The sequence below is a fragment of the Equus przewalskii genome, chromosome 8 (genome assembly GCF_037783145.1).
Source record: "Equus przewalskii isolate Varuska chromosome 8, EquPr2, whole genome shotgun sequence".
NCBI classification, from domain to species: domain Eukaryota; kingdom Metazoa; phylum Chordata; class Mammalia; order Perissodactyla; family Equidae; genus Equus; species Equus przewalskii.
In genome coordinates, this window is record NC_091838.1 from 50,072,661 (window position 1) to 51,226,093 (window position 1,153,433).

The 1,153,433-nt window shown below is 37.2% G+C and overlaps 9 protein-coding genes, 2 long non-coding RNA genes and 1 pseudogene across 67 annotated transcripts; 8 read left to right on the plus strand and 4 right to left on the minus strand.

Annotated features, from left to right (window-relative positions):
* Positions 1 to 32,304: 32,304 nt before the first annotated feature.
* On the plus strand, positions 32,305 to 58,754 carry FZD6 (frizzled class receptor 6). 3 transcript variants are annotated; one of them, XM_070630739.1, is made up of 7 exons: positions 32,305 to 32,542; positions 33,488 to 33,794; positions 48,904 to 49,100; positions 51,068 to 52,085; positions 54,509 to 54,657; positions 55,849 to 56,277; positions 57,304 to 58,754. In XM_070630739.1, the coding sequence occupies exons 2-7, from the start codon at positions 33,618 to 33,620 to the stop codon at positions 57,470 to 57,472; spliced, it is 2,139 nt and encodes a 712-aa protein (XP_070486840.1). In that variant the 5' UTR covers positions 32,305 to 32,542; positions 33,488 to 33,617; the 3' UTR covers positions 57,473 to 58,754. The 3 variants fall into 3 exon arrangements, with proteins under 3 accessions (XP_070486840.1, XP_070486842.1, XP_070486841.1); XM_070630741.1 differs by having other exon boundaries at positions 32,324 to 32,542; positions 33,193 to 33,794; XM_070630740.1 differs by having other exon boundaries at positions 32,351 to 32,542; positions 33,463 to 33,794.
* Positions 58,755 to 75,403: 16,649 nt separating this feature from the next.
* LOC139085091 (uncharacterized) lies at positions 75,404 to 76,233 on the plus strand. Its single transcript, XR_011543125.1, has 2 exons — positions 75,404 to 75,608; positions 75,996 to 76,233. It is a non-coding gene; the product is annotated as an uncharacterized lncRNA (long non-coding RNA).
* A 10,066-nt stretch (positions 76,234 to 86,299) lies between these two features.
* On the plus strand, positions 86,300 to 95,604 carry CTHRC1 (collagen triple helix repeat containing 1). Its single transcript, XM_008541131.2, has 4 exons — positions 86,300 to 86,452; positions 90,325 to 90,546; positions 91,059 to 91,275; positions 95,073 to 95,604. Exons 1-4 carry the CDS (start codon positions 86,300 to 86,302, stop codon positions 95,213 to 95,215), a joined length of 735 nt encoding a protein of 244 aa, XP_008539353.1. The 3' UTR covers positions 95,216 to 95,604.
* Positions 86,446 to 122,645, minus strand: SLC25A32 (solute carrier family 25 member 32). Of its 2 annotated transcripts, XM_008541114.2 has the most exons (8): positions 122,186 to 122,645; positions 113,062 to 113,212; positions 110,615 to 110,700; positions 109,366 to 109,526; positions 108,883 to 108,996; positions 108,410 to 108,555; positions 87,824 to 87,911; positions 86,446 to 86,904 (listed from the first exon to the last, which is right to left on the minus strand). In XM_008541114.2, the coding sequence occupies exons 1-8, from the start codon at positions 122,643 to 122,645 to the stop codon at positions 86,755 to 86,757; spliced, it is 1,356 nt and encodes a 451-aa protein (XP_008539336.2). In that variant the 3' UTR covers positions 86,446 to 86,754. The 2 variants fall into 2 exon arrangements, with proteins under 2 accessions (XP_008539336.2, XP_008539342.2); XM_008541120.2 differs by lacking the exons at positions 86,446 to 86,904; positions 87,824 to 87,911 and adding an exon at positions 102,862 to 107,451.
* DCAF13 (DDB1 and CUL4 associated factor 13) lies at positions 122,495 to 153,971 on the plus strand. The gene is made up of 11 exons (XM_070630742.1): positions 122,495 to 122,935; positions 128,028 to 128,227; positions 128,805 to 128,912; positions 132,618 to 132,707; positions 134,435 to 134,590; positions 137,833 to 137,910; positions 141,046 to 141,128; positions 144,943 to 145,107; positions 150,952 to 151,087; positions 152,261 to 152,424; positions 153,306 to 153,971. The coding sequence occupies exons 1-11, from the start codon at positions 122,866 to 122,868 to the stop codon at positions 153,391 to 153,393; spliced, it is 1,338 nt and encodes a 445-aa protein (XP_070486843.1). The 5' UTR covers positions 122,495 to 122,865; the 3' UTR covers positions 153,394 to 153,971.
* A 65,151-nt stretch (positions 153,972 to 219,122) lies between these two features.
* On the plus strand, positions 219,123 to 220,461 carry LOC139085143 (uncharacterized). Its single transcript, XM_070630939.1, has 2 exons — positions 219,123 to 219,541; positions 219,759 to 220,461. The coding sequence occupies exons 1-2, from the start codon at positions 219,123 to 219,125 to the stop codon at positions 220,459 to 220,461; spliced, it is 1,122 nt and encodes a 373-aa protein (XP_070487040.1).
* On the plus strand, positions 220,253 to 793,318 carry RIMS2 (regulating synaptic membrane exocytosis 2). 50 transcript variants are annotated; one of them, XM_070630747.1, is made up of 30 exons: positions 220,253 to 220,658; positions 328,173 to 328,205; positions 328,608 to 328,694; positions 351,757 to 351,967; positions 366,187 to 366,198; positions 408,975 to 409,285; positions 495,304 to 496,229; positions 512,996 to 513,063; positions 514,893 to 515,012; positions 517,156 to 517,255; positions 518,176 to 518,299; positions 519,963 to 520,009; positions 523,801 to 523,913; positions 529,904 to 529,951; positions 533,628 to 533,758; positions 537,737 to 537,908; positions 540,724 to 540,877; positions 565,628 to 565,696; positions 572,524 to 572,680; positions 573,850 to 573,966; positions 590,982 to 591,161; positions 592,063 to 592,172; positions 637,305 to 637,405; positions 658,983 to 659,155; positions 705,645 to 705,886; positions 784,085 to 784,226; positions 787,927 to 788,039; positions 788,368 to 788,469; positions 789,869 to 790,008; positions 790,446 to 793,318. In XM_070630747.1, the coding sequence occupies exons 1-30, from the start codon at positions 220,483 to 220,485 to the stop codon at positions 790,662 to 790,664; spliced, it is 4,698 nt and encodes a 1,565-aa protein (XP_070486848.1). In that variant the 5' UTR covers positions 220,253 to 220,482; the 3' UTR covers positions 790,665 to 793,318. The 50 variants fall into 50 exon arrangements, with proteins under 50 accessions (XP_070486848.1, XP_070486844.1, XP_070486851.1 ...); XM_070630743.1 differs by lacking the exon at positions 512,996 to 513,063 and adding an exon at positions 513,178 to 513,386; XM_070630750.1 differs by lacking the exon at positions 529,904 to 529,951.
* Positions 255,810 to 257,559, plus strand: LOC139085092 (uncharacterized). The gene is made up of 2 exons (XR_011543126.1): positions 255,810 to 256,673; positions 257,420 to 257,559. It is a non-coding gene; the product is annotated as an uncharacterized lncRNA (long non-coding RNA).
* LOC139085344 (ragulator complex protein LAMTOR5 pseudogene) lies at positions 585,140 to 585,553 on the minus strand (annotated as a pseudogene).
* A 48,885-nt stretch (positions 793,319 to 842,203) lies between the features above and the next one.
* DCSTAMP (dendrocyte expressed seven transmembrane protein) lies at positions 842,204 to 860,050 on the plus strand. Of its 2 annotated transcripts, XM_070630794.1 has the most exons (5): positions 842,242 to 842,295; positions 842,978 to 844,047; positions 850,402 to 851,443; positions 856,452 to 856,760; positions 857,714 to 860,050. In XM_070630794.1, the coding sequence occupies exons 3-5, from the start codon at positions 850,415 to 850,417 to the stop codon at positions 857,786 to 857,788; spliced, it is 1,413 nt and encodes a 470-aa protein (XP_070486895.1). In that variant the 5' UTR covers positions 842,242 to 842,295; positions 842,978 to 844,047; positions 850,402 to 850,414; the 3' UTR covers positions 857,789 to 860,050. The 2 variants fall into 2 exon arrangements, with proteins under 2 accessions (XP_008520674.1, XP_070486895.1); XM_008522452.2 differs by lacking the exon at positions 842,978 to 844,047 and having other exon boundaries at positions 842,204 to 842,295.
* A 19,906-nt stretch (positions 860,051 to 879,956) lies between these two features.
* Positions 879,957 to 956,349, minus strand: DPYS (dihydropyrimidinase). Of its 3 annotated transcripts, none has more exons than XM_070630796.1 (10): positions 955,856 to 956,349; positions 942,283 to 942,441; positions 937,730 to 937,909; positions 936,131 to 936,320; positions 924,148 to 924,304; positions 922,788 to 922,929; positions 920,081 to 920,223; positions 890,952 to 891,159; positions 881,979 to 882,119; positions 879,957 to 880,361 (listed from the first exon to the last, which is right to left on the minus strand). In XM_070630796.1, exons 1-9 carry the CDS (start codon positions 956,117 to 956,119, stop codon positions 882,003 to 882,005), a joined length of 1,560 nt encoding a protein of 519 aa, XP_070486897.1. In that variant the 5' UTR covers positions 956,120 to 956,349; the 3' UTR covers positions 879,957 to 880,361; positions 881,979 to 882,002. The 3 variants fall into 3 exon arrangements, with proteins under 3 accessions (XP_070486897.1, XP_070486898.1, XP_070486896.1); XM_070630797.1 differs by having other exon boundaries at positions 879,957 to 880,370; positions 881,989 to 882,119; positions 955,856 to 956,263; XM_070630795.1 differs by having other exon boundaries at positions 880,156 to 880,367; positions 881,985 to 882,119.
* Positions 956,350 to 973,945: 17,596 nt separating this feature from the next.
* LRP12 (LDL receptor related protein 12) lies at positions 973,946 to 1,060,164 on the minus strand. 2 transcript variants are annotated; one of them, XM_070630798.1, is made up of 7 exons: positions 1,059,812 to 1,060,140; positions 1,015,476 to 1,015,532; positions 993,663 to 993,798; positions 984,717 to 984,919; positions 982,115 to 983,216; positions 980,399 to 980,531; positions 973,946 to 976,227 (listed from the first exon to the last, which is right to left on the minus strand). In XM_070630798.1, the coding sequence occupies exons 1-7, from the start codon at positions 1,059,888 to 1,059,890 to the stop codon at positions 975,361 to 975,363; spliced, it is 2,577 nt and encodes an 858-aa protein (XP_070486899.1). In that variant the 5' UTR covers positions 1,059,891 to 1,060,140; the 3' UTR covers positions 973,946 to 975,360. The 2 variants fall into 2 exon arrangements, with proteins under 2 accessions (XP_070486899.1, XP_070486900.1); XM_070630799.1 differs by lacking the exon at positions 1,015,476 to 1,015,532 and having other exon boundaries at positions 1,059,812 to 1,060,164.
* Positions 1,060,165 to 1,153,433: the final 93,269 nt, after the last annotated feature.

The window sequence follows — 1,153,433 nt, forward strand, 5'->3', positions numbered from 1 at the left end:
GAGATCCTGTGCAGTTTGGGAGCATAAGATGTGATTCATTGCTCTGTGCTATGCTGGGCTTGGTAGCCTCAGTGGGGTGATTCAGGCCCTGCAGCCCAGACAGACCATGCTGCCCCTTCTCTATCACTGTCTTCCCTCCCTTCTGGCGACTCACTTGGGAAAGAGTCTTTAGTCCCCTTGCCCTCTTACTCTAATCCTACAAATCTATCTTGGAGTTCTCTTGACCTCCCTCTCTCTCAGGACTTTGAAACTCCAACACCAGGAAGATACTTTGTGACTGAAGGAGTGGGGAGGTCGCAGGGTATCAGAAAATACTGAGGGAAAAGACGAGGCAGGTCCTATCCCAAAATGGACTAGCAGTTTTCTGTTTTGTTGTTGAGTCTAAATGATCCTCCTTCTAAAAACAAACAAACCAAAAACAGTGGGGTTTTTATTCAACTACAGAGACATATCTCAAAATGTTTATAGCCCAATTTATTTAACTTTCAGGATTTATCATATTTCTGACAGTTACAAATACTAATTTTCTCTCCAGGAAATCAAGATGCTTCGAGTTGTTGGGATGTCTATGTTGAGATATTGGTGGGGGGCAACTTATCATGTGGGAACACAAACCCAGGTAGGGGAGGCACATTTTCTTGCACTGTGAGACAGGGTGAATGGCTAGAATTTGGCTAGCACACCTGGATGTCAGTCCTTTCTTGCCCCGGGCTCTGGCATGATGCCTCGAGAGAGAGGGGAAGGCAGCAACCCCACGACCTTAATCTGATAACAGACCTAGCTGGCCAAGTAATCAAAGCAAGTGATTCCATTTACGTGAGTCGAGAGCAATTTGGAGGCCCTGTCTGCCTCAGACATCTTCCTCATCAGCTTGCTGTTGTCTGGCTCTTCCCTTCCTTTGGGGAAGCTTTGTTTCATCAGTTACTTCTTTGGTTTACAAGGCATAGGTTGAAGGAAGCTGCCTTTACTTCACGTGGAGAGAAAGCCCTTACAAACACTTTTTGTCTCTTCTTGGCACCTGCAGACTGAAGTGCAATCAAAGGAATCGGGATTCTTGCCGAGTGTTTTCTCTTCCTTCAGAAAGAGTCTTCTCGTCCCTCTTCCATTTCCCCATAATAATTCCTCGTCTAAGCCCTCATTGCTTGATGTCTCCATGCTGCAGAGCTGTCTCACCACAAGGATCTTTGTCTTCTATATCCTGACACCTCTGGAAGATCCTGAGGAAGAAATATGACATGTGAGAAACTTCCTGCCTTCCTTCCCGCCTCTGAGGATTCGTGTACAGCACAATAGAGTTTTTTGCAACCAGCTTCCAGCTCCATGCATTCAAAGATGGGAGAACTGCATTCAAGGATGGTAGAACTGGTTAGCTTTTTCTTCCTTCTTGGCAAATTTTAGCAACAAGCGGGAGCATAATTTCCTTAGCTTTTATTAAGTTTTTCAGAAGCATGGGTGTTGATCTTTTCTACTTTTCTTTGGGAAGCAATTTCTGACTTGCTCCAGGTATAAGATGCATTTGCCCATGACGCTTCGGAATTGAACCTCTAGACCACACATGGCGATGGTCAGCAGAAGCAGTGGGGCTCTGGGAATTACACAAAAGGCTGAAAATTCTCTTATTCTGCTGCCAAGTTCTCCATTTACCGCCGAGGCAACCTGGGGAAAATAGTTGGACTCTTTGTGCTCAGTTTCCTACTCTGGATTCAAGTTGGAGAAAACAATGCCGATTACATTTTCAGCAGCTGCAAATAAAATTGGAAGTAAAGCTGTTTTGGTATAAGTGTCAAAATAATTTTTTATCATAATTAATGGGCTTTCACACATTAAGCATTCATAGTTTGAGATCTGTAACAATTTGTTCAATCTCCAACCTTGACATTTAATGTTACGTTTAGTGTCGAGCAAAGATTTTCAAATTTTGCTAAACATTAGAATAATCCGAGGAGCTTTAAAAACTACTTAAACCAGGCCCAATCTCAGAGATTCTGACTTAACTGGGTTGGAGTGGCGCTAAGGTGTCAGTACTTTTTTAATAGCTCCCTGGGTCACTATGGTCTGAAGCTGGGGTTGAAAACCACTGATGGAGGAGAAAGAACACAGGCTTTGGTGTTAGACAGACTTCAAGGTTCAAATCCTGGCTCTACCATTTACTGGTTGTGTGACTTGGAGTGAATTACTCAATGATTTTAAGCCTAAATTTCCTCCTCTGTCAAAAGGAAGATGAGGTAGAGTTTAAGGGCTTGTATTAAAGATTAAGTGAGGTATCAACATATGTAAAAGATGAAATTGCCTGGCACAGAACAAGTATGTTATAAATGTTTGTGCTCTTCCTCCCTTTTATAGTTGATAGTTTTTAACAGATTCCAGTGATAATGCTTCAGAGAAAGAGAGGCAAATGCCGAAGACCTTCTGTTTAGAAGGGGCGTGAAGGCAGGTTTGATGCTGATCAGGGTGGACAGTGAGGGAGGGTGAGGTCAAATCTCAGTCTGCTCTGTGATGGACATCATAGAAGGGCTGCAGATGCCAGCTCCAGAATCACAGCCCTCAAAACATTCTGAGGGTTTTTTTAAAATTAAATCTTGTGGCACCACACTGTAGAATCGATATGTTAAATATTTAACAACCTTCTTCTGAGGTGTTTTTAGATATCATAAATTACTTGGATTTTCTGCTCCGTGTGCTTTTCATCTGCTTGTTCTCCAATGGTGGCTATCAGTAGGAAGTTCACAACTTTAAAGACAAAGCAACGTTTTAAAATGCCCAGTAGAATAAGATAACTTTAGTTTTTTCAGTCTTTGAGGGCTCCATGTGACCTTCTCTGGCAGTGAACACGAGATGCCAGAAAAATCCCTGGACCGTGGGCAGTAGGAACAAGGAATTCAAAGGGCAGAGGAGTGAGGAAGAGCTGGTTTGGGGAGAGAAGTGGAAAAAGAATAATCCGATGCTTAAGATAAATCTGGTAGAGTGGAACATGGCCCAGCCAATGGTTTTTTAATAATCTTGTAGAAAGTTTGTTAGAAATCAGTTGAGTCTAGAGTAAACAAGTTGGTGATTCTGGGTCAGATCTGTTTCCTCTTAGCACCAGATAACGAGGAGCTAGTCTGGCACAGGGAATGACTCCTTGTTGCGTTGCTTTCCCTTCCCCTGGTTAGAGGACATAGACATTAGATACCAGAAGGGGAAAAAAATCACGTAGCTAGAAGAGAACCTGGGTCATTTAGTCCAGACTTTGTCTCTCAGCAGAGCAATGCCCAACTCTTAGGAAATAAATCCCCAATTCATATTTTTTTAAAAGAAAAGAGGTTAAAACCTCTTTCTCAAAACAAAGCGTTTTGTTTTGTATTTTTGTTAAAGATTGGTACCTGAGCTAACAACTGTTGCCAATCTTTTTTTTTTTTTTCCTGCTTTTTCTCCCCCAAATCCCCCCTGGTACATAGTTGTATATCTTAGATGCGGGTCCTTCTAGTTGTGGCATGTGGGATGCCGCCTCAACCTGGCCTGACGAGTGGCGCTATGTTCGCGCCCAGGATCTGAACCAGCGAAACCCTGGGCCGCGGCAGCGGAGCACGTGAACTTAACCACTTGGCCACGGGGCCAGCCCCAAAAAGGGTTTTTTATAAAAGCTATGTACACATAAATACATATTTTATGTTACAGAGTGTGGTCTAAGAGCTTGGACCCAGGAGGAGGTCAGATGTCCATTCAAATCCCAGGTCCTCAGTAACTAGCTAGGTTGCTATCACGCTAAGCCTCAGTTTCCTCTTCTATGGAATGAGAATAACAATAGTGCAAATCTACATCATAGATTTGATGTGAGGATGCAGTGCTGGTGCTGGACACAAAGCAGTCACTCCAAGTGACCTATTGATATTGAAAATGTAGAGAAAAATTACATATTTAAAATTGATGATATAAGTCCACAAAGCACTTAGAACAGTGTCTGGCACATGTAGGTGCTAATTAAACCTCAGCCATTATCATCAGTGTCATCGCCCTCCTCCCTGTCACCACCATACCAGCCTAGATTTCATTACTTATGATAATGTTTAGTCCCAAATTAAGCTATTCTTGTGATACTTTTCTTCCTTTTCCCTCTAATTGCCACTGAATTCCTCCCAATATGTATGCTATTTATCCCAGTATTTCCCAAAATGACTCAAAAAAATGTTAATCAGCTCCACATGATCATGAGACAATACTGGATTCATGGTAAATACTTAATGTATATTTGTTAATTGATATTTCAAAATGTTATCTCTATATACAGGTTACTGTATTCTGTGACCCAAAAGTCAGGATACATCATGGTCTCATGGTCTGACAATGGGATAGAACACTTAGACTTGAGACTTCCCAAAATCATTGTGTCTATATACTGTGATATAGAAATTTATTGGACTTGACCAAGCTTTGTCATCAAAATTGCTTCCTAATCAAATTCAGCCCTAGGAACCCCAGAGAATGCATCTACTTAAAGATGAGATGGGTCTTCTAAGAGGGAGAATCCTGGTAGGGTCCTTGTTGGTGCAACAGGATGCCAGCCTTCCTCCTACTTGTCTGCTTCCTAGACTATCTGCTCTCAAACAGCATCGCTACCTGCCAATATTCCAGAGCCTTATGAAAGCAGATAGCGTCAGTCTGATCTTTTGCTTCTAATAAAGCCCCTCTGTTACTAGTCATTGGCTGAAGAATCTGTTCTTCAATTTCTAGGTACTCTAAATGCTAGAGTTGTATCACACTGAATCCAAGGCTATATATGAGTATTAATAACTGATGTTTATTGAGCACTAACTAGTGCTAGGTACTACATAAGCACTCCACATTCATTATCTCACTTAATTCTCAAAATACTTCTTTGAAGGAGAGTCTCTTATTATCCCCTTATGACTGACACTGTGGACTGCCTACCCAAAAGTAATTTACATCACTTTCCTCCTTCTACATGACTGAAATGTTGGTGTGAGGCTGAGGGTGCAGCAGCCATTTTGCAACTATGAGGTAACAAGCATGAAGAGAGAGGCTTCTATGCTAAGGATGTCAAAGCAGAAAGAGAGAGTCTGGACCCAGATAACACTCATGATCAGCTGCATTGTTTCATGGATGGCCCAACACTGGACTTGTTATTATATTGGAAAAATAAACCCCTAAATAACTCTGACAGATTTTTTTGTTCCTTGAGCCAAACACATTTCTAATTAATGCTCTTCATTTTATGAATGAGGAAAATAAAACTCAGTGAGTTTGGGTAACTTTTTCAAAGTCATGCAACCACAGAGGTCAGAGACAGGATTTGTATCCAGATCTGCCCAACACCAACACACATGCTCATAACCACAAAAGCAGCTGCCCTTCCCTCTCATCGTTGTATTTCCATCAATTTACCATGCTCATCTTTTCCAAACTATGTGTCACAGAACTTGGGGATTATTCATATGTGAAGCTCAGAAGAAAAGCTTCAGTGGTAAAATAAGAAACACTGCGTCATGTAGTCCCTTTATTTTTGGAGAAGCACAGTGCAACAAAGAAACCTGCTTGACTTTGATTAACTCAGTGGTTCCCAAACATATTTGACCTTGGAACACATTTTTTTTTTGAGTGATATTCCTATTAATATCCTTCAGAACATTGTTGCCTAGAACACCAATTTGAGAGGTCATTCACTGAATTTTAATTATTTCCTCTGCTTTGGTTTAAAGTAAAAAAAAAAAAAAAAAAGTGAGTCACAAACAATTTGCTACTTTGTGAATATTGTTGAGGATTTTGTCCACTATGCAACTCACCCCTATAAAATCCCAAATGATACATTTCTTTGAGAATTTGGTGCCAGGGCAAAAAAAAGTGCCTCCTAAGGAAGTTGTCTGCTTCCTTTTTTCTGATAATGAGAATTATGTGACTTACTGTGCCTTCTCTCACTTTGGCTTTCCGGAAGCTCAGAGACAAATGGGAAACAACAATTGTTGGCTCAGGTTCCTGGGTTTTACGTAGTTGTGTTTTCTTTTATCTGATCTTGATTTTCCTCGGTCCTGATTCTGTATTTGAATTTTATTGGTGTTATTGTATATGTTCTTGTGAGTGATGTTATATTCTTTGCGGAATGGGGTGGAGTATAAACAAATTAATTAAACAAAAATCAAGACTGTCCTGAAAAAATACAAGTCACCTGGGCTCCTTGTCAACACGGTCATGCCTGTGGTGCCTGATCAAAGAATCAAGCTAATTTATTTAAATCGATACTATAAAACTTAAAGTTATGTCTTTAAAATATCTAATAAAAGGAGGGGAGTAAATCTTCAAAGGGGGATATATTATAGACGAAACATAAATGTCTTTACTTTTATTTGAATACATTCTAATATAAATTGAATTTTTATTGGAATTAATTCCACTTCTCTAGATTGCCAAACTAAATCAATGTCAATTCCACCAAATTAGGTAACCAAATTAATAACAACCTTGCAGAAAAATAAAATTAAGAAAGACAGACATGCCCTGTGATATACATCTATAACAGGAAACCTAATTTAGTTAACCATGGTTGGATAACCATTACTTCCTTAAGAAGGAATAGAATTTGCTACAATTGTCAACACAAAGAGCAGTAAATTTTTCATGAAGTTGGTAACTTATGCCATTTATTGAAGGGGCAATCCGACAAGCCCCAGATCAAGAAGGAAATGTTAACTAAGGCCAGACTGTGAAATTCAGTAGGAGATACAAAGAAATATGATAGAGATATTGACCCCTCAACTGTTGTGGGGAGAGCGCTCAGGTGTTGAGTGGCAGCAGGGAGTAGCAGTTCAGAATATGTTATTTGTAGCCATGTTTTCAAACAAACTGCAGTAGAGCCTCTTTCAGACATTATCAAATGTAATGATAAACTTCATTTCTCTGTATGGCTTCTCTTAGACCTTTAACACTCTAAATTCTAGGTTTTAATCCAAGGCATGGTGACTGCTTGGACAAATTTGATGCTTGAAGATAATAACATTTTGAAATATTAACATTGGCTTCCTTCTCTCTGCTCTTTCAGGAAGCAAGAAGATGTCCTCCTTATGGCTCTCAGAAAAGGGCTGTTACAATATAAATGCAAAGAAAGAAAAGGAGTCTGATTTTAGCTTTTGAGTTTCAATGTAGACCTTTAAAATGCGTGACAGAGAAAAGAGTTTGAGAGAAAAGGATTTTCAAGAACAAAAGCCAAATCCCTTTTTAGAGTTAGTTAAGCTGCATAAAACAGAAAATGAAAAGGCTTAAATATAGGAGTTTATTTCTCTTTCTTATAAAAGAAGTCTGCTAGTGTAGAGCTGGCACTGTCACCAGATACTCAGACTCCATCTGTATTTCAGTTCCTTCCTGATACTGGCTTACAGCTGCAAGATTACCTCCTGGTAAAAGATGTTTGCTAGAGCACCAACTGCTACATCCACATCTGAAGCAACAGGAACTCGGAAAGGCAAAGAACATTCCTTCCCACTGTCAGCTCACTTACACAGCCATCTCACAAGTCCCACACAACACTTATGCTTATATTTCATTTGCCAGAATTTAGTCACACGGCCATGCCTAGCTGCAAGGGAGCTTGGAAAATATAGTCTTTTGTAGAGCACACAGATGACCTAAATATGATCAGCACTCTTACTGAAGCAGAAAAGGAGAAAGAATAGTCTCTGCCACCTTCCTAGAGAACTCAAGGTGTAAAGTTGAAACCACAAATAGAAATAGAAAATAGGCCTTGATTATGTAAGAGCAAGTTTTCTCACCCTAAATGAGATAAACATCCTTTAGGCTGGGTGATGAGGGGAGGAACCAAAAGGAAAAGAGGAGCCAATAGATGTTGTGAGTCCCTGAGCAGGTTCCTGTGCCCTAAGCATCACCACCAGATCCTCCAGAGGAAACTTAGGTAGATGGAGGGTTCCAAAAGTAGGGGTTCTGTGCCTTGCTCCTTGGTGAAGACCCAATAGATGAGAAGCCTCATGGGATTCCTCCAGACCTGTGTGGTGAGGTATCCATGCTAGAAATGGCAGCCTGACACATCTAGGCAGGCAGAGCCTGAGACGACTATATGACATTGCCCATAACCTTAGAGTAGCAGGGAAGAGCATTCAAATGGGTGTCCCCAAGCCCTTCTCACTCCATTATAAGGCGTTCAAAAGTAGCTGAGAGAGGCCAGAAGCCCTGAAGATGCTTTGAGACTGAGATGAGAGGAATGCAAGGTGACCTTCTTGGATCCACTATTAGAGACCAGATGGAGAACCCAGATGTCCTAGAAGTTTCCTGCGGGGATGATGTACATCTCTATAGACACTGCCAGGAACAGATGCCTCCCCCTCCTCCGATACTGTGGTTCTGTGAAAACTCCCCTGAATTTAGACACAATCCAGGGAATGGGAGGCGATAGTGAACATCCTGAATTGACTGGAAAAAAAAAATCCTGATTTGACTGAGTTTTCTCTAAAATGGCTAGGATTACATTCTGCTAGCAGGCAGAATGGGTGCTTGAGATTAAAATTAAGTTCATTTATAGAAAAAATTTTTGTACAACTGAGTGTATGACTTGTGAAACTTCATCTGTAATGCGTGCTTTCTGTTTGTCATATCTCACTCTCAAAAGTTGTTCAACTCGGAATGTTGGCACTTTCGTTCTTCAATGGTGTATGAAAAGTAGTGACACATGAGCATTTTGCTGTTTCAACTCAAGTTATTTTGAGGGAGTAGAATTTTGCTATCACATCACTTCAATAATATTGAACCTCATATCGATGACTCAGAAACATCCTCCCCATTCTCCACCAACAAGCAGCTGCACAGATGGCCTAAGATGTATTTCCCAGACTTAAGCTGCATCTAAGGTGACCAATTTGTCCTGGCTTGCCCAGGGCTTTTCAAGTTTTACCAATGAAAGTCCTGGGTCCCAGGAATCCTTTCAATAGTACCAGGCAAACCAGGATGGTTGGTCACCCTTGCTGTGTCGGAATCACCTGGAGGGCTGGTTAAGCACAGATTCCTGGGCTTCCCCCAAAAGCTGCTAATCCAGCAGGGGTGGGAGTGCAAGCTGAAGATTTTGCATTTGTAACAAGCTTTCAGGGGGTTGATGCTATAGGTCTATGGACATCATTGCACTGGCCTAAGAGGTCACAGTTTTTTCCCAACACTAACATAATAAAGCAATTATGTTGATTCATGTATTTAATCAATGACAAATTCATGGCAAAAGCTTTGACCAACATCTTGAGTCTTTCTTTTCTTTTACAGCAATTCCCTGACCATGTCAGCTCTGTGGGGCTGAAGTAGAGCTCATTCCTCGGGGGTTTCCCCTAGAACCTACCCTTCCAGACCTCCCAGAAGTATTATCAGCACCTAATTTTTTATATTAAATGTTTTTTTGCTAAAACCAGTGAAAGAGCATTCTGTTATCTGTAACTGAATCCTGAGAGAGAAATTACAGGACCCCGGAACATAGGGCTTGAGAAATGGTAAAGTAAAGGGAAAAGGAGTTTGTGCACATTTCAGGGTCCAGGGCAGAAGGAAAAGTAGAGATTTCCTGTAAGTGCAAAAGCCTGTCTAGGCAAAGAGGCCCCTGCACACCCCCACCATTTATGAGCAAAACACTTATAAACCCAGCTATAGAAAACCATATCAATAGTGCATTCTTGAACAATTACTAGAGTCAGCAGAGAAATGACATCATCCTCTTCTCAATCAGAACAATAAGACTTGCTCTAACTCTGTATACCACAAAAGAAAAATCTGTTTCTCTAACAGATGGAAATAAACAGCCTTGAAGCTCATGGTCATCATTCTGTGGTTTAACTGGCCTCCCCTGGTATAATATCTTACCCCTGAAGATTACAGATCTAAACACTAGACACAGACATATCAGCTGAGCCCAGGAAAGTTTGCTAGAACCAAACACCCAGGTCCTGCCATACTAAAAAGTTGAAGCACAATCCAGAAGAAAGGAGTCCTCAAGTTCTCACACATCTCCAAAGAAACCAACTTCAAAGCCATGCCTTTTGAATTTTTATTTAAGCCTTAAAAAATTAATTCATCATACCAGGTAGAAAGGAAAAAGAGATGGTAGATATACTCTCAACTACAAGGTCACTAATTTGCTAAATCAAGCATGGAGAGGGAAAAATAAACCATGAAATCTCAATGTAGATAGTCCTTGATATTAACTCAAATATGCCAATTAAATTCTTGAAATTGGATTATGTATGTATAAGCACCCAGTGTTAGATATTATAGTTAATATTTCTCCTGATAAAGCAGCTTCTGCTAGGACTCGGCGAGTTGGTCAGCACACAGTGATAGCCCCCGCCATCAGCAGAGGCATTGACACATTCAGGAAAGTACCACACATTTTTCTCCATTTTATTATTTCGCTTATTTATTTTCCTTTTTATTTTATTTCTAAATTTTATTTTCCAACTTTATAGAGATATAATTGACATAACATTGTATAAGTTTAAGATGTACAACACGATGATTTGATAAATATATATATTGTAAGATGATTACCACAATAAGGTTAGTGAACACATCCATCACCTCACATAGTTACCTTTTGTGTGTGTGTGGTGAGAACATTTAAGATCTACTCTCTTAGCAACTTTCAAGTATATAATGTAATATTGGTAACTATAGGCACCATGCTGTCCATTAGATCCCGGAAGATACTGCACATTGCAATGGCCTAATTCTTGTACACCATTGTAGGCACCTTACATTGCCATCTTTGACTCATTTTAAAAAATCCTTTTCTCACCTGAAAAATAATTGCAACTGACCCTCTTTGTGTAAACTTGATTACTATCCAGTAAGGTCCCATTCTCATAAGACCAAAGAATCAGCATAATCCTTTTTCTAACCCTCTCAAAACTTGACTTCTTATCCCAATAGAACCTTTCCCGCCATAGGACTATATACAGGGTATAAAACCGTCATATGTAGCAGTGTTTACATTTTCACTTCTGCTTTTCTCTCCTCCTGCACTTGCAATGAACTTACTACAATAATTCCAGCCATTTATTGAAAAGCACTTCATATACAACAACTCTTCAGGTTATAGGGTAAGAACAGAAGGGTTACTGAACATGGAACGATTTGTTTCTACTCTTGCATAGCTCTAATCCTTCCTCAACGCAGCAGCAGGGCCTTTGCAAAATTTAAACCCAATCATGTCTTTTCTGCCTAAAATCTCTCAATGATTTCCCCTTGTACTCAGAATAAAAACAAACCCCTTTACATGGACTACAATAACGGGCCTCTCATCTACAGTTTTTTGTAAGTTAATAATTGTATGCTGTTGGGCCTTGCCTGGTGGCCGAGTGGTAAATCATGCCCTCCGCTTCGGTGGCCCAGGGTTTTGCCAGTCCAGATCCCAGGCACGGACATGACACTGCTCATTAGGCCATGTGGAGGTGGAGTCCCACATGCCACAACTGGAAGGACCCACAACTAAAATATACAACTATGTACTGGGGGAGATTTGGGGAGAAAAAGCAGGAAAAAAAAAACAAAGATTGGCAACAGTTAGCTCAGGTGCCAATCTTTAAATAAATAAATGTATGCTGTGCTGGCACATAGCAAGTGATTAGTAAATCTTAACTATCCTTCCCTTCTCACACTCTTCCTCCTCCTCACTCTTAGATGACCGTGATCTGTCCCTTGCCTCACTCTTCCCTCTTCCAGTATATTACATCCAGATTCGTCATCTTTCAGGTACTTGAGCACATCAGGCTTTTTCCCATTTCAGAACCTTCCCCCAATCTGTCCCCTCCCTTTCTTATAGGTGGTTCCCTCTCATCCGTTAGGTCTAATGGTTCCTCCTTGGGAAAGCTTCTAGAAACCAACCAGACGTAACAGACATGGATGAGTCTTCAAAATACTACGCTAAGTGAATGTTGGACACAAAAGAACACATACTGGGGGCTGGCCCTGGGGCCGAGTGGTTAAGTTCGCATGCTCCGCTGCAGGCGGCCCAGTGTGTGGTTGGTTCGAATCCTGGGCACGGACATGGCACTGCTCATCAAACCACGCCGAGGCAGCGTCCCACATGCCACAACTAGAAGGACCCACAATGAAGAATATACAACTATGTACTGGGGGGGCTTTGGGGAGAAAAAGGGAAAAATAAAATCTTTTCAAAAAAACAGAACACATACTGAATGATTCCATTTATAGAAATAGTTCAGAATAGGCTAATCCATAGAGATAGAAAGTATATTAGTGGTTTCTAGGATCTGTAGGGAGAGGCGGGTGGGGAGTGACTGCTTATGGGTACAGAGTTTCTTTTTAGAATGATGGAAATGTTCACGATGTTTGCACAACATTCTGGATATACTAAAACTGACAGAACTGGATAATTTGAACAGGCAAATTATGGTATGTGATTTAAATCTCAATTAATAAAAATTATATTGGGTTGAGAGTTAATAATTTTGTGCCCTAATCTTCCTTCAGCTATTTTCACTTGAAGATTTTCTAGAAATGTACCACAGATCCTCCAAGATGCCTGAAGTCGTGCAATTACCAATTCATTTCTTTATATTAAATATTACCATGTCCCTGGGTCCTCTTTTAAAACATATCTCAATTGTGGGACCGGCCGAGTGGCATAGTGGTTAAGTTCGCACGTTCCACTTTGGTGGCCTAGGGTTCGCCAGTTCAGATCCTGGGTGCAGAACTACACCTGACTTACCAAGCCATGCTGTGGCAGGCGTCCCAGATATAAAGTAGAGGAAGATGGGCACAGATGTTAGCTCAGGGCCACTCTTCCTCAGCAAAAGGAGGAGGATTGGCAGCAGATGTTAGCTCAGGGCTAATCTTCCTCCAAAGAAAAAACAAACAAACATATATCAGTTGCTTCAAGGGTAGTTGCCACATGAAGTCTCTAACACCTCCTGTGAATGAACTGTCAGACTAGAGAATGGGCGAAGAATGAGACGCCATCTTTTCCTGGCTCATGACTTTTTAGCTGGGAGGGGAGAGGAAAGGTAGACATTCCTGTCTGGGATCCTATTATCAGATAACTCTATGCTCTTAGAAATGAGTTTTAACCTTTCTAAGTATTTCCTTGTAATTTTCTAAGTGAAACTAATATTAACTGCTATTCATGCATCACTGGAGTTTTGTTAAGATTTATGACATGTTGAGTCTGAGCCAATCAAGCTGGGAAAGGCAGCAATGGGGCCCAGGAGGAAGCATGAGGAATGGGAAAGAATGAGAGCAGAAGAATTACTGTTTCTTCACCCACAAAATAAGACTTGTTTGGCCCATATCATAGGGCTATTGCAAGGATCAAAGGATGCTATGTCTGTGCAAGTGCTTTGTATCCACCGTACACCATATAAATGAAAGGAATCATTACTGTTTAATGAGCCGGGGAAACAGTTCGCTAAATTATTAGCCGTCTGAATTACTGTTCAGTTCTCACGCGTAGAGAATTTTCCATAGAAAATTTTGGTCTTTGAAAGATTGGTGTGTTATAAATATAAACTGATAATATAGTCATTAACTGGTATAAATTGTCCTGCAACTGTGACTAAATGACATGTCAACAAAAATCTAAAGCTCATAATAAAATTTTCTCACTACATTGACAGAATTCGAGACAGAACTGAGAATTGAGACAAGGATATGAAAGCACTTTGTTAAGTGGAAAATGCCAAATAAATGCCAGTTATTATTATAAATTGAACCAAGGAAGTTTTACTCTTTCGGCTTTTTTTTAAAGTTCTTGTTGAAAAATATCAACCAATTTGCAGTTCAGTCCCATGATAGTATTTATTGGTGCCATCTGCCGGAAATTCCTGAAAAATTGATGAGATTAAGATTAACCAGATGTATTGTGTTTTAAGTACATGTATTGCTCACATATTAAAATTAATGTAGGTAAAGTTCCTGGTATGCATTTCTTGTATTAAAATTCACTATGTAAATCATTTTGATGCTGAATAAATGAATATGTTTCATAAACTGTAACATTCATTCATTCCTTCATTCATTCTACCAATACATGTTGTGCTCTTCTGTCTGCCAGGCCCTGTGATAAGAACTAGGAATGCAAGGAGGTGTAAGTAACTGTCTCTGCTCACAAGGAGTCGTGTCCTCCGTTTAGTGGGGGAGACAACAGATCCACAACTACACGTGACACTGGGCTAAGCAAAGACTCCATGGGTGGAACTGAGAGGGGGACCTCCCCACTGCAGGAAGTGGTGGTCTTTCTGCCATTGTTGCAGGGGTGGAGAAGAGAAGGAAGAATTACAGAAGAAAAATCAAACTTGAGAAAGTGAAGCCATCAGGCAGGTAGAGGAAGGAATTTAAAAAACCAAGCTTTCTCCAATCCTGTGAAACATCACAAGTGTCAAGTGGTGTCCGTGAACACTGAGTTTGACTTAAATTAATCTAGCCTTTTGTCTATTAAATGCCCCATGGGTTTCAATGTAGAGTGTATATACTCTGCAGACCAATATATTTATCATAAAGCCCCAGCATAATTTGCCCTGCAATGAATTCAGACATAGCACAATTGTATGAACTCTCGTTCTCCTCAGCAGACTCATTAATCCCATAATAACGCAACCCTGCATTTCACATGACTCCACATGGGGCTCCACTTATGGAACTTTAGAGGGATTTACAGGTATGGGTAATGAAAGCTGTCTTTAGACTAGCGGTTCTCAAACTTTAGTGTGCATCAAAATCACACAGAGGGCCCCTTAAAACACAGATTGCTGGGCCCCACCCCAACATTTAATACTCAGGAGGTCCTCGGCAGGGTCTGGTAATTTGCATTTCTAACAAGTTCCTGGATGATGCTGATCTGCTGGTCTGGGGACCACTCTTTGAGAACCACTGCTTAAGACTATGATAACATAAACTTAAAAGAAATAAAGGCAAAGTATTCATCAGTTTTATAAGCATTTTAAAATGACATAATGATTTGTTCTAATTTAAAAAACAGTACAGGACACATTGAAAGAATTGAAAAATAGAGATAATTATAAAGAAGAAAATTTAAATCACTTAAAATCTCAAACCCAGAAATAACCACTGTAAATGTTTGAGATTTTTCTTTCCATATTTCTTTGGATATGTGTGTGTATGTGCACACCTGTGCATGTAATTGAAATCATTCTGTATATACAATTTTGTATCTGATTTTTTTTCTTTTGGTATTCTATTTTTACCATTTTCCATATTATTTAAAAATTAGCTTATATATGTATAAAGAACTCACACAACTGAACAACAAAAGAACAAACAACCTGATCAAAAACTGGGCAGAGGGTATGAACAGACATTTCTCCAAAGAACATATACAGATGGCCAATAGGCCATGAAAAGATGTTCAACATCACTAATCATCAGGGAAATGCAGATCAAAACTACACTAAGATATCACCTTGCACCTGTTAAAATGGCTATAATCACTAAGACAAAAAACAACAAATGTTGAGAGAATGTGGAGAAAAGGGAACCCTCTTACACTACTGATGGGAATGCAAACTGGTGCATCCACTATGGAAAAGCGCATGGAGAGGCCTCAAAAACTAAAAGTAGAAATACCCTATAACCCAGCTATCCCACTACTGGGTATCTATCCAAGAACTTGAAATCATCAAATCCAAAGTGACTTAAGCACCCCTATGTTCACTGCAGCATTATTCACAATAGCAAAGACGTGGAAGCAACCCAAGTGCCCATCAACTGATGATTGGATAAAGATACAGTATATATATATACAATAGAATACTATTTGGCCATAAAAAGACAAAATCATCCCACTCACAACATTATGGATGGACCTGGAGGGTATTATGTTAAGTGAAATAAACCAGACAGAGAAAGACAAACACCAGATTATTTCAATTATATGTGGAAGATAAACAAACACATAGATAAAGAGAACAGTTCAGTGGTTACCAGGGGAAGGGGGTTGGAGGTAGGTACAGGGGGTGAGGGGGAGTACTTACATGGTGACGGACAAGTAATAATGTAAAATTGAAATCTCACAATGTTATAAACTATTGTGAACTCAAAGGAAAAAAATAGCTTATACAGGGCTCGTTAGTAATCAGGTTATTGCCGTGAGCAACTAGGTATCAAAACCACCAGTTATATTGCTGTTTTGCTGGAGAAAGGGTCCACTGAGCTCCTTACTCCATCATTTTGGAAGTCCTGCCTCATCCTTCTTTACTTTTTTAATTACTGATCAACAGTTGGTAGGAGGAGCATGAGTAAGCATTCGGTCAATGACCAAATGTCTTCCTTTTGTGGAAACATTCACTTGAGCAAATAATAGGAGAGTTCACATTCTAGGATATTCCCATCCTCTATATCCCCAGTGCCTTTAACCATTAGTAAATAGTATTAACTTTGAATAAGTTAAATACAGTAGGTGTAAGTTATCATTTTGTTGGGGCTAAGATCAACTTATTAATCACAGAATTGGCCTAATTAATTGCTTTAGCATTCCTAAGAAATCTGGTTTCAGGTTGGTGGATAAAAATTTAGGGTGAGAGTAAAGTTCAAGGGCAGATCTGCAACTTCAGAATTTTTAAAAATGTTTTTTAGCTATGTAAGTAATGATGCTTATCATAGAAAAAAGAACTGTATCTTTCCTTCCCAAATTATTGTGATTAGTTAGGCACTCACTGTGGTTAATAATCACTCTAGTTTTGGTCTAGATAATAATCACTCTACTTTTGGTTAAATTCGAACTCTTTCCATTTCCTTTCCACCATAGCTTACTAGTTAAGAACTTAGACTCAGAATTGGAGGTCTAGTCAGAAACACCCTAGGTATTTCAAATAGAGGATTTAATAGAAGAAATAGTTACAAAGTGTTGGACGGGCTGAAGGAGCAAAAGGGCAGGGTGAAATAACAGAGATTAGTAACTACAGGAACCTACCACCGGGAGGCCAGAGAGAAAAAGGAGAAAAAGAAGAGAAGAAAGTGGTGTTACCAGCCCCATCAGGCATCCATCACTGTTAGTGCTGGGGCTTACTATTGCCAGAGCCACTGACACCACTGGGGCCCACTGCTGCCACAGCTGCCACCCACTGTCCAGCAGCAGCTGTGGCCCACTGCCACCGCTGCTAAAATTGCCAAAGGACACTGGAGTCTGTGGCCATCAGGGGCTTCTCCCATTCTCCTACCTCCCAACAGCACCTCCCATTGGCACTGGGAGTTTATTGAAAAGAAATGTAGTTTTCAGGACCTAGAATTCAGCACTGTCCAGTAGGACTTTCTGTAGTGATGAAAATATTCTATAATCTGTGCTGTCTGATATCATAGCCACTAGCCACATGGGAACTACTGAGTGCTTGAAATGTGGCTTTTACGACTAAGGAACTGAATTTTAAATTTTATTTCATTTTAAATTAACGTAATTTGAAGAGCCACGTGTGGCTAGTGGTTTCCGTATTGGATAGCACAGATTTGACACCCTGCGAGACAGAGCAGATCATGGAAGGGCTAGATTGGAGCTGAGAGCAAACAAGCAAATGACTGGTAGAGGGTCAAAGGTCAGGGAGACTTGGGTTCCCATCCTGGCTCTCTCACTTACTAGTTGTATAACCCTGGGCAAGTTATTCAGTCTCTTGAAGCCGTCTGTAAAAATGACAATGATAATAATGTTTACCTCCTAGGGTTATAGAATTATTGGCAAAACCAAACAAGATGATGCAACCATTCAGCAAATGCCTGACTCATGGTAAGTACCCAATAGATGTTCATTATAATTATCATCCAAAATGAATATTTCCAAAACTTTTTTCATGGGGGGCGGGGTAAGATGCAGGAAGTCTATGGAGTGATGGCAGTCTAATTTGCCTCCAATGCTTCTTTTAGCTATAATTCTGTGAATATATTTGCTGAACATTTTCTTTCTTTTCTATGTTATTCTTTGTCTCTTTGTCTAGCAAGTGATTTCAGTCCTTCTATTCTTCTTATAGTAGGGACTAGATTTTTTTTTTACTTGGCTGACAATTATCATACTATTAAAGCGATACTATTATGGAAAACTGACTTAATTTTCATATACTATAGAAGTTCACAATTATGTCAAGAAACTGTTTGTAGGACCTGGCACAGTGATATCAGTTTTCTTGGTATTTACTGTTTTGTCCCCAGGGGTGATTTTTCTCACACCACTATGACATGCTAGGAGGTTTTAACCATAATACGTTGCACTGTTATGTTTCTGTCTAACTTTTCCTTATCACATTCTCAAAGATAAGATTTGTAAGTGTTTTATAATAGTTCTAACACACTGTGGGGCTTAATGTATTACAAAATATATTACTTTGTGCCAAATATCTCTCCCACAATCTCTTCTGCTCTTTTGGTGGTTTAGGAGAACAGACTAGCATCTGATACTTATTTTTCACACAGATAACACTGATATGGTCTATATATTGTCGGTTGCTCAGAGATCAATATTCCAATTGAAAATGACAGGAATTTCACAAGATATAACCTCATCCTTGCAACCGAGTTGAAGGAGCATCTTATCTTGGTTCAAGTCAGAAACAGTATTAATGATTCTATCATGAAGGTAAAAAATATATATTTTTTTCATTGCTCAACTACATTGTTAAATATAGTACATTTCTCAGATAACTTACAAAGAAGCCTTTTGAGGAAAGGGTAGACATAAAAGGAAAGTTGAGCCTTAAATGGAACTCGACCCAACAATAACAAGATTAGCCACCATGCAGCTACAGTGGGCTGCTATTAGTATTATGTGATGACATACCCATAGGCACATCAGACCTTTTACTTAAGCCAGACAAAGTCATGTATTTTTCTGAATTTTTCCTGCAGATATGCCATTAACACCAGTGGGAGCTCTTTAGATTAAGTAAAAAAAAAAAAAATCACAAGGCGCACATTTGTTCTGCCATCCACTTCCTCTCACATTAGATCTAGTCCTCAAGTCTGGGAGAGTTAACCTTAAAGACATCATTTGCCAAGACTTGGATAAATTTTTTTAAAGCATTCTAACGTGCTAGAATGTGGAAGGAAATAATTTGCTACAATCTTCCTTTCTAATTCTGAACCATATTTAAGCCAGTGACAGGAAATTAGCCCCTGCTCATCAGTGCTACCTTTCAATTTTAAGTTATTTCCACAGTGGCTATGCATACGAGACTGTCACTTGAAGAAAATCACAAGAAAGCATAGGAGAAGATGCAGATCAAGAGACAAACGGCTGTTTTCTTACACTTTAGAGGACACAGAAAGGGAAATGTAAGAAAAGCAGTAAAGCTTATTAAGCATTTGCCTGTTAACATTTGACAGTGCCATTCTTGCTTTCCAAACAGACTCTATCACATTGTCCATCCCCTCAGTTGCAGCTGCTATGACACCCTGTATTCTATTTAGCACCATAGGAAACTCCTGGCATGATGCCTGGACAAAAGACAGCAATTTCTGTCTAACTTTGGCTTTCCAGACCATGATACTTGATGATCAGCAAGAGGGTAGCCTGGCACATTCTTGGAGAGCAGAGACTCTCACAATGTGATTATTTAATCTTGAAGGGCTTTGAATTTCCATTTCCTTGCACTCTCTACAGTCACCCCAACACTCCTACATAATTCTATTTCTAATAAAAGGAGTAAGAGAAACTGGAGGAAGTGAATCATGGGCTATTGGAGCTGTAAGCTGTCCTGGGGACACAGAATCCAGCCCCTTCCTTACACATTGAGGGGAAGATTACAAGAAATGGAGTGACTTGACCCAAGCTTCCCTCTGACTCTTTCCATGACACCACGCTACACATGACAAAAACGTACTGGAAGAAATTCATGATTTCCATCTGGTAGAGAATGGGTAGCAGAAGGACTAAGTGTCAGGCACCATCCTAAGGGTTTTATGTGTATTTTCTCATCTAATCCTCATACCCAAACTATGAATTATTATTAATCTCATTTTACAGATTTATAAACTGAGGCTTTGAGAGTTTAAATCACAGAGTTAGTAAATGGCTGAGCCAGGATTCAAACTCAGATATTTCTGACTGCAAAGGCCATGTATTCAAGCCACTACACTACACTATATTGTCTATGTAGAATATTACTCGTTCTAAAGAAGGAAGCATTGTCAAGACATGAGAGTAATTTGAGATCCCAGGGGACAGTGAAATCCAAGGAAACATATCTAGGGAAGGAATCATCTCTTCATAATATTAATAATAATAGTTATAGTTAGAATTAACTGAATGCCTACTAAAAGCCAGGCACTATATATTTATTTCATTTAATTATCACAACCACCCTGTGAGGTAGGGATAGCCATACCCACTTTTCACATGAGCAAACTGAGAATTAGAGAAATTAAATAACTTTCCCAAGTCTCACAGTTGGCAAGTGGTAGAATGAGACTTAGAGTCAAATCTAAGTGACTTGAAACACTATGCTCTCACTCATTTTAGATGAGTGCCTGGCCCATGGAATCTGCTTAACAGATACTGAATGCGTGAATAAATGAATGAAAAACATGAATGAATGGGAACTGGAATGGAGTATCTATCTGTTATGTAATGTTCAAGTAGGCCTTGATAAGAAGCTCTTAAAAACAAATAAGTAATAAATACATAATGTTTTCTTTTCCTCCAAAAGGTAAAACTGGGACAAATGAGTGGAAATTGCAGACTTCCTGTGGCTTCCTGTACAGGAATCTGGCTGCAAAAAGTTCATTGCCTGGATGACCTTCAGTTCTATGATTCAAAGATTCTAAGGGATTCAGTGTCTCTATAGAGGCATAATAATGAAGAACATTTCAACAAGGAGAGCTGCCTTGTAAAACAGTGACGCCCCCCCCCCCCCCCATCTTTGAAGGTATGCCAGCTACATGAGCACCTGGCGGAAATGCTCTAGAAGAAATTATTAAATCGAGCGGTGTAGAAGATTGTTGGCAAAATGGCTGCAGTTCTTCCCTTCCCTTTATCCATTCTCCTTTGCAAGATGACTTTGAAGCTCCTCCCACTGAGAAATAGCTTTTCCCCATCCTTGAATCTGGGCTAGCCTAGTGACTGGCCTTACCCAAGAGAATGTAACACAAGCAATATTATGCCAGTTCTGAGTCTAGGCCTCAAAAAGCTTTACATAGTTTCAGTCTCCTTCTAGAAACCCTGAGATCTATGTGAACAAACCCCTAGCTAGACTACCCTGCTGGAGGAAGCCAGACTATATGGAGAAGTGCCATAGCCATTAGCCAACCAAACTCTAGAAATGGCTCTTTTTCTAGCCTACCATAAGAGAGCTTAACTGAGACCCGAAGAACCACCCAGTTAACTTGTAAATTCATGGGCAATAGTAAATAGTTTGCTGTGTGATTCTCAAAAGCACCTCCTGAGATGAAGAGAAGAGATACGGAATGCCTGATGTCCCAATCAGAATAGGTCATGCCACTATCATCTGCCTGTATTCAAAAGGCCCCCAGGGACTTTCTCCCATGGACTTAGTAGCCAACATTAATTGAGCATCTTAAAAAATGCCAGGTAATAGTTTTAATACTTTATGGAAATTAATTCTTAAGCCCCAGTGAGAAATACATTATTATTATTGAACTGATTTAACAGATATAGAAACCATGGCAGAGAACGGAAGGAACTTATCTAAGGTACAGAGTCAGTAAATGTCCAGGCCAGGTTTCGAACCCAGGAAGCCCAAACCTATAGCCCTTGCTGTTAGCCACACTACACTGCCTCCTGCTATCCGATGTGAAAGGGAAGATTGTCTTCAGGGACTATACTTATCTTCACAAAACCTGGTAGTTGTAAGTATTCTCCCAATGCCCTTCACTAGGCTCTCTTTGCAGAACCTGGGACATTACCAAATACCTCATTCATTTTCCAGCCTTCACCCACCTCAAAGTCGTTTTCTTACTTTTTGTTCCCAAGGAATTTCACTTATTATACTTGACGCTTAGAACCATGATCAGGAGAAATGTTTAAAAGGAGTTATTACCAAAAGCATGGGAGCAAATAAAAAAATACTCTTTTTCCAAAAGAGAATCAATTTTCCAATATGAGAGTTTCCATCCTACCCAGAAATAGTAATGTACATAAATTAGGTCCAGAAAAATATATGAGATGAGTTTACGCAAAAGGCTTAAGCAGAGAATTGTACGCTAAATAAAATGATCAAAGCAGATCTAACAATCACACCTAATTCCAAGATGTGCCAGGTTTTTCCCTCTTGCAGCTCACGATAGTTATAAAATGTCTCAAATCACTGTTTTTCTTGTTGAATACAATGGACTGCCAACACTTCAACCATAGTTAAACCAGTCCAACAGGAAAAAAGCCAAAGAACGTATCCATTCCAACATTTTCTGCAGTCTGGTAGCATATAGCTCTCTCTGTAAAATCTCTTAAGTGGGGACTCCAATTGCCAAACTGGATGAAGCATGACCAAGACATATACACTTTTCTAGAAATTTCCTCTGCTTTGTCTAATTTCTCCATCAGAGCAGGCAGTATCACTCATTTCTCTACCATTGTGTGTGGTTTTTTCTGACACCTCTAGGGGCCTTGATGCAGCACTCCCACACTTCCCCTCTGCTAAAACACACTGTAGGACTTGGTAATTTCTGACTTAATGTGGGACAGTGGGAATCCCCTATTACCCCCACCCCCATCCCACTGCTAGGGATTTGACCACTGCTTCTAGGTAGAGTAGTGTAAATACCTGTGTACCTGCTTACAGACTTTCCTTTTATTTCACCCATTTGTCTAATTATTTTAGAGCATTCCTATAATCTCAACTCCTTCTTGCCTATAGCTTTTTAAGGCCCTGGTAGGGACCCCTAACTTCTCCAAGCTCTTTAAATTAACCATCAGGCTCTCAAAAGCAAGATGCCAGTCTTGTTCCGGGAAGTTTTCATGGAAAACTTTCTTTTTCTTTCTTTCTTTTTCTTTCCAATGGACTTGATATTTCACAGCAGTTTTAGGTTCATAGCGAGATTGAGTGGGAAGTACAGAGAGTTCCCATATACCCCCTGCCCTGACAGATACACAGCCTTCCCCACTACCAACAGCCCCCATCAGAGCGGTACATTTCCTACAACTGATGAATCTACATTGACACATCATTGTCACCCAGAGCTCCTACTTTACATTAGTGTTCACTCTTGGTGTTGTAAAGTCTATGGGTTTTGACAGATGTATAACGACATGTATCCACCATTATAGTGTCATACAGAATAGTTTCACTGCCCTAAAAATCCTCTGTGCTCCAGCTATTCATCTCTCCCCTCGACCCCTGGGAACCACTGATCTTTTTTTTTTTTTTTTTTTTAAAGATTTTATTTTTTTTTCCTTTTTCTCCCCAAAGCCCCCCGGTACATAGTTGTGTATTCTTCGTTGTGGGTCCTTCTAGTTGTGGCATGTGGGACGCTGCCTCAGCGTGGTCTGACGAGCAGTGCCATGTCCGCGCCCAGGATTCGAACCGACGAAACACTGGGCCGCCTGCAGCGGAGCGCGCGAACTTAACCACTCGGCCACGGGGCCAGCCCAACCACTGATCTTTTTTACTGTCTCCATAGTTTTGCCTTTCCCCAAGTTCATACAGTTGGAATCATATTATAGTATGTAGCCTTTTCAGATTGGCTTCTTACACTTAGTAATATGCATTTAAGTTTCCTCCATGTCTTCTCACAGCTTGATAGTTCATTTCTTTTTAGTACGGAATAATATTCCATTGTATGAATGTACCACAGTTTATTTAGCCATTCACTTACTGCATCAGTCACCTTTGGCTGCTATAACCAAAGACCATAGACTGGATGGCTGAAACAACACACATTTATTTCTCACTGTTCTGGAGGCTGGGAAGTCTTAAATCAAGGTGCCGGCAGATTTGCTTGTTTGTGAGGGCCCTCTTCCTGACTTGCAGATGGCCACCTTTTGGCTGGTCCTCACATGGTGGAAAAAGAAAGCTCTGGTGTCTCTTCTTCTTCTTATAGGGACACTTATCCGATAATGGGGGCTCCACCCTCATGACCTCACCTAAACCTGATTGCCCCCTAAAGACCCCACCTCCTAATACCATCACATGGGTGGTTAGGGCCTCAACATATTAATTTGGAGGGGACGCAAAGGAAGGACAGACATCTTGGTCACTTCCAAGTTTGAGCAATTAAGGATAAATTTGCTATAAACATCAACATGCAGGTTTTTGCTTGGATATACATTTTCAACTTATTTGGGTAAATACCAAGGAGTGTGATTGCTAGATTGCATGGTAGTATGGTAAGAGTATGTTTAGTTTTGTAAGACATGCCACCCAGTCTTCCAAAGTGGTTGTACCATTTTGCATCCCCACCAGCACTGCATGAGAGTTCCTGTTACTCTACATCCTCGTCAGCATTTGGTGTTGTCAGTGTTCTGGATTTTGGTGTTTCCCACAGGTGTATGGTGCTATCTCATTGTTGTTTTTGGCATTGCGTTTTTATTTCATTTTTGTCCTTTTTTGTTGTATATACACTACATCGTGAGATTTTCCTTAAAAATGTTTTCATAAAAGTCATACATGCTTGATAAGTAAGAGTCCCCTTTGCATATCAGCCTCTGCCTTAGACTCCACTTAATCCAACCAGTCACAGAGGAGCTAACTCCAACAGTTTCTTATACCTCCTCAAAATATATCTTTTTATCTCTCCATCTCTGTCCCTCCCACCATATTCTGGTCTCACTCAACTCAAGCCTAGACCTGCCAGTTGTGTTTTTGCTTTTAACCAATTAAAATTTACTTAGGAAAACATTCTGTAACTTTCATATTTGTCTTATAACTGTAGTAAACCCAGAGAATTGCTTTATAATCTCAGGTGTTTTCTTTTCCTTTTTTTTTTTTTTTGAACTTGTTGAACTGTCCACATAATTCTCTTATTGACATTTTTGCTATAATGAATTTGTTCATCAAATTAAAATACAATATTTATTTTATTCAGAGCTTTTACCAAAATGGAAATATTTTATTCATAAAACCCTTGTTTAAATCATTTCTCTTTTTTAAATAAAATAGTATCCTTAAGACTATAATCCATTCAATTTGAGCAAAAGTATAGTCTCCATGGACAACTAATCTTCAACAAAGGAGCTGAGGGCATACAATGGAGAAAAGAAAGTCTCTTCAACAAATGGTACTGGGAAAACTGGAAAGCCACATGTAAAAGAACGAAAATTGACCGTTCTTTTTCACCATTCACAAAAATAAACTCAAAATGGATCAAAGACCTAAAGATTAGACCTGAAACAATAAGTCTTCTAGAAGAGAATATAGGCAGTACACTCTTTGACATCAGTATCAAAAGGATCTTTTCGGACACCATAACTCCTCAGATGAGGGTAACAATAGAAAGAATAAACAACTGGGACTTCATCAGACTAAAGAGCTTCTTCAAGGCAAGGGAAGACATGATTGAAACAAAAAAACAACCCACTAGTTGGGAAAAAATATTTACAAGTTATTTATCCAACAAAGGGTTAATCTCCATAATATATAAAGAACTCACACAAGTCAACAACAAAAAATCAAACAACCCAATCAAAAAATGGGCAGGGGACATGAACAGACATTTCTCCAAAGAAGATATACAGATGGCCAATAGACATATGAAAAGATGCTCCTCATCACTAAACATCAGGGAAATGCAAATCAAAACTACACTAAGATATCACCTACACCTGTTAGATTGGCAAAAATAACCAAAACAAAAAGTGACAAATGTTGGAGAGGTTATGGAGAAAAAGGAACCCTCATACACTGTTGGTGGGAATGCAAACTGGTGCAGCCACTATGGAAAACAGTATGGAGATTTCTCAAAAAATAAAAAATAGAAATACATTATGACCCAGCCATCTCACTACTGGGTATCTATCCAAAGAACTTGAAATCAGCAATTCCACAAGTCCCATGCACCCCTATGTTCATTGCAGCATTATTTACAATAGCCAAGACGTGGAAGCAACCTAAGTGCCCATCAACTGATGATTGGATAAAGAAGATATGGTATATATATATATATATATATATATATATATATATATATACACACACAATGGAATACTACTCAGCCATAAAAAAGGATAAAATAGTCCCATTCACAACAACATGGATAGACCATGAGGGTATTATGTTAAGTGAAATAAGCCAGATAGAGAAAGACGAACTCTGTATGACTCCACTCATAGATGGAAGTTAAACATAGAGACAAAGAGAACTGATTGGTCGTTACCAGGGGAAATGGGAGGTGGGGGGAGGGCACAAAGGGTGAAGTGGTGCACCTACAACATGACTAACAATAATGCACAACTGAAATTTCACAAGGTTGTAAACTATCATAATCTTAATAAAAAGTTAAAAAAAAGTATAGTCATTTAAGTAAAAGACACGTCTCAAAATTAAAAAATGAGGGGCCGGCCTGGTGGCACAGTGGTTAAGCGTGCACGTTCCGCTTCAGCGGCCTGGGGTTTGCCGGTTTGGATCCCAGGTGCGGACACGGCACCCTTGGCAAGCCATGCTGTGGCAGGTGTCCCACATATAAAGTAAAGGAAGATGGGCACGGATGTTAGCTCAGGGCCAGTCTTCCTCAGCAAAAAGGAGGATTGGCGACAGATGTTAGCTCAGGGCTAATCTTCCTCAAAAAGAAAGAAAGTGATCATCCAAAATTATATTTAAAAGGAGACTGAAATTGACCTAAGTTTTTATTGTGGTCTTAGCTGTTCATTAGTAGATTTATTTGGAGGTTGAATCCACCTTGAGTGTGGATTCTACTTTCAGATATGGCAGTGTGGGGAAAAAAAATCCAGCCCATGGGAGAAGATAAGGAAGAAAACTCCCTGAGAGAAAGAAATTCCTCATCATTCATAGAAAAGGTGAAGGGCCAGGCCAAGCAATGTGGGAGAATAATTTCCTCTTCCCATGGACTGTCTCTTTGGCAGCAAGGGCCTCTAGATTGGAGGAAGGGGTGGAGAGACAAAGATTGGCAGGGCTCCGCCTGGTTTGAAGACCTCTGCAATAAACAACTTGCGTGTACATGTACTGCCTAGCACTCCATTTCTCCTCTAATAAGTAAATAAATAAAGTTTTAAGTTTTATCAAATTTATGCAAACAAAAGTTAACTTGTTCTACAAACTTTATTATTAATGAGAACATAGCAACCTCCCCTTCCACCATTCCCCCTTTCCTAGAGGAAATCAATTCAACCTTTTGTTATTACCTGCCTAAAATTCACCTGTTACTCCATTTCCCTGGTCTTCACCATGCTGTCTTCCTCCTTTCAAGAGGAGTGAATTCTGATTGTGAGGTTTTTCAACCTTACACAATTTGAGGGACTCTTTTTAAGAAAAAAAAAAAATCAGATTTCAAATATAAAATTAGAGCCGTGGAAAGGTCCCTGAAGCTTAAGCTTCATTAGCTTCATGGCAAATTTGCCTCTGCCTTCAGGTGAAAACACACAAGATTTATTGCATTAAACTATACCATTGCCACCTCTAAACTGTCTCCCAACCCACACACCATGTCTGGTACACCAAATCTCTCAATTATTTTACATTCAAGTTGCTCCCCAAAGCCCACCTCCTCTATAAAATCTTTTCTATTGAAGTGCAAAAATAGTAATATTTCTTTAATCCACTTTCTCTAAAACTTTAATTTCATATTTTCCTTCACTTACCAACCTATAACACATACTTATCCCATTTGTTTTTAAGGCAATTTTTAAAATCACGTATAGTCATTAGCAGCCCATGATGCACAATTAAGTATAAAGTTGGTTTTACATTTCAAAGGAAATTAATTTAGTTGTTATCTAAGTCATTAAATTTGAGGCAAGAAGCCCTTTGCTAGATACTAAAAAGCTTCAGGGAAAATACTACTTCTAATATTTGACTTAATGCTGCTTTGCTAGAAAAAAGGATAAAATATTAAATATTAAAGATGACCAGATAGTAAGTATTAAAGCTACTAAAAACAAAACCAAGTAGGGTCAACTCACAGACACAAAATGTAACTCAGAGCATTAATAGAGCCGAAGCTGTTTTTCTTTAATATTATGACTCTCTTTATTTGCAAATGACAATACCAGAGCTCCAAGGAGGCAATCTTATACATCAAACTGTCGCTAAAATATGTAACTCTTTCCTGCAGTGTCATGTTACTACTGCACTGAAATTTTTATTTTCCAGTAATGCTGGAGGTAGTAATTAGAAGACGTTATTATTTCTGGCCAACCATAATGGGTACAACCACAGCAAAAGGCTAATTGCCTTGCTGCAAACACCACAGCAGTTAGTTTTTAGAGCAGGGAGAGACAGGTAATGTACTTCAAGGGAAAGTTTGTTTTTAAATAAAGGCCGTCCTCTATGTTGTGCTCATAGACCCCCTAAATTCATCAATAAGCTATCAAATTCACACATGTCACTTGAAGGGACTGGAGCCATGGGTAGAGCTTTCAAGGTCTAGGCAAAGAGTCTGGGAGCGAACTTCAGGAAGGAAGGAGCCACGCAGCCCCAGTTCCTCTCTTTCCTTCCATTCTCTTCTCTATCTCTATTCAGCCCAGCCTCGTCCAGCTGAGGTCTCCTTACCACTGTTTGCTCCCCAAACCCCTAACGTGTTGGCATCAGGTCAGCGGTCACAAGCAGGTCCACCCACATTACGTGTGCAGGACCCAGGCAAGAGTACAAAGGACACCATACGATACGTCTACATAGTTAAAAGTCATAAATCAAGCTAACAAACTGTTTAATAAACTATGTTCTCTCCTCCTACCTTTATCCTAAGATAACATTTTTTAAAAGAAATGTGTAAAGCTATATTTTAATGAGCATGGGCAAGCTATCAAAGATGAATAACTTTATTATTGTGTGCGTCTGCACAGTCTGGTGATGGCTGGAGAGGTTTGGATAAGTAATAAAATAAAAATTTACACAACCTATAAATTGTATATTTACTCCATAAAATTTAGTTTCTTCTCTTCGTTTTGGCAAAATCACTTAATTATGTTTTCATTATCAAGATTTTCATATAATCAGTGTTCTGTTAACAATAACAATAATGCCAAGTTACATAACATTCCTGCATTATTGTGGCTCTTGGAATTTTTAAACTTCATTTTAACTTGGAGAAACTTTGCTCTGATAAGGCAGCAGCAACTGGAATTGTCAAAAAACATTCTTAAAGCAATACTTATTTTTAAAAGTGAGGAATCAAGTTTCTGGTGTGGCATGTAAAGAGCTTGGAAATTGTCACTCTGTCCTAACAAATAAAAAGTGTACAAACTGAAAATCAACAACTCTTCTTAGATCCATCAAAGAGTTGAGGTCACAGGGCAAACCTCTGTCCCCAAAATTGGAGAAAGAGACAGGCAGACACAGAGAATCACAATTTACCAGAGCAGAAACCTCTGGTGGACCCAGTAGAGGGTAGGAAAAACTGAACTGTAACTGAGGAATTGCTGAAGGCTCAGTGTGGACAAGTCTGAAAGTTAAAAACTCCACGAAGACCCAGTCTCCCAGGGGGGACCCCTACACTTTTGTGAGTTTTATCTCTTGAAGCTTTACCTGGTTCTTATAGTGAATATCAGAGAAAAATGTTTCCGGCAGGGAGAGGGGGAAAAAGAAGCATTTTGAAATACGCCAGAGCATTGTGTTCTTCTTAACAAGGCCTGCCCTCTGGAGAAATGGTTTTACCAGAGCCTGACTTATTAGAGCTTTATCAGAGCAGAAAAAGCATTTGATGAAATCCAACAACCATTCATAATAAAAACCTTCAGCAAAGTAGGAATAGAGGGAAAGTGCCTCAACTTGCCAAAGAACATCTACAAAAAACCTACAGTTAACATCATACTCAATGGTAAGAAACTAAACTCTCTCCTGCTAAGATCAGGAACAAGGCAAGGACGTCCCTTCTTATCATTCCTTTTCAACATCATACTGGGAGTCCTAGCTAATAAAAGAAGAAAAGGAAATAAAAGGTATACAGATTGGGAAGGACAAAATAAAATTGTTTTTGTTCACAGATGACATGATTGTCTATGCAGAAAATCTTAAAGAATCAACTTTAAAAAACTCCTGGAACTAATTAATTAAAGCAAGGTTGCAGGTTACAAGGTTAACTTAAAAAGTCAATTGCTTTCCTATATACCAGCAAGGAACAAGTGGAAGTTGAAAGAAAAAACACAATACCATTTTCCTTAGCACCCCCAAATGAAATACTTAGGTATAAATCTAACGAAATATATAAAAGATCTATATGAGGAAAACCACAACATTCTGATGAAAGAAATCAAAGAATAACTAAATCAATGGAGAGATATTCAATGCTCATGGATAGGAAGACTCAATATTCTTGACATGTCAGTGCTTCCAAACTTGACTCAGAGCAATCCCAATCAAAACCACAGCAAGTTATTTTGTAGATATTGACAAAAATGATTCCACGGTTTATATGGAGAAGAAAAAGACCCAGAATAGCCAATACAATACAGAAGAAGAACTAAGCTGGACATTGACACAATACAACTTAAAGATTCACTATAAAGCTACAGTAATCAAGACAGTGCGGTACAGGCAAAAGAACAGACAAATAGATCAATGGAACAGAATAGAGAGCCCAGAAATAGACCCATATAAATATAGGCAACTCATCTTTGACAAAGGAGCAAAGGCAATACAATGGAGCAAACATAGTCTCTTCAACAAACAGTGCTGGAATAGCTGGACATCCACAGGCAAAAAAATGATCTAGACACAGATTTTACAAGCTTCATAAAAATGAACTCAAAATGGATCATAGACCTAAAGGTAAAACACTAAACTATAAAACTCCCAGAAGATAGGAAAAAATCTAGAAGTCCTTGAAGTTGGCAATGACTTTTTAGATACAACAGCAAAGGCACAATCCATGAGAAATATAATTGATAAGCTAGACTTGATTAAAATTAAAAATTTCTGCTTTGCAAAAGACAATGTCAAGAGAATTGGAGGACAAGCCACAGATTGGGAGAAAATATTTACAAAAGATATATCTGATAAAGGACTGTTACCCAAAATATACAAAGGAATTCCTAAAATTCAGCCATTAAGAAAACAAATAACTCAATTAAAAAATAGGCCAAAGACCTTAACAGACACCTCATCAAAGAAGACATACAAATGGCAAATAAACACATGAAAAGATGCTCACATAATATGTCATCAGGGAAATGCAAATTAAAACAATGAGATACCGCTACATACCTATTAGAATGGCCAAAATCAGGAACACTGACACCACCAAATGCTGGTGAGGATGTGGAGCAACAGGAACTCTCAAATATGCTGGTGGGATGCAAAATGGTATAGCCACTTTGGAAGACAGTTTGGCAGTTTCTCACAAAACTGAACATACTCGTACTGTATGATCCAGCAATCACGCTCTTTAGTATTTACCCAAGAGTTGAAAACTTAGGTCCACCCAAAAACCTACACAAATGTTTACAGCAGTTTGATTCACAATTGCCAAAACTTGGAATCAACCACGATGTCCTTCAACAGATGAGTGGATAAATAAACTGTGGTACATTCACACAATGGAATATTATTCAGCACTAAAGAAAACGAGCTATCAAGCCATGAGAAGATGTGGAGGACTATTACTAAGTGGAAGAGGCCAATCTGAAAAGGCTACATAACGTAACTTCAGGTACATGACATTCTGGAAAAGGCAAGTCTATGGAGACAGTAAAGATTCGTGGTCGTCAGGCTTTAGGAGGGAAGGAGGGATGAACAGGCAGAGCGCATGAAATGATGTGCGGCAGAGTGGGTACTAAAGTTTAGGTTGACTTTTAAAGCAGTTCAACTTTCTACTACGGTTTTGCATCAACAAAACTGTAGAATCTGCCAGGGCTGGAATCCCATGGCCACCTGTGCCTCAAGTTGGTGACCAGACTCCCCGAATTAACAAAAGGGTTTTTGTTAGGACGGTTATCCAGAAGTTACCCACTTTCCAACTAAGGTCACTTGGGCAATTGACTTTACAGAGCAAATTGGCCCCGTTTAAGAATTCTTGGCTCCTGAAATCCGAAATGAAGTGGGTTCTTTTAAAGGAAGGGTCATTGGGGGGATTACCAAGAGCTTCAAAAATATCCGTCTAGGCTGAACCCCTGACGGGCCAGCGAGATAGGGCACAGGCCTGTGCTTCAGGTACCGTAACAGACGGCAAGGTGGAGAGGCCTTCCCGGCCCCACAGCGGACCCCGGTACGCGCCCCGTTCTCCCGCCCCCGCCCCGGGCCAGCCCCGGGCCAGGTCGGGCCGGCGCAGCGCGGGCGGGGCTCGGGCGCAGGGCCAGGCCCCCGCCGCCGCCTCGAGCCCGGACCTGCCCGCCCGACCTGGCGGCGCAGTCTCGCGGGATCGCTCAGCTCTCGCTCCCCGTGCGGCTCCCGAGGCGGCTGGAGTCGCGGACGCTCCCCGGAGCCGTCCCAGGTCGCTGGGGGCGGTGGGCTGCACGGGGACGGCGAGGGAGAGCGGACTTCGACAGCCGCCCGAGGTGAGGCTCCTCGGACCCGGCCTGGGCGTTCGGCCGCGGCCGGCGGGGCCCTCGGAAGGTGGGGCGGGCCGGGGGCGCGCGCTCGGGGCCGCAGGTGCGGCGAGGCGGCGGGCCAGGCTGCTGCCGCCGGAGCGTCCGCGCGAGTGGGGGCCAGCCCCGGGAAGGCGAGGCCGGGGCCCCGCGGCGCCGAGCGGGCGGGGACGCCACTCTAGGCCTGGGGCAGGTGCCGGCTGTGGGGCGCTGGAAAGCTGGGCACCGGGCGTGGAGGGGCGGGGGCTGCGGTTATTGGTGACTCAGGGCCCACAGCCTCCCTCCCACGGGGACTCCGGCGTCCTCCCGCGACATATTTGTTCATTTTCCCTTTGGGTGAGATCACTACTCCCCCCAGCCCATGAAAACTGGTCTCGCTCCTCCGCAGGAGGAATCCTAGAAGTTTCCTTCTAGTTGGCCTTTTGAAAAACAGAAAAGTATATCCCCAGAAGACTGCCACAAAAACTGGCTCTTTGCAGTCTTTAAAGGATCGAAGAACTCATTAGGTCTTAAGGAATTTCCCTGGGACTCAGTTTTGTTGTGCGTAATAGGATATCCAACAGGGGCCCTTTAGATTTTGTGAGTCTCTTAATTCTTTTTTACTTATTCCCCACCCCCAGCATTACTTTCTTCGCTTCGCTCACCACTGCCCCCTTTTCGCCCTGTGTTCCATACGCCACAGACCTTCTATCGTCGGTTCCTTAGAGATGAGACTTCTCGGCAAATGATATGTTCTGTGCCAGGGCAGGTGGAAGAGTATCTCGAAAGGACGGAATTTTCCGTCGTTTTTCCAGTGTTACCTAGGGTGGAAATCTTAACTCTGCACTTTGACGCCCGCACTTGAGTTTATGACACATGTTGCCGATACATGCTCTTGGTTGTTTTTACAGTAATTGACCCAGAACTCGTTTTCAGGAAAAGAACTTCCTTCAAAATGGTAAAATGATGAAATGAGGAATTTGAACATTTTGTCGTTGGATGGAAATCTGAGGATGAAAAGTGCGATCACTCCAAGCCATGTGGTAAAATCAGGAATTTGAAGAAAATGGAAATGTTTCCATTTTTGTTGACATGCATTTTCCTACCCCTCATAAGAGGACACAGTCTTTTCACCTGCGAACCAATTACTGTTCCCAGATGTATGAAAATGGCCTACAACATGACATTTTTTCCTAATCTCATGGGTCATTATGACCAGAGTACTGCTGCTGTGGAAATGGAGGTGAGTTGTTCCTCATACCCTTATAGAAAAATAATTTATGTTCTGTTCTGGAATAACGTGTAAATGTGACTTTTTTAAAAAAACACGAGTGGTTGTTTGAGTTGTGTACAGCCATATTTTGGATAAATCCTTTTGAAAATTAAATCCCCCTACCAACTTTTGTTTTATGTACATTTCTGGCCCTGTTTAGTGGGTTTGCTTAAAATAGGGTTTGTTTTATATGAAGTATAGTTAATCTATATTGCTTGGACTAAAAGTGCCTGGACTACATACATTTTCATAAGTAGTTGTAATGTTCACGCGGCACAGTTTTCTGAAGCAAATCAAGTATTGGAAGATTTTGGGGCTGTAGATAGTGTTTTGCTAAAAGGTGATCTTTTTTAAGCCCAGAACTTAAGTATTCTTTATAAGATGCTTGTTAAAAGAAACCACATGTCAGGGGAGAAGCGTCGGAACACTAAAGATTGCCTTGGGTGCCTGAGTTACCTGCCTCTGGTTTAGAGATAGGCAGATTGCTAGGGAGGTGTGGGATGAGAGAGTTACCTGTAGAGACAGGAACCTGCCCTCCCATACAGATTTGTTAGGTTGATAAGTCTCAGGTAGGAAAGAAGACAAATGTTTTTGTAGTTTTTCTCTAGAAAAGCTGTCTGAGAATGGTAAAGGCATTTTTCCCTCAGATTGTTGCTATGAGATGAAAGCCCTACCATTTTAATACGGACGCTACTTTAAAAACTGACTCGATTTGCTTTCGTAACTCTGAAAGTCTTCCATTGTTTAGTTAAATAGTTATCCAACTACCTCATTGTAGACTCATGTCTAAAATAGGAGGGGTTTTAAATACTAAGTAGATGTACTTTAAAAGGATATTACAAATAGTATTATTATAATATTTCAATATTGCGATATTTCAGTGGGTTTTTCAAACCAGTGCAAGATGTCATTTTGAACACTGAACAGGTGACACAGTAGGACTTTCATTGATTAATCAGAACCATTTTGATGGTTTAATCTGATTTAGATAAAGTATATAGTGGGAATACCTTCAAGGAATAATTTTTCATTCACATTTTCTCTGATAATATGTTTTATAACTCATGTCTTACAGCGTTCTTAAAAATCTTAAACCTGATTTCCTTTCTGTATAGTAGCTACATACATTTTAGGTTGGAGTGCTGAAATTGACCTTACAAATTCAGATCATTTGGAGTCCCTCGTCACAGAGCACCATTATAAAGATAGGGCCTAGATGCCTCCCTGCTGTTCAGTCCTATAATTGTAAGATGATGGGAACCAGTTTTTGTTCCACACATGTCTTTTTAAAACCAATTGTTTCTGACTAAAAAAAAAAGATGTTTTTTATTTACCTGGCTTTTTTCCCAGGTAGTTTTGTGTCTGGACATTATCAAGAAGGCATTTTTGTTCTTACCGCCTTTATTTTATTTGATTGTAACATTACCAGTCTTTTCAGTATATAATCTTCCTCATACACTAAATTTTCTCATATCCTTTACTATTAAATTTTATTCTGTAAATCATACTGCAGTAGGTTTAAGGATATAAAAGAAGAAAGCCATCAAGCAGCCATTTAATACCAGCATTAACCTAAGTCTACAAAAGAAGAAAGGGAAATGGAGAGGCAAAATAATGTCAGCCTGAGTCAGACTTTAAATCCCTGTATATGATTTTTTTGGTCCATGGTATTATGCTTTTCCTGTTGCCCCATGCTTATTTTCCTTAGCCAGCGGCTTTCTGTTTTAGTTCCTATATTGAATGTCCAAAACCCTATAATTTGAGAGTCGTAGGTGACCCTAAATATCATGCAGAGCTTCTCAACCTCTTTTATACTATTGACCGCTTCTTAGAATGTGAGAATGTTTTAAAATTTAAATAAATAAAATGAGTAAGATTACAAAGGAAACCAATTATATTGAAATATACTTCTGTTTATAGCCCAGGTTAAGAAACCCCAAACCCTTCGTTATACACGTGAAGAAACTAGAGCCCAGAGAAGTTAGGATTTGTCCAAAGTCTGAGCACTGCAATCAGACACGGTCTTCTCTGTCAACACGGACCATAAAGTCATCTTTAGCTGCTTTTTTTTAACCCTTGGCCTTATTGGATAAAAAAGAAAATACGTTCTAAGATTCAGAATGAGGTGTGTTAATTTCAGTCTTCGCTGCTGCTTTGCAAACTTCATTTCGATGTAAATTAAACTGGGAGATTATTTTTTTACCTATATTCAGCTCTACCTCTCTTTCTCTTTCGCATGTGTGCCTTGAATGCAAATTCTCATCAGAAGTTTTAGATCAAAAGTAAAATCTTTAGACTACAGTACCTCCCCTCTGGTAATTTTATTAAAATGCAAATCCACTCAGTCCACTTTGAGGTTAAAATTCTTCACCATTTCCCTAAAGCTGGAAAAATAAAGTGTGGCACCCAAGGTTCTTCACGTGAGACCCTGCCTTCCTGTCCAAATTCCCATTTCATCCCTTCCCACATTGCACACTCTGTTTCAGCCAAACTGACCTGTCTGTAGAACTCAAATCCGTATTACTTTCTCTCACCTCTGTACCTTTGCACATGTTCTATCCACTGCCCCTGGAGCTCTCTACCTACCCTTCTTCACCTGCTCTGTTTCTTCAGGTCCCAGTGAAAGCGGTAACTCTGTGCTTTGTGAAGCCTTCTTTCACCTTTCTCCTAAGTATATTTAATCAGCTCTCTCTCCACACTCTGATAGTACCTAATATATATATGACTGTTCTTACACTGATCATGCTGTGTTGCAATTATTTGCGTGGCTCTCTCACTAGATCGCAAGCTTGTTGAGTAGGGATGGTATTTTTTCACTTCTATCCCTAATGCCTGGTACAGTGCCTCTGAGCATGATAGATGCTCACTAGAAGGCTGAATGAATAAAAACTTTCCTGATCTAATAAATCAGCAGAGAATTTTCCATCTAAATCTTTACCTTCCACTTCTATCTTCTGCAGTGTTTAAGTGAAAGACATTCTAATATTTTTAGGTAGTTTATTACATATCATTTTGTTCTTCCTGAGCCTAGTTCTAATAAAATATATCAGTTGATATCCTCTGTATTCTTTCCCATATTAGCCTAACACGTTTGTTAGAATTTATTTAAAGAATTTTATTTTTAACCATTTGTATTATTTATATGAAGTGAAAGGATTTATCTTTTGATTGGACCATTGTATTATAAACTGTATGTGTCAGATTTTTTTCAAACATTGTACTTTAGTCCTTAAGTTTAGAGTCAAGTACTAAATTATAACTGCATATACCTGGCTTTTTCTAAAAAAAAGTGTTTTATAGCTTCTCTAAAGAATAGATTGGGTTTTATACCTCCAACCCCCCGCCTTTGGTTCCTGCTGGTCTCTGTTGAATTTCCAGGTTCTCTGTGAATTAACGTTAGGATGAGAGGCTGAAGAATTATCTGATGATTATGGCAACCAATTGTGCTTTCTTAGCTACCACTAATTCCATATAAGTCTAACTCTATCTCACTTCTCTTTTTGTGCCTTAGTTTTCATTTTGTGTGGTGGCTGTCCTGTTTTATAGAATGTATAGCATCCGTGGCTGTTGCTGATCTTTGATTATATGAGATGGTTTAGAGCAGTAGTTCTCAAAGTTTAGTTCATAGACCAGCAGCTTGTGAGCTTTTAGAAATACAAGTTCATGGACCCCATCCCAACCTACTGAATCACGATCTGTGAAGATAGAGCCCAGGACGGTGTGTTTTAACGAGCTTTCCAGGTTTTTCTTATGAAGGTTAGAGTTTGAGACCCACTAGTTTGGAGTGGGGAATGCAAACTTTTTCTATAAAGGGCCAAATAAATATTTTGGGCTTTGTAAACCATATAGTCCCTGCGATAGCCATTCAACTCTGCAATAGTAGCAAAAAAGCAGCGTGGATGTTTTTCAATAAAACTTTATTTACAAAAACAGGCAGTGGGCCTTTTTTGGTCCACAGGCTGTAGTTTGCTGAACCCTGGTGTAAAGTACCTGAGAGTGTTCTTAAGGATTACACACTTACATCATGTAATGAATAAACATTATTGTGCTTTCTTATTTTTATTTTTTTATTGAAGTGTAGTTGGCGTATAATATCGTATTAGTTCATTCTTATTAATGTGTTACCTGAGTTATATGTTACTTACTTTCCACACAAATTTTTTTTAAGTGAAATTTATCAAACCAAAAGGATTGACTGGGATATCCTGGTTCTTTAGTTTTGTTTCAGAGATTGCTTGACATAAGGGATTTCAGTTTTTTTGTCTGAAGCTGAAGTCATTTGTATTACAAAGAGTTAATTTACAATTCTGAATAGTAACTTGGCTTTGTAATGAAAAGGATGTCGTACAGTCTAACTCTCCCAAGTGGAAAAACAAATGGCTGCTGGTTTTCCATTGTGTTCCTTTTTGTTTCATATCTTGAGCATTGTTTCTCAAATTGTGAGATTGATGTCCCTTGAGAGACTGATTTCATCCAGAAAGAGCTGAAACTGATCTAGGGAAAATGGAAACAGGAATATTGTATTTTTCTTTTTGAATTCCCTTCATTGAGGTCTAGACAAAAGCGAAGTCAGGTATTGTGTTTGGAACAGCATGTGTTCATTCCACTTTTGAACAGTCTAAAGGGAAGTGAGCCAAAGAAAACCCTTTCCTTTCACCTGTTAATATGTACTACTAAAATGTCTATTCAGTTAAAAATAAAGGGATAGAGAAAAACTGTATAAACAAACTTTTAAGAAAAAATCTATTTCTATTGGGCAGTGGTTTTTAAACATTTCATTTTTCTGCTTTTAGAAGAGCCTAGTGGACTCTTTGTGTTTCACTCCACACGTTGACCCAAGAATTCAGGGATGCCAGTTTGTCACTCTCTTCCTAAGCCAGGCAGTGCCACTAGAAGCATTCTCAGCCTGTGATCCTTGAATACCTCATGCTCTTCGTACTGTTTCCTGCTTCTCTGGCAGCAGCCACTCAGCCTTGCCTTCACTGGACACATCCTTCTAAGACATCCTTGGAATCTAAGTGATTTTAAGGATAATACAATTAGCAGTTTTTCTATTATATGTCATGGCACTGCTAGATATCCTTCTCTCCTGACAGAATGTTCACACTTTTGGCCCCAGTTAGGCCAGAAAACCAGTTCTACAATTCCTCTCATTTCACTGAAGTCACTTACAAACCATTCTTTATATAATTGGCGTAGCAGTTGGTCTTCTTGGTTGCAAACAATAGAAACCAACTTTGACTAACTTAGGCAGAAAATGGATGGATATTCAATAGCTTATTGAATTAATGGGTAGACTAGGGAACCAGGTTCAAGATATAGGGAGGAACAGAGGGAACCAGGACACAGCTAAGATCATGCCACAGGATCAGTCTGGCACTGATGCCAGTGGCATTGGACTCTTCTTGAACCCTTGTCCCTGGACACTTATTTTGGCCCCGTGTGCAATGTTGATCTCACTACAGTTGCCTCAAATAATCTGACTTTATCTGTTCTTTTGCACAACCCTCCCCCCAAGAGTTACAGTAGGTGGAGCTTCCATACGGCCAAGCTTAGATTTTGTGCCTATGTTTTTGTTGTTATGTTGCATCCCTGCATCCCTCCTTAAGCTTCTATAGCATCCCACCTACTTTGGGATTCCCAAAAATAAGACTGCTAGGCAGGCGGAAATGATAAATGTTCTCTCCAGAGCTCAGTGTAAGACAGAGTTACTCACCAAGGGGAAATCTCATTGTACCCTATAGTTGTTTTGAAATTTGTGTTCAGCTCTGCTACTCAAGTCTTTGTCACCCTCTTCATAAACTTTTTTTTGAGGAAGATTACCCCTGAGCTAACTACTGCCAATCCTCCTCTTTTTGCTGAGGAAGACTGGCCCTGAGCTAACATCCACGCCCATCTTCCTCTACTTTATATGTGGGACGCCTACCACAGCATGGCTTTTGCCAGGCGGTGCTATGTCTGCACCCGGGATCCGGACCGGCGAACCCTGGGCCTCCGAGAAGCGGAACGTGTGAACTTAACTGCTGTGCCACCGGGCCAGCCCCTTCATAAACTTTTTGAGCCATAAAGTGTCCTTAGAGACCATCCAGGAGTTCATTGCTCTCATTTTACTGATTAATGCTCTGAGACTCAAAGATGGAAAATTACCTGCCAAAGGTGGCACCAGTAGTTTATGGCAGCGCTAAAAGCAGAATTACAATGCTGACATTACTTCCAGCAAAGGATTATATAAAATACTCCCCAAATTTTTGTTCTCATTGTCCATTTATCATAGTTTGGCTCTGGCTATTTTTCATAATGGAGATATGAGTTGCCTTCTTAATTGCTCTCTTCTTCCTCATCCCTGCTAATACTAACTGCCACAGGATTTCTGCCAGGGACTTAAGGAGCCTACCTGTTATTTCTCTGAGCATTAAAACTATAATCAACATATAATCAACTAAAATCAACTATTTTAGTTATTGTTTGATGTAGAATCTCAAAAGCATTTTATGTTGTGGTTAGTTTTAGATGAGTTAATGAGCCTTCTTTGAGAATGAAATTCATGAGCAAGACCATGAAGGCATAGGATACTGAGGGAGTTGAAGGTGTCACTTAGAGGGAAGAGAGGAAACAGACTGTAGAGACTAAGAAATTTGAAATCTGTTCAGTTCCTGGGTTTACATAGCACTTGCTGTGCTAAATACTAGTTTAATAATATAATAGAATTCCAAGTATGAGATTAAGGACATGAGAAATGTCACAAGAGTCAATAGTAAACTTTCCATCTCAAGGTTTGGTTTCTGAGAGTGATACCCAGGACATTTTGTGGGAGAACATAAAAGTTTCCTATCAGGGTTTTTACTTCAAAAGATTAGGGAAATATTCTGTTTATGTTTTCCACCAATTGAGATGAGTTCAGTAACAAGCTGACTACCCATTATTTGAAGTGCTGTTATTTGTTCTAAAATTATTTATTCCAAAATTACCAGCTTCGGGAGATACATGCATCATCTGGAATGTGATAAACATAGTTTGAGGTTTTATAGTCTTTATGAGTCCTGTGAACATTTACTTTTTCAAACTGAGGAGTTTTGTTTCATGAAGAGGATTCCCAATCCTCTTTTGATATCTTTTTCCCCCTTTATCTTTGTTGGTATCTTGCCTGTCTTATGTTTTGGGAATGATGATTTTCAGGGAGAGTTGGATGGCAGCATAGTGTCAGGGTTAAAGAGAACATACTCTGGAGTCGTATGGACCCAGGTTCATATCCTGATTGCTACTTACTACTTATGTGACTGTAAAAGTTGCTCTTAGAGCCTCAGTTGCCTCGTCTGCAAGGTGGAAATAAGAATACCTCTCTCACAGATATAAGTCAAAGCTCTGATTTATTATCAGTAGCTATAGGGTTGGTAAAAGTAGCACTAGATCCGGAATAAAGGCATTTAAATTCTCATTCAGACTAGATTAGGTGATTTCAATAATAATTTCAGTAAGAAATTAGATTCTGTTTTCTTACTTGTCATCTAAGGGTTTGCATTAGACCAGTGGTTTTCAAACTATGATCTCTGGAGGTTCTTTGAGGTCACTGGTAGAGACAGGGAGCAGCAAGAGAGATCTCAGAAGGAGGGCTTCCTTTTCAGCCAGAGCAGCTATGCTTTTATGTATTTAATATATCAGGCTTCTTTGTAACCTCTTATTTAAAGAAAATGTTCCCTGGCAAAATACACACACACACACACACACACACACTGAAAATAAGAGACTTAAAAGTCCTCTCAGGTCCCTTCCAAGTCTAAAGTTCTTTAAGTCTGTTAGTCTGCGACAGACTTGAAAGTTGCTGGCCCATACTAGATGACCTGAAGACATGTTTTGTTTGTCCTGCATGGTATTTTAAATGTTTAAATTAAAGTGCCAAAAGTTAAAATTTGGGAGATTTCACATAAAAATCCAGATTCTATTTTCTTGTGAAAAATTGATATATCTGACTGTTTTGTGCCCAGATGCCCAAATAACAGTCTGCTGGAGTTGATTAGCAGCTGCTACCCAACTATTACCTATGTAGTCTTTATACCCCTTTGAATTTACTTACCTAGACTCTGAAGGTATTTGAATTTTCAGCATCTGATTTATTGTCTGCAGATTGCATGAATAGCAACATTATTGGGTTAACCAACGTGGGTACTCTTGAAGAATTAAACAAAGGATGTAACTTGCCATGTTTGCTGTGTAAGAAAATTGTTTTAATATAGTAAAAGTTCATGTGTTACTTTCATTTTTCCTGGATTATAATAGTTCTTCAGTACTGACCATCAATTTATCATAGCTATTGCAGAATGTCATCTGAGTTAGAAGAATTAAACACTGTGTGTTTTAATTCTTCCGGTCATCGGATCTGATTACTAGAAACCCAGAAATTTTAGGAGCTAGGCTTATTTGGGACAGTAAACAAAGAAGTAAATGGCACCAGTTGCCTACGCCTCCTCCCCTTCTTCCACCTCAGTCCCAGAGGAGGATACTCATGCACACATTCTCTTCCTCGGGATAGAGAAATTTGAGGGCACTACTCTGATGTTTGCTTGCCAGTGAGCTCCTGTTAGATGGCGAAGGGTCAGATCTCAGCATCATTCTATTAAGGGAGATACAGTACACCAACTCTGGTGGCCCTTTGCTCAGTCACTTTGCCCCATCAGGACGGGGGAACTCTCCACTGGTCCAACATCCTCCAAAGCTATTGTCTTCTAATTGTTGGATGTGGGTTCTGTATGTGCCCTTTAAATCAGACTTGTTAATTGTAGTGTTGTGATCACATCTCATATTTACTTATTAATTTTTTTGTCTGCTTGACCTTTCATTTAGTAAGAAATATGCGTTGAAATTTCTCATTTTGATCATGGAATTGTCCGTTTTTCCTTGTAGTTGTGTTGCTTTTTACTGTATATATTTTGGGCTATTTTATGTTCTACAGTGTTCAACAATGCATTTTAAAGTATATGTGTTGTAATTTATCCACAATCTGAATGTTTTGTGGCAGAAGATATTTAGTTGGTCATACTGCTAAAAGTAGAAGTCCTCCTTTTTATCTTTCAGAAATTTCTCAAAGTTTATAGTTCACTGATGAGGCCTTTCTCTGTTTTTTTGTGTAGTTATAGATTTTATTTTTTACTTTTAAACCTTTCATTTTAATGGCACTCAGAGAGGAAGGAGATGTTAATGTGTAAGTTCAGCGCATTCCCCTTGAATCAGAATTTCCATCTTCTCTTACTGTACATGTTCTCTTTAGGTAAATTCATTCAGTTATTTCAAATACCATTTTTATAATGATGACTTCCAAATCTATATCCTTACCATAAAGTCTTTCACCTGCATTACTTTGTTTATTTAACTGCCTACTAGTAGATATCCACACTCACATGTTCCATGGGCACTTCACACTGTCCATCAACAGGTGAATGGATAAACAAACTATAGTATAGCCATGCAATGGAGTACTACTCAGCAATTAAAAAGAAGGAACTATTGATACACAGAACAACATGGATGAGTCTCAAAATAATGATGCCAAGTGAAAGAAGCCAGACAAAAAAGAGTATATACTGTATGATTCTACTGAAGTAAAATTCCAGAAAATACCACTCTGTAGTGACAGAAAGCAGATCAGTGGTTGCCAGAGGTAGGAGGTTATTGAGGGGATGGTGGTGAGAGGGGAGATAGGAGGGAGGAATTACAAAGGGGCGAGAGGAAAGTTTTGGTGGTGATGGATATATTTATTACCTTGGTTGTAGTAATGGTTCCAAAACCCATCAAAGTGTACATGTTCAATTTATCATATATCAGTTATACCTGAAAAAAACCCCTCAATATTAAAGGCTTTTAACAGAAAATCCACAGTCCCTGCTTACCCTTCTCTACACCCACCACAGTCCTCCTCCCCAAAGGAAACCACTTTAAAACTCCTTTGGATATTCTCCTGATACATAGGGCATACTCTAACTAATATTCTTAGTCTGTTCTTTATTGATTCATCAATTTAGAACTTTAGGTAGTATCTGTTTTTCTTTCCTATTATGGTAGTTGATAATTTATTTTTCTTATTCCACCATTTCTGTTCCCAATCTCTTAATACAGTTTTGTTTAAATCAATAGTCAGTGCTAGGATTACTAAGAGTATTAAATATTGTATACTGCTGAGTCAAGTAGTATACTTTGATTGCATTAATATCTTTAACATCTTACCCTCTATAGTTAATACAATAATTGAATTTTCCCCCATTTGCTTTATTTTCTATGTACCTATGGCTGATTTTTTTTCAGCTGTCCCAACAGACTTGTCAGACACCTAGCAGCAATTTTCCAAGATGCTCAAAATATCATATAATCTGTCAGTTCGAATCCCCCACTCCTATCTCCTTGGAGACCTTCCTGCTTCACTGTCTGTCCTCCTATTGATATATTGTGATTGCCTTCTGGACTAGATATGTAGCCGTCACACTGAGGCCTCCTTTTGCCATTCTCTAGTGTTAGATCAACTAATTCCTGAGTCCCATATAGTTTGCCTTCCTGCTTTATTCATATATTCCTTCAATTTGTTTCAAGAATACTGCATCTTCTAGTTGTTTCCTAAAAAGAAATATTTGAAAGTTAAAATTTTTGTCTCCTTATAGGGCCAAAAAGGTTTGATTGGGTATAGAATTCTAGGTTGAAAGCAATATTCCTTCAGAATTTAAGTTATTTCTTCATTGTCTTCTAGGATGTTGTGTTATCAAATATTCAGAATTTCATTCCTTTATGTGTAACCTGTTTTTTCTATCTGGAAACATTTATGATCTTTGCTTTATCTTGATGCTCTGAAATTTTTTATCAACATGCCTTGTCATTGTTCATTCATTGCTCTGGATACTCATTTGTTTACTCAATAAATATTTATAGAGAAATCACTCTGCACACACACACACACACACACACTGTTCTAGGCACTGGGGATACAGTAGTGAACAAAATAGACAAAATCCCTTCCTGTCATTGGAATTTACATTCTAGTGATGAAGGCAGAAATTAAGAAATAAACTCTTATATAATGAAATGTTAGATAGTGATAAGGACTAAAAAGAAATACAGAACAGAGAATGAGAGTATAATTTTTCAATAGAGTAGGCAGGGAATGACTCTTTGAGGTGACAGTTGAGCAGAGACCCAAATGAATGAGGACACAAGCCGTGTGACTATCTGGAGGAAGAGTGTTCTAGGTGAAGGGAACAGCAAATGCAAAGATTCTGAAGCAGAAATATACAAACAATGATTGAGAAGCAAAAGGCCAGTCTGGCGGCAATGGAGTGAGTAAGAGAAAGAGTGGTAGGAAATGAAATTGGAGATGTAGCCGCGGGCCAGGAAATTTAAGGCCTTGGTAAGGACTGTGGAATTTATTTTATTGGAGTCTTTTGAACAAGGACAAAATTATATTTTAAAGAGTCACATTGGTGGGAGTATGAATTGGTATGGAAATTGACTGTAAAATTAGCAAGAGTGGTAAATAATGAGACCTCTTAGTGGGCTATTTCAGTAGTCTGGGTAAAAGAAGCAGTGGCTTAGGTGTAATAGCTTAGTAATAGTGAGAAATGGTCAGATTTGAAATATATTTTGAAAGGAGAGCCAAGAGAATTTGCTGATGGATTAGTTAGGGGTGAGAGAAAGAGAAGAGTAAAGAATGAATCTTTAGATTCTTGGCTTAAGCAACTTGGGGAATGGTGAAGACTTATGGAGTGTTTGGGGTATAGGGTCCTGTGGGATTGAGTTGTGTTTTGGACATGTTGGGTTTAAGCCAAGAGGAGTTGTCCAGGAGGCAGATGGTCATCCGAGTCTAGGGTTCATAGGAGATATGAGGAGAGATGAAGGCTGGAGATAAATTTGGAAATCCTTCATGTATGGTTGGTATTTAACACATGGTTCTGGATGAATTTCTCCTGTGGAGTGAGGATAGATAGATAGAGGTCTGAGGATTGAACTCTGGAGCACTTCAGCATTTAGAATTGGAAAATGGAAGAGAATCAGAAAAGGAACAGCCAGTGAGATGGGGAGAAATTCAGGAGGATTTGTATTCTAGAAGCCAACTAAATAAAGTCTCTCAAGAGGAGGGCAGGATCCGCTGTCAAGTGTTGTTAAGGGTTGAGTAGGATGAGGACTCAGAATTGACCGTTGGATTTGACAGTGTGGAGTTTATTGGTGACTCTGACAAGCAGTTTCACTGGAGTATAGGAACAAAACCTGATTGGAGAGTGGGCTCAAGAAGGAATGGGAAGAATGGAATTGAAGAAAGTGAGTAAATATAGCTATTTTGAGGAGTTTTTCTATAAAGGGGAACAGAAAAATGGAACGATGGCTGGATGGGGTTGGGGAAAGAGTTAAGGAAAGATATTGTTCTCTTTTTTTTTTTTAGTGAGGAAGATTTGCTCTGAGATAACATCTGTGGCCAGTCTTTTTTTTGCTTGAGGAAAACTAGTGCTGAGCTAACATCTGTGACAGTCTTCCTCTATTTTGTATGTGGGTCACTGCCACGGCTTGATAAGTGGTATAGGTCCATGCCTGGGATCCAAACCACAAACCCAGGCTGCCAAAGTGGCATGTGCCGGGTTTAACTACTATGCCTCAGGCTGGCCCCCATTCTCTTTTTTTATGGTGAGAAATAATAGAGTGAGTTTGTATGATGGGTGAATCACTGTAGCATAGAAGGGGAAAATTATTGCAAGAATAGGAGACAATTGTAAGAGCAAAGTCCTTGACTAGTCAACTGGAGAGGGATCCAGTGTACAAATGGAGGACCTGGTTGATTAGGAATTCAAGCTGTTCATCATTGAAATAGCGAAGGCAGAGAATATGGATAAGCTATAGGTAGGTTCAGTACATTTGGGTCAAAGGATAAGGAAATTTTCTCTTTTCTCAGTGAACTAGGAACAAAATCATGAACTGGGGATAGGGGTGGAATTAGGGTTTGAAAAGAGAGGAGAATGTGAGAGAGATCTCTGTAAAAGAGAGTTAATTGACTGAAGTTTTAGTCCAGAAATATTTTAGTAGTAGGACTGCAAAGTGTGATGCCAGCCTTTTCAACCTCCGTTTTCCCTCCTGTTTCTTTCTAGAACTCCTTTAGCTAGGTGTTGGAAACTTGGACTGATCCTCTGATTGGAAGGAATTTCTCTCTGATTGTCCCTCTCTTCCCTCAGCTTTATCTTCTAACCCTTCTATAAAAGTTTTTTTATTTCAGCTATCATATTATTTTAATTTTCTACAGCATCCTATTCTTTTTTAATGGATGCAATAGATTCTCACTTAAGATTTTTGTTTTTGTGATTTATTTTCTTTGGTTTACTTCTGTTCCCTGCATAATCTCTGTTGCCTCGAAATTTCCTGTATCTGCTTATTGTTTTGGTCTCTGTCTTTTATGAGGTTTTCTTCAAATGCTTGATGATCCTTGGCTGCCCTATATTTGTGGGGCGTTGAAAAGCTCCATGTGCGTGAATGGGGCTTGTTACTGGTGGCTTCATAATAAGGTGAGCTCGAAGTCAGCTAGCTTTTTCATTGTCAATATATAGAGATCTTTTCTCCAAGACTGTTGAGTTTTTTGGGGGATGGTGAATGTATACCTGTCTACTGATCTTTTGGGAAAGGAAGCAGGATAAGGAAGGTGAGAGCTTCATATTTCCGTAGATAGCCTGTTATTCAGTCCCCCTCTGCGCTGTATCCCTGCCCTGCTCTGTGCCTGATATCCCAAGTGTGGACTCTCTAGCTCCGTTTCTCCTGGAAACAACCCTGGCAGAGTGGGATGGTCATCTGGCTGCCTGGTTGGGATGGAGGGGGGGTGACAGAGAGAGGAACTGATTTGTAAACATTACTCCAATTTTAGCCTTTTGTGCTACTTGGTACCTCAAAGAACTGAGACTCTCCGTTTCTTTAGGGCAAATCAACTCATTCTCATCTGAATCCCTACTCCTACTTTGTAATCCACCCCCATGTCCCATTAAGTCACTTAGCACTCCTCTAATAGCTTTCTCTCTTTCAAAGTTTGGGTCTTTTTTATTTGTTTTGTTTTGTTTTTGTTCTTTGGAAAACTCAAATACCCTAATGTAGTCTTTTCTGTTCACTTACTAATGGATTAGTACCTTTTTTTAAAATTGTCTTTTTAGTGAGGAAACAAAGAGATAAGCAGATGTGGTCAATCTACCATGTTTATCCAGAACCTATCTGTATGTTCTAAAGTGTAATCATCACAGTAACTGACATTTATGGAGTGCTTACTGTATGCCAGACAGTGTTCTAAGTGCTTTACTTTTGTTAACTTAGTACTCACGACAAACTTATGAGACAGGTACTACTATTATTGCCATTTTACAGATGAAGAAACCAAGACACGGAGCAGTTTAGTAATTTGCTAAAGCTACACAGCCACTAAGTGTAGAACTAGTATTCAAACTCAGCTGTCAGACTCTGGAGAGACTTCCTGATAAAAACTCTCCAGTAATATCCCATTCTTTTATTTTAAAATCCCAGCAACGTAGCATGTCATTCATGCTCTCCATGATCAGGTCCCATGTCCCTCTCCAGGCTCATCTCTCTCTACTCTGTCCTTGACTTCACCCCTTTCATCTTATAGTCTAGTCATATTGAACTTCTTGCCCTGAATTCACCATGTTCTCAAGATCCTTACGTCTTTTTAATGCTGATCCTTATGCTCTAAACATCCCTTTATTCTCCTGAATGCTCAGTACAGGGTTAAGGTATTTCAGCATATACTTTAAATTGAATATTTGTATAATTTATTCACCTAGCAATCAACTAGTGCTTTTGATTTGTTTTGATTTAGCATATCTTCTTGAAAACTGCATAATTGAATAAAATAATATTTCATTGCGTATGATGGTTCATAAGTCAGACTAAATAAAATTATGTCCTCAAAATTTGATTGTATTGAGAGTGATACTTAAAGATTCTTTTAGAGTATAAGTGAAAAAGTTTATACTTTAAACAGTAAATGAGTTAATTTCATTCATTTGTTAAAATTTCATTCAGTTGTTATTAAAATATGTTCTAATCTTGCTGTTTTTCCTAATAGCTTTTTCTTCCTCTTGCAAATCTGGAATGTTCGCCAAATGTTGAAACTTTCCTTTGCAAAGCTTTTGTACCAACCTGCACAGAGCAAATTCATGTGGTTCCACCATGTCGTAAATTTTGTGAGAAAGTATATTCTGATTGCAAAAAATTAATTGACACTTTTGGGATCCAATGGCCTGAGGAACTTGAATGTGACAGGTAAATTATATTTTCTACTGAAGGATACTAGTGATATTTTAATATTGGTGTAAGTTTTCCAGAATGTTAGCAATAGGCTTTCTTCTTTAATTCACAAATGTTTATTGCACACTTAATATATTCTAAGTGCTGTGGTGGTGACTCTTGTGGACACAATTGTGAGCAAAAGCAGACTTGATTCTTGTTCTCAGGGGATTTACAAGTAGGGTAGGAGGAACAGAGAGTAATCAAATAGTCATACGAATAAATACAAAATTCCAACTGTGCTATGTACAACAAAGGAGAGGTGCGTAGTGCTCTGAGAACATGTAATGATGCCTTTGACCTAAACTGGGGGGAAATGAACCCTATTATCAATTACTCACCTTTTTGCACATTAGTCTTGATTGATTACTTTTGTCTCCTATTCTCTAAATGTTGGTGGTTTATAATTTGGAATATTTGAGACCTCACATAATAAAACTAGGGAGGAAGCTGGGTATCTTTTTGTTTCTGTATCTGTAGGCTGAAGAAACTATAGAACCTTTGGAATGTATACATTTCTGGTAGATGCATAATCATTTTCAAGAGCAGTTGAGTAATATATAGTAAAGTAGAAGATGCTCATACCTTTCATCTTAGGAAGTCCCCTTTCTGTATAAACTTTTTCAAAAACAAGGAATCATGCACAAGAATATTGATTGTAGCATTATTCCTAACTTCTGAAAAATAGGAAAAATTCTAAAAGTCCAACGTAAGAATGATTAGTAAATTGTGGTATACTTACACACTAGAATAGTACCATACAGTTGATAAAATGAATGCAGTTGACCCACATCTGTCAATATGGATAAATCTAAAAATTATGGTGTTAAGATATATACAGATATATACAGCATCATGTCATTTATATAAAGTTCAAAACCTGCGAAACAATACAATATAACATTATAGTTCAAAGATAACATAGTAAAAATATTTAAAAGTGCATGAGGAAAATAAAAACTGAACTTGTAATAAATATTTCTGGGAAGAGAGAAGAGAGAATAGGACCAGAAAGGGGTCCCAACTGTATCTGTAACATTATATTGTTTTATTTGAAAGATATAAAGCAAAACTGACATAATGCTACGTTTTGAGAAAGCTGGTAGATACATGAGTGTCCTTTTTATGGGCATACATTTTATTATTTTCTATTCCCATCTAAAACATTTAAAATGCCTTCTCATTGAAAACCCTACTAATTTTTAAACCATATAGATCCTCCAAAATAATACTGGTAGGTCGAAACTCAACTAGTGGTAAAATTCTGCACAAAATGGAAATATCCCTGTGTATCACTCAGGTCTGCCTGTAAACCATGGAGGCAAACTGCCTAACTGAAATAAAATGGTGATGTGAGTTAAGCTGGCCTTCAGCCTACCTCTTGATGATCTTCTTGCCCTTCTCTAAGAACTTAGAGATCACTTGAACTCTACCCTGTCAATCTAGGAAAGGATCTCATTTCATTCATTTTAGTTGTCCTCACCTTACTCATCTTGTTGATCTACTTTGCTTGTGGGCGATAGAAAATAAAAATTAATTTCCCTAAGACTTATATTTGATATGTTATAAACAGACAAGCCAGCACGTTTTTGTCTGGAGAGTACCAATCAAGATAAATTCTTTCTTAAATACTTAGTCTTGAAAGTAGAAATTATTTTAAAATTATTAATTGATTAATTGCTTTCCAAATAAGGAAAGTTTCAAGTTCACTTGCCTTATATTTAATACATATGTTGGTGTGTCAAGGCTTTATTTCCAACCACAAGTTTTTAGTCATCTTCAAAACTTTCGACCCAGCTCTAACCTATAATCTATTTAGGTTTGTATGTCTTCCCATCAGTTACGAATCCATAAGAAAATATTTTATAGTTGGAATGCATAGCATTAAAAGAAACTCATTAAAAATATTGACTTCCTATATTTCATTTTTATAATCTTTACAGATTACAATACTGTGATGAAACTGTTCCTGTAACTTTTGATCCACACTCAGAATTTCTTAATCCTCAGAAGAAAACAGAACAAGTCCAAAGAGACATTGGATTTTGGTGTCCAAGGCATCTTAAGACTTCTGGAGGACAAGGATATAAGTTTCTGGGAATTGACCAGTGTGCACCTCCATGCCCCAACATGTATTTTAAAAGTGACGAGCTAGAGTTTGCAAAAAGTTTTATTGGCATAGTTTCAATATTTTGCCTTTGTGCAACTCTGTTCACATTCCTTACTTTTTTAATTGATGTTAAAAGATTCAGATACCCAGAAAGACCAATTATATATTACTCTGTCTGTTACAGCATTGTATCTCTTATGTATTTTATTGGATTCTTGCTAGGCAATAGCACAGCCTGCAATAAGGCAGATGAGAAGCTAGAACTTGGTGACACAGTTGTTCTAGGCTCTCAAAATAAGGCTTGCACTGTTTTGTTTATGTTTTTGTATTTTTTCACAATGGCTGGCACTGTGTGGTGGGTGATTCTTACCATTACCTGGTTCTTAGCTGCAGGAAGAAAATGGAGTTGTGAAGCCATTGAACAAAAAGCAGTTTGGTTTCATGCTGTTGCGTGGGGAATACCAGGTTTTCTGACTGTTATGCTTCTTGCTATGAACAAAGTGGAAGGAGACAACATTAGTGGAGTTTGCTTTGTCGGCCTTTATGACCTGGATGCTTCTCGCTACTTTGTCCTCTTGCCACTGTGCCTTTGTGTGTTTGTCGGGCTGTCTCTTCTTTTAGCTGGCATTATTTCCTTAAATCATGTTCGACAAGTCATACAACATGATGGCCGGAACCAAGAGAAACTGAAGAAATTTATGATTCGAATTGGAGTCTTTAGTGGCCTATACCTTGTGCCATTAGTGACACTTCTTGGATGCTATGTCTATGAGCAAGTGAACAGGATTACCTGGGAGATAACTTGGGTCTCTGACCATTGTCGTCAGTACCATATCCCATGTCCTTATCAGGTAAAAGCTATCATTTGTATTGTTTCACTATTTAATTTTAACGTAGAAATTGTTCCTTGGAAATACAGTTGAATTAGTCATGGACATAAAATTAGATTTTGGGTGAGAAAGTCCAGTAGACATAGGGAGTGATTCCCCATGCATCAGTTGAAACTGGGGTAAGTGTCTAAAAGGACTTCTTTCCTCAAGTTTTAGCTTCAGTTATAATAGTAAAGTGCCTCCTTTGGCTATTCTTTTGAAAATTAAATTGGGTTGCAAAGGCAGATTAATAGTAATAAAGAACAGAGTCAGAAGAACAGATCTTGTCATAGGGACAAGAAGAGAAGTAACTTCTGGTGGATTGGGAGCTGTTTTAAATTCTTCAGTACTTGTAGGGAAAACCTTACTTGAGTATGTTTAATTTGATCATACTATCTTATAATTTTTTGTATATTATATGCTTACAAAAACAGAACTTGATGTTTGCCTAAACTATCCTGTCATTTCTTAACTAAAAAAAGCACAATTAAAATGTTTCTGATGTTTCTAATTAGTATAAAGGTGGTGTTTTTAAGATTAAAAAAGTAAGTTTCTGAAAATAGTAAGTTCCTTAAAGCGTTTTAGTTGAGATTTTTTAATAGAAATTTTGTTTTTAGTACAGTATATACATTTTTCTTGAATATTTATATATGGCATTAATTATATTGATTGTGAGTGCTGTCATCATAGTATATCAAATGAAGCAATGTATGGGCTGGATTATTTTACATAGTAATTTATATCCTAGAAAGTTACTACATTATAACATATTGGGACCTATTTTATATACTGATTTGTGGGGCTAATAGTTTTACTTGCCTGACACACTGTTCATAGTCTGTTATCCATAGCCCGTGTTTACTATGTACTTAATGTGGGAGCTGTGTCTTAAAGTGATCCTGCTATATTAAATGTCTCCTATATTCCTCAGTGTTTTTGGTAAACTGGAGGGAAAAAACAACTATTACATACTGCTAAAAATGTTTAAGATCATTGATTTTTAAAAATTATGTTTAATGTAAAGAAAGAAATTATAAAGTATTAGAGAAAATTCAAATCTTAAAGTGGAGAAGGACTTTATAAGTATGAAATAAAATTCAGCAACTATAAAAGAAAAGATTGCTAAATTTGACATGCTAAAAAAAATGTTTTTTAAAGATGCTGCCTGGCCAAAAATCCCACCCAAAATCAAACTCAGAAGACAAACTGGGAAAATGTATTTACACATCATAGTTGAAGGGCTAATTTTCTTAATTTATAAGAGTTCTTGTAGATCAATAAGAAAAAACCTGACAATCTGATATAAAAATGAGAACAGAATATGAAGAGGGTTCGCAGAAAAGGAAAATCAAAAAGCTATTCTTAAATATGTGAAAAATGTTATAGAAGAAATGCAAATTAAAATTACAATAGAATTATATTCCTACTTATGACATGGCAAACATCGAAAGGTTTTGTAACCACTGTGTTTATGAAACTGGCAAAGTACACATTTTCAGACTCTGCTATTCAGTTCATTCAGCCTTCTGTGGAAAGCAGTTCCACAGTATCATTTGCACGTACACTTTGATCCCACCCTTCTGGAAATGTATCGACAGATTTCACAGATGTGAGAGATTACATACACACAAAGATAGTCACTGAAACATTATTTGCAATGGCAGTAGGTTGGAAATAACCTAAATGTCCATTAATAGGGTAGTTGGCATAAATAATGTTCATCCACACAGTGCAACAGCCTGTAAAAATAAATGAAGAGCTCTATTTGTACTGATATAGAATGGTCTCCAAGAAATATTAGTAAGTGCAAAAAGCAAGATATAACACAGAATGTGTAGTATTTTGACACTTGTTCAACATTTAAAAATAATATTTGAAAGTTTATGCTTGAAAGAAAAGCATGAATTTTTATGAAATTTCCACATTTTACTGATGTTTATTTTGCTCTAACCAACCATGTTTTTATAACATAAACATCAACAATGCGTAAAGACTCTAAAATATACGTTGTTATAATGAGTTTAAATGTGTTTTTGTGGTAGATTAAAGTGAAGGAAAATAGATTAATATTTAGAGGCAAATATTTTGGCAGTTATAAGAGGCTGCTGTACTTATAGGGAAAAAAAGCTGTTGGGAAATCAAGCCAAAATTTAGGGTATCCTTCCTAAATATATTTGTTTTCCTTTTCTAGCTATATATTTTGATGCACAGATAAAGGTTCTTTGTTCAGAACTTTGGTAAAGAAGGTATTACACTTAAAGCGTTATTCATTATATTATATCAAGCACTTTATAGTAAAACAGACTGAAGATTTATATTTTTTGTTCGTTTTATATTTACCATATAGACTTCTCTCCACTTTAAATGTGTCACTGAAATTTTTTTTATTCACTATTTTTTTGTAGGCAAAAACAGAAACTCGACCAGAATTGGCTTTATTTATGATAAAATATCTGATGACGTTAATTGTTGGCATCTCTGCTGTCTTCTGGGTTGGAAGCAAAAAGACGTGCACAGAATGGGCTGGGTTTTTTAAACGAAATCGCAAGAAAGAGTAAGAACCTATTTATATGACATTGTTTTAAAATAAATAGATCAGATATCAAGGAACTATTCAAATCGTCATTGGATTGGAGTTTTATTATAGCAACTGTTGTTTCAAGTTTGGAAATCTTTTTCATGGAGAGAGATGCTTTATTTTGGCATTTGTTATAGTCTTTGATATATACTATTCTATTGAAATGTGAATGAAAGATTTATAAAATGCATTTTCTTTCCATAGCTTATAATATATCTAATATTATTACTACTTTCATTGGATTCATTATTTTGGTGTAGCATTTTAAATAATTTTATCCTTTTTTATCAATGATAAAAGATTAAATGGAGTCAAATGTATGTAAGGAAATCTATAAAGTATGATTTAAATGTGATGTCTTATGATCATTATTTACTACCTTTATATTTTATTATACACAGTGCTGATTTAAAATTTCACTTATTTGCTTTGCCTACAATGGTAAAAATTCAAACTTATGGAATATTCTGTAACAAAATAGTTGATTTACATTTATGAGTAGTGCATTTTAGTTATCTATATACATTGTATACTATGTACTATCAACAATGTACTATAGAGTTTTTTAAACGTTTCTTATTGGTTTGATTAATGAACTTTTTTGTGGTAAAAATTTCAGAACTGTAGACCTTTTCAAAATAAGTTTTTGAAGTCTAAAGAATTGCACTTAACTGGACTTTAATTTTTTGCACTATTATTATATGTCTATCCTATATTTATGTACCCACATTAACTTCAATATAACTTGCTAACTTTAGTGTTAGAAGGCAAACAATTAAATAACAAAGACCACTAATTATGTTCTGTCTTTTCTCTTCTGGTTTATTTTTACATTGGATATATTTATGTATGATACACATACAGATAGTCTTTACTTTATGCTGGCTTGAGTTTCCTCACCCTTATCCTTTGATTTTGCCTATTTAATTTCTTAGCAGTCTACTGTTTATGCTGACAAAGCAACTAACAGTGTATGCACAAAAGATTTCACCTCGTGTTTGTATACTTACATCATAGTATTTATAATCCCAGGTTTTATAAATGATATAAATTATATAGAATTTATAACTTAATAAGGATCTTTGGCACAAGACATGTGGTATGCTTTATGGCTTCTACTATAATACTTAACATTTATCAAGTAAATCTCCTTGGATTTTCCTACAGTCCAATCAGTGAAAGTCGAAGAGTTCTACAGGAGTCATGTGAGTTCTTCTTAAAGCACAATTCTAAAGTTAAACACAAAAAGAAGCACTACAAACCAAGTTCACATAAGCTGAAGGTCATTTCCAAATCCATGGGAACCAGTACAGGAGCTACAGCAAATCATGGCACCTCCGCGGTAGCAATCACTAACCATGATTTCTTAGGACAAGACACTTTGACAGAAATCCAAACCTCACCAGAAATGTCAGTGAGAGAGGTGAGAGCAGATGGAGCGAGCACCCCCAAATCAAGAGAACAGGACTGTGGGGAACCGGCCTCCCCAGCAGCATCCACCTCCAAACTCTGTGGGGAGCAGGCTGACAGGAAAGGCCGGGCAGGGCTCGCGAACGATAAGAGCAGTGTGTCTGAGAGCGCTCGGAGTGAAGGAAGGTGAGCTTTGATTTTGTTTTCTTAATCATGACGGTTTTGAATACCGCACTATACGTTTTCATCAAAACATAGCACATCCGGAAAGAAAGCATTCTGTGAGATGACATGTCTATGCACTTAATCCAAGGAAGTTTGGGTTTAAGACGTTTGGGTTCAGCCTATAAATATGCCATTTTATAGTTTAATTCTTAGCTTTGAGAAGAGCCTTCATGTATGTTGTTCATTTAGAACAGTAACATTCGTTTCTGGGGTAATTGTTAAGAGTTATTTGTATATTTAGGTAAATTTTTAAGATTCATCTGAAATACAGGCTGAGTTTTAATTAGGACTGCATTATGGTACTTTCTAAAAGGAATTTGTTAGTTTATACAAAGACGATTATAAAATGTTTTTATTTTCTGAACATGAAAGGATATTAGCATTATCTTTAATGAATTTTTCCAAATGGTCATAGGTGCTCCAAACACAGGTAAACATCGAATTAACCAGAATGCTGACCCCTAACTACTTTTAGGTCTCATGGTTGTCTTACCTCACCCTCCCAAACTAGGCCAAGTACACCTTCTCTGTGTTTCTCTAACAGCTTTTGCATACCTAGATTGTATTAAATACGTGCTTTTATCCTCCACTAGGTTTGTAGACTCCGGAAAGGCAGAGCTGAGGTCTTATTCCTGTATTCCCATCCTCTTATGCAGTGTCTGACCCATGGTGGGAAATCAATAAAATATTTGCTAAACCAAGGGCAGGATTCCTGTCTTATTGTGTTCCCATGAGACATGGTGCTCAGCACATGCATGGGTGGTGTTTGACAAAGTTTCCAAAGTTAGCCAAAATTGTATTTGAAAATAAATTATTTGTATTTTGAGATATTAGAATATACATAAGAGCTTTAATTATCCTCAGATAAAGGTAGACTTTGGTTGCAAGTAAAACTGATGAAAAATGGATAGCAGTTATGAGGACATCTTGCGTCACGTCTGTGCTTTGGTATGTATGTATGTATGTCAGCTTTTTTCTTCTGCCTAGGCTAACTCCGAAAAGTGATGTTACCGAGACTGGCCCGGTGCAGAGCAGCAACCTGCAGGTCCCCAGTTCTCCAGAGCGAAGCAGCCTGAAAGGCTCCACATCACTGCTCGTTCACTCTGCTTCAGGAGTTAGAAAAGAACAGGGTGCTGGCAGTCACTCGGACGCTTGAAAACCAGGTTATCCCGTTTCTTTGAAGTGGCTTTGCGTTACACTGGAGTTACAATACACTGTCCTGTAAGAATCACTGTTATATTCTTCTTTTGCACTTAGAGCTACGTTGCCTGCTGTTACACTGGAAAAAACAATATATACCTGAAAACCACAAATGTGCAGGTTAATAATATTTTTTAAGTTGTGTAGGAGGAGGGAGTTAGAGGAATCTTCCTTTTCTATTTATGAAGATTCTAGATTCTACTCTTGTTAAAAGTATTTTAAGATGTACTATGGTATTTCACTTTTATGATATAAAATCAAGATTTTTCTTTGCTAAAGTATTTAAAGCTTATCCTTTTATCCTTTTTATATATTTGAAAATAAGTTTATATGTATTTGAACTTTTTTAAGAAATACTGGAAAATCTATTCAAATATTTTTATTATGTTATTCTGATATTTTAGCACTACTTTGGTAGCTTTTACACTGAATTTCTAAGAAAATTCAAAAAAAGTATTCTTTTAGAGTATAAAAAATAGTGACACACCAAAAGGTGTTATAATGAGAATTCAACTGAAAAATCCACTTATTCTACCTTATCGTCTTCACTGTGTGCATTTTATAAGATCTCATTACTTTAGGAATTTCACGGATCTGTTATGCAACTGAAATAAGGTGCTACTGAAAGAGCGTCCAATGTTGATCGTCTTGTGCTGCTCGCTGATCCTGGAGGGTTAGTAGATGAAATGTTACTCTTTCATAAATTAAGCCAAGTGCAATTGATCTCATTTTTTTTAATGTTTCATGACCACCCAAGATCGTATTATTATAACCATTTACAGTTGCTTATACTTTGTTTTAACTTGTTTTTTAACAGGAATTAGAATTCTACAAACACTTTGTGTTAGTGCAGTATCTTTCCCAGACATTGTGTAGAATTCATTTCTGCAGCTAAATAGGATTTTGCTGAACGTTCAAAGGTGTATTAGCAATATTAGCGCCAATCAAGTGGAAAAAAATGTAGTCCTGATAAGACAAATGAAATGTATTTTGTATAACATCCTTTAAAATGTTAGAATTTTCTTAGTTTTGTTTCCAATTAAGTATTATTCCTTGAACAATGTTTTCTGATGCTTTTGGTTTTTTCTCTATTTAGCATTCTGTTAAAGCATAAAAGAAAATTATCATGTACTGTATGGAAAATGTTGTAAATATTAACTTTTTCACTTTTTTTGACTTTGTATGCAAAATTTTGTTTTATGTGATCTTTTTAGTAATAAAATTTTCTCTATATAAGAGATTTTGGAGAATTCTGTGGTTATATATAGTGTTCCTGGCCCAGGAAGTGGTATAATTTTTCATATCAGTGGCTCTATGACTAAGAAGCCAGAAGCTTCTCTTTAACTGGAGAACAAGACGACAGTCAGGACTCTCTTTTTTTAAATTTGTCACAGTTTCTTCCCAAAGAATAAATTATACAGCCATATTTTCCATAACTTTTTAAGCCAGTGGGAGACCTGGGGTATGGGGTGAATCAAAGGGAACCCAGGACCCTGCTATGGCTCCTGACAGTGGGAAATAAAGCAATATCACCCTCAAGACACTAAAAAAACCCTAATAAGATAGTGAGAAATTGCCAGGCTAAGATCTGAGAGAAGAGAAATTCACACTGCCAACAAGCCCCACATTTGGAGCTTCTTTTGCCCACAGAGCATTTGATGATTTGGGAAAGATGACTGAGAGGTTGAACAGTACTATTAACAGCCTCAAAGTCAAGGACAAGGGGAAAGCAGTCTGGCAGACCACACTACTCTCAAAATTGTAACCTCAAAAGAGTGTATCCTAGGACTAAGTGTGAACTGTAAGGAAAGCAACCCTACTTCCAGTTATCTGAGTGGACTAGAAAAACCTCTCGCCCTGGAATTAGAATAAGATAGTTCTGATTAGTAGTACCCTCAGGCACCAGGCAGAAGAAAATGAAAATCTTCTCTGGAGGAAGATAATGTCATTCTACGTACTCCACAAATACTTTTTTAAATACAATGTTTATCATATAATCAAACATAATCAGGGACGCAAAAGACAATACATGAACAAGAATTGGCACAAACATCAGATGAGAGAAGGATCAAGACGTACGCCTGAATTAGCAGGCATGGATTTAAGTTCATTTAAGTTAAAAAGGTCAGCAAGGAAAACAACAATGAGATACCATGACACACCTATTAAAATGGTTAAAATCCAAAAAGCTGACAATACAAATTTCTGGTGAGGATGCAGAACAACAGGAACTCTCCTTTATTGCTGATTGGAACGCAAAATGGTACAGCCACTTTGGAAAATATTTGGGCAGTTTCTTAGCTAAACATGGGTCTTACCATATGATCCAGCAATCGTGCTCCTAGGTATTTATCCAACTGATTTATGTATATATTCTGCCCTTGTTCCGTATAACTCTCCACTCCTTAAGTCTGGGCAGCACATAGTACCTTCCTTCTAAAAAATATAGTAGGGAAGGGGGCTGGAGGAGAGTGACTTTTACAGTGGAGAAAGTTGATGGATGCTACCTCAGGTGATGGTGGTTAACATTAACAGTAATAAGTCACATTGAGAGTATATACCCTTCATATGATGTGATGAAAATGGCACTTGATCACTGTGACCTTCATCCCCCAAATCTATAACCTCTGTCTAGTCATGAGAAAAACATCAGACAAATCCCAACAGATGGACATTTTACAAAATACCTGACCAGTACTCCTCAAAACTATCAAGATCATCAAAAACAGTCTGAGGAACTTACACCCAAGAGGAGCCCAAGGAGACATGGTGACTGAAGGTAATGTGGTGTCCTAGAAAAGAAAGTACATTAGAAAAAAACTAAAGGAAATGAATAAAGCATGGGCTTCAGCCATTCTATTCAGCGACATGTTCTTTAATTATGTGTCTGATAATTTCCTCCCTTTGGCTTTTTTTTGTTGAAATTCCTTTTAACCAACTATTGGACATCCTGGATGGATCCTCTAATTTTCTCATTATTCGTCTCCTATGGTCCATCGTTTTGAATTTTTGTTCTATTTCTAAGAAAATTTCTCAAACATTTCTTCTAAATTTCTATTGAATTTTTTTTTTCTTCTGCTTTATCTCCACAAATCCCGCCTGGTACATAGTTGTATATCCTACTTGCAGGTCCTTCTAGTTGTGGCACGTGGAATGCCGCCTCAACATGGCCTGACAAGTGGTACCATGTCCGCGCCCAGGATCCGAACCAGTGAAACCCTGCGCTGCTGCAGCGGAGCGCGGGAACTTAACCACTCGGCCACGGGGCCGGCCCCTCTATTGAATTTTTATTTTGGCTATCATTTTTTGACTTCACAGAGTACTTCTTATGTCTGTTCTGTTTAAATAGTTTCTTTTTGTTTTATGATTCTTTTATGTACATAATTTACTTTTTAAAGGTCATATAGAAAACTTTAATTTTTAATATTTGTTTGTAACAGATGACTTATTAAAGTCTCTTAGTCACTCTAATAATTTTGTAGTTAATTTTCCTGGATTTTCTAGTTGGATGATCTTTTTGTCTCAAATAATGGTAATTTCATTTCTCATCATTAGCTGGAACTTGGAGCCAGTAATCATTAACAGTCGTAGCAGTAGGCATCCTGTCTTACTTATTTTAATGAAAACGCCTGTGGTACTGTACTTCATCATTAAGAACAATGTTGGCATTTGACATAAGAGATTTTTTAACAAGTTGATAAGAATTCTATTCCATTTCACAATTTTTTAAGAAATTTTTTTAAATTGAATTTTATCAGATGCCTTTTTGCTATCAGTATTAGTCAAGGTAGGCTAACTGCTAACAAACAATCTTCAAAATCTTAATAGCTTAAGAAACTGTTATCACTCATGTGACAGTTAGGTGCAAATGTTATTCAGGTAGCCTTCCAAGTGATTATTCAAGGACCCACCACTTTCATCTTGTGAATCTGCTATCTGTTAGGGCTTCAGATTCTTCTGCAGGATTCTCTGCACCCAGCCAGCAGATAGAACAAGAGAGAGAGTAAACGACTGCACAAGAAAAATATGTCGGAGCGGGAAGTGGTACACATAATTTCCAGCCACATTCCATTTGCCAGAACTCAGGCACAGAACCACACCTAAGTGCAAGGGAGGCTGGGAAATGTAGTCTAGGTCTGCACCTGGGACGGAGAAGAAACAGGCTTAGTGAGCAACTGGCCAGCAATATTTCAATCTACAAATGTGATGTAGTCAGTAAATTTCTTAATACAATGCCATCCTTTCATTCTTTGAATAACTCTAATTGATCACAATGTATCATTTATTATACTGCTAGATTTGATTTGTTAGTGATTTATTTGGGATGAAAATTTGCATCCATATCCAACTATATTCTAAATGATTTCTCGACCATGGGCGTAATATTTGTCGTCAGTAAGCTTGAATTTTAAAAATCTTCATTTTTAATAGCAAACTACAAAAATCTAATACAAAAGAAAACAGCAATTTCTCTTTTTTGTGGGACCAGAGTCTTTGATGCAAAAAGAGCCTGCTATTTCAGAGATGGTGGTATTAATTTTTGTGAAAATTACATAGCATTTTTAAACCAAGAAAGTTGACCTAAATTACATAATATATTTACATTTCCAACAAGAAGTTTGGCATGAAGGATGTGCAGCTAATCTCGACAGCAGTAAAGATGTCAATAAAGCAGCATTTCACTTTGAAAGTTGGCCACAAATCCTCAACAGAACTGTATGGAATGCCGTCTTTCAAAAAGACTCAGTACATCCATTGGGATCCATCACTGCTACGCTATTCGTGCTACTGCAGGAATCTCCTCTAGACTTTCCTCGAAAAACTAGACCAAAAACAGCTTTTAATTGCCACCCATCATCAAAATCACAGTTTTAGTGCTTCCCTACTTCTCAGAAATGTGCCACTGGTGGGCGTTTCCAGTTACTACTGCTGGAAAGTTTTAACATTGCCCAGGCAGGCACTGGTACTGTCAGGAAATGAAAGATACAATTTTGAATAACCACAAGAAGCCCAGCTGTTACTTTTCTGCATGGAAAGTGTAATCTTTACTACCTCGCTTGTGCCCAAAGCACAAATCAAAGACTTAAATTCCAGAAGCTAAAGATTTTAACAGAGGCCACTGTGATCTGTTATGTGCAGAAGAATCAAACTTTCATTAACTCACAATGGCAGTGTGTCAAAAAGAGAAAAGAGAAGAAAAGATTAAAAGGCTAATCCGAATTATCCAAAGACATTGGGACCCAGAGCTAAACAGGAGTGGAAAGTGGTAGTAAAGTTTGTTATGGACATGGCCGGAGAAGTGGAAACCAAAAGGAGCAATGTGACAAGAAGTGTGATAAAAGGAAAAGAAGAGAGGACCGGAAGTGGTAGATACTAATTAGAAATTAAAATAAATGAAAAAAAGATTGCTAAAATGAATAAACTTTAGCAGCCAAATCTGAGGTTTTTATTTTCCATCCCTAGAAGGAAAAAAGGGAAAATTAGGAAAAACTTCTAAGAATAGGTTTTCTCATTTTCCACTATAAAAGGGGAGAGTGAGGGAGGGTGAATGTACTTAGGTTTTGATAGAAACATCTTAGAGAAAGTTCTTCGAATAAATCATTTTCCAAACGCACATTGTAGTTCATCTTCATTTACACAGAACACACTTGAAATATTTCTTACTCCCTTGGTTTCACTTCTGGGTTTTAGCATACCTAAGTGGAAAGAGTCTATTAACCCCTACCTTTAATACTCATGTTTATAAATACACTACTACATATTAGTACAGTTAGAATACGTTGAGAAAAGAGGCACAAAGTCAACAGAGATTAAGGAAAAGGTTTTCCTAAATGCAAAAGAAAAAATATCTTAATATCTTCTCCATCTTATTTTCCATAGTTCTAACTAAAGTAAAACTGCCTAGCTTGTGGGTTTATTTCCATAGGGGCCTATTCTAGGATCTAACTCGTTTCACCATCAGGAAATATATAAATCTGAATGCATAGACTCCAGACTTTATCTGGAAAAATTCACCAGTAAAGTACGAACTCCCCTAATGATTTTAGTCCTTCCGAATGGCCAGTCCAGTGGTCTCCATGAACACTTTCATAAAAAGAAACCTCCAGAGCCCATAAATAAAGTTGACCACTGGCAAAACCCTCACTGGCATTTTCAACCTCTTAACTGCCACAGACTCCAAGTGAAGGAGAATGGCACGCTGTGTTTCTAGAGCTGACCTTGTTGGCAGGCTGTGGGCAAATAAAAAGTACAGTAAAACAAAACAGGAGGACTGTGTTTCTTCGACTGACAGCCATCACTGCCTCTTTGTCGCTAGTCCTCAGACTCTGGAAACGGTTTTCCAGGCTTGCCCAGCAAATACTGAGAGGTCCAAAGGTTTTCTTTTTGAAAGCAAAAACAAGGAAAGGGGTATACAACACATCCAAAACTGGGAGGAGGGTCCCTCAGGGACTTCGGAGGCAGGGCAGGGTCTGGCTACCCTGGACCCCCTTGAAGAGACCAAGAACAATATAAAAATCTGTTCTCTCAGCAAGTATACAGAGTGATGGAGGAGACTGAGTCCACACGTGTAAGAGGTAAGAACACCTAAAGAGTCATCAGTTAAAAAGAATAAAATTGAAATGCACTGACAGAAGCCTTCAAGACATTAAGGACCAAAAAGCAAGTTGCAAAGCTATACTTACAACGTAATACCATGTCTGTAAACAAACCCCACCCCACAGATTAACACTGTTTTCCATAATCACGTATTTTTGTATGCAAATGCATAGAAGACTCTGGAAAATGTGGTAACGTGGGTTATCTCTGTGGAGGGGATCAGCACTGTAGGCGATCAAAGCAGACTTTAGCCTGATCTATAATGTTTAAATTTTTATAAGGAGAGTCGTTAATATATCACATGGTATAATTTTTTAAAAAGTCCCCCAAGCACATATCTAGCTAATGGTGACTCAGGGGGTCCAGCCACATCTGCTGACAGGGTCTGGCCTGAATGCAGTTGTTGCTTCACTGGATGTGAGCTGCACACCTACAGGCCAGGGAGGGGCAGCCCACACCACTGAGGTCTGGAGAGGCCACCAGTTTATCCAGTTCCAACTCCCTTGTTTCCTCCCTCCTGTGCTTGTCTCTGTCCCCGAAACCATTTCTCCTTAGCTGGCAATCACCACATGTCTTTCGGGAGCCTCCATACCTGCTTCTTTCTCATTCAGTCGCTTCTCCAGACTCTACTCCCACCTTCACAAATAGAGCCAAGGCCTGATGACTTGATCCCAGCACTGGCAGACAGAGGCGGCCAGAGGACCAGCCCCCGAGGGGGTGATGTGGGGGACACGAGGGAAGGAAGAAAGGCTGCAGTAGGCTGAATTCAGCAGAACACCCACGATGGCAAATACTTTCTAGCCAAGCCCCCCCACCCACGACACACACAGACCACCAGCACAAGTGCCCCCAGCAGTTGGTAATTCATCACTACAATTTGCTTCTATATTCATCTCCTTCAGGTGGAGAAATGCAAGAGTCTGAGGTCTGAAGATCAAGGGGAGTCTAAGGTGTTCGTGGCTTTCCGCAGAAGGCAGACCCCTGTTCTTGAGAGACTCCTCAGAGTTTTCACCCACACCCCTTAGAGAGATGCAGTTGGCCCAGGCTCCTGAGTTCTGGGCTAAGGGACAGGAACCCATGGATCTGAAAAGGAAGTGGGCTGTTTATAGTTGGCTCTGTCCTAGTAGCCACGGCTAGGGGTTCCTGGGGACCACTAAATTGTGATCAACAGTTCCCACCTGGCTGGGGAGTTCCAAATTTAGGTTGAACTGTGAAGGGAACAAGTTTCTTTTTTTATTATTATTATTCTCCCCAAAGCCCCTCCGTACATAGTTGTAGATTCTAGTTGTGAGTGCCTCTGGTTGTGCTATGTGGCACACTCAGCACGGCTTGATGAGTGGTGCCATGTCCGTGCCCAGGATCCGAACTGGCAAAGCCCTGGGCCACCGAAGTGGAGCACGCAAACTTAACCACTCAGCCTCAGGGCCGGCCCCCTAAGGGGAATGTTTCTTGTTTGTACCTGCCCACCGCCTAAACTGCTAAGAGATTCGGTCTTGATTTTAGAAATTGACCTAGTCCTTTCCCTCCAGACCAGGAGAGTCGACTTTTCTTCTTAACGTGTTTGCCAAGAGCAAAAATAACACTCTTAACCACCTGAAGCTTAAACCAAAGATTCATTGTTTTTAAACAAGAGGACAAACTGTTCCAATAGAAATACTATGCACATCAGCCAAAGGTAAAGCCCAGCTGCAGCCTGGGGGACTAGCAGTGCCTCCCAGAGCAGTTCTCTCACTACTGGATCTGCCCTTCACTCCTAGAATACGGCCAAGAAGAAAATATAAGTCATATTTTGGCAAGATAACATACACACTATAGACCCAGAACTAATGACTCTCGATAGCTACTTTGTATATTTTGGGGTCAGTTTTATGGTTCCTGCGGAACTAGAGGCTAGTGTCCAAATTGGCTTGTGTTCCTCCTATGAGCTGAGGCACCTGCTACAGTCCCTCCTCATCATTTTCCAGGGTTTGGGGGGAGGTCATAAAGTCAGCTGTTGTCTGTACTGCAGGCTGCAGGCAAGGTCCTCATGGGATGGAACTCGCAATATAGCAAGGAGTTAAAATTTTCTATCTCATACAAAGAACAGGGGCCCATGACAACAGTAAAATCTTTTTTTTTTTTTTTTTTTTTTACTGAGGTACCTATTCCATATTGCTTTGGATTTGGAAAAAGAGCCATTTCCCGGTTATAAAGGCCTACTTACTAAGGCAAACTGAAGGATGTACTTGATATTCTAGGTTTTAAAGTGGGTAAATATCAAACCTGTGCATTTTGGGGGAGAGTCAATGTAAGCTTTTGGAACACCGCTTAGGAACCTCTGAGGAACGAACCCCCACATCAAGGCTCCATCATGCACACTAGGGTACAGGTGTCTCTTCTGCAAACTCCCATATTCCCCTGGGTGACCTATTCTAAGGTCTAAACTTTGGAAGAGCTGGAAGGAGCACCAGTAAGTCCACGTGGCTCTCATAATAAGCCACATTCTCCAGTAGCAGGTTTAAGATTAACAAAAGTCGAGTTTTTATCTTCACCTGTCTGACTTCTGTGTCAGTCTCTCAATTGCTTTCAGACGTAGGTATCATTTATTAGGACCCTCAAACACAAAAATTTAGCATGCAGTCTCAAAAATTAGGAAGGTAAAACTAAATGAGGAACCACTTACATGCCATAGGGATTTTTGGTAAATCTATTGATAAATCAAATGGAAAAAGACAGATTTTGCTTTCTTCTCAACCCTGTGTTGCTAATTACAGTTGGTTGGGTAAAAGTAAAGATTGAAAAAACTCACATACTTCAACAAATGGTGCTGGAACAACTGGACACTCACATGCAAAAAAAGGAGTCTATACACAGATCTTACACCTTTCACAAAAATTAACTCAAGATGGATCATAGACCTAAATATAAAACACGAAACTATAAAATTCCTAGAAGATAATATAGAAGAAAACCTAGATGACCTTGGGTATGGCGATGACTTTTTAGATACAACCCCAAAGGCATGATCCATGAAAGACAGAATTGATAAGCTGGATTTCATTAAAATGCAAAACTTCTGCTCTGTGACAGACACTGTCAAGAGAATTAGAAGACAAGCAAGACTGGGAGAAAATATTGCTAAAGATACATCTGATAAAGAATTGTTATCCAAAATATACAAAGAACTCTTAAAACTCAACAACAGGAAAACAAACAATCAGACTGAAAAAATGGGCAATAGGCCTTAATAGGCACCTCACCAAAGAAGATATCCAGACGGGAAATAAGCCATCAGATCCTACCAGGAGCAAAGGGGTCAAGGGATATGAGTGACAGAATGTGTCCTGGCTCCCCCACCCACCTTATACAGCCAGATAAGTTGCAAAGGATTGGGGTGGAATTCCTGAGACCTGAATGGGTTCCTAATTTTTCCAGCTGTGAAGATTTCAAGGTTTTAGAGACGTAGAATCTGCAAAAAGTCACTCCTTAGGCAGGAAGGAGTTCTAAGTGGCTCAGAAAGGGGACTAGGCAGGGAGAAGACCAGAAGTAGCCACCTCACCCCAAGTTGCCCTTGGATCATGGAAAGGATCTGGAAATATCCGAGTGCTCCCAGTAATAACAACAAATGACATTTGTCAGGTACTGTCTCAGGTGCTAAGGCTATAATGGGGAACAAGGGACAAGGCCCCTGCTTTCGCAGAGCTTATATTCCAAGGGCTGTCAGACAATAAGAAAGTAACTACAAATACAAACAAGATAAACAGATAAACAGATAAATTCAGATAGGGATTAGAATTATACTAGAATATTATTCAATCACATTAATTGAAGCATCGTTTATTATAGAAACTTGTGCCTGCAAATATGTGAGTAGTTATACAATTTATCCCATTCAATGGAATACTCTGAAAATGTTATAAAGAATAAGGAAGAACTATAAATGTTCTTAGAGAAAGATGTCTAGGAAGTATCATTAGTGAAAAAAGCAGGTTATAGCATAATATGTTCCAATACGTGTGTTTTTTTCACCACCACCAAGCATTTAACTCAGTTCTGACTCTATCTACCTGGAGATCCCACAGGTTAAGGGTTCAGTCCCAGAAGATTTCCCTTAACTGCAGATGCCAATTGCAAGTGCAGGCTGTCACCAGTGCTTCTGATCCACCACTATAGATGGGAGGTTCCCACCACCACCTCCTCAGGGTTGATTAGTTTGGTAGAGTGGCTCACAGAACTCAGAGAAACATTTACTTACCTTTATCAGTGTATTATAAAGGATAGTATAAAAGATTCAGATGAACAGCCAGATGAAGAGGTACATAGAGCCAAGTATGGGGAATGGGGCTGGAATTTCCATGTTCTCTGAGTGGCCACTTTTCCAGCATCTCCACGTGTTCTCCAGCTTGGAAGCTCTTCAAACACCATCCTTTTGGGTTTTTAAGTAGGCTTCATTGCATAGGCGTGGTTGAGTAAATCATTGGCCATTGGCAATTGGTTGAACCTCCAGCCCATCTTCCTTCCTTGGAGGTCAGGGCAGTGGGACTGAAAGTTCCAACCCCCTAATCATGTAGTTGGTCCCCCCGGCAACCAGCCCCATCCTTTGGGGCTTTCTAAAAGTCACCTCATTAACATAAACTCAGGTATGGTTGAAAGGGGTTTGTTATCAATAACAAGACAACTTTACTGCTCTCATCACTTCAGAAATTCCAAGGATTTTCAGAGCTCTGTGCCAGAAATGGGGACAAAGACCAAATAAATATTTCTTATTATAAATCACAATATCACTTATGTATAAAATAATCTTATTTAATTTACATTCAAATACTGTTGGGTGTGTACATTTAATGACTGAAAACATATGTATCAAACTATGGACAGCAGTTCTTTTGGAGGAGTAAGATTATGGTAAGGGTTAATAACAGGGAGACCTTTTACTTTCTGCTTTATACACTATATTGTTTGATTTTGAAGTGATTATATGCTATTCCCCACCCACCTCCAAAACTGGGGCGGAACGCGTGTGTGCGAGCGTGCATGTGTGTGTGCCCAAAGTGGTAAGAAAGAACAGCCTGTTTCGCAAACTTGTATTACTTGATTTGTTTCATTTGACCTTTCGGGTCAATGGAGGCATACTGTAGTTCAAGATATAGGGCAAAATGAAGATAAGCAGCTTTATGAATTTCATTATCTTCAATATTGTACTAGAATTTTCAAAATTATTGCTCAACAGACAACCACTTCCTTCTTTCAATTTTGAAAAAAGCACAATATGCTTGTTCCTACATGCAAAAAAAAATCCTACGACATGTAAAATTTTATTCATTCCATGTATGATATTAATGTATAAAATACATAGTTGGTTTTCCCTCCTACTGTAACTTGGTTTGGAACTTAACTTTGATGAGTGACCTGTGTCTCTGGTTAGAGATCTTACAAATATTTGACATGTTTTAGTTCTACACCGAATTCTAAGTTAAATATTTCAAGACGGCTTTGGTCAGCCAAGCCTGACTGCTGGTATGCAGACATGAGCAAATCTCTAAGAAACAATTAAAACCCTTACTTTGGATGTGCAGCTTGGAAACCAGCATATCTGTTGAATGTATTAACCATGACTCATAACCACATGAGTTAAATATACTGAGGAATTAAATGTTTAGCTCATAGTTCTGGACGTGCTGAGATTTAGGATTATTATAATTCCAACAGAAAATTGGAATTGAATTAGATATACTGGACTTGACTCCTAACTTCAAGGCCAAGAGTTTGCTAATAATGCACCCTCCTGGGCTCAGACATGAGGGGAACCTCCCTGTCTCCCTCTGCCTTCTTTTTTCCAGGACTCTGTCAGGCAAGAGGGGAAAAATATCTTTGCAGCAGCCTGGGGTGTAGTTTGGATTCTTGCTTCTGATGCAAAGTCCAAGAATCGTAGACCAAAAGGAGTCCTGGTGACGAGTTATAAGGGGAGGAAAATCTGCACTTCCTTGCCTTCTTAGGGAATCCCCAGCAGCCTCCAGGACAATCCTACTTGAATCTGGGGCCCCTATTCCAGTGGAAGCAGCAGGGGGGTGCTCACTGGCACACCATCCTCTTCTCTCAGCACATTCCTGGCCTTCAGGGTCATCCCTCTGCCATGGGACCACTTCAGAGTTCCAGGCCCCCAGAGCAAAACCTTGCTTTCCAGAAAGGAGCTGGTACATTTGCTCACTCTAGACTGTAAATGGTGATGGGGTGTAATCTTTGCAGATAAACGGATAAACAAACTATGGAATTTTGCTGTGGAAAAGAAACTACGAAAGGGAACAAACTACTGATACATGCAATAATGGATGGCTCTCAAAAACATTATGCTCAGCAAAGGAAACCAGATACAGATGAATACACAAAGAGTATATAGTCTAAAAGTGGATAGGGTGATGAGGCTAGACCTGCTAAGGGGTCAAAGGTTGCATAGGTATGTCCAGCATCTCTCTGTAGAATGTGTGGTTATATGCTATCTACTCGGGTTCATCCAAAGTTCTGAAGAAAAAGAAATCTTTAACATCCTATTCTACGTATCTGTGTCCTCAACCGGAAGCTATTGGTTACCAACTCAGCATCTCCACGTGTTCACCAACTTGGAAGCTCTTCAACTATGGTCCTTTTGGGTTTTTATGTAGGCTTCATTACATAGGTGTGATTGAATAAATCATTGGCCATTGACGATTGATTGAACCTCCAGCCCATCTTCCTTCCTCGGAGGTCAGGGCAATGGGACTGAAAGTTCCAATCCCTTAATCATGTCGTTGGTTACCCTGACAACCAGCCCCATTCTTTGGGGCTTTCATTCATTCCTCCATCTTTTTTCATTACAGAACCTCAATTTACTCAAGTAGCAGTTCTATTCTACGTGGACTTTCATCTTGATTTGCTTAAGTTTATTGTGGTTATCTCCTTCCTCTGGTTCAAGACTGTTTTAGGGTTGGGCATGTGATCCCCTCTCTTCAATGAGATGTGAAAGGGCACAGGGTTACTGGGAAAGATTCTCTTCCTCTTAACCACAAGAGATGGTCCTCTTCTTTTCTAGACATTGTTGCATCCATCAGGGACACCTGGACCAACTGTCTCCCCAAGGGGGATAATGATGTAGGGACAAAGTCGAACCTTAAGAGTGGCAGAACATAAAGATGGAAAAAATCTGAATCCTTGATGATATGGTTGAGTCATTGAATTAACCAACTCTGGAGCAACCCTCTGTCTGAATTTCATGTTAATAGAGAAAATAAATTTCTTTATTGTTTAAGCCACATTGATTTGAATTTTCTGTTACTTGCTGCTGAAAGCATCTTAACTGATAGGACAACATAGCCCCCAGTACAGAGTGTCTGTCACATAAAAGCCACTCAATAAATGTTTGTTAAAGTATTATAAGAATGTATATCTCCGGCCCTCTGATGATCTCAACTGGAGTTGAATCATTCCATCCAAGTGAGCCTGATTTTCAGCTTGTTTATACTGCAAAATGAGTAGCAAAGTAAGAGGACACGCACAGTAGGATTTATGTGGAGTGAGTACATCTGGGAATCACTGATGGTCAAGAGTCAGCACGGAATGACACAGAAACCATCTGACCGGGGAAATGTGAGTTATGCCTACAGGGATGTCAACCTTCAGTACAAAATCCTTGAAAATTCTGCAATAAACATGGGAGAAGGATGGCAGAAAAGGAAAACAAGTGATAAGCTGAAAGCTTTTCCCAATCTGAGGCCTGGTGAAGATAAATGAAACAGATACTGCGCCTCTAGAACAAAAGGTTTAAAGTTTTTGGATATGCCCTGAGTTCCTGTACTCTTCTGTAGTTAGAGAAATGCCATTCCATATGGATCTGCTCTGCATATTGCCACAGTCAAAGTGATTTTTGCAATGGGGGAAATGGCAATTCTAGGGAGCCTTTATTCAAACAGTGACTCAGAGCCATGACTTCATGGGGGCCTTAGTCAACACTGTACTTTTCCACCCAATCATACCCAGCTTTTTAAAAAATGGACTTTATTTTGTAGAGCAGTTTTAGTTCACAGCAAAATTGAATGGAAGGTCAGAGATTTCATATATCACTCCTGCCCCACATACACATAGCCTCTCCCATTATCACCATCACGACCAGAATGGTATGTTTGTTAGAATTGATGAATCTACATTGACACATCATTATCACTCAAAGCCATGGTTTACATTAGGGTTCACTCTTGGTATTGTACATTCTCTGGGTTTACAAATGTATAATGACATGTATCCACCATCATAGTGGCATACAGAATAGTTTCACTGCCCTAAAAATTCTCTGTGCTTTGCCTGTTCATCCTGCCCCCACCACCCCTGGCAACCACTGATCTTCTTATTGTCTCCATAGTTTTGCCTTTTCAAGAACGTCATATAGTTGGAATCATACTATAGTATGTGGCCTTTTCAGGTTGGCAACGTCAGTTAGTAATATGCATTTAACTTTCCTCCATGTCTTTTCACGACTTGATAGCTTATTTCTTTTTACCACTGAATAATATTCCATTGTCTGGATGTACTACAGTTTATTTATCCACTCACCTCCTGAAGGATATCTTGGTTGCTCCAAAGTTTTGACAATTATGAATAAAGCTGTTATAAACAGCCATGTGCAGGTTTTGTGTGGACATAAGTTTTCAACTGATTTCAACTCATGTAAATACCAAGGAGCATAACTGCTGGACCATATGGTAAGAGAATGTTTAGTTTTGTAAGAAACCACCAAACTGTCTTCCAAAGTGTCTGTACCATTTGCATTCCCATCAGCAGTGAATGAGAGTTCCTATTACTCCACATCCTCATCAGCATTCGGTGGTGTCGGTATTCTGGATTCTGGCCATTCTAACAGATATGGCATGACATCTCATTGTTGTTCTAATGTGGAATTCCCTAACGACGTATGATGTGGTGCACCTCTTCATATACTTATTTGCCACCTGGACATTTTCTTTGGTGAGGTATCTGTTCAGGTCTTTGGCCTATTTTTAAATCAGGTTGTTTGTTTTCATATCGTTGAGCCAAATTTTTAACTTCATTTTGGCGACAGAATTCAAAAGAGATTAATTGTCTTCCCAACCTGAGTCTATCCATCTGTTCTAGATGCTCTGAGACTCCTATGAAGGCAAGACTAGAATGTCAGTTCAATGCAATATGCATTATTTAACATCTATTATGTGCCCAACACATTGTTTTAATATTGTGGAATATACAAAGAAATGTTGGATATGGTCCCTGCCTTTTTGGCAAACTTTGGGGAAACCAAAAATATGGCAATGAAAAAAAGTTACACAACACTAAAGGGCATGAAATGTTAATGGCCAAATTTGTGGTGTCCCCTCTAATTACTTCTATGAAACTTTAAAAAATCTAATTAAAACTCAAATTTTCTATATATATCCATTTGAAAGTTATTTTGTGAAAGATGACTATCAGTTAGGCAAGTATTTTACTGAGAACTATTAATCTATAAACTTATAAACTGCATATATATTTCATTTTTACTGGTGCACTAAGCTACAGCAGGCAGAATAGAAGAGGGAATGGAAAAATCATCTTAGATTCTTTTAGATAAATTGGTGGAGAACCTGTAAGTGGAGAAAATTTATCAAAAGGACTCACACTTTCTTCTTTGGTGTGCAAATAAAGCAACCAATGAGCTAAAGTGTAATAATGATCATTATAATGGAGGTATGGTAGACATCATTAATAGCAATTTGAAAACAAATGCCTAATAATTGAGTTCGGCCAATGGCCCAATCCTTCAGGAACCTGAAGACTGTAATGAGCCTAGGAAAGAATATAAGCATTATGAGAGAGCCTAGGTTTCATTTGAGGAATTATCAAGAGATAACAAAATGCCGTGGAAAAATGACTGACCACAGCGGCCAGCCCAGTGGCTAGCGGTTAGGTTCGTGCGCACTGCTTCTGTGGCCTGGGGTTTTCTGGTTTGGATCCCAGGTGTGGAGCTATACACTGTTTGTCAAGCCATGCTGTGGCAGGTGTCCCACATATATAATAGAGGAAGATGGGCATGGATATTAGCTCAGGGCCAGTCTTCCTCAGCAAAAAGAGGAGGATTGGAAGTGGATGTTAACTCAAGGCTAATCTTCCTCAAAAAAAAAAAGAAGACTGACCACTAAATCTAGCTTCTTGGTGACATTTCTCAGACTTACGTGTGGCTCCTCAGTAAGTGGGACGCCACAAATGATCACCCCAGGAGGGAAAAAAAGCACATTCCAATGAGATTAGAATCCCTGGGGAGGCAGGAAGCAACCATTGCAGACAAGACCGTGAGTAAGCAGGGAAATTTGTGTAAGCTTCTTGGACTTTGCATAAAACATTCCTGAAAATGAATCTTCTTGGGAACATTCCATGGCAACCACACTGAGATGGGACTACTTCTCTAAAAATAGAGCTGTATTCTCTGATCAGCCTTTGTGTACTAGAAAAACTACCAATACAAGACAAGAGTGGGTATCATGGGTTAACATCTATGAAGGCAACTTTGTGATACATCCTTTGAATTTAGGGGTTTACTTGCCCTGGTGCTTTATCCTAAGCCCGCCTCCTGGAGGTCTCCCATTTTCAATAGATACCCAGAACTGAAATAACTGATGGTAGGTTGGCTAAACAAGGCAAGGACTTTCCTGTGGTTGACAGGAATGGGGAAATGGTAAGATTGCCACTACTGAGGAAGACGGTACTTTGTGGCAGATGCTCTCAGTTGTCTACCCAATAGTCAACCAAGTATGCCTGCCACTCACCCTTCTTCGTTGCTAATAGAACCAGATGTTGTTCACCGTCCTCCAAGCAGCCATGTCCTTCAGGGGAGGCACAGTCTCTTTACAGCCCCATGGGGCTAATGTCTCTTGCCAAACGATTTGTTTTTAGTGAGCATGTGCGACAATCCTGGCCAGTGAGAGAGGAGGAAAGTGTGCAGGGAGGACTCGGGAAAGAATTTTCTTACTCTCAAGAGAGGACACACGGCAGGGTCATTTCATGTTTCTGTCTCTGGAGGAATGCTAATCTATATTTATTTATTCATTTAATAAATATTTATTGCTCAGCATGCGTCCTGAAATCCAAAGTCTACCTGTTGTCGAACCGGAAAGGAATGGCTTTAAAAATATAGGTGAGTGTCAAAGGCACATTCTAATAAAATCCTGTTCTTTAAAAGCAGGGTGGAAATGTAAGAGAAATAGCAGACTGGAGGAAGTAACGGCTGGGTCTCCAGCTAGACAGCTCTGAAGGCCTGGTTTTGTGGAGCAGTGAGGGGGAGGAAATGCATGCTGTGGACAAAGGCTAACGGCAAGGAGAAAGGAAGGAGAAGAACAGCACCAGGGCTCCAGGAAAATCAACCAACTCCAAAGCCCAGGAGGTCATAAAGCTTCATGAGAGGATGTAGTGCCAAAGTCCTGCCCTGGGGAGCAGAACAAACAGTCCAAGAAGCCGGGAAGACCAACATGTGCTTGAACACGGTGAGACTTCTCCTCTCGTACTAAGGGGGTTTGCTCTGCTGTGCTTTAAACTGCGCCACTGCACAGGCTGGTGTGTGCCCATCCATGTGCGTGTGGTAAGAGACAGCCTGAGTCCAACCCAGCTGGGTGGGTCCTGATTACAGCACCAACCGAGGTTCTGCTCCTGTTACAGGGCCCTCTGCTGGATTCCTCCTACTCCCAGGCCTCTTCTTTGGGGCTCTTTCCTTCTTCTGCCCATCCTGTAAATCATCTGTTCCCGAAGTGTGGTCCAGGAACCCTTGGGGGTACCTGACACAGTTTCAGGGAAAACGTGATATTAAAACTGTTTTCAAGATAATAACAAGATGTTATTTCTCTTTTTCATTCTCATCCTCCATGTGTGCACAGTGGAGTTTTCCAGAGGCTCCGTGATGTGTGATATGGCAACAGATTGAATATAGAAGCAAACACGAGAATCCAGCTGCAAAAAGATTTGCAGAACTGCAAAATAATGCCACTCTCCTCATTAATTTTTTTTGGTTTAGAAAATAGTGCTATTTTCATTAAAGTAAATTATTTATTCTAGCATATAATGGATTAGTTGTTGCTATTTTAAAATAAATTAATAAAAATATTTTTAAAATTTCTCAGTTTCAATTTCTAATGTGTGGTGCCTGGACCAGCAGCCTCAGAGCTTATTAGAAATGCAGGTTCTTGGGCCCCTCTTCAGACCTATTGACTCAGAAGCTCTCGAGTTGGGACCCAGCAGTCGGGGTTTGACAAGCCCTCCAGATGATGCTCATGCTCCTGGAAGGTTGAGATCCACTGCTATAATGCATCTATTGCCCATGATTTCTCCAAGGTGAGCGGAAACACATGCTGAGCCTTCTGAATGCAAATCCAGAGAGGTTGTGGTTCTGGTTCTGGGTTATGCACCTGTCTTAGTCTGCTAGGGCTGCCATAACAAAATACCACAGGCTGGGTGGCCTCCCAACAGAAATTTATTTTCCCACAGTCCTGGAGAAGAGAAGCCTGAGATGTAGGTGTCAGCAGGTTTGGTATCTCCTGAGGCCAATCTCCTTGCTTGCAGGTGGCCATCTTCCCGCTGTGTCCTCATATGTTCTTTTCTCTATGTGCCCCGTTCCTTCTGCAGTACTTTAGATCCTAGCCGATGGCATCCCATTCACAAGTTGTCACATATACTAGAAATCCTGGTGTGTGGGGGGGGTGAGATAATTGTGGTCTTCTCCCTCCCTCCAACCACCCCCTAAGACCAGTCAATCACTAAATCCTCTGACTGCGTCTCCTAGATTTTTCTCGTCATCATCTCTTCACCAACCCAGCTGTTGCTGTGCAAGTTCAGATCCTGGTCATCTCTCTCCTACACCATGGGCCCCATCTTTTTTCTTCTGAAGAAAATATTTTTTGTTGTTAGTGCCATCCAATCACTTCTGACTCCTGGCAACCCTGTGTACAGCAGAACGGAACCTGCCTGGACTTCGGGTGCCATCCTCTCACCTTTCGGCACTATATCAGACAATGCTCTGCTGCTATTCATAGAGTTTTCATCACCAATTTTTCCAGAAGTGGGTGGCCAGGTCCTTCTTCCTGGTCTGACTTAGTCTGGAAACTCCGCTGAAACCTGTCCACTATGGGTGACCCTGCTGGTATTTGAAATACTGGTGGCATAACTTGCAGCATCACAGCAACATGCAGCCTGTAGGACAACCAACAGTTGGGTGGTGTGGTTCCCTGACTGGGAAACGAACCGGGGCTACAGTGGTGAGAGCACCGAGTCCTAACCACTAGACCACCAGGGCTGGCTGAGAAAGATACACTCATAAATAATGCACAGGACATTGGCTCCTATGGCTCTGGGCACGCAGTACAGATGAAACGGGCTTCAGATCCTGGGCAGTTTCCTGGCCCCTGGCAGGAACTAGAGGCCGTCCTCAGATTGATTAGGACACAGCACTACTGCAGAAAGCTGCTGGCCTGCATGACAGCAATGGCCTTCTAAATGATATTCCAGATACAACCTGGCTCCCTCGAGTCCAGCCTCTACATGCCACTGGAAGGCTCTGCCTAAACAACCAGACCGGGCCAGTCCTGGTTACAAACCATCTGAAGCTTCTCACTGACTACAGGACAAAGTCCAATCACCTTTGCAAGGAACACAGAACTCACCACACTCTATGGCCTGCTGGCCTCTCCAGCCTCATTTCTGGATACTGCCTCCCTTGCATCATAAGCTCTGGCAACCTCAGCTCTACAGTTCCCTGAACACAGGCTGTTCCTTACCTCTATGCCAGGCCACAGGCAGCCACCTTGACCGAATGCCCTTCCTTTCATTACTCTCCATGCCATACTCTTTATAACAGCCAGATATCACCTCCTCCAGGAAGTCTTCTGTGGCAGTGCCTCTTCTTGTCTTCCCTCTCCCCATCTCAGACAACCTGTACTCACCTCTACCATGCATTCGCCACCCTGTTCTGCATTCACGTCTTTAGAAATCTTTCTTAGTAGACTCAGAGTTCTTTGAGGACAGAGACCATGTCTTTTTCTTAGTTTTATTCCCAGTGTCTAGCACAGGATTGTAATTCATAGGAGGTGCTCCATAAATGTTAGTTGAGTGAATGAATGAATTCCAGGAATAATGGAGCTAACTCAAGTGGCTCAAGCATCAGAGAGAATCCACAGTGCAGGAGGTGTTGGCGCAGTTGCTGGGCAAGACAGGGCTGGGTGGCATATCTTCCAAATGAAAAGTTGATAAAGTTGAGAGAAAAATGGTGTGCCTGAGCCCTGCTGTTTAAAGCCTGAGGTCTGTCCCCCAAGAGCTTTGCCCTTATGAACTGGTTATGCTTCAAGACTGTTTCAGGGGGCCAGCCCTGTGGCAGAGTAGTTAAGTTTGCGCGCTCTGCTTCAGCAGCCCAGGGTTTCGCCAGTTTGGATCCTAGACACAGACATGGCACCACTCGTCAGGCCACGTGAGGTGGCGTCCCATATGCTACAACTAGAAGGACTCATAACTAAAAAAGATACAACTATATACTCGGGGAATTTGGGGGAGAAAAAGCAGAAAAAAAAAAGGTTGGCATCAGTTGTCAATCTTCAAAAAAAAACCACTGTTTCAAGGACAGGTATCCAGTTTCAGTCCCTGAGACATGCATGACCTATTAAGCTCAGTTTTGGGGATTTAGACATTGCCAATTCATAGCCTACTTCTGGAATATAATCTTTGTTTTCTAGAATCAACTGCAATTGCCCTTTGCAAACTACCCCTAAACAGGAGGCCTCACAGAGGTACCACTGCACATTCTGACAGTGCCTCTGCTCCTGTGTACTCACCACTGGGGCAACTGGACTATTATTAACGCGAACATCATCTTCAATGATTGCCTCAACTTTCAGCACTTCCTGGAATGCGACAGATAGTCTCAGAGAAGTTTAGATCCTCCTCCTGAGTACAGATGACCAAGGCTCTTCTCTCCCTTTGGTGACAGCCCTTTGGATTTTTGCATTTTGTCTGCTCTTTGCCATCCTGCTCCAATTTTCAACTCTTCCTTCTTTGAGGTGGTTTCTAGACCCCTCACAACCATGCTCACTTTGCTTAGAATCATTCCTGTGCTGTATTTCCTCTTAAAACATGTGGCCTGGAGTAGAATACAGTACTCTAGCAGTGTTCTTAAGCACACAGGACAGTGTATGTCTGTCAATGCACTTATTTCTTACAGTGGTCATGATGCCACTAAGATTATCTTGGCTTTTAGTAACCGTATCATCCTGGCCTCGATAATTGTGAAATCTGGAGCAAGAGAACTACAATCAGAGCAAAAATGCAGGACTTTGCCTTCGTCTATGTGCATGATTATGGGCTGGGGAGGCGAGGTGACTGGGAGATAGCCCAGGGATGTACTATTCCAAACATAACCTTGACAAATCATCAGACGATAAAGGTTTACCAAGAAGCAGAAGTTCCTGGAGACACAGTAAGCAGATGCCGATGAGGTGACCCAGCTCTTAGAATAATTTTACCTAATTGAAAGGGGTAACTTCTATGCCACAATTAATTAACTATGACACGAATACAAACTTCCTGTGATGCCCAAGGGAGCAATCACCTTAAAAATTAAGGCCCATGCCAAGTACTCTCATTACTCTATGAAGAGATTTCACAATGAAACCATAAGAGGTACAGTCTCCAGGGCCTCTCTTATTACCCCTTGTATGGGAGTCACATACAACTAGTGACAGCATCTAACTAGTGAATTAAGATACAAAAGAAAATTTGCATATGGTTGAGGTCAGTGGATGTTTATATTTGTTTAATGAATAAGTGAGAGTTTTTATTATCTCTTCTTATTCAATTTCAGGTGACTGTCTTCCATATAACAATTCTTTGGTTTCATTTGGCAAGTGGCTAACTCAATATTCACCCCGTTCTCCCCACATCCTACACCTATCCATCCTGATCTTTTTCTCAGAAACCGTTGCCAAGCAGGTCTTTCCCATCTGGCTTTACTACAAGCAGCTTGAGCTATTTCTTCCATCTACAAATTGCAAAGCATGCTTTCTATAGAATCCATAAATAAATTAGGGGGTCAATATTGTCCATAAAAATAGGGGTCACTAATCCAGCCAAGAGTTAGAAGGAAAAGGTGGTACAAGGGTGTCTTTGATAACACTGATAATTCTGTAATATTGATGATTCTGATAATACTGCCAATGTACCTAATAATATTGCCAAAGAGTTATTTTCAAATCATGGTAAAAAATGTGGGAAGGGAGTTTTCCTAGACTTAACTTTAGCTTCCTACATGGTGGTTAGCAAGTCTTACAACCAATAACTTCTATGCCACAATTGATAATTAATTATTCCATTAACTCTTGTTTTTTCTTTGGACAGTTACCATTTCTTCTTTTGTATCCAGACTTCTTGATCTCTTTCTCCCTCCTGTATTCAGTCAATTCTCACGTCACTGGTTAGCATTCTCTATTGGACAGTTTGAGGAGAGACGAAACTGCATTCACCTTGCTTTGTCATTTGCTAAAAACTCTGATAGGTGAAGGAGGAGATTAATATTATTGGCTTGTTTCAATTTCCATTGCAATGACCTGACTTTATATCAACAAAGCAATCACATCTATAACTGACAGGAGGAGCTGGGGGGAAGGGAACCAGATCTCATGGTTGAGCTGATGGGGTTGGAGATGTGTGGAGGGAGACGAAAGACCTGGATGTATTTTGTAAACCTGAATGTTTTAAGATGAAATTCCAAATATCCTGCTTACTTTGGCTTTCTTTTATCGTAAAACAGGCAGTTCTTTGTGCCTTGAAAGAGACAGACAGGCTGCAAAGAGTCATCTGAACTGCCCAGAAATGTCTTTAATCTTGACCATTTGCAAACACAGATCTGCACAGTGAACAATTTTCTGAAGAATTCTTACAATGCAGAGTCTGTTCAGAGGATGCTGATTTCAAAACCTCTGTACACAGGGCATAATGACGAGGGGAAGAAAGTGCACAGCTTCAGGTAACTTAAGAGAAAGGAAAAGGAAGAAAATTTGATGGAAAATGAAAGACTATCCAAGCAGAAATCATGTAGGATGCTCTGATTCAGAATAAATAAAATGTAACTCTTCCAGGTCTAACACAGACCAGTGCTTGCCCTCAAGCTCTGCAAAGGGTGCCAGCTACCAGTGGTATAAATATGCACAAATAAAAAAGGATGCATGTAAAACGTACTTACCATGATCAAAGGCAAGGGATTTTCACTCATCTTTCATCAGATTTAGGTTCCATAATTTTCCAGCAAGTTTTATTCTCTTAGAACTATAAAAATTCCACTCACTTATGAGCTGATAAGGGTGCCGTATACTTAATGTTTATCAGTGCAGGATGTGGATAGATTAACCATTTAATACTAATCCAGGCAGTGTGGTAATCTAGGTATTTAGGAATGCAGATGAAGCCACTACATTCTTGTATTTTACTGCTGATTATGTGTGCATGTGTGGGAGGGAGGAATTCAGTCCCTGCTTTCAAGACTAAGCAGTGCTGTTTGCCCTCAGATCCATTCTTCATGCTTCTCCGCTCTGCTCTGTATCCCAGGAGGCTGGGCTCTGCAGGCTGTTTCCCAGGCTCCTGTTTGGGGGACCTCTAGCTGGGTTTGGCCAATCAGAGATGGGAGGGTGGGAAGAGGGGAGAAGCCAGAGTATTGCTCATCTTCCTTCTCTGGTAGTGGCTTCGTCTATTTCAGGGCTCCAGCTTCCAACGGATGAGCCCAACATGATTCCAGCTTTGACTGGTCACCTCATGTCTCTCCAGCTTAGCGGTGGCAGCAGCTCACAGCTATGGCCAATTTGGGGTTGCTTCACAGGCCCCTGTTGAACTTCTAGACTTTGTGGTCAATTTCCTACATTAAATTTGTTTGGTTTTAAATACTCAGAGTGGTTTCTGTTTCTTAATTAGATCCTGAATGATACAACTGAGGTACAGGTTAAGTGTCATATATTGAATCATGGCTTCCTTTCATTTTTTTTTTTAATCTTTTTTTTTTTTGAGGAAGGTTAGCCCTGAGCTAACATCTGCTGCCAATCCTCCCCTTTTTGTTGAGGAAGACTGGCCCTGAGCTAACATCCGTGTCCATCTTCCTCTACTTTATTTGTGGGATGCCTGCCACAGCGTGGCTTGCCAAGTGGTGCCATATCTGCACCCAGGATCTGAACCAGCGAACTCCGGGCTGCTGAAGCAGAACGTGTGCACTTAACCGCTGCGCCACTGGGCTGGCCCCATGGCTTCCTTTAATTTTATGTGGAATCCCCTACTTTTATTATAAAAATAATAACATCTAACACATGTTGAGCCCTTTATAAGTACCAGGTTAAAAGAATCTAGTAACTAAGCAGAGGATAACTACAGCTTTAGTCTATAGCTTCTCTTGGCAGCAACTGTGCTACACGCCCTCAGAGGCACAGCATCAGCTGCCCATGACCCCCTTGGAGGGCCAAATACTGTACACTTGGTGCTCCAATCAGAAGTCTAAGAACCAGCTGTGCATGTGTGAGATGGGGATAGAACTTCCTTTAAGCTCTAGCTTCTAGGACCAACCCCAGAGACACTTCTTCTCTTTTGGGTTCCAGCCCTGAGAGAGGTAGTTGCTTCCTTCAGCAACCTATCTGGTTTACCTCAGCCTCCTGGCTTTCCCACATCTGGGTCAGCAGTCTCCTGTATTGAATATCTGGCATGGTTTATGGTACTCTGACCAGACCTTGACGGATATATAGGTTCTTCTACCACTAAGTTTCCCATTGATTTGAAAAAATTGACACTTCTAGCTTCTTTATTTCTATATTTATTTCAGCTATACTGTTTATGAGCTCTTATCACTAATATCACCATTTTTCATTTCCTTTTGGGGGCTCTTTTTAAGATAAGAAAATAAACAAAAATCATCAAATGATTGCATAAATACTGCTTACAAAGATAGAAATGCAGCTGAAAGGGAATTTTTGACTGGCAGGTAGTGGTTATGTGATGCTTTGAAACCTTCCTTATCAGCTGACGCATGGAAGATACCCCTGGCAAAGGGTGATTGAGAGATATGCGAACGCTTAACAATTTAAAAGTTGAGAACCTCCTGTATTTGCTTTCCTGCAAAGGAAATACAGAACTCTATTGGCTGACTCCTTCCACTAGTGTGATTAGAATATTTTTGTTCACCATTTTGATCTTCTTGCCACCTGCCAGACTGATGACACTTATATTATAAGGAGGCAAATGATGAAAATCAAAAGCTTCCAGCTATGTCACCTGTTGATATATGTGGTAGGCAGACTTCTAAGATGGCACCCTAAGATTTCTGCCCTGCGCTGTGTAATCCCCTCCCCATGTGAATATGATGCATGTCACTCCAATAGTTAGTTACATTATATGGCAGAGGGATTTTGAAGGAGTAATTAAGTTCCCTAATCGGTTTACTTTGAGTTAATCAAAACAGAGATTATCTTGAGTGGGCCTGACTTAATCGTGTGAGTCCTTAAAAAGGACTGCACCCTTCCTGAAGCCAGAGATTCAAAGTGTGACAGAGAAGACCTATGGAAGGGGGCCACGTGGTATAGACCTGACAGTGGCCTCTAGTAGCTGAGAATGGTCCCCAGACAACAGAAAGCAAGAAAGCAGCGACCTCAGTCCTACAACCATAAGGAAATTAATTCTGCCAACAATCTAAGGAAGCTTGGAAGTGCGTCTCTCCCCAGTGGAGATTCCAGATGAGGACTCGCCTGGCAGATATCTTGACTTCAGCTTTGTATGACACTAACCTATGCTGGACTCCTGACCCACAAAATTGGAAGGAAATAAACTTGTGTTAAGTCACTATGATTATGGTAATTTGTTACACAGTAGTGGAAAAATAGTACAATCAGTGGGGGCAGGGTGTAGATTCCATTTTCAGCAGCAGCAAAATATATATTAGCCACAATAAGAAATATATATGATCTATATAAAGAAAATCACAAAATTTTACTGATGCATAAAAAAGGATTTGGAAAAATGGGGATACATATTATGCCCCTAAATGGGAAGATCAAATATTTTAAAGATGTAAATCTTAAAGGAGTTTTTTATGACAGATAAGAAGTGTATTAATAGTTCAATAAGAAAAAAAAAGTACAACATTTGAACAGAGAATATGTGGAACATTTGGAAATCTTTGGGAAAGCTCACTGTGGAAATAGCACCCAGGACCCTAAACGAATCCATAATCTCTAACTGGAACTAAAATCTATAACAGTAGAATGGGCCTAAGTTTTAGACCAAGAAAACTCAACTGGACTGAGAAAGTAAGTTCCAGAGGTGGTAGGGTCAATGACTTTGCAAACCCACGGAGGCACAGAAGCATAGAGACAGTGCAGTTAACCAAACTCAGTGTGGGGGTACTTTTGCGATAATTTTAGGACCTTGGAGACAGGATATGTGAAAGCCCTTTGTGTGCTGTAAAGCATTTATACATTATTACAGGTTACCTTTGAAACATAGATAATGATATCTGGCTTATCATACAGTGTAATTTGATTAATTATGTGGATGTGTAGTTTAAAAACGCATGGATACAGGATCAGCTCTTTGCTGAAACCCCAGTCTGGACCCCAACTTTACACAGAGAAGGACCATCTGAAGTCACTGGGTGACAGCAGGGCCAAGGGCAGCAGGAATTGTGATTGGATAGGAGACAGGCTCTGGAGGTGCCATCCTCTCCTCTCTAGCCTGTAGACTGCTGCCACCACAGTGGTTTGGTGACATATGGGCATAGGCTGGGACCTTATTCAGCTTCACACAGGGCTGGTTTCATGTGTGAGCGACTACGTGGCTGCACTTAAAAGGGTCCCATGCTTGGTGTGTTGCTCTATTGACACTGTTTTGAAATTCTTAATAACTTTTTAACAAAGGACCCCGCATTTTTATTTTGCATTGGGCCCCACATATTATGTGGCCAGTCCTGGCTTTAGAACTCACTTGTATTTTTGCTTTGTATGACAAACAGGGACAAAATTTACCTGTAATTAGGCACTGACCCAGGAGTGAGCGTTCCTAGAACTGCCCTGACCTGCCTCGCTGCGAGACTGTTCCTTTTTTTTTAACATTCGTCTGTCGGGCCGCTGGCTGGGTCTCTAAAAAGAACCCTGCTGAGTTGGACTTGACCTCAGCAGCATTGCCATTCTGTCAGCAACTTCCATGTTGTTACAGGTGTGGCAAGACTTTTGTCCTGCCTGATTCCAGCCAGTGGTGTGTAGAGAAGCTCCTGCTCCAACCTCACCCTACCTGGTGGGTGGCCTGGGTCCCTGAGGATGCTTTCTTCCAGAATGGACAAAGGAGGACTGATGAAAGGAGGACAGAGGGGGTTAGAAAAAGATAGTATCAACCAGAGGTGGAGAATGATTACTCAAAAATGAACGTCTACCACTGAATGTTGCTTCACCTCCCTCGGCCTGTTTCTTCATCTGTGAACCGGCCAAGCCGAGGCGGTACCAGCCCCCACAGGATTGCCAGGGAACAGAGGGTGTGTGTAAAAGACTTTCCCTGGTTCCTGGAGCTTAGTAAGTGTTATTTATCATGAAACATGGATTCTTAATTCTTTGGGTCATGGGGTCCCAGGAAAACCTGATGATACCTATGGTTCCTTGCCTGCCTCCCGCCCCTAAAAGTCACCTTCCAAAAAAGAGCTTGCCGACAGTGCCAGGGTTTGACAAGGTTGATAAGGTGCCGGGGTCGAAGGCAGTTCCTGGACCCAGGTGAAGGCACGTGTCTCTACAATGATCATTTAGGCGGTGCTGGCTCCACTGTCATCCTTAAGCCTCCACCTGCAGCTCCCCGACCGCGGCCACCGGGTCCGACTCTGCAGGCGGCTTCTGCACGGCCCCGGCGGGGGTCCGGGCGGGCTGAGCGGAGGCGGCAGGAGGGGGCGGGCCAGGCTCTCGGCCCGCCCCTGGTCGGGCTCGGGGTGGGGGGTCCGGCCTATTACCGGATGGAAACTGCGGGTGTCCAGGGGGCGGGAGGGAGAGGGGGAGCGAGGGAGGTGCGCGGGTGAAAGGCGCATTGATGCAGCCTGCGGCGGCCTCCGAGCGCGGCGGGGCCAGACTCTGAGCGCGTCCCGGCTGCCGGGTCTCCTCCTCCTTGTCCTGCTCCGCGCGCCCCGGGGCCGCCGCGCGCCATGCGCCCCCAGGGCCCCGCCGCCGCCTGCTCGCAGCGGCTCCTCGGTCTGCTGCTGCTCCTGCTGCTGCAGCTGCGGACGCCGTCGAGCGCCTCCGAGACCCCCAAGGGGAAGCAAAAGGCGCTGCTCCGGCAGAGGGAGGTGGTGGACCTGGTGAGTCCGGTGGAGGGGACAGAGCCGCGGGAGGGCGTAGGTCCAGCTGTTGGGGGTGGGGACGGCCTGTGCAGCTGGGTGTATGTGTCTTGCCTGCGCCTGGGTGTCCCGCTTTGAGTCTACGTGTAAGGAAGGACCTGGGCTATGTGTGTGGTGGAGTCCTGGAACTCGCAGGGGAGACCAAAATGAGAGGGCCATCGTGGAGCAGAGATGCGACGTGGGTCGGGTGGGACGCCCCAAATGATAGGGAGTCACCCGATAATTTCTGGCCCCTGCGCCCCACCCTGGGAGGATGGAGAGGATTAGGGCGACAATGAGAGTAGAATGAGCAGCTTGGGCAGATCAGGACGTGGGCCTGGGAGTTGCCTGGGAGACCCTGGACTCGCTGATCCCCTGGGTGGGCCTGGGCCCAGGCCCTGCAACGTGTCCTTTGTTGGGGCTGGTGGCCACGTCTGCAAGCAAGAGAGAATAACAACCCTCACAAAGCATCCGTCCAACTGTTTGTAACTTGAAGACTGTGAGTCATGTTGGGTCATCTTTCTAGGGAGTATGGGCTGCAATTTACTTTGTTGGACGACCACAGCTGGGCCAGGAATGGTTTAGCGGGTTTAAGGCCGGAAGTGGAAAATGAAGGGGCCGGGTACCAACCGTCAGAGGACCTATCTCACTGTTCTTTTTAGACAGTTGGGCAGTCAGTCCTTCCAGACACCCTGGGTCTTCAGCCTGTGGCCACCAGGTAGGAGCATCACAGTTGAGCTAAGGGAGAAGCCCACTTCTGGGAGAGCCAAATCAATAGCCCAGGTGCTTTCTGAGGGCCTCATCTGTGGGGAGGTTTGTTTGCTTGCAGCTCTTTCCCTCCAAAGTCAACAGCCCCAGGGGAGGGCAGAGCGGTCACTGCCCTGTGGCAAGAGCGATCTACAACTACCATGTTTCTTGGCACATAATACACTTCAATCCTTAAGCCAATCTTATTTGCAGACAAATATGGTTTACTGGCATTGTGGGATGGAAGAGAGGGGGGCATTTTTTGATTAAAAACTGTTTTGAATTTGTTAAGCTGCCATTGTAAACTGGGCTAATAAACCAAGCTCCCTGGCAGCTAGTTCTACACCAGATTCAAAACCTCTGGAAAAAAATTCCTGCCTTTTCACACTGCACTTTTTGGTGATGGGCTATGTAATTTTGCTCCACAAAGCAGACTGTGTGTTCAGGGCTACATTTCTAGTTTGTGTCTAAATTGTTAAAAACTGTACCAAATGAATGTGGTTCAGTGCAATTTCTGTTTTATGAATTTGTAATTATGATACACAAAATACCCCTTCTCCCCTAAAGCTAGCAATTTTTTTCTTTCCCTCCAAGGATTTACAGTACCTGCAATTTCCCACAACGCCAGCCTAACTTGGAAAAGCTTTTTGTGCAGCCAGGCTCAGGTGCATCCTGTAGATTGGCTTCGGTTTTGCTGGAGGAAAAAAGTCCACATAGTCGTTAAAAAGGTTTCAACAGATTCTATAAAGCAACTTCTTTGTACAGGATCTTTCAAAGCGTTCCTTTCAAGCTTCCAGCAAGCTCTGCCCCCTGGTGGCCAGTGAGAGAAACAGGCGTTCATTCCACAGACATTTATCAAACCCCTACCTAGTACTGAGCATGCTGTTAGCATTTTAAAGTGAAAGAAGACAGACGTAATACCTGTGGAACCAAATTCAATAAAATTATGTGGTCTCTGAAATGCAGTTTTTAGGTAAAAAGCTGAATAAAGATTCTCAACCATGGCATTAATGACGTTTTGGGCTAGGTAATTCTTTGTTGTGTCCTGTGCGTTGTAGGATGTTTGGCAGCATCCCTGGCCTCTACTCACTGCCTGTCAATAGCAATCCCCCCTCTGAAGTTGTGACAAGCAAAAATGTCTCCAGACATTTGCCAAGTGTCCCTTGGGGGACAAAATTGTCCATGGTTGAGAACTAGTGATATATAGGAAAATAAAACTGTGTAGCATCTTGTCCTGAGGGAAGAAATAGGGAAAAAACTCAACGAATAGCAGAAGTCCTATTGTTTCTCCCTTCCCCCTTTCAGTCTGTGGCCAAACAGTGCATATATCTGCTAGTGAAAGTGAATGAGATTACTAAAATGGAAAGTAAGTCTAAAATAAACCAAACTGTTTTACAATATTTTATACTTTAGCATGTCTTTGAATACTTTTGCAATTTTGTTAAATACTTTTATTACCATTTCTCTGGCAGTATATAAATAGCAGTGTCTTTTTTTTTTCTTATATCAGGAAAATGGCGGTAGTCAAAGTCACAAAAATCATTTATCAAAACAAAAATCAAATTGGTGATGTGAGAAGCAAATTGATTGGCACACATTAGATACATGGGGATCCTCCTAGGTAGTGTCATTACTGGACTTTATAATATGACCACATCTATTCCCAGATAAAGAAATGAAAAGATAAGCTCTGAAGTCCTTTTTATATGAAAGGAACCTTGTGTTTTGGTTCTTACTGGATAGTATATCTATATAGAATGATAGTCTTAAACAATTTACACAAATAGGGGAGTGCTAAAGTAAAAACTTAAGGGGATTGGGTTTGGAGTTTGGAGGGTCCTATTCAGGGACCAATTCAGGGATAGACACAGGGATTAGACAGATGGAGATCAAAACATCACCTCTGCCACTGATCCAACCACAGTGATGTGCATGGCTTCTGTGTGTCAGCTGGCAGGTTTGCTAATGTTCTGTTCCCCGGGCCTAGTGCCTGGTATGGTTCACCCAAGGGAGTGGACATACTTGCCCAGCGTCACCACCTCACATGGTCTTTGGGGGAATAATAAGAATAACTATGGCTGACATATGCAGTGCTTACTGTGTATCAGGCACTGTTTTAGGCACACTTTATATATTATCTCACACAAACCCTACAAGGTAAGAATATTTATTTTCTTCATTTTACAGATAAGGAAATAGGCACTGAAATGTTGAGTAACTTGCCATATCTCAGCTAGCTAATAAGTGGGGGAGCCAAGATTAAACTCCAGAAAATCTGTCTCTAGAATCCATGCTCTCAACTTCTACATAATACCACTGCCGCCCCCCCCCCCCCAAGAAAAACAGAGAGAATCCTAGCACTTAAGGGGTTCGATAGATTACTACCACCCATTGAAGACCAGTGGTCACCTGCATCCAGGTCATTTCCTCCTTCTCCTTGGGGAGGAGGAGTGAGGCTGGAGGCCAGAAGCTCTGCCCCAGTGACACTTCCTCCGCATAAAAACACGAGAAGCATCAGGAGATGTGCATATCAGCTTAGAGATACTGCCAGTGTAAGGTAATTATCTACTGTTAAGGTTATTTTATAATTTATCTCTAGGAATTTATCTTAGGGAAATAATTCAAGAAGAAAAAAGCTATATGGATGAAGATTTTCATTTCAATAAAATTGCTAGAAAAAATAGAAATAACCCAAGTATCCCAAAATAGTGCAATGTTTGCATAAAACTGTAAAACTATAATTCTGAAATTCAAGTCCTTTTACGACATAGAGGGTTAGAAGAAGAAAGCAGCTATCAAATTATGTCCACCTTGGAATAAAGCTATTTAAAATTTGCATATGCTTTTAATGAGCAGTAGAAAAAAGCAGGCAAATGAAAACATTTTGTCTTCTTCTTTGATTTGCGTGTATGTGTGTGTGTAATGTCTGTGCAATAAAAAGAATAGGAAAGAAATCTCAATATTTTAGAAGTAACTTTATAATCAGTTCTCTGTAATAACTTATCCAGAACATGGGCAATTGGTAAATAAATGCAATTCTAATCAGATTGAGTCTTTGAATCTTAAGTGGTGAGAGAGTTTTTCCCCCTTTCCTCTTTCTGCTGTAGTATAATGGAATGTGCTTACAAGGGCCTGCAGGGGTGCCAGGGCGAGATGGGAGCCCTGGGGCCAATGGCATTCCTGGTACCCCTGGGATCCCAGGTCGGGATGGATTCAAAGGAGAAAAGGGGGAATGCCTGAGGGAAACCTTCGAGGAGTCGTGGACACCTAACTACAAGCAGTGTTCGTGGAGTTCGCTGAATTATGGCATAGATCTTGGGAAAATTGCGGTGAGTAAACTCTGAATTATTTTAAAGTTGTATGCTTTACTCCCAATACTGTTTGCTGTTGCTCAAAAAGAAACAGGTCAAGAGTAAATATATATGGACAGTGCTAGTCTAGGATGTGAGCTTCCTGGGGCAGGGATTCTGTTTTGTTTACTGCTGTATCTGTACATCCAGCACACAGGGCTCAGGAAATATTTTTGGAATGGAGAAAAAAGTAAATATATAGATTGACTTGGTCTAAAATACTGAAAACTGGCTGTTTTTGGTAAGACTGAAAGATACTTTCAATGGGGTGAATAATTCTAAGAATGCCATAATTTGATTTTCTTAGTGTCCCTAATATTAGGGTCTCTTATCTATCTTGCAGAGAATCTTCCTCCCTCTGTAAAAGTTAAGCTTTTTAAATGCAGTTTGGGGGAAAAGGATAGTTAAATAAAATTCACAATACAACTTGAAAGCATCCTTTTAATTAAAACTGAAAATGCTAATTCAACTCTATTTCTGTGTTGTGATAGGAGTGTACATTTACAAAGATGCGTTCGAACAGTGCTCTGAGAGTTTTGTTCAGTGGCTCGCTTCGGTTAAAATGCAGAAACGCATGCTGTCAGCGTTGGTATTTCACGTTCAATGGAGCTGAATGTTCAGGACCTCTTCCCATTGAAGCTATAATTTATTTGGACCAAGGAAGCCCAGAACTGAATTCAACAATTAATATTCATCGCACTTCTTCTGGTACGTAGAATAGTTGCATTGCAGAATGTGCCTCACATCTTTAGAGACCAAAGATTAGTTTTGAGTCCACTATCATGTCGGGTCATAGCAAGTTTTCTGTGCATAATTCTCCATCCTGGTTGCACTTCAGAATTTCCAATGAATCTTTTTTAAAAATGTGGATGTCTGGGTCCCATCTCTGACCAACTGAATTGGAATTTCAGGGGGTAAGACTCCAGCATTTGCATTTTTTAAAAGATCCCCAAGGTTGAAAATCTGAGTTAGATGAAATGGTAAAACAGCCAATAATGTCATAGAGCAGTGGTTTTCAACCTAGGCTACACATTGGGCTCACCTCAGGAACTGAAAAAAATCCCCATGTCTGGGTACCACCCCTTCAGGAAGTCTGACTTAATGGGTCTCGGTGCAGCCTAGGCAATGAGACTTCCAAAATCTCTCTCCGTTATTCTAATGTGCAGCCAACGTTGAGAACCACCAGCTTAGACTGATAAGGAGACTGATTTCTCTGCCTTGTCCTTTAAAAGGGTAGATATAGTCTGCCGAATTTATAAAAGAGAAAATTTCTCTACTGTTCCTGCATTCTCTGTTTCTACCTTAGTATGAAAGAAAAGACAATTAAATCAGTGGTCACTTAAGCTGTAAGAAAAAAAGTATTAGTTTGTTTTGTTCTGTTTTAAGGTTCATTGAAGAAAGTTTAGAAGATACCAAAAAGTAGAAGGGGAAAAAACCACCTATGAGTGTCATAACCCACAGACACCACTATCGATATTTGGCTGCCAGCCATTTTGGTTTCTTGAGTTGCTGTGGGGGTGACACATGACAGCACATGCTGGGAGAAACACAAGTTTATACATCACTGGCTTAATTTCCCTGAATTCTTGAAGGGATTTCTCACTAATCTTGTACTTAAAAATGGCAGAGGGAAGAGAAGAGCTCCCCCACTGTTAACCAGAGGAAATTATGTTTCAGCATTCTTTGAGGCTCCATGTTAGATCCTGAACCTGAAAACTAATACAGCACATTTATCTGTAAGAAATCAAGACATCCTTTCCCCCTTTCTTCCTCAAATCCCCACAATTTCCTCAAGATGGAAAGAAGATATTTTAACCCCGTCTTTGCACATAGAGAGGCCCAGGGAAATAAGCGTCTCGCCCAGGACAGTGGAATCTGTGTTCAGGAGAGCGGAAACCAGAGCCCTGCCCTCTTCTCTCCCCAGCCCTTTCTTTGATCAAACGAAAAAGCCTTTTCACAAGTCCTTGGATACATGTGCTGGAAAGGAAGACGTGCTTTCCATCCGAGAAGCAGTCTCTAAAATAAGAAAAATCTAGATATAAAATATAAAATTTGATAAGAAGTGATATATGTTTAGATACTAGTCAATATAAGCAACTTACTTTCTATTATATTATCTTTTTGGTGTGTGTGTTAATACCTTGCTCTAATGGAAGCCCCGAGGCCCAGGAACTTTGATCTGTATGTGCATGTGCTTTATAAGTATTCGACAGACCATTTCCTAACCATGGTTTGGAAACTTAACAGTTGGGTAGAATGCAGAAGTCTTTTGTTATTCATAACAGTTTTTGTATTAAGATGAATTGAAGGTTACCTCCATAATAAACTCACTTTCCCTTGCACACTGCTCCTCTTTCTCAAGGGAAAGGAAGGGGGATGCACTTACAGTTGGCACATCAGAGGATGACGTAAAGCCTTGGATATGCCTGTGGGAGTTTGACAAATACCTGAATGTCCTCTTGTTACGTGGGTCGAGGAGGAAAACAGCTTGGGAACCCCTAATCCAACATATTTTAGGTGCTTCCTAAGCTGCACTACTACTTCATTGCAGCAAAAGTGTTCATTCATTCAAAAGACATTATTTCATCTGTTAAAGTCCATGAAGTGACCATTTGACTCTCCCTGTGTGAGGCTGACGCTAGACCCAAGCTTGTCTGATGGCGTGTGGGGTGAAGTGAACAAGTTTCTAGGCCATGGACGTCAAGACCTTAGAAACCACGAGTATTTCTGGGCATTCTCACCTGGGATGGTACTGAGAATAGTAGATTAAATGGGATTATGGACATGCTGCTTAGTTCTCCCAACTTTGAAAGGGGCCTGAACCCAGAGCCAGGTCCCTGAATTCTGAGGGACTTGCCTTAGATTCACTGATGCCACAGCTAATGGAAGCAGACCGCTTCAGGCCTCCATCCCCCCGCTCAGCTGGAGTGCGCTAACCTCAACCAAATAGGAAACCTGACCAGTCCCATGATGTCATCCCTACACGACTTGTATGTCAGTACTCATCTTCTTAAAGAATCTGCCAAGCTGTGGTGCCTTTCCCCCTTCTACATATCACAGGGGCCATATCTTTTTGTCTGTTAAAATGACCACTGAGGGAATTCCTTTTTGGTTTTTTTAAAGATTTTATTTTTTTCCTTTTTCTCCCCTAAGCCCTCCACTACATAGTTGTATGTTCTTCGTTGTGGGTCCTTCTAGTTGTGGCATGTGGGACGCTGCCTCAGCGTGGTCTGATGAGCAGTGCCATGTCCACGCCCAGGATTCGAACCAACGAAACACTGGGCCGCCTGCAGCGGAGCGCTGGAACTTAACCACTTGGCCATGGGGCCAGCCCCGAGGGAATTTTTTTTTAATGTAAGAAAAGAACCTTGGTAAGATGGAATGCAAGTTGTATATTAGCATGTGAAAGTCCAGAGGACCTGAAAAAGGGTATATATTTATAAAGTATAAGAACACAGAGGAAAAGCAGGATTTAGTTTGTTTGTTTTTTCGCTGTAAAGAAATTCTATGTAAAATGGGATTCCCAGACTGACGGACTGGCATAATGATTGTGCTAGAATTTCTTTTAATATTATAAAACTCCTTTCTTCTACTTGAATACCATTTAATGTACAGGTAAGTATTGGAAAGGGCTTTCTTTAAAAAAAACTTGCATATTAATCCAAATCTTCGCTTCTAAAAGCGTAGGCTTCCTTTATTTAGTCAAATAAACTGCTTTTTTGTTTTAGGTTATCTCTGTACCTAAGTGAATTCTGGTTTTTTGGTTGAAACCCATGAGAAAACTGCTTGTTAAGCTTATATCATAGAAAGGATATGTATACAGATCTTCGTTGGCTTACAATGGGGTTGCATCCCAATAAACCCATTGTAAATTGAAAATATCCTAAGTCAAAAATGCATTTAACCCACCTAGTCTACCGAACATCATAGCTTAGCCTAGCCTACCTTAAATGTGCTCAGAACACTTACATTAGCCTACAGTTGGGCAAAGTCATCTAACACAAAACCTGTTTTATAATAAAGTATTGAATATCTCATGTAATTTATTGAATACTGTACTGAAAGTGAAAAACAGAATGACTGTATGGGTACAGTGTATCTGTTGTTTATCCTCCTGATTGCATGGCTGATTGGGAGCTGCAGCTTACAGCTCCTGACCGGCATCATGAGAGAGCATCCTACAGCATATCGCTAGCCAAAGGAAAGATCAAAATTCGAAGTACACTTTCTACTGAATGCGTATGGCTTTCCCACCCTTGTAAAGTCAAAAAATTGTAAGTCGAACCATCGTAAGTTGGGGACTGTCTGTACATCTTTTAAAAATATTTAGATACTAACTCAGAAAAAGAGAACTTGTCTTTATGAAACCCTTATCAAGTATTAGGATTTTTAAATCACTGTACATTAAGTAGATTTATAATCTAGCTTGCTAAAGTAATAAAATCTAGCTACAGGTTTTTGCTCTTTGTCTAAAGAGAGATGCAACTTTCATCTTTGTTTTGCAGTGGAAGGACTTTGTGAAGGAATTGGTGCCGGATTAGTGGATATTGCTATCTGGGTTGGTACTTGTTCCGACTACCCAAAAGGAGACGCCTCTACTGGATGGAATTCAGTGTCCCGAATCATTATCGAAGAACTACCAAAATAAATTCTTTAATTTTCATTCTCTACCTCTTTTTTATTATATCTTTGAATGGTTCATTTTAGTGACATTTTATATAATTTTTATGTATACATCTGAAAGAAAAACAAGGCTAACGTGTTTACAGACCAAAGTGTGATTCCACACTGTTTTTAAATCCAGTATTATTCATTTTTCTTCAATCAAAATGGTTGCAGGATTTTGTAGTTGATTAGAATACTTTCTTCATATTCCCATTCCCTGAACCTATAATTTGGAATGTCATTGTGATCTTTAATTTTTTTTCCTATTCTCTTAGTATAGCACCTTTTAAAATATAAAAGCTACCAGTCTTGTACAAGTTGTAAATGTTCCGAATTGTTTTATATCTGTGAAATAAAACTTATTTCAAATAACTTTAATATCTTTAAGCTAATTGCCGCTAAAATTAGAGTTTCTGATACTTTATATCTGAAAAGTTGAGTATAAACCTAATTTTGTATTTATCCATTTAACAATCATATTAAATTTTAGTACATGTATAGTACTGTTCCATATTTTGAGGGATACAAAGAGAAAGGAGTATTTATGTGTCAGGAAATACACTAGCACTTTAGGAATTTTATCTTTTAACAGAGTAAAAAGATGTGGACTCTGGCCTACCAAATTGCATTTGGTAGGGAGGATAAGATATATACAAAAATATCAATAACTCAAAGATTAATATGTTGATTGCCATAAAATTATTGAAGGGGTGGTGTAATTCAAAGGAAGATCTATATTTCTGGCTGAAGTGATCAGAAAGAATTCATGACGACGGATGTACAGATATAAGACCGATAGAGTAAATCCTGGGCTTGAATTGGAAGTTATCAGCATGAACTCATAAAGTACTTTATCTTAAATAAAGCTATGAAACAATAACAACAAAATCTTCTAGCTCTGTTAACTGAAAAGTTCTAGAAACAATGACCTACTTAGTGATGCCTGGATTATGATCTCTGCATAACATTTCCTACTAAAAGGAACTAAGGCTCCTTGGAGAAATGGGTGACTTCAGTTCTGGGGCAGGACGTGTACGATATGAGCCTGCAACGTCTAGGCACACTGGAAAAGAAGGCAACTATGAAAGACAATTCAGAAGGATCCAATAATCAACTTGAATCGGTTCCCACTGGCAAAGATGATGTGATTTAAGCATCGATAAAGATAATAACCGGAATGGTTTGAAACACATCCAATATATTTAAATACATGAGTTCATAATGATATTAAAATAAATTTCGTTGGTCAACCTAGAGGAAGCCAGCAAACCAACTTGTTACTTTGAAAACTGGTAAATAGAAAAAACCAAGCATTTATTCTGCTTTCTCTGTATGAACTGTATTTCTGGGTAACCAAATGGTTGATGAATGGAAATTTCTCTTTATAGAAGAGTGTAAGTGTATGCGTGTGTCTGTATTTTATAGTAATATCCTATATTAGTATAGATAACAAATGAAGAAAGATGGAATTAGGATATCACCCTTTACAACCCCTCATGAATTAAATGATCTAGTGGTGATCATCAGTGGCTGTTAACATTCCAAAAAGCAGACAAGACTATGTGCCTCCTAATGAAAATACGTAACATCACCCAAGAAGTAGTTTTGCCAAGAAACAATCATACTTGGATCTGATGTAGCCTCCAGATATAACCATTAAATTTAAGGAAATACAGGGGATAGAAGAACATGTTAATTTCTTACAAGAAAGAGTTATAATCAGTAAATCCAGACCATGGGAAATTCAAAAGACAATTTAGTTTCTTTAGCAAATAAATTGCAAGAAAAGAGGAAGAGAGAAAAAACATACAGATTAAAAGATTTAATATCATATCAACCCCCCTTTCAATGTTTAGACTTTATTTGGATGCTTGAGATAGTTGAGGATATTTGAACATTGGATATTTGATATTAAATATACATTTTTTAGGTGTGACAATGTATTATGGTTATTTTAAAATAGTGCTTATCTTTTAGACATACTGGAATATTTAAGATAAAGTGATATGATATCTGGAATTTGCTTCAAAATAATCTGGAAAGGAAAAGTGGATGAGAGGAGGTCTGGGTGAAATGATGTTGAAGATAGGTAGAAGTTAACCAAGATGGGTAAAAATTTTGACAAATGGGGACTGGGATTAAGGACATTTTGGGTGAGGACAAGAACATTAGTTAAGACCTCTTTGAATTGGCACAGACTGTGAAGATATTTGTATCCCATGTGAATGCCTACCAAAGGGCATCCACTGCAGAGGAGGCTCTTAGTAAGGAGGTGGACAAAATACCACACTGTGAATGTCACTCAGCTTCTTTCCCCAGCCACTCCAGTGTTAGATCAATGGACCCATTAACAAAGAGGCCACAGTGGCAAGGATGGAGGTTACGTATGGATTCAATAACACAGAATTTCCCTCACTAAGGGTGGCCTGGCTAGCGCTACTGTTGAGTACAGACCAACACTGAGTCCCTAATACGGCACCATTCCCTGGTGGGACAAGCCAGCCACATTAGACCTCTTTTATCAAGGAGGAGCAGAGATTCGTTCTCACGGAAATAGACATATATTGTAAACACAGATTTGCTTTCCCTGCCTGTAATGCTTCTGTCAGCACTACCATCTGTGGACTCACAGAATGCTTATCCACCATCATGGCATTCTACACGGCATTGCTTCTGATCAAGAAACTTCACTTCACAGCAAAGTACAGCAATGGAGTTCACTCCATGGTATTAAGTGGTCTTACCACACACCCCATCACCTGGAAATGGCTGGCCTCAATGAAAGGTGACATGGCTTATTTAGGACTCATTATGGTACCAGTTGGTAGACAATATCCTGAAAGAATGAGGTTCTGTCTTACAGAGTGCAGTATATGCTTTGGATCAGAAAGCATCACATGGTGTTAGCTCTCCTATAGCCAGAATACAAGCAGTAGAAGTGGGAGCTGCTTCTCTCACTATTAAACCTAATAACCCACTTGTAGACTTTTTGTTTTCTGTCCTGGCAACTTTGCTGATTTGGAGATCTTAGTAGCCAAGAGGGGAATGCTTCCACCAGGGGACATGACAATGGTTCCACTGAATTGGAAGATGAGACTGTGTATTACTTTTCTATTGGCTGCATATCAAATTACCACAAATCTAGTGGCTTAAAACAACACAAATTTATTCATCTCATGGTTTCTGTGAGTCCAGGGTCTAGGGACAGTTTAACTGAATCCTCTGCTCAGGGTGTCACCAGGCTGAAGTCAAACTGTTGGCTGGGGCTGTGATCTCATCTGAAGCTCAGGATTCTCTTCCCACCTCACGTAGTTGTTAGCAGAATTCAATTCCTTGCAGCTGTGTGATTAAAGGCCCTCTTTTCTCGCTGTCAGCTGAGGACTGCTCTCAGGTCCTAGAGGTTGCTCTCAGGTCCTTGCCACATCGTCCCTCCTTTCACAACATGGCTGTTTTCCTTCCAGACAAGCAAGAGAACTCTCCTGCTTTTAAAAGACTTGCCTGATTAGGTAGGTTGGACCCACCCAGGATAATCTCCCTCTGGATTATAGTTAACTGATTAGGGACCCTAATTACACTTGCAAAATTCCTTTTGCCATATAATGTAATCATGAAGGTGATATCTAACTATATTTATAGGTCCCAACAATGCTCAAAGGGAAATCCTACAGGGTGTATACCCCAGGGGGCGGGCATCATGAGTTCCATCTTAGAATTCTGCCTACCACAGACTGCCATCTTGCCATTTTGCACTCCTTATACCGCTGAACCAATAGGTGAAAAACAGGAAGTTAATCCATTGGCTGTAGTGATTGATCCCAAATACCAAGGGAAATTGGTTGCTGCTGCAGTGGAAGCTAGGAGGACTATGTCTGGAACCCAGGAGATTTTCTGAGGTTCTTAGTACTTTGACACCAACAGTAAAGGCTAATGGGAAACTACAGGAAGCAGAAAAAGGCAGGATGATGGAGGATTCAAACACTTCCACAAGAAAGGTTTGGGGGCCAGCCCCGTGGCTGAGTGGTTAAGTTCTCGTGCTGTGCTTTGGCAGCCCAGGGTTTCACTGGTTCGGATCCTGGGCACAGACATGGCACCGCTCATCAGGCCATGTTGAGGCAGCATCCCACATCCCCACAACTAGAAAGACCCACAAATAGAATATACAACTATGTACTGGGGGAATTTGGGGAGAAAAAGCAAAAAAAAAAAACAAAACAAAAGGTTTAGATTATTCTACCAGGTAAAGAACCCAGAGCTGTGGGTTCTGGCTGTAGGGCAAAGAAAATATGGAACGGGTAGGTGAAGGTGGAAGCTATAGACATCAACTATAATTGTGATGAATTATGGAAAGCACGACTGTGGTAGCCTTGTGTATTTTCTCTTTGTTACGTGCATGTGTTTACTTATATATGCTAACCCTTTTTTTTTTTTTTAAAGATTGGCACCTGGGCTAACAACTATTGCCAATCTTTTTTTTTTTTTCTGCTTTATCTCCCCAACCTCCCCCTCCCCAGCCCCCGTACACAGTTGTATATCTTAGTTGCATGTCCTTTTAGTTGTGGGATGTGGGACACCGCCTCAACGTGGCCTGACGAGTGGTGCCACGTCCGCGCCCAGGATCCAAACCCTGGGCCGCTGCAGCAGAGCACGCGAACTTAACCACTCGGCCACGGAGCCGGCCCCTGCTAACCATTTTCTTCTTTCCTCCCCTTCCCATTTTTATTTTATATAAAAGTTGGCAGAGGTCAACTTTACAATGTAGTCTTTTTTTTTTTTTGAGGAAGATTAGCCATGAACTAACATTTGCTGCTAATCCTCCTCTTTTTGCTGAGGAAGACTGGCCCTGAGCTAACATCCGAGCCCATCTTCCTCTACTTTATATGTGGGATGCCTGCCACAGCATGGCTTGCCAAGCGGTGCCATGTCCACACCTGAGATCCAAACCAGCAAACCTCGGGCCACTGAAGCGGAATGTGCGCACTTAACTGCTGTGCCACCAAGGCTGGCCCCTACAATGTAGTCTTTAGTTAACAAAATATTCAGTGGGACCATGACTGAATTTGAGGAGTAATTAACATAGCCAGGAATGGATTAAATGACTGTTGGGGCTTTGCGTCTTCTCATTTGGGAGAAGGGCAAGAACTTCACTTACCAGAAGGATAGCTACATCTTGCTAGGCTAAAATACAGACTTAATTGCTTTCTTGTTATGCAGGAATTCAAATGTTGTAGAAGGGTGCATATGGAAATAGTAGTCAAAGCTGCCGAGGACTGAGCCGCTTATCAATTTATTGCTTCTCAACTCCAAATTCATCCTTCAGTACCTGCTCTGTGATAATGCACTGGACTCTAAGCTTTTCTCCTTTAGAATGAGCATATTAAATAGAGGACACTGGAGAGACATTGCAGGAGGAATGAAATTTCTCGTCCTGGTTTTGGTGTACTTAAATTTGCTTTTTCTTGCTCCTGCTGCACGATCTGCCAGTGGTGTGTGTGTTTGTGCGTGTATGTGGACATCTGGTGGTGCTTTGCTCCACTTGCACTCCCAGAACGCACAGTCCCTCAACGACCTCACAGCCCCAGCCCAGGAGACCTGAGATCACCTTACTGTAGTCTCGAGAGGGACACCACATGCTCCTGGCCTCATGCTTGTAGCAGTGCACCAGACTCCTCAGCATGCCCACCCACCTATCTCAGGTTGCCCTCCCCCTACAGGGTTGTTCCTGAGGCCTTTCCAATGTGGACAAGGTCTGCTCCTGGCTTTGCACCTGCAGAAATGTCTTAACTCCCTTTGCAACCTGTTCACCAGCCTTGGCTTACCTGTGTCCCAGAGGATCGTCTCCTGTTTATTACGATTCTAAATCAGCTCTGGCCCAGGCAAACCAGCACTTTCTCACCACCTAGTGTTCTGCAACTGCCCCCTCTCCCACAAGGTGAAGGTCTTCCAAGCTTGTCCTTCCTTGGATACTCTCCCTCAGGGTACGGTTTAGAGTTCTCAACATATTTATATTACTCTACCCTAGCTTAACAATTCTTTAAGCTTCTCCTGGCTAAATTTACTATGTTCTGTCTCCTGGTTGGACCTAGATTGATAGAGGTGTGATTACTTGATTGATGAGTTTGGGACTAGAAGTGAGCCTGAGTAGTACTTTCTCTCTCATCTCTTTGGGAATAAGGTGCTCACAGAGAGCATGCATTCTGCCCCATTCTTCCTTGCCACAAGTTTGACAAGGGCAGGCTGTAAAATATTCGTGGTCCAGTGTTGTCTGTGGCTGGATGGGTATGTCTGAATGATTCTGGGGCTTGGTATAAGGAAGCCCACTTTTACACAGATAATCAATTCTCTGATTTCAGACTTATCATTAATAAAGATCATATTTCGTGCTCCACGTACCTCTTGTCTATTTCTGAGTCAGTTTAGAACCTAAGTGGGAAAGAGGTTAATGCGAATTAACAAAAGCAGCTTGTTGCCTTTTGACATGTTGAGTGTTAATTGGTTTTATCACTTTCTAGTCTTGAGTAGAATAAACCTAATGTCATAATTAATATATACTGAAATTTAATATAAACGCACAATCCTGTAATATTTGATGTAAAAAAATACACTAGGGACAACTTTCAAATCATCCTAGTGAAACCGGCAAACAGCCATTGATGATCAAGTATCTAGGCACTAAAGTTTTTTTCCTTTTTGCAATTACTGATTCTAGCTTTTAGCTGTTTACCCACCCATCGTTAACTGTGCTGCTTAGGCAATATGCTATCTGACTCCCACTAGGCTCCTATAGATAACATCTCCCTGAGCCTGGGGCACCATGGGAATGGGTGTGTGAGCTGTTTTTCAGGAATTAGAACTCCTTGTCCACTTTAGGCTGATTGAGACCACCGACTCATCAATCAGGCCCACGCATATGTCCAATAGGCGACCTTTTGATGTCAAGAGGCTAAAAACTTCACCCTCAGATCATGCTCACACTGCCACTTTGTGAAGATGAGTCCTACGAAGAGGCACGACGTCTGACTGCGCTTGCGCAGATCGTCAGTGACCTCACCTCTCCTCACCTCCACTCGCCTACCTCCACACTTCAGACCACCTTGCCCCCTCTATCCATAAATATCCCTGAGTCCCTATTTTCGAGGAAGCGAATTTGAGACTCATGCTCTCGCTTCCTCACATGGCTGCCTTGTGATTAAACCCTCTCACTGCTGCAAGCTTGTCGTCTTGGTGTTTGGTTTTCTGGGTGGCAGGCAAAAATGAACCTGGTTCGGTAACACTAGTTTTGTACAGTGGGCCTTCTACCATAAGCAGATTTTACTTATTTTTTCTAAGTTTACTGGTCAATCTTCTTCTTTCATGCTTTTCATCGTTTAATAATATAATTTTTATAAACATTAAATAACAATGTTTTTCTGTACAACTAAAAACATTTTAAAGAACGTATACACATGTAAGGGTCCCAAAGTGCTCACTTTTCATAAAGGTGATATCAATTTCCATAGAAACAAGAGTTCACGAACATCATGACAGTTGATGGGAAAGTGACATATAGACTTTAGGATCTCTACCACAGATTCTGTGTCTAGGAAGCTTTCAGTTGCAGGAAGTAATACAAAAAACCCAACTGAGAATGGCTTAAAAAATAAAGGAAATTTATTGGTTCACTCAATTGAAAACTACAGAGGTACATGTTGCTAGGTGTGAGAACTGATTCAGAATCTCATACGATTTAGGACCTAGTTTCTTTCAATTTTTTGTCATCATTTCCTTCGTGTTGACTTCATTTTGGACAAACTCACTTCCCTCAATACATGACCCTAAACTGGCTTTGAGGAGCTCTGAGAATTACATGACTCTTCATTCATGAAACAGCAATGAGAGAATCTGTCAGTACACTCAGAAAAAGTATCTTTAAGAAACACTCTGATTGGACCAACTTAGGTAATTGTTCCAATTCCAAACCATTCATTATGAAGAGAGATGACAACGTTCAGATTGGCTCTGCTAATCAAGGCCCTCCAGTGGGGCAGGTGAGGCCCATTCCATTTCAATCACAAAAGTGAGAATGGAGGGAGGGGTAGGTTGTGAAAAGAAATTCAGGCTATTGCTCCAAGAAGGAAGAGAAACAGATGCCGGGCAGCCAATACCAGATATTCACTACAGCTACCTCCAGAGTCTATTCCTATTTACTCAGAAAGAAATTTGAGATCTTAACTAACCCAAAACTTCACCTATTTTCTGCATGTTACCTAACACTTTTTTAGAAAACAGACATAAAGGTTAAATAAATCATTTCACAGTATTTTATACATAATTTTATAATCACTAAAGAAACCTTGCTACAAAAGGGCTATTACGTACTTGATCTGGAGGATCTTACATTCAGTAAAGTGTCCACATTCAAAAGAAAATCTCCCTCTGATGACTCATGAACTCAAATATACTTTTTTAGTTGATATCCTTTTTTAGTGTGGTGTTTAAAAGACAACATGACTTGCTAAAATTGCCAGACTACAAAAGCATATATTGAAACATAACTGCCTTCTTTTCACAAGGCATGGCACCCATCATTATCTTGGATCATATTCTTCCATATGTTCCTTCTCTGGAGCCAAGCTCCAGCCAGCTTTTTTTCTTTGGCCTGTATCTTAATCTTCAAGCGGTCTCCCTAAAATAATGTTCTGGTTTCCCTTTGCCAACCTCCCCCACTTCCACTCCTTCCTAGACTCTCAGGACTTTCTTCAAGCTAAAGTTCTTTAACTTTCCTTCATCTCCTGAAATCCAAGAGCGAGCCTATAGTGAAATAAATACTTGCAGTTTGTCCCACCTGCTTAGCTTACAGTCTGTCTTCAGCCTCTATAACTTGAATCTACTTAAAGTTATCAGTGGTATTAATCTTCATCCTACTAAAAAATTTACATGGTTGATAACCCCTTCTTTTTGAGTTTGCTCCTCTTATCTGATTGGTCTTCCTGTTACCCCTAAGATGTAGTGTCTCTCCATTCTATTAATGACTCTCATTTCTCCATCAAATAAAACCTAGACACATTTAGTAAGGCTCTGAGAATTCCCATTTTCTGGTCTTAACCTTTCAGCTTTCTCTTCTTCCTTCTTTCATTACCACACTGATTGACGACTCACTGCTCAAGACATGTTACCTGTGCTTTTTTCTGTGGTTCCCTTTCAAATCTCTTCCTTCAAGGCCCAGCTTAAATGTTTTCCCGTCCATGAACCCTGCTCTAGTTCCCCCTCAAGCTATAAACTACTTCCAAACTCCATCAAGCGGGTTCAGGCTACCACCAGCTCTTGGCTAGAAATCTGCCTACTAACTAGCGTCCCTGCTTCTTTCCTATCTCGTTGCTCCATACAACCACTAGAATGAGGGCTCATCCCGTCTAAACCCCTTACCATGCTCTTTAAGATCTAGCCCCAGTCCAAGATTATTGGCCCAGGGACTGTGCTAAGTACTTTACTTGGATTAATCTATTTAACCCTATCAATAATCCTATCAGCTGCATACTTTTGATGTCCTCATTTGTGTAGATGCTGTCGATGACCCACCCACCCAGATGCCTTTCATAAGGCTGGTGCACCCATGGCCCAGCTGCTGCAGATGTTGGCTACTAACAGCTCACACCTCCACCTGATTTGAAGGATTGCTTTTGGCTGAGGCGAGGCACCTAGCCTCCCCTTCACCCCCTCCTCCTCCTAAGCAGGTAGTCAATGACTGATGCAGGAACATAATAGCCCAGCCCCTCAGCTCTGGGCAGGACAACCTCTGGGGTCCAATCCACACTGCTGAGCGCCCTGCAGGATCAGGCCGAGGCTGAGCTTCTGAAACTCTTCCTCCCCTGCCATATCCTGTTTCCTTACTCCATTACAGAGTTCTCCTAAGAGCACTCCCTCAATAAATCACTTGCCCAAGAATCCCCATCTCAGGCGTTGCTACGAAGGAACTGACCTAAGACACCATTTTACAGAGGAGGAAACATAACAGAGAGAGGTCAAGTGATTTGCCTGAGGTCAAACAGAAAATGTGAAAGCTGAAACATGAGGCCAGACAGTCTGGCTCCCTAACCTGCACTCTTTCCCACCAACCTGTAATGGCCACTCATCCCCTCCAGCCAAGTCAATTCCTATCTCAGGGTCTTTGTATTTTGTATTCTCTCTGCCTAGAATGTGTTTCCTCTCTCACTGCGGCTTCTTCCTCACTTATGTCAAGATGTTTGGAATATTACCCCTCAGTGAGACCTTTCCTGACCCCGACTATCCTACTTAACAGAACAACACTATTCCCAACTCTGCTTTAGTTTTATTTCTAGCATTTAATACCTGAAATTACATTATGCATATGCATTTGTATGTTTTCTGTCACTCACACTAAAATGAAAATTCCCTGAGGGCAGATGTGTTGTCTGGCTTATTTTCTGCTATATATCCTCAATGGTTGGTAACATCCCTGGCACAGAGCAGAAGCTCAGTAACTATTTGTTGTTCAATGAGAACAAGTTCTCTTTTCTCAGAACTCTTACAGTGCTTTGTAAAAATCTTCCTGCATGTTCTTAATCTAGAACTGTACGTATTGCATGCTTACATGTAGAACATGTAGTTATTCTGCAAGCTTGTATGCTCTTAGAGTACAGGAATTATGTTTTATTAATTGGGGGGCACAGAGAAGGCATTCAAATAATGGCACTACCTCTAAAACTCCAAATAACTGCAGCTTCTCTCTGCACATAGCGAGTAATATCAGGATTTCATATGAATTATAGTACAATCCAGAAGTATGAAAAAATACATCACATTTAATTTATAAAGCATTCCTGTGCAAGAGATTATAGTAAGAGAGATTTTATATATATATATATATGTAGTAAGAGATTATAGTAAATACAACTAGGTACTTACTTCATCTTTATTTTTAAAACAATGCCATTTTCAAAATATAAAAAATAGACCTATTTTCAAAGAACCATTTAAATATGGCTTTGAAAACTACAATGTTTTATTTACAACAAATAGATGTAATGCACCAGCATTCATAGATGTTTATGATACAGAAAAATATTAATATCCTTTTGGGGTAGGTCTTTATACTCACAGATATTTACAATGACTCATAAAAGTAGAAGGAATAAAGGCCCTTAATGTAATTTATATTTAAGCCTGAATATAAGCAACCAATGTAAATTAATCATTTATTTGGGATTTGGACCTATATATTTGAGAACTGAAGTAGGAAGTTAAAGTTTCTCATTTCCATATAGTTTGCCAACAAACACATCCTAATCATTCCAGTATCTGCATAAGGTGATGTATTAGCAACTCCAATAAGTGATTTATAGCCAAACATGCTAAATGAGGGCTGACATAAGTACGTATACCAAAAGAAATAATAACTGGATCCAGGATTACATTTTAAATTACGGCAGAGCCTCTGGAAATAAAATTAGTGATGGAATGACAACAGATGTCAGATATTTCTCAAATTAAGGGAAGTACATCTCAAATTTCTCTACTTAGTGCATTCCAACTGAATTAAAACTAAAGCACATTTATAGTGGATCTTTTTCTCACCCATATTTCCCAGTTCTCTAAAATGGTCTGGATTTGGGCAACACCTTTTCCAGCAAATCCTTAAAATTTAATTTACTCTTGAAACAGCAATGACATTCTTTTAAGAAGCCATTTTCTTGCTATTGCACAGAGGTCGATCTTAAAGCCAATTCAGGCAAGTAAGTTCAAAAAAAGCAGCACATTCATCTAATCCACTTAGCAAATGCTGCAAATCAGCTTCTACTAGAATAATGAAATGGAGAAATCTGTGATACTCTCCACTTGATGTCAGTTTTACCGTTGTGTTGATGGCAGCCATTTCAGGCAGAGGTAGCCAAGTCCCATACATATGGGGAAGGCAAAAAGCAGAAAAACATTGCGAAGACTTAGCAGTTCTTTAACTTCTAATCATTACAGACCAATTTCGATTATGAGCCATGTTGCTGTGCAGTGTTCTTCTGAATTTTACATATCAAACACAAAGAAGCATGTTGCTGCCTTGGGCAGATGTACTGGAATTATCTTCTTTTAGCTTACTTTTTCTTTTCTCTAAGGTCAACTAAAAAATGTGAGACATTTTCATATACCACAAAGGTAATACAGCAGGCTGGAGTCACTCTAATCAAATTGGGGGCAATTCCTTTGTAAAATCCACCGATGCCTTCTTTCCTTTAGAGGGACAAATAGAAATACACTTAATTTCCTGCATAACTAGCCCGAACATACAAAAGTTTAACTGACATAGGGCACAGAGCCAGCAGTCAAACCTATGATTTAAAGTCCATGTTTTCAATGTCCTGAAGTAAGGTAGTTTATGAGCCATTTGTGGGGTCTTATAATCCTTTTGTGGACTCAGGAAGGAAGGGCAGGGACACCCCAAAACTGAAAAGTGCTTTAATGATAACCATCTTTCAAATGCCTTTAAATGTATGAACATGCAGGAGTATTAACTGATCTAGGAGGCATTAAAAATCTCATAGCTTATATAAATGCTGGACAACACCAAATACAGCATACATAAAAATAAAACTATTTCCTTAATGCCTAGAATAGGAATATAGCATTGAAGCTTGTCACTTAGGTTCTCAATAAATATTTACTGAATTGAACTAAATTAAAACGTTCTAAATATTCTACTCCGGACTTTTAGAATTAGAAAGAAATATGAGGATGTCTACCTATAACAGTTTACTTCCATACTGAAGAACAACCATCTCTTCCATACATGGAGACAAATATTTGCAAAAGTTATGGTGCCTGTAGCAGGTGTGGGGCATTCTTAACTGTATTAAACTAGGTTTTTTATGACTTCCCATATTCAATGCCATTCAAATATTTTCTAACACCTACATTTCGTTTTATTAATTTGTTAAACCACTTTCACAGATCTCATTTGATTTTTATAACAACCTTTGTCAGCCTAGACATTCTGATTTTACAAATGAAAAATTAAGCCTCAGAGAGATTAAGTCCATGGTCCTATATGTAGGAAATGGGAAAGCAAGGCCCACCAGCTGTGTTTTCACCATAGCACAACAGCCTTTTCTATAAAACTAATGTCAACTGGACAGTTTAAAATTTGCAAGGTACCTCCTAAGAGCCACTTTTATATACCAAACGCTCTCACCTCCATGTCTTTGTGATTACATCCAATACACCCTCGTAAAACATATGCTGATCCTGAAGACGAGCTCTCACAACTTGATATGGGTACGTTGCTGCTACAGCAAATATTTTGGATAGTGCTGCAACAGATATATATTCTACTGTGCTCTAAAATGACAACACAAAACAATGTTTTTCTTCAGACAAGATTTCTTTAAAAATAGAAAAGCAAAAATTATATAGGAAAACAAACACTTAAATGGATCTGTAAGTGAAAAATTCTGTTTTCCCTCAACACAAGCTCTGTGCAATTAAGGGGTACTATTTTTAACATCTGTGTGTGATTAGCCTATAAAATATTTAACTATAAATTAAATTAGTGGTACACTCAGTACTCATTATCACAGCAATACTACCAAAGTAAATGTGACAAAATTTCCATCTATTAAATGGCCATAAAAGTAAATGGTACCTTTTTTCCAAGAATCATCTTACCAATTGGGCTTCTGGCAATCTATTGATATGCTGGTTGTATTTCAACTTCAACAATTCATATGCCATAAATTGAAGGGCACCATGTGATGTTCCAAACAGCCCAGGAACAAATCCCTAAAAGGGAACGATTTAAAAAAAAAAGCTAAACTAAGCAAGTTCCCAAGGGACCACAGCTTCCCGGGAGAGGAGTAAAGAATGGGTGACCTTCATGTGTGACTCAGCGAAATGGTTATTTGACAAAGTTTTAGACAGTCCTTCTCACACCCACCAGTCTCAGGATGATATGTCTTATGGTAATGAGGATAAAGAGCTTTAAGTACAATTTCAACACTGTAAACTAGCTTCCAGTTTTCATTAAATTGTTTCTTGCCTAAGTTTGTCTTCTTTTTAGAACTGACTACAAGTCATTCAGAACTCAAACAATAAAGCCAAGGGAAATTACAATGGTCAGTTATTCAAAATATATTGATAATAATTCATTACCTTATATAATCCACGCACACCTTCATATTTATATATTTTCACAAGTGTATCAAACATTCCTTTATATTGTCGCTGTGGGGAGTTAACAACACCATCATACTGTAACATAAGGCGAGTTTTTGTTACCCATAATGGGTTTGTAATGCAGAGGGTCATGGCTCCTAAAATCAGATTAAATAAGAATACTCAGCACACAGGAAACTTTCTCATTTATGACAATAAAATTAAGAACAGTCCATTCACATAAGAAACGGGGTTGCCCAGGGGCTGTACCTACAACAGTGAGATGTGGGCTCTCAGGCACAGTAAAAGGGTAGACATAGTTTTTGGTAGTTATAAAAAGTTCCTCATGTGATTACTGAGAGGCCAATTAAAAGGGAGATAGAAATGTGAAACACTTTCCCTTTGAGGGGTGAGAATAGCAAAGATGTCCTGGCTCCTGAACAGTGTAGAGAACAGATGCAAGTCCTGAGAGCAAACTCTGAGAAGGAGGTACAGATACTGAGGAGCAGGACAGAGTATAACCCAGAGGGCTGAAGATTAGGGAAAAGGACCAGGAATTCAGCACTTCAATAATCTGTGCATGTGCCCACATACATCCACCCCAACTTTACCACGATCTTCCTCAAATCTGTTCAAAGTAGCTACTATACCTCAAAAATTAAAGAACTACGTAATGTAATACACATTTTACATTCTTAAAAGTGACAATTTTGTAAAACAAATTCTTCTGGTTAAGTTTCTCATTTGTTGAATTTCCTACATAGTCCTTTATTCAATGAATATTTATTAAGTCTTGTTGTGATTCAGGTCTCTGCTAGGGGCTGGGTATTCAGTAAACAAGGTATCAAAGTATGAGCTATAATTTGTTTTCCCCTTCTGAATATTATACATACATGAATATTATACAAACACGAGGCAATTAAACAAGGCTACTAAATTGTCTAATTTGAAAACTGAAATTATACTTTAACTGAAGAAACACTATACTGAATCCTCTTAAACTATTAGGGATTCATAACTTTTCTAAATTTTACTTCCCTTTGTGACAAATAAAATTGTTCAGATTGATACAGAATAATCAATAAGAATACCTGCTTTCTAAGAAATTTCACACGATAACTGATTAGCATAGTTAGATGAGCATATTTAAACTCTGGTGTTCAAAGGAAAAGCGGCAAATAAAATAAAAAACAAAAGTGAAAATCAAGTTGGAAGTTGACGCTTTATGTTTCACACACTGCCTTACCAGCTTCAGCAGCTGAGACGAGGTATTCTGTTGCTTCTAAACGGTCAGCTCTTCCTTCTGTCTTATAAGATTTGATGGCATTGTAACTAAAAGAATTAAACATGAGCAGTTTGATAAATATTTGAATAGATGTCATAAAGCAGTAAAGTCTGTTTTGAAATGTGTGTAACTTAACAACAGCACCCCAACAGTAAAAGTCAATGCATAATGCAACCAAAGAATGAGACCTCTTCAAGAACAGATTTGCTGGAAATGGTTTACTGTAAGATTATACCACCCCTCCCCCTAAATGTATATGGCTAGCAATACATATGTAAAATATTTTAATCACACATTCATCAATTAATGAAAAGGACAGACAGGAAAACTGGGAGGGGGAAGGGTGGTGTAGTGATTGGGCAGACAAAAGGAAAAAAAAGGCCCCTGACAAATATGCGCTCCACAGCTATGTTCAGGGACTACGGGTGGCAATTCTGATAGATAAAACACTCAATGGATCCTTCCTAGCAGAGTGACAAGGACTGTAAGCAGCACACAAGTAATCATAAAAAGGCAATACAGACATCATCCTAAGAGATTCAGAAACTATGACTGAGATTACTGAAGGCTTTGTGTACGGAGTGGCACTGAGCTGGTATGGAGAGACAGGGACAGTTTCAATAGGGAAACAGATGAGTACGAACAAAAGATATAAAACGGGTGGATGGGAAGACAAAAGTTTAGCCACACTGAAAGGGCAGAATGACATTTGGGCTTTATTTGGCAGAAAATAGAGAGCCACTAAATGTTTCTCAGCAGGGGAGTCCAATCAGCCTATTCTAACTTCAATTTCCACTTTCTACTTGGAAGAAGACAGCTAAATAAATCCTTCCAAACTTTACCAATACCATTCTATCATGAAACAAGCATATTGTTTTATTCTAAGAAATTCTCATCACATAAACCTTATATTCACATGGTTTTGTCCTTAGAAACTCTTTGGAGAAGCTATACAACTCTGAAATTCATAATAGAATAAGTTTTATACATATAGTTTCATCCATCTAAGTATGTCTTAGAACTGAAAATAAGAAAAATATTTAAGCAATACTAAAGCTGAATTTTATTTTGCTTTCACTTAAATATTTTAAGATTGAGGGGGCTGGCCCCGTGGCCGAGTGGTTAAGTTCAAGTGCTCCGCTGCAGGTGGCCCAGTGTTTCGTTGGTTCGAATCCTGGGCGCGGACATGGCACTGCTCATCAAACCACGCTGAAGCAGCGTCCCACATGCCACAACTAGCAGGACCCACAATGAAGAATATACAACTATGTACCAGGGGGCTTTGGGGAGAAAAAGGAAAAAATAAAATCTTAAAAAAAAAAAAAGTATTCTTTCTATTAAAAAAAACATTTTAAGATTGATTTGGATACTTTATGACAAAATAAAATATATGACACAAAAGAGAAAAAGGCAAATAAAACAGGTATTAATATTTTCCTAAAAAATGCTATCTATTAAAACAAAGAAGGGCTGGCCCAGTGGCATAGTGGTTAAGTTCACGTGCTCCACTTCAGTGGCCCGGAGTTTGCCAGTTCAGATCCTAGGCACGGACCTACATACCACTCATTAAGCCCTGCTGTGACAGCATCCCACATAGAAGGACTGGAAAGACTTACAACTAGGATATACAACTAGGTACTGGGGCTTTAGGGAGAAAAAAAAAAAAGAGGAAGATTGGCAACAGATGTTAGCTCAGGGCCAATCTCCTCCCTTGCCGCCCCCAAAAAAACCCCAAAGAAAAGCCTCCCCATTATGGATTCAGTTTCAAATATCAGAGACATGCTCTGGGCAGCAGGTGCTCCTCCACTGAAGTGTGATGATGCTTTGTTCCTTTGTACACTCGGTAAGTTGAATGTGCCTGCCACAGCTGCTTTCTGTGGCTCCTTCAGTAAGCATGCAATAGCTGTTATTTCAAATGGTGATGATACCCGACAGGTCAAAGAGTTAGGAAATGAATGAGCTAAGAAGATGATGGAGCAGGTCAAACAAGAGGTAAGAAGGACCATGTCTCAAACTCTTTCAGCCATGCACTGGCCTTTACTTTGTGTTCTCAACAGGGATCTCCTGTGGTACATGTTCTTATGAGGACCCCAAGATCTGTCCTCTTCTGCTTTTCCAACTTCATTATGAATCAAATGTATTTTGTTAGGGCATCTTCCTGAATTCATCTCACAGAAATGGCTTCTCTAAGACTGTTTCTCCATCTCATCTTTTCACTTTTTTCCTATTAAGACCTTCCTTCCGGACCAAATGCCTCTGATAATAGCTGACAGAGAATGAAATAAGACATTTCTGACCCTTCCAATTCAGAGAACTGAAATCTTGCCTCATCAACTGCTATGTAAAAAAATCACTAAAACCAAAAATTCCTTTTACTCAATACTGTAGAGTCTTCTAGATCTACTCACAAGAAAAAGTAGAGGCCCCAGGATAAACCAGCACCCCACACATTTGGGGTTACTCCTTGGTAAAGTCCCCGTAGTCCATCAAGTTTCCAAATGGTGGTCAAGCAATGCAAAATTCCTTTATATTTCGGTCTCAGTTCCAATCCATCACTCACTGCAGTAAAGGATACAAAAAGTTAGGTGAGAACAAAGTTCTAGTTCTGAATCACACATAAACATAGATATCACAAAATCGGTCATATTAAGGAGATAAAGTCAGAATAAAACCATTTTTAGGTAGAGAAAATTATTTTCCAGGGTTATTTAATATTTCAAAATTAATATATTCATGAATTTACCCAAGTTCTAAGTGCTTTGAACACCCTCAATAAAACCTCCTGCCACGTGAGGAGTGGCAGGAAAGAAAACATGGAGGATAGCGTAAACTTTTTTCCTTGAAATTCTCTTTCTACCCTCCCCACCAACCAAAATCAGAAGAGAAAAACTATCCTTCCCTTCCACTGCTTTCTTACTCTCAAAAGTTTTAAATTAATAAAATAAGGTAAAGTGAAAACTAAGTTACATTATATACATGTTATGTTTCTTAAGGGAAATTCAAATCTGTTTTGGAAATTTAAGAGGTAACACTTAATTGACTAAATAACTTTAAACTTCTATTTCACAAAAGACTCTACAAGTAAGATATTGAAAAAAAGATATTTGTAGTATAGAGTTAATATATCTAATATACAAGAAGTATCTGCAAATCAATAAGAAAACAACAAACAGCCCCTAAGAAAAATGGGCAAATTATATGAACCGTCAATTCACAGAAAAATACACATAGCCAAGAAGCATTAAAAAGATGTTCAACTTCATGGATAAAATACAAATTCAAGTAAGGCAGCTTTTTTTTTGCCTTCCAGATTGAAAACAATTTTACAGTTTGTTAATACCCAGTGTTGGTGAGGGTGTAGGGAAATAGGTACTTTCATGCCCTTTTTGAGAGTTTAACAGTATCTAATAAAAATTTAAATGTAATTATCCTTTGACCCAGCAGTTCCATTTCTAAGAATATACCCTATAGGAATATTAGCCCCAATCTACAAAGATGCACATAGAAAGATGTTCACTGTAGCATCTTCTGTGGCAGGAAAAGCTAAACCAATCTCAATATCCATCAATAGGGAAATGTTTAAAAACAAATTGTGATACATCTATAATATGGACTACTCTAGACATTTTAAAATATTGAGATATGTAGAAAAATGTCCGATTTCACTAAAATGCATATACTAGTTTGTTTTTTTTTTTCCGAGGAAGATCAGCCCTGAGCTAACATCTGCCACCAATCCTCCTCTTTTTGCTGAGGAAGACTGGCCCTGAGCTAACATCTGTGCCCATCTTCCTCTACTTTATATGTGGGACGCCTACCACAGCATGGCTTGTGAAGCAGTGCCACATCTGCACCCAGGATCTGAATGGGCAAACTTTGCACCACCGAAGTGGAACGTGCGCACTTAACCGCTGAGCCACCAGGCCAGCCCCTATACTAGTTTATTTTTAAATCATCCTCTACAACTACATATGTATTTTTTATATATGTTAGGGTATGCCTAGAAAAAGGACTGGACTGAAACACTCCATATGGTTAATAGTAGCTACCCACAGGGAATGAGATTAGCAGAGGGTGGTTGGAAGCACAGAATGATAGAGACAACTCAACAATACAAATTAGAGGATGTAAACAAAGATGACACAGTACTTTTGTAATAAAATAAAACAAAGCAGCCCTAGGGAAAAGATTTTTAAATGTCAATTTATTTCTGTTATCCCTCACCTAAGAACATTTTCAGATGCTTTACATCTGCAACTGAAATAAACAGAATAACATTTAAAAACCTTTTCTCAAGCAATAAATATTAAACTAGCATACAATCATTAAAAATGGCTTTTAGGGGTCCAGTCCCATGGCCTACTGGTTAAGTTTGGTGCACTCTGGTTTGGTGGCCTGGGTTTGGTTCCCGGGCGCAGACCTACACCACTCTTCAGCAGCCACGTTGAGGCAGCAACCCACATACAGAACAAAGGAAGACTGACTGGCACAGATGTCAGTTCAGGGCGAATCTTCCTCAAGCAAAAAGAGGAAGATTGGCAGTGGACGTTGGCTCAGGGAGAATCTTCTTCAGCAAAGAGAAGAAAAATTTGGCTTTTTAAAAAGCAAAACGTCTATACCGTAGAAATTTTACAAAATATAGAAAGGAATAAAGAAGAAGATAAAAATCACCCACAAAGCCACCACTCAGAGACGACTGCCCTTATTGTGGCATATTTCCTTTCTTTTTAGTCTGTGGATATAAATCGCAGTTCTCTATCTCTAGACCAGAGCTTTTTGTTGATCTTCAGATCTACATAGATATATGCAGCTAACAAAAGTTGTAGCTAGATATTTTGCTTGAACATATCCAAAACTGAACTACTTTTCTCCATCTCTTCCAAAGCTGTTCTTATTGTAGTGTTGTGGATGGATCAATATATGGCACTATCATCTACACAGAGGCTCAAGTCAGAAAACTGGGGACCATCCATGAATCTTTCTTCATCCACATCCTCTTATCAATTAAAAAGTCCTTTTGACTCTGCATCACAAATCTTTCCTGGACCTGTTCACATCACTCAGTTCGCACGATCACTATCCTACTTCAGGACACCATCATTTCTCAAGTAGCAAGAGAATTTAAATTAGTCTTCTTGCCTCCACTTTTGCTCCTCAGCCCCTGACTCCCTCCTCCCCCCAACTTATTACACTGCAGGTTGAGTAATCTTCCCAGAAACAGGCACCTCAAAAGCGACTTACCTACTTAAAACTGTTCTATAGCCCATAAGCTAAAGAACATAGTCCTTAATACAGTACAGAAGACCCTCCATCACGCACGTCGGCCAAGAGCCTCAGTCTCCTGTCTATTCTCTCCCTGCATTCAATGATGCTGCCTCACTGAACTTCCTGCGAAGCACCTGGCTCACTGAAGTCTACACTTTAAAACACCTGATGCTACAATGTTCAACAACTTTCAGTTCTCATATAGTCTCTGACCTTAAAGCTTATGTAGAGGTTATTCCGTCTGCCAGGAATGTTCTGTCTTCTCATTCACCTACTCCTTCACACAGCTAATTCTGATTCCTCTTTCAGGTCTCAAGTTTAATAATCACTTCCTTTGGGGATTGCTTTCCTATCCCCTAGATGAGGTCAAGTTTGCTTTGGCACCCTATTCTTTCTCTACCATAATAAAACACTTTATTGCAATTACTAGTTTTTTGTTCAATTATTCTGGCTTCCCAGTAGGAAGACACTCTGTGAGGGCAGAGACTACTACTTCTTCACTGCAATATTTCTACCCCAATCATAGTGCTTTGTACATTGTAGGCTCTCAATAAATATTTGTTCAATTAATATACCCTGAATATCTTCTGTTTTTCTTTCCAGACCCACTGTCCACCCCTCTCTATCACATTCTGCCCCAGAAGCCTGACTTTGCCTTCTAGCTTCTAGCTGAGTTGGACTAGTGGGGAGCCCTAGTAGGAGATCAGAGGGATGGAAGAGAACAGATGCAGGCATTTATCTTCCAGCTCCCTTCCTATGAGGTTGCCTTGGGCAGGCTGTGTTCTTCCACCCAAGGTCACAGTTCCTCTCAAGGTGGCCCTCTACGATTCTCTCCCCTTGTCCTTTGGCTCTTCAGGTGGCAACAGTCTAGACTGTTTCCAGCCCCAGAATACTGCAGTATTCCTTGTGGTTTTCCTATGATCTGCTCACATCTTTGTAAACAGTCCTCGTAAACAACCCCCACACCTAAGAATAATCCTATTTTGAATGTGCCTTCTTTTTCCTACAGGGAAATGGAATGAAAGAGAATGCCAAATTTATAATCTAGATTTTTTTTTTTTTGAGGAAGGTTAGCCCTGAGCTAGCATCTGCTGTCAATCCTCCTCTTTTTGCTGAGGAAGACTGGCCCTGAGCTAACATCCGTGCCCATCTTCCTCTACTTTATATGTCGGATGCCTGTCACAGCATGGCTTGCCAAGTGGTGCCTTGTCCGCACCCGGGATCCGAACTGGCGAACCCCGGGCCACTGAAGCGGAACGTACGCACTTAACTTCTGCGCCACCGGGCCGGCCCTATACTCTAGATTTTTATAAAACTGGCATTTTACTATACTTAGTTTGTACACTGCTTTTCCCCCTACTTAAGAGTATATTGTGGGCATTCCTCTGTTATTAAATAGACTTCCAAAAAGTAAAAGATTTTATAAAAATGACGTGATGGTTTTCTCTCATTGAAATCTCATTTGTAGCATCACTCCCCTAGTTGGCATGTGAATTGTTTCTCATTATTTTGCTATTATTAAAAGGTCTCTAGAGAATATGCTGTACAACAATTTGTACAAATTCTTATGTCACTAGAATTAACTATTAGAAGGGGAATTGATATGGGCCAAAAGGTATAAATTTAAGGTTACAAATACATACTGAAAGTGCCCCCCTGAACATTTATACAGATTATAGTACACTAGTCATACCAGCATGCCCAGTGCAGTCCCCTTGCCACTACCTTACTGTGCATAATGGAGCCTGGCAAAGAATCCCTGACTGTTTACCATAGCCAGGCAAAGGGAGAAAAGTCAATTTCCTTCATCATTAACCTGACAGTGTTACACCATGAAACGAGATTAAAGTACACTAGGCTTTGTCAGAAGAACTGAGTTTGATATCCAATTTCCCTATTTAGCTATACAGTCTTAATCTTTCTGAGCTTCAGCATCCTCATGTATAAAACAGGGATAAATATCACCTACCTCACAGGTTGTTATGAAGTTTATACAAGATAATAAATTTTAAAGCAAGTAACAGAGTGGCTCTCAAAATATGTTTTGCTGTGTACTTTATAAACTTTCTGGTGCTTCCCTTGGATTTTATGTTTCTCATTCTCCTGTGTAAATTTTTTCTTCTAAATACCTTTCATTTTCCTTTCAATAATCTCAAAACACAAATTTTCTCTTGAGGTAAAAAACAAAGCAAACCACACACACACACAAAATCTTTGCTTTTCATAGGTAAGAATCAATGATTTCTCTATTATTTTGAGAAGTCACTTAATCATAGGAGTATTAAGTATCTCAGTAATAGGCAACAACATTCCATACTATATACTTCCTTAAAACTATAATCTTATCTACCTTATCATAAAGTTAGGATTAAATCTTTAATTTTGAAAAATATTCATTTGTACATAAATATTATGTTATAAAAAGATAGAAAAACTATTTATTGACTCATCATTGCCAGGCAAAGGGGGAATATAAACATAAGTAGGACACAAACCCTGACACTGAGGAAGACATAATTTTCAAGGGAAAATAAACAAGCAACCACATTACAAAGTTATGAGCACTCTGGTAAAGAAGTGCCATAGGAACACAGAGGAAACACCATGAAAGCTGTGTATAGAAGGGAGAGAGGAGAGGCAGCAGGTGATAGGGAAAGTGGGAGAGAAGATGCTAGGGCAGAGCCTTGAAGATTGATCAGAAACTTGTCTGTGGGAAACGGAGAGAAAGGTTTACCTCTAGACAAGTGCAACAGCTGGAGCAAACACATGGAAGCATCAGAGTGCCTGGCACTTTTGGGGAGTACACTGGGGATTTGGTGTAGCTGAAGCGTACAGCTGGTGGAGAGAAGGACTTGGTAGGAAATTAGGCGAGAAAGAAGGGCAAGAGCCTGTTAGGGACTGAATTGTTTCCCTCCCAAATTCATGTGTTGAAGCCCTAAACAGTGCCTCCATATCAGTTAAGCTTCTGGAAGAGAACTACAATCTCAGCAGGGGCTTTCTCACCTCCAGTGCAATCTGTTTGGATCCCCATCCATTACAGCAAGTGCTCTAGTTAAAGACCTCCAAGTGCACTTTAGGAGTCCTCTCTTTCCTACTAACCCTTGAGCAGCACCTGACACTGTTTACCTCCTAAAACACTCTTCTTTGGGCTAGTTTCACACCACACTCTCCTGATTTTCCTCTTACTTCTTTGGCCACTAATTTCCTTTGCAGCCTCCTTCTCTGCTGCCCATTCTTTAAATGTTGATTTTTATAGGCAATCTTAGCTGCAATCACCACCCCTGTGCTACGGTTTCTACATCTTTAGCCCTGATCTCATTCCTAGCATCTAGACCTGGCTTCCATTTTTACATGGCATAAAAGATGTGTCAACCTGGCAGCTTCTTAACTTTCTGGAATCATTCTCATTTCCAACCCTAGCATTTTACCCTTTAGCTATACCAGACTACTCACTTACGGTTTCACACTGACAGCATATGTTATGGAATCACACTTCCTGGGTTTGAATCCCAATTCTAATACTTAACTGTGCGACCCTGAGACAGTTACTTGATTACTCTGCGCCTGAGTTTTCTCATCCATAAAATGAGAAAAATAATAGAACTCTAAAAATCACAAAGGGTTAAATGAGTTAATACATATAAAGCCCTTAAAATCATGTCTGGCACATAGCAAGTATTAGTTTATTTATGTTACTGGGTCTTGCAATACTATATACATACAAAACTTGCCATTCCTGTTACCGGACTCTACATTTTGGTTCCTCGATCAACTTATGGATTATTGGGTTTTCAGGTTATTTTCGAAAATTACTATTTTTACACCTGATTCACATTCTTCTTTGTTGGGGCTCTGTCTCTCTTATCATTCTTGATGACTTAAAATTACATCTTAAAGTTAGAAGGGGCCTCAACAATCACCTCATCTGACGTTTCCACACAATACAGAAATATCTTCTAACTTCTGTCATCCAACCTCTGAACCACTTCCAGTCATCACCAGTTTCATTTCTGAGCACCACCACTTTGCCAGGCCAAACTCTGCTTCTCTGTAATTTCTGCCCAACCTCTGTTTGCCCTTTAGATCAACCCTCAATAAGGCAGCTTCCTTTCCCACATGGCAGCTTTCTCAATACCTTAAGTAACCTCCTACCCCTGCACTAAACTAATTTCTCCAGTCACTTCTCACGTGAAATGATTGCTAATCTTTCTACCACTCTGGATACCTTCAAGTTCCAATTTATACCTGAATTCACTGAAATATTCCAGGTTACGTTTAACGGTACATTCAAGACTAACACCTCCTGTTATGAGATATTACAATTTTATTACAAGGGCTTAAATTTTATGAAAGCACAAAAATTACAGCATTAATGCTGATGGCCAATCAACTATTTTGATTTCAGTTACTCATCTTCCTAAACTTCCCTCTTTCCTATGACCATTTCACAGCCGCACTTTATTATTACAAAGTCCTGCTTTGACTCCTAGATCTTTAATTTTGTCCTCCCACCCAATCTCAATCACTTTATCTGTCACCTTAGTCCTCCTGGTCTCCTAACACTCTCCTCATTTCATTAACATTGCCAATCTTCTCAGGTACCAAGAATTCCCTTTCTTCAGGCACGGTCTGCTTCACAGCATTGTCTTAAACTCATTACGCCAACGACACTATTCCTCAATGATCATCTCAACTGTCACCTCTTCTGCTCCTGGACAAAATGCTGAAGGGAGACACCAAGTCATACAGGCCTGCACTTGCAGCCAAGTCCAGAATTCTTTTCTTCATGTTCAAGATGCTGTATACTAGAGATTCCTAGAGGTAGTATGGTCAGTGCTTAAGTGCCAGAAGGTTCTAGGGTCAGACCACTTGGGTTCAAATCCCAGATCTACCTTTACAAACTTGTGACTTGGGCCAGTTACTCAATTTCTATTATCCCCATCTGTATAACTGGGATAATAAATTCACAGGTTTGTTCAGAGTAGTAAATGAGATAATGCATATACAGCTCTTAGTGCATTGCCTTGCTCCTAGTAAATGCATCGTAATTTCTATTTGTGCATGCATCATAAACTCCACGGAAATTATACGCCTTTGTGGGTTTTCTTCCAGGGAATAATTTTTGCTGATTTTTCCTTCATAGGAAAATCCTTCCTTCTTGCGTCCTCTCTGGCTGTCAAAATATTGCTCCTTCTTTGGGGAACCTCAAGATCTAATGCAACCTTTACAGGCACAGATACATCTGGCCATCAGCAGTTTATAATTTTCTTGATGCTCCACCACTACTCATATTTTGGTGTTTGGATTTATTCCATTTTGCCCTTCATTTTATGTTATCTAGAATTACGTTTTATATGACTAAGTCTCAAGCCCCAATTAAAACTGTAAGTTCCCTGAGGACAAGAACTTTGTTTAGGTTCTTCTGTACCCCATACAGCAGTCTACAGACATTACAAGAACAAGATCTATCAGGTGAATAGAATTAATCTGACTCCTTAAGAATAAACCACTTCTCCAGATCTAATTCTCAAGGCAGAACTTAACTTGTAGCAATAAGAAAAGCAAAATGGTAGAAAACAGTTTACAAGTAAAATGATCAAAGACCTTCTTCAACACTATCTTTTCCAGAACTTACTGTTGAGTTTAACTTCTAAAGTACTTTAATTTTAGTATACTTAATTCACTTAACTCAATGCACTTAATTCGATAAACCTAAATAAAAAACAAAATAATATTTGGATTCTAGCTACCTATTACTTCACAGGACCTTGTACCACACTATAGACGCCAAAAAACAAGAGAATCCCATCCCAAACCTATTCCTAACTACCTGCTGAAGATTACACCTACCCAAGCACTTGCCTTTTCCCCTTGGCCGTGCTGCCAAACACGTGGCTACCCTAAGATTTCAAAGTACCTCCAAGGGTGAATGCTTTGCACGTGTGAGGGCTGAGCCCTAAAGTGTGACAATCTCTTTTTTATTTTACAAATCAGGCTCTGAGTCCCACAGTCTACACCAATAACGACTTGTCTCAGACTTTTCTCTCCATCCCTTAAAATGGGGAACGGGGGTGACGGCGGCCACACCCTTTCACCAGGCTCCCTTCCCTCAAATCTAGTTCCAGGTGTGCCCGGAAAGACAGCATCTTCTTCAATGCTCGCTTGGCAGTGTGAAGACGCAGAGGAGAGCAAGGCTTCCTTTTGCGTCTTTATCCCCCAATTCGGGGTGACAGCAAGAAGGAACCCAGGGTCTGAGCGGGCTCTTACCGGCGAAGCGGATCTTCACCAGGTCAAGAGGATGCAGCGCGAGGTTGGACAGGACGCCGCCGCTCACGCCCGCCACCAAGTTCTCGTACCGGACGTGGCGGAATACCGTGCTCCACGCCGACGACCCGGACGCCGACTGGCCCTGGCCCGTCATAGGCTCGGGGCCCGCTGACACCACCGCGCCTAGGGCGGCGGAGGTGGGACGAGATGCAGTGGCCGCCACCGTGGCGACGGTCGCCGCTCTGAAGCGGAACCGCGGGGCGCGAGCCCACTTCCGGGACCGGTGCGCGGCCTCAGACGCCGGGGCACAGGAACGGAGCGGAGACCGCGGCGCAGAAGGAGCGTGAGAGCAGCGCAGGCGTAGGGCACGCCGGCGGAGAGCGCGGAGGCGGGGCGTCCGCCGCCGCCGAGTCCCCGCCTGCCTGGCTCGCCGCGGTGGCCGGCACCGGCAGAGGGACATGCACGGGAGAGCACCGCTGAAGAACCGCCCCCAGGCAACCTCTGTCCGCAAAACTATGAAGCGCCGCAAGGTCCAACTGAAGCGGCCGGTTTCCACGCCGTGGAAGTCACGTGACAGGAAGCAGCCTAGAAGAAGCGGAAGTGGCATGTGCCGGAGGAGGTGGAAGTAACCCAAGCCCAGAGAGAAAGGCTCGTGGAATCGGGGAGAGCCGACAGCCAAGATGAAGGTAAAGATGCTGAGCCGGAACCCGGACAACTATGTCCGCGAAACCAAGCTGGATTTACAGAGAGGTGAGACAAGTTGGGAGGGAGGCCGCCAGCCTTGGGTCTGGCCTCAGCTTCCACTGAGTAAAGCTGCGGGGAGACTGGCACTTCAGTCTCGTTCTTTCCCTGTTCATTTCGCCAAGGCAGACTTTGGTGGATAAGGCCGTTGCGGGACTGGGTAGTGGACTTCTCTTCAGGTCCTTTTTCTAAGAACTTGCCCTAGTGGTAAATGGAAAAGTTAGCTCTCTGGGGAATGCTTCCGCCTCCTGGCTTCCAGGTGCTGCTCTCTCATTGTTCTTGGATTCCTCTTGTGGAAAAGCGGAACTTGAATGAGCCAAACTCATATTTTGAAGGATTTAACAATGAAATAGGCTTCTTTAAGCCTTCCTGCTGCTCTAACTTGTGGCCACTTTACCACTTAAAATTACATACTTCTAGATGTGGGAAGAGACATAGGTGAAACCTAAAGCCATCAGTTTTCTCTTATCAACAGTTGAAATTGAGAATGGATAAAATGAAATTGAGTTTTATTTATCCTTACTAGTCTATTCCCCTATTAACATGTTGACTGCTTGTGAATTAAAGCTTGTGATATCTAAAATGACGAGGGACCAACCATATGTGAACAGAGTATTCTGAATGAAGAGTATAAGAAGTTCAAAGGCCTTAAGGCAAGGATGAACTTAAGGCATAAAAGAAGGGTCAAGTTATCGGAGTTTGAGTAAAGGATGAGTGATAGAAGATGAGGCTGGAACAGTATTTCGCTATTTTGATTGAGTAGTAGAGGTTGTCAACATATGTGTGAGCATTGCTAAGGAGTAAATATATGACCTCTACTCAAAACATGTTTACAGGTTAACTAACAAGACAGTAAAGTTTCTAAAATATGAATTAGGTTATGTCGCTTGAACTTGACATCATCCCTACTCCTTGAACCTGGTCCCATCTTCTCTGGTTTCACCAGTCGATGCTTTACCCGCAAACAGCTTGCATTTGCCCTTGCGAATCTCAGTGCATTTCAGACATTTTCTTTCAGGCGTCCTGTGGCACACACCTTTACCAATTTCTCTCCATCCTCTGGGAAGCTTTTTCTGGACAATAATTTTTCCATACTTATCTCCTGCAGATACCCTCCACCCCCATTTAAGCATCTTTCTTCTATGCTTTATCACATATTTTTACACTAACATCAGAGTGCTTATCTTACTGTCTCATGGTTATTATTTTGATTATCAGTCTTTCCCATCAGACAGCTTACAGAGGGGAAGAATCGTGTCTATTTCTATATACAGTGTCTTTAGACAGCACCTGGCACATGGTAGGAGCTTCATAAATGTCTGTGTGAAGGAATGAGTGAGTGATTGACTCGTCATAGAATCTCAATGTTAGGTTATTAGTCATCTGATCTTGTTAAGGGTCTTATTTTCTATAACATCTACCAATTTCTTTATGCTTTCTGATGGACGTGTTAATGGATAGCAAAATGGAAAAATAGAAGTATTGGAGCTCTGTAAAACATAAAATTAGAAAGACGTTTGTTATCTTCCTTTGTCCTTTCATCCTTATCTTGGTTAGGTGATATTTCCTTGTAAATTTTGTGCAGTATTCAGATATTTATTTGAGTATTCTGATTCGTAAAACCAAGGTGGGCATCTGGGAATCTGTATTTTTAAAACTCCTTTGGCACTTCTGACACAGCTGGTTAACATACAGATCTGTGAGAACAGCCTACATAAATATATGACATAAGTTTGTTAGCTGTGATATCCTCATATTCTTGTGGCATATGGCGGGTGCTCCATATATATTTATTGAATGTCTATTGTTGACTGTATGAATTTAGAGGGGAGCATGATTGTGGTGATTTGAAAAGCTTTATAGAAGACACGAGATTTAAGCTGGATATTTTTAAAGGATTCATAGGGTTTAAATAGGATGAATATTGGAGTACATTCTTGGTAGAAGAAATGGCTTCTGCAAGGGCTCAAGAGTCGGAAATTGCAAGGCAGTTTTAGATGACAGTGACTAACCAGTTTGGCTGGAGCTAAGTTTCAGAACGTACTACTTGAAGCTAAAGAGGTAGGTTGAGATCAGATTGTGGAAGACCAGAAAGGAGCTTGAACATCCTTGCATTGGTCAGAGGTCTCTAAAATGAAGAGGCTGTCAATTGCAGAATGGAAAAAAACAATGAATACTTCAATTTATGTTTCTTATATTAAGAAATAATCTTTACTTTCATAAAACTTGCATTGCTACTGACATCCTCATTTTAGCTATACATTAAATACATAGTCACAGGCTTTCTGTGGTACTTGAGGTATCCCAAGAAAAGACTGGAGGGTTGACAAAGGTGTGCCTGCTTCTGCCTTCAGAATATTGCAGCATATTACAGTTGACATTTGTTGGGGAATTCTGTTATTTCAAATAATAGAATCTTTATAATAATTTGAAAGGTTAAGGAGATGGACCATGAAAATCTTTTTTCCTGCAGAGATAATATCGTTGTAAAGTTCTTAGAAGAGCTGTGGAATGTAGCCATGAATTAAGCATTTTTAAAATTAGCTAAACTTTTTGTGGCTATGAAGACTGGGTAGAAGTTTTTATTTTAAAAATAAAAAATATGTAACTTGCTACTTTAAGGTCCATTTTAATGATGAATGGTAAGTGAGGAAGTGATTAGTTTTCAAAAAATCTTGTACTATGGAGAGATCATTTTGAAAATGTATTTGGAAATGTTTCCATCATTTAAAAATTTTTGTACTGAAAATGATGAAAGTGTCATGTGTAAGAATTCATTTTTGCCAATATAAAAAAATTGGTAAAGAAAATGATCTACCTTGTTTATTTTTTAATTTTAATGAAAAAATACTTTTCATGTTGATAATTTTAATGTTAAAATTATTATTATTTTTAAAGATTTTATTTTTCATTTTTTCCCCAAAGCCCCCCGGTACATAGCTGTGTATTTTTAGTTGTGGGTCCTTCCACTTGTGGCCTGTGGGATGCCACCTCAGCATGGCCTGATGAGCAGTGCCATGTCCGCGCCCTGGATCCGAACCAGTAAAACCCTGGCCTGCCGAAGTGGAGCACGCGAACTTAACCACTCGGTCACAGGGCTGGCCCCAAGGTTAAAATTATTAAAATGCCAAATAGTTGTAAGAACAGTTATTGACATCAGAGTAGATGGAAATTTTCTAGACATACTTCAGAAATAACCTTTGCAAAACTGGTAGATGGGACTGAAAATTAAATATACTAGACATAGCCAACTCTTGTATTCTCTTTGGATCTGCTTGTACGGGCAGTCCTAACTTTTTACGCTTTTAAGTGAACCACTTCCACTCTTCGAGAGGTTTACAGTGACTGAAGTCACGTGTTACCTCAAAACCATGCAAAACGGGAAATTGGTTTCAGTATGCCTGTGGTCCCAATGACATGGTACTGTGCACAAGTGAGTTCTGCCTGTGTCTTTTTCAGCTATGATATCGCTTAAAACCAAAGATTAAAATAAACTAAAGTTGAAACCTTTGAATCACTCTATCATATTGTTAAATTGAGTTTTTTTTTTTAAACAAGCATCTTTAGTCATGTGTTGTCACTAAATAAATATGTGTATGTTGAGGGAGAGAAGCCTGCTCAAAAACTCTGTTACTAATGGGGCACACAATCAAAGGAGTTTGCAGACTACCACTATAGGGAACCTTTGAAAGTTTTTGACCGTGGGAGTGACATGTAAAAAAGCTGTGTTTTAGGATGATTAATCTGATAATAGTGTAAACTGCCACCAAATAGAGTAGGATGGTATTACAGTAGTCTAAGTATAAAGTAATAAGGTCCAGAACTAAGTTATAGAAGTAGGAAAAGAAAGGGAAGAATAAATAAGTATTTTGAAGACAACAGAAGTAGGACTTAAAGTTTTGGCATTGGGGAATGTGGAAGATGGAATACGTAAGAATGACTAACGTTTGAACTTGATTGAATGTGAGATGTAGTACCGTTAACAGGGAGTGAGAAAGAAGAGACAGCAGGCTGAAGGCATGGGGTAAGAAGATGCATTTACTTTTAGACATTGAGGGTATTTTAGACATGTGAGTTTAGAATTATTTCCTAGCATAATTATTAACTGAGACAAGATGTTTGGCAGCATAGCATAATAGTTAAGAATATGGGTTCTGGAGCCAGACTACCTTGGTTTGAATCTGGCTCCATCACTTCATAGGCAGATTGCCTCTCTGTGCCTCAGTTTCCCCATCTATAAAGTGGAAGATAGTAATAGAACTTAACCCAGAGGGTGCTGTGGAGTTTAAATGAGTTAATATAAGGTATTTGGAACAGTGCCCAGCACATGGTAGACTCTCTGTGTTTTTTAAGTAAGCAAATAAACATGGAAAGTACTCGATAAATAGTAGCTGTAATCATAACCACCACATTGTGTGCCTGTCAGTGCAGTACTGTTAGCACTGTAGATTGATAGTGTTCCCTGCCCCACAGGAGCTTAGAGTTCAGTCAGGCAAACGTGTATTGTGCCCTTGTTTTGTGCTAGGCGCTCTGCTAGGCATGAGGAGTACAAATGAAGAATGTAGCGGAAGCCCTGCCCGTGAAAGCTTACAACCCTGTTGAAGAGTGTAGTAGGACATAGAAAAGGAAAAGTCGTATGTATATATCAAGTCTCCTTATTTTGCAAGATGTGTGCATTCTATGATTTTCTGGTAATTTTGGAAAGGTTTCTGGACAAAAGGTCTTCTACTATTTTTTTTTTTAAGATTTTATTTTTCCTTTTTTTCTCCCCACACCTCCCTCCACCCCGGTACATAGTTGTGTATTTTAGTTGTGGTATGTGAGATGCCGCCTCAGCATGGTTTGATGAGCGGTGCCATGTCCACGCCCAGGATCCAAACCGGTGAAAACCTGGGCTACTGAAGCGGAGCTCGCGAACTTAACCACTCAGCCACCAGGCCAGCTCCCAGGTTTTCTACTTTTGTATTCTTCACAGTTTTAGGAATAGAACAGCGTCTCTAATAAAGGGTTATTTAATAAGAAATTGAATGGTAAGCTGAGGAAGAACACAGGAAATATTAAATGTGAATTATTTTGCTAAGAGGAGTCATTCTTATTTCAGTTCCAAGAAACTATGATCCTACCTTACATCCTTTTGAGGTCCCACGAGAATACATGAGAGCTTTAAATGCTACCAAACTGGAACGAGTATTTGCAAAGCCATTCCTTGCTTCCCTGGATGGTCACCGAGATGGAGTCAATTGCTTGGCAAAGCATCCAAAGAGCCTGGCTACTGTCCTTTCTGGGGCATGTGATGGAGAGGCAAGTGTCATTCTAAACTAAATCTTTTAAACTAAAAATATGTATATTAGAAATGTTCTTCCTTTAGTTTTGAGTTGCTGTGGGTTTTAATTGGTTTGATTTCATTTTTCTATGTCTTGTTTGCTTTTAATTTCAAAACTAAATTCTGTTTGAATTAATAACTTTAATTTCTTATCTAAACCTAAGAAATTAAAAATGTAGTAGCCTAAGGCTCAATTTGACCATAAATAATAAGTTATGTTTACAGTAAAGATATTTTAAGTGTGAGGTGTTTGCACAGAGAATGTTGTTAATGATTCAACACTTAATTATTTCCCACTCTAGCAAGGAAAGAAAGCTTTGAAACACTTTAAACTAGAATCAATAGATATTTAACAGATTGAATTTTCTGCTTGTTGATATACTTATCCATATACATTGCATTATTTTAATTCAGAGGGTTTTGTTTTTAGCTGTCTGGTAGGGAGATTCGTAGGCTTTTGAGTGTTGAATTTATTTTTCTTGGAATGTGCTATTCCGGCGCCTGAATATTTTATATTTGTAGTTCACTGAAATTTCCTGGTATGCTTTATCATAGGTTAGAATTTGGAACTTGACTAAACGAAAATGTATCCGTGCACTACAAGCCCATGAAGGTTTTGTACGAGGAATATGCACTCGCTTTTGTGGGACTTCTTTTTTTACTGTAAGTATAACGCAATTAAGTCATTAACTCTTTTCAACATGTATAGAACTGAGCTAGTTGAATATTTTCTGAGTTCATTTATTTGTTCCAGGGCCCTTTTGGAGTTTCAGAATGCAAAATAACTTACTAAAACCCTGAAAAGTACTAGTTTTCTTTATGTAATCTAGCTTTCCTGATACTTTTTGATTTTTTTATAAAAATTGCTTAACATATTATTGAACTAATATTTATAGAACACTGAGAAGTGGGATTAATGCAAAATGAGGCTAGAAAGGTATTTTGGCTTACTCTGAAGGATTTTCAGTGCTAAGGATGAATAATTTGTACTTCATTTGTTAGGCAGTATTAAATCATTGAAGGATTTGTGTGTGTATGTGTGGTAAAATATACATAACATAAAATTTATCCTTCTAACCATTTGTAAATGTACATTTTAGTGGCATTAAGCATGTTCACGTTGTTATGCAACCATTACTACTATCCATCTCCAGAACTTCTTCATCTTCCCAACTGAAATTCTGTACCCATTGTACAGTAACTCCTTGCTCCCCCCTGCCCCCAGCCCCTGTTAACCACTGTCCTACTTTCTGTCTCTATGGATTTTGACCATTGTAGGTACCCATAGAAGTGGAATCATGTAATATTTACCCTTTTGTGTCTGACTTATTTTACTTAGCATAGTGTTCTCAAGGTTCATCCAGGTTGTAGCATGTGTCAGGATTTCTGTCATTTTTGAGACTGAATAATAATCCATATGTATATACCGTATTTTGTTTATGCATTCAGCTATCAATGGACTTTTGGGTTCTTTTCCACCTTTTGACTTTTGTGAATAATTCTCCTATGAACATTGGTGTACAAATATCTGTTCGAGTGCATTGAAAGTTTTTTAACAGGAATGACAGAATCTAAACTGTGCTTTGAGACGATTAATTTGACAGCAGTAAGTGATCAGTTTGGAGGCTATTTTAATAATATGAGTAAGCAGTAATAAGAGTCAACACTGGGGAGTGAAATAGTGGAAAGCAGTTCTTAGGTTTAAAAACATTTTTGAGGTTTGATAGGCTTGACAACTGAGGCGTGCCTAGGAAGATAGTGGCTCCTATCACAGAAATGAGGAAGTCAGGAGTATCAGCAGGTTTAGGAGAGAGTGGGAATGGGAAGGGTATGGTGTGATGAGCGGGACTGCCAATGGGCTATTCAAGTGAAGATGTCTATCGGACCTTTACAGGTGAGAGTCTGCGGCTCAGGAGGGAAGTCAGAGCTAAACTTAGCATCATCAGTACAGAATGATTGAAGTCATTGTGTGGCATCACTGGGGGAAAATGAGAGGGAAAATGTAGAAATACAGAGCTGTCAGGAAAATAGCCTTGGTGAATGCCCCCACTCTAGGAAATGAGAAAACTCAACTCTAGAGGGCTAGAAGAACTGGTGATTTTTTAAAGAACCGGTTGTGTAGCGTGCTGGGTGCAAAAGCCAGACTGCAAGGGAATAATAAAGGGAAGGGATAGCCGCCTTTAAATATTTGAAAGATGGTCATGTAGAAAAGGAAATAGACTTATTTGTTGTTTCCTAAAGGAGCATTAGGAATCGATGTTAATGTTAAAAGATTTGATTTTGGTATCAGGAAAAAGCTATTTGCTGTCAAAAACCAAAGTAGGCTACTTTGCAAAAGTATTTAGTTGCTTCTCACTAGAGGGGTGCAGACGAGCTCAGGACCCTGTATACTGTATGTTGTGGAAGGAATTGGGTGGGAAGTTGCAGCAGACTACAGCTAAACTTCTTCCAGTTGGTTATTCTTCTGGTTATATCCCAACCAGAGGTTTTACTGTTTTTTTAATGCTTATAATAAATGAAGGCTGAAAATGTTTTGTATTCACTATTCATTTCTCCTTTTCTTCAGGTATTTTTTAAGTAATGTTTGCATGAGTAGAGATAAGACACACGTGAAAACTACTTGTTGGCATAATTTCAGCACTTAATGTTTCAAAAAATACTTAATATACAATGTTGGAAAAGATAAACATTTATTACCTAAATTTCATAGTATTCCTGATATCCCAGTTCGTGGTACCATCAGGTTCTTTGGCTTCCTCAGTCTGGAGGTGAGGTAGTCTAGCCAGGCACGTCTTGTTTGGCTCCTCATTTCTGTGGAACGTTGTTGAACGTTTCTCAGGATGGATAGTCTACTAAGGCTTCTACTCAATAGAGTGTATAGAGCAGCTTAGTCGTTTACAGGCAAGGTCAGTCTTGAGCTTCAGACACTATTTATCAGACACTTCATTGAAAGAAAGAGTCTTCAGGGAGGGCGTGCTCAATGACGATTTATCCTGTCTTCCAGAATATTGACATATTTCATTGAGTCAAGCCAGATCAGCCAAGACCTCAGTACCTAGATTACATCTTACTGGCTCCCAGTAGAATTGTGTTTCCAGAATTTTGTTTTGGTCTGATGCCAGTAGCTCAGCCACCGCGTTGTTAATAAGATAAAACCCTGTTTAATACTTTTAGTCTATTATAAATATGTTCTTAAGGGTTCTATTTATTAGCATTCTCAACAGAAGAAATTCCTGTCTGACCTTAATATCAAAACTTCTTTCCTAATCATTTATCTATTCTAATGTCATGGGCAGTGTGAATTGTTTTGTGGGAAGGGTTTCTCTTTTTTAATTTGCTGCAAGAGAGGAGCTAAATTTACACTCCTCCCATAGATAAATACATGTCTTTGTTAATATTTTTATTTAAAATGTCAATGTGGATTGTATAGAATATAGAAATGTACAAAAAACAGAAAGTTAATGTATCCTGTAACTCTTCTTTCAGTTAAAACTAGTGCTTTGGTATATATACAATTGTTCAGCATCACGTATATGATTATTTTATATTTTTAACTCCAAACCAGGTTATATTATGCATTGTTTTGCAGCTTATTTCACCTAATATTTGGAACACATCTGCCACATTCCCAAGTCTAAATGACCCTAGTTTGTTACCTCACCTTGATTTGGGCTAAGGTGCCAGCCGTTCTACCCACCATGGCCTTTTTACCATCTGTGCAACTGTCAGCACAGTGAAAAGGCAAATGATGTCTTTACTAACATTATGAAAATAGCTTTGACCTTGTGGACCCCTGAAAAGTTCTCAGGGTCCTACAGAGGTCTGCAGTTCACAGTCTGAAAACCGCCAACTTAATAGTTTCTGGAGTTTTGTGTCATGCAAAGAAGGACTTTATCTTTGCCACGATTATAAAAATGCCTTCCCTCTAATATTTTCATGTTTATTTCATTTTTTACATTTAAAATTATCTAGAATTTTATTTTTTATACCAGACGTCCAATTGGTTCAACTTTCTAAATGATTAACCTGATATTGCAATACCATTGTATTGCAATCCATTTTTCTCTTTAATTTGAAATGCTATCCTTATGGTAATAAGCATTTTTTGCCATATTTATGACCTAAATTTGTTCCTACTCTTATTCTTCTTTTGCTCTACTCATACTCTTTTATTTTTAATTTTATATACTGTATGTGTGTGTCATAAATCTTTAACAACGTAAGATATAAATGCATCAATAAATATGATCCTGGAAGAATACAGTATGTGTTATTTTTAAAGCTGGAGATGTTGGTAATTTGTATATGTTGGCAAGCTTATAATTTATAACTGTTGTTCTTTATCATCATCATCATAAATATTTCTAGGTCGGTGATGACAAAACTGTGAAGCAGTGGAAAATGGATGGACCAGGCTTTGGAGAAGAAGAAGAACCATTGCATACAATATTAGGAAAGGTACATACTTTGTCTATTAAAATTCTTCTCTTTTACTTAAAATTATTTTATAATTTTAATTTCAGAAAAAGAGGTAAAAAAGAAAGATTTTAGGTTGTAATAATTGACCTAATTTAAGCAATATTTAATGCAATTAAGGTCTTTTGCAGTCAAAGAATTTGAACAGTTCTTCATTGTTCATTGTTATAGAGTTCTATTTCTGTTTTTAGCTAGAGGATGCAATAAAACATTTCCTATAGCAAGGCCATGGGGAGAAGTCTATAAGGTAAAACATTAGGAAAAAATAGCACTTCGGCTTCTATCTGACTTTTATCATCATAGATCTTAGACAAAGCTCAGAATTTCTTTCTTGAAAGAATCCTTTAGGAAATGAAGAAATGTAATAAGATGATGCTTTTTGTATAAATCCCATATATGTTTCTTACATTATTCTGCAAATCAGATGATATGGTTTAGTTATATTTTAAGTATAAATCAGAATGTTTGGCCTACCCATGCTTTAGACTGCTTATATTTTGATATTAAGCGAAATTCAAAAATTAGATTTAATCTTTAAATGTATGCGTTTTCCAAATCATTTTTTCATTTCAGTATTATAGTTAGTACATATTTAGGGTCTGCTTTTTTGGGTTTCAAAAATTCTAAATGTTCTTAAAGGGTGGGGTATGAGTATGAGAGGGAAATCATTTGCAGGTGGTAAAAAATTAGTAATTCCTAAAGCAAAGTTGGTTTTGTCTTTTTTAGATGTGTTTTCTCTAGGTGTTCCAAAAGACTTTTGAGATACTTAGTCTTACCTCTGTCTCTGTGGTGTTGGTGATTAATTCTTACTGTGGAAAAGTTTGTAGGACTTGCCTTCATGAATAGAAAACAATTAGAAACCTTCTGATGCCATTAAGAGCTCCTAAAAGCTTTAAGTGTTGGCTAAATATTTCCCTTTAATTTACTTTGCAAACATTTTTTTTAACGTATGGTACAAAAGCAGACTATAATCTGGACCTAAATAGGTTAATCACATATTTTAAGTGAATAATAGCAAATTTATGAGATTTTGTTGCTTTTAACAAAATTAGCAATCGCCTTCACCAATTTTATTTCTCCCTTTAAATTTTAATTCAGTTGTTAGTGTCTGTGTTTCTGCCCTGGGAATCAGTACTTCATGTGTTAAATGTTGAAGGAAGGTTTTTAGAAATTGCCTTTGCATTTCATTAATTGGTTCCAAGATCCTTCAATACCCAATGATGATTTAAAAATTACGTCATGGGCTGGCCCGGTGACATAGTGGTTAAGTTCACGCACTCTGCTTCAGCAGCCTGGGTTTCGTGGGTTTGGATCCCTGGTGGAGACTGCTCATCAAGCCGTGGGTGGCGTCCTACATACAAAATAGAGGAAGATTGGCTATAGATGTTAGCTCAGAGCCAATCTCCCTCACCAAAAAAAATAACAACATACAAAATAAAAATAAAAATTACTTCAATGACATGTATTCAGACTTAATTAAATGCATCCCATGTTACCATTTTTCTTTATTCCCACAGTGTGTAATAAGAAACATCACTCGTTATAGTGCTGTTTTCTCCTTTAAGAAACGGCTTCAAAGAAGTTTCTTTGTGAATGAGATTTTTTTCAAAAAAAAATGAGAATGGAGATAAATATATTTGAAATATCATCCTGTAGATTTGAAATAGTAATGAAAAGACCCGTCTATAACAACCTCTTTGCTTTCAAAGACAGTGTACACAGGAATTGATCATCACTGGAAAGAAGCTGTTTTTGCCACATGTGGACAGCAAGTAGACATTTGGGATGAACAAAGAACCAATCCTATATGTTCAATGACCTGGGGATTTGACAGTATAAGTAGTGTTAAATTTAACCCAATTGAGGTAATGTTCCTTTTTGAAATATTTTCTGCTTATTGTTTCCTTATTATTTAATAACTTCAGTTCTGTTTAGGAAACTTTTGAATGTGATATAAGAATTTTCTGAGTTTTAATGGTGTTCTGGCATTTGGTCAGTTTTCCAAATTATATCTGAGTTCTGATACCCTTGGTCAAATCTCGACGTACTTGCCCACAGTTTAGTCGCATATTCCAGTGTTAAGCACCGTTAGAGGAGGGTGTGGGCATGTGCTCCTGGGGGTGGAATTGAAGCAAAGACTGTGCTGTGAAACTTCAGTTTTACTCGTGCCTTCAACACTCATGTTCCTCAGATTACATCATTGTATCTTTAGGAAAAAGTTAATTTTTCTTAACTCTCCTGGAGGTCAAAAGGATCACTGAGCATTGTTTTCTCTAATTATTTGTAAGTGACAGGGGCACCAATGCTTCATAATAATATGCACGATTATTATTGTACCACATGATAATTAGTTACAGTTACGTTTTTCTTTGCTCAGAAGTCTGAATTGTGATTCCTAATTCTTTCCAAGTCTAAGGGGAGAGTTGGAGATTGGCCACTACTTATCATTTATTTAGGTCTGAACTTAGGAAAGGAGGCTGCCCCAAAGGCTAAGCTAGCCCTTGACCTCCAGATCTTTCCCTGATCTTTTTCTTTTTTTAATAATGATAGGTGAACTCATTGCTCAGAAGACTCCGTAAGGATGTCTTTTCCTGCAGAAAGAAAGGGTAATTTTGCTGCTTTTAGATTTTGCTGATTTTGGAAGTTATTAGGAGAGTATCATGTTAGATGGTATAAAAGAAAGTCTTGCTATGCAAGTTTTATGCTCTCAGACCTAAGCTGATAAACGGAGGGAAGAAAGGTCAAAGGAGCAGGGTATAGAAATAGTGGGGTGTATTGGAACATCTGTGCTGCAGTGCCATGTAAGCTTGGCCTTGTGGCCCTGCTGAGAAGTCAGTCAGAAGACCCCCTTCCTGCCCCCAGCACACTCCTGCATACACACTTCTGGGAGAGGCTGCAGGTCTAGAGCAGGGGTTGGCAAACTACCGCTGTGAGCCCACTGCCTGGTTTTTATAAGTAAAGTTTTCCTGGAACACAGCTGTGGCCTTTTGCTACGTATTGTTGGTAGCTGCCTTTGCACTACAACTTTAGAGTTGAGTAAACACTATAGAGACCATATGGCCCTCAAAGTCTAAAATACTTAGTCTCAGTCCCTTTATGGAGGAAGTGTGCTGATCCCTGGTCTGGAGTATCTATCTCTGCTATATCTTCCTCACTCCATCCTCCATCTCCTTTCCCTGTGTCCCCCTTGGTTGTCAGAGTAAGGTGAGGCATGAAAGGGCAAGCCGGCTTTGCAGCGCTGGGCCAAGGTGATGCTAGGCTACAAACAAGCGCTTTGTGGGAACATTTTATGTCCTACTTGGTGTGGAGCTAAGCTGGAACTGTATTTCCTGCCAGTGTCCCTTTGCACATGCCTTTGACCTTATACAAGTCACACTTTCTCTCTGTATTTGTTTATTTTTAAAATGAGATTAATTATGTCTTTCAGTGTACTTCATAGGTTTGTTGTGAGTGTGAAATGTGATAATATATGTGCATATTTTTAAAAGGTGCTACCCAAATTTAAGATGATGATGTTATTACTATTTAAAAACAAAACAAAACAGAAGGACCAGATATTTATTCCTACCTCTCTGAGGAATAAACAAAATCTTTTGCTTCTCTATTTTGATGATACCTGTGTCAAAAGCGCTGATGGCCAATTTTAAAATAATAGTTAATGATTAGTGATGACCAAGAGACCAAGTTTTTCAGATTTGCCTGTGTAACAACTGTATTTGTTCAGCTGTTTTTTTTAACCTTAGGAACTGACTTAGTGGTAAAAACAAATGGTGTGTATATCTCTTATCCTGTGTTAAACTTAATAGAAAGGGTGTGTTGCTGTGAACAAATGGAGTGTATTTGTCTCCTCTAATCATTAATAATTAATTTTCTGTTAAAATATTGAAGCCTAGAATTCTGATAAAGCCAAAAGTTTATGCTGAGCATTGCCACATTTTTTAGTGTGAAAAGTCAGCTTTCAGTCTATGTAGAATTTTTTGCTTTGCTCAGATCAAAGTCTTTATTTTTAGAAATGGAACCTGGTCAGACCTTGAGGTGACATAATGAGAAACTAAGAAAGGTTGAGAGGAGTCACTAACTAGGGGAAAGTGTCAGGAAGTGATTCCAAAAGGAAAGTGTTGGAAAGGACTGAGAAGAGATCACAGTTGTAGTGTTAGCTGGATGATGTTTTATTTGAACTTTGTACACGTGTGTTCACACAGGAGTTAGCTGGCCATATAGCTACTTAGTAGATAACTCTTCTTGTTCCTCCTATATGTGCAGTAGGAAGTAATTAGTAGGGAGAAGCCAAGAGTTAGAGTCAGGAACCAAGAGTGAGGAGAAACGGTGCTACAAAGGGTGGGATTCAGGGCCCCGCTGGTAGCTAGAGGGCTTATTTTCAAGTAATGCCAAGGGTTATGTGAGTACCGTGCCCATTTATAACTGACTTACAAATAAATATTTGAAACATCTTAAAGCTGTTAGACAAAAAGCAGGCCTAATTTATACAGAGTTAATAAACAGGAGGAAATGTTTAACTACTAATACAGTAACAGTTTCTATAATTAGGAAATATTGCCATACAGATAGTAACTTTTAAATGGTGCTACCTAATGCCGCTCAGTTGCAGTAAAATTGGCATATTCCCACATTGCAGGGTATATTGGTACAGCTCTTTGGAAAACAGTTAGCCCTGGATAGCAAAGGCCACAAATTTGTTCACACTTTCCGATTTGGTAATGCCACTACTGAAATTTTATCCTTGGAAAAAGAAGAGAAAAATGTATGAAAGTGTTTATTAAAGTGATATTTATAATACTGAAAAACAGAAAACAGGTCTGAGTTGAAAAATGGTGAAGTAAAGTATATTCTCTTATAAATAGAACACAATTATCTGTACATTGTTGTCACTGGCATCTAAAATATGCCCATGGGGATTTAACAATGAAAATGCTTGACCTAGGTTGCTGAGGTTGTGATTCATTGTACCCTCTTAAAATGGATTTTAAGTCATACCTTTGCATCTTAAACATAAACATTAAGGGTAATTAAATCATTTGTTCACTGAGTGGACATGGTTTGCTGCCAAGCCTGGCTTTTAACTTGTGATTCTTATACTTATTTTTAGACATTTCTCTTGGGAAGTTGTGCTTCTGACAGGAATATAGTTCTGTATGATATGAGGCAAGCTACTCCTCTGAAAAAGGTGAGTTTCAATTTCTCTTCTGCTTTGTACAATTGTTGATTCAGTCCTTTGTAAATCAAGTGACTGAAAATATGGAGCACATGTTTTTTCAGAATTAAATTTTTTTTCATGGAGATATTCTTAGAACCCAAAGTGATCACAGTGGCCTTCTCTCAGCTCCTTGGTGCTTTTTAGAGACCTTTACGTTTCCACTAGGTACTGTATGTAGTCGTCTTTGTGTCTTTCATAATGCCAGTAAATTTTAGGCATCTAGTTAGTACTTATTGAATTGAAAGTTTTTGAATTAAAAGTATAGTCATGCGCTGCATAAAGGTGTTTCAGTTGACAATTGACTGCATATACGGCAGTGGTCCCATAAAATTGGTACCATATAGCCTAGGTACGTAGTAGGCTGTGCCATCTAGGTTTGTGTAAGTGCACTCTGATGTTTGCACAACGATGAGATTGCCTGATACTTGTCTCAGAATGTATCCCCATTATTAAGTGACCTATGATTGTGTTGCATTCCATTATTTCAGGCCTCGTGATTATCATATGACATGTACAGTATTTTATTCTGGAAAGTTTTGTAACTTATTCACATAACCAGCTTTATTTGTTTAGTTCTGTGCTGATGGGTACTAGTTTGACGTTTTGTTTAGACAAACACTATGCTGTTCAAGGTGACGGATTTCCCAATAGTTCTAAGGCAGTCATTCCAGGACTTACATAGGAAAGCTAATAGCGCTTTCAGCTGACTCTAAAGAGGGAGAGAAATATTGTTGGTAAAGAGAGGAGTACCATTATAAAGAAAAGAGTATAAAGTTGATTTCGAGTGTTAGAATTCTGAGTACAGAAAGGGCTAGACATCATTCATGTACCACAAGTCTATGGTCATAGTCCACATGTGAAAGAAATGCTTTTAATATTTTTGTTGTTTCTAAATCAAATAACATGTAATAAATTCAGAAATATTAGAAGCAGAGTATATTCACTGAAGTTTGAGCTAGATAAATGGGATAATCTTTCCAGTTTATGATAATACTTTGGAAAGATTATCACACTCATTCATGTGATCATAGTGGGAGGATCCTATGTGAACTTCAATGTTAGACTTGAAGCAGGTAACCTAATCTGTATTTCTCCTGTCAATGGTGAATTAATAACTACCTTGCAGCACATTGGGGAGAATTCAACATGATACTTTAAGCATTTAGCAGAATGCTAACATGAAGTACTAGTTTAATAAATAATAGTTTCTGGCCCCTCCACCCCTCCGTTCTCAATTTTTAATGACACTCCATTACTTTTAGGGTGAAGAAAAGAATTGTAACCTGCCTGACTTTCAAGGCCCTCCAAAATCCGGTCCCAATTTGTATTACATTTATTTATTTGTTTCAGTCAGTGAGGTCACATTTAAGTATGGTTTGTCACATGCAAGTCACCTAGATGGATGCAGAGATGCTATTTTTTATTATTTCTTTGTTCTGTCTACTAGACTGTCAGTGTTTCTTCTATCTTTTCTTCCCTAAATATAGTGGTTGTCAATCAGGGGTTGTCTTCTCCCACCAGGTGTATTTTTGGGAATGTGGGCAGGGTGTTTTAGAGACCACTACTGGCATTTAATGGGCAGGTGCCTGAGAGTCTAAACATCCTACAGTGGACAGTCACACACATCAAAAGACTATCCTACCCAAAATGTTCCTTTTTTTTTAATTGAGTTTACATCAATGTGAGATTTCAGTTGTACGTTATTTCTTGACTGTCAACACATAAATGCTCTCCTGCCCCCCTCCCCCATGCCCACTCCCTACTCCCCCTTCCTCTGGTAACCACTGAATTGTCTTCTTTGTCCCAGTACTTGTTTATATTCCACATATGAGTGAAATTATCTGGTGTCTGTCTTTCTCAGTCTGGCTTATTTCGCTCAGCATAATTCCCGCCAGGTCCTTCCATGTTGTTGCAAATGGGACGAATTTGTCTTTTTTTGTGGCTGAGTAGTGTACCACATCTTCTTTGTCCAGTCATCAGTCGATGGGCCCTTGGGTTGCTTCCATGTCTTGGCTAATGTGAATAGTGCTGCAGTGAATATAGGGGTACACATGTTACTTTGGATTGTTGGTTTCAAGTAGTTTGTGTAGAGACCCAGTAGTGGGATAGCTGGGTCACATGGTAGTTCTATTTTTAGTTTTTTGAGGAATCTCCATACTGTTTTCCGTAGTGGCTGCACCAGTTTGCATTCCCTCCGGCAGTGTATGAGGGTTCCCTTTTCTCCACAGCCTCTCTAACATTTGTTATTTTTTGTCTTAGGTGATTATAGCCCTTTTAGTAGGCGTCAAGTGGTATCTTAGTGTAGTTTTGATTTTCATTTCCTGATGATTAGTGATGTTGAACATCTTTTCATGTGTTTATTGGCCATCTGTATAGCTTCTTTGGAAAAATGTCTGTTCATATCCTCTGCCCAGTTTTTGATCGAGTTGTTTGTTTTTTATCATTCAGTTGTGTGAGTTCCTTATATATTATGGAGATTAACCCCTGGTCAAATATTTGATTTGCAAATATTTTCTCTCAATTGGTGGATTGTCTCTTTGTTTTGATTCTAGTTTCTTTTGCCTTACAGAAGCTCTTTAGTCTGATGCCCTCCCACTTGTTTATTTTTTCTTTTGTTTCCCTTATCTGAGAAGACATGGTACCAAAATGTTCTTTTTGATAAACACCATAATACACTGGTCCTTCACAGGTCAGCTGAAATCATGCTAGTCTTTTGAAATCTTTCTTCTCCCTGTTAACCCTAAGCTCACCATTAATTTTGCCCCTAATTTGATACTTAATCATTTACTGCTTCATTGTTTATATTTTAACTTTTCTTATATATGTCTCATTTTCCTGACTAAACTATGTTATTCGAGGTCAAGGGACCATTTATTAAGCACTTTTATATTTTTCAATATTTACCACTCTGCCTCTGTATTCAGGAAACAATTATTGATTTTCTTTTTCTGTTCACCAGGTGGAGTACTCTGCACATGATAGTTGTTTACTAAATATTTGCTTAAATTAATGAAAAAAGAAGGAAAGGAAATGAAGTGGGAAATTTATTCATTTTAAAGGGAGTTAATTTCGTAGTAATGGGTTAGTGTATGCTTCTTTTATCAGGTCATCTTAGATATGAGAACAAATACAATTTGTTGGAACCCTATGGAAGCTTTCATTTTTACTGCAGCAAATGAAGATTACAAGTAAGTTTCCCTCTTTTTAAAACCTATTCTATCAGAAATGGCTCAATTGTATAAGTCTTACTAATGAAATATATTTACCTATGTAGTATTCCTTCATATATGTTAGAAAACTGTCATTTGTTTTGCTGAAAAAAATGTTTTCCAAATTGGAGAAGAGCTTCTCAGAAGAGTATTCTCAGTTTTCAAAATAATATAGACCAGTAAACTATGACCCATGGACCAAATCCTGTCTGCTGCCTGTGTTTGTAAAATTGTATTGGAATATAGCCACACTTGTTTATGTGTTGAATATGGCTGCTTTTGTGCTATGATGCCTGAGTTGAGCAGCTGCAGCAGAGACCGTATGACCCACAAAGCTGAAAATGTTTATTATCTGGCCCTTTACAGAAAAAGTTGGCTGATCTCTGATGTAGACCTATAAATAATGACTGAACCATACGTATTTTAATAGAAACTAAAAATATCTGCCTTCAAAATTTGTAGCTCTTCAGCTGGCTGATAGTCATGTTATCAGTATCACTCTTACTTCAGTAAGACAAAAGAAAAAATGCAGTTTCAATCTTTACCTTAATATTTACAATATATTATTCTGTGACTCCACTTAAAGGTGACTTAGCAACCTTATGTTCTTGACCTCAGTGGAGTTTTATGATTCCTTATATATTGCTTTTCACATTGGCTGTCTTGTTTTATCTTTTCCGTATCCCTTTAAGGTGGATAGGACATATATGTCATCCCGCGTTTAAAGATGAGGCTGTTGAAGCAGGAAGTTTTAATCTAGTGAGGAAATAGTGTCATATTCATCTTCTTTTATCCAAAGCATTTATTATAGTGCTATGCATATAGTAGATTCTTAGTACACGTTTTTTTGAGAAGGTAGAAGTTTGTTGTTGGATTGAACTTTATATCTTCTGTATCTAACTTCTGTGTTCCACTGCTATTTATGAAAGTATAAATTAGCTCAGAAATAGGATTTATTACATGATGTTTTAGTGGTACCAACTAGAAACATCTATTATGACTTTCTGTACTAGAAAGAAGCTCAGTTGGATTCTCATTAACTAGCAGTACCAAGCCAAAATAATTGAAACCCTTTTAGCCTTTATTGACATTTTGAAATGAAATGGACTTATTCAAGTTAAAGGCAATAAAAGAATGTCCTGCTGACCAACCTTATTAAGGTTTCTGAAGTTTGTTCTAATTATCTATTTTGGCAAGATATCTTTTCTTACAGTATCTCTGGAGTTTCTCGTTTCTTGCCTTGGGAAGAATTACATATGACACCTGAAACAAAGAGCATGTCTTTTATAAGGAGTAACGATTAGATAGAGTGCCATAATTATTCTTACTTGAAAGTGATCTTGCTGTGGTATCCTTTTTCTATATTTTTAATATTTTCCTTCTTTTATTAGCCTTTAAATAGTCTAATCATTATGAATTAGAAACACAAGTTCAAGTCTTGACCCAGCCAGTAACTACTGTAGAAATTTGGACAAGTCATGTGAACTAGCTCTGTGCCATAGTTTCATTATCTGTAAGAGAGTTGGAATAGATGATCCCTAAAAAATCCTCTAACTGTTGAAACTGTTTATGTAAACATTTTCCATCCAAATGGCTTGATTTGCTTGGAATTGGAATAAATTTTTAAACTTATTCTCATGTAGAAATTAAAACAGTGTATTAAAAAACCAGATTTTTAGAGCTAGACCTGATGGCCTAGTGGTTAAAGTTTGGTGTGCTCCGCTTCGGCAGCCCAGCTGTGGTTCCTGGCTGCAGAACCACACCACTCATCTGTCAGTAGCCATGCTGTGACAGCAACTTACGTAGAAGAACTAGAATGGCTTACAACTAGAATATACAACCATGTACTAGGGCTTTGGAGAGGAGAAAAAGAGAAGAGGATTGGCAGCAGATGTTAGCTGAGGATGAATTTTTCTCTCCAAAAAACCCCAAACCCCCCCAGATTCTTAAAAAACAAAACAAACCTAGTTGAGAACCAGTGCTCTAGAGAGGGACTGTAAAGCAGTTGTCAACTCAGAGATTTAACCTCAAAGATCAGTGTGGCCTTGGCTGAGAGTCCTGTGGTATGTTGGAAGATTTTTAGAAAGAAGAGTGAGTTCTCTCGATGAGAATTTCATGGTGTTTGGGGTATTTTATCATTAGCATCAGTGACCTTTTGTAGTAGTAGTATTAAAAAATACTGTTTTTGAAGTGTTACTTTTTTAAACGTTTTATTTTGAAATAATTTTAGGCTTACTAAAAAGCTGCGAAAATAGTACCTGTCAGCCAACTTCCCCTAATGTTAATGTCTTACATAACGAAAGTTTAATTAGCAAAACCAAGAAATTAACATTGGTACACTACTGTTAGCTAAACCACAGACTTTATTCCATCACCAGTCTTTCCGCTAATGTTCTTTTTCTGTTCTAGGATCCAATGCAGGATCCCACGTTGCATTTGATTGTGATGTCTCCTTAGTTTGCTCAGTCTGTGACTGTTCTTCAATCTTCCCTTGTCTTTCATGACCTTAGCACTTTTGGAAAGGATTTAACTTGTTAATTATTTTGTAAACTGCCCTTAATTTGGGCTTAAGTGACATTTTCGTATTATTAGATTGAAGTTATGCATTTTTGGCAAAAATACCACAGAACTGATAAGTCCTTTTTGACACATCAGATCTGGTACATGACGTCGACATGTTTTATTACTGATGATGTTAACCTTGATCACTTAGTTAAAGTGGTATCTGCAAGGTTTCTCCACTTAAAGTTAGTTTTTTCATTTTGTAATTAATACACGTCCTTCAGGAGGTACTTTAAAATTATGTAGATATCCTGTTTCTCCTCAAACTTTTTCTCACTATTTCTATCATCCTGACGTGTTTTGATGTTGGGAACTTCATCCCAGTAATGTTTTGTTACTATTGTCCACTGTCTGTGTTGGCTCATTTGAAGCACTATTCTTTTGACTGTTGATTAAGAATTTTTAAACCTTGAAAATCTTGAAGTTGTTATCTTTACCAGCTGTGCACAAAATATAGTTTTCTAATTTTAGTACACCCTTTGAAAAGCTATGCTCACTGTTATATATCACTGATGGGAGTATAAATTAGTGCAACTTTGTTGGAAATGATTTGTCAATTCAAAAGCCTTAAAAATGCTCGTGCCTTTGGACTTAATAATCCTACGTGTAAGAATCTCTCCAGATCTAATTGAATCTGTCCTGCTCAATTAAAGATTAAATGTCAAAAATTCAAATATCAATTTCATTTAACAATTATTTATAATTATAAAGTTTCCAATTTTTTATTAATGAATAATTTTATTTAAAGAAATTGTAAGTTGTTAATTTATATTTAAATGTAGCCATTAAAATATTTTGAAAGATTATTTAATGGATAAATACTCATGCTACATGAGATAGCAGAATACAGAGCTTTATACAGTATTATCTCAATTTTATTAAAAGTATGTATTTAAATAGCATGGTGAAAAGATTAGAGATAATTACACTGCACTAACTGACTTCCTCTGGGAAGTGGAATTAAAGGTGAGTTTTGTACTCTTTGTACTTTTCTGAAATTTCCACATTTTCTAACAATGAGATTTATAAGGATGAAGGTATGTGAGTGTAATCTTAAGGAATAATAAAAGCTGTTGATATTTTTCCCTGTCCCCTACCTGCCGTGTAAAGAATTGAGCTGTTTATTTACATCTGCGTTACTTAGCCAGTGGTCTTACTTTCACTAGTGTCTTAGTACTGCCGGTACTTCTTTGTAGAAATTTGTACCAAATAATTAAAACTCCTTTTACAGCTTGTATACTTTTGATATGCGTGCACTGGACACTCCTGTAATGGTACATATGGATCATGTGTCTGCCGTGCTTGATGTGGATTACTCTCCCACCGGGAAAGAGTTTGTGTCTGCTAGTTTTGATAAATCTATTCGCATCTTTCCTGTGGACAAAGGTAGAAGCAGGTATGTTACTACCAGTAAACCATTTGTTTTTATTTGATTTTTCCTTGTTTTGATCATGATTTATCTTTTTTGAAAGGTTGTTTGGTTGTGTGTATATGGTGGGCTCACACCCAGGCATTGTGACTTGAGTACCAACTTCTACTGTATCATCTAGGGGCAAAACATCAGCCTCCTGGGCAGTTTCTTTCACTGAACAGGATATTATCTTTATATAGTTCATTGATAAAAAATTTTAGTGTTTGCCTTGGGGAAAAACCTTTTATTTTAGAATTATTTTTAAGTGTTTTATAGTAAACCTTTTTTAATAAAGACTATTTTTTTAGGACAGTTTCAGGTTTACAACAAAATTGAGGGGAAGGTACAGAGATTTCCCATATATCTGCACCTGCACATGCATAGCCTCTCCGCTTATCAACATCACTCACCAGAATGGTACATTTATTGGCAAAGAGGAACCAGCATTGACACATCATAATCACCCAAAATCCAGTTTACCTTAGGGTTCACTCTTGGTACTGTATGTTTTATGGGTTTGAACAAATATATAATGACATGTATCCATCATGATAATTTCATAGAGTATTTTCACTGCTCTAAAATATGGTAAACTTTTAATTTGATAATGAAGAACTTAAATTTTACCCTAATATAATTTAAGAGCAATTAATAACAATAATACCTTACATTTGTTATTTCTTATTCAAATTCAGCTCTTATACACTAAGGCAAAGATTAGAAAAATAACAGTTTAAATTGTCAGGACTGTTTAATCAGCTGTCCCATTCTCTTTTTCTGTGTCTCTCATTCTATAAGCACATTGAGTGTAATTCTAGTGTTTAAGACGTGTGTTTTGTACAGCTTGGCTCTCTACTACGTCTTATACGTTATTGAATGTTATACATCTATATAGTATTATATCATCTATAATTGTATTGAGGTGGTTTACCGAAAACTGGCATTTTAAGGTTTTCAGGGTAATTTTGATTGCATTTGATTTTTTGCTTTACAGGCTGACTTTAAAACCTAATTCTTGTGTAAGATACAGCCCCTTGTATATTGTACTATGGTTTACAGAAGATTTTCATACGCATTCTTCTTGTTCCTTAGTAAGGCATCATATGTGTTCCTGGAAGCATATTCAAAGCAAATCCAAGTAAACTGAGGAAGTTTTCCTGTAAAACTAAAATACAATATAAATATATGTGAACAACACATGCATGCATATGCATATATCTACGCATACTTAATTGAATGGCATGGTCTTACTTGATGGAAGTATAGTTCATTGGGGAGAAGATGGATTTGGTGAAAGATAACAGGGAATGATTGGTGGTAGTAGAAAAGGAAAGGAGACAAGTGAGTACAATCAGGGAAAGGAAAGAACAGAGAACCTATATACTGAGGGTGGGAGGTGATGGTCTGTGCTAGACAACAACAGTGTGGAGCTGGTAAAGCAGTTTACCCAGCTTCATAAAGATTGATGGTAACAGGGAAACTTTCTGGGACCCTTTCCTCACTTAAAAAAAGATCTAGAGGGGCAGGTCCCATGGCTGAGTGGTTAAGTTCGCGCTCTCTGCTGCAGGCGGCCCAGTGTTTCGTTGGTTCGAATCCTGGGTGCGGACATGGGGCTGCTCATCAAACCACGCTGAGGCAGCGTCCCACATGCCACAACTAGAAGGATCCACAGTGAAGAATATACAGCTATGTACTGGGGCGCTTTGGAGAGAAAAAGGAAAAATAAAATAAAATAAAATAAAAATCTAGAGAACATACAGTTGGGTGGTGTAAGTACAACAGGGTGGAGAAATCTCACCAGTTTAGTGCAATGATGAGAATTTTGATCATTACTCTGAATGATAACTAGCCTGGCTTCTACAGTGCTGAAGGTTTCTGGACCTTCTCACAGAATGAGGTTTGCTTTCAAAGGCACATCGTGTCCTTCTCCTGAGTCACTGGCTTTCTGTTCCACAGGGCCAGGACTGGGGTGCCTCTAAGTGAGGTGCCTAGGGTGCGAAATTCAAGGAGTTATTCATCTCAAGGTTGTGCAAATGCCAACGCTGCATCTGCACCACCGTGAGAGTGAGTGCCTCCTTAAAGTTTGTGCTGTAGGCACTTCATTTGCCTCACCCCTGTCCCAGCCCTGTATTCACAACCAGAAGATTTCAGACAGAGCCTCTTCCTTAGAGTCAGTCAACTTATCAGTACCATTTTTGGTCATAGCCAGTCTGTCTGTCTGACTCTTTGATGTTTTTACTTGTGATAGTTGCATCTTTCTGCCCTCTAATGTGAAGAAGCACTGTAAATTCCTAAACCTTCATTAATTGCTAGCAAATAATTTATCATCACTGTGTATCTGATTTAAAAGGTGTTTAGGGCTGGCCCCGTGGCTGAGTGGTTAAATTCGCGCGCTCTGCTGCAGGCGGCCCAGTGTTTCGTTGGTTCGAATCCTGGGCGCAGACATGGCACTGCTCATCAAACCACGCTGAGGCAGCGTCCCACATGTCACAACTAGAAGGACCCACAATGAAGAATATACAACTATGTACCAGGGGGCTTTGGGGAGAAAAAGGAAAATAAAAAAAAGTAAAATCTTTAAAAGGTGTTTAAATCAAAAGCATACTGACTGGAGTGTTCTGATGACTTAGATCTTCATTCCATCATCTCCACTGTAGAACTCCTGGTGCTGATTCCTGTTTGGCTGTTGCAGCTAACTTGATATTCGCCCGTCATGAATGGTTGGGGTTATTGAGTCATGCCCAAGTCAAGGCTGATAGTTTCTATTCTTCTCACCTCTCTGGGAAATATTAAGAATCAAGAGAATGTGGCCCTCCATCATTTCTTGGCAGTAGAACCTTCAAAGGTAGTAGGACAATACTTTTCTAACATGATACAGAAGCAGACACAAAGAATGGGAAAAAAACAAATAAAGATTAAGAGAAATGGAATGTTTAGGCACCTGTGTTCTCAAGGACCCAGCAGATTAGTTCAAGCTGAATTATTCCAAAGCCAATGTGGGCAACTTAATGCAAGTCTAGCTAAAAAGCTCAAATTTATTCCAAAATTGTATGAAGTGAGGAGTTCTTACACCCCATTTCTGGGGAATTATCTCCTGACGTCATTTGGAGATTTGTAATGACGATCTTAATATGTGTTACTTCCCTTTGGGTTTAGATATAAGTGGTGTTCCCTCTGACCTTTGCCTTCATGAGCTTGAAAGCTAGTTCTGGTTTGTTTCTGTGGTCTGCTCGAGTTTCCTATCATTACAAACATCAAATAACGTAGACAGTGCTTTGATTGATCTGTAGTTTAAAAATATTTTCCTTTGAAAGACCTTAAAATGGTTAAAGTGTATTTTTAAAGTAAATTTTGAGTAGATTTTTAAAAACTACCGTTAAATCAGTATTTGAAAGTAAGCTGTTGGGATTTCATTCAATATTTACTAAGCAAACAAGTAAATAAATTGCATTCACATGGAACAGTTAGTTTATTTTGACTATGTATATAAAGAATTTAAGATTTAAGATGTATTTATCTCCAAATAGTATAACTTGTAGTGAACTTTATGTAGCCATCACTCGTGTAAGCATAAACGTATCTAGAAGGTAAGAGCTCTGCGTAGTTTACCATTAAGGAAGATTCTGAGTTGTTTAAGTGACTAATCTGTTGGGTTTGATGGGTTTAATACATGAACAGGTGATTTTTAATGGTTACCAAAGCCTGATTGAATTTCCTAGTATTTAAATTTGTTATGTTGCTATGGGAAAAAAGAGGTCTTTACGTAGGTAGAGATTATAAGAATTGAGGCATGACAATAGACACATGAAAAGATGTTCATCATCGCTAATCATCAGGGAAATGCAAATCAAAACTACACTAAGATATCACCTTACCCCCGTTAGATTGGCAAAAACATCCAAAACCAAGAACGACAAATGTTGGAGAGGTTGTGGAGAAAGAGGAACCCTCATACACTGTTGGTGGGAATGCAAACTGGTACAGCCACTATGGAAAACAGTATGGAGATTTCTCAAAAAGTTAAAAATAGAAATACCCTATGACCCAGCCATCCCATTACTGGGTATCTATCCTAAGAACCTGATAACAGATATCTCAAGAGTCCGTTGCACCCCTATGTTCATCGCAGCATTATTTACAATAGCCAAGACGTGGAACCAGCCTACATGCCCAGAAACCGATGATTGGATAAAGAAGATGTGGTATATATACACAATGGAATACTACTCAGCCATAAAAAAAGACGAAATTGGCCCATTCACAACAACGTGGATGGACCTCGAGGGCATTATGTTAAGCGAAATAAGTCAGTCAGAGAAAGACGATCTCTATATGACTCCACTCATAGGTGGAAATTAGTATATTGAGAAGGAGATCTGATCGGTGGTTACCAGGGAAAAGGGGGGGTGGGGGGAGAGTACGGAGGGGGAAGTGGTGTACCCACAACATGACTAACAAAAATGTACAACTGAAATCTCACAAGCTTGTAATCTATCATAACATTAATAAAAAAAATATATAAATATAAAAAAAAAAAATGTTAACCAGAGTAAGGGTCCTGGTGGTCTTAATGTGTAATTCATATGTACTTAAGCTTGCGTGCTTTTTTCCTCCAAAGATCACAGAGTGTGAGAAAAGAACACGTATTATTCTAAGTCCCCTTTGTCCCAGAACATGCTCTGCCCCAAAATAAAGCTCCAATGTTAATCAAGAAAAAAAAAAAAAAAAAGAATTGAGGCATGAAAAGCAGAGCATTGAGAGGAAAAGAAAAAGCAGTCTTTGTCCCATCTGCTTTTCATTTTAATAGGGTATTTCTAAGCATCTTCCTTTTAGAAATAAATTTCTCATGATTTATCTACATGTTCATTCAAGAGCTCAAAACGTATGTATTAGAAACAGTGTAAAAGCCTGGTTTTGTGAGTGTCCTTCAGAGATTTGTTCTGTAGATGCAAATCCTCTTTGATTTGGTCGTCATCTGTGGGTTTGCTGTTAGTGGGCAGAGTTTGTGGAGTTTGTTTTCTTTCCCTCAAGCAGTCTGCATTTCGAATCATTTAATCCAGATATGGAAAATTTATTTCTCCAGAAGTCTCCTCTTTTTATTTTTTCTGACCTTATCTTTTCCTTGCTTTTTAATGCTCTTAACACTTCCCAATATAGTATCTTCTGTGAATTCACTTAGCATGTTTCTCAGCCTTTCCAAGTAGGTATGATATTTGACATCTCCATTTATTAAATGATTCTTAACTCATCAGAACCTTCTATAGCCTTCCCTTTCTCTTCACACATGTAAATCATTAACTCTCACTTCAATTAATTAACCTTTTTAAACAATTTGAACAAAACAGAACTCAGTCATTAGAGTCAACATATGGGGATGTCCTCTTTGAATCTTTGAATGCCATTGCATTTATTTTATTTTCCAGTAAAATGAAAAAGAAAAGTGTGGTGGTTGACCTGAATTGATTTGGAGGGGGAAGGCTTATTAAAAGCAATCCATTTCTTATTGTTACAAAATTACTGCAGCTTCAGCATATTTTATTTGTACTATATGACCTCAGTTATTTGTGAACTTTTCTGGGCTTAGTATATTTATATTGTTTTTCTTACTGGATTGTAACTTCTCTGAGAGCAGGAATTTTTTTTTAATTCCCCAGCACTTAGCATAGAATCTTGTTGATTTGGTTCAATACAAATATATTTAAATGAATTTGAATTTCTCTTTTAAACTCTCTTAAAACTAAAAATGGCATCCTCATACTTGATAGGCAGTCGTTAAAGAAAATCTGTACCAAAATCCAAAGGGTTTTAACTTTAATTCCTCTTCTTTAGGGAAGTCTATCACACAAAGAGAATGCAACATGTTATCTGTGTAAAATGGACCTCTGACAGCAAGTACATAATGTGTGGCTCTGATGAAATGAACATTCGTCTGTGGAAAGCTAACGCTTCTGAAAAACTGGGTGTGGTAAGAGACCCCATTTTGTTTCATTGTCAAAAAGCTAGTTTCTAATTTTATTGGATATCATTATGTTGTAAAGAGGATTTATTTGAAGTGCTTTAGGTATTTTGATAAAATTGGCATAGTTGTGATAGAAAAAAAGATGCAACAAAACAGACATGGCTATATTTAGATTGACTTTTTTTGTGTCATAGACACCTTCAGAGGCCTTTGTTAATTCAGAGTTTGATAATATTTGAACCTTCTTGATTCTTTGTGTTTTCCTTCAAGTAGGGAGGAGAGAAGATGTAGGGACTAGAAACTTAGAACTCAGAATGCCTATTTCTTCTGTCACAGGAATAGTAATCAGGCAGATCAAAGGCTGCATATCCCTGTGAAGTCTTTTAATATCAAAGACAGTGAAACACTTACCTTTAACAAAAATACAGAAAGCTTCAGACTTTATAAAAGTTTCCATGAAGATATAACAAATAGTATCATTGGCTGGCTACCTCTGAGTTGTGGAATTATGGTTGATTTTTGTTTTGTTCTTGATGTTTTTCTGAATGTCTCATGTTTTCTTTAATAAACTCATAGAGTGTATCGGAAACAAATATTAAATTTAGGAAGGAAAGGCTTAGTTTGAGGTATTTTCTACTTAGCCCCAGTAGGAAAATCAAGATGATAAACAGTAATTAAAGACAATTCTATTTCAGGTTTAATGATTGCTAAGCATTACACTATGTCTGGGTTTCTGTTCATCATTAAATGTTCTTCTAAATCACATCATCCTTAACATTTGTTACACAAAGCCTAGTAGTTACGGAGTTGAACACTTTTTCTTTTCTGTTTCGGTAATTACTTTCACAGAATAAAAGTTCAAGTGAATAGTTTAGGTGCTTTCTCTTTGTTATTTATGCCTGGGGAAGGTCCAGCCCAGGGGTCCACATAGCCCTGCTCCCTCAGCACTGCTGTTCTTCACTTGGTGGCATCATCTACATTGTAGGCGTGCTGCCTAAAAGGAAATTCAGTGCTCGCAGAGCTGGTATTACTAACATAACCTTGTAAGGGGTAGAATGACATTTGGCCACGTGTCATAAAAGTTTAGTTTGGGAGGGAAAGGGTGCTTCCTAGCTTTGTTATGCTGCAGCAAAACAAAGAACACACCATTCATTAAAATATCAAAATGCACTTTTTCAGCTTACATCACGAGAAAAAGCAGCCAAAGATTATAACCAGAAGTTGAAGGAGAAATTTCAGCATCATCCTCATATAAAACGTATCGCTCGGCACCGACATCTCCCTAAGTCTATCTATAGCCAGATTCAGGAGCAGCGCATCATGAGAGAAGCTCGTCGGCGGAAGTATGTTTTGGGGCATTTGACTCTATCTCATACTCTTTTCTAACTTCCCTCTCTCAGCTCACCAAAAACAAGCAAACAAAAAACCTGCCTTTCAAGGGAATGGTTTATGTGCTGTTGTCACCATTAGAGGTATTTTTGAAGACTTCTCTGGGCTTTTTTCTTTTTCCTGATAAAAGGAGGGAGCAGTGATCATTTAAGATTGTGAAAATTTCCATTGAGAATATATTTAAAGGGCAAACAGTGAAAATGACGTATCAAAACAGGAAAATGCTTCTGTTCATACTAAAAAAACTATTGTGAATAGATAATGTTTGAAAAATGATTTCCAATGTGGCTGGAATTAAGAAAGTATTGTGTGCTTTCCAAATTAAAGAATGCAAAGAACTCGTGCATGTTTCTTAAATAAAAATTTTTCTAATATGCTTCATCATAACATTTGGAATCTAACCTTTTTGCTCTGAAGCAGAGCTCCCACCACTGCCACCACCGTTTTCCTGCAAAATATTCCCTTCTTTGCAATCCTTGAATTCATGCAAAGTATTATAGAAATTCTAAAACAGGGCTCTTTTTTTTTTTAATTAGACTATATAAACGATTATTATTTTGCTGCCTCTGGGAAGATAGGGGGTTGAGTCACTGTGGCAGGTTTTTAAACTTAGTAAAGGACATTGATATGTGATAAGAGAAGAAGCTATTAAATAAAGTAACAAAAGTTGATTTCTAGCTACTTTTTACCTAATCACATTGTGAAAGCCTTTTTTTTCAGTTGGTGGTTTTCCAGTGAAAGAAAATGCTTTGTGATTTTTCCCAAAAAGTTTTCTTTGGCTAAGATGATTTCTCGTAAACTTAGTTATATCTTGTGTATTTTGTTTTATTTCTAGGGAAGTGAATCGTCTCAAACATAGCAAGCCTGGATCTGTGCCAATTGTGTCAGAGAAGAAGAAACACATAGTGGCAGTTGTGAAATAATATTTGATATTCCTACCAATGCTGATGTATAATTATTTGTTACATTTTAATTTGTAAACTCTAAAAGTACTGGCTCTAGCATAATAAACAGTTCGGTCATATGTATAGAGCTTTATTGTTGTTCGTTTTTGCTACCTGAAAAATTGTCTTGAAATAAGGTGGCCTAGTTGATGAGACTATCCATCGTTTTATCCTGATCTGCTTTCTTATTTCATTGACGAATACAGTATTTGCAAACAAACTTATTTTTTGCTGTTAGAAGTTGCAGCTATACTTCTGCTCTGCACTGTCGTTGTAGACACTGTACCTTTGGATTTACATTTAAGACCAAGCATCTCTTCTGCTGCCTTTGATGTTACTTTGGATAATCGTTGCAGTGGTTCTTCCCAGGATATCACATAGCATGTAGATAAATTATGCCAGAACTTTTTTTAATTGAATTTATTTTGGGGGTTCTATTTATATTTGGCTTTTTGAGACTTTAAAGATGATCAGCCTGCATTTATATAACTTTTATAAATAATGGTAATTTTAATTTATGGTCAAGTGAAGATAATAAAACATCCTTTTTCTCAGCATTATAGCTTTGATCCATTTCTGCTAAATAATTTCTCTTCAATTTCACTAAATTGTAAATAGTTCTGCATGACGCAGGTTTGGTTTTTGTTTTTTTAAAATCATCAGCTTAGTAGATTCTATTATTTACATATATGTATATATATAAACCTAAATTTTAGGACATTCTTCATTAAAGAAAAGATTTTAAAAATCCAAAGAAAAAATGTGTCCTTCAAGAATATGTATATTTGTAGTGAAAATGTAAAGAAATGCACATGGATGATAAAGATCAAAATCTGGAGAGTGGGAGGAGGGTACAGTCAGAGTGGGATCCACAGGAGACTAAAACTCTTGTTAAGGTTATTTCTTAAGCTGTGTGTTAGTTCTGTTATTTCATTATAGTTTTCTTAAGGCTAAGAAGAGATCAGTCATCTACCTTTTAATCCTTATGATCTGTTACAGGCCTCAGATTACTTGATTTTCAAGGTGCACCAAGTTCTCTTGTGCATCTATATTGCTCTTAGTTTGGGTGTGGTTTCAAAGAAAATATTCAAATACTGATCCATGAACAGGAGCTTCTGTGTCATTTTGAGTCCTTCAGGAATCACGTGTCTAGGGGCCGGCCTGGTGGCTGAGTGGTTAAGTTCACGTGCTCTGCTCCAGTGGCCCAGGGTTTTCCCAGTTTGGATCCTGAGCACCGACATGGCTCCGCTCATCAAGCCATGCTGAGGCAGCATCCCACATGCCACAACTAGAAGGACCCACAACTAAAAATATACAACTATGTACTGGGGGGATTTGGGGAGAAAAAAGCAGGAAAAATAAATAAAAGAAGCACAAGCTGAGACATGCAGGAGATTTATGGGAGGGAACTGTCTGTGAAGGATAAAGAGGAGGGAGCAGGAGTAGGCAGGGAGAGCCTTCTGGCTGTACCGTAGGCCTGACTCCTGTGACAGGAGAGTGGGAAGGAAGGAGGACTGGGTAGGAAGAGCCTCAGATTGTGGTGCAGTTCTAAAAAAGGTTGGGCCAGCCTACTGGGGTGTCCCCAAGCTAAAGTTGCTTGTCAGAGGAGTCCCATGTGCAAGAATGGGCCAGCACTAGTACCCTCACTGCTCAGTCGGAGCGGGGAGCAGCCCCGGGGAAGCATGGCCTTGCAGTGAATGCAGTGGTGAATCCAGAGGGCTGGCTGCCAGCACCCTGCAGCTGGTACTCCGTCAGCTGTGCTTCCTGCAGCCAGTTGTCTCGAAGGAATTCTGAGCAGAGTATTTCTATAGCTCCACCCCTTGTACTGCACTGATCCGCTTCTTGTGGGTTTGGGGAGCAGCTTCTCCATGGTTCCCATGTACCTCTCAGAAGAGGCAGTTTGGTCGGGTGATTGGTATTCCCTGTCACTGAAGGGCCACAACAGAGGAGAGTACTCATCCTCTGTTTTCCATCATCTGTTTTAAGTTTTCCGCATCCACAGCTGTCACCTTAGCAGGTCTTGTTGGCTTACCTGAGGGTGTGACCGAAGCCTGCATTCCTGAGGGGTCTGAGCCCTTGGTAATCATACCTTTCTCAGGCCTATTCCATGCTAGCTAATGTCAACTGATGGAGTCATTTTGTCTACTTGGTGGTTCAGTGCCTCTTCTATGGTAGATGCTTTCTGGTGCACATGTTACAGAAAAGTATTTACTCTTTATGCCCACTCCCTCATGTCCATCCACATACTTCTACCCCAACCTCTTTGATCTTCTAGCCCTTTCCTTCTACACTTTGACCAGAGGGCCAGCCATTGACCACTGCCCAGGAATCTCAACTGAGGCCACTTCTACGTAAAATGATGAACAGGTACCTTGTTCACAGATCTTCCCATTGGGAAGATTTTCCCTCACCACTGTCTTTCAAGACCAGCCCTTTACATGCCTGTATTGCAGCCACGGTCCATTTGCATCTTGCACCCACAATTTGAGCCAAGCCAACCCATCAGTAAACTAAGCTTGGGCTCTGCGCTCCTCCTCCAGCTTGTTTGCCCCCTCCCCATATGGTTGTAGGTGCAAGTGGGAGGAATGGCACTGATGCAACTGTGGTGGGTGACATGGAGGTCTGTGCAACCTGCTCATACATCTTACTTGTGCCCTCTGGTCCTGCTGGGACTCGATGTCAGATCTACCTTTTTTGTCTTCTGATACACTGACACTGAGTTTATGCAATTTTATGTCTTGGTAGGTTTGACTAAACTCAGCTTGTAATGGACAGTTCTGGGCACATGGTTAGTTGGTGCTCATGGTCAAGCATGCTGTGTCTACCAGAGCTCAGTAACATGCTAGGAGCTTTTTCTCAAAAGGTATAATTCTTTGCTGCAGATGGCATGGCCTTGCTCTGGAATCCTAGAGTCCTGTGTTGTGATTCTCTTATTGGAGAATTGCCATAAACTCCACACTGCACCTTTTCCCACCACTGATGCTTCCTACACCACAAAGTCTACTGGATCTTGTGATCCAAGCTTGAGGACTGCTTGTGTCACAGCCTAGACTTGCTGCAGAGCTATTTCCTGCTTTGGGCTCCATGCAAAGCTGGTAGCTTTCTGTATTACCAACACATGAGCCAGAGCAGCAAGTGTTCCTAGACGTGGAATGTGTTACCTGCAGAACTCAGATGGGCCTGCAAGCACAGTGCTTCCCTCCAATACAGCAGTTATACTTTGTTTTTTGTTTTTGTTTTTGTTTTTAATTGAGGAAGTTTGGCCCTGAGCTAACATCTGTTGCCAATCTTCTTCTTTTTGCTTGAGGAAGATTGCCAATCTTCCTCGATTTTGTATGTGGAACTCTGCCACAGCATGGCTTAATGAGCAGTGTGTAGGTCTGTGCCTGGGATCTGAACCTGTGAACCCTGGGCTGCTGAAGCAGAGCGTGCAGATTTAACCACTCCGCCATTGGGCCGGCCCAATGCAGCAGTTATACTTTGGAAGAGATATCACGGCATGATCCTGGACCTCTGAAAAGTTGCTGATGTGGCAGATCACTGAATCTTCATAGGATTACTTTCTCACCCTCTTGACCACATGTGCCTTAGCAAGGCTTCCAGCAGACTAGCCATCTCTTGCTTGTCCAGCCAATTAGTAGGATGTCCTCAATGTAATGGATAAATGTAATGTTCTGTGGGATGTCCAATCTGTCTAGATCTCTTCGGACTATGAGAGAGTGCAGGAGAGTTCACAGCCCTGGGGAAACATTAAATGACTGTTGTTCATTCCATGTGAATGTGAGCTGTTTCTGGTTCTCTTTTCTAACCAGAACAGAAAATGCATTTGCGAAATCAACAGCTGCATACCATGTACCTGAGACCTAGCAATGTATCTGCTCTAGCAAAGTATACAATGTCCAGCACAGCAACTGATCAAGGCTACTGATTTCAACTGCTTGCAGTGTCATTACAGTCATTCTCCAGAATCCATCTGGTTTGGGCAGAGGTCAGACTGGCAAATTAAATGGAGACATGAAAAAGACCACACCTGCTCCCCCCATCTTTTAGGTCCTTAATGGTGTCACTAATCTCCTCTAATCTATCCACCCGCTTATGCAATATTGTTTTTGATTTACTGTCTTGGTGGGGGGAATGGGGTGGGATTTAAGAGGTTTTTACTTTTTTTCCCCTCACTATCACAGCTCTTACCCTACAGATCAAGGACCAAATATGGTGGTTACTCCAACGGTATCATTCCCAATTATGTACTTGGGAACTGAGGAAAAGACAACCGAGTAGGACCCAGAGGACCTACTGTAAGTTAGACTTGAAATAGGTCTCCATTTATTAAACAACCCCGATAAGCTGCCATTCTAACATGGTCGTGATGACTCTTCAGGTCTTTGGGGATCAAATGTCAACTCAGAACTTGGATCCAATTGTCCTTGAAATATCTGGGTTCCCCTTTCCCTAGTGCACAGTTACCTGAGTAAATGGCCATAGGTCCTTTTGAGGAACATTATAGCATAGACTTGCTGTGGGTTTACAAAGTCCTTCCTCCTAGAGACCAAGCCACCTCTTCAGTCAGTGGTTCCAGATAAGAAAATTGGCTCAGGTCTGGTAACTGAGCAAAAGATTGTGCGTTTTTCTAGTGACTACACTCAGCCCCTACTCCTCCATCCTTGCCTTTTTCTGGTTGTAGATGTCAAGGAGTAGCCTCATGGGATGCCTGTGTATTTTGCCTCAAGGACCGTGCTTTAACTGTTTCCACAACTCCCCGCAGATTAAAGCTATTTGGCTGCTTCTCCAACCCATTGTGGCCTCCTGGCTTCGAGTGGTTAAACTCCACCACCTGGCCTCTATTACTGACATGTATTTGGGGCAAGGGCATGATCACTATGGAATTTAAAGAGCCCAGCTCTGTGGCTGCCTCTCCTACCATCAGCTCTGGCCTACCGAGGAGAACAAGCACTGAACTTTTTGGTGATGCCAGTGCTCCTCTCACCAGCACATTCCTGTCAACCTTGGTGAATAGCGTGTCTTCTGGGCTTTCCCATGGAACATAATCTGGTAGTCTTCTGGCCTTACGAAGTATATCCAGCCAGCATGCCAACTCCCCTCAGCTCTTTATTTCTTCCTTTACAAGCTTCTAGGGCAACACAGATGTTTCCACTTCACTCAACATTGACCAGCACTTTCTCCAGGCTTCTAAGAGCCACCCTAGGAGGGAGTTCACCCCATCCCCTAAGGTCCTTGCCAGGGTGCTAAATCCCATGACATAAGAAAGTGCCTCCAATTCAATGCATTCTTCCTTTTTCGGTGTTAGGTTCCTGCCCCCTTGATCAAGCACCCTCAAAATCCAATCCCACCAGTACTCCCATGGCTCCTGCCAGTATACACTAGCTAATTCTCACAGTTCCTTTGCTGTGTAATCTCTTTCGTCTCTTGTCAGGCCCAACATATCCCCAGCCAAGAAACACTGGAATTTAACTCTAGTTATTAGCCTGGCAGCCTGGAGTGTAAGTGGGGAGTGCTCCACTCCTGTTGCCTTGTAGGGGAGAAGGCTCTGCAGTATCCTCCCATATGGAGTACCTCTCCAAGTTCTAGGGGCTCAGGGAGGTTTGCAGTGACCAGATCTTTGGAACATCCTCAGAGATCTCCAACCTCATGTGTCAAAGTCCTGTGTTTTCCTACCAGAGCCCTGTCCTTAGCAAAACAGACCTATGTGGGCTGAGCATTGAAATGTCTCAGGAGCTCTGCAATACTCATTATCAAATCCTATGTCTGCTCCTCAGCTTTATCTGCACTTTCACTGCAGGAGATAAGGGTTTCTTTGTAAGCTAGCGAAGGATGGTCTCAGGCTTAGCCTTTAATTGTTAATGGCCCTCAGTTTCTCAACTTTCCTGGCGGGGCACCAATACAATTTGATAACCAGCGACTCTGTTGTCCTTATAAACATTGTGCCCCTTGTATCTTTCAAATGCTTGAATCATTACATCTGCAGGTGTAATTCCCTCCATCAGGACATTTTCCTAGGTCATCACTCCTGAAATCTTCAGCAAATGGGCCACTCAGAATGAGGCCATTTTTATCAGCCAGGCAGTGAGTGAGCCTATCTCCAAATTCCCTTTTACTGCCTATTTTCTTGACCCACTCCTAGTACCATGGGGGTCTGTTCAAGTTCTCTGAGAAACACACCAAAACAGGGTTAGACAAGCAAGAGATCTATTGGAGGGAACTGTCCATGAAGGACAAAGGGGAGAGAGCAGGAGAAGGCAGGCAGAGACTTCTGACTGCATTGTAGGCTTGACGTCTGTGACAGGAGAGTGGAAAAGAAGAATTGAATAGAAAGAGCCTGAGACTGCAGTGCAGTTCTAAGAACAATTTAGCCACGCCAATGCGTAGTCCTTGAGCCAAAGTTGCCTATTAGAGAAGTTCTAAATCCCACAGGGATGGCTGGCACTCAGACCCCTGCTGTGCTCTGCCATTCGTCATCCGGGAACAGCTGAGGAAAGTGTAGCCTTGGCGGGAGCCTGGTGGTAGATCTAGGAGGGTTGCAGTTGGAATTCTCAGTCAACTATGCTCCCCACTGCCAATTCTGTTGAAGGAGACCTAGTCGCACATCTCTGTAGCTGCCACAGCTACCCACTTTCATATCCATTGTCATTATGATTTCGTATCTATTTGTATTTCTATATGAAAATCCCAGATCATTTAATAAGCGCACATTAATTTTTTACTTATCCTAAACTTAATGTAACTGAAAGTGCATTTCATCTGCAAAATACTGTTTAAAATATTGGTCTTAAGTGATATTAACTTAATATTGGTCTTAAGTGATATTAACTGTCATGGAATTAGAAGTGACCAAGAAAAAAAAGGAGCCAAATTCAACACTTAGCACTTGGCGCATAGAGGGTGCTCATTAAGTGTTTGTTGACGTAAAATAAAACCCAAACTTGTGTTCCTGGTAGAGTATTTACTATATATTTTTATGACAACCCTTTTCTCCTAATTCCTTTGTCCTCCATAAGCCTGAGAATGCAGAATGTCCCTATTCAAGGAGAGTGCCGCCTTAAAATATATCTTGTCCTGAAATATTAAATATATTGTCCACGTGCATGAACAACAACGTGACAATTTTTTGATGGTGCTGATATCAAAAAATTTATTTGATAAAATAAAAAGTTGATTAAATTCAAGCCTTTGAATTCTGTGTCATAAATGGTTAAAGTCACCTTTATGAAAGTATTCAAGCTCTTTTTGTCCTCCATACCATACCTCAACTTGAATCAATCAACTAAAATAATTAATTGTAATTTATTATGTACATAATATGTAATAATTATATATAAAATGAAGAATTGTAATTAAAAATAATAATGAGTCAATTAATTAAAATAATTGATTCAAATCATTGAAAATATATCCATACACAAAAAGGCACTCAAATATCTAAAGTTGGGCCAAATGGATGTTACAAAACACCTTTTTGATTTGATTGTCTTGCTGAAGAATGATCATGATAACTGAAGCAGGCCCAACCGTGCTTCTTACGGGATGCGGCACGAGAGTGCGCATATCAGATGGTGCATGTCAGATTTGGTTAAGTAACAAAGCCCTAGTCTCCCCCTTTGCTTTATTTCTTTTTAACTATGATGTATTTTTTCTCTAGTTTTACAAAATACGGGCAGGACCACACATTTCTCCACTTATTGAAGGGAATGGACAAGGGTTTTCAGTGGTGGGAAAACACTATTCCAAGGTTATCCACAAACCATCTGGCCACTTTGGAAAGTTTAGATATTTACCATCATCCTTTTTCATTTTCTTTGAGGGGAGTGCAGAGGGGAACGATGGAAGGTGAATGGTCACAGAGCTGTCATGTACGATGACTGAGTTCTCAACTTGAAATCAAAGGAAGATGGCAATAAAATCACTGTACAGGATAAGCTTTTTTTGAGATATAATTGATATACAGCCTATTAGTGTTAGTTCCAGGTGTACAACATGATGATTTGATATTTGTATATATTGCAAAATTGTCACCACAATAGGTCTAGCTAACATCCATCACTGTGCATAATTACAATTTTTTTCTTGTAATGAGAAATTTTGAGATCTCCTCTTTTAGCAACTTTCAAATATGCAATACACTACTGTTAACTATAGTCAGCATGCTGTAAATTACATGCCCAGGACTTATTTATTTTATAACTGGAAGTTTGTACCTTATTTTATTGAGGTCATATTGGCTTATAACATTGTGTAATTTCAGGCGTACATTATTATATATCAGTTTCTGTATAGACTGCATCATGTTAGTTTTTATCCGGCACCATACAAACGTGCCCCTTTACCCCTTTCGCCCTCCCGTCACCCCCCTCGCCTCTGGTAACCACTAACCTGTTCTCCTTATCCATGTGTTTGTTTATCTTCCACACGTGAGTGAAATCATGCAGTGTTTGTCTTTCTCTGTGTAGCTTATTTCGCTTAGCATGATACCCTCAAGTTCCATCCATGTTTTTGCAAATGGCACGATTTTGTCTTTTTTATGGCTGAGCAATTGTATATATATACCACATCTTCTTCAGCCATTCATCCATTGATGGGCGTTTGGGTTGCTTCCATGTCTTGGCTATTGTGAATAATGCTGCAATGAACATAGAGATGCATAAATCTCTTTGAATTGTTGATTTCATGTGTTTTGGATAAATACCCAGTAGTGGGATAGCTGGATCATATGGTATTTGTATTTTTAATTTTTTGAGAAATATCCATACTGTTTTCCATAGTGGCTGCACCAGTTTGCATTCCCACCAATAGTGTATGAGGGTTCCTTTTTCTCCACAACCTCTCCAACATTTGTTACTATTTGTTTTGGTTATTTTTGTCATTCTCACGGGTGTAAGGTGATATCTTAGTGTAGTTTTGATTTGCATTTCCCTGATGATCAGTCGTGATGAACATCTTTTCATGTGCCTATTGGCCATCCGTATATCTTCTTTGGAGAAATGTCTGTTTATGTCTCCTGCCCATTTTTTGATCAGGTTGTTTGATTTTTTGTTGTTGAGTTGTGTGAGTTCTTTATATATTATGGATATTAACCCTTTGTCAGATGTATGACTTGTAAATATTTTTTCCCAGTTAGTGGGTTGTTGTTTTGTTTCAATCCTGTTTTCCCTTGCCTTGAAGAAGCTCTTTAGTCTGATGAAGTCCCATTTGTTTATTTTTTCTATTGTTTCCCTTGTCTGAGAAAACATGGTGTCCGAAAAGATCCTTTTAATACTGATGTCAAAGAGTGTACTGCCTACATTTTCTTCTAGAAGCCTTGTAGTTTCAGGTCTTAGCTTTAGGTCTTTGATCCATTTTGAGTTTATTTTTGTGAATGGTGAAAAAGAATGGTCAATTTTCATTCTTTTACATGTGGCTTTCCAGTTTTCCCAGCACCATTTGTTGAATACTTTGGCTTTTAATCTGATGTAGTCCCATTTATTTATTTTTTCCTTTATTTCCCTTGCCTGAGTAGACATGGTATTTGAAAAGATACTGCTAAGACCAATGTCAAAGAGTACTGCCTATATTTTCTTCCAGGATTTTTATGGTTTCAGGTCTTACATTCAAGTCTTTAATCCATTTTGAGTTAATTTTTGTGTATGGCATAAGATAATGGTCTACTTTCATTCTTTTACATGTTGCTGTCCGCTTTTCCCAACACCATTTATTGAAGAGACTTTCCTTTCTCCGTTGTACGTTCTTGTCTCCTTTGTCGAAGATGGCTGTCCATAGATGTGTGGTTTTATTTCTGGGGTTTTGGTTCTGGACCATTGATCTGTCTGTCTGTTTTTCTGCCAGTACTATGCTATTTTGATTACTATAGCTTTGTAGTATATTTTGAAGTGAGGGTTTGTGATACTTCCAGCTTTGTTCTTTTGTCTCAGGATTGTTTTGGCTAATTTGGGTCTTTTGTTGTTCCATATAAATTTTAAGATTCTTTGTTGTATTTCCGTGAAGAATGTCATTGGGATTCTGATCGGGGTTGCATTGAATCTGTAGATTACTTTATGTAATATGGACATTTTAACTATATTTATTCTTTCCAATCCATGAGCATGGAATATCTTTCCATTTCTTTATGTCTTCTTCAATTTCTTTCAATAATGTCTTATAGTTTTCAGTGAGTAGATCTTTCACCTCCTTGGTTAAATTTATTCCCAGGTATTTTATTTCTTTTGTTGTGATTGTAAATGGGATTGTATTCTTTTTTTCTTGTTCTTCTTCTCCTCCCCAAAATCCCCCAGTGCATAGTTATATATTCTGGTTGTAGGTCCTTCTGGTTGTGCTATGCGGGACACTGCCTCAGTCTGGTCTGATAATCAGTGCCATGTCTGTGCCCAGGATCTGAACCAGCAAAACCCGGGGCTGCTGAAGTGGAGCATGTGACCTTAACCACTTGGCTATGGGGCTGGCCCCTAGGATTGTATTCTTGACTTCTCTTTCTACTGGCTCATTGTTAATGTATAGAAATGCAGCTGATTTTTTTTTTTTTGGTGAAGAAGGTTGGCCCTGAGCTAACGTCTGTGCCAATCTTCCTCTATTTCTTGTATGTGGGACGCCACCACAGCATGGTTTGATGAAGTGTGTCGGTCTGCACCTGGGATCCCAAATCCGTAAACCCCAGGCCACTGAGGTGGAGCACACACACTTAACCACTGTGCCACCAGGCCAGCCCCGTAGAAATGCAACTGATTTTTGTATGTTGATTTTGAACCCTGCAACTTTGCTATAGTTGTTGATTATTTCTAATAGTTTTCTGGTGGATTCTTTAGGATTTTCTATATATAGAATCATGTCATCTGCAAACAGAGTTTTACTTCTTCTTTTCCAATTCAACATATGCAAATCAATGTGATACACCACATTAACAAAATGAGGAATAAAAATCACATGATCATCTCAATAGATGCAGAGAAAGCATTTGACAAGATCCAACATCCATTTATGATAAAAACTGTCAGTGAAATGAGTAGAGAAGGAAGGTACCTCAATATAATAAAGGCAATATAAGACAAACCCACAGCCAAAATCATACTTAAGGGTGAAAAACTGAAAGCCATTCCTCTGAGAACAGGAACAAGACGAGGGTGCCCACTCTCGCCACCCTTATTCAACATAGTGCTGGAAGTTTTAGCCAGAGCAATTAGGCAAGAAAATGGAAGTTTGTACCTTTCGACCACCTTCACCATTTCTCCCACCATCACTGGCAACCACCAATCTGTTCTCTATATCAATGAGTTGGGGGGGATGCAGATGTTGTTGGTCTTTTTAGATTCTACATATAAGTGAGATCATATGTTTTTGTCTTGTAGTGAAAGCCCTGACAGTTGGCTTTTCTTTTTGCAATGCCTGATTTAAGCTTTGAGTGCAGAGATATCCACTTCAAAGAGACATCCACTTCAAGGATGGCTATCTTGAATAAACACATTGCCAGCCACACAACCAGATAAAGAGCCAGCCCTCTTCTCCAAGCCTCCTTCATTTTAAAGATTCTAGTTGATTTCAGGTAACTGACCATTCGGGATGCTTGTTTTTTCTCTTCCCATGCTTTAAATTACTGCTTTTATGTTTTAACTTCATCAATAAAGAGCAAGCTCATGAAACCCTAGTCCCCCATCTTTGACCTCAATGAAAGCAGAACCCCAAGCCTACACTCTCTCTCTGTCTCTACCCATGACCTTGCTGTGTGACCCCAGGTGTGCCGTGTAATTTCTGGGTCCTGTAAGTGATATACCTTGTCTCTTTCAAAGTTTCCTGATGGTTATTGCTGAGGGCATCTTGCAGTCATAATAAGAACCACAAGGGCTGATCTAGCCACAACATTGGCTATGGATAAGCTGAGACTGGCACACAACATGCCCTCAGGGTCTATCCATTTGTCTCAAATGGTAATATTTCCTTCTTTTTAATGGCTGAATAATATTTCATTGTGTGTGTGTGTACATATATATATATTTATGTATTTCCCACACATACATATGTATATATACCACATTTTCTTTATCCTTTCATCTGTTGATGGACAGCAAGGTTGCTTCCATTTCTTGGTTATTGTGAATAATGCACTGAACATGGAAGTGCAGATATCTCTTCGAGATTCTGATTTCAATGCCTTTGGATATATACCCAGAAGTGGGATTGTTAGATTACATAGTAGTTCTATTTTTAATTTTTTGAGGAACTTACATACTGTTTCCACAACGACTACACCAATTTACATACTTACCGAGAGTGTACAAGAGTTCCCTTTTCTCCACATCTTTGTCAACATTTGTTATTTCTTTTTTTTTTATAACAGTCATCCTAAAAAGTGTGAGGTGATATCTCATTGTGGTTTTGACTTGCATTTCCCTTATGATTAGCGATGTGGAGCACCTTTTCATGTACCTGTTGGCCATCTGTATGTCTTCGGAAAAATGTCTTTTTAGATCTTCTGTTCATTTGTTTGTTTTTTGCTATTGAGTTATATGAGTTCCTCATATATTTTGGATATTAACCCCTTATCAGATACATGATTTGCAAATACTTTCTCCCATTCAGTAGGTTGCCTTTTCATTTTCTTGATGGTTTCTTTTGCTGTGTAGAAACATTTTGACTTGATGTAGTCTGACATTCTTTTTTTCTTTTTTTTGCTGAGGAAATTTTGTCCTAACATCTCTTGCCAATCTTCCTCTTTTTTATTCCTTTTTGGATGTGAGCTGTTCCGACAGCATGGCCACTGAGAGATGAGTGGTGTAGGTCTACACTCGGGAACTGAACCCAGGCCACCAAAGTGGAGCATGCCAAACTTAACTGCTAGGCCACTGTGGCTGGTCCCTACATATTCATTTTCACTTTTGTTGCCTTTGCTTTTGGTGTCAAATCCAAAAAGTCATCTCTAAGACCAATGTCAAGGAGTTTACCACATGTTTTCTTCTAGGAGTTTTATGGTTTTAGTTCTTATATTAAAATCTTTAACCCATTTTGAGTTAATTTTGTGTATGATGTAAGATAGTGGTCTAGCTTCATTCTTTTACATGTAGCTGTCCATTCCAAGAACCATTTATTGAAGAAAAGTCCTTTTCCCTTTTTATAATCTTGACTCCTTTGTTATAAATTACTTGAGCATATATTCGTGAATTTACTTCTGGGTTCTCTATTTTGTTTCATCGATCCACGTGTCTGTTTTTATTCCAATACCATACCATTTTGATTACCATAGCTTTGAAGTATAGTTTCAAATCAGGGAGCATGAGGCCTCCAACTTTGTTTTTCTTCTCAAGATTGCTTTGGCTATTTGGGGTCTTTTGTGGTCCCATACAAATTTTAGAATTGTTTGCTCTATTTCTGTGAAAAATGCCGTTGGAATTTTGATAGAGATCACATTCAATCTGTAGATTGGTTTGGGTAGTACAGACATTTTAACAATATTAATTCTTTTGATCCATGAACACAGAATACTTTCTGTTTATTTGTGTCTTCTTCAATTTCTTTCATCAATGTCCTATAGTTTTCAGTATACAGGTCTTTCACCTCCTTAGTTAAATTTATTTCTAGGTATTTTATTCTTTTTGATGTGATTATAAATGGGATTGTTTTCTTAATTTCTCTTTCTGATAGCTTGTTATTAGTGTATAGAAATGCAACCAATTTTTGTATATTGATTTTGTATCCTGCAACTTTACTTAATTTGTTTATTAGTTCTGATAGTTTTTTAGTGGAGTCTTTAAGGTTTTCTGTATATAATATCATGTCATCTAGTGTTTTTTAGGATACAGTATAAAATAATGTTTAAAAAAAAAAAGAAAACTTGGCACATATATTGCAAATATCCAAGAAGGGGAATCACTTCTGAAATGGGTCCTATTCCTCTGTAATTGAAGTTTAAAAGTTTAATTAAAAACTAATTTTTTTCTTAAAAATGTTTAAGAAGCGGGGCTGGCCCAGCCACGTAGCGGTTAAGTTCACGTGCTCGGCTTTGGTGGCCTGGGGTTCACCAGTTTGGATCCTGGGTGCATACCTACGCATTGCTTCTCAAGCCATGCTGTGGAAGGCATCCCACATATAAAGTAGAGGAAGATGAGCACCGCTGTTAGCTCAGGGCTAAACTTCCTCAAAAAAAAAAAGTTTAAGAAGAGTCTGGATTCACAGGTCCCAGTTAGCTGGGAACAGGGCTTTTTATGTTTAAATTTGTGATTCTCTGCTGGGGGCAATTTTGCCCCCTGGGGACGTTGGACAATGTCTGGAGACATTCCTTATTGTTAAGACCACGTGGGGTGAGGGCTTGTTACTTCACGGGTAGAAGCCGGGGAGAGATGCTGCTAAACATCCTACAATGCGTAGGAGAGCACCCCCACAACAAAGACTTATCCAAGCCAAAATGTCAGGAGTACCACTGTTGAGAAACCCTGTTTTAGTCAAATTTAGCCAAGCCAATACAGAAATAACAACAGGGATCCTTCTTTTTTTAAATCAAAATTCAAAACTGCAAATTTTAAGCAGTTTATAATTCATTAAGAAAAAAACCATTCCAGGTAGGAAAGCTGTTTCATTATCTAGCAATATCTCCCTTACAGGCAACAAGAATGAGTCTAACAGGAAAGAGCATCCTTCCCTTACAGCCTCCCCCTGAGTAATCAATTCCAGTCACCAAGGCCAACTTCCCACGTGATTTACGAAGTTGAGTAGAATGCAAGTTTACTTAACATTTTTTTCTTTCTCTTTCACTGCTTGACTCTAATCTTTTTCTTTTACTGTTTTTCCCGCTCATGTTTTGGCTGGTCTAAAATCTGGGCACCTTTGCCCAGTGAATGTCAAATGTATATACCACCTAAAAAATGAAACAGCCATAGTACTGTGTTTGCCTGGCATCTCATCAGGGCATTGGGTACTACTGACTTGAAGGGAAGTACCACCTGCTGAGTCACTGGCACTACATCCTGCTACAACCTGTGGTTTCCATAGTGATGTCTCTGAACTGAGCTCAACAGAACCTGACTGGTTAAGGACATGAGCAATTTCTTATAATTCGAGCTTTTTACTATCTAGAAATGGAACATGATTTTGACCATTTTGAAATGTAAATTTACCAGCCAAAATCTTTTGGAATAAAACACACAGACATGTTTTAAGGAGTGAGGTTGTTAAGGTAGAACCCTGAAGAAGGAAATAAGGATTGTGGTGATGCGAAAAGGTTGCCTGGGGAGATAGAGAAACGCTAGTCAATCCCAAGGATTTATAGTAGCCCCTCAGGAAGGAAAGTTGCATCAGATGCCTTGTTGTTAAGTCTTGCCATTTGGTCACTGCTGTGACCTTTATCTTTGATAGAACCAGAGAATACAGATTGTTAGCCAACCTATTTTTTAAAAGATAATCCCCACTCATCACTTTATTATCAGAAAAAAGGAAGGGAAAAGAACAATTGATTTTCCCCAATCTGTACCTATTTAGTGATGTGGACATTGGACAGTCTTTTCTTCTTTTCCTTCCTTCCTTCTTTCCTTCCTTCCTCCTTCCTCTTCTCCATTTCCTCTTGATTCTCCTCCTCCTCCTCCTTCTCCACCTTCTTCTACATTTTTACAGTTACAGAACAGATTAGGAAGATTTTCCAAAGTTGGTGTGACATCCATGTACTAGGGAGATGTAAGGACTACGTCACAGGCAAAAGGGATGATCAGGAGGTCAGGCATCTTAAGTCCTTAGAGAACACTGGTGGTCAGCTTAGATGCTTGAGCAGTAAATCCCAAATTGGTTGCAACTCAGTGAGCATCAGTGATTTATACAGGGCCTTACAGCCCCATATTAGAAGGTACTAAACAAGTTTTTGATTATTTGGTGAAAGGGATTTAAAAATATGTAATAGATCAGTGCTTTCCAGTTTTTTGGTATTATGACACTCATAATAGTGCTAATGGTGCTTACATTTTAAAGTAAATGTTGTTTGCTTTGATCCCTTTCTTTAAAGTCTATTGAATAGCTGGGGTTAAGTCAGGGCCAAGAACTCTTTCGTTACATGAATGAATGACTTATTGAATGAACCGTCTTTCATTTAGTTGACATTTATTGAGTCCCAGCTATGGGGCTATGTGTTTTAAATTGGCTTCATGCTTGGGTCTCTTCACAAGCACTGAAGCTAATATCCCAAAATGAGCTCATCATTTTGCTCCAAGTCCCAAATTTCATCTCCTTCAGCATTCCCTATTTCTGAATGGCACAATCACCTACAAAGACAGAAACCTACCCAGACAGAAACCCAGGTGTAAGGAAGCAAATTTTCTGGGCTGGCCCAGTGGCTCAGTGGTTAAGTGCACATGTCCTGCATTGGCAGCCAGCAGTTCGCTGGTTTGGATCCCGGGTGTGGACATGGCACCGCTTGGCCAGCCATGCTGTGGCAGGCGTCCCACATATAAAGTAGAGGAAGATGGGCACGGATGTTAGCTCAGGGTCTGTCTTCCTCAGCAAAAAGAGGAGGGTTGGCAGCAGCTAGCTCAGGGCTAATCTTCCTCAAAAAAAATAAAAATAAAAAGGAAGCAAATTTTCTTATTAATAATAATAGTAACAATAGCTGCTAATGTTTATTGAACACTTGCAACACTGCAAATTCTTTGTGTGCATTTAATTTAAATTAGTTTACTTTTAATTCTCATGAGAACCCCAAAAGGAAGGCCCCATTGTAATCTCTGCACTTAATCTATAAAAGATTCTGAAGGGAGCTCAGTCCAAAGGAGACAGACATGAAAACAGGTATTGCAGTACTTTCTGATGCCTGAGCAGGAGATTCTGGCAGCCCTGAGAGGAAAAGCCTAACTTTCTGCTGGGATGTTCGAAGCCCTCCAGAGGTGAGTGATGTTTATCAGACACCAGCTAGTTCTGGCAGACTGCAAGGGTGGTTAGAAATACAGCAAGGCTGTGATCAAAGTATATCTGTGATCCGTCATTCAGATATGTGACTATTAATGAAAGAAACTGTTGCAGCAAAGCTATATCATCAGAAACTTATTACACTAGGCCAAATAATATGTAAGGTCTGGGCTGATATTCTCCAGAGAGATAAGAGAGTTTTGGGATAGCTGTTTCATTAGGTACTAAAGATTAATGGATCCGAAAGAACAAAAACTATCCCTAAGGGTTTTAGGGCGCAGGGCAGACATGGTGAGTGTTAGTAAAGATAAAGGTAGGTGTGAGAAGGAGAGGCACTGAGCCGGAGCAGGGTGTGCTGCAGATCCTGGTGGACAGACCCATGAGATCAGCCTGCAATGACAGAAAACAGGCTTCCAGCAGGTGCACACACATGTCAGCGCATACACGAAGGAGTGGAGAGAAGGCTGGCAGCGGCAAAAAGGGAAGACATCTCTTCTGACCTTTACACCCATAATTCACCCAAACAAAGGAAGGAATCAGTTTTGCTTTTAGGACCAGCTTAACAATAGGCCTGAATGATTTTGTGATTCTGCCTCTCCTGCTCCCACTGAATAAAACATCTCTTTACAGCAACTAAACACAAAGATTAAAAATACAATGGCTGGTTGAATTAGTACATTGATTTGAGCACACTACAGTTTTGTTGTAGGATGGGGATCATTTTGTTGCAAGGAACAATATTTTCCTCAAGGCAGTTCAAGAAATTTGTGGGGAGGAGTCTCACAGAAACTCAAAGATGGGAACACAGTACAGCTGAGCCAGATACCGCCCGGGGCTCTGGAACCGGGATTGGAGAGAGACAAGGAAATGAGAGTCCTTCCGCGTCTGCCCTGTGTTCTCGACTAACTGGCTTCTCCTGGCTTGTAATTTCTACTCTTCGGCTCTTCATGTCCCCATATGGCTGTCCTAGCCTGACTCGACATGACTTTTCAGTTCCAATGCCCCATCAATTGACTGCTTATTTCTATGTCTTTCCATTTTAGTTCCCCAGAAATGAAAATCCCTTTGCTGGGATCACCTTTTTCAGGGCAGAGTCCTTTGTGGCAGAGTCACTTGGAAGCCCTGGTTAGCAGGTCTGTCCTCGATCACTCATAGAGCATGAGCTAGAGATAGGACATCTTACGAATGAGCTCTGGGTGGGCAGCCTCCAAAATGCCTAGTAAATTTCAGTTAATCATAAAAATAAACAGCAATATCGTATCACTATTTTGACATGGGCAAAGAGGTGAACAAAACAGGAAGGACTTGGGAGTCCAAAGAAGGAGACAGGTCACTTCCCGAGTTGATAAAAGGGCACAGAAGGAGGAGGGTGATATCAACCTTAATTCGTTTTGACTGCCTCTGTTTTCCTAGCTCCTCATCTCCAGGTCGCCTGATGCTCACCCAAACACCTCCCAGGCTCAGTCTTGCCTCTGTTGCCGCTAAATGAGGTAGGAAGTGTAAGGGAGGCTTGGAATCAGTTATGCTCCCTAGACTCTCAGTGTCTCCCTGAGGCTGGGTATAGATCTCGATTGCCATCCTTTCTCCATGTGGCTCCACCCTGGGCCCAGGGTGAGTAGTGCCATGGAAACCTATCTAGCTCCTACCATATTGGCCTCTCTGTGACTGGATTCTGCTAGCCGGTGCCCTGCCTACTGGCGTAATGAACACTCACGTTAAGTGCCTTGTCTGGCTCCTAAACTGAACCACCACTAAGAAACCCTCTCTCTGTGCCCTGACCAACCATTGATGAGCCCTGGGATTCTGCCCAGGTTTGCTAAACCACTGTACTGCTGAGATAACTGCAGCCATTACCAGCAACTGCAGCCCCTATTTTGTTAAGCCAGAGCTTCTCTCCTGCTGTGGAGGTCCCAGCATGCCTTGCACCCGAGAAGATCACAAACTTTGCAGATTTCATAATTACCTCAAAGGGAATTTTATCTTCCCCTTAGCAGGGATAAAATAGAAGCTTTGTACAGAGGTGTTGTTGTTCTGCTAACACATTCAAGAAGCCTCGTTTTGCATGATTTATGAAGCTTTTTGTTGACTTTAACACCTTGAACTTCCTCGTGAAGAAACTTATTTCCCCAAGGATTCCTTAATCAAAACATCTCAATGTCAGATTTGTGAAAAGTCCCCTTAAACAATTAGAATTGGTCGAGAATATAAGCCCAAATGTTAAGTTTGGTGTGACAGTAATCCATGTTCCTCAAAACTATTGTTCTCAATATTTGTAATTTTAATTTAAAAATTCATTTGGTCTTACATGTGTTATCACAGTACATAGAATCCAAAATATAAAAGTTTCAAGCTCAAATATAACAACTAAGTAGCTAGAACCAACATGTTTGAGTCTAGTTTCAATTACATAAGGAAATAGTTCAGGAAATTAATTTATAAAAAGCAATCTTGTTAATTAGATTCGATGTGAAGCTTTGAATAGCATTATCCATTCTGATTTATAATTAATGAACTCAATTTCTATTGTAAAGAAGAAATTTCCTATTCATCCATCAGGGACTTTCAAATCAGTCATTCATCTTATGAGGAAAAAATGAGAAATTTTTCCTAGAGGAAATATATATTTTAAAATAATTTTGCTAATCATGTTTTGCTTAATTTGGAGTAAATAAGGTAGAAGAAATTAATTACTCCAAGTCTGTTAATACTCCCTAATAACCATTGATGCCTGTAGTATGTAACTATAAGCAAAACATTTATCCTCTCTGAGACTCGTTGTATAAGATGGATATACTAAGATGGGTATACCTACACCTTCACAGAGCTGAGGGTTTCTAAGGAGACAGTGCCACACCCTAGGCAAAGAGCAATCTTGGCGAAGATGCTTGCTTCAAGATCTAAGAATCAAAGTAAAGGGCAGACCTGTGTGGTGGTTGTTATTTGAGTTGACCAGTGGAGGTAACTCTCAGGCATTTTTCTGCTGCCCCTAAAAACATTTCTGAAATCCTTGGCTGAAATTCTACCCCTTCATTAAAATAACACTTTAGTAATTTATCATAAGCAGTGTGCAGTGGGCGTTTGTTCTTTTTGTGGCTGCCCAGTATCTACTTTGATGGAATCCAAACTGTGTGATTCTTGGAAGTGATGGAGCCAGACACTCCCTCTCCCCATTCCCTTATGCACAAAGCCAATTGGATGCTCCTGCCCCATGCTTTGAGTTTGGGGCTAGTGAAGCTATTATGCAGGGACAGTTTTGAATTGACATACGGAGGTGCATTCAGGAGCAGCCGAGGGCAGCAGTGGCAGTCGTGGTCATTGAGACATCCCAAACAGACCATTCCTGCAGTGGGACTTTGGCCTGGTTCCTGCTCCCTGACCTTCCCTGGCTCCTATCAAATTTCCAGCCTTGGATTTCAGCCTTCCTATCCAATCTGTGGTCTATCCTATACTTTTCCAACAAATTCCTTTTCTGCTGAAGTTAGCAATAGTCAGTTACTGCTTGTCTTCAAGCATATAGCTCTTGGCCTAGTTCCTTGGGAGCTATTTCATTAGGAAATTACCTTTTGGTGCTTACATTAGAAAGGATTCTAATTTATTAGCTTTTCTTAAGTAGATCTTACCTTTCTGAGAATTATTTTTCTTTAAAAAACAATTAAGTGGAAACTCTACAAAGAATGGTAAGCCCTGTACAATCTATTGATCTAGGTGTCTTGCACCTAGATGGGGACTTCTTTTTGTCCTATTGGGGCAGTACGGTTGCCTCTTCTCTTTTCTTTTGTTACCCTGGCTTGCTCTTCTCAAGACCATTTTTCCTCATCTCTCAATTTGTGCCCCATCCCACAAATTCCTGCCACTGACCCACTGGTTGGTCAAGGAAGGGGGTTTCCCTAGGAAGAGAGGAATACAAAGGAAGAGGAAACTGTGGCCAGCATCTGGAAATGGGAGAAGGGACAAGAAGGAAAGCCTATCACATTTCTACTTTTGTAAACTTCACTATTCTGTATTCCCGGTGCAGTTTCTGTTTTCCACTCTTGGGATAGAGAAATGAGAAAGGGGTAAAGGTAGAAGTGGAAAGAAAACCTTCTTGTCACAACTTCCTATTCTCAACCCCTTATTTCCAACTATACTGCAAGGGACTGTTTATTGTTGATGTCTTAGCACATAAACAGAATCTATCATATCACAGATGCTTGATTGAGTTTGTTGAATAAAAGTGATGGATCTCTTCAACGTGATTTATATAGATTCTTATTCTAGCTATATTAAGGCTTAAAATAAATTCTATGAGCTGGTTTGGGAACTTAGCCACATAGAACATATAACTCGTTCTATTAGAAATTATATTCCAAGAGTCAAACAGTGGTCGTACAAGTACACTGTTGTAAGTCACTTTCAGGTAGCTTAGTGACTGTCCTTCTAGTGAAATAATGCCAGTGTCAGCAGTGATGATTTAATTAGTAAAAGAGATTTCAGCTCAAAGTTAATTTCAGTTGATAAAGAAAATATTAACTTAATATATGAATTGCCTAATAACTGTTCTCCACTTAAAAATATTTGCTCAAATTCTGTCTTCAGCAGTAAATCTGCACCAGAAGGCCAAAGCGAATTTACTAAAATATTTAAGAAGTGTTTTTGAAAGTGCCAAAGAAGCTTCAGGGGCCTCCCCAGCTCAAAGATTGTCCACAACCACGAACACCCCTCCTCCTGCCGTCATCCTAGTCATCAATTCCTGTCTGCTCCTCTCATTGCCATATCATCATCCTACATCCCACCCCTCAGTTTCTTCCACCTGCCCTGCAACATGCTAGCTTTGCTCCTCTAATCAGTTTGATAATTACCCAGATACTAGACTTCTACTTTTGGTTGTCCTTGGCTCCTCCCTGTCCTTCCATTGGTCATCAAGTTCTAAATATCTCCTGATTATCTTTGAATCTTCCCTCTCTTCTTCATTCCCCACTGCCAACACCCCAATCCAGCCCACCATCATCCCTCACTCAGACTATAGCAGTGGTATCCTAACGGGTCTTTTACATAAATCTTTCCCTCTTTTAATTTGTTCTCTACTCTTTGGCCAGAGTAATCTTTTTAAAAAACTAATTTCACTATGACTCTCCTGTACTTAAAAGCGTTTCAATAGCTTATTATTGCCATTAGAATAAAGGCCAAAGTTCTTAATATGGTTTACAAAGCTCTACATGGTTTGCTTTCTGGATCAATATCACACCTCCATCTCATGCCACATTCCTCCATCTCTGTGCTTAGCCAACTGGGCTTCTCTCAGTTCTTTAGTCACACTGCGCTTTCTCCTGCCTCCAGACCTTCTACAAATTGTTCCCTCTGCCCTCAGGGCTTGTCCCACATTATTCAAGTCTTCTCAAACATCATTTCCTCAGAGGAAACTTTCCTGACCCCACAGAGCAGGTAAGTCCCTTGTCACATAATCCCTGGACACCTCTGCTAACTATAAGCTCTAAGAGGGCATGGACCACACCTGTCTTATCCTTGGGTGTATTCTCAGCTCCCTCACCTCTCTGCTGTGTCATATCCCCTAAAACTCTCCTTTCCCCTATATCCTGAAGAATAGATGTTATTTCTTTCATTATTATCTCATTTCAAACTCTCTCTTAAAGAAATGTATCCAGCATTTAACATCACATCAGCATAGGAGTCAATGAAAGATGTGTCTAATCAACCTATGTCGATAAGCAATTTTAGAGAGAAAGAATGGTAGAGTAGTTAAGATCATGGTCCCTCAAGTTAGACTGCTTGGGTTCAAATCTCAACTTTGCCAGTCACAAGGAGTGCAACCCTGGGTAAATTACTCATTCTCTAGCCTTGACTGAGTTTCCTCATCTGTAAAATGGTAGTAATACCTTACATGGTTTTGGGAGAATTGAGTGAATTAATATACGTCAAACACTCAGAACAGTGCCTGGTATATAACATTCTGTGCAAGTATTTGCTATTATCATTTCTTGAACATGGACTCTGTGCCACATTAGACTAGCAGTTATCCCTGTGTGGGTAGGGCTTATGTTGGTCTTCCTTATTTTGGCCTGCCCAATGACTAGCACAGTGCCCAGCACTACGTAGTTGTACACTAAATATTTGGAGCATGAAAGTCAAGGATGACTGAATGAATGGTCATCATTTCTTATGCATCATCATAGTGGAGAATAACAGAGAAGGGACCTAATCCTTATTGAGTAATTTCCATAAAACTACTCTCCTTATTTGAAAATGGCAGAATAATTATCTTCTTCCAGGACTGTTGTGAAATTTCAGTGACAATAAAGTATATAAAATACTTATTCCAGAGCCCAGCATGCTAAGCTCACCAATTATCACTCTCCAAACTTACAAGCTAGCAGGTCTAACTCTTTCTTTCTCTGGGTTCCAATATTAGGTTCTCAGCTCTGCCTCCTTGGCTGTCATCCTTTATTATGGCATTTGAACAAGAAGATCTGTCTTCTCAACCTCTGATCTTTGTTACAAAATCTCTATGAAAGGCCAGCTGATGCCTTTGCTTTCAATATTAGCTAGCACATTCTTTGTCGAGAGCTTACTCCATCCTTACGGATATTGAGAAGATAAACAGAAATGATAGAATGTACTTTCCAAATATAAAACATTGTGCTATAGGAGTTTGCCAAAGAGATGAATATGACCAGATATCTGTAGAAGAATTTTATGAAGACCCTACATATTTCTCAACCTTAATGTCTAAGATTGTAGATATGATAGAAATCCGTAAATAGCATGTAAAATCAAATTTATTAAAGTCTAGGAGAACTGCATTACCCAGCTGTGCACAAAGTGTTCTTTTTTCAGATGCTACAATAAATGAAAAAAATGGTCATCATAAAGATAGTTAAACTATGCCCTTTGGCTGGCACATTAGAAGTCCGTTTCAACCTAGGAGAAGAGAATGTATTTTGCCTTTAAGTGATATTTACAGATTATTTCTATCACAGTTGCAACTCAAGTTATTAAAGCTCAAATGTTAAATCTATAAATACTGCAGTTTATGAAGACTTTTGTCTTTAGGTAAAACTTATTTTAACATTTATTTATGAATCTTAAAAGCTACTATCTTTTTGCCTTGGAAAATGTATTTTTAAAGTTCTTCCGCTAAGACACTATAAAATTCTTCTTTGAAATCTATTCTACCACATGGTTGGCTTCATTTTCTTTGATGCTCATATTTTATTTTTGAATCATTTGTCAGAGGTAATATGTAGTATTGCAAAGGATGCACCAGCACAGGAAATGCTTATGAAACATGACAAACCCATTTAATAACAACTCATAGTAATCAGTTAGCAGAAAGATTTGTGGATGGTAATATTCAGATCTTTATGTAGTCATTTAATCTGTTCTTCAAAATTCAGAAAGTAATTACAAATCCACAGCCGGGAAAATCTGCCAGTTGATGCAAGCATTTGCTGCAGGGAGAAATTTGTCAAGGTTAAGCTTATTTTGCCAGGTTGGGTAAGACAGGTTCTGTGGATAATAAAGAGGAAGCTGGATTTTTTTTTTTGCAAATTGAATGAATTTTATGTCATTGTAAATCTGACCACTGTTCCCTGAAACATTACTGCATAAATCCATTTTTCAGGTGTGATAACTTAAAAGAGATTTGTATTATCTAGGGAAATAATAATAATTTCCCTTTTTTCCTGGCACTGGGGATTCAGTCCTGACCTTCCTTTGCCCAGGCCAAAGTTTAGATAATTGCTTCCTTCCCCTATGCTAGTGGTGACTATTTATGTCCCCACATGTGTGTGTAAGTGTATGTGTTTGATTGGGCATTTAAAGGGAGGAAGAATAGTAGAGAAAAGGTACCTTGCCAAATATCCTAAACTCCAAACCAGGATCTCTTAAAGCTCTGAATTTGGGTGAGTAATTGATCATGTAGCTTGTTTCTCACCTTCCCGTCATCCTCAACCTCCAATGTCTTTCTCATAAATGTGGTAAAATCAAATGAGTCGATATGCATGAAGATCTTTTAGGAGATGAAAAGGAGGGCCACAAGTCATATAAGGTGGAATATCAGTTTCCTTTTTTCCTGAGATGAAGTGGAAACTTAAGCAATTATATACTTCCTAGGTTAAGAGATTCAAATAGGGAGTCATACATTGTTTATGTCCTTGTTTATTATGCATAAAATCAGTTATTTTATTTCTTCATCTAAGAATCTCTTTAATGTTTGTACAAGGAAAGCATGGCAAACAGTGAAATTTGACTAGTCCAAAACTTATTTCCCACCTTCTTCTCCATTCCTAACCTTCCATTAGAGAGGCTAGAAATGCTGGATATTTTCTTTCTACCTCCCTTATAGCAAGGGTTGGCTCTGTGAATCTGTTCTGGCCAATATGGCACAAGCAGAAGTCTACTGCAATGTTTCTGGGAAAGATTTTCTTTCCTAATAAAGGGACAGATGTGATTGGTGCTACCCTTTTTTCCTCCTTTCTTCCCCCTCTCCCTTCTTTATGCCTTAAATGTGAACGTGATGTGAATGTGGTACTGTGGTGGCCATATTGTGACCATGAGTCCAAAGAATGAGGCTAAGGATGGTGGAATGGAAAGATAGAAAAAACCAGATTCTTTGACGACATCATTCAGCAGGAGATCCAAACTCCTGTCTCCTGTCTTCTAATTACGTGAAACAAATAAATCCCTATTGGTTCAAGCCACTGTTAGTTTGATTTTCTGCATAATTATAGCCAAGAAAAGATCCTAACTGATAAAAACTTTGGTTTGAATTTCAGTCTGAGAACCACCCCCATCACAAAGGAAAAGTTAATACTTTCCATTTTATTTCTTATCTATTTTAGTGAGATTATTCTGTCTGTAGTAATCATTATAAGCTTTTTTCAGTTCAGTAACTAAACTGGATCTTTCCAAAGGGTGGAATAAAAGTGATGTTTGTTGTTATGCAAACATTAGCAATTATCAAGATGTGCATGGAACAGTATAAGAATCAATCTTAGAGTGATAATAACTTTTAACCAGTTTGGGAAATGAGGTCAATTACAGACTAGGAAGGAACAAATTTAAAGTTAAGCCTATTTAATCAGAGGTTCATGTCAAGGCATTTTCTGAGAAAGTTAAGGAAACTGTCTTGCATAAAGTAGAAATCATATCTTCCTTGTAAGGACTATTAGTTTTTCTACCCCAATTCTGTATCTCTCGGAATAGAACATGCTCTCTTAGCAGACTCATCAGTTTTTAGTAGAATGATGTACAACTCTTCTAAAGCGCTTCTCCTGTCGACTCCCCCGGTCCTAATTAGTACTCCACAGAATGCTAGATGTATTTCTATAGTTTCCAAGCTGTCAGCTGCAATGTCATGTATCTATGAGCTTCATCATCTGATACTATCCCCATGATCTCCCAGTCACTTCAGATAGCCAGCCATGTTCAAGTTAATGTCACTCATTCTGAACCAATTCTCTGGCAGTTATGGGAAAACAAAGCTAAATAATTTATACTGCTGTTTAACAGATATCAGCTAAACTTTGAGTATACACACTCATAAAAAAGATTCCTCTGAAAAGATAGCCTTTTATGATTCTTTGGAAAATCATTTCAGCTCAATGGGCTATATCCATCATCAAAAGTCATGGATATAATAACGTTTTATTTTGGTGATTCTGGCTTCAAATTTGCATGTCAGATCATTCAATAACAATCATCAACTGCTTTTGTTTTAAATTGAAGTTAAAATCACATAACATAAAATTAGCCAGTTTAAAGTGTACAATTCAATGGCGTTTGGTGTATTCATAATGCTGTGCAAACACCACCTCTATAAAGTTCTAAAAGGTTTTCATCACCCCAAAAGAAAACCCCACACCCGTTAAGCAGTCACTCACCATTCTCTCCTTCCAGTCTGGGACAACCACCAAACTGCTTTTTGTCTTTATGGGTTTACTTATTCTGAATATTTCCTATAAATGGAATCATATAATATGTGACCTTTTGTGTCTGACTTCTTTCACTTAGCATATTTTTGAGGTTCATCCACATCATAGTATGTGTCAGTACTTTATTTCTTTTTATGGCTGAGTAATAGTCCATTGTACTTATATACCACATTTTGTTTATCTATCCATCCATTGATGAACAGTTGGGTTGTTTCCACCTTTGGGCTACTGTGAATAGTGCTGCTATAGACATTTATGTACAAGTATTTGAGTACCTGTTTTAAACTCTTTTGGCTATGTACCTTGGAGTGGAATTGCTAGGTCACGTGATAACAATGTTTAGCTTTTTGAGGAACCACCACGCTATTTTCCGCAGCAGCTGTACCATTTTAGACAACCACCAGAATGTACAGGAGTTCCAATTTGTTCATATCCTTATCAACACTTGTTGTTTACTCTTTTTTTTTTAATTACAGCCATCCTAGTGGATGTAAAGTGGAGTTTCATTGTGGTTTTAACTTGCATTCCCCTGATGATTAATGAGGTTGAGCATCTTTTCATGCGTTTGTTGGCAATTTTCATATCTTCTTTGGAGAAATGTCTACATAAATTCTTTGCCCATTTTTTTATTATTTTTTAAAATTTTGCATTTTTTGCTGAGGAAGATTCATCCTGAGCCAACATCTGCTGGTAATCTTCCTCTTTTTTTTTTTCCTTGAAGAAGATTAGCCCTGAGCTAACATCTGTGCCAATATTCTTCTATTTTTTATGTGGGATGCCTCCACAGCGTGGCTGATGAGTGGAGTAGGTCTGCGTCCGGGGTCTGAACCCATGAACCTGGGCCGCTGAAGTGGAGTGCACAAACCTTTAACCATTTGGTCATGGGGCAGGCCCTTGATCTTCCTCTTTTTGCTTGATGAAGGTTCACCATGAGCTAACATCTGTGCCAATCTTCCTCTATTTTGTATGTGAGGCCCCACCATAGCATGGCTACCAATGAGTGGTGTAGGTCCATGCCTGGGAACCAAACCTGGGCCACCAAAGCAGAGGACTCTGAACTTAACCACTAGACCACAAGGCCAGCCCCTCTTTGCCCAGTTTTTAAATTGATTTGTTTGTCTTTCTGTTGTTGAGTTGTAAGAGTTCTTTATATATTCTGGGTGCAAGTCCCCTCTTGGACCTGTGATTTGTAAATATTCTCTCCAGGTATGTGGGTTGTCTTTCCATTTTTTTGATAACGTCCTCTGATGCATGAAAGTTTTTAATTATGATGAAGCCCAATTTATCTATTTTTTCTTTTGTTGCCTATGCCTTTGGTGTCATATCTCTAAGAATTCATTGCCAAATCCAAGGTCATGAAGATTTACCACTGTGTTTTCTTCTAAGAGTTTTATAGCGTCAAATGTATTTGTGAAGTTAACACAGCTTGACTGCTGAAAAGAAAAATACAAAGGAATAAAGTTTACATACTAATCTGCTCAAGGCAGAGCCTATCTAATGTTAAAGACCATTTGTTTTCTGTTCTGTATAATTAGAAGCTGGTCCTGGATTCTGCTACCTAGACATCACATTGTCCTCTTTGCATCTAATTAACAGAGATTGTTAACTGGTGAACTAAGTGAGAAAAAGACAATTTTACGAGAAGGTCAGCATAGCCCTTGGAAGAGAGGCAGATGGTTCGGTGATAAGATATGAAGCTTCCTACCAAAGGAAGGCTTATGACACAAATCAATCTTTGCTGTGGTTGAAAATATTTTATCTACCACATAAATTTATTTCACGTCTTAAATAGCTCTATTAGTGAGTATTTTTGATTGAATATCAAGGCAGAGCCTCCACCAGTAAGATGTTAGAAACAGCTTTGAAATGAGTAGTAGGCTGCCCTCATAATGCTATCCCACAGGCAGGCCCAGCCTTTGGAAAACTGGACCAGAGATTACGTTTGTGTTTAGTACCTATGTACCTACTAAGATTTCAAAGAAAGAAAGGATAACCTTCTGACCAACCTGAGCCCCAAATACGAATGATTTTCTTGGTAGAGTCTCCACAGATTTTTAGCTTTGCAGGTTGAGAAATTATCTTTTTAATTCTTACAAGATTGTTCAAGTTTGAGGGGAACTCATTCACTCTGACTTAACTCACAAGAGGCTGTTTTATAAATCAGGATGTCAATTTCAGAATTTACAGTGGGCAGAATTTATACCTGCCCGCATGCCAACATTGGCTATTTGCTTCAACTTCTCTCTCTTCATGGTAAGTCCACTTGGGAGAACAAATTGTTGGTGCAGCATTTTGGCAGAAATTCAGTGAAAGTGTGTGTGGTGGGTCCAGGTAGTATGGATATTTACATATAAAGGGAACTTACATATAAATATTAGTGATTTTCCCCTACAAGGGTCTATCTTTCAACGGGTACACTGTTCATTCCTATATGCAGTTTTTCTCTTTGATGAGTTGTAGCTTCGATAAAAGCACTTTCAGATTATCCAGGCACATCGCTCATTTACCTCTCTATACCTCCCATACCATGGGAGAGCTTGCTCTTCTATTAATCTAGAGCCCTCTTACCACATGGCTATCCCTGGCTTACACTTTGGGTAATCCAGTAGTTTCAATAACTTAAAGATAAGCCTCTGAGTGACCCAAGTAGGAGGAAGTTAATGGTGTTATTTTCTCCTGCTTTTTTCTCTCAAAAAGCAAAAAGGTACCTGAAAAAATGATGAGTGCATTTAACAGTACCTTTCTTGCACACCAAACCAGAACATTACTGTGGACAAACAGTATATATCTGAAGGTTTCTCGGAATGGGAACAGTGTATCACAATAGCACACAGGTTGATTTCAGCTGTCACACAGAGGGAGAGCTTTTATTTTTTAACGTTATACATTTATGTTAACGTGTTTAGAAAAAAGACCTAACTAGCTATCAGACTTATGGTGTCATAGATGCTACTGCTAAGGATGAAGCTAAAGTGTGAAAATTTTTTTAATTAATTGTTTTAAAGAATTACTTTTAAGTAGATAAGAATATAGATGGTATGAGGATATGGCAAACATGATAAAGTTAGTACCCAGAGACTAAAATTTGGGAAACACTGGTTATTCCTTATCATATATATATATATTTTTCTTTTTTAAATAACTGGCTGTTTTATTTATTTATTTATTTTGAGGAAGATTGGCCCTGAGCTAACATCCACTGCCAATCCTCCTCTTTTTGCTGAGGAAGATTGGCCCTGAGCTAACATCTGTGCCCATCTTCTTCTATTTTATGTGTGGGATGCCTGCCACAGTGTGGTTTGATAAGCAGTGCGTAGGTCTGCGCTCAGGATCCAAACTGGTGAGCCCTGGGCCACCAAAGTGGAACGTGCAAACTTAACCATTATGCCACTGGGCCACCCCTTTTTTTTTCGTGAGGGACGTTTTCCCTGAGCTAACATCTGTGCCAATCTTCCTCTGTTTCTGTATGTGGGACACATACACAGCACGGCTTGATGAGTAGTGTGTTGGTCTGTGCCCGGGATCTGAACTTGTGAACCAAAATGGAGTTCATGAGCTTAACCACCACGCCACTGGGTCAGCTCCTCCTATCTCATATTAAGTAACAAAGTTTCAGCAGCATAGATGCAATATATCTTGATAGCTGATTTAACACATCCAACTAATCACATCTTATTCCCTATCTTCTACTTCGACTGGTTATAAATGCTTACCACTTACCCCTCAATTGCTCGACACTACAAAGTATCAACTTCATTTTGAAAAAATGCTTACTGTGGCAAGCTTGACATAGGACGTCTTTTCCCAATTTTCCTCTTCATTCAGGCGTTCAGATTCAGCATTTATCTATAAATGCACTCCCTTGTGATTATGCCTCCTCCTAACACTCTTATCAGTAGGTCAGCCTTGCCTTTCTCCTCATCTTTCTTTCTGTTCACCCACTCCTGAGCTGCACCTCTCTTGAAACTTCCATTTAGCAATTCATTTCCTATCTGGCACTAAACGCACATTATTTGCCTCATCCATAACATTCCTATCCACTCCTCTTCCTAGCTCTTTCTGTCCTCTGCAACACTTGGTGAAAATAATGACAATAAAAATAGTTAGATGTAATTACTGGCTATTTTTATAAAATTAAGTGTAGCTTGCCCCTGCTCTCTTCTAGGTATATTCTAACTAAGTAATTGACATTGGCCCTCTGAAGTCAAAGTGCTCTTCCATCTGGGGAGGCTGGATAAACTAATAGCAGCTTGCTCTCTTGCCTTCCTTTTCTGAGGTCTGAGGCGGGCTTCCAATCCTCCTTCTGTTATGACAGCACAATGATAATTGGAGGCATTTGGCAATACCACTGAGTAGGTTACTGTTTTTTGAGAAACCCAGTGACTTTCTTAATTGAACTAAGAGACAATGGCTCAATTTGGGACACGGTTATAAACCACTTAAACTGAGTCATTTCTGCAGATGCAGCCTTTCCAATTTTTATTAGTTTTAGTATCAGAAGTTAACCTTTCCTTGACCTCATCCTAACATTTTGGAGCTACATCCTATTTGGAGCCTTAATGAATTACTGTGCTCTTCCATGCGAATCCTCAGCATCTCTACGTCCAGGTGGTAGTCTATGCCCTATGACAGGGCCTTCCTCTCTTAATCAGGTGCCCAAATGGAAAGCAATCTTGGCTAACAAGGTTTTCATTGATTAAAACTGTGACTAAAAAAAGATAACCCTTCCCCAGTGAAGGCACTGATTTAAGGCTCTAGTACTCCTGTCCATACGGAGGCAAGAATAATTGAAATGTAAATGGGGTTTATGTTGTACCAAGTGGGATAGGAGGAAGGTTCTAGAAGAACTGGAGGTATAACTATGAGAGAAAAAGATGGATGAAATGAAATGTAGAAGTTAATAAGACACTTGGGGAAAGTTCCAGAAACATGGGAAACTAGAGCAGGATAGGAGGTTGTAAGGGTGCTAGAAGAGTCCACTGGGAGAAGTACATTAGCTTTATACAGATAAGTTATCTAGAAGAGGCTTGCAAAGAGGAAGCAGCAGCTTAAAACTCTTCATCTGAACAGAATGAAGGGATCTTAAGGGGAGAAATTTGATAAAGAGATTTAGGATGGAATCCAAATAGAACTGCTCAAGCAGTGTGTGGAAGATGCAGAGAGAAAGCGGTCTTCAACAGGGACCAATGCGAGTATCTGGTGGCTAGGACTGAGCTGAATCATCCGTTGGCCTGGCAGTGAATTTTGAGTAACAGTCTGTAAAAATTGGGTTTAATGAGTTAAGAAGCATCAAACTGATTTAAGCAGCCAGACTGTATTCCTGTCACTCTGGATAACTTGTATCCTGAAGTTTCCTCACTGCAGAACAGAGCCATGTTGAAGCCTAAGTGACTGACTGACTGGGCTGAGATAACAAGAGCCAGAAAGGAAGGGAAGCTAGAGACAAAAAAAGTAAAAGGAAAAAGCCTCAGTCCATATGGCAGGTGGTGACCGGGAAACTTACCAGTCATGGAGTTCTAGGAAGATTCTCTCTGGGGGTTGCTCTGATACATTTTTGTCCCAATGTATAAAAAGGATTATTTTGGAGCATGAGTCCTACTACTGCTACTACTACTAGAGAGTACCCTTCAAATCCTGCCACTTCTAGTCCCTGAGAATGAACTGAGGCGGGTCAAAATGCACCTTTATTTTTTCAATGCACACTGAAATCCAATGTATAACTGAAGCATAAGTGAAATACTTTTAGATACATTTTCCTTCAAATCAAATTTTCCCAGTGTCAGAAGTTAAACAAAGAAACATATGGCAAATTCTTTGTTCTCTCTTTTTCTACCGCATTTGCCCCATTCTTCCCTACTGGTGAAAGTTCATGTGGTCATTTAAGTTAGGCGAGCACTGAGATATTTTTGATTATAAATGACTCAAGTTACTTTTAAGTTGTTCTGTTTTGGATGTCATAAAACTCCAAACAAATTTTTCTTGAAGCTCTTCCTCCACCCCTAAGACCAATTCTATTTTAAAATAGATTTTTTTGTAGGCTTTTTTTAAAAAAACAAAGCTGCTAATTGAATCCAGTGGTTAACACAGGCAGCGTAAAATTTTGATTTTAAAAAGTGGAAAAGATTTGGAATTTTATTAAAATGAAGTGACTTGGGTGGTAGAATCAGACATCTAAGTGAACAAAGGAAAACAGGGCATATGACACTGTGCTATCTCAGAAACAGGAGACCCGTGTCAAGTGTCAGTACTGGACAGCATCTGGCTCAAGGACAGCCACCAACCAGATAAGGCAAACCTGGGGATAGACTAGGGGGCTCTTTCTTTAGTGCCCTGCCCCCATGTACTACCGTGGGATAGAAAACCAGGGGGCAGTTGGACAAGGGGTGAAAGAGATGATCCAAACTGCAGGTAAAAAGATGAGAATTTCATAAACAGACACTTGTACTGGAAGTGAAGACAGAATTTGGCGTTTGCACATACGAGCCTGAGAGAGCAGGCGAGATGGGTAGGGGTTATATGCAAGGCTCTTTTTGAGAAGGGAACAGCCAAATAAAAAGCTGCCATACTTTGCCTTCCTTCTCTACTGTTTCTTAGTCTTACTTGCACATTGCTTCCTGTATATCTTCCCATCATGGTATTAATAACTGTCAAGTCTTATGTTAGGAAATTGTTGAAAAGGGGCCACACTGTGGTTGATACCTAAAACCCTTCATCTCCCAGGCAAATTAAATGAGAATTCATGTCCCCTTCCTGCCTCTTCCATCTTCCTTCTGAAACACAAGCACATAGGTGCACACGATATTCAGGGTGATTGTAATCCTCTTTGATTTTTTTCCCCACCAAGGTGTCCCTGATGTCTATCTGTAAATGTTCCCTGTCCCTGTGGAATGGCCTTGTTCAGACACCATATTCTCTCCACTATACCTATTATAGACACTCAGTAGACATTTACGGAGACGAGCCCGTAAGTGGGTATCATCTCCCCTGTGCCTGCAGCTTCCAGGGATTCTAAACTCTCTTACTAGCCCACACTCAGCCTTTAGCAATTCATTAAAGAACTAGCTGTATTTTTCTTACCTGCTTGTATGGTACCTGGAGTTTCTTCCTCCTGTGCTCAAGCACAAGTAAGCTGATGTTCTCAACCTCTCTCTCTTTGGAAATTTCTGTCTTTCCTTGGATTTCAATGTACTTTGTTGCCCTGTGATATCAGCTCTCTGATGGTCTTAAGAAAAGGTATATTATGTTGATTATCCTGCTTTCTCTTTTTATTGGGGTGGAAACCATATACTTTCCAGCTTTCTGCATCCTAGATAGAAGTGAAATTATGTTCACTTTTAAATATATTTGATTTGGGCTGATAGGATAAGCATGCAGGTATTTCTAAGATATAATTGTTGCAATGTGAGACACAAGACATGAAAAATCAGGTGTCGTCTGTAGATGTCATCATCAAAGCTCATAGAATAGATGATAATTTAGGGGAAGAGTAAACCGGGAAAAAAGAGCTGATGGTTGGAGACACAGAATGAAATCGTTGAACTTACTGTAAAAAGGACAGTGTTTGTGTATATGTGTGAGATTGATGGGAAGCAGAGGGTTGAACAAAATAATAGTTACACTTTATTGTCTGCTGTCATTCCATTTTTATATCTCATTTCCCACTATCTGTGCCTTTTAGTTAAGCAGAACTACTCCCGGAGACTCATTTGAAAGTTTTTCCTCTCTTCTTTCTCAGCTAATTAATATTGATACATTCTGGTTTTATCAGCAAAGAAAGAAATCACTATTTCTTTTATTTTTTCTTTCAAATTCCTTTAATTATTTAAAGTGATGCTGTTCCAAATAGCTACAGACTAATTTAAAAAAAACTAATGATGATTCATTCATTTCCTCCGCCAGAGCCACATCTCAGCCCAAAGGCTCAGGATGGCAGCAGCCTGAGGTTAATTCTGGATTCACAGGCTGCTTGCTCGGAAACTATTAGTTTCACTGCTCCTCTCTTTTAGGTGGGGAGCTTCCACTGATTGCATACACAGAATGACAGATGACAATTAGGCTTTCTATTTGGGAATTAGGTATTTTGAGCAAAATTAAGGATGGTGAAGGTAGGGTGGATTAGGTTGACATGAACCCTGCTCTGACAAAGCCCTTAAAATATACACACACATACTAGATAACAAAGCCAGTATCCACCCTCATGGACAAAGTAAATCACCAAACATCTGCAGCGTCCTACTAGCTTTCTGGCAATAGCAGTGTAGTATGATAATTCAAGTGATTAAGGCTATGAACTTGGAGTTTAAGTCCCAGCTGCGTCACTCACTAGCTATATAACCTTGACAAGTTGTTTGATGTCCCCAAGTCTCAGTTTCCTCTGATGTTGTATAGAGATTATCATCGTTAACATTTGTCAATACATACTATGCACACAATGCTTATTCATTTATTTATTATTTTGAGATGGTATAAAATTATTTATTTAGAACAATACAGCATTTGTATGTATCTTATCTAATTTTGATTTAACAAGTTGGAAAAAGGGTCAAAAGAAAATATTCAGACTTGAGCACAAAAAGGATGGAAAACACAGAAAAGAGAGTAAAAGATAAATGGGACACAGAGAATAGGCTTCACATGTGTAGCTGGACTCCCAGGAGATGAGAGAGAATGCGGAGAAGCTTATTATTTGCCAGACACTGACCTCAGCACTTTACAGACGTAATTTATTTAACCCTTATGAAAACTCTAGGAGGTAGGTGATATTCTCACCACACGTGTTTTACAGGGAAACCTAGTGCTGATAAGTTGGGTAACTTGCCCAGGGCCACATAGCTCATAAATGGTGCAGCTGGGATGTAAATTCAGGCAGTCTGGCTTCATAGTCCACATTCTAAACCAGTCCTATTCTGAGGACTTTACATGTGTTAGCTCATTAAATGCTCACCAAAAAATCCTGTGAAATAAGTACTATCATTATCCTCATTCTATAGCTGAGAAAGGTTAGGTAATTTGCCCAAAACAACAGAGTTATTTAATGGCAGAGCCAGGCTACAATCCCAGGCAAGTCTAGCTCTAGAGCCCACAGTCATAATCATTCTGCTCCATCCCCCCTCGGTAACAGTACCTACATCATAGAGTTCTTGTGAGAATTAAATGCGATATCACACTTAAAGCACTTAGCCCCCTGCCTGACACACTCAGGTGGCGTTATTACTATTAGTATTATTATTACTGGCTATCCTCTGATGGCTTGTGGCTTCCTAAGAGCACAAGCAGCCACTGAAGTGAGGAGGAGTAGCAGGAACGTGTAGAACACTGCTTGAAATAGGCCACCCTTGCTCTCGTGCTGTCCTTTTCTTAGAAGAGGGTGCTAGCTGGAGAATCCTTGTATCCTGTTCATTTAGCCCCCATTGCCTAACTGCAATACGGCAGGTGACTGGATACCAGAAAAACTGCAGGGAAAGAAAAAGGGCCATAAACCTTTGGTTGGGAGTTTTAAATTTAATAGAATTCCAATCTATCTTACCCGAGGGCAAGCAAACACAGAACACCACAACACACTCCGCAGATGATGCTAAGGCATTTATAACAGTAGATTTTTTATAACCTTTACTCTTTGCTGAGTACTTTTATAAGTGCATGTATGTTAGTTCACATATTCCTCAGAAAAGCCTTATGAGATGGGTGCTGTCATTCTGCCCATTTTATAGATGAGGAAACTGAGGCCCAGTGCCAAGGCCAAACAGTCAGTAAGTGGTAGAGCTGGAGTTTGAAACCAGTTTGGCTCCAGAATTCAAGCTGTTACATTCCTCTCACATTGGTACTAGCTTTAACACTCTTCCAACATTACTGATTGCTCATCTATCTTATGAAAGAAGCAAAAGATTAAATATGTCATTTTGATGTACAAGGTAGGCGTGTTTTTATGAAATTGTTTTGAAGTCCTCCCAAACTAAGGATGCTTCCCATCTCTCTGCATTAAACTGCGCTTGGATTCTTTTACGTGTAATGCTTTGAACATTTCACCAGAGGTGAGATTCTTGCTAATACAAAAGTTCTGCATCCACTTGGCAGGACTTGCTTGGCAATGGCGTGGATAGAGGTGTCTTCTTGCACTCCTGCGCGGGTAGTCAGATAGTAGGAACTAGTAGGGCGGTGTCGCCTTCTGCCTTTTACCACTTTTCCTAGTGTAGAAATTGTTAGCATGTACCGGCAAATAATGACAACTTTGTTTCACCTTATTTGGCGTCCTAAGAAATCAATTTCTCCGAATTTATTTATGAAGAAATATATATATATTTCTATATTCTATATGTGATATTTAAATTTTATATGTATATATCTCAAAAGAAGAAGCAAGCAGGATTTGTAAACAAAGGAGATTTAGGAGATTTGTGGGTCTTCCACATTCTTCTTCCTCAGTACAGACAGACAGCTGATCCTTTTTTGGAAGGGGCACAGAGCAATTTAATGTGCCTTGCTAAATAGCAGTAGACAACAGTCCTGATCTGCTAACCCCATCTGCTTCTCATGAGAAGAAAAAAGATCTACAAGGCACTTGGTCTCCTCCTGTAAGAGATTTTCCTGAGGGTTTTACATAACCACGTGTTTTGCTTGTTTACTACTTGGTAGTACTGGAGTGAACTATCCATGCCAATATGCAATACATTGATTTCTATAGGTTATATTTTATAATATAATCTATAAATATAAATGTATACTATTTTATAGTTTTTTAGAGACATTAGTGAAAGATTTTAAAAAATAAGAGACAGAGAGTATAACGCTAAACCTTTCTCCTTGGATAGTCATGTTTACTACTAATGTGAATTTATTGATACTATCTTGATGCTAATTGTGAATTCTTTGAAAGCAAGGCTTTCATTTTGTAGCCTACAGAGAGCCTAACATAGTAACTTGGATGTAGTGGATACTTCATTAATATTTGTTGAACATATGAATGATTAAATAAATAAATAGATCCTATTGCTTCTGTTTCTCTGGAGAACCCTGACTAATACAGACCCTCATCCCTAGGGTCCAAGGTGGCATCCATATTTCAGACAGCAGGATGCAAGAAGGCCTGTGTGAAAAGAAGCCAAGGGCAAGCTCCAGATCTCTCTTAAGAGAGGCTCCCAGAAGCTCCCACAGGACATTTCCACTTACATTCCATTGGCTGGAACCTAGCCACACTGGCCACATGAGCTGCAAATGGGAGTGGAAAAGGTAGTCTTTATTCTGGAGGCTATGTGCCTAGCTGAAAATTCTAATATCACATAGGCAGGGAAAATGGATATTGGGGACAACTTGCAAGCTCTTCCACAGTCTTCGAAATGGCACCTTCAAAGTCATTTCAATTACAAATTTAATTAATTAAAATTTTTGTTTTCTATGATAGCTTTAGAACTTAAATCAAATGCATGATATAACTCAACTATATAAGATAATTTACTTAGAGTGGAAACTACTTGGTAAACACATTTTCACCATGACATTAATTTTCTTCTAATGTACAAGAGTGAGAACCCCAACCATGCCTTTTATAACATTACTATCTTCCCTTCAAGCAATATTTAATGAAAGTACAAAATATTAAATTTATTTTTTTAATTTTTTATTTTCTTAAAGATTAGCACCTGAGCTAACAACTGTTGCCAATTTTCTTTTTATTTTTCCCTGATTTTTCTCCCCAAATGCTCCCAGTACATAGTTGCATATTTCAGTTGTGGGTCCTTCTAGTTGTGGCATGTGGGACGCTGCCTCAGCATGGCCTGATGAATGGTGCCATGTCCACGCCCAGGATCCGGACCAGTGAAACCCTGGGCCACTGAAGCAGAGCGTGCAAACTTAACCACTCTGCCACCAGGCCAGCCCCAAATTTATTTTTTAAATACAGCAAAATGCCTTTTTTCTTTCCCAGAACACAATCCAAAGTCACCAAATGATGCCTTTAAGTCTCATTTGTTTAACACTGAAGTTGTTTAAGAAACAGAATATGTTGTAAGTAGAATAGAAAAAATAATTAAGTGAATTTCATTTTCTCAAAATTCATGATATTGAAAAATTGTACACAGGGGTTAGGGGAGGGATAAATAGGCAGGGCACAGAGGATTTTTAGGGCAGCGAAATTATTCAGTGATATTATAATGCTGGATACATGTCATTATACATTTGTCAAAATCCAGAATATACAACACCAAAAGTAAACCCTAATGTAAAGTATGGATGTAAAGTATCACTTTGGGTGATAATGATGTGTCAATGTAGGGTCATCATTTGTAGCAACTGTACCACTCTGGTGTTGATAATGGGGGATAATATGATGCTGATAATGGAGAAGGCTATACATGTGTGGGGGCAAAGGGTATATGGGAAATTTCTGTACTTTCTGCTCAGTGTTGCTCTGAACCTAAAACCACTCTAAAAAATACAGTCTATTTTGCTAAAAACTTGTGTGTAGTATCAAGTCAATTTTTGTGAATCTAATAATATTTTTTCTCTTTTTTTTTCTGTGAGGAAGGTTGGCCCTGAGCTAACATCAGTTGCCAATCTTCCTCTTTTTTTTTTTCTCTACAAAGCCCCACTACATAGTTGTATATTCTAGTTGTAGGTCATTCTAGTTCCTCCATGTGGGATGCTGCCACAACATGGCCTGATGAGTGGTGTGTAGGCCCGTGCCCAGTATCCGAACCAGTGAACCCTGGACTGCTGAAGCGGAGTGCATGAACTTAACCATTCAGACATGGGGCTGGCCCTGGGATAATATTTTTTCATTAATCTAACAAATACTTATTGTTCTCCTACTTTGTTCTAGTTATGGCAGAAGATATAAGCATCCTTGGGGACTTTTAGAAACATGTGGGAAATAAGCTGTTGAAAGATAAGACTTCCTATGGTCAAGGAGATTGAAGACTCATCATGTATTACTATCAAGAAACTGAAGGAACACACTGGTAATTGAACATAGAAGAGACAATGCTTATCTTTTATTTAAAAAAAATTTAAAGTCATTATTTGTTTGCTTTAAAATAAAATTTTATTTCTATCAAAGTAATTTAAAAAACTAAATAGTCTTGAATTAGTAGGAGACAGGCTAACTATTGTTAGAAAGATAACCCTAAATACAATGCTCAAGTAAAACAGAAATTTATTTTTCTCTCATTTAACAGGCTGAAGTTGTAAGACAGACCAGGAGGCTGGGTCGCTCTGCTCCAAAGGGTCATTCAGGGACCCAGGTTCCTTCTATCATGTTACTTCCAAAGCCCCTAAGGTGTTTTTCTTTTCTGCGTAGTTGAAACTGGCTCACCATCAATTAAGCCATGTTCCAGACTGAAGGAAGAGGAAAAGAAGAAATGAACACCAAGCAGCTTCCTTTAGGGAATTGGAAGTATCGACACCTCCCTTTTCACATCCCACTGGCCAATTTAGCTGGAAGGAAGGCTAAGAAATATAATCATTAACTGAACAGCCACATGCCCAACAAAAATTTAGGAGGTTTTATTACCACAAGGAAAAGGAGAAGAATGGATATTGGGGAAAATTACAGTCTCTGCCTCAGGTACTTGGAAGCTTTCCTCAAATGTCTGATGATTCTTGGCCATCCATTAATATTTAAGAATGAAGCACTAAGAGGGCCAGCCCGGTGGCATAGTGGTTAAGTTCACATGCTCCGCTTTGGTGCTCCAGAGTTCCCCAGTTTGGATGCCCAGTTCGGACCTAGGCACCACTCATCAAGACGTGCTGTGGCGGCATCTCACATATAAAACGGAGGAAGATTGGCACAGATGTTAGCTCAAGCCCAATCTTCCTCACACACACACACACACACACAAAGAATGAGGCACTAAGGAACTGATTTGAAGATTGTTCTGTGGTAGTGGGTAGTACTGGGGAAGAATTAGTCTTCACTGTTGGTTCATTTGACAGTTAGCCAGTTTTTTCCTTATATGTCAATATTTGTAGGTCTTTTCTCTGTGACTGTTCAGTTTTTCCAGAAAATAGTCCTCCAGTTCTGCTTAAAAACAGGTATATGAGTTTCTTTAAGACTATTGTAACAAAGTACCACAAATTGGGTGGCTTAAAACAACAGACATTCGTTCTCTCACAGTTCTGGAGGCTGGAAGTCAGAAGCCAACGTGTCACTAGGGCCATGCTCTGAAGGCTCCAGGGAAGGCTTTCTCCTTGCCTCTTCTTGTTTTTAAAATAAACTTTTATTTCTATCAAAGTAATTTAAAAAGGCAAAATAGTACTGAATTAGCAGGAGAGAGACTAAGCTATTGTAACAAAGATACCCCCAAATACAATGGCTCAAGTGTTAGCCATCGTATTTAATGGCTCTTGGCAGTCCTTGGCATTCATTGGCTTGCAGCAGCATCACTCCAATCTCTGCCTCCTTCTTCACTTGGCCTTCTCTCTGTGCCCCTATGTGTCCTCTCCTCTTATAAGGACACCAATCATTGGATTTAGAGCCCACCCTAATCCGAAGTATGATGTCTTCTTAACTTACCTACATCTGCAAAGATCCTATTTCCAAATAGTCACATTCTAAAGTTCTGGGTGGACATGAGTTTTTGGAGGTCACTTTTCAATGGACTACAACAGGAATTAGTACCTACGTCCTGGAACCAGGGCAGGAGAGGGGTTCCATTAGATTTTCTTAATCTCTTATGCTATCCTTTTGTCTTTCTACTTCACCCCTAAGTCTGAGAACTCAAGTCCAGTGCCTTTTTGATTCAGGGTCCCCATAAATCTATAGTATGTTGATGAAACTGTTTGGGTATATGAATGGAATGGAGGTTGGGGGGTGGTGGATGTGTAGGCACAGATTGCATGGAGTTGGGAAGGGAACCTAGGGAGTCTAATCCTTTCTGTCCGGGTTTTTCAAAGAATCCTTTAGTCCTTTACAGTCCTTTACAGTCAGTTTGCTGTATCTTGGGCCTTCAAGTTGAAGACTTTCCCTGGTTCTATTCTCTTTAAAATCCTCCCTCCCTGCCTCCCCCCAAGTCTACCCCCAGAAAGCAATTAGCTTTGGGCCTAATCCACTCTGCTAAGTCTGTTACCACTTCTCCATCCTTGCCCACAGGTAGGCAGATGTTCAAATCATATTAAAAGACACAAGAAACATTGAGTTTTGCGTCGGCTCAAGGGAATCACATGAGCTATTGTGCCTGAAAGCACTAGGTGTAGTAATAGTCACACAGTAAGAATTTGAAAGATATTACTTAAAACTGAATTGCCTGTGAAAGGGGTGTTTTCTGCAGAGCAAATTATGATGCCCTAATTTATCTTCTGTGAATCTAGACGTTTATGTGTTGAATTTGTATCAAGCAGGCTAATACTAAAAAATTGTCTTGCATTTAGAAATATTGTCTTATAGAAAAAGGGTGTTTTAATATGTTTTAAGGAAGCTTCACTTTTGAATAATAGGGCCAAATAAATTTTATGATATTAATTTGTTTTAAAAAGAAATGCTTAATCTTCAACAAAATTTTGGCAAACCGAATACAGCAATACATTAAAAAGATTATACACCATGATCAATTGGGATTTATACCAGGGACACAGAGATGGTTCAACATCTGCAAGTCAATCAACGTGATACACTACATTAACAAAATGAGAAACAAAAACCGCATGATCATCTCAATAGATGCAGAGAAAGCATTTGACAAGCTCCAACATCCATTTAGGATAAAAACTCTCAATAAAATGGGTATAGAAGGAAAATACCTCAACATAATAAAGGCCAAATACAACGAACCCACAGCCAACATCATACTCAATGGGCAAAAACTGAAAGCCATCCCTCTGAGAACAGGAACAAGACAAGGGTGTCCACTCTCACTCTTATTCAACATAGTACTGGAGGTTTTGGCCAGAGCAATTTAGCAGGAAAAAGAAATAAAAGGAATCCAAACAGGCAATGAACAAGTGAAACTCTCGCTGTTTGCAGACAACATGATCTTATATATAGAAAACCCCAAAGAATCCATAGGAAAACTATTAGAAATAATCAACAGCTACAGCAAAGTTGCAAGGTACAAAATCAACATACATAAATAAGCATCATTTCTATACTCTAACAATGAACTAACAGAAAAAGAACTCAAGAACTCAATCTCATTCACAATCACAACAAAAAGAATAAAATACCTTGGGGTAAATTTAACTAAGAAGGGAAGGACCTATACAACGAAAACTACAAGGCTTTCCTGAAAGAAATTGATGACGACGTAAAGAGATGGAAAGACATTCCATGCACATGGATTGGAAGAATAAAGATAGTTCAAATGTCAATACTACCTAAAGCAATCTACAGATTCAATGCTGTCCCAATCAGAATTCCAATGACATTCTTTACAGAAATTGAACAAAGAATCCTAAAATTCATATGGGGCAACAAAAGACCCCAAATTGCTAAAGCAATCCTGAGAAAGAAGAACAAAGCTGGAGGCATCACAATCCCTGACTTCAACGCATACTACAAAGCTACAGTAATCAAAACAGCATGGTACTGGTACAAAAACAGGTGCACAGATCAATGGAACAGAACTGAAAGCCCAGAAATAAAACCACACATCTATGGACAACTAGTCTTTGTCAAAGGAGCTGAGGGCCTACAATGGAGAAAAGAAAGTTTCTTCAACAAATGGTGCTGGGAAAACTGGAAAGTCACATGTAAAAGAATGAAAGTTGATCATTCTTTTTTACCATTCACCAAAATAAACTCAAAATGGATCAAAGACCTAAAGATTAGACCTGAAACAATAAGTCTTCTAGAAGAGAATATCGGCAGTACACTCTTTGACATCAGTATCAAAAGGATCTTTTCAGACACCCTAATTCCTCAGATGAGGGAAACAATGGAAAGAATAAACAAATGGGACTTCATCAGACTAAAGAGCTTCTTCAAGGCAAGGGAAAACAGGATTGAAACAAAAAAACACCCCACTAATTGGGAAAAAATATTTACCAGTTACTTATCTGACAAAGGGTTAATCTCCATAATATATAAAGAACTCACACAGCTCAACAACAAAAAATCAAACAACCCACTCAAAAAATGGGCAGGGGACATGAACAGACATTTCTCCAAAGAAGACATACAGATGGCCAATAGACACATTAAAAGATGCTCATCATCACTAATCGTTAGGGAAATGCAAATCAAAGCTACACTAAGATATCACCTTACACCTGTTAGAATGGCAAAAATAACCAAAACAAAAAGTGACAAATGTTGGAGAGGTTGTGGAGAAAAAGGAACCCTCATACACTGTTGGTGGGAATGCAAACTGGTGCAGCCACTATGGAAAACAGTTTGGAGATTTCTCAAAAAATTAAAAATAGAAATACCTTATGACCCAGTCATCCCACCACTGGGTATCTATCCAAAGAACTTGAAATCAGCAATTCCAAAAGTCCCATGCACCCCTATGTTCATTGCAGCATTATTTACAATAGCCAAGACGTGGAAGCAATCTAAGTGCCCATCAACTGATGATTGGATGAAAAAGATATGGCATATATATACAATGGAATACTACTCAGCCATAAAAAAGGATAAAATAGTCTCATTCACAACAACATGTATGGACCTTGAGGGTATGATGTTAAGTGAAATAAGCCAGATAGAGAAAGACGAACTCTGTATAACTCCACTCATAGGTGGAAGTTAAACATAGAGACAAAGAGAACTGATTGGTGGTTACCAGGGGAAAGAGGGGGTGGGGGGAGGGCACAAGGGTGAAATGGTGCACCTACAACATGACTAACAATAATGTACAACTGAAATTTCACAAGGTTGCAAACTATCATAATCTTAATAAAAAGTTAAAAAAAAAAAAGAAATGCTTGTTTTAAATGTGACATTTGATAAATATAACCATTTGGAAAAATATATTGCCTGGAAATTTTCATATGCAAATATAACATTAAAAGGTTTTTCAGTATATTTAAGATTCTTAAGGAATCAACAAATTTATATTTCCAGTTAATATGATTATATAGAGTGCACTAATATTTCAAAGACAAAGAAATTTTAATTTAAAATTTTACTTTAAAATAAATTAATTAAAACCTGAGGAGATATTGTTTAAGAAAGAAATATGCAAATAATTATTGTAGTCATTTGAAACTTTTTCATCAAATTCTTAGCTTTACTTATGATAACACATTGGTATGTTATTAATGAAAAAAGTTGCTTCATATAAATTACAAGTCAAATTACTATTTAATTAGAAAAACTTAGGTTATTTGGACACTTCTCTTGCCTCTTTTGTACATTAGGATTTTACATTTCTATTTACAATCTTTCTTTAAAGAAAAGTTTTAGAGGAAATATTTGACTTTTGAAGTATAATTCATTTCACTCCTACTCCCTCCCTCTGCTTAGGCCAGGTAATACTCTTATTTAACCATATGATATAAATCTCTCTCAAGTCAACTTGAGCTGGCAATTATGGGTTCATTAATCCTGTATATTGGGGTTTCAGGTTTCATATGACAGCAGCAAGAATAGACTGACAGTTGTAGGGGAACAGCTGCTGGCACTTGGTGACCTTGCATGCATTCACCTTGTAAGCAAGATTGACCTGCAGCTGACTTGGCAAATGCTTGTACTTCTCCCAGAACATAGGAGCATGGGAGGCATACGAGCTGTTGCTGCATGGCCATTTCCCACCCACCCCGCTATCTACCTGGGAGGGTGTCATGACAGTTTCTCATCATCTCCTGGATTCTAATGAGCTATGAGGCTTTCTGCCTTGCCCTACCTCCTACTTAGGGCACAGATGCAGCCTATAAAACTGCTTAGCTGCAGTGTGGCATTGGCTTCTCAGCAACAGAGTGTCGCATCATTTGTGCGGCAGTCGTCAGACCTTTTATGTTTTGGTGTTGCCATGCTCAAGGGCCACAGGGAGCTAGCACCTTTGGATACCCTTCCTTTTGCTGTCTATGTAAGTAATAAACAGTCTGAATCTCAAAAAAGGCCTTGTTGCTTCTTTTCTGTCCAAATCTCTTAGTCAGATCTTGCCTTGTGCTTGACAGTAATAAAATAGCTAATAATAACGTTTGTTGACATATATATACATCTTAAATATGTCAGGAAAAAATGCATTATTTGATAAATCATTTGGGACAACTGGCTATTTAGGAAAAAATCTATATCTCTATTTCATTTCTTATAATGTCTCCATTCCCAATTCAGATAGATAAAATATTTAGTTGAAAAAAAGAAATGAAACCACAAAAATGCAATGGGAAATGGCTACATTTTTAAAAATGCTTTTCCAGATGAGAAGGCATTTAGTATGATACAAAGTATAGACTTTATAGAGCAAAAGAATGATGATAAAGTGGATAACATAAAAAATTGAAATATCTATATGAGAAAAACATCTCATCAAAATATTCAAAAGAAAAAAGCAAACTGGAAAGCATATTGTCAACACAAGTGACGGACAAAAGACCAATTTCCATCATATGCAGAATTTTTAGAAATCGGTAAGAAAAAGACAAAAAAAGGAGGAGACATTTTGCAGTAACTCCACCCAAACGGCTGATAAACATTTGTCATTCATAATTAAAGAAATGAACGTTAAAATAGTAAGAAGATATTATTTTTCATCTATTAGATTGGCAAAAATTAAAAATAGCTGTAATATCCAGTGCTGGGAAGAGCGTGGGGAAACCAGAACTCTTGCACAGCTGTGGGGAGCATAAGTTTGTGCAACTTTGTTAGAGGACAGAATTTGACAATCATTAAAAAATGTAACATGCATCTACCATTGACCTAGAAATTTCTCTCCTAGGATACACTTGCATTAGTACACAAAAATGTGTAAAGACGTTCATTGCAGCATTGTTTGTAATAGCAAGGAAACTGGAAACAACTTTAGTGCCTATCGATGGGGGGTAGGAGATTGCTTTAATAAACTATGGTGCTCTGATATAAATGGAAAACTACGTAAAACGCTAAGAATGATGTAGCTCTACAGTACTAAAATGGAAAGGATTTCAAGATACAGTTTAAAATAAAAATGAAAATTGGCAGAACAGTATGTGTATTATCTCATTTGCCTTAATTACATATTGTATATGCATAGCAAATTTCTGAATGATTTTGGAAGAAACTATTAATAATGGTTACCTCTGTGGAGTGGAACCAGGGAGAGTGGCTGGCCTTTTTTTCCCCAACAATCATGTTTTTAAAGATTATATATAAAATGTGGGTGCTAAATGTTTTTTTATTGTTGGTTTAACGGTACAAATGATTATTACCTACACTCCAACACTAATGTGAACACTTTCCTCAATCCCCACCTCCATTAACCATTAACTAAAGAGTTCTTTTTAAAGCAGATATTCCAAATTAATGACATGATTCATCTTCTAGTGTTGCTACAGATAAAGTCAGGAAACTTTAAACCTAATTTGTCTAATTTTGCTTTTAGTACTAATAAATCTCAACCTTGTCAGATGCTGGGAAAAAAGGGGCAAACTTTTGAAATTTTTTCTTTTTCTCTTTCTCTTTTTTTTTTGGTGAGGAAGATTGACCCTGAGCTAGCATTGGTTGCTAATCTTCTTGAGGAAGATTGTTGCTGAGCTAACACCTGTGTCAATATTCCTCTATTTTGAATGTGGGACATTGCCACAGCTTGGCTTGATAAGTGGTGTGTAGGTCTGTACCCAGGATCTGAACCTATGAACCCCAGGCTGCCAAAGTGGGGTGTGTGAATTTAACCAATACACCACTACACCACTGGACTAGCCCCCAAGTTTTTGTTTGTATGTTTTTTGCTGTGAGGATAATTTATTTTTAAAAAGCTATTTAATATAAATTGTAAAAATTTACACCACATAAGTATTGTGTAAATTTCTAAATTTGTACAAACACATAAAGATTTTTCCTAAGTCATAATCTTCAAATTTAAATTTAAATTTTTCTGTGAGTGAAAGCATTAAGCATAAGCAAAGGCTCAGCTCATTTTATATATTATTGGAGAAAAAAGGAGTTAAAAACATGGCCCAGGTCCTCAAGTAGCTTACAATCTTCCTAGTACAGCACTAAAAAAAGAAATAGTTCCTATCTGCACTAACTCTAAGGATGGAATGTTTTCAGACAAAAGAAGAATGTGTGTCATAAGAGCTAACATAACTGGAAAACGCCGCCTCTTGGCAGTGCGACTGCAACGGAACTTTGAAAATGAGATGATTTAGAGGAGAGGGAAGCAGCAAGGTCATTTCAGCAATACACTGGCACTTGCACAGGCATTAAAGCAGGAATGTGCTTGGCATTGTGGGGGAAGTGCCTCGACAGATGGCCCTGTCTGAAACGAGTGTATGTTTTAGGCAGTACTGGGAAATAAAATTTATACAAGTAGCGTGGAGTTGGACTGTGGAGGGCTCTCATTTCTCAGAAAGGGAAGCTTCGCTTTGATACTCTAGGCAATGTAGATTCTTGAGAGGATGAGCAGTGACATGCTGAAAATAATTATTAGAAATATTAATCTGATAGCCATATACAAGATAGATTGAAGCAGGGTGAACTATACTGGGGTAATGGCAGTAGAGAAAGAAAAAAAAAGTGAAAGTAGAGAAAACGGTAAAAATAGAAGGATTCAGGAATGGTACAGATATAGGGGATGCAGTGAAGGAAGGAGTCAAAAGTAGTTATTTTTTCTATCATACAAGCCTAGGAGAATTGATAAAAGTGCTCTAGGTAACACTGTTAATTGGTCGATTGAAGTTAATAAGAACTCTATTTCTTCACCCTTCATGTACCTCCTAGGTATAATCTTCTCTTCCTTTCAAATTCTGGAACACTTTATATACATTAAGACATTTTCCCCAGCCATTTCTTCTGTCATTTTTTCTCTATTATATTTGTAAAGACCCAACCCACAATTCCCCCTGATATCAATGCTATTTCTCTTTTATTTTTAACTCCTCTAAGCTTTCTTCTAATTGGATTTCTATATCTTCTTTTTCTATCTCTCAATATTATCTCAACTTTATTAAATCTTATACTCCCAATTATTACTAAACCCTAGAAGTCATTAAGGAGGTATCTTTGTACTAGCCCCGCACAGCATTATGCGGAGTAGAAGGTAATCATCAGGCACCATGGGGATCTATAATTAAAATGATGATGATGGTAATAGTCAAAGATGTCCCCATGTCTTCAGTCTTATTTTGCTGAGATTTTCCTATTTTTTTTTTTTTTTTGAGGAAGATTAGCCCTGAACTAACTGCTGCCAATCCTCCTCTTTTTGCTGAGGAAGACTGGCCCTGAGCTAACATCCATGCCCATCTTCCTCTACTTTATGCGTAGGAGGCTTACCACAGCATGGCTTTTGCCAAGTGGTGCCATGTCTGCACCAGGGATCTGAACCAGCAAACCCTGGGCCTCTGAGAAGCGGAACGTGCAAACTTAACTGCTGCGCCACTGGGCCAGGCCCAAGATATTCCTATTTTTGCTACCTTCTTCTTTTAGGGAAACCATATGAGTTGACTGCTTAAGAATGATCTTATAAGTTTTGTAAAAATATTATGTGCTGTGTCACAATGCAGAGCTCTTTTCTTATAAAAGCTAAAATATGAAACTTTCTGACATTCATTCTGGAAGGAAAATCTCTAGGAGGAGAAGCCAACTAAACTACTCTAATTCTTTCACTCCATTTTCATCTTCCCTTGGGAAGATTTGTACTGTCCCACTTTGAATTCTGCAGGGTACCAAACTCTAGTCCAAATGTAAACCATATTTCTTTCCTTGGTTTTCCTCAGGACAGAAGAAATGGATGGTCATTTTGAAAAGTTTACTAAGTATTAAGATAGAACAAAAAATTAAAGGAAATAGCAAAAAAACCAAGTATAAAACATAAGTTTTTGATAATGAGATAATTATAACCATACAGCAACCTTGAAAGATTAGTTCAATTTTGCAAGCATTGTTTCCTCCCCTTTCAACTCTGCCTCTATGCGACAGGGCATTTTGTTTACCCTCACAAAAGAGCTTGACAATATTGACTCATTCTTGGACCAAGGTTTAGGAGCCTGGTTTAAATGTCTCAGACTGACTAGGGTCTTTTTATGAACTTCAAGTTCCTAGCCTGATATATACATTATTCATAGTAGATGATTGGAATTATTATAATTCGCACAGTGAGTTATCCAAACCTTTCTGGCTGAGGTTAACAGATCTGCCAACTTCTCCAGCATTCTGTGAGGAAGTGATCTAAAGGGTCTAACCATCATCATCACCATCATCACAAAATGACTGTAATCCTATCACTATAACACATACACAATAATGACACAGTAGGTCTCTCATAGAGACACATAGGGAATGAAAAAGGAAAAAATATCAGTGATCCTGGAGCAGAAAATTATGATCTTTTATACTCTGAGTTAGAAGAGTTTAATCACTTTTCATTTTTTTCTAAAAAAAAAAGAAAATTAAAAGATAAATTAAAATTAAAATGGTGAGCTAAAATTTGGCAAAGTGAAGTATTTCATCAATTCACCTAATGAGATATATTAAAAATTTTTTCAATACTTATGTTAACAATAAAAGCTAAAAGCAAAAGGAAAAAAATTCCTCAGCATTTTAATTGAAGAAAATCACATTCCTAAGCTTGGATGTTTTTCGTTCAAGCGTCAAGATTTTAGAGCAAAACATTGCCTATTAATCGTTGGCTTATAAGCAGGGCTTATTGATTTTAAATTCAATTCAATAAATATTCAGTGGGGTAGAAGGCACTATGCTAGGGAATAGGCGAATAGTAAGAAAAATAAGGCATTTCACATACCTTCAGGGAGTTCATAATCTAGTGGGGAAGAAAGAGCAATTATTAGGACTATTACCTAGGAAGGCATTTTTTAAGGTTTGAGAAAGAGAAACTGCAGTAGATATTTGCATACTTATTGTTTATTGAATCTGTTTTTAGAAATGAGTTTTTTTCCTTAACGTGTTCACAGGTCTCACTTCTATACTTTATGTTGCTCTGGCAAATTTAACTTTATAAAGCATCTTCATTTAATTTAGCATTATTAGGAGTACATGGACAGAAGGAGTTCATGGACAGAAAAAAGCATTAGATGAATGCTAATGATCTCAATTTATAAATAAAACATTGCATCATAATCAGACAGCTGGGTTTGCTTTCTTCTTTTGAAGTGCAATGATTCAAGGAGAATTTTTCTTAATATTTCAGATCAGTCATATTTGAATTAAAAACGTGAATTAAAAATTAAAATGCCAGCCAGCTGCAAATCAAAGCAACAGTTGCACTGTGAAGCATTTATTACTAGAGCCATATTAGATACCCAAATTTCAAGTCATAACATTTTGGTAAAATACATAATGTGTGGTTTCCATTTATAAAATATTTTGTATAGAAATAGCAAAATATTTTTATACAAAGTAGTGGATCTGTCATCACTTCCATTTGCAAAGGACGAAGACTGTCAATAAAAAGTCCTGTTTGCAAGAGCATCTTGGGTTCTAATAGTTAGGGAGGCAATAAAGAGGTCAAGGCAGCAGTTATCAAATAAATGAATAGAATATGCTTTCCCAGATGCCACTTGAGGGAAAACACTTTGGAAGGTCCAAAGGAAATAAGAAACTTAAATTAAGATTGTCAAGGCTAAGAAAGCCACTTCTGGAGGCATAAATACAATCAAACAGAGCTATTGGAGCTTACAGAGCTATTGGCCTTAAACTCATTCTGAAAGCAGAAATGGGATTCTGTGGGCACCTTTTAGGGAGTGAAACTGCCTCAGTTATTTCACCTAGGGATCCGTTGCTTTACTTGTTACTCTCTCCCAAGTGCAGTTCTAAGAGCTGTGATACTCTTTTCCACCCACCCCCCTTCTTTCAACCACCTAGTTCCACTTTCCAAATATATGGCGCTGAATCTACCATAAAACTATTTTATCATTCATTGAGTGTTCTCTGTATGTAGCTCAGTACTGAATAGGAATTTAATGTCCCTGACTTCAAGGAGCCTATAATCTACTTTGGGAGGCAACACATACATGCATAAAAGATACAGCATAAGGCAAGTCAAGGCAGTGTTTGTAGAAACTGACATTGTCAAAGAGACGGTCTTCAGCTGGGCCTTAGGGATGGTGGAGTGGACATTCTTGGCTCGATAACGAATTTTCATTACCTGCTTTCCCTTTACTAGCAGCATCCAGACTTTACCTGGATGACAGCCTCAACCATAAGCCCCAGTACTTTGGAGGATGCTGATCCCATCTCAAGCTTCAGATGGAGCCTGTAGTTGGTTTAATCCAAGCAATGGCACATTCCACTTCCCGTGGGCATTTCATTATTTGGTTGGGACTGGGGTGGGGGATGGGAAGAGGAGGATATGACCCACTCAAGGTGAATTTCAGGACTTTTGTTTGGAATGCTGGGAAGAATCTCTCTCTTCTTCCAACAACAAGGTGCATGGATGTGAAGCCTCGAACTACTCGAGCTATTTTTCCAGATGTAAGTCCGCCTGAGGGCCAAGGAAATATAGAGGAGTGCACTGCCAAGACAACTGCAAAGAAACAGAGGTAGAGTCACTGGATCAAGCCAATCTGAAACCTGTCTTACCACTAGACCAATATATTTCCTTACTGTTTAACCTAGTTTAGACTGGTTTCTTGTTTCATGTAGCTGAAAGCTTTCTGATTTAGATGGGTACATTTCAAAGAAGTAAAGAGGCTGCGGTATTCAGGCATAGTGATATGAAGAGATGCAAATAAGTCAGGAACCTCTCGAAGATAAAGAGTAGACCAATATATTTGGGGTGGAGAGTCTATAGAATGCAATAGTAAGGGGAAGTGTAAAAAAGAGTGGTTCAGAGGCAGATGTGGAAAAATTTGAAACTCTGGCTACAGATTTTGGACTTGTTTTGTGGGCAGGTCAGTTAACAAGTTTTGATTGGGAAATGTAAGAATAACAAACATTTATTGAACACTTACAATATGCCAGGTATTGTACATGTATTACTTCATTTAATTATTGAAATCTTTAGTGAGGTGCCTTTTCCTTGTTTGACAGATGAGGAATGTGCTTAGTAACATGGTTAGTAAGAGACAGAGCTGAGATTAGAATCCTTGCATGCTGGCACTCTTAACTATTGTTTTAGTTTGCCTCCTACATGTCATAATAAAAGCGGTGTTTTCAAAAAGGTTTATCTGGTAGCAGTGCACAGAACGATTTGGAAGGGAAGGGTAGAAGAGATTGAAGCAAGGGAATATAGTTCTGGAACAAAATTTTAGAACTGTGAAGAGAACATAGTGATAATCTTGTCCAGTCCTATTCATTTTATAGAGGACTTTGAGGCTCAATTATTGTGATACCTAAAATGACGTAACTAATTAGTAGTATACTTACTCAGAGTCCAGTGCTTTTACTCCTGCGTTATGGATAGGATATTGCAATTATTTGAGGGGGGTGTGATAATAATCTAGGTTAGAGTGGTGGCAGTGAGAATAATTTAAGGTGTATCTTTGAGATATTATAAAGAAATAATTGATAGCGTGTAGGGGTTAATTAGATGTAAGAAAAACCACAGATGTTCTTGACATTCCTGCCCTAGGAGATGTGGAGGGAAATGATGACTCCAGTGACAGAAAAATGGAAATCAGAAAAGGAACTGGTGTTTTTGTTGTTTGGGAAGGGAATAGTTAATAAGTTCTGTTTTAGGCATATTAAGTTTGAGGCGGGAGCAGAACTCTCAAGTATAAAATGCTGCATAGACAGCTGAGAATGAAGGACTGAAACTAGAGATACAGTTTTAGATATTAATTTCATTGAGGTAGTAGTTGAAACTGTAATTTTATCATTAAACATAAAGCGAAAGTAAAACAAAGCAAAGGCATTATTATTATTAATATTATTATTAATCTCCTGCATCTACCTAGGGTTCTTTCAGTTACTTGAAAAAACTTTAGGAGAATAAACCTGCAGTTACTTTGAAAAAGCTTTTGTAATGGTTGTACTAGACTTAGATAAAAATCCTCCATTCAATGGTGGAGAAAGGATATGCAATACCATGCTTAACCTTGTACCCTATTATGGTCATCAATTCAATACACATTTATATGTTAGAAACTCTATTTATCAGGCAATTAATTCCTATATGTGTATATTTTAACAGTATGATGGCCAAAGTCCTTCTATGTCACTTTTAACACTGCTTCCCTTGTATCAAAGATTCTCATCTATAGTTTTAGGGTCAAATCTGGATATATCTCAATCACCCTTGTAATAGCAATTCTTTTTGAGTCTATTTCCCCCACATTTTGTGTCTGCATAAAAAAAGTAAAATTTACCACCTTCAAAATTTGCCATTTTCTTCCTTTTGCTTGCTCTAACGTGATTTTCATCTGTGAATCTGAAAGATCACTTACTCACTTTCACATTTCACAGTGTATTTTCTGATCATGAAAAAAATCACTCGAAATGTAAAGATTTCAAAAATAAGTTGATATAAATGAAAACTAAAGAATACTCAACATTCTTTTTCTGCTGATATAGTAAATACTATGGTTATTTCCCCAACATCTGTTTCACACTTCCCCCATTATGTGGCAACCATGTGATCTGGGTGGGCCAAGCCTATCAGTTAATCCCATTCTCTTGCTACAATGATGGATTCAGGTTAATCAGACCTAAATCATCAGAGCTCGCCTTGGCCCCAGGGATGAAGGAGAAGTGCTCCAATCAGTACACAGTTTAGAACATCTGTTGAAGGGGTATGGGTCAGATATGGTGAGGTCCTGATGGTTTTTGCCAGTCATATTACATCAGTGAAAGGAATCATTGTTAGAATAAAGTTAACACCACTGACAGTGAAGTACAGATCCAGAATGAAACTAAGTCCCTGATAAAACATAACTAGACTGCTGGATCAACCAATTCTGAAACTTTACCTACTTCTGGATTTTCTAGTTAAATGAACCAATAAATTCCTTATTGTTGGTCAGTTTGTGCTGAATTTTCCTTTATACATCACTGAAAGCATCCCAAGGGGTAAAGCATTCTTTCTCTATTGGTAAGCTAACTGTAGTTACGGGGAAAAGTACTGGAATAGACTCCATCTGTAAACTTCTGTACTCAGTTTTTCCTTCTTGACTAAACTACTCATGGCAGTTGAACAAGGCTTTAAAATTGAAGCTTATTTATCCATTGCTTACATAGGGGAATATGTCTGTTATCATTCTCACAGACTTACTTACAAATGAGCTCATTTTCTCAAGGGTGTTATGATCTTGAGACATCTTCTGGGATTTCCAAACCTTGGTGTTGTTTCTCAAAGGAAAATGATATTGTCGAGTCTGCCAAGATCTCCTCACTCTCAATACAGTTTTCAAATGTTTCCAATATAGTTTTCAAATGTTCCCATTTCTTAATTCATTGACTGTCACATTTAAAAAAAATTAAGGGGGAGCAGGGAGGGCAAAAGGGGTGATTAGGCTCACATGTGTGGTGATGGACTATAACTAGCTTTTGGGTGGTGAACATGATGTAATCTATACAGAATTTGAAATATATTATGACGTACATCTGAAAGCTATATAATTTTATAATCCAATGTTACTACAATAAAATTTAAAAAACCCAAAAAACACACAAAAAAATTAAAATATCTTACAAAAAGAAAAGGATACTTTTTAAAAGAAATAAAGATGAAAGACAACAGGAGGTTTTTTTAATGTTGACTCCTTGCAACACAGATGTCTAACTGAGCCTCTGACAGTGCCGTCCAATGGAAATTTCTTCTAAGACAGAAATGTTCTAGTTTGGTGTTATGCAAAACAGTAACCACTAGCCACATAAAACTATTGAGCCCTTGAAATGTGACTAGCATAACTGAAGAACTGAATTTTTAATGTTATTTAATTTTAATTAATATAATAATAAATTAATATAAATTTAAATTTATTCTATTTTTTTTTTGAGGAAGATTAGCCCTGAGCTAACTACTGCCAATCTTCCTCTTTTTTTGCTGAGGAAGACTGACCATGCGCTAACATCCATGCCCATCTTCCTCTATTTTATACATGGGACGCCTACCACAGCATGGCTTTTGCCAAGTGGTGCCATGTCCGCACCTGGGATCCGAACTGGCAAACCCCAGGCTGCTGAGAAGTGGAACATGCGAACTTAACCGCTGCACCACCAGGCCAGCCCCTATTCCACTTTTTTTTGATGAGCAAGATTTGCTCTGAGCTAACATCTGTTGGCAATCTTCCTTTTTTTTTTTTTTTTGCTTGAGGAAGATTAGCCCTAAACTAACATCCATGCCAATCTTCCTCTATTTTGTATGTGAGTTGCCGCCACAGCATGGCTTGACGAGAGGTGTAGGTCTGCGCCTGAGATCCAAGCCCACTAACCCAGGCCGCCAAAGCAGAGTGCACTGGACTTAACCACTATGCCATGGGGATGGCCCCAAATTTAAATTTAAATAGCCACGTGTGACTAGTGTGGCTATGGCTAGTGGCTACCATATTGGGTAACACAGCTGTAGAACAACCTTAGACTATTACAGGGTTAAATAAAACAATGGCAAAAGTTTACTGTAGCCAAACAAGTGTACTTTTATAGTCTTTCTTATCTTTGGGATGCAGTTCAATATTGACTTTACCAGATTCTATTCATTTAAGTGAGACTATTGGAGTCCTGTGTGGACTCTCCTCTCTCTCTCTCATCTGTCACAGCTGATTGGTCACCAAGTCCTATTCGTCTTACATCTTAAAAATATCTTAAAGCTATCCCCACTGTTCCATCTCCATTACCACTGTTCAGGTCCTATCTGACCTTTATTATTTCAAGAGCTTCCCAATTTTTCTCCTTACGACCACTCTTGCTTCTCTCCATTTCATTTCCTACATGTTCACAGAGCAACCTTTCCTAAAAACAATCTCACCATATTACTTCCCTACTTTAGAATACATTCCATACTCAAAATGTGGTCCATGGATCAGTAGTATAGGAGCATCACTTGGAGCTCATTAGAAATGCAGAATCTCAGTCTCCACCCCAAACTAACTGAATCAGAATCTACATTTTAATGAAATCTACAAAAGTGATTATTATGCATGTTCAAGTTTGAGAAGACTGTCGAAGGATGCAGTCCAAAATCCTTAGCATATCTTAGGGGTTCCAGTCCACCTCAGTTTCAGCCTCATCTCCAGCAGCTGCACCTTCCCAATCTCTTAAGAACCCATACTCCAGGGGCCAGCCCAGTGCCGCAGTGGTTAAGTTCACACATTCTGCTTTGGCAGTCCGGGGTTCGCCGGTTCAGATCCTGGGTGCGGACATGGCACCACTTGGCAAGCCATGCTGTGGCAGGTGTCCCACACTTAAAGTAGAGGAAGATGGGCACAGATGTTAACTCAGGGTCAGTCTTCCTCAGCAAAAAGAGGAGGATTGGCAGCAGATGTTCAGGGCTAATTTTCCTCAAAAAAACAAAAAACTCATACTCCAAGTCATACAGATACTCTGCAATTCTGTGTATTCATCTTTGTTTCTCTGCCTAAATAACTTTTTTTCCTGGTCTTCAAAAAACCCATTCAAAAATTTTCTTGCTGTGGTTTCTTGTAAGAGTTGGGTATACCCTCTTTGTACTCCCACAGAATTTTATAGATACGTCTTTTATAGCACGTACCACAATGGATTGTATGTATTTGTGTGTTTATCATACTAGACTGGACTTTTTGAGGTTGTCATTATTTCTTATACAGTTATGTTGTTCTCACTAGTTCCCAATACATGCTTGCTGTTTTAATGATATGTTTCAGAAGTGAGTTTTAGTTAATGGTATTATTTCATAGAATCATTACATTTGAAAAGTAGAAGGAATCTTACTGATGACCTTGTAGAGGATTTTTATTTTATGAGATGAAAACTGAAGCCCCCAAAGTTGAATGACTTTTCCAAAATTATTGGCATGGTGACATTTTTTCTGTATGTACTAGGCATCCCATAAAATATCCAGCCAATAAATATGATAAACTTATTTTTCTCTCACTGGTATTTGGATGAACTAAATTTCCCTTGTCTAAGTAAGGTAAAGACTCTAATAAACTTGGATTACTCTTGATCTTTTCTACTAATCTTTTCTTCACCTTTCCCTGTGGGAAATGACAGGACTCTTTTCTATCTCCCTTTCAGTTTAGTGTTATACGACGCTAATCAGAAAGATAGTGAAGCAATTAGGGATGCGGCACCATCAGTACACAGCTGATAGTAAGCTTTGCATCTCCTTTCATCAGATCTAGGATGTGGTTTCTTGAATTTCAGTGTCTGGCAGAGTAAAGGACATGGATGAAGGCAGTTGGATCAGGCACCATCTAGATAAGACTAAAGCAATCCTCGTAGGCAGAGGGAGACATCTGAAGTATATAGCAGCCAGTTTACAATGTGGAAGATAAACCCACTCTTTGTCTCTGAAAGCCACAATATTGTGGGAAATCTTGGATTGCAGGCTATTCCAAAATGATTACATTTTGGCCAAGACTTTTATAATCACTTCCTACATGCTTTCAAATAAACAACTATTATCTTTTCTTCTATTTGGGGAGCTTGTTATGACTTTACCTTCTTGCGCTGTATTTCAGCCCACGTTGATGACTTCTATATCAATTACTATGCTTGCCTTACAAATCCTAGGCAGTTTGATTCATTTTTGCCATGAGTCTTCATTAGAAGATGGGCTCAGTATTCCTATTAGTAATTTCTGGATTCCAGCTGGGGTCAAAATCTTATACTAGAGAAGAATATAATCTAATCAGAGTGATTTATTCTTTTCTTTTTAATTTGCTCTTTTCTAATGGAGAATTCATTAACTCTATTTCAACCAAATTTATTAAATGTCCAGCATGTAGCATGGTAATTACAGGATGGCTATGCCATAGACTTTTACTCTAGGAATATACTGTTTGAATTTTATAGATTTTCCAAACTCATTATATATTGTGCATCTGAGCCTAATCCATATTACACTAAATACGGCATGACCATAAAATTTGAGGTACAAACTGGGATACTTTTGAGAGTGAAAGGAGTTGCAATTAATAATAACACCTGATCAACAAATTAAACAAGAACTGTCCTGGGCAAACTGGCATAGTATCAGGCAAACTGGAGCATATGGCCACCTTATTAAACATTAGATTCTAATTTTTTTTTGAATTTTAAATATGATTGCTATTAGGGAGCAGTTTGGGCTAAATGGAACTGTTTTATTATGCCTATTATATGCCAGAGACTGCAGCAAAAGTATACTCAGATTTTAGTCAGGGAAACAGAATATATACACATAAACATATTAAGCAACTGTATATAGTGGCATGAACACTGGACAGGGAACCACGAGAGCTAGATTTGAAAATTGCCTTGAAATTCACTCTTTTCTTTCGGTCAAATCACTTAATCTCTAAGGCTGTTTTCTTTTTTTTGGTGAGCAAGATTGACCCTGAGCTAACATCTGTGCCAATCTTCCTCTATGTTTTATGTGGGATGCTGCCACAGCATGGCTTGATGGGCTGTGTGTAGGTCTGTGCCTGGGATCCAAACCTGTGAACCCTGAGCCGCGAGGTGGAGCATGTGAACTTAACCACTACGCCACTGGGCCAGCCCTACTCAGGCTGTTTTCTTACCTATAAAATGGAATGATACTAATACTTCGTAGGCTGATGGGAGAAGGTGATAAAAAACGTGAAAGCAGAGAACACAGCTAACACAACAAACAATAAATGTTTGATAAAGGGTTATCTGAGTTTGTTGATTTCCTAGTTTAAAGAAAGGCAGCCAGAGTGGAAGTTAGAGACTCTTATTCTCTTTCTAAAAACTTCTATCATGAAGAATTTTTTACTATCTTCCATGGCCAATTTTGCTCCATTCACACCTCCATCAATATTGTTTTGAAGCAAATCTCAGCTATCACATAATTTTATCCACAGGTATTTCAGTATGTATCACTAAGGATTCTTTATTTTTTTTTAACATCATCACAATATCATTATTAACATAAAAACCCCCAGTAATTCCATATTATCATCAAGTAGCTACTTACTGTCCAAATTTCCAATTCCCTTATAAAAATTTTTTCCAGTTTTTTTAAAAAATCAAGATCCAAATGAGGTCTACCGATCCTTGCACTTGGTTGATGTCTTTTAAGTCTCATTTAAATTACAGATTCTCCCTCCGTCTCTTTATCTTTTCCTTGCAATACATTTGCTGAAAAAACTGGGTTTTGTCCTGTAGAGTGTTCCATAGATTACAATCCCATGGTGCAGTTTAATATGTTCCTCTGTCCTCAGCATTTCCTGTAAATTGCGGGTGGATCTAGAAGATGTTCAAATTCAGGTTTGGTTCTTTTTTTTTTGGCAAGACAACTTCACAGGTTAAGTTGTGTTCGTCTATCAGGAAGCACATAATGCCTGGTTGATTATGTTTTATGATGTTAGCAGCTGTTGCTGTTTAATTGATATTTAATGCCTAGATCTATTTGTTCACTAGGGGTTTTTAATTTATTTCTGATCTTATAAAAGTCACTTTTTTTTTTACTTCTGGTGGTCAGAATTGTAATTAAGATGAAGATGTAATTAGGAAAACTATAACATTGTTATGTCTATACGCCCCAACCTCTATTGTTGTCCTATTTTAAAGATGTGCTCATTGATTGCTAGGAGGGAACAAAAAATAGAAATAACTTTCTAAGGCTATAAATGAAAGATGACTAGAATATGGTTTTCCCTGATCCTTTTAATATAAATGGCTCTATGGGTTTTATGACATAATAATTAAAAAGTAAGCTCCTATATTGCTAAATACAAGACAAATAATTAATAAAGCTTATCTACACTAACATCCACTAAATTTTTCATTACTTCTTGGCCTCAAATCCTAATAATTAAATGGTACTAATCTCTAGCTTCTTTTCTAGGAACAAATAATGTATTCTTTCTCTGATGTTGTGCTCTTTTGTTATCACTAATGTAATACTGTTATTTTAATTTAAAATGACAGTATGGTCCTATAACCACAGCTAAGTACTTAGAGTTACTTTTCCACTGACACTGAATAACTTTTGATGAACAAGTCATATTCTTCCACCCAGTTCCTGGTCAAGAAATAACATGTTGTCATCTGACAACTGGCAAAGATGAACAGTCAGCTGTGGCCACTGCACTGACTGACTCACCCAGGGATTAAACCATGACCTTGGCCTCATTATCATGCTGTTATAATCTACTGGGAAAAATAGTCAGAAAAATAAATTCTGAAGACAGGAAGTAAAAATTTCTGCTATTTGTGTCTCCAAGCCTAAAGCACTGCACATCTGTGTCCTTTCAGTAATTCTATTAGCAGGTGTTTTAGATACGGAGGAGGAACTAAAGGCAGAATATTCTTCTGAAAGTCAAAGCTGATCATGTCACTTCTCTGGCCCAAAAAACCTCTACTGCCTGTCTAATGACTATAGGAAAGTTCAAATTCTTCAGCAAAGCATATAAGGTTGTAGCATAATCTTGTTACAACCTATTTCTCCAGCTTTATCTCTTGCTATGACTCCCTGCCTCCCTCGCTTCATACTCCAATAATAGTGATTCTTTTCATTATTTTATGACTGCTCATGTAATTGTGCAGTGTATATTTATTGAGTCCCTATAATATATGAGACAGTCTGATAGGCCTTGGGGAAACCAGAGAGAAAGGCATATTCCTTGTCTTTAAAGGATTCATGGTCTAGTTAGAGACAGACAAGGAAATGAATGGCTACAACACTGTGTGGCAAGTGCTATCTGTGGGCAAGGTATGTACAGTGCTAAGGAGCCTGGCGCAAACAGGTGGAAGGAGGAGAAAGGGAGGGATGAGCATATGGTGGAGAAGACAAAGAAGTTAACTGACTGAGAGGAAGTTTATGGGAGAGGGAGTAGAAAAAGTGATCTAAGCTGAGGAAATAGAAAGTCAGAGAGATGAGAAACTACACATTCAATAAAGTGCAAATAGGTTGTCATGGCTGAAGAGGGGGATGTGATGGTAGGCTGGGTTGGAGATAAAGCTACAGAGGTAGGCAGGAGTGGAATCCTAAAGGAACCTATCTACTTTGATAAAGAGCTTAGATCTTACTTCTCTGTACCTGTGCTTCCCTCTTTTGAGAATGCTTTTTCCTTTTCTCCTACTCAACTTAAAACAATGATGATGACAAATTCTTTCCGCAGAAATTGATTCAACAAGTATTTGTTGGAAGACCTATTATGTGCCACGTACTGTTCTAGGTGCTTGGGATACTTTGGTAAAAATCTTGCTCTGTCCGTGTGCTTATATTCTAGTAAGGGAAGCTGATGAGTAATGATAAACATAGTAAGTTGGGATATTATTCAACCTGGAGTAAAACTAAAGTTGCCAGACAGTAGCAAATGCTATGGAAAAAAGAAAAAAGTAGGATAAGGTAAAGGAGATCAGAGTGGTGATGGAATGGGTGGGGCAAGCTGGAGTATTAAACAGGATGGATAACCAAGCAAAAACTTGAAGGAGAAGAGAGAGTTATCCAAATGAATATCTTGGTGAACAGTGTTCCAGGCAGAGGAAACAGCTAGAGGAAAGCCTAAAGAAAGCAGTAAGAGTTGAGGTCAGAGAGATCTTGTGGGACTTGTAGGGCATTTAAGGAGGTTAGCTCCGACTGAGTAAAACGGGGAGCCACAACAGGATTTTGACCAGTGGAGTGGTATGATCTGACTAACGTTTTAGGAGCCTTGCTCTTTATGCTGTGCTGAGAAAAGACTGTAGAGCCACAATGAAAGAAGCAGGGAGATCTGTTATGAGAAACTGTAGAAATGCCAACTATCTATGAATATTTGTGTGCAGTAGGAGAGCTGCAATGATTCCAAGTATTGTGAGGCAGCCAGATATCCTAGCAGAGTACTGAGTCCTCAGTAGATTCTACTGATGTGATTATTTTAGTTTATGATTTTAGTTTAGATATTCTTCCTATAACGTATTCAGTAGATTATAAGTAAGTAGCCCTTACTCACAAGTAAAAATGGAAATCCACAGACTCACAGGCTTCACAAACTTGTGTTCCTATAGGAACTGAAGAAAGGATTTACATTTTGGGATTAGTTTGTGGCCTCTCAAGAAGACTTTGGGAATTCAATGATGAAGGTGGCCAGTTACTTTTAAAGTTAAAGAAGAACAGCGCAATTTCAACTCAACTTCAAATGTGTTCATATATTGAGAGACATGTCCAAGTCACACAACGCCATACAGGATACAGTGAGATGTGATAAACATGTCAGGTAGAATGCTAATTCAGAGCAAACAAAACACCTCTAAGATCCATTTTGTAATAAACCAAAAGATAGAGCTCTTTTGAAGATATTTTACTCTAGTTCTGAGCATAGCAGTCTTATGTTAAATTGGGCCTACTACATTGAAAAGCAGCCCATTTAAAATTCTATAAGATATATATTCTAGCTATAAGATATATAAATGCTGTGACAAATTTGTATTTTGAAAAGGTGTATGAATCAGGGTGGAAGATGATTTTAAGATACTTCCACTCCTGAGGATTCCCTTTAATAGGAAAAAACACATGTAGTTGTAGTAAAGAAACGTAAAAAGGAAACACAGTAAGAGCAAGCTCACACACTTCTGCTTCAATCCTGTAAGAAGTCTGATGTCCCAGTGATATCGGCTCATGCACATCGTATTTCATATGCTGGCGCTGTCTCTAGGCAGGTGAGAAGCAGTGAGGGTTCCAGGAGACATAGCCACAGACACCCAGCATGCTATGTGACTGGTAGAAAACAGTGCAGGGTCCAGGATGTGACTCTCTACTGTAAAGGAAGCCAAAATTGTCCAATTTGGACAACCACTTTTAAGTTCACATTTTATGTATGTACTCAAAATAACTGAGCTATTTTAACCTCAGGGTTTCAGCCTCAGAGTAATGTGTGTATTCTGGCTTCTATTTCTGCTTGAGTTGATAGTTGGCTGAGGGGTGACGCTGGTGTCACTTCTTCAAATCTGGCTCAGAAATAGTTGAGTAAGGTAGAGTGTTCCACCCATCCTTTTTGATATTTTTAGTTCTGCTCTCCTTTCTTTTAAAGGAGTTCTTTGTGTATCTTAGTAGCACTAAAATACTAGTAGTAGGGTTTCCTAGGCTAAAATCACAGATGTCTATTTACTGGTACCTGTCATTGCATATGAGTAGAAAGGAAAATGTGATATTATTAGAAGACTCAATATTTCAATTTTAGGTAAAAAAAATTCAGTCTCTCTAGAAGTGTTCTTTTTTGCTTGTTTTCCACTTCCCAGTTTCTTTTCCTTTATCTATTTTGCAATGCACATAGTGTAGTTCTCAACCTTTGCTATACATTAGTCACTTCGGGAATGTTCAAAATACACCCACCACCAGGGTCCCAACCCCAGAGATTGATTCATTTGATCTAGGATTGGACCCTGGTGATATTTTAAAAAATGATCCAGGTAGGTTTAATGTGCTGCCAGGGTTCAAAACCATCATGGTTTCAAACAGAGTCAAATTATCTAGGTTCTAGTTGCAGTGCTGCCATTTACCAGCTGGCTGATCTTAGTTCTCAATTTCCCATAGGGTGATGAGGTTGGATTAGAGATTCATAAAAATTCTGTAACTCTAAACCAAAATTAAATAAATTGGGATTCATATGATCTCATCTAGTTTGCTCAGCTCCAAAGAGATGAAAACCGAATTATCTGGAGTATGAGAGGTTGGTTTGAAGCAGGTGAGTAATAATAATAATAATTAACTTAAAAAAGCTCATAAGTAAACTTTTCTCTCTTTCCTCTTCCAAATTACAAGGCATGGGAGAAAAGAAACATAGAAATTTAAGCTTAGAAATCACAAGAGACTTGTAGGGCTGCTTTGTCTATCCCCAGCTCTCTTAAATTGGGATCTAGTCAGATGGTACCTGGGGAACAGAGGGAGGAGGGAGAGAGCTTACTACACACCAAGAAGACACATATAATACAAACCCCAAAGGCCTTACACTACTCACCAGACCATAATCTGGCCTGGTGCAAAGAGCGCGAGCGTGGAAGGCGGCGTAGGGATGTGTACACATACGTGAACCCCCCCACCCCTCGTCATCCCCTGCGCTTACCGAGAGCGCCCAGAAGAGAGGGTGATCCTTGGCGACCAGCCTCGAGCCGGGTCCACCCAGGCCTCACCTCTACCCTGCCCCGCCCGCTCCTTGCCCCGCCCCCACCCAGAGCGTTGTCTGGGCGGCGCTCAACCCCACCGAGAGCAGAAGGCGGCGGCGGCCACTGTCGTTCCCCGGGAGCTGGTTTTCGACCTCTTTCACCGAACCCGTCTCTGTGCTTGGGAAACCAGACTCTGACTCTGACCCGATCTCCCCGCTTCTCTGCTGCTTCTCTCTATTCTAGGCCCGCCAAAAAGGGCCAAATGGACCGAAGCCCTTGGCCCAAGCGCCGGCCCCTCCTCGCTCTCCGGATGGTCCTTAGTCCCGGGACTCTCAGAGCCTCCTGCCTCCTCCTCCTCACACTTCTCTCAGACAAACCCTAACTCCCCCAATCTCACCTCCCCACTTCTCCACGCTCCCACCAGCTCCCCTCAGTACCTCTCCGCACGTCCTTTGCCACCAGCCCTATTTTCCAGAGCTTCCACATCCTGGGTGCCCGCGTCCCCCGCCCCCGCGCCGCGTCCCAGGTCCTCGACATCACCTGCTCTCCCCACTCGCTCATACTTCCCTCTCCCTCCCCTCAGGTAACCCCTTGCGGCCCCCCACCCCGGGGACCCCTCTCTCCACGCTACGCTCTCCCTCATTCCAGGACCCCGCCCACGACACCTCGGGAGCCCCTCTACGCGCTCACTCTTTCACCGCCGGGCCCGGATGTCCCCCCAGCGTTCCCTCCTTTCCAAACCCCTGGGCAGCCCCAATCCCCGGTCACAGCCCATCTCCGGACCTGACACTCCCCCTCCCCCCAGACGCTGCCACTCCTTTACCTCCCGACCTGACCCACAGGGCTCTCCCCTCCGCCCCGGCTCGCCGTCCTTCCCCACTCCCGGGCGCCCCCACTTGCTCACACTCTCCACGCCCTCCCCCCCGTCCCCCCCCCCCCGCCCCCCCGCCCCGGCCCCAGCCCGCAGATCGCGCCCGGGAGGGGCAGTCGTTGCCCGCGGGGCGCCCGCCGTGCCCGGGCCTGGGCAGCCGGGAGGTGACGCCGCCCCCGCGGGAGGAGCCCGGGAGGCGGAGGGGCGGAGGAGGCGCGGGCGGCGGCACGGAGCAGCGGCGGCGGCAGCAGCAGCGGCGTAGGGCGCGGGCCCTCGACGCCGACTTCACGGACCCAAGGGGCGGCGGCGGCTGAGGGACCCCGGGCGGCGTGTGAGGAGGAGCGACCTGCGCCCGACCCTGCTACGCGTCGGAGCTCGCTCGGACCAGGGCGTTGGCAGCCGAGGGGCCCTGGCCCCGGCACTCTCCGTTGCTGGCCCTTGTCATCCCTTCTCCGCTTTCGCTTCTCCTCTCTAGCTCCGAGGGGTCTCCGGCGGCCGGCCTGGGCCCCGCGGCCCTCTCCGCTCCCTTTCTGGAGGGGTCCCCTCGCGGCGCCGGGGAGCCCTGTGACGCGTCAGCCGGCCGGTCGGCTGAGCCGCTTCTCCGGGAAATTAGCCCCTGCTGCCTCCCTCCCCTACCCTCTCGGCTCCCGCCTCGGCACCCCTCCGGCTCGCGGGACGCTTCGAGCGAGTTCCCGGGACTCGCCCTGGGGGCCGGTTCGCAGCTACCCCTCTCCCCGTTCGGGCGGCGCGCGGGCCCCCGCCCCCGCCGCGGCCGGACACCCTCGCGCCCCAGCCCGCGCCGCCTCCCGCCTGCTCCCTCCAGTCACCCCACCCTGAGCGGTCCGCGCCACCTTACTCCACCAGCCTCCCCGGGCGCTCCGCGCGCTCCGCAGCCAGGCCCGGCCTCCCGCTCCTCTCCCCCCGAAACTGCTCACTTGCCAGCCCTTCGCCCCTGGGAAGAAGAAACATTTCCCGGAGCGCTCTCCTCACCCTCCCTCCCCCCGCACTCGCCCTGCCCTCCCCCCGCTCTTTCTGTCTTGGGGGAGGGGGGCTGTCGCCTCGGATTGAAGGCCATTGATTTGTATGTATTTGTCCCAGCGCCGGAGGCTGCCCCAGCCGCCCGCGCGGGTGCCGCCGCCGCCGCCGCCGCCCGTGGAGTTGCCTCCCCGCTTCCCTAGGGTGGTTAGGCTCCACCAAAGATGTCGGCTCCTGTCGGGCCGCGGGGCCGCCCGGCTCCCACCCCGGTGGCCTCTCAGCGGCCTCTGCAGCCCGAGATGCCCGACCTCAGCCACCTCACGGAGGAGGAGAGGAAAATCATCCTGGCCGTCATGGATCGGCAGAAGAAAGAAGAGGAGAAGGAGCAGTCGGTGCTCAAGTAAGGACCCGGCTCCATCTTCCCGCCTCCCTCCCTGCCCTCCGCCCCCTCGGCCGCTGCCCTGCGGCCGCCTGCGCGCCCCGGATCGTCGCTCTCCCTCCCGCCGGCGGCGCCTGGGCCACGAGGGCTGCGGCCGGCGTCGGCCGCCGGGGCTGCTTTCTGGGTGTCAGGGCGCGGGGGTGTGTGTCGGGGAGGGAGGGCGCCGAGGCCAGCTGAGGTGAGGGTGGAGAGCCTTTGGGCGGTGTAATTTTCCCGGGCGTCCTTCCGGCTTTCCCGGCGGGCCAGTTCGGCTCCGGGGCCCGGGTGGGGCTGGGGCTGAACCCCGGCTCCGCGCGTCCCTTCTTTCCCGCCGCCCCCGTGCGGAGGCAGTGACTGGGGCAATGGATCCAATATGGCCGTGCACAGGTGCTCCCGGCCGGGACGCGGGCGAAGGCGCGCCGGCCGGGGATGCGGGTGCCGCCGGGGGCCCCTCGTCCCGCGCCTCCGCAGGGCGACTCTGACCCCAACGCAGAGAGGAGCAGCGCTGCCCACGGTCGCCGCGGGCAGGAGGGCGGCTGTGCGGGCGAGGGGCCTAAGCTCTGTCGCGTCTCGGGTGGGTGTGCGGCCGCCGCCATCTTCCAGCCCCTCCCCTTCGGCGGGTTCCAACACCCTGCGCTCTGCTGCTCTGTCTGTCTGCAACTAGTAAATCTGTTTAATCCTGAGGAGACTGTGAAGAGACTCCAGTTCCTCCGATTACTGCAGTTTGGGTTGCTTCCTACCCTGTGAAGTTCTATTATTCGTGCTTATAGTCTGGGCAGCTAGGATTTTGCCGAGGGTGGGAGAGGGAAAGCAGCGCCCAGGCAGCGGTTTAGCGGCTGTGTAACTTCAGCACCAGGGAACTGTCCAGACAGAGAGAGCTGTCGCTCTGAGACTCCTCTTCTTGTCAGTTTAGTAGAGATTTGTTTCTACAGGTTTGCTTTTAAATGTTTTATGGTTATTTGATTTCTCAGTTACTATGTGAGATTGTGTAGAAGATATGTAACCTTTTTATATTTTTCCAACTCAACTGTTTTTTTACTTGAAATGAATTAGTCACTAGGAGATTACCTCGCACAGTTTATATGCCAAAGATGGGACCGTTCTTTTGCCTGTTATCAAGTATGCTTTTCCCGTATTCTCCACAGAAACACACAATTGAAAGTGTAGAGTTCCTCTCTGAAGGAACTAACACACTGACCTCGCATGATGTAAATTTTAAAAACAGGTTGTTGAATTCAGTATTCTTTAATGTACTTATAAAGAAACAATTCTCTATTTTCACATTTTAATGAAAAATACAACTTTAAATAATTTATGGTAACAAATGTATCAAATATCTGTACATATTCGAGAAAAGTACTACTTCTCAAAAATTACTGAGGGAGTAGGAGAACAAATGTATTTCTGACGTATTAACTGAAATAAAGAAGAATTGCTTCTTCAAAGCTAATTTCTGGGTTTGAGTACTTGTTTGGGAATGTGATTTATTAGTAGGCTTGGGAAATGAAAAAAGGTTAAGAGATTTAAATAGCTTATTTCAACTAATGGGAGAATAAAGTATTATTTTTAAAAGCTTTTTGAGCATACTCCTAACTTTGCTTAACTTTACTATATATGCTGATAATGCCAAGCTTTTGGTGACTTAGAGTTTGATATTTAGATATATGAATCCATTTTTTACTGTGATTGCTTTAAAATTAGTGTTGCCAAAATGATGCTCAAATAAAATGTAGTTTTATTTCTTTGACCCCCATATGTATTTAAATATACAGTGTGTTTTTCTTTACAGTATGCTAAATCATAGTATTTATTGGATAGTTCACTATAGTTCTAAATCTATTTATTGTTCTAATATATAGAAATTTAAATTAACTTTAAGTTGTGAATTGAGAATTACTCATAATGAACAGTATATTAGGAAAATGTTGTGAAAGGGTTTTTTAGGTACCTATGTGTGCCTATATTACATTTCTATGTAAACCTGCATACTATGCAAATACATATAATGTTTGTGCATTCACATTTGCACAGTTTATGTAGAAACAAACATTCTCTACACATATATTCACACAGTATATGAAATTACATTGATGAAAAATCTATTCATATTCATTTAAAATATCTATCTGCATTTCTACCTAACTTAGTCTTGGAAGGGTTTATACCTCAAAACAGCCTATATGGGTTCACAATTATTTTTGTATTCATTTTGACAAGAAGTTCTTTGGAGGTTAAAGCATAATATATTTGAAAATTTAATTTTGAACATTCTTTAAAAATGCTTTTGGCTTTTGTAATAAAATAAGATTAGGCAAGGAAAATGAGCGAAAGAGCAGACTTTATAACAGAGTTGTGATAGAGATAAAACCTTTTGAAGAATTTGACAATTTATTAAGCAGTATATTATCAATATTGGATATTAAGTTACCAATACTATATCTAGGAAAAAATAATACTAATTTTCTTCAATGATTATTATTTCCCATTAAGTTTTAGGGGCCATTTATCTGGTCATGACCACATTATCTTTTGTTTCTTTTTAGTGATGTCCATTTAATTGCATGTTGACATCTATTCTGAGAGGTCATAGGCAGAGAGAAATAAACTGAATTCAAATTCATGTCTGTAGCCCTTTAACAACTAAGTTAAAAAATAAGTTTGATGTGCGAAAAATGGAAACTATTGGATGAAAATATTTTTGCATGATCTGTGAGTTTCACTATTCATATTAAATATTCATACAAAGTGGGGAGTGCATGCCCAAGGGCATCAAAGATGATATATTGGAGTACAGGAAGAAAGTATTAAAACTTTTATTTACATTTCTATTTTTATTTGAAAAAGAAATAAATTAAGCTTTACTGATACTTAATATATACACTCACAATATTCAGATGCATTTAATTTATAAATAAATATGCATGTATTGAGAGGTTCATGCCTGAGATATTTTTAATGAGAGAGGTGAACGATCAAAACAGATTGAGACCACTAATCTGTCTCTTTTAGGATCCTGAATAATTAAAAACTACTTGTATTTAATTATCAGCAATTTCTTCAAAGCCTAGCTGAACATCTACATACTCAGGAAATCTTCTATCACCATCAAATAATACCATTTTATATATGAGTGAGACACTAAAATTTTGGAAGCATTTCTATATCTCAGTAGATCCCTCAATAGATCAGTAGGTACTTTCTTTATCCTTACATAAATTCCTTTAACAGTTTTGGTTTGGATAACTCAATCCATCAGTAAAATCTATAATGTCCTCTTACTGATTAATGTTTTTAAGCCTTGTCTTTCAAGACTGTAAACTTCTTGAGGGCAAGAATAAACATATACTCTTCTTTGGTGTTTGTGTTTTGTGCATCCTTAACACCTGCACATAGTAGGTACCTAATAAATAATGTTGGTTTGTCTTCTGGTAATGTTAATAAGGTAGTAATCAATTTTGTTGGGAAAATGAAGAATAATTTTTTTGAAAGAAAAGCATAATTTTTAAAACGTTTATATTTTCCAGTGAGGGTTTTTTTTTTTTTGGTGTGGTATTGTGAAAAGAAATGTTTAAGGAAACCAAACCCACTGAAATCAATAGAAAAGTATGTATTTATTGAATTTCTACTGTGTGCATATCATAGTCTTTTAGATGAGGTGTTTTTGTAACAAATTAGAAATTATGTGTTTCTTGACATGTAAATTATCTTTTCATTCTCAGTTCAGATTTTCTGTAAATGTCAAAGGGACAATTTGCTCCCCAAATAAAGGAAGACAGTAAGTAAAAATTTCTATGATAGATCAAGGTAATAATTTAGCTTATATTTAAATCATAGGTGAGCAGTTCTAAATTTTTTTTAATAATTAAATTTTAAAAGTACTTTCCAAAGTCAACTTATAAACGTCTTTATTTAGTAGGTAATATATACATATGGGCACGAAATTTCTTAGTTACCTATTTCCACTAGCTAGGGACAACTACTGTTGCCTTTTATTGTGTACTCTTCCAGAAATATTCTATGTATAAGAGTAAATATGTGCATATACCAAATATTGTGTGTCTGTATGTGTGTGTACATGTGTGCATGTACATGTATGGATGTATATGGGTAAAGATGAAAAACAGAGATGTGTCTTGCTGTTTACTTTTTAGGAGGTCAATTCCACACTCATTAGTGTACAGCTGCCTCGTGCATTTTAATGGCTGCATGATATCCCATTTTATGACTGTTTTATAATTTCTTTAACTAGTACCATATTTTTGAGTATTTAAGTTGATTCTAATTATTTTGCCATTAGAAACAATACTGTTATAAATATCTTTGTACCTATGTTATTTCCCACAAGTGTGAATATATCCCTGGGATAAATTCCTAGAAATAGAATTGTTTGGTCAAAAGGTCAGTATATTTTAAATTTTAATAAATATTGCCAAATTTACTTTCATAGAGGAAGTATGCATAAGTGACATATACTAGGGAGACTTTGTCACATCTTTGGCAACTCATTGTGTGATAATCCTTTCCAGTGTATTGGTGAAAAATATGCCATTGTAGATTTAATTGCAATTTTCTTATTATCCGTGAGGTTGAGAGCTTTTTACATTTGTTTTGAGCCTTTTGTATTTCTTTTTTTGTTGGTCATTTTTATTGATTTGTAGAGGCTCTTTATATGTCATTGGTTTTATGACCTTGTTTATACCTTTTTTTACTGGTCAAGATTTTTTAAAAATGTATTTGAATTTATATTTGTTTTATGGCTTATGGGTTTGTGATATACTTAGAGTGATCCTCCTCATTCTAATACTTAAAAAATGACTATTTTCTTCTCATAGCTAAATGAAAATTTAAGAATGTGGTATGTCAGATAAATGATGCAATTTAATCATGAAAACTTTTAAACAAAAATCATTATTTCACATGTAAATTACCATGGCCATTGCCAAAAATTGAGAACTTGTAGTTTTTAGTGACTCAAAATGCATTCTAAAAAGTTGGTTGGCATTTTATGAGAAGGTACCTAATAAATTCTTTAAATATATATTTTATTCTAAAGTAACTAGAAGAATTAAATAATATCTTCTTATTGAAGCTATATATTGATAGGGGCTGGCCCAGTGGTGGAGTGGTTGAGTTTGCCCACTCAGCTTTGGGGGCCCAGGGTTTCCCGGTTTGGATCCTGGGCGTGGCCTAGCACCTCTCATCAAGCCATGCTGAGGCAGTGTCCCATGTGGTAGAACTAGAAGATCCTACAACTAGAATATACAACTATGTTCTGGGGGGCTTTGGGAAGAAGAAGAAGAAGAAGAAGAAAAAAAGATCAGCAACAGATGTTAGCTCAGGGCCAGTTTTTAAAAATAAAAGTACATATATATATAGATAGATACATAAAGAACTGACTATACCGTGTGATGAAGAGGGAGGTAGTGGAGGTAAGTGTGGTGGGCCAGATGGATTTTGACTTGAAATCGTACTTTATTAATTAATAACTGTAAAGTCTTGCTTACATTATTAAACGCTCTGAGCCCATGTTTCCTCATCTATATTATCTGAGTAATAACACCTACTTTGAAGGATTATTTTGATCAGTATAGATTATTTAAATGTCCTGGCACAAGTGGGTGTGCAATAAATAGTTGTTAACTGATTATAGACAGCAGTCTCTTAACCTTAGTATTATCATAGCATTCCTGGGTGAAATCTTCCTTTTTTTTTTTTTTAAAGATTGGCACCTGAGCTAACATCTGTTGCCAGTCTTTTTTTTTCCTTTCTTCTTCTTCTCCCCAAAGCCCTCCAGTACATAGTTGCATATTCTAGTTGTAGATCCTTCTGGTTGTGCTATGTAGGATGCTGCCTCAGCATGGCTTAAGGAGCGGTGCCCTGTCCTCGCCCAGGATCCGAACCGGGGAAGCCGCGGAGCTGGCTCCCCCCACCCCCCCCCTTTTTTTTTTTTTTTATTAAGTTGAGAGATTCTTTTCCTGTCTACTGGGAAGTCAAAATATGCCTGGAGGACTTTTCAGTGACTTCATTTTTTGTCTAGAAGACCGGGGATGGTGAGAGGGAATGTGTCAAATTGGAAGCAGTTTCCTCAAGAAAAACCATTAGGGAATCTGATAACTAAGGTGTAGCAGTGAAAATAATACTGACACCAAGTTGTTGGTTATTGGCAAGCTACTGATTGTTGTGGGTGAATGTGAGGGAACTAATTTGTAAAAATTATTCTGTGATTGTCCTTAGATTTGGCAAAGATCAATTTTTTTTACTCTATTAATAAATCAAAATATGTACTTACTTATTTGTCATATTCATATTGTATCTGAGAAGTCAGAGAATCTTATTAGGTTAATCTAATTCTGAAGCATGATTATTAGAGCTTAGAATGCTCATCACCTTTCCATTGCCCCCAAAATACACACAATCTTTGTATGACTGCCTCTTTCTTATCCTTCTGGCCTTAGCTTCAAATTTGCCTCCTTAGAGAGGTCTTTCCTGATCACTCTTAAGTAGGTTTTCTCCTTTATTATCTATCACAACATCTTTAATAGTTCCCCAGTTGTACTTATCAAAATTTGCAGTGATTTCTTTACTTGTTTATGGGCTGTCTCCCCTGCTGGATTATAAACTCCCAGAGAGCAGACACCATGTTTGTCGTGTACACTATTTCAGCCTCACCTTCTCATCTAACGCACTACCTTACACATAGTAGTACTTAAAAATATTAGTTAGGGGGCCAGCCCTGTGGCCCAGTGGTTAAGTTCCCGTGCTCCGCTTTGGCGGCCCAGGGTTTCTCCAGTTCAAATCCTGGGCGCCGACATGGCACTGCTCATCAGGCTACGCTGAGGTGGCGTCCCACATGCCACAACTAGAAGGACTCACAACTAAAAATGCACAACTTTGTACCAGGGGGCTTTGGGGAGAAAAAGGAAAAATAAAATCTTAAAAAAAAAAATTAGGTGAATGAATGAAACATTGGGAATGAAAGACTGTGTTCATTTAGATAGTGCTTGCTTTCAAGATGAAATTCAGTACCCTAAAAGAAAAAGGTTTGCTTAGGTAATACTGTCCTTATTTTTGAATTCAAATGTAGTTTTTAAACATATGTCCAATTTTGTTTATTTTTCTGGAAGCAAACTTATAGTATTTGTGTGTGATTGCAACTCATCTTTCTTTTGAACTAAGAGCATATTTGTTTTGACTAAGAAACCAGAAGAATATTGTGATATATAATTTTTAAATTTAAAGAATATTACAAATTAAGGAATATTTTGCTTTAAAAATATTATTTTACTTTCAAAGCATTTGCAAATTTCCAGTGTGTTTAACCGAGCTGAATGGTAAGGAATGTATAGAATGTTTGGATAGAAATAATTCATTTCCTCCAGAGACAGACAATCTAAGACCAACCATAATCAAATGAACACATAAAAATGTAAAGTGTCATGAAAAACACTGTAAAGGTGTTTTTAGTACATTATAACCATAGTAAAAAATGTCAGACTAATCTAGTGAGCGCTTGTCTCTTTGACATTGTTTGAGGGTGTCAGACAGTTTATCCTTTTAAAATGTCTAGAAATTTTACTCCTAGATATTAAAGATACTAGAGACTACAGATACTTGTATATTCTCTAGTCACCTAATGAAATACAGATATCTCTGGGTGTTAAAACAGTTTTAACCATTATCTGGTGACCCTTAAGGAAATCACTATAACAAACATGACAAATCATAATTAAAATATTGCACAATAAGTGCTAGGAGACCACTGTGCACAGTTTATCATAGATATATTCACACAAGAGGAACATCTGGTCCAGTCTTGGGGAGATGACATCTAGGCTGAGTCTCAAAGGATGAGTAGATGTTACCTGGGCAGAGGAACATATTCCAAGCAGAAATGCTAAAACTCTCAAGTCTCCCTCTCCTCAAACACCTCTCATATGTGAAAGAGAGGCCAAGCATGGTCAAGAAACTCACTTGTAGTGGTTCAGAAGGTCTGGAGTATAGGATTTAAACAGAGGTGAGTCAGTAGAGGAGACTGAAGAGATGGCAAGGGTCAGAACTTAAAAGATCTTATATGCTATTCTTTTGATTTAGATTTAATCCCGAAGGCAGTAGGGAGTCATGGAGGGATTTTCAACAGTGGCTCAATATAATCGAACTTTTGTTGAAAAAAACTTCCCCACTCTTACAGTATAATGGATTGATGAGAATATGTAATACTAGAGACAAGGGCAATAGTTAGAAGACTCTTATAGTAATCCAGGTGATAGATGGGGAAGATATGAAATAAGGCAGTCATGGTGGAGGTGGAGAGGCAGGACAGATTTTGAAGTTTAGAAGCCAGATTGTCAGGATTTTTTTTTTTTTTTTGAGGAAGATTAGCCCTGAGCTAACATTTGCTGCCAATCCTCCTCTTTTTTGCTGAGGAAGACTGGCCCTGAGCTAACATCCATGCCCATCTTCCTCTGCTTTGTATGTGGGATGCTTGCCACAGCATGGCTTGCCAAGCAGTGCATAGATCTGCACCCTGGATCCGAACTGGCGAAACCCGGGCCACCAAAGAGGAATGAGTGAACTTAACTGCTGCGCCACCTGGCTGGCCCCAGATTACCAGGATTTGACAACTATGTGTAAAGGGTGAAGTAAATTCTTATGATGCCTGACTTGCTCAACTGACTGCTATGCATAATATATACCTGTCTTTGCCTGCTCATCTCACTGATGGTCAGCTCTCTGAACTCATTTAGTCTCAGGACCAGTGTTCTCTTGAGAGGGCAGTTGGGAAGTGGCTTCTTTTATTGTTTTAGTAATTCTAAAGAGTTATAACATGAATGTGTACTAGAAGTGACTACAACTTGGGATATAGTGGCAGTAGGATGAGAAATAATGGAGCAGTAGTAAAAAGGGCAAAAAGAGAAGAAGGAAGGCAAAGAAAAAGTGGGGAATGAAAAAATCAGTACTACTTGAATCTATTCATAATTCAAAGGAACCCTACTTAATATCTTAGCTTATAAAACTTTTTACTACTGGATATGTTAACACTGTAATCTTTTCAAAACTCCAGGTCTATCTTCCTTTTATTGAACATTCCTTGCTCCCATTGACAACTTAGTCTCAGTGAATTTTTTATCATCTGGTTTTGTTTCATTCTTTGGGTGTTTTTCACTATTACACCATCTTTGTTTTATATGTTGAATTTAACTAGGACAAATTTCCTCTTTTTTAATGTATTCCTACATCATCTCTACAGGAATTTTGGAAATGTGAGTTTATTTTAGGAAAGTATAGAGGAGATTAGCCTTGGAAATGACATGTAGCAGTTGGTGAAGATTCTGTTTCTCTTTGTAGTAGCTTATTGTATTATTGCAGTATTTCAGAAAGTGTTCGTATTGTGAAAGAGATAAATTTTGTTGCATTTGTGATGGGAGTTCTAGAAATAAGGTTGGAAGTAGGGTTATGGAAAGGGAAAAGTTAAGAACAGTTTTAGATTCAGGAGTAGTATAATATTATTTCACTACTTTCTCTCTAGGACTGTTACCAAAAAAATTTGTAGGTAGCTAGATAGTATAAATTAGGCTAAGAATGAACAGCTTTTATACAGTTTATATATTATGAACATGTATTATATCTACTATATAGATGTCAAAAAACTCTAATTCGTATTTTCCATACAACATAGTGCTAGCTAAATGTTTTTTTAAGGGATTTAGAATTAAAAGCTTTTATACAGGGGGCCGGCCCCGTGGCCCGGTGGTTAAGTTCGTGCGCTCCGCTTCAGCAGCCCATGGTTTTGCCAGTTCAGATCCTGGGTGCGGACGTGGCACTGCTCATCAGGCCATGCTGGGGTGGCATCCCACATGCCACAACTGGAAGGACCCACAACTAAAAATACACAACTATGTACTGAGGGGCTTTGGGGAAAAAAAGGAAAAATAAAATCTTTAAAAAAACCACAACTTTTACACAGTTTATGCATTATAAGTATTTAATATTTTTATGTGACACATATAATTTGGTAGGTTCTAGTAAACAGAGGTGCTTGATAAATGCTCCTTTAGGCACAGGAGGAAGATGGGATTCTCTTTGCCCTTCAGCATTTTTTCTTCCAACCAAGTTTATGTTCAGCTGGAAGGAAAAAATAACTTCGTAGTTTCATGCATCTGCAGTTAGGCTTCTGGAATGCTACACTGGGAAAAAAGAATACACTAAACCATATAGCTAGATAGCAGAATAACCACAATGGTGTTTATTGGTATTTGGTTCTTTGGTATTGTTCACTTGACAGATGGAGATTATGCTCACATCCCTCTTGTTTTGTTGGCATATGAATTTTTTTTTTTTGTAATGGCTTACTTCTCAGGCACATATATGAAAAATCTGTTTCATCTCACATCACACATAATTCCTTTTGACCAAAAGCTGAAAGATTAGTTAATGCTTTTATTAGCACAAATTGTTTTTTCTGTCAAAAATGAATCTTGTAGCGGAGGTAGCTAGATGTTCATCAGAGATTTATATTCTTCTCTCATAGAGTTGTTGCTATGCAGCAGCTGCCTTGCCCTGAACTACCTTTTCCAGGTCCCCTCGTATCTAGATGGGTTAATGTGATTGAGGTCTGGCTGATGACCACCCTCCCCCAATTAGACTTTCCATGAATAGGAGATACATTTCTGTGTTAAGTCATTGCAATTTTGGGGGTGTATCTATTATTCTGGCTAACAACACCTTAACTAATACAAATTCTCTTATGATTATTATCTGTTATTTATTTTACTTTTGAAAAGCTTTAAGGTTCTCATCTTTGCACTGGTTGACTCCAGAAGTACTTCCATGGTACTGAATTTTATTACCACAGGCTGATCTCTCTTCACTGACTGTCTGGTCTAAGATTAGTTTAGACTAAGATTAAACCAGACTAAGTCTTAACTCAGTCATAGGATTCTTGAATACAGATTTGTATCCTGAAGGGTCTATTCCATCTGCTTGGTGACAACTAAGCTGTATCCCAACTGGGGATTTGTTGTTGAAGATGCAAAAAAGTACATATACTATATCTTAAGAGAAATACTTGTTCTGGAAGCACATGTAGCACACAAACTTAATGATGAGACAGAAAGATTCACAATATTAGCGATCCATTTTAGAACAAATTGAAGCCTCATGTTAGAAGTTTTGCAGGTTGAAGGCTAATGGTTAAACTTCATCTCCAAACTAAAAGTTAGAAAGGTTTGCAGAAATTGGAGGTAAATTTTATAAGATCAGAGGAATCTGTTAGTTGAATGTTGTTGAAAATTATCACTGCATTTTACATATTTTTCCATTTACCCCTCTAGATCTACTCCACTTTTTTCCATTTTGCTGTGTACTATGGGAGGCTGACCTCTATAGATTGCACCAGGAGGCTCCCTTGTTCTCTGACTTCCAGTTGAGTTCTGTCGATACAGAACTGGTAGATTTTGAGGCACTGGTAGATTGGAGGTAAGGAGAAGAATGAGGTCAGATTATTTGTTCCCAGGCTTCCTCTATACCAGGCTTTTGCGGTTGGCTGTGTTTTTCTTCTGAAAACACCAGTTCCATTTGGTGGCTCTGTTAGTATAGTTATTTTCTTCTGGTTCTGGAAATTGCTTTCTACTGCTGTAAACCCCCGTGCCACACCATCCCTTGTTGGTTTCCTTAAACCCTGCCCACACCTTTGTAAATTAGTCCCTTTATTAAACTCTCCTTGATTACTCAGTTTGAATATGCCATCTATTTCCTGCCAGGACCCAGACTGCTACACTGTGGTTCAGTAAAAATTTATTGGGATTATGAATGTGAATGGACCATGACTTTAGGTATCCACAACCCACTTCATCCAATGCATCGTTCAATATAACTATAGTAATCATTTTATGAATCCCTCTATATGTCATGTTCTTTAACTCTTTGGTTATGCACATGCCCTTACTCGTTACGTGACGATCTGTTTTGTGCCCATCTCCATTGCTCTTTGATGCATTTCCACCAGTTGTGTCTCTCTTTTCAATTTCCATAGCATTTTGTATATAATTATTTTATAATGTTTCTGATATTCAATAGTAATTACTGATCTCTATGTTCTCCTTAGTATGACTGGTTTCTTTGAAGTCGTGGACAAAGTTTTAATCTTCTTTTTATGCTCAGGGCAGTACAAGGCACGTAGTTATCAGTCAATAAACATTTCTTAATAAAACTTGGTGGTGAATGGGAGTCATTCTAATTTCCTTCCTCTCCCTCAGCCCTCAGATATAATCAGTTACCAAATCCTGTTATTAGTGTCTTCCAAATATCTTTGAAATCTGTCTGTTTCTCTCCATCTTCATTGTTACTGCCTTGTTTCATGCCTTTATTATATTTTCCTTAACTATTTGTTTCTAAACAGATATCTCCACTTTCAGGCTCATCTCTTCTAGTGCAACCTCCACAGTAGTACAACACTCTAATACACAAATCTGTTTTAAAACCCTTAATATTCTTTGGCGCCTCCCCATTGCATTTATCATATAGTCCAAACTTCTAGGTATACCACAGAAGTCCCTTTGTGATGTTTTATCGATCTTTCTCTTCTTGTAGTCTTTCATGAGCAATGCCTGTTTTGGTTGTATCAGACTCTTTGAAGTTAGTTTCCTAATTTTTTTTAGTCTTGCTTCTGTAGTTCAACATATACTGTTCTCTTACTGGAAAGCCCTACCCACTTTGTTCTCTTGGAAAGCCCTACCCACTTTTCTCTGGCTAAGTCCTACTACTTCGTAACTGAAATTCATCTCAGGTTTCCAACTTATTGAAAACAGTGTTGGGTGACTCTCCTTTGTGCTCTCATAACTCTTATTGCATACCTCTATTAATAACTCTTACTACATTAATACTCAGCCAACATTTATTGAATGCTTACTATGGTATTAGTATGCTGCATTATATATGCATTATCTGATTCAGCTTGTACAACAACCTTATGAAATAGTTATTATTTTTCCCAGTTTTATGATGAAAAAAATGAAGACTCAAGTTATGTGCCCAAAGTTTTCAGTAGGGAGCCAGGGTTTAAACCCAAGGAGCCATATTCTAGAATTTGCACTCTTAATAACTACACTTTATTATATTATAGTTGTTGGCTTCTTTCTCTTTTCTAATAGATTGTAGAGAAGGACAGTGTGATCAGTGGGTGGTCCATTGTGAATGGATATAAATGTTTTTTGAATTAATGGTTAAGTCTGGCACTACCTAACTGAGTGGATAGCTGCTAATATCTCAAGAAATGGTTGTCTTTGGGATTACTGGTCACATTTGCAAGAAGTTTCATTGTTACTTCTCTTGGACATGAGAACTATTGCTTATGATGCATGGTATTAATTAAACTGACAAACAGTGAGCAACAAATGAAATCAGTGAGAACAAAATATATTTAATAAATACTATTTTTTCCATTTAAGAAACTTTTCATTTAATAACATTTGTTCAAGGATGTGAGAGATTAAGCCCCTTTTTGCTAGTGGTAGACAATGTACTTTTGCTATTGTATCAAGTATTTTCTGTTTGAACGAGTAGATGTTAGCATTTTAGAAACCACCCCCAACAAAAAAATTCTCTGGGCAATAATGATGGTGGTATTTCAAGGGTAGGAAGCTAAATGGATCTTCAGAGAGAATGTGTGGAATTGGATCATCTTCTAAGTATGCTTCGGAAAAAATTCAGAAATTTAAAATCAAGGGAACTTGAGCATAGACATTTAAATGGTCTGCTAGTGCAGAAGGTATGCACCTTTAAAGACAAAGCATCTTTGTTAAAACCTGATGCTGGACATTTGTTAATGTCTGGAATATGAGATGAAGTTGATTTCTAGGTGATAAAAAGTTTAAAGAATATTAGCATATGGGCAGCGACCACTCTTCAAGTATCTTAACAAGAACAAGGTAACATGGTAACAAAATCGAGCCAAAGAAATGAACCCAAAGGTGTGTGTAATAAACTGTGTCATTTGAGGTAATCTATAGCTAAGGTTACCTTAAATCAAAGAGGGTTTGCTCTACCTATATCTCATGTGTAATTTCTTTAAAATTTTTTCCCTTACTTTCCTAGTAGTGTTCTTATAGTAAAATTCCAGTTCTTTGTTGATATAATAATGAGAGCTTAGAGTACCCCTAGAGACAGTCTTCTGTGGTACCATAAATTATCTTAATTAAGATCTGAGAAGGAATATGTAGAATGGAGGAAAAAGAAGTGGAAATTTAGGAATATGAAACGAATATTCAGTTTTAATCTTATGCCTGTTTCACATAGAGTTTTCTTTGAATTTGAATATATCTCTAGACTTGTAGCAGGAATTGAAAGAGGGAGCTAATATTTGTTCAGTGTCTACTATGTGCTAGGATCCAGATCACAAAGTTCATAAGTAGCAGAACACAGATCTTTCTAACTCCAACACCCATTTCTCTTAGCATCACATTGCCTTTTAGTCTTATGGAAAATAGCTAAGAGCCTAGTGTTTAAGCTCCTGGACTCTGGAGTGAGACAAGCTTGGGTTCCAATCTGGGCTCTGTTACTTGGTAGCTGTGCACCTCAGTGTGTTCATCTGTAAAATGGGACTGCTAACACCTACTTCAGAAGCTGTTATGAGGATTAATTGAGTTTATGTTTGTAAGGTTCTTAGAAGAATTCCTAGCATGTAATAAACACCATATAAATGTTTGTTAAATAAATGAATTAGGTGGGAGTAGAGGAAACATTGATAACTATAGAGAATATCAATCTAGTTTATCATCAGAAATACTTTTATGAACCTCAAGTTTTTTTAATGCCTATTGAAAGGACATTATTTTTTTAAAATAAATTAAGACAGATCTTCCCAGTTCATAAATAGTATTCTTTGTATTAGTTTTCTACTGGTAACAAGTTTAGTGGCTTAAAACAACACAAGTTTATTATCTTACAGTTCTGTAGGTCAGAAGTCTGAGATGGGTCTCATTGGACTAAAATCAAAGGAACTGGCTGCATTTCTTTCTGGAAGCTAGAGGGGAGGATGTTTCCTTGCTCATTTGGGCTGCTGAAAGAATTCAGTTCCTTGAGATTATAGAACTGAGATCCCGATTTCCTTGTTGGCTGTCAGCTGAATGCTGTTCTAACCTCCAATAGGCCTCTCTCCAGTGCTTACATATAGCTTTCTACATCTCAGAACCGGCAATGGGATGTTGAATTCTGCTCATGATGTCATCTCTCTAACCCTTCTTCTGTCATTGCATCTCTCTCTGCCCATAGCTGGGAAAGATTTTTCTCTTTTAAAGATTCATGTGATTAGATTGGGCCCACTCAGATATTCCAGGATAATCTTCTCATCTAATCACATCTGTAAAATCCCTTTTGCTATGTAAGGACACATAATTACATGTTCCTGGGATTAGAGTGTGAGTATCTTTGGGGGCCATTATTCTCCTTACATTTCTCTAGTGAGTGTCACTAGATATAAGTTTGAATATATTTTTTTATAAAGTAAATACTGTGCTACTCTTATTTTTTGAAATGTATCTTGTATTCAGAGACACAAATTCCAGAATGATATCTCTGAATAATATTTTACAATGCACTTTTCCATGGGTTTATAATACTTTATTGCCCTCAACTTATCGCCAACTTATTTTATTTATTTAACAAGTTCTTCCTGAATTAAAATGCTGGTCTTACTAGGGGTCGGATTAGGAGGTTGAGGACAAGCAGTGTGAATTGTTCTGGGCTCTGCACATAAAAAGCACATAAATACTCTTCCTAAGTAGTCATTTTGGTTAATAATTGGATTTATTTTTATAGAGGGAGTAATAAATAATTTTGCCATATGACTAACATAATGAAGAGTCATTAAAATATTTCCAAATGCAGTATTTTCATTGTCTAACGGTCTTTTTTAAAGACTCAGCATAAATTTTATATTGCAGTAAGAGTAAGTAAAGATTTGGATTTAATCTTTTGACAAGAATGTGGTTTCTGTTGGTGGGTTTGATCAAGAACCATTTCTTACCCCACAATAAGTGTGCTTTCATATATTTCTTTCTTATAATTATTAGCCGAGAAGTCTGATTTAATGAAAAGATACAGTGTGTATTATGACTTAAACTTTATGTCAGTGTTTAAAATATAATCAATTGTTTTAACTTAGGTATATAGAACATTAAAAGTACCTATCAAATAAATAAAGTAGAAAAAGAAAATAATCCAAAATTGTCCTTTAAAACTACTAATATAAATTCATGTTGCAGTATATAGTTTTATATGTTAGGATAGTCTGGATATCAGAATCCAGTCAGGAGACAGAAACTGCAATAGTAACTTGAACAGGGAAATTTTACTATAGAGGATTATTAACCTATAGAAGGTTATAGAAGGGAGCAGCTACCACTTTTAGGGCTGAGGCTGAGTCCCCAAGGAAGGAACAAAGTTGGAAGAAGCCCCTTCCCCTATGGCTGAGGCTGAGATTCAGCCTTCATTGGAGGGTGACCCTGTGGCCCATTGAGCTGCCACAGGCTGGGGCAGGCAATCACCTGTGAGGGTGTACGTGGGCCTTGCTGAGAAGCTAGCTGGAATGCTTAGGAAACTCACTGGGAACCACTATTGGGGTGTCAGCAACTTGTTGGCATACTATCTGCTGGGTTGCCGCTGAAACTGCTGGAAAGATGCCCTCTGGGGTACTCGTGAAACATGCTAGGAGGGTGAGTGCCACTGGATGTTCTCTAAGCTCCTGGCAGCCAAGCACTGCAAGAAAAGCAAAGCACCCAAAACCAGAATGAGAAGCCCCTTCTTCTTTTAATGTTGCTCCGGCTCCCTCTACTGACAAAGTTTAAGATTATGCCAACTGGTAAAGGAGAAATGGTTACGGAGTCCAGATTGAGTATAACAAAGTAGTACAAAGAAGGGTGGATTTGGAACTGAGAAGCAATAAATTTATAAATCTGTAGTGGGCTGTGCTGTCTCCAAATATAAGTAGCTTAAAACAACATAGTTTTTTTCTTTTTCATGCCAGATGTTTTCTCTGGGTCACTTGGGGTCTCTACTCCATGTCATCCTCATTCTCGGACACAGGCTGATGGAGAAGCTATCTGGAACATTCAGAGTAGAAGAAAAGAGAGACTGTGGTGAATTGCAAGTTGTCTCTTAAAGTTTCCTCTCAGAAATATGTATACAACTTCTGCTCACATTTCATTGGCCAAAGCACGTTACATGATCATGCCTAGCTCAGGGTAGAGAAGTGCAATCTTACCATGAATGGAGGGAGAATCAGAAATATTTGTGGAAAAATATAACTAACACAAGATTGATAGGATTGGTATTAGGAAATTTGCCAACCCCTAGAATATCTGATTATAATTATCCCTTTAAAATGAAGTTTTATTCACTTTGTAGTTTTTATGAATTTTAGTGAGAAAATAGCATCAATGTAAAAATTGGTGGTACTCTTAACTTCTGGGTCAGTGACTTCAAACCAGGTAGTGCACTTATTCATTTGTGTAAAACAGTGAAGTCGAAAACAAATTTAAGCAGCAGAAAATATATTTTTTGAAGGTTAGATACAGACTTTATTTTTTAATTTTGCACTTTAAAAATTTTATATTAACTTTTGCTTACATGATATTACATGAAATATGAAATGTCTCTTTATGCAGGAAAAGGTTTTTTCATTTGTCATCAGTCTTGGTTAGGGGTTAAAAAACAAGATTTAGAGATCTGGATTAGAGTGCCGGCTGCATCATTTACAAGCTATGTTATCTTGAAGAAGTCACTTAAACTCCCTAAACTCTGTAAAATGGAGATGGAAAACACAGCTCCCAAATCCCTTAACTGAAACTTGTGGTGCCAGATGTGTTTTAGAATTCAGGTATTTTGGACTTTAGAGGATTAGGAGGTTGAGGACAAGCAGTGTGATATGATATGTAACTTTTAGTGAGGTCAGAACAGCAGACCTTAATCAAACACATTTATATTTTCCCAGTGAAACATATACGTATTTACAAGTGGATTAAATAAACTGTATATTGTCTCATCCTAATTCAGATCAGGAGTTTTGACCCAGACTTACAAAGAAAGTTTTCCTTTCAGAGGTTTTAGGATTTTGGAATCGTGGGTAAGGACTGTGGGCCTGGGTATCTATCATAGGGTTAAAGTGACACTATGTAAATGAAAGTGCCTGTGAGCTATACATTGGTATAACATTAATTATTGTAATCACAGTGGCCATTAATGATATCGTCATCACCAGCCATTTAAAATAAAATTTAAAGGAAAGAATTGAAAACTAGATTTTGCTTCTGTTGGCTTGCTTAAATAGATCATTATTGGGGTCTGCATTGATCTCAGATGGTTTGAATTTTTATTTAGAACAATTTAAATGTTACTGTTGCCAGAAAGAGCTTTATACATGAAAAAGCTGATGGTATAACTCTTGCTTAAAGTCTCAGTGTCTCCCCATTGCTAGCTGCGTGCAGCCTTTAACTGGGGTCCCTCCTCTGAACCATGGAACACACAAAATGATGAGTAATTATTTTCTTACTTCTCCCAAGGATGGGCCTATTAACTAGTACCATTCTGGATGTGTGAGAGATAAGTTAATTTATTACCTACAGTGGATGCTTTAGGACTTTAAAGTTTAATTCTTTTCTATATCTCTGGTTGACAAAGGTTGGGTAAAATTGTATAGTTCTTAGCATGGCAAACAAGGCCCGTCATGATCTGTCCCCTATTTATTTACTCTCTGCAGTCTTGTTTTCTCCCGTTCCACTACGTATTTTAGCTGAATAGTTACACAACTTTAACTTAGTGCTTCCTAACCTTTTTCATGTCATGCCATACATAGAAAATGCTAATAGACTTGTATGTCATGTTGGGGTAAACTGGAAAAGATTTGGGGGCATCTATATGGGACTTTGTGAAAAAATAAGTCACATTTTCTATTATATAATTATAAGCAAAACAAAATGCAAGGTATTATGGAAGATAGTAAATGGTGAATTGTAAAAACTTTATAATATCTTTTCAACATCTAAAATGAGAAACTTAGCTGGCCTCTATGAGCATAACTTTTTTGTCAGGTTTATTTACTTATTTTTGAAACAGGTACACGTAATTCCTGATCAGGACTGTTTAATGATGATCTCTTAATTCTTTTTGGTCACTATTGACAAGAAACTGTACAGGTAGTTGGTAGCAAATTGCAGGAAAGAACTTTTTTCTTTTTCTTTGATTGATAGAAACTCTTTTATGCTATTAGCCAGAATTTTGAAAATTCATTCTCTTTAGATTTTACTTCAGTGATAGTAACATTCTTTAACTGCCTTTCCTCTTCTTTCAGTGACAAACGTAATGTTGAAGTTTCTTCTGATAATGTGAATGGATTTCAAATCTAGTTGAATTTTTTAAAAATATCAATTATTTAAAAATAATATTGATATTCTTCAAGCATATACGGTACTTTACTAGCCTTAATTAGGATTCAAATTATAACATTGACTATCACTGGCGAATCATTTTAACCTAATTTTTATGACACTAACTATTGCTTTGAATCTATAAACTTTTGCATACTCACTTAATGTACATTCATAAGGTTCCTAGAAATTTTTTTTAATGGCATTTTGTTTAGCAATTGTTATTTTTTAATATTGGCACCTGAGCTAACATCTGCTGCCAATCTTTTTTCTTTCTTTTTCTTCTTCTCCCCAAAGCTCCCCAGTGCATAGTTGTATATTTTAGTTGCAGGTCCTTCTAGTTGTGCTATGTGGGATGCTGCCTCAGCACGGCTTGATGAGTGGTGCTAGGTGAACGCCCAGGATCTGAACCGGTGAAACCCTGGGCCACCGAAGTGGAGCGTGTGAACCTAACTCCTCAGCCATGGGGCTGGCCTGGAAATTTTTGATTAAGTTCGTTCAGGTGATCGAAATTGTCAAATAGGCCATTTTTTGAAGCCAATAGCTACCTTTCAGCAAATCTGTAAAGTGAGAATCACTCACAATATCAATGCTTATTTTTAACCCATAAACTTTAAAATAAAAGCATTCATTTTGAATAGACAGCACACTAAGTACAGAATGGCAGAGAGTAGTACTCTGAACACATTTCTTTGTATAAAGCCAAAAGTAGTTGGTATTGTAGCATTTTGGGATTAGATTCTGCATTTTGAAAACATTATTTAATGTGGAATTTATATCTACAGGCTATATTTTGCATTCAAGAGCTTCTCTGGGAATAAAATATTGTGTTACTTGAATTTCCATTTTTTCAGAATGAACTCTGGTTGTAGAGCCTTTATACTTTCTTGTCATTGCAAATGTATACAGTATTTCTATAATATTTTGTTTCAAAATCTTGATTTACTGATTTGAATCTTTCATTTTTGAGGGTACATTTTTGCAGGACAAATAAGTTTTTTTTAGTCATTTTTCTTCAGGGGCCATAATGTCAGTTATTAGCTAGATGCTAACTGTAGATTTGTTAATCTGTAATGAAAACTTTAGTTAGTACTCTTCTTGATTAGTGTTGTCTCTGTATCCTCTCACAGACCATCAACACATTTACTAATAATACTGTTGAAAGTGCCGTTCGTTCTGTCTTTTTTTCTTTTTGGTTCATTGGTTTAAAATACCGTGTCGGCAATGTCCATGTAGACTGGTAAATACACAGTTCTGCAGTTGTGCTTCGTTTGTTATTTTTTGCTTACAGACACTTTAAAAAGTTAAAATCTTTTGCTGTGTGGTAAGGTGCTGGCATTGTTTATTTGGCCCTATTCCTTTGAAATAACTTTTTCTTGCAAATAAGGTATTTAGTTTGAGGAAGAGAAGAATTATCAGGGTATGGGAATCCAAATTTGAGATCCTTATTAATATTGCTTAACTAGGGATTTAAACTTTTACTTCAATAATTAAAGTTTTGGAAAATTCACAGTTACACTCATACTTGATTAAAGATATTAAAAAAAAATCTACAGTCTTGGGGCCGGCCTGGTGGCATAGTGGCTAAGTTTGCATTCTCTGCGTCTGCAGCCCCGGGTTGTGGGTTCCCATCCCGGGCGCAGACCTACACCCCTTCGTCAAGCCACGCTGTGGTGTGTCCCATATACAAAAATAGAGGAAGATTGGAACAGATGTTAGCTCAGGGACAATCTTCCTCAAGCAAAAAGAGGGAGATTGGCAACAGATATTAGCTCAGGGCTAATCTTTCTCACACACACACAGAAAGTTTACAGTCCTCTTTACTAAATTTACTTATGTTAAATTATTTTTTTTGTTTCTAAAATTAAGATAATCCATTATGGAATTCTGTCATGAATGAGTCTCTTGCTAATTGTTAACATCAAAAGCCAATAAGAGGGGCTGGCCCTGTGGCCGAGGGGTTAAGTTCGTGCGCTCCGCTGTAGGTGGCCCAGTGTTTCGTTGGTTCGGGTCCTGAGCATGGACATGGCACTGCTCATCAAGCTACGCTTGAGCCAGCATCCCACATGCCACAACTAGAAGGACCCACAACGAAGAATATACAACTATGTACCAGGGGGCTTTGGGGAGAAAAAGGAAAAAAAATAAAATCTTAAAAAAAAAAAAGCCAATAAGAAAGAAAAAAGGAAAGAAAGGGATAAGGAAATAAGAAAAGACAAACAATAAAAAATTCACAAATTTATGTTCTAACAGGGATGTCTGATATGAAATGATGCTGCTGATGAGAATAACGATAGCAGTCATATATACTTTATATTTTAGAAAAGTGTGAAAATAAGGGCAAATTAAATTAAAAATAAATATTTTATGTATATATACAAAATAAAGAACTTCATTGATAATAACCCCGTTGTGGAAAACGTAATAATAATTAGACTACCTGAGATGATCCAGTGGGAAGGCTGGGGAGAGCCGCTGTGTAGTCGCTTCTACAAAGTCATGTGTACTCTGTACTTTCTAAAATAATTTAGAAAAAACAGGTGTCCTCTTGTACATATTTAAGTTTACATGTAAAATTTTCCAGTGTAGCATACAATATATAAAAATAAAAGATAATGATTGTTTTTGCCTTAGGTATTTATTCATTCTTCTTTTAAATAAATATGTCTGCTATATACCAGCCACTGTACTCATTTAGGAAATAGAGAGAACAGGACATAGTCTCTACCCTTGAGGTGCTCACAGTCTAGTCAGCAAGAGTCGTGTAAATAAAGAATTAAAATACGTGACATATGCTTTAAAATAGTCATGTACTGATTGTTGGGATGAAAAAGAGAAAGGGGCAACTTTATGAAGATGGAGGGTTTAGGACGAAGGCTTTGTAACCAAAGATAACATTCAAACAGGCTTTGCAGGAAAATTATAATTCAGTATGTGGGAGAGAAGGGAATTCTAGATGTGTGCAGAATGTGGATTGTGAAAGAATATGTCTTTGGGGACTATACTGCTAGGTACATGGAAGGTGGGAGGAAGGGGTGGAATAGTGGAAGCTAGTTGCTGGGGGTCATTTGTAAAGGGCCTTGTATACAGCACGGGTTTTCAACTGATATGTACCACTACTGAGATACTAGTTGTTAAAATATTGAATTGCTTTCATGCAGATTGATACATTTTATTGAGGGAATAAGTTACCTAAAGATGTCGTCCAATGCAATCCTTAGAGGTAAATTATGGATCTTAGTAACCTTGCTGGTGTGGATTAATGTGGTCCTTGGAAGGCACATAGTGACTGGAGTGTCAGTGCCTGCCTGATACTCCAGAGTGTCCTATTGTGTTGGAGGCAATGGAGCAGGCTGTAGTGCAGGTAGTTTTCGTGGCACCATTCTTTTGGGGATGTCCTGAGACATAGGGGTTTCATGCCCTGTGGGAAACACTAGCATCTGTATGCTTATGTGACAATGACATGCAGGCAGCATGCCTAGCTGCCTTCCAGCTGCAAAAAGTGCTGCTGGGTACCAGTGACTAATGACCGTCATTTTAATGAGGAAGATGTTGGGAAAAGCTTGCTATGGTTCTAAAAATGAAATCATGGCCCCATTAAAGGTATTAAATCAACACTTTCTAAAACTCAACAAATGATTTGGAAATTATTAGAATGACTTTATGGATAATTTATGCTACAACTCTTTTTACACAGTAAGCAAATATCTATATATTTACATCTATAGTTTATTTGGAAAAAAGAAGGAAATTTATTTCTAATGTTGGTTTATATATTGATTTGTATATTAATTTTATATGATTGTATCAGTTAAGTATTTAGAATCACCTGTGCCTGTATGCCATGTTAGGAAATTTGAATTTCATCTCTCATTGGCGTGTTTGATCTGCAGTAAAAGGTTTTGAAATAAGAGCATGATAGGGCCTGTTATGTCAATAAATTCTATTGATTTAGTGTTGGAAATTCTAACTAGTGTGAGAATCCTCACCAGTGTATTTCCACTGGTGCTGCCACTGTCTTGTATTCTGGGATCTTGTGTCTTTATCCTGGATTTGTCCTCTGTATTGCTGCACAATACCTTCTTAAAAATCAAATTTAAATCATTCATTCCCTAGTTTAAAGACCTCTTCAGGCTTCCTGTTGCTTTGGATACAATTGAAACTCCTTACTTTTGCATGCAAGGTCCTTCACAGTCTCTCCCCAGCCTCTCTTTCCGGCTTCGTCTTTCACCTCTCCCTTTCACAGGTCTTTCATTTTAGCTATAAGATTTTCACCATTTCTGGAATGTTGAAGTAGGGAAGGAGGCCCTCTCATAAGGGGAATATGTATGGAATAAATAAATAAGTGAATTAATATATCATATATACTATATATCCTGAAATATTTGAAATTGGGACCAAATCAGTCATGCTTTCATTTAAAAAGTTATGCTAAAATCACCTTTTAAAGAGTTGCAGATACCATTAAGGACAAAAACTTTCATTACTCATTTTCTTCAACTTCAATAGGAAATCTTATGGAATTATTTTGGAACACATGCTTCCAATCTGCCACCAGATTTTGCAGCAGAAATTTATATAACCATGCCATAGCTCAAACTGTCTCACAATTTACCATATGTTTCAATATTTCCAATGTTTTCAAACAGTCTCCTCTTGCCCACCCTTTCTAGTTCACATTTCTCAGCTTTGTCCCGGCTCTTATCCCACAGTTCTCATTCATTTCTGTGATTCATGAATAATCCCTGTTATAGCCTTTCATTTTAGAGTCAGTTCTATACTGGTTCTCTTTCCTGAACCATTTTCCAGACTGCTAATATAAGCAATGCTTAATCCTCAGGTTAGAACTATTGATTCTTGGCCTAGCTTCCGCATTCAGTACTTGTTTTCATGGCTGTGCTACTTCTGTCTTTTACTCTGTTTAAATTGACTAGAGTCAGAAACATTATGATTTAGAGTTGGGCTGGCTCCTGTAACAGTATAAAATAGCAGTTGTAGTCAAAATTTCCCTCTTATGAACCCTGTTTTGGTCTGGTTAGAATTTAGAGGAATTTCTATAGTCTAAATCTAATCAGTTAAGATAGCTTTATATAAAAGCTGGATCTTTGTGAATGCAAATACTGCTTTTTCTGATTGTTTTCCTCCTAATCATGTGTTTCCTTAGCTGGTTTCAAGGAGTCAAGGCAGTGCAGTGTGTATAAGCTGCATAAAGGAAAGTCTTTGGCATTAGTCAACTTTGGGTCATATCCTAATTTGCCAGTTAATAGTTGTGTGACCTTGAGCAAGTCACTTAATCTCTTGAATTTTCTGTTGCTTTATCTATAAATTGAGGGCAATAATGCCTGTTTCATAGGGTTGTGGTGAGATGCAAATATAATGCATGTGACATACAGAAGATATGCAATAAACATTAATAGGAAAAAATAGGCACTATACATTTTAGGTTACTTTTTTGGCTACCAGTCTTGTGCTTGCCGTCTCTACTGAAGTTAGATTTGTTTGTTTATATGAAGGTCAGTCTTGAGGTTAGAAGATGAGACTAGAGTGAGAGGAAGAGAGAAGAACACAGGTGAAATTTATCTGGGCATTTGTCCTTGAAGATTTTCTTCACTAAAGGATTTTTGAGATTGTAGATAACAGCAAATTGCCCTCTTGAGAGGCTGAAAGGTGGTTTTTTAATTTTTAATTTTTTATAAACAGCATGCTGAAAATAATCAGACTCTCACCTTTGCTCTATTCTTACCATTAGTAACCTGACAATTGTAATTTTAAAGTCTTTTCATAACTATTTAAAAAGTAATAGTATTTAAAAATTTTGCTTTTGAAATTCTGTAAACAACTTACCCAAATCTAAGCCCTGCTGTTTGGACTTATCATGTAGTTTGACAAGTGTGTATTTCAAGGCTATTCATAACTTTTTCAAATTAATCTAAATAGTAGTACTCTTAAATTTATATCAGTTCTCTTCTGACCATCCTAGGTACTAAAATCATTATCTTTCAAATACTTTCACCTAGAGCACTGATTACATTATATAGAAATAGAAAATTGAGAGATTATTCATTTTATCTCAATTATTATTGTAAAATTTAATAATAACAATAATGGACATTTTTAAATAGACAAAATTCTATATACTTTCACCACCCTACACAACTGTTAATTTTTACATATTCCCTAACAGTCTTTATCTATATGCATACGTTTTACATAGATGCAATTATGATATACATGCAGTTTTATATTTTGCTTAGTACTTTATTGTAAATGTTTTTTACTTATTAGGATCTCATAAATGTCTTTTCCATGAATGTATTTTCTCAACCACCTATGTGACCACCTCTTGTGCCAAGCATATTCAGTTGAGTTCCTTCCACTCTAGTTTTTAATACTTGAAGAACATTTTATTGCAATTGCAAGAAAAAGTTCAGCATTTCACTATTCATTTTTGCTGTATGTTTTAACTTTATCTCTGCCCTGGTGTCAAGCCAAATGAGAGACACAACCCTATTTCTTGGATTCTAAAATTTTACTCATTTCAGGTAACCATGTTCATAGTATTTCTTAGGCGATTTAGGGATGTTGATGAGTTTCCACACAGTGGATAATTCAGAATTGAATTAGACTTTCCCATTCTTTTTTAATTTAATTTTTAGTTTTTAAAAATTATTTTATTGAGAACACATTGGTTTATAGCATTATGTAAATTTTAGGCATACATCATTATATTTTGTCTTTTATATACAATGCGTTATGTTCACCAACAAAAATCTAGTTTCCATCTGTCACCATACATATATGCCCTTTTACTCCTTTTGCCCTCCCCCAACCCCGTTCCCCTCTGGTAACCACCAATCTGTTCTCCTGTATATATGTATGTGTGTTTGTTTGTTTATCTTCCACCTATGAGTGAAATCATATGGCAGTTGTCTTTCTCTGTCTGACTTATTTCATTTAGCACAATACCTTCAAGGTCCATCCATGTTGTTGCAAATGGCACAATTTTGTCTTTTTTATGGCTGAGTAGTATTCCCTGGTGTGTGTGTGTGTGTGTATACACCCCACATTTTCTTTATCCATTCATTCGTTTGATGGGCTCTTCAGTTGCTTCTAAGTCTTGGCTATTGTGAATAATGCTACAGTGAACATAGGGGTGCATATATCTTTTTGAAATATATTTTCATGTTCTTCAGACAAATACCCAGAGTGGAATAGCTGGATCATATAGTAGTCTTATTTTTAATTTTTTGAGAAATCTCCATACTGTTTTTCCACAGTGGCTGCACCAGTTTGTATTCCCACCAGCAGTGGATGAGGGTTCCTTTTTCTCCACATTATCTCCAACACTTGTTATTTGTTGTCTTTTTAATAATGGCCATTCTGATGGGTGTGAGGTGATATCTCATTGTAGTTTTGATTTGCATTTCCCTAATAATTAGTGATGTTGAACATCTTTTCATGTGCCCGTTGGCCATCTGTATATCATCTTTGGAAGAATGTCTCTTCATGTCCTCTGCCCATTTTTTGATCAGGTTGTTAATTTTTTTTGTTGAGTTGTATGAGTTCTTCATATATTTTGGAAATTAACTCCTTGTTGGATATATGATTTGCAAATATTTTCTCCCAGTTGGTGGGTTGACTTTTCATTTTGTTCTTGCTTTCCTTTGCTGTGGAGAAGTTTTTTAGTTTGATGTAGTCCCATTTGTTGTTTTTTCTTTTGTTTCCCTTGCCTGAGGAGACATTGTATTCAAAAAGGTACTGCTAAGACCAATGTCAAAGAGTGTACTGCTTATGTTTTCTTCCAGTAGTTTTATGGTTTTAGGTCTTGTGTTAAGTCTTCAATCCATTTTGAGTTAATTTTTGTGTGTGGTGTAAGATAATGGTCTACTTTCATTCTTTTGCACATGGCTGTCCAGTTTTCCCTACACCATTTATTGAAGAGACTTTCCTTTCTCTGTTGTATGTTCTTGGCTCCTTTGTCGAAGATAGCTGTTCATAGATGTGTGGTTTTATTTCTGTGCTTTCAATTCTGTGCCATTGATCTGTGTGTCTGTTTTTCAGCCAGTACCATGCTGTTTTGGTTACTATGGCTTTGTAGTATATTGTGAAGTCAGGGAGTGTGATACCTCCAGCTTTATTCTTTTTTCTCATGATTCCTATGGCTATTCAAGGTCTTTTGTTGTTCCATATAAATTTTAGGATTCTTTGTTCTATTTCCATGAAACATGTCATTGGGATTCTGACTGGGATTGCATTGAATCTGTAGGTTGCTTTAGGTAATACGGACGTTGTAACTATGTTTATTCTTCCAATCCGTGAGCATGGAATGTCTTTCTATTTCTTTATGTCTTCTTCAATTTCTTTCAGTAATGTCTTATAGTTTTCAGTGTATAGGTCTTTTACCTTGATGGTTAAATTTATTCCTAGGTATTTCATTCTTTTTGTTATATTGTAAATGGGAGTGTATTCTTGATTTCTCTTTATGCTAGTTTGCTGTTAGTGTATAGAAATGCAACTGATTTTTGTATGTTGATTTTGTACCCTGCAACTTTACTATATTCATTAATTTTTTCTAATAGATTTTTTGTGAATTCTTTAGGGTTTTCTATATACAGAATCATGTCATCTGCAAATGCTGACAGTTTTACTTCTTCCTTTCCAATTTCAATCCCTTTTATTTCTTTTTCTTGCCTAATTGCTCTGGCTAGGAATTCCAATACTATGTTGAATGAGTGGTGAGAATGGGCATCCTCATCTTGTTCCTGCTCTTAGAGGAGTAGCTTTCAGTTTTTCACCATTGGGTGTGATATTCGCTGTGGGTTGTCATAAATGGGCTTTGTGTTGATTTATTTTCCTTCTATACACATTTCATTGAGACTTTTTATCATAAATGGATGTTGGATCTTGTCAAGTGCTTTCTCTGCATCTATTGAGATGATCATGTGATTTTTATTCTTCATTTTGTTAATGTGGTTTATCACATTGATTGATTTGTGGGTGTCGAACCCTTCCTGGATCCCTGGAATAAATCCCACTTGATCATGATATATGATCCTTTTAATATACTGCTGTATTTGATTTGCTAATATTTTGTTGAGGATTTTTGCATCTTTATTCGTTAGCGATATTGGCCTGTAATTTTTCTTTTTGTGTTGTCCTTGTCTGGTTTTGGTATCAGGGTAACATTGGCCTCATAAAATGAGTTAGGAAGCATCCTATCCTCTTCAGTTTTTTTGGAAGTGCTTGAGAAGAATAGGTATTAAATCTTCTTTGAGTGTTTGGTAGAATTCATCAGAGAAGCCATCTGCTCCTGAACTTTTTTTTTTATTGGACTTTTGTTTTTTGGGAGGTTTGTGATTGCTGTTTCAGTCTTTTGTCGTTTGTCTATTCAGATTCTCTATTTCTTCTTGGTTCAGTTTCGGGAGGTTATATGATTCTAAGAATTTATCCATTTATCCATTTCTTCTAGGTTATTCAATTTGTTGGTGTATAGCTTTTCATAGTATTCTCTTATAATCTTTTGTGTTTCTGTGCTATCTGTTGTAATTTCTCCTCTTTAATTTCTGATTTTATTTATTTGAGTCTTCTCTCTTTTTTCCTTAATGAATCTGGCTAAGAGTTTGTCAATTTTGTTTACCTTTTCAATGAATCAGCTCTTAGTTTCATTGCTTCTATTATATTTTAGTCTCTACTTCATTTATTTCTGCTCTGACTTTTATTATTTCTTTCATTCTACTAACATGGGCTTTGTTCTTCTTTTTCTGATTTTTTTATGAGTAGCATTAGATTGTTTATTTGAAATTTTTCTTGTTTCTTGAGGCAGGCTGTATTGCTATAAATTTCTCTCCTAGTACCATTTTTGCTGCATCCCATAGGTTTTGGTATGTCTTGTTTTCATTTTCATTTGTCTCCAGGTATTTCTTGATTTCTTCCTTGGTCCAGTAGTTGTTCAGTAGCACGTTGTTTAACCTTCACATATTTGTGACTTTTCCAGCTTCATTCTTGCAGTTGATTTCTAGTTTCACACTGTTGTGGTTGGGAAAGATGCTTGATATGATTTCAATCTTCTTAAATTTATTGAGGCTTTTTTTATTTCTCAGCATATGTTCTATCTTTGAGAATGTTCCATGTGCACTTGAGAAGGATGTGTATTCTGCTGCTTTTGGATGGAATGTTCTCTCTCTGTCTCTCTCTCTATAAAGTCCATCTAGTCTAGTGTTTCATTTAAGGCATCTGTTTCCTTGTTGGCTTTCTGTCTGGATGATCTATTCATTGATGTAAGTGAGGTGTTAAAGTCCCCTACTTTTATTGTGTTGCTGTCAATTTCTCCCTTTAAGTCTGTTAATAGTTGCTTTATATACTTTGGTGCTTATATATTAGGTGCATATGTGTTAATAAGTGTTATGTCTTCTTAGTGAAATGTCCCTTTTATCATTATATATTGTCCATCTTTTTCTTTTGATATCTTTTTTGGCTTGAAGTCTGCTTTATCTGGTGTAAGTATGGCTACACCTACTTTCCTTTGCTTGCCATTTGCTTGGAGTGTCATCTTCCATCCCTTCACTCTGAGCCTATGTTTGTCTTTAGAGCTGAGATGGGTCTCCTGGATGCAGCATATTGTTGGGTCTTGTTTTTAATCCATCCAGCCACTCTGTATCTTTTGAATGGTGAATTTAATCCATTTATATTTAGACTGATTATTGATATATGAAGGTTTTCTGATTGTTCTGTATTTCTGTTGTTTCTTTTTCCTTGTATTTCTGTCTGCCATTTCACTTTGGTGGTTTTCTGTAATATTTTTCTGAGTTTTCTCTTTATTTATGATATGTGACTCTGCTCTGTTTTTTTGTTGTTTTTGTGGTTACCGTGAGGTTTGTATAAAGATCTCATAGATGAGATACTCCCTTTTTTGCTGATAGTGTTTTATCTCCATTAGCCTATGCAGGCTCTGTCCTCTTTCTCTTCCTCTTCTGCGTGTTTTTCTTGTCACAAATTATCCTTTTTTGTGTTGTGATTTTGTGACCAAATTGAAGTGGTTACAATTATTTTTGATGCTTTCTTTCCCTTTAGAGTTTATGTTATAATTAAGTGTTTAGTAATCTATTCTGATATAGAGTTGGATTTTTCTGATTCTGTCTCTTTATCTCCTTGCTCAATACTTTGTAAACTTTTGCCTTTTTGTTTCAGGTAGGAGGGTTCCTTTCAACATTTCTTGTAAGGTAGGTCCAGTGATGATGAACTCCCTTAGCTTTTGTTTGTCTGGGAAAGCTTTTTTTCCTCTTCATTTCTGAAGGATAAAGTATTCTTGGCTGATAGTTTTTGTCTTTCAATATTTTTAATATATCATTCCACTGTCTCCTATCTTTTCGAGTTTCTACTGAGAAATCTGCTGATAGTCTAATGGGGGTTCCTTTGTAAGTTATTTTATTCTTTCTGGCTGCCCTTAATATTCTTTCTTTGTCTTTGACTTTTAATAGTTTTAATATAATATTCTTTGGAGAAGGTCTTTTTGTGATTAGATAATTAGGATTTCTATTAGCTTCATGTACTTGTATATCCAGTTCTTTCCCCAGGTTTAGGACATTCTCAGTTATTATTTCTTCCAATAAGCTCTCTCCTCCTTTCTCTCTCTCTTCTTTTTCTGGGATACCTATTATCCTTATGTTGCTTTTTCTAATTGAGTCAGATATTTCTGATAGAATTCCTTCATTTTAAAAAGGTCTTTGTTCTCTCTCCTCTTCCACCTGAATCATTTCTAGATTTCTGTCTTTGAGCTCACTAATTCTCTCTTCTATATGGTCAGCTCTATTTTCAATGCTTTCTACTTTATTTTTCCTCTCATTAATTGTGTTCTTCATCTCCAGAATTTCTACTTATTTTTTTTTAGAGTTTCAATCTCTTTGGTTAAGTACTCCTTCTGTTTATTAATTTTATTCCTGAGCTCATTTAACTGTCTTTCTGAGTTTTCTTGTAATTTGTTGAGTTTTTTCATGACAGTTATTTTGAATTCTCTGTCAGTTAGATTATAATCTTCTGCGATTTCAAGTTTGGTTTCTGGAGAGTTGTCATTTTCTTTCTGTTCCACTGTGTTACTGTAGCTGTTCATGGTACTTGATGAGTTGATCCTCTGCTGGTGCATTTGTGGTAGTAAATACCTTTCTTCTTTGGGTAAAGCTTTGGTTACTTTGGTTCTGAGCTGCTTCTGGTTGTATTTGAGAGCCTGCACTTTCCACCTTCCACTGCCTCTGCTAGAGGCATCATCAGTGCTCTCCTTGTGCTGTTTTTGCCTCTGAGGTTGCTGGTGCCTTGCTGCTTATGATTTTGCTGCAGTCTCAGGTGTTGCCTCTGGAGTCACCAGGCTTCAAGCATTTCTGCTGCTCCTGGGGTCACCTGGGTCTTGTGTCCCTCCACTGGCTTTCCACAGGCTTGGGTGCTTCTGCCCCATGCCCTACCTGTGCTGCTACTCCCAGATTGTCTGGGAGTGCTGACAGCTGGTGCCAGGGGTGCTGGGTTCATAGTCGTCACTGGTGCTGCCAGGGGCCTGGGGTCTTGTATGCAGCCCCTGCTGCTAGTAGAGCCAGTTTCAGGGGTGCTGCCATGGGGGGCTGGGTCATGGATTCTGCTGTGGTTTCTGTAGCCTCAGGTCACAGGTGCCACCCACCACTGCTGGAGGTGTGACAGCGGCTAAGCCATGAGTGAGTGTTGTTGCTGCCCATGCAGTACCTGGTCACTGGCATGTGCTGGTTTACTTTGATACCTCAAGTCAGGGCATCACTCCTCAGCTGGGAAAATCCTAGTTTTGGATACTGTTCTCACTGCTGGAAAGACTGGCACCATGCTGGAGGAGGGGGAAGGGCTGGGTCACTGGCTTCACTCTGTGTCCTGAGTCTTCAGGGCATGTGTGCCACCCTCCATTGCTGGGGTGAGGGCAGGAGTTAAGCTGCTAGTGCCACGTCTGCCACTGCAGCCCAGCCTTTGTTTGCTGGTGCACGCTGCTGGTGTGAAGATCACGTTTTGGATCGCTGCTGCCAGGGTTGGGGAGGGGGCTGCTCCCCTAGTTCCACTGTCTCTCAGAAGTCCAGTCTACTCATCTTCAGATGTATAGATGGATGGATCTCTCTAGCATTTTGGCATGCTGTGCAGGGAGTTCTTTGTTGACCAATGGATGTCTGGTTGTAACTTAGAAGGGAGAGACAAAGGGAACAACTCACTCTGCCATGATGCTGACATCACTTGTGTGGACTTTCCCATTCTTAAAAAGTCTCCCAGCATGTCTGCTCACTTGTCCCACTTATGGCCATGTTGTTAGCCCTGCCTCCTTTTGCTCTCCTTTCCTTTTCTCCTCCATTTCCTCTCCTCTCTCCAATTTCTATTAATGTTTATACATGTCAGGTTAGCTACATTTTAATTTTTTCCTTTCAATCTATTCTCTTGGAGTTCCCCTTCCATTCTGAAGTAGCTTATCAAGGTATTTCCCTAAATGTACACAGTTTCTTCCTAAAGAAAAAATCACCAATATCACTTGGCAAAGTATTTTTTCTGCATTCTGTTGCACAGGTTTTTCCATAAATTGTTGTTCAGTTGATTTTGATTGGTTTTTAGAGGATTCCTTTAGACTATAAGTTTACTTAGACCTGAGTAATATTAAAATTTGGGTGAGAGTTTTACTTTATCCTCTTAAGAGAAAGGTTAAGGAACACTAAGTTGACATTATAATTAAATTTCACTGGTTGTTTTAAGGTTTATATGGAATAGAATGATAACCTTGATTAACAAATCCTCTGAGAAGATAGCTCCTTTATAACAGCCTCAGTAAAAGAGAAAAAAAAATCATTAGTCTCGTGAAACAGGATTGTTGTGATTCTTGTGGCCTAAAGACAATGTTTTTAAGGGCAATGCAGTTTCTATTTATCTGCCCAAGTTTGATGATAAACAGTGCTTGGCGTAGGTAAAATAGTGAACTTCGTAGAACCTATCTTGCGTTCTTCCTGGTTTCCTCATTTGATACTTTTTCCCTATTTGTGAATGACTTCTTTGAGCATCTACTACTCTCCTATTCTTTAATCTTCTCTCCTCAATCTCTAGCACATTAGAAAAATAGTAATCATTTATATTTTCCCAAATGGCAAATAATAATAAAATAACCTTAAAATTTCCAACTGGCTAATAATAAAGTTAAAACATTAAGCAGATATTTATTTACGGGTTAAACCAGTTATTAATAAGTTATGTTTATATGGAGACTGAAGACAGGAGTTGTGTGTGATATATCTATCTATCTATTTCTTTTTGAGGTTAGCACAGTGCCTGACACATAGTAGGTGTTCAACAATGAATGAATGAATGAATTAAAGACACTTTGTTTAAAGAGTTCCAAGATACTGATAGAAGATATGAAAGAGTACAAAGTCAGGGAATTTTAGACCATTATTAGAAATACTCTAAAAGCTGACCCTGAAGATAGACCTGAATTAATCATTTTGGTGTAGCCAGAAATGAGGATGTGGGGTGTGTGTGTGTTTGTGTGTGATAGAGAGAGAGAGAGAGAGAGAGACAGAGACAGAGACAGAGAGAGACAGACATACAAAGAGAGAAAGAGAGAGATATGGAAGGAGCACATGAGAGGTAGTTTACTCTTCACCATAGAGGAGAAAGAGTAGATGTCTTGAATCTTCAGTATCCATTCTATGTTAAAGTATTCCCTGCCAAACTGTGCAGGTTGTACCTTCAATTTTGGATTGAGCATCAACTCACTTGCCACCTGTCATTTGCCTAGGAAAGATGTGATTGATTTTGATTCCAGACACTTCTCTGGAGGAAGAAGGACAGAAGACAAGAAAGTATGTGGGGACTACAGAGTGCATAGGAAGGTCTTACCCAAGGACTGAAAAGGACTTTGTGCATGCATGTGTACATGTGTGTATATGTGTGTGTGTGTGTGTGTGTGTGTGTGTGTGTGTGTGCGTATGATGAGTTAGGATTGAGTCATTCTGTGACCACTGGTTATTTTCTTTATTTCTGTATTGAATAAGGAAAACAGATAAGTTGAGGATGGGCCAGTAGGCAGGAATCAGATTAGGCAAGGTCTTAAATGACATGGCAAAGAGTTCAGTTTCATTTTAAATATAATGGCAACTTAAGGGAACAGGGTTGAGTGGTATGATGTGGGGAGAAGTGGTAGTAGAGAGTGTTTTAGACTGGGGCAAGAGAAGTAGAAGGTTTCTGGCTCAAACAAGAGTTCAGTTTCAAACAAAGGTGAAGTTTGGTTTGTGATCCCGAGTGAATAGATGAAGTTGAGTCTTCCAGATACAACTTGCAGTTGTTTTCTCAACTTTTTAGATGAGTTAAAATATCTTGACATTGTCTTATTGCTATCTTCTAAAACACGTACTAGGATTTTCTTGTATACTATGGGATAATGATGACACATTTTGAAATGATACATGAAATATAACTTAAAGCTGTGAATTAATAATTTCTGTTTTAATTTAAATTGTCACTTGCCTTGAGGTTTTTTTGGGCTAAGATGATGCTGCCGCTCAAGTGATGAATTGTGGTGGTGTTTACAGAAAATATTTTCTGATGTTCACAATCGTAATTATAATAAAAATTGGATTTTAGTAAAGAGTTACAGTTTCTGAAGAAATTATTGTTTTTGTACTTGAACTGCTGATTATTTAAATTGAAAATGTTCCAACCTCTTTTGTCCTGTCAGTCTAATAAATGATGACATAGATACTGTTTATATACTCAAGAAATAGGACAAGAAGAAAGAAAACAGGAAGTGAAGAGAGAAGATAGAGAAGTGGAGTGGATGAATGAGAAGGAGGAAGAGTGGACAAAAGAGACACAAAAATGGAGAAGTAGAAAAAGAAGAGACCTATGCCACTGAAAGTTGTGTAATTAGGAAAACAAAAGCCACCCTAAATATTTGCAAGGGAATTTACTATAGGGAGTTAATTACCAAAGGTATTGGTTGGGCTGGCGAAGCAAAAAGTGGATGATGAATTTACCAAAAGATCAGCAACTGCAGGATGCCACTGTCACGCCTAGGACTAGCAGAGAAAAAGTGAAAATGGTGTTAAACAGAGCCTGTCAGTCCTGTGATGCTAATATTGTTGGAGTACCACAGCTACTCTTGGAGCTGCTGCTGCTTTGCAGAAAGTCCAGGAGCCTGCGCTTCTATGATGTAGACAGCCTATAGTCTTGATGATGCTGTACTTACTTCAGAGGATGCTGGAGTCTGCAGTCGCGCACTGCTACCCCTACCAGAATTGCACTCCTGTTGCAGAAGCCAGTATTTGCATGATAGTTATCTGGTGCTGTACTGTTGCTGGAGTCAGAGCCCGTGATCAAACTTCTGCTGAGGTTCTTGGAATATTGCTGCTGCCTCTGCAGGAACTAGAAACAGAAAGAAGAAAATAAAATGGTTTATCTTCTCCTGCCATCTAATTTTCACCAGTGTTTCCTAGTGGCAGAACTGAGTTGGAAACCAGCTATCAAGGGAGTGTGAGAAATGTAGTCTACAGGCTTCTAGCCCCCTGATATAAAAGGAGAACATAGAAGGGCAGGAATGGAGGTAAGAGCCAACAAAGAACCAAGACAGAGAAAAGTTATAAAATATTGGTTCTTTAATCATAAGAGAAAAAAAGCATTTTGTAGCTTTTCTGAGCAATGTCAAGACCCTTTCTTCCTTTTTTTCTGGTTGAAAGAAATGATTAAGTTATAGGAACTAGTAGAAAACCTGGAAGGTGAGGTATCAATTACTTCCAAGTATTTTAGTTCCAAGAAACAAAAAAATGGACCCTGGTTAACTTAATAAGAAAATGAATTTATTATAGGGGTATTGGATAGCTCTCAGAAAAGTGGAATAACTAGTCACTGGAAAAGATAGAAATTGGGGTAGCTCTGGATAGCTAGTTTGCAGAAACTAGTGGATGTTACTTATTCAAGGTGCTACTTGCTGTTTGTATGAATCAGCTTCTCCAGCTTCTGCTTAAAGTTCATATTACCAGTAGAGAGGCAGTCTGGCTTACTTTTGGTTAGTTGGCCACCCTTGGTCAGGGAAGAAGATGGCACCTTGATTGACAGCTACATCAAGATTATTTAGTAGTTGAGGACTCATTTGTCAAATTAATTTTGAGGTGTTAGAGGAGAATGGATACTAGGCAGGTAAAACCATAGTAACTGAACCTTGTTTTGGATTAGTAGTAGGTAGCTCAAGATCATAGCCAAAAGTTCTGGAGTACTTAGTATATAATAGGCACTCTGATCTCTTGTAATAGTATATTTGAGGAAGTTGTCATTATTATCCTCATTTTACAGATGAGAGAAATTGAGAGGTGCACTTCTGGTGATGGTGGATTAGGCAATTTGGACTAACTCTCCCACTGAGAACAACTAGAAAAGCTGGATCAAATATAAAAATCATCTATTTGAAGGTATCAGAGAGCTAACACATCAAAGAAGACTATGGAGACAAGATCTTGAAGAAGAAGGAAACCCAAAGAGGTGAGCTTGGCATGTGAGGCTTTTTTCCCTTAGGAGAAACTTCTATTTCCAGTAGAGGTGACTGAGAGGCTGAGAAGATGAGAAGAGCTTTTGACACATTTGTGGAATGGGGCTAAGGGAGCAACAGTTTGAGTTCAGAATCCACCAAGAAGGGAGATTTCTGACTAAATCCCCTAGGCTTTGGGTTGGGACCCTGAAGGGCTATGATTTAGGAATAAGGGTGAATGAGAAATAGAATGGTCTACTTATAAGATAAAACCCAGCTTAGAATTATCCTTATCATTGATTAGATTAAGGATATCCAGGATTGTTAATGACTCTAGCCACCTCTTAAAACAAAAGTAAATCCTTTCTGGAGGAAGATAACATCATCCTAGGCCTCAAATAATTTCTACAGATTTTACATAAAATGTCTTGCATGCACACAAAAATAACCAGGCACATAGGAGACAAGATCATATGACTGAAACTAAGAGAAACAAAGACCATAGCAACAGACTAACAAGGGGTTCATATAATGGAGTTCTCAGATGCTCAATAGATCAAGCAGACAAAAAATTAGTAACAACATAAAATATGTAAACAAAATGATTAATGTGTTGTACCTTATGACATATATAGAGCACTGCAGAATACATATTCTTTTCATGTGCATATGGAATACCAAAATTGATCATATCCTGGATCATAAAGCAATTCTTAGCAAAAATCAGACAATTAAAATGTATGGAGTATGTTCTCTGACCACAATGCTGGAAATCAATAATAAAAAGATAATTAGGAAATTCCTATATATTTATAAATCAAGAAATCCACTTCCAAATAACCCAAGGATTAAAGAAGAAATCACAAGGAAATTTTAAAAATATTTTTACCTGAACGATATTGAAAATACAATTTGTCAAAATTTGTATGATGCAGCTAAGGTACTTTGAAGGTAATTAATAGCTTTAAGGGCATATATCATAAGAGAAGAATGGGTGAAAATTAATGATCTAAGCATTTATCTCAAGAAAGAAAGAACAAAAATTCCGGAAAATTAAGCCCAAAGAAAGCAGAAGGAAGTAAATAACAAAGACAAGAGAGAAGTTAATGAAAGGAAAAGCAGACATAAAATAGAGAAGATCAACAAAGAAAAGATTAATAAAAATGGTAAACACCTGATATCACTGATGAAAAAACAAAAGAGAGAGAAGGTACAACTTACCAATACATCACTATAGACCTTATAGACATTAAGAAGTAATTAAAGGATATTATAATCAATCTTATGACAATCCAGTTAAAAATTGATCGATAGGGACAAATTTCTAGAAAAATGCAACTTACCAAAATTGCTACAAGAGGAAATAGAAAACTTTATCTTGTGACTCTTAGTGAAATTGAATCCGTAATTTAAAAACTTTCTCATACAGAAAATTTTAAGACCAGATAGCTTACTAGGCATATAAGAAGGAAATAATGCTTATCTTAAACTTAAAGATTTATCTTAAAGTGCTTATCTCACTTAAAATGAGAACTATATAAAATTCATTTTATGAGGTCAGCAAAACTTTAATACTAAAACTTGCCATTACTATAAAGGAAAATTACAGACCAAATTTTACTCAGGAATGTAGATGCAAAAATCATAAAAGAAATTAGCAGAAATCTATCAAGAAATAAAAAAGATAATAGAACATGATTAAATTGACCATGATTAAATTTCAGGAATATAAGATTGGTTTAACATTTGAAAATCAATCAATTTAATTCACATTAACAGAATAAAGGAGAAAAAAAACTGATAGTCATTAGATATAAAAAATGTATTTGATAAAATCCATTATCTATTTTTAAGAAAAAGTCTTAACAGGGACTGGCCTGGTGGTGTAGTAGTTAAGCTCTCATGCTCCTCTTCAGCAGCCTAGGGTTTGTGGGTTTGGATCCTGGGTGCAGACCTACACACCTCTCATAAAGCCATGCTGTGATGGTGTCCCACATACAAAGTAGAGGAAGATTGTCACAAATGTTAGCTCAGGCGCAATCTTCCTCAGCAAAAAAAAAAAAAAAAAAAAGAGAAAGAAAGAAAGAAAAAAGTCTCAACAAATTAGAATTGATAAGAACATCATTAATCTTATGAAAAATATTACAAAGACTCTACAGCAGATAGCATACTTATGATAATATGTTGAAGCATTTTCTTTGAGATAGGGAATGAGAAAAGGATGCCTACTCTTACCATTTCTGTTTAGTCCTAGCCAGCGCAATAAAGTGAGAAAAAGAAATGCGTTGTGTAGGGATTTGGAAGGAAAAAATAGAACCTTCATTATTTATAGATGTTGGTATGGAGAGAATTAAAAAAAAATAAAGATTTTAGCAAGATTTCTGGGTACAAAGTTAATATACAGAAATCAAGTATATTCTATATAAATACATCACCAGAAAATAAATCTAAAATATGATGACTAACATCAAATAACTAGAAAATAAATATAAGGCAAGATATGCAAGGCCTTCACACCAAAAACTATGAAAGGTTATTTAGAGACATTAAATAAGAATTAAATAATGTTGATAGAATGGAAGGCTCAATGTTATTAAAATGTTAATTCTCCCCAAATTGATGTATAGATTCAGTGCAATCCCAATGAAAATTCCAGCAGTTTATTTTAATTTTTAAGTAAACTGATAGGCTAATTCTGAAATTTATGTGGAAATTTAAAGGCCCAAGAATAGTCAAAGACACTCTTTGAGAAGTACAAAGTGAAAGTAGTTGCTGTACCAGATATTAAGAATTATTATAATTTTACTATAGTTAAGACTTTGAGTTAATGCTGCAGAGGTAGACAAATAGATCAGTGTAACAGAATGGAGAATCTAGAAACCATACCATAAATATACAGACACTTGGATTTATGACACAAGAGCACGGCAGAGCAGCGTGGGGAGGTTATCTTTTCAATAAATGGTGCAGGGTCAACTGTGATATCCTGGTGGAAAAAAGTTTGTATTTTACTTCTATCTTACTATACCCAAATATCAATCTCAAACCTAAATGTGTAAGCAAAATGATAAAGTTTCTAGAAGATAATTTAGGAAAATATCTTCATGACATGGAATGGGGAACGAATTCTTAGGAGAAAAAGAGCAGTAACCGTAAAGCAAATGATTGGTAAATTGTATTATATTGAAAAGAACTTCTGTTCACCAAAAATACCACGTAGAGAGTAAAAGCAAGTCAGAGTAGAAGGTATTTGAAAATTTGGGTAAAAATTGTACCATGACTAGGGTTGTGGGAATTAAGTGAGAAAACATGAGTGCCTAATAAAGTGTATAGCTATAGTATTTGCAGTTAATAATTATTTATTTTTTCTTCTATTTTCTCTCTAATAATACCTCACGGGGCTGTCTAGCTGAGGCTTTATAAAGATAAGAGAAATAGAAATGACACACTATGCGATGTTTAATAATTAACTAAGGCTAATTTAGATATGAATGTATACAGTAAAGTACAGTAATATGTCATTATAACTTATGTGCTTCTAGTGTTAATTTCCAATTATTCTTCATTAAGTTATGGTGAAATGCTCAGCCAGGTGTGGCTGAAGGAAATAGCTTTGTTATGGACCCAGTCAGGTCATCTCTCATTTTATTGGTTCTTCATTGTCCTCAAATATGATCCTCTGTTTCATTTAAATCTACTTCCTACTCATTACGTCACAGAATTATAATTCAGTAGATCTGAAATCTGGTCCTAGGAGTGAAGGAAAAAGTTTTCTAGAATATTCTGATTTTTACCTCTTTCACTCCATTGATGGGTTTTGGCTAGGGGTTAGCAAATTATTGCCAATGGTCCAAATCTGCTCTATTCTCTTTTTATATGACCTGTGGGTTAAGAATGGTTTTTACACTTTATTTTGTGTGTGAGGAAGATTGTCCCTGAACTAACATCTGTGCCAGTCTTCCTCTACTTTGTATATGGGACGCCACCACAGTGTGGCCTGATGAGCTGTGTATAGGTCCGTGCCTGGTATCCAAACCTGTGAATCCCAGGCTGCTGAAGTGGTGTGTGCAAACTTAGCCACTATACCACCAGGCTGCCCCCTACACTTTTTTTTTTTAAAGCTATTTTGCTTTGTTTTCATTTTTTGAGATTTTTTTTTCTTTCAAAGATTCACTCTGAGCTAATATCTGTTGCCAATCTTCCTCTCTCTCTCTTTTTTTTTTCTCCCCAAAGCCCCAGTACCTAGTTGTCTATTCTAGTTGTAAGTCCTTCTAGTTCTTATTTTTGAGCCACTGCCACAGCGTGGCTATTGACATACGAGTGATGCAGTTCTGTGCCCGGGATATGAACCCAGGCTGCTGAAGTGGAGCGTGCCGAGCTTTAACCGCTAGGCCATCAGGGCCGGCTCGGCTTTTATATTTTTAAGACGTTAAAAAAACAAAAGAGGGGCCAGCTCGGTGTCTACTAATCTGAAATCTATACATTGTATTGGTTTTCTTCCTTGAGAAATCAAGAGGAATTTATTTCTGTTTAGCTTGAAATATTCAGTTTACTATTGCCTCCTTCTGGCTAAAAGTATGTTTTTTTGAGGAACTTTTGAATATAAATTGTTTTCGTCTTCAGAATGTGATTATATATGGTTGGTCTCAGCATTAGGTCATCTTTTCTTACATCCTTTGCAAAGTGTGGACCAGCATGAAACAACTGTAAACTGTGGATGGAACTAGAACAACCATCTTCATCATCACCCCTGAGTGTCGGCACTCCTTTCTCCCGATGAAATTTTGTCCTAGCACTGTGAGAGTTTGCTTTAGCAGAGATTAAGCCAGTCGGAGTAGAGTAGGTATGGAAGGGTAGTATAAATGCTTCGTCCTTCCTTGCTGTGCAGCCTATCAGTTCACCCTTCGTTACTTCTAAATAGTCTGGCAATGAGCTACATTGCTAGAAAAGCCTTGTCTACATCCATATTCTAAACCTTTGACTCTGATGTTAGAAACTACTGAGAGCCTCGTTCATAAATGTTATTATTCATTCCATAAGTGGCACATCAGGCTCAAATATATCTCCAGGATTTAAATATTACAATGTTTAGCCCCATCATCAAGGTGATCACAGCCAAAAGAACTGCTTTGAGTACCTGCAGAGCTTTGCCAGAATTCAGTGTTAGCTTTTGACTAGGCTCCAGGAGCCAGTGGTGAACCTAGACCATCTGGTCTGCTTCCGCGCTTTCAGTTCTTGCCAAACAGAGAGGCAACAATTTGGTGCATTTGTATTAATAATAGGTTTAGTAAGGGGTGATGAATTAGGCTTTCAGGTAGCTAAATGTGACAAGATGAGTAGGGCTCAACTTTAACAATCTTTTGAATACTATAAGCTTAGAGTGAAAAAGAGAATGTGAAAACACATAAGGAGTGAAGTTCAGGAGGGAACTATAATTTATAAAGCAGCAGACACTGTGCTATGTGCTTTACATATTTCATTTTATTAAATTACAGCAAAAAATCTCAGAGGAAGGTGCTTATTTTAGAGATGAAACTCAGAGATCAAGTAATTCAAAGTAGTATATGAAAACCCAAGTCCATCTATCTTCAGTACTTGACTCTTATGATACAGTTGCCACAAGTAGATACTAGACCAAAAGGAGAAAAGCCCAATAATAAAACAGAAATTTGAGACCCCTTTAACTTCAGCTTCATCATATTGTGTTTTATTGGTAAACCCAGTTGTGTTTGATCCAAAGTTCTTTTCTGGGAATGAACTGCAGAGAACATCCTGATCTCTATTTTGGTTGTTAAACTCTAGGAAGAAGCTCTTTTGACTTTGCCTTAGTAGAAACACACAAGGGCACTTCTGTGGGTATGAGACTGAAGAGAGATTTTACATAAGAAAAATTTTAAAGTTTACTCAGATATTTTTGTAGATGTACTTTGTGGTAGAGTCTCCATGCACCTAAGAAAAAGGAATAAGGAAGAATTAGAAAGTATTAATACAGTGGGTAGAAAATGTAAATAATCTAAAGATATACATTGATCAGACTTTGGCTGAGTAATGTCTATTTTTTTTAAGTAATTTTATTGGGATTATAATGGTTTACAACATTGTATAATTTTGGGTGTACATTATTGTTCATCAATTCCTGAATACACTTCATCGTGCTCACCCCAAGTAGTCTAATTTTTATCCATCACCATACATATGTGCCCCTTTGTCCCTTTTGCCCGCCCCCCAACCCCCTTCCCCTCTGGTAACCACTAATCTGTTCTCTTTATCCATGTATTTGTTATCTTCTACATATGAGTGAAATCATGCAATATTTGTCTTTCTCTGTCTGGCTTATTTCGCTTAACATCATACCCTCAAGCTTGATCCATGTTGTTGCAAATGGGACGATTTTGTCTGCTTTTATGGCTGAGTAGTATTCCATTGTATATATATACCACATCTTCTTTATCCATTCATCTGTAGAAGGGCACTTGGGTTTCTTCCACATCTTGGCTATTGTGAATAATGCTGCAATGATCATAGGGGTGGTAATGTCTATTTTTGAATTGTAAAGTTTATAAAAGATAAGAAGAAATCTACCAAGGAAACCCTCAATAGTTGTTAATAGGCTGTAAAACAAAATAAACTAACAATTGATTAATTAATTCACTGATGTATTCATCAAACTTTTATAGTCCACTGTGTGACAGCATCTTTGCTGGCATTGGGGAATACAAAAATGGACAAGACATGGTATTTTTCTTTATCCATAAAATCAGTTTATAATACTTAACCTTAAAGGATTATTGTGTGTGTGAGGTTTAAATAAGAGAAAATATTTAAATTGTTATAAAGCACTTAGCCACATAATAGGACCTCAATTAATAACATAGTCTAATAAAGGAGACTAAGAAGTTATCGAGATATGTGCAAATACTGTTGGGACAACTCCTCAGAATAAGCGGCACTGAATCCCGAAGAAATCTGAACTGAATTGGGAAGCTTTGATTTCTGGAAGTAAAAATTTAGAGCAATTCAAAAGGTTCTCATCAAACTCCTACTTTAGTCAGAGATACTTTTGAGGATGTGACAGTTTCAGTAATTCCTAGTATTTTACCGAAGAGTCGTTCTCCACTCTACTAATGCAGTGATTTAAGCTCTTCGGATTTGTTTTCCAAGCCTGGTTTTTAAGCATCTGACCTTGATCAAATTGCTTAATTTCTTTTGCCTCAGCCTCATCATATAAAATTGGCATGATAGACTTACTTCATAGGGTAGTACTTAACATGCCCGAAATGGGAAGCAGTCAGTAAATTATTATTTTTAATAATGTAGTACTTAGTGGTATCATAGTAGTCTCTGACTGCTGCTTGATTAGTCTTTGCCATGGTCTTTTTCTTTCTTTAACCTTTCAACTAATGGGGAAATGCAGAAGTTAGACGTCTGTGACATATTTTTTTCTATCAAATGGTGGAGAAGGGAGATGTTTCTCAGTATACAAGTAACTGGTTCAAGTGCCTCTCTGGTTGGCTATATGATATATTTTGGTTACTTGCAGAAAAAGATAACTTTATAGAAGTTCGTGTCCAATATGCTCAATTTCTGTTTTATAGAGAACATGTGGGATTAGGTTTATTATAGTCCTATGAAGCAAGGAAAATAATTTTGCTCTTATTTTACAGATGCGGGAACTGAGACTTAAATAAGTTAGGTGACATTCAAAGTCATACTGTGAGAGGCAGGACTTGATCTAGGTCTTTTGAGTTTGTATCTGCCTCCTTTTCAGAGCAAATTTTATGTATTAGCTCAGCCATCATGTGCTATGTCCAGATGAAGTTACCCATAAAACTCAGAGAATATGCTTCAAGTTATCATCTTTCCTTTATGTTGCTGATAAGCCACTACCAGGCAGTTGGGCATGTTCTCAATGTTTCTGTGTTTCCTTCATATACCAGATACGTATTTATAAAAATATTATTGATAAAGATTAGGTTCCTAGGATGAGCCAAAGAAAACTTACCTAACAAATAATATAATGTTTTTGACTGGGTTTCCTACTCTTTTATTCATTGCAACATTATAGTATTTCAGCTATATTTTAAGTTTTGTGGGTCAGTCTGGGGACCTAAAGATACTTCTGTGGGATATGGATTTTAGGTTACAACCAACCAATTTAAGAAAGATAACTTTGGAATATAATCCAATTGGAAGTTGGAGACAGTCTGCATAAATACAGAGTTTGGATCAGTAGTACAGGAAACACAAATCAAGATAGACTCTTACCCTACCTTAAAGGGTTCGTGAAGATTAAATGAAGTAATATATGTAAAGTACCTAATGCAGTGCTTACCTCAAGAATTGCTGGTAGAGTCTCAAAAAATGATGGCTCCTGCCTCTCTTCCTTTCACCCGTGTTACTGATCCTTAATGATTACCAGCACTACTTAATATAATCTCCATTCTGTCTCCTGACTAGGGCAGAACTTATCTTGTCTTACCACTAGATTGCTAGCCAGTGTGTTGTCAAAACCTTTTCAAGAATCTTTATAACTGCCAGCATTAATGAGTAGGCACCTACTCACTTTGAGTAGGCAATTAACTCCTGAGAGTTTTATATCCTTGTCTTTTGTGACATTCTCAGTCAGGAAAAATGTCCATGTGTGTTCCTTCTGATTTTCTTATTCTTTCCTACCTTTAGGCAAAACAAAAAGAGTAAACATAGTTGTATATTGGTGTTAGATATTATGATATTTTAAAACATCATGATTTATATAACATCAAATAAACTCATTGAAATTTCTACCCTTGTGGAGTTTACATTCTACATCAGTGTTATTTCCCTAAGTAATGACTGTAATAACCTTCTAGTTCCATACATTTTTGCTTCTGTTAATACTCTTTCAGTTATAATTCAGGCATAACAGGCCACAATTTTGAAAGTATACTGTATTTAGGTATTGTAGAAAGAAAACTGAAAGTGGGTAATCTTTGCTCTACTTCTAACTCTCCTCTAGCTAAATGTGCAACCTTGGGCAGGTTACATAAACTCCTCCAACCATGTGTAAAATTAAAATGTAAGATTGGGTTGCCTCTAAGGTTCCTTCAGCTCTAAAAAATTTCTGTTTCTGAAGTTTTAAAAAAGGTATATAAAGTAGCTTCTCTATAGAAAGTGTTGTTTTTCTAATGTCAACTCATTGAGGATCCAGAATTCATGCTTTATTTTAAGTTAAAATTGCATTACCTAGCATAGTGCTAAGCACATAGAAGATATTCACTAAGTACCTATTGAATTACATTGATTCCTTAGATTGTCAAGAACTGAAAAGTCTGAGATTTCACTTTGCTTACGAGATAGCTTGCCACACTTTCATGGATGCTTGTAGAAGATGAGACTCTGTGTCAGAGGTGAAGGACTGTTGATTACTTACAGCAATAGCAGTGGCCAGAGTGTCATCATTTGTGCCAATTCTCTGAACTCCTATTCCCATAGGGTGACATGAAGAGGGCCATATTATACCTGCACATGCTATGGGTTGAGTTATAGGAAAGGAACTCTGAGCCTAGAGACCCCAAATCTTTTATAATGTGCAGTAAGCATGCCCAGCCTTTGCTCCGAAAGGAGACATTACCTTTATCTTCCAAGGGTATAAGCAAATCTGCCCTTGGCTTTGGAGGCAGATTTTATCTTCCAAGTCTGTTTTCTGTACAAACATCCTTGAGAAAATAGTACAGAAAAATGAGAAGTCAGTGTCTCTGCTCACAAGACATGTTGAAACAAGAGACCCATGGAGAATTGTCTTCCAACATAGAGGCTTTATTAGGGGTTATTGTTATATTAAAGGATGAAAAGGCAAATATATATTTCATTGTATCTGTCTCTGTCCACTAAGATAATAGAAACTGATAAACATGTGACCTTTATATAAAAATCAGAAAGGGGTACTCTGAAAGCAATATTTAAGTAAATTCTTGAATATTGCTAAATACACAGTTCAAACATTTGACTACATTTACTCTTTGAATCAAGGAAGATGGAAAGGCAGCTCATATAATAATTCAAGTGTTTTACATATAAAGTAATGAGGCTGCATGTGGATGTCTGGGGATTTAGAGTGTGTCAAAAACACAAGATGAACACGTTGTATGATCATATGAAATTTAAGATTTCTTTTAAATTTCAAAAATAAGTTTATTTCAAGACTCTTCTTCACTTTATCAAATTCTTTAATGAAAAATGAAGCCCCAGGGGCCGGCTCAGTGGTGCAGTGGTTAAGTTCGTACATTCCGCTTCTCGGCGGCCCGAGGTTCACTGGTTCGGATCCTGGGTGTGGACATGGCACCGCTTGGCAAAAGCTATGCTGTGGTAGGTGTCCCATGTATAAAGTAGAGGAAGATGGGCATGGATGTTAGCTCAGGGCCAGTCTTCCTCAACAAAAAGAGGAAGATTGGCAGTAGTTAGCTCAGGGCTAATCTTCCTCAAAAAGAAAAAAAGAAAAAAGAAAAATGAAGCCCCAGATACCATATTTATGTTCTTTTGAGGTTCTGTTAATAAATATAGATGTACTCTTTATGTTAAGTAGGAATTAGCTAGCAACTTGACTAGTGTTGCTTACGAATAAACAAAACAAAATAAACAATAATCCCTCCCCACCCCCCCCCCCACAACCAGAGACCAATGAAAACAAACCAACAACCAAAATTACCATCTGTATCTTTAAATTCTTAAATGTCTTTTGGAATTCGTTTGAGAAAGTTAGATTGGTTTTAAAATTTAGTACGGTGACTCACTTGCAGCTGTTCCAAATAATTGGTCATGAGCTTTTTATACTATCTGGCTTAATTTAACAGAGTACGGCTTCCTGCTGTTTTTTCCCTTCTGTGATCAAGAATCTGAAATATATACATCTTAAGGGATTATCTCAATTGTTCATATTAATAATAATCTACTACTGTATAGGCTTTATGAAGAACAGTTTTCATACACTTTTTACTTTAGAGACTTTCATTTGGATAGATAAAAATAATAGGAATTCCGAGAGATTATGTATTTTTAAAATAAGAAAGTCATGTTCATTGCATCAATTTAGAAAATTAGGACATATAAAGGAAGTACTCCTTTCTCTTAGGGATAGCTGCTTTAACATTTGGTATATGAGCTAATTACTATGTCTTGACATCTGATGTATTGCTTCTGTAATGATTAAAATTATCTATTATGACTGTGGTGGAAGTCAAGAGATACATAAACAAATAGCAGTCCTGATCCATTGAGAAACATTTTCCTTTGAACAAAACAAAACAAAACAAAACAAAACAAAACACTTCCCTACTCACACTAGCAACAACAACACAACAGCAACAAAACAAAAAGGTACGCTCCTAATAATCTTGACTTAATAAATACTAGCTACTTGAGAACCAAAAACATGAATTAGCAGGTGCTTGACTGAGTTACTCAAGATCTTTATATAGGTAAATGTTTTTTTCCTGGCCTGTTTTTATGGCCTTAAATCAGAGTCTGTACTGTTGCACTGCAATGTCCAAGTCTGTTGCATGTTCTTGGTCCTCCTTTTTCCTGTATGGAGGGGGACCACAACTTTTGTAACACATGCATTAAAGTTAATCTCTCTAGCTCTCATCTCAAGTGTATTTATTTGAAATATGATTATAGGAAAAAATGAACTGATTTTTAATAAACAGATCAGATCCTATACCTTTCAGTGAATATTGTTTCCTTTATAGTGGTCACCTTGGGAGACTTTGAGTTTATTCCAAGTATCCTGTCATTGCTGTTCACATTTTTTAGGGCTTAGGCATGGCCATCTTTTTGTAAGAGTGAGAGCAAGAGAGGCTGGGAGAGAGGGAGAGAGAACGAAAGTGAGAGTGAAAGATTGGCTGTTATATGATGTAGCTCCATTTTCACACTTTTAGCCACATCTTTAGAGAAGCGTCATACTGGGGACTCTGGTTGGGTCCTATTTGCGCTCTCATCTAAGACTTGACAGACATGTGGGCTAAAGACATGTATGTGTACAGAAGCTCATTGTCTCTCATTAAGATTAACACTGAGCATAGGAATACAAAGCATCAGTGCACTGAGTAGGGACAAAATAGTCTAGGTACATTTTCACGAAGCTGCATTCCAGCGACTCTTTAGCTCTGGTGGTCTTTGTTAGATATAAGGGTGCTAAAGTGAAGAGGAGAGAGAGAAGTAAATCTTGGTTCTGATTTTGTGATTAGTTTTTCAGCAAATATTTTGATCCTGTAGAATTGTAGTAATATAATTATTTAACTCTGAAAAAGAGCAAGTTGAGAATACTGAAATATAGAATTTTACCAAGGGTGGAAAAAGGTCAAGAATAGGTCTACTATACTGTTAAGACTGGTGCTGTAGAGTTTTTGAGTGTCAGAAAACAAGAACACTCTCTTTCCCAGTTCTTTCAGGGATACTCCCAAACTTTTATTATTCTTCTTAAACTTTCAACTCTTTTCTGATAACTTTTCACTTTCGATTGGTGACCTGACTTCCTACTTCATTGGGGAAATGGAGTCCATAACATGGGAACTCTCTCATTTTTAGATGTTCTACTTAATACTTGCTTGTATATATTTGCCTGTATTTTCATTTTGTAGTGAACATTTGTTGGTTACTTCTTCCAGGATATATTTCTATTCCTCCTATGCAACAGTATCCTAAATTTCTTAGTCATACAGTTAGGTAGTAATTAATTACTCTAGAATGAGATGTAGGGAATGTTCAGGAACAAAGATGATCTTGTTCTATACCCTTTCCTATATCCTTGTGCTATATCTTGTTTTAATTGTTGCTATCTTTTGCTAACCCTTAATTTTCCTGGCTAATTCTTACTCAGTTCTCTTTCTGTCTCTCTCTTACTCTCTCTCTCCAACTTTGTTGAAATATAACTCACATATCATAAATTCACCCTTTCTAAGTGTACAATTCAGTGCTTTTGATTATATTTACAGAGTTCAAACATCCCCAGGATCTAATTGTAGAACATTTTTGTTCCCCTAAAAGATACCCTGTACCCATTAGTACTCATTCCTCCCTTTCTCCGACCGAAGCAACCATTAATCTACTTCCTGTCTCTGTGGATTTGCCTATTCTGGACATTTCATATAAATAAGGTCATGCAACTGTTGTCTTTTGTGACTGGCTTCTTTCGCTTAGTATAAGTTTTCAAGGGTCATTCATGGTGTAACATGTATCTGTACTTCTTTTCTTTTTTATTGTAGTAAAATACACATAAAATTTACTGGTTTAATCATTTTAAAGTGTACAGTTCCGTGGCGTTCAGTACATTCACAAGTTGTGCAACCGTCACCACTGTCTAGCTACAGAACATTTTCATCACCCTGAAAGGAAACCCTGTATCCATTAAACAGTCCCTCTCCATCACCCCCTCTCCCAGGCACTAATTTGGCAACCCCTAATCTGCTTTCTGCCTGCATGAATTTGCCTGTTCTGATTATTTCATATGAATGGAATCATACAATAGGAGATCATTTATGTCTGGCTTCTTTCACTTAGCATAATGTTTTCAAGGTTCATTCGTGTCATAACATTAGAATACATCATTTTTTTATGACCGAGTAATCTTCCATTGAATGGATATACCACATTTATTATCTGTTCATCAGTTGATGGACATTTGGATTGTTTCCACTTTTTGGCTATGATGAATAATGATGCTATGGACATTTGTGTACAAGTTTTTGTGTGGATGTGTGTTTCCATTTCCCTTGGATATATACCTAGGAGTGGACTTGCTGGGCTATATGGTAACCCTATGTTTAATTTTTTGAGGAACTGTTTTCCAAAGCAGCCGCACCAGTTTACATTCTCACCAGCAATGTATGAAGGTTCCAATTTCTCTGTATCCTTCACAGCACTTGTTATTGTCTGTCTTTTTGATTATATGCATCGTAGTATGTATGAAGTGATATGTCATTGCAATTTTGACTGCATTTCCCTAATGACTCATGATTTTGGGCATCTTTTCATGTGCTCATTGGCCATTTTTATATCTTCCTTGAAGAAATGTCTTTTCAAATCCTTTGCCCAGTTTTAAATTGAGTTGTCTTTTTATTTATTAGTGAGTTTTAAGAGTTGTATATTTTGCAGAGAAGTCCTTTATTGGATATGTGATTTGCAAATACTTTCTCCCATTCTGTGGACTGTTTTTTCACTTTCTTGATGTCCATTGATGCACAAAAACTTTTAATTTAGATGTAGTCCAACTTATCTTTTTTTTTTCTTTTGTTGCGTGTGCTTTAGTGTCATATCTATGAAGAATTGCCTAACCCAAGGTCATGAAAATTTACTTCTTTGTTTTCTTCTTAGAGTTTTATTGTTTTAGCCCTGACATTTAGGTCTTTGATCCATTTTGAGTTAATTTTATATTAGGTGAGCTAGGTGTCTAACTTTGTTCTCTTGCGTGTGTATAGACAGTTCTCCCAGCACCGTTTTTTGAAAAGATCTTCATTTCCTATTGAATTATCTTGACACCCTTGTTGAAAATAAATTCATCATTGATATAAGGGTTTATTTCTGGAATTTCAATTCTATTCTGTTGATCTATATGTCTTTCCTTATGCCAGTACCACACTGTTTTGATTATTGTAGCTTTGTAGTAACTTTTGAAATTGGGAAATGAATAAACTTGTTTATTTTTTTCAAGATTGTTTTGGCTGCTCTGGGTCCTTTGAATTCCCATCTGAATTTTAGGATTAGCTTGTCAATGTCCTTAAAAAAGCCAGCTTGGGTTTTGATAATGATTGCATTGAATCTGTAGATCAATTTAGGGAGAATTGCCATGTTGATATTAAGTCTTTTGATCCATGGACATGGGATATCTTCCCATTTATTTGTCTTAATTCCTTTTAACAATGATTTGTAGTTTTCAGTGTACAAATCTCACACTTATTTTGTTAAATTTATATCTAAGTATATTATTCTTTTTGATGGAATGTTCATTGCTAGTGTATAGAAATACAATTCATTTTTGTATATTGGTCTTGAATCTTGCAATTAGTTTTAATCCACTCAGTTTTTTTTTTAAGATTTTATTTTTTTCCTTTTTCTCCCCAAAGCCCCCCGGTACATAGTTGTATATTCTTCATTGTTGGTCCTTCTAGTTGTGGCATGTGGGAGGCTGCCTCAGCGTGGTTTGGTGAGCAGTGCCATGTCCGCACCCAGGATTCGAACCAACGAAACACTGGGCCCCCTGCAGCGAAGCGCACGAACTTAAGCACTTGGCCACTGGGCAAGCCCCTGTATCTATTCTTAACCCATTTTCTTATCCATTCTTACCTGTCATCAGTGTTATCTTTAAAGAACACAGACCTGGGGCCAGCTGGTGGCGCAGCGGTTAAGTTCACACGTTCTGCTTCTCGGCAGCCCAGGGTTCTCCGGTTCGGATCCCGGGTGCGAACATGGCACTGCTTGGCAAAAGCCACGCTGTGGTAGGCATCCCACGTATAAAGTAGAGGAAGATGGGCATGGATGTTTGCTCAGGGCCAGTCTTCCTCATCAAAAAGAGGAAGATTGGCAGTAGTTAGCTCAGGGCTGATCTTCCTCAAAAAAAAAAAAAAAAAAAAAAAAACCGAGGGGAAAAAAAACCCACAGACCTGATTTCTATATTGTAAATTCCACTAAAGCAGCTCTCATGTGTATATATATGTTCTAATATCATGCCTGACACATAGCAGGTACTTAGTAAATAATTATTGAATAAATAAATGGATGCCACTTATTTTCTTAAAAACATGCATCCTTATTTTCAACAGAATAAATTTTAAATTCGTTAATATGACATACAAAGTCCACGATAATCTGATTGATTTACCTTTCCAACCTCATCTGCATTATTCCCCTTTTCCCGTCTTACCCACACTAGTCTGCTTGAAGTTTCCTGAAAATACTGTAATAGGATATTAATGAAAACAGGATATTAATTTGAAGATTGGGCCAAGATTCTAGGGCAGCAGATATTACCACTCAGTAGAGTTATATTCTGAGAATATACAATAAAGCTGCTTTCCTTGTGTGTGTGTGTGTGTATGTGTGTGTGTGTGGCTACTGTAGCAATAAATAATGAAAAGCCAGCTGTTTGATATGTGTGTGTGTGTATATATTTCCATTCATTTTGTGATTTCTAGATTTAAGATATTATAGTAGTCAGTACTTTTTTTTTGATTAAAAATCCAAACTTAAATTAGCTTAAGGAAAAAAAATTATTGGCTTATATAACTGGGAAGTCCAGTAGATGATTGGATACAGGGGCTCAAAGAATGTCTTTAGGACTCTTCTCCTGAATTCTCTTAGTTCTGCTCCTTTTATTAGTTGGATTCAAAAATTTTTTTATATCTGCTCTGCAATTGACAGAGACAGGCTGCTTACATATTTAGGCCACACTGTCCAAAGTTAGCAATATCATCCTGTATTTATTACACCAGTAACAAAAGCAATAGCAATAGTAATAATAATAGTAGTAATAGCTAATGTTAAATTTAACACTTTTTATATGCCAGTTACTATGCTAAGTTCTTTATGTATTTTGCTGTATTTAATCATCATAATAGCTCCATGAGGAAGGTGTTATTAGTAGCTACATTTTAAAGATGAGGAAATTAAGAGGAAGACTAATTAAGTAACTTGCTTAATCATTCAGCTAGTTAGTGATAGAGCCAAGCAAGAATTAAAATCCAGGCAGACTGTGTGTGTTACCACTATGCTGTACTGTCTGCCCAGTATCAATTCGGAGAGGAATTCTTATTGTCTTTGCTTCAGTCACATGCCCATTTTCAGACCAATTACTCTGTGCAGAAAAATAATGATACTGTGTTTACTCAGAGCTGAATTATCTACCTGGCCCCATCGGCAGCCTTATTAGAATGACGTAACATGGAGGAGGGTTATTCCCTAAAGAAAATGATCTTCGGCATATAAAAAACACACATGTCCACTAAACAAACATTTTGTTGACCATGCTACTTAGCAACAGAGTTCCATATTAAACATTGAAAGCTCACTGGCAACTGTCAGAGGCTAACATTATCGTCAGTTTTGATTGTAGACTACTTAAATGTGTTGTGCTGCTTTTAGGTAAGACCATTTGCTAGTAGTACGTTGTTTGAGTAGTTAAATTTTGAAAATCTTAGACTAATGAACTTTTTAAAACAAATCACTTTGCACAGTTTTGAAATGCATTAGAGTCATCTAGATGTTAAAAGCGATTTGATTTACAGTAATCTTAAAAAGTTTTAGATGGAAAAAAGGAAAATTTTCTTATCCATTCTTATCTGTCATCAGTGTTACCTTTAAAGAACACAGACCTGATTTCTATATTATAAATTCCACTAAAGCAGCTCTCATGTGTATATATATGTTCTAATATTGTGCCTGGCACATAGTAGGTACTCAGTAAATAACTATTGAATGAATAAATGGATGTCACTTATTTTCTTAAAAACATGACAGAAAAAGTAATGACAAAAGATACTTTTCAAAATATTACTTAGTCTTATTTTTAAAAAAATATTGAAATTCAGTCCAGATAAGACAAAGCTTGTTAAAGCAAATGACTAGAATAACCTTAGTGGTTAAGGCAGAATTTTACCTTAAATAGGTTGGACTTTAGATATTTGTATTGTTTTCACTGGTATGTCAATACTGTGTTTACTTGTTTCAAGTTACTGCATTTTTCCCATAATTTTCCTCAATTGGCCATTGACTCCAAAAGCTGTTTGGTTGTTTTTCCTTATCAAAAAATCTTTCATCTGGTTATTATATATAGGCTTCATTCTTTTGTGAGGTGAACTACTTACTTGTATTCTAATCTCTTTGGAACTGTCTAAGAAACAACACTTACTGGATGCTGTTCAAAGAAAATTTGGATATCATATTTGCCCTAGGCTTCCCCAGTTTATTAAATAAAAAGATATTTGGGGAGCCTTTCCAGTGGTGTAGTGGTTAAATTCACGTGCTCTGCTTTGGTGGCCCGGGGTTCGCAGGTTTGGATCCTGGGCGCGGACCTACTCACTGCTCATCAAGCCATGCTGTGGCAGCGTCTCATGTACAAAATAGAGGAAGATTGGCACAGGTATTAGCTCAGGGACAATCTTTCTCAAGCAAAAAAGGAAGATTGGCAACAGACGTTAGCTCAGGACCAATCTTCCTCTCCAAAAAAAAAAAAAATTTGAACAAAAGATATTTTTAAAAACCATAATAATTCTGATGGGGCATGCCCCCCCTTTTTTTTTTGCTGAAGAAGATTCACCCTGAGCTAATATCTGTACCAGTTTTCCTCTATTTTATATGTGGGTCACCACCACAGCGTGGCTTCCGATGAGTGGTATAGGTCTGCACCCGGGAGCTGAACCCAGGCTGCTGAAGCAGAGTGTGCCAAACTTAACCACTGGGCCATAGGGCTGGCCCCGTGGAGTGCTTTTGTTATTCTTTTTACAACAGTGAATCTTCAGACAATACTTCCCTACACCAGTCTTTCTTCAAATACTTTCCAATAAGACTTTTGTCATATAAAAATGAGTATCTCTTGGCTTAATATTGTTAATAACCTTACCCTGAACTCCTTCTTCTAGTTTATTATGATTGACTTGTTCCTGTTTCTAGAGATTCATTTTCCTATTTATTTCTTCATTTTATTCCTCTGATATGTAACTACTGTGATAGTGTCATTCTCTGTCTGCAATGTCTGCATCACTGCAATTTCATTCTCTCTTTCTAAGATGTCTTTGAATACCCTGTGAAAGTATGCTTCTTGGTTCTATCTGGTTCCTGGGACTCCCTGGTACTTGGCTGGTATACATTTACTTGAGCTTTAGTAATTGTGACCGGCTGGTTACCAGGAAGTCCTTACTTTGAAAGATAAATGAATTCTGTTTACTTTATGAGACTCTTTCATTTAAATGTATATTTAGTGTACACTCAATGTGTACTTGGTGCGTAGGATCTGCAGGGGATACAAAGGAGATAGGAGAAATTTTTAGTCCCTGCTCCGAAGTACCTTTTAATCTAGATTTTCAGCCATATTACATTGAATGCTTATGATAAGTCACAGTATCAGCATTGTAGCTGTCAGAGGTTTTACAAGGATTTCCGGCAGAGCCACCAGAATGCTTCCTTTCTTACTTTCAAAATGTCCTAATTTATGTGACAATGGACTCATCCAAAATATATAAACAACTCACACAAACCAATAAAAAAACAAACCACCCAGTTAAAAAATGGGTAAGACACTTGTGAAAGTACTAGATAAAAGAGGTTATACAAATGGCCAATAAACATGTGAAAATTGCTCAACATCACTAGTCACGGTGGGAATACAGATTAAAACCACAATAAAACTCTACCATGTACCCACTGGAGTGGCTAAAATAATATTAAAAAAATTGACAATATCAAGTGATGCAAAGATATGGAATAACTGCAATTCAGATACACTACTTTTGAGAGTTTAATTTACCCACTTTGAGAAACTGGCAGTATGTACTAAAACTGAATATGTGATACCCCATGACTTAGAATTTCCATTCCTAGGTCTGTACCCAAAAGAAACGAGTGTATGTACACACCAAAAGAAAAGTTAAGAATGTCCATAGCAACATTATTTGTAATATTTTTGTATTAGTTTCCCATTACTACTATAACAAATTATCACACACTTAATGACTTAAAGCAACACAGATTTATTCTCTTATAGTTCTTGAAGTCGGAAGTCCAAAATGGATTTCGCTGAGCCAAAATCAAGGTGTTGGCAGGCTGCTTCCATATGGGGGATCTAGAGAAGAATCCCTTTCCATGCCCTTTCCAGCTTCTACAGGCTGTCCTCGGCTTGTAGCCCTACATTGCATTGTGTTTTCTCCTTTTGTTTCTGTTGTCACGTGGCTTTCTTCTCTGACAGTCTTGCATCCCTCTTATAAAGACCCTTGTGATTACTTTTGGCTCACCTGGATGGTCTATGTATATATTCTCATCTCAAAATCCTTAATCACTTCAGTAAAGTTCCTTTTGCCCACGTAAGATAACAGATTCTCAGCTTCTGAAGATTAGGACATGAACATCTGTGAAGTGTCATTATTTGGCTTACCACAATCTCCAAACTGGAAACAACCCAAAGTTCCTTGAGACTAGAATGGCTAAATCCACATGTTTTCATCTAGTTGAATACTAAACAGTAATACAAATGAAAGAACTAACACTAAACCCAGAAACATGGATAAATCTTTCACAAACATAATGTTTACAAAAGAAACCAGATACAAAAGAATGTATAGTTTGTGATTCCCTTTATATAAATTTCAAAAACAGGCAGAATCAACCTATATGTATTGAAGTCTACAAAGTAGTTAACTTTGGGAAGTATTAATGATTGAGAGCACAAAGAGGCCTTTTGGAGTGCTGGTAATGATCTATTTCATGATTTCAGTGCTGACTACACAAGTGTATTCACTTTGTAAAACTTGAGCTGTGCACATGTGATTTGTGCACTTTTCTGTAAGTATATTATACTCCAATAAAAAACCCTGAGTAACCATGACTTCTAATTATAAATGTTTGATTTAGGGGAATTACCACCTCTTTTCCAGTCAACTTAATGGAGTTAAATGCTTACCGATGAGGGGGCAAGGGAAGTGAATTACATAAAGTAGTGAAATGAAATTCTTGGAAGATGATATTGGGGGAGAGAGCATAGATGTGATTCAAGCAGGAAAGCCAGTTTTGATGGCACAGTGGCAGAAGAACTAGAGGAGAGCCGTGAAAGAGTATCTTAGGTTGGGTTCCCCAGGAAAAAGATTCTGATATGGAGATTTGTCTGCAGAAAGTTTATTGCAGAGTACTCTTGGTAATACCGGGAAGGGAGTGAGGGAAATAGAACTAGGGAGAGAGAGAAGTTGGATTGTGAGGCAGTTGCAACAAAGACCTAATGGACTCCAAGGCAGGTTCTGGAGGAGGGATGGCCCTGTTCAGGGTTGCCTTGACTTGAGGTAAAGGAGCTGGGCTTTTGTATGTCCTTATCCCTGGATCATTGGGTGTGGATGCCCCAGGCTTATAAACTTGAATGAGGCAGCTCCCTTCAGCTGAGGGCAGTTTATAGGGAGGCATTAAGCTGTCAGCAGGCAACAGTCTGGACAGTATTGGGGGATTGCATGCCTTTGTCCTGAAGAGAAATCTGGGCAGTGCACCACAGCATCCACTACAAAGACGTACAGAGTCTGCCTGATTAACAAGTGTTTTTAACAGTTCTAGTGAAATACAAGCATTTTTTTTTTAAACCAGGATAACAAGAAGAGGGAATATGTTAGGGAAATTATGTAATGGAGATATCAGATTTGGAATTGACTAAACTTCTGAAGTCAGGTATAGTGAGGAAGTTAGCTATCTGTTGATATCTTCTATTGTAGTCTGGGAAAGAGAGGAAAAAATAGAATCTTAAAGTTATAAAAGGAGCACCTAAATATATAAAGCGAATATTAACAGACCTGAAGGGAGAAATAGACAGCAATACAATAATACCAGGGGACTTCAATACCCCACTTTCAACAATGAATAGATTATCCAGACAGAAAATCAATAAGGAAACATTGGACTTAAACTACATGTTAGACCAGATGGACCTAACAGACACTTACAGAACATTCTATCTAATGGCAGCAGAATATATATTCTTCTCAAGTGCACATGGAACATTATCCAGGATAAATCACTTGATAGGCCACAAAAAAAGTCTTAGAAAATTTAAGAAGATTGAAATCATACTAGGTATCTTTTCTGACCACAATAGTATGAAACTAGAAGTCAACAACAAAAGGAAAACTGGAAAATTTACAAACATGTGAAAACTAAACAACACACTCCTGAACATCCAGTGAATCAAAGAAGAAATCAAAAGGGAGATAAAAAAATATCTTGAGACAAGTGAAAATGGAAACAGCTTACCAAAAGCTATGGGATACTGCAAAAGTAGTTCTTAGAGGGAAGTTTATAGTGATAAATGTATATATTAAGAAAACAGACCTCAAATAAATAACCTAAATTTACACTCAAGGACCTAGAAAAAGAACAAATTAAGCCCAAAGTTAGAAGGAAGGAAATAAGAAAGATAAGAGTGGAAATAAATAAAGAAGAGATGAAAAAGACAATAGAAAAGATTGATGAGACTAAGAGCTGTTTTTTGAAAAGGTAAACAAAATTGACAAGCCTTTAGCTACACTAAGAAAGAGAGAAGACTCAAAATCAGAAATGAAAGAGGAAATGTTAGAATTGTTACCACACAAAATAATACATAGGATCATAAGAAACTACTATGAATAATGCCAACAAATTGGATAATCTAGTAGAAATGGATAAATTCCTAGAAACACAACCTACCAAGACTTGAATCATGAAGAAATAGGAAATCCAAAAGACCAATGAGTAGGAGATTGAATCAGTAATCAAAAACCTCCCAACACAGAAAAGCCTAGAACCAGACAGTTTCACTGATGAATTCTACCAAACATTTAAAGAAGAATTAACACCAATCCTCCTCAAACTCTTGCAGGAAATTGAAGAGGAGAGAACACTGCTAAATTCATGTTGAGGCCAGCTTTACCAATACCAATGCCAGATAAGGACACTTAAAGAAAAGAAAAATATAGATCAATATCCCTGATGAATATAGATGCAAAAATTCTCAATAAAGTATTAGCACAATTCAACAACACATTAAAAGGATCGTACACCATGATCAAGTGAAATTTATTCCAGGGATGCAAGGATGGTTCAACATATGCAAATCAATAAATGTAAAATACCACATTAATAGAATGAAACATAAAAATCATATGATTATGTCAAAAAATGTGGAAAAAGCATTTGACAAAACGCAATATTCTTTCATGATAAAACCCTCAACAAATTGGGAATAGAAGGAACATACCTCAACATAATAAAGGCCATATACGACAAACCCTCAGCTAACATCATACTCCATGATGAAACGTTGAAAGCTTTTCTTCTAAGATCAGGAACAAGTCAAGGGTTCTCACTGTCATCACCCTTATTCAATGTAGTACTGGAAGTCCTAGCCAGAGCAATCAGGCAAGATAAAGAAATAAAATGGAAGCAAATCAGAAAGGAAGAAGTAAAATTGTCATTATTTCCAGACGATAATGATCTTACACATAGAAAATCCTAAAGAATCAACTAAAATACTGTTGGAACTAAACAACAAATTCAGAAAAGTTACAGGAGATAAAATCGCCATATAAAAATCAATTGTGTTTCTGTACAGTAGCAGTGAAATATCTGAACAAGAAATAAAGAAAACTATCCCATTCACAATAACATCAAAAACAATAAAATACTTAGGAATAAATTTAACCAGGGATGTGAAAAAGCTATACGATGAAAACTACGAGATTTTGATGAAAGAAATTGAAGAAGACACAAATGGAAAGATATACCATGTTCATGGATTGGAAGAATTAATATTGTAAAATGTCCATACTACCCAAGACATCTGTAGATTCTGTGCAATCCCTATCAAATTTCAAGGGCATTTTTCATAGAAATTGAACAATCTTAAAATTTGTATAAAACCATAAATGACCCTGAATAGCCAAAGTAATTCTGAGAAAGAAGAACAAAGCTGGAGGCATCACAGTTCCTGGTTTCAAAGGTATAGTAATTAAAATAGTATGGTACTGGCATAAAAACAAACACATAGGTCAATGGAATAGAACAGAGAGCCCAGAAATAAACCCCTACATATACAGTTAACCAATGTTTGACAAAGGAGCCAAGAATACGGTAAGGAAAGGATACTCCCTTCAGTAAATAGGTGCTGGGCAAACTGGATCACCACATGGAGAGAAATAAAATTGGACCCCTATCTTACACCACTCACAAAAATTAACTTGAAATGGATTAAAGACTTAAATAAAAGACCTGATATTACAAAGCTCCTAGAAGAAACATAGTGAAGCATCTCCTTGGCATTGGTCTTGGCAATGACTTTTTTGATATTTCACCAAAAGCACAAGCAACAAAAACAAAAAGTTGAGATTACATCGAACTAAAAAGCTTCTGCACAGTAAAAGAAACAGTCAACAAAATGAAAAGGCAACCTATGGAATGGGAGAAAGTATGTGTAAATCATATATCAGATAAGGGGTTAATATCCAAAATATATAAAGAACTCAATAACAAAACAACACAATTTAATTAAAAAATGGAAAGAGAAACTGAATAGACAGTTTTCCAAAGAAGACCTACAGATGGCCAGCAGGTCCATGAGAAGGAGCTCAACATCGCTGATCATCAGGGACATGCAAATCAAAACCACAGTGAGGCATTATCTCACACCTGTTAGAATGGCTATCACCAACAAGAACAGAGATAACGACTGTTGGCATGGATGTTTGGAAAAGGGAACCCTTGTGTTCTTTTGAGGGGAATGTATCTTGCTTTAGCTTCTATGGAAAACAGTATGGAGGTTCCTCAAAAACCTGAAAATGGAAGTGTACCATATGATCCAGCAACTCCATTTCTGGACATATATCCAAAGGACATGAAAACAGGATATTGAAGAGATACTTGCACTCCCACTTTTATTGCAGTGTTATTCACAATAGCCAAGAAATGGAAACAATCTATGTGTCCGTCAGTGGATAAATGGATAAAGAAGATGTGGTGTATATATATATACACACAATGGATTATTATTCAGCCATGAGAAAGAAGGAAATCCTGCCTTTTGTGATAACATGGATGGACCTTGAGGGCATGATACTAAGTGAGATAAGTCAGACAGAGAAAGACTAATGCTGAATGATATCACTTATATGTGGAATCGAAAATAGCTAAACTTGTAGGAACAGAGAGTAGAATGGTGGTTGCCTGGGGCTGAAGGGTGGGGGAATTGGGGAGATGTTAAAGCATACAAACTTGCAACTAGAAGATGAATAAGTTCTGGAGATCTAATGCACAGCATAGTGATTTTTGTCAACAGTATTGTATTATATACTTCAAAGATGCTAAGAGACTGGATCTTAAATGTTCTCACCACACACACACAAAAATGATAATTATGTGACATGATACAGGTGTTAGCTACTGCTAAGGCTGTAGTCATATTGCAATATATAAACGTATCAAATCAACACATTGTACACCTTAAACTTTCACAGTGTTATATGTCAATTATACCTCAATTGAAAAACCAAACCCAAACACACAAACAAAATAATTGGAGGTTTTTGTTGTTGTTTTTGGTAACCTATCCCGTATGAACAGGTTACTTTCAATGTTTATCTTTTACAAACCATGTGGCAGTGAACATGCTTGTACATTCTTGGATTGTAGGGTACTCACACCTTTTACTCCTTTAGATTTTTCTGAATTGCTGTTCTGAAATTTATCTTTTAATTGAACTTATTTTCATATCTTTTCTTCTTTTACAAAAACCTTTTTTTGTAAAAATTTTTATAATGTCCTGCTTAATAAGTCAACTGACTAGGGTCAATTTCTAAATTTCAAAATTGTTGAGGATATTATTAGTACTATATAAATTTTATTTTATGAAATATTTAATTATCTAAATTGGTATTTTAAAAAATTCTATTAACTTGCTTATTACTGAAATTTGTCAGTAAGGCTTTGCCAATTAGTTTAGGTGTTCACCAATTAATATGACAGCAACGACCACGTGGGCCTTTTAAAAAATTTGTTTTGTGGTACATTTGCCTAATGATGAACTGTATTGAATAGCTTTTGGTGAATTACCAGGTAGTAAATTAGCTGTAGCCAGCTCTAATGGTGTAGTGGTTAAGATTTGATGCTCTCACTGACAGCTAGCTGGTCAGGGAATCACAGTACCCATCTGTTGGTTGTTGTACTCTAGTGGCTGTGTGTTGCTGTGATGCTGAAAGCTATGCTACTGATATTTCAAATACTAACAGGGTCGCCCGTAGTGGACAGGTTTCAGCAGAGCTTCCAGACTAAGACAGACTAGGAAGAAGGGCCTGACCTCCCACTTCTGAAAAAATTAGTCATGAAAACTCCATGAATAGCAGTCAAGCACTGTCTGATAGAGCACTGGAGGGTGAGAGGATGGTGCAAAAAGACTGGGCAGGGTTCTGCTCTGCTGTACACAGGATTGCTAGGAGTTGGATTCCACCTGAGGGCACTAACAACAACAATGAATTAGCTCTTCTCGTAAGAGTAAATATCTGACTAATTCTGGTAAATTTAAATCTGACCTCCACTTGAACTTTCCTTTAATTTGTTACATAATTACTAATTCTTGTTCTTTTCTAAAAAAATCTAAAAAAAGAAAGAAAAAATGCTCTCCAGTTATTTTTCAAGGACAAAGCTTAAGTATTGCCAAATGATACTTACTTTGTAGTAATGCATCACTAATTCATTGAACTCTCTTGGATATAATTTTTTATTAATAAAGAATAAGAAAAAGATAAATAAAAAGGTAGCTCCTAGTAATATGAATCTTAATGTATCTTTTCACCATAGCATTGTTGTATGCACGAAGTATTAAAGAAACTGGGAAACTGGACCTGCAAAGAATTATAAAACAATGTGGCAGAAATTAAATTTGATTTTAAATTCTGGCAGTGGAAAATTGTCAAATAGATAAAGAACATATGTTTATTTACTCAGTCAAGGATTTTTAATAAAAATAGGTCAAAATTATTGGTAGGAAAGAAGTGCTAATTAATAGAGCATAATAAACAAAGACCACATTTTTTTAACTGCAGTGAGTTGTAGCTGCGTATAAAGTTCTAGTTCTCTGATAGCCCGAGAGAACACACATAATAGCACAGTTCCATGCCTTTCTGCTCTCATGCATGAGGCAGCCAAATGCCATCAGCCTTTTTTCCTTTCTGGCATATCACATTATTTTCTGTTGGCCTTGTTTCCTCTTGTGTGCCTGTTTCTGCTTTCCCTTCTGGCTCTGGCTCCATTTAGCCTCCTGCTTCAGGTTCTACTTGTTTTCCTGGCTCTGATTGTATTTATCTTCCATTCCTCTGCTTCCTTTGTCAGCCCAGTAGGTCCCACACCTCCTGCCTCTCTGTCTACTTTATGTTCACTTCCTTTTCTCTGCTCAATGCATATGCTTACCTTTGGCCCGAATAAACCTCCCTCTTCTGACTTACTCTCCTTTGCTCTTTAGACATAGAATTACAGTGTTTTGAAACCTACAGGATGACCCAACAATCTATCACATCTGCATGTATAATAGGTGATTATAAAGGCACCTCATGTTGTTTGGCTATTTTTAAGTCTTAACTGGTCTCCTAAACTTTAGGGGATATTCTGAAAGTCATGAGGAACTCAGAAGATATGGACTGGGCCTAAGGTTATAAGGTTTAATCTATGTGTAGTTACTGTAGAGGAGTGTTTTTCAGACTGTGGGTCATGAAATCAATTTAATAGGAGTACAAATAGCAATTAAGAACAAAGATGTAAATTGAAAAGAATAGATGATGTCATTGTGTATTGTACTTAGTAAGTATTGTTTCATGGAATTTCATTACATGCATTTATGTAACTGTGTATGCTAAATGTAAAATGTATTTCTACTGCGGGTCAAGTTAAAAAGTGTGAATCTCATTGTGCATAAAATTTACTTTTAGCCTTGCTGCTTTCAGATGATACTTATTCAGAGACCGCTTCATATAGTTGTGATCAACTTTAGAAGCCTACATACAAAGCCTTGAAAGAGTGGGTCTGAACTAAATCAGATTTACAGTAGAAGCCCTTAAATTCCATCACAACCTTTGCATGAGTCCCCAAACAACGTTACTCTCAGATGTCTGGCTTAGCACTTAATTTGTTGAAGCCACTGTGGATACTGGGATTTCAAAGCGTAATTCAGCAGCATATGGGCATTTGAAGCTCTATTGCAGCACCTTTGATCCTGTGCTACATTTGGAAGTGACTAGGCCAAGAGGAATGGACTGAAAGATGTGTAGATATTGAAATCTTTACTCATCTTCTTATTTATAATCTTACAAAAATTGAATTCATTGAGATAATGATTTTTTTGGTCAGAAAAATGTGCAATAGAGGATTATATACTGTGTTAGGACCAAATCAAGTGGCAGCAAGTTGCCAACAAATTAAGGACAAATAGTGTTAGAAGCAAAACCTTATCCCTATGCTCCATCCTGTCCTGGTACCAGGACATTGTTTGTCACTTGCCTGAATGGGAGTGTTCTTTGACATGATAGAACGTGGTTTTCAGCGGTAAGCCCTATGCTCAAGATCATCCAGACTAAGACCATCTCTTCCATCGATTCGGGTCCAGAAATCTGGGGTTCCAACTAAATATTTGTTCTAAAACTTGAGCTAGAGCTCCTTTTCTCAAAAAAGTCCTGGCTTTGACTACAGATATGCTGTATGGTCTGCTTTTATGCAGAAATGGGATGTTCAAGGTAGGATCTTTATTTTTTACAATAAATTACTATCTTTACCGTCTGGTAGCTAAAATGTAATGATCTTCCAATTAACTTAGACAACCTACTCTTTGCCATCACAGCCTTGAATATTTTGTTTTCCCAATTTTTCCCAAAAGCTAGGGAGAGACAGTTGATATGCAGGTTGTCTCAAAGGCATATTAAAACTCGTCTTCTTTTTCTCCTCTTCTTCTTAAAAACAACTACTACTACCACCATTGGTGAGCACTTTTAATATGTAAACCAGGAATTTCTATGTGTATCGCCTGCATTTTATTCTAATGTCAACTTTGTGAAGTAGGTATTTTTTTTAAAGATTGGCACCTGGGCTAACAACTGTTGCCAATCTTTTTTTTTTTTTTCTTTCTGCTTTTATCTCCCCAAATCCCCCCCGTACATAGTTGTATATCTTAGTTGCCCGTCCTTCTAGCTGTGGGATGTGGGACGCCGCCTCAATGTGGCCTGACGGGCAGTGCCATGTCTGTGCCGAGCATCTGAACGCTGGGCCGCCACAGCGCAGCGTGCGAACTTAACCACTCGGCCACGGAACCAGCCCCATAGGTATTGTTTTTAATTTCCATTTTTACAAATGAAGGAGCTCAGGTTCAGAGAGAGAAGGAGATTGTCCAAGGTATCACAGGTAGTGGTGAAATCAGGATATAAACCTAGTGTGCCTGATTCCAGAGCTGTGTTCTTAAATCATGGTGATTACGGCAACTCTTTTTCTTCTCAAGTTTCCAAAATTGATCTCTATAATAAGACAGATCACCAGAAAGCTTTTTATCTAAGTATATCTCTCTACCTCCCATAAAACGAATTCAATATTATGTTTTTGACAATTACTGAAGTCCTGTAAAAATAACAGCTATGTCCTTTCTACATGTTTTGGGGTAATGTTACTGAGGATATTGTTTAATATTTTGTTCACTGCTCTTTATATGAAGATCCTTATGACAAATTCTTAACAGAGATTGGAAACTTTTGACTTTACTGGAGAACTGGCTTTTTTTTTGAGAGCTGTGTATCTTATTACATTTCTTTGTTTCATATCCAATTACTAATTAGCTCTTGCCTTTTATTTGTGTTTATATCTTTTACTCTTCCTGGATAATAGCAACCATAATAAAATTTCTGTTTATTATGTCCTAGGCACTGGGCTAAACACTTTTCATGCATTATTTCATTTAATTCTCACAGCAACCTCAAAAGTTATCCCTCTTTTTAAGATGGTAAAATTCCTGAGTCTCAGAGATATTGAGTAACTTGCCCCAATGACTAGGAATGGCAGGGACTGAATAAGAATTTAGGTCTTGGGGCTGGCCCCATGCCTGAGTGGTTAAGTTTGCACACTCCGCTTCCGTGGCCCAGGGTTTCGCTGGTTCGAATCCTGGGCGCAGACACGGCATTGCTCATCAAGCCATGCTGAGGCGGCGTCCCACATGCCACAACTAGAAGGACCCACAACTAAAAATATACGACTATGTCCTGGGGGGCTTTGGGGACAAAAAGGAAAAATTTTAAAAAAGTCTAAAAAAAAGAATTTAGGTCTTTTTGACTCCCAATTCTTTTTTTTTTTTGACACAATACTAGACTACTTAATATATATTATTTTTATTCCTTGCAGCACTTCACAAGGACAATATTATTACCTGTATTTGAAATATGAAAGTAAGTTAAATTTTTTCACATGGCTAGAAAGTGTTAGAGGTAGCCTTCTTTCTTAGAACTGTGACCCCAAAGGCTACCCTTTCCATTAAATTTCCTTATGAACCACTTCAAAATGCTTTTATTTTAAAACCAATTTAACACCTTTTTGAAATAAGTATAGGCATAAATAAGTATATGTATATAAAGTAGACATATAAGATAATACATAAGGAAACATTTTCACGTGTGCTCAAAGTATACTTGTTTGATTAATTGAGAAAGGTACTATTGTTGATTTTTTTCTTTTGTAAAGTATAGAAGAACATAAAAAGCAGCCGTGAGGTACTAGACATTTCCATCTGCCTTCATTAAGCTGCCTTCCCCCTCTGTGTGTAGGCATCATTAGATTTATTAGGATTTTTAAATTAATAATTTAAAATATTATTGTGGCACTTTGATGGTCCCAATACAGCTCATATCACAAACCTAGGCTTAGATCAGTACATCTGTTCTTATCTTAAATTAGCTTACAGTGGATTTAGAGGTCTAGGGAGCTAAAACCTAATTTTACACTGTTACCATGATGACTATGAAGCAGAGGTCACTACTAAAGTCAGCATCAGTCAGGGAGACAACTTACTTCTTAGCTGTATCTGCTAGGCTTGGTCGTGTGGTAGCCAAGAGTCTTGCTGCTTTTTAACTGATGTTGGAAGACTAGAATTACAGAATGCATGGATACTAAACACACTTGCTTATGTGTTATAATTTCTTCATTTCTTTCAATTTACATCAAGCAGAGATGGAAATACTCATTGGTGTGTATGTTCCTCAATTGGTCAATATATAACAAAAACAGAAGACTTGCCATGTTCAGTCAATCTCATCTCTGTTGAGCCTAAAATATTGTCTTTAACAATAATATCTTTGAATGATTCATTGGAACTTAGAGTTATCCTTCGTAATGCCAGTCTCAAAATAAAAGAGATATGTGTCCTCACCCCCAATTGCTAAACACTTCTTACAAGGTACTAGTCACCTTTTAAAATCCTTTTTTTTATATTTTTATCATATTTTGAGGGAGGAGTACCTCTGTTTTGTGATGAGAAACTTATTCTTACTTGAAACCCCAAGATCTATCTGTATATAGGGAGAACCCTGCTAAAAATCATCGTTCAGTGGGATACGGCTGTGACACGGCAGGCAGTGCTTGTTACTTTTGAACCTGGTTTGTTACTTTCAAACCTTGTGATATAAGGTATTACTTCTTTATGCTTATTCTCAATTTGTTTCCTTAAACTTGAATAGAAGTCCCTTGTCCTCTATTTACTATGTTCATTCTTTTAATAGTTAGTTGGATTTTAGTTCTGTCTCCTTTCAGTCTCACTTTTTTCAGATTGAATTTTAAAAATCTGACCTCCAATTTCACCCCATTCCCTCACAGATATCAATTCATCTTGCCTGAATCTTTTATAACTACATATAATGTCTTTCTTGGGATATAGTGACTGAAAGAATGTAAAATGTTGGTTTAAGTATAGAAAAAAAAGGATACCATAATTCTTTTTGTTTATTTCTAGTGCATTGATGATATCCTGTCTTCTGGTGCTGATTCTGGCTGTGATAAAACATTGAGCTTTATCTGAGTGATAGAAACCTTAGATGTGGAAAGATTTAAATTAACCTATCTAGTATTTTATTATTTATTAATTACATATATTAATAATATTTATATTGTAAATATAATTAATATATCTAGTATTTCAGTTGAGTGATTGTTTTAGATTTTGTATCTCCCTAGGGACAATTTCTATTGATTGGTTTTTTCTTGTATGTGGGTCATACTTCCTTGTTTCTTTGCATGTCTCATAATTTTTTTATAAAAACCGGACATTTTAAATAATATATTGTGGCAGCTTTGGAAATCAGATCCTCCCCCCCTCCCAGGGTTTGTTTTTGTTATTTATTGGGGTTTTTTAAAATGACTTTTCTGAACTAATTCTGTAAAGTCTGTATACTGAAGTCTCTACTTGGTAGTTTAGTGGTCAGCTTATAATTAGACGAAGATTTCCTTAAATGCATGGAACCAATAAATTTCCCAATGTTTGCTAAGGGGCTGTGTGTGGGTGTTGGGGTATGCCTTCAACACTCAGTCAACCAGGTTGACAACTCTGCCTTCACCTTCACTTCCTGCTTGCACAGAGTCCCAAAGCTCAGCCAAAGTGAGAACTTCTCAGGTCTTTCTTGAGCAAGGGCGCAGTCCCATGCAAGTGTGTGGCTTTCTAGAGTCCTGGGAATGTGTTAGAGCTTTGCAAAGCCCCATGGATATGTCATTCCTTTTAAACTTTTTGGTTAGTCTATTATTTGCTCCAGTTATTATCCACTGCCTCTAGCTGTTTTTGACAAAGCCCTCCAGGGCAAATGCTTTTTTGTACTGGGCAAGCTCCAAGTCAGGTAAAATAAAGACAGCCTTCCAAGTGGGGTCTTGCAGAGTACCCACAGACAAGTCAAATAATGACACTTCTCTGGGAAATGAAGCTTTGAAGGACCTCCAAACCCATTCTTCCCCTTCTGGTGCTTGCCAGGCTGCTGTTTTTACAGTGATTGTGGGTTGTTGGTTTTCAAGGCAACTGTGGAAATGAAGACGGGGTGGGAGTGGGGGATAGGAATATGGCAAGTCAAAATGCTACAAAGCTCGCTGTTCTTGCTGAGATTCACCCATTTATCTTGAATAGATGCTCTCTAGTTGCTATAAGACCTTGGTTAATTTTCTGACTTCTGCAAAAGTTGATTCTGACAGTTTTTCCCAGTTTTCTCACTGCTTTTATGAAGGAGATAATTTTTAGAGGTTCTTACTCTGCTATTTTTGCTGATGTCACCACCAATGATAATATCTTAAATGTCCATAGTAGATTAGCAAAACAAGGAAATTGATATTGATACAATACTATTAACTAAATTATAGACTGTTCAGATTTCACATGCACTTTTGTTTTGATGTACAGTTCTATGGAATTTTTTATCACATTTATATATTCATGTAACTACCATCTCAATCAGGATGCAGAACTGTCCTGTCACCACAAAGAAACTCTTTTCATGCTACCCCTTTATAGTCACACACTTCATTTCCCTAACCTCTGACAAGTACCAGTCTGTTCTCTATTGCTATAATTTTGTCATTTTGAGAGTATTATATAAATGGAATCATACGACATGTAAACTTTTGATATTGGCTTTTTTCACTCAGCGTAATGTCCTTGAGATCCATCCAGGTTATTGCTTATATCAGTGGTTCATTTGCCGAGTTTTACTGCTGAGTAGTATTCTATTGTATGCATATACTACAGTTTTTTTAATCCATTCACTTGTAAAAAGATATTTTGGTTATTTTCAGTTTTTAGCTATTACAAATACAGCTACTATGAACATTCATGTACAGTTTTTTGTGTGTACCGAAGTTTTTATTTCTTTAGGAAAAACACCCAGGAATGTGATTGCTGGGTCAAATGGTAAATGTATGTTTAACTTTAAAAGAAATTGTCAAATTGTGTTCCAGAATGATTGTATCATTTTATATTCCCATCACTAAAGTATGAAAGATCCAGTTACTCTGCATCTTTGTCAGCACTTGGTATTGTCAGTATATTATTTCAGTCATTTTATCAGATAGGTAGTGATGTCTCATAATGGCTTTAATTTGCATTTCCTTAATAGCTAAAGATGTTGAACATCTTTTCATGTGGTTATTTGCTGTCTGTATAGCCTCTGTGGGAAAGTATTTGTTCCCATCTTTTGTTCATTTTCTAATTAGATTTTTTTTTTTTAACTATTCAGTTTAGAAAATTCTTTATATATTCTGGGTGTACAAGTCCTTGTTGCATATGTGATTTGCAAATATTTTCTCCCAGTTTATGATCTGTCTTTTTAACTTCTCAACAGGGTCTTCCAGAGCAAAAGTTTTTAATTTTGTTAAAGTCCTATTTATTGATTTTTATTTTATGGATCATGCTTTTTTAATGGATCATGATGTGATGTCATGTCTTAGAGATCTTTGCCTAACCCCAGTGGATGAAAATTTTCACCTGTTTTCTTCTAACAGTTTTATAGTTTTGCATCTTACATTTAGATTTATTAGACATTTTGAGTTAGGTTTTGTATAAGGTGTGAGGTTTAGGTTTAGATTTTTTTTTGCCTGTGTTCCAGTTGTTCTTTTTGTTGTTCTTTCCCTGATTTCTCCTTTCCTGCTCTCTTGTGGGTTACTTGAACATATTTTAGTATTCCATTTTATTTTTTCTATAGTTTTTTTCTTTTTGGAAGATTAGCCCTGAGCTAACATCTGCCATCAATCTTCCTCTTTTTGCTGAGGAAGATTGGCCCTGAGATAACATCCTTGCCCGTCTTCCTCTACTTTATATGTGGGATGCCTGCCACAGCATGGCTTGACAAGCAGTGCATAGGTGCACACCTGGGATCCAAACCGGTGCACTGTGGGCTGCCAAAGCAGAACGTGCAAACTTAACCGCTGTGCCACTGGGCTGGCCCCCTAATGATTGCTGCTTTAAAATACTTAGAATTAGTCAACATCTGTGTCATTTCAGTGTTGGCATCTGTTGATTGTATTTTTTCATTTGAATTGAGATTTTCATAGTTCTGAATATGACAAGTAGTTTTTGATTGTATCCTGCATCTTTTGTATATGATTTTATGAGATTCTGCTTGCTGTTTTTTGTCTTCACTTGTATTCAACCTGTTTAGGTTCAACATGCACATCCTGGTGCATATTTTTGGCTTGTGGTTAAAATGTCAGTTTAGTTTTTGAAGACTTTACAGTGTTCTTCTGGTTTGCCTTACTTATGTGTCGTCCAGAGGCCAATCTAAATCTTACCTGGGTGGTATCTTTTGCTGTGTTGATTCTGGTCAGTTTTATGCGCTGAGTGCTCATAGATCTGCCTAGGACTTCATATGCAGATTTAGAAAATCCCTTTCTCTAGCTCTCTCTTCTCAGTAATCCTTCCTCCCCTCTCCAATTGGGAGGGACTAGAGTTCTGCCTCATGATTGCATGATGGAGATGGAGAACAGGGCTCTGTCACAGCTCTGTGACTGCATCACCCAGTGGGAGGAGGAAGGGGTACCATCTCATTATTGAAGGGCAAAGATGTAAGACAGGCTCTACTCGGAATCTGTAGCTGGGGAGGAGGGCCTGGTTCATTATTACAGGATGAGGGTAGAAGACAGGGCTCTTCCCACAGTTCTCACAGTTCGGGAGTGGGTACTACCTTGTTATTCAGGATGGGGATGCTGGACAGGGCTCAGCTCATAATTGCTGTAGCAGGAGTAGGGAGGAAGAGTTTTTTCATGCTGTTTGCCTGGAATAGGGAGGTACAGTCAAAATGTTTGTTCTGCTGGGCTGCCCTTTTCCTGGTCCTTTGACTAGAGATACAGGCTTTCTTGGGGCTTTTTTTTTGGCTATGCTTGTTAGTGTTTCTGGGTTGTGTGTCTCTAGTGCTTATGTTAGGGTATTTAGGAAGCAAAACAAATACATAAACAAACAAACAAAAGGCCTCAGGAATCTCACTCCCAGAGTTTTTTCCTTGAGTCTCGAGGTTATCCAGCCCACCTTCTTTTCTTTGTAGTTTTAGTGTTAGTTGCTTTTCAAATTTTATTGAGAGTTTAAAAATTGTAATTAGTAGGAGAAATAGGGTGGAGTGTGTTTGCTCCATCTTGTCTAGAATTAGGCATAGTTTCTTTTTGCTCTCTTAATCTTTTGTTTTCTCACTATGTTTATTTTCCCCAGTGCATTTCTATTCCTTATATAAAGTACGTAATTTGGCAATAATATTGGATTAATTACAAAGAAGACAAGTAATACTGGATTGTGAAATTGTTAGATAGGTCTAGTGAGTATCTATCCAGTTTCTCTGTAACTTTGGAGAACCAATACCCAGGAAAAGAGTTGCAAATTAGGTACCTAGTTATACAAAGAAGCTGCTGCATTTAGGTTTTGAAAGGCACTAGATTAGCATAAATTTAAAGCATCTAAAGTATGTTTTATCTAAACTTAAAGCATGAAAAAGCATAAATAACTACTTTTCCACACTGAATAAAATGATCTTAACTGATTACTATTTTCTGTTTTAAGTTGACTATCATTATTTTATAGTAAGTGAAATCAGTAGTTCTCCATTGTAAAATTGAGAACTTCTTTTTATTTTTTTGATGAACTGCCAAAGGATATCAATATTTTTGTATTATTGTATTGATATGTGCTTTATTTAAAATCATTCAACTGTCTTGTCTTTATTTGAAAAAGCTAGTGGGAATGATTTTAAACTTGTTTGTAGTTTTATATATTGTGTGTTATAGTACACATTTGTAATAATCCTTAGCTGACATCCACATCTTTGCAGTTGCAGGTCTTTATTTGCCTGGACTACTTTGTTTTTGTTGTTATTATTATTATTATGTTTCTTGGCTTCTGCTAGTGTATTGCTTCTTTTTGAATGACTATGCTATTAATTTTCTGCAGAGATCAAAGGAAAACTGGCAGGAGTGAATGACTGCAATTAGTTGGTAACAGAGGAGGATGACAGCTTTATAATCATGCTTTATTATAAATTGATTATTTTCAATCTATGAATCAAAATTCAGGTACTAAACATTCGGCAGTTCCCTTAATAAAAATGTCTGAAAGAAACATCCTCATGAGACTTAACACGTATATTTAATTTAAATATACCTCCTATGTTTTGATTATGTACCATCTAATGTATCAAAATATAGGAAAATTCATAATTCACTCACTCTTTTAAGATTTATTTAATACTTATTATATGACAGACATTGTGTTAGGTCTTAAAAATGAGTAAGATATGGTTTCTGTTCTTAAGGAGTTCATACCCTAGTGAGGAATACAAATATATGAACGATTGACTCTAATAGTCTAATTAATGACTCTAATTTACTCAGTAAATATTTGTATACTCGATAAATATTTGGTAAATAACTGAATTAGTATAGATAATTTTCACTCATTCTGATTTTTTTGATCAATATACCTATCTTTAAAACTGCGATCTCGAAGATGTTATTTAAACTGCAGATGGTCCTTGCAATGGTTGAATTTATGCTAGTTTGACTTTAGACGGTGTGAAAGTGATAAGCATTCGGTAGAAACCATACCTTGCACCTTGGTCTCTCCCCGGCTGGCGATGTCAGCAGGGCTCTCCTGCGGTGCTGGGCAGGCAGTGAACTGCAGCTCCCGGCCAGCCATGCAGTCGGGAAGATAAACAACTGACACACTCGCAACCGTCCTGCACCCATACAGTCATCCTGTTTTCACTCGCAGTACAGTGTGCAATAAATTACTTGAGATATTCAACACTTTATTATAAAATAGGCTTTATGTTAGATGATTTTTCCCAACTGCAGGCTAATGTAAGTGTTCTGAGCACATTTAAGGTAGGCTAGGCTAAGGTATGATGTTTGGTAGATTAGGTGTATTAAATGCATTTTTGACTTATGATGTTTTCAATTTATGATGAGTTTCTCAGATGTAACCACATCATAAGTGGAGGAAGATCTGTATATGAGCTTTGGTTCTCAGTATGTTAAATTGGGCTTTGTTAGAAATAATTCTGCCTTTGTATGTTGTTGTGAGGATTAAACAAATTAATGCATGGGAAAGCATTTTATAAACTTTAAGGTACTATTTTAGTTAATGTAAAGAATCCTATCCTCTACTTTTATGCTATTGTATGAATACAAAGGCAAACAAAAGCAAAGTGTCCCATTTTGAATCTGTTTTCTTTTTTTCAGGCAAAGATTCACCCTGAACTAACAGCTGTTGCCATTCCTATTTTTTTGTTTCCTCCCCAAAGCCCCAGTTCATGGTTGTATACTCTAGTTGTAAGTCCTTCTAGTTCTCCTATATTAGATTAGCCACTGCCACAGCATGGCAACTGACAGACGGGTGGTGTGGCTCTGTGATGAGGAAATGAACCCCGGCCACCAAAGTGGTGAGAGTGTTGAACTTTAACCACTAGGCCATCAGGGCTGGCTCAAAATCCATTTTCTTATTTCTGCCTTAGCAGTGTTCTGGGTTAGAATGTAGCTCTTGAACTAGAATGTGAGCTCTTTGAGGGCAGGATATTCTGAGTGTTTATCTGTCCTGGCTACCGCTCTATCCTTAGTGCCTAGAACTATACTTGATATAGTAGGTGCTTAAAAAATATTTGTTGATGGATGTCTTTGCTTTGTAGTTAGAAGGTTTCATTTTGCTCTGAAACAAACAAAACCCTTCAGTTCTTTACATACCTATCTCTTCCCCTAAAAGCATTGTATATATTAATAGCAGGATGAAGAAGAAAGATAGCCAATTGAAGCAGGAAATAATAATTAGATAAAAGAGTCTGACAAAGTATGAACTCAAGTTCCATTGAAATAAGTCAAAATATTGCCTTTAGGTATTGCATTTGAATCCTTTACTTTTCTTAAGCCCTCCACATTCCTCCCTCCTGAAAAGGGCACAATATTTTCCTCTACACCATTTTGTTTATACTTCTGTTTATATTTATATATAGATATGCATTGCTTAAAAGTTAGGAAATACAGATAAGTATAAAGATGAAAACCACTCATGACTCATCTTTTTTTTGAGGAAGATTAGCCCTGAGCTAACTGCTGCCAATGCCTCCTCTTTTAGCTGAGGAAGACTGGCCCTGAGCTAACATCGTGCCCATCTTCCTCTACTTTATATCTGGGACACCTACTACTGCATGGTGTGCCGAGCAGTGCCACGGCTGCACCCGGGATCCAAACCGGCGAACCCCAGGCTGCCAAATAGGAACATGCCCACTTAACCGCTGCACCACCAGCCCGGCCCCATGACTCATCTTTAATATGAGGATAATAATAGTACCTACCTTAGAGAATTAAGAGGATTCAATGAGCTAATATTTGTAAATTACTTAGACCAGTGCCTGGTACATAGTGAATCACTATGTAGATGTTTGTGTACTAAAATAGAATAAAATCCCACAGGTGAATGGCATCCACTATTCATATTATACACATACATGTATTCATTGGAGGTTAGATTATTCCTTCAAGAATTTTCACAGTGAGAAAGGAAAAGAACTTCTGATAATGAAACTTGTTAAACAATGAAGTAGAAACATAATCTTCCCCCTGTTATTCAGAGAGTAAATAGCATTAATCAGTATTCAAATATAATTGGATTTCTTTTCACTATTTTGTTGACTTGTAAGAATTCTTTGAATAGTCTAGAACTTTAATGGCTTTAAATGTTGCAGGTATCTTCTTGCCGTATGTTACCTACCTGTTATCGTAGGTGTCCTGTGGTGTCCTTCATTAAACAGACATCTTTAATTTTAATGTAGTCAAATGCAAAATTTTTTACTTCATCTTGATTGTAAAATATCTTTATTCATCCAGGATGTCAATGAGATGTTTTTCTTTATTCTGATATGTTAGTTTTATAATTTTATCTTTCACATTTAGTACTTTAATCCATTTTGAGTTTTTTCATTTTTTTTTAAGTGGTGTGAGACAGGGCTTGTCAAACTACAGCCCACAGTCCAAATATGGCCCAAATCTGGCTTAATTTTTATACAACCCATGACCTAAGTATTATTTTATATTTTTAAATGATTAAAAAATCAAAGAGTAATAACACTCCATGATGTGTGAAAATTCTATGAAATTCAGTTTTTGGTACTCATAAATAAAGCTTTATTGGAACACAGCCATGTTCATTTGTTATGTATTGTCTATGGCTGCCTTGTGCTAAAATGCTAGAGTTGAGTGGTTGCAGCAGAGACTGTATAGCCTGCAAGCATAAAATATTTATTGTCTAGCCCCTTACAGAAAAATTTGCCAACCCCTGATGTAAAGTAAGGATATAATTTCACTTTTCTCCATACAGTGAGTTAGTTTCTGTGATATCATCAACCAAACTGCATTTTTTTTCTCACTGATTTGTAATACTATCTATTCTATGGGTTTTGTTTGTTTTAATCACTATGGCTTTGTAAGTTCTAGTCATTTAAACTACAGGGGTCCTTAGAAGCAGATTCCTTTTTACCATCAACATCAACTTCATCTATTTTGAATTTAATTGATCATTGTTTTCCTATTTATGATCCTTTCTCTTAGACATTGAGAAAAGTCCCTTTTATACCCTTGTGCTGAAAATCATCAAATGATGTTCATTTAATGTGATAAATCTGTCTGGAGGTATTGTCTGAGCTTGGTGCCTTCCTCCAACCCCTTCCTTTTTTTTAAGCTAAAAAAACTCTTGTTTAATTCTTCTGTCTGTAACAAGGAAGTGAGTCAACATTTATTGAGAGCCCATTATGTACCATTCATTGTACATGTGTTTTTATAATATTCCAAACATATAGAAAAGTTTAGAGAGTAATAAAACATGCACCATGAATTTTCATCTGTTACACTGTTTAATCTTAACTACCTGTCTATGAGATAGCTATTTTAGTTCCCATTTTTACAAATAGATTATAAAATGGTTAAGCAATTGCCTAAGTAGTGAACATTGGAACCAGTGTTCAAACCCCAGTCTGCTTGACTCCATATAAAAACTGAAAAATCAAATTGAGAGATCATGTTGTTTCTTTATTAACCTCCAATATGTCAGATCAAATCCCTCATCATCCTCATTTTCTTTGAAAGTATCTTGTGGACAGAATCAGATACTTAGTGCCTTTCTTTATTCCTTTTAAGTTTTTTCTGAAAAACCTCATTATGTTAAGCGGTTTCATATGTTGTGGCAGCAGGTTCCTTTGTCAGCCATCCTGTTCCGCATAAATAACCTGTGCTATGCCAGCATGATTTATTGCTGCTACTTCCTTTCTTTATGTTTTGAGTAATTTTATCATAAAAGGATATAAAGTGTTTTAGACATGTGCAAATGCCTGAGTGGCTAGAGCACTTCACTTGGCTGCTTGGCTAACTGCCTGTGGGCAGTGCTCCATTTGGTAGTGGAAGAGAGAAGATAGGAGAGCAGATTAGGTTTCTTAAACAAGATTGGTATACTGAGTTATATCACCATTTCTTCTCTAATGACCCCCACAGAGAATGCCAAAAGATTTCAAAAGATCAGAGAACATATACATACGATTTATTTCTGTTGTTTGTGATGATGGCAGAAGGAACTTGTTTAGCAAGTTCCCTTGCTGAACAGGTGGTGCTAATTTTAAATCCCCTTTCTTGAGGACTTTGAAAATGGATTTTACATGTATATGTGTAAGATTGTTTAATCTTTAAACTGCCTGTGAGCATAGGGTACACTGAACCGTTTCTTCTTTTTCAAACTAGATGTTATCTTAAATGTTTTTATATATATTTAATTATGAGAAAATATAATTACGCTAGAGTAAATTTGGAAAATAGAGGCAGGAAGGATAAAATCACCCACAGTCTTGCCACTCTAAGAAAAATACTAATAATATTTTGATATATTTTGTGGTTGACTTTTTAAAATCTTACGCATTAAAAAAAACCTTAGAGGAGCCAGCCCCCTGGCCGAGTGGTTAAGTTTGCGTGCTCCGCTTCGGCAGCCCAGGGTTTATACGGTTGGAATCCTGGGCGCAGACATGGCACCGCTCATCACGCCACACTGAGGCAGCGTCCCACATGCCACAACTGAAAAAATATATAACTATGTGCTGGGGGTATTTGGGGAGAAAAAGCAAAAAAAAAAAAAAAAAAAAAAAAAAAGCAAAAGAAACCCCAGTGGCAACAGTTGTTAGCTCAGGTGGCAATCTTTAAAAAAAACAAAAACCTTAGAGCTAATCTTCTATATAATATCTTAACATCTCTTCTGGACCCGAGGCTATATGATTTATTGTGATGATGCCAAGGAGTTTAAAAATGTGTGTTTGTGTCATTGTGTGTATTCATTTAATTAGATAGAGATACCCTTCTAACATGGACTATTTTGTTGCCTTGTCCAATCTGAATTATTCATTCTTGTTACTCTACTATGGAAAGAGAGGTTTTTATTCTTCATGATTTACTTGGATTTTTCAGTTGTAAAAAGTAACGACCCTATTCTTTGTGAGCAGTTTTTAGATTTTTGAGAAAAGTATTTTTCTCTATAACTCTCTAGAAATTAATGATAGTTTTTTTAAAAAAAGTTTGTTGCTATGACAAACAACCGTATTTTTTAGATTGTGCCTCTATGTATAGACATTAAACGTATCATTTGGAGATTAATTATTTTGGGTTCCTTGATAACACAGTTAATTAAGTTGTTATACTCAATTCTGTTACGTAATTTAGGTAGCTAAAAACTATAGAGAGCCATTTTCAGTCTTATTTTTGCTACCATATAAATATGACCAAAATGTACATAGAAGTCTCAACCAGGCATCCATTCCTCCTGATATTTTTGCCTATTTACTATGTGGCTAGCATTGTTCAAAATTCTAGGGTCCCAGAGAAGAACAAGACATAATTCCTGCTTTCAGGGGGCTCACTTACATAAAATTGTTAGGACTTTATGTGCTACATTTATTTGATTAATATTTTTGGATACATTGGCTTACTATTTTTATTTAAATTTTATTGATTTATTTTCAAATATATAATACAGAAGTTAGAAAATATCTGAAAAGTTTCTTTTCCAGTCTTTCTCCCATCTACATATTGTTTTCCCTTAGGTAAATATCGTCACAGAAATGAAATGTAAATTTTTTAAAGTCAGGAATTATTTAAATTTTTTAATTTAGTTTTGAAAAGGAAATTCATTTTTGAAAAGGGTACTTTCATTTATCGAATAACCACTATGTGCCAGGCACTTTCCAAATATCTCATTTGATCCTCTTAATATCCTTTATCTAGTATTATCACAATTTTATTAATTAAAAATAGAGGCTCAATGAAATAAAATAAGTTGCTCATGATCACATAAATACAGAGTAACATAGCTAAGAAATAGCAACTATGTCTGTCGAAATTCTCCTGAGCCCGTTCTCTTTTCATCAGTTGTCCTACATAAAATCAATACTTTGGAACTTCAATTAAATTTACATTAAAAGGTTGTTATTGTTTTTCCCCCAGAAAATGGTTAGGAAGTAGATTTTTACCCCAAACTGATAACGATAAACTTGAGTAACTAGCAAAAGAAATTTGAGAAAAGACATATGAAGAAAAGATTATAGTTTTTAAGTGATGCGCTCAATATTTAGTTGCTCATGTTAACATAAAAGAAGAATTAAAAATCATTTTGTCTTGAATTTACATTCCATTATGAATTTATTGTTATAGATATATTTAACTTAGAAAAAATTTAAGCTTGCACTCCCTGGGCAAATACCATCTGGCAGTGAAGGAACGTCTTTTGTGTCAGGGGGAAAAAATTTGGCATTGAAAAGTTGCCACATATATAATCCAGATTGATTATGTAACATTTGTTGACCAACTCTAATATGGAAAAGGCTTCAGCATTCATTGACAGCTGCTTTATTGACTAACAGTTTGACAAATGTTCTCTTCCATTGTTCGTAAGTATAGTGTCTCATTCTCATAGGCAAAGGTGGAGGCAGCTAGAGTTTAAGAGCCATAATTTCTAAAACAGTGATCTGTTTGCTGTGAGTAAAACGCAAAAAAATCAGTTCACTTATAGATGTAACCAAGTGTTAAAATATTTTGGCATTATATAGGAAAATTATGTGGTTGTTTATGGAAACGTTCATATTTTCCCCTGAATATGTCCAGATATTTACACACATCTTGTGGCAGAAAGGTGCGTGGCCCTTTGTAGGAACTGAAAGAAAGTCAAAGTGACTGAGGTACCGATTAAATGACGATCCTGAATAGATGTGGGCAGGTGGTAGTAGTAGCTTCAAGTACTGTTGGTAGAGGTAGAGGCAGAGAGAAAGTGTTTGGTGTCTGTTCTGTCTTATTTCGTTGATTTTTACGTTTATATTAGAGAGTAGAAATCTTTCATTATGTGGTCTGTTTTCTTCACCCCTTCTCCCCTCTGTTTGTAGTTCTGATATTACAAATGTTTGGTGGCTTAGGTTTATTTTAATATTTTTTTGTAATATCCTTAACCTCCTCTTTCTTTAGATATTGGTTCCCTACTGAGATCTAACAATAACAGTCTGTGGTATAGCTGAACTTCTTTCTTGGGGAGCATAATTATTTCCTCTTGAGCTAGTTAGATTTCCTAGAGCAGAATCTTTCAGACTTCATGCTAGAGGGCATATGCCTGGCTGCTAGCGCACTGAGGACCAGATTGGAGAAAAAAGCTAGAATCTTAACATTCATTGTATAAGATTTCCCTTAATTTCTCTGTGTTCAGTATATTGCCCCTGTCCTCATGTCTGCGTGGTATCTCCTGGTTTGGTCATTTTCTGTTTTAGTCTCTCCAGAGAAGATGCTGTCCAGTTTATGCTGAGGTTAGGGAGAGGCATGGAGTGAGTGAGGGAATCTGAGTTCTGATCTTGTTCTTAAAGAGACTTTCAACTTGTTTTTAGTTCTACTTTTACTCTCTACTAAGAAGGCCAATTCTTTTTTTCTTTTTAAAGATTTTATTTTTTTCCTTTTTCTCCCCAAATCTCCCCAGTACATAGTTGTATATTATTCGTTGTGGGTCCTTCTAGTTGTGGCATGTGGGACATCCGCCTCAGCATGGTTTGATGAGCAGTGCCATGTCCGTGCCCGGGATTCGAACCAATGAAACACTGGGCCGCCTGCAGCGGAGCGCGTGAACTTAACCACTCGGCCACGGGGCCAGCCCCAAGAAGGCCAATTCTTGAGCCTTCTGGGGTCCTATGATGTTAATTTGCTTCTTTGCTTTCTTCACTGCTGGTTTAGGATTCAGCTTTTTCAGGACTGCTGAAGTCAGTTACCACTGGTCTGTCTGCTTTGCAACTCACTAAATTTTGCTGCCATTGGATCCTAACCAATTCAATTAATAAACAAACAAACAAATAAAACACTATCATTGTTTCTCTGGGGGAGCTTTTGGGAGAGAATGAAACCAAATACTTCTATTCGTAACTCCACTCATGGTTAATCTAATAATTTGAGCATGATAGCTCTGGTTTATTAATTATATTGTATAGGTTTTATCTATCTGTCCGTTTATCTATCTATCTATCTATCTATCTATCTATCTATCTATCTATCTACCTATCTACCTACCTGTCTATCATCTATCTCCATCATCATCTTTGGCTCTCGCTCTCTCCCTGGGAAGTAGGCTGTGGTACTGGCTGACTTGCTGGAAAGCTGCTATGAAGTCAGCTGTGGGAAGTGCTGTTGAATTCTGTAGGAAACTAGGTGGACACCCTCAGAACTCACTGGAAATCCATCGATGGTTGTTGCTGCTGAACTCACCGCTGAGAAGCCAGTGGGGTTCTTGTGGACCTTATTGGGAAGCTGCCCACAGGAGTGCTGCTGAACTCTAGTTTTGTTCTTGGAGTGTTTACCCTTATCCTAAGACCCATGGTCATGTCTATTTACATCTCTTAACTTCTTAAATATATCAATATCTACATTGTCTCTCTAATAAGACAAGTATCTTAACATACTGTCATGTTCCTTTGGTATAAAATCCCTTCTCCCTGACCTACAATGTTGATATCGTATAATGTTTTAGTTTAGTTTTTTAAAATATACTTTTGCTTTTGTTTAATAGACAGTTTTTAAAAAATAGACAATAACAAATTTTACTAAGATGTTTGTTTGCCCTTCCTCCACGTACTTCTTGCCTATATCTCCTGGTTTTGATTCTCTTGTTATTTAAGAGTGTTTTTCCAAGTACTCACTGTTTTTAATATAGGTCTTTGTGTAGCAACCCTTTTGTGATCTTGTATAACTGAGAATATTTTAATTATACCCTCCCATTTGAATGACAGTTTGGATATAAACATTCTGAATTTAAGATTTATTTTCTTCAATAATTAAAAAACTATTGGTCTTTTGAATTCTTCTTTCCAAAGCGTCTGATGTGTCTGATTGTTTTTCTTTGTAGACGATCTTTTCTTTCTTGCTGTAATCTTATAGAATTTTTTCCTGACTTTTATATTCTTTAAAATTTATTAAAATTTGACCTAGTGTGAGCTCTTTATCTCATCTGTTTGGAAAATTATACATCTTTTTAATCTGAGGCATTTCATCTTTAGTTCTGGTAAAGTTATCTCCATTATTCCTCAAATGTTTTCTCCCCTCATTGAAAAATTTTCTCTTCTCTGTTACTCCTGTTGGCTAAATGTTTTCACCTTTACCTTTATCCTCCAGAATCTTAATTTTTCTTTTATATTTTCTTTCTTTGTGTCCTTTCCTGATAACTTCTGAGAGAGTTCTTCAATCTGAACTTTAAGTTAACTGATTTGTTCTTCAGCTGTTAGGTATTTTTAATTGTCTAATATCTCCATGTGATCTTTTTGTTTTTGGTTTGTATTCCTAATATCTTTCTTTCCTTAGGTTATTTGTCACAGTTATTTAAAAAAATTAATCTTTGTATCAGTAATGGAGTTTCAGTCAGGAGCTAGAAACCACAACAGTAATTTGAACATGGAAAAAGTAATGTAAAGAATTAAGTAGGGTTGCATGTACTTGAAACGTCAAGAAGAGGATGCTAAATTATCACAGAAACAGCAATTGCTGGAAGTTACTTCCACCTCTAGGACTGGGGAAATAGAAGAGATCGGAATTATTCCAGTTTAGAAGCTTGGAGGATGGGCCCCTGTGGCTGGGTCTCTGAAAAGGGGCACTAACTAGCTGGTGCTGGTGCCTCAGAAAATGTTGGAAAAGTGCAAAAGCCAATTCAGGTACTGATATGGAGAGGACCTACTACTCCCAGGGTGAAGGGATGTTATAAGTATTGATACCAAAGCTCTTCGTCTCAGATTTGTGTGCCTGATGCACAGTAAGCGAAACACTGAGACATCGGTGTTTGGAGACAGAGAAAGGTTTATTCGAATTGGCCAAGACAGAAGGCAGGAGCATGGGTTCTTTCAAATCTGCCTTAAGAAGAGAAGGCAGCAGGGGTTTCTAGAGAGTTAAAGGATGTGGCAGGAGGAGTTTTGGAGAAACAAAAGGGTAAGCTGTGTTTCTTTCACTCCCAATAAGCCCCTGGGCAATCTGACTCCTGGGTGTCAGAGGCACCTTGGGGCTGGTTATCTGGTGATCTTTGAAGGTATTCTTCCTTCTGTAAAACAAGCTCATAAATCCTTGTGACCTTTGAGTTATTCCTCAGATTGAACAGCGAAACAGAAAATTTACAAGACTGACTTCTTTTAATAACAAGGTTGAAAGGTAATCTGATTGAATATTTACGTAACCCTCAGGCACCTGGCTTCAGTATGTTGTTCACAAGAATATGAAGCAGGAGGAAAGCACACAGGAAAAAACAGGAAGGAACAAGTCCTTTTTTTCTTCTCCAGCCTTGCAATCTCCCACTAGCACCTCCTATTGGCAGAACTTAACATGGAGCCAGCTGGCAAAGCAGAAGTGTGGTGGGTAATGTCCCAGCACCAGAGTTGGAGGGTCAAGTGTAAGTTGGGTTTGGAGCCGTGAAATAATAACTCAGTAACTGGCACATCTTGTCTATTTTAAAACCCTGCTCAGATGGTACTTGTTTTTCAGTTTGTTGTTCTCCTTTTCAGGTTGTAGGTTGTCGTAGATTCGGCCTGCCGCAGTCATGATGTATTATCCTTTTTATATATTGCTGGATTCAATTTGCTAATGATTAAGGATTTTTGCATCTGTTTTCATGGGGGATATTAGTGAGTAGTTTTCTTTTCTTGAATTGACTTTTTCTAGTTTTGGTATCGGAGTAATAATACCGGCTTCACAAATTGAGACGGAAAGTGTTCCTTCCCCTTCTATTTTTTGAAAGATAAGTGTGATTTTGTGAAATATAAATATCTGTGAAAGACAAGTATTATTTATTCCTTAAATTTTTGGTAGAATTCACAATTGAAGCCATTTGGGCATGGAGTTTTCTTTGTGGGAAGGTTTTATTTTTCTCAAATTTTCATTTGGAAGTACTTTTTGATTTACAGATAAGTTGCAAAGATAGTACAGAGAGTTGGTGTATCCCCCTCACCTGCTTTCTGCAATGTTAACAATTTATATAACCATGGTCTATTTATCAAAGCAAAGAAAATAGCACTGGTACAATACTATTAATTAAACTATAGGTTTTACCAGAACTTTACCATTTTTTCTCACTAACATCCTTTTTCTGTTTCAAGATCCAATCTAGGATACCAAGTTGCCTTTAGTTGTCATCTCTCCTTAGTCTTTTCCAATTTGTGAGAGTTTCTCAATCATTCTTTGTTTTCATGATTTTCACATTTTGAATAGTACCAGTCAGATATTTTTATAGAATGCCCCACAATTTGCGTTTGTTTTGATGTTTTCTCATGATTAGATTGGGGTTATGAGTTTTGGGAAGAATTCCACAGTGGTCTCACATCCTATTAGGGGGTTAACGTTGATCACCTGGTTAGGGTGGTGTCTGTCAAGTTTCTCCACTGTAAAGTTGCTATTTTTTCACTTTCTATTCTCTATTGGTTAGAAGTGAGTCACTAATTTCAGTCCCCATTTAAAGGGGAGAGGAGTTAAACTCCATTTACTTTGATAGAGGAATATCAAAGAATTTGTGGACATACATTAAAACCACAGTGGTTAGTAATAAATATTTTGAGGGAGATATTTTGAGGCTAGGTAAATATCTTCTTTCTCCTTTAAGTTTTGAGCAGTTATTACTGTGATGTTCTAGTGGTGATTTTCTATTTCCCTCATACCTTTTGTGTTTGTTATTTGGAATTCTTCTGTAAGGAAAGTATGTCCCTTCTCCTCCATTTATTTATTTATATCACTATGGATTCATGGATATTTATTTTTGGGGGTGATTATAATCAGTACTATTATTTATTTTGTCCTCAAATCATTCCAGCCTTTGGCCATTGGGAGCTCTTTCAGGTTGGCTTTGTGTCTTTTTGATATGTTCCATCTTTTTTTCTTCTTTTTTGTGTACTACCTCACTTTCTGGCATCATAATATAATCTAGGTTAATTTTGTATTTTTCCTGCTTAACTGGAAAATCAGCCATTTCTCCAAATAGCCTTGGTTCCTTGGTTGGAAAATGGTATTTAGAAACCAAGATCTGATGCTAGGTGTGCTCATTGCTCCTGAGGTGTCACTCTTTTTAGACCCCTTCAGGCCTAAAACAAGGATATATATGTATGTATACTAACTCAACAACACTTATCTATATATCTGCCTATCTATCTATCTATCTCTATCTATCTAATCGTCTATCGTCTCTATGTATAACACACAGTAAATCATGCATAGTAAGTATGCATGACTTCAGGCTATATATTTGACTCTAAATCCAGTACCACAGGCAAGGTTCATTCTAACCTCATCTCTTTGCTTATTGGTAACTTCTTTCTCTGACAGTGGGAAAACTGGCTCATGTTATCTACAATTTATTTACTTATTGTTCAACACAGTATTATTATTGTTTCAGAATTGCTAACCTGTGCAGTGTGAAAACACATTTACCAGTTAGAGTTCAATGTTTATGTATAGTTCTTTTTTTTCTTTAGCTTTACAATTATCCACTTAAAATATCCTTTCCCAACGTTACTTAGGACAGCAACTTTTTTCCCCATCCCTGTCAGTGAGGTCTTTACGAAGAAGTGGTTTTCGGTTTTGTTGATTCTGTTGATTTTCTGTTTTAAATTTCATTAATTTTTGCTCTAATTTTTGTTATTTCTTTTCTTCTGCTTGCTTTAGATTTAATTTGCTCTTCTTTTTCTAGTTTCCTAAGATGGAAGTTTAGTCTATGGATTTTAGATTCTTTTCTAATATATGCATCCAATGCTAGAAATTTCCATCTGAGCACTAATTTTGCTGCATCTCACAAATTTTGATAGGTTGTTTTTCATTTTGAGTTAGCTCAAAATATTTCAAATTTCTCCTGAGACTTCTTTGACCCATGTGTTCTTCAGAGATGTGTTAATTTCCAGATATTTTTGGATTTTCCACTACAGTTCTGTTATTGATTTCTAGTTTAATTTCATTGCGAACTCGAGGCATACTTTGTATAATATGTGTTCTTTTAAATTTGTTAATTAGTGTGTTATGACCCAGAATGTGGTCTATCTTGGGGAATGTTCCATGTGAATGTGTATTCTGCTCTTATTGGATGAAGTATTATAGAATGTCAGTTAGATCCGTTTTATTGATGATGCTATTCTTTTTAGCTGTATCCTTACTGATTTTCTTCTTGTTGGATCTTTTGATTACTGATTGAAATGTGAAGTCTTTAACTGCAACAGTGGATTTGTCTATTTCTTGTGACAGGTCTATCAATTTTTGCCTCTCATATTTTGACACTGTTGTTAGGCAGATACTCATTAAGGATTGTTACGTGTTCTTGGGGAGTTCACCCCTTCATCATTATGGAATGCCCCTCTTTACCTTTTACTTGTTCTGAAGTTGATTTTATCTGAAATTAATGTAGATACTCCAGCTTTCTTTTTACTATTGTTAGAATGATCTATATCATTCTTCAGCCTTTTACTTTTTTTTTTAAATTGAGGTAACATTGGTTTATACATTATATAAGTTTCAAGTATGCATCATTATATTTCAATTTCTGTGTAGACTACATCATGTTCGCCACCCAACAGCTAATTACCGTCTGTCACCGTACACATGTGCCCTTTTACTGTAACCTTTCACCCTCATCTCTTTACTTTTAATCTATTTGTGTCTTTATATTTAAAATTAGTTTCTTGTAGACAACACCTTGTTGGCTCTTATTTTTTTTTTATTAAGGTTGTGATAGTTAACAACCTTGTGAAATTACAGTTGTACATCATTATTAGTCATGTTGTAGGTACACCACTTCACCCCTAGTGCCCTCCCCCCACCCCCTTTCCCCTGGTAACCACCGATCAGTTCTCTTTGTCCATATGTTAACTACCACCTATGAGTGGAGTCATACAGAGTTCGTCTTTCTCTGTCTGGCTTATTTCACTCAACATAATACCCTCAAGGTCTATCCATGTTGTTGTGAATGGGACGACTTTGTCCTTTTTTATGGCTGAGTAGTATTCCATTGTATATATATACACCATGTCTTCTTTATCCAATCATCAGTTGCTGGGCACTTAGGTTGGTTCCATGACTTGGCTAATGTGAATAATGCTGCGATGAACATACGGGTGCATGGGACTTTTGGAATTGCTGATTTCAGGTTCTTAGGATAGATACCCAGTAGTGGGATGGCTGGGTCATAAGGTATTTCTATTTTTAATTTTTTGAGAAATCTCCAAACTGTTTTCCATAGTGGCTGCACCAGTTTGCATTCCCACCAACAGTGTATGAGGGTTCCATTTTCTCCACAGCCTCTCCAACATTTGTCACTCTTAGTTTTGGATATTTTTGCCATTCTAACAGGTGTAAGGTGATATCTTAGTGTAGTTTTGATTTGCATTTCCCTGATGATTAGTGATGATGAGCATCTTTTAATGTGTCTATTGGCCATCTGTATGTCTTCTTTGGAGAAATGTCTGTTCATGTCCCCTGCCCATTTTTTGAGTGGGTTGTTTGATTTTTTGTTGTTGAGCCGTGTGAGTTCTTTATATATTATGGAGATTAACCCTTTGTCAGATAAGTAACTGGTAAATATTTTTTCCCAATTAGTGGGGTGTTTTTTTGTTTCAATCCTGTCTTCCCTTGCCTTGAAGAAGCTCTTTAGTCTGATGAAGTCCCATTTGTTTATTCTTTCTATTGTTTCCCTCATCTGAGGGGTTATGGTGTCCGAAAAGATTCTTTTGAAACTGATGTCAAAGAGTGTACTGCCGATATTCTCTTCTAGAAGGCTTATTGTTTCAGGTCTAATCTTTAGGTCTTTGATCCATTTTGAGTTTATTTTAGTAAATGGTGAAAAAAAATGGTTGATTTTCATTCTTTTACATGTGGCTGTCCAGTTTTCCCAGCACCATTTGTTGAAGAGACTTTCTTTTCTCCATTGTAGGCCCTCAGCTCCTTTGTCAAAGATTAGCTGTCCATAGATGTGTGGTTTTATTTCTGGGCTTTCAATTCTGTTCCATTGATCTGTGCATCTGTTTTTGTACCAGTACCATGCTGTTTTGATTACTGTAGCTTTGTAGTATGTTTTGAAGTCTGCGATTGTGATGCCTCCAGCTTTGTTCTTCTTTCTCAGGATTTCTCTAGCAATTTGGGGCCTTTTGTTGCCCCATATGAATTTTAGAATTCTTTGTTCAATTTCTGTAAAGAATGACATTGGAATTCTGATTGGGATAGCGTTGAATCTGTAGATTGCTTTAGGTAGTATGGACATTTTAACTACGTTTATTCTTCCAGTCCATGTGCATGGAATGTCTTTCCATCTCTTTATGTCATTGTCGGTTTCTTTCAAGAGAGTCTTGTAGTTTTCATTGTATAGATCTTTCACTTCCTTGGTTAAATTTATCCCAAGGTATTTTATTCTTTTTGTTGCAATCATGAACGGGATTGAGTTCTTGAGATCTTTTTCTGTTAGTTCATTGTTAGCATATAGAAATGCTACTGATTTATGTATGTTGATTTTATACCCTGCAACTTTGCTGTAGTTGTTGATTGTTTCTAATAGTTTTTCTATGGATTCTTTGGGGTTTTCTATATATAAGATCATGTCGCTTGCAAACAGTGAGAGTTTTACTTCTTCGTTGCCTATTTGGATTCCTTTTATTTCTTTTTGCTGCCGAATAGCTCTGGCCAACACCTCCAGTACTATGTTGAATAAGAGTGGTGAAAGTGGGCACCCTTGTCTTGTTCCTGTTCTGAGAGGGATGGGTTTCAGTTTTTGTCCATTGAGTATGATGTTGGCTGTGGGTTTGTCATATATGGCCTTTATTATGTTGAGGTACTTTCCTTCTATACCTATTTTATTGAGGATTTTTATCATAAATCGATGTTGGATCTTGTTGAATGCTTTCTCTGCATCTATTGAGATGATCATGTGGTTTTTGTTTCTCATTTTGTTAATGTAGTGAATCACGTTGATTGACTTACGGATGTTGAACCATCCCTGTGTCCCTGGTGTAAATCCCACTTGATCATGGTGTATAATCTTTTTGATGTATTGCTGTATTTGGTTTGCCAAAATTTTGTTGAGGATTTTGCATCTATGTTCATCAGTGATATTGGCCTGTAGTTTTCCTTCTTTGTCTTGTCCTTGTCAGGTTTGGGGATCAGGGTGATGTTGGCTTTATAGAATGTATTAGGGAGTGCTCCATCTTCCTCTATTTTCTGGAATAGTTTGAGAAGGATAGATATTAAATCTTCTTTGCATGTTTGGTAGAATTCTCCAAAGAAGCTGTCTGGTCCTGGACTCTTATTTTTGGGGAGTTTTTTGATTACTGTTTCTATTTCTTTGCTTGTGATTGGTCTATTCAGATTCTCTATTTCTTTGTATGAGTCTAGGAATTTATCCATTTCTTCTAGGTTGTTCAATTTGTTGGCATATAGTTTTTCATAGTCTTCTCTTATGATCCTTTGTATTTCTTCAGTATCTGTTGTGATTCTTCTCTCTCATTTCTGATTTTATTTATTTGAGACTTCTCTCTTTTTTTTTTAGTGAGTCTGGCTAAGGGTTTGTCGATTTTGTTAATTTTTTCGAAGAACCAACTCTTTGTTTCATTGATCCTTTCTACTGTCTTTTTTGTTTCAATATCATTTATTTCTGCTCTAATTTTTATTATTTCCCTCCTTCTACTGACTTTGGGCTTTGTTTGTTCTTCTTTTTCTAATTCCGTTAAGGTGTCGTTTGAGGTTGTTTATGTAAGATTTTTCTTGCTTATTGAGGCGAGCCTGTATTGCAATGAATTTCCCTCTTAGGACTGCCTTTGCTGTGTCCCAAATAATTTGGTACGGTGTGTTTTCATTTTCATTTGTTTCCAGATAATATTTGATTTCTTTTTTAATTTCTTCAATAATCCATTGTTTGTTCAGTAGCATGTTGTTTAATCTCCACATTTTTGGCCCTTTCCCAGCTTTATTCTTGTAGTTGATTTCTAGTTTCCTAGCATTATGTTCAGAAAAGATGCTTGATATTATTTCAACCCTCTTGAACTTATTGATGCTTGCTTTGTTTCCCAAGATATGGTCTATCCTTGAGAATGTTCCATGCGCACTTGAGAAGAATGTGTAACCTGCTGTTTTTGGATTAAGTGTACTATATATATCTATTAAGTCCATCTGATCTAATTTTTCATTTAATTCTATAATTTCCTTGTTGATTTTCTGTCTGGATGATCTGTCCATTGGTGTTAATGGGGTGTTGAGGTCCCCTACTATTACTGTATTGCTGTTGATGTCTCCTTTTAGTTTTGTTAATAGTTTCTTTATGGATTTTGGTGCTCCTGTGTTAGGTGCATATATATTTATAAGTGTTATATGATCTTGGTGGAGCATCTCTTTTATCATTATATACTGCCCCTCTTTGTCTTTCTTTATCTGTTTTGCTTTGAAGTCTACTTTGTCTGATATAAGTATGGCAACACCTGCTTTGTTTTGTTCATTATTAGCTTGAAGTATTGTCTTCCATCCCTTCACTTTGAGTCCATACCATACCTCAACTTGAATCAATCAACTAAAATAATTAATTGTAATTTATTATGTACATAATATGTAATAATTATATATAAAATGAAGAATTGTAATTAAAAATAATAATGAATCAATTAATTAAAATAATTGATTCAAATCATTGAAAATATATCCATACACAAAAAGGCACTCAAATATCTAAAGTTGGGCCAAATGGATGTTACAAAACACCTTTTTGATTTGATTGTCTTGCTGAAGAATGATCATGATAACTGAAGCAGGCCCAACCGTGCTTCTTACGGGATGCGGCACGAGAGTGCGCATATCACGTGGTGCATGTCAGATTTGTTTAAGTAACAAAGCCCTAGTCTCCCCCTTTGCTTTATTTCTTTTTAACTATGATGTATTTTTTCTCTAGTTTTACAAAATACGGGCAGGAGCACACATTTCTCTACTTATTGAAGGGAATGGACAAGGGTTTTCAGTGGTGGTAAAACACTATTCCAAGGTTATCCACAAACCATCTGGCCACTTTGGAAAGTTTAGATATTTACCATCATCCTTTTTCATTTTCTTTGAGGGGAGTGCAGAGGGGAACGATGGAAGGTGAATGGTCACAGAGCTGTTATGTACGATGACTGAGTTCTCAACTTGAAATCAAAGGAAGATGGCAATAAAATCACTGTACAGGATAAGCTTTTTTTGAGATATAATTGACATACAACCTATTAGTGTTAGTTCCAGGTGTACAACATGATGATTTGATATTTGTATATATTGCAAAATTGTCACCACAATAGGTCTAGCTAACATCCATCACTGTGCATAATTACAATTTTTTTCTTGTAATGAGAAATTTTGAGATCTCCTCTTTTAGCAACTTTAAAATATGCAATACACTACTGTTAACTATAGTCAGCATGCTGTAAATTACATGCCCAGGACTTATTTATTTTATAACTGGAAATTTGTACCTTATTTTATTGAGGTCATATTGGCTTATAACATTGTGTAATTTCAGGCGTACATTATTGTATATCAGTTTCTGTATAGACTGCATCGTGTTCACAACCAATAGTCTAGTTTTTATCCGGCACTGTACATACGTGCCCCTTTACCCCTTTCGCCCTCCCGTCACCCCCCTCGCCTCTGGTAACCACTAACCTGTTCTCCTTATCCATATGTTTGTTTATCTTCCACACATGAGTGAAATCATGCAGTGTTTGTCTTTCTCTGTGTAGCTTATTTCGCTTAGCATGATACCCTCAAGTTCCATCCATGTTGTTGCAAATGGCACGATTTTGTCTTTTTTATGGCTGAGCAATTGTATATATATACCACATCTTCTTCAGCCATTCATCCATTGATGGGCGCTTGGGTTGCTTCCACGTCTTGGCTATTGTGAATAATGCTGCAATGAACATAGAGGTGCATAAATCTCTTTGAATTGTTGATTTCATGTTTTTTGGATAAATACCCAGTAGTGGGATAGCTGAATCATATGGTATTTGTATTTTTAATTTTTTGAGAAATATCCATACTGTTTTCCATAGTGGCTGCACCAGTTTGCATTCCCACCAGCAGTGTATAAGGGTTCCCTTTTCTCCACATCTTCTCCAACACTTGTTATTTCCTGTCTTTTTAATAATAGCCATTCTGACAGGGGTGAGGTGATATCTCATTGTAGTTTTGATTTGCATTTCCCTAATAATTAGTGATGTTGAACACCTTTTCATGTGCCTGTTGACCATCTGTATATCTTCTTTGGAGAAATGTCTGTTCATATCCTCTGCCCATTTTTTGATTGCATTGTTTGATTTTTTGTCGTTGAGTTGCATGAGCTCTTTATATATTTTGGAAATTAACTCCTTGTCAGATATGCAATTTGCGAGAATTTTCTCCTGGGTGGTGGGTTGTCTTTTTGTTTTGTTCATGGTTTCCTTTCACTTTTTTTTTTTCATTGTTAAGATTATGATAGTTTACAACCTTGTGAAATTTCAGTTGTACATTATTGTTAGTCATGTTGTGGGTACACCACTTCACCCTTTGTGCCCTCCCCCAACCCCCCCCTTTCCCCTGGTAACCACCGATCAGTTCTCTTTGTCTATATGTTAACTTCCACCTATGAGTGGAGTCATATAGAGTTCATCTTTCTCTATCTGGCTTATTTCACTTAACATCATACCCTCAAGGTCCATCCATGTTGTTGCGAATGAGACGATTTTGTCCCTTTTTATGGCTGAGTACTATTCCATTATGTATATATACCACATCTTCTTTATCCAATCATCAGTTGCTGGGCATTTAGATTGGTTCCACGTCTTGGCTATTGTAAATAATGCTGCGATGAACATAGGGGTGCATGGGACTTGTGGAATTGCTGATTTCACATTCTTAGGATAGATACCCAGTAGTGGGATGGCTGGGTCATAAGGTATTTCTATTTTTAACTTTTTGAGAAATCTCCAAACTGTTTTCCATAGTGGCTGCACCAGTTTGCATTCCCACCAACAGTGTATGAGGGTTCCTTTTTCTCCACAACCTCTCCAACATTTGTCACTCTTGGTTTTGGATATTTTTGCCAATCTAATGGGTGTAAGGTGATATCTTAGTGTAGTTTTGATTTGCATTTCCCTGATGATTAGCGATGATGAGCACCTTTTCATGTGTTTATTGGCCATCCTTATATCTTCTTTGGAGAAATGTCTGTTCATGTCCCCTGCCCATTTTTTGAGTGGGTTGTTTGATTTTTTGTTGTTGAGCTGTGTGAGTTCTTTATATATTATGGAGATTAACCCTTTGTCGGATAAGTAGCTTGTAAATATTTTTTCCCAATTAGTGGGGTGTTTTTTTGTTTCAATCCTGTTTTCCCTTGCCTTGAAGAAGCTCTTTAGTCTGATGAAGTTCCATTCGTTTATTCTTTGTATTGTTTCCCTCATCTGAGGAGTTATGGTGTCCGAAAAGATTCTTTTGAAACTGATGTCAAAGAGTGTACTGCTTATATTCTCTTCTAGAAGACTTATTATTTCAGGCCTAATCTTTAGGTCTTTGATCCATTTTGAGTTTATTTTGGTGTGTGGTGAAAAAAAATGATCAATTTTCAATTTTTTGCATGTGGCTGTCCAGTTTTCCCAGCACCATTTATTAAAGAGACTTTCTTTTCTCCAATATAGGCCCTCCGCTCCTTTGTTGAAGATTAGCTGTCCATAGATGTGTGGTTTTATCTCTGGGCTTTCAATTCTGTTCCATTGATCTGTGCATCTGTTTTTGTACCAGTACCATGCTGTTTTGATTACTGTAGCTTTGTAGTATGTTTTGAAGTCAGGGATTGTGATGCCTGCAGCTTTGTTCTTTTTCTTAGGATTGCTTTAGCAATTCAGGGTCTTTTGTTGCCCCATATGAATTTTAGGAGTCTTTGTTTTATGTCTGTAAAGAATGTCATTGGGATTCTGATTGGGATTGTGTTGAATCTGTAGATTGCTTTAGGTAGTATGGACATTTGAACTATGTTTATTCTTCCAATCCATGTGCATGGAATGTCTTTCCATCTCTTTATGTTGTCATCAATTTCTTTCAGGAAAGTCTTGTAGTTTTCATTGTATAGGTCTTTCACTTCCAAGTGAAAGGTATTCCACCCCAAGGTATTCCATTGTTTTTTTTGGGATTGTGAATGGTAATGTGTTCTTGAGTTCTTTTTCTGTTAGTTTGTTGTTAGAGTATAGAAGTGCTACTGATTTACGTAAGTTTATTTTATGCCCTGAAACTTTGCTGTCCTTGTTGATCATTTCTAAAAGTTTTCCAATGGATTCTTTGGGGTTTTACAAATATAAGATCATGTCGTCTGCAAACAGTGAGCGTTTCACTTCTTCCCTCCTATTTGCATTCCTTTTATTCCTTTCTGTTGCCTAATTGCTCTGGCCAAAACCTCCTGTACTATGTTGAATAAGAGTGGACATAGAGGGCATCCTTGTCTCTCTTGTTCTCAGGGGGCTGGTGTTCAGTTTTTTGCTCATTGAGTATGATGTTGGCTGTGGATTTGTCATATATGGCCTTTATTGTGTTGAGGTAATTTCCTTCTATCCCAATTTTGTTAACAGTTTTTATCATAAATGGCTATTAGATCTTGTCAAATGCTTTCTCTTGATACATTGAGATGATCATGTGGGTTTTATTCCTCAATTTGTTGATATGGTATATCACGTTGATTGATTTGCAGATGTTGAACCATCTCTGTGTCCCTGATGTGAATCCCACTTGATCATGATATATGATCCTTTTGATGTATTGCTGAATCCAGGTTGCCAAAATTTTGTTGAGAATTTTTGCATCTATGTTCATCAGCGATATTGGCCTGTAGTTCTCCTTTTTTGTGCTGTCCTTGTCAGGCTTTGGTATCAGAGTGATGTTGGCCTCATAGAATGTGTTAGGAAGTGTTCCATCCTCCCTTTTTTTTTGGAATAGCTTGAAAAGGATAGGTATTAAATCCTCTCTGAAAGTTTGGTAGAATTCCCCAGGAAAGCTGTCAGGTCCTGGGTTTTATTCTTTGGGATGCTTTTGATTGCTGTTTCAATCTCTGTCCTTATGATTGGTGTGTTCAGATTGTCTGTTTCTTCTTGACTTAGCTTTGGGAGGTTGTAAGAGTCTAAGAATTTATCCATTTCTTCTAGGTTATCCGTTTCTTTGGTGTATAGTTTTTCTTAGTATTCTCTTATAATATCTTGTATTTCTATGGAGTCTGTTGTTATTTCTCCTCTTTCATTTCTGATTTTGTTTATGTGAGCTTTCTGTCTTTTTTTCTTTGTAAGTCTTGCTAGGGGCTTTTCAATTTTATTTATCTTCTCAAAGAACCAGCTCTTTCTTAACTTTCTACTTCCATTTTTGTTTCAATAGCATTTATTTCTGCTCTGATTTTTATTATTTCTCTCCTTCTGTTGACTTTAGGCTTTGTTTGTTCTTCTTTTTCTAATTCAGTTAGGTGTAATTTGAGATCGCTTATTTGGGATTTTTCTTGTTTGTTAAGGTGTACCTGTATTGCGATGAATTTCCCTCTTAATACAGCTTTTGCTGTATCCCATATGAGTTGGTATGGCATGTTATCATTTTCATTTGTCTCCAGGTATTTTTTGATTTCTTCTTTAATTTCTTCAGTGATCCATTCCTTGTTCAATAGCACATTGTTTAGTCTCCACATCTTTGTGCCTTTCTCAGCTTTTTTCTTGTAATTAATTTCTAGCTTTATAGCATTATGATCGGAGAAGATGCTTGTTATTATTTCAATTTTTTTAATTTATAGAGGCTTGTCTTGTTTCCCAACATATGGTCTATCCTTGAGAATGTTCCATGTACACTTGAGAAGAGTGTGTATTCTGCTGTTATTGGATGGAGTGTTCTATATATGTCTATTAAGTCCAATTGTTTTAGCTTTTTGTTTAATTCCACTGTTTCCTTGTTAATTTTCTGTCTGGATGATCTGTCCAATGCTGTGAGTTGGGTGTTGAGGTCCCCTACTATTATTGTGTTATTTTTGATATCTTCTTTTAGCTTTGTTAATAGTTGCTTTATGGACTTTGGTGCTTCTGTGTTGGGTGCATAGATATTTATAAGCGTTATTTCTTCTTGATGTAGTGTCCTTTTGATCATTATATATTGCCCCTCTTTGTCTCTCTTTACCTGCCTTATCTTGAAGTCTACTTTGTCTGATATAAGTATTGCGACACCTGCTGTCTTATGTTTGCCATTACCTTGGAGTATTGTCTTCCACCCCGTCACTCTGAGCCTGTATTTGTCATTGGAGCTGAGATGTGTTTCCTGGAGGCAACAAATTGTTGGCTCTTGTTCTTTAATCCATCTTGCCACTCTGTGTCTTTTTATTGGAGAGTTCAATCAATTTACACGGAGGGTGATTATTGATGTATGAGTGCTTAATGCTATCGTTCTGTCACTAGTTTTCCGGTTTTCCCGCACTTCCTTTGTTTCTCGTCCTGTGTGTTTTGATCTACCCATTGATTACTGCAGTTTCTTATGCTGTGTTTCTTAGTTTTTTCCTCATTTATTTTTTGTGTCTCTGTTCTGCTTTTTAGTTTAGTGGCTACCCTGAAGTTTGTATTCATAATCTCGTGCATAACATAGTCCACTTTCTGACGGCCTCTTATTTCCATAGTCTAAACTGATTCAGTCCCTATCCTCCTCCTCTCCTAAGTTATTATTCTCATATCTTATTCCAACTTGTGTTGTGAGTTTGTGATTAAAGTGACAAGTTTGTCTTTGTTTTTGGTGTTTTCCTTTCCTTTATCCTAATGCTATAGTTTAATATTTCCTATCCTATTCTGATTCTGTTTGTCTCCTTACTCTGTGTTTTGTGACCCCTTTCTCCCGTTTTCCCTTTTTTCAGGTATGAGGGCCTTCTTGAGGATTTCTTTTGTGGGGGGGGGGGGGGTGGTCTCGTGGCTATGAAGTCCCTTAGCTTTTGTTTGTCTGGGAAAGATTTAATTTCTCCCTCATGTCTGAAGGATATTTTTGCTGGATAGAGTATTCTTGGCTGAAGATTTTTATGTTTTAAAGATTTGAATATGTCATTCCATTCTCTCCTAGCTTGTAAGGTTTCTGCAGAGAAATCTGCTGATAGTCTAAGGGTTCCTTTGTAGGTTATTTTCTTCTGCCTTGCTGCCCTGAGTATTCTTTCTTTGTCATTCATTTTTGCCAGTTTTACTACTATATGCCTTGCAGTAGGTCTTTTTACATTGACAAATCTAGGAGATCTGAAAACTTCCTCCACACACATTTCTCTCTCATTCCCTAGATTTGGGAAGTTCTCTCCTATTATTTCTTTGTTCACACTTTCTGCTCCATTCTCCTCTTCACCATCTTGGATACCTACAATTCTTATGTTGCATTTCCTCATTGAGTCAGATATTTCTTGGAGACTTTCTTCATTTCTCTTTAGCCTCAGTTCTCTCTCCTCCTCTGTCTGGAGCAATTCAACCTGTCTATCTTTGATTATACTGATTCGCTCATCTGTTGTGTCCACACGGGCATTCAGGGAATCTGCATTTTGTTTTATCTCTTCCATTGTGTCTTTCATCTCTAGTATTTCTGATTGATTCTTCTTTATAGTTTCAATCTCTTTTGTGAAGTAGCTCCTGAACTTGTTGAATTGTTTCTCTATATTCTCTTTTACCTCATTGAGTTTTTTGACGATCGCTATTTTGAATTCATTGTCATTTAGTTTACTTATTTCTGAGTCCTCAGGACATAATTCTGGGTATTTATTGTTTTCCCTGTGGTCTGGCATTTTGATGAATTGCCTGATGCTGGAACTATGGGTTTTGCCCCTTGCAGTTACAGCCTATCGCCACTAGATGGGGGTCAAGAGCCATGTATTCTGAGCCCTTCACCTTCAGATGAGATGGGTGGTATAGCACAGTGGTGGGGGAGGGTGTTTTCTTTTGGGCGCCGTCCTCAGTTTCCTCACTAGCTCTCGCTATCTGGTCTCCTGGGGTACTAGTTTGATAAGGTCACCCACGCAAAAGCTTTTGCCCTGTTAGAGGGCTTCCTTCTAGGCTGCAAGTGCACTAGGGAATCCTGGGTGATCCTGCGGATGCACGACCCCTCCACCACTCCTTCCCTCATGGAGCCTCCTGCAGCAGCGACCCCAGTCTTTAGGGGATGGAGCGTTCTCTCTTACCTCGTTCCAGCTCCTCCAAGGGGAGCTCCAGCCTCTCCGCCCTCTGTCATTTGGCTGCCGTGACTCTTTGGCGATTCCTTTGCTATTAGAATATTTTCTGATGGAATATGGTTGCTCCTTTTTGTTGTATGTTGGAGGGGAGAGAGTCCCGGGCAAGCTCACTCCACCATGACACTGACGTCAGTCTCTGAATTATAGCTTCTTTTTTTAAAAAATATTTTTTAGTGGTTGCTGAAGAGTTTGCAATGTACATTTACAACTAATCCAAGTCCACTTTCAGATAGCACCATGCCACCTCATGGGTAGTGCAAGTACTTTATAACAGAGTATTCCCAATTCCTTCCTCCTATACCCTAAAAATTGCTATCAATTCATTTAATGTATCCATAAGCTATAATCACCACATACAATGTTACTATATTATTTTGAACAAACTTATCTATTAGATCCATTAAGAATAGGGAAAATAAAAGATTTTATTTTACCCTCATTTATTCCTTCTCTAATGCTCTTCCCAGCTTTATGTAGATGTAAATTTCCAACCTATATCCTTTTCTTCTCCCTTTTTTTTTTTTGAGGGAGATTAGCCCTGAGCCAACTACTGCCAATCCTCCTCTTTTTGCTGAGGAACACTGGCCCTGAGCTAACATCCATGCCTATCTTCCTTTACTTTATACACGGGACGCCTACCACAGCCTGGATTTTTGCCAAGTGGTGCCATGTCCCCACCTGGGATCCGAACCAGTGACCCTGGTGCCGCCAAGAAGCAGAACGTGTGAACTTAACTGCTGTGCCACTGGGCTGGCCCCTTTTCTTCTCTCTTTTTAACATTCCTTGCAAAGCAGATCTACTGATGACAAATGCCATCAATTTTTGTTTGTCTGAGAAAGTGTTTATTTCTCCTCCACTTTTGGAGAGTAATTTTACTGGATCCAGAATTCTAGGTTGGTGGATTTTTTTCTTTCACAACTTTAAATATTGCACTCCACTTTCTTCTTGCTTGCATGGTGTTTGAATAGAAGTTTGATGTAATTCTTATATTTGTGTCTCTGTAGGTAAGGTGTTTGTCTTCTTTCTGGCTTCTTCCAAAATTTCCTGTTTGTCTTTGATTTTCTGCAGTTTGAATAGTATTTGCCTAGGTGTAAATTTTTTGTATTATTCCTGCTTGGTGTTCCTTGTGCTTCCTGGATCTGTGGTTTGGTGTCTGTAATCAATTTTGGAAAATTCTCAGTTATTATGACTTCAAATATTTCTTTTATTCATTTCTCTTTCTTCTGCTGCTGCTGTTCCTGTTACACTTATGTTATGCCTTTTTGTAAATGTTCTACAGTTCTTAGACATTCTCTGTCATCTTTTTCTTTCTTTTCTCTCTTTGCTTTTCATTTTTGGAAGATTTTATTGACAAATCTTCAACCTCACTGTTTCTCTCCCTGGCTGAGTGCAGTCTACTAATGAGTCCATTAAAGGCAATCTTTGTTTCTGTTACAGTGTTATTGATTTTTAGCATTTCCTTTTCATATTTTCTTAAACTTTCTATCTCTCTGCTCACACTATCCATCTGTTCTTTCATGTTGTCCACTTTTCCCATTAGAGCCCTTAACATATTAACTACAATTATTTTTCCCAATCAGATAACTCTAAACTCTCTGCCATATCTGAGTCTGGTTCTGATGTATACTTTGTTTCTTCAGACTGAGTTTTTTCTTGTTTTTCAGAATGACTTGTATTTTTTTTTGTTGAAAGCTAGACAAGGTTTATTGGGTTAAAGGAATGTAGGTAGATGGCCCTTTGGTGTCAGATTTTACATTTCTCTGTCTGGGAGTTAGGCTGTGTTTACTGTTTGTTGTAGCTCTAGTGTTAGAGGGTAAAATTTCCTTTATTGTCCTTACATTATTACTAGATTTTTTATTGTGATAAAATACTCAAACATAAAATATACCATGTTAAAGACTTTTAAGTGTACAGTTCAGTAATATTGGATACACTCATAATGTGCCATCTTTACTACTGTCCATCTGAAGAATGTTTCATGTGGTAAACTGCAACTATATACCCATTAAAGAATAACTCCCTATTTCCCCCTTCCATCAGCACCTGGCAACCACCATTCTACTTTCTGTCTCTATGCTTTCAACTACTTTGAGTACCTCATATAAGTGGAAACATACAGTGTTTGTCCTGTTGTGACTGGCTTATTTCATTTAGCATAATATCCTTAAGTTTCATCCAAGTTGTAGTATGTCAGAATGTCCCTCCTCTTTAAGGCTGCATAGTATTCACTTGTATGTATATACTACATTTTGCTTACCATTCATCCATTGATGGACTCTTGGAGTGTGTCTATATTATAGCTATTGTGAATAATGCTGCTGTGGACATTGATGTACAAATATCTCAAGGCCCTGCTTTTAGTTCTTTTGGATATATACTCAGAAGTGGAATTGCTGCATCATTTAGTAATTTTTAAGTTTTTGAGGAACTGCCAGACTGTTTTCTACAGTGACTGTACCATTTTACATTCCCACCAGCAGTGCACAAGTGTTCCAGTTTCTCCACATCCTCACCAACACTTGTTATTTCCTGATTTTTGATAGTAGCCATCCTAATGGGTGTGAGGTGGTATCTCACAGTAGTTTTGATTTGCATTTCCCTAATGGTTAGTGAGTTTGAGCATGTTTTCCTGTGCTTATTGGCAATTTGTATATCTTATTTGGAAAAATGTCTATCCAAGTTCTTTGCCCATATTTGGAATTCAGTTGTTTGTTCTTTGGTTAAGTTTTAGGAGTTCTCTGTATATTCTGGGTATTAATCACTTAGCAGATATATGATTTGTCAATATTTTCTCCCATTCTGTGGGATGCTTTTTTACTCACTTGATGGTGTCTTTTGATGCACAAAATTTTAAAATTTTTGTCATGTCTAATTTGTCTATTTTTTTCTTTTGTTACTTGTGCCTTTGGAGTCATATCCAAGAAATCATTGCCAAGTCCAATGTTGTGCTGCTTTTGCTTTATGCTATCTTCTAAGAATTTTATAGTTTTAGTTCTTCATTTAGGTCTTTGATTGATTTTGAATTAATTTCTGCATGTGGTATTAAGTAAGCATCCAACTCCATTCTTTTACATGTGGATATCCAGTTTTCCCAGCACCATTTCATGAAAAGCTGTCCTTTCCCCATGTAATGATTTTGGCACCCTTGTCAAAAACCATTTGGCTTTATATGTGAGGATTTATTTCTAGGCTTTCTATTCTATTCTGTTGGTCTCTGTCTGTCTTTATGTCAGTACTACACTGATTACTATAGCTTTGTAGTAAGTTTTGAAATAAAAAAGTAAGTCCTTGAGCTTTGTTCTTTTTCAGGGTTATTTTGGCTATTTGTGATCCCTTGTATTTCATATGAATTTAGGATGGGTTTTTGTATTTCTGCAAAAAAAGCATTGGGATTTGGATAGGGATTGCATTGAATCTGAAGATTGCTTTGGGTATTTGGGTATTGGTCTGTAGTTTTCTTTTCTTGTAGGGTTTTTGTCTGGCTTTGGTCTGGTATGGTATAGTAGGATAATGGTGCCCTCAAAGAATACATTAGGAAATGTTTCTTCCTCTTGATATTTTGGAAAGATAGAGAAGGGTTGGTATTAGTTCATATTTAAATGTTGGGTAGAATTCACCAGTGAAGGCATCAGGTCCAGGGCTTTTCTTTCTCAGGAGATTTTTGATTAATGATTCAATCTCCTCACTAGTTATAGATCTATACAGATTTTCTAGTTCTTCATGATTTCTTGGTAGGTTATGTATTTCTAGGAATTTGTCCTTTTAATCTAAGTTGTTCAATTTGTTGGCATACAATTGTTCATAGTATTCTCATATTCCTTTTTACTTCTGTAAATAGTAGTATGTAGTATTGAGTCAATTTGTGGCCTAACATATGGTTTATCCTGAAAAATATCCCATGTTCACTTGAGAAGAATGTGTATGCTGTTCTTGTTGGGTAGAGTATTCTGTATATGTTAGTTTTAGCTGGTTTATTGTGTCTCAGTTTGGGTCTTTTTGATTTCATCTTACTTGGAGTTTGTTGATCTTCTTGAATATTTTTATTAATATCTTTCATCAAATTTTAGAAGTTTTCAGCTATTATTTATTCTACTGTTCCCTCTGCCTCTTTCTCTCTCTCTCTCTCCTCATTCTGGAATTCCCTCATGAAGCCTATGTTGGTCCACTTGATGATGTCCCACAGATACCTTAGGTTCTGTTCACTTTTCTTCAATCTTTTTTCTTTCTGTTCCTCAGATTCAATAATTTCCATGGTGTCATTGTTAACTTTCTTGGTTCTTGTTCTTTTCCCTCCTCAAATCTACCTTTGAATTCCTCTAGTGAATTTTTCATGTCAGTTATTGTACTTTCAGCTCCAGAATTACTTTTTGGTTTCTTTTTGTTCACACATGGTTTTCTTGACTTTCTCCACATCTTTCTTAGTTCTTTGAGCATCTTTAAGGTGCTCGTTTTAAAATCTTTGTCTAGTAGATCTGTCATGAGGTCTATTTTGGGACAGTTTTTGTTCATCCTTTTTTCCTTTGAAAGTCCGTACTTTCCTGTGTCTCTGTTTGTCTTGTGATTTTTTCTTGAAAACTGGACATTTGAATCTAATAATGCAGTAACTCGGGAAATCAGATTCTCCTCTTTCACCAGGTCTTGTTTTCTGTTATTTATTTATTTATTTATTTATTTATTTATTTTGTAGGCTGTCTCTTTGCTGAGGATCAGCCTGTACTATAAACTTAAGGTTTTCTCAGATGTTTTCTGAGTCCACACCTTTCCCTGAGCATGTGTGGTGACTTTCTATTTTCTCCTGTATATGCAGTTGCTTTTGAATATTTTAGTCTTCTGGCTCCCAGAAGTGGAAAAATTGAAAGACAAAGTGGGGAAATGTGCTGGCCCTTTAAATATCCTGGAGGTTACCTTAGCCAGAGAGGGAGGAGCTTGCAACAATGCTGGGGAGTTGCAACAACAATGGCCATCCACCTCTTTGTCTGCACCATTGAGATGAGAAGTAGTAATCACCTATCAGAGCACAGATCTCTGATGTTTGGAGGACATGGTCCTTTTTACTCACCCTGGCTCCTGCAAGCTTTGTGCAGGTTGCCCCAGGAACAGGTGCAGAGCTACCTGCCATGTGGCTGGGGTTGGGGGATGGGTAGCTGTTACTATGCCCACAGCTCAAACTGACTAAAATTAACTGCAATGTACAGTTCAAGCCTTCTCCTGAAGTTGAAAGCCTTCAGTAAACTCCATGTTTCCAAAATGGTTACATTGTTCAGAATCTGCCATGTTTTCTAGGTGGGGAGTTAGATTTCTGTTGCTTTCTACTCCGTTGTCTTTCCAGAATTCTCTCTTCTATTGTCTTTATTTTTGTCTTCCTTTCTGTTTTGGGTTTCCCTGTGCTCTTTACTAAAGCTTGCAGTTCTTTTAGTTGTAATCCCATGTTATTATGCAGGAACTCTACTGATTTGGTGGTAAGGTGTTGCTGATACAGGAGAAACATTCAATAGTCCTATAATAGGTCTCTATCTTTTAGTGAGCCTGAGTTGGGTATTTTCCTTTCCCCATGTTGAAGGCTAGAGAGGGCTATAGTTTGGTATTTTCCTTCTCCCACATCAAAGGCTAGAGGTGGATATAATTAGGTATTGCCTCCCTCAGGTTTGTTTGCTTTTGGTAAAACCCCAGTTGGTTAGGCTCTGGTAAAATACTTTCCCTTGAGCTCAGGATTGTTAAGAAGAGTAGAGAGCTCTGGGAATGTTTGAGAATGGTTACTTCCCTTCCTTCTGCTGGATGCAGGAGATTTTCCTCTATCTTCACAGTGAGCAACTAACAAGGCTCCTGGAGGTAAAATTTATGGAAATGTGGTGGTGTGCCTAAGACCAGGACCCCTTGGAATTTTAAACTCTCAATCCAGTCAACACTGAGTCTTCAGCAATTAGTCAATTATAGTTAAAAGTGTTCCTATAGTTACTGGCTCCAGGTGTGGGCTTCTGCTCTTGGGCCTGTACTCTTGCTAAACTGTGATATTCTGCATCCACTTGTCTATTTCTCTAGTTTTCAGGGCAGCAGTTTGCCCTGAAATTTTTTGAGGGCTCTAAGAAGAGCTGTTAATTTTTAGTTTGTTGAGCTTTTTTTCTTGTAAAGATGGGAATGATATTTTCCAAGTTCTTTGTGTATCAGACTGGAAACTGGAAGCACCTCATACACTTTTTGGAATGAAGGGATGTGGGAGTTCATTGTCAATAAAGTTAGTGTATTGTCAAAGAACTCAATCGTATAATTACTTTTTTATATTACCAGTTCTTAAATTATTATCTCAATGTGAATTTTAATTATGATCAGATACTTTGAGGTTTGATTTTGTCTAAAATATTGGGAAAAAGGAGGATAATTTTATACTCTTGATTGTGTTTAAAGACAGGGTAAATATTTATTTTGCTGTATTGTGATACATATTTTATTTGGGAAGCTGATGCAAATGATTGTTTATTTTATGTATAGATATTTTACAAAGCCCAGATATAATTCCTCAATTAGTGATTAAAATTTTTATCTCTGTTGGTTTTTTTCAAGTAAAGATTTTGAAATTGGAAACTGATTTGTAAGTTAATATCAATTTGTCTATGATAAAATCTTTTGTCACAAATTAAGAACAACACGATTCCTTGCAGAATATCAGCCAGACTTCTAAAACAATATCCTCTCCAGATTTACATATTTATTTCCATACTTGTTTTTAACATACATATTGTTTGGTGAAGGGTAATCTTGAATTGATCTCCATTTTGGTGAGCTGGTATGGTAATCTTTCTTTGTCATTATCTATATGGAATCTGTTTTGTTCTAAAATGTTAAGAAATTTTTGTCTTATTCTCAAAGGAATATAATGATAAGTTTTCTAGATAGATTCCGATGTCACTATAGTTTGCTTGTGTTTGTTTATATGATATTTGGTGCTAATACAATCTTTTATTATTAATCCATTGTATGACTATATTTAAATACTAAAGAATGTGGCTTTAGCTCTAGGGTAAAACTATTATACTTTTTGAAGTTTATGCAGAGGACACAGGATATTCTTTTTTGGTTAATATAGAGTTATATAATTACCAATTATATTTATTCATTGGGATGCAAAAATATTTAAGGGTATACCTTTTTGTTTATTGTTTATATCATTAAAAATAGGAACATGCCAGCAAAGAAAATAAATTTGATCTAAAGAGAATTTAATTTACAGTGTTAGTGTAATTTCCTAGTGGAAGTTCTAGAGTTGGGGACCAATTTTTAATTCTGAGCTTTTCTTTGGGAAAGGAAAAGCTCAGCAACTACTCACTGAGTCACAAGTTTATCTCTCAGGACCAGTCCTATGCAAAGTGTGGGAAGCCAAATTTCAGAGGCATCACCCTTGTGTGTGATCTTTCTCTACTTTTTAAATATCCAGTGCTATTTCAGTGAAGTGCTAAGTTTATTATAGTTTAAATGCATTTTTAGTTTATTATAGATATATGAATAATTTACTTTAGTTTATGAATATTTTAAATTTAATATACATAGTTATTTTAGTAGCTATTTTTAGGTGTATTGGATACATAACTGTCCAAATCCTTTATCTGCTCCTTTAAGCAGTAAATGAATTCATTTGTAAAGCTTTTAGAATACGTTTATAAAACCCTAGCTTTTGTTTAAAACATTTATACCTTTACTTCAACTTATATTAAGGAAGAAATTTAAAAGAAAAAGAGGAATTCTATTTATCTTCAGTAAACCAAATGTAACTGTGTTTAATATAGTACTTTAAAATTATTTTAAAAGCTTCAATATCAATATCAATAAAAGTATTCAGAAAACTTGAGGATTAAATCTGGCTGGAATCATTAGAACAGCAGTAGAGTTTTAATATCAGTTCTCTATTAAGAACGAATGATTCAACTTCTCTTTTTTTTGTCAAATTAATTCAAATGTGTCATTGCAGTATATAGCAAAGCACTAAGCTTTTCTATGTAATAAACCTCATTTTTCATTTTTATGTGACCACACATCTGTAGATAGAAATTTATTCCGAGTACAGTGCACTCAGTTGTGCAAACTTATCTTTTTAGGGTCAAAGAAGAACACAAACCACAACCGACACAGTAAGTAAATGTATTAAGAGTGCAGTAGGCTTGACTTCTGTACCTTTGCCACATTCTGCTTTCTGCACCTTGGATGGTATTAGCTTAAACTAATACTGGATAGGCTGCAGCTAGTGTGTCTTCTGCTTTCTGACTCTCTGGCTTGTAAGAGAGCTGCCTGCAGCTTCTTACTTCATCCACATACTGACTGGATGTAGTTTTTTTGCTGTCTGCTTGTGGACTGGTTAAGTGTTCAAACTTAGTTTCCCTACATTCTGACTGCCTGGATGATAATTGGAGCTCACATTTCCATTGGCTGTAGCTTTTGTGCCTGTGTATTTTTATTATTATGGATAAGAAAACATTTGACCTACATTGTTATTCATTTGGTTATTCAGTCACATTATTTGCTTATTTAAACAGGTGGTTTCCCTTTAGTGGGATCACTGAACTGGTAAATAACGTTCTTCAGCCCCAGCAAAAACAACAAAATGAAAAGGAGGCCCAGACGTAAGTAAGCTGATCTGTAATAGACTAAATATTATCTCTGATAGTATAACATACTGAAGAGTATGTATTAAAATACTGTCCTTGCAATAGTATCCTAAGAAACAAAAATTGTTAGGTTATGAGTTTGATACTTTCACCTTCCTTTATCCCATGGAAATTAAAAAGAAAACAAGGATAATTTATAGAGTAGTGAAAACAAAGAGGTAATTCTTCCCCTAATTGTATTCTAAATAACGTAAACTGTATTTATCCAGTAAAATATGTTTCTCCAATAATGCAATATATTCCTAAGTGTGTTTTCTTCAAAAGTAATTCCAGGGACATTAAGAGATATTAACCCCCAAATTCAATCTTTGGCCAAATAGTTTTAAAAAGGTTCTTTAAAAAAAGGTTAAGCAGGTTTCTTTATTGTAATCTGTCAGAGTGTCTACATATGCTCCAAAGGTGTCAAAATATACAATGTTTACTAAGCTTATTTGACTACTGAATCTTGTTTTCACTGAACATTTCATTAGGTTATGAAACTTAATTTGGGAAATGCAGCAGTTTATTCTCACATTGACCTGAAACATTAAAAACAAGTCAATTCTATTTATTTTAGTTGTTAGCAGATTTAAAAAAATTCTTTAAAAAGATGTTCACATTTGTATCTTTTTAACTTTGTGCAAGTAATATTATTTATATTGTGAAGTGGGGGTAACGATGAAAATGTGAGAAAGATTGTATCAATTTAAATTTCAGTCTCCCCATGATAACTACCGCTACCGTCTTACTCAGAAATGCTCTTATCACTCAGCCTCTGCACTTTTTAACAGTAGGAGTTATGTCTATGGAGAAGATGGTTTGGTTATAGGAATGGACAGATCGAGAAGTGACACATACCCTAGGACAGAACAAGAATGACTGCTAGGAGCCCTAAGACGAAACATTCAGAAAAGCATTCACATTTTGCCTTTAATGCAAACTAGAAGATACACATCTTTTTGTCTTGTTATTGATGAGGGTAATTTGTCTTGTTATTGATGAGGGTAATCCCTCTTTTATGTTACCTTTTATGCATTTTATTTTAAACTTTGTCAGTGTTTCAGTTGCAACTGAAGTAAAACAATGTTGTGATATACTACTACTGATACTTGATACGTAGTTCTTAAATTGGAACTGTTCCTGTATTTGAGCTTGTTCAAAAGACCTGTGTTTGTTTTGTCTACTCTTTCATCCTTGACATCTAGCAAGTGCCTGATCCATAATAGGAACTCAGTAAATATTTCTTCACAACTGATTACACATGTTTTATCTTTTTATGATATAACAATACTGTATTACAAGGAGTAGAAATAAATTTAATAATCTCTTTTCTAATCAGCAAATATTGTATTAAAATGGCACATAATGTCATTGTTTTGCTGATTTTTTTCTAAGGCTCCAGAACTTATAATAAAGTAGTAAAATCAATAGCAAAATATAATTAGATACAACTTTGCCTCAATTTTAAATGAATTCAGTTATCTATCTTGTTTGTGAGTTTCAGAAAAATCAAGATTGTTATATTATTTAGTAAATTACAATGGGCATTAAATAAAATACTGTTTTGTTAGTAACTTTAAAAAGTGATCTCTAATTATTGAAACAAAGTGACATTTGATTGGTATAAACAAAGATCAAGACAAATTTGAAAAGAAATAGCTTTAATGCAATAATAAACATAATTCAATATGCTTTGATTTTTGGATGGGAAGATGGTAGGAGAAAAGACTAGTACCTTCAAATGTTTTAGAAATTAATTCTTGATTAACAAGTATTATTTCATTAAAGTTTCTTGGATAACTAATTTATTCTTGTTGCTCTGTGATTTATGCAGTTTTAAAAATTCAGAATTAATAGATTCTTTCAATAGTTATCTTCTTCATCTTACATTCTTGTTACGCTGAAGATTTCTGATTTATAGTTTTCTGGGAGGTCTCCTTTTATCTTTCTGATCCACAGACCAGGATTACTTCCAAATTTTCTGTTTTTATTCTTCTTCTATTCAATCAGACTTCTAAGACTTCTTCTTTCTGAGTCATCTCATTTTTTTATCCCTTTGACTACTGTTTGAATGGGATAACTTCCTATCTGCTTACTTTCTATTCATTCATCCATAAAATAATTTCTAAGAGCTGCATTCCAGGTATTCATTTTAATTTCTAAAAAGTGTAAAAATATTTGTTAAGTATTAAAGCATTTGTTAAAAAGTAGGACTTATGTTTTTTCATATTCTGTATAAATATTTTCACAGTAGAATAACTCAGTAAATATTTCATCAGATAGTGTTAAAAATCTAATATTTTGTGAACAGTAATTTCATTTTAATGAATTTATATAAATCCCGTTTTGTGGTTATTCAAAGCTATAATAATGTAGGTTTCTTGAGGTATGTACTTTTGGAGTTTTTTTATTTCGTAGTTCTTTAATGTAACAGGAAGATTTACTAATTTTGACTTGGGTAATTCATGTGAAATTGTTGGTTTACCAACAAGATGGAAGCAGCCTGGGTCCCTGAGTTGCCACTTGGAAGAGAAGCATTCTATAATCCTATAAATAAGTCTCAGGCATTTAGTGGGCCTATGCCCCTGGGCTTGAATAAGTAGAACAATGTATCCAACTTTGACTTTCCATAGGTTTTGAGGCATAGAAAATTGATTGAGCCATTTGATTCAGTTGTCAGTTTATTCAGCCTTTGCATAAACTGCTTAATATACAGATTAAGTAATATTAATTTTACTTTCTCTTCTTTCTTTCACTATTTTTTGCATCAGCATCAAAATGAGGAAAAGTTGTGTATAAAGACAATGTAATATAGGTCGTATGTCAAGGGTAAAACAAGTCCCTGGAGTATTAAGGATGAGCATACTAGGAAAAAATGATAAATGCTCTGTAGTGCAACTCTTATTTTAACTTTGTATTTCCAATATCTAGCACAATATCAAAGGTAAGGAAGAAGGCTTTCTAACACAAATTAATTAAATTAATCAATTGGGGGCAGGCCCTGTGGCCGAGTCGTTAAGTTTGTGTGCTCTGCTTTGGCATCCCAGGGTTTCACCGATTCGCATCCTGGGTGTGGACATCGCACCGCTCATCAGGCCATGTTGAGGCTGTATTCCACATGCCACAACTAGAAGGACGCACAACTAGAATATACGACTATGTACTGGGGGGATTTGGGGAGAAAAAGCAAAAAATAAAATCAGTTGGATTAATTTATCTTGAATTTGCATATAATAGTTTTATTCATGTTGTAACACGATAAATAATAAATATACTTTTGAAATATTAGGGAAATCTAAAATTTGAATCATTGTAATCAGACAACCACTTAATATAATAATCCTCTCTGATTATGAGGTCTTTTAATAGGAAAAACTGCTAAGGGAAAGAATATAAGCATAGGGAACATCATATGTGAAAGTCTGTAGGTAGCAAAAGTTTTGAGGAACACAAAGAAGACTAGTGTGGCTGTAACGTAGTGGACAAGATGGAGTGTGGCAAGAGATGAGGTTCCAGAGGTAGTATAAAAATACTGTTCTAGATAGGGCAGTGTTTTTATAGAGAAGGATAAGGAATTTAGATCTGAGTCTCAATATAAATGGAAGATATTGAAAAGTTTTAAAAATGGTAATAACATGATTTAATTTATTTATTAAGATCAATCTTGCTGCTCTATTAGTAAAGTGGCTGACAATAAAAGTGGAGAGAGCAATGAGGAAGCTTTTGTGAAGGACTCTGCTGGAGATCATCATGACTTACAGTAGGTTGATTACAATGACAAATGAGAGAAGTGGATTGGGGATATAGTTGGAGGCTGAACTGACATGATTTGTTAGTGGAGTAGATTTAGAGGAAGTTAGTAAGGAAGAGAGAAGAACCAAAGATGACTGTCAGATTTCTGATTGGAAGAACTAATTGAATGGTGATGCCATTAGCTGTGACCAAGAAGGGGAAAGGATGAAGAGTTAGGAATAGAAACTAAAACTTAAGTTTTAAACTTTTAAAGTTCAAGATGCCTATAAATTAGCCAGTTTTGAAGGAGGGATAGGGATCGACTGGAGATCTAACTTTTGGAGTTGTCAGTGTGGTACTTAAAGCTGGAAGACTGTGTAACATAACCTAGAGAGACGCTGTCTGATGAGAGCAGATGAGCAAGGCCGTGACTGAGCTGGAAAGAATTCTCACATTGTGCAGGGTACTAGGAATCCAGAAATAAAAGCACCGTAGTCCCTGTTCTCAAATATTTCACATCTAAGTGGAAGAAAGACATGACATGCTGATAGGCAATTAAAAACAATATTGAGGAGACTTCTGGTTTCCTCTTCAACATGTAAAGAGTTTGGAAGTCATTACTCCTATATCACAACAAGAAAAAAGCTGAACAAACTGAAAACCAACAACTCTTCTTAGATTCATCACAAAATTGAGGTCACAGGGCCAATCAATGCCCTGACAAGTGGAGAGAGAAATGAATAAAAAGAATCACAGCTTATTGGGAGCAGAAACCACTGGAGCTAGGATCTGGTAGGAAAACTTAAACTATAACTGATGAACTATTGAAAGCTGAGTGTGCACTAACTTAAGAGTTAAAAATTCCTGGGAGCCAAGCCTTAGAGAACCATTCCTCTCCAGTTTTGTGAGTTTTACCTCCAGGAACCCCACCAGGTTCTCATGGTGAAGATTTGTGAAAAATTATCTCATATGTCTAGCAGGGGAAGGGGAAAAATAACCATTTCGAAATATTCTCAGAGCTTTTTGTTCTCAAGGGAAACTACTTTACCAAAGCCTAACCAAAATGAGAGAAGGGAAATATCCAACTACAGTTCCCTCGAGACTTCCTGTCTCACTGAAAGGGGAAAAGAAGCTGAGAAACACTTCTGAAGGTCACAGCCCAGGGGCATAGGCCCACTAAAAGACTGAGACTTATTTATAGGATTATAGAATGCTTCTCTTCCAAGTGACAACTCAGGGATCCAGGCTTCTTCCATCTTGTTGGTAAACCAACTGGAACATATAGCTACAAGGGTTACTGCATCAGAGGAAGAGAAAAAAATGGGGAACTCACACTTATTCTTAACTGTGTAAGACAAGAAGTGACATAGGGCACTGTTGCTCACAGCTCATTGCCCAAAGCTTGTCACAGGCTCTTAACTAACTGCAAGGAAGTCTAGAAAGTCTTTCCATGTGATCATAAAGAGAGTTGATTCTATATAATAAGCACTAGTAACATCTACTACAGTTAGTTTACATTTGATTTTCATTTATTGCAATGAGATGGAAATTTCAGGATGTCAAAAGATAAAGATTTGCCAAAAGAGTTCTACTATAGTAAGGATAACTCCAATATTTGTAGTCCTTGCTCTTGGTACTGTTGGTTCTCCTGAAACTGCTGGAATGACTTGAGATCAAGATCTAATTTTTACAAGGCTGAAGGTTAAGGTTAATAAAATGAAGAAAATTCAAATACAGAAGTGTCCTCTGGAAGGAAGGAAATTTGCCATAGGTGGTGTTTCAAGGAACACCTATTAAATTTTGTCAGTGGGATTAGAGGGAGATTTTTGCATTCTCTTAAGTGGTAGTGAAAGACTGAAGGAGATTAAAAGTGTGCTAACAGTGAAAATATGTGAAAGCATACTAAGAAACCTTTAGTTGATCATTAAAGATGCCAAAGTATACTAATAAATAAAAGAAAGAGTGAACAAAATAATTTTAAAAAGGAGGAGCAGAAATAGCAGAAAATCATTCTTTTTCTGTTCTTGGGTGGAAGCTGTCTACCTTGGTTTGTCATCTGCTTGATCCAAAAGTTGTTGGGTAGCTGTTTCTACCCAAAGATAATTTACTTCTGGAAAATTCTTTAAGACTCTCCTATTTAAGGTCTGTTGATGGAGCAGATTTCCAACAGTCTAGGAAAAACTGTGTCTTTTTAGTTGCAAAATGTGAATCCAAGAATCAACATTTTGAGGCTTTTACTGAAAAGCTAATTCTTAACATGACTTATTAGAGTCTTTTCCTTCAAGACTCTGGAGCAGTTTTTCTCTCTTGTTTCTTCCAGAATACTGAATCTCTAGGTTTCAGTTCATAGAGAATTTCTTAGAAGCATGTTTTGGAAAGACTGCTTGTACCTGTTGATGGATGATAAGGCTGCATCACATGATTCCTTTGCTGTACGTAATCATGTTAACTTGCAATAAAGCTGAGTCTAGGATCAGAGGTGAATTTCTAAATGCATGGATAGCTTATTATTAACTCATAAAGGAGAACTTCTGGATCCCAAAAAGGGTTGATTTTGTTGTTTTGAAGGGTAATGGCAATGAAAATTGAAGGGTCTTTGAGAATATTGTTAATTTAATTTTACTTTAAAAATTCCACTTGTTCTTTCTACTTTTCCTGAAGATGGAGGAGGACATGGGCAAAGATTTTTCTTGTAAGCTATCTACTTCTTATTTGTGCTTGACTGGTCAAAGTGGTTGATTTGGAGTTGTGAAATGATGAAGGCAGTTCCTGCACATAGTTGTGTTTCCAGGTCCACCATAGATATTCTTCAATCTGCATGAAAACTGACTGCATCTGTCACATACCTTAGAACCACCTTAAATTCCTTTTGGCTCAAGAAAGGGATAGATAAATAAAGAAAAATTATGAATGATAGATTGCTTGTTTAGAAAAGGCATTTAGAAAAATTGATAAAAGTAGCAAAGTGCTTATTGCCAAGTAAAGTTTTTATTAAAACGTAACAAATGTAGTCAAAAGTGTGCAAATTGAAATCCACAGCTCATTGAATTGCCAGACAGTGAACATATCTGGAAACCATCACTGGGAGCAAGAAGCAGAGCATTACCACACTTCTAGGATTTCCTTCTTATGCTCCCTTCCACGGAGGGCTACCTCCCACCCCAAAGGGTAATAACTTTGATCCTGACTTCTATCAAGATTATTTTTGCCTATTTATATTTAGACTGTATACGAATGGAATCATGCAATATGTATGCTGTTGGGTCTGCATTATTTTGATTGACATTAACATCATTAATCATCAGGGAAATGCAAAACCACAGTGAGATATCACCTCACATCTGTTAAAATGGCTATTATCAAAAAGGCTAGAAATAAGTGTTGGCAAGGTTGTGGAGAAAAGGGAACCCTTGTGCACTGTTAGTGGGATTGTAAATTGGTGCAGCCACTACGGAAAACAGAATGGAGGTTCCTCAGAAAACTAAAAGTAGAACTACCATATGACCTAGCAATTCTACTTATAGGTATTTATCCAAAGAAAATGAAAACACTAACTCGAAAAGATATATGGACCATGTTCACTGAAGCATTATTTACAATAGTCAAGATATGGAAACAACCTAAGTGTCCATTGATGGATGATAGATAATGAGATTGTGGTGTGTATACACACAGACATACAGAACACACACACACACACACACTGGAATATTATTCAATCATTAAAAAAGGATGAAATCTTGGGGCCTGCCCCGTGGCCGAGTGGTTGAGTTTGTGCACTCAGCTTCAGCAGCCCAGGGTTTTGCTGGTTTGGATCCTAGGCGTGGACATGGCACTGCTCATCAAGCCATGCTGAGGTGGCTTCCCACCTAGCACAACCAGAAGGACCTACAACTAGAATATACAACTATGTACTGGGGGGCTTTGGGGAGAAGAAAAAAAAATTGGCAACAGATGTTAGCTCAGGTGCCAATCTTAAAAAAAAAAGAAATCTCGCCATTTGTGGCAATATGGACAGACGTTGAGGGCATTATGCTAAGTGAAATAAGTCAGAGAAATACAAATACCATATGATCTCTCTTATATGTGGAATCTAAAAAACTCTCCCCAAAACAAACCAAGCTCATAGATACAGAGAACAGATTGGTCATTGCCAGAGGTGGAAGGTGGAGGGTGGGAGAAATGGGCAACTTTTTTTTTTTTTCCAGTTTAGGTAAATTGACTAAAACAAAACATAGTGTTTGTGAGATTCAGCCATGTGATTGCATATAGTATTTCATTCATTATCATGGCTGTATGTCAGTATCTGAATGTATTACAATTTATCTGTTTTACTATTGATACACATTTGGGATTGTTTCCAGTTTTTGGCTACTAGGAATAGTGTTGCTGTATACATTCTGATGCCATTACTTTTTTCCTATTACTTTGGAGGATAATTTTGTGAAAGTGAAGTACTTTAGGTGTTTTAAAATATTTTCAAAAAGTAGAGGCTAGTTACTATGTCAGGGTCTGTAGTCTCCAGTTTCCCGTTTATTTATAGGTACTGTTTTCTGAGCGTGCCCTATTGTATGCTGTTTTGGTGCCTCTGTATATGGCCAAGAAAGGGTGAAAAGGCATTCCAGGCAGAGGAACAGCACATAGGATGATATCATCTGAATCGTATTTTAGAACAAACATTAGAATTATAATAGTCACATAGGGATCTGTTTAGAAGTTCAGATGAGAGACATAGTAAGTGACTGGAATGGCCATCTATATGACATATGTTTATTCTTTAATCATAAAAGGAAACTAGTCCTTTCTGTCAGCTGATTAGTAAAGAAGTGCCTTTTGTACTTTTTTTAAAGTTCTATTCATAAAAAGAAATATATTTTACACTGTAATCCAGTATACACATACCTACATACAAATATTTACATGTGTAACAGAAAAGATTTGCATGAAATGCTTACTTGCACTCTTTCCAATGCTCTGTCTATTCTATTTCATTAAAAAGTTGTGAGTCTAGGCCAGCTAAATTGATTTTATGTCCTACTATTGGGTTGCAATCTGCAGTCTGAAAATTACTCTAGAAGTATTTGCCTACATTTAATGATAACATTCTATAACTATATGCTGGCAGAAAGCACTACTTAAAATTCATTCTCTGAGGAAAATCACTATTACAATGATATTTATTTGAATGCTTCAGTTTTGTTAATAATCAAGACATACATTAAAGTTAAAGTTTCACAGATTTGGACCGTTCAAGAAAAAGCTTTATAATATCTGATCAACTTAAACCTTGGAATAATAATGATAATTAAGAAGAGTGAGAATATAGCAGTATAGTTTTCTATTTGATTAGTCAGATACGTAATTTTAGTTTCTCTAAAGATAAAAAGGTTAAACAGTCAGACAATACTAAAAGTTTGAATTGTACTATAGGTAATGTAGAACATGGGCAAAAGAAGTTTCTTCTGTAAGGAAAACAGCCAAGTCTAAGCCCAGATATGAAGAACACATAAACGAGAAGAGGAAATGGGGAAACAGTGAGCTAGGTTGCCTTTATATGTTATCTTACTTGTCATAGTAACTTTATGAAGTCTATATTAAAATCCCAACTTGACAGGTGTAGACACTGGTACCAAGGCTAAGAAATTTGGCAGCAGTCTCGTATAGCTAATAGTGAAACCAGGACTCAAATTATGTTTAAAGATAAATCATTATTTTCCCCTCTGCCATAGATTTCCTTGAAATACTGAATTTTTCTTGCTTATTAAAATACCTCAAATCAACTTTAAATAAGGCACACATTAATTATCTAGCATGTTTCAGACACTGTGCTAGGCAAAAGATGAATAGTCCTAGACAGACAGTATACATAATAATAATTACAATATAATATATTGTTGAGAGGTACAACATAAGAGTGAATGTTTGGCTCTGCTTGGTGGGGATCAGACAGGGCTGTTGAAATCTGAGCTAGGTCTTGAATGCTGATAAAGAGTGTACCACATGAAAAAATAAGTAAATTGTATTCTAGTAGGTGAAACAGCACTTGCAAAGATGTGAAAAAGCGTGATGTGCTTGGAGAACTGTAGGAGAACGTTGTTGTTCTAGTGTAAATGTTAGAGGAGGAGCAGCCATAGATTAAGCTTTAGAGCAAAGTAGGGTTCAAATCACAAATGATTCTGTATGCTAGCAGTTCTGAGAACCATCTGGGAGCTTCTTAAAAATTCAGATTCTTGGGTCCCTACTCCAAAGGTTTAAATTCAGTAGGTTTTGGATGGATTCAGGGAATCTGCATTATTTAAAACAAAAGTCCTCCAGGTAATTCTGATGATCAGCAAGATTTAGGAATCACTGTAAAATGTCATGTGAATATATTTTACTAGTTTACAACTTTGCAATTTACATGCAACTTTTGAAATTATGTTCTCATATATTTATTTTGATTAGTTATTATTATTCCTTATTCTGATATCTTAGTAGGCAGCAAGATAAATAGCAATTGTGCTGCTATATCATGCAACAGTTCGAGATTACAATTATCTACACCAATTTGAGATTAAATGCAATTAAGTTCACACAAATTGTAAAAAATGTAAATAATGTGATCAGGGTTTTCCTTTTCTTTTTATTATTCCTTTTTTAGTTGATGAGCACATGGGTTTTACCCAGACAGCAGTGCATAAAAATGTTTCACAACCTAATGTCTTTTCAAAGAGTTACTTTATTTTGGTTAAGCAGAAAGAAGTTGAAGGTAGAATATTTATAATGGTCTTGAAACGTTTCTTATATTTATCATTATCTTTTTTTTTTGGAATTGTGTTTGTTAAATACTTTTCTTTAAGAAACAAATTTCAGAGAAGCAATGAAACACCCTTTCCTCCTGGCATCAGAGAGGGGTATCTATGTATTGAGGATGAATCATTTCGTAGTGTCAATAATAAGCTATGAGTGTACTTTTACTTATTTTAAATCTCACTCTCTAACATCAAGATTATTTCATCTTGTGAATGGAATAATCATCTCACTTCCAAAGATTGTATATCTAGTGGTTATATAAAAGTGTTTTGGGACCTTCCGAATTTCATTGCCTTTTGGATGTTTGTTATGCTGACATCCTGAAATGGAAACAAAGGCATTTGTATGAAAGATATATATTAAAGATAAAGGATTAATATTATCTAAAGAACTACATGTGAATTTTGATATAAAGAGTGTTTCAATGTGGGTTTTGTGTGTGTGTGCAATAGTTACAAATTGTTTTGGAGAAATATTGTTAGCCTAAAAAGAGTGAACCAAATATCTGATTTATTTGAGATTGTTTTATAATATTTCTTAGCTTTGTTGTACTGATTTCTGTAACTTGTGATGTCACAAATTAAGTTGGATATCAGATAATATGGGAAATAATCCTTAGCATGGAATTCAAGATATTCTCTCCCAAGCTGCCTTTCCACTTCTTCTGCTGCATTTCTCTTCCCCTTCTTCCTTCATGCACACTTTGTGCCAAATGAGAATACTTTCAGCTTCCTGAATTCTCCGTATGTTTTCATGCTTTCTGTGTGAAATACTTCAGGTCAAATCATTCTTCATTTTCTGCCTATCACAATTTTGCATATCCTTCAAGTCCAAGATGTGCAGGATGTTTAAAAACTAAAAAATGTCTCACTTCTATGAAGTCATGCCAAGACCATTCACAATTAACGGCTCTTTGTGATGCAGTACCATTTTTCTTATATATTTATTTAGTATATGTTTCATTTTGCCTTGTGTTATAGTTTGTTTACATCCATCTCATGTCTATACTTGTCCGTGTATGTCTATCTTATCTTACTGATGACAGGACTGGGTCATATTCAACTTTATGTTATATTTTTGCTCTTCTCTTATTAAATAGTATACACACAATGCACATTTGTTTGTTCATCATTAATTCAACCAATGGTAAATATTTATTGAGAAATTGGCTATGGGCTATGCATTATGCCAGTCAGTGGGATAAAATGGAGAGCAGAAACAGACAAAACAATCCTCATGGATTATATTCTCTAATTAGAAAGATAGACCTTAATCACATAATCATATATATGAATAAATGGTGCAGTCGTAGAAATGAAATATTCCGTAATTCTTTAAAAATATTTGATGGAGGGGAGCTGGCCCCGTGGCTGAGTGGTTGGGTTCACGTGCTCCGCTGAAGGCGGCCCAGTGTTTCGTTGGTTCGAGTCCTGGGCGCGGACATGGCACTGCTCATCAGGCCACGCTGAGGCAGTGTCCCACATGCCACAACTAGAAGGACCCACAACGAAGAATGTACAGCTGTGTACTGGGGGGCTTTGGGGAGAAAAAGGAAAAACTAAAATCTTTGAAAAAAAAAATTTGATGGAGGGATTTGACATAGTTGGAGGTGTTAAGGAATACCTTCCCAAGGAAGTGATACTGAAGTCCAGTGAGAATAATGAGGAGTTATGGAAGTGAAGAGTAGAAAGTATCATGGTTAGATCGGCTTCATGAAATTGGGGAACTTGCTTTTACTTTTTTTCTGAAACAACATATAGAACCTGAGAATATCTTATAGATGTCCTTAATCTGTTTTTTTATAAGGATGCCTTTGACAAGGTGGTGAATCCTATATCCTCTGTCTCAGAATAATGTTTTTCAATGCATAAAATATAAACAATTACAAAGGGAGCCAATTAAATTGATATATCCATGGACTCTCCATGGACTCTTGGGCGTGGATTGCAAGTTAAGGTGGAAAAATTTGAGTTAAAAAAATCACTTGTAAAGCCATATAGGTGGTTACCATTTTTTGAGGATTGGCAATAAATGAACTCACCATATTTGCAGGAGGGAAGGCTCAACATTGTAGATATCAGTTCTCCTAAAATGAATCTATAAATGTAATGCAATTTCAATAAAAATTACACCAGGATTTTCAAGAGAACTGGGTAAAAGGACTAAAATACTTATAGGAAGAAAAATATTTTACAAATAGCAAAGCAATTTTCAAAAAGAAGAACAGAGAGGAGGATCCATTTTGTCAGATATCAGAGCAAGTTACAAAGCCAAAGTGCTGTATATTCTGTAATATATGGAGTCCTTTTTTACCCCCTGAAATTGTCCCTGTAATAAAAAGAAGTTGCTTTATTTTGAGTTCTTATAAAATTTATCTTATAATGAGAAGCTCTCAATTTCTTTAGTTTGAACTACAAAGTACTGCTTGGAGAAGACACATTATCCTGAAAGGACCTCAAGCAAACACAGCTTTAACTATAGAGATTACCTGATGGAATTTGTGAAAGAGGAGATAAAGAAATTAGCATCAATCTAGAAATTCTCAGGTGTATGACCTCACAATGGCTAGTGTTGGAAGTTGTAGTAAACCTTTCAAAGATTACTTTAAAACAGGAATAATGTAAGTGATTAGCTCATAGAGATCATGGAAGCACACCTATAAGATGAATAGGAAAACAACAACAGCAACAAAATCTATGTGGCTGGATATAAAATTACCAGGAACAGTAGGATTACCAGGAAAATTAACGAATTGAAAAAGTTCTGTTTTCTCAGAGAACTTAGAAGTGAAAAAAATTTACTTTGGAAAATACTCAGTTCAATGAGTTGCTTTAGTGTCGATGGAGACATCAATGTAGAAAATACATATGAAAAATTTGGATTAAATAGCTTTATGAAATAAGAAAGTAGAAAAGCAATATTTCTAAATTGATATATTATTATATGTCTTTAAAATATTTATTTGTAATAAAAGTTTTGAATTAAATATGAGTACATCTTTGACTTTTTTAATCTGTATCAGGGATCTTCAAAATATGGCCTGCAGGTCAAGTCCTGCCTGCTGCCTCTTTCTGTAAATAAAGTTTTATTGGAACATAGCCAAGCTCATTTGTTTATGTATTATCTATGGCTGCTCTCGCATCACAATGGCAGAGTTGAGTAGTTGTGACAGAGACTTTGTAGCCTGCAAGGCCTAAAATATCTAATATCTGGCCCTTTACAGAAAAAGTTTGCTGACTTCTGATTTAAATCACTGGAAATTTAAATATTCAAGTTTATATATTTAAGATCTTTTAGATCTTTCATTGTATTTGGAGTTTGGTTATGACAGTGTGGTTCTGGAGTAGGAACAAACACAAAAACCAATGAAATAGAATACAGAGTCCATAAATAGACCTATCCACACGTGGGAACCTAGTATATGATAGATGGCCATCACAAATCAGTGAAAGAAAGGATGGACTATTTAATGGTGCTGGGAAAATGGAATCGCTTTATGGAGAAGATTGAAATTAAATTCTTGCATCACATCACAAATAAGAGAAACTCCAGATCAATTAAAAGCCTAAATGTAAGAAGAAAAATTATAAAGCTATTAGAGGAAACTGGAGAATTTTTTGTGATTGACTTAGGAGTAAGGATTTTTTATAGCCAGTCACCAAAACCACAAACCGTGAAGGGAGAAATTGACCTATTTGACTACATCAGAATTAAAGATTTCTATTTAATAAAGGGTACTGTGTACAAAATTAACAGTCAATTGTCAGACTAGGATATTTGCTACGCTTAATTTATAAAGGATTAACATATAGGCTACTCCTGCAAATCAGCTAGAAAAATACAGGAAATTCCATAGAGTATTGGTAAAGAATGGAATGAATAGGCGATTCATAGGAGGGGAAGTTCAACTTACTGAACTTCATTAGGAATCAGAAAAATGTGAACTTAAAAACAAAAAGAAACATCAATTGATGTTTATCACAGCTGCAAAAATTAAAAAAGTTGAAAAATATCATATATTGGAAAGGACAAGAGAAAACTGAAACCTTCATACCCTGCTTGCAGGTATGCTAACTGGGTTAAGCCATTTGGGAGTGCAGTTTAGAAATATTTAGTGAACTTGAGTATGTGTATTATATTCCTTCATATGTATTCCAGAGAAAACCATATATGGGTTTATAAATACGTCATTACAAAAATGTTATATAGTAATGAATTATAAAGGACCAACTTTTAAAAATAAATGGATGCATAAAATGGAGTTGTAAAAGGGAATTGTTGTAATTGTAATTGTTGTAGTTGTAAAGGGAATATTATACAGTCATTAAAATCTGTGAACAAGGTACAAAAACTATGGCAGTTAAGGGTGTGGATTCTGGAGCAACACTGAATTTGAATCTGGTTTTAACTGTTTACCAGCTGTATGACCACGAGCAAAATAACTACTCTGTAGAATAGGAATAATAATAACACAGTCATGAATCACTTAATGATGGGGATATGTTCTGAGAAATGTGTCATTAGGTGATCTTGTCATTGTATGAACATCATAGAGTGTATTTACACAAACTTAGACGGTATATAGTCTACTACACACCTAGGCTATATGGTGCTAATCTTATGGGACCACTGTCTGTTGTGTATGCAGCCTGCCATTGACTGAAACGTCGTTATGTGGCACATAAACTGTAGTACCTATCTACTTGATACACAATAAGCACCATATGCATTAGCTATAGTTTATCTATTTAGATTTTAATATAAAAACGTAAATTAAGTGACAAATATAAGAAGCAGAAATAAATAAATGGCTTAATGCCATTTATGTAAATATAAAAGACTGGTTGTCTGAGGGAATGGAAATCACATTGGGGAAGGGAAAATAATTAATTAAAATGGGAGCCAAGCATGGATCAGTTCTACCAAACTTATGATCAATTCTATTTTGGATACCTAAGGTTTAAAAAGGGGAAAGAAAGAAAGAAAAAAAGTGTATATCGCAATCCATTCTAGGTGGAGGCAGGAGCATGTATAAAATACAAAGACCCTGTAAATGAGATGCACCCTGATGAGTCTAAAGGTCGAAAGAAGGCCAGAATGGCTTTAGCAGAAAGAAGGGAAAGAAACTGCAAAAAATGAGGTTGAAGAGGTGAATGTGTGGTAGAACATTCAAAGCTTTGTAGGTATTCATAAGAAGTTTTTTCTTCTTAAGAGCAATCAGAAGCCATTAGAGTATTTTAAGCAGTGAGATGACAATTTGTTTTAGGAAAGATGATTTTTCTTGAAGTGTACAGAATAGATTGAAGGGGACAAGTGTGGATGTGAGTAGCTCAGCTAGAAGACTTGGTGGGCATTTATGATAACAAGCCTATGGTATTGACAGTGGATGTGGAGGCCAGTGGAAGGATTCAAGACATACGCAGGAAGTAAAATCGAAAGGACTTGATAGATAAATTATGCATTTGAGAGAGAGAGATTTCCAGAATAATTCTAGATTTCAGGTCTTTATAATTGAATGGTGGCACCATTTACTGAAATAGGGAACATTGGAAGAGAATTTGGTTTGTATGGGAAAATTATGAGTTCAGTTTTGCACATATTGAATTTCAGGTAGCACTGAAGACTTTCTGCTTGTCAAATTGAATATTGAAGCTAGACAATTGAATATTGAAGCACAGAAGAGCAGTCCATGCTGGGGACTTATATTTATAAGTAATTTATATATTGGTGGAAATTGAAGCCTTAGGTATAGGTAAGACTGCCTAAAAAGACTCTATAGAGTGAAAAGAGAAGAGGGCCTGAGTCTTGACCTTCAAGGAGAAAGAAAATGAAAGGCTGTAAATATGGGAAGAAAACCAGGAGAGTGTTATGAAAGCCAAGGGGGCAGTGAATGTAATTGAACTTAATTTCAAGTGTTGAAAACTCAGCAAGAGGAAGACTAAAAAATTTGTCCATTAATTTCAGCTGCAGGGACACCCATTGCTAAATTATTTGAGAATTAGGAAGTAGACTGGAAACTAGATTAGCTTGGTTGGAGAGCAACTGGGGTGAGGAAACAGAGAATTTTGCTTATTTTTATAAATGGGAAGGGAAGTATGCTCTTCTTGGCAAGGAATGTAATTTAGATTCTGAATCTGCCTGTACACCACCACTTCTACATGTGTTAGTTTCTCATTTTACAGGACTGGAAGGATGAATACACAAAATCTCTCCAGAAGTCTTCTCTTATTACTTCAAACTATTGTAGTCAGCTCCTGTCTGACTTTTCTTTCTCTTTTCTCCCCACAACTTGGACCATTTGATCCTATCTTGCAGCCTTAATAAGGCTGTGGTCTCTGGGATTACTACAGTACTCATGTAAGACAGTTTTAAATAGTTCTAATCTAGCACTTTGGGATGTATAATTTCTAACTTTGCTATTAATGTGACTGGCCTTCTCCCCGGTGTGAAATGAGGCTTCCACTTCCCTCGAGGCACTATCCTGTAGCATAGTTCTCACTTAACTAGACTTCTGCTTTTGGTTCTAGTGTACCTTGATAACATGTCTCGTACCCCAGTGCTTCTAGAACTGGGATAAAGCATTGCTCCTTCTAATTTTCCTCTTCCTGCCTTCTTTCTCTTTCTCCCAATGAGGTTCCCCCATTTACTGAGACTTATGCCAGAGAACATAAGTGTATCATCAGGTGTACAGTAGAAATATACAATATATCTCACACATCGAAAGATAATTCTTCTAAATGGTGAAAGAAGCTTTGATGCGGAGCTCATTCAATGGTCCCCTTACAACCATGCCTGTTCTGGTGCATGCTTATGAACCTAAACCTCCTGTAGTCGTGCTTGCTGTGTTCGCAGAGCTTCACTTAAATTTGCTGGGAGATCATCAGGGAAAAATACTGTATTATCTGAAATTTCAGGAAAAGTTAATAAAACTGGCATAGCTGTTTGAATTTATTGTTACTGGGTATGAAAAAGGAAGTGTGCTTTTGTGATTGAGTAGATAGAAGGACTCACTCATAGAGCCCTATTTTTAATTTACCTACTGACTTTAGGTTAACGCTTTGAAACTAACTTTTTTAAAGTCAGTTTTTTTGAGTTATAATTTATTTACAGTAAAATTCACTACTTTGAGGTATACGTTTCAGTGAGTTTTGAAAAACAAATCTGGCCCATTGCCTGTTTTTGTATAACTAGTGAGTTAAGAATGGTTTTTACACTTTAAAATGGTTGAAAAAAATTTTTTAAGTGATAATATTTTGTGACTATAAAAATAACTTGAAATTTAAATTTCAGTGTCCATAAATAATATTTTATCGGAACACAGTCATGCTCATTCATTTATATATTGCCAGTGACTGCTTTCTGGTTCATACGTTTTACATCCTATTGAAGAAATACTTGCTAATCTACCTAAGAAGTGTTTGTTTAACCAAAGGCCACAATTTTCTTCAATATTTTCCTCTAGAAGTTTTATAGTTTTAGTCACTATATTTAGTTCTGTAGTCTATTGATTACAGTTCTGTAATACATTGAATTAATTTTTGTATAAGGTGTAAGGTATGAGTTCAGGCTCATTTATTTTACACATGAATTTCCAGTTACTTTTCTTACACGTGAATTTCCCATTGCTTAAAAGACTATTCTTTCTCCTTTAAGTTACCTTGGTACTTAAAGAAAAAATTAATAGCCATTTAAGTATCCGACTATTTCTGGACTCTATTCTATTCCATTGGTATATGTGTTTATTCTTTGCCAATACCATATTGACTTGACTGCTTCTGTAGCTTTTATAGTAAGTCTTGGAATCAGGTAGTGTAAGTCCTTCAAACTTTTTCTTCTTTTTCAAATATTTTGCCTACTCTAGGAATTTTGCTTTTTCATATAAAGTTTAGAATTAGCTTGTCAATTTCTTAAAAGAAATCATGCTGAGATTTTGATTGAAATGACATTGAATCAATAGATCAATTTGGAGAGAATTGATATCTTAACAATATTGTCTTCTCATTGATGAATACAGTGTGTTTCTCCTATTATTTAGATTTCCTTTGATTTTTTAAATAGTTTTCACCATAGAAAGCCTTTACATATTTGCTAGATTTATACCTGAGTTTTTTCTTTTTTTTGATGACATTGCAGATTACTTTTGAAAACTTTGATTTCCAGTTGTCCATTGCTAGTATATAAAAATACATTTCTTTTAAATATTGAGCTTGTATCTTGTGACCTTTCTAAACATATTTATCTATTATTGGAGATTTTTTGTAGTTTTTTTGGGATTTTATGCATAGACAATTTTGCCATATGCACACAGTTTTTTATGTTCCTTTCCAATCTGTATGCTTTTTATTTTTCTTGCTTTTTCTTGCTTTAATGCACTGGCTAGTATTTCCAGTCCAATGTCCATTAGGAGTACTGAGAGAGGACACCTTGCTTTGTTGTGATTTTAGGGGGAAAGCATTTAGTCTTTCACAATACTGTATGATGTTAGCTGTAGGCTTTTTTTGTAGATACCCTTATTGCATTAAGGAAGTTTCTGTCTATTCCTAGTTTGCAGAGTCAAGTACTTTCTTAGCATATTTTGACAAAATTATATGTTTCTTTCCCCATTGTCTGTTAATATGGGGAATTACATTGCTTGAATTTAGAATATGGAACCATCTTTGCATTCCCAGGATAAACATCATCTGTTTGTGATGCATTATTCTTTAACGTATTTCTGGATTTGGCTTGCTAATGCTGTGTTGAGGAGTTTTGCAGTTTCTCATGAGGAATATTAGTCTATAATTTTCTTTTCTTGTTATATTTTTGTATTGTTTTGGTATCAGAGTAATACTGGCCTTAGGAAATTAGTTAGGAAATGTTCCCTGCTCTTCTATTTAATGGAATAGATTATGTAGAATTGGTATTATTTCTTCCTTAAATGTTTGGTGGAATTCACTAATGAAGCCATCTAGAACCAGAGTTTTATTTTTGAAAGGTTTTTAAACTATGAATTAAATTTCTTTACTAGATATAGGACTTGTCAGGCTATCTATTTCTTCTTGAGTGAGGCATGCTGGTTTCTGTCTTTCAAGGAAGTGGTTTGTAATGTTTTATATTTAATTTTGTTTAACTGTCGAGTCTGTAGTGATGTTCTTCTATCATTTTGCTGCAGGTAATTTTTAGCTTCTCTCTTTTTAGTGATCATTCTGTCTAGAAGTTTATCAATTTTATTGTTGTTGTTTTTTTTAAGAACTAGCGTTTGGTTTCATTGATTTCTTCTACTTATTTCCTTCCTTCTCCTTTCTTTGGGTTTAACTTTCTCTTCTTTTTTATTTTTTGGAAACTGATTTGAAGCTTTTTTCTTTTTAATATGAATATTATTTCTATGTCTAGGTCCAGGTTTTCACATGATACTTCCAAGGAGTATCATACTCTTGCCTGAAGAACTTACTTTAAGTTCCTTGTAGTTAAGGTCTTCTGACAGTGAATTCTTTCAACATTTCTTTCTTAAGAGTCTTTATTTTGCCTTCATTTTTTTTGAAGCATAATTTCACTGCGTATGGGATCTTGGGTTGACAGTTTTTTTCTGTCAGTAGATGTCACTCCAAAGTCTTCTAGCTTGCATTGTTTATGAAGAATAAATCTTTTGTAATTCTTACCACTGGGTCTCTGTACATAACGTGTCATTTTCTCTGGCTGCTTTCATAGTTCTTTCTTTGAATTTTAGCAGTTTGACTATTATGTGTCTAGGGGTGTGTGTGTGTGTATGTATTTGCTATTTGTTCTACAGATGATTCTCTGAGGTTCATGTGTCTGTGATTTGGTGCCTTTCATTAGTTTTGGAAAATTCATGGTCATTATCCCTTCAGATATTTCCTCTGTTCTGTTTTCTCTTTCTTCTTCTCCTGGGACTCTCATTTCACATGATAGATCAGTTTAGCTCTTGGATGTTCTGTGTTCTTTTTTCTTCTTCTCTTACTCTTTTTTTGTTTTTTGTTTTTTTTCTGTTTGTTTGGATAATTTTTATTGACTTATTTTCAAGTTTACTGACCTTTTCCTCATGCCTGCTTCATGAGCCCATCAAAGAAATTCTTCGTTTCTGATCACATATTTTTTATTTCTACCCTTTCCATTTGACTCTTACAGTTTCTATCTTTCTATTTCAGTACCCGTCTGTTCATGCATGTTGTCCACTTTTTTTCTATATATCCTTTACCTTAATAGTTTTAATCATTTTGAAGTCTGTGTCTGATAATCCCATCATTCTTGTCATCTCTGAATCTAATTGATTATGTATTATTTTATCTCTTGACAGTGAATTGTTTATTTCTTGTTACTTTTCCCTGAGTCGTGGTTTTGAACTGTATTTATGCCTTAAAGTGGTTATGCCTTTTCTCTCATACTGTTAGTGTTAGGGATTAAATCACCAATCAAGTCAGGAGTTCAGATAGGTTTGGATTTTGTTGTTGCTATCATTATCTTTTGTGCACCACACTCTTCAATTTCCTCTATCAGTAGGCTACTGTTGCCCTGTGCTTAGGATGTGTGCAGGAGTACCAGAAGTTACTATTTTTTCTTCAGAGTTTTGCTACCCCTTCAGCCATTCCCATCCATTTGTACCTCAGAGAAGGAGTCTCTCCCCATGCTCCGGCCCCTTCCCCAGCGATAGGGTGCTTATTTCTTGTTGCTATGCCTGTGGTAGAGGCCAAGGGCGTTCTATTTTTCTGTCTTTGATAGGCCCTGTCCACCTGAGCCTTACTTATGACGCTTGCTTGGAGTTCTTAGCCCTTTCTTCCATGAAAACAAATCTGCCTTGTGTCTCTGATTGGTTTGGGGAAGGAGTTTCTACTCTTCCCCTGATGATAAAAGGCCTTTGATTTGTGGGTAGGATCTTGGTTGACAATGGTTTCCTGCCCCTCTTTCATAGGTAGAGGATTTTTTCCTTCAATCTTTCCCCTAGCTGCAATGGATCTTTGCCTTTGCCCTGGGGATGACAGAATTTAGTTCCTCTCCCTGCAGCTTGTAACTTTGGCTTTTTTCGGAGAGAGAGTCTGGGAAATTGTACCTTGCCCCAGCAGCCACTGTTCACCTCTTTTACATCTGCACATGTGCACTCTTTGTTCTTGTGCCCTGCTCACAATCTTCCTCATGAGCAACGAGTGGAGGCCTGTGGAAAAGTGCTTGTGAGCAAGTGTCAGCTTCTCTTGAGTTTGGGCCCCTAGCTATTCCAAACTCATGTTAGCCCACACCTGGTCTTTTACAGTTTATTAAAGTTTTTACAGATTTTCTCTTAGCTGCCTGTATGGTGGCCACCTCTTTCTCCTGTGCTCTGACTAAGGTGAACAATGTGTCCTATTTCTCTTTGGTGGGACTTGTTGCTCTTTGGAGTTCAGATTATTTGTTTGATTTATAACTTCAACTCTCTGATGGGCTCAAGAAAGTTATAATTTTGTAAATTATTTAGCCTTTTTTCGTTTTTAGGATGGGAGTGACATTATCTACAGCTTTGTAAATTCTTTTTTTGATGTATCCCACATTTTGGTGAGGAAGATTGGCCCTGAGCTAACATCTGTTGCCCATCTTCCTCTTTTTCTCCCCAAAGCCCCAGTACATAGTTGTATGCCCTAGTTATAAGACCTTCTAGTTCTTCTTGTGTGATGCCACCATAGCATGGCTTGATGAGTCCTGTGTCGGTTGGTCTGTGCCCAGGATCCGAACTGGCAAACCCTGGGCCACTGAAGCAGAATACACAAACTTAACCACTCTGCCACCAGGCTGGCCCCTACAACTTTGTAAATCTTAAGCAGAACTAATTATAGTTTTAAAACATTTTAAATTTTTCTTATACAGGCAATGGAAGTGAGAAGTGTTATCACTTTTTATTTTTACTAGAGTAGAGGCATCTTTTTTCTTATCCTTTTATTTTATTTTTAAAATATAACTTGGCCTTTTATTTGTACAGCCTTATTTGGTAGGCTTCTAATATTTCACAATGTTTTTACAGCCAATTAATGTGCAGATTGTTGAGCAGATTTAAACAATCAGTGAGAGCACTCATCCAGTGCTTTTCCCTCCGTTTGGAGTCTTAAGATCACTCCGAGTGAGATTCTGTCTCAATGATTTGAAGCTCATAGGTTTTGGTTTCACTGTGTAAGTTAAATAAGCTCGGCCTATTCCTGAAGCTAAACTGTTGAAAATAATATTGTAAATATTTTAGGGCATATGACTGAAAATATATTGGAAATTGTAGGTAGAAATTTTATAATTTAACTCAAAGAAATATTTCTATAAACATACCTTGTATTAATTGGTTCTTAAATGAACAGGTGTATCAGAAAGCAGAATTAGTTGTAGCACTTTCATGATGTAATATGCCATACAAGATGTTATTCTATAATCAGAAGATTGTTAAATTTTTATTCTTTATTCTGATCCTATGGAATTTTTGGATATAAAATTGTGTCTACAAATCGTGGTAACTAGTATTTTTGAGACCATCAAGAAATCAGATTTTTCTTATCTGTTTTCTCTGTAGAAAACTTCATCAGCAGTTCGAATTGTATAAGGAGCAGGTCAAGAAGATGGGAGAAGAGTCACAGCAGCAGCAAGAGCAGAAGGGGGATGCCCCAACCTGTGGTATCTGCCACAAAACAAAGTTTGCTGATGGATGTGGCCATAATTGTTCCTATTGCCAAACGAAGTTCTGTGCTCGTTGTGGAGGTCGAGTGTCATTACGCTCAAACAAGGTACAGAATGAAAATCACAGATGTTGATTCTTTGATAGTTAAGACTACTGTGAATAAAATGAAGAAGACAACTGCAATTAATATTTAGGTTAACCAATGAACAAAAACCTTCACTAGTGTCTTCATTTTAGATTAAAACAAATTAAAAATATTTTCCTCTGAATTAAAAAGATAGTTGTCTCATTGTTTATGTCCTTTAGCTTATGACTTTGTTTAGAATCACAGGATTTTCGACTTTCAAAGATAATGAAGAGAATTGAGTGTTCAATTGGTCTAACTCCTTTATTTCACAGGTGTAGATGTACAGAGACTAAAGTTCATTCTTTTTTTTGTTTTTTTTTTGGTGAGGATGATTGATCCTGAGCTAACATCTGTTGCCAGCCTTACTCTTTTTGCTTGAGGAAGATTGTCACTGAGCTAACATCTGTGCCAATCTTCCTCTATTTTGTATGAGGGATGCTGCCACAGCATGGCTTGATGAGTGGTGTGTAGATCCGTGCCTGGGATCTGAACCAACATACCCTGGGCCTCCCGAACCGAAACATGTGAACTTAACCACTACGCCACCGGGCCAGCCCTTAAAGTTCATTCTTAAAGTTGCACAACTGATTAATGTTAGAATTGACACAGATTTTTCCATGGCTACATATAATTTTGCAGACTTTGTAGATCTGTTGTTCCTTTGGCCCCTGTTTCTTTACCTTTTCAAAGAGGCTCTTTCTGTCCTTGAGATTCTGCATTCTGTAGTTTTATAGCTTTTTAAGCTACATTGCCCTTTATTTTTGTTTTTAATATTAAGGAAGTTAACATTAGACTATGGAATTTAAAGAAGAAATGTTAAGGAACTGTGTCACGCTTATACTAGATCTTTGTAGTTTCTCTATATGTTAAGGTACCAAAGAATGCTCTGCTGAAATTAGCAAAAGTAGTAGTTTAAAATATTTGTCTCAGTAAGTTCTTTAGAATTTGCATTTATCTTTTCACTAGTATTTTATCACTCAGCTCTTTACTTAGGTAGTTTTGAAATAGGAAGCTGATGTCTTTACATACATTGCTTAGACATCCCTATGGGAATTTGTTCTTCTGTGTGATTTCATTTCTCCATTTTTCATTGTTCCCCTTTTCTTATTGTTTTGCTTTGTCTGGAACTAACAACTTTTCTTTATTTTTCCTAGTCTTTCCCCCTGGTTTACCTGATTATGTTCCCTTTCTTTGACTGGTTGGATTGGCTAGAAACTCCAGTACAATTCTGAATAGAAGTGGTGAACGCAGACATTCCTGTTTTGTTCTTGATCTTAGGGAGAAAGCCTTCAGTCTTTCACTTTTAAGTATTATGGTAGTTATCAGCTTTTCACGGATGCTGTCTATTACTAATTTCCTGGAAGTTTTTTTTTTTTTTACATCAGGAATAGATGTTGGATTTTATTTTTCTCCATCTTTTGAGGTTAATATGGTGAGCTGCAATGATTGATTTTGAAATGTTAAACCAACTGTGTATTCCAAATAAACCCCATTTGGTTATTATGGATTATCCTTTTTATATATTAATGGGTTTGATTTGATAAAATTTTGTTTACAATTTTTGCTTCTATGTTCTTGAGGGTTAGTGTATGTAGTTTTCTTCTCTTGTAATATCTTTCTTTGGTTTTAGTATCATTTTAGTGTTTAGTATCATTTAGTATCATTTTAATGTTGGCCTGATGGAATGAGTTGGGAAGTAGTTCCTCTTCTCCAGTGTTTTAAAAGAGTTTCTGTAGAGTTGGTATTGTTTATTCTTTAATGTTTTGTAGATTTTACCAGTGAAGCCACCTGGGTATGCAGTTTCATTTTTGGGGAAGTTTTTAAGTACAGTTTCAACTTCTTTAATAGATATAGCGTTATTTAGGTTGTCTATTTTTTCTTGAATGAGCTTTGGTAGTTTGTGCCTTTCAAGGAATTTTTCCAGTTCCTCATAAGTTGTCGAATTTATTGGCATTAACTTGTTCACAGTATTCCGTTATTATTCTTTTAATATCTGTAGAATCTGTAGTGATGCCACCCCTTTCATTCCTGATATTGGTAATTTGTGTGTTGTCTGTTTTTTCCTGCTCTGTCTGGCTAGATATTTATCAATTTTATTGATCTTCTCAAAGAACCAGTTTTTTTGTTTCGATGATTTTCTCTATTGTTGATTTCATCCTTAATCTTTATTATTTATTTTCTTCTGCTTACTTTGGGTTTAATTTTCTCTTCTTTTTCTAGTCTTTTAAGGTGGAAGCTGAGGTCATTGCTTTGAGATGTCTCTTCTTATGCTGTTGGTTTCCCCTAAGTACAGTTTCAGTGACATCCCCAAAATTCTGATATGTTGTCTTTTCATTTTCATTCTGTTAAAAATACTTCGATATTTTCCTTTTCATCTTTGACCCATGAATAATTTAGAAGCATGCTATTTTTTCCATGTATTAGGGGATTTCCGGAGATTTCTGTTAATGATCTTTTATTTAACTCTGTTGTGGTCCTAGTTATTTTTTGTGTTCTTTGAATCCTTTGAAATGTATTGATACTTATTATGTGGCCCATATTATGGTAGGTAAATATTCTGTGTGTACTTGAAAAGGATGTGTATTCTACTCTTTTTTGACAGTCTTTTAAAATGTCCATTAGGTCAAGTTGGTTAATAGAATTGTTCAAGACTACAATATCCTTGTTGATTTTCTGGCTATTTATTTTTATCAATTATTAAGAGAGGGGTATTGAAATACACAATTATACTTGAATTTGTCTATTTCTTCTTACAGTTCCATCAGTTTTTGTTTTATGTATTTTTAAGCTCTATTTTTAGGTGCATAAACATTTAGGATTATTATGTCCTATTAATTAATTGGCCCCTTTATAATTATTAAGTGACTTTGTTTAATCCTGGTAATATTCTTTGCTCTGAAATCCACTTCATCTAATCTTAATATAGCCACTCCAATATATTATTGGTAGTATTAACATAGTTTATGGTTTCTTTCTCTTACTTTAAGTTAATTGCCTTCATATTTAAAATACTTTTCTTATAGACAGCATGTAGTTGGGACTTGCTTTGTTATCCAGCCTGACAGTCTCTGCCTTTTAGTTGGAGTGTTTAGACAGTTTACATTTAGTGTTGTTATTGATATGGTTAGATTTGATTATATTATTTTGCTTTTTTCCACTTGTACCATCTGATCGTTGTTTTGTTATTAGTCTTCTTTTGGATTAATCAATGTTTTTTATGATATAGTTTTATCTCCTTTGTTGGCTCATTAGCTTTGTTGACTCTTTGTTGTTATTTTATTAATTACTTCGGGATTTGTAGTATGCATCTTTAAATTATCATAGTTAGCCTTAACTGATATTATACAGTTTTTTGTATAGTATAGTATAAGAACTTTATAATAATGTATTTTCATTTCTACCCCTTTGGACTTTATGTTATAGGTGTCATATATTTTACTTCTACCTATTTTATAAACTCCACAATACAGTGTTATTCTTTTTTGTTTAAAAGTTTATCTTTTAAGGAGATTTAAATAATAAAAGAAATATTGTATATTTCCTCTTGTCATTACTTTTCTGGTACTGTTCATTTCTTTTTGTAGACATATATTTTTATCTGATATCATATTTTATCTGCCTGAAGGATTTCCTTTAATATCTCTTCTAGTGTGAGTCTGCTGGTGATGAATGCTTTCCATGTTTTTTGTTGAAAATTTTGCCTTTGTTTTCTTAAAAGATATTTTGGCTGAGTGTAAATTTCTAGGTCGACAGTTATTTTCTTTCAGTATTTTAAAGACGTTGCTTCACTGTCTTCTCACTTTCACTATTTCCAAATAGAAGTGCAATACCATTCTCATCTTTGTTTCTCTGTATATAATGTGTCTTTTTCGTCAGATTTCTTTTAAGATATTCTTTTTATCACTGGTTCTGTGCAATTTAATTGTGATGCTTTTTGGTATATTTTTCTTCATATTTCTTGTGTTTGGAGTTTTTTTGAGTAAAAGATCTATATGTTTATAGTTTTCATAGGGTTTTTTAAAATTTTGGTCATTATTCAAATATTTTTACTGACCCCCTCCTCTCTCTTCTCCTTCAGGGACTCCCATTACCCATACTTATGTTCTTTTCTTCAAACCCAGCTTTACTTTTCTCCATTTTTCATTTTGTATACATTTTATTGCTATGCCTTAAAGTTTACTAATCTTTTCTTCTGCAATGTCAAATCTGCTGTTAATACCATTCAGTGTATTTTTTCATCTCAGACATTATAGTTTTCATTTCTAGAATTTCACTTTTGGACTTTTTTATGTCTTCCATGATCTACTTAACTTTTCAAACATGTAGAATACACACTCTGTAGTAACTGTTTTGATGTCCTCCTGTGCTAATTCCAACATTTCTGTTAGTTTTGGGTTGGTTTTGATTCATTATTCTCATTATGGTATGTTTTTTTCTGACTTTTTCACATGCCTGGTATCTTTTGTTGGATGCTAAGCATTGTAAATTTTACTTTGTTGGGTACTAGATATTTTTGCTTTCCTATGACTCTTCTGGAGCTTTGTTACGGGAATGGAGTTAAGTTACACGGAGACAATTTAATACTTTTACATCTTGCTTTTGTGCTTTGTTAGGTGGATCTGGAACAGTGCTCAGTTTAGCAGTAATTGTTCTCTTCTACTGAGGCAAGACTTTCCTCAGTACTTTAACTAATGCCCTGTGAATCATGAGTTTTTCCAGTCTTGCTGGTGGGAATGTCCACTGTTCTCTCTAATCTTTTCAGACAATTTTTTCCCCACTCCTGGGTATTTTCTCACATGTGTGCTCACTGATCATTGCTAAGCTGAATACTTGAAGGACTCTCTGCATATCTTTGGGGTTCTCCCTCTGTGCAGCTTTCTCTTCTCTGGCATCTTGTCCTGTGAAATCCAGCTGTATTGGCCTCCTCAGACTCTCAGTTTGTTCTTCAACTCGGGATGTCTGCCAAGCTGAACTTCAGCTCCTCTGTACTGCCCTGCTGCCGGGAAAGCCTCTCAAAGCAGTAACCTGGGGCAATTGTATAGCTTGTCTTGTTTGTTTCCCATATTTCAGCAATCACTGTCCTTTTTTGCCTGATGTCTTCTTTCATATATTTTTGTCTTTTGTTTGTTTATTTCAGGCAGGGGGAAAAATCTAGTCCTTGCTACCCTATTTAGGCCACAAACAGAAGTCTCTAATGACATCTCTTTATAGTTTGCTTGAAAATATATTCTCTGGTTTCTAACATATGGTCCCTTTATGCTGAGCAAAGTTTTAATCAATAAATTAAGTACAGTGAAAAATTGGAATGCTTCTTGAAACATCTGCTGTATTGTAATCAACTATAAAACTCTCTGTGTTGTGGATTAGCCTCATGGGGATGGCTTATGGAAGAAGGAAGGAACCAGAGGCAGGACTCTCCACTTTTCTCATGTTTTTTCTTAGATCTAATAGAAGTGTTAGGGAATAAAACATAAGAAAAAATATCTAAATTTTAGCTCAAGGAAGATAGTCCTGGATTTCTTTTATTAGGTTTTTTTTATATTTTCGTTCATAATGTACTTGGGAAAGCATTCCTTTGTATAATATATATATATATATATATATAGTTTTAATAATTAGTATATAAATTGTGCACTGAGGGATAAAATAATGATTAGTGTATTTCTCTCTTTATATATGTAATCATATATATATATATGTACATAAGGTTGTCTATATTCTTGATGAAAAGAACGTTGAGTTCAATTTCTCTTTTCAGAGTGAGCCATCCTACATATGCTCAATTGCCTTATGTAATACAAGCAAGCTTTTGCTCTCAATAGATGCTGAATACATTTTTTGATTGATTATAGCCCTGAAAGATTAAGTTCAGTGAAATTTTTATGAAGTTAAATAATGAGAATACAAATATTTTATAGCTTAAAATTTAATTATAAAGCTATGTAAAATTTATTTTAGTAATCTTCTAAGAGAACAAGATAAAATGATCTTGTGTTTTAATTTTGAGGCTCTTTCATGTGGAGCCATCCTTAACAATTAAAAAACTCTTTTGAGGTACATTTAGGATATAGAGAGAATAGATGAAGTGCAGAGTATATGGAATTACCAGTACAATAAGATTTTATGATATATTGCTTTCATTTATTTCCTTTTAAGATGATACCCCTTAATAAATTAAAGCTATATAGTTAGTCAAATTTAAAAATAATGGCTTCGTAAGGGCCAGATTATTTTGTAATCATAGAATGGTGACTCTAGTAGGAAAGACATTAAAGGTAATTTACAATGAGGATTATTTTAAGCTTCAAAATGTGACAACATTAATTTTTTGTTTCTTTTACTTTTTGGTGGGAAAAATAGATTACCATTTGCTTAACAGGTAATCTAATTTTGAAAAAATAAAGAATATATGGTTTTCAGAATTGTTTAATTTACAAATGTAACAGATGTAGATTTTTTCACCATAAATTATCAGATTTTAAGCAGAATGAATTATAACTTCAGAATGGTTATAGAAGAAAGTGATACTTAAGCAAGTCCCTTAAAATGTATTGCTATATGTGTGTTCAGTATATCAGATGGTAAGAATGGAATAATATAGACATCCTACTGTATAACCAGGTCATGAAGTATCATTTATATGAGTGGTTTTAATGATTAGTATTTAAATTGTGCACTGAGAGATAGAATAATGATTAGAATATTTCTGCAATCCTCTAGGCAGTTTTTGTTTTTAAATTTTCAAGTCTCTGTGATTGCCTGCGAGTCTATAGCTAGCGTTCTAATGCAATATACATTTAGTTCCCGTACACCCAAGGCAAGCATATTGCATATGAATTTTCTTTTAGAATTCATAGGATTACTACATACCATTATATCAGGAAAAATTTGACATTCTCTAGGAAGAGGATGGCATAAGTTGAGACAATTAGGAAAACTAAGTTTCGTTCCTGTCCTGGTATTGTGTGACTTTTGTTTGACATGTCACTTCATGTCTTAGTGCTTCTGTTCTAAAATCTGTGAAATGAAAGCATCAATCTAAATAATTTCTAAGATCTCTTCTGAGTTTGACAGTTTATGATTTTTAAATTAATACTAGATTATAATTCTTGAAGTATTTGAAAGTATATTCATATAGCCAAATGTTTCTACTGCTTAAGTAATTTTTAAAAAGAAACTGAGAAGCTTCATTAATTCTATGTTACTATATCTAGGATATTGTGTGTTAAGCTTTGGTTTTTATCTCATCTCACATTCGTATAACATGGGAATGTTGAGGGCACTACTCTTTTAGAAAACTATTTTCATAGGAATTCGAGGAATAAGTAAAGCAGGCAAGCTTATCAGAATTATATAATTTATAGGACCACCATTAAGCAGGTAGTTGCATCAGGTGAATCCTCAATTTCAAGCCTTTAGGCTGAATAACCTAGAACCTGTGAGAATATTATTAGAAAGTATTTATAGGATTTAAAAGGAAGAAAGAATTGTTTCCCCTCATTGATGTCAACCTCTCTAATCATGCAGGATAACATAGTGACTGTGAGAAACAGTCTAACTTTCAGAATCTTAGGACATTTTATACCTCATAGTGCATATCAACATTGTGCAAGGAGGCAAAATAATGTTTCAAATCAAGCATAAAGGAAAACATTTTCACCAAATTTACATGAGCTTACTTCCTCTCCATATTGCATCTTTTGTATAGTTTTCATCTATTTCAGCCCTCACTTTCGTCACTTGTGTAGCATAATTCACTGTGGGAAGTGTTACCTAAAGAGCAAGTAAGCTTACCAATACTATTATAGCTACCATTTTGAGGTTGTTTTTCTTTGAGAATCTCTGGATCATTCCATGGGCTCTTTATACTCTAAGGCGTTTATACTCTTTGTACTCTAAGGATTTATACTTTATACTGTATGGTAGTGGTCTTGAAAGTGAGGTAGTATACCCCTGCTGTCGAAGGAAGGCTTTCTGGAGAGTAGATGGGTGTGCCTAACTTCAAGGGCAAAGATTTCCATGTGTATTCGTTCATTTTTTATTAAAATTGACCTACCTGAGAATAGTTTTGTGTTTTGTGAATTTTTCTTTTCAGCTCACTTTTATAATTGCTCTTCTACTCTTTGAAAGAAAATCATGCTCCTCAACCCTACCTAGGCTGAATCTAGTCTTTATATAATATACTTACTCAGCATGTAAAAATCTCTGGGGCACCAAACAAGGTCACAATTCCAGAATGCGTTGTCCTGAGGGAGAGTTCCATGAGGGCCAAGCCATGGGAAATTTTGTAAGAAATATAGAAGGGAGCAGAGCTTATTTCATTCAGGCAACAAACTTTTGGCAAGACTCTGGTGCCTCATCTCTCTTTGTAGAATTAGAATTTTGATGTAAGATGATTGTCATGGTGACCTATAATAAGACATTGATATGAAGTTAAAAATGAAGTCAGACTCTTTTTGATAGTCAGATTTGCCTGATGATTTGACAATGTGGACTGCTTTGTCAAACAGGTTATATAGTAGACATTTTCCATATATTGAATGAGATAAATCTGCAGCTCCAAGATTTGATAAAAATATAATTAAAGTACACCTACAATACACAACATATCTGAAAATGTATCTTTTCCAACTATTTAAACTTAAAATCTAAATGCTTTCTTAAAAATGTGTGAAAGGTACCTGGTTTTAGAGATTTATTTTATAGAAGAGAAAAAATATTTGCAGACTACTGCTATATAGCAGGTGAAAGGTATGCTTGGTTATTGGCATATGTGCATTTGAATACCATTGAATTTCACATAGGCCAGAACAGACTATGTATTTTTTGTTGCTGGAACAACCCTCAGATCTACTCTCCTGTAATTTTCAACTTTTTGAATGACACCACTATCCACTCTGTCACCCAAACCAGAAAGCCAGGAATCATCTCAGGTTTCTGTCCTTTACCACTCTTTTCCCCCAAGTTTTGGATTTTCTCTTTATATAAATAAACTACTAATTGCTGTCTTATTTAGGCTGTCATTTTCCATCACCTGGACTAATGTTAGTCTCCTAACTGGTCTTTGTGCTTCAGCATGGATTCCACAAACACATCCTTTACATGCTGCTGTGGTGATATTTTTAAAATACTAATCTGATCATTTTATCTTCTGCTTAAAAACTATTTAATGACTCCTTATCTCCTGAGTGAAGTTTCTAATGGCATAAAGAGCCCTCTCCCTATGACTTATTCCCTGCCTAACTCGAGGCATAAGCTTCGCTCCATTCTGTGTGCCCTAACCAAAGTACACTACCTGCACTTCTCTTAAATTATCACTGCTTATTATCTCTTATGCTTTTGCTTACCCTGCTACTTTAATCTGAAATACACCTCTGCTTCCCCCTAGAGCCCATCCCTACCCACAACCCTTACCCACTTGGTGAACACTGACTAATTTTTCTGGACTTAAGCATCATCTCCTCCATGATGCTTTCTTTGGGTATCCCATGTGAATTAACCACTCACTCTTTTGTGCCTCAATGGATTCTATAGACTTCTAATCTAGCAGTCAACATTTTATTATTAATTAATTACATCATTCTGACTCCTCTTTTTACTGTAGGCGTCTATGTGTTTGGCATGTAATAGGTCAGTAGTACAAATACTTGTTGAGTGTATTGAGTGAATGAGTGGAAGAAAGAACTCTGGTATACTTATCATGGGCTTGTTATTCTGGGATAGGCCTTGTCTTTTGATCCAGCTCCTTGCTGCAGCTCAGTCCTGTGATAATGTTTTCTTGAAGATGGCAGTCCAAACTTGTAGATGAATAACAAAAAGATAAACTGCATGGGCAGTATCTAGTTGTTGCAGTTCTTGAAAAAAGAGGCCAGGCTTGAGAGAGGAGATGGAACAATGTTGTAGTGGTATGAAAGACAGGTAGTTTTAGATTGATTACAGAAGGTAGGCAAAAAGAGACAAGTGATGGCAGTTTAACTGTGAAAAGTATACAGCACTGGTATAGAGGGAGGGATCTTTCTTTTTGGCAATACAGAGGGGGAAGTAGTAGGAGGAAGATTGAATATCTAGAGAAGGAGTCTGAGGGGAACTGACATTAATTTCCTACGTGACTGGGGAACTAATAATGGAAAGTTGCATAAAGAATAGTTGTTGGCAGATAAAATTGCCATATTTAATCTGAAAAGGTGCTATGACTATCAAGAGGAAATAACAGGAAAGAGAATAATAGAATCAATAAGTGATAATGAGAAGGTAGATTAACAGTTAAAGTAAATTGATCTTGAGGAGAGGGAGTGTGATTAGTTATCAGCAGAAGTGATAAAACAGTAAGGATGGCCATTGGGAGAGTTGATTATAAGGAAAAGATGGTGAGTATAAAATTATTTTAGAAAATAAAATACAATAAATTTTAAATAAATACTTTTGGACATACTCTAAATTATTAGGGTTTTCAAGTCTAATAATTATGACCTAAAATAATTAATTGATCAATTAAATTATAGAAAATATATATAAAGCCAGCAGGGGACACTGGCATTATATAGAGGTGGCATAGTGTGGTGGCTCTAGCCCAAGTTCTGAAGTGAGACTAAGTTTGATTTCCAGCTTTATTACTTGCTAGCTGTGTGACCTTGTACAAGATGCTTACTCTCTCTGCTTCAGTTTCATCTGTAATAGAAATAGTAATAGTACCTATCTCACAAGATTTTTGTGAATATAAAGTGAATTAATATTTTTGAAGCACTTAGACATAAACCTGGCACACAGTGAGTGCTATAAAAGTGTTTTGCAATAATTTTTGTGCTACTAGATTCCTTTTTAGCTACTATACATGTCAGATATCATGAGGGATGCTTTCACATATGTTTTCTTATTCAATTAGTCATATTTGTATATTGGGTTGAATATTCCTTATTGCATACATAAACTGAGTCTGCCATAATGAATATGTATGTAAAATATATAAAGCTATTTTAATCTTTAATCTTTTTTTGGTGTGTGTGTGAGGAAGATTGGCCCTGAGGTAACATCTTTTGCCAATCTTTCTCTTTTTGCTTGAGGAAGACTGTTGCTGAGCTAACATCTGTGCCAATCTTCCTCTGTTTTGTATGTGGGACGCCACTGCAGTGTGGTGTGATGAGCGGTGCATAGGTCTGCACCAGGGGTCTGAACCCCTGAATCCCAGTCTGCCAAAGCAGAACATGCGAACTTAACCACTATGCCACCAGGCCGACCCCTAATCTTTAATCTTTGAATTGAATCATGTAGTCTTTTTTTTTAAAAAAAAAAAAAACACAGACTAAGTGTAAAGTTGAAGTAAATATCTAAATGATTCAGGTGAAAATTCATTTTTAAAGAACATTTTAAATCCAAATTATCCATATGTCTAAAATAAAAATATTCCTCTACAGCAGGTTATTTTTTATATTTCATGTGAGATTTTAATCAGTCTTTGTCTTAAAGTCCTTGATAATATTTTACATTTATACATTACCTTTGATTTTCGAGCAACTCAATTCCAGTTTGATTATTAATGAAATTAATATCACTTTTGACAAAACATTGAAACTTCTGACTTAATTGTATTACTAAAATCTGATTAGAAGACATAGCTAATCCTTTTGTTTTAAGTTTCTATTCTTTGAAAGACTTGCCAGTTCAAAGAGAAGAACCATTTTGATCAGGGATCATCATTCTCATTCTTCAGTTTTTCTTTAACAATTTCGTTGGGAGATTTTATTCACTCCTATAGCTTCAAATATTATATATGTACTGATGATTTACAGATTGATTCCACCAGCCGGATTATTCTTTTGAGCTCCAGATCCACCTATACAGCTGCTTACTGAAAATCTCTGGATGTATAAATAGGCACCTCAAATTCACCTTGTCTATACTGAATTCATTATTTTCCCCAAATTTGCTTCTCATGTGTTTTTTTCATTCAAAGAATTGTCCTCTTGTTCTCCCAGTTGCCGAAGCCAGTCTCTGAAAGTCTCTCTACTCTTCCTGTTCCTCAATCAAGTCTTAAGGAACCTTACTTCTCAGTATCTCCTAAGTCAATCTACTTCTCTCCATTCTTCATGCTACTACTGTAGTACATACCACTCTCACAGTTGTTTTTTACTCGAAATATTTCAACAACTTCCTAATTGTTCTCCCTTTTTCCAGATTTGTCTCCTCCCAATCAGCCTGCACATTGTAATAGTGAACACTCAGTAAATAGTAGCTGATAAGCTTATGCCTTATTTATAAATCATGGGATAGATTTTTGTGTTTATTTTTTATTCCTATTGAAAGATAATAAAGATATGATGGCAGTAATATTTCATGTATATGTTATAGCTAAAATTGTACTTGTTTTATCTGTTAAGAGGGATTAGCTATTAGCAAACTATTAGCAAATTCATTAGTTATGACTTCATTTTGTTTCTTTTTTAAAATTTCTGCAATGTGAGTTATCTTGTGAAAGTATTAGCTTCTAAGTTTTTGCTAGATATTAATGTAGTTAACTCTGGAGACTTTAGTTCAAGTGTATCAGTTATAATCTAATCATTTTCAACTATTTCTATTCCCAATATGCCAGTTTTGTTTGTGCTTTTTGTATATTCCATGTTCTTTGCATAAAACGTTCTCTGTCACTGGTCTGGCCGACATTCTCTTCATTATTCTTTGAAGACCTCATTACTTCCCAGAACACTGCTCTTAATCCTTTCTCCAAATGCTAGTATTTCCTTAATCATTTGTGTTTCCGTAGTGCTTTGTTATTCTCTTGCTTTCATAACATGTCTCTGTTCTGCAATGATTTGTTCTTATTTATCTCTCACTACATTTAGCTGTTTTACTCCTTTTTTATGTCTCGGAAATCTAGTGTAGTGCCTGATGCATATGTAATGAGTGCTCCATAAATGATTTTTGTTGGACTAAATGATTGGCAATAGGTGTCCTTGACTGTGTACAATAGCTTTTATATGATCTTTAGTTTTACTGTGTACAATAGCTTTTATAGGATCTTTAGTTTCAATATTTGTAACAAATGAAACAGCCAAGAACACAGTAATGTAAAGGAGGCACTCCTATCCCTTGTATGCAATATCCTATGTGTTAATAGGCTAGAATATCAGGTAGAGAACTGTGTGCCAGCCACTGTATTGAGAGCTTTTCATGTTATTTTATTTAATTCTCAGAAAGCCTTATGAAGTAAATAATTCCCTGTTTTTCAGATAAGGAAGTAAAGGCTTAGAGGGCTTAAGAAAATTGCAGAAGATATACAGCTAAAAGTCTTATTTAAAAAAGGTGTAATTTTAAGATAAGTCTGTCTGATTGCAAGGTCCTTCCTCTTAGTCACAAGTATTATGTACTGCCACCCATATTTTAGAGAAGCAGTGATACCTCAAAACACATGATTTTAATTTTAATGTATAGGTTCTTGTAATATATCAGATCTTACTATTACATTATCATTTTTACTATTATTATCAATATTTTATATTTAAGTAAAGAGAAATGCAACTGTTTTTAATTTTAGCATATCTTAATATGTTTTCTTGGCCAAATCATATCTCTTATTTTATTTTTCCACATTTATAATATTGGGAAACTATGACCCAAAATTACCAATTGTAATCAATAATATTTTATCTTTAATGACTTTTTCTAATTAAATTTTTTCTTTTTAATTATAAAGTTTAGAAGACTTCTAAATTAGTGGGACAGAAATAACTTTTCAAAGCAATACGCTTAATTCATATTAAATCTTGTCTACTTTTGATAGTATATGATGAAATTAAAGATAAATAGTGATGCTGTGTTTTATTGTTTTTGTACATAAAAGCTTTTTTCTTTAACATTTTTTAGTTTCTCGCTTTGAGTTAATTGAATGTTTGATTAAGATTTTATTTGTGAAAAGAGCATTCTTTTTGATGTTTGGGTATTTAATGGCTTTTATAGAAATTATTCTGTTTATTTACCTTAACATATTCTTGTTTATAACATGCTCTTGTTTGAAATGTATGGAAAAAATTTTCCTCTTAAAAAGTTTATCTTCCAGTCAAAATGTAATTTAGACTTTTTCAGAATTTTTATTTCACTAACAAACTCTTAAAGACTCTTATTTGTTTTAAGAATGGGATTAATTATTTCTTCCTGTTTTGTCTTTTCTGTCCTTTCTAACTTGCTTTCGTGGATATTCACACCAGGAGGACAAAGTGGTTAGAGTCTTTTTTCTGTCTAATATTTTTTTCTTGTTATTATTGCTAGTTTTAATTTTATAGTTGTATTTAATTTATATACTTCTAAATGTTTTGTTACAGTTGTAGTGCATGATAATTGCTAAACATTAAGATATATTTTAAGCATGCTATCTGATTTACTGAAAAGCACATTTTATTATATTATAGAGGAAAATTTGATTATTTGATACTTAAAGAAGCTTGCCTCTTTAGAATTTATTTATTTATTTTTTTAAAGGAGATCTTATAGAATTCCTCTGTGTGATAAGAGTTTCTTTGCTCATATTTTACTTCCCTAAATTCATCATTGTAGTGGTCATAATTTTTAAAAGAAACTTCTGAGTTAGTATTGTAATAACAAATCACAATAATATTGAACATGGATCTTCCAAAGGATATATTTACAACTGATTTAAATATTTAATGTATTTTAATTTTTCTTAACAATATGTTTTAGAGACTGGTAAAATGTCTATCTTATATTCTCAGGTTGAATATTAGATGTGTTTATAATTTAAAAATACTCAGGCATATAGAATTTGACTACAGGCTAGATTTTAATAATCTGCTAGTGTCTGCCCTTAGAAGTCTGATTTGAGTTTGGATCTGCTCTGGAGATTGACGACATCCTGCAAATATAGATAAAATCCTTCTATTTTGATTTTTTGATGAGTCAGACTAAAACTTGAGGTCTTTTCAAGTTTTCCAAATTAAATTGGCTTAAAACCCAAAGAGAACATCCTTCAGCTGAGATCTTCTAAAGAGTGCCTTCTTTTTTGCGAATTGGAGCTTTTTTATTCTCTTTAGTCTTCAGTTACTAGGTTGGGGATAATGTGGATGTTGGCAAATACTGATGTGGGTTTAGAATGAAAGCTCTGAGCAGAAGAAAAGATAAACGTGACTACCTTCTTCTCCTTTTTTTTTTTTTTTTACCTATAAGAATTCTACCAAACTTTTAAGGCAGTTTTGAAGATGTTCAGGTCAGTTACTTAGACATCTCCCAGACTGTGCATCATCCTCAATTCCAGCAGGTTCCCTAGAGACCTTACCAGTTTTTGCCAGCCAACCTTATTAGCTAAGTAATGCAATTCAGGCAATTCAAGTAGTGCAAATTAGGCAATCCACTGCCTTTAGAATCTCTAGTGCTAATTTTGTGTCCAGAGTTAACACAGGATACATAATGTTTTCATTATTGTCTGTAGATTTCATAATGAATTCTGACACCTATCCTGGAAATGAGACAGTGATAACTCAGCTATGAAAATGACTTTCATGTATTGACAAGATTTCATAATGTGCCAGTCTATATTTTAAACCATGGATTGACTAACAGATTAAAGTATACTAATTTTATGTGTATTTGGAACATTAAAATAAATTTCAACAGGCCTTTTTATGACACTCTTTATGCAGCACTGTTCAATAGAACTTTCACCAATGATGAAAATGTTTTATATCTTCATCCAATACAGTAAGCTTTAGTCACATGTGGATATTGAACACTTAAAACGTGGCTAGTGTGACTGAGAATTGAATTTTTAATTTTAATTAGTTTTAATTAAATTTAAATACCCATATGTGGCTAGTGGCTAAAGAAACCCCAAGCTTGCATAGCAAACATTCTGACTATTCAACCTCTAAGGCAATACCCTGTGCTCATAGTAACAGTATGATACATATAAAGCAGTGGAGATAAAAGCTGTACAAAATGCAAGAAGGGTACACTTGCCAATGCAAATCTCATGTATTGCTAAGGAGGATAATGGACAAGGGACATACTCCCAAAGGGCAGAACCAGGGAATATGAATGACAAAAGTCAAGGGAGAACCTCCTGGGTAGCTGAATCAGGGGCTGCCAGATAGGATATCCAAGGAAATTGAGGTATTGCTCATGTAGGGATTGTTGTGTGCTGTGAACAGTTGGCCACTGTATATTTCTCATTTTTCCTGTTTTTGAATGAGAGTTTTTGTTGCAGTTACCCTGTTCCTTCTCCATCATTGTGTCTTGGGTGTACTGGGAATAGATAACTTGTCTTTCAGCGTATAGGTCAGTGGTTCACAATGATCCACACTCGGCCATGATGGAAAGATTTGCTCTACCTCAGAGATCCTAGATTCAGAGCTAGATTTGATGACTAGATGGAACTTTGGGATTATCTCCCTTAGGGAGAGGGAGAATTGCTACATGTAAAATATATGTATGGAATGTTGAGAAGTTGAAAGAGCAGACTGTTCTAGACCCTGTTTAATGGCTGTCCTAACAGACATTTCCAATTTCCTTCTCTCTTGCAACCCCCGATAGAAGGACTTGAAAAATATAAAATTGCTTAGTTTTCCTTGCAACTGAGAATGGCTCTGTGCCACAGTTCTAGCAAATGAGGTATAAGAAAATTTATGAGGGCTTCTAGGAAGTCATGATAAAAAAGAAAGATGTAGCTGGCACTGCCTTTTAAGGCAAAAGTGATGTCTTGAGCTTCACTAGCCATTTGTGAAGACGAGGGAAGAGCCAAGAATATTTGAGTTATTAGTCATGACATTGTTGGGCCATTGATCCAACACCATCAGAAACCTTTCTCCAGTGTGAGAAAACTACCCACTCCCAATTTGTTTCTGCCATCAGTGGCCAGATTTTCTGTCACTTATAGCCAAAATCGTTCCTAATGGAAATGTTAGTGGAGATGCAGTGTACAGGAGGGAAACCATACAAACAGCTAGAGGTGTTCTTCAGAAATATATAAGTGGAATAAAGAAGCACATGTTTTGATCATTGGCCAGATACTCATCTCTCTGCTTTTATCTCTATAAATGTTTGAAGAATTAGGATCACTTAACACATCTGCTCATGTATTACATATAAATTACCTCAGGTTGCAAACAGTAAATTAATATGAATGTGTTGGTTTTAGAGAATGAATATTTCCTTAAATATGAATACATTCTATTTCACATAGAATCAAAGCAAAGGAGGTTGAATTTTTTTTAATGTAATTTGGATGTTTCTCAGACTTGTTAGGATGAGTCGAACAAATAAGTAAACTAAACTTCCATGGTGCATTATTTGCCATAGATTAGGACATTTATATATCTGTTCATCTTTTAGTAAATACTGACCTGCTAGTGTCTAGTGAGAGCATAGTGAAATTATAGTTTTTGGAACAAAGTGATGATCATTTCACTGTCTAGAGACAATATTATCTGTTTATGCAAAGACCACTTTAATGAGGATCTTAAATTATTCCTCTCTCTTTTTACAACAGTTCTTTTAGGATGCCAATATCTCTTGAGACAATAATAAATAAAAATTTCACTTGTTATTGACAGGTTATTAACTTTTATTATTAAAAAATGATGTTACTAATGGTATGTTATTGAAATGAAGGGTGTGGAAGGATGATACATGACCTATAGTATTTCTCACATTTCAGAAGCATAAAGCTAAAGGTTATCTGTTGGGTTGCAGCTACAGCTATGACATTCAGAGCAAAGTGCTCTTTGTTTTTGCTGCAATCTGATGCTTTTTCTGATTTAAGTACCTTATTCAGGCTTCCGTATCCTATGTGTTTATCTAGTTGCCCATTGTTATTCTCTTACGGAGTTGCAATTTAGCATATACTTAAAAGCATTTTCAAGTTAAAGTATGTTTGATTGTTCCATTTCATCTAGGTAATAGCTGTGTGGAGCTGCATTCCAGTAAATATTGTCTTAACAGTGGTAGATTATTTGCTTTTGCATTTATATTTAATACAAAAACATGTATATGACTTTAATAAAATTGTTCTAGAAACTGAATATAACAGCTTTGTCAGGGCTAACTCTTATAATAAAATCACAAGTTTAAATACTACTACTACTATTCTGCCTCTTTTATTATGAGCCTGACAAAACCCAAAATTCTTACATCATTTAGTAGGAAAGCAATACAAACATCCAGAGTTTCTCATCAACTATATAGAGTATTTTGGACTATCTTATTTAGACAACATACCATTCAACAAGAATCTAGAAGAAAATACATCTAGAAGGCAGGGAGTAAATCAAAAGACAGAGAGGGGCTGCTGAATATTTGTTTGAATATGTTATACACTCTAAGCTTAGTGGAAATTTATCATTTTAAAAATCATTCACCTGGTTATTTGCATATTTTGAGTAAATACAGAAGTGAGCATTGAAAATCTGACTTAAGTCTCTTATAAAAATGGGTTAAAAACTCACAGTGTGAAAATTTTGTGAAATAAAATGTCTGTAAAATGAAATATCTCAAGGAAATTAAAATATATATATATATGATGAGAGAAAATACTGACAAGGATAATATGTTGAAGTTTTATGGAAGTTGATCTTACTAATAAGAACTGATTTAAAGTGACACTCATTTTGGCTACGACAGTTTAGAGGAAGTTGGAGCGACTACAAAGTACAATTGCACCATAGCTAACTTCTTGAACGCAGGGACAGGCCATACATTTTGATTATATATTGCTACTTTTCCATCTTTTGGATAACTTTTGCTTTGATTGAGTTATTCCAATTATGTATACCATTCCATCCAATCTGTAACTGAAAATGAGACCTGTTTATTTATCCTCTATGAGATTCCCTTAACTACTGTATTCTCTCCTTATGTGTGAGGAATACATTCCAAGACCGCTAGTGGATGCCTCAAACATCCGATAGTACTTAACCCTATGTATATACTATGTTTTTTGCTATACATACATGCTAATGATAAAGTTTAATTTTATAACTTAGGCACAGTAAGAGATTAACAACAATAACTAATAATAGAACAAGTATAGCAATATGCTGTAATAAAAGTTATCATAGATCTTAGCAACCTTAGCATACGATTTTTTTCTTGCCTTATTAAGTAAGGAACTTTTACCTTTTCACTTAAAGGAAGCACTTTACAGCTTCTCTTTGGCATCTGAATTGCCAGCATCACTATGCTTGCACTTTGGGGCCATTATTAAGTAAAATAAGGGTTACTTGAACACAAGCACTGGGATACCATGATAGTTGATCTGATAACCAAGATGGCTACTAAGTGACTAATGGGCGGGTAGCATAGACAGCATGTACACGCTGGACAAAGAGATGATTCATGTCCTGGGCAGGATGGCGTGGGCTAGCAGGAGATTTCATCACGCTATGCAGAATGGTATGTGATTTAAAACTTCTGAATTGTTTATATCTGGAATTTTCCATTTAATATTTTTGGACCATGATTGACCATGGGTAAATGAAACCATGGAAAGCAAAACCATGGATAAGGAAGGGCTATTGTTAAATGCCATAGATGAGAGTTTATGAGCCCCTGAAATAGAAAGTGTCAGTATCTATATGGGGTGACAGATTTGAGAGTTGAGAGTTAAAACTGAGAAGTTTGGTGGTTGAATAAAAAGCCAGGATGACAACTAGATTATTGCATTGAATGAGGATATTTGTGCTGAATCCAGCATATGGAAGATAGAGGGCATATTTACGGCAGAGAGGGAAGGCAGTGATTTTAGTTGTGGAGATACGGAGTTGAAAGAGCTTTAGGAAACCAAGGAAGAGATGTTTATTAATAATAACAGCTAAGACTTATTAAACAATCATTATGTATGAAGAACACTGTCATAAACTTTTTAACGCGTATTATTTCATTTCATTCTCACGACAACTTCCATCTAACAGTGAGCTGTGGGAGAGGGCCTAACGGGGGTAAGGTGAGATGTAACATGAAATGGTTAAGGACACAAACTCAGCTCTCAGAATGCCTGAGTTTTGAGCCAGGCTCTATCACTTTGCTAACTATAGTATTTGGGCCAATTACTTTATAACTTTAAGCATCACTTTCCTTATCTGTAAAAAAGAGGTAATAAATAAGTATACAAGTATCGGGTTGTTATGTTTAATTATTGATTCCTTCCCCACAACTCTGAGGACCCTCTTTCCTAAGTACTAAAAAGGAAAGTATAACCCACCATCATGTTCCAAAAATAAACAGGAGAATTTATTATATTTAATAGAAAAGATAAAATAGAACAATGTATAGTATTGGCTTGATGATTGCCATGTGATACTCTTAGTTGTTGGGTCCAGCGGTGATCTAACAGGTCCTGGATGTATTCTTCCCCCATTGGCTCTGCTTGATCTCTCCAAGGCCTAGGTTTAATTTATCTGACCAGGACAGAGCCTGGAGAGAACTCATTATGGGCCAGTTCTTTTTTGTGTGGAGCTGCTTGTGAGTCCTTATTCCCTGGCAGAATAAATTCATTTTTCATTTTCATGATCCCTTTCTCCATTTTCTTCTTCTTTTATGGCAGTCTCTGCCCTCAACGCCCTTCCACCTAAATGGCACTTTCAGTTCCCTTAACTCCTTCCTCTGGTCCCACCCTATCCTCCAATTCCTATGAGTCTTTAGAATATAGTTCTTCATCACTGCCATGTTATGGTATATACAAAATATTTATGCTTACATTAAAGAAGATTATGTATTTGTATAAGTAATGTAGGAACATGGTACAAAATTCAAAAGATAGAAAAGTATATATAATGAAAACAACGTTTCTTTTCCATCCCTGGCCTTCAGTCCTCCAATTTTTCAGTACCTCAGTTCTTTTCCCCATAGGCAACCAGTTATTATTTTCTTTTATATATTCTAAGAGATATTATATTGACATACAGTTTTTACACAAATAGTCTGCAGCTTAATTTTATCTCTTACTTGTATGTCTTGGGAATTTTTCTATGTTGATACATATAGAATTATCACATTTAACTTAGTGAATTCATTATTACCTTGTATGGATATGCCAAAATTTATTTAACCAGATTATATCTAATATTTTGCTATTATAAATATAGTTATATATATCTCTCACATTGCATACGTGCAAGTAAACCTGTAAGGTAAATTCCTTAAGATGGAATTGCAGAACATTTGAAATTTTGATCAGTATGCCAAATTGCCCTCTCTAACCGTTGTATTGATTTATATTTCCACTAATAGCATGGCGAATGATTGTTTCCACATCCTTGAAAACACAATATATCCAACTTTTGTATCTTTACCAATTTCATTATAATTTTAATTTGCAATTATGTTACTATGAGTGATGTTGAACATCTTTTCATGTTTGGAATCCATTTGTGTTTCCTTTTCTTTGTACTGTCTATTCATGCTTTCAAAGAAGAGGAAAACTCTGCATTGTGTTTAGGTTCTAAAATAATCAAAAGTAGTTTTATTAATATGTACTCATTGAAGCAAGATACTTTATCAAGCAATAGAAGTTGCACTATGTTTTTAAGTGGAGAATTGGAGGACAAAGGGGCTAGAAGAAGGCAGAAAAGGAAAAAAAAACCAAAACTCCATAGTTCTACTTCCTTTTCAAAATGTTTATGATAATTTCGCATGTTTATTTTTCCGCATGACCATTTAGAAACAGTTTGTTTAGCAAGTTCACTGCAAAGTAATTTATGTCTTAAATGATAAACAAGTAAAATTTATGAACCATCACTGTTAGCCATACTAACTATAACAATGTCTTATGACTTCGTGCATTTATTTTCAAAATGATGTTTTAAATGTTTCTAAAAACTTAAAGTATATGCAAATGTGGAGATGGGATTTATACTTTTAAAGATAAAGACAGGTTCTGTAGTACATCTGAAAGCTGTTTTCTTCCTTGATACTAAGTGTCAGGAAATGTAAGGAGGATGAAACTCATAAGGGAAGTAGAGTATAGGAAAATCCCATTTGAATTGACACATTTAATTTTAGTCTGAGTTCAAATAATGGATCTTTGTAACTAATGAGGTGTTTACTAAAATCTAAGTGACTGCTTCATAGCTTCCTTTTAATCAAAATTCTATTTCTTTAGTAAGAGGAGACTTTAGTTCTGATTTCATATTTTCCTTATCATGTAGGGGCTTGCATTTTTCTTACTCTATATCGTTCTTTGCTCATTTGCATTAGTGTTTTTTTTTAATATCAGTCCTTTATATGTTAAAGAATGTAATTCTTTATAACATATGCTGCAAATATCCCAGGTGTTCATTTTTTTTCTTTTATTTATTTGTATGTAAGAATGCTTACTTGCCTTTTTGTCAAATTTATCAGTCTTTTTTAGCATCTGGATTTTATCTCACATGTAATAAAACCTTTACTCCAAGATTACAAAAACAAATTCTTCCATATTCTATCATGGCTTTTTGTGTGTGTGTGTGTGTGTGTGTGTGTGTGTGTGCGCGCGCTGGAGGCATTCAATTTTTTTTAATTAAAAAAATTTTTTTAATTGCAGTAACATTGGATTATAATAATATATAGCTTTCAGATGTACGTTGTAATGTATTTCCAATTCTGTGTAGATTACATCATGTTCACCACCCAAAAACTAATTATAGTCCATCCCCTCACATGTGAGCCTAATCACCCCTTTTGCCCTCCCCCCCTTACTCTATGGTAACCACCAGTCCGATCTGCATTGCTATGTGTTTGTTTGTCATTGTTTTTATCTTCTACTTATGAGTGAGATCATACGGTATTTGATTTTCTCCCTCTGACTTATTTCACTCAGCATAATGCCCTCAAGGACCACCCATGTTATCACAAATGGCCGGATTTCATAATTTCTTATGGCTAAGTAGTATTCCATTGTGTATATATACCACATCTTCTTTATCCATTCGTCCCTTGATGGGCAGCTAGGTTGCTTCCAAGTCTTGGCTATTGTGTATAATGCTGCAATGAACATAGGGGTGCATGTATCATTATGCCTTTGCGTTTTCAAGTTCTTTGGATAAATACCCAGCAGTGGGATAGCTGGATCATATGGTAGATCTATTCTTGATTTTCTGACGATACTCCATACTGCTTTCCATAGCGGCTGCACCAGTTTGCACTCCGACCAGCAGTGTGCGAGGGTTCCCTTCTCAACACATCCTCTCCAACACTTGTTGTTTCCTATCTTGTTGATTATAGCCATTCTGACTGGAGTGAGGTGATACCTCATTGTAGTTTTGATTTGCATTTCCCTGTAGCTAATGATGAGCATCTTTTCATATGCCTGTTGGCCATCCATATATCTTCTTTGGAGAAATCTCTGTTCAGATCATTTGTCCATGTTTTAATTGGGTTGTTGGTTTTCTTGTTGAGATGTATGAGTTCTTTGTATATTTTGGATATTAACCCCTTATCTGATATATTGTTTGCAAATATTTTCTCCCAATTGTTAGGTTGTCTTTTCCAATTTTTTAAGTATGTAGGGCTTTGGCATTCAGAAATTATTTTGGTGTAGGTTATAGGGTATGGATCCAACTTTATTTCATATTTTTACCCATTTGTCATAATGCTATTTATTGAATAATTCATTTTTTATCCACTAATGTACACAGCCACTTTTTTCACATATAGAATTCCCATATGCATTATGGTCCATTTCTGGAGTCTTTACTCTGCACATTGATTTTTCTATTCTTGAGCCAGTACCGAGTACTATGTAGTTTAACAGCTGTATCTTTTTAATATATATTACTAGTACCTTGTAGTATTGGTCAGTGGCATATTAGGGAGTGGCAGTGGGACTGGGACACTCTGGCTAGGGGCAATATGGGGAGGAAGAGAGTATTGTCTGTATAGAATATTAAAAAAATAATAAAACTAACTAAAAGTTGGCCTGTTTATTGTAATCTCTATATGTAGGCAATTGTAAACCTTTTGATGGGGCAGATTACATCAAATCCCTCCCATCCACCCCTAATGTTACACCACTGGAGCTAGTTTCTTCACATTGCTCTTCTTTTGTTTTCAAAAATTTCTTGGCTATTTCTTTTATTTCCTTAAAAAAAATTGAAGTGTAATTTACAATAAAATGTACAAGATTTAAGTATAGTTTGATGAGTTTTGAAAAATATGTATATTCCCATGTAACCATCACTTTCATCAAGATATATGTTATTCCCATCATCCTAGGAAGTTCACTCATGCCCTTTTCCTGTCAGTTCTTCACCCGCCTCTCCCAAGAAGCAATCAGCCTTCTGACTTCTATTACTATAGATAGGTTAGGTTGTTCTTGGACTTCATATAAATAGAATCATATAGTAAGTACTGTCTTCCTTCTCTCAGTTCAAAGTCTAAGAAATTAATCCATGTTATTGCCTATGTCAAGTTTGTTCCTTTTTATTCCTGACTATTACTGTATTGTATGAATATGCCACAATTTGTTTATCTGCTCTCCTGTTTCAGGGCATGTGGGTTGTCTTTTTTTTTTTGGCTAGAATAAATAAAGTTACTATAAACATTTGTGTTATAGCTCTTTTTGGGGACATATATTTTCATTTCTCTTTGATGATAAATACCTAAAAGTAGAATTGCTGGGACAAGAAGTTAGGTATATGTTTAACTTTCATTATGGTTTTCCGAAGTTCACGTACAATTTTATACTTCCATCAGCAATATGTGAAAGTTCTGGTTGCTCCACAACCTCACCAGCATTTGGTGTTGTCAGTCTTTTCATTTAAGTTATTTTAGTGGGTGCGAAGTGGTTTGGATTTTATATCTACTTCCAATGATTAATGATGTTGAGCATCATTAGTGTCTATTGGCCATCCATATTACTTCTCTTGTGAAACGTCTGCTTAAATGCTTGCCTATTTTAAAATTTCTTTTTGTCTTTTTCTTATTGATTTGCAGGTGTTCTCCCTATATGTATTCTGAATACTGGCATCAGATATATGTATTGAGAATATTTTCTCCCAGTGTATGGCTTGCCTTTTCATTTCTTAATGGTGCATTTTGGAGAACAGAAAATTTTAATTTTGATGAAGTCCAGTTTATTAATTTTTTCTTTTATGGTTAGTGATGTTTGTAGCCTAAGGTATCTTTGCTTACCCTAGAGTTGCAAAGATATTCTCTTTGCTATACTTGCTTGTTTATTTTTCCTTCTATATGTTAGAATCAATCTATTTAGTCCTAAATAAATAATATAGGTATTTTTTTACTGCCATCACATTTAATTTTGGATAAATTTGGCAAGAATTGTCATTATTATGATATTAAGTCTTCATGTTCAAAATAGAATATAGTTTTTGAGTTATTCATCCTTCTTTATATCCTTCAATAGCATTATTTATATTAATTTTGCATATTTCTCAATAATTTGTTTTAAAATCATAAGTGAAATATTTTAATTTTCTGCTTATTTTTACCTGGGAATACATTGATTTCTGTGTCTTAATATTGTGCACAGCTACCTTTCTAAATTATATTGTTTATCAGAATTTTCAGTTGTTTCTTTTGAGTTTTAACAGTATGAAACCATATGACCTGAAAATAATAATAATTTACCTCCTCCTTTCTCGTTTATTTCTCTTGTTTAATTGCATTAGCTAGAACCTTCAAAAAACCTGAAATAAAAATATATTCACTAAAATAATCTATATAACTTGTCATTTTGTTATATTTTAAAATTTACTTTGCAATTGTATAATTACTTTCAAGGTTTTCCCCTTGCCCCCATCCACCCTGTGCAAACATGTTTTCCATTTCTGTTGCAGATTTATCCCAGTTTTGCTTGGAGGTTTCTTGATATATGAATTTCCTGCTTCATGGTCTTAAAGGTTATAAATCATTCACCTCTCTTTGGCCAGCTCCAATTCTAAAGACAGTCACTGAGACATGTTAGTTAGAGAAATTTTTGACTGCTTAATGGAGAAGTGATTAAGATAGGGTTGAACTATGGGATAAAAAGGCAGATAATTTTTTTTTTAACCTGATGTAAAATTCGCATAGAGACCAAGGAGGACAATGAAAAGAAACCATAAAATATTTTTCTTGTTGGTTTTGCCTTTATTTAGTTTTTTTTTCTTCTATCAATATCATCACATGATTTTTCTCCATTAATCTGTTATGTGGTAAATCGAAATCTTTCATTTTCATAAAGAGCTTTACATCTTTGGGATAAAACTCACTTGGTTTTGATATAATATTCTTAAAAATATATACATTTCTGAATTTGCTTTACTAGTATTTTGTTAAAGATTTCTCCACCTATGTTCATGAGGGTATGGGTCTGTAAATTTCTGCTCTTTTTTTTGGAGGAACATTAGCCCTGAGCTAACTGCTGCCAATCCTCCTCTTTCTGCTGAGGAAGACTGGCCCTGAGCTTACATCTGTGCCTGCCATTCTCTACTTTATATGTGGGATGCCTACCACAGCATGGCTTGCCAAGCGGTGCCATGTCTGTACCCGGGATCGGAGCCGGTGAACCCCTAGCTGCCGAAGCGGAACGTGCGCACTTAATTGCTGCACCACCAGGCCGGCCCCTGTAATTTTCTGTTCTTCTATGTTCTTTTCTGGTTTTGGTTTTAAGATTATGCTGACCTCATAAAATGAATGGTTTTATTCCTTCTCGATTTTCTGAAAGAGTTTGTGTTATTTCTTTCTTAGACATATGATAGAATTCACCAGTAAGGCCAACTGAGTCTCGAGTTCTCTATGGGAAGTTCTAAAATTACGTGTTCAATTTTTAAAAAAATATATAGAACTATAGATTATTTCTTGTGTCTTCCTGTTAAGTTGTTTTTGTGGGAATTTGTCCATTTTATCTAAGCTGTTGAATGTATTGCCATTAAGCTATTCATTATATCCACTGATTAGCCATCAATATTGGATATGGTCCGTATAGATGTCCTTTCTCTCATGCTTGATACTGATAATTTCTGTTTTCTCTCTCTCCACAATCAATGATTGGTAGGGATGAGTTAATTTTGGTTTTATTGTTTTGTTTTGTTTACTTTTTTAAGTTGTTTTCTGTTCTTATCTTCATTATTTCCTTCCTTCTACTTCCTTTGGGTTTATTTTGTTTCATTTCCTAGCATCTTAAAGTGGAAACGTGCCTTATTCATTTTATACTGTTCTTTTCTAACACAGACAATTAAAACTATAAATTTCCCTTTGAGAATTGCTTTAGCATGTAAATTATGTGTGCTTACATTTTGTCATTAGGTTAAACTATGTAAAAAATTTCCTTGTTGATTTTTTAATTTGACCTATAGGTTATTTTAAAATGTGTTGCTTTATTTCTAAATATTTGGGCATTGTTTAAAGATATCTTATTGATTTGTAATTTAATGCCATTGCAGCCAGAGAGCATACTCTTGAGATTGTGTTCCTTATTGAGACAGCATGTGGTCTTTCTTGGTGAATGTTCCATGTGCACTGGAGAAGAATGTGATTTCTGATGTTGTTGAAAGTATTGTTTCAGGCATATCAGTTAGATCAAGTTGGTTAATGGTGTGGTTCAACACTTCTAAATCCTTACCGATTTTTGTGTGTGCTTGTTTCATAAGTTACTGAGAGAGGTATTAAAATCTCCTTAGTCCTTACTCTTACTCCTACTCCTTACTTTCCTTACTCTGTACTTTCATACTTCCAATTTTGCTTCATCTGTTTGAGAGCTTTATTATTAGGTTACTCACATTCAAGAATGTTGTTTTCTTGATGAATTGACCTTTTTATTATCACGAAGTGCTTCTCTTTATGTTTGGTAACACTCAATTTTGATGGCTACTTTGTCTGATATTGATATTTGATATAGCTACACTAGCTTCCTTATGCTTAGGGATTTCATGGTAAATCTTTTGCCATCCTTTTACTTTCAACCTGTCTTTGTCTTTATTGGAAGTTTTAAAGAGAAAAGTAGGCAAATCCACAATCGGTATTAGGAGACTTTACACCCCTCCCTTAGTAACTGATAAAACAAGTAAATAAGTACACCACAGGTCTTATGTGTACAATGAATTTCTTATGAATAACATCTAGATGGGTCTAGCTTTTTGTGTCTTGTCTACAATACTCTCTGCTTTTAATGAGTCTGTTAACATTTAATGTAGTTGTTGATATGTGTAAGTCTACTGTCTTTGGTGTGTTTTTCTATTTGTCCTCTCTGTTCTTTGTTCCTTTTTTTCTTTTTTCCTGTCTTCTTTGGGGAGAAGCAAGTTTTTTCTTTCCTTTTTTTTAAATAGTTTGTTTCATCTCCTCTATTGACCTTTTAGTTATGTCTCTTTCTTTTATTTTTGTTATGGATTCTCAAGAGATTACAATATAGTACGTCTTTAACGTATCACAGTCTACTTACAAAATATTCTTTTACTTCATGAATAATGTAAGGATCTTACTCACATCAGGTTACTTCCAATGACCACCTTCCTGCTTTTTGTACTTTACATACTTTACCAAATATACTAGCAGCCCCACATTACATTGTTATTTAAAATAACCGTAAGCAGTCAACAGTTTTTTAAAATGGATTTGTATGTGTCTGTGCACGTATTTAAAAATAAGTTTGAACAACAATCCTTTACTAACATTTATTTTCTTTCTGGTGTTCTTTATTCCTTCTTTTAGAACCAGATGTCATTTTCCTTCAGCCAAAAACTTGTTTTAATACTTCTTGTAGTACAGGTCTGCTGGAGATGAAATATTTCAGTTTTTATGAGTCTGAAAATGTCCTTATTTCATCCAGAATTTTGAAGAATACATTTGCTGGATGAAGAATTTGGGTCGAATGTTTTTTTTTTCTTTTAGCGCTTTAAACATTTAACATCTTTAGTTCTTCTATTGTCGTCTGGACTCCGTCCATTATTTCTTATGTGAAACAGTAGACAGCTGCTGCTTGTTATTTCTTGTAAGGGCTGGATTATCTGCAAATTTTCTTTCAATTCTCCTTTCCTGCCCTTACATCTCAACAGGTACTATATACTTGCTCCTCAGAGGGGGTCTCGCTACACTTTCCTGCCTTTCCTCCAGTTGCAGATAATAACACCTTGTACTAAGTGCAAGTTCTGGCTCGTCTACAGGGTTTCTCAAATCTCTTTCTTCATCCTAAGGCTTTGGTAGACCTCATGCGCCTGTTCCTTGTTCGGCAGGGGTCTCCCTCAGGTCCCATGATCATTCCTCAGTGATAATGCTTATTGTCCACTACCCAGCATAAGACCTGAAGCACTGTGGGGTTCTTCTCTGAGTTCTCTAGCCTCACTGCTGTGTCATGGAAGGGCTATCTTTCAGTTTCCTATCCTGCCACCAATCTCTCCTGTGAGAAGCTGCTAATGGATCATGGAAAAGAGTTTCTAGGTGGGCTCAGACGCCCATTGTGTCTGGGGTTTGCAGGGATATTAACATGGCCACACCAACCCACACTCAGTGTTTAAACATTTGTTAAAAGTTCAGCTTGTATCTTCTCACCTACATCTGTGGAGGCTTCCCCCTCTTCTCTCTGCTCTGCCCCCATCTTCCTCTTCCCAGCTGCCTTGCTTTTTCCTCAGAAGGGCTTGTTACTTTTTGGTATTTAGGTTCAGTAGGTTCCTTTTTCATCTTGGTTCTTTGAAGGGCTTAAAGAAACTAGGACTTTGTAGGTTACCTGCATCATTTTTGTCTTTAAGGTGGGAGGGACTTTCTCTTGTAAGGTTCTACATCATAAGCAGAAGCAAATGTCTCTTAATGACCATATTTTTAATTTTTAGAAATTTTATTTTATTTTGTGTGTGTTTAATCATTAGTGTTTTTATTCATTCCTTTATATCTTTAATAATTTTAAATATATGTATAATCTATAGCAGATTATTCTTTTATTTGAAATTCTTTAGGTTTAGATTCTGTTTTTGTGACTCCTCATCATTCATGGTAGAGTTTTCCTCATGTGGTTTGTAATTTTGACCAGTGAACTTATTTTCAGGGAACCTCAGTCCATGGGAATCTTTTGCAGCCATTGTTAATGGTGTGTCTCTCATGTGGTTTAAAATTTTTCTTCTTTCAAGTGTCTTTGTAAAATTTCTGTCCTGTCATCAATTTTCTTGATAACTTTTGGACTTGTGGGTTCCTGGATTATGCTGCAAATTACAAACCTGTATGAAGTGCAGGACGATGTTTTGATTTTCAGGGGACATTGCTTTTGTTAGTCCAGAGTACAGGCAGAGACGTGCTTCCTTGTGCTTTCCTTTGTCTGTGCACGAAATGTTCCTTGTTTATCTTTCACTGAAAAGATGGAGTTTTCAGTACCCTGAATTGTGCATCATTGTAGATTCAACTCTTCAGCCTGTATAGGCCCCTGGCTTTATTTTTTTAATCCTTGTGTTGTCCATATATAGGCATTAAAATCTCAAACCACACATTTTTGAGCACAACGATCTGGTTTGTAACTCCAACTTCCTTTTTGGTACCTCACACTTTCCTCCTTTGTGAGCTTAGCTTTGCATTTAAAATAATTTGTTATTGTTTATACATTGTTGTCTAGGCAGAGTAATTGTCAGATTACTTTAATGTGCCATCATACTGGTGTTTTTTTTTGGTGAAGAAGATTGTCCCTGAGCTAACCTCTGTGCCAGTCTTCTTCTATTTTGTATGTGGGACGCTGCCACAGCATGGCTTGATGAGCGATGTGTAGGTCCATGCCTGGGGTCTGAACCCACAAACCCCAGGCCACTGAAGCGAAGTGTGCAAACTTACCCACTATACCACTGGACCAGTCCCCCCATCATACTGGTTTTAATATGAGTTTTGACTTGAGTGCCTTGAGATAACTTGTGGTGATTAGAATATTTTTAGAGCTTTAGTATCTGTTATATTGTAGTCAAGATGGAATTCTACAAAACAATGGATAATATAGGCTTTTTGATATCAGAGACTTGATGCTCATAAAGCCACATTGTAAAGAAAAGAACAGTCCAACAACAAATAATTTGTTCCATTTTATCACTAGCATGAACAGACCTGGCCAGTTTACTAGCTTTGAAATTATGCTTGTTGTGAGTCTAGTTATTTGAGAGAATGACTTATCCAAGTTCTTTAATAATGTGAAGAAACACAAAACTATATTCTGGCATTGAAGAGAATGTGGCTTTGGTTTCTTTTAGCACTTACCTTGGAATAATTTTGACATATCACGAGCAATTATGAATTGACTGGAATGAATCTGGGGAACCTATTTTTCTTTAGAGTTACTAAAGGTTTAGCTCAATTTTAATTCTTGACTAATTTTAATTTAAGGATTGGTTTTTATATGGAAACACCATTTTGGTATGTTTTTGGGAGGGCTTAGGGGATTCTTGAAGCATAATATAATGGCCTCAAATTGAATTTTGTCACTAAAAATGACTCCTCTTCTATGAAGATTTTTTCTGTCTTTATTTTATACTAGAGGTGATATTTAGCTTGAACAGAATCTTGTAGGCCTTTGTGGACAAAAAGATATCATGAATTATTTGGCTTGTTTTCCTTAGCGTGCCCCTCCATTTCACCTATAGGATTAACTGAATAAACCAAATTCTGAGGATAAGAAAGTAGAATATGGGACACTCGAATGGCTTTAAATATCATCTATATACTAATGTCTTAGGCCTTCTGAACTGTTATAACAAAATGCCATAGATAAGGTGTTTTATAAACAACAGAAAATTATTTCTCACGGTTCTGGAGGCTGAGAAGTCTAAGATCAAGGTGCTGGCAGATCCTGTGTCTGGTGAGGGCTCACTTTCTGGTTCATAGATGGCGTCTTTTTGCTGGGCCCTCACATGGCAGAAGGGGTGAGGGTTCTCTCTCGGGTCTGTTTTACAAGGGCACTAATCCCATTCGTGAAGTCTCTGCCCTCATGACTTAAAAGGCCCCACCTCCTAATACCATCAACTTAGGGGTTAGGATTTCAATATATGAATTTTGAGGAGACAGATATTCAGTCCATAGCAACTACTGTTTTCTAAATATATGTTTTAGTCGTGACCTGCACTCTAGAGTCATGCATCCAACTCTCTACTTGACATCTCTCCTTGGGCATATAATAGGCTTCTCAAACTTAATAGGCACCCCAAAAACAGCATCATTGGATATCCTGTTCTTGAACCAAAAACTTAGGCGTAATACTTTATTCTTTCTTTTCCTTACTCAATAGTTTGAATTTATCACCAAGTCCTGTTGGCTTTTTCCTCTAATCTTTCCATTTCTTTTGCTATCATTTTACTCTAAACCACTACTATGTCTCAGTTGGAGTCCTGCAATAGCTTCCTAATTAGTCTTTCTGCTTCTTTTCTCCAACCCAGTTTCCATACATCTGCTAGAGTGATCTTTTTCAAAATGCAATCAGATTATATCATTCCTCTGCCTAAATCCCTGAAGTGCTTTCTCGCACAACTTCTTACTAGGGCATAAACAGAAAGTAATACATGATCTGGCTTCTGACTATCTCTTTAACATCATTTCATTCCATCCTTCCCCTCGTTGCTTTTTTTTCCTCAAGCATTTCCGTCCCTGAAGCCACCAAGCCCTTTCCTACCTGTAGCCATATACGTAAGTTGTTTTTTCTACCTGGAATGCATTTTCACTAGCTTTCCACATGGAGGGCTCATTTTCATCTTTGGTATCAGCTCACCTGTCATCACTTCAGAGATGCCTTCTCTGACTATCCTCTATAGGGTGTTACTCTCATTCAGTACCACTTACTCTCTATTGTATCACTCTGTTAATTTTCTACAAAGCACACATATGTAGTTATCTTGCTTAGGTATTTGTTTACTTGTTTATTGTCTATCTCCCTACTATACTGTAAGCCCCATGAGAAAAGAACTTGTCTGTTTTCTTTATCACTGTATATCTAGTAAGTAGCATAAAGCTTGGCAAATAGTAGTAAGTATTCAATAACTGTTTGTGAATATGTGAATAATTAAGCGATTAAGTAGATATTTCATGATATCATTAAATTTTCCCTGCCCTCAACCCAAAGTGAGCAGATGAAATAATAAAAAAGACATAAAGTGAGATAATTATTTTATTATTTTAAGAAATGACAGCATCATGAAACCAAAATTGAAGTGGAAAGATTTTAAATTTCAATCACTTTGATTTAAGCTTCAATATTACTTAAAATTTTAAAAATTGTTTCAGGCATATCAAAAGAACCTAGAAAAAACTGGCTACATCAGGCCAGGTATTCTTTCTCTATTAACATCAGTTTTCTATTTTGGTCTGGTCATTTGGTATTAAGAGAAATTAGAAAATAAAAATGAACAATTTAATGAGATATTGTAAAAGTCATCTCTTTATTTTGTATTCCCTGCCCCCAGTGTGCATTACAAGGGATTTCTTTATCTATATCTCAGGGACTCCAGATCTCCGGGAACAAAACATAGTACTTTCCTTAAGTCTAATGAAGGGTCTTACTGGCTCAGAGTCTATTTCTTTATATAACACACTAGGTCTTTAAGTGTCATAAATATATATCTTGAGGGTTGTTCTTATTATATTGGATGGTGGAACTAGATTAGCATGGGCATAGACGAGAAAGGTATGTTCTGGTCTGGAGCCCTGTGCTTCACTGCAGCAGACTCTCTGAATCCAGACTATCTGAGAGCCCACCAGAGTGTAATCAACCTGGGAGCTGACCAAATTGGATCTCTAAGAATAGATCTGCATTAGCTCTAACCATCCACAGAGTAACTGACCTGGGCTTTCAGTGAATAGGTAGGGATTCCTCAGGGACTTGTGTCTGCTAAGCAGGATGTGCATTGGTCGCTGGCTTAACTTTTTGTCTGGAATTTATTTTTAGGTATTTATCATAAGAGAATTTGCCAAGTTGCTTGTGTGCCTTTTGAAAATGCCAGCACATTGAACTTCTTGAAACTGAGGGTATGCTTATTTAGTTGAAGTTGGCACCAAGTGAGGCTAATGTTAATCTAATAGCATAGTATTAGAATTTATTATGATGTTGAAAAAGCAGGGACATGGCCAATTAAAAGTTAATGTTCACTAGGAATACACTGAAAGTACCCTATACAAGAACCAGATAGAGTCCCTGAACATCCAGGGATCATTGAGTTGATTAAATATGTTTGGTTTGAGGAGAGGACAAGGTAAAGAGAAAGCTGGTAACTACTATTCTCTTTAATGCTTCTGTGTATTTTTACACATTATTTCCTCTGTCTAGAGTCCCCTTCTTTAATTTGTCCATTTAACAAACTCATACAGATTCTTTCAGATCCAGCCTAGATATTTCTTCCTTCATTAATCCTAATAGGCTTTATCAGTCCTTGCTCAGTATCTTCTATACGTTGTTACTCCTGTCCTTATCAGATTGTACCATGATTTATTTGCTTACCTATATGTCTCACCTGTTGGTTTCCTGAAGGCAGAGATTGCATTTTATTAATTTCTTTATCATAAACATTTAACACAATTACTAAGAGATGGGAAATACACAGTTGATATTTAAATTATTTAACAATCAACAGGCCCTGGACACCAATCAATCAGAATATATGACTGACTAATCAGAATAGACAATGGCTGTTTTCCCATACTTTCATATACTGGCTGGGTATTAGTCCTGAGTGCTTAGTCAGTGCCTGTAGACTGAATGAATGATGAATGGGCAAGAGCTTTTTTCCTTTTCTCTCTTTGTTTTGTAATGATTATGTATGATTAGTGATCCTCTTGCATTACTAAAAGATATTGTAAGTCTTCCCTAATACTGTTTTAAAATTAGCAGAAGAGAATAAGCTGAGAGAAATAATTTTCTTTACTTCTATGGCAAATGCTTTATTTTAATTTCTCAATTTCGTGTTTTTCTTTTTGTATATTCATTTTTATAAATGATTGTGCTCTATAGGAGCTATGGGGGAAAGAGGTTTAATATAGCCTTCTTTATTTTGACTTGATCATTATTAAAGTCATCTTACACAATTAAAAAACAGAATAAACATATAGCTGCCTCAGCATGCTGGATAGATAGCCGCAAGGGGCAAAAGCATGGCCCCATTTAGGCTTGTAAACTTTCTAGGGAGTGGGAGATGTTGAGCGTGAAAGGTGATGTGAGGAAGCTAAGTTATTTCTGGTTTATCTGTAGACTTGTCAGATTGTCTCTGCGTTAAATATTACTACCAGAATCCATTTCAGATGGATGCACTGGGAATTTTTATGTATTTTTCATGGCATCAAATTCTTGCTTAGTAGATGCACATTAGGATTGTTAATAAAAAAATGAAGATTTATTTGATAATATTCAATATTTATTATATTAAAGAAATAGTATTAATACCAAAGTATACATTTTCAAATTGCATACCACAGGTAGCTCTGAAAAGATGAAAAGGGATATATTCTTGAAGAACTATCTTCAAAGCAGAATTGCATATATTAAGTCATTTTCTACTGGTTTTCACTAAAAATGAAAGATGTGTTTCCATTTTTAGAGTTCCTAAATGTTGTAGCTATTATAATCAATACTACCACAGACCTTATACTTATATTAACACACACACGGCTGCTGCACTCATGTGCCAGTTGATGAGCATTGTCAGGTGAGAGCATCAGAGAAACAAATTTTTGTAACTGAGAACTTTATGCTATGTATTTAAAATATATTCCATGAATTTTAAATTCCCAAATAATATGCATATATTCCTATTATTGAATATTGAATTTACTTGCATTTAAGAATATATTGAATTTATGTATATATAGAATTTACTTGTATCTAAGGATACTTATATATACAATATATCAACAGCACTTATTTAGAAGCTGCTAATGACCAGGTACCATGCCCAGGGATTACACAACTGGATAAGACTCAGTCTTTTCTCCTCAAGGACTCAGTTGTCTGCATTTTTAATATAGAAAACAGAGTCTCAAATAGATTAAATAATTTGCCCAAAGTCCCCCAAGTAATAAGTTCAGATCTTAGATGATTTATCTCAGGAGTTCCCTGATGTTTGTCCTTCAATTGGTTTTATCAGAATTATCTGGGGGAACTTTTAAAAAAATTACACATCTTCATGCACATTGGACTGACTGAATCAGAATATCTGAGGGTGATGCCCAGAATGTTTCTTTTTATATAATTAGTCAGATAATTCTAATGCATATTCAGGATTAGATACCACTAATTTCTCTGACTCTAAATATAATTCCTTTTAAAACTTGAAGCACTGCCTTTCTCTCAATGTTAACATGTTCAGAAATCAGTATGTCATGAATGCTAGATTTCCAAAGATAGAATAAGTGTGAAGAATAAAATTTTGTACAGAAAGGCTGTGGCTTACATCTTTAAGAAAGAAATAATTCATAAATATAAACCTTGTTTCTGGCCCAGAGAGCCTATGTGTCCTTTGTGCCTTACCTCTGAATGGATGGGAACTGCATGTGGTAGATAGATATCATTTTAGGTCGACATAGGAAGCTAGCATCCTGTTAGTTTTCAGGAACATGCAGCTTTCACCTCTTGTCATAATAGTCCCTGTTATTAAAATTGTGGGGCAGTGAAGAAAAAGAAGGGGAAAAATATATATTCTTTACATGCCAAGGTGGGATTCAAAATGTATTTTCTCACAAAAACAATTTTATAAGTGGTGATTAAATAGAATATTAGTGGGTATTACTGCATAAGCCATGCTAACTTACCCTAGATGCCTTCTGGCCAAGGAAGAAATGCCTTAATAGGCAAGGCTTGGCTTATAGGGTTTATTTTAGAGGATGGTGATCCACAGTCTGCATGACTCTGCTGAGAAGATACTGTACACTTTAGCTCAAAGTAAGATGGCTGTATATTGGGGAACTTGCTTAGCCTGGGGTTTGGGAGTGGAGGAGGCTGAATGTTATAAGCAGTAGCTGAGATGGCAGTTCAGACACTGATCTTGAAATATGTTTATTTCAAGTCCCTGAGTTACTTTTTAAAAGCTTTTTACCACATCGCATATCTTTAAGATGACACCTAACATTTTCATCATATGTTTAAATGGCTGCAGAGGGTATAATTTTTAGCATATTATTAATACTGACATTTTACAGTAAAACTGCTGTAGCTCCTTTAAAAATGCAGACTGTGGAATCTAAATAATTTATCAGTTTGATAACTTTCATTATTCTTAAAAATCAAACAAACAATGAACAAACTCATTTTTAATAGTTAAAAGTTTTCTTTCAAAAATGTATTTACATTCCACTTCCCTCATACTATTTTATCCTCCTGTAGTATACTTTTCACTAGAAATCTTGTAAAAGTAACTTTTTTATACTCTGTTCCAATAAAATATATATATCAAGTTATATATTTAAAACATTTCAATGGCAATAAGGCTTAAAGTTTTAAAAAGTTTCTGATGGATTGAGTTTAATTATTAATGGTAATAGTAGACTATCATCAAAAATTATTTTAAATTACAGATCAGCTTACCACTCATTTAGGTCATTATTAATTCACAATTGGTTAAAATAACATAAATACAAATTTTGATTAAAAATTATTAAATATAAGAAAATTTTACTAGAAATTCATTTTTTAATGGGATGGATGGGACTGGTTTTCTTTTAAACCTTGTTCATAAACACGTGTGAATATTACTTATTACAGACCAAGATAGAATTCAGCATCAATTTGATTTCTATTTTTTTAATTTTTACAGATGCAAGTGCTAAGTGAATTTGTTCACTTTAATGGCTAGATGTGAATAAGTGTTTGATTATAACATTCACTCACTTCTTTGAACTCTTTCCAAGTTATATGACAAAAAGGAGAGCAATCTATCATCAAAAATTATTTTAAGTTATATATCAGCTGATCATTCATTTAGGTTTTCCTTCAGTTTGTTGAAAGCAAAGAATTGAACACACCAGGCTCACAAAATGATTCGTTACTCAGTCAGTGATTCAGTCTGTAGTTTCTGGGAGTCATACTGAAAAGGCTTTACCAAAATTTATCAAATGACTATTTATTAGTCATTTCACTTATTGCTTTTTCACTTAGAGGCACTTTGTTTAAACCAATATACTAAAAAGGATTTGGAAAAGGTTAATTTTAGTACCCCTGGCAATTATAATTTATATGGATAAGATTATTTTGCCTTTTCACATGTTTTAAGCTATTTTTATAATATCTTAGAACTGCATATTTAGCTTTTTCAGTTGATAGAAAATATGGAACATATGAGCTAATAGGCATAACTAGTCCTTGTCATCAGACCAATTAGCCAAAAGGAAATTTCTGAAAAAGTCTCACTTTATTTTTCAATTTAAATAATCATATTAATACACATCCTTTGATGAACTTAGTGTGATTTCTTAATGTGACAAAAGCTATGGATAGTGGACTGCATTTACTCAACATTAATGTTATAGTAATAATATTTCCCATTTTAATGATCACATCTGATACTTAAATAAGGACCCAACTTTTTGGGAGCACTTTCTTTATGAATATGAGTGTTATTAATGTAGGGTTTAAAGTATAGGTATTACTCATAAGGCTGTTTCTTGTGATTACTCACTGAATCCACTCCATTCATGGAGATCCTCATATACATTGCCAACTAAGCCCAAAACGACCTGAATGTTGGTATTCACAGTTTTGAAATCTCTTCATCGGTTGATTCCTGGGCAGGTCTCTGTCTGCCACAATTTCATCAGTTACGTTGGTTTCAGTATAACTCTGAATGATTGGAAATGTCTATAATCAGTCTGTACATAATATATTCTATCTACCACAATTTTAGCTACAACCTGCTGATCAAGGCTCCCTGCAATTTTATGAACTCTATAAAGTATGGTATTATCTATAAAGCTTTAATAATATTGCACTGGTGGACTTATCAGCTAATATCTTTTTAGCTATTCACTTGTGGAGCAGAATAATAACTTTTTTGTCATGTAAGATTTCCTAGCTTTAGCAGTGAACAATATTAATTCATAAAAGTTTTCCAAAACCAATCTTGATTAGTGCTTGCAGGTTGCTAATACCCAGAGTTTTTTCTTATAACATTAGTAGCTTTCTTTAGGGTTTGAATGTTTTACAAATAGAGGATGCTACAAGAGAGATGGTTTTATACTGTTGCTTGACAATAATGTCTCAAGAGCAGAATTTCTCTGGAGCAAGGCATTCTTTCACAGTTTGGAGTCACTTTCCCAGAAGGGTTATATATGCGAGGACATTTCCTTGTATATTCCCATACCTGCCTAGTTAACTCTGTATGGATTTTAACAAATTGTAAGTTATTAAATAGCATTAGTTTATTATTGAATAGCATATCACAAACACACTTTTTAAGATGTGATCTACTTTATTAGCAATTAAGATATTTTTCTAAAGAACAATGCCAGTTAAAAATGATAATTTCAGCTGCTTCTTACCCTCAAATTATGTCTTTTGGAATTAAGTGCAATCAGAATTAGATTCTGCTATGCCTTTCTTTCAAAGTTTGTTTAGCCAGTAGCTTGTTTCGTCATGGGTATACAATTGTAGCATCCCTAGTGTTCTCTGGACACAGAAGAAAACTGCACATATAAGCAAATATTGGTGCTAGCTGTTGACGTAATTCCATTTATATCAATATCTCGTCTGCAAGTGTATTGTATACATCATGTATATATAACAGTAAGTGTCCACATATTTCTTTCTTGTCACTATTTGCCAATTATCTATAATGACTACTTTACAGATGTATTGAGAAATTAAGTTAAGAAAATCATGATTACATGCAGAATAAGACTGCTAGGTGAATTTGTTCATCGGCAGTTTCTATTCCATTGAGGTGATGCTAGTGTCCGATTTGAGAATATTTTCTAAAGATTAACTCTAGATTATTGACCTGCAACAACTCCAAATTTAGTTTATTTACCACTTATCCAGTTATCAAGATCATTAACAACATCACATAACTGAACTGAAGTCTCATTTCTATCTCCTATAAGCAATCAGCATCTATATTTCTTGATTATTTGTCTTATGGCTTTGTTGATATCTCAGATTCTTCTGTTTACTTTTATCTTGCAAAAATACTACTTTTTGCTCTAAGGAAGAATTTGAGAAAGTGCAGTTTTAATTGTTCATATATAAAGCTTCTCCATTAAGTATATCTTTTGCTGATGGTTTTTGAATTATAATCTTTACCAACCTAAGCAAATGCCCTTTTATTCCTGCTTTTATTACCAAGTTAAAGAAATGCTAGTTTTTCTAAGAGTTACTTTAGTATTCCTGGTTTTATGAGTTACTGTAAACCATAAAATTGTATTGAATTTTATTAAATGCTTTTCTTCATTGATTGAGATAATCGCATGATTTTTCTTCTTTAATCTGTTATAATGATTACATAACTAGGTTTCTGATGTTCCATTATCCTTACATTCCTGGGGTTAAATTGTAGTTGATGGTGATATGACATGTTTTTTAGTTGTCTTGGATTTTGTTATTTAAGTTTTAGTTTATGTTTTGGCTCTACATATATGTGACTGAATTTGTTATATGCTTTTTTTTGTCTTATGTCAAATTGCATTTGCTTCATAAAATGAACTGTATAGCTTTTGTTCCTTTTTAAATTTAATTTTATGAAACAATTTTTATAGGATAGGAATTAATAGTCCCTTAAAAGTTTGATGGAATTCACCTGTAAAATTGTAGCAATTGCTATAGGTGCCCTACCCATAGGTCTTTAGCTCTATATGGGTACCAGATGATACCCACAAATGGTTCCTGAACATACCAATGGTTTCTTGCATCTCTCTGCCTAAGGGCATTTTATGGCCAAGGGAATAGGGTTAACCTGAAGAACAGGGGCAGAAGTGCCAATGAGCTACTAAATAAATACCCTAGCGGCCTTGCCCCCGAGTGGGGTGATTCTGAGAGGGTTCATCAAGACCAAGCTCCATTTGCCCCCCAGAAATGACCTGCTTTTTAATTGGCCGTTTATTGGCTTTTCTTCCTCCACTGTTTCACTGTACTTTTTGGGATCATCTTTCAAATAAACAAACTACTTTGCATTCAGATCTTTGGCTGAGGATCTGACTGTGGAGAAACTCAAAATAAGACAAAAACCTGGGGCCACCCCATTGGCTTAGTGGTTAAGTTTGTGTGCTCCACTTTGGTGGCCCGAGGTTGGTAGGTTCAGATCCCAGGTACGGACCTAGCACTGCTCATCAAGCCATGCTGTGGCGGCATCCCACATAAGGTAGAGGAAGATTGGCACAGATGTTAGCTCAGGGGCAATCTTCCTCACACACACAAAAACGACCACAGCCATCGGGGCCAGAGATTTCCTTTAGAAGAGGTATATTTTTGTTAATTTTTAAATTGAGATAAAATTCACATAGCATAAAATTCATCATTTTCAAGTGGTTTTTAGTATATATACAATATTGTGCAACTATCACCATTATCTAATTCTAAAACATTTCCATCACCCTGAAAAGAAACCCTGTGCTCATTAGCAATCTCTCCCATCTCCCTCAACACCCAGGCAACCACTAACCTGCTTGCTTTCTCTATGGATTTGCCTATTCTGGACATTTTATATAAATGAATTTATACAATAAGTGACCTTTTGTGTCCAGCTTCTTTCATTTAGCATAATGCTTTTAAGGTTCATCTATGCTGTAGCAAGAATTAGTACTTCATTCCTTTTTATGGCTGAATAATATTTCATTGTATGGATAATACCCCACATTATTTGCTCACAAATTGAAGGATATTTGGGTTGTTTATACTTTTTGGCTATTATGAATAATGCTGTTGGGAATGTACACTTATAAATTGTTATGTGGATGTACATTTGCAATGATCTTGGGTATTATCTAGTAGTGGAATTGCTGGGTTTTATGGTAATTCTATGTTTAAATTTTTGAAGAACTTCCAAACTATTTTCCACAGTAAATACAACATTTTATATACCTACCATCAAGGTTCAAGGGTTACAATATCTCACATCCTTGCCAACACTTGTTATTTTCCATTAAAAAAAATTATATCCATCCCAGTGGGTGTGAAGTTCTTTTGAGTTCAATTGCGGCCACCACTGTCCATCATAGCTGTGGCTGAAATCGGAGGTAAGCCAAGGAGATTTGACACTGGCCAGTGAAATAATGAGACTTAACATGGACTTCATGTGAAAAATCTAATATCCCTAAGAGACTGGGGTTTGAATTCTGGCTGCATTACTTACCAGCTGGAAGACCTTGTCTATGTGACGTAATCTTTTAAATCTTCAATTTCTTCATCCATTTACTGAGAAGAATCACTATAGATTAAATGAGATAACAAATATACAAGAATTACAAGAGTGCCTGGAACATAGTGAGAACTTAAGAAATGCTATTTATTGTTGTTGTTTTCAGCAATAGTAGCAGTTGCAATGGTGGCAGTAGTGGTTGTGGTACTGTTATTAGTAATAGTATGAGGATTTGAGCTAGAGCCTAGAGTTTTACTTGCAATCCAGTCTAATCTAGAGCCTTGCTTTGCAAAGTATGGTCTGCCAATCAGCAGTGACAGTGTCACTTGGGAGATTTAAAAAAATTCAGCATCCCCACTCCTCTTCCCCCAGACCTAGGAGTCAGAATCTGCCTGTCAGCAAGACCTCCTGGTAATCGGAAGGCACGTTACATTTTGAGAAGCACTCATGTCTAATACATCATTTTGGCATTCTCAGCTTACCCAATTCCTTATAACAGGCAGTTTCTGCAGTTTCCTTTTTAAATTTTTAACAACTTTTTTGAGGTGTGATTGTTATACAAAAAACTTCACATATTTATTGTATGCAATTTGATGGCTTTTGAACGTATGCAGGTACTCGTAAAACTGTCACCAATCAGGGTGATAAACATATCTATCACCTCCAAAACAAATAAACAAACAAATAAATAAATATGGTCCCCGCCCCCCCCCCGTAACATTCTAAAATCAGTTGGGTTAGATCAAAAGTAGGACCTTGATTGAACAAGCTCGGAAACCTGTGAGGTAAGCTATCATATTTTACTTTTGTTTAAATGTTTAGGCAGTTTTAGTGCACATAAAAATATTTGTGCATTTTGAATTTTACTAAACAAATATTTTTATCAGGAAAAATGTATTTCATAATAGTACTTGAATTTGGAAAGTTCTTGTGTTATTTTATTTTTTCTTAAAGATAATTCATGAAAGCCCATGATATTTGAATTATAGAAATTTACTAAGCAAACAGATTTTTAAATTAATTATCTTATTAAGGTCATATTGGTTTATTATTGTGTAAATTTCAGGTGTACATTGTTATATTTCAGCATCTGTATAGACTGCATTGTGTACACCACCAAAAGTCTAGTTTCTGTCTGTCACCATATGTATGTGCCCCTTTACCCCTTTTGCCTTCCCCCTTCCCCCTTTCCCTCTGGTAACCACCAATCCCTTCTCCTTATCTATGTGTTTGTTTATCTTCCACATATGAGTGAAATAATATTTTGTCTTTTTCTGTCTGACTTATTTAGCTTAGCATAATACTCTCAAGGTCCATCCATGTTGTTGCAAATAGCATGATTTTGCCTTTTTTATGGCTGAGTAGTGTTCTATTGTGTATATATATCACATCTTCTTTGTCCATTCATCTGTTGTTGGGACTTGGGTTACTTCCAAGTCTTGGCTATTGTGAATAATGCTGCAATGAACATAGGGGGTGTATATATCTTTTTTTTTTTTAAGGAAGATTAACCCGGAGCTAACATCTGCCACCACCAATCCTCCTTCTTTTGCTGAGGAAAACTGGCCCTGAGTCACATTCATGCCCATCTTCCTCTACTTTATATGTGGGATACCTGCCACAACATGGCTTGATAAGCAGTGTGAATGTCCGCACCTGGGATCTGAACCGGTGAACCCTGGGCAGCCGAAGCAGAACATAAGAACTTAACCAGTGTGCCACCGGGCCAGCCCCATATATCTTTTGAATTAGTGTTTTCATGTTCTTTGGATAAATATTCAGAAGTGGAATAGGTGGATCATATAGTATTTCTATTTTTAATTTTTTGAGAAATCTCTGTGCTGTTTCCCATAGTGGCTGCACCAGCTTGCATTCCCACCAGCAGTATATGAAAGTTTCCTTTTCTCCACATCCTCTCCAATGCTTGTTATTTCTTATCTTTTTAATAATAGCCATTCTGATGGGTGTGAGATCATATCTCTTTGTAGTTTTGACTTGCATTTCCCTAATAATTAGTGACGTTGAACATCCTTTCGTGTGCCTGTTGGCCATTTGTATATCTTCTTTTGAAAAATGTCTGTTCAGGTCCTCTGCCCATGTTTTGATTGGGTTGTTTGTGTTTTTGGTTGTTGAGTTGTATGAGTTTTTTAATATATTTTGGAAATTAACCGCTTATTGGGTTTATGTTTTGCAAATATTTTCTTCCAGTTGGCAGGTTGTCTTTTCATTTTGTTGATGATTTCCTTTGCCATGCAGAAGCTTTTTAGTTTGATGTACTCTCATTTGTTTATTTTTTCTTTTGTTTCCCTTGCCTGAGGAGACATGATATTAAAATAAAGAAGCAAACAGTTTAAAGAAAGTAATGTATAACAGTTCTATACTTATTGTTAATATATTAATTCACTCATTCATTGAACATATCTTGGTGTTTTCTAGGCACTTGGGATATAGCAGTGAACTAAAATAGACAACATCTCTTACGTTCCTGGAGAATGCATTCTAATTAGGAGACGCACCCAAGAAATGAGATGTATAAGTATTAGACTGTGTATGTGCCCTGGAGAAAATTAAATCTAGATACTTAATTTGTGGTGGTGTTGGAATTTATTTTGGATGGCCTTGAAAAGTGACAGTTGAGCAGTGACTTGAAAGAGTTAGTATTGCGCATATTTAGGAGAAAAGCAGTTCTGATTAGGTAATAGTGAATACAGGGGTCCTGTGGTAGGAGTATGCTTGATATGTTGGAAGAGAAACAAGGAAGTCAGTGTGGCTGGAGCAGAACAAGTGGGTGAGAATAGTGAGACACAAGGTTAGAGAATGAGATCTCAGAGGACCTTTAGAATCATTGTAAGGACTTTGGCATTTATTCTGAGCAAAATAGGGAGTATTAAAAGGTTCTGACCAAAAAAATGACATGATGTAACTTACGTTTTAAAACGTTTCAAAGAGTTTACTTTGACTTTTTGTTGAGATAGATTAATGAGGAGAATGAGAAAAGAATGGAACTTGGGGGACCAGTCATGAAGTTATTGCAAAAATTTAGGCAGGTGATAGTGGTGATGTAGATTAGGGTGGTTGTGGTGGAGGTGGTGAGATGTTATTTCTGTAGACGTGTTTTAAAAGTAGAACGAAAAAGATTTTCTGGTGGAATGTATGTGGGGTATGAGACAAAAATAATTATTCCAAGATTTTTGGCCCAAGACCAAGTGGGAGGATGGAGAGTTGTCATTAACTGCTGTAAAACTGTTGATGGAACAGTTTTGGGGGGAAGGTCTGGAATTCAGTTTTGGCCTTGTGAAGTTTGAGATGAATCAAAATACAAATGCACTGAAGCTAAATATGTCTGTTCTCTTAATTTTTTCCTGTGATACTGTTTATCTTCTTAAGATAGTAAATCTCCCTTGGGAGGGCCAAGTTGGACTTGCTTTACATTGAACTCTGCTTTGAAGTAGGTCAGACGACTGTATGTGATTAGTAATGTTATTGCCTTTCAGTGGTTACAGGAGCAAAAAGGATAATTTTCAAAAGGAAGTCCATACAGTAGTGCATGGCCTCTGGAAATTTACTCGCAAGGACCTAAATAATTTTGTCCATTAACCTTAAAGTTTTAAGGAATTACTAACGAGAATCTGAGAAATAGGTAAATGAAGCTTTATATTTTGAACTTCTTTCTCTGGAATCTTAAGAATTTCTCCCCTGAAGAGTGTTCTACAGTGATTTTCATATTACTGTATTTCACTGGTATTTTGTTAGTATTGCCTCTAGTTTTACACCTTCAATTCTCTTCAATTTAGATAAAGCATCATCTTCTTCACCATCTGTTAGCCTTAATATAATCATGCTCTTGACCCCTTCCTTTTATTAGATGCCCTCTTCAGAAATGGTTGTGTTCTGGGGCCGGCCTGGTGGCGCAGTGGTTAAGTGAGCATATTCCACTTCTCGGCAGCCCAGGGTTCACTGGTTCGGATCCCGGGTGTGGACATGGCACCACTTGGCACGCCATGCTGTGGTAGGCGTCCCACATATAAAGTAGAGGAAGAGGGGCATGGATGTTCGCTCAGGGCCAGTCTTCCTCAGCAAAAAGAGGAGGATTGGCAGTAGTTAGCTCAGGGCTATTCTTCCTCAAAAAAAAAAAAAAAAAAAAAAGAAATTGTTGTGTTCTGTTCTCCATTTTAAATGAAACCATCAAGGTGAATATGCTTTCCATTTTAAGAAAAATTAAACTTGCTTCCCCTCATTTTTAAACCATAATTTTACTTAAAATTTATTGAAATGATTTTGTAGTTCTATAATTTATACATCATAACTTTTAAGTTCTTTTAAATAAGGGAAAAGAAAACTTTCAGTTGATAGTCTGTTTGTATTTACTCTATTGAATCCTTAAGTCAATATGCAATGGAAAATAATTGTCCTAATTAATATCACTTTTTATAATATAGAATAATGATACTCTTTCAACTCACTTTTTAATTTTTATTAAAGTTACTATATTTTAACTGAAACAATTTATTTTTAGGGAAAAGGTAGGTTAACAATGTGGTACTAATATCCAAGAATCCAGTGGGTCCCCAGATTGAACAAAGTGCTATAGCGCAGACTAGCGGGAAAACTTAATAACTGCAGAAATGTTCACTTTCATTAATCTTGCTGGCTACTGTTTCAAGAGTTGTCTTTTATGTAAAAATTACTTGGAGAAATTTAATCTTAAAATGAAATTATGAATTAAGATAGGATAAAAAGTCAAATATTTATTATGAAGGCAACAATTACCAATTCTGCTAATCAATGTACAATTAAATTCTTCTCAATGTCTAATTTACTTTGGCAGCCAATCTTGTAGTTTTTTGATAAAATTTAATTTAGAACAGAAAGTTCATAAGACAAATCACATGCTTTGATGAGAAGAAAAGTAAAAACAACTCTACAAAAGATGTTCAGCTAATTGGTTACCTTTGATATAATTGCCTGACTCCCTTATACATACCCTCCCATAAAAAAGAAAAACCCTAAAAGTTATATTGTATTTTACAAAATATATTTGTATGAAAATTCAGTAATTAGTTCTTAGTTAACTAATATACTTATGTTAAATATATATTTACCTTCAGTGTGCTTACGAATATCAGTAAATATTTTCAATAGTCCAATTAACCTTAAATGGTTACTAATCTAACATTCCTAGCTATACATTTTCCATCTCCTCCCACTGTTTTTTTCTTTTCCGTGTTTTTATTTTGAAATATTTCAAACATGTTGGGAAGTTAGAGAATAATACCAACCAGTTCCACAAATCTTGACATTTTGCTCTATTTTCTATTTTTCTTTTTTTGAGATACAGCAGTTATCTTGAATACTCATCCTCCCACACATTTTTATTTGTATAGTTTAACTTTATACATATATACTGCTAAGCCATATATAGTATTATTTTGTAAGGTTTTTAACTTTACTGTATATTACACTGTATATATTTTCCTGAAACTTGCTTTTTATCTCTATATTTTGTTATCGCAAAATTTAGATTCATTTAAGTCTAATTCATTCATTCATTTTGACTGCTGCATGTAATTCTTCTGCATGAATATGCTATAGTTTGTCCCCTGTCATGTTGACTTTAGGTTATCTAAATTTTCTTCTAATAGAACTAGTGCTCAACCAAATCCGTGTTCATGTCTTCTTGTGCTTGCTTGAGAATTTCTTTCAGGTAGAAGTAAGATTTCTGGGTCCTAGAGTATGTAGATAGCCATTTTCAGTTTGACTAGATGTTGTAGAATGGCTCTTTAAACTGGTTGAAGTAACTGACAATCCTGAGAGGAATGTTTGTGAGTATTGCTTCCTCTACTTCCTCTCCAGTGCTTGGTATTGTCAAATGTTGCCAAACTGAAGAGAGTGAAATCGTAACTCCTTGTTTTACATTACATTGTTTTGCATTTTCTGATGAGGTTAAGCACCTTTTTATTTGTTTATTTTCCACTTGGATTTCTCTGCGGAACCGTATATTCATTCCTTGACCTATTATTCTACTGTGATGTTTGTCTTTTTCTTGTTAAACTATGGAAGTTCTTCATATATTCTGAGTGCATATCTCCTGTTAACTGTATACATTGCAATAAAACTTCTAGATCGTGGTTTCTCTTTTTACTTTATTTTATCTTATTATTGTACAATTCAAAAGTGTTTAAACATTTTAATACAGTATAATTTATTTTTTTATAGTTTGTGTGTTTTGTATTTGGGTTAAGAAATCTTTTGTCTTCCTGATTTCATAAAAATAATCTTGACATTTGTTTTAAAAGTTTTGAAGTTTTCCTTTCATGTTTCATTGTTTAATCCATCTGGGATGGATTTTTTTTTTTAATATGGTGTGAGGTGTGAATCTATTTATTTTTTTCTAGTATGGATAACCAGTTGTTCCAGCTATATTAATTGAATAGTGCATCATTTCTCCACTTGTTTGTAATATCAACACTGACATATATGAGAATCTGTTTCTAGAGCCTCTGTTATGGTCCATGATCTAGTTACCGTCTCTCGACTAATACCACCCTGTCTTAATTTCTATCACTTTATAATAAGTAGAGCTAATTCACATCAAACTGTTATTTCTCTTCAGAATTATCTTGATCTTTCTTATCTTTGACTGTTTTATATTCATTTTAGAATTGGCTTGATAAATTTCATGAAGAATGTGGTAGGAGTTTTCATTAAAATTGCATCGAACTTTGTAGATTTAATTTGGCCAGACTGACATCCTTGTGATATTTGGTCTTCTCATCCCCACAGAATGTATCTCTTCACTTATGTAAGAAAGTAATTCACTCCTTTTTTCTGGTTTTGCCATTAAAATTTTTCTAGTTTCACAAATTGAGTTGGGGAATTTTTCTTTTTTTTCGTCTCTCTATAATGCTTTGAATAAATTTGAGATTATTTATTTCTTCCGTGTTTGGTAGAAGTCAAATGTAAAGCCATCTAACACCCCAATTTTTGTGTGTGTGTGTGAAAGGATTTTTTAAAAAGTTTTCACTGTAGTTTGTGCTCTTCTCTCTCTCTCCCCCTTCCTTCTTTCCCCTGAGCGTATCCCTTTCTTATTAACAATTTTGTGATTGCCTTCATGCAGCGTCTGGGTTCTCCAATCCAGAACCAGGTCTTCAACTTGCCTCCATCTTGATATTTAGTAATATTGCAAATTAATATATTAGTGATATTTTAAATTAGTGATCGTGCAAATTCATGTATACAAACCAAGACTGTGGTTCAGTGTCTTATTACCAGACTGTGTCCCATTTGCCTAAGCCCATGGCTCCAGGGAATCTGTAGCTTGAGTTAGCTTTCTACAGCATTTTTTAAGCTCCTTTTATTAATAAAGAAGGTCTTGGGCATCAAGAAGTGAACCTAACTCCAGATTCTCATTTTACACGGAGCACTTTTAGCTCTTCTATTCCAAAAGAGCTATGCTCTCAGCCACTGGTGCCTGGTTTTTGACTGAGTGCACAGTGGGCCTGCAGCTTCAGCCCTACTCATCTCCTTTCACTTCTTTTCTATTTTAATTTTAATTGAACTCATTTATTTCTATAAGCTAAAATTTTGGGTGCAGAAACAAAAATCTTTCTATAAAAGCCCTATCTATATAGCAGAAAAATGTTAAAAGTTGATTTATATCAAGGCATAAAACAAACTACTTAAAAAAGTAGAGAGAAAATAGAGAGTTAGGGAAAGTAGAAGGAGGCATAGAAGTTCAAGTTTAGGCAGGGTGGTAGAGCTCACTGTAATTTTTAATTCTCTATAATTTCCCTGAGGCTTTGTCAGTTAAATTGCATTCTGTTTTTTTTTTTTTTTTTTCGCAATTGTGTGTTTTGTTTCGATAATTAGTAGAACAGAGATCTAAAATTTTTGGTAATATCGATTGCATGGCAATACAGTAAATGATTGTATTTTCAACTTAATTGTCTTTCATTTTCGTTACCATTTCCTCTCTTTTAATTAATATTTGGTATCTCAAATTGCAAAAACGTGGGAGATGAAAGCTGTTGAAATTGCTCCTCAATTATCTGATAGCTCAGTTTTCTAATTTAATTGGTTATTTATTGTAAGTTCATGGAAATCAATATTCAATGATCTAGCCACTTCACTTCTCCTATTTAATTGGTTGAAACCAGTTTTAGTTTCACTTGATAACTCTGTTTGATGCATACTCACAAAGTGAATGAATCTCTCAATACTTATGATACTGCTGTCTGTTTCTTTTCAAAGGAACTAGCTTACTACTAATATGCTATGAATAGCATGTTGAAGTTCAACCATAGGCAGTAGTGGTTTTTTTTTGAGCAATTACACAGATTGTTCTTTTTGACTTTCCAAATTGACTCTGTTCTCTAGTTTCTGATATGTACCTCAGGGCCTCCTACCTTTGATTTGTGCTATTTTTTTAGATACTGACTTCAGTAAATTTGATATATGCAAAACTTGGCACTTTTAAAATAGTTTCTTCAAGTAGCATCAACTCTGGTTAGCATTGTCATCTTCCCTAAAGACCTACCCTAGATTCCTTTTCTATCCTCTCCAGCCTCCCATCCCACACCTCTTGCCCAGAGCAGAGAAATCAGCCATTTTACCAGAAACCTGAAGCTCCCAGTACTTCTCTTTCTGGGTATAGATCTGTTCCTTACTTTGTATTTTGGCAAATATTAATCTCTGAATATAGCTGATAATGTTCAAATCACAGTGTAAGAGGTGTATTATATTTGAAGTGCCTCTCAGTTTAAATTCTTTTATCGGTAAGTTGGCTTCTTTTTTCCTTTTTGCCATTAAGGCGATAGATGGGTTAAGGGAAGCTATGAAAGGATGAAATAGGAAGCCTGAAGCTTATTACTTCAAGCCTGAAGGTACTTGGGGGAAAGTGTTAGGTATACGGAAAAGGGAAGTTGAGGAAAGCCTACCTCTTTTATCCTTGTACATTGTGGGGAAGGAGAAAGAAGACAGAGGTAAGGCCAGGAAATGATCAGAGGTATGTTCTAATCTCTTTCCAGGCTTTGACCCAGGAGGAGGATGCGTGTTGGCTAAATTGAAGGGCAGCTTTTATCCTTCTAAATATTTGAGGTTCTTGGAAGAGATCACCTTTCAGGATGCCCTAGCACCCACCTCCGGCATAAGTACTTCAGAGTGAACTCGGCAGTGCGTCATGGTTAGGCTAAGAAAGGGCCAGCATTAGCTTTCCAGAACTGTCCTTAGTTCCATTGTGGCATGGAGGAGACAAAAAGTAGCTGCATGTCCCTGTCACGTCACTCCCCCCATAATGAGGGATGAGGTGACTTTACAGAAAAGGCTGCAGAATGGATAGCTTGGGCCACAACTGAATAGAGGATTATTTAGGAACTAAGAGGAATCAGCAGCACCTTCAGAGCTGAAGTGAGATCAGGTCAATAGTGGAGCACAATCCTGTCTAAGTTGAGAAGAACCAGACCATGAATTAGATGAGCTGGAGGTTTCAGCAGCAGAAACCACACAGAACACCTATACAGTTTCTTGGAAAACAGTAAAGGAACAGGTAGAAATATCATAAATAGAGAATTTATCCAAAGGAGCTATTTAGCAGACTAAAATTTAGTGGGTGGCTTTAAAAAAAAATTTGGCTAGTCTGCTGTTGAGGAAAATTATATCAAAAATAGAGAAATAAGCTCCATTTCTTTGCAAGTAATTTTTCAAAGCGACAACAGCTAACAGAGAAGAGTTATAACAACTGAGACTTGCGGATGTTCCAGGTTAAATCTTCTTCTGTACTGCTGCTATCTCTTGAGAGGCTTATGGAAGACACTCTCAAACTTTCCTGCTTCAGCCTACAAACGTGGCTGTAGCTAGAGGTGCCATGTTTGCATTCATGGGGAATCTGGGAAAGTCTTGCTGTTTGTCTTGGGGTATCAGATGAATTAAAATTTCTGATTTCTGTTTTGTAATCCAGAAGCCTACTATATAAAGATTACAGTGATCTTTTAATTGCTTAAGGAATATATTTGAAAACCTGCGTTCCTTTTATAGCATTTATCATAATTGTAATATAAACCATATCTGTGCAATTATTTGTTTGTTACAGTCTCCCCCACTATGCTTTAAACTCACAGCAAAATCTCTGTCTGTTGAGCTGTATTCACCAGCTCTGGGCATAGTGTCTGGCACACACTAGGCATTTAGTGAATATTGTTTGAATGAAGAAATAATTAATGAGTTAGTGTTAATAGTTGTTTGTCCATCTATAAATAAAATGGAATTTTATGGGCTGAATTAGTTTTTATGGTAAGTTATAGCTTCACCCAAGTTTGTCTACTAACGCTGAATGTAGTTTTAATCTTTTGGGTTAATATAGTAAATGCGTAATATTCAGTGGTGTCCTGATAAATGCTAACAACTGGTTCTCTATAGGAAAAAGCCTTAATCTGTGGCATTTGCCAGTTCCTTTGTGTAAATAGACCCACCAGGGCTTGTTTCAAGCTAACTCACATTACTGAATATGGTGCTGAGAAGAAATGTGCACAACTGGTTCTTTTGACTCAGTGAAAGCTGGCTCCACAACAACACTGAAGGACTTTTACATGCAAGCTTTAGTCATGCATTGTTCTTCACATACAAAGACTGTGCTGGTGACACACATTCACTACAATATGTACTTTAAAAAGATTAGTTAAGGTAGTGCTATCAACTGTAAACGATAAACTCAAAAAGTTTCTGTAGCTCAACATAATAGAAGTTTATTTCTCACTACGAGAAGTCCACACTAGTGTGGCTGATCAGCAGACGGCTCTCTTCCAAGTGCTCATTCAGGTTCCCAGGCTTCTTTTTTGGGGGGCTCTTTTATCCCCTAGGGTCTTGAATAAAGAGCATGATGGTAGAATATGAGTATTTTTTAATGGTCATGGAAATGGCACACATCATTCCACTTATAATCCATTGGCCAATATGGCCATGACCATCTCTAACTACAAGGGAGATTGGGAAATGTAGTGTTCCAAGAGAAAAAAGAAGTAAGTTTAATAGCTACCAGGACATTTTACAGTTTTCTAGTCATGCGATAGGTTAAACTAATCAATTTACACTCTTGTCTGACTCATGTACACATTTATAAGCAGGCTGGCAATGATTAGAGGTAGAGTCTAGCAAATTGTTTTATCTGTGCAGAGTTAGCTTGATCTTATGAGCTTGGCTTGTTGTCTCATTAGCACCGGTCTCTAACCAGTAATTCTTCCCTTCTCTGAATTACTCTTTTATTTATTATCCCTATTTAGATGAAAATCACATAATTTTGCAGAGCTTTACATTTCTTTAATTTATTGTATGCACTTAACATAATTTTGTTTTTTGCTTTCTTTGACTATTTAGTGTAGCTATTGCATTTACCATTTTTATGGTTTTAAAGAGGTATTTCTATTTTACTTAGTTTTTTTCCTCCCTTTCAACTCCATCAAGGATGTTTGTGGAATGTAAGATATGGCAATAAATGAAAAATATGGGTCATTAGTGAAAATCCCGTTTTTTAATATTGCTATATTACTTTGAAAAATTTGGCATATTTAGAACTGAAGCTAATAATATCTTATAACTTTGAATCCTTTATGTCTTTGTATTATCAGAGCCTAAATGTTTTTGGTAATTATGAGGACCACCAAAACTAGTAGGCTCTAACCATGGTGATTTACAGGCATATATATTACTAAGATATTTTTAGCAGTCTTCATCGTAAGATACATTTGATGGTTAGCTTAATTGGTTAAAGGGTTCCATTAACAAAAGCCCTGTGATTTTATTCCCAAATTAGTTAAATTTTTTTCCATGGACACAGAATTTATCTCTAATAGACAGTTAGTGAAAATTCATCTCATAGCATGTATGTGTGTATGTGTTTGTGAGATGTAGTTCAGTCTCATCAATTTACAAATTAAGTTGCTATGTGTATAGAGGGCTTCTTCAAGTGAAAGTCTCAGTCCCCTGTACTACTTGAAGAGAGTGGATTTAGGCTTCCTAAGCTTTAAAGATAACTAAACGATTAATCTAAGAGTGGGAGGAAATAGTTAAAGAAGAAAAGGAAAGTGAATTGGGTATTAGGATAGAAGGATACTGGGAGCTAGCAGTTTAGGAGGGAGCATAGGATCTAGTCAGAAAAATAGCAACCAATATGGATGCCCAGAGAGTACAGGAAGGGTATTAATACAGAGTCTTTAATAAGAATCAAACATAATCCTTCATGCCCTACACTCATTTTTCTTATATTAATATCCACTGGGTGTTAACAGTTGAGGAAAACAAAGCCCCTAATGCTTCCAGGTCTTTTTTTCATTGTGCGCTGTGGAGAAATGATGCTATTACTATTTGTGTGGTGAATAGTTCATTCTGAGGTAAATTGTCAGGGTTCATGGCCTGACAGAGCCACTCTGAGGAGAACACAGGTAACCCATTCAACATATTGAGTTGGGAATTTCTCCCCTAACCAATATTTGTCTAACTTTATCAAGCATCAAAATCACTTGTAGGATTTGACAGAAAAAAAAAATCACAGATTTCTGGGTCGTGTCCCAGAATTTCCTATTCGGTAGGTCTGGAGTGGGGACCTATGCGATTGCACTTCTAATGAGTTCCCAGGCAATACTGCTGCTGCTGTCCCAGGGATATTCTTTGAGAATCTCTGCTCTAGAAGAGGTTAAGTAACCCACTTACCTTGTGACAAGTAATGAAGCAACAATAGGTTGTTTCTGCAGGTGTTTGTGATTGGATACTTGTCTGTCATAAATTCTCATTTCTGTTTCATTGTCAATTACCAGGCACAAAAGGATGTTATTCTTTAATACTCTTGAACTTATATTAATATCCTTGAATTATATATCATATAGCATATATTATCACTATAACACGAATAGTAATTTGTTTAAAATAACACAGAAAAGTTGAAATTCAAACAATTTTAGCATTATTTTGTGTCTCTTTTAAAAGAGATCTGCAATACCTACATTTGTCACAAGATGGCATCAAAAGCCTGAAGATCTTGGTTGAAATTTGATTTTTGAGACTACTGATGGGTTCGGTATGTTTATATTTCGTGTGTCTTCAAACCAAAAGAAATTTGAACTATGAGCTGTATTTTAAAAATCTGAGTAAGATTTTGGTATTTTCATATCCAAAATACTTTCCTATTTACTTATAAAAATAAAATAGTCACTTATTTTGATGTTATTGATGACTAATTGTTTTGGAAATCAATGAAACATAAATCTCAGTGCAATAATATCAGATATCATATCTCCTCCAAAAGGAGTTCAAATTAATTCAAGTCAGTAAGCGTTTAGAAAGTCTTACTGTTCTATGAGTTATAAGGACTAATTATGCAAATAATTATGCAAAGTCTATATCTTTGCACCCAGTCAGGTTTGAATTTAGTTGGAGATAAAAGAAATGTATGTGCAATTCAAAGGGAACAAACTAATAAAAAATGATCAAGTACAATGTTGTGTGATATGGACTATACAAACAATATAAACTGGAATAATGGGTGATTAAGCAAAAAATTTAAATGGTATTTTATAAAAACATCCTTGTGTCAGTTGAAAACACCATGTTGAATCTTTTACTTTAGTTATCTATATCATTATGGTTTATTTACACTATGAGAAAATGTTTAGCAATCTGGAGAGCTGTGTAAGATTCAGTATTTGAGTAAACGAAACATCAGAAAACACTCACTTGAAGTATGAACTCACCTTTCATTTCATGAACATATGATTTTATTTTTTCTGATTAATTGAAAAAGATTTTTCAGAAGAGGGTGAAGGTTTTCTGGTACACAGATCTTAGTTATAATATTCTTAGATTCCTGGAGTCTGAAAAGCATATCTATTAGAAAATTGAGTGTAGAATGGTGGTTACCAGGGGCTAGGGCAAGGGAGAAAAGGGGATTTGCTATTTCATGGGTATAGATTTTGAGTTTTGCAAGATGAACAAATTTTGGAGATATGTTTCACAACAGTGTGACTGTATTTAACACTACTGAACTGTGCACCTAAAAATGGTTAAAATGCAAATTTTATTTTTTATCACAATATCAAAAAGCCCATGTCCTCCTACAAATTATGAGTAATTAAATAGTTTTTACTGAGCATCAACAATTTTCCTAGCTTTATTTTAGCGATTAGGGTCTACTTAAAAGAAATGAAAACCCCCTCAAAAAGCCTGTAATATAATTGGTGATAGATTAACCTAATATTAGTAGGTAATCTACTGAAAGTCTAAACATCCACCCAGGCATTGTGCTAGACTATTTTTTTTTAGATTATTTCTAATCTTCCATCCTCAAAACAATACAGGAAAGTAAGAATTAACATTTCGATTTCTCTATTTTATCATTAAAGATGCTAAGTTTTATAGACGTGAAGGTTCAGTATTTTGTTGAAGGTTGCAAAAGTTCTAATCTCGCAGTTGGTATTTAAACGCAAGTCTGTCTAGCTTCAAAATCCATTTCTGTATACTACACTATGCCCCTAATTTAAAGAAAAACTAGTTAAAGAATACAAATAAACAACTAGTAATTTGGCAGTCTAGTTTGGTATTTCTACTGCCAGTAAACACTGTGTCTTTCGTTATAATTCTTGGACAAAAGTAGAAGAAAGAGTATGTGAATGAATTACTGGTAGCAGTTAATCTGGATTACATTCAGAAAGGATAACCATTTAATTGTTTTTGTTGGCTTGAATTGTTGTCTCTCTTTTTGTTTGTTTTTAATTTTTGGAAACACTAATTTCTTTTCCCTATGTATTCATATGCAGGTTATGTGGGTATGTAATTTGTGCCGAAAACAACAAGAAATCCTCACTAAATCAGGAGCATGGTTTTATAATAGTGGATCTAATACACCACAGCAACCTGATCAAAAGGTTCTCCGAGGACTGCGGAATGAGGAAGCGCCTCAGGAGAAGAAAGCAAAACTACATGAGCAGGCTCAGTTCCAAGGACCCTCAGGTGACTTATCTGTACCTGCAGTGGAGAAAAGTCGATCTCATGGGCTCACAAGACAGGATTCTATTAAAAATGGGTCAGGAGTGACGCACCAAATTGCCAGTGACATAGCTTCAGACAGGTAAACATTTTGCTTAATCTTTAGGTAAATATATTATTTTTAATCTTCTTTCCAAACAGAAATAAAAATACATGAGATGTTTAGGCAACAATGAATTGTCTAAATGTAATGCAAACATCCGTATGTTTTATATAAATGCTGAAACTGATGTTCAGGACTTGAGCTACTATGGGTTTGAACAATCTTAGGTTTGATGAGGAAGTGTCAGGTTATTAGATTTTCCAGAATAAAGTGAAATAAAACAGGGAACTTAGATAGGAGGTTATTGTCATAGCAAAGTCAAACTGGGATAAGAGCAATGGGAATGAAGAAGAGATGGTTTTTAAGATGCTTTAGAGAGGCTGGATTGAGGAGACTAACAGGAAGTGGAATTAAGAAAATGGGGAAGGTTAACAGTGTCTCCAACGGTTCTACCTTGGCCGAAAGGATGAGGTGGTTTTCCAAGCAGATACATATAGGTGAAAGGGTTTTATGAGTTTGATGTATCCATGGGCTAAGTGTTATTACTATTTTGGCTCAGTTCTATGGGCTTCTCCATGTTCAGAGTGTTAGACTTTTAAAATAGTGTTTATGGTTCTTCTATTTCTACCTTTGGAAGGGGAAGAATGAAAATTGTTCATGGAAAGATTATTTTTATATACCATATTCCTCTGTTTGAATGGAAAATTGAGAAGAAAAACTCTTCTTTATACTATTTCTGTTGTCTGGAAGTGGCAGGTACATTTCTGGGTGAACAAGTATAAAGTCATGCATTTGTGGAAAACAAGTCAAAACTGTACTTATAGGATGATGGGTTCTGAGCTGTCAGTTATAGATATAGATAACTGGGAGTCACTTTAGGTGGTACCTAAAACCATCACCCTACTGTGTTGCTGTGTCTTGGGAGAATAATAAAATGATGCTTGTACTAATTCATTTGAAACCTAGCAAAAGTGAAACAGACAGTGTATCCTATCTTTGGGTAAAACAGTGGTGATTTCATGGCTGGAATGCTATGAACACATCTCTGTGCAAAATCTTAGGAACCCAAGAATTTTAAGGTTAGAGGACTGTCTTAGATTGAGGTTCACCTTAAGCAAACAAAGATTTTAGTGCAAATAGTTTATTTGGATGGCAATCCCAGGCACCACGTGTAGGGGAGAGGGAAATGATCCAGTTAAGAGAAAGAACAGAATACCAGGCTCATTCAAGAGCACGTTGCCTCTTTTGTCAATTGTGTCTCAATCTTACTGTGACTTCTGGGAGACAGAGTATAATGACCTCAGAGTTCTCCTTTATAATGGGCAAGGAAGCTGGGGTATTTATCCATAACTCTCTTTATTATTGGTCTAGGGCTGTTCCAAGGGGATGTTAACTCTGCTTCTCACTGGCCAAGCATGTTCCTTTGACCAGAGAAAGCACTCAGGCAGAGTATTACAAATACAGTAGAAGACGCTGTTATGTAGGGAACCGCGAATGATGAGGCAGTGTAGGTTGAGACAGTAGCAGTGTCTGCTACAGAAGGACTTCAGAAATCAAGAAAGTCTGTAAAATGGCAACTAGAATGGTCAAGGTATATGAACTTGGATGAAAAAAATAGAGGATTACCAGTGGAGATAGGATTTGAAATGAATGAATGAAGGACTAAATAAAATGGGTAATGGGAATATACACTCATTCTTCAAAAACTAGATAGCTGCATGAGATAGTCTCCTTTGGAACTTAGGTTTAGGAAGAATAAAAGGAAATACTAAAACACTGGGTCACTTAGTAGATTATTAAGTTTTGGAATGCATATCATCAGGAAGTTGTGGATGTTAAAAAAAATCCAACAAATTTATGAGTAATTAATTCGTCATTGTAGGGAAGCTTGAAGCATATCTCTAATCTTTGAAGAAGGTGGTAATGAACAGATATATCACTTTCAATATTATCTGTTAATACTTCTTTCATTGACAAATTACTAGCCTGAATAAACAGTATAATCTGACCCATTGTGGGGAAGCAAGATATAGCAGTTTCTTTTTTTCTTTTCTCTTTTTCCTGGGTTCTTGGGCTGCAATTATGAGTAAATGTATAGTTTAATGACTCAAAATATCCTGTTTTTATATCTTTTCTTTCTGAACCTCATTTAAGTCAAACCAATAGCTCCTTTTGTTTATAAGAATTACTTTTAGTCAGGGAAGAAGTTAGCATTTAACATCAGATTTGGTAGTTATGCCTAGAAAATGGAATTGGTTGTAATTTGTATAAACTTTTATTTGGAAAATATTTTCTCTTCAAAAATAATTCAGTTCCCTTTGTCATAAGCATAAAAAATCTTTTGATTTATTATTTTTAAATGCAGATTCTACAGTATTGTGTTAGGCATGTATCTATGAACCCTTTGAATTCTTTCCCCTAGAGCAAAGGGTCAGTGAACTTTGCCTCTGGGGCCATCTGGCTTGCCACCTGTTTTTTATAAATAAAGTTTGGTTGGAACACAGCCACACATATTCATTTACTTATTGTCTGTGGCTGCTTTCAGCTACAACTCCAGAGTTGAGTAGTTACAAGAGTCCATAAGGCCCTCATAGCCCAAAATATTTACTCTCTGATCCATTATGGAAAAAGTTTGTCAACTCCTGCCCTAGAGACTAGTTAGATCTCAGTGCTGCTGAATTTTCTCCTTTCCTTGCTCATTTTCTTTTGTTACTCTTTAAATTATTTCCGTTAGGCTTATTTTCTTGGTCCCCTCCCTCTCTCCCTTTTCTCTGCCTCTTTCTCAACATCTCTCTCCTTTCATACCAGAATGAGTCTTCCAGCAGTATTTGAGTTGGACAGTGTAATGGAGCTACCGATAAGGAATGTAACTCCAGTTTGAAGTATTATTAGTAATTTGTTTCTTCAATACCATTCTTCAATAAGGTATCTTCAATACCATCTCATACAGTGGCCTCAAAAAGAGAAGCTTTGGTTCAATTAAATTTAAATCTCTATGGACCTAGAACTATGTTTGAGAGATAGAAAAGTATGTTACGTGTCCTTCTTTTAAGGAGCTTTAGTTTAATCTTTAACTACATGCTACAGTAATTTTGACCTGCTTTATGATTTTTTGCTTCTCTCACAGGTTTTAGCACAGTGCTTTACATATAGACGCTTAGTGTTTATTGAATGAATGAATACTAAGTTGGCCCTAGACCTTAGCTTTGAGTTAATAAGTATTTACTTAATTCATTTATTCATAAAAATGGCAAATGTTTATTATGAATGTAGATGCAAAACATTGTTAGAGGTTTTCAATTCAAAATGAGTTTTGAGATAACCATGTTTTTGTTATGTGCAATTTGCTTACCCGCTCCCTTGCTATGTCTCCTGGAGTGCCCCGTGGCTTCTCAGCCTTTAATTTACAGACATATAACCTGATGATCTTATTAGAATATAGATTTTAATTCAATGGGTCTGAGGTAGGACCTGAGAGTCTGTATTTCTAACAAACTCCCACGTGGTGCCAATATTGCTGGAGCAGACCTGGAGCAAGGCACAAAGGCATCTAGAAATATATTAGGAAGGGAAGCACCAGCTCCTTTAATGGCTCAGTGGCAGTTGTCCTCTATAACACTACCACTTGGAAACATAAGACTTAGTGAAGCTTTGTGGTTCTTAGAGGCAACATAATTCCACATTTTGGTCTATTGTTCTGACACATTTATTGAGTAGGGGACAGAAGGTGGACGCCACGCCAGCTACCTGGTGGCAGTTTGACTACATTCATGTAGCTGCAAGCATCTGATTGCTTTACTATGACATCTAGAGTCATTATGCCTGAGCATTTACTTACTTAAATATATTTTATTTTTTATAAATTATTTATTTCCCCTTTATTATACAGTTAGGAATATATATGTCTATCTTAAAAATTATATGGATGGTTAGGATATTTTACCTCTGAATTTCATTTTCAGGGTATTAAAAGGGATGTTAAAAATGTATTCTTTTACTAAGAGATCTTGGGGTGGAAGAGGGTTGTGAACCACTGGACTAGAGGATCTAAGGGTGGGATCTAGAGGAGGATGAGTGAAATAACCATTTTTAAAACTGTATTTTTTGTTAAGAAAATGAAATTGCAGAAAAATGAAAGTTAAACTGTATTAAACATTTAGTTGATTTTTTTACATTTGAAATTATTTAAAAATTGTATGCTTCATAATTTTTATAGTTGGCAATTAATGAAATTTAGGAAACAATTATTTTTTTCTTTTATGTAATATTTTACTATTTATTTAGCACTTCCTAGAACATTGAGAGAAGTTAAAAAGTAAGAAATGTTATGGCTAATTTGTATAGTGGAAGAAATTGAAAAACTGGAAGTCAGAAGATATGGGTCTTGTTCTCACTTCTTCCCGTTACTGTTATCATTTGTAGATGTGTATCTTTTCTCTGTATTTCAGTTTTCTCATCTCTGAAATAGGAAAGGCAGTCTACCACATCTCAAAAAGACCTCCAGTTCTAAAATTCTTTATGTTGTATTTTAAGGTTCTCCTCTGTGGTATAAACTTGAAAGTATTCTCTTCCATTTTTTTCCTCTCCTATAACTGATAGTAATATGTTCAATTAATAGAGGATTATCTTTATTCATATTATAACTGCTTAGTACAATTCATTTATTCAACAAATATTTATTGAAATTCAATATAGATATTACTTGTTACCACATGGTTCAAATAATTTCCCTATGATTCATATTTAAAATTGCATATATTTGACATGTTAGGTAAATCTTCAATAAGGACATTTTGACTCTGATCTTTTAATTATATTAATGCAATATTTCTTTCTCTATTTTTTCTTACTTCCTTATTCTATTGTGAAGCAAAAATTAACATGTGATAGGAAAAAGTAAAATATTTGCATTCTTTTAATGGACTATGAAGCATTTTAAGAAGCATAGCTACAAAGAAATAATATTTTATAGGCATTACAGATTCCTAATTATTTGTTTCTACATTTTACTGCTTAAATAATGACACTTAATGAAGGTACTGAGAGACTTCATTGTGATTTTGTCAGGAATTTTAATTAGGCAAGAGTGGAAAACTAAACAGTGTCATATGACTCAGTTACATCCCCGTGCATTTTGTTAGAGGGTGAAAAATGCTACCAGATGTAAGTGATGACAAGAGAATGATAAAAATATTCAGCAATTACTTCGAATCTAAAATGTAAAGTTTTAGGGCAAGTTAAGTATAATGAATATTTTACTGGTTTGGTAATCACTGTAATTTTTTTTTATCGTCTGTTACTTGTGGCCTTCCAAGTATCTTTGTGACATTTGATTGTTTTAAAGTAAAAGTAATAATTGAAATATATGCTTAAGACTTCTGCTTCCAGTATTGATGGAGTAATAGGGGCTGGATTTACCTTTCTACCTGAAACATCTGAAAAAAAAACAGACAAAATATTTGAAACAATGTTTTTTAATAAATTGGGCATGAGGCAATGAAGGAGAGTAATATCTGAGAGATGGGAAATAAATAAAGTGAGCCCCTTGCTTGTCCTAGCATACTGCCTAGAGAGAGTTTCCAGGCTCTTGCACAGGGAGAGAAGTATACGCAGAGCCCACGTGTCTTCCTGAGTTGAAGAGAAAACCTCAAGATTTCTAGAATATTGGGTAGAGTATTTTATAAAAGCTTGTCTCAGCATTGGAAAATAATTAGTTAAATTGGGCAGTGCTCTGGGACAGAATAACAAATCCTAAAAGAAAGACCTGAAAAGATCAGACCATTTCTAAGTAATTTAACTGCCTCCCAGAACAACTTTCAAGAAGATTTATAGGATCACAAAAATATCCAGCACCCAACAAGATAAAATTCACAGTATTTGGCATCCAGTCAAAGATAGCAGGCATACAAAACAGCAGGAAAACACAATCACTAATGAGAAAGTAATCAGACACCAGACACCAACCCAGAAGTGACACAGAAATTAGAATGAGCAGGCAAGAACATTAAAATAGTTATTATAATTATATTTTTATAATTTTAAAAGTAGAGACATATAAGATATAAAATAAATACTAAACTGAACTTCTAGAGATGAGAATTATAATATCTCAAATAAAAAATACACGTGATAGGGATAATGGAAAATTAGATACTGAAGAAAAAAAGACTAGTGAATTTGAAGACAAATTAATAGAAATGATCCAAAATGAAACACAGAATGAAACTTGAACAAAATAATCAAAAAAATGAGTGTTATGAGCTCTGGAACAATATCAAGTACTTAATATATAGGTACTTGGGGTCTTTGAAGGGGAGGAGAGCATGAAGAGTACTAAGAAAAATTTGAAGAAATAATGGCCAAATTTTTTTCAAATTTCATGCAAACTATAAAACCATAGTTCCAAGAAGCACTACAAACTCCAGATACAAGAAATAGCAACAAAACTACAGCAAGGCACAATCAAATTGCTTAAAACTAGTGACAAAGAGGCAATCTTAAAATCAGTCAGAGAAAAAGACATGTTTAGGTATAGACATGTTTACAAAGATAAAGACAACAACAGATTTCTTATTGGAAATAATGCAAGAGAGAAGAGAATGGAGCAAACACCTCTAAAATAGGGAAAGATTATTTTTTTTTTGAGGAAGATTAGCCCTGAGCTAACTGCTGGCAATCCTCCTCTTTTCGCTGAGGAAAACTGGCCCTGAGCTAACATCCAGGCCCAACTTCCTCTGCTTTATATGTGGGATGCCTACCACAGTGGTGTGCCAAGAGTGCCATCTCTGCACCCAGGATCTGAACCGGCAAACCTTGGGCCACCGAAGCGGAACGTGCGCAGTTAACTGCTGCACCACTGGGCCAACCCCAAAGGTTTTTAAAAAAAGCCATCAACCAGTATTCTATACCCAGTGAAAATATCTTTTAAAAGTGCAGGGAATAAAGACTTTTTCGGACATAGAAATGCTGAAAAAATTTATCACCAGCATAACTACACTGTAAGAAATGTTAAACAAAGTCCTCTAGGCAGAAGGAAAATTGTACCAGATGGAAATATGTATCTATACCAAGAAATGAAGAGCAATGGAAGTGATAAATACATGAGTAAATATATAATCTTTTAAAAAATTATTTTAAATATCTTTAGAAGATAATTGACTAAGCAAAAATAATAGTATATTTTGGGGGTTATGCTATATGTAAAATAAAATACATGATGACAATGGCATAAAGTTTGGGAGGGGAGAATTGGAATACACTATTGCAAAGTTCTTATAGTGTACATTAAGTGGTATAGTATTGTTTGAAGGGGACTATGATATGTTAAAGATGTGTACTTTAAACCCTAGAATAACAAAACAAGAGTTATAGCTTATGAATCAACAAATGACATAAATGAAATACAAAATATACTCAATCAAAAGAAAGCAGAAAAAGGAGGAGAAGGGAACAAAGAACACATCACACAAATAGAAAACAAAGAGCAAGATTGGTGGATATATCTAACCATATTGATAATTATGTTAAATATAATTTGTCTAAATATCCCAAGGCACAGGTTTTTAGACTGGCAGTAAACGAAGAGCCAACGGTATACTGTCTACAAGAAGCACACTTTAAATATAAAGACAAACATAATTAAAAGAAAAAGTTGGAAAAGGTATACTATGCTAATACTACTCATAAGTTGGAGGAAGCCGGAGTGGTTATAGTCAGATCAAAGTAGATTTCAGAGCAAACAATATTAGTAGAAATAAGGAATGTTACTTCATGATGATAAAGAGGTCAGTTAATCAACAGGACATAAAAATTCCAAATGTTTATCTATATTAACAGAGCTTCAAAATACGTGAAGTAAGAACTGATAAAACTACAAGGAGAAATAGACAAATCCACAGTTATAATTGGAGATTTCAATACCCTTTTCTCAATAACCAATAGAACAAGTGGGCAGAAAATCAGCAAAGGTATAGTCAAATTGAACAACAGTATCAACCAACCTGACTTAATTGATATTTGTAGGATAATCCATTGAACAACAATCTTCGTTCGTATTAGGGGTACACAGAACAGTTGCCAAGATAGACCATATCCTGGCCATTAAACAAGTCTCATTAAATTGAAAGGAATTCAAGTATTAAAAAATATGTTCTCGGGGCTGGCCCGGTGGTGCAGCGGTTAAGTTCACACGTTCTGCTTTGGCGGCCTGGGGTTCGACGGTTTGGATCCTGGGTGCGGACATGGCACCGCTTGGTACGCCATGCTGTGGTAGGCGTCCCACATATAAAGTAGAGGAAGATGGGCACGGATGTTAGCTCAGGGCCAGTCTTCCTCAGCAAAAAGAGGAGGATTAGCAGTAGTTAGCTCAGGGCTAATCTTCCTCAAAAAAAAAAAAAAAAGTGTTCTCGGATCACAATGGAATTAAATTGGAAATCAGTAACAGAAAGACCTCTCGAAAATCCCCCAATATTTACAAGCTAAATAACACACTTTTAAGTAACCTACAGATTAAAGAAGAAATCAAAAGAGAGAATAGAAAACATTTTAACTTTTATTGAAATGAAAACACAACCTCAGAATTTGTAGGATGCCACTAAAGCCATACTTTGGGCAGAATTTATAGCACTAGATATATATATCAGGAAATAAGAAAGGTCTCAAAGCATTGATCTCAGTTTCCACCTTAAAAACTTGGAAAATAAAAGCAAATTAAATAAAAGCAAAGTAAACGGAATATAGGAAACAACAATGAAAGCAGAGAAACAGTGATAGAAAATAGAAACAATGAAGCCAAAAGCTGATTCTTTGAGAAGATTAATAAAATTGTTAAACCTCTAGATAGACTAATCAGGAAAAGAAAGAAAAGATTCAAATTACCTATATCATGAACAAGAGAGATAACATTACCACTGGCTCTAATGATATTAAAATGCTAGCAAGGAAATATTTTAAAAAACCTTATGCCTATAAAATCAACAAGTTAGATGAACTGTACAAATTCCTTGAAAGATATAAATAATCAAAGCTCACTCAAGAAGAAATGGATAACTTGAACAGCCTTATATGCACTAAAGAAATTGTATTTGTAGTTTAAAACTGTCCCGCAAATAAAACTACAGACCTAAGTACATTATTGGTAAATTCTAACAAAATTTAAGGAAGAAATAACGCCATTTCTACAGAAACTCTTCTAGAAAATTAGAGGATGGGGTATTTCTCAACTCTTTCTCTTAATCAACATTATCCTGATGCCCAAACCAAAGATATTTGAAGAAAAAAACCAAACTACAGATCAACACCCCTCATAAATATAGATGCAAAAACTCTAAACAAATTTAACAAACTGAATTCCTCAAGATATAAAAAGGCTAGTAAATCATGATGGGATTATCCCAGGAATGTAGAGTTAGTTTTACTTTTGAAAATCATGGTAACTCTCCATTTTAATAAAATAGAAAAACCACTTGTCATTTCAATATATATAGAAAAATCATTTGATGAACTCAGCATCCATTTTTTTTTTTTTTTTTTTTTTTAAAGATTTTATTTTTTCCTTTTTCTCCCCAAAGCCCCCCCGGTACATAGTTGTGTATTCTTCGTTGTGGGTTCCTCTAGTTGTGGCATGTGGGATGCTGCCTCAGCGTGGTCTGACGAGCAGTGCCATGTCCGCGCCCAGGATTCGAACCGACGAAACACTGGGCCGCCTGCAGCAGAGCGCGCGAACTTAACCACTCGGCCACGGGGCCAGCCCCATCAGCATCCATTTTTAATAAAAACTCTCAGCAAACTAGGAGTAGAAAGGAAGTTCCTCAACCTGATCAAAGACATGTATGATGATCCTGTGGCTGACATCATACCTAATGGTGAAAGACTGAATACTTTCCCCTTAGATCAAAAAACAAAGCAAGGATGCCCACTTTCACCATATCTATTCAACACTGTAGGTGAGTTTGCAGTCAGTGAAATAAGAAAAAAATAATAAAATAAAATGTATACCAGCTTGAAAAGGAAGAAATAACATCCTCTTTATTCCCAGAGAATGTGATTGTCTATATAGAAATTTAAAGGAGTCTCTAAAAGTGCTATAAGAGTTTAGCAAGGTTACAGGATATAAAGTCAGCAATCAGATAACCATTTCTAAATCCTTAGAAGGAACAACTGGGTTACGGAAATTAAAAAAAAATAAGATTTATGAGAGCATTAAAAATATGAAATACATTTACATTAGCACCAACGAATGATATACATTTACCTTAGCACCAACAAGTTGAGTATAAATCTAACAAAATATGCGCAGGATCTGTATGTTGAAAACAATGAAATAAATAAAAGAAGCTCTGAATAAATGGAGAGATAAACTGTGTTCATGGATTAAAAGATTCAATATTGTTAAGATGTCATTTCTCCCCAATTTGATCCATATATACACATAGACTATAAAATTCATATAGAAATGTTTGGAATTACCAAAACAGCTTTTAAAGAAGAACATAGTTAAAGGCCTAACACTACCTCATTTGAAGACATTATAAATCTACAGTAATTAAAACAGGATGGTATTGGCATAAAAAAAGACAAATAGATCAATGAAACAGAATGGAGAGTATATACATATAGACTCACTCATATTGACTACTAATTTTTTTACAAAAGTCAAAATTCGATTCAGTAGAGAAAGGATAGTCTTTTCAGCAAATGGTAGTGGGACATTGAATATCCATTGAAAAAATGCAATTTGAAGCTTACTTTTTTACCATATAAAAAGATAACTGAAAATGGATCATAGATTAAACATAAAACCTACAAGTATAAAACTTCTAGAAGAAAATATAGAAGAAAATTCTCTTGACCTTAATTTAGGCTAAACCTATAAAGTTTCTAGGGGGAACTATCCTCCAGGGGACTATCTTCATGACTTTAGGGGAGGCAATGATTTCTTGGACGAACACAGAAAGCACTAATCATAAAAGGAAAAAAATGACATTAGGTATCATCAAAATAAAAACTTTTGATCATCAAAAGATACTAAGAAAATGTGTAACCAAGTTATATTTCAAGAAATTTGAAGAGAAAATATTTGCAATCTATGTAGCTTAAAAAGGAATATAAAGAACACTTATAAATAATAAAAATGAAACCCCTAAAAAGTGCAAAAAATTAGAATAGACTCTTCATAAGAGAAAATACACAAATGGCTAATAAAGACACAAAAAATGTCCTACGTCTTTAGTCATTTGGGAAATGCAAATCAAGACTACTGCAGTGAGGTATTTTGATGCATCCACTAAGAAGACTACAATTTAAAACAACAACAAAAAACCTGACATCACAATGTTTGTGAGGATTCAGAACAATTGGACCACTAATACTTTGCTGGTAAGAGTGTGAAACACATGAAATGGTACAAGCATTTGGAAAGTGTTTGACAATTTTCTTATAAGATTAAATATACACTTACCCTGTGACCCAGTAATTCTACTCCTAGGTATTTACCCAAAAAAATGAAGTCATATGTCTACAAAAATACTTGCACAATAATGTTTAATAGAACTTTTATTCTTAGGAGCCCCCAGACGGAAACTTCCCATTTGTCCATCAACCAGGAGAATGGATAAACAAATTGTGGTATATTCAAATAAAAGTATTATTCATCAATAAAAAGAGAGAACTCTTTACATGTACAGAAACATGGATAAGTCTCAAAACTGCTGTGCTGAGTGAAAAAAGTCAGACACAAAAGAGTACATATTTTGTGATTCCATTTATATGAAATTCAAGAAGACACAAAACAAATCTATAGTAGGAGAAATCATAACAATGCTTTTGATGAGGGAACTTTCGGGAGTAAAGGAAATGTTCTATATCTTGACAGGGATATGGATTACTAGTTGTATATACTTGGCAATAGCTAGTTAGTGTTAAACTTCAGATTTGTGTACTTTTTACTGAATGTAAATTATATTTCAATAAAAAAGTTAAAAGGGAATTGTGTTTATAGTTGCTACATTAAAATTAAAAAATTTCCCCCCAGTTTTATTGAGATATAATTGACATATAACATTGCATTAGTTTGTGTACATTATAATGATTTGATATATATATATTATGAAATGATTACCACAATAAGTTTAGTTAACATCTGTCACCTCACATAGTTACAATTTTTTTTTCTGGTGATGAGAACTTTTAAAGTGTACTCTCTTATGTTTGCTGCATTTTTAAATTGCTGTTTCATTGAAATTTTATTGGAACAGTCATGTGTCATTTAATGATGGGGATACATTCTGAGAAATGCGTCATTAGGTGATTTCATTGTTGTGCGAACATCAGAGAGTGTACTTACACAAACCTAGATGGTGCAGCCTACTGAACACCTAGGCTATATGGTACTAATCTTATGGGACCATCATTGTATATGTGGTCCATTATTGACCCATACGTCGTTATGCGGTATATGACTGGGCTAAGTGTTTTAAGATTTATTGTGAAATTGGATCAGAAATCATAAATTTTTCTTCATAGTCAGCCTTTCAACAATGACTCGTTTCAAGATTCAGAGATGCATATAGTTATTGAATGCTGTTAGTAGACTTAGAACCAAACCAGTTGTATTTAGAATTTACTAAGCATGGATTACATATGATTTACAGACTTTGTAGATTATTTCTATGAGCTGTCCTATGAAGCTGGCATAATTCTCGTGAATCTTATTCAAAATGGTTATTTGAGATAGGTGATGAGGGAAAAATAACATGAAGATGACAGAAAGAAGATAAACAGATGTAAAGGGAAATAATGTTTAAAAAGGAATTGAATTATACTTAAGAAAGATTAAACAATAAAGAGCTAAGGAACCAGAAAAGGTAAAACTCTGATGGTTGTCTTAGGAGAAAAAAGAATCTTAACAATTTGGAAGCAAGTGGCCTCATAGTCTTTATTCCTAGATATTTCTTATATTTTTTAGAATATCAGATGAAACAAAAAGGCAACAAAGATGGCTATCCATTTGGTGCTACTTCCAGCGATTTATGCACATTCAACAAATGCTTAGTGTAGATGATAAATGAGTAAAAACTGTAATACTAATGTCTTTCATGTGACCGATGTAATTTCTGTAGCATGTTTGTCTTTTATTGGCAGAATGACCAGCCAGTAGACTTGAAGATATATAATAACATGTTCTCATATAGCCAATGCTTAAGATTCTTTAAGAATATATGAGCTCTGAAGACAAATTATGTCTCTTTTTTAAAAAAAAGATGTTTAAAATATTGTGAGAATTTGTTTGGCTATTTAGAAGTCAGTCTGTTCTCTTGGGATAAATAACTTTAATAATTTTAATGTTAATATTTAGGTGAAAAAAATCTTTATTCCTATTTTCAACTGAATTAAACTCGAACCATTCTCAAGTTTCCTTCAGTTAAGTGACCTATAAATAGAATTGCAATATGTGCCAGTTTGCCTAGGACAGTCCCAGTTTACCACTGCTCTCCTGGCAGCCTGCAAAAGTTGGCATTTGTCCTGTACTTTTTACGTGAAATATTTCATTATCAGTTGCAATAAAATAAGCTAGGATGAGATTGCTAGGTCTCCACGTTGTACTTACAGCTCCTGACATGGTTTTGTTCTGTGTGGGATGCACGTGCAGTGATCAGAGTTCTCATCTGAAATACAACTGGCAATAATCCATCTTTTCCCAACTTTTCAGACACAAGATAGCTAACATTTCTTTTTTAAGAACAAGATGCAAGGCACTTGCTGACAAAACAAAGTGTGATTGAAAAATCTCTGGTGGTGGGGAGAGAAGTATTTGACATTGCTGCCCCACTTGCCCTTTGGTGTACATGACAGTTTTGTCATGGCTCATTCTTTAGCATTTGAGATGCAGGAAGTAAGATTTGTGGGAGACTTTGGAAATTATTGATTAGGTGTATGTGAAATAAGTGCAGGAAATAGAGGCTAAACAATCTTGTTGTAGAATACATAGAAAGTACTCTGGATGTTTCTCCTACAGTGGTATTGTCATGTATTGTATAGTGTAAACCTACAACTGTTTATATATTTTATTATTTGGTAATTTAAAAAACTTTACAATAAACATTTCATCAGCAAGGGCTAAAAATGAAAATGCATTTTTATTGATGAATGTGTAACTTGCCCCAAATTTTTGTTTTGTTTACTATCCACTAGAGCAGAGGGCTCGTAGTCATTGAACAATGAATTCAAAAATGATACTAATATCTGGTGAAGAAGTAACAATATCTATTTCAAAAGTTGGTACAGTTATTTAAGAAGACCCAAAGATGACAAAATGATACTTACAGATACAGAAGGTATATTTTACATGTCACTCTGTGAAGCATGACTTTTCTTTAACATTAAATGACTGCTCTTTAAAATTGATTTTAGACATTTTCAATTCCAGGGTTTTTTTTGTGCACTTAAAAAGTAGATTATTAGCTCTATTAACAGAAGAACTTCATTGACATTTTAAAAAGTATTTTAATAGCAGTGCTTATCAACTGTGAGACATTGAAAATTTTCTCTACAAAAGCGGGGGAAGAATTGAATAAATTAAGCAAATTTCGTGATGCAAGAGTCATGTGTATCTTCATCAATGTATTCCTAGCACCTGGCATAATAGTTGATACATAGTGGTGCTCAGTGACTAATTGTTGAAATACTGAATAAATGGAATATAAAATAGCTTAAGGAAAAAGGAGGATGAATTATAAGGATATTGGAGTGTCTGACAGAACCCCAGAAAAAGAATGAGGATAGACCTTATGAACGATTGGAGTTATGGACTCAAATACTATAAGCCTATCTGTTTTACTTTTCTGTCTCTTCAAAAACAGTTTACATTGCTCAGCTGTTCTCCAAGGGGGGAAAGATGACCATCAATAGAAATTTTTTGAATAAATGAATGAAAGGAGTTTCTTATTGAGAGAAGTACATTATTGGCATATATATTGTACGTAACAATTGGCAATTTATATGATAAGTTAACTTAAATAAAAGGTGTATGGAGAGAAACAAAACTTTGCCATGAAAATACAAAGTCTAAGATGGTTGAACTAGGATTTTTGCTACTTAAGGTTGAGATAGATAGAACATGAGTTAAATTCTGCCATTTGAAAACTGTTAAATGTCTCACCATTTGACTACATAATGGCACATATATAAAAAGTATTTTAGGATGGGCTGTATGCTTTTTGGTCTGATATTGGATATCAAAATTGATCTTCCCAGTAGACCATAAGAAAATCACCCTGTCTAAAAAAGGACGTAAATAGAATTTTATGTTTCATACCTCTTAAACTGGGTACCGAGACAGGAGCAACAACTTCTGAACTCATTCATAGCATATAATTCTGTTATCCATTTTTTTCTGATAATAAAGCTTACCATGACTTTGATATTTTTAAAAAGTTTCTTACCTTTCTTCATAGGTTAGAAGATAGAGAATGAAATAACATATGAAAAGTACATATTTTTAGTAAAATTAGATTAAATTAAATTAATTTTTTGTCAGCAAATGTTAGAAGTTATTTTGTTCAGAATGACTTAGTATTATTGCTATAGAGGACTTTGATAGCTACTTGAAAAATCACTATGCTGATTTAAAATATGGTTTAAGATCTTGTTCCATAATTACTGAAATTTTTGATTTACATATTCTTTGAATTCTTGTTTTTGGAGTAAATTTTAAGACTCCGTGCTCATGGGGAAGGATTTTTCTTATCCTTCAAGGTGTGTTTCTTCTTTTGTGTATTATCTCTGTATTCTGCATATCTATTCCATACCCTAGCCACTTAGTTTCTTTTTCTTCTGCAACCATTGTTACTATTTTTGTTTGTATTTTTAGAGAGATTCTTTGCAAATATAGGAATATATGTAAATATATATATTTATTCCTTTAAAATGATAACATATGCAGAGTATTTTATCTTTTTTTTCCATTTAATACTATTGATTGCTTGTATCGGAGGGCTTTCTTTACCACTACCTAATGAGTGTGCTTCATCATTATTTTTAGTGACTGTGTCAAAGTTATTTCATCTCTATTGATGGACACTTAGGTTATTGCCATTTCTTTTGCTATTATAAACTTTTGTAACAAATAATCTCATATATGTGTGTAAACATATATATGTGCATACTTATAATTTTGTTTAAGATTAAATCTGTGAGATAAACTAAAATTTCTGAAAGGGGAATCACTTGGTCAAAGATTATGTGCAGTTTAATTTTTTGCAGGCATTGCCAAATTGCTTAGTATAGAGAATGTACCAGTTTGTACTTCTATCAAGAATTATTAGAGTTCCTGTTTTCTAACGCTTTAACCACACAATGTTATAAAACTTTTGATCTTTACCAGACTGATTGGTGGAAAACAATAGTCCATTATACTTTTAGTCTTTCTTATATCATAAATGAGTCAAGTTGAGCATTTCTACATATGTTTAAGAACATTTATATTTCTTTTTTCTTTTTGAACTTTCTGTTTATATATCCTGCTCATTTTTCTATTGAGTTGATCGTCCTTTTCTAACTGGATTTTTAGGATCTTCATTTACATTATGGAAAATAACTTTTGTGGAATGAATTGTGTATTAGCTTTCTATTGCTGTGTAACAAATTACCACAAACCTAGTGGCTTAAAACAACATAAATTCATTATCTCACCGTTTCTGTGGGTCAAGTTTCTACAGGTTAGCTGGATCCTTGGCTCAGAGTATCACTAGGCTGCAATCAAGGTGTTGGCTGGGGCTCCCACCTCGTTTGATGCTCAGGGTAGGGTCCTTTTCCAAGTTCACTGATGGTTGGCAAAATTCAGTGCCTTGCAGTTGTATGACTGCCTTCCTCAGCTCTTAGAGGCCGCTCATTGTTCTGTGCCACTTGTCCCTCCCCACAACATGACAGTTTTTTTCTTTAAAACCAACAGAAGAATGTCTGCACTGCTTTGAATCTCTCAGACTTCTGTCTCTGACCTTATAAACTTTCTTTTAAAGGGCTAAACTGTTTCATCAAGCCCACCTATGATAATTACTCTTTTGGTTAACTTAAAGTCAACTGAGTAGGGACCTTAATCGTAACCACAAAATCACCTCACTTTTGTCATATAATTTAACCTAATCATGGGAGTGATAGCCCATGATATTCAGAGGTCCAGCCCACACTCAAGGGGAGGAGATAACACAAGGTATGTACACCAGGTGGCAGGATCGTGGGGGTCATTTTAGAATTCTGCTTGCCTCAGATTGCAAATACTTTTTACCAGTCTGTTATTATATTTTGACTTTGCTTATATTGTTCTTTTTCTAATGCATAAACATAATAAACGTGTCTTTTACTGTGATGGAATATTTTTTCTTTTATGCTTCTCCATTTTTTAAAAATGGGGCTATGATTCACTTGCTGAAAAAATTCACCCTTTTAAATTATGGAATTCAGTGGGTTTTAGTATATTTATGAATTTGTGCAACCATTACCATTATCTAATTCCAGAACATTTTCATCACCCCAAAAGGAAACTGTACCCATTAGCAGTCACTCCCCATCTCCCCTATTCTCAGCTCCCCGACAACTGCTAATCTGCTTTATATCTCTATGAATTTGCCTATTCTGGATATTTCATAAAAATGGAATCATACAATATGTTGCCTTTTCTGTCTGGCTTCTTTTACTTAGCATAATGTTTTCAATGTCTGTGTTGCAGCATGAATCAGTAATTTATTCATTTGTATGGCTGAATAATATTTCATTGTATGGATATATCACCTTTTTCCTCTTATCAGTTGATGGACATTTGAGCTGTTTCTACTTTTCCACATTATTATGAATAATGCTGTTATGCAAGCTTTTGTGCGGACATATGTTTTCAATTCTCCTGTCGTTTTGATGATAGTCATCCCAGTGAGCGTGAAGTTTTATCTCATTGTGGTTTTGGTTTGCATTTTCCTAATGACTAATGATACTGATCATCTTTTCTTGTACTTCTTGGCCATTTATATATCTTAAACGGAGAAATGTCTAGTCTAATCCTTTCTGTGGCCCTCTTGTCACTAAGATTAAAAAACATTCCTGTGATTTCTTCCAATACTATTATGATTTTACTTCTACGCTGTAGAAGTAAACAGTGGTCTGCCTGAAACTTGCTAGAGTATGGTGTCAAGTGCAGATCCGACCTTACTTTTTTTACACAATTATCCCTTTGTCCTACAATTATTTATTGAGTGATGAATATCTTCTTCCCACTGATTTGAGGTGCCATTTTTATCACATATTGAATTATTGAATGTTAGGGTATATTTATAGATGTTCTGTACTGATTTGAGGTGCCATTTTTATCACATATTGAATTATTGAATGTTAGGGTATATTTATAGATGTTCTGTACTGTTGTATTGATCAATCTGTTCAAACCATGTATGTAGTTTCAAAAACCTCATTTTTATTACCTAAACAATCCAAACTATTAGTTGTTCAAAGCAAGAAACTTGGCAACATGAGCTTTAGTAATACATTTAATTTCGTAGGTATTTAACTTTCCTGTAGTATATATTGGATAATGCAATGAGTGAATTATGAAGAAGTGGGAAGGTCCTGGAGAGTGGGAACGTTATGTTTTTTTTTATAAAACTTTTTATTAAGATTATGACCGTTTACAACCTTGTGAAATTTCAGTTGTACATTATTGTTAGTCATGTTGTAGGTGCACCACTTCACCCTTTGTGCCCTCCCCCCAACACCCCTCTCCCCTGGTAACCTCCAATCAGTTCTCTTTGTCTCTATGTTTAACTTCCACCTATGAGTGGAGTCATACAGAGTTCGTCTTTCTCTATCTGGCTTATTTCACTTAACGTAATACCCTCAAGGTCCATCCATGTTGTTGTGAAGGGACGATTTTATCCTTTTTTCTGGCTGGGTAGTATTCCATCGTGTGTGTGCGTGTACAGTCTTATTTATCCAGTCATCAGTTGGTGGGCACTTGGGTTGCTGCCACGTCTTGACTATTGTAAATAATGCTGCGATGAACATAGGGGTGCGTGGGACTTTTAGAATTGCTGATTTCAAGTTCTTTGGATAGATAGTGGGAAGGTTATGTTTTTATTGATAATATTTCTTTCAGTTATATAGTTTGAACGTACTAGTGGCCAGAGTAAAAAGTGAGAAGAGAAATAGCAATTATCATAGAAATGAATAATGAAAGATCCTTTCCCTGTAATGTATTGCTGGAAATGGAATTGATAAGCCAAATGATAACAAGGGTTCAATGCTTTTGAATGATTAAAAATAAACCTGTACTTATCATTTTTGCCACCAGATGGCGAAGGTGCATTTCCAAAGCAAAATGATTTAATTCTGTGATTGTTCCACCCGAACTAGTTGGCAGAGCTGGTTATAGACTAGTAAGTGGATTAGGTTGGCATTTGAAATCATGAAAAACAGGACTTCTCAGGTCATTGCCTTTAATATTCAAATATGATATTTATTCCAAAATGTTTATCTCTAATCTGAGATCTCCATATACCAGACTCGTATTTACAACTGCAGATTGTACAGTCTTACCTTTTGTTCCACAAATACTTTAAAACCAAAATTTGTGAATCTAAATGTCTATTCCCTCCGAAAGTAGCAGCTTCTTTGTCATTCCCTAGGCCTGCTGATTCCATCGTCAATCATCCTGCTGCCCAAGTTAAGATACTTAGGTATTATTTTCTAATCCTCTTCCTCTTGATTTTCATATTCAATGAATATTTGCTAAAGTTTTTGGTCAATTCCATATGTTTTATATCTCTTGTATTCAACCCTTCTTTTCTAATATGGATATTGTCACTGTCCTCTTTAGGCTTTAACTATGTTTTGCTTTCTTTCTGGCTTCCTACTTCTCAGTTTATTTGCTGTTCTCCATATTCTACTTTGTTTCCAGAATTATGATTTTTAAGTACAGATATGATGAAGTCACTCATTTGCTCACCTTTGATACCATCCCATTTTGTACTTAAAGTTCAAATCCTAAGTTTTATAAGGGGAACTAACACTTATTGCATACTGACTATGTTCTAGGCTCTGTGAGAAAAAATTTATGGCATTTAATTTTAATTTTCATAGTGACGTTGTAAGGTGGGGTTTGATGCCCTTTTTTATATTGAAATGATTTCTTAAGATTCCAGAATTAGAGATAGAGTTTCAGTTGCCATATAGGTTTTTCTGATTAAAAATTCTATCATTCTACTTTTTGAGGCTCACTGTTATCTGTCCTTTCTAACCTCATTTCCCACCACTTTTTTCCTTTCCTCCATGTAACCTATAATCTAGCCACAGCGGATAACTAATGAGTTACAAAACAGCTTTCATTCTTAAAATTTCAAGTATTTGCTCATGCTGTTCCTCTTATCTAGCATTCTGTTCTAGCTATGCATATACTAATTCAACACATATTTGTTGAGTGTTGATTGTGTGCCAGACAGATTTTCTAGGTGCTGAGGGTATAGCAGTGAACAAAATCAACAAAATCCTTCACGGAGGTTGCTTTTTAGTTGGGGAAGACAAAAAAATAAGAAATAACTAGTACACTGGGTAGCAATGTAACTTGAGACCGGTGCATTTGACTGTACAGGCTGTGCAGAGCAGAATTCCAGGGGGCACCATTCACTTAGAAGTGAGTGGCACCACCTGGTATTGGCATCTCCCAGGCCCTGGCAACGAGTGCTATGGAGGAAAATAATACAGAGGAAGAGAGAAAGGGATTTTGTGTATGTGTCTGTCTTGGGGGGAATGATTAACAATTTTAAATTAGGGGTTAGGGAAGGCCTTAGCATTGAGTTAAAACTTGAAGGAGGTGAAGAAGTCAGTCATGTGGATATCTAGGGGAAGAACATTTCAGGCAGAGAAAGAGTAAGTGCCAAGGGCCTTAAGTGAGGGGGTACCTTGGTATTTCTGCCTAAGTCTTACTTTTTCTTCAAAGCCCAGCTCAAGTGTCCCTACTTACATGAAGACTACCCTTATATTTTTCCAGCAAGAACTATATTTTTCTTTATAAAGGATACCTTTATTATAGCACTGACCACTATCTGACCTTCAGTACACTTGTTAGCAGTTTCTTTCCCTCTTACTAAATTTTGAGCAAGTTGAGAGCATACTGTCTTTTACGTCTTTGTGCCCATACATGCCTAATTTAGGTTCTAGAAATAGTAGGCACTCATTGAATATTAATTGAATTGAATGAATTGAAATAAATTGAACCACTGAAAAGAGATAACCTGTTATCTTTTCCATACCTTTTACCTGTTATAGTTATGCTGTGTTTGCAAAAGTAGAATTTTTAATGGAATCCAGTACTATATTTTTCTCTGCCTCTTAGACTCATCTTTTTGGTAATGTCTTTGTAAAAACATGTTAACTTGCATAAAAGAACTAAACTACAGGTTGCAGCATATAAGCTTGATCTCTAGAATTCTGTTGTTTCTTAGATACCTGCGATGATGGGAATATTTTAAGTGCTTTAACATATTTTGAAAGCATCTCTTGTGCCTGTTTGCTTTGACCTGGCACATTTTAGCTTCACTTTAAAGAATTTGATTTAATATCTTGCTGTTTTCCATGTTCTTGAATCTATTTGGGGATAGGGTGACCTATGTCCCAGTTTGTCAGGGCCAGTCCTGGCTTATTCCTCTCATTTTTCCATATAGTGAGCCAGTGTTCCTAGAAGCAGCTATTAAGCAATCCATTTGCACACCACTGGGTTTTGGTGTCACCTCTGTTTATAACATGTTCCTATATATGTATTTTCAAGTTCTCTACTCTGTCCTATTTATTTATCTATCCTGTGACAGTACCACACTATTTTTTTTTTACATTCTTTGAGATTTTTTACATAGATGATTATGTCACCTGTAAAAAAGACAGCTTTCTTTCTTTTTTTCTTTTTGGAGTGAATTATTATTTTTTTATTTTTCCAAGTAATTTTATTGGGATTATAATGGTTTATAACGTTGTGTTTATCGAGTGTCCATTATTGTCCGTTATTGTTTATTGGTTCTTGAATACACTTCATTGTGCTCACCCCCGGTAGTCCAATTTTTATCCATCACCATACATATGTGCCGCTTTATCCCTTTCACCCACCCCACCGATCCTCGTTTCCCTCTGATAACCACTAATCTGTTCTCTTTATCCACGTATTTGTTATCTTCCACATATGAGTGAAATCATGCAGTATTTGCCTTTCTTGTGTGGCTTATTTTGCTGAACATCATACGCTCAAGGTCCATCCATGTTGTTGCAAATGGGACAATTTTGTCTTTTTTTATGGCTGAGTAGTATTCCATTGTGTGTGTGTATATATATATATATATATATATATATATATATATATATGTACCACATCTTCTTTATCCATTCATCTAGACATGGGCACTTGGGTTGCTTCCACATCTTGGCTATTGTGAATAATGCTGCAGTGAACATGGGGGTGCATAAATCTCTTTGGATCATTGATTTCAAATTCTTTGGATAAATACCCAGTAGTGGGATTGTATGGTATTTCTACTTTTAATTTTTTGAGAAATTTCCATACTGTTTTCCATAGAGGCTGCACCAGTTTGCATTCCCACCAGCAGTGTGTGAGGGTTCCCTTTTCTCTACATCCTTTCCAACATTTGTTGTTAAAAAAGACAGATTTATTTCTTACTTTTCAATATGTAAATTGCTTATTTCCATTTCTTGTACTATTTTACTTACTAGTGCCTACATTACAATGTTAAATAGAAGTGGTGAGAGTCTTCTGGTGAATGCTTTGAGTCTTTCGCAGTCAAATGTCATGTTCATTGTAGGTTTTTCATAGATATCCTTTATGAAGTTGAGGAAATTCTTTTCTATTACTAGTTTGCTGAGAATTTTTTTTTATCATGAGTGGCTGTGGAATTTTGTCAGTTGCCTTTTCTGCCTCTATTGAGTTGATAATAAGATTTTCTTCTTTAGTCTGTTTATATAATTCATTACAGGGATTGTTTTCAAATCTCGTACCAACCTTGTATTCCTGGGATACCCTTTTTGGTCATGATGGTGTTATTCTATTTATATATTGCTGGATTTGATTTACTGATATTATTATTATTATTTTTTTTAAGATTTTATTTTTTTTCCTTTTTCTCCCCAAAGCCCACTGGTACATAGTTGTATATTCTTCATTTTGGGTCCTTCTAGTTGTGGTATGTGGGATTCTGCCTCAGTGTGGTTTGATGAGCAGTGCCATGTCCGCGCCCAGGATTTGAACCAACAAAACACTGGGCCACCTGCAGCGGAGCAAGCGAACTTAACCACTTGGCCACGGGGCCAGCCCCAATATTATTTTTTTTTTAGGAAGATTAGCCCTAAGCTAACATCCGCCGCCAATCTTCCTTTTGCTGAGGAAGATTGGACCTGAGCTAACGTCTGTGCCCATCTTCCTCTACTTTATATGTGGGACGCCTGCCACAGCATGGCTTTATAAGCGGTGCGTAAGTCCACTCTTGGGATCTGAACTGGTGAACCCTGGGCCACTGAAGTGGAACATATGAACTTAACCTCTTCGCCACCAGGCTGGCCCCTGATTTCCTAATATTTTTGCTAGAGAATTTTTATTTATTTTCCTGAAGGACACTGATGTGTAGTTTCCTTTCTTTGTAACATCTTGGTTTTGGTATCGGGGAGTGCTGGCCACATAAGATGAGTTAGGAAGTGATCTTCTATCTTGAATTCTCTGCAAGAGTTTGTGTAGAACTGTTATTATTTCTTCTCTCAATGTTTGGTAGAATTTGCCTCTGATGTCATGTGCCTGGACTTTTCATGTGGCTAGGTTTTTTAAAACTATAAATTCCATTTCTTCAATAGATATCGAACTGTTCAGGTTACTTATTTATTCTTGAGCATATGGATATTTTTAGAGTCTAGTTTTATAAGCCATGGCAGCTGTATTCATTCTGGGGATGTCTCACTAATCATTTGAAAATTGTTCTATCTTCTTCCTTTTAAAATGCTGGAGACAGAATAAGACATTTTGATAGAATACTTCTTTCCAACTTACCCTTTTCCATGTTCCATACTGATGTATATCTTAGAACTATATTTTATTCTGATTTCAACTCACTTTTATATCTGCCAGTATCTTTGGAATAATTTCAGTTACCATTTCTTTATGTCTCTGGCTGGATTTGGTGACTTTGTACTTTTCATGCAGAGACATTCAATCATGGTTATTTTTCTCTGCTTTATAGTTTTGCCTTTTAGCCTACTGTCCATTTGTTTTGTCTTTCTCATTCAGAGTCTAGGGAAGTTGTTACCCACTTCCTTTAGTGTACGACTTGACTATATTTGTCACTTGTGAAGTAGTGGCTTTTCAGTCATACTTCAAATATTATATGCTAATATCCATTCTCCTAACCAGTGACATTTAAGTGACTGAGACTCCACTTATTTCTTGAAAGTATCTATAAATTCATTTTTAACAACCTTCTTTTGAGAACCATATGTTCGCTTGTAAAATATAGCTTTGTTTTGGTCTTGATAATTATATCAAGGGAAATGCTTTAGTATAAAAGTAGAAGGAAAGGAAGCTAGAAAGATGTTAAGATGGAAGTAACCTGGTTAGCCAATAGTGGTGGTTTTGTTAGCTAGCAGCACTTTTTTTTAAGCTGATCCTGAGAAAATTATTGATTTATACCAAAATGACCATTTTTGAGACTTTTAATTCTTTTCAACACTAGTGTATATCTTGGATTACTCAAATGACACATGCATTAAGTTTAATAAATTGTAACAAGTTCTTAACTAATATTAGCATATATGCTCATATAATCCTTTCCACAGTTTTTTTTTTTACAGATATTTTTGACAGTAGAAGTATATGTGTGAGTCTGCACAGTGAACTAAGGGGGTACGTTACTTCTAGTTTGGCTTTTTTGGCAATATTAATGTTATATACTGACCTCTGGGGATCTTGCTCACCTCTCCCCTTACCCTTTGGCTTTCTCAATATACACCAAATAAAGCAGTCCTGATATTGGCCAAGGAGATAATGGATAAGGGCTGTAAAATTGGACTGCCATACTGAGGTGGCCAAAGGTGAGGGTTAGTGAATGTAGAAGTATTTTTTAGATCTTTTAGTAAAGTGAATAAAACGGCAATAAATGAAACTGGTTTGAGGTAAATGCCTACTTCTACTTTTTTTGCTGTATATTTTCATCTCTTATAGCTGAATTGATAAGGCAGGATTGGGATGAAACAGTTGGGAAGTATCCTTTGGATGATCAAAGGGGAAGAAGGGTGAGACCGAGGAGCCAACCATTAGATTTGTCTCATTAAGACTGAAGCTTAAGGCGCAAGAATAAGCTTGTTAAGGCTCATACAAGGTCTAGTGTACCTCACTAGAGTTAAAAAATAGGGAGTTAGAGTCAAAAATTTAAATAAAGGTAAATATCTATCTTTAGCTATTTGCTGTCTTTAATTGTTCAAGGATTCAGGCATCTAAATTTATCAATCCATAATAACATGAATAATAGTATCAGCATCATGGAGGAGCCTTTGAATTCTTTTATACTCATTTACACTGAAGCATCTGCGCTCCCATTCTCTGCCTTCCTGCTTGTTACTATAGATAAACAATCCCTGTTCTAGTTATGCACAGAACCTGCTTATTTTTATCTACTCAAGAACATAGCTCCTGCAATTCCCTGAAATTGTGAAAGTATGGGATTGGGTGGGGAATATTTAAACATTTACAAAAATAAATGATTATAGTTAAAATTTTCAAGCTAAATGATATGAAAGTTGAATAACTAATAATTTTGTCAATTTTAGATTTCATTTTCTATTGAGAACATGACTACTGCTTATTTGTTTTAAAATAGGAACACTACTTACAGAACATAAACTTTCTTATCTTTCATCATGTGTCAAATAGAAGAGGCAGCTTAGATTAGAGCAGTGGTTCTCAAACATTTTGGTCTAGCGACCACTTTACAAACTTAAACATGATTGAAGACCTCAAAGAACTTTTGTTTGCATGGATTATATTTATTAATATTTACCATATTAGAAACAAAAACTGAGAAAAATTAAAATATATCTTTATGAATTAATTTAAAAATAACAATAAACCTACTGCATGTTAATTAACCATATGGAGTAGATGGAATTCTAAGTTGACCTGCAGTGAGTTTTACCCTTCTCTCGAGTAAGTACGGAAGCTGTGACTTGATTCTAGCTAATAGAGTATGGCAGAGATTAGAGGATGGTCACTTCTGTGATTACATTACATTATGTGAGACTATGATTTGGTCGAAAGCAAGAGATTTTTCTGCTGGCTTTGAAGAAGTATGCTGCCATGTTGTGAAAGGGCTGTCAGAGGACCATGTGGGTGGGATCTGCGGGGGAGTCACTAGGGGCTGAGAGCATCCCCTGGCTGACAGCCAGCAAGAAAAGAGGACCTCACTCTTAGGGCCACAAGGATCTGAGTTCTGCCAACAATCACATGTGATTGGAAAAGGACCCTGAGTTCCAGAAAGAAACGTGGCCCAGCCAACACCTTGATTATACCCTTTAAACCATGCTTGGACTCCTGACCTATAGAAACTGTAAGGTAATAAATGTATGTTTTTTAAGCCACCAAGATTGTGGTGATTTGTTTTGTAGCAATGGAAAACTAATATAGCATGTTTCAAAAACAAAGAAAACTTTAGTGAGAAAATTGGCATTACTTTACATTTTTGCGAATCCCATATCTGATTTAGTGGAAGACTGCTGGATTTTTTTTATATCCTTCTTTATTCAGTATGGTGAGATATCATACCTAATGTAGCCTCTGGAAATCTCCACTGTGCATCCATGAGAGAATGAGAGTCCAAAAGGCAAATAACATTTTAGTTATTGTCCTGAATATAAGTTTGACCCTGCAGATCCTTTGAAAGTGTTTTGGAGACCTCTCTTAGGTCACTAGACTATACTTTTGAGAATTGCTATATCAGAGAGTAAATTTTTAGTAGTAGCCTGCTCCATCACCAATAGAGTATTTAATTGTATATGGACAGGATTATATAAGATAACCTAAACTGTACAGAACTCTCAGCTTCCTTGCCTATTTTTCACTTTATTTCTGGCTTTGTTCTTGAGTTTGTCTATGTGGTTTATTTCCTCTGCTTCTCATGGTAAGCAAATGCAAAAGATCTTTGCTGATTTTAGTTTCTAGAAGAATAGATAAGAATATGACTAATATCTAGTGGATTAGGACAGAGTTTTTCTTGAAACAATTCTGTCGTCTTTTGACTATAAGCTTTACCTGCAAAGGTGCTGTAGCCATTGAGCGATTTGGTTTAAAACTCAGGAGGAGATTTTAAAATGTTTTTTTCATTTGTAAGAAATAATGGAAGTTATCTCATTTTAGTTTTAATTATGTATGTCCATTTTTATGTGTGTCCGTCAGTTAATAATGGTATTAGCACATATTTCTCTTAAGTCTTTTTGTTTTAATTTTGTCTGATCTCTTCTATCCCTAGGAGTCCTGAAGAATGAATTAGTCTCACGCATCTCAAGATAGCTCAATACATGATAAATTGCTGTTGTCCTAAGATTTGGGATACAGTTTGTTGTTAGGAACGTTAATATAGAATCATGTGGATTTCCTCTTTAGCAATCTATGGCTACTGTAGTTTTTTCAAACAAATAATGCAGCAGAAATAAATAGTCTTGAGAATCAAAATTGTTATTACCTGTAATCAACTGTTTTTATTTCTGTGATATGTACCTGAGAGATACTTGTATTTATTATTTGGCACAGTTGGAAGTTTTGAGGTATGATTTGGAGCTCTTTGTCAGGAAAGAAGGTCTTTCAAGGTTGGTTTGAAGGTTGTTGGTGGAACAATTCTCACCGTGCTTACCTAATTACACAGTGCTTGAACTGGAAAATTAAACTTAAGGGTGACCTCCCCTTCTCTGCTGATGCAACCCCTTTCTGTTTTTTCCTTTTCAGTTCTTTATTTTACTGTATTTTCACCAGAGCATTTTTTTTGCCTATTTCTTAGACGTTAGTTTTCAACTTATTTTTCCTGAGTAATATTTTCAAATTCTTATTGAGTCTTCTATTTATCCAATCGCTTTAACTATTTTAGTCTTTCTTTTCTCTGCCTGAGGATCAATTTGTTGACAGAGCAGGATTGACAAATTTTAGTTACATCTCTCAGAAAAACTTTATATTTTTCATACAACCAAGACTGCAAGACTATAGAATATATGGATTCAAAGTTGTTGTGATGTAAAATAACTGTTTTTCACTTTTGTTTTCCAATTTCATTTTATGAAATTCACTAGTATAAATTACTTGGTGTGGTTGAAAATTTTGAGGTATGTTTTAAAATCTGTCTGGAAAGCGGTAAGAAACCTGTTTCTTCTGGTTGACTTAGCTTAATAAGAATTAGAGTTATGTGAGTGGGAAAGATGGTGAAAATTTTATTTTTTTCATTGCAACATTTCCCCCTTCTACCTGAATATATTTTGATCCAGCGCTTTAGGGCATCTTTGGGTTTTATTCTCTCAAAAAACTATGAGATTTAGGAGTTATGTTTATGTCTAAAGCCTAAATTTGTCTTTTTATTTGTATTTTCATATCATTTTTTCTTTTCTACATTCTGGGGACACATAACTGTAAAATTAGCTTACATTTTAAATGAGAGCCTTCATAAGGAGTTGCTGAATGACAAAGACGTTGTAGTACTATGTAAGGAGCGCTGAACTGTAAGTAAGGAGATGTGGATGCTCTTTCTGACTTTGTCACCAACCACTTTGACAAAAAACGCATCTCACTTCTTTTCTGTAAATGAGGGAGTTTAGATACTATTTTAAATGTAATAGGATACCATTGTAAGATTTAAACATGGAAGGAACATGGTATTATTTGTGTTTGTATGGTCATTCTGTTGTGTGGAGAATGGTTTATAGGGAACAAGAATTGATGCAGAGAGAAGTTAGGAAGCTGTTGAAGTAGTCCAGGAGAGGGATGTTGGTAGCTTGAACTAGAATTTTGGTAGCAAGATGGAAATGTTGCTGGATTTGTGTTCCATTTTGAATGTGGAGTTGACAGAACCAACCACTGAGAGATTGGATATGTGTGGCAGAGTGTGAAAGAAGAGAGATATTAAAGATAACTGCTAGATAAATCATGGTGTTGTGCCAAGATAGGAAAACTGATTAGGAACAGGTTTGGGTGAAGAAATCAGGAATTCTATCTGGCCATTTTATGTTTGAGATGACTTTTTGACTTCCATTTAGAGATGTCAAGTTGACTGACAGTTATATGAGTTTGGAGTTCTAGGGGAGGACGAGGGCAAACATATAACATGTAGAAGATATTTAAAGCCATGGAGTCTAAGTCACCTAAGGAGAGCATCTAGATGAAAGAACAGAAGAGGTCTACAACATAGCCACAATAGAGCCTTGGACGTTTCCAATGTTTAGAGGTCTAAGAGAAGAGTAAGAGCCAGCAAAAGACAGACAAAATTGCCCCTGAGCAAGAGGAAAGTCAGGAGAATGTCTCAGGAGCAAAAGGCAAAAATGGTTTAAGAGCCAGGAACAGCAAAGCATCAGTGTCAAATGCTGGAAAGAAGTCACGTTAAGAGAAGAGCAGAGAATTATCTTTGAATTTGGCAACTGGTCATTGGTGAGAGCAAGCTCTAGAGAGTATTAGAGATGGAATCTTGATTGGTATAGATTGAGAAGAGAATGTGAAATGAGGAAGTAGATATAACAACCATAGACAACTTCTTCAAGAAATTTTGCTGTGAAAAAAAGCATAAAAATGGGGCAGTACCTAGAAGGGAATGTAGGATCAAGGGAGATTCGTTTAAGATAGGAAATAATATAGTAATAAAATCACTGGTGACTTGACTCACGCATAAAATAAATGTTATTCATTTATTATTACAATTTTCCTTAGAATCAAGAGGCTTCTAAAATAGATTTAATAATAAATAAACTAGGTATTTTAGCAAGGAGTATGTAAGAAAAAGTGTGAGCTGGATGGAAAATTAGAATAGGTCTTATTTACATTATACTTTCTTTTCTACTTTCAAATTTGGTGCTTAATCAGCTTCACTCATAAGTAGCTGGGTTTTCTGATTAATCTTGATCTCTGTCCATTTCTAAAGGCCAGGCATGTCTAATTGTATTTTCTAAGTTTCTAGGTTTGTATCAAAATACACGTAGATTTGCATGAGTTTATTTGCATAATAAATAAACCTGCTTTGGTTGAACCTAAGACTGAAAATTTTGTCTGTTTACTTTCACCAGGGGAGGAAAGGGAGTTGATGAAGGAAGCTTAGATGTCTGCTCCCAGTCCATATTCATAGGCTAGATCTGGGTCCTATGGAGTGAGTGATTTTAGACTAAAAGAGCTATTTTCAGGAGAATTGTTCTGAAGCACAGGGTCACAGTGGCAATCCTTCAAATTCCAGCTGACAGAATATGTAACACAGAGTTCATCATACCATTTTTAACATGTTGTCTTTCGTTGGCTTCTAGGCCACCGCAGTCTCCTGATTTCCCTCCTCCCCCTGTGGCTACTCCTCTTCCTTCTCCTTTGCTCAGTCTTTACCTGATGACTTAATGCGGAGCTTAGTTCCCGTAGACCTTTTTTGTTTTGATTTTTTCTTCGTTTTAAACTTTCTCTCTGAGTGATCTCAGCTACTCGCTTGGTTGAAATCATTGCTAACATGCAATTGCTTCCTGAATTTGTATCTTAAGCTGAGAACTCTCTTCTAAACTCCAGAGTGGCATATCCAATTGCTTACTTATCTGTCTTTTTAGGTATCTTACATGCTTCTTAAATTCGATAACTCATCATCTTCCCCTTCCTTCTCCCTCAGTCTGCTCCTCCTTTATCATTCTCTGTCTCAGCAAATTTTAAGACTATCTGCTTGGTTACTTAAGAGAGAAATCTAAGAGTCATTTTTGACTCCTCTCTTGACCTTCATACACCACCTCCCACCCCTGTGACAAATCAATCATTATGGCTTGTTGATTCAGCATCTATCTTTTTAGTCTTCCTTTGTCTCCATTTTACTGTGATCACTTTAATCAAAGCCAACTAATATCTGACTACGGCATTAGCTTTCTAATTGATCTCCTTGCATCCACACAAAGTGAGATAATATTTTGGTGTACTTATGACGTCTCCACTTCCTCCTTTTTTCACAGTGTAATCAGTAGAGAGAAACTGCATGAAAGAAAGGAATTGTGTGGATGGGAACTGTTGGAGGCCAGTATTATTGCATAGTATTTCATTTGTTCCCATATTTTGCTAAAACATGTTTATAGTTGTGCCAATGATTGTTATTCTAATATTCATGTGATAACAATGTTCAGTCAGTATTCTTTCCTGAAGAATTGAGGGACACTTGGAAGTTACTAGGTAGCAGAGGTGTCTTATGGAGGCACTTTGCAAGCTTACGTGTGAATGCTTGGAGTCCCGAAGCTATAAACATTCCTTATACTGTGGTTCCTGGTGAATGCAGCTATTAGAGATGGAATTGGATCTTATTCATACTGATGTAGCTCCCTGAAATTGTAGTATTGCTTTCTATGGTTCTCCTGATAGTTATCAAGGGAATATTTACTTGGAACTAGCAGTCTTAACATTGGAGAGACTTACCAAATTGTGTTTTCAGAGATCTTGCTTCTCTTTCCTCTAACAGGTAGAATCTCTAGGTGTCAAAGCAGGTAATCACTCTGGATATTTTCATTCTGGAGCTTAAATCTAGGACTGGTACTCTACAGCCTGATTCTTGCATCCAATGGGGAAGATATTCCTGCTGTTGCCAGCTTGTAGGTGTGGGAACTGCTCTGGTCAGAGCTGTTCTGGCACTGGATTGTTGAAGCAATCCTGTAATACCTCCCATAATAATGCCGCTTGAATCAAAGCACAGTAAAATTAGCCCAGTAAGATTTCTGGCCTAGAAAGAGGAGTCAGAGAGACCATAATGTTCGTAGGGCTTCATACATCTGTGGAGGTTTTCACTGTGCTACCCCTTTCCTTTCTGAATTAGATGGTAGAAACTATTAGGAGTCTGTTCTGCAGCATTGGTCAATAGTCAGACAGATACAGAGTTCAAGCCCTAGGAAATACTACAGAATTTTTTGTACATCAGAAAACAACTGAGCACTAATACATTTTTAAAAACTTATTATGAAAAATGCTGTAGGTATTTTGAACTAAACTTTTTTGATTTTTATCTGAAATCTTTAGATTTGTAGTGTGTTTATTTAGATCTGGGCTATTCTTCCTCTCTTCCATCCATGGATATACTGTAATGATCCACTCTGAGTTGAAGCACAGGCTAGTTTGCCTTTACTGAATGAAAAGTATTCTTTTCTCCTTTTGTTACAAATTTCGTCATCTGCCTTTTATTTCTTATCCCTGAAGTGAATAGTTCTATGCTCTTACCTCAGGGAAATATTTACGTTGCAAGACTTTAATTTGGAAAACGTATGAAGACACCTTGTTCTCTGGACCATCTTTCTCATAACCCTTAGATTTTTATCAGTTAGATCCTTCAGATAGTCAATGGAACAATAATAAAGCGACAGAAGAGATAGTGTAGTTGTTTCAGTTAATAGATAGAACTACAGATGTCTATTTTAAGAAAATGGAAAATTTCTTTAGCATTTAAAGATTTTTGTTATGGATTATATATATTATATATCATATGGGTTCAGTAATGATTAGCTGTGTTTAGATATTGGCATGTATGGAGCATTTTAATAGAAATACTTTGGTACTCTTAAACTATAAAATTTAAATAAGCCATGAGGGATTATGTCTTATCAAGTAAGAGTCCTGTGTTGTTTTCAATTTAGAAGCGCATAATTTCACAATTTTTATTCTTTCAGTTAATTTTTGAGTTTGTGTTAAATTTCTTAAGACATTTAGCTTATAGCCACTAGGGATTTGTAAACGAGGCTCTTAAATAATTTAGTTTAAGAGCTAATACTTCAAATATTTTTGAGGATGATATAAAGAAGTCAGTGCTAAGCTTTGTTTTCTCATCTCATTTGGATGTTTCAAAGTACTAATTAAATAGTTTGAGTCATTAGAGAATTTTATGAACTTATTGATAAAGAAGAGGATACCATTGCTAATGGATATAGCTAATCATGTAAAAACTAATAATCTAGTATTTCATTTACTTGAGCATTGCTAAGCAAAAGTTCATGGGCCAAGATCATACTTAATATATTATGGTTATTGATTTCATTGTAATTTTAGAGTTTTCCATTGTAGGTAGGTTAAACTTTGGGCTTTTCTTATGGCCAGTGTATCAAAAAGTACAATGGAAAAAAAAATCTGTGGTGTTCTCACCCAGAGATAATCAGTATTAACATTTGGTGTTTATTCTTCTAATGTTCTCTCAGATTTTGAACATTTTTAAAGTTTTTGCTGCATGTTGCTAAATATTTCTCAAAAAGTTTCTACCAGTGTATAGTCCTACCAATAAACATGAAAGTGCTCATTCTCTGACTCTTTGGCCAATACTTTGCCAATTTAATAGGCAAAAATTCATTATGTTATTATTATTTTTATTTGAGTTCTCAATAACTTTTAGATTGAACATTTTCAAGTGTTGATTGGCTTTTTAGGTATCTTCTTTAATGAAATTGCCTTTGCCGTTAAAAGTTTCTTAACACTTCTTCTTCTGTAAGAACTCTAGTTAGCATTGTCATTTTCTGTGAGGTGCTAATAATTCTAATAGAATGGCCATGGAGAAATCAATTGCCACCATCTACACCATTTGTGAGAGTCCATGCCTCTCTGCTGGACTCAGTGTAAATATGGATCTGACCTTACTTGGAGGAGATTCTGAGTTTATCTAATATTTCCGGAAAGGAGTAAATATAAGCATTGCATACAGTTGGTATCTAACAGACAGAGGGTTGGAACTTTGCACAACAAAATTCTATAAATATTTGTTACATGAATAAATATGCTAAATAAAAGATACCTGAACATAATTGTTAGAATCCTGGTCCCAATGATTTGATTCCTTAGACAGTTCATAGTGAGGTTACTTCCAAGTACTATGCACTTTAGAGTTTATATAATGCATTTATATATATAATAGACTTTAATACAATAATAACCCTATGACATAAGTGATGTAGCTTATTTTGCATTTGAAGAAACCATAGCTCAGATATATAAAGTGAAAATCCTGAGGTATTATGGCTAGTTAGGATTGGAGTCAGTACTTAAATCCAGGCCATTTGACTCCAAATGCCATTTTTATCTCTCTTCATAAAAGTCTCTAATATTTATGTTACTCGTGATCCTTCAGTGCATAGAAAATTTAAAACAAATATTAGCTATAAGCTTTCTCTATAATATTCTGGAAATTCATAACAAATTACAAAGTCCATCCAAAGCACAATGTTTTTGATTACCAATATTGGTTGCTCTTGTATTTATGGACCTTATAACATGATGTGGTATGCTAGAACAAACACAGAAACTAAGAACCAAATTAAGCCCTGAGTGGTTTCCTATCCTACTTATGGGATGTGAATAGAAAATAATTAACTTTTCAATAAAATTTAGACATCCATTCAGTCAACAAATATTTATTGAGCAGCTACTCTGTACTAGGTAATGTGCTAGGTGAATAAAACAAATGTGAGCCTTCACCTCATGGAACTGGGGGTCAAAGTCAGTAAACATTTTTTTCAAGTAAATATATAGTTATACTTTTATCAAGTGCTATGAAAAACAAGTAGAGGGTACAATGAAAGTGCATAATGGGGGACCTAATATAGGTCAAAGAAAGTCTTCTTGACAAAGTAACATTTGAGCCCTTAAAGGATGAGTAGGAGCAGGTGAAAGGTGGTAATGGGGTGGGAAAGTGGAAGAAATCACTTCTGGGATATTGAAGGAACAAAAAAAAAACTGACCAGTATCATGTGTTGTGTAGTGAGAGCTGGAAAATAGGGCTCTGAAGAAGGCAGTTGCCATATTGTGTACTCTTTCAAAGAAGTCATTGTAAGGCTCATTCCAGTGAGGTTTCCATTGCTTAGACCATTTTTGAAACTCTTCCTATGGCCTTGCCTTCAGATCCAATTAAGAAACTTTTTTTTTTTAACAACTGAGCGTGTTTTGCAGTGTAATCACTTTATTTAATAGACTTGCCTCAAAAGGACTGTGATTATTCACAAAAATTGAACCTGCTCACTAGGGGAAATATATATATATATTTCATCACAGATAGTATGAGCTTTGAAAGTAAGAATTTTAAAAATGTATATGCTTCCACTTATATCAAAAGACCTTTCATAGATATAAAAAGTCAACTTATGATCGGAGAAATTTGAAACACATCAGGTTGCTTGTGTTTCAGTTAAATGGAAGAAACCCATGTAAAGTTACTTGTGAGTTAAAAAATTTGAGATGTTTGCTCCTGTTCATCTATAGAGACTGATCTATTCACAAATAGATGTGCATATTTGTGTATGTGTGTGTGCTCCTATGTGCACATATACAGATGATAGAATGATAGGGAAGGAGCATGTGAAATGGAGTCCAAAGCAAAGACCTTCATTCAAATACTCTGTCATCTTTTACAGGCTATTTGGTCTTGAAACTATTAAAGCCTCAATTTCTTTTCATCTATAAAGCAATAGCTACATACCGTCTACTCACAATTTGTGGATATTGAAAAAACAAATTTAGAAGTACTTTATAAACCAAAAAATACTTTATGATTATTATATATATATGCTTCATAAATAGATTAGTGTGCACCTATAAAAATCTAAAATAATAAATAATAAGCAAAATAGGGACACTCTTAGTTGAGGACAAATCCGTAACTTAACATCTTAGTTTATAAAAGGAATAAATTAATTGTTTACAATTTTATATTATTGAATGTTTATTTTGTGTCATTTAAAAATTTATATTACATGTTTATCTCATGTTCTTTTGTGACATGTTTATTCATGTCAAAACAGAATTCAACAGTTTTTAAAAACTTCTAAGTGTATTTAAGTGTCTGTTTATAAATAGTGATATGTATGTGGAAGGGGATAGAGGAGGTTAGGGCTAAAAGTTAAGGTAAAAAGTGGCTAAAAGGGATGTATCTATTAAAGAAATGTCATGGTTTAGGAGCAATGAGAGATCAATACATATATTAATCATCTCTATAAGTGAGTTGATTTTTAAAATTTGGCTTAAATGCTACTTTTAGAACATCTTTTGTGGAAAGATGGATGCACCTGGATATAGAATAACCTAAGGTTTTATCTAAACCAGAATTAGTCATTGAGAATGAATAGTGATCTGGGGTACTCTAAGACTATTGGAGCCTTTGGGAAATATTTTCTTCTGAAAAACGCTGTGCTCATCATTACTGAAATAAATTACTAATAGTTGATAAAGTCTTTCTGGCTTTGGCTGTGTTTTTTTGATTTGTGATAAAGTTCATATTTAATGTGTGCTGTTTAAGTGAACTTTAATTGATAGGGTATAATTTTTTTCTAAAATTACATGAATAATCATCTAGGCACTATGTATGGCCTATAGAAAGGGACCAGATTTAACATTATTTACTTTTCCTTAAAAATAAATAAATGAAGACTTTTAAAATTAAATAATAAATTAAGATGACTAATTACGTATTTTTCAAATCTCTCTTAAGAAGTATGGTATTATGAATGCAGACAATAGAAGTCCTATTGTCTGACATTTTTATTGCTTCATGATATCAAAAGAAGGATATACCACTTATTTTTAGAGTGTTCTGGTCCTATGCAGCAGCCTGCACATTGAAGAGACCTATATACTCTGTTGCTGGAGTTATTCATTTTTCAGAGAAAGAAAAAAGGGTTAGGAAATGCATAATTTCTCTTCCCCTTACTCAGTAGTAACATTGAGAAGATACCTTGTCCCCATTTTTATTACTTCTGAGATTTTATTGCTAGCAGCCAGATGTGCTGAAACTCCTGACGACAGCATCTATTTATTGCGTGTTTTTAATAGGCTTAGAGAAATATGAGTAGAGTACATGAAAGCAGCTCAGCTTCGCACTTCAGCTGGGAATGCCCAAAAAGCTTACTGCTGTTTAGAATTCTTGCTACAGTCAGGAGAAAGCCGAAAGCCGCACGGGTACTGAGTCTTCTACGACTGAATTAGAAGAATAATGACTGTACAATTAACTATCAACCTCTGCTCATTTAAGCACAGTTTTTACAGAGCTCAGGAGAAATATGGAACTTGATTGGCATATTTTTATTTGATGGTGTCTGCAAATAGATGACTTTAAAGACAGGTGGTAAGGAAAAATAAGAGAAGAAAAAAAAAAGAAAATGCAATTTGAGACATTGCGCCAGGTCTGCAATTCTGTTTTATCTCATTTTCATGGGGTTTTTTCATCCCCCCCAAATATTTTACAAAATGAGCTTTTTGGACAAACACTGAACAATGCAAGGTAAGTAAAGCTAAACTATATTCTTTTAGTATTGATATTTTCAGAATAATAATCCTATGTCTGTATTAAATTGTTCTGTATTGCAATGTTAGTATCATAAGGGTGTTGTCTTTTTTATCATAAATAAAAAATTTATGTAGTGTTCTTCCTAATTGATTTGAAGAAGGAAAATAAGCTTACTTCAAAGCATAAAAAATCTTAAATTTAACTAGCTTGACCTCTGAAACATAATACAGGCTGTTTCATGATTTCATTTTCTAATAAATAAAATGACTAACTTAAAATGTCTGATAGATTTTTTTCTTTGTGATCATGGCAGGGATTACATTGCATATATAGGGATGGGGCTATATAATCATATGTGATTTGTTGGAAAATGTGAATTAGCAATCATGCATGCTCTTCGTAAAACATGCGGAAGATGTTTTCTAGGTCTCAGACATTTCTCTATGCAGGGTGGATCAATAATCACTTTTAAACAAGCTGTATTGTGGAACTGCTAGTAATGCTTTGTATTAGGTTGCCTGCTTTGGAAAGATGCTTTGTTATAAATGCATAGTGCTTTTTCAAGCTGATCTTTTTTTGTGGTGAAGGTTGTTAAATTATGAACATATGTTTTAGATGGTTTTCTGGCTTACACTAAAAGAGAGCGCCTGTTAAAGAATGCTGTTGATTCACCCAGTTCTTCCCTCGTTTGAGTTGTTTGCCTTTTGAGAATTTTTAATGTTATATACCTAATATTAGAAAAGACCTCATTTTAACTAAATATATGTGGAGAAAGAAATTCTATGACCATGATAATGCACTGAAACCTTCTGGAAATTGAGGGAGAACAAATAGTTTATAGAATATTGAATGGTTTTGCTGGTCTCTTCCTTTTAGGATCTCTGAACAATGTGAGGCAGCCTATTATAGAGATTAAAAAAAATAGCTGTTACACAGTGTATATCCTAATTTAGTAAATGAAAAGGAGGCTTTTAAAATTTGTTGGCATTTAAAATGTTTCCTGATGATAAATATGTCTATGACCTTTTCTTTGAATATAGAATAACATATCTATTTTTTATAAAATTTCACTTCTTTCCTCAATACAGTTCTGTTCAATTAACTGATTTGATAGTTTTCTATGTAGTTTTTGGACTAATTTAAAATATGTAGCATTATATGAAATGCTATGACATTCTATAATATGCTATCTATATTTTAAGATACTGGGCTTTTTTTTTTTTACATCGCTTGTGTGTCTGTAATTTATGATAAAAAATAATCTGTATTGCATGCTATATTTAAATAAAAGAGGCAGTATGGCTTTCTTCAAAATTCCGTGACTGGAAGATATGAGAGTTTTAGGATTTGTACTCGTCCTTTATAAATATTTTCCTTATTTGATTTCTCTCTCTTTTTTTTTATGCTAAGAATTTATGTGTTTAAAAGTATTACTATTAGGTCTGGTTATATATTCACTTTAGAAATTGTGCTCTTAACGGCATGGCATGGAATTAAAGTAGATGTTATTAGTTTTAAAATATGATAATTTCTATTTTTTGAAGGAATTGTGTGCATCCCTATCACCATGCTTTTGCTTTGGCTTCAAGTTTCAGTTATCATTGGCATGCTTATAATTGCAATGCTCTCATGATTGAAAATCTGGAATTTTATGCTGCTACGATTAAATATTACATTGTGAAATTTTTAATGCTTCTGTAAAACCAATCTTATTTAATGTATTTTGATTTTTTATCTAAAATTATCCAAAAATACCAGTTAATCAATGAAGAATTTATTCTGTTTTGGGGGAAAAATCCGTCTTTATATGTTCTTAATTTCTTAGTCTTCAAAAAACAGAAGACATTTTTTCACATGTAGATTTATTGATCTTTGTAAATAATCAACTACTTGATTTACTTTTAAAATCAGTCAAAACCAGTTATACAAATAGTTATTATTTTGGAAGTATAAAGAGTGAAAATAAGTTTATATAAACTCACCAATTAGTGCCTCCACATATTTTAATGTTTTGGTTACTTGGTGTTCAAATGAGATACAATGGTCTTTTAAAATTCTTATTCTGCTTAGATTCTTTAAAAAAATACAAGTACCTAGCCATCAAATTTCAGTTAACACTGAATCACAAAGTAAAATGTAGACTAAAAAATAATTCTTGAATAAAAAAATCATGGAAAAAGAATGACCTGAGTATGTCATCAGAAGATGTGATCTTACAACAACTTTAAGAATGTTTTGAAATAATGGGCCTTTCAACTTTGTAGACTTTAAGGCTCTTGAGGTTTGAAGTATCAATTATATAACTATCACCTCTGGAAATAACAGTTTTGGTTGTTATTACGCTAATAGTAATCATTTAATTGTTTGGACTAGTTGAAATGGAATATTCAGTATTTGTATTGTGACATTAACTATGATTTTTAAACGGATAGAAAAATAACATCATAGATATGGACAATTAGATTATATTTTATTCTAAATTGCTTTCTAGGAGAAATTACTAGAATAGTAATATACATCAATTGTAGACAATATATTATTAAAAGGGGACCCATTCAAGAGTTTTCTTGAGACTTTTCCTAGGTAAGTAATCTTATCCCTAAATCTGCAACTCAACTTTCATCAGGTTTTCAGATGGGAGGGTAGTTTGCTTCTTTGACATGTTAGCAATAAAAGGTTAAAAGATGAAAATCTCCCATAATAACTACTCCAGAAACATTTCCAGGTTTAGCTTGTCAAAGGAGCAAAGATTTTTAAAACACCAACGATATTTTATGTATCATAAATCACTAAACCAGAGATTAATATAGATTGTTAAAGTATTTTATTATCTAATGAATAATTGACGTTTATTTGTGAGTGAAAATCATTAGAATATTTTAGACCAACTTTTTGTTGGAAACCATAGCACAACCCTTATGTTTCAAATGGAAAGTTTTTAGCTTATTCTCTTATCATTGTGGTTTTTGAGTACCATTTTAGTGCATAAAGGAGGTGGCAGCATAGCCTGTCTTTTTTTTACAGCTAAAATGAAATGACTGAAGGTCCAGTAAGAAAAGAATCAGTGACTGCATCCTTCATAAATCCATTTGATAGGTTTTGATGAAATGCTTCTTTAACTTAAATTCTTGTTATCAAGTTCTCTTACTGTAAACCCATTTTTCCTAAATTAAATTAACCAGGATACAAAGATAATAGCTTTTGTCACCAGTAAAAAAGTCCTCAAGTACTAAATTCACTATGAAATCTAAATTTTGTGCTCTTGTCTTCGGAAGCAAACATAAATATAGGGATGCTAGAAGGTATATTTTTAACAGATTTCACTGCATTTAGTAATCAATTGCTTTGAGCAATATTCAAATGAACATGATATTGATAACTATCTTTTGTGATAAAATTTTTGGAAAAATGTGCTTAGTATTCTCTAAGTTTTTCCATTTGCTGATTTTTAGTAATCTTTCTCTTACAGTGAAGAAATATGTATTTTTCTCCAGAAGTAATTATTTCTTTGTCACCAAATGTGTGACTGTGAATTTGCTTTGCCGACTGGCCACACAGGGGCATAATAGGACTGGAATTTATTCAGAAAAGATATTAAAGACAATGTTTCTCTCCCTTCCATATACATATAATGAGATATGCAAAATTTCATATTTAAAAGTAAGATTAAAAAAACTTAGTAGGCCAAGGAATATTTGGATTTGTTGGTTTTTTAAATTCCAAGTACATTAACTGTATGATCTGGTTTGCCTGGACCAGTCGCAGTTTATGCCTGCTGATCTCCACTAATTATTGTTAGTACCATTTTTCTCTCTCAAAAGTGTTTGACAATAAATTACAGGGTCACTCTAATTATAAAAATGAAATGTAAAGCTTGACTTCACCTAGTGTAAATGGACTCTTTTCCACTGAAACATTCCCACAGTTCTAAAAAAAAAAAATTCTTTTAAATAAAATTTGGTTTTGCAAAATGTGTTTAATTATTTGGTCTGGTAGTGTTTTTGACCAGAAGTATTTAGTGTTTTGCATAGCGTTTACTAGTACTTTGGTTTATAATGAAGCTATCAATTTGTGTTCAGGATTTTTGGCACAGACACTTGTTATTCATCACGGCACATTAATGACTACTTTGACATCGAAAGAACAGCATGCTTACTTTTCATAGCTCTGAGAGTGCAGTCTGCACAGTGTGCATTGTTTGGAGTTGGTACGAGCACAGCCCAATTGGTTTTTCATGATAGGAATGTTTTGCATGAACAGTCTGTATTCTGAAGTATAAAGCACCCAATAGTCTGATACACACACACATGTGCCCTTATACACACATGCATATATTTATGTACCTATATAAACTTTGTTAAATGTATATAATTGCTATAAAAATAATAATTATATATTAATAGACATAAAAGTTTATCTTAACAATTGTCTTCATATTTCCAATGAAAATGACTTTTTATTCATAGAGATTTATCATTAATGTTTTTACCAGAATATTTACTGTGGACCTTAGTTATATACCACAATTGTTAGTGTAGATACTTAATCTGATACTGATATACAGTCTTTAAGAATTTCCTTTATTGAAAGAGCTTTTTATAAAGCTACTGCCTTTGTTGATGACTGACAAGTAAATGTTAACTAGGCTTTTTTTTTATTACCAACTTCTATATCATATTAAGGCTCCTAGAAAACTGAAACAAGATAATTACTGGTAAACTTTTTTATGTTTAATTCTGGCACTATTCACTGAATAGTAAAATGAATACATTTCGTATGTGCTATGGGCTATCTTCATATCCATTTATGTATGTCTCACAAAGATTCATGTACCCAACAAAAGAATTCCTAGGACTGACCCACAATTTGAGTTTAGCTTCTGAATTTGAGAAATTTTAAGTATCTTAGAAACGTGTGTGCGCACTTCCTTTTGGGAAAAATGGAAAAAGCGATTGCACTTTAAAACTTGTATTTTAAAACATGAGGGCTAGTTATTTTGCCTAGTGTTTTTCAAACTATGGTTTTTGGTTTTTAGCAGAGAACACTTCAGAATCTAAACATGTAAAAGCAGGTAAAAGTGGAGCAGCTCTGGTTTAGAAAGTGGGACATGGGACCCACATTAGGTTCTAAGAAATGCAATTTTCAGGGGCCAGCCCGATGGCGCAGCAGTTAAGTTCGCACGTTCTGCTTTTCAGCCGCCCGGGGTTCACCAGTTCAGATCCCGGGCGCGGACATGGCACCGCTTGGCAAGCCATGCTGTGGTAGGTGTCCCACATATAAAGTAGAGGAAGATGGGCATGGATGTTAGCTCAGGGCCAGTCTTCCTCAGCAAAAAGAGGAGGATTGGCAGTAGTTAGCTCAGGGCTAATCTTCCTAGAAACAAACAAAAGAAATGCAATTTTCAGCTGCTTATTTAAATAAAACTCAGGACTTCTCACTTAGACTCCTTTAAATTTCCATCCCATTGTGTCAGCTTTGAAATGTTAGAGCTGGAGGTAATGGAAAATGGCAAGGAAGGTTGCCATGTTTAATTAAGGATTGATTTGCTCCTGACTTTTCTACAAATATTGGGGTAGCTTTACAATGCAAAGTATTGAACACAGGACTTGTGTTCATATTTTGGGTCTGCTACTTACTGACTGTGATGTTGGTAAAGTCATTATACTATGAGCTTCTTGAGTTAGGGACTATATATTTATTAACCTCTGAATTTGCACACATCATATCCCTCATGCTTCTTTTCAGTCAATACTGGCTCCCTGCAGCCTCCAGAACCAAATATTATTCTGGTTTTTTTCCCTAGTATAGATTAGTTTTGTCTGTTCTAGAACTTCCTCTACTTGGAATTATATAGAATGTACTCTTTTATAAAAGCCTTTTAATCAGCATAATTAAAAAAAAATTCATCCATGTCGTTGCATGTGTGAGTAGTTTTTTCCTTTTTATTGCTGAGTAGTATTCTATTTTATGAATATACCACAGTCTCATACACAGTAAGTCTTTTTTGTGGACATATATTTTTATTTCTCTTGGATGAATATCTAGAATAGGAAATATTGGGTCACAGGGTAGGTGTGTGTTTAGTTTTATAAAGCCAGACCATTTTTAAAAAGAGTTGTACATTTTACACTCCCACCAAATATGTTTAAGAGTTTAGGTGGTTCCACACACTTTCCAGGATTTGATGATATGTCTTTTTAATTTTTGTCATTCTGGTGATTTTATAATGGCATCTACTTATGATATTATTTTGTGATTGCCTGATGACTAACAATGTCAAGCACTTTTTCATATGTTCATTGGCCATTTGTACATCTTCCTTTGTGAAGTGTCTTTCCAAATTAGAAAAAAATTAGGTTGTTTTTGTTTTTATAAGTGAGTTGTAGACATTCTTTCTCCATCCCTGAGTATCAGTCATTTGTCAGATATGTATACTTTGTGAATATTTTCTCCCAGTCTTTGGCTTGCCTGTTTATTTTCTTAACAATGCCTTTAGATGAGCAGAAGTTTTAATTTTGATGAAACCTAATTTATCTATTTTTTTTTCTCTTATGGTTTTTTTCTTCTGGGTGCTGTGTAAAAATCCTTTGCCAGTCTCTAAGTCTTGAAACTATCCTCCTTTGTATATTCCAGAGCTTTAGAGTTTTAGCTTTTCAATCTAGGTATATGATCTGTCACATTAATTTTTGTGTGTATGGTGTGAGGTAGAGGTCAAGATTCATGTTTTTCCAGGTGGATATCCAGTGTTTTATCACCATTTGCTGAAAAGATTTAAAGATTTCTACTTCCTATTGGATTGCTTTATCACCTTTGTGAAAAATTAAATAATTGTATGAGTGTGGTTAAATTTCTGGGCTATCTGTTCTTTTCCGTTGAGCTATTTACCTATCTTTTTATTTTACCCCTGAGGAAGATTCACCCTGAGCCAATCTTCCTCTTTTTGCTTGAGGAGGATTTACCTTGAAGTAACATCTGTGCCAGTCTTCCTCTATTTTTTGTGTGTTTGTGGGTCCCTGCTACAGCATGGCTGTCGATGAGTAGTGTAGGTCTGCACCTGGGAAAGAAACCCAGGCCGCCAAAGTGGAGCATGCTGAACTTAACCACTAGGCCATGGGGCTGGCCCCTATTTGTCTATGTTTTGTTTTGTTTTGTTTGTGAGGAAGATTGGCCCTGAGCTAACATCCATTGCCAGTCTTTTTCTTTTTGTTTGAGGAAGACTGTCCCTGAGCTAACATCTGTGCCAATCTCCCTCCACTTTGTATGTTTGCTGCCACAGCATGGGTTGATAAGCCATATGTAGGTCCACGCCTGGGATCTGAATCTGCAAACCCTGGGCCACTGAAGTGGAGTGTGCAAATGTAACCACTGTGACACCAGACTGGCCCCTATTTGTTTGTCTTTGTGCAATACTCCAGTGGTGATCTTGAAGTTAGGTAGTGTAAGTTCTCCACCTGTATTCTTCTTTAAGATACACTGAATATTCTGGGTCCTTTGCATTTTCATATATATTTAATAATCAGCTTGTTGATTTTGATTTAAAAGTTTACTAGGATTAAGTCTGGGCTTGCTTTGTATTTCTGTACATTGATTTGGGGAGAAATAACAAAATTGAGTCTTCCAATGGTAAATCTCTTCATTTATTTAAGTCTACTTTAATTTATCTAAGAATGTTTTATAGTTTTAAGGTTTTAAGGGTAGAGGTCTTGAATGACTTTTGTTAATTTTTTTCATAAGTATTTAACATTTTTGATCTTACTGTAAAGGGAATTTAAAAAAAAATTTAGTTTCTAGTTTTCTGCTAGTATGTAAATATTTAATTTATTTTTAATATTATCCTTGAATCTTTTGATTTTGCCAAATTTACATATTGGTTCTAATGGTTATCTTGTAGATTTGTTATAATATCCTGTGTAAACAATCATATCATCTGTCAGCAGAGACAGTTATACTTCTTTGCCAATATTTATGTTTTTTATTTCTTTTTCTTGTCTTATTATAATCCTTAGGACTAATAGGATAACGTTAAACAGAAGTTGTGAGAGTTCATTAGTTTATTAACAATTTTTTAAAAAATCATGAATGAGTCTGCATTTTGTGAAATGCTTTTTCTGCAGTTATTTTTAAATGATCATGATTCTTCTCCTTTATTCTGTTAATATTGATAATTATATTAGTTGAGTTTTGAACATTAAACCAACTTTGCATTTCTGAGTTAAATCCCAGTTGGTCTGGGGTATTGTCCATTTTATATATATTGCTGGTTTAAGTTTTCTACTATTTTGATAAGGATTTTTTCATCTATGTTCATGAGAGCTGTTGTACTGTTTTCTTTTATTGAAATGTCATTGACAGGTTTTAACATTAGGGTTTTTGTGACCTCATAAAATTAGATGGGGAGTTTTTAATTCTACTCTATTTTGTCGACAATTGGTGTAAGATTGGTGTTATTTCTTCCTTAAGTATGTGATAGAATTCACCAGTGAAACCATTTGGACATGAAGTTTTCTTTGTGTGAAAGTTTCGATGAAGAATTCTATTTCTTTAAGATAAATAAGACTATTTAGATTTTGTTTAATCTTTGTTCGTTGAGGTAAGTTGTGTTTTTCAAGAAACTGGCCATTTTATCTAAGTTGATTAATTTGTTCTTATAAATTTTATAATTTTCCTTTTTTTTTAAATGTCTGTGGAATTTATAGTGATAATCTGTCTTTTATTTCTGATACTGGTACTTTGTAATTCATGATTTTTCTCGTTTGCTTGATCAGTTTACCTAGGAGTGTATCTTGTATATATATTATTTTAGCTTTGTTGATTTTCTCTATTGTTTGTCTACTATTTCACTGACTACTGTTCTTATCATATTCTCTTTCTTACCATTTTAATTGTTTTTCTTCCTGAAGATCCAAGTTTCCATTTGATGTATCTTTTCCTCAGCTTAGAGAACTTCCTGTAGCATTTCTTGAAGTGCGGATATTCACTTTTCCATTTACTATCTGGAAAAAAATCTTTCTTTAGTATTCGTTATTTGTGAATATTTTTGTTGGATGTAGAATTCTGTGCTGACAGTCTTTTTCTTTATTTTTTGCTTTTAAACTTTTGCAGTTTAAGGAGGCTTCCATAATTTCTATGAGAAGCAAGAAATTTTTGATAACAGGTTGTGTTTTTTTCTCAGGTGGCTTTTAAAATTTTCTCTTAATTTTTTGTTTGTAGCAGTTTTACTGAGATATCCCTATATGTGGTCTTTATTATATTTACCTTCTTGGGTTTGCTGTGTTTTTTGTCTGTAAATTTATATCTTTTACATAACTTAATAGGTTCTAGCATTTTTTTCTATCCTCCTTTCTCTCTCTTTTCTTTCTGATTCCCCAATTATTTGTGTCTTAGGTCTTTTATAAACTATACCAGAAATTCTTGTAATATTTTCAATTTTTCTCTTTTCTTCAGATTGAGTAATTTTCAATTTCATTGATCCTTTCTTTCATAATCTGCTATCAGATGAAAAGCTCATCTAGTGAATTTTTTACTTCAGACACTTTATTTTTTGTTCTAAAATTTCCATTTGCTTATGTTTTATAGTCACTATTTCTCTGTTGAGATTTCCTATCTTTTCACTGATTATGAGCATATTACCTTTACTTAAAATAGTTATTGTAGTAGTTTTAAAATACTTTTCTGCTAATTTTTAACATCCAGGTTATCTCTCAATTTTCGTTGATTGTTTTTTCTCTTGAGTATGGATCATGTTTTCCTATTTCTTAACATACCAAGTAACTTTTAATTGTATCTTGGACATATTTAACAATGCTGTATAGAGATTCTGAAATCTGTTCTGAAGAATGCTGTTTACTGTAAAGCAGGAAGTTAACTTGGCTGAGCTTGCGCTCCAGACTTTGTACAGACTTTGAGGTACAGCAGCTGAAATTTTAGTTTATTTATTTTAATTTTAGCTGAGCTGACTGAAGCCTTCCTGTGCTTGCATGAGATTTGGGCAGTGTTATACTCGAATTTTATTTTTTGCTCAAACTCCTTTCTCTGGTTTTCAAGCTAGTAAGACTCTGAGTTTTCTAACATAGATTTAGCCTCCAGGCATTGAGTGGATTTGTCTAAAACTCATAAAATTGGGAAACTCACCCAGTGTCTTTCCCTTCTTCCAAATGTCAATTGCACCCTAGTGTCTGTCTTCCTTTTGTTATCTGTAAGGCCTTCAATTAGTTCGTTGTTCATATTTTGTCCAGAACTTATTATCTTTGTGAGAGTTAGTTCTATGGGAGCTGCCTGGACATTATCAAAAGAGGAATCTGTTCTTTAATATTTTAAATTGTGTTTGTTAAACACTATGATGGCAGAAATTATATCTGTAGCTTCTTTTGTAATCCCAACTTCATTCTCTGTAATTTGTTGTAGTTTTCTAAATATCATTGGATGGCCAGCTGTGCAGTGGCTGTTTGGGAACCTCATGTTCTAATTAAATTCTGTGTATCATCTGAATATATAGTGAATATGTAACTTTTAAATGTTCCTTCTTTACCACTACTTCATCTACATTCTAATGAATATTGCTGATGGTAAAATATGAGCAACATGTGCACAGGCTTTCTTCACAGAAAATGCGAGATTGATGTGACTGATCTGACTGTAAGAGAAAGTGTCTGATTAGATACAATGAAGAGACAAAAGCCATCATATTTAGTCTTCAATTTTTAGTTGGATGAGCATCGTTTGAGAGATAATTTTCACAGAGAATTTTTAAAGGAAACTTGATAATGTTTGTGATGAGAGTGAGTAAGCTAAAGAAGAAATTCCGCTTTCTGAGAGTAGTCACCAATTGATTCTTCACTTGATATCAGTCACAGTATAAGGAAAAGTGTGTACTGAAAATTTGATGATAATTATTTGTAAGCATGGCCTGTGTTTTAAATTAATAAATTTTCCAATGCCACAATGTGTTTTTTGCAATGAATTTTTGAACATTACTTCTTTGGGTTTTGGTGGTTATATCTTAATTTTGAAACAAAACGGCAAACATAAAAATAAGATATGCTACCTTTTCTCAAGAAATTAAACAGCATGTTATAAAACCATTTGCACAAAAAGTAAATCTGATGATGAAAATACACTGAGAGCAATGTGTGCTTCAAAGAATCTTGCCATGTTTCACATAAAGCTCACAGAGCTAAGGAAATGCTTATTATATCCTTTACCACTGAATTGCAACAAATATATAGATGAGCAGTTTCAGTGAAAAGTGATGCCACAATTTGGTAATACTGTCCAAAGATTATATGGAGTTCTTCACCTGCATGGCCATATGAATCTTTTAATTTTCTCCTTCTATTAATTTTTGTTCATATTGGCTAATACAAAGAAGATTTGTTACTTTATAAAACACTCAATATGAGTGCATCATATGTTAGTTTACTATTATGACAAGCTCCGTGGGTTAAAACAATAGCCATTTTTTATCCTGCAGTTTTATAGGTGAGAACTCCAGGCAGGCTCATCTTGAGTTCTCTGCTTAGGTTCTCACAAGGCTGAGTCAAGGTGTTGCCTAGCCTGGGCTCTTAGCTGGAAGGTCATGGGAAAAATCCGCTTCCAAGTTCATTAAGATTGTTGGCAGAAGTCAGTTGTTTGTGGTTGTGGACGAGATCCCTGTTTCCTTGCTGACTCTCAGCTGGGAGCTGCTCCTAACTCTCGCATTCCTTGGGTCATGGTTATATTTTAATTTTTTAACTTTTGTTTTTGTATCTTAATTCTTTTTTTAATTGAGATATAATTGACATATAACATTGTATTAGTTGTAGGAATGCAACATAAAGGTTTGATGTATGTGTATATTGCAAAATGATTACCAAAATAAGTTTAGTTAACATCCATCACCACACATAATTACAAATGTTTTTATCTTGTGATGAGAACTTTTTAAGATTTACTCTCTTAGTAACTTTCAGATATAGAATACAGTATTGTTAACTATAGTCACCACATTGTACATTACATCCCTAGAACTTATTTATCTTATAACTGGAAGTTTGTACCTTTTGACCACCTTTACCCATTCCCCTCCCCCACCTCTGACACCCACCCATTTTTTCTCATATCTATGAGTTCATATTTTTCTTTTCTTTTTTTTAGATTCTACATATAAGTGAGATCATACAGTATTGGTCTTTCTCTGTCTGACTTTTTTTCACTTATCATAATGCCTTCAAGGCCCATTCATGTTGTTGTAAATGGTAGAATTTCCTTCCTTTTTGTGTCTGAATAATATTCCATTGTGTGTGTGGGTGTGTATGCATATCACATTTTCTTTATCCATTAGTCCATCAGTGGACAATTAGATTGCTTCCATGTCTTGGCTATTGTAAATAATGCTGCAGTGAACATGAGGAGGCAGATAAGTTTTCAAGTTAGTGTTTTCATTTCCTTCAGATAAATAATCAAAAGTGGGATTGCTGGATCATATGATAGTTCTATTTTTAATTTTTTGAGGAACCTCCATATTGTTTTCCATAACAGCTGAACCAATTTACATTCCCACCAACAGTGCACAAGGGTTTCCTTTTCCTCATAGCGTCACCAACACTTGTTATCTCGTCTTTTAATAACAGACATTCTAACAGGTGTGAGGTGGTTTTGATTTGCATTTCCCTGATGATTAGTGATGTTAATCATTAATCACCCTGGTGTGGACTTGTTGGCCATTTGTTGTCTTCTTTGGAAAAATGTCTGTTCAGATCCTCTGCCCATTTTTAAATCAGATTGTTTATATTTTTGTTATTGAGTTGTATTAGTTCTTTATGTATTTTGGATATTAACACCTTATCAGATATATGATTTGAAAATATTTTCTCCCCATTCCATAGATTGCCTTTTCATTTTGTTGATGGTTTCCTTTCTTGTACAAAAGCTTTTTAGTTTGATGTACTCCTACTTGTTTATTTTTGCTTTTGTTGCCTTTGCTTTGTTGTCAAATCCAAAAAATCATTGCCAAGACTAATGTCAGGGAACTTACCACCTGTGTTTTCTTCTAGGAGTTTTATGGTTCCAGGTCTTATGTTCAAGTCTATAATCCATTTTGAGTTGATTTTTGTGTATGGTGTAAGATAGTGGTCCAGTTTCATTCTTTGGCATGTGGCTGTCCAGGTTTCCCAACACTATTTATTGAAGAGACTATCCTGTCCCCATTGTATATTCTTGGCTCCTCTGTCATAAATCATTTGACCATATATGCATGGGTTTATTTCTTGGCTGTATGTTCTGTTCCATTGGTCTATGTGTCTGTTTTTGTGCCAGTACCATACTCTTTGTTAGTATAGCTTTGCAATATAATTTGAAATCAGGATGTGTGATACCTCCAGCTTTGTTCTCCTTTCTCAAGATTGCTTTGGCTATTTGGGCGTCTTTTGTGGTTTTATACAAATGTTAGGATTGTTTGTTCTATTTCTATAAAAAATGCTGTTGGAATTTTGATAGCAATTGCTTTGAATCTGTAGATTGCTTCAGGTAGCATGGACATTTTGACAATATTACTTCTTCCATTCGATGAGCATGGAGTGTCTTTCCATTTATTTGTGTCTTTTTCAATTTTTATTTGTCAGTGTTTTATAGTTTTCAGTGTACAGGTCTTTCACTTCCTTGGTCAAATTTATTCCTAGGTATTTTATTCTTTTTGATGCAATTGTAAATGGGATTATTTTCTTAATTTCTGTTTTTGATAGTTTGTTACTAGTGTATAGAAATGCAACTGATTTTGGTTCTGAATTTGTTATTAGTTCTAACAGTTTTTTGGTGAAGTCTTTAGGATTTTCCCTATACAATATTATGTCATCTGCACAAATAGACAATTTCACTTCTTTCTTTCCAATTTGGATACAGTATTTCTTTTTCTTGCCTAATTTCTCTGGCTGGGACTTCCAGTGCTATGTTGAATAAAAGCTGCAGAAGTGGGCATCATTTTCTTGTTTCTGATCTTAGAGGAAAAGCTTTCAATTTTCCACTGTTGAGTGTGATGTTAGCTGTGGGCTTGTCATATATGGCCTTTATTATGTTGAAATATGTTCTCTCTATACCTATTTTGTCAAGGGTTTTTATCATGAAGTGGGTGTTGTACTTTGTCAAATGCTTCTCTGCAAATTGAGAAGATCATATAATTTTTATTCTTCATTGTGTTAATGTGGTATATCACTTTGATTGACTTGTGGTTGTCGAACCATTCTTGTATCATTGGAATAAATCCCACTTGATCATGGTGTATGATCTTTGCAATGTACTGTTGAATTCAGTTTGCTAATATTTTGTTGAAGATTTTTGCTTGTATGCTCATCAGGGATATTGGCTTGTAATTTTCTTATGGTCTCAAATTTTCTATAGTCCTATTAACTTTTGTATGCTTTCTGTCATTTACTGAGGAAAGAGTCTTAAAACTTCCATCCACGATTATATATTTGTCTGTTTCTTATATTAGTCTACCATTTTTTGCTTCATGTATTTTCTTCTGTTATTGGATGCATGAATTTTTATAATTATTATGGTTTTTTATGAATATACCCTTTATTGCTGTGAAATCTCCCTCTTTAACTTTGGCAAGATTTTTTTCTTGGATTATATTTTGTCTGAGATTATTGTAGCTGCTTTGGCTTTTTTTGATGAGTATTTGTGTAGAATATCCCTTTCCATTTTTTTGGTTTCCTTGTATTTTAAGTTGTCTGTGTGTGTGTATGTATTTGAAACCATATGAGTGGATCCTGATTTTTCCCTAGGCTCACTGTTTTTTTTATTGGATTGCTTAGTCCATGTACATTTCATGTAATTACTGATGTAGCTGGGCTTAATTTGTTAGCTTGCTATTTTCTTTCTCTCTTTCTTTCTATTGGTTCTTTTACTTTTTTCATATCCTTTGATTTGATTTATTAATAAGTTTTTGGCATTTCATTTTATCTCCTCATAGGTTTTTAACTGTAACTTTTTAAAAAGTGTTGATTTTGGATTTATAATATGCATTCTTGATTTATAATTCTACCATGAATTGATATTATAACATTCATATACCATTTATAAACCTTATAACAGTATAATTTCATTTTTACCTCCCTTGCTCTTTGTAATATTGTCATTATATATTTTACTGTATGCAAATATTATAAACTTTACCATGCATTATTGTTAATTTTGCATTAAATTATCAACATTTTGATTTTCAAAAAAAGCCTTTTATAATTACCTACAATATTTACTGGTTTTCATTACCTTCATTCCTCTCTCCAGATATGTGTCTCTTTTTGGCTTCTACCTGAGGAACTTCTATTAGTACTTTATGTTGATTGCGTCTACCAATGTTGAATTCTTTCAGTCTTTGTAGGTTAAAAAACTCTTTATTTTTGCGTTCATTTTTTGGAAGTGTATTTAATTACAGATTAGATATAGATTTAGGTGAACATTTTTTTCTTTCAGCACTTAAGATATGTCATTCAGTTGTCTTCTGGCCTCCACTGTGTATGGAGAGAAGTCAGCTGTAATTTTTATTGTCTTTATCCTATAGGTATTTTATCCTTTTTCTCTGGTTGATTTTAATATATCTCTTTGTCTTTTGTTTTCAGCAATTTGAATCTGAGGTATTTACGTGTGTTTTCTTTGTACTTATTCTCACCTGTGGTTCACTGAGATACTTGGATTTATGAGTTGACATCAGTCGTGAATTTTGAAAAATGTTGATCATTATCTCTTCAAATATTTCCTCTGCCACATCTGTTTCCCCCTTCTGTCTATGACTCCAATTGCATGTATGTTTGACTGTTTGATATTGACCCACCAATCTCACATGCTCCGTTCTGTTTCCTTCCTTTTTTTTGCTCTTTCTGTCCTCAGTCTGTACTTACTAATAATCTGTTTTGAGTGCACGCTTTTCTCTTTTTATTCCATTCTTCTGTTAAGCATGTGCAATATATTCCAAACTTCTTTTCATGCAGCTTCTCCTCATGCAACTTCATTGTATGTTTCAGTTCTAGAATTGACATGGATTTTTTTTTTTAAGCTTCCATTAATCTGCTGAAATTTCCCCTCTGTTTCCCTACCATATCCACCTCTCCACTAAATTCTTTGACATGTTCATTGTAGTTGTTTTGAAGTTATTGTCTGCTAATTGCAATATCCTGGTCATCTGTAGGACTGTTTCTGTTGACTTTTTATTCTTTTGATTGTGGATTCATTTTCTTGCCTTTTTGTATGTCTTTTAATACTTGATTGTATGCTAAACATTATAAATGATGCATTATGGAGACTCTACATTATGTTTTCATCTAAAGAACACTTTTTTGGTCAGGCTGTTAAATTTGATCTTGTCAAAGCTTGGTTTTAGGCTTTGCTTGGACAGTACTGTTTACTTTTTCCTTTGTCGTTGGGCACAGCTCTTACTCCTAGGGTATGGTTTCCTATTCTTAATGCATGACCTTTCTGGGGTCTCTACTGAATGCACTGAGATTTTTACAAGTCTCTCGCCAAGACTGCTTGATCAGAAAGTTTCATAATACTAAATGCCTACTGAAATTTCTCTTCATCTCTCAGCCTCAGCAGGTGCAGTCTACCAGGCTCCAGAAAGACTATCATTTGTATAGCTTAGGATTTGGGCAGGAACCTGAGTGAAAACTCTATACCTATTTCTGGAGTTTATTCTCTTAGCTCCCTTCTCTGTAGTAACCTGCATCACAAGCTCCCACTGTGTTAGCAAACTTGAATTCTAATCTCTGTTTTTTAGCAACAGAACTGTTTCTTATGCCCAGTAAGCTCCATGCTGTCCGCCTGGGCTCAAATTCCTTATGCTATAGTTGTGAAATTGTTTCCAGGAGAAGGCTAGTGTGAGGCTTACCTTATATGCTTTTGCTTTCTCAAGAATCTCAACCTATGTCATGTCCAGTGCTTTAAAGTGATTGTTTTATCTATTCTGCCCAGTTTTATAGTTGTTTATGGCAAGAAGGAAAACCTGATACCAGCTATTCAGGAACCTGTTATTTTGTAATAATTTAGTAAGCACCCATGAACTTGCCATACCAAACAAGAGCTGGAACCGTGGCAATAATTTACATCTAACCATTTCCTCACCTTATCCCATTTCCCTGATTCCTCCAATTTGTGGCAATTATTTTATTGAACTCATATTCATCATTCCTTTGCTTTCCTTTTTTATGTTTTTTATATGTATATGTATTCCTAAAAACATTGGTTGTTTTATCTTTATGAAACTTTATTGTTCAGTTTTTTCCACTTAATTTTACATTGCAGCATATTAATATGGGTTGTGGCAGCTCATTTATTTTGACTGTTGTATGCTATTCCATAGTATGACTATATCACAGTTTTTAATCCACTCCTGCACTCATAGACATTTGGATTGTTTCTAAATTTTTTGCTGTTGTGAACATGCTGCTAAGAACATTCTTGTATATATCTCCTTTTGTACATGTGTAGGAGTTTCTGTTGGATATATTCCATTCATATGTTCAACTTTAAGAGGTAATGCCAAAGTATTTTCAACAAGTTTTTCAGGCAATAACAGTTCAATGCATTCGTAAATGGGAATGAATTGATTCAAGAACAAAACCTCAATAAAAAAAGTTGGACAATCTTAATCATAGTTGCTGCCAGGAGGTGCCCTTCCTGCATCCCTCTCTCCCTCCCTCCTTTCCTTCCTTCCTTCCTTAAGCTAGGTATAAAACTTCCCTGTATCAGTGAAGAAAGGCCTTTGAAATAGGCAGGAGTACCAGGTGTAGCACAGGCCTTAAAGAACACAGGGTCTAACGTTTTCATGGATAAAGTCTCCAGATTGCCGGGAAAAACTGCATTGTCTGTAGTAATATTAAGTTAGGCTATTTGGACTCATCTAGGTCCTTAATGCTATTTCTTGGGGATTATTTTATTTACTCTCAATCAGTTATCACAATTTCCCCCTTCCCTACACACTCCCTTATCAGGAAATGAATTTCTTCTTGATTTTTATCTCTAGAAACAATAAATGCTAAATCTCTAAATTTGTTTCCACATCTGAAATAGTTGCCTCCTTCTTACTAGCTCTTAGGAATATTTCCTTGCTTTTTCTTCTCTCATACATGATGCTACTTTATGAATTGTCTCTTTTATTTGATATTTACTGTTAAACACTGAAAAAGCTGCACTTGACAGTTTTCTCTTGGTATAAATCTCCACTGTCAGCAACAAGATGGAAGCAAGTGAATGAGAGTAAGATTTTCAATCCTCAAAGACTGGTGTTCTCTTTTATTGCCGCTAGCTGCAGAAATGCAGGTGAGCCTTGTTACCCTGATCAGCTAGCTCTTCCTTCATCAAATCTTACAGATGGTTCAGATGTTTCAGAAGTCTCAACATCTGTTTAAAATTCTCAAACTGCTTTCACCAAATTTGTTTGAATCCTATTTGTAGTTACACTTGATTATACATCTGTAGACATTCGAGGATTGGCATTAAGAAATAGCTTTATGCCTTATACTTATTGGATACTGCCATTACTTCTATTGCAGCTATAATTGAAGTGGAAAATAAACAAAAACAAAGCCAAAAAATATATGAGATTAGGATAGGCAAAGAAATAGAGCTTAACTTCGTTTTATGTGGGTTCATAAAATCTTGCATGTTAAACATAATCCTAAGTTTTCTATTGACCTTCATTATGCTTTCAGTGATTTGATAGTGGAATAATGCTTTTTGACTTCCTTCCATGTCAAGTGAAAAAAAGAACATAGATGTTTTTGTTTTATAAAAAATAAAAAAGCATAGAAAAAAAATTGAAGAAAATATACCAAAATATTAACAGCAAATGCCTTGGATTTTATCATTTTAAATATAACTAAAATATAAATAATGTGACAGTGAGTTTTATGAAAATTAAATTAGCTAAAATATGTAAACCGTTTAGAATATGACCTGATAAATAGTAAACACTAAGTTAATAATAATATTAATATCTTTTTTCTTTTTTTTTAAAGATTGGCACCTGAGCTAACAACTGTTGCCATTCTTTTTTTTTTTTTTCCCTGCTTTTTTCTCCCCAAATCCCTCCGGTACATAGTTTTATATTTTAGTTGTGGGTCCTTCTACTTGTGGCATGTGGGACACCGTCTCAACATGGCCCAATGAGCGGTGCCATGTCCGTGCCCAGGATCTGAACCCTGGGCCGCTGAACCAGAGCGTGTGGACTTAACCACTCGGCCACAGGGCCAGCCCCCCTATATCTTTTTTTCTATTCAGAATTTCACTCCAAAAGATTCCCTGAAGTCCATTTACGAGGTCAAAAGCTATCAACTTTTCTAAGGCTCCTATTATTGCCAAATTGCTTTCCTAAAAGGTTAAACTAATTATATTTCCACGATGAGCACATGAAATTACTTTTCATAATGGCATTGATTGCTTTCATATTGTCTTATTTTTAATTTCATTGGTTGTTATATGTTTTAAAAATATTTTTAAAAAATGTGCTCATCTATGTTAGTTTGCTTAGGGCTTCTGTAGCAAAGTACCGCAGGCTGGGTGGCTTAAACAAGACAGTTTTTTCTCGCAGCCTGGAGACTAGAAGGCCAAGATCAAAGTGTCTGCAGGTTTGATGTCTTCTGAGGCCTCTTTCCTTGGCTTGCAGATGGTTGCTTTCTTCCTGTGACATCACATGTTCTTTCCTCTGTGTGTGTGCATCCTTGCCTGTGCATCTCTCTGTGTCTCCAAGTTTTCTAAGGACAGCAGTCAGAATGGATTAGGGCTCTGTTCCTAATTGAGACATTTCTACTGCGGCAGGCACTCAATGCGAGCATGTTGATATTAGTGGAATGAGGCTGGTCAGAAGGAAACATAATGGTTAGTTAAGTGAAAGAGAAGTAGATAGATAATGTGGATCTGAATATACAGACTGCAGAAAAAAACAAAAATGCAAGAAAGAGCAAACAGGGTCATAGAAGAATTCATAGCCTTTGCAAGGATGTTTGATAATTGTTTTCCTTCTTTTAACTGGATTGAAATGGCCCTGGGGCCCAAATATGGTTCTATTATAGCAAGAGTAACAGAGGGATTTGATCAAATAGGGACATAAATGTTACCTGCACTTCACCTCAGAGTGTTTATGTTTTTGATGCTTTCCCTCAGTTTATCATTTACTGCTTTGCTCCTTTTCCTGTTTTTCTTGATTTGTTTCCTTATACACTGTTTGAAATGTTAGCTGGCTTTTTCCTTCCACAACTGTTTTCTATTCAGATTCTTTATTCTCTGTTTTTTCACCTTTGTTGAAACTTGCACAGCCTTAGACAAAACTTAGCTATATCCTTGAATTTTAATCTGGAACCTTGACCCTGGCGTAGGCCTTAAATTTTGCTAAGTTCTTTTCTAGGACACTGAGTATACATAATTTTCTTCCCTCAACAAGTTAAGAAAACATCTATTTTAAACAAAGGCAGCTGTCAAGTACTTTTTAGGGATTCTTTCAACTAATATTTGTTAAATACCTACAATTTGCTGAATGCTTTATGGGCACTGAGGGGGAAGTTGGTAAAAAAGACAGTCTCCAAGGTCTTTATTCCTGTAGAACTTATACTGTGACTTGTCAACTCACTACAAGGAAAATTTGGGTTCAAAGAACCCTTCTTAAACTAGGTGTTTTGTCTCACCTTGATTCTGCTCTAATTGAAAAGTTACTTACAAATGACTGACTCTCTCACTTCCTTTTTAGTTTGTGTAGAATCTGGGGCTTGAGGACTAGAAGTCAGAATCTTGATACTTAATTAATGTTATTCTTGAAGTGTACTTTCTTCTTGCTACCTTGCACTTGAAAAGTCCAGTTTAATAGAATTTATGCTAAGAGTTATAAAAAGAAAGAGAGGAGTATCTTAGTGCAAGTTGCCTTGAAACAGAGCCTGACAGGAATTCAGGTGTATATGCTTTATTGAGTGTGTGCTTTTCAGGAAAAAAACAGAAGAGAATGAGTGAAGCAGGATAGGGAAGAGCTAGACAAAGATGTGTCTCAGGCTTTGTCTAGCCATGGGTTGGGGGATGACTGATGAGCATGAATCATTCCTCAGAGTTGTTCCTTCTATCTGTATACTTTGGTCTCAGTTACTCACAGGTTAAAAGCTATTCTTGAAATGGATGAGATGGTTGTCATCATTTCAGGGCATTTCTTTGGCGAACAGGGGTAGCTGTGAGAAATTAGCAGCCAACACTCACAGCAGCTGGAAGATGGTTGCACTGGCCTGACAAAAGGTATTTGGGCAGACCACCAACAATGTGTACTTTAGTATATCCTTTGCACCATTTGGAGCCAATTGCCTCTGACAATTAAGTTTACTCCATTCAGGCACAGGTCCTCCAGGATTCTGTGTTCACAATTTCGATAAAAACTTACACAAGGATGACTGTGTCCCCCACCACTGCAGTTGACCCTGTGGCTATAACTGATACTTAGTCAACTCCCTTTTTTCCCCCCACTTCTATTCATCTAATTGACTTGCCTGGTGTGTAGACTCTGATCCTCATCCCTGCAGAGTCTAAGCCTCACGTCTTCATGTCCTTATGATGGTTTCCCATTAATAGTGGCGACATGACTTGTGTATAAGAAGAGACACTCCAGTGGATAACCTGAATGTCAGACATATGCTACTGCCCCCACTTTGTAGCCACCATCTTACCTCCTCACAGTGATCAGGGTCAATTACTCTTGCCAGTGTGGTTTTTCTTTTCTGGCACAAGGAACACAAAGTGAGTAGGCAGTAACCATAGCTTTAGTTGTGTGTCCCTGATGAAGCATTCCCTGCTTTGGGAACCAGGATCTCTAGACCTATAGAACCTGAAGCAGCAATATGTTACAAATTTCCCAAGTAGATAACTGGCAGTAATGGTTAGTGGGCCACTCTTATTTCTACCCATTGGTTCCTGGCCTGTGTATTCTACTTTTGAGGGGCACAACAACATATGCTAGCCAGTGATTTAGGAAGTATACTATATCCTAAAAAGATAGTGTACCTTTCTTGCAGGGTATCCACCACAGGCTGGAGTCTCAGCTGTATGTTTAACAGGACAATTCTACTCTATCAGACTGAAAGGTTCTGGATGCCACAGTACATGGTAGGATCAGTGGATTCCATGATTGATGTCCCCATTGCATTACCACTACAAAAGAGATATATTTTCTTTGCTTGGTCTGAAGTATGTTGTGTCATATCCCATAAAGGTAAAGTAGGCTCTCTATGAGTGCATGTATAGTGGTACTTATTGAGGCACTTCAGGCAGGAAAGGCACACCCTTACCTGAGTGGTATCTATGCCTGTTTGAATGAATTACTGGCCTTTACATGGTGGAAGGTATCCAGTGCAGCCAACTTACTACCATTTTGATGTCTTTGAAGGATGGAATCATATTGAGGGGTTTCTGTGGTTGACAGGTCAGACATTCAGCAGAAGCAATAGCTTTATCAGTCTTGGTGAGAGTAGAATTTGCTGTTGGGCACACGAATAGCTTACATATCTGCCACCATGGCTTTATTTCACTTATGAGGGTGGGTGGGGTTGGTGCGGACAGATGCCGGCTTAGATCTCATGACCAGTCCATTGCTCTATGTGGTTATTTAATGCCTTGTTTGTAGCAGATGTTCCCTGGTACATATAATGGGCAACACAAAGATCCACACACATTTAGCCCACTCCTATAGGTCCATCCACATGTCTCTTTATTGGAACTCCCTGTCCCTGATCTTCCAGTCTTGCTTTTTTTCTGGCCCCTAATCAATCAGCTAAGCTATTCATCACTACCAATGAGTCCGTATATGTTTTTTTCTCTTCATACAAAGTAGATAACCAGGTATACTTGCTGAAGGTTTGCCTATTGAGAGAATTTCCCTTCATCACTGCTTTTTTTTTTTAAAGATTTTATTTTTTTTCCTTTTTCTCCCCACAGCCCCCCAGTACATAGTTGTACATTCTTCGTTGTGGGTCCTTCTAGTTGTGCCATGTGGGACGCTGCCTCAGCGTGGTTTGATGAGCAGTGCCATGTCCGTGCCCAGGATTCGAACCAATGAAACACTGGGCCACCTGCAGCGGAGAGCGTGGACTTAACCACTCAGCCACGGGGCCAGCCCCCCATCACTGCTTTTCAGGGTCAACCTTGAATGGGCTGAAGTCCAGCAGCACTCCATTTTTAGCTTACACTCACATACTGAGCTGGCCCATTCATTATCCAGGCCCAGCCCTTTTCTTTCTTCTTCAGCTGATTGCAAGTGAATATGAAGTTCAGAGGATATATTGATGCAATAGTGTTAAGTGATTGGTAGTCTGGTCCACCTGTTTGTAACAAGTAAGCTACTTGTGTCCTCTGGACCTGCTCAACCCCAATCCCAGATATGGAATGCTGCTGAGCCTGTCTGACCTTATGATTTGGTGCTCTCGTGATGGGCTCGTTGGGATGCATGGTCACTTGATGTCCCAAGGTCAGATGTCCCATCTCTACCAGGACCCAACAGCATGACAGAAGCAGTTTTTATAATGGTTCTCTGCTTTGATAGCATGGCCTTGTTCCAGAATCCTGTGGATTTATGTTACGTTTCTCCTGTTGGGGCTTTCCTGAGACTCCACATGGCATATTTTTGTAGCTATCTCTAGTACCATGGGTTATATGGGATTGTATAGCAAACTAGATCCATTGTAGATCTCTTTTTTTGCTCTGGGCCCTACTGAAAACAAACAGCTTCTTTTTTTCTCTGCCAAAATGGGTCAGAGCAGTACAGTCATGTGTCGCTTAATGATGGGGATAATTTCTGAGAAATGCATCCTTAGGTGATTTCATCTTTGTGCAAGCATCATGGAGTGTACTTACACAAACCTAGATGGTATAGCCTACTACACACCTGGGCTATATAGTACTAATCTTATGGGACCACTGTCGTATATGTGGTCTGTCGTTGACTGAAACATCATTACACAGTGCATGACTATATTCTCAAGTACAGAATATTTTACCTTCAAAACCCAAGGGTCCTAACAAATTTCAGACTTTTTTCTTAGTGTTTAGAGGTACAAGGTACAATCAACATTACTTTGTGTTGGAGATGTTCTGGCATGTTTCATATTACTGAAATCCTAAAAACTTAAACTTACTGAGATTTCTCTCTCACTTCACCTTCTGGAGTGCATGTGGCTTACCCTCAGGTTGCTGTTCTGGTTCAGTTAACATGCTGTTATCAATATAGTGGACCAAAGTAATGTTCTGTGGACCATTTTGGTAGCAGGTTTCCTTTTGACTATATTATGTCAGAGAGCAGGAGAATTAACACATTCTTGGTGAATATATACAGTTATTTGGCCTATGTGAATGTGAATTGCTTCTAATTCTCCTTTCCAATAGTGAAAGAATACTTTCATCAAGTGAATAACAACACATCACATATTTAAAACTGTGCTCATCAACTCTAGTAAAGATACCATGTTTGGCACAGTGGTTGCAGCTGGGGCTACTACTTGGTTATATTTACAGTAGTATATTATCATCTTCTGTGGTTCATTTGGATTTACAAAGGCAAGACTGGTGACTTAAATGGGGATATTATAAGGACCACCAATGTGGTACTATTTAAGTGTTTGAGGGTGGCACTAATCACTGACGTTTCCCTCAGAATGCAAATTGTTTTTTATTTACTATCTTAGTGGTTGTAGTGGAGTCACAGGTACTCTCCAGGGTAAAAAACCAATATTTTGGTTCTGCCAATTGCTAAGTATGTCCATTCTGCTTATACGTTTGGAAATCAGGGAAATAATCCCTGGTGGGTCTACTGTGAGATAGATATAGGCTGGGAGTCCATTTCTTATCTGACACTGTATGCCCCTACTCTATTTGGGAGTCAGGGATCATGATGGTGCTTTAGGTCCCTGGATATTAAGTGTCCACTTAGATTCTGTATCCAACCCTGAAAAGGTCTGGTCATTCCCCTTTCCTATCATCCCCATTGATGCTAGAGAGCCCAGTTTTCTAATAGCATCTTCTATCCTTAGCCTGGGCCTACAGAGGACAGCCACCACTAGCTTTTCAGCTATGCTTATGTCCCGCTCACCAGAGTACTTGTACCAACTTGGTAAATGAAATGGCCCCTGGGTTTGCCTGAGGAACATAGTCAGCCAGTGTGTTTCTCAGTCTTATATAGCAGAACTATTCTAGCATACATATTTCACTAACTCTTTTGAGCCCTCCCTTTGTAATCTTCCAGGGTAGTACTGGCATCTCTGCTTCTTTTAATGTAGACCGTTACTTTATAAGCTTTCAGGAGCTATCTAGCTGCATATTAAGACTATCTGCTGTGGCCCTTGCAAGGGCCCTTGCAAGAGGGTTAAAATCTGGAAGTGACTCTTTAGTTGAGGAGGGCACTTTGCTGAAGGCGGGAAGTACATGCCATTATAGCAGTGAACACTCACAGCAGCTAGGGGAAGGATTCATCAGCCTGGTGAAAGGGGTCTGGGAAGGACACCAACAGTGTCTACCATAAGGAGAAACAAAAATTATGCATATCTTCTTGAAATAAAGAGACTTAGAGACTGTCTATAGATTTCAGTGTTTTACCATATCAGAAGAATTATCTGTTTTGTCTAGAGAAGGAGGAATCTATATATTTCATAGAGTAGTTAATGAGGAAAATGTTGAAAAGAAAAATGATCTAAATATAAACGTTTACATATAACTTTGCTAAAGAGGGTGAATGTAGAAAAATACAATTATTGAATGGATTACATACTCCAAAGATAGCAATAGTTTGATATTGGGAAATTTGCCAATATCTTATCTAATGAGGTATTAATATTTTTTCTTTTCACTCACTTTTCCAGAAGTTTTTCTTTATACTTGAAGATAATGTTACTTATGGAGTGCTCCCTGTTTAAATGTAGTTATTCAATCACATATGACTACTTAACTACACAAATGGAAAAGTTTCCAAGATTTGCATCTGTAACTTCTATTTGTAGAGCTGAAGAATAAAATATGATTTCATTTTAAGAAAACATTTTTATGAAATGGTTACTTAATTTTAAAATGTAATATGTACTTGGTGTTGATAATAAATTGTCAGACAAAACTCTCATCCCATCATACTTGGGGTCCCTAAGTCATGGACAGCTCAGTAGATTTCCTCTGGTGTGCGTGCCATTTGGAGTCCTGTTACAGAGGCTGCTATGTACACTATCTTGGAGGAAGGATCATCTTCCAATGTAGCTCCCCGGTGCCTGTTTAGTTCTCCAATGAATGCCAAAGACCAAATGCTCTGGTTTTTGGTTGAGGGTGGAGGAACTGGAGGTACCCTAGTTCTGATCTCTTTATCTTTTGTAGACACCTAGTCTTCCTGTGTGACTATGACTTTCTAATTTACACTTATATTTCCTGTTAACAACTGTAAGGAAGCGGAGTTAAGAAAGTAGGCTTGGGGTTTAGTAGGTAAGTCATATATTTTTAATGTGAATGATTGAAATGTATTGGATCTGCCCTGTTGCACATGATCTTCTTATCTGAAAGTATTTTTAGAATCTTATATTTTTTCTTATTATCTGCTACTGGATAAGACAGCTAATTCTTGAGTATAAAATGTATTAGTTATATGAATTTCTATATTAAATCTATGATGTCTTTGAGTCGGGCAAGCTTTGGTGACTTTTAGATAAATGTTAAAGAACATCCTAGTTATTTATTCAGTTTGTCAGAGTTCTGGACAATTAATTTTTAAATGCTCATTAGACTTTATAGTTTTACATTATAAATTGTCTACTGTCACACCTGATGCAAACTTTTACATTCAGGCATCAAGGGTAAGGTATTTAGAGAACAACTCTTTTAATATTCTTTTAAAACTTTCTTCTTTATGAAGTAATATGGTAGGTCTAAAGGAAATCAGATAGTTGCATGTTAGTTTCCTTATTGATTTTTTAGAGCCAAGGAAATTGACTTTAAAGTGGTTGTAAATTTTCCATTCGTATATGTATTTCTAATAAGAATTATAGGCTATTTGTTATTATATGTTTTGCTAGTTGTCCTATAATTTTGATAATCCAAAAATATTTGTAATGTCCATAAAATGTGAAAAAGTCTGATAAAGTTATGGGGATGATTCCTTGAAATAAGAGTGGTTTAAATAAGCTAAGAAAAATAATGTAAATAAAAAGTTGCATTCTACATAGTTAGAACAATGAGTTTCAAGTATGTGGCTAACAGCTGGGTATACTTTCTTTTTCTTTGTTTTCAGAAAATAGTTTGATTTCAGTATTCTCACAATTGCTAACTACAGATCAGTTGCGTATTTATATGTGCATATGCCTTTTTATATACGATGTATGTGTGTATATACACATACATGTAACCCAAAAGCTGAAGATTAAAAGGATGACATAATTTTGGCCAAAGAAATTGTTTAAAGTGATGTACAAAATGGGACTTAATATTTGTTATGATTTCATTTTCTGTCTATATTATGGATTGTACTGTAAGGACAAACAAAACATGAAAATGTAATTGCACTTTTAGAAGAATGATTAATTAGTTCATGATTCAGCACCACAAAAAGCCAAGAAAAGATGAGAGACATCTGGATTGTAGCTCTCTATCCCTCCTGTGTAGATGCTGCAGATGATATTCAGGCAGATGGGTATTTAGAGTAGTCTTCCACTGCAGTTTCTATATCCTTCCCCCTTACTCCAAGATAGGAAGATACTAATGACTTTTTTCCCCCAAAACATTTTCTTAGAGAGTGAAGAGGCTATTTTGACTGTAGGACAGTGCTTGCAACTTCCAGCAAGACTGGATGCTGTTTTTTTTCCTTATGCCATAGTAACTGGTTTGCATGAGGAGAGTCAGCCCCAATAGAACTAAGAAACACAAGAGACAAACAGAATATAGTATGGAATACAGTATATACAGAATAGAATAATAGCAATAGTCTTATGTAGGGACGTGGGAAGTAATTTTAGCAGTTTATCAATAAATTAAATACACACAAAATGTTTTTCTTTGAATTTTGAAAGATCATAGATAATATTACATATTAATATTTAACTTTTGCACTTTACAAGGCATTTTTTACATACAAATTTTAACTTACTAACGTGGCACCTAGTAATACAAAACTGTGTTTTATCTGTGACTTTTGCATTAGAAAGTCATTCAAAGACATTTTTTATTCAGAAGTTATCATCTCTCCTTCACATTAATAATTTCCAGTTGTAATTGTTTAATTTGTTAGGATCAAGTTCATATTTCAGTTTGAAAAGAGGGGATAAAAGGGCAGAAGAAAAGAAGAAAGTTGAACACCTTTTGCAATTTATCAGGATATGTATAAAAGCATTCATTTTTTATAAATAACCAAAGCATTAATTCTGCTTATGATAAATACAGCATATATCTAATACTAGCTACAATAAACATTAATTAAATATTTCCATTAATAGTTTACCATCGTTAAGTTGGTTGTATAGTATAGATAATGCAGATCTCTTTAAAAAGCTTTCCAAAGAAGTTTAAGCTGAGTTTTTTTTCCCCTTTAGATATTCATATAACAGGTAGAGACATTTAATATCATTACATTAAACTTTGAGGTTTTTTCCCTTCAAACATGCAGACTCTTTTCTTAGAAGTTTGATGATAGCTAACAGAGTACTTTCTGCTGTTGTATAACATTTACTACATATACTACATTTAACGAAGACTCTGAGGATATGGCTCCTGCCTCAGAATCTTTTATTGAGCCATTTTCTTATTTTGAAATGGATAAGATAGGACACTTCTGATTTGTTGAAATGCTTCTTCAATCATGTATAACCATGCTCACTTCTTTTCTTATTTGTTATTATTCTTAAGCAACTTTTTGTTCATATGTATTATAGCAAAATTATTTCTTAACATTTAACTGAATATTTAATATAATACTTATCTTTGAGGTCTTCATTTACCACTTTTGTTGGGCCGTGAGGCTTAAGTTTTGCTTTGGGATATATTGGTTTATTTTAAGATATATGTATATATGAGATTGTGTATATTAGCCTTTAGTTTCATTTCACAGTATTTGATGATCATTACTTCCCCACCTAGACGTCTGAATGTTTACTATTTTTAATTTTACTATGAAATTATTATTATACTCTATTCAATTTATTATTTTTAGAATTACATTTAAATGAAAAACAAAATAATAGTCAACAGATCACAAGGTGTGTAGATGCTCTCTGTGATCTCACTAAATGTTCCCTACAACTATAGATTCTTCTCTACTACAGAAGCTGCGAAATGAGAAGCTCATCTTTTCATTGTAGTGTCAGTGGCCTTGTGACTCAGTTCTGCACAAAGAGAACATGGTCCACTAGTGCAGCCTCTCTGGCTTCTCCCTTCTTCCTTCCTGACACATGCAAGAAATGCTTGAGTTGCAGTATTCAAAGTCCAGGATTGTACAGCAATACATTACAGAGAGCCTGGTGCCTTGTCGGCATCATCGAGTGCTGTACCAGCCCTGGACTGACTCCTTGTGCGAGATAAATGAATACTTCTCCTGTTAAAAATGCTGTTTGATGGATTTTCTGGGACTTGCAGCCCAAGGCAGTATTAATTGATTATTAGATTAGCTTTTAGAGATGAACTGCAGAAATGTTTGCACATTATTGCTAAAGCAGGCAGGGGACATTGTCCTGGCGAGGCCTTTGTAGCATTTTTATGTATATCCTCAGAAAACACTAAGAGATACAGAGAATATTATTTTATTAACGCTTTTAATCCCAGTCATGTCTAGCAAAATGCTTTGTGGCAGTAGGAAATTAAGATATGTATGAAGGAATAAAAATTGAGTGAAACAGAATATATAAATTATTGTTTACTGCTTAAATACATTTTGTTAATATACACTTTCTGATTTTAATTTTTAACATTAAGGGCATATTGCCTTTATAATTTTTTATTCAGATTAAACTACATAATTTTTTTAATGCAGTTGTTTTATACATTAAAAATTAGTGTTAAGAAAGAAACTTTATAGGATTGCTAATTAAATTACTAAAATATTCCTACCTTAAGCTAGACAGTTTATTTTATTGCACTGCTATTTTATCAGATAAATTAGAACTGAAAATTTTCAATGTTTGTTGATAGTCTGTATTTAAGGGAAAAGAAAGATCCCATTGAATGATTAAGAATCTGTTACTCTCACAAAATCTACCAATTTCTAGTATTTCATTCAGGTTTCAAGAAATCTAGCCAATGTACGGAAACTAAGAAGGAAAAACTATGAGGATTTATTAGGAGAGAGGAGTTAAATCTAATCTCTATTTTTGAAGAATCAAAAAGTTGTATGTATTCAGTTATTAGTTCTATTAAATTCTTTTAGAATACATTTATATTAGGAAAATAAGTAACATTTGTATATTACTTAGATATGTGTATATTCTTATATAAATGCTATTAAGGAACAATTTAAAATTTTGAGAGTACATCAGAAAACCCAAATAATATAATTACTCTTTTCATATTTGTGTAATTATGTTTTTTTGTCCAGAAGACCAAAAAATTCAAGACCCTATTATTTCAACACAGCCAGGAGAATATTATTTTGTAAAATTGCCAAACCCCACAATAGACAGTGCAGAAACTCTCCAACAAATAAAAATTGCTGCTGACATTATTGTTTATCAATTATTAATGTTAATTAACCAACTTTATTTATTTTGTATTATGTATTTATAGAATTTATTTATTTTTGTAGTAGTCATTGGATCATGTGTGCCTTTATTCAATCATAAAGGAAAATGCTTCTTAAATTTTAAATATTAAAGTAAAAAAGCAAACTTTCCCGTTCATTTTAATGTTGGTATACAGTAAAACATTAGATTATCATGTAAAATTAGGAGAAATCAGCTCACAGAGATGAGCTGATATCACCTTAACTCAGAACCTGGTTACCTAAAGTTATCATGATATATTTCTCCCAGCTGGATAGTATAGTAAAAATTCTACAACAAGTATATAGTATTGTAGCATCATAATTTACAACAATATAGTATATAGTATGCGATTATAGTAGGGTAGAATTAGAGGAGATCTTCATTTTCTAATCTGAATGATGCGTTTTACAGAGAAGGGAAAATAGAAGCCCTCTAGAAGGGTATTTTTGTCATTCAGACATGTGTATGATGGGTTCAATTTGAGTGGTGCTTTATAATGTACAGTTGAAATAGGTAATTGTGGCTTAAAGAAATTTTCAGTATTGAATAAACTTAAATAAATACTACAAATGATAGCATGGGATAACATGAGACACTGAATAATTGTAATAGGCTATGGAGTGGGTCTTTTCTTGTTGCTTTGGAATTAGGGACTGAAGCCTAATGTGGACACAAAAGCATTAAGTACCCCATCATTAAACAAAAGTCCTGCCAATAGTTGGGGCTCAACATTTCTCTCAGGGTTTTCTAAAAGTAGATAAACTGGTAGCTACTTTCAACCATCACCCCTAGTGGAATCTTCACTTTCCATAATGTAAGAGAGGACTGGGGAGAGAGAAGGGGGAATAAAGCAACCTGAATAATGAATCTGGAGCCTCCTGGGGAGAGCAGTGGCCTTCTCCTTCTCTTTCCACTAGTTTGGAAAGGAATATGCTATCCCTCTCCATCAAAAACCAAGTGAAGGTACTCTGAGTTACTTGTAGTGATTAGAGGCTATAACAGGAAGGGGATAGCGTTCTATTCCCTGGTTAGCCATCTACTTAGACAGTAGAGTTATTGATCCATCTATCTTTGTGCCTATTTCAACAGAGGCAAAGGTAATTGGAAAAAGAGTGGGAGTGGGGGATGCATGGGCAGAGAGCAGCCTGTGTTTCCATGTGGGGTGGAAAGGAATGTGTAAGTGTATTATTCATGTTTGGCAAGGTTATGTAGCAATAATGAGCAAATCTTCAATGCTTAACATCAAAAAAGTTACTTCTTGCTCGTATGTAGTGCAGTATAGTATGGTACTGTGGGTTAGCATGACTCTCCAGAGCAATTGCCTCCCATGTGGTTCTGCCATACCAACTCTATCATCTTGCGACTGCACTATCTAGTACATGTAGGCAGAGGAAGAGAGAGTGGAGAATTGGGCATGGATTTTTTCTTCTACCAGCTCAGCCCAGAAATGATTCACTTTCCCTCAGAGCTCACTGGGTGGGATCAATAACTTGGCCTCTTCCATTTGGAAGGGGAATGAGAAGTACAGTCTTCTGTGTGCCCAGAAGGGGAGGAAAAGTTGATAACACAGGACTCCAGCACTATCTACCACAATGAATTTCCTGTAGGTGAAGTCGACATCAGTGAAGGTTATGCTTGAACTATTCTCGATGTCTTTATGGAATGGGAAAGATAGTTGAATACACAGGTTGGAGAAAAATAATAACATTTTCATATTTATTCCCTGGCAAGCTGAGACAGTTTGCTAAACCGCACACATAAAGTACTGAAGCGTTTTAAGAGTACAGGTTCTGGAGTAAAACTGGGCCCAAATTCAAGGTCTGTTACTCCCTAATTGTTTTCTTTTATTTGACGTCTCTGAATTTCACTTTCCTTGTTTGTGCAAAGGGTATTATAATAAACCTTTTTCAGAGTTGTTTGTCAGAAGTAAATGAGATCGTGCAGTAAATCACCATGTATGGTATTTGGCAGATAGGAAGTAATCAATAAATGTTAATGACCATTGTTGTTGTTAGGCGTTTGGGGGCTTAGGGAAAAGGTGCACTAGGAAGTAAACTAGGAATAAAGAAAAAGATGTGGGAAAATATGCTTGACAAAATTTCTTTAATTCAACATTTCTTCTAGGTTCAACTAAAGGAAAGAACACTTTCTTTTCAGACAATTGGCCTCTGCATTCCCAGTTAGCAGAAATATCCAAAAATAATACCTTTCATCATTGAGCACTTACTGTGTGCCAGGCGTTGTGTTAAATACTGAACATGTATTACCTCACTCAACTTTTATTACATTTCTTATTCCCATTAATAGATCAGGAAACTGAGGTCACATTACTAATCACAGAGCTAAGTTTAAAACTGCCTCTGCCTACTGTTTAGTTAAAGTGGTGATCAGATTTTCATTCTTTATAAGCAGCTATGAATATAGTACAGTTCTATTGTGGAATAAGACAAAAAAGTTAATGTGATTTATGTAACATCGCATGTGTTTTCATTATTAATTAGGCATATAGGTTAAGCATTTAACTGCAAGTGCTTACTTTTTTTAACCAAATCTATCAGTTTTAGTTTTTAAAATTTATTTGTTTTCCCAGCTGTTTAATTGGCTCTGAGATTGACAAGTTTCCAGGATATCAAGTACCTTTCATGTATGAGGAGTGTTCACATATAGCATAGTGTTTAAGAGCTTAAGCCTTGGAGCCTGAAGAGCTAGTATTGGTGTCCATCAGCCAGACAACCAGGAACATATCTCTAGTCAAATAAAGTTGAATATTATTATTTACTATAGCAAGGGAGGCCACACACCTTGTGAAATTGTGGGGCATCTCAGCAAGAAAAGGTTAAGGGAAGCCTGTTATAGGATTTGGGCTCATAATAGATGATTTGGGTGAGGATTCAAAGAAATGGGGGTCTATGTTGAGTTGGATGCTGTTAGACAGCAGAGGCAGTTTGAGTATCTTAATTTTTATCTAGGAGGTGAGAGGAACAGAACAGCAGTAGAGTTGTTACTGAAGAAGCAGTAGTCTCTTTTGTAGCTAGGGGAGGGGAATGTTTGATTATTTTGGTTGCCCAGTGTCTTTGCTTTTATCTCTGTTTATAGACTTGATGGTGGAGTGGTATTGTTTTTTCCTTGTTCCATATTAGTAGCAGAGAGTCATTGTCTGGTGTTCCTTGAAACTGTTTACATTTACCAGGGGCATACCAGAGCCTAACTGATAGCAACTAGGCCAACAAGAAGCTGACAGTTGTAAGGGCAGCTTTTTCTCGTACTAGTTTTAAATTCCTCCTCTGCCGGTTACCAGCTATGTTATTTTAGGAGGGGTAAATAACTTTGCATTCAGTTTACATATCTGAAAAATGGGGATGATAGCAGTACTACCTTCTTCATAGGATTATTTTGAAAGATGAATGAGTGGATATATGTAAAATGCCCAGAACACTACCTAGTACATAGTCAGTGCTCAGTTTAGTTAAACCACCACCACAATAATAATAATAATAATAATAATAAAAACAATAAGTCAAAAAATAATACTACTCTTCATCACACATGTTAACTTATGGTATAATGTGTTCAAGCATTTATATCCACTATAGAAATATAATCTACCAAGTAGACAAAGATGCTTGTGTTGGCTAGTTAGGACATATTTTGTTCAGTGATGGAGAAACACTACCAGATTCTTACTGTTCAGTGTTATTTATTAAATATTGGACAATAGAACATATATTTTCCTACAAACCTTTCCCTCTATTCTAAATCTTATTCATTTAGACCCTCAAGAAAAAAAACTTGCAAACTTTTGTTTCTTTCTTTTTCCTTACCTCCTACATCTAATCTGTCACAAAGTTTCCCAGATTTAGCCTCCTAGATTTGTTTTGTTTCACTGTCTTCTACTGCCTTAGTTAAGGACCTCATAATTTCTTACCAGGATCATTGGAATAATCCAATTGATCTTCCTACCACTAGACTTCTCCTGTCCCTTGGTTTAACAAGACCATTGCATGAGTTAACTTCCTAACACAAAACATCTGATGACCTATTCATTGTCTACAGGGTAAAACTCCAAAATGCTTATCATGTTACATGAGCCCTTTTTAATCTTTACCCTGCTTTCTTTTTTGGTTTTCCAGATTTTCTATTTCTACTTAACTGCTTTCTATGTTTTATTTTTTGTGCCATTTCAAATTCTTTGTGCAAATAATTATGGTATAAATAATGCCAATAAATAAAATAATGTAAAAAGGATTTTGCATAATATAGAAATCTAGAATAATGAAAAATGAGAATAGTTCTTTTTTGTGGTTACCTCAAGATGCAGACTCAGTTATATAATCTAGTGCCATCTAGCGGTAAATACTTTGAGTTTTCTCTACGTGACCCACTGGGAAACTTTAAAGGCAGCTTCCCTGTCTACCCTCTTTCCCTGCCTACTGTCATTACACTGACCAGTGGACCTTTAGAAATCATACTTAGCAAGATTTTTAAAAGCTTTAACATATTCTACTTTCATAAATACATTTAAACTCTGTCACAACATGTAATTCAAACAGAAGAGGGTAGGATCGGAGTAGAATGTCATATTCAAAGAATTGCAGAGATTTTCAGCTGCTGTTAAATTAAAACTGAAGGCGTTTGATTTCTGATTTTTAGTTCTTTCAAAAAGTAAAATTAGGTTTATAGTTATCAATGACTGAGAAAGAATTCTTTCTTCCTCCCTTACTCTCTTCCTTTCTCGAACAGTGACTGAGCTCCTGCTAAATGTCAGCCCCTACATTAGGTATTCTTTGCAGTAATGAATTGAACTCTCAAGATGAATAATCATAGCCATTTGGCTAACCATTGCACTTTTTTTCTAGGCTCTTGTTTAGCTGAGCAACGGGGAATAAGCAGTGCTGTGCTGGTAAATATTTGACAATAAGCTCTCCAAAGAAAAAAATACTGATTTATGGCATTTGCCAATTTTCTTGATGTAAATATTCCCAATATGGCTGATTTTAAGCTACCAGTATGACATCACTGAATGCAGAGTTGGGAGGAGATGCTCATAGTAGATCTTGGCTCCAGCATGACACTGGATAAGGAATTATGACCTGTGCTATAGTATTCTGCCTCTTTCATTTGAAATTACTCTCCCCTTGGCTTATACTTTATTAGACAACCTACATGTGTTTTCTGTTCTTAGACCTTTTTCACCTATAGCAGCCTCTTATTTACTTGTTTTTTCTTTTGAAATAGCAGCCAGGTTACTAGTGACCCAGATGCCTTAGAATTCTCACTAGGGACAAGTCTCTCTCTAGCCTCAGTTAGCATTGTGTTTAGCTATATGTAACATAAATCTCATAACCATAATGCTTAAATAAAGAAGGAGTTTATGTTTTTCTCACGTAAACACAAGTCTGGAGATAAATAGCTCAAGGATGATACAACTGCTCAAGGAAGTCAACAGAGACCTATGCTCTTTTTTGCTGACTGTCCTGCTACCCACAGTGTGTGGCTTTCAAACTCATGGTTAAAAGAGAGCTGTTGATTTCTAGGCAGCAGGACCACATTTCAGTCAAAAAAGAGAAAGGGCAAATTATGACAGGTGTACGCCAGCTTGCTCTATTTCTTTTCATTAGGAATAAATAGCTTTTGTAGAACCGCTACCAAGTAAACTGCTATCCAAATCTTATTGGCCAGGACTATGTCACATGACCACCCCTAGCCCAAGAGAGCCTTGAAAGTAGATTTTCTAGACTAAGCACACTGTTTCTCTTAATAAGATTTTATCTTTAAGAAAGAAAAGAGATTCGATATTCAGTAGTCAACCATGTTTGCCACATTCTCTTTTGCCTTTGGTCCTGATTCAATCCTATGAACACTATAAATCTATAAATCCTTACTACTTTCTCATCAACTTACAGGTTAAACAAAGTGTTATTTTGAACCCTAAATCACGAAGTCCTGTGTTCATTGGAGCTGCTTTACCTTAACACAATTCTAGACTTAAATTCTAGTTCTAGGGTTTTGGTGGATACCCTCCTTCCTTACTCCTATGTTTCCTTCCATGTGGAGAGAGCTGCTTTAGAATAGTATTCCTAGCTTCCCTGTACTCCCTGTTCTACTCTGCCCGTGAAGATAAGGAAGTAGCACAAGTAGCACTTTCATTTTCTCTTCTCTTTCTCTTGGGAACAAGCTGCTCAAAGAGAACATGCATTCTCTTCTGTTCCTTCCTTAAGTTTTACAGGGACAGGCTATAAAATAAATAGTCTTAGACCAGTGTTGTCTGTCCCTGGATAGTTGTGTTTGTATGATTCTGAGGCTTAGTATTAGGAAGCCCACTTTTACATAGATACAGGCCAATTCTCCAATGTCAGTTTTATCAGTAATAGAGATAAGATTTTACGTGCCATCTACGTCTTTGTCTGTTTCAGATTTAGCTTGGAAGTTGGGTAGGGGATAGTTTAATGTGAATTACTTAGAAAAAGCAGCCTGTTGCTGTTGCTTGAGACTTGTTGAGTGTGATTTGTTTTTATCACTTTCTAGCATTAAATAGAACAAGTCTAATGTCATAATTATTGTATGAAATTTAATATTAAACATAAAATCTTGTGATTTTTATCTCAGAGAAGATTTTTATCTCATTAAATGACTGCTGTTAGTGTAAAATTGGAAATGCTTTAAAAAAAACCACATGGTTTTCATACATAAGGGTCTCAGAGTACTTACTTTTCACAAAGGAAAAACCAATTTCCATAGAAACAGAGTCCATAAACATCATGACAGCTGAAGAGAAAGTAACATACAGACTATTTAGAGTCTGTATCACAGATTCTGTGTTAGCCAAGTTTTTAGTTGCAAATAATAAAAAACCCAACTGAGACTGGCTTAAAAAATAAAGGAAGTTTGTTGTTTTACCTGATATTGTTTTACCAGAGGTACGCATTGTTTCAAGTGAGAATCGATCCTGATTCTCACATAACATGACTCAAGACATAATTTCTTTCTTCCTATTTTTATTGTCACTAAGTAGATATTGACCCCATTTTGAGAAGACTCCTCCAACTCATGACCCTAAATTGACTTCCGGTAGCTTTGAGAGTTACATGAATTCTCCATCATAAAACAGGAAATCTATGTCTCAGCGCTGTCAGACAAATGCCCTTAGGAGTCACTGTGATCGGACCAGCGTAGGTCATTGTGCCAGTCATTATGAGTAGGGATGGTACATGAAGGGATAGTACTCTACTAATCATGGCTCCACCTCTAAGGCAAGTGAGGCCAATTCAATCCAAACCACAAAACTGAGAAAGGAGGAGACATTCCTTCCCTTCCAAGGAAGAAGGAAAATAGAAGAAAGAGGACCAATCAACAAATAATCCTTATAGTTGTTTGCAGAGTACATTTCCTATTTTCTTCATTCAGAATACTTTAAGTAATACAAAAATTCACCTATTTTTAGCTTGTTACCTAACAGATTTTTAGAGAATCTACATAAGTGAAAAGTTAAGCAAGTAGTTTCACAGTGTGGTATTATTTTCTGTGAGTTACCTTTAAGATTGCTGAGGAAACTGCTATAAAAGTGGTAAAAAAAACCCATAATTTATCTAGGGGAATTTATATTAAAAAACATGTCCACATTCAAAAGACAGTCCTGACTCCAATATCTAATCTGGTGTCTTATCATCCTTATAGTCTCAGGCATGCCTTTTTGTTGATATACTTCTTTTAATGTGGTGTTTAACAGAGAGCATATCATGTTTTAAATATTATCAAACCACACAAAAACACTTGTTGAAATTTAACAGCCTTCTTTCACAAAGCTCAGCCCTGCCAGTGTCTTCCATCACATTCTGTCTCTACTTACTTGGGCCCTAGCTCTAGCAAGCATTACAATTTTTTTCCTGGCTGTAGTACATCACTGGCAGAGGAAATTTGTAGAGGAGTGTCGGGGACAAGCAGGTAAGAGGCTAAGAGGGCTTTATTGAAGGGAGAATTGCTTGAGGGAAAAGAGCAGAATTATTAAATTATTAATTTAAACAATTATCAAGTTATTAATTAAAAAGAGGATGTTTTATGGAAGTTTTGCTCTATGAGATACAATGCTATCTTCTCTCTCTCCTCCGTAAACTTTCCTTAAAATTTCCAGCATGTTTTAATGCTTTTCTAGATATATGCTATGTAGATACATGGATTTTGGGCAGACTTTCTGAGGCTGGGAATAGAGTGAAAACAATGGTACTCCAAGGTATAATTGTATATGTACCATTTTTGAAGACAGCCACTTTTGAGGACAATCTGCTAGAGTCCACTTTATAGTATTTTCCTGGTCTTAAAGAATTAAGGAATCAAGAGTATCTATCTTAGACAAAATCATCCCACTTGCAACAACATGGATGGACCTGGAGAGAATTATGCTTAGTGAAATAAGCCAGACTGAGAAAGATAAACACCAGGTGATTTCACTCATATATGGAATATAAACAAGCACATGGACTAAGAAAACAGTTCAGTGGTTACCAGGGGAAGGGGGATAGGAGGTACAGGAAGTGAAGGGGAGCACCTATGTGGTGACAGACAAGAAATAATGTACAACTGAAATTTCACAATGATGTAAACTATTATGAACTCAAATTTTTAAAAAAGACAGGAAACAATAAGGGTTGGAGAGGATGTGGAGAGAAGGGAAGCCTCATACACTGCTGGTGGGAGTGCCAACTGGTGCCGCCACTATGGAAAACAGTATGGAGATTCCTCAAAAAATTAAGAATAGAACTACCGTATGATCCAGCTATTCCACTGCTGGGTATTTGTCCAAAGAACATGAAAACACAAATGTGTAAAGATACATGCACCCCTGTGTTCATTGCAGCATTATTCACAATAGCCAAGACTTGGAAACCTGGATGAATGGATAAAGAAGATGTGGTATATATACACAATGGAATGCTACTCAGCCATAAGAAACGATGAAATCCAGCCATTTGTGACGACATGGATGGACCTTGAGGGTATTATGCTAAGTGAAATAAGTCAGAGAGACAAAGTCAAATACTGTATGATCTCACTCATAAGTAGAAAATAAAAACAACAACAAATAATCACATAGAGACAGAGATTGGATTGGTGGTTACCAGAGGGGAAGGGGGGAGGGAGGAGGGCGAAAGGGATAATTAGGCAAATGTGTGTGGTGATGGATTATAATTAGTCTTTGGGTGGTGAATATGATGTAGTCTACACAGGAATCGAAATATAATGATGTACGCCTGAAATTTATATAATGTTGTAAATCAATGCTATGGCAATTAAAAAAAAGGGGAAAAAAAGAGTATCTATCTTGAAGGGAGTACACTGCAATATATAAACAGTGGGGCTGGTTGGTGCTTAATTTGAAGCAATGCAATGTTAGTATAGATAGCTAAGGAACACCAGCATATCATGCTGGGATGCAGATGTTAGTTGCTGTTTTCTCTCTTAGAGAAAGAACATTCTGTGAACTGAAAGATAAATTGTGTTTCTTTAATTGATCTAATTGAGTCAGATCTGAATGTGCAGATCATGTAGAAGTAATTTATGTCAGTTCCTTCAGGTTTGTATGGAGATGTATAGCATGCTATGTGTCTATTTATTGGCATGTAAACATACAGGAGTTGTACAGAAAAAATTCTCTTGCCACAAATACTGGTATAATGAGAATTCCCACATTTAAATAAAATGTACTTTGTTTTGTCATGGTAGTTGCACCAAACAGTACTGTATTGATTTGGTTATCACGAATTCTTTTCCAAGAAAACTCTTGTTTAGCAAGTGCTTTCTTTGTAACTGTCACTCACTGAAATAATTTGATTGAGCTGTATTCTCATGCAGATTAGTGGCAGGCTAATTGACAGAGATGTACCTCTATTTTTCAAAGATTCTTTTTGTTCTGCTACTAAGAAACAGCTCTTCTTTGACTCCTCACCTCTCCCTATCTCAAACAATGCAGTTTTCTTCACATCTTTGAAAAAAACCACTTAAATTCTCAAGTTGCTCTTACATATCAACAAAATAGCACAAAAAAGATTCAGTAGTTGAGAGAGTTAAGAGGTAAATATTCTCAAGACTCCTGCACTGAAGGCACATGTTTTGCTTGTTCACTTGAGAGTAGTATTTTGGGTAATTTGTGAGTTTATTTTTCAAGGTAAAATACAATTAAAGAAAACAAGTAGTGTGAGTTTTGGCTAATTCTATCAAGTTAGTATTGTAGATAGGTGGTCTAATTGGGCAAATGAAATTTATTTTTAACACAATGTAAAAAAATCCCTTGGCTATGTAACTTTATTTTCTTATTCAATAAATATTTGAGTACCTACTGTGTGCCAGGCATTTGGAAATAAAGTGACCAAAACAGTGATTACTGCCTGTAAAATTTACAAATGAGGAGACAGACAGTAAACATGACAAATAAAAAATATAACATAATTAGAAGGTGATAAATGTTATGTAAAAGATAAAAAAATAAAGCACGTTAAAAGGATTGGAATTAAGGGTGCTAGGGGTGGAGGCAGAGATTGAACTATTAAATAGAATGATCAGGGTAGGCCTCCTTAAGAATGTGGGATTTCAGGGAAGACTTGAAGAAGTTCTCTACTGACTGGAAGACTAGAAAGTGTCTCTACTGTACTGATCTGGAGGGAAAGCATTCCAGGCAGAGGGAGCTGCCAGAGTAATGGTCCTAAAGTGAGAGCATGCAGGGAAGCCAGCACAGCTGGATCTGAGTGAGCAGGGGCGAGCAGTAGGGGAAGAGGCCAGAAAAGTACTGGGTGCCAGATCCCACAGGACTTGTAAGCAAAATGGGGAGTTAGTGAAGGGTTTCAAGCATTTTAGTGATACAATCTGACTTACATTCTTGTAGCTGTGTCACGACCGAGCTGCAGGAAGATAGAGTGGAAGCAGGGAGACCATTTAGGAAGTTTTTGCAGTAATTCATATAAGAAATGACGGTGACTTAACCATGTTTGTACTAGTGGACGTGTTTGGGTTCCGAATATTTTCTGAAGATATATCCAATAGAATTTTCTCATGGATTGAGATGAGTGACTGAAAGGAAAGAATTGCCATTAACTGAGACGGAAAATGCTGCTTCTACTTAAACCTGCTTATCTGTATTTTCAAGCACTGTATGATTCTTTTTCCTAATAAGGAAATAAACACTTAAGGTGAAAATAAATTATGCACATGTTTGGTTTGCAGATAAGCAGCACCTATCTTTTTCTTTGCTGTATACCTCTAGATGTGTTTGTTTCCTTTTATAGAAAGAGATTTGTCTTTTCTGAATAGCTGTGATTGTAGGTCCTAACCAAAAATCTCTAAGTTGTCTCCTTGGAGCAAATACAAAAAGGAGGAATAAGTGTATTAAACCAGTCATTGGAGTTCAATAAAGGAACTGTAATATTAAAAGAATATAAAAGATTTCAGGGAAAAATGGAATAAAATAGTCTTTCTGGGGGCTTTCACTGATTTTGGAAGATAATTGTTAGCTAAACTTATTTATACTTTTTTCCTCTTTTATTTCTTCCATCTTACTCATTGTACTTCTTTGACTTCTTTGTATTGTTTTCAAGAAATCTTTCTTTATTGTAGGATTGTTTCTAAGGCTGCCCTAAACTCAGATAGAGCACCTTAAAGAAGGAAAATAAAATCACTGCAGGTTTAGATTATCTGCTAGTATAGAATGGTTCCCAGTCTTTGTGTCTGTTTTGATATGGCGGTTTGGGGAGGGAGAGTGGGGAGTACGGAGTGCGACAGGGGGTTCCTATATGAGAGTATCATTTGTGCACCATTTCCTAGAGATTTGAATATCCAAGGTCTTCATCTTTCAAATATAAGTTGAAAATCTTGTCATGAATAAAATAAAAGTTAATTTAAACTGCTATTTGATTCCTAGAATCATTTTGTTATTTTGTACTTTTGAAGGACTAAATACTAAATACTAAAATTATTATTATTCTCATGAAAACTTTTTAAACCTTAAGTTGAGTCCTCATAAATTTGAATCCATGGAAAGCATTTACCCAGGGAGTTTTTAAAAAATGTAGAAGTAAAGAGTTAAAAAAGGGGAAAATAGTCCTAAAAGGACAATGTAACTCTCCAAGGTAGGGAGGAGGAAATAGTAGACTTAGAAAGATCAGTAGAGAGTAAAGGGAAAGTGGTAGTGGTATTAGAAATTACATGAATGCAAGTCTGGGGTGGACAAATAAGAGCAGCTAGAAACAAGGTTAATGGTAGAGGAGTAGGCAGAGTGCAGCAGAGTGTGCACTCTAGTTGGGAGAACACCGCCAAGAGAACTCACTGTAGTGGTAAAAGTGAATGGAAGGCAAAGTCAAGAAGGTTTGCTATCATAGCATCAACTGTAATGTTTCTGAAATCTTTTGAACTTATAAGTTTGGAAGAATCAATATTTTCTGTGAATTTTTTATTCAGTTTGATATGAACCGTGAGGTCTAAATGGTTGAATTTTATTATTGGTTAATATTCCTGTGAAGATGAATTATCTTGAGTTTTTATTGCATTTCTGCTTGAATAATCTACAGGTCTTTGTTAAGAATCTCAGAGGGTAAAAATGACTTTATTTGTCCCTGCTCCTCCCACCTCCCCTCCCAATCTCTGCTAGATCTCTATTTGATTCTAGGAGAGAATTCTGTAGATGAATACTGCACAAATAGTTGAATGGTGGTACCATGTGTTCCTAGACCTTCAGACTTAAAATTCAGGACACCAAAAAACAGCACAGCACTTTTGCATGTCTCTCCACTCTTCAAACACTGGTCTTTTCTCAATTTTATGTGTTTATTTGGAATCACTTAAATATAATTCTTAGAAGTATAATATTAACATCTAAGGAATTTGTGGTATTATCTTCTTTTCTATTTTAATTTTTTTGGATGACTGAATAGAGGTATTGAGAGGTTAAGTGATAAAGTGAGCAAAGCTTGATTTAAACTGGGTGTCTAACCAACTTCTTAGTTCATGGAACACATTATTTTTTATTAAATTTCTACAGAAACTACTACTTCCTGTCCCATTGTACCTTTGGGGAAGCATTCTCTTTTTAGTAAAGATTGAGAAGCCATCACATTTTATTATCACTATGCATTCTATAGTGAAAGCAGTGCAGTAGACTTAGTAACAAGCACAATGAATTTTATTTTGAAAATACTGTAATTCACATAGGAGAACGTGGTTTACAGATTTCTGAATCTGTCCGTTGTAAGTATAGTGCTCAGAAATGCCTTGGATGTAGGACGCATTTGGTGTTCAGTATTGTGAGGCACTAATCAGCTAAGTACCATAATCCTCCTTGCAGGGTACATTCTTACTTGACCTGGAGCTATATACAGCCACATAGTAACAGCATTAAAGAATAACTTTTTTCTTAACAGGCCCATCACTAGGGGATTTTATGACTCCATCCGTGAATGAGTGTTGTTTTATGTGTAACTTTTTAGTAATTGAGTTTTGAAGTAAAATGATTGCAAGCAAGTAGAGACTTTCAAATCATCTGATTAAGGATGGCTCCTATGATTTTGCTAGAGCTAGAAGGATTAAATGAAAGCACTGCCTGGCACAGTGCTGATGTATTTTTGTCAACATGATGCTTCATGCTCGACAGATGTGCATTGTTTGAGCAAAAGGTAAAACTATAAAAATATGTTAAATATTGTGATATTTAAAAAAAGATCTTATTTTTTTGATGAATATAAATTGTTTGATTTGTTAAAAGATTTTGTAGGAGTTGTAGGAATGGAGCTTATATATTTCATGTTTTACAGGATCATACACTTCTGTTAAATCCTTGATTTAATGTGTCTTGATAACTTCAAATTTCAGAATTTGATTGCAGTGTTATGTTTAAACTATATGGTTAGCATTACGTAATTGAGTTAATGAAGTATCATTTTAATTTATTTAGCAATATCCATGCTTTATAAAGCTTTTAAAAAAGTGGAGGCTTTTTTTTTCAGATTATTGATTCTTCAAGTGTGATTTCTATTCTTTTATTTATAAAATGCCATTTATTTAATGATCTTTACTAATAAAGATTATGAGTAAAAGATTTTCATATAGGTAGTGCTTAATTGTAATAACATAAATTTGAATCTGTAGAATTAGTAATCTTTAAATTCTTCACTCTATTTTCAGTGTCATTATGATTCTTAAAAATTGTATAGGTGTTATTAAAAATATATGAATATTAAAACTTAACTTCCATGTAACCTTTCACTGTCCTTATAAATGTTTTCAAATGTTTACTGGATTATGTTTTCAGAGACTGGATGATTATTTTATAGTATATATGGTCAGTATTGTAAGTGGTATAACACAAACCACATAGGATGGTAAAGCTTGTAAATATTAAGATAGAAACTATGGTAAAAATGTGATGAATTAGTATACAACGTTTAAATTGAGACTGCCTTTAGTAAATTGTGAAAGTGACTATAATTGGGGAAAAACTCTCTTTATTTGGAGTTTTCCTATCAGTCAGTTTTATTTTTAGACGTAGCATTTTGAAGAGACTATTGGTAGTTTCTTACTCAAACTCTTATGCCTATTTACAATAACATTTATAATGGAGTGTCGGGTGTGAATATATAGCTAGAATATTTAAAAATAGGTTGAATTGTTAGTCCATATGACAAAAAATTATAAGTAATGAACAGAAATGCTACTTATTAAAGTCAATTTAGGGTATTTCTGTATGTGAGTTTTTATAAACTGGCTCCAGTTAAGACCACTATAATATGGTGAAAGAGAAAATGATTGTAACAACCTACCTTTCAATTAAGAGAAGCAAGATGAACAGATATTAGGTAAATATAAAGTGGAGATAAATCTATGCTGATATTGTTCTATCAGAAATAGGGATTGGCTGAGGTAAAGGAGTAAGATTAAGGCGCTGTACAAAGTCACACATACATTTTATTCTAAAGAGAGGCATAATTTTGGATTCTATTTCTTAATTTCTCAGAGTCTTTGAAGGATTAAGTGAAATATAACATCTTAGATGAATTGCTCCATTCTTTTGAATTGCAACCTATGGGTTAAGTACTGTTATATGCTTTAGGATTGTTTAGAGTAGAGAAGTGTAAAAATTATCTTTAAGTCCTTTTGCCTATTAAACGTTTTCCAGCTGATAATAATAAATGCTAAGGCTTGTTTATAAAGGCCAGTAATGAAGATAGAGATTAGAGTTATAGTACTTGAATTTTCATGGATTTTCTACAGTTCCTGGAAAAACGTAGTGTCTAAGAAATATAACAGCTTTAATTTAAAGGAGAGTATATATGAAATAATCCATGATACAGTTGGTAAAAATTGTTTTGACGTAATATTTTGGAGTAATTGGTAGCAGATTCTTCATTGTTTGGTAAGAGTATTCTTAGAATAACTCTTGCCTTGCTTCTAGCATAGCTTTAATATACTATAAGTACTATACCTTAAAGTGTATTTTTCAAAACCTAATTCTATGTTAAGTAACAATGACAATTGTCATCCCAATTTTAGAAATCATGATCACTGTTCTATTTTTACTTAAATCCAGTACAAATCAGCATCTACAGTATGATTCACACGCTTCAGGCAAATTCATAATCTCTAGAACAAAGTTGATTGCTGGATTTGATATTGAATTTTATTTTCCTAAGTTATGATTTTTAAAAAGCACTTAGATGGCTTGCTAAGGAGTAGTTAGTAATAGACTTTCTTTTGCAACTGAAGTCTATAATTAAATATTCTTATTTATCAATAAAATAGAATATATTTCCTGTGTTATAAAGGCTTACTATGTTCACTTTGTTTATACCTACTTACTTTCAAAAACTTAGGTTAATTCCTCAGGGAATGAAGTGTTTCTTTTTTCCCCTTGCCTCTGTCCTATAGTACTCAGTGTGATGTTAAATACATTAGTAGATATCCCTAATTTACAGAGATTTTTTCTAAATGTTTATTTGTAAAGTGATTGACACTCAAAATACATTTTGTCAAAGAGTCATTTTATAAACAATGGTTGGATTCTAAAGCCCAACAACAAAAGCGAAATTAACATATAATAGAGCTAAATTACACCACTAAAACAAGTAGTTCCTTCCTTTCACTTAAGGTACTGTTACTGCCATGACAGCAGTTGGGGAACGAGAAGGACTGGACTATTTTAGCAAATCAGTGGGTTTGAGTATAGAAGAAAAGAGCAAGCCATGAAAAGTAGAGATATGCTAAAGGATAATTAACCAGTTCTTTAATTCAACAGATGTTTATTGAGCACCTACTGTGTGCCAGCCTCCTTAGATCCAGGTTGCCCATCCTCATGAAACTTAACATTTTAGAGTGTTATAGTCATTCCTGGATAGAAAGAGATAAGATTACCTAGGAAAGAAGTGCAGTGAGGAAGAAGGCCATTGTTAGGTTTGAACTGCCTTCAAAATATCCAATTTCTCCCTTAACATTTTGTGAAGATTCTTACTTCAATTTCTTATATGACCTTACATTCCGCATTTTAGAGATTAATTTATATTAACAATCTTAAGTATTTTTGATAATATTATAAAACCATCCATCCATTCTGATTTAATCTGCTTATTTTTCTTTTGACTCCCAGCTGAAACTAAGTATAATGGGGAATTGGAATTTACCCAGTTTGGGATCATGAAATCTTTTGAAAGGGAAGGATATGTGAAAAAGCTTTAGGTAGGTTCTAGAGAGGAACTACCTTGGAAAATCCTCGATTTAATAAAACAATAATTAAGAATTCAGTAGATTTATATTTTATAAAATAGCTTTGAGTAAAAAAAGAAAGAAAAGAGAATAGCAACTTAATGAGAATACGCAAAATATTTCCTCTACTGTATATTTTATATAAGTGGATTACACTCCATATAACTACATTATTCAGGTCTTAGTTCAAATGTACCCTTTCAGAAAGACCTTCTTTATCAAAAGTAGGTTTCCTCAGTCACTTTTCATAATTTTACCATTTCAAATTTCTTTCATAGTACTTATCACTATATGAAATTACCTTATTTGCTTATATGCTTTCTGTCTGTCTCCCTCACTAGAAAGAAAACTTCTTGAGGGCAGGGACCTTATGTGTCTTTTCTCTGTTATATTCCCAGCAACCAAAATCATATCTGGCATATAGTAAGCCCTAAATAAATATTTGTTGAATGAATGAATAGATACTAGAGCTACAAAAGTGTATTAGACGCATTCCTTCCTGCCTCAAAATTTAAAGTCTACTGGGACAGTACAGAATGCTAACTAGGTAACTGTAAATAGGATGAGTAGTATTGTGCTGGGGAAATACAAAGGCACAAAAGTGAGAGTTGTTGAGCTATCTTACTGGTCTATGGGAATGAGGTAATACTGCTTTCATTTAACAAATCACATTTTACCTCCTTTTTCTGTTTCCAAAATTTATATACTTATATATAGTTATAAAACTTGCTATTGAGTCCACACTGAATTTTAGGGAAATTAGAATGTATTTAATTAAACAATCTCTAAATGAAATTTTTAAAAAATTTGTAACTTTTAAAAAAATTTTAAAATATTATCTAATTTCAGGGCATAAGTATACTCCATATAAAGTGTGTCAGGCATGTAATAACCATATCAAAAATACCTTTTCAATTTCGTATTTGAACCGAATAAACTGAAACTTTCAGTAAAACTTTTGTTTTGGCATGACTTTATAATAAAATTTTAAAAAAAGAAGCAAAAGAACTATTTGAATTTATCCATCAAATTCAACCCACCAGTCAATCAATAAAATGTAAAATTGTTTAAATGTTGCTTTTCTTATCATTCTTTTTCTTTGGTTACTTAGGAAAAGAAGTCCATCAGTGTCCAGAGATCAGAATAGAAGATACGACCAAAGGGAAGAAAGAGAGGAATATTCACAGTATGCTACTTCGGATAGCGCGATGCCTAGATCTCCGTCAGATTATGCTGATAGGAGGTCTCAACATGAACCTCAATTTTATGAAGAATCTGATAATATAAATTACAGGGACTCCAACAGGAGAAGTCATAGGCATTCGAAAGAATATATTGCAGATGATGAGGATGTAGAGAGCAGAGATGAATATGAAAGACAAAGGAGAGAAGAGGAATACCAGGCACGCTATCGAAGTGATCCGAATTTGGCCCGTTATCCAGTAAAGCCACAGCCCTATGAAGAACAAATGCGTATTCATGCTGAAGTGTCTCGAGCAAGGCATGAGAGAAGGCATAGTGATGTTTCTTTGGCAAATGCTGAACTGGAGGATTCCAGGATTTCTATGCTAAGGTTGGAACGACCATCAAGGCAAAGATCTATATCTGAACGTAGAGCTGCCTTGGAAAATCAGCGATCTTATTCAATGGAAAGAACTCGAGAGGCTCAGGGACCAAGTTCTTATCCACAAAGGACCACAAACCATAGTCCTCCTACCCCCCGGAGGAGTCCAATACCCATTGATAGACCAGACCTGAGACGTACTGACTCACTAAGGAAACAACACCACTTAGATCCTAGCTCAGCTGTAAGGAAAACAAAACGGGAAAAGATGGAAACAATGTTAAGGAATGATTCTCTTAGTTCCGACCAGTCAGAGTCCGTGAGACCTCCACCACCAAAGCCTCATAAATCAAAGAAAGGGGGTAAAATGCGCCAGGTTTCACTGAGCAGTTCAGAGGAGGAATTGGCTTCCACACCTGAATATACAAGTTGTGATGACGTTGAGATTGAAAGTGAGAGTGTAAGTGAAAAAGGTAAGCACTATATTCTAATCACACATTTCCCTGTAATTGATTAGATAGGGTTTTCTTTTTAGGTTGCGTTTCTGAGTAAACATTTAATAGATATTACTACCTTTATTTTGAAAGTTTTTTAATGATGCTGATTTGTGAAGAAATTTCAAGTTATAAAAAGTGAATATCTTCTGTTGTTCTGGCAGAAGAAAAGTCTATTGATTTAAAAAAAATTTCTTTTGCTTTGTTTCTGAAAATTTTCTTGCATCATTTGATGGCATATTTTAAAAATACCTATTAGCCATAGTTGTAAATTTACTTTTTTGTGTTTTCTTTAAAAGTAACAATATGTTTACTATAGAACATCTGAAAAATTCCTCAAGGTGTAAAGAATGAAATACAAGCTATCTGTAATCCTTTCCCTCAAATATAACCATTGTTAACATTTTGTTGTGTTTTCTTCCCTTTTTCCTATGCATATATATTTTATAGATTTATAAATTTGGTATCATACAATAAGTAATATTGTATTCTTGTTTTTTCAATTGCTATCATATCATTAGCTTTTTTCCAAGCCATTAGATGTTCTTCAGAAATATGTTTTAAATGGCTGCACTAAGATTCTACCATAAGGATGTATCACAAGCTAACTATTCCTTTATTTGGGGGCATTGCAGTTGCTTCCAATTACTAGTATAAATAATATTATAATAGTTATCTTAATACATATTTTTTTGCCTATATCTCTGAGTATTTCACAAATACGTATTTGTGCTTTGATTCTTTTAAGCTTTTAATTCAGAGTACCAACCTGCTTTCCAGAGAGGTTATAATACTCTATACTCCTATTAGATGTGCTTGAGCTTTCAGTCTTTTTTTCTTTTTTTTACTGAGGAAAATTGGCCCTGAGCTAACATCTGTTGCCAATCTCCCTCTTTTTGCTTGAGGAAGATACACCCTGAGCTAACATCTGTGCCAATATTCCTCTATTTTGTATGTGTGTTGCTGCCACAGCATGGCTGCTGACGAGTGGTGTAGGTCCACACCCAGGAACCAAACTGGGGCCACTGAAGAGGAGTGTGCCAAATTTAACCACTAGGCCATGGGGCTGACCGCCATAAGCTTTCAGTCTTTTTTTCTTTTTTCTTTTTTTTTTTTAAAGGTATACTCTTTTTTGGTGAGGAAGATTGGCTCTGAGCTAACATCTGTTGCCAATCTTCCTCTTTTTTTTCTCCTTCCCAAAGCCCCAATACACAGTTGTGTATCCTAGTTGTAAGTCCTTCTAGTTCTTCTATGTGGGATGATGCCACAGCATGGCTTGATGAGTGGTGTGTAGGTCCATGCCCAGGATCCGAACTGGTGAGCCCTGGGCTGCCGAAGTAGAGCATGAGAACTTAACCGCTATGCCACTGGGCTGGCCACATAAGCTTTCAGTCTTGATATGCCAAATCTTTGTCAGTTGAATAGACCACAAAAAATACTCTCTTTGTCCTTTTTATTTCAATTTGATTGTGTAGTTGAATGTTTTGTATGTTTATTGGTGTTTGATATCTTTTTTTATATGAATTATCTGTTCCTTTTGTTGCTTCTGCCCATGTTCTTACTGGGTATTAATTAGTATTTCCTCATATTGATTTATGAGCTTTTCATATGGTTAAGATTTTACCCATTCAACTGTCATTTGTTCCAAATGTATTTCCCATTTTGATGTTTACCTACTAATTTTTTTTGGTCATTTGGAACTGTTGAATTTAATATAGCTAAGTCTTTGCATCTTTGCTGATTTTTTCCCATTCCTTTTATCCTTAGAAACTCTCTATTCATCCCCAAAACAGTTAAATACTTAACGGTATATTTTCTCATATTTTTATTATTTACTCTTTTAACTTTTTAATCTTTCTGTAATGTATTTTGGTGTATGTCAAAATAGACCAGAAAGGTGAGTATCTAACATGAACCCCTTGTGCCAATGCCCTCCCACCACCAATTTTCGGATACTATTTGATGAATAATAGATTTCTTGTTCCTAAGAATCAACAGGAATCAATAAAAGAATTCAAGAAGGCAGCTAGGTATGAAATTAATACAGAATCATTTTATATTGCACAAAAAATAATTAGTTAGAAAATATAAATGAAAGGCAGTTCCTATTCTGAGCTAAAAACAGAAAATGTGATTTTAAAATAGCTAAAAAGAAAGGAGTGCCTACATGAAGAAAGCTACAAAACTTTACTGAGTAATATAAAGGAAGATGTGAGTAGAGATTCATTTCATGTTCCTAAATTGAGGAGGCTAAATACTGTAAAGATGCAGGTTCTTTCCAAACAATCTCTTGGGGTTAATATTCTAATCATAATCCCAGTTGGTTCCTTGGAGTATCCTATTTTTACAGTTAATCTGGAAGGTATAGAGGAAGAAAAAGCTTAACTCTTTTTTTCTCTCTGTGTATTTTAGGTTCATTGGCTGGGACCCTTGTAAATTAGACTGACAAAAGACAGATTAACAAGAGAAAAAGAAGCATGTTTTTATTATCGGGTACATTGCACATGCATATGGGAGCACTCAGCTATGAGAAACTCAAAGGGGTGGTTAGAATTTGGGCTTTTATAGTATTTTAACAACAGAGCAATAACTTTTTAGAGAGAAGACGAGACAAAGGCAAAGGACTTCAAGCTTCTAGGGCAGCAAATTGTGGGAAGGTAAACGCAGAGGGGAACTAATGGAAGATAAGGGCTAGCTAGTAAAGTTTGTTATGTACACTTTGCTGGAGCCGTCTCTGGGCTGAGAAAGAGTAATTAACTTCTGTCCTTCCTAGTAGAGACAGCAGGGGGGACACCTTTAAAAATTTGTGTCCTGTTTTCAGGCAAACAGGAGGAGGGCAGAGGGCTTTTATTGTGACTGCTTCTTCTCAATTGCCTTCAGCTCAAAATAATCCTTATGCCAAAGTGGCATATTAAAACAAATAAATGATAAAATCATGGAAAGCACCGCAAACCAAGAGGAAAGAGATAAATTATTCAACAAATGGCTTGGGGAAAATGTGTATACAATTTTAAAAATCATATTACAGCCTCATTTCATACAAATTGCATTTAAATTATAAATAAGAAAATTGTTTATTAAAGTATAAAGATTATAAAGAGAATCTGTAGATCTTAATATTATCATGGAGCATATAGAAAATTTATTTCCGAGAAGGTATAATACTTCCTCAAGTGTATTTAATAATCTCCAGTTTGGTCATTGTTCGTATTTGTCTGAGTGTATCATGGTACTAAAATGTAAGAGAAAGAGAGTTTCGTTATCCTTAGTGGTTTGGTTTAGATTCTGTTACGTACTTCTGTTATTCTTTGCTAAAATAATGCCTTCACTTTTACCTTGTCAAGATGTAAAAAAACAAACAGAAATGCATCAAACCAATGCTTGAAAGCTTTTTATATGTGGTATCTTTCCAAGGGCTTATACTTTGTTTCAGGATTTTGAAGCATACACTTATAAAAATCTCATGTAATTAAAAAGCTGTCTATGAGATATTAAAATCCAATGTAATACTATTTAGCAGAACTAAAACTTTGATCAAATATGGGAAGAAACTACATGTCACGTTTGTATTCTCCCCTAACTTGAACTCCTAGTAGACACTCTTAGAGAAGGCCCTCTTTCTCATCTATCTAATAATTTGTTTTACAGAGTACGGTTTCTGCCAACATGTATTTCCAGTGGACAATCATAATTTAATTCAGCTTTGGAGGAAGAAATCGACATAAAATAACCTTTTCCTGTTTGATATTACCCCCAATAGTAGTATTCAGTGAGGAGAAGTAGCTGTTGAGAGACTGGAATAATATGGGAAAGAGATTAAATTGTGTCATATTTTGACTTTTCATCATTAGAATAGCATTTTTGATACTTGTGGGAAAAGTGTCAATCTGATTTGGGAATAGGTGCTTTAAAAGTTATCTAACATTGAGATTCATAGCCATCCTTGGTAGTTAACTAGTGTTTGAAAATTCTTCGTAATAATTAAAGAACTTTTATTAGTGGCATTTTTTCCTGTATATTTATATGTGGATACATCATTCTGATGAGAATCAACCAACTTTTAAAAGATAGTCATCCTTTTGCTTTATTACCCCTCGACTAAATAACTTCAAAGAGTATGTTTTACAACTGAGACATATTTCTCATTATCTTTACTTTTCTGTGCCTTTTCATTCTTGTATACGACCTTTCAAAAATTTGCAAAACCAAATTTGGATCAAGTAATCCAAAGTGTTAACCAACAGTGTATAAACAGCACCAGACAACATTATCAGCACAGAAGGATCCTTTGCAGGTCCTTGTATGTTATAGCATAGCTCCTACTACATACCAGAATCTTTCCTGATCTTTAAGTAATAAAATTCCATTGATAATCCACAGCGAGCTTATAGTTTACTTAAATTTTTTTTCTCTGCTGGCCTATTGGCTAGTCTTTTTTTTTAATCTTCAGCTTTATTGGTGCTTTGGCTTTTCTCTTATTCATTTGTCAATTTGGATAGATCTTATTATTTTAAATACATAGAATTTCTCCCAAATTTATAGTAGATGTCATTTTGCTCAATATGTTCTGTTAAATGATGCTGATAATACAGTCTATGAGTGACTGGATCATTATTTGTGTAACAATAACAGGGAGGTTTTATGGGAAGAGCATGGGTTTTGGAGTTAAAGAGAAGCTCAAATACTGCCTGTGCCATTCACTAACTGCATGATTTTGTCCTACTGTTTAACTACTCTGGGTCTCTTTCCTTATCTATAAATAAGATAGTATGTTCATTGTTTGGTAATTGTAGGGATCAGTGAATATATACTTGTCAAACATTAGGTATTAAAACATTTTTAGGTTAATTATTTAATGTTCTGTGATAGTCAAGACTTCTACAAGACAACCTTCAACAGTTTTGAATGAAAGTATAGTCATGGTCACATGGATTGTGGTCATTTGTGTTGGTTTCACCTCTTCCAGGATCTGCCTCATGCTGAACTAGGCTTGTATTTCCAGGCTAAGAAGAATATACTTTTTAACTTGTTGAGATATAATTTTGAGATGTAATCCAATGTCTCACTAAATACTAGACACCTCTTTACTCCTTTTTCTGCAAAATACATTTTCTAATGCCTGTTATTTGCAAGGTGTTGGATTGGACCTTATGGAAAATGTAGAGATCAATAAGACATTCTTTCTACCCTCAAGAAATTAAGAGTCTAAAATAATTAGCAATATAAGCCCATTGTACTATAGGTTATAGGACTTCAGAAGAGAGAGTTCATCTCTTGGTCATCTCCACTCATTTTGTGTGATTTGTAACACATCTCTTGACTGAGTATGATATAGTTTGCTTTTCACAATGCTATATTTGTTTCTCACTTCTCCATATTTTGTGTTGTGTTAGAAAATTGCAAACTGATTTTTTACTTAATTCGCCTGTGGATTTTGGAAAGAAATAAGTCTTAGATTGCTGATGTCATATCATCTCTAAATTTAAATGTGGGATATTTCTCTCAAAGTTTAAAATATATTTCTTTCATAAGCTTTAAAAAGTACTACTGCCTTTACGATATGTCTATTATTTCTTTATTAAATAATCTAGAACAGGTTTCTCCACCTCAACACTGTTGACATTTAGGGCTGGATAATTGTTCGTTTTGTGGGACTATCTCATGTATTATAAGGTATTTAGTAGCATCCTTGGCCTCTCCCCACTAGATGCTAGTAGCAACCCCATTCCCAGGTGTGACAACCTAAAATATCTCCAGACAATGCCAAATATCCCTTCTGGGGCAAAGTCCGCCATTGCCACCTACCTCCCTCCATCCCTAGTCCCTCCGCTTACTCTCTTTCCCTCCTCACTTTCAGAACCAATTGAGGGGTCATGACCAGTTTTTAAAAAAAGAGGAAGACAGGAATAGGATAGAGTAGAAAATATCAGAATGAAGCACACAGAATAAGGGTAATTGATCTGTAAAACGTTTTTTTTTAGTGTTGTGTGTGTACTCTGTAGGCTCACAATGTAAAATATATGTTTTTTACTGTGGATCATGGCCAAAAATGTTTTAAAGCTACTCCGCCTTATTAGAATTTTATATTTTGCAAATACATATTGTGAAGCAGCTTTCAGACTTGAAATTATATAACATAAATGTAAGCAGATTTAGAAGCTAAACTAACTCAAAGTTAATTTGTAAGTATGTAGCTAGAAGGTGGATTTGCAAATGGGAATAAAATAAAATTTTTGTTTTCTGACAAATTGCAGCATATAAAGTGTTCAAGGTGGTAATTCCTTCTGTTTGCAAATATATTTCCTTGTTAATTATGGATGAAACACTATTTTAAGCATTTGCTTAAAGAAAAAGAATTGTTTTGGGGGCTGACCTGGTGGCGTAGTGGTTAAGTTCACGTACTCTGCTTCGGTGGCCTGGGGTTCATGGGTTTGGATCCCTGGCATGGACTTACACACTGCTCATCAAGCCATGCTGTGGCGGCATCCTCCATACAAAAAGTAGAGGAAGATTGAGGCTGTGGCCGAGTGGTTAAGTTTGCACCCTCTGCTTGAGCAGCCCGGGGTTTCACCCATTTGGATCCTGAGTGTGGATGTAGCACTGCTCACCAAGACATGCTGATGTGGCATCCCACATAGCATAACCAGAGGCACTCACAACTAGAATATACAACTATGTACTGGGGGAGCTTCGGGGAGAAGAATAAAAGAAAAAAAGAAGATTGGCAACAGTTGTTAGCTCAGGTGCCAATCTTTAAAAAAAAAATGTAGAGGAAGATTGGCACAGATGTTAGCTCAGGGACCATCTTCTTCAAGCAGAAAGAGGAAGATTGGCAACAGAGGTTAGCTCAAGGCCAATCTTTCTCACCAAAAAAAAAAAAGAAAAAAAAGGAAAGAAAGAAAGAAAAGAAAAAAAGGAAAGCAAAAAAAGTAAAGAAAAAGGATTGTTTTTAATGGAAAATTTAGCACTCAAGGAAACTACCAAGTAGGTATCAAGAGAAAAATCTTAATTAGTTTGTGGAATATTTGAGAGGCTGCTTATCTAGTTGAATGAAAAATTAAAAGCAGAAGTATATTATAGACTAGTTGTTGTAGTTTGGAACATAGAAAATGTTAACTTTTAACTTAAAATGATGTCTTTGTTAAGTTGGATTAGAATTCAGTAGATGATGCCTGGATATTGATATTTAGTACAGCTTTAAAAATTTGGTGATGAAATTTGTTCAATGGATAAAAAAAATAACATATTGTTATTAATTGATAAGAGGCATATCAGTGCAAATACCCTAATGGTGTTACAAATGTTGTACAAGCCAATTATTTGAGTTAAAAAAGCATTGAAGTAGCAAAAAAGTCAAGTCTAAGACTCATTCAGTATTTCAAGAAGTATACAGTAGATTGATTAATTGGTTCATTCTTTATTTCATTCAACTAAAATATATTAAATGTCAATAATTGATAGCACTAGAGTATGAAACATGAAATGTGAAAGCATTATCTATCACTAGAATTGCAGCTTTGTGGAACATGAGTAAAAACTTGTGCTGTGAATTTGACTGCATTTATGCCAGCTGACTCATCCAAGAAAATTGTACATCAGATGGACTTTCACTTTTGTTAGGTTGTGCTAGAAGCTGTCTGTTTTCCTTTCTAGGATGTATCTATGAGAAGGGCTTTTTGAGGAAATATTTAGGGTGTATGGAGTTGTGTTTCAAAGCAGAAGGGCAGCTTAAATTATTGCCATCTGTAACCCCATTCCCCCTGGACCTGCTTATCTGCCTCTTTTTATAGGACTTAGCTTGGTTAAGATATTTTTCAGGAACAAATAAAGTAAGCCTGACATAGTAAAATTAAAGCATAGACTCCTAAAATACAAAACTGCTGTTAATTCTTTTAACAGAGACCTAATGAAGTGTAAGTAAAGGTTTAATTTTGTAGGAATCTTAGATGCTCCTGATACTTACCTTTTGTCCAAATCTTGAAATATATAATTATATTAATTAATTTATTGAATAGACTGTTGAATAAAATAGTAGGACCTATGAAAATCATGAACTTTAATGAATGACCAAGATGATAAGAACAAGTTAGATGAGGGACATCAAAAAAAGAATTTAACTAAAAGAGAATTAAACAGATGTTGAAATTCTCGGTTAAGAATAAATGGGCATGAATATAATACTTTGCAATCTCTTCAAGCCAAATGCATTTTAGATATGATTATATTTTACAACACAGTACATGTATTCAGCTGTGTGTGCACATTGTTGGAAGAATCAGCAGATCAAGTTTTAAGTTGTATTGTACGAGCCACTTTAAGCACTTCCTGTTCTGTACATATTGGGAATTTTTTAAAGAAAAAATGTATTTCTCATGGGACTACTGACCTTTACTTTGTAATTAAGGATTTGATTTGATTAACTTAGAATTTGAGTCTCATATCCTATTCTTGAGATAGTGGAAGGGGGAAACTCTCTGACTTTTAGTGAGGAAACAGGAAGTATGTGTTTATAATTTTGAACTTTAGGTGCATTTCCCCAAAGAAATAATGTTATAAATGACAATAAATTAATGTCTTTTTATTCATTTGATTCTGCAAACTTAGGGAGCCAGTTCTAGCTCCTAAGCAAGGCACTTGGATCCTGCAGTGTAAAAAGACATATGTCTCAGTTTTTGTTTTGTTTTAATCTGGGAAAACAGTTTGGTTTTGTTTTAATCTGGGAAATCTTTTTATCTCACCTTCATTTTTGGAGGATAATTTCTTTGGATATAGAATTCTTGGTTGACAGTTTATTTTTTTCCTCTTTCAGCATTTTGCATATGTCATTCCATTCTTTTCTGGAGATGAGAGTCTTCTCTCTTGCTGTTTTCAATATGTTCTCTTTGTCTTTGGATTTCAGCAGCTTGACTATCATGTGTCTAGGTTTACGTCTCTTGTATATATCCTACTTAGGGATCATTGAGCTTCTTGAATCTGTAGATTAACGTTTTTCCTTACATTTGGGAAGTTTTCAGCCATTATTTCTTCAACTACTTTTTCTGCCTGTTTTTCTCCCAGGAATCCCATTATGTTTATGTTTATATGCTTGATATTTTCTTAGATATCTCTGAGGTTCTTTTCTCTTTTTTGTGTGTGTATTTTTTCTCTCTATTCTTCAGAGTGGATGATTTCTACTGCTGTGTGAGTACACTGATTGTTTTGTCTGCCATCTCAAATTTGCTGTTGAGTTAACGTAGTGACTATTTTATTTTGGCTATTGTATTTTTCAGCTCTAGAATTGTCATTTCATACCTTTTACAGTTTTATGTCTCTACTGAGAATCTCTATTTATTGTCATTGGCATTATATTTTCCTGTAATTCTTTGACATGGTTTTGTTCATTTTTAAAATATATTTATAATAGCTGCTTTAAAATCTTTTTAATAGCTGCTAAATCCAACATCGGAGTTCACTCTGAATCAGAAGATTGCTTTTTTCCCTGGTTATGGGTCACATTTTCCTCTTTCTTTGCATGTTTCATAATGTTTGGTTGAAAACTGGGCATTTTAGATGATATATTTTAATAGCTCTGGTTTCTTACTTATTTTCAGGAGGATTGTCTTGTCTTTCTCTTTTCTTTTCTTTTCCTTTCCTTTCTTTTATTTTTTAACAGCTTACTTGGACTTAAAGTGTGGGATCTGTCCCCTCCTGTGGTATATCTCCACTGATAGCTCTGCTCAGTTTGTTTTACTCAAATATGTATATATCTACCTTTTTATAGGTTACTTCTGTGTCTACATAGCCTAATTGTCAGCCAAAGATTTGGGCAGAAATTGTAAGGCTTCCACCTTCTGCCAATCAATCTGTGTGTAATGTGGGGACACATTCAAAGTTCAGCCAGTTCTCAAGTCACTCTTGGGTGTTACTTTATATGAGGCTATCTCAGGACCTCCTCTGAACATGATGTAGTTTCCTAGTCAGCCTGATATGTGCAGAGAGTTTGCCTAGCTTTTTTTTCTGTGAGTCTCTCATTTCCAAGGTCTCCCTGTCAAATTTGTGTCTGGTCTGCCATTCTGTGTGGGACTGCAATCTTTGGCCGGCAAACCTACAGGTTTTCTCTCTTTATTTCCTGTTGAGTTTGCCTCTTCTAGCTGACAAAGCCATAGGTTTTCACCCCCAGCCCAAATCAAGTAGCAAATCTGCTGGTAGCTGCTGGTTTTCCCAGCCAGCTCCATACTACTAAAACGATTGATCTTTCTGTAGACCTCTTCCCTTGTTTGTACTGTGCCAGAAGGAGGTTATGGGAGCAATGCCAGGTGAGAAGGTAACAGACTTCTATTGCTTTAATCTGAAGCTTTAGCAGTTTCTCTCAATTTTTTATGTGCCTTTGTTTGCTTTTCACAGTCATGCAATTATTGTTTTCATCTAGGCTTGTACTTTGTTTTTGTGAAGAGACCTTGTTGACACTTCATGCCACTAAGCCAGAAGTCCTTCTTTTTTCATGATTTTGTGAGTCAGGAATTCAGGGTGGGTTCAGTTGGGTAATTTTTCTAATTCATATGGTGCTACTAAGGTTAATTGGTGGAATTCAACTGGTAGTATGGGGTGTTCTGGAGGGTTCAAGATGCTTTCTCTTGTATATCTGGTGTGAGATTTAGAATGAAAGTTATGATCATTTTAATAATGATGAAGATGATGGTGATACCATGAACATTCAGATAACTCTACAATTTTCAAAGCACTTTCATGACCATTATCTTATTTAAATATCTCAACAATCTGTGAAATATTATAATTAATCTCTTTTTATACAGGTGAGTAAATGAGGCCTAATGTATTATGTGACTTGCCCAAGTCATAAAACTAATAAGAAGTGGAGCCAATACTTTAATATACATTTTTTGGCTCCAGCTATAAAACTCTTCCTGTTGCAACATGCTGCAGCTGTATAAACATGGTTAAATTAAAAATGAAGATGTTGAAGAATACCTTTGTATAATATGTGATTTAATTGCCAAGACTTTATTAACTTAAAGTAAGGAAAAACAGTGACATAAAACAGTTAATAAACTTTGCATTCATTTAATGACTGTAGAAAAATGTAATAAATAGAATATCTGAACTTTTTCTATGTATTAAACACATACACACACACATCTACATGCAAACACATACACTATTGAGTTAGCGTATATTTTTCAGTAGAGGTAATTGAAATAGAAATCTTAGCCTAACAAGTGAATTTTTTGATTATTTTTAACCAGTTTTCATATTTAAATATGTTTAACTTGCACTAATAGATTCATTGAATATCAGAGTTGGATAGGATTTAGTATGCTTTTAGTGTAATGTCCTAACTGAAGCACTGATTTTCTCTGCATCGTGCTGACAGATGGTATTCCAGCCTTTTCTTTGAACATTTCCAGTGACAGGATAATCAATACCCGTGAAGGCAGCAACACATTATTTTTAATTTTAAAATACTTATAGATTTGTAGGAAGTTACAAAGATAGTACAGAGTAATCCTATGTGCCCTTCACCTAGTTTCCCCCAATAGTTACATTTTGTATAACTATAACAAATATTGATACAAATACAATGATATTGCATAACAATATCAAAACCAGGAAATTGACATCAGAACAATGTGTTTAGATAGTTCGGTGACATCACAGGTATGGATTCATGTAACCACAGCTATTGCAAAAGTACAGAACTGCTGTGCCACAAAGATCTTCCTTGTGTACCCCTTTGTAGTAACACTTTCCTCTCCCTCATCCCTAACCTCTGCTAACCGCTAATTTATTCTCAATCTCTGTAACTTTGTCATTTAGAAAATGTTATATAAATGAAGTCATATGGTACGTGACATTTTGTGATTTTTTTTTTCCACTCAGCGTATTGCCCTTGAGGTCCATCTGTTTTATATATCAATAATTTTTTTACTTGAGCTGTTTACCTATTGAAGGATATTTTGGTTGTTTCCACTTTTTGGCTATGACAAATAAGGATATCCTCTTTGGTGAAATTTCTTTTCATATAAAGCATTCAGCCTTTTACCATTAAGTATGGTCTTAGCTGTAGGTTTTTGATTGATGTTCTTTATTTATTTGAGCAAGTTCTCCTCTATTCCTTGTTTTCTGAGAGTTTTTTTTATCATGAATTTTTTTTTTGCTCCAATGAATAGAATCATGTGTTTTTTTCTCCTTTAACTTGGGAATATGATAGGTTACTTTGATTTTCAATATTCAACCAGCCTTGCATTTCAGGAATAAACCCCATTTGGTCAGAGTGTATAATTTGTTTCATATGTTGCTGAATTATATTTGCTAATATTTTGTTAAGGATTTCTGTGTCTATATTCATGAGGGATGTTGGTCAGCATTTTCTTGTTTGCCATTTTCTTTTGTATTTTCTCTTTATTCCCTCTGTTTTTTATTTCTCTGTTTTCTTGCCTTCCTATGGGTTATTTGGAAATTTTTTTAGAATTGCATCTTGATTCATTTGTAGTGTTTTTCAGTATATTTCTTTGCAAAATTTTCTTTTAGTGGTTGCTCTATGTAATATATTACAAATGCACAACTTAATACATCCAACTGGTGCTGGTATTTTATTAGAGTGAAATGTGGAAAGCTTACACACTTTATTTTAACTTTCCCTATTTATAATGTAATTGTCTTAAATATTTCTTCTATATATGTTGAAAAGCTCATCAGAAAATATATAGTTTTTGCTTCAAACATAATTTAGAAAACTCAAGAGGAGAAGGAAAGTCCATTGTATTTACCCTTAATTTTACTTACCATATTCTTTATTCCTTCTTGATATTTCCAGGTTCCTTCTTTTTTGTTTCCTTTTTGTTTTTAGAACTTCCTCTAGTTGTTCTTTTAGAGTAGGTCTGCTGGTGACAAATTCTTAGTTTCTTTTTATCTGAGAATATCTTTATTTTTCAATCAGACCTGAAAGATAATTTTACCATATTTAGAATTCAGGGTTGACATTTCTTTTATTTCAGCAATTGAAAAACATTGTGTCACTTCCTTCTGGCCTCCAAGGTTTCTGATGAGAAATCCACTGTCATTCAAATTGTTTTTTCCCATTAGGTAAGGTGTTATTTCTTTCTTGCTGCTTTCAAGACAGTTTGTCTTTCATTTTTGGTTTGATTATGATGTGTCTTGGAACAGATTTCTTGGCATATTTCTTCTTTGGGGGTTTATGTAGTTTCTTGAATCAGTAGGCTTACTTACATGATTTGTAAATCATGTAAATTTGGGAAATTTTCAGTCATTATTTCTTCAAATACTTTTCCAGTCCCATCTTCTTTGTCCTCTCCTTCTGAGACTGCAATGACATGAATCTTTTGTTATAATCCCTCAAGTCCCTGAGGCTCTATTTGTTTTATTTTATTCTTTTAGTATATTTTCTCTCTGTTTTTCAGATTGGGTAATTTCTGTTGTTCTTTTTCGAGTTCATTGTTGTTCCTCTGTCCTCACCACTCAGCAGTTGAACCCATCTATTTGCTTGTTTAATTTCAGTTATTTTTCAAAAAGTTCTAAAGTTTCCATTTGGTTCTTTTTGTGTCTTCTATTACTTTTTCTAGAAATAGAAAACCCAGCAATAAATTTTTGTACTGCGACTAAAGGATGGATATTTTATTTTCTTAGTTCTGCCCTTTGAAGCTACACACAATAGAATATTAAGTGATAAGTATTATTAGCTACATATTAATAGTCCTAGAAGTTGAGGACTATTTTCTATATGTTTTACATTGATTACCATATTTCTTTTATTAATGCTGATTTTTACTCATTCAGCAAATGTTTACTGAATGTCTACCATATATGATACTCTATTTTTGTCAGTCAAATATATTTGCTTTAGTGTCAAATGGTTAAACATCTGATTTCCGTTATTTATAGAGGAAAGAACTACATTACCACTTTTTTGATAGGTTGCAAGCATAGGGAGAGAAGAGAGATTTTGAGCTGAAATCTCACAACTTTGCAAATAAACCAGCCAAGAATTTTCATTTACAGTCTCCATACTATATTTTATCCAACTCAAAGATTTGTCAATGCTTTGTTGTGGAACAATAATGTATTTTGAAAGGGTTATGGATTTTTTTGAGCTACAAATACCGTCAGCTTTTTTTTGGGTTGCCATAAAATTATAATTGTCTATTTTTGCCATGGAAAAGATTGGGAAGCACAGCTTTAGTTCACAGATTAATGACTGGGATTTCTTTTTCCTATAAATTGAATTTTGTGTACGTCAGCACAACTTCATTATCCTTTACAAATAAACTTCTTAAAAGAATTGTTTCCAGTGGTTCTCAAACATTAGCGAGACCATAATCACCTGGTGTGCTTGTTAAAATCCAGATTGCTAGGCCTCACCTACAGAATTTTTGATTGATTTAAGTCTAAGGTGGTGCCTACGAATTTGCATTTCCCACAAGTTTCCAGATGATGTTGATCATGCTGTTTTGGGGATTTCACTTTGTGAACTATTCATCTACACACAATTTTTCTACTTCCTATCTCTCTTTGACTCTTTAGTTACTTCAATCTGACTTTAATTTTCGTCGTTCTATCCAGAGTGCTTTTTCTAATATCCTTCCTGATCTTCGTGTTGCCAAATCAAACACAGCCTTTTCAGTTCCTTATCTTACCTGATGTGTAGATATCATTCAATACAGTTGATTTCTCCTCTTGTGTAGGAAACTCTCTTCTATTTGGTTTGGAGAGCTCCATCTCCCACCCTCCTTCTTTTCTTTCTCTGCATGTTCTTTCTCAGTTCTGTCTCTCTCTTTTTCTCAAATCAAACTCTAAATGTTGGAATTCAATCTGGGTCCACTTCATATCTTTCTTTACCCTCTGTTCCTAAAACATCTACGTACTCCTGTCTGTATGTTAATAATTCCCAATTTATTTCTCCAGCTCAAACCTTCCTTTTAAGCTTTATTACAGCTTAACCACTTGATTTCTTATATGCTCACTTGAATAACTTACAGTTGTTTCAAATAATATATCCAAAATCAATCACCATGTTTAATAAATTCTAAGATGCATTTTTTTATCATTTTAATATCTATGAATCTTACAGTCAGTGACATCTTAGATTCTATGAAATAGAGTAATTCCTTCCTACTCCTTCCTTAATGAAAAGTGCTCTTTCTCCAGTCTTCTCCCTCTCATAAATCGTCTTTTCTTCCATTCAGTTGTTAGTCCCAGAAACCTAGGAGTTATCCTTGACTCTTCAGTCTTTCTTAACACTCTTATTTCTACCTCCCAAATATCTCCCAGTTGCCTCTTGTCTTACCATGTCTATTGCCATCACCTTTGCTCAAGTCATAATCGCCTGTCCCTTTTGCGAATGCGTTTTAACTCTGATATCGTCCAACCAATCTCTATTTAGTACTTAGGTTCATCTTTTAAAAATGTAAACCAGTTCATGTCACCATCTTGCTTAAAATCCTTCAATGAATGAAATTCATAACCTTCAATATGGTATAAAAAGGCCCCTCTAACCTAGTTTACGCCCCCTCCCCAGTCTTAGTTAGCCATGTATTCTCCCTCATTCTTTTTGGTTGAGACGCACTGGTGTTCAGTCAGTTCTTTTACAGTACCATGTTGTTATTTCTTCCTGGAATGCTCTTTCCAGCTGCCTATTTCCTTACTTGTCCTTTAGGTTACATATTTCAATTCTCATCTTAAACATCACTTCTTTAGAATTGATTCTTGACCCCAAATTTTAAATTAGATCCTGTTATACTCTTTCAGTGTTTTGTACTCTTCTAATCGACGTGGATGATTTACTGTGTTTATCTCCACTCTGTTTTATGTCTCATTATTTTACCTCTTACACTAGAGCTTAGCACAGTGCATCGCAAATAGAAGGTGTTTAGTAAATGTTTTTAAATAAATGAACGTTCAAATAGAGCTTAAAAAGATATATGTGCACTAAAAATAAATTCTTTTTTCAGATATAAGGCAAATAAGGAGCCCAAAACTTTGGGAAATCGATATTCATTCTCAGTTGCCAACTACATTAATTGTCTGACAAAATTATTTTAAAAGAAAATTTATTTTTTATGACAATGCAATTTCTGAAAAAAGTTGAAAAATTATTTCAAAGTAATATTAAGTAATTCGTGATATTTAAGTAAAGTTTATTTTTACTAATAGAAATTGAATAAATCTGTTTTGTCATTTTTATACATAATTAATTTTTTGTGTAATCAATTCTTTTTAACTCCCCGAACTTTTTAGGAGGTTTCAGCATTTATAAAGAATATCATATTGTATTTCAGGAAGTACAGTTTAATTATCTTGGCTTTTTATTATAGTGGTATTGGCGAGCTGCTGTTTAATTTTTAAAATGCTCTTTTGTCTTTGGAGAACAAACTCATGTCTGTAGGCCGGAAAGAAGAAAACAGCATGAGTAACAGACATAGCTAATAGTCTTTTTCTTTTTCAGAATATATAATTTTTTCATTTCTATTCCTGTGTGTTATTAGCCTTTCTCTTCTTGCAGGACTTTTGTTCTATAGGGTCTGTCTAGAGTATAAAGACTTTATACTCTGCATTCCATAAATTTCACTCATTTGGAATCTTAGCTTTCTGTTGGTATGTACAGTGAGTGCTACAGATGAAGTTCTTGAAACCAGACAGGATCATACAGTTTAAAATGTTTGTAATGTCTTTGTCTGTCCTTTCTTTCGCTGTCTCCTTTACTGCACTCTTTGTCTGTCTGACTCTCACAGGAGACATGGATTACAACTGGTTGGACCATACGTCTTGGCATAGCAGTGAGGCATCCCCAATGTCTTTGGTGAGACATGTGGAGCCTTACTATTTACTTTCCGTTATCATTTCACTTTTCCTTTTTTTATTTATACCTTTGCATGTTTTCTTTTCTGTATTTTTTTTTATCCCACACCTGTAGGGGACAGTCAAAAGGGAAAAAGAAAAACTAGAGAGCAGGCAGTTTTGTCGGACTCTAACACCAGGTCTGAGAAACAAAAGAAAATGATGTACTTTGGTGGCCACTCTTTGGAAGAGGATTTGGAATGGTCTGAGCCTCAGATTAAGGACTCTGGGGTAGATACCTGTAGTAGCACAACCCTTAACGAGGAGCATAGCCATAGTGATAAGGTACTGAGATTGTGGAGCCTGCCTTTTAACCTGCTCATTTGGTCTTCGTTTGCTCTCTGTCACTCATTCAAACGGAACATAATAAAAGGACAGGACATTTCAAGGGTCAATGTAGCATTTCTTAAGGTGCAGAAAAGAAAAACAAAACCAAAACAAACAAACCAAAATACTTCTTGCTTGCTTTGCTGTTTTTGTTGTTTGACGGCATACCAAAAAAATAAATGAAATAAAAAATTAGGAACAAAGGAATGTTTTGTCTATGGTCGCATGAGAGAACTTTGTAATGTTAATATAAATCACAAATATAAAGAATTTTTTGGATTGGCTTATTTGATTGCTTGCATATATTTTCCTTGGGATGAAAATTAAATTATTAACAGTTTGAATCCCAGGCAAAAGGGAGATAATTGGGTCTGTTTGCACAGAAAAAGTTGTTTTTCTTTTTTCCCTTTCACTGTCATTTTGCTCTTTTGTTTTATTGTCATAGCATTATAATGTAGTAGTAATTAGTATTAGAACCATTGCCATTTGCTTGGGTATTTATTATTTTTGCTTTGAGTGTAGTGAGACTTTTGAAAATTTTTACCATATAGATGTGATTGACTGGAACTTGTCTTTTGCCTGCTAAATTTTGCATGAAGATGTGCATGTTCCTTTTAGATAACTGTGAAACTGTGATTACACAAATCACTTACTTTGTTATTTGACATATAATTCGTAATGGAATGGTATCATGAGTTATAAATGACTTGGTTATGCCCTGAGAAAGAGATAAATTCCTAATATTTTCAAGGTTATTTAATAATGAATACCATTGGATTATCTAATAAAATTAATTTACTAAATAGATCAAAGACCTGAAAGCATCAATCGATGAACTTCCAAAAAGTGACAAGTATAATCTATCCTGACCTTTGAATTAGGCCTATTTCTCCCGTACAGATTCAGTTGAAAGTTATTGGGGCTTATGTATTTTTTATAATTTTAATCTAGGAACCTATTTCAAGAAAACCCTCATCATAGACTCAAATTTTATGCTTTAATATAATTTGACCTTTTAACTTTTACTCGAGTCTTACTTTATTAGAGTAAATTCTTTTTACTCTAGAGAAGATTAAATTCTCATTTTTAAATGAGTTCAGTTGCATAGAATTTCAATCTATCTTTTCTGCCTGTGAATTTTTAGTTAATCTCCAGCATATAGCTAATTAAATTAGTTTGCATGTATTTTAAGTTTTTTAGATTTTGTAGGATTACATATATAACTTCAGTATTATGTCAGAGCACTGTAAGAATTTGAAGCAATTGGACTTTGAAAAAAATTGAGATTATAAAATTGAGGTTATAAGCATAATGTAGTAAGCCCTTTTGATCACTGTTTTGAATGCAAACTGGTTTGTGTAATCATAACACTTCGGAAATCTGAAGTTTAGAGAGATTGTACGATAAGGGGTCATTTGTCATAAAAGAACATTAATTTTTTTGTTTGTCGATGTAATATGTCAGCACCCTGTGACGTGGCAGCCATCTAAAGATGGAGATCGTTTAATTGGTCGCATTTTATTAAATAAGCGTCTAAAAGATGGAAGTGTACCTCGAGATTCAGGAGCAATGCTTGGCTTGAAGGTATGTGATGAAATACATGAGATTTTGGTTCTATACTCCTTTCAGATGTATCAGAAAAGCAAATGATATAGTAACTCTTTTTATTACACCAATTTAGTGAGGTTTCTTTTAAGTTTCAAGACTTTCCAAATATTTGCACTCATTATCCAAAACTTTTTCATTTTCCAAGTATTATTTAGGAAGTTGCCATTATTCTACAATAATACTTGTATATATAATTTTGGAAAATATAGTTTGAGTTATATACTTGAATTCTAAATACAGCACTCAAACTTATTTTACTATACGGTTTGTCCATTTAGTCTGTATCTGTTTATAGTCTATTAAAATCATAGTTTTATTCGGTTACTAAATATGCAAATGTGGGAAATGTAATATATGTATTTCATAAGGATATAATTTCTGTATTAGTGTAGCAAAATGTGTGTCTGTGTGTGTATTTGTGTATATGTGCATGTGTGAGAGAGAGAAAGAGAGACTACTGTTTGAAGTCTGGAAACTCACTTATGTGAGGAGATTTAACATAAATGTTGATTTATAGTTTACTGTAAAATATCAGACAATTATTTGGTAAGTACAGCAAATAGAGCTCTGTTTGTTTTTTGTGCATCTATATGGTGAATTAAAACCTGAAATGAAAAAAGAACAAATGTTTTAGAGTTAAGCCATTGCTACAGAAGTTGTCCTGTAGAATACAGTAAGTGAGAGATAGAAAACTTTGGGTGTAAGTGGAGTTGGGCAACTAACCATTATTGGGTGGCTGCCATATTGCTGGTATTTATCTGAGCATTATACATCTATCATGTTGTTTAACACGCGCAACAGATAAGAAAGAGGCTGCAAGAAGTGGTGTAATTTGCCCACAGTCAAAGATGGTAATGAAAGTGGGATTTAAATCCAGATCTGGCCAGTATAGCATTAGAGCAGTGTAGTATAGAGCTTAGGAAGTCTTGGTTTGATTTCTAGTTACAGCAATTACTTCTACGTGACACTGGGCAACTAAGCTTCTCTTAGCCCTCAGACTCCTTGTCTGTACAATGGAGATAATACTACTTACTGAATAGTTATAATAAGATTAAACAAAGCAATATACAAACATTTAGTACTGTGCCTGGCACTCTATAAGATTTCAATAATAATAATTATAGTCAGTAATATTAATTATTATTATTAAAGTTTATCAAGGCAAGAAAGTTTTTAAATATTAACATCGGGGTGTCAGCCCATAATATCTATACATTTAATTTTCAGAATCAAACATAAGAATAATTACTTAATGTTAACTGAACTGCAACTGAGTGTAATTCACTGCAATTTAGGAATAAATACATGGGATAAGATAAATTAATGCTTTATGAATTCAGTTATCTTCCACTCAATTTAGAAGAGAAAAAACTACTTTAGTCAATGAAGTTAGTTACTATTATTTGCTTAACTTCCTATAAAGTTGATATATTTATTAAATGGCAGTTGATGAGAATCAAAGCAATAATTTTGTAAGAAGTCAGTCTTACAGGTACACATATGACTCCACAGCATTATTGCTAACATTTGTTTTTTCTTTTTCTGAAAGACATATATTAATAGAAACATAAAAATAGAAAAATTAGGATGCACATGGTCTAAAGTTTACATTAATTCTGATGAGATTAAGTAAATTCTGTAATTTTATCAGGAAAAAAATCCATCATTATGCACATTATCAATGTGACTAAGAGATTTCTAACGAAATTTTGGTAGGATATCATAATTATAGTAAAAGTAACAAATATTTATATTTTTATTTTATTTGAAGCCTGTAACTAGAAGTGTTAATTTAATTATACAGTACTGTAATAACGTGTTTTTAGAAATGACAAAAGTAAGAATTCTGTAATAAAGATAGAAATTACAAATTAAGTTTTTTCTAAGGTATGGAACATTTTCAACAAATAGATTAAATTGTAAAACATTTGGAATATGTAAAGAATTCACTCTGGGGACATGTACTCAGTTCCTAATAACACTATATTATTTAAAAATTATTTTTAGTGTATTAAATTATAGTTTTTAGTTCCAAATTGTCTAGTTATTTTTTCCTTGTATCTTCAACTATGTTCATTTCAACAATATGCCTTTTTTAACACGTTCCTCTTTTAAACAGGTTGTAGGAGGAAAGATGACTGAATCAGGTCGGCTCTGTGCATTTATTACCAAAGTAAAAAAAGGAAGTTTAGCTGATACTGTAGGACATCTCAGACCCGGTAGGTTTCTATCTTTGATTATTTACATTTAAACTCTTAAACTTGAGTAGTTACAGAAAGCTGTCCTCATTTAGAAGTGGTTTGGCCAGTAACGAAGAGGTAACCTAACTTAAATTAAACCTTCGTTCATTAGCAGAAAGGCGTAACGTTTCTTGAATCACATCAGATGAAAAGATTTTTGTATTTATTCATCTTATTTTTTTTGCTGATGAAAGTTCCTGGTCTGTGTCTAGTATTAATCTATTTTATTTTCCATAAGCCTTCATTTTCCTTTTTAAAAAACTCCAGCATAATTTAGGAAACAAGCTTTATTTTAGGAAATATGTATTTCCTAAAATATATCACTCCTTATCTCTTTGGTAATGGATGCTATTGGAGAGATCCTGGAGTGCCCTGGAGAGGAATTCATTAAGATGCTAAGTATTAAGTCTTTTACAAGAGAGTTTAGACAAAGTGCTGAGATGCATATATATTGAGAAACCTAGAACACAGAGTCACAAAATCTTTGAAGAGGCAACTGATCTTGACAGTTTCTAGAATTAGAATTTCTATCAAGAAATCATAGAGAAAGAAGTGACATCACCAAGATGGTAACATAGGTCGTTCCTAACTTCTCTGCCCCTCGCAAGAACAACTAACAGCTATTCATGGACAAGACATCACTGAGAAAATCATAGAAAACACAGAAGATAACTTTCATGTAATTTGTCCTCTGACACTTGTCCTTTTGGGTGAAATATACTAATCATCCTGGTCATCAAATTTTATGCCACTGGAGCTGTTCTTCGGCATATTTTTTATTCCATAATGGTGATTTTATTCTATGGAGTTCATTGCCACTTAAGATTGCTTTTGTTTCAAATGCATTTTACGGGATTAGTTTTTCTTTCTGAGATTATCATTACTGACACACACAATAGGTGATGAAGTGTTAGAATGGAATGGAAGGCCATTGCAAGGAGCCACATTTGAAGAAGTATATAACATCATTCTGGAATCCAAACCCGAACCACAAGTGGAGCTTGTTGTTTCAAGGCCTATTGGGTGAGTTGGTTTCATACATGTATAAAGTTGACTATTAGTAAACAATTTGTAATGTGCAATCCAAAAATGTCTGATTGTTTTATAAAAATAAATAATTTTGAGGACAATGCTCTTTTCTCCTTTATTAAAAGTACCTCTTCAAAAATCATGACATCTCTTTATCTGATCATGCTAGAATATACAATTACAAAAGAAGAAGAAATATTTAGGTGTTTATTATTTCTATTATTTTCATAGCTTAGTAGACTACTAAAAGCATTAGTAGAAGGGGACTATATTAGCAAGTACTTTTAAAGGAAATGTCGTGAACTGTTGGTTCTCTACATTGTAAAAATGAGTATCAACTATATTCTATGAATTTTACATATTTGTTTCAAAATGGAGATTTCAACATAGAAAGGAGAGGCCTAATGTCATAGTATTCCCAAATAGAAGGAACAATTTAAGGAAAAATATAACATCTTTAAGGAAACAGACAAAAAATAAGCAAGTGCCAATTACTCTTTGGCTTTTGTAATTTGTTACAAAATTTATGGACAATTTTCAGAAGTTGGCAATAAATATAATCCTTTGTTTCTATATTATGAGAATTACTCATTAAATATCAGAGAAGTATTTCCTTTATAGAAGCTTATTTTCTAAGCCAATGTAGAAGGTATACTTATAACTAAAGAAAGCAATAAAAAATATAAGTTGACAGTGAATTATTACATGTATGTTCGGAGTAAGAGCATTCTAGGGTGGAGGATATAGAAATTATTCTTTATTGTAGAATACTAATGTCCAGTTTTTATGTGTTCAGGAAATGATTGGACTATATTATTTTGATCCCTATTTATCCTGGAGAAAATGACTTAAGTTGGTAACAGTTTTTGAAATGTTCCTTTCAAAAGTAATGAATCTGGTACATGAAATTGTATCTATTTTTCATCTTGTCTTTTCATAGTTTTGTAATGTGGTAAAACCACTGTATCAGCTTAGTGTATTAACCAAATATATTTCTTGGTGTTAAGGATCCACTAATCATATTTTTATTTAATGTCTTAAATATTCTTTTATGTAATTCTCTGAATGATTTTAACCATTACTATCTAACCATCGTGGCAAATCTCAAAGAAAAAGAAAAAGGAGTATGTATTTTTGGTGTAAATGAAGTTACAAGGTACTTTTGTAAATCCCAACAAGAAACATGTTTGCATTTTCCTCTGGAGTTATTACATTTAAAAATTTCAATCACAATCTGAATGTTTTAATTTTTGTTTTGTAGATATTTTCTTTGAATTTTAATGTTATTGATTTAGAACAACAGCAGGTAAAAATAAAGCGTAGAATAGAATTAAAATGTTTCTATAAAACTTATCTTGTTGAATACAGAAACTTTTTAGAATGCATAATTGTTTAGTGAGGCACATAGAAAATAAAGTGTATGTTTTTGCAAATATGAATTTTAATTCAATTTAAGTAGTTGGAGTTAGCCCAGAATACTTTTATTAGCAATAAAGTACTATGAATTTTGTTTTCTTATTTATATAGTGCTGCCATCATACACATTTTGTTCTTTTTACACTGCCATGTTATAATATAGGTTGATAATGATCAAAATAGCAGTTGCATTAATTTTTGCAACAATTTCTTGTTTTCTTTTTCTTTTCTATCATTTCAGAGATATACCTAGGATACCTGATAGCACACATGCACAACTGGAGTCCAGTAAGTTTCTTTTATTCTAGAAGAAAATGTTATTAGTAATGTCATTCAACAGGGATCAAATGAAGTGTTTTATCTGTTAATACAAAATAAGAAATGCAGTAATCTTGTTATTAAATATATCATATAAAGATGAAAAATTTAGTATTATTTCTTGTCATTGTGAGAAAAGTACAAAAGTTTATAATATTTGAAGACAATTTTTTTAACCACATCTTAATTACTGTGTATCTTTAGATAGCTTTATTAAGGTATATTACAATAAACTGTACATATTTAAAATGCACAATTAGATAAGTTTTGACATACATGTGAACCTATCATCACAATAAAAAATAACAAACATACCATCACTCTCAAAAGTTTCACTTTCTACCCCCCTCAAATTTTCCCTGATTTTAAAATGTACTGCTTTGTAACCTAACCCTCAGTTAAGTGGGGAAATACTTGGGACAATCTAGTGAATAATTATGTATATTCTAATTTACGTTTTTAGAAAATGCCATAATAGTTCTGATTTAACATTAGAATAGTAATGGAACAATACACGTATAAGTTTAAATAATGTTAAATACACACTTTTTATTACTTGTGTTTGAGTGCTATTTCAGATGTAATACAAATGAATTTTTTCCAGTGAACCAAATTTCTTTTTTGATTGAGAGTAGCAGGTTGCAATTTGAAATATGTTGATCAGGATAAACCACATTGAGAAGGAAGGATTGGAGCAAAGATTTGAAAGAGTGGCTATCTGGGGGAAAAGCTTTCCTGGTTCAGGGACCAGCTGTGCAAAGGTTCTAAGGCAGGAAAGCCTAAGATGCATTTAAGGAAAAGCAAGGAGGCCAGTGGGGTTGCAACAGAGTGAGCAAGGGGAAGAATGGTAGGAAGGAGGATTGGGGTAATGGGCAGCCAAGTTGTGTAGACTTTACAAGCCACTGTAAAGACTTTCAGTTTTACTCTGAGGGAAACCAAGAGCTACATAGAATGGTTTTAAGGAGAGACTTATGTTTTAAAATCTGGCTACTATGTGGAAAATAGATTAAATGGAGTCAGGAATGAAAGCAGGGAGATCAGTGAGAAGACTGTTTTAGTGTTTTTGTTGTGAGACGATGGTGACTTAGTCCATGGTGGTAGCAATGAAAGTGTTGAGAAGTGGTCAGATTCTCTACACACACAATAATTGAGAATATACTATTAAAATAGGTATTTTCTTTTATATTACAATTATGAGTATAAATTTCAAAAAAATCTTTACCGGAGAGGTGAACTCCTTTTGGAATGGCGTAGCTCTTCACTATAAAATATGGTCATATGGCCTATTTGACTTAGTACTTTTGGCTAGGTGTTAAATCATTTTATCCAAAATAATATTACGATCACATGAAACTATAACATAGTAAGTACAAGTGTAATGATAATAATAATCATTATGTATATTGATATTATCATCATCATGATTGCTCCCATTTTATTGAGTGCCTGAAACTGTGCTTGATGTTGAACCTACATTGTCACATTTAGTTTCTACAACAATCCTATGAAGTAGGTAAAATTTTTATTCACTTATGTTACATCATTGTGATGTTATGTGAGCAGTGTGGAACCCTTTATCTTGTTACAGCTATTTAAGAAGACACAAGGCTACAATTCCAAAATTGTTCCTGAGGAGACAGGGGTCCTTTCTCAAATTAGGTTCAATCCTTTATCCTTTAAACGTTGAAGAATAAATTTCTCCAAGGCCCAATTCTTAACCCTCTGTCCTTAGTTCCTCAGTAAATTCTTCTCTTCATATGGTTTTGATTGCCATACGACTCCTGAGTTTACATTATCAGAATGCTCTATCATTGTCCCTTCATCCCTGAGTACTTAAAGAATATGTTCTAGGGGCCAGCCCGGTGGCCGAGTGGTTAACTTCGTGCACTTCGCTTCGGTGGCCCAGGGTTTCGCTGGTTCGGATCCTGGGCGCGGACATGGCACCGCTAGTCAGGCCATGCTGAGGCGGCACCCTGCGCAGCACAACCAGAGGCACTCATAACTGGAATCTACAACTATGTACTGGGGCGCTTTGGGGAGAAAGAGGAAAAATAAAATCTTAAAAAAAAAAAGAATATGTTCTCTTAAGTGTCTTTCTGTTACTTGAAGCTTAACATGTATAAAACTGAGCTTATTTCTTACTATAAAGTCAGTATTCTTTCCATTTCTAAATACTATAAAAAGTATCACCATTACTTCTGATTCCAAGACTTGGAGTTTCCCCCTTTATTTTACACCGTGCTATACTCTCTCTGGAGGTGAATTTTATCCACTTGTGCCTCCAATTAGGGAGACACTTTACAGTTTAATTTCTAGTGGTACTGTCTACTCAACATTTTGTCTCATCCATATATCCAGTTACCTGCTTTACATCTCCCCTTAGATGTCTTGGAGGTGTCACAGGATCACTGTGTTCCAAATTAACTTCTCCACCCCTTCCCTCAAACACAGGACTTCTCTCCAGTGTTCTACGTCCCATGGAACGTCAGCACTGTCCTGGGCAGAGAACAAGACAGAGACATAGGGGACTTTCTTGACCCCATGTCTCATCATAAGACTTGAAATCTTAATGTTTTCCCCCCTCTTCCCTTTATCTCTCATATCTAGTTATTTTTTGAGCCCTCATTTTCTTATTTTGTGATATTGTCTGAATTCTCTCTTTCCATTCCATTTTTGCAACTATTCCTATTGTTATTTTATTGAATTCTACTTGTTCTTAACTCTTTTCCATCTTGCTCAATTGAATCTGCACTTTAAATAAGTGGTAAAGTCATCTTTCTCAAATGCAATTTTATTGCCCCACTCATAAGAGCTTAGCAGGGATACTTTGTTAATGCTAAAATGCGTAACCCAGAATTCCAGGCACTTAATTCCCCCAGTATCCCAATACCCCCATTTTCATTAATTTTCTGATTTGTTCCTTCCCCTCCATAGAAATAAATTCATACATATAACTTCTGGGTACTGTGGTTCTGCTTTTTCTACTATTCTGTATCTTTTTTCATAGCTCTTCTCTTCCTTTCTGCCTTTATAATTCCAGATATGGTTAAAAAAGTCACTTATTGAAAACATTTCATAATTAACTTTCTAGTACTTATGTTTCGAGCATTACAAGTTTAGATCATCTTCAAGTTGCTGTATTGATTTACATTTTGGCTTTTCTTCCCTAAGTTTCTATTTTAAAATTTTCTTAATATCTTTTTGCAAGATATGAGTTTAGGGGGCTGGCCCCGTGGCCGAGTGGTTAAGTTCACGCGCTCCGCTGCAGGCGGCCCAGTGTTTCGTTGGTTCGAATCCTGGGCGCGGACATGGCACTGCTCGTCAGACCACGCTGAGGCAGCGTCCCACATACCACAACTAGAAGAACCCACAACAAAGAATACACAACTATGTACCGGGGGGCTTTGGGGAGAAAAAGGAAAAAATAAAAAAATCTTTAAAAAAAAAAAAAAAAAAAAAAAAAAAAAGATATGAGTTTAGCACACATAGCAGACAAAGTAACTAGGCCCTGAGGTAGAGGTCTGTCTCTAGTATAATTGGCACAGAAAATGATTCACCCTTGGTCTTAAGAGAATCCGTAAGCTGCACTTAGCTTAAAAGAAAAACCCCTCTCAGTGTATTTGAAACATTGTGGCTAAGAAAATGGTCTGTATAATGACGTTTTGTGGACATTTAAAAAATAATTTAAAAGATATGTGATAAAGATTATTAAATATTAATGAAGAGTCGTTATTATTCTTCATGTATAATTATCATTTCAGGTTCTAGCTCATTCGAATCTCAAAAAATGGATCGTCCTTCTATTTCCGTTACCTCTCCTATGAGTCCTGGCATGTTGAGGGATGTTCCACAGTTCTTATCTGGACAACTTTCAGTATGTAATCACTAAATTAATTTCTCTTTTTGGAATATCAAGTAGTGTTTTTACTATATGATGCTAGTTTTTAGTAAACCAAGTTTTTCTTAGAATATAATTTGCTTTTAACCATCAACTTTTTCATTCTTAGTAATTTTAATTCATTGAAATTCAATTTTAATTATTTAGTGTAGTGCTTTCTTTATTAAAGTTAGTTTTTCTGGAATTTAATGAGAGTTAGAATTTGTGAAGGTACCTAAAATCTTTTTTACCTTAGTAATTTTATTCCAAAATTCAAGGTCATGATTTTGCTCAATACCTTAAAATGACTATAATTTGTCATCGACTTTTAAGAGAAATAAAAATGCTACAGTGTACAAAGATGGTGTATTTAAGATAAAGTAAATATTTATATAGTCTTTCCTGCTTTTCAAACTTAAGGAAATTTGGGGTGAATTTCATAGTAATCATTGGGATATGAATATTGTTCTGAAATGCTTTTGTCAACAGGCAAAACTAAGTAAATGGGGAAATACATAATAGATTACTGAGTACATCAGGTAATTTCATATTAAGTGATCCCTAATTTGAACATTTTATAATGAAAGTTAGTATTTCAATTATGCATTTTATGTCCATATTAGAAGAGCTTTGTGAATGTAAGCCCTCACTTTTTATTAATTTCTTCAGTTGTCATTCTCTTTTTAAACCATTTAAGTATATTAAAATACTAAAATTTATCCAGTTACATTTTAGAAACATACAGGTTAATACGGACAGTAATACCAGGGAATTACTAAACTGGAAATTTTGTGAGTGTTAAGAACTATTTAGATTCTCAAAATTCAGACATTGAATTTTGGATAAAAGATGTTGTGACTAAAAACTAAACTATTCTCTTAGTTTAGAGTAAATTGTACTCTTAAAACTAATATTTTAAGAGTAATAAAAAAAGCCTTTTGTTAAATCCGGTACGAAATTTCTCTTTTTATTTTTTTGGGAAAGGGAAGGTTGATTTTTGCTGAAGAATTTTCATTAATTAAAAGGAGATATAGGAAGTATATACAAAATTAGCATATTAAAATTATTGACAAAGTCATTAGACGTGTCTGTTCTAGGACTATTTTAATTACAAAAGTGACAATAACAGAAAAGTTATGCAAGAAAGAAGATGAGATACTATTAGGAGATTGTAAATGTCTTACTAAAATGATTTTCTTCTCTTTATTATTTTCTTTTCCTTTCTCTTTCATAAACAGAGTGGGCTTTTTCATTTGAGGACAGTGGTCTTTTTTCCATTTTCCACACTAAGTAGTGTCTTTCTACTTATTCTTGTACATATATTGACAGCACAGATGTTGTCATTTATGCTTACAAATGTTATGTGTATTTTCTTCCTCCATTTTAGAAAGTGCTAATAAATGTTAGCTGTTTATTTTATTTTATTTTATTTTATTATGGCTCTATTTAATTAGTTCATCTGTAAATAATACTCTGGGTGGCTGAATGATGCTTGCACATAAATAAATCGTGTGTGTGTGTGTGTGTGTGTGTGTGTGTGTGTATGTAGTTGGCTTCAGTTGGAGGAGGGAGCGGGAGTTAGACTTCCTTAATAAGTAAGTACCGCTTTGTTACCTCCTTTGAAATCCCAAGGCCCTATTAGAAACTGGACTAGGAGGGGAGTGTGAAGAGCACAGTGCAGACATTTAGAGAAATTTTAAATTGAACTGTTTTTCCTCATGGTTCAAAATGAATACGGTAGAAAGCTAAGACTGTTAAATATTTTGGGGGAAATGTAAACTTAAGTTTTGCTTCTAAATGTATATGTAATAGTGTAAAGTTATAGTATTTAGATTTATAAATGATATCGGTTTAAAATCCATGTAATTGTAATTTAAAATGTGTACATTTTATCATTTTCTTATGATTTGGAAGGGGTATGTTCCAGTAAGATAATATTTATAATACATATTTGTTGTGTTAAATCTAGAAAGTACAGATAAATAAAACTTAAAAGTCACCCATAATCCTACCATTAAAATATAATCATTCACTACATATAAAATTTCAATCAAAACTGTAATAAATCTGTGTATACTATTTTGAAACCTGCTGTTTCATTCAGCAATATATTGTACTTTTTTCTTTAAACCTTTTTCTCTAAAAATTTCTCTTAAAATGATTTTAGTAGCTATTTAGTACTCCATTTTAACGTGATTTGCTCTTATAGCCTATCTTGCTTGTTTCTAATTTATATTGTTATAAATAATGATGCCATGGAAATCCTTGAATGTAAATCTTCCATATTTAGTTAGAACAAAATTCTTTTGTTGGGCTAACTTTCCAGAAGTAAAATTACAATATGAAAGGAAAAAGAACAATTTTAAGATTATTGAAATCTATTGCCCAGATTTTCCTTCAAAATGTCTTTCCCAAATTAAACTGTAATTATTTATTCAAGTAGTAGACGTTAAGTTCTGACCCCAGGTGAGCCATAATACTAGTAGCTGGGAATACAACAGTGAATAAGATAGACATAGATTTTACTCTCATGAAACTTAATTTTATATTCATTCTTTGCATGCAGGAAAACATAAGCAAGATACCCTTATGGATATGGTATTTCCTCTTATATTTAACCCTATTTCTTCCAACTGGAGACAATTTTGGTTTGCTCTAATGATATAGAGGTTGAGAAAGTATGTGTCCACATATATGACCCTTCAGGAAAACCCCTTGGAAGTCGCAAGGCAACATTACAATTCCTATATCCTTCTACTTTATCTTTGGGCAGTTTTGCTTTTGGTGAAATTTTACTTGGGCTCACAACTCGCTTGCAAAATCATGACATTTCTAATGCCTGAGAACAAAGATAATTTGTATAGTGTGTGAGCTGACCTTTGTTAATATATTTATGTCAGTTCATGGACTGATATTTTCTCAAATAGAAAATACGCATATAATGCAAATTGTTGTTTAAACTTTCATGCTCAAGGCTCTTAATGATTTTTAAAAGTTTATCCAGTGTGTTTCCTCTCCATGCTTGAATTGTGCTGCTGCTTGTTATTATTGTAGGGCATAATTATGAAAGCTCCATTAATGTATTTGGTGAGAAAATCTGTGTGAGCTCAGGTTTATGACATCTGAACTATATGTTAGCCTTTTCAGTGTCACCACTCCCGCATTTTAATTCTTTTTAAAATTTGTGATTTCTGTAATTTAGCAGTTTCCTTCTTCAGAGGATCACTTTTGTAATCTTCTCAATATTTAAAATTATTTTGCAGTTTTTGGCTAGTTTTTTGATAGAATGTTAAGATAAAATATAGCCTTCAACTCTTCTAAAAGTGAGAAATGGCTCAGAATTCTTTTTATAGGAACACACTGATTCTTATTGACATTTATAGTTTATTTTACTTCAGAGTCTGTGGTTGATTTATGGTTGCAATGTTTCCCTAAGTTATTTTGTTTTAATATTTTTCTGACTCCATTTTTAGTGATGAGCTTGTAAATATTGTACATATCACTTTTATATGCCCATTTAAAGGGAATGAGTAACAGAAGAATAGGTATGTATCCTTTATATCTCCTTAGAAACTCTATAGCCTTCTTAAAACTTTCGTAAATGAAAGTTTTTTCTTTGAGCTTTTTTCTTTTATATGTCATTGTCACGACCTTTTTATTCCAGAAGTATTGCATAAAAGGAATGTCCTAAAGAGATTAGTGCAGTATATAGTGTGAAGTGACATTAAAAACGCAAAATAAATTGTGATATACAAATTCAAATTCTTCATTTGTATGAGGCTGGGTTGTTACAGATATTTATCAGATATTTGATTCTTAAAGTAAATGAATTAATATTAATTACAAATTGTAGTGAGATACTCAATACTTTACCATTCCTATATGAAATATCCAAAATCCATAGAGACAGAAAGCAGCTTAGTAGTTGCCAGGAGTTGGAGCAATGGGGGAATGCAGAGTGATTACTTAATAGATACAGGGTGTTCTTCTGGGGTGATGAAAAAGTTTTGAAACTAGAAGGAGGTGCTGGTCGCACAGCTTTGTGAATGCACTGAATGCCACTGAAGTGTGCACTTTAAAATGGTTAATCGTACATTATTTAAATTTAACCTCAATTAGAAAAAAACTAATAAAAATATGTTTTTATAGCCGAGTTTAATGTATAAACTTATGGGTGAAGATTAGGTTTAAATTGCCATAGATTTGAGACAATTGATTTCAGAAATCTGTGTGTTGCTCATTTGAAATCATTTTAGAAAATGGAAAAATGTTTGCCTTAAAGGATTAGTTTATTTCAAAGTACTATTCCTTTTAAAGTAAATCTTTTAGTTTATAAAGTCATATTTACTTGCAAAAACCTTCCATTACCTTGATATTTTTGGTCTAAAACTGTAGAACAGGTGAGAGGACAAGGAAAATAAAATCTATTTCTAAGTAGAGTCCCTTCCTTCACCATGCTTAATCTCTATGAATTTCATACATCCCTTCCCCATTTGCCAGAGAATTATCCGCCTAGGGTTATGCAGACAGAAATCAGTAACACACTCCATATCTAAACATTCCTTTTTTCCTTTGGGAATGTCTCGACATAAAAAGGAAGACAGCTGAGATTTAAGACTGCCTTGGTTGTTGGAGAGAGAGAAGGTGACTCATATAATTGAATGATAATCTGCTTTTAGGATCTGCTTTCCTTTGGGTTTTAGATTTATGTCTTAGTGGCCGTCTGATGATGGTTGAATTAGACAACGGTCCGCCTAGTACCTATTATCCATGTAGCAGTGGAAAAGTCTGAATCCTTTAACCATATACAAGTGTTTGAATTAGACAAGAGAGACATCCGTGAGAAATGTGAGGACTGGAATGGATGGAATCTTGGGGAAGGAAGCAAGGTTAAATGCCTTGAAATCCATTTCCAAACCCAGAGATATGCATCTGGTTTTGTCCCTGATTTAACTGTTGGCAGGCCTTAACAAAGGCACAAAATTCTGATTCTTGTGGTATCTTTTGGAAACTGTTTCAAAATGAAAACAAAATAAGTGAGAAGAGAAAGGAAATTTGATTTTACTCTAAGAATTTGAAATTTAATTTGATTTGATTTGATTTAATCAGAACTGAGTTCTATTTTCTACCTCTACACTATCTTACCTTTTGTTTGAGTGTTCACAAGTGTATCTAGTCTTTTTCTGAGTCTCTGTTTCTTCATCTACACATTGGAGATAATAGCAAATACCACCTAGCATTGTTAGAGGTAATAAACTTGCAATAAGCGGTCAGTAAAAACTTGGAAAAATATAAAGAAATGAGATATTATTGTCATTATTAAGTGTGATTAGCAATAAACAGTGTTATCTTAAACGGTACATAATAAATGTCTGAAAATAGTGTTTAAATACCAGAACCTGATACAGATTCTTAAAGTATGAATCAGCTAATTAATCCAGTGCATCCCAGCACACTTTTATCTTACTGTGTTTATTCTTTTAAGAAATGCTAAAGCTGACTTGACTAATGTTTTTTAGACTTTTGTTAGACATCATTTTGGATAAGTCACAATTCTACAGATGACTTTCCACTAATAATTCCGTACTGCATTTTCATCTAACTTCTTGGACTATCATTTTTTTCTTTGTAGAGTGTTTAAGGGTGAAACTTGAAATTTCTTGACTCGAGTTATATTCACACGCGTTCTTTCAGAATATATGAGCCCAAATATGTTATTTTACATTCAGTCTTAATTCCTGTTATATTGACTACATTAAAAGATCTTGTTTAAAATTTCTAAGATTTTATACGGTTTTTATATAGTTTAGCATTTTGGCAAAATTAATTTATCCATTACATTGAAGTACTTAATTTAGGTATATATGGTCATGGAAAATTATGTTTAAGGGATAGTTGTGTTTGTTTTTACTTTTGGTCTTTTAGTTCCAGCGTGTTGTCCTTTTTGGTTTTGTTTTATTGCTTTTTTCTTTAATTTTGCTTACCAGAGCCAAAGCCTTAGTAGAAGAACAACGCCTTTTGTTCCTAGGGTTCAGGTAAAGGCCTTGTCTGCCTGATAGAAACTAAAGTTGTGTTTTAACCCTGATTTGTATGTTTTTGGAAAATGCGTAGTAGGAAAACTTTTTTTGGTATGTTGCTCCAAACCATATTATTGAATTTCAAATCATTTTATGAGCCACCTTGTAAAATTATGCATGAGGATTAAAGTACAATAAAAATTTAAAGAGACAATCTTTGTTAGTGATTTTATATGATGAACTGGATACTAAAACTCATAGGTTTCAGAGTGGCATTTAATGTAGATTCCACTTATATACGTACATTGATAGAAATAGCTAATTTTATTCTGTTGATATCTTCCTTTATTATGCTAAGGTTGCTGTCTCTTTAAATCATTCATTATATCACTTAACATCATTCTCTTGCATTTTCCAAGCAATAACTCCTTGAGGAGATTGGCAAATAAATTTGTACCTTATCTAAAATATGAATTTTATGCATATTATGTATACTTTTGGAAAGTATATTACTCTGAAAAAACTAAATCACAATCAAATAAAATGTACTGGGTTTATTTTGTTTACATTTTGTAATTGTAATTCCATTTGACTTTACTGTACTACTTGGGTACAAGTTGTTTGCCTCTTTTCATTAGGAAACCCTTCTATGGTAAAGTAACGTCAATATAGTTTTTATTTTTAAAAGTAGTATTATGCTTTCCTTGCTTTGCTGCATGGTTTCTTTTGTTGTTGGTTTTGGATAATACTAATTTAGTTTAAATTTTAAAAACTTAAGTTGGAATTGGTCTAATTAATATATGGTATAAAATATTTACTCGTGCTGCTCAGGTTCTGCTTAGGAAATTTACAAATGTTATATCATAAAGCTGGAATGATAATTATAGTTAAATGATACCAAAGTTTTTATTAATGAAATTGAAATAAATTAAGAAGTATGTCATAGCTAGAATTGTGGAACTACATTTCTTGTATTTTGGAGAACAGATATTTAACCATTCGTTTAAAAAGCACAGATAAGAAATTTAAGAATGTGGTAAAATAATCTAGCTAATAAAATAATACCATTTTGATAATGTGAACTGGATAGCTATTAAAAACTTCAATGTAAATCCTGTAATATAAAATGAAAATTAGAGCTATTGATCAAATGCCCAGCTTAAGACAGTTTATTAAAAAGTGTAATTTTGATCATGAAGTCAGTAAAATTAAGATGTACCTGTTTCATATTTATATTATTTTAACTTTTATATTTTTGTAAATTATAATTTAACAAACTGTAAAGTATTATTGTGAAAATATAAAGCCATATGCCTAATATGTTTGTATGAGAAATGAATATTATTAATAAGTGATACTTTTGATTTTCCATGGCATAAGAAAATCGAAAAAGAATACTCCTTATCAAGCATTTGAAGTATATATCTCAGATGTTTAGCTGTAATGATTTTTATTAAGGGAGCAAAATATTGCCTTTGGAGATGGCAACAAGTGCTTAGTCTCAATCCTTCCAAAAAAAACCTCACAGAAATCAATAATTTGCTCCCTAACTTATGAGCTTAGTCTAATAATAATTATTGTTTCTTTGTTTCTCAAGTGTAAAGTTTATTGGAAAAAAATTGCTTTAGCCTTTTGGAATCCTTTTCTGTTTGAAGTGCCTAATATTCATGTCATGATTCTCAGAGAAGGATTTTTAATATCATGGAAAAATAAAACGATAAGCTTTTTTATTGCTATAGAAAATAGAGAATATCAGAAATTAATCTGGTTTTAGTCACACATTTTAGATGAACCATGTTGCTATCTGACAACATTTGTTTCATATTTTATATGAGACATTCTTGTATTTCTTACTTTTTTTTCCCCCTCATATCTTTTGTCAGAAGAATAGTTTAGTCTCTTTTTCCACCTATCCTCATCGGTATCTGTGTGCTAACATTGCTAGGCAAGCAAATATCTGAACTTTTTTCCCATGCAAATGTTAGAGGCTTTTTTTTCAGGTTGTTGATCTCCTAGACTAAGACAAGTGGTTCTCAAACTTTAATGCCCATGAGAATCACCTGAAAACTTGTTCAAATGCAAATTCCTGGGCCCCATTCTGATTAGTAGGTGAGAGGTGGGCCACAGGAATTTGGAACTTTGTGAGAAACAAGCCAGTTAATACTGATGCAGGAGGTTTGTTAACCACAGTTCAAGAAACACCTGTTTAGAGTCTGTTTCTACTTAGCAACTTCACTAGGAAAACTTTGTTACACAACAGCAAGATAATACCAGCATTAAACATAAAGACTTAACATAAAGAATAGTAATAATGATTTTTAAAATTTAAATATTTCTTACTATTATTCTTATAAGATGGCTAATTACATTTGACAGGAAAGAAAAGCATATAAATAATTTTATATACTCTTCTGGCCATTGGTCTTCCTTTTCTGTCTCAAAAGTCTTGCTCAGCCTCTCATTCTCTAAGATATGAAGTGAGGCACTCAACAAAGCCATGTTAGAATTGGAACTGAACTACCAGTATATCATCGATATACATATTTATTTATATGATTTTTATGTATATGATATATATTTATTTGTGTATCTTGGAGCCTGACCCAGAACTGACTGTCCGCTTTGGAGAGGAGAGGGAAAGACTGATGTGAGATGTATGTTTAAATTTGTTGAACTGATGCTAAATTTTTTAAATGTACAAATATCATACATCCAAATAACAGGAAAAAATTAAACCATTAAAATATATATAAGCCATAAAACTATCTGTATTATATAAATATAATTTTATTTCCAAATTCCAAATTTCTGATTCAATTTTGGTTTTGAGGTAGTGATCAGAGATGTGCTGAGTTCTGAACCAAAATGTTAGTCAGAGCCCTAGTTCCAGATCCTGACACGGTAGAATCAGCTAGTCAGGTGTGGGAGTGTGAGATGTGTGTGTGGGAGGTGACACTTGTTAAATCAAATGAATTCAGCAGCTGGATGTGAAGTTCCAATCCTTAATTATGGCATAGAGAAATTATTCACATTTTCTCATCTTGAATTATAAAATAGACCCTTATTATTTTAATGATGTGATACATTTGCTTTCACAAATGAAAAAGAGACTTTATATCTGTTTAAGAAAAATTTTAAAAGATGAACTTGTTATAGTTTTAAAAACAAACTTAAGGAGTCTATTGACTAAAGCTATTAATAATTCCCCCTTGCTTATAATCTTTGAAATGTGTTCTGCTGTGGAATAACATAAAGCATTTGCTTAAAAATTCCCTATGAAAGCCATATAAACAAGTTATCTATTCAATTCACTTTAAGCACTTATTCTCAACTCAGCATTGTTGGGGAACCAAAATGAATTTCAGTGATTCTTGCATAAAGATAGACATACAGCAATCATTGTATATAAAGTCTTTAATAATGGTAGTGTAAATTATTATGTGCCTGTTGATAAGCAAATTAAGAAAACAAAAAGTCCAAGTGATTTATCAATTGAACCAAAATATCTGAATTAATTCCTCTATTCATTGAAGTTATTATAGCATATCCTTTTATTTTAACTGACCACAATTTACTAAGTGAAATTTATATTCTGTGCTAATATTAGGGTAAGAGAATGGGGTCAAGATTGGGAATGTAAACATGTTGTGGTAGTAAATGTTTAAGCTGATAAATCAATATTTTTGCTTTTCAGATAAAACTATGGTTTGACAAGGTTGGTCACCAATTAATAGTTACAATTTTGGGAGCAAAGGATCTCCCTTCCAGGGAAGATGGGAGGCCAAGGAACCCTTATGTTAAAATTTACTTTCTTCCAGACAGAAGGTAGGGATATAAAAACAAAAATAAATGTTACTGAAAATAAAAGAGAAATGTTAATAGCAGTTCATGTTTCAATTTTGTATCATTTATTTTTATTGTACCAGTCATATACTTATGAAGTTTAACATAAGCATAATGACTTTTAGGAATCAAAATAGTGACAGTAAATACTTTGAGATTGTTTTAAAACTTATATCAAATGTTTATAACATAAATTACTTTATTGAATATTTATTTTAAGTTATGTGGATTATTTCTTAAATAATGTATATTTTCATTTATCAAAATCATTAAAAATTATCCTCTTTTAAATCAAATGCATTTTCAACACAAACTGCAGAGGCAAAAAGCTGAAAATGTTACTGAAAGGTACTCATCATATTCCTCTACAATTTCTATCTTCTCTTATTAAGGTATTATTTCTCTGTATTCTGTAAAATTAGTGAGTATGCTTTATATTTCATCACCCCTTATCATCAAAGACACCTCACCACAGGGCCCAGAATCAGCTTCTTCAAGCATCATTTGCTTTGTGCTGTCTTCCGGAGAGGAATACATTTCGGACTGCAAGGGAGGAGGAGGATATCCATAACTAGAGGGTTACATCTAGCTTAAACTTCAGTTGGATGACAGATGTCACAGCCATATTACCCTACCATCCTGGAGGCCAAGTCACTTGGCTTCTTAGAGCACACATAGGTTGCTTAGTCTAAGCATCCTTAGAGTGCCATCATAAAAACCTGCAGGAAATGCTGCATTCCCATCTCTACTTTTTTTCTTTTTGAGGAAGATTAGCCCTGAGCTAACTGCTGCCAATCCTCCTCTTTTTGTTGAGGAAGACTGGCCCTGAGCTAACATCCGTGCCCATCTTCCTCTACTTTATATGTGGGATGCCTACCACAGCATGGCTTGCCAAGTGGTGCCATGTCCATACCGGCAAACCCCAGGCCACTGAAGCAGAACGTGTGAACTTAACCATTGCGCCACCGGGCCAGCCCCCCATCTCTATTTTTATGCACACACATAACTTTGGTTTCTACTCACTCAAACCTTTGAAGAAAAATACTTACTTTTTAAGATGATAAAAGTCTCTCAAATTAGTGAATTTATTTCCTGATTGACTGTTTTTGTTTAGTTTTATTTTATTTTACATCCCTCCACGAACTTTCTGAGCAGATAGAGCTAAAATGTGAGGGAAGTTCCTTTTAACCACTCCTTTATATTCCAAATTTAGTGTTTTTATCTTTTCTCAACACCAAAAAATGTGAGAAACATTTGAATATTTTATTCTCCGATTATTTTTTAGCTGAGTTTCTTTGTCAGTTATCAGGAATTTGAAGAATATTTAAGCAAGTTTGTAGCTTACTTTATTGATAGAATTTTGTCAGGGTTTTATCTTTAATAGACAAAAGAATTCTCTGGTTAACTCAGAAACAGCTACGTTATCATCTCAACAACTTTTGTTATTGCTGTTTTTTGCTGTTGACGCAAGTTTTTGCATGAATGAAAAACTATGCTTTTGGATATGAATTATTTCATTTTTCTCGACAACTTCTCTGGGAGAAAAATTATTTGAATAAGTGAACATAGAAAACAATTGATGTCATTTTGTTAATGAGAATTCCTGGAGGGGCAAGTGAGGCTACTTAGAAGAGATTTAGTCTAAAGGTCAGTATAGCAGCCAAGCCATTCAAAACACTGTTTTCTCAAAAATGTACTCTGTACTCTAAGAAATAGCTGGATGTGCTTTACATTTTTTTATATCTTGAAGTAAAGTTGGTTACCAGTCAAAATATATTTCTTTCTTTCATTTTGAGGAAAAATATCAAGTCTTTGCATGCTATTACTAAGTTAAATTAAATGGAAACCAAAAGTACTGGTAACATGAAAATAATAGAAAAAGCTTTAGATTAAATTTTATTTTTAAAAGAAGTAATTACAATCTCAACAATTTAATGATGCTGCTAGTGATCACTTATTTATTTTATTATCGTTAGGCTGCTATTTACAAAATATCTCTATAGCATGCTTATTGATCGTAGGTTTTAAATACTTTTAGCAGCTTTTCAGTGTTTGACTTATACAGCATGATCTTATTGTGATAACTTTAGTTATACTTCTAGAAAAAAATAAAACATTTTCTTTTTTTTAACTTGCTGAAGATATGATAATTTTTGTGGTTCTTTTTATTTATTAGTGCTTTATACACACTAATCTGCCTTATTAAATTTGTAATCATGTACGGTGGGTTTATGAGGAACCTCAGAGATTATCTAGTCTCTCTCCTACACAGTATGGAAAACCTTTCTAATATAGTCATTCTTTGAGAACTTTTTTCACTCCTTAAGAGCAAGTCTAGGCTTATTCTTCTATTCCCTTTCCGATTGCAGTATAAAGCATTCTTGAATTAGACAGCAATGCTCCTGCTAAATGCTTTCTTCCTGTCCTTCATGGAAGGAATGTTATCTCTTGACAGGGTCTCATATTTCATTCTCTAATGGATGGAATATAATTACTAGAAGCTTTGTAAATATTCATTAAAATTTTAGATGAAGGGAGGCAGTGACAGAACGAGTCATAAATCATAGTGTTTGTTACTATTTCTATTATTTATTTAGTTTTATTTACAGTACCACTCTTCCATAAATTTGAATAGAGATAAAATCTCCTACATGGGCTTTCAAAATTATTTTCCTACCAAGACCTCAGAGATTAATAAATATACATTGCTTTAAGGTGGCTTTGTGCCACTTAAATGTATGTGCTCTAGAAACATATGTGCTCTGGATTACTTAAGGCAAACCTATATTAAACATTAAGCCCTATATTCAACTAAGAGAAGAAGTTGCATAGCCTCCCCAATTCAGAGACACTTTATCCCTTCTTACGTCTCCCTGTTTCCTATTTCCCAACACGCTTAGAACTGTACTGTGCTGAGAGAATTTGTAGCAGTTACTATGGTTCCACTTGAAGTTCATTGTCCACTTCTCACTTCAAATAGGCTTTCTAGATAGCTTAACGGTTCCTTCCTAGAAGATTTTCTTTCTTCCTCTTCAGCCATTGATCCTCTCTAATAAGCTAGAATAATGATCTCCAAAAAGAATGGATGTACTGAGGGGATATGTAAGACAATCCATTGGAGTTAGGATAAAATATTTATATTTTTATTTGTATCTAATTTTTAATTCCCATTTTTTAATATTTACCAATAGACACAATATATTAGTACGTCAGTATAGTAATACATGTATATAATTCATAAATATATGTGCATATAATGGGATACATAGTCAAAAACATTCCTTTGATAGAGATACATAGTCCAAAAAAGTGTGGAAGACTCTGAGTTGGAAGTCTCATCTGTCAGGATTGCCAGCTTGCATTTCTATCCCACATTATAGTGGCTACCTCAGATACAGATAATTTTACAATGTTTTTAAAGACCCGAAACTGTCAAATGGGCAAGTATGTAGTTCTTGTATGTAAGAAAGTAACTTGATAAAATGTAATTACAGTTGCTCGTTAGCTAAACTATATGGATGTGAAGTTGTGAAGGTCACAATTTGCTAGACTTTTTGTACAATAAGACTTCTGTAGTTTAAGTGAATCGTATATGTAATGTTGTTGGTTAATTGCCAGTTTGAAGGTTTCCAGTAGGACAATATGTTAGAAAATTTTAACAGTTAGGATTCTTCAGTCTGGTTTTATTTAGATTTTGAGAAAGATTTAAGTTTTTGATTATCTGTCATGGAAAAATTTCAGATTTGTTGAAATATTGCTATTATTGTCATACTTATAAAGTGATATAATTATATACCTTATAAATTTTAGTAATAATTTTAAAGATTATAATATTTGTATTATATAATACATTTATGGTAAAACTTCACTTGGCTTATTTCTTGAGAAATTTTAAGTTAATTTTTAGGGCAATACTTAGAAAAAGGTTTATAGAAGTTCATATATTCTTATTTTTTTCAGTGATAAAAACAAGAGAAGAACTAAAACAGTAAAGAAAACGTTGGAGCCCAAATGGAACCAAACATTCATTTATTCTCCAGTCCACCGGAGAGAATTTCGGGAACGAATGCTGGAGATTACCCTTTGGGATCAAGCTCGAGTTCGAGAGGAAGAAAGTGAATTCTTAGGAGAGGTATCTGGAATTGTTTTAAAGCTTGGACTATTCATGTCACCCTGAATACTTTGGTTTATGTGTCTATCAGTAAAATTTTATAGTTTGAATATCTGAAAAAGTAAACATAATTTCTTTAACAGAATGAATTTAGCCACTGCTTTAAGACAAAATTTTGATGCCATAAAAAACAATGGTTCTAAATACTCTGTGACAATTTTCACATTTATTCCTATAGATATCTCAGCATTGAATGATAAAAGGTTGGTTTGTATTTCACAAATATATTGTTGGGTTTATAGTGTATATATCATTTTACTTTACTGAACCAACTGTACCACTAGTAGTTCAATCCTTTATTCATGGATTTTTAAAAAAAAATTTTATTGAGTTAATGATAGGTTACAATCTTGTGAAATTTCAGTTGTACATTATTGTTTGTCAGTCGTGTTGTAGGTGCACCACTTCACCCTTTGTGCCCACCTCCCACCCTGTCTTTCCCCCGGTAGCCACTAATCTGTTCCCTCTGTCTATATTTTTAAATTCCTCATATGAGTGGAGTCATACAGAGATTGTCCTTCTCTATCTGGTTTATTTCACTTAGCATAATTCCCTCAAGGTCCATCCGTGTTGTTGCAAATGGGACGATTTTGTTCTTTTTTACAGCTGAGTAGTATTCCATTGTATATATATACCACATCTTCTTTATCCAATCATCTGTTGATGGGCACTTAGGTTGCTTCCATGTCTTGGCTATTGTACCTAATGCTGCAATAAACATTGGGGTGCATAGGACTTTTGGAATTGCTGACTTCAAGCTCTCTGGATAGATACCCAGTAGTGGGATAGCTGGGTCATATGGTAGTTCTATTTTTAATTTTTTGAGAAATCACCATACTGTTTTCCGTAGTGGCTGCACCAGTTTGAATTCCCACCAGCAGTGTATGAGGGTTCCTTTTTCTTCACAACCTCTCCAACATTTGTTACTATTAGTTTTAGATATTTTTGTCATTCTAATGGGTGTAAGGTGATATCTTAGTGTAGTTTTGATTTGCATTTCCCTATTCATGGATTATTTTTTAAGACCCGTAATGTGCCTGTAATATGCTAGGGACCGAGACCTCAGAGGTGAATAAGGCATATTACTTCTTTCAAGGAATTTATAATCCGCTGGGGATACACACAAGTGAATAAGCAATTATAGAATAGCAGTTGCTGTTGCAGGAAAAATGCAGTAGGAATACACATACTTGCCGTGCAGGGGAGGGCAAGTGGTCCAGGGAAGGCGCCATAGAAAAAGGAGAATTTAGCAAAGTCAAGGGGAGTGGATTTCCTGCAGTGGAAATAACATGATAGTAGAGTTGAGGGGGTCTTGGAGTATTAAAATTGGAAAGAAAAGTGATAAGAAATGAGACTTGATGGTTAAACTGACACCAGATCATGTCCCTTAATATACCATATTAAGAAGTTTGGATTTTATCTTGTGGATAATGGGAACAAATGATAGATTTTAGAAAGAGAATGGCTTGATTGCATTTGTACTTGAGAAAAATACTTCTAGCTGTAACGTGAAGAGTCAATTGGAGAGTTTACTGCTTTCAGCTTTTTTGAGTGTGGTTGGTTTTCCTGAGTAAATTAAATGGTAATCTCATGGGAAAAACAACAATCCGTAGAAATATTGACCTTAGTGTTGTTAGATAAAGAGTCAAAGAGTGGTAAACCAGTTGGGAAGAAGGGTAACATAGTTGTTAGGAGCAAAGTCTGGGACCAGCTGCCTGAGTCTGCATTCCCGACACTACCACTTCCTAGCTTTGTGTCTTTGAGCAAGTTATTTAATCTATTTGTGCTTCAGTTTCCTCTTTAAGTGGGAATCATAGTAGTATGTAACTCAGGGCTAATGTGAGGATTAAATACGTGTGTGTGTGTGTGTGTGTGTATGTAAACATTTGGAACAGAGTGTCTGCAATTTTGAGAATGACTAGGGCAAATTTAGGAAGAAAGAAAGAATAACTTAGCTGTTCTGCATCTTTACCTCCTTAGCTAAACAGTGATTTGTCATTATATAACGGTTCTCATATACGTAAGCAAAAACACTGTCATATTTGCACATGACCCTAAAAGAAAATAAAAAGAGTCATTTATTTCTATGGGCTGATTTTCTTTGTAAATTTGTTAAATATTCATCTTATAAAATCCATATTACAATATGGTTCATATTAGAAATCCGTTCTTTTTTTTCTTTCCTGTTTTGAATCCTTAGCAGCAGGATATGTTGAACACAGAGATTTAAGTAAGACAGACTTTGTTTTAGACTTGGTATTCTTATCTGTAAAACATGAATAATAAAGATCAAACTTGTAGGTTTTTTTTCTGAGAATTAAGATAACATTTTACATAGTTCTTAACACGCAGTAGGCACTTCTAATTTGTTTTTCTCTGCCCATTTAAGACTTTTTCTAAAGGTTAAATAATGAATGTAAATAAAAATGCTTTTTTAAATTATAAAATCATATATACATATATTAGTTATTATTACAAATTTTTAGTAAAGTGTTATTTTGATAATGGCAAATTTAACAGCCTCTGGTAGGTGGCTGATCAAGGGTCTACAAAATAAATGTCTTAGATATTTAAAACTATTAAATCAATAAGAAGTTGTAAATATTTATCTTTTATTTAATTATTGTCAAAATATATTGACAGTTTTGCAATATAACCTTGCTTTTGACCTAACAGCATTACTATTACAATTATCATTATTATAAAAGTTATGAGACCATTAAACAGAATTCTATTTTATTGGTATGTAACAGTCCTTTGTCTCTTGGCTTTGTAGATTTTAATTGAATTAGAAACAGCATTATTAGATGATGAACCACATTGGTACAAACTTCAGACCCATGATGTCTCTTCATTGCCACTTCCCCACCCTTCTCCATATATGCCTCGACGACAGCTCCATGGAGAGAGCCCAACACGCAGGTTGCAAAGTAAGTTTTCAGTAAAATTTCTCACACCTTTATTGAATTATCTTGACTGATATATATGACATAGAATTTGAAGATACTATTATGGGTATTAACAGGCATCTATTAGTGTTTTCATAGGTATTGAAGCTTTTAAATTGTTTGATATGCTTAAAATGAGGTTATACTAATGGCATTCATTCATCACAGTATGACCCGAAATGATGCGCAGTTATGTTTTAATTTTAGCTCTTAGAATCTTAAATATAGGATGAGATAGCTAATATAGTAGAATTTTGTCATGTAGCTGTAGATATCTGAAATTATGATTTCCACCTTCATTATGCCAAGTACTTTATGAATACGTAGGCTATAGCAAAGTGGTTGAAACCAAGACCATAAACATTGCTCAGACAAACCAGTTTAAATTTTGACTCTCTCGCTTAAGAGCTGTATGACTTTAGGTGGGTCGTTTCTCTATGTTTCACTTTCCCCCTTTAGAAAATGGAAATAATGATGCCTACATTATAGGATGGTTATAAGAGTTAAATAATCTCAGTAATATAAACTGATGTTGTTTTTGTTGTTGTTATTATTATTATTAGTGTTTGCATTTTACTGTGAATTATGCATAGTCCAAACTATAAAATAGAATTCGGGAAGTGAGATTGCTTTTTTAGATGGCAAAATACCTTACGTATTAATATAGTTTTATTTTTGATTCATTGATGAGAAACTTTATTCATTACTTTCCCGAAACATAAAGAGATTGTTTTTGAAAGAGTATTTTGATGTATAAATTTTTATTTTTATATATTCTTTTCCTTTATTCAGTTAAAGTTCCATAGCGTCTTAAGGGAAAAAAATCTTCCTTTTTAAATATGACAGAAGTTATTTTATAATTTGTTTACTACTTGATATCTTATTAACCATTATTATCACAATTTGAACTATAAAAATCCATCAGCGTTTTATTTTTTTGGTCCTTCATTCTTTTTTTGTCTTATATCAAACAGATTCATCTCTTTGACTTCTCAAATGTTAATTCTTTACTTAGTAAAATGTAATATTATCACCCTTTTCACTTTTTAAAATAGAAAACATCATATCTATTATATTTTCATTCATCCTCATGACTAAAATTCTTCAAAGAAAAGTGAATGGAAACAAATCATTGAGACAAAGCTAAAATGATGCTGTTGAGAGGTATAAGATAAAAAAGACATGATTTCATAATTAAAGTTTCTCACGATTTCAGCTTTTTGGAGGGATTTTTTGGTCAATGTTACTTCCAATTCTCTACCCCATTCTCTTACTTCTCCCTCTCTTGGACTGCAGTTACATGTATGAAGACCTCTTGATATTGTTCCATAGCTTTTTGAGTCTCTATTTTTAAATCTTTTTTCTCTTCCTAAGGTTTGAGTATTTTTCTTCAACTGTCTTCAAGTTGACTGATATTTTCTTCTACGATATCCAGTTTTCTGTGAAAACCATACTGTGAATTGTCCTATTAAAGATATTGTTAATTTTAAGATTTACATTTGGTTTTCTTAGTTTTTGTATCCTTCCTGATACCCATTCTTTTATTATGTCTGTGTGTATGTATAAACACATATATGTGTATAAATGTAAATATATTTAAGAATTTACAGAATTATACATACATTACATATGTATATGTATATATATAGAATCCTGTAAATTCTTTAATCTATTTATAGTATTTAATTTAAAGTCTGCTAATTCCAACAACTTGGTCTTCTGTGAGTCTACTTACGTTTGTTTTTTCCTTTGATTATGGAACACATTCTGTGTGTTTTATATATCTACTAATTTTTGTTGTGTACCAGACATGATGTTTAATACGTTTTAGAGACTCTGGATTTGGAAGAATGTTACATTCTATATTAGCAGACAATGAAATTACTGAAGGACCACCTACAACCTATGGAAGATAGAGTAGAGTGTTTCTGTTTTGACTCTTCCATAGTTCTAAGGCATAGTCCTTAGTCTGGTTTCTGATTCTTATTTCTAAGATGTGAACTTTCTAGGCAAAGTCCAAGATGTTGGCCCAAATCCTGTAATATAGTGAGACAAACTCCAAACTCTCTGTCCTGTGCATCAGGAAGTTGCTGAAATCCCCTTGCAGCTCTTTTAGCCTTTTAGCTGTGGCTTTCTGGTGGGTTTCTTCTTGTTTTTCCCTCTGCAGTTTGCAATTCAGGCAAGGATTTGAGGGGCTATTGTGTGTAATTTGGGGTCTCCTCCTTCTCTTGCTCTCTGCTTTCCAGGATTTCCCTTACAATTCTAGCTGCTCTAACAACTCTGAATTCTGATCTCTGGGTCCTCAGCCTTGTAAGACTGAGGCTTTTTGCTTGAGCTGTAACTCTTCTGCAGTGAACCAAATTGAGAAGGCCCTTAGGGGAAAAGCTGTTTAAATATGTGCTTTTCTTATTTCAAGAGTCATCTCACCAATTTCTGCCTGCATTTGTTTGTTCTCTGGTGTCTTTAAACAGTTTTTTTAATTAAAAATATTTTGTCCAGATTTTTAAATTATTACTGGCAGGAGATATAATCTATATTTTGGTATAAGCTACTCTACCATTCTCAGAAGCAGAAGTCTACATTTTTAAGTATACTTTTTACTGACTTATAGCGTTTATACAGAAATGTGTATAAATCATAAATGTACAACCAGGTGAATTTTCACCAAGTAACCACACTATGTAACTAGCACTTGCATCTAGAGATGGAACATCACCAGCCTTCCTCTTACTGTCCTCCACTAATTATTCCCTCTGCCAAGGTGACAACTATGCTGACTTCAAATACCATAGAATAGTTTTATTTTTTAACTTCATATAAATGAAATACACACACATATGAATTTTATAGAAATGAAATTACACAATATATTACTCTTTCACATCTGGCTTTTTTTTCTTACCACTGTGTGTATGAGATTCATCGATATTGCTCCGTATAATTACAGTTTATTTATTTTCATTGCTACATACAATTCCTTTCTATAGATATACAAAAATGTATGCATTCTACAGTTGATTAATTGTTTGCTTTCAGATTTTGGCTCTTCCTAAGAGTGTTGCAATGAACATTCTTATACATGCCTTTTGGAAATCAGATGTGGTCATTTTTACTTTAAATATGCCTAATAGTAGAATAGATAGATAATAGGCTATGCATGTATTCAGTTGCAGTAAATATTGATAAGCAATTTCCAAAACTGAACCAATTTATACTTCCCTACAGCAGTGAATAAAGGTTTTAGTTTCTCTACATCCTAACATAATTTTGGTGTTTTAATGCTTTTTATCCACCTGTCTAGGTGGATGTGCAGTGCTATCTCATTATGGCTTCAATTCGCGTTTGTCTAACAAACTTTTTCATTGCTTAACTGACCATTTATATCTCCTCTTTTATGAAGAGCCTATCAAATTTCTAGCCCATTTTTCTTTTAGAGTCTGTCTTTTTTTGTTGATTTATGAGTAGTTTCTTTTTTTGAATTATAGATTTGAATTCTTTATATGATATGTGAATTGCAAATGTATTCTGCTCTATGGCTTGGTATTTCACTCTTTAATGAGATCTTTTGATCAACAGAAGTTTTTAATATTAACGTATTTTAGTTTTCAATTTTTTCTTTAGGATTAGTGCTTTTTTGGTGTGATCTGTAAAAAAATCTTTGTCTTCTTCAAGGTCATAATGATATGTTCCTATTTTTCTTCTAGAATAGAGCTTTACTCTTTTCATTAAATCTAAAATTCATGTGGAATTGATTTTTGTATTTTGTGCAAGGTGGGGATCAAAATTCATTCTTACCCTGTGGATGTCCGCTTGATCCAGCATATTTATTGTAAAGGCTACATAGCATGTGATTAATTTCTGAACTCTATTCCTTTCAATTAGACAACTTTTCTATTCTTGTGCCAATACCAAAGTGTCTTTGTTACTATAACTGTATAATAAATTGTGATATCTGATAGTGTAATTAACCCAGCTTTGTTCTTCTTCAAGACTGTTGTTTCTATTCTTAACCTATTGCACTTACAAATAAATTGAGTATCAAATGATTATTTTCCACAAATACTCTTCTGGGATTTTGATTCAAATTACATTGATCAGTCTAGGGAGAACTGAAATTTTTCCCTGGAGTGGAGAGAATTCGATATATATTCTATGAATATTCCAAGAATTCCATGAATCTGATATATCTTTAAATAATATTTTAATAGATTTCAAGGTGGAGGTTTCGCATCTTTATTAGATCTATAACTAGGAATTTGGTTTAAATTGATGCTGGTATACTGAAATAAAATTTATTATTTATTATTATTCAATGAATCATAACAACATTTCCATACATTATTTTGAAATTTGATGTACAACATTGTGTCATTTGTGATTAATGACAATTTATCCTCTTTCTTTCAAATTGTTGTACCTTGCTCTTCCTTGTCTTACTTGATGCTTTGGCTAGGTCCAATGATAAAATGCTGAGTGTAAGTAACTTTGTTGAGTAGAAGTTAGCATCCATGTTTTGTTCCCCATTCCTTGAGAAAAGCTTGAAATATTTCCCCACTACCTTTGATATTTGCTCTAAATTTCTGTTTGCTTAGATTCAGGAAGGTATATTTTATTCCTAGTTTGATGAAAGTTTTTAATTATCAGTGGATGTTAAATTTTATCAATTTTTTTCTGTATATATGTATGTAACTGTATGGCATTTCTCTTTTATTCTATTGATGTGGTAAATTGCATTGATTTTCAAATGTTAAAGTGATCTAGTGTTCCTGTAATAAACTCAGCTAGCTCATGATGCGTTATTTCTTCCTCTCTGGATTCAATTTGCTGATATTATGTGTAGAATTTTAGCATCTGTATTCAGGAGAGAGAGAGAAAGATTGTCTTTAATTGGCTTCTGTTATTAATGTTATGTGGCCTTCATAAAAAGTATTAGAAAATGTTCCTTCTTTTATTATTTGATGACTTTTATTTTCCTTCCTGTAATATCTGTCAAGTTTTGATTTTAGTGTTATGCTGCCCTCATAAAATGATTAGAAGTGTACTCTCATTTTATATTGTTTGAAAGAATTTGTATATTATTGGTATCATTTCTTTAAATGTTTAGAAGTATTATCCATTTAAGTCATTGGGGTTGGTAATTTCTGTATGAGATTTAAATTACAATTTCAATTTTTCTACCGTATTTAGAACTATTCTTAATTTTATGTCTGCTTGTGTCAACTTTAAGTTGGAATTTTCTCGGAATTTGAACATTTCTCCTAACTTCTAAAAAATATATTTGCATAAAATTGTTCCTAGTAGCATTTTATTATCTGTTAATGTCTGTTGGATGTGTAGTGACATCCTCTTTTCCTTCATATTGGTAATTTGTTCCTTTTCCTTTTTTTTCTCAGACTTTCTAATGATCTATCAATTTTAAAAGTCTTTTCCAAAAAACACCATTTTTGTTTTGTTTATTTTCTAGGTTGTATGTTTGTTTTTCTTTTCTATTTTTCTTTTTCTTATTTCTCTTTTTTTACTTTAGTTTATTTGTTTCTTCTCATTTCTTCAGAAGGATACTTACATAATTTTTAATGTAATGCTTTCCTTTACCTGTGGATTATTTAGGAGTATTGTGTTAAATTTCCAAACTCTAGGGATTTTCTAGGATTTTTTTTTATATTGACGTCTAGCATTATTCCTCTCTTATAAGAGTGTATACTCTGAATAATTTGGAATCTTTAAAATTAATCATTTGCTTTATGGTGATGCATGTAATCAATTTTGGTAAATGTTCTTGAAAAGAATGTTTATTTTGTCATAGGTTGGTACATGTTCTACGTATGTCAAGTTCAGCAGGTTTATTAATTTTGTGGCTCAGTTTTGTTTTTGCTGATCCTTTGTCTGATTATTCTATCATTTGTTGAGAGAGGTATGTTAAAATCTCCATGTATGATTGTGGACATCATACTTCATGTATTATATATCATATGTATTTTGAAGTTATGTTACAGATCTAGAATTGTTATATTTTTCCTAGTAGACTGATAACTTTATCATTACATAATGTCTCTTTTTATATCCAGGAATGCTTTTTCTTTATACCTACTTTGATGTTACTATTGCTGCTTCAGCTTTTTTTGGTTAATGTTTTTTGTATGGTATATCTCTCCCAATCCTTTTACTTTCTACCTCTCTGTGTCCTTATGTTTAAAGTTTGTCTATTGAAAACAATGTAAAGTTGATCTTCCTAAATCCATTCTGACAATATTTATCTTTTATTAGGATAACTCATACATTTAGATTTAATGTAATTTCTTATTAATTTTGCTTAATATTTTACAGAGTATTATTTATTTTTGATTGGTCTTTTTTTCTTTAGTTTGAAATCCACGTATTTTAATTACATCAACAAATATTTAGTTACCTGCTATGTTTATGGTGCTGATACTGTGATTGAGCCAAAGATACATTATACTTCGGTAACAAGTCAAACTCTTATTTACAAACTTGCATATGAAATACCTTTTCTTCCCCCCAAAATTATATTTAATGTGACTCTTAGTTAGGTACATTTGTTCCCAGTCAAATGTCCTTCTCCTTACCTATTCCCACCTCCCAACAGAGATTCTAGAAAGCCCTAATGATGGACAACATTCAGGAAAGACCCATTAATTTTTAATCCTTATTGAGTTCCACTGACATGTCCCAGTGTGTAGTGGTTACTTGTGTCCAAGTCTATACATAGATGTTTTTTACTAATGCTAGTTGCTCTGCTGCTTAGCATCCATCTTTCTTAGCTGTATCGTGGAACTACTAGCATGGAATCCTAAAATATCACTGGACTCTGGAGAGATCCTACAGCCTGGGTCCTTATTATTCACAAGGCTCTCTAGCCACTGTCTTCTTAGTAATTCTGAGGAATCTTGACTGTTAGCAGTGCTTGCCTCCTCATTCTGCACCCTCTACACTCTTCTCTCTTTCTCTCCTCTATCATAATCTCGTTAATAAGCCGAGAGTGTGGGAAGTAACATGTCTACATCTCACTTTGCTTTTAATCCTAAAATGTAAATCTTCCTAATTCAAAGAAACACAAAAGTCTTGCTACCTCTTTAAAGTGTGGAAGGGAAAAATGTAAGGATAATAAAACACAATTAATATCCCAGTACATGAACATGCCATACTTAATCTTTGACTTTGTATAATTTTTTAAATCATATATAGGAAGGAGAGTTATAAAAATTAAAATTGTAAGCATATGTAGAGTGCTGTAGTAATTTAGAAGTATGAGACAATAGTACAAGCTATGATAAGTGTTTTAGCTAGGCCTGAGAAGAATAAGTAAGATTTCAATAAATGGAGGTAAAAAGGTAAATACTAAGTTTGAGAAGATAAAGACGTAAAATCTGAATAGAATGATGAGATGTTGCAGAAACATTGAGTGCTAGGTTAGGAAATTTATCATTTTAAATAGAGTTTGAGGATTGAAGTCTGAAAGAAATAGCACAATAACATCTTAACATGATTTATTGTCTCTCCTTGACGTGCTGCAGCCTGAAAAAAAAAGGTTTTGAGGGGAGGCGTTTCCCTTCATTATACCCTGTAAACGAATGCATACCTTGCTTATAAATGAAGCCTCATGTATTTTGGAATTGAAGAAGTTAAATGTAGTAAGTGTTATGGAGGGCAGCAAAGTGCAGTGGAAAAATCAGGGGGGAAATGGCTTGCTTTCATTTAGATTACATGTTCTTGTTAGGCCATGACCATAATCGTCTCCAATGGGCAAATGCCACAATATGTAAATTATTCCCCACCTCCCCCCATAAAAATCCCTTTCAGTGATTTTCGACATCACAGTTTGGACCAAAATACGTACATTGTTTTAAAAATATATAAATATATATAATATACACATTACATATTAAATTATTATATATATCTGGGATATATTTTCAATAATTATTAATAAAATCTCTGTAATAATAATTTAAGCTTTAATCAATAGCTTGAAACATTTTGACACCTTTTTTCTCATTTCAAAGCTGTTTTTATAAATTATGAATTTTCAGTAATGAATAGAAATTTTAATTTTAAAAAGACAAAGGAACTATATCCTTGACAGAAAACACCCATATTCACTCTCATCTCACTTTAAAATATTAAGTACTTTACAATATCTGTGGAGAAAAAGTTTGAAAAGTTTGGTGTCTTTTGTTCTATATTGATTATAGTGATGCCATTCTCACAGTTTTAAGAAGTAGTGTACTTCTTTGACTATTAATCTTAAACTCATTAAAATGTCTTATTCTAAATTCTGGCAGTGAAAACCTGCCCTGCTTATTTAAACCTTATACTTCTTGGTGGTAGTACTGATTATTTCACTTTTATGTTCTTTTCCTAAGGGTATATTTACTAGACAAATGAGGTAAAAAGGAAAATCAGAGCCAGCCCTGGTGGCCTAGTGGTTAAGTTCAGCACATTCCACTTTGGTGGCCTGGATTTGGTTCCCAGGTACAGACCTACACCACTCTGTTAGCAGCCATGCTGTGCTGGTGGCACACATACTAAAAAATAGAGGAAGATTGGCAGAGATATTAGCCCAGGGTGAATCTTCCCCAGCAAAAAAATAAAAATAAAAAAGGAACACCACACAGGACTACCCTGACTATAAAATTGATATAATGAGATAAATGACTTTCAGAAAACCATTTGGGGGTCTGCTTAACAACATTGTCTTTACAGAAAATCTTCAAATAATAGTTTTCGAATGGAAATGAATGTAGTAAACTTAGGTTATTTAAACCTGTCGTTAAACTATAATGTTCAGATAATTGTCAATGTAAAAAAAGCATGAAATTATACTTTTATCCTGCTGTACTTAAAAAAGAAAGGCATTGTATGTATTATAATATCAATATGGGGCATATACTCAGTTTTACTGAAGCTGAACCCAAGAATGAAGCTTCATGATTCCAAGATACCGTGAAAGAACATAAAAAGTAGAATGACATAAAGTAGGAAGAACACAACAGAAATATTTCCTTTATTAAATATATATCCATTCTAAATTCTAGAGTTTGGATATGTTATATTAGCACGAATTTGCACATGTGATAAATCGATATCAATATCATCATCCTAAGTGTTTTAATAAAAAGTATTTAACATGATACAAAGATGTCTACAAAGAATTTTAAAACTACTAAAGATGTTAATTGTTTCAGCATGTAAAATACTGTTTCAATATAGATATTTACTTAGATTTACAATTATGTTCACTTAAGGAAATATTTATATAACAATTCATTGATATTACAATTTTAAATTATATACACTATAACAAATCTTTTTTAAAGTAACATGATATTTTTATTAACTGTGTAACACACCTCTATTATACTTTTTCCTACAATTTTTTGCTGGATACTTTGTGATCACCTCTTCATATGACAATTTTGTAGTATCAATTATTTACATGTGTGCTCTATTGATTGTACAAATTTTTCTTTATATTACTTTCATCTGCTTTTTTTTCTAGTTTAGAAAGATTGTTGTAACTATGTTTATCTCTTCTTTTGTTATTTTCATTGTTTTTATTTTTTGGATAATGAGATTCTTCATTATTGTTACTCTCAGAGTTTTCTTTTACCTTGTAACATAATTAGAGTTTTTGACGTTTTGAAGCATCATCAGTCTTTTTACTTTCAGTTTATGTTTGTATCTTTCACTAGGATCATTACTTCCTATTATATTTTAATTTTGGTATGGTTAATAATTTTTATCCAGTGGTATGCTGGAGCTAGAGCCAGTTGTGTACATCTCTTCCTTTCAGATTCAGTGATATTCATAGTTTGAAGTGGCTATATGGGAATATTTACATTACGGAAATTGGCAAATGTTATATATCAAGGCTTTTCCCCCCCAGAGAGATAATTGTTAAACCTTTAGCAGCAACCCACTGTCTTATATCATATACCAAAATTAGTTTCAGATTTAATGAAATTTAAATGTAAAAAGTTAAAATATTAAAGGATTAGAAAAACTTAAGTGAGTATTTAACCAAGCTCTATATGAAAGCAATAGAAGGAAACTCAGAGAAGAGTATCAATAGATTTTTAAAATATATAATGAATTTTTATGAGTCCACCACTGTGTAGATCACTAATGGGACAGATCAGTCATGTAAGATAATGCCAAGCGTACTACTTCTCTATTTGTTAGATAAAGTTCAGAATTGTATCATTCAAATTTTAAATCTTTTAATTGAACATTAGAAACTAATGATGTGATTTATTATCTTTGGCTAAATTCTGTGATTTATTATCCTTGGCTAACAACGTAGATGTGTCAGGACAAATATTTACATTTTTCCATGTCTATGGCATCTTTTCACTATTCTGGAATTTTTTGTGGCATGGTAGTTCATAGATTCCTTTACATGTCTAATGTATATTCAGATGATAATTTATTTGCTCATCTTTCAAAGTAAAAACAACTTATTAATATTTTGCTACCTCTTAAGACTTTGTAAATATTCATACATAGAAAAACTTAGCTAATTGGTTTCCTGCTAACTTACTTTGATAAATTATATATATATATATATTTTTTTTTATCAAGAGAGAATGTCAAAAATAACTTGTTCCCTATAAATTTTCAAAGTTCTCCTCTTCCAAAAGGAAATAAATTTTAAAGTATACTTTTTCCAGAATCAGGAATTCCAAAATTAATAATGTTTTTCTAAGATCCCTTCAGTTTAGGTTCATTAGTTTCTTCTTGCCTGCTAAGTTTCTTTGGGTAACAATTACCTCTTACGTGTCATGGTATGTTATATAACCATGTATTATCAAACGGAATTTATAACCATTTGTATGCAGGGCAGGTCTATCATTAATTTTTTATTTTATGTATTTTGTCTTACTAATTTGTGCTTGCTCTTAGCCTATAATTATTTCATTTAATCAGAGTTTCTGCTAACATAATTTATAATTTGAATTGTTTACTAATTCTGATATGATGGAGCTTTGTTTCTTATTTTATTCTGAATTAGTATGGCTTTTTTTACTTAAAAATGTTAATCTGCAGTCTATACTGTAAAGCAGAAATTAGATTTCAATATCCATATTACATGTAAAGATTTTTAAATGTGTTTTTGACATCATTTTAACATTCTTTTTCCAGATAAAGCCTTATGTTCATATAATTCAGGTAAATTTTAGCATGTGCAATGTTTAATGCATGTATCCATATGCACAGTTTAATTGGTTTTGTTGTTTTTGTGCTTTGTCTGGCTATTGTGCATATGTTAAATTCCTAAACAAAATGTCAGTAGCTTCCCTTTTCTGGTGATAGTACTTTTCCAGTATGTCCATGTTACATCTTTGTTATTTTGATATTAAAAACATTTGTTGAAATACAGTGATTCATGATTTAGGTGTGTCTAGTATTATCTCCTTTAGTGTAGTACTATTTCATCAAAGACACATGTTTTAGTATATACCGTATTATTATGTTCACTGTTTCAGAAAATTTGAATTTATATGGATACAATTTTCAATGTTTTTGACTTATGAAGGAGTAGTGTTAAAAATTCTAAGTATGTTGAATTAAAACTACAACAAATGTTTTAGCCATTTTGTTATATCTTTCAAGGAAAATGGAATAGATTTAGTTTTATTACTTCAATGTATTATGACTTTTAAATTCACACATGCACTGAGTATATGTCAAGATATTTTAAATTGATGTTAAATTTTTTAACTGGTCACTGGGATTTCTCTCAGTTTTAACAATTTTAATTGAAAGATATTTTAAAATAATAAATATATTAAGTATATTTAAATATATATGTAATTAACTTTTATATTTTTAAAAATAGTTTTCTTGAATAAGATTAGAAAGTAGTTATAAAATGTCTGAGGAATGGCACACTAAATTTTCAGGTTTCCTTAGGAAGGCTACCCCTTACAGCAAGATGGAGTAGGAGGCACTGGACTTACCTTCCCACCTCAAACAACAATAAAAATGGCCAAATATATGAATCATTTGTTTGAATAACACTGGGTATCAGGCAACTAAGGATAGTAATTACTAAGAGAAGGGAAATAAATGAACTGAACCCTAAAGTTTCTCTAGTCTACCACTTTAAGAGAGTTTCCTACACACAGCATAGAGGGAAAGAACCCAGATGGAGCCTATGGACTCCCTGAACTAAGGAGTTGGAGCTGAGAGTACAGCGAGAGCAAAGCATCTAGAGTTCACAGAACGGACTACTGGAAAGGAAAGAACTATACAGAGAGAGAACTGCAAAGATCTGCAGAGGGTCCCTTTCAAATGTTCAGCTGAGTATTGATCAGTGTATGAATGGAGGAATCTACCCAAGGCTGGGGAAAGAACCACCCAAAAAGATTAGAAGTAACAGTGCCTGAGAATAGTGTCTGTTTTTTTCAGTGAGAGTGGAGAACATCAAATTTCGTGGGACAGTGTGTTGAGTACACAGAAGTGTCTGGCCTCAGTGGTGTGGAGAATAGTTAGCCCTAGACTGAACACTGTATCACATACACAAATCTTAAAAGCAAGAACTGAACTAATCAAAATGTTTCTATATGCAGAAGAAAGCTCAAGAATACTTAAACGAATAAAAAAAATGTCCAATACACAACAGTGTAAAATTCACAATGGCTGGCATCTAGTAAAAAATTGGCAGCCATGCAAAAAAGAAAAAAATGACCCATGAAAAGTATATAAATCAATCAAAGCTAAACAAGAACAGGTACGGATGTTATAATTAGTAGATAGGATATTAAGCAATTATAGAAGTATATTCTGTACTTTAAAAATGTTAAATAGAGACATGGAAGATATAAATGGATCCAAATCAAACATCTGGAAATGAAAACGGCATTGTCTGAAATAAAAATATCCCAAATGGAATTAACAACAATAAACATTGCAGAGAAAAACGTAAGTGAACGTGAAGATACAGCAATATAAATTATCCAAAATGAAACATAAATATGAAAGAGAATTAAAAAAAAATAAGAGTATCTGTGACCTATGGACAATGCGAAGCTGCCTAATGCACAGGTAATTCAAGTCTCTACAGGAGAAGAGAGGAGGAAGGATAAAAATATTTGAAGAAATAATGCTGAAAATTGTCCAATTTTGATAAAAACTATAAACCCATATATCCCGCAAGCTCAATGAGCTCCAAGCACAAGAAACATAAATAAGAACATACCAAGGCACATCATAATTAAATTCTTTAAAACTAATAATAAGTGGAAAATCTTAAAACATCCAGAGAAAACAGAATATGTAACTGAAGAATAAAGATAAAGATGACTGCAGATTTTTCATTGGAAACAGTTGTACATACTCAAAGAAAAAAATGTCGGTTTAGAATTCCATGCCCATTCCTATTTCTTTCTAAAATGAAGGAAAAATAAAGACTTTTTCAAACATACAACTGCTAAAAGAACTCACCACTAGAAGACATGCACTACAACCAATGTTAAAGGAAGTCCCTCGGGCAGAAGAATAATGATACCAAATGGAAAAGTAGAATATGGAGGTAGATAAAGGAAGGAGGAACACCAGAAATGGTAACTGCATGGGTAAATGTATGATTTTTTCTTATTGTTTAAATACCTTTAAATATAATTGGCTGTTAAAACATTAGCGATGGTAGTATAAGGTATGCAACATATATAAAAGGAAAGTATATGACAACAGCAACACAAAGGGTAGGAGAGGAAAAATCGAAATCTATGCTTATAGTGTTTTTTATACTATACTATTTGATAAGTAGTATGATATCACTTGAAAGGAGATTATATTAAATGAACTATGTATACTTTAAGCCCTAAAACCACAAATCAGAGCATTATAGCTAATAAGCCAACAGAAAAGATAAAATGGAACCATAAAAGTATCCATTTCATTCAAAAGAATACAGAAAAAGAAGAAAAATGGAATGAAGAACAGAGGGGACAAATAGAAAATAAATAGCAATTTGATAGATGTAAACCAACCAAATCAATGATCACATTAAATGTAAATAGTCAAAATGCCCCAGTTAAAAGGCAAAGATTGTCAGTGGATTTTTTTTTAACAAGACAAAACCTACTATATACTGCCTACAAGAAACCCATTTTTAGTATAAAAACACAAAGAGGTTTAATGGAAAAAGATATACCACACTAACACTAATTAAAAGAAATGTGGAGTACCTATATTAATATCAGACAAATTAGATTTTAGAGCAAAGAATATTACCAGGGAGAAAGGAGGTCATTTTCTAATAATAAAGGGGTAAATTGATCAAGAGAACATGTGAATCCTAAACATGTGATCATGCAATAATAGAGCTTCAATTACATGGAGAAAAGTTTATAGAGAGATTGTCAGACCGGATTTAAAAGGAAAAGAGCAAAGATTCAACTATGGTGCTTTGAGGCTCACTCAAAAATTGAGTCTGTAGACTCAGTTCAATTCAAAAATCCCAGAAGACTTTTTTGTGTAAATTGACAAACTGACTCTAAAATTTATTTGAAAATGCAAAGTACCTAGAATTGCTTAAAACAATTTTAATGAAAGAAGGTTAAAGTTGGAAGCCTTACACTACTTGATTTCAAAACTCATTATGAAAAATCCAACATCTCCTTCTATAAAAAAAAAACTTTAAGCAAAGTAGAATAGAAGGAACTTTCTCAAAAACATAGATATAGGGTGTCTATCAAAACCTACAACTAAATCATAATTAGTGGTAAAAGACTGAAACCTTTTCTCCTAAGATCAGAACAAGAAAAGGTTGCCTGCTCTCCCCACTTCTGTTCAAAATTGTATTGGGGGTTCTAGCGGGTATGTGAGGCAAGAAAAAGAAAGCAAATGCATCCAGACTGAAATGGCAGAAGTAAAATGGTCTTTATTTGCATACAACATGTTCATCTGTCAGATGGAATCTACAAAAGCTATTATAATTAAGTGAGTTTATTAAGAATGCTGGATACAAGGTCAAGACACAATATCAACTATATTTCTTTATACCTGCAATGAACATTTGCAAAATTGAAATTTAAAAACACAGTGCCATTTAAAATAGTGTCAAAAATATGAAATAGCCATAAATTTGACAAATGTTGTAAAAGACCTCTAAACTAAAAACTATAAAATACTGTTAAGATAAAATTAAAAAGAGCTAAATAAATGAAGAGATATACTGTGTTCATGCATCAGAAAAGCCAATATTGTTATGTCAGTTTCCCCCAAAGTGATCTGTAGGCTCAATTCAATTAAAAATCCCAACACGGTTTTTGGGTAAATTGACAAACTGACTCTAAAATTTATTTGAAAATGCTAAGTACCTAGAATTGCTAAAAACAACTTTGATGAAAGAAGATCAAAGTTGGAAGCCTTATACTACTTGATTCAAAACTTATTAGAAAGTTGCAGTAATCAATACATTGTGATAAAAACAGACAAATGCATCAATAGATACAGATATAGACCCGCGCATATATGGATAACTGATCTTCAACGAAGGTGCAGAGGCAATTCAGCGATGAAAGGATAGTCTTTTCAGCAAATGGTCTTAAAGCTTGTGAATATCCATATGCAAAAAACCAAAAAAATAAAACTTTATTCACACAATATACAAAACTTAACTAAAATGGATTAATGTAAACCCTAAAATTATGAAACCCCTAGGAGAAAATTTTGTCACCTTTGGTTAGGCAAAGATTTCTTAGATAGGCACCAAAGTCATGTTCTATTAAATAACAAATAGATACATTGGACTTCCTCAAAATAACAATCTTTTTTTTTTAAGGATACTGTTAAGATAATGAAAAGCCAAGCCACAGACTACAAGAAATATTTGCAAATCACATATGTGATAAAGGATTTGTATCCAAAATATAGACAACTGTCAAAACTCATGAATCAGAAAACGGATAACTAATAAAAAATGGATGTAAGATTTGAAAGACCATTAAAAAAGACATAAGGGTGGAAAATAGACACATAAAAAGATGTTCAATATTAGTTTTTAGGAAGGTGTAAATGAGATACCATTAGATACTTACTAGGATGGCTGAAATGAAGAAGACTGTCCGTGCCAAGTACTGGGAAAGATGGGAGGTGACTAAATCTCTCATACACTGCTGGTGGGAGTGTAAAATGTTATAGCCTCTTTGGAAACCACTTTGGCAGTTTTTCTTAAAAAGTTAAACACGTATCTGCCATATAATCCAGCCATTCCACTTAGAGGTATTTACCAAAGAGAAGTGAAAGCATATGTCCATACAACTTGTATGTGAATGTTCATTGTAACTTGATTTGAATAATCAAACAATCCAAATGCCCCTCAACTGGGTAATGGATAAACAAACTGTGGTACAGTCATAAAATAGAATATTATTCAGCAATATAAAAGAATGATCTATTGATATACACTACAACATGGATGAATCTGAGAATAATTATACCGAGTGAAGGAAGACAAACAAAAGAAATGCATACTGTATGATTCCATTTATATACAACTCTAAGAAATGCAAACTAAAATGAAATTGAAAACTAACAAAAGAGAAAAATAAGAGAAAAAAATAAATAGACAAAATTCTGAAAACTCTGACATGATCAAAAACAGATTAGGCACAGATAAATAATATGAGTGTAAAAGAGGAGATAAGGTAAAGTAGTTATTAAAATACTGTAGCCCCCTCATCTGCGGGGGCTATGTTCCAAGACTCCCTGTGGATACATGAAACCTCAGATAATACCAAACCCTTATATATACTATGTTTTTCCTATACATATATACCTATGATAAAGTTTAGTTTACAAATTACTCACAGGAAGAGATTAATGACAACAACTAATAATAAAATAGGACAATTATAACAATATGCTTTAATAAATGTTACTGTAGATCTTAGCAACCTCTGCATACAATTTTTTTCTTTTCTTATTAAGTGGAGAACTTTTACCTTTTTACTTAAAGGAAGCACTTTATGGCTTCTCTTTGGCATATCTGAATTGCCAACATCACTACTCTTGTGCTTTGGGGCCATTATTAAGTAAAATAAGGGTTCCTGGAGCTCAAGCATGATGCCATTCCAGTGGGTCTGATAATGGAGACAGCTGCTAAGTGATTAATGGGCAGGTAGCGTATACGGCATGGATACCTAGACAAAGGGGTGATCCACTTCCAGGAGGGACAGATTAGGATGGTGCAAGATTTCATCACGCTACTCAGAATGATGCACAATTTAAAACATGAATTTTTTATTTCTGGAATTTTTCCATTTAATATTTTTGGACCACGTGATTTACCATGGGTAACTGAAACAGCAGAAAGCAAAACAGTGGATAAGGGGGGACTACTGTAAGTTTAATTCAGTTAGTGGAACTCCATCTGCAATTATATATCAGCAACTTTGAAAATATTCATAATATGGACAAATTCTTAGGAAAATAATATTTAAGAAAATTGACTCACTAAGAAATAAAATGCTTGAATAGTCCTATAACTACAAGTATTATCAATATGTTTAAAGTTGAAATAAAACTTTTTTTTAGAGAAAACGCTAGACCTAGACTTTTTTTATAGGTAATTTGTACTAAATCTTGACAAATTATCTCAGGTTAATAAAACTCTTGTATAATATACATAGAAGGAAGATTTCCAAGCTCATTTACAAGGAAAACATATGTTTTAAACCAAAAGTCTACAAAGCTATTCCAAAAAGGAGATTTATAGGTTCATTTCACTCCTAAGTGACAAAAAAAGCTATATAAAATAGCAAATGAAATCCAACAGCTTTATAAAAATCTATAAATGTGATTTAAAGCGTTTACAGATTAAAGGAGAAAAACTATGTTCATTTTTCAATAACAAAAAATGGATTCTTAATTTAAAATAGTCTCACAAAGGAAACATCAATTTGATAGAATTAAACATAAATTCATAATGATATCTGTTAGAAAATTATGAATTAGAAAAGAACTCCTCACTCTTATAGAATGTCTCTGAAAATCATACAGAAAATCTCATCTTTAAATGGCCAATAATAGAATCATTTCTTTAAAACAAGAACAGGAGAATGTAAAAGATCTTAGAGTAATAAGACAAGAAGAATTTAGAAACATTAGGGATGCAAAGGAAGAAATAAAACTATCATTATTTCAGATGACATTATTGTTTACCTCAAAATGTGAAAGGAATCTACAGATAAATATAGATGTCTGGATATAAGATTAATATGTAAATGTCAATTGCATTTCTATAGACCAGTAACAAACAGGCATAATTTACAATAGCAACAGAATATCAAATACCTAGGAATAAATCTAGCAAAAGTTTTGTCAAACTGCTATAGGTAAAAATTATGAAGGTTTATTAAGAAACATTAAAGAATACCTAAATAAATGGTTAGTAGATATTATAATTATTGTCATTTTGTTCATACAGAGTTTGTTTAGATTTACCTAATTTTTACTACTTTCTCTTCTTTTTCTTCTTTTTTCATGTCATCCCTTCCTTCTGGGATAAATTTCTCTAGATTTTTGAAGTGCACATTTTTTAGAAGTTCTTTCAATAAAGAACTGGAAACAGACTTTGTTTTTCTGAATATATCTGTATTTCTTCATTCCTAATGGAAAGTTTAGCTATATTTAAAATTCTAGAATTACTTTTATTTTTTCTCAACACTCTAACAATGTTATTTCAGTAACTTCTGGCTTCCAGCTTTGCATGAAAGTCTCTCCATTTATTTAAATTTTCTTTAATTTGTTATTGGTTGTTATGAGTTGAACTTTGTTCCCTCAAAATTATATGTTGAAGTCCTATCCCCCCATACCTCAGGATGTGACCTTATTTGGAAATAGTCTTCATAGAGGAAATCAAGTTTTCATTTTTGAGGTTATTAGGGGAGGCCCTAATCCAATATGAATAGTGTCCTTATAAACAGGAAATTTGGACACAGAGATAGACATGCACAGAGGGAAGACAATATGAAGACATTCAGGAGAAGATGGCCGTGTGACTGGAGTGATGCATCTACATGTGAAAAAAACACCAAGGATTGCTAGCAAACATCAAAAGCTCTAAGAGACAAGGAAAGATTCTTTCCTGGCACCATCAGAGGGAGCACGGCACTGCCGACCCAATGATTTGAACTTTTTCCTTCCAGAACTGTGAGACAGTAAATTTCTGTTGTTTTAAGCTACCCAATTTTTGGTACTTTGTTACAGGCAGCCCTCAGAAACTAATACAGCAGTGTTTTGTGGGTTTCGGTGAATATGTTTTGCACATTTTTTGTTAAATGTATTCCTAAGTATTTCATGTGTTTGGATATTCTTATAAATGATAGTGGTTTTGAAATTAATTTTCCAAATATTTATTGCTGTTGTTTAAGAAATATAATTCATTTTTGTATATTGACTATGTATCCTTCAATCTTCCTAAATTGTTATTCTTAACTTTTTTATAGCTTTCTCAGGATTTTTAATTTACATGATCATGTTGATGCGGGGTCGGTGAGCCGAGGAGTCAAAAGAAAGATTTCTTAGACTCTCAAGATCTGGCAGTAGTGCTCTTTTATTTAGAGAATAGTGTGGAATAGCATGGGGACAGGACCCATGGGCAGTCAGAGCTCCTGCTGCTGCCGCTTCTGCTGCCCCCGCTGGCACGGGGACAGGACCCATGGGCAGGCAGAGCTGGTGCGTGGGGACAAGACCCACGGGCAGTCAGAGCTCCTGCTGCTGCCGCTTCTGCTGTCCCCACTGGCATGGGGACAGGACCCATGGGCAGGCAGAGCTGGTGCTGCTGCCCCCGCTGGCATGGGGACAGGACCCATAGGCAGGCAGAGCTCCTGCTGCTGCCCTGAGTTGAGGGTTAGGGCTAATTTTATAAGGCATGGGTACGTGTCTTATTTTTACTGGAAAAAAAGAAAAGATGATGTAAAAAGTCATTAAATGATTTCAGTGCAGGTGGAGTCTGGTTATTGTGCGGTCATATAACTTTAGATATGAATCTGGCCATATAGATGGGCATGTAGGTGAGGATGCCCCGGGCTTCTCTCCCTGGGGCAGTCCTAATTCATACCATAAAAAAAGTCCACTGGGTCATATAGTTTGGCATGTAGGCCAGGTCACCTTGGGCTTCTCTAGCTGGGGCAGCCTTAATCCACATCAATGTTACTACTTGCTTCCCAATCATATTCCGTTCATATATTTTTGTTGCTGTAATTTACTGTCACGCAGTGTTTACAGTGTTGAAAAGAAGGAGTTGGAGTGGACATCCTTGGCTTATTCTTTGTCTTAGGGGGAATGCTTTCTGTATTTCATAATTAAGTGTGATATTAGCTATAGGTTTTTTACTAGATGCCCTTTATCAGTTTGAGGAAGTTTCCTTCTTACTAGTTGCTGAGACATTTTATCGTGAATGGAGGTTAGACATTTTCAAATAATTTTTCTACATCTATTGAAATAATTTTAAACTTGCCATGTGTAAGTGAAACAACTTACTTTTACATAAAGTAAAACTAGAGAGACAAATTAACAAATTTGCCACCATTGTAGGAGATTCCAAAATAATTCTCAGTCATTGATAACATCAAGCAAACAAAAGTTTAGGGAAGATAAAAAAAGAACCAAATCACACAATTAACAAGTTTAATCTCATGGTCAAATAAAGAACTCTGCATCTAATAATTAATGGATTCATATTCCTCTGTTATCCATGAAACATTTGTAAGAATTATTAATATACTATTCAATAATTCATGTTTTGACAAATTTCAAAGAATTGACAAATATAGGCTGTTTTCTTCAACTACAGTGTTACTATGTCAGTTTTTTTAAAAAAAATAAATTATACCCATACATTTGAAAATTTTCAAAAATAGACCCTTCTACTCTAATGAACATTTTTTTCAAGATCTATTCTCTCTGCAGTTGTCATGCATCATTCTGTCACTGGTGTCTTAGATTTAATGAAGTATGGTAAGTATTTTATAGACTCAAGAAGAAAATACCTAGACCTGAACTTTAATGAATATACTACATATAAATATTTGAGTAATGCAAAGAAGTAGTCAGAGGGAGAATGCTTATGTTAGTAAAGATTAAAAGGCTGAAAATTATGATGTACTCATCCAATTTAAGAGTTTAGGAAAAGAATAGTGAAATAAATTTGAAGTACAAGCATAAAAATAAGAGCAGAAATCAGTAAAGTAAGAAACAAATTGCTAGTTGTTGGGATTATGGAACCCAAAAATTAATCCTTTGAAATGAATCACAAAATAAACTTTTTGTGAAATTTATTGGCAGAATAAAAAGAAGGTACAGAATTCAAATGGAGCTGTAATAGAGACATCAGAAAATAAATAGATAAGGTAAATTTATGAACATTGTAGCTAATGCTTTGCAAACTTAGACAAAGTGACCAAATTCCTATGAAAAATATGACTTATTACACTTTGAATCAAGAAGTCATTCTACATCTACTGAAAAATGGATTCGTAATTTAAAATAGTCTCACAAAGGAAACATCAAACCATGATAGTTTTATTGATGGGTTCTCTCCAAATTTCAAAGAACAGATTTTTTTAACAATCCTACATGAATTCTTCCAGGGAATAAAAAAGGACAAATTCTCAGTCTTTTATTGAGCCAGTATAACCTTTAACCTCAACTAAAAGGTTGGTACAAGAAAGGAAACAACAGGCGAGATTCACTTGTAGATGAAAATGCAAAAATCCTCACTGAATTTAAAAGAGACCTTCCTCAACCTGATAAAATGTAAGTTCAGCAGATACCATTTTTAATGGGGAAATATTAGAAAAATTCTATTTAAAATCAGACCTTAAAAAGGAATGAAAGTTTCTCTGCTTCTTTCCTGCATTGTGCTTATCAGCATAGAAAGACAAGAAAAAGAAAGGAAAAAAGCGTTAAGATTGGGAAGAAAGATTGTCTACATAGAAAAATCCAGTTAAACCACAATCAGTTTATTAGAAGTAAAAAAAGAGAGAGACTGTAACAAGGTGGTTGGTTAACATTATTTTACAATAAAATTGTATCTCTGTATATGAACAATTAGTTTAGAAAACATAATTTTAACAATATTTCGTATAGCAATGGAAATTATAAGATATAAAGGATAAATCCAACAAATGTGGAAAATTTGAGTGGCCAAAGTTAAAAATTTCATGGAAATTTAAATGAGGAGAACGTCATATTTCATGGCTAGTAAAACAGTGCTATAATACATGCCAATTCTCCCTAAATTGATTCACCACAGTTCAAATCAAAATCCCAGTAAGATGTTTTTGTGCAATTTGATAACCTGAATCTAAAATTTATATGGAAGAGCAAAGGGGAATGATTCAAGATATGATGGATTTGCTTTTCAATATAAAACATTATGATAACAAAGATAGCGAGTTATTGGTTTATGGATAGGTAGGCTGTATTGGGAAAAATAAATAGAGCACCAAACAGATCCTGGTGGATAGGATACATTTATTTATGACATCACAGATCATTGAGGGGAAGGTGGAAATATTAAATAAACAATGCTGAGATATGTGTTGGAAAAAGTGAAGTTGTATCCATATGTCATACCATATATAAACTCAATTCAAGATGGATGAGGATTTAAATGCTAAAAGCAAAATTTTTAAATTTTCAGAAGAAAATATAAGAGACTATATCTCTCAGCTCATAAGCTCAGGAAAGATTTCTTAAACAGCACACTAAAGCACTACTTTGAAAAGAGTAGATTGATACATTCAATGATGAAACTTAAATACTTGAATTCATCAGAATGTAAAAACACAAGATCCAATTAGAAAATAATTGCAACATATTTAATCTCTGTAGAATTAATAGCAAAATAGATCAAGACTTTCATCAGGAAAATAATCAATAAGATTTGGAAAGAAGCAACATTTACAAACCACGTATACCTGCTACCTCCGACCCCAAGCACACACTCACACAAGACCACTCACAGAGGCTGATAAAATGAACTTCGTTTCTTGCTGGGGTCATTCTTATCTTACACCAGAAAGAGATCTGATTCTTGACCAATACCAAAATCATATAATCTTTATGCTCTGTGGTGTACCTGGCACATTACACTAATCATTACCCCGTCCTTGAGCATTTACAAGGTGAAACCGTGCTACAAGCTGGGTAGCAATTCTTAGCTATCTCCTTAATAGCTTCGTCTGTGTTATTCATCTTCTCTTCCAAGTACATTTGGAATGTATGTCCTAATTCTAGAAATCCTTTTGCGCCCAGTATGTTGGGATTTTGTCAGATAATTGTAGTTGCCACATCAATTGGGGCTATAAGAGCTTCAAATTTGATTGAGTCTAAAGTTTTATAACCAAAGGATTTGGAAGGAAAATAGGTGAGTTCCTTCAGTGGGACCACGTGGTAAAAACAGATAGGCGTCTTCTACCCAACCGTTAAAAGGAGAAAAACAAGAAATGCAGTTCCTGGCAGTAAAGACTCCCTCTCCCAAGAGGGCAGGCATTAAAACAGACAAACAAACAAAGAAAAACACGTATACGGTATGTCTAAGAGGAAGCTGCCAATGTTGGAGAGCAGTCTTAGAACGTTTAACTATTGCTGCTTTAGACAGCTTTCACAACATGAGCGCTCAGTGTTTTATAAACCTAACAGGAAAGCATTTATTTTTTGATAACTGAACTTAGTCTATTTAATGAATAATGTGTAGTGTAAGTAGACAGTTTTGAAATAGCAACACTTCATTTATCATTAAGTGTTTTCTGATGCCAAGGAAGGGGAAAATGATTTAATAAAAGATTCTGTTGTGTAGGGTGTGCCTAGTACTGAGACATATGTAGGAGAAAAGATATATTAAAAAACAAATTATAATGTGTTTATTTATATATGTGATATATTTCATAATTAAGTGTCTTCACACTTTAGCCATCAAAGCTCTGCTTAATTCAATTTGATGCTATTTTTCCCATAGCATGGTTAACATTTTAAAATTTTGTTGTAGATTTGTTTTGTAATGAAAACACACACACAGAGCTCTTTAATGGTAATAATTATTACTGCTCTGTTTTAGGCTATTTCTTAGAAAACATAACACAGTTCATCATTTAGATATATGAGTCAGTTTGTGGGTCATTTATTTCTCATTTTCGTGTCAAAGCAATAAAGAAACAGGTAAACTAATAGTAAGTAGAAGGACGTTTAAGATGTATTAAATTATGCTTCCTCTCATGAGTGTGATGAAAAAAGAATTGGGTATATTTAATTTATTAGTCGTGCCTATTAGAAAAAGACACATGAATGCTTTTGAAAATAACATATTGTTTGTGTTTGGAAATTTATCTACACTTAAGTGCCTTTGTCTGAAAGCATCCAAAACTGACTTGACTTTGCTATTTTTGATTAGCTTTTTTTGTCCAATAGGTTTTATTAGTCAGCATCAAATCACTTACATATATTATTTAACATTTAATATTATTTTAAGCTTTAAGCCATTTAGGAACTTTATCTTATGCATTTGGAGGATAATATCCTCACATCATGAAATATGTGTGAAAATAAATGTTTGTGAGCTCATAATGACTTCCTTTCTCTCTCTATTTTTTAATTCTCAAGTGTTTCATTCAAAATCCTTTTATTTGTTTTTCAGGTTGATCAGGGTTTTTTTTCCCTAATAATTGGCAATTTTAATTATTGCTATTGTTTGCTTCATAGGGTCAAAGAGAATAAGTGATAGTGAAGTCTCTGACTATGACTGTGATGATGGCATTGGTGTGGTATCAGGTAAGAATTTCAGAATTATTGTATAGTAATACGAAAGAAGTGTAATTCATCATTATTTACCAATAAATAGATAGATAAGTAAAGAAATAAATAAAATGAGAGAAATAACTTGCCTCCTTATACCCCTGAAAACAACTTTATAGCAATTTAAACTCTTGAATAATTCCAATTGCTGAAACATCTGTACCAATTGTTAGATGGAATATCCTTACTGGAAGATGACAGAGAAGTGAATACTTATAAATTTTCTGTTTTTAAACTACTAAATAATAAGAATTTCTCTGTAAATTTAAAGGGTTATTGTATAATTGAAACTTCTTTATATACTGCAATAACAATGTGAAGAAAATAAAATCTTTTTGACATCACCAATATACCAAATATGTCAAATATTTGAAGGAGATTTTTGAAATTTTTTCATTGTTGTTATGTTAAGTATTAGGTACAGCTACATTTTGAAATTATGGTACTGTAGTTGAAAATATTGCCTAATTTATGGTTTGAAATTTATCTGATGATTTAATATTGTAGATAAGTAGCTATTTTTTTAATAAATTCTGGGAAAATGTTTATATTTATATATACATTATACTATAATATTATAGAAATGTTTGATTCCCTTCTTCTTGAACAAATTTCATAAACAAAATATGTTCTATTGTATGTAAGACATGCTGCAGTTGTATCAATGACTGTTATTCTGACTGATAATTTTTGTTTGACAATTTTCGTTAGAGTATGGGTCAGTTAGCATGCTATTAGTGACGTACTTTTTAAAATCTCAATATCTATTAGCCTTTATTTTTCACACTAAAGGTGAACAATATATTAATTATCTAAGACTGCAAAAATATTTTCCATGTTTTATGATTTGTGAATTAAACCTCAATAAATTTGTCGTGAAAAATATTTCCTATGGTCTCTAATCTGGAGATCATTACCGTTTCTTTCTATTTGTATTCTACTCCTTTGATAAGTGATTTTTCTACTTCTTCTCTTTACTAGATATATAGCTAGATCAGGTTTTCTTCATCCAAAATATTTTCCTTCAGGTCATTAAAGCTCTTTATGTTGATGCCATTTTTGGCACATCTCAATTCTATTTTCTATTTTCAGGATGGTAAAACTATGATCATTTTATTATTTTTCCATTCTGTTAAAGGAATTGTATCTTTTGAAAGAAACTTTATAAGAATCTTTCATTATTTGGGATAACACTCTCTGTAGTAAATTTTTTGCTATTACAGAATAGTATTTAGAAAACCTACAAAATTCAAAGTATTTACTCTGGGTTCGTTATTTTTCAACATCGTGGAAAATCATCTTTTCTTGTTTCAACATTTTTTTTTAACCTGTGTACAGACTATATAGTGATTTATTTAATAATTCATTGAGGAGAAAAGATTGGTGTGTAAAATCATTTATTTTGCTGTTTTGAAATCCAATATGATTTTGTGAGATAGTTTTTTCATCATAAACTGGACTTTAGTAATGCATTTAAAAGGTAATATTTCAGAAACTAGAATACTATAATCCTGCCTTTGATCTTCATAAAAAGAATATGGCAATAACTTCAAATCCTTGGATTCTGTCACTATTAGAAATTTGAAGTCATTGCCACATTCTTTTTATGAACATCGGAATTAAGATTATGGTATTGTAGTTTCTAACATATTTTCTTTTCATAGGCCCATAACTTTAGAAAATGATGTACCAATTACATTTACATAAGTATCATGATAACTAAGACTTAAACATACGTTAATTTTGTTAAATATTTTTCTTATATTTTCTTTTCTTTATGTCCATTTTGTCTAAAGCTCCATCATTAAAACCAGTTGAAATGGAGAATAAATGCTTCAATCACTAGTTTATCAAATAATTTGACTACTAGATCAAGCAAACATCCTATATTCTCTGTGAAATTGTTCTTAAGGCATTTCAAATGGGAATTGAATATATACGTATACACAGTACCTTCCTGCCCTCCTCCCCCTTGTTAACTGGCATTTTAAACAAATAGTATAAGTCAGTACAACAGCAAATCTGTTAATACTTTGTTACCCATTTGCAGAGATTTGTTTCCAATTGCAGATTGCATATCTGTCAAATTTAGAGTATCAGTTACAAGCATTCATAACCCTTTTCAAAACCTAAGATAGCAACTTTTTCTTAATAATTAACAGTTTTGGCCACTTTATTCAGTTTTTCCAAGTTTGCAAGGCTGATTATGCCAGAGGTAATATTTTCCATGTGCTCTTTATTTTGTTTGTTCTGATGAACTCAAGTCAGAGGTAATTTTGAAATTTTCATTGCTAATATTATTCTTCAAAGTAAATTGAAATTTTGATTGATAATTTAGGCTTCTCAGGGAAGCAGTACCAGACATGGGTTTTGCCTCCCATGGTATACTGAGTCAGGAAAATGGGAATGGTTATAAACCAACTATTCTTTGAACCAGTTGACTCACCCTACAATGTGAATAAATGGAATATATATATGTGACTTAATCATAGCCACATAAAATTTTAGTATTATTTCCCACTCTGACCTGAAACAATATACAAACAAATGTAAATAATTTTCCATTGGGAAGCTAGAGAGATGTTTTGATAATTAGCTCTTAAAAGTCACCTATAATCTTCTAATTTCCTAAGTCAATTATCTATCCCCAGTACTCATTTTTTATCACTTCTGAGTAACACTTTGCATTATCAATCATGAATATTTTCTTAAGAATCTACATTTCTTTTGAATCTCCATGTGATTTCGTTATTGGGATTTTCTTCGTGTAGTGACTCTTCCCCTTTTTCTCAATAGTCTCCCTTAAACTCAGTAGTCAGATCTCTTTTTGTCTCTCTCTATTCTTACCTTGGATTTCAATAATGTTCTTTTTATAAATGACTCTCAAATCTTTATCAACAGTTCTAATGCTGTTCCTAAGACTCTTTTCCACATATGTAACTGTTTGCCTACATGCCTGAAAATATGTTATCTTCCCCTCTCCAAGCAGGTACACCTTGCTAAACTTCTCTTACTCTTTGTAGTATACTCTTAACTTCCTAATGGGCTAATCAAAAGTTAAGGCTCCTTTATTCCTTCCCCTTTTTTGCTCTTGTATCTAATTACAAAATGTTATTGATTCACATTAGAGTGCCCCTAGACGCCATCCTTGGACTTTTTCTCTATCTACACTCACTGCTCTAGTGAGCTCATCTATTTATAGTTCCGTGCTTTTAAATAGCCTGTATACGCTAAAACTCCCAAATGGCCAGTCAAGACCACTTATTTGTACTCTAAATTTTTATTTTCTACTGCCCACTTGACATCTACACTGGGAAATGTAGTAGAAATCATCAACTTAACATATCTAAAACTGAACGCCTGAACTTTCCCACCAAACCATGTCTTTTGACAGCAACTTTATTGTTTAATATACTTGAGTTAAAATTTTGGATTTGTTCTTGTCCCTTTTTTTATGTCTAATATAAAATCTTTCACACAATCTTTCTGATAGCTCTACCTTCAAAATATATTCATATCTCACTACTTCCCACAATCACCATTGCTATCATCCTAGTTAAAACCACTTTTGTTTCTTGCCTGACTTTATTGCCCAGTCTCCTTTTAGTCTATTCTCAGCATAGTAACTGAAGTGAGGCAGTTTAAGGAAAAGATAGATTATGTCCAATATCTGCTCGAAATCCTCCAATGGGAGCGAGCCCTGATGGCCTAGTGGTTGAAGTTTAGTGCTCACCGCTTTGGTGGGCTGGGTGACTAGCTTCTCTGTCATGGAACCACACCACCCATCTGTCAGTTGCCATGCTGTGGCAGTGGCTCACATAGAAGAACTAGAATGACTTACAACTAGGATATACAACCATACTGGGGCTTTGGGCAGGAAATTAAAAAAGAGGAAGATTAGCAATAGATATTAGCTTAGGGCAAATCTTTCCCTGCCCCCCCCCCCCAAAAAAAAATCCTCGAATGGGTTGAAGTCACTCAGAATAAATGCCAGAAATCCTTACAATACAAGGCCCTACATGATTTGCCCCCTTTCTCCAGATCTATCTGATCTCTTCATGACTTGCTGCACTCCAAGCACCCTATTCTCCTTGTTGTTCTGTGAACATGTCACGTCCACTCCTACTTTGGGGCCTTTGCACTTGTCTTGGAACCCTCCTTTCTGTATATCCACTTGGCAAAACATCTCACTTCCTTCAAATCTTTCTGAAATGTCACCTTCTCAATGAGTCCCATCTACCCTGACCAGCCTAAATAAAATTGCAAAATGTCCCCCTATTCTGGCATTTTGGTCTCCCTTACCCTGTTCTGTTCTCCTCATAGCAACTAATTACTTTCAAACGTATTATATATTATTTCGTGGGCTTTTTATTGTCTCTATCACTTTTCAACTAGAATTTAAGCCCCACAAGGGCAAGGCTTTTTATTTGTTTTGCTAACTGCATCACGTCTGGCATGCACGTACACTCATAAATATTTGTTGAATGAATGAATATATTGATTCTTTCTCTGCAGTCTGTTGCTACTACCAATTGTCATATTCCAAAGTTGTGTCACTAGCTATAGTGGCAACTTAAATTTAAGTTGATTTAATATAAATACATTAAATACTAATCATATTTCAAGTGCTCAATAGTCATGTGTGTCTAGTAGCTACCATACTGGGCAGTGCTGATACAGAGCATTCTGTCATTTCAGAAACTTTTGTTGGACAATGCTATTCTAAGTTTTATAAGAGCAATTAATCCTACTGCAATCTCTGTAAGCTTTAGTTTGAATTGTACACTGCTGTCAGCTTCATCTTCCTAAATTGCTACTTAGATCATGAGAGCAGAATGTAGTATTAGAACACAGTGAGAGCATTCGAGTCAGACAGATCTTGTTTTAAATCCCAGCCCTAGTATTTGACACTTAATGTAAATTTCTTAGTAAATTTCAGTTTCCTCAAAAGTAAAGTGGGGATAATAACATCTTCTTTGCACAGTTGTTTCTATTACATCATATATACATTCCTGAAAAAAATTTGTGCCCTGCAAAAACATGGACTAAAAATAAAAATATGAGCACAATTAAAAAGTATTGTTAAGTTTTAAGCAATAAAAAATATTAAATGTAGCACTTTTTTTAAAAAAGGAAAGTGTCTATATGGAAGGAGTATATCTATATGGAAAGGAGGATAAGTCTGAAAAGTTATGGTGTCAAGAGAAATATTCACAAACACCAGAAGAACTCATGCAATACGTACCTCTAAGACAGAATTTGTGATCAAATTGAGTCAAGAGGAAGAACAAGGTTGAGTGAGCAACACGTACAGTTCTATATTTCTCTGGCTTGCTGCATCCAGCTGTGTTGGTGTACTTTTCCTCCAACTGCTATCATTTGATAGTTGGAGTGGATGCTATTGGTGCTCTATCCGTGTCCCCTTTACCTCAGCTGGTTTACCCATCCCCAGATACTGTAAATATTGGTTGCAAACAGCTCACAGCTGCCCTCTTCTCTAGAGAATTGGCCTTAGACAAATGGAAATCCCCTCACACAGGAGGTTAAGCACCTCACCTGCTTTCCATTGGCAGTCTTCAGCCAGTGACTGGCTAACAGGGATACAAAAGTCCCGGGCCCTTGCCTCAAAGTTGGAGCAACTGGGCTGCAATTCAAGTTCTAGAGCCTCCAGTGGGATCAGACTGAGACCACATTCTTGCTTAGTGTCTTCTCATGCCCTATTATGCTCTTCTAATTCCTTTCTCCTGAGAGCACTCCTCAATTATTCATGTGTATCCTAATCTTTGTCTCCTGCTCTGTTTCTTGGAAACCTAACCTGAGGTAATACTGCAAAACATTAACATATTGGGGAAAATCACATACGAACCAATACTTTTTCTGTTATTTCTGAAACAAATGTCATAGCAGAACACTTTGTAAAGTTCCTGGCAGAGTTCCTAGCACATAGTAAAAGGTCAATTAACATAGCCATGTTGAGCATGATGAAAATAATGGCAGTGGTAATATCACTTTCTGCTCAGAAATTTTCAGGCTCTTTCCATTACAAACCTGATGTTGTTTAGATACACACAACTTGGATCAAACTTACCTTTACTGCTTATTCCGCGACTGCTGCCCTACATTGAACTGCTGGTTGCTACCACCTTAGAATTCCTTCTACTTTTCTCCCCTCTGTCAAATATCACTTGCTTTCTAGGACTCATTAAGGTAATACTACTTCTAATAGACTTTGTCTAAGTGTGTCAAATCATTGGGCTAGTTCCCTCCTTCAATTTGTCATATTTTTATTCTCAAGCTTCTATCGTATGTCAGCCCTGTCAAAACTATAGGAAAGCAGTTTACATAGGTACTTCAAATGGTGTTGAGTGTTTTCTAATATTGTTTATCTCTTAAGGAATTGACTGTAGATTTTTAGGAACTTTTTGGAAGTTAATCATTTTAAATGTTTATAATTGTCAAGAAGCATTTGAAGCTCTTCTAGGCCACTGAAGAGATTAAAATGTTTTTAGAATAACCTTGAGTCTTTTATCAAAGATAATTAACTGTATATAAAAGTTTTACTCTACCTAGCACAGTGCCTTGGACATAGTAGCTATATGAATATTTGAGTATTTGTCATTCCTTTTTAATTTAAGTGTTTACACTGTATTATTTTCTTAGTATTATGCTTTATTTGTTATTTACACTTAATATATTTAACTTCAACTTTCAACTTCACCAAGATTTTATGTTTTTCAGTAAAGTACAAAATACAAAAGGACATAGTGTGTAGATAACTATAATCTTAATCTTTTCACCTTTAGATTATCGACACAATGGTCGAGATCTTCAAAGCTCAACATTATCAGTGCCAGAACAAGTAATGTCATCAAATCATTGTTCACTATCAGGGTCCCCTCACAGAGTAGATGTCATAGGAAGGACTAGATCATGGTCACCCAGTGTCCCTCCTCCACAAAGGTAAGATAGCACACACATTTTATTTGTAGGTTGGTATTGTAAGCCTATTAATCATAAAGTACTGTTAATAATCTCTAAAAATAATAAATTTGCTGGAAAAAAGTTACTTAAGGAAAAACAAAACTGCTAGGGCTGGCCCAGTGGCCCAGCAGTTAAGTGTGCACGTTCCGCTTTGGCGGCCCAGGGTTCGCTGGCTCGGCTCCTGGGTGCAGACATGGCACTGCTTGGCAAGCCATGCTGTGGTAGGGGTCCTACATATAAAGCAGAAGAAGATGGGCACGAATGTTAGCTCAGGGCCGGTCTTCCTCAGCAAAAAGAGGAGAATTGGCAGCAGATGTTAGCTCACGGCTAATCTTCCAAAAAATAAATAAATAAATAAGTAAAAAAATTTTAAAAAGACACAAAAACCAAAAATGCTGTTAAATAACCTATCTAATGAAAATAATATGAAATATAGGCTACTTTGTAACTTTGGATGACCTATATATGATTTTGTTATGAGTTAAAAATCATAAAGAAGATCCAGCTGTCAATCACATATCAATATTTAGCAGATCTAGTCAGAATCAACTAATTATACTCATGAATATATAGATGTTGATAATTTAAGAAACAGGAAAAATAAACATCTGTTGGGCCTTTAAAATTATGAACAATCATGCGAAAAATAAAAAGGAAAGCATGGGTGATGGGAAGAATGGCTCAGAAAATCTGCCCCTCCAGGTCTTATGCCTAGTGGAAAACTGATCAATCCAGTTAAGTACAGGAAGCCTTAATGGAGTGGAAATAATATGCTTGCTAACAAGAAATATGTGCACAATTCACATTTTATATACTTGCAGTGTTTAAGAAAATCTAAAGTCTTAGAATGATAGTCTTATAACGCCTATTTTAAATGAATAATTGAGTTAGTTTTATATTTAGAATTTTTAATTGTAATCTTAACTGTTTTTTTTGCGGAAGCTTAGCCCTGAGCTAACATCTGTGCCAATCGTCCTCCACTTTATTTGTGGGTTGCTGCCACAGCAGAGGTGCAATTAGTTAAAAGACTTGGACTTGACATTACAGTGATTTTTGTCTTTTTCTACTATCTTCATTAAGAAACTCATTTCTTGGTGTAGTATATGATTATGGTTTATTAAGATGTTTAATGCATCTTGCTATTTCAGTCGGAACGTGGAACAGGGACTTCGAGGGACACGCTCTGCTACTGGACATTATAATACGATTAGCCGAATGGATAGACATCGTGTCATGGATGACCATTATTCTCCAGATAGAGACAGGTACATACGATTAAGTACTATTAGAACTTATTATAATCGCTACCTTCAGGAAGAAGGAGTTACCATAAAATGTTTTTATCCTGAACTTGGATATTTCTTACCTTAGTTTCTAAAACCATATGTTTCCTTTACAATGCCTACATTCATTCTTATGACCACTACTTCATTAAAAAAAAATAAAACAGACAAAGCAATCTTTTCTTTGGTAAGAAAAAATGTAAAATCATCTCGCTCTTGCAATTTTGATCCTTTGTTAAATCGAACAAGTTAAGTTAGTGAATTTACACCCAAGGATATAATGATAATTATAGTGAAAACAAGATGTTTTATTATTCTTACCTTATCATAACCAATAATTGTGTATAAAAATATTTCCATGAGATAATAGATTTAAAGTCTTTTACATTCATCAGGGAAATCAATGTTATTTTTTATATAATATTGAGGCAAGTCTGGTTTGTTTAGGAAACAAACACAAAAACTAATTCGTGAAGAGGTTTTTCCTCATGGCTTTCAGTAAACCTTTTAAGCATCTTAAAGAATCATGCTTTTTGATTGCTGTATTTGGAAGAATTCTCTGAATTTGCTCCATTAAATGTGACATACTTGGAAATAACATGGTATATTTCAATGCATACATTAATTACTACTAATTTTTTTAAGTTAAGCAAATTGATTAACCCTCTCATTTATGATTTGATTACATACAAAATGGAAAATGCTATTATATTTCCCCCAAACTATCAAATGGGTTTGAGGTAAGGATTCTTAAAGAAAACTTAATTTACTCTTCAGAGACTATTATGATAAAGTAAGGGAACTCAGAAATCTCTTTGTATGCATCCTAAACCAATTTTAGTAAAAGCACTTGGAGGCTTTTAAATTAACTGATATGAGAAGTTGCTGTCAATATTTATAAATTTAATTGTTTTGTCTAAATCTAGAGTTATATTCACTTCATGCTTATAATTTCATTGTGTCTGAGGACATTTTTCCAAAAGAAAAGATAGGGAATATCTTAGTCTACAATAGTGTCAAAAAAGTATTGGCTTTTGTGTCTGAGATCTAAGGAGATATAGAAAGTTATTTATTAGTGTTGGATGAAAGTTCATGTAGAGGTTTTTTTTTTCGCTTGAGGAAGATTCACCCTGAACTATTATCTGTGCCAGTCTTTCTCTATTTTGTATGTGGGTTGCTGCCACAGCATGGCTGCCAACGAGTGATGTAGGTCTGTGCCCAGGAACTGAACCTGGGCTGCCAAAGTGGAGTGCGCCAAACTTAACCACTAGGCCATGGGGTGGCCCCAAAAGTTAATGTAGTATTTTGTTTCTTTTTAATTTGTTTGACTTTTTCATAGTGATCTGTGTCTTTAGGGTTAATTGTAGGCATGCTATCTATAAAAATGGATGCTTATAAAGTACAATAACAATGAAAGATAACTATGTTGGTGTGATTAGGAGTTGGAAGGAGTCATATTAGGGTAGGTGAGAGAGTACTTTTGTTACCTAATAGAATTTTGATGAGTTTGAGCACTTCTGGAAATTATTTATATAGCAATTCATAAACTCCTTGTTCATTGAACGTTTTTTGAGGAAGTGGTGAGAAAGAAAAATCTGCAATAACTTTAAATCCTTCGACTTTATGTAGAGTTCTTCTTTTAATGAAAAGTGGACTTGATATTTTTTTATGAGGACAATATGATCTAAATCTTGCAGAGAAGAATAGAATAATATTAATCTGTAGAATTATACTCAAAAACAAGAATATTCTTATCATATCAAACACATTTATCAATATTTGAAGACAAATGGCCCTAGGGTTAATGACAAAAAATTTACTGTTAAATCCTTGGTATTAGCTAATATAGTCATAATTGAAATGTCATTATATTTTTCTTGTTTATTTTAGAACTTTATGAATCTTTTAGTTTAGCAAAAATGTTCAAGTAATTCAGAAGTTTTGGGGAAGATTGGTCTATATGATTTCATTATCCTTTTAGAGTGTTGTAGATTATCAGATCATATTTACTCAATTGTGAGCTGCTTTAAATCCCTTTTGAAAAAAATAAAATAGAATTTAGATTAAATAGGACTATAAAACCCTTTCTAATATATTATTTTTGAGTCATCTGTGTAATCATTATTTATTAACATGAAGAGTCAAAAATCAAAAAGTATAGTTTTATCCTTCTATGTAGTCTATCACATTATTAAACGAGTCCCTAATTTCTGTTTTATCCTAATAGTCTAAAAGAATTTGAGTAATAGAATGTGTGTGAAGGCATTGTAATTTTGAGTACTATTTAGAAGGTAAGAATACTCTAGAACTCTCACAGTGAATTTTTATGAACAACATTTTATAGAGTCAATCAATAATACTGTTGATTAAAAAGCTTGAGAGAGAATTTCCTTTGAGATAGTAAGTAAAATTTAGGTATTTTGGGTGGTGCACACTGGACCAGAATAGTACTTCTTGAATGTACTCTTTTTCATAGAATTTGGAACCAAATGGCATTGGGTTTGAATTTAGAGTTTGCACCACTTGCTGACTGTGTATCTTTGGGAAAATTAACCTCTTTGACACTTGCTTTCTTTATCTACAAAATTAGAATATTAGTACCAACTTTATAGGGTTGTTGTGTAGAGAAAATAGTACTGTTTCTCTAGTTTGCATCGTTATATACTCAAAAATGTGCCTTATTCATAACATTTTAAAAAGATCCTTTGGCTTACAAGTAATTTACATTTTTAATGTGCTTATCAGTTAAGCAGAAAAAGAGAAATCTGTCAATCCAGGTGTTTTTTTTAAAGCCTCGTAGAGAATATAGGATGTGAGTTAGACCTTGAAAAAAGGGCATGTTTGTTCAGGCAAGTGCAAGAGCAAAGATACAGAGGCAGAGCACATATACATCGGAAAGATCCAGCAGGAAGGATGAAGGACTTGAGGACATAATGGAAAGTAGTGCATGAAATAAGAGCTTTTACACTGCCCACAGTGGGGGAGAAATTCTGCTATTTGACATTAATTTACAGTACCTGGTTAAACTTAAGTGGTGTAAGAAGGAGATATAGTATTCATAGCCTTTTCTTATAGGTAATATAAAAAGAATTGTATATCAAGATTTTATTGCATCTTTATTTCTCTGCACATCTCTATTATCATTAGTCAAAATCATCTTCTGTTGTGAAAAGACAATAAGTTCTTCACAAGTAGTTCAGAAACTTGGATGCAAGAATATTAAGCTAAAATGATGACTTTAACGTACATCTTTTATCTTCCTCTCTATCTCTCCTACTTTTCGTATCATTGTTTCTCTGGTAAATCTTGGTAACTGCTACAACTAGGGACGTAATTTTCCTGGGGCAAACCATGTGGCTTTGGTATCAGAAATCATTTCAAGAGTTTATTTGTTTACATGAGTTAATTTACTCTTAGAATAAGTATAGAGTACTAGATAATATTTCTGTAACATGTCAGAGAGATTCTGTAGTACAGTCCAAAGGCCTGAGAACCAGGGGAGCCTCACGGCCAGAGACATATGAGATGTCCAGCTCAAAAGTGAGGCAGAAAAAAGGGGAGGAATTCCTCCTCCTTCGCATTTTTGTTTTATTCAGATCATCACCAGGTTGCATGGTGCCCACTCACATTGAGGAGGGCAATCTACTGAGTCCAGTGATTCAAATGCTAATCTCATCCAGAAACCCCATCACACCCAGAAATAATGTTTAATGTGGGCACCCCTTGGCCAGTTGACACATAAAATTAACTATCACAAAAAGAGAAATAAAACAAACTGATGCTTGATGAAGGTGATTCTTGCTTAATGTTTTCTTTGGCTTTATAGGGACAACATTAATTATAAGGATCTTCAAGGAAAATATTAGAAATTGGATGATATATTTATGTTATATGAATTTGAATATTTTAACAAACTTTGAAGTTTGCACATTTTTGTTACTCAAGTAATTTTCAGAGAAAATCTATTCCTTTTTAATGCAATAAATCCCAACATCACAACTTTTGGGTATTATTTCTACTCATTGTAAAGCTAGGAATGCCCTTTTTAAAATACTGTTTTCCTTATTTTCTTAGACTACATAGGTTTATAATCTTCTATTTACATTTCTAGAGTGTTTCTATGATTATGAGAACCACTGCTCTCTTCGGAAAGTAGGTTCACCATGAAAAGATTGTAATTCTGTTTTTACTTTTTAACTTAACCCAAAATGCATTTATTGAGTGGGTCAGCCATTGTGCACAAAATTTAAAATAGACATTATCCCGGTCTAGATAAACAGATCATCCAACTAATTATAATAGCTAATAATATATACCAACTAATTATACAGTATACCAACCAGTTATAAAATGTAGGAGACTGTGAGGCAGAAGTGTAATTTTATTGGAACAGATTGGAGAGAGAATTACTTGTGTAGATCTTTGGGAAAAAACTTCCAAGGGAAGTTGAATTGTAAAGATTGAGTAGAACTTTGAAAGACAATAAAGTGAAGTCAGAAGGGGGTGATGGGCATGCTTGGCAGAGTGATGAGCATGAACAAAGTCTTGGAGTCAGGAAAGTATGGGACATATTTAGAGAATCTTAGGTAGTCTGGAATACCCACACAAAAAGTTATGGTGTGGGAGATGGGAAATGATAATAGATGAAGATAGAAAGTAGTTTAGAACTTAATTTGCATGACATTTTAAGGAACATGTGCATTTTTTTTTTTGATATAGGAAGCCATTGAAGGATTTTGAGCAAGGTACCTACATGATCAGAAGCATAATTTGCAAATATACTTCTGTAGACAGGGTGGAGAATGGATTGGATCAAGAGAGAGTTGGGATCTGAAGGAAGGGAAACTTAATAGAAGGTTATTTCAGTAGACATTGTAAGCCTGATTTAAGATAGTGGCAGGAGAAAAGGAAAAGAAGGGATAAATCTGAGTTGTTTAGGCATAGAACCAGCAGGGTTTATACATCAACTGAATGTGGAAAATAAGGAAAATGGAGGAATTAAATTCTGCGATTTTAAAACTTGGTTTATTAAGTGGGTGTTTAAATCTTTCATTGGAACTGGGATTACAAGAAGAGGAATAGCTGAAGTATTATGTTATGTTACAAAGGGGGATTAAAGAATTATATTTGAAACCAGACGGGCCTTTAGAAATTATGGAGTCCTAGGTTCTGAAGAGAGACTTTAGCCAGAGTCATCTTAATATTGTTGGATTCCTATATATTGGTTTTACAAAAAATTTTATTTGAAAAAACAAATGGGTCTTCCACTCAAAAAGAAAGTTTGAGAACTATTGCTCCAGCCCCAATATTTGACAAATGTAGCGTCTGATGTCCAAACAGGCAGATGTCTTGTTCAAGACTCACAATTGACATGTGTTTTTCTGAAGTGTCTATAGGACACTCCAGGAGCCATGCAGAGAGCCCAGGAAACAGCTAGAAATATGCTGTGAAACCCAAAGAAAAATCAAGGCCAAAACACAATGAGAGTTTATACTATAAAAACAAATAGTACTGTCCAGAAAGAATGTGTTGGAATATAAAGAGGGTCCAGGAAAAAATCTTGGGAAACCAATGCCTCTAAGGAGTACAGAGAAAGGGAATCCAGTAAATAAAATAGATAAAGAAGCAGTTAGGTGAGAGACCAGGCCATATGTATAAATGTTAAGAGCCTGAACCTTGGGTTAATGAGTTTTAAACTCATTCCTGCTACTTATCGTATGGCAAGCACTCACAGCCTGTTGCTCCATCTGTGGAATACTAGAACCTACCTCAAAGAGTTGTTATGAGAAATAAATGAGATAAAGTAGAGAAAGCTTTAATGGAGTAGCTGGCATAGTTAAGCGTTAAATACTATTTTTAATAGCTAAAGAGAATAGTTTTTCAGAAACCAAGAGAGGAGGGAGTGTCAAGAAATAGAGGCTGAAATCATTGTCTAATACCTTAGATAATAGTAGTATGATGAAGATCAAGAGGAGATTAAGGGATTTTTTTGGGATTCCACAGATAACATTCACAGCATAGCTTCAGGAGAATGGTAAAAGTAGAAGTCAAATTACAGTAGGCTTAAAGCATGAATGAAAAGTGAGGAAGCGGTGGCAAGAATTATAAATATGTCTTTTAAAATGTCTTATGTTGAAAAGAAAATCAAAGAAATGCAATGGCTTGAGAGGAAGGCAAGGTCAGTAAAAGTTTTATTTTTGGGATGAAGTGCAATTGAGGAAGCGATGGCATGAGACGATGAATGAAGCAAGGTTGTGTGAGAAGTAAGATTGCAAGTAGAGAAATTTCCTTTGGTGCAGAAGAAAAGGACAAGTGAAGATATAAATGCATATTTCTCTATATTTAAAGGTAGAAGTGTGGAAGTTGAGAGAGTTCAAGGTTGGTTTCCATCTTTTGCTGAAACGTAATGATCATCTGCCAAAATTAAGTGTTTTAGCATGAAAGGTTTTAAGGAAATAGAAGATTTTGATTTAGTGCTTCAGAAAAAAGAGAGTCAACTAGAGATGCGTGTGCTGATTTGATGGCTTATGGTAGTCAAGAAGCATGAAATAAGCAGAGCCAATAGCATATGGTAAACGTATAATAAACATAGTGAATGGAAAAATGGATAGCATTCAATAAATTTAATAAATAGAATTAATAATCAAGTAAAAGTCATTTAAATCAGTTTCTTCCTTACTAAATGGAATTCTTAAAGCCCTTTTAATTATTTTTGTTAATGACTGAAGAAGAAATAGTTACCTTATAAAATCTCCTAAGTATAAGAAGTATTAGAAATTACCTTTTTTATTATTTTCTTCTTAAACTTTCTGGTTAGTTTATTATTTTTCTCTTCTCACTTTTCCTCCTGAAAAATGGGAATACATCTGTATTGTATAGCATTTTATAGATGGTGCTGAAGATGTTCGGGTGATAATTAAGATTTTATTTTGAAATATGATTTGTTTAAATCTCAATTTGTTATATTTTTGTTGTGTTTTATTTTAGAATACTTAGAATGTTTTAACCTTTAGCACTGCCATATTACAATGGACATTGGGAGGAAGGAGCAAGCTTTCCAGTAATGATTTTCATTCACTTTGCTTACTATCTGCTTATCTTTTTTGAATCTCACTTTATAAATTAAACTATACCTTTTCATTTCTTTCTTGAGTCTCATTTATATTCTTGTTTCTGCCATGCTTGCAGTCATTTTCTTACTCTACCTCGCTCCAGATACAGTCAGACCATTGAACACCATCACAGGGATGGCAGGTATATTTTTCTTACAATTGAGTCTGTTCATAGAATTGCATGTTTCTGTCTATTGACATTATATGATTCACTTCTATTTCTGTTTTTTATATATACATATATGGTTATTAATGAAATGTAGAAATATTATCCTTATAAGCAAGTAGAAAATAAAGCATATATAAACACTTTAATTGTATAGGATGTCAAAAATACGGCTTGCCTTTAATGTACTACGATTACCTCTTTGATAATTCTAAAAATTTAGTTTACCAGGAATTACAGTTAACTCTTGATTACCTAGAAAGATAGAATAACAGTATTTTTAAAAATTACTTGCAGTTTACTCCCCTCCTTCCTCAGCAGAGTCCACAATTAGGTATTTAGACAGTACTGGTTGATTTGTACATATCTCAACACCACCTTCCCACCTCCCTCCACAGTTGAGGAGTCAGTCCTTAAAGTACTCAGATTGAACTGTTTAGCTTAGCCTGGTGAAAGGTGACTGTGACCTACTTCTTGGTCATAGCAGATGATCCTGGATCCATGGAGAATGCGGGATCTGTGGAAAACTCTTGTTCATTTCTACTGTATCACCATTCCCCTTATATTGAAGGGAAATATCAATTACCTGGCATTTAACAGAAAGGAGGATTAACCGGAAAGAGAAGGGAAAGGTCTCTAAAGTTTGCAGTTTCTCAAGGCTATATGTAGCTTTAGGGATTCGAAGCAGTTCAGTGACAGCATTTTGAAGCCCTGCAGGCAGAGAAGAGAATGGCAGTGATATTGCGGTGGTGGGTTCAGCTAGTACAGGTAAGGAAATTATGTGCTGTACTCACTCTGTTGTTTCAGAGTGATTTGGGTTATGTGTGGCCTCTTTTATCCTATTAATTTAGTTAATTAAGAGTTGATAATAAAAGAGTTTAGAAAAAAATGAAACTAATGGGTAAATTCCTAAGGATTGAATTCATGTTGATAAATGTGGAAGGAAACATAAGAGATAACATCAACAGTAAATTCCTAATAATTCAAAAGTTTTGTGATATCTTTTATTAAGTCTAATTGAAATTTAGTTCCTTCTAGATTATCATATGATAGTGGTTATTGCTATATTTAATTTTCTTTTGCATTTTCTCAGTCTCTTTTCTGTTATTTTGCTTCAAACTAAATAATTCCTTATGTCTTTTATTTTTACTATTGCTATGTATTACATCAGGACTATTTTTTGGTTGCTGTGATTATACATATACCTTGCAAAAACGTGGAAAGTAATTATTTAACTGGCCTTATAATTGGCTAAGACCTTTCTTAAGGTGGGTGACGCGAATGAGACATCCCTGATTATAGGCTTATTCTAATTACCCTGGTGTTTTTTTGTTTCAATGTAAGTTAAAATCACATTAGTTTTTTAATAATCTGTATTATTCTTAGTCTTAGTTATCCGTAAGTAGATTGTCTGCTTTATATTACTTATACGTAATTATATATATATGATATTATTATATATAGCTCTAGGTTGGTTACCAATTTCATACACTTACCCAAATTCTCAACCTCAGCCTACCTGACCTATTCTGAAGGATACATTTCTGAACCGCCTTTAGTGCCATGATTTGATTTGAGGTCAGGAACTACAAGATCATTAATGTTTATATTAAAATAAAACACAAGAAAATCAGTTATCAAATATCTTACTATAGGATTTTACATTACTTAAATGATTCAAATTTGTTAGTCTAGTGTACACCTGCTCCTAGGCATATTGGATAGAGTAGATCTTGTAAGAATGAAGTTCTTGAGATGCATTTTAAAATATTATCTTTTCTCATTATCACTTTGATACTTACAAAAAAATGTATATACATTTCAAGGCATAATAATAAAGTGAACATCCATGAATCTACTACCCAAACTGAGAACCAGAATATATGGTTATGTACCTTGCATCTACCTGTAGGCTCCAAGCCTATTGCATCTATACGCCTCTTCCACAGAAGTAGTAAATGCTATGCGGAATTTTCAGTTTAATGTTCTCTTCCTTTGCTTTTTTTGAAGTGACTTTGACCATTTGTTTTCACTGTGCTAACTTTCTGAGCTACTCAGTCCCTCTGACGCCCACTTCAATCCACTATGAGATGCTAGGGTTGTGGAAGATATAAAAGCTTATCTGGTCATCTATCCATTCTCCTATATTTATTACCATAACATGATTATGCTTCTTGTCTTTAATTTAACCCCTGTACCTTTGGATATAATGCAACTGAGCACAACCACTCATTACCTTTCCATGTTGATATCATCTGTTGATCTCTTGGTTATGCTATTTTATTCACTTAAGATTTTAGCACCTGGTTTTAGTCTTCTTCTTCATCACACTTCCTGCCATCAGCCTGAATGATGTTAGCACTCACCTGAATGATCTGCTCAGCACCCAGTTATTTCCTTGACTCTCTCAAATTGGAGATAGTGAGCTTTACCGCTAATTCTTCTTCAGTCAGTCACTCCCATGGCCATGCTCTTAATGTTATCATCATTTGAAATTGTTCTACCTGTGAGATCTTATTTCAAATACTCCACTCTTGGACCAGAACTACACATAGCTCTTTCTTATTCTTTCATTGAGTGACTTCTACCTCACTAGTTCTTATTATCTCAACAGAGAACTCCACTCTCTGGATCCCTTTACCTTTCCCTATTAGTCTCCACTTTTCTTTACACGCTTACATATCCAGAATTTGAATCCATTCTCAGAAATATCCTCAGTTTCCTTGCTGCATTGTTCTTCTTTTATTTATTTGGCACAATTCAAATCTGGATCAGTCTCTTTCTCTTGTGGAATGGTTTTTGAACTAAATTATCCAAACTGTCTCTCCAGTATAACTCTCTCCTTTGAAGGCCAGATTTCTCTATCTGATTGACATCTGTACAAGAATATTCTTGCAATGCGTCACAAATTTTAGTCCAAACCTGAAATTAGTATCATTCTTCCCAAGAATTCTTCTATTAGTGTTAACAGAGCATCATTTCATTTTGGAGGCTTGGAATTTCAGAGGTTTTCTTTGGTTTATTTATTTCTACATTTAATTTATATGGTAGTAGTTTGTCAAATATCATTGAGAGAAAAAAACCCATCCCTACTGTCAAAGAGGTCACAGTTCAGTGAAGTTAACAGGCTTTAGAATCAAAAAAGCTCAATTTAAGTTCCAGCTCAGAAAATATCTAATTGTGTGCTATTGTCCAAGTTTCTGTGAGCCTTAGTTTGCTTATTTCTAAAATGATAGATTGGATTATGTGACTTCTGAGAATCCTTCTAACCCTAACATTCTGTTTGTATAATTCTATATATTGAATATTTTCTACATTGTTATTTATATTGTTTGTCATCCATACCTTGTTCTCTGTTTCCACCCCTATCACTACAAGTCAGCCTTTTCCTGTTCTAATTCATTTCATATACTATTGCTGAATTCATCTGTGTAATTGATTGCTTAAAAATTAACTTTGTTCAGAAGCTTTTGGTCATTCTCACTGAAAATTGAACCCTGTCTAAGGCATTTGAGATCTCCATAAACTGACTCCAAGGTAATTTTCTAACATTTTGCCATATGCCACTTTCTGTTATTTCTAGCATTTCCATTTGACTCTTTTTTCCCCCATCCAACTGGATTTATTGAACATAAAAAATTCTATGTACAAAGTAACCTGGACCTGCTGCTTCAAAACATTATCCTATCTTACTGATATTTTGATAGGTCAGTCCATAGAGTGTCAAAAATGCAGCTTACTCTAAAATCAGTGAAAAAGTGCCCAGTGCACATTAAATGAATGGCCTAACTACTGGAATTTTAATAGCTCTTTAGGATAATTAATATAGGTAGGATCAAGTCCCTGTGACAGGCTGCTGGAGAACTGATATCAAACATCATGAGGCCATTTCGTGCACTGCCACTGTGATACCGTTGTGTTTCTGGATAATAATATTCCCATTATCTGGTTTGAGACATACCACAGGAATATTAGCGGGGGTCAGAGTCTAGCGTAAGTGCTTGCTGGGCTAGAACAGACATCACCCCAGCATGCTCATCTAACAAGGTCCCATGGCAGCCCGATTAAGTCCTTGTGAATTTGTGCACAGAACTTCAACAATGGATGGATTCTTCATTGTGTCCTCCAAGTGCTGCTCCAAAGTTGCCTTCGGCCTACCCACTTGTCTGCCCCGACCCAGGACCCTGCAACACGTGCCTTCCTTCTCCACGTCAAGACTCTCATTTGACTCTTTCTTATGGTCTCCATTTCTCTGCTGAAATTTCTCTAGCTTTTCATGAATGTTGCCCATCTTTTCTACTACAGTCTTTAACATATTTTAAATTCCCTATCTGATAGTTCCAATGTCTGTGTAATCTCTGAGTTTGACTCCACTAATCGCTTTCTTGACAGAGGGCCTTATTTTTCTTGCTTTTTTTGTTTCTAGTAATTTTTTATTGACTCTTAGACATCATATCATCAGTAATGACTGAGTTGATAGTAGTTATGCCGGAAAATGTGCACACCTCTTGTTCTGTTAGACTGTGCGTGGGTGTGTTTTGGGAGGATTATTCATTCCTCTGTCTGCTACCTCTGACTATATGATTTGGACCAACCTTGTGAAGTGACAGCTAAAGGCAGCAGGCAGCAGTGTATATGAGGAATTTGCACTATACTCATACCACTATCCATGTAAAGCTAACAAAACAAAAAGAAGGCTAGTGAATTGCTCAAAGTTGATCAGTGAAACTGTTGAACATAGCACTGAGATATTCTAGTGTGAGGACCATGCCTCGTCACATTTACTTGCATAATATAATACAATGCATAAATTGGTCCTTTAGAGATACATCTTTAAAATGTTTGTCATTTTATTGAATCTTGGAGGACCTTGGAAGGGGAAACATAGGGCCAATACCTTGGTGGAGCAACTTGAATTTCTTACAATTGACAAAACTTTATTAAGCATCCACTGAAAATGAAAACTATGTATGTAGTAAAATAATTTTAATGATAGAATATGGGTATGTTATATTATCAGGATTTTGAAAATATATATTTTAAAGATGTATTAATTTGCTTCATGTGTAATTGTTGCTGGGTACATAATCCTGCCTATTTTTGTTTTTGTTTCTACTTTTTGAAGTAAAAATTAAATAAAAATGAAAATTATAAATATTTAATGAAATACTCAAAATATCTTCAAAACATTTGCACCTTATATGTTTCTGTTTGTGCATATTTTATAAAACAACATATCTTTGTTGTTCAGTATTTTATTCATTTCTAATGTTCTCAAGAAAATCGGGATATTTACTCTTTTCTTCTTTCTGTTTCCAATAGTGACTAAAAAAATACTTCTCTAGATTTGAGAACACTTTACTTCTCTTTTTGATGATAAAATAGGCTTATGGGTAGTAGTAGTATGTTTTTCTACATTAAAGATGTCTCACTTTCTCTCATCAATGTATGTATTATTCCTATTTTCACATTTTAGATTGTTATTAACTTGGCTGACTCTAGATATTGCTGTTATTTTTGAATGAGCTCATGTACTTTTAGCTAACATAAAGAATTTATGTTCAAGTGAACAGAAATGTTCAGTAGAGAAATTCTATCATGCCCAAAGATAAATTAATCTATCTTCCTTCAAAATAATAAAATATTTCTATTTCCACACAATACTTGTTTACCATGATTTCCATGGTATTTTGTGTCTTACAATTCTCTTAACTTTGGAAGTAATGCAAAAATAATATAAACTAGAATTTTTAAAAAGTTAAACTTGTACCTTGCACATTATAATAAACATGAAAATTATAGAATTGAATTATATAATTACTTTAAGTTATTTCTTATACAAATATGTATATTTGCTATAAATTAATCTAAAATGTTTCGTTTTTAAATTTGTCGTGTGTTTATTTCTTCAATTATGCAGCTAATGCTCAGAAACTCTCTAGACATTCAAGATATTTTATCAAAAATGTAATGCTATTGCTGTTAATCACTTTACTGTACTACACAATATTGATATAGGGAAGGCATTTCTTGCTTGAAACCTGGGGTTGTACTTCTTGGCCTTCAGAGATAAGTCCAAAACTTTTTTTGAGATTTCAGCTTTTTAAAGAAATAATTTCTTTACAAAAAGGAAAGAATAATTCCTTAATAGCTTTACTTTTTATAAATTTATTTTTCAAGAAAACCTATTACATTTACATATGCCGTCTTTATAATATAAACATGAAATAAGTCTGTCAGATTTAACATAGACTGTAAGGTTTGAACTGCATTCTAGGACAATTTTCATTGATATCTGAATATTGCTTTGAAACTTTGCACTGTGCTGATTTTTTTTTTAAGTATTCCTAGTATTTTCCTGTCATATTTAGAGAGGTACTCTACATTGATCTGGAGTTGTATCATTGTGATCGCTGAATATGAGTCATTATAGAAAGGAATGCCCACTGGCCTATTCTTCTCTGTTATACTGCATAACTCCCTTGTACTTTGAGAATAGGAATAGGGGAAGTAAGCAGCAAAGGTGATGAAATAAGTAGAAGTTGTGCCAGATACTTAGAAATTTAAAAAATCTTTTAAGAGCAACTATTCTGAGAGGCAAAATGATTCAAAATGGATAACTTCACTAGATGATTATACAATTACTTTTCCCCTTAGAAATCCTCATCTCAAAATCTGTATGTGCTATTATATACTTTTAAAGCTGGGTTGTTACACTAATGGCTCTTGTTACAATACTGTCAGTCAATATGAATTAGCTCTATTTGTGGAGGGGCTGTTAAAATATATCCTCTGCAAATTCTTACAGTTTAAAATAGAGGCCATTAAATCATGCAGAGCGGTAATCTATATCTATCCAGGTAAATGGCAATTACAAAAACTGAACTATTTTAAACACATATTAGAAAATATAAACTATTTATTAAAAAAATAGAACGATGACAGATATTAAATCATTTTTTAAAAGATAACCAAATTATTTACCTAAGAAAGATTTAAATTTACACGTGGGTGGTTCCTAAACTTTTATATGGCTTGCCCTTTGGCAGTCATGTAAAACTCGTGGCCGCTTTCTTTAGAATAGTGTTTTAAAATGCATGAAGAAAAATAAAGTAAGTAAGTAGGGTTACAAAGGAAACTGCTCATATTGAAATACAAACCCCAAGTTAAGAACTCCACTAAAATATTTTATGCCTTGGTTATCTGTTATTTCCCAGGTCTCAGTTGCTACTATTCAAAATTAATTTGGAAGTTCATATCTTAAAATTAAAATTCACCAAGAATTTAGGCAGAAATTGTCAAGTTTTATATCTCAATCCCTTAAAGAACCTGCTGTGAGACTGGGTATTATATATGAGACATAGGCATTGCTGCTTTCAATTTTCTCATCAATAATCTTAGTTCTTACCTAGTAAGACCTATTCTTACCCAATTGTGGGAGCAGGAGCCTAGTTTGACCTTCTGTTGTGTTATCCAAATTTAACATATGGTAGCTTTCCATTCACCTTAACTGTGGTGGAGCATTTCAGGAAATTCTGCCTTCTACTGTGGTTCTTCTTATGTTTAACTTATTAACTGATTTTCATTTCACACTCTGGAAATCATATAATTCGTATTATTTGTGAATATGGAGATTAAAATATAAGTAAAATTTAGAACATTGACTATAGTCTTTAAACAACTTTTTCACTAAAATGATTTTTTTTTTTAAGGAATATTTCCTCAGGAGTGACCTTGTTTGCTTTATAAATAATAGTATTCTTTTAAGGACCTAGAACATAGCAAGACATTTGAAATAATTCTCTGGATTTCACTCACAATTGTACGTTTCAATTATTAAAAATGTAGTATCAAAGAAGTGAAAGTGTATATCCTAACATTTCACTTTCCACTTGGAAAAATTGCTGGGTGGAATAAGAATAAATCAAATTTTGCATAAGTAAATAAAATATTAGCCTAATTTTCTGTTGGGGAAGTCAGAGATACTCCACAAGGTTTTGTTACCACATGTTGCATAATGAGATATGTGTATTATTAACTTAAGATAATAGTAAGTCTGAAAGTAATGTAGAGATTGGTACTCTCCAAAAATAGGCTTTAAGGAATCTAAGAGATATATATATATCCCTTTGATTCTGATTATCTATTGTGATGAAGATATTCAAAGATATGTACACCAAAAACATTTAACAAACTATTGAACATATTTATTTCTAAAGAGAAGTGTTCTCTCTAAAATAGTTTTTCAGGGGCAAAAATAGAATAATGATTTTTTACACTATCAAGTTGTCTTTTTTATTTTTCTCTTTGACAAGTAATTGAATATTGTATATGTATTTACATTTAATCTCAGCTTTTTTGACATATTCTGGGTACACATATAAAAATTCTAAACTTTTCTTAGGAATTCAACCATATTATGGTACATGGACTTAAAAATATTTTAAAATTGTTTGACTTATATGTTACCCTATGAATTTAAAGTGTAAGATAATCACAAGACATGTTGTAGAATAAACCCAGTATTTACTTCCTAAAGTCATCTAATCTAACGTCTACCGGTCCGAAATTGTATGCCATATAATTAATTATATTTGAGAAGTTATGTCCTTTATATTCCTACTTTTCTTTAATTGCTTGTATTTTTAATTACCAAAAATAGGATTGAGAAAATTTATAGGTAAGGTGGAGGTCTTTGATACATTCATCTTGAGGGAGACTAATGCTTTCTTTACTACCTATAATAATAGAAGCATTTCCATTTTTATGGTTACAACTAGGTGAGGGGGTAATAGTTTAATTTGAAGTATACTTGGAGTATGCATTACTTTGGAGTTCCAGAGCCAAAGCTAGAGTTTTTAGGGTTGTATCACAGATAGTGGGGCTGGAGTTAGAAAATATTTATTGATTACATGTTAGTCATAAAAAGATTATGCTAAACTCCAGGGATACAAAAATAAATGATAATAGGTTATTTAAATTTAAGTATACTTCTTTCAACAAGGATTAGGTTTTGATATTTGATTTATTTGTGGTCAAAGAAATCACATTGTTTCACAACCATTTTTATTTCAATAAATTAATACCTATTCTGAGTTGTACTGGTTGACATTGCTAAAGTGCACAGAGAGAGATGGCATAGATTGGCTGACGATGTGGTGATTTTTCTTGTGGACCATGTTTAAGTATGGCTACAGGCTGCAAAGTTGCACTTTTTCTTATAATACTTTGATTCTTCTGTTTGAATGTTCGTCTGTATTAGTATACTATGATTGTGCCAAAAGCCTTTTTATATCTTAGTTGGTATACTAATAAATAGCCTTAGGGGCTTGAGAATTAGTGTTTATATGCTTTTCTTCACTCTTTTGAAAATGTTAGGAGAAGTCATTGAATTCTTTTAAAATAGAATACTTCACATATTTCACATGTTCCATTTAGGCAATTCAGTTTTGAAAGCAGACAAGTTTTGTTTGTCATTGATTATAACTGAGCAACTCCTTTTATCTTCACTGGGAATTGCTGTTAAAGGCAGATTAGGAGTCAGAAATTCTTAAGAAGTTCAGTGAGAATTTGTTCGTGATATGTTGGGGAAGAGAAATTTTTTTACATACTCAATAATTTTAAACAATTACCTTTTTCAAAATCAGTTTGATGCATCATAACCAAATAGTAGAAGGGCACTAAAGATCAACTGAGCTGCTTTTTGACTAACGTTTCAGGGATTGTGAAGCAGCAGATAGACAGCCATATCACAGATCCAGATCAACAGAACAACGGCCTCTCCTAGAGCGGACCACCACCCGCTCCAGATCCACTGAGCGTCCTGATACAAACCTCATGAGGTCGATGCCTTCATTAATGACGGGAAGATCTGCCCCTCCTTCACCTGCCTTATCGAGGTGAAAGATAATCAATCAGACTAACTTCCCCTTTGCCCCACCAGCACATCATTTTATTTTCCCAGCAGCTAAATGGTCTCTTCTATCATCCTTGGCTGATCACTAATAACAATCAATACTAACCTTTTCAGTGTAAACACACTATTTATATTCAGCAGATATAATAGTGTGTGGCTACCATTGTAATTTGTTTATTAACTGTCCTGACTGCATTTGTTTTGTGATTTCTCATTTATCAGGAGTCTGGGTAAATCCCCACATAATACACCTCATAACTATCATGTTCTTCTCCTACAGAATGAGAAATTGTTTGTGTCCATTAGACATCACTTTTGGAATAATCATCATATTGACAATAAATAAAACTAGATTTTTAGTTTCTTTCTATCAATACTAAATCATGTATTAACCAATATCTTCTTTACCTGAATTTTTAATTGTTTAGGGTCTTATTTGTAGTTTCATGAGATATTTTCTGATAGAGGGATATCTACTATAAGCCTGAGTAAAAATCTCTTTGGATCAAGGGAGGGAGGTTAGTACTAAGAGTTTGAAATCTGGTAGAAAGAAATGTAAAGCATTACCTTTTATTTTTTGAGCTGCAGAATTCTCCTCTTTCTTTCATGTGGATAGAATACTAATTTACATTAATAATTCCATGGATTTTACTGTAGAATTTTGTGTGCATGTATCTGTGTATGTATGCATATTACACAAAAATATAAACATCTTTTGCTATTTAATCATTCAAATGTCCATATTTTGTCCTACTTTCCTAACCTTTTAATCAGCAGCTAAACTTCTCTTAAAATTGAACTTATGCAGCTATCATATGAACCAAATGTATTAAAAGCATTTAACTCATTCTATTGAAAATGCATATTAATGGTCTGTCTTATAGGTCTCATCCTAGTACTGGGTCTGTCCAAACAAGCCCATCAAGTACTCCAGTGGCAGGACGAAGGGGCCGACAACTTCCACAACTTCCACCAAAGGGAACATTGGAGAGAAGTAAGTTTTATTTCTAATTATGTCATATAGGAAATACACATGGAGGCTAAGGTGAATCAAGATTCTTTTTACTACCTTTGTGTTAGTTTTCTTCTTTTGTTAATTGAATGCCTTAGTTGCATTTCCTGGTAGTTATATTTATAAATATATGTATAAATATTATATACTTTGCATTTAAAATTAGTAATATTTGTTGGTAAAATGACCTATTATTGCTTTTGCACATTTTTCAAATTTAAATAAATGCATTTTAAAAAGCAAACAATCCTATTAAATAAGCAGTTGGATCATATTTCTTTGCTACAACTAAGTTTATGTAATTGTTGATAGTTACATAAAGTTTATTAGTAACTAGCCAAATCAATTTTCACACACTGCAAAGGACTGGTTAGCTGATGCACAACAATGATGATCCTTCTCAAAACTGGAGTACCAGAAAAGGTAATCATGAATATCCAACGAAAGATGCATGTTGTACTGATATTTTTAATACTTTCAAATTTTTGCATAAGAAGCACCATTTGCTTACACACAGATGAACATATTCCCCAAACATCTATAATTTCTTGGATAAAGGACCTCTAAAAGCATGGATGATAGAATATAATGATTTTTAACATCCTTTTTTAAATGGTCCCTTTACTTGGTAACTGGATATGCTTTGCCAAATATATATATATATATTTAAGTCATCATTTAACTTTTCTTTAATAGATGATACATTTTGTACCTTTGGAAATTTCTGTTGTTTTTAACCCCTGTGCTTTGGTTCCCTTTTTTGTTCTGTTTTTATTTTGTTTTTCCTAGACAATGGAGTCAAGGAGATAGAACCTTATGAAGGTCTGTACATAAAGGAGGGTTTGTTTTGTGCTGGTAGCCTTTTTGGGGGGGCTATGTAAGCAAAAATAAACCCAACTGCAATTGATATCCCTCCATTGTATAGACTTTTATATACAGTAGAATTATTTTGTTTTATGATTTCTGGTAAAGTATTCAACTTTTGTTTTACTTGGAAATTTTACCAAGAAGTTAAATTTCTTTGATTTAGTCAAGTAAGAATGCAAAGAGTTTAACTTCTTTTAAATGACAAGATAAAATTTCCTCCTTTTAAAAAATTTAGTTTTCCTTTTAAGCAGAATTCTATGTTTTGTACAAGACTTTAACCAAAGATATCAATTGCAGTCTGTGTTTATGTCATTGAGGATGTACACCTAGTCTAGTTGTAATTATCATCATATATTTCATTTTGTATTTATGATGATCTTTTAATTATTAAATTTGGCTTTCTAGAAAAGAAAGTTGTTGAATTAGATAGTGATTGTGGTTTGTATTTCCTTCCTACATCATTTTTCACATTGTAGCAAGACTACTGTTAAATATGTACACTTTTATTATCAAGACTACATTTTGACTCAAGAGAAAATATTGGCATGATATATGGAGCATCATACCTTTTCTAGGACAATAAAAATTCCTCTGTTAATTATGGAATTCTGAAATTGACTTTGTAACTTTATTAACTCTTTTTATTTCTTTTCCTGATAAATCTCCAGCATATAAAATAATGTGTGGCACATTATGGGCCCTCAATAAACATTTATTGAATGAACGCTTGAAATATTTATTTAAAAACTGAAAAGCTACTTCAAATAGCATATAAAGTACCGCTAAAATAATCTTGTCTTTCTACATATGTTTACATTAAAATCCATATTTCTATAACCTATTTGTAACAAATTTCTAAGTGGATTGCATTTGGGCAGCAATACTTTCATTGCCTTACATAACTTGGAACAAGTTGTCTTCATGTTGGTTGTGGTTGAATGATTTATTAACTTCTATTTTGTGGTCCTTTCTATTTGCTATGTACCGTGATTTTAAACAACTTAGAAGTCTTGTGACTAATGGTCTATTCTGCTGCCTGATAAAAAGATTTCAGCAGCATTTCTATAGTTCTGTTATTTGTGTAAGAATGGGGATATATAATTTTAAAAGTACTTTTCATTAGAAAAGTTCTGTAGTATGTATACAATTTTTTGTCTCCCCAAGATTTTTAAAGATAGAGTTTTGACATCATTTGTTGGCATAAGTCAGAAATGTAGTTTGTCACAATTTTTAAAAAAATTCAATTTTAATCTTTTATAACAATAGTCTGTTGAGACATGAGTAGCTCCATTCTTTGTAATAATAAATATACCAGAAAACCCACACAGAGCTGATAAGAAAGTCAGGGTTGAGAAAGTTTTTAATGGGCTTGTCAACAAACATTCTATATACTATCTGTTTTTTGCCCTGTAGAATCTATTAAAACCACAGGTTTCCTTTAATGTCCCTAATTGTGACTTTTCCATTTCTATAAATGAAAAAGAGGAAAGCCAAAACTTGCCTTATCCTTTCCAGTATGAAATAAAAGGATTTTTTGGTTTTTGTTTGTTTTGTTTTGCTTAAAAGTATGGATGATTTTTAAGGGTGTTTTCATAAATGTTGATATGAAGACTTCAGTAGATGCATGATTGTGTAATTCTCTTTAGATTTAAAGGAAATTTATAATATCTCTTTTGGAAATCAACTTCTAACTGAAGTTAAAGGTACATAACCCAAAACTGATGATCTAAATTAAATTGTTTGGATTATCTCCTAAAAATTTGTCAGAAGTTGTAATTGAATGGCATTACTTTAGAATCAAAGTTATGACATGTTTATTTTCTGATCTTGTTCAACAGCTAAAAAATGTGCAAGTCCTAATTTAATTCCTTTTGATTTTGGTTATATTATATTTTAGTCTGTTAATTAAATTAATTTAAAACCTTATATATGATGGTCTTGATAACGGTACAGTATTAGTCATCTTCTGTCTCAGAACCAGAGAACATAGGAGCAATATAACGAAGATGAAATGTACTAAACAGCTGTGAGGCATGATTATTATTATTTATTTTCTCCAACTTTGATGCACTGGCATTTTGTAAAAATAAAAGGGATTATAATATTATTTTTTGTTTCTCTAGGAGAAAATTTATATAATATTATTTTCTAAGAATATACAAGTTTATAGACAAAGTATTTTGCCTCCTTTACACAGTTATCACATTTCGCAATATTTTAGGGCCTACGATTTCTTTTACAAGTTGAAGCTGTCATAAAAGGAGACAATGTGATAATTTATCAACAGTATACTCATTTGCTTCCATAACATGTCAGAAACTCATTAAAAATAATCTATTAGTCTCCTTATAATCACTCACTATATCATGACTAATTTGAAATTTTTTGTTTTGTTTCACTTAAGAGTAACAAATATACATATCTGGTCTTATCTTTTTCTTCACTTTTACTTGTGCAAATACAGACGTCAATGAAGAAACGGGGCATGTGGAAGAGCAGGGGGGAGAAAAGCAGGGTGAAGAGGTCAAGGCAGGTCTGTGTGTCTAAAATAAATAATTGAATGTTGTAGAAGTATTACTTTTCAATTTCATGTAGGACTTTGGGCTCCAATTTATAAATGCACAATAAAGAACAGATTGTTTTTCAGTACTAATTTTAAAATAAATTACCTAGTTTTATTAATGGAGAGATATTACATAAGCTATTTAGGTAACTTATCAGATTATTTAATTTACCTTGAACATTTTCCTTAATGTTTAAATTAAACTAAAATTATAGACAGTTCCTCTGTCCAAGATTTATACTTATCCTTTACGCAGCTTTACATTCAGTTTATTTATTCAAAAATGTTTATTGAGTACCTACTAAAACACTATATTTTACCATGTGTTACCTGAAAAGGTATGTTGAAGTCCTAGCCTCTTCTCTCAAGAATTTTGATTTTGTAGAGGGAAATTACAAGTAAATATAGAGCTGAATATAAATTCCAAAGTTTTGGTTCTTTAAACTTTCAGAGACTATCATTTTATCCATAAAATTATTTTCCTAAAATAGCAATTAACTGTAATTTCCTCTTCTTCATCCCAGCTCAATATCGTTCTAATATTTATTCACAATCATAATTTCTCCCCACAGAGTCCTCCTTCTAAATGCTATGGAGGTCCTTCATTTTGGTGTTTTTAAAGTCCCTATTGTGTTTATGTATCATAATATTTGCTACTTCCTTTGTCAGAATATTTAGGAAAGGATTTTAAAACTTAAAATATTATATAATCAGTAAATATATTTATACACTTCCTTTATCAAATTTTCACTTAAAACTGAGAATTGAAGCTTCATCTTATTAAAGCTGTTGGTTTTTTAAAAATTTAAATTTCTTTAAACAGTGCAGAATGACTTTAGATCTAATTTTATCATGTTTAACTCATCACCTTTTTTTATTCATGAATAGTAGGCCGTACTTTATGTGCCTTTTGTTCTCTCCTTTACCACTGTGAAAGCAATGCCATTGTGTATATTGTGCATGAGGATGTATTTTCATGAATGAATTCTCTCAGTTTGTAATTTAAGATAGAAGACTCTGAATTTTCAATAACTATTTTTAATGTCAAAAAGATGAGGAAAATCATCAGAGTACATCTGGTAATGAAAATAAAGGCAAGTTTAGATACATATTTATAGAAATGTATAACTATCTCTGTTCTGAATATCTAGTATACTAACTACTAGAATGTCATGCATCTTCCATTTTCCTGAAATGCTATAGGAATAACTCTTTTATGAAATACTATAAGAATGAATTTCATTTTAATTTAGCTGTACAGTTAATGTTTTCCTATTTGTCCATTCCTATATATCTTATACTAGTCTATACGAATACTTAAAGGCTTTCACACTTCATGAATTGGCTTCCACAGTAGTCATTTCTTAGGATATCATTTGTTTGGGGACTTCAGCTATAGTTAATATCACTTTTATTTATTTTTAACTTCATTAAGACAAAGAAGCTCATTAGTTGAACCAGTTTGTCGCCTATGCTTTATTCTCAAAATTAACTTAATTAGTGAATAAAACCCACAAATATAATTTTTCTATTATAAAATGACTCCTTTTATATTCATTAATCCTCATTTTATTTTTGTTTTTATTACTTCTCGTATAGGATAGGAAGGGTATACTTTACTCTTCTTGTGTTCATTAATGTGAGGTGTCATGTTTAGTGCATGGATTTGTTTCCCCAATGTGTGATGTCATCTTTTGTGGTGTGCTTGCTTTTTATTTGGGTTGTTAATGACCTTAGTTATTAATCACTATTGTCTGTTTTCAATGTTGCAAAGACTATGAGGGAGAAACACCCAACCCACCTAATAATGGGAAAAAAGGCAAGTCTAATGTGAAGTTAATAGTGCCTTTCTATGTATTAGACATCTAGTATTGACATTTGTGATGTGTGTGAATATGGCTTCTTAAATTAAATAGGCATAAATACAAGTATTAGTCCCAATTTAAGTTATCCAATATTTGAAATCTTCTTTTTTAAAAATATATTTCTGAATATGAAATTCATCTTTAAAATACTTACCTTATTGTTGGATCTTGATACAATTCCATTCTGTTGAAATGCATGGCATTAAAATGATAAGTTTTGCTTTTTGGTCATGTTAAGCAGTAATGCATGATAACATGAGGAAAATGGTGATTGTCATGTTATCATGCATTTAGAAAACACACAACATAGATATTTGTCAATCCAGAAATTGTTTTAAAATTGAACTATTTAAAAATATTTTAAAGCAGAATTTTAAAGTAGTAAATGAAATGAACTGAATTATCAGTTCAACAATACTAAACAAACATTTATAATATTTGTAGATTTTTCACACTTCTATACATATGAATTAACATATTGCCTAAGCGGGTAAAAAAGATGCTTGATTTTGAATACTTAGATTAGTTTTTCTGTAATTATTAGTGACAATTCTGTAACACATCACAAGTAAGTTCTGCCAAGAACAGTTGGACTGTATATATATGTTTTGTAGTAATTGATAATCAAATACATATAACTACACATAGTGATTTAGAATGTCAGCATTTAGAAATACTTAAATAAAAAAAATCAACATTATAAAATTTCTCTATATCATAACAGTTATCCCTTGTAATTGGGCCAAATTAAGAAATGAATAGTTTTATGCCTCAGTAATTTAGTTGAAATGTCCTTTAGTCTTGAATGTATTCTTTCTTTTCCTGTCTCCATCTTTTATAAATAATGTCTACGATGTTACATGTAAGATCTAATTAGCACTAAAATAATTTTATGTTTTTTTCTTACTGTGAATGTTTAATTATTCATTAACAACTGTCCGCATATAAAATTCTTAAAATATGCTAGGATATTATAAAAAAATGAAAATAATGTAACAAAATAAATAAAACTAAGTCAAATATTGTAAAATAGAATAGTCTCCATAAAACAAGAAAAATTTAAATGAACTCTCAATGTTTATTTACATATTTGTCATTTTTATCTATTTCTTGACGTGCATGTTTTTTGCTTGTTACCTATGAAGGGATATGTTCATATGTACTTACACTTATGTCAGTGATCTCAAAGAGTAAATATATCTTCTTAAATGTTCAGTCAATTATTAGAGTGCAGCAAGTTTTAAGAACAATTAGTACCATTTTGTATTTAAAAGTATCAGGATAGTATCTGCTTCACATGAAGTCACTAAGCTAAAAATTTTAACTAAGTACTCTCAGCAGGCTTTTTTAGTTTCCTCATCTCTAGATGGCCCTGCATACTATTAAATCTTTCACCTCTAGACTTGTCTGCTTTCTCATTTCCTTTGATCTTGCAAAAAAAGGTTCTACTCACAATGATCATTGGGACCTCACTCACACTCATTGTTAATTTATTTTTTATCATTTACATAAAAATCTTCTCCACTGAAAAACATCACTATTGTAATGTAGACCAATCCTGCATATGATATAGTTGGACCTACGAAGAAGTTAGTGAATAAAAATTGGAAAGATGAGAACTCTGTATGTTTTACATATGCTAACTCTTGTTTTTATTTAGTTTAATCTTTTGGTGGTCTACGTGTGATTAAGGTCTAGGTATCTAATATTTCCTTCTGCTGTTTTCTTTTGGGAGAGACAAAAGAGTATATGTACTCTGACATATTCAGAGTGAAAAGAAAAGCTAACTCTGACATATTCAGAGTGAAAAGAAAAGCTAACTCTGAATTCCATCTGTAACCATGTGTTAGAAATTGCCCAAGAATTGAGTTGAGTGGTAGACTTATCAACAACCTCTCTGCTGATTTAAAATGCAAAGGGAGGAAATAATGAAGATAGCTTTATTCTACATCTTACTGTGAAGTGCCCACATATCATTTTGGAATAGACATAGTGTACATTGCCCTTCAATTAGTGAGATATGTGATCAGTCAGGCAGAGCTTCTCCATTAACTTTGCATTAAGGTCAAATTCTTTAGTACATGGAACTGGTTTCTGAGTTCTCAAATGACAGTTAACCTAAGGCCAAGCCCTTTTAATACATTGGTTCTTTATACCTCTAATGAGCTAAAATGAGACTGTACTTATTCCATAGCATAGCACTATAAATGAAAACTCAAAGAACAGCATAATTGATGAGTTTCCAGCTACTTATATATATATTTTCATTTATTTATTCATTCTTTTTATCAATAATTTTTGAATACCTACTATGTTCCAGTCTCTGTTCTGGGTACTGCAGATATACTAGTATACATGTCAAACAAGGTCCCTGCCTTCATAATCTTTACATTTATTGAGGGAAGCAAATGATAAATAAAAGAACATATCATGTAATTTCAGACAAGTACAAAGAGAGTAGGGTAAATGATTTTGATAATGTGTTCTGAGAAGTAGTCCCACCTAGGTAATATTTGAGCAGAGACCTGAATAAAGTGACAGAATTACCACATGAAGGTCTGGGAAAGAAGAATGGTTCTGACAGAGGGAACAGCAAGTGTGATGGCTCTGTAATGGGAGCAAGCTTGACTTGTTGAGTGTGACAGAGTGAGCAAGGGGGAGAAAGGGACTGAGGGTGACTCATATATGATCTATAGAGCAATGTTAGGAATTTGTTTTTCACTGAGTTTAGTGGGAAGATTTTGATTAAAGTGACAATACCATTTCTTTTGTAATAAGATCAGTCTAATTGCTGTGTTGAGACTAGCCTGAAAGAATTATGATTGGAAAAGGAGAACTGTTAGGAGGCTTTTGCAATAAACCAGGAAAGAGATGATAGTGGCTTAGACCACAGTGATAGGAGTAGTTGGATTCTGGATAGGTATTAAAGATAGAGCCAACAGAATTACTTGACAAGGAGAAAGAGAGAGATTCTAGGATGACATCCAAGTTTTTGGCCTGAGTAACTGGAAAAATATGGAATTGCTAGTAACTGATATAGGGAAAAACTTGAGAAGAATAGATTTGTAGGAATATCATTGCTCAATTTTGGATATGATAAGCTAGAGATACTATTAGAATTCTAAGATAAGATGTCAAATAGGCAGTTTGAAATATGATCTGGATTTCGGATTAGACATTTGGACTGTAGATATAAGTTTGGGAGTCATCCTTATAAAGAGAGAGATTTAATGGGGCTGGCCTGGTGACATAGTGGTTAAGTCTGGGTGGTCTGCTTTGGCAGCCCAGGGTTCGTGGGTTCATATTTTGAGTGTGGACCTATACACTACCCATCAAACCATGCTGTGGTGGCATACCACATACAAAGAATAGAGGATCATTGGCACAGATGTTAGCTCAGTGACAGTCTCCTTCAAGCAAAAAGAGGAAGATTGGCAACAGATGTTAGCTCAGGGCCAATCTGCCTCACCAAGAAAAAAAACAAGAAAGAGATTTAAAAACATGAGACTGGTTGAGATCACCAAGAGAACAAGTGTGGATAGCTAGAAGACAAGGTCTAAGGACTGTGAATTGAACTAGTCTAATATTTAGAAGTTGAGAAGATGAAGTAGCAAGAGACTGAGATAGCAGGAGGAGAGAGAGGAGGGAAAGCATGCAGTATAGTGTCTTTGAATAGAAGAAAAGCAAATACTTGAAGCAGGAGAGAATTATCAGGAGTGTGAAATGATCACTAGATTTAGCAAGTAGGAAGTCATTATGTTAACCTTCATTAAGAGCAGTTTTGGTGGAGTTAAAGGGGGTAAAAGGCTGATTAGAGTGATTTGAAAGAGGAGAGAAATGGAGGCAGTGAATATAGACACTTTGAAGGAGTTTGGCTGAAAAAGGAAGAAAAGAAATAAAAATCTACAGTTGAGGGGAGAGGTGAGGCAAAGAGAATATATGAAGGATGTGTGGGAAACTTTATGTTCGGTCTTTGTCTTCTAAATCTAAATCTGTCAATTGGCTATGTGGAGCCATCTGGCCCCAAGACATCGGCCTGTAGTTTACCGAGGTATCTATTCATGTTCTGTGGCTTTGCTCCTAGATTTAGAATCAAGACTTTCAGATTTGGAAGGAACATTGTAAATCTTTTAATAAAACTGCTTTCCTTTACTGATAAAGGAGCAGAATTCTAGAGGATAATTAGCTTTTTTCAATGCACGTAGTAGCAGATCTCTAGTCTTGGCTTCCAATCTCATGCATTAATATACTACATCTCTTCAGATAAATGGCATTATCCGTGCATGAGTTTCAACTATTTATTTTATTTTAGATATTACCTAAGGGTTTAGTTCAATTCAACCAATATCTGCTATTTTCAGTGTGTTGTACTGGTGGTCATGGAGGATGCAACGATGAGTAAGATATATTCCTCACTTTGAGGAAGCTCCCAAGAAAAAACAATAATAATAGAATGATAACATCAAATAAAACATAGCTGGTAAAATTATTTTATATCATGTCACTACATAAAGGGTCTTAAGGTTGTGAAACATATAAAGAAGAGGTAAGTTTTGAGGGGTTCTGAGTAGATTTTCAACCCCAAATATTTCTCCCACTACTTGTCATATTATGTCGTATTATGATATTCTCTAATGGCTTAGTTATTTTAATAATATAAAGACTTTAGGCTTTCCAGAACACTGGAAAATGTAAATATTCCTCAGGGTACTGACCCAAGCTATTTATCACATACACATCGTCATGGGAAGGAAGTTAGAGCCTGTGAGTGGAGAAAGTCAGGTGTGGGGAGAGAGATGCTGAGAGATGCGGTAGAGCACTTGATACCTTGGAAGGGTGATAACGGCAAACTCTGCTTTGAACTAGCCCCAGGTATACTCTAAAAACTATTGCTTGCTATGTAGACAGACTATAAATTTACTTTCTTATGTAATTTGATATATTTAAATTGCTTAGAACAATACTTGCCACATAATAAGTACTATGTAAGTGTTAGCTGTTATTACTGTGATTTCTTAGTGGTCTTACTATAATTTTGTATTTTCAGCACACAATCTGAAAACTTTAGATTTAAAGTAAAATTAAACCTGATTATGATCATCACCCTGAACCAATTATTCAATACATATTGTTTAGTAGTTTTTAGGAAATTAATAATCTTGATGCTGTTCTTGATCACATGGCTTGCATGAGAAACAATACTATGGGGAAATAAATCAGATTGGATTGCAGCATAAATTATTGCATAAATTGCTAATAATACATTCGTACATGTTTCAGTCCATGTGTAGAAGTCAATATGCAAATACTTAGAATATGTTTCTCTAAGTCAGAAAACTATTTAAACCACTGGGGCTTTTCAAGTTCTATAGTGATTAGAGAATGCCATTGGAAGTCACTACTTGGGTCTTAAATTCCATGCTAAGCAAACGACCTCTGGCAAGGCTTTTAACTGGACCTCGGTTTCCTCTTCTCTAAAGTAAAGTATCCTATCAGGATTTTTAACAGTGTTTTGGAGATGTGGCTGATAGTCTAAAGTCTCAAATAGTTTTGTTTCCAATTTGTTATGTTGTTATTGTTGTCTGTTAATTTTGTTTGTTTTGGGAAACAAGAGGTACTACCTCCTCATCGGCTGTTAGTGAGTCATTCACTGTCGGGGTTATAGACTAAATCCTACCAGCCTGCCTTAAAAAGTCACGTCTCTAAAGATACGCAATGAGATGGAAGGAAAAATATTTTGTTTCTTTGAGCCTTCTCAGTGTATAGTTGGCCACATTATTTATTTCAAATATAGGTAACCTTATAAGTAAGGAAGAAAGGACGGGAAGAAGAAGAAGGAAAAAAGCCAAAAGAGGTTACAAAGGAACCAAAAATAATAAAATAATTTTGACAGTCTGTAGGCATGCTAGGAATTGGATAACATTTAGGGTGACAGAGTGTGGACAGGCTTTGTTTTGCTGCCTGTCTATAATCTCATGAATACTTCTAAGGTGAAGAGAGTACCACTGCTCATGTCTTAGTTTCCGAAATTTGATTAATATCTAGATAGGAATGAATTTTATAGTGGCATTGGTGAATATTTCCTAAATATAGCATTCCCTACCAACTTAGATGAATTACTATTTGACCAAAATTAATAGGGGGGAAATTCAGGGATACTTTAAAATAGCAGGGAATTTATCATATGTTTTTGTACAGGATGAGCATTCAATCACATCTGTATTAAGGAATAGTAACTCGGTGACAATGAGCAAGATGAGCTTGAAAGAGACGAGACTGAGGGCATAGGACCATTCAGGGCATTTCGCTTGTCCACCATATGATCACCCTAACTAGAGCAGAGACTGCAATGAAGAGAAATAAATGCATTTAAAAATTTCCCTTTCCAGGGGCCGGCCTGGTGGTGCAGCGATTAAGTTCGCATGTTCTGCTTCAGCGACCTGGGGTCTGCCGGTTTGGATCCCAGGTGCGGACATGTCACCGCTTGACAGCCATGCTGTGGTAGACGTCCCACATATAAAGTAGAGGAAGATGGGCCTGGACGTTAGCTCAGGGCCAGTTTCCTCAGCAAAAAGAGGAGGATTGGCAACAGAAGTTAGCTCAGGGCTAACCTTCCTAAAAAAAAAAAAAAATTTCCCTCTCCAGTCAAATCCACAAGCCTAGGTGATGTAGTTGTAGAAATTTGGTACTTGTAAAAAAATATTTTCTAATATCTTTTACTAACCTTTCCTTTCCTTCCTAGAGGCCATTTCTCATTTTACTTTTCTTCCCGTTTTGCTCATTTTATTTCCTCTATACTTCCAAAATCTCAATTGACTGATCAGATTTAGGAAAGAACCCCTTCCACCTCATACCTTGCTGCAAACTTCAGCCACCGTTCAAGCCCTGTCATTGTTGACTTCCTAAATACAATCGTAAAGCCATCTTCTGTTTGTTGTTGAAAATAATGTAATCTCATGAAGGTGACATGGTGGCAGAGAAATGGCAAGATTTGGGAACCCTGCCTTGGGGCCTGCCTTTACTATGTACCAGCTGTGTGACTCTGGGCCCTTAACCCAAGTTATTTCATCCGAGAAAAGGAAATCTTAGCATATTTCTTCCATTCCCACATATGCTACTTTGAGAATCAAATAAGGTAATGCATGTGAAATTGCTTATAAACTAGGATAACTATTCAGTTCTTATCCTTGTTAATCAGCTCTGTGTTTTAATACTTGTCAAAACTACCTGAAAGAAGGTCCTTTCTGTCTTTTGTAGAATCAAATATAAATATGATGCTATATGTGAAATCACATGGAAACGTATAGTATTGTACAAATACGATCTTGCTAATATAGGCATTTGTGTTCTTGTAGTGTTGATGTAGGATTGGCTACATGGTGTGAATGAAGACCGGCTAGAATATAGTTCTTTTGCAGACCTGTGGATTTCTTAAATATCTCTTTAAAAACTCACCTCAGTTAAGTCCTCATGAGTAAAATCGTTCTTCAAATTATCTCATATTTAACTCAATCTTTAAGCTTTCCTGTCTACAAAGTAAATTCACAACTGAATATTTGCTCGATGCAATTTTAAAAAATAAGACTATTGGTGCAAAACATTTATCTTGCTATAACAAACTTTTTTCTATATCTGAATAGATTCCTAGTTTGTATCTGAGCAATTTGACATATGTTCTTTCAAAGTAATAATTACCAATTATATATCTCTGATTTTCAATTTTTACTCTTTGATAGTAGATATGCAATATTATGGCTAGGACTTTGTACTTAAATTTCATTTTAAGATCTTTATTATTTCGCGTTGAGAAGACATGTTTTAAATTACTGCAATAATCCTTTAATAGCAAAGACTGTCTTTAAGGTGTTCATGCTTAGCAGTATTTTTGCTATTTTTGTTTACTGTGACTAAAACAACTTTCAAACAATTTGAACATTTTCCTGAAATAAAACCAGTTTGCCTTTAATTACTTTAAATGTTAATTTTAATTATATGACCTATGAATTCAAAGAGAGCTGGGTATGAGTAGTTCTTAGCATTGTCTTTTGGGTGATAAATGAATTAATGAGTCGGTAGTCAATTTCATTCTTTTTATGACTTTAATTCTGTTTTAAAATAGACATTTTGGTTTCAATATAGATTTTAATAATAGCCACATTTGGAACTTCTGAAAAATCTTCTAAATTCTCAGTGTCTTAATTTCATCATCTCTGGTATAGGTACTGTTCCACAAAATCTGACTAATCATTCATAAGAAACAAGAGCAACTCTGTAATTTTAGAGCTAGAAATAACCTTAGAAATTTTTAAGACTGGCTTTCTCACTTCAGATGTAACAAATTAGAGGCCTCAGTTTATATGCCTTAGTTGCCTAAGGTTAAACTTGCCTAAGGTTATATACCTAAATAGTGGCAGAAATGTTTTTAAAAGCTACCATTCCTGGCTCAGTAGGGTAACATATCTAATCTCTTTTATCAACCATTGATAGCTTTGATCTAGGTCTTATTTCATTGTTGTATTAGCTGGTATTTATAAATTTATGGTTATGGGACTTTTTTTGTTACTGGCATATAATACATTTTTAACAAATACTTGCTAATTTCACTCTGTCAACAGAGGACAAATGACTACAAACAATTTATCTTCAACTAAAATGTCAACTCAAAGTGTTTAAAAATCAAACATGTTGCGTGTTAAGGTTTTTTCCTCCACACTTCAGAAGATGCTTTCTGCCAATTTACGGATAGGCTGAACGTTTTCAAAACAAGTCATTTCCACTTTTACACACTCAATCTTACTTCTATTTTTGGAACATCACAAACTTTATCAAATGGTGAAAGGTGAAACAACTTTTTAAAATGGCAAATGTATAGGATTTTAGAAAATTTGATTTTAGGAACAACTCTGTAATGCTTATAAAATCTTTCATACTGTTTATTGGTAGATAGCCAAAAGTGCAAGTCATTCATAATCAAGAAATACTTTATTATTAATGAGCTTATTATTCTCCCCAACATGAGGAGATTAGTCTCTTGTTTTTTGTGTTCCTATAGATTAACTTTGACTAAGGAGCAAATGATTCCTTTATTCTTATGACTAAAGAGGGCTCAAGTCTTGGAATTTATGAGAAAATTTGTATGTTCTTTAAAAGTTTAAAGACTTCTCTTTCTACTAGCAATTGACTGAAATATAGCGTCTTTATCCAGACTGTTTACCATTTGGGAATCCTATATTGCATCTTTATCAGATTATTTGCCAATTAGAAAATCAGAGGGTCAACCACACACCACAGCATAACTTTAATACTCCCAAAGCAAGAAGTTTGTTTCCTTGCAGTAGCTGATTTATGTTGGATCAGGATAAAGTGTCTTATTAGTAGTAGCATTTATTTCAGGTCTAGGAACTAGAAAACCCTTACACCTAATGCAGTCAATTCTAGCAGTATAAATAACCAAAAATAGTAGTGTATCCAAAATCACCTGTATTTGATGTTGCATTATAACATATTTTTCCATTCTTGACAGTCATTTCATCTTCCTGGTTATGTTTTGCTTATCTTAATAAAATATGTTAGTATTCCACTATTTATGGCCAAAGGTGGATAAGGGACTAGAGAATTGTGTATGGCATGGTGAAACTTAGTTGAGATTAAATATACGTAGATAGTGACTGTCTCCTTGACTTATAGTATAATTTTAGGAATGTGAATAAAAAGAAAGGCATTTATATACTGAAGTGTTTATGAGTGCTACTATGAGATTAAGATTAAATGGTGAACAGTGGATCTTTTGATACATGACCTACAGGACCCTACTTGATCTGTACTCCCCCTATTTCTCAGTCCGTTACTTCATTAACCTCATTTTCTACTACTTTCCCCTTTGTTCACTCTGCTCCAGCCACAGAGGCCTCCGTGCTTTTCTAGAACATGTCACATATGCTCCCACCTCAGGACATTTGCACATGCTGTTCTGCCTGGATGCCCTTTCTCAAAATAACCATATGGCTAACTCCCTTACTTCTTTAAGTTCTTTACTCAAAACTTACCTTCTTAATGAGGGTTTCCATGACTACCTTATTCAAACTTTCATCACACCCTGGACATTTCATTTACTTCTTACCTACTTCATTTTATCTTCTTAGCACTTATCAGTTTCTAAGGCACAAATATTTTACACATTTATCTTGGTTGTAATCTGTTTCTCCCACTAGAATATAAACTTTGTGAGAGGATGGATTTTTGTCCGTTTTGTTTGCTGTTATATCCCCAGTGCCTAGACATACCTGGATTACAGCAGGTGCTGAATTTGTTGAATGAATAAATATTATACCACACTACAAATAATTCTAAATAATCTTAGATAAGACAGGTAACTCATATTCAATGATACTAAACTATTGACAATTTTTATTGAAATAATATCCCATAGCACATAAGTTTTTCTGTCATTTAATAAAAGTACTAAATTAGGTAGTAAAATAAATAGCCATTTAATCTTATATATTACAGTGTATTTATGGATTTTCTTTTAATATATATGAAAATCTCTGCATTTTAATTCTATATAAACATTTCACCACAATAAAATCATGTTTAGCAAAGTGTTTATTTCTGAAATAAATCGATATTGTTTAATATCAACCAAGAAAAAAACTATTTGTCAAACCGTTTTAATTATCATTTTCTTCATACCTTGGCTCCATTTTGGCATTTAATGGAAGTAAATTTTAATGCTTTGGATTTTGAAATCTATAAAAAAATCAAATGTCACTTTCCTACGTTTAAAACATTAACTACTTATTACTGAAGTTTATGGGAGAATTTAGGGGAAAAATTCTAAAAAGAATTAGATCCCTAAAGTATTTTTAGGTTCTTAGGATGCAAATTATCTGATGCTTCTGAAAAAGCTCTGATTTTTTTTTTTTGGTTTGTACTAGAAGTTACATGGGAAGACCAGCAGAAAAAGTTGAATGATACAATAAGTGATGACAAACCATTGCCGAAAAAGAAACACCAATCTGAGCCAGGTTTGTCAGGGTTTGGAAAACCACTGAAAGCATGAGACCATAAGCATTGCATTCCATGCTTTTTAAATACGTGTGTGCTTGTTGTACCTCATTTTTCTCATTTGGATGTAAACTTTTTAGTGTGTAGAGCCTATTTAGGTTAGAGTGGTGGACACTTTATTTCAAGATTTATTTAGAAAACAATTCTACATATTTTGGAAAAAGACAATTATTTTGCTATTAAGATTACTTCTTTAGGAAAAAAAATTGACTAATTTAAGCACAAATCATCATTTGTATATTTGGTTGTTTTGACCCAAATTAAAGTACCTTAATGGAGAGGTATTTGCTTCCCTAAAAAGTACTATAGAAAGTTCAATATGTTATTTAAAGTTTGCCTTTGTGGACCATTCCTTATTTTTAATTGCACATCCTATTAAGGTGTTAACCATATATTGGTAATAATTTATTTACAACTTTTGGAGCTAAAAATATTGCCAACAGCAACAAGAAGGAATGATAGCATAGTATGTGAATTCAATAGTCTCTTCATGCCATTAATTCTCCTAATGAATTGAAATGAAGTGATTTTGTTTTCCTCTCTCTTTCTTCTCTGTTGTGGAGAGATAAGATTAACTAAATAGAAGACAAAAACTTGAGCCAGGAGTAAAAGGAAGAGAAGCAAAGTGCAGAGATAATCAATCAGCTGAATAATCAGTAATTAGATGAGAATACATTGAAAATTTCATTCAAAATTTTAGAATGCAAATGGAGTTTTTGATAATATTATCATGGCTGTGTCTATAGTAACAATGTTAATGTATTTTTATGTGATGATTCATTTCATGTTAGAGCTCTAAAACTTATATTTTTAAATATATCAATGTATAAATTAAACTAATTTTTTAACAAGTGTGCATTGCTATCTTGTATACCAGGCATTGTGGTTGGCACTGAGTTATTGGGGTAAACAAGAGAGATGCAGCAATTGCCCTCATCGAGCTTAAGTTCTGGCAAAAGTACATAAATTGAAAATAATTGTACTAAAGATTAAGTTATTACAATTGTGATTAAGTAAGTGCTATTACGGTAAATAGGGTGCTATTAAGGAGAATCGGGTGTTTTGAGAAAAAGTATTACATTCCATAAGTCTGGAGAGCAAGGAAAAACGCTGTAGCACAAATGGCTTAATCTGTGAATTATCTTTTAGTAAAACAGTTACATAATGAAAATTTAATAAACTGGAATTCACATTGGGAATTTAAATATAAATCATAAAGTTGTAAGAAAAATATCTTACATGTTTTTTCAAATTTTTAATTAGAAATCACTTAGTTTATTTGGAAAATAATAATTAGCTTAATATATTTAAGGGGATTTAAAAAGTAAAGTATAAACTTAGTTTTATATTATGATTTATATAGCAAAAATTATTGCTGTAAAAATCTCTCTTTGCTATATTGTCTAATGTGGGTTATCCTTGATCATAAACTATTATTTATTTGTTTGTTTTGTTTGCCATCGTCTGATTACATGAATATGTTTGTGGCCATATATATCTATGTAAATAAATTACATTGTGTATTAAAATCAAGAAACAATCCAATGTTTGGATAAAAAATATTTTAAATTCTCACGAACAAAATTTTAAAGGTCTCCTTTAAATATTGATTTGTGTATTTTCATTTATAGTATATATATTTTTTATTGCTTAAACTCTCTAGTTGAATATAGACTATGTATGCAGTAGAGGAAAATTAAGGTAATTAGAGTACCTTAATATCATGGTTTAGGATGTTTATAGATTTTTCTGTTTTGGCAATTATGTATTTTCCTATATACTAGGAAATTCCTGGAAATTCAAACCTTAAAGTTCATGAGTAAGTATGCAGTATGCTAAGGCAATAAATACTATGTTAAATTTTAGTGTTCCATAAATATTTTTGTATGTTTATTTCTGAAAGAAAAGTAGGATATGTAGAGAATATTTTTAATTATTGGAAGTTTGGAGTGATAAAATAGGAGGAAACAGTAGGATATCAAGTGGGACTGATTACATTTCAGTAACGTGTTTATGAGCCTGGATTTTACAGAAGGTATGTTTTGAGTCACTCTTAATCAGGTTTATTGCAGTAAACTTGTGGCATTAGAAAAAGTTTGTGAGGACTTGAACCCACACCTGAGATGCAGAGTTGGCTACGTATCAATGGCATATATTGTTACCCTTTTCTATTGCTGTTTTATAAAAGTCTATACAAGAACAATACCTAAGAATTTTGCCATTTTTAGGATATATACCAGCAATAAAAAAAATCGCTTGAAATTTTTATTTTAAGTATAAGATTATAGAACTGGAGGACTAAATGTAATTATATAGACTATAAAATGAGTTAACAAATATTTGATTGAATTTAAGTATTATGGGCTAGTATCTGCTTTTTTAAAAGAAAAATCTTGACATCCTTGAATTAGACTGTCCTGAGAGAATTATTAACAAAAAGGATGATTTATTTTCAGTGTCTCTAACTTAATTGACTGCAGCATAGGTGAAGATCCCTGGGAAATATAATGATATTTATCACATTAATATCTTAATATCTTTGATGTGAGCATAAAATATAAGAATCTTACAAATGATTCTAAACTCCAGGTTTTATGGATAATGTTTAGAGTAAATCACTAAATGTCTTCCTCATGTGAAATGTGGATTAGATTTTGTTTAAGCCATAAAATTAACAAAACATTCTTAATGTAAATTAAGGATATATAAACATGGAAAATCTGTCGTTTATTTTTTCAATGGACAATCTGATTCTAGACTAGAATACTAAGTTCTATAATAATGCAGTGTTATTAAACATTGAAAACAAACTTTAATGTATTAAACTTTATAATTTTCACTTTGTGAGTTTATCTGTTCTTGTAGTAATTAGAAATGTATTTGAGAAAAGAGCATATTTTTATATAACATATTTTATCTCATATTTTACTTAAACATCCCACAAAAAAGTTCGGTGGGAAAGCTAACTTCGATTAGACTGAATGAATGTTTCAGAACTGATCCAGTTTCTCACTTCTCCAAAAGAGAAATTCTTGGACTTAAATAGTTCAAAATCTTCTTCAGGATATAATTTTAAATGATTTCTGAAATGTTTGATGTTTATTTGATCCTATTTATAAAAGAATTATCTGTCTCGATTTTTTATTTTCTAAGTGTAAGGCATGCTGTATTTGGAAAATCTTAAATTGACTTAACAACCCTTACTGTAATTATTCTGAAACCATGACAGTGCTACTTGATGCATCTTATCTGGAAAATAAGGGTACGTTTTTCTGGGAAAATGATGGCAATCAAACACTTTGCTGGGTTACTGTGTGCTTATACAATATTTTTGAAATTGAAAATATTGGAAGAAACAAGTTGTGTTTTACTACTAATTATAGCATCTTGTGTGCATAAGCCCCTAGTTTTAGCATTACATGATTTAGTTAATGTATTAACCTTTAATTTTTTCAACATGGACATTTCCATATTGTATTCTTTATGGATTTGTAACTGTGGTGAAGGTAGGGACTTTTTTTTCACTTTGTTCTGCTTTTGGAATTACACTTTATAAAATTTATCTTAAGGAAAAGTAAATATTCAAAGATATATTTTGTTAGTGAATTTTATACTTAAATTTTCTTTTATTGTGTATTTTGATGTTATGGACTTTTGTTTCCTTTTATTCTTGAATAGCTCATTTCTGAAAAGTAGGAACAATTTATTTCAGTCTATATCAATATTCTCAGTTAGTTTTGTAATTAGACGCCAGCCTAATTCATCTAATCTGGAAAAAAGAATCAAGGTTGTGTTCTTGGTGAATATTAGAAGGTTGGTAATTTCTAATTATTTCTGGATTGTTGTAGAATGAATGTATTTCGTTTTTGACAGAAAAAAAGTGATGTGAAACATGCTAAGTAAATATTTTACACAACACAAATCAACTGATGGAATTTTGGAATTTAATACTACTGACACCCTCACACGTCAATACAGCATTATTTGTTACTAAGCATGTTTTCCTGTAAATAAGTGAAATTTCTTGATTTATGATTTTAGTTGCTCATTGAAAGTTGGTTCAATTTCCTCTGAACATACAGATACATTTATAAGGCCAAGCCTGTGCTTCAGTGACTGTCTTTTTTGTGGTAAATAGCCTGCTATAGTCTGAAAGTCAATTATTTTAAACTCGCTCAGTACATACTGTTAAGTACATTTTTCTTCTGCATTTAAAATTCCATTGCATATCAGACTTCAAAGATAGAATCAGAAAAAAACATTACAGCTAGGAATAGGAAAGAAGACATTTGAAAGATAAACATTTTTTGTTAGTGAACTTTTAAAAATAGCAAAATATTTTAAAAGATTGTACCTCGCTTATTTTAATAGGTAGAAGTTACTATAACTGTTCAATAATTTTATGGTTGTTGACAAAATTATGGAAAGCAATAATTAGTGCAATTATTAGTGCAATAAGAAAATAAATTCAAATTACTTGAATTAAGGAATTTTTCAACAAGGTTTTTGTCACAGTGGAGAAGTTTTAGTTTGAAATCTGTAAACTTGGTAAACATTTTGTTCTCATGTTCTAGGTCTATGCTGATCTTTGTATCACTGAGGCTGTCCTACTAAGTAGATGCTTATTTAGGCTTCATTTTGAAAGGCATCTCCCCTGCCCCCAAAGGAAACATTCTAAGACTCCTATGACCTTTTAAAAGCCCTTATAATATGATTAGCTTTTAATTAAATGGATCTAATATGTTCTAATACACACTTAATGTCTTGAGGCTTCTGTTTTTGTTTTTTTTTATTTTATTTATTTTTATTTTGCATTTTTTTAAAATTAATTTGTTTATTTTCGGGTGTAGATCATATTTCAAATTCTGTGTACATTACATCATGTTCACCACCCGAAAACTAATTTTAGTCCATCCCCTCACATGTGAGGCTTCTGTTTTATTGTCAGGAATCATTTTAACAGAATGCTTGCTCCTATAGGACATATGTTTATTCAAGTACAATTAAATCTGATAATAGGACAAATATTATGTCTGTTGTAAATGTTGATAAATGAGAACATTAGCCAGTCAACAAAGTTTCAAATAGATATCATACATGCTTGGTAAAACTGCACTTATGGATACACAGGCCCCCTGTACATGCCTTTTTTAATTCAGTTGGTTACAGATTATTATTTCTGTTTGAATTTGAGATATGTTCAGTTGAAATGTAATAGTTAACACAGTATATTGATGAGGGAAAATTTTTTAATTTGCACAAAATTTTACACAAAAGCTGACTTTCTAATCATTTCCGTGAACTTACTTTTTTACCAAATAACTTAATGAAAATGATTATTTTATGTATCTATTTATCTTCAGTAGATTTTTTTTTTAATTTTAGGGACCAAAACAGACAGCTTTAGTAAATATATATATATGTTGTACTACTTTGCTTGATTAAAAGCCCATCGTTTTTATAGTTTGCACCTTGATGGTACTTTAAATTTAAAAATATTTGTTCAAAAATAGTTTGTTATAGGTAATGAAATGGTGTTTATTAGTCATTCATTACATTTTATAAATGTGGTCTATTTCAGTATAACATATGAAAATATTTTATTTCTCATTAGTTAGTTTATATGATGGAATGAACCAAAAAAATTTACTGTACATTCTCTTTACAAAGGCTTTATATTTTCGAAGTCTAAAACTAAGATCCAGCCATAGTTGTGACACTAACACAACTCAGGTGAATAAGAGATGGTATACTTTTACTGTCCTTTATCACTTTAACTGGTTATTGGTTAAATGAAGTGTTGGAAAGAGTTCTCATTAGAACTACCATTAATAACACTGAAAAGTAGAATGTTTGTGGCAAAGTAATGATTAAAGGAAAAGTAAGGGATTAGGAAGAGTGGAGGGGGTACTCTTAGCTTCTTCAAGGTTCACTGAAGTTTGAGATTCATTACCATAATATGTGTGAAGGAAGTATTTATAGTTTATTATCATTTAAATAAAACATGGCTGTTTAAATGATATAGTTGACTACAAGTTTCTCTTAAAATGTGGCTGTTTTAATACAATTAGTATATAATAAAAAGCACAAAGAAGACAAGAAAGCCAAAAATTTTAAAATATATTTTGTATAACTGTAAGTTGAGATTTTATTCCTTAAATGAATATTCTGCTAATTAAAGTTGTGATTTTTTTTATATAAGATGAGTTATGATCTATTTATTAATGGATCATATTCACATAAATGATGGAAAAATGATTTAATGGACACTTTCAGTTCACAGTGAGATCATTGTCAAAATCTCATTTTTATCCTTTAATGTAATGTAAATTTTGTATTATTTTCTAAAAAAAATTAAGTTGGTGGTAAAATATGTTACCATATTCCTCACAAGAGCAAAAGCATTGGTGAATTACTTGCATAGTTGTAGTATGTACCTCTTCTTAAAAATGTTCTAGTTAAATATTGCATAATAAAATGTCCAGTTGAGGTATCATCATGGCAAGATTTTTTGTTTTTTCCTTGTTTGACTTTTTATTTTACGTGTTTTTATTGGGTCATATAGCATCTAGTAGAAAGAAAATTGACCTGGTAATCAGGAGACTTCTGTTCTATTTCTGGTTCTGCCACTGGTTTTGTGACCTTGGGTAAGTCACTTGAACTCTGTGTGCCTCAGTTATTCTCTAGCATAAATTAACGAATGAGTTGAGAAGAATTTTGAATGTTTTGAATCCATATAGCATGGAATACATTGCCTCAATGCCATTATAAAATAGTCTAAGATAGAGGAAAATGCTTGGTACAGAAAGAAGCTTTATTTATGTTGTTTTTGTTTTCTGCAAAAAAAATAAAATGTTTTCTTAGAGATGGCATATACTTAAGCAGTTATTTCAATTTCATTTTAACAAGTGAGGAAACTACTTCAGTAGTGTCGTAAATATGTATAAAGGGATAATTTGCATATAAGAAATAATGTAAGATATGTAATTCAGCATTAGCTTATCTTTATATATCTCTGATTTTTCTGTCTTATCTTCTTTGAGAAATGGGTGGACTGGAGATAGAAAAGAAAATATGGCATATATCATACTAATGTATGGGTATATTTTGGGAGGGTAGTACTTTTCTAGTGGTCAATCCTATTGGCAGAATTTGGTTTGCAATGTAATTGTGATGAGATTTAGTGTCTAATTTTGAATAGGTCAAAGACATGCTCGTATAAAAATCAAAGTGATATTGTTAAGTTTCAAAATGCGTCATTCCTTTTTCAGTTCTCTATAATTCACACGAGGATTTCTCTTTACTAAGAAAAAAGTTTTGGTCATCTTAGCACGTTTTTCCTATGGAAAGTTTTCATTTTCTCACTATTCAGAAAAAAAGATAAATTTGTTATAGGAAAGAATCCTCTCAAGAGTTATAATTATAATATATAAGTCTTCTATGGGTATTTTGATTAATATGTTTTTCTATAAATCACTCAAAAACTATGATACAACTATTCCAGAAGTGAATGTGGTGTTTTGATTTTAAAATTTTGTGGTACTTGATTCAAAGTGAAGTAGATAATTAAAATAGGAGATTGTGGTTTTGTGTTATATTGTTCATCTGTGTCAATCATACTAATACTAACTCACTAATATCTTTGGAAGAAATTTTTTCTTAGAATGCTGAGTTTAGCAGAAATTTTCTGCTTTCGATCACTGTATAAATGTCTTCTGAAATTCTCCACTAGAAATGGGGGAAGAAGTGTCTCCAAAATGTGTGCCATACTATTAAAGTAGATGTTGGACTTGGATGAGCAAATTTAAATAGAAACATCAATGATCTGTTGTATGGTGTCTGTCTGAACAACTAGGTATTATAAGGGAATATAATCAAAGAAAATTTGTCTAACTTGAAGGTTAATTTGATTTTTTAATATTTAAATAAAGTCATATTTCAGTTACTCTCCTTATAATTATTTTTATTATATCTTTTACTCTCCATAATAGTTTTGTGATAATATTTTGCTGTGCTGAAGTAATTCAATGAAATATTGGCTTGATAGTTTATTTTCATGTGTGTGCTAATCAATTTGAGAAATTTAAAAGGCATAGAAATCTGTTGAAACTATTTTTATTGTTCCTTTTGAAGGTAATTCAATTAAATTCTTTTCTTTAGATGATAACTAAAAATTCTAAAAGCATTTTCACAGATTTTAAATAGAGTCAGTAATGTCTTGAGCAATATGGTCATACAAGTAACATTGTTTTTACTAATGATATCTTTCTTCAGCATCAGTGTTCAAGATTGGCTGTCCATAAATAATTGTTAACTTTTGAATCCTCTTTATTTCTACACTAACTTTATTTTTCTGATTGTGCTAACCCATAGTAGCTTAACCAGTTCACCATCAGTGCTTCTGTATTCTCTCTTTTTGGTTAAATATAGTATGTATTTGATTATATTTTCCCTACAACTGTGCACAGGATTCTTTCTCAAAATGATTTGGGTCCCTTTCCTTCAGTGTCACTTTTTACCTTTTGAGTACATCCACTCACACCCATCTCCTTTGTCTATGTCTGTCCATTACACGATGTGATCACAGAAGAAGTGGACTCCACAAGGAGAAGACATGCAGGTCTGTCTCTTCTACTGCTTTTCTTTGTTATTTTTTCATTTCTCTAATTTGTCTTAGAAATTTTTTACTGTGTTTTATTCATTTCATAATTTTTCATTCTCCTCTAATATAACAACATGTTAAATCTTGCAGGTATTTTAATTTTAAATTGTGTATTCAGCTTTTAACAGCAACTGCTCCAAATAGATGGATAAAAATTAAACGATTAATTTTTATGTAATAAATATATATTTATTTCTTTCCATAACTGGATAACTAACTCCAGATGCAAATATATGTATGTAGAGTCAGCTAGATTAAATCAACATATTAATCATAATTTTTCAACTTATTTTAGTCTTAAAACTTGTTTTAAACTTCTTTTACAAAATTCTAAAAGTATTTTATTTCTATCATGAGTTTAGCAGTGTGCTAGACTGTGGAAAATACTAAAGACCTAATACATGCCCCAAACAAGCTATCAGTGTCTGAGGAGTTAAAATATGTGGGTAACACGCTATGTTTATGTGCCAATATGGATGACACTAAGAATATGTTCTACAAAGCTATAAAGTGAAATAAAATTTGTTTCAACTAGATGGCCAGGAAAGGCTTCATAGAAGAAGTAACACTGAACTAACACTTGAACATTCATTTAACACTCATTTATTAAGCACATACTGTGTGCTACTGTTCTAGGTTCTGGAAGTAACAGGACACACAGAATAGCACCCTATCCTTGCAGGCTTTTTCTAGTGTGAGTCTAACAAGTAAGCAGAATAATATTATAGGTGCTTTGAGAAATACATATATGGGCACTACAATGAAATATTTATGTAGGATACAATGAAATCACAAAGGATGGTACGATCATTTCCACCTGAGAAGGATGGATATTAGTTCAAGAAAGACTTCATAGGAGAGATGATCTTTGAATTGAATGTTAAAAACTATAAAGATGTTGGCCTCATGTGTAGAGGGCATTTCAGGCAGAGGAAATGATATGGGCAAAATGGCTTCAACCAAGGTTAGGCAAAAGTAGGTGGGGGTGGGGGGGGGCTGGTTCCTGAAGATCGTATAAGTTCTTGAAACATGTGAAACAAGAGAGGAACGAGATCAGATATTTGTTTCTAGAAAGATTACTTTGGAAGCTATGTAAAAAATGGACTGGAGCAGTATAAGCAGAAAGATCATTTATGAGGATACTGCATAGATCAGTTAACAGATGATAATGGGTTGAATTAAGGTATCAGTAGAGGCAATTGATACATGAGAAGCTAGTTAAAAATATAAAATCTTTAAGACTTAGTTACTGATTGGATATTATGGATGCAGGAAAAGGAGGTATAAAATAATAATCTCAGGTGATTGAAATGTTTGGATAGATGGTGGTACATTTTCTCAAGATAGGGAATATAGGTTGAACAAGTTTTAGGGAAAAAATAAAGAGTTTAGTTTGGGGATGGGTTGAGTTTGAGGTTTCTTTGGAATATTCAAGTATAAATATCTAATACAGGTGAATGGATGGATGTACGGGTCTGGAACTCAGGAGAGAAGTCTGGGCTAGAGATGTTAATTAGAGTATCAGCATTTGACTGATTCTGACAGAATGAATGAAATTGCCAGAAGTGCGTGAAGAACAAGTACCGTGCCAAGAATCAAAATTCTGGGATCACCAACATTTATTTACATGCAAGCAGTGAATGAAAGAACAAGAGTCAGAAAACTATGTTAAAAGGAACCAGTCAAAGACAATAGGATATCCAGAAAAGGACAGAATTCAAGAAAGGAAAGTGTTTCAAGGGTATGCTCAACAGAGAAAAATTCCGAAGAAAGACAAATATGTTGTTAAATGATAAAACTAATCAATAATGATCTTTGCCTGATTAGTTTCAGTGAAATTGTGGAGGATGGAAACCAGATTGAAGAGAAGGGAAGAGAGATCTAAAAGGAAAAAAAAATGAAGATGAATGTAGACTAGGCTTCCTGATGGCTTGGGGAAATTATAATTAAGAGTAGTTAGCTTGGGGGATAGGAGAGGGATGTGTGTGATTGATTCATTAGCACGCTTCAGATGTAAGTGTTAGGATCTAAGGCTGGAAGTTTGTGGTCAGTAGAGTGGAAAGAAAAAGAGGATGAGGATGTTAAGTGTGACTGGCAAGGAAAGTGGTTGAAGTAATGTCCAAGATAGATTAGGGAAGATGGTAGTCATGTTAAATCATGTTGTCTTGTTAAATTGTGTTTAGATGCAGAGTTTTCCATGAACTAAGAGAGAAGGGGTTCCGTGAAAGAACTGAAATTTGTGGAGATATTGAAGGCTAATAGAAGCAAATGGAGAAGCTTATTTTTAGAGATTGAATTAAGGATGTTTAGAATTTTCAGATGTTAGACAATTCCAAATAATATAAAGGTACAGGGTTTGGTTCTAGGAGTGGGTTTCTGAAATGGAGCATGGATTATAGTTTGAGAAGGCAAGGAAGGCAATAAACTTTGATGCTAGAATTTTTATATAGACATTGAAGTTACTGAAGACCTAAGGTTGTAGAAAATGGATGAAGAAAATTGCCTGAGAAGTAAACGATAACAGCAAAAAAGTATAATGGTGTGAACATAAAAGGAATAGATTTTACATGAAATTAGAAAGTAAACATGTGGAGGCAGCAATGCAGACCTAGAAGAATGCTGATACCACTTCCAGTCTTCAGTAGTATTTAAGGTATAGGATTTTGAGTACTTACCCCTCAAAATGTTTCTGAGGGAGGTAGTATTCTTGTTGAAGTGTCAAACTTCCATTCAGTCTAAGAAGTAAAATGATCATTCTGTGATGATGCTGAGGATGTATAAGATTTAGGTAAAAGGAATCAAATTTCAGAATCCACAGTGGAAAAGATTAGAATGTCTCTAAGCACTGTGGGAGGAATTAGAGAAAAAAGTTCAAGATAGGTATGGTTGACAGTACAAATTGGAAAATGTTAAGAAAATAATAGGGCCAGCCCCGGTGCCTAGTGGTTAAGTTCTGCGTGCTCCACTTTGGCGTCCCAGGTTCGATTCCCAGGCACAGACCTTCACTTGTTGGTGGCCATGCTGTGGTGGCTGCTCACAAACTAAAAGAGGAAGATTGGCAACAGATATTGGCTCAGGGTGAATCTTCCTCAACAAAAAAAGAAAGAAAGGAAGGAAGGAGAGAAGAAAAGGAGAGAGGGAGGGAGGGAAGGAGGGAGGAAGGAAGAAGAAAGGAAGGAAGGAAGCAAGCAAGAAAATAGTGGATGCTGGGAAAAAGGAGGAATGAACTATCTAATTTGGTAGGGGAGAAAACAAGGAGAAAAATAAGGAAATTAAGCTAAGCTGGGAGGGGTGAAACTCAACAGTTTAAACACAGGAATCTTCATGATATGCATAAAGGCAAAGGGAATGTACTTAGTTGAGAGAGTTTGAATATTAGGAAGAGGAGAAGATTAATAATGGAAGTAACCTTTCTTAAGAAAAAAATAAATTGTGTCTAGGACATATGTGGAATGGTTAAATTTATAGCACGAAGAGAATTTTATTGTATCCAAATATTGTGTCCTAAATTACTTTTAATTCTTAACTAAACATAGTTTGAAGTCTTTCCTAGTGTAAACTTTAAAACTACCATTGTAGCTATAGGTCTCTAACACTTCCTTTCCTCCTGTTGTAAGGAAGCTGGAGAGTGAGCTTTCTCAGTTCTCGTTGTGAACCTCTAATACTGTAAAGTGGGCACTTGGTCTGTATGTATTAACTAGCACTGAGTTTAGGATTCCACAAAGTCTCCTAAGCCTGTAGATAAATGGGGACTAGTGCATTCTGTTCCAAAGGAAATAAGAGTAAATAGACAATGGTAGAGAAGGTAATAAGAAGAGCTTCAGAGAAACAGAAAATAATTTTAGAAGAGAAAGCAGTAAATTGTATAACAAGCAATTCAGAATGGATTTCACCTGTTTAATAAAAGTTAGATGAAGTTAAGGCTTTTGAAAAACTGACTGGAGTATGTGAGTAATAAAATATATTATCTTTATTAACCTATCACTTATATTTCTAATAAATATGTAAATTGGTTATTTTTCTCTGTTGGCAACACCTATTAATACTTCAACCCAAAATGTGGTGGAAAAGTAATTTCATAAGGCTAATCATTTCCCTGACGTATTTGATTGAAGTGTGTGTTTTATGTTTTACTCCACAATCATAGGGTTTGTTTAAATCCTCTGATTCATTTGTGTTGATAGGTCCAAGTGTAGTCACTGCAACATAATTCTACACAGCGAGTGGAAGAATGCAGTTGAGCACACATTTTGAAGCAGTAAAATACATTGATTTTAGCCCTTGAAAATCATGGTCAAGTTTCTTTTAAGTGAGAAGTAGTGAGCTTTATTCGGGTTTACATTTTTTCTTCTTACTCATGAATTCCATATGACAATTTTATGTATTTTATTTTATTTTTTTGAGGAAGATTAGCCCTGAGCTAACTGCTGCCACTAATCCTCCTCTTTTTGCTGAGGAAGACTGGCCCTGAGCTAACATCCATGCCCATCTTCCTCTACTTTATATGTGGGACGCCTACCACAGCATGGCCCGCCAAGCAGTGCCATGTCCGCACCCGAGATCTGAACCAGCAAACCCCGGGCCGCCGAAACAGAATGTGCACTTAACCGTGGCACCACTGGGCCTACCCCAACAATTTTGTTTTTTTAAATAATTGTAAAACAAGTCTCAGAGATCATTTGAAAGAGAGCTAACGATACAAAAATTACTGTTTTGTGTTGGTCCATTGGTCTGCCAGGTACTAATGTTAATTTGAAAAACTTAACAATTCAAGTTGAATAGATTTCAAACATTTATTAATAAAAATACACTTGGGAATAAGTAACATATACTTTGCGTTGTAATTACAATTCTTTTTAAAATTTTAAAAATTTGTTTTTGATTCTTTTAGATTTTTTCCCAGCTTTTTTGAGAGATAATTGGCATATAACACTGTATTAGTTTAAGATGTACAACATAATGATGTGAATATGCATATACTGTGAAATGGTTAACACAATAAGTTTAGTTATCCTGTAATTCTTAATAAAATTATTACTTCACTTCCTGTTAGGGTTAGGCTCAGGGAACTTTTCCAAAATCAATACAATTACAGTATTCTTTTTAACATCAAAACAGTTCCTCTTTTTTGTTTTATTTCTCTGATTATTCTGAATATTGTCCATTGATATGTATTATTTCAAATTTGCACTTCAATTCATATCAGACTTGCTTGGCACCTGTACCAGGTTTTGAATGCTATATGCTTTTTTGACATTTAGTTTTACTTGTGTTATGTCCTAAAAAGTAAAGAGAAGTAAGATTCATTGTAAGGGAAATTTAACATATGTGTACATATGTACACATATAAACATACATATAAGCTCTTACTGAAATTTCCCCAAATCTTTCAAATATTGATTTATTATCAATCTTACCATTACACATTCTACCCATTTTATATGTATTCTCTGTGCATTGATTACCTTCTATATTTAATGGACTCAATATTATTGATGAAAGTCTAAGACACAGATACTCAGGATTTGCTCAGTCATGGAAACCACAACCCCAGTACTCTGAAATCTTATTAGAAAACATCAGTCCCTCAGTTCATAAGGAGGCATGGGCTGTCAACTCTATGTTCAGTACTGTTCTAGATAGCTTAGCTGTTATGAGAGACACAGTAGCTTAGAGGAATATTTTATGTAAGTTTAAGCTTAATATTTTATTAACTAATATTGTGATACTTTAACCAAAATACTTTCATGAAATATGTAATATGTATATGTGCATATATATTAAAACATATCACATCTTATATGAAAGCTCCTATTGATAAAATATTATACTTAAGCTTAATTCTCTAAAGCCTATAAATTCTTAAATATAAGTGAAGAGAGTTAAGAAAGCTCTTGGAACTTAAAATAGTAGGATTACCCAAACATTCAATAAATATGGTCTTGAGCATTTCTTTTTTATGCGGGTGGTGTAGAGGAAATTGGAAAGATTATTAGAATAGGAGTCAAGAGACCTAGTTTTAGCTCTGATCATGCTGCTGAGCCATGTGATCCTAGACATCATTTAATGTCTTTGGGTTTCAGCTATCTCATATTTAAAATGGGAGTTTGGAATGCATTGTTTTTTAATTCTTCATTGATATAAAATTCCATCTGCGTTGGAAGATACGTCCTGAATTTAAGATGTTACTGCTAAACTTTCAAAGTATTATTCATGCACTGTGAATACTGTAACATTTTGCCTAGGCCTATTGTCCACCTTAACTCTCTTCCCCCAAAATTTCAGCTGTTGGGGAAAACATTTGTTCCTGTTAGAAATATTAGTCTGAGAAGCAGTGTTAGAGCTCAGACTCTGGAACTAAACTGCCTGATCAGTCCCACCACTTATTTGCTGGGTCATGCTGAGAAGGTTACTTTCTGTGCCTCAGACTCCTCATCTGTAAAACAAGGATAATGCTACTACTACCTCAAAGGGTTATTGTAAGGATTAAATCAGTTAATATATAATATGTAAAGCTCCTAAAAACAGTGTCTGGTACATAGTAAGCACTATATAAGTGAAGCTATTATTTTATTCTTTTACAGAATACGTCAAAAATTTATTATTTCAAATAAGCTGTATTGAAGCCCATGCATTTTTGATGTGCAGGCATTCTTTCTAGAATTAATTCTTTTTGTTATATGCATTACAAATATCTTATGCTAGTTTGTGGCTCCTAGTTTAGGAGATAGCTGTCTTACCAACCCATGCATCAGGACGGCTGCACCTGTACTCTTGAGCTTTGTCATTTCTAAGGCAACAGAGTTGGGTAGAAACAACAAGAACACTGACATCAGATAGGGAAATAAATAGAAGCATTACCAAAAAATATTAGCCAAAGAGGAGATGGAGCTAGAAAAGAAAAAAGGGGAAATGTTACAAGGGAGGATGTTGGAAAAAGAAAAAAGAATTAAACAGGAGTTGAGTTGGGCGGGGGGGAGGAGAACGTGTATGTGAAAGAGAGAGAGAGACAAGAAAAGAGAGAGTCATTTCATGACTAAATATTTCAGATCATAAGTTTTAGAGGAGAGACCAATCTCAGCCACTTATTAGTTATATGACCTTATACAAATTTTCTAACAAGTAAAACTGAGAAAAATAGTAAGTCCTATCACATACAGTTGTTCTGATTAAGTGACATAATCATAATATGTGCAAAGCTCTTAGCACAATTCCTGGCATGTACAAAGTACTACTAGTGTTCATAACTTAATTGTGCAGGAACGTTAGTATCAAATTCTAGAATACAAGATTTTAAATGTGTACTTTTTAAAGCTTTGTTACATTTCATTTTCTATGCCTTGATCAAGTAAAATTTTAGTCTAAAAACATTACTGAAGAAAAATAAAAAAGCTAGACAGAGATCTGATCAGTGGTTATCTGGGCTGGCAAGGAAGGGATTGACAACAAAGTACCACCAGGGAAGTTTTTAGGGTGGTAGAAATATTTAGTATCTTGATTGTGGCGAGGTTGCATGACTATATGCATTTGTCAAATGTCGTAGAACTTCACACTTAGGTATTGCATTTAAATGAATTTTTTATATATTACCCAAATAGTACTAAACATATGCTAATCAAAAATTTCACTTAACCTAACACATCCCCAAGAAATTAAAAGCCAGGGCCCCTTCCAAAATAAGGCTCCAGTGAGGCATGGTAATGGGTGGGGTTGGCCTACAGCTTCAGAAGAGAGACGAGATGACTATAGTGGATGAGCTAGAAAACAAAGAAAGAACGAAAGCTTTAGGTCTATAGCAGCAGTCAATAAACCAAGAAAGATCAAGAAAAGGATTTAGGGTTGACAGTTCTAAGAACAGGCAAGGCAGTTAACAAAGAAATAGATTCTGGATAGTCTTAATATTCATTGATAGTAACTAAAGGAAGAAGAACAGATATGAGAAGTAATTTTAACTTGTGTTGGACAAGCTGAGTTTTAGGCGCTGATGGAGTATCCATTTGGGGCTGGCTAGGTAGGAGACAACTAGAAATGTGAGTCAAGCTTACAGGAAAGGTAGGAGCTGAAGGTAGGAACCTTCAGCATTCAAGTGACATTTGAAGCTATGGACTTAGATGTAATTGCTCTAAAAAAGAAAGTTAATAACAACACTTTAGAAAATGCATGTATTTGAAAGAGAGGCTGAAACAGATGAGCCAACAAAACAGTCTGCTCGAGCGAATTGAAGGAGTTTCAGAAAAGTGCCGCACTAAACAGTTGAAGGAGAGAATATCAATGATAGTGTAAAACGCTGCATTGAAGTCCAGTAGAATGGTGCTGAGGAATGACCCCTGGATTTGGCAAACATGCCATTTTGGGTAACCTTTGAGACATAAGTTTCACATTATCAGACTTACCTTAGATGCAGTACTCAGTAATGAAGTTTTTCTTTGAGTAAAGTCACCATGAAATGAAAGCCCAAAGAAGAGGAGGTTCCTATTAATTGAACCAGCAATAACCAGATGACATCTTGCCCTTGACTCAATATTGGCAATACAGTAAGAGGCTCTCTATGTTTAGGTTTTCATACTTTATAGCTCAAATATATAAGGCTCACTTGTACAGGCATAAGGGCTCCAGTCATGTAAAGACCCGTTGTTTTTATACTAGATGTAGTAGGTCCCACTTACAAAACTTAAAATGCTGTTGAATAACTGATGACTAGGATGTTAATTCCATATATTACAGATTTTATTTTTGGGAGACCCAGTATAAGAACCAGCTCAGACTAGGGCATTGGGAGGGTTTTAGTTTGGAGTAATTGCAGAACTCATTGATCAAAACCAATTTTTTTCATTGCATTTCCTCAGTCAGAGATTTCTGTGGGTTAATAAATCCTTTTAAAATGCAGTCAGCATTTTGCATAATTAAGTCACTGTGGTATAAATTATTTTAATCCATAATTGAGGTTAGCACCCTCTGTAGGTACTATTTTTATTTCTAGTTAATGAATTGAAAAATTAAGGTACAGATCAGTTAAATAACTTACTCCAGTCATTTGAAGCTGGAATTTAAACTGAAGCAATCAGTTTGATGCCAGAGCTCATGCCCTTAACCTCAGGAAATGGGGACTTTACCTGTGACAAGTGAAGGATATAGAAATGTTAAAGCCAAGAAGGGGGGACATTGTGCAGAGAACAACGTGAAAGAACAATACTAGAGGTCTGGGAAGAGGAGAACAGGAAGAGAGGAATTCAGAAAGGGAGATTCAATGTCAGTGGAGACCAACTCACTCTAGTTTGCAGTTTTATTTAGGATCCTCGATGTAACTAGTATTCCCTTGTGGATATTTGGATGGTTGCATGAAGTTCAGTCCAGTCTCTGGCTTAGGCTACTCTTCCCTGATGTCGCTTCATCTAATCCTTGTCCTTCTTGCTCTGAGAGTGATTCTATCTAATTTTTATTCCTCTTTCCTCTCAGTATTGAGCAGAAACGTTTCTTGAGATGTCCCTATTCGTGAAAAATTTAGGATACATTTCTTTGAATCCTGAGGCAGTGTTATACTATATGATGTTAATTACTCTGTGTAGTCATGCTTGTACCCTTGACTAATAATAATAATCATTACCATCTTTAAAGAAACACAGCTTGATAACCAAGCATAAGTACTGTTTAAAATCAATATATCTAAATATATCTTTGTCTCATTGTAAATAATTATCCCCAACTTAATGGTGACCCTAATTTAATGAAAAATTTTAATATCATTTTGGAAAATACTTATTTAGCCAACATGGATAAAATTATATAATAAAAACTAAAATGTACTTCTTTCCTTTTAATCACACTATTACTACCTAAGCTTCACTAATTTTATTGCAATTCATAACCCCAATGTAAATCATTTTCTAGAATGATCATCATGGATACATGGAAGAAATTACTATTACAAATCTTTTCTCTGTTCTTGGGTTGGGAGCTTATGTTTCATTTATAATTTATGATCATAATTTAATTTATTTTAGTGATTTTCCCTAATTTCAGTATCAAAAAATATTCTTTTTCTCTACAGGTTTTTTCAATTTAATTTTCCAGGCGTAGTTTTATCTTCTTACTTGATATGCCTGTTGTTTGCAACATGGTATTAGCTCTAAAGGAAATGTAAAGATTTTACAACTTTTGTGTATACTACCACTGAAAATATGAACTGAAATATCGTATCTAAAAATTGACATTCATTTTACTCTTGGTAATTTTGCCCTATTTATTTGCCTCCTTTCTCTGTATCGTAATCCCTTTCTGATTCTACTATTCCTGGAGGAGGAACAAAGCCAGGCTCACTATTTCACACTTTTACTATGGTTTGGGGGGCGTGATCACGTGTTTAGATCTTTTTAAGAATCTCTGCATTATAATGGAGTTCTGCTGTGAATGATTTCTCACTCCTTATCTGCCTCTTTGTGAGCCTGACTTAGAATTAAAAGATATCTTTACTACCTTCAAAAATATTTTATAATATTATTTTAATGACATAGTTAATATAATTTAAATTTACTTAATAAATAAAGTCTCTCAGGAGTCTTAGAAACGCTGAAATGAAAAATAAAGAAGTAGTCAGTATGAACACTAGCAAATATCATAAAAATTGATTTTGTAGAAGTTATATTGTTTGGGTTTTCATTTTTATTAGTTACATACCTTAGGTCAAACATTTTGGTAATTGTTACTAGCATTTCATTTTCTACAAAATAATCTTTGTGAGGAGATTAGAATTCTTCATATAGGAAAAAATCTACAGACTGTAATTAAACACAATTTTATAAGCAAAATATCTGACTAGTTAAAAATTTCAAAATCTCACCGGGTATTTGGAATCATACCATGACAATTTTTTAATAAGAATTTAGAGGATCAAAAATAAGGCTAAATACAAAGGAGGTTGGAATACAGCGATCTCAGTTTTAATGTGACGTGGGCAAACTTACATAAGGTTTTATTATAGCACAAGGAGTAATCTCCACTAAGTTTCTCTTATATACGAGAAAAATTGTGTGATCTCTTTTCCAGCATAGGTCTTATCTCCGTTTTTATATGATGGATGTTTTTACTTTTTTGTGATTTTTAAATCAACATTGTCAACATTTCTAAGTATATTTAAATTTCTATTTCTGAACGAACATAAATGTAAAGATGCATTTAAATTTCTTTATTATGCTCCTTTCAAACCTTCCTTGCAATCTTGTGATATGTGTAATAGTGGATGTAGTTGAAATAATTTTGTGGCTACGTTAATTAGGCCCGAGATGTAGGACACAATGGTCTTTGATAATTATGTTATCTATATATATCAAAACATAATAAGATAGAGATAAGACATATACCCACAGTAATAATATGTGCTACTCTGTGGATTATATCTCCCTTAAAGTAGATTTTAGCCATCAGAAAAAAGACAAAACATTCCAAAGTGCTGAAAGCATATGGTGAGTAGTTTATTAACCCAATAAATCGGACTACCTTTGTATCTTTTATCAATGGTTATTGCACTTTTTCTTAGAAGCAATATTAATAACAACTGTTGTATTTCTTCTCTGATGGACTTTCATTTTAAATTTAGTTTATCTTCTAAAATATATCTTGTTTTTTCAAAGATATAGGAATTGTGAGCAACAAGTTAAACATAACTAAATATTAGAAAGTTACTAACTTTTTCTCCTCAACGTGTCACTGTACATTAGGAGAAAAATGTATATAGGTAAAACAATTACACTTTAGCTAATCTAAAAGATCCTTCTAGATTAGATCACCCTTATGATTCTTTTTCCTGAGCAAATTTCCTGGTTTAATGAACTTTGCAATACAGTCTGTGCTTATCTCTCTCTCCCAGGTACATGTGCTCGCTCTCTCTCTCTCTCTCACACACACACACACCCTCCTCCTCCCCATCCCTCTTTCCTCCCTTCTTCCTTCATCCTATTTCTCTCCCTGCCTCTGTGACACACATACACACTGTAAAGGAAATTTTAGTGAAGGCAATACCAGGGCAAACAGAGTAAGAATTTCTGGAACACTTTATCTATTATTAATGAAATAGATATGACAACATAAAAAGACAAACACTTAAACCTCATTTGGCTTCAAAATTAACCAACCAGAGAGTTATATAGCAGAAGGAATCATGAAGAGTATCTGGTGCAAAACTATTCATTTTACAGATGATGAATTTCATGCTCAGAAAGGTGAAAGGAAGCGCTTATTGTTACAGGGCTTGTAAAATCAAGACTCAGACCCAAGTCTTGTTTCTTCTTATCTTTTAAACCAGTGCTGTTTTTAAGATTTTCTTCAATCCTATGTATCATAAGTATACCCATTACCATAAATCTGGGGAGTTTCAAAGCCCTGTCAACTCTGTGATGGTTACCTCCTCTGCACACTCCATGCACGAAACCCTGATCTTCCGCTATGGCCCAAGTACACCTCGATTTTAAATGTTGAAACCTAAAATGGTGGTAAAATACAAGTCCTCTGAAGATAACACCTCAGTAAATCTGTTCAAAACCAGATATACTTTCTTTCTTTAGATCACTAGGTCACTCCTAATCACTTATGCCCTAAAGGACTTTGAATATCAGTTTCTTTTGACTGTAGTGAAAGGAGTCTGTGAAATTTGTCTGTAGCATCTCCTCTGAAGTATTATTTAGTGGAGATAGCAGAGAGTTAATAGAGAAACAGCAGACAAGTATACAGAGTAACAGGTAACCTACATATCTAAAATAGATTCTGTTAAGGTTTAGAGGATAATTCAAAAGACTATAGCTCATAAGTATTGGCCTCAAGGTAGTACAACAGTTTTGTAAGTTTCTAGAGTGTCTATATTTCATTTAATTCTATGTTTCACTTAGGCATATTTGAAGTGTACCTTCTACATTCCTGGGAGCAGAGGAAAGATCATTTTATAAGCAAAGACATTATAAACAAAATCGAATTATCTTTTCTTTCATTTCAAATGTGTCAGTTCCTAGTGACCACAGTAGAAGAATCCTCGAAATTGATTTGGAAATAAATATTTCTCAAACCCTGTGTATCTTAGTTGCACAGTTAAGGTTAAGTTTGTTTACACTTTAAAAGAGAATACTTCTGTTTGCCCCAGTACTAGTATGGAAGTAATTTGGTACATAATTTATCATTTTTTCACAATATTTATTTCCATACCTTTTCTCAATTTAACTTGTTCCAATATTTGTTATTCTCTGCATCACATTTATTTTTAACAAATAATTCAATAACAAAAGTTTACTTTTTATGAAGTTCTAGTTTATAATAAAGTTTTAGCATAAAAAATATCAGAAAATTCATTATAGGCAGCCCCTATTTTGTGTTTTTTTAAAAATAACACTTATAGCATTTTTCTGGGCTGGCCCTGTGGCCAAGTGGTTAAGTTTGCGTGCTCCATTTCAGTGGCCCAGGGTTTTGATGGTTCAGATCCTGGGCGCGGACACGGCACCGTTCACAAGGCCATGTTGAGGCGGCGTCCCACATGCCGCAACTAGAAGCACCCACAACTAAAGTGTACAACTATGTACTGGGGGGATTTGTGGAGGAAAAAGCAGAAAAATAAATAAATAACATTTTTCTTCTATATAATGTATAGTCATTGTGGACATTTTATAAACTATATATCAACCCAAATGAAAAAACAATAGCACTTATACTTACTTCCAATAACCAGTGATAACTGCTAACACTCTTAAATTTTTATCACTGTCTCTGTCTTTTGCATAGGTTATGTGCATATATATTTTTATGAATATATATAGTTTTCCAGATTATAGTTTATAAACTATCATATCATATCTGCCATTTAATCTGTTTTATAATTACTAATTGCAGTGCACACTATATTCATCATTTTTCCTGGATGTGTAATGTTCTGTAGATATACCATAAATGCAGTTAACTAATCCCCTATGGTTGGACATTCGGAATTTCTTTTCCCAGGCCTTCACAACAGTGATGCAATGATTATACTTATATGTACATCTTTGTACTTTGATATTTTTCTTGAGGAAAGATCCTGGGAAGTGGAATTTCAGGTTCAAAAATATGACCCTTGTAAAGCCTTCTGATATGCAGTTACAAATATGTTGTATTTTTCAGTAATTTTTATTGTTGTACATCAGGTACTTGGAAAACACTCATATAAATGAATATAAATTAATTTTTTGTCAACAGCTGGTATATGACTGTCAATCTGAAAAGTAAGTTTTTTCACAGTTATCAGATATTGAAAGAACAGTTAAAATAGTTAGTAAAACCAAGAACAGTATTTTGTTTTTGAATTACACTAAATATTACATATTCTTATTTATCTCATGAGTCATTTTAACAATTTCTATTCTTACTCCTCTGACTATTGAAAGTCATCAGTAAGTTATTTTTGTAGTCTATGCTACTGAATCTAGAAATTAAACATAAATAGCTATACTTTCTCCTGTGTAATTTTCACCTCAAAGTGAGCAAATAGCTCCGTAAACTGATTATACCTTTTTCTTTATCTCACTTAATTTGGTACATACCTATATGGTGATTAGCATTTAGTGATTACATAAATTTAGCCCTTTTAACTTTGTTCGTTTGGGGTATGTTCTTTCTGTCACTCATCATTATCATCTGTAATCTTTTGTTTCGTGCCTCTTCCGCATTGTTTGCATTTTCTTAGAAGAAAGGTTTGTAAACTAAGATACATAGGATAGTTATCAAAAGTAATTTTTTTCTCCCCTCAATGATTTGGCAAAATATGGTTAATTTAAAAAATATGTTTCTTGGGGCTGGCCCAGTGGTGCAGAGGTTAAATTCGAGCGTTCTGCTTCGACAGCCTGGGGTTTGCTGGTTCTGATCCCAGGTGGACAGGGCACCGCTTGGTAAGCCATGCTGTGGCAGGCGTCCCACATATAAAGTAGAGGAAGATGGGCATGGACGTTGGCTCAGGGCCAGACTTCCTCAGAAAAAAGAGGAAGATTGGCAGTAGTAGGCTCAGGGCTAATCTTCCTCCAAAAAAAAAAAAGTTTCTACTATATAAGTAATATACTTCCTTAGCTTCAATCAGAAAAATGTCTTACATAATATTTCGTTTTATGTTCAGATTACATTTATGATATCTCTATGCATATTTTATGAAAATCAATTAGATTTGTTAAGGCTATACTTTATATTGTTATCAATTATTTGGATGGGTTTAACAGAAAACAACTTTTGTTGGAAATCCTTCACTGCTAATTAAAATGATATTGCACAAATACCTTTAATTTTTAAATTTCACTGGAAAACAAATTTAACATCTACCTTTTAAAAGGATAAAATTTAGAATTAATCCAATTATAAAATGCAAAAGTTTAATGATCGTTCTACAAGTTCTTGATATGTTATTTTGTTAAAAAAGTGAACAATATAAATCCATTTTCTAATCTCAGATTAGTAAAAGTACATCTTAGTTTTGGGAGGACGTGATAATCAAAGAAAAGGGAATTACAGTTGTGATTATTTTGATCAGAAACCCTTTGGAAACAACAAATTAGTGAAATTTTTTTGATCTCAATTAAAGAAGACTTTTTAAAACTGAAGTAAAATATTTTTATAGAGACAGAAGAAAGGGATGGAGCTGGGAGGAGGGAGAATGTTTAAAAAGTATTAAATTAGCCACAAGAATTTGGAATACTAACCAATGCCATTTCCAGATTTAAATAATATTAATAATCTTAGAATTCCATGATGTCTGTAATCATAGGTTGTCTCCTTTTTTCCTGATTTTTGAGGTTATTTCCTTGAGCTTTGATATTGGGCTTAAGAATTTTCCCTCTTAAGATTCCCAGATTTGAGCATTTCATTTAAGATCACAAGATGGATCACTGAGTCAGCAGTCTTGCCGTATTCTGACCACTATTGGGCTGCATTGTGAATTGCATTACTGCCAAACTTGTGCCATACTTCAGTCATAGAAGTTTGGGGTATGCAGCTACTTTGAGACCCCAAGAGCTGTGTGTGTGTGTGTGTGTGTGTGGCAAAACAAACTTAAAACTGTTACTGTTTGAAGTGCACTACAGAAATCACTGAAGGTGTACTGGTGATCTTTGTAGCACACATGTAAGTAGTGAAACCAGAGCAACCACTGCCCTACTGCCAATTAATCTGGCCATTTTCAACTACGTCTCTGGATACAAAATCCAGAATGTGTTATATGATTTTAGGAAACACATTAAATCAGGAACAACAAAATATTGGATTTTTTAAATTAAGTGACTGAGAATGAACCAGGAGCTCCCAATTTGAGAAAAACAAGTATTTTGAGCTATTTATGAATTCCAGAAAATCTACGTTTGAATTTTCTTTTTGTTTTCTGCCTTAAAATTTTTAGAGTGGAATAAAAACCTCTTGTATAATTTAAATGCGTTATTAAGAAAACCAATGAGATAAGCTTTGATAAAAATGCCATTTGTCAAGTAGAAATTCTAAAATTGATGGTATTTAGGAAGATTTGTTTACACATGTCCAAAAATTACAGGGCCACTTCCAGTATAATTTAAATAAACTCTCTTATTTATGAAACAAGATATTAATGAAACAAAAAATCATTTTATTAGTTTACTTAGTTAATGAATTTCCTTATACCAAAAAGAATTTGAGACCGTCTGAATATTAGAGTTTAATACACTTAAACAGATATCTCTTCAATAAATGGACACAAACATGCAAACTTTTGTCGTAAATGTGTTTGTCCAAAAACACTGATCGTCCCATTGATCTCTTGATCAACTTTTATTATAGTTTGTAAATGCTTTGATATTCAATTTGATTTCGAACATATAATGACTAGTTTTTTCGGCATACTCAAATTACAAAATCAAATCAAACCACTAAGATGTCTTCTGTGATGAGCCTAGTGTCTTCACTTATAACAGTATGAATCAGAGATTCCTAGATAAATTTTCCTTCTAAACCTATAAGCCAGCATTTCCTGAAATGTATTTTTGAGACTATTTCAGCAAGATATTAACAGATAATAGGTGAGACGATAGGGGAGATTTCTGTGATCAAATGACCATTCTTTATTGCAGAATTTTCAAGACTTTTTATATGCAAATTTGTAGTGTTAATCTGAAAGAGAGAGAAGATTGAACAAAAGCTGCCTCTTTAGCACTTTCACTTATTTTCCTTTTCTAGAGTACAGCAATGGATATCAGAGTTGAAAGAAAGTTTAGAAATTACATATTCTGTTCTCCCACCAGATAGTGAAGAGCTCTTCTACTTGCATTGATTCCTCTAAATTGTTTTCCATTCCATGTAGGAAGAAAAAAAAAGACTGAAATTGGTTGAAACAAAAATAATCTATTGAAAATATTATTTGTGAGTTATTTTCCTTGGAAAAAAGGACCAGCAAAGAAAAGTCAACTTGCTGGTGAAGAATCCCCTATGATAGATCTCTTTATGAATACGATATTTTCCTCTAGGATGCTCTTATTTGTGGAGTGTTTTTTTAATGAGAATAGGTTTTTAAAACTGTAGAAAGGAATAGACGACTTCGTATGAGCCAAATAATTTTGGAGAGAGTCATGGCTGGTTACTGATTGTCCTAAGGATTAGCCTCCTAGGAGAATTTAAAATTATAAGTTAGAAGTATATTTATGCAAGTTCGTTTACTGTATGTCCACTAAGGTGCTCCCCTGAGATTTCATTGGTTAAGGCTCTAACAAAGAATGTTTCCATTTAGGGGCCATCTGTAGATGATGAGTGAGTCTGGAGGCAAGATGTGTTTGCGATTGAAATCTAGTTGACATTATTTAAATGGTTATATCACTCTCTCTATTTGCATCTTTGTTTGCTTATAGCAAATACAGATTAATATCCTTCTTAGATCCCTCCAGTGATCTGTTAAATATAAATGATGTTCCATAAATCTGATTCTGTAAAATCTTTAAACCATTGCTAAGGAGAGAGGTTCTTTTGCAAAGCAATGTTAAACCAATATGTTTTAACACAGGCGTCAGCAAACTGTGTCCCGCGGACCAAATCCAACTCACTGCCTTTTTGTAAATAAGGTTTTGTTAGAATAATATCTCATTTGTGTGTGCATCGTCTACAGCTGCCTTCATGTTGCAATGGCACAGTTGCAGCAGGGACCGTACCGTCGTCAAAGCCTAAGATATTTACTCTTGGGCACCTTAGAGAAAAAGTTTGCCAATGTCTGCCAGTATATATCCCGTTGCTAGCTGGTAATCAGAAAGAATTTAATGTAGCTGCATAGGGAGTTGATGTCCAGAAAATAGTCTAAACATTAGAAAATGCATATATATATATGTGTGTATGTGTGTATATTTATATGTATGTGTATATATATTTATATATGTATATATAAAATGTGTGTAAACTTCCTTGTCTGTTAGTGCTGTTCACATTTAAAATACTATTTTGCTACTATGATATCAAAATGAAACTTTTTTAAAGAAACTTTCCAAACACTCAATTTAGCTAATTTTTTGATGCTGGGATACCTTTTTTATTCCTTTGCCCTTGGAGAAAATAAACATATATACCTGAGAATCTCTCTTGAGGTACAAACAATTCCAAAATTGCACTTTAGTAGACTAATAGACATTTATACTTGACTATATTTCACGTTCATATCATGGAGGTACTCACGTGATTTTATATATTATTCAATTTATATTAACATGATATTTATACTCCCCATTTTATAATTTGGCACAGAATCAACTAATCAGATCATCATTAAAATGTGACTCTTAAAAAAATTGCCTCACTTTATTGAATAGTTGATTTAAATTTGCCGTTGTACTTGGAGGTTATATAATATAAGCTCTTTATAAATTATTTTATTCAAAATTTTCTTACTTCTTTTTATCTTATTTTAATTAATGAATTTTTACTTAAAACTTTTTACTTAAAAGAATTATCAGATTTACAATGAGATGTTTTTTCAGGATAAGTATTAGAATACCTGTTTTTGAACAGGCACACTTTTGACTAGATATCTTTACTGCAGTTATAAAGTTATGATCTTATGCAAGGGGTATGTATGTGTGTGTTTACATTCCTACTTACACCCAGTGCTTGTGACTCTACATGACAACATTTTATTATAGATACTCACTTGAGCCCACTAAGCTATGATTATTTTTCACAGTCTGTAGATTGGTAGTATACAATAGAGATTTTGTTTTTCCATTATGCATGAGAAATGAAATTTTCTTACAAAATCTCTTTAATAAAAATCATAAATATACTTTTAAAACACTTTTTTCATGTTTGCTAAGACTTCCTACCTGACTTTAGTTCTTTTCTGAACAAAGTTTTTAAAGACCTCTTGATATTTATAACTGATATGTTTTGACGTAGCACCTGTTATAGAGAACATTAATCTCATTTTGTAATAGGCTTATCATCTCACTTTTTCACCTCCTTACATTCTTTTTTTTTTCCTGAAATTATTTCAGTAATAATTTGCACCTTTAGTGGTGTGGTATGTTCTCAGAAGTCTTATTTGAAGTACCTCTTTCTTGATCCTAGTTCTAGAAAATTCAAGTCAAAAGATCTTGATAACTGCCTCTACATATATGCTGAGGCAACCCGCTTTAATATATGGGCTAATTTTATGATAATACTTTCTAAATGCAATTGTAAAATTGTATTTGAAACCAATTAGACTTACAACTTTTTTCCAGTAAATAAATCAAATCTTGATGAATTACAAACAAAAGTTCTTATATTATTACTATTGTCAAATTTATGTGCTGTCAAATATATTCTCCTGGACGTACATATACCAGAAAGTGTTTTCTATCTAATAAAGATTTGTTGTCTTCTGTTTAAATTTGTTTACATGTTATTCAGATCAAAATTATTTTACTTATTTAATAATCATGCTTTTATTCACCAAATTGCATACTTTGAATAAATCTAAAAAATAATATATTTAATTTGTACATACTACCTTGAATGAAAGTAATATATCAGCTTGGCATTTCTTCTTTTTACATCCTGTAAGTAGGGCTCAGATGAGAACTAAACATTAATTTTATGGGTTTTTTTCTACTCGATAGGTGCTATGGATATAGAGGAGAGAAATCGCCAAATGAAAATTAACAAATACAAACAGGTAGCCGGATCAGATTCCAGACTGGAACAAGATTACCATTCGAAGGCAAGACATTTTTCTTTTTAAAAGTTGTAAATTAATCAATCATATGAAACCATTAGAGTCTCTTAAACTACTGAATGCAGATTAGTCAGACAAACATATAATGCAATGACCCCATATTATTATTAAATGCTAAAATTTATAAAGTATTTACATACCAACTTTTAGATATAGAATTTGCCTTATTAAAAATATCACTTTATAGTACAGGAGATTAAAGAAATGAAATTCATAAGTGATCTGAAGAACAAACCTTTTAGAATTTTTCATTTTATAAGGCTTGTAAAGGTCCTAACACCCTCAAAAATGTTTAGGAAGAACTCTTATCTTCTTATAGTTTTCCTACATATAGAACTTTTTATTTTATAATATTCTAATTAAATCTGGTTTACTAATGAGTTATTGGAACAAAATACATATTCATGAGGTGTTGTAAGGAGTTCAAAAGGTTTTTCAGTGAGAATCTTTTTGAACTACTCTTTGAAAATAAGTTGAGGTATCAGGTCTAGCAAGGTAGGGAAATAAGAGTATTATTTCATTGTTCTTGCCCTCCATTGCCTTTATATTTTAAAAACAATTTTAGTTTCATGATGTTGCTCATGGCCAGAGTCATGGAAAGACTTTGCCCTGATGTATTTATTTCAGATTTAATAAAAGAATGAAAATAGTAAAACTCACTCATAACATTTAGTTATTATGTGCTCTATGACTTGGTAATTTAATCATTGCAATCATGTAATATTTATGGTTTGTGTATCTGTGTGTTAGAGAAAAGAAGTTTGGATTTTTTATAGATCTATTTTATACTTACCTACTGAACCTTCAGTTTCTCTCCATTATACTCCATTCTTCAGTAAAGTCAGGACTTAAGTAAAGCATAACTGGCTATGTTGGATAAGCATATGTGGTAGGTAGCACAGGTTTCTATTTCTGCATTATACAACATAGAGGAGGCAGAGATTCTTATATCAGCATCCTCTTCCAAACCACCAGTCTCTTCCCCAAATTACGTAAATACTGACATGGTGAATACAAAACTGTCCATCACAGAATTCTAGTGTACTGGGAATGGCACACATCTAAAGCCAAGAGAAAGGTAAATTTAAGACAAACAAAATATCCTTGCATTTACTCTGCAGGTTCTAAACTTCTAGAAATTTTTCTCTAAAATGGAAAAATGAATAATTTCAAATAGGTTCAGTGAATATCATAGAAAATAGTTCTGTAATGATATAATATTTCAGATACATCCCTAACCTTTTGAACTTGATATCAGAAATGATATCTATACCTTCCCAGGTACTTGTTTGGTATTTCTGCGTAGGGCTAAATAGGTGGACCTGATCTTTTGTGGCACGTGTTATTCTCTAATCTCTCAGTTATTCATTTTATATAATGCAAAGACCCAGGCATAAAGTCCTAATAAAATAGGATATTAAAACTTCTATAAGCATATCTTCAGGTAACACAAATATGTTGTTTATTTATTTATATCCTACTGTACTTCATGAAGGAATGTAGATTTTTAAAAAATATATATATATATATAAAATACAATAATACTGTCAATGAAGAAATGAGTATCAAGGGAAAATGAAGTCAAGACAAAACAAGGTAACACCAGAAGTAAAGTTTGTGAACAGAAGGCATAGTGCGAGCCTAAGCACCTGCTGCATGTGGGGCATATATTTTGACCAAGAGCTTCCTAATGAGCTGCAAAGGCAGGAAGGGAAACTGGGTCAGTGTATGATTCACATTCTTCGTGCAATGAAAACAAATTCCCTAGGTGTAATACCAATCATTCTTGTTATGGATACCTGGCAGAAATTTATTATAGGAGGATAGACCAAAGGAATACTATAGACATGTCTCAAATTTTTTTTCAGAAAAACAAATTTTAATTTCATGCCAATTCATAAATAAATGAGTGCTTGATGTTTCAATGATGAATGCTTGAGGTTTCAATGTTTTATAACTTTGACACCAATTATTTTAGGTTAGAAAAATTTAAGTCTTGGCAAATATACTAAGCTAATTGATCTCCTAGGTATTCTCTAAGGTAGTATTTTATAAAGTGTAGTCCCAGATCAGCAGCATGAAAATACCTGAGGACTTTTAGAAATGCAATTTGCTGGCCCCCCCAGACCTACTTAAAACTCTGGGAGTGGAGTCCCTGCTGGAGTTAGGCATTCAGCTGAACCAAAAAGGTAATCAAGTCATTAAGGTACAACTTTTTAGAAGGGTCCAAAACACAACTCTGTTTTGTTTCGCTGCAAATTGTTTCCTGATGTGGAACTATCTTTGCTGGGTCATCTTTCTCCCCATCATACCTAGCTTGATCTTCCTCTGTCATGGATCAAAGAGAAAATTACAGGGGATTCTTTTTTAGTCAAGGGTTTATATAGATTATTATTATTAATTTCTGTACTAACAGTTCCTTAGATTAAAATTTTCAATGGCATCCCTGTCTTTTTAATTAGGGATATTTAACTTATATTTCCATTCCTTTCTTCTTGATTTTGATAACAAGTGCCAGTTAAAGGCTTTCTATTGAGCTATGTGCTTTAATACGTTAGACATAATTCTTGAAAAAAATCGTTTTAACAGATGAGGAAACTAAGATGTAGAAAGGTTAAGTAATTTATCCACGTTCACATAGCCACTAAGTCATTGACAGTATTCTTTGTAGCTAATCTGGTTTTCAAATTTGAGACAATTTAGATTAAATTCAAAGCCTCAGACTATGGAGCATTTATACTATACTTCTGTACTTCTGAGCTGTATTCATGAAGTTCCAGTGAAGATATTAAGAAGCTTTGATGGAATCTAATTCAGTATTAGTGGAGGTTTTTTTTAAACTACGCAATCCACATTTTAAATGACATTGCCTCCCTGAATTTCTCAAGCCTTTTGCACCGATAGTTGTTAACAATTCTTACTAAGTTTTAAAAAGTCTCCTTAATAACTCACTTTGAAAACATCTGTAGAGCAATGCCTATTAAGTTGTTGTCTTTCTAAGAATATTTTAAGTATACTAGGAAATTTGAAAGCAGAGAGTCTACGTTTAATAAGAGCAGCAAAAGGCATGTGCAGACATGATTTCTATTTAATCAGTGGATGATTTCTCAGGGGTTTTCCCCTCAAAACAGAATTTAACTATGTAGCCAATGCACCCTTCCATGCCTATTGCATTCTCTTTATCCTAGCTTAAATGTGATTCATCTATTTTACTCTTCTGCAAAAATTTAAGGATCAACTTTTATTTTTTCTATAAAACCAATATTCTCTGCACTTCACTGGTTCAGAAAAATGTGATTTGTCTGTTAAATTCAACAGTGCAAATTATAATTCAGCATAGGCCAACTATCCTTCTGTGAGTTACATAATGATTAATTAACAAAATTAGCAAGAATTAAAAATCGAACAATGTGCATATGTATATTTGAAAATTAGTATGGAGAATTTGATAGTGTTTATTTAAATATATGATGTTTATTTTTTACATTCGATATATTTTATATTTTAAAATCATCCCAGAAGATATTTTTTAAGAGGGTAGTCCGTAACATTTCTACAGAGAATGCTATACAGTTCATTGTACAGTATTTATTTGGAACGCAAAGCTTATTTCTCTGTAGAAACAATGCTCTATTTTAAATGGTGATAGTGTTCCCACAAAATCATCACAAAAATATCTTACCCCTGTTATAGCACATATTTATATTACAATTTTCTGTTTTCTTATTTCTCTCTCAAGAATTAAGTAATATAGCTCATAAATTGCCCAGAAATTTTCAAATGTGGACCAGAAGTCCATACTAATCCATTTAACCCATAATCCAATAGATTGAGTCAATGTTCTGGGAGCAGAGGACAATGTAGGAAAAGAAAGAGTTTTTCTTCATTCATTGTGCATGCCTGATCCTAGGTACTTGTCACTGTTTCTCCCAGGCTTCTTGTCTTTTAAGGACCCATTCACTGATAACAAAGAGACATATTGGGATGAAAGCAATCCAACCAAAGCAATTTACATTATAATATGAGTAACACAACACAGAAATACTCTCATTTTTTAAAGAAAGCCCTATAAATACAAATACAATTCATATGATGGAGTTGTAAGCAATATCAATATTTACAAAATCAGACAGTTAAAGACAAAGTACTTCTGGTAAGTAGGTTGCCACTGTTAACTAAGCTGTTTCCTTAATTAGAGCTTAGCCCCTTCTCGACACTGAGTATACACATTCAGTGCCAGCCATAAGTGTTTTAAATGGACTTTTAAGACTCAGGCAATAGGGACAACAGAAGAGGGAAGACAGATTGGGACTGGTTAGGAGTGGCCATATATGGACTGTTTTTATTTGATGTTTGTAAGTCAGGAGTACTTTAAGACTCCAGTATCATCAAAATGTAGCAGCACTACATGAATATAGTGTAGTAGATGAGAACACAGCCTGGAGTCGAGCAAGCTCTACCTGGGTGACTTCGGGTAGGTGAACGTCTTATTCTCAGTTTCTTTACTTGTTAAACAGGGCTTTGAGATCTGCTTCATAGGGCGATGATTAGGAAGAAATGAGATAATGTACATAAATTTAGGAAAATGTGCAGTAAGTAGTGCAGAGAATATTCTTTATAATTATTGTTTTTATAATAGCAGTAAATGTAATCCTAGCCAAAAATAAATATGATGAGATCAAAAAGAATGGTAAAGAAATAATTGAATGAAAAGGATTTTAGTGTAACTCAAATATCGTTGAATGTTCCCTTTATTCTCAAATAAAGAAAATCAAGCAGCAGAGATCTAAAAGGAGAAATCAAATTTAGGAGAAATGAATTTATGAATTTTCAAGGGATATGGAGATAAAAAAATACAAAGAGACTGGAACATAAAGTGTGATGAGAAATTACAAACCAAATTACTGAAATTAAGAAATTATATTATCAAGATTGATCTTAAATGAGCCTGGCTCTTGAGAAGTGATTAACATGTACACATATGGGTATGGGTGTTTAAACAGAAATATTCCTTAATAGCGGTGATGTAAACGGACCTGAAAACTGAAAAACTAAATTTATAAAAAGCAAATTTTAAAATGTAGATTAGGTGGCCTTGTATGAGTTAGAAGAAGGTGGCCTTGTATAAACTAAGGATATACAGGAAAACACTTGTATTTATTAGAAGTGAAGAAATGAAACACATGTTTTAATTTTAAAGCAGTGATTGAAATAAAATGCTAGGGAAAAATGTTTTTTGCCTGAGCAGAAAAGTTGAGCTGCTGGTAGCATGTACCACAGCCCGGTAACAGCACAGTTGACCCAGGCCTCCTGCCCGCTGGAGGAAGAGTGCTGCAGCATCAGTTCGCAAGCTACCCAGAGAACCGAGAATTCCCATGAAACAGACACCATTGTGCCCGGGGTAGATGGGATCATCTGGTGAATAGAACACGAGAAATCTAATGGGAGTGATCTCAGTAACCCAATGTCTACCCTGCAAGGTCTTCAAGGAGCAGGTTAAGGTCTCCCATAGGAAATAATGAGACATCCTTTCTTGGAGTAAGCAGTCAACTGTTTTATGAGGTAGGATTCCAATTTTCAAAAAATTCCGGCTAGGCTTCGTCTAGCCAGATATCCAGCAGAATGGATTCTGTTTTTAAAATTAGAATTAAGATCACGTACTCAGTTTCCATCCCAACCCAGGTCAAGAAATCTTACCACTTACTGATGAAGATGCCAGAGAGAATGCCAGTGGCTGCCCCTGGATTTCTTCAACAAAACACACCATTTCTCTGAACTTGTACTTTGTCAAATTTTTTTATTGTTGTGTTCATTTCTACATAACCCTGCAATCAGATAGTTTCATGTTCTGTAGCAAAATCTCAAGAGAAACTTCTGGAAATCAGTGAAATTGCTGATATGGGAACATAAGGAGAAAAAAAGACTTTATATTACCTGGAAGCGTTCTTACTGCCAAACTTAGCCTACAAGGCTCTGAGGAAGTGTGCTGAGTCCTGGGTGCTGCTGCCACCTCTTACATTCCTGCCTCTCCTCCATGAGCTGAGGATACATTTTGACCAAGTACTGCAGACTTTGGATTATTTCCTGGCCCCAAACCAGGCCACACCCCTCTGTTCTGTCTGGCTGCTTATCCAAGCCAGCCAGCCTCCAAGCCTTTCATTAGTCACCTGCTGTGTACTTTTTTTACATCACTCCATGGTTTTTCCTTTATCAAGTGTATTTATGAAAAGAAATAAAACTAGAGTTTAAAATCTAGATTATTAAACTACAAGTAAGAGCAGAAATATACAATATAGCCCTAAAAGTGCAAGAGCTATTAGTGATAATCTTATTAAGGCCTGTTTAAAAATAAACTTCAGTCTCACCTACGAAAATCGACAAATATCTGCATAGCTTAATTAAAAGACAGTTGTAGATTGAAATGAAAAAAGAACTAGTTAAACTTATATTTTAAAAGCCTTTATATCCTATTTTCTCTCTTCTCTAGTTTCTTCTCATTCGTGTTTGTCAAAGTAGATTTTTCACTATGTTATGTTAAACATCTACCAAACTTGAATTTAAAAGTAACTAAAAACTTTCTATATGTATTTATTTAATTTCTGCCTTTATCTTTGAGATAAATAAATGAAGGGATAATCAATATATCATCAAGGGAGAATGAGCCGTTGGAAGTATAGCTTCTTGCTATTGGCGTATGTTACCAATAACCACAGTAGCAGCCACATTCACAGCACAACTTCTGAAGTCTTGATTATCATAATAGAGATATGTAGGAGGTTTTATTAATCACTCTTCAATTTATTTTCAGTGATTATGATTAACTATAGACTACAGAGTAGAATTAAAAGTGTGGACTCCAGAATCAGACCGCCTGGGTTCAAATCCTGCCTCTGTCACCATTCCTATGACTTTGCCCAAGGACATCCTTAACATTCTTAAAGGGTTTCTTATTCTGTAAGGTATTCTAATAATAGTAGCTACCTCATAGGAGTGTTTTCAAGATTAAATCTGTTTATATATGTATAATTCTTAAGCAGAGTTTGAAATATAATAAGGAATAAGTAAATGTCAGCTGTAATGTGATGATGGTGATGATGCTGATGCTGTTGCTGATGCTGATATTGTGGAGAAGAAGGAGAAAAAGAGTTGTTGACAACGGATAACTTGCTCTTACTAAAGCCCTTGGGGGTTCAGTCTATATTTGTTGCCATCGACAATCTACTAGATATAGATAAGTATGTCTTTAAGGTAATCCTAAAAGTACGTGGATGGGAAGGGAGGAAAAGTATAAAAATTAATATAAGTTAAAGTCTAAAAAATGATGTGAATTGTCTTATTTTTACCAGTTTAGTCAAATTTTTATCTACCCAAAATTATTATTCTTACCATTTCTACTCCCTAGCAAGCTGGATGTACTTCAATTTTAATTTAAAGATAGAGAGAGAGAGATAAAATTATATTTGCACATAATTTATCTATATCTACACACACAGACACACTTACATACATACCCTAAAGCTCTCAGCTGATGGAAGCAACAACTCTTCATTTCTTCCTTGTCTCATAGGTACACCTCATTTTACGTAAGAGATCTATAATTAAAAACTTAATGGTAATGGTAAATAATTTTAGAAATTTTGAATTTTTATCTGTGATTAATTTTTGAATTTAAAAGTTTCCAACTTTAGGTTCCTTATTTCTTAACATCATAGTTTGCTAGGGCTGCCATAACAAAATGCCACGGACTAGGTAGTTTAAACAATGGAAATTAGTTTTCTCATAGTTCTGGAGGCTAGAAGTCCAAGATCAAAGTGTTGGCAGGTTTGATCTCTTGTGAGACCTCCTTAGCTTGCAGATGGCCATCTTCTTGCTGTGTCTTCACATGGTCATTCCTCTGTATGTGTCTATGTCCAAATCTCCAAATATAGTCACATTCTGCAGTACTAGGAATTAAGATTGCAACATACGAATTTGGGGATACGCAGTTTAGCCATAACATCTCTACAAAGTAATTAATTTTTAAAATTATCACTTTAATGCATTATGAAAGCATATTTGATTATAATGTGAATACAGATTTTAAGGCAACTAACCATCGCTATTTTGTTTCGAACTTTTTGATTTCTTAAAATTTTGTTACTTTTCTCTATTTTGGCAACTACTTTCCCATGTCCTAGGAGATAAAATATCTTGTTTTTGTGTTTGCAAGTTCATTTTAAAAATTATTTTTCTTAGTCATGAAACCACATTTAAATTTAAATATGGTTTTCTTAGCCATAATTTCATGCTGACATTCAAGCGTAGGTCCTTTTTCTTTACGTGAATTGTGACCTCATACTATAAAACCACATGTCAGGCCAGGAAATGTAAAAAGGATATTTTTTAATTATGAAGAAGTCATTTGAGATAATTAAGATAGCAACTTACATATTATAGAACACTATAAAATTACAGAAGATTTGTAATTTCTCCCTTTTGAGTAAAGATAATGTTAAAAACTGACAAAAGAAAGAATTTTAAATGAATTGCATCCAGCTAACTGCTGCTAAAAGGGTCGACTATGGGCAATAGCTGCTATCACCAAGAGCACAATTTCTTCCTGTATATTGCCTAAGAACACACAGGGGCAACATTTTTCTTTTACCTTAAGGAAAAAAAAATATGCATTTGTCTTTCCTTCATCAAGCCTCCAGAGTTACTGGCTTGCTAACAACTACAGGGGATACAAGGGATGAATGATATGGGTCACCAGTGGGAGAGAGATCTTGCTTTATAGAATCAAGGAGAATATGGGAAATAAGGGAGAAAGAAAATGTGATAAATAGGGCAGAAACATTCTTTCCAACTCAAATTTCATATAATCTAAAAGGATTAAGTATGGACATATAAAAATTGCAAATATAGGAATATTCAAGACAACAGAGATGTGAAAACCTATACATCTTCTGAACCAACCACGGCATTTATCACCTCCTAAAATACATATATTTTGTCTTATATGGTGATTATTTGCTTATCTTTTATGTTAAACCGTACGCTTCTTGAGAATAGGGACTACATTTTATTCATCTTTGTAGTCTCTCCAATGGCAAGCACTTTGCTTTGGCTATAATAAGAACTCAATGGGATTTTTTGTGTGTGAATGAATATGGACATGGATGCTGAGAGGAAAAGATTTTAGAGGAGGTGAATGTTAAGCATTTTGTACCAAGATAAGAACTTCAGGAGATGGTATGGGTACATTATTGCATAAGAATCAGAAGCAAATTTTCTAATGGGCATATGACTATAGGTTGCTGTCTAGAGTTAATCATATTGGAAATGATACTGAGAAAGAATTAGAAGATTTGAGTTCTAATTTTGATTCTATTACATATTGACAAGACTTAGGATAAATTGCCCAATAGTCTCTATAATCCAATTTTTCTTCAGTGTACCAATTGAGGAAACTTGCTACGCAAATATATGGTACTTTGGAGGCTGCATTGAAAAAAAAAATCACTGGGGCCGGCCCAGTGGCACAGCGCTTAAGTTCACATGTTCCGCTTCTCAGTGGCCCGGGGTTCGCTGGTTCAGATCCCGGGTGCGGACATGGCAGCGCTTGGCAAAGGCCATGCTGTGGTAGGCGTCCCACATATAAAGTAGAGGAAGATGGGCATGGATGTTAGCTCAGGGCCAGTCTTCCTCAGCAAAAAAATCTTCCTCAAAAAAAAAAATCACTATGTATTAATGCTTGGGTTTTAGACAACTTCATCATTGATTAAGCAAATCATTTAATCCCATAGCCTAATCTTTAAAATTAGGTTTGAACTAGATTTTCTATGTTTCATTTCCTTCATCGAACGTTATTGTTTCATTCATTGATTCTGTAATCTCTGATCATTGTCAGGCTCTTTACTAGATATATTCTCACAAATGATTAAATCTATACACTTTTTAATTATCTTATGACATAGTAATTATGCTTTAGAGAGTAAATTTATATGTACAATGTTTTGCTTATTACTTCACATGAAATAATTAATAGCTAAATTTGAACTGACACTTAAGTCAGATCTGATTGCAATTAGGGCAGTCAACTAGGGCAGCATGGAACCATCCACACCTATAATTTCAATTTAATTCGGGTGACATAATTTGAAGATTTCTACAGTTTTGTTATGTAATAGCTTTGTTCATGAGCACAAAAATTAGTTGTAATTTTTCTTCAAATGGAAGGATTACAGATATTATTTATTAGCAAAGTAAATTTACTGTTTTCTTAAATGTGTAATTTTAGTTATTTCTATTTTATTAATTTTGAAGATTGTAGAATAATACTCCAGTCTGGAAATAATATAACTAACCATAAAATATATCTCATATGAGATTAGGATCTTTTGGCTGGGTGGTAACTTCAGGAGGTAGAAATATTGTATGTAAAAAGATATAGAATTCAGCCTGGCTTGTGGGAGTCCTCATAATGGTAGTTATTTTTATTATTTATTATAACATGTGAAGTAGGGATAATAAAAAATCCTTACAGTTGAACTCATTCTGATGAATGAACCAACACCCACCAGCTCAATACAGCTTCTTGACTAACAAAGAAAATGGCTATGATTTTCTGATGGGCCCTTTTCAGGTCATTTTCGTGACTAGGAATACTCACAGCAAGGCTAACAGTCTTCAGGGTCCCGTCATATAAGAACATGTTGCTTCTTAAGCTCCTTTCCATTTTCTGCCAAAAAAAAAAAAAAATTACTTGATTTTTAAATGAAAAGTAAAGGAATTATTTTAGTAGGTCTTAAGACATCTTCTTATTCAAGTTAGTTTTTATGATAGTGATTTTATTATTTTAAAGTTTTATTTGTTTGAAATCCATCCAATTATAGTTATAAATAGTATTGTAGTGTTATTTTCATGCTATTTTTGTATTCTGATTATACATGTTATTTTAGTTAGAATTTTCAAAATTTCAGAAAAGTAAAATAATCTTTATTTTATAATATATACTTAAAGAAGAAAACAATATAAACATTTTGAAAAGAAATGACTTAGGTTCCAAATATGCTTGCCTAGTATCCCATTAAAAGTGAAATTATAGTTCATAAAATTTTTTTAAATGAAAAGAAATAGAAAGACTAATAGTAACAAGTTGAATAACCTTAGTCAATTTACTTAACTTCTCTGTCTCTCAATTTTCTCATCTATAAAATGAGGAAGCTGGATGACATTTTCTCTGACTGAGGTCACTTTCAGCTTTAAAATATTGTGATTTTTTGAACGACTCAGTGATGAGCAAATAACTAAAAGTATGTTTCAACACCAAATAACTTTCCTGGGCTTTTTTTCTTAAACAGAGGCTGATTATAGGGGTCCTCTTTTGTATATCTGAACATATTTTGTAAACCCAGGGGACATTTAGTAACTTTCTCTTTCCTGCACACCTGTGTTGTGTCAAGCTGATCAACTGTAATTCTGGATTCTGGTTCTGCAACATAAGAAGAAAAGAAATTGCCAGAGAAACAGTCAAACAAATAATAGAACAAAGGACTGAGTGAATGAGAAAGGAATGAAGGAAGGAAGGGATGAAGGGAGAGAGAAATGAAAAAAAGAAGAGAGAAAGATTAAAGGAAAGGAAAGAAGGAGGGAGGGAGGAAAGGATAGAGGCAGCCAAGCATAATCCTTCCAGACCGGAAGCTCATAATCGGAATTAGTGAAACACATGTACATAAGTAACGCTCACACAAAATAGGCTGTGTTAAGTAATACAATAAAAGTAAACTGTGCAAAGGGAGCCTAAGAAGAGGAATATGCATTCGGCTTGGAGAAATCTGGGCATACACTGTAGAATAATACATGAGACAGAGGACATGTCAGGCAGAGGGGAGAGCGTAAACAAAGTTATAGAAGCAGATGAGCACATGCCATGTTCAAGGAACGAGTAGTAGTTCTTTAGAATGGAAATATACAAGAAATTGGGATATATATTAGGAGCTAAGAATGGAAAAGTTGGCTGGGACCAGATTGTGGAGGGCTTTGAATTACTCAGTTAAAAATCTAGAATGTAGGGGCTGGCCTGGTGGCACAGCGGTTAAGTTCGCACATTCCGCTTCTTGGTGGCCCGGGGTTTGCCGGTTGCGGACATGGCACCACTTGGCAAAAGCCATGCTGTGGTAGATATCCCATGTATAAAGTAGAGAAAGATGGGCATGGAAGTTAGCTCAGGGCCAGTCTTCCTCAGCAAAAAGAGGAGGATTGGCAGTAGTTAGCTCAGGGCTAATCGTCCTCAAAATAAAAATCTAAAATGTTCTTTACAATCATGGGCTTTGAAGATTTTTGAAGAGGTCACCAATATGAACAAATTTGTACTTTTGAAAGATAACTCTAATGGTGTACTTAAGACACATTGAAGAGGAGATTAAAGACAAGGAGTTCCAGTCAGAGGCTATTGCTGTAGTCCAACTGAGACGTAATTGTTATTCCAAAGTTTTGAGCATTGCCTCCATCCCGAGTGGTCTTAATGCAAACCCAGCTGGTGCTGCTCTGTCTTCTCACACAAGGAATAAGCATAGTGGCTCTCTTCCGGATTGTCAATATAGTGTAATTGTATCCCCCCATGGCTGAATTTGATGGGTCAGAGCAATTCTCAGGTCCTTTCAGGTATTTTAACACTTTGTGATTATTCAGGCTGTTATTTAGCCCTGATTCTCTTAGCTACAGGTACCTTGAGTTACTCTATTACTTTCTAAGGTACTAATATTTGAAAGAGAGCCCCATTTCATATCTCTAATCCATTAATTTTTGTTGTGTTTCTGCCTGCTTCAGATTCCCAGGACCTTGATCATACTGCTATGGTCTCAAGTCTTATTTCTGTTGCAACTTTTGGGCTGCCAGCTTGTCACTCAGTATCTGTAATATCTACTCCCTATATCCTATTTAAAGATATTTACAAAGGACCAAGTACCAGGAATTCTTATACCTAAGGAGAGTTTCTTTATGATAGTTCTAGCTATATCTTACAGGTTTCTAATCTGAGGGCTTGGAGGAGCATTAAGTCATAATAATGGCATAAGTGACTTAACAGTGACTCTTCTGTCTTCTGGAAAAATAATGGGCTCATTGGTTTAGACCAGCAGCAGGCATTCTGTTCTACTGTCTCTGGATGTGGATATAAATGAAATGTTATGTATATCAGGATAACAGATTGTTATTAATACATTTAAGGGTCTGGGAAGAACAGACTTTGGAAACACTTCGTGATTGAGGCAGAAATTTTAGATGACATTTGTTTGAAATAACAAAGGACATAAAAATAAATCTAAGACTCACTAAAACTATTGAAAAAGAAAAAATCTTTTAACTTACATGGATATATAAAAATCAATAAATAAGTTTTAATACATATTATCTGTAAATTTTAAAAATAATAGGTGTCTTAGATGTTGGGGAAAAGAAAATGATATATAAAATATTTGGGGGTTGGCCCCATGGCGTAGTGGTTAAATTCAGTGTGCTCTGCCTTGGCAGCCCCAGGTTCTCAGGTTTGAATTCTAGGTGTGGACCTACACCACCTGTAAACCATGCTGTGGTGGTGACCCACGTATAAAGTGGAGGAAGATTGGCACAGATGATAACTCAAGGCTAATCTTCCTCAAGCAAAAAAATAAAAATAAAAGAGGAATATTGGCAACAGATATTAGCTCAGGGCTAATCTTCCTCAGCAAAAAAAAAAAAAAAAAAAAAAATTGTTTCTAAACCATAAAAATTATTCCAATTTTAGTAATTATTAGTGTTACAGTGATGGATTGTTACATTCCTTGGTTTAACTTTTTTTGATGCCAATTATTAAAACTAAACCAGGTTAACAGTTTTAAGAATGAAAAAACATGAATTTCAAAATCAAGTTTGCTCTTATCCTACCCTAAGTAAATTAGGTAATCTGATGTCAAAGGACAATGCCTTATTTTTTTAATGAGATGGGGAATTGGGAACTTATGTATAGTTTTCATAGCTATTTTCAAGTCAAGATAAAGTGTTTGAGATAGCCAAATGATGAAAATTGAGTATCACAATCTACAGCTTCCTTAGTTTCATCATAGACTACACCTAATTATTGTCATGACAAATATTGACTATGTATTAAGATCTGTGATCTCATTTAAAGTTCACATCAGGCTCAGAGAAGTTAAAAGACTTGCCCAAGATTACATAGGTACCACAAGTGGGAGGGCAGTTACACATCCATATCTTTCAACTCAATATCCTATGGTTATTATGATATACTGCCTCTAATCATCAAAATTAGATGACTACATTATGGTTTTCATTGATATTGTTGGTTAAAGAATGTGCCCTTATACCATGAAGTCAGAAAATATTTTTCTGTCACAGAATAGAATGTGTGGTATATCAGTCGGTTTTGCATTCAGATGTTCATAGCAAAACACCTGAAAAAATTGTCTGAATAAATAAGGGAACTTTTTTTTCACAAATAAGGGATTCGAACAGCAGCTCAGGGCTGGTCCTACTGTTTAAGCAGCCAAGTTCCCTGTTTTTAGACCTTGCTTTCCTGCTCCCTGTTCTTAGAGTAAGGAATTCTATCTAAACAAAATTATCTTAGAGTTCATCCCCATTGTCAGTGAATTCGTACATTGAATTTGATGTACCTGCAAAACAGCATATGGGAGATGTTCTGTTAGCATCTGGAGATACAGGTCTGAAGCTTGGGAGACAGGTGAAGGCAAAAGATGAGGATTTGTTAGTCATTAAATGGTGGTTAAAATGAATAGATAATGGATTAGATCATCCTGGAGGAATATGTAGAGTGAAAAGTAAAGAGGGCTAGATTGAAATTTGGAGAAAATATAATTTAAAATCAGATTAGGGAAAGCAAAGCCAGTGAAGGAGATTAAGAAAGATAGTCAGGGAGATGGAGGAGAAACCATGAGTGACATTATCTGGGAAGCCATTATGGAAAAGTTTCAGGAAGAGAGAGGATTTCAACAATACTAGATGTAATAGCAAAACCAAGAAAGAAGAAAACTGAAAAGACACTACTGCTTGGTAAATAGAATGTTATTGGTGGATTTTGTTTGTTTGTTTGTTTGTTTTTTAGAGCAGTTTCAGTAAATGGTAGACGAGAATGGGTGAAGAGTTATGGATTCTGAGGCGGAAAGTGGTAAATAGATTTGTTAAGGGCAAAAGTATGAGCTGTGCTGCTACTTGAGCTCTCTAAACCTGGGATTTTAACTGCAGAAGTGGCATTTCCATCTCTGAAAATTGTGAGGAATCGATGGAAGTAGATAAAGGATGATGTTTCTCAAGGAGCAGCTGATAACTAACAGACATAGAGTTCCCATAGAGCCAAGCCTTTGGGAAAGTTGTAATTGACTACTAGCAATAATTTCTTCTTTACCAACTCCAGGAAAAATGATTAACCTTATAAATTTCCTTCAGACCAAAAGACAGTTGGCTCTTTAGTAAGTCTTGGCGTATAGGCTAATTGCTACCCTTTCTACGATTATGGTTTTTCACCTTAAGCTCTTCTTGCTATTCCATCTTTCATACATTTCTGGATGAGTAATTTACAGATATATCTTATTGTCCCTTACTCATTGTCTCCTAACAAGTCTTAGTGAATCCTACAAACAGTGCATATATTCCTAAACCCCACACCCAGAGGTATGCACCGACTCTGTGTTCACTGATTACTTGGTAACTTGAAACCAGCTGTGATGGGAGTATTTATCCTTCAGAAATCAGCAAACTCTAAATCAGAACTTTTTCCCCTTGGATAGCTAGTTGTTAAACATATACCAGCACACTACTGCTTATAGCCACCACAGAGAATGAAAGGATTAGGTGACTAAACTCTATTCAACTATCATCACAGTATTTTCTACTCTGATTTGATACTTCATACTGGAGATAATACTCCAATATATAGCCCAGATAAAACAACAATTGCATTCATTTTGACTTATTAAACATTCATTGAGTTCCTACTACCTACCAGGCACTGATCTAGATAATGGGTATGCTAAAATAAATAAGACAGTCATTATCCTCAGGGAGCTTATAATCTAGCAGGATAGATAGATAGATAAGACAGAGAAAGAGAGAGAGATACACATGATAAAACTATAAGAAAGGCGCAAATAAAGTAGTTTAGCAATACTCAAGACAGTGATTGATTTTTCTTGAGGAATTAAGATAGACTTTTCTAGGTGGGATTTCATTTGCAGAATATTGTTTACAAGGCTGAATCTTAAATTAACCCTCAATTTTCGTGGCCTTTCCTCGTCTTCTCCCTCCCAAGGAGAGAACTTATCGTACAAAACCCTCTTTAGGAATTCTATCTAAACAAAATTATCTCTGACAAACAGATTTTTGCACGGTGCAATATTCGAATCAGGTACTGATTTGAGAAAAAATTATCTGGAAGTGTCTCCTCAGAGAGAGAGCACCTGCAATTGTGCTTCTACCAGAAGACAACAGCTACTCTCTTTGAATTATGCTAGGAAATAAAAAAACGATGGTGAAAATGAGAGCTTCTTCTTGCTCACTTGATTATTTAATTGACTCCAGTGCTAAGACTCCCTCTGCTCTGTTCTTGTCTCCTCTCCACCCCCAGGCTGATACCAAGAACCCAGCCCAGAACTTCAGCCTCTCCTCTCTCTTCCATAGAGTGTTTACCCTAATTTTTTTCCCATCTTTTGATCTATTCATTGTGCTTTCTCTCTGAATATGATGGATATTTCTCCAAGTACTTCTTAATGGCATGAAACTTATTTTCCTTCAGACTTGGGCTTTCATACTGCCCAGTATTTTGCAATAATCAATTCTTGGACTAGAGTTTTAGACAAATTGCAGTTTTCTGGTAAGATTTATTAAGTTGAAGACACAAAAAGCTTAAGGGAACTGTCATAATCTCACCCCCATTTTTTTGTCTGGGAAGTTCATGTACAAAACTCAAACAACCTGAGGTGCTGAGGTGCTATAGAGAAATCAAACTAGGAAATTACCTAATATCAAGTGAGTATACTGGAGAAAATGAAAATTATATTTTACAAATTTGAATTCACTTTTCTCTCAGGAATATTATTTTAAAATTTTAATAATAACTCTTTTTTCAACAGGGCCTTGCAGATATGCTGTTACGTTCCACTAATGTTAGATAAGGAGAGCATTAACTTTTCCAGACCACTTAGGAACTCTTTAGAGTGTGGAACATCCTGAAGAATAATAATTTCCTGTAAATTTTTCTAGTTCATGATCTAATTAATAGTAATGTACAAAACATCAGAATGTTGTCGGGAAAAGCTTCCTTACTCTCTTCCAAGATTTTAATGATCTCCAATCAGAGCACAGTTTTCAGCCGAGATGGCCTAGTCCTATGCAATAAGTCCTCTGTGTTTTTGTTCCATTGAAAAGAATGATGAACATACTCATTGTTCCTCTGTCAGCTGTAGACTAATATGTGCTAATTGTTTAAAACATTGTTTATTGTATAATCCCAAGACAACCCCTAAATCATTTCCTAAATAAGTGAGCTCATTTATTCACATTCATAACTCATTTCCTTGGTATAATAATTTAGCTCCTTCTACCTCACTGTTTATATAACTTTTGTTTACTGTACTTTAGGAAAAGCAAAAATATGCTTATGAAAAGCAAAAAAAAAATAAACCCTTTAAAAGGTAAATTCCAGTATTGGGTCATTTATTAGTTTGATTTCTCGGTTTTTTCCTGAGTTGTATATATGAAGATGTTATATTCTACATATGTTCAAAATATGTTCTTCTGAACTTTTATTTATAAAAATATTTTTCTATTATTTCTTACTTTCCAAATTTCTCATTCTGTTTATCCTGTGTCTATTTGTAATGGAAACCTGGTCTATATCCCAAAGGTAAACATGCTCAGTTGCTCAGAAGTAGACAGAGAAATGCTCTTGGTACAAGTTTTGAGTAGATAGCAGAATCATCATCAAACTAGAGCTTTTTGCTAATTTTATTTTTTCTTTATATAAACTACCCCACTCAGTGTCTTTTTATTTAATCACCTGCCTTTGGCTCTGGAAATGAGCAACTGCGATGTGTTAAGCACACTATTGTGTATTGTAAATATATTAGTTCTCTTACTCTTCATACGAATCCTTAAAATGAGATTTATCCTTATTTTACTGGTCTGAAAACTAAACCTCAGAGTTTAAATTATTAAAGTAAAGTGAATCTTTGACTCTTAGGTGCTAAGAGAGTTAAAAGATAGGGGAGATACTGTCCTGACCTTTAGGACAGGGTTTGAAAATTAAACCTGAACACACACACACACTGCCCCCTATAACAAGAGGTAGCATGTGATGAATTATATAAAAGGCATGAAACAATACTATGTGGAATCTTATCTTTCTTGAATTTTGCATATCCAAAATCTTACCTCGGCAAACTAGATTATCCGAAAGGTGTTAGCCAAAGGTATGTGCCATGTATACCATATGTGTTTAAAAAAAAACAATTCTTAAGCCTTAGGCTAGCCTGTGTGCACCTATGAATCATTGCAACAAGCTCAAAAGTCACGATGACCTAAAGAGACAAGGCTAGAGTATGCGAAGTCATAATCGTAAGTACTCAAATTCACAAGTCAAGTAAGCAGTTAGGATTCAGAAATGAAGGTGAAGCAAATCAGACAAGAACCAGGCAAGGAGACATGGGATACACAGGTGCCAGGCAGCTTTGGATATTGGGATAAAGTACCAGAGACAAAAACTTTAAATGAGGCATCTTCTATGTCAGCCAAGAAGTCTTTCCTGCTGAGATGAAGCTATTCCTCATCCTGCAGTTGGGAATCAGGAATTCCCTATAAGGTGGAGATATGGATGAAGCTGACCCAGTGAGGAAGGTGAGGCCTGAGGACATACTAGGAATCAGTGGAAAACTTTGGTTTAATATTTAAATTTTGTTTTATAAACATATTTTCTGAAACAAATGTATTGGATATACGTAGACATAATTGTTTTTATTATATCTTAGAGCAGTCCTAAAATAATATGTTTAATGTTGGGTATTTCTACCTAATATTTATTGCATAATAAGCCAGTATTCAGCTACTGTCTAATCTAATCATCACCATCATCATTGTCGTCATTGTCATTTATCAAACGCTGTTTATGTGTCAGATATTGTGCTAAGTGCTTTACATATATTATCTTATTTTGTCCTTGCAGCAAACCTGCGAGATGGGCACCCTTGTTATCCACATTTTAACAGATAAGAAGCTAGAACTCATAGAAGCAGTTGGCCCATGATCGCAAACCTAAAAATTTATGTAGCCAGGACTCAGACCAACGATTCAGTCTCACTTCAGAACGTGCTCTCTTAATGATTACATTATTACCCCACTACCTCCTAGAGTTAAAAATTATAGTTTTTCATTTGAATCTAGATGATATGATAATCATGTGAACAAAAGCAAAGAAAAAATATAATGTCAAAACTGCTTTTCTATTCAACAATGAGTTATTTTAAAAGGTATAATATCAGACGGCTTCTTTTTTGATTATAAATTATAAGAATGAGAAAGATAAAGTCCCCCAAATACAGTATAGTATCTATTGAAGGGTTTAATAGTCCTGAAAATTTTCTTGAAACATCCATTTTTCACATAAAGGAAATGTCCAAAAAAAATAAATAAAATAAAAGACTTCCATTTATGCCATGGCTTGAAATCAAATTTACTTTTAATAAATTTGACAAAACATATATAAATATACAATATATTATATATGTACGTGTGCAGATATTCTCTTAACCCTTACTGGCTAACATAGATAATATTGGATCCACCCATTGAAATGCTATTCGAGGCAATGGCTGAAGACATTGTCATTTAAAGTAAGTTGTTTCCAATATTTTTAAGTGACTTTTGTTTAAAAAAGATATCATGGGCTAACCGTTCTCCAAATAAATCCACTGTAAATAAACAACCTTCCTTTTAAAATCAACATGAGGATTCTATTTACAAAGATATTTCTTGAAAAAAAGGCAGTGATTTTTCGAAGAATTTATTTGTATTCTTTTTGATAATTGAGAATTTAATTTATCCATTAAAGTAAAAAGTTAACATGGGCTAAGAAAGGTCAATATCTCACCTAATTTGAATATATATTTCTAGATTAAAGATTGATTATTAAAATTTTAGCGAGACAGAAATAATTCTTTTATTTTACATTTGAAGAAAAGGATTAATTATTAACTCAAAAATATATAGCAAGATACTGGGAGATCCTGGGGAAAAAAAAACAGATCATTTGAAGCTGATCAAATGTTTATACTACACCCTGTTACCATTCATTTTATCTTAGCCAAAATGTTTATATCTGTCTAATATTTGCAGTGAATTGTTATTCATACAGGACTGCTTATTAGGTAATGATTCTTCAAGTCGCAGTAAATGTTTTATATAAGACAATCATCTTTCTAAGGCTTTATGAAATTTGCCAGTATCTGTGATTAGAAAAATCTCCATTACAAAATTGATTAGGTAAGGATGTTTCAGCATTATGTTTGAAGTACGGCCAAACAAAGAAAAATCTATTAGCAGATATTGTCCAGTAATAACCATCAGGTAGTAATGAAACAGGTAGTAATACTGGCTGCATTTATTTATATTATGCCACATACTAGACATGTGTTATTTCCAATTATCAAAACAACCATGCAAGGAAGATATTATTATCCTTATTATTTTATAAACAGTCTTTTAAAGATTAAATAATTTGCTCAAGTTTACCCAGCTAGTAAGTTTTCCTTACTCTAGATGTTCCAAACTCCAAAGTCTATTCTTTTTTACATCTCAAATGTCATTAACATACAGCATTTATGATGGTTTTCAATTTACCATAATATTTGAACACCTGGAACACCCTGCACCCTGGCTGTGCCAGATAACTATCTGATTATTTCAATTCCAGGAAGTTGAAACTATTGTAAATAACAATGACTTTTTCTAGTATTTCTAGGATTCATCAAAATTCCAGCAACCATTCAGAAATTAAACTTTCTCTTTTCTCTTGGCTTTTCTAAAAAAAGTTAGTGTTTTAATAATTAGATTTTGTATTATCTCTAGGTTTTCAGTGAAGCATAATGGATTAAAGAGAAAATTGATGGCTGCTAAAATTGGTTTTTATAAGTTACAACTGCAACTTTATCATATTTTTTTCCAAATTTTGCTAAGGAATAAAATATTTTACTTCCTAATATCAAGCCAAATAAACATTTATTTCCCAGATTTTACCTAAATGTTCTTCCCTGAGGCCATTGCTGTTGTGAAACTATTTTAATGTCCTTCATTGGGGTGTGGTTAAAATGCTCTAATTGCCTCTGCTAAAAACAAAGGTCTCATATAAATTGAATTTTTCTTTTAGGATAATTGCCATTCACTTTTGTTTTATATGCAACTGAGTGGGGTTTTGCAGTATCCTCTGTGGACAATTAAAGTGCTGAAATAGGAGAAGTTCATAATTGCTTTGTGTGGTAATACTGACAACTTCTGCGTATTTGTCAATCTGTGTTAACAGTATCGTTCAGGATGGGATCCTCATAGAGGGGCAGATAATATTTCCACTAAATCTTCGGACAGTGATGTAAGTGATATATCTGCGGTTTCAAGGACTAGTAGTGCTTCTCGTTTCAGCAGCACAAGCTACATGTCTGTCCAATCAGAACGGCCAAGAGGAAACAAGAAAATCAGGTGAGTGAGGGGACTTGAGTAGGAAGTTCTTCTAAATATGTTTTAGGAGGTCTTTATTTTTCATAGATAAACATGAAAGCCTTTATTTCTAAAAAGTTAATATATGTCAATAAGAACTTTGGTATATATTACTTTTTATTTTATTTTGATCTGCATTTCAAACTTCTTACACAGAAAAGTTTTATAGAAATAACGATTTTCTTACTAGATTACTTGAAATAGTCGTTAGTTATTTTTTCATGTTTGCTATTTAAAACGTAATTCTGTTATTATATATTTACTGAAATTAAAGTAGTAGTTTAGTGAAGATTTGAATTACTTAATGTTCCAAGCAATGTGAAAAATAATATTTTGGAGGGTTTTTTTTTTGCTAGCTGAATACATTTCAGTGATTCAGAAAACATAAGAATATTACTTTTTTAGTAGGATGTTCTTCCATCCTCCTGGAACTTTTATAAGTGTGTGGAAAAAGTCCTCAGCTTCTCAAGAAAATTTCTAAATCTAATATATGTCAGTATAATTTACATTTATCACATGACCTATAGATTTTATGGGCACTTGAGATAGATTATTTTTTCACTCCTATTGGATCAAAAAGTCTATAATGGAAAGACCACAACTATTTTCCATGCAAGTTTTGTAACAGGAAAATACAACTTAAAAACAATTATGGTTAAGTGTTGCTTATCCACTGCTTCTCTGGTATAACTGGAAAAAAGTTTTCAATGTTTAAAAGATGTAAATTTTATTTATGTTTTAGTAGTTCTCATTACCTTTCTGTTTAATTTCTTATGCATTTTTTCTTGACTTTTTCTTTCTCTTTTGTGTTTATTTGCATGCCTTCAATTTGTGTTGCTTTCAAAGGCCAAAGGGAATAGCAGAGGGAGGGAAAGAAGGGGATCAGCATGAAGAGATAGTTCATGAGGAGGAAGAGGTAAAGGAAGAGAGAACTAATGAGAATGGGGAAGAGAAAGAGATTACAAAAACGTGTAATAAAGAGAGATCCAGAGAGTCAGGAGACGAGGGAAAAACACAAGACGTACCTGAGCAAGGGAAAGAAAAGGAACAGTGGGATAAAAAGGATTTGCAAAGACGATTCTCACAAGATGATGACAGGTAAAATATGCTTATTTTTGTAGACATTTCCCATTAGTAATGTAGTCTTTTTTCCCTACTCCTAAAAACTATTTTGCCATTTACATTTGGTTTGTTTTCTTGTGTTTTATCTATTTAGCTTCTAATGCAACTAATTAATGTGTTGGCAAATTATCAAATAGATTGATTTATTTATCTAAAATATTATCCTTAATTTTATCCAGTACCTCTGAGAGTCTGATATGGTTTTCAAGTTCTTTATGATCAGCTGAATCCAGCTTAAATTTCTCTTTAGTTCCTTTAGCATGAATTACTGTATGTCTTCCCCATTTGTAGAGTCAAAACCTTTAAAATGAGGTTCTGAAGGGGCTGAAAAAATTTAGCCTACTTTATAAGAAATATTACATACTGGAAATGAATTTTAAAAATAAATAGCGAAATAGCTAGCAAAAAGTCAGCTTTATTCAGTCTCTGGCTCCCTTGCCTCTTAGTTTTCTGGTGGGTTCTAGTGCACTTTTGAGTGCTGAGGAAGATCGGGAAGCAGCAACAGTGCTCTTTGATACTCTGAAAGCAAAGGGTAGATGCCCCAGGGCTTACATATGGGTAAACGTATTGGGTTAGGCACCTCTTGAAATCCACTTAGCTAGAGAAACTGCCAGAGAAGGAAATTTGAACAGAGAAAGACAGGGAAAAACACAAGCAGCAAGGCATAAAAACAAGTATGTTTCCATTTTCATAACGTAAGACTCTAAGTAAATCTGTATGAAAGTCGAATCAGCACAAGTGTGCAGAAGGACTTCATCCTTCTGCCTGAGGAGATGAAATTTCTCTAATTACATTTATCTGAGATGGAGAATTGCAAATCCTGTACATTTTGTAGGAATTGTGTTTTCTAATAGTTAGTCCAGAATTTGATTTTGTGTCAGTACAAAGTCTGCTTGATAGGCACACCCTATTATAAGCCAAATTTTGCATTATTATATCTAAACCCAATCTCAGTTTGTGGTTTACTCATAATTAATGAGAAAGATAATTGGGACAGATGTTTATCCCTTGGATATACAATTCAGTGGTTTAGTCTCTGATACCTCACTTTTTGTCTCAGGTTGGTGTGTTTAATGTATCTGTGCTCTATGAAAGTTCCTGTGTAACAGACTTTAAACCTAAAGATGAACCTTAAGTTAGGCATATTTTGTGATTTTAATTTAAACTAGTAAGTTCAAGTCTATTTTCATTTTTTATCTAACTGTCGATAATTATATTAGTTTATTAATAAAGACAAGGTTTTTTTTGCTTGTTGGGCACAGGATCATTTCATCATTAATTCACAAAGAAAAGGTTTCCCAGCTTTCCTTGGAAAGAGACATAGAGTTTCCTTTCTTCCAAAAGCAGAACAAAATGTGTCCCTAATGTGTTTTCTTTTGTATCTACTGTATATAAATGAGAGCACATGAGTCCATTGGTGTTTGCCTGGAGCCCAAAGCCTACGCTAACATCCCCGACTTGGTGGACAGAGGTTTAGAGCAGATTATAACCTTAAGTTCCCAGTTTTTAATATTACTTTCTTCATTATGTTCTTCAGGAAAAGAACACATTGTTTTACAGGGAGAGGGAAAGATGGTATATTCCTAGCAATTTGAGTCATCAAGGCACTCTGCTTAGCTTAAGTAGCAATAAGAATACTTCTGGAACTGTAAACTAAAGAAGCCCAGGCTGATCTCTCCAGGAAATATATATTTCATAACACGGCAAGAAGTGTCAACTGCAATTATTTGTTGAAGAAAATGTTGGTATCATTAACTAATTATTGCAACATAGGATCTTGAATTTGCTTTCATTTCTTAGAGTAAAACTAACAATCTTTATTCTGAGAGAAAATATGTCTGATTACTACCAGTAACCTTTTCTTGATAGTTGATTAACACAATCATAGATTAAACACTAAAAACAACTTATATGCTTATAACAGAATTACTGGAAATAATTTTATTCCATGAGATACCATAGACATTTTATGCTTTTCACTTGTAATCCAAGTTTTATAAATGAAAAAAAATTTCTGACTTCAGATTTTAAGCATTTGTAGCAATGCTAGTACCTAAAATTAACACAGTGACTATAATGAACAAAATCCATTATAGTTGCTCTTTTCATTACAGTAATTGGATCTCATTTGTGTGATACAGAATTATGCTGTTTGAGTTACAGTAAGTTACATCAAAGTATGTCTTCTAAATGCACAAGTAGAAAATGACTAGCAAAAAGTAAATTCAAAAAAGTTCATTAAGTATTTGAATATAATATTTTTTCTATGTTGATTAATAAATAATATATTCATATTTAACTATTTATATTTACGCACATATGTAGGTCTGGTAAAATGCTCCTATATCATTAATGATTATATGGTAAACTCTAGAAAATGCAAAATTACATTTGCCCTTTAAAATATTTTTTCTCACTCTCTATATGTGTATATTTTAAATTTTATATCTATTTACATTTCCTGATTATATACCAAATTATATGGTAAGCTGGCCCAGAAAGGAGAAGTCGTTCATTCAACCAATATTTACTTAGAAGGTTTCTCAGGCACTGTACTAAGAACTGGGGATAGAAACGAAATTAACGTTTCCAAACTCTAAGCCTGAGAGTGAAGCAGTTTCTTAGCTTTGTGTGGATGGATGTTTAAGGAGAGCTCCACTTCCAAAAACTGTTATCAAGATACCTGAACAAATTTACAAGGATATTTGACAGAAGAATTTGGCGCAGAAAGGGGAGAGCTTAAGCAAATCCACAATGGAAAATAGAAAAAACGAATACTGAAAAGTACAGTTTTGTTGAAACCAATAATGTTGGTAGCTTTGAGATCAAACTAGACTCATTCCTTCTTCCAGCTTCTGTTCTGGACACATAAGACGAAAGAAAATATATAAGAAACTTATTCTCTATAAATTTTTAGTTCTCATGAATTTCTATAAATGCTATGAAATTAGAACTTCTCTTTTTAAAGAGAAAGTCCTTGAGTAAGGAAAATTTTTAAAGGAAAACGATGACATCAGTTCAAATTTTCAAGAATAGCTGTTTTTAAGAGGCGTAGGCCAGCTGAATTATCTAGCAAAAATGTTTCTATAATCTTTAGAAAGGCAAGCTGAGTAATTGTTAATGAAATATTTATTGCTGCTAACAAATTAGTTTTAGATCAGAGTTAAAATGTGAAAACACATTTTCATGACTATGCAATATAGCTTGATGCATACATCATATGTATTCTTGTCTGTCCCAGGGACATAGCAAACTCAGCATGTAAAAGTAATTCATCATACCTCTCACCGAACAAACAACTAAAATTAATAGCCTGCTCCTCCTTCGGTGCTCTCTTCTTCAGCGCATGGCAACCGTATCCTCACACTTGCCCAAACCAGAAACGTGGGCATCACTTTTTACTAGTCCTTCTCCACTGAGTACAATTCCCTCCCTCTAATCACCAAGTCTTATTGCTTCTAACGCTTATCACTGAAATATGTCTGTGTCTCCATAACCCTCTTTCTACTTCCATAATTTAAGCTATCTCTTATGAAGATTAGTTTAGTAGCAATTCTTATTTTTAAAAATAATACCCCATAAATCTGAGTTCAATATGATAATAGCATAAAAAATGAGTAGTCAATTTCTCTGAAGTAGTTTATTTGTGAATTGTATTCTTTAAAAGGATGAATTTTATGCTGTGTGAATTACATATTTTTTAAAATCCTCAAAATAAAGTCTCTGTAAAAAGCAAAAAAAGAACTTTATAATCTCTGGTGCTTCTTCAGTAAATATTGTGAGAATAGTGGTGATAAAATGCAAAAGATGTTTTGTTTAGAGTTTAGTTTGTCAAACATCTTTTCTTCTATTCCAGTACTCTTTAAGAGCCACCTTTCCCTAAAATGTTCACTCATCTCTCTCTCTTTTTTTAATTCTTGCATACATTTTTTAACATCACCAGGGTACTAATGATGAATAAAACACACTTTTTCTCAAGAAAAAGTGATGATTTTCTTTCCTTTTTTTACAGTCTGACATTTATCCTTTGCACATAAATATAATTGTTGCCTAAAACTGTGAACTTTCCTTATATATTGAAGGTTCTCAGTTAATAACTAGATGGGCTATTCTCATAAAAATTTAGGAAAATTACTTGATTAAATATTGATTCTCCATCATATTATTTTCCATGTGTGGTAGAGTGTGCTTGTGACTTCACAGTCTCTATATGGGGCCGCTGAAAGTGGGAGATTTGAGATTTAATCGTGTATGTGGTTTGAAGAGAAGGAACATTTGAAGATAGAGTACTGTGAAGGCATAGCTACTAGCGTGAGAACCTGAAGATAGAGGAAGGATTGGCATCGGAAGCATAGGTAGATGGATTGACTCAAACCAGAGGAAAGATGGATATGAAGATAGTTATTTGTTAGACAGGGAATTGGGGAGTTTGTTGTCACTGCCTGATGGCCTTAATTTTCTCAAACACATAAGAGGCAATAATAGAAGAGTTTGGAATTTGAATTAGATGTTTGATCTGAAGATTTGGAATAACCACTGAAGAAAATAGGAAAAGTAGCTGACCAAGGATAAATTAAAGGGCTAATGAATACTTTCATAAATCCATGTGAGGGTTGGAGATGAACGACTTTGAGACACACCAACGTGGAAGAGCAGAGTGATCTTTTCTAGTGGCACTTAGCCAATCCAAGTGTCAAAACAGAGAAGTCAGATAGTAACATTTGTTGTGAGTGGGAGTTTTGTTGGATAGGGTTGTTGGAAAAATACCACTGGAAAGAAATTGAGGATGCTTGTGTAAATGTCAATGCTAGATAAGAAGGAAGAAAAGTTCACAGAGGAACTGATAGAGTAGGAGAATATAGAAAAAAATCCAAGAATTGTAAAACTGTATGATAAAGTGAAAAGGCAAGGTTAGGGTGCTGGAAGGGTAAGAGATTTTTTTTTTTTTTTGGATTGTATTTTTTTTTAATTTTTATTTTTTTCGGATGTACATCATATTTCAAATTCTGTATACATTACATCATGTTCACCACCCGAACACTAATTATAGTGCATCCCCTCACATGTGACCCTAATCACCCCTTTTGCCCTCCCCCCTCCCCCCTTCCCCAATGGTAACCACCAGTCCAATCTCCAATGCTATGTTTTGGTTTTTTTTGTCGTTTTTATCTTCTACTTATGAGTGAGATCATATGGTATTTGACTTTCGCCGTCTGACTTATTTCATTCAGCATAATACCCTCAAGGTCCATCCATGTTGTCACAAATGGCCGGATTTCATCATTTCTTATGGCTGAGTAGTAGTCCATCGTGTATAAATACCACATCTTCTTTATCCATTTGTCCCTTGATGGGCACCTAGGTTGCTTCCAAGTCTTGGCTATTGTGTATAATGCCGCAATGTACATAGGGGTGCAAGTATCTTTATGCCTTTGTGTTTTCAAGTTCTTTGGATAAATACCCAGCAGTGGAATAGCTGGATCATATGGTAGATCTATCCTTAATTTTCTGAGGATACTCCAAACTGCTTTCCATAGTGGCTGCACCAGTTTGCACTGCCACCAGCAGTGAACAAGGGAGAGGGTGTGGAGGGTAAGAGATTTTACTTAGAGTATGGCATTGAAATTTAAGATTTTCTTGTGGAGCTGTTCCATTAGTTGACAAATTCTAAGACATGAGTGGGTATTGGAACGATTAGAGTAGAGTGAATGAAAAGAATAAATATGAAACTAACTGGAGATATGTAGGTTTTGGCATTATGGAGCAGTTGGTTACTCTTCTTAATGAATACTTAAGTCTCATAGGATTATGATAGATTGAGAATTGAAAAGAAGACTAAGCCAGCTCAGTGAATAAGTCAGGGACCATGAGGTCATCAGATGATAGGAAGAAAGGAGGAAAAAAGGAGAAGTTTATGTTGGCATAGCCAAAAATCATAAGCTGTACAGAAATTTAAACTTTTAAAGAAAAGTAGAAGAGAAATATTCAAGGAAAAGTAACCAGTAGTCAGAAATACACAGCCTGTGAAGAAGGATAAGTACATGTGACTGGAGAGGACTTCAGGGGAAGCAGTGTGTTTAAGGCAGCACCAGGTTTTGTTAAGGCGAGACATAGATTGAGTGTTTCATTGAAGAAAAAAGGGTTAAGAATGAGTAGTAAGGGTATAACTTTGTAATAGAGCCAAGTGGCTTTCATTGTGCTGTTGGTGTCATCACACTTTCAGGGTGGTCTTTCCAGCAAACTCGTAGTATTTCTACTTCAATACCACATTGATATATTCTTTGACATGAAATTGGAGATCAGTGTTAATTAAAGTTTACTCCCACCCACATCTTACATAAATTTTAAAGGACATACAATTTAATTGACTTTGTAATGTAATCATTATTAGCAATTTCTGTTAATTTGTATTTCTGTAGTGACTTATTCTATCCTGTTATCAAACAGAAAATCTTATTCAGAGATGCCTGCACAGATTCATTTGTTTTGATGAACCAATTTCATTATGGATAAAATAGCAATTTAGGATTATATATATTTAAAATATCTATCAGCATTCATTTATATATTGAACTTTTGTTTTCTGGTATTACCACTCTTGATCAATATATAGGTAAATAATGTTTCTATAGACTTGTCTGCTATAATGGGTAAAATTCATACTTATACAAATGATATATATATTTACATTTATACATACATATACATTATTTTAAAAATTTTTATTTTTTCCTTTTTCTCCCCAAAGTCCCCCGTTACATAGTTGTATATTCTTGGTTGTGGGTCCTTCTAGTTGTGGCATGTGGGACGCTGCCTCAGCGTAGTTTGATGAGCAGTGCCATGTCCACGCCCAGGATTCGAACCAACGAAACACTGGGCCGCCTGCAGCAGAGTGCCCAAAGTTAACCACTTGGCCACGGGGCCAGCCCATATACATACATATACATTTATATTTATACAAATTTATTACAAATAAATGTTTAAAAAAGCATAAATGTGAATTATGCTGAATTATGAATTTCCCCACTGGTTGTACGTTAGAGAGTAAAATAAGTTTAGTATGAAAGTAGAGAAATACTTCAATTGGAATGATTTCTACTGTACAAAATAATAGCAGTAGAAAAAACTGCTACAGTAGCTTCCATCATATTCAATATTTATTTTTACAAGCCAATAAGGACAATTAATCTACAGCTATTATTCTAAACTAAATGCACTGTTCTGACCAGTGACTCCTAATAGAACTACAAGTATCCCTCATAATGAACAAATTTAACATATAGAAGTTTTGTTTTTATAGAAATAAAAGTAAGGTCAAGTTTGAAGTCAAAGAATTTTCGTGCATGAGTATTATTGGGTTAAATGCCATTATATTAATATGGAGCAGTACTACTGTAGTGTGGCTTCATTTTCAAATTCTGATTCTGCATGTAGAAAAATGGGATCTAAGCTTAGAGAAGCGAAGTCAGGAAAGCAAAATTCACAAACACCTGGCCTGAACCTTAATGACAGTTTAGAACTTTAATGACACAATTCCAGTCTTTATTTTTTAGACTGATCTCGACTTGCATCTCTCACACATGCTGACCCTTCTCCTTGCAGGCTCTTGCATTTATTCTTTTGTATGCATGTTCACATTGATTCTTGGGCCTAAAGTGTAGTTTTTTTCTTTCTCTTTATGAGTAGAGTACCTACCCATCCTTCAATGCTCAAGTCAAATATAAATTCCTATAAACACCTTCTCTTCTCTTCTTTCACTATTTCTCTAATATTCTTTTACACTAACAGTTTCTCTTGGGGCACTCATTTTTCTCAGAACCCTGTGATATGGTTACTTGAGTCTATGTTTAATCTACCATGGTTGACCATTAGTTGGCCTTTTGAAGATAGGGTATCTATCATTTTTATCTTTTTATTATCTTAACTTCCATATCGACAATACCTCACATATAGTAGGCAGTCAATAAAAGTTTGTGTGTGAATATATGAATAAGTGAGATTGTAATAAAACAGTGAAGGTTTAAAGGTGTGACGAGCTTCCAACATAGTGCTTCTGGCATGGGGCTATACCCAGTTATGCTCATCTCAATCTTCTTTGACAAAAGTTTTTGAATAGCCCAGAAGGTCATTTTTTTCCAATGAACATAAACCTCCCATTTATTTCAGAAATCAGTGGAATTTACTTCATAGAAATTTGTTTTATGACTCACACATATTCCATTTAGGAAAGATTTGGTTGGTTGGTTGGTTTTCTGATTTGATGTATGATGAATAGTAATTTCTCTCATCTTTGTACCTTTCAATAGGATTTTAGAATTCATTTTACGCTATTATTTTGGGGCACATTAAGTTGGTATGTGTTTGTCTAATCTTTAGATACTGCGTAATGAACTCTTTTATTATCTTTTCTTATATGCTTTTCTCCCACCCTTGTTAGACTTCATACAGGATTTTTACATATTAAATAATGATGATTATTTGGGGATGGCAAAAATAAGAAAATTTGTAAATCAGTGTGCTGAGACTTTCAAAATATTTTGAATAGGTGATAAACAGGATTTAATATTGAAGGTGTCTGAAGACAACTGTGTATTTTCAGGACGCTATGAATTAACCAACTTTGTTTTACTGTTTATCATGAAGGATGAATTACTGCCTTACGTGGTCTGCTTGTCATGTTTAGAGACTTAGCCTTCCAGTCTGGCACACTCGGGCTTTGTCTGGCTTGCTTTGCAAAGTTGTGAATAAGATCTTGATGCCATGTTACACTGACTCATAGTAAGCATAATATCACTTATCATCATCCAAAATTTATTTTTAGTGATGTAATAAATAATGCCTAAGTCCTCCAGAAACATGCATGAGAGATAATATAGCATAACGGTTAAAAGTTAGCTCTAGATTCAGACAGAACTGGCTTGAATCCTGGTTCTCCCAGTTCCTAACCGTGTAAACTGGGGCAAATAAAAACCACTTTTTTCATCTATATAGTGGGGATAATAATAACTTTCTCACAGGGTTGTCATGAAAATTCAATAAGATTATATCTTTAAAGCTCTTAACACCATTCCTGGCACATGATAAGCATTTGATAAATGGTAGAGATGGATAAAGAAAGAAAAGGGAAAATTAATTTATAAAATTCTCACCTTCTGTTAGCTTTTTAGAATTGCATATTTCCTAGAAAGTTTCCTATAAAATTTTGCCATATGGCAATTCAGAATAAGATAGATCCATCTTATATTTTGTACAAGAGAAAATAATTTCTGAAATACCAAAAATATTTCATTATAAGATACTTTTGCAAAGTAAGACGGTAGAGATTCTGGAAAATGTTTATAAGGTTTGTTTCATAGTTTGATGTGGTTGACCTTTAATGGTTTTGGAATTAAAATTGTTTTATTCCTTATATTACCTTCATTTACTCAGCAGGTCTTTTTGCACATCTTCCGTATGCCAGATCCTATGCTAAAACAGGCAGAATAGTGGTTAACAAGACCGAGTCCCTTCCCTCAAAGAGCTGAAAGTCTAGAGAGGACAGGGAGAAGTAAATCAGTGATTACAATATAAAGCGAAAGTGTAAAAAGTAATTGTAACATGCTGATTCAATAATAATATTTCCCCTTTGTAAAACGTGTTAATGAACCGCTGAATATATCATTTAGAACTCTCTACTAACTTTGAAGTGCAGGTGTATGGAAAATTGAAGTTATAAGAGGTTATCTAAATTGCCCAATATTAAATAATTTAAGTGCCAAAATATTGATAGAAATCATACCTTTAGACATCAAAGTTCAGTGTTCTTCCTACTTCACTATAGAATGCCTTTAGAATAAATAAACTGAGACCAGAACAGACAAATGACTGTATCAGCATTGTAGGAGCTAGGAAAACATTCTCAGAAGAAAATTCATGATTTCTTATACCTCTAACCATTAAATAGTCTTTTTCTGAATTAATAGCTTAAGAACATATTTGAGAAGCTTTGTTAAACAGTTGATCTTAACTCTGATGCAAACCAAGCATGACACTTTTAAAATATAAAAAATACAATAATTAAAACATTATATATATTGCACTTTTAGGTTCTCCTGTTCCTTTTAATCTTTCTGCCATGTAAATCTGAAAGGATCGCTAGCTAAAATTAATCAGTGAGGTAAGAATATGAAGTATAAGGGGCCAGCCCGGTGGTGCAGCAGTTAAGTTCACACATTCCACTTCGGCAGCCCCGGGGTTCACCGGTTCAGATCCTGAGTGCAGACATGGCACCACTTGGCAAGCCATGCTGTGGTAGGTGTCCCACATAAAGTAGAGGAAGATTGGCACAGATGTTAGCTCAGGGCCAGTCTTCCTCAGCAAAAAGAGGAGGGTTGGCAGCAGTTAACTCAGGGCTAATCTTCCTCAAAAAAAAAAAAAAAAGAATATGAAGTATGAATACTTAGAAATAACAAAATTGAAATTTTAAATCAGTGCTTTCTAAGTCTATTTCCAGAAAATTAATCCCATGAGCTGATGCTTAAAAATAAATGTTTTTATGGTCAATAAATTTGGGAACTACTACACATCCTTCAAGATTCATGGCATACATCAGCGCTCTGAGAAGTCTCATAATAAAATTGTGTGGGTTTTTTTGACAATAGTGACAATTTATGAAGTGTTTATTAAATGCTGAATACTACACTCCTTACATTATCTTTATTATTTTATTATTTTATTTTTTATTTTATTGCAGTAACATTGGTTTATAACATTATATAAATTTTGGATGTACATCATTATATTTCAATTTCTGGGTAGACTATATCAAGTTCACCACCCAAAGACTAATTACAATCCATCACCTTACACATGTGCCTAATCATCCCTTTCACACTCCCCCCAGTGCCCCTTCCCCTATAGTAAGCACCAATCCAATCTCTGTCTCTATGTATTTGTTTGTTGTTGTTTTTATCTTCTATATGTGAGTGAGATCATATGGTATTTAACTTTCTTCCTGATTTATTTCACTTGGTGTAAACCCTCAAGGTCCATCCATGTTGTCACAAATGGCCAGATTTCATACTTTTTTATGGCTGAGTAGTATTCCATTGTGCATATATACCACATCTTCTTTATCCATTTGTCCCTTGATGGGCACCTAGGTTGCTTCCAACTCTTGGCTATTGTGAATAATGCTGTGATGAACATAGGGGTGCATTTATCTTTATGCATTCATGTTCTTTGATATACACCCCCCAGTGGAATAGCTGGATTATATGGTAGTTCTTTACTCTCAGTTTTTTGAGGAATCTCCACACTGTTCTCCATAGCAGCTGCACCAGTTTGGATTCTCATCAGTAGTGTATGAGCATTCCCTTTTCTCCACATCCTCTCCAACACTTGTTGTTTCCTGTCTCGTTAATTATAGCTATTCTGACAGATGTAAGGTGATATCTCATTGTAATTTTGACTTGCATTTCCCTGATAATTAGTGATATTGAGCATCTTTGCATGTGCCTGTTGGCCGTCTGTATATCTTCTTTGGGGAAATGTCTGTTCAGATCCTTTAAACTTTTTTGGGGGGAAGAAGATTGGACCTGAGGTAACATCTGTTGCCAATCTTCCTCTTTTTGCTTGAGGAAGATTGTTGCTGAGCTAACATCTGTGCCAATCTTCCTCTACTTTATGTGGGATGCTGCCACAGCATGGCTTGACAAGCAATGCTAGGTCTGTGCCCAGGATCTGAACACATGAACCCCAAGCCACCAAAGCAGAGTGCAAAAATTTAACCACTATGCCACTGGGCCAGCCCTGCTCATTTTTTAACTGGGTTGTTAGTTTTTTTCTTGTTGAGCTGTGTGAATTCTTTATATATTTTGTATATTATCTCCTTATCAGGTATATGGTTTGCATATATCTTCTCCCAATTCTTAGGTTGTCTTTTAATTTTGTTGATGGTTTCCTTTGCTGTGCAGACGACTTTTTAGTTTGGTATAGTTCCATTTGTTTACTTTTTCTGTTGTTTCCCTTGCCCAGTCAGACATGGTATTTGAAAATATGCTGCTAAGACCGATGTTGAAGAGCATATTGCCTGTGTTTTCTTCTAGAAGGTTCATGAGTTCAGGTCTTACATTCAGGTCTTTGTAATTTTGAGTTAATTTCTGTGTATGGTATAAGATAATGGTCCACTTTCATTCTTTTGCATGTGACGGTCCAGTTTTCCCACCACCATTTATTGAAGAGACTTTCCTTTCTCCATTGTATGTTCTTGACTCCCTTGTTGAAAATTAGCTGTCCATAGGTGTGTGGATTTATTTCCAGCCTCTTGATTCTGTTCCATTGATCTGTGTGTCTGTTTTTGTGCCAGTACCACAATGTTTTGATTACTCTATCTTTGTAGTATATTTTGAACTCAGGGAATGTGATACCTCCAGCTTTGTCCTTTTTTCTAAGGATGCCCTTGGCAATTTGGAGTCTTTTGTTGTTCTATACACATTTTAGGATTCTTTGTTCAATTTCTGTAAAAAATGTCATTGGAACTTTGATAGAGATTGCATTGAATCGATAGATTGCTTTAGGAAATAAGGACATTTTAACTATGTTAATTCTTCCAACCCAAGAGCATGGAATATCTTTCCATTTCTTTGTGTCTTCTTCACTGTCTTTCCATAATGTTTTATAGTTTTCAGTGTACAGGTCTTTCACCTCTTTGATTAAGTTTATTCCTAGGTATTTTATGCTTTTTGTTGCAATTGTAAATGAGATTATGCTCTTCATTTCTCTTTCTGCTACTTCGTTGTTAGTGTATAGAAATGCAACTGATTTTTTATGTTGCTTTTGTATCCTGCAACTAGACTGTATTCACTTATTATTTCTAAATGTTTTTTGGTGAATTCTTTAGGTTTTTCTGTATATAAAATCATGTCATCTGCAAATAGTGACAGTTTCACTTCTTCCTTTCTAATTTGGATCCCTTTTATTTCTTTTTCTTGCCTGATGGCTCTGGCTAGCACTTCCAATACTATGCTAAATAAGAGTCATGAAAGTGGACATCCTTGTCTGGTTCTTGTTCTTAGAGAAATAGCTTCCAATTTTTCTCCACTGAGAATGATATTAGCTGTGGGTTTGTCATATATGGCCTTTATTATGTTGAGGTACTTTCCTTATATACCCAATTAATTCAGAGTTCTTATCATAAATGGATGCTGTGTCTTGTCAAATGCTTTCTCAGCATCTATTGAGATGACCATGTGAATTTTATTCTTCATTTTGTTAATGTGGTGTATCATGTTGATTGATTTGCAGATGTTGAACCATCCCTGCATCCCTGGAATAAATCCCACTTAATTGTGGTGTATGATCTTTTCAATGTATTATTGTATTTGATTTGCTGGTATTTTGTTGAGAATTCTTACATCAATGTTCATCAGTGATATTGGCCTGTAATTTTCTTTTTTTGTGTTGCCCTTGTCTGCTTTTGGTATCAGGGTAATGTTGGCTTCATAGAATGAGTTTGGAAGCTTCCCCTCCTCTTCAATTCTTTGGAAGAGTTTGAGAAGGATAGGTATTAACTCTTTGAATGTTTGGCAGAATTCACCAGGGAAGCCCTCTGGTAATGGACTTTTATTTTTTTGGAGGTTTTTGGTTACTGTTTTGATCTCCTTCCTAGTGTCTGGTCTACTCAAATCTTCTATTTCTTCTTGATCCAATTGTGGAAGGTTGTATGATTCTACAAATTTATCCATTTCTTGTAGATTGTCCAGTTTGTTGGCGTATAGCTTTTGTTGGCGTATAGCTTTTCATAGTATTCTCATAATCTTTTGTATTTCTGAAGTGTCCATAGTAATATCTCCTCTTTCATTTCTGATTTTATTTGTTTCAGCCTTCTCCCTCTTTTTTTCTTGGTAAGTCTAGATAAAGGTTTGTCAATTTTGTTCATCTTTTTAAAGAAAAGCATCTCTTAGTTTCATTGATTTTTTTTTTTTTTTTTGCTATTTTTTCAGTCTCTATTTCATTTATTTCTGCTCTGATTTTTATTATTTCCTTCCTTCTACTGATTTGGGGCTTTATTTGTTCTTCTTTTTCCAGTTCCTTTAGGTGCAGTGTTAGATTGTTTATTTAAGTTTTTTCTTGTTTGTTGAGGTAGGTCTGTATTGCTATAAACTTCTCTCCTAGAATCATTTTTACTGTATCCAATAAATTTTGACAAGTTGTATTTTCATTTTCATTTGTCTCCAAGTATTTTTTTATTTCTCCTTTGATTTCTTTATTGACCTAATCATTGTTCAGTAGCCTTTTGTTTGTGTTTAATCTCCACGTAGTTGTGGCTTTTCCAATTTTCTTCCTGTAGTTGATTTCTAGTTTAATACCATTGTAGTCAGAAAAGATGCTTGGTATTATTTCAGTTTTCTTAAGTTAATTGAGACTTCTTTTGTGGCCTAGTATGTGATCTATCCTGGAGAATGTTCCATGTGCACTTGAAAAGAATGTGTATTCTGTGGGTTTTGGATTGAATGTTCTGCATTTATCTACTAAGTCCGTCTGTTCTAATGTGTCATTTAAGGCCAGTGTTTCCTTATTGATCTTCTGTTTGGATGATCTATCCATTGGTGTAAGTGGAGTATTAAAGTCCCCTACTATTATTGTGTTACTATTATTTCTCCTTTTACGTCTGTTAATAATTGCTTTATATATTTAGGCGCTCCCATGTTGAGTGCATAGATATTTACAAGTGTTAAATCCTCTTGTTGGATTGTTCCCTTTATCATCATCTAGTGGCCTTCTCTGTCTCTTGTCACAGTTTTTGTTTTAAAGTTTATTTTGTCTGATATAAATATTGCCACCCCAGCTTTTTTTTTCATTGCCATTTGCATGGAGTACCTTTTTCCATCCCTTCACTTTCAGTTTGTGAGTGTCTTTAGGTCTGAAGTATATATCTTGTAGGCAGCATATATATGGGTCATTGTTTTTTATCCAATTGGCCACCCTATGTCATTTGATTGGAGCATTTAGTTCATTAACATTTAAAGTAGCTATTGATAATAATGTACTTGTTGCCATTTTGTTACTTTTTTTACAGGTGCTTTAGTAGTTCTTCTCTGTTCCATTCTTCTTCTCTTGCTCTCTTCCCTTGTGATTTGATGGCTTTCTTTAGTGTTATGTTTGGGTTTTTTCCTCTTAATTTTTTGTGTTTTTATTATAGGTTTCTGGTTTGTAATTACCGTGAGGTTGGTATATAATTACCTACATATATAGCTATTTATATTAGGTTGATGGTCTCTTTAATTTGACCTCTTGCTGAAAGCTCTACTCTTTTACTCCCCACATCCCACATTTTATATCATTTTCAATATCATACCTAACCTATTTTTGTGTGTGTGTATCCATTACCATTTTATCATGGAAATAGATAATTTTTGTACTTTTGTCTTTTGACCTTCATATTAGCTTCATAGGTGGTTGATCTGCTGCCTTTACTGTATATTTGCCTTTTCCATTGATTTATTGCTTTTTTAAAAAACGTAATTTTCTTATTCCTATTTGTGGTCTTCTCTTTTCCACTTAAGTAAGTCCCTTTAGCCTTTTTCATAAGGCTGCTTTCTTGGTGACAAACTCCTTTAGTTTTTGCTTGTCTGGGAAACTCTATCTTTCCTTCCATTCTGAATGTTAACCTTGCTAGGTAGATTATCGGCTGTAGGTTTTTTCCCTTTAGCACTTTAAATATATTGTGCCACTCCCTTCTAGCCTGTAAGGCTTCTGCTGAGAAGTCAGCTGATAGCCTGATGGGATTTCCTTTGTATGTAACTCGTTGCCTTTCTCCTGCGGCTTTTAGAATTCTCTATTTATCTTTAATTCTTTACATTTTAATTATAATGTGTCTTGATGTAGGCTTCTTTGGGTTAAGCTTATTTGGTGCTCTCTGTGCTTCCTCTACCTGGATGTCTTTTTCTTTCCTTAGTTTAGGAAAGTTTTCAGCTATTATTTCTTCAAATAGATTCTCTGCCCCTTTGTCTCTCTCTTCTTCTGGCACACCTATAATATGGATGTTAGTGTGCTTGAGATTGTCCCAGAGGCCCCTTAGACTGTCCTCATTCCTTTTAATTCTTTTTTCTTTTATCTGTTCAGCTTGAGTGATTTCCTCTAGTCTTTCATCCAGCTCACTGATCTGTGCTTCTCTATCATCTACTCTGCTATTGAGTCCCTCTAGTGAATTTTTCTTTCTAGTGTTGTATTCTTCATTTCTGATTGGTTCTTTTTTATATTTTCCAATTCTTTGGGAAGTTCTCACTGAATTTATACATTCTTCTCCCAAGATCAGTGACCATCTTTATTACTTTTAGTTTGTACTCTTTGTCGAGTAGATTGTTTATCTCTGGTTCATTTAGCTCTTTTTCAGGGGTTTTGTCCTGGTCCCTTACTTGGAGTGTATTCTTTTGTCTCCTCATTTTCCTCTTTCTCTGTGCTTATATCTATGTAGTACATAGGTCAGCTACATCTCCCGATCTTGGAGAGGTGGCCTTATGTAAGAGATGCCTTATGGGTCCCAGCAGTGTGCTTCCCTCTTGTCACCAGTTCTAGATGTTCTAGGAGTGTCCCGAGTGGGCTACATGTGTCCTTATGTTGTGGCAGTGTTGCTCTTGCTGCAGCTGCCTGGGAAGGCTAGGCTATCCCCCTGGATGGCTGGTTGTAATGCTCAGCTGCATGTGGCTGCTCTGGACATTTCAATCACTTTGTTGGGCATGGGGAGCCCTAATGCAGTTGGCTGCAAGGTCTAATAGCACATTCCTGTTGCAGTTTTTCTGTTAAGTGAGTAGGCCCCCAGCATGACTGGTTGCTAGGCTCAGGGGCTTACAATTGCTATAGGCCTCTGACTTGCCAGGCTGTTGTCAGCTCTCTCAGTAGCACAGTTGGGTGGAGCTGGCCCCAGGGATGGGAGTACTGATTGTTTCAGGCTTTGGAAAGTGGGGCTGATCCCTTATGTAGCTATTTGGGAAGCGCAAGTCTGCTGCCACTGACAAGCTCCACCACCCACAGGGCCACACACCCTGTCAACACAGTCCTGCCCTGTGTATGCACCATGACCCACTGAAGTGGACCCAGTCACTGTGCTGCAGTGTCCCCACACACTCCATCAATGCAGACCTGCTCCTCACACATGCCCCGCCCCACAGAAGCAGACACACTAACCTGTCTGCTGGCTGTGGAGGTTCCAGGCAACCTGCCCATGTGGGCCCACAAGTTGCCTGAGGACTACTCTTGGGTGGGGCCAGTCCTAGGGCAGTCTGTCTACCCTGGCTGAACTGGTTTAAATCAGTACTCTAGTGGGCGGGACAAACCCCTGCACTAACAGGCCACGAGAAGAACTTCAGTGGCACCTGCCAGCCTCTGTGTTTGCATGCCTGTCCTAGGTCACCATAATGGCTGCCACCAGTCTCTCAGTCCTTGGGGTGATCTCACTTCTCACCAAGATTCACCCAGAGTCTGTCAAGTGAGTCTCTTTTCACCAAAGGACTGTGCACATTTCTTTCCGGTGATTTTAGATTGCTTTCCAAAATGAGTGAATTTGTGCATAGACCCTTTAAGAGCAGGCAATTTTTTTCTCCTTATCTCCAAAAGCTTTTATGGGGGTAGTCCCCATTGTAGTTAATAGCCAGCAAAGTCAGATATTATGATACTTCTCTCAGTTGTGCTGAGTCCAAATGCTGCTTATTGGGGTAATGCTCCCCTCAGATCCCCCACTCCTCAAGGGAAGACTTCGTATGTTGTGATTGCTTCTGGCCAACTATGAGGTGCTGCAGCTGGAAGGTGCCTTTTTTCTCTCCAGGAAGGAATATCCACCTCTTCCATTCTCATTCAGTACTCTCCCTTGTTGTGGAGGTTCTTTTTATCCAGTTTTCAGTTCTCTCTCAGGAGTAACTGTTCCAAGAGTAGTTGTAAATTTGTTGTGTCTGTTGGAGGAGATGAATTCAGAGTCCACCTATGCCACCATATTGACACTGTTCCCATAAAGTTGTGTTTAAACTAGCATTTCTCAAACTTTATGATGGACTCTTTTAGTGTAATAATTTCACAATTTATTCTGAGAAATATGCTTTAAACTCAATGACATGCTTTAATTTTTCATTTTTAATTTTGGCTTTCATTCTCTCAGTGAAATAAAAATTTTTGCCTTGCTGAGCTTAAGCATAGGATCATGGTACAAAATTTGGGATTGACAGCAGAGATCACTGGAGCTGTGAAAACTTACTATAGGGACCAATATTTTCCCTAAAGAGGTAGACAGGCAGAACTAGGAAAAAAATTATAAAATCAAGTAAGAATTAGCAGCTTCAACAAAGAGGAAAAGTATTATCCAAGGAATATGAAGTAAGATTTATCTTTCAAGTTATGGCACTAATAAAGGGGATACATAAAAAAATCTTATATAATTCAACAAATATCATGAACATTGATAATTTTTGTTGACTTTTCATGTGTATTTTAAAATTTGACTCACTCTTTCTATTGTTTAGGGAACCACTTGAAACAAAGCAATTAAACTACAGTGTAAAGAGATGTTGTTGATGAATGGCCCATTTTCTATATTTTTTATACTTTTAATAATGCAATTGTTGGGACCATTAGTTGCTGAGATCAAGGGAGTTTACAGCTCTAGAGCTCCATTTTTGTCATGTGTGTGTGTTTGCCATACTCTAATCTAGCACAAGCTTAGTAGAAGAGTCTCTATTTCCCAATTTCCTTCTAACTTGATGCCTTCCTATTTCTAATTTTCTAGATTCCTAGGGTTGGTTTTACATTGTTATTTGATGGTTATGTAGTTTATAGCTCCATTATCTAATATTTTAACACATCATTAAACTTTACTGTATCTACCATTCATTGGAATACACTCTCTTCATTAAAAGAATTAATTTCTACATATTTTATAGAAGAAACAAGCAAATCCTCTTACATTTAAGGACACAGAAAATATTCATTAAGATCTCTCAATATAATAATGAATGAATATCATAGGGAGATTTTTACAGACTTTTGTTAGTTTAATATATAGCTACTTCATTATTCCATTATACTTTCAAAGTCTTTGCCAGTTTATTTTTATCATTGTCTTAATAAATAGTAAGATTAATGTCATCTTTGTAGAGTGCTTTACTGTTTGAAAATTGATTGTATATATCATACATACAAATATTACATATGTATATATTTATATATACTAGTATATTCATATGTACATATGTATATTTGTATATTATACATAGATGTACAAATGTATATATTATCAGATTTTAGCAGTAAGTGAGAGTTTGACACAGCAGGTTTTTATTATTTACATTTTGAGATGAGGATTCAATTGATTTAAGATTCCAATGCTGCTCTAATAAAATAAATTTAGAATTTAGGTTCAACCTGTACAAATGGTTATCACTACAAAAATAAAAAGAACCTGTGATTTAAGCATGTTCCTCTCAGAAAACAATGATATTTAGGGGTTACTGAAGTTTTCACTTCATGGGAGCGGAGTCTTCATCTGTTCTAGCACTGATGTATCCCGGTGCCTAGAACACTGTGAAGCAGGGCGTAGGTCCTCAACAAATATTTTTTGAAGAACAAGTGGATGAATAAATGCCTATTTCAGTAACTTTTTAAAATGTAGTTTTTCATTAAAATAGCTGAACGTAGACAATAAATGAGAAAGACAACTCTAAAGAATCAAGATTTTGAAACCAAATAATTAGATAAAGTTGAGTGCCTTTTCCACTAATCCTTTAACAGCTATGAAATAGTATAATCATCATATTCCCTCTTCTTGACTGCAATTTTTCTAGTTACTGATTCACTCTTAAAATCTTAATATGGTACTTCTCTCTCATAGTTAGACTAAAATAAACAGAAAGCCACAGGCCGTTACTGCAAGGGACTTTAGAAATTATCTAATACTCTGAACTAAAGTAGAACTCCTCCTATATAAGTGATTCCCAAATCAAGCTCATATAGAAATAACCAGGGGAGTTTTTTAAAAATATGAATTCTCTGCTCTTGACATGGGAATTCTATTTCAGTGTATCTAGATGTGATGATTTGTAACCCTACACAATATCACTGATGGTTGTTTGTCCCATCCGCCTGAGGAATTCAGAGCTCTCTACCTTATCAAGCAGTCTATTATATTCTTGGACATTTGGAGCTAATAGAATGATTTTTCTTAATTGAGCCAAATCCTACACGCCTATAACTTAAAAAAAAAAAGTCCAATGTCTTAACCTGGAGCCTGATTATAAAGGTACTCACTTTATAATTATCCTTTAATTGAGCGTATGTCTTGTGCACTCCTTTGTATTTATGATATATTTCACAACTTTAAGAACAGTACAACAAGATTGGAAGTGAGAGTTGCATCAGGGACTGCCATCTCAGAATTGAACCAAGTTCAATACACACACACGTACACACACACTATACTGTTTTTATATATATATATATATATATATAATATATAAAGTATATCATAATATATATATAATCGGTGGGATATATATAATCAATGTTTTAAAAATATATATACATGGTTTATTTTTTTCTACAAGAAAGTAATTTTCATGTTCTCCAAGTGTGTTTAAAATATTCTTAATGTTATTTTTAAATTATTATTTACCTTTAAGACAAAAATAACACCTACCTAAGAGAAACTCTATCTTGGCGTCTTAAATAGTATTTTTTCCACATTAAAGGTTTATCATGTTCCATTTATCTCTATTACATTTATATCTGCATTTCACCTATTATATACTTGTAAATGGTTTCTCCATTTGAGGTTATTTTACAACTTGATATTAAACCAATACATCATTCATCTTGTATTGCAAGGTTACAAATAACTTCAAAATAGTGAAAATTTGCCTCTTTTGCACAATTTAAAAACATTGTAAGTTTTTAACAATGATATGATAAAAACAGAAAAGAAAATTGAAAGATGAAGAAAAGAACAAAAAGATATTGAATGGATTAGTTAATATATTTTTTAAGAAATATTTAGGGGCCAGCTCCGTGGCTGAGTGGTTAAGTTCGCACGCTCCGCTGTGGTGGCCCAGGGTTTGGATCCTGGGCGCGCACATGGCACCGCTCGTCAGGCCACGTTGAGGCGGCGTCCCGCGTCCCACAACTGGAGGGACCGGCAGCCAGGAAGTACGGCTGTGTGTGTGCCCGGGGGGGGGGGGGGGGGCGTTGCGGGGGTGAAGCGGAAAAAAAAAAATGATTGGCAACAGTTGTTAGCCCAGGTGCCAATCTTTAAAAAAAAAAAAAAAAGAAATATTTAAATTATACTATAAAGCCTTTTTTTAGTATTTTGAATAAAATCAAACCTAGTCATTAGTAGTATTTACACCCCTTAGAAATTTGCTCATAAATGTTAATAGCTAATATTCTTGTTAGCCAAAGTAAGACTCTAGAACCAAATTGTTTACTTTGACAAATCTGACAATTCCCTTTTTTGAATTGCTGGATTGGATATCCATACCTTATTTATCAGAAGAGTTGCCGTGGAAAATGATAGGCTAGAAACTCAATATTCCTACAGTGCTTTAATTGTTCAATTTGATTTTTTGTTTTTTTTAATCATTTAAAATTTTCTTTTACATAAGTTCTTAAGAAAAATATTTAAGCCTTGTTAGCCTTTTAAGCTTGTATTGAAGGATTGAAAAATTTTAAACTCTAATAACTATGAGAACACCTGTGAGTCAACATTTCTGTATGGATTGAAAATAACTAGATGCAGTGTCTCAGAATAGTACTAGACAATACTTTACAATAATTATTCTGTAATGATAAAATGTTAATAGTAGTGCTTTGAAACTAAGACTATAAATGTATTTAAATTTGAATTCAATCTATTATAAATCCTAAAATATAATATTAATAATGGTGATTAAATTCTTAAACTTTTAGCAAAATATATTGCAGAGGAATAATAGCTGTCCGTCATTTCTTTTTCTTGCGGAAATAGTCTGTTGAAGAAGATATTTGTTCATTAAGTCCAGGATTAAGTTTCTTTCAGTGCTAGATTGACAGTATAATGCTTCATGTCTTGATTGTGTCCTTAAATATTTCTGGTTTCAGTATTTGCATATTTGTGGTGAAAATCACATGTGAAAACAATGCCTTAATGATCTTTTAGAAGGTTCAGTGAGAAGGAGGCTAGGGTTTTTAACTGTATTAGAATAAAATCTTTAATTATTCCTCCTAAAAATATAGAAATAATTGTTCAGTGTATGTGGTATTGACCAACTAGAAACAAACTAACTAGAATTGTTATTAACCAGATTTTACTCCCATGCTTTACCAAGGATAGGAAACTTACCGTAAAAACTGCCTCCACCAAGATAACTGCAATTTGTTCTAAACGCAACTTTCACAGAACTTTCTCCAGACTTATTAATTTCTATGACTCTTACAGTTGCAGTGTTCTAGTGCTAGTCTGGGGATCTTGAACTCAAAGTCCTAAAGAGGCCAAGCACGTAATATAAATGATCAAACTCAGATTTAATGACTAGGTATTGTTGGCAGCTGTGGCCAACTGGAGAGTACATGCTCCCTTTGAAGGGAGAAACTGCTGCTCAGCTTTAACTAGTCGTTGCCATACAGGAATACAGGCAATATTGCCAGATCTGGTGTTTCAGGAGACCAAGAGACCAGAATCCCTGACTCTTCTATTTGTAAACAACTCTTCTAGTCAAAGAAAGTATATCAGTGGGCCAGATCCACTGGTTGGGCCACCGGCAGGCAGCTGAATTAGTAATTATTGTTGGAATAATGACTCTGAGTTACTAAAAGTTCCAAGTGATCAAAAAAGGAATAAACTGTATACTTCATATCATTCTTTCTAAGGCAGAAAACTGTTCACGTGTTTTAGAACATTCTTTAATAATTTAAGTACAAACAAATTAATCAGAATATTGGATTTCTAAAATATTCTTGTTAGTAATTATCTAGATAGGTAGGTAGATAGATGACAGATGGATAGATGGATGTTAGAAACAAATCAAACTTTGGCTGTGCCTCATTTTCCTCAGATAACGAGCAAAATAATAGTATCTTATATGGAGTTGTTGGGTAGAATACTATAAAGCCCTTAACAGATAGAAAAAGTGCTATGATGGGGGCCGGCCCAGTGGCATAGTGGTTAAGTTTGCACACACCACTTCAGTAGCCAAGGGTTCTCAGGTTTGGATCCTAGGCACAGACTTACATACCGCTCATCAAGCCACGCTATGAAAGTGACCACATGCAAAATAGAGGAAGATTGGCACAGATGTTACCTCAGGAATAATCTTCCTCACCAAAACAGAAAGTGCCCTGATGGATTTTAAGTATCTAGGGGTGGAGCTAATTATAGAAATGCTGAATAAGAATAAATGAATGATGTTGCCCATGTGGAAAACTATTTTCTACATTTTATAATATGACCACCCAGATTAAGAAGACATTAAATTAAGCTTTATTTGGATTGCTAGAAAATAGAAAACAAGTAAGTTGTTTCCAAAAAATGAATTTAATACAATAAGCCCTTTAAAATGCAAAATTAAATAACTTTTCTTGATTGGTTTAGGGTTCACATAGTATACAGTGAGTTAGATTGAATTTTATATTTTCAGCTAGTAGTTTGGGAATTTTGGAAATACTGTTTAATTTACCATGAAAGAGGATGGTTTCAATTTTGTTTTTAACTCTGATCAAGTGTGTGTCTAAAACCAAATGAGCATGATATTATTACATTATAATTATTATAATTATGTAATTTTTTAAATGATAAAGAGTTTTTCTTATATCAGTCTAAGTATAGTAAAGTATTATGTGAATTTGGAATAATTCTATATACAGTGAGTAACATTAATAACTGTGCTTTGGAAATCTGCTCACAGCTTTGCCTCCTTTTTTCTGACCTAGTAACTCAGAAATTTATTTATACAAGTTTAATTCAGCTTTGTCCAAAATTCATCACTGTACATATTAATATTAAATTATATAAATGATGTTTATGAGCATACAGTATGTATATTGGCATATATTCTGTATTTCAGGGATATCTTATAATCTGTTGTAATCAAACAAGTTTACAGTTCTGGAGTAATGGAACTTTAAATTTTGTGTTGAGATATATACTCTTGAAAAAAAATTTATCTTTATTTCCAGAGAAAGTAATTATGAGCAAAATAATCCTTACATTTTCTTGATTGGTTATATAGAATATTGTCTTCTGCTTTAATCAACAAAACTCAATATCGTAAGATAAGTATTTGGGAGATTTTGTCTTCTCTCTTCTTGTACTAAATTCTGAGATATCTACATAACCTTATCAAATTTCTGATTGCCCTCAGGCTGCCCGGTAGCTGTGTACGTTTAAGTATTTAAATGTATAAAAGAAAGGAATTCTTAAGCCATTAAAATGATTTCTTTCTAGACATTTATACTATGATTATTCTGAGGCAGAAATTCACATTCCTGAGTCCACCATATTCCACCATAAGATAGATTATTTCGAAGTATTACTAACTACTACAATTAATCTGAAAATTGTTATTTTAGTTTGGTTTTAATAAGGCACTGGACTAGAGGAGATAGCAAGAAGGGACAAGAAACGAAAACATCCAAGACTATTACAAAGAATGAATCAATAGGTTTTAATGATTAATTGAATTACTTCATTGATTTATTCAGCAAGTGTTTATTGAATACTTATTAAGTGCCAGACCCTATTCTGTATGCTTGGGATACAGCAATGAACTAACAGACAAAATTCCTGCCATCATGGAGCTTATATTCTGAGGAAGGAGACTGACAATGAAGTAAAATACATTGAGTGTAAGATGATGAGAGTAGAGAAGGGCAATAGTGTGTGGCAGAGTCAAAGGAGATGGAAACATTGCCTCACTGCCTGGAGAGCAGAATGAGGATTTGAATCTAGGAAGTAAGTGGAGATTTAAGAATTCTAAACTTTATGTGGTAACTTAACAGGGATAAAGCAAATAGATATTGAGATTAGTCTTGATAGTCTCAAAACAGATAATGGAGATGAGGCTGTGTTTGCTGGAGTTGGGATTTCTTACCAGGAGCACACAGAGTTCTAGGGCCCACTTCCCTGTGGGAAGTGGTCACGGAAGAGTGATCTTACGGAAAACAACTGAAGCCCAGGGCTTCCCTCTTGACCTGAATGTGCAGAGCAAAGGGAAGGGAAGAAGTAGAAAACCTCCGTGTTCCTATTTTTGGTAACTATGGCCTGTTGAAAAAAACAATTGGGAAGTTGAAAAGATTAGGAGTTTTGAGCAGATAAAGAGTAAAAGATTTTTAAAATTTTGAATTTTTAAAAGTAAAGCATGAAATTGGCCTGAAACTAATTGGGGAGTGGATCTGCATATTTCTATTTAGATTCATACTTATAATCTGTTGAAAGAAATAAGGACAATCCATCTTATTGTTACTGAAATAGATATCAACTTCATGGTTAGCTTTGGTTTTAAAACTATGGTAATAAAAATAAGGTATTACTTATACTACCTTGAGATTATATTAAACTATTTCCTCCACAGATATTTAAGTTTCCTATTACCCTATGTAATTTTGGATAGAGTACTTGACAATCAACAAATTATTCTTTTCCTTTCAGAATCCCAAGAAACATGAATCTAAAGAAAATTTCTTGAACTGTGAATAAAGAAAAGAATATATGGTTTACCAAATGACACTATATTTTGGTATCTTAATTTTCAATTTGCTAAGGTCATTGCATTGTTGCCATACTATTTTTGTATAATGTAACAATCCAAAAATTTTCAGTAAATTAGAGTGAAGTGGAATGACGTTTTTAAGCAAAGAAAATAATTGCATTTGAATATGGAAGTGCCTAGATTTTTGCCATCTGAAAGAAGATATTGAATTACCTTTTATAAAATGTTTATTTTATAATGCTTTCACTCAATTTGTATATTTCTTGATTTTATTTAATGTAGGATCATAGGAAATGAAGGAGTCATGATATTTTAACAACTCTAAAAAGCTTTTATTCTAATTATTATAAGCAATAATTCTGAAAAATCTGGGTCACAGAAAAATCTTCTATATCCTTCAGATTAATAAGGAATGCCCCAGATCATTCTACTTAGGCAACATTTCTCCCATTTAAAAAGTAAAAATCTCTAAGAATGAAATTTTACACTAGTCGTAAAATAGTGTTTAAGAATTGGTGAGTGTGACAGATATTATTTACACTAAATTTTTATTATGTGAAACTATGGAGGACAGTAGGTTGAGGTAGAACAGTAGATGATTTTTTAAAAATAGCGTATTTGATATGCAAAATAGGACTTTCTGTTATTTCTTAAATACATTCCATGTAGGGATAAGATATGGCCAAATATAAAACATTAGTGTATCAGAAAAAAAAATTGCAAATGATGGTTAACTTGTATTGTTTTAACCAATTTTAATGTATAGGCCTAAGGATCCATTATTTTCAAAGCTCACAATACAAATGTTCAAATATTGAAAATCCTCTGTGGTCAAAAAGTATTTTAAATCTTACAGGAAAATAAGAGACTAATAAAGTCAAAAATTTAATAAGATACAGAATAAAGTAAAATTAGCTAATTTCAATTCCAAAGTTGATTTTCTTGTATGTGGAATTATCAACCAAAGTGGACCTGTACAACTATATCAACTGCTATACCAAAAATAACATTTTATTTTTCTCAAAAATTTAAAATCAGCCAGTGTAAAAAAGAAAAGAAAAGAAAAATTAATGATGTACAATCATACTTACACACGAGAGGAAAAACACACTTTTTCCCAAAATCATTCTTAAGTGTATGCTAATCGGAAAAACACAAAGAAGGATCTAACATGATTCCAGATATACAAAGAACTCATTAAAGATAATATAGATCATCCTTTAGCTAAATGGCTCCCAAAATATGAGTAACTGGGCCTTGAGAAATCCAGTAAAATCTACTTTCTGCTTGCTAATAGACTTGGATAGAAAGTTAACCATAAAATTCCACCTAAGCCTAGAAATGGCAAAATTAACCAAATAAGATGTTTTAATAAGGTCAGTTTTGATTAGCCTACACAGGAATTTCTTATTTGGTTTTCGTTTGTCACTTGCATTAGAATAACCAGAGAAGTTTCAAAATGCAAATTTCTGGCTCTCATGCCGGAAGTAGCATATTAGAATCACTGAGGCAAAGGCTGCAGACTGTATTCTTGAAAAGCTCTTCGGGTGGCTCTGGTGAACACCAAAATTTAAGAACTACTCTTCTAATTCATCTAGAAATTGTGTATTTCATATGCTCTTCAAATTGAACAATATTTATAATTCAAGGACAAAACTCACTGCTTGGCTCTTTGCCCAGCTGCCTTGGAGATTCTTCAAGTTCCTGGAACTAGCCCCGAAAGCTTTGCCAAAAGAGAAGCAGACTTGTCCAACCTGCAATAAAAGAAGCTAAAAATCAAAGATTACAATCAGCTTTCTGTGCCGTCAGTTTACCCTGTGGAGAACAAGGAAAACTTGGACTTACTGCTCATGTCTATAAATGTTTCATCACTAAATATGAAAACCAAGATGTGATGGGAGAAGAGATTGGATTAAAAGGTAGCAAGTAGTGAGTAGCTACAGAAGCAGCACAGAGTCAGTGGAGGGTGGTAAGCAGCAGACTCACCCAGAGGAGAGAATCGACAGCAGAGGAAAGACTGAAATCCAAACAATCCGTATAATTGTGTGGTGCTCTCCATGCTAAAGGAACCTGTTATGCACACATATAAATCAAGACATCTAGACCATGTTCAAAATGTGACCAAAAGGGGCTGGCCCCGTGGCCGAGTGGTTAAGTTCGCGCGCTCCGCTGCAGGTGGCCCAGTGTTTCGCTGGTTCGAATCCTGGGCGCGGACATGGCACTGCTCATCAGACCACGCTGAGGCAGCGTCCCACATGCCACAACTAGAAGAACCCACAACGAAGAATACACAACTATGTACCGGAGGGCTTTGGGGAGAAAAAGAAAAAAATAAAATCTTTAAAAAAAAAAAAAAAAAAAATGTGACCAAAAGACTACATTTTAAATACTCAAATAATGTCATTTTATCTTCTATGAGGAATTAAGATATAAAAGTAATCTCTCTCTTACATAACAGAATAAGCAGTACTGTTTAGCCAGCTGTGCCCCATTTCACTAAAATTTTGATTTCTTTGATATACTAGAATAAATTTAAATAAATATAGTTTTACCTATTTTGAACAGAGTGGCTGAATGTCTTCAATTTGTAGGAGAAAAGAAAATTTATTTGTTGTTTATAGAATCTTGGGCTAGATGGGCTAAAATGTGACTTGATATAACAATTCCTGAATGTTAACTGCAGACTAGATTCAAATATAGTTTCTTCCTTAAATTATGCCTTACGTCCTTACTTTAAACAGCAGCTGAACAGCAAAGTGATACATTCTGGACCAGACTGTTTTTATGTAGAGACAGAACTGAGACTTAAGAATAAGATTTTATACCAAACATCAATAAAAATATTTGTTGACATCTCACTGTATGCTTCAACTATCTGCACATTGTTGAAGATTAACCTAAAAATCATATCTGGCTTCTGGAAGATAGAAGGATTAGCTGAAGTAGAAGAAAGAGGGAACCTGCTCCAAATACGTGTGATGCTTTCTGTGTCGGCAGGGAAGCAAAAATGCGTGCAGCATTAGGCCACTGTGTCGCCCACAAGTGGAGGGTTGTTGTGAATAGGTGGACAGAGGAAATTAGTGGCATGCCTTAGTTTATTGTCTGAAATTCTTTATTGTTTGATGTCTTTAGCATTTACTTGATGCTTAACCATGTTTTGCCTTGGGTAATATTTTGTCTTCATGTTTCATTTAGCAAACTGGGATATAAGTAGTTTTAGAACAAATGCCATGTCTTATATTTTTTTATAATTGGCATAGCATTGACTCCAGTGTCTTGTACGTGTTAGATGTACAAATAAATATTTGTTAATTGATTGACATTATAAATTTCTAAAACATTCATTAGGAAGTTTTGTTTTCTTTATCATCAGCAAATATTTACTGAGTACTAAAATGATTTATGAAACTTGACTAGATGCAAGCATTAGTATTTAATTATCCCTATATTACTAGGATCATTCATTTATATAATGAATTTATTGAATTTACTTATTCAATAAATTCTTTCTTTAGAGCTGTTTACTGCCAAGTGTCAGGTACTAGGCTGCTGAAGTACATTGATAAAATGGACTAGCCACATTCCATGAGAAGAAAGCAAACAATTACAATAGAATTTCTATAATGGAGATATGAGAAAGCACTATAATTGGCATCCAAAAATTCATGACGTCAAATGTAATGTTGCCATATTGTTAAGTTCATGAAATGATCTGGGTGAACCTCTACAACAGGTAACAGTCTTGCTGCATGAGCCCAGCTACCCAGATTCTATTTGCAATTTGGCGCCACCTGGCAGCAGTTGTCTAGTGAAAATACCAAAAATGAAGGTGATTCTGAATACTGTGGCTGACAGAGACTTTCAGTAAGTGGCAGAGTCCAAGTATCTCCTTGTTGGTTTTCCCAGCCTATGGCAGAGGATTTGGGGACTACTTTCCACCTCCCTGCTTCTCAGAATGAGCTTGAGACCGTTGCCAATCCCACCACATTCTCCTCCCAGGAGACAAGAATTTTAACCTGCCCCTGTTTGCCAACAGGTGCTAGGCAGAAGATGGGAGTAAACTGGAAATCATATTACATCTAATTTCACATTATTATGGAATATGTTACTGCAAGGTTTTACTGTTTCTGCAGTTGACATAAGGGACAGCACATCGAAGTTATCCAAGCTGGTGGGAGGGAGATTAGGGATGTCTTCATGGAGGAACTCTTGTTCAAGCGGAGACTTTAAAGGAATATATATAGTGGCTTGCCAAGTGGCCATGTGGAAGAATGGTGTTTATGAAAGAGAAGAAATATAGATGTCAAGGCACAGAAAACTGAAAGTATGTAGGTATTTCAGAGAACTGCATGCAGTTGTGTATTTCTAGAGCATAAAGTTTGAGAGTGAAGGGGGAAGATGAGGTTGGAACGTTAGGTATGGGTCAGAGAATTACTCATTTTTAGGCTGTGCAACAGAGTTTTTGTCTTATTCTGTAGATGAAGAAACCATTAAAGAAATTTTTGCAGGAATTTTATTTGTAAAAGATCACTATAAATTCAGTTTTCTCATCTATAAAATAGGAATAATAGTACTTACTTCATAGGGTTGTGTGGGTTACAGAGAAAATATGTGAAGTATTTTTCATAGAGTTCATTACAAAGTAAGTAATAGAAAAGCAGTTGCTATTAGTATTTTTATATCACTACTAATGTTACTCTGATTAATGATTGGAGGGAGCAAGGCTAGAGGCTGTAGCTAGTAATTTTCTAAATTCATAAACACATGTACTTTCTGTTTCAATGACAATCAAATCCATATATGCATTAAAGTAATTTTGAAAGCTATTCATTTTTCTTTTCTGTTTTGCGTGTTAATATAATTAAACCAAGATAAATGCATTTTAGTATATTTGTTATTTTCTTAGATGGAATATTCATGTTCTATATTACGCTAAGCTTATTAGCCTTAATAAAAAATTCTGCTTTGCAAGCTTACTCTTTAAATCATTTGACAATTTCTGTCTTTTGTAATAGAATTGTATTATATTCCATAATAGCCATTCCTTTGAGTTTACAGTTGAAGAACTGAGGCCAGAGAGATCAAGTCATTTGTCTAAAAGCATGTGCTATGTAATCCTAAAATCAGAACTCCAGGCTCATGAGCCTAGGTCCTTATTAACCTAATTTTGCTAATAATTTATAAGCATAGTACTATTCTCTAACGTGGGAAATTTCCACCCTAACTTTTTTCTCACCTACTATTATAGGAAAACATGAAAGCAAAAATGTTGACTGGCTAGGCAGAGATAAAACAAACCTCTGGTTGTGGGGTTTGTAAAATCCTGACTGAAGCACATAGGAGAATGGATAAGCACAATTACCACTATGCAGCGTAATGCCTGTTAGGTGGGGCAAAGGAACAGCTACTTGTGGGTAGGTAGGAAATGCAAGTCTGAAAGAGTTGAGCCAAGCAAAAGGCGTGACCCGAATGTTGTTTACCAAGCAGCAAATGAAAGCTTACTGTCTTTTCACGTGGGATATAGTTGTACTACATAAGTCTCAGCCAGCCATTCTCAAAATATGGCTGCTCCCTCTGCAGCATCAGCAACACCAGGGAACTTGTTAGAAATGCAAATTTTCAGGCACTACCCCAGACCTACTGAATCAAAAACTCTGGGAATGGGGCAGAATAATCTGTGTTTTAACAAGCCCTCCAGATTATTCTGAGCAGTTTAAAGTTTGCCAACCCCTGCTCTAAGCTACGTGGAATTTGTTTCGATCTTCTTGCAGTGCTAGTGAAGTGTGGTGGCTAAAAGCATGAGTTCTAGAGTCAGACTGCTGGATTGCAGTACCAGCTTCACAACTTACTAGCAATGAAGCCTTGGGCAAGCTCCATAACCTTTCTGTGCTTCACTTCTTCTGTGCTTATAAAAGTTCCTATTTCATAAGGTTATTCTGAGAAGTATTTTAGGTGGGGTACAATATATGTGAAGGTTCTGAGGTGGAAAAGTCCTTGACATTTTTCAGGAACTTAAAAGAGGCTGCTGTGGATGAAAAGTAGTTTGTAAAGAAAAAACGAGATGAGATAAAAGAGAAAGGCAGAGGCCAGATCAAAGAAAGTCCAGTAGGACCCTGGAGAAAGAGGGTGGGATCCTGAGAACCTGTGGAAGAATTGGTATTTGCAAGGAGGAGGGACTTTTTTTTATTATGGAAGGGAAAAAGAAAATAATATGCAGCAGCATATTAGGTTTATAGACTGATTGTTGGAAGATAAGGAAATTTCTTATGATGGCTTCTGTTTTATGGGTTTTGGAGTACCACGAGAAGATATTGAAGAATTTTAGCAGAAGAGTGATATAACCCAATGTTTTAGAAAAAAATCACTCTGGCTGCCTCGTGGAAAATGGAACATGAACAGTTAGGATGGTGCTGCAGTAGAATGGACACGGGATTTCACAAACTTTATGTGTCCCAAACTGAATTTAATCTTTTTTCTCAAATATATTCCTCTTTCAGTCTTCCTTGTTTCAGTAGAGAGCATAACTATTCACCAAGTTGCTTAAGTTGGAAATCCAAGAGGCACACTTGATTTCTCCCTTTCATTCATCCCAACACCTAATCTATCACTAGATCTTACCGATTCTACCTCTAAAATATATATCTTCCCATCCTGACTTTTCTACTCAAGTCCATACTTGTCTATTCTATTGCGTATAATTTCCGTATGAGGAGGGATATGAAAAAAGTTGAGGGTATTTAAAAAAGAGTGATTGAAATGATAGACTATAGAATCTAAGTTAGTTAAGTGTAAGTAAAGATGAGGGGTCTGATAATTAGAGAAAAAGGAGGGAATCAGAGTCCTCATAATATTGAAGAGAAGGTATACCTGATTAAATGAGCTTTGAAAGAAAGAAAGCTTGAAAGGAGAAAGAAAGCTTTGTAGCAACTTTCTGAATAAGGTTGGGGTATTATTATCCCCATTTTATGTCATAGGGCAACTGAGGCGCAGACTACTCTGATTACTCAACTACAGCATGAGTAGTGCAGCTACATCTTGAATGTGAGTCTCCTGATTAAATTCAATTGGCTTCCCAGTAGATAATTATTTTTCTTACTAGATATGCAAATTATAGACGTTCTTTGTTCAAGATTAAGAATCATTGCTCTTAACAGAGTGGAAATACTTATGTCCAAGTAGGCATTAAAATAGAAAACTAGATTGTTCATTTTAGAGCATGTGTCTGCCTTATCTTTGTAATATTTATTTGCTAAATATTCTTTTACTGCTTTATATTTTCACTTTCAATGTACTTATTTTATATTTTATTTTGAGTGTCAATGGTATTATAGCTATTTTTAGTGTTAAGTTTAATGTTTTCTTAAGAATATCATTTTATTGCCTTTATAAGATTTTTGCATGTCAGTTTTATTCACAGGACACTAATTTCATAATTAAAATCAAAATGAAATGATATTTTGCATAGGAAAATACATCTTATATCAAATATTTTTGTTGGAATCTATCTGTGCCATTTTAAACCTGTTATCCAGAGCAGTGTTGTCCAATAAAAATATAACGTGAGCCACATATGTAAGTTTAAATATTTAAGTAGGCGCATTTAAAAATAAAAGGAACAGATAAAATTAATTTAATATCTTTTTATTTCACCCAATATATCCAAAATATTCTCATTTCAAATTTTAATCTGTATAAAAAGATTAATGATATATTTTATTCTTTTTTATGGGGGATGTACAGAGACTTCTAATCCCATGTGTGTATTACATTTACAGTGCATCTCAGTTTGAACAAGGCACATTTCAAGTGTTCATTAGCCACGTGTAGTTAGTACCCATAGTCCTAGACAGTGCAGATCTAGAGACTTCTTCATAAAGTATAATGCAACAAAGTAAAATAGTCAAACAAAGTTAAGCTCTTTGTCTATTTCTCCTGAGAAAAGCATGGCTTAAGAAACCTTGGCTAGTAAAGATACATATTTATTGGAAAGAAGAAAGAAAGGGTGGTAGTTTTTTTTTTTTAGGTGGTAGACTATCAAATTGGTACAAAGTTCTGGTCTTCTTTTAGTACAGCAATTTGATTGGTAGTCCTGTCTTTCAAATCCATAATTTTTTTTCATTAAACTTTTATGTGGCTACCTGCAAAAAGTGTTTATGTATGGCATAATCATGTTTATTTATATAAATCTGACTTTAAATAACTAATGATAAATTGGGTAATTTGATAGTTTCACTGTGTAATAAACTATAACATAATTATTCATGAATATCTGAGGATTTATAATTTTCATTTTTGGTCATAATTTTAAAATGTAAGGTTTTAATCGTGTAGAATTGAATAAATGTTAAATTTACATTTTTAAATTGAAAATTTAGGGTCTCCACTTAATGTCAATTAGTAGCATTATTGGTTTCAGCATTTTAAATCAAAATCTTATTATAAAATAAATATTCAGTACAATATAAAACAATATCAACACATATGCTTTTTATATGCTTCAATTGAATACTGTTAGAAATATCAAGGTGAAGAAAAATACCTTGTATTTGTATTCGCATTTGTACATGAAATTCATTATTCACTCATTCAAACATGAGTTTAAGAGAAGTGGCAGATTATGTTCATTAAAGAAAAGAACTAATAATAGATAAATATTCATGAAGGCAGAAGTAGCCTATAAATGTACTAGAAGAGAATGTTTGAGACATGACATTTACAATTGGCTTAAATTCTATTTATCTTTGTTATTTCATTATAATGAATAGATATTTTTTATCTTCATTATTTTCCAGCCTTTGGCATCTCAAAATTCATTTGAAAATGGAAATGTGTTAGTTTCATAAAGTGGCTAACTGTAATAGAAAGTAATAATATGCTTGAATTAATTTTTGCTGTTAGTTTTCAACACAAACTTGAGAAAATAATACCTTAATGTTTCATGTGAACACTTCTGCCACAACTGTGCCCAGGTTACTGTGGCGATTCCTTTGTGATGACCCCTTCATCGTCTATCGTTATGTTTCTAATCTCACTGAGCATTTTTATCCAATCTTAATAACACTTAGCTTAGATCAATAATACAGCACCTAAATTGGCGTTCTTTCTAGGCAAAAAGGCCCTTATGGGAAAGTCTGAGTTTTCGAGTTTGGGAGTGTTTTCAGGAGGATAATCTGCAGAATAAAGGGAATTTCCCATTTTAATCATTATTTACCAACAAACAGAAGAGTAAGTTTATTCTCATGGATTGTGTGTAGCATTTCGTCTAGTGCCAAAATTGTATAACTTTTCATTCAGTGCCAACCATAGGGTGTCACATTTTATAGATAATAAATGTCTATTAATTTGAATTCACTTGTATATGTGTTATGAATTATTAATCATCTGTGTAACAAGATCATTTTATAAATATTTTCATTGAAATACATCTTTTCAAGTTTGAAATGACTGAAGGTATAGGAATTATTTACCTATATGAAATCTGAGAAACCATTTTCTTTGAGGCCACACAACTTCTCTGTTTATGTAAAACAGCTGCTTCTTTAAATAAATCCAGCAAATTTAATTTTCTATTCTTAGTAAAGCCTCAATATCCCCATGTAATTGTAAACATACATAATAATTAGAGTTAACATATCTTAACTGTAGTTTAGACATTGTGCTAAATGCTGTATATATGTTATTTACTATATCCTCATCAAAACATTTTGAGAGAATGATTATTTTTGTTAATTAACTCATCTATTCAACAAATATTTACTGAACGCTTACCATGTGGCAGGCATTGTTTTAAAACCTGGGATTTAGCAGGTAAAGTCCTTGCCCCATGTAGCTGAAAGGTTTATAATAAATAGATGACAAAACTAAAGCTCAGAACAGGTTAAGAAATGTGTTCAAGATCATGCACTATTAAATGATAGAGAGGACAGAAACCCTTGTGTGACTGACTTTGAACCTAAACTTAGGTTTCACCTCTTGAAAAAATTACTGGATTTGTTGCCTTGAATAGATCATACAATATTGTTAAACTACATATCTACCTATGAATCAAGTATACAGCTTTTTCTGTAAGAGACTATGCCCTAAGCTTAAGAGAATCTGAAAAGTAGAATTACCTCATTACCCTAACATGAAGAATTAGGACCATTTCAAATCTAATTTGTTTCTCTTTGAAGCATGTTGATCAGTAACTCTTAAAATACCTTTTTTGGGGCAAACAAAATGTAAAAAAATCTATGAAATCATTTTGTTGATTACTCTAACCAAAGGAAATAAAGAATGTTGATACTTAGAGAAGCATAATTTTATTCTCAACATTCCCACTGTATATTTTTCTTTGTTTGTTTGTTTAATGAAGCCAAAGCTACAATACCTAATGCCTCATATTTATCTTAGAAATTCTGAATGTTAGGGAAAGCATACTTGAGTTCCAGAAAAATCTGTCAATGCTTCTTTTTTGTATATTGCATGATTTTATCGTGTTGTTCTTTATATCTTTCAGATTTATATTAATCGTAAGAAAATTCCAAAAACCAGGCATATAGACTAAAAAAGGATTTACCTAACTTCCCTATTTCAGCTCCAATTCCAGTGGACTTCCTAACCTTTAAAGAGTAGCATTGTGCATGCTGAGGCATCATTCCAGAGCAGAAATTCACGATCTCTGCAGGACTGATTGACTTAGAATCTGAGAAGAAAAAAAAGTTTAGATTTCTAACAAGCTGAAGACCTTCCTTAAGTGGTTCCAAGGAAGATTCAGTTTATATGACCAAGGGCATCTTGTCAAAGTATTACTGTCATTATAATCATTGAAGGAGGTTATACTCTTTCTGTTCACGGTGATTTCTGAGTTACATATAAAACACAGTTATACTTGGGTAATGATGACTAGAACATTGTCTACTGCACAAATACAAGCTAAGCAAATGTTATAAATTAAATCAGATATTTGCATGTTTTTACATGAAAGAATAATAGTATTTTATTTAGGGGTGACTAAATGGATAATCTTTGGAAGTTTAATACATTGAATTTATTAATATTAGATTTAATCAAAAAGAAATTACCAGTATTCATACAGTGAGGCAAGGAAAGTATATTTTAACAAAGAATAAGGGATTAGCTGTTATAAAAAGCATTTTGTTTTCCACTTGAGATGCCTAAATTCAATTTAAAATATACACGTTTAAGTCTTAACCTAGAAACCATGCTATACTTTACAAAGTAATTTACGCAGTAAAGTTTCCTGGGAGTTTTGCTTCAGAGCCCCTCTAATTTATTATTTTGCTTTTCTAAGTTTATTAACTAGGACTATCAACAATTGCCCTTGACAAGAAGTACAGTCTTTTGTACACATATACATATATACACCTACTGTTCTGTGTTCTCTATCATGGTCAGTCAGGTACAGCCACAAGAAGAGATACAGCAGAGAATTGAGAAAACAAAGCTTCTTACTGTAATAGGTCCCAGAAAATAGGAGGCGCACAACTCCACACAGGGCCACATGGGAAAGCAACAGTTAGGTCAGGAGGCAGAAGGGGCAGGAGGAAGGGCAAAGTCTGGACCAGAGCCTTTACCGGGGCCTAAAAGACAAGATAGGGCATAGCAAATGGTTTAAGTTTGGCTAGTTTGAATAATTCCTGGGGGCTGGGCTTTGGGCTATAGGCATGATCTCTGGTTGCCTGGTTACCAAGCCCTCTGAAGATTCAGGACAGGGAAAATGGTGGCTTGGTGTGAATGGGCCAAAGGGAGATAGGGTTCTGGATTGGTTGATTTGCATATCAAAGGCTTGCTCCCACTGAGCCCTTGCTATCCGAGAATTGGCTAGCCCAGGAGGGGCAGTCTCTCCCCAGTCAGGAAGGTTTTTAAGATGTCAAAACATCATAATATACTGAAAATAAAACCAGAAACAATACACATACATACACATGCATATACACACATATAGTTTTTAGACATTAATTTTTAATGCCCGCTAAAACTGAATTAAGAAATATAAAAAACTCGTCATTTGGAGCTTTGTTGTTTAGATATTTTCAAATGTCTGTAATCATTGGCCTGTCAGCGTGTGCTATTGATGGAAAGACCCTTTCTTGGTTTTTATTTCTGAAGCCAGAGCCCTAATTTTCTCCCAGTCAGACAAAGGACCTGATAACTGATACAGTGCTGTGTCAGAAAGCACAGTGTGCTCCTCTTCTTCACTGACATTTCCAGATCCTAGGGCCCAGTCTCTTGAACCTGGCTGTCTGTTAAAGAGGATTGGTGGAAAACAATGGCTGTCTTTTCCAGTAAGAAAGACTTTACTAGAGCAATGATGCAAAGCTCACTAAGAAGAATAATGTCACATACTGCCACAAATTCCAGGAACTTGGAACAGTGGGAGTTAATTCTGGTGCCCTACAGATCATTTTACCTGACTCTAACAGATGGTAAGAAAGATAAAAGGACAGGAAACTACTTCTCTTTGCTTAGTTATTGTCAGGCAAATATAAGGAAAACATACAACATCAATCAAAGCATCTTTGTTTCCAAATATAGAGGGATAATGTATGAATAATATATATTTGACCTCTTGGAAAAAAATTCTAGAATGAGTTTTTGGTGTTTTTCAGTCTCGTGAGGCTCCAGAAATTCTGGTAGGTTCATCTACATGACTTTTAAAAATTGATTTTAATTAAATTGGGAGTTGTATAGATAATTAATAGATTTCATCAAGATATATAAGTTTAAAGCATATTCTCAGTCTCTGAAATGATGTGATTACACAAAAACAGAGATTTCTTTTCTTAAATTTGAATTTGATTTGTAATCAAGTTTTCGAAAACATCAATGTCTACTGTTTTCCAAAATATGGGACTAATTTGTTTTGTACTTTATAGCCTGAGGAATTAATATCCTTAATATACACCCATTTGTACATTTTTTATACATTTTGAAACATAACATCTAGTGATTTTATAGGGGCAAAAGTTACAGCCCAAGAATATTTTCGTATTATATGATTTTATATGGATAAGTTATAGTCCAAGAATATTTTTGTATTATGGTTTAGGTTTCAGTATTATTTTTGGAGGCATAATATGAATTTTTATGTAGTGTAATCATTTCAATAGTGCAGAATATTCATCACTTATTAAGTAATCTACAAGCTTGGTACGCTGATTATAGAGTAGGATGATGAGCAAGGATAAATCAAAGCTCTTTGTTTATTTTTTTATTTTCACAAAATCTTAACTATTAGTGTTCCTTTGATATTAGTAAGAATGGTAAAAATTTAAATTGATCCTGGGAGTTACAGGCCAGTGAGCATACCTTCTGATAATTTGTTGTAGCCCTTTTTATGTTATTGGAAATACTGTATAATCATAGTAAAATCAGAGCGAACTGAAATGGAAATGAGTTAGGGGGAAGTCTGTTCCTGTCTAAAATATTTGCATATAGAAATAATCAGGTTTAGTTGGAGAGTGCAGATGAAACAATAGAAAAATTTAAGGGGATTATGCACACATTGTATTCCTGGGTTACAATTATGGAGTTTATTCTGGAAACTTGTGGAAGGAAAGATGATATTGCTTAAAAATCATATATTGAAGAAAAGTGTGGGGAACAATAGACAAAGCTGGATTAAAATGAAAGAGAAAAAGAACCATGAAAATTGAAGGAATTAGTCTTTTAAAATAATCTAGCAGAAGTATTATATTTTTAAAAATTTGGAGGTAAAATTACCTTAATGATCTCTAACCTCCTCATATTCTTGATTAGGAAAATGAGACCCAATGAGGAAAAGAAACTTTTCTGGTAAACCGTGAGCAAAGTAGTTTTGGATCTAGAAATTGTGATAAGCTGGTGGAATTTTAGGCATTGGCAAACTGTTGGGAAAGGAATTTTGGAGATTACAGGCCTTCCTGGAGCTCCTTAAAGGATGTTAACTAAGCGGTGATGTCCTCTGTAACCACTGAGGCACTGCTTCCAACCAGAGATCCAAGGCCTAAGAACCTAAACATGGCTTCGTTACTAATGGCTATAATCAAGGAAGATGTTTCTGACTAAAAAGATTTTGTTAGTTAAATATCCCTCCTTAACTCTTGACATCAACTTTGTGGCATAGACGCACATCCTCCAATACATTTAGATACTACGCTAATACATTATAGTATATTGATAGAATGTATTTGTATACAGTACCTGCAATAATGTTAAAAATACTAAATTTTGAATTTCTGTCATCTCCAGAAATCAAAGAATTAGCCTGAGAAGCTCAGTTTTTACATACTCTTCAGAAAGAGATGTTTTGTTGAATGTTTAGCTTAGAGTTTCTTGACATTAGAGTTGGTCATTGGAATTTCAATTATAAACTAAGACCATGTTCTTATGCAGCCATATTTTCATATCACCATCTTTGTGGGGATAGATGTTCAATAAATGTTAGTTGAATTAATGATTGGTACTTTACTAGCCTAAAACTGTAGGTGGTCATTTGAGCAAGTAAAATAAAGCTTATTAAATCATAAATTAGGATAATAATATTTTCAGGTTTTCATTTTAGGAAAAGAAGAGTATTTAATATAGAGAAATTTTTTAATTAGGGAAACTTTAGACAGAAAACAGTTTGTTATCCCCCCTCCCCATCCACAAGGAATATACCAGAATTCAAGAAATCATACTCTAAAATCCAGATGTCTGCCCAACGACTGGCAACTGGTACAAGCAAGTATGAGTTTTCATAGTGATAGATATTTGGTTAGCTCTTGGCACCTGTCTACAGGAACACAACAGTGGGAAGGAAAAGGAATAAAGCCTTTCAAGGTGCCATAATGTTTGGGAGCTTGGCCAATCTCACTGGGTTTTTTTCTACTCTGCCATTGTTGCTATTGTCTTCCAACTCTTGAGCCCTACAGGCCCTTTCTAGCACCACTTCTTAGCCCAAGATGTTATAAATACTTGCACTCCTAGAATTATTTCCATCTACTTCCGATCCTTAAGTGTCTTTTCTGTTCCTGGGCTGCAGTCCCATATCCCATACTCCATTGTATTAGCTGCTGGGCCCTCTATATCTCTATCCACAAAATCCTGAATCACCCCAATCTCTAATTTCTTGGGTAAATTCTCTCCTAACCACCTTCCCAGCTCTCAATATGATGAAATATTTGTTTTGACATTGCCGTATATTTTTTTTACAATGCTACTTTTATGCCCATAATCTCACAAACTCAGAATTTGTCTTTGTCCTGTGTTTGCTATTTTTCTCAAGAGCCAGTCACTTAGCTCTATTTATTCAAACCTATCAATTGATGCTTTGGGCCCTATGGCCTACAGACCTCATTTAATTTAATCACATACTCCTATAACCTCTGATGTGCTATTTAAGTCTTTAGGGGAATATTTACAAATATATCACTTGCTTTTCATTACCTTTCTCCTAACGATCGGCCTAGATTTGCCTTTTTAAAAATCTTTCAGTATACAACTTTCAACAACTATGATTATGTCATAAAATAGATCACTTGCATTGGCAATTTTACATATTTTACTTTGAGAATACTAAGTATATAGTTTTTCAAAAGCCAAAAATTAGAAAACATGCATAAAACAATATTTAGAAATGTAGAAACACTATGTCTCTCTCTTTCTGGAACTGAACATCCTATATCAACACCCAATATTATTGTGTAGTAATCTCTTCAGTTTAGCTTGAAAGCCATGCTACCTTTAGCCAGTGGAATGAATTATGTGGATTGAATAATTTGAGCTATGTAAAAGGAAAAAGAATGTTAGACTTTGATTGCTCTTTTCATTTGTCTGTTTTAAATTTTTTTGTTGTTGTTATTGACAATACCTTTTTTGTTCATTTTGGAAAAAACAAAATAGAAAAAAACACATTTTTAAAAAACATAATGACCAACCAGAGAAAATTAAAACTACTTTTAGCACACTTTTCACAGCATATCCTTCTAGATCTTTTGCTCTGTGCATTTATACTTTTTTCCCTAAGATCATAAACTTTCTGAACATATTTTATTTTTCTTCATATTCCCTTTATTCTCCTCTTATGCAGGTGACTGGTAGGTCACCTCATGAATCCAGGTTTCCCAAACTACCTAGTTTAGTGAGAGATGTTTCTGATGTTTCTCTATTTCTTTTTATACGAATTTCTTTCATTTTTGTTTTTTGGGTTTTTTTCTGTTTGTGCCGCTGGATAGCCTCTGGGATTTGAATTTTTCTGTGTCCCCTAGTAGTAGGGTAAATCCATATTTGTTATGTGTGTAGCCAAAGCTAAGCTGTAAATGTCTGCTTCCTCCCATCCTTCCCTCCATATCAGGAACATATTTTATGTCAATAAATATTTATTTACAGCAGCATTTTCAAAAGTACATTCTATTTTATTGATGAACGTAACTTAGTTAAACACCCTCTACTGTTGGGCATTTACGAGGTTTTCCCGTGTGTGTGTGTTTTGCTATTATAATAAAATCTGCAATAAATATAATTCTTGCTAAATTTGTACACATTGCTAAGTTTTCCCTTAGGATGAATCCTAAAAGTAGAATTAATAGGTTAAAAGTTAGGCTTGCTTTTTTTTTAAGACTTTGATACATCTTGCCAAATTACCCTTCAGAAATCTAGCACTGAGACCCCCACAAGCAATATTGGAAACTTACCATATTCCCAGGCTCTTACAAATTTTCTCTTTTAATGTAATTGATAATGTGATGGGTCTTTGCTTTCTAACCACACTGAGCATTCCAAATGATCGCCCATGTTTACAGAGTCTTTACTACAATGTATTCCATAAATCAAGAGTCACAAAACTTTAAAATTCTTGGTTGATGGTTTGTTTGCTTGCAACATTATGTGCTTGTAGTTTTAGGTGATGTGCAGTGAGGAAAGTAAGGGAAACTAGTGGTGATACCCTAGCCTCAGTCTCCCACCCTCCAAACACAGCACTCGAGGGCAGCTATTATAAACTAACTCCTGCTGATCTCTAGGTTTCAAGGAGATGAAAAGTAGACCCACCTAACAAAATTTTTAATAACACTTTTTGTAGATAATGCGTTATCAAAGTTGTTAAGTTGAAGAGAAGTATACTTCTTTAAAACCAAATAGTAATTAAAATATTTATTTACTAACTGATTTGTCAGTTCCAGTTAATATTCATTGTATCCTGCTTGATTTTGGCCAGGTTCTTTATGGCCTTTTTAGCCAACCAAGAAAATTAAAATTCAAAAGTCACAAGGCACAATAAGCAATATTTTGTGAGTATATCTTTGACGTCCTTGGTAGGTAATTGATTAGGTAGTTCTTTTAGAAAAGTGTATGTTTGGGGTAAAAATTCCTACATAGCAGGAGCACTAGGTTACTGTGACTATGGAACATATGTTATTATTTTCAAAGCCTTAGTCTTAACCAAACTGTGACTTTTCTAGGCTATGCCATGCCTTTTCTGATAGTAGCATACTGTGAAAATCATGTGTTGCATTTCTGTGTTTATTTGCCCAGAATCCATGGAACAAGAGCTATCTAGAGGAGGAAAACATTTAGTAGTTAAAGAAGAAGACCTTATAGATATTCCAGTTCAAGAAGTTAATGGATGCTTAATGGATGATAATGATGGTGGTGGTGATAATAACAAGGAAAAAGAGGAAGAGAATAATTTTGGGGGCTCTTATGTGTCTGGCATTCTGCTTAATGCTTTAGTTATGTTTTCTCATTTATTAAATGAGGAAACTAAATACCTGAAAGGGAAACAACTCTCCCAAGATCAGTCAGTAAAACTGAAGATCAAACTCAGATTTCCTGACTTTCAGGACAAATCTACTCCTCATTATATAATAGTGACTATATGAAAACCATTTTAGACATTTTAATCTCAAAAATTTCAAATTTAAATTTATAATTACAAATATCATGTGTGTTGGTACGGTTAAGTATTTATATAATGCAGGTTGAAGGGCTTTAACCTCATTTTATCTATTGTGCATATTCCTGAATAATAATTGTTATAATTTCCATTTGTTGAATTTTTACTTTAGATGTATTATCTATATTCTTGAAAATAAGCACGGAAAGTAAAATATTCGCATTTTGTAAATGAGGAGCCTGAGACTCAGAGTAGAGCAACGAGCTCCTCTAAAGGCAGTCAGTTAAGTAGCAGGAAAGCTGGAATTCAGGCCCATGTCTGTTTGCCACCAAAACTCCGTTTCATTCTATTGTTGTTTATTAAAGAATAGCAAAATCAAACAAGCTTGAAATGATTGACTTGGGGTTTGTAGAAGCATATAGACTTTTCTCTCTGTTCTTTCTCTCTTTTGGCCTGTTTATGCCTCATTTCTTCTTGAAACTAATGTGAGAGAGAAGATAGTACACTTGATTGTGTTTTTAAAAAATTTTACACTGAGCTTTTCCCCTCTTAAATACTTGGAGAAAATATACATACATTAATAAAATTAAGATGTGGTCCTAGCCTTTTAGCAGATTTTGCTATAGAATAGAGAAAAAAATATTTTTAGGAAGAGATTGAATTAGAGATAAGAGATCACCTCAATAAGTTCGTTTTCTAATTCTCATCCTTTAAATGATATATAAATATATTTCTGATGTTTCTTGATTTCTTTTGTTTCTATAGTTATGTGTTATACACTTCGATTATCAGAACTAAATTAAAACAGAAACTATTACTTTCTAATACTCAGTCAATGCTTGATAATATGTAAGTAGGTCTTCCCATTCCTGCAAAGCAGACTACCTCCTTCACATTCTTGCAGGTTCATAGGGCCAGCTGGATAGCCTGCTCTGATCCTTCATCCCCTGCTCTACTTCCTACCACCCCCAGTACTTACAGAAAACCCGGGGTCCTTTTCTTTAGTTCCTCCCATTTGCAGTGTTAGTCTAGCGGCAGCTCATCAATCAGCCACGTGCTTCATTGACTCAGTGATTGCTTTCTGATAATATTGTCTAGACAACTGATAATGACTTTTCTTTCTTTCACATGAATACAAGTCGGAAATCTTTCTTTTCTTTATTTTTGTAATAGAGGCTTATATCAATAAACATAAAATTATGTAAAGTAAAATAAATTATTTTTAATTCAAAGCTAAAGGAAACATCAATCCCTGCTAGAAAATTTAACTATTATTAGATAAATCTTATTAGGTTTTTCATAAAATGAAAAAAAAACATTTTAAAGGGCCATTCTTAGCAATGGATCCTGTAATTTTTGCCATTTTTTCTAAAATTTTCCCACTCATCTAATTTATTTTGGAAGGCAAAGCCAATTAGAGAAGAATGCTTTTGAGAACTTCTTCCATATGTTATGTGGCTGCCTTAAAGCATATTTGCACTTGCAGGACAGCGTATTTTCTTAAATGAGCCCACTGATATTTTGTGGGTTTTTTTTTCCCTATGGCCATGTAATCTAGTGTCCTCTTTGACGCCAGAAATGAAGTTATGTCTGATTTCCCATAGTTTCATTAAAATTGGCCCTGAATAGTAAAGCCCATTCAAGACCATGGTATTTGAAAATTTTTAAATTCTAAAACTATGTCCTGTAAATGATATAATTTAATTATACTCCAGATGTTTCATCTAAAATACCTTTTCTGTCTTTTCCTTTTTACTGTTGCCCTCACTTTTAACAATCCAACGGCCTACAGTGTCTTTACATCCAAAATGCAAAGCAGACAAATGGGCATCTCAGGGAAGAACATGACTAAAAGCACCAGCATCAGCGGAGACATGTGCTCACTTGAGAAGAATGATGGCAGCCAGTCTGACACTGCAGTGGGCGCCTTGGGCTCCAGTGGCAAAAAGCGGCGCTCTAGCATTGGGGCCAAAATGGTAGCTATTGTTGGTCTTTCCCGGAAAAGTCGCAGCGCTTCTCAGCTCAGCCAAACGGGTAGGCATTTTTATGTTACTTTTGAATTCATATTTGAGTTGTAATCAAAGTACATATTTTTTTCTCCTACTCGTTGTATTGCAGTAATGTATGGATGACGACATGTTCCAGAGGGAAAGAGGCATTTTAAACTAGTCAACCTTTCTGAAAATATAACGATGACTTTGTTTTTCAGTTATGAATGAACCTGCTTCAAAGTGAACCTTAGCCACTGTTCTTGAAATGGGTTAAATGTCTTTCCTCCTCAGGGAGGAGTTAAGCTGTGGTCTCCCTGCCTGCCGGTTGCTGATCCTTGTAAAGGCACTCTGATCTGTGAGAAATTTGTTTTGCTTTAGGTTCCTCAAGTCGGAACCAGCCAAATTAATTTTCATGGCCAGCAAGTGTGGTGATGAAGATGACACCTCATATTTTGTGTGAATAATATAGTTCTTTTATTGCTGACAGCCTAATTTCTTTTTCAGTTTGTAAGCAGCGTTTACCAGTAGTATCAATTTTCTCACTGCAGTTTTATTTCCCTGTTAAAACTTCAAGCAACAGTATTCTCCAGCAGCAGGGATGGAGGAATTTTCTGCTGACAGCGAAGATATTCAAAGCTTTACTACTTGAAAATTCAGTTGCTAAATCACATCTGCAAAAAGAAATTAGATACAACACTCCTACTCAGAAAAGCCGCTGTTAGCAATTAAGAAATTTGTGAGTCAAAGCAACGTCTTTTTTTTCAAATGGGTGTTGATAATTAAACATTAAATCCCTGGTATCTTGGAAATAATAGCATATCTTCTACTTAACAAACAAAAGCTATATAATATGGTGTTTCTTTTACAGCAAATAAATTATAGGCAAATGGATTAAATCTCATTTATGTTTGAATACTAGGGTTCTTGTATACAAAAGTCAAGACATAAATCTGCAACACAAAAGAATTTAAGGATATGTTAATTTCTGGACCCGGCTAATCTTGATGTTACAAACTATAGCAGTGATTCTGGAATTTGAGCCTTATATAATAATATTATATTGAAATAGTTATTTGATGGTATTCCTTGTATCCTGCTTGTGAATCCCTATATTTAATGTGGCTATTATTATAAGAATTTTTCATTTAGTGTTTTAAAATGTTATTTTGCATTTTAACATGGAAGTAGAAATTTGATTTATGGACATAAAGACCATATTTAAATGCTTTTTAAATTACTATTTATACATAATTAACTGTGTTGTGCTAGTACAATAAATATTGGCCTTTTCAAATAGAATTTTTTCACTATTTCTAAGGCAGTTAGAAATTTTATTGCATTTTTCTCTTTAAAACGTTTATAAACATCTGTAAACCTAAAACTGCTCTAAAAGTACAGTTTATTAATTAAAAAAATTAATAACTTAAAACAGACATGATTAAGACTACAAGTTAGAGAATATGTAGTGTTAAACTAAATAATTATCTCCATTCATTCAGGGCTTTTTGGTAAATATTGAGCACTTACTACATGCCAGGCACATGGAGAACAAAGATGAATAAGAAATCATTTATGACGTGAGTTGCATATAATGTAGTAGAAGATAGATACTTAAACAGATTGCCTCAAGATCATATGTCAGTGGTAAAACCAGAATTACATAGAAAGTGTGCTGGATGCTCAGAGGAAGGCCACTTGACTCAACCTGGAATTCAGGAATGAATACCTGGAGAAGATTGTACCTGAACTAAGGTCTGAAAGAAGAGTAATTGCTAACCAGGTAAAGGACGGTTAGAAATGTGTTCCAGATAGGAACGGTAATGGCCAAAGGCATGGAGGCACACTTTGTACAGGAACGGTAGGCAGTTAGTTGTAATTTTAACAAAATGTTAGAGTGAATGTGGCCAGAGATGAGGCTGATAGATAAGTTGAGACCAGATCATGGAGAGTCCTGTAGATCATATTAATTTATAGGTGATAGGAAGTGTTAAAAGGTTTTCAGTAGAGGACTGATATGATCAGATTTGTATAAAATATAATTTGTAGGACATTCAGGCTGCCATTTATTTATCTAACAAATATGTTTGGAGTGTCTACCATATGCCAGGGACTATCCTAAAGAAAACACGAACAGACACGAGATCCTTCTCTTAGGGCTTGTGTTCTAGTGGGGCTGCAATAAAGTCATCAGCCTAAGTCAGCATCTGGTAAAGAACATTTTGGGATAAATTAGCAGAGTAGCACAATAATTCAGATAAGAAATAAGAACTTGAATTAAGTCAATTGTAGTAAAGATAGAGAGAAAGTGATAGATTCAGGGAATTTTTACAGAGCAAAATTAGTAGTCAGTCATAATGATTTAGTGACTGGTTGGATATGGAGAGCTGAAGGGGTGAGGATTCCAGGATGATTTCTGTAATTCTGGCTTACATCAGTGGTGGGTGGTTGTAGTGCTATTAATGGATATTGGAAGTATAGAGGAAGGAGGGAGAGGGATGAGTCCTGAGCCCACGAAGGAGACCAAGAAGGAATGATCCTGAAGACAAGACAAAAACTATGAGGGAATAGTGTCACAGAAGCTAAGATTATAGAAGATTTCAAGAAGAGAATGATCAATATTTCTCAATGATCAATTTCATATCTTTACAGCTTTGGCATGAATATCCCATATATCTTTCTTTGATAATATTTTTATTAAAAAAGTATAGATCTGTTGACCATACACAGTGATTCTGTAACAACATTGATTTAGTTTTCATGTATAAGTGGTTACAGATTTCTCTCTTCAAAAACATTGTGATGTTGGCAAATTTAAAAGTGTAGCTTTGTTCCTTAGTATATCATATAGCTCCTTCCTGTATATATAGCATAGCAGGAAATAAAGTATTCCTTTTTGTCATTTTCATTAATGTTCAGTGACATTATAATACTTAAAATTCTAATCATTCTTAAATTGTGCAATTATTCCTACCTATTTACCCAATAGCTTTTATCTATTGACAATGGAATTCAGAGTATCTCTCATTTTAAAGCCTAAGTTTAACTGTAAAATAACCAACAGTGATTGTTTTGCAATTATTGGACTCCAAACCTTCAATGGGTTTCAGAATTCTGTATTTGTGTGCATATGTGTATGTGTTTCAAGTAAGATTTTTATGTTTTCTTTTCTTAAGAAAAGAATTCAATCACAAGTTCCAACAGTATTTAAAACTGAAATCCTAAAATTTAATGTCTAAACTATTTGATCGTATGATAACATTATCTAAAGTAATGAACTCATTTCATGATGGTGGATCTACAATAGATTCTTTGTTTAGACATAAATATATAAGATGTATTGAGTAACTTACCTAAAACCAAGAAATACATTTTTAATTAGCATGTTTGCATTTTCAAAGATTCACTTAGTTTTCTCTTGATTTTCCTGACCTCTAATGGAGATCTTCATGTAATTAAGTTACAGAGTTATCATTTAATGAATGATGTACTATAATGTTTTCAATTTTTAAGATGGAATTTATCATTGTAAAAATAAATATCATTGCACCAATATGGATTTCAAGTCCAGACAAGACTGCTAACTTGCCTTTTGAAGAATAGGAAACTGAGCAAAATGAAATCTTTCTAAAGAATAGTGAAATTATTCTGGATGATATAATAGTAATCATATGTAAACAATAACTGGCCAAGGGGAAACCACTTATAAAGGTGCCTTGGCCAATACACATGGTAGCTGAGTTACATATCTTTTCTTCTGCCACGCTGTTTTATGTGCTCCTTTTTCTATTGATTGGAAACTCACCTTTAAAGTCACTGTTTCTAAAGATTAAGAATGACTAGGCATCATAACTAGTAGAAAGCATATAGAGAGAATAAGGAGACTTGGAGTCTATTGCTTACTCTGGGTTATATAAGATATCAACTATAGCCTCTTTAAAGATCTGCCCAACATATCTGAGTCGCAGAGAGTTCATCTGACAGATGGAATTAACACCTGCTGTCCTAAAAGGATTTCTAAAAAGATAATATTAAAAAACATATAAGAAAGTGCTTTGAAAACTTTAAAATCACTTTATAGATGTAAGACATCAATGGCCAATTCAGCCTTGGGGTGGAACCAAGAATTCTATTTTAAACATATTTATGTTGAGATGCCTATTGGACATCTAAGTGTTATATCGTTAATTGAATACGAGTCTGGCGCCTAGTGAGTTAAGATGAAGGATGTAATTTGGGAGTAATCAGCAGGTAGTATTTAAAGCCATGGCATTTTACTTAGGGTAAGGCCTTGGATAAGATTACTTAGGGTAACTTGAATCAAGAAGAAAACTAAAGACTGAGCCCTGGGATACTCCAACATTTAGAAGTCAGGAAGAGAATCCATCAAAGGAAACTTAAGAGAGAGCAGCCATTAAAGAAAAAGAAAAGAAGAATATGGTATCTTGGAAACCAAATGAAGAAATTATTTTAAGAAAGATAATCAGCTGCATCAAGTGCTTCTGATGGGTCAAGTTAAGAAGAATTGACCATGGGATTTGACAAAGTGGAGGAATTTGGTAAACTTTGGCAAAACTTGCAGTGATGGACAGAGCCTGATTGGAGTAGATTAAAGAAAATGGGAGGTGAAGTAGAGTCAGTGAGAATAAATTTCAAGAATAAACATAAGAACACAATATTTATTGAGCACCTTTTATGTGCTAGGCACAATTCTAAGCACTTTACACGTAAATTATTTAAATCTCACAACAATGTTATGAAGCAAGCATTAATTACTGTTATCCTCATTTTACAGATAAGTAAACCAAAGTAGAAAGAGTGTGATTAAGTTCCCCAAGTTTATCCAGCTAGTAAGGGTAGAAGTCCGGATTTGAATCCAGGCAGGATGGATCTAGAGACTTCACCCTAAATTATTGTGTTGTAGTCTAGACCAGCACTGTCAAATAGAACCTTTGGCAATGATGGCAACATTCTACATCTGTGCTCTCCAGTACGATTTGGTAGCACTAGCCACATGTGGCTATTGAGCACTTGAAATGTGGCTAGTGTGACTGAGTAACTGAATTTTTAATTTTTTTACATATTTAATTAAATTAATTTAAATTTAAATAAGCACATATGACTAGTGACTACTGTGTTCTACAGTACAGATAAAAACTCTTTCTAGGATTTCTGATAAAATACTAAATAAAGAAGGGGCCGACGTGGTGGCACAGTGGTTAAGTTCGCATGTTCTACTTCTCGGTAGCCCGGGGTTCGCCGGTTCAGATCCCGGGTGCAGACATGGCACCGCTTGGCACGCCATGCTGTGGTAGGTGTCCCACATATAAAGTAGAGGAGGATGGGCACGGGTGTTAGCTCAGGGCCAGCATGCCTCAGAAAAAAGAGCAGGATTGGCAGTAGTTAGCTCAGGGCCAATCTTCCTCAAAAAAAAAAAAAATACTAATAGAGAAATAAGACTGTAACTTGGGGGAGATGGAATCAAATAAGAGTTTTTAGGGTTTTTTAATGAGAAGTGTGATACTTGTGGGAACAACTGAATAGGTGAAAGAGCTTTGGATCCAGAGCTTAACTGGAGATCGGCTGAGCGACCTGTGGTCACTCAGGAATCTATGCTCTTTTCATCTTGTAATAATTTCTAAGCTCACACAGTACTTTACATTTAAGCTGTTTATAACACTTAGTAACTGTAATCATTTATTTATTTGTCAAGCTCCTGGCTACAGTCTTTCTTATTTCTCCTTCTCAGTGTCTGGTATAGTTTCAAATGTGGTGATCCTCAATGAAAGGCCCGTGTACTCCTCGGGGTGCATGATTAAGTTCCCTGGAAAGAAAATGGTAGAACTAATTTTTAGTTTTTAATCTAAAAGACAAAAAGAAATGAAGCATTACTAACATTAATCTATGACGTTACTCTGGTGTCCTCAGCTGGTCTGATGTCAGATGGTCGTGTGTTGCCCGCCTTTCTGGAGGTATTAGTCACTTTAGGTCACCATCAGAAAACGGGCAAGTGGCTTAAAAAGATTCCTGCAATGAAACTGTGGATCGAGAGTAATACTAATACTGCAACCACACAGAAAAGGTCACCTGAAACCTGTACTCCTAGTCAACCTCCTCATCAGCACTGAGGAAGCCCGTACAGTGGCTCTCTAAGATCTGACGAGAAGCTCACCAAAAAGTTCCAAGTTATCAGGAAGATTAATAAAATGTAGATTTACACCCACTCTTGTTAACAGTGAACCTTACCTTGCGTTTCTACTTTATATTGTCTATAGTGCGTCTCTGTGATGTTTCTTTTTCAACTGCAACATCATTAAAGCTAAGGATGGGAAAACTGGATTTGAAAGCAGGCCTTCAGGAGCTCTAGTTATTAGCAACATAATGCCAGCGCCTATAGTGTATAAACTTTGAAAACTTTGATGCGGAAGTTTGTTTACCGAGCAAATATCAGTCCCGTGCATTTCTTCTCAGTGGCCTTCCCTGTGGGAGGTTTGAGGCTCTGTTCATCTGTGGCTTGGCCCTCTTCGAGGGCCTTGCAGCCTTCTCTATCCAGCCAGCACGTGCAAGGTTTTCATGGGCAAGAATTGGAGATAGTACAGTCACTTCTGCTTACATTTCACTGGCTACAGCTCAGTCACAAGGCTGATGCTGGAAAATAGGAGATTGGGAAATGTAGTCTAGGAGTGCTCAGGAAAAAGAGGAAGAGGAGTGGTGAGCAAACCAATATTTCTGAAAATTATAACACACATTACTTCAAACATTTTTCTTGAGAGCATACTCTTATTTTACCATTAGGAATAATGATTTGCAAATACTTGTTGCATTTTTATCTTTTAAAATATTTGTATATGTTTTATGTATTATAAAAGTATAGTAGAATATGTGTATCATTTGTAAATAATTTTTTACTGAAATGGAGGCAATATTTTAAAAGATTTCAAACAACTGTTCTAGTATGTAATCCTGAAAGGCTTAAAACCACTGTTCTAGTACGTAATAGTTCTAGGTGAATGTTTACTGAATTCACAGGTGTGTTAACAGGGAACTTTGTAATAATGAAGACTAATAGAGATGTCAAGTAGTGGTATTATCTTTTATGTCATTAGACAACTCAAACTAACACTACAGGATATATAACATGTTAAGGATTCTAACAAAGAGTGTGCCTTTAACAGTAAATTTAGGCATATTTCTCACTTTTGAAATTATAATAATGTTTTAGCTCTTACAACACTATCAGCCATTATTAATTGAGCGTATCATTGCGGCCAGCCCAATGGCACTGCAGTTAAGTTCTCATGTTCCACTTTGGCGGCCCAGGGTTCCATGGTTTGGATCCTGGGTGAGGACCTACGCACCGCTTATCAAGCCATGCTGTAGCAGGCATCCCACATATAAAAAATAGAGGAAGATGGGCACTGATGTTAGCTCAGAGCCAGTCTTCCTCAGCAAAAAGAGGAGGATTGGTGGCAGATGTTAGCTCAGAGCTAATCTTCCTAAAAAAAAAAAAATTATCATTAGTCATGCCACTGTTGTTTGCTCATAAGTTCAGGTGCTTCAATATTATAGGTGAGATAAACAAAATATTTCTTATAAGTGAAAGCTATTATTAACATATTGTTAACTGTGTTAAAGTTCTTCTATAGAAAGCTAGTATCAACAAGTCTCTGAGAAAGGCAGTAATTTTATTGTTAATGGAAATCAATTTAATATTTCTTAAATTTGAATTGAATTTCATATTCTTTAAAAACTTCAAAATAGACATAACACTAAATTTAACACCTTAGGGACTGGCCCAGTGGTGCAGCGGTTAAGTGCACATGTTCCACTTTGGCGGCCTGGGGTTCACTGGTTCAGATCCCGGGTGCAGACATGGCACCACTTGGCACGCCATGCTGTGGTAGGCATCCTACATATAAAGTAGAGGAAGATGGGCATGGATGTTAGCTCAGGGCCAGTCTTCCTCAGCGAAAAGAGGAGGATTGGCAGTAGTTAGCTCAGGGCTAATCTTCCTCAAAAAAAAAAAAATTTTAACACCTTAATCAGTTTTAGGTCTACAGTTCGATGGCACTAAGTACCTTCACATCATTGTGCAATCATCAGCACCCTCCACCTCTAGAACTCCTTTTATCCTGCAAAACTGGAACTCTGTAGCCATGAAACAACAACTCTCCATTTGCCCTTTCCTCCAGCTTCTGGCAACCACTCTTTTATTTTCTGTCTCTGTGAATTTAACTACTCCAGGTACCTCATCTAAGTGAAATCTTATAGTATTCGTCATTTTGTGACTGGGTTATTTCACTTATATTAATATCCTTAAGGTTCATATTTGTTGAAACATGTCTTAGAATTTCTTTCCTTTTTAAGGCTGCCTAATATTCTGTTGTGTGTATATATGTATGCCATTTTTTCCTCCATTCATCTGTCATGGACATTTGCATTGCTTTCACCTTTTAGCACTTGTGAAAAATGCTGCTATGAACATGGGTGTACAAATGTTTTCAAGACCCTGCGTTCAATTCTTTTGGGCATATACCCACAGTGAAATTGCTGGATCATATGGTAATTCTATTTTTAATTTTTTGAGGAGCTACCATACTGTTTTCTATAGTAGCTGCACCATTTCACACTCCCACCAGGAGTACACAAGAGTTCCAGTTGCTCCACATCCTTGCCAAAATACTTGCTATTTTTTTTATAATAGCCATCCAAATGGGTGTGAGGTGGTATCTCATTGTAGTTTAGATTTGCCTTTTCGTAATGATTAGTGATGTTGAGCATCTTTTCATGTGCTTATTGGCTGTTTGTATATCTTCTTTGGAGAAATGTCTATTTGAGTCCTTTGCCCATTCTCTAATTGAGTTGGTTTTTTTGTTGTTGAATTGAAAAAAAACTTTTTTTGGGGGGAAAGATTAGCCCTGAGCTAACATCTGCTGCCAATCTTCCCCTTTTTGCTGAGGAAGACTGGCCCTGAGCTAACATCCGTGCCCATCTTCCTCTATTTTATATGTGGGACGCCTACCACAGCATGGCTTTGCCAAGTGATGCCATGTCCACACCTGGGATCTGAACCGGCGAACCCCGGGCCGCCGAAGCAGAACGTGTGCACTTAACCACTGCACCACCGGGCCGGCCCCTGAAGAAACTTTGTTTATAATAGAAAATAGAAGCTTGTTTTTCAGATTCTTAAGGGTCATCTGTGTATTAATAGCATGTCATGTTATTATTTATTTGTATTTGTCTGAATCTCATTAGATTATAAAGTTCTTGAGGGGAGGTACTATATCACGTTCATTTTAATGTCTCTGGTACCTAAGATAATAGTTGATATCTACTAAATACTCAATGTTTGTTAGAAGGAATGAATGAATGAATGAACAATTCAATTTGTCTCTGATATAGACAAGATAACTTAAAACTGTGTTCCTGAAGATGTTAAACTGGTACATTGAAGTTTTAAAATCTATAAATTATCTTATAAAAGTATATCAAATATTTATCATCTCATATTCTAGTGTTCTGTTATTACTATTTATAGAAAGAGTAAATAGAACTCTTGAAAGCTATTGTTAAGGAACTATACATTTACATCTAAAATTCAAATTATCTTACATTATCCCATCCCAAACATAAAGATTACACTCATAATCAAATTATTAAAAATTTGCTAATGAATTCTTATGGTATTTAATCATTTCCTTAAAACACAAACATTACCATATATTTATTCATCTCATTAAGTAAACATATCAGAAAACTGAGACTCAGAAGTTTCCTGCTGGTCAGATACGCTCCAAAGCTGGTGCTCTTTAGGTAACTCCACTGTTGCTAACGGTATGTTTTTATAATTAGTTCGTTTCGTATCATTAAGGGGGAAAAAACTTTCTCTTCAAAATAAAAATTTCTAAGGGAACTGCTTTTAATTTAATATAGGATTTATTTAATTTGATTGGGCATGATTTTAAGATGTAAATAGCCAAAGGCATTATACATGCTAGTAATCAGTAAAGGCCTAGTAACTGTAAATAACTAAACCACAAAGAGTTTAATTGTAAGCTGAGAAGTACCTACTAAGGAAAAGACTTTTTAATTTCATTAAAATTAAACGCTTAAAGGTTTTTAAGCATCAGAGTATAAACAGAAACACAGTTTTATGTAAAGAACCTTTTTAATGAAATTCTCATATACTCTGAATAGGTATATGGAGCTACTATATGCTTTTTATTCAATTGAGTCCTGTTCCTGTTGCCTACTAGGAAGACTTCCAAAGAGACAGTAGCAGGTATTTGTTGGAAATTTAATAAAGCCTTAGCTGAGCAGTGTAAAATTCTACTAGGAGTAATGATAGCTCGTTCTTCCAACATATGGGAAAAGGTAGGCATTTTGGCTCACTCTTCCCTTGGGCTTGGAAAGCTGTTTGGTACCGTAGACTTTGTAGAATGGAAAACACTCAGGCAGAATCCATCTTTCCTCTCTGATATTGCTTTAACTGGACAAATCCCTCTAACTTTTTATTCTAAGATGAAGTTTTTTTCTTAACTGACACTTTTATTCACTACCTTATAACATTTTAACATAACATTATATTGTTATTCAGTAAACATTTATTGAATTTCTAATCTGTGACAGACTCCATGGTATGTATTAACTGGGGTCGTGTGTATGGTATTTTAGCTCCAGTGGGAAAGGCAGGTCTTAACAAAGAAATAAAGTAATAATTAGTCAAAGTTACAGAGCTTGCCTTGATGGAGAAGTACCAAGTGGCATGAAAGTGTATCACAGAAGATAGTAACCTAGTCTGGCTTATCTTTCCATCTTCCCCAGTTCTTGTTGGATACTACCACATAGCAGGATTTCAACAAATTTTTCTTGAATGGTATAAAATGTTGCATGTGTGTACAGTGCCCTTCTGCCCTTGTGTTTGATTTTTTTGTCAATCTCTGCATTTATGAATATGGTCCACAAATAATCTCCCTGTGGGGTCAGTGTGTATGTGCATGTATGCGTGTTTTCTGTTAAAAGCAGTTGAAAGCCAGATGACCTTTTGAAAGGGATTTAAATCCCATGGTCCAGGATCTGAATTTATATACTGTGTATACTATGAGAGAGAGAGGCAATAGATTCTAGTTTAACCTGGATATATGCTTGAAGTTCACATAGTGGGAAAGTGGATCTAGTATACTTTTCTTAGGCATTAAAGCTTGGGATAGACATAAAACTGTAATTTCTGTAGCTTTTAGTCCAAAGAGTGGTTTTGGTTTTGATTTTGTTCTGGTATGTGAGAAATTCATTGCTTTTTTTTTTTGTGATTGGCACCTGAGCTAACATCTGTTGCCAATCTTCCTTTTTTTCCTTCTTCTTCTCCTCAAAGCCCCCCAGTACATACTTGTATATTCCAGTTGTAGGTCCTTCTGGTTGTGCTATGTGGGATGCCACCTCAGCACAGCATGATGAGTGGCGCCATGTATGTGCCCAGGATCCTAACCTGGGATACCCCGCCCTGGCCCACCAAAGCAGAGCGCTCGAACTTAACCACTCGGCCACTGGGCCAGCCCCACAGGAATTCATGGTTTTTACTTGAAGCTTCACGATTGCTTAGAAAATGAGACTGGGACAAAAGCTAATAGAGAAGTATGAGATGAGGTGGGGAAATATTCTGATGAGGAAATTGATGGTGAGGCAACATGTAATGCAGAAGTTTAAAAAAGAATAGACAGGTGTAGAGACAGGAAAGTAATCACACAAAACCACAGAGAACCTGCAGGGGGCTGTGCTCATACCTGAAGCATGTCTACTTCAACACCTTTCAATCAAACCCTCCTTTCCAAAAGAAATATGGTAGCAAAACGTATGAGAATAGCAGCCACTGGCCTCCTACCATATCCCTTCCAGTCCCATTGATGTTTGAAGTGTCTCAATTCCTTGTCCTCTTTTGTTTTCCTCCTCCTGCCAGCAGTCGTTTTATCCTGGAATTAGAGCTGTGTCAAAGGAAAGACAGATGACCAAAGGTTTCTGACTTGCTATATCAGCCAGACTGATTTGTTCTCCTCTTAACCAGTCAACTGTAAAATTATTTTACTGGAAATGACAATTTGATAGAGGTCTACTTCAATATGTAAAACAAGATTTCTTTAAAAAAAGTACACAGGCAATTTAAGAATCTGTGTTCATTTGACTTATTTCATTTGGAAAATTTTTCCCCCAAAAATAAGGACAGTGAAAATTGTTTTACACAAATTAAAATATTGTGTTTTAAAAACAAAATAGTCAATGGAATGAACAATGAGAAAGATGGCATATCATATAACTAAATACATATAACTATATGTTTGAAAGTCCATTTCTTATTTCTAACTGAAATGGAAAAGTGAAGATTATATCCTTCCTTAAGGAAGAGTAATATTTCTTCCTTCCAAATCACACAGCTCAGTGCGCAATTTTAAAGCTACACAGGGTCCTCTCTTTGAACCATGTTCTAGAATTTAATCCCATTTACAGTCAAATCTTCTTCGTTTTACATTTTCTAGTGATGAAGGCCAAGTGGTTCACATTCTGTGTCCTTTTGTCTTTCATATATTTAGATATGAATTAGCCTTATTCTGAGTTACACAATCTCAACTTCAATAAAATTTCTCACAGATTTTGCGTATTTGATTATTCCCCTTTTTATTCCTTTCAGTCATATTTAGTATTCCCTGGATGTGTATTTATTTTGCATTTATCTTAATGTGTAAAAACTTACACCAAAAAAAATGATAAAAATGTCATATAAAAGATACTTATTTTTTTCCTGGCTTTTTCATGGAATATTTATGTGTGTCAGTAAAATCTTATGATGTCTCTTTGCTTCATTTTGAATAAGAAAACTGTGTAAGTTCGTTTAGTTTTAATCTGCTTTATCTTCTTGGTCTTTTATGCTCAATCATTCTTTCTTTATCTGTCCTTGGTGTATTAGCTTTTTGTTTTTAAAATACCCATTAGGCTTCATTCTGTTTCCAATGAGACATTTTAGTATACTAAAGTCAGTTAAAATTCCATTACATTTAAATATTGCTTAAAATTTTAAATAGACTATCAAACTAGCACTAAGCACTTTGATTTTTAAAAAGTATTATAAATTTAAAATATTTAATCAATATGATTGTTTCTAATAGAGGATGTCATGTAAGTACTATGGAATATTAAAAATCATACAAATGATACAAAAATTATACAAATCACAGACATTCTCGAAAAGCTTAAAATCTATTAGAGAAGGTATGTTAGATAGCATATCAGTAGCACAAAATACTGTAAGATTTCAAAAAGATCACTTCTGACTGGAATGAGACTTTGGATGACTTCTTGGAAAGTTTATGATTTGAGCCAGAATTTAAAGATTAAATAGCATGTCAATGAAATGATAGAGACGTGCATGTCAAGCATAGGAAACTTTAGTAGTATAGGGTAAATAGAGAAAAATATAGAGTATGCATTGGAGAAAGATCAGTGATCTAATTTGACTAAAGGATTGGTTTTCAAACTTTTTTCTAAGCAATTGGAGCCCTTTTAATTTTTGGAAAAGTCAGACAGGACGATTTGTAAACAGGTGTTCAGAGGGGACAAGGAACTGAACTATGCTCAGTGTACCTGGAGCGTGGAGCACAAGGCGTAGAGTTCACATATAAGGCTGGAGAGTTGCGCAAAGGACAGATCATGGAATATCTTAAAGGTCTTGTTCAGGATATTGAATTTTATCCTAAAAGTATTGACACTTTTGCCAAAGAGAGAAAGATTAGAGTCAGGGAGAATCTGGTGGAGAGCTTTGCAGTGATTTTTCAAGAGAGGGTAGGGGGCTGGCCTACCAGGTAGTAAGGGGGATGAAGAGACATGAATGGGGATGATAGAGAGAATCAGTGAGACTCGATGGTAGATTAGAGGTGGGGGAGAAAGAGGAATCAAAGCTAATTTCTGAAAGTCTGGCTTGAGCAACTGGGTATCAAGTATTTTGCTATTTTTTGAGATAGAAGAACCAGACAGGGAACAGTGAGAACCATGAGGTAACTTTGATGAATACAAATACATGTTAGTATTTACTGTGTACCAGGCACTGTGCCAAGTGCTTCAGATGCGCTATCTTTAATGCATTATCTATTAATCGTCTTTAATGCATTACCTAATTTAATTCTGAATAAATATTAGCTTTTAAAATGTGAAGAAGGCCAAGTGATCAGTGCTTAAGGAGGAAACGGGGAGTGAAAAGTAGAGGGAGCAGCTGTAGAATAGCAAAGGGGAAACAGCTCGTGTTCTGGTGCTGGCGAACTATGGGCCACAGGCCACATTTGACCATGCTGCTTTTTATTCTTGATAAATATTTTTTTATTTGATAAAGTTTTATTGGAACACAACCAAGTTTATTTGTTTATGTACTGTCTATGATTACTTTTGCGCTACAGTGGCTCAGCTGAATGGTTACCAGAGAAACTCATATGACACAGAAAGTCTAAAATATTTACCATCTGGCCCTTTACAGAAAGAGTTTGCCAAGCCCTATTCTAGTTTGGTGCAGGAGGGGATCCAAATGCAATTTTACTCTCCACAATGAGAAAAAATGTTTTTTGTGTGGACATAAAGGGAAGAGAGTAATTGAAGATACAAGAAAGGAAATGACCAAGTGTGAACATACGCGCCCAAGCATTTTATTGGATAATTTAAAAATCTCCAAATATAAGAAATACTTTAAACATCACTTAGTTCAGCCAGCCTTCTACCTCATGCTTAATCTTCAGTTCTTTCTAAACTTGAAAAGCAATTCTCTACTCTTGCTAAGCTGATCACATCAAGATTATCCCGTCAAGAGGCTTTGCTCCATTGTTGTGAGAGAGTGGAAATTTCCACTAAAATATCCTTGAAATTTTATGTATGCATTTGTTGGCTATCTAGCACATTTTTGTACTCTCTGCACAAAATGACAGCTGACCTATTTACCACCTCTGCTTTTGGTTTACTGAACAATGCTTCCTCTCATCTTTGGTCTTGTTTTATACTTTTTGATTAATATAGTATGGATATTTTTTATTGCTTTTTTTCTCCCCAAATCCCCCCAGTGCATAGTTGTATATTTTAGTTGTGGGTCCTTCTAGTTGTGGCATATGGGATGCCACCTCAACATGGCCTGATGAGTGGTGCCGTGTCCACACCCAGGATCCAAAGTGGCAAAACCCTGGGCCTCCGAAGTGGAGCATGTGAACTTAACCACTCGACCAGGGGGCCAGCCCCTATAGTTTAAGTATGTAAGACTTATATAGCATACTTATACAGCATAAGTATTTAAGTATTGTAAAACAAGTATAACAAACTTAATACTCATCCATTAAAAGAAAAATTATTGGAGCTGGCCCCTTGGCATAGTGGTTAAGTTCACTGCACTCCACTTCAGCCACCTGGGTTTGTGGGTTCAGATTCTGGGCGCAGACCTACATCACTCAATAGCCATGCTGTGGCAGTGACCCACATATAAAGTGGAGAAGAATTGGCCCAGATGTTAGCTCAGGGCTAATCTTCCTCAAGGAAAAGAAGAGGTGGATTGGCAACAGTTGTTAGCTCAGGGCTAGTCTTCCTAAGCAAAAAAGAAATAAAGAAAGAAAAATTCTTTGCAATGAGTGCTCATTATAATTTCTCCACTTTATCCAGAAAGCTGTTGGAAAACCTTTATTTCTTACCCTATAACTTATAATTACTCTTTCTGGGTTCTGTCAGTCTTCAAGAAAAATGACACGATTGTGGTAGTTAGGCAATGCTTCTTCCAGATATGTGCAGTTTGGAAAGCTTTGTTCTCTATGGATAATTGTTAGGTTAAGTTTGACTGCGATTGTTGATTTTAATGAACATCAGATTGTGTTAGTGAAGTAATATACAGTATTTTTTATTATGGATTTGGTCATAAGAGTTTCCATAATGTTAAGAAAAAAACCTCTGTTTTATACAAAAGGAAAAGGTACAGCTATTTCTTTCTTAAAATCTTTACTGCTGTGGCTTTTCTGACTTTTTAAATTGAATCTGATTCTAGGACTTAGAGTCTCATAGTCTGGAGATAATGGATAACATCAAAGGAACGTTTTAGCCATTACTAAAAATGTTTGGGAAAGAGGAACAGAATAAGTGAAACTTAAAGCAGATCCTTGGGCTAGTTGGTAATAAGTTCCAAAATTCTTTTTGTAGGGATGAAGGCTAAATGCCAAGATGAAAGATTCTGGGCTTAAAATGGCACATAGGGCTTAAAAAATTTTTTAAAAGTTCAGGAGTAATGCTAATATGTCATCTTCTTGATATCTGTTTATTTACCGTCATATTCATTGAGGGGAAAAAAATGCTTTTTTTCTTAAGCCAAGTAAACCAGAGACAGGAGACACAGCAGGAGGATAATGGACATTTACTGGAGCGCCAGCCATGTTCTAAATGATTAACTCTTTTAATCCCCATATTTGCTCTTTGAAGTGGGAATTATGATCCCTACTTTTCATTTCCTATATGAGGAAACTGAAAGAAACAATGGAAAGAAGGGCCATGTGGGAAGGAGGGAAGGAGAGAAAACAATGCTTTGAGCAAGTGCTACTCAAAGTTGCGAAGCAGGTAAATTTTCTCTGGTCGTCTCTACTTTCTGTTATCTTTGAATGGGCTCCCTTTCTTTCTATAGCTGATACCCTTTAAGTATTTCCAGATTCTTTCACCCTTTTCTTTGCTCAGGAAATAATTGACTAACTCATTCCCATCAAGATATGGAATACTTGGAAATGCTTAAATATCTCTGCAAGTATTTGTATTTTCAGAATTGGAAAGTCTTAAACTGGAATAGTGAAGCTGTAACGGTGAGATTTCAAGCATCAGCAAGTGGAGAGAACAGTTTGGAGAGGCAGAGGGCCTTCCTGTATCTCCAAAATCACTCCATAAGGATTATATAATCTCCTTTCTTTTCCATACTCAAGTGCACCTTTGAAGAGCTGCCATTTTTGTTAAATCAAAAGATGTGTTACCTGCTAAAATATCGTTTTAGCATGATGACTTTTCAGTAACTTTTAAGTTGCAGTAACAAGCACAGAGATTTCTCTATTCATTTTTTATTTTTATTTTTTATCTATTTATTTTATTATTTTTAGATATTGAATCCCTCTCAAATATGTGGAAACTTACTGTTCATAAAGATGGATTTTGAAGAACAGAGATAAAAGGAGAAAGAACAATTAGAGAAAAGTACATCATCATTAGTTAAAGCTTTCACACCTTGAAGAAGTTCTTTCTGTGAAGGTTGAGGATATAATATCTGAAGCATCACTAACAAGCCCAGTAATCTTTATAGACCCAGGATGGGGCACAGTTTGTAGAGCTGGCCAGTCACTTATGTATCTTCTCTTCTTTCACTCTTTTTTCCTCCTAAGAGCAAAAAGAACTGAACCAAACTGCATACTCCTCTTTATGCCAGAACAGGCATTAAATTCGTAGCTATGATCCCAAACCGGTCCAATTTCTCAGGTTAGCAAATTCATTCTCTCTCTCTCTCTCATATTGTTCTATCTACAGTTCCATCTGAGGCAGGAAATATATCAATCTCAAGCGTCCTTGGCCCGACTGTTTCATACCTGTTATTCTAACTTGCTTACATCTGTGCTATCTTGCATTGACCCCTGGCAACATGTGCTCCCTTACTTCTGGCTTCTTGGCCAGTACTGATTCATGACCTTGCCTATATCTCCAGCTCTCCAACTCTGGCTTCTTTTCCTGTCTTTCATTCTAAACTCACCCAAAGAACTAAAGTACTGGGTAGATTCCCTAAGGATCTCTCTTCTGGGTGTAATAACATGCTGAATCACAATGTAGAAACCAATTCTCTGATTGGATTATAACCTTACTGCCACCACCATTACTACCACTACCATCATCATACTTGCCAGTCTGTTCCTGCACACTAGTCCTGGCCTGGCTTTAGATCATAATGGGCTTGGTTCCATTCTCTCAGGCTTTAATTCTGGTGCTTTAAGCTATTGGTTTATTTATTCCCTCCTTCTTGCTGTGAAACTATAGAAACTGTTTCCATAGTAACAGTAATAGTATTTCCATAGCTATGGAGAGACAAGTTAAGCCCCTTTCCATAGTGAAGAAAAGATATAGAATCACACTATATGGTAATTTTCTTTTTGAAGAAAAAAATTAAACAGAAATAATTGAACGACCATTGTATTGCTTCCACCAGGCTTTCTCAAAATTTCTGTATGATATAGAAGTTATTTATAGTTTTCAACTTACATCTGAAGAAGAGAATTAGCACACAGTTTTATGTATTGCTCCTATTTTATCATTAGCAACCTTTACAAATACTTACTTACCACAAGCAGTGAGGTTACTTGACGTGTAAAAAATGTGACAAATTTAACAAGTGAATTGATATCAACACGTGGAAAGTCAATATACACATGTGCATAGAATAGTTCCATAATATGTCAATCAGCTATAATATGTTTAAATATAATTCACTATATTTATGATTAATAATATATTGTATTTCATTTACATCTAAAGTAGATAACCACATTTTTTAGAAGTTGAATTACTTTTCTCACTTAGTAGAATAAGACAGGTAGTAAGATCATTTCATGAATGTGAAATTGAAGCAAAAAATGTTAAATGACTTTCTCGAGGTCTCATTGTAATACTAATAATTAAGCAAAGGTAAAACCTAGTTCGTTTTTAATAATGTGGTCATGCTGCCTTTGTACTAGGAAAATTTCTTTTTAAATTCGTGGCTGTTTTCATGAAGAGTACATTAAGGTAGCAAATTTATATGTAATATCTACTGTTTTCAGAACTAAGCTGACTCCTTGCTTAATAAGATCTCACAAATATGTGCTTGATTTCTAGCTTTTACGTGTCAGTCAAGATGAAGTGCTACTGAAAAATTTTCCTAACATAAATGATTATAAAGGTAAAATAAATGTAAATGCTTATAGATGATTTCTTCAAATTAGTAACACAGGCAAAGAAGGAAGAATCACACACTGGATACATGAATATAAGATAGTAACAGACCGAAGTAAAATGGTATTTAGTAATGGGGTCTCCTTGCTTTCTTGGTTCCAGACTTAAAGGAAGATATCCAAATTGCAGATAAGGAACTCTAGTGATGATGGTGTTGACCACATGGAAGCAGAGGAGAAACGAGGATGGACTAGAGTGGGAGAGATTATATTAGTTTTCGATTGCTACTGTAACAAATTACCACAAATTTAGGGGCTTAAAACAACGCAAGTTTATTATCTCACACTTTGTGTAGACAGAATTCCAAACACAGCGCGGCTCAATTGGTTCCCTGCCTTGAGTCTCACAAGGCCAAAATCAAGGTGTTGGCGGGACTATGTTCCTTTCTTGTGGTTCTGAGGATGAATCCTCTTCCAATCTCATTCAGGTTGTTGGCAGAATTCCATTCCATGCAGTTGTGGGACTGAAGTCCCCATTTCTTTGTTGACTGTCAGCTGTGGACCATACTCAGCTTCTAGAGCTGAGCAGTTTGTAGAGCCTGCATTTCTTGGTTCATGGATCCCTTCTTCCATTTTCAAAGCCAGCAATGGCGGGTCTCATTCTTCTCACACTTCCATTCTCTCTGACTTCTGCTTCATCCCTCCACTACTTCCCTCTTCCAATGCAACTCTGTAACTGATTCTTCCCCCTTCTTCTTCTGCTTTTAAGGGCTCACTTAATTACATTGGGTCCCTGTGGATAATCCAGGACAATCACCCAATTTTAACATCAGTACCTTGATTAGTCTTTGAATAACCACAGAATGGGAATCTCGGGGGGATATTGTTAGAATTCTGCCTATCACAAAGCCCTAGAAATGGTAAGCTGTATTATATATGTGAGATTATCTAGTGTCATATTAAAATCTAGATTTTTTGTTGTTGATATTACAAACTTTAGTGAGGTCATATTCAGCTGTTCCAATCATCTCTCTACTATGCATCAGGGAATTAGGAAAAAGGTTGTACACTCAATCATCTGTACTTAAAACAGAGTTAAAGGAGGAGCATACCAACATGATGGTGGCAACAGCAGTTAGCAGAAAAATCTCAAAGAAATTCTTGGATAATAAGAGAAACTGTGCTCAAGATGTGCCCTCTCTGTGTGGAAATTCTCACGCTATTGCCAACTTGGAAAAATTGAGATTTTATTTTATTAAGGAGAATGAGTGTCTTTGCAGTTGCTAAAGAATACCAAGATAAATAGTAATTCTTAGACGTTTACCTAAATTGACTTTCTTGATTGTTGAATCATAGTCCTGGTATGATCAGAGCAAATGGCCTCTATTTTTTGCTGATGTGTCATTGACCATAGGGAGCCTGGGCAGAACAATAACCTATAAAAACCTGAGATAGATGTCTCTACTAATGAAGAAGCAGAATCATCTTGGTTATCTTCTTATTTCAAGGACAACAAATGTTCATTTTAATAGTTTGGTAATAGCGACTGTGTCTGAAATATCAGTGCAGTGAGATAATTAGATTTGTATAATGTTAAGCTTCTGCTAATCACTTGGTTCTTCATGCTCATGTTTATTATTTTATTGAAGTAGATTCTAACAAAATGTTTTCTGGATTTGTACTGAAAAATTTGACTTCTTTTCTCTGACTAGCCCTTACTAATAGTAATGCACAGGAGAGTCAATTTTCACTTGATAAAATAAAATATGATATTTATGCAGTTTTACGTAACCACTAATTACTACACAAAACTTTCTCCTTTGAAATATGTTTAGTATCTATTTTGTTGCTAAGTAAACTGAGCCATTCAAGTTAAGCAGCTTGGCTTGGGAAATGTAATAAAATAATAGCAAATTATTTTCAGATTGTACATCTCTAATGAATATACATATATTGTTTAAGTATAATCATCACCTTATCTTTCCAGGAAAACATGCATCAAAAGTTGCTTCCTCGCTCACCTCCTCCCCTTTGATCTCATCTCCCAGAGATAACCACTGTTAACACTGTTGTGTAATCTAATCATCCAAACTTTATCTATGCATATTTCAGTATACACTTTCCACATGTTCCCTTGCAATTTGCTTTTTGTAGTTCCCTTAGAAATATATTTTGGAATCTTTACATGTTAATATAGATAAATCTACCTCATCTTACAGAGAATTCTATTGACTTCTCTTCTATATCATAGATTTATTGTAATGCTCTATTGAAGGGCATTTAGGCTTTTTCTGTATAATGCTACAGTGAACATCCTTATACTGACCTAGTGTATGTATGTATGACTTATCTGTAAGATAATTTCTGCAAGTAGAATAACTAGCTGAAAGGGCATGCTCATTTTTAATTTTGAAAAATATTGCAAATTATCCTCTAAAAGCATTGTACCATTTACATCCTCTCTAAGAGAATACGAGAGAGCTCATTTTTACCCACTCTTGACCATACTAGTATTAATTTTTTTCATTTTTGCCAGTCTAGTACAAATTTTTATTTTCCTTTTATCCAATACTCAACAAACACTGAAGTGCATTCTTTGATTGTTGGTGAGGTTAAGAATATTTCCATGTACTTATTGGTTTATTAACTGATATTATTTTCTTTTCCTGTGAAATATGTGTTCATAATCTTTGGCCTTTTTCCTGGTTCTGTGTCATATTTAGTGAATCTTTTTCCTCTCCAGTACTATAAAGGATATTATATTTTATTCTCATATGTGTATAAAGTTTTTATGAGTTTAGATATTAGATGCATCTGGAATTTATTGTGTAGATAGTGAAAAGTAAAGATCTAAATATATTTTTTCCATGTAGATAGTTAGTTGGACCTAGATAATTCATTGAATAACCAAAACTTTATCTGTTTATTTAAAATCCCATGCTTTATATATATTAAATTGTCCTTATTTTTGTTGTTTCTGGATTTCCTATTCTGTTCTATCAACCTTAGGACTTAAAACAGCCCCATAATTTTTAAATACTAATATAGCTTTGTAATTCATTTTACTAACTTGTAAGGCAAGACTACCCTCATTATTCATCTTCAAAACTCTCTTGGCTAAAGTGTCATGTTTTCTTTTCCTGGTAAACTGTAAAGTTAAAATTTAGACTAGTTCGGGCAGAATTAGCATCTTTGTAATATTGATTCTTCTTATTCAGACTCTTAGTATGTCTCTCCATTGATTCAGGCCTTCTTTTATGTCCTTCAGTAATATTTTGTAATTTTCATCATATATCTTCTGGACATAACTTGTTAATTTTATTCCTAGGCATTTTGCAACTTGTATGGCTATTATAAATACCACATTTTTCCATTACCTTTTCTAACTGGTTATTTTTGGTATTTATTAAAATTATTGATTTAAGTAGTATATTAAATCTTGTATCGGGCCACTTTACTGAACTCTGATTAATTCTAATGCTTTTTTCTCATTAATTCTACTAGTTTTCCCCTTAGGTTTTCTAAATACAATCTCATCTTCTGAAATAATAATTTTCCCTTTCCCTCCAACTGTCCTTTCAAGGTGTATCTGCTCAGAGCTGTCACAGACTGATTGCAGCAGTGACTTGAGATATGTTCAGAAATGGTATTGCATGTATTCCCTGCTATTGTAGAAAATGGAATGATATGACTCTGCTTTTTAAAAAATGGAGGGAGGAGATGAAGCAATATTTTCTTCCTTCCCAACCCCAAATCTGCATTATATGTCATGTTGTCAAATAAGAAAGCAAAACGAAGTTTTTATTTGTGCTGTATCCTCTGTAGTTCTTTGAAGCATAAACTTTAATCTATGATTCATTGCTTTTTAAGGTCATTGTACTATTTAATGTACTGATATGACATTGAGTTTTTGGCCAATCTAAGATCTACTTCCAGCTATCAATATTTTCAAAGGCATGAAAAAGTAAATTTTAAAAATGAATTAACAAAGTGACAGGAACAAGGGCAAAAGTAATCAGAAGCAATATTTGTGAAGGGTTTCTTTGCCTGTGGTATTCTAACTTTCCTCGTTTAAATGTGTTGCTGGTTAAAAACAGACAATTTCAGGCATCATGAAAATGGAAAATTTTTTCACCTGAAGTAGCATTTCTCAAAGTCTATCCCATAGTGCAGTAGATCTTGGATACCAACAGATGTTAAGCAGAAAAAAAGAATTTTGTGGTCAAATAAGTATAGAAAATGTGGGTTAAACAGTTTTAATATATGGGTTTTTTTAATTGCAGGACTTCATAGAGTTCGTTATGTTTATGTGCTTTGTGACTTTTCCAAAAGAAAGATAGAATATGTAGCTTCTCCGTGACTCACTTTGGCCAAATAACCCTTTGTTTATGAAGCGTTGGAATTAATATTCCTTGGAATACTTTGGAAAACACAAACGTTCCAAGGAAAACACATAAACGTTCTCAAATTTAAATTGTAGCATGTATTTTTAAGAAAATATAGAGTTAGAAGAAGTAGACAAAAAACTTTTCCTTGATTATCTAGTTGATATCTAGTTGTATATCTCTAGTTGCATTTTTCATTGAATGGATTGACTGAGGACTGAAATGGCCTTCTTAGCTGTTTTATGTATCTCTGCTCCATTCTATAACTGAATCCTGAAGACACCGTTCAGAACTAGCTCAGGGGTGAGAGGTGTGGTAGGAAGAAGAAAGGTGTAATGATAGAGAAGAGGAGTCAGGTGGGATAAAGGTGCACCCATCTAGCCAGAGATGACTTGATTAATCTAAATTGGTACTTACGGCATTAAAGGGACTTGTAGATTTGAAATACATTGTAATGGTAAAGTGTAGTATGAATATTGTGATCATTTTCATATGTCCCTAATCTTGTTTGTGTAAAACCTAGGGGTAAATTTGAGGGACATAGAGTAAGATTTATAACACAGATGATGAAGGCCGCAACTAACAAAGGCAACAATTGAAAGACTTTTACTAAAAGGATCATTTATTTGAAAAATAAAATTATTAATATGCATATTTGGGGTAAAAGATACCAACATAGTGTCAAATAGGGCTCTGAGATTTAGTTTAGACCAGTGTGTCCAAAAAAAATATAATGTGAGCCACATGTATAAATTTAAATTTTATAGCAGTCCCATTAAAAAAGTAAAACAGCTGAAATTAGTTTTAATAATGTATTTTATTTAACCCGCTGTATCCAAAATATTATTTCACTGTGTAATCAACAAAAATTATTAATGAGATGTTTTACATTCAATTTTTTGTACCAAATATTTGAAGCCTAGTAAGCATTTTATATTTGTAGCACATCTCAATTCAGACCAGCCATATTTCAAGCGCTCAGCTGCCATGAGTGGCTTGTGCCCGCTCTATTGGACAGTGCAGGTTTAGATTCTACCACTTTGTAGAAGTGCGTCTTCGTGACTCCTGGCTTCCTCATCTGTACAATGCAGGCAATACCCATTTTGATGGGTTAATATGAGGACAAATTATAAAGTGTATGTGAAGGTACTTTATAAATTGTTTACAAATATTGATGATTATTTACCTGTAAGTCATGGTACAGAGATGTAGCTAAAAATGTATTCTTCGTTTAAGCCTCAGAAAAAATGAAATAAATGAAGGCATTAAAAATGATCCATGAGAGCCAGCCCTGATGGCTAGCCTAGAGGGTAAAGATCAGCGCATTCTGCTTCAGTGGCCTGGGTTTGGTTCCGGGGTGTGGAACCACTACTTGTCTGTCAGTAGCTGTGCTGTGTTGGTGGCTCACATAGAACAACTACAAGGACTTAGAACTAGACTATGCAACTATATAGTGGGGCTTTGGGAAGGAAAACAAAAAAGAGGAAGATTGGCAACAAATGTTAGCTCAGGGTGAATCTTTCCCAGCAAAAAAAAAAAAAAAAGAATCTATGAGAATGTTGAAGTAACTACAACTTGTACCCCACATTGAAAGTTGTTTTGCTGCTCTATATTCTGCTCTGTCTAAACAAAATGAACCCATTCACATACTAGCTTTCCAAGGAATTAAATTATCAAAAGGATTGCTTTCTATGGAAAAATTGAAATATTTTTTCTGTCTAATTATTTAATTCTGTGTTCCTTATGACTTTGACTGCCAAGAAGTTCAAAGTTAAATTCAAAGTTCAACTGTAGCAATTAAGTAGGACTTTATGGCAGTATATTTCTATTCATTTAAATTTTAATTACTTTTTATTCTTTTTCTACTTTATCTTACCATTATTTTTTCCATTTATCCTTCTTAAGTAAACTCATACTTTGTAAAAAACCAATATTGTAAATAAACAGAAACAAAGATCAAGCTATTTTATAGATTTTTAAGGTTAATAAGGTTGACATTAAAATTAGACAATTCTGAAGACTAAAATATCATTCACACCAGAATGCAGAAGTTCCAGAATACCATGAAAGAAAAATGAGCATTATCTTGAAAATAAACTTTGACTTATTTTTAAACAGATAAAAATCTGAGTTATCAAGGACTATGGAGCTGAAATTGTTAGAAAATGCTACAAATGTTCCTTTTAAAAAACTAAATTCTGGACAGCTCACCAGCCTATAAAAAAAAATGATTTCATGGGACCTGAGATCCACAACTTTTACCATAACTAAGTTTAATGAGGTGTAATAGAATTAAATCTGTAATCTATATTTAAGAGTCTCATTAGTTACATGTATTTTGACAATTAGAGGCCTTTAGGGGAAAGCAGTAAGCAGTCTAAGCTCTGCAGATATAAATATTTTTTGAAGTCTAGATTAGAGTTAAAAACTGTGAAAGCAACATATTTTTGGTAAACTTTCTGTAACACTCAATAGCAGTCTCAAGTTATGGGGATCTAGACAGGGGAAACTATTGTTTCTTTAGTTGGTATTGAAGTATCTTTTTGGTATGGGAGTGATCTATAAAGGTTATGAAAACATGGAAGGTGTCCCAAAAAAAAGAAAGAAAGAAACAGCGTGTTATCTGTGTCATAACTTGTACTCTACCTCAGTTATGTAGAAAATATATATAATGTGAGTTTTTTAAACGGGTCATCTATGCACTAGAGACAAACAAGGTAACAATGCTATGACACGAAATTTAGGCACACAGTGTTTCTGCGGCCCTGTGTTTTCCCAAGGTGGTGGTGTCTACGCTTTCCTTAGATTGCTCATACTGAATCTCAAGACAAAGACTTTTTTTCATCAACTACTACTATTCTTGAAGCATCTACACTCAACCTCATATCTAATTTTTTTGTGTGTAATTTGAATTGCTAGTTACCCAGATACATTAAAAACTACTAGAGAAAACACCTCTTTACTATCAAGTGAAAGTATCAACTAGCAAGATACTTGATAGTATCAAGATGAAAGCTCTCATTGACTGTAGTCCCAAGTTTCTATGATTTTCTTTTAATATATAGATTTCAAACTGTTTCCAAATAGATCAATGAAGTTTTTAGTGATTATTAGCAGTTGCTGTTGAATGACTTTTATTTTATTTTATTTTTTTAATCCTAAAGGAAGCAGTAAAAAATTAAGATAATGTGATGTACTTCCTAGAAATCCTTAGTAAATCAAAGATTGATTTGTGGAGGTAATAAACAGCAAGTTCGTTAAGACTCATCTGTCTCCTTTGAAAAGTACTGTGTTTAGGAAACCTTTTAGTATATATGTACATATATATAGATCAGGGTAAGAAGTCAGATTATAGCAAAAGTTTATAATAGAAAAGAAAAAATCAGAAAATTCATGGCCTATGGTTTTTTGTTTTACTTCTGTGATTTTGGATCTACCGATACTGGCTAGCATCTGTTCTGACTGGTGTGTTGTAAAATATTTTCAGTGTTAACCCTGTTTTGTGTGAAGCGTAATTGCCTTGATTATATCTTTCTGTGCATATGAATAAATGAAAATGTGTTAAATTTCTCCAGTTACATTTACATTTCACACCAGGAAGCTAATTTCAACTCAATAACTCCTGAGAATAAAGCATAAAATCTTGCTTAAGCCAGTAATTAACTATATTTCATAGTAAACAAAAATGATTCATTATACTTTCGTATTTTTCCTTCCTAGTAACAGTGGGTTATATATAAATGTTTAAGTGTCTCAGATCTTTGTAACCTTTCAAAGCTGTCATTTTAAATCTTCATTTATTTTCTGATTAAAATGAAGAGTCATTCAACATATTTAAATAATATATAGATGTTGTTTCCAAAGGGCCAAAGGCCATTCATTCTTTCTCAGTTTGCCTGGATGAGTATTATCTGTAGCCCAAAATTCTGCCCAATGCACTAAGGCAAATAATAAACTTTATACTAAAAGAGAGCCTTCAGCTATGGAGATATAAATAGAATTTTAAAAGATTTGTTATTAAACTCCAATTAATGTAATCGTCTAAAAATTCAGCATAAGTTCATTGTTTTCTCCCTCACTAAAGATCTCCTTAATTATTGTTTCTACCACTCTTTACTCTCAGGGGTCTGACTATAGTATTGTCAGGGTGGTGAGTATGGGGGGTGCAGAAAAAATTGGGGAGAATTAGTAATTCTCTTTGTGCATAGGGCTGGCTACCAATTTTCCCCCATTCTAAGAACTACGAGGGCTCTTCATAGCCCTTTAATTAATATTCGAGGCTGTGGCCTTCTGTGTTAATGCTTTCCACTAGCTGCATCCTTTTGTTCTTTTAGGCCTGACCTACTCATAGATTGCTGAGTTGCTGTGCAGATATTCCAGATGAGGCCAGACGGCTTTCCTTATCTATATTAGAGAACTTTTGATATTCCATCTCCTTGGCCTTTTACCTATTCCAGGACCAAGTCAGTATCCAAGAAAACCTCTTGTCATCTGAAAAGACCATACCCCTAGCATGATTAAAGCAATCTGCTGGTTTTCCCAAAATGCAGGAAAGGATATTATTCAAAGGAAAATGCATCTTGAAGGAAAATAGAGGAACAAACCTATTTCCACAAGGAGGTCTCAGGAAAAGAAAGAAAGGATGGGAAGAAATAGTATTGACAGACTGAGAAAAGGAACAAAGCCATAATACTAGTCTCAAGTCTCAAGTTATGTGATTTTAATATGCTTTCTCTTTGTTGTTGTTAGCGATTCCTACTCCTAACGACCCTGTACAACAGAGTAGAACCCTGCCCGGTCTTTTTGGGCCATCCTCTCATCTTCCAGTGCTATATCAGACAATATTCTGCTGCTATTCATAGGATTTTTATGGCCAGTTTTTTGGATGTGGGTGGCCAGGTCCTTCTTCCTAGTCTGCCTTAGTCTGGAATCTCCATTGAAACCTGTCCACCATGGGTGACCCTGCTGGTATTTGAAATACTGGTTCCATAGCTTTCAGCATTGTAGCAACATGCAGCCACCACAGTATAACGGGAAAGGAACTCATGCCATGGCAGTGAGAGCGCCGAATATTAGGCCTAGACCAGCAATGCTTTCTCTTAGAGGAATTCAAATGGTTGCCTTTGGAAAAAAGGCAATCTATGCAAAAGTCATTATACGACTCTTCCCTTTTCCTTCATAGATTTCATAAGGCAAACTCTTTGCAGAAATTTAAGTGTAGAAAATGTGTGTTCTTGTAAATTCCAAAAGAGTTCAATGTAGGCACTTAGTCCTTTGGTTTATTGTTTGGGATTAGTTCCTCTTCACTGTGAGATTTCTATTCAGTGCTTATAATATGAACAATATAATGATGATAATCTATAGCGTGTTTAAGAATAAATCTCAAGGAATATAATAATGCAACAGGCAAATAGTTTCCTGCTGCTAGTGAAATATCAATGCAGACTTAAAATAGCCTTAAAAAAATAAATCTGTAGGTGAAACTGAACTGTTTCAAAGCTGGAGTCTTTTATTCCATAACTATGTTCAGATCTAGCATAGAGATGTAACTCTATTTTCATTTAGATATGTACCTACTTGAAAACTAAATCACTTGCTTTTAGCATTGAAAGCAACACATTGTGTATTTCTTAATGTTTTATTTGGAGGCATGAAATTCATTTTGTTTGGCTGAAGATTTTTCTTTTATTCCTGTATTTTTATTGAATTATTTTAAATGATTTTGCGAGTAATTAAAAAAGTAAACTGTAATAATATTTTAGGTATATTATCTATTATTTAGAAATCATGAGATTTTTTTGGAGTAAGATCAACTAGACTCTAAGACTTCACTTTGATAAAATTTATCAGGCTTGAATACAAAATGCTTATCTTAACAGTGAATACCTTCCAACATCACACACTTCTTTGTCAGAAATTCTTACTACTAGAGGCTGAAATGATACAGAAAGTGTTTTCTTTTAAACTTTTTTATTGTGAAATAATTATGAACTCACAGGAAGTTGCAAAAACAATACAGAATGTCTCATGTATCCTTCATCCAGCTTCCCCCAGTAGTAATGTCATCTATAAATATAGTGTAACGTCAAAACCAGGAAACCTAAATTGGTACAATAATGTTAACTAGACTACAGATTTAGATGTGATGAGTGGATGTGAGGGGGAGTCTAGAAAATTTTCCATATTTGAGACTAACATGAAAGATTTAATGGTTATTTTAGTCTACTCAGGCTGCCGTAACAAAATACTGTAGACTGGGAGGCTTAAACAACAAAAATTTATTTCTCATAGTTACAGAGCCTGGGAAGTCCAAGATCAAAGTGCCAGCCAACTTGACTCTCCAGTGAGGGCTCAGGCTCTCTTCCTGGCTTACAGAGAGCTGCCTTCTTGCTTTGTCCTCTAATGCCTGAGAGAGAAAAAGAGGAAGCAAGCTTTCTGCTGTCTCTTCTTATAGGGGCAGTAATCCCATCATGAGAACCTCACTCTCATCTAAACCTAATTACCTCCCAAATGCTCTATCTCCAAATACCATCACATTGGGGGTTAGTGCTTCAACATGTGAATTTGAAGGAGGGACACAATTTAGGCCATAGTGGTGGTAGAAACATTTGTCAAAATAGGGAATACAGGTGAGGAGAGAAATGCCTTTTCCATCTTGAGAATTCTGATTTTTGAAATGCCTGTGGAGATAGCTGGGAGGCAACTGATACACCAGTCTAAAGTTTAGGGGATTGGTTTGGGCTGCAATATAACATGGGAGATCTAGGAGTCATCAAAAATGATAGTGTTTATGGCATGGGAATTGATAGAGCCTAACACATCCGTTCTAGAGGACAATGCTTACTGATTGATAATTAAAATTACAGAAAAGAGAGTTCAGCTTGGGCACTCCATTTGTCAGGGAAGCTTTCATTAAAAAAGTAGGACTTTGAGTGGTTTGTTTAGATAGAAAGGCTGTGTGTCTGTGTGCACGTATAAAATCATCTAAGTACAGAACTGATCTGTCTAACTTTTTACCTAGAGCTATCCTGAGCTAAAGATTCCTCAAGATTCCCAATATCCATTTCAGGAATTTTCTTTTCATCAGTGGGTTAATTTTAATTGGTATGTGTTCAATTCAAAAAGAATAAATAAGAAGCACATCTAGTGTCCATTATGTGCCAGGCATTATAGAAGTCCTAGACAGTCAAATATAAATAAGATTTATACATTTCCTATGCATGAAATACTCAAAATCTGGCAAGTCAGATATAATGTGTGCTCATTCTGAGAGGTATGAAATAGTTAACACGTTAGTAGGCGTTGTGGAGAGACGTGGTATCTAAATGTGAGTTTGCTCTATATACATGTGAAAAGGCTCACAATATGTAAGTTTAAAAAAAGGACATAAAATTATAGAGTATAATTCAATTTCTGTTATATTTAATACCAGGTAGTAAATATACTAAAATATAGTTTACTTCATTCAGGTAGTAAAAGTAGGGGGATTTTTTTTTCATTAGATCTTTCAGTATTTTCCAAGTATTCTGCAATAAACATGTCATACTTTTAAAATTATACATTCTTTTATATTCTTAAAAGAAAAAAACAGCAGTTGTGTGGACCAGGACTGCTAGTCAGCATAAGTCTTGTGAATTATAAATATTGGCCTTTCATAAGTACTCTTCCACTGGTTTGCCCATGTCTACAAGTTGCTCAGTCTGCTTTCACTTTAATTGCTCTTTGTAAATTAAGTTTGTCTTTGTCTTTCAAAAAATAAATTGTGGGGGCCAGCCCAGAGGCCTAATGGTTAAGTTTGCATGCTCCACTGTTGAGGCACGGAGTTCACAGGCTCAGTTCCCAGGCGCGAACCTAGCACCACTCGTCAAGCCACGCTGTGGCAGCATCCCACATAAAGTAGAGGGAAATTGGCACAGGTGATAGGTTAGGGCCAAGCTCCCTCACAAAAAAATAAATAAATAAATAAATAAATTGTGAATTACCGTCTTAATAATTATTTTAGGAACAGTAAACAGGTGGAATTTTCCAAAAGTTATCCTTCAGGATAGCTGTTTCTATGAGAATCAAAGCAAGAGAAAAGAAGGCTTCAGTGAGTTTTCAAAAGAAGAAATGGGAAGAAGGAACTAGAAAAGAGCATCTTCTCTCTCCTTAAAACGTTTAAAGTTTTTGGCATTAGAGAAAACTATTCCAGCACCTAAGTGTTTAGTTCTCTGATGGAGGATAAATCATTAGGCTTTTTATCAGGTCACTGGTCCATCTTTCTGACCAGGGGATGACCCAGAGCTGTGCACTCAGTTAGGTGCCTCCCTTTACCTCTGATACCCTCTTACTGTTGAATTGAACCTATTATTTCCCTAGAGGGTCAAAAGAATGAAATCACCGGAAGATCCTAGCACAAACTCAGGAAAGTCTTGGCTAAACAGCTAAATGTCAACATGGAAAGCAAGTTATACATATATATATATATATGTAATATATATATATATATATATATTCCATGTATGTATTCCATGTATGTATTCCAAATGTATATATATATATTCCAAATATACGTATGCATTTAAATTATGCATATTTTCCCCAAAACGCTGCATAGTGGCTACAAAATTATAATATGAGGTAGTATATATTTTTATTAATTACTAAATTATGGAACAAGCCAGGTTTTAATCTGAATCTCTGTAGATAAAGAAAAAAAAACTCATTAATCGCTTTGCTTCAGAGGTCATAGAGTACCAGAGGAAGGGACCATCTAATCCAACTATCCATTTGTTTCTTGAATCTTCCCTTAGCATCTTCCAGGGTCATTGGCCTATGCTAAACACCTCCAGTGACAGGGAATTCACTACTTAAAGATAAAGATACTTATTCCATCTTCCCAAAAACTATGATCATGATCTGTATCTGGCTTGCTGTGACTTCCATCCGTTTGTCTCGTTCTGCTCTTTTGGACTCACGTAACTCTTCCTGCCTGGGTTTCCTTTTTAGTGTTTACTCATTTGTCTCTACTATTCAAATCTCCAAATACTCTGATTCACATCCTCCGAATGTATTCAAGTTTGCCTATCTTTCTCCTTAAGTTTACCACTGAAAAGTGAGTGAGGTTCTCAGTGTACAGTGACTGCACTGATACAGAATGAACCATTTGACAATATACATCTATTTTGGCTGCCTAAGAGCATATTGTCTTTTTGGGTAATTACTTAACAGTATTACCATTTCACAAGTGATTTTAAACCAACAAAAATAAAAAAGATGCAATTGCCACTGTCAGGTTTTGAGTTTAGTGGGTTGCAACTATTTTAAAGGTCTATTCATCCAACTTCTCACTTTCTCAAACATTTGAGGAATATTACATTTAATCTTTTTCTTTTCTGTTTGTGAGTGTGTTTTTGGTCTTTTTGGTGGTGAAGACTCACCCCGAGCTAGCATCTGCTGCCAGTCTTCCTCTATTTTGTACGTGGGATGCCTCTACACCGTGGCTGATGAGTGGAGCAGGTCCTTGCCCAGATCCGAACCTGCGAACCCGGCCGCTGAAGCGGAATACGCGGAACTTTACCACTAGGCTGCAGGGCTAGCCCCATTTGAGTTTGTTTTAATCTCTTCCCCTTCTGGGGTGGGAAACAGTAGGGAGAGGTGATAATATCTCTGATCAAGCAAAGATATGCAGTCATTTCTTAAGAAGGACCGGAGAAGACAGAGTGTATTATTAAAATGTTCTTTTTTGGAGTCTCTCTTTTAGCAGGGTCTAATTTTCATTATTAGTACTAAAAAAAAAAAAATTAATCTGTAAATTGAAACATAGTCTCTGGTCCTCTGGGATTTTTGGTGGGCTTCCTAAGACAGTGATAATCAAGCTTATTATTTCAAGTCTTATTTTTGTAAAGATTTGCTATGGCTTCTTCTTATGAATTGAATAACTCATGCAAAAAGTCTAGCTGTTTGTAAATTCTCATTTTTATGAATTAGCATACTCTACTTAATAGGTATTTTTGTGGTGAAAACAATCTGGTTCTAATTCACTTGGGTCACATATATGGTTCTTAGGACCCTGGTTTATCAGATCAGACTTAGTAAACGGAGGCGGTATGCATATAGAGTGAGTTCTGTGCTTTTCCAAGAAACAATTGAGCTTAAGACCCAAAGATAAAGAGGTTTAGAAGGAAGTATATTAAAAATAACACGACTTAAAAGCCAAAAGAGATTATTTAGAAGCTTTAGCAGTTCCAAAGAAACTATTATCTAAGAGCAAATTATCTTGCATTAACCAGTCTTTAACCCTATAATATTTGGCTATTTCTAATCTGTTAATAAAATAAGCAATCAATGGTGCAAGGAAGATTTATTAGTTTAGAGCTGATTAGCATAGCCCTATGGCAAAATTCCATTTAAGTAAATTATCCTATGTCCTGGAAAATAAATTTATTTCCCAAGAAGAGCAGTTATCCTGGAAAAATGTTTGTTACCAGAAGAATTAAGCCAATTGAAAATTTTCACTGTAATATGTATGATTCCCTCCAAAATGTAGTTTTACTGCAAAAGAGAAGCTAGGGTACTGATGCAGTTAAAAGATTCTTTTTTTGACGAGTTAATTCATTGGTAAGAGTTCTTTCAATTGCCCGCAGTAGTGAATGGGCATTTATGAATTCTGGTGGGAAAATCAAGGACCAATGGTGTGTACACTGAAAGGACAGGGTCATTTGGTTAGTATGATGTAATATCTCTCTGGTGGTGCATTATTTATTGCTAAGTGAAATACTTTGAAAATGCGTACTTCGTGAAACAGATAGGTAAAGTGCTTTTCTGCATCACTTTGTAGTTACATTACAAGCTGAAGAAAAACTCACTGGTAGCATTTGTGACTAAGAAATTCCAATAGAAGAGAGCCTAAAAATCCTGTTTTGATAGGAAAATTATAATATGCATATTTTAAGGGAGAAAAACATTGCTTGCAATTTGAATAATAGTATCTCTATCTTTCTGATATAAAGATGCTAAGGATAAAAATCTTTATTTCTCCATTTAAAATATATTGTCTAATACAAAAGTGGTTCAGTTAGTGCCAAATATGAGTATCATTGAAAACAAAATTGCTGTTCTATTTACTTCACTTCAATGAAATAGAAAGACATCTTTCTTGAGATGAAATCTGGAATTTAACACTGAAAAGAGCCATGTGAAATTTTTCTTCAAGATCTTAAGTTCAGCTTTGGTTTTCTTCCTTTTAGCATAACTCAGCCCGATATAAAATTGTGCATTCATTCGTTCCTTCAGCAAATATTCCTTGAATACCTACTGCGTGCAAGCACAGTACCAGGGACTGAGGATACAGCAGTGAATAAGACAGAGACATGGTACCCACTGTCATGTGGCTTGTGACCTAGGTATACAGACACTTAACATGTAATCACGCTGTGGAGTGATTGAAAGGAGGCAGCCCAGGAAACACTTGGAGAAACAGGGTGGAGAGTAGAAACACTTGGAGAAACAGGGTGGAGAGTGGAGAGGGGTCACATGGGTCTACACTGAGAGAAAAGTCTCTCCTAGGTTCACACTGAAAGAAGAGTCTTTCTCTCTCTCTCTCTCTCCCCCCTCTTATTTAATTCCCTTCAATTCCCATTTTCCTCCATCCATCTGTTAGAATGGTTATTTTAGTATATTTAATGTGTACATTCAGTGTATGTATGTGCTCTTGTAAAATGTACATTATTGTTTTATATATACATATCTGTATTTATGTATGCATTTTTAATTTACATTCTCTTTTTACTTTTCTCATTGAGCCTTATGGTTTTCAGAGAATCTGTGTAAACATTTAGTCTTATATTTCCACTTGCTGCATAGTACTCCATGGTATGCATTTACCATATTTTTCCCCTCTGTTCTTCCAATGCTGGACATCCAGATATGTTCCAACTTGTGCCACCACAAATAACACTGAGATGAATATCCTCATATATCTCTCCTTATGAGTCTGGGTGAGAATTTCTTTTACATATATCTATACGAGTATATATTTATCGAGTTGTTCAGTGTGCGTCTAATTAATTTGGCCAGGTTCTGCCAGCTTCTTAGCCAGATTCCCTGCTCTAGTCTACTTTCCCACCAGAAGTACATGAGAGTCTGTATTTCCCAACATCCATGCCAACAGTTGGCATTACTTCCTAATTTTTAATATGCTAATATATTAACATGAGTGATATTAGCAATGAGTGATTTCTCATTGTTGTATTAACTTGCATTTCTCTAATAACTAAATGAGTTTGAAAATCTTTTCATACCCATCAATTTTTTTGTATGCTCTTATGTAAATTGCCTGTTCTTAACTCTTGCTCATTTTTTTGTTGGGGTTTCTATCTTTAATTTTTGGTTTTCAAGAGTTTCTGATATTAATCCCTTTTTTAGTGTGAAATATTACAAAAATCTTCTCTGTATCTGGAAGACTTTTTTTTTCGTTATGAATGTGGTGGGGTAAAATCTGGAAGAACTCTGAACCTTCAAAGCAGGACTCTTATAGGCATAGTGCTTAGAGCCTGTGAAGATCTTTATATGGCCTTTTAGGCAGTGATTGCATTATTTTCCAGCCTGCCTAGAATAAATTTCCATAGCAAATATCAATATTATGAAAGTTTTCTTTATTTTCAAATTGCCAAAATGTTCCTATATTCCACTTTCGTATTTGTTTCTTTGTTGCATATGATTGCTCTGTAACCTTCAGATGTTATGGCACCAAAGTTCATGTTTTGGAGCAAGCTTTCTGCGAATAGTTTACCAAAATTATGAGCAGTTAATATTTCAGAGTTTACAAATATTATTGGGTATTATTTACACAGTATGGTCATATAACTTTTTAAAATCTTCATGGTAATTTCTATTCCATGATAATTTTTCTCAAAAACATCTTTATATCAAGACTGAATGTAAAAATAAATCAAACAATAATGTTTTTGAGCTGTTACTACATATAAAATATTGTGTTAGACATAGTGTGGGGACATCAGGAGAATGGAAATAAATTCAAATAAATAAAATACAGTAGTGTTCCTCTTAAAGTTCAATTGATGATATTCACTCACTCATTATCAAAAATCATTTATTGAATATATAGTACATAGCACAGTGTCTAACGCATCATAGATATTCAATAACTACTTGATGAATCAATGAATGAATGAATGAACATAATTATAATACAGCTTTTAATACTGTGTGGTAGAGACAGACTCCAGATGCTGTGGAATCTCAGAGAAGGGGGATCTACTCCAAACTGAGGAGATTATGAATTGTTCCCTGGGAGATACCAGAGCATATAAGTAGAAAATGTCTGGGTATAGAGAAAAGGAGGGAGGAAGGCATTCCAGGTACCCCACCTTCACGTACATGTGGGAGGTAAGAAATAGCCTGGATTGTGCAGGGCAGCTCACAGAATTTGGTATTGCTGGAGATAGAGTGAAAGACATGAAGAAGCAGGAGGTAAAGATGGGTAGTAGGCATGCCTTTAGGTCAAGGGAAGAGAAACCACTAAAAAAGTTTTTAAGAAAAGCAGTGACATGGACTAGCTTGCTGTTTAAATAGATCATCTGGCTTCATGAAGGATAGATTGGAAAGTACTTAGATGAAGATAGAGCAACAAATTAGAAATATTTTAAATAACAGAAGTGAGAGATTGTGAGGCCCCAAACTAGGGATGAAGAGTCAGTTTGATAGATATTTAGAAGGTATGAATTAGGGCTTGATGATTGATTGGATATGGATGGGGAGTGAAAAAGGGAGAAGTCAAAGATGACCCCGGTTTTCTACCTTGGGTGACAGTGAATGAATGGTGCTGTCACCTACTAAGAGAGGGAATACAGAATTAGGAGCAAATTTGGCAGAGAATGAAGCATTTTTGGATATTTTGAGGGTTTTATATCTCTGAAACTTTCAAAGAAAGATATGCAATAGATGGTTGAATAAGAAAAGTTCAATAATAATGCAGGTAGACTACAATAAGTACCTGAAGAGTGAATGAGATAGAGATTTCAGAGTAGGAAAGCATCACTAAGGTCCAGGGGACACAGAGAGTTGGTGGAATTAAAGTGAATCTTGAAGGCTGGGCAGTATATCAATAAGGAGAGATGCTGGAGAGCATCCTGTGACCAGCACACAGTAATGTCTTTAACAGGCACTATATTTGCAAGGCTGCTGGGACCTTGAATTCATAAGCCTAGGGTTGGGAGGAAGGAAATTTGAACTGGATGGTGCTGGAGATGCTGTAGAGCTGGGCCCCCTTCCTGAGGACCCCGACTCGCAGTCTAAAGTGTCCTGTAAAGAGGGATGTGATGAACCTGGATCCTACTTGGTGAAAGGAAGTAGGGCAGGGCATGACAGGGGAAATCACCTAGAAATGACAATATTCAGAGTCAGACTACAAGCTATACCATGATGCTGAGGTTCCAGAGGCTAAAAGTATGGGGAATGAAATAACATCCAGCCCCAGGGTGAAAGAACAGCCAGGTAGCACTTTGGACAGGAAGACGCATTCCTGTTAATGGACCCATATGAAGGAAAATAAGAAATGAGAAGGCAAGAGGTGTACGGGGGGCAGTGAATAGAGTAACGGAGCTTGATTAAAGCTGTATGTGTTTGAAAAGTGGGAATAAAATTGCAAAGGTCTTTTGATTGGAAACCCTGAATTCCAAGATTGGTAGATTAGATTTTATCGTATCAATTTACTTAGAGTTTGTTTCTCTGTTGTTTTCCTTAGACAGAGACTTGATAAGATATCTATTCTGAGAAAATAAACCTTGCAAAATTGTCCAGGATGGCTTGCAAGGAAGGGACTGGAGGCAGGAATGCCAATGAGTGGTTTATGAAAGAATCCAGATACAAGATCAAGAGGGCTGAGGCAAGGGCATGGGTTGGAAAGAAGAAATATTTACCATATGTATTTTTAAATCTGAGTTGGTACTAGCGTCAATAGTTGTTTTTATCTTAAGACTATGCCAATGTGTACTGAAACAAAGTTTTAATCCTAGCATAAGGATTAATATTGAAATAACTTCAAGAACATAATTAGATATATTTGCTTTGGGTTTTTTAATATATGTCATAGGTTTAGAATTATAAATACGTACTTAGATTTATAAGAATTTTTAATTGCTAGGTAGATCGGTGCTTTCCAACGCTAATTTAGTAACAACATTTAAAGTTTCTATATTCTTCCAGAACTTTCACAAAATTCTCCAAATAAATATTAACTCACTTCAATTTAATATATGTCATTAGTGATATCTAGGAAAAAGAGATGGCCATGAAAGCAAATGAACAATTGAGGGATATAAAGCATTCAGCATCACAGGTTTAAATGATGATATTGGATTGAGACATTTTAGAAATGCAAGATTTTACATTTCTACTATATTTAATTAAGTAGCTAGAAAATGACACAGCTAATTTTAATGTATTAAGTGCTTAAAAGAATTAGCCAGGCATTGGGGCCATCCCAGGGGCATAGTGGTTACGTTCCTCTTCAGTGGCACAGGGGTCGCAGGTTTGGATCCCAGGTGCAGACCTACATGTCACTTATCAAGCCATGCTGTGGCAGCATCCCACATACGAAATAGAGGAAGATTGACACAGATGTTAGCTCAGCAACAATCTTCCTCACCAAAAAAAGGAAAAAAAATTAGCCAAGCTTCTAGTACTGCACACGTTAGATGTTGAAAGTGAGAAACAAATATTCACTTTTGATTTGCTCCTAATATGTAGAGGTGTAAAAGATGGGTTCAGGACATCCATTTACTTTGGTGCATGGGATAAACTATAGTTGTGTTTTGTAGACGTTTTTAAATATCAAAAAGTATAATTTGTAAGTAATGATTTAGAATGTGAATGAAGAAAAATCAATTCCAAAAGCCACAATCCACAGTAATAGTAGTCAGATGATTGATTCACGTTCACCACAGAAGCTAGTATTAGCAGTTTTAATTTTAAAATTTTTTCTTTAAAAGAATAATGAGATAAGAGTTAGAGGATGCTTGTTGGCAAGGAAGAGCTCCTTTATCAGAATTTATTTAGATAAAATAGTGTCCATAGAAGCAAGTCACTGAGCTAGGTGCTGATCATTGTGGCAGGCCTTGAGAAGTTGAATAATATCACCAATAAAATACAATTTCTGCCCTTGAGAAATTTAAAACGTATATATATAAAAATGTAGCAACAAGTGTGTTTTATAAGAGACTATATAAAGAATTTACATTTGTTTAAACTGGAAGCCTAATACGCACAAATAACGTAAAAAAAAAAAGCAATTTCTAAAACAGCAGAAGTAATTAGAAAATACCATTTGATTTATGGAAATTCTCTTTACTGCTAAATTTTTATTTTACAAAGACACATGGTTTATTGAGACAGCAAAATTGTATGACGTTAAAAATTTTTAGAATAGATCTAAGTAATGCTAAGTAAATTACTTAAATTTTTAGAAAAGAGACTGGTGAAAGCTTTTGAAAGCACTGTAAAGTTAAAGATTATAGGAAACTTAATTTATCTCAAAGTGTGTATTACTTTGCTAGGGCTGCCATAATAAAATACTGTAGACTGCGGGGCTTAAACAACAGGCATTTATTTTCTCACAGCTCTGGAGGCTGCAAGTTCTGTCTCCTTAACTTGTAGATCACCACCCTCTTGCTGCCTATTCACGTGATCTTTTCTCTGTGCATGCTCATCCCCAGTGTCCCTTTGTATGTCCAGATTTCTTCTTATAAGGACTCCAGTCGCAGTGGATACAGCCCCACCCTAAGAGCCTCATTTTTAACTTAATCACCTCCTTAAAGACCTTATTTTCAAATACAATTACATGCTGAGAACTAGGGGTTGGGACTTCAACGTATGAATTTTGAGGGAACATGATTCAGCCATACACCTATGAAGTGGTATTATATACAAGAGATATGATTCACAATACATTTTCTTCAATTTACTAGGAATAAGTATGGAATGAAAAGTAAAGTATAATGTCTCCACTCTAAGACTTCTGTGACCCTGGAGGTACAGGAGATTGGGAAGCATCTTTCCCAAATATTTAGAAGACAAGTGTAATTGATTGCCTTCATGTAAAGTTGTACTTATAGCCAGAAAGTATACCACCACCTTCTCATCAGGACATTTTCAAATCTTCAAGATACTATCATTCTTCCTAATCCCCCACATACAAAATGATTTATCAGGCCTAGAAATAGAACACATTTATAGTAGTAACACACTTAATATAAAAGAATTATCCAGTTCCTTTACCAGAAACAAATTAATTTGGGGAATAGAAAATTACATGCAATTTTTAATACCACAAGACTTCATTATGTAATATATGGCTATTATATTCAGAAAAGAATTTTATTAGAAAAGATGTGTGAGAGGGTTTTTAAAATAGTAAACTTCTTAAACTATTAGTTATATAATAGCTCATAAGTATATTATGGCCCAAATGCAGAAACCTATTTAGTTGATCACATGGACTGTAAGTCAAGAGAGCAACTTAACTCTCTAGGACCAGGCAAAGGCAATTGAATTTTCAACATAAGTTTAAAAAAAATTATTTTTCATGCAACCAGAAACTGTACTGTTTATTTTAATTCTACTAAATGAAATAATTGAAGCAATTAATCCATTAGAAACTACTTCTGAAGCATTCAAACTTTGCATTTTCGCTTTGGTGACATATAGAGAATTGCTATAGCTACTTTTTCTCAGTTGAGTAAGGGAACAGGCAAAGCCAATAGTTTGATATTTTAAATTGACACTTCCTATGTCTACAAAGTTGTTCCATGGTAGAAGTAACTGATGCAGAAGGACCCTCTTGCTCCCATTCCACCCACATGAAAATGCTACATAAAACATAGAAAAATCATTTTGGGACGCACATTTATCCTGAGTCCATCTGGCCACTTGAATAAAATAAAACCTGTGAGCAGTTATGCACATCTGGACTTACATTAAAATATGCATAAATACAGCATACAGGACCCTGTATTGTGAAGCTGTCTGTATATACAATGTTAGGGGCAAATTATGAACTTTTGTAAATATATGTTACATTTAATCTTTGTACTGCTCGCATCATAGCCGTGAAGTAATAATACAAACTAGATTATAAACTTATGTCCTAAAGTAGAAACTATGACATTGAGATGGCTGCTTTGTCAAGCTTCGTTTTACTTAATCAGGAACTTGTCTTGTCCAACACGATGCTGTTACGTTACTGTGTATATTTGTGTATGGTGTTCTCCCTCTGCCTCAGAGGAGTATTGCGCAGGGGCTGGTGTTAAATTTCTATGGACAGTGTTAATGAACATTTAATATATTAAAAATATGTGCACAGATGTCTCTAACATACAAATGCCTGACTGAAAAATTGGCCTTGACCCCTCAACCTCCATCTCTAGAACACTTGATTTAAAAAAAAAATTACTTGGCCTTTTTAGCAAATTTATGTGTAATTTTAGAGGAAAGAGAGTACCTGTAACAAAGCTAGAACTCAGGAGAACTGAGCCCAGAGAAGAATAGGAAAGGCTTGTTTGTATGTGAGAAAATTTACCAGTTCCGTAAATTTGCCTAGAGATCTTTAAAAATCACTTTTTACACTGCCTGAAATTTCACCAATTAGTTAAAGGTATTATTTGAAAATAAAAATCTCTCTGAAAGATAAATCCACTCCACCTAAATTTTCATCCTAAAACCAGCCTGAGATTAGGCAATACTTCAAGAGTGGAAGTCTTAATTGGAGAAGGGAGGATATGCAGCTGATGATTTGGAATTTCTGAGCTTCATATTCACTATTAAATGAGATAATTCTCACAATAACCTATAAGTCATTACTATTTTTGTCTCCCATTTACAGATGAGAAAACTGAGACATGGAGAGTTTAAGTAATTGCCCAAGGTCATACAGCTAGGAAATAGAAGAGTTGGGCTGTAGACTCAGCCTATCTAATTCCAGAGTTCACACCATTAACCACTGGGTCTTCATGTCTCCTGAGTAAGGATAAGTAAACATCTGACCAGGCTATCTGGAGGATGCCTCAAGGAGCAAGGAGGCCCAGCTTCCAGACTGTTACATGTATTCCTGTTCCTTTCAAGGGGAGATGGAGAGTGGGGACTGTCTTAGTTCTGTATGGAACAAAGCAGAAAATCTAAAACTGCAAACTATTAAGGCTGGAAAGGAGGTCAGTGACCCTATATAGACAGAACAGAGAAGTTATCTGACCTCTTTTTAGAAAAGAAATCAAGGGACAGAGAGATTAAATGTCTTGCCTAAAATCACACATCTGTTAAAGAGATCTCTAATTACTGATAGTCTCAGAATAAAAGACAGACTTTCTTTTGATAAAGGAGACTTGAGATGTCTGCCAAGGACCCAAAGGAAGATATGGAGGCTGTATGTTGCACAGCTTCTCTTGTCTGAAGAGGAAGAAGAGCTGGGCCTGCTGGACCTTTCCTGCCAGACCCAGCCCATCTTTCCCTCAGGGATGACCAAGGTCTTTGTCCAGCTGCAGAGCTGGCAAATAGGAGCTCTGGCAGGCTTTACTGGAGGGGACAGGAGAGATGAAATTAAAAATAAAATTTTAAATTATAAAATCCAGTCTAATGTATTCCTAATGGCTATGTAAGTGGAATCAAATAATATAATAATATTAAATGGTTAGATATTAAATAATAATAAATAATATTTGACTGCCTATATCATGGTCCTAAGATTCTGAGCCTACAGCCACTTTCTTTCATCGTAGGAGTGCGATACCTTCTCATCAGCCACAGCTCACTGCATAAATGAGTCACAGGCTCTTCAGGGGGCAGCTGTAAGTTTTAAAGCCCTCTTCCAACAGGTGATTGTTGTGCTGAATAATTACCAAACTAGGATACTGCTATGAAGAATTCCTGGCCAGAGATACAGCACGGTTCATGAGACCTGCCTGGGAAAACAGGTTTGGTAGGAATTGACTGACCTTTACATAGTTCTCTTTAAACTGAAATATGAGAAGTAAGGAGAAAAAGGTCTATTTAAAACTGAAGAACACTTTCTGTGGTAGGTATCGGTATGATATAAGAAAAACCACAATGGAGAAAGGTGCTCGGAGATCTGTTGGAGTAAATAACAGGAAGTGGATACCATAGGGACGTCCTATGGGTAATAAATAAGGAAAAACTGTAATTTAAACATGAAGCATAATTATAATTTTAGATGGAAAGCTGAGACTTGGAGGGATGAAATTTGGAACTGAAATATCAGGAAATAGTGTATCTCCCTCAATGTAAACAGATACAGAAAGAAAAAATAAGAGATACCATTTGATGAAAAGATTTTTAAATGGACCTGAAATTCTGTGAACTTGACAAAGAAAGCCAAGTACAGAGCACTTAAGTGAAACTGAAAAGAAAAATGTTATATAATTTTCGGATTTAGTACAGTCAAGAGAATAAGATGCTTTCTTAAAAATGGATTATAAAACTATTACGGAAGTAAAATGGAGTAGTTAGAAAGCTTCTGGTAACTGAACATTTGCAGAAGTCTTTTCAGGATGACCAGGTTAACTGCCTTTCTGGACTCGTTTGAACAGCAAAGAAGAACTGATGAAGGAGAGCAAGTATTAGAAATCTTGGGAGAAGGAGACTATATTTTCTTAAAGTTCAAAAACAGTGCCTTCCAATTCTGAGATTTGTATCCACACCTTCATTATAACTCTTAACATGTAGGGATGTCTGTTTGACAGTTCTGCTCCCACTAGGCGGTGAGCTAATAATGGAAATATTCTCTCTTGGGGATCTTTGAGTCTCCAGGACCTATTATAGTACCTCACACATTGTAGGTACTAAATAAATCTGTAGGAAGAAGATAATAATAAAATAAAGGAAGGGAAGGCATTAGGCTCAGAGGGACAAGAGAACCATCTGCAAAATTTTGCTCAAGCATATCGCCTTCTTGCTGAGGACCACCCTGACTGTCACCTCCCACCGCTCTTGATTCCCCCTTCCTCTTCTCCCTTACTGTGCTGTACTGTCTCTTTTCAATAACATTTATCATCTAACTTACTGTGTAATTTACTGATTTCTTATGTTTGTGGTTTATTGACTATCTCCCCCTGCTAAAATGTGAGCTTTGAGGGGCAAGGATCTATGTTTTGTGTACTGCTGCATCTGAGGTACTTAAGATAGTAAGCGCCTAGAAAATACTGATTAAATAAACGAAACATCCGACAGACAGTCTCACAGAAGGTGAATTAAACTTCTCGCATACCTATCTGAAAGGCACAAACTCGGAATACACAAACTGAAATTACAATTATACTGATTTTGGCTCAATAATTAGACTTAAGAGGAGTGGGAGAGGCTTAAAAATACAATTTTGACAGTAGAATAATAATGCACTTGATTCTAATCTTTAAAAAATGAAGGGGGAGGATATATAAGAAACCATTTTAGGCTGAGCAGGGAGCTTCTGACTATCTATTTTAAAATAGCAAAGAATGAAAGAGAGAGAGAGTGAAATACAAAGAAAGGTGCAGGCAAATTATGAAGGGAAGTGGTGGAGAACTCTAACACCAGAAAGACTAACAGTCCAAATGACCTGCAGATTTTTCGTATAGGTAGAGCCACAAGGAATAAAAGACTGAGGGAGGGAGACTTGATCTGCAACAGGGAAGGCTGTGGAAGAAAGTAATAGCTGTCTTTTAAATATTTCAAGGCTTCTTTATGGAAGAGGAATTTTTCTGTACCATTACAGAAGGCACAACGAGAAGGCATTTTTGGAGGCTATTTTTGACATTATACTGAGAATAATTATGTAATAATTAAAACTGCAATTCTCCATCACTGTAAGTATTCAAAGAAGAGTTTGTAGATAGAAATTTTGCACTGCATGGAATGTTAAATGGCATCTATCACCTCCACTGTACCTTGGAATTTCACTGGGTCTTTGAATGAGGGTCCTATAGTTTGAGTGAGAGTGCTTTGGAGGAAAACTAAAGGAGATTCTTTTAAATTAAAAAAAGCTATTTATGTAAAGGATTCATTCCTCTCTTGATCCCACTAACTCATATCTCTATTTTTCTTTAATGTGATTGGAATCCTTCCATAAAATTAAGAATGTCTCACATTTGCCCATGGACTTTTGGCTTATTGTGTGGAAATGCAGCATGCAGGGCCTGTCCAATTGGCCTATGCACAGTGGCAGGCTGCTTCCCATTTCTTTTTCTACTCCGAGTTCTACTCCTTTCACTAAAATTGACCTTTCAGGGCTGGTAACAACCGGTACAAGCTGAAACAATATGTTCTAATATTTTCAATAACTTATAAGGAGCTCAGTTCAATTATGTATGGACAAAATGCAGCTCTGACTTACACATTCTTTGGATTGAGAATAAATTGATTGACCTTGCAATCATATGTTTGTTGAAATACAACTTCCATGATAGGCTTTAAACCTTAAGAAACTCTTCCTCTGAGTGTTTGATATTATGCTACTTAAAATGAGGACCTAGATTTTAAGCTAGTTCAAAACTGGAAGCTCACAGCAAAATTCTATTTTATTTTATTACATTAACTCAACAACATTACATGTCTCCTAAGTATTAGGCACTGGGGAGAGAGAGAATGTGCAGTAGTGAATAAAACAGAGATAACCTTTGTTCTAACTGAGGATTCAGTTGAGTAGGGGTTGGGAGAGAGCAATTTTCAGTTTATTATATTTTTGTTGGTTTGTTCTTTTCCGAGTCATTTTCTACCTCTATAATTTAATGCTTTTGTGTGTATGATAACCAAAGTAATTTATTTCCAGATTTCTGCTTTAGTTCTATTTTCCTGTTGAATACTGTGCTTTTGTAAAATTGTGTGTTAGAATGTGATAGTCCTACAATTTTTAAATTTAATGTCCCGTGATCTTGAAAGTGTGGCATTATTATGGTCAAAACAAGAGTACTTAAGCTGTCTTCATTTTGCTTAGGTGATGATATCTTAAGTGCTTTTGAGCTGCATACACACGTACCAAATACATGCTGGTCTATTATCTCTTTATTTATTTATTTTTTATTTTATTTATTTTATCTTTTTTTGGGAAGATTAGCCCTGAGCCAACTACCGCCAGTCCTCCTCGTTTTGCTGAGGAAAACTGGCCCTGAGCTAACATCCATGCCCATCTTCCTGTACTCTATATGTGAGACGCCTACCACAGCATGGCTTTTGCCAAGCGGTGCCATGCCCGCACCCTGGGCCGTGGAGAAGCGGGACGTGTGAACTTAACCGCTGCTCCACCAAGCTGGCCCTATCTCTTTATTTTTAATTACATAGCATTACTTGGTCTGTTTCCATAGCTTTTCTATACTTACCAATTCGAATAATAATTAATTAGTGAAAGTAATAGATTTAACCAATGGTCAGTTAATTAGTAAATGATACTAGCTACCACTTCTACTGCTTAGCACTGTACATAGATATGGTAGCATTCAATATTTGTTTCATTTTTTTTTAAAGATTGGCCCTGAGCTAACATCTATTTCCAATCTTGCTCTTTTTTTTTCCTCCCCAAAGCCCCCAGTACATAGTTATATATCTTAGTTGTAGGTCCTTCTAGTTCTTCTATGTGGGACACTGCCTCGCCTCAGCATGGCTTGATGAGCAGTGCTAGGTCCCCACCCAGGATCCAAACCGGTGAACCGGGGGTCGCCGAGTTGGAGCACACAAACTTAACCACTGGGCCACCCGGCCAACCCGTTTAGTATTTTTACTAATAAATGGTGGAGTGGTCAATTAGTTCTACTAAGCTAACAATCAGTTGTCTTTGTTAAACACTTTCAAAAGATTACCATTTGATGGAAATATATTCTTTGACCTTTAATATATATTGTTTTAAACAATTAGTCAATGTGCAGAAATGTGTAAAGGTTTTAAACCGACAGTTTGCCTATGTAGGCTTCACCAGATTCTACCAATAATCATGTTTAGCCTTTTATCTTCTTTATACTTTAGCACATATGAAATGGGGAATAGTACTGACAGATTTCATAGATGTGTTTTAGAGATGAATCTATAGGTTTTTAAAAAATACTTGAGAGAAAGTCACTGTATAAAACAAAATTGTTATGCACTAGACAGACATAACATCTAAAAACATGGGAAAAATTAGACCATGGGAAATGCCTATTATAGAAACCAGAAAAGTTTTTATGGAGATTCTTATAATGTGTTAAACACTAGTTGACACAACTGTCAATAATTATTTCATTCGCATAAATGTTTTAAATTGGCACACACACACAGAGAACATTATACAAAGCATATAATTTGGAGAATTTTTCCTGTAGTTATTGTGATCATGATAGTAAGAAATGCATGTTGATAATAGATTCTCATAGGGTTATTTAGTTTCCAATGTTGTTTTACATTTTTCTTAATGGACTCCACTCTGGAAAAAAAATACGATCTTTCTCTCTCTCAAAAATTTGCATTAAAAGTAGTGATATAATGTGTGGAGGCAAAGAGGAACTTCTGTTCTAGGGGGACATTTCCCTCCTATCATTCAGGTGAGAAGTTCAACCACAGAGCGGTGTAAGCAAAGGAGACATGATGGTTTGCTAAATCCCAGGATCAGAGCAATCCTCAGTGAGACTGAGAGCCAAGCTGACACAAGACTACAGGTGGAAGCAGGACTCCCATCTAAGAATAAGGAGGTCAGGAGACCTCTAGCTCTGCAAGGGACTGGGGCACACTGTGTGTTAGAAGGTTGACGAGGGGCTGTTCACCTCATGCTATGACCATTTACTTTAGAATGCTTATGGTTCTATGACAGGCACTTTCTAAATGGCTATACAAGGCAGAAAACTTACTCTTTGTCAGCTAATCTTAATCTATAATCTGAAGTTTAGAATAAAAATGAATGCTTTTAGTAAATAAAATTAGAAATGCAGAAGTATAAAAAATTTTATATTCTGTTTTAAAATTGCACTTCCCTTCAATTGTAATAAATTATGTAATAATTACATTTTTTAAGATCACTGTCCTTGAAAAGTGTCTTCAGTGTTTTTCAGATACAATATAAGATTTATTAAGATATAAAGTTTTTTTTTGCCTGACCCAGAGAACCTATAAAATGCTGCCCTTGTATTGTGTGAAATACAGTATTATTTGAAATTAAATTAGTAGCTTATAACAGTGAATCACAAAGCAGCAACTTTTTTTCTCACTATTAGATCCATGCCAGATAATCACAAAAAAATAAATAATGCATAACAGAAAATAAAGGAATTCAGAAATTCTGTGCCACACTTTTTCCATGTCCAAATGCTGATAAATGGTGGCTAGACTATAAATAAACATTTTCAGAAAAGCTTTTTGAATAGTGTTGCCAAATTTTAAAAAATATATGTGCAGATATATATCTATGTATGTACATATATATATATTATATTTATACATATTTCGTTACTTTTTAGGCTGTAAATCATGCATCAACACTCGTGGCTCCTCCCAAATTCTTTTCACAGTTAGTTGTCAAGGGTGGGAAAGGAGGTTGGAATTTGAAGCACTGTTCCGTTAGGAGGTTGAGTTGCAGAAGCAGTTGCTAACAGAAGAATCCAAGTTATAAAGTAGCGATCAAGGAGAGGCATTACAGAACATTCCCCTAGGTAGAATATATATTGCTTTGCCTCTCTTTATAATTACTAGTATTTATTAGAGAGTTTCTGTATGACACCACAAATTTACCTCTTACTGAGACTATTTTCCCTGGGGAATAGTCCTCCGTCTTGTTAGACCTGAGCTTCTCACCTTATTGTGGCATTATAAATAAAGCACATCAGATGGAACCGTTTTGAATTGAATTTTAGGAGGAAAAGGTTTAATCTGTATTGTTATTTCCTGTTATGAAGTTTCATATCAACAAGACAGACAAACTGTTTGTTACTTAAAGACATCTTTAACACAGAGTGCCTTAAGTGGGAGTCAGCTGATGATGAGTTGCTTAGTTTGGTTTCTAAGTTGCCCACCTTGCACTCAGTCTTGACTGTTTACCAAATGTACTGAGCTACAAATAGAACTACCTTCAGGCAGCAGGTCACTTATGCCCAATCTCAGTGATGTTTGACCTGAATCTGTATAACATGAATGTTTTTCATGGTTTTTTTTCTTGCAATATGCTATTAAAAATCCTGCAATTTTTAATGCTTTGGCAGAATCCTCATTTTTCTCTACTGCCTTTGGTTTTTAACAACTTTAAATGACTTTGTTGTAAATCTTATGCCTTCATATATAATGAAAAATAATTAAGGTGTAATTAAGGGAATCCCTCTATTTTCCATGCATACATAATACTATTGTTGTCACACTGTGGTGTAAGTAAGGAATAAATAAATAATGAGTAAATGAATAGTGAATGAATAAATTAATAGTGAACAAATAAGGCAGTTTAAATGCACGCACTTATTATAAATACTGTGTGGTTTTTGGCATTGGTACCTGAAACGTACATAAAATTTTTAGATCTTGCTGAATATTTATGCAAAATAGTTACACACAAAATCTTAAGATGCTATTGGTCTCATAATGATATGAGAAGTTGATAAGTGATGTTCATCTAGAATTCCAAGGGAATTACAATAGAAACGTTTCTTCTTTTCTGACAAACATTTGAGATGGTTCTTCTAACGTTACTATAAGATTTTGTGTAAATTTATCATAAAGCCAGAGCATTGGTTGGAATAGTGGAACAGAATACTGGAACAGGGAGTTTTTCAAACTTGGAAATCATCCTTGCCACTACCACTGCCCTAAAGGACTGGGAAAAGGAGAGGCCTTCATGAGGAGCTCCAACCCTTACTCATTTCCAAAGATGCAAACGAGGAATATTCAGTAGTCATTATGGTCGGGGTAGAGAGACTTCTGTTTTCAATTTCTTTTACCCTTATTTTCTGCCTACCAAGACACAGCTCAGGTATCTCTTCTGTGAAGCCTTCTTTGGCCCATCTAAGTAAAGTTGGTCACTTCCTATTTTATGCCACCAGAGTGCTTAGAACCTATCAGAAATATGCTACTTATTCCACCATATTGCATTTATTTGATTTGCTTGGCTATGTTATCCTCCTACCTTCTACCACCAGACTCTGAGCTCCTTGAGAGCAAGACTCATGTTTTGTATGTATCTTACACGAAGATCCTAGAAAGGGGTCTTGCATATGGTGCTCAATAAATATCTGAATGAATGAGGAAATGAAGGAAAGTGTGAAGGCCATCACACATTAGAAAGAAAACTATCTGAATGATGGAAACATAATGGTATTTCATACACCTCTCTTTTCCCTGGTCCTAAACAAGTTTCTCTAAATGTCACTTTTGTGGTCTACCTATAGATCCTTAACTTATTGTTCGATCATGCTTAATCTTATCGGTGAAATAAACTGTTTCCTTTTTATATGAATATTTTTGTTTTTCTTTGAAAGTGGTATTTCACATGACTGTTTCAAAACTTGTATAGGTGATATATAGAAGGTATGAACATTCTTTTTCTAAATTTTGGTATTATTTATCCAAAATGTTTGGAGTATGACTGACTCCATTTCATTTTGGGAAATATACTTTCAGCAGTGGCCAAATACCAATGAAATCACAAATCTAATGAATGTATATTTCCTATTTTCTCTGGAGGCTGAGTTCATGTGGTTCTGTCTGAAGTCATACCTGTACACTGACTCCTAAAACTTCTTGAAGACATTTAGTAAGAGTTTTGGATTCCTGGTGATAGCTAAATCAAGATTTACCTAAATATGCCTTGCGATAAAACAGAACTACCATGCTACATGCGTAACATGTTCCTTGTTATGGATGGAAAAACAGTTCTTATTGGTAGTCCCATTGTCTAATTGTTGATATCAGTGGGTTCTTTTAAGCAGTGTCACTTAGCAGTTTACAGTATGCATTATAGAGTCCAAAGGCATGTATTCAAATCCTGGGTTTGCTACTTATGACTTTGGACAAATTATAACACTCTTCATCAAACATCTTGGGCTTAAATCCTGGTTTCATTTCTTAATAACTTATGCAACCTTGGGCAGGAGACTTACCCTCAATGTGCCTCAGTTTTCTTATCTATAAAATGAATATATTAATAATAATATCTCCATCATAGGGTTGTATATTTATTGAATGAGTTGATGTGCTGGTATGTAAAGTTGTTTAGAAAAAGTCCTGGCGTATAGTAGGTGGGGTCTAAGATTATTTCAGCAAAGTGTGAGATCCGTGAGGGTAGAGGTCTTTGTCTGTATTTGTTCACTGCTATATCCCCAGTGACTAGAATAGTGCCTGGCTTGTGGTAGGCACTCAACATATATTTAATGAATGAATATGCATCACTTTTCTTGTCTGTGAAATGAAAAAATGAGAGTAGCTACCATATAGAGTGTTTAGGAAGAGTAAATGAGGTAACATATAGAAAGAACATAACATTAGCTATCATCATCATTCTTATTATACATAAGGGCCATAATTAATATTAGAGTCCAAAATTTGTTTTCCGTGTATTGTCTAGCTATTCTGATTTTATGACTCATGACTTTGATCTTTAGAGTTTTCTCCCTTCATTCTTCAGTTAAATCTTTCACTATTTTTTAGCCTAATCAATAAATTAGTTTGCTTACTTCCATGAACATTTTCTGTTATAAAATAAAGGCAAATCTTATCATAAATCTCATTACAGAAATAATGAAAAGGCTGATCGTTTAATGTTTATTTTTTATCCTCCCATACCCTAAACGTCTTTTGGTTTCGTCAAACCTTTGTGAAAGCTTTGGGTTGAGCAGGTGCTGAAGTTTAACATCTGGTATTCACTTTCAAAATCTGCTGAGTAAACACCAAAAATATTTTCAAAACTGAAGTCACAAAAGCTTATAACTTATTTGTACTATATTGACATTAAGCTGAGGATGGAAGAAAAGATTGTGTATTTTGGATTTCATATTCAAGCCAAGGGTAACTGCCCAAGACTGTTAAATACTTTTAGCAATTTGAAGTCAGTATAAAAATGTTAACTATGTGGATTTTCTCTCTCATGACTTAAATGCAAAGATATTTTGTTACAGCAAAAAATATATATATTTTAGGATTCTGAGAGTTGGTTTCGAATAACACAAACAAAATATATCCACAAATATTTCTATTTAGCATAGAATTATTTGCTGTAAAGAAGAATGGTCCAAAGTGGCCAAGGTAATTGACATCAATTGTAAAGACTGAGGTAGAAATGAATCCCCATATTGCCAAGAGCAAATGTATATCAAGACAAAGAGGGTAGTTCAGTCTGAATCACAGCTCTATAACTTCTCCTGAGCAATTCCTATCTCTTCCAACAAACAGCCACTTCTGGGTTGACTAGAAAATAATAAATAGTGACAGAGCAGCAATAAGAGTACTTTTTCTATTTCTTTTTAGTATATTCACCTCTGGGCCTTACTACTTGTTTTTTTCACTACTTACCAGAGGGACTTACTTCTTCTTCCCTTCCCTTTGTTAGTAGTTTGCGTTCTCATCATCATCATCTACATTATTTCTAGCATAGAAAAGGATAAGGCTGCCAAAGGCACAACTATTGTTCTTTATTGAACTAATCCGTGGTCTATACACTATATAACTACTTCATGTAATAACCTTTTTATGTTTTCACTTAAGTGACCACCCTCTTTTTCAGGAGGAAACTAACTTAACATACTTTAAAGTTTTGGGGGCCAGCCCCATGGCCAAGTGGTTAAGTTTGCGCACTCCGCTTCGGCGGCCCAGGGTTTTACTGGTTTGGATCCTGGGCACAGACATGCCACCGCTCATCAGGCCATGCTGAGGCAGTGTCCCACACAGCACAGCTAGATTGGCAAGAGTTGTTAGCTCAGGTACCAATCTTTGAAAAAAAAAAAGATAATGAGACACCAGTAAAAAAAAAATTTTGATGATTTTTCGTTGAGAAATTATTACAAAAATTGATACATAAATGACGTAACCTTCTAGTCCTGTTAGAATTGATGGACTGAAATACATATAAAGCTATGTAATATTGTTATGTTTTGATAAAAAAGGCAAATATAGATTTAACATTGGTACATAGAATAAACATTATGATTTTGAAGATTTTCAATATTTAGTTTACTTATTTTAAGCCAAATAATTTACTGTACAGTTCATATTATATCTATTATCTGTGTTTTGTGTATATGGTATAAGATACCTATGATATAGTATAGAGGCCACTGAACCTGAAATCTGAATTTGAGTCCTGCTCTGCCACTTTCTAGTTAAGCAAGTCATTTAATATTATTGAAGGGGTTTTTATTAATTCATCTATAAAGAATAAATAATAATGACGTGCTCAGTGTTGATGTAAGAATTAAGTGGCTTAATTAGTGTGATATGTTTCATATTTAGCAAATAGAATGCTATCATAGGATTACAATATCTGATTATCTTTGGATGAGTAAGAAAGTTATAAATAATTTGAATATTGGATTATAATGATTCTGGAATTACACTTAGTTTTATATAATGAAACTATGTAGTGATCCATCATTTGAGAACTACATCCAAAGCCATTTGAATGTATCTTCTGGTATGGGGAATGACATTTCCAATCTTTTAAGGTAGTTTATTTTTTATGTAAATTTTTATATTACTTTGGGGGTGGTAGTACTTATATCAGAATGGAATAAGGAATAATAAATCAACTTGTTAAAAATATATAAACCAGAAATACTATTTATATAATATTTATTATACATAAGAAAACAATTGAGTATAGGACCAAAAAAGTAGAATTGTAAAGTTTCTCAATAAGTTCATTATATTGCACAAGTTATTCAAGACCAGAGGTCTCTGGCTGTTAATATGTTTTGTCTCTAACACCTGTGTGCCACACTCTTCTTTTGCCTTAAAGCTTTCTTCCATGAAATAAGGTGATTTTCTTTTTTCTTCTTTAGTTTCCCTGCTCCTCCTTGTGCTATTCTCCTATCACTTATCTATATCTCCAAGATCCTAACTATAGGAAAAAGTACCAAAAAGCTCCCCAGGACAACCTTGTTCTGAAACTGTGAGGGAGAAATGATGCTCCTGTAGAAATGGATGCATCTGGACTATTCCGGACTAACCTCTTCTTGGTGCATAAAGCCAGGTCATTGACAAAGAGAAGGCAGGGCCCAAGCAACTCAGCCATGATTCAGTTCTTAGATTCCCTATCTCTATGCACTCACTAATAGAAACCCAAGACGTTCCCTTCCAGAGTGACTTTCAGCTATCATTATGATGTCCCTGGATGTCAAAGTAAAAGATTTCCACCCCTGGCCAATTTATTTTCCTTGAATTTCTCTACTCAATCCCTCTTCCTTGATACTTTCCTCTTGATCACAACTCAATACACATATGCACATGCGTGTGCCCACACACACATGCATATTCATGAAACAATATTGCAATTGATGCAATAACTACATGGACTACACTGTGCTATTCATTTCATTTTATTTTTTAGAATGCTGATCAAAACCTAATAAGTTGTTTTCATGACTCACTAAAAATTTGTGTTTAAGAAAATTTTAAATGTTTAAAAAAAATTAGATGATTTTCAATAGTCCTTTCAGTTTCCCAAATTCTGTGATTCTCTTTATTCTTATAATGAAAATTTCATTTAATAAAAAAGTTTCTGGGGCTGGCCCAGTGGCATAGTGGTTAGGTTCGAGTGCTCCACTTCAGTGGCCCGGGGTTTGTGGGTTCAGATCCCGGGTGTGAACCTACACGCCGCTCATCAAGCCATTCTGTGGCGGCATCTCACATACGTAATGGAGGCAGACTGGCACAGATGTTAGCTCAGGGTCAATCTTCCTCACAAAAAAAGTTTCTATTCTCTGAATAAAAGCAATATGGTATGAAAAAGTGTTCATAAAACTCCTGGTTTTATCAGTGTTCTATTGAAATGTTGATATTTTAGGAAAGTGAATAATGAACAGGAAATTGAACTAAGAGAGAGTAGTAGGAATATTAATGAGGAAGGACAAAAACCTATCAGAAGAACAAAAGCAAGAAACCTGGATTATCCTACGTCTCAGCAACCAAAAGTTGTTACCATATGACGGCACTCTTACTTGTACTGAAAGTTTCCCAATTTTTAGAAAGATTTGAAAGGATTATTACTTGAATGCATTTTTTGTACCTTCTAAATTGTGATGTCCAATGGCCAAAGTCATTAACATACCTAGAAGGTCCTGTGTGATTGGTCCCCTTCTCTGCGTCATCTCTCTGGCCTCCTTTCCTTCCCACTCGCTCCCTCTACTCCAGCTACCCTGCCCTCTTTGCTGTCCCATGGACAAACCAGGACATCACACCTAGGGCCGTTGCACTGGAGGGTTTTTCTGCCTCAGACTTACTCTCTTCCTCACGTATCAGAATGGCTAACTTCCTCAACTTCTTCAAACCTCTGTTCAAATGTCACCTTGTCAAAGAGGCCCACTCTGACAGCCCTTTTTTAAATTGCAGACTCTCTCATATCCCTTAACTTTATTTTTTTCAATTTGCATTTATCCTCTTTTAACACTATATAATTTACTGATTTATTGTGTCTCTCTCCCTCTGCTAGAATGTAAGCTCCACAAGAGCAGGGATTTCTAACTGCTTTGATCACTATTGTGTCCTAAGTGTTCACAAAGGTACCTGACATATACTAGGAGCTCAATTAATATTAATTGAATGAGTGTTTCAATCTCCCACAACATCAAGCAAAGAACTTGTGCATATATATTCAGGAAATATTTATTGTATGAAAGTACCATTTTAGATCACATAATTTACATTTTACATTTTACAAAACATTTTGAAAGCCCCTATTACACATCCCCAACAATAAAGCTGTGACTTGGTTAGGACTGGAATCATTGTACCCTACCTTCCTACCTTCCTGGATAGGGAAACTGAGAGATTGAGTGGCTTGCCTAAGGTGACAAAAAGTGGGGCAGTCTCCTGACTCCTATTGAAATGGAATTATGGTTGCTTTATGTTCCAGGATAGAGATCTGCAGTTTGCAGAATGCGACATGTCATTTCACTTATAAACTGTTTTGTTTCTATGTCTGTGTTGCTTTCAAATTTATGTTAAAGGATATTACCTTTTATGTAGATGTTAAAACCTTAAAGTGTTTATTGTCATTCTTAGCAACAATAGGTAGCAGATTATTTAATTTGCAGAAAAAAAACATTAAAAATTCCTGAAATTAAAGCAAAGTTGGTAAACATCATACTACTTTTTTAGTGTTGGTGCTTTTTCAGGCTCTTGATTTTTTTTAACCTTTTTCCCTCTGTTGACTTTTTAGCTTTTTAATAAAGAAAGAAGGTAAAAGAGAAAGCTTTAATTCTAGGCTTTCGTGGAACCTGTTAAAAATTGAGCCTTTGTGTTATACTTGCAGAAAATTTCAATATTTCTTGTTTATGCTTGAGGAACGTTAACAAATTTAAGTAAAACTGAGGAAAGGGAAAGTGATTGCCAAAAATTTGTCTGATATATTACCCATCTGCGATGCCTAACGTATTGCATCTAATTAACCACCATTCTCTGGACTTAATCCCATGGGAGGGGGCCGGGGAGGTGGGGAGAAGAGGAAATAGCGGGAGCTACTCTGGGTCAGAGTTGCCGAGAAACTGAGATGTGCACTCAGGAGCTGTCAGCCCGCGGAGGTGCTGCGGCGGCTGCCGCCTCCCACTACGGCTGCTGATTGGCGGGGACCAGGGCAGCAGCAGCACAGCAGCAGCAGCAGCAGCATCTTCTGCGAGGGGAGGGCAACGAGACTCTAGCCGCCACAGTCTCCGGGATCCTCAGCTCCCTCTGGAGAGACCTCGGAGTTTGACTGCTAGCAGCTGGTCTTCGCCAGCCACTGCCTCGAACCCTTCCTCCTGGCCCCTCCCCGACAGAGGGGAGTTCCCGGCAGCCAGGAAAGCCACGTCTGGCGCGGACCGGGTCAGGGAGGCAGGGGCCAGAACCCCAGGGTCCCGCGGCACCGTCTCGGCCCCCGAAGCGCTGCGGTCGCCGCGCCCCAGCCGCCAAGACGCCTCGTATCTTGTACCGCGGGAAAAGCGGGTCTTCGTCCAAGATGGGCCGGCAGGGCTTGGGGGGCGCCGGCGCTGCGGGACGCTCCATGCAGCGCTCCCAGAGCCGGAGCAGCCTCTCCGCCTCCTTCGAGGCTCTGGCCGGCTACTTTCCCTGCATGAACTCCCTGGAGGAGGAAGAAGGAGGTGAGACTGTCTGTAGTTGACGTTTCTGTTTACGACTGGCATCTCGAAAAGTAGGCGTTTGGAGGGTTGGCAGGGGGAGAGAGAACTCCAAGTAGTAGTGTCCCTTTCCCCCTCCGGACCCTGCTGGGGGCGAGAGACCCCAGAGCGCTCCTACTGAGCCGGGGTGAAGTTCTGTTTATTGGTTATTTGGAGAGTTCCACAGGCGCTGACTTGGGAAAAGGCTCTCCCCGTGAAGTTGAATTATCGAGTTCCTGGGAGCTGAATGAGGACGTAGACGGCTGGGAGGCAAGGTGGCGCCTGTTGAGTGCACCCTACTCTGTTTTTGTTTACTCCCACAGTCTCAGCATTAGCATTTTGGCCTGGAGGACAGAAATACACAAAAATTAAAGGGAAAAGTAGCAGCAAAACTTTGAAGCAGGAATCTCAGCCTGTAAAAAGTCAGGGTCCGGATGAGGGGAAGAGGTGATACAATGGAGAGACAGGTCGAGGATTGACAGTACTAAAGGCCGGTTTGTGCTGTGGACACCTGAAACTTTGTTCACAGGGCGCAATACTATAAATCTGACTATTGCTTGCCTGTCTCTGATGCCTGAACGATGCCGTTATAATTAAGCTAATGAGAAAAATGGGGGAAGGGAACTCACTGTTTTAAACTTGTCACCAAGTGGTTCCAAATTCTTCATAAAGTTTTGAATAACAGAACATATGTTTTTCTTTATGAAGAACTTTCCTATAAGATTTAACAACTAACACTGAAAATATAATTTGTAAATCAAAGTAAGAATTGATTGGTAAATAATAGCATCTCAACATTTGAAGTACTGTTTATTAGTTTATTGATATGCTGGTTGCAAACTGTGTTCATCTTTAGATGTATATCCAGAATAGGTCGGTTATCATCATATGAACTCTATTCTCATATACAGTAAGATTGTTTTGCTTTTATTCTAACAGTCAGTGACTCTTATTAGGAAAACTGTAGTAAGCCCTGACTTAGCACCTGCTCTACCAACAGGTTGAAATAAATTGTTCCCCTCTTTTTCGCGGTGGAGGGTAGGGAGGTGGAAGATGGAGGATTAGTAATATGTCTGGAAAGTGCTCTTCACAGTAATTCTCTAGCTAGAGCTATCTGGATTTCTTCTAGCTTACTGTTGCAGTATCAGTTTTCTGTAGATCAATGCAGGTTTAATAGGAAGGCACTTCCCTATACAAACATGACTTTTCATTTTTGTACTAATCCTTTGCCGTTCTTATTTATTTGCTTATATTTCACTTGTTTTCTATAATTAAATGTCTAAAATCTCAGGAAATGTAAACAAGTCAAGAAATTAGAAAATCAAACTGGGTGAGTGAATGATCCTAATTGTAGGTAAAATTTCCAGTATTTATTATTAGCCAGGCACTGGTCTAAGAACTGGACACGCGTTTACTCTTTCAGGCCCGCAACAACCTTAGGAGGCAGTACTTTTATTATCCCCACTTACAATGGAGGAAACTAAGGCGGAGAGATTGAGAAACTTGCCAAGGTCACTCGGATAGTAGGAAATAGAGTTAGCGTATGGACCCAGGCAGTCAACAGCACAACCCATGCACTCAACTCCAGGCTGTACTAGATGATTTGTTGCATATACTTGGCCACAGTCACATACCTAGTAAGTGGTGAAGCTAGAACTCAAACTCAGTTTCGGTTTTCTCAAACTGAAAATACATATTTAAATAAAACAGCATTAGTATAGACTCATTTCTCAATTTTTAATTTTTACACCAGGTCTTCAGTCTTGAGTTTGCTTCAGATAAACTATTGTCCTTCTTCCTTAAGTTGTAACTAAAATTGTTGGATTTACAAAATACCATCCTAAAAGCCTTTTTGAGACAAGAAAAGCTTATATAAATGTGAAAATTTTCAAAATTTAAAGTACATTTGCTTAACCTTGGCTCACACAGACTAATCCCAAAGGAAATTCCTACATCTACACAAGGGAAATTGGAACAGACTCCTGTCCCATAATATGACTTTTCAAGTTGCCAAGACAAAATGTTCCAGAAGGAAGCCAGTGTTTTTAAAGTGAAACGTATAGTTCTCTACTAGTAACTAGAGAGGAGGCACTCCCCACAAATGAGAGGTCTTTCCACTGGGTTACAGTCATTTTACAGCCAAGAGAAAAAAAGTCCTCTTTCTTCCTTATTTCTGCATTACTCTTACCACCCTTGAAACTCCTGAGATTTTTGAGGATCTTTCAACACACCCTGAAGAGTTGTAACAATTAGAAGTCACTGTCCTGGAACAGTGCTTCTCCACAACATTTTTTTTTATTGAGACACCCACACAGGACACATGAAGTTCATGTGGATAACATATGCTTTCATGAGCTTACTTAGGAATATGTTGTTATAGTTTTAACTATGAAACCATTCTGATTTATGAAGAAAAGTGAATCCATCGCAACGAATGATTTTCACACTGGTTGAGAACAACTCGTCTAAAGAGAACAGTGTCTACTAACCAGCGTGATTTGACTAAATCAGTTCATGAAGCTGGTCTGATTTTAAAGCTAGTCTTTTGTGTGTGTGTCTTTTCAGAAGTTGTGGAATAACTAAACAATCTCAAATGCGCTGTCTTCCAGTTCCATCTTCTCATTTCATTCTTATACAGCATATCCAGATATGACCATTCTACACAAGAAGCACTAAGTCTTTGGAGAGACCATATTGTTTTCATTCATTCATTCAGAAATATTCGCTGAGGCTATTTGATGTTAGTTGCTAGGGTAGTCTCTCAGGGGGATATACTCCCTACCCTCTTAGAGCCTACAGTCTAATGGAGATAGATAGACATTAATATAAATATGTAATTATGACTGGGAAAAGTATTAGGAAGGTAAAGTACAGAGTGCAATAAGAGATATAAGAAAACGTAATTTAGAGGTTAGAGAAGGGTGTCCTGAGAAAGTGAAGGTTAAACATCGATTCAGTTGTCAGCGATATCTCTCAGCGATCACTCTCAGTGGCCTCTTGCACACCTTTGAAAACAATCTGCCCAGACCCCACAGCTAGTAAGTGGTGGGGCTAGGAGCTAAACCCATAATCTGGTTCTGGAGTTTATAATTCTAACTACTCTGTCTGTGTATTGTTTCTTCATTATTGTACTGTTTTCTTGTAATATGCTATGATCTTGAAAACTAACTATAATAATAATAATAATTACCATTTATTGAGCACATTCTTTGTGCCACATTCCTTTAATTTTATGATAATCATTCAAGGAAATTATTATTTTCATCATTTTACACATGTGAAAATTGAGACTTAGAGAAGTTAAACAACTTGGCCACAGACCATAAATCTCACTGGGGCTGACTTCAGTGAGGATGAAAAGGACTTTCCTATAAGCAAAATAAGTTAAGTTTGTTGATTGGTCTTTGTAACATCTTTTTTGTATGCTTGCAGTTCTTTTTCATCTTATTTTATTTTTTGTGTCCTTGTTCCTAGATATATTCCAGATAAATGTTCTTCAAATCTCTGTTTGGTTTTTATTTTTAAAGTAAAAATAATAACAATAGTACCTTACGTATTATTTAACAGATTATGAGTTATGGTTATTTATTTTATCATTGAACCCTATGAGATAATATTACCTTCACTATATGAACTATTTGGCCCCAACATTGAGTCTATCTCCCTAATATAGATATTACTGTTTGTAGAATTTTTTAACATTACAGGTAATTCTAAGAAAGAAGGAATTGTTTCCAGGAAAAGTTAACATTCTTGGTAGAAGCTACCCCACAACTTACCACCCATAGATTGAAGGACAAATGGTTATGGTCATATAATGTAGGAAAATGGCACATTTCCTAGTACTTGGTAGATCTGGTTTCTCAACGGCTGTCTAAATGTTACCTGTGGTTGTGGGCTAGTGATTCCTGTTCAGTTATGTACGTATAATGTGTGATGAATTTGATTTGCTTTATTTTATGGCCTGCCTTTATTGGTTAAAATATGGCTTTGCAATAGTACAGAGAAGATCCTATCCACTTAATACTATTTAACTGAGTAAATTAACTCATTTAATTTCTTTTGCATGCCACTAGCTTGAGAATTAAATTATAGGAAATCCATTTAAGAAGCAAGAATAGTTTAAAAATCACCAGAAAAATGAAAGAAAGTTTCTTTACATGTAATAGTGAAGCTATGAGGAATTAATATGAAAGGAACTAAATAGACTGTAATAAAAAGACCTGTTTAATTCTCGCCCACTCTTCAAGAGCCATGCAACCGATAAGAAGTGTATAAAAGACATTATCCTATTCCAATCTGTGTGTATGGTAAATAATACACTTAATTCTTAATAAACAGTCACAGTTAATTAAAATGGAGCTGAGCACTTTGCCCATGCTCTATTGGATTGAAAAATTCTCCATACCCTTAAATGTAATACTTCTAAGCACAGACTCATGTCTAGCATAGTAAGTATCCAGTAAGTGTCTATTACTAATAACAATAGTTAGATTGTTCTACCAATTTTTCAAGCTGAATATCAGTATAACTGACTGCTATTCATTATATTTATACTGTTTTTAAATTGCAATACGTGATCTGGACTTTTTTAAATTCAGTGGTCATAGTTTTTACACATGTTCACAATACCAATATTGGGGACAGGACATGGATAGACAGTTGTAGTCTAAATATAGATCTTTCCTTAGAGGATATTACTTTTCCTAGGTTATGATTGATTACAATCATAAATCATTTATAAATGAGTCCATACTATATTCAACAATAGCACAGTATGTTTATATTAGATTTACATTCTAGGCAGATAAGGTGAAGCAAAAGATTTTGGAATTAAAAAAAATGAAGAATAATACCACTCAGAGTGCTTATCAAATATTACCTTTTTAATCTAAAATTCAGAATCTTTCACTGTGTCTGAACATTCCCCATAAAATGATTTAAAACTTTAATACAAAAGTCAAGTTAAACCCCAATTTGCTTTCATACTTCAGTAAGTTCACTAAGTTCACAACTAGTAATGGGAGCAAGCCTCCCTATGGAGCCATCTTGAGTATAATGACTTTCAAAAGAAATCCACTAGAAAGTTGTAATGGCAGCATCCCATTTCTGCCAAGGACTATGGTTTAATGAAAATGCTCTCTGCTGTTCTTAAGTAGTCCCTTCCTTATTATTGATCAGACAAGATCATTCTATATATTTGTTATATCTCATATTGTAATGGTGTTTGATTGGAGAGGAGAGGGGTTTACTTAATGCTATGTATATATAATACTATTTGAGCAATTGAAGAAAAAGCTAACATAAAAATGATAGTATCAATTCTAGTTTGAAGTATCATTTCTTAAGATTTAGATTTTGCCTAATAAGACTAAAATGAAAGGATGGTTTATCTTAGCTATTTCAGTGATCAGTTGTTCCTTAATTATTCCTACAAATCAGAGGCCAGGAAGTTGACATACATCAGTGAAGGAGGCCAGATGTAGTATGAAAAGAAAAGGCAAGGACTCTGAGCTGAAGGAAGCTTACCCATCCAAAAAGGAATGGTGAATACTCAGTTCTAGCTAATTGATGCCAAATTGAATATCAGCCCAGGGTTGGCAAATTTACTCTTCTTTTATCCCTAAGAGAAGCTATAAATCTGGATGTTTACTTAAAACCTTTAAATTTTAAAATGTTGGCACCTAAATGAAAAAATTTAAACATTATTTGGGCCAAACAAAACATACCTATTGACCAAAGGTGGCTCAAATGTGTGCCACCAGTTGGAAACTTCTGCCAAGGAAATGCTTTCTTCCCAACCTTTCTCAGTTCTCTTCATTGTTCCCATTCTCATTTAGGACCACATTAGCTCACCTTTGAAATCATCTGAGAGTCTCCCGACCTGCTCTTTCCACCTTTTGGGTCTCCCCACTCCAATCTAACTTTACTGCTCCTGTATCAATTCTCTTAAATGTCATCTTGGTCTTGACACTGCTGTTGCTCCAAAAACTTTAGTAGATTCCCATCTCCTACTAAATAAAGCCTTTAGCCTGACATTCCAAAGCTTTAACAATCTGGTCTTTAGATACAGTTTAGCTTCCATGCCTTCCAAGGCCCTTTAGGAACCTAGCAGTTCAATAAAACTAAGGTTTCTGGCTCTTTGCCTCCAAATTTTTGTTCATGCCTTTCTTTCTATTTTTCCTCTACCACTGTATGGGCATCATGTCTAATTGCCCTTCAAAGTCCGGCTCATATCCCATCTACTCTATGAAGTCTTCAAAAGCTAAAGAAGCTTCTAAAAGGCAGAGGAAAAAGTGACTGGGCATAGAGTTAGACCTGGGTTTGAAAAATTAGCTCCACCTTTTCCTAGTTGTGTAAACTGAGTAAGAAACTTAATTTCTTTGAGCTTTAGTTTCCTCATTTTTATGTGAAATGTATATAATAATACTCATCTTGGAGAGATGTTAGAATTAGTGTTGTTATGGTTATTATTCCCTTATCCCTTCTCAAAATATTTTTCTCTTTTTTCAGAACCTTTAGATCTGTGCTGTTTAATACCAGAAGCACTAGTCATATGTGGCTCTTTAAATTTAAATAAATTAAAGTAAAATTAAATTAAAATTTAGTTCCTCAGTCACATTAGCCACATTTCAAGTGCTCAGTTGCTGCACATGGCTAGTAACTACTTATTGGACAGTGTAGAATTATAGAACATTTCTGCCATTCACACAAAGTTCTGTTGGACAGCACAGCTCTAGATACTTAATGCCATTCATATACTGCTTAACATATAGTGCCTTGGATTGTCGTTACTTATTTACTGTCTTACCTTACCTACTAAATTGCCCCAAGCCATATTCCAGAACTAGCTCTACCAAACTACCACTGCTGCTTGGCACAGACATCACTGCTTACACCACTGTCAACACCGATGTTGAATCACTGCATACTGCTCTGGGACTCCTCCTGGAAATTATGTACTGTGGCCACCACCCTCATTAGAATGGGAGCCTGTGATGTCTCTGCTTCTTTGCTTCAGTAACCTCACATTCAAAGTAGTGTCTGATCAGCAGAACCTCAGCCATGTGCTCATGCCCTAATTGCCAGGCAGACTGGAAGGGTGACACTTGACAGTTTTAGCTTCTGCAATTGAAGGATGCATTATTTCTAATATATGTGAAGAAGGTTTAAATGCTGATGAGCCAAAAACATTAACAAATATCCACTTAATAATATAATATATTACCAGTGGGAAAAAACTATTAAGCTCTACCTAGTTACCTATATTTAATTGTTTAAAATATTAGTTTGCTATTTGATTATTTTCCTCTTTGCTCAATAAGCATAAGCAGACAGGAAAGGAAAAGAAAATCTGTGTAAGAAGCTTTGGTGAAGAATATGGCTCTCTTAATTTTAACTTTTTCTCAGATTTGGCCACCCAAATATCCATGCACACTCTTATTTTGCATAAAGGACACAGTCAATCCCTCCCCAGAAATTTAACCTTAAAATGTCGTCCACTTACTGCATGTAAATTGAAATCTAGGATCTTTGAGTGATGTGTAGTTCTCTCCCTCATATCCAGATGTGGCTTTTCATATTATAATGACCTGTCAACCTAAAGACAGGTTATCTGCCTCCAACACATCCCATTGAAATGGTACAATAGCAACAGGATACCCAGAATAAAAATTCTCTTTTCAAAAGGGGAGAATAGGAAACACAGCAATCGATCATCCATAGGAATTATCAAATCACATTCAGAAGGAATATCAAAGATTGACAGTAGAATACATCTCCCCAAAGCCCCCCGGTACATAGTTGTATATTTTTAGTTGTGGGTCCTTTTAGTTGTGGCATGTGGGATGCCGCCTCAGCGTGGTATGATGAGCGATGCCATGTCCGCGCCCAGGATCCGAACCGTGGAAACCTAGGCTGTCGAAGCGGAGGGCGCGAATTTAACCACTTGGCCACGGGGCTGGCCCCCAGAATACGTTTCTTGATTTACTCATCTGGCAACCTTGGTTCTGTTTTCTGGATAGTGTTTCTTTGTCCTTTATTCTTCATAGCCACAAAGATTTGCATTAAGAGGAGGCTTCATAGCTTCAGTAGCCTGCTTCTTGCAAGTGCAGATTGGGAAACCCAGTGGTTACATCAGGGGTTAAACAGACTTTTGTAAGTGGGCTAGTAATTATTTTTGGATACAGGTCCTTCAAAAATTCAGTAGGCTTACAGTCTGTTTGATTCCAGTCACTGTGAAGTGTGAGTAACTCCAAAACCAAACATCTCATTGGACGAAGATTTTAAGCTTTAAGATTCTGTTCTTTTAGTTTCTAGCCTCTGTGCTCTGCCACTGGATGTCCAGTTGTTCCAGCGCCATTTGTTGAAGACAACATCTTTGCTTCATTGAATTGCCTTTGCTCCTTTGTCAAATATCATGGGTATATTTATATGGATCTATTTCTGGGCTCTCTATTCTGTTCCATTGATCTGTTTGTCTGTTCTTCCACCAATACCACCCTGTCTTGATTACTGTAGCTTTATAGCAAGTCCTGAAGTTGAGTACTGTCAGTCCTCCAACTTTTTCTTTTCTTTCAACATAAGTTGGCTATTCTGGGTCTTTTTTCTCTCCGCATAAACTTTAGAATCAGTTTATCAATACCTACAAAATAACTTGCTGGGATTTTGATTGAGATTGCATTCAACCTGTAGATCAAATTGGGAAGAACTGACATCTCGACAATATTGAGTCTTCCTATCTGTGAACATGGAATATCTCTCAATTTATTTAGTTCTTTGATTTCATTCATCAGAGTTTCTTAGTTTACCTCTTATAGATCTTGTACATATTTTGTTAGATTTATACCTAAGTATTTCATTTTTTTGGATGCTGACGTAAGTGGTATTGTATTTTTAATTTCAAATTCCACCTTTTCATTGCTGATACATAGGAAAGAATTTGACTTTTGGATATTAGCCTTGTATCCTGAAACTTTGCTATAATCACTCATTACTTCCAGGAGTTTTTATGTTGATTTTTTTTTCAGATTTTCTACATAGATAATCATGCCATCTGTGACCAAAGACAGTTTTATTTCTTTCTTCTCAATCTGTATGCCTTTTATTTTGTTTTCTTGTCCTGTTGAATTAGCTGGAACTTCCAGTATGATGTTGGAAGGAGTGGTAAGAGGGAACGTTCTTCCTTTGTATCTGATCTTGGTGGGAAAGCTTCTAGTTTCTCATTATTGAGTATGATGTTAGCTGTAAGTTTTTTGTAGATATTCTTCATAAAGTTGAGGAAGCTCGCCTCTGTTCCTAGTTTACTGAGAGATTTTGTCATGAATAAGTGTTGGATTTTGTCACATGCTCTTTCTACGTCTGTTGATATGATCATGTGATTTTTCTTTTCTAGCCTGTTGATGTGATGGATTACATTAATTGATTTTTAAATGTTGAACCAGCATTGCATAACTGGGGTAAATCCCATTTTGTCATGGTGTATAATTCTTTTTATACATTGTTGGATTTGATTTGCTGATATTTTGTTGAAGATTTTTGTATATGTGCCCATGGGATAATGGTCTGTAGTTTTCTGTTCCTTGTAGGGGCCTCTTTGTTTTACAGGTGAGCATCAAGACACAAAAAGGTCAAAGTCCTTTTCAGTTCCACATGCTGGCAAATCGACAATTTTTTACAATGTATTTAGTATTATTTTACTGCTGTCGTATCATTTGATGAACTCTCCACTTCTTGGTGTGGATAGATGTAAAATGACATGCTGACAGGTAGAAATGCATATGTGTAGAATAGAGAACAGCTATTTCTGGCACATTTGTTTGAATTTTATTATGAATATATGTTGTCATCATGTTCCTGAAGTCAGAATTCAACAATAAAATTGACATTTCCCCGTTTTTCATGAGAGAACAAGAACATGAAAGATCAGAATCTCAACAATGCCCATAAAACAATTTATTTTAAGTTTATTTGGGGGGCCAGCCTAGTGGTGTAGTGGTTAAGTTTGTGCACTATGCTTCAGTGACCTGGGGTTCACCGATTCGGATGCTGGGCGCAGATCTAGCACTGCTTATCAAGCCATGCTTTGGGAAGTGTCCCACATATAGAATAGAGGAAGATGGACACAGGCATTAGCTCAGGGCCAGTCTTCCTCAGCAAAAAGAGGATTGGCAGTGGATGTTAGCTCAGGGCCAATCTTCCTCAAAAAATAAATAAATAAAAACGTTTATTTGGCTATGCAGGGAGAACATGAGATGAGGTTTCAAATCACTGATTACTCTGAAATTAGAAATTAGCTTCCAGGGGCCAGCGCCATGGCCCAGTGGTTGTCTGCGTGCTCTGCTGCAGCGGCCCAGGTTTTCACCAGTTTGGATCCTGGGCTTGGACATGGCACTGCTCGTCAGGCCACATTGAGGTGGCGTCCCACATGACACAACTAGAAGGACATACAACTAAGATATACAACTATGTACCAGGGGAATTGGGGGAGATAAACAAACAAACAAACAAAAAAGATTGGCAACAGCTGTTAGCTCAGGTGCCAATCTTTAAAAGTAAATAAATAAATAAATACATGAAACTTGAAATCCTAAGGGGGAATGTCACTCACAAAAAAAAAAAAAAGAAAAGAAAGAAATTAGCATCCAAAGTACTAAATGAAGATGGAAGCCAGCATGCTTTGAGAAATAAGCACAGGCTTTGACATTGCTGGGGTTTGGGTTCGAGTCTCATCAATATCACTTGCCAGCTTTGTGACTTAGGCAATTTTCTCATATAGAAAGTGAGAGTAATAATAACCACCATACAGCACTGTTATGAGGACTAGAGATAAGTGGATTTTATAACCAAAGCGTCTCCACATCATAGTAAATCAAGAAACAATAGCTCTTTCTTTTCTTCCTCTGTTTTAAATTTAGTAATTGAATTTTTCCCAACTCTTATTGTGAAATATTTTATACATACAGTAAAGGAGAAGTACAATGAACATCCACTATATAGACTGACCATTTTTTAGTTGACTTTATTTTTCCTGTCTCTCTCCCCTACTTTACATCCATACATTGCGCGCGCTCACACACACAGACACGCACATATATATATAATGTGTATTTTTGTGGAACATTTGAGAGTAAGGTGAATTGCAGACATCAAGATACTTCACCCTTAAGTCCTTCTGCATGCATCTCTTAATTTTTTTAAAAAAATTTATAAACAATAAAAATTTTAAAAAATCTCTATCATCTAATATTCCTTCCATGTTCAGTTTTCTTCAATTGACCTAAAAATGTTTTTAAAAGCTTTCATTCCCTTGTTTTTCTTCTCAGTGCAGGTTCTGGTCAAGGTTCATTCGTTGTATTTGATTGTTATGCTTAATCTAAAACAGTACTTACACTTTTTTTTCATGACATTGTCTTGAAGAGTCCAGACAAAGTTGTCTGGTGGAATGACCAACAATCTGAATTTGTTTGATCACTTTCTCTATTCTCTGTGTCTTCTATAAACTGAACATTAGGTCTAGAGACATGATTAGATTCAGGTTGAATGTCATAGGAGATATAAACTTCATACATCTATCAGTAGACATAATGTCAAGATTTCTCACTCTTAGACATGCGAAGTCTGATCACTTGGTTAAGAGGTGGTTCTCAGTTTCTCTCTATGGAAGAGATATATTCTTCCTTTTATGATTATTAAGTAATCTCTAGGGTGATTCTTTGATACCATCCAAATGTCCTGTTTCCCAAAAACCTCTCACTCAATGATTTTAACATCCTTTGCTGATCCTTGCCTGAATTAATTGTTACATAGGGAGTGGTGATTTTATTTAATTTTTATCTGAAACATAATTAAACTTATTTTAATAAACTATTTAAAAATATGTATATTAACTCTGTCTCTTTGCATTATGCCATACAGTATAAATTAATTTAGTATCGATAACATTTTCATACTTTTGGCATTTTTCACTCATGACATGAAATATTTTCCGTTTTTCCATAGACGAGTATTTTCAACTTATATATTGATTTTACTAAAATAAGTGGTTTCATTATTGGGTATATTTATCTAAAGTGATTTATCATACTGCATGATAGTTTCACATACAAAGAGCAGACTAAAAGGAGTTACAAATGAAAAAGAATGTCAGGAATTAGAGACCTTAAAAATCTATCTCCAAGAGAAATCTAAAGAGACATGATGACTCAATGTAATGCGGCATCATAGATCAGAAAAAAACTTCAGGTGAAAACTAAGGCAATCCAAATAAAGTATAGACTTTAGTCAATAGTCATGTATCAATATTACTTCATTAATTGTGACAAATGTACCATAGCCATGTAAGATGTTACTAAGAGTAGAGTATACTGGAATTTTGTGTACTATCATCACAATTTTCCTGTAAATCTAAAACTATTTTAAAATTAAAAATTATTTTATTTGTTTATTTTTTAATTTTTTTGGTGAGGAAGATTGCCCCTGAGCTAACATCTGTTGCCAAGCTTCCTCTTTTTGCTTGAGGAAGATTCGCCCTGAGCTAACATCTGTGCCAATCCTCCTCTATTTCGTATGTTAGACACTACCACAGCATCGCTTGATGAGTAATGTGTAGGTCTGCACCTGGGATCCAAATCCACGAACCCAGGGCCACCTGCCAAAGAGGAGCATGTGAATTTAACCACTGTGCAACCAGGCCAGCACCTAAAAATTATTTTAATGTGTTTAAAATATGAATCTGAAGTTCAAAAACAATGATTAAAATTTCTTTAAGCATACTTATAAGACAAAAGCCATGAAACCAAGTTATAAAATAGAATATCAAATGCAGAATTTTTTTTAAGAGAGCTGTATTCAAAGTGGTCACATATTTTAATGAAGTTGAAAAAAAGAAAAAAAAGAAAAAAATTTAAAACCTCACATACAAGTGAATGGAATACTGTCTATAGCTGTTATATGTTTATCTGTCACAATTGTGGTAGACATTAGGATGTTTAAATATATTCACTTTTCCCCCCACCTCTGAAGTTGGGTGTGATCACGTGACTTGCTTGGCCAATGAAATCTGAGCACAACTGTAACTTCATGGCAGAAGCTTCAAGAGCTGATGTGTGACTCACCATGTCCCCACTTCTCTATGTGGAAGCAGGTAGCAACAGGTGTCTCCGATCAGCGTGGGTCCCTGAGTACTGCCACAAGTATGACTCTCAATGGGCATATAGCAGGAGTGAGATGTGAATTTTTTGTGTTAAGCCACGGATGATTATGAGTCATCTGTTATTATCACTCTTGAAGCTTCTGCCCTGAAGTTACATGAGCCAATTTTGCTCACATTTCATTGGCCAAGCAAATCACATGATCACATCTAACTTCAGAGGTGGGGGGAAAAGTGAATATATTTAAACATCCTAATACCTACTTTTGACCTCTGCTTGTAGTTCATTGTATTGTAGCTATTAACTACATAACTTTCATAATACTTGTGACAAAGCATGGAATAGTTGTGTTAAACTCTGAAACAATTTTGGAAATCAAATGTTAATTTCTATTTTATTTTAGTTATTGGTGCAGATCCTAGATTAGTCCAAAAGAAATGGTCATATATTTGTCCCTATTTCGTTTAGACTTCATAGATTTGAATTATATGTATTATAGTAAGAAGCCCCGACAAACATAAATATAAGTGCACAAGATTTTATACACAATTGTAATAATCAACTCATGAATGTCCCCATATTGAGGGACCAAATAGGTAAATAAATCATTCTTTTTCATGTCTTTATATAAAACCTGTTGATGGGAAGTTATGTCCACAGTGCCTGCCATGGAGGTTGAGGAGAGTGCTGGAGGCAATGTTAAACTTGAAAGTTTGAGAAATTAGAGGAGCAAGATGGACGACAGCTAAAGTACAATTTGAAATTATTACAACTTTCTTTTTTTTAGCATTAAGCATCTAAGGAGATTACCATTTTGGGGTTTTTTGTTTCTTTGTTTTGCTGGGAAAGATTCCCCCAGAGCTCACATCTCTTACCAATCTTCCTCTCCTTTTTTTCCCCCCTCCCCAAAACCCTAGTACATAGTTGTGTATTCCAGTTGTAAGTCCTTCTAGTTCTTCTATGTGAGCTGCCACCACAGCATGGCTACTGACAGACGAGTGGTGTGGTTCTGTGCCTGGGGAACTGAATCCGGGCCACTGAAGTGGAAAGCACCAAACTTTAACCACTAGGCCATCAGGGCTGCCTCATTACACCTTTTTAAAGACGAAAATCTTCTATCAAAGAGGGACTAGCCACTCTGGGCCTCAACTTTCTCATTGCTACAATAAAGGAGTGCATAAACTACAAAGGTACCCTGGATCCCTAAGATAACTTCTGAAATTCTATGAATAATAATTTTAGAAATTTTAGGTTTTTTTCATTCAAGTTGTTTGTTTCTTTGTTTCTTTGTTTCTTTTTTTTTTTTTTGCTGGGGAAGACTCATCCTAAGCTATTATTTGTTGCCAATATTCCTCCTTTTTTATTCTGTTTTCCCTCCAAAGCCCCAGTACATGGGTTGTGTATAGTTGTAAGTTCTTGTTCTTCTATGTGAGCCACCACCACAGCATAGCTACTGACAAACAAATGGCGTGGTTTCACACTTGGGAACCAAACCCAGGCACCAAAGTGGAGTGTGCTGAATTTTAACTCCTAGGCCATCAGAGCTGGCTCGAAATTTTAATTTTTAATACATTTTAAAATTTCTTTAAATATAATGCAAATAGCTTCTCCAAATTATACTCACTCTGGAAAAGGGTGATTTTGAATAAAATATAAAAATAGTGCCTTATGAACTCAAAGCATGTAAATTGTGATCAGAACTAAAAATTAAAGTCAGGGGCTGGCCCGGTGGTGCAGCGGTTGAGTGCCCACGTTCCACTTTGGCGGCCCAGGGTTTGCCAGTTGGGATCCCAGGTGTGGACATGGCACCTCTGGGCAAGCCATGTTGTGGTAGGTGTCCCACACATAAAGTAGAGGAAGATGGGCATGGATGCTAGCTCAGGGCCAGTCCTCCTCAAGCAAAAAGAGGAGGATTGGCAGCAGTTAGCTCAGGGGTAATCTTACTCAAAAAAAAAAAAAATTAAAGTCAGTTTTCAGACTCTACCAACCTGTCTTCAACCTGTTTACATAAATCATTTCCCATATTAACATCAAGAAAATTCTGACTCTGAAGTGAGTCTGTCTGTAATAGGAGATGAGACCTTCTAGGTGAGAGCAAGCAGGAATGGGCTCTGTGGGTCCAAGATTTGGAAAGAAGTCACCACCTCATTAAGTTTTGCATTTCATTTTGAGCCTGTCTTGGGGCTTAGGAGAGTTTCCAAATCAGTAGCAGGGAAGACCTTTTGATTTTTGTTGTCAAGTCACTCAAAGGGTTTTCTGGTTTTCAGATATTTTTAGGAGAAACTGACCTTTTGATCGTTTGTTTAATCAAGTAGCTTTCTTTGAATGCGGAGGGTGCCATGTAAATGAGTCATCAGACTAAGCAGAGCAGAATAACAAGGACACCTCCTGGGTTCTGCTGTCTGCCTGTGATGTTTTGCGATTCAAGAACTTGATTTTTACCTGCAGTCGTCTTCTCCAAATGCACTTTGGCTTAAAATGCCTAACGTTGGATGGAGTAGTTTAAGGGTTCTATAGCAATGTAATTTGGACCTTAGTTCTATAGTTTGCTACCTGAGTACTTTTAAACATCTTGATACACACACACACATATATATTGTACATGTATATGTATATGATATAGTGTATACATGTATATATATTCTTTTTTAAAAATATGCACCTTTTTTTTAACACAGCTGTTAAGTTCTTACAGATAATTTCAGTTGGTCCATTCCTATGGTCACAATAGGTTATTTTTCTAGATCTCCCTGTTAAAAAAGTTATCTAAAAAACTGCCTATTGCTGCTTAACAATTACCACAAATTTAGCAGCTTAAAACAACACCTGTTTATTAGTTCAAGTTCTGTAGGTCACACATCTGGCATGACAGGGCTGGGTTTTCTGCTTAGGGTATCCCATGGCTGAAATCAAGGTGTCGGCTGGGCTGATTTCTTATCTGGAGCCTCTGGGGAAGAATCTGCTTCCAGGGTCATTCAGGTTGTTGGCAGAATCCACTTCCTTGCAGTTGTAGGCCTGAGGTCCCCGTTCTGCTGCCTGTCAGCCAGATATCGCTCTCAGCAGCTGGAGGCTGATCTCAGGTCCTTGCCACATGGTCCCCTCGTCTTCAAGACTTTGTACACTGAATCCTTCTTGGCTTCAGCTCTCCCTGATTGACTCTTCTGGAACCAGCCAGAGAAAGCATTCTGCTTTTAAAAAGCTCATGTGTATACATTAGGCCCACGCAGATAATCTTCTTATCTTTAGGTCAACTGATTGATAACCTTAATTACATATGCAAAACCCCTTTTGCCCTGTAAAGTAACATAATCATGGGGGTCATCTTACAATTCTGCCTACCACACTTACCTCATATAGATATTCACTGTTATATAGATTCAGTTTTTAGGTTGAATAACATGGCAGAGATTTGGAACATTAAATGTGAATCTCCATCATGAATTATATTTAGATTAAATTAGTATTATTGTGATTGTGATGCAAAGGATTTGTGGCACTGAAAAATACATTTGTTTTTAAATATCTATAAATGTATCAGATATAAGTATATTTTAAAAGACATATTTTAAAGAACTATCATAAATGCTCCGCATATGACCTAGAATTCTTCGATTCCATCAGATGGCAATGAGTAGCACTATCTCCTCAATGTCTGGTGTTAATCATGGTCTTGCTCATACACTAATGACACAAACTCATAGACTTTAAAGCTAAAAAAGAACAGAGATCATCTCTCACCCTCCCCCCTCCTGTCTTTTGTAAATGAGGAACCAGAGACTCAGAGAGGACTATGACTCAGAGAAGCCACAGAGCCAGCTAGTTAGTGGTAGAGATCAGCCTAGAATACATGTTTTCTGATCCCCTATCTTATGGTAATAATAATAATAACAGTATCATTAGGTGAAGATTTGCTAGATATCAGGCAGTAGCCTAAGCACTTTAAATATATTATTTTCCTTAATCCTCACAAAAACCCTACGAGGTAGGCATTGTTATCATTGCCATTTGACAGTTTGAGAAAACTGAGTCACAGGGTAAAGTAACTTGCTGAGTGTCACCCAGCTGGTACATGATTGGGGGAGTCAAAGAGAAGCAGTTTGATGCCACAGCCTGACCTCTTCACTGTGCTCTGCTCTTTCCACCCACGAGCTGCTTCTAACAGGGCCTCTTATATGCAGTTACAGCGTTAGCATAGACAGCTGCCCAAGCTACCCATTGATTATATTCTGACAACAAATCAGTGGATAGCAAAGAATTTGGAGTCAAGGAACTATGTACAAACTCTAGTTCTATCACTTTCTACGTGGCTTCAGGGAATTGTGTAACCCGCTGGGGTCCTTCCATGTTGTATGTATAAAGTGAGGATTGTTAGAGTTGTTCTGAAGAGGATGCGTGTAAAAAGCAATCGGTAAACAAAAGGATTACATGCTCATTGTATTGTTATTCTTTGACAGATGGTGGCTGGTTCTCATCACCCTATCAGAGCAGATTTTCAAGTCACTTGTGATGTGATAGAATCAGACATTAAATGAAAAACAATAGATCTTTGACATTGCAAAGGCTATGTCCTGAGACCTTTAGGAATCTCATTTCCTTTGAAAAGTATATGTTTCCCGTATATATACTCATTCCACATTTTCAGATTTCACTGAAGTTGTCTGTCTCTCTTGATGGTTTTTTTTCACATGCGCATTCTTCACAGGAAGTGAACAGTAATGCTGCATGGAAGGCCAGGACGCAGCCCTTGGTCTCGCTCCCTCACACCAGCTACCACCTTCCATGATTCCAGTTCACACCTGGACAGAATTCTATTACTTTTTGATGTGGCCATTTGGGGGTCATTCTCATATAAAATCATAAATATTAAATTTATGAATACCGAGTTCTACTCTTCATCCCCATCCTTTTTTTAATTTTAATTTTTATCCTCTTTGTTTTATGTATATGTGTACTTTTTGCTCTAACATTTGAAAATAAGTTGCAGACAATATAGCATTTCAGGTCTAAATACTTTAACATGTTTCTCCTAATGATAAGGAAATTTTTTATAATACTTGCCATTATCTACCTAAGAAAATTAATAATTTTCTTATCCCATCTAATATCTAATCCATCTTCAAATTTTCCCTACTTGTCCTAAAATTGCTTTTAGAGTGTTTTGCTTTTAGAATTTCTTGTTTTCTTTTTTCCCAAAAAGAAACTGATCGAATTATACTCATAGCATTTAATAACCATTAAATTCCACATCTCTGGAATATTTTTTTAATCTGGAACATTTCCCTCATTTTGTTAGTTTATTTGCTTAAATTTTTCTCTTTTTTTCTTTTTTCTTTCTTTCTTTTTTTCTTTCTGAGGAAGATTCACCCTGAGCTAACATCTGTTGCCAGTCTTCCTCTTTTTGTATGTGAGCCCCACCAGCACGGCATTGACCAGAGGTGTAGGTATATGCCCAGGAACCAAACCTAGGCTGCCAAAGCAGAGTGTGCTGAACTTAACCACTAGGCCTTCAGGACTGGCCCAATATTAACTTTTTTTAAGAGACTAGGACAATTCTCTTGAACAAAATCCCAAGTTCCTGGTTTGTCTGGATTTTTTTTTTAATTGCGTCATTTACCCCATTACTCTATCCTCTGTATTTTTGAAAACTAGAAGTTCGTTCCAAAGGCCTGATTAGAAATAATTGTATATTTTTCTCCAGAACAACTTAATAGGTGATGCTGTGTATTTTATATCAGGAGGTACATATGATTGTCCCATATTAGTGTTACTAAATTTGATCACTTGATTAAGATGATGATAGCCCCGTCTCCCAGTGTTAAAGTGCATGTCTTCCTTTAACAAGTAGAACTAATTTGTGGGGTGATATCTTGGCTCATTTGAATATCCTTTTATCTAATGGTGTTAGCATCCATTGGTGTACCTTATTTAAATCGTTTGTTCCACTGGAGGTTGCAAATTGGTAATTTAAAAATTTTATCATTGCTTTTACATTTATTAACTGACATTCCTCTGTAAAGAATAGCTTTTCCTCATTGATGGGGATGCTTTATATCATCTTCTAGTTCATATCGGTACAACATGTTTATTATCAATTATCTAAAATGTTAGGCTTAGATTTTGGAACTGCACTGTAGGTCAGTCATAACTTATATTTATATATACTTTTTCAAAGCACTTTGATGTACATTAAAGTTGGAAGTGGAGAACAGATGAAATTTAAAGCAGTGTTTCAAAATGGTGAGAAAATATTTTAAGAGGCTTGGTGAAAGGGATTTCAACAAGTCACTGGCAATATCAACAAATATTTATTAATCTAAAATTAAATTATTAATACCAGGCACTAAAAGAGCTTACCATATCCCCCAAAGCTAATAATATGCATAGTCAATGTATATAAATGCTTTGGCCTGACAAGAAGTAAATTAATACAGATACTTTGGGACTGTCACCCTGTTGCTCCAGCTTTAGTAGTTTCTCAACTCCATGTTTCAGCATGCAAAGCCCTTTGTAATTGGGACTCAGTTTCTTGTCTGACCCACCGCAGCCTCCTCCATATGTTTTGGTTATTTGCACCATCCCTCAACCGCTCATGGTCATTCCCAGCTTCACACCTTTGTCCAAGCTCTTTCCCTTGCCAAAAACACTCTCTTCTTGCCTCTTCTTGGGTCCCAATCTGCTGATTTTTCAAGCCCAGCTCAAATCCCACTGCATCTCTGAAGCTCCTTCCTCCCTGACCTCTCCAGATAGCACTTGTGCCTCTGTCACGTCTGTAGTACTTGACGCAGTTTCCAGTCTTCTAACTGATTTCTGTAAGTATACCTCACACGCAAACTGTTGAAGATCCTTGACATGACTATCCAGGACCAAAAATTAAAAAGCTCTCTTCACATGGCATTGTTGGGTTTTTGCATTCCCTTTGAGAATCTCTCTGAAAGTTACCAATAAATGTGAAACTTATCAAACAGGGCTGTCTCCTTTGTATAGTTTTCTTTGCCTTCTAATATCAATCACCCCACAAAAACAGGTTTTCGTGTGAAAGTTAAGACTAGAATTGAGGATTACTCACCTCTTGTTCTTTGGAAATAATAAGAAGGCCTAGTTCTTTCACCATGACAAAAAGAAAGAAAAAAGAAAAAGACAGGCATAAATTAATCTTCCATTCAAATATTACAATGAAAACAAAGCTTTTTATTTTCTTTAGTTTGAACCTTTTTGTTCCTTTTGTTACCAATTTGAACACTGTTTTAAATGGAAATAAAACAATGGTATTTTGTGCTTCCCAAAGATTTTTTAGAAAATTTTCATCCCACTCAACAAGACGTTGTTTGAAATACCTTTTCTCTCTGTCTCCTTAATAAGAGCATTTGTATCTATGCAGTTCTCTTCATCTGAGGACCTCAAAGCTTTGGCTGATATTCCTTGTTGCCAGATGGTGATGACAAAGCTCTCATCCTTTCTGTTTTCTGTTTGTGCAGAAGCGGGAGGTAAAAAGCTTCGGAGCACTGTCCAGAGAAGTACAGAAACAGGCCTGGCTGTGGAAATGAGGAACTGGATGACTCGACAGGCAAGCCGAGAATCTACAGATGGCAGCATGAACAGCTACAGCTCAGAAGGAAAGTGAGTGAGGCTGGCGGGGATAGGCGTCTCTTCCGAGCCTGCGGAGACCATCTTCTCTGTCTCTGTCTCTTTGCTTTCACAAAAGTTAGCTCACACTCGACAGCACCGTTTTCATTTTTGCGGTCTGATTTGCTGTGAAGAGAACTTTTGCTCACCTGCCACTGAACAATGTGACATATCTGACTTTTTTATATCAAGAGACATAGGTTTGGGGATAAAGTGTTTCACTTTAACGGCAAGATGCTAAAATGTGACTGTCACAATACATGCAAAACAAATAGCTTGCCTTACCTAGAAATAATACATAAAAACACAAAAAATAATAAGCACTCATGCCACACCACATGAACAATGCTGATTTTCAAAGTCTTTAAGAGTTATTACTAAAAAATATCGAATACTGATACATATTTAGTTCCATGCAGTAAAAAATAGTTCAGATAAATGTAATAGCCAATAAGAAACACCACAGAGAAAGTTGGTGAGCCTTTCCTTTATGGAGTTATAACATAGCTTTCCCTTGAATCAAGTGCATCTGAGATATTTTTAAAGCATTTGTAAAGATCATATAGCCCTGTCATCATCAACAAATTAACAGTAATTAGCAACTGCAGATCCATAGACGGATATGTAAAGGAAATTAATAGAGGAAAGTGGGGTTAACTGACCCCACTCCGTCATCACCATGGAAGCAGCAGATGTTTAGACAACATACGTGTAGCCAGTTCACAGATGTGAGACGATGGGAGCTGCTGGCAGAGTATTGATGATATGCCCTGAGGATAATTTGTCAGGCACAATTATATAAATACAAGAGTTGTTTATGGTTTCCATACATTTATAAATCAGGTTATATGGGATGCATTAACTTGGAAACATTAAAATGTTTGGATTAACTTAATATTTGGAAATTAAGTTTGAGGAAAGAAATAGGTTTGATTTTCATCAAGGAAGTCTTAAAAGAGATAGAGAATCATGTAAAAAATAAATGAGCACTAAGCACTTATCATTGCAGAGCACTATATTAGATACTGTTAGGGATATAAAAATGTTTAAACTGTGGCCCCTGCCCTCCAGGTGTTTATAGTCTCACTGGAAACATTTTTCCAGTGAATACTTATGAATTCAGTCAATAAATTTTCCCATACCTTCCAGTGTTCTCAGCACTGTGCTATGAGTCGGGGATATAAGTCATACAATGGAGCCAAAATCAGTTGGTGGTCATGACCGTGGGCTTTAGAATCATACAGCTTAAGTTCTCATCTGTTTTTTGGTACTGTAGGACCTTGGGCAAGTTATTTAACTGTTCTAAGCTTTGTTTTAATTAGTTGATTGAGCTTGACAGGCATTTATTTAGTGCTTACAACATTCCAGGCATGGTTCTGGGTGCTAGAGATGTGTCAGTGAACAAAACAGAAACAAACACAAAAAATCTACTCTCACCAAACTTACAATCCAATAGAAAAGCTAGATGGTAAACATGAAAAGTTGTTAAAATGTATATATTAGAAAAATTGGTAAAATATTTAGTAGATTAGGTAGTACAAGTGCTAAGGAGAAAAATAAAGGAAGAGAGAAGATAGAGGGCAAGGGTAGGGTTTTTGTAGGGTAGCCGGGGAAAAGGACACATTGAGTAAAGATCTGAAGGAATTTGGTAAGCATATGGATATGTGAGGGAAGAACATTCCAGGCTGAAGCACTGTGGAGGCCCTGAGGCAGGAGCCTGCTAGGCATCAGCAGTGAGAAGGGCAGCACTGAGGGGTAAGGGCAGGAGTAGTAACAGCCTAGGAGTTAAGATATGGGGGCCAAGGGGAGGCAGCTTGCATCGTCTTTACATATCGTCATAAGGACTTTACTTTTGCCTTGAGAGGGATGAGAAACCATTGAAGGATTTTGAGCGGAGGCCTACCATTCTCTGACTTCAGTTTTAACAGCTCACTCTGATTGCTGTGGGGGTGGAGAGTAAAGGTGGCAACAGGGAGGTCATTCAGAAGGCTGCTGCAGTAAGACAGAAGATAGAAAATGATGCTGGCCTTAGTGAGGTCAGATTCTGGATGTATTTTGACTGAGAGCCAATAAGATTTATTGATGCATTTGATGTGAGTAATGAGAGAAAGGAGTGTATTAGTTTGCTAGGGCTGCCAAGACAAAATACCACAGACTGGGTGGCTTAAACAACAGAAATTAATTTTTTCATAGTTCTGGAGGCTAGAAGTCCAAGATCAAAGTGTCAGGAGGTTTGGTTTCTCCTGAGGCCTCTCTCCTTGGTTTGCAGATGGCTGTCTTCTCACTGTGTCCTCACGTGGCCTTTCCTCTGTGTGTGCAATGCTCCTGGTGTCTCTTCCTCTTCTTATAAGAACACCAGCTGTATTAGATTATGGCCCCATAATCTAATTAAGTCATTAGATTATGACTTCATTTAACCTTAATTACCACTTTAAAGGCTCCATCTCCAAATACAGTCATCCTGAGGGTTAATGTTTGAACATACGAATTTGGGAGGGACACAATTCAGTCTGTAACAAAGAGGAAAGATAACTCCAAGGTTGAGCAAGTGAAAGAATGAAGTTGCCATTTATTAAGATGGAATCTTCTGACAGGGACAGAGTTTGTTTTTTGTTTGTATGGGGGTTGAGAGTGATATTGGGACAAGTTAAGTTTCAAGTTCCTGTTAGACGTCCAAGCAGATATGTAGATGAAGCAGTAAGAATGCGAGTCTGTGGCCCAACGGAGAGGTCCAAGCTGGAGATGTGAATCTAGATAATATCGTGGATGGCATTTAAAATCATGAGACTGGATGAGATTACCAAGGGAATTCACACATATAGACAAGGTAAGAGGACAAATGGTTGAGCTCCCAATATTTAGCAGCAGAATTAGCAAAGGAGACTGAGGTAGATTGGCAAAAGAAGAAAACCAGAAGACTAGAAAGTTTGGAAAGCAAAGTGAAGAAAGTGTTTCAGGGAGGAGGGAAGGATTAATTGAGTCAAACGATGCTAATATTAAATGAATTCCAAGTATTAACAGTTGGATTTACTACTGTGATCCTTGGGCCACCTTGATCAGAGAATCTTGGTGGAGTGGAGAAAAATAAAGCAAGGAAGAGAGCAAGGAAAAACTGATTGGTTTCAAGAGAGAATGAGAGGAAATTGAAGATAGCATATAGAGACAATTCTTTCAAGGAGTTTCAAGGAGAGAAATGGGATGGTAGCTGGAGAAAGAAGTGGAGTTAGGAGAGGGATTTTTTTTTAAGGTGGAAGAAATAACAACGTGTGTGTGTGTGCTGAGAGAAATGATCTGGAAGAGTTTCCTCATCTATAGATAGGTTAAATAACAGAATCTATCTCATAGTGCGGCTAAGAGGATTCAGTATGATGGTGTTTGTCATGGAGTACGTGCTCAATATGTCCTGAGTGCCGTTGATAGAAATCACTGTCCCTGCCCTCCAGACCAAGGAAAGGCACATAAACCAAAGCCTGCAGTACAGTGTGACAGGTGCTTCTGGTGGCATTCGTGGGCTGTTAGGGAATATGGAGGGAGGGCCGTGGGGGCTGGAGTGCAGTGTTGGGATCCGATTAAGATAAGTGGCAAAATAGTAGTACCTACTGTTCCTGCTACAGGAAGAGGCTAGAGGGTAACCTGGCTACCTGAAAGTTCGCAGGAGTTGAGGGTTTAATCCCATATGTTATTTTGCTTTTAGTCTGATTTTCCCTGGTGTCCGCTTGGCCTCTGATAGCCAGTTCAGCGATTTTCTGGATGGCCTTGGCCCTGCCCAGCTAGTAGGGCGCCAGACTCTGGCTACACCTGCAATGGGTAAGAATTTCTGTCACGTGATTTCATTGTTTTTCTTTTAGATAATTGAAAATTACATTCTCTAAATTTCATAGGATCTTTAATAGTACTATCAGCAGGAATGACTATCTTAGATTTTAACAATAAAAAATCTTGAACTAATTTTTTCCATCTCAATTTATGTGCTCTTTAAAGTAAGATACCACTGATAAAATTTTAAGTATATTTTAATTTAAGAAAATATATGGGAAATGATGTAATGATGTTAAACCAAGGTCTTTGACACAAGCATATTTCCCACTGCATTTGTATATTAAGAGCTGCTTGTTTCTTCCTCACACACCATTAGGTGACATTCAGGTAGGAATGATGGACAAAAAGGGACAGTTGGAGGTGGAAATCATTCGTGCCCGTGGCCTTGTTGTAAAACCAGGTTCCAAGACACTGCCAGGTAAAAACAGAAGAGCTTCTACTATTATTGTTCATAATCCACATTTTGCAATTTAGAGACTTTGTTTTTAGTTCAATGCTGAAAACTTTGTTTTCAAATAATCAAGAATACTAATAAATGAGTCAATTATCTGTAGTAGTTTATTGTTTATCCTGAGTGAGTATTCAATGACAGTAGTGTGGTGGGGATAATTTAAGCAGTTGAATAAGTACATAAATAGTAGAAACCCCTGCAAAATAAAAACTGCCATACTTAGATAATTCATTTTGTACAACATGTACATAGAAAGTTCTTTCTCTTCTTAGCTGGTATTTTATGTTTTTCTTCAGATTATCTGGAGCCTCAAAATTTTCCTTGGGAATCCTTAAAGCTCTGGAATTAGAATAAAAATAGACACAGGCCCCCAAAGTAGCATAAGCCTATGTATGCAGGATATTCCAAATATAAAGACTTTTACTTCCTGTAGCATATGAAGAAAGAGAGGCACCATTATAAATTTTTATCGTGATGTCGCATATTTTGTACTGAAATGTTGTTATAATCTAAAGTGTTTGGAGCCATGGAAAATGCCACAAACTCCAGATGCATTGTGCAGAGATGTATAGAACATTGGATCTGAGGTATAATAGAGAAGAATTACTGAGGATTCTGAAACTTGGTTTCTAGCTTTAGCACCCCTACTGACTGAATTGTAATTTTGAATCTCTTAACCACTCTATCCTTGCGGCAGTTCTAAATTATCATGTATATTACCTATTGTACAACCTTGCAGGGTGATTAAGACAATTGTGTTTATAAAGGTCCTGGAGCTAGTCAACCGCTCTGTTATAAAGAATATGGTGATTTGTATATGCATTGAATGCTTTTATGAAGAGTCTGTCAGATAAATTTCAAGCCATGGAATTCATAATTAGTTGCCTCTTTCTAGCTAATTACATCAAACCCCACTGTGTCTTGTACCCACACCACCACCAATAAACAAACCCTTTTGAGTGATAAATAAATGATTTATGGGGCTGGTGAGTAAAACAATATAGTTTCAAGCATGTTTAATTAGATTTAAGTATTGATAAATGAAAACCTGAGTAAGACATCACTCTTGAATATTTTTAGGGACTGGAAGCATTTCACCTTATTTAGTGCAAGTGTTCAAATCTCCATAATCAGTTCATGGCAAATCAGTGATCAACTCAGAGGCTGGTCAACGTTGCCTAAAACTACCTGAATGGCTGATAGTCCTCTGTTTGCCTATCGATTGTGACATGATGTGGAAAGGCCATAACTTTGGATTGCTAGTCCTTTCAGCCTAAAACTAAGCTGTGGCAGTTGTCACCCGTGAGTTGGGTGTTCCAAGACCATCGCCCATCACCTGACTCTCCTCTGTGTTTTCTTTCCTAAGCACCATATGTAAAGGTGTATCTATTAGATAATGGAGTCTGCATAGCCAAAAAGAAAACAAAAGTGGCAAGAAAAACGCTGGAACCACTTTACCAGCAGCTATTATCTTTCGAAGAGAGTCCCCAAGGAAAAGTTTTACAGGTATTTGCTGAATTGTTTATCCCCTACCTAAGAAAGTATTTTCATGGAGTCAAACCTTATACCCAACATCTTTCCCTATTATCTTTTCTTATTCTTTTCTGTTCCTCACAGCTGAACCGCTTAGGAAACTTCAAAACAGTGCCCAGTGCCATAAAGCTATAGGAACTGTTGTTTCCTTTAAAGTGAGCTATGGACTTGCCAATCCGCATCACATGTAAACCCCAGTCTCCTTGCACTGCTTACGATCTTGACACTCCAGCACAGTTCTCCTAGTGTGCCTTTGGAGTCTAGTAGATGAAGATGGCTATCCTACTGATTAAATACAACTGTTTAATTTGCTGTTTGATGTCAGCCCCTTAACTGAATGTATTTTAGCCTTACAAGTTCTTAGGTACATGATTATACTGACATTACTCTCCCTTTTATTTTGCCAACAGATCATTGTCTGGGGAGATTATGGCCGCATGGATCACAAATCCTTTATGGGAGTGGCCCAGATACTTTTAGATGAACTGGAGCTATCCAATATGGTGATTGGATGGTTCAAACTTTTCCCCCCTTCCTCCCTAGTAGATCCAACCTTGGCCCCTCTGACAAGAAGAGCTTCCCAGTCATCTCTGGAAAGTTCAACTGGACCTTCTTACTCTCGTTCATAGCAACTGTAAAACTGTTGTCCATAGCAACCAGCGTTACAAAAAAAAAAAATCACAGGTCGCAAACCCTGGTAACACTGCATGCTTAATGTTGTGTCTTCTGAGCCTGTTTCTAGGGATACAAAGCGATCCTGTGTTCTCAGAGGAAGTTGCACACATTGTGCCCTAAAGAAGGCCCTCAGGTGAAAGAGCAGAGCTATGAAGAACTATCAGGTTTAGAGTTCAATACTACTCGAGTTTTGGTCCAATCTGAAGCCATGGATTAATCTCAAAGAATCAGTCAGTTTCATGCAACAAAAGCCCTTTTCAATGGCACCTTTATATTTTTATCGTTCCTTTTTCTTCATTTCTCTGACCCCAAAGCCCTGTTATGCCACAGAAATGGAGCTATACAGCCATTAAGCCATGGTACAAGTCAAGGAGTGAAGTCCTAGGAAGCATCAGGTAAAAAGCAGGGGACCCAAGAAGTGGTCCAGGACAAAACCTCAGCCCTCATCTGGCCGGTGACCAGGAGCAGTCAGTCCAACGTGAACGGCGGTAGACTTCGCAGCTCCAGCAGGCATGTCATGCACTAATGCCAAGATGTGTTGGACTCTGAAAAACAAAATTCTGTGGCTACACTGTACTGAATGAAATTAAAGAAACTTTTTTTTGCATGGACACAGATTAGCTGAATATTTAAATTATTTTCTTGAGGCTGCAACTTGCAAAAAAAAAGAATAAAAATCAGCCATTTTCAACAATTTATATTATTTTTAAAAATAAATTTCACTAGTGCATGGTTTTAAAAAGGGGAGAGAATGCAACAGGGTGATACAAAGATACACCATGTTTATTCTTTGACCATAGTCTGTGTTTTGGCAGACATTACAAATGAAATACTTTCTAGAAGATACTTAAAATTCTCTTTATGTGACAAATAAGTATAATATATTCAATTTATTTCCATGTTAAATATACAAATCTTATGAAGTTCAATATGTGCAAATTGTTCACATCTTTTCTCCTCTCCTCTATCTCACTTTCCTCCTCTCCCTCTTTTAATCTTCTATTTTCTTTCTCTCTCCCAGAGTGAATATTATACTAAAAAATTACAAGTTTTTGACCTGATACTCTCTTATATCCCATGTTCGATTCAGAGCCATAGATGCTTCTGAATTTATGAATTTCTCAAGGGAAAAAAAACTGTTTATGAGCTTTCTTTATTTCAAGCATGTTGAAAGGATTTTGCAACATGACTTGGGAGTACATTAAAGTAAGTCAGCATGTATTTGATAAAGAAGATATTTGAACTTTTGCAATTTATTGTACAGTGCATGGTAATTTTATTTTCACCTTCAAAGTTCAGTTTACAGGAAAATCCTAAAATCATGTGGCCATTGTAATGTCTAATAAATTTGTTTTTAGCACCAGCATTATTCATACAGGGGTTAAAGTATTATTTCTAGAAGGTCTTAGGTTTTGTTTTTTAATTAATTAAAGCAGTTTCTTTAGTCAATTTCCATTTACTATGTGAATAGAAACACTGCTAAAAATTTGGAGCCCTGAAACACAGGGCTGTTTATTAATTCATTTTTCTGTAGTAAAATTCAATTTTTCACAAATTATATTTCTAAAGAAATATAGTAAACATAAATTTGCAACAAATAATTTTAAAGCTCCAATTTTTAGGTGACTCAAAGAAAGTCAATCTGCCTATTAACAGTTCTTTGATGCCATCACCAAAAGTCTACACACAAAATCCCCTGAAGTCAAACCCCTGCCTTTGGTTTTACAGACAGTTGTTACCATTGGGTGGTGCTGCAAGGTCAAATTTCTCTTAAGTTCCCCTAGTTAGAGGAAAAGTCACTGGTTAATGGAAGAAACCACACATACTTTCTGTTTCTTTATGTACACGTTGATGACACATCGTTAGCTGATTTTGATTTCTTATAATAACTTGTGAAATCCACATACACATCGTTCGTTTAAATTAAGGCCATGCACAAAAATTGCTTTCTTTTTTTTTTCCTTTTAAATTCAGTACTGACCATTAAAAATTATCATGTTTGCTATGGTGCAAAAGTTAAAATGAGTATCACTAAAAATGCCTTCTCTTTATGTGGTGCAATATGAAATACACCGAGACTGTGTCTTGACATTCTGAGATCTATGATGGACCCAGGTAAAGTCGTTAAAGAACGAATAAAACTTCATGGAAATAATTTAGACACTTGTGTACCAGCAACAATTGATTTAATAGACCTATAGTGTCTATACTCTCCCTTAGAATAAACGTTTACCATTTTCCTGATACTAAGATGCAGTCACATAATCTTTTGTGCATATTCCTATATAAATTATTTCTAATTTTAATAAGAAGGACATGAGTGTATGGAATATTTGTACATACTTGTCATTATGCAGTATTTATTTAAAAGTTGGTGTATTTTTTTTTAATTTTCACATGTCTGCACCTCGACTTGTGGTTTAGTCATGTAAATAGTACTATTCCAGTGACCATTGCTGCCCTGTACATAGTATGTTTTCAAAGTAAAGGGAATTCCAGTTGCGAAAAAAAAGTGGGCAGATTAGTCCTGTAATGAACACCAACTAATGTAAATCAAATTCATTCTGGTGATGGTATTTAACACTTTAAATAAAACATTTTCTTTACAGATGTTTGTATGCACAGCCTTCTCTGACTTCTCTTCTCCCCACGCATCCTCAAGCCTGCTGCAACTCATTCCCAAATGCACACATCGTTTACAGACAGGAAAATAATATTTTTCTCCCTCTCCATAACAGAAGCAGGCTGCTGGTCTTAGCAAACAGCCGTCGGTAGAACATTTCTTTGAAGTGCCAAAAGATTTCTGCTCACATCATTAAAAGTTGCTGCTTTTAAAAAAGGTTGTTATTCTGGATTGAGGTTCTTTCTGATTAAATGACTCAGCAGCTTGCAGATTTTCTGAGTGAAATGAGTCAGATTTCTGAGTCAGTTGGCCTCCAATGATAGCAGAGTCACAGAGAGTCATGCACAGGCTCTACCGTTCCCTGGGTGGAAACGGCGAGGGCGACAGTTGGCTTTAGGCTATGTGTTTGCACTGACCTGTCAGTTCAGCTTGTGGGGCTGGGGGTGCATTTTGAGCTGGGGAGACACATGCGATAACCTGACATGTAACAGCCTGTCCAGAGACTGGCTTCTGTAGTGTAAATGTGAATGGGTGAGGTTTCTCCATACCCTTCTAGGGCAATTCCTCAAACTTCAAGAAAGAACCCCAGCAGAGTTCCAACGGGAGTCCTCGCTGGCTCTAAATTTAAGAAGTAGTTTGGATTAATTAGAACCTGTTTCTCTCTCCATTCTTGGAAACAGCCATTTCTCCCATTTCCAAGGACTCAATTCCAGCACAGTCCCCAATACCTATCACATGTTATTTTTCACTATTCATTTTTTCACTATTCATTATTCAATATTTTTCACTATTCCCCTACTCTAGTGAGCTATTTCTTTGCTGTTCATACACTCCTGTTATAAAATTCCCTTGCCTTTCTTATACACCCTCTCCTGAAAAGCCCTTCTATTTTCTCAAAAATGATCCATGTTAGCCCCTTCCTGCAACTCCCTGCTCAGGACTGAGCTCTTCTTTAGCAGTTCCTGACAATCCTAACAACATGACTGCCATTGACATCAACATCTTCACTTTCCCAGGAACTCCAGATGCCAAGGCTCCACGAGCAACAATAAAGGACATGATGGTCACTCTTGTAGGGGCCGTGAGAGAATTGGTCGAGAAATCACCAAAGCTGTCTGCCTGTACTGCCTTACCATTCTGTGCACGTACAAGTCATGTGCTCTGCATGTCTGTCTCCACTCACTCAGCTCGTGATGCCCTCAACGTCCTGTGGGCAGTCATGGACTGAATAAACAGGGGTTCACACATCCACCTGTGGTTGTGAAATTTGTATTGGGAAGCAGTATGTAAGAGGAAATTTGAAAAACAGCAACAATCTGTGCCGCTCAAATTCTCTGCATGGCTTGACTCAAGTCACTTAATCTCTCTGGCATTCATTTTTTCACCTGAGAAATAAGGAGTTTGAGTTAGATACTCCTCTATCATTAAATCAACACTTTGACTAATATGCAAGCTCCTTCAAGGAAGGGACCATGTCTACTATTTTTTCCTCTTTTGTATCCTCAGTGCCAAGAACAATGCTGAACACACAAATGCTCAATAAATATCTGCCAAATTAATGAATATTTATTTCATCTTGGCTGCTTTTGAGACACTATTTTAGGTATCGTAGTGAATAAAACATGGATGACCTTATCCTCATGGGGCTCTTGCTCTACTAAAGAAGACACGCGTAGGGTGAAAAATTACAAGTCTGATAAGTTTCCAAGAGGAAAGCCCCCAGGATGCTATGGGAGCATACAGCAAAGTGTTTTAAACTAGCCAAGAGAGTCAAGGAAGGCTAATTTCTACAAATATGGACAAGAGTTAACTAGAAGGGGAGATGGGAGTGAGATGAAGAATATTTCAAGCAGAAAGAACAGCGGTTAAGAAATTTGAGGGACAGGAACTGTGATTCGACCCCGTTTATTACCTTGCAGAGTGTCTAAAGCAATGGTGAGTACTTAAGAAGGGCTTGTGAGCGAATAAATGAATAAACAAGTGAATACAGATTTCTTCAGCCTGGGCTATTTCTGAACCATTGAGAAATTTGTTGAGAAGCTAATTTTAATTTAAACTTGATGTGAGATGTATTTGTAAATTAGATCATTGATAAGGGCTAATCTTCTATATACTTACATTTAAAATGGTTCTTAGAATGCTACTCAATCCTTAACCCCAGTCACTTGTTAGGTCTTTGAACATAGGAACCACAGCCTGTAGTTCTGTACACAGCAGAGCACCTAGCTCAGCGCTGAGCACATCGTAGATGCCAAATACTCAGCCTTAACAGTGAATATCCCCTTGAAATATTCTCAGAGAGATTACTGTTATCAACATGGAAGATTCTTGAGTCCTGAAATTTATGTTCATAGTTTGCGTATGGTTGAGTCAAAAAGACTTTATACCTGTGGTATTCTTAATGTCTTCTGAGACCTGCTCTCTGTCATTCTGCTTTGGGCAGGGGACTATTTTGTTTAGTACGCTTCCTTTTCTGATCCATCCATATTGTTCCCATGAGACCTGCCTTTATCTAACTAATTCCATTTTCCTGGTCCCAACTGACGATGTAGGCAGCGCAGACTCTTAAACTGGGTCAGTCTGTACCTTTGCCTGTGAAGATTTGTTATTGTTTTGTTTTGCCTTCATACGAAAGAAGCAGTCCATCTCCAGTAACAGAAACTGTTAGATGACAAAAAAGGTCAGGCGCTGCCAATGGATACTTTTTCTGATATACGATGGAAGTTGGATTAAGGTAAGAGAGAAGAAAATCAACAAAGCCAAGTGGAGGCAGGAACTGAGAGAGAGAGTCCTGCAGGTTTCGTGTTCCTGATTCCATTATGACCGAGGATCAGCTGCATTCTTCCAAAAGAGCCCAGACGTTCTGGCTGTAGTTAGTTGGATTCCTGCTACTTGAAGTCATGCGTCCTAATTAATACATTTGGGCAAGAACAAGTCTAATGCAATTAGAGGATCTTGAAGGAGCTGAGGTTACCTGGGCAATCTCATAGCATTAAGGGAAAGCCTAAGAGGGGCCATCCAACCTCTGCTCGGCAAGTGGCTGGACAAATAAACTGCAATTCAACCCATTCCATAGTCTCTAACAGTCAGACTCTTCTTCCTAACAATTAGACTAAATCTCCCTTCTAGAAATTTACACTTCCTGGCACTAACACTACCTTCTAGAACTATATAACAAAGAGCTGATCCCTCTCCCACATGATAGTCCTTCAAATATTTTGTTAGCTATCTTACTTTCCCCAACTCTTACAAAGTAGCTTAGCAAGTTCTCTAAAAGTGCCTGTTCTGGATAAGAATGCCTGAGTCCAAATATAAGCTGCCTGAGTCAAAATATATGCTCCCTCATTTACCAGCTCTATAACCTTCAGTGAGCCATTTATCCTCAAGTCTGTTTTACATCTATAAAATGGGGAAGCAGGGATAATGATAACCTCACAAGGTTGTTGAGAGGATTAAATGAGATAATGTAGGTAAAGGACAATACTAACATATAAGTACCCATCAAGTATTAGCTATTGCTGTGATGGTTGTGACTGTAATTATTAGTACCACTATTTATTCTTCTCTTTCCAGGTACTTCTAATCTATTCCTTCAGCCATTTGTCACTTACTAGACACCTGGACATCTTGCTTGCCCTCTATATATCCTCTCTAGAATTAGGCAAATGACTCTGGATGACTACTGGCCCAGGAAGAGTACTATGCTGTGGCCTCTACTTTTATAAACACAACCTGTAATCCTGTTGCCTTTTTCTGGAGCCACCTAACATAGCTCTTTCAGACTGGGCTGGAGGTTGAGCAAATCTCCCAGAACCTCCTTCACGTGAATGGCTTCCTCATTCTGTCCTTGTGGAATTTTGCTTTTAGCCAAACACAGATATAAAAGTTCATTCTTGCTAAATTTTTTTCCTGTTCGTTTTGTCTAGTATTCCAGCCTGCCAAAATCATTATGACTGTCCTAGCTCTAGCCTAAACTCTGAATTATTAAGACTCATCAAACATACTAACTTTCACCACCAACTCTGTTTCACTTGAAATTCTAATAAGGGTGTTTCTTCTGTCTTCATCCACATCTTTGATAAAATGTTGATGAAAATAGGGTAAAGATCAAAGCTTTGTAACTCTCTACTGGTAATATTAATTGATATCAATAGTAGTTATTGTCATGTAGTTCATTATAGTTTACAGAATGACTTTAATATACGTAATTTAACTTAATCCTTATGATTACCTTCTGAGGTAAGTAATATCTTTATTTTGCAGATAATAAACTGTAGTTCAGGGAGTTTAAATAATGGGAGCAAGGTCCCTCATCTGATAAGTGGTATATCCACTTGCAAACCTGGGTCCTCTGACAACAAATTGGGTTGTTCAATCAATCGTGAAACCACTTCACCTTACCATCATCCACCATACATTTCCCCACTTTATCCTCAGGGAATTCATTAGGGCCTTTCTCCAATGACTTGCTAAAATATAGATTTGCTACTTTTACTATATTTTCTCCTACTGCAATCTAAGAGATAAGTTATTATTAGCATTTGATTAGAACACAGGTAATGGCTTGGCATAAAATGGATAATGGCACTAATGGCCATTCTTTTTCTTATCACAGGCATCAGCTCCTGTTCTTTAGTTTGTTTGTTTTACCATTTCCAGTTGAAGACTCTTCTCCCAGTTGCAGACAAAAGAAGCAGGAGAGAATTAGAAAATGCTTTAGCGTTTTTTCACCATTGCCTCTGAGCAGTGGGTCTGCCGCTTCCTTTGACAACTCCTTGGCCCCAAAAGAACTAAAAGGGCCATTTTGATTACCTTCAGCATTTTTCCAGCCTCATTGTATTCTAACCTTCAGCCTCTCACCGCTCTTCTGATAGGGACGGCCCTCGTCCTATTGGGCCTTCTGCATGGGCCCTGCCTCCTTCTTCTCTCATCTGTGCTCATCAGAGCTCATCAGTGGAGCCTCTCTGTGAACAGATTGCTCTTATTTATATATTTGGTTTCTATATTTCTGTTTTGCCTGCCTTTCCCTTTCTTCTCATTGAAATATTAGAAAGATTACTTTTCCCTAGATTCTTGCATACCTCTGTGGCTATTACCACTTCTGCCAGGGGATCATCCTTATATCCTCTGAATTTTTCAATACATCAGTTAAAAACTCTAGGACACGTGTCTGATAACAACCAGTATCTTCTTTCCTTATCACCATGACTATAAAATGAAATGATGACTTACTCCCAAGAGTGTAAGTGACTCACTTATATATCACAAACCAGTTTTAGGGTTTGGGGTATTTTTTTTCTTTAGAATTATACTCTATTGGGGGTTCCTGACCCTGCCACTTACTCAGTGTTCAGCCTTGACAATGTCATTTCTATTCTCTGAGTCTCGCTACCCATCTGCAAAATGGGAATAGTAAAGTTTCCTAATTCATTGGGTTACTATAGGGATTAAACGAGATAATGTATATAGAACACAAAGCACCATGGGTGGTATAAAAGTGCTCACAGTTGCCAACTATTATAAGTAATTGATTAGAATGTCTTGAAAACCACTTCATTCTTTGCTGGTCTATCTTATCAAGAGTACAAGTCCTCTCAAGGAAACAAATAGTTCCCTCTGGACACTCAGGGCCAAGCTGGGGAGCATGAGCTGCTAGATTTAGAGGCAGTTCTGCTGAGATCCCTAATAGAAGACCTTTTCTACTCTTCCCTGGGGATGAATGTAGCCCCACTGGATTCAGCAGTCCACTCTCAGGGCTGGATAAAGGAAAGACCCCAGTGAGGAATCTCAGACAGCAAGGCAACTCAGGGCCTTCTGGGAGGGAGCAGCTGGGCAGACAGAGCCAGGCAGTCATCCAAAAGATAGGACCTTAAAAATACCCTGGGAGAGTTCACTGCATATGGGCTGGCTCTTTGTGTCCTGGATTCTTGACAGTGGAAAAGGAAGTTCCAGCCCCTGGAAGACAACACTAGATGGGAGCAGGGCGACCTCAGAATCCTGGTAGGCAGATCCTTGAGTTCCTTATCATGCAACTTCTCTGGTTGTTTTCTAACCAAGAAATAGGTTGGCTCTTCTCTGGTTCTTACCTCCAGAGTCTGGGCTCCCCTCTGTCAAAGGTCTCGCTGATGGGTTCCTGCGGACAACAGACTTCTTGGGTGGCCACTCAACATCAGCAGGGCCACTGTAGACGATAATGAGGCCCTGAGAATTTACTGGGGTCCCAACCCTAAACCACTGATGACTTGGGCTGAGGAGCAGCATGGCAGCAAGGAACTCTGTTAGACAGTCATAAGCCTTTCTTAGCAAATCTCAAGCTCTTGCTGGAGAAATATTAGAAATTGTGAGAAAAGGTTTATGTTACCTAGTTCATTCTTGACTTGGTATAGCCAGGAACTTTGTGTGCTAACACTATGAAGCTTATGTAAGTTGTTTGTGACATAGTGAAAAACGAGTAAAAATACAAACAAAACAACCCCAGTGCTATGGTGGTATGGCGGAGAGTGGGATTATTCATCCTGGATCTTCTGAGCTCTGACGACAGCTGACAATCCAGTTAATTTTTAGGTACAAACCTGGTGCCTGAAGACTGATGGAGAAATAATCCCAGACCCACAAAACCAAAACTCTAGTTCCTCAAGGCTTTCTCAGAGAGGAGAGGCAACAGGGTACAACACACAGAGCCTCATGTCTTAGAGTCGATTCAGAGACAGGCTCTTAAAATATCCAGCAATCATGTTGCCTCCAAGTGGACTGGGCCTTCCTCCACTAACCATCTCTGGACACTAAGAGGCACATCTTTTCTGTCTTATATCTTTTCTATTGTCACAGTCAATCACGTTTTGGTCCTCAGGTGTAAATACTGTGGGCTCTTCTTTCAAAGTGGAACCTCAAACCCCTATCACACTTTCTTCATGGTATGAGAGAGGAAATAGGGGTAGAGGAGAGAGAAGGGACCAAGAATGTGGGAAGAGGAAACCCAAGAGAAAAGACCTCAAACAGCCTAGGCTCTAACTGGAATGCGGTCTGTTTTCCCTATCCAGAATTTAATTTAATCCTGGCTTTCCCACACCTCCTAGCCGAGGGCAAGGCCAGAATGTGGGTGAATGTGAGCGAGCAGAATGGAAGCAAAAACAAACACTCGGAGGCTTCTTTTCATTATATAATCACAACCTGGGGCTCCCTGAGGAGCTGAGTCAGCCTCGAATGTGAAGAAGTGGGGTGATGGCTTTTAAGAGGACACTCAGAGACAGCCACGCCAATGGGCAGAGTTAAGTTTGGGGAAGGACAAATGACACCAACAGAGAGAGGACCATACTAACACTGCGACAGAAGGGGCTTCCTCTTGGAACACAATAAGCAGCAATGGGAGCCTCGCAGTTGCTGCAATTACCTGTTGCAAAATACAGGTGTCCGTTATTCCTCCTTTCTCTTCTTTTAACATGGAAACATCAGAGTACTAGTCTACCCAGCCAGGTGTATTTTTCTTATCTGTTGGATTGGGTAGTTCATTGACTAGATTTCAAACACAGCATTTTGCACTTATGAAACAGGATCGGAGGGCATAAAACATAGGGTAGGGCTCAGGGGTCCAAGGAACGTGAGGGGAGGCATCTGCGAGCAGCAGTCCCGGCGGAGACTGCATTCTGCAAGACTTCTCAGTCCTTGCTATCTGAGGGGTGAAACTCTCTACAGTAGTTCCCTTTATCCGCAGTTTTGCTTTCCCGCAGTTTCGTTTACCTGTGGTCAACTGTGGTCTGAAAATATTAAAAGGAAAATTTCGGAAATAAACAATTCATAAGTTTTACATCGTGCGCCCTTCTCAGGAGCATGATGAAATCTTGCACCATCCTGATCTGTCCAGCCAGAACGTGAATCATCCCTTTGTCCAGGTATCCACTCTGTGTACCCACCGTCCTGTTAGTCGCTTAGTAGCCCTCTCTGATATCAGATCAACTGTCTCAGTATTGCAGGGCTTGCGTTCAAGTAACCCTTATTTTACTTAATGGCCCAAAGCACAAGAGTAGTGACGCTGGCAATTGGGATATGTCAAAGAGAAGGTGTTGTTGATGTCTTACTGTGCCTAATTTATAAATTAAACTTTATCATAGGTATGCATGTATAGGAGAAAAGCACATACAGGGTTCAGTACTATCCGTGCTTTTAGGCATCCACTGCGGGGCTTGGAACGTATCTCCCGTGGTTAAGGGGGGATGACTGTGCTGATTGCCATTTGTTCTTGACTCCACTACATAACTGGTCCTCTCAACAATGACAACTCTGGAGAACATACTGCAAGACAGTATATTCCCCAAATTTTATTTTTAAAAAATACTGTTTTATATTTCTATTTTTAAAAAATTCTCTTCAATCACTAGCAATGCCATGGTGAATAAGACACGACTACAGACTGCAAAGGGTCTCCCTGCATTGACCAGAGTGTATGCTTCTGTACCTAAAATAGGTGTCATTTGTTAGACAAGATATATCCTAGACAGGGGCATAGAGGAAGGATTGGTTAATTTTCTTTAGGAAGGCTGCCTAAAGGAGGTGATCTTTTCTGTTTACTGTTTACTTATTCTGTTTCAGTTTGCTCATCTGTAAACAGATGCTCATAATGCTGACTTCAAAGGGCTTTGGGAGTTCAAAGAACAAAAGAAATGACCCCCTCCAATATAGTCAGTGTATAATAAATGCGCAACCAAAGTCATTTCTTGTATCAATCGGAATTGCATTCAGCCATAGGTAATAGAGTTACCAGTAAAAGTAGCTTAAAAATCTAGAGGCTTATATCTTTTTCAAAGTTACTTCTTGGTTACAATGGTAGCTGCAGCTCCTGCCATCATGTCTGCATTCTAGGAAAGAAGAAAGAGACAGAGAGAAGAGCAAAGGGCACCAGTCAGAGGGTGAACTGTCTTTAAAGCTTTCCTGGAAGTCCTGCCCAAGACTTCCAGTCTTAACTGGGAGGTGTTCAATACTTAAGCATTTAAGCATGATGCTAGCTGCAGGATTTCTGTAGATGCTCTTTATCATATTGAAAAAGTTCCCTTTTATTCTTAATTTGCTGAGACCTTTTGTCGTGAATGGGTGTTAAATCTTGTCAAATGCGTTGTCTGCTTCTATTGAGGATGTTTGCATGCTTTTTGTCTTACACTTTGTTGATATGATGAGTTACATTGATCGATTTTCCATTGTTAAGCCATTGGAAAACTTCAAAAGAAACTCAAACTGGTTATGACGTATTGTCTTCTTTATACATATATATATGGATTCAATTTGATAATATTTTATTAAGGATTCCAGCATTTATATTCATAACAGATATTGGTCTTTAATTTTTTTCTTTGTAATGCGTTTGTCAGGCTGGTATCTCGGTTGTGATGGTCTCATGAAGAACTAGTTGGGGAGTGTTCCCTTCTCCATTTTCTGAATGAACTTGTGCAGAACTGGTATTATTCCTTCTTACATACTTGATAGAATTCACCAGTGAAACCATCTAGGCCTGGAGTTTTCTTTGTGCGAAAATTTTGACTATAAATTAAATTTGTTTAATAAACAAAAGGCTACTAGAGTATCTATCTTGGCTGTGTTTTTCGAGAAATTTGTTGATTTTGTTAAGTTGCCAAATTTATCATTATAAAGGTATTTGTAACATTTCTTATCATCCTTTTAATATCTGTAGAATCTGAAATAATGACCCCTCTTTTACTCCTGATATTGGTGATTTTCTCTTTCCCTCGATCAGTCTTGGCAGGGCTTTATCAATTTTGCTGATCCTTTCAACATTACCAATTTTTGCCTTTGTTATATTTCTCTACTCTTTGCTCTCTCGTTCATTGATTTCTGGTCTTTATTATTTCCTCTCTTCTAATCACCCTGGATTTGATTTGTTCTTTTTCTAGTTTCTCATGGTGGAAACTTTAGATCATTGATTCTTTCTTCTTTTGTAATATGATCCTTATACTTAGAATTTTCCTTCTAAACATGGCCATAGCTGTATCCCACAAATGCTGATTTATAGTTTCATTATCACTCAGCTAACATGTTCATCATACCTTGTCATTGTTATTTGCATCCACAGGCTATTTAGACATGCGTTAACTCCAAATACTTAGGAATTTTCTAGATGTCTTCTTGTTATTGTTCTAATTTAATTCTATTTTGCCAGAAAACAAACTGTGCAAAATTTTGATCTTTTGATATTTATTGGGACTTGTTTTATTGTCCAGCATCCTGCCCAAGATGGTCAACATTCCTGGTGCACTTGAAAAGAATGTGCAGTCTGCAGTTGTTGGTGAAGTGTTGGTGTTCTATACACATTAATTAATCAAGTTGGTGGATGTTATTGTTAAAATTGTCTAGATCCGTATTGATTGTCTAGTTATTCTGTTACTTAGAGAGATGTAATAAAATCTGCAACCACGTGTAGGTGTGGCTGTTACTCCCTTTAATTCTATCAGTTTTTTTCTCCATGTATTCTGAATTTCTATTATTAATTGCATAACATATATGATGGTTACATCTTCCCAATGAATTAAACTGTTTGTCATTATGCCGTGCCCTTTTATCACTGATAATATTCCTTGTCTGAAATTTTACTTTGTGTTGATATACTTACGCCACCATCTTATGCGTACCGTCACCATCCTTCTAGTCCAAACCTACCTGTGCTGGCTTATTTAAAATGTGTCTCTGTCTTTTTCAGGCAACATATAGTTAGCTTTTGCTTTTTAATCTAGTCTGATACTTTTGGCTTTTTAATTGGAATGTTTAATTCATTTACATTTAGTGCTTTATTAATATGGTTGGGTTGAAGTGTACCATTTTGGTATTTATTTCCAAGTTATCCTATCAGCTTCTGTTTATCTGTTCTTTTCCTGTCTTTGGGATTATTGTATTTTTTTTAATATTTCATTTTAATTCCTCTACTTGCTTTGAGTTATTCTTTTAATGGTTGCTTCTGCATAGATTACAAATGCTTCCAAGTTAATTACTGTCAACTTAGAGTTACAATGTTACTAGTTCACATAAAATATATAAAGCAAAATTCTATTTACCCTATCTTATTTGCTACTGTTTTATTTATTTTGTTTACATAAGTAGTAAAACACCATAATGCAATGTATTATTTTTGGTTTCAATAGTCAGTTGTCTTTCAAAGAAATTAAGAGAAGAAAAAAGATATTTCTTTACATTTTTCAATAATATTTACTATTCTGGTTCTCTCATTCTTTCCTATACATTCAATTTTCTATGTAGTGTCAATGTTTTCTTTTGCCTGAGGAATTTCCCTTAGCATTTCTTATATAACAGGTTTGCTTTCAACAAATTCTCTAGGCTTGTGTTGTTCTGAAAATATCTGTATTTCATTCTGATTTTTGACGTATATTTTTCCTGGATAAAGAATTCTGTATTGAGTTTTTTTCTCCTCTAGCAGAACTTTAAAACTGTCATTTCATTGTCTCCTGGTCTCCATTATTTTTGTTGAGAAGTCAGCCATAATTCATGTTTCTCTCTCTTTTTGTAACTTTTTTTAATGTGACTGCTGTGAAGGTTTTCTCTTCGTCTTTGGTCTTCAGCAGTTTGACTACATTGTACCAAAGTGTGTTTCTCTGTCTGTTTAGATTACTATTAAGTTGTTGGTGGGCTCTTTTGGTCCCTCAGGCTCATTTCACTCTTTGTTAGGGCTGGTCTGTTTCAGTGTTGGGTTTAATCTTAGAGCATGGCCCTCATCCCCAAGGCATGGTCTTTCTGCAGTCATAGCTGGACGTGTGAAGTACTCAGTGAGGTGTCTCCATTCTGGCTAGTCTAGAATTCCAACATCTCCCAGCATCATCTTTTACCTAATATCCTCAAAATATTTGATCTCTGAGTCTAGCCGTTTCATATTCAGTCTCAGCCAAGGAATTGAGGTGAATTCTCATGCTGACTTCTGATGTTACCCCTATACATCGTTCCCTTTTCTCAGGTACTCTGGCCCACAAATTCCAGTTGCTTCAGCAGCCTGGACCTCTTCTCTCTGACTCCTTAGCTCAGCAGGATGACAACTCTGCTTGGTTTGTACCTCCCTATGCTGAATCAGGAAAGTGGCCCCAGACAGAAAGCCAGAGCGGTCATCAGCTCACTTCCTTAGTTTCCTCCCATCAAGGTCACATTTGTGCACCCAGTGTGTTCCATGCCTGAAAACAATTGCTTCATATATATTGTTCAGTTTTATAGTTGTTTTCAGCAGGAAAGTAAACCCAGTACTTACTTTTATGACTAGAAGCAGAAATCTACTGCCAAAAATGTTATTTGCTTATTTATTTTACTGGTAACACTACTAAGTAGGAAAACAATCACATCAACTCCTTTGTGTTTTGTAAAGATAAGTTTCAAAATATTTTAATCTTTAAATTTAAGAATATATAAAGAATTATATTACCAGATTGATCCTTTCTCTAACTTCTCCTTGTACCCCTAAGGCAACTACTCTCCTGTATTTATGTTTTTCACTTTCATGCATGTCTTTGTACTTTGCTATTCATGAACATATCTTCAAACAGGAGAATGGATAAGTGACTGGAATACTTCAACACTGGAACAGAGAGATGCTCTGGAGGGAGTATAGTAGTTGTATTCGAGAGAAAGATTCTAGAGGAAAGAAGATGAATTAGAAGGTTGTTAAAATGGTCCATGCGAATGTTGGTGAGGCAGAGGTTAGGGGCAGAAGAAGAGACAAGGAGACTCAAAGCCCATTTATAAGGAAGGAGCAACATATCAAATATGATTTAGAGCTTGTGTTTTAAGTATATTTATTGATATTATTTAAATATTTAGAAGTATAGTTTTCTAAAATATGTCTTGTTAAATATTTGAGTGTCTACTCTGTGCCTGGCACTGTGTTGAGCTCTGTGGATGTGATGTTGAGCAAAAAAGCCCTATAGCTTCTGCTTATATGAATCTTTTTGCCTTGCCCAACATCCCTTCTGAAGGGGACAGATCTACACAGCCGTTTCTTCAGCCTGATATTCAGCAGGTGTGCACTGGTATGGCCATGCTGGGTGTGGGCAGTCACTGCCCATTCTAATTGGTCAGCAGCCTGTTTTAGTCAGTTGATTCCCCATTCTGATTGGTTGAAGTCTGTGTTGTATCAGCTGTTAAAATATTTGACTGTTACCAAAAATGACCAATAATGTGGCACCCAAAAGATAAGCTGGACTTATTATACTCTCTCTCTCAAAAGAAAAACATTGAAAGAATTAGCCCTGCAACCCAAAATTATGGAGCATCAGAAACATGATTAGACAGAGGAAGTTAATTGGTAGCCAGACCAAAAAAAAAGGAGACATCTAAGAGTGTAATCACATCACAATCAGGGTGTACTTTGATCAATCATGAATTCAGAACCATCCTTCAGCCACAGACTCTGTGAGGCTCCACCCTATTTGAATTGCCTCTTCTTAGCTATCTAAGAGATTTCCTGTTCACTTCACGTGATTCCTCAGGTTAAACCCCTCCCCTTATTTAAGCTGTCTTGAGTGAGTGTCTATTTCACCAAAGAGACAAGTTAAAACTGTAGTATAATATTTGCTAAGCCATGACACCAATATTTTCGTTAAAAGAAAAAGCAAAAACTGTGTCAGTGCAGGAATAGTTCATATATATTAAGAACAGAGGAGCAACCTGAAACCCAGAGACCTTCTGACCATACTGGATAATGGAATTTACTCAGTTCTCTTGGCCATAAGTCTTAACAGATGACATAGAGCAGTGATTCTCAAACTTGAGTGCACATCAGAATCACCAAGAAGACCTTAAAATACAAATTTCTGGGCCCCATTGCCAGAATCTCTGATTTGGTAGGTCTGAGAAAGGGCTCAAGAACTTGCATTTCCAGTAAGTGTCAAGCGCTACTGGTGCTGCTGGTCTGGGGACTACACTTTCCGAACCACTGAGATGGAGAGTTCTCAGAGCAGGTTCATGTCGATGTGAGTCTGTATTTCTGCTTCCCACCTTTAGAGCATCATCAGCTCGGTGGGCACTCATTACTTTGCAGCATTATGTCATCCATATTCCCAGGATTAGATGGGCATGATGGGAAGCCAATATCCAAGAGCAAGGAGAAGGTTATAAAGGAGACATTTCATTAATAATGATTTTTTTTCCCTGGAAGAAATGACAGCTGGGAGATTAGAGTGTTTCCAGTTATTTCTCCAGTACTTACTGTGCTATGAATAAACAGCCGTAAGTATATAATTGGGGTCTGGCAGTATTTCTTTAATATGCCATACTGGGAGAAGCTAATGATGGTGATCTACAAATGTTTCTAATATTTAGGTGGTTATTATCACCAGCAGTACATCTCTACTTCACATAAAATGAAATTTCATAACCCAATGATGGATCATTTTTTTCAGTTGCAAACTAAGAAGCAGCAATAATAACACTAATTATTGCCTAGGGTTGATATAGCTCTCTGTCTGTCAAAATGTGAAATTCCCACATGAATTCTCTTCGCTTAGTCACACAACTTTTCTGTGAATTGAGGGCATGTCCTCATCCTCCTTCACTCAACTAATGTTTATGGAAAAACAACAAAAGTTAGGAATGGTGCTCTGAGGGGAAGCCAAAGGTGTTCAGGATACAGCAACTTCATGGAGAAAAGCTTACTGTAGGGGAGATGAGACTTCTGCAGAAATTACTGTGACAACAAGAAGTAGAGTAGATCAAGTACCTGAGGGGTCAGAGGAGAGTGGAGTCACTTTTGGTTGGAGTGGCCAGAGAAGGCTCTATGAAGAAAGTGGTATCTCAGCAGGATTTTGAAAGTGGACTTGGGTTTTGACGGGCATGTGTGGAAAGAAAAGCACGGACAGGAAATTAATTCTAAGAGCACCAGAGGCAAACAAGCTCAGGGAACATCCCGTTTATAGTGAGTTAAGTGGCTCAGTGCTCATGTAAGAGCCATGCAAAGGAGTATTAGCAGCGGGGAGGGGAGTTTAGGGGTGAGAGAAAAGAGGGTCTTAAATGCCAGATCAGGGATTGAGAGTTTATTCAGTAAACAATGGGGATACATTGAAGTTTTTGAGCGAAGGAACAATATGATCTAGATATTTCCCTTTACCACATTCATGAATGGCCAATGACAAAGGAAGAATAATTGATCATAAAGTGAAGAAAATGGAAGCGATGAGGTGACTCAAGAGGTGACCTAGTCTAGGAATGAAGGGACCACGGCCAGACCCAGGAGGCACTCATGGGAACAACAAAGCAGGGCTGCAAATAAAGCAGAGACAAAATGTGGTACCTGACTGCATAAAGTTTAGGTTTTTAGAAGAGTGTTGGTGCCATTAACCAAAATGGAAAAGTCAGGGGGAGAGGTGTGTTTCAGGGTTGGGGAGAAAAATGATGCATATACATATAAATATGTTGGGCTTACACTTTTGTAAGCAAAGTCAGATAGAAATCTTGAAGGCAGTAGGAGAAGTAGAGCTTGACCTTGAGAAAAAAGTCAGATTGAGCAGTTGTATCAGTCAGGATAGGCCAGGTTATGCTGCAGTAACAAGCCACACTAAAGTCCCAGGGGCTTGAAACAACGATACTTATTTGTAACTCACACTCAGTCCCTCAAGAGGACTCTGTTCATCCTGATTACTCAGGGACTCAGTTTAATGGAAGCTCCATTTTGACATATTCTCAGTGATCACAGAGACCAGGAAAGGGGAGCATGGCACCAGCTCATAAAACTGCTAGAAGTGACACATGGCATTTTTTCTCACATTTCATTGGCAAAAGTAAGTCACATGGTCATTCTTGAGATCAGGTGAACACGGAAAAATAATCCTACATGTTCCTAGGGCAAAAGAACTGCCATTTGTGAACTGCTGTTCTGATTCCTGTGTGTGTCATCCAGGTGAGAGACAATGAAGACCAAGCAGTACACGTAGTCTTTGATGCAAACAGGAGAGAGAGTGAAAAGCAAGGCTCTAAGAACAGAACCTTAAGGAAGAACACAGACTTAAGGAGGCAAAATAAAACACAGAGCAAAGCAAAGGGCTCAGTCCACTAGGATCACATCCGTGAGAAGCATCTCAGGAAGTTCCTCACTGCCAAATCTGGAGGCAAGTTAAAGCAGCTGAGGCCGAGGAAAGGCCACTGGGTCTGACCTTGAAGGAGACATGGTTGACTTTCAAGAGAGCTGCTTCAGGAAGGCAATGGGGCCAGACACAAGCCAGACTGAGGAAGGAGTGATTAAAAGTGAAGACAGAACACTGGACTGTGGAAAAAAAGGAAGGGAAATAAGATGGTTGCTTGAGGTAGCAGCAAAATGAAAGCTGCTTTGCTAAACGAAAACTGACAGCTTTTCATTTATTCATTCAGCAAATATTTATTGAGCATTTACTCTTGCCAAACCCTGTTTTAGGAGCTGAGGAGAGAGCGAGCGAGATAAGTTTTCTGTTCCCATGGAGCTTATCTTCTAGAGGAGGCAGACATACAACAAACAAGTGAGCAGAGAAATGAATGAGTGAAAAGATAATTTCCATTTATATTTAGCTCTGATGAAACTAAATATATGCCATTTAGTTCTTCCTTTCCTTCTGAAAGGACATGACACGGTAGGCGGGGAGTGCTGGCTGAAGGGTAAATCTTGGACTGGACAGGAAAGGCCTGTCGGGAGGGGGTGGCAGACACGTGGACTCCCAAAGGGCGAGAAACATCCGCCAAGCAAAGACGTGGAGCTCGAGTGCTCCAGGGTGGGCGGAATCTCTGAAGGCAAGATCAAGTTCTCATCAAAAATAGGGATTAGAAGGAAAATTCAAAATAGCTGGGTACGTGTGCGTGTTTGTGTGTGAATCTCCACAGTAAACGAAGGCTCTAGGAGGACTTGCCTCTGCGTGCCCAGGATTCGCCAGCTTGGAGCCGCGTCCCCCTCCTTCAGTAACCCTTCCGCGGAGCCGGCCTCACACGTTTGCGGAGGACGGCGGCAGGGTGGATCCCTGTGCAAGCAGATTCTTTTTCTCAGTGTTTTATATTGCGCAGGCTGTTTCTTTTTAAAGTCTTTGAACAGCCCTTACTGGCTTGCTTTTTAGACTTGCATTCTCCCTCGTTTCAGATTTGCAGAATTTAGTCAAAGGTTCGTCTGAGGTCGACCTTTCTGACATGTTACCGCCGGCGTGGGGCGGGTTTTCCAGGGCCTGCTCTCCTACCCTCGTGGGTTTTCAAGAGAAGCGTAAACCGTTCTCTGCAGAGCCCTAGGACCAGCCCCGCCGCCTGAGGAGAGAACAGTCGTTATGGCCATCATGTTCTGAATTCAGCTGCCACCAAGGACATCTATGTATATTTTAAATTTAGGGTATGTCAGTGTGGTACGATAATCTGCTGAAAGATCAGTTTGCGTTAACTTATTTCTATTTATTCATGGTATTTGTTATTTTTCCCCGGTGCCCTCGTCTGCTGTAACCGAAGCTCCACGAGGGCGGGGACAGCGGTTTTGCACGCCGATGTATCCTCAGTTTCCAGACGGTGCCCTGCACGAGGCAGTGCTCACTATAAACTGAGTGAATTCGTGTTTCTTCTCCTTGTTGTGGGACCCTGGCAGGAAGGCAGGCTTTATCTTAGTGCTGGGAGGCAGCCAGGCTCCTGTTTGAGCTACACCGGCTGGTCTCTGGACTTTTACAGACCTTGTTCTATGGCCCTCAAAAGCCCCAGCCCTGACGTGCAGAGAAATGCCTGCGCTCAGAGAAGCGGCTGGAGGCCAAGGAGGACAGAGGTGTGGGTACAGCGTGGTGAGCACAGGGGTCACACTTTCCCTGAGTCTTTGGGCACCAGAGATAGAAGGGTATCTCTTGCAGGATGCCAACGAGAAGAGCCCCTACCCCATTCTCAGAGGGGAAAGTTAGAATTATTCTATGTATTATTCTGATTTACATGAATTCAAAAATTGAAAAAATATCCTAAAGGCCCAAGCAGGATGACAAGGTAGAGAATGTGGCCACAACCGACACAAACTTTTTCCACGCATGCCATGCGTAGGGCGAGCCATAAGTGCTCTACAGTCGTTTTGTCGCAGGTTTCCAAACCACGCTGGAGGCAGAGATGAGTCGAATCCTCATTTTACAGACCAGATGGTTTAATCTGGAGCTGCCGGTGGCTAGTGTGGCCTGGACAGGCACGAGCAGGATCTTGGAGCTTTGGAGACGAATCCCCAGCGGCAGCCAGGATCGCCAGCAATAACGAGTGGGGACAGCAGAGGGCGTGGCTTAGAGAGACGAAGGAGGGGGCAGGCGAACTGTGGGCCCCGCGCCCACCACACACACCCGCCGCTCCGCTTGGTGTTTCACAAGGGGGCTTTGTTTGAATATACTAGCAGTTTAGGGAAATCTTGGGCCAGGAGGTTTCGAAGGCAGATTCTGCTTTCAGCACCTGTGTGGAGGGAGGGAAATGGGCCCCGAGCAGAGCTCAGCAAGGGCACGAAGGAGCGCGTCGGAGAACCCCGGCCCCGCTCAGCCTTTGCCTAGTACAAGCCCCTCACTCGGCTCCAATTTCCAAAGAGAAAGGAAGGAAAACAGAGGAGGGTAAGTGATTGTCAAAAGCCGCTGGGCTAAATCTAACTTAAAGCAAAAAAAAATTACGAATGGTCATTTTGGAAGTGAGACCCTCTCAGAGCCTGCAGGGCTGGGTGGGGTCTGGAACACACTTTGAGGGAGAGGAGAGCTCGTCTTTCCGGGCCCTACATCGAGAGTCCTCCCGCCCCTGGGAGGCAGGGAGGGCTTCTGGTTTTCCATCTTCTGCTCCAACAGGCTGGGCCCACGGTTCTTCTCAGCACAGAAGGGCGCAGAGGAGCCTGGCCCGCACGGACCTCCATTTCCTGGCCAGTGCCACAGGCACGCTCTCTTGGTCCCAGTGTCCCGACGTCCCGGGAAATGCGCCAGGCAACTTCAAGGGGCTCTGACTTAGGCTACCGGCTGGGGTCCATTCTTTGGTCTCCTTTTCTTTGTCCCCCTCAGTGCTGACTTGAAGGGTCAGCATTTTCAGGGCCAGCTGTGTCACTCCTGTGCTTGGGTGGAAAACCTGCTGCCGTTTGATGACTGACACTAGAACTGGCTCTGAGAGAAGAGGTCAGGCTCGGCCTTGTGCGGCGACGGCCGAGGGTGTTTTGTATCTTCTGCGCTGTGAGCACGGTGTGTACTCACAGAGCTAATGCCCTGTGACAGATGGATTCTGGGCGCCGCGCCTCACGCTCGGCTGGTCCCTCCTGCAGAGAGGACAGTCAGCAGGGAAGTTGCTTCCAGAGAATTTATTTCCACGGGTTTGAAGAGCCACGGGGCCCTGGGAGCCGTTGAAGACCGATGATGGAGGCAGGTCAGCATCGTGTTTGCAGCTCTTCGGTTTCCTCCCAGACAACCTGAACTAATGTGTGAGAATGGAGAAAATGGGTTCCAAGGGAGTCAGTACTCAGGGGCAGGTGAACCTGGCAGGCCCTGCCTCCTCCCTTCCATCTCTCCAAATCCTCAGGGCCAGCACAATGCCCCCTCTAGGAAACATCCCTGACCTTTACTAATTATGAAGATTTCTCTCTTCTCTCAATTCCAGTGCTACCTATTATTCCGATTCCATTCAGCTAACATTTACGAATCCCCTACCTTGTTCCAGGCAAACGAAAATGACAATGGCACCATTCTACTCTCTTAGGGACTTGGAGGGGAGACAGGCACTCATGGTGCATTAATATATACTGCCTTAGAGTATTTATTCACCTCATCTGCATGTGTATCTATTTATATGTTAATTACATATGTACAGTCATCCCTTGGTATCCATGGGGGTTGGTTCCAGGAATCCCTGTGGCTACCAAAATCCGCAGATGCTCAAGTTCCTTATATAAAATGGCGTGATACAATGATCACACTCAGCCCTCCCACAGTCGCGGTCGATCGAAGGCCGACTGTATATGTAGTATATGTGTATGTAAGTGAATTGGTTTTCACATAAGACAATAAGAATTTTGATCATAGGGCTATATCTTGTGTGACAGTTCCTGGGGTCCAGAGTATAAGGCAAATGTATAATAATTCCTTTTGAGATTGAAAGGAAATGAATTCGTGGTGGTAGGGAGCTGCGGTCAGAGCATCTTCTGGAAGAAAAACAGCAAGTCACTCATGTTTGCTACAACTAAGTGTTGGCAGTTGGTTTCACTTGCACTTTTTCCGCTTGACAATAACCCACCATTTATGCAGCTAGAACAAACAGAACCCTACTGCTGATCCCAGGAGCACGCTGCAGGCTGATAATTTCCAGGCATATCTTTTCAAGGCAGACAAATAGTCCAGGAAGAAGCAACGAGGGATGTTCACAAAGGGGGAAAAATTAAGTTGGGTCCCTATCTAATACCATACACAAAAGCAAGTTCCAGATGAATTAAAGATCGAGATGTGAAAAGGAAACCTAATCAGAATATCTCTTTGTAATCTTGAGATAAGGAAGGCCTTCCTAAAGAAGACAAAACAAATCCCAAAAAACCAGAAGGCAGGGCCCAGCCCGGTGGTGCAGCGGTTAAGTTCACACGTTCTGCTTCTCGGTGGCCTGGGGTTCGCCGGTTCGGATCCTGGGTGTGGACATGGCACCGCTTGGCAAAAGCCATGCTGTGGTAGGCGTCCAACATATAAAGTAGAGGAAGATGGGCATGGATGTTAGCTCAGGGCCAGTCTTCCTCAGCAAAAAGAGGAGGATTGGCAGTAGTTAGCTCAGGGCTAATCTTCCTCAAAAAAAAAAAAAGAAAAGAAAAGAAAACCAGAAGGCAGAAAGAAAACAATTGACAGAGTTGAGTATACAAAATTTAAAAGTTCTCTAGTGAAGACAGAAAAAGGTTTTTTTTGAAGCTACCAAGTAGTCCATACTAGATAGAGATCAGTAAGAAAGGTGAAGTTTTTAAAAAGGTAATCTAAATGATAAAAGGACTTTTAAAATGACCTAAACAGAAAATTTACAGAATACAAATAACCAGTAAGGGATACTTTTAATTATGTGTCCTAAGGTAAGCCTATGTTTTTATTGCCACTAGTCCGTTTCTGTCTCCATTACAGCAAAATTCCTTTTGTTATGTGATTTCATAAAATAAGGCACCGTTCTCTGATTAAAATCTTTTGCAAAGAAGCAAAGAATTTTATCCTTTTGAGATATTGTACCTTTTTGCAGTCATCTAGACTCGGGTTTCCTCATCATGACCTGAAAATGAGAGGAAGGTTCACCCGCCCTCAGCTTTGAGGAGCCATCCCTGGAAGATGAAAGTCGCAGGTCACCGTCGCCACAGCACAGCTTCCTATTCACTGCCAATGGCGAAGCCTCTTTGACTGTCACAGGGATCCAGCATTCTCAACAGGGATGAGCTAAATGTGTGCTCCTTGGTGGCTTGGAGTAAACAAAGGTTATTTCAGCACCAGTGATGTTTCAGACTTTCCGCATTCAAAAGCAAGCTGACTTCAAATCCTGCATATTTTCTCCACATAAAGATACGACGTCATCGGGGCTGGCCCCGTGGCCGAGCGGTTAAGTTCTCGCGCTCTGCTGCAGGCGGCCCAGTGTTTCGTTGGTTCAAACCACGCTGAGGCAGCGTCCCACATGTCACAACTAGAAGGACCCACAACAAAGAATATACAACTATGTACCGGGGGGCTTTGGGGAGAAAAAGGAAAAAATAAAATCTTTAAAAAAAAAAGATACGACGTCATCGTACCCCCAGGCATTAGAGGCCTAAACACGCTCACTTATCCTGTTGGCAGCTTTCTCCTCCTCTGACCCCATTGCAGGGGAAGGTAGCCACTTCCATGGCCATACATGGCCTTGTTCAGCCGGGCACACAGGGCCAAGGAAGAAGGAGGAGAAATACATTTATGTATCTATGAAAAGGGCTGTTAGAAGAACTGGGAGGAGAAACCCTGAGAAACAGAGAGTGACTTTGAGAGGAACAGAAATAACGGTAACTCAGATAATTAGCTGTAAAGGTAAAAGGGCACCTTTTGCTAAATGTGACTGGAAAGAAAGCTGAGAATCGGATTAAGAAGTGTCTGGGAACGTTTGTCAGTCCTGTGCCTGAGGCTGCTGACGTCACCTTCTAGTTCACTTCCTGCCAGGGCTCAGTGGCCAGCAGAGTCATAGCACAGGGCAGCTGCCCTGCCTGCCTCCCAGCCCTTCTCTTCCCTCCCTGGTGTGGCGCTGTGGCATCCAAACTTTATTGCTGGTGTATTTGGAATTTCTTAATGAAAGTTTTCTATTCTTATTTACCTTAACAGGTATTGGATGCTAAAACAGGTATCCCACTCATGTTCCTACCTCATTAGTGCAAACATGGGACAAATCATTGTCCCTCTTATGTTGCTTGTTGCTTGCCATTATATGAATGAACCCATCCTTCTTTCCTTCTTAATCCATGCTCTCTTCAGCTTAAAGTTAATAATAACTGCTCAATTATATATATTCATAAACACATATGTATATAATATATGTTTAAATATGTACATATATGCGAGTATATATTTTAGAGGATGTTTTGTAATAAATATAAAATATATACGTATGGCTTAGAGAGCATTGTGGTGGTAGTCAGGTGCAACACAGCTGCAGGAATCCAGGAAGGTAAGTCAGCACAGGACAGAAGCCACTAAACCCTGGGGGCATTGTGTGTACCCCACTGGCCTAGAACATCAGGGCCCAGAGGATGGATTCAAAGCAGGAAGGCAGCTCAAAGCCCATCACAAGGATTTCCACATTTTAAAAACAGTTATACCCACAGAGAAAGAGGAAATTAAAAAACAAAAACCAACACTGTGCTCAGAGACAGACAATAGGGACAACTGTCTGTCTTGGACTTGGTGAAGTAAGCCCCTCTCCAAACCCAAGTGTTGTCATTTAAGGTGAATCTTGTCTGTCTTGTTTGGCATAAGCAAACAATAGCCACACCCTCAACCCAAGCCTCAAACAATTTCCATTTTTAGATTTGCAGCAAATATGCATTCACAAAGAAAAAAAAATCACAAAACAGAAAATGATACAATATTTCATGAATAAGAGTCAGAATAAAAAGTAAATAACAGAATTATAAAGACTTCAGATATTAGGATTATCAAACATAGAATACAACATGTTTAAAGAAACGAAGTGAAAATTAAAAACACAAGTAAGGAGCAGCAGACTATCAAAGTGACAATATCCAAATTAAATTTGAAAAATAGTCAAATACAACTTATATAAAGAAAAATTATAATAAATGAAACATAAAATATTAATCAATGGGTTAAATAGCAGTTTGGACACAGCTGAAGAGAGAATTGGTGAACTGGAAGTAGGTCTAAATAAATTACACAGAAGGACAGGGATCAAAAGAGATGGAAAATTTTAAAGAGTAGTTAAGAAACATTTAAGATAGTGTAAAAATCAAATATACATCTAATCAGAGTTATAGAAGAAGAGAACAGAGAGAATTGGTGAGAAGTAGAATTTTTAAAAAGAATGAAAATGTACCCAACTAATCTAAAATGTTAATAATAGGGGAAATTGGGTTTGGGGTATATGTACTAACTTCTATCTTTGCACTGTCTTTGTGCTTCTGTAAATCTAAAATTGTTCTAATATAAAAAATTTTATTAGCACACCCCTCTGCCCGAACAAAGAGAGAGAAATTTTTCAAATACTATGAAAAACAAAAATCCTCAGATTCAGAGAGTCCTATGACTTGCAAGCAGAATAAATAAAAGAAGGTAGACAAAACAAAGTACTTAGACACATCATAGGAAAACTGCAGAAATCAGAGGCAAAGACATCTCTAAGACACAGCCAGTGAGAAAGGAAAGATAACTACGAACAAGGGATAATTAGACTGACAGCTGACTTAGCAGAAACAACCAACGGAAGTCAGAAAACAATAAGAAAATATCTTCAAAATGCTGAGATAAAATAACCGTCAACCTAGATTGATATACTTAGGAGAACTACCTCTCAAGATCAAGGGCAAAATAAAGACATTTTCAGATAAACACTGAGGAAGTCGGCTTCCAAACTCTCACTAATGGAACTTCTAAAGGCTTTACTATAAAGAGAGATGGGGAAAAAAGATTCAAGGAGATAGGTCTGAGACACAAGAAAGAAGGGTAAGTAAAGTGTTTAAAAATTCGAAATTTGGAAAAATCTAATACTGATGTTATAAAAAATAATATCTAAATTGTGAGGTCAAAAAAAAGAGCTAATGTTCCCTTTGAAAACTCTTGGGGAATCCTTTTTTGCCTCCTCCTAACTTCTGATGCTTTCCTGGCGACCTTTCGCATTCCTTGGCTAGCAGATCCACCCTCCAATCCTCCATGTTCACATCATGTCCCTTCTCTGTGTGTTTCTGTGTCCAAATTTCTCCTTTTTATAAGGACACCAGTCAAATTGGACTAGGATTCAGCCTAATAACTTCATTTTAACTTGATTACCTGTGTAAAGACTCTATTTCCAGATAAGGTCACGTTCCGAGGTACTGGAGGTTAGGATTTCAACATATCTTTTTGGGTGGGAGGGGAGGCATAATTCAACCATAACACAATCTCAGTTCTAATTGGTAGTTTTTAACTCCAGACTTCACCCTTGGTTCTAACAGGTACTGCATTTTTCCCTTTTCAGCTCCCATCCTTTCAAACCTCCAAAGCCAATGGTGCCCATGGTTCTGTGCTCCTACACTGCTTATTTTGGGCTGAATTGTGTCCTCTCAAAATTCATATGTTAAAACCTTAACCCTTAGTACTTCAGAACTTGACTGTATTTGGAGATAGAGCCTTTAAAGAGCTGATCAGTTAAAATAAGGCTGTTGGGGTGGGCTGTAGTCGGATATAACTGGTGTCCTTATAAAATGAGGAAATTTTGGCACACAGAGAGACACCAGGGATGCACTTGCACAGAGGAAAGAGCTTGCGAGGACACAGCAAGAAGGTAGTCATCTGCAAGCCAAGGAGAGAGGCCTTGGGAAAAACCTAACCTGCTGATACCTTGATCATGGCTTCTTGCCTACAGAACTGCGAGAAATAAATTTCTGTTGTTTAAGCCATCAAATCTGTGGCGTTTTGTTATGCAGGCTGAGCATACAAACCCCCTGCTCGAAGCCCGTCCGGCGGCGTTGGGGCTCCTGGGCACCGTCCCAGACCTCACTCCTTCCTCCCCTATATGGGCTCTTCCTTGATAATGTCTCTGAAGGTCAATGTGTGCAGTCTGTGAGGCCATCTCTCAGCTTAGGTAGGCGGGCACGGACGCCCACGGAGACTTTGTCACGCTCCTGACAGCTTCTAGTGTGGCCTTTGGTGCCACAGCACCTGCAGCTGTGATGAGCAGCAATGGGAGCAGAGGGAGGTATGGATTCCACAGCTGGTTTGAGACTATTTCCACTGAGGGTGGGAAAGAGGGTCACATGAACTTCAGGCAGCTTGCCTGAACAGCTCAGTTGAGACTTGAAATTCTCATTTTGCCTGTAGATCCAGCAATGGGGAAAGGAGGAGGCCATCCTTCCTAGCCGTCTTCTGCCTCCACGTTATCACTCGGGCTTTGTCCTTTTCATCTTTGGATTTCTCCTAGAAACAGCTTCCTCCCGTGACTGGATACCCAGATGTTCCCCTGTCCCATGGGGCTTTCCTTCTTCTTCTCCACTTGTTTCCTGGCCTTTCCCACATAACGGGAGTTAACGCTGCGAAGAGTCTTGAGTGTAGAACAACTCACTGTTGTGGGCTCTGTGGCCGCAGCTGTGGTCGAGATTGACTCAGGAGTTTCTATTCTTGTGCTCTGGAGACCGAAGAAAAGAACAAACAAGAAAATATCAGAGAGTAATGTGCTGAGAATTAAAACGGGGAGATGAGATTGCAATTGATCAGCAGATGGCTTTCCATTGGGTAGCCTTCGGTGCGGCTCTTGGGGGCAGGGAGCAACTGACACTTTATGATCTACAACACTATTAATCAGGCTGTGAAAGCACCAGATGCACCACGGAGTTCTGTCACTTGGCTCTAAATTACAAAAAAGTAAATAAGTTTGCTTATCTACACCAGACAGAGGGTGTAACCAGATTTTATTAGAAAATAAATAAAAAGTGCTCCCAGGTTCCATTTCCTTTGTCTACTTAGATAGGATTTTTAGCCATCACAAAGCTTTCTTATCAGGCCTTTGATAAGGAAATGGGATGTTACAAAAGGCTGTTACCTAAGTAAACAAAACCACGAGATACATATTTAACCCACCCTCGTAACTTCGTCAAGTCTCAGACATGCAGGCACTTTTGAAAGTGACCTGGGATCCCAAAACCAGGCACTGTCCTTTAGGCTCCAGCACTAAGTCCAGGGAAGGCCTTTCAGGTGGGCACACCTTTCCCAAGGGGCTGAGGGCCAGGGGGATGCAGCACCCCAGGTCTTAGAGGCGAGCCCCGTGGGGTTCTGTGGCAGCACTTTGTGGGGGGGTGGCCACAGGAAAATGTGCTGGGGGGCGATGAGGCGAGCATAGGTGGTGCCAGGAGCAGATGGAGCCTCGAGACCTTCCCCCGCCCCGACCTGAAAATGGCAGGAGAGAATGTTTGGCTCTTATCATTGATATTCATTCCAGGGTCAACACACAGACCTTCAGCTCGGGAAGTGAGCTCTTGGTCAATTGCTGCTTTTGAGGGGCCTGCCAGGATTTGAAATGAAGCAGCAGTTCTCAGAACTTCCAGCTATAAATCTAAATCTTTTTTTTTTAACCCAAGCAAAATAGTGAGATAACTTGACATTTTACATGCTTAAATTTAGAACAGATTGCAGAAATTGAATACCCGCGTCATAAGCTACTTCCTTTAAGCACAGCACACACACCCAAGCTGAGCTTCACGTGATCTGTGTCTCCAGAGTGCTTCCTCTTTTGCCAAAATTGTAAAATCTTAAGTTGGCTAGTGAATAGCAGCCTGAGGATGAGGCTGCCTGACCTCAAGTCCTGGCCCTTACTTGGCTGAGTAAAGGTGCACTCTGGGGCTCAGCGAACCCCTCTCTAAGATTCCAGGTGGTGTGCACACACAGTGTGGTATGCAATGGTCAGCTCTGTGCCCAAGGAGCATAATCACAGATAACCGCAGAAAGTGGTCAGCACACACCTCAGTGTTTGGGATGATGTGAGTGGAGTGATCGATGAGATTACCTTAGAATCTATGCCTAATAATGGTTAATAATATTAGATGCCACTCACTGAGTAGTTCCCATGTGCTGGGCAATCTTGGAAGCATGCTTTGTTTGTCTTATTTCTCCTGTTTCTCAGTACATCTTGTGAGGTATCACCATTTTACCAACGAGGAAGCTGAAGCACAGAGAGCTTAAGTAACCTGTCTAAGCTCACACAGCTCTAAATGGAGAGCCGGGATACAACCCCAGGCATCTGAGTGCACGCTCTGGCCTTGCAGCCTTTGGGTATCAGTCCTGAGATCTTCCCAACATTCCTGACGTGGAGGGAAGAGAATGGGATGGAGCTAGCGATTCTGACACAAAGATGGCTCCTCATGAGGGCAGTTGTCTCTGGGTCTGTCCCACGGCTGGGGAAAGAGGGATTTGTCTAGAGGCAGGAGGGATAGATATAATAGAAATTGGTTGATTCCATTTAGAAAAAAAAAAAAATCATTGCCCCATTGCCAAGAGCAAGGTGCAGTGGTGCAGTGTTGTAAAAAGTTCCCTTTCAAGAAAATTGCTGTAGACCTTAGAAAAATGAACCTTATAGAAGGACAAAAGAAAGGCAAATGGAGCCCAGTGATTTGAGTGGGAATATTCAAGTTTAAAGCATCTTTTCTTCTTTAAGTACAAGCTTTTACTCACCTTGGTGGAAAGTCCTGTTCTTTAGGTTCATCTCAACTCTCGCTCTGGAGGCTGGCTGGGCTTGGCAGGCAGGACCATCTGTGCTGGAAGGAGCTTTCTTCCAAAGACCTGATTTTGATTTTCTAGGAGCTGTACGTGACGTTACCCACTTTAAAGAGGAACTTCTTCACTTTGCTTGTCTTTTCCCTTCCTGCCGAAACAGGTGTCTGCCTGCTCTCGTACAAGTAGGACAGCGGGAGCTGGGTTATTGGATAACTGTTTCCTTTCCTGGGACACAACTGTCGAGGCCGGGAAGCACAGAGATCCAGCCAGCCCTTTGTGCTGGCTTTGCCTGAGGACAAACGTCCAGACCACAGTGAAACGTTTAGTCAAAGTTGGTGGGTCTGGTCTTTCCAACCCTTTCTCTGTTTTCTCTACTCCAAAGTTGTTGGAATGAATTCACTTAGCTTCTTATGGGTTTTCCTGTGGATATTTGTTTGTACCGACTGCATTAATACACATGTAATCCGTAGTTTCAACCCTTTTTTCGCCTAATGTAAGTCCAATCGATAAATATGTACAAGGTGGGTGCCGTGGAGATGAGGAACGGGGAGAGGTTTGGCATCACAGAGAATTAAGAGAGTCCCTGAACTCCGCAGACTTGCATTCAAATTACGTCTGTTTAAACACCTAATGTTTAAATAGATCAATAAACAAAAAATTTACAAGGCGGTCAACCCTGTTGTTGGAACTGGACTATTAAATAAGAGTGAACTAGAGGTTGTTATTATTACTAATAATAGTAGTAGTGGCACCACTTACTGAGCATCTGCTATCTGCCTGGCAGCGACGTCGTGTGGGAGGTACTATCGACTATCCCTACTTGGATGAGGGAACAGCAGACTCTGGGAAGCACCGAGGACACGGAGTGGGTGGTGGCGGAGCCACAGGTCTGAGTCTAACCCTGTGCTCATGATTCCCCCTAACGAGGAAGTCAACACAGAGACTGCAAAAACTTGCTAAGGAATGAAGCAAAATGGCAGAAGGAAAAGAGCTGAATCCGAGGACCTGGGTTTGAGCCCTTTCTGCAACTTCCTACTTATGACTTTAGGAACATTGCATAATAACGCTCTGTGCCTCGGTTTCCTCGTTTCTTCCAATTTTCATACTACTAACCAACTCTCGTGAGTGTTGGACGGGAAAATCTATGTGGAGGTTCTTGGTTAACTCCTCCTGCTTTGTATGTGTACCATGCAAAGGAAGGATGCCTATTTTAACTGCTGGTGCACCACAGCCTGCGGTAACTACTGGTGAACTGACATATAATTCTGCGAGGAGGGTGCATAAAATAGCATCAGCTTTAACCTTTGTTTCCTGCAAACAAGATCTGCATCTCAGTCCCTGGACTGGTGGCTCCTTGGTCCTCTGATGCCCTGTTCTGGCAGGATGCAGAGCAATCCTATCAACTCGCAACAGAAATCGTTTAACAGAGCCCCAGGAGTGAAGCTGTTATTTCTGGCTCTAGGGAGCAAAGCTCTGTCTTCTCCATCATTTTCTCCCTTAAAGCGCTGGGGACAACAATGACATTTACCTGACCCATAGAATAGAGTTCCTCTGTGTATAGAAAGAGATTCACACAGAAATCGTAAGACATCTTGCTTGCCTCCCTTCACTGATAAAGGCCCCAGACCACTGCAGGAAGAGTCATAGAGTGAATTGCTGGTGCTTCAGAGCTGGTGTGGCCACCAGTCACCCCTGACATCCTCGGCCTTGCTTCCCATGCCAACAAGGGCCCCTGAGGGCAGGGTGGCATGACTGCCTGTGTCCATTCCTCTCTGCTTAACTGGCCCACGACTGCAGCTGAGCCCCCAGGGCTGTGGTGTTGTCGAGTTTCATAAAGCAGGCATCCTGTCAAAGAATTCCAAAGAAATCTCTAAGCTGTCTTTCAGAAGAGATATTAAGCACCTCTGCTCCCCAAGCCACACTCATCACAGCCTGGCAGCCCTGATTAATGCTCCAGGAGTAAGAGCTGCTGCTGTGCGCTGAGTACTTCCTCTGCGCCTGGCTCTGCCCTTGGTGTTTTCCAGTGCCCTCTCCTCCTCCCAGGTAGCCAGCAGGAAAGGCTGTATCCTCATTGTACAGGTAAATGAATTCAGGCTCAAAGCCGTCAAGGGCAGCCCAACTGGACAGAGCTGGGATTCGAACCCAGGCCTACTCTTTCTGCTGAACTTTGTTGCAGCTCAGCGAGGCTGAGACTGGGATTGATCAGTGCCTGAAAGTGGCAGAGGACTGGGGGAGCCTAGTCCACGTCTCTAATCGTAGCAGCTACCCTTCATCAAACCCTTGCTGTACGTCTGACCCTGTGTTTCACCAGCGGTATTGCACTAAATTTCATAACAACCCAATGGTATCAGTACCACGGTTAGCCCCCTTTTAGGAAGCGAGGGCTTTTGGAACTCAAGTAACTTACGCACAGGCCACAGCTGGAAAGGCTGAACCAGGATTCAAACCCAGGCCTGTCTGGCTGTGAGGCCCTTGCTCTGAACCGGTGTTCCACTGCCCTGTCAAGCAGTTCCCCTACTTTCACTTGAGGAACTCATCAAGCCCCACATGGCAGGCAGGCGAGCTTAAAGACAGGCAGGAAAAGGGCAAGGAGTATGGGGAAGGCCAGTTTGGATCTGAGTTCTGCCATCTGTCCTTGTTGGTTTGATTAGGACCCAGCTGTGAAAGCATGTGCCAGGCGTTGGGTTTGTCCTTTCATATTTGTTATATTACTTAATTCAGAACAACGATGTTGAGTAGGTGCCACTATCTCCATTTTACAAATGAGAAACTTAAGGCTACCTAGATTAAGTCACTCTCCTGCTGTCACATAGCTAGTAAGTGGCAGAGCCTGGGTGGGAATCCGGGCTCTAGAAAGTGTCTGAGAAATGCTTCTTCTGGCAGATACTACTTATTGATTGACTTGACAGATAGTCCCACTCCCTTATCCTTGGCACCTCTCTTATAAAGGGCAATTGCTGCCTTTCTCAGTCCCTGGTATGGCCACATGACATAGTTCTGGTCAATGGAATGTCAGCAGAAGGACATTAGGAGCTTCTGGGAAGGTCTTTGTTCTTTCTGATGAAAGGGATGGATGCTGTTGACGCCACCTCTTGGTTTAATGGGGCCACACACCTTGGGTAGCATCAACCATCTTGAAATCTTGTAAGAAAGGCCAAGAGCAGCTGGGCCTGACATCACTGAGTCAGCAGACCAATACGATCAGATATATAGCCAGAGACTTCTTGATATGTGCAACAAATATACCCCTTTGTGTTTAAACCTCCGTAAGTCTGGCTTTCTGTCGCTTGCAGCTTAGTATACTCTCGACTGATACAGGTCCTTATAGGTCAGAAACGAGCAGTGGCATGCCTTGTGATGCCCTGGTCATGCTGCATCTATTGATCAGTAAGCACCAAGGTATGAATTCATGCATTCACCAGGAATGAAGCTCTTAGACGTGATTATGAAACTCTTGGAATGACTAGACTCTTGTAAACATGGTGTTTCATTTCCCCAAACAAAAATATGCGAAGGGCAGGTCAGTGGTCAAGGACACAACATGAACTAAAATTGACGGACTTTCAGGGAGCAAAGTTGTGGGGGGCTGTCCTTCCTCTCTGTGACCCTCTAGAGCCCATCAAATGCTGGGGGAAATCTTCCTGAGAAGGATGAAAAGCAGAGCAGTTGAGGAGGGCAGAAGTCAAAGTTGGAGACCCCAAGAGAGATTTCCCAGGGAGTGCCAAGAAACGTGGGGATATTGGTGACTCTGTCTGACACCCTCCTTGCTCCTCCATTCTCTCTCCATCATTTGGGTGTATAATTGGAAATTTAATGCAGGGGCTAAGAGTGTAGGCTTCAGATTGTCTGAGTTCAAACCTCGGTTATGAATATAACTCCATCATGAAACTTACTCTCCATAAGAGTTACTGGATAAGTTGCTTAAACTCTCTAATGCTCTGCTTCTTCATCTACTAATAACGCTTAATTCATAGCATTGTCATGAGGCTTAAATCAGATAAGCCACACTATGTGCTTAACTCAGGACCTGGCAGATGGTATGAGGTTGATAATGCTATTGTTAGGGTCTTCAGTGAAAGCAGGTGGCTATTTGTCCATGGTGCTTTCCTTGACCTTTTATCACACTGAGAAGGCCACCTTGCCTCCAACTCCACTGCTCTCTGCAGGAGTCCTGCTGTGTCAGCCATTATGTTCTCATACTGTTCACTCTCCTTGAGGTCAGGGACACAGGTGGCCGGGGCTGGAAGGCAGTCAGGACCTTGGCCAACATGCCAGTTGAAGGTGCTGGCCAGCGGCCTTGACTTTGCCAGCGCTAACCTTTTTATACCGAACAAGGCAAGCTACCCTGGGTGAGGTCAAGACAAGAACCGGTATGCAAGGAGAGGCCAGCTCATGTGATAGGAACAGGGGTAGGCCAGATACCCTCTTGGGGTCCCTTTCACCTTTGTGATTTGATACTGACATAAAGTTGAATGCAAGAAATTTAACTCTGAGACAACATAGACCTCCCACACAGACCTAAGTCTGGGCAGTCTTCTTATTAGTCAAGAGAACAAGCCATAAATCTCCCTGAGGACATGAGTGCCGGGCACACAATACACTCGGCTGTCTCCCCTTTTCCAGAAAGAGTTGATGGATCCTTCCCTTCACATTTATTTCAGCCATTAACGTGGCGCAGTAGAATTCCAACACGACAGAAATAGAAGACAGAAAGGTTGGTCCTGTCAAGAGCTCTTAACATAATTATGAGAATCTGACCTCTGCATGCATCCCCCCACCCCAAGAATAATGAACTGATGTGGGGGAGGGAAGGGACGCAGTCTGAGGACATCGTGATTAGTGCAATGGCTGCTGCTTCTCTGCAGGAGGCTGCTGGGAGGCAGCTCCCTGGGATTTCTGCAGGTTCTTAAAAGCCCCAGTTAGAGCTTGGATCATCCCAGGCAGCAATTAGTGGCTCTAATAGTTTCAGCTGATGCTTTATGGCTGCGCCCCCCCCCCCCCCACCACCACCACCACTCACTTTGCTGAAGATTAGTTATGTAGAAATAGGCCCTCATTACCCCCAACACCCACAGTGTCTGCAGAAGGTGGCCAAAGACATCTAGGCCATGGCACCAGGCTGCAGGGCTGAGGGGGCCCTCAGAGGCAGGCCCAGCCTAGAACATCCAGGCTACCAGCAGGAAAGCAAAGTCCTTCTTCCCTTGAACATTTGCTTTATGTTTAGTGTTTAATCTTCTCTCTGAAAGGCAATCTATGGGATGAAAAAAAGCAGTCCCCAAAGTCCATCTGAGCTGTCTCTTCTCCAACTTAATTTCCATTCTAATGTTTATGTAGCTCCCACTGCGCGTTAGGCATTCGTTATTCTAATTCTGCTGCTATTCTCCCCAGGGTTTGCTGTTTTGTTGGGGGCCTGTGCTGTTCCATTTCAGGATTTGGAGCAGAATTACAGAGCGCAGGTGTCAATGGAGGGGGCTCAGGAGGGGCCGAACACCAAGGGAATGAGCTCCTCATGGCTGCTTCCCGCCCAGCCCCAGAGGGAGGCTGCCCTTTAGCTCTGCTGGCTGCCACCTGGGCCCGGAGCATCCATTCTACACTGGTGGCTGAGTGACAGAACCCTGTGCTCTGCACTCGGAACAGACTTGGGTCCCAGAAACCTGCTCCTCCATGATTCTGTGCCTGACTTCTGTCAACAGCAGTGTTCCCCGTATCTTTAAGAGGCACCTCAGTTTAAGGCAACTCAGTTTAACCCTTAAAAGCTCTCTCTCAGCCAAGCAGGATTGCTTTGGGTTTGAATCTCAGAACTGCCGCTTACCAACTGTGTGACCTTGGACAAGTTCTTTAACCTCTCTGTGCCTCAGTTTCATCATCTATAAAATTGGTTACCAACAGTGTAGGGCCGTTATGAGCATTAAATAAGTTAATAGATATAATTGCCTTGAAGAGTGCCAGGCACACAGTCAACATCAGCAGTTGGTGGCTGTAATCATTATTACTGTTATTAGTCCCTCGTGGGGCTGGCCTGGATGCAGAGGCTGGAGCTGCAGTCCCTAGTGTGCCCAGCAGGGTGCGTCCTGCATCTCAGCGCCACAGTGTGTGAATGGGGAGGCCATCACTGCTGGGTCCACTGGATGTCAACTGCCTGCTACCCACATATCGGATTCTGTTGAACCAATGGGTGCTTCCATCCCTTCACAGACTCCATTCTTATCCCTCCAAGCCACCAGGCCTGGTGACTCCTGAAATATGACTTGTTCGAGGAGGGCAGGCAGGCAGGGAGGAAATCACAGGAATTCTGCTTCTCATCCTCAGGGGGCTTAGTCACTGAGCCAAGGCCATTGGACTAGCAAGTGGCATTGCAGGGGTCACTACAATGACTCCCAAGGGCGCACTTGCCTACCAGGCCCCTTGCAGTGACGACCCTTTCGCCCTGTGCTATTCTAGGCTGTGGAATGGTGAGTGGTCTGGATGACTCCACCAACAAATCTCTGAAAACAGAAGTGAGCCTGTTTCATAACCTCCAAAGGTTGGAGACATTCCAGGAGAGAGAAGCTGGCCTACTTTAAAGGCCTCAGAGCAGGAAATTCCAACCTCTCCAGACACAGAATGAGCTGCCCCCTTCTGGCCAAGTGTGGATGACAGGGCCTCTTCCTCAACTGCTCAGCCTTGTGGGACCTAACACCTCACAGATCTGTGCCCCTGCCCATGGCAAGGGCCCCCCCTATCAAACCAGAGCCCGTGCCCTGTTGACGCCCTAAGTGGCCTCGCTTCTGGGCATGTGTGGATGAACCTACTGCCCCTGCTGAATGAGGCCCCAGGCCAGAGGACATGCAGCCATCTCTGTCAGCCACCTCTTCCTATTTTCCAACTTTGCTTTGTGGCACATTGCCAGCTGCCTAAGTTAGTGCATAGAATTCCACAGAATTCCACAGCATAGAAGCGCCAACCAGAAGCCTGTGGGCACTCCAGTACCCTAGGCGGCACCTGGCCTTCAGCAAGCTGGGCAAGGTCTGGTGAACCCCAGGTGTGTGGGTCTCCTGAAGGCTGGGCTTGGGCCGTGGAGTGGGCAGACCTCCATGTCTGCAACCTGACATCCAGCCCCTCCAAGAGCCTTCTGTGCCCTGGACTCCCCATCAAAGAGACCATGCCCTTTGCCTGCCCATGATTCTCTCTCTGTTCCGGCTCTGGTTACATCACCTGGGGAGAGGCTCTTTTAGGCTGAATTTTCCACAGATTGAGCGTACACCGGTGCTGTTCCTGACAGACCAGGCAGCCCCAGGTTGATCTAAGAAGCTGCCAGAGTCTTTGGTGTCGATCACTGTCCAGCCACAGTCTCCTCAGGTCCTGGCTTCCTGCAATCCCTGCCTGCCAATCTCAGCACAGGTCAAGGATCTGGGCCCCTAGTCATTCCCCTGCCATTCTGGAGCCTTCACTGCCCCTGTTAAGCGACCCATCTCCCCAAAGGCCCTAGAGAAGAGGAGGGGTGAGGCATGGAGGTCAGAGCCCAGCTTTGGGGCCAGATCTAGGCTCCAGAACTCGGGTGCTGTGTGGCCCTTGGCAAGGGATGACTCTCTTCCTCAGGATGCTCCTCACACAGTAGGGAGAGCCGGAGCTCTGTTAACCTTCACTTTGTGAGCTATTGATAACACAGGGGACCTTGCAGCCCAGGACACTGCACGCACTCAGTACTCCTTAGCTGCTTGCTAAATGGTTTACTGTTAAGCCCATGCCACCCAGGCTGCTCAGGGAGCATGGCTGCTGGCTGGGCCTGAGGCCCAGCTGAAAGGAGGCTCGGCTTGTCTGAGTGTGGGAGAAAGGGCAGGGAGCTGCCTTGAGCCTAGGCACCGCCTGAAAAAGACAGCAACAAAATCCAGAGCTCCCCCGAGCCGAGAGGGAGACATTGAAGGGCATTTGGGAAAGAAAGTGGAGACGAGATAGCAAGGGCATCACAAATGACTTGCCTATTTTGCCATTTTGCCCAACGATGACTCATCCTCAGGCAAAATCCAGGTTCTGGAGTTTCCTGCTCACTCACCCTCCGCAGCCCTGGTCCCCCACTTTGTAGACCACTCGTGTCGCATTGCCTCATGGCCTCGCTCTTTGCAGGGACAGCTGATTCCCTGCACTGATCCCTGAGGATGCAGACACTTCCACGTGTTAGGAGGATGGTTGGCAGAAAGATGTGGTCTACTTAAGACATCATGGAGGGTCTAAGGGTTGGGAATACTATGGAAGAATGTTGAGGGGTGGGGAGGGATGGGCAGGCAGAACTCTCAGTTAACAAGGCTCCTGGGCACCTGGGAATCCCACCACAGGCCTCTCTGCTGACATAGTTGACAACCAGAAAAAAAGTGAGAAGATGGACTGAGATGCATGTGACTGAAAGATCAAGCTGTGGATGCGTGGATTCATCCTGTTGGATCTTGGAAGGTGTGCTGGCTGGAAGAGAGGTTGGTCCCACAGAAGGCCCGTCAAGTGTCCATCTGGCTGTGGGGCTCATGCTGCTTCCCTCAGGGCCACCTACAGAAGGGAAGAGAGGGTCTCAAGGAACAAGATGCATGAGCTGGGCAGGCGTGCAGGGCGGCCGGCAGGGCTGCCGTGGAGGCTGAGCCAGCTGCATGCCTGGGCTGCTTCTGTCTCAGGGCAGGATCACACGGAATCAGCACCCCTCACCCCAATTCTGCCCATGAGAGCATCACAATTAAAATCATAGAAGAGGCCTGTTGGCGTATTTTCCATGCTACAGACATAAATCAGGCAATTTCCCTGGTGCCTGAACTCTCCTACTTGCCATTTGATTTAATTGTTCATAGCCACCATCAGTAACTACTGATCTTCAAGGCAATGGAGGAAGCTGCCCCAGGTTCTCCTGAAGGAGGTGAATGGGCAGGTACCACCCCAGCCCGAGGCCCTGCCCAGCTGTCAGGTGACACTTCACAATACAATACAAGTGTATTGTGAGTACACTTACAATAGTACTCAGAGCACAAGTCCCTCCTTTCAGCCACTGCTGGCCTTATCAATCCTTTTAATAACAGGCAGTAACGATTTATTAGCAATTTTGCAGAGTCTCTGCCTCCTGGCTAGATCTTTTTCCATCTTACAACATCTAACAAGCTGAAGTAATATTTCTTCTGAATCTGGCTCTCTTCAAGGCACTCTGGAGGGCCAGTCCGAGTGAGTCCGTGATGCCTACAGAGAAGCAACAATTCAATGAAGACATTTCCATTTTTTCCCCCTGCTTATTTGTAATTTTTTTTTTTTTTAAGGAAGATTACTTCTGAGCTAACTGCTGTCAATCCTCCTCTTTTTGCTGAGGAAGACTGGCCCTAGGCTAACATCCATGCCCATTTTCCTCTACTTTACATGTGGGACGCCTACCTCAGCATGGCTTGCCAAGCAGTGCCATGTCCACCGCCGGGATCCGCACTGACGAACCCTGGGCCGCCAAAGTGGAACATGTGCACTTAACTGCTGCGCCACCGGGCTGGCCCCTCCCCCAGCTTATTTGTAAACAAAATAATTGAGTGGTTTCAAGGGGACAACTGTATGTGTGTGTGTGTGTGTGCATAGGGAGGGGACCTACAGAGATCAGATGAAAAAAAAGTTCTCTCTTATTTCGATCTTTTGTTTCCCCTCACAGAATTTGAATTTTGAAAGGGAAAAAAGAGGTGAAAAGACCGAGGCGGGCAGGTCCCCTGGAGGATGCTGGGTGGGTGGGGCTGGAGTTCCCCGCAGCACAGCCTCCCGGTCCTGCGCTTGTGACTCAGACTTTTGGTGCCTCAGTTTTACCCACGACTGAAGCAAGGGAAAGAAGAAACCACTTCCCTATCGCATGGCCCACGAGCTAACTCTTGACCCCTTTCCTCATTGAGAATGAAGAAACGCAGCAAGGCGCAGCCGTGGCCTCACCGCGCTGGCGCCGTGTGGGAAGGAGGGAAGTTCGGCCGCTGGGAGGGGGCCCGGCCGCCCTTCTGGCTTCTCCATGGCCCTCCCGAGCCAGGAAGCCGTTAGGGACTTGGCCCGGGCAGGCGTCTGGGGCTGTGTAAATTCAGTGTTTATCCTGTTGATGATGGCCAAAAGGAACCGAAGCCAAGATGAGGCCAGGGACCAAGAAAGCCTAGAGTGGGACGAACGCTCCAGGCTTTCGGGATGGCCTCTGCCTCGGGAGCCCAACGACTGCTGCCCAAAGGAGGGTTTTACTCGCCCAGGATGGCCTTGCTCTGTGACCCTCTGGTCCATCTACCCCGAGAGCCGGTCCCAGAGCTCATACCCACCCCGGCCACCAGCCTGTGTGCGACAGTTCAGCGCCTCTGGTTTAATCTGCACGACAATAATAGATGTCATTGTGCCCAGAGGAAAACAGGCTCAGAAAGAATAAGTGACTTGTCCAAGACCACACATCTAGTAACTGGCTTCAAATGCAGATCCATCTGCTTTATTATTTACTTAATATTTTTCCAATATTTATATTATTGCAACTATTGGCTTGTATATTTACGTAATATAACATAGAACTTTAATATATTTATAAAATTATATATTAAATTATAATTTAATAGTTAATTATTAATTTTTTAAATTATTTTGGAGGGTTTATGTTGTTTTTTGAATAGGCAATAGTGCATGTGATTCAAAATTCAAAATATACCAAAGGAATGCAGTGAAAAATCCCCCTCCTCAGTAAGCTACCCAGGTGCGTCCTCAGTTAGTTTGCTGTGTATCCTTCCAGAAACAATGATATAGCTAAAAATAATAAGCATATATATTTTCTTTCACCCCTTTTTGTACAAATGGTGCATACAGTACATCTCATTCTGCTCCTCATTTTTTTTTCCATTCAGTATTTCTTGGAGATCATTCCATTTCAGTAAAGAGCAGCCTCATTTCTATTTATGGCTCCATGATATGAAGACACCATATTAAATTATGTATTAATCTCAAGAGGCAAATGCCTTTTCATTCTCCTGTTTTATGCATTTATTTTAAAAGTTCCATCTCCTATCTACTGAACTTTAAACTTTGAACCCAGATCTTCTAGTCTGGGGTGAATTTCCGGTGCTGAGGAACAAGTTGGTTCTTGCTATAGGATAAGCAGAGATGGGGTGGTGGACCCCAGGGCTGACCCTACATGACCTGCTCTTTGGTGGTGTCCCTGCCCAGCTTTAGTCTGGTCCACTCCACAAACTGGAGTCCCGACCTTCTGCAGTGAAGGCTCCTTGACCCATACCATGGGATTGGGTCCATCGCTGCCTCTGTCTGTAATTAAGAAGCATTTCTAGGGTTACCTCATCATGTGAAGAGCCCATATTCTCCGGAGTTAATGAGATTCGAGATCACAAGCTGTATGAGTTTAGGCAGAAGATATTGGGAAATGCTATAACTTCTGATGTCATCAAAAGCCATACATTTGATGATTTTTCAGTAATGTTCATCATGGTGTAATAGAATTTTTAAAAATAGGTTTTATTTTTTAGAGCAGTCTTAGGTTCACAGTGAAACTGAATGGAAAGTACAGAGTTGTCACATACCCCTTGCTCCACACTTGCACAGCCTCCCCCACTGTCAACATCCCCCACCAGAGTGGAAAATTTGTTACAGTCAGTGAACCTACATTGACACATCATAATCACCCAAAGTCCATAGTTTACATTGGGTCTCACTCTTGGGATTGTGCATTCTATGGTTTTGAACAAATGTATAATGATGTGTATACACCATTATAGTATCGTACAGAGTAGTTTCACTGCCCTAAAAATCCTCTGTGCCCCACCTATTCATGCCTTCCTCCTCCCTAACCCCTGGCAACTGCTGATCTTTTTATTGTCTCCATAGTTTTGCTATTGTCAGAATGTCATATTGTTGGAATCATCAGATTGGCTTCTTTCACTTACATTTAAGTTTCCTCCCTGTCTTTTCATGGTTTGGTAGCTCATTTCTTTTTAGCACAGAATAGTATTCCATTGTGCGGGTGTACCACAGCTTATTTATCCGTTCATCTGCTGGAGGACATCTTGGTTGCTTCCAGGTTTTGGCACTTATGAATAAAGCTGCTATAAACATCTGTGGGCAGGTGTTTGTGTAGACATAGTTTTCAGCTCCTTTGGGTAAATACCAAGGAGTGCAATTGCTTGATTTTATGGTAAGAGCATGTTAGTTTTGTAATAAATTACCAAACTGTCTTCCAAAGTGGCTGTACCATTTTGCATTCCTACCAGCGATGAAGTGAGAGTTGGTATAATAGAATTTGAAAGCTAGAAATGGCTCTAGAGGCCATCTTGTTTTTACCTTGCTGTATTACAAATGAAAAACAGAAGCACAGAATAGTTAAGTGACTTGCTTGAGAACACACAGTTTGATGGTCAGTGGCAAAGGCATCTGTGATGACTAGAAAAACAATTGTAGCATCTCCTACCCTGGCCGCTGGACATTATGCCACCAGGCAGCTCATGTGACTGAGGAAGCAAATAGCAAGCAGCCTCTCAATGTGAGCTCAGGATATTTATAGTAATTTCACCAATGACCACTGTAAGAGGTTATCATTATAGTCAAACGCTAGTAAGGATGCTGCAATTTTAACAGATTCTGCTATTTGGTAAAATGAATAACGTGGTGGTTCTGAGTGAATGTGAACATAATGGAAACATGAAGAAAGATAAACAAGTATGCACCTCTGGTGGGTGAGCTAAAACATACCATAATCACGACAGCTCTCTCTCTGTACTAAAATTCTCGTTTTACATATTTGAGTTCTCCACCAGATTGGGAAGGCCTCAAGGTTAGAGATGGTGGCTTATTTCTCCTATAGCCCTAGTGACTAGCTTAGCATTTGGCGTATCGTTTGTTCTCAATAAATATTTGTTGAGCTGAAACTGGGAAGCATCAAAATATAGCTCCTTATTCTTCACAGTGTGACGTGGATTCCTATGGTTGCACATCTCATAGATCTTGTATTTTCACTTCGGCGTCTGTTTAGAAGGTGGTGCTCTTACACAGCTGTGTCATCTGCCGGTTAGACAGGTCGCCATGTCACTAGGTTCCCCTGGCCATGGCTGGAGCCCAGCGGGCCTGACAGACATGGTAGGAAACGAGGCTGAGAAGAGAGACAGGAGCGGTCGTGGAGGTCTTGAGAGTCTTGGGAAGGATTTTGAACCTGTAGCAATGGGCACCAGGTGTACATTAGAAAGTGTGTTCTACTGACCAGAGAAACAGAATAGAAAGTTCTGAAATAAATGTGTATCTCATATGAATTTCTTATATGATGAAGCTGACATTTGCAATCAGTGGAGAAACTGTAGGTTGATTATTTAGTAAATAACATTGGACCAACTGGTGGACCGTTGAAAAGCAATATTAGACCCTGTGGTAGACAGAATAAGGCCTCCCTCCCCACAAAGTTCGTGTCCTAATGCCTGGAACCTGTGAATGTGTTACATGGCAGACACATGTGATTAAGTTATGGATTTGGAGATTGGGAGACTAGTCTGGTCTGTCCAGGTGGGCCCAATGCAATCACAAGGGTTCAAAGAGGGAGCAGGAGGGTCAAATTCAGAGGAGCAAATGTGGTGATGGAAGCAGAGATTGGAGAGAGGCGATTGCTGGCTTCAAAGATCAAGGGGGAGACTAGCCAAAGAATGTGGGCGGCCTCTAGAAGCCGCAAACAGCCAGGACACAGCTTCTCCCCTACAGCCTCCAGACAGACAATCAGCCCTGTGCACATCTTGGCTTTAACGCTATAAGACCCATTTCAGACTTCTGACTTCCAGAACTGTAAGAGAAGACATTTGTGTTGTTTTAAACCACTAAGTTTATGGCAAGTTGTTACAACACCAGTAGGAAGCTAATATGGCTTTCTAGTTTATAACTTATCAGATAAATATCAGATAGATTAAATATTTAAGTGGGAACACCACACAAGCAAAAACAAAGTGAACAAAACTTGTGGGGAGAGTAGAATTTTCTAAGTATGGCTTCAAAGACAAAGAGTGATAACATTTTTTAAAACCTCTCTATTAAAAAAACCCTGTAAATCAAATGAAAACGCAAATTAAAAACTGGAAAAATATTTGAAGTATATAAAATGGACAGAGAATTATCTTTCAATGGTAAAGTAAAGGGTGATTTTCTACAATGAATGTGCATTCTTTTTTTGTAAAGAGGATACATAATTTAACAGAAAGAAATTCTGTTACCGTGACAGTTATATTAAAAATGAATTAGAGAAGGCTGGCCCCGTGGGCGAGTGGTTGAGTTCACGCGCTCTGCTGCAGGCGGCCCAGTGTTTCGTTGGTTCGAATCCTGGGCGTGGACATGACACTGCTTATCAGGCCACACGGAGGCAGCATACCACATGCCACAACTAGAAGGACCCACAACGAAGAATATACAACTATGTACCGGGGGGCTTTGGGGAGAAAAAGGAAAAAAATAAAATCTTTAAAAAAAAAAAAGTAAATTAGAGTCAGGTATGGGCATCTCACCAAAGAAGATATAGGGATGGCAAATAAGTACATGAAAAGATGCTCCAGATCATTAGTCACTAAATAAATGCAAATTAAAACTACAATGATACAGCACTGCACACCTATTAAAGTGGGTTAAATTAAATAGACTGACCACACCAAATGTTGGCAAGGACGTGAAGCAACTGTAACTCTCACATTCTGCTGGAGGGAATGGAAAATGGTACAACTACTTTAGAAAACTTTGGCCATTTCTTTCTTTCTTCTTTTTTTTTTTTTTTAGGAAGATTAGCCCTGAGCTAACATCTGCTGCCAATCCTCCTCTTTTTGCTGAGGAAGACTGGCCCTGAGCTAACACCCATACCCATCTTCCTCTACTTTATATGTGGGATGCCTGCCACAGCATGGCGTGGCAAATGGTACATAGGTCTGCACCCAGGATCCAAACTGGTAAACCCCAGGTTGCCAAAGCGGAACGTGAGAACTTAACCACTGCGCCACCAGGCTGCAACTTTGGCCATTTCTTAAAAGTTAAACACACATATAACTGCCATATGATCTGGCCATTCCACTCCTAGGTATTTTCCCAAAAGAAATGAAATCGTGTGCCCATACAAAGACTTATATTCAAATGTTCATAGTTTTATTTTTAACAGCCCCAAAGGAGACACAACCCAAATGTCCATCAACAGGTTTATGGATAAACAAATTGTAGCATGTCCATACATTGGAATATTACTCAGCACTGAAAAGGAACGAACTATTGATACATGCAACAACATGGGTAAATTTCGAAATAATTATTCTGCATGAAAAAAGTCAGACCAAAAAGAAAGAAATACTATGTGGTTCCATCTATAAAATTCTAGAAAATACAAAGTAATCTATAATGGCAGAAAGCAGATCAATGGTGACCTGAGGATGGGGTGGAGTGGGGAGAGATAGAGGAGAGGGGTCACAATAGTGCACCAGGAAACTTCAGGGATGATGGATATGTTTACTATCTTGATCGTGATGATGGTTTCGTGGGTATACACAGATATTGAAACATCAAATTATGCATTTTAAATATGTGCAGTTTGTTGTATGTCATTTATACCTTAATAAAGTGATATTTAAAAGTGGCTTGACCTTGAAAAGAGATGAAAGAAACTTAAGCGCATATTGCTAAGTGACAAAAGCCAATCTGAAAAGGCTATGTGCTGTATGATTCAACTATACGACGTTGTGGAAAAGGCAAAACTGTGGAGACAGTAAAAAGATCAGTGGTTCTCAGGGGTTAGGGAGAGGAGAGGGATCCATGGGCCGAGCACAGAGGATTTTTAGGGCAGTGAAACTATTCTGTATGATGGGATATTCACTGTAATGGTGAACACAAGTCATTATACATTTGCCCAAACCCAGTGAATGTACAACACCAAGAGCGATTTGTAATATAAACTATAGACTTGGGGTGTTTATGATGTGTCAATGTAGTTTCATCAATTGTAACAAATTTTCCACTTTGGTGGGGGTTGTGCATGAGTGAGACAGGGAATGTATGAGAAATCTCTACCTTCTGCTCAATTTTGCTATGAGCCTAAAACTGCTCTAAAAAATAAATTTTATTAAAAGTAAAGTGACTTTGAACAATTGGGATATTTATTGTCTCCCATATCAGGGGTCTGGGTTTGTTCAGTGGCTACAGATGCCACTGAGGACCCAGAAGCTCCCTGTCTTTCAGCTCTGTCTCCCCTCATGTTACAAAAGTGGTTGCAGCCCTTCTAGAAGTCACAGCAGGTCTAGTAAAGATGAGCTTATTTCTTCCTATGCATGTCTTTTTAAGAGAGAGGAAAACTCTCCCATGGGTTTCTCACAGACTTCCCATTGGCCAGGGTTGAGTCACACACCCATGGTCTGACTGCAGGGGAGGCTGGGCAAAAGGAAGGGTGAGGGCTGCTGGTGGAGCATCCACCAGGGCCAGACACTGGCAATCCCAGGGCCTTCTCACTGGCAATCTGCGGCCTTGTTCATGCCCCTCCCACTTTCTCCAACTGGTAAACTCAGCCTCATCCTCTTTCTTCTCTCTGGCTCTCCCTTACTCCACTCTCTACTGCTGAGGGTTCAGCGATACTCATTGGGTTTCCTTTCTGTATAACTTCGTTGTTCTTCTTTCTAGACTTTCTTACTTGTGCATCTATCTTCACAGCCAGATGTGAGCTTCTGGAATCACGGGAGCCTCTGGACCTAGCATGGTCCTGGTGCACAGTTATGCTTGAAAAGTGGACTTGAACAGGAGAAAAAGCTGATGGAGCTAGAAAAGATCCTGGAGAGGGCAAAACGGCAAGGGGGTTGGCCGAGAACAGCTTCAGTACAGAAATGATTGTGAAATGCTGGAAGGCTTCAGTATTGAAAGAGCAGAAATAATCCAGATCTTTTATTGTAAAGGATATAACTTGGATGATTTCAGAAAAATAGACCTGGGAATATCACTCTGAAATTAAAAGGAGAGAATTTTAGAGTAGAGATGACACAACTGGACTCCTGGGACCGAATTCTCTCATTGTTCATTCAATGTATGAAACTTACTAGCTCTAATAGGTTGTTCAGGAAAGAGTACAGCAATTTTTAAGGGGCTAATGGCTACTAAATGGACAAAATGACAACGTTTGTCTATGCCAGGCCTTGCAGCCTCTCAAAACACCCTCTCCCTCTCTCGGTCCTCCAGAGGAATCCCTGGGTTGGATGAGTCAAGAGTCTGTCTGCCCTGTTATTATCCATGCTTCATGACTCATAAAATTGAAAGTCACCTCTGTGGGACAGAGATTCCTGATGGCAGGAGAGAACGGAAGATGCTCCTGACCCTAGGATCACACAGTAATTTTAGCACTCACTGATTGACTCCTCCTTGCTGGCCACCTCAGGCAGAATCCTAGAGATGCCCCAGAAACTCAGGCCCCAGTTGTCTGGTGGCTGCCAGGCCCTGGTGTTGAAATCAGGATGGTTCCTGCTCATCAGCCCTCTCAACCATTGCTGCTCTGAAGCTGTTTTCCTGAGGAGTACAGACTCTCTCAAAGAGTCCAGCCCACTAACTGCAGACTTTTAAAGTCATTAAGGAACAGTTGAGCTGAATCAGGTGAAGATTCCCAGCTGAGCATAGCTTTTCCGTTCTCCAAGTTCACTGGAAGCCTGGAAAAGAAATCTCACAGCAACAGCTGAATGTCTTCTGCCAGCATCCCAGCTCCTCCACCTGAAGCTGCATGCACTTTTAGGAGACTTCAGGGTCTAAACCCAATTGGCCATTTTCTCCCACTCCAAAGTTTGGGCACTGCTTGGGGATTTCCAAACCATGCTCTCTGGTGACCCATGATGGCCCCTGAGGGCTGGGGAGCCTCTTTCTCCCAATGTTTCTTCTAGCACCTGCTCCCAGATTTGCTCTCCACGAGCCAGTGATCTCTGCTCCCCCTCCCTTCTCTTTGAGCAGAAGGCCCCCCGACTCCTTCCTCAAGAGGGCTGAGACCATCCCCAGCTGCTTTCCTCCTTTTCTCCTCATCTCATCTCCTCCTGTGCTCATTCTCTTCTGTGAGGTTGATATGCTAAATTTTCTCTGTTCTTCCCAAAACCAAAACCATTGCTTCTCTACTACTGCCTTGTCCCTCCCCATTTCCATCCCCAACACTACTCCAAAGTAACCGTTGGCTTGCCCCTCTCCTCTCACCTCTGGTTCACTCCCAGCCCTCTACTAAAATGGCTCTTCCAAGAACATCAGTGACCTCCTAATCATCGAAGTCTGGGGCCGGTTCCTGGGCCTCATTCTTCTTCCCACCCTCACGATCTCCAGCCTGCCTCTGATCTCAGTTCCCTGACTATTTCCTTTCTTAGGGCCCCCAGTGTTGCTTCTAGATTACCCAATGAGGCATCCACACTGCACTCTGGACCCTCTTGTTCTAATGAAAACATCTTGCTTGAACAGCTCTCTTCACCTTCAGGACTAAGTCAGCCCCTGACATGAAGGGCTGTGAAGGATGTGGCCCCAGCAGGCTTGCCTGCATCTTTTGTGACTGCTCGTCCCCAACACTTTACACTTTAGTCACATCCAGATGTTTGCAACTGTTTCACTGGTCTCTATGCATTTGCAGGTGCTGTTTCCTCTGCCTGGAATGCCTCCCTTCCCACCATCACCCCTCAAGAGGCTAAGACTCTTCTCTCCACCTCCCTGGAGGCAGCCATGCTCCTGAAGCTTTTCCTGAATGTGTTCTATGAGTTCGATGGCTTGGCGGCAGTAGCCCTGGCCCTTTGAGTGCCAGGAAGGAACCCTGTGGCCTAGTACATGATAAGCCAAGTTCCTTACTCTTCTGCTCTACTCCCTCCACACGGTCTCCCTCTAGAAATCTAATCAGTCTTCTAGTCAACTTGCAACTCAATTCCACAGAAATGCTCTGGATGCTACACTGCAGGCTCGTGTCTAGCTAATTCTCAGCTCTCTGTCTTTATACCTCACAACTTCTCCTAAGCCCAGGCCCGCATTCCTGGCTGTTCACAGGATGGATATGTCTGTCTGGACATCTATCTGAGACCTTATTTCTCCATCTACATTCGTCATGAACCAGTGCCTCCATGCTCTTCATGGTTCAAATGGAAAGTTCTGATCATCACTGATTCCTTTCCTTTCTTCCCCAGGCTACCAAATTCTGTCCATTCACTCTTCACAGCCTAAACAAACAGAAAAAAACAAACAAAACCCTATGTTTTGTCTTTCCTTTCCATTACTCAAATCTGGTTGTGATAGTTAATTTTCTGTGTTAATTTGGCTAGGCCACAGTACCCAGATATTTGGTCAAATACTAATCTAGATGTTAATGTGAAGGCATTTTTCAGATGAGATTAACATTTAAACCAGTCGACTTTGAGTAAAGCAGATTGTCCTCTATAAGGGTGGGACTCATCCAGTCAATCGAGGGCCTGAAAAGCAAAGACTGAGGTTCCCTCTCAAAAGATGGTATTCTTCAATTGAGGAAGTTAAGTCCCCGCCCTCACTTTGGTGGCCCAGGATTCACAGGTGCAGATCCCGGGCATGGACCTACACAACACTCATCAAGCCATGCTGTGGTGGCATCCCATAGACAAAACAGAGGAAGATTGGCACAGATGTTAGCTCAGGGACAATCTTCCTCAAGCAAAAAGAGAAAGATTGGCAGGAGATATTAGCTCAGGGGCAATCTTCCTCACACACACACAAAAGAGGGAATTCTGCCTGCAGTCCACCTTTGGACACAAACTGCAACATTGACTCTTCTCTGGGGCTCCTGCCTGCTGGCCCACCCTGCAGATATTGGACTTGCCAGCCCCCACACTCATGTGAGTCAGTCGCTTAAAAGAAACCTCTCTCTCTCTCTCCACACACACACCCTATTGGTTCTGTTTCTCTGGCGAACCCTGACTAATACACTGGTCCTACTTCCTAACTCTGCTCCCTGCCCTGTACTCACTCCCCTCCGACCTACTCCAATGATGCTCACTGATTTTTTGTAATGTTTATTTGCTCACAACATTCACTGGATCCCTATTGTTTGCTGCCTGATAGACGTGTTGCCCAAACATCAGACATTTGTGTACCTTCATCATGATGTTTGACATGAGTTTTCAACGTTCCATCTTTACAATTATCTATTTTATACTTTTCTTTATATCAATCCTTCTCAAGGATATTTGCATTTTGACAGGAATCCATGAATTTTTTTTTTTTTTTTTTATAAAGCAGTTTTTTTTTTTTTTTAAGATTTTATTTTTTCTTTTTTCTCCCCAAAGCCCCCCAGTACATAGTTGTATATTCTTCGTTGTGGGTCCTAGTTGTGGCATGTGGGACGCTGCCTCAGCGTGGTTTGATGAGCAGTGCCATGTCCGCGCCCAGGATTCGAACCAACGAAACACTGGGCCGCCTGCAGCGGAGCACATGAACTTAACCACTCGGCCACGGGGCCAGCCCCAGGAATCCATGAATTTTAAGATAAAAGTTCTTGCAGTTATATTATGGGGCTCAATCAAAAGGCGAAGAACCATTTCGTAGCAGGGTTTTGAGGCTTTCCTAATTCTCTGAAACCACACAAGCTGGTCTTCTTGACTTGGAAGCTAAACTTCTAAGATGGAAAGTCTCATGCAAGGTTGAGAGGCATGACACAGATTATTAAACCCTTCTGGGGTTGTCAGTGCAGAGGGGGCTCCTTTATGCAATCTGCCTCTTCGACTGTGGGTGGGAGTGGGGCTGGTGGATGTTTGTTGTGGCCCCATTGCTGGGGGGGGGGGGGGGTGGTGGTGGTGAGGAGTATGAGAGTGAGGGGAAAGAGGAAAAAGGGAAAGAGAGAGTCCAAGTTTTCATAACTCATTCCCCGATGTTTAAAAATATCCTATTTCACTATTTTCTAGAATTGGTTTCTGCAACATCTATTTTGAGGAAAATACTAGAAAGAACTGTGTAGTTCTTCTGCATCAATTATCCCCTTGGTCACTTTTAAATGACTTAGTAACTTTGTGGGGGAAATAAAGAAGTTGACTCATGGCAATGTGATGCTCTTGTCGCTTCCCGTTCCTTTTTCCCTGTTCTATATCAAGACTCAGAGCCCCCGGGGAAGGACGTTGTTGCACTTGAAGAAGAACCTGAGAGGAACCAGTAAGTAAACTTTCAGAATAATCTCATTTTTTAAATTGCTTTTTTTAAGGAAAAAATTAAGTATTAGTAAATTGGAATAAACCGTTGAGACCAGAGAATACTTTAAGCAGTGCCCCCCCCCCCCCACCCCACCCCCTGAACAATTTACTATGTGCAGAAATATCAGAAAGAAAGTCTTTGGTGATGCTGGCCTGGGGGACCTGAATGCTCTCACCTCGGGGAAGCCCACAGCATGAACATCCTCTTAATGCTCGCCGGCTTTTGAAGAACTGATGCTGTTTGTCAAGCCCCGGGGCGGTGTAAGGAGCAGGGCTGGCGGGTCCTGCAGGAGGGGCTGCCGGGCCTCAGTGACAGAACCACGCATACTGCTGGCCTGAACCGTTCCCTAAATGCTCCTCTGTTCACCCGGCAGCTTTCATTAATCTTTCCTTCCTTGTGCAAAGGTTGCCTTCACAGGGGAAGGCATTTACTGACTTTCCCAAGGCAAGAACGATTAGAACAAAGTTATGAGGAATTCGTTCCGCCTCAGATGGAGGCCTGGGTCTTGAGCTATTTTGGCAGGCTGAGAGAACAGTATGTTCCGAACCAAATTATAAGTTTGCAAGAGTTTTTTAAAAAAAAGAAAGAAAGGAAAAGAAAAAAGGACAAGAAACGCTCCATTCTTCTTTTGTCCTGATTACAGGTGCGGGGCTACTGCAAAATGCCAACATCCAGAGCCAGCTCTGCTCTTCTTCTTTACCTTTATTTCAGACTCTCGGGCCGGCAAGAACCTTAGAACTGGGCTAGCCCTGGGGTGCTGCAGTCCCGAGAGGCGAAGTGACCTATTCAAGGTCACACAGCCATTTTGGGTGGTGGCAGGCTAGACCGCAGATCTCCTGTCTTCCTGCCCAGGGCTCTTTTCCTTTGCCACTCTGCCCTTTGTCCACATTTCCTTTAAACAGAGATTCCCGGCAGATCCTGAAGACAGTGAGAGAGGCTGATGGGTTCAGACTCGGTTCCCGAAGGGGATTAGCAGAGCCGGTTGGAGGAGCACAGGAAGAATAGAGGGATGGTCAGTCTGGGTTTATTTTTGCCCAGAGTGTCTGCAAATTGTATCTGGGCTTGCTGAGCATAGGCCATTGGCTTCTGCACAGGGAGCAGGATCAGAATGAGCTGGTCTCACTTAATGAAAATTTCAGGATGTCAGACAAAGTGAGTGCTCCACAAGTGGGGGAAAAGGGGAGCAATAGGACAGCTCCCCAGGTCCTTCCCCAAAGAAGGCCGTGTTGATTTCCCTGCACTTGCAGGAGCAGTGAGGCTCTGGGTCTCTGTTTGCCAGCCCGGAGGGGCACTGGTGATGTGCACCTTCAATATCCCAACCCAGAAAGCTCCTAGGGTGGACTGTCCAATTGCAGGCTCTAATTATTACTTTACTGCTCCATTTGTCACGGCTGCTGACTGGGCCTTGGATAGGAAGCAAGGATGCATTCTTTGCACCCCTAGAGTTGATCTGTGCTCAGGAATGTTAGTCTGCTTGACTCCCCAACAAAGTGGGCAAACAGAGTTCTGGGGATAGGGACGAGGGCTAGGAGCCTATGCTCTCCATGCCAGGGCTCGCGCTGCTACCCCTGACATTTAATGCCTCCCAGGGAAAACAATCAAATCCACTGTATATGCACTCGCAGCCTGTGTTTGCCAGCGTGTGCAGGGCTGATGGAGAAGCCTGGCCGCTTCTGTTTCCCATGGCAACAGCTCAGCTCTGCATGAAGGCAGGTAAGTGTGGGCTCAGGCTGGATACACAGACTGTGCAGGTCTGCATGGCTCCTGGCTTGGACCAGGGGCTCCTCCTCCCCATCCCTGGTCCTTTTCTTGCTCCCTCCAACCCAACCACACGAAAACTACTTTAACCCCATGAAAGAGAGATGGGGCCTTGGTGATACTCTCCTGTGGACTCCAGCTGTGGTTCCCCCGCCAGGGGTGTACTTTAGGGATAAAGGCAGGAGAGTGGTAATCACTCTTGGGATACTGATGTTGGTAAAAGCAAGAAGCAGGTTTTCGATCCTGGGGAGACAAGGATGTTGAGTCAGGCAATAGCCCTTCTTGATAATGGAGGCAAAATAAAGAGAAATTTCAGGTTAAAGAGGTCAGGTTAGTCTTTTATGCGCTGCAGGAAGAAGTGATGGCGAGAGTAAGGGAGACGCTCAATCCAGTAGCACAAGAGAAGGGAATAAAATAGAGTTACAGACCTCTGGGCAAATATAAATATTCCCAAGGCATAGAGAAAAACTTTATGTGTGAGACTGAAAACTGGCCTACAGCATGATTTTAAAATGTCCCAGGGGATATCAAGTGAGAAGGTAATTCAGATGAGTGGAGAAGAGAAGGACGAGGTGAGGAGGGAGGCGGAGCAGAGAGAAGAGAAGAAGCAATGTGCGGGTCCCCCAAAGGCATCCTGACTGCTGGGGGCCGAAGTCAGCCAGCCAGAGTGTTGAAAAATAATTTGAGCCACTTTTTAAAAAATCAGGAGATGTCACCCAAAGAAATCTAGATTTCTGGCTTCTCTTGAAAAAAAATCAGAAAATTTGGCAACACTGGGTCTCTATACAGCCTTGAAGACAACCTGCCTGGCTGGGGGCTGCTACTCTTGCAACTTAAACTGGGGGAGAGCCCTAGAGACCCACTGCCCCTCACCCCATGAAGTCTGTGTATCTCTTGATTTCCCTCACTCTTTGTAGTGCTTATCTGGCCACTGTAGGCATTTGAAATGCTGTATGCTGCCTGCCCTGATGTTCCAGCACAGGAAGAGCCCTGACCTTGACCCCCAGCTCTTCAGAGAAGGTGGGGACCAACATTGAATGCACCTCTCATCCCCAGACTCTAGGAGAGAGGGCTCCATTGAGAATGAGGGCCCCAGAGCCTGGACTTCAGACCAAGATGGGCTTGACACCAGGATGGAGATCTAGTCAGCTCTGGAGGGTTTAGTCAGGCTGTGCTGGCAGAGGACATGGAGGACACCAGATACAGAGGACAATGCAAGGAGGGATACTGACATTGTTGGATCCACATTACAGGACGCATGCATGGTTGGGATTCTGGGAATGTATTTCAACTAAATTTAGAAGCTATTCTTTGAACATCATGTTAAAGAGGGTCTGAGAAGCTGCCCATCTTGAACCCTCATGTCACTAAAACATGGTAAGAATCCTGGCTCTTCCACTTATTCGCTGTGTGAGCTTGGGCAAGTCAATTAACCTCTCTGAGCCTCAGTTTCCTCATCTAAAAATATAGATATAATAGTAAAGAGCTGCTGTGAGAAATAATGTATATCAGGTGCCATAACAGTGTCCAGGCACTTGGAAACAACTTGATAACTACTATCTATTGTTATTGCTATTTTCCTAAGTCTCAGATAAAGGCACAGGGTATGGTTTTGTCTACTTCTCTAATTTTGTATTTTGTGGTACCTGAAGGCAAACTGGGTAGGTGGGAAATTTTAACTCCATTACCCAGGAAGCTTGGTAAGGATTTTAAAATGCGGTTCATGAAAAGTCAGAGATGAGATGTTGATATGATCAGAAATGCGTCATCGAGTGGTGGAAGACTGGGCTCTCACTCCCAGCTCTGCCTCCAAGGCCAGGATGACCTCGGCGAGTCCCTTAGCCTCTTTTGGATTTTCGTTGCCTCATCTGTAGAAACCAGCTGGCTGGGTGTCAGTCATCTAGAGTTGTGCTGTTCAATACTTAGACACCAGCCACATGTGACTATTTAAATTTAAATTAATTAAAATTAAATACAGTTAAAAATTCAGCTCGTCAGTCTCACTAGCCCTATTTCAATAGCTTCATCATCACATATGTCTAGTGCCTACTGCATCGGACAGCACAGATTAGAACATTGCCATCCTCACAGAAAGTGCTATCAGACGGTGCTGAATTCTAGAGCTTGCTACTCAGTGTCTGGTCCTTAGATGAGCAGCCTCAGCACCACCGGGGAACTTGTTAGGAATGCAAAATCTCAGGTGCCATTCTAGACCTTTTGAATCAAAATGTGTATTTTAACAAGATTCTCCCAGTGATTACGTACTCAAGTTTAAGAAGCTCTGATCTGTAAGATTCCTTCTAGCTCTAAAAAGAAAATTTAAGAATCTGGGTATCTTTCTGACAAAGTCTTAGAGAAAGAAACAAGCAACTGGCTTGTCCAAATCCTGATTCACTAATTTGCCTAAAAGGAAAGAACTGGGGCTCTCTCAGGAAAGACCAGCAGAAGGACTGTACCTCTGCAGGAGCAAGAAGAAAGAACTCAGCAGAATGTGTAAAACGGCAGTGCTGGGAGGGTGGTACAAGCCGGCTCCTGTCTCCCATCGATTTGGGTCATCCAGTCCTTGCCTAAAGGTCTTCAGGGAAGAGAAGTTCTCAATTTTCAGTGGCAGCAAGATGTGGGTTGCATTTACTGGGCACGTTATCTCCGGGGTGGCTCCCCTCGTTAAACCTCATCAGGCGGGAGCTCAGGCAGGTCTTACACTCAAGTAGAGAAAACGAGGAACAGAGAACAGGAGGAAATCAGGGTCACACTCAACATGACAGGAAGGATAGAACGAACACCAGCCTCTGGGCTCATAGTCCGTGATCCAAATCTCTCCTCTGTGGCTTGAGCTGTGAAATGGGAGAGAATGCATTTAGTCCTCCTGCCGCAGAAAGTTTTGGTGTTTTTTGATGACGTGCTGTTTTCAGCACAAAAACAAGGAGGATAATATTAGATCTGTTGCTTGTTAAGAAAACATGTGCCTCTTACAGGACAAAATTGCAGTCGTATATCTTATTTAATTGAGATTAGATTTTATTGCCGAATGTTACAATTTTAATGTGTTCATAAATTTGTTTCATACGTTTAGAGAAATATCTGTATTAAGGACACACTGTAGAAGGATGAAACAAGACCAGGGAAAAATGAATCCAAAATATGCATTAGTAATTTTTTTAGGAAGTGAGAAAAATGCTGCCTCATAAGGGATACTAGAAAAAAATAAAACAGCTAGCTTTTCTGATTTGTTCTAGAGAGAGCTGATTTGAGACATATCCTTACAGGGTCAACTATTTTGATGCAGAGAAAAAAATGAGCAGATAGAAATGGGTTTGTGATATACAGGTCAGCTCTTAAACAGTCACTGGCAGAAAGTGTAATGTGTTTCCAGCAAAGACAGTGAGCTGAGTGTCCCGTCACATAACCCAGAGTCAGGGAATCTGGGCATGATGCAGGGGGCAGGGAGCTGGCCCAGAAGCAGAGAGACCTGGTCTGACTCCCACTGTACCATCTACCCTCCATGTGATTGCTGACACATTTCAGCCAGTGCTCTGAGCCTCAGTTTCCACTGTGTGAAATGCGAAGAGCATCTCCAGAGGCTTCAGGGAGGATGTAGAGAGATGCTTTATGTAAAGTGCCTACAACGTAACAGGCCATTAATCCCTATTAGTGAGTCAATTAGTCAAATAATGGTTTGGGGTCAAATCCAAAGCCATGACAAAGAAAGCGAATGGGGCCACACACGGGAGGAGAGGCACCACCTGTGACCTGCTCGGATGCCAGCTGTCCTGCCCCTGCCAGCCTGCTGGCTGCTGGCCGCTCACTGTTTACGTCCCCCCCCCAGACCGTGAGGCAGCTCTGACTCAGGTCAGCAATGCTGAGGAAGGTTCCGGAGCTCAGGGGCCCATCGGTGATTTCTGGGGGTCAGAGCGGAGTGGGAGTAGCAACGTGCTTGGGCACACTGCCAACCTTCAAACCAACCTCCGATTCTGAAAGTAAGCAAGCTGGCAGGCAAAAAAGAGCTATGTCCTTTCCCTGGTTCCCATTCTCATGGCCATTCCAATTCCCTTTCCTCCTGATAGAGTAAGAGCATCCTCTTACTGGGATCTTGAATCTCTGATAAGGCTGGTCCCACATGGTAATGCCCCTTCTTTAACACTTAATTTCTCCCCACATCTCTTTTCTGTGCTGAGCATTTCCAATCAGATTACCTGACAGGAGCTGCAGGCCCTCCGCATTATCACAGGAGGAATTTCCACAGGTTTGTTCCTAACCTATTTCCTCACCTCCTGTCTGCCCTGCACTAACCTTCTTTGGCCTGAACACGGAAAGAGAATGGTTTCCTCACCTCGGGCTGCTCAGTTCACTCCCTCTAGCCAATGCCGGCCCCCTCTCCTACACCACGAGCCTGTGTTCACTGGCTCCAATAGTATTAAGCTACTCTGTAAATCCAGTCCCATCATATTTGATGTGAGAAGGGATTTATTTGAGAGTGTTTAAGAACTAATCGATGTCTATACCATACATATGGTATAAAGCTCATTAGGTATTTTCACGTGAATCAAGAGAAAAATGTCTCAAATTGATTTTATATCATTCCAAATGAACCCAAGACTCTCCGAGTGCATCACAGACCTAAATCTGCATTACTGACAGGGTGGTAGCAGGCCCCTCGCACCTGCATTTTAATTATGCCAGATCTGGGAAAAAAGAAAAGATAATTAACTCAGTGACAAATTATTGTTGTTTTCCTTATAAGATTCTCAGGAGAGAACTAGACTCAGAGGGTAAGGGTAGGGGAGTGGGTGATGGTTACAGAGAGAGGTACAATGACCTCAGTCCAATGCCACAGTTAAGTTTGGATGCCCTTGATACACTTTTTGGTCTGTAAAATTAGAGCATGAGAAAATAGATGCCTATCAAAAAGTGATCTTACATAACGCAGTTTACGGAATTTATAGCCTGTCCACCCATCAGCCTAGGGTTTGTTTCAACTATTAAGACCCATGATACAGCTTTACTGCATTTATCAATTAACAATTACCCCCTAACAAAGCATCACAGAATTCAGTGGCTTAAAACAAATAAATATTTATCGTTACTAAAGTATCTGTTATCAGCTGGTGGGCTGACTCGGGGCTGGCTGGTCTAGGATGGCCTCCTTCGCATGTCCGGCAGTTGGCTGGCTATTGGCCAAGTGGATGGAATTGACTGGTCATGTGCCTTTTGTCACACAGCAGCCCAAGTTGGTGTGATAGGCTGAATAATGCCTCATTCCCTCAAGATGTCCACGTCCTAACACCCAGAACTTGTGAATATGTTATCTTACATAGTAAAAGGGACTGTACTTATGTGATTAAGTTAAAGATCTTGAGGGGCTGGCCCCATGGTCCAGCGGTTAAGTTCGCGCCCTCCGCTGCAGGCGGCCCAGTGCTTCGTCAGTTCGAATCCTGGGCACGGACATAGCACCGCTCATCAAACCACGCTGAGGCAGCGTCCCACGTGCCACAACTAGAAGGACCCACAACGGAGAATATACAATTATGTACCGGGGGGGCTTTGGGGAGAAAAAGGAAAAAAATAAAATCTTAAAAAAAAAAAAAAGATCTTGAGATGGGGAGATTATCCTGGATTATCTAGGTGGGCCCAATATAATTCACAGGGGTCCTGATAAGAGGGAGGCAGGAGGATCAGAGTCATAGAGAAGATATAAGGATGGAAGCAGAGGCCAGAGAGAAAAGAAGATGCAATATTGCTAGCTTTGAGATGGAGGAGAGTCCATGAGCCAAGGAATATAGGCAGCCTCTAGAAGCTGGGAAAGATAAGGAAATGGATTCTCCCCTGAAGCCTCCGGAAGGAACAGAGCCCTCTGGACCCATTTTGGACTTTTGACCCCAAGAACTGTAAGAGAATACAGACGTGTTTCTATGAGCCGCTCAGTGTGTGGTGATTGGCCACAGCAGCAACAGGAGATCAATACACCTGGACTTGCTAAAAAGTTAGTAGTAAGGTTCCAAGAGAGAGGCAGGAGTGAGTCAGAGACTCAGGACTGGCCCCGTCACTTCTGCCACATTCTATTGGCCAAAGACATCACAAGGCCATCCCGAGTTCAAAGACTGAGAAAGAGACCCCACTTCTTGAAAGATTCTATTTCTCTCACCTCTTAATGGGAGAAGCTATAAAGTCACATTGCAAGAAGGGTGTGGAGACCGAAAAGGGTAAAGAATTATAGCCATTTTTTGCAGCCAATCTATCACCATGCCCTTTCCAAAGTGACAGAGGACATTCAAAAGCAACATCTGACCCTGGTTTCTTCTTCATTTCCAGGGACACAGGGAGCATGGGTGTCTGGACCTCAGGCACTGATATCTTCCTAAGTCTTTGGGGGACCTATGTGTCTCCAAGAAGCCCTGGATGGATGGACTTTATCCAACATTTGGGAGTTTGCTGTTTTGTTGCTCTCATTTCAGTGGGCCTCTTCTCTGTGGCCTTCTACTGGGTTGTGTCCTCGTTCACAGTCTTTGCCACCTCCTGGATGATAACATGTGTGCTGCTGTGCTGCTCCAAGCACGCGCGATGTTTCCTTCTTCTCTTCTTCCTCTCTTGCGGCCTGCGTGAGGGCAGGAATGCTTTGATTGCAGCTGGCACAGGGATTGTAATCTTTGGACACGTGGAAAATATTTTTCATAACTTTAAAGGTCTCCTGGACAGTATGACTTGCAACCTCAGGGCAAAGAGTTTTTCCATACATCTGCCACTTTTGAAAAAATACATTGAAGCAATTCGGTGGATTTACCGCCTTATCACCCACCCAAGTCTATTTGACGACCTCGTGTCTTGGAACCAGACCCTGGCGGTCTCTCTTTTCAGTCCCAGCCAAGCCCTGGAGGCACAGCTAAATGACACTAAAGTCGAAGTCCTGGGTGTCTTGTACCAGATGGTGACGGCGACAGAGGTGCTCTCCTCCCTGGGACGGCAGCTATTTGCCCTTGCAGGGCTTTTGCTGGTGCTGCTGGGCACTGGCCTCTTCATGAAGCGATTTTTGGATCCTTGTGGTTGGAAGTTTGAAAACTTTTACATCACCAGACAGTTCGTTCAGTTTGATGAAAGGGAGAGGTGTCAACAGAGGCCCTGTGTCCTCCCCCTGAATAAGAAGGAAAGGAGGAAGTATGTTGTGGTCCCGTCTTTCTGGCCGACTCCTAAAGAAAGGAAGAAGCTGGGGCTGTTTTTCCTCCCCATTCTCACCCATCTCTACATCTGGGTGCTGTTTGCAGCCGTAGATTATCTGCTGTATCGGCTCATTTTCTCCGTGAGCAAGCATTTCCAAAGCTTGCCAGGGCTTGAGGTTCACTTGAAACTGCACAGAGAGGTAGGTGCTCCCAGGCCCTTCTCATGATGTAGCCTGCCTATTTGCTGATCTGTTTGCTAAAGATCATGAACTGCCCAAGGCTGGGCAGTATCTTCTTCACCTCTGGACCCCCGGTGCCCGGCACAGTGCCCAGTATGTAGAAGGAGCCCAAGAAGAGTGGGTTAAGTTGAATCGAAGTCCTGACGTCAGAATATGACATCATTCCAAACATCTTTGGTCATTGTGCGAGTCTCCTGTGGCTGCGGTAACAAATTACCACAAACTGAGTGGCTTAAAACGACAGAAATTTAGGGGCTGGTCTGGTGGCTCAGCGGTTAAGTTCGCACGTGCTGCTTCAGTGGCTTGGGGTTCGCCGGTTCGGATCCTGGCTACAGGCCTACGCACTGCTTATCAAGCCACGCTGTGGCAGGCATCCCTCACATAAAGTAGAGGAAGAGGGGCACAGGTGTTATCTCAAGGCCAATCTTCCTCAGCAAAAAGAGGAGGAGTGGCGGTGGATGTTAGCTCAGGGCTAATCTTCCTCAAAAAAATAAAATAAAATAAATAAAACAATAGAAATTTATTCCCTTGTAGTTCTGGGGACAAGAAGTTCAAAATCAGCACGAGTGGGCTGAAATCAAGGTGTTGTTGGCAGAGCCACCCTCCCTTCAACTCTAGGGGAGAATCCAGTCCTCACTTCTTCCCGCTTCTGGCGGCGGCCAGGCTTCCTTGGCTTGTGGCTGCATCCCTCCATCTTTGTTTCTGTCTTCACTTTGCCTTCTCCTCAGTCCATGTAAAATCCTTCTTAAAGGATGCATGTGATTGCATTAGGGCTCACCAGGATAATCCAGAGTAACTTCTCCATCTCGAGATCCTTAACTGAGCCACAATTGCAAAGCCTCTTTTTTCCAAATAAAGTAACGTTTATAAATTTGGAGGGTTAGATCTTATGTCTTTGGGGGGCCATTTTTCAGTTTCGTACAGTCAGCAAACACTGAAATGTGGGATAGGTGCCTCTGATGTTGAACTCAAAGCTGATTCTCAAGCAGAAGTACCTCGCATGAAACCAAGAGGCCGTATTTACAGCCTGACTTCCTCTCTCCCCTAGACTTGTGCAAGTAAACTTTGAGCACCTTCTCTAAAGGAGAACTTCTTTTATATGCATCCTGAGTCCTCATCAAACGCAAGAGGGCTCCCAATGCATCAGCATAGTGTTTAAGAGGATGGTCATTGAAAAAGGGCTCCTAAATAACCAAATAATATGCTGGTACTAGTACTTGATAACACTCACTAAAAAGTGGAACCAGCTACACTTGGTTTTTTCAGACAATTTAAGTCAGTGGTTTCAACCTTAAGTGTGTGTTATGAATTTCCTGGGGTAGATGCAGAGTCTCAGGCTTCAATTTACAGAGATCTTGTTTCAAACACAAGGGCACTTTTAATAAGCATTCTATGTGCTTTCAGAGTAGGTGGTCCACAGACCACACTTTGAGAAACTCTAGCTCAGGTCCTGGAAAGCAAGGGCTTTCTAAACCAGTGGTCCTCGACTGTGGCTGCGCAGTGTCATCTCTGTGGGACTGAACAAGCAAAGTAGCAAACAAATCTGTTGCTTTGTTCTGGCCCCCAGGGTTTCAGATTTAATTGGACTGAGTGAGGCCTGGGTGAAGGATTTTTTAAAACTCCCCAAATAATTCTAATGTGTGGCCAAGATTGAGAACCATTGTTCTGAACCCACCACCCAAAGGATAGAGCGGAAGTTTAACCTTTAAAGGCCATCAGGTGGATCTACGAAAATCTTAATTAGCCAAGACTGTTTGTTTCTCTGAGCTGGTACCTCCTGGGTGTCGGGGAACCTGCCTTTCTCTCCTCCATCTCCCTCCTCCCAGCAGCCCTATCCCAACAGAGAGGACTGTGGGTTTTGTGCCTCCCATCTTTTCTCCTTCCCATTTTTCCCTGTGGAAATTTGTGATTATATGGACATTTCAGGGGATCTAGATATTGTCAGATACTTGTTTTATTTTTTTAAACCCAAAGATGGTGAAGCTGAGCCAGGTGGGATGTGTGTATGCACATGCATGAACGTGTAGTATATGCGTGGATGTATGTGCCTGTGTGCGCATGTGCATGTGTATGAGTGCCATGCATGCTCGGGTGGAGTGCAGTAGCCCAGGCTTGTGAAAACGCCAACAGCTGTTTCCATGGGTTTGATTTTCCCTCCTCTTTATCAACCTACAATAGGCTGTGCTGGCTGCTGGGGAAATCTTAGAGGGGAATGTCAGAAAGGGTGCCTGTAAACCCTCCTTTGGAACCCCACTTCCCGTTTCTCTCTTTATCTCTCAAGGCCAGGGATCCTCTGCTGCATCCTCACTTTCCCTCTTCTGTTCTTCTGGCTCAGCAGGTAGGTCCAGGGCCCTGCCCCTCTAATCCTGGCTGCTGCTCAGAGTTGATTACTCTGAGCCCTCAGCTTCCCCTGAAGAATTCAGTTAATTACAAGAACCCTGTTGCTCTAGATATCTGGAGCAGGGTGGATAATGGAAGCAGTGCTTCAAATGAAAGCCAAACAAGATTTGTAGACTGGCTTGTTCCTGGGGGCTGGCTAGCAAAGGGCTTCTCCTCCCCCAACCCACTCTCCTCCTGGATTCTCTCTTCTGGTCCTCCCCTCTCAATTCTTCCTCTCCTTTATGTTTTTGCTTCTCTTTCATTTATTTCTCTCTCAGCCATACCAATGCCTGTTTTGTGATTTCTCACTGTCTTAGACAGAAGGAAAAAAAAAAAGGCAAGTTTTGCCTTCCAAAAAAAAGCCCAGAAGCTTTCTGATGGCAGTGTCCTAACAAACACATGTTTGGGCGTTGGTGGGTCATGGGGATGCAAAGATGTCTAGACCTAGATGGCTGCCATGGAGGGGCTCACGTCCTGGCGGGGGAGGCCGCCATGTACACTCACAATGACAGCAGGGCAGTGGGCGCTGGAACAGATGTAAGTACGAGACTGCTGTGGGAGCTCCTCTCCAAGTCTCCTGCCATGTCTGGGAGACTGCGCCGCCAGCAGCAAGCTTCCGCGTGACTGGCAGCACCCTGACCTTCTCCCAGGATGCCCTTGGAGGCTCCTGGTCTCTCCCTTGCTGCAGATTTGCCAAAGGAGAAATCAAGCAGGAAGAGAATCATTGGCTTAAGGTTTTGCCAATATTTCTCTCCCACTTTCATACGATTTTAAATAAAGAAGAAAGATGGGAAATGACCTGAAATGAGCTAGCTGGATGGGTGGGCATTGTAAGTAAAAAAATAGCCATAATCGCTACTTATTGAGTACCTACTATGTACACAGCCTTTGTCGGCGTTAGCTTTTAGGGACTGTCTGATACCAGAGCATGTCCTCAGTCCACTACTCAACACTGTCTTGGCAAATTGTTTAGTTAAGAGAGGTAAACACATTTTAAAACATCAGGGAACCATTTAGTATATTGCTCGGCATTTTGAGAACCTTCATTTGTCTTCCACATTACCCTCCACCAACCCCGTACAAAAATGTTGACTCAAGCTTTGTGAAGCCCTGACTCCCAGCTGCGAAATCCCTGGTTAGATTCCTAGACTAAATAACTTCTTCCCAGACCCGACACCCGCTGCTTCCTTACTGCAGGATTTCTCATCACCGACTCAATCGATGTGTTTGTTTCTTCACTGGTGTTATAAAGAGTGCGTTCTTTTGCTCTGGGGACCAAAATCTCTCTATTTAATTGTAGGTAAACTGTCTGTTTGATAAGAGAAAAGGAGAGGCAACCCAAATGCTCTTCATTGCTTAGTCACGGTGCTGGGGAAATTACAGATTTGACTTGACATTTGTATAGAGGTCCCAGGTTTGGGGTTTCCAGATTCTTCACAGGTATTAGCGTAGGTCCAAGGTGCATGGTCTTCTCTGGGTGTGGTGGGGTTCTTTTAGAGACGTCATTTACCTCTTCCTGGCCCCAGGGCTCTGGGGCACTAGGGTGATAATAACTTACAAGTACTCTAGCCTGTAAGGTTAATGCTCCATCCCCAAGGTGCTTAATTTACACTGGGAGTAGTTTATGCCTGGGCAGGATCTGGTCCATTAATTCCTGTTAGAATTAGAATTCCTACCAAATTAGAAAACAAATCCACCGAGAGATTAAATGACTTTCTTAGGTCAGGGAAAAGAAAGAGCTGAATCAGCACACACTACTCTTGCTGGTGGCTTGGCTGGGTGGCTCAATGTCACCTTATGCCCTATGTGTCAGTTTGCTGAGGGCAACTGGTTTGTTCTCCTGCCTTCAAGCAGGAAGAAATGCACCCCTCCTGAGCATTCAAGAGAAAGGAGAAAATGTCCTATTTTGAGACCTCTACAAATATGATTTTAGAGCTACCTTCAGTAAATACTATTCTTGGTATTCTTACGCTAAGGATAGTCTCCCCTCCCCTCGCTCCAAGCTCTAAAAGATTGACTTAGAACATGATTTAATGTCTACACATCTTTGTGACCTTGTGGTCTGCTGATGGAGTATTTGTCAAGAGGGGGAAGATATGACTGGGTCTTAAGGAGCTATGCTCCCAAAAAACTTCTCCCCCAGTTGAGAGAAAACCATCTTTAGTTAGTCCCACATGGCCTACAGTGTAGAAACAGGTGTTCCATAAAAATGGGTTATGTGGTCAAATTTGTTAGGAGAACAGCTGGCTGAAGTTAGATTTCTCTGCCTTTTTCTGAATCTTCAACTGTCTCACATCATTGTGACTCTCCAAAGAAGGGACAGAATAGACAAACTTATCTGGTATTCTTCTTTCCGGGAAATCTTTATTTCCACAAATTCACTTGGGAAAACACTGCAATAGCTACAAATAAGACTCGTCCCTTCTCCTTCACTCCAATCACAGCACAAAAGTAGCTACAATAGCTCCTTCAGCCAAAGCTCTCTGCATGTTTTAAGATAAACACTATGTGTTTCAGGGCAGTACTGAGAAAGACAAAGACTGAGGATGAAAATGGCATGGGCCTTGATGACTTTATTCTTTCATTTTAGGAGCAAGGAACTCAAGCCATCATCCATGATTCTCCCTTTAATATATCTCTGTTTGAACCCAGCTGCATCCCTAAACCAAAGCTCCTTCTGTCTAAGACCTGGATTCCTCTCAGCATTATTCTTGTGATACTAGTGATGCTAGGACTGTTGTCCTCCATCCTGATGCAACTTAAAATCCTGGTGTCAGCATCCTTCTATCCAAGCACGCAGAGGGAGCGCGTCCAATACCTGCATGAGAAGATATTGAAGAAAAGATCAAAGCAGCCAGTGGGAGAAGTAAAAAGGAAACTGAGTCTGTACTTTACAAAGGTAAGGCCAAGATGGGGGTATGATCTATAATTAAGGAAATTTTGAGTTTGAAGGGCAAATAGAATTTCATAACACCCTTCACCTTCACATTAGGGCTTATATCCCCAGTAACAGATGGGACACTGGAGTAAGGGGGTTCACAGACGTACACGGCTAAGGCTCTTAGCTTTGTGATTTTGAATACTGGTCCAGAGGATTCTATAAGACATACCTTCAAAACATTGATTTCAAGTGAGTATGTTCAGTCATTTTGTAGAGAGGCTTCTGGGAAGGCTCTCTGTAATGGCTATTAAAAGACAGTGCCCAATAAGGGTTACTTTACCAGGTCAAGGATAATAAATAACAGAGAGAGAAATACCTACTGCAGCTTCGTAAGCTCCAAAGAATTTGCTCATCCTCCAGGATTAAAATATACATGTGATGTATATATATGATGATATATATAATATATATGTATTTTTATATAGATAATACACAATTTATATACACAACTTTCACATACATATAAAATGAACACTTGTCAAAGATTTTATTTAACTTATTAATTAAAGAGGCAACAGTAAGAAATTCCAACCAATTCAAAGAACGATTCAAAGCATACAAATATACAGGCCATCAGGAATTCCAAAATGAATTTGCTTAATAGATGCAAAACTGGCTTCTTCCACAAGGGTGGATGAGAGGGTCAATTGTACTCTACAGAGTGAAATTCATTTGAATGTCCATGGACAAGAATCATTTGCTTTATTGCTGTCAGCTATCTACAACTTACAGAAATGGAAAATAGCTCATAGACAATGAAAGACCAAGATAACCTGCAAGGATATGTTTTTCTGGCCATTTCAAAGTCTTTTGTATTTTTCCTGACACCAGTTGTCCCACAACGAAAAGTTTATGTCAGAGGCATTTGAAATGACTCTAATGCTCCTTCATCCATATTTTTGTCTGTTCAGATTCATTTCTGGCTTCCAGTCCTGAAAATGATTAGGAAGAAACAAATGGACCTTGCAGATGAAGACAATCCATGAGACCCCACATAGCTCCTCGGCCACACTGCACCAGCGATTCTCCAGTCTGCTGATGGTGGTTACTACTCAACCTGCTCAACAACAGAGAACTAGCCTGCATGTTCCTTCAGGGGGCTGAGTTTGCAGGGCCAAACTACTTCTCTTCATAAGGCCGAAGGGCTACCAGGTAAAGGGTTATGTCATCTGTCTTCCAAACAAGGCACGTGATCTAGACTGTGTCGCAGTGCAACAGGACTATAACCAGGCTCTTTGAAGATGAGTCTCAGCATACAGTAATATTCAAAGAAAAAAAGCAAGTAAATTAGAAAAAAGTCAAAATCTCTACTGCAGGGTCACAAGCAAATGCCAAGAAGAACATACACGTGTAATGCCAGTCACATATCTCTAAACTCTTCTGTCGCCTCTCTGCCCTTCTTAATTTCTTTCACAGCCATTCCCTACCACCACAACTGTCTCTCTTCCTCCTGTTCTCTTATTCAAAAACCAAGAACTCTTTCTGAAACCCATCTCCAGGAGCTCCTAATTTCTTCTCACCACCACCTCTGCTCCCATCTTCTGCTTTCCTGGATCTCTTTTGTTTTTTCCTCTTCTACCAAATCCTCTATCTGGTATTTACACCAGGGCGGCCAAGGGACCACATGTATCCAAATTATATGAAATATTTGTTTAAATGTGCATCTTGGGTCTCTGTCTCACTATATTCAATATACTATTATATATAATAGGGCCGATTTCCCCTATACTGAAAATAGCTAGGAGGGAGAAAAACCTCCTTGAATATTGATTCTATTATCTCTAAAGTCCCAGAATGGGGAAGAAATGCAGAAACGTTGATTTTTTTTTTTTTTTTTACTTTTCATTTTGAAAAATTTTCAGACTCAGAAGAAAGTTGCAAAACAGCACAGAGTTCCGTTTCTCCTTTGCCGTCATCCCCAAGTGTTAACATCTGGCATAGCCATAGCACAGTGATCACACATTGCCTTTAGTTGTCATGGTTCCTTAGTCTCCTCCAATCAGGGATATTGCCTTAGTCTTTCTTTCTTTTTCTTTCACGACTTTGACACTTTTCAAGCATACTGGCCAGTTATCTTGTAAAATATCCTTTGATTTGGATTTGTCTCATGTTTCCTTGTAAGTAAACTCAGATAATGTATTTTTGGCAAGAATACCACAAAAGTGTTGCTGTGCTCTTCTCAGCACTTGACATCAAGGGGGTACATGATGTTGACATGTCTCATTACTGGTGAGGTTACTTTTCATCACTTGGTTAAAATGGAGTCTGCCAGATTCTTCCACTGTTAAAATTACTGTTTTTTCCTTTTTAATCAATAAGTAGATTGTGGAGAAATACTTTAAGGCTATGTAAACATCCTCTTTCTCATCATAGATTTACCCTCTGATTTTAGCATCCATAGATGCAAAACTGAGGCAGCCAAACAGTGATTTTCTATTTTCATAATATCTTCTACATTTCTTAATTGGAATTCTACACTACCTCCAGAAAGAAACATTTTTTTCAAAGACTAAACTTTGTTTCAAGCACCAGAGTAGGCATTTCCATGATCTCATTTATGTTTCACGACAACCGTGTGAGGTAGATGTTATCACTTCCATTTTCTAGATGAGAAAACTCACCCTCAGAGACCCTGACTGAGCTGGCCTGGGCTTGGGCTGGGCATTGACATGGTTAAAGTTCCCAAGCAATTTTAACGGGCAGCCAAGACTGAGAACCACCATTCCAGAAAGTTTTACTGAATTGCAGTCCTTTGATTCACGTCTTCAGTGATGAAATTTCTCTAAGAGAGGAGCCTTCATTAGAAATGTGTCTGCTTCAGCATTTCCTGAAGCGTGCTCCTCAGACCACTGGTCCCTGAGTTGGTCCACAAAAAGAGTTGCAATGTAACCAAATCTTTACCATCTGCCTTCCAATCTCGAAGATTCATAAAGCATTTTGGCATAATTCAAAACTTTGAGAAACCCTATAATAAAGAAATCTCTTTAACCTTGTTTCACCCAGACTTTCCTTAAATTATTAAACCGAACAATTTTACCTCTAATAACTATTAGGATCATGTAGGACCCATTCTGCATCTCATGCTCAGGAAAAGGCTGATATAATTGACATGACTTCCAACAAAAAAGGATTTGAGAAGGTGAAGATATATTTGTTGTTTTGGCTTATTTAAGTATTCTGATGATTTTATACTTTGTTGTGTTTTCTAAATAAACAAATGTATATATTAAACTGAGGCAATGTTTGAATTTTGGTACTCATTTTTCATTTGTTCCTCCTACAGAGAAGAGATCTGTTCCATTTTAACTAAGGCAAAGAATGAACTGCTCAAATTTTAGAAGCTATTGGATGGTTTAGCACTTCTAAATTCTTTTAACTAACTTATCTACCTAATGACATCACCCGCATCTACAGCAAATGCTTGAACAGGCCACATAGAAGGTGCTGGTGATGCCCAGACAGTTCACCTTCCTTCCTGCCTGTGGGATGCTAGCAATCTAGTCAAGAAGACAGACAGATGCTTGGACGATAAATGACAATACATAGTAGCTTCTGGTAAATGCCGAGGGCCCAGAGCAGGCAATGCCTTTAGGGAACCATAGCCAGGTTCTCTGCCCTCTCCTACTGCAAATGCCCAGTTTACACCTCTTCTCTATGAGAAGGGCACTAGGAGGTTAGTAAAGGGATCTTAATTTCCTGGAAATCAAAACTACCTTTCTGAAGTAGCATAATTTCTGTTGTTTCCAAAAGGTTGTGACTTTCAACAGTTCACGAGATTTCTGGGGAGTGTCCTTATCTGTCCGGCACGCATGCCCTTACTCTGAAGTGCTTGTCCTGATTGCAAGGACAGACTGGCAAGGAGGTGCTGTCACAAAAGGCAATTTTGATTCTGAAAACAAGATTTAGATCCGCTCATTAGGGCCAGTCTAACTTGGAACATAAAATGCTTATTTAATTGCAGCTTATCCACTTTAGATTTAAATGAATGGTTAGTTAAATTTCTTGAGACATCTATTGTGAACTGTGCTCTGTTAATCTTGTAGAGACAGAAAGATACTGCCCAAAGTAATTTAATAGAGCTTCCTTTTTCACCTCTAATTTTAATGGCTTATATAAGTATATTACATTATGGTCTAAGTCACTATTTCTCATCTCATGAATCCCAATTTGGTGGCCACAATTTGTTAGGGTCTTTCAAATATCCTTCTGATGTCCTCATTGACTCCGTATTTGCTGTCAGTTACACGTCTCTTTGAGAGTAAGATGCAGTAATTCTAAACACCTTCATAGGAGCAGATCTCTATTGTTCTTCTCAGAATGTTAAACATTGTCTTTCCTCTTTTTAGATTCTATATCTACTGCTTTCTCTATTACAACCTAACCAATCATAATTATAATATGCGATGCATTGAAGTCTCCACACATCATATATTTTTGTCCTAATTCATCTAAAAGAAAGAAAGAAACATCTCATCCTAAGGGAGTAAGAACTAACTTTCTCACACAAAGTCAGTAATAGTGATTCCCAACAAGTAACAAAGACCATTGAGGTCAATTATTCTATTTAACTTATGGAAGAGAGAGGAACTGGTTAAAAAAAAATGAACGTGTATTGCGCGTGGTTATATGTATATAACTAGTTAAAAGCCTGTTATATTAGGCTAATGTAACGCCTACACATTGGGGAGGAAAGATTTAAATTAATGCGTGGCTGAGACCACCAAATTTTCAGGGTTCAAAGTCCCTTTTGGTTTTAATCCCTAATGGTTGCAGTGACATTTTTAAAAGCAAGAAAGGAAAGAGAGATGAGTCACAGAGTATGGGGAATCGTAGGCTTTATCACCAGAATTCTGAATGTCCATGAACCTCACTTTTGTCATCAGAAAGCAGAAGAAAGTAGAGTTGGATTTGTCATTTGAGGAATTTATACGAACACAAATGGAAAGCAAAAAAGGCAGTGATAGAAACAAAAGCAAAACTAACCATGGTAACTGCAATTAAGACAGAAAGTGTTTGCATTACTTCACTGGATACTGAGGAAACACAGAGTGTGGTGTGTGAAGCGCCCCTCCCCAAGCCTCATTCGAAAAGACAAGGAACGACGTGCCCACTGACCACAGCATGGGACTCAGGAAGAGGACGGGCTTAGAAGACATAAGAAATGATCAGGAAGGACTGAGACAAAGATATAGATGTCCATCCGCTCAGTACTCAGAGCAGAGGGGTTTCCCAAAGCTGGCTGATCTTCAGAATCACCTTCAGAGGTTAAAAAAATAAAATACAGATTCGCAAACCTAAACCCAGATACGCTGGCTGGAGTGTTGTGGGAGAGTCTTGGGAATCTGTATTCTAAGGCATTTCATGGCTGATTCAGACGATGAGGCAAATTTGGTAACCACTGCTTTAGAGAATTGCAGCAAGCCTTAGAGAGGAGGGGTTGTCAATTAAACACAAACACATCTACATGGTGTCTATGTAATTAGTTGTATGAACATACATATGGGACTTCCATTCCACCTCTTCCTAACAGAGCTATGAGTCCATCAAGTTTCTCCAATAATGCAAAATGCTAATTGTCAAAATACGTATTGTTCTCATCTTCTGCAGTCCAACTCACTCACTTGTTTAAGTCAGCACCCAAACAAAAACGAAACCAACAATGGCATCGTGAATTCGACGATTTTCCCAGTAGTTAACTATTAATCAAATATGATTTGGTTCCCAATATTATTTTTTAATTAAGTTATTTCAACTTAGGGGATGGTATATCATATTTTTTAAAAATAGAAGGTAACCTTGACTATGACAATCACACGGTCTAATGGAAAGAACAGAGATTTTTGGAATAGGGAAGGCTGGATTCAAATCCTGATTCTGCTAGTTATTAGTGACACGAGTTTAGGCAACTTAGCTCTTATTTCTCTGAGCCTCAGTTTTCTTAGTTATAGAGTGGAGCTTAAAATACCAATCTGACATCATCTTTTTGAGAATGAAATATGATGACACATATAAAGTCTCCCAAATTAGACAAATACACGTCAGCTCCTTCTTCTCTCTCCTTTCTCATCCCTCCCTGCCCAGCCCCACTTTCTCCAGATTTGACAATAGGATGTGATACAAAAAAAGTGAAAACAAAAAAGAGAATTTCGAGCAGGCTTGATATACAACAGGGATTAGCAACCTTTTTCTGAGAAGGGACAGATAGTAAATATCTTAGGCTTTGCAGCCATGTGGTCTGTTGCAATTCTTCACCTCTGTCACTGTAGTGAGAAAGCAGCCATGGGCCAAAATTACATGAATGAGCATGGCTGTGTTTCAATAAAACTTTGTTTGGAAAACAAACAAACAGCAAACTGGATCTGTCCTGCCTGATAACGCAGGAAGACTTTTTAGAAATCCATGAGTTGATGCAGGCACGATGCAATGGGGACTCATAGTCAGAAAAAAAATGGGTTCAAAATCCCTCTTAACCAGCAACCAACTGGATGACTTTGCACAAGTCACTTCACCTTTCTGAGCTTAGTTTTCTCATCTGTAAAGATAAAGGAGTTGGGCCACAGAATCTCTGAGGGAGCTGCCATCTCTTAAAGTCTATGATGCTTTGGGAGACTGCAGTCTCCTGGAGAGAATCACCAATAGATTGTCACCCAAGTTTCAGCATTTGATTTGTTTGTTTTTTCATGGTTGATCAATGAATCATAAAGAACAACAGAAGCTTTGGGGTCATAAGTATGATTCATTTGATGAAAAGGAGAAAAGATAACATTTGGTCAAAATAAATGTTATTTTCTCCACAGACACAAAGAAGCAATCAGAACAGTTATTAAATTGTAAATGTCATGTGTAATTTCATACAGTTCAAAGTCAGCCTCCGATGTCAGGGGCTGACGACCTGAAAATTGAAAGTCTTACTTTTTCAAGGTGAGCAGTTCCCTCACTCTAAATGTGACATATTAATTAGAGAGTGAAAGAAATCGATCAAAATTGTTTTTGCAAAAGGAAACCATTGTGGCAGTGTGTTTATACTGAAGGAATAAGGGTGCTATGTCTTGCAAGTGAAATGCTAATACATACCAGAAAATAAATAATAAACTGTTTTAAAACATGATGCAATGAAAGAAAAAGAGTGTTGAAGTAGAAATTCTAAGAGCTGACTTCTAATTCTGGCTCTGCTACTAACTAGCTTAGCCGAACCACTTCCCTCTCTTGAGTCAATTCAGGCCTTCATAGAAAATATCATAATAGCTATTATTTATTGAGCCCTAACTAAGTACCAGACACCTTTTGGTGTATTATTTCCATTAATCCTCACCAAAATCTCATGAGGAAAGTTCTAATGCTATTGCTGTTTTCTAGACGAAGAAACTGAGGCACAGAGAGGCTAAGTAATTTGTCCACAGTGTGTTCTGGAAGCCATATTTGAACATAGTTACTATGTTGCATCCTAGAGCATGGTTTTCATGTGTCATTTCCCAGCTCAGAGACCTGGATCCCCATGTCCTGGTGAGTTAACATTCTCCCCAGCAGGCATTCAAGCTCCCATCCCAGCCTGTTTCCCCACTCTCCTTCATCTGAACCCTCCCTTTAGTCAAAAATCTCTTCCCACCTGGCTCTGGGAAGAGCCACCTGCATTCGCCTTCACACCTTTGTTCTTCTGGACTCCCCATTTATAAAGCTCTCTCCCATCCTCCCTCCCCATTCACGTTCTCCCGTTTTTCAGGGTCCTGGCCCAGTCCCGCCTCTTCTGGAAGCAAGCACAGTGGGAAAAGCATGGGTGGCAGTTATGTGAATGGGCCTCGTCCTGGCTTTGTCACAAACTGAGTGGGAACTGGGAAATGTCATTTAATCTCTCTGGGTCTCAATTTCTTGATCAACTGAGTGTTGGACTCAATTTGAAATTTTCAAACTTGTTAACTATTATTCATTTAAGGCGTAGACCCGTTCCTCTAATTCACACCTTAGATCACCAATTCCCAGCCCAACAATGATGCAGCTGCCCTGCTCGAAATAGAGGTGGGTGGCCTGACGCCAGCTCTCTTTCCTCTCCTCCACCTTGGCAGTTCCGGAGGCACTGGAGGGATCTGCAAAACAAAGCAGAAAGACATCAGACTAACTGCAGTCATTCATGCACAACCTCCACAATTTTTTTATCACATTGGCACAAGTCACACTCTGTCATTTACTTAAATGTTCTGTGAATCAAAGCAGCATTTTTACTTAAATAAGTTCATTCTAAAAGGAAACTTTATAACACCACTGTAAACGGAAAAACAGTATTACCTTCTGTAAATAGAAAGTAACATACATATAAAAACATCATATATACATTATTTATGTACACGTATTATACACATATACATTATACACACAGTAAATACACTTTATATACATATATATAAACTACACATACTACACACCACACTGAAAACAAAACATCATTAAATTATTAACTTCTAGTGAGATATTCAGCTGCCAAAACGTGCAGCCTACCCTCTGTGTGTGTGTTAAACAGCGTGTAGAACCCATGCATAGGGGTTCTCTCACTGAGGAGTAAGAGATTGGGGTATTTATACACCAACTCCTGCCAGTCGTTGACTGGGGGCTGCTGCTGCTTCTGGGTGGTATTTATTCCCTGGCACGTCTGGCTTTCCTCAGCAATGATAAAAGCCCCCAGGCAAAGAGATGCAGAGACTGGCAGCTGGAAGTCAGCTGGAGCCTCGCTGAAGTAGAGAGGCTGGGGGATGGAGCAGGGCACCCAAGGCATCTGCAACAGCTCCATTTCCCCTGAAGAAAAGGGGAAAGACAGCTGCCTTCCATGATTGTTGAGGTTTCTGCTGACGTTTAAGTCTTGCCCTGGTCGTGACGTGGTTCTCGCCTATGAAACACTGAAAACAATTTGCTCTCTCATTCCTGATTCCTTTTCCCCAAAAAAATACCTATTCCAGGTGTAAGGATATTTATACAATTAGAAAATAGTTTTGATGAAAAATCAGCATAATTTTCCATGTTATCTACTGAAAAACAGTTGTCACCATACTTTGGAGCGCAAAAAAGTCACAAGATCATTAATTCGGCTTAAATAAATGAATGACTTCTCTTTGAATGTCGGCATCATTCAACCATGAAATCCTAGACAACTTCCAGAAAGCTGTGGCCCAGAACACCCAATCCCACTCAGAACACTATTTATAAGAGTGCCCTGTGTGCAGTAGTCTTTACAGGCTTTTTTTTTTTTACTTCTTAAATGTTCTCTGGCCTGTGTAGATGGCATTTATACAATTCAGAGAAAGACGTCTCACCAGGATTCGTCAGCAAGCGAGTCTTCTGATGCAGCTTCTGTGATCCAGTTAAAAATAGGAAAGAGGATATTTTGCATAAGTCATCACCATTGTGCAGTATCGGAGAACTGGCCACTTTTTTTGGTTTCTACATCCTGTTACTTTATCTAAAAATAGATGAAAACGCTGTCCTTAAAGTTTTGGACAAGACCTGTGCTTCTGTGACCTAGGCTCCTGGTCCTTCCTTTCATCCTTCCTTCCTTTGCTGACTTCCCTTCACCCCTGCCATGTACAGCCCCAACACGCAGCCTGGGGCTTGGGGCTCTGCCTTTCTTCCCCCTCCCAGGGCCGCAGACTCCAGGGCCTATGGGGGCCAGGAGATTATATGAGTTAGTGAGGCCAGCCAGGTGGACAGGGCACACCAGCCTGCACAGGCCCCATCTGAACAGAGGGCAGCTCTGACTCAGTTTCTCGCAGATCAACTGACTTTTCCCAGAGCGGCCAGACATAAAAAGCAGATCTTTATGGGAACTCACCTTCTCTTTCAATGTTAGAAATGAACTCATACATTAACTTAAAAAAATAGAGTAGAGGTCAAACCATGAACTTACCGTTTGTGGCCTCTGCTCCATACATTCTCCTTCGGGAAACGTGTGTGTTACCAGTTAAAAAGTGGGGTTCTATAAAATCTATGTGCTTAGGTCTAAAGGCTCCCACTTTTCCAGTTCTTGATTTCTAATTGGAAAGGGCACAGGATTATGAGAGGAGTCCTGGATTCTGATTTTGACTGTGCCCTTTTCTAGCCATAGAATTTTGGTTGAGTATCTGTCTGGGCCTCAGTTCCCCCATATGTAACACATGGCGCTTGGAGACAACGACTTTGAGAGCCCTACCAAGCTCCAGTGCCCGTGGGTCTGATAAATCTCCGTCCTCAGCCCCTCTTTCTTGCCCATCTTAATCTCAGAGATCAATTCCCCACCACAATCAGTGACCCAAATATTTTCCAGATTTTCTCAGTTTGAGTCGGCTTTATCTGCAACTCTGCTTCTAACCAACACCCAACCGATTCTGTTGCTGCAGCACCCCTTAAATCTGGTTCTTCTCCAGTGTTGACTTCCACCATCACTTCCTTACCAAACCACTGCAGTTGCTTCCATCCCCACTCCAGCTTCCCCATCACCCCCCAGCTCTAGAACTCAGGGGAGGAAGAAATCTCTATCTTTTTTTCTCCTATCCAAAAGTACAGAAAGCATTGTCACCCAAGAAAGAAACTGAGCAAAATCCCATTTATCTTTGGGGAGTTGAACCTTGGAGGCGGGACACAATTCTAAAAAGTCAAACTTCTCACCTTTATCTAGTTCTCCAGCCGCTGAATGTGTTAGTTTCCGAGGGCTGCTGTAACACATTCCCACAGACTGGGGTGCTTTAAAATAACCAAAGTTTATGCCCTCACAGTTCTAGAGGCTGGAAGCTGGATTCACGGTATTGGCAGAGCCATGTTCCCCAAAGGGAAGACTCTTCTCTTGTCTCCTCTACCATCTGGTGGTGGTTGGCAATCCTTCACATCCCTTGCCTATGGCAGCATCACTCCAATTTCTGCCTCTGTCTTCACACAACAATCTTCCTTCTGTGTTCAATATTCCCTCTTCTTACAGAACAGTAGTCATTGGATTAGGGCCCACCCTAACCTGGTAAGACTTCATCTCAATTTGATTATATTTGCAAAAACCCTATTTCCAAATAAGGTCACATTCATGAGTACTGGGGATTAGGACGTGAACATGTTTTTGTGGGAACACAATTCTACCCAGTATAGTAAACGACCAGCAGACTTTCCTGTACAAGAATTATCCCTCTGTACACTATGCAGAACCAATCTTTAGAAATATCTTTTACTGGGTCATAGCATAGCTGCACTGTGAGGATGAGCTTCACACATCCTCTAGTTCACTTTAGCTCTAAATGCGGGCATAAGAAGGGCAGGAGAAATCAAAACTGGATTTTTGATGCATAGTCAGAGGGAAGTTGTTCTAAGGAACTTGGAATTTTTCCTTAGCCACAATGATGGTCTGCTACGTAGAGGCTCGTTGAGGATTGAAGAAAGGATCTAGATGAAAGATCTCAGCAATATACTGAGCCGAGCCATGAGAGGCCTTATGAAGGAGAGACACCAAATGTGGAAATCCATACAGGATTTATGGAAAGGCAAGGAATGGTGAAGGACCCCAACTGGGGAACAAGGACAAGCCTACCCGCACTGGCTGCCAGTGGCAAGTGTGTGGCAGACAGTTCTGCCAGCAGATGTGAAAATCTACCTTGAAAAGAAAAGACAAGGTGATCCTGAACCAGCGTTAGTGGGCCCCATCTGAGTGTTTCTTAAATGTGTTACAAGTTTACAGCTGAGCAAGAGACTATGGTCAAGACACGCTCTATGGGTGGAGCAAGATGGATTCTAAGAATGGATCAGATAGATCCTTCTTCATTAAAGTGATGAAAACCATGTCAGGAGCCTTAAAAACACAAACGGACCAGTCTAATAAAAATGATGCAATAAAATGTGCCCTGTGATTCTTGTGCCTAAATTTTCTCGACGTGGTGTTCAGATATCCTTCAGTATTGAGGGTGAGACTGCTGGCAATCTGACCATGACAGTGACCGGCAGGGGCTAGAGTGAAAGCTGGAGAGCCAGACATTATTCTGAGAGCCAAATGCTTATCTCAAAGGCTCTTTCCAGGGCTGGCATACAACCTGCGTGGAGAAAACAGTTCTGAAAAGAGTCAATGAAAACAGCTGACAAGGAAACTTATTTTTTTGGCAAAGAAGTTTTAGAGAAATTTTATATTTCTAGTTGAAAAAAATGCCATAATGTGTTTAAGTGCATTTTTAAAGTTAATTTCTGAGACGATAGTGTTCCCTTAGTGTAAGACATTCCGTATCAGGACAAGATGTAAACGTGGCTGGGAATTGACTGAGGTTGGGCAATGCCTGGCAACTAGACACAGGTTGGGTAAGGCTTAATGAAGAAGTGAGTTGCCTCCTGGTATTGTTGCCATGGAAACAAGCCACTAAGTGGAACAGAACCATCTTGAGTGCATACATCGTATAAAGGGAAGGGACTGGAGACATGCTAGATGGCCAAGTATTCTCAGGGACAGTGGAGGTGGTCTTGGCATTAGCTCTCTGGCACTAGAAAGAAAGTCAAAAGCTGTCAAAAGCTGCCAAAAAGGGGAATAAAATTCAAAGCTTGTTGGGTATTTCGAATTTGGCCTTATTCATTTGTCATTCATTTGTTGGTTCAGTCCATCGACCACTGCCTGATCGCCTTCTGTGCACCGGGCCCTGCGCTAGGCAGTGAGGCTACAGAAAGGAAGGGGACGTAGCTCCAGGTCTCGAGGAGCCTGCTGTCCCTAACTGCTCTCTAGAGAAGCAAGACCTAAACAAAGTCCTCATGTCTCACTCCTGGGAGTCAAACCTTCCTTTGCCCTGCAGGTCTGGCCCTGTTCTGGGGTGCCTGCCAGGTTTCCTTCCTGCCAAGTGGCATCCTTGCCAGCCTACCTAGGATGCCAACTCCTTCAGAACTGGTCTTCTTGGCCTCCAAGCCCATCCCTATGGCAGGTCCTTGCACCTGCTGTCTGCCCCCTCTGCCCAGACATCCGTGTCCTTGTTCTGACCTCCCAGGGCCTCCTGCTGGGCTTTCTCAGACCTTGCCTGGAGTCCAATTCATCTCACCCTCCTGTTCCTCCCGGCCCAGCAGTCCTGGCCTCGGCCTCACATGCCTCTTCCCGGCTCCGGCTTTTGCCTGTGACCCTCAACACGGATGAGACAATGACTGACAGCAAATGCTCACATCATAAGCTGTTCCCCAACCCCATTCCTCTGCATGTCAGGGAACAAAACCTCCAGCTCCCACCAGTGGGAGCCAGCAACACCTCCTCCTTCTCTGTTGCCACTGCTAAACTTCCTGTTCACATCCCAGTTATTTTCTCCATTTCTTGAAACCCTCCCCTCAGAAGTGCCCTTCTGTTAATACTGTGATCTCACCAATCTTTTTTTAAATCCCCGTGACCTTTACAATCTCTCTCAGTCTGAATCTTCTTTTTTTTTACTACAAAGCAACTTTCCAGAGTAAATAGCTTTTTGAGCAAGACATTGATATTATAATCACATTCTACTTATCATACATGTATTGTTTTGTTGTTCACAAGCTTCATTTCATTTGGTTCTTCTGACAGTGCAGTAAAGTAAGCAGAGTATGTATTATTTTCACTTCACAGATCAAGAAATTGAGGTTCAGAGAGGTTGCACAACTTTCCCCAGGCCACACGCTGAGAAGTGAGCTATCTTCTCGCTGTAAGCCTCAGGCTCCTGCCTTTGTCCTGTTCCGCCAGCGCAGGAGGCACTGCCCTGTGGGGTCTGAGTCTCTGCCGCACCCCGCCTCACTCTTATTCTTGAGTGCTTCCTTCCCAGTGTTAAGCCAGTGTCCTCCACAGAATTTCATTAAACATAAACACCAATTCATGCCTTCATTTTCCCCTTCCTCATTAGATCCAGTGGCATAATTGTAGATTCTAGGATTCTATAACTAAGATTCAGGAAGCTCCGTTTTTCCTCTGTTGACTACAAAAATAGAAAAAGAAAAAAACCAAACCAAACCAGAAAAAAAAACACACCAAACAAAAAACCACAACAAGAAAATCCTTTGTTCAGGAACTCTTCGAATCCCAGCCCTGCCTGCGTAGCGCCCGCGCCTGTACTCCCGAGAATCCCAGTAATTTTTAGACCCCTCTCCCTGTAACGTTTTTATTACCAGCTCCCCGAAGCTGTGTCTACATCTCCTGCATGTACTGTAAACCTCTCTCCCTCTCAGCAGACCTGTGCAGAGCCAGTAAATATCGATTGGCGGGGGTGCGCCGCATTCTTTCAGAAAGGAGAAAGCAAGCCGTCTTGTTACTGGAATTACCAAGACAAGAGAATTATGTACAGTGAGATTGGCCATAAGGTGTCAAGCAATTCAGAGTATTGTTAACCACTAAGGAAAAGAACACAGAACTTGGGGAGGGAGTGGAGTGGAGAATAAATAACCCCCAAGATGTCTGTCTGCAGGGCTGGGAGAGCAATCTAGAAAGCTGCTGGCTTGGGAACCAGAGGAGAAACAGGCTGGAGTCGGCCCTGAGCCCTGTCTGCTGCCTGGGCCGCTCATTCAGCCTGAGAGCCCGCGCAGCATACCCAGTCGGAATCTCCTGGGTGACAAACGGGATGGGCACAAATGCAGGGTGTGTGGGAGGCTGCACTGACTGGCTTTCTCTCCTGCAGTCCCATTCCAGGGGCCCCGAGTGACTCAGGGAAATGACACTGGCTGGAAAACTTGCAGTGGCCGTCAGTGACCTATCGCTCTCTCGCTCCAGCTCTGTGCCTCTTGCTTCCTGGGCACCGTCTCATCTGAACCTCACAAGGAACTTCTGACTATGGTGCTATTGTCCCCATTTACTGAGGAGGAGCCTGAGGCTCAGAGTGGTTAAGTCTCCTGTCCATGGTCTCCCAGATGGTGAACACTGCTTTTTTGATGCCAAAACCTGTGCCCTTAACCCACTCAAAAAATCGCACTCTCTTACCTGTATCTGGCATCTGATAGGTTTGAAAGCAATTGCATGACTTTATCTTATGTGTGCCCAGGAACCCAGACAGAGCACGCCAAACTTATCTACTAGGCCCCTGGGGCTGGTCTGTCATGTGTTTCTTCAACAAGCTTTTTCTGACTTCCTACTATGTGCCATGTACCATGTTAGACACTTGGGAACGCAATGAAGTTACCCATGAAGGTGCAGGTTATGATGAGGGATAAGAAGAAAGCAAAAGATCTGGCTCTTGACCATGGGGAGATTCTACTGGGAAGACAACCCCAGCATGTGCAAAATAATCACTGTGACAAACACAAGGGTTCTTCCTGGGTGTGGTGCTGACTATAACCGCAATGTGGCATGAGAATTTCAGGACCTGGAGGAAGTTTCAGGAGGGAGGGCAGAGGAAAGCGGGGGTAAAGATGATTGAGAAGGGGTTGTTGGAGATACAGGGGGATCTTTGATTGGCATCCTCCCTCTCTACTCCCAAAGCCACTGCTGCAGTCCTTACCACACTGTGTGCAATCACTGGTTTCCTTGCCTGTCTAACCCCCGGGACTTTGAGCTGGCCCTTCATTGTTCTATCCCTGGCACCTAACTCAGTACCTGGCACATGTCACCAAAAGACACCACAGCCTTCTGCAGTGAGAGGACTGAATGCTTTCTATCCTATTTTATGGCTCAAGCCACAGGGCAGAGCTTTGGACCACGAGTCCAGAGGCGGGCATTCCAGTCTACCCTTCCGGCACTGTCGAGTGTGACCTTGGTTTCTTCCCCATTCTCTGTTCCTCATTTTCCCTACTTGAATAAAATACCTGCCTGAGCTCCTTGTTGGTGAGATTTAGCAAAAAGAACCTCTCTTTCTCTCTCCCACCAGATACTTCTGCCTTCATTGCCTTATTCATGCTTCCAGGTCCTCGCCCTCGCCATCCACAGCCGCACACACCGTTCTCTGCAGGAAGAATTTTCCTGCCCTCCTTTGCCTGGTTATCCCCTACTCATTCTTTAGGTCTCAGCTCATACATCACCTCCTCTGGGAAGCCCTCCCTGACCATTGCCCAAATCTTCAAGTCTTTTCTCTCAGCTTCTTGTTTCCTTGTATCCCTCTTCTTTGTAACACTTGAAGCAGTTATAAATTTAGGTTGGCGTATGATTATCTGATCGATGCCTGTTTTTCCCAGGATGGCAGGGACCATATCTGCTTTTGTTCACAATTTCATCTCTGGTGCCAATACCTGGCACATAATAAACATTCAATAAATACTAGTAGCTCAAGGACATGAGCTAGTAGTAAATAGTGGAGCCAGGACTGGAACCCAGGGCAAGACGGCCTCTGGGCCTCCATTTCCTCCTCTCTCTTATGTGGGGCTAAGGCTGTTCTAGCCTCCACTCTCCCTGAGGCTCTCATTTCCTGTTGGAAAGACGTGCATTTGATCCATGTTTGAATGTAGTGAAGACTGCATCCAGCAAACAACTCTCTCTTTCTATTCCAATACAAGTTTTGAGGCATAAACACCCACACTTTAAGTTCAGTTACTTGTGAAAATAAAATTTCAAAACATTTATGACTTTAGAAGAATTTGTTGCAGAAATGTTTTAATTCTGTTTATTGTTGACATCTCATTCTCCAATAATTAATTCAAATAATATATTTTATGAGACTGAAAAACGTACGTTTAGTTGGCTCATGAAAAATTTGAAAAGAAAACAGAAAGGTCTGTTTCTTTAAATTACTGGGGCAAGACAAAGTGCTTCCCACACCCCGGTGACTCAGAACATAATCACTTTTAAATCTGGGAACCAAGAAACACAAATAGGAAGATGAGAGTCAGCCAGTCAGTCACTGTGGGACCTCTTCTGCAGAAAGGTTTGTTTTGTCTTTCAGTTTTAGTTTTGTAAGTATACCGTGGAGCAACAATGGCCATAAACTGTGACTCGGAAAGTTCCTAAGGTGGCAATAGGTGGCTTCACTTTTCCTCAGTGTAGAACAATAAAGGAGTCAAGCTCAGAGATATAACCACGGCTAATGCGGATCGAGGGCTTCCTTGTGCTCAGCACAGTGTTCAGTGTCTATGCCTCATCCCATTTAATTCTCCCCCAAACCCTAGAGGCAAGCATTATTATTCCCCCATTTACAGATGGGGCATACGAGGCAGGGAGAATAAGCAATTTGCCTAAATTACACAGGTGATCACAGAGGCAAGTTTGAACCCAGTCAATTTGATTCCAGAGCCCTGGTTCCTGGGCGCTTCCCGGCACAGCCAGCCACGCGCTTCCTGGGGAAGATGAGGATGTGGAGGCCTCAGAGCTATGACTTTCAGGAGTCACATAAGCCAATGGTGCAGAGCTGGCACTGACTGGGGGTGTCCGGTGTCCACCCCACTCTTCGTCATGAGACGTGTCCCATGGCAAGAGGTACTGATGGATGTGAGAAAGCCCAGGAATGGCAGTGCCAGACTGACACTGCTTCAAGTTCATTTCCCCTATGGCTGGAGGGGCCGGCCACAACTGGGCTCCCGCTGGTCCCTGGCACTTGCTCTGCAGCAGAGTGACCCCCACACCTGGAAAAGCAGCCCACTCAGAGGCAGCTGGCACCGTGAGTCATTCCCACCCACCACTCGCCAGCCTGCGATTCCCACCTGTGCTCCTGACTTCAGGTTCAAGGGGGGAAAACAACAAATCTGGATTCAATTCTCTTAAATAAAATGCATAAAAGAAAGATAACCCAACCTTTGGGCTACTCCAGGAGAAATGTCTTTACCCGAATGCTAGATTTCTTAGAATGAATCTAATTCCATGAGAACAGCCATCAGTTTCAGAAAATCCCATCTGAGCTCCTCCTGTGTTATGGATTGCTGGTTGGAGAAAGAGCCCAGCAAGGCTGTAGAGATGAGACGATGCGCTTTCTTGGGTGGTTCAGAAACTGTTTACTAGAAGGCTTAATACACCCTGGAAAACCCCTTCCAGGTCATTCTGTGACAACATCTGGGGTCTGAGAAGTTACAATTAATGTACCTCTCTGTGCCTCAGTTTCACGATGTATAAAATGGGGGTAATCACAGTCCTCACCTAGATAATAACATCTGTCTCATGGGGCTGCAGAGAGAATTAAATGACAGTGTCTATACAGAGTCGAGTGCTGGTCCGGACACCTAAGAAGGGCCTAGTAAATGTTGTATTAATAATCTATTGAGCACATTTATAGGATTCAGTAAGGAAAATGCCGAAAGTCCTGTGTTCTTTTGGAGACTACTATTCTAAGGCAAAAAGCAACGCTTGAAAAAGCCCTGCTAATGCTCCTTACTGCGAAAGCTTACGCAAGCGCTGTAGGCCCACAGAGCCGCAGCAGCCGGTGCCCGGGGCACCTCCACGGCTGATGACCCCGGCGGAGCCGACCTGTGCTTTTGTTGTACTTTTCCCCTTTCCAAAATGTATTTCTTTCTCTCCTCTGCCAGGCATATCTTCATCAAACAGGATTTTAAATCCTTTTTCTTTAGAAAGACTTTCCACTTTCAGACGTTTTCCTCTAAGTCCCCTCAGCCATGATACATTAATTTCAATTCAGGAAGCCCATTGTGAAGCTCTATCCTGGGTAAGTCACGGTGCTGGGCTCGTTTGGGGCACGGCTGTTAAGAAACTCTCCCTGACCCCAAGGAACGGACAATTACAACGCTGTTGCAAATATTTTGCATAATAAGTACGACAGTTATTTTACCATGTTAGATTATTGTACAGGCTGCAACACACCCCTGACACACTGCAGACAGCTCCCGAGACAAATGCAGTCCTGACCTCTAAACACAAACAATGATTTGTTGTCGTGTTAATTTTCATTTGTAATTTATTTCTCTCCCCCTTCACCATCGTCATCTGCTTCTTCTATTTCCCATATTAATTCATGGAGCACTTCTCCATGCCACTCACTGTGCATTTGAGGGACAGTGGCAGCCAAAATGAAGGGGTTTGGTTCCGTGTTGCACAAACAGTAGGTATTTAATAAATGATAGATCTACAGGTTTGTTTTTTTTTAACTTGTCCACAGATATTCTCCAAAAAGACAAAAAGAAATCTTAATTAATCTATCTGGGGGCTGGGTGGTAGGCAGATGGGAAAGAAGGCAAAGAGGAGGGTGAAAGCTGGTGTGGGGGAGGGGCAACGAGAAGCGGACAATCTGACCCTCCGCTGGTGGACAGCCAGGGGCTTCACAGCATCATCTCAATCCCTTCAGCTCTGCTGTGCAGAGGAGGTATTGTTCATTATTCCACCTCACCCATGAGAAACTGAGGCTGGGGAAGGTTAGGTATCTTGCTCAAACAGTTGAAATCCAGCTTTTGTGACTTTAAAGCCTGTGACAGGATCTCTCACAGGATGCTGCCTCCTGTACGGAGGGCAGGCAGAGGGCGGAGAAAGCGCTGAGAGAAGAGGATCCTGGCTGTAGCTGGCAGACGCTGACATTGGAACCTGTTGGACCTGCAGGGGACACTTGAGAGCCAGGCTCCGGCCAGCCCCCATGTTTCAGTTTGTGCCCCTACTCAAACTGCTCGAGTGGCACTAGGCCTTCGGCCACCATGCCCACCGACCTCGGAGCTGACTCCAGGCTATGCTCTCGCCCTGTGCTTGCTCTCTCTCCGTCCCTCCAGTCTTGGCTTCCATGCTCCTGTAGCTGCCAAGGGAGCTGGCCCTTCCAAGCCTGGTGAGCTTCCCCACAGAAAGAGAAGAAGAGTCAAGACTTTGGCAGTCTATGTGTAGCACATAGCTTGTTAATTCATCATGTCGCCATCAGCCCAGTAATCCTGGCTGGTGTGAGCTGACCACACAGCATGGGCTTCTCAACCCTCCTGATGCCCTCAGGTATTAGCTAGATAGAGCTATTATCCTCACCTTATAAATGGAGAAACTGAGGCTTAGTAAGACCAATTAAACTGTGAAATGAAAAGGAGCTCAGCTTCATTAGCACTCAGGAAAATGCAAATTAAGACTCCAACAAAATACCTTTTCCATGAATCAGATTAGCAAAATTAATAAATTGGACAATATCTAATACTGGCGATAATGTGGAGCAACGGAAATTCTTACCTTCTGTTATTAAGAGCATACCATCACTTTGGAGAACAATTGGCTCACATCTCAGTACAGGGAGAACACACACACCATAGGACCCGGCAGACCCGCTTCTCCATACTGAAGGCACGCCCCCAGAGAAACCCTCACAGTGTACACACGGAAAAACGCTTACAGCAGCACTGTCTGTGATAGCAAGATGATGGAGACAGCCTGAACATCTCTCAACAGGAAAATGGATAAATAGATTGTAGCATGGTTATACAGTGGAATCCAACGTAGCAACAAAATGGATAACTGGAGCTAGACCTAGCAAAACAAATAACTCCCAAACACGTTGACTGCAAAAAAGCAGGAATCAAAACAAGACATACTTAAAAAACCCGATACATACTGTATAATGCTTTTATGACATTTGACCACACACAAAATAATGCTTGGAGATATGTACACCTATAGCAAAGGTATAAAAGGTGTGCATGGGAATAAAACACCAGTTGCAGGACACTGGTTACCTTGGGGAGAAGGGGACATGAAGGGGGAGAGGAGCACAGGGCACTTCAACTGTACTGGTAAAGTTTTATTTCTTAAACAGGATGATAGGTGTATAGGTGTGATTCTGTTAAATTTTTTTTGCTTTTTATATGTTTTGATAAACTCATAATATATTTTAATTTAAAAAATTGCTCAAGGCCTCACAGCTAGTAAAGAGAAGTTTAGAGCCCACACTTTTTGCTTCCCAGGACATCAGGCTGCCCACTGGAGGGAGCAGACAAAGGGAAGTGAGTATGCAGAAGGAATCCTGCTCATTCCCTCCATTCTTCGTACAGACCTAGAGAACGCAACTGTTTAGTGACAAAGGGACCTTACTTTGTATACCGTGGGAATTCTGAAAACCATGGTGGTAATTATTAATAGCTTGAATCATGCTTTCCCATTGCCTTGTATTATTACTCAAAACTGTGCTTCTGTGCAAATATTTGAGACAAACCCTAATGAAAGCAACACAGGGATCCCCACATTCATTTCAAATCACTTTGTCCATGTAGAATCCTATAGGAATTTCATTTTCCCAAATAGGTCTATCAAAGAGATAATGAATCTGTGCTCTTCATTTAAAGTGCCCTTACACTAAAATACTCCACAGCACTTGTCCCTATTTTGCTTTTCTCTTTTTGCACGTTTAAAAACGTATCCTTTAATAAACGTTGTTTTCTCCATGGAGGTTATTTGGAGAACTCCCAGTTACACACTCGGCACCAACATACGTGGAGTTGGTTGCACCCAGTCATTTCCAGAGAAAGTTCTTAACAGGTCAGAATTTTGACTTGCTTCAGATGCTGCTTGCATCTCCAACCCCTGTGAGACCACGTATTCCTGCATTTAAGCACGAGATCCTACGCTTGATCAGTGGTCATGCAGGGATCATAAAGAAGCTGAGTTACTTCAATGCTGTCATTCCATGTAGCCACTTGGAGTTTTTATTTGTGTTTAAAATTTAAGACACCGCATGTGAACTGCAAAGTGTAATATTTTTGCTGGGAAGTACAAGTTTTACTCATACAAGATATCTTTTACTGAGTTTGAATTTTTTATTTCATTCGTCACTATTTTCTTGAGAGTTCTCATTAACTTTATCTGTATCCATTTAAGAACTTAGCAGGAACTCCTTCACTTCCTCCTTTATTTAAAAATTAATAAACATCTGTTGAATGCCCATCAATTGCCAGTCACTCTGGTAGACGCTGGGGAAACGACAGTGAACCAGACAGGCCCTGCCCTGAATGAGCTTTCAGTTTGCTGGAGGAGGCAGACAAGTGAAGCAGGTAATTATAATGCAATGAGATATGGTGCTGTGATGGGCACATGCTGGGCTCTGCTCTGGAGGAGCATAAGAGAGGGACCTAGTCTTGTTATGTTGGATTTGGGGAAGCCTCTGAGAGGGGATGATATTTAGGCTGAATACTAAAGGATGAATAGGAAGTGGCTGCTAGATAAGAAAGCAATTTAATTATTTCTTTTCAGAGGATTCAGTCATCTTATGATTGAGTTTCTATTATCAACCAAAGTGGAGGAGAAAAATAATAAGATATTTTAAGGTATCTCTTACTTGAGAAAAAAGACCTGTGTTTCTTCTTCAGATGTAGTTCACTGTCCTTTTCTCTGAGTGTTCAAAACAAATTACGAGTGAGTAAACTGGATTCCTACCACCCTTTGTCAAAGGCGCGAAACACCCCTGATCTGAGTAAGTCAGGGGCAGGTGCACCTGCAATGAGAGCATAATTGCCCTGATTTTACTCCACAGTTTCTTTTGTTTTTTTTTTTTTGAGGAAGATTAGCCCTGAGCTAACATCTGCTGCCAATCCTCCTCTTTTTGCTGAGGAAGACTGGCCCTGAGCTAACATCTGTGCCCATCTTTCTCTACTTTATACGTGGGATGCCTCCACAGCATGGCTTGCCAGGTGGTGCCATGTCCACACCCAGGATCTGAACCAGTGAACCCCGGGCCACCAAAGCAGAACATGCACACTTAACTGCTGTACCACCGAGCTGGACCCCACATTTTTCTTTTAAAGGTATACTTTTTGGTGAGGAAGATTGGCCCTGAGCTAACATCTGTTGCCAATCTTCCTCTCTTTTTTTCTCTCCCCAAAGCCCCAGTATGTAGTTGTATATCCTAGTTGTAAGTCCTTCTAGTTCTTCTGTGTGGGATGCCACCACAGCATGGCTTGATGAGCTACGTGTAGGTCTGAGCCCAGCATCCAAACTGGCGAACCCTGGGCCACCGAAGTGGAGCCTACAAACTTAACTGCTATGCCACCAGGCTGGCCCCTTACTCCATGTCTTTAAATCCCTGTTTACCTGGTTACATAGGAGAAGAACTACAATCTCAATCACAGTCCAGATCAGGAAGCGGAGGGAAGGGAAGGTACCACAGCAGCATCTTTCAGCCATGCTGATTCCATTTCATTCCCTCAGACCCTGCGTTCATCAGCGTGATTGGATAATTTGCCCTGGAGTTACTCTAAGGTTGAGCACCCAATTTGATTACATGGGGTTTGCTGAGGGACCTGATTCCCAGGAGCTGCGGAAGCAGATGTCACAAAGGAAATTATGCTTTTGAATCAAAAACCAACCTCCTAGAGTCCCAATCCTACTCGGTGGGAGAAGACACACATAACTCAGATAACAAGATATAAAATGAAGATCTAAATATTTATTAATTACATGATCTAAATGTTTATGAATTACAATAGAATGTAAAATCAGTTAGCTATTTTTAAAGACATGTAGCCCTTAAAAGAAAAGGAAGTGATTTTTAAAAATTCGAAGTAAGAAATCTAGTACATGCCAAGATGACATTTTAAAGTATCATCAATGAATTTTCACACAGCCTTTCCATCACAATAATATTCATTTATATCTTCAATCTTACACAGCAACAAAGTCACAGTGAGAAAGACAGCAATTGCTTCTGAAAGGAAATCAAAGAGGCCTAGAGCGATGATTCTTTCAAAAGGATCTTGGGGAGTTGAAATAAGGTCTGCTTCTCCACGGGCTGACGATATACAGCTGGGATGGGAACAGCAGCATCCTTTTCTCTGATTTTACTTTTGAACACAACAAAAGGAACTCAGCGTTAACATTCTCCCTCACAAAGAGATGCCAAACTCAAGCCTAACCTCCAAGAAATGCTATAATCAAAGTAAACACTTATCCCACTCCTACCAATGCTGTTAATAGCATGTTATAGCATTCAATAGAATTTCTTCCTCTTGCTAATCTTCCTCTGAATTTTTAATACGACCTTCCTGGATTGGAAGAATAATTCCAATAGTCAGGAAATAACAAAAAAGCTGAAACTTTTGGCTCTGTAGCATTGATAAAGAGTTAGAACATTCAATAATGAAAGAGAGCAGAGCACGGAATACATAGGGCCTCATTTTTCAAGTCACGGGGTTTATGCAGGGAAGCACAGGTTATCACAATGTGAAAATGGGCAGTGCCTTACTGGGTATGTATAAAACTAGTCTTCTGACAAACAGCATCCCTAAGGAACACAAACACTTATCCCCATCCACCAAGTCAAGTCAACCTCTTGTATGAATCTTTTGCAGATTGCTATGTGTGGAAACATCCAAAAACATACCACAATTTTTTTTTAAATTTAGAGTCAAAGGAAATTGCAAAACTGGAAAAACATGTAGATTTAATGAAGTCATGGAAATGATGTTAGAAAGATGCTTAAGTCACAGCAAAGCCTCTGCCACGTAGGCATCTGGACAAGAAAACAACTGAAAGAAAAAGAAAACTGACAAGGATGATGTTAATAGCTGCTTCAAAAAAGAAAGATCTGAATGTCAAAAGACTAAGAGAAAACTGATAAAGCACTCACATATTTTTTCAAAAATGATCATGTCTTGGAGCCAGCCCTGTGCAGTAGTGGTTAAGTTTGGCACATTCCACTTTGGCTGCCCAGGTCACGCGTTCGGATCCCAGGCACGAACCTATACCACTCATCAGCCAAACTGAGGCAGTGGCTCATATATAAAGCAGAGGAGGATTGGCACAGATGTTAGCTCAGAGCTAATCTTCCTTAAAAAAAGAGGAAGATTGGCAACAGATGTTAGCTCAGGGCTAATCTTCCTCAGGGGAAAAATATCATCATATCTATAATACTATTCCAAAAATTAAGTGTGAAAGAAAGTACATCAAATACTATCAAATAATTTTCTTGAAACATTATACCCCCCAAAGCAAGATTTGGTTCATTTTTTATTCATTCTAAGTTCTAGAAGATAGTTGCATTTACAATACAGAGATTTGTTTTCCCAGATGAAGACTTAATCAGTTTATAAACTTTGACCATGAGATCATACTCTCTGTTTTAAGTAGAGCCAACTTTCCTCCATCACAGGCCCCTCTGTATGTTCCCAGCCTACTTGTCTCTTGCTCAGATTTGATTCTTCAAGGCTCTGCTGACTGTTTCCTGACATCTCAGAGAATAAATTTCCAGCCAGCCCGAAGCCGTCCTCAATCTGGAGGCTCAGCTAAGTGTCCTGAGTCAGGAGGTCTTTTATCAGTGTTCCCTTGGATAAACTGTCCTTGAGTCTTATGTCACTTTGAAGCCTTTGACCTTGACCTTGGACTCTTCAAATGCTTCTGAAGAGAGAGGCTAATATCGTATGTGGTCATGCACGAATCCTTTCTTTGCCCACCGTCCCTTACCAACAGCCCCCAGCTCAGGGGTGGGCCTGCTTCCCGGTCCCCGCTGTGGAGTCTTCTTCTGTCCCTCTGGCTTTCAGTGTGACAACTTCTCCCTTATAGGGTTCACGCTCCACGGGGGTAGGTGTGCAAGTCTGAAAAAGAACATTGCATTTCTCTTTTGTGGATTATCGACTTCTTACATTCAAAGCTAAGTGAAGCTCCCTTAATGAATTGTGAGAGCAAAAAAGAATCTTGTGGATTTATCATGTGCCTCCCACCCCCTTGCCCTTTCACAGAAATTCCTGGGAACCTTGGGTACCTGCGTTGCCCTACTCTTTGCTGGTGTTAATCCGCACCAGGCAGAGGCCCCGTGAACACTTTCCAATGATCTTTCTTCCACTGCAACTTACCCTGGGGCCTCTGCCATATCCTCCCACCATTCTGAGTTCTATTACCATCTTACAGTCCTTTCAAACGTTCTACTTTTTCTTCTAATTTAATCCTAGAAGTCTGGATCCCTAGACTGCTTTGCTGTACCTCTCCTAAGACTCTCAGCATTTGGGTTCAGATTCGAGCAACTTGTGTGTGCTTTCCCTCATTTCCTATTACCTCGGTGCGTAAGTGCGTAACAGGCCTCCGCAGAATCTCACGTCTTGAACTACACCTCTTGGGCAGCCGACTGTGCAGCAGAACCCTCAGCTGGATTCAGCTCGAGTTAATTCAGTGCTTGAGCAGAGATTTGAAATCTGGACTTTATAAACGAAGGGATTCACAAGCAGTAACTAAATCATACTGCTTGTAAACGTGGACACAAATTCACTGACAAGTCAAGACGCAGCAAACCACAGTGATCACGTTGCCCGGGCACATTACTGAACAGTGTGCTTTAGTTCCCTCAGCTGTCAGCAGGGGACAATGACAGCACCTACTTTATAGGTGGTTGGGAGGATTAAATGTTGAGAGGATTAAATAAAGTAAAGCATTTAGAATAATGCCTAGCATATAATAAACTCAACAAATACATATATGTGTGCATGTCTATAAACACACACACGGACAAATAATAACATTTATCTTACCTGGACCACCAAAACTAATATAGTGCAGTGATCAACAATGTGGGCTTTGGAGTAAGACAGATCTAAGAGTGAATTCTTGCTCTGCCATTTACTAGTTGTAGGGAACTGGCAAGTTAATAAATCCCTCTGAGCCTACTCACTCATCTATGAAATGGAGGGAATAAAACCCCTCTCCCAGATGCATGAGATCGCCCAGATACAAAGCATTTCCTTCCTTCACTCGAGAGACATTTATTGAGCACACGCAGCCCCAGATGTTTTGTCAAGCAGAGAAGACAAAGCAACCCACAAGGCAGAGAGCGTCCCTACAGCTGTGGGACTTGAAGCACGGTGTTGGGCACATGCTGAGCACTCAGTCAGTGGGAGGATCTTGCCCTCTGCTCGCCAGTCCAGCCTCTGTCCACCTTCTGTGTCTGCTTAGATGCTTTGCTGGACTTCCATTTTGGCTCACTACCGACTCAGTCCTTTTCTTCACCCTGGATCCTGTCATCATCTTGAGGAACATCGATACCGGGAAATAAAGTACTAGCCTCCCATTTCTGCCACCTAGCCCCGGACATTGTGGTCACCGGGAGCCTACCCACATCTGAAACTTTAAACTCATTAAAAGCCCCACTCTCTGACCACATCCTCCCTTTCAGGTCTTTGGTCTCTGTGTTTTTCCCTCTCCTGGTTTACTTTCCAAGCCTCAGGCTGTATGATATTTTGCTTAAACCTAGGGTGACCACATAATTTATCATCCAAACTGGAAGGCTTCTGAGAGTGTAAAGGGTACTAAACATCATTAACAGGTATAATCCAGGACTGGGCAGGCAAGCAAACCAGGATTTATTTCCACCTTCCTTCAACCCCTCTCTTACCTGCAATCTAAAGGGTCTTGCCTTCTTCTCTTTTCCTTTTGGCATTTACATTCAGGAAAACCCATGGCATATTTCAGTTCAGTCATCAGCCTTTTCCACTGCCAAGAGCCCCTGGGGAAAGCGATGTAAGTGGGCAGATCTTTGTGTCACCTGCCTTGTGCCGTGTGTCCCTCATCAGCTCCCACTCTGTCTCCCTCTGCCTCCAACAGTTCCTTTGAAACTTTAGTGCTTGTAGTTTTCAGCTGTTACTTTGCTGTCTCTCCTAGATTCCTTCCTGGGAACTGATGGCCAACAACAATGATTTAGGCAGGGCCATCAAGCTGGGGCCCCATCCTCAGGGCTGGGCTTGCTCCCCAAGCTGGTTGGTCCCTCGGAAGATCCCTCCTTGAGCCCAGGTTCAGGCTCAGGGACTGCAGTACATGACTCAAACCAGGCGTGTCAGCGTCCTCCCTAGATCTTTCTGCTAGGGCCATGCCTTTGCATGCTGGCACACCTACCCTCCTTTTGGCCTAAATATCTCTGATTTATCCTTTATAACTCAGCCCAGGCAATCCTGAGTCCAGGAATCTATAGCCCTCCCTGCCACATCCACATCTTGCTTACCACAATTTTCTGGAATTATCTGTTTTCTTGTCTCTCCTCCAGCAGACTTGGGGCCAGTTCACTGCTGTTTCTCCATAACGAGAACTCAATAAGGAGCTGACCAATTCCTACCAAGAGTGGAAGGGTGTGAAGGGAGGAGATCCACAGCTGAGCTTTCTTTCCTCTTTGTGTGGGTTGTTCTGGCCTGGGCTGCCTCAGTTTCCCTCATACTCCTTAGTTGTGCTTCACCATTTATCTGTTCTCCAGACTGCACTTTCTCTCTGGCCGGCGGCCTTCCATGGGCAGGTCTAGCTCACCTGGAGGTCTAAGAACTCCTTTCTGGCTGCCCGGTCACCGCACTAGCAACTCCACAAGGCACCTCTTAGCCTGGTTGGTCACTCTGGTCACACTGACCTCCACATAGCACTGACCTGACCAGCCAGTTCTCATCTGCACACGGTCTCCTTCTTTAGCTCCTCTGGGCCCCGCGTGGGCAGCGACAGGTTTCCGCCAGAATGGCCATGGGATAGTAATCACTCCTGCCCACGCCTCCACCTCAGAAACAAACCAACCCTCTCTGAGGAGGCTTTGCTGTCCCATCCTTCACAGTCTTCCCCATTGATAGACAAGTTGACAAGAATCAAAGACAAGTTAAGCTCCAGTTGCAAGCCTCCCAGTAATTTTAACCTTTTCATATCTTCTAGTGTCCCGAGAACACACCTTCAGAAGGCTGATCTGGGTTGAGGCAACAGTGGCTGCAACACCCAGGCAAGGCTCGTCAGAATTAGAGGACCACGCCCACCCCCAACAGCAGTTTTCTTTCCATCTTGATGGCATTACCACCAACAGAATGGCTGGAGGGTAAAGTGTATGAGAGGCTATGCTAAGAAATGTAGAAAACAGAGACAGCACTGGGCCCACAGGGCGCGGGTGGTTTACTTTCATAGACGAAAGTTCAATGTGAGTTCACAGTGCTTAATGACAATTGCCATTGCGATGAGTTAGCAGAAAGACAAAAATGAGAGTTATATCACAATATGCAGTGCTATGAATAAATATTAATTACAATCATCATTAAACATGCATAATTGCAGGAATGGTTTTTGGTTAGCTGATCAGAGGAAAGGGGAAGCTTTAAATTGATGCAAAATTTAACTGTTATGTCTGCAGAGAGTTGAGCGCTGGGATGCTAGACATTCTGAGACCAGCAAAACCAATGGAGAATACTGGATCCCAAAGGAGTTACTGATACCACACAGCTCATGAGGGCTAAAATACTAAAATAGCAATAAAGACAACAGAACTTCCAAATGCCAAAGAGCAGACATTGGCCCAACACCAAACAGTCCTGAGCAGCGACTCCCTAGAATGACAGCCACACCTGGCTGGTGAACTTGAATGTATACTGAGCACTCGGTGCACGTTGAGCTAAGCTCTCCTGGAAACTGTGTGTCACTAGAACATGAGTAACCACTAGGTTTAATAAAGGGGCTCTATAACAGGGAAAACTTACATTTTGATAATGTTTTACGATCTACCAAATATTTCCATTTGATCCTCGAAATACCCTGTGAGCTATTTCTCAGACAATGGACAAAGCTGGGCCCTCTCATTTCAGGTCTGGCTCCTCTGGGAAGCTTGCCAGTCTGAGGGTAACTGAGCCCTGTGCACAGGAGGGGACCCTCGAGGGGTGATATCCTCAGGATGGGGGCAGGTGGCTATGTGCTTGAGTAGGGATTAAACTTTATGACTAGTATACTGCAGCGGTAGAGGTTAAAGGCACTGGCTTTGGGTTTGAGTTTTGATGCTGCCACTTAGTAACTATGTGACTTCTCTAACCCTCAACTTCTTAATCTGTAAGATAAGGATACCACTACTTACCTAGGGGGTTGTTGTAAGGATTAAACTATGTCTGGCATATAATTGGTCATCAATAAATATTTACTGAATGAATGTTGAATGTTTAGCTAAAACAGGAAAAGAGTATTTAGAAAGTCCCTATATGCAGTGTTATGTTGTGTAAATATTGACAACCAAGCTCTACCTTCCCTTTTTCTCACCACCTCTAAAGCCTTAATTTTTAGCACTTGTTTATTTCCATGCTGTAAATACTCCCACCATGGCTGATTTCAAGCTACTAAAGCGACATCACTGAATGAGGAGCTGGGAAGAGATACACACAAGTGTCTCTCAGGAGCCAAAATGAGCTGGCTCCAACATATGTACCACTTTTTGTAATTATTAGAAATCAATCTGAGAAAATTATAGCAGTTGATGCCATGTCTTAAACTATTTTCTCTGAGTTACCACATTGAGAAAGACGTTGACAAAGTGTAATTTCAGAAATGGAGAACACCCATTTCAAGGACTAGATCAGCCATCCACTCAGTTTCACCTTATCCAAAAGGGAAATTATGCTTCTAGTTGCAAAGATACAACCCAGTCTAAAAGCTTTGGCAGCAGTATTCTGAAACCATGCATTACTCCATGAAGCTATTCCTGTTTCTCTAGAAAATGCAATGTGACCCTTATTTTCCAGAATAGATTGGGTTGCTTATGACTGAAAAAAAGAGAAAAAGAGATGACTGAAAGAATGTCCGTACTTCCAAATTTTGGTGAAAATTATAACACTCTAAACACATAAAAATTCTAGAAAAAGTAATTCATTTGAGTTTAAAGAGCTATATATATCGGTGAAGAATTAAGAGTACATAGTTGATTTTGTTCTCTCACGATGCTCTTGAACATTTAAGTTGCTCTTACCTTTTTCCTTCCCTCTTTATTTCTCCTTCCGTTCCACAACTTCCCAAAACTCCTTCTCTTCTCCTTCCCAAAACTTTTCCTTAAGAGACTTTTATATAGAATTGAAATATGTATTTTATTATGTTATATTTAGCAAATAAAGTTTGACGTTTCATCTTCTTAAATTTTTTTCCCTTGAGGATTAGCTGCTTAAATATTAAAATTAATACAGTAACAATTCCCCAAAGCTGTCAAATTGGATAAAAATGTCATTTCTTTCCTCCAAAATTCCTCACAGCTGCATGGCATGATGCTGATAAGTTTTATTAAATAACAAGATCATGGACAAGAATCAAGCTCACAGATGAGCCCACTATATGAGTAGGGGGTAATCTTCTGAGTAAATTGACTGAAATTTCTTTCTATGTCCTAGGAAACTATAGTATTCACTCCTTCTATTTGCAGTTTGTTTACTTATCAAATATCTACTATGTTCCAAGCACTGGGCATAAAAATATGAGATACTGTCCTCAAGGAAATAACACTCTAGCCGGGAGACCAGCTGAGTTCTGGAGCTGACAAACGCTGATGTGTCTCCACAATCAGAGCTCTCAGAGTCCAGGATGGTCAGTGATTAATTCTCTTGGGAAGGATAACAAGAAATGGTAAGGGCCACTTCTGCTTGCCTTCCAACTCTTATCACAAAGAAATCTCAGTATTTTAAATAACAACCAAAGCAAGAGCTCTAAAAACCTCATGTGAAATTAAAATCTAGAATTCCTAACAACTCTTTTTCTTAACCTTAGTGTGATCTTTTTTTCTATAAAATTAGCTTTGCTTAATGGAGAGAAAAATATTTGAAGTGTCTCCAGACAATCCCCAAACCTCATTTTACCCATTTTATTTGATACTTTTTCCACATCAACAATTCTCCATGCTTTGAGTTTCACAATCATTTTCTTTTCTTTTCTTGCTCTACAGAGGTCCCATAATACAGTGGGAATCAGAAAGGCCTTATCACAAATTCTGGCTCTTACATTTGCTTATTGCTTAGCCCACGGAAAGTTATTTGATCTTGATGAGACTCAGCTTTCCATGCTGTAAAATGGGGATGATAATATCTCCCACATGGCTTGTTGTGTAGATTAAGTAAAATAATGAATATAAACCACCTAGTACAGTGCCAGACAGATAGTAAGCACTCAGAACAACATGTGATAGTAATGTTAACAACTATTACTTAGTTATTGCAAAAACAATAATGCACTAGAATGCCTAAAAGGGTGATGATATCAGAAGAAAATACTAAGAAATTAAAATAACTCACAAAATTGATCGTGAACTCTTAAAAACAGACGTTGACATTAATTTTGCCAACAAAACATAAAACAGTTTGAAAAAGGAGACCTGATGAAGCCAGTCATTTGGTGATCTCTGCTGCCTCAAACATTTTTCCCACAAGAAGGAGAGTGAGGCAAAGTCACTCATTTAAATACAGTCTATCAAGTGTTTCCTGTTAGTCTAGTGTCCCTACTGGTGAGCACCTGGAACTGACTGCCAGGAGCCGCCCTGCCTTGGATCCACTTCAAGTATCAAATAATCTATCACCCAGTTCTGTTGATTCTACCTTCTCATGATTTCCTACGTCTACCCCTTCCTGTTCATCCCTTGGACATCCCCTGAGTGAACCAGCTACCACAAATGCCTCCAATTCAGATTAATTTTTTTTGAGAGACTATTATTTCCAAACCTAGTGTTGAGTAATTTATCACCCATTAACTCATTTAACTCAATCTTTATGGCATACAGTAGCATTTATTGCTTTAAGTATATAGTTTTTGGAGTCAGATAATCAGAGTTTATGCTTTGGTCCTGCCATATACTAGCTGTGTGACTTGGATAGGTTTCTTAATTTTTTGAAGCTTCAGTTTTCTAATCTTTAAAAGGAAGAAAATAATACTTCCCTCCCTCATAGGCTTGTCACAGTGTCAGAACCCTTAGCAGCAGGCCTTGCATTCAGTAAGCAGTCAGTCAATGTTAGTATTGTTATTATTTATCGCACAAATGTTTTGAAACACCTAGGATTCTCACAGTCACTACCTACTTGTCACCTGTCGGTGTCAACACATACAAATTACCCTCAGCAAAATAAACTGTAGCCTTAAACAGTCTGACTGAAATACAGTATATAAAGAATTATAGCATCCTGAGAATTTAAAGCATTCTAGAGCGCTTGTTTACTTAATCAAAGCTTTAGGAAGTGTTAAAAAAAAAATGGATGAATCTTGTGTAATGGACTCGGACTCCACAGTAAAAATTTTTCACAAGATGTTAGAGGAGAAATGAAACAGACTACAAGACCCAAAGGAAATGAATCAAAAAATAGCCAGAGAACTTTGGAAAGACAGAAGTATATTTTAGAGTGGAAAGAAGATGAAGAAGCTTTAGAACTAATCCAAGGGTTGCCAACTCTAACGTCTACACGGCCAGGCGAGGAGCATTTACGAGTGAAGCCTGCTGGGCTGAAAATCAGAAAGGCAGTCTCTGCAGGGCTCCCATCCAGCTCGGGCCTCCTCTCCCCATGCGGTATTGAGAGCACAGGGTGCCTCCCCTTACCCCCAAATCCAGCAATTTAGATGGTTTTAGTCTCAAATTTTCCAAAATGTTAGCATATTTAGTGAAGCGAATTTTTAAGACACTATGTGAACTGAACCAACATGTGAAAGCCCAAAATATATTAAAAGCAAATATCTCTTTTATAATAACAGAGTTATTGCAAAGACTTGGAGGAACTCTATTATAGATTTGGTCATCAAAAGAGAAAAGCAAAGAGAACTAACATTTATTGACCTCCTACTATGTACCCTCATTTTAAAATCTCATTTGAGTCTTAAAATTTGTTAAGGAGGAAACGTTGCTGTCATTTCCTAGATGAGGCAACCCCGGCCAAGGATGAGAGAGAAACTTGCTCTTGGCCACACAGCTAGGAAATGTGAGGCAAGGCAGAATTCATATTTAGATCTACATGACCCCAAAACTCCAGCATTCCTCTGCCCGTCATTAGAATGCGCCTTGAGACGTTCAACCACAGGGAGCGTGATGGAGGGTTGCTGAGCTTGAACTTCATCCCTTTGTTTGCACGAAGGCCACGCCTTCCGCTGCTGCTCCCAGCCAATGACAGCACGCCATGTCGCTGGTTGACAGGAGACTAGGCTCCAGGGCGGCCCAAGGCCTTGCTCAACCTATCTTAGACACTAGGCAATCTAGGATGCTTCCACCCGTTTTCTCTCCCTCTCTCCTTTCACAGGGGTCAGACCTGAATGGCACTCGGACGGCTCTCCCAGCTTTTCCCGGCTCCCTCCTATTTTCTCTCCCAAGTGTTTCCCCTAATAAAAAGGTCGCACTTTTGTCCATCTGGGTGACTGCTTCTCAGAGGACCCTGACTAACCCAGTTGCCAAAGGCCCCAGAGCCCCTGAACTTGACTGGGAAAACCTGACTTGGTTCTTCAGGAAACCCTGAATAGACACCAATTTTCCAGGGAAAATGCATCCATCCAATAATGATTCTTTCTTTGAAAACTGGTATTTGCTGGAACCTCTCCTATCAAGTCTGACATCCCAGGAACGTGTTAAACCGAGGGTATGTGACAAGAACACCAACCACGTACAGGAGCGAGTGACAGTTGAGCCTGTGGTAACAGCCCAGTTCGCTACAACTCACCTGGTCCCTCTGCTGGATCCGTTTGTAAATATATTCAGCAAACGGTTTGCGCGGAATAAATCTCCCATCTCCCGCCGCGACGTTGAAAACTCCAGCTTCATATACCACTTTGCCTCGGGAAATAGTCACGAGGGGCACTCCATGGCAAACCATGCCCTCAAAGATGTTGAAGTCAACAGCCTGATGATGAGTTTTTGCCGAAATAGTCCTGTTTGTAAAAACAAAGAAGTTCCAGATCATCGTCAGCTCATCTGACAAATATAAAATATTCAAAGAATGGCTTAGAAGAAAATTTAGCAACTCTATTAAGCCATAGCTTCATCACTGGAACAAGTGACTTTAAGAATAGAACATAGCGTTAACATTTCATTACAAAGTAATTACATTTTCTGAGAGAAAAACGCAATAGATCACTCTTTCCCATGATTAATGAGGATGGAGTGGGTGGAAGGAGGCCATTGTCTCTCACGCTTAGATTTTTAAATTATTTTTTATTTATCGGTTTAAAGAACAAGATATTAACTATAAAACGCTTTCAACACAGATGAGTCTGATGAACACGCTGATCCAATACTCAGCCCTACAGAATTTTTTTTTTTTTTTTGAGGAAGATTAGCCCTGAGCTAACTACTGCCAATCCTCCTCTTTTTGCTGAGGAAGACTGGCCCTGAGCTAACATCCGTGCCCATCTTCCTCTACTTTATACGTAGGACGCCTGCCACAGCATGGTGTGCCAAGCAGTGCCATGTCCACACCTGGGATCCCCACAAGCGAACCCCAGGCTGCCGAGAAGTGGAACTTGCGAACTTAACCACTGCGCCACCCGGCCAGCCCAAGCCCTGCAGAATTTTAACTTTTCGCAGCTGCCAGAGAGGCTTCCTCAATACCTCTCCCCAGTGCCATTCCCGTCCCTCCCTTCCCAGAGGGGATGGCTAATTGATGGTTATCAAGTTGAATTTGATCAATTATCAAGGAAAATTATATCTTGAATTTTTTTCCCTTGTCTGCAGCAAAACCGGAAATTCAAAGATAATACAAATAACAAAATAAGCTAGAACTTAATCTCTTAGCATATTCTATGTCATGCATTTGCATATTCACCCTCACTCTCAGTAGTTTATTAATACTTTCAATCTTATGCAATATGATTGATGAATTCCAGGCTGGATATTTGGAAATGTTGGATGTCTCTTTTCCCTAAATGTTATTAAATGGTAAAGGTGGGGGAATCTGGCGGCAGTGAAAAATATGGGAATAATCTGAGTTCTGGTAGAAGTTTCTACAAACCCTCTCAGGAATAGACTGAAGGGAAGTACTTTGCTAAAAACCCCAAGGCTGTGTCAGAGAAGAGTAGACGAAAGCTCTACGAGCCCTAATCCAGAACGGCACTGCTAAGAGACCCCCAGCTTTTGTGTGCTGCAGTCCTAGAAATGGTGGCCTGCTCCTGGGCTCCAGGATCCTACGCCCAACTACCTACCCAACCTCCTAACGTTCCCAAGTAGAATTCTTGGCTTTCAGTGCCTGCCACAACCCATCCACTCGAGTTTGCTCTTCCCTTGAGTTTCTCATCTCAATAAATGACCCCACCATCCACCCTTCCTCACCCCTCAAACCATCATCAAGCCTGTTGGTTCTACCTCCAAAAAGGAAATCCCAAACCTGCCACTTCTCTCCCTCCCCATTGCTCCACACCTCCATCATCTCTCATCTGGTTGACCAGAACGCCTCTGACTGGCCTCTTTGTTCCCACTCTTACCCTCCTATACTCCTCACTACTCTCTGCAAAGCTGCTCAAATGATCTTTTAAAAGTAAAAATCAGATCATGTCACTTTCCTGTTTGAAACTCTCTCTGGCTCCAGTCTGTCCCCCAAGAGTCAAATAACTGTACAAAGGCACAGATGATAATAATAATAAAAAATAATGCACTCCCCAAGAGGAACATCAGTACAGAAAAGAAAAAGGACAGCCTCTTGCATGTCAGGTAATACTTTATAAATCAATTTCATCAAATAACACCTCCTCAAGGTAGAGAGTATTTTCTATACTTTACAGGTAAATAAATTGAGATTTAGCGAGGTTAGGTAAGCTTGTCAAAGGACATATGACTAGTTTAATGAAACTGAGATCTTTTTATATTTTTTTAAATTAACATACAATAAAAGTGACCTTTTTAGTGTATAGTCATGTGGCTTTTGACACGTATAGATTTGTTGTCATCACAACAATCAGGACACAAAACAGTTCCATCACCCCACAAAACTCATACTATCCCTTTGTAGTCACACTGCCCCCACCCATAACTCCTGGAAACCATTGGTCTGTTCTCTATCTCTACAGCTTTGTCTTGTCAAGAATGTTGTACAAATGGAATCAGAGAGCATGTAACCTTTTGAGACTGACTTCTTTCGTTCGGCATAACTATTTTGAGATTTATTCAAGTTGCTTCATGTAGCAATAGTTTGTTCCTTTTTAATTGCTGAGTTGTATTCTGTTGTATGGATGCACCACAAAGTGTCTATCCATTCCCCTCTTCACCTCCTGAATGACATTGGGGTTTTTTCTAGGCTTTGATGATTATGGATAGAGCCATCATAAACATTCACGTACATGTTTTGTGTGAAGGCTTCTGTAGCGTAAATACCTAGGAGTGGAACCGCTGGGTCACATTGCTAGTGTATGCTGCGACAAAAGAGCTTTCAGTGGCCTTAAGAACCAACTTACTGATACAAAGAAAAGTTTAAAAGATCAGGAGCTAGTTCAAATACAATAACAATAATTTCAAAAGGAAGAGAGAAAGATATTGATCAAATAGCAAGTAATGTCACTGAAATAGGAAAATCAATAAAATACTTAAAGGGTCACTAAGTATAGAATGAGTTATGGTGAGTTACGAGTTGATGAAAGATACAAACTCGAAGACAATAAATCTTGGAAACAATGCAGAGGAGCTTCAGACCTTCAGGTTAAAGTGACTTAGACGATCACAATCTCTCTGCAATGTTTCCATGGTCTGGGCTATTGCTTTCCTACACATCACACTTACACTGATGGCGGAAGCTCTTGGGCTTGTACATTGTAGAATGTTACATAAACTTGTCTGGACTGACATATTAGTAAGGCTGCTCTATGGAGAAAGTAAAATGCAGAAACATTCATGCTGAAATGGTTATGGAAGTACAAGATTGGGAGGCAAAAGAGGAAAACCTTAAATCATAAAACTCTATTTTTTCTAATGGGATGTTAAGAGTTACTGACACTCTTAGGAAAATAATCTAACAGAAGAAAGAAGCTCTGTATGCAAAGATTGTGATTATGATATTGCCTAAACTCTTGAAAAACTGAAGTATAACAATTTTCCAATGACTATTCAGTGAAATATTGGGCATCTATGAAAGACTAGAATTAAGAATATTCTGGGGAAGCAAAGAAAATGATAATTATATAACGTTAAATGGGAAAAAGTTATAGAGAGTATATGCACTATATCTACAAGGAAAATACATATGCATGTGGCCAAATACAAAAGGAAACATACAAAGCGACGTTTTTGTGGGCCAGGAAAACACAAATATGCAAAAAACAAATATGAAAACAAAAGGTCTATGACAGCAAAATATCAAATCAGATTTCTCTGCCTCAGCCAAATAAAGGTCATTACCTTGGCTTTCTCAGCCTTGGGGTTAGCAAAAGAGAGAAGACAATTAGGCAACATCTAAGTGATCCTTAATGCCTTTATAATAAGGCATTATGTAAATGAGGTCAAATTAACACGAAATGTAAATTCTAGGCATTATCACCAGCAGCAAAAAGAATGTGCTTCCACTTTCACATTTGAAGGTGTCTGACAGGGTGTCATTCCTCACGCAATTTCTTCCTTCCAGCCAGAGCTGTAATTCTCCAATTCTTTAGGAGCTTTCACACTTCTGAGTCTTTGCACACTCAGTTCTCTTTACCCCGAACACCCTTCTCATTGCTCATGTCTGCCCCTCTCCCTTCTCTAAGACTCCTCTCAAGAATCCTATTCCCATGTCAATTATATCTCAATAAGGCTGGGAAAAAAAAAGAAAAAAAAAGAATCCTGGTCCCCAGAAGCCGACCCTGACAACCCAGGGCAAAAGTGAGCGTCTTTCCTCTGTGGTTTAGCATTATCTGAATAGACTGTAATGATCTCTTGATAAGTCCCTCTTTTCCCACTTGGTGTAGACTTTGAGACAGAGACCATCCCCACACACAGTAGGTGCTTAATAAATATTTATGAAACGGAAAAAAAAGAATTGCACAATTTTCTTCCTGTCAGTTTTATTTCCTGCCTCCACTGTCCTCTGGGACTTGACTGTGTTTTGGAAACAGAATACTGAATTAAATGGGATGTAAACATCCAATCCCAAAGTTCTGTGTGTACTTAACATTTCTGGCGAGCTGTCCAAGCTCATTAGTAATAAATAAATAGACAAAATAAAATTGTTATAGTTATCATTCTCAGTTGCAGCTTATCAAGTTATACGAAACACCGGCTCATCAATACCTAGCAACACTTAGCAATACCACTATTATCAACACTAATAAGTATGAAGCTAAGTATTGTTACCCCATGTCCCAGACGATAATGCTGAAATGGAGCTGTGTAAGAGCTTGCCCAGGATTCACACAATCTGTCTGATATTGAATGAACCTCTGAGAGGGCGGATCACTTGCACTTCTTGAGAATACTGGTGTATTGGTAACCCCGCCAGAAGAAGGTTATAAACATTGTGGTACATTTCAATATTTAATTAATGGTTTTAAACAAAAATAGAATGAAATATCATGACAAAATTTATAACATGTATTTAAAATCTATTCATTACTAGTGCAGTATGGGAGGTGGCGGTCGATTAATGGAATGAACACACGTTCACAGTCATGCAAATGTCTTTGTAAGACACCTGTTGTTCCTTTGAACACGCTTCCTCCAAGGCAGAGCCTTCTGTTCCAAGGCAGAAGCCAGGAACGTGCCCTCCCAGCCTCCTTTGCAGCTGGTGCCTAGGCATGTGACCTGAGCTCCTCCAAAACGGTGCCCCAGTGCCAGACTTTTGCAAGGCAAGCTGGTGACTCAGGAAGCAGATGCCACAGGAATCCATGTTGGTGAGGGTGGAGATGGATAATCCTGCTTTTAGGGCCTGCATGACAGAAGTTTAGCAGTGTGATCCAAGCCCGCTGTAGTGAAGCGATCTATGCTGGGCCAGCCGTAGAGCTCTCTGCTGCCCCGTGGGAGGCCTGGGCCTTGGTCCTGGCTACAGGCCTCTCAGCCTAGTCCTCTGGCCCTCCTGGAGATTCTCTGAGCCACCAGTGCCTTGAATACATTCCCCATTTGTTTGATTACATAGAGTAGATTTCTGTTGGTTGCAGTTAAGAATCCTGCCTAATATATCTTTTTCTTTCAATACTCGCAGTATATCTCTGAGACTTTCTGAAAAATCTCCTTTTGTGATAATCTCAAAAGTATAAACTTGAGGCCTTTCTTGAGCATGAAGCCTGAGCCCAAGTGCCCTGCAGGCCTAGTCCCTAGGATGGGCCCTGGACAGAGGTGAGGGTTAAGCACCGTCTCTTGACTAGGGCCTTTGTCATTCAGCACACAGGAGTAGACCCATCCTTCTCAGAACTTTATGGAAAAATAATGCAACATCTCCCAGGTTTTCATAAGTTGCTCAGAGGGGCTCCATCTGATGTAGCACAGGTCCGGGTGAGGGCCAAAGTCAGACTCCCATAACCTCTTCTGCAGAGCTGGGGCCTCATGTCATCGGTGAGCAGGTGGTGCTTTGAATGCTGGGAGACCATCTTGGAAGAAAGCAAGAACACACACGCCCAGACTCTGACTAAATGGGAGATTTCAGTCAATGGACTAGCCTCCCTTGTGGTAAGAGTCAGCCACACTGTGAGATACACTGGAGCAGGTGTCGTGGCTCTTTGCAGTGTACCTCAGCTCTTAAGTGTCACACACACATGATCGGATCCTGAGAAATGCAGGGTAGCAAGCACTGTAGTTTTGTCCCTTGGCATTCATTCTCCCTTCCTCTGGTGTCAGCACCCCAATTTTTCTTTAAGAAACTTCTCTCCTACATTGGAGATAATCTGGCAAGACTGTTAGGTGTGGTGCCCTGTTCTTGCCTAACCACAAGATGGGCAATTGCATTCTGTTTCTCAGGAATTTGAATCTTTGGCAGAGTGACAAAAAAAACTTAAAAGTGATTGGAGGGTGCCTTCCTGAACACAGACCAATTCCTGCTGTAGGATGCCCAGAGCTGCCCCGGGCTCTGCCCTTCCAAACCCGAGAGTTGACTGCTCCTTCGGTTTGTGAGCTTCCCATGGCCTTCCCGCAGAGTGTGTTGCTGCATAAGTGAGTGCAAGTGGTACTGTTTGCAGCCAAAGACCCTGACTGATAAAGACCTTGTCCTTTGGAGAGTAACTCCCTTAACGAAGAGCCCAGGGATGCTTCTGAGCAGACTTCAAAAGGTCTGTGATTCAAAAAGAACCTAGAAGCTATTCTCAATCAAATCTGTCTGTAGAACAGATGCAAATATAGGGTGATGGTCTGATTCATTTGTAAGCAAAACCGAAGAGCTGTGAGATTCATTATCAAATGTTTTTCAAATTTAACAATATGCAAGTCAGCCCAGGAGAGTGGCATTCATGAAAAATGCCTTCTCTCTTATTACTGATTGGATGGCTAGGCTGTTGGCCTGTCCAGGTGGTGACAGGAAGGATAGGAATGATTAAAGCCTTTCCATCTGGTGAGTGAGGCTGGAGTTCCCGGACCACTGACTCTTCATTAGCAGTTTCACGGGAAGGGTGTTCTCAGTGGTCATTCAGCCCCAAGGGAATAGCTGCTCTTTGTCAAGCTTGTTTTGAGCTTGTATCAAACAGGCACGTCTCTCTGCAGAGGGGTGTCAAGGTTGTCTTACTGAGTCCCAATTATACACATCTCCAAAGCTCAAGCCGACAGGGAAGCAGAAGCCCTGAAGATAACATTAAGCTATTTTCCAACTTAGTCAATAACTTTGATACCACTCACATCACAGCTGCAGAAAAACATTCTGTCCCTTTGCAAATAGCTTTCTATCAGAGCCACATGCTCTGATAGATGAGAACATCACTGAAGCCAAGCCTGCAGGAGGCTGCAACACCACCCATGTGCATCCAGAGAGAACACTGTGCAGAGGAAGAGAATTCCTTAGAGCAATGTGGGTCTTCCTGACCCCAGAGAAATGACTGGCTTAGGTATTTTGCTATATTTCTCCAACTCAGCCACTTTGTTCATGGCACAGATGGATTCTTACCAGGTTGCCATGAGGACCAAAAACAGCTAACAGAACCACGTCAGGGCTATTAGCGGCATCTTTAAAAATATACCTCATCTCTCTACATTGTGTTTCATGACTCCTTGTATATTCAACATGAAAGAACAATAATCATTCGGTCTTCCCAACAACCCAGTGAGGTGGGTACTATTATAACTCTCACATAATAGATTAGGAAGATGAGACACCAAAAGGTTACTCACACACAAGTTTCAGACCTAGTAAGTTCACATAGCTCAGGTGAGACAAGACACTAGACAATATTGCCCCTTGAAAGTTCTGTGGGAGGCTACCTGGAAAACATTCAGTCAATAAAAACATTCTTCATCCACCAGAAAATAAATGGGAAACATCTTGTTCTATACCTTCTGCTGTTTCTTAGTCTCTCTTCTGTTTAGCAGCAAGGAATTTAGGATGCTATTAAAAATTCCTTACACTAAAATTGGTCATTCTCCATGTGATCACGATAGAAGATATTTTTTTGACGTGTGTTCCAATTGTCTATTTCAAACTACCTCTCTTGTCGTTTCTTGGACGTGACAAGTTATATAAATGGGGAGCAAAGCAGCCACATCTCTGGAAATGCAAAATGGCACTCCTTCAAGTACACTGTAATTATTAAGCAAAGTTGCTGCTCGCTGCACCCATCAATCTTCCACCCTCTATTCAGACTTCTACACCTGCCTTCCACAGAAGAGAAAATGGGAATTGCTTCAGCCACGTTATTAAATCTAAATTGGACAATAACTTGGAACTCTATTGGTCCTAAATCGATGACAATACATTTAATGCAGGTTCATAAAAATGCTGCCCAAACATTGACTTAAAGAAATAAACAGATGAGGTAACCCTGCTATTTTGTCCTTGGAGCTACATCATATAGGTCATGGATGGTGGCGTAGACCATGGTTGGATAAACTAGATTTAGACACTAGAAAGTTGACCTTGAAAGTAGGTACCACATCCTTCACCTCTGTGCCTCACACAGCACAGAGCAAATAGAAGGCATTTTATATACATATTTATCTGAAACTAAGTTACTAGCAAATTTCTGGATTACTGCTTAACATAAATATTGCATGTTCTATACACTTGTTTTCAGAAAGTGGGGAACTAAAAATAATTTAGGGTCTCGAAGGAACAGGAACTGAATGTGAATCAGCAAAAGCTAGCATGATACTAGGATGTATGTCTTATGAATATTAAACAGATGAGTACTTATAGGTGGGGAAGGATTATTAGCTTTCGGGAGGCAAGGCTGTTGGCCTGACATATTGGTAAGAGTCAGAAATCACTTTCTAAGGTCGCATTTGGACTTAGTCTCCTAATAACCTTGTGACCCTTCCTGGGGAGCTGCCTTGTCCTTGACAAGATGACGTTGTTTGACAGACTATCTATGGGTGCAACTTTGGCAGAAAAAGATGTCAGTTTTTTACATAGGAATACACTGGGTAAAATTCATACAATATCCTTCCTAAGAGTTAAGAGTAGGCCAGGTAGTTATTATTACGTTCAGTTCTAATGCCATATTTTAGGAAGAAAAAGGAAGGACGGGAATTTGAAGGGAAGACAGTAGGCTTCTCATCTAAAGGGATGGAAAAGAGAAAGCTGGATAAGAGAAATGTCTGGGGGACTTTTAACTTTACTCCTTTTTTTTTGAAAGGAAGAAGATGACCTATTTTCCCTCCATCCCTACTGAGGGGAATAAAAAGAGGTAGTAAGCATAAACGCTGGCAGAGGAGATGCAGTTTGACACTGGAAAATAACTTCTTGACAACGAGGGAGTGAGGTCTGCCAGTGAAGGAGAAAGGCGAAGTCTGTGTCCAGGTGAGAGAACCATAAACGCGGACTGCTGAAGGATTGTGTGAAATCAGCCGGGATGGGCTGCAGCATCTCGTCAAAAGTCAGAGAGAATTTCTAGCTCTGTGGTTCTCAGAATGGAGGTCTGGCCTCCAGCGTTCCTGAGAAGGTGACGAGGCAAGCATAACGTCGTATGATTCTCTTCTCAAGTCACAACTGAAAGGGCTCTCAGAAACTCCAAAATCATCAAAAATATTTTCTTCTAATAACCATCACAAATACGTATGAACTGCTTGCTCTGTGATGGGCATCAAAGGCATTATCTCCTTTAATCCTCACAGTAAACCTATGATATCAATATTATTATCATCCCTATTTTATGGGTGGAGGTTAAACTCCCTGCGACACAGCTAAGCTAGCATGTGGCATAGCTAGATCTTGAACTTAGGTTTGTGAAGCAAAAAGGTTTCTTCCCTTTCATGATGAAAAACTGCTCATTTTAACCACAGTGCAGGGTCTACAAGCTCTTTTGGAAGTGGCCTGAGACACTCAGTCAATAACTATGCAAAGTGCACAGTATCAGCACCATGTTGATGTATTCTGCCACAGCTGGCAAATTTTACCTAATGCTGACTGCTCAGAACCATTCGTCAGTTTTGAATTGATGAAGCCACTTATGATCCAAGTGTCTAAATGGAATTTCTTTAGATTCTTCTAGACTTGAGTGGCATTCTGTTGTGAATAACAAAGTACCTTTTCCAAGCACTTCTTGATTCACCACCTAACGATTCTGCTATGGAAAAATATGGACCAAGGGCTGTTGAGGCACCCAAGTCTTCCTCAGTGTTATAGTGTGAACTGGAGATCCAAGATGACCACTGGGGCGCTGACCTTGGATATTTAATGAGAGGAGCCTAAACTCTAAATCAGGAGTTGGGAAACTACAGCTTGCAGGTCAACTCCATCCTACAGCTTGTTCTTGTAAATAAAGTTTTACTGGAACACAGCCATGTTTGTTCATTTACATATTATCTATGACTGCTTTTGTACTACAATAAAGCCTAAAATGTTTACTATCTCACCCTTTACAAAAGGAGTTTGCTGACCCCTGCTATAAATGCCTCCAGTGGCAAAAAAAAACAAAAAAAAACAAAAAAACCCACAAGGCTTTGAGGGGATTGGAAGACCTAAAATCTTGTAAAGGGAGAGAGCCACAAAAAGACAAAATGAAAGACCAAGAGAAAAAAAGAGAGAAAAGGAGCAGAGGTAAAGAAAAACAAAGAAATAATAAAAGAATTCAAAGGAGGACAAGCGATCAAAAAGTTGTGAGGCAGAGGGACACCTGTGACCACCCCAGTAAGTTCCAGGTATGGTCACAGTCCATTAAGCATCTGCTTTATTCCAGGTACTTCCTGGGCACTGCCTCACTTAATCTCTCAACAACCCATATTATTATCTCCACTTAACAGAGGAGGAAACGGAGACTGAGAGAGGTGCAGTAACCTACTGGAGCAGCCCAGTAAGTAAGTGGCAGGGCCAGAAATAAAACACAAGCAGGCTGACCCCCTACTCCATTCTCCTTCCTGCATGCCCCAGCCATCAGTGACCAGCCCCCTGCCCAAAGGACGAAAGCAGTGCGTTCTCCACTCATTGAAAAGGTGACAAGAACACTTGGAATCTTAGTAGTAACTCCCTGCTTTCCATGTGTGCCAGAACTAAACTCCTATTCCAGTCGTGGTGTGCTCTCGCATTCCATTGACCCCCTAAACAGAGGATTTGGGAGGCTCCGTCAAAGTTAGAAGCACAGCCCCAGAGTCTCAATTAGCAATAAAGCGGTATAGTTCCAACTGGACCCGACCCAAAAGGCACCTGCTTCTAGGATGCACTGTCGAGTCCAAGAGGCAGGTGCCGAGGCTAATGCAGTCACTATGACATCGCCTCTGTCCTCCTGGAGCGGGCTCGAGGCTCAGAGTGCAAGGTGGTGATGCTGAAAAGCTGTAGAAATGCAGCTGTGAAACTGACTCAGCTGTGCCACCGAGCATGCCTCAGGGCAAACTCATCCATAATGGAGGGGGGGAAAGGGAACACACCCAAGCAGGGCCTGCTAAGCTATCTGCCACTGCAGACGTGCCGAAACCCACTGGCTGGAGAAAACTGGGTAATCACTGCCAACATCCACTGGGTGCTTAAAGCCCTCAGCACTCTTACAAAGACTTTGCATATATTAATGCCATGATTCTACGTAGCAGCCTTCGATATGGGTATTTTAATCATGCTCATTTGACAGATGAGGAAATTGAGGCAAACCAAGTCACCCAAGTGTACATTGTCAGTAAGTGGAGAGGCCAGATTATGAACCGGGAGGTCTGGATCCAGAGACCAAGTCTCAATTCTGTGCTGTAAGTGCCCCCTCCTTCCTTCCCTGCCCTTTTGGGAAGCTGTAACTTTGCAGTGTTTAAGAGATTGGACACTGGAGTCTACCCAGGCCTGCTCTGAATCCCACCTCTGCCCTGTCCAGCTGCGCGATTTGGGGCAAATGACTAGCCTCTCTGAACCTCAGTGTCTTCATCCTTAAAGTGGATGCCCACAATAGTAATGGCATCTATGCCTCAGAGGACGGAGGGTGGAAGTGAAGCAGCAATCAATTTGTGGCTCAAGTTATCTGCTGGCTCATCACATGGTACAAGGAGCCATGGGGGCTGCATCTGCTCCGCCTTCCCCTGGATCCTCCTTCAGCTGCTGTGACTTCTGGGCCAGGCGTGTGTTTGGCCCCATGACAAAGGTAGATCCTCACACCACAATCACCAAGTGCAGAGGCAACAAGAACTGGCATGAGTTCCACTCCGTCCCTGTGGGGCTCCGGCTTGTGCCTGTGGTTCCATGTTTCCTTGCTCTTCCCACTTTACCCCCATCTTCCCTTCCTAAAGGTTTACCTGCTGGACTTAAAGCTCCAGCATCAGACGCAAAGACAGCAGCCTCACAGACACTGCTTAACCAGCTCCTACAATTGTGGAAGGTCAAGTCATATATACATATCTGTAAGTATATGCACATGTGAATGTATGTATCTATCTGTGTGTGTACATATATAAAGATGCGTACACATATATGCATATGTATATGTATATATACGCATATACGTGTATGTATATGTATGTGTATATGAGTATCTATATCTATATCTATATCCAAGTGGTTCTACTTCTTTGTCTGAACCCTGACTGATTTATTCCGGATGGGTTATTTCTGGGATAGTTTCTTGCAGGGCTCTCTCTTTCCTTGTCTTTTGTTATCCAAAAGCATTCACCTTTGACATTCTCATTTGCTTTTCTTATATTTACTAATAGCACCTCAGTGGCTGAAAGCCATGGCCAAGTCATCGATGATGACATGGTTATGGTAAATACTGATACTCAGTTGCAGCTTCCATTTACTGCATGCTCATAGGTCAAACCCTATGCTAGAATCTTTTCATAATTATTTTATTTAATCCTCCTTACAACCCTATGGAAGCACAGCTTTTTAAAATATCTATTTTATAAATGAAGAAACTGAGGCTCAGGGAAGTGAGTAACTCACCTAAGATCATAAATAAGAGTCTATATGACTCAAATACTAAGTGCTTCCCCACTGTATATTACCTCCCACTGCAAGTGATCCATTCAGAACACAAGTCTGGAGTAAAATGCACATTTACATGAAATTTTACCCCATCTTCTTCCAGAAATACTAAAGCACCTTAAAATGAAACCATAATGCAAGGTAGAATGATTAGGCCTAAAAACAGAATAGAAAACTTTTAGAAAAGAAGATGGTACGAGGCACCTGTGAGTAGCTGAATTCGGGTCTGTAAAGGAGATCCTCCTCATCAGCATACATTTCTATGCAAAACCTTTTCCCCAAAAAAGGCAACCAAAGAATGAATCAATTTTAAGGCTTATTGTCATGTTTTCTTTTAGACCTTGTGTACAATTTATTCTCATAGGTGCCAGAAAACAACAAATGAGGCAAGGGAAGAGTAGGAGGTTTGTCATATATTTAGGAATTAGAAATGCTGGTATATTAAAAACAAAACAACTTGGGTCTTTTATCATGTTGCTGAGAGCAATGCTCGCATCATTAAACTCTTCTTGTCTCTGGTTTATTGCTTAAATAAATGAGGTAGAATTACTAATTAGGTTGGCAACGTTACCGTAAAGAAAGTCAGGTTCTAAGAAATGAGTTTCCTCAGCTGAGAATTTTAAGACCACTATTTCACAGCTCCGGCCTACCAGCTATAGACAGCTCTATTCACTTCTGGCTTGAGGCAAAAAAGAAAATGAAATGAAGCGGTCGCCTTAGTGGGACATTGTAGTGCATCCCTACCCATCTATGGGTTGATCCTATACTCGTTCGTTTAGCGTCTATTTATTGATCACCTTCTCCAGGTCATGCTCTGTTCTAGACACTGGTAATGAGCAGTGATTAAAACAGACAAAACTCCCACCTGAGTGAGGCTCACCCTCCAGTCACACATATTTCTGAATGTTCAGGGATCTCTTTTTATAACATGATTCCAACGTACAAACAAAATCAATTTTTCAATAATACTAACATGCATACAGCACTCTACAGTTTACACAAAATATTTTCAAGCAAGTATAGCATTTATTCCTCAAAAGAACCTTAGGGAGTTGCAAGAAATATGACAGACCTTTAAAAAAAGAAATAGTATTATGTTACCAAAAGAAAAATGCCTAAAGGGCAGGAACAGATATTTCTTTACAAGAAAAAACCTTCATGACTAATAAACAGGAAAAGGTACTCAACTTCTTTAGTGCTCAAATATATGCAATTTATAGCTGAAAGGTAACAATTTGTACCTACAAAAGTAACAAAAGTCAAGGGAAAAAGAAAAGATTGTGCCCAGAGCTGGTAAGGAACCAAGAGGTGGTGTCCACATATGCAGAGAGCCCTTAAATGTGCACATGCTTTCACACAGTGATTCCACTTTTAGTAGCCATCCAATGGAAATGATCAGAAATTTGGACTTAAAATAGCAAAAAATTTAAAAAACTGTAAAAGTTAACCCATTACTATGAAACCTAGATGAAGGACATAACACAAAGAAATAATATAGAGAGCCTTTCCTGGAACCACAGTCACACGCTGTCACATGCCCAAAAATGTTTTAATGTCCCCGTGTGATGTAATGTCGAAGGAGCATTCCACCGAAACTGCAGCTACGATTGTGCCCCGTTGGCACGCCAATTACAAGGCACATGGGCGGAAGAGGATGTGTATAAACAGATGTGAAACTATGATTGACAAAGCAAACTGGAGTTCAGGGACTACGGTTGATTTATCAAGGCTTTTTCTCTAGGATCCCACCTTATAAAAGTCATTTACTTTGCTATCTCCCTGCTAGTTTATAAATCTCCAGTGTCATATCATTTTGTGCATGATAATGATAAATAATGATATTAATTTTCCTGGAGTTTTACTATGTGCCATGCACCATGTTGAAGGTGTCATCTCCTTCCAATGACCCTCAGAAGTTGGCACTATTATTAGCATACCTACATCTTACTGAGAGGAAACTGAGCCTCGGAGAGGGGAGTAACTTGCCCAAGGCAGTTAGTATAGACAGCTAGTATAGGCACAGTTGGGGTTGAATCCAGTGACCCAGTCCAGCTCTAAGTCCCATGCCCCTTAGCTGGGCCACACATCCTGATCTTTTACCTTATATTACAGTTATTTGGAGTGGTTTTTTATCTGTCCAATTAGATCCTAAGTTAAGGGAAGATATTTTTCTGTCAACTCTGAGTGCAGTGTATTGCACCCAGTTGGCACTCAATAAATGCTGGGTCATCAGTGAACACAGGTGCAGTTGTTTGCAAGCTGCTTCTGACTCCTCTGCTTCACTCAATTTCCAATCTTTCACCAAGCTGTCACGGAGGATTTTCCTTCCCAGGAGAAAAAAAAACAATCTCTTGAATCAACTCCTCTTTTTTCATTTTCCATGCCATTAGCTTGTCTGAGTCCTTATCCCCTCAAGCCGGGCTCCACTCACAGCCTCCTAACCACTGTCCCTGCCTCCAGTGCATCCTGCACCCTCATCGTCCTAACACACCATTTAATCAAAGTGTGCCAACTGATGAGCCCAGGTGCAAGACCAAAACTCTCAGACCGCAGGGTGACCAGGTGTGGGGAGAGCCCCTTGACTAGTCACCTTTGACCAAAAGCATCATCCCAGGTGACAAGCAGTCCTGGTGTAGGCTTAGATTGAAGGATTTGTCTGGACATGGGACTTTAGCTGCTAAAACCGGGCAAGTTCCAGGCAAACCAGGACAAGCTGGGTACGCTACATTCTCCTCTCAGGCTCCAAATCCCCTTCTCTTTACTGCCGTGCACTCTCCAAATAACATCATTTTCTACTTGTGCCACTCAAAGATTGGGAAGCACAGATTTAGATAAATTCAAACGCAAAGACATTCCATAGCTCATGCTAGCTAACAGAAAATCTTCTACACTTAAACTAACATTCAAAGACTTGGCAGTCTGGCCAGGACTAATCTTATCTCCAAGTGCCTGCTATCCTGATCCCTCTGCTCCAGGCTTTCCAGTCTCTTGATTGCCCCTTCAATGTATCTTTCTCATTTTCCCGACTTCTCCATCTGGATGGCTTTACTGCCCCCTGCCTACTTATCCAGAGCCACCCCCAAGGATCCAGTTAATTCAAAGCCCTTTTGCAAGCCCACCCTAGACTTCTGTGAAGTCTTGATGAGCTCAGCTCAGGACAATTATTTGGACCACTCATTTGTCAAGGAGTCAGTCACATGAGACCCTCCCCATCTCTTGTACTGATGTGTGGAACTGTTACTATTTTTTTCTTCCAAGAGTTATTTATCCTTTCCCGTGTTTATATCCTGTCTGTCCAACCAGAATGCAGCCTCTCTGATGGCAGGTGTTACACCTCATATTTATGTCCCCCACAGCACTCAGTAACGCAGTTTCTTATACATTTCTTCTACAGAGTGAGCATGCAACAAATATATGTTTATAGATAACTGATTAATACTGTCTTCCTCCTGCCACTGTGTGAGGAATTCAGACACCTTCCTGCACAGATAAATGCTCCAATTTCTTTTCTTGTGGGTAAATTGCCTTCCCATTATTCTGCCTCCAGAATCTTAGCTGTCCTTAAATGCCTGGTAGGAAAACAGAACCAAGAGCAAATTATGAACATTTCTCTCCTCTGGGGATAAGAAAAGGGCAGAATCACTGTGGGGGTGGAGTGAGGGTAAGACAGGAAGAAAACATTACAACAAAAATGTAAAGAAACCACCTTTAAGAAATTTTGGAGAGGCAGAGAGCATTCCAAATACAGAAGAAGGTATAGAGAAGAAGGCTTCACGGGAAAGAAAAAAATAAAATAAAACAAAGTTGTCTGTATTAGAGTATGGACAGAAAAACCTGTGCAAAAAGCCCCAGCACGAATGCCAAGCTCTGCCCTGAGAGGGGCAGCCTGCTGGACCCCCTCCAGAAGGATGCTTTCAGTGGGCTCCGCACAGATGGCAGCCCCATGTACACAGCTGGAGAGGCCCCCGGTGGCCCAGAAGCGCACAGCCCCAATTACAGGACCGAAGGCAGGCATAGTGAACTGATGGAAAATTTCCTTCAGGCAACATCATTTCAGCATAAAAAACAATATTGATCCATTTGCCTCCCAGCCAAAGAGAAATCATGTTAGACAAAGGAAATTAGGCAATAGGTTTAATGCGACTCCAGCTGCAGCTGCAAAATAAACCTAATGTACCCTGACTCTCCTTCCCAGGCTCGCTCTGGTGTGCACAGGCCACTCCACCGGGAGGGCGCTGAGTAGGTGATCCGCAGGCACAGGAAATCTTTTAAATGAAAAAGTCACTGCCCTCTGGTGTCCAGAGAATCCCACTGCCAGCAGGACCCGCTGGGAAGTGACATCCAGGATGCCGGATGATTTGCAGGGACTCGTGCCCCGCGCCGGCCAAGTGCACACTTGTCACTGAGGACGGAGCATGCAGTCTGCTGCCCCGCAGCACAGTGAGGAAGTGTTGACCTTGGATCCACGGCAGCTCACTCAGCACACGCAGCTCACAGCTCTGTACGAACCTATATACGTCTATTCTTTAATCTCAGCTTATATGTGATGAAAGTTGGGAAATCAAAGGCCAACATGTGTGTTTGTGCAAAATCTGTGCGGCCGTAACCAGAAACCCTGATTAACAGGGAAACAGTTATATGTCTGTGCACACGTGTCCTGGGTGGGTCCCCATAATCTATAATTCAAAGATCGGGTATGCAATTAGAACAAAATAGGTACAGACCCAGGTCTAGAGGTGAATATTTGCAGACACCCCTTGGGGGATGGGAAGGGGTCCTGAGCCTGAGTCATCTAACTCCACTTCCTCCCACCCACATCCCAGCTCCACATCCCAGCTCCACATCCCGTCTCTCTCTGGCAGTGAGAGCTAATACCGCGAATGTCAGACTCACAATCTAAAAACCAATGACCAGAGCCAAAAGCAAAAGCCACACCTCTCTACTAGCCCTGCCCTTGCCGCCCCGGGTAAAGAGTGGCTTATGCCGTATTCACTTTTGTCTTCAGCCACCTAGTGTGGTCTCTGGCACATGGCAAGGTCCCAAAATATGATTTTTTTTAATGTCTGAATAAAGGAATGTGAGACAAGATAAAATGTAATAGAGACAAGTGGAAAGGTTTTCATTAATTATAAATTAATTATAAAAATCAAGCAATTTTACATGTTTCCACTGGGAAAAAACTGACAGCATTTGGTATAAAACAAATCAAGGACTAGATGGATGTTCTAGAGGACTCTCCCACAAGTATACAAACATGTACATAGTGTCTGAAATAGTGAAAGATTGGAAACAATATAAATGTCTACCAGCAAAAGAATATATAATAAATTATGCTATATTCATAAATAGAAAACTATACAGCAGTGAAAATGAATGAATGAAAATGAACAAAATAATCATTTCAACATGGATAAGTCCCACAAACATGATACTGAGAAAGTCCAATTCATATAAAGCTAAAAACACAAAATTTTATATATGTGTGAAAAGATAGATGATAGATGGAGAGCTAGACAGATAGATATAGGCACAGATGACTTGGGAGTGTGTCTATATATAGTACAAATAGAGAGAAATACACGGGACTAATAAACATCAAACCCAGGATGCACAGTAGTTGTTGGGGGAAAGCAAGGAGATGGGTTTGGGAAGATTGCTACACAAGTATTAACTGTGTTATTCTTTGTACCTTTTGTTCACATTAAATATTGCATCTTTTAAAAATTGTAGACAATGTAAATTACTGTCTACTCAAGTGGACCTAAAAGTGTGATATAGAAAAGCAACCACTTAGCATAATCCTAATCATCTTAACATAAACATCAGAGAAGAAGACCCAATACAAGTTTAATTTATTGACTAAACTAACGTGATAAGATATTAGAACCTCATGCAGTCGCTCACATTTCACTGTCTTAACCTACAAACAGTGATTTCACAAGGTGCCTCTTAGAAAATGTAATAAAGGAAACGCAAAGTTCTACATGTAGTTATAAAACTTCCCAGCCTCCCATGTTCCTGCTCTGGTGGTGTACAGGCAGAATTGCGTCCAGTTGTGGGACTCACACCTTCGTAGGATGTGCACAAGTGTGTGTCAAGAGCAGGGGGAGCAGAAGAGAGGTCAGGACACTGAGATTCTGCTGATCAGGGAGCCAAGGCTCCCTTGAGGTATCTGAGGATGTTTCTCTGGTGATGGGATGGCTCATTGGGGGCCAACGACTTTCTTCAAATGTTTGAGTGAATCAAAGGACTGTCATATGAGAGCGTACATATTTTCTGCATAGCTCCAGAGGCCAAACATGTTAGGAGTGGGAAGGAGGTAAATTTTGGTGCAACCAAAGGAAGAATATCCAGACAATACAGCCATCCCAGAAAAGACTGAACTGTTTGGTTAGATAGTAAGTTCCCTAAAACTGGCAGTAATCAAGCAAGGCTATGGAGAACTCTGGACTTTAGGAGTTCCAAAGTCTTATCTAGGTCTATAACTAAACCAGTGGTTCTCAAACTTGAGTGTGCATCAGAATCCCCTGGAAGGGCTTGTTGAAACACAGATCATTGAGCTCCCAGCTCAGAGCTTCTGAGGTGGCAGGTCTGGGGTGGCAGCTGAGAATTTGCATTTCTAATAAATTCCTAGATGGTGCTGCTGCTGCTGGCCCAGGCACATACTTTAAGAAACTTCTGCTCTTTTAAAAAAAAAAAAGGTAAGCTAGCTTAAATTCAGTTTTTTGGAGTTTTGTCCAGGCCATTAAAAAAGACTGCCCTTCTCTAAGTCCCTCACTGCCTCCAAAGAGACTTCTGCCGTGATCCTCTCTGGAAGGGAAGGTGTGCTTTCACCGGTGCCTTCTCTCAACGCATTTCCAGGAAGCCATGGCTCTTTGCTTCTTATGAAGAATATAAGGACCTGGGATTCCTTCTGGTACTGATATTAAATTTCCTTTGATCCATTTTCACTCCATCATCTGTTTCCTCCATAACCAAGGGCCCATGATTTTAAGATAACTGGCCAGAATTAGGAGAGAGTCTGAGGCCAAAAAACAGAGTTATTGGATCCACAAAAGATCCAACCTGGCTTAAGCCATCTTCATGGCGAGGTCTGGCGATGCTACTGGCCCTTGACTCTGGAACGCGTCTTTCTCATGCATTGCTTTGGGGAAGAAGAAGGCAGAAGTGTCAAGAATTCTCTCTTATTTTTTAATTCAAAGGGAAAAAATGTAAATCTTGGTTACTGAACCAGTTCCAGGAGCAAACAAAGCACAATCAAAATTTTTAAATCACACGTTTGTTCACCGGCTCAAGACTATTAGTATCTGTTTTATTCACTCAGCAAATGATAATTGAGTTCCCATAGGGACCTGGCACTGTTTTGGAACGTAGGGATACAGCTGTAAATAAGACGAGCAATGCCAAAGACAGGGAAATATGTATGTTAGGGAGGAAGAAAAAAGGTAGCAGGTGCTTAGTTAGAAAAGCCCATGCCTTTCACACACCCACCGCCCTGGGTGTTTGTTTTTTGCCAAAATCCTAATGCTTAAAATCTGTGCTTACTCTGGCCAAGGCAACTGATCAATGATAGAATGGGTTACTGCGATCTATTCCTAAGCTGCTTTTCTTTTATAATTTGCAAAAAGATTGCAGCTATTAGTAGTAAAGTCCCTGGAAATCATTTCTAGTTCACTTGCAAGGTTCAGTTGCATAAGAACACGTTTAAGTAAACAGCCTGGAATAAATAGTGGTTAAAATTTTACCCATATGGAGTCAGCAAAGCTAGCTGTTTTCCATGCAGAGTCCAAAACTTTTTTTAAAGCAAATGTCTTCTGAAGGCCACAAAATGAATCTTAGGTGGTTTGTTGGAACAGTTTCACCACAAATAATTTTTCAAAGGAGTCAGTTCTGGGGGCATTTAAAAGTTCTGATTTAATCAGCTTATCTTAGCCAAAAAGAATCCATCCAAGCTTCTCAGTTTGAGTCATTCTTGGTGAAAGAATGATGGGAGATGGAGCTTTATTATGAAATATAATTCTAGTACTGTTGGTCCTGCCTTAATTAAGTCATTACTGCAAGGACTTCTGAATCACAACTATAGCTAATAATAGCTCCCACTTATTTGATAAATTGGTCACCTACTGCCACTGACCACCTCCTACTACTAACTGAGCACCTGCTGCATGCCAAGTACTACTGAACATTAATTATGCACCAAGCATTCCTTGAACACTATCTTAAAGACTTACAGCAATGCTATGAAATAAATTCATCATCATCCCTGTTTTACGAGTAAAGAAACTGAAATTCAGAACAATTAAGTAGTACCCTTCCCAAGGTCACACCTAGTTAGTAAGTGGCAGAGCAGGAATTTAGCCCAAAGGCTTTCTCTTTACACTATGGTTCTGCTCCTGCCCGCAGTGGCCCGGATGGCAGGTTGGATTTTGTGTGGATTAGCAAAAGACACTTATTCTCAAGATACTCTGCTATCATTTGCCAGAACATTGTCCTAAATACTATATAAATCTATGGTAACTGCTATGTGAAAGGTGCCCCTGAAGCTATGCAAAAATATAACCTGGATACCCTTAAAGCAGAGGCCCTGACACCAGGCTGCCTCCACGAACATATGCAAGACAGCACAGTGAAAGGTCATGGCATAAATCTTCCTCATTTCCACCTACGCACCTGGTACCAGGCCTGGGTCTGCCACCCCCTCTCCCCACAGTGTACACTGCAAGAGTGTGGCTTTGGGGATTAGAGGAGAAGTTAATTATAAACACTCTTAGATCCAGGCATTAAAAGCAGAGGCTTCAGGCTGACGGACTTATATAAGCAGAAACGTGGCTGCTGTGCTTATGTGCATGTGTGTGAGGGTGAGTGAGTACATGCGTGCGCATATGCTTCTTTTGAGGAGAAGGAAGATTACAGTGTACAAATTAGTCAAAGGATACACAATGTCCAACTTCAAGGGAAAATGACCAGTAGCTCCTTTGAAATAGTCACTGATAATGTAGCTATAATAACAAGCCATAAGCATCACTGTTTGCCAAAGGGCACCTTCCTCCTCATTTCTTCTTTTTCCCCACACCCCACAAACCCCACTACGCAAGGATGAAACAGTCATTCTTCCCCTGCTTTCTTTCACACATGAGGCCCCTCTACAATTCAGAGGGGCACTTTCATGAGCTTCGAGTCATTACTCTTCACTGAATATAAAGTTAAATTCATTTATCTCTATCTTCAATGAGAAAGGGAAGAAAATTAAGCAGGAAAGATGGCACAATGCCTTCAAGAATGGTGTAGTCAAGGTCAAAGCCTGCTATAATTGAGCTAAAAAATAATAAACGAAAATAACTGTGAGCAGAATATGCCTGCTCTGCAGAACACAGTCCAGCCAGAAGTCTTCATTAAATGTTCCAGTGCACACAATGTGGTAGCTGCGTGTTTGTGTGCTTGAGATTCTGGGAGATACCCTGTAGCTCATAAATACTGGAAAAGGACAGTTGCCATAGTAACGAAGTGCTGTTTAATGAATACCAAAGAACTGAAACTCATAGGACAGTCTTAAATGGCCAGAACATGAGTTACTGCTGCTGCTGTGGGCTTGCAAGCAACTTACATTCCATCCTCTCTAACAGAATTTCTAACAAGTTGGCCAATTTGACCCATCTCTGTCCTGACCATATGACACCACAAGATTTTGTCTTGGTACCGCATGAAAATCATACTCTAGATTTCTTCCCCCTGTCTCTAAGATATTCTACGGAATGGGCCACACATTTCGATAGGGAATGTGTCCTTAAATTTGAAGCTTTGCCCCAAGTAGTGAAGCGTTAGGACACATACCTCTGTCATAAGCAATAGACACTGGCTCAGTGAGCCGTCAAGCTGAATCCAGCAGACCCTTTTTACTTCTGAAAAAGGTGAATGCTCCATAAGCACCAAATGCAGTTTGTTCTTATTGTGCAACGACACAGAGCGGCTACTGCAGCTGATTTCTGCGGGAACTTTTTACAGGCTGGGAACGTCTCAGGTAATCTTTCATTAGAATGTCCAAGCCTTCTCTGCAGTCTCGCACTCCCAATTCTCTCTCACTGTCCATCACCGCATGTCAGATTCCTCACCCTGGAATCATTCGGACTTTTACAGGTTTAAAAGAAAAAAAGCCTGGCTGCACTGCTCTTCATCCCCCGGTCACCCTCATTACTTCAATGCAGTTCATTTTTAAGGTTACAGATGCTGTTGCAAGCATACTCACTTCTACATGCCATCAATAAGTAATGAGAACAACAACAAAAAATGAAAACATCTATGTACCACGAAGCCAAAAATCATTAGCAAATGCATCCATTCTCCAGAGGCTGGCTTGTTCTTGCATAACCAGCAGCTCCACTGGCCTCTCCGGGGCCCCTATCTCAGTGTGGGCTGTGGGCGCCCCCTTCAGGGTCTGGGGTGAAATGCGCATTGATCTCATTTGGATACGAAGTCATCTGCTGAGCAATTGTTTTTGCTAAAACCTTTCAGGAAATTTCCAAGGAAAATTTTGGGCAACCTCTAATGGTGTGGTCAGACAGAAAGGCTTCACATCACCAGTCTTCAGTTAATATTAAATCATATAGGTAAAACAAAAGGGAATATCTGCAAGAAAAAAAATGCCTATGGATATATCCATTTATTCATTCGATTAAACAATGCTTCCCAACTAGATGAGCTCTGTTTAAAATTGCTCTCATCTGTAATAAACAAAATTAAAACTGGAGAGGGGCAGCCCATGACCTCCTCACCTTTCCACTCCCTTCCACAGTGTGAATCTGTTCTTTCACTCATGTAATCCTGAGCCCTAACTGCTTCCTCCCAGATCCTCCCATGACTGCCTCCACTGACCTCACCTCCACGTTGTCAGGGCCACACGTCTCACTTGCTCTCCTCTCTAATGTGGTCCTATGCTGAGGACTGCACTAAGGCAAGAATGATCTTTCTTCCTTGGACATCAATGGCATCTTGCTTCTACCATTCATGTTATATTCTTAACATATTCCTTAGATTGAGACTATTTGACTTTATATCTCATCTCTCTCCCTGCACTGTCCACTACCTAAAGGCAAGACCTGGATCTTGTACAAAGTTGACCTCACGCCTGGCTCACAGCGCTGCTCCTGGGCTGAGCGAGCGTGGGAAGGAAGGAGCACAGGAAAGCTGCTCTCCTTTAGCTCCATCTTCTCTAGAAGAGCTGCTCAACAAGCTCATTGCTCCCCAACCTCAGAAATGAAGGGGACACAAAGGAATTCAGACCCGCAGTTCCTCCTCCTTGCCTTGGATTTATCTTTATTCTTTTCTACTTGGCTTATCTGTACTCGTTCATCCTTTCAACCAACATTTACTGATAACTTGCAATAAGTTAAAAGCATGAGGTGAGGGAATGCTATTCTTCTTACTTTTCCTCTCATCGCAATTATTGCTGAGTAAAATCTTTCCAGTTTTCCTTTATGCCATTTCTTTATTTTTCCCCAGCTTTACGGAGATATAATTGACATATAACATTGTGTAAGATTAGGGTGTGCAAAGTGTTGATTTGATACACTTACATATTGGAAAATGATTACCATCGTAGTGTTAGCTAACACCTCTATCAAGTCACATAATTACCATTTCCTTTTGTGTTGAAAACGTTTAATATTTACTTTCTGAGCAACTTTCCAGTATATAATACAGTTCATGCCATTTCTTGATGACATCAGCCTTCCATGCAGTGTGGAAGGCTGTATCCTCCTCACTCACCTGTTTAACATTTATTGTGCTTCTACTCTGTGCTGAACTGGGCCAGGCCCTAGGGATACAGAATCAATTAAAACATAAATCTAGAGCATAATTCCCCACTCCTTAAGTGTGGGCTATGCAAAGTGACTTCCTTCTAACATTACAACATGGAAAGGGGAGGAAATGAGTAACTGTACGTTGGAGAAACCCAACAAACTCTAGCCAGCCAGCTGATCCAGGTCAACATCCGCAGTGACAAGTCACATGGCTAGCATGTACCCTTGAAAGGATGGGATGAAAATGGTACTTTACCTCTGTGATCTTCCTCCCTAAACCCACAACCCCTGGCTAACAATGAGAAAAACACCAGAAAAATAATAACAGAGGGATGTTCTACAAAATGCCTGGCTAGTGCCCCTCAGAACTGTCAAGGTCATCAAAAACAAAGAAAGTCAGAGAAACGCTCACAGATCAGAGTTGCCTAAGGAAATGTGATGACTAAATGTAATGTGGTATCCCGGATGAGATGCTGGATGGGATCCTGGAACAGAAAAAGAACATTAGGTAAAAAATAAGAAAACCTGAATAAAGTATGGACTGTAGTTAATAATAACATATAAGCATTGGTTCATTCATTGTAACAAAGGTACCACAGTAATGTAAGATAGTAATAATGGGAACTGAGTGTGGGGTATATGAGAACACTGTACTATGCTGGCAACTTTTCGATAAATCTAAAACTTTCCTGAAATAAAAATAAAAAATGGGATTAGACTTGAAGAATGTTAATGAGGGAGAAAGACAGTGAATAAAGACTGTGGTACAGTATTGTGCAGTAGACAATAGAACTCAGTCTGCAAGGGGAGATGAGGCCGGCTGTGACAGTGGCGGGGTAGTGTCTAAGGACAGTGGGAAGCCGTGGATGATGTATGGACACTTAGAGAAGGCTAAAAATATTGTTGCACATCAGAAAAGTCCTAGTTGAGGTCATTAGCATAAATTCTGGTCAAGAACGGCCAACCTGGATTAGCAACTGTCTCGTAAAAAGCAAGAATAGAGAAAGGCGGTGCTATGATCGACCTAGATAAGGAATCAGCACACGGTTTCTGCAGAATTCTCCGGCTTTTAATATGAACCATGATAAACACACTTTCTCCTTGTTCAAATATTCTTCTAAAATCCTTATTCTACGAAGCCTCCTCTTCAACTGCCCCTCCTTTCCTCTTTCCCACATTCTGCAATTTTCACGTTGAAAAAGATGAATAATGATAGTGCAAAAAATTCTGCTGGTGGCTTAGAGAAAATTCTTAAATTAAAGGGTTGGAGAGGCAAGAGGCAGACTAAGTCAAAGAAATCCAAAGGGAGCTGTATCATTTCAATATATCTTGCCAAGTAAAGATAACGTTTCTCCATTTTTCAAAAAGTTAGTAAAAACAGAAAAGAAAAACAAAAAGGTCTCCAGTTTTTTAAAAGAATCTGAGGGTCAGAGAAGTGGAACTCTGTGGCTCTTCGGCCCCCCGGTCACTACGAGGCAAACAGCTGAGAAGACCTGAAAGTGAAAATGCACTGCAAAGAATGACACCAGCCAAGCTAGACAAATAAAAAGCAACCATAATAACCTACATCCTGTCTTCACGTAACACTTTCTTAGTTGACAAAGCATTTTCATGTATATTATCATGTGATTCTAACAAAAACCTTATGACGTAGGTACAACAATTATTAATAATCTTATTTTACATATGAGAAGGTGGATATTCAGAGACCTTAAATGATCTGCCTAAGTCCCCCAGTCTGATACTGATGGAGCCAGAACCAGAACCTGCACATCAGGCTCTCGGGCTGTGCAGGTTTCCATTACACCCGGCGTCGGGGTGTGCACAATAAGCAGACGTAGATAAAGAAGACTGAGTGCTAATAATTAATGCCAATGTGTATCTTTACCCCAAAGAGACAAATATGAAAAGGTAAATATCTAATTTTCTGTTATCATTACTGTTATAAAGTGAAGGATAGATATTATATAAGAAATAGTAAAGAACTGATGAGAGAAAGAGCAGAAAGAAACCTAAAAGCACAGAGGCTCTTTAGCATGACCTTAAGTTAGTTATTCTTAGACTAGAAATGAGGGAAATTAAGCAGGTAATATATAGATGTTTAAAAAAAAAGAAAAATTAAACATCTGGATCATTATGTGCTATTCTGAAACAAGTGAACAGGAAAGGAAGGACAAAACAATGTTATAGAAATCAGTAGCTAAACTTGTGAGAAAGTGGTCTAAATTTATACAGTCTAAACACATGACTCAAAGAGACATAATCACAGCCTATAAATAGCCTCCAAGCAAGAATATATGTGGTAAATAAAGGAAGTGAATTATTCACCACCTTAGGTTCGGGTCATTTCTCTTTGTCCAGTTATCTGAGGAGGACGATGCTTTACGCCTCAGCTGGCGTCGTCCTCAGAAATGAAAACAGCCGAGGAGACTCGTAGGCTGGGTGCCGCTGGAGATACCCAGTGCAGGGTTAAAAAGAGGAAACACAGCGATGGGCTCCGCCAGCTCCCCACATTATTAGGAGTTAGACTGGATAGTCACATCACTCAATAGAGTATTTTCATTTCTCCCTCACCTTGGAAAAGGAATAGTAGAGAATAGAATCAAATCCAAAAAAGCTTTTAGTCACTAGCCCACTTGATGGGAAGAAAGAGGGAATATGAACAATCAAGTATAACATAAAGTGCTCTCTTTGATGTCGGGAGATAGTACGCTACTGAATCTCATGAAAAGCGTGCAAGTTTGCAAAGTCAGACACTGGATCAGCATTCTTGTATCAAACCGTCACAGACGCTGTTGTGCTAAAGTTTCCCCATCGCTGTAAGCTGGTCCCGTTTGTCTCACCTCGTAAGTCACCTTTTAAATACCAAAGAATTTTTAAAAACCACTAAGAGCTGTGCAAATGCAAATTATTACTAATTATTATCATTATTATGACTCTCCCAGATGCTATGCTTCAAAAACACCATTTTTCACAAATATTTCTTCCACATGATAGTTTTCTCCTTTGTGAAATTTTCTAGGTATTCTGATTGTCATGATCTCCTAAGCCACAAGTTATTCCAAAAGACCCAAACCTTGGCACAGCTTAAATTGTTTGAATTACAATGGAGATGAGCCTGGATGGGGCCCTGCTCGGCATTCAACAGCCCTGGCAGAGTGATATTTAAAACATCAGGAGCTCTGGAAACACAGGACACTCGATCCATCCACAGACCAATCCAGACCAAGCAATTTTTTTCCATTGTCTTCCCAAGGACAATTTTTCTAGCCTAGGAGAGAAGCTGCCTGCATTTGGTTTTACTTGTCTTCACATCTTATGCAGGGAGGGGGGGTCTAGACCGTGTGACAACCAGGTATTTAGTCCTTAAGTGGGCAACAGTTTCTTGTTAACATAATAGCAAAGGCCCTGAGTTGTGCCTTGTTGGTATCTTAGGCCATTTATGTAAATAAGATGTTCATACCACCGTTTACTGCATTGCAGGGATCATAAACAAAGACGAGGTGATACAGGTTTTAAAGGCTATTTGCAATGACCAGGGACGGCCAACTATGTGAACTGGTCCCTGAGCTGGGACAGCGCGTGCCCAGAAGAGAGTGTCAAGCTCAAAAAGGCAAGTATTTCTGAGGGAATATGTGGGGTTTGTTTTAAGCTCATAGCAATGGTAGCCTATTGCTTCTCGAATGGTCTTCTTCTGCCCAGAGGGTAGCCCAGGAGAACTTCAACTGAAACCGGGTCTTCATGACAACACCACTCCCAAGAAACTATAGACTTTTGCTTACTACAATGAAAAACCTAAGAGACTTTGAAAATAAATGCCTATTCAATGAAGATAGAAGGTACATTGCACCCCTGTTTACACATGTATGCTTGCACACACACACAGTGTCAAAGTGTGTAGGACTTTCACTATTAAAACTGCACAGTTTATAGAAAAACACAAATCAGGATGCAGGTGTTGTCTGTGTTAACATCCTGTAAGGAGAAGCTAACAGAGTTTCAGCCTCTATTGAATGCTTTCCTGAGTTAGTGGAACTTGCCAAACCTGCAATATTAACATAGAATTATGGAAATTGGAAACAAAAGGCTGAAGTCTACTGGGAATGATAGGCTCAAGAGGAACTCAACTGGAAAATTTGGCTAACTAAAAATGACATTCTTTGTGCTGAAATTTCTCTATCTGAAAGGTTTAAAAAGGCTGTAATTATTTCGAGTTTTTAATTCAGCCCTTTTCAAACCGAGCCTTTTATTTTCTTCACTGCTCTGTACCTTTCCTCCATGTGAACTCAGGCATTGGCCAAGCACTGAACTGGTAAATTCACGTTGGTTTTATACACATATCCATTTCCAGGGAATGGTACGCAACACAAATTTTGCATCCTTTATGCCGAGGAAAACAAAGGAATATTTGTACATCAAAAACTTTACCTTGTGCACAGGCTCAAAATACCTGAGCATGGCTAAAAAAATCACCTAATAAGAAATGGCTGATTAAGGCCAATGAATAATTTCTTTGCAATTTAGTGCTTTTTCTCCACGAGGAAGCCAAGGAATACAAGATGTTAGACTTACCTTGTGGCTTTTGGGTCCCAAATCACAATGTCAGCATCTGATCCCACAGCTATTCTTCCTTTTCTTGGATAGAGATTAAAGATTTTAGCTGCATTTGTGCTGGTAACTGCCACAAATTGGTTTTCATCCATTTTACCATTATGCTGCAAAACCATTCAAGGAAGAAAATGTATTTGTTCTAATGATCAAATACTAGAAAATCTCCTATCAATAAAAGTACAAGACTTGTATCTCTTAGAGCCGAATAGTACTGCACCTGATTTCTTTCACTGTGAAGCTGAACACAGCTGTGGATGCTGATAAATCTTAAACAATCATAGTGATAATGATGAGGATGATGGGGTACCATATGGAAGCCTAAAGATAAACTGTCAAAAACCTATCAGCTTAAAAAAACACCCCCACTAATTTTTCCCACCCTTCCCAGAATCACCCGGACAACAGCTAAATGTTGGCAATAGCATTTTCAATTCTTGTTTAAAGTTTACTACTACATTTATCATCTGGCTTATTTATTGCAGACGAGATTTATGAGATGATCATGGAGACATTAGATGGAATTTTATAGAGTTAAAATGAGATAGACCTTTAAATTGGGTAATGTTGCTTTCAGAAAGAGGAAAAATCAACTCAAGAGGTTCAATTTTGTGCTATTGAAATTTACATGAACCAACAATCATGGACAGTCTATTGCAAGAGATTTTAATATGGACAAACTCTGGAGGGATGTAATCCCTCTAAAATGATTTTTTTTTAAATGCTGAGAGTTGGGGCCCGCCCTGTGGCCAAGTGGTTAAAGTTTTACAAGCGCTGATTCAGCAGCGTGGGTTCATGGGTTTGGATCCTGGGTGCAGACCCATTGCACTCATCAGCCATGCTGTGGAGGCATCCAATGTACAAATTGTAGGAAGATGGGCACAGATGTTAGCTCACGGCAAATCTTCCTCACACACACAAAAAAATGTTGAGAGTCTATCCCTATGTACATTTATACGACAACAGCATCCTTAAGGTTTACTTAATTATCAAAGGATCCCTGTCTCAAAAAGTGATTAAGAGCCACACCCTGAAAGTAATATTCCCATAAGTAAACCACATTAAGTTTCAGAAAATAACATAGTTTCCTGTATGTTATTAAGAAATATTTGATTACTTTAAAGCCATTCATATACTTTATATATTATGAAAACCTGCTGTAATGAAGATACTCATTATAATAACACAAGTTCAGAAAGAAAAGCTGGACTGTCATCAAGAAAATCTAAGCAAAGAGAAAGAGAAGAGAAGTCATCTGGGATACTTAGAGTTAGGGTAGAGGAAAGGAGGTGAAGAGGATGATTAGCAGAAGACAGGGCTATAGAGATACTTTGAAAACTGTTACATGTCAATTGATTGTTCAAATATTCTGCAAGTAATGGAGAAAGTTAAAGGGTTTTAGAGAGGAAAGCAGTATGAACAGATCTTCGTTTTTTGTTTTTTGTAAAGACTGGCACTTGAGCTAACAACTGTTGCCAATCTTCTTTTTCTTCTTTTTTTTTTCTTCTCCCCAAAGTCCCCCAGTATATAGTTGTATATTCTAGTTGTGAGTGCCTCTGATTGAGCTATGTGGGACGCCACCTCAGCATGGCCTGACGAGCAGTGCCATGTCTGCACCTAGGATCCCTCCCGGCAAAACCCCAGGCCCATGAAGTGGAGCACAGGAACTTAACCACTTGGCCACAGGGCCAGCCCCTAGATCTTTGTTTTTGAAAGGTGACTCCAGTCCTGGAGTACAGAATAGATTGTAGCAAACGAGAGACTGGAGGCAGAGGTAACAGCAGAGTAAGACTACTGCAATGGTCCAAATGAGAGATGGCCCTCAGACTACAGTGGGAGACAAGAAAAGGAAATAAGGAGGGATTTTGCAAATAAAATTGACAAGACCTGGTAAATAATTAGAGTTAGAAGTGAGTAGTACATGTAGGGGATTCTGAGATGTGAGATGTGATTAATGTGTCATCTAAGGGAGGGTTTCTCAGAGATGGGTGAGAATGGCATGTCATTGGAGACCTCAGGTCTAACTGGGCAAGTCTCCAGGTGCTGATCTTTGCAGCTACACATGCCCACTGGCTGGACAGGTTAAAATACGAATATTTAACCATTCAATTCTCCATTTTCAGGGAGAAAATTTTAAATCATAGAGAGTCTTTTTCTAGACTTCAGATTATTATTTATGTGACCTCATACAGAAGTTTTTAAAATATGATATCCAAGCGTTCTTAAAAAGGGACAACTACAAAGATTTTGTGAAAAGGAGGCATGAACATAATAAAAATCCTTCATATATTTTCAATTACTCCAAGTATTTACACCAGTGACACATGAAGAACTGGGATTCAAGAACATGAGAAATCAAGTAGAAGGACCAAAACATTTCAAAGACGTCAAGAATAATACTTTGGGTACTCAATTTAAATTCATCTCCTACTGTCTGCAAAATGACGCAATGCATCTTCTAAACTAAACTATGCAGAGAAAGAAATTATTTCTTTGCTGATAGGATCCTGGAGGACGGGTGATGGCGGTGATGGTGTTGCCTTCCCAGTCTCCACTCTAATAAAAACAATCAAAAAGCTTCTCTATGAAGGTTTGTGGTACTCTGGTCCTAAAATGGGCTAGATCCTGGCTGAAGAATTAGGCCAAACAGCCTGGATCCTGTGAAACTCACCACGCCTTTTTCCCATATTACTGACATCCGGTCTTCAACACCATTCACTCCATTGGGAATCTTAGTAAAATCATCCTTTCCAAGAGCTTTCTGGCAGGTGTTGAAAGTGCAGTGGTCAGTCCCTGTTGTGGTTAGATCACCACTAAAAGAAAAACACACGAAAGTGATGGGGGTGTGTAGATAGAATACGTCAGGAGGAAACTACCATAACCTTTCCTAATCTCCTGTTCCCCTTCTCGCCTGAAAGTCAGAAAACTGCAATGGAGAATGAGTAGCTTTTTCCAAGTACATATTTCACCCACCTCCATCTCTATTCTGGGAAGTACTTTTGGAGAATGCTACTCTTACAAGAAGCATGGTGATAGGTTCTAGGCTCAGCTCCATCACTTACTGGTTCTGTGATTATGAGCTTGTCCAATGCTCAGTTTCTCATCCAGAAATTGATAATTATATTACTTGATGGTGATTATTTCAGGATCACTGGCAATAATGTAAGTGAAAATTCCTCTTGAGTAGAGTACTACACAAAGTTGCACCATGGTGAGCCACATGAACAGAGGCAGCCAAAGGGCAACATTGGGATGAGCGGAGATGTGACATTGGCTGAAGATATTGACATCACCAGCAAGAGGAATCCTTTAACTTGTAAATAATCTCAGGGATGTAGAAGTGTGAAGGAGGAAAGAGGCTGAAAGGAAAGGGCAGGTGATATCTTGTACAGTCTGTTTGGAAAAGCTCTTTAACGTGGATCTGAGCATCTGTGAATGAGAGTGTCAAAATGTCCACAAATGGCGTAATTCTCAAGAAAAATGATCATAATCTCTGAAAATAGTTTGGATGGTCTTTCATGAGGATAATCTACTCGAGGGCAGGATTTTGCCTTGCACCCCTGCAGTGGCTCTGCCCTACATCATAACCAGTGGTACCTACACAACAGGCACATATGGTTCCCAGGTTACATCAGCATGGAAAAAAATATAAGAATATTCTGAATGATAAAAATAAGGCGTAATGAAGAGACCTGGCCCTAGGCAATAACAGATAGAAAAGAAAAGGAGAAAATCAGAAAGGAGTAAAATTTCAGGAGAAACTATCTGATTTCTCTGTGTCTAGGGAACGTTTGACACCATATCATAAAATAATTAAGCGAATGCTTTTTGGTCTCCAGATGAGGGTCTCCCAGGGCCTGTCAGGTGAAGGAGAAGAGAAGAGGAAGAGGAATAGAACAGAATAAGTCAAGTAGAACAGGAGGTCAATGGAAGGTCCAGATGGTAGGACAAGATCTCCTACACTCAAACCCGAGACTCGTAAAACATCTTATTTTGACAAAACACTTCACAATCATCTGCTAAATAATTACTTAGCCAATAGATTCATGAGGAAGTCAGGCGTTGAAGGGTCCGGTCGCAGGGGTGGACCCATAACATAGTGGGCTGCGTGGTGCCATTCTTTATTCCAGTAGTGAGTACCATCGGTGCCGAGACTTGCCGCTATGGGTTCTCCGTAGACCACCTTCCCTGGAAAGTTCAAAGGAAGCATTCAGTGCCTTAATTTGTTCTTAAGAGAACCATTTGACAAACAAATAAATGTTAGTGTTCTTGGTCCTAGCAAAGGAGAACACCAATCCCAAACTATAATTTACCTTTATGAACAGGATTTAAAAATCAAAACTGTTGACTGAGTTCCAGTCAATGTGCATTGCATGTTGTGGTAGATGATTGTACTCACTCACTGAGGTTAGACTTGGCCACATGACTTACTTTGGCCAATTAAATATGAATGGAAGTGACATGTCTGCTTCCAAGCAGGAGTTGTTGAAACCACAAAGAGCTCTGCCATCCCCATTTTCCCTCTGTCATGAGACTGATAGAGACTATTCCTTCAGTTGTGTCTCAGAATGAAGAGAATATGGAGCAGACACAGAGCCAGCCCATGATGGACATGTATATCAAGGAGAAATAGATCTCTGTAGTTGAAAGCCATTGATATTTTAGATCCATTTGTTACTGCAGCATAACCTAGAGACAGTTGGCTGATACATGTGCCATTCTAATAGAATCTTCTCAAAAACCCTATCTAGTAAAGGCTGTTATTATCTCCATTAAAAGATGAGGATAAAGCTTATGGGGTTAAATAACTTCTCTACAGTTACATTACATGCACTCAAAATAGAAGGAGCAGAAGAGGAGGATTTGAATGCAGGCATTTGAATTCCAGTGGTCCTATCTTCTATCCTATAGTACCCTGATGACAATTATCATATGGTCATATGGAGTTCAACCATGATATATCTTTGTTGCAAACAGATTGATAATCTTTTCACACTCTTAAGAAAATAAAAGTCTAAAAACTTATATTAAATAAAAGAACATGCAGATAATAAAATTGTAGCCAGAAATGCATATTTAAAAAATCATGCAAATGAGGCCATCAAAAGCACACAATGTTAGAAAAGTTAATAGTGCACAGTGAATTTGAATTTAAAATCAGAATCCTATCTCTGATTAGCATTTGTCAGAATAACAGATTCACTGGCATCAACTTGATCGTATCCACGCAGTCATAAAGGGGAGTGCACAGAAAAGAGATGCTGGCATACAAAATTAGTTCACTCTGGTTAATCAGATGCCAGATTTTAGTTAAAATCCTGATATATAACTGAAATTAACTGGTTTCCTCAGAGAGTGCTGACCGTGGATGGCCACCAGATGTCTGAGTCATATTAAATTGGAATGTAGCACCCTATTATCTCACAGATCATTTCTTCCCCAGACTGGCCACTTTCCTCCAGCACACCTAGGAATTTGAAAAACTATGAAAGCAAGGCTTATTGAAGCCTAAGAAACTAAACTTCTTAAGTAACGAAGGATCAGACTGTGCTCAATAAAATTCATCCCCCACGGACTTTGCCACTGCTAAGATCCTTCTCTTTCATGAGGCACTCACCCTACATGAACCCCATCCCCCTCCTGTTTCTTAGGGTCCTAGTCCTAGAAAAGAGGAAATACTGTTACCATCTTGTTGTGGTGTGTAGAACAAGAAGCAATCATTTTTAACGTGAACTAAGAGACAATGTACTATTTACTAGATAGATAACAGGATGGACACAATATTTTATTTGCAGGTATGAAGAGACCTTCCTATTCCAAGGGAACTTCTTACAGATGCTTGGACAATGAGAAAGACTTGATCCGCAATCACTTTACAAACTGCCAACTCAGGATTTTCCATGGTGCTTCATCACAGAGGAAAGATTCTTATCACATGTTCTACTCAATCATCTGGCCCATCAAGGTGCTACGGGAATACAGTTCCAAAGTTCTACAATTTTAATAGCTCTCAGGAAAAATTAAAAGTGTCAGCATCTACCAGGAGTCTGGCAGGACTGTTTCGAAACCAGATGACAGGTAATTTCCTCAGAAGGCCTTAGTGTTTTTAAAATGTGACAGGCCACTTTTTTGGTATACACAACAAGCTCTTCCTTAACTGGGCTATTTTCAACTGTCTCCTCATTAAGCATCTGTAAATATGAAAAAGAAAAAGAAAAAGTAGAAATTCCTAAGTGCTCTTCCCTCTATTTCACAATGGTTCTAAGACATTTTCAAAGAATTAAACAGCATGCAAGAGTAAAAATGGGAAGGAAAACAAGGAGTCTGGATAATCCATAAGTTGGAGAATCAAACTGGATAATTCAGCATAATTGTGGGTTCTGTTAGATTTGGATCAGAAAAAGTAATGATAGAAATAGCTAACAAAAGTATAGCCCCCTAGGGGCCAGCCTGGTGGCGCAGCAGTTAAGTTTGCACGTTATGCTTCGGCAGCCCCGGGTTGTCAGTTCGGATCCTGGTTGCAGACATGGTACCGTTTGGCAAGCCATGCTGTGGTAGGCATCCCCCATGTAAAGTAGAGGAAGATGAGCACAGATGTTAGCTCAGGGCCAGTCTTCCTCAGCAAAAAGAGGAGGATTGGCAGCAGATGTTAGCTCAGGGCTAATCTTCCTCAAAAAAAAAAAGTATAGCACTCTATATAGTTTGCAAATATTGCTTGAAGGTCATATCTCATTTGACCTGCACGACAACCTTCCTGCTGGTTTGCCAGATCGAACCGACGCTCAATGAGACTAACTAATTTGCCCAAGACACATGGGTAGCAAGTAGTACGCTAGAATTAGAATCTTCGTACTCTGGTATCATATCATACGTATGCACTATGTTACTAGGAAAAGTGTTATTTTTCATTTCTTGGTAAAGATCATGTATTTTTAAATGTTTAAGTCAACCACAAGCTATTTGTGGATGTGGGTGAGCAATTTTCCAGTTTCACTTACTATGCTGAACAGGTTAGTAATGAAAAGTGCTGTCTCCATCCTCGTCTGATACTCTCCTGACTCCATTTGAGACCAGATGGCTTCAGCAACTCTTGGGAGATAGTACATCTTCATCATTAATCTCCTCTCACTGTCTCAGCAAGATTCACATTACACTGTACCCTGTCCACCCATACACGTTCCCTCCTTCTTTCTCCATCCTTTCGCTCAAAACCAAAAAGGACTCTGCACTTATGATGCAATCTCTCATTTAAAAGAGTTTTGCCCTTGGAGAGATTCTAAAGATTTCAAAATAATGAAGCACATCAAACCAATCCAAACTCCCCCAACCAGACATCTAGCTTATTAGATGAAAGTGATAGAGAGGATGTTAAAACCTTGTCCGGATTTGGGAGCAGCAGTTAACCGAGTCACAGGATCTGTTAGAGAAGGGTGAAAGATGCGGACAAGCTGACCCAGGTGCCCGGGAGTGGAACAACTGGCTGCCCAACAGAAAGCCAAACATATTTATAAAAGTAATTTTTCCTAGCTAGAAGGATAGAGTAGAACCTTCCTGGGCTCTGTTTCAATTCAAGATATTACATTTACAAAGGAAGAAGATAACTGAGAAAGAAAATACACAGAAACAGCATAACAGAATAGATTATAAAGATTTAGATTCAAATCTTGATTTTACTACTTTTTAGTTGGTGACCTTGTGCAGGATGAGTCCTTGCTCTTAGTCTCAGTTTTTCTCATCATGAAATGGAATCATAACATCCCTCTAGTGTGGCAATTTTGTGAAGATCAAATAAATTAATGTATGCGGAAGTTCCTAGCATCTTCCTGGGACTCTGGAGTCACTTCGTGTTATGGGCTGAATTGTGTCCCTTGCCAAAATTCAAACATTAAAGTCCTAACCCCTAGTAGCTCAGAATGTGACTGTATCTGGAGACAGGGTCTTCTATAGAGGTAATTAAGTTAAAGTGAGGTCATTGGGGTGGGCCCTGACCCCATATGCCTGGGGTCCTTAGAAGAAGAGGCGATTTGGACACAGATACACACGGAGGGAAGACACAGGGAGAAGCCGGTCATCTACAAACTCAGGAGAGAGGCCTGGAACGCAGCCTTCCTTCGCTGCCCCCGAACGAACAACCCTGAAAACACTTTCATCTCGGATTCCAGACTCCAGAATTGTGAGAAAATAAATTTCTGTTGTTCAAGCCACCTAGTCTGGGGTACTTTGTTACAGCAGCCCCAGCAAACTACTATGGTCCACAAATGTTAGTTTCCTTATGGCTACACCATTCTACTTTAAAAAATGTTTTTGCATGGCCAGTTTTCAACTGCTTTGCAATTAGAAGGTGAAGCTTCTTATTCTAAATTTAAAGGAGAAACGGGGTGTTCAGATGATCACGTACAAGAAAGAAAAAGGAAATCCTGAGACTAAAATCCACCTTGACTCAGCCACACATTAACCCTTTCTTAGGAACAGCACTGATCACCAAGCATCAGGTCATCATACTCATGTAAAGGAGATTTGGTTTACTCTTAGTCAGCACTAACAAGCAGTGGTCAGTGTGACCACATGGGAAAGGAATGGCCACAGGGTGGCCCCTTCTCCTCCTTATTCCCCAAATGCAAGAGGAACATATGGGGCCAGTGTTTAAATAAAATGGAAAATAGGACATCTAAAACCTCTCTGCAAGAGAGGTTTGTATTTTACAGCAATAAACCTGGAACATAGAGCTTTCTCCAATAAGGAAAACCCAAACTCAAACGAAACCAAATCACACAAACAAAAACCCAACCACAATGGAGCCCAGTTCACTGTAAGCTACTTGAGAACCAAAATTATCTTAATCAACTTTGCAACACTACTGTCAAGAGCACAGTGCCTAGCCTCTATTTGGTGTCCAATAACTTGTTTTTTTATGAAAAGTATAAAGAAAACATTTATCAATAAGTTCAAATGAGTCATATTTATACCCTAAAGATAGGAATATGGATATAAAAATAGAGTTGAACTTTATTAGGACAAGTTAAGCTGGAAACTAAAAAAAAAAGCTCTGAAAATTTCAGTCATAATTGGGAAGCAAATTATAACAGATATATACCAACTAGAGCATTAAATAAGTTGCTGAGAGAAATCACCACCATTCTAAGCAAAGTACCAGAAAAATAGTGAATCCATATCCTTGCGTGTGAAAGTTCTACTGGGAGGTGAGGAGGAGAGGTGAGCAATATATGTTTTTAAAAGACTATTAATAATTCCACATGCCAATATGTGGCAAGAGGAAGATGTATAATCAAAGCTACTCAAACCAAAATAAAAAGTGTCACTGAGGCCAACGGCACATCAGGAGACGTAAACTATTTGGACAAAGACTAGACTGTGGTGATTGAAAGAGGTCTGGGCTGGGCAGACTGGAACTTCCACATGAGACACAGTTCCAACTGGTCTGTCCCACTTTACACTTGGGCATGCAGCAAGAGCGGCAGATTCTGCTTCTAAAAGAAAAGGGTAACATCCTACGCACAGTCTTTTGATTCTCTTGCCTCATTTTTGCAAAAGTGGCTTCTCACAGGAAGGATGCAAACTAACCTAGTTCTAGTTACTGAACTTAGATTAACTAAGACTTAAAATAAGCATGAAATTGAAATTCCTTGCAAACTGTCAAAAGCAACTCGGTTTTTAATGGCTTGAACATGAATGTCTTATTCTTTTTCCTGTAACGTGCTTTTTACTTTCTATCGCAGGTGCTGAATACCAAAAGAAAGGATCAGGGTGGGAATTAAGGGAAACCTAAGGATCAAATGAAAGTTGGTGAACTGGACATGCATTCCAGTCACTTCCTTCTCAGTTCACATCTAAACACTAGTGAAGACAGACGAAAGATGAACAACATCCAGGCGGCGTTGAGAATGAAAGAGGAACCAGGGCTGACCAGAGGTTTTGATAGATTTTAGGAAGACAGAAAGCAGATGGGATGGCAACAGCTAATAAAGGAAAGTAGAGAGCACTACACTTGAGCTCGAAGGAGTAGACAGTATCAGAAAAAAATTCCTCCTCAGGTGGAAAGAGCAGTTAAAGTGAGGAAAAGAGGATGCTTTGGGGCAGTTGGCATCCATCCTCACCTCTGCCTGGGGAACAAAGCTTCCTAAGGTGGTGTTGGTGCTACAGGGTCAAGCCTCCCCACCGGAAATTGAAGATTACCAGTGACCATGCCCCACTTACATTCACAAAGCTCACAGCCAGTGCTCTCATGTGGGGCCAGGCCCTGCTCAGGAAACAGACCTGCACAGCAGCAGAGGAAATCCACTCCAGCTCCCCCTCTAATCTCCTGAACTGTCCAGTCATGAATACAGACAGCCTAGGATCACCAGACACTTGAAGAAAAAACAAACACAAAAAGAAGGGCCAAGATGCTAAAAAACCAAAAAATTGACTCAGCAAGAAACAGAGATAATCCAGAAAGAGAAAAGTTGTTAAAAATCTTCATTAGTATTCTCAAAGAGATCAAGAAGATAATGAATCCATTAAAATAAAAAAAATAAGTAACTGTGGAAAAAAATAGCTATCAGAGAGCAAGAAATTTTTCTTGGAAATAAAAATATCACTACCAAAACAAAGCTTTATCAGAAGGGCAGAAGAAGTAAACAAAAACCTTTTCTAAAATGCAGAGCAAAACTTTCAGTTTTTTTTAAGTTGAAAATAGTTAAAGGACATGGAGGATTAATCAAAAGGTCTGACAGGGGGTGTTCCAGGAGAAGGAACAGAGAAAATCAACATAGAGGAAACAATAGGAGAAAAAATTTCAGAATCAAAGATCAGTCTTCAGGTTGAAACAGGCCTCTGTACATGAAGGCATTTACAAGATGTACTGCTAAACATATTCTGAATGAAATTTCTGGACTTCTAAGATGAAGAGGAAAAATAGAAATCTTCCAGACGGTGAAAAAAGTTAATAACAAAGAACAAGAATTTTATTGGCATGTGTCTGTTCATCAGTAACACTGGATGCCAGAAGAGAGTGAAATGGTACCCTTGTAATTCAGAAGGAAATAATTCCAAACCTAGAATTCTATGCCCATTAAAGTTGCCAAAAAAGCTGAAGATAAGGAACCAGAAAATTTACCTTCCAAAACTCTTACTTTAAAAATTACCTGAGAATCTTCAAGATAATTCAAGAAACAGGGAGATAGAGAAACAAGAAACAGTATATCCCACCTAGGATGCTCTGAAAAATCCTAGGATGACATCTCTACAGCAGAAATGGAAAGTAACCATCAAAAATAAAACAGAAAGTCGAAAGATTCTCCTAAAAAGAATCTCTGCAAGAAGAGCTGATCTCATTCAATATGAGCTGATTCCACTCAATAGAAGGTGGGATGAAGAAGCTGGAAAATCTTCATGATATGGTAAAGAAGGTACATGTTTCTTTTCTAAACCTATTTTAAAAAGAGCTAATTGGAAAAATTCCAAGGGAAAAAAGATTTTACAAGACAATAATGGTCTAAATATGTAGTAAAATAAGGCATGCTTTTAATCTTATTGGAGTGTGGGAAAGGAAACCCACTTGACCTTGACACTTGGCAATTGCTGCTCCAAGAGTTAATTGGAATAACGTTAGCTTGTACTCCAAGGTAGTGATAGAAATTTCTCTGAGGTTCTCTTCTCACTAACTGTTTCTACAGAGACTATTTCCACAATCTTACATTTTCACAGTTCTAAATTTTAGACTTAACCTAACAAAACATGGAAGACCTAATCATAGTTCCAGAACCAACTGAAAATGCTGTAATCACCGATCGGGTAAAGATAATAATACAGCTGACAGAAGTCAAGAGGAGGAGAGAGGGTAATGCAGGGAGTCTAAATTCATTTTCAGCCTAATAGAGAATGAAGAGATACCACTAAAAATAATAGCCAAAACACATACACTTAAGTATATTGTGTGAAGTGACTATTATTACTAGCAAAACTCAGGTGAGAGGTAAGATTTACATGAGTTAAATTGCTCATTTTTCATAGTTGAGAGTCAAGTGATACTGTTAAAAATTATGTCACTACCTACAAAATTAGGGTTTAGAATTTTGGAGATAACCACCCAAAAAACTAAAGACAGATATGATTAAAAATCTCTAGTTCCAAGGACTGAGCTGAGGCAGGTAGAGGACATTTACTTTCCATTTAATGCATTCTTGATCATTTCCATTCCCGGCACGTTTTTCTTTCAATAATGATTTAAAAAATAACAAAATGATAATGTTTAAATAAATTTTTTAAATGTAAGGACAAAACCAAAACCAATTAGGTATAAACTTGACATCTGCATTTCCCAATTCTGTAAGCCAATTTCCCCTTGAAGACAGTGTAGAGTAATGGAAAAGACCGGGGCTTTGGGCTCAGCTGGACGTGGGCTTCAATTCCAGGTTCAGGACTTACTAGTAAAGTGATCTTGGGCTTAATTTACCAAACTTCCCCAAGCCTCAATTTCGTCAGTCACAAAACAGTGATACGATTTATCTTGAAGCCTTGGTTATGACAATTTAAAAAGATAATGTATACTAAAATGCATTGATGAGATAGTGCATAATAAAACCCAAAGTGAGATAAGATATATTAAAACATGTGCCCGGCACATATTAAGCCCTGGACAATCTTGTTATAATCACTAACCCTCATGTTGCTCTCTTCTGGGTGTAGAGTTGGTAATTCAACAATAAAATAAAACTTAACAGCATTGTATTTCTAGGCCACTACAATAAAGACAATGAATAATTGGCTATCTTTTGTGCCTCGGGGAGCAGTGACTCTCAAACTTTAATATGCCTGTGAGTCAGCTGGGGTTCTAGTTACAAGCGCACACTCTGATTCAGTGGCTCTGGGATGGGGTCCGTGGGTCTGGATGGGATCCAGGGGTTTGCAGTTCTACGAGCTCTCAGGGGATGTTGAGGCTGCATTCTTGGGATCCCATTCTAAACAGCAAGACCCTCAATGATAGAACTGGCCGGCAAAGGTGTTTAAAGATTGGAAATATTCGTATTATAAATCTGTAAGGCTGAATTGTTTCTTATTTAAACAAGATAAAAATTAACAGATTTGTATTGCTCTTTTATATTCAGAAATTATGTTAGATAATGAATGAGTGCAGATAGAGTAGATGAATCTTCTGTAAAACATTAGCGTGACCCACCAGGTCTTGTCACTCTGTACTCCTCAGGGCCCTGTCCTTGGGGTAGCTGATGTGGTCAGCATGTGAACAGCTGGGCACCGTTCACGACCGGTCCTCCCCTGCTCCTTCCGTTCCTGCTGGGTCACAGGCCGGGGTGGGAAATCTCTTATGCTAATTTATTCCGGAGCTCTGCTGCCTCTTTGACAATTGTGCATTACAGTATTTTCGCAAGTGTCATGACAGTAAGTCTGACTCCATCAGAACATTTGGGTGACATTTTAAATACTCCAAATTTATAATCCCTTTGGAAGGAAAGTTAGCAATATCCAGACAGGATCTATGCATCCACCCTTTGAACCAGCCAGCCCACTTCTAGGACCCTACCCTGAGGATACCCTTTTGTGGTAGGCAGAATAATGGCGCCCCAAAGATGTCCATATCCTAATCCCCTTAACCTGGCACTATGTGACCCTACATGGCAAAAGGGCTTCACAGATGTGATTAAATCAAGGACTTGAGACAGGTGATTATCCTGGATTAATCAGGTGGGCTCAATGTAAGCCCAGGGTTCTTAAAGGAGAAGAGAAAGGTGGAAGAGGAGAGCAGAATACTGCAAAGTTCTCAACTCGCCGTTGCTGGCTTTGAAGATGGAGAATGGGGACATGAGCCAGGGAGTGTGGTTGGTCTCCAGAAGCTGGAAAAGGCAAGGAAAAGGATTCGCACTAGAGCCTCCAGAAAGGAACACAGCCCTGCCGGCACCTTGGTTTTATCCCAGTGAGACCTGTGTCAGCCTCTGACTTCCAGAACTATAAGATAATAAATTTGTGTTGTTTTAAGCCACTAAATTTGCAATAATTTATTACAGCCGCAATTGAAAACAAATACACCTTCCACATATGAAGTAGCATGTGCGTAAGGCCATCACTACTGTTTTATTTGTAACAGCTAAAGATTGGAAACAACCCAAATGTCCATCAGTAGGGGACTAGTTGAGCAAATACAATGGCACACTCTGTAGAAAAGAATGAAGAAACTCTACACCTAATATGAGCCAACCTTTAGGACATATTTTCAAGTAGAAAAAAAGCAAGATACAGAACACTATGTATTTTACCTTTCGTGTAGGAAAGAGAAGTAAGAATATACATATATTCTGTTTTTGTAAAGAGAAACACTATATATATAGGCAAAAAATAAATTAATAAAAATAATTATGTATGGATGTGGAATGCAGGAGCTAGGGAAGGAATAAGACTTCTCTGAGAACACATTTTTTAAACATATAATCTTGACTTCTGGATAACGTAAATGTTTTACATATTCAAAAAAATAAAATAAAGTTTTAAAATAAAAGTAAAATGTCCATACTTAAGTTTAATAGTTTTCTGCCTATGATTTACATTCTAAAACCTCCCCCAGCTTTTTACTTTGCTCCAAATGGAATTTTATCCTCATGCAAAATAAATACCCAAGATCAGGAAACTGTTTCCTGCCAGAACTGTCAAAATCGTAGTTTGCTGGTGGGTTGATTGCTCATTTCTGCTGATTTTGCTTTTCCTTAAATCATATTCTGACATTATGGACCTGATTGACAGGCTGTAGGACATGGTACATGACCAATAAAGCAAGTAATTATAGGACCAATTTCACAGAGTTAGCAACAGCGCCAGCTGGTGGCAAAAACCTAATACTGTAATTTAAAAATTGCAGTAATTTCTTTTTGAAGTGCTGTGCTCTTTTTCATGTTCTGAAATTGATGTTATATGTGGGGGGGAAAGGCAACCAGAAATGATTGGTAAAGACCTTATTAACACCTGTGTGACACTGAGTTTACTCTTAACATAAGATATTTATGGATTACATTTTAAAAATGCATTCAGCTTGCACAAAGTCCATATTGAACTTTCATGCAACAAGAAGCAATTCAGAAAAAATTTATTTTAGTGTCAATTATAGGCATTATAAAACTATTTTCATAGTGTTTATAATCCATATTATGAAAATGCAGCTAGTTTCAGTTTAAACAAACAAACGAACAGCCAGGAAGATTTACAAGACTATTTCCAATTATTCAGGTTCCTAAAAGTGAGACAGTAAAAACTACCAGCAGATCCCAGGTGGGTCTAAAGTCATTGCATTAAATTCACCTTATTTGTTTGTTGTCCTTCCGTTATCAATACTTGCAGATGAATGAAATTATTTCTCTGCCCAATTCTTATCAAAAGTAGAAGCTTTTCTCTTTCTTTTAAGGTGACTATTTACATATTAAATTGAACCAAGTAACTGAGGCAATTAGGCAATTTGGGACAAAAATAACTTTGGTTGTAAAACCTTAAAATAATTGTCATGAAAACACTATCTGGATAACTGCTTCCATTGCACCAACACCCAAGTTGCTATTGGACAAATCAACTCAACTCAAAAGAAATTAGTTGAGCACCTGCCATGTGCCCTGCCCCATCCTGATCCAGGTTCTGGAGGGATAGAGGAGATGCCTAAGACACAAGGAAGCCTTTTTAAAGGAAACTGGAGACTCCACATTTAGCCATCAGATTAAAAAGTGGGCTGCTCGTGGTGTTCAAGAGGGAGACTCTTGGATGCAGGAAATGTCTTGAGGTTCCAAGGACAGTGAAGAAATAACCTGAAGGAGAGAAGCAGTCATGAAGACGAGCAAAAAGGAGGACAAAAATAGACATGCACGATGAACGAAAACAGAAAGGATGCTAACAAGAAGGGAGGGAGAAAAGTTGTGGAAATTCATGTGCAACTTTCTCATAAGCAAAAGCAGAGGGTGCATTACTCTACCTCACTCCTTAGCTAATCCTGAGTTAACAGGGAGGTTAGCGCTCAGGAATTACCATCTCTCCTCGCATCCGCGATCACCTTTGCCGCAGACTTGCTCATCACGTGTACGATGTAGAGAGGGCAGTTCACAGCGCTGGCTATGGTGATGGCTCTCAGCGTGGCCTCTGCCTCCACCGCTTCAGGGCGGCACAGCTCGTGGCCCTCAGGGCCTGTTATCCCCAATGACAACATCTTCTTTGCTCCCTAAAAAGGCAGCAGGAACATATACACAGGCAAGAAAGTTTACTAATGAGAAATGCCATTATTTTATTGTAAAATAAATACACTGCCAGGCTTTCAGATCTGTGTAGACACAGTGTGTGGGGCCAGCCCTGCTGCCTAGTGGTTAAGTTTGGTGTGCTCTGCTTTGGTGGCCTGGGTTTGGTTCCCGGGCACAGACCTACACCATTCATTGGTGGCCACGCTATGGCAGCAACCTACATGCAAAATAGAGGAAGATTGGCAATAGACATTAGCTCAGGTAGCATCTTCCTCAGCAAAATAGATAAATAAATCATTAAATTAAAATAAAAAGCTTTGCCACAGCATGTATATTTGGTAAAAGTGATTTTGATACTCTGATAGTACATGTTAATTTTTCATATGCATATTTCACAATTAAATTATTTTTATTGAAAAAGTGAAAAAGATATGATTAGTTCTAATCCTATTCTTTGAAAAGTGGTGTCCATGTTAAGACATTGGTTCAGAACAAACAAAATATTCTAGTCCCCAATATTAGATCCCTGTTGAAGTGACTCATGGGATTATATTACGTAGTTAGTTCTACTTTTTACCAAATCATAGTCTCCCCAACCCACTGAATGATATTAGACCAGTTATTTGCCCTCTTCAAAATGGTATTTCTTCCTTATAAAAAATGCAAGGAGTCAAGACTCAGTGTGTTCAAATGACCTGCCAGTATCACAGGGCCAGGAAGTGGAAGAGTCAAGTTTAAACCCTGGTCTGTTTGAGATTCCAGCTCATGCTCCCTCCTCATTATCCCCCACCGCCTCCTGGCCACTGAGCCTCAATCTCACTGACTATAATGGGGACTAAGCCTAGGGACAGAAAAAATCAGCTACTAGAAAGGGTAAGAGACAGCTCTTTAAATCTTGCAGCTGGTGTACCCTTTGGGCATTAATAACAGAACTAACATGAGAAATAAATATACAGATCCCTCCAGAGCACATTTTAATACCCAGTTTCTGAAAAGAGTGGGGCTTTCTACAGCTACCTGATACACTGCTTAAGTCATCAGATTCGGCTGATGTCCATACATTGGCATTCTGAGCCAGCAGCCTGAGCTACTAAAAAAAAATGTGCTGGGTACACAAAGAAAAATATTTGTGTTTTTATAATAAAACACGTTTGAGGTCTAATAGCTGGTTTGAAAAAGGGAAATGGTCATTCAAATGCATACACCGTATGGATAAAACTCAGAGCAGGGAATCAAGGAAACCAAGTCAGGTGGTTCCAAGTCACAGAAAATTGCTTTCTAGATTTCTGTTCTTCCAATGCATTAAATGAGTTTACCCACTTGGAGGCAATCATCTTCACCTTAAGTTGTGGCTGTTTCCTCTCTGCAAGAGCTGTGGAATGCAAATGCTTACCTCTGCAATCAGGTCTCCATTTTCCGCATGGACCTGAGCAACTGCTCCAATTTCCTTGCACTGAGAGAAGGCCGTGTACAGCTCCACGTCCTTCAGCATGTACAGATCTTTGTAGGCCATAAACATCTTGAAAGAGTTCACACCTTTATCTCGGGTCAGGATTTTCATTTCTTCTTTAACCTAAAAGCGAAGAACCGCCACACCAAAATGTCACTCTTTAATTTAAGGATAATTTCAGTATTCTCCAAAATGTTGCATTCAGAAAGGAATCAAGTAAAATAAGGACATCAGTTTAGTTCCAGAAAAATGCAATTAAGGTCTTGATTTTTTTCCCCCAGGTTAGACCCCATTTCATCTGATGAATTGTTACTGCTAGGATACTTTTAAATCATGAAGAGTTAATAGTTTTCTCCAAAGTACTTCATTTCTATACTTAGATACAAAATTCTCAGCACCTGTCTCCTGATGTGAAGAAATTATTCTAGGAAATGAAAACAAATTCATTTGGCAGCAACAGAAGCAATCATGTCTCTAGAAGGAATCCAAGCTAAAGTGAGGTAAAGGTTTGGGCTCAAATCTGAAACCCACAGGATGAGTTCTTAGATGTCGGAAGTAGAAGATGTAGCTTGACCCAGTGGCATCTCCTAGTAGGTGAGAGACTGCGGACCAGTGGAAATCCTCAAGAGGCTTCAGGGTTGCCAACTAAAATGTTCTGGTCACCAAATCCAACGTGTGTGTGCGTGACAGGGGGAGAGTCCCCATACCACCAAAGGATTCTCCAGACACCAGCTGTGTATCCTACAATTCAACTCATTTCTGACACCATCTATCCGGATACAGCTTCAGTTTCCACAGGCTAAGGGTTCAGTCCTATCAGACTACACTCCCCACCCCAATGCCCACCACCTCCCCTCTGCCCTTTCAGATGCCAGTTGCAAAACCAGGTAATGACCTGTGCTTCTGACTGAATGCTACAGATTGGAGGTCCCAATGACCCTCTCCTCGGGTTTGATTAATTTGCTAGGGTGGCTCACAGAACTCAGAGACATATTTTACTCACTGGATTACCAGTTTACTATAAAAGGATATAACTAAGGATACAGATGAACATCCAGATGGAAGAGATGCATAGGGCAAGGTATGTGGGAAGGGCATGGAGTTTCCCTGCTCTCTTCACCCTGCCACCTTCCCCAAATCTCCACCCACTTGGAAGCTTTCTGAACCCAATCCTTTCTGGGTTTTGTGGAGGATTCATTACACAGGCATGATTGATTAAGTTATTGGCCATTGGTGACTGACTCAACCTCTAGCCCCTCTTCACTCCCTGGAGGTTGGGGGTGGGACTGAAAGTTCCAATCCTCTAATCATATGGTTGGTTCTATCCTTAGGTGGGATCCAAAAGTCACCTCATTAACATAACAAAAGATACTTTTGTTGCTCTCATCACTTAGGAAATTCCAAGGGTTTTAGGAGCTCTGTGCCAGAAATGTGGACGAAAACCAAACATATATTGCTTATTATAGATTGAAATATCATGCCAATGGTAAAGGACAAGTTAAGATCAAAACTAGCTCAGTAATTGCTCTTGCGGGTCTAATTCTAGTCTCATTAAAGACTAAAAACTTCAAAGGAAAACTCAGAAGATTTGACCATATAAGATTGTTTGAACTTCTGTAAGTTCAAATGAACACACACACACAAATAAAACATATACAAAAATATAACACAAAATTATATAACAACAACAGCAACTATATATATATAGATATATAATAGATAGATAGATAGATAGATAGATAGATAGATAGATAGCAGCGGTTAAGTGCGCCTGTTCCATTTTGGCAGCCCAGGGTTCGCCGGTTTAGATCCCGGGTGTGGACATGGCATGACTTGGCAAGCCATGCTGTGGTAGGCATCCCACATATAAAGTAGAGGAAGATGGGCATGGATGTTAGCTCAGGGCCAGTCTTCCTCAGCAAAAAGAGGAGGATTAGTGGCAAATGTTAGCTCAGGACTAATCTTCCTCAAAAAAAGAAAATAAAGATTATTGCTCTTAGTTGATAAAAGCTCCTTCAACTTGATAAGAAGACACTAACATTCCAGGTGAAGAATCTTACCAACAATTCAAACAATAAACGCAAATGACTAATAAATATGAAAAAATGTTAACCTTCCTACCGATCAAAAAGTGCAAAATGAAACAATGCAATTTTTTTGTACTGAATCAGCAAAAGTTAAAAATGACAATATTACATGTTACTTACTTCCATCACTGCTATTCCCTTACTATCACCTGGCGTGTTACATATTTACTTGTTGATGGCCTGCCCCACCACTAGGATTTCAGCCCCATAAGAGTAGGGGCTTTGTCTGGTTTGTCCACTGCTATGTCCCAGAACTGTGCCTGCTGCACAGTGGCCACATAATGACTATTTGCTGAATGAACGAATGAAAATATAGAGAAAAAGGAATGAAAAATCACCAAAATATTGATAGTGGCCATTGTGGAAATGATGGAATGAGCTCTAAGATATGTTAAGTGACGACAGCAAGGGCAGAACTTGATATGGTAATTTTTTTTTTTTTTGCTTTTCTATAATTTCAAGTTTTCTATCATGGATATATTATTTTTATAGTCCAAAAAAAATGCTTTAAACATTGTTAACATATTCACACAATGGGCTTCCCAAAGGGGATTATGATCTGCATTGTTCAAATGAAATGCCTATTACTGTCTGCATAGAAGAGCCTTTCTGAAGGTGACCTCATGAATCATCCCTGTCACCCTCATTACACTACTCTCAGGCACAGTAGCTTAAGCCTTGCCACTCCAAAGTGTGGTACCCGAACCAGCAGCATCAGCATCACCTGGGAGCTTGCCAGAAATGCAGAGTCTCAGGCCCTGGCCCAGACCTACAGTTATGGGTTGACTTGTGTCCCCCTCTAAATTCATATGTTGAAGTCCTAACCCCCACTACCAAAAGCGACCTTTATTTAGAAATGGGGCATTGCAGAGGTAATTAAGATGAGGGCATTAGGGTAGGCCATAATCCAATATGATTGGTGTTGACAACAAAGAGAAATTTGGACACAAAATGCACACAGGGAGAACGTCATGTGAAGATGGAGGCAGAGATTGAGATGATGCTTCTACAAGCCAAGGAGCACCAAAGACCACCAGCAAACCACCAGAAGCTGGTGAGAGGCATGGAACAGATTCTTCCCCACGGCCCTCAGAAGGAACCAGCCTGCCGAAATTTGATCTTGGACTTCTAGCCTCCAGAACTGTGAGACAATAAATTTCTATTTTAAGCCTCGCAGTTTATGGTTCTTTGTTACAGCAGCCCCAGCAAAATAATACAATTACTGAACATAATCTATATTTTAACACTATTCACCAGGTGACTATTTGCACATTAAAGTGTGAGAAACACTGGTAAGGGAAAACAGCATCACCTTTGCTCTATCTTATAAAATAAGACAGGGAGGAAAAAGGGAAGGCAGGAAGGGAGGGAGAGAAGGATGGAAGGAGGCAGGAAGATGCTAAAAGCACAAAAGAGATCAGACGCACCACTTAGAATGGCATTTTGGAGAAAAATTAACTTCAGCTGTGGACTATAAACCTTGCTGTTGTTTGCTGAACTCTCTGTTGTTTGCTGAACTCTCTGTCAAAGATCAATTATTTGTTTTATATTAACTTGGTGTGTAAAGCCCAATTTTTAGGTGGAAGTGGGGGCGTAAGTTGCATGGTAACTTCAAATAAAGTCACTCTTGTGAACTTTTTCTGGTAAAAAGATTTCTGAATTAAGCTCAATGTAGAAAGACATGTTGATTTAAATCACAAGTAAAAATTTCTTCCAGAGTACACATACACATTTTTATGGGGAGAAATGAACATATATTTTAACATCTCTCGAAACTGTCTTTTCTATCTGAATCATGTTATTATTTCTGCCATGGCCTAAGTACTTAGTGGACACGGAAGGTTATTGGTTAAGCTCTCTTGTGAAATGATCTGACCAGATGTTGACATCAGCAGAGCAGTGTAGGAAGAGCACCAGGTTAAGATACAGCAGGAGAAGATCTTGAAATTGTTCCCAGTGTTCCCCTTCCTTGGTTTCTCTCCAGGTGGGAAACATTTCTAATGCAAGTTCTAATCTGAAGAAAAATACTATTCAAAAGAGTCTGAAGTTGTTGAAGTTGAGAAAAAGGGCCATCAGTACTTTTTAAAATTACATTTAAAGTATTTACAATTCATGAACTAAATATTAGGACAGGCTACTGTGAATGAATATAAAGGATTTCTCCCATTATCTTTATACGATCCTTTTTAAATTTTAGTGTTTAAAATTGATAATACTTCACAAGAGTCAAAGTTCAAAAGGTACAAAAGAAAATGCAACGGAATTGCTTCCCTCCAATTCTGACTTCCAGTCATCCAGGAAGCAACCAACATCACCAGCTTCTTATGTTTTGACATCACCAGTTTCTTGATCTCATGCAGAGCAAGCACTGGGGGACTAATGGAGAAATTGGACCCCCAGGCGCTTCACCTGGTCACTCCACCACGTCACCGCCACGTGAAGGCTGTAGTCGCAGCAGACTTTGGGATCAGCCCAGCTTCGCCAGGTCTCGAAGGCCTCGAGGAGGGAGCCGCCTTTCTGAGGAATGGCAAAATCAATGATCATGGTGGTGCCTCCTGCCAGGGCAGCCTGGAATCACAAGAGGGTTTCAACAGGTCAGCCATCATTTTTCTGGTTAAGCCATTTACCTCCTCGAACAATACGCATTTGCAAGCACTTGGGCAAACTCCATGGGTCCGGGAAATTGCACAAAGATGCTGCCTGTTTAAAAGACCCAGAGGGACGTGAATAGACTTTCCATAAATTAAAGTTTGAAGTACTGAAACTGCTGGAATTGCTTCTGTAAAAAGAATGGCATGTCTGATGAAACGAAAATGGCTTTGACCCAAAGAAAACAGTGAGGACTCGAAGGAAAAGCCAAAATGGAAAAACGGAGAAGAGTAAAAAATTTTTCTTCTTAAAGAAACTGTATTCATGGTTGTAAAATCCCATTTCATTAGAATCAGTCTTGCTGAAGTGTTCCCCAACTACCCTGTGATTGACACATAGTCCTGGGAGAGACATGACTCCCACCTCGCCTTCATTCCCCACAACCGACTGGTGACCCGTTAATCTTTCCTTTATTCCCGTCTGTCCCCCCAACTCCATCCCCACTGCTCTGGTCTTAGTTCAGACTCTTCTGAACTCTCAGCTTGATCTTCATGTCTCCAGTTTTGTTCCCACTCCCTCCAATACACACCCCGCATTACAACTAGAGAGATATTCCAAAGCACAAATGTGACGCCTTGATGCCAAAGCTTAAAACCGAGTGCTTCTCACTGCCTCTGGAAGGAAGCGTAACTTTCACCAGGTGACCTACGAGTCCCTGCGCGCTCTGCCTCAACTCTTACATCCTCCTTGGCACAGTCGGTTACGTTACATTACGGCTAATTTAAAAATTACATCGCTGAATCAAGTGTCTTTGACTAATTATTGAAATCGATTTTATTTAAACTAAGATAACAAGGTGGTTAGCGTGCTTTTAACTGTTGTATTCAAACAATGTAGGTGAAGGAGACAAACGCGGGCAGGAAGGTGCGGCGCGCAGTGGTCCACGGCACCCACCCCAGAGGCTCGCTGGCTCCAGGCACGAACTCAGATTCAGCATTTAGCAGCTGTGGTACTCTGAGCAATTTCTTTCTTTCTCTTTTTTTTAACATGTGAATTTTCAGTTTTCCTGAGCACAAAAATAAAAGAGTGCTTTTATTTTTTTCCCCCAGCTTTATTGAGGTATAATTGACTTATAGTGTGAGTTTAAGGCGTACAACGTGTTGATCTGGTACACTTCTATATTGCAAAATGATTACCACTGTAGCATTAGTTAACACCTCCACCACCTCACATAATTACCATTTCTTTTTTATGGTGAGAACATTTAAGATCTACTCTCTTAGCAGCTTTCAAGTATACAATACAGCATTGTTAACTATACTCGCCATGCCTTACGTTAGATCCCCAGAACTTATTCATCTTCCAACTGGAAGTCTGTACCTTTTGACCAAGATGGCCCCATTTCCCCAACCCCCAGCCCCTGGCAACCACCATTCTACTCTTTGTTTCTCTGAGTTGGGCCTTTTTAGATTTCACGTATAAGTGACATCATACAGTATTTATCTTTCTCTATCTGGCTTATTTCACTTAGCACAATGTCCTCAAGTTCCATCCATGTTGTCACAAAAGGCAGGATTTCCTTCTTTCTCATGGCTGAATAGTATTCCATTATAAATATACACATTTTCTTTACCCATTCATCTGTCCATGGATACTCAGGTTGTTTCCATGATGTCTGGGCTATTGTGAATAATCCTGCAATGAACATGGTAGGGAAGATAGAAATTTCTTAATCTCTGTGTGCCTTTGATTCCTTATCTGTAAAATGAGGCCAATAATTGTACCTAAACCATAGAGTTGTTGGGAGGATGAAATTGAGGTGACGCATATAAAGCACTTCATACAGTGTTTGACTCATGGTAAGTGCTTTACAAGCTTCAGCTCATAAGGTGCCATGAGCCATTGCACCACTGTTTTAGAGTTAGGCATTTTCCCACTTTCGTCCATTGTTTCATCTCACCACCAGAAACACGGTCATGTCACAACACAGAAAGGTGTGGCACCAGCCTCTCTCCCAGGTCCCTCCAACTGCACCCCATCTTTCTCCCCGCACAGCCCCTCAGACACCCCGAGTGCTCCCATGTCCCACGTGTACACCAGCTCTGTTCTACCTCCTGTTTCTTGCTCACTTCAAAAGATTTTTATTTTTCCTTAAGTCACTTGACCCCATTCCAATTCTTTTTGCTCTCAAAAATCTCACTTTCTGTACAGGATCCTGTCCTTTGTCTCTACCTTTAGATAACATCGCTTTATTCATGGCAAAACAATACAGATTTGCATTTCTTAAGGGATTCCTATTGGTGTAACGACAATACTAGAGCAAATTCCTCAGGTGCGGTACTTTTATTTGAACGCACTTTAATCTTCCCACTTTCTTCCTTCCTAAAGTTTCTTCCCAAGTCCACAGACATCCCTGGAGGACGAAGGGCATTTTTCTAATTGAAAGTCCTGTTAAAGTGTTAGAAGAAAGTGCTTTTTTAGTGTCTACTGAACTAGAAAATCAAGCATAAAGAACTATTCTTTCCATTCTTTGCATATTAAAAGTGTAAAACATGCAGGCTGTGGGGAAACTAGACACACTGCTGGTGGAAATATAAATAAAACGGTGCAGCCACTTTGGAAAACAGTTTGGCAGCTCCTCAGAAAGTTAAATGTAGAGTTACCATATGACCCAGCAGCTCCACTCCCAGGTAGAGGAGAAATTAAAACATGTCCACACAAAAACCTGTACAAAAATATTTGGAGCAGCGTTGTTCGTAATAGCCAACAAGTCGTTTGAAATAAATTTCCATCAAACAACTTGCCCAAAGTCTCACAGTGACAAAGGCAGGACTGGGACCAGGTCACTGGGCTTCAGAGCTGGTGCTTTTAGGAACAGCCAACAGCACCAGGAAAGCTCATAGGAGGAAGGGGCCCATGAGGGAGAGCCAGCAGCTCAGCAGAAAGTGGTAAAGGGCAGAATGAAGATGACCGGGGACGGTGCAAAGCGATGGTTCCCAGAGGAGGAAGGCAGGGCAGTGGCTGGTTGGCTGCAGGGGCGATGGGAATCCTCCATGAGCTGATTTTGACGAAGAGGGTGGCAGATGAGGGGACAAAGGAGCAGAGTAGGTCTGGTGTTTAAAGGGAGCGTGAGCTCAGTGTGGAACATCCTGAGTGGGAGGCGCTTGGGCACATGTCCACGCTGTGTATTTGCAGACAGAAAGACAGGCAGACCCGATGCTGAAGAGCAATCGAGGACAGGAGAACGATGTGGCAGTCCCCTTGGAGAGGATGCCAGAGGGGTCTTGAGGTTGGTGGAAATGACCAGGGAGAAAGAAGTGAGACATGAGAACGTGAGCCATAGTAACATGTTCCAGAACATGCCAACACTTAGCATGAAAACAAAACAGTACTGAGCCAAAATGAAACATTTACGGTGGCTGTTTCTGGATAGCACGATTGTACACTGTTTTAATTTTCCTCTCAAATTTTATTTTCAATATTTGCTAAATTTTCTATAACAAAGTGTAACTTTTATAAGAAGAAAAAAACATTTTACATATATATGATACAAACACTTGCATATACTAATCAATTACCTCCACAGACTTTTGGTGGCCTTCTTACTAGACTGAAGAATGGGATGGCAAAAGGGTCATCTTCTAAAATGACAGCAGATTGCAATTCCTGGGTCACAATTTGAAAGCTCCTGAATAAGGATTTATCACAAACGCTCCACCTCCCTAATTCAGCAGGAGCAGGAAAGGGAGAGGAGGGAGCAGCCACTTTTCTTTCTTTCTTCTTCTGTTTCTCCTCCCCACTCTTCCTCTCTCTCCACACTCTCAAGATGGGAACAAATTTAGAGAAACTGTAGTCAATGGGAGAGGACAGCCTGGCCCAGGGTGGGCAAATGGGTGAAAAATAGAATCTGCCTTTTTCTAAACCACTGGGGCATTAGCCACTTGCTGCAGGGATCCTGGTCGCCACCCCAGAGAATGGCCACTGGCTGCCAGGCACCGTCTGTACCCCAGCCTGCTCTGAACCTCTTTCTTTGCCCTGCCTCTTCTGGTCTTCCTAGTTACCCAGGGCCCTTTCGCTCCCTGAAGTTACCTCAAATCCCCAAATATTATTTCAAGACCTGAAATGTTCCCTTCTTTCCACTGGATCCAGGGAGCATGTGCCAGAGCTGCAGATCTGTGATCCCAACTAGAGTGGACCCCCCAAGGTGTGAAGGAGACTTGCTCCTCCGGGGAGGTATTCGCTTCTTGAAAGAGGAGCTTGTTCAAATGCCCAGTCCTGGATTAAGCATCCTATACACATTAGCTCATTTAATTAAGCCTTGCTACAGACCTGAGAGGCAGGAATTTCTTTTCTTATTTTATAGTTGAGAATACTGAGGCTCAGAGATGTCAAATGACTCTCCAAGATCACACAGCTGGTAAATTCTCATTGGTAACAAGGAGGAAGATATATACTTTGAGTAGGAGGTCTTACATTCAGCCTACTCTGGCCCTCATTCTCAGGCAGGCCATTCCTCCTTATCCATCTTCCATTTAATATGATCTCCAGCTTGATTTCCAGCCTGTTGCCCCAGGTCATCAGTGAATCATTACTTGAAGCAATGCATAGGTTGGTAAAATGAAGCAAGCATTTAGGAAACCAAAAGCCATACAAAACACAACAAGCATCATCAAACTCTGAATTGTAAATTCATGAATGAAATGCAGTTTTATTAAGCTCCCTTGACGTTCATCCTTGTGACAATTGCTATTAAAATAATATGCCCCTAAAAGAGTTAACAAGGAAGGCCCCTATAATAGTGTTTCTTCACCTCCACACACCTATTACCCATGGGATAATCAACTGTAACCAGCAAACCAAGTGATGAGAACATCACATGCCTAACCCACCTTAGACATTTTTAGTATTCATTTAATTGCTTTTAACAACAGATGCTTCTAGATTCGCTTTACGAAATGTTCATCAGGATTTACCTAACATTTGAAGAATGAAGGGAGGTTAGGGATGGGAGGGAGAACCAGTAAAAGGTGAAAATTTCTTTCATATTTCTATACGAAATCTAATCGTTTCCTTTGTTTTTACTGCTGACGGACTTCGCTCCACTTTTATTTGTCAGTTAGACAAACAAAATGCATTTACCTTTTCTAATCTTGGCTCATAAATCAATTCTTTCAGCTCCTAATTACTTTGGCTGTTCTCCCTTGAAAACCATTCAATTTATCTAAAAGCCTCTTTTGGGGGCAGGAGAGCATGCGCTGTCTCAGGTGCAAATGTGATAGAACACAAATTGAGATTAAACTCTCACCAACAGTGGGGTCATAATATTACACAACACGTGATTTTATTTAAGAGTTTACCAGATTGTAAATCATTATTGAAAGCATCCCAAGCATTTTCTTCCTTTTTATGGAGTTACTGAATTTTCATTTCTAAGCTCATCCTGGAACAAGTGACTTTGTTTCACTAAAATCAATCACAGGACCTGCTCAACCGAAGTAAAACAAAAAGAAATCCAACAGCACATTTGACCTTAGGGAGAGAAACTCTTGGCTGAAATTTTGGCTTTCTCATAGTCACTAAGACTTATGAAAACAAACTTCATGATTCCAGTCCATGTTCCAACTCCAGAAGCACATTCATTTTGTAAAGATGTCCTCCACACTGCCTCTCCACGCTCGTCGCCTTGCCTCCCCAACTTTGGATTAGTAATCACACCATTATCCATCCAACTGTGCAAACCACAGACTCAAGAGTCACCCTTGACATCTATTTCTCTTCTTCCCTACATCCTTAAATCGGTCCATCAGCAATATTCTCCCACCGGCGCCCCAAGGCGACCTCTTAGATACTCCATGAGTCTCTTCACTTCCTGCATCCATGCCTCCACCGCTCAGTGTCACCTTCATCTTCTGACTGGAGTAGAGCAGTAGCCTCTTTCTTGTCACCTCGTTCCTATCCAAGCTAGGCTCTTTCAATCTTTCACTGACTTCCCTTTGCTCTTAGGATGAAGAAAAAACAATTATTCCACAGCCTATAAAGCCTTGCATGATCTGAACTTTAGCAACCTCCCCAGCTTTCTATTGAGTCGTCTCCCTCCCTGCTCACTCACCTCACTCTAGTGACACTGTGTGGCCCTCTCTTTGGAGAGCTCTGAGTTTCTCCACCTCGGACAGACAGGTCACCCACGCTCTTCCCTCCCAGCCCTCTCCTCTGCCTAGATTCTTAACTCTGGCTGCACAACAGCATCGTCTAGGGAACCTTTATCCCACCCTCCAGAGATTCTGATTTAACTGATGTAGTTTCATCTCTGTATGTTCTGTGCCTGTTATAGTGCCTGGTACATAAATATTCTTTAAACGTTTAAGGAGAAAGGAAGAGAGAGACCAATAAATTTCTCCTAGAAGTTATGAGACAGAATAATTATGATGGTTCACTTTTCCAATAGCAAAATGGGAAAGTTGTGCAAGTCGCATGTTAATGTGAGATTTCATTTCTCAAAAATATTGCTAGCCCTGGCCATGTAGCTTCGTAGATCCTTCTATGAAAATGTTAATACGCAGTGTAGACTCTGAGTGCATCGAAAAGCTGAATGCTCAGTTTCATCCTGAGCCCATTACCTAATCAGTGTTAACACATTTAACAAAACAGAATCAGTCTATTTCTATATCTATGCCTCAAATAATTTCTTGTTTTAAAAAAAGATAACATTTTGCTTATTTTAAGCTAATTTTTAAGGTCTTTGCTTTCATGGGTAAACAGACCCTCAGGGCTCAGGAGCTAATGACTATCACTATAATAAGCAATTTCTCTATTAGATGCAAAGAAACATCCTGAAAATTCCCTCAACTTGTTACTTGGCATAGGAAAAGCAGAGCAGAAAGTGAGGCTGAAGAGTAAATGACAGGCAGTTGCCAAACCTCACTTATCAGCCAAACAGCCTTCTCGGACATCCAGCTTGGTGATGCAAGCCATGGTGACTGGTGACTGCAAAGGGGAAAATGCCAGGCTTCCAGTGTCCACTAAAGAACAGTCACAATTCGTCAAGGTGAAGTCTGTAAGTTCAAAAGTCCACCTCATATAACTTAGTGTTAAAGCAAAGATAAATGAGCGACCCACATGCCTCTAGTTTGTCTGCCATTGAAAACAAAGACCACAGTTTGTGTCACTATAATGCCAAACACAATGCCTGGCACTTAGGGGGTTTCCAAGAAATATTTGTGGACTGAATTAATGAAACCTAACCATCAACTTGAAAAATCCTTAGCTTAGGGTTATTCCATATTAGACAGCAGTGACAGGGTCTAGAATATGCCACTGTGACAGAGAAATCATTTTGAGCTGAAGGCACTTGAGAATAGGCTTTTTTGTCTGAACTTCTTTCCCTGCCCAAAAGCAGAGCCTCCCTGAAGAATTCCGTTGTCATAAATCCCCTTCCAGGAAGATGACTCTAATCACCCGAGACTAGAAGCCTGCAGCACACCTAAATAGACCTTGTCATCAACCTCTCATACCTCTTATCTTTTCTCCTAAGGATCCGTTTGCCTTTTCTCATAAGTGCCCTTTCTACTCCCTCTCCTGTTAAGAAGTCATTTGTTTTTCCATAAGTGTCCTTCTCCTCCCCTTCCTCTGTTAAGGTGGTTACACAAGCCCCAAATTCTAAGCACCTCCTTGAGTCACATTTTTCTGTGAACTTGCATGAATGTATGTGAATTTAAAAAATCTATCTTTTCTTTTGTTAATTTGTCTTTCATCAGTTTAATTTGCAGGCCCTCAGAACTAAACCTAAGAGGTTAAAGGAAAAGTTCTTCTTCTTTGACAGCATCATTAAGGAAACCTGGATTTCCAGACTACTGTCAGACACTGAAAACACTCAATTTAGACAAATGAGGGAGAAAACAAGTAGTGGGAGTGAAAAGCATTGAGAATTCAAGTATGAAAACTGAAAGAAGGCAAGTCCTAGATTCGGTAAAGTATGGTGAAAGGATTCTTAACACATAACACCTTCAGTAGGGCCAAAACCTATTTAACATCAAGTGGTTTCAAATCGATCTTTGAGATGGTTTTTCCTTCCTCTGATTAGTGCAAAGACTGACTTTGTAATCACTAAATAGCCACTGAAGGAAATCACAGAATTATAAACTGTTAGAGTTGAACACACAAGCTATTAACACAACAAGAGCATTCAAAGCTCAGCCTCAGTAGCAATTAGAGAAATGCTCATTTAAAAACATTACGTTCTATGTTTTTCCTGTTAAATTGGCATACTTTGTTTTTTCAAGTCAACATCCAAAATTAGCTAGGAGGCAGTGAAATGGGAACTATAATGCATTGCTGGTGGAAGCTTAAATTGAAGAGCAATCTGGATGTAGGCATTCAACTCCTGTACGATGGATCTAACACTCATTGGCCCAGGCATTTCCCTCTGAGGGGGGATTTCTAAGTCAATCATCAAGAATCTGGAATGGTTGATTTATGCCACAATATTGTCGTACATGCGAAAAAAACCAAAAGCAGAAACCAAAAAACAAAACTGGAAACCACCAAAATGTCCAACAGAGAGAAGATGAGAGTGGAGCTGTTAACAGTTTGGGAAACAGAGGATGAAAAATGGGTCGTGCACTTGGAAGGAAAGATAAATTTGGCTTGGAACACGCTGAGTTTGAGGCGCTTCTGGAACATCCAGGTTACGATGTCCCCAGACAGACAGAAATGGAAGCCTGATGCCTAAGAGATTCCAGGACCAGAGAGAAAGAATCTGCACCTCTGCCTTGGAGAGGATAATGGGGCCACGGAAACCACCTTCTCCAACCATAGTTAAAGTCGTGGGGAAACGTCCCATGAGCAAGGCTCATGAAAGAGTGTGCACAACTTGGTAGAAGGAACAAACATTTTTACATCACACCGCCTCCCCCCTCCGCCGCAAAAAAAGAAAAATCTGAAAGGATAGGAAGCAAAATGTTAAAATTATAGGTGATTTAAATATTATTTTTCGTTATGCTTTTCTGTATTTTCCTTTTTTAAAAAAAGCAGTTTCCTCATTCCACTAATACATATTGAGTGACTATAAACGCCCCAGCATTGTCCTGGAAGATGAATATATATTGCTTTCACTACTTTTAAAAATATTTTTTAACTGAAATTATTCTAATCATTACATTGTTTCACACATAAGGAAATGCTGATGACCCAGAGAGAGGAAGTGACTTGCCCAAGGTCACACAGCCGGTGCACATGATGTCTGAGGCCCAGCCGGGGACTCTGGCAAGCACCCGAAAAAGGGATTTGGTTTGCAATCAAGTTTTCTGAAGCACAGCTCTTCCACAAGGCGAGGAAGCTCTATAAATACAACCGTAAATGTGTGCTTAATCATACATCTTCCACCGCCTGATGATAAGTAATCACCTTGATGTCATCTTCCCAGAAAGTTCCAGAGCAAAGTATGAATTTCCTGTCTTGATAATTTTGAGGACTTTTTGTCCTTTACCAAAAAAAGTGTTCTGCCTGTTTTCCCAATTTAAAAAAAAAAAAAAAAAAGATCCTTCTGCCAGCTACAGATGCTGCCAAGTTTTTAATGTGAGTCCACTCACTCCAAGCTGCATATATGTCTGAACATAAATATATATATATTTGAAAACTGGCCCAGCTCTTATAATTCATTCTCTTATCACAGGATATAGGAAAAGCCAAGTCATAATTCCTTCAAGTTTATCTAATTCACAATATCCATTTGAATAAAAAAATCCCTTTGTCTTTCCACACAGATATTGAATTATTGGAAGACCACTCTACCACTAGCATAGACCAACAGAGTGAAATATGATTTCCTTACAGTAGAACATTATTTCCATTAGTTACATCAGGTAGAAAGCTTTTACCTGTAATTAAGTAAATCAATTATAGGCTTTAAACCAACCTCTGACATGAATTAGATTTACGAAATATGTAACCTTTGGTTGACCTATATTTCATTTTTGAAAGTGGGTTCCATCACAATCTAATGATCAATACAGTAAATAGAATACCACAAAGTGTATCCTTTCTATTTGTCAGATATTATAAATGCTCAGCCTGGTGGATGCACAAAGCAAACAGCTATTGGTCTAATTTGGGGGGCCCATCTCCTGAAAATATAATACATCACTCTACTTTATGGTACCCATTTCTGGACCCTTAGAGACGATGTGGCTATAAATGCATGTACAAATGCCTCACAAACCTCGTCCCTGTGATGTGTATTTATTTTGATGACCTTCACTGCCTCCAGTATTGGGAAGGTATTTCTTCAGGATGACTCTGTCTTTGAGAAGGGACATCTACATTAGCATGCAACTTATACAGCTTTTTCATCCATCACTTGCCACTCTGACAAATCTAAACACTAGACATTTTTTTAATAGTCATTTCAGAAAGGTAAGAGCTCTAGCGATGGCGGGCAGTACTGAATTTGAAGAGCCACTCAGTCGCTGAGCAGGTGTGTGACCTTAGGCAAGTGACTTAAGTTTCAGTTTCCTCAACTGCAGAAAGTGGGTAACGGCACCTGGGATCGTTGGAAGACAACGTGCAGCTTAGTACAGGGCCTGGTACACAGCAGGTGCTTGATAAAATAAATGTTACTTAACAGTATTAACAAGGTGTTTTTCAAGTGTAATGTATGATACGACCAGCATTTACAAAAGATTCTTTGTCCTTATTTCCCCAAACCAGAAACTCCGCCAACATTGCCTTGGGAATTATTGTGAAGACTCTAGAAAAGAGGCCAAAATAACTCCACAATGCCCTCCTTTCAGAACTCAGGCCAATACTCTCATGCTCACGTTTCTCTCTATACCCGTGAGCTTCCCTTTTAGGGAGCCTCATCTGTCTCTTGGGTGGGAACTGTTGTCTCCTGGATCCAACCCACCAATTTTGGAATAACTTTTGCAACTTTGCCCCTTTCTGAATACTATTTAATGTTCGACCTGAATTTAATATTTGCTAAATCTTTGACCTTAATATCTCTGACCACGTTGTTTTCTGCTTAAGATGCTAAGCTCATGAAGAACATGTTTTTGTTTTTTGTTTATTTTTTAGTCAGTTTTGTGTGTGTGTGTGGGAGATTAGCCCTGAGCTAACATCTGTGCCCATCTTCCTCTATTTTATATGTGGGACCGCTGCCAAAGCACGGCTTGAAGAGCGTACACAAAGTACGGGTGTGTAGGTCCGCACCCGGGATCTGAACTGGTGAACCCCAGGCCTCTGAAGCCAAGTGTGTGAACTTAACTGCTGTGCCATGGGTGGCCCCCAAAACATGTTTTTGTTAACGTTTTTACTAGCTTTACGTATAAAAATGCCTTGAGAATCAGCTGGCTGATAAGGCCTTTCAGATGTGGACAACAGACAATAGTCTGTTGCTACAAAGACCTGCCTTCTCAGTATAGAACTGTGAATCTCTCCATGCTAGGAATCGCAGAATGGCCAAGGAACAGACAGAAACCAAGCACCACCTCCCAGGGCCTTGGAGCACACACAGATAATCTTGAGAAAGGGAGGGAATGTCCCTCCCCAACAGCGTTCTAACCCCTCTTGTTGATTCTTCTGGAATCCTGATGAGAGAAGGGAAATGATGCCAGTGGGCTGACAACTTAATGGACAGAAATAGCAGCTCCCCATCTGGAAATGGGGGGTGTCAGTGGAATGCTCTCCCATTAACTTTGTTAATGATGAGTCTGTGATAACAGAAAGTGTGTGTACTCTAACTGAAAACAGCAGGCTACAAAATTTTATATATATAGGTAGACACACACTCTCATACACACATGCATGATACACTCTCAATTATGTAAATAAAGCAGATTAAAAAGCATAAGGGCAACACAGCAAAACATTGGCTGTCACTGAGTAGGACATTATGGGTAATATTTCTCCTTTCTACTTTCCTATCATTTTTTCCCAATTTTCTATAATCATGTAACACTTTGATATCTGAAAATGTTGTTTAAGATGTAAAAATAAGTTCGTTAAAATTAAGCAAATTTGACCCTTTAGCAAAAGGGAAAAATGAATATTCGATTTTCAAAACAAATAATGATGTGTCCTACGAAACACCTTGACCATTGCCCTGATGATAAAGGTTGGTAATTAGTAACTAGGGGAAGCTTTCCAAATGTTGATATGAGAAGCCGGTCCCAGAGCCTTCTCTCTGAGTCAAATCGTTCTTTTTTTCTGTTAAACATTCTGGTCAGTCATAGAGGATGGGGAACATTGGAGGCGGGAGGTGAAGGGAGAGTAAAAATCGGTTTAAAAAAATGTTGGAAATTCAGTAGGGTAAACGATACATCGTCAAAACTGCTTTGAAAGCCTGCACAGTCTATACCCGGACTAAATAGCCCCATTTGTTTCCCTTCCGGAAAAAACCTCAGGCACATTCCTGAGAGCTTGGGCCTTACGGATGTCAACGCTTCCCCTTCGGAAGGAGCCATTTCTCTCACCACCGCCCCAAATGCAAGCCTCAAGGAGGGCGTGTGGGTTTGGCTTCAGCCGAAGTGCTGAGAGGGCAGTTGTAACTTTATGTCGCTGTAAGACTGCCCAGGTCGTCTCCATCTCGTTCTCAGGAGCCTTGGAGAAACATTTAAGCTTCTTTTCAGCGACCTGAGCCTCTAGGCCTCTGTATCTAGAGAAACCCAAGCGTCTCGCACCTGGGGATCCGTGATCTGATCCTCCTACCGCGTCGAGTACTCAAGCAGGAAGAATCAAGATCTGTCTTTGATGTTCCCGGGCAAGCAGTTCCGAGACTCCACCGGGTCACCTTGGTGGAGTGTGAATGCTGGGAGACCATTTCTGGAATATTTCTCTTGGAAAGCCTTATGAGGGCTGCATTTTTTCTCGTGGAGGGTGGAGGCAAAGATTGTGGACCTGGTGGCTGGAAGCCCACTTCTCACCACCACACACTGCTAACTTGGAGTCAAGGCAGTATCTACAAGCCGAACGGATTTTTCATTTGGTGTCGGCTGGGGATGGAGGATGGGGAGAAATGGCTGGGAGTGCCGACTTAACCAAAAACATTCTGTAGATACTCTGGAAGACGTGTGGACTTCCAAGAACACCAATGAAAATGAGGGGTTGGGTGTAGGGAAATAGTGAGGGAATAGATTGCCTTAAACTTGTCAAATGACCCAAGGGAGGAGTAGAGGGCGTCTGGCTTAGTGAAAGCCGGGCTGATGCCACTGAGAAGGGACCCTAGATGAAGGGGCCCAGCGTGGGGAATCTTAATCCCAGCTCTCCACCCGCTCGATCGCCACGGCTCGCTCCTGCCCGCTCAGTGGCTCCGCGCTGCGCAGGAGCGAGGCGGCTCGGCTTCGGACCTGCCCGAGGGCCCCGCGGGCATACCGGCGTGGAGGGCGCGTGGAGTGGGTACCTTGGTGCCCGTGTGGAAGTCGTCGCTGGACCGGGAGCCCATGAAGGGGAACTGCAGGTGCGTGTGCGTGTCGATGCCCCCGGGCAGGACGAGCTTGCCGGCGGCGTCGAGGACCCGCAGCCCGGCCGGCGCGCCCCCGGGCGGCAGCAGGTCGCTGCCGAGCGCCCGCACCACGCCGTCCTCCAGCAGCACGTCCGCCACCTGCGAGAAGTCGTCGTTGACCACGCGACCCCCGCGGATCAGGAGCCGCGACGGCGCCGCCATGGCGAGGGGCGCACGGGCTGCGGGCGGCGCGCGGGGCTGGCCCTCCTGCACGGTCCCCAGGACAGTCCCCAAGCTCCGGCTCCGGCCCCAAACGACGGGCAAGTGCGCAGCCCAGGTGTCCCCGCCGGGGTAGGGAACTGGCCTGGAATGCCGGCTCCACCCCCGGGAGGGATGGGCTGGCGCCACAAGGCCCGGAGAGAACAGGAGACCAGCACGGTTGAGACCTCGAATGTTCTGTCGCCCTGAATCCAAGGGTACCTCCAGGTCTCTGAGTCACTGGAAGGGAAAGATCTTGGAGTTTTAAAAGTGACAGATGTTTGTTTTCCTTTATAAGAAAAGGCGCTTTGGGGAAAGAAACCCACTTAATCCCTTCTCTTGATGAGAAGTGTGTCTGTCCCAAAAGACACAGAGAAGGAGAAAGAGGGAGGGAAGGGGGCCCGGGAGAGACAGGCTGAAAAACCACCTCCGGCAGCAGCAGCGGCAATGAGAATGCCCACCCCAGAAAGACGCACTTGATCTGGATTTCCTTTAAATGTTCTTTGACTATATGAGGAGCAAATCATCACACAGTTCTAGTAACTGGCAGACACAGAGAGTGAAAGTTCAGAGTGAAATGTTTAATCTGTTTGAAAGTAAAACAATTTGGTGTCAACTGTTCTCCAGGTTTTAATGATATAATACATACCAGCAAGTTTTTCTTGGAAAATAGCAAGTTATCCTAGATCTAAGGAGCTAGATTTTTGCTTCCAGCTTTTCCATAAAACTGACTTAGAGGCCTCCAGGTTAAATCTTTTATCCTCTTGGTTCCTCAGTTTCCTCATGTATAAAGACAATACTTCTTCCCTTCTAGATTTGCTTTCAGAAGCAAATATGTGAGGGATGTGAATGCACTTTAATAAAATGGGAAGCACCCTACACATTTATCTAACAAATACCGGCTTTGTAAGGACTGACCGTAGAGGGGAATTGGATAGAGGAGTAAGCGATAAAGATAAAATTCTTGCCCTCAAGGAGCTAAGAGCCAATGGTGACCCACATACATATGTCATTATTTAACAGAACATATAAAACAGAAAATTCTTCCTTTGAGAGAGGAGAATAAGAGTTTAGAGGAAAGGCAGAGTTTTTTTCTGCCGTGAAGAAAATTAGATATGAAAGATTCACAAAGAGATGTTGGAACCAGGCTACAGAGGACATGAACATGTGGAGATGAGAGGTGGGAGGAGGGGTGACGTTCCAGGTCGAGGGAACAGGGTGGGTAAGGCACAGAGGAGGTGGTGGCCAGTTGAGTCTGAACTCCATGTGGTTAAGCTGGGGGGATAGAGCTAGACAACGGTGGAACCCCCGTTCCTCACAGGGAGGAGGAGGAAGAGGCGACAGAGGAGGAGCAGTCAGAAAGAGGGGAGACCCGAGAGCACTGTGTGAGGGAGGGCAGGGATGTGGGATTCCAGAAGGGCACCAAGCTGGAATGCCGTGGAAAGGTTGGAGAGTATGGTGGACCTCTGCTGTCCTAGCATCTGTTCTCATCCTTGTTCTGGTAACAGTCCCTAGAATCTCTTTGGCGGGAAATCCTCCACGTGTGTTCTCAGAACACTTGCCTTTGTGGAACTGATGGAACCCCTGGCCCTGGGACTGACCTGCTCACCTAGGCTCTGCCGGTCATGGCAGGAAGTCCTCACAGCCACACTGGTGGATTTAGGCAGGGGCACCTGTCCCAAGCTGACTAATTGTGCTCAGTGAGAGCAGAGCCCAAGACTCTTGTCAGGTTGAGCAGACGAGGAGCTTGTGCTTTGCTTCCGGGAGGGTATAAACAAGAGGCTCTGGGAGGCGTCTCGAGAACACAGGGAAACAGTCCTTGTGTGAACAGGGCCAACGCAGAGAACAGGAGGGAGAGATGGAGAGAAACTGGATAATAACCACACTGGTGGAGCCTGGAAACAGCCGTGCCTTGAGGCCCCTCTCCTAGATTTCCCACTGTTTGCTGGAGCTGCTTTACTTTGGCTCTGTTGTCATTGTCAACTGTTAACTGACAGAGCCTGGGAAGATGCCTTTGAGTTTGGAGACTAGGTAGTCACGTGTGACCTCAGGATGGCATTTTCAGTAGTGGAATGCAAGGTATTATTATTGCCAAATTTCCTCAAACCTCAGTTTACACAAACCACAAAATGACTAAAAATTAGAAAGCCTCAATAATTTTAAGTTCGGAAGATTTGGCTGTCGAGCCAGGAATAAGAAACCCAAGAAGGTTATGCAATTATTGTCAAAAGACCATTGTGTAAAGGTGAAAGGAGCAATTAAGAATACAGTGAAACTCCTGCACGCTCTACGAGTAAGCACGTCCCCGGGAAAATAAGATTGGACGCCAGGGCGGTTGTGACATCCTGTCTGAAACCGTCCAGATGAACGATTTCAAAGCTTTCTTTATCTTAGACACCTTATATCATGAAACGCATGCAACACAGCACAACACAGACTTTCCACGTTTAATTAACTGAACATTTTATCAGGAAAAGGGGTTTGGAGAATGCCACTGAAGCAGGAAGTGGCTCATTGAGATTTACTGGCTGCAAGAGAAGAGAGCAGCGGGTAAGTTTAAGGAGAAATGCCAGCTTGCACAAGGGGTCTTCTCTTGCTCCGGCCATCTTTGTCCCACATCAGCTTGCAGGGCCGGTAGCTGAGCCTGGCCACACCTGCTCAGAGGGGAGACGGGAAGCGTGTCCTCAGAACACCCTCACCTCTCTTTTCTTTGCCCTACTCAGCCACCCCCTCACCCAGACACTCGGGCCCTCAGTGGGCAGGAAATGAATATGATGGAGACACGATAACGTTGGCACTAGGAGGAAGGCGGGAAGCAGGACTTTGCTGTTCTGTGTTCTTCTTGCTGGAGACAGAATCAGTTTGAGTAACACACCAAAGTGTGTCTGAGAACACATTACTCCTTGGAGGACTAATTTTAAAGGAGGATTACAGAGATTGTTAATGCTTGACCTACAGCAATACACCAATTGCTTTGAAGTGGAGGTGAGAGCAATGCGGCCGGAAGGTCTTCCCAGCCGTGACTGATGGCCTGAAAGGACGCAAGGGGGAGGGGCAAACGGTGGCTTTCTTCACTGAGCAGCTCAGGTGTTTTGGGAGATAAACCCACCAGGCTCAGTGGTATTTAAGTCCGCAGCAATCCTGGAGTCACTGAGCTTGTGTTCTCTGTTCTCCTAACCCATCCCCACCCCTACTCTAGGCCCCGATGGCCATGAGGCGGTTTCGGGCCATTATTCCCACCTGGTGGAAAATCTGTCTGGGGGCAGAGGGAAGGGATGGTGAAGGTGTGTGAGCAAGACCGAGCAAGAGGAGGACGGGCCAGAGCTGGGTTCTGTGGGAAGCACCAACCCCTGACCCACACTGGGAGTGAAGCCCTTGGCAGGGTAATGAGGTTATACCTAAATCAGTGAGAGAAGACAGGGATAGACAGCATGGAAGGGTGGAAAGAAAAGGAAATCAAATGAGGAACTGGGATCAGAATCCAATCTCGGCTCTGGCGCCAGCTCCTGTGTGAGCTTGGGCAAGCCGCTGACACTCAGGGCCTCCACCTGCTGAACTGAGAAACGAGGAGCTAGGCTGACAAGAGCTTGTAAGATGCACCCTTTGTGCTTTTACAGTTTTGTGACTTTATGAACAGGGAGAAGAAGCCCATCCAGAGAGTGCCTGGCATAGTCCTAGAGTTAAACTCTTCACCGGTCAAGATAAGTGAATTGGAGACCAAGTAGGACTTGCCTTCTGGATTCAGGACTATTTTATTTCTGCTCCCTCTGCTGAGGCAGAGGGGACGGCTTGGAAAGGGCGCCACGTACAGAGTGGAAAACCTGCGGTCGTCGGGGATGCTGCTTGGCGGGACTGGTCTGGAAGTCCTTGTGCTGATGAGCAGGAACAACATTTTTCTCACGTTTCTCGGTAACATTTTCTCAATAACATACGTGACGGGCGGCAGTGGTCCCCTGAGTGCAGGGCCAGATTGAGAGCTGGCCACCGCACGGTTCCCGAGGTCATCCTTCGCTGAAGTCCCAGGCCTGCGCAGAGGGGGAAATGGTTCCCTGAATAACAACCCCAGATAAGATTTACTGAGCACTCGCATCAAGTCACAGCACTGGCGCAAATTCTTGACATGCATTGTTTTACCCCACCCTCACAATAACTCTTTGGCTCAGTACTTTTTTTCCCTTTAACAGATGAGCCTTTGAGGTCAAATGATTTTCCCAAGGTCACATAGCAGTAAATGTTGGAGGTGAGTCTTTCATCTCAGAACCTGTAATTTACCCATTATGTGAGTCCACAGTCTAAAGCCAGCTTCAAATTCTGGCCGCACTTGGGGCTCAGGTTATGTCAATGGATAGACGATGATTCCCAGAATGAAATTCTACATCCCTGTCATGTACTTTGGACCTCTAGTGCTTCTGACATGCTGCTTCATATAGTCGTCTAAGTATTGTGGAGCCATTCTATATTTTTGCTCAGATAACTAATTTCATGAGTGTTTAAAAAAAATTATAAAGTAGGGCCGGGCCGGTGGCACAGTGGTTACGTGCACACCTTCCCCTTCAGAGGCACAGCGTTGGTGGGTTGGGATGCCGGGTGAGGACATGGCACCGCTTACCACGCCATGCTGTGGCAGGCGTCCCACATATAAAGTAGAGGAAGATGGGCACAGATGTTAGCTCAGGGCCAGTCTTCCTCAGCAAAGAGAGGAGGATTGGCAGCAGATGTTAGCTCAGGGCTAATCTTAAAAAAAAAAAATTATAAAGTAGTCCTTCCTGTAGCAAATTAACAAATTTGGTGGAACAAGATCCGACACACCAACACTGACCTGCCTTGAGGGAAAACCTACAGGATGTGCCATTGTGTAACTCCAAGAAACTCAAGGAAATGCTTTCTGAAAGTTCCTATCTCCTGCAGGGTCTGGTATTACATGTTTTTTGTGTGTGTTTGTTTGCTTGTTTTTGTTTGTTAAAGATACTCTGATGCTCAGCTGGAAGTTTTAAGTCTATCTTGAAAAAGTTGGCTCTCCAGTATGCCCTAGTTTCCTATAGCTGCTGTAACAAGTTAGCACAAACTTGGCGGCTGGAAAGAACACAAATTTATTCTCTTCCAGCTCTGGGGGCCAGAAGCCCGAAATCAGTTTCACTGGGCGAAAGTCAAGATGCCGGCAGGGCTGACTCCTTCTGGGGGTTGGGAGGGGAGAATTTGGTTTCTTGCGTCTTCCGAGGCAGCTGCTGGCATTCACCGACTGTGGCAGCGTTACTCCAGTCTTTGCCTCCATAATCAAAATTGCCTTCTGTTCTGTGTCAAATCCCCCTCAACTTCTCTTTTATGAGGACACTTGTGGTTACAGTCAAGGTCCACGTAGGTAACCCAGGATAATCTCCGCATTTTAAAATCCTTAACTTCATCACACCTGCGATGTCCCTTTTGCCATATAAGACACCATTCACAGGTACTGGGGACTAGAAAGGTATCTGGATATCTTTGGGGCCCATGATTCACTAGGACAGTGCCTATCATTGTTCTCCTTGAACAAAAGGATGCTTCCTTCTCAAGGGATGGCGTAGGAACACCAGGCTCGGCTCTAAGTTGCTTCTCCCCATTCTGCCAGCAGCACTCACGTGTGCTTCCAGAAACTCTCCTGCTCCTTTCACCCACTCATGCTGTGCCACAGTTTCCAAGTTATTTTGAGCTTTCTTAGCAAAATATATTCCAGCAATATAAGACTACTTAAGGAAATAATGACAGTGCTCTCTTGAGTAGAAAGAATATAATAAAGTAAAATAAAATAAATCAATAAGCATGCACTTTGAGGCCTATTGATCCTAGATTTGAGTTCTAGCTTTGTCACCCATCATCTGGGGATTCTTGGCTAAGTTTCTTAACCATTCTAAGCCTCTTACTTACTTTGAATGGTGGTACCAACCCATAAAGGGCTGTACACGTTAAATGAGGTAATTCGTGTAAATCTCATAGCATAGTGCTTGTTAGAAATTATTATTTGCAAAACGAACTGTTTTATTTCTCTATTCTAGCAACTTTCTTCTTATTAATAGTTTTACTTTTTTAATATGAGATCCACAAACTTATGAAATGCTTTTACTGATCTTGAGAAGAATTTTTTCCAGATTTATTGAGATATAATTGACATATGTGTAAGTTTAAGTGTACAATGTAATGATTTGATATGCATATATATTGCAAAATGTTTCCAGAATAAGCTGAGTTAACACATCCATTACCTCACATATAAGTTTTATATGTGTGTAGTGAGAACTTTTAAAATTTACTCTCTTGGCACCTTTAGAGTATACAATACAGTATTGTTAACTATAGTCACCATGCTCTACATTAGATCCCCAGAACTTATTCATCTTCTAACTCTGGAAGTTCATACCTTTTGACCGCCTTCACCCATTTACACATCCCCCCTAGGCACCCTGCCCCCAGCTCCTCTGCCCATGGCAATCACCAGTCTGTTCTCTGTTTCTGTGAGTTTGGCTTTTTTCAGTTCCAGTCTAAGTGAGATCATACAGTACTGCATGTGTCTTTCTCTCCCTGACGTACTTCACTCAGCATAATGCCCTCAGGGTCTATCCATGTTGTCACAAATGGCTGGGTTTCCTTTCTATGGCTGAATAATATTCCATCGTGTGTGTGTGTGTGTGTATGTGTGTGTGTGTATCACATTTTCTTTATCCAGTCACCTGTTGATAGACACTTCCATGTCTTGGCTATTATAAATACTGCTTCAATGAACATGGGGGTGCAGATATCTCTTCAAGACTGATTTCATTTTGAGAAGAATTTTTTTTAAGAAGGGCAAATCATTAAAAAAAAAAACAACAGTACCCATCGCAGCATTATTCACAATAGCCAAAATGTGGAAGCAACCCAAGTGCTCATCAATGGATGAATGGATAAAGATATATATATACACACACACACAATGGAATACTACTCAGCCGTAAAAAAGACAAAATTGTGCCATTTGCAACAAGATGGATGGACCTTGAGGGTATTATATCAGGCTAAATAAGTCAGACAGAGAAAGACAAATACCATATGATTTCACTCATGTGTGGAAGATAAATCAACAAACATATAGATAAGGAGACAGAGTAGTGGTTACCAGAGGTGAAGAAGGAGGAGAGAGGGCAAAAGGAGTAAAGGGGCAAATGTGTATAGTGATGGGTAGAAACTAGACTATCAGAGGTGAACACAATGCAGTCTATACAGAAACTGAAAAATAATAATGTACACCTGAAATTTACACAATGTTAAAAGCCAATATGACCTCAATAAAAAAATTACTCAGACTTTTGCTATATAGACCAAATAGGGTTTGAGTATTGCATTTTATATATTTTTAAATTTTTAATAAAAGAGTAAAATTCATCTTTGAAAGCATCCAGTACTGTGAATTCTGACAAAGACATGCGGTCATGTAACCAGCACCACAAGCAAGATAGAGGCTATTTTCTTCACCCCCACACTTTCCTCCTGCTCCTTTGCAGTCAGTCCTCTCTCTGCACCCTGGCCCCTGGCACCCACTGATCTTGCGGTCAGTCCTGTGTATTTTGTTGACTTTAGACTTGGGTACAAAGCGAGCTGCAGGGTGTCTGCAGGAGCGTTTACCTACTTCGGTTCTGAAAGTCACGTGCAAGTTAGTAGCCCTCTTCCTGTGCCCCACATCAAAAGAACCTGGATGCCATCAAGGTCCGGGGCAAAAGGGATTCCGGGACAGGCCTCACTGGGATTTCCTGAAGCTCTTTGAGGAATCCTGGGCAGCCCTGGGCCGGACGGCAGCTGGGGCTGAAGCATGGACAGCAGGGGCTATTCTGGAGCCCTTACAACACTGTTTGAAGTCATAGACATGACAGTGTTGAGACTGGTGCCCCAGATGTTGGAGGAAGCAGTGTAAAAGCAAGAGCACAAGATACAGAGAGACAGCCGTCAAGCTGTGGCCCCTCTTCATGCACTCGTCCCCCCAGGGCCCACTGCCTCTGCGTTAGAATCTTCCCATCTCTGCACTGTCTGTGCCAGCGAATTTTACGCCTTTATTTCTCTAATACAACTAAAGGTAATGGGGTTGCAGATTTTCCTTCTTCATTAAAAATGGTGTTCTTCTTGGGAGAAAATTACCCTTTTGCTCTAAGAGGTATTTAGACCCAGACAAGCTAAACAGTGAAAATGTTGTTGAAGGTCAAGAATACTACTACTTACCTTCCTGTCCGTTATGTAACTGTGTACTTCGGGGCACTAATCTGTGAACTTCTGGGAAATGAAAGCCGTATCATATTTATCTTTGTTTTCAAAGACCTATCACAGAGCACGGCGGCGCGTTAAGAAGAGCTCACTAACTTCATCTTCACCTTGTCAGCATCACGGTACAGGACTCTGTGGAGGGGCTTTTTAACATTCGATCCGTATTAGTAAGAACACGTTTGAAAGTTCATTTGGTGTTATGAAAAACAAGGATTCAACTATTTGTGTTGCGAAATAAATAACTGTAATGCTGAAGTAAACCACTAGATGGCTTCTCAAAAAAACCAACTATTCCTTTGGCTTGCTCAGCAATTTGCTATAAACTGTAAGCCACTCTTGTATCTCTATTGATATATAGATGTTATCCTTTCTTTAAAACCGGAAAGGAGAATAGCTTGTTTCTTTGTTCCGTTGAATATGATGGATGCATTTTTTTGTGGACATTCGTAATGTACAATTTCATATTATAAAATTATGACTTTCTAGACTTATAAAATATATTCTGCACATTAAACAGTTTTCACATAATGATTTAAACAGCATTTAGATTGAACATGATTACCGAGCATATAGTACTCCCTCCATAAATATGGATGGAATAATTAGTTGTTGGATTTGAACGCACCAGGCACTGGGCTAAGGCCCTTATAATATGTTATCCTGTCTCTACTGGAACCCCACGAGGTAGGAAGTATTCCTTCCATTTTACATATGTAAAAACTATGGCTTAGAGAAGTTAGTTGCCAAAGTAACATAGCTGATCAGATTTCGAAGTGAATGGTACCCACATCCACTCCATTATCCACTGCCAAGTAGATGAAGGCAGTTTTTACTGTCTTTAATTTGATAAAACAACTACTTTTCTCCTGCAGAGTAAGCAAGATTATTTAGAGGAATAGCTGAGACCCAATTCTAAAAGCAAACAGGAAAAAAAGGAATATTATTTGTGTTTTTGTTCTCTAATCTTTATTGTGGTATAATTTATATCACAAAGTCCACCCATTTGAAGTGTTCAATTCAATAGTTTTTAATATATTTACAAAGTTTTGCAAGGTTCACCTCATCTAATTTCAGAATAGTTTTATCAACCCCCAAAGAAATGTTAGTAGCCACCAGTCCTACCCACCTCCTTTCCATAGCCTTTGGCAACCAATAATCTGCTTTCTGTCTGTATAGATTTGCCTAGTCAGGACATTTCATATAAATAGGATCATACAGTTTGTGGTCTTTTTGTGACTGGCTTCTTTCACTTAGCATAATGTTTTCAAAGTTCATTCATGTCGTAGTATGTTTTGGCACTTCATTCCTTTTTATTCCCAAATAATATTTCATTGTATGGCTATATCACACTTTGTTTATCCATTTATTGAATGATGTACATTTAGGTTGTTTCTACTTTTTGAGTATTATGAATAATGCTACTATGAACATTCATGTACAAGTTTCCTGTGGACATAGGTTTTCACTTCTTTGGGGTATATACCTAGGAGGGGAATTTCTGGGTCACGTGATAACTCTATATTTAAATTTTGAGGAACTGTCAATCTGCTTTCCAAAGCAGCTGCACCCTTTGCCATTCCCACCAGCAGTGTATGAGGGTTCCAGTTTCTCCACATCCTTGCCAACACTTGTTAATCCCTCCCTGCCTGTTTGATTATAGCCATCCCAGTAATTGTGATGTGGTTGTTTTTTTAAGCTTTTTATAGATTTTTATAAAGCAAATATGGTTCCAAAATAAAACAGAAGTCCTTACTACATGGCTGTAATAAAATCTTAAATATAAAATAAAATCTCTCCATTATTCTCTATGTGAAAATATAACACAGCAAAGAATTAGTTCAAGTTCCAAGAGTTACACTGCTTCCAATCCCAATGACAAAGGCATTATGATGCTTCTGCTGATATTTGAGAGGCTCCAATCTATCACACAGATGTGTTCTGAGGATTAGAATGAAGTACACAAGGCATCTGGTACTACGGGTGCTATTTAGGAAGTTCTCAATACATGGATGTTTATTTTCATTCCAAATCAAGAAAATGGTTACAAAGAATTGCTTTGCACACTTGGCTAACAACTCGAATGGTGACTCATGAGCCAGAGAAATGGGAATTATAATGTATGGTGAAATCTCAATAAAAAACAGCATTAATGGGAACAAAGTCCAACAATGGAAACTAATAGGAACACAGTGAAGTCAAAATTCACATGATGCACAAAAATAAATAGAAAATCTATACAGTTATGTGCTGCATAAAGACATTTCAGTCAATGGCGGACCACAGAGACAGCGGTGGTCCCATGAGATTAGTCCCATTGAGCCTGGTGTGTAGTAGACTATATACCAACTAGCTTTGTGTAAGTGCACTCTAGGATGTTCACACAATGACAAAATCATCTAATGACACATTTCTCAGAATGCATCCCCATCATTAAGCGACACGACTGTATTTAAATTGTCAGACTTTGGAAAACGAAATCTAATAGATTAGCCAATTAGATAAGGAATTTCTGTGTTCCTTCAAATCAGAATTCAGATAAGATAGAAATGTATAACATTTTCAGGTAAAACTTGACCTTACTGTAGTGAAATTGAGAAAAGCTTTTGAATAAGGTTTATATGTTGCTTTTTTACTGTAATTTTGAATAGAAAGAACTTCTCTGTATTTCTGTTATTTATACTCACTCAGCATATGTTACTAAGCCCATAGCATGTAGTCACATCTTTCCTGTTCTGGGGCTGTGTGGAAATTCTTCATTTGGGCCTTTTTATAATAAAATAAAGAGATCTGTGCCAAGATACCCTCTGCCTTTGTTTCATGAATCTACTTTTTACTGTGATAGTCATAAGTTGCCCTGTAATCAAGAAAACAGGACAATGACTGCTATAGGAAATCTGCTCTTCAGAAAGTGCTAGTAATAGACAAAATGCATAGCACATGGTGGAGGGCAGCTTGGAAAAAAGATTAAAAGATTGTTTCAATTTGGAAAATGAATCTGTAATACTGACAATTAAAATTCACTTTCAATCTCTTATGTTTAAGACTCTGGGAAAGGCTTCTGCATAGTTTAAAAAAATTTTTTTCCTTTGTTTAATCCTTACAGTAACCCCTAAGGATAGGTGTTATCCCATTTTCCAGATGAGACAACAAGGCTTAGTGAGATCAAGTGATTTATTCAGCTATAAGAGTCTTCAAGTGGTGGAGCCAGGATTCACACTGTGATGTGTCTGACTCCAAAGCGCACCCTTTTCCATCTCACTCTTATTTCTCCTAAGTAAAGCTTCTGTGTCGCTTTTAGGAGGATGTTAAACTTTTTTGGGCTTGAGCCTCCCTCCAGCACACAGGAAAATCCATTCAAATTGACATCTCAGTATCTTTACTTGAAATCACTCAGTAAATTCTTTTCAAAAGCTATTTCATTATCAATAAACCACATGTGCCCTAGGTTAGCATTGGGTGACTTAGTCTTGTAATGTTCCAGCACTGGTTTCCAAATTTTATGAATTCTCAAAGCCCTTTGTTCAAATGAAATCTTATAGGAAAGTCCAAGAAATGAAGAGAGTTGCTGTTGGAAGAGAGCAGGATGAGCAGTTTATTGATAACCCGAACCATCAACTGCAGCTACATGAAGTACTTAACCGTCAGTCTTCTAACTGGTTTATATACATTGTATCTTTTAATCCTGCAAACCACTGTTGTTATTCCCAATTTAAGGGCCGCTCATTGAGTTAGGAATGTATTACTCTGTGGCTGAGAAGTCGTCTACAGTTGCTTCACGTAACCAGTAGAGGTAGCCACACGGAGGCTGGTGCAGCTGCTCAGGGATATCAGGCTTTTTTCTCTTCCTTTCCCCAAACCTTTAAAATGAGGCCCCTCTGCTCCTGGATATTGGGTATGCAAGTCGCAGTGTTTGCTACAATGAGGGATCTAAGTGGTCTGAAAATCACGAGGTTCTAGGAGTCCTGTAAGCACCTCTTTCCAGATTCAGTCCCTATGGTGATTTCCTCGGGACTCCGGCTCAGCAGGATCCTGTCTCCTCGGTCTTGGAATTCCCTTCAACTCATCACAGTCGGGCTGCTAAAGTTTCTTCTCCCTTTTCTTGCTCCCATTTTGACTTTTATTCTAGGTTGTAACTCATTTCCACGATCCCAGGGCAAGTGCCTGCACTCAGAAGCACTTGGAGTAAGCACTCCTTCAGGATCTTCAGAATCCACGACTCTTTTTGGACTTTTCACATACAATATCTCATTTAATTCAAGCTTCAGAGATGTGTTCTGTTTAACGTTCAGACAATGGCAATAATAGCAAACACACAGCACTTCCTATAAGCCAGGCACTGCTCTAAGTGTTTTACGTGTATTAACTTATTTAATCCTCCAACAGTCCTATCATCCCTGTTTACAGATGAAGAACTGAAGTACAGAGTGATTAAGTGACTTGCTGAAGATCACATGCTAGTAAGGAGCAGGAGAGGATTAAAACCCAGGTAATTTGTTTTCAGATTTTTACCATGTTGCCTCTAATAAACTTAAAAATAAAACTTTTATAGGTTATATCATGTTGAAAGTGAAGTTATTTCAAATATAGTTGAAAAGTAACCAATTAACATTTACCAACTGCTAAATATGTTTACTTAAAATTGCATCAATGCTATGATTTCTGACTCAAATAATATGCTAAGGCAAATTGTTTTATAATAATTTGTAATAAACAAATATAAGATATGCACAATTAACATACTTGACATATGACAAGGAGCTGAGTTAATTTGATATCATTTTAGCAAATGAGTTTCTTACTGGTACTGTAAAACTGTTTTTCTGCTTAAAATATTACTACCTGCAATTTAGTGACTCTTTTCTATCAAGTACTGTGTGCTGTGATAGATTATAGATGTCACTAATTCTTCGCTATATTTACTCTTGAGAGTGCATTCTATTTCTCTTTCTACTCAATCTGGGTTGGCCTCAATGATTTCTTTGACCAAGAGAACATGGCAGAAGTGATGTTCTGGGCCTTCTGAGACTAGGTTGTAAGAAGCCTTGCAGCTTCTGCAGAAGTGTCTTGGGATTCTCACTCCTGGGCCCCAGATCCCATACTGTAAGGAAACACAAGCGCCACAGAGAGGCCCAGATGGAGAGGTTCCCAGGCTCCTGGTGAAGCTTCCAGCTTGCAGCCAGCACAGACTTGCCAAGCACACAGGTGAGCTCTTTTGGGAGTATATTCTCCAGCCCCAGGAGATGCCAAGAGTAGGATGAGCTGATTCACTGAGCTCTGCCCAAATTACTGATTTGTGAGCAAACTGAATGACCGTGGTTGCTTTAAGCATAAAGTTTAGAAGTTTATTACACAGCAATAGATGACCAGAACACGTGCTATGGCCTTTACAAATGTTTTAATTTATTCCTCTCAATAATTTTATAAGGTAGCTATTATTATCCTTACTTTAAGATGAGGAAGCTGAGGCTCAGTGAGTTTGCATAATAATCCAGGTCTGTTGGCTCCAATGTGATGGCTATTTCTCTTGATTGATATCACTTCACTTTATGATCCATCTCATTCACAAGACAACTGTTGAGTCAGACATGACTGACAGTCAAGTCAATTCTTAGTTTTGCCCTTATTGGCTGTATGCCCTTAGGTAAATAGAAGTAAGATATGGTTTCCATTTCATAGGACTGAAGATTCCAAAGATACATATAAAGGACTTGGTAGATGGTAGGCACTCAACAATGAGTAAATATTATTTGCTTTGAGAATTCTTTCCTGAGATGAAAAAGTAGCTAGTGGTAAGGACTCTCAGAAATGGTTGTGATAGTGTGAACATGGCGTACCTCACATTTAGGGTCAGGTATGTGTTGAAATGCCCAAAGAATTTCCTGACTTTTTAAAGAAAAAATCCTGTGAACATAACATAATGATAAACTCTGTATAGGTGTATTGGCCTATTTACACAGCATATATTAAGTACAGATTTCTTTGAAGTTGAGGACATTCCTGATTCATCATCTATGTATGTTGCTTCCTCAATTTTAAAGATTCCTTCCAGCTCTAAAGTTCTGTGAATTTTACTTTGCCTTATTCTACCTCCTTGAATGTGGACTACCTTAGGAAAAATTGCAATCAGCCAACTTTCAACCCATGCCAATATCCACATGCAATTTGTAGTCTGTATGCTATTCCTGAACAAGATATTCTGAGAACTGACCTTTCCCTCTACTGCCTGCTTCTATCAATTTTTAAACAGACATCCTCTTGAGTAAAACAGGTCCTATCAAGTTGCTATCTCTTCTCCCTCAGAATTCAGGGGAAAGGGTGTAAGCAATGACCAAGCAGTTTGAATGGAGAGCAGCGGTAAGGTACACTGCTGTCAACGCCACTGGCTCTGCAGCAGGTACTCAATAAATACCTAAAATATTGAATCTCCTCTTTTGCCTTTATCCCTTTAATCTGTCTTACGCATTTATTTCTACTAACAGTGGATGATGGTGGTAAGCAGCAGTAGCAACTAAACCCACAACAGCTTGTAGAAAGACTCCCCTTCATGCTGTGCTATATTCTCAGTTCCAACCTATGGCAGCTCAGGCAGGGGCTGCCGGCCCACAGAGCCCTTCTCAGCCCAGCCCCTTTTGTTTCTCTTCTCTTCCACACTAATACGAGAGCTCTGACAGACTGACAGGACAAGACAAAGCGCCGTGGAGAAGATCTAAATGATGCAGGATAAATCTGAGTAATATCTACTAAAATCTGTATCCTGTAAACAGAGAATACACTTTTTTTAAGGTGCTCCTCAAACATTTCAAAAATTGAAGAAAGACAATAAACTCCCCAAATCAGATATAATACACATAACGTTCTCTGATCTTGATGCCATAAAAATAAAAATTAATAAAAGAAGCAGAAAACAAAACTACTGACCATACCAAAAATCCCATTATCTGGGGGGAAAAAACAGCAAAGAAAAGAAAAACGGAAAAAGCCTTCTTTTATATAACTTTTGGATTAAAGAGGAAATAAAAACAGAAATATCAGAACACCTAGAATATAAAAGTAATGGCAACACTAATATATCTAAGTTACTCAGCTTAAGCAGTGCTCAGAATTAAGCCCACACCTTAAATCTCACATTAATAACTAAGAAAAAATAAAAATGAATGAATTAAGTGCTAACTCAAGGAGTTAGGGGAAAAAGCCAACAAAATAAACTAAGGTAAGCAAGAAGTAGGAAATTTATTAAGGTGAAAATCAATTGGAAAACAAAAATAACGAATATAGAGACATTCAAAGCATACCACTTTGGGGGAAACAAAAGAAAGATAATAAAAAATAGGTCAACAGTGAGCTATCTTAATTGAGAAAATAAGGGAGCAAGTATAATACATAATAAGAGGAAAAGAGCTATTTGCACAGAAGAGAAGAAGATAATTTTGTTGAACTCTAGGCAAATAAATCTGAAAACCTGGATGAAATGGATGATTTACGATCCCAGCTAAGATATAAAACTACACAGACCAATTACCCTAAAAGATACCAACAAAGCTGTCAAAGAGCTACTTGCCAAACATCCACCAGACTCAGGTAACTCCACTGAAATTTTAAGGAACAGAAAATTCCAATGCTATTTAAACTGCTCCAGAGCATAGGAAAGGGAGGAAGTTTCTAAATTCACCAGCATAAAATTACTAACAAAACTGCTTAAGGATAGCACACACACACAAAAACTATAGACTAATCTCACTGATGAATACAGATGCAAGTATCCTAAATAAAGTATGAAACATAACCTAGCAATATTAAAATAATAATACACATGGCCAAGTAGAATTTATTTCAGGAATGCAAGGATGGTTCAAAATTACAAAAACATATTAACAAAATCCATCATATTAAAAGATCAAAGGAGAAAAATCATATGATCATCTCCATAGATAATAAAAAAGCATGTGATAAAATTCAACATGCATTCTTAATTAAAACTTTTAAAAAAATAGGGATCAACAGATACTCCTTAACATGACAATGTATCTGTCTCAACTCAGTTCATTACAGCCAATACATTTACCATTATTCCAGAAGTACTAGACAATGCAATTAAGACATAAAGAGGTATGCAAATTGGAAGACATAAGTGTGTATCTGGAAAATACAAAGGAATTAACTGAAACTCTATTACAAATTATAAGAAAATGGGAGTGTGGTAGTTGGGTAAGAAGATTAACATAAATAAATCATTAGCCTGCATATACACTAAAATCAGACTAGATTACAGAAAGTACTTCCTTAAGAATAGCAACAAAAATCATGAAATTCCTAAGAATATACTCTTGAAAAATATACAATCTCTGTAAAGTAAAATGTAAAATGTGTCTGAAGGAAACAAGACTTGAACAAACGGAAACCCTTTTTAGATAGGGCACCATGATTTAGACAGAAGCTTTAACATGATAATGATGTCAAATTTCCCGAGGTCAACCTATAAACTGCCCCCCAAAAAGTACTAATAGATGTGTTTTGTGAAACTCAGTAAGTTGATTCTAAAGTTCAAACAGAAAAATAACTAAGAATATTTGAACATTTAAAAATTATAGTTATTTAAACAGTGACTGGAGAAAAAAAGGCAGATAATTGAAGAAAATAAGAGTCTAGAAACATATCCAAATAATATGGGAATTTACAATATGATAAAAGGGTCATTTTCAATAGTAAGGAAAGGACAGATTATGTAATAAACAGCTTTAGGGAAACTAGGTAAATTACCTGGGAAAAAGACTATAGCCTTAAATTCAGCATAGACAAATGATCTAAATGTAAAAAATCAAATATAGAAATATCCAATTTTACTTTTAATATTCAAACTCTGATACATTTTTTTCCCTTGAAGAAAGATGCAGAAAAAGTATACATGGAATGTTACAATTTGCATTACTATATATGGCATTTATATGTATGGATACATCTATGTATCCATATGGTATCTCTTCAGGGATGCACAAGCATCTGGTATTGGTATCTGTCTCTTTGAAAGGAAACTAAAAGCTGAGCATCAGGGGTAGGAGAGACTTACTTTTCCCTGTTTGACCCAGAAAGGATGTATCTGTTAATTTAAAAAAAAGAAATTAAAAAACATGCCAGAAAACAAAACCAAAAAACCTATATATGATAGTATATTATTAGAAGGACTTATTTTTAATTTGGTAACCCAAATCTGCTGGTAGAATATTCTATAGCAGTTTGAAATGTATCTGAAAATAATATAAAAAGAGAACTGATTGAGTTACTGTATTTACAAGGTATATCAATTAAGAGGAAGTTTTCTCAAAAGCAAAATAATATTCAGGTCCTTAAGAATTTTTACCCTTGAGTACTGGTATAAGCTACTACTTTACTATAAAGTAATTAAGGAACAATAACTGCCTTTAATTTTTCTTCTAGACATAATTGCATATTTTGTGACCTGAATTTGTATATACACCAAAAGGAAAGAAAAATAAAGAACAATTTTGACTTAAAAAGTACCTCAAGACAATATAAAAAAAGTCATTTTAATTTTTGATACATATTAAAACATTTCAGTCAGTTCTTCCTGACAGCATAACACGACAAATACACAAGACCTCAAACATGCTTTAAAAGGACATTCAGCAAAGGATTTAAAATTTAATAAATAGCAATAATCACACACAAATACATTTTTCATACTCAATCATTAAGCTAGTAAAACAGACAGCTAAAGAATAAATAAACAGGAATTGACAAATAAAAAAATGCAGGTTTTGCAACTCTTACTTAAAAAGGGGGGGTGATCTGAATGACTTCTTAATTTGCTTTTCAACATGTAGCATGATCGCCCCCACGAATAAAATATATTGAAAAAAATCACTTTCTTACAACAATGCAGTCTTTAAATACAACAAATAAATACGAAACCAGCGAAGCAATTTCAAGTTGTAATAAAAATGCCCCCCATCCCCCCCAAAAAGCTATGGAAATATATAGTCATTATGATAGCAAATAATAGTATTTAAAGTGATAGTGCTTGTGCACTAAACTCATCTGAGACCTTGATACGACTTTAGTGCAAATCCCTAGGGTCCAACACAAGCATAGCCCTGCATCAGGGAAAGACATTAGCAGTTGGAACTTATCTTGTACAATTTTTGTACATATTTTATAAAGTTCAAGATTTAATGCATAGTAGAATATCTTCATCTGCTTAATTCTGTCCCTAAATAGAGATGAAAAAAGAAACGATTTGGGATTTTACCATTTGGTTTGTACCATATTAGAGTATTAAAGTCAACATTAGAAAATCTATAAAAGTTTTGTTTTTGCCATTAATTTATCTAACTCTATCTAAATTTCACATCACATGTTAAACATAAGAGAAAAGTCTCTAGACAAAGTTTCTTTCCCTTTGACAAGCTCATATTATGATGAAATCCAATAATATTTAGACAAATGTTATACAAATAAAAACATACATGAGTATAAGGGTTTTTTTTGTATATTAACAACTTTAACATCTAGTATATTAAGTTACAAGATGTACTGGCAAAAGCATAAAGCTTCAATTAAAAGAAGGTATTATTTTGTACAAACAAATGTTTTAACATAAGATAGGATAAACGGACAGTCAAATGAATTTCAGCAGCCATATTTCTACCGTGAACTACAGTACCAGGATAAAAACAATTAGAAACAAACGGAAGAACGTTACTGAACAATATGAATACATAATGCATTTTCAGATGCTAAAATAGTAAACTCTAAAGTTCATAGAGTTAGAAGTTGTTTAATTTAACCATGCAGGCTAACATATAATAATAAGAAATCACCCTGCATCTTTTTTCTTTTTAAATTAAAACTAGTTTAATTTTAAAGTTACAAAACAATGAATGGATATTGCTCCAACTTGTATACAACCTCCCTTATGTGATTCGTACCTAACAAAGTAACAAAGCCTCATCATCACTCGTTTCATTTTTCAATGTTGCTTCTAAGCAAGTGTCCGGTATCTGGGCAGTGTGGACAATACCACAGCGCTCACAGGGGCCATCTCGACTACTTGGCCTTACTCCTGGGTTTGTTGCACTGTATGGTTGTCTAAACCCTTGCCCTTGATCTGAGGCAAGATCAAGAAGAGGTCTAGAGCAGTCATTCACATCAAAGTCTGAAGCTCCATCAGAAACTGGAATTAGCATTTCGACATCATCATCTTCTTCTCTTCCATTTACCCCATTATCAAGTTGTCTCAAAGGGCTCTGGTTCTGGTTTACAGAGCTTGATCGCCCTAATGTAAAACGTACCCAACGCAGCCCCTGAGTCATACGACTTAGTGCACTTGTGAGCTGGTGACGTGCTGGACTCACACTTGGGGGTTCCACACTTGTCACATCCCTTCCATTATCTGTGTGACCACCTCGGGTACTCTGAGTTGAAGAACTTCCACTTGCTCCCACTGTTGCTTCTACTGCCGTTATGGGAGGGACTTTTTGGGGCAAAGGAGCTGCAACACCACCAGATGCTCCTGCTGTATCTCTTCTTTCATTTTCTGTGTCTGTGTCGTCAGACTCCACAGAAAACAAACTTCTGTGAGTATGACTTCTTTCAGGTTCTCTGTTGGTACTCTGACTAGGGCCAACCTCATCTCCATCCGCTGAGACCAAAGCCAGCGACCCTGAATGTCGTGATCTTGCAAAATTAAAAATACGGTTCCAAATGTTGCTGGATCTGCCTGCCATAGGAAGCCTGATTGAAGTAAATCCAAGCTGGGATCGTACAGCTAGCCTCAGGTTTTCCAAAACAGAAGCCTACAAAAATAAGAAAACATCTTAAGAGAGCTAACAACCAAGTATTAAGATGGAAAACATCTTTCCATTAAGAATGCATTGTGGCTAAAAATTCTACTACCCATTGTTAGGGTCTATGAAGGATGAATTAAATTCTCTCATCTACAGAGGCTCACCCCACTACAGAATCTAATCTGTAACCTGAACCACTGCTCACTGTGTTTAAGATTTTCTTGACGCTTCCTGTTATATATGCAACTTTATTTTATTTATGTTTTTTAAAGATTGGTACCTAACAACTGTTGCCACTCTTTTTTTTTTTCTGCTTTTTTCTCCCCAAATCCCTCTCGTACATAGTTGTATATTTTAGTTGTGGGTCCTTCTAATTGTGGCATGTGGGACACCACCTCAGCATGGCCTGATGAGCGGTGCTATGTCCACACCCAGGATCCGAAACAGGGAAACCCTGGGCCACCGAAGCAGAGCGTGCAAACTTAACCACTCAGCCATGGGGCTGGCCCCAATATATGCAACTTTAAAATGATATTTAATGTCAATTATAATAGCTATTTTATTTCAAAACTTCACATAGAGGTGTACCAGAGCTGGAAAATAAAATTATTTGATACTGCTTTAGCTAGGAAGGTAGAAGAATCTCTACCATAATTCACTAAACGACCTAAAGGAGTGTGACAACTAGGCTCTTTATCTGGTGTTTTTTGTTTGTTTAAACACAGAACAAGTTAGACTTGATTTACAAGGTAGAGACTTTCCAAAACGTGAAAATTATATTTCACAGTTTATCTCAGGGATTTGCTGAATGAATGAATACTGAGGATTTATTTATATTATCATAAATAAAGGAATTAATACATTTGTAATACTAAGAACAGGAAACTAACAAGCCAAAGAAATTAATGTGGTTATAGCACTACACAATAGTATCTGAGACATGTGGATTCCTTCCCAATCTTTAAAGATTAAGTTTTATTTTCTACAGCTTAGTGTTAAGCATAAATTATCATATCCTCATTCTTTGAAAATTGGTGATTTTTAATTAGTGCATATGGGAGGTGAACTATATTGCCCAACTGAAAGAAAATTCTACTCTTTTTTTATAGATGAAAGAATTTACGGATCATTTTAAAAATGTACATTTTTTATGTAAAACAGTCTTTAAGCTCCATCTAGTGGTTATAAAAAGGAGTATTCATACTTGGAACAGACACAGCTTTCATCAATCTGGCATTTAGTATTTAAATGACAGTATTTCCAGGAAACAATGGTGACTTGATACACTCCCTTTCAAATGATGGTACAGTTTCCCTCTGCCAAAAGGAACGGCTCTTGCCTTTCCCCTCACAGACAAAAAGAGGGGAAGAGAATAAGGATGATACCATAGTGTTATGTTCTCCATCTCTCTCGTGACTGGTATTGAATCTATTTGTGATTTCCATATAGGTGTTTTGAACATAATCCATGGAATATAATTCACAGAAAGCTAAGAAGCTACTATCACAGGAATATTTCATAGTCCATCTTTGGTATAGCACAGATTGCCAGTAAGAAATCTGGATGTTAGCACACATAGATGTGCTATACAAATGAGTAAGATTTTTCACCAGTTAAGCAATACCCAACTATAAATTAAAAAAAAAAGTGGTTCACATTGCTATGAACTTCTCCATAGATCTGGTCCTCGCCATTTAGCATGCAGGCTCTGAGGCTTGTGTGAGCAGTTACTACAGCCAGCAAGGCACAAACGGCTCTTCAGATAGCCTTCCCTTTCACGCAGCTCCCATCCATCAAGATCCACAATGCCTTCAGCACACTTTACTGCTGACTTTCACGTGACAGTGTTACAGTCTGTCACAGTGAGGCGAAGCTCTCTACTTAGCTCAAAGTCTGTTTAACTAAAGGACCACCATTTTAACAGTAGATGGTACAAGGGGATCTCATGAATGTTTTAGGAGTAATTTCATATACTTCTTCAGTTTATGAAGCAAAAGCAAGTATCCTTTAGAAAGCATTTCTATTTTGAATGAGATGGTAATTTAGAAGATTATTTTTCTTTTTAAAAACGGCTATGGAAATTTGATAATCTGTTACCAGAAGTTTCAAATTTGAGTTTAATCTTATTAACTGAATAAAATTTAGTTCATCAATCATAAACATATTTTATCTTAAAACTTTGTTGAAGAATAATTCCATCACAAGGGCAAATTGTAACCCTAGAGAATGGTGTAGTATGTAATAAAGATCTAAACCTTACCCTAAGTGAGGTCTGACCTTTGCCTCTTGCTCTGGGATGTGATCGCCGTCCTTGGAATGTCATCTCTGACAGAGGTGTCAATGCCCGGAGCTTAGGCCAGCCAGACAGTAACAGTGTGTTTCAGGTGGAGGCTCTGAGCCACACCAACAATGTGATGTAGGCTGGGGGCTTTGGGTCAGCATTATCAGTCAGTCTCTGGAGGGGCTAGAGACTGAGAGCAGCCACAGGTGCAATTAATCATGCTTACGTCATGGTGCCCGAGTCAAAACTCTGGACACTGAGTCTTGGGTGAGCTTTCCTTGCTGGCAATATTCTGTGCATACTGTCACACAGCTGTGTTGAGAGAGTGACACTGTCCTGAGTTTACAGGGAGAAGACAACTGGAAAGTCCATGTTTGGTACCTTCCGGAACCCTGTCCTACTGTCTCTTCCTTTGGCTGATTTAACCCGTGTCTTTTCCCTGCAGTAAAAGGTAACTATGAGTATAAGAGCTTTCAATGAGTTTTGAGTCCTTCTAGTGAATCATCAAAACTTAGGATGGTTTTGGGAACCCCTGAACTTGCAATTGGTGTTAGAAGTGAGGGCTGTCATGTGTGGCCTGTGCTCCCTCTAACCTCAAGATTGGCTAAACTCTTGAAGGTAGCCTCAAGGTACAGGGGTGGTGGGTGGTAGATGGTGGAGTGGGTGAATGGAATTAACCGTCATCTGAATTCCTGCCTAAAAAGAAATCTTCCCCATGGCCAGGCCAATAATATACAGAAGCCACAATGTAGGTTTTTTCTATTTTGCATATAAAATTCCAAACAGTGGAACTTCTCAATTATTTATTTATTAGCAAATTACACCCAGAGAAATGTTTTACAACTAGGAATTCTCACCAAAGATTTCCTAAAAGACTCAAATAAGGCAACAGACTGTAATCAGAAATCTCATTTACTGAAAAAGAAATGTTCTTCCATTTTGAACAGAATTAAATCACTGTTTATCAACTTTTCTTAATTCTTCTACTGGGAACAATTTTTATAAATGTTTCTGGATGAATTTACATTTTAAATGTATAAACTCAACACCCTTATAAACCCTGGCACAATTCTAAGCATTAAAAAAGAAATCTAAAAAAATTGCTAACAGAAATTTAAAGAATTGAGAAACATTAATAAAGAATGAATGACTATTTAAAGAAAATGGTATGAATTCTTAAACACTGTAAAATTCAGCTGAAAAAGTTTTCTCCTAAGTCTGGTGAAAATGTTAACTTCATTTCAACTACTTTTACTTATAACTAGTTAATCTAGCATGTTACTAACATAGTACTAGCATATTAATTTTAGTACACATTCTTAAATCTTCTAAATGTTCAGTTCAAGTAGAAAATTTGCCAAACTTTACTTTTCAATTTCAATGCATTAAATTATCCTAAACAGTAAAATGCTTAAGAATCACATAACCAAATTGGAAGAATGAAAAATATACCATTTTTTTTTTTAAAGATTGGCACCTGCACTAACATCTGTTGCCAATCTTTTTTGATTTTTTCTTTTTCTTCCCAAAGCCCCCCAGTACATAGCTGTATATTCTAGTTGTGAGTGCCTGCGGCTGTGCTATATGGGACGCTGCCTCAACATGACATCCTGATGAGCGGTGCCATGTCTGTGCCCAGGATCCGAACTGGCAGAACCCTGGGCCGCTGAATTGGAGCGTGCGAACTTCGCTTGGCCACAGGGCCGGCCCCAGTATACTTTTCTATTTTGTAATATTTGTTAAAATACAACGAAACAATTGTAATTTCAAATCTTCCATATATTTAATCCTTGACTTGACTGCAAAAATTCTGACACAGTCAAGGGTGCTTTACCATACATACAAGTATAGATTTCATTTTAAGAGGAACTGAAACAGAAGTCATAAACTGCAACATACCTGATTAGGGGAACAAACGGGAAAATCTTCAACTGGTGGAATTAAACCCTGAGCAATCAATTGTCCATAAGAGGGAGGGGCTTCTCTTCTTAACAGTTCTGCTTCCACTCTTGACAACTGCGTTTCAAATGATCTTTGAGAGGAAATGGGGATAAAAAGGGTTAAAAAAAAGGCAAGCCAAAATATTATTTTTTTTATTACCAACAACTAAAACAATCTGAATTTTAATATAGGTGATCATTTTTAAAGCCTAGTCAACCAACATTTACCAAATATCTATTCTACCCTTAGACACTGAGAATACACAGATGAAGCAGACAGTCTGTCCTCATGGGGCTTTACACTAGGAGCCTGGATCTCTTAAGTTTTAATAAATTAGAAATCCCTGTAAAAGGTAAAGGTATTAGATCTTTAAATTCCTAAGAATATAGGGAGCTCGAGACTGTAGGTCAAAGTATCTGAATGCTCTTAGAAGACACACAAAGTGTCATGAAGTCCAACACTTATTTTTCAGATAAGGAAAAGAGTGAAATGAGTCACCATACACCTTCTGGAATCTGAACTCAAGACCTCTAACTCTTCATTGTGCTTTCATGTTGCATGTCGTAAAAAGTTTTCTGGCCATTTATACTCATCCAAAGAAAAGCAGCAGCATGCTTACTGTGATACTGTGTGTGTGTGCTTCCACTCTTAGCTGTCTGGTTCCTGAAGTACTCTGTTGAATCGATTGTTTCTAACACTTCTGGGGCTGGGAGGTTCACTGTCTCCACAACAGCCTAGGAGGCCCTTTCCCATCAACTTATCCTAGGTCAGTCTATCCTCCACCACATGGAAGACAACTCTCACTGAAGGTCACCCTTTAACGTGTAACCATTTCTTACTTAACTGAGAACTCTGACACCTGGCTTTCACTGAGTCCACAATATGACACTAGTCCTGTGGTTCCAGTCTTATCTCCTATCAGTCCTTCACATGTGTCGTAGGCTCTAGACAAATAGAACTATGTATTATAATAGAACTCAGAGAGTATTTAGTCTCCAAGCAATGCTGGGCATTCCTACTTCTCTGTATTTTCCTAGGCTATTTTATTCAACTACAATAACTTTTCCTATCTACATTCCACTCAGAGATTTCAAATGGCACCTCTTCAATCAAAGTCGTTCCACCTCCTCCTCCCAACAGATTAGGTATCTTTTGACTTTTATACTATTTTGTTTTATACCTCTTACAACACTGATATTTTCTGTCATCTAGTTCCACCCACCAATTCCTTCCTTCTAGCTGTAAACTGCCTGTGAGATTATGCCTTACTCATTTTTCTATTCCTCTGTAGTGTTTTGAACATAGTAGGTTCTCAAAATATCTGCAATTGTTTAATTAATATTTATAAAAACTCAGGTTAAAAAACTACAACTGAGAGCTGTGGCTTACAAAATTCCTATAAAGCAGATTAATCTGAAAATAGGAACTGGTAAATATAGACTGGCTTTTCTCACATCATAACTCTAAGTATTTATTTATTTTTTAATGTGTTTAAGCCTTTTGAGTTGTAGGCTTTTAACAGTAATTTTATAAATCATAAACAACATTTATGTATTTCTAAAACAATATAAAACAAAAATACACTGCTAATCACATTAAAGTACTTGTTGCAAATATTTGGGTCATGTTTTTATCGTGGAGAGCATAACCACGTAGTTTTGTCTTGATACTGACCTTCGTTCAAACATTCTCAGAGAATAAAGCTTACAGGTACATCCCAATGCAATGACCAGCAAGAGGCCACAGATAAGGCTCCCTATGACGGCCGCAGTTATGACTCTGGTAGGCACAATCACCGGGCAATTCTCCTCATCGCTGCCGTCACCGCAGTCATCCTGAGAATCACACACCCAGCTTTCAAACACACAACGATTGTTTTTACAATGAAAATTTCCTGGCTGGCAAAAAAAGCAGTTTTTTTCATCTGAGCCGTTTGGGCAATGGTTCTGGTAGTTGCAGCGATCAGAACGAGGATAACAGACACCGTTTCGGGAACATGGAAATTCTTCCTTTTGGCACATGGTACAATTGATTTCGTCCCTTCCATTTGGGCAATGCCAATACCCATCACAACGCTGCTGCTCAGTATAACACCCCCAGTTACCGCCACAGGGTATTTCCCACGGCAAACAGAAGCCATCTACTTGGTAAGTAGCATTAAACCCCCTTGCAGCGTTCACTTTATCGGCACAAAAATGTACCCTTATCTGTCCAGAAGAAGAAACAACGGTAAGAGGTGCATGAGAATCAAAAGCAGTTAACACACGCAAAAGCTTGTGTGGATTCTCCTCTAATCCATCGTATATTTTGACATAATCACCATAACCAGTACCATCCAGTTTAAAGTCAGTGAAGCGTAGAATAACTTTACGATGATCACCAGTGTCTATCAACCATGTGCAATTGCTTCCAGGAGGATAAAAGTCTGGATAATTGGGAGAATTAAAAGTACCGTAAAAATATTTTAACCACTGCCCACAAGTTGGCACATCACAGTCTATCTCATCCCCTAGGTCGAGGCAGTCAATGTTCCCATCACATTTTAAAGATTCGGGGAGGCAAGTGTAAACTTTGGTAAACCGGGACAGACACTGGAACTGGTTGTAAGCACAGGGCTGAAAAGAAGCAGATGTTGGAGGAGCTTCTCTGGCACAGATCTCTTCATCGGAACTATCTCCACATTCATCCATGTTATTACATTTCCAGGCTTCTGGTATACACTTCCCATTACCACAACGAAACTGATCACAGGCACAGTTTGGTTCCTCAGATTTCCCTGGGAGGACATGGGGAGGAGGCAGATGGAGAGGGAAGGAGGAAAAAACATATCCTTTAAAAAGATATATAATGGCAAGTGATATTTTTGTAATAAATGTTGATTAAGCCCAAGTGATAGGGGCTTAAAAGATCTTGTTTTAAAAAATAGGTTCAGTTCTAAAGGCAAATTAACATTGGCTCACTACTCAACAATTCAATTTATTAAACAAGTATGATTTGTTCCATGAAGATCTTTGCAGTCAGATCTAAAGGGACCAATTCTGTTTTTGCAGAGAGCTATTTTACTGCAGAACACCTAGTAAAATGACGTAAGATATATGAGCCAATGAGCATATACTGCCTAAGAATTTTAAATAATCTATTCTGTAAACATCATTAGAATAGTAGACATTTTGAAATGAAGAAAAATTCATCCACAATAATCACCTTTTCAAATCCACTTTTTTCATATTCTTTTCTAGCTGTTGTTTACATATACAATATTTTGCTATGTATAATTCATAGCATATTTTGCAAGCCCACTACTTAGAGTCAAATATTTGCTAAGATTATCATAAGGTTAACTTTATACTGTTCATAACATTTCATGTAATCCTAACACAGTACTTCCATATAAAAATTCCTATTGTTTTAACACAACTGCAAAATATTGCATGAATCTGAGCTAAAGGTATAAATTTACTCATCAAAATAGTAGGGAGAAGCAGAGAGAAAAAAACTGAAATCCTTATAGAATTCTAATTATCTTAGTGTACCATCTAAATATATAACAATAACCAGGGGAAAAAACCAAACCTTAGGTCCCCACAGTGCCCAAACTGACAGTGTTGGCCAATGTTTACTTCTCCATTAATGACTTACTTATTGGTAAATGGGTGACAGAAAATATGCTTCAGAAGCAAAATAAATATTGTAAAGACTGTGTTTTTAAGAAAAAAGAAAAAGCAGCATGTATCCTAAAGGAGACCATGTAATTTCAGAAGATGTAAAATGATTTTCAGCAAAAAGCATACATAACTCTAATGCTCTGAATTATTTACATTTATATGATCTAGTCACTCTTTGAATAAAGTTTAAGAAAAGCAAAAGAAGACTTCTGAAACTATATACTATGAAAGCAAAATTAGTTATGCCTTTTTCTGAAGGTGTAAAGACAATGCTAATTTATACTTTATAAAAAAATACATTCTGAAGTAACTTTCAGGATATGGGTAAGCACTTGAGGGAGAAAAAATTACACGTAAAGTAAACGTATTTAAAATATTTTAAAAGACAGTTGACCTTAGTTTATAAAATTAATCACTGGGATTATACAAAACACCTTTTCAAGACCCAGCTCTAGGGCACCTGAACCTTTAGTTTTTAATTCCTCAATCTCAGGGGCCTTAAGGACTTAGTTACAATTAAATGGACATTGTTAGAAGACTAGCCCGAAGTGACTGAGCACTTAATACTCCAGAATTCTGTCCAGTATTTTCCTTCTTATTTAAAAACACACCTGAAAAATACGACAGTCTGAAACCCTTTCTAGAGATACTGTCATCGGAATGGAACCTGATCCAGATGTGGTCTTGTGAAGAAATATATGGTGGTGGAATTGTGGAACCACAAGCTCTGTAACTTTCAATATTCTTGTATGTTTCTATCGTCAACCAGTCCAAACTGCATCTTCTGGATCCTTGAATATCAAAATCCTGAAAACTACAAATAAGAAGTCAGAAAAGGCTTAATAAGTAATTTTGGAAAAAATTTCATAATAATACAACATAGCTGAGGATTTTATTATAAGCCTCCATATAGTCATTGATTCTCCTGGGTTCTCCAAGCATACAGCCATATCATCAGCACATAAGAACACTGTTGCTATGTTCCTAATATTTACATCTCTTTCCCAGATTACAGAATAATACTTCATAAATAACACCAGATTCCAAAATGGTGCTAAAAAAAGGTGATAGTTGGCATCTTCTTTCTTTCTCTTCTCTGTGTGTTTGTGTTTAGGAATGACCCTTCTAATTCAGAACATCCTAAACTGTTCTGTGTGAAGCAGAAACACTACTCGCTAACCTGATGAACTGAAGCACACACAGAGAAAGTCAGCCTTCTGCCAGATTAGACTGTTTCATCTGCTTGCTAAATGAAAAGTCTATAGCTTGCTTTTTCATGAGAGCAAACAGCACAAATCTCAGCAAAATTAAAAAATTTAAAATGAACAAAAAATTTTTTCAGTGAAAAGTCCCCAAATTTGGGAATACTTTTTTTACACAAATTACTTTATAGCCAAACATTATCTTGTAGATCATAAAATATGGGCATGAATAAAGGGCAATAAAGTCAAATAAATAAAAGCACCTATAAAATTAGCCACTGCTATGAAAAAGAGAAACCAAAACATCATTTTCCAGTAACATGTCTCACCAAAAAGAGAAGATCTGACTTTATGTCCTTGCCTCTGCCTTAAATGAAGTGATTATCTAAACGAAGTTAATTATCTAAGGATTATTAAATCAGGGTATTTCCTCTTTAAACATTCTGAATAACGATAACAAAGGCTGACAATTTGATTGTTTCCAGTTTTTCACCGTTATGAACAATGCTTTAAAGAATCCTTATACATGTATCTCTCTATATACACATGAGCAACTATTTCTTTAGGACAAATTTTTCTACAAGTATAATTGCTAGGTCAAAAGACACAATTCTACTTTAAATTTGACAGACACAGAGAAATTCACCAATTCACAATTCCACCAAGTGTGTATGAAAGTACCTTATATCCCACAACTCTGGCAAAAGTGATATCCCATTTTTAAAAAAATTTTTGCCAATTAGGTGGGAAAAACAGATTTATCATTGTGCTATTTTGCATATCCTTATTTACTGAGACTGAAACACTTTTCCCTATTTTTATTAGCTATTTCTATTTCTTTTCTTGTGAATTGTCTTGCTACATCCTTCATCTGTTAAGAGTTTTTCTTAGTCATTTAAGAGCTCTTTACGGTGTATAACCACAAACCTGTTTGGGGGCATGTCTGTTCTACGTGCACACACCCACACTCTCTCCAGTAGATGATGTCGTCAGTCTTTGTATGTAATTTTAGTCATTAGTGGGCGTGAAATGGCATCTCTCTCTCTGGTTTTATGTGCACTTCTCTGAAGACTAATGATGTTTAACACCTTTTCACATGTTTATTGGCCATTCTTAGATCTTCTGCAAAGTGTCCAAGTCTTCTGCCCATTTCTTAAATTATAAAAATTCTTATTATACTCTGGATTCAAGTCCTTTTTTTGATATGTGTATTGCTAATATTTTCTTCTAGTCTGTAGATTGCCTTTTCATTTTCTTAAGGGTATCTTTTAATGAGCAGAAGTTTTCAATTTTAGTTCTGATGAAGTTTAATGTATCATTTTTTCCTTTACGTTCAGTGCTTTTAGTGTCCTAAGATACCTTTGCCCACTCCAAGATCCAAAAAATAAAGTAACAATGTTTTCTTCTAATATTTTAGAGCTTTAACTTTTACGTTCACACCTAGGATTTATCTTGAATTAATTTTTGTGTGTTCTCAGGGATAGGTCGACATTCTTATACTAATGTTCATTCTATCATGCAGTTAAATTACTGTCTGATCACCCTGAACTTGTGGAGGTTTGGTTTTACACTTTGTTAGTGAGTTTGGTTCAGCTTTGCTCTAAGTCTTAGATGAACTCTTAATTTTAAGACATTGTCTTTACTTACAAAGTATGACATTTCTGGGATTTCAATAAAAATCCCAAGTTATTTACCAATCCCCTAAACTTAGCAAGTTTCAAACTCCAAACTCTGTCTCCCCTGTGATGGACGGGATTCCAACTCCAAACTCTGCCTCACCTGCAGTGCAGAGCCGCTGAAGTCCTTGCACAGCTTATCCCACCGGGTTCCTTGGAGTCTCTTTAAGCATGCACAGTTCGGGGGTCGGCCAAGGATTTGAGAAGGATTTTATGTGCAGACATAACGGCTTCCTACTCTGCGGCTCTCTCCTTTCCAGGATTTGCCTTTTCAATTTTCAGCCACTCCGACAGCCTCAACTCCATCCTCTGACACCACCAGTCGAGAAGACTGTGGTGACCTGCTTGAGCTCTAGTCACTCCATTCCGCACAGACTGGGGAGCACACAGGAGACAAACATATCTCACCCAGCGTGGTTCTCTTCTTTCAAGGGGGGAATTCCCTCCAGTTTCGGCCAGCTTTTAATTAGTCTCCAGTGCTCTCAAATAGTTTTTTAAAAAAATTTTATCCAAACTTGATAAGTGTTGTGTATGGGAGGGCTAGTTGGAGTCAAGCTAGAGAATCCTTTACCATACTTTTAATCCACTAAAATGTTTAACATTCATGAAAGCAAGGACCTTGTCCAGAGCAAAAGAAATAATCAATCAACCTTTATTCATGTATACACTGTGGGATTTTGTTTGCTAATATTTCATTTAGGATTTTAAAAATACATTTACAAGTGGAAACAGTTTTCAGTCTTTCTTTTTTCATGCTTCATAATAGTTTATGTAACAAAGACACTGTTCACATACCTGTGCCTTTTGCCTCTTCGGAGTGTAGATTTATAGAGATTTCTTCATGTTTTGGGTTTTATCAGCTTTTCCTAAGCTTTAATTTTGATTCAGTTTTGATAATTTAAATCTTCTTAGAAATTTTTAATTTTGAGTCAGTTTTGATAATTTAAATCTTCTTAGAAATTGTCATTGTACCTTGATAGTAATCTTTTTTTGTGAGGGACAAGAGGGAAATAGGTCTTTTTTTTAATGACTTTTTGTTTGGTGAGGAACATTGGCCCTGAACTAACATATGTTGCCAATCTACCTCTTTTTGTTTTCTTCTTTTCTCCCCAAAGTCCCAGCACATAGTTGTATATCCTGGTCGTAGGTCATTCTAGTTCTTTTACGTGGGACTCCTGCCACAGCATGGCTTGATAAGTGGTGTATAGTTCCGCACCCGGGATCCGAACCTGTGAACCCTGGGCCACCAAAGCAGAGCGTGCAAACTTACCCATTGTGCCAGTGGGCCGGTCCCCTACTGCAAAATTTTTTAAATTTTCGTATCTCTGATCTTTAAATTGGGTTGGATTTTGTATGTAGATACGCAGAGTACTGGCAAATGAGGAGAGTTTCATCTTTTCCTTCTCATTTTTTTATCACTAATTTCTATTTGTTGTCTTGTGGCATTGACTGAGGGTTCTAGTACAAGCTGTGAAAGGATGCATATCCTTGTCTTGGCTCTTGGTGCTAAATTAACTTCAATATTAAGTTTGACTTAAAAATTTTTTTAACAGATACTTTTTATCAGGTTTTAAGGAAATTCCTTATCTATTCATCTGGTAAAACTTGCTTGTAAAACTATCTGGGTGTAAAATCTCATTTTGAACGTTGATTCAATTTCTTTAATGGCTAGTGATTTAACCAGTTGTCTAATTCTTCTTGAATCAATTTTGGTACTATGAGTTTTCTAGAAAATTATCCAATTCATCTAATTGTATAAAAGTATTAACATAAACTATTCATAATATTCTCCTACAATTTTTAAAATATCTATTACTATATTTATAATTATAGACATTTTTACTCTTTTTATTTGTACCTTTTCTCTTTTTTTAGTCTTGCCTTGAGATTTGTCTTTGTCTATTTCCCCCAGTTTTTCAGAAAGCCAGTTTTTTGTTTTACTGAATCTGAATGTTTATTTTTTTCTATTAATTATTTTTTGATTTTATCTTCATCTTTTCTACTGAAGACTTATCTTGTAGTTCTTCTAAACTCGAGTAAATGCTGTGCTTATTTATTTCCCATCTTACTAATTTTTAAACCAATGCATTAAAGCTGTAAAATTTTCTCTAAGTACTCTTTAAATGTATTCCAGCAGTTTTAATATACGAAACTTTCACTATGGATGGTTATTTTCAAAATATTTTATGAGTTTCACTGTGATTTTCATCTTTAATGCAGGAATATGTTTCCAAACGAATGGGTTTTGTAGTTATTTTTTCCCCTCATTTTTTATTGTTTGTTTCTAATTTAATTGCACTGTGGTCTGAGAACACAATCTAATGATGTAAAGTCTTGGAAACATATTGAGAATTCCTTTGTGATTTAATACATGATCAATTTTTTATAAATGTTCTACATGTCTTTGAAAAGAATACATATTCTCTATTCTCTGAAACAGGTGTAAACATTACACACATATGTAATACATACTCCTACTGATCAAACCAACAATTGTCAATTTTGTTTATCAGATCTTCTACATCTTTACTAATTTCTTTCTGTTTAATCTATTAAATTCTGATTAAAGGTACATTTATAAATTTCGACTGTAACTGTGGATTAGTTAAACTTGCTTGGCAAATATTACCCCACATTTTGCTTTGTTATATATTTCAGGCTGTATTGTTAGGTACACAAAGTTTACCGCGATCATATCTTCCCAGTGGATTATTCCATTTATCACTATTATTTTGTGTCTTAAGTCCAATTATATCTGATGTTAACCTTCCCACTGTAGCTTTCTCTTCATCAATCTTTCCAAAGCTTATCTTTTCCTATCCCCCTTTTTTAGACTATGTTGGTTTTGTTTTATGTATGTTCTTATAAGCTCTTTATAGGGGAATCATACCAATCAACCAACCAATAAACCCAATCAGACAGTCTGTCTTTTAAAGGTTAGATGAGTTTTTATTGAATAGCCTTTCTATTTGGGGAAAAGTCCCCATTTTCCTCCTTTCCCATCTTCTTTTGTATTGATAGATTTTTTTGGCTTTCTTTAAAGTTTCTTTTTCTTTACTGGATACTTAAGACTATTTCTATTTTTTCAGTAGTTATCTTTAGATGCTGTAATTCAAATACTAAAACACACTTCTGTTCTAGTAAAGTTCAAGTAAGAGTATCCAGTGTTTCTAGTCTCCTCTTAAATTCTCAAAATTGGTAGAAAAACTTAGTTTATTTTCACTAATCTCGAACTGCAATTTAGCATTTCTTTCACTTATAAAAACCGAACTATGACAGTATTGACAATACCTGTCACTCTGTTACCAACAGAAACCACAGATTTCACATTACATTTCAGTTTTAACAGATATCTAGAATAACTGTTTACATTCAAAACCACTTTGAAATTACAGTACTTGTTAGGACCACCGCTTGCTAATATGTTAATAAATAAGCATATATTACAGCCATGCACACGTAACAGACATTCTGGTCAACGATGGACTGCATATAGGACAGTGGTCCCATGAGGTTAGTCCCATGTGGCTCAGGTGTGTAGTATGCGCTACAATCTAGGTTTGTATAAGTACACTCTAGGATGTTCACACAATGACCAAATCACCTAACAATGTATTTATCAGAAAGCATCGCTGTCGTTAAGCGACGCATGACTGTACTATATTACAAATTTAAAAAAATGTCTGATAGCTATATTTCAATATAATTGGTTCCCTTTGTAATGCTATGTATTTTATTTCACGAATTTAAAAACATTATTCTCGGAAAGGATCTACAAGTTTGACCAAACTACCAAAGTGTTACTGGTATAAAAAGGGTTAAGAAAAAAATTCCGATATAATAAAGTTTATAATGCCTGGCACAAATCTGTCTTGCAACTTGATTTTGTTGGCTGTTTTTTTTAGTATTAAATTTTTTCATACCTTCTGAAAATTTGGGTTACAGGCTTATTTTGCAGGTTTTTTGGTTCTTTCTCTTTTTTCAATCCTCTCCCTCAATATTCCCCCAGTGTGACAGTTTTCTAGCTACCTCCACCTGGGTCTCCAATCCAGAACCAGTCTTCACATGGTGATGCAGAGTATTACGGATGCTGTCATGGAGTCAGTAGGTGGCTTAAATTCCTATTTGTCAGGGTATGTTCTCCCATCTCTCTGAGCTCTCAGCACCATAAAAGTTCAAGCAGTGGGTAGCGGAAGTTTTCAGCTTCCTTTCTTAAGCAAAATATCCTGACCTTAGTGCTTGGTTTCAAGCAGGGAGCCAGAATCCAATCCTCTGTCTCCCATGGGTAAGGCAGTCTTTGTTGAATTTAGTAGGTTCCAGGGGAGAGGACTGAAGTAAAAATGCCTTGATATCACCATCTTTAACCAGTTGTATAAGAAGAGCTATAAGTGTTGTTTGTTTATAGTCTGTAATTTCAGTTTCCCTCTTTTATCTAGATTTTAATTCTATTTTAAACTCAGGAATGAATGTTGATTTTCTTTTTACCAAAATGCTTTAAAACATCTATCTATGCTACCTAATCATATATTTTTTCTTCGATTTAATATGGTAAATTAATTAAAAAATTTCCTAATACTGACTCATGTGTATGTATAATGAGCTGCATTTGATAACAGTATAAAATTCTTTTGACCAATTTAAGATTTTACATCAATATTCACAAGTGAAACTTGACTGTTTTGTATGTGTGTCATTTTTTTCTTCTTTTTTTTGGTGAGGAAGATTGTTGCTGAGCTAACATCTGTGCCACTCTTCCTCTATTTTGTGTGTGGGATGCTGCCATAGCATCGCTTGATGAACAGCATGCAGGTCCACTCCCAGGATCTGAACCTGCGAACCTCCAGCTGCCAAAGTGGAGCACGCAAACTCGACCACTATGCTACCAGGCCCTCCCCTGTGTCATCTTTTTAAAGTTTGGTATTATCATGATAATGATTTCAATAAGAACTAGGAAATTACTAAAATCACTTTCTGATCTTATTAGGTTGTGTAAATCCAAATTAATTAACTCCTTCTAGACTTCAGGAAATCTTCCTTTAGATGTGGGGTTCACTTCTAATTTTGTTCTGCATCTCAGTATTGTGCTTGGTTTTCAGTGTAGGTTACTTAGTGAAATCTCAAAGATCCAATATATGATCAGAACCAGACAGCAGTATTCCAGGTAACCTCCTCTGAGCTGGCAAGAATTTCCAAGTTTTACAGGACTGAGCTGGTAAGCTGTGAGTTTAATTATGAGGTTGGATTTTTATGTTAAAATATAAAATTCTTCAAAAGTTCTAGTTTCATGTTGAAAAATCCCCAATATTTGGAATCTCTATGGTAAAAATGCTACTTTGTAAACACATTTATACTTAGTCATATTACGAGTAACAGAAAACAGGCATAGTGTTCAGATTCCAACATTGGTACTGTTGCAGAAGGATGATAACCTTAACGTACATCCTACCAATCCATCAGGCAAGAGAATCACACTTCTGACAGAGGAGTGGAACAGCTTCAGCTCGTGTTCCAGAAGATGTGGCCTAGGGGAGAGGGGACCAAAGGAAAACAAACCTATTCGGCGACCGTTTTATGGTTTCCATAGAAAAAGGGGACAGATAACAGTTGTGTTTCTCAAGAGACTGGTTCTCTCACTAGTTAATGGATATAAAAAAGGAAGATGGAAAGATTCAAAAGTAGGTTAAATTTACAATCTCATTTTTTAAAAATGTAAAATGAAAGGATTTGAGTCCATGATCTGCCAAGTCTCTTCTAAATCTAAAATTCCACGATTCTCACCTATAAAAGATATTAATGAAAGACTGTTGAAGACGCCTTTGTGGTGGTACAGAGCGCTGTCTCTGTGACAGGAACGGCATTCTGATTTGTGCTCTAGTTCTAACTATAGTTCTTTGTGTAGGCATGCTATTTTTTTTCTGCCCTTCAGGCAAAATTTTTTTTCTAATAGCCTTGATATAACTTTCTTAAGCAAGCAATATCTACTTCCACTGAATAATTTCTCCTTAATATCTTACCCCCCAAGTTTTTCTCTGCAATTTTAAATGTTTTTAAAATGAATCTTAATCTTCTTTATATCATATTTATTCATAGAATCTTAAACTTACAGTTATTTCCCCTAGAAATATCTTTCTGTTTGTATTCTGATTACAAATATTCTTTTGTTTCATTGTTACGAAAAAGAGATTTTTCTAGACACAGTATTTATCCAGTATCAGCTATTTCAAGTTTTATATGTACACACACATACAAAGACACACCCAACACTCATGTCTTAACTCATTAAGGTAGAGGACTCTACTAACGAGACCAGGGTTATGGGCTAGATCTCCAAGCAGATTAGTGAGTTTTGTTTATTTGTCTAACAGCTAAAAATTACTTTTGATCCTAACAAGCTATTCAGTAAATGTGTACCTTTTGTTAAAAAGTGGCCTGGAAGAATATGGATGGCCCAGTGCAAATCTATTATCACAATCAGAAAATACTCAAAACACCTCCCTAATGGTAGGGGAAGGATAGGCCATTATTCCTACCCCTTAAGATGGTACTGATAACTGTAATTTATTACGTTTTCTGCAAACTGTGTTTTTATGTTACTGCATAGTTGAGTGGTGATACTTGGAAACTGAATTTATATTTTGTAATAAAACATCATATAATAACGCAAAGGCATCAGAATTACCTTATTGTAATGATTTCCCCTGGGTTTGCCCTTATGAACCAGCTACAGTTGGTTTTGGCAGGATACTCAGAAGGCCAGCCTGGGCTCGTGATTATACCACTTGGTGCTCGAATTTGTTCTGGAGTCTCTCCACAAGCTGGAAGACAGCCAAAGCAATCTTAGCTAATTATTATACTTTAACACAAAACATTAAGCAAACCAGTGTTTATTTTAAAAAAAAAACACACTTCAGATATCAAATCATATGCAATAAAATATGGTATTATCAACCTTAAAAAGCTTTTATTATTGTAATGAGATCTATTTTATTTTCCTCCCTTTTAGTCAAAGTATCCTATCGTAATTAAGTACTCATTTTCAAATTGGATCTTTGAGTAACAGTTTGAGAGTCAAGATTGCTAGTTTTAGCCATGAGATTGAAGGATCTCTTGATTGATCGATCGATTGATCCATGCATCCATCCATGCATCTGTCCATTGACCCACCTATCCATCCACCTATCTTTTTTCAAAACTCACCTCTTAAATTTATTTTCTTTATTATACACTACCTAAAATTCAATACATACTGAACTACTATGTTTAGATCCTTGGACACTTTAAATAAATATTATATAAATAGTTTTCTGAACAAAATAATTAAGGGAAAGCATTAATAAACATAATACTAAGATGTTGCATTGTTAAGAAGTGAGCGGATGATTGGATAAAGAAAGCAAAACATTACTTCAAAATTACTGCAAAGTAGTTCTTTAATTTGTTCCATTGATACTTCCAAATTTCATTACAGGGTCAGGAATGAATCCAAAATTATTTAAAAAATAAAGCCTTGAAATAGTGATTGAAATGTCATCACATAATTAGATTTCTGAATATCACAGAAGAAATATAGAATAAATTCATACTACTGCCAACACTTTCCTTGACTGTTCTTGCAGGTCTGAACTCTCACAGTAGTACAGTTAACATCTTACCTATCCAGAATTCCACTGATAATTTGATGACTTGTTCTCCCTCAATTTAAAAAATATTCACTGGACTCCAAAAACATGTGAATGTATAAACCTTCAGTAAAATTTAAAGTCCTAGAATTTCTTATTTGATCCAATTTTGACAAATTGTATGATCTGATTTTTAAAGTAAGAGCAGATTAGAAGCAGCAAATTAGAAGTGGGGAGAGGAGCTGCCAGAGGTACAAAGAGAGTTAACAGAGTGATGGGGTAATTTTCAGAAAAGTAATAAAAACCATGTGCTGAACTCAAAAAACATGAGAGCTCAGGAGATGGACGTACAACACTGCCTATCTTCCAAAAGGTAAGAGAAGATTCTCATTATATCTTAATTAATTAACGGTTATACCTAGCTAGAAGAATTGTTGAATGAATAAATGAATCATTGCAAGCAAAGTGCCTTGTCCAACATGTGGCCTGAAATTCCAAGCTTTTTGAGTTCTGCTGTTAGTTTAAAGTAACCCAATTTACTGTTAGGCAAGTATCCCTATTACAATTATAATTTGCAAAAATGACTTTTTTTCTGGTAATAGAGGTTAGAGTCTGTTTAATTTAGGTTAAAAATCCTAGAAAGTATACTGTATAACTCTACAAACTTTTTTCCCATAAGGATCAAAATAAAGCAAACTGTATTGCTTAAAGAGTCAATCCTTATTTCTACAGGATAACACATTCCCTGAAGCAAACATGCAATCAAGGTTTTAAAAATATATTTTACTGCAGAAAAAATGTTCATGCTTAAAATGAAATTGTTCATGCCTACCCTGGATTTAGGGTACATGCCAAAGAGATCTTGTTTTCAATCACTTTTAGATCGTAGATTAATGGCAAAGAATACAAGGACATAATACATCAAGGGCCTAGCATACATCTTATTGTCCATTCATAGCCAAAGCTTTCAATTTTTTTTAAAGTTTCATTAAGAGTAAAATTTCCCTTACAAAAATTTTTTTAATTTTAATGAATGATACTTCAGAAAAAGACTAAATTTATCTGAATGTGACTCTATTTTAAGAACTTATTAACAATGAAGTGCTAGAACTTTGCTTTAATGAGTTATCACCACAATAATTAATGAAAAGATAATCTAAGTCCTTTATAAGACTTTTTTATTTCTTCATTATCTCTTGCCAAAGCATTCTAGAGTAGTATATTGAACGAATTCTTAAGTTCATGAAGATACAAACAAATACACAAATAAACAGGCAAAAAACAACTACCCCTCCCCTAGAATGTAGAAAATTATTCATTTTCGTTAAAGGATTCATCTACATTAAAGAAAATAATATAATTTTGAGTTCAATTATTTAACTTAGAATTATAATACTGAACTGCCATCTAAGTACTCAAATATTTATTAGCTAATTTAACAGCAGTAGGATACATCCAAAAACTAGGTGGAAATAATTTAGGACAAAGCAGGTAACTGTTAACCTTTAAAATAAATGGATGGAATAGCTATAGGGAAAAACTAGAAAGAATTTTACTAGGTTTTGTTTAAAATTTTTTCCCCAAATATCTGAGAAACCCATAGGTGGTGCTCTTATACCAAAAACCAAAGAAGTTATGTTCTGGTATGGATGCTCAAAAATACCATTGTGAATATTTTATTTTCATAAAACTGCCCAAGGATAAGAGATACCACACATAAATAAGAACGGTTATTTTAAGATTCAGTATTTTACATTTCTAATTCAAGAAATACTTTAAAAACAAAACTATAGTATCCTGTGTCTCCCTTAATTGGTTATAAGTACATATTTTGATTTAATTTTGCACATTTGCAACATGACTGAGTTTGGCATTTTGTTTCAGATCCAACCAGAGCTTTTTATTAACATATTTTTGCAAGTACAATACATTGGGCATGTAGGTAAATATACTCTAGCACAACCCTAACTTACTCCCTTCTCTATCTGAGAAAGAATAAATTCAAATGCCAAAACAGTACGATTAACATTAGAAACCATTAAAAAAATTTTCCCTTCCTTTTGGGTTAAGAATTTGCATATACACACTGGTAGATTTAGAATCAGAAGACCTAGATGCCGTCTGTCCTACCTGCCATTTACTGCCTTTGCCATAGTGTGAACTACTAAAACTTCTCGGTCTTGGTTTCCTCATGTGTTAAAATAAAGAGTTGCTATTTGAATATCTCTACGGTCTATTTCAGCCCTAAATCATGCCACCCATCTCATCATCATGATATATTTCTACTATACTTCGATAGCTCATCAGGATGCATTGAAAGATTTGTCCTTATTTTCTCACTTTGCAATTTCTCTTCGACCCACTGAAATGGGACTTCCAATTCTCAACTTCATGAAAACCTTGCTAGCAGGCAAAGGCCATCACTGACCTCACTGCCAAATCCAACGACCCTCAGTCCCCACCGTACTTGATCTCTCTGAAGTCCCTGACAGCGATTTCTTTTTTTCTTCTTGATGCTGTACTACCTTGACTTCGCTGACATCAGCTCTTCTGGTTCTCCTCCTAATTCTGACTGTTCTGTGCTAGTTCCCTAGCACTGGATCCTCCTTCCTCAGCCAGCTCTTGGTATGCTGGTGTCCATGGTTCATTCCCAAACCTTCTGCTCTTCTCACTCTCTATGGAAGATCTCATTCACTCCTACAATTTCAATTATGGTCTATACATCATGGGTTTAAAATCTCTAACACAGAGATTTTGCACAGTCAAATGTCCACTGGACATTCCAACCTCAAATTCAACATGATCAGAACTGCGTGTTTCCCAAACCTTCTCTGTATCCTATATTCTGAATCTTTATTGTCTTAGGAATCATTTGATTAAAAGAACACTCACTTTTCCTAATTCAAATAAATAGGAAATTTACTTTATGAATACCAAAGACAATTTCAAGGATTTTCAAGCACAAGAAATAAGTAAAGTGAGGCCTCACAGTGACTAAAACTAGAAATTTCAAAGTCAGAGATTGAGCCTGCCTTCACCACCTCTTAGGGAATCAAGGCCTGTTTTATCACCTAACATCTGCTCCAATTTTCCAATTGGCTTCCTCTAAGTCCTCTATTTTTTCATTATTTCACTATCTTCTAATGATCTTCCATTCCCAACTCATTGTAACCCTTCAGCTCATGCACCTACCATCAACTGTAATTTCATTTTTCTCTTATTTTATTATATTTACCCTAATTATATACACTATATTTATATTATACCTTTTTATATAAAAGATTTAAAGTGACTTATTGTTGCAATCATTTTAATAATACTTAATCCTCCATTTCCTCACTTGTGAATGGGGACTAAAACACTATCTACCATACAGAGTACTGGAAGGATTAAATACAATCATTTTGGCAAAGGACTTAGCACGCTGCTTAGATTACAGTAAATTATTAATAAATAACAGCATATGATATGCAATCAGACGGGTTGGTGTTAATGCCTGAAATGCTGTATTAAGATGGCTACTAAGGCTGTGTTCAGACTAAGTGGGAAGGAGGGCAGTGACTGTTCATTTTATATGTACTGGGCACCACTATGCTCTGGAAAGGATAAGAAATTATGCCACAATTAACTGGTTATCTGACAAGGTAGAAGCCAGAGTAAGAATGGAGGTGGGATACATACTCACAACAGACTGCTATAGGAATAAATCTCTTTGTTTTAGACCAAAGTGTTTATATGATTCTGCTAGTTTGAACCTCATCTTTCTAGATTTTGACTACACTCCCAATTTAGGATATATCAAATCTTACATTTTTACCCTCATTTATTATACCCATACCTTCTTTATTGCTTATACATAATTACTTTAGCCACAGTCTGATTAATTCTTCAATGAGAATTAGTTTCTATGTAATTGGCAAAAAAGAGGAATCTTGCCAGTATAATACAAAGTTGTGAAAAATTTTATTCCCGGCATATTAATGATTTGAAGTAACCAGAGGCAGGAGTTTTCACAGTTGAAGAAAAAATATAAAAACTCTATAGAATAGCCTTCCTTTATTACAAGAAGAGGTTACTTTACTAGCTAAGAACTGCTTGACTTTCCTCTATATAAAGCTATCTTGTGAGACTGCAAATACAGATGGAGATGAGAAGAAATTTCCCTGCTATAAAACAAAATATCTTAATTGATGAAGGATATCTCTAAATTATATTTTTAATTGATTAAATTAGTCTCCATTAGAAGCAAATGTCTTTAAGGGAGAAGTATGAGCCCCAGAGTATACGGCTGCAAAGTATGGACTGATTCTAGGTGTAAATGTCGGGGGATATTTGACAGTGTGAGTATCTGGATTGATGTTTTATTTGTTAGGTTGTACCTACTAAGGTACATAGTTGTAAGGGACCTGTACCAACACTACTTTTCTCATAAGGTCTGTTAGTTTAGTATTTGATTTTGCAGAATATGAGATTTCCCAGGAACACATACAAGGCATCATGGCAGAAATGGTTATATTTCAGTCTTTGTTCATTTTCCTTTCTTACTATATTTCTTAATAACCAGTATCAACTTTCTGTTCTTGGAATACAAAAATCTACAAAAAAACTCATATCCATTTAATTTACTTTGGTCAGTATCTTTAGATATAAACAAACATTCAAGTATTTTGAAGGAGTAGGATATATATCTCTACTTTTGATAAATTTCCCATAACTCCAGAAATAGAAACCCCCAAATTAAAGGTTTCCAAATGTTTGTTCAAAAGACAGCAACTTTCAACTCAGACGGAGAGCATCTTCATCACAGGAGTATGCAGTGATTAGGTTACCTGATTTAAAAAGCCTATTTAATACATATTGGTTTTAGTGTACAGGACATCTAGAATGAAAAATAAAAGAAAATGGCATTATTACAATGCTACTGGTTAAGCTACATTAAAAGGCTAACCTAAACATACAGTCTTTAATTTATCCTGTATGCTGTCAATTAAGAAAGGGAGAATTAAGCGAAGAAGGGATACATAAAGATTTCCTGATGGAGTTAATAAAACTTTGATACTAGTTTCGGGTTTAAAATACAAAGATCTCACTGTATATTAGAAAACAGGGCAAAAATGACGGGGAAATACTCAAGATTTCTTCATGTTCATCCTGATACTATTTCAATAACCTCAAAGAGAAGCAAAGAACTATGGTTTTAAACTAGATTTATGCATTGTAACTATTATCTTTAAAAAAATCATGTAAAAAATAGCGAGGGTTCTAACCACCTCTATTTTAGAAGACACATGCAAGAGGAGAGGATGACTTCCAAATAATGTCCAATAAACTGCCCTTTGATTTGAGATTTCATGTTTTAAAGTCTGAAAAAAAAGGGCAGGCAAAGGAAATTTATTAGAGCTGAACTAGTTGTAAAAGAAAAAAAAAAGTACAATTTCCTGTTCTACAAATGAAGAACTGGGTTTCTTTTCAAACCTGACAAGGGTTGATACTTTATGACTAGAAGTAGTAGAGACTAGAAGTGACACAAGATCTCTGTGCTTTTGGTTTTAATAAATCACAAAACTGAAATGCAAGCAAAACGCAGCCCTGCTTACAGACCACCTAAGTACTTAAGATACATACGAAAAGCATAAAAGAGAGTATGAAGAGAATTCATGGTGTCACGAAAATTGTAGTTTTGTAATAATAGGATATACTTATTGACTGAATCCAAGAAACACATAAACAATTATGAGAGTATATGACAATATAGTCCTAAATGATACAATGCGTATTTAAAGTAATTTTAAACAATGTATCAAAAGGGCACTTGGTATTATTAAAAAGATGCAAAGCCCCTCTCTAAAAACAGCATTATATAAGTATAGACCAGGGAGGGTTTACTTGACTATTAACATAGGATTTCTTTCACAGAACCAAAGTGTACAAAGCCAGAACAAAGAGCATAGTCCAAATTAAAAGAATTTAATGACTCAATTCTGTAGACACTAGGCAAGCCAAGGTAGGCTACTGCGAAAAGAAGTGATATGATGCAAATATTTTGTAAAGATTACTTTGTGATGCTATATCCTGTGGGGGAAAAAAAACTGGTGAGGTAAAGAGATCAGGTAAAAAGCAAATACAGAAGCTCCTCTACGTGTAAAATTTTACACAATGAAAGTTTCACTATCTAACAAAGCACACTCACCCAGTTTATAAAGGATAACATTTACAGTCAACGGTGGTGACTAGCTTTTAGCTATCTCAGAGTACAGAGTGGTTTATAAATATTAACTCCATAATGGCTGATGGATACAAAAATAATTCCAAATGTTGAAAACACTAGTAAGAAGGGTTTGATTCCAATGGAAATAAATGTACTGAAGGAAAAAAATACCATCTCCAAAATAAAAATTAGTAAGCAAGTGGTGATTGTGGATGGCTACATGGGATGAGAGCAAGAATGATTCTGAAGGTTAACAAGTGAATCATGCAATTCACGGAAAATACTGTGCCTATCAAGCAATAAAAGGCACTGAGACATGGCAAAATTAGAACATGTAGAAAACCAGATACCTACAGGCCCACTGTTAATTTGGGAGAAGGGAGCGGTTTGAAAACTTAAAGGCTAAGTATGGTGCACAGTGCTGAAGATACTTCTGTTGCAAGTCAGAAGTTTATGGTTCACGAGCTCAAGGCCTGTGATAAAATCAAAGTGAGGAGTGTGTGGTCAGGCCTGTGGATCCCATGGCTGATGATAATGTTACTATGTCAGGTACTTCCATTTCTCATGTCTTTTATTATTTAATTCTTCATATTATTATCCCTATTTAACAGATAAGAAAAAAATTGAGGCGCAGAGAAATTAAGTAATTTTCCTAAGATCACAAAAAAGCTAGTAAGTGTCACAACTGGGGCTGGAAGCCAGGCAATAGGCTCAGAAGCTGGACTCTTGACCATCCAGGCACACTACTGCCCACTAGGGAGCTCCCTATGACACTGGATAATTATTGGGGTGGGGGCGGGGGGAGAGCTGCCTCAAAAGACTTCAATAAAGATAAAAGTCATCTGTCTTGGAAAAAAGATCTCTTGGTCCTATATTAACATGGAAAGCAAAGACAGAATCTATGATAACACAGAGAAAGAAAGTATACTTAGTTTTAAAGCTTCTAAGACTGATTCCTACTTGCCTCCAGTCTCTGTAGGGACTGCAGGCAGGACTAAACTGCTTCTTAGACTCTTTGGATTCAAACAAGATTTTATAAACAGCATTCTAGAGCCAACTTTTAATAATAAGGAAAAGGTATATATATACACATTAATTATAGATAAGATGATTAGGGCATGGGGTAGAATAGTAGCAATAAGGGGATGCTGAAGGCTGATGGAGATACTGGAAAAGAAAGAGGAACAGAGAAGCAGAGAAGGTTGGGTGACAATGAAATGTGGTAGTATTCTTAAAGATGGTTGATATTGGACAGAGTCAGAACTTAGAAAGCAAGCATGTTGATTATGAAGTCTATGGGCCACAGGGCAAGTATCAAGTGAGTATCAGAATCTGCAAGATAAATGAAGTTAAAGCACAAGAGTGGCCCTTTGTCAGACTGTCCCATACGACACAGCTAAGCCCTGCAACCTCAATGGGAAACAAGAAGTCCAAGGCTAGGAAGAACCGACTTTAGTTTGAAAGTCCTCTTCTTGCAACTTGACTGGGTTTGTGGCCCCCACCTAGTCTCTTGATTTCCTTGACCCTTTGTTGTTCAGACTCCTTGAATACCTCTGAGCTCTGACATAATGGGAATGTCAGAACCATCAACACACTGAGGATGGACAGAGCTGGAAAGAGACAGAGATTGGACATGACTCATGTTCCCCTAGAATTACTCCAATTTTCATTCCAATTTTTTCAGGAAGTTAGAAAACTGAACTTCTCTTTTTATGGAAACAATTTCTGTAATTGCAATACTTACTAGTCTAAGATGGGGAAGCTTTTAATTATTTAAAAAGTAAGAACCAGTCCAAGTAGAAAAATTTATATTAAGCTACCACTCACACTCAGGACACTCTCTCATTACCCTCAGACCTATTATCAGCAATCACACATTTCTACAGCAAGCAGGCAATCCTACACCCAGCTGCTTATAATTAAATGAATATTCCTCTGCATTAGCACAGATACTTAAGAATGAATGCAGCAATCTATTTATTCCTATTATTCTTAGAGATGTTTTTTAAGGACCAAAACATTTCACTTGGTCATTAGCTCTAATCAAGGCAGGTAATTCCTTGGTTTCTTTAAGGCTACTAATGTCCAGAACAAACAAACAAATAATAATCAGGGGCTACATGGCAGTAAAATAAAAAAATTTTAAAGTCAAAAGAGACACAAAATATGGAAAAAGACAAAGAAAAAATAGAAAAAACAGAGTTTTTCTAGTTCCAGTAGGTCACAGCACAATATGAACAAGATGAGGAGAGGATTGTTAATGGAACTATGTAACTAGCTTTACCCTAAAATTTCTAACAAGTAAGAATAATTTTGACTTTTGCTAGCAAAGCATCAGATAAGATGAATACAGAAGATCCAATCTTTTATATCTTTTCTTTAAAGGGTATAAAAGGGCATTTTTTTCCTGTAAGGGCATAAAAACTATTGATATCTGGTACTTAAATTTTCTAATTTTAAGCTCTACAGAAGACTAAAATGCTATGTAAGCTACTACTTCTATTTCCTGAATGGGAAAAAATTATTAATTTTTGAAGTTTACTGTGATTCTTGCTGGAAATATAGAAGAAATAAGGCAGAAATCAGCACCTGAGTGAAGATAAATTGGCCTTGGAGCTCATCATTTCCTAAGGCAATTCTATCAGTTTTGACATGGTTTTTAGGATACATCTTCTGAGTGTGGTCCACTGTTAGTGTCTTTCTGTCAAGGGCGATGCCCAGAAACAAACACAATACTCAGAGAGTGTTTAGGGGAGGGGTAGAGAAGAACTATCATCTGCTTTGTTCCAGATATTGTCTTTCCAGTACTGCAGTTTCAGATCAAGTCACCCCCTAACTTAAATCAGGCTATTTGTCAACTGAACACCAGTGTGCAGTCCGCCCCCCTGCTGAGTGACTGGCTTCTGCACAACAGCTGCACAGCACATCCAATTCAAACTCACGCCTTAGCAAAGCTACAAATAATTAACATGATGTCACACTGAAGAATTATTCTCAAGGTGAAAAACGATTATTCTCAAAGTTATAGAGTGAAGAAGAAAATGTCAAATGTTTGAATGCAACTCGTTTTTATTCCTTCACTGGATCTGGCCCACTCACTTGAGTGGACGAACTTCACTTCTACCATCTAAGCATCACACACTTCTGTCACATTACGATCTGCTCTGTCTACGTTCCTGGAGCTCCCATTTACTGTTCTAATGCTGAATTTATTTCTTGCTTATTATAATAATGTAATATAAAACTCTAAGATGCAATAATCTTGTTATAAACATATAATTGTTCAAAAAATATTTATAATACATGAAAAGTTATGATCTTGTAATACAGAAATATGCTTCACATAAAATATATTATTGTATAACAAAACATTATAAGATTTAATTACATAGCATATAATATTACATATAAAAGCATAATATATAAAAATTATAATACTACCATTACTTTCTTTTCTAAAACCTACAGGGAGTGCTCTACTCCAAAAGCTTAAGTGTCTCATAAATAAACTCTCTGAAGGCAGGCAATGTCTCTAAAAATTAACAGTATCCTAAACTCATGTGTTTGGTCTTTTTAAAAAAATGTACTCTGTCTTGTATTCTCTACTTACTTTCTTCATCTGAAGGATAGTTTCTCGGGTTCACGCTAAGTTCTATTTTTATATTCTGAAATTCTAAAAACCCTAATGAATCCATTATCACCTAAAATACAATAAGCTTTCTTTCCTTTCCTCATTTGAAACATGGATAAAAGACACACTGTATAATATTGGTTAAAAGAACTGGTAAAATTCTTTTTATTAAGTTTAGCAAGAGGTCCAGGTATTGATTGAAAAACTGAAAATAACATTAAAATCATATAGGAAAGGTAACAAAGGACCACTTGTACCTGTTACTTTATTTTTTTTTTCACTTATGAAGTCTAGTCCTTTTTATTAACGGCTTTACCAGTATTCAATCATTTTTAGCATCAGACAATGCTATTGGTCAGACCCATTAAAATCTGAATGCTCCTGAAAAGAACTGAAAACAAAGGGACAGTTTGACTCTCCCAGGTTCATGTGGCTTCCCAGTGAAACTGGATCATCAGATCCTCGGGCACCAACAGCCCTGCTCTCAGCCCCTGTGCTTTGCTGCCTTTCTGCATGGTCTCATCCACATCAGTGTGTTTCCCACACAACTTCTCTGATAGGGGTTTCAAGTGCACACTGAATTCCATAATCTTTCTGAAGCCCAACTTTGATTCAGATGGGAATCCAGTAAACTACAAGATGAAAATATCGAACTGAGAAGAATTTATTACTAATTTTCCTCTAGTCTTCTGCCAACAAGATGTCAATAACTCTCTCAATTGTGAATGAACTTCCCACAACCGATCTTTTTTTTTTTTTTTTAAAGACGTGGAGAAACTTTAAAGATTTTATTATTTTTTATTTTTCCTTTTTCTCCCCAAAGCCCCCAGGTACATCGTCGTATATTCTTTGTTGTGGATCCTTCTAGTTGTGGCATGTGGCACAGTGCCATATCCGCACCCAGGATTCAAACTGATGCAACACTGGGCCGCCTGCAGCGTAGCGCATGACCTTAACCACTCGGCCACGGGGCCAGCCCCCCCACAAATGATCTTGATGTATTTTCATATAGGCTTTCATGTTCCAAAAGCCCAGAAGATCCTGGTATGCCCAGGTAACAGGGTGTGTCTGAGAAGTAACTGCACCGAAGGTATTGTGGAAATTCAATCATTCAGTTGATTCAAGATTAATAATGGTAGCTTATTAAATTTCCTGTTAGATAAAACTACAAAAAGGCTAAACCGTATTCTTTTTTTTGTATGTGAAAATTTCATTTAACCTAGTCAAACAGTGTTCCTACCGCCACAGAATTAAAGATGCAATGAAATCTCATTTGGTTAACATTTCATAGTAGACAATGTTTCGAGCTAATGTCTAGATGTTATCTGATTGTTGAACGTTAGCAAAATCAGATCTCTGCCTGAGACAGTAATGCCAGATTATTAATTTTTAATTAATAGTTTGTATCTAGCAGAGGTTTAGAGTGACATGAAAATTGAGCAGATAGTACGTGTAGTTCCCATATTGCCCCTTCCCCCATTCCTACTACACGGTGCTCTTTATTATGAACTTTTTACAGTAGCAGGCTACATTGGTGAAAATTAGTGAAAAATATTGTTTCATTATTATGATCTAAAGTCCTCAGTTTACATTACGGTTCATTCCTGGGGCTGTAGAGTTCTATGAGTTTTGAAGTATGCATAATTTCATGTTCAAGATTATAATTTACTGCATTAAAGTTTCATTGCCCTCAAAATCCCCTGTGCTTCACCTAATAACTCCCTAGCAACTGGATGTCAGGCAGGTGCAGTGCTGACTGAGAGACCTGGGGTAGAAGGATGGCCGGGACATACGGCCAGAGACTTAACCTGTCCCTGGACTGTCTGCATAACGAGGACCACATTTGTGAACTCATACAGTGAGACTACGTGTTGCTTTGTTAGAATTTGGCAGAATTCATCAGTGAAACAATATGAGTATTTTATTGTTTTGGAAGATTATCACTACTAATTCAATTTCTTTGATAGATATAGGATTATTTCAGATTTGTGATTACCATAAGGATCCTATATACTACGTATACAGCAGTCTATATTGAGGTGATAGACTTCAGCTTGACCTCTTTCTAAAAGCTCTACTTTTTCATTCCCCTCCTCCCGTATTTTATGTTTTTGAAATCATATCTAATCTCCTGTTTTGTATGTGTCTATCCCTTACCCTCTTATCATTGAAATAGGTAATTTTAGTACTTTTGTCTTTTAACCTTCATATTATCTTCACAGGTGGTTGATCTGCTACCTTTACTATATTTTTACCTTTACCAATGATTTATTGCCTGGTTTTTGGGGTTTTTTTTTTTTGATAATTTTTTTATCCCTATTTGTGGTCACTGATTTCCCACTTAAATAAGTCCCTTTAGCATTTCTTGTAGAACTGGTTTCTTGGTGATAAACTCTTTTAATTTTTGCTTGTCTGGGAAGCTCTTTATCTCTCCTTCCATTCTGAATGATAACCTTGAAGGATAGAGTATTCTTGGCTGTAGGTTTTTTCCTTTTAGCACTTTAAATACATCATGCCATTCTCTTCTCATCTGTAGGGTTTCAGCTGAGAAGTCCACTGAATAGCCTTATGGGCTTTCCTTTGTATGTCAACGTGTTGCCTTTCTCTTGCAGCTTTTAGGATTCTCTCTTTAATTTTGGACATTTTAATTATAATGTGTCTTGGTCTGGGCCTCTTTGGGCTTATCTTGTTTGGAGCTCTCTGTGCTTATTGTACTTGGATGTCTGTTTCCTTCCTTAGGAAAATTTTCAGCTATTATTTCTTCAGATAGATTTTCTGCCCCTTTGTCTCTCTCTTCTCCTTCTGGGACACCTATAATACAAATGTTACTGTGCTTGATATTGTCCCAGGGTTCCCTTTGACTGTTCTCATTCTGTCTCATTCCTTTTTCTTTTTTCTGCTCAGCTTGGGTGATTTCCTCTTTCATCTAGCTCGCTGATCTGTTCTTCTGTATCATCTACTCTGCTGTTGAGTCCCTCTAGTGAATTTTTCATTTCCAGTATTTTATTCTTCATTTCTGATTGGTTCTTTTCTTATATTTTCTTATAGTTCTTTGTTGATGAGCTCACTGTGTTCATCCAGTCTTCTCCCAGTACCTGTGAGCATCATTATGCGTTTTTGTTTGAACTCTTTGTCAGGTAGGTTACTTATTTCTGTTTCATTTAGTCCTTTTTCTGGGGTTGTGTCCTGTTCCCTTGTTTGGAATGTATTCCTTTGTCTCCTCATTATGCCTCTTTCTCTGTGCTTATATCTATGTATTAAGTGAGTCAGCTATGTCTCCTGATCTTGGAAACGTGTCCTTATGTAAGAGATGCCTTTTGAGACCCAGCAGTGTGCTTCCCTCTTGTCACCAGTCGAAATAATCTAGGAGTGACTCCTTTGAGGGCTACTTGTGTCTTTCTGCTGTGGCAGAGCTACTCATAAGGCAGGCACCCAGGGAGACTAGTCTTTCTTTCCTTTGCCAGCTGATTGTAAATCTGGTTTGGCTAGCCTCAGCACTGTTGGCTACAAGATCTAACAGCACACTCCTGTTGCAGTTTTCCTGTTAATTGGGTAGGTACCCAGTGTAGCTGGTTGCTAGGCTCAGAGGCTTACAGTTGCTATAGGCTTCAGGCCTACAAGGCTGTTGTCAGTTCTCTTAGGAGTGCAGCTGAGTGGGGCTGGCCCTGGGCAAGGGAACACTTGATTGTTTTTCAGGTTTTGGAAGGTCGGGTTGATCCTTTTTATGGCTATTTGTGAAGCACAGGTCTTCTGCCACTGATAAGCCTCACCCCCACAGGACCACAAACACTGTCAACACAGTCCTGGTCCATGCACACTTCCCAACCCCCTGAAGCATACCCCAATGCCCCACTGCAGAGGCCCTCATCTCTCCACCAATGTCCCCCACAGTTCACCTGGTCCTCACACAGGTGCTGCCCCACAAAAGCGGACACACGTGCCTGCCTGTAGAGGATCAAGGCACCCAGTCAACACAGGACAAGTAACCTGAGGGCTTGCTGTTGGGTGGGGCCAGGGTGGGCTGCCTGCCCTGGCTGAACTAGATTAAATCTGCACTCTAGTGGGTGTGGCAGACCCCTGGGCTAACAGGACAGGGTAAGAACTTCAATGGTGTCTGCCTGTCTGTGTCAGCACGCATGGACCAGGTGATAACAATGGCCACCACCAATGTCTCAGTCTCCAGAAAGGTCCCTCCTCTCACTGAGATGCCCCCAGAGCCCACCAGGTGAGTCTCTTTTCACCAAAGGACTGTCAGCCTTCTTTCTGGTGATTTTAGGTTGCTGAGACAGGTGAGTTTGTGTATTGGCCCTCTAAGACCTGAGTCTTTTTGGGTTTCATAAACAGCTTTTCTGGGGGTATTCCCCACTGCAGTTAATAGCCAGTGAAGCCAAATAAGACTCTTGTCTCAGATGTGCTGAGTCTGAAGGATGCTTATAGCAGCATCGGCCCACACTCTAGACCTTGCTCCTCCAGGGAGGGCTGCGTACCTTAGGGTGGCTCCCGACTGGATGGCTGAGAAACACTGCTGCTCCTGAAGGTGGCTTTTTTTCTCTCCAGAAGGAATTTCTGCCTCTTCCACATTAGTGAGGACTGTCCATTGTTGTGGGGGTTCTTTTTATCCAGTTTTCAGTTCTCTATCCAGAGCAGTTTTTCCAAGAATAGTTGTAACCTGGTTGTATTCATGGGAGGAGATGAGTTCAGAGTCTGCCTATGCCGCCATCTTGACGAGATCCTCAGGATTATTTCCACCTGTTACTTTATTCATGCAACTTTTCCATATTTAAAAAATAATTGTAAACTGTATAAAGTCACTATAGTTTAAGCTTTATTTCCTTTCAGATTCTTTATTTGGAAGATCTTAAAATTCTAGAATAATAAAAGTGTTATCAGACTAGATATTCTTCCAGGGAAACTTCAAAATACCATATTATAGTATTTAAGTCTCAACCTGTGGCTAAAACAAAAGCCATTTTACAATAGTGTAGGGCACTATTGTAAAATGTTAAAATGTTGCTAATTAACTTGTAAGCAAATTAACTGCAATTTAGACAAAAATATATCCTAATTAAAACGGCTCCAACTCAATTATTAGTTTTAAAAGGCTAGAGGACCAGCAGTGTGCTAGGCCTTTGAGTACTAGAAAAGGAACTATAAAATGTAGATACACAAAAGCAAGAAAGGGTGACGATTTTGATGGAGTAAAAATTATGACAGAATAAAGGAAAAATACTTAACAATTACTTGAAATCCACTTTATATACTCTGCTAATTCAGTTAATATGAACACGGATTAAGAAAGAAACTTCTTAAATAGACATTCTCTTTCTCAGCTCTCAGAAATGTCAGCTTTGCCTGACAGAAGATTCCAAGTCAAATGTAAAGCAGACTCAAGATCAAGCTAACCTCAGATAGAGCTTTCAGCTATGGACGTTATAAGGTAGGAAAATTTAGAAGCTGTATCACTGGTGAATTAGAAATAACATGCTAATCCTCATGTGTAAAAACTATCTACTTGAGAAAGCAGCAAGTCTCAACATCTGTTCCTATTAGCAACCACAAAATCTTTTTTAAATTTCAGGGTAGTTTTTGCCTAACTATAAGGGAAAGTCAATCTCATTCTCCTATTCTTTGCAATGTTATAACTCCAGGCAATGAATCAGAAAGAGAGGTAAATAGTGACATTTCTGAACAGTTTGGGGAAAATAAAAGGTTGGCGACTTTATAGAAACATGGTAAGAAAAAAGTTAAATAGGAAAAACATGATCATACCCAATTTAAGTGCTTTCATACGTTGCAGATAGCTGTGTAAACTAGTACAAACCTTTTTGAAAGCGATCTGTCAAAAGGTTTCTAGAATCATTAAATTATTTATGACCTTTGATACAGAAATTCCACTTCTAGAAATCTATACTAAAAAAATAGCCTTAGAAATAAAAAAGTGCTAAACATATATTAATATGTCCCCAGCAACATGACCCAGACTATAGAGAACCCAGTGGAAAAAATCCATTGATATGTTTAAGAACATTAGAATACAGCTACAAGATAGCAATTTTATACAATTATTAAAATAATGATAAAGAAAAAATGTATTCTATAAAATGTTAAATAGGGCAGGAGATAAAATTAGTTATAATTCAAATGCATACACAATTATTTTTAAGGTATGCACAGAAAAAGGACAAATAAAACCTATTATTAATTATACTAAGAATTCAGGGTTAATGAGTAATTTTCTTAATCTTTCTGCTCTTTTTCCAATTTTTATAAATGTTTAATAAAACTTGTATAATGAATAAACAGTATTTGTGAAAACAAGTAAAAAACTTAATTTGGAAATAGTAATTAAGAGTAGGGAGGGCATAATCAAATTATTTCTATAATTATTCTGATTCAAATAAATATCATAGATCATAGAGTAAAATTCAATTTAAAAGTAGATACATTTAAAAAGTCAAATATTTTTTTAAATATGTGCAAAGATCTTGTTATAAATCAATTTGACCTAAAAACGTTTCATTCTATACAGATGAGTAGTAAAATTTAGCTATTTTATAAAGTTTAGACATTTAAAAAAGAACATGAGATTTAATTTAGACATTTTTAAAAAAGAATATTAAAATGGCCTTCCTACTCTCTCATACATACAATTAAACTACTTGGCAGTTTCTATGATATAATTTCATAATGATTTTCACAAATTATTACATTCACGAAAATACCATTTGTCTTTTCTTCTTTCTCTATTTTATATACAAAAGCAGATTTAAAATTCTGGAACATGAAAAGTTCTAAAGTAAAGAAAAAATATAAAAAATAAGAATTTATCCAATAATTCTTTTCCATTATATAATAACTAGATACACACTTTTTGATAATTTATGTTTTCTTATGCTACTACTTGTAGCATAAGAACCAGAAAAAGGGCAAAGATTTATTTCTCTTGGCAAAGATTTGAGGAAGATGAAAATGAACAGAATGTTAGAAATAGAACAAATTATCCCAAGCATAAGAACCCAAACTATATTATCAATCAGAAATTAATAATTCCTATAAAAATTCACCTGAATAAGCAAAACTAAGCACTTAGTACTTTCATAATAAATAAGAAAAATATTGAGTCATTTACTACTCACCAGACATTGTAACTAGGCCTTTTATAAATTCATTATCTAATTTAATATGCTCATTATTTACCACAGGATTGACCACATTAAGACCACATTATAGGAGGATTTTGCACATGTCTATTTACTCCATTAAATGGTAACTTCCTTGAGACAAGAATATTTTACTCATTGCTTACTCCCAACACTTCTTGACACAAGGTCCACATCAGGTGCTTAATTCATGCTAAATGAATTTAATTCATTATACATCCCAAATTGTCTAAGACAGTCCTAGTCTTGTCTGTATCAGCATAATTAAAAATAGTGTACCCTTTCACTTTCAAAGTGTCCTGATATGGACAATAAATTACCTGAAAATACTAACTGCAGACAAGTTAAAATTCTTTCTAAAATTGCCAGTAAAATTTCCAGAACGCAAATGATGAATGGGCTATGGCAGTGAGCACTGTCAAATGGAGCAGCAGAGGTGAAAAGGGCAGGTGAGACGCAGAAACATGGAGCACCAGAGAACACCGAGCTATCTCATCACCTCCACTGCTTGGTCTCAAGAGAAAGCAAGTCCTACATGTAGAGATTCTTCCAAAGGTTAGTTCTCCACGTAGACCAGCACTGAAGGGTCTCTTGTTTCAACTGGGGATGCAAGGAATTCAGAAGGCTTATACTGTATCAAGCGTTACATTTCTCTATCTCCATGTCGACCAAAGAAAAACTGGCATGAATCTCTATATCCAAAAGCACCTTATGAGACAGCATCCATTTATTTTTTTTTTAATGGTATAATGGGAAAGGTTTCATATGATTCTTCTCTTTCTACAAAAGAAAGATTTTATAAGACCAACCTTCAGGAAAAACAATAAGCCATTAATAAGGTTTCAATGACCTCTGAAATTAAGTATTTTATTGATGTATAAATACACTTAATTAAAACATATTTTGTTATGGGGTGAACTGTGTCACTCCCAAAACTGTTATGTTAAAGTCCTAACTCCCAGTACCTCAGAATGTGACTGGATCTGGAGACAGGGTCTTTAAAGAGAAAATTAAATTAAAATGAGGTCAGATGAGTGAGACCTAATCCAATATGTCTGGTGACCTTATAAGAAGAAATTAGGACACAGATACACACAGAGGGAAGACCATGCGAAGACACAGGGAGAAGACAGCCACCTACAGGTCAAAGAGAGAGGCCTCAGAAGAAACCAACCCTGCCAACACCTTGATTTTGGACTTCTAGCCTCCAGAATTGTGAGAAAATAAAACTATGTTGTTTAAGTCACCTGGTCTATGGTGCTTTGTTACGGCAGCCACAGCAAACTAATACACATTTCTAAATATATGTCTGAAATATATCAGTAGAAAATAAAAAAGGGTAAAGAAAATAAACAAGATTAAAATATGCAAAACATGTTTTACATGGTCTAAGTGATGAATTTTTAAACTGCTGAATATTTTTCACATAGGAATTTAAGGGTAATTTCAGTGCTCAACAAGAGCCTAGTTGTCTAATTTCAAGCAAACAGATAACTGTAAGAAGTAGAATCTAATCCTGATGAGTTGAAGCAAAATTCAGAATTTAAGTAAATTCTGGATCTCTCCAAATTTCCATAACTTACCATACTCCATATAAATCTGCATAACTCAGAAAAACAATATTTTGCAAACAACTAATGCAAATTACAAAATGATGCGCGGTAAAAAAGAAATCCATTCAAAGGGCTAAAAAGGCCATTGGATTTTTACATGACAGAGAACAACGTATTCACTCACATGATTGCAGATTCCACTTGCAACTAAGCTTCAAGAAACTACCACTTGTTGAGCTTTGGTATAGCATCAAAGAATAATATTCACAAGTATCTGAACAGGCTATTAAAATACTCCTCCCTTTTCAAATTGTCTATCAGTGTGATGCTGGATTGTCTTCATACATGCCAAACAAAGCAACATGTTACAAAAGACTGAGTGCAAAAACAGATGTGAGAATGCAGCTAGTTTAAGGCAATCTTTAAAAACTTTGCAAAATTATAAAACAATGCCATTCTTCTTCTTGATGTTTTTGCTTTGGAAAATACATTTTTACACAAATTTTTGTTATTGATGTAAACATGTGATAGACTCATTACTGTTATTTGCAAATGAATTGAGTTTTTAAACAATTTCTCAATTTTAATTTCTAATGCAGTAAATATCAGTAGCTATAACCTACATAAACAAAAACTCTTTGAAGTCCTTGTTGTGGACTGAACTGTGTCCCTCTCCCAACCCATTTGCTGATGCTCTAACACCCAATATGACTGCATTTGGAAGCTAGGCCTTTAAGGAGGTAACTCAGGTTACCTGAGGTCATAAGGGTGGAGCCTTAATCTATAGGACTAGGTCTTTACAAGAAGAGGAAGAGACACCAGAGACTCCCTCTCTCAGTGCACAAAGAGGAAAGGTCAGGTGAGGGCACAGCAAGAAGGTGGCCATCTGCAAGCCAGGAAAAGAAGTCTCACCAGAAACCAACCCCGCTAACACCTCGCTCGTAGACTTCTAGCCTCCAGAACTGTGAGAAAATAAACAGCTATTACTTAAGCCACTCAGTTATGGTATTTTGTTATGACAGCCCTAGCAAACTGGAGAATCCTCAATATTTTTAAAAGCCTAAAAGGGATCTTGAGATCAAAAATTTTGAAAATCATTGAATTAGACAATACCCATTTGGTGGTGTAAGTTAAAATGTTTGTGAACAGCCTTCTTACGTCATAGTTACAACTTGTAAAAGTAATCATAATTATCATTAGCTATTCAAAATAGAAAGAAACAGGGAGAAAATTAAGGTCGTCTTTAAAATAACCTCACTTTTACTTGATGTATATAATTATACACCATTTGAAAGCACATGCAAATGGTGAAACAAACTGAAAGAATTAATGCAGGCTACTAAAGCATCTGCTTTTCAATTTCAGGAAACCAGGCTTGTCAGTTTGTTTGGCCAGGGTACACTAAGTCGTAGAGTACTTGTTAAGTCTAATAACTCTCTGAATATAAAATCAGACGTAAAACAAAAGAGGAAACTTACAGTTTTGCTTCATGAGAAAAAATAACCAAATTACAAGATATCACAAAGAAGTCAATCAGTAGATTGATGAATACACTAAGCACAATTTTAACCACAGAAAACTTATCAAGAATATACGGAAATAATAAAATAACAGTAAGAAATTGCATTTCTTTTTTGCAAAAGAAATTTTCCAAAATTGTATGCAAAAATAAAAGATTTGTTCCCCTAGTAACTGCAGCTGATACACCAAAAATGGTAATAAAAGCTGTGGAGGTCACCTAAGAATGAAAATTTTAATAGTTATGGGCTTTTAAGTAATTATTAAGTTATAAAAGCTTATCTGAGTGAAAAAAATGCATTTACCTCAACAAGTTTCTGAATTGCATGGACACAAATATACTGTTGGGTTGCTTTTCAACAGCATATAAATTGTGTACTCAAGTACTACAGTTTTATGTATAGTGGTACTCTAAAAATCAAGCAAAATGCTTAATTTCTAAGGCTATAATGTTAGGAATAGCACCCAAAACTATATTTTAATAAGTTTCACTTCATAAAAAACTTTGTATGGAAAGAAAATACTAATTCAACTTGAGCTAACTTTTCTCCTGGTTCAATGTTAGCATGAAAAAATAATTATGCAGTCCATTTGGAAAAGTATAACCAATCCATGGGCATACAAGTATCAATTTTATCTTAGGTGAATTTCTCCATGTTCCAGTTACTTCATTCCTTATTACATGCTGCAAAAAGCAGTAATAATTTTTATAGCCAAATATCACTTTGTAAGATACCAGGTGGTTTTCAATATTTACCATATAAGTCATGCATGAAATTTAAACATTACAAAAAATGACTTACCAGTTGACACTCCTGAAATATGCACATTTTCAGAATGTTCTGCAAGAGCACCATTTCCTAAAATTAAACATAATGAATAAACTAATTTCCAAGATAAAATTTATAAAAATTTTTCAGATTCTCCCTTTATAAGAAAAATAACTACAGAGAGCTACTTGTAATATTCAGAAACTAAATTAAAGTCTGTTGTAATAATCTTCAAAACAATACTATGAAGCCCAAAATTATAATCGTAGTAAGGAAAACAAAACATTTTGGAAATCACAGCAACAGAGGGTAATACATAAAGGTCAAATATATAGATCTGATTCATACCAGAAAGAAGTGTCTATCAAGTAAATAGTCAAAAGAGAACTCATTACTAGAAAAGACAGAATCATATATTTTTTAAAAACAGCATTCTTAGAACAGCATGCTCAATCGGTCCACAACGTGCTTTCTGCTAGGCTTACACATGTTGGTACTTAAAAAAAATATATCTTGCATTGTCTTCTAAATCTTTCAAATTTTGTGCATCAACAACTTTATTAGTCTTAAGAGTAGGGACAGAATTATATCCTATTTTGGTAGCCCCTGATTTTTATACCTCTTACCACAAAGTTGAACACATGGAAGCATTCATATAACTTACTGAAATGAGTTACTGAGTATCACCTAACAAAAGCGTTGTGTTAAAAAGACTCCCATTTAAAGTACTGAGGATATTTACTCCTTCAAATTAACATGAACAGACCTTTAAGGTATTCTTTTTTTTCTTAGTTCTATTATAAATTATTTCATGTTCCTCTGTTGTTTCTTTTCTTGTACAAATGGCTCATTTTTACTTCTAAAGTTTCGTCTCCCTCTACTCACGAGGTAGATTTGGCATCACAACAGCTCAGGAACCGAGCTGATAGAGAAAGAATTCTGCTTGCAGTGGGGTAGGGGAGGAAGCGAGGTGGGAGAAGCTTAGAGGGCAAAAGCAGAATTCTCTTTGATGCTTGGAAGAATAGAGACAATGGCAAATATTGTAATTAACAACTTTTCTTTCACAATATCACACTTCTATGATTGCTTGATTATTGTATAGCATCCCCCAATGCACTAAGCTCCAGGAGAGCAGAATTTGTGCTTATTTGGCTCACTATTGTATGCACAGTTCCTAGAACAGAGCAGGTGCTCAAAGAGTTGATGAATGAATAAATGAGGGAGGTCATGATGATTAAATGAAATCATACCAATTAAACACTCGATACAGTGCCCAGTACATAGCACTGAACAGGTATTCATTTTTTAACTGTGTAAAATGTATTATTAATATTACTAAAGAATAAATTACTAGTGGTAAAACAAACTTTTTAGTTCAACTACAGCTACAGCCTTCAAAATAAGAATGATACAGTGGAAATGGTGACATAGGTGCGTAAGCTGTATTTGGTACACAAAGAGATCTGATTATAGTCATTTAAGTACTGTACATTAATATCTCAGAAACCAAGATTTATTTTTCCCAGCAATGTTAAATGCTACATAGAACTGAAATTACTAGAAAGCCCCCACCCATTTAACACACACAGCTCATGAAAATTGATAGCATAAACAAAATAATGTAAGAAGCTGATTTAACAAAACAACTAACAAGATTTACTAAAGGTCATTATAAATTGCCTAAACCTTTGCTACTAACAAGTAGATCAGCAGTACCGGCATCATCCAGAGCTTTTTAGAAATGGAGAGTCTCAGGCCCTACTCCAGATTATTGAATCAGAATCTACATTTTAACAAGACCCTCCCCTACTCTCAGTGATCTGAATGCACATTAACGTTTGAGTGGCACTGGCTTAAACCTTCTATTTCTATATTAGATGCAACTACAAACTACAGTTGTGTAACCTGTGACCCTAAAGTTTCCATTATCCTTAAGGTAGTATATTAAATTATCCTCAGGAGAGTTTTAACATTAGATATATTTTACACATTAAAATTTTTTTACAATTCAGTAAACAGAGTAAAGGTAGGCAGAAGGAAATAGTAATATAATGTGGTATTTGGGACTGTGGATTCTAATATGAGCTCCACCACTTACCTACTGTGCACTTTAGGGCAAATTACCTAACCTCTTTGTGTCTTAATTTCATGTCTAAAATGGAGAAGATAGGGCCAGCCCAGCGGCACAGCACTTAAGTTCTCGTGTTCTGCTTTGGCAGCCGGGGTTGGCAGGTTCCAATCCCAGGTGTGGACCTACGCAAGACTTGTCAAGTCACGCTGTGGCAGGCATCCCATATACAGAGGAAGATGGGCAGCAGATGTTAGCTCAGGGCTAATCTTCCTCAAAAAATAAAAATAAATAAATAAATAAATAAAAATAAAAATAAGTATAAATAAAATATAAATAAAAATTTAAAAAATAAAAAATAAAATGGAGAAGATAATACCTATCTTATAGGGCTTAGTGGAATTCTTTATAATAGAAAAAAATAAAATTTAATCTAAATCTCCCTCAGCATGCAAACTAATAAACTTAAACACCCTTATAATGAAATATTCAATAAACTGAATTAGGTAATTCTATATGTACTAGCTTGGAAAGATATGACATTAAGTTAAATACGTTTCAGAATAATATTAAAATATGATCTAATTTTAACCTTAAAATGATGTATAGTTAATATGCATGTTTACATAAGCATATATGTATGTATGCGCATTTATATAAATATTGAAGAGTCTAAGGTTACACATAAATTGTGAAGGAAAATCTCTGAAACTGAAATTAAAATAGAGGAAGACTTGTTTTGTATACTTTAGAACTAACTGAATTTGTTACAAGAGGCATGGATTTCTTTAAAAACTTTATTCATATTACCAAAAAAAAAAATAGGTGAAGAGATTATAGTTCATTTCTGACCATTCTGAATAAACGGAAGTCTGACAAATATTGTGCAAAATGTTACAAAACATAATTTAAGAAAAGTATTATTAATGATTTTTAAAACTGATGAACAATACCTTAAAACATCAAACACGATACTGCTAATTTCCCATATATTTACTTTAACTTAAAAACAATCCCATTTAGAAGTTTAAAAAATCAATGATAATTTCTATTAACATCAAGTGACTATCCATTTTTGGTTCCAGCAGATATTTCTTATTCTGAGTATCACCTGAAGTAAGTGGGCTACTTAACTTAGGTGTATTGCCATGCTAAAAAGTATTTTTACAAAGATGCCACTTATATAACACAACTATTTCCAGGTGATAAGCAGACAGCCCTCCCAAACTGCTTTGCTGATACAAAGCTAATTACCTTCTCCCTAATGCCTCTCCCCAACATCCGAGAGAAGACCCTATTAATATGATGATGTACATACACCACCTCCTTACTATAACTACAGTGCAGTCAAGTTATATATTCTCACAGAAGTCACCCTTTACAGGTAGCATATACTGGAAAAATACAGTCTGATAAAACATTACTTCTATAACGATACATTAGCAGCTGACTAATTAGTTAATGGACAAGCTAATTAACTAGAACTCTAAAAAACAGTTTTCAAGTAAGAAAAAGTTTCATTATCATCTGAACCAGGAAATAATTTTTATAGCTTAATTTTTTTTAGTCCCACTAACCAAATACCAAAGGCGATCGGTCGTCCCCATTCTTCTTGCCAAGCTGAAACATGGTTTTATAGATTTTTGATTGCCATACAAGAGAGAAAAAGAATCTTCCAAAAGAGATCCTTTTTTAGGAACCCCAGCTTTACAATTTATTTAATCATTAATTAAACACTTTAATTAAACTACTTATCTTAAGATTTGGTTTACTCATCTGAATAATCAGGGTGTCATCATTAAGAGAATGCCTAAATTTATGGTCTCTGCGTCCCTGTTGCTATCTATCTTTCTTTCTGTTTATTTCTGTTCTTTTTATTTAAGAACTAAAGTTCTTAAAGAACAGCTAATAAATACAGCTAAGATATGATAGCTATGTGCCAGTCAAACCCTAGTGGCCTTACAAGCCTTCCTTCAGCTCATCCTTAAAACATAAGTTCACTTTACAGATGAGAAAACCAAAGCTCCTAGCAATTTAGTAATTTTTGCAAAGAGCTAGTAATTGGATGGATTGAAAATTCAAATCCACAGTCATTAAGAAGATTGTGTTTCTCTTAAAACAGAACTCAGGTTCTATACCAATTCCCATGGCACTGATAAGTTTGTGTTCCTTACTTTTTTAAAAGAATTCAGACATGAATATACTTCTTGTTTATAAAAGAAATAGTACTTAGCTTTCAGAGTTAAAACCCATTTGCCACAACTATTCCGATTTGTATGGGGGAAAATCATTGGTTCAAAGGTAATGAGCAGCAGTTACAAGTGAATTATCTGCTCAGCATCCTACAATCTCGTTCTCACTGTGCAGCAAGAAGTTATCAAACATAAACACGTGTGTACACATATACACATAAAAGCAAACATCATTCTATTTTATTAGTAAAATCGTACTTAAGGAAAAAAGTCCAAAATCCTAATAGGCCTTACCAAACTCTCTACTGTCTGGTTCTTCCTAACTACCTCAAAATTTTCACTTCTTGTGATCCACTTTCCACTTTATCTCTTCTCTCCAGAAATATGGATTTCTTAAGTGTCAGCTGTCTCTTGTGCCTTTGGATTTTCCTTTAATATTACTTCTTTAGAGAGGCATCTCCTGATTCCCCCACACTGTTAGGTCATTCTGTTACAGGCTTCTATGGCATGCAATTCTGTCACCTTTTCTAAATTCATCACACTTGTGTTATCTCGTGTAATGTCTATATTTCCCACAGGATCTTAATGCTGGCGGGGGGCGGGGGGTGGAGGTTGATGGGGTGATGGGACATAGCTGGGTCTGTTTTGGTTTGCAACCCACTGAGTAGCACAGAACATAGCACATAATAGGAGATACTTAGTCCATATCTGCTCAAGTAAATGAATGAATGGTAAGTCAATACATAAGTAAGAGGAATAGTCCCTGCTCGCAAAGAGTTGACAATCTATTGAAAAAATGATAAAAAAATATATGAAATAGAAGCAAACAACAGAAAGACAAAATAATTATCAAACTTCTTACTCAAGTGGAAAGCCCTAGAAGCTTTTATACTGAAAATGGGAATGGAAGACAGGGTGTCCACCATAGGCATAAAAATTGGAAAAGAGGTAAAACTGTCTCTCTCTGTAGATGATACGATTGTGTATCTATCTGGAAAACTCAAGACAGTCAACAGAAAAATGATTATAAACAACATGAAAATTTGGCAAAGTAGCAGGATATAAAATAAGTATGCAGAAATCAAAAGTCTTCATAAATACAAACAATAGTCAGTTCAGATGATACAGCAGAAGACCCCATTTGTAGTAGTGACAAAAAAAGATTTTTGAAAACTCAGACACAGAACTTCTAGGCCAGCCCCAGTGGCCTAGTGGTTAAGTTCAGCGTGCTCCACTTCGGCAGCATGGATTTAGTTCCAGGCTTGGACCTACACCACTCGTCTGTCAGTGGCTATGCTGTGGTAGCAGCTCACGTACAAGACAGAGGAAGACTGGCAATAGATGTCAGCTCAGGGATAACCTTCCTCAGCAAAAAAAGAGGAAGCTAACAGATGTTAGCTGGGGGCAAATCTTCCTCAGAAAAAAAGAAAAAAAGGATGGAACTCCTGCTGTTGGTGATGACAGAGTAACTGGTAATGGAACAGCAATTCTGCTACAGACACCTAGAAAGGCTGGAAAAACAAGTGAAAAAAAATTCAGACACTGGACAACAGACTGTGATCTCTGAAAAATGGGAAACAAATTAAGATGAGCCCTATTATTGCACTGGCTTTCTGCCTGGAGACTTTCTGGACCCTGGCACACTGAGGAAGCAGTTAAGTTCTCGACAAGCTGAGGAGACAGAGACTGGAGTTCAGAGAGGCTGAGGAAGCTGGAATGTTCAGAATATCAGGGAGGGAGGAACCTCATTAAAAAAAAAAAAAACTTCAAAAGTCTGCATCAGGGCTCTAGTCTTAGGCTGAGCACTGAGCTCGGCTAAGCTGTAAGGTGAGACTTCACAACGACAGGCAAAGAACAACTACTGGAAGCTGGATGCTTAAAAACTTCCATCCCACAGAGTTGGAAGAGGCTGAAGTTCTGACCAAGAAGAAGAGAAAGAAATCCAAAGTAGACTTACTATTGCCATTTTGTTCATTGTTTTCTGGCTGTTCTATAAAATTCCTTTGTTCTTTTCCTTTCTCTTTTCCTTTGTGATTTCATGACTTTCTGTAGCGCTATGATTAGATTTCATCCTCCTCCTCTTTTATGTATCCACTTTTTCTGCTTTCTGGTTATCATAAGCTTTACATAAAACATCTTATAGCAGTCTGTTTTAAGCTGGTAACAACTTTGAACGCATACGAAAGCTCTACATTTTTACTTTCCCCTCACTTTGTTTTTGATGTCACAATTTATATCTTTTTACCTTGGGTATCCATAAAAAGTTATTCTAGTTATATTTTTAATACTTTTGTGTTTTAGCCTTCATACTAGAGTTACAAGTGATTTATCCACCACAATTACAACATTGGAGTATTCTGAATTTAACTATATATTTACCTTTACCAGTGAGATTCATACTTTCATATGTTTTCTTATTACTAATTAGCACCCTTCCATTTCAGCTTGAAGAAGTCCCTTTAACATCTCTTGTAAGGCTGGTCTGGTGGTGACGCACTTCTTAAGCTTTTGCTTGTCTATCCTTCAATTCTGAAGGACAGCTTTGCTGGGTAAACTATTCTTGGTTGGAAGTTTTTTTTTCTTTCAGATGTATTTCAAATATATCATGCCACTCCATCTTGGGCTGCAAAGTTTCTGCTGAAAAATCTGCTACTATCTTTCCCTTGTAGGTAACACATCGTTTTTCTCTTGCTGCTTTTAACATTCTCGCCTTGGCTTTAATTTTTGATGATTTAGTTATAAGTAGATATTGGTCTGATTGATGTTGTCCTATAAGTCCCTTATGCTATCTTCACTCTTTTTCATTCAGATTCCTTTTGTGTGTGTGTTATTCATCAAAGGATGCAAAATGGTGACCACAGGAGTTTAAAAGTAGTAGTCATTTCTGGTTAGGTTGGCTATTGTGTTAGACATTGTTTTAGCATCCAGACCAAATTTTTCCAAATTGTGCAAAGGGTTTAAGACAACTTGTAAGACCCTTGTAGAAGCTAATATGCATTTGTCTCAGTCATTTCTACTAGTCTGAGTGTCAATCTGTAAAGGAAATATGGTTTCTCTAACATCATTCTCACCAAATTCATGTGGCTTACAGATTTATTTCCTCTCCTAGGTCTTCATAAGCCACTTCTTTTACTCTTCACTTTTAATCTTCCCTCATCACCACTAATTGTTGGTTTGTGGAATTCTCATCCCTCCTGACCCATTTTGGAAAATCAAAACTGCATTTCCTGTTTCCAGTCATCTGACCTTTCTTTCCTTGGAAGTATTTCAGTACGTAAGTCAGAACTCTTAAAGTTGTTTAGAATACCTAAATAATCTTTGCAGCTATGTTCTTCAAGGTTTTCAGAAACAGTTAATCTCATACTTTCAGTCTGAAGAGCACACTGGACAGAGGGGACATAAACATTACCAGTATTACACAATCTGCCCAAGCAACAGTCCTATACACCTTTCTGCTATTCTTTATTCCAGAAATAAATGCTTCAAAGACCAGTTTTGTTGTCATTGGTACTTCTGCTCAACTCAACCTTGAGTTTTCTCTACATTAGTAATATTTATAATTTATTCTTGGTTATATAGCCTTTCCATCTTGGGAATATGTTCTTAATTAGCCTGAAGTCATTGGACAACTTCTTTAGATTTCTTCACCATTCATTCCTTTTTGAGATTTGTGATTTTAATAACCAGAAATTATTTTTGAGATTTTAATAACCTCCCTGGACTGTGTTTCCTTCCAGATTTTCATATTTTTGAGGCATATTACTTTTTTTGTAAGTTACTTTTGGATCTATAGGTCTTAAGCTCTGATTGTGCCCACTCTCATCTTTTTTTTAAAAAAAAAGCAATTATAACTTAGCTATTTCTTTCTGTTTGGTCAAAATAAGGTATAGAGTAGCACACTATTATGTACTGAATTGTGTCACTGAAAATCCATATGTTGAAGTCATCAATGTGACTGTACTTGAAATTGGGGCCTTTCAGGGGGTAAGGAAGTCATAATGGTGGGACTTAATTTGATAAGACTGGTTTCCTTAAGAAGAGATATCAGAAATCGCTCTCTCCACCTGTGCACAGAGGAGAGGTCCTGTGAGGACACAGTGAGGAGCACACTGCAAACCAGGAAGAGAGACCTCATCAGAAACCAACCCTGATGGTACCTTGATTTTGGACTTCTAGCCTCCAGAACTGTGAGAAAATAAGTTGGTGTTGTTTAAGCCACCCAGTCTGTGGTATTTTATGCCCAAGCAGACTAATACACACACTTTTCTCAGGTCATAGCTCAACCAAGACATGTGTGAACTTCTTGAAAGTGTATGAAAAATTCAGCACATTCTTCTGAAGACAGGTTCCATAGTGTCTAACAAATACCTATAATGAGATGCTTCACCCATACAAAGGTTAAGAAATCCCTGGGAGATAGTTTATTTTCTTGCTTTACTTACTAGTATTCTAAAAGTATTATTTCTATAGCTTTTTCTGAAGATCTTTTTTTTTTCTTTTTTTTTTTTGAGGAAGATTAGCCCTAAGCTAACATCCACTGCCAATCCTTCTCTTTTTGCTGAGGAAGACAGGCTGTGAGCTAACATCTATGCCCATCTTCCTCTATTTTATACATGGAATGCCTGCTGCAGCATGGCTTGATAAGCAGTGTGTAAAGTCCACACCCAGGATTCAAACTGGTGAACCCTGGGCCACTAAAGCAGTGCACGTGAACTTAACCGCTGTGCCACCAGGTTGGTCCCTCTATAGCTTTTTAATTGTAGCCATTCATTATGGATTTAATAGACTTTAATGAACTGGCCTGAATCTATTTGCCACTTAAAATAATAGTAGTGATCATTCATAACATTACTTTTTATGGAAATATACATTCTAATTTTCAAACCACATTTTTAACAGATATTTGGGAGTTCAATGTTTTTATATGTTTAGACTTCCTGCAGTATTATGTTAGTAAGATTTTACATTTGAAATGTCTTCAAATAAGTGTATGATGACAATAAACTATTACTCAAAGTACAAATACTAAACAAACACAAGTTCCCAGCATTCAGAAAATGAATCCTAGCCCCTAAAGAACATGAAAGATGGTTATAAATCCTACTACTGAGCGCCTCAGTGACAGCGTTCATGCAGATGGAAATAATTTCCTTTATTCTAAAATAGCTTGAACCACTAATGTAAAGAACTCAGTAAATTAGAAAGAACTAAAGACTATATGAGTTCAAAGGTTCCTATCTGTGACTCCTCTGGTTCATATGATTAAATACCAAGATTTGAAGATTCAGAACTCCAGAAAAAAGGAAGAAATTATACACCTATATTTCTTATGAGAGATTTATTGAGACATATTTTGTATATCATCAAATTCACCTTTTTAAGATTTTATTTTTCCTTTTTCTCCCCAAAGCCCCCCGGTATATAGTTGTATATATTTTTAGTTGTGGGTCCTTCTAGTTGTGGCATGTGGGACGCCGCCTCAGCATGGTGTGATGAGCGGTGCCATGTCCGCACCCAGGATTCGAATGGGCGAAACCCTGAGCCACCAAAGTGAGCACGTTAAGTTTAACCACTTGGCCACGGGGCCGGCCCCAAATTCACCTTTTTAAAGTGTAGTATGTTCAAAAAGCTGTGTGACTATCACCACCATCTCATGCTTGAATGTTTTCATCACCCCCAAAAGAAAGCTTCTACTTATTAGCAGTTATTCTTCTTTCTGTCCTCCTCCAGCCCTTAGCAACAACTAACTTAGTTTTTGTCTCTATGAATTTGCCTGTTCTGGACAATCCATATAAAAGGAATCACACAATATGTAATCTTAAGTGTCTGGTTTCTTCACCTAGCATAATGTTTTCACAGTTCATCATGCTGCACCATGAATCAGTACTTCACTCCTTTTTACAGCCAAACAGTATTCCATTGTATGGATAAACCACATTATGTTTATCCACTCATCAGTTGAAAGACATTTGAGTTGTTTCCACCTTCTGTGAATAATGCTGCTATGAATATTTGTGCACAAGTCTTTGTGTGGACATGTTTTCAATTCTCTTGAGGATACTCACAGAGTGTAACTGTTGGGTCTTTTGGAAACTCTGTTTACCTTTCTGAGGAAATGCCAAACTGTTTTCCAAATGGCTGTACAATTTTACATTCCCACCAGTAATGTGTAAGTATTCCAATTTCTTTACATCCTCGCCAATACTTGTTATTGTCTGTCTTTTTATTACAGGCATCTTAGTGGGTGTGAAGTGGTATCTCATTGTGGTTTTGCTTTGCATGTCCTTAATGAGTAACGATGCTGAGGTTCTTTTCACCTGTTTATTGGCCACTGAGTACATTCTTTGGAGAAATGTCTATTCAAATTCTCTATTTCTTAATTGGTTAGATTATTTGTCTTTTTGTTGTTGTTTAAGTTGTAAATGTTCTTTATACATTGTGGATATTAACCCCTTATCAGATATATGTTTCACAAACATTTTCTCCCATTCCATAGTTGCACTTTTTCACTTTCTTGATGGTGTCCTTTGAAGGACAAGTGTTTTTTCATTTTGAGACAGTCCAATTTACCTATTTTTTGTTGTCATTGCTTGTGTTTTGAATAGAAGTAGCAAGAGTAGACATCCTTGTCTTGTTCCTGATGTTAGAGAGAAAGCTTTCAGTCTTTCACCATTAGGTACGACATTAGCTGTGGGTTTTTCACAGATGCTCTTTATCAGGCTGAGGAAGTTCCCTTCTATTCCTAGTTTGTTGAGTGCTTTCACTATGAAATGGTTTTGGATACTGCCAAATGCTTCCCCTGCATCTACTGAGACGACCCTGTGGGTTGTTGTCCTTTATTCTATCAATGTGGTATATCACATTGATTTTCCTATGTTGACCCTTACATCACATTCCTGGGAAAAATTCCATTTGGTCATAGTTTATAATCCTATTTACATATTGCTGGATTCAGTTTACTAGTATTTTGTTAGAGAATTTTTGCATCTATATAAATAAGGGTAATTAGTCTGCAGTTTTCTTTTTCTGATATCAGGGTAATACTGGCCTTACAGAATGAGTTGGGATGAGTCTGTAAAGGATATACATGTAAACACACACACAAAAATATATATACACACATCCATATAAAAATACAAATATACACAAATAACACACACTGTGTACTGTTACTTATGTATTTTATTATTTAAAGAAAAACCATGTATATTGCTTTTGCTTCTAATTTTTCTTCCTGGTTTATTAAGCTTCAGAGCTTATTACTGAACAGTAGCTAATTAGCTTCTTGCTTACATTATAACATTTCTGGAAAGTGGCTAGTGGCCTGCTTTACTCAATGATGTATCAGGCACAGTACCCAAATAGATAAATCCAGTACATGGTCAGCTCAGCAAAGGAGAAAAGTGTAACAGACAAATGAAGGTAGTTTTTCTTTCTTTCTTCCTTGTTTCCCAACAGGCAAAATCTTGGGAAACGTGGGGGCCTGTGACTGGGGTTGGGAAGGAACAGTAGGAGAAGCCTGGTGATAAAAATGTTGGAAACCTTTGATGTTAACTCTATTCTAACAGCTGATGAAACGAAGTAGAGAGAGAAGGCAAAAGCAGTTACCTTTTTAAAATCAGATTTGTTGAGGAATAAATTACATGCAAAAAATTCATTAATTCTAGGTATACAGTTTGATGAGTTCTAACAAATGCGTACAGTCATACAACCACCACTATAATCAAGACACACATTTCCATCACCCAAACATGCTCTCTGGGCCCCTTTGCAGTCAATCCCCTTCCCACACTCCTAAAGCCAGACGAATACTGATCATAGACAGTCAGTATAACTTATAAGCATTATGCACTGTATTGAACTCATGATGTATTATTTAACCCTCCTTCCAAAGTTGTAAGAATAGATACTGTTATCCCCATGTTATGGATGAGGAAACTGACTCAGATTAAATAAATTGAGTAAGATTCTTTCAGTAGTAAGTGGTATCCAGATCTACCTAATTCAACATTAAAAACTGAGTTTTCACCTAAAAATACCAAATTTCTTGAAAAAAAATTATATCTGTCTACATGTATTGGTGCATGCAAACCTACTGAGCTGATCTCTTTTAGGAGAAGTATGCATTTTTTTTAGGTGCCCCACAGCCCCACTACCTTCTACTGTCATTCTGATCTGATGCTGACACCAGGCCCTCTAAGTTCATTTGTGTTACCTTCCTGGTCTTTGTCAGCATTTGAATTTGTGACCTCTGGTGTATTTTATGAGTCCAATTTAGACATGCATAAAAATGTATGGAAGGATACAAAGTAAACTGCTAACAATGTCTACACTACTTTCCAAGACAGGAAGAAGGAGGGATAGAAATGATTAACTTTCGTTCTTGATGCATTTCTATAATGTTTGACTTATTAAAGTATATATTGCTTTCGTAAGTTAATTCATGTAGATTGACTATTATGCTGAATATTATGTATTGGAATGGTACCTTCAGAAAGAAATTAACACAACATTAAATTCTGTAGCTATGTAGTTTCAAGTTTTTCTTTATAACATTGTAATTGAAAAATTATTACAGGTGACGTTTTTTCCTTAATATTATTGACCAAATGGTACAAGAACTATCATTTAATATAGATACTAAAACGTTTTCATTACCCTCTTATATAGCAATAGGTCACTTTAAAAAATATTCTTATACATGAGATTTAATAATGAGAAGGCCAATGTGTGACTGCAACTTACCTATTCTTGCTGACATCACTAATAACACTATCATGTGAATGCACAGAGTAAAACAAACAAATAGAAACAATGTTGGCTTTTGTAATAACAAAGATAAATGATTCTCAACGTAGTAGACGCAGGAAAATAGCCATTTAGAGGTTGCATTATAAAGAAAGCAGAATTTAAAAATCAGTAACCATCTAAATTTTTAAAGTATATTTTTAACAATATTTAAAAGAAACTACTAAATCGTTAAAATCACAGTCAATAGCATTTGCAGATTTGCATTTTACTTGACATTAACTCCGTTTTTTCTTTTTTTGCATCAAAGATCCACACTTGTGTCTTTTTCCTACCTTTATTATTTATGAAAGACGAGACAGTAAGTAGCTTGTTTCTACTTCTAGTAATATCTATGAAAGGAAACAGGAAAATTACGAAGGAAAGTATTTCAGTGATAGGGAAGACTGGTCTCAAGTTTACCAGAGGCTCCATCATGGGAGCCAAGGACACAGTAAGTCTAAAATCACTGGACCCTGGAGTCATTCATTAGCTCCTCACTTTCCTTCCCCTTCAGACCTTTCCTCTCTTCTGTACCTTTGTCTCTTCTTGATACATCAGGTCTTAACAAAGAAAACCTCTTTCCTGCCTGTGCACCTTTCTGTTTCTGCTTTCCCATCTTTCTCAGCCAACTTTTTAAAAACAAGAATCTACACTCCGTAATGGAGCTTCCTTACCTATCACTTGCTCCTGAGCCTGCCTCAGTCTAGCTTTTACCCCTTGCACATCTCTGAAACTCATATGGCAAAGATTACCAGTGACTGACCTATCAAACACTTTATCCTCAAAAACATCAACTCTGAATCCAGTTTTCTGATAGTCGGAGAAAATCACGTGAGGAACAATATCACTATAAATTCACAGTTTCAACTCATCTGGATACTCAATGCTGGAGTACAATCTTTTAATAAAGCCTTATTCAGCTCTATCTCCACTTTCCTCAAAAACTACATTCGTCCTTCATTATCTTCTTCAAGCCTCCAAACAACCTCCTTGGCCAATACTCTTGGTAAGTTCTCTCTCTTGCCAACCATTCAGAGATCTTTTGGCATATTATCCTCTCCCTTTCTAGAAACTCTTCCTTTTCAGTATATATGTTTAAAAGGTTCATGTCTTTCACATTGATACCTCTGAGATTTCCATCCCTAATCAGAATCTCCTTCTGAGGTGAAAAGTTTTACTTGACCCGCCCCCACTCCCCCACACACACACCAACATTCATTGAGCACTTACCTTGTGCCAGTCACTGTGGTTGGTGCTTTTCATACACTATAACTAATCCTTACAGTATCCCTGTAAAATAGATACTATCCCCCTTTCACATGCAGAGAAATTGAGACTCAAAGAGGTTAAGAGACTTGCTCAAGACTACACAACTGGTAAGTGGCACTGCCAGAATTTAGGCAGATTTGTCTAGCTCAAAGCCCATACTCCTGAAACGGCAGTAGCAGCAACTGATATGAGTATGTCCCATGTGCCAGATGAGGGTCTAAGCAATTTCCATGCTTCAGTACGTTTAATCTTCATAATCACCTGTGAAGGACTGTCATTATTATTTTCATCCTAAAAGCTGTCTTTTAACTTCCTACTAAACAGGAATTTAGTATTACCTTAATATTACCTAGGTATCTGAAACTCATTATGTCCAAGACGAAACTCCTTTTATTTACCCTTGGTCTGCTCTTCGTCACCTTGGTGAATGACACCAATTGTCCATACAGAAAGCTGTAAGTCATTCCAGATTTCTTCTTTACCATCCTCTTTTTCTCCTCACGCACTATATATTAAAGTTTCCTTCATTCTTTTCAAATCTGCTGCTATTTCCTTCCTTGATGTCACTGATATTTCTTCCCAGTTTTACTGCATTAAATATAAGCTTCATGAGGACAAAAGTATAGAACAGTGCCTGGCCCATAGTAGACATTTGATAAATATTTGCTTAATGTATGAATAACTGAATTAGCTTGTAAGCTTCCTACTTTTGGTCTTGCAGCTCTCTGATCCACTCTTCACAATGCTACTAAAGATCTTTTTAAAAGGTATATCTGATATTAATCTTCATCTTATAAAACTGTAACTGATTCAACTCTTCATGTGTATTAAGAGCCTCTACGTCCCACCATAATCTGGCTCTTCTCTATCTCTTCACCCTTAACTTTTACTACTCCTTGTCTGCTTGCATCTCATACAGATACATTCTGGTTTTAGCACTGATGAAGTACACAGTTTCTGAAATTGTGATGTTTTTGAACATGATGTTCTGTCTGCCTGGAACAGTCTAGCGCACTGCCACCAGTCACCTGCCTAACTCCTTCAACTCCGCTCAGAAAACAGATCTCCATCCATCTCAGGTGAGGAGTCCTCCCTGATGTTCCCACTGTACACCATAGTACTGAGTTAGGAGCATATTACTACACAGTCCTTACCATCCTGTTTGGGGTTATTAATTTAATGACCTATCTCCCACACCAAATTTTGAGTGTCTGAAGGGCAAGAAAGAATTCCCGCTACTTTCTTCTCTCCTTCTCTTTTTCACTCTCTTTCTACCTGCTTTCCTATTCCCCAGCAACTATCTCCTAGTTCCTGACAAAGAGTGAGATCTCAGTAAATGTTTGTTGATTTAATGAATCAAAATTATCAGATTTTTTAATGAGACATGAAATATCTTCTGTATAACTAACAATTTGGTTTCATGTTATAGTTTGCTCAGAGGGTAAGAGGAAAAAAGAAAAAGGTTGAAGAAATATAAAGAGGGAGATAGGCATTCTTTCATTAGTGAGTGAAGTTAGAAAGCCACAAGAGGAAAGAGATTTCAGATTCAATTGCTCACTTCTTATCATGGTCCCTCAAAATGTAAAATATTTGGTAAATGACTGTTTGAAGCTCTCGAGCAGCTTCAGTCTTTAGAGTAAGGGACTCTACTCTGCATTAACTTTAGCAACTGGCTGGGGGGAGAGGACGCCGAGCCAAAGGCACGATGCTTTTACCATTTTTGCTCTTCAATGACTCCTGGGTTCTTAGAAGCTTAAAGCTCATCAATCTAATGAATATATTTAATGAATTCTGTTTTTCTCGGAGCAAATGGCTAGCTTTTCACTGACTTCTATTGAAGTTCATCTTGTAACTTACCTACTCTTTCACAGAATCTTAAAATAGTATCTTGCAGTTTATCCTGTCACCTGGGTATTTTCCTATAGAAGGATCATATGTGAAGTTGAAGATTATCTTCTTCACATAACTTTAAAAATTATCCAATGTAAATATATCTATCCCTGCTATACAGTTTGTTTCCCCAAGTGAACGTAGAAAAAATACTTACCTATCTAGTCTGTATTTGTTGCTATGCGTACTTTTACAAATTTTAATTTACTTAACCGTCAGAACAAACTGGAGGCAGATTCTGCCTCCAGTTTACAAATGAAGAAACTTTAGAAATAGTATACAACTTTCCCAAGGTGACATGGCTAGGAAACAACATCCAAACCCAGGTCTGCCCTATTACAAAGATCGTGCATTTAATTCCCTTACAGTTCTTCTCAAAATATAAATGGGTCCTATTTTGGATAATAATTTCATCATGTAGAAAACACTTTCCTACTACATATCCTTAATTTTAAAACAACCCCAGAAGTAACTGATAGTCTCATTTTAAGGCCCAGGAAATTGAGACTCGGCAATTAAATTGAAAGCACTAAATCTCATAGCTACTGAAACGTAGAATCAAGTATGGAATGCCAGGCTCTTCTGCTACTAAGATCAGAAGATACAGATCCATCCTTGACCGATGCTCTGTTAATGACGTCTACATATGGTGAAACAGGAGAAAACCAAGAGTATGCTTACATTGACAAGGATTCCAAGAGATGAGGGAATTTTAAGAAGTTAGGTTAGTGGTTGTCAAAAGCAACCCAGAAAGCAATACTAAAATCTACCATAGATAGTATATGATGGCATGATGTGGAAAGTGGAAAGTATACACAGAGCAAAGAATCTTGAGTTTGACTCCTGCCTTTGATACATTTTCTTTTTTTTTTTTTTGCTCAAGTATGTTAAAGTATATGCCATGTATCATTTCACCTCTATACACTTCAATACCCAACTCTAAAAACAGACATTTTCTTACCTAACTACAATGCTATTACTTTAACAAAATTAATAATAATTTTACATCATTTAATAGAGCCAGGCCATAATCAGATTTTCCTGGTTGTCTCCTAAATGTCTTTTTACAGCTGGCTTATTTGAAACAGGATCCAAAGTCTCAATGTTTCATTTGGTTGGTGTGTTTGAGTCTCTCCTAACCGTGATACTTCCTTATTTTCCCTACCACCGACTAGTTACAGAAACCTGATCAGTTGTCCTCTAAGAGGCCCATATTCTGTGGTGTCACTTCCTTTTGGTGTCACTTAAGTTTGTTCTTCTAGCTCAAGGGTCAGCAAACTTTTTCTGTAAAAGGGCCAGATAGTAAATATTTTAAGTTTTGTGGGCCATACGCTGTCTGTTGCAACCACTCAACTTTGACACTGTACCATGAAAGCAGCCATAAACTATACTCAAACGTATCAGAGTGGCTGTTTCAATAAAACATCATGAAAAAACAAAAAACAGGCAGTGGGCTGGATTTGGCTCAAAGGCCACAGTTCTCAACCACTGCTGTAGAAGCTGGATTTGACATAGGTTCAACATCTTTGGCTGGAATTCTTGAGAGCTGGTGCTGAATGCTTTGTATGTATCACAGCAGGAGGCACACACACTATCTGCTGGCCCTCCTTTTCTTAAGACAGAGGTTAATCAATAGGCTCAGGTAGGGCAGCCTGATCCCTCCATTGTAAAGTTCTCACATGACCGTTTGTCTAATAGCTTCATCTATCGATGATCATAGAATAAATTATTTCATTAGCGGTTGCAAAATGATTTTCTAATCCTGCCATTCTTTATACATTCATTAACTGAAATTCTGCAAAGAACTTTCCCTCAACAAATGTTATTTGCTTACCCTGAAACACAATTCATGCAGAAAGAGGGAGGATAAATGATTAATTCTTTCCTTATAATTGCTTAAAGAGCATGGAGTTAATGCCCTATTTGTTACCACTGGTATCCAGTAACTTGCTGTAGCGGTACGTGTGTGTTTATTGCAAGTTTGTGGTTATGAACCAAGGAGTTTTTCTATATTGAGTGAATTTCAACCAACTGTCTTCATTACTCCTTTTGATACTTAAGTTCTCTCATCTTTGGCCAATGGGAGCCCCTTTATATTGGCCCCTGTGTCCTTCTGGCATGAACCACTAGCCTTTGAGAGTTTCCTTGCTTTCTGATACAAGGGAATGTACCAGGCTCATCTTTTCTATTTTCTGCCTCAGACTGGAATCAGTCATTCATCCATGACCCTTGGATCCTTTCAGTGAAGAATGGTATTTAGAGATGATAATTAGGGTTCTAGTTGTGCTCACTGCTATTGTGCTAGGATTGCAACATTTCACTGTTGAGGGTATAAAAAGATATACAACTTTAAATTTCATGAGCAGAAGGTTAAAGTAGTATATTCTTTCTGGAAAACAAACCCTGCCTTTAACTGTGTGACCTCAAGAAATAATTACTCTATGACTTAGTTTTCTGTAAAATGGAGTTAAAATAGGGTCCATCTCATAGTTTTGATACAAAGATTTAAAGGAATTAAAATTTTATATATATATTTAAAGCAATGATTAGCATATGATAAACAATAAAAATCAGGTATTATTTTTATTTTTATTGAGAGCTTTGAAAATACTCCAACCTTTGACCCAGTAATTCTACTTTTACGACTTAATCACAAGGAAAATAATAAAAAATTAAGATAAAAATCAATAAAAGCATGTCATGTCAATTACAGTACTCATAAATGTGAAAAAAAACTGTAAACAATCTAATGTTAAACATTAGGGAGAAAGTTTATGAAGAAAAAATGATATGGAAAAATGCCCAAGACATATGTTAAGTAATACCAATAAATCCATCAGTCAAAGATTACCATTTAAACCAGTCATGTATGAATGCTCATTGCATTGGACCCTAACTGCATTTTGATTTTTATGTCTTTATTGAACATTTTGAACAGTTAACAAAATGGTTTGATTTTTACATATTTACTAAATTAGTATGTGGTATACATTAGCATTTCTTTGCAAAGTTAATTTTTATTTCTAATTTCCTTAGCCATCCAATTACTGTTTCTACAAATTATCTTTTGTCCATCTATGAGGAAAGAAGGAAATTAACATTTTATGTAGAAAGTATTTGCATAAGTTATTTAATAGCTCCACAACAAACCTTGAGGGTAGGTAGCATAAAATCCAATAATCCAGCATCTTGCCATTTAGAAATCTCAATTAATAGCAAATCAAAATTAATTCAGAAAACACTAATCATCTGGCATCTGTGGCTCATCTATCAGCACCACAAGCAGATGAGTTCTGGTAATGAATTTAAAAGAGCAAATGGATCAGGAATTAATCAGTTTGCATATGAGCTGCACTGAGTTTAGTGAGGTCTCTAAGCAAATCTACAAAGAAGAAGTATGTATAATGGTTAAGAGCACAGATTCCAGAGCCATGCTACATGGGTTCAAATCCTAGCTCTTCTACTTACTAATTATGTGACCTTGGCTAAAACACTTAACTTCTCTGTGTCTCAGGTTCTTATCTGTGAAGTGGAAATAACAACAGTATCTAGGCTAATAGGGTTATTATGAGAAGAAAATGAGTGTGTGTGTACATACATACATATATATACATACACAACAAACAGTGATTAGAACCCTGCCTCGCACACAGTAACTACCACGTAAAGTGTTTGCTATGGATACAAAAATGAGTTTATAAATAGTCCCTCCTTGTCTCCTGCTACTTCATATAGTATAGCTTGCTATTCAAATATCATATTGTAGTCCACCTATTTCAAAATATTTCTACTTTAATTACTCATGCACAATTTGGGTGACCAAGGTATGATTTTTTTTTTAAAGTGCTCCTGATGATGCACCAAATATACTATCTAAAAAAAAACAAGGAAAAAAAAAGAAAAACAATGCAGATCACATGCACCACACCACCAAAGAGGTTTCTAACGTCCCACAGCAGTGCTTCTCAAACTTGAAGACGAAAGAAATCACCTGGGGAGCTTGTTAAAACAGAGATTCTAATTCAGTACCCGGGGCAAGGCCTGGGATTCTGCATTTCTAACAAGCTCCCAGGTAGGACGAAGGCACAAGAATAGCACTATTAGGAGTCGTAAATGAGCTTTAAGGATTCAGAAATCACATGATATCTATACAATTTTCTGTGAATGTGCATTTGTGGATTATTTTCTGAGGAAAGGACCTATAGTTCCTGCCATATTCTCAGGGGGTGGGGTGAGAGTAGTGGAAAGGGCAGGTAGGGAGTAACAAAATTCACAGGAGAGGTGAGAAAGACACAAATCAGTTCCATAACGAACTGAAAAGAACAAAATTGTCATTATAAAAAAGGAAAATTATTTGTAAAGACAAATATTTTATATTTGTACAACAGATAATTATAACTTAGAAGACAAAATTGAAGAATCATAGACAATTCTATATTACAGACAATTATATTGCAGACAATTACAATTTGAACACTAAACTGCAGAATCTTTAAATCTAGAATAAAAAGACAAGGATATAAAACTCTAAGAGGCAAAAAAGATAAAGCTAAGATACCCGATATTCACTTAGTAGGAGTCCTAAAAGTAGAAAATTTATAGGATAAAAGAGAGTTAAAACACATATACATATATATATATACATACATACACACAATATATACATATGTGTGCATACATATTCACACATACTTACATACACACATATATGTATTCTAGACAAATATCTTTAGAACATACATCTAGGTATGTTCAGATAAAATGCCCACTAGATACCAAACAGTAATAATGACTGAAGACATATACACAAACACATACTGGTGAAAACTGTAAACTCCAAAGATAAAAAGGAAATTATTATCAGCTTCCAAAGGAACAAAGGAATGAGAACCAAATTGGCAAATTAAAAGTTACAAGATGATAAAGTAAAATACACAGAATTCTGAACAGAAAATACCAGAACCTAGAATTCTACACCCAGCCAAACCATTACTCAAGTGTGAGGGCAAAATAAAGAAACATTTTCAGCTGTGTATACCTAAGAATATATACAACCAACACATATTTCATAGAGAAAGAGAATACAATTTAAGAATGTGCATCAGCAAAACAAAGAAATATCAATCTAATTAAAGACTTCAAGAAAAACGACATGGGACAAAAAAATGGTTAGGGAGAGGGATAAGAAAACTTAAAAAATCAAAATAATTGTTGAGAATGGGGATGTTAATTTTAATGCAATTAATTTGGGGAAATATTTTAACATCTTTTTCTGGCTTTCTTCTGTAAAACTTCAAATATGCACAAAATAGAATAGTATAGTAAGTCCTTATGTATCATTCTCCCATCCTCCCAGCCTCAAAAATGACATGCTTTAATACAATTGCTTTAAAGGTGATTATAAACAAAAATAAAATATCTGCTTATTTTAAGCATCCTTACTTAAAAATAAGGATGGCTCGCCACTTGCACTCAACACTGTATTGGAGATTCTAGCCAGGGCAATTAAGAACAAAAAATAATAAAGGGCATCTACATCTGAAAGGAAGAATTAAAACTATCTCTGTCTACAGATATGACATGATCTTAGAATTTCCTAAAATTCTAAGGAATCCACACACACAAAAAGAGCTAATAAACAAGCTCAGTAAGGTTGCAGGATATAAGAAAAATTGTATTCCCATACTTTTAGCAACGAACAATCTAAAACTCGAATTGAGAAAATTTGATTTACAATAGGACAAGAAACACGAAGAAATTTAACAAAAGAAGTATAAAACTTACACTCTGAAACTACAAACCACTATTGAAAGAAATTCAAGAAGGCCTACATAACTGCAAAGACATCTCGTTCACGGATCAGAAGGACTAAAATCACTAAGACAGCAATACTCCTCAAACTGATCTAGACTCAAGGTAATCCCAATCGAAATCCCAGGTACCCTTTTTCCCCCCTAGAAATAGACAGATTAATCCAAAAGTTCATATAGAAATTCAAGAAATCCAGAGGAGTAAAAACACTCTTGATAACTTCGGAGGATTAACATTTCCTGATTTCAAAACTTACTTCAAAGCTATGGTAATGCAGACAGTGTGATACTGGCATAGGGATAGACAAATAAATTTAAGGAATAGAATTGAGAGCCCAGAAATAAACCCTTACATTTATAGCCAATTGGTTTTCAACAAGAGTGACAGGTTAATTCAATGGGGAAAGAATAATCTTTTCATCAAATTGCGATGAGACAATTGGTTATCCACATGCAAAAGAATGAAATTTGACCCTTACCTGTATACAAAATTCACTCAAAATGGACCAGAGACCAAATATAAGTGCTAAAAAACATACCACTTCATACCCACTAGGATGGTTGTAATAATAAGATGGACAATAACAAGTGTAGGTGAGGATGTAGAGAAACTGGAACACTTAAACACTGCTAGTGGGAAATGTAAAATTGGACAGCCATTTGGAAAACAGTTTGGCATTTCCTCAAAAAGGTAAACATAGAGTTACCATACGACCCAGCAATTCTGCCCTATGAATATCCTCAAGAGAAATGAAAACACTCGCCCACACAAAGACTTGTACACAAATATTCATAGCAGCATTATTCACAAAAAGTGGAAACAACTCAAATGTCTGTCAACTGATGAGTGGATAAACATAATGTGGTTTATCCATACAATGGAATACTATTTGGCCATTCTTACGTAGTGAAGTACTGATTCGTGGTGCAACATGGATGAACCATGGAAACATTATGTTAGGTGAAAGAAGCCAGACACGTAAGATCACACATTGTACGATTCCATTTATATGAAATGTCCAGAACAGGCAAATCCATAGCGACATGAAGTTAATTAGTGGTTGCTAAGGGATGGGGGAAGGGAAAATGGGTAGTGATTGTTAAGATGCACAGTTTCTTTTCGGGCTGATGAAAATATTCTAGAATTAGATAGTGGTGATAGTTGGAATATTCTGAAAATAGAAAAAAACAACTCACTTATACACTTGAAAACACTGAACTTCATTATATAAAATTGTTATTTTTAAAAAAGCATAACACATTGTGACCAAGTGGTTTACCCCCAAATGAAAGACTAGTTAAATATTCAAAAATCAATCAATATAATTCACTATACTAACAATCTAAAAGGAAAAATCACATAATTAACATCAATAGATGCAGGAAAGCATTTTTCAAAATACAACAGCCACCCATGATAAAAACTCTCAGCACACTAGGAATAGAGAGGGAACTTTTTCAACCTAATAAAGGGAGTCTAGAAAAAGGCTACAGCTAATGTACTTAAAGGTGGAAACTGAATACTTTTCACTCTAATGAGAAACAAGGCAAGCAATCTCACCACTCCTACTGGATATATACTGGAAGTCTTAGCCAATGCAATAAAGCAAGCAAAAAATATTAAAGGCATGTAGCTTAGAAAGACAAAAATAAAACTTTCCATATTTACAGGTGCCATAATTATGCAGAAAACCCCAGCAAAATCTACAGAAATATTCCTAGAACTAAGAAGTGAGTTTAGTTAGGTTGCAGGATAAAAGGTCAACACACATATGTCAATCACATATCATATATACAAGCAAAGAACAATTAGAAAGCAAAATTTTAAAAAATACCATTTTCAACAGCTCCAAAAAAAAATGAAACACATATAAATCTTACAAAACATATACAAGATCTATATACTGAAAACCACAAAAACTAATGAAAAGAAATCAAAAACCTAAATAAATGGAGAGATCCTGCATTCATGGATTAGAAAACTCAACATAGTGAAGATGTCAATTCTTCCCAAAGTGATCTGTAAATTTAACAGAATACCAATCAAAATGCCAGCAAGATATTTAGTAGGTAGAAACAAGATGATTCTAAAATTTATAATGGAAGGGTAAAGGAATTAGGGTAGTTAGGACAATTTCGAAAAAGAATAAAGTTGGGGGCCAGCCCCCATGGCCTAGTGGTTAAGTTCGGCATGCTCCACTTCAGCAACCTGGGTTCAGTTCCTGGGTGCGGACCTATGCCACATGCCACTTGTCTGTCAGTGCCCATGCTGTGGCACTGGCTCACATACAAAAAAAGAGGATTGGTAGCAGATGTTAGTTCAGGGTGAATCTTCCTCAGCCAAAAAAAAAAAACAAGTTGGAAGAATCAGACTACCTAATTTTAAGACTTACTATAAAAGCTAGAGTAATTAAGACACTGTGGTAATGGTAAAGAGATGCACACAGATGAACGGAACCAGAGTCCAGAAATAGATCCATGCAACTATGACCACTTGATCTCTGACAAAGGTACAAGAGCAGCTCAATGGAGAAAGGATAGTCTTTTCAACAAATGGTGTTGGAACTGGTTATTCATATTCCAAAACGGATCCTCTTTCTAAACTTTCCATCTTATAGAAAGCTAAACCCAAAACGGATCTTAGATCTAAATGTATAATGTAAACTCAAACTTTTAGGAAAGTAATATGAGAAAACTTTCATGATCTGGGATTAGGTGAAGAGTTTTTAGAAACGATACCAAAAACATAATTCATAAAGTAAAAAAGTGACAAACTGAATTTCATCAATTAAAAAACTTCTGCTTTCGGGGTCAGTCCAGTGGCCTAGTGGTTAAGTTTGCACATTCCACTTCAGCAGTCTGGGGTTTGTGGGTTCAGATACCAGGTGCAGAGCTACACATCGCCCATCAAGCAATGCTGCTGCAGCATCCCACATACAAAATAGAGGAAAATTGGCACAGATTTTAGCCCAGGGTCAATATTCCTCACCAATAAATAAATAAATAAAAATAAAAAACTTCTGCTTTGCCAATGGCACTGTCAAAAGAATAAAAAGACAAGCTACAGACCTGGGGGAGATATACATCTATATCTATATCCATTTTTATATCTATATCAGTATCTATCAATATCGATATAGATATAAAAACTCTCAAAACTCAACAGTAAAAAAACGACCAAATTAAAAATGGGTAACGGACTTAACACTTCACCCAAGAGGATATAAAGATGGCAAAAAAGTATATGAAAAGATGTTGAACATCATTAGTCATTAAAAAAAATGCAAATTCAAATCAGATGAGCTACTACGACACACCTATCATAAAAAGAAAAACAAAAAATATGGACAATACCAAGTGGTAGCAATGATGTAGAGCAACCAGAAGTCTCACACATCACTCATCAGAACGCAAACTGTTACAGCCACTCTGGAAAACGGTTGGCAATTTCTTATAAAGTTAAGCATATATGTACAACTTATAACCCAGCATTCCCACTCCTAAGTATTTACTCTAGAGAAATAAAACATATCTACACAAAAACCTGTACATGAATGTTCATAGCAGTTTTATTTACAATAGCTAAAAAGTGAAACAACTCAAGTGTCCTTCACCAGATGCACTGACAAACTGTGGTACATCCATACACAGGCATACTGATCAGCAATAATGAACTATTAATCCACACAACAATGTGGATGATCTCAAAGACATTACGCTGAGTAAAAGAAGCCGGTCTCAAAATGTTACATATTGTACAATTCCATTTATATGACATTCTCAAAACAAAAAAACTATAGTGATGAAAACCAGATGAGTGGTTATCAGAGACTATGGGTGGAGAGAGGGGGTGACTATAAAGGAAAAGCAGGAGGGAGTTTTTTCAGCTGATGTATCCTGATTTTGGTAGTAGCTACACAAATCTTTACATGTGTTAACATTTACAGAACTGTACACCAAAATGAAAGAGAGCCAATATTATTGTATAATTTAAAAAATAAAAAAATAAACAATCACCTTAAAAGCTAGGAAAACAAAATAAACCAAAAAAAGATTAAGTTAAAAGAGGAAATTAATAAAATAGAAAACAGAGAAATCACTAGACCATAAAACCACCAGTTGATTACCTGGGAAAACCTAAAACAGAGAAACCTGTGATAAGTACATTCAAGAAAAGAATGACAGGTATTAGCAAATGACAATAGTGATATAATCACACGTAGAAAATATATTTGAGAGCACATTACTCATAACTTTAAGGCAAATATGGAGATACAAATGAAATTATAATATTCTAGGGAAACATAACTTAGTATGTTAGCAAAAATTGATCCAAAGAAGTAGAAATTGAAAAAATAAAGAGTTATTCCACAAAAGCACCATGCCCTTATAGTTTTAGGGTAGAATTCTAACAGACCATTAAGAAACATAACTTCTGTTATTTTAAATTTTATTGTGGCTAGCTTCCTACTTAGGTCAGGCAATAAAAGAATAAATAAATAATTAATTTTAAAAAACTCAATAAATAAAAAGCAGAGATAAATCATGCATTCTAATTCAAATTCTCTGTAACCCACCCACATATGTCAATCAAATCACTCAGTCCCTTATCATAATGCTGTGGAAAAAATTAACGTGGAATTGAATTCTATTCAGATTTAATTTATGCAATTTTATCTATACATACTCATTCATATTTTTCATATAGCCCCTAAATACAACCATTTTATCTGGAGCTCAAAAAACCTTCTCTACCAACGCTAGAGAGAAAACTGAATGTTTCGTACTTAACAAAAGTATGCTATTCAACATTAAATATACAAACCATGTATATTGTACGTGAAGATGATTTAAGGGACTTTTAAAAGAACTATATTTTATCCTAACTCACTGACATCAGAATCTAAACTCTGTGTAGTGATTCCACTCCAGGAGTACCAAGTGCAGGTTCCCCCTTAATCTCCTGCCCTCTGTCCTAGGGCGAATACTCTCTGTAACCATGTTAGTGACACCGCTTGGTGATGGCTTAGATAGTACTGGTGCTACATTTGGTTAACTTTATAGCTGGTACCTTTTGAGCAAATAAGTTTAGTCTTAAAGTGTCATCCCCAACAGACTAGAAGCACCCAACTGACAGAATACAGCAGTCCTACCCCCTGACTTGAGCTCCATCTTCATTTACCATCTCCATTTTACCTGCACAGATCCTTCCTTCAGATGTGAATTCCACTTCTCATGGGATCAATCCATCTCTACTAAGGTATCTTATTGTCTTATTTGGTCATAAGGCCAGTTCATAAGAAGGGATCTACTTCTTATAGGTTCATGTCTATTATCCTGTTTAATGAAACAAAGTTTAACCACACTAGGAACAAAAACATTTCTCCTGTCAACAAGACAAAGCTGTTAATTTTTGCTTTCCTATCATAGTACCTATATAGTTCATAAATACTTACTCTCCTTTCCTAATCTCAAAAGGCAAAATAATCACAACTGGAACACTAAAATCTTCTCATTGTTCCTGACCAATGAAATCAACAAGAGTAAAAGTGTACCTAAAAGAATAGATTACCAGATGTGAAAATCAGGCAAAGGAGAGGGGAAGTTAGGTTACAGGAGAGAGAGAGAGAAAGAAAGGGCAGAGGGACAAAGAAAGCTGGGACTGACTACAGATTGATCCCATAAATATCAATGAAAAGTGTTTAAAAACATGAGTAAATTATTCCAGCAGATTTTAAAAGATATCATTACCAACTTGTTATGGCCTATTCCATAAATGCATAGTTCAACACTAGGAACCACATCAATGTAATTTACTCCATTCACGGATAAATGAATTCATTTATTTAACAAGTACTGTCTGGCATTATGTGAGCTATGTTAAACTCACATAACTCTGGCCCTCATGAATGCCTTCTGATCATCTTGGAAATGAAAAACTTATATGACAAAATTAAATACCTAATGTCAAAATCTTATTAATATAGGAATTTAAGGAATATCTACAATTTGATTAAGAATACTAGATACCTCTAGCAAATATCATACTTAAAATTTTAAAAAAAGAAAGAAAAAGGGAGCGGTGAACCATTAAATTAAAGACCTAACAGATATCAACAATTGCCAAGTATGGACCTTATTTGGATCCTGATCCACAAAGTTTCTAAAAATTCATGTTTATATGAGAATCAGGACAATAGGTACATGGCTGGATATTTGATGATAATTAGGAATTGCTAACTTTAAGTGTGATAATGGTATTGGGCTTAAGGTTTTTTTTTTTTTTAAAGCTCTCATATCTTAGAAATACATACTGAATTATTAGATGACACGGCTTGGATTTGCTTCAAAGTCATTTGCATTTAGGGAGTGGGTGGAAGTCTAGATAAAACAAGGCTGGCTATATAATGATCATTTGTTGAAGCTGGACGTTGGATCTATCAGGTTAATTATACTAGTGTCTCTACTTTTGAATATGTTTGAAATTTTCCAAAATACAAAGTTTTAAAATTGTTTTTAATTATTAAACACAAAGAAAAAAATCAGACAATAAAGAACAAAAACAAAAGGAAAAATACTACAGAGAATCTATATTATTGGACAACCCATGGATACAACTATTCAACACTGTCCTATTAACATTAAAATTTCTTATTTACTAACTTTTAATTGAAATATACATACCAAAAATGCACAAACTGAAAGTTTACAGATCTATGAGTTATCACCAAAAATATCCCTCTCTGTGTAAACCACCATTTAGGTCAAGAAATAAAATTCAACCAGCAGTCCAAAACTACCATGATACCCATCTCATCACCATCCACCTCCCTCCCTCCTCCATAGATAACTACTCTCCTGCTTCTAATTTCTTAGATTGTAACCATACAGTATCTATAACTTTGCGTCTGACGTCTTTTGATCACCATGTGAAATTCACCCATGCTACTTGCAGCACTGGATTTTTTCTTTTTTCCTTTTTTTCAGTTTGCTATTTTCATTACCATGTAGCAAGTGATTCTCAGTGTGGTCCGTGGACTCCTGGGAATCCCCAAGACCCTTTCAGAGTTTAACAGAATACAAAAAATTCATTGATGTGGTTTCAGATTCCATGTTGCAACCAAACTTTAAAAAACTACTTGTCGAGTTCTGGTGTAGCATCAAAGAATATTCACATTTATCTGAAAAGGCTATTAAAATACTTCTCCCATTACAATTACATATCTATCTATGTGAAGACAGTTTCTTTCTATACTTCAACCAAAATATGTCACAACAGACTTAACTGCAGAAGCAGACATGAGAAATCAGCTGTCTTATATCGAGTCATACATTATAGTAATTTGCAAAAATGTAAAGCAATGCTACTCGTCTCACTACATTTTTCTTGTTTTTGAAGATACAGTTGTAATTTTACATAGTTTTATTTAGCATATACTATTTATGATCACATGTAATGGTTTCTTACTGTCATTTTAAATGAGTTAATAAACATTTTAACAATTTCTCAACTTTAATTTCTAATGTTACTTAAAAGCACGTATATCAAGTGACATCGACAACACAGTAGAGTGAGCTGTTTCCTTTGTCTCTTCTCTTCGAATTAAAACTAAATGGACATTCACTGATCAGCAGAGGATACACACACAGCACAGCAGGATGCTTGAGAGACCCAGGCAGCTATCCATCGGCAGGAGGACAGACTACCCCTGGGGAGGTGGTAGAGATAGGTGAGCACTCTCCAGCCCCCTGGCAGCCCTGTACACAGCCCTGTGTGACAGCTCTCCTGGCTGGAGTGCCCATAGCACCATTGCGGCCCCAAGGGTGGGAGCGTGCCTTGGTGCAACTGTGGAAACAGGTGATGGCAGCCCTGAGCCCGTATGTAATAGCTTTCCCATCTGGTGGAAGAGCCCACAATGATGCTACAGTCCCTAGGGAGCGGCCCAGGCTCAGACTCAGTGAGGAGGCCACACCTACGAAGCACAACAATGGTATGACCCAGAAGGAGATGGCAGCGGATCTGCATGCATGGGTGAATGAGCTCCTGGCTGCTGTGAATGCCCACAGTACCGCTGCAGCTCTGAAGCGGGGAGTGTGTGTCAGCAGGAGTGTGGGAGCAGGTGGCAGCAACCCTGGGCCCCCACATGATCACTTTCCTATTTGGTGGGAGACGCTACAGGGCCACTGTAGTCCCAAGGAGTGGCCCAGGCTCAGACATGCACAGGTGACAGGGACTGCAGCAGGCTCAGAATGCATAGCTCCTGCCCCACCCCCAGTGGTGGCAGGTGGAATCTGCAACCAGATACTATCACTATGCAAAGGCACAAATCCACAGCATCAAACAGTATGAAGTAGTATATTAATACCCCAGACCAGAAGGAAAAAAGACAAACACCCAGAAATCAATCCTAAAGGCACAGAAATCTACAATCTAAATGATACAGAATTCAAAATAGTTATCATAAAAAAAGCTCAACGAGTTAAAAGAGAACTCAGAAAGACAGTTCAATGAAATTAGGAACACAATTAATGAAGAGAGGGAATTCCTCAAAAAAGAGATTGAAACCATAAAGAAAAAACAATCAGAAATGTTGGAGATGAAAACACAAAGAATGAGATAAAGAAAAATCTGGAGGCCTTAAATAACAGAGCTGATATTATGGAGGACAGAATTAGCAATTTACAGGACAGGAATATAGAAACGCTTCAGATGGAGGAGGAGAGAGAACTAAGACTAAAAAGAAAAGAAGAAAGTCTCTGAGAAATATCTGACTCAATTAGGAAAAACAACATAGGATTATAGATATTCCAGAGAGAGAAGAGAGGGAGAAAGAAGCAGAGAGCTTGTTCAAAGAAATAATAGCTGAGAACAGCCCAAACCTGGGGAAGGCATTGGAATTCCAAACAACAGAAGATAACAGAACTCCTAATTACATGAATGTGAAAAGACCTTCTCCAAGGAATATATGAGTAAAACTTGCAAAAGTCAACAACAAAGAAAAAATACTAAGGGCAGCAAGGCAGAAGAAAATAACTTACAAAGGAATCCCTAAAAGGCTTTCAGTGGATTTCTCAGCAGAAACCTTATAGGCTAGGAGACAGTGGAATGACATATTTGAAAATTCTGAAAGACAGAAACTTTCAGCCAAGAATACTCTAGCCCGTGAAAATATCCTTCAGATATGATGAAGAAATAAAAACTTTCCCAGATAAACAAAAGCTGAGGGAGTTCATCACCACAAGACTCCTCCCACACAAGATATGATCAAGAAGGCCCTCATACAAGTGTTTAGAAAGCCTTGAGCAAGGAGATAAAAGAGCAGACAAAATCAGAAAATTGCAACTATCTATCAGAACAGATTAGCAAACAATTATAACACTAAAGAAGGAAAACATCAAGAATAAATATGATCACTTTTTTTTTCCTTGCTGAAGAAGATTGTTGCTGAGCTAACATCTGTACCAATCTTCCTCTATTTTGCATGTGGGATGTCGTCACAGCACGGTCTGATGAGCACTGCACAGGTCTGTGCCAGGGATCCAAACTGGCACACCCTGGGCCGCCGAAGAGGAGTGCATGGACTTGACCACTACGCCACCAGGCTGGCCCCTATAATCACTTCATTTTAACCACAAACACAATACAAAATGGAATAAGTTGTGACAATAACTTAGAAGGAAAAGAGAAAAGGGATGGCACCTGCTTACACTAAGGGAATAAGAGGGTATCAGAAAATGGACTATCTCATCTACAAGATATTTTATACAAACCTCACGGTAACCATTAAACAAAAAATCAGAACAGAGAGACAAATGATAAATAAAGAGAAAACCATCATAGAAAGTCACCAAACTGAATTGGCAGTGCGAAATACACAGGACAAGAAACAAGCAAAATACAGAACAACCTGAAAACAAGTGACAAATTAGCAGCATTAAGCCTTCATATTTCAATAATCATTCTAAATTTAAATGGATTGAATTCCTCAATCAAAAGACAGAGAGTGGCTGGATAGATTAAAAAACAAGACCCAAAAATATGCTCCCTCCAGAAAACACATCTCAGTTCTAAAAACAAACACAGGCTCAGACTGAAGGGATGGAAGACAATACCCAAAGCTAACGGCAAACAAAAGAAAGTAGGTATTGCCATACTTATATGAAACAAAGTAGGCTTCAACATAAAAAGGAAATGAGAGACAAAAAGGGGAAGTATAGAATGATAAAAGGGACACTCCATCAAGAGGACATAACATTTATATATGCACCTAACACAGGAACACCAAAGTACATAAAGCAACTATTAATTGACCTAAAAGGAGGTATTAACAGCAACACAGAAATAGTAGGAGACCTTAACACCCCACTTTCATCAATGGACAGATCATCCAGACAGAAAGTTAACAAGGAAATAGTGGAACTAAATGAAAAACTAGACCAGATGGGCTTAATATATAGAGAGAGAACATTCCATCCAAAACCAGTAGAATACACATTCTTCTCAAATGCACATAGCCACTTTCAAAGACAGACCAAATGCTTGGAAACAAGGCAAGCCTCAACAAATTTAAGAAGACTGAAGTAATATCAAGTATTTTTTCTATCCATAATGCTATGAAATTAGAAATCAACTATAAGAAAAAAGCTGAGAAAGTGACAAATACGTGGAGACTAAACAACAGGCTACTGAACAACCAATGCATCACTGAAGAAATTAAAGTAGAAATCAAAACATATCTGGAGACAAATGAAAATGAAAATACACCATAGCAACTCATATGGGATGCAGCAAAAGTGGTCCTAAGAGGGAAACTCATAGCAATACAGGCCCACCTCAACAAACAAGAAAAACCTCAAATAAGCAATCTTAAACTACACCTAACAGAACTAGAACAAGAAGAACAAACAAAGCCCAAAGTCAGCAGAAGGAGGGAAATAATAAAAATTAGAGCAGAAATAAATGAAATTGAAACCCAAACAACACTAGAAAGGATCAATGAAATTAAGAGTTGGTTCTCTGAGAAGATAAACAAAATTGGCAAACCCTTAGGCAGACTCATGAAGAAAACAAGAGAGAAGGCTCAAATAAAATTTGAAATGAAAGAGGAGAAATTACAATAGATACCACAGAAATACAAAGGATTATAAGAGAATACTATGAAAAACTATATGCCAATATATGAGACTATCTAGAAGAAATGGATAAATTCTTAGACTCACATAAGCCTCCCAAAACTGAATCAAAAAGAAATAGAGAATCTGAATAGACCAATCACAAGTAAAGAGATTGAAAGAGTAATCAAAAGCTCCCCAAAAATAAAAGTCCAGGACCAGATGACTTCCCTGGAGAATTCTACCAAAGATTCAAGGAAGATTTAGTACCTATCCTTCTCAAAGTATTCCAAAAAACTGAAGAAGACGGAACACTTCCTAACTCATTCTATGAAGTCAACATCACCCTGATACCAAAGCCAGACAAGGACAACACAAAGAAGGAAAATTACAGGCCAATATTGCTGATGAGCATAGATGCAAAAATCCTCAACAAAATACCAGCAAACCAAACACAGCACTACATTAAAAGGATCATACACCATGATCAAGTGGGATTTCTATCAGGGACACAGGGACAGTTCAACACCTGCAAATCAATCAATCTGATACACCACATTAACAAAACAAGGAATAAAAAGTACATGATCATCTTAACAGACACTGAGAAAAGCCTCTGACAAGATCCAATATCCATTTATGATAAAAAAAAAACTCTCAATAAAATGGGTATAGAAGGAAAGTACCTCAAAATAATAAAAGCTGTAAATGACAAACCCACAGCTGACATCATACTCAACAGGGAAAAACTGAAAGCCATCCCTCTGAGAATAGGAACAAGTGTGCCCACTTGCTACTCTTATTTAACATAGTACTGGATGTTTTGGCCAGAGCAATTAGGCAAGAAAAACAAATAAAAGATATCCAAATTGGCAAGGAAGACCTGAAACTTGCACTGCTTGCAGATGACATGATTCTATACATAGAAAATCCTAAAGAATCCATTGGCAAACCATTAGAAATAATCAACAACTACAGCAAAATTGCAGGGTACAAAATCAACTTACAAAAATCAGGTGCATTTCTATACTCTAATAACAAACTAACAGAAAGAGAATTCAAGAACACGATCCCATTTACAATCACAACAAAAAGAATAAAATATCTAGGAATAAATTTAACCAAGGAGGTGAAAGACCTATAGATTGAAAACTATAAGACATTATTGAAAGAAATCAATGATGACATAAAGAAATGGAATGATATTCCATGCACATGGAGTGGAAGAGTAAACATAGTTAAAATGTCCATACTACCTAAATCAATCTACAGATTCAATGCAATCCAAGCAGAATCCCAATGACATTCTCCACAGAAACAGAAGAAAGAATCTTAAAATTCATATAGGGCAACAAAAGATCCCGAATAGCTACAGCAATCCTGAGGAAAAAAACCAAAGTTGGAGGCATCACAATCCCTGATTTCAAAATATACTAGAAAGCAGTAGTAATCAAAACAGAACAGTACTGAACCAAGAAAGACACACAGATCAAAGGAACAGAATTTAAAGGAAGTCCAGAAATAAACCCACAAATCTACAGAGAGCTAATCTTTGACAAAAGAGCCAAGAATGTGCAATGGAGAAAAGAAAGTCTCTCCAATAAATGGTGTTGGGAAAACTGGACAGCCACATGCAAAAGAATGAAAGTAGACCATTATCTTTCACCACACACAAAAATTAACTCAAAATGGCTTAAAGACTTGAAGGTAAGACTTGAAACCATAAAACTCCTAGAAAAGAATATAGGCAGTACACTCTTTGACATCAGTTTTAGAAGCATCTTTTCAAATACCCAATGCCTACTCGGGCAAGGGAAACAAAACAAAAAATAAACAAATGGGACTTCATCAGACTAAAGAGCTTCCACAAAGCAAAGGAAACCAGGAAAAAATGAAAAGATAACCCACCAAGTGGGAGAAAATATCTGTAAATCATATATCCGACAAGGGGTTAATCTCCAAAGTATGTAAGGAACTCACACAACTCTACAACAAAAAAACAAACAACCCAATCAAAAAATGGGCAGAGGATATGAACAGATATTTTTTTCCAAAGAAGATATACAGATGGCCAACAGGCACATGAAAAGATGTTCAACATCACTAATCATCAGGGAAATGCAAATCAAAACTACACTGACATATCACCTTATACTTGTTAGAATGGCTATAATTACCAAGACAAAAAACAACAAATGTTGAAGAAGATGTGGAGAAAAGGGAATCCTCATATGCTCCTGGTGGGAATGCAAATTGGTGCAGCCACTATGGAAAACAGTATGGAGATTTCTCAAAAAATTAAAGATAGAAATACCATATGATCCAGCTATCCCACTACTGGGTATTTATTCAAAGAATCTGAAATCCACGATTCAAAGAGATGTATGCACCCCTATGTTCACTGCAGCATTATTCACAATAGCCAAGATGTGGAAGCAACCCAAGTGCCCATCAACTGATGAATGGATAAAGATGATGTGGTGTGTATATACACACACACACACACACACACACACACACACACACACACACACAATGGAATACTACTCAGCCATAAAAAAGATAAAATCATGCCATCTGCAACAACATGGATGGAACTTGAGGGTAGTATGTTGAGCAAAATAAGCTAGACAAAGAAAGGCAAATATTGTATGATTTCACTCATATGTGGAAGATAAACAAATACACGGACAAAGAGAACAGATCAGTGGTTACCAGAGGGGAAGAAGGTTGGGGGTGGTCATAAGGGGTAAAGGGGCACATGTATATGGTGACTGACAAATAATAATGTAGACCCGAAATTTCACAATGTTATAAACTATTATGACCTCAATAAAAAAAATTTTAAAGAATCTCTCTCTCTCATATAAAAAATGTTCCTTGGATTCCTCCGTAATTGTGGAGTCCCGAGACCCAAAAATTTGAGAACTGCTGCTGTACAGTATTCCTTATGCTAAAATACTATAATTTATTCATCCACTTTTGTTGATGGACATAGGGGCTGTGTCTAGTCTGGGAACATAACAAATAAGGATGCAATGAATATTCCTGTACATGTCTTTTGGCGCACATTATGTCCATACTTCTGTTGAGTTTATAACTAGGGGTAGAATCGCTAGAAGTCGCTAGATCATAGTGCATGTTAACATTCAGCTCTAAGAGACAATGCTTTCCAAAGCGGCTATTAAGCATCTGACGTGGTTAACCTAATTGAGAGGGACTACAGGTATAAAATTTGCACTGTATTTCAAAGACTTAGTATGAAAAACATAATGCAGAAAACCTCACTAATCATCATTTTCTATCGATTACATGTCAAAATGATAATATTTTAGATATAGTGGGTTAAATATATTATTCACATTAATCTCATCTTTCTTTTTCTTGTATTATGTGACTACCAGAAAATACAGAACTACATATATGACTTACATTTGAGGCTTCCATTATATATCTATTGGACAGAGCTGCTCCAGGGGGAAAAAGAGAAGTCAAACAGGCCAACACTAATACTGCATATAAGAACAGTCTGAGATGCTTCTGAGAAGGGTATCTGGTTTTGAGGAACCAGGAAAGACTTCCCAGAGGAGGTGACATCTAAAGGAAAGCTGAAGGACAAGCAGGAGTTAGCCTAGTGAAGAAAGAGGCAGAGAAAGGGAGATAAAGCCAGGCAGAGGGAACAGTGTGTGCAAAGACCAGGAGAGAAGAGAAATGTGTGCAGTGTGGCAGGAACATGGTGCAGCAGAGGGGAGTGGTGAAGGGGAGTGACAAGTGACAAGAAAGGTAAAAACCAGCCAGACCATGAAGGGCCTAATGAGTTATGTTTGTATTTTGTGAATAGGGAACTACTGTTGGGTTTTAAGCAAGAAAGTTACATAATCCTATCTGCACTTTAGGAAAGTCACACTGGCTGCTGCTGTGTATGATACGACTAAAGTCAAGACGAGTTGGGGGCCGTTACAATAACGCAGACAAAAACAAATGGGTCTCTAGGTGAAGAGAACAGCAGTAGAGGGATGTGAACCTACAGCAAAAGCACTATTCCAAAAGCTTCAGTTTCTTCTAATAAGAATATCTACCTCACAGAGTATTTTATGGATTTAAGCAAGGCATTTTTCTGTAAAAGTGTTCCGTATTCTAACTCTCAGTAAAAAGTTTGAATGTCACTAGTACAGGCAATAATCTCAAAAAACTGAATTCTATTTCAGAATATACTATACACAAAGATTCATTTTTCTACATCTTACTAACTTAAAACCTCAAAGATGCTTTAACAATCGATGAAATTAAGTCAGATAATAAAAGGCTTACTCTTACTTACATTTGAAAAGTAAATCTCAGCTACTAACCATCATAGTACGCTCTATTTAATCTCAATATTAATCTCAGCACCATTTCCCTAAAAACTGAAATGTAAGTGAATTAAAGGTAGCTATCAAGTTACTCTCATTGAATGGTAAGAACATGAGTGTGAAACAAGTTCAGTTCTTCACCAAACTGAGACTAGCACGGCAGTGAGTTATTAAGTATTTGAGAGAAAATCAGAAAACTGTTCTGTCAGCTTCATTTATTTTGAAGTTTTGGGACATTCAAAAGTTATATCTTCTGTAAGTAAACTATACAACATGGGAGAAAAAAAGCAAAAGGTCACTTTATTTTTCTAAAAATTTCTGAAATTCTCTAAGCTACTAATATACTCTTGACTCTTCTGAGACATAGATCAATCTTTATTGATCACTTATAATTTAACTTGGGCAAAAAAGTACTTGAAATCTAACTTTTGCCCCACCGTTTGCTTCTTGCCTGAAATACTCTTAAAACACTGTAGCAAGTTACATTCTGTACCTATTTCCTTGACAAAAATGATAGCCCTTAGAATAGAGTTCTCCACAGACCCCCTTCTTAAACTTCTCCCCGTGTAACTTAAATCCTCATCCTCTCTAGTCAGGTGTTGTATAACAGTCGCGCTCCGAATCCGCCTCCACGTGCTCTGCATCCGTGGATTCAACCAACCAGGGATCGAAAGGCCTATGACGGCTGTCTCTGCTGAACATACACAGACTTTTTTTTCTTGTCATTATTCCCGAAACAATACAGTATAACAACTATTTACACAGCATTTACATTGTATTAGGTACTATAAGTAATCTAGAGATGATTTCAAGTATATGGAAGGATGTACATAGGTTATGTACAAATACTACAACGTTTTACTGTATTTAAGGAACTTGAGCATCCTGGGATTTTGGTATGTGTGTGTGTGGAGGGGTGTCCTGGAACCCCAAGGGACAATTACATGCACCACAATGTCCTTTTGTACACTGAATGTTCATAGCTTCCTCTTTTTTAGATTAAATAATAGAAACTTAACTTCCCAAGGGTCTAAATTGTTCTACAGAATCGTAGAAACAGAAATTCCCTTCACCTCTCATCACTCCTCTTCTCTCTCACCTGATGATCTCATGTCATACTACTTGGAGAAATCTCCACCTTCCCACCCGCAAAGCTGCAGACCCAAGAACACCTGCACCAATTTACCTCCTCCCTCTTGTGACAAGAAAGGAAGTCTCCTTTTTTTCCTGATCTCCATACTCTTCTTTCTGTCTCCACCACTACTACCCTGGTCCAAGCTCCTGTCTCTCTGGCCTGGATTACAGCCAGAACCTCCTCACTGATCGTCCCATCTCTACTTCTGCCTACTTCACAACAATACTACATACAGTGGCCAAAGCGACTGTTTCAAAATATACATCACACATCACTTAAACCTCTTCAATAATTACACTTAAAATAAAACCCAAACTCTTTACAATGGTTTCCAAAGTCCTGAGTTCCTGCCTGTCATTCTAACTTCACCTTGTCACTTTCCCTTATGACCACTGTGCTCCAGCCACACTGACTTTTATTCATTTACCTGCAACACACTAGTTCTTTCACACTCTTTCCTGATTCTCAGTCTTTCATGTTGTTCCCAGGTGCAAGGTTCTCTTATCCCAATCGTAACATATTTAGCTATTCTTTAGGTCTTACAAACGTCTCCTTGACAAAGAAGCCTTCCCCTAATTACTGTTATTCACTACCTCGGGCCTTTGTTTCCGTTAGAGCACTTATTACAACTTATTCACTAGACGGTAAGCTCCATGGGGCAGAAACTATGTCCATCAGGTTGCTGAGCCTTACACAGTGCCAGACATAAGAGCTCAACGAGTATTTGCTGAATGAATGAATGAGTGAAGAGACGGGGTTAGGTTGCAATCTCTGCTCTACCACCTCCTAGTGGTTTAATTTTAGATAAGTCACAACTTCTCTTGAGCTTCAATTTTCAATTTTCTCTTCTATAAAAAAGGGATAAATACCTCACAGGATTGCTAAATGATACCTAGCGAAGATTAACTGGCAATAAATAAAGACCAAGCACAGTATCTGAACCTAATTTAATAAACGTTATAAACTTAATTTAATAAATGTTCAGTTTCCTTCCCTTCCTTCCATAGCTTAGACAGTGAACATTCCCTCAGCTAATTCAGTACTGGAACCATATATAGAGATAGATAGATCCATTTATATATATATCTATTGTTGCATCTATTTAAAAAGACTGACGACATGCATCTGAACAGATAGATTGGGAACTTGTATTTGCAGGATCTAATCCTATACCTTAGAAAGTGGGAATAAGTAATGTACATCTATTACTCGCCCCTCCCAAAAAGTGGATGGGGGAGTATGAAGAGAAAAAGAGGAGAAACAGGAGGGAAAAGTAACTGTAGAAATGAGAAATCATTAATTCAACTTCAATTCCTAAGTTTAGAACAACCTTTACTTATCTATAAAGATTTGCAACAAGAACAGGATTAATACTCATTCTAAATTTCTGAAATAAAAACATTTTCTATTTGCTTAAATTCATGTAAATCTCACCCATATTAAACGTATTTTCCTCGTTTTTACCTTTCACTCCTTAAACCATAATGTCATTGATAAAACATAAGAAAAACAACAAAAAAACCCATCCGCCACAAAAACCCCTCAGATCAGAAACCCAAAAAGGTCTCACTGCTCCCTCAATTTCTTGATAAGCTTTAAATTTTCTAACCATCAAAGTATGTATTTTCTTTCCTAACATTTTCATTAACTACTGCTCACTTTTCAAACTGACATGACTTTTATGTTCTCTTCAGAGATTTGACTTTCTAGAAATCTTCTAAATCACTTACCACAGCTCATTCAAATCTCCTCCATACTCTTCCTGGAACACAGTATCCCTCTGAAAGAGGTCATTTAATACTTTCTGCCTGATAACCACTTTGAATTTGGTGGACTGTGCTACATACCTTCATATTCTCCCTAGGACGTGGATATAATTTAGATTCTAAACCCAAGGAAAGGTTTATGTTAAGCAATTTAATTCAGTTTTACTCAATATATTTTATGTAATCAAGCTTGACTTTTTTAGAAGTAATTGGAATCTGGTTTAGATTTTTTTTCTCATGTTCCAATTATTTCTACAACCTTTCTAAAATTGGAACTTCTTTTCTATCCTTAAACTGGAAATGTATAAAATGCTGCTGAAACTCCCATAAAATTCATGGGTAAAGATTTATCCATTAGATAAAATCCAAGAGTAAAAAGAATATTTTATGCTACCACAACATCTAAAACAGTACACTGTGCAGAGCAAAGACTCTTGAACATAATAAGCTGAAAACCAGTTTAAAGATGAATTTTATCACAGGTCAGTCAGTATATGCCAGGAAGAATTCTCAAGAACAGCAAATGCTCTGCCAGCAAGTAACCAAAAACTAACCACCTTGCTATTGTAAAATGATAGACAAATACAACAAACATTCTAAATTACATTTTAAGGCTTCATCTAGGGGAGTATTTTTCAAACTACAGACCGCAGTCTATTAGTGGGTCCAAAATTAATTTAAGGAGTCCAGATCAGCAAACGAAGAAAGGAAGGGTGAAAGAAGGGAGGATAAATAGAATATAAAATGTCAGAGTGCTTACAGGTAATAAGGGCATTATTTCATGAACAGGTAGTATTATTTCATGAACTCTGTTTTGTTCTGTATACTGGGAGTAATATAATATGTATTTTAAGGGTGGGTTTGACTAGAAAACAAAAGTTAGAAAATACTGATCTGGAAAAAACGATAAAGCAATGAAACTGTTACATTTACCAAGTTATTGTTTGGGAGGTTGAGCAAGACTAACAGCTTCTACTGAGTAGCAGACAGTTTTAGAAACCTCCATACATTTGTAAAAGCCGGACATCCCTCTGTGAGATGCGAAGAAGTACCTTTTCCTCTTACAGAAGGCCTAAAACATGCCCAGCAAAGCTCACAGGTGCCCCCACTAATGTTCTTATCCCTTCAAACTTCCCAACGCACAAGTCAATCTTTACTTCCTCCTAACTCTCAGGACCGTTCAGTGCAGTTAAGATACAGGAGCTCCTGAAAGGTAATCACTGGTCCTTGAACAACTGCTTCTAGAAAACATAAACTGTATTCCATATTACAATCTAAAGGTTAAAAATAAGACTCTGGCATTCAGAAAAATAACTTGGAAGTAAAACAGTCACACTATTCTACTTCAGGTCACATTTAATAGTCACATAGTCCACTAAAATGGTCATGTGAAGAGAATAAACACCAAAGTAAACAAAGATCTCTTTTTAAAGGTATATGAAATGTTTCCAAGATTCAAGGCACAACCTGGAGCCATTTAATATTGCAAGGAACAGGTAAGAAAGAGTCACTCTGAAGAGTCAGTATTGGAACTGCCTAAATATTGGCCACTCAATCTGCATTTCTTCACCGGGTCTATGTTAAGAGTTACTCTGAAAGCTCAGTTCTTTTAACAGAGCTTTCTAATTATTTTTGAAGCCACTTAAAAAAAAAAACACCACTTTTTGATGTAGAAGGGACAGTTTCATAAATTACAGCTAATATCTGTTCTAAAGGTTCAAGATGATGGGTATTTCTCAGGATGCACCCACTACTCATCACAACTACTGTATATTCAAGGTAAACAAACCCCACTATTGTCATGGAAGCACATCCCCCCCTCCCCCGTACTACTGTTAGAGCTTTTTCTTCTCTAATACAAAACTGCATATGGTTGGAGAGAGAGAAAAGGACAAAAAGTGCAGCTACAAAGAGAATTTTCCCAGTTGCAGACTGAAGGGTTCCTTTAATCTCTGCTCACAGTTTAATCTTCTGCCTAGCTCACTACCTCCTTTTTTCTTATACTTTGAAACTTGTTGTGGCTGGAGACATCAACCCTTGGCATAATCACTGGCTAGTTTTATAATTTGATCCCACATGATTGGAAAAAGGAGTTTCAGTCTTTGCCTACTAACAACTCCTCATTAAACACAAATTCCAAAAACATACATCTTTGATAAGCACCTACCAGAAAGTCATTTTGTGTACAGGTCTAAAAGAATGCACCAAGACAAATTACAGGTTCACAGCCTCTTACTCCTAGAGGCAAAAAGACTTTTAGTTCAAACACTAACGACACAGGTTTTAATGAGAGAAGAGCAAAAGAACTCGTTTGTTTATCCATTCTGATCAGACATCACTAAAACTCAATTCTGATTACAGTAGACGACAAAGCTGGACACCCCTAATCGCCCTAGATTAAAGATGCCTCTCACTTTCTTCTCTCTCCTGGGCCATTACACCAAACCTAGAGAACTATACCCACCTTCAGGCTACAGGAAACAACATAATAGCTTATTGATCTCTGGTGTAGACCCAAAACCACAAGTCATCAGGCAAGTAGGGATCACAGCCACTTGATGCAACTAACAATCAAAAGTCATGCACTGGGTTTTCTGGTCACACACAAGCACACCAGTGGCTATTACCACATCAAATCTGGACCAACCTCCCCAGCTTCCCACCCCAAACAAACAAAAATAATAACATAGTAATTAGGTCAGGGCTCAATACATTCTGAATCACACAGAAAAACTATTTCTTGGCTGTCAGTAAATTTCAATTTAAGTTCATTAAATTCTTCATTTAACGTAATTTCTCAGGTTTTAAAAGTTACCATCACATTCAATTCCACAGACAAACGCTTTCAAAAGAGAGAATACTCGCTCATGAATTACATGTTGACTGCACTCCATCACCACCGCCATTACTGGAATGAGTGTTTGTGGCAAATTTTAAGTAAAATTTACCAAAGCATGATAACTTCTAATTATTTTCTTCTGAAGAAATCAAAGCACCACTCCAAAAAGCAAAGGTTAACCGTGTTCTCTAAACACCTATTCAATGTGTTTAACTGATGAACTAAGAACGGTGAAGTCAGAAGTGGAACTAAAGTCTCCCGCAAGGAATGTTCTTTCCAATTAATTCCATTTAGCTCTTTTTCGGAACCCAACGTAATATAAAGCTTGGTCCTCACACATCGTCTTCAGCCTTCTCTTAACCTCAAAGGAATATAGGTAATGCAATCCATAGACTAGAATAAAGCAACAGTGACGACATAAGCAGACAATGATGGATGAAATGACAAACGAACTAGGAGTCAGGGTAGACACTAAGGAGTCAGTAACTAGGAGTCAGAACGCCCTAAGACGGAGACACTGAGGTGGGGCTGGAAACTATTTTCTGGCCTTCCCCGCGTGCCGCTCCTGGGGAAGGCACAGGATCCTGCCCGCCCGGGATCCACGGAGCCTCGGCCCCCGAGGGGCAGGCAGGGGAAGAAAGTAGCGGGCTGCTCGTTCAGGGAGTGGGGAAGCGGGGAGAGATGCGGTGGGAATTTCACTGGGGAGAGAACTTCTCGACCCCGGAAGGGTCGGGGTGGCAGGACCGTCCCGGCAGCGGCGGGGGCGACCTTCTTTCCCACACAGTCATACATCTTTGTGTCTGCGGGTTGTGCAAGGGGCTATGAGTCCTCGAGGAGCCGGCCGCGGGGCCCTCCAGCCCAGGTCGGGAAGTCTGCCCGCCACCCCTTGCTCCCCGGGGGTTCCCCCGGCCGGGACGCCCCAGCTCCTCTCCAACACCCCGCGGGTCCGGAGGTGGGCGAGCGCGCGAAAGCATCTTCGCGTGCGGACGCCCCCTCCGCTGCATCCACCCCTCGCCGGGTCTTTGTCCCGCCGGTGGCCGGGGTCTCTCGCCAGTTCTCCCGGGGAAGCCCTGTCCTGGAGGCCTCGGGGCCCGGGGTCGCCCCAGCTTTGTGAGGTCAGCGGGGCGCGGAGACGCGGACACTTACCGTACACCCCGGCGAAGAAAAGCAAGACCAACGCAGACCTCCACCGCGGAGACTCTTTTGTGCTCCAGCGACGGGCCATAACCACGGCAGATGGAGGGAGAGAGGAGGAGATGGAGGAGGAGGAAAAGGAGGAGGAGAAGGAGGAGGAGGAGGAGCCGGGGCCAGACACCGCCGCCACCGAGCCCCCGGCTGCTCCCTGCGCTCTCCGCGGCGGCGGGAGGGGGGAAGGGAGGGGCCGCCGCCGCCCGCGCGCGCTCCCTCCTCCCTCTCTCCCTCTGGCCCTCCCTCAGCCGCTCGCCAGCTCCCACCCCGGGCGGCGCGAGAGCCCTACGCGGGGCGGCCCTCTCAGGGGCGGGGGGAGGCAGCGCGCGCGCCGGCGCGAGGCGAGGGCTGGCGGACGCGCAACCAGGGCCTCGGGCTGCACAGGCCGGCCGGCGCCGCCAACCGCCAGACGGAGCGCGAGCCGGCCCATGCGCTCATCCGTGCGATCGGCAATCCCCTGGCCCGCCTGCTTGGGTGCCCGCCCCGCGCTCCGCCGGACTTTCCGCGGCTCCGGGCCGTTTTACTCTCGACTGGAGCCGGAGGAGCAAGGCAGTGCCAATCGATGAGCGAGCGCGCGAGCGCCGGCCGCTCCGCTACCCGGCTGAGTGGGGCCCCATTGCGGAGCTCAGCCGCGGTCCAAGACCTCGTGCTGCCCCAGCAGTGGCGTGAGGGCCAGGTGGGAGGCTGAGCGTAGCTGCGTGTGCGGAGAGCGTGGGGGTCGAAGGCTGGGAACTTGGGAGTTTCTCTCCCCTATCCCTACATGCCTCCGCTTAATATCGGCGCGGAGCCCTGGGTGGGTGGGCGCAGGTTAGGGCAGCTGATCCAGGCCAGGGGTCGGTGCAGAGGACTGTTGGGGAGCTCGGGCTGGACACCACGCTCACGGTGCCCGGGATGAGTCGGGCAAGGCTGGAGTGTGGAGCTCTTCCAGTCTGGCGTGGAAGCCGCGGGAGACAGTTTGACATCGCGCAGGGGAGACGGAGTCGGGGCGGTGTTTAGAGCTGGGCCGGGATGCTCGGCTGGAGCCGTCTTTGGGGAGTCGAGAAGTGGGAAGGGGGGGTTCATTCAGCACTTCCTAATTTCCCTAAACATCTTCGCCCATCCCGGCAAGTGTGACGCCTCCTTCCTTAGATCTCCTAGCAGTTTCTAAATACCTTTGTAGTGACACTCGCACGTCAGACCTTCGCCTTGTGTTTTTAGTGTTTGTCTGCACGTCTCATCTCGCCTGCTGGATTTATCATTGGTCTTTACTCGCACTCTCCCGGCAAGTCATTGAAGACCTACAAGGCACTATGCTGACCGATTGACAGAGGTTACCTGTTTTTAATCCCTAACAACCTTGTGACATAAATTTTATCCACGTTTTATAGATAAGAAAATGGGACTCAGTTTAAATTGCCAAAACAATATAAGTAAATGCTTTGGAACAATTTTTCTCATTCCAAATTCAAGACTGTTTTCCCTATACCACAGCATACTCTGTAGAACGGTGCTTAGTATATAGGAGGTAAGTGTTAAATTTTAAGACATACTTTTTTGAATGTACATTTAAGGCTTTCCCTCTATCCCCCACCGATGTGTCCCCTTTAAGATGGTTTTTCCAGGAAATGGTATTCCAAAAGATAAAAAATTTATTAACGAACAATACAAAATCCAATAATTAACAAATCTTGTATCATCTGGCAAAAAAAAAAAAGGAAAACTCAGACCTCCAAAAATGTTTTCCACTCTCATTGGAGAAGAGGAGCAGCTTCATAGTTTCTTCGTTAAACAATCCCCAGTTGTCTTTCCTAGTTTTAGGAATCTACGCTCTACTTGGTTGTGTCTTGAGATAGAAATTGTAGAAACTGTGCTGCCCATGACTGCTGTGTTTAGGACAGGCCACAAACAAACAAAATGAGGAGAGACTGTGGACTGCATCTTCCCCTCCCCACTTTTAGTACCACTTGGGGAACCCTATCCAGAACACAAGACACACTGTGCCTGCAACAGTCCCTTGGCTGATGCATTCACGCCCCTCCCACCCCTACGCTTGCTCTTCCACCCAGACCTGTCTTCTGGGACTTAACGAGTTCTAAAGGTTTTTGGTCTTAGGGTCCCTTTAAAAACACAATTTGGTAGGGACTCCAAAGAGCTTTTTATATGGGTCATATCGATATTTACCATTTAGAAATTAAACCAAATTTTTCAAATATTTTTAAATTCATTTAAAATAAAAAATGCATTACAAGTTAACTCTGTTTTCCAAAGCACAAAGATTTAGTGAGAAGTGTAGCATTGCTTCCATCTTTGGAAATCTCTTTAAGGTCTGGCTTAATAGAAGACAGCTGGATTCTCCTGTCTGCTTGTGCATCCAGTCTGTTGCAATATGTTGTGTTTGTTGAAGTACATGAAAAAAACCCAGCCTCACACAGATATATAATTGACAGAAGGAGGACCTCACTACCTCCCCAGGGTCCTCAGATAAAACTTTGAGAACTGTTGATCTAGGTGTCTATCTTAATGCCTTCAAAACCTAAGCATTGGGGCTCACTGGTGGCTCAGCGGTTAAGTTCATATGTTCCGCTTCCGTGGCCCAGGATTGGCGGCTTTGGATCCCAGGTGCGGACATGGTACCGCTTGGCAAGTCATGCTGTGGCAGGCATACCACATATAAAAGTAGAGGAAGGTAGGCACGGATGTTAGCTCAGGGCCAGTCTTCCTCAGCAAAAAGAGGAGGATTGGCTGCAGATCTTAGCTCAGGGCTGATCTTCCTCAAAAAAAAAAAAAAAAAAAAGGAAAAAAACCCCTAAGCGTTTTGTTTCTTGTTGGAAAGAATCTAATAAATATGTATTCTAAGGTATAAGCAACTGAACACTTCAATGTTCGCCAGCCAGGAATGTTTATCCTTCATGAGAGAACATTTTTATTTATATGAAATTTAATTCTGATAGAATATCAGACATTGGTAAGCAACGTGGCGCAGCATAGGTACTCAATATCACCCTTTTTCTTAATCCATCTAGCTGGTACCTAGATGTCTACTTCTGGGCTAGTATATCAACATATAGGAGAAAGCACTTAGAAATCTATAAAAATTATTTTAAGTGGTTAGTATTGGAAACAGTTCTGTTGCAGTTGGCTGCTAGTTTAACTTGGCCATTTTCAGATTTGCACCCTATAAAACGTAGAGCAAATTCCTGAGACTTGTATGGTTCTTAATCCCGGTCCCTGAATCCGTAGATGGCTTCAAGGGTTTTCTTAAGCTTCCTGAAATTGTATGAAAATTTTGTGCTTGTGTATTTTTGTAGGCAGAAGATTCATTGTTTTCCAGTAGATTCTTGAAGGGCTGTGTCAACCATTAAAAAAGTTTAAGACAAATTGAATGAGGCAACTATTTGAGCTGCTTATTAATATTTTTCCAAATGACTCTTAAATTCCTCAAATATATGCATTTGGCAGTGGAGAAGTACATGAACTGTTTCTTTTTCCCTTGATATATTTTGAAAAGAGCCACAACCCTCCACTTTATGGAGACATGCCCTTAATAATCCTTCTGTTTTGATTTTAAACTTCTCTTTCCTCCTTGTTTGGTTATTACCACATATAATGGTTTAATTTTTACTCTTGCCACCAATAAAAATTCACTTCTTCCTGATGTAGACCCTTCTCCATTTAGTAACATTTGAGAATCTCATCAATGCTATGAGGTTATACTGGGAATTTAAGTCTACCACTCTGAGCATCATCTTTTATTGGAAAGAAAATTGATGATAGTAATTCTTCTACTTGGCATGCTACCAGGCAAAGCTAAATCTTTTAACTTCCCCTCAAAGAAATATTATGTTTAAAAAAGAAAAACAAGCTTGATAAACATATATAACTAAACGGGAAAGAAAAAAAAATTTTTTTAAAGATTGAAGTTAAATAAATGAGATATCTTTGCAAGCAGATTGTAATTTCCACGGAAACTGAGTAATGTTGGGTAGCAAATGAGGTTCATCAATCTAGGCAACTTCTATACCAGCTCCCTAGCACATTTATCGTGGTTATTGTTTATTATGGTCTGTGCTCTGACAGGATACCTAGCATTGTACCAAGTAGCAGAGACATAATCCTGGCTCAAATTAAATAGCCCCAATTCACATAGATTTAGTTTTGCCCTCATAAACTCAACTTCTTAATTGCAAAACCTAACCAAAGAGCATGCGTGAATTTACAGTGCTAATAACATGTATCTCTTATAGCCATATGAAACAGTTACCCTTACCAAGAAAATGAGGAGAAGGAATGTTAGACATTGGTATTTATAAAAAGATACTCTGAGCATTTTTGTTGTTTAACTGCTAAGTTTCAAAATGCACATAACTATGTTTTTTAAGTTCTTCCTATAATTGATTGAGGATATGAATTGGAAATGCTCCTAGGATGGAATTGAGTCCCATGTGAGCCCAGCAGAAGTGAATTGGCAACTGTGTGGCAACCCAATGGCCCTTTATGGGGAAATGTTGTGAATTTCATATATAACTTATGTGTTAGTACTCTCTCCAAGTCCAAAAAGGATTTGAGGTTCCCCAGTATATTTAACAATATAGTAGACTGTAGTATAGCTCTTGAGAGTTCAACAAAGCTGAGTTTGACCTAGGTAGTTAACCTGGGTCAAGTAACCTAACCTTTTGTACCTCATATTCCCACTTACAAAATAGGAAAAAATGAGGGCCTCGTTAAATTATCTACATGCCTTAAATGAGATAATAATAGTTGCTAATATATATTGAGTGCTTACGGAATACAGAATTACAAAATATATATTGAAATGCTATACATTTAGTCTTCAAACAATCCTGTGATATCAATACTATTATCATTTCCGTTTTTCAAATGAATGAACAGGCACAGAGAGGTTCAGTAATTTTCTCAAGATTACACAGATAGTAAATGGTCAGCATTTAAACTCAGGCAATTTGACTCCAGAGCACACACTCTTAATCATTCTACCATGTATATATGTATGTAATGCACTTAATTCAATGCCAGGCACTTAGTAGGTACTCAATAAATGGCAGCTACTGTTACTAAAACACATAAATGACATAAACAAAACAGTCCTTATTCTTTAATATCATACAGTTAAACATAAAATACATATAGTTATTTTCTGTCTCTCTTCCTTTCATTTCCTGGAAGTAACTGATACTACCTTGAGTTTCGTTTAAGTTAGACATAAATTAGCCTCTTTTAGATTTCTTTCTAAAAAGGAAAGTAATTTTTTAAAGTTTTATTCCTTGAATTTAGGAAAACATCAAGTGAATATCAGTTAGATGAAGCATAAGTCTGGCTTTTTGCTGCTTGTTCTAATTTATTTTTTCAGTGACCTTGTAGTCATTATTTATAGTTTCCTTTAAAGATCAGAGAGCCTTGGGTTGCTTATTGCCCTAATCTTCAGAAAAGATCTATGACAGATTTTTGTGATCCCAAAGAATACACCAAATCATATGAAACCGCTCAGTTATCAGGTTGTGAAAACAGAGGTCATTCCTACTAAAGAATAGATTACCCCAGCTCCGTCATGAGAAGAATATTCTCCTTGGAAATACCCAGGTGGGTTTGCATTTTGAATAAGTACCAGCTGTGATGGAAAGGAATGGTCTAATCCTTTCGATTCCTGTAGTCCGCTGCCTCACTTGCACAGCAGGGGACATGAAAGAAATGGTGTCAAAAAGTATTTCAGTATAAAAATTTTATTTTCATACCCAATAAAATGAATTAAGGAACTGGAAAAAAGTCCAGCACTTCAAGAACATTATGTCTGTTGGTTCTAGTCACCAGGGCACTTAACTCCAGTCACCACAACTTTTTTCCATGTTATTACTAACTCTGCTTAAGTACAGACACTCCTGAGATGGAAACCCAGTTTATAAATACTTATATGTACAAAATTTCGTGAAATACTTTTAGCCCTTTAAATGCCTGACTTGGGGCAATTGATGGCAATTAGCAGGAAGAGACCTAGCTATATGGAGGCTACTTCAGCTGGCCCATGAATGAGCATAAGGACACAGGCCCAGAGCAGCTGTGCGGACTTGCTCTCTCTGGATTAGATTCCCAACAGCTCTAACCTTCAGCACTCCAGGCAGCAAGATCTGTGGGAATGAGGTTCCTCAGGACATTTTGCCCTTTTTTTCATTGCCTCACAGAGCAGAGAGCCAGCCCGCCTACTGTGCCCACTTACTCTTTCCCACTCCCTCTCTCTCTCTTCATGCTTGATGTCTTCCAGGAAGTCTGTCCTCAGTGTCACCTACCCTCATCAGAACAGTTAACCTGTTCCCTCAGGAGACTCCTTCTAGTACAGGTTTCAGACCTGTTCTGGTGAGCCACTTCAGGGACACCCCTCATTAACGCAAAAGAAATGTGTTAAGAATTGAGACATGGACCAATCTCTGAAGATGGAGGAAGTACTCTGAGTTCACTAATCCTGTTTATGGCCTATGGACTGCTGCATTTGCTAATCTGAGGAGTAGAATCAGCATATTCAGATTCTCCCATCTTCCTTGAGGGAGGTGGATAAAGAGGGAGGGGTGACATCTCCAGTGAGACAGGGACTCTGGTCTGTTTTGTTTACTACTGTATCCTCATCACCTAGAAGGAGGCATGTTTCCCAGTCAAAGCTCAGTCAACGCTCAGTCAACATTTGTTGAGTGAGTGAATAAGGAAGTTCAGGAATGAAATAGATCCCTGGGTGAAGAGCAGAAGCAAAGCTCTTTGTCAGGGTAATAGAGGAGAGACCAGCCACGCTTTTCCTGACCTTAGTGCCCAGGTGGCCTGCAGAGAGGACTGCTTGCTTTGGAGCCCAGGCACAAATGGAGCCTTCTAGGAAGAGCCAAGAAACCTCACTGCAGGATGAGGCACGTATAACCTCGTGTGCTGGTATTCAAGATGTTGCTTAATGAGGTTTAAAAAAAAATGTGCTGGTGTTGAAGCCATAGTTTTCTACAATTTTATTGCCAAAGTTTAATATTTCCAGTATACTATAGGTTAAATGGGCTTTTAGTGACCTTAACTGGCCTTAGATGATAAATTGGGCATTACTTATTTTATTGACTATTAAAATAATCAGGAACTTTTGTTCTTTAACCCAGCAGCAACCCTTAGAAAAGAAGGCTTTTAAAAATGTTTTTCTTCAGGAAGCTGTGAACTAACACCTTGCTTCAGGTGTGCCAAGAGATTCTATTCTGTTGTCATGAAGTTAAGCTGTTCCTTGGTATCAGTCTAAGAGGTGAGGAAATCGATGCCCAGTGTGAAGTCAAGATCAGAGGGCGGAGATGGGACCCCAGATGGCCAGACCTTTGCAGTATGAATTCAAGATTTGTTCAATGTATTATGAATTTCTGGGTCATCAGTCACTCCCATGTTAAAATGTGAGTACAAAGAGCACTTTCCAACTTCCAAATCCCAAAGTAAATTATCTTTATTTATCATTTGCTATTTTCAATATTGTCTTCTCTCCATTAATATGTATTTGCTAAAGTTGATTGTTCAGCAAAATAAAATTGATTCTCTAAAAGTTAACTAGAATGTTGTTGGGAATTTAATAATAATTCACTTAATATTTTTGAATGCTTGGAATATGCTGAAGATTGTAAAATGCAGAAGTTCGCGTTACCTGACTCACTAACTTAACGGTGGAGGTTCTACTCCGTCAGACTAGTCAGCACAGGGACAAAGGAGTTTATAATCTAGTGGGGAAACAGATATACAATAAATAGAAGCAACACTCATTCAGTCAACAAATATTTATTGAGCATCTACTATGTGCCAGTCATTTTTCCAGATGCTGGGAATGCTCATGAATAAACATGGTAACTGCCTTGATAGAAGTTCGTGCACATAAGGTACACCACAGGGAAGAGTCAGAGCAGGCCCCACAGAGGGAAAATACTTGATTTGAGGAACAAGAGGAGGAGACTGAAAATGAAAAACAAGGTAGATAAGGAGTGAGGGAAAAGCATTCCAGGCAAAAGAACATTAAGTGGAAATAGGAGAGGAGAATAGAGTGTGTTCTGGGAATGTAGTTTGGTATTGCTGATTTGAAAGTATATGTGTTGGGGGAATGGGGAGGAAATAAACATATAATCATAAATTACATGCTAAAGGGTCTTATATGACATGCAAATGTGTACAGATTTTATTCTCTGAGATATAGGAGATGGGAAGTCTCGAAAGAATTGTGAGCAGAGGAGTCATGTTCCATCTATGATGGAGCCTGGAATGGGAGGGGGAGGGAACGTGGAGACCAGTCAGGAGGATATGATAGTAGTGAGGGGTGAGATGGGCTGACGAGTGCCCGGTGGGAGTGGGAATGGAGAGTAGTCAACAAAATCAATAGAAGATAAGAATCATCACTCCCAGATTCGTAGTTTGAGCAACCGGATGGTAGTACCATTCCCTCAGATAGGGAATATGGGAGGGGAGTGAGGTGGCGAGAAGAGGGCAGAGAAAATGATGATAACTTTGAGCAGCACATTCAGGTAGAGAAGTCCAGTAGGCAGTTGGATATACCAAATATCCTGGAGGAACAATGTTAGCTCAAGATAGAAAACTATTGGCATTGATAAGACTGCTTTTGGAGAGGACAAATTTTCCCTCAGAGAATGTGAAAAGCACCATCATTTCAGGGAGTAGAGGTGGTCGCAGAGGAGGAACCAATAGTAGGAGGAGAGTGAAAAGAAATAGCCAGTGGGTAGGAGGAGATGCAGAAAAGCCCGGTGTCACGGAAACCAAGTGCAGAGAATTTTAAGAAGAAAGGAGAGGTGAGGAGAGTCAGTACCAAAGAGAGCTCAAGTAGTCAAAGGTCAAGATGTGAAGAAGTAACAGGATTGGCTACAAGAAAGTCTAACGTACTTATCTGAAGGTTTCTACAGATACTTGTTTGGCCTTTAATTTAGTTCAAAGCTGATTTCTTGGTGATCTGTATAATCTTATTTAATCAAGCATTTTACCATTTTTTTCTCAGCTTGTTGGGTCACAGCATCATCCATTTTGAATTTAAACTTAAGAATTTCTAAGTTCAGCACTGACGCTAGACACAGCATTGAAGTACATAAAGTTTGTCTTCACTACCCACTGTTTCCGTTTTTGTTTCTTTTCTCCCCTCATCAGCCTCGCTTACATTCTCTTCCTCTGACTTCAGACTCCTGACATGTTCGTGCTTTCTCACCCTCGCCTTTCCTCCATCAGAAATGCTTCTCAGGAAAGAACTTTATAAGCAAATCCATCTTGAAGCCAAATATGGTTTTTCTCCCAGGAGTACAGGGGAGAAAATGTGAAACATCCTTAGTGGATGTTTCAGGGTGGAATGTCAGTAGAGGGGCGAGAGATCTGGGGCCAGGGAGGTTTTCCGAATGCCCCTTTTAAAGTAACCTCTTACTGCAGGGCATTCCTGCCTGAGGTAGAAGGTATGGCTGTGCAAGAATGCCTAATTTTTCCTCCTAGAACCATACTAAACCTTTAGAAGACATAAAGGTCACAAACGTTTATTATATCCATAATGTTCTTTTTGGAAATTATATTTTTGGCTGATAGTATTTCAATGTACTTAGCTGCTAACATAATAGCCAAGGAACACATATCCTTTATCTTGTTTAATGCCAATTACTCTGTCACTGTTTTGCTCAGAGCTATTGGAATACCTTCAAATGTGGTTTGGGACAGACAAGTTCAAATCTACAGAGGCCATATATCCATGTCCACTGAATCAGCTGTTTCCTATTGAATTTTTTTAAAACCATATTAATGACTGACTTCTGTACAGCCGAGCAGCTTGATCATGCTTTTAATTTAATTCAGTTGTCTAGGAAGGGGAAACAATCTCATTAATCATTTTCTAGATTCAGCTTATGCGTGCGGTATAGGTACCGTGCTCCCTGAAACAGTCTCTACTGAAGTTCTTTGGGAAAAAAGAGTAGCTCAGTGAGTGAAAATGTTTATTGCTGTGAACTTTGTCTCTAAGAGTAAGGGTGAATAACAGGAGGATTTGCATACTCTGATTGCAGTGGAAAACTGTGTTAACTTTTTCTGAGTATGTCATTTAAAATGTGTTAGACTTTCGTGTCTATGTTTGTATCTCATGTAAATTAGTTATGCTCTTGATCCTCTATTTACATTTAAGCCTCAGGGAACAAGGTTCCTAATAAATGCATTGTGTGTAAAATATTTTACCAAAATTGAGGAGGACGTGGCCAAGCTCAAACATCTCCCCATCAGCAAAGGCCCAGTGCCAGAGCTATGTATGGGTCCTGGCCAGAAAGCTCAGTGACAAGCTCCTGAGGGGCAGGAAGCAGTCCATCAGCAGTGCTTTCCATTTAAGTTCAAGTTGTGTTGTGTAAGAAACACGGAAGGAAAATCTTTAGCACATCCCTTGATGGTCTGACTAGAATAAATTGGGTGAACTGATTATAACTAGAGTACTTAAGGAATAGTACTTTCTAAGCAATAGAGGCATTACTCCAAAGGAATGGTGAGAAATTGATCATCGCAAAAAAAGAGGTAGGCATAGATATGTAGGAGTAGAAATAATCTCCTCAGGACCTGGTGTGATTTTACTTTCTCTGAGGCGCTGTCAAGGACCATTAACTAGAAGAGGCATTTATAGAATCATAAGACTGTTAGAGCGAAAGGGTCATCTCGAGGGCAGTCTCCTAATTTTACAGGTGAGAAAACCCAGGCACATTTATACAAGGGTAATAATACTCTGTGAATTCTGCCAGAGGACAGGCAATCTGGGAGAAATGGGGACCTACAACTAGACCTGCAGACTTGGCTGAAGGTGAGGCAGGAAAGAAGGACTGGCTTCCAGAGAGGAAGCCCAATCTCATGGAAAGAGGATGGCATGTGAAGGGTACAGCAACAGAGAGAAGGCTGTATTCTGAAAAAGTAGCCCCAGCTGGAAGGGCAGAGGCAGCAGGAGTGTCTGGAAGTTGGATGGCACATAGCTGGTGCTGGGAGGCCCACAGTTAGGACTGGGAAATCCAAGGAGGTAGTGGCTCCTGTGCAGGTAGCTTGTGCCTTAGTTATTCATCTTCAGAGCAAAGACTGAGGCTTCTCAAAGAAGGGATTCTCTTCAAGACTGCAACATAGAAGCTTTGCCTGAGTTTTCATCCTGCTACACTGTGGGATTTGGACTGCAACATCAACTCTTGCCTGAATTTCCAGCCTGCAGACCCGCTCTACGAGTTTCAAACTAATCAGACCCCACAATCACCTGAGACACTTCCTTAAAATATCTATCTATCTGTCATCTGTCTATCATCTATCTATCATCTGTCTATCGTCTATCTATCCTAGTGGTTCTGTTTCTCTGGAGAACCCTGATAAATACACGTGGACTATTCTCCCACTGAGAATCAATCAAATGCAAAAAATCTTTAGTATCTCAGGTAGCCTGGTCTGATTAGGCCAGTAGCATTTGGATTTTCTTTAAGTGTTATCAAGAAAACAACACATCTCAATACATTGTACTTCAGTTTCCCATCCAAGACTTGACTAGTTTTGTCTAAATTTGAATCACAGTAAGTTTAGCATCTGCTAAATCTCCACCATTTTTCCTTTCAGGAGCTCTTTAAGCAAGGTTTAGTGGGAATGTGTGAAAATATCTGTGAGGCCATGGCAAAAAGAAGAATCTGAGAGTTTAAAGGGTGCTTTAATGAGCAGCCTAGTTCGTCATGAATTACCTGTTGCCAAGCATTTATTAACAAATAGTGTCAAGTTAAGCAATTAATTGACTGTCTGTTGTCAATCACAAAACATTTAATTAAACTAGAGATTTAAAAGAATACTTTTCTCCTCACTGTTTTATGATTTCTTAAAAGTTGATGTAACTCCAAAGGATCTCTAATCTAGCGTACTGGTTTTTGTAAATGAGGTACAGAAAAATTAAAAGACTTTGAATAGTGATTTATTTCCACCAGCAGCCAGAGTGAATTTTTAAAAACATGTCAGATCATGTTACAGCTACTCAAAGATGTCCAAGGACTTCTCAGTTCACTCTGAGAAAAAGCCAAAGTCCTTCCATTTTATACAAGCTGCTACTTAACCCGCATCTTCCTTCTATGCCCCTTGGTTACCACTTTGACTTCACCTCCTTCCACTGTCTTCCTGGCTCAGTCTGCCCCAGCCAGCCACACAGACCACCTTCTTGTTCCTTGAACAGACCGATAACTCTCCCACCTCAGGACAGAGATGAGTACTGTTAACAAAATGTTCAGAAGAACTCATTTATGCAGAAAAGGGTACATGATTGGTGTAATCCAGATGGCAGGCAATTAAGTGGTCAAGGTGGCAGGAGCATGTTCGGCATCAGGGAAGTCTATCAACAGATTTTGAAAACCCCAATTTGTAGGAAAACTGAGTAAGGAATCTCAGTTCCTCCACTATAGGGAAAGTGGGGAACAAAGTCGGACAAGACCATTCACACAGCAAGCATACCCAGCAACTACGATGTGGCCAAAGTTTTAGGCTCTGGGCATAAAACAATAGATAAAGAGGACCACAATTCTTGTTCTTACGGAATGCAGATTTTAGTGGAAGAGGACACAGGGTTAAATAAATAAGTAAATGTGATATGTGAGAGCATGATAAATGTTATAAAGGATAATAAAGTAGCAAAGAAGGGTGGGCTAAAGATTCTCAGAGCTGGGGAACGGTGGGGAGAGGAAGGTTCAATTTTATATCGCAAAAGCCCCACTGAGAAGGTGACGTTAAAGCCAAGCTGAAAAGAGGTGAGAGAGTGAGCCATACAGATATCTGAGGGAAGAGTCAAGAGGGCTGGAGTTAAAGCTTTGTGGGTCATGAGGCTGAATGAAATCACCAAGGAAGTAAAGATACACGAGGAAGAGAAGAGTCCTTGCCCTTAGATCCTTCTCATTTTGGAGAAGAGGAGCAATCAGCAAGAGAAAATTGTGACAACATGGATGGACCTTGAGGGCATTATGCTAAGTGAAATAAGTCAGACAGAGAAAGCCAAATACTGTATGATTTCACTCATATGTGGAAGACAAAAACAACAACAACAACAACAAACAAACACATAGACACAGAAAATAGATTGGTTGTTACCAGAGGGGACGGGGGTGTGGGGGGGCACATGTGTACAGTGACCGAAGGCAATTAGACTTTGGGTGGTGAACATAATTAGTCTTCACAGAAATTGAAATATAATGATGTAAACCTGAAATTTACATAATGTTATAAACTAAGGTTACCTCAATAAAAAATTAATTAAATAAAAAAAAAGAAAATCGAGAAAGAGCAGCCCATGGAAGAAGACCAGGAGAATGTCCGCATCCTAAAAAGCAAGAGAAGTAACAATTGGAGAGAACAATTAACTGTCATAAAAGCTGCTACTAAGTCAAGTAAAATGAGGACTGGTTATTGACCACTAGATTTACAACATGGTGGTCTTCGGTGTCCTTGGTAAGAATAGATTCAATGGTATAGTAGGGGTGAAAACCAGAAGGCTGTGAATCAGAAAAGAATAGAAGGAAAGGAATTGGAGACAGCAAGTGCACACAACTCTTTTGAGGAACTTTGTTATAAAGGGGAACAGAGCATTGAGATGTTAGCTGGAAGGGGATGTTGAATTAAAGAGTGATTTGAAAACTTATTTTATTTCTTAAGATGGGAGAAATGACAGAGTATTTTATGCTGTTGTCATTGAGCCAAAAGGAAGGGAAGAATTTCTGGAGTGGGTAAGAGGAGGTGGGATCAATGGAGCAGTTGATCTCAGAAAGGAGTACACTGGGAGGAAGGCAGAGTACAAGGACCAATAGCAGATAGATGGGTAGGTTGAGGTGGTCAGAGCTTGAGGAAGTTCTCTTCTGGTTGCTTCTATTTCCCAGTGAAATAGGAATCAAGACCATCAGCAGGGGGAGGACGGGGAGGACACATCATAGGGGGAGGACACAATTTTCCGGCCTATTTGAGTTTTTGACTTATCTTGTGGCTGGGGAGTGGGAGAGAGACCTTCTGTTGTGGAAGGAAATGCATTACTGAGATAAATGGAAATAAGGATATAAAATAGTTGGCTTTAAACAAAATTAAATGTGACCTAATCATGTGCCCCAAGCTAGGCGTATCAGTCACAGTTCTCCAGAGAAATATATATATCTGAAATTGTACCAATAGGAAGAGAGAAAGATTTTATTTAAGGAATTGGCTCATGTGATTGTGGGGGCTGGCATTCCGGAAGTCTGAGGTCTGCAGAGCAGGTTGGAGACCCAGGGAGAGCTGATATTTCTGCCTGAGTCCAAAGGCAGAGACAGACTTCCCTCTTCCTGGAGAAACCGCAACATTACTCGTAAGGCCTTCAACTGATTAGATAAGGCCCACCCACATTAAGAAAGATAATCTGCTTTACTTAAAAATCTACTAATTTAAGTGTTAATCTCATCTTACAAAACATTCACAGCAACATCCAGACTGGTGTTTGACCAAATATTTGCGTACCATGGCCTAGCCAACTTGACACATCAGAGTGGTATAGTCTGAATTAAGCAAATTAACCATCATTTGTTAACCATATTTACTAAATTAACCCACAGTGATATAGTATGAAGAAATAAGAATCAAAGTTAGGGGGAAATGGAATGGAGAAGAATGGGAAAACAGTGTGGAAGCAGCAATGAGGAGCAAGGAGGACACTCACCCTACATTCAGTCTGACGATGCTGGGTCAATTAGCCACTTAACTGGAGAGTTTTATTGTCCTGATATATAGGAATGAGATTGGCTCTAAAATCAGGAACCAAGGTAGCAGGTAGGTATAATATCGGTCTTCAATTGTTAGAGCAAGTTAGGGTACAATAGTTATGGTCATTGACATTCTAGCCGTATATGTTGAGTATACTTGCCTAATAGTTATCACAATTTTCCTTGTTTCTCCTCATACTACAAATAAAACGTTAAATAAGATATATATCTCATGTAATAGAACAAAAGAATCTTCTATGCTCATTTTTATTTGATATATATTTTTGTATTTTCCCTACTTCTTGATTTTAAAATATAAAAATAATTTTAGAAAAATGTCATGTGATAATGAATACTGGGCATTTGATTTTGATAATAGCAACAATGGTAATGATTCTGAGCAGTTTTCCTATGTCAGTGTGAATTCCATCATGGACTCTAAAATGAGATCCTACTTCTGCTAATTTTACTATAGCAAGTGGGACTGGCTATCTCACTATGTAATCTCCATCCTAACCTAGCATGTCACACCAGGCCAACAAGAAGTTATCCTGACTTTTCGGAATTATCTTATGCTACATATAGATTTCTCATTTTAGCTCTGGATAGTGAAGATATTTGTTAGAATTGTGGTGAGGGCCACCCATTGACTAAGTCTGATTTCCTTAGAAAGAAATATATGTATAACCTACTAGTTGCTGTTTGGCAAACCTGCCAGGCAGAAGATTGTAGCTGTGAGTCCACAGACCTTTCTCTTCATTTTATGAATTTTGCTGATATATTCATTACTTTGTTATAGGCATAGATTTGTTCCATTTCACTGTTGTTGTTTTTCTTGTTTCTTTAGTCTATGCTTTCTTTTTACTTTTCCTGGTAAGGCTTGAGATAGGGACTTCACATATATCTGAATACTACTCTCTTAAGTACTATTTGAGTAACGATGTTTTTGGCAAGTAACTTTTGTGTAGTACTCATAATAACCACCATTATGTGAGTATTCACTGTACTCTTTATGTCTGCTATTGTTAATATTCATAATTTTGAATTTTGCAGTTGAGGTAACTAAGGCTCAGAGAGGTAGAGTAACTTATGTAAGATGTCACAGCCAATAAATGGCAGAGCATAATTTGAACCCAAATCTGTTGAACTCTGAAGCCCTTCCTCTTTCCACTATGTCATGCTGCATGTACTAGTTCATTTTGTCTCCTCAGCAATAACAAGATCCGACATTTTTTGAACAATTACCATGTACTTGTTTTATACATTTGGCGTGTATTGTCTCATTTCGTCCTTAAACAGCCTTACGACATGGGTAGTATGCCTACGCTTACTTTGTAAAAGAGGAAATGGAGGCACAGAGAGGTTAAACAATGTGCCCAAATCAAACAACTAGTTACTGGTGGAGGTTGGATAAGTAAAAGAGATGTCATTATGATTCCCATTTTTACTGGTGAAGAAACTAAGATTCAGAGAGATCAATGATTTGCTCATGTTTATAAAGCTGGTAAGTGGCAAAATTGGGTCTTGTAAGTCCAAATTTCACGGCTTTAACAAGAATAGTATAAACATTATTTTCAAAAAAGTAGAGTTCTTAATGGCTCTTGAAAGATATGAGAGCTGTGTAATGAGAGCTGTAAGCATTTACTGCATATGAAGCTTAAATGAAGTGAGTGCAAGTGAGGGATGCAGAGGAAACGCATTAAGAACACTGAGGAACATTTCCCACCATGAAGGATGACTGTGGAGCGTTGAGAAACAGTAATAAAAGACAGTCCAGCGGAGCGTGCAGAAATCAGAAATTGGATTGCTCGTTGGAAACAAATGTCACCAGCAATTGCAAAGAAACTTTTTAATCTATGAAGTAAGTATAACCTTTTAAGTCTACATCTTTCTTGTTCTCTCTTCTCCATGTTTAAGAACTGAATCACTTTGGGCAGTTTTTGCAACATTTGAAATGCAAGCAATTATGACTTCATCAGTATGATGGTATGAAGTTTGTAACCCCAAATTTAAGAACCTAAAAGAGTCCATTTCTGAACTCCAAATTCTTTCTAGCTCTTTTCTTTTTAGGAATGAGCATAACTATTTACTACCAACAGTAAATTTTAGCAATAAAAGAATTATTGTTTAGGCAGCACTTGATCTCAGCACTTGATCTGGGTAACGTGCTACTATTTCCAGGAGCTGCGGTCCAGGCTAGCAGAAACTCTGCAGTCATTCATGCACATGTCATATGGAACAATAACAACAAAATTTGAGACACACAAAAGAAAAATAGCAGAGAAATGTATACTCTTATGGGAGTTCAGATTTCTGTTTTAAAACTCTCCAAATATTATAAACCATGTTTAAAAAGGGAATATCAGTATGGTGAAATATTAATGCTGTTACTCATCTGGAGGATTCAGTGTTGATAAATTTATGTTGAATATTATCGAGTGACAATATATATGACATGGAGTATATTTTAAAATTGCTTATCCTTCAGTTTCTATGTGGAATCAATTATTTGAAAGTCGAAATGCAAACATGACAAAAATGAACAAAGTTCCTCTTGTTGATCTCTTCTAAGCTTCTTGAAATTTACACGTGTCTCTTGTGTAAGGTTGACAAAATTTTAAAGACTGTTTTGTTTCCTTATTTGGTTCTTATGATAGGAGATTTACTTTTGTAAGATTATTCATCCTGTAAATATATTTCTTTGTTTTATCGAATACACTAACAAAATATATTTTATATATAATTTTTGGTGTACATTTATAGGAAACAAAGCATAGCTACCACTCCATCAGGATGTTAGTAGGAAAAGTGTTGGAATTGGTCCATTCTGGATATTTAGCAATTTAAGAAATAATATTTAAGAACTTCATTCAGCCTGTGACCAGATATCATATCCCAGCTCTTCAGGGTGTAAGGAGGATCGGTGTTGGAATTCCAAGACTTTAAGCTTGAGTGGAGGAAGAGAGGCCTTTGAAGATGCTGAGAAGGTGTATCCAGAGAGAGTGCAGAAGCTTATCATCAAAACAAATGAATAAAAAAACAGAATCACCGTAGAATGAGAACCATATTTTAAAATCACAGTGGTATTATTTAAATCTACTGGAGACAGGATGAGTGTACCAGAAAATTCTCTGCACAGAGAATGTTTCACAGTGGAATTCCCTAGGAAAAAGTCCATCAAACTCTTGAAAAAATTCATAAGGAAGGTGAGCATGACGAAATTGCGGGGTTGAAGAGTTCACAAAGCTTCTTCAGATAGTGAACTGTTGAACCAATTAAGATAAATCTGAGAGGAAAAAAGTGGCTGATGACCTTGTGGTTTCAAGTGTGAGATAATATTAGTAGTATGAACAGTAGCCACATCCTACATGTCAGGTACTGAGGAAGGGGTTTTATGTACCTTAGCTTTGATTTTTACCAACACCCTTGACAGTTCAGGGTGGTCGCTCAATAAGCACAAGCTTGGGGGTCCGACAGTGGGATTCCTGCTGTGACTCCACCCCCACCTGTTTTGGCGGCTTAGGCCAGTTCCCGAAATGCCCTGCCTCTGATTCTGACAGGTCTACTCTCCCTATCCCTACTTCTGAAGCTCTATCCAGCAAATTCCCCTTGGATCAGGTAATCTTTGATTTCAAGGAACCAGGCCTGAGACTGGACTGCATCTGTAAGTAGCTCCTTGTAAATCTCTGACCTTTGCCACTAAGGACCCCATTTCTGGCTCTGTTCTTTTTATTCCTGCCAAATTTTGGTGAATTCCCCCTTACTTAGCTGCTGTCTCCCTTTGCTTTGTAGGATGCGGTGAACGTCCTCCTGGAATTAACTCTGAGAAAGAACTAAAGGTCAGAGCAAGAAATAGATCAGATTTGGGTTGGTCAAACTAGATTCAGGAAGGAAGAGAAAGTTAAGCAAGGCAAGGTCATGAGTGCTGGATAACGTCTTCAGTAGAACCCTAGTGTGAGCTTGGCTCCAGAGCAAGTCTGCCTTCAAAAGCACAGAGTGTCGGTGTAAACTAACACTGCTTCTGCTCTTTGCTCTCCGCGCTCTTATGCACCAGCAGCATAAACATGGCTCAGGGCCCACAGGTGTGTAACTGTAGCCTGAGGGGACTCTCAAGGGTCAGCAGGGGCACACTGTTTCTACATGGGGCAGGGGCAGAGGGGCTGTAGTTAGTGGAAGAGTCTTACTACATTGGATTGCAAATCTCCACGCAATTATGAAAACCTACACTTTCTATTTGCCCTGGAAAATATTATTCAATGAGCATTTCATATTTCATTATTATTATAGTTAGAATTGTATTTTAAAGGCAGAACCAAATTTTGAGGCTGAGTTGTGTTGCTGTAGTGACATTTTAATGTGCTATATTATTACCATTTTTAGACTAAAGGAAGTATCTTTTGTGATAGTGGTTTTATTCTTCTGACACTGTAAGGGCTATTTACTCATCTAGCCAGCTAATGTTGTTGTCAACTATATGTTGCACAGTATGTTGGCGCCAGGAGTAGGAAGATGAATAAGTTCCAGTTCTGACATCGAGGAACCTAAAATAGAGTTAGGGGAACTTAGAATATAGTAGAATTATTTTTAGGTGCAATGAAGTGTTTGGGGTGCATGACAGATGCCAAAGAATGCAATGGGACTGCAAGAATGAGTCATCAATTTTATGGGATTGGGAGGGTTAAGAAGTCTCCATGGAGAAGGTTATCCTTGAAATGTGCCTAAAAAGTGAGTAAATGCTCTGAATAAACAAGGACTAAGTCACTCTAGGCCAAGGAATGTGAGTGAGCAGACACAAAAGTATAAAGAATTGGGATACAGGGAAGGAACTGCAGTTTGAGAAAAAAATTCTGACCATAACATGGTGGATGGATAAAATGGATGTTAGATGGAGATAGAGAGAGCCTTAGAATACTATTTCTTTGGGATTGAACAAAGCAGTAGCCACAAGGATGGAAAGAAGGAGACATACTGGGGAAATGATACTGGGAATCAGCAGGACTTGGTTGTGGACTGGGATGAAGAAGAGAGAGAAGTATAACATGATCCCCAGATTCCTGTCTGGGATGATCAGATGGGTGGTCGGCCGTTCACTAAGATGAGGAAAGTTCAGAAGAGAAGCAAATACAGAGTATAGATTGGAGATGATTTTGAGACGTCTGCAAGCAATCCAGGCAGTAAAATAGGTGCTTCTGGACACAGGAGAGAGGTCTGATATAGAGGCATGGATTTGGGTGTTACTGGCATATAGATGTCAAGCTTGAAGATAAAGGAATTGCTAAGATAACATTGCAGAATGTTAATATAGGAAAGCAACAGAGAAGTCATCCCTGGCAATTACCAACATTAGAGGACTGGGGAGGAAGGGGATCTGGCAAATAAACCAAGAAAGAGTGGCAAAATTAGGCACATCGGTCTCAAGAGAGCTATTTTCTATTGACCATAGGAAGAGTTGTTCCAAGCAGGGAGATATCAATATAATCAGGTGATTCGGAGAGGTCAAGATTTCAAATAAAAAGAAACCAGTGGGTTAGGATGTCAAAGGTGACCTTTGCCAGAGCAGTGTGTCAGGGGAGTAGTAAGAGCAGAATCTTGACTACAGTTCACTGAAGAGTCACTAAGGGAAACAAGACTGTAGTTTGGAGCAACTTGCTGAGAAGGGACAGGGATTGCTAGTGGGAAATTAAAAGCCAAAGTGTACGTTTCCAAACAGAGGAACTTAAGCTTGATTAGGCTTCTGAAAGCAGCCTGTGGAGAGAACAGGATGTTGAAATACAGGAGAAGGGGGAAATAACCTTTGCGTCATGTTACCAGAGGAGATGGGAAGAAATGGATTCAGGAACCCAGGTAGAGAGGTTAGCCCAGAACAAAAAGGACACTTCTTCCCTTGAGACTTCGGGGAAGGAGGTGAGATTTGGCATGACCACAGTTCTTCTGTACATCTCAGCTATCCTGCGAAGCACTCTAGTCCACATTTTCCTGACTGTTATTAGGATATACTGAATCATGGAAATGTTTTCTTCAGGTTTCCATTCTTCCTTTGATATTTAATCAAACACTGGTGCTTGTTTATTAGTTATGCTTCCGTGTTTTTTATTTTTTTGAGGATGCAGTCTTTCTGGCACAAGCGTTTGTAAATTAAGGGTTATTAAATCCACAAGAGCTGAAAAACCCTGATTGCCAGCCTTAATTACCAGCTTTAATTCTCTCAGTTGTTTGAGCGTTGGTGTCATAAGGCAAATGCCAAATGTCTGCTTACAGAAGTTCTTCTGTTCTAGTCTTTAAGAAGTACAAAATGGAAGCTACTCTCCTTATATAATTTGCTCTGAACTGTTCCTGAAAATCAAACCCTTAACTTTTGGTTGCCTATAATCTGTCTCTCCTTTCTTTCCTCCTCACTCCATTTTCCTCTCTCTCACCTCCTTCTCACTTGCCTGCCTTCCTTCCTTTCTTTCCAAATCACAGATTTCTCTCCTTTCTATGTTGTAAACAATTCTATAATCGGTATACCGTTGCCAATTCCTTCTTTCAGACCTTCAGCATTTCTTGCTTTAATTGTGGCAACAATGTCCCAACTGGAAGTGCTGCCACAGTCTTGATCCTCTTCAATCGACCTTCCATATGTCCACCAGCATTATTACCCATTTTTAATGCTTTTAAATACACTGATCTGCAACATGGAGACTGTTTGTGGCCTTGACAATAATATTTTTAGTGGAACAGTGGCAGTGAAAGCTGGAAAGGACCAGGTTAATGAATTATCTTATTCTCTAAGATCCCAATCTGACTGTCATTGACAACAGTATAGAGGTCAAATGCATTTAAGGACTTTTAATCCACCTCCAACTTATTTTTCAAGGCTTGGCTCCCTATGCTGTGTCTCATCTTGTCCACATGTGTATGTAACTGAAATTCCACGCTTTTGCTGCACTGGAGTAGTTTCTTTTCCCAGAACATTCCATGTTCTCCCACATCCTCATGTTTCATTTTCCTGAAATGCCTCCCATATTTTTTCCATGTTAAAAAAACTCCTGCTTATTCTTTAGGGACCAGTTTAAATGTCATCTTCCCTGTGCTCATAGTCTTTTGTTGTAATTTTCATCCTATTGCGTTGTCATTATAGGAGGTGCCAGTTGTTTTGTCAAAGAAAAAGAGTTAGGAGTTAGGAGGAAGTTGGGGTTAGGAGGAAGGATTCTTGTGGCTTCTACCCTGCCTTCTCCTCAAGATAAAAACTTTTACTGACTCTATTTGAAGGAAGTGAGCGTTATCTCAGAGTCCCATTGTGGTTATTGACTTGTCTACTTCTCTTGCTGTGTCTGAGCTTCTTAATGGCAGGTCAATGTCTTATTAATTTTTGTATTCCCAGTGCTTGGCTCATAGAAAACATGAACAAATGTAGGATAAATAATATTTAACTGCAAAAATAGGTGATCCCTAAGGCTTAGCTTTGTTTATCTACGGCAAGAGATAAAAAAGGAGGAGACAAGTAGATGAGCTAACTAATAAGCAATGCTGTCTAGTTACATTTTGAAAGTTATAGCAGATGTTTAGTAATATGCAGAAGTGAATGGTTTCTCAAATTAGTCAAAGTTCACCATTGACCTAATTTTTATTGAAATGTACTGTGGTTTCAGGGCTCACAAGTCAAGTACAGCTCAGCAGTTTTGGAAACTTGAAGAAGAGTCCTGTAAAAGACTGGGTCTGTTCAGCTCACTAAGAGAAGAACTATTCTCTTAAGAACTAAGAACTATTCTCTCTTTAAAGTCTTTTAAAATGGATACCATTTAGCATGTGTGTGTGTGTGTGTATGGGGGATGCTAGCAATAATTTTATTCATTAAAAGAAGATTGGCTCCAATTCTTGGACTAGGTTGTTTTTTAACTGGCAAAATGAAAAGCTGCTCTACATAGCACAGAAACCAAATAGACAAAAAGTGGTTTTTATTTTTAGTTATTCTTTAGCAACATTAATAATAGCTACTATTTAGAAACACTTATCATGGATCTGTGACTATACCTTATGTTGTGGAGAAAACTATAGAGTAAATCTGTTTTAAAAGAACATAAACTTATTTTGAAAAGTTACTGAAAGATTAAAAGTGCAAAGACACTTCAAAAAAAAAAAAAAAAGAAGTAATATGCATAGGGATGAGACCTACCATGTTTGAAAACAAATTTCAAAATGCAGTATTTAAAACTGTATGATATTGGTACAATAATACTCAGATCAGAGAAACACAACATGTAGACCAGAAACAGGTACCACTATATATGAGAATTTAATACATAACAAAAGAGGCATTACAAAGCAGTGGAGAACAAACCGGTTGTTCAATAAATGGTGCAACAACTGGCATTGTTGCATTGTGAAAACAATCAGTTTAGTTATTCTTTCTGCACCATACACAAAAGTAAGTTTCAGGCAGATAGATGGGTTAAATATAAAGCCAATCTATAGATAATATAAAAGAAAATGGAATTTACTTCTTATCAGGCTTCTAGAAGGGGGAAGATTTTCTAGGTTTAGAAGCAAAAGAAGAAAGCACTAAGGAAAAAATCAACAGCTTTGTCTTATTCATGTAGATAAAAGTTTTGCACAGCCCCTTCAAAAAAACAAAAACCTAAATTCAACCTACATAAACTGGCAAATGATAGAGTAAGATAAAGTATTTTTAGCAAACTTAAGAAACAAACGTTTAACATATTTACTATAGGAAGAATATATACAAATCTCTCAAAAAATTAACTTCACACACATACAAAAGAAATAAAACTGATAAACAAATATGGCAAACTATTTGTCTTCGTTAGCAACCAAAGAAACGTAAATTAAAACAAGACTGAGATACTATTTTTGCATACCAAAATAGCATACATTAGAATTAATGAAACTATTTAGTGATAGAGAGGGTGTGGTGAATAGACATTATTGGTGTTTTTATAAATTGTTTTTAAAAATCATTTTAGTAATCTTCATTGAGCCTAAAAAATGGTCATATATTTTGACCCACAATTGCACTTCCGGGAATCTATCCAAAGGAATTAATTGCTAAAATCAAAACCAACACAATCCTTAAGGTAAAAGGTGTGTATCCATGTTTGTATTAGTGTATGTGGCTGCTGCAGCAAATTACCACAAACTTGGTAGCTTAAAACAACAGAAGTTTATTCTCTCACAGTTTTGGAGGCTGGAAGTTCAAAGTCATTGTTACTGGGCTGAAATCAAGGGATCAGCAAGGCTGTGCTCCTTCCAAAGTCTGCAGGGGAAAATCCATCCCTTGCCTCTTCCAGCTTCTGGTGGCTGCTCGTATTCCTTGTTTGGTGGCTGCCTCATTCCAATTTCTACCTCTGTGGTCACATGGCTTTCTTCTCTTCTGTCCATAGTCAAATCTCCCTCTACATCTCTCTCATAAGGACACTTGTGATTGCATTTAGGGCTCACCTAGAAAATCCAGAATAATCTCCCCCACTAAGGTCCTTAACTGATTCACATCTGAGGAGACTCTGTTCCCCGTAAGGTAACAATTACAGTTCCAGGGTTTAGGACTTGGATATCTTTGGGGGCATTTTTTAGTCTACCACAAGGTACGTGCATTACCCCCCACAAATATCTGTGCAAGATACTATATGACGTATGGGAGACGCAACAGTGAGCCAGGACATTGTACCTGCCCTCAAGGAGCTTACAGTTTGGTAGGAAAGCCAGATAATGAATCAACAATTGCAGTCTACAATGAAGTGAAGACCATAGCACTAAGGGGACCTGGTTTGGAGAGTGTCAGGGAAGGGGGGCAATAACATATTATTTGCAACCGAAAGATAAGTGGGAGTTGGCTAAGGGGTGGCATAGGAAGGAAGGAAGCCAACCATACTTCCATGCTTCATATGTACTTTAAAACATAACGCATTTTAGTTTCCCTTGTGCATACGGCACTCTCTTATTTTTGGATCTTTGTTCATCTTTGGACCTTTACACTTGCTGTTACCTCTTTGTGGAACATTGCTCCTTCTCAATCTCCAAGTTCTAGCCTACAGAGATGTTTCTCTGTGCAGTAAAGTTTATCCCAAGTTCTTTGTGTTTCCATAGTCCTCTCTACTTCCCCTGCCACACGTCGAAACCTGATTCTAACTGCTTGTTTCCTTGTACACATCCTCCACTAATTTGTTATTTCTGAGAGATTCTGATTTATGTCTGTCTTGGTGACTATTGCAGTCCTAGCTTCCTATCTCCTAGTAGAGTACCTGGCACATAGCTGATGGCACTATGTCTTGAGTGAGTAAGTGAGTGAGTCAGTGAGTGAATGAATGAACGAACACAACTGATGGGGGACTTCCAGTGGGGTAGCATTCACTTACCAATCTCCTTTTTGCATTGAACTTCTATTAAATATGCAACTCATCAAGGTAGGCTAAGCACCAGAGTTGACATAGGGCAGACAGCTGTAGGTTCAAGATTTGTTTTTCCATTCTTAATTGTGTGGCTCTGTGTCATGTAACATCCCTTGTCTCATTTCAGCTTGTGGTTTTTAGTCTATAAAATTCAGAGCTCGGATTAGAGTACCTCTAAGGTCTCTTTCTGTCCTGCAGTTCTATGATTCTTGCCATTTCCCAATCAAACCACTGCTTTGTTCATGCATCTCTCTGTTTGGAATGCTTTTCCTCCTCTTGTCTCCCTTGGAAAACTCCCAATAACCTGTTACAGTACAGCTCAAATATCTACTCTTCCCACTTCTCCCCAAAGCTGGCAGGGCTCCTCGCTTTTTTCCCAGAACACTTTGCAAACATCGTTATTATAGTATGTATTACATTTTATGTGTTTTCTATCCCACTTCCCTTTCCACCCCTTCACCCACAACTAGAATGGCAGGTCTATGAAGCAAGAATGATGTTTTTATGTTTTAAAACTCTTTGTATCCCTACTCCTGAGCACACTTCCAGCATCGATTAACAGTGAATGCAGTTGTTTTAATTATTTTTCCCTTTCTCCCGTGTTACATATGAGTATTTTAGAATATGGGGTAAGAAGAAGAGAAGAGTGATGTTAATATCATGGCATCCACTAGCAACTGGGTACCAACAGTGTACTGCAATCCTGCAGTTTACAGGACTGCCTTGTTCAGCTATGTAAGTTAGCTCTGTGTAAATATAATTCTCAATATCTTATAAGCAGTAGATGGACTTGACTGGGGTTGCTCAGAGCAGGGAAAAGAGGAATAGCTTACCTCTTAGGAGGAAGTAACAGGTATTAAGCTTTTTGAGCTACCTGGATCCATTTAGTAATTTACTTTTAGTAAATTGCTCAAATAGAACCTTAGTGGCCTAGAAAGTTAACATATCTGCCTAAAAGTAAGCAATTTACTCTTCTCTCAGTTGTAGGATTAGTCCTTAATGGTCTCTTTAAATCTTAATGACTTCCTCGGAGTGTGGAATGGCATAGTCTTTTATGATATTCTAAGTTAAGCATTTCAAGTCAAATCACACATAATATTTATTGAGCTCTGTGCAAAGCGTGGTGCTCAGCTAGAGGGCGTACAGAGATGAATGAGGCATAGCTGCTGTCATCCAGGAGGATATTGTCTTATTGGACACACAAGACAAAAGTGTGATAAATTAAGTAACAATACATGATTTAAATAGCGATTTGAGAGACTCGTTGAAAAGATTTCATGAGGCAGTTAGTGATTACTTGGCAGATTAGTTATTCAGGCTACATATAGTAGGCATTCCAGAGAGAGGGGAGAACCCTCTAGTTTGTATAAGGCTTTATGAAGAAGGAAATATTTGAGTTAGGCCTTCAAGATTGTCTGGGAAGGGAAAAGAAATTTTTATTGTCTAGGGACATAAGTATGAATGTCTTGTTGCCTAGTTGGACAGGTAACACTATCAGGAAGTAATAAGTAGTGAGTTGTCTTAGTTCATTTGAGCTGCTAGAACAAAATGCCACAGAGAAGGTAGCTTGTAAACAACAGAAATTTATTTCTCAGAGTTCTGGATACTGAAAGTCTGAGATCAGGACACCAGCATCGTTGGGTGAGGGCTGTCTTCTGGCTCGCAGACTTCTCATTATATCCTCACACGGTGGAAGGAGCGAGGGGTCTCTCTCAGGTCTCTGTTATAAGGACATTAATCTCATTCGTGAGGGCTCCATCCTCAGAACCTAATCACTTCCCAAAGGCCCCGCCTCCTAATACCATCACACTGGGCATTAGGATTTTCACATATGAATTTTGAGGGGACACAAACAAACATTCAGACCATGGTATGGCTCCAGCACCAGGATCAGACAGGGAAATTGCTGAGAGGGAGTTCAGTCTGTAATATGGCATCTAGAGAGAAACTAACAGCCAACAACATGTGACATGGTCTAGGCAAGATGTCAGAATCAAGAGCTCCAGCATAAAGGAGAAAGATGTGAAGATAATTGATTGTTCATGGATAATAGTTAATTATAGCAATAAAGATAAACAACAATAATGGTGGTAGCAGTAATTAACAATTTTCAGGTGCTTGCTACATGCCAGGCATGTATATATTATCTCATTTCATGTATTAATTCTTCTAATCCTCACTGATTTATAGATTAGGTACTCTTATAATTCCCGTTTTACAGATGGGGATATTGAGACATCATTCAATACGTAGATGATGTTTACCAGTCAAATGTCATAAGGAAGTTCTGTCCACAAATAGTACCAGTGTCTGGGCAAAGGCTGTCTTGTAACATCCAGCCCCATAAGGATCTGAGAATTAGGCAGGTTGATAGGAGAAGGGTTAATACTCAAGGTTTGTAAGCTGCCTGAATCACCCATTCATCAGGTACCCACTAGCCCATGAATATAAGCTGCAACCACTCTGTGACATTTGTGGCATTTGGCCTGCAATTGCCCAGAACTTTCTTACTCAGATGTCTATTTCTTCCTGTTCTATCCTTCTAGCTCTGAGACCTCTGCCCTGATTCCTGCCTCCAGCTTCTATGGTGTTCTTTGGACTTGCTCTCTCCAGTCTTAAAACTTGGTATTCATCAGTGGATTTTGACGGACTATTGTCTTAATTCTTGGCCTGTTGGACTGTCTCTAGCAGGAAGTTCTAGTTTCCATTCCAAACCACAAACTCAGTCTTGTGGACCCAAGACTATTCTCACTCAGTATTCCACATAGGCCAACCCTAGGGCTCCTTCTTCACTAATCCCCTAAGTGGGGATAGTGTGGCTGAGGATATGGATGGATTCAGACAGGAAAAAATTAGATCCTTGTTTGGGAATCAATGAGTTTGGCTGGAGCAGAGTTCTTTGAGGGAACAGAGAAAGACAAGCCTGGTAGAGTCAACATGGAGAGGTCGACATGGAGAGGGCCTTATATCTTGGAATACTTGAGATGCAGCATTTCTAGAAATGAAATTTAATATGAAAATAATTATAAAAGAAATATAGCAATGTGTTTTAGATGCTCCTACTCTGGGCCATGTTTGCAAAATTGAAGTTACACATAGGAGATCTATGTTAGGTAGATTTTACTTTCCAGTTTCAAGGAATATACACAACTTCAGGATACCTTAGATTACTGTTTCTTAATATTCATTGGAATATCGGGCTCACACATATAAAATGAAGATTTCTAGGCCATGCCCCCAATCTACTAGATCAGAAATTCTTTGAAGTTGGAGGTAATGGATTTTTAGTTCACATCTCAGATAGTTGCGCACACCAAATTTTTAATGAAAGGAAGACCAGTAAGCACTATAACTGTTGTTAGTTTACAGAAAACTGTAAGAGCTTTTGAAAATCAGTGTGACTCTAGTGATAGTTTTTGTCTCTTTAGCAGTATTGTTACTTATCTTGATATCTCCCCATTATGACTCAGCTTTTTTATTCTCAGTCACGACCTCTTTAGTTCTCACAACTAGCATTCTCTACTCTCCTGCTTGCTCCTTCCTGGTTTTCGCTTACTGATGGTTTCTACTACCTTACAGCTTCTACTGCCTTGTGGCTTCTGCTTCCTGCCTGTTCTCTGGATTTCTGTCTGCTCTGCCTTTCCTCTCAACTGCTGATTTTGTCATTGTCCAGGCAAAAGATGGTGCACACAGTCTTAAATCAGAGATTAGTAGATCTCTGTACCAGATAACACTCATAGTTTTTATTTGTTTTTGTTTTCTATCCTCATGAATAATTTTAATATTTTCAGGATTATAGAAGAAATAAAACCATGGTTTATATTCCCAAGTTATGTAATTAAAATCACGTATTCTATCGTGTTTCCCTCATCTTTCTTTAACGCTACACGTGCCCTGCATTTAAACTCTCCAAGAGAGGTAATCTGATTTATTTAGTTGGTCACTTTCCCAAAAGTAGCTCTGCTGGCAGAGGTCTCATGCCATTTCACATGCCCCTGGCCACCCTTGAGTCAGGCACCCATCCTTGTTCCAATTAACTGTGGCCAGAGTAGTAGGGTCACGTGGTCAGCTCTCCTTAAAAACAAACTATGGACCAGTCAAGAACTTGGAAGATAAATATACCTCTCTAATATGTGGTCACATTAGTATTTAATGATTTGGGGCTTTTGAGATAGCCTATTGAGTTGGTTTTTTTTTTTCCTTTAGCCTATTGTGGAAATATAGTCTAATACATCATTGCCTGCCTCAAGTATTTGGATTCACTTGGGGATGGCTCTGGACTCAAAAGGAGCTCACAGTTGGCTACCTCACTGGATATGTGTCACCGTGGCCTTACAGTAGAAATGCAAAGATAGGGCTGAGCATATTCCAAGAGTCACACACGACTACTTCTCTATTCCAGTGAGGCTGGATGCACAATAAAGATTCATGAACCTTTATTTCAAGTGCTAGCTGAAAACAAGACAATAAAGTTGGTTGAAGGATTGCACAGATATCAAAAAATCATAGGCCTATAGCTTCTTCAGACTAAAGAATCAATTACATGCTAGGTTCCTTGAGAAACCATGCATTATTATTTATGGCAAGCGTGCCGATTGATTATTATGGTTTGTATTTAAAAAAATAAGAAGCCTTAGTTTATAGGCACCTGTTTTCTCACAGTGGATATGAAATGCTGGTGCCCACTGTGTTCATGAGGCAGGAAAAATTATTCGACACGTATCATGATGGCCATATTACAGGAAAATCTAAAGGGATAATTATTTTCCTGAATACCAGCAGTTAAAAATATTACATGGAGCATGAAACTCCTATTTAAAAAGTATTGCTCCTTGCAAAGAGGTGATTCAAAGTTTATATTCTGTAAAGTCTTTTCTACTGGCATTATTGTGAATATTTACTCTATATAGGAGGTCCCCAACTGTTCACTCAACAAATATTTATCGAGATTCTATTATGTTCCAGACGTTATGTACCAGTCATGGGCAAGATAAAGTCCCTCTCTCATGGAGCTTACTTCTCAGTTCAGACAGGGGGAAGTGCCTCAAAGAAAATAAATTCGAGTAATGGACTAAAGAGTAAGGGGACAGATGAGGGGGAACTTTAACTAGGACAGCTGCTTTCACTAGAATGGTCAGGAAAGGATGCTCAAAGGAGATAAACTTTGAGCTGAGGCCTGGATGGAGAGCAGGAGGAGCACTTATTTAGTGCTGGTGTAAGTGTGTGTTAATACAACACTTTGGTATAATCCATGAAAAACTGAAGAGACATATGCCCTAGGACTCAGAAATTCCTCGTCCGGGTATATACTCAACAGAACAGCCAGCATGTTCAGACCAAGACCTATGTGGAAGGATTACTTGTCTACTTACATATTCAGTAATGATGCTCAGATTTGTGCCAGCATCACAGTGCTCAATACTGAGGGAGTGGAATTGGGATGTGTTGTACGACATTTCTGACTGCTATTGATTTACTCAAAAATTTATTGCTCCAAACATCTACAGTGTTTCACAATTTCATAGTCTCAAACTAAGAACAACTCAAATGTCCACCCACAATAGAATGCATTAAAAAAATTGCTAGTTCTTACAAATGGAATAGTTTTCAGCAATGAAAATGAATGAATTACATCTCTGCAGTCATCATGGATGGCACTCACAAACACAATGTTAAGCGAAAGAGGCAAGACACAAAAGAACACATGGTGTGTAATTCCATTTATATAAAATTCACAAAGGAAGCAAAGCTAAATTCTAGAGGTTAGGGGATGAAAGCCCAGGTGGTACATCTAAAAACAGGCTGGGAGGTGATTCCTATATAGGTCACGATAGTAGTTATCTCTGCAGGGGAGGGAGTTTAGTGCTTGGAATGGATAGGTAGGAGCCTTTTGGGGTGCCAACAGTGCCTATTGACTTGCAGAATAATCCCCGTATCCTGATGGTCCCTATTGACCTGGGTTATATGCAGATAGTACTTCCCTTTGCAATACTTCATTGAACTCTACATTGTTATCTTGTGCATATAACTATTTGCTATATTTCACAGAAGAAAAAAATTCATGAAAGCGCAACCCATGCATAATTTGAGTACTACTTGTACAATAGAATGAAAACAAAATCAAAGCTTCCTATTCAAAAAGTAAAAAATGAAGAAAAACATATGAAGATGAAATTTAAAAAATTATTAATGAGACATTGCATTTATAATGCTTAAATTATTAAATACAAACGTGTTTATCTGCAAGAGAAAAGTCTTATATTTATTAATTTTTTTTTTTTTTTGAGGAAGATTAGCCCTGAGCTAACATCTGCCGCCAATCCTCCTCTCTTTGCTGAGGAAGACTGGCCCTGAGCAAACATCCCTGCCCACCTTTCTCTATCTTACATGTGGGACTCCTGCCACAGCAGGGTTTGACAAGCAGTGTGTAGGTACATGCCTGAGATCCAAACTGGTGAACCCTGGGCTGCCGAAGCAGAGTGTGCGAACTTAACTGCCACACCACCGGGCTGGCCCCTTATTAATTTTTTATTTGCTACTTCATTGCTGTTTGCCTATGAAAGGTGCTGATGAGTGATTTATTTTTACCTTAAACCGTATAGAAGCTGTTCTAGCTATTACACCAGCAACAGAAATGGAAAATAATGTTTTATGTGATACTCTTTATGCTGAGAATGCCTTAAGGCACTTTACAGAGTAAACATTGGTAGTGAATAACCTTGAGCAAATTTTGTCATTGTTATGCATTTAAAACTCTATACATATCAAACAAGAAAATGTTGGCCAGAATGCAAGGCTTTTGTTATTATTAACATTTATTTCCAAGCCTACTAAGGGTGCATATATAATAAAACACCATACTGAAATAATAAAGGTCAACAATCTTAGAAAAGATTTACCTGTCTTCTTACCTACTTGGTAATGATGCTCACATTTGTGCTAACATCATGATGCTTACTGCTAAGCATCAGGATTTGGGATGCGTTATGCCATGTCACCGACGACTATTGATTCCTGAATAACTTAATGCTCAAGCCACCATTCTGCAGGGAACTGCCAGGATATACAGCAATCTCATTACAATGGAAAACCTTGTATGTTTTTTCTTTGTTCTGTTATAAAATCTGTAATTTCTTTTTTCCCATGTGTACACATTCACATCCTCACTAAAAATGTACTGTATGTACTAATTAGAGTTTATCACCCAAAGTGATAAAATCTATTAACATTCCATGGTAACACTTGGCCTCTTTCCAGCACCTCACATCCGGAATGTCTTAGCTTGATGATTGCTAAGACAAGGGTGAACTAAATTGCTTTAGGAACCCAGGACCCTCCAGGACAGAGAGATTGAGATATCACAAAAGTCAATGTTATAAAAATGTATTGAGGCAGCATTGTTGGTCCGAGTAAGGTCCAGTGGCAGAGCAGGCATAAAAACTTCAATGACAGGGGCCAGCCTCATGGCACGGTGGTTAAGTTCAGTGTGCTCTGCTTCGGCAGTCCAGGGTTTAGAGGTTTGGATCCTGGGCACAGACCTACACCACTTGTCAAGCCATGTTGTGGTGGTGACCCACATACAAAATAGAGGAAGATTGGCACTGATGTTAGCTCAGAGCAAATCTTCCTCACACATACACACACACAGATACTTCAATGATAAAATTTTGAGAGAAAATTACTAAAGAAGGATTGTTGTTAGTGCCATGAAGCTGATTCCAACTCCTTGCCACCCTGTGTCCAGCAGAACAGAATCCTGCCTGGTCTTTTTGCACCATCCTCTCACCTTCCAGTGCTACATCAGACAATGCTGCACTGCTATTGATGGGATATTCACAGCCAATTTTTCGGAATTGGGTGGCCAGGTCCTTCTTCCTAGTCTGTCTTAGTCTGGAAGCTGCACTAAAACCTGTCCACCATGAGTGATCCTGCTGGTATTTGCAATACCAGCAGCACAGCTTTCAGCATGACAGCAACATGCAGCTGCCACAATATGACAACAGACAGACAGTGGTATGGTTCCCTGACTAGGAAATGAACCCAGGCCATGGCAGGGAGAGTGCCAAATCTTAACCACTAGACCACCAACTATAGAAGATGGAAAGACTTAAAACCAGAGGATTGGTTTGGACAAGATAGATAGTTAAAGAGCAATGATTTTCTGGGGGTCTGTGAGGTAGCAGACATCAGAACCTGTCTATACCTACATCTAGGTGGAAGACTTCGGTCCTGGGGAGGTGTCTGAGTGGCTGATTCTAAGGACTGGAATGCACGGAGCCCTGGCCAGAGAAGGATCTTCCTCTCTCACTCCAAGAAGAACTAGCACAGTCTGGCCAGGAGTCTCCACCACAGTGGTGGCTCAGCCTAGCTCTCTTGCGTTGGGGTGGAATAGCAAGGGTTTATGTCCTTATAGAAGCAACAGCAGAAACATCAATGGGAAATTTCTTCAGACAGCCTTGGGAAGGGGCTTCTCCAAGGCTGCTGCTCTGGGCAAGTGCAATCCCTGGAACAGCAGCATTAGCATCACCTGGCAACGTTTTAGAAATGCAGGTTCTTAGGTCTCACTCCAGACCTACTGAGTCAGAGTCTCTGAGTGGGGGGATCAGCATTTTTTGCAGGGAAATATTCACCCTGAGCTAACATCTGTTACCATCTTCCTCTTTATCTTTTTTTTTTTTCCCTCCCCAAAGCCCCAGTTCATGGTTGTGTATCCTAGTTGTAAGTTGTTCTAGTTCTTCTATGTGAGCTGCTGCCACAGCATGACAACTGATGGACAGACAGTGTGGTTCTGCCACCAAGAAGTGAACCTGGGCTGCCAAAGGGGTGAATGCTGAACTTTAACGACTAGGCAATCAGGGCTGGTTCAGCATTTTGTTTTTAGCAAGTCGTCCAAGTCACTCTCACATAGGCTAAAGGTTGACAACCACTATCCTACAGCAACCAGCTTCTAGTTGGACTGGTAGAATCCTCCAGCTTTATGGCTTTAATAACAAGGTGAGAACCACCAGGAGTGGCCCTTTGAGTCTCTACAGGTAGCAACTGTGAGCTCTAATGCTAGTGATAGCATCAGCAGTTAGTGACAATGTCAGGGGCTGTCTAGATGATGACTGTAAAAGCAGCATTGTGTTAACTTCTGGAGAAAGCCAACCTTCATGACTGCTGGGTTTTTATCAGCCTCAGGGGAGCATCTATGAGTTCTGGCTTCATTGGAACTTGAGAGTAGATCAGTTGGAACTCTGGACCCCAGAAAGCAGTCTGGGGCTTTTTGAACATTCAGGGGAGGGGGCCTAGGAGGAGGAGAGACTGAACTCTTGCTAACCTGTGATAAGGGGGCTCCAGTGCTCCATGGTGCAGCACTGGGGGTTGTCTTTTGCACCTAAACCAAAGGGGATATTCTAGTTATGCAAGGATGTATTTTCATTTGTTAATTTACATTTTTAATAATTTTTGTTTAAAATGTTAAAACTTTAAATATTTTTGTTGATTAATTCAAAGATCAGCATCCTGACCTATGGTATTTCTGACTCCACATTGGCATCTCTAAGATGGCCCTTCCGTCTAGAAGAGGTCAGCAAGGAAGGAGTTGGTGCTTCTATCGGGAAGCAGCCACCTGGAAGGCTGTGACAAAGCATTTGGCAAAAACACACTGCCTTTATTCTTCAGGAAAACAGAGCTAAAGTCAATGTCACCCCAGGAAAAAGACTTAGTACTCACCATAGGAAAGGTGACAGGACCTGTGTCATGCTTATCTATGGCTTACGTTAGAAGAGTTAACATTTTTAAGAAACGTGAAACAGTATGAGAAGATTATTAAGATCTAGTATAAAACAGTGCAAAGCTGCGACTGCAGAAGATTGAGGAAACTAAAGGTGTTTATGGAAGGTCTCCTGTGCCTTGATTTTTAAATACTTTATGCAATTTCTTTCTCCTCTAAGGAAGATTGAAGAAGAAAATTAATTCCCATGCCTTAATTATAAAGCCACATCCGATGTTAAAGAAAATGTTGTTAAGGCTAAGCCTGGCACCATTATTTTGTATTTTACATTCTCATTAATTTCTCTCATTTTTCCCTCAGCTGAAGAATACATTACATCAGCTCCACATTAAAGAGCTGCAGGAAGCTATAGACTTCTCTGCAAAGTTTTTGAAACTGTGGAAACAGCTATACTCATAAATTGATGGTGCTTAAAATGATCATGATCTGTAAAATACTTACTTTAATGGTTCTTAGCGTGTAAGTGAGAGCAGAATTTGTTCTAAGCAAGTTATTGCTATACTGGCACTTCCTCAGTGGGGTTGTTGGATTCTCTGACTGTGTATGATTGCCTATATGTTATGGTGTGGCACAAGTTAATAGCATATTTCTTTACCCAAAATCTAGATAGTCTCACAAGTAGTAATGTTGACTTTTTTTCAGAATCATCAACACACAGCAGATCATTATGAATAATTCTGAGTTAAAATGTGGTAGGATCGCAAATCTAATTAACTTGGGAACAATGTGAGAAGTTTTTCATATATGTGTGTATATATATCCCCACCCCTGGAGATTTTGAGTTAATAGGCTATGAAGGAACCCAAGATTTTGAATTTTAAAAAAATTCCCAGATGTTTCTGTCCTTAACTAGACTTGACAACAACTGAAGTATTCTATCTATCTACATCTATATCTATATAGATATGCAGATTATATCTAAAACTTGTTCATAACTTTATAGTTTAGAAAATGCATTCTGAGGTAATTACATGAACCTCACCATATCGGCTCAGGCAAATAGGATCACTTAAGAGGGTCTCAAGCTGAGGTTCTCTCGGTCTGTGGTTGGCAGGGAAGGGCTTCAAACCCAGATCCTCTTATTTCAGAGCCTGAGCTCTTTTCCTGCATCATGGGGGACTGCAGTAAAGTCTTGCCACCAGTTAAGTGCCATTTTTCTCTTTCATGAGGGTGTGGACAACTCACCTTCTTGAGACTGGGAGGGATGGGAAGAGATGGAGAAGAAAAGTCACCACTTTCTTTCCCTTTTCCAGAATAATTCAGTAGTTTATGCACTCAATGAGGGATGACCAAGAATATAGTAGTTATGTTTATACCAAGGGGTCTTGACCTTGTGGGAGCAAGAATCCCAGAAGATACGTGTGTGGCTTTCAAAGGGTCTGTGAACCTTCCAAAATTATACGTAACATTTTGTATTTACATATCGTTGAAACATTAGATTTTTGGGGGTACTCTAGTATGTTGCATTCCACATTCTTCTAGTAATAGTGTCACCCTAATTGTCTTCTGGAGTACAACTTCTTCTTCACTGGATGAACTTCAGTAGGCTATTAATGAAGGTCCCAGACTTCTTCAGCCCAGGTCTAGGCGTATGACCCAGGTTAGGCTAATTAAATAGTCACTCTTTGGAATGTGAATTATGAACCAAGTAATAAAAGACTGAAATCATTTGGAGTGTATTGATTCTAGCGGATGTGTCCTGAACAATTCCTATAACCGGGACCCTTTAGAATGGCTCGATTCCTATTTTTTTAAGTCAATTTGTCTGCCTCCCCTTTATATTGGTGAACTCCTCCATATACTTCCATAAATTGTTTTCGTTTGAGTAATCAAAAGTGGTTCTGTGACTTGCAACCAAAAAGCTCTAGTGAAAATGTAACTTTTTTCTGGAGAGAAGGTTCAAAACTTTCATTAGATCTTCAATTCAGTCAGTAACCCCAAGAATGTTAAGCATTTCCAGTCTGGAGCAACTGGGAAGGGATTTGGCACCATTCTAGAAGGTGGTGGTAGGCAGAGGGCTGAAGTGTACTCTCTATAGAATTTGAGTGATGTGAGCCAAACCTCACTGTTCCCCTTCCTACTTCTGTGCTGCATCTCCATTTTAGGAGTGATGCTGACAGCCCAAGTTGCACTAAAGTGGAACAGCCCTTTGCAGAGTCATTTTGTTCTCTTCACATCCCCTTCCCCACTCTTCATCTCACCTTGGCATATGGATGAATCTGTTTTTCTTCCTTGTATAAGAAGTGCTTATCTAAATCAGTGCTTCTCAAAATGTGCTTAGGGGTTCACCCACATGAGAATCACCTAGGGTCATGAAAAATGTATATGCCTGTGCCCTTCCTCCTGTTGTGAAGGATGAACTGTCCCTGATTCTATGGAAGGCAATTCTTTCACATGTGTACTGGGTTTATCTCTTGTAACCCACCGAAGGACTGTGTATCACAATTATCACCCTGAATATCTTGCATCATCAAATTCTCTGTGTCTATTAGATCTTTCCCTTTAGTATACAAACATGCTGTATTATCTCCAGTCTCCTTTTTTAGTGAGGAAGAATGTCGCTGAGCTAACGTCTATTGCCAATCTTCCTCTTTTTGCTTGAGGAAGAATGTTGCTGAGCTAACATCTGTGCCAGTCTTCCTCTATTTCGTATGTAGGATGCTGCCACAGCATGGCTTGATGAGTGGTGTGTAGGTCCATGCCCAGGATCTGAACCAGCAACCCTGTGCTACTGAAGAAGAGCACATGAACTTAACCACTACACCGCTTGTCTGGTCCCTATCTCTAGTCTTAAAACAATTCTCTAGACCCCTATTTGCATGTAATATTGCCCCATATCACTGCTCCTGGTTTAGAAAAGCCTCTTGAAAAACTCTCTATACTTGTCTCTTCTCATTCTTTTTCCAGTAAACTTCAATCAGCTTTCATTCCCACTACTCCAAGAAACTTACCTTTTTAGGGTTATGAAGGTTACTAAAACCTTCAGTTTTTCAAACCCAATGGTCAATTCTTACCCTCCCAGCAGCCTTTTACCCAGTTGATCACTTTCTTATTCTTGAAAAACTGTCTTCACTATCTTCAGGGACAACATACTGATTTGGTATTTCTTCCTCCTGCAATGGCTTGTTTTTCCTTGAATTTTTATTTATTCCAAATCTATAAATTGTGGAGAACCACAAGTCTCATTCATCTGCTCTCTTAATCTATTCTCACTTCCTAGGTGAACATTTTTGCTATTGAGTGCCTTTGATATTTCCCCTGAATGCCAATCTTTAATATTAGATTCCCTTCTCAACATTTCCACTTGAATGTCTAATATACATTTCAAACTTAACTCTTATGTCTATGCCTTCCTTTAAATGTGCTCCTTCCTCGGGGTACCCCAGTTCAGTCAACAACACCACTATGAATTTAACAGCTCAGGTCCAAAACATCAGAGTCATCTTTGCCCTTCTTTTTCTCACATACCCCATAGTCTACCCATCAGCAAATTCTATTGGCTTATCTTATAAAATATCTAGGATCCAATCACTCTTCATTGCCAGCACTCTCTCCTAGCCACCACCATCTGCTGTCTAGACTATTGAAATAGCTTCCCAACTGGTCTCCCCACTCCCCTATTGTGTCCTCTGTCAACTTCCCACATAATAACCCAAATGATAATTTCAAAAAGTATATCAGATCATGTAATCTACTACTCAAAATCTTCCAGTGGTTTCCATCATACTCAACATAAAATCCAAACTCCTTACCATAGTCTGTGATGCCCTGTTATCTGCTCTGTGCCTACGTCTGACTTCATCTACCATCATGCTTCTCATTCACTCTGCTCTAGCCTTATGGGCCTTCTTGCAGTTCTTGGAACAAGTCAAGATTATTCCTATTTCAGAGACTCTACTCTTACTGTTCCTTCGGTCTGGAATGACATTCGCCTCAGATCTTCAAGTTTAATTCAGGTCTCTCATCAAATGTTATCTCTCCGAGAAGCCCTCCCTGCCTGTCCTATCTAAATTACTCTGCCCAGGCTTCTAGCATGCTGGTGGTGTTCTAGTTCTTGACCTGAGTAGTGAACACAGAGATTATTACTCATAAATATACGTTATAGTGTAGATTTACGGGTTTTAATTGATGTTATAATTTACAGTAAAAAAGATTTTAAAATGGAGGGGAGGCAACTATCAAAGAAATAATTTTAAATATTTCCCCAGAGCTGAAAGCCATGAGTTTCCAGGTTGGAAGAGCCCACTGAGAAACCAGCCTGATGGGTAAAAAAAGACCTACACTAGACACATTGTCCAGGCTGCAGGGTGGAGAAGGGAATGGAGTGGCTGTGAGAGATGAGACTGGAGGTTTTGAGGGATGTGGGAGATGAGATAGGAGTGGTTCAGAGAAAGACAGCAGGAGCTTGGACCAAGTGTTTTAGGTTGGAGATGCTTTCTGGGCTTTTCTGCTCTTCAGTGATCTCTTGATTCCTACCTTGTTGACTCTCAATCAGCTTTCCCCTACAGTCATTTAAAAGCTTTCCTTTCACCCTAGTTCTCCTCAGGTCTCTTCCCAGTTTCCTATCAACTCCCTAAGACAAGACCTTCTCCGGAGCAAGAAAGCCAAGGTCAGCTGATATGAGCTCACTCGGTTCCCTCTCTTCACTTTTAGATTTCTCTATCCCTACTCTTTCTTTGTTATTTCTATCCTGTTTCTTGTATAAAATTTCTTGTTTTTAATTGCCAAGACATCTTTTCATTCTTGGTTCCATTTATTCCCCAACACCTCTTAAACCCAAACTTGAACCTTATTCCATCCCTGTTTGATTTTTCCTTATAGCATTTGTCACAATCTCCCACTAGAAAGACTGTAAGCCTTAGGACATCAGAGTCTGGACCCCTCACTGCTTTGTCCGCAGCTCCTAGAATAGTGGCTGATGTCATAGGTGGTCAATAAATAGTTGCTAAATGCACAAACGAATCTTAGTATCTCTGCATAGTTATGTCCAAATCTCTCCTATTATTTCTTCTTAAGAAGCAGCACAGGGAAATTTTAATCATTTTTATCTCTCAAAGGACTTTCACTTTCTCTTTAACACATATATTGTTTTACTTTTTATTGTTAGATGTATTTATAAGAAACAATAAAGATACTTCCATTTAAAATAAATAAGACAGTATCAGTACTCTCTACCTACTTAGAATGCTTATTTTCCTTTGATAGCACTTCATTGCCTGAAATTATCATAGATATTTATTTGTTTATTGTCCATCTCACCCTAGAATGTCAGCTCCATAAGGACAGAGACTTTGTCTTGTTCATGGTCATATCGCTTCTGCCTAAAACATTGATTGGCACACAGCAGGCACTCAAATAAATTTTAATTCTCACCCAAACCTATTGCTGAATCAGAATCTCTGTGATGATACCCAGGAATCTGAATTTTTAATAAGCTCCAGACATGATTCTTATGAGCTTTAAAATTTGTGAAAGTCTTGTCAAAACGATCATTACTAGATCAATAAATATAGGGCTATCAAGTATTGTTGAATTTAGGGAATTGTCTCTGATTCTCTTCTTTTAACCCAAACTGCCTTATTTGAAGAACAGGCTGAGAAATTGGGCAATCTATAAAGGGATAGGAATAGAAGTGCTTTCTTCTTATCTCCCAATTGTACTGTCAAAACCAGGTGGAAGGAATGGCTCCCTTCAGCCTTTCTCTCAATATTTATAACTAGTTTTTCATTTTTTTCCCTCTTCTATTCAGATTTTGTTTTAAAAACCAAACTGTTGGGTGTTTTAGGTGTTGTAAACTACATTAGTCTAACCTACTTGTAAGCTGTGTGAATTTCAAATATTCCTCCTCTTATAAGATAGACATGTAAAGTATATCACACCTGGACAGAAATAAATCTTGTTAAGAGAAAATTCCATTAGGGAAGCTTCCTACCTATTTTTGTCTACTCTGGGATCCAAGTATCTATATATGTAATAGCTGGAGGCATTATTTATCACCTTAGTGAAGGTGATAAAGGAATTTTTTGAGACTTATTTAACCCATAGTCTCTAATGACAACTATTTACAAGTTGCTATGCATATGTGTATGCCTCAAAGTAAAAAGATTCTGCTGTCGGTCTTCAGATTCTTCTCCCTGAGGAAATTGAATTAGCCCTTCCCCCATAGTGCTAAGGGAACAGTCTTGGATTCTCTTCTTACTGCCTTTTAGATACTTGCTTCTTGAGAGGGACCCTCGTGTCCTGGTCTAAGCTTTTGCGTATGTATTTACTTTTCAGTCATTGCCTAAGACCTGAATCTCTATCAGAAGGCATGTATGAGAGGTTTCCCTCCCTTTCAACATAGTCTAGAAACTACTGGTTATGCTTATGTTTTCCCACTTCCTGCTTGGTGCACCAAAATGAAAATGGATATCCCTTGCATTGATCAAACATGTGAAAGCAATTGTGATGGTTTTAAAATACATCTGTAAATTCTTTGACACTTCTGTAATTCCCCTCTCCTTGTATATGGAGTGGTCATAGTGAACTTCTAAAAAATAGAATGTAGCTGAAATGACACTATGTGAAGAACTAGACTAGGTTAGAAAAGGCCTGACTTTCTCTCTCGGAACACTCACTTTGGAATCTAGCACCATGGGCCGAGGAAGCCCAGGCCACACAGAGAGGCTTAGCTGACTGCTCCTATTGAGATCCCAACCAACAGTCAGCAGCAACTACCAAAAATATGAGTGAGAAGGCCTTTGAGATGATCCAACCCTTAGCCACCATTGATTGCAACCATCTGAGAGACCGGAACTACAGCTGACTAGCTGAATTTAGTCAATCCTCAACGGTGAGAGAGAATAATGATGACTGTTGTAGTTTGATACCACGAAATCTGGGGCAGTTGGTGAACTAGCAATAGATAGTCATGATAGCACCAGTCCTCACTGGGGCCTGAATAATCTTTCTAAAGCATCAGTCCCCTCACTTACCTTAAATGCACTCTGATGCATTATCTTCAGTATAAAAGCTGAGCTCCTTTGTATGACACAAAAGGATCTTTATGGTCCCACCTGCCTGCCACCCCTGTCTCTGCAGCCTCAGGATTCTTCCCCCCTCCTCCTGTACTCTGCACTTCAGTTATGTCCATCATGACTGCACCTTCCCTGCACATAATTTTGGACTTGCTCCTCCTTCTCCCTGGAATGTCTTTCCCCTCCTTTTTTCCATTGTCAATTCTTATTCATCCTTCAAGTGCAGCTTCAGTGTCGGCTTCATTAATGTTAGCGGTGTTGCATACACATTCTGTGTATTTTTCTAGGCCCTGTGGTTACCTCTGTCCTCGGACTTTCTGTCTGGAACTGTCCTTGTCCATCTCCTCACCAGGCTGTGAGCTCCTGGAAGGCAGGGGTTGTGTCTGTCTGAATCCCCAGAGCCGTCTGCAGTAAGCAGCTCATGGTAAACACTCGTGTGTACTCCACAGTGAATGAATTATAGCAGGCAGTAAGTGGAGGGGAAAGAGAGAAGGGTAAGCTCTTGTTTTCCCTAGCAACTAAGGGGAAAGTGTTACTGTGATACTTAACACTTGCAATCTGACCACTTAAAAGCTTAGAATAAAGTGAAACCCATAGGGTCTAAGTTGTGAAATTACCTTGGGGCAGACTCTCCATGGGAATAGGATGAAAAAATCAAATGATTACAAAATAAACTCTATCATAGTAAACTGACAGAATACATTCTTTGCACCTACAAGTTCTCTCTCTTTTTTCTTCTTCCATGTTATATTGTGCAGAGCATATGTTTTGAAAGTGAGTTTAACTGATGTTTTCTTGTATCCTACACAATTTTGTGTGTATGAAAAATAAGGGTAACTTTCTGGCATTAAACAGTCAATGGTATGCTAAAGATGCTCATATGGGCTTATAAGAGCCAATTTTTAAATTTTCAGGAGACCTGCAAGTTGGTTATTAAACACAGTTAACTTGAAATTGGTTGGGGTGGGAGTAGTTACATCACAAAAACCTGCAAGCGCTACAGGTCATACTTCTCTCCTCCCTCTATACCTAGCTGGTTGTTAAATATTTACTAGTGTAACCCTGGATGCAGTTCTGTTTCACTCTGTAGTATTTTCATGCTCAAAGACTTTACAAACTATTCTGTCCTTTGCAACCTTGTGAGAAATGAAGATGACCTAATGGAACCTATCCCATATGTAAGCAGAAGACTGGAAGAACCAGATAGTCTCTTTAGGATATGTCCAAAACTCGAAACTTTCGAGCATAATAAAAATATCACCCTGGTTTTGTGTCACAAACATATTCTCTACGTATTGCCAGTTTAGGGGGCACTTTCTCCTGAGATGACTGAAAAGGAAAAAGAGGTATATTTTTCTGAAGTGAAACTTTTGTCACTCCTACAATGAAAACAATGTCGTCTTTGTCTTTTAAAAAATCTACAATAAAATTCTAAATGATTCAGATGTAAGCTTAGTATTAAAAAATATATCCACTCACCCATTCAATAAATAGTCATTGAGTGCCTATGATCTGCACAAAAGGCTGTTGTGGTAAATATGACAAACACAGGCTTGCCCTCAGGGAGCCAAATTGATGAGATGGTCAGCAAATAATCACCTAAATGATGTTGCATGTTATGAAGAAGTTCGGAAGGAAGGGGAGGAAGCAAATGTGAAGCTGATAAACTTTAAGCTTCAGAATATGGTCTCTACGCCCCAAGTATGTGTAAAGACCTTTAGGTGAAGTAGATTTTGGCACATTTTAAAAACTAAAAGGAGGCCAAGGTGACTATTATATTAAATGAGATTGAAATTGGCACGATACGAGACTGGAGAGTCAGCCAGGGATAAACTCATGGAGGGCCTTTCAGAAGAGGTTAAAGATTGTGAGCTTTCTTCTAAGTATAATGAGACACCCAGAAAGGGTTTGAGCTGAGGAGTGACATGTTTTAAAAGATTGCTCTGAACTGCTGTGTGGAGAATGAATTGGATGGTGGGAAAGGCACATAAAACAGAATGAAAGATGGTCCTGTTGTGAATTGAGAGAGCAAGAGGTTGTTTAGGAGAATGCTGGTGGGATTATTATCATGAGGCCACTTATATTGGATGTCCTTTTTAATGACCTGGAAGAAGTGATAAAAATAATTTGATTACTCTTGCAGGCAGTAATAGAGAATTACCCATAAAAACAGAAAAAGACATATTTTTTAAAGCTTTAGAAACATTATAACTAGTTAAGAAATAAAAGCATATTAATCCTGAAAATCTGTGTGCGCATGTCTAAAGCATCTCAGAACTTGCCTGGTCTCATGGAAGAATGCATTGTGAACAATAGCACATCTTGTCCCGTGTTGTTTTGATTCTGAGAGCTCTTCACTGGTTGGTTCAGCAAGGCAGCTGTTTCCAGTTAGCTCCTAGTGCTTTAAGCACTACTTCTGGCAGAATGACTACTGACAATCTATTTAAAGAGCTCGCAGCAAGGTAGCCATTCATGTTAAAAATTGGGAACAGCCTCACTGCTGCCATGAAAGAATCAAAGAATCCTCTAACACCATGATCAACAGGAAGCTCTATAAATAAGATGCCATCATGTCTACGCAAAACAGAAAGTAAAAATAATTACTGAATGATTTAATTGGCTTGAAAGTTTTATACAATGTTTGTTGTTGCTTATCACAGATGAAGCATGGAAGAGAGATAAAATGCAACAATTGAATGTGCAAGTCACAAGTGTGAATATTCAGCTTTCATTATGTCAATTGGAGAAGAAACTGGCCAAATGAAAAATCCAACTTGAATTGTTATGGAGCAAGCATTAATTTAGGTTATATCCTTGGAGAATATTCTGTTCAGTCCCCCTAAATGAAAGATGATTTACCTTCTGTTACATAAGTTTAAGTCATACTGACTATAAAACTGGCGGTTTCTTGTCTTATTTCTACTTAAACCAATTCAAAAAGAGCAGATAGCCATCTTAATGTAGCCCATTTCATTCAGAGTCACCAGCAGATAAAAAACGTGGCTAGTTTGGCATATAGGGAAATTAATGTGCTGATGACTTAGTCATTAGGTTTGCAACTACAGTTTATTAATTTTGATTTTTATGATTATTATGTTTGTTACCAGGAGAGTAGAGTAATTGCCATAGTGAGCAATGTCCATTCCACCCTCACCCAAACCAAAAATGTTATTAGTGCTAATATATTTTCTTTTCCCCAAGTAGATAGATATAAAACATTGGAAATTAAAGAGAAATAAGTTGTGTCTGAAGATAAGTAGTGTAAACAGTTTGTGATGCTGATGGTTTGTATGTGATATGATGAGATTAGATGCTTGGTTAGAAATGTGTCTAATCCTGTGCAGTCACGTGATCTACAAATGACTTGAGCTGGTTGAAAGATTTTTCAAATGCTGTAGTAAATTAACCTCTTGGAAAAATAGTTTCAATCAGGCTTTGTAGATGTGAGGCCATGAAACTGCTAAACAGTTCCCCTCCATCAGTTGGCTGCTCAAGACCCAGGCTGGTGCCTAACCACGTAACCCAGCAAGCGCGGTGGTGCCACAGCTTTGGTACTGTGGGGGTGCTTTTCAGGTAGCACTCAGTCTGGATTATTTATAATCCTTGGGTAAGGTATGGGAAGGAATAAAGAAGGGAGAAATGGAGAGAGAAGGAGGGAAGGTGCGGGGAGGAGACTTCCTAATAGCAGGCAGCCAGCAGCAGAGAGCTTTGAAGGGTGAATATTGGAGGAGAGTGAAGCCACCTTAAATCTCATATTGTCTAGATCTGAGTAGTAGCAGATAGAAAGATATATAGGTAAAGCTATGAAAATAATGTCAGAGATAGTAACTGAAATGCATACAGGAAGCAAGCAAATAACATAAATGTACTCAGGGACCAGGAAGATCCTATAAAGTGTGAAGCAAACTGCAGGTAAGATATTGGTGTCTTTATTGCCACCAAGCACAACACCCATCAAGTTATGATGCCTTTTAAGATACAATTTGAGATAGAAAAAATGACCTTATAAAACACGCTGAGGTTGATTTGTGACCCGTAAGGTATTGTATTTAGAGTTTGAACTTGAGCAATTGCATGCAATGAGAGAATTCTCTACGATGACTGTAAAAGCCCTGAAATCAGAAATTGTTACTTCTAAAGGAGGCAAGCAAGATAAAAGAAGAATATTTCAGAATCATATTTTAAAAGCATGCGTGGCTAAGAGGTTTTTTCTTTTGTCCTCAGTAAGTTTCCAATTGTGGAGGGATTGGAGTTAATACAAAAGTTCATTTTTTATTATGTGTTCTGTGTGTGTGTGGGGTTATATATTTGCCTAAGTTAGCACTTTAGCAAACTTTTCACAATTCATTTCTTAGCACAGAATTAGTCATTGTCAACTCAGCTCTTTTTTGTGTAGTGTTACATTTCCAAGTTTAGTTTATTCCCCATCATCTCTGGTTTGAATTCTTGTAATTTTGCTCTTGTCAGTTTTTCGTTTCTTTTCCTCCTATTTCCACTTCCTCTAACTCATCATTTTTAGCCACTTCCTCAGGATAGGCCTGGGACTGACCCAGTTGGGATTTCCATCAAGGGGCCAGTGGTGGGAATTGGGTACGATAAGGCAAGACCAGCATGCACTTTTCTGCCAAGGGCAGTCTAGAGGTGGAGGAAGTAAATAGGGACATTGAAATCTGAGAATTTCAGGAATATGGAGAGTTAAATGTTTGAGGGTTCAAATACTAAGGCCAAAGGGCCAACAGTAGGTTCCAAGTTGGGGAATGAGCAAAGAATTTGGAGGTGGGTAGAGCTGGGTCAGGGTGAGATCAGGCGGGGAACTTACAAGGATGGTCATGACTCAGGTCTATTGGTCAATGGGTACGTGCACGGTGGTTGGCGTGTCAGGCTGGGACAGGGAAGGATATATGTTCTCTTTACAGTTGTTAAAGTGGACTCTCTAAAATCTGAATTTCATCATGCAGCTCCCTTTCTAACAAACATGCTGAGGATTCTGCTCAGAATCTCACCACTTGCCGTAATGCTCTCTGGTGTGGAGTCACAACATCCTGGTATGTTGCGGTCAACTAGGCGTGTGCAGTCACATTTGGGTGTGTCTCATGTAATTTGTTGCTCGTAATAAAGTGCTGGAGTTTGTGAAGCATGTTTTTCAATACAAATTAGAGCTGATTGATTCTCCAATTCGTGTTTTGTCAGTCTCTCTCACATTTGAGGCGCTTTCTTGAATGAAGTAAGTTGGTTACAAGTAGCTTTACAGGTAGGTCTTGGAGAATGGCATATAACCTGAGGCCTGCCTTAGGTATGCTGAAGTTTTTTGTGAGCTATAACCTTTCCTAATGTACCGATAGTTCTTACCAAAAGGTGATTATGAATTATTATAGTGCTGGCCTTTGTCACACCGTGGTGTGCCTATAGGCATGTATTGTGAATGAGAATGTTATCTGTCACGTCTCTTTTGGAGAAAAACACATTGAGATTTGCTAGCAAAATGCAAGCTTGGTACTTGTGCTGTCTGTACAGCCTCATCTTTCCCTGCCCTCTGCAGGCGTGCAGGACTCATCACACTGCTTACAGATTCACATCCTGATGCTTTTCACTTGCTGTTCCTTTTGCCTGGAGTGGCTTATCCTGGACTGCAGTATTGTCTAACTCCAGAGAGCACCATTTCCTCTGTATTCTTGAGTTGTCCTCTGGGAAGTGGGAGAGGGATGGCATTCACACAGGTAAATGGTGTCCTTGAAGTTGTACTAGGGAGCGTTTTTCCTTATGGTTCCTTTTCCTCATGGGTATATTTATTGAACTTTTTTTTCGTTTAAAAATTTGTTATTAAAATTCTCTTCCAAAATTATACTAATTATGTGATGACAACTTTTGAAATAAATCAAAGGCTTCTAAATTTTAGAAAAGGTGGCAGTATACCCTCATCATGTTTCCATTCTCATTCTATCTGAGGTTGTCAATGAAAATAGGTGGGTGTAAAAAAAAAAATCAACAATTTTTGTCAAACTCATACAAATATCTAGATGTAAGTGTCTATATCTTTGGCCACTGTTTGTTTTTCCAAAAATGAGATCTTTTACAGACAAATGTTGCTTAACGACAAGGATATGTTCTGAGAAATGCATCGTTAGGTGAGTTTGTTGTTGTGTGAACATCATAGAATGTATTCACCCAAACCTAGATGGTAAAGCCTGCTACACACCTGGGCTATAGGTATTAATCTTATGGGACCACTGTGTATAAGCGGTCCGTCATTGCCTGAAATGGCATTATGTGGTGCATGAATATAGTACAATTTCCCGACAATATCCTAGACTTTCCTGTAGCTCAATATTTATAAATATAACTCATTCTTTTTAAGGGCTATATTTAGAATCATTGGGGAGCATTGAGAGTTAAATGTTAGGATGATAAAGTACCAAAGGTCAAAATGCCAAGGATGAATTCAAAGTAGGAGGATAAGCCAGGAATTTAGAGCCCAGTCAGGGTGAGATCAGGTGAGGAACATAAAAGGATGGTCCATGACTTGTGTCAGTGGTCTGGGTGTGCATGGTGATTGGAATGTCAGGCTGGTCTAAGGGACCAGACTTCCCTGCAGCTTGGTAGTTATTAATCTAGCTCATTCTTTTAAAGGGCTGCATTCTTAGTTTGAATGCACCATGATTTATTCAACTCTTCCCCTAGTAGGTTGTTGTAAGTTCCTGCCAACTTTCGCAGTGCTGTAACAAACATCCTTGTTGTTTACCCTTAGGCTCTGCAGCTTTTGTCTCTGTAGAGTCCCAGAAGCAGGACTGAGAGTTTAAAGGCCACGTGTGTATCAAATTTCTTTCTCTTGCCAGGCTATTCTCCAGAGTACCTGCAGCAATTCTCATCCCTTCAATATTTTCTCAATAACAGAATATACTTTTAAATTACATAGGTCACAATCTTTTGACACTGGCGCCTACACTTTGAGTTTGTGGATCAAAAGCCTAAAGTTAAAGCTTTTTACTAGAAAGAAAACCTAGCAACCTTTTTTTCTATTACCAAACGTATCCATGAAGCCAACAGAGGATTACAGTGATTGCCTTGGAACTTGGAAAAAGTTAATTTCATTAACTTCAGCAAAATAGGATAGACTGGGAGATACTGGAATCTAGAAAGCCCACCCATGTGAGAGGGAGCAAGAGAACAAATTCAGCTATAAATTCTAGAACACCTGGCCCAGGTGATGAGTCAGGGAATGAGGAAGCTCACTCACCACAACAACCCCATAGTCAGAGCAGGTGGCACGAGGGGTCCCAAGGCTGAGCCCCATAAGGGGGATCTGTGAGCAGAGGATATTTGGAGACCTGGAAAGGCAATAGGCAGGCGGTTTGTTGGAAAGAAACAAGGACCCAGTCACAGGACTGGGCAGCGGGGAACCATGAATCCCTGAGAGAAGCTCAGGTTTTCTAGATCAGAGAAACCTGATTTCAAATTCTGGCCCTGCTGCTGACTAATTCTTTGGCCTATGATAAACTGTTTCATTTTCATGGATCTCAGTTTATTTGTCTGTATTTCGCGTCAAGGTCTTGGCTTAGTGTATAGCACATGCAATGTATATATATACACAATGTTTGTTGGCATTTCTAAGACTGCTGAATTTTTCCTTTGACAAAGGGTACATTGGCTGGTGGTGTGTGAAATGAGTTGACAGTTGTAAATCCAGTCTCCAGTATGCCATGTTTACCTTGTCTTCCTTCCCACTGGAACTGGAACTCTATCGAAATCTTAATCCCCTTTCCTGGAATCTCCTGCCAGTGTCTTCTGCTGGGCAGTTGGTTAGAAAAACTATAGGAAACCTTGAGGCTATCATTTACCTGACTTTAAGGAACACCAGTGCCTGGAATGCCCTGGTGCAGGGCTCACTTGCTGAATTATCCCTTCTTGGATATCTATTTCAAGTCACTTTCTCCCTCTAGTTCTTAGTTATGGCCTATCTCTTGCCTATTGACCTATTTTCATAAGTCTTAAAACTGCTCCCCAGTCAAGCATACCTGAATTATGATGCAAGGCAGAAAGGAGGCAAGGTCAAAACCAGACTCTGATGCTGAATCTCAGAGTATGGAATCCATGCCCCTGGAAACCCTTTGGCCTAATGGCCTTGTTTGGTCCTCACGTAGGAAGCGACTGAGCCTATCACTTAGTGGGCCATGGACAATGGGAACCATTCAGAGCTTGGCAATATCAGTTCGTAACTGGCCATTCATCGCCTGAAAGGTATGTTATATACCAATTACTTCTTGAACTTGTTAGACTGAATTGATCCTAATGTTCTGAGAACAAGAAGGTACTTCTCAAGAAAGTATTTTACAAATTTCTGTGATTCATTATGTTAACAGTAAAAAAAAAAAAAAGAATGGCATAACAAAACAATGAAAGTAACAACCATGCAGTGCACACACCTACTATTTTTGTCTGCTCAGAATCTATTTTCCTTTCTCCAGGAAACTGTGTCTCAATTTTCCTTTGAAGCCCCACTCCTACCACGAACTCTGAGTCCCTGACATGAGCAGGTGACCCAAGTCTAGCCAATCAGCACATTTCGGTTGCTTGTCATGGCGCTTAGTTCAGCAGAGAACTGATCCATTGAAGAACAATTAGGAGAGAGACTTTCTCCTTCTGCTATGGTATTTAAACTGGTAGAACACAAGCCTGGAGGTGCTGGTGGTCATCTTGCCAAGATAGGGGAAGAACCTATTTAGCTAAGCTGTGCCCACAGCCACACCGCCTCTGGACTGAGTAGTTACACATACCATTAAATTTCTTGTTTTGCTTAAGCTAATTTCTGTTGTATTTTTGTCACATGATCAAAAGACTCCAAATTTAGTGGATTCCTGAAGTTTTTGAAATCCAAAACTAAACTTAATGCTATTGAACTGAAGACTCCTCTAAATTGCTAAAAATCAGAAAAGCAAATCGAAGGAATGAATGTGGTTCCTGTCTATCATTGAGACAAAAGGAATTCTGAGCTAAAAACATCACAATACTCCTTCCAAAATTAAAAATGATGTACCATGTAGCAAAAAGAGTCTACCAGATTGCAATTTTCGGTGGTATTACTATTACCTTTGAGCATTGAAGGTAAATACCATAAATTCATCCATCTGAGATCAGATGTTTAACCAGTTATTTCTAGAGTTCCTTCCAATTCTTTAGTTCTGTACAAACTATGTAGACAGTGGGGTGTGATTTGGTTTGTCCCAGAGTGTCATCATGTGCAGAAGACTGAAAGGGAGCCATGGACAAAATGAGCAGCAAGATATTGTACAACATACACAGATTTTGGAGCCAGACAGACATGGATTTGAAGTCTGGCTAAATGACCTAGGAAATTTACTTAACCACCAGCATCTCAGTTTTGTCACTGTAAAGTGGGGATAGCAATACCTACTCTACTTTTAAAGAGCTGTGAAATACCATATACTAAATCTAATTTTGTGTTTCATGCACAGAATTTTAGTTTTTAAGTTCTGTGAAGGTGACTTAGTTATAAATAAATGTTCTGAAATTACTTGCTATGCTTTTGTGCACATGACTCCCTCGTTCACACCCAGAACAAATCTTTCTCTTAACATATTTTGCACATAAGACTCTCTTTCTCCCCAAACAGGTATATTTTTAAGTAGTTACCTGAGTTTAGATTTTTTTGAGCAAAATAAATGGCAATGATGGGAAACAGGTTTACCAAAGACTAATTTGGAAAAAAAAAAAAAGCGTAACTCTAGCTCAGGTCGAGAAAACAACCATTTAAAATGCAGACATTAAGACCATTGGAAAGAAAGCTGAGATATTTGAAATGCATACTGTTGAAATGGTATTTGCTGTATCAGTTTCACTACAGAGTGGATGCTTTGCTTTTTGAGGCGCTCTATGTTTTTAAAGGTTTTGTAATGTGAATTATAGATGATACCAAAGTATTTGCTAAGCCCCAAATAGCATTTCTTTCTTTCTATTTGATTTTTATTTTTGTTGGAAATGATGTTTTGACTATCTTAAAAACATAAATCTTTCTCCATAGGGCTCTGTTAGTTTTACCAAGTAGTACCCAGAGCTGGCTCCCATTTACAGTCGTTGAATGTTAAACAGCGTTGAAAAATGTTAAGTTGTTAGATAACTGACTAGTTTTCTCAAAGCTCCTCTGGGAGGCTGAGAATTAACCAGGCTTCTCACTCTCTTTTTCACACTCCAAAGGGAATATGCTAATTCACTGTTAACTTTACAGTGATGGCTTAACATTCCATTTCTCCCAAGTTGCAATTCACTCAGGAACTTGTGCACAAAGGCTGGGTGAGCTGATTTCATTCCATCAGGAATTCACACCCAGAAACATTGCCCTGACATGGTGAGCGTGAGTGAAGGGAGCTCCCAACCCTCTCAACTTCAGGGCCATGCATGATACCAGGCACATAAGAAGGGGATGTTTGTGGACTCAATGAAAAATAACCACTATAATTTTCTACCATGAAGTTTCTGCTCACAAGACATACAAATTGATTTAATCTGAAGGAGATGGAAAGTAGTGTTGTCTATGGGAAAACATGGATCTAAGCCTGTTAGTTTTTCTAGTAAGGCCCCTTGATGTATGTTTCAGGAATAAGTCCTATGACTCAGGAACATACTGCTTTTCCTAGGCAGCAGGAAAGCATCAAGATCCTTGTGGGACTAGCATTATTTTATCTGGAGGCTTGATGTCACTATTTTTTATTCCCCCTATTCTTTCCTGACCCTCTCATGCTCATCTGTTTTTCTTTTTCTTATTTGGTCCTGTGATTCTTTTATTTTTGTTAGTATAAAGATGTTAGGTAAACTTTTATGAAAAACATCCTACATGGATACATTAAAAACATGACTATGAGTTTCTCTCATGTCTATTCAAAGCCACACAAATTTGTCATTTTTTTCAGGTACACACTCTGTAGATAGCTACCCTTGTTGACCAACTTACTTTGGGCTAGGTATTTTGTGTACATTTTCTCTCTTAGTCCTCACCACAGGCCCATGGAACAACTCTGAGGCATGGTTATTTCCATTTTATGGATGAGAATACAGAGGCTCATAGATGTAAAAGTCTTTTTCTCTTAAGGATAGTATTTTGGTCTTTAACAGAGACAGAAGGAAATATAAGCAGACAGACAGAGTGCTATGTCAGAAAAAAATATTTTAGAACTGGGCACATCTTTTTTTTGTTGTTGTTGTTAAGATTTTATTTTTTCCTTTTTCTCCCCAAAGCCCCCCAGTACATAGTTGTATGTTCTTCGTTGTGGGTCCTTCTAGTTGTGGCATGTGGGACGCTGCCTCAGCGTGGTCTGATGAGCAGTGCCATGTCCGCGCCCGGGATTCGAACTAACAAAACACTGGGCCGCCTGCAGCGGAGCGCGCGAACTTAACCACTCGGCCACGGGGCCAGCCCCAGAACTGGGCACATCTTGATGGTTAACCTTCCATCTATGATCTAAGATGTTTCATTATGAATGTATTTAAATGCATTTATTTTACAATCCTATAAACATCTCCGAACTACTCCAGGGTCTTCTGTAGTGGTTTTTATGTAATTTGATCTTTTCATGCCCACTCCTATTTCTTCCTATATTACCACTTACTTTCTAAAGTATTTAGGTATCAGCTCAGATGTTATCCTTCAGCGAAACCTATTAAGATGCCTCTAGAACCTCCCATCACTCTCCATCCCAATGAATTATTTCATTTCCTTCATAACCTTCATTGCTATTCAAAATCATATTTTGTATTCATTTGTATCCCTAACTGGAATGGGAGCTGCTTAGGGGAACCATCCTTATTTGTCTTATTCTCTTCTACATCCTCAGTCCCTAGAATGGTGCCTGGATGAATTATTGCATATTCTTCAAGATGCAGACTGAGGTAAATGGCAGGACTCTGATCCTTAAATACTGAAGGATTGCTAAGGGCAAAGCTCAGTCACGAATAGATGAAAGGTCCATGGCAGCACTCCCTTTTTGCCAGCTGCTGTGTTGTCTTTCCAGCTTAGCCCACTAAGGTGGGTATAATTAACTTTTATGGTCTGTCTAAACAAGTGCCCAAGACCCAACATGAAGAGATCTTTGTCTAGGTCCCTACAGGCATCGCTGGTTTGTATGCAGCCAGAGCAGCCTCTAGGTACCCATAATTCCTGGCACATTAAATCAACCTGAACTAATCATAGGAATTTTTGTTTCATTGCAGGATATTTGTAGATTGTTTCAAAAATGGCCTAACTCCTGGTTTCCTGCAAATGACTGTACGTATTGATCCAGATAAAACCTTTCTATTCACCAACTGCTATGCTAGTTGTTTTAATATCATTTAACTTCAGCTTCAGACACATCTAGAAATAGATACTATTATTATGCTCATTTTTCAGAGGAGGAAACTGAAGCTTGGAGAGAAGAAGTGACTTGCCTAGGTTCCACAGATGGTAGAGGAGGGATGTGAGCCCCGGTTGACTCTTCCCAAGGTTGATAATTACTGTCTAATTGGCAAAGATCTGATGCGCCATTCTGATGTGGCCTATGGCCTCTAGGGAAATGGTGTTTATCTGCTATGAATGAATGCTCCTAGCCTGAGGATAGGCCTAGGAGACATTGGCAGGATCTTGGTTGAGAAGTTAAGAAAGAAGTCAAGTTAAATCACATATTTAATCCCTAAAAAATGGAAGTCTTATGTAAATCAGTTTTTGAAGAGTTCGTCGTTACTGATTTGAATTATATATGTACTTTGGAGACACACAGATTTGGGGTCAAAGCCCAGCAGTCGTTTAACACCTGTGTAAGCTTCAGTAGGTTTTTTTTATCCTTTTAGGACTTCATATGGATTCTAATATCTATCTCACAAAATTTTTGCAAGAAGAGCAGCTAATTCAGTGCCTGGCACATAGGATGCAGTGCAAAACATGATTTCCTTTTCTTTAAGTATTATTGTTGAGAATTTTTTGGTTGTGAGGTTTTATTTTTTCCTAAATTTTATGTTCTCCCAGTATTCAAGTTAAAATTTTTTTCCTATTCTTTTCATTTCTTGCCCCAGGCACAGTTTAAGATCTTAATTAGTTTCCTAAGATTTGTGCATCACTGCTCTGGAATATCTCTTGGCCATCAGAGCAGCTGAGAAGGTTCACTTTTTCCCTTCATTGACTCTTCCCAGACCTCATCTCTGACCGTAGTCTTTGTTGAATGACTTACATTTCACACTGTTAACCATCCACGAATCTATGCCATAGCTTCTTCTGACGTTTTCCTAAAAGAGTCTCTCTCAAACCATACTTCTGAAAAGTTGAGGCATAGGACTTTGAGAGAATATTCTTATTCCCTTAGGGAGTTTGTGTTGCTTTGGAATCATTTCCATAGTCATTGTATAGAAACATTTTTGGTAAAAATAAAGTTACAAACATGAAGTGGCTTAGTCATAGCCTATATCAATAATAAAAACAAGGGCCATTAAACTTGGTTGCAACATAGGAATCTGAGAGAGTGGAACTATTCAGATAAAAATAACTAGCTCTATGAGCCCAAGCAGGGCAAGAAACTACCTCTAACATGAGAGAGAAAAAGTAAAGGCAATAAAATGTGAATTGTCTGTAATATCTTGGTTGGAATAAGATCACTGTCTTTACATTTGACAGGCTACATTGAATGAAATTATCCACAATTTTTGTTCTGTTTTTAAGGCAAAACCAAATGGATAGCTTGCATATTTGTCATAGATATTTCAGAACATAGGTGCAAAAGTATAATAAACATACTCTTCTTTTTATAAACTTCTATCTTTCCCTTGTTTTTGAAAGCTTGGCTTCTAGGCCATTTTCGTATTTCCCAAGCCACTCCTAACTTATCAGGGGCACAAAAGGCAATGAGTGTAGAACACGGGTGCTAGAGCCCAAGTTCTATAATCCTTCTGACCCCATACCACCTAGAGATGTATCCTTCACTTAGAATTCTGTGTTCTCCTCTTAGGGGGTATTATGGCTACGGTTGTCTTCAAAGCATGCTCTTGCATCTGTGAGGGAATAGAACTGTTAAAAAGTGGTAGTGGGGCCTTTTATTGGTGGTGGGTCAACACTATTCCTATTTCACAGATGAGGAAACAGAAGCACATAGATGTTGAGCAAATTACCCAGAGATGTTGAGTAAATAGTTCACATTGTTAGCAAGCTGCAAACTAACTGGATTCACACTCAAGGTGACCAACTCTCCCAGTTTGCTCCGAACTGAGGGGTTTCCTAGCATGCAGGACTTGCAGTGCTAAAACTGAGGCAGGTCTAGGCAAAGCAGAATGGTTGGTCACTCTAGATGTCTGACTTTAGAAGCTCTATACGCCTCGTCTTTTTGCTTCAAACTCTAAAATATTTAGTCTGCTGTGTCCTCCCGTAATCTTCGCGCACTCCCAACCTACTTTCTTCTGCTTGTTGAGTCAGCAGACTGTGCTCACCATTGCATTCGCTGTGAGATTCTCACTACAAATTGCAGCCCATTTACCCTCTTTTCGGGCTTACAGGAAATTGAAAGGCTGATAACTCAGCATCTCTGGTTTTCTGGGCCTCCAACTCTATTGGATTCCCAGGCAGAAAATTGTTATTCTTCCTCCTTGGTGACCCTTGTGTTGAGAAACTCAACAATTGCCTTGATTTCAAAGATGACAAAGCCTATAAAGAGGAAGAAAGCTAAAGATCTCTGGACATTTAAATCCCTCCATCCAGGTACTCTGTCTGATGCTTTAATGGTGGTTCCTGTCAACCCCAAATTGTCTGTCAGTGATGCCTGAGCTGCTCTTGGCAATTTCTCTCCACAGAAGAGGATTCTGATGGTGGAGCCTCCTGACACCTGCTCTTGTTGGCCACACCTTTCTTAGCAAGGATCCTTCCTTAAGTCTCCTCCGTTTAGTTGATCCTATTATTGTGACCACTTTGAGAGATAGCAATTGCTTCTAGTGGCTTCTTTGACTGATGGTAACAATCCTCCTAACATCAGTTTTTCTAAGATTTTTCTGGAGTCTTTTGCTTTTTCACAAAGCCCAGGGCTTCCTCTATAGCTGATAACAGAGTTTGATGCTTAGTAAGTGCTAGAGTTTTTATTAGATCCTCTAGGGAAAACCATAGTGCTTTACTATGCTCTAAGGCAATGTTTTCCACTGCGGGTCCTTACTGATTAGTGGGTCATGAATCAATGTAGTGGGTCGAGACCAGTCATTTTGAAAAACAAGTTTAGAAAGACTAGAATAGAAAAATAGAAATACATTGTATGGAGTAAAGATTAGTATTGTTTTATAAAATTTTTTTTTTTAAAGATTTTATTTTTTCCTTTCTCTCCCCAATGCCCCCCGGTACATAGTTGTATATTCTTTGTTGTGGGTCCTTCTAGTTGTGGCATTTGGCATGCTGCCTCAGCGTGCTTTGATGAGCAGTGCCATGTCCATGCCCAGGATTTGAACCAACAAAACACTGGGCTGTCTGCCGAGGAGCACATGAACTTAACCACTCGGCCACGGGGCCAACCCCTGTTTTATAAAATTTTTATATCACTATTTTATCTCTGTATATTTGTGTGTACCTGCACACTCATATACATGCCCATATAAAAACATATCCCCTAATGACTTAGATTACAATTATTAAAAGGCTTCTAGAAAGGTTTTTCTTTTTTTGTGAGGAAGATTGGCCCTAAGCTAACATCCGTGCCAATCTTCCTCTATTTTGCATGTCAGATGCTGCCACAGCATGGCTTGAAGAGTGATGTGTAAGTCTGCACCCTGGATCTGAACCCTTGAATCTTGGGCCGCAAAAGCAGAGCATGTGAACTTAACTACTATGCCTCTGGGCTGGCCCCTAGAGAGATTTTTGTAGAAAGACTTTCATCACATTGTTTCTTAAAGCAATGAAATATTGCAAACAACCAAAATGTTTAACAAGAGTAGATTATAAACTCCATGCATATTATATCTACAGCATTCATTGTTGTAGCTCTCCAGAGTTTAGCATTAGAGCCTTGTACGCAGTAGGTGCTCAATAAATATTGTTGACTTTTATTTTTGCTGAGAGATTAAATGCATTCTGAATTATCCATGTGATAGAATGAAAATTATGTCTGCAATAATTTTGTAAACATATGGAAAATGTTCATAATATAATGTTAAGAGAAAATATGTTATATAAGCATATATATACAATTGTATGTATGCATATATATGTAAAAGATTGCAAGGAAAAACACCAAAATGTTAACTATGGCTATTTATGGTTAGTAAAATTATAGGTGGTTAAAAATTCTTCATTATTCTTATTATTTTTCAACAGTGAACAAGTCTTACTTTTATAATTAAAAAATTTTTTATTCCCTTGATATTGCATTAGATAAGTAAATTTACTCAAAACCACCTGGTATCCCAGATTTAACTGCCCCAGTAGTCCTTTCTTAAGGTCTCATGGTGAGGAAAAGTTCCACTGACTCCCCCTTGTTTGAGGGAAATTTGCCACACACACTCTACAAAGGGACCTCTTAAGAGTATATTCATTCAGTCAACAAAAATGTATTAAATGTCTTCTTTGTGGGAGCCATTTAGCCAGGTTCAAGGGATTCAGAGATGAATAGAGCATGATCTGTCTTCCAGGACTTCACAGTCTTTAGGGGAGAAAACAAGAAAGTAACTAATTCCTGTACTATATAATAAATGCTAAGGTAAAGATACGACACTGTGCTATAGGAGATGAATTCCGAGCTCATCTCTCCCTTTTTGCGAGGTCTTAAACTCCAATAATTTAAGGGCTTGGAAAACATGCTATGATTTTCTTCCCATGTTTCCCCCTGTTTGCCTAAGTCCTGGGGGAAGCCTTACAAATCAAGTCCCAGGAGTGAAGGTGGTCATCTTGTAGTTCCTCAAGAAAAGATGTTAACTGGAGGCAGTATAATGGAGTGGTCAAGAACATCGGTTTTGGATTTCACACACGATGGTGTAGCTTATAATTCCACTGCTCTATGACTCAGGCAAGTCACTCAATTTATCTGAGTCTCATTTTTCATACCTGTATAATGGGATAAGGATATCAACCCTGTAGTGTTGTTGACATTAAAGGACTTAGCTTGGTCCCTGGCACACAGTAGGGCTCATTATATGATAGCAATTATTATTCTGGGTTCTGACAGTTCCAAATTGTTGTCAGGACATGTGAAAGCTAAGTTAAAGTTTCTCTTCTGAGCATTTACTACATAATACAGGCACCAAAAAGTTCACATTTCTTGTAAGTGACTTTACTTTCTAATATAGTCTATAAATTATGCCTGAGAGATTGTGTAGATTAGTAGATTGAGAATTGAGAAATGGCTTGAGAAATTGACAACTGGGAAAATCTCACGTACATTTTAATAAGTCTTAGTAAAGATTTTGGGAGAAGTTGACTAATCATAATTGTTTGCTTGCTAGATGGAGGCCCCTGAAAGGCAGCCACTTTGAGAGAGGAGGGGCCCTTACTATAGATCTCCAGGTCATTGTTTCCTTTGCTTCTCCTGGAAGATTCCATCGTATGTCACTTTGCCACAATTCTGAATGTTTGTGTCTTTATAGCTCTGATCTTGGAAGATTAATGCTTATACACCTCAAGCAAACAAACAAAGAAATAAAACCACACAATAATAATTTGCTTGAAATCATGCATTTTGTAAAGAAAATGTTTCATTCTTTAAACAGCTATAAACATTTGACAGAACATTTGTTTTCCTCCTATTCTGGTGCTGACTCATTTCCGCAAGTATCTCTATTAATCAGGATCCTTTCAGTTGCAAGTGAAAAGTCCAGAGGTTGTTCAGCTTCAGGCACAACTTGATCTGATAGGCCAAATGATGTTACCGGGAAGCCATCTCTCCCTCTCTCTAAGCTCTTTTTCTCTGTGTTAACATCCACTTGGGGGAGGCAAGCTCTCCCAAAGGGGTGGAGAAGATAAGACTGAACACCAGCTCCAGGCTTATAGTCTTCCAGCTTAGCAGCTGCAGCTAAAAGTGGGTCATCTTCTCTGATAGCAAAAGTCTTTGGATTGACTTTTATTGGCACAGATTGGGGTCGGCAGGTGTGCTCCCCCAGGAAAGAAGAGGTGTTATCCCACTTGGTGCCCACATGAGATTGGATGCTGGGTGGGCAGAAACAAAAACAAGCAAACATATCCCCCTACCCCTCCCAAAACAAAAACAAAAACGAATGCTCACTACATTAACTCAATTCACTTACTTGAAATAAACATAAAATTTAGAATAATGACACTCACTAAGTCACCTTTCTCTTCCATTTATGATTTCACTGACATATCTTCAATGGCTAATTCTACGCAGATGACTGCCATGTCTCTATCTCAACATGAACCTCTCTCCTTGACTCCAGGGTCAAATACCCTACCACTTGTTTGACATCTCTAGTTGAATGTTATACCTACATCTCAGTCAGAAATAAATCTGTCTCACATACACATATACAGACACACAGACATTTAAGTGTGTGTGTATGTGCATGAATGAAAGGGAGAGAGAGAGAGGATTTGCATGAATATTTGGTGTTTTTAAAAGTACATTGTTGACCTATAGGTACTTAAATGAGGCAACATTTCTGTATTAACTGATTCACTGGTAAAACAAAAAATTAACAAGCAATTGTGGGCTGATCAACATGACCCTTTCGCCAAAAAACAATTAAAGGTATTATTATGGTTAGACACTAACAAACAATGAGAAACAATATGCTTTTCTGCTGAGTCTTCATAAGAAAATCTGTTAACCTATTTCTGGACTTCTGTTCAAACCGAACATGCTGTTCATTCCATTGATAGGAAGGTTACGTGGTGTCACCCTGGCCCGAGCGCTGGCACGTGAACTTGCTGGCAAACCACAGCTTGTCAGTTCCCACAAATGAGTCAGCTGGGATGGAAATTCCAATTAGAACAAATTTATAGTCCTGTTTTTATTTGTCAATTTAAGGAGCTGTCATGATTGTCACAGTGTACATATTTAGGTTGGTGAGTTTTAAAGTTTCAAATATGAAAATGACTTGTTTCCTGTGAATCTTCAAGATTGTGGCTCTGATAAGGGAGATACCAAGCTGTAGACCTTAAGAACAAGAATGAAATAGAAACTTTTGTTAGGAAAGTCCTCTATAAAAATTGCAATTTTGAATGGAGTTATCTTGTAGTGCTCTTGTTTATTTAATTTCTTAAAATGCAAACTAAAAATGTGTTTTTATGGGTTTTAATCATTTTGATTTTTATTCTGTATTTTGTTAAAGTCTTATCTAAAACAGAATAGAGAATGAGAAAGACAATTTACCAAGATATAGGTATTTTCCCTCCTTCAGAAACAGCATTGCCCAAGGCCAAACTCATCATCTTCCACCAAGACCAGTTCTTTTCTCTTGGTTTCTTATTTCTGTTCAAAGCTTGATGATTTTTCAAATGTTGTTTGCCTCTGTTTCAGCATAGTGGTCTAATATTGATCATGCTTTGTTTATGAGTATGTGATGTGAGAATTAATCACGTTTGTGCTTAAAATGGCAGGGCATTCACTTCTTAATGTTTGATTTCTTCCACTCATAATTTTCGCACTATGGAAAATCTTGTCACTGGCAAGATATGTGGTAATGGTATAACTTCAAGGCCCTTCGAGCTTCTAAGGATGATGGGGGACAAAGGGAATGAGGAAAAATAGTTGCTTATACTCCTGGTTTGAGTTTGGAGGGGAAAAAAGTTTTAATCAAGAACAATTTGAGTTCACCGGAGGAACCCTGCTGTGTGAAAATAGAATAGACTTTTTGGTTTTTTTTTTAATGTTTGTGCTGCTTTTGTTTCAAGAGATGCTTCCAAGAATCCAATAAAGAACAATTTCGATTCATCTTTATAAATATATAGTGCTAATAGTATTGTAGTTAGAGGGTAGTTTCCCTTTTGTAACGGTTTTTAATATTGGTCTATTACATTCTCTAAGCACTTTCCTTGCAATAGCTTCATTTATTCCTTAGCTCTTTGGGCCATCAAAGGTTTCTGCTCTGGCTATAAAGCATGGTACTTAACTGTGCATCAAGCCCTCACTATAGTTTCTCATCTACATTCTCCATATGTTGTCAACTCTCAGCCTCTCTCTTATTTATAAACCCTTTTGCCTAGTCTTACTGTTGCCACTGCTGCTACAGAATTTTGCTGATGTTGGAAGTCACCACTGTTAGACCAGGAAAAGACATAGTTTGAATTTCTGACAGTTTGAATAGACTTCAATCAAAGCAATGTGATTATACCTAAAGTGTTTGATGAAAAATGAGGGTTACAGTAAGGGACACAGTTTTAAGTTCCAGGAAGACGTGTTTGCATCTCTTATTTATGAGGAGTTTGACAGCATCAGCCCCAAACAGGATTATGGGGCATTCAGGGAAGTGGTGGCAGCACAGCTACATGCCCCCGCTGGAAAAGCAGGGTAACCGACACAATATTTCAAGGGCTGAAGGCTTTCTTCACCTCTGTTCCCAGGATTTCACCAGGTCAGTCGGTAGAGTGGCTGGTGGCCCATTTCACTACATGGCTTAGGTGGCTTTGCGTTTTGGTTCTTATTGTCATAGTTTTCCTTAGTCTCTCATTCTGCGATAGCTGCACAAATACAAGTTTTCCAAATGGTCTCCTTGCCTTCCAGTTGACCCTAATCAAATCCATGGTTTGCATGGCTGAACAGGTTATCTTTTTAAAAGACATTAATTTATTAATTCAATCATTCAAGATTCACTTAGCTTTATAGAGCACCTATGATGTGAAGGCCCTTGTGACAACACCAGTAGGGGAGACCAACTTGTATACAGAAAATTGCAAGACAATGTAATAAGTGCTTTAACTGATATAAAATTTTCCACGCTACTTTACTGTTAATAAGAACTAAAGTTTAAGTTCTTTCCCTAAAATAAAACATCCTTCACAATTTGAATCCGCTCTACCAACACAGCCTCATTTTCAGGCCCTTCCTCCATGTGCACCCTACTTTTCAGTCACATAAAATGTGTTGATGTTCCTGGGGCCTGCCCCATCCCCACAACTGGAGAATTCTACACATTCTTCAAGATTTAGCTCAAGCGTCATTATCTCCTTTTTGACTATGACTTCGTAACTCCAAAGCAGAGTTAGTCATTCACTCCTTTGGGCTCTTGTGGAAATTTTTATATATCTCTTTTTTTTTCATGGCTCATAAAATATTTCATTATAATATTCACTAAATTGTGAGGTTCTTGAAGACAGGGAGTATATCTTATGCCTTTTATTTTTCTGATGTTTGTTTAATGACTGGCACACACAAGATGTGCAACGCATTTTTGGGATGAGAAAATGAATGAATGATTGAATGAACTATGAAGCCAGCATTCGGAGTTACCATTGGATTTGTTTTACAATCGACACAGTTGAAATACTCTGTACTGTTAAGCAATTATCTTCTAGTAGAACACCTGGTAGAAATCTATAAATATGTTGGCCAACAACTCAAAGTGATTAGTGCAACCAATTTACTGCAATTAGAAGGAGGACCATGCTCCATGGAATTTAAAAGGTGCATTGATTACACACCTGTACAACATAAAAGAGACTATGACTATTGCAATAATCATGAAATCATATCACTCTTTCACTAATAAGTTAAATAGGCCACCAACATAGGTATTTTATAAAAATAAAGTCAGAGAAAAACAAAACGTGAAAGTGGGCTACAAGAAGGAAATTTGAGAGGAATCACCAAAACAAAGAATTTTTAAAGACGATGATGTAGTTCCATGTACACATCCACTCACACCGATATCATCATTTTTATGTCTTATACGGGCTTTTTAGAAGTTACCAGAGGAAGTTGGATGAGAGAAGGTCAAATTCTGTGGAAAGCAGCATGCATACAGCTTCATTTTGGAGTGGAAGTTCCTTCAATGTCATTCAGTGGTTAGAGCCCGGGTTTTGGAGGCACCCTGCCTGGGTATGAGTCCCAGCTCTACCCGCTCCTAGCTGTATAATATAGGAAGGTTATTTAACCTCTCTGTTTCTTTTTTGCTTTATCTATAAAATGAGAATAATAATACCTATCTCATAGGATTGTTGAGAGGATGTAAAAGTATAAACTCTCAAAAATACTAGCTTTTATTACAGTACCATTCATCAATTTCCTCTTTGGGCTCTTATATTCTATCTTCTTTACTGTTTTTTAGCATGTATTCTCACTGGGACTCGGTTCCTTCATATATTTTCCATATTGTATATCTTTCAGATGTTCCTGTAAAGTTGCTACATCTGAGGTATTGGCATTTTATTTTATCTAGGAAATGGTAATGATCATTGGTGGGTGCAAGAGAAACACCAAACTCATTAGTAACCAAGGTCATAAGATGATTGCATCTTTTTACTTTCATTGTTCACTATGTATTGCTCAGAAATCCTTTATGTTGCCTAGAAAGGCTGTGAATCAGCTATTATCACTGAATTCAGGGCTAAAATAAGCACATTTAATTGTAACTAAGTTAACAAAAGCTAAGTGCTGAGAAAAATTATTAAAAGTTCTCTGTAATGATGATTCTGTTCCTGGGCCTCATAATTAGAATGGAATACAATAATTATTGTATTGGTTAGAGCTGCATCCTACTTTGGTTTGACAATCAGAGCCAAGGACACAGCAATCTTCCTTCAAATATGTGCAAGGCCTGTTCTGTTGAATGACTCACTACAATATTTCAGATAATTTCTTTTATGATCAAACTTGAAAAATAAATAATTATTCAGATGATGAGAGTTGATAAAAATAAAATCAATTAATGAATGCCAACAAAGCAAGCATTTCTTTGTTATGTATTAGGAAATATAAATTAAGATTTTGGATCTTAATACTTACTATTTTGATTTTGGATCTTAGTACTTACTATTTTCATTGAAACTTTGAATTGTGGACTATGTACTGTTAGTATGATGGAAAGCTTTTCTCCATTTTAGATGGGCTATTTATACCCAATTGTAAATGAGCTGTTTATGTGAAATTAGCAAAAAACAACATCAGTAGAACTGATTTTAATGTGTTAAATATCCCATTGCAAAATTATTTTCTATACTAACCTGTGACCCAAGATGCTAAACATTTGCTGTTTAAGAATATCATGAGAGGGTATGAGTGGAGAGTAAATTAAGGAAGGACATACAGTGTCTTCTATTTGTAGGAATCAAGAATGAAAACGTGCTTCACCTGGAGTATTAAGCATCATCATGGTGACTACTTCTTTGACCAACAGAGATAATCATAAACCAAAAGCTGTGCCAGTTGTGCCTTGGATAAAGTTATTGCGTTATAAAAATCAAGTGAATGAATGAAAAAAACAAATGGATACATGTTAAGAACTAAGTTTTGGATGTGATATCTATGCATAGCTCTATGATATCTATGAGACTGAGCAGGTCTCATATTGAGAAAACAATCAATCAAGAGTTCCAGGTAAAGATGAAGGGTTGAACATATTACATCTACAATCCATCTCTAAATTCTCACTCAATAATAGCAAATGGATTTTTTAAAGGTTGTATGAGTTAGCTTTTGCTATATAACAAAATACCCCCAAAGGTAGTGGCTTAAGCAACGACTGTTTATTTAGCCCATGATTTGGTCGATTAGCAGTGTGGGTTGGGCTCAAATAGATGATTTATCTGGTCTCAGCAGATTCCCTCATGTAGCTTCAGTCAGCTGCAGGTCAAATGCAGCTTTGCTGATCTTGGCTGGGTTCTCCCATCTCTGGGGCCTCCAATGGGACCACTGGGCTGACTCAGGCTCCCACCTTCCATCAGACCAGTTTGGTCTTGTTTGTACAGAAAAGAAGGGGGTCTCAAGAAAGCAAGTGGAAGTGTGTAAGGTGTACTCAGGTCTACTCTCAGATCTGATGCATTGTCACTTCTGCCTCATTCTATTGACCCAAGCAAGTCATAAGGCCTGTCTAGATTTAAAGGACGGCAAAACTGGCTCTATCTCTTAATTGGAGGGCCTGTGAATTTATATTACAAGGGGCGTGAATATGAAGAGGGGAATAATTAGAGCTATTTCTGTAATTAATCTACCACAGAGGTACAAACCCACAAGAATAAAGAGAAAGAAGAGACGAGAACAGGGATGAAATTTTGGAAACTGGAAAGAAAACACGTGAGTGGCAATTGACTTAAAGACAACTCAGAAAGCTGAATCCCAAACTGGCAGTGGAGAATGCCAAGAAGTAATTTAATGTATTAGTAAGTATAATCCACAGAATCTTCTAAAGTCTCAGGAATTGGTATATATGATTGGTATATATATTATATACATATATACATATACACACACACAAGCACAGTAGGTATTTACAGAAGTGGGAGAATGAAGGTGAAGATAAAACCAGAAGATTTGTCAAATTCTCTTTAAGAAGTACTGTAGTTAGACCCTCAAAAACTATTCCTCAGTCTTCTGAGTCGTTAACTGCTGCTCCCTCTACATTCCACTACAGAGAAAACAGGAGATTTAGTTATGAAGAGGATAAAATCAAGGGTCTCTGGACTTGTTGACACCCTAGGCTCAACCAAGGACTGAGGTGCTGTGGTAGGAAAAATAATGGCCATCAAAGATGACCACATCCTAATCCCCAGAACCTATGAATGTATTAAGTTATACGGGAAAAGGGAATTAAGGTTGCGGGTAAAATTAAGGTTGCCAATTAGCTGACCTTGAGATGGGAGATTATCCTAGATTATCTGGGTAGGCCCAACATCATCATAAGAGTGTTTATAAGTGGAAGAGAGAGGCAGAAGTGGGAGGATCAGAGAGATGGTAGCATGGGGAAGACTTGGCTGCTATTGCTGGCTTTGAAATTGGAGGAAGATGGCAGAAGCCAAGGAGTGTGGGTAGGTTCTAGAAGCTGGAAAGAGTAGAGAAATGGATTTCCCTTAGAGGTTCCGAAAAGGAACCCAGTCCTCCTGATACTTTGATTTTATTCCAGTAAAACCCTTTCAGACTCTGAACTACAGAATTGTAATATAATAAATTTGTATTCTTTTAAGCCACAAAGTATGTGGTAAGTTGTTTGATCTGCTATAGGAAACTAATACAGGTGCTGATTGAAATCAGGAGGATGTAGTGAATATTTACATACTAAATGCTAAGACTCCCATTTGTCTTGGTCAATATGATTTCCAGAATACTGGCAGCCGGGCCTTTACCCTTTAGGCAGGAGCCTGGAAGAGCCTTCTCTGGGGAAGCTGATCAGTCCAGACTTGCTGACGTCTGGGATTGCCAGTAAAACGGCTCAGTCAGACCGCTCTACAGTAAAGCCCACAGCTGACAAGCACCATGTACTTGAGCCTCCTAAAGCTTTGAGTGTCTCATTCCTAAGGCTCCAGAGACATCTGAGGAAAGCACATAAAGAGACATTCACAGACAACACAAATAGAGTCTGAGGCACTCGGAGAAAGCTTCTTGAGGACATGGTATGAAGCAATGAGGAATGGGAGTAGTAAATACTTAGGCAAATGCTGGTGGCAGGGGGTGGGAAGAAGGACACTCCAGTCAGAAAAAGCATGAATTGGAATCCCTGAGGAGAGCTGCTTCCTGGTGTGGTTTAGGAGCTGGAAGTGGGCCTTTGTGACTAGAGCTTAGAGAGCTAGAGAACAAGGAGGAAAGGGAAGGAAAACAGCAAAGGAATAGTGTGAAGAAATAAAGTCTTCGAGGGCCTAAATTTAGGATCTTCTGGCAGTCCACAATCGAATTGGAGGAAGTAAATATTTATATACATATATGCATACAGGTATGTATACGTATATGTATACATTATACATATACTCACATATATCCATGATATATATATATATGTATAATACATTTACATATGCACATAAAATACAAATCTCAACCTCTAACCGGCATTTGACATTAGTTTTTGTGATGAAAGGATAGGTAATCATCTCTTTGCACACTGAACGTGGGTGGGGAGGAGAGGCTGCAGGAACTGTTGGTTCCGTTGCGTATAATCGAGGCAAAGAGAGGCCAGGTCTTCATGGGAGGTAGTGGCAGCATGTAGAAATGAGATATGGTCAGACCAATAGCTCTCTTCAGCGTTCCCTAGGGCCCACATCTGTCAGGGGTGATGAAAGATGTGTGATAGGTCTATTGAATATTGTATCTTCCTTCTTAATGTCATTGCTTGTGACATTTATTCCCAGGATGACTAAAAAGCAAAAGTTCAATCTCGTGGCATTTCTGGAGCTGGATGACCTGGGAAGTTCAGGCTTCTTCTTTGGACTGACTTTGCTACTTTTCCTTGAAATTTTCTCAACATTGGGAGCGTCATATCTGGAGAGAAGGGAAAGGACTCTCTTTTTGGCAATGCATATGACACTGAGTTAAAAAACAAAACAAAACAAAACTGGCTTTTGCCAAATGAAAAAAGAACCTTTAAACTCCCCAAAAGGAAACAACGTAAGGAAAAAAACACAGAAACTAGACCATGCTGTTAACTGTCCAAATGTGCAATTAAGCGCATCAGAGTTTTAAGTGGTCTGCAAAACGTTTCCTGAACAATCTAGTTAATACATGGCAATGGCTCCACATTAATTGTGACTCTTCAAATCAAGCAACTCTCCATGCTCTTCTCTGGAGAACACACTGGAGAAAAAAATTTGGCCCTTCTGACTCACTCTGCTTGTTCTTAAAACAGCAATAACAGCAGCAGCAAAATGCTAGGTTTAGCCTGTTGGGTTTCTTGACGCAAGAATTGCTGAAGGGGGCTGGGATCTGTAGCCAGCTTAAAGCTGTCTTCTTCATCTCCCACATCTTGACAGCAAATAGTGGTTAAATTCTAGCTTACCTACTCTTTACTTCTGTTGCAGTCGGACTTTTCTTTATGAGTGTCCATCTTTTTGGAGCCGTAGTGATTTTGTTTTTTTTAGGAAGATTAGCCCTGAGCTAACTACTGCCAGTCTTCCTCTTTTTGCTGAGGAAGACTGGCCCTGAGCTAACATCCATGCCCATATTCCTCTACTTTATATGTGGGACGCCTACCACAGCATGGCTTTTGCCAAGCGGTGCCATATTCGCACCCGGGATCCCAACCGGCAAACCCTGGGCTGCCAAGAAGCAGAACGTGTGCACTTAACCACTGTGCCACCAGGCTAGCCCCTGTAGTAATATTTTTACTGAATCTATGTTGTGGGTGCTTAGCACAAGGAGTTGTATGGAGTAGGCCACTCCATAAATATTGGTTGAAGTGAATTGAATAAGATTTAAAAAGTAACTGAAAGCGTGGATTAGCAAAATCTTATTTACAGAATGTGTTGTAAGCCTCGTTTAATTGTAGGCATAGTTATTATGTCCAAGCATTTTATCATAATATATTGATTCAGTTTAACAAATATTTCCTGAGCCCAACCAGCCACACTTCACCAGGAGCCTGGAAAGGGAGGAGAGAGAGAAGTACAAAGCCATATTAAACAGATCCCTTGCTCTCCAGGAGTTTATAATCCCGCAGGACAGATGGACTAGAATGATGACCTGTTTTTTTAAGTGTTGGGTAATGGAGACAATTGGAATGTCCTTGAAGCAAAATCTTACTTCGCTTACTCAAAGCACACGAGGTAAATGAAAGGAAAACAAGACATCTAGTTCGAGATTGGGGAAAAAAAGAAACAGAAAGAAACCAAGTTTGGGTGCGTTGTGCTTTCTGAGGGTAAATGAAATGCTTCTGGAGCCAGTCCACTAAAAGCCAGGGCTTCTTGTTCCTGAGTTAAGACCTGAGTCACAGGCTGGTTCCCTTCCTCCCCAACGTCACCCTGACTGCCCACCCATCCCCCCATCTCTCCATGAGTAACTAACTCCCTTTGGCTTTGGCATAAACTGCTCAACACAAGGGAGTTCCCACTCAACAATGGTGCCACCCTCTCCCAAACCTGCATGCATCCCTCTATTGGTCTGTCTTTTTACATGAACTATATTAGGGAATCAGTTTCAAAAGTTTGAGATTTGTAAATGACTCTTGAGCAAGAAAATGCTTAAATTGGCCTTGGAGGAATCTGTCTTTCTGGGCTCAATATTTCTTGGGACTGTTCGTGTTATGAGGGCTACTGCCAGGAGTTGAATGGAACCCCCAAACCAAACAGACACTGGGGGGGGGGGGTGACCCATGGAGGAGCCAGCTTGTTCTATACTTTCTAGGGAGACAGGAAGCTATAATGATCTGCTATTGTCTCTCAAACTTCTTCTGAATGGTTTGGAATCATGCTGCATTGAGAACAGTAGTGAGCATCTCTAGTTTCTGTCCAGAGCCTTCTGAAAACAATCCCACTTTTTCTTGGGAACTGCTTTTCCTTCCACTCTAACCATGAGGTTCTAGAGGGAGCTGCCGTGTTCTGACTTGACATCACTTATCTCGCCACAGGTGGTCGGTCCAGATGTGCACGAATTACCGAAAGAGGGCAAATCAAAGTAATCCCTGGGATTTTCCTTACTGGAATTGAGGAAAGAGAGAAAATCCTTCTCAGACTGTGGGAGGTTTGGAATAGGAAGCTTGCCAACTCTTGGCAGTTGTGTTTTCTGTTACATGGTATCAGATGGTCTGCGGTGAGGTATGATACGCGTGAGGCACAGAGAAAAAGAAAGACAAGAGATACACTAAAGGAATCCTAGTGGTATTTGAGTCCCTGGTTCCGATTGTTCAGGAGGCATAGCTTAACTCTGCATAAATTTGGTTGTTTAATCTTTCCTTCAGTCACTAGAAACACACCCATATTCTTCCAAATAAACCCCCTTTTTGTGTATTTTGCCTCGCATCCCATTTTTATCACTGGCAACCTTTAAAAGAGTCCTGATTTAATAAAAGGATATGCTCTGATGCCGGCCCCTCATCTCTCTCGTCTCTCTATCTCCTATAATCTTCCCTTTTCTTTTAGAAACCACCAGTGGTTTCCATTCTTTTGTGTGTAATTTTCTCAGTTTATTTCCTCCTCATCTCCCTGGTCTTACATTCTTCCCTTTTCCTTTTTCTTTAACACTGCCCAGATGTCCAGTGTTCTTTTTTTCCTAGTGGTTAATTATCATTCATTTTATGTAAACAACCAGTTTAAAGATGTTTTCAACTGCATCCTAAAGGTCCTTTTAGAAGTGATTCTTTGGTGGCTATTATTTTGGATTATGTCAAAGATAAAGATTCAGAAAATAGAAATAAAAGTGTTGTTCCTATTGATTACTTCTGGGTTATATAGTTACAGATGATTTTTTTGGTTTTTAGTTTATATTTGAAGAAATTTCTACAATCAACGTTTTGCTTTTATTAAAAAATCACTAAAATATTTTATCATTGATCATCAAAATATGTGCCATAAATACCTACCTATTTCCCATTTGTCCTTGTTGGCAAACTACTTAATGTTAAAAGATCTATCTAAGGATGACTCTATCAAAAAATCTCCCCTAAGACAATCGAGAGACTTGTAGCTTAATTCTCCTAGGCAAATATGGAGGATAAATGAATAAATAAATGAATGGAGAGATGAATGAATAAGTGTTTCCCCTAAACAAAAAGAAGATACTGTTATGGCAAAGCCTGATTCAGTATAAGGCCCTCAGATAATTTACCAGGCTGTCAATTTCTTTCAGCAGCTATGTCTGCACTATTTGACCAAAATGAATATTCAGTAAATTCTCTGGGCTAAACCTGGTAATGGTATATTTGACAGCTTTAAATAGAGAAGGAAAGCTACGCTTCTGGATTCATCCCAGCTGGTAAAGGAAAGGCAGATGCTCAGTACAAATATTTTAGCAAGTTACAAAGGCAGTGAGGATGAAAAGGGTCAGAATGAAAATAATTCTCTCTCAAATGAAACATCTGGCCATGGAGAGTCACAGACGTGGTATCTTTGGTTTAAAGGGAGCTATAACCCATACGACTTTAGACTGAGTTGCAACACCGATGGCAAATTAGGAGAAAATAAGCCAATTAAGGAGAAACTGAGGTAGTTTAAAGGGAATGATAGTACTCAAGATATGGAGAAACTGGCACATCATATAGATATAGTGCTCATGGAAATGTATATAGGAACCACACTTGTGCAAATATTCTGGTCATATGTCTCATGCCTTCCAACTAAGCAAATCCACTTGAAAGAATTTATATTAAGGAAAGTTTCAGGAGATTATACAGATATACATGTATAAGGATGTTGATTGGACTATTTTTGTTAATAAGAAGGAAATTGAAACAACTTATAAACTTCAACAAGAGGTGCCTGGTTGAATTATGGCACATCCATAACATGAATATTATGCAGCAGTTAAAAATGATATTGATTTATATTCATGAGCATGGATATATATCCAACATATTCATGTATATTTTTAAGTGAAAAAGCAGATTTTAAAGTAGTATGTATAAAGTGATGCTGCTTTTGTTAAAAATATTAGTATCTTATATAAATACATACTTATAAATATGGAATTTAAAAAATTCTGAAAAGTTGCGCTAAAATGTTTGCAGTAGTTATATTTGGGATTACACATTTAAAAATGTGTTTGCTTGTCTTAATTTTCTGTTTTTCCATAAGAAATACAAGTTATAAATATAATAATAAGAATACCAGGTTTTAGAGGAGAAGATGGGGACATTGATAAGTCAATTGCTTCCTCCCTTAGGAGGAACCTTCCATTCTTAGAGAGCCCACTCTCTCCACCCTTCTTCCTGCCCTCCTACCTTCTTACTCTGGAAGAGATAGGTGTACTGTATGTTACAGGACCCTATCTGTCCTGGACATCCCCCTCGGGGATCTGGAACCGAGACACTGAAAGGTAAAGCCAGATGATGAGTACCTCAACTGAAAGGTCATGGAGAATGGGATCCAGACTTGGCACTGGACAGGCAAAAGCCACAGACGGGCTAAACTATGAGAGAGCAGACAGACCCTGAATAAACCCTGAAAGCCAGCCTGCAGAGAGGGCACGGGGTGGAGACATGCCAGAGAACAGCAGAGCTGAGAGACCAACTGAGGGGCCCACGAGGAACGGAAGGTGTGACCCTGCTATCAAACCGTCCAGTTCCTGTTTTGATGTGGCCTGACTCTATTTCATGTCTGGCTTTCAGAACATCTGTGAAACTATCTATTTTATTTTTTAAGTAAAAATCCCTTTTACCCGAGGATTGGAGTGAGTTTATATTCATTGTGCTAGCTTTGATCAAGACAGAAGGGTGTTCTCTAGACACATAGCAGGTAGGGCAGCAGTTGAGGACTGACTAGGCTGCCATCATGAGCTCACCATCATCCATGGCCTCTGTAAGAGGCTCACCAGCATGTCCAACACCAAACTGGGCTTTGACTTTTCCAACCTTGACCACAAAGACTGGGAAACTGGTGTGGCAGTTCTCTTTCCAGAACCACTGAAAAAAATGAGAAGTAAAATCTTGACAAACGTTTCTGCTGAAGCAGCTCTAATTCCTATCTATCCCAAATTGTGGTTTTGTGGATTTCCTTAAAGACTTTTGAAGGTGAGGAATTTTACAGTGCACTCTCCTCCACATTCTGAATTCTGTTGTGCAGAACTTAGCCTAATGTGCTTGACAGCCTTGGCGAAAAAAGCACTATATTGATGCATCATCAATATAATAATATAAATTGAATCAGAATGTTCATTCTGCTCTGCCGAGTTTCTTTCCTGAGCTGATTGTGTCTGAAACGGCTCTTGTTAGAAGCTTTCTTATTATGAGGAACTCACTGTTCTGTCCCAGCCCTCTGTCAAGTACCACCTGTTTGGCACTTTCTACTCTTAGTTTCTCAAGTCAAGTAGCTCATCATGTGAAGATTTGAAGCTCCAAGTCACGGCACTAGAATTGCAGTGTGCTACTTCTCCTGATTAAGTTTTTTTGAGGAAGATTAGCCCTGAGCTAACATCTGCTGCCAATTCTCCTCTTCTTTTTTGGCTAAGGAAGACTAGCCCTGAGCTAACATCCGTGCCCATCTTCCTCTACTTTATATGTGGGACGCCTGCCGCAGCATGGCTTGCCAAGTGGTGCCACATCCACACTTGGGATCCAAACCGGTGAACCCTGGGTTGCCGAAGTGGAACGTGCGCACTTAACCGCTGCGCCATCAGTGATTAGGTTTTCCTGTTAGTAAGTTAGGGTTGTACTTTGAAGAGTAAATGATGACAGTTTGGATACTTGATTGTTGACAAGGTCAAATGGTGGCCCAACACATGATGATCTTAACATTTTCTCTAATAATCTTCTCCCAGTTGCATAATTCATCTTTTATTCTTATACAGAGGTATGGATTATTTGCAGTGTCCTAAATCACTTGCCATTCAAGTGGACTGGATAAGTGTCTAAACTATGTATTGCTATGGATGGGTCTTTTTTTTATTATGGACTTTATTTTTTAGAACAGGTTTGGCATTATGGAAAAATTGAGCAGCTAATATCGAGAGTTCCCATATGCCTCTCCCCAGCACCCCAACACAGGTTTCCCCTATTATTAACATCTTACATTAATATGGTAATTTGTTACAATTAAGGAACCAATATTGATACATTATATACTAAAGTCCATAGTTTATTCAGATTTGTTTAGTTTTTACCGAATGCCCTTTTTATCTTCCGGGATCCCATCCAGGGTACCACAGCACATTTAATTGTCATATTTCCTTAGGCTGCTCTTGGCTGTGTAAAACAAAAACCAAAACAAATAGGAGCCCTGAAGAACAAATTCCAGGGGGAGAGACACAGGTCCTGTGACGCACCTTTTCCTTGTGGCGCTCACACTGGGTGTGCCCCACTCTTCCCTTACGTAGGCCCATCCCTTAGCGTTGGTAAGACAGGCTGTAATTTTTACAAATGACTCAAAAAGTGAGGAACCAAACAATTTAAAAATCTGTGGAAAAAACAAACAATAATAATACATTCTCTGAATTATAGCTTTAGTATTTACTATCCTAATAGAAGTATTAACATGCTTTATTAAACCCCCAAAGTTCTTTATTCTAACATAAAGCTGGTACCAAAGTATGACTTTTCTCCCTCTTAGTGTCCTAGGTGACTTGGCTTAGTATTGTCTGGTCATTGTCTGTGTTCTTGGCTCTCTAAAGGTCCTTTTATGCCCAATTAAGTGCCAAAATCCTTTCTTTATTAAAACTCAAACATTTTCTGAGTTTGAAGGTTCTCGATGATTTCTTCCCACTCAGTTCTAGCTTCTAGTTTGAGATCCTTGCTGAGAGCTTGGACCAAGCTTTAGAATGCCTGCAAAGTCTGTGCTCCTCGTTTAGAGGCCCCCTTCCTTCCCTGCTGAACTGTTCCAGGCAGTTTTTTAAGCAAATGTGTTCCTGTTGACACTATGCAACCATGTCTTCGTGGCCATTGCTGAGTGGACCAGATGTGGACATTGGGCCAAGGACAACCTGTAAGCTGTGAGGTCATGGAGCAAGAGCGTTGTTCAACCAGAACAATGAGGATTAAATAGGACAAATCAGAATTTCTGATAAGAAACTTAGAGAATGAAGGTAGCAAAGCCATAGGACAGAAGGGCCGTGAAAGATCATGAATAATAGAAACTGTGAGTAAGCAGAAGTCATGAGTGAATCAAAGTGATGAGTAAGTGGAAACCAGATGACACAGGTAGTTGTTTGCAGCGGCAGGAGAGGTACAAGGAGAGACAGTAATAAGCTGACTCCTTATACGAGCAGAATTCTATGAACTTCTGGGGCGGAAGGGATGAAAAGGTAACTAGGATCTAGAATTGTGTTGGACCCCACGCCATCTCCCAGTTCGTGAGCTTCGTTCCTTCTCTGGGAGGCCTAATCTTTGGGGTATTCTCAGGTTCCGCAGACATTCGCGTTAGCCTCATTTCCGTGTGCATTATTTTACGTTATACAAGTCTTGTTCCTCAAGGTAACATAAGGGAATTGAAATAGTCCATGTGCCTTGTCTCCATTCAGGTTGGCAGGAGTTGTGATTAACACTGCAAATCTAACCCTCTCCAGCTCAGCTTCTTTGCTTTGCGCGTCTCAGACATTCCAAACTGTTTTGTAGAGGTTTGACCTTCACCCCCAACATAGGGAAGTAACATTATAAAAGCCCGATTAATGCAATAAAAATAATTTATATCTTGGATGAAAAAGGTTGCATCCTCAAAATTTCCTTTGTCAACTCCCATCTACTCGCACTGGATCATTTTGTTAACTGACTTACAATCAAGTTAGTTATTCATTATTTGATTTCAGACTGGTTATAGGCTTTCTCTTCACCTACTCTCTAATAATGAGTCACTAATATTTATATATGCAAGGTTTTGTTCTAAGAAATGTACATATATTAATTCATTTAATCCTCATGTTAACCGTGTAAGGAAGATATAATCAGCATTCCCCTTTTGTAAGGACGTTGTGGCTTATAGAGGTTAAATAATCAACCAGAGTTCATACAGCTAATAAGTGGGATTTGAAGTGTAATCTGATATTAGAGTCCTAGTTCTTAACCGGGGCCATGTCCTCTGATGCCCATCAGCCCAGGGACCGAGTTCTTCTTATATTCTGATAGTTGGCACTGAGGCTAACATCCAGTCGATTGCTTGCCTCGATCTCCCTGAGTCTACATTCCCCATTAGTGTGCTCAGCTTGCCTGTAGACAAATCCCTGATAAACACCCCTTAAGAGTGAGCATTGTGAAAATAAACTAGACTGGCACTTCACCCTGGAGCCAGAGGAATCCAGCTCACATCGTCTGCTTCCTCAAAATAACCTGTCTGAACCAGTGTGCCTCAACATCCAGTCATTTCCACGGGGGGATGAATCCATAGAACAACATTTCCTCCTACAGGCTGACGTGTTTCTTCTATTTCCTCAATGGTTTGCATTGTTCTTTTTCACTGAATGTCAGAGCTTACCAGGCAACGGGGCAGTGAATGGTGTAGTGATGGTCACTTTCTTCGTAAGGTGCTCCCACAGCTGCTGGATGTTGATCGTTCTCTGTCCTCCAGTGGCAGTGGCTTCCTGCTGAGTCACTCTTCACTGGTGTCCCTGTTCTGGCTGCATGGCTATCTGTGTGACAGGCTCCAAGAGATGCTGGTCTGCTCTGTTTCTGGGAGCTTCCATTACAGAAGTTGCCATTTTCCAAGGAGTTCTGCTCCTCATATTACATTGATCTCTTGCTAGGGGAGGGAATGACACCCCTTATTCAGTCTCCTAACGTCTTTTCCTAACATAGGCAGAAGGGAAAAGACTGACTCCAAATTATAAAGCTCCTTATGCCAATCTCAAGCTGTCCAATAGCATCTCCTTCTCTCTTAGGAATTCCCTGCCTCCAGAGAAAGACCCAGGGGTACAGGACTGATAGCTCCTCACCCTTTCTAAGAAGTGGCTAGGGGAGAGAACTAGTCTAGTATTATAGGTGGCTGACACTAATATTTGCCTTCCCAGGAGCTGCTCTCTCCCTTTCCTTATTGAACAAGCCCTTCTCCTACTACAGAAAATGCCAGTTATTCTTTTCCTAGTCTCTCTTACAACTAATACATAGGCAAGTAACTCACTATTGGCCCATGAAACCCAAAGAGATGTCTACTAAGGGTTTTGGGGAAAGACTTCTCTTCCTAGAAAAGAGGAAGCATCCCTTTTTAATTCTCTGAATGTTATTTGTCTGCATATGACTTCTGGAGCCACTGCAGCCTTTTGGGGGTCATGAGGGGAGGCATCAATGTCACATCATGACTGCCAGAGCACAAAGAAGAAAAATGCTTTGGAATGTCCCTGCCTTGACTTTCTTATTATAATGTTAGTAATAGTTATTATTACCAGTAATAATAGCAGCTATTATTCTATAATATAGAGTCTATTATGTACCAGACACATTTAAGAATTATGTGAGATTATAAATATCTATATTGTTTAAACCACATCTTTTACTTGGGTGTTCTGTTATTGGCAGCTGAAAACACCCTAACTGATTACGCTTGCAACTCTGGTTCTCATTCTAAGCCCTGGAGGTCCTCAAGAGGCTTCTTTAGGAAGCAGCTTGAGGCTGTGCCCGCTAAAATATATGACCTTCCCATCATGGGATGAATCCTATTCTCCCAGGGTCCTTTAGTGACATCCCTTGTCCTATGCAAGCATCTTTAAGTCTACACATAAAGGGTCCTAGAAAACAGGGTGTGAATGCCATACCTTTATTTTCAGCCTAGTCATTTCTGAGTTACACAGACGACAAGAATTAGCACACATATGGTTGCTAGAGGACTACTCTCTCTCAAAAAACATCTGATAACGAGGTCTTGCAGTGAGTATGGGGAAATATTTCTGAGCCTCCCCCATCACTCTCCTTCCCTCACTCTCATATTTCAAGAAGTCAATCAGGTTACTGGAGGGGCTCAGGCTCCCCTGAGGACCTGTAATGAGGCCACTGCAGTGACTGTTCATGTGGACATGTCTGCCCGCAGCCATCATTTTCCCGGCTCACACTCCACTTGGCAATATCTTGCCTATATTACATAACTTTATGTAATAAAATAAACACCATCACCAAAGAGCTCCAGAAACGGTAAAATATTATACAGACATAACTTATGATGATCACAAAGATTTATTCATTACCTGCATTCAATATTATAGACTCTGAGTCCTACAAATATATTTATTCCTAGTCTGTTTTATTACCTGATTCAACTGTCAACATAACGTGGTTTTCCACCAAATATATTGGTTGTGTGAGAACCAGAAGTGTTCCCTTTCATTGCTATTGAATATGTCTCACATTTTATTAATAATTATGACCGGTGTTGGTCAACAGCTTACAATTTACAGTTTACTTTTCACATTTGTTACCTCCCATGTGCTTCATAAGAACCTCCATTAAAAATGAGAATATGGAGGCTCCACTCACCTGAGATGACTCAGGAAAAAGTGGGCAAGTCAGGAAAGGAGCAGGCTCTTCTGAGCCAAGGAAAGTTCTTTCTGCTATAATGTGCTGACTCCCCTTTAGACCATGCATGGCTTTCACATGGAAGAGGGATCGCAGGGCTGAGGTGCTGAAGCGAGTAAAGGATGAGCATGCTGAAGACGAGCAGCTAGGCAGAATCTTTCAGGATTGAAGTGCTGTGGGGCAGAGATTGGATGAATTGATGATATCCTCAAAGACCACGAGGTGGTCTTTAGTGGCTCTGGGCAAATTACTTGCGTAAATTACTTGCTTCAGTTTCCTCATCTGTAAAACAGATGTACCCACCTCATAACGTTGTTGGTTTACGTGACTTAGAACGGTGCTTACTGCTTAATAAACACTCCATAAAAAGTTGCTCTTTTGGTTTCTATCCTGTATGATGGTGTGTGTGAGGAGAGAGGTAAGGCAACTCAGATGTTTTTCTCTTCCTACAGCTCCTTCCCTTTTTTCTGTCTTTGGAAAGTTCAGGACAACAGATGGCAGAGCTTGTGTGTAAATGTCCTCAGGGATCATCTCACCTCAGCGGTAAGCACCCTGGTAGTAAAGTGAATCTTGAGCATAAATGAAAACTGTAACATTCAGCTCTCTTCACTCTTTAAAGAGTTCCTTTTAAAAGCTTAATAAAGAGGATCAGCAGGATTCTTGGGTATTAAACATGTCTTCTGATGCAATATTTTAAGGAGGTAATTATAATACAGCAAGTCCTTGGATTAATCTTCCCTTAAACTACCCATGGGCTCAAGATTCAGAGAAAAATATCCTCAGAAAATTGTGGGGACTTTTATTGAACCCATGTGTCAACCACAGTTAAATTACAGTTGCTTGACTCCTAACCCCATCAGGGCTGGCTTTGTTTCTTCTTAAAATCCTGAGGCAAAAAGGACTACCGCACAGGAAACTGGACGGTATCGCATCTTTGTGCATCATCCCTTTCCAGGTTCTGAGGCAGCCATCTCCGGCTGGGTTTATCGCCGGACTGGTTGGAGGGCTGGGTCAGTTGTGCCCACTGAGGTTGGTCTCAGTGCCTGCGACTGAGAGCGTCTTTGCCTAAGGCCTCACGGTGTGTCCTCACTGCAGAGACCGTCTTTCCTCTGCGAGCTCGCAGTTTATTTTTAACAACTGGTTCCGAGACCTTGTGTTGTTTGCCTGCATCAGAGTGTGGGCAGTGAGGACGCACAATGCAGTTTCAGAGGATGGGAGTCGTCTGTCTGGTGTTAGTCATTAGGAAGTGGCTGCCACCTCCTTCGGCACTTCTTTATAACCGGGCCGTTTTAGGTTGACTGTCCTGATGTATACAGTTTAATTTTGAGCTCTTTAGCTTAATTTCATCCTTTGAATTCCTTTTAAATTACAGCATCTTGTGATGATTATTTTTTCTTTATCGAAAAGGAAAGGACAAGTACATAAATCTCTGAAATGAGAGAGAGAGAGAAAGGGCAAGGATAGAGGGAGGGAGAGAGAGCCACGGGGAGGAAGGAGAGAGGGGCAGTTGGTCTCTTCTTTTTCTCCTTCATCTTGGACATTGTGCGACAGGCTCAAAGGCCCTCAGTGGACTGCAAAGGGCAGATGGAGTAGACGATTTCTGTGGGTTTGACTTGATAAGTTGTACATGGATTGTCTTATTGTCCCCAATATCCTCTGGCCTTTTGCTCTGATTTATCCCTTTCAGTTAAGCATTGCCTTTCTCTAGAAAGCTCTTTCAAAGGCAAGTCCCTTTGGGAGTGCTAATCACGAAGTTTTAAATGCTTGGTAAAGAGCAGAATTCTCAGATTGATGGTTCGCAAATCTAGCTGGTCATCCCAAGCCCTTGGGTACTTGTTAAGCATGCAGATTCCAGGGCCTCACCCCAGACCTGGGCAGGAACCAGAATATCGAAGGAGGTGAACCAGCATCTGTATTTATAAAAAAGCTTCTTAGGTAGTTGAATGATTTGGGCATTTCTTACAGACTCCCAGACATGCTTCTATGTCTGATTTGCCTTCCTAGGAAGACAGGAAGGGCAGAGCAGAAGAACTGTACTGGAGCCTGTGGGAGAATGAAGATTCTAGTTCTGGTAGAAGTGAGTAAAGGGGACAATTTTTCAAAAAGCAGTGGAGGTCTCCAAAAGCAGTTTGCCTACCTCACAGTTTTGCTCTAAGTTAGCTGTGTCAGTGGAGAATGTGCCTTCATCAAAAGCCATCTTTATTAATACCATTTCATAAAACCATTACAGAATTCCTTGTTTTCCTTCTGGCACTTCAAATATTGATGCCAGTCAGCAAGTTGATACTGATTCTCTGGCTTAGAGATTTTGCTGGTTTGAACAAAGAGCCAATTTAAGTCAAAGAAGAGAGAGCTTAATTAATTAATTAAAAAGAACACACAGACATTTGTTTAAATCAGCAGGTTACTTCAATTTACCTGTAGGTGTGATGATCATGGATGGAAGTCCTGCTGATGAAATATAATTTTGGCTTTTATTCCTTTCTTCCTTAGTTTCCTTATTCCTAAAAAATTGGAGTAGATTCAACTCTTGGGGCACATGAAGGTAATAATGGGAGCCCATATGCTATTTTCAATATCTGGAAAAGAAACCAGGATTAAACGTTATATATTTACTTTGCAATAAAAGTGCATAAGTAACCAAAAAAAATAGCGTTTCTTTTTTTTTTGGTGATAAGTATGTCATCTCATTTTTTAACACTGGTTCACTCATGTTGAATTGAAGTAATGATTGGGAATTATATTGATGATAAATAAAAAACAAACAAAATGTTTGAAAACATGGGGTCCATTTGTTCACTCATTTTGTAGTTTTAGATAATAGTGGGTTCAGATATCAATCCCAGAAGCATTTTGCTAACAGAATTAAAAGTATTCCAAAGCCTTCAAAGCACAAAGCAATGGGAGAAATATTTTAAATAGGTCACTTTCCATAGGCCCACAAATGTAAAATTCTATCACGTTAGAAGACCTCTGTTTTCTGATGGGGCTCTTCAGGAGCTGGATTCTGAGATGGAGATTTATTATCAAGCAGGAGGTTTACTGGAGAGTTCTCGTAGGAGCAGCCCCTGTGAGGGAGGGGAGGAGGACGTTTTGGGCAATGCAGAGGTCCTCACTCAATCCCACAGCAAGCTCAGGAACTGGGATGACCCCCAGAATGATGGTAACTTCCAGAGAGGGACTCAGCTGAGCCAGCAGCCCCCAGTACTCCAGGGGGTCCCACAACGTCCACCCAAGGCTGGCTATGCATTTGTGCAATCACTGATGCTCTGCTTCCTGTGATATGTGGATGCCTGTCCCCCCACCCCCAGGATCTGTGTTCTCACTTATAAAGTGTAACGCCTTTTTCTTTAGCTTCCTGCTTACTGAAGAGCATTGACAGAACACAGTGAGCAACTTTAAGATGCCAGTTCTTCACATGTTTTCACAGGTAGGTCTAGATTTGAAAGCTGATGAATGCCCTTGTTTGTAATAAGACTCTGGCTGTGAAAGCAAAGGGAGGGGAGGGAAGAGAAGATAATGGTTACACATACCTACCATATGCCAGGTCCTGTGCTCGACTCCAGAGATAAAACAGTGAATAAGATGAGTATGAATGCCTAGACTTATAAATTAGTCATTGCAACAAAGTATTATGGGTGCTCCAAATGAAGTATAATTAGAGTTTAATGGAGACATAAAAAAGAGGACGGTTAGTTTACTGTGAGAAGTATTCAGGAAAAGCTTTCTATGAAATGTGAAATGGGAAATGAATCTTGAAAGATGATTAAATATTTGCCAGGGAGAGGTACCTGGAAAGATGTTCTGGATAGAAGATGCAGGGGATGCAAAGGCCCGGAGGCCTGGACTTGCTTAGGGAATGCCTATCATTTTGACATTGTTGAAGCTTGGAATTGGGGGCTATCATGCTGAGTGGCAGAGCTTGAGAAGTAGGCAGATCATAGAGGTTTTGATATCTTGCCAAGCAGTTTGGCTGCATCTTGAAGGCAAAGGGGAACCTCTGAAAGATGTATGTGTTTGTGTGTGTGCGTGTGTTTTCTCCTCCAAAGGAGAAGTGACATGATCAGATGTGCATTTTTGAGAACTCACTTTGGCAGTACACATCAATACTGGGCTAAGGCAAATTGTAAAGTCTTTGAGGGGCAGGCCCTTTGGGTCTTCATCTTATATAAATGCTGCGGTTACTCAGGAAATAAAAACTAAGCATCATGGTGCTTAAAATACGCTGCATTTGCTTTTTCTATTAAATAAAAGTAAATGTGAGGACTCATATATATCAGCTCCATCCAACGTTATAGTCTTCCTTAAAATCAAACAAATCAGTTAACCTTTGCCAGACCACTTTAGCAATTCATGCTGGTGCTTTCTGTTTATCCAGAAAAAATCTAATAAAAGAGAGAGGGACCAGCCTGGTGGTACAGCCGTTAAGTTTGCACGTTCTGCTTCGGTGGGCTGGGGTTTGCTGGTTCGAATCCCAGGAGGGGACATGGCACTGCTTGGCAAACCATGTTGTGGTAGGCGTCCCACATATAAAGTAGAGGAAAATGGGCACAGATGTTAGCTCAGGGCCAGTCTTCCTCAGGAAAAAAAAAAAAAAAGAGGAGGATTGGCAGCAGGTGTTAGCTCAGAGCTAATCTTCCTCAAAAAAAAAAAAAAGAAAAAAGAAAAAAAAGAGAATTTTATTGAAAAATGTTTGGCAAAGAAAGAATTATTCTTAGGTATACTGAAAATGTAGAGCAAAGATGTAGTCATATATCCACTGATCCATTGATCCATCTATCCATCCATCCTCTGTCCATCCATACCTATCCCAGCCTACTCCAGGAACTGTATGAGACACCAGGGCTGCAAAGATGAATAAACTCAGCCTCTGTTCAAAGAGCTTAGAATCTAAGTTCAGAGACACATGTATAAACAGATAATGGCAATACTATGTGGTAATGTAAATGGTATTATAAAAAATACATTTTCAAATAAAATAAACACATAATTTATCTTGAAAACATTAAGCACTTGAAATTGGAATATCAGGGCTTAAGTTCTAGATGTAGAATTTACTATTTAGTAACCTTGATCATGTTATTTGACCACACTGACATATGTCTTTTAAAAAATACGTACAAAGGAAATAATGATTGCAACTTATCCAAAAGAATCAATTGAGAAGCCATTCAAAGTAAGAGCTCAGTAAAGTCACTGCATACCAGACAAGAACACAAAACCCAAGAACATTCATATATACCTTTTGTGGAAGCCAATCTGCCATCAGTCTCCTGTCCATGCATATTCTTGCTGGATATGACAAGAATCAAGGCCCTGGCCTGACCACTCTTTACCCTGGCCATCTCTCAAGCTTGTATTTGCAGCAAACTACTTGGAGTGATGAGATAACATCTCCACCCAGGCAAAGAGCGAGTTATTTCCACTCCCTATTCAAGTGGAGAATATGGCAATATCAGTGTTCTTCTCCTGGAAATGCTGCCCTCATTGTGTGCAGGCATTCATGATGGGCCCTTTGCTTCATCCCTATAGTGAGACGGAGAAGCTGCATGAGTGTGATGCTGGCACTCTGACTACTGCTTGTATATGAGTAATAAAGTTCTTTTTCTGACCCAGGGGTCTCATGTCTTCTGCCAGCATTCATGAAACAGTAGTGGGCTGGCATATTAGCTTGCAATTAGTGTAAAATCTCAGACCCTGCACAGTTCTTGACGATAACTACAATAGATATTTAATATCATAATACAAGAGATCTTACTATCAGCACCAATAAAAATGTGGTACATAGGGGTAATTTATGAAAAAGTGCTTTTGATCTATATGAAGAAAAATGCAATATTTTGTTCATGTTAAAAAAGGAGACAAGCAAATAGAAAACATTGCCAAGTTCTTGCATGGGAAGATTAAATATTTATGAAAAAATCAGTTCTCAAATATTTTTACAGATTAAATGAAATTTTAATCAAAATTCAAAGAGGATGCTTGGAAAAATTGCTGCTTAATTCTAAAGTTAATTTGGGAGAATACCCCAAAGACTTTATCAACAAAATTCTAGAAAAGACGGCTGGCCCTCTGGTGTAGTGGTTAAGTCTAGCATGCTCTGCTTCAGCAGCCTGGGTTCGCGGGTTTGGATCCTGGGCACAGACCTACACAACTTGTCAAGCCATGCTGTGGTGGCAACCCACATACAAAATAGAGGAAGATTGGCACAGATGCTAGCTCAGAGTGAAACTTTGCTGCAAAAAAAATTCTAGAAAAGAGAAGAGAGGTAAGTAGCACTGTGGTTGAGACCATGAAGGAGGCAGTATAGCAGCAGAGTGAAGAATAACGTGGCTTTGTCATTAGAATGATCTGAGTTGGAGCCTTGGCTCTGTCGTTGATAACTGTGGGACTTGGCCAAGGCACTTGACTTCCCTAAGTCTCAGCTTCCTCATGTGTGTAATGGGGCTTGTAATAGGAAGTACTCTGTAAGGTTCTTGTGTGGATTAAAGCACTTAGCAATAAGCTTGGAACTTAGTACTAAATAAATGTTGGCTATTATTAATTTTACCCAAGATTTAAATGCATCGCAAAGCTGTTTGGAACTGGCACAAGAATTCAGAGAAATGAATCAGAACCTCTCTATCATCTTTGATCCATCCATATACCCGTACACAGAACATAATTTGTAACAAAAGAAATACCACAGATCACTGGAGAGAGAACACACATGCACAAATGCATATATGTTTACATTGAATGCAGCACTGACCCCCAACCTTTTGAAGTTGACATCTTATTATATGTATGTGTGTATGTGTACGTATAAGCATGCTACAAATAAGCATACAAATACATGTTTCCTTTCTCTATTCACCTATGATGTTTCCTTTATTGTAAATGTATGTATGTATCCATGTATACGCATTATATACACATGTGTATACACATACACATATGCATATAATGCATATACATGTATTTGTGTGTATGCATGTATATGTATTATATATATAATATACATATAATGCATATGTATATATACATAATGCATATATAATATGTATACATTTATATATGTATATGTATTATGTATACATATATACACATATATATGTTTATATACAGACATAAACATATGTTTATATGCAGTATGCTTATACATACACATATACACATACATATAATAAGGTATCAACTTCAAAAGGTTGGGAGTCAGCACTGCATTCAATGACAAGATACACAAACATTTATGATAAAGGAAATATCGGAGGTGAATAGACAAGGGAAACATATATGTTTATATATATATAATATGTTTATACATGCACACACATACATACAATAAGATGTCAACTTTAAAAGATTGGAAGTCAGTGATGCATTCAATGAAAAGATAGCCCCCCAACAGGTTAATAATTCTAAAGAAAATCCCTTAAAGCACACTAAACCCTATTTGATATATAATCATATCCACTAGGAAATACTTTATGCAAAATTCCCATGTAATAGGTTCTTCCTTCCTGTTTCTTTGGGCTGCTGAAATCAAATGCAGGCTCTGGTGCAAAGGTTAATCACATCCTTTTAAGGAGAAAACCCTCTAAAATCTGATTGCCAAGTGTTAGGGGAAAGTTGTAAATATGTAGTAGGTTCTGAATTAAATTTAAGGCTATTTTAATTATAAAAGCATTAATGACAGCAGGAAATTTAATGAAATAGTGGACCATGAAATCAGTGTTATCATTTTAATACATAACAGAATATGACAAACTCTATAAGATTCCTGTTCTCTTTCATGTCTATTACAATTTCCTTCTATTAGGTTCTACAAATAGAAAATTACATATAAAATTGAGTTTAACCAAATCTCTGTTAAAATCAGACAATCTGATTTGGTATTATATAACCACACTGAAATTTCATTTAATTTAGAAAAGGCTTCTCCTGGTGCCTTGAATACTAACTACTTTTCTAACAACACATATGTAGCTCTGGGTTTGACAGGAGAATAATCCTTGTGCTGAACAATAGATCAAGATTTTAACAGAGAGAATGAAGACGGATAGAAATGGAGAGCTTGACCCAACCTCCTATAGGAGAGATTTCAAAAGCGTTTCTTGAAACGGTCTGAAAATATTTACTCTTGCTTATCATCTTACAAAAGAATTCTTTCTGAGAAAATGTTGAAGATTCAGATGTCAGCCCCAACTGTCTCCAAATACGGCACGTCTGAGTCTCCCCTGTGGTCTCCATGAAGAATAAAAAGCCTTAGAAAACAGCCCTTGTGTGCTTTAACTACACCGACTGGATTGTTACTACAGCGGTCTCTTGTAAATTGCTAATTATTTGAGGTTTTCCTAATCTTTCGCACAGATGAGAAGTGCTTCAGAATGAAGTATTTTAACAGGAGGTTAGTTTGTTTACTTTAGAGGGAAGGACCAAATCTAGAAGTGAGGAGACAGTGATAATTGGGGGAGGAGAACTGATGTAAAGAAAAGATGCGGGACAGTCTGGGTGCTGATACTTTTCTTGACCTGGGTGCTGATTATGGTGTGTGGTTTATGAAAACTGAGCCATATAATTATCACATATGCACTTTTCTGTATGCATACTATACTTTACAAAGTTTTCTTTTTAAGAAAGTAATTGCCTTAACAGTCTCTGTTAAGAATACAGTTGCCTGAAATGATGTGAAAATCTCAAGCAGTAGAAAATTTCCGGCTTAGCCTTTAGTGGAAATTTCTAGGTTCTTCTTTATCTTGCACATACAAGATTAGAAGCAAATAATAGGATCCCTATCTCCTTTGAATCTGGCCGGTCCAGTCCTACCTCCTAAGATCCATCCAATGAAACTATCCTTAACTGTGCAGTCCTACAGAATCCTAAAACATGTGCCCTAAAATGAATGCCTAAGCCATTGATTTTAATTTGATTGATCTTCAAGTTTGCAACTCTCTGCAGGCACCTAATCCGTATTGAATCCCGGCACCTAACAGACAGTAAATACTCACTCATTTAGGCAAACTGTCCTCCTGAGCATCTAGAAATAGCACTTGCTCCAGCCCTTCAGGTTTTTTTTCATAGCCAGTCAACTCTCTTCCCACTTTGGTTAACTATTCTCCATGGTATAGCAGACAGTTTTATTCCCTGACTCCGAATTTAAGGAAATTACTACAAAGTCAGTTTGGGAAGAAATGCAGAGCAATAAAAGTAGCACAAAACCAAGAATCAGAATGAGAATCCATTGGTTTCAACCCGAGCTTTACTTCTCAATAGTTGTATGACCTTGTGCAACCGCATTGTAAAATAGGGGTCAAGTATCTGCCCTCGTGGGTTTGTTATGAGGACTAAGACACTGCACGTGAACATATTTTGTGTGCCGTAAACAGCAGTGCAGAGTTATTACAGTAATGTAGCTTATTTATGGTAGGTTTGTGCTCGGCAGCAAGGCGTTACTCTCATTTTGAAAATATTTTTAGCTCTTCTTCTAACAAGAGGTATTCACAAGCACATTCAAGGCACGGGAGGGCAGAAATGCTTTTGTGCCCCCTCTGCCCTTCATTAGGCATCTTTCAGAGGCAGCGTGACTTAGCTAGGAGTGTGTGCAGATGCCAAATTACAGTGCCAGCCCTGTGGGACAGGGCAGTCCTCTTCTCTCCTTCCACATGACTGTCTGAAAGAATTTTGTCTTTGTCCTCAATTTGCTGTGTTGGGAGTTTCCCTGATACCAACCCGAAAAGGGTTGTGACAGCAGCCTCTAGGTCATTTGAGGCATCTTGGAGTAAGTCTGCACAGAAAATAGTCAATAAGCTTAAAATTGCAAGTTCCAATCCTAACGGACAATGGGCCAATGGGGCTCTATTAAAAAGCTGGGTTGGGGGCCCGGCCTGGTGCTGCACAGGTTAAGTGCGCATGTTCTGCTTCCTGGGGCCCAGGGTTTGCTGGTTCGGACCTGGGGTGCGGACAGGGCACCACTCGGCATGCCATGCTGTGTAGGCATCCTATGTATAAAGTAGAGGAAGATGGGCACAGATGTTAGCTCAGGGCCAGTCTTCCTCAGCAAAAAAAGGAGGATTGGCAGCAGTTAGCTCAGGGCTAATCTTCCTCAAAAAAAGAAAAGAAAAATAAAAGAAAAGCTGGGTTAGGGGGAAAGTGACTTCTTGGATTGAGATCATTCATTTAGAGGTGGGTTGTTTCTTGAATCAAGAAGACATTTCCTTGTGGGAAAACTATTGTATAACCTTGGGCTGTCTCCTGCGGAATCCTAGGGACCCCATCTCCATTTAATTCAAGCAATGTTTTTAAAAATATTCCAGTTCAACCCTGCTGGAATTCTGAAACTTGCCTCAAAGGGTATGTAAGGTTACATAGCCCAGAGGGAGTTAGAAACTAAATTGAATTCTTTAGTTTACAATTTCTTTACCCAGCTGGAGCTTACACATTACATTATTTACTGCACTTCAGAGTAGTAGCCTCTCTCTTGTTCTTAAGTCCCAGATAAGCCATAACTAATACTTAAAGAATTTCAAATGCAGAGAATAGACAGCTTAAAATAAACGTAAAGATGTTTGTAATTCTCATGGAAAATAATAACTCTCTATTCCAAGGAATACAGACCATAAATATGCCCATAGACCAGAGTTCTAAATCTTTTTCAGGGGAAGCGGGGTGGCTAAGCAAGTTAATTATATTGTTGTCCTATGGGCTGGATGGAAGGTCATGTAACGCCTTCAAATGCTTTCTGCAGCTCTGTGCGCTAGGAGAATGGCACTCTCATCAAAGGAGCAATCAAGCTGTTCCTTTTGTGGTCTCACTTCATTACATGCTTTCAGAAGCTGCAACTCTCTCGCCATAACCTGGTACAAATTCAAAGAGACAGAAAAGGGGAGACAGGTGGGAGGCTGTAGAAGGGGGCCTTGCAGTCACCCACCCCCTCACACCCACCAAGAAGGGCTAGGGCATTTTTTAGGAAGGAGGTCTTGTGGGGAGGGGATGGGGGGAAGTGGTTCCATCTGAAGATGCAGAAAGAGTTGTAGGCAAAGGAGTTGTGTGAGGTGTGGGTTTCACCTGGGCCTGGATAGAGACAGCAGAATTCTCTGGGCTGTAATTTTTGGCCCTGGCTGGCCTGATTCTGGTGTCTAACATTTCATGTTGCGTCCCTTGTATTAAACATTGCTTTAGCTGAGCTGCTTCATTAAAAGTACAAGTCTCTCAGGAGAGGCAACTCATGAAGCTACTTATCACTGTAGCGTAAATGAAGCTGGGGAGGTGAGGCTGTGAGGGAGGGAGTAGAAAGGGAAGGTGAGGGAGGCCAAAATCCAACTGCAAATTTATGCAGGGCCTTGACTGGGGAGGGGAGCCCGGGTGGGAATCCGGCGGAGGAGGGGCTATTTGTTGCATCTTTGCTCGCACAGTCTCAGGATGGTGTCCCACCAGGGGAGGTCATTGTTGGGAGAGGTTGGTCAGCGTGTGAGTGTCTGCTTCAGGAGGAGCCCTTCCCACCCGGCCTCTACACTCCAGCCCACTCAAGTCTTACTCTTTCTATCCTCATCCTCCTTATGGCTTCCTCCTCCATCCCTCCTGGATTTGGTTCTTGGACCCTTCTGAAGTTCACCCCGTGGCCATTTTGGTTTTGAGACAGCCCTGCTAACCCATCGTGCCTGGCTCCTCTGCTCTTGCCCCCTCACTCAGGGGCTCACTTAGGGAGGGAGCTGGTGGGTCGGGAGGCATAGCAATCTACGGCCTTGAACACCATGAGGAGAGATGAAAGGAAGTGGGCAATGCTGCACAGAGGAGGTAAAACTGAAGGACAATTGGATGAACATTCTGGAGCATCTGAAGGGCTTTTTGCATGGAGTGGGGACCACTGTCCTCCACCTTCTCTGAGGGTCACACAGAAGGAAGGGAAATGGATGGCAGGTAAGGGGTTACGGCTGGAGTTAAGGAAGAATTGTCATCCCTCTTTTTAAAAAATAGAGTAGGAATGAGAGAAGGGTTTGTTTTAACCAGGGATGTACTCCAGGGAAAAGTCGGAGAAAAGAAATAACTAGTGAAGTACAACAATTTGCCAAGTTTTTAAAGTTACTGACCCATTTTGTTTGAACTAAATTGTGTACAAAACTCTAATAAATGCTAAACTTTTCTGGTTGAACTGGGGGTAGGCGACCAGAAAGCCAGTCCTGTAATTTCTTTTCAGCCTGCTGAGGCCCTCCTGAGGAATCACAGGCTCTTCTGAAACACAAATTAAAAATCCCTGGAATAGTGTTTTTAGTTTACGTGGCACTCGCACATACTCTGTCCCACCTGATCCTGACAAGAGCCTTGGCACCATCATCGTATTACAGATAAGGAGGTGAGACCGAGAGAGCTGCAGGAAGTGGCCTGCTCACACTCAGATTAACACGGACCTGCATCAGGCATTGTGGCTGCAAAGAAACAGCCCACTCACCAGCGTATGCACTGTCCCAGGAGGTGTCTCCAGAACTGTAAAGACCCCAGAGTCTCTACCTTCAGGAACCTCAGTGAGAAAGCCATTGGGGTGTACCTGCATTTGAGGGTCGTTGAATTTCTAAAATACAAAGCCAGAACCTCGAGCTATTGGTGCCTGTGGAAGGACAGAGAGCAAACAAGGTCTCTGTGACGAGGTGATCCTGATGTGTGTGATCACTCTTCTCATTGCACAAATGATCCAGAAAGGGCCTGTAGCCGGGTCTGGGACACAGCAGTCAGCCGGAAGTCTGAGAGACGGGCACAGTGAAACACTTAGAAGATGAGGTGGCAGGAGAGCTGATGCTTTTAAACTAATTGAGAAAAGCAACAGATGTGCAATGGAAATGCTGGCGTGGAACTGTTAAGAGCAGAAAACAAATAAGGCCCCATTCAAAAGGAGGTGCAGGTCCCACCTCTGTCACTCACTCTGGGCACACCCTTGAGGTCAGCCTCATGTGGAACAGGAACTTATAAGTAAAGTTTGTTTTTGAGGATGGTCTACACCCCTTGCTCCCATCTTATGTTAAGAGAATTCCTTCCTCTCTTCTTTCCTCTCTCCCTTCCTTTCTTCCTTCCTTCTTTCCTTCCTTCCTTCCTCCCTCCCTTTTTTCTTTCCTTCCTCCCTTCTTCCTTCCCTCCTTCCACTTTCCCTCCCTTCCTCTCTCCCTCCCTTCTTCTCTTCCTCCCTTCCTCCCTCTCTCCCTCCCTCCCTCCCTTCCTTCCATCTTCCTGCAGAATTTGCTCTTAGGTGTTTCAATAGGTTCGGGTTGTTGGCCTCAACACTGCTGCTCTCCTCTCTCCCCTCCCTCATCCTGACTCTCTCTTCTGAGTTGCCTTTCCACCTCCCTTTTAGTCCACCCATATCTTTCTCTCCGTGAGGTGCTTCTTCCTCTCTCTGCCTCCACCACTTCTCTCTCCAAAGATGAGAGACAGAAAAGAAGGACAGTTAGGGAATTCCACAGCCTGAATACCCTATTCTGTTTTTCTAGGACCCATCATCAGGGGAAGTTCCCGCTCTGTACTTTAAAATATCTTTTGTATTTTCTGCATGTGCCAATATATTTTAAAATATTCAAAAAGAAAAATAATGGTTTCACAGCATGACAAAATGTGATCTGTGTGGAAGAGTGAGTCTGGCAGAAAGCGGCTTTAGCAGGCAAGGGCAGGAGCCACCCCGGGTCCCAACTTCCTTTCAGCTGCCACAAACACCCGCTGACCAGGGCTCTCTATTCTCAGTGGGCAGCAGGAAACAAGGCAGAACACAGGGCCATTGTCCTGGGATCCAAGAGCAACAATTCTATGTGCTCAGTCTGGCCTTTTGGACTCTGGATTCTTGCCTCGCTTGCCCAGGACATTTCTAGAGGCACTTGAAATCTTAACCAATTTCTGGGGAGGTGGCCTTTTATCTGTCTGCACCTTCACAGTTTTGCCATTTCTTTCTGCTTGCCTACTCATCTGATTTCTTACATTTAAGCTCTGTTTGTGTGATGTTTGAGGTAGAGAAACATTGGCATGGTAATAAGCATTTGTTAAGTGAAGAGAATAATCTTAATTTGCAGAAAACCATGGTGATCATCAACCTCAACTTCCCTCCCTAGGTCTGATACTCCCTGTGTGTGTTAACTTGTTAGTGGCCTTGCTGTCCTGCAATTCCTTTGTATATATTTTTTTTCCCTGAGGAAGATTTGCCCAGAGCTAATATCTGTTGCCAATCTTCCTCTTTTTGTATGTGAGCCACTGCCACAGCATGGCCACTGACAGACAGATAGGGTAGGTCTGTGCCAGGGAACTGACCCTGGGCTGCTGAAGCGGAGCATGCTGAACTTAACCACTGGACCACTGGGGCTGGCCCTCTTTGCATATTTTTATCTCTTCTTTTTTCTGTCATTTACATGGTAATCACAGTCCAGCCCCCTTATATTCCACTTGCAAAATGTCCCTTAACTTTGTCCCCTTCTTTCCATTTCTTGGATCACTGTCCCAGCTCTAGCTCCTGTCATCTATCTTTTTTTTTTTAAGATTTTATTTTTTCTTTTTCTCCCCAAAGTCCCCTGGGACATAGTTGTATATTTCTAGTTGTGGGTCCTTCTAGTTGTGGCATGTGGGATGCCACCTCAGCATGGCTTGATGAGCAGTGCCATGTCCGCACCCAGGATGGATCCCAACTGGTGGAACCCTGGGCCACTGAAGCGGAGCGCATGAACTTAACCACTCGGCCCTGGGGCCGGCCCCTGTCATCTCTTATCTTGAAAGACGCCATCCTGTGAT

Bases quoted from the DNA above. Each gene is read 5' to 3' on its own strand.
- LOC139085143 (XM_070630939.1), top strand. From the start codon at position 219,123: ATGTCCCCCCAGCGTTCCCTCCTTTCCAAACCCCTGGGCAGCCCCAAT. The intron at 219,542-219,758 runs GTAGGGCGCGGG...TCTCCTCTCTAG, and splicing joins GCGGCGGCAGCAGCAGCGGC to CTCCGAGGGGTCTCCGGCGG.
- SLC25A32 (XM_008541114.2), bottom strand. From the start codon at position 122,645: ATGTCCCTCTGCCGGTGCCGGCCACCGCGGCGAGCCAGGCAGGCGGGG. The intron at 113,213-122,185 runs GTAAGAGCCCGC...CCTTTACTGCAG, and splicing joins GGTGAAGATCCGCTTCGCCG to TGAGTGATGGATTGGAACTG. The intron at 86,905-87,823 runs GTACTGTAAATC...TCTTGCTTGCAG, and splicing joins GGCGTTGTGGGAAATTGCAG to ACGTGGCCACCAGCCCCAAC.
- LRP12 (XM_070630798.1), bottom strand. From the start codon at position 1,059,890: ATGGCCCGTCGCTGGAGCACAAAAGAGTCTCCGCGGTGGAGGTCTGCG. The intron at 1,015,533-1,059,811 runs GTAAGTGTCCGC...GTTTAATTTTAG, and splicing joins TTTCTTCGCCGGGGTGTACG to GAAATGGTGCTCTTGCAGAA. The intron at 976,228-980,398 runs GTATGTTGCAGT...TTATTTTTGTAG, and splicing joins CCGTTTGTTCCCCTAATCAG to GCTTCTGTTTTGGAAAACCT.
- FZD6 (XM_070630739.1), top strand. From the start codon at position 33,618: ATGGAAATGTTTCCATTTTTGTTGACATGCATTTTCCTACCCCTCATA. The intron at 33,795-48,903 runs GTGAGTTGTTCC...TTTTCCTAATAG, and splicing joins CTGCTGCTGTGGAAATGGAG to CTTTTTCTTCCTCTTGCAAA. The intron at 52,086-54,508 runs GTAAAAGCTATC...ATTTTTTTGTAG, and splicing joins ATATCCCATGTCCTTATCAG to GCAAAAACAGAAACTCGACC.
- DCSTAMP (XM_008522452.2), top strand. From the start codon at position 850,415: ATGGGTGTCTGGACCTCAGGCACTGATATCTTCCTAAGTCTTTGGGGG. The intron at 851,444-856,451 runs GTAGGTGCTCCC...CTTTCATTTTAG, and splicing joins ACTTGAAACTGCACAGAGAG to GAGCAAGGAACTCAAGCCAT. The intron at 856,761-857,713 runs GTAAGGCCAAGA...TTGTCTGTTCAG, and splicing joins TGAGTCTGTACTTTACAAAG to ATTCATTTCTGGCTTCCAGT.
- DCAF13 (XM_070630742.1), top strand. From the start codon at position 122,866: ATGAAGGTAAAGATGCTGAGCCGGAACCCGGACAACTATGTCCGCGAA. The intron at 141,129-144,942 runs GTAAGTTTCCCT...CTCCTTTTACAG, and splicing joins GCAGCAAATGAAGATTACAA to CTTGTATACTTTTGATATGC. The intron at 151,088-152,260 runs GTAAGAGACCCC...GCACTTTTTCAG, and splicing joins CTTCTGAAAAACTGGGTGTG to CTTACATCACGAGAAAAAGC.
- RIMS2 (XM_070630743.1), top strand. From the start codon at position 220,483: ATGTCGGCTCCTGTCGGGCCGCGGGGCCGCCCGGCTCCCACCCCGGTG. The intron at 540,878-565,627 runs GTAAGTTTTCAG...TTTGCTTCATAG, and splicing joins CCCAACACGCAGGTTGCAAA to GGTCAAAGAGAATAAGTGAT. The intron at 591,162-592,062 runs GTGAAAGATAAT...TCTGTCTTATAG, and splicing joins CCTTCACCTGCCTTATCGAG to GTCTCATCCTAGTACTGGGT.
- CTHRC1 (XM_008541131.2), top strand. From the start codon at position 86,300: ATGCGCCCCCAGGGCCCCGCCGCCGCCTGCTCGCAGCGGCTCCTCGGT. The intron at 86,453-90,324 runs GTGAGTCCGGTG...TTTCTGCTGTAG, and splicing joins AGAGGGAGGTGGTGGACCTG to TATAATGGAATGTGCTTACA. The intron at 90,547-91,058 runs GTGAGTAAACTC...GTGTTGTGATAG, and splicing joins TAGATCTTGGGAAAATTGCG to GAGTGTACATTTACAAAGAT.
- DPYS (XM_070630796.1), bottom strand. From the start codon at position 956,119: ATGGCGGCGCCGTCGCGGCTCCTGATCCGCGGGGGTCGCGTGGTCAAC. The intron at 942,442-955,855 runs GTACCCACTCCA...TTGTGATTCCAG, and splicing joins ACTTCCACACGGGCACCAAG to GCTGCCCTGGCAGGAGGCAC. The intron at 924,305-936,130 runs GTAATTCCTGAG...TGAACTTTCCAG, and splicing joins CGCGGATGCGAGGAGAGATG to GGAAGGTGGTCTACGGAGAA.